The sequence below is a fragment of the Camelus ferus genome, chromosome 4, assembly GCF_009834535.1.
Source record: "Camelus ferus isolate YT-003-E chromosome 4, BCGSAC_Cfer_1.0, whole genome shotgun sequence".
NCBI lineage: Eukaryota > Metazoa > Chordata > Mammalia > Artiodactyla > Camelidae > Camelus > Camelus ferus.
The window spans coordinates 38,886,461-39,930,309 of record NC_045699.1 but is presented as its reverse complement, the minus strand read 5'-3'; the positions used below and the strand labels follow the sequence as shown (position 1 = coordinate 39,930,309).

Below are 1,043,849 nucleotides of genomic sequence, written 5' to 3'. Positions count from 1 at the left end.
GGCATTGTGAGGAAGCCCAAGTCAACCACGTGAAGAGCCACCTGGAGAGAGATGCTTAGTCAGCCCATAGCTCTTCCAACCATGCCAGCTGAGGTGCCAGACAGGGTGAGTGAAGAAACCATCCTGCACACCCACTGCGTTAAGCTTTTAAATAACTCCCCCAGCCTCATCTGACTGCAGCTGATGGGGGGGGGGCCCTAGTTAAGAACCTCCCAGCTCTCAGCCTACCCCTAGAAACGTGAGCAATAGCAATCCATTGTTTTTAAGGCATTACATTTTGGGATAGTCTGTTACACGGAAATAGATAACCAGAACAGACAACTGTCCAGCCTTCACGTTTTTTCTGTATTATTTTTTCTGCTACATCTTAAATGAATCAGGTGGTGGTTGTGACTTAGCCTAGGAACCTGACCACTAGTCAGGACATGGACACTGGGGTGATGTTCCTCAGCGGCCAGCAGGGAAGGTTGTGTGACACTCGATTATATAATTGGACATTTCTGTTTAGGCCGAGGAAATAGGTGGGAATGGCTACTGCTCCTCCTTGAGCTTCCTGGGGCTTGAGGCCCCACGAGTGGCTAGCATTGGAGGATATTTCTGTGTCAGGAGGTTCCTAAACTGTATGATCAGAGAGGAGGAGGATTAGAATTCCTGTCTCAATCATGTGAACTATTTCAATCAAAGTTGGGTTGTTTTTTTTATTTTTAATCTCAGACAGCAGCCATTTGGTTGCATTTGGTTGGGAGGACAATTAGATTAGAATCTCTTCCAAGGTAAGAACAGTACCCCCAAAATTCCCTACATTTCTAAGAATGACTGATGGTGCTGACAATCGTGTTTTACTGGAGTTTGATTCTGTTCCATTAGCTTCTCCTTTGTAAGAGGTAAATAAATAACTGCACCCTGCTTTTCACCTTTCTTTCCCAGATTTTCAGATGTAGATTTGCCACTATAATTCATTCTCGGCCTCTGGATGTGCAGTTATTTATTGGCTTTATTTTGTTGACCAGAACGTGTTTGTTTCAGCAGCCTACCCTGGTCCTTTTGGAAAATCAAGAGTTCATAGACATAAAAATGTCCTCAGCTCTTTACTAAAGAAAAAAATCATCTTCCTTTTAGTTTATATTAACCTCACCTTTCTGATGAAAATACATAAAACCCTAACTTTCGCAAAGACTGGGCTTCATAATGTTCAGGTGGATAGTTGGTATGAATTTAATTGTCTTCCACCTAATCCTTCTTCTCCATGCAGGGAAAGCGTGACTGTTTATCTCTTGAGTTCATGCAAGAATGCTGAAATGGACTTTGGCATCAGACCGATATAGTGCAATTTCAAGCTCTTATTGTTTAGTTGGTCACTTTGGGCATGGTACTTAACTTTTATAGCCTCAAATTTCTCATAGGTAAAATGGGGATAATAAGAGAACCTAACATTTAGAATTGTTTTGAGGGTTACATGAGATACTGACCCTAAAGTGCACACAGTGAATGCTTAAGAAATGTTAGCCGCCTGTCACTTGTTCAGGTATTTTATGAGGTAGGTCACTGTTTTGTTTTAATTTTTTGATCACTACTTTGGAAAGGTTAAAAGTGCACTTAATAAAATCTTGATCTGCATGCTCTTAAGATAACTTGGATCTATCGAGTCCTAAGTGAAGAGTGTAGGGTGTTCTTCTCAGGTTGAGTCCCCAGTCTTCCTCTCATCAAATTCATCACCCAGAGCATAACTTTGAGAAGACAACTTCTCTGCTCAGAAATTTCAAGTGCAAACTCCTTAGTTTTGCATTCAAAGGCCTTCCCCAGTTGAACCCTGGATTTACCTTCCAGATTTAGCATTTTCCCTCTGCTCTCACCAAACAAAGACAGTCACATTCTTTTCCTAATACATAGCTGCTTTTCCCCCTCTGACTTTATTCATATAATTCACTCTGTCTGAAGTGCACATCACCTACTTTTACCTCCCCAGAGTCCACTCGTTCTTCAAAGAAGCCCTTGCTCAACAATCGTTCCCTCCACGAAGCCTTATCTTATCTCTCTTCTGCGTGGAATCATTTTATTCCTCTAAGCATCTAGAACCTGATGTCCATGATTCAGTTATGGGACAATCACAACCTAACTTTCTTATTAAGACGTAAGCTTTATGAAAACAGGGATCATTTCTTACCCATATTTTTATTTGCCACAGCACTTAGCCTAGACAAATCAGTGCTTCCCAAACTATATGTGAAGAGGAGCCAGCTTAAACAAATGGAAATCTGTTGCAGACTAGGATGTTTATAAGATACAATAAAAAGGAATTATTAGAGAAATGAAATTAAAAAACAGACTTACAAAATACAAGCCTAAATATATTGTTATTATAGTCAAAAGACATACAATTATCCTCTCAAAGTGAAATAAGTGTGTACTGTTCTCATCTTCTACTAGTAAGAATTCATGGACTGTGTGAGGTTATAGAAAAATATATATTGGTTTCTACCCTCAGCTCCTGGCACAGAGGTTTTAAAACCCTTGTAATTTCCTAACTGATGAGCACTAGGAGCATTTTTTGTTCTAATAGTTGGTCTTTGACCTTGGTTCCTGATACAGGACTCCTAAAACCCTTATAATTTCCTAGGTGATAGGAGTATCTTTTGTTCTAAGGGGGTAACTCTGGGTGGAATCCTGGATAGTTCCTGGATGAAGGCTTGTCCTGAAAAGACCAAGCCTTGATTAGAAGCTTGGAATTTTCAGCCCCTCTCCATCCTTCTTCCATTCTCCAGAGAGGGAAAAGGGGCTGGAAATGGAGTTGATGGGTTGATCATACCTACATGATGAAGCCTCCATAAAACCCCCAAAGTATGGGGATTGGGGAGCTTCCATGTCGGCAAACACATCCACATACTGGGAGGGTGACACCCCAACTCTACCAGGACAGAAGCTCCTATACTCAGGACCCTCCTAGACCTCATTCTATGTATCTCTTCATCTGGTTGTTCATCTGTATCCTTTATCATATCTATTAATAAACTGGTCAATGTAAATAAGTGTTTCCCTGAGTTCTGTGAGCCACTCTAGCAAATTAATCAAACCTGAGGAGGTGGTCATGGGAACCTCAGATTTATAGCTATTGGTCAGAAGCATAGTGTTACCTGGACTTGTAATTGGCATCTGAAGTTGGGGTACAGTCTTGTAGGACTGAGCTCTTAACCTGTGGGATCTGATGCTGTCTCCAGGTAGATAATGTCAGAATTGAGTTAAATTGTAGGACACCCAACTGGTGTTGCAGAGAATTCTGGGAGGCAGCACACCCACACAACTGGTGTCAGAAGCATGAGTGTTGTAGAAGTGTGTGAGTAAAGGAAAAACACAGGAGAGAAACTGAGCTCTTCCAACTCAGACTGGCACAAGTCCACAGGTCACACATTGAGCAGCATAACTATACAGAACTGCTCTGTTAACATGTTAGTTGAATAAGTAAATCCATGGAATAGAGAATGTTTTATAACATTTTCTCCTGTGATTTTCAATTTTTACTTGTCTCTGGCTCATTCTTTAAGAATATAGGATGATTAATTATTAATAAACTATGATGAAATGTTCTCATATTAGCTTGATGATTTCTGAATGTTATATTGATGCATTTTAACCAATAAACCCCCAAACAAGTTTCTTTTTGAAAGAAAAAAGGTGGAGTGGGATAATTGCTTCATTCCAGAAGTTCAGGGATATTCCCCATTGAAGAAAAACTGAAAACTCACTTCTTGGATTAGTGTTCTGCCTTACATCATTTAATTTCAAGAAATATCTTTTAAATTGAAGAAGTATACACCACAAAATATCCATGGCTAGTCAAGAATTACACTGAAATTTCATTAAATCACATCTAGGGAATTTAAGTGAACTCAAGTAAGTAAATTAAGTGCTGAGTTAATTAAGTTGTTAATTAGTTAATTAACTGTTATAGTTTTAAGGGATGCCATTAACAAACTGACATAAATTTCAGTTTTACTTTTCCTATATTTAGAAGGTCTTCATGGAACTGTAAAAGCTTGAGGGCCTAATTCTTTCCACAGAGTTTTGAACCAAATACTAACATATTTAATATAAGATTTTTATTATTTAGGGTTGAAGGCATTTTAAAACAATTTGTCTAATTGCCTTTTTTCTTTTGCAAACCAGAGAATATTCTCTTCATTTGCTTTTTTCTCCTATAAAATAGAATACCTAAGTGAAACAAATACGAAAGTAGCCACAGTGCACAGTTTGATGTGTACCACTTCATTTCTTTTTGGTATTTTTTTAGGCATGAAGGTTTTGGAACAGTAGATTTCAATTATTTTCTGTAAAACAAACCATTCCCAAACTTAACTTGGTGGCTTAAAATAATAACAGTCATTTATTTAGTCTACGATTCTGCAAATTGGGCGGGGCTACATGGGGACATCTCACCTGTTCTGACTCGGACTGGATGACCCATTTCTCATGACTGACAAGATGGACCTGGCTTTTGGCTGGGAGTGAGCCAGGGCTGACTCCTGGGGCCTTGGTTCCTCTTCTCAAGGTTCTTTCTGTGGAGTTGCTTGGACTTCATCACAGCATGGCAGCAGGCTTCCAAGAGTGAGTTCCAAGAGGTCTGAACAGAAGCTGGAAGTCTTTGTACGACCTAGCCCCAGAAATCGCAGAATGTCACTTCTGCAGTATTCTGTAGGTCAAGCAAGTCACTAAAGTCAGCCCAGACTTAAGGGGAAGGGAATGAGTCCCTCTCTCAGTGGGAAATGTACCAAAGATATAAAGGAATAATTCAGCTCAGTAAGTTAAGAAGGACTTGTAAACTCACGTGGTAGACTCTGATACTGGAAAAGATGGAGATTTAAAATTTTTCCTCAGTTAAGACTACCTCACAGTGAGCTGAACACCATGAGCAAATAATGTAGTAGAAAATGCACTGGATTAAGGTAGAAGATCTGGATTTCAGTTAAGGTTCTGTTGTACTACTTGAGAGATTTTAAGGAAGTTATTTCGTCTTTCTAAGACTCTGTTTTCTGATATTTAAAAGAAGGATAATAATATCTTCCCTATTGGTGTACATCACAGAGCAACTGAGAAGTTCAAATACGTTACCATATACTATACTTCAGATGGAAAGCATAGTAAGTACAGTAAGTAAAGTACACTTTAGAAAGTGTCCTTTAGATGGAAAAACAAATTGTATGTGTATTGGGCATTCTTACTGCTGGAATATACCCATTGAACTTTCTTCCTCATACATGTCTGTTGCTAATTAGTTTATACTGTATTTTATTTATTTGTGTACATCAGTAACCCAGAAATCTTGAACTACTGTCTTCACTGGGAATCATGACAGCATGACCTCAGGAAACCCGCTTATACATTGGGAGAGTAGAATTCCTATAACCAGGAATGTAGGAGAAAGGGCTTTCCCCACTGTTGGAAGCTTGGACTTTGGGATGGGCAGAGTTGGGAAGGTATAGGCACCTTACCTAATATTGAAGTAGTGCCTGTGAAAGAGTAGTGCTAGGTTGATTGGGGGTCAACTGAATTTCTGAATCTGTAGGCTGTAAATCTGGGAGTATGAGCCATGGTGCAGGAGGGTGTCAGTGGTTTCTAAGTGGTTGGAGTTGGTGGTGGTAACCATGGCTATGGCCCAACAGGGAAAGTCAAATTGATCTCAGCTGGTCCTAGTGAGGTTTTGTCATCAGTGAGCCAAGCAATTGGGATCTGAGAGAAGCAAGCATTAGAAATGAGGAGAGTAAAGGAAGAAATTCATTAAACCTAGCCTCAGGGATTGTGGTTGGAGATGCTTGATGAACAGGCTTTGATGCCCCCAAAGAGAGAGCAAGATACAGTGCTTGAAGAAGGTGAAACAAAGTGGAGTGTCTGGGCCGCTACTGAGGAAGAACGGGCCTTGTGGGTTAGGGCTTGTTCAAGCATTAACTTAGCAGAAGAAAGCCATAGACCTTCCTCTAAAATCTCTTCAGGCCTTTCTCTTACACCTTAATCAGTGTTGTCCATCCCATCTCCCTTACTCCCCGTGAAATCCTTTAGGGCAGGCCCATCCCTTAACAAAGGCAGAGCTTATTCAATGTTTGGTGAATTCTATTTCCATATGAGTCTAAAATACTCTGCAGCAAATGTTGGGTTGGATACCAAAGAAGATAGACCTTATTGCACACTTGTAATACATACTGGCTTCCTTGAAGATTAGAAAAAAGAAAGTGGAGGCAAACCATCTTGGGTAGAGTCAACTATCTTTTGCTGCTTGCCTGGTGCACTCAGTGCTCTCAGGCGCAACTGAGTAGCAGAAATTGGTAAGATGGCCTTGACTGAGACTTCTAAAAACTCACAACTACAGAGTTTTCTGTGCACAATGTATACTTTGTAAAAGTGAAATTCTTCTCATGGTGGAATCATCTACGCAAGCTTGACATGGCACCAGGGACTAATGTCCTTGGTGGTGTATGGGTAGAAATGGAGCTAGGGAGTGAATAAAATGAACATTCCACATGGTGCTTAAAATATAGTTGTAGCCACTGAAGAGCACTTTTCTAAAGTAAGACATTAATAGATGCAAAACAATACACAGTAAATTTTCTTTTTTCTGATTAGTCAGGAAATAAGTTGTTTATCAAATATTCAGGTATTTCAGATGTCCTGCTAGGATTATATTTTATGGGAAACACTGTCAATTGTCTATTCAATATCCATTCTTTCTTTCTTCTTCAGTAACAGAACTCAGAATTGTTGGATCTGGCCATGTGCCTGGTTATGAAATGATATTTTAAGAATTTGTTGCAGATAAGGGCACAAATAACAATTATGCAGAGATCCCCGGGTGGGGGGGGGTGCCTTTTTTTTTTTACTTTTTATTTATCTGAAAAAAATTTTATTGAAATATAATCGATTTACAATGTTGTGTTAATTTCTGGTATACAGCATAATGTTTTATATATATATATAATGTATAATAAGTATATATATACACACATATACTTACATACACACATACATATATATAAAATCCTTTTCATTGTAGGTTATTACAAGATATTGAATATAGTTCCCTGTGCTATACAGTATGAACTTGCTGTTCATCTATTTTATGTATAGCGGTTACTATCTGCAAATTCCGAACTCCTAGTTTATCTCTCCACATCCCCTCTTTCTCCTCTGGTAAACATGAGTTTGTTTTCCATGTCTGTGAGTCTATTTCTGTTTTATAAATAAGCTCATTTGTGTCAATTTTTTAGATTCCACATGTAAGTTATATCATATGGTATTCTTCTTTCTCTTTCTGACTTACTTCACTGAGTATGACAAACTCCAGGCCCATCCATGTTGCTGCAAATACCATTATTTTATTCTTTTTTAAAATGGCTGCATAATATTCTATTGTATAAATATACCACAGTCTTTATCCAGTCATCTGTCAATGGACATTTAGGTAGCTTCCATGTCTTGGCTATTGTAATCAGTGCTGCTGTGAACATTGGGATACATGTCTCTTTTCTAATTAGGGGTTCCTCTGGATATATGCCGAGCAGTGGGATTGCTGGATCACATAGTAAGTCTATTTTTAGTTTTTTGAGGAATCTCCATACCGTTTTCCATAATGGCTGCACCAAACTACATTCCCACCAACAGTATCAGAGGGTTCCCTTTTTTCTACATCCTCGCCTGCATTTATCATTTGTGGACTTTTGAGTGATGGCCATTCTGACTGGTGTGAGGTAATATATCATTATAGTTTTGATTTGCATTTCTCTGATAGTTAGCAATATTGAGTATCTTTTCATGTGCCTATTGGCCATCTGTATGTGTTCATTGAAGAAATGTCTGTTTAGGTCTTCTGCTCAATTTTTGATCGAGTTTTTTTTTTGCTGTTGTTATTAAGTTGTATGAGCTGTTTGTATATTCTGGAAATTAAACCTTTGTCAGTTGAATCATTTGCAAATATTTTCTCCTATTCTGTAGGTTGTCATTTTGTTTTGTTTATGGTTTCCTTTGCTGTGCAAAACCTTGTAAGTTTAATTAGGTCCCATTTGTTTATTTTTGCTTTTATTTCTATTGTCTGAGAGAACATTGCTAAGATTTGTGTCAGAGAATGTTTTGCCTGTGTTTTCTTCTAGGAGGTTTATAGTGTCTTGTCTGATGTTTAAATCTTTAAGCCATTTTGTTTATTTTTGTGTATAGTGTAAGGGAGTGTTCTAGCTTCATTGATTTACATGCTGCTGTCCAGCTTTCCCAACACCAGCTGCCAAAGAGACTGTCTTTTCTCCATTGTATATTCTTGCCTACTTTGTCGAAGATTAATTGACTGTAGGTGTTTGGTTTTATTTCTGGGCTCTGTATTCTGTTGCGTTGATCCGCATGTCTGTTTTTGTGCCAGTACCATGCTGTTTTGATTATTGTCACTCTGTAGTATTGTCTGAAGTCTGGAATGTTTATTCTTCCAGCTTTGTTCTTTTTCTTCAATATTGCTTTGGCAATGATGGGTCTTTTGTGAGTCCATATAAATTTTAGGATTAATTGTTCTAATTCTGTGAAAAATGTTCTGGATAATTTGAAAGGGATAGCATTAAATCTGTAGATTTCTTTGGGTAGTATGGCCATAGGTGGGGTCCAGACAGCCTGGATTTGCTTTCTAGCTTTGACTCTTACTAATTCTGTGATCTTGGTCAAGCTGCTGAACTTCTCTCTGCCTCAGTTTCCTCATCTGTAAAATGGGGGAAATAATAGTACATCTACAATAGGGTTAATATGAGTATTAACTGCAATAAAGAGTTTATAACAGTGCCTAGAGCATAGTAAATGTTATTCTAAGTTTATCGAGTTGTGAGTACACTCCCTGTTGCTGCTGCCATATTCTTAGCTCTGTCTCAGATGACCTAGTGTTTTCTGGATTGCCTCATGCCCAGAGTAGTATCTCCCAGTTGGCTTCTTCAGGATACTAATGATGTAGAAGTTAGGTAAATTTGTAAAACATGAAATGTCCTTTTCTTGAGGAGATAGTATAACAGAAAACACCCGTTTAGTTGACTTTTTTACAGACTAATTTAATCATAGACTCCAGAACTGTTTTTTCCATCTAACTCCTAATTTTCACATTTGAGACCTGGTACCATATAGTAATAACCATGGTGGAGTGCTTATGAAGAGTGGCAGACAAAAGCAGAGCCATTCTGCAGTATATTGCATCTAAGAGAGTGGCTCCTTCAGATCATCTGGGGTGAAGAAGAAGTTTCAAATCAGTACTGTCTGCCAGCGAAGTACCCACCCTACGGCACATGCCTGCCTGAGGGGCTGGGAACTAATGAGCACATCTACTTACTCCTGCTTTTGTCTCCGTTACATGCAGTCAGGCCCTCAGCTCACATGTGAACAAGTACTGCCTAGACATTTGAGATTGGGACGAGGAAGTCTTTCCCATCCAGCATTACACTAGGCTCATGCGATGATGTTATTTCTCCTGTCAGCGTATTGTCTCTAGCACCTAATTTTCTTCTAAGAGAACATGTGGAAACAATGATTCCTCTCTCTAACCCTGCCTTTTGGATCTAGTTTTTTGTTCTTTTAAGTAAATCAAAGCTGTGGCTAAATAATGAAGCCAGAAGATGTCTGTTTATTCATACATATTTTTTTATTTAAAAAATGGGTCTGAGGGAGTTCCCAAGACGGTGGAGTAGAAAAACCCTGAGCTCACCTTCTCTCAAGGTACACCGAAATTACAACTATTTACAGAACAACTATTGAAGAAGAGCAGAAACTACCAGAAAAGAACCGCAATGAGTCAGGTAGGAGGGGCAGAGTTGCAGTATAGTCAAGACCCACAAACAGGAGAATAATTACAATTGCAGAAGTTCTCCTCAAGGAGTGAGGGGTCTGAGCCCCCACATTAGGCTCCCCACCCTGGGGGTCCTGTACGAGAAAGATGAGACCCCAGGATGTTTGGCTTTGAAGGCCAGCGAGGTTTACTTTCGGGACCCAGAGGTCTGTGAGAAATAGAGTCCACTCTTAAAGGGCACACAGACTCTCACATGCTCCAGGACTCAGGGCAGAAGCAGTAATTTGAAAGAAGCCTTGGTCAGTCCTAACAGCTGATTTTGGAGAGTATCCTGAATAGGCAGGAGGCAACTGTTTTTCACCATCAGGGACAGAGACACTGGCGGCTGTCATTTTTGGGAGCTTGTTCTACCATGTGGCACTGTAGCACATGGACACTGCTGCTGGCAAGTGGCATTTTGGAATTCTCCCTCTGGCTTATTAGCCTCAGGACCCAGCCCCATCCCTATCCACCAGCCTGTAGGCACCAGTACTGGGATGCCTAAGGCCAAGCAAGCAACCAGGCAGGGACACAGGCCCACCCCCCAGAAACCAGTCTGCCTTAAACCCGCCAGAGCCTACAGCTGCCCCTGCACATGGCCCTGCCTACCAGAGGACCCAGGACCCAGCCCCACACACCAGTGTGCAGGGACTACACCTGGGGCTCCCGGGGCCATGCAGCCAGAGACCTCAGACCCAGCTCCACTCACCAGTGGGCAGGCATCTGCCCCAGAATCCTCTGAGTCCCAGCCCTCACACCAGAGAGCCTGCTCTAGCCTTAGGAACAGTCTTACCCACCAGGGGGTGGACACCAGCTCCAGAACAACTACAGCCCTGCAGCCTGCCGAAGTAGGACCCAGCCCACCTACCAGCAGGCCAGCACTCGCCCTGGGACCAGTTGGGCCCTGCGCCTGCCCACTAGCAGGCTAGCACAAGATTTGTGACAACCCAGACCCCACAGCCAGGTTTGTCAGGACCCAGCCTCATCCACCAGCAGTTGGACACCAGCTCTGGGACCTCTGGGCCCTGAAGCCAGACCCAAGGACATGGCTTTGCCTGCTAGCAGGCTGGCACTAGCTCCAGGACCTGGCTTCACCCACTAGTGGGTGTATACTAGCCCCAGAATCACCTAGATCCTGTCTACGAGGGAGCCAGAACTATCCCTGGCATTCCCCTGGGTTCCACAGTCAGCTGCCTTGTGACCTGGCCCTGCCAGGGAGTGGCCAGCAGCCTCCACACAGGGCAGGGCCTGGCAACCAGCCAAACCAGGAGACAGCCAACCTACCAGACTACCCACAGTCGTCAGCCTGCCACAACAGAAGGACTCATGCAGCCCACAGAGGGGGCACCCAAGAGCACATAGCTCTGCTAACTAGAGGGAGTGTGCTGTGGGGATGCATAGGAGGTTGCGTACAAAAGGCCACTTCTTCAAGGTCAAGAAATGTAACTAGCCTACCAGATACACAGAAATGAAAACAGTGGGTTAGGCAAAATGAGGTGACAGAGGAGCATGTTCCAAACAAAGGAAAAACATAAAACCCCAGAAGAATCAAATGGACATAGTCTATCTACCTTGGGAGAAGAATGGATGAACAGAGCAAGAAGTTAGAAGTTAGAAAAGTTAGAAAATGTAAAGAACAACCAAACAGAGATGAAGACTATAGAGACTGAAATGAAAAATATGCTGTGAGGAATGGATCACTGACCTGGAAGACAGAGTGGTGGAAATCACTGACAGCGGAAAGCTAACAGAAAAAAGAATTAAAAGAAAGGAGGACAACATCAAGCGTACTAACATCTGCATTATAGGAATTCCAGAAGGAAAAGAGACAGAGAAAGGGGAAAGAAAACATATTTAAATGTAATTGTTTAAAATATCCCTAACCTGGGGTAGGAAACAGATATCCAGGTCCAGGAAGCACAGAGAGTCCCAAACAGGATCAACCCAAGAAGATATAACAATTGTCAATATATATGCACCCAACACAGGACCACTTAAGTACATAAAGCAAATATTAGCAAATATAAAGGGAGAAATTGACAGTAGCACAGTAATAGTAGGGGACTTTAACACCCCACTTACATCAATGGACAGATCATCCAGACAGAAAATAAGGAAACACTGGCCTTAAATAACACGTTAGACCAAATTGACTTAATAGATACACATAGACCGTTCCATCCAAAAGCAGCAGAATACACATTCTTTTCAAAAGCACATGGAACTTCCAGGATAGATCACATGCTAGGCTACAGAATGAGCCTCAGTAAATTTAAGAAAATTGAGATTATACCAAGCGTCTTTTCCAACCACAACACTATGAGTCCAGAAACCAACTACAATAAAAAAAAAAAAAAACCTGCAAAAACCACAAACACATGGAAGCTAAACAATATGCTACTAAACAACCAATGGAACAGTGAAGAAATCAAAGAGGAAATAAAAAAAACACTTGGAGACAGATGAAAACAAAAACACAATGATCCAAAATCCATGAGATGCGGCAAAAGCAGTTCTAAGAGGGGAGTTTATAGCAATAAAAACATACTTCAGGAAACAAGAAAAATGTCAAATAAACAACCTAAACTTACACCTAAAGGCACTAGAGAAAGAACAAGCAAAACTCAAAGTTACTAGAAAGAAGAATCGTAAAAGTCAGGGCAGGAACAAGTGAAATAGATTAAAAAAGTAGATAAGATCGGTGAAACTTAGAGCTGGTTCTTTGAAAAGATAAATAAAATTAATAAACCATTAGTCAGACTCATCATCAAAAAAAAGAGAGGACCTAAATCAATATAATCAAATGAAAAAGAAGTTAACAACCAAGACCACAGAAATACAAAGGATCATAGGCGATTACTATGAATAATTATATGCCAATAAAATGGGCAACCTGGAAGAAATGGACACATTCCTCGAAATGTACTATTACCCAAGAATGAACAGGAATAAATAGAAAATATGAAAAGACCAATTGCCAGTAATGAAATTGAATCTGTAATTTAAAAAACCCCAACAAAGTCAAGAAGCAGATGCCTTCACAGGTGAACTCTACCAAATATTTAGAGAAGAGTTAATGCCTGTCTTTCTCGATCTATTCCAAAAATTGCAGAGGAAGGAATGCTTTCAAATAATCCTGTGAGGCCAGCATCACTCTGATACCAAAACCAGATATTATAAGAAAATTACAGACCAGTATCACTGATGAACATATATGTAAAAATCCTCAGCAAAGTAAACCCAACAATACATTAAATGGATCATACTTCATGAAGGAAACAGTCCCACAGATACAGAGAACAAACTAGTGGTTACCAGTGGGGAGGGGCAAGACAGTGGTAGAGGATTAAGAGGTACAAACTCCTATGTAAAATAAATATGCTACAAGGATAGATTGTACAGCACAGGGAATGTAGCCAATATTTAATAATAACTATAAATATAATAAAATCTATAAAAAGCTTAAATTAGTAAGTTGTAAGCCTGAAACTAATATAATATTATAAATCAAGTATATACCGCAATAAAAAAATTACATGAAAAACAAAGATACATTTAGACTGAAAAAACAGATTAAAGTTTAAGATATGACTAATACAGGTTTTTTTTTTCAAAATCAACTTTATTTAGGTACAATCTACATAAAAATGCACTAGTTTTAAATGCATAGTTCAATGAGTTTTGACAAACCTGTGTAACCAATGGCACAGTCGAGATACAGAACGTTTCTATCATCCCGAAAGGTTTGCTTGTGCCCATTTGAAGTTTCTCCTTCCCCAGGTACCCATTGATTTGACTTCTATCATCATAGGTGTGCCTGTTCTGGAATTTTCTTGCAAATGGGATCTTATGAATGAATTATTTTATGTCTGGCTTGTTTTCCTCAGCATAATGTTTTTGAGAGTCATCATTTTTGTTCTATGTATCACTAGTATCAGTAGCAGAACCTTTTTTAAAAGAAAAAAACCTTTCCAGTTAACTGTCAAAATGTCAACTATTATGCATACATTATAAATTAATAATATACTTTTTGAAGCATTTTTTTTGTCTTGTTTTTTAACAGGCCAACTCAGTGCTCACATATTTGAGCAGCGCTGAGTTATTTTTAGTTGTGAGGGCTGTGTGGGATAGTGGGAAGACTGTGGCCACAGCGCCAGCCCTGTCACTGACTTTGAGTTTGAGCAAGTCCCACCACTCAGTAGGGCTCGGTTTCTCTGTTTGTCCTAGCCTTTGCAGCTTCTTGAGGCCCATACTAGGACTGACATGCTTGTTTTGGGGATGGTCACTGAGCTGTGGAGCCAGCAGAGGGAGCAGGAGTCAACAAAAATGCCAGAGCCTGGTCAGCATCTCGAAGGGGCCTGTGTGATAACATGCCGCCTTCAGCACGGCGACAGCACTGTTCGAGAGCTCAGTAAGTCCTATGGTGGACCAGTTTTTAAGGTGACTTATGACTCTGGATATGATTTTTCAAACAGATTTCTCTGAGTGGGTGAGACTGTAGTTTTTATAAATTTTTTTTAAATATAAGATTTTATTGCAAATAAAAGTGGGGATAAACAAATAAGATCTTTGTGTGTTTTTATAAGCAAATAAAATAGAATCACATTAAAGACTCATTTAAAGTAGGCTTTAAGATGCTATAATTTAGGGGAGGGTATATATAGATATATAGAGAGAGATATATAGATATATAGATATAAAATTTGGGGGAGGGTAGAATGTGTGCCTAGCATGCATGAGGTCCTGGGTTCAATTCCCAGTACCTCCATTAAAATAAATAAATAAAATGCTCTAATTAAATGATTATTACCCTAGACAAGAATTGTAAAAAAGTATGTTAAAAGGAACCTCTACAGTTTAATTTCCCAGGAAAAAAGAAACACAAACAAAATCAGATTGAGTCATCAGATGTATAGTGTATAGAATTGTAAAAATAAAATATTTTATGACATACCATTATCTGAAAATAGTATTGAGTTTTGAAAAGCAGTTAACTTGTTTCCCTTGGAGGCCAAATCTGTATATAAGCGCAGTTAGATGGACACTTCATGCTCTGAAATTCCCCTCATCTCTCACGTCTGCACTTTCAACTCACAGAATTATTTCTGTTCTCTATTCACTCTGCTTCTGTAAACATAATTGATGTTGCATGAAGTATTTATAGTCTTATGTTTGCTCCCCAAATTCTTCTCATCATACTATTGAGCAGCCCCAAACCAGAGAGAGGAATTAGGTTGTGTGTGGGTTGCGGGGAAACAATCTAGGCTTTTGAACACCACTCCCACCTCTCCTGCTACAAAACGTGGTTTTGAAATAACTGCTTTGGTGACGAGTTTTGTCATTTTCAAATGAACTCAGTAATATGACCCATGCAAATAAGAAAGTTAAATATGCAATAACTGGCATTTTCCAGGTAAAATCAGGAGAGCACTAAAAAGGCAAGTTGCAGAAAGCAGGCTCTTGCTGAGACTCTTGGGAGGAGCAGAAGGAAGAGGGTGAGGGGAGTGAGGAGAAAGTGAAGTGAAGGGTGGAGATTAAGGAAGACCCGTGAGGGTGGAGACAGCCTGTATCTGTCTTGTGTCAGAAAACCTCCTTTCACTGGTTGAAAAGTTACACGACAAACCTCTCTGGAAAAGATGAATCTGATGTTGTTTTAACTAGCCCTTACCCCAGAGAAAGAAGGAAGTATCCCAATTATTTTTATTAGGCCAGCATAACCCTGATCCAAAACCCTGAGCAAGATAGCACAAGAAAGAAAGCCACAGACTAGCTTCACTTATCATTGCTGATGGAAAATCCTAAGCAAAATACCAGCAAATAGATCCCATCAGTACATTGGGAGAAGATACACCATGACCAAAGAAGTTTATTCTACATGCTAAGGTATGGTTCAACGTGAGGAAGTCTATGAAGATAATTAATCATATTAAAATGCAGAGAAGGGTGTGATGTAAAACAGGCTGAGTGGTTTTAAGACAACACTGCAGGGCCAGAAAGCAGGTCAGTGGTTGCTAGGCAGGGAGGTTGAATGTTTGATTACAAAGCAGCAACACGAGGGAAATTTGGGGGTGGTAGAACTACTCTGTGTCTTGATTGTGGTGTTGGATACATGCCTCTTTGCATTTGTCAATAGAACCGTACATCAAAAAAGTGAATTTTGTTGTATGTAAAAACAAATATTTAAAAACAAATTTAAAAAATCAAAAATCAAAGCCCTCCCCCAAATCCCACTGTAACATAGCCAATAAAGCCAATGCTTAACTACATAAGAAAGTAAAGTGACTATAATATATCCAGTTTTCTCAACTATAAGATGAGTGATAGCTACTTCCCGGGGATGTTATGAGACTGCTCTGCACAACACCTGGCGCAGAGTAAATTCTCAGTAAATTCTCAATAACCATTATTAGTAATAATATGTAGCCATCAAGCACACAAACCCTGGAGCAAAGTGCCCAGGTCCGAGTTCTGGTTTGCCCACTTCCTAGCTGTGTGGCTGCGGGCAAGTCACTCTGCTTCTGCTCATCTGAGTTCTCTTGTTTTAAGACTGGATAATGACGGTGCATGCCTCTAAGGATTACTGTGAGGGTTAACCGGGTTAGCTGTGGTAGAGCACCTGGAACAGGGCCTGGCGCTGAGCTGAGAAGGGAGGCGGGAAGGAGAGTTGTAAGGAAACAGAGTCGAGGTTGGGGGAGAAACACCAAAAGCTCCTGTGAGTTCAGAAGGGAAAGGAAGTGAGCTGGGTATGGATGCGTGTGTGTGTGTGTGCGCGCACGTGTGTGTGTGTATGTGTAAGGATGGTTGGTGTTGGTCTCGGTTTTATCCAAATGAATTGTACACATAAAGTGAATGGAAAAAAGGTCAAGAAAAGGCAAGTCTTAAAAATTCCTCAGGTGGGCCTTTCATGACCAATTTCCACCTGCGGCAGACAGTGAGTCTAGGACCTGGAAAGAAACAGACCTGGGTTTTCCAGAGACCAAGGGAGCTAAAACAAAGAAGATAACTTGCTCCATAGCATGGTGTCAAAGGCACAGTGAATTTGCATTAAAAGACTGTGATCCTTTCAAGACAAAGTAGGTCACGAGAAAAGCGAGTTAAATACAGAGACCCAGAAACTCTTTAATGATTTATAACCTCTTATGCAGCTAATTGAATGAAGAGGCAGGTTTCTCCATGTTTGCATGACCATAGTCACGGCACTAGCCACTCGGGTTGACTCCAGTGGACGCATTATCAATGGCCACAACAGAAGTAAGGAGGGACTGACTGTGTGTCCTAATCTGCTCTTCTTCTAAGAACATAGTCATGTTGGATTTGGGCCTACCCTAGTGACCTCATTTTATCTTAATCACCTCTTCAAAAGTCCTATTTTCAAAATCCAGTCATGTTCTGAGATACTAGGTGTTAAGACTGTAACATATGAAGGTTGGGGTGGGGAGCAAAATTCAGCCCATGAAAGGGTTCACGTGGGTTCTTTCTTAGGGGACCATATCTCTGTTCAAAGAAAGTCAGAGAAAGTGGAGAAAAGGGAACCCTCCTACACTGTTGGTGGGAATGCAGTTTGGTGCAGCCACTGTGGAAAACAGTATGGAGATTCCTCAAAAGACTAGGAACAGACTTACCATATGATCCAGGAATCCCACTCCTGGGCATATATGCAGAAGGAACCCTACTTCAAAATGACACCTGCACCCCAATGTTCATAGCAACAGCATTTACAATAGCCAAGACATGGAAACAGCCTAAATGTCCAACAACAGATGACTGGATAAAGAAGATGTGGTATATTTATACAATGGAATACTATTCAGCCATAAAAACCAACAACATAATGCCATTTGCAGCAACATGGATGTTCCTGGAGAATGTCATTCTAAGTGAAGTAAGCCAGAAAGAGAAAGAAAAATACCATATGAGATCGCTCATTTGTGGAATCTAAAAACAAAACAAAACAAAACATAAATACAAAACAGAAACAGACTCATAGACATAGAATACAAACTTGTGGTTTCCAAAGGGGTGGGGGGTAGGAAGGCATAGACTGAGATTTCAAAATGTAGAATAGATAAACAAGATTATACTGTATAGCACAGGGAAATACATACAAGCTCACAGAGAAAAAAATGTGACAATGAATATATATATGTTCATGTATAATTGAAAAATTGGGCTCTACTGGAATTTGACACAACATTGTAAAATTATTATAAATCAATTAAAAAATGTTAAAAAAAAAAAAAAGAGAGAAAGAAAGAACCAATGCAGGGCTTAAGACAAAAGAAGCCCCCCCCCAAAGTTTTCTTAAATTTCCTGAATTTATTGCAGCCCACCAGATTAAGAAACCAGAGAGGAATTTGAATAATCTGAGCCCAAATCTGTGTTTGTCTAGAATGTCTATTTTGTGCACATAACCCTCTTAAATTGTGACTGCAGTGAGGCTGCTTGAGGATTTGAAATTTTGGTTATCTCCTCCTTGGGGACATTACTAATGTATCACTGAGTTGAACTTATCACCAAATTGTTGGATGTTTCTACAAAAGAAATGTAAATTTGAGAGCACATCTAAGTTAGAATATTTTTCAATAAATGATGGGGAGTAGGATAGCGAGAGGTAAGATGGTAAAGAATAGTCTACTGTGGCCATATTACCCTTGCTGGGTTGGTCAACATTGCCATTCTTTGCTAAAAATGAGGTGAAGCATTCTGAGCAACTCATATAGAATTTGAAGGCAACAAAATGAAAGAGGTTCTCTCTTCCCTCTTCCCAAGGGGTAAACATCCATGGAATGCACTCTGACCTCTTCCCAATTGGTCACAAAGATGAACCCAGAAAGTTTTGCAGTATAGAACTGATTTCCTTGACTTATGGAAGAGACACGCTCAGGTCTACGAACTTTGCCTTTGCCCAACCAGCAGATGGTGCCGTTTTTCTAGGAAGTTGAGCCAGGTTTAGCCTCAGCTGCCATTTGTCCTTCAATGCGCTATGTGGACACCTTGCTCACAGCGTGTTTCTGTAGATACTCATATATAACCAGTTTCTGGTCTGGAAAATTCTAGTCATCTTAACTGCAATGAAACAAACTGAAATCTGCAAGCTTCTCGGTTTAAGTAAAAACTTATTTTTTAAACATGAGGATAATTAGAAAAAACTCAGTATCTTCTTATAGATAATGTATTTTAGGATTTTATGCTTTCTTCTCCTCCTGCAACCCTCCTCCTGAATGCCCCCTCCCCAACTCTTCTTGCTCCAGTATACTAGTTGGCTTCATCTCTTCTTATCTTGCCTTTTGAAAGATCTGCTCACCGTCTTGCACTGTTATCTATGGTAGTTGGTTTACTGATTTCAATAGTAAAATTGTATCTTTTGAGGAATGAATAGCTCTGAATATGTAGTTGAGTACTTATCACTTTAACTATAAACACTTTTTAATGAAATTTTTAATGAAAAATTTCAAACATTCAGAATACTTGAAAGACCAATATAATAAGCATCATGTACCATACCCACCACCTAGATTCAGCAATTATTAACATGACAAAGATTCAACAATTATTAACATATTTCATTTTTCTTAATGTACAAAATTATGTACTTAGAAGTTGGTTGCAGACATAAGACACATTGACCCTAAATATTCAACACGGAACACCTAAGAATAAAGACATTCTTCTAACTGCTAATCACACCTAAGAAAATTATCAATAACAATTTCCAAGTATTACTTATTACTGAGTCCATATTCAAATTTTCCTAGTTATTCCCCAAATATCTTTTGTAGCTAGTTGTTGCCTGACTGCTCAGAAAGAAGGAGAGACTCTAATTGTGTCCCATACAGTTTTTCAGCTAGCTTTTTGCCATTTGCTTCTCCCCCACTGCAGCTGAGGCTGCTGATTTCTGAGCTTTTCAGGGTTTTGGGTGGGGGGTGGATCAGCATTTTTGTCATTGGTTTCTGCTCCCCAGACACTTGGGTTTCAGCTTCCTTCAGTTCTGCCAAGTCAGTTTTGACTTCTCTTTCTGCTGTCCACTTCCTGAAATTTTATTGAATTATCGCATCCCTTCTCTGGTTCTTTGTCTTTTGTCTTCAGCCTTTTATAGTCATTTCAGTGGACTTTTAGAAGCAGCGGAAGTAATGTAGTTACCCACTTCTTCATATTTAACTGAAAGCTTCCTCAAGCAGTTTAAATCTTCACTATTTGGGAAAATATATTTTGTTTTCAAAATATTTGAAGATCCCCTAAAGCCCCACCATGGGTCCTCTTATATATCGTACGATAATTACCTCATCATGACCCTGGTGTTGGACATTTAGGTGGTTTCCAATCTGATATTATGGTAATGATACAATGTGAATATTTTTGTACATGAATTATTGCCCACAATTATGGTTATTTTTCTACTTAAATTATTTACATTTGCATTTCTTTGGGTGTATTTTTTCTCCCATATATGTGTGAGATCTGCATTTCTTCTTTTGTGAATTACCTATTGTATATCATAACATTCTATGTTATACATTATTATAATGTTTATATATATGTTAATTCATTATATTTATTGCAATATTTTTTCTGGTTTATTGTTTGCCTTTTAATTTTTGTTTACTTTTTCCAGTGCAGAAATTTGTAGTTTTGCACAAACACACCAGAATTTTTTCTGTATTTCTTCTATCACCTTTAAACTTAAGAATACATTTGCCTATTGATATTTAGTATTTCTGATTTTGCAGATAAAGATGTGGGAATCATTAGCATAGAGGTCAGAGCTGGAGTTCTGAGACTGCAGGACTGGGGAAAATCTGGCAAGAGAAGATTTGGGGTCAATGAGAACTGAGGTTTGGGAAGTGCCCACAGTGAGAGAAAGAAGGAGAAAGTGGACTTGGTGAAGGACGAGGCAGAGAGGCGCCTGAGAGAGTTGCGTCATGGTTGAAGTGCTCTGAAGAGTGCAAAGCCTTAAGAAAGCGTAAGACGATCCTGCCTGAGTGTTACTATCTCTTGCCAATGTGCTAAGGCCCCAAGGCCATTTTCATTCCTGCAGCTGCTGCTGGGCACATCTGAGACAAGCATGTTAAGATGGAGAGAAAAAGTGTTAAGTTTTCTGTGTGATGTAAGAGCATCATACCAATGCCTTCTGTATAATTTACCAGACCCGTCTTAGCATTTCCAGTCACTGTCTTCTCAAGTGAAGCTAGTGCTGCAGATGAAAAATGCCACAGAATTCCAATCCTCAACGATTCCTTTTCTCTCTCTGTTCAAGAAGAGGTATTAAATAGCTGAATAATGACTGTTGTTTCTGTTTTGTTTTTGCTTTTTTTTTAAATTGAAGTTTAGTTGAGGAATATTCTTTCTCAAATAGAAAGTTTAGCTCCCCAGAGCAGTGGTTGTACCTTCCGTTAGAAATGTGAATAAGAGGCAAGGAACTTGCCACAGTTCGTGGAGAACTGTGATTTTCAAAATGGGATATTTTGACCTTGCTTCTTTCAATTCTTGGGCCGATTGTTGATGTTTTCCTGTACCTCCCACCCTTTTCCATCACTACCGTAACAAGAAGCACTCTAAACCACTGTTTTGCAGTGGTAACTCCTGGAAAATGCTGGCTGTGTTTTTACTGGATCACTTAGAATGGAAAAGTAATGCTGGATTTATGTGGTTGTAGGATTTCTCAAAAGGGCAGCACAAATGAGGAAGGGGCCACAGGATACAAAAGTTGTGAATCTGTCTTTGTCAAATATAATAATTGCCCTGCCATTTATCAAGGGTACTTGGTTACTTTGCAAATATTTCAATGTAAACTATCTTCATGTAAAAGGTCAAAGGTCATTGAGTGTATTAAGGTTTTTGGTCTAATTTTTAATAGCATCACTGCCTAGTTCTGTTAGATTTCCACTGATTTCATTTAGACCAGTGACATATTAATGGTTATCATCTTTCAGGGGCCAAATGCAGGATTTTCCCAACACATTACCCTGTGATGATTCTTTGGGTTTTCTAAAGATTGCTTTTTAGTAATAACTTGAGCGTTTGGGTTTCCATGGCTTTAAAAAGATCAATGCTGGTTAAAGTGACCCAAGCCTACATCTTGGCTCTTGGTTTTCCATTATAATGAGAATTACTGTGATGAAGGAGCAGTGATTTGAGTAAACAAACATTTACTGAGTACCAACTGTGTGCAAGACCCAGTGATGCCCTTCTTGCGCTGTTTGAGTAGAACGCGCTGTGTGCCCTGATGCGGGAACAGGGGCAGGCAGGGTAGGGGAAAGCTTGGAAAGGTTTCAAGCATAATTAGCACGAAGGTGGGGCATTTGCGATATCTGGCACCAGACAGTAATGAACAGTGCTAATTATACTCTCATACTAAATCAGTTATGGTGGGTGAGTTGGAGTCGATCAGCCAGTATGGTAAGGATGCTGCAGCTGTTGTGAATTTCTCTTTAAAATATGTTTACATGTTTCTATAGCTCAGATATTAGTGGACTGCATTTTCTTTTGCTGAATTTTTCGTAGAGAAGATGATCCCCATTTTTTTCACTTATAGTAGAAGATTGAAATATGAGAGTAAGATATAGTAACATAAAAACCACCTGGAATGATACATTCTCAGTCAAGTCACTACTACAAAGTCAACATTTTCTACTTTCAGCTTCTTTGTAAATACTTGGGGGTGCTCACGGAGCTACAAAAGACATGTGGTGGATCTTGAGGCATAGGTTCTCAACTGCATGACTGCATTATTAGATGGGAGAAGACTCCACAGTGTCTTTTGTTCATTAGTATTTCCACTGGGAAATTCGATGGCTTTTGAGGCTGTGTAGGGCTGGCTGGTGGGATCAACGATGGGTATTTGGCACGTTGAGCACATGCATTCTTCAGTTAACATCTTTCTGGCATGTTCAGGTGAGCGGCATGTGAAGTCTGGGGTGACCTTTCTTTAATTGGAGTTGTTTTTTAAAATAGATTAATCAGACTATGATTGGGCTTTAGCCTTTAGGGCACTGAAATCTGTGCCATTTTTCAGGAAATTTAATTCAATTCAACTAAATGTGTTAAATGAACCTGATAGGCATTTGATGCATTTAGTATTCAGTATTCTCAGATAGGACATAAAAATGAAAAAAGTGACTCCCTCTTGTTTTGTTTTGTTTTTTAGAAAAAAGATCTGTGATTAAGAATGTTTATAGTAAGTGGCTACATATACTCACATATGATGCCTTCTAAGAGAGAGAATATTTGTCCTCTGTGTTTTCTATAAATTGGTAGTGAGATCTAGAGTTTGTCAACTCTAGAGAATTGATCAGATTTCAGTTGTTATTTTTGGCAAAAATACTTCCATGGGTGGTAGTGAGAGTATGTGCGTTAAACCATAGAATTCCTGATGTCCCTTTGTTCTGTTAGCAGTCTTTGGTGATATTTACTTAAATCCCTTAATTCATTGGAGGTTGCAAAACGTAGATATTTTAATTCTATCTTCCCTACTTCATTTATTAACTGGTATACTCCATAAAGAGAAACTTCCCTTTCTCAACCATTTGACTACCATGAGATATAGTTTATATAGAGAAGTCAGGATAAATGCTTAATTTGGAGGCTGAATGATATTATTATTATTTTTGCTTCAAATGTCAATAGTGTTTTAAGAAATTTAAAAACATTAAAATAAAGATCAAAACTCTTTTATATTTACCAAGGTATTTACTTTTTCTGGTGCTCTTAATTTCTTCTTGCGGATCAAGTTTTCTATCCAGTGTCATCTGCCTCTAGCTTTTGGAATTTCTTCTAGTGCAGGTGTTTGCAATGAATTCTTAGCTTTTGTATATTTGAACATGTCTTTGAACATATCATGTCTTTGAACATATCATAGGTTTTGAAAAATATTCTTATAAGTTATGGAATTCTAGGTAGATAGTTTGTTTTTTTTTTCTTTCAGTTCTTTAATAATGTCATTCCACTGTCTGTTGTCCTCCATTGTTTCTGATGAGAGATCAGGTCTCCCAGGTGTAACATGTCAGTTTTCTCTGACTGATTTAAAATTTATTTTCATCTTTGGTTTTTAGCTGTTTGATTAAGGTATGCCTAGGTGGTGTCGTTTTAATCTTGCCTGAAGATTGCTGATCTTCTTGTATTTATTTTGCTTGGGATTAATGTGTTTAATCAATTTTGGAAAATTCTTGACCACTATCTCTTTAAATATTTTTGTCTCCATTTTCTCTCTTCTTGCCTTCTAGGAGGCCAATAACACATATATTAGGCTGTTTGATGTTGCTCTTCAGAGCTCAGATGCTCTATTCTGCTTTGTCACATTATTTTTCCCTTTTGTGTTTCTTTTTGCTTGGTGTCTTTAAACCTGTTTTCAAGTTTACGGTTTCTTCCTGCTGCAGTGTCCAATCTGCTGTTAAGCCCATTAAGTGAATTATTCGTTCCTAGTATAATTTTTACTTCCCGTGTCTCCATTTTTTTTTTAACATTTTTTATTGATTTATAATCTTTTACGATGTTGTGTCAAATTCCAGTGTAGAGCACAATTATCCAGTTATACATGAACATATATATATTCATTGTCACATTTTTTTTTCTCTGTGAGCTACCATAAGATCTTGTGTATATTTCCCTGTGCTATACAGTATAATCTTGTCTATCTATTCTACAATTTTGAAATCTCATCTATCCCTTCCCACCCCTCACCCCCTTGGCAACCACAAGTTTGTATTCTATGTCTATGAGTCTATTTCTGTTTTGCATTTATGCTTTGTTTGCTTTGTTTTGTTTTGTTTTTTAGATTCCACATACGAGCGATCTCATATGGTATTTTTCTTTATCTTTCTGGCTTACTTCACTTAGAATGACATTCTCCAGGAGCATCCATGTTGCTGCAAATGGCGTTATGTTGTTGGTTTTTATGGCTGAGTAGTATTCCATGGTATAAATGTACCACCTCTTCTTTATCCAGTCACCTGTTGATGGACATTTAGGCTGTTTCCATGTCTTGGCTATTGTAAATAGTGCTGCTATGAACATTGGGGTGCAGGTGTCATTTTGAAGTAGGGTTCCTTCTGGATATATGCCCAGAAGTGGGATTCCATTTGTTTCTTTTTATAGATTCCTTTTCTTGCTAAATCCTCCATGTGCTCATGTGTTGTTCACACTGTTCACCAGATGCTTTAACATACTAATTTTAAAGTCCTTATCTAATAATTCCTCCATCTGGATCTATTTCCAATGATGGTTTTCTCTCTTACCTCTTATGGGTCACATTTTCTTTCTACTTCATGTTGCTTGTAATTCTTGATTGTATACCATTCATTTTCTTTAAAATAACAGTAGAGATTGAGGTCAAGAACATTTAGTCCTATAAAAGGATATGCCCATTCTTCTTTCAGGCAGCTAAGCAGAGAGCACTAATTTGTAATTCATTTGGGTCTGTGCTTTGTTGCAGCTTTAGCTTGATTCAATTCTGCACTGGTCTCAGATATTTTGAAGGTAGGACTAGGACTTTCTCTTCAGGGAGAATTAGAATCTGAAAACTGGTGAGATTCCAGGAATCTCTTTTTACGTTACAGGTGAACTATCTGATTTTTGAGCTGTGAGAGATCTCTCTCTGCTCTGCAGGTTAGCTGTCAGTGTTTTGAGTCTTTGGGGAATTTTCTTTGTTTTTCTAGTTCTGTTCTCAGTGTTCTTGCCTGGAGATAGTCTGCCCTGCTCCACTGCTCACAGTCTTTGGAAGGCTGCTTCAGTATACTCAAGGCTGGAGTGCCTCGGAGGCATTTCTTTCAGCTCTTCTGTTCCACCCCTAGCCTTTGGAAACCTCCTTAGCACAATGAATCTGCTAGAACAAGTAAGAAAATAGGTTTGCTTAGATAAGATTAGTGCAGAAAACTATTTTGACCATTGAAATACAGTATCTCTTCAGGATTCTGAAGGGTGGATGCAAAGCTAGATGGGGATGAAAACTCTAGTAGACATGTATCTACAAGAAGGCTGCTCCCTTCCTTCAGAGCATCTGTTCCCCTCTGGGGAGTTTCTCCTCCACTGTGAATGGATGAATAAGTCTGACAGCCAGGGGTGCTGTGCTGGTGGAGCTCCTGCTGCGTGGAAGAAAACGTCAGGAGAGAAAAGCATTACTCTCACATTGCTCTTCTCCCATTGCTTTCGTTGCTCCAATTGCTCTAACATACCAAGCTCATTCCAGCTTCTGAGCCTTTGCCACTGCTGTTCCCCTTGCCTAGAGTGCCATTTCTCCAGATGGTCTAGACTGTAAGCACCCTGAGAGCAGAGACTTCGTCTGTTAGGCTCACAGCTATTTCCCAGAACAGTGCCTGGCCTCTAGTACAAACTCAGAGAATAATAGGCACTGAGCAAATGAGACTTTTTCTCCCTTCCACCAGTACAGCCAAGGGCAGGCGATTGGTCTGGGTGATTGGCAATGGGCGACTTAAGCTTGACCTATCAGGCTCCCTCTCCTGGGATTTTGACTCTTGAGCAAAGGTGTCAGAGTGATGAGTGGCAGTGGGGGACACTAGAGGATGTTCATGTTGCACCTAGAAGGTGCCAAGAGAGTGTATTGAGATGGTCCTTATGTGTGGCTTATGAAAGCAGCCTCATTAATTTATAGCCTACACTTAATACTTTACAAATACCACCTGAATATAGCTGGACAATTTAATTATAGGTAGCTTTCATCATTTTCTTTGCTTTCAGTCCGTCCCCCTCCCCCTCACCTTTTCCTGGCTTGTTACATATAGAGGCGCAATCCCTGCTCTTTGACATTTTGGCTGGTGTTTGTTTTGGCCAGGAATGTTTTATTCCCTCCATCAGAAAAACTGTTTATCATGCATGCATTTTTAAAATAACTGGGGTTTTTTTTGTATTATCATTTACAGCTAGTGGCAAACCACAATGGCCTGCAGAAATAAAGGTTGCAAATGGCTGGTGTAGAAGCCAAGATCTGGGGATTTTCCAGCAGTTTTGTCCGTTGGAAGAGATGGCAGTCAACCATCCTTCCAACCTAAGTAGTGTGTGTAGGCTGGAGAAAAACCATTATTCCAGAATAATCAGAGGCTAAAAACCCTGAATTGACTTTTTAGGAATATGTATCATGAATATTAAACAGTTTTCTTAGTAATATTACAACAGGGTTTACCCCCCTATTCCGTACACATGAAAATGTGCGGTACCGGTAAACACTAAGCGTTTTGTTGAAATATTAAACTTTAAAGTGCTGCATCAATTTTTAATGTGCAAGCTATCCTTAAGAGGCTCTGCTAGGCTGCTCTTCCCTATCAGAGAAACACTTGCGGGTCATTAGCCAAGCTCTCAGGTTACAAGGAAAAAGCCTACTCCACTGCAAACCCTCCTCAGAGCATCTCCAAAAAGCCAATATATGAGCAGAGGGCAGGCAGGCTCGGAGTCACTTAAAACCTCTGTTTCCAAAACTGCTTTAACTAGGAAGTTGAAACCCCAGGAATTTCTTCTGTCAGCCCAGAACTTAGGGCTTACTTCCTGCAAATTGCTGATGGGAGCAGAAATCTCCGAAACATGGCTGCGTAGCAGTTTTTATTGGTGGAATTCGGGGTCCTGGTAGGCAATGTCTTTGGAGCGAGAGTCACACCCTTGTTTCCCCCCTAACATGTCATCTGACGAGTTTCTGCAATGTTTGCATGAGGAGTTGTGTCTTTACTCACTGGGTTTCTATGGTAACTGTCGCCATAGATGGACACTCGCATTCTTTATCCTTGTGTGGGACACAGGTTTGTAAAGAACGGGTGCCAGAGAAAGGTCAGGACCAAGATGCCTGACTGAGAGCTGGTGGTGATGGTGGGGAGGAGGACCCATCATGGACCTTGTTTATTTATTTGTCCACTTACGTGTTCCATTACTTACTGAGGCAATGTATTCAGTGCCTCAAGGCCAGAAAGCCCTTCTGCCTTTCAGGGATGTCAGGCAGCTGGTGTGTTTGAAACCTGGAGAGATATGGGGAGAGTGGCCCGAGCTGAAGTTGGGTAGTCAGCATGGTCAAGTATGGGGCTGGTCTGTCATTGGCTTGTGCACCTGTTGGAGCAGGCTCAGTGCTTCAGCCACACCCTGAGAGTAGGTAGGCTCACTTGAGCCTCAGAAAGTTCTGAAAAACACATATGTGGTATAGTTTCTGACTTTCTAAGGCTCTGCTTTATTAAGACTTTGTGGCCATTTGGACTATGAATGTGACAAAGGATTTGAAATTCAGAAGTAACAGACAATGGAATTGCTTGGAAGCTGGCTATTGGGGCTTTGAGAACCCAGGATTTCCTAATGAGTTGCAGCTTTGGTACAAACTGAATTATGAATCGCATAGAAAGGGAAGAAAATGATATACTTTGGATATTTGGCCTGGATCTTCACTAACTACCCAAAAGGACAGGATTGTGGTTGAAAATTTATGGCTCCTTTATTATATGCATCTGTTAGCTTCACTGTCCATCAGGGTAGCCACTAACCACATGGGGCTGTTTAAATTAAAATGAAATACAAGCAAAACTCACTTCCTCAGTCACCGTAGCCACATTTCAAGTGCTCAGTAGCCACATGTGGCTGGTGGCTCTGGTGTTGAACAGCATGGTTAGACCATTTCTGTCACTGCGAAGAGTTCTGCTCGACGGCACTGTGGACAATAACGTGAGGTTAAGAAACTGCGGTGATACCATGTTTCTATGAATGCCCTCCCCCATTTCCATCAGGGCTTCAGAACCTTCAGCTCATTTAAGCTTTGTGCCCCATCTCCTTGCTCATCACTTTCAGCAAGTGGTTGTGACTCCTACTCCGCACAGAAAATAGGCGACATTTGGTGCGGACCTTTTACCTTTTGGCCCTCCGTCCCTGCTTCCTTGCATCTGTGCCTGTCTCTTCATCCTTTCTTAGGGAAGAAGCAAACCACTCCATCTGCGCACTAGAATCAACTCTTGTCACATATATGCATCTCTATATACCTTTTTGTTTTGAAATAATTATAGATTCACAGGAAGTATGAAAAAATATAAAGTAGGGTCCTGTATACCCTTCACCTAGTTTTATCCAAGGCTATCACATTGCATAACTGTAATAAAGTAAAAAATAAAGTAAAAGTCATTGACAATGGTACAATCCACAGAGTTTATTCAAATGTCACCATTTTCACATGCTATCATTTGTACGTGTGTGTATGTGTATATATACATACATATAATAATTTATATAACATTTAAGAACATTAATGGTATGTTAATAATATAGTATGTAGCCTTTTGAAACTGGCTTTTTTATTTCATTCAGCATAATTCCCATGAAATCCATCCTAGTTTCTTGTATCAATAGTTTGTTTCTTTTGTTTGCTGAATAGTATTCCATGTTGTGGAAATGCCAGTTTGTTTAACCATTTATCCACTGAAGGACATCTGTTTGTTTGCCTGTTTGTTTTTCCAATTTTCCAGGCTATTACAAATAAATCTGCTGTAAGCATTCATGGTTTTGTGTAAGCATTAAGTTTTTATTTCTCTGGGATGAATGCCCAAGTGTTCAGTTGCTGGGTTGAATGGTAAGTCTAGAGTCGTTTTGTTAAGAAACTGCCAAACTGTTTCCCAGAATGGCTGTACCACTTCACATCCCATAGCAATGGATCCAGTTTCTCTGCACCCTGGCCAGCATTTGGTGTTACCAAAATTTTTTACTTTAGCCGTTTTAATAGGTATATGGTGATATCTTTTTATGGTCCTAATTTTCATTGCATTTTAGTTTTCATTAATATGATTGATGATATTGAATAACTTTTCAAGTGCTCTTTGGTGAAATATCTTTTCCTGTCTTTGATGAATGATCTTGCCCAGTTTCTAACTGGATTGTTTATTGACTACTAACTTGTGAGAGTTCTTTGTATATTGGCCTGTCTTTTCACAGAGTCTTTAGTGGAGAAAAAAAATTTTTAATTTTGATAAAGTCTCTTTCCTAAATATTTAACTTACACGTTTAACCTAGCCTGTTTTACCGCACTTTTTCCCTTAGTGCAAAATCTGCATCATGATGCATTTACCTTGAAAATTGCATCTACCTGGAAGCATGTTTCCTTTCTGGTTGTTATATTAGCCAACGATGCCACAATCTAGCCCAAAACAGACACCTGAAAGCCATCCTTGACTCCTCTAATCCTTTCATTTCTCCTCTAACCACCCACACAAATGCTATTTTTACTAAACATTTCTCAAATTCACTCTGTATCATATTTTTATCTCAGTGCTGTTGTTAATTCAGATCCTTATTATTTCTTGTCATGGAGTTTCTGATTGTACCCCTGGCTTCCAGTCTTGCCTGACATAAAGCCAATTTCTATATTGCCACAGAATGATCTATCTAAAATATGGCCCAATCACGTTATTCCTTTGCTCAAAAAAAAATCCTTAAATATCCTTAAAGAGCTTACCATCATCTCCAGAGTAAGTTTAAACGTTTTAACATGATATACATGCCTCATCTCTCCCTGCTGCCCCACACCCAGAGGTTAGTTCCAGCCATGCTAATTTACTTGCAGTTTCTCAAATGCATCTTGATTTCTTGATTCTGATGCTTTGCTCAGAATATTTTCCCCTGCCTTTTTGCTTGAGGCTTCTGGTCTATATTCGGGATTCAACAGAAGGGCAGCTCCTCCAAGGAGACTTCCCTGATTACCCTAGGCAGGATTACCTCCTCTTTGCCCACATAATGGCTCAATCAAGGCAGGGACTATGTCTGCATATCTGTATTAATCCCTAGGGCTTAACAAAGTGCTTGGCACACATCTTACAAAATGATGGAAAAAATCGAATGAATCCTAGTAACAAGATCTCCTCCTCAATTTTGAAAGACCCTGTTTCTCCATCTTAACTAGACTATAATCTCCCGAGGGCTAGAATTATCTCCGGCCTCTATTCAGAGCACCTGCAGAGTGTGCAGCTCATAGGAAATTCTCAATAAATTATTGGCTGGAAAAATGAACGAAGGTCAATGTGGTGGACTTTAAGTTAATCTTTTCCGCTTTGCTTCCCTGCTCTCTGAGGAAGAGGTGGGCACTGAGCCTAACAGTAAAAAAGTGTGGAAAAGAACAGAAATTATGATAGCTTAGTACACTCATACGGCTGAGTGAGCACTTCTGGTTCAGGTATGGTTGTATCTGCCCTGAACAACCACAGGAAGGCACGAGGCTACTTTTGTTGTTCATAATTTAACAAGTACATACTGACCTTTCTGCTATTGGATAGCCACTGAGTAACAAAAAGAATCTATTCTCATCCATCTTGAAGTCAGATCCTTTTTTGAGCTATCGGTGCAAAAGGGGATGTTAACCTTTTGGGTAATCCTTTCTGAAATAGATGAGGTTCTTTGTGGTCTTATTAAAAGAACTGACTACGATAAAATCAAAGTTACCGACTAATTTTGGATTATAATCTCTCTTTGATGCATGCCAATCGATGTGCAGTATGAAAAAATTAGCCAGTGCTGATCTTAAGGGAACATTTAGAAAGCAGCTCTTATTCCCCTCATTCATTCATATTTCTTTTTAAAACTCTCTCATCTCTGCCCTAGAAAGGCCTCAAGACACTTTCTCACTCCCCAGGCTCCCACTGCCACACCTCAGTACCCCACCTAATCCCAGCATCCTGAATTAAGTAAGACTTGTCACGCATTCATAAACCATCTGGGTGTCATCCCACGTCTTAAAAAAAATCCCCATTCACTTTTAGTAAAGGGATTGTGCAGCATCACGGGGTGTCAGAACCAAAAAAGGATTCATGGTTCTTGCTATGCCCAGAGTGGATCATAGCTGCTTTTTCTCTAGTCAAAGACAATTAATTAAGCAGGACAGTGTGTCAGGGCAGGGCTCCATCTGAAGTCTCAATTTCAGATATCCTGCTTTCTGACCACCACCTCCTGTCCTTCCAGTTTGCTTGTTCTTCAGGAAGGTTCCTTGATTCCGTGAATAATCAGTCCTTTGCAAATAATGTCAGATGTCCTCCCTTTTCTCTATTGTCGTACTCACCTGACAAATCCCCTTTGGTAACCATTAGTTTGTTTTCTATGTCTGTGAGTCTGTTTCTGTTTTATAAATAAGTTCATTTGTCTATCTTTTAGATTCCATGTATAAGTGATATCATATGGTATTTTTCTTTCTTTTTATGGCTTACTTCACTTAAAATGATGGTCTCCTGATGCATCCATGTTGCTGCAGATGGCATTATTTTATTCTTTTTTATGGCTGAGTAGTATTCCATTGAATAAATATACCACAGCTTCTTTATACAGTCATCTATTGATGGACATTTAGGTTGTTTCCACGTCTTGACTATTGTAAATAGTGCTACTCTTCACTTCTCTGCTTCACTTTTAAGCATCTCCATAGTCTGGACCTGCCTCATCTAGTCCTATTTCCAACCAAACAACTTACCAGCTCCTCTAGGTAGGCATGTCTTCTCACTGTCTCATGACATATCTTTATTGATGTCATCTTTTCACTCAAAACACTCTCCATTTTCTGTTCAGCTATTAGGTGGCAGAGAGGAACTCCATTCCAGGTCTGATCCCTTAACACATACTTTTTATAAAATTATTGAAATTTAAATAATATTTATTTTATTTTATATTATTAAGAATAAACAGGTTATAAAGTATCATAAAATGTCTAGTATTTTAATTTAATTAAAATATTTTAAGCTTTATATTGCAGATATTTTCAAACATAAAAATAGAGGCTAATGAACACCTATGTAACTATCACTCAGCTTCAAAAACTGATATTTTTTTCCATCTTATTTAATTTACTCCCCTCCTATTTTTTAAAAAAGAATTTCAGACCGAATCTCAAAATCTCATGTTTTTTCACTCTTTTACATGTTTACATATGCAGCTCTAACAAATAAGGGCTTGAAAAAAAAACCCGATCACTGTGTTATCATACCTTATAAAATTAATAATTCTTTAATATCGTCTAATACAGGGTTTCTCAGCTTTGGCACTATTGAAATTTTGGGCAAGATGATTCTCTGTTTTGAGGGAGGCTGTTCTGTGCATTTCAGGATGTTTAGGAGCATTTCTGGTCTCTGCCAGTAGATGTTAGTAGTACTCCCCCCATGTGACAACTAAGTGTCTCCAGACTGGGAGGCAGAGTCACCTCCAGTTGGTGAACCACTGATCCAATGCCAGTTTATATTTCAGTTTCCCTACTTTCTTAATGTAGGTTGGTTTATTTGAATTAGGAACCAGATAATGGTGATCATTCCATTTATCACTATACTCTAGGCAAGAGAAGGCAGATGGGAGAGAGGTCCAGGAGGAGAGGAGTGTAAGAAGTGAGAGCAGTAATAAAGATGCTTAAGTCTTGAAGGGAAAATATCCCTGGTGCAATTGTGAGAGTGATTAGTTGGAGAACAATATTCTGATGGTAAAAAGGGTTGGCATCTACCAAGACACCTGTGCCAAAAGCTCAGCAGCAGAGGGACTTGTCCACAGGCTGTAACCATGACTGTGGGTATTTGATCAAGAGAGTCAGAGCTGTGCTCTGGAAGATTAGCAACCCCTGGCAGGAACGGGAGCCCTTATTCCAGACAATAAACCATTCTTAGGTCCTAATTTGTATTATGTCCACCTCTCTTTCATAACCATAAGAAGCAGACTGAGAAAACCAGAAAATATCTACATTTGAGAGAGAATCTCAAATGCAAAGCTTAACCTATAGGGCAGGATCATCAAATAAAGTGACCAAAGCTATGAAAGAGATCTGATGACTCAGTGAAAAGAAGAACTTACACCTGAGGAAATAAAAATCAGAAGGAAACTTTGAAAGGTACATAATTAAAATGCTTACAAAGAGTCAGGAGTAAATCCAAATATATCAATAATCACAAAAACTGACTGTTGGACAGAATAAAAAGTAAAATAAAATAAAATATAGTTGTATGCTTTTAACAAAAGGCATGCCTAAAATAAAATAACATGTAAAATAACATGGAAAGGGAAAATATACTAGAAAAGTTCAAGTTAAGAAAGCAAATATTTTTTGATTTTATGGGTACAAAACCTTATGAACATAGAAACATACATATACAGATAAATACATATATACATAGCTTGTTAACTGTTACTAAAAGTCCTCAACTCTTAATTACTTGTTTATTCAATCTGTCAATAATAATAGGAATTAAAATGGAATCCAAGGCCAAAAGCCAACAAATTAGTCAAATAAAAATATTAGATATTGATAGCATGTGTAATTCACTAATATTCACTTGATAGTCTTGAAAACTTTGTTACCAAAAGCAACAATTTACACTATAGGAGCAAAACTGTTTAAAATACTAGGATAAATAAATTCTAACCAATATGAGAGACTTCAGAAATTAACAGATTGAGTAAACAAGTAATTAAGATTTGAGGGCTTTTAGTAACATTTAACAAGCTATGTATATATGTATTTATCTATATATGTATATTCCTATGTTCATAAGGTTTTGTACCCATAAAATAAAAAAAAAAGACATTAAAAAAACTCAGGTGGGGCAATCACAAATATTCACCATCCATTAGACAAAAATAAGACAAAATATATTTCAACATATATTCCAAGAAATCAAATTATTCTGTCTATTTTTACTAGTTATGGTATAAAAAATTAGAAATGAGTATAAAAAAATCCCCAGGAAAAATCTATTCACTTGTTAATAATAACAATATGCCTCTTTCTCTTACAAAGTAACAAACATTATTTCTTTCAGAAAAATAATAAAATGGGTAAATTCTTGGCATATTGAATCAAGAAAAAATTCTTGTATAAATAGCATTGGGAATAAGAAAGAACATCTGTCCACAGATTTGGAGAACATTAAAAAGATTAGGTGATTAATTCCTTCATTCAATTAATATTTGTCAATCGCCTATATTAATATTACCCTTTTATACAATATATTTGAGCATTTAGACAAATTTTCTAAAAAATTAAAGTTGACTCAAGCAATATAAAGTCTGAATAGATAAAACTGAAGAGATTGAAAATAAAGGCAAAGATCTATCCCTTAAAATGTTCACCAGCCCCACAAGTTTTTAAGGGTGGTATCTATCAAATTTTTATGAAGTAGACAAGTCTTACGGTGTATGAACTGCTCCAGAGAATCTAGAAGCTGGAAAACAATGCTTACTCATTCTGCAAGGTTAATGTGACCTTTGTACTAAAATTTAACAAGGTTTGTGCACACAGAAAAAAAAAAAAAAAAACCACAGGCAAAACTCCCTAATAAACTTGATATGCAGGATTCCAATATAGAAGTTAACAAACAAAATCATAAGTCATACATGCATTTAAAAAAATAGTGTATTATAACCAGGTAGGGCTTAACAGTAGAAACACAAGGAAGTTCCAATATTAGATAAACTACTAATTAAATTCACTAGTTAATAATTCAGAGAAGAAAAATCATATATTATCTCAATAGATATTGAAAAAATTCAACACCAATTCATGTTAAAAACAAAGAATGAAAGGAAACCTTCCAAACTTTATTAAGAGTGTCTCTTAGAAACCTACAGCAAAAGTCAGATATAATAATGAAGCATTGAAAGCATTCTTTTTACCTATGGAAACAACATAAGGATGCTAATCACTGGTACTTGTATTGGAAGTTCTGGCCAGTGCAATAACACAAAAAATAAATTAGGCAGGTAAATATTTGAAAGGAATGGGAAAAAAACCCTTACTGCATTTGCAGGCAACATGGTTATCTTCCCAGAAGATCCAAGACAATAAAATGACACATTGATATAATTCTGTACTGCTATAGCAATTGGATAAAATACTAAAATTCAAAAAGTAACAGATTTTCCATATATGACCATAACCCATTAGACCATACAGTTCCCAATAGAAACAAACAAACAAACAAAAATGAAGATTAGATGCTGTGCTCCAACTGGCCCAATAAGGAGAGAATTCCCTGCCATCTCCTGGCCTGGGTGCGTCTGAGTGACAGAGCAAAGGCCACATGCTTGTGTGCTAGCTGCAAGAGAGGCTAGCAAAGTAAATATCCAGCATTTTGACCTCCTTTAGAAGAAACTATTTTTGTCTACCATGACTCATCAGGTGGGTAATTCCCCAAACCTAGAAGGGGGTTTAGGTGCTGGGCACTGAAAACAATGACACACGTCCACTAGAAGCATCGCTATTCCCACTAATAATGATGCTTCAGTGATTTTGGATGTACTGGCAAGCACAATGAGAAAAAAGAAAAAAACTGGCAAATAGACATAAAAATCAAATTGGAAGGGATTAAATTATTACTATATGGAGCTGATATGATTATTCTAGAAAATCTATGAAAAACAACTAATATATTTCACAAACAATAATACAAAGCAGCTAGTTGGCTGGCACAAAATTAATAAACAGAACATCTTTACATATGTGGTTTGCTAGATGACCTAATACAAGAAAACATGGCAAGAAACATGAACAATCAATATTTGAAAGGGCTGCTGAAGGATGTGAAAAAGAAGGCACGAATGAACAGAAAGGCATGCCATGTTTTTGAACAAGAGATTCAGTATCATGAACATGTCATTTCTCCCTAAATTAATCTAAATTTTAACATGATCCTCCTCCAAAAATTACCAGTAGGACTTTTATTGGAACTTGACAGTCTGATTACAAAGCCTATATGGGAAAATAAACAAGCAAATGACACAACATTGTAAACTGACTATACTTCAATAAAAAATAAAATAAAATAAACGAGCAAGAATAGCTAACAAAAATTTGAGAAAAGAGTAATGGAAGCCATTTGTCTTCCCCCCCCCCCCAGCTTTATCAAGAAAAACTGACAAATACAATTTAAATATATTTAAAGAGTACAATGAGATGATTTGATATACTTTATACACTATGGAATGATTACCAGGATCAAGATAATTAACACATCTATCACCTCACATAGTTAACTCTTTGTGTGTGTGGGGGTGGTGGTGAGAATGCTTAAGATCTACTCTCAGCAACTTTTAAATATATAATATTTCATTATTAACTACAGTCACCATGCTGCGTATTAGATCCTTAAAACTTATAACTGAAAGTTTGTACCCTTTGACCTATAGCTCCCCATTTCCCCCTTTCCAGCCCCTGGCAAGGGGGGCTTTTTTCTTATCAGGCATTAAAACACACAAAAACACCAATAGGATAAGATATGGCACTTGAATATATACAGTATCTTGGCTTATGATAAAGATGACATTTCAAATCATTGGGAAGTGACAGAATTCTCTTTTGGCTGGCAAAGATGAAAGGTTACTAGTATCCAGTGGTGGAGAAATGTGTAGGTATGTGAACAGGCATGGCTTATGGAGAGCATTTTTTTAGGATCCTTTTTAGAAATATGCACATCCCTGAACCCAACAATTCCACTTTTGGATATTAATCCTGAATAAACACTTGCATTTGTGCACAAAGAGGCCTTGGAGAATTGTTTTTGATAGGGGAAAATAGATTATGAGTATCCTTATTAATAAATTAAAGTATTACATATCTATACTGTGGAATACAATGCAGCAGTTAAAATGAATGAGGTCAAAGTGAGAAAGCTCCTGTAACTGATATATGTCATTTCAAATACTAACTTTAGTGTTAAAAAGGAAATTGTAGAATGATATATATATTGTGATTCCATTGATGTCAAAACAGTCTCACCTACATACATATGAGTTGGGTAGTATTATTATCTCAATTTTATCAATTTACTAATGAGGAAAATGAGACACAGAAAGGACAAATATTGGAGGAAGGAAAGCTTTGAAGACCATCTGAGGAAAGAGCAATTGAGGCAGAGAAAGTAATAAGCGCAAAGGCCCTAGGGTAGCGGCATGCCGTGCTGAGTTGAGGGAACGTAAGGATGTCCGTGTGGCTGGGGTGAGGCTGAATGAAGGGGGTTAGTACAGCATCAGAACAAAGAAGGGGCCAGACTTTGTAGAGGGCCTTGATTTAAAAAAAAAAAGAAAAAAGAAGAAGAAGAAGAAGTGGGAGTCAGTGGAGAGTTTTGAGCACAAAGATGACATGATTTGGTTGCCATTTTAAAATAATTTGCTGTCAGGTGGAAAATTGATAGAAGAGGGGCAAGGGTGGGAGTGAGACGACCAGTTAGGAGGTGACTGCAGTAATCCTGATGAGAGGTGATGGTGGCTTGGACCAGCGGCAGCAGAAGTCTTGAGAAGAGGTCATATTCTGGATGTATTTTGAACTTTGAGTCAGCAGAAATTTATTTATGACAAGTTGAATAAGGGAGTAGGAGAAAGAGAGGACTTATACAGTGTTTGGCCTGAGCAGCTAGAAGGATGGACTTGCCATTATCTGCGGTGGGGAAGGTAGACAATTTGGCTTTTTGCAATGTTCAGTTTCAAACTTCTTTTAGGTGTGTGGAGCCAGCGAGCAGATATGAGCCTGGAGTTCAAGGGAGAGTGCAGGGTAGAGGTGTAAACCTGGGTGTCACTGGGATAAAGATGTTCCTTAAAGCTGTGGGGCTGGCGAGATCACCAAGACAGTGAGCGCTGGTGGAGAAAAGAACAGGTCCCAGCTGAGTCCCATGGTGCTCAAACGAGGGAAGGAAGAGGACCCAGTGGAGGAGACCAAGAAGCAACCAGAGAAGCAGCACAGAAACCAGGAGTGCGTGGTAACCAGGAAGTCAAGTGAAAAACGTATGTCAAGGAGGAGGGAGCATTCAGCAAGGTCAAATGCTACCGATGGGTCAAATAGGATGAAGACTGAGAATTATCCTTAGATTTAGGAATGCTGTGGTCATTGTTGACCTTGACAAGAGCGGTTTTGGTGTGAGTCTGGGGAAAGTCTCACTGGAGGAAGAATGAAGGCAGAGGCATGAGAGACAGTGAGGACAGATAGTGCCTGAGGCCTTATGCTGCCGTGAAGGGAAGCAGAGATATGGGGCAGCTTCTAGGGGTGGAAGGAGCAAAAGTTTTGTTGTTGTCATGGATGAGGTTGGGATTGTTATTTTGATTGTTTTTAGAGATTGGCAAAACAACAGCAGGTCTGTATGCTGAAGAGAATGACCCAGCGGCAGTAGGGATGCCGATGATGTAGGAGAGAACAAAGAAATGTCACAGCCTTGAGAAGGTGAGAATGGGGACCGGTGCAGGTGGATGCTTGGCTTTTGCTGTGAGCCTGGACAGTCCAGATGGTAACAGGAAGGCAGAGTATATGTGCATGATGCCAGTAGATGTATGAGTTTGTGATGGCAGGAGTATATGGAAGTTCTCTGCTGGTTGCTTTCCTTTCCTCAGGGGAAGCAGGAAGCAACGTCTTCAGCTGTGAGTGAAGACTGGGAGGAGGTATTGGAGGTTTGAGGATAAAGGAAAACTAGTGAATTCGAGTGGGAGAGTGAGTAGACTAGGGAAATAGAGTAGGGCTTTCTTATATAGTCAGAAAATAAACATCTGTTGTAGAGAGTCAGCCTGAACTGGAATAGGTTGTCCTTTTCCCCTAGAGAAACAGAACCTGTGGGTTCCCTGAGTACCCCCTCCTTTTTTGTTTTTATGAAAACAACAACCAAAGAGTAAACTGCAGTTCCAAGTTGAAAGCCATGACCATCCAGTTAAGAAGAGGATCCAGTGCACTTTAGCTTGTCTGTTTCAGAGTTTAGGAAGCACAAAGTGTTCCACGTGACACGACTCTTCAGACAGAACATCCAGAGTTCTTAGAAGAAGAAGGTTTATGACGTGTTGACCAATCTCAGGCCACCCTGCTGTGATCACAGGGTCACTGCTGCAAGTGGGCAGTGACAGAACAATCCCATCTGCAAACTGCAGCTGCAGGGAGGAGTCAGTGGCGGGGCAAGTTGAGATTAAGTGCTGCTGTTGCACACTCTCTTCTGCCTGAAGTAGCCTGATGGACTGGACCACTTTAAGTAATTGAATAAAGATGTTTCCAGAGCTTCCCAGATACAGCCAGTCCCGTCAAGGTCCTCGGTAGCTGAATGCCCTTCTTAATGATCTCTGTAACCTGATTTTTTTCAACAACCTTATTTGCATGTCCTTGATAATAGACAACGACTAAAGACCATCAGTTGGATTTGTCTTGTTTAAGCTCGGGGTAGAGTTGTGGTGAGAAGCTAAAACGATGTATTGTGAGACTGGATAGCCGTTTTCAATAAGCTACAGTTTCAAAGAAACTGGTTTCAAAGAAAGCTCAATTCCCTTGGATCTCACAGTCAATACCACTTTAAGTGATTAGACAGGTACATTTGTCACATATGTAGACATTTAAGTTTCTGTAATATTCTAACTATTTTTGTTAACTGATGGCTGATTTTTAATTTGTTGACTTGATCGCTTGACCTTTTTCTAAGGAGTTATGCTAGTTTGGGTTTTCTGAGACGCAGATACCATGATGATATTGTACATGCGAAAGATGTATTGGGGAAAACATCTGTGACGGATAACGGGGAAGGAGGTGGAGAGGGTTGGGAATGCTGTCAGACTACAGTGCAGGTATGACTGCTGTCAGGGAGAGAGGGAAGGAAAGGTCTTTAGACGATGGTGTGGTTCTAGGGAAGTTTGGATGAGATTGATGGGGAATCAAGAGCCAAAGCTGCCCATGAGAGGAGCTCTACCTCTCCTAGGAACAGGCCTGCCTTCGTATCCCTGTCATGTTCGATGACTGGTGTGGAGTAGCTGGCGGGGAGAGTGGCCTCAACTCTAACACGGTGTGGGTTTCAGGATGCAGTAGCCAGGGCTGCTGTGATTACACTACTGTATTACCTGCTGGGCTGCCCTATCTGTATACTGCAGACTGAGTGTCTTAAACAACAGAAGTTTATTTCTCATGGTTCTAGAGGCTGGGAAGTCCAAGATCAAGGTACTGGCAATGCAGGTTTCATTCTGAAGACTCTTGGCTTGCAGGCAGCTGTCTTCTCACTGTGTGCTCAGGTGATCTTGTCTTTGTGTAGAGAGACAGCAAGCTTTCTGGTGTCTGTTCTTATAAGGATGCTAATCTTGTCACATCAGACCCCACCCTCATGATCCCATTTAACCTTAATTACTTCCTTAGAGGCCCTGTCTCCGAAGACAGCCACATGGAGATTAGGATTTTAAGGGAGACACAAGCATTCAGTCCACAATAACTGTTCATAGTTGGAGATTCTCAAAGAGTATCTTTTTTAAAAAATGTTTTATTGTAGCATACAAAACAGAAAATTGCACAAATTTTATCTTTTAAACTCTTTAATTTTTAAATGCTAAGAGAACTTTACAAAAGTGTCATCTATATATAGTAAAAGACACAAATTTCAAAGGTTTTGACAAATGTGTAGACACCTGTGCAGCCATTACCCATGTCAAGACAGAATATGTCCAACACCCCAGAAGGTTTTTATGTTGACCGTGGTGCCCCAGTAAAGACTCTGGACACCAAAGCTCAGGTGTACTTCCCTGGTTGTAGGAAAATACTACAGAGAGAAGTAGATGAAGAAGATGACAGGGAGTTCTGGCAGTGGCAACGAAGGGGGTGAGGGTGACAGTTTTAAGGAGGGTGCACAGGAGATACCTCTCTGATAAGGTGGTCTCACCACCTGAAGATGGTCTTGTAACAATTACAGTTACATATAGCTGGTGTACTGTTTAGAGCTGATTTTCAGTCATACTGAGTTTGGGAGCCTGTACATCTTAAACATTTTTATACTGGTAGGTGTGTACAATTCCCAAGCACTTTATATTAAGCCATGTAAACAATGTTGTTTTTTTACATTGTAATAAGACAACTAAAACGTTTTCTAAAGGACAGATAGCAGTTCTTACGGGAAGCTTTGCTGTCTTCTATATTAATATTTAATGGATGGAAAATGCATTTGTAGGCTCTATTGAGATTCTCAGAAACAGAGATTCAGTTATTCATTCAATATTTTATCTAATTTATTTATTCAGTAAACATTCATTGAACACCTACTATATTCTGTAGTTTGAACTAGGCACCAAGAGAGACACGAATAAGAAATTCCAGAATCTCACAGTCAAAAATGGAGGAGGCAAAGTTGCAAATGAATTGCTTCTGTGGTGACTGGAGCAACTCAAAAATGATGGTGGGCTAGAGGGGACAGTTAGGAAGAAGGAGCCAACAGAGAGGAACATAGGGTTTTTTAAATGGCTGTAAATGACTGTAAAATATGAGAAGGGCTATCATGTTACAATGTGCAAAATCTTATTGGGGTTCAGTGAAGGAAGAAATAATTCTCTGAAGGAGCTGGGCTGGATTTCACACAGAGCACACATGTTTTCCTCTTACTAATTCTTTTCTTTAAAAATGCTTTAAAAACATTTTTAATAAAAGTTGAAAAAATCGAATAGTACCAAAGGCGGTGTAACTACAAATAGTAATCTCTTTCACCAGTCACACCTGCCACCCCAATCACATTCTCTAAAGGGAAATATTTTAGCTATCTTAGTTGTTTTGTTTTGTACTGTTTTGCTTACTTCTTAAGATTATGCTTTTAATGATATTTCTTGATTTATTTTCATTTTGGCATTATCTATTGGTTTCCTGTTAGGACAGATGAGAATTTTAGCATCTTAAGTGACACTCCTTTTCCACTCTCCATCCTTCCAAAGAATTTCTTTGTTAAATCAACATTCAGTGCCTGCATCATTATGTTTATGTAAATACTGTTCATAGCAGAGTCAAGTATTTTAAAATTATCATTCCCCCTTTTTGTGTGACACTTTACTTTTCCTAGAGGCAATTGCTACTTCTAAAAATGCACATATTTTTCATGCTGTTGGATCGGATAACTTAACATTACAAAGATCTCATTTCTTCCAAATTAGTATATAAATATAATGAACTTTCAACCAAATTTCCAGGTAGATTTTTTTTTCCAGGTAGAGATTTTAAAAAGAAATTTTTTTTTTCTAAAATGTGTCTTCATGTCTTGTAGCCAATATTAAAAGAGATGTCATTAAGCTTTCTCCATTGAGCATTTGTTATATTTTTGGTATATAACTGCTATCCAGTTAAGGAAGTTCCCTGTTTGCTGCAACATTTTAAGATAGTAAATTTACATTTATGTTTCAAAAGTGTGTGCATGTTTTTCTGCATCTACTAAGATAATTGTATAATTTTTTTCCTGTAATCTATTATTGTGGTGAAGTGTATTGGTAAATTTGCTCACATTGAACCATTCCTATATTCCTGACGTATACCCTAATCATTGAAAATGATTTTTAAAACATATGAATGGACATGTTTCTTAGGTAATATTTTATTTGCATAGTTGCATCTATGTTCACAAGTGAATTTTTCTTTTATTGCCTTTATTTAGTTTTGAAATGTCTTACGTTACATTATAATTAATGAGTTATATTAGCCTCATGAATTGAGCTAGGTAAAAAGTTTTATGGGACAATTAGCATAAGATTAGCTAGTCTTTTAAAGTTTGGTAAAACATCTATAAAACAGTTGGCATTCAGCATTTTTCAATTCTCTTATGTTGAAAAACATGGCTCTCTTTAATAAATGCAATTGAGAGAATCGTCAGTTTATTTGAAGCACTGAAATTTTAATCAGTTCTGAAGAAAAGACCTCAAAAATTCTTATTGATATTTAAAATAATTTATTAAGAGAAGCCTATTTATGGTGTTTTTAATCAAAGTTTTTAATCTCTGTTGAGCAACAGAATTATGCAAACCGAAAGAGCAAATAGTGTTATGGAAGTACTATCTTGCTTTAAAGAATTGCTGAATGTGTTAAAGAAAAAAAAAAAAAAAAAAAGACAACATTTTAGCTTTTTGAAGTGTCACGGCTATTCCTAAAAGGGACAACAACATTATTTATAAATAGGAAGGGTAATTCCTACTTGGAGTGAATAGTTATTACAATGCTTACCACGAGTATCTTTTGGAATGGATTTCATCACCTAAAGAATTTGATTATTTTACTTTGATGTTACTCAATACCCTTTTAGCATGGGAACAAGTGGAATTGTTATGTATAGTGTTGAAGATGAACAATACTTCAATAAAAAATTGATGAGAATGCTTTTTTTCTGTCAGTGGGCAACATTTTAAAAAGTTGATCAAGAGATTCAACGTAATTCTCAAAAATGAAAAAGCAAGTTATGTTAGGAAAGATGGCAGCATGTGTTTTAAGACATCCAACTTGAAGAAAAGTTCTCAGAGTTGTTAACTTTATGCCTGAACATGCTTAGTATCCTGGTTTATGTGCTAACGTTAGCATGTTTTCTCATTTAAGAATGTTTAATGGACAAAAGAATGAAATATGTTCGATCTGGTTACTGTAGAAGCTATGTTCCAACACAAATGGAATTTTGACCTCAACTACTGAGGAATTTTATAAGCAAATTCTGCAAAACAAGAAACAGTTGAGGAGCGCTAAATTGTCAGGGAAATGTGATTAAAGAAAGAGGTATGCAATTTTGATGCTTATACAGTGGAGATAGGTGGTTTTGATTATAATAAAGTGAACTAGATTGGCCCAACCTCTGTGGACTTACAATTTAGTTCTAAAAAGACGAGATTCAAGCAAAAACTAAGGCAGCTATTTCCTAAAAATAGTGTGAGATGTGGAGGTTGAGAGAAATCACAGCTTTAGTGTCTAACATAATAGAATATAGCACGGGTAAGAATCACAGTTACTTTCACTAAATGAGACACATTTTGAGGCATATTGGAATGTTATGAAGTATTGTGAAAGACTTTGAAATGACAGTAAGAAGAATCACTGTCTTGAACAGTGAATACCTTTCATAGTCCTTTTAAAAATTAAAAAAAAATTAACATCCCCATGATTTATTTATTTTATAACTGAAAATTTGTACCTTTTGGCCTCTTTCACCCATTTTACCCAGTCTCTTCACCCTGCCCCCACCTCTGGCAAACACTTATTTGTTCTCTGAATCTATGAGCTTATTTTTTTGTTTTTTAGATTTCACAAATAAGTGAGATCATGCAGTATTTATCTTTCTCTGTCTGACTTATTTCGCTTAGCATATTGCCCTCAAGTTCTATCCATGTGGTTGCAAATAGCAAGATTTCATTCTTTTTTATGACTGAATAATATTTCATTGAAGAGATACACCGCACATCTTCTTTATAACATTCATCCATTGATGGAGACTTAGGTTACTTCTACATTGTGGCTACTGTACTGCAATGAACATGGCGGGGCAGATATCTTTTCAATTTAGTGTTTTTGTTTTCTTTGGATAGATACCTAGAAGTGGAATTGCTGGATCACATAGTAGTCCTATTTTTAATTTTGTGAGGAATGTCTGTAATGTTGTCCACAGTGGATGCACCAATTTACATTTCCACCGACAGGGCATGAGAATTCCCTTTTCTTCACATCCTCACCAACCCTTGTTATTTCTTGCCCTTTTCATAGTAGCCAATCTGATGTGTGGGGTGATATCACATTGTTCTTTTGATTTGCATTTCCCTGATGGTTAGTGATGTTGAGCACTTTTCATGTACCTGTTGGCCATTTGTATGTTTTCTTTGGAAAAATATGTATTTGGATCCTCTGCCCATTTTTAATCTTTTTTTTTTTTTTTTTTTTTTTTTTGCTATTGAGTTGTATGAGTTATTTATACATTTTGGGTATTAATCCCTTATCAGATAAATGATTTGCAAATATTCTCTCCAGTTCAGAAGGTTGCCTTTTCATTTTGTTGATAGGTTTCCTTTGCTGTGCAGAAGCCTTTTAGTTTGATGTAGTTCCACTTATTTTTGCTTTTGTTTTTGATGTCAGATTAAAAAAATCATTGCCAAGACTAATGTCAAGGAGTTTATCTGTTTCTTTTACAGTTTTATGGTTTCAGATCTTACATTCAAGTCTTTAATTCATTTTGAGTTAGTTTTTATGTATGGTATAAAATAGCAATCCAGTTTCATTCTTTTGCATGTGTCTGTCAAGCTTTCCCAGCACCATTTATTGAAGAGACTGTCCTTTCCTAATTTTATATTCTTGACTTCTTTGTCATAAATTAATTAACCATAAGTGGGTGGGTTTATTTCTGGGCTCTCTACTCTGTTCCATTGATCTATGTGTCTGTTTTTATGTCAATAACATATTGTTTTGATTACCATAACTTTGTAATATAGTTTGATATCAGTTACTGTGATGCTTCCAGCTTTGTTCTTCTTTCTCAAGATTGTTTTGGCTATTTGGAGTCTTTTGTGGTTCCATACATATTTTAGGATTCTTTATTCTATTTTTGTGAAAAAATGCTGTTGGGATTTTAATAGGGATTGCACTGAATCTGTAGATTGCTTTGGGTAGCATGGACATTTTAACAACATGTGTTTTTCTAATGCATGAGCATGGACTACCTTTTCATTTCTTCATGTCTTCAATTTCTTTCATCAGTGCCTCATTATACAAGTCTTCACTTCCTTGGATAAATTTATTCCTAGGTATTTTATTCTTTTTTGATGCAATTGTAAATGGGATTTTCTTAAATTCTCTTTCTGATAGTTCATTATTAGTGTTTATTAGAAATGCAACAGATTTTTGTATTTTCATGGTCTTTGAGCTATTTTACAACTCTGTAAGTTGTGTAAACCTGATACTAATATAAATGATTCTTGTCCATAGATATTAAAGAACTTGTGTCCAGTGGAATGCAATTGATTGTTGCCCTATGAACAGACCTATTTTTCATCCATATGTAAATTTATTTCAGCGTTCCTTGTCTTTCTAGGTATATGTGATCCTTTGGATTTCCCCTTTGAATCAGTCAGAACACTTGTTCCCTCATTAGTTAGTTAAACCTTAGACAAGTGTTCATTTTATATCTGCTTGAGAGTCATGATTACACCTTCTTTAAAAAAAATAGTCTTTTAACAGCTTTGGGGCTCATTCACTGAGGTGTGCATTGGAGTCACCTGATGGAGCCAGCCAGGCTGCATGGCCTGGGACGTGCACCTCATGGGAAGCTTCAGCTCAGTATGTGTTTTCTTAGCTTACCGAGGTGAATCTCAAGCAGCAATAGAAGTTGTTTTTTTTTTTTTTTCAATTCCCATTTCTGTAGATTTTTTTCCCTCTCTATTCATTTTAGTTAAAAAGATTTTTTGTTTGTTTGTTTGCAGTTGAAAAGGTATTTCCAATTGGTAGCAGCAATGATTGGGAACTTGGTTTTATGGTCTCACTAATGATCTCTGTAAATGAGTTAATGTTTTATGAAGTAATGTTTTATTTTCCACTGAGTGAGAGACAACAGAGAATCTGAATTGTTAGTTTTCTTTTTATGTGTTGTTATATCTACTGTGAACTCAAATCAATTAAGAATTTTGTGGTAACCAAGAAGGAGTACAGCTCATTGAGATATAGTGAGAACCAATCAAACAAGCGAAAGTCACTTCTAGGGAAACCACCTCGATTCTTCAGTCTCAGTCCATGGGTGACACCGTCACCCTAGTCCAAGGGTGGATAATGTGACTCGACCCAGTCAAAGGAAGCAGTCCACCCCCAGTGTTTGAGTCAGTGATGGACATGTGACCCAACCAGGAGCAGTAAGACTTTTGCAGGGACTCTTGTGAAAGAGGCAACATAGGGGCCCTTGCACCTAGAGAATCTCACTTTGAACGTGCTGGCAGGCATGTTTCCTCACAAGAAGCCTAAGAACGAAGAAGCACAGAACAACAGAGCCAAGAAAGAGGGAAGCTGAATCCCGAGGACATCAGTTGAGCTCCTGGAACAACCCAAGGTTTCAATACAACCTTAGTCCCAAACTTGTCAGTCACAGAGTCAATACTTTCACTTTTGTTTAGAACAGCTGAATTTTGTTCTCTATCATTTGCATTTATGACTCCTCAGAATAAAAGGCAGTTCTTCATCCCTGGCTCCTATCCTAGCCCACTAAATATATACTTACCTCTCTATGCCTCTACTTACTCTTCTGTTTAAAAGTTAAACAGAATCTATTACTTCAAAGAGTTGTAAATATTAAAATGATGTAATAGCTTAACTTTTAAAAATTGAATTATACTAATACTCAATTTAGTAGAGTGAGGAGACCCCCCCCCCATATCAGGCAATATTGTGGGCAACATTTTCTCTTTAGAAAGATATACACTTCCATAAAATACTTAGGAAAGATCTTTGGCCCGTCGTTGCTACTGGAAGCTCTTTGTGCAAACCCATATGCTCCACTACCAGGTCAGTGGTCCTACAGCCTCTATGCCAAGTGTGTAGCCCCCAAAACTATGATGGTTGTTGTTTACTCCCTCCAGCAAACACACCAGCTTACCCCATCAGAAGTCCTGCTGCATCCTTGGGCACATCCATGCAGGACTCTGATGTTTTTGAGAACATCTCCACATACCTTTCCTCAAGCTCCTGTAACCCCTGATAACTTTGGAAAGCTCTTCCTCTTTAAACCAAGCCCTTATCACCTTTCTGTCAGGAATTCTCACCTGAATTCCCCTCCCCATGTGAACCTGAATTGTGATGGATGACAGGTGTCTAGCCACTCATGCATTTTCATAGCCTTGACATTAGGCATGGGTGTAGGGCTCAGTGTTGTATAACTCCAGAAAGCTCCATTCTGGTTGAATTCAATGCCAGCAGAACCTTCTGAAGAACAACTGTGTACAAGGTGCACGATGGTCCCTTGGTTCATACCACGTTGTGAGCTTCGATTGTGAATACAGGGTATTTGTTCTGTGCCTCTCTTAGTCAATTAGCTTTCCTGTTTATTTGGTCCCTCTGTTTTCCCCATGTTGGGGAGGGGGGAAACACAGTGCTGGAGACAGAGCAAGACTGGGGCATCTCTCTTGGGCACTCCCCTTTCTGCGTTTGGGGCAGATCTTGTACTAGCCATCACGGGCATGGAAATCCAGCCTGATTGCTTCATTCCCTATGTGTATTTGGAGATAAACAAAGATATGAGATCCAAGAATTCTTACTGTGTGGCCCAAGGCCAGTCTCTAAGCTCTTTCAAGCTCCAGACTCCTTGGGTGAGAAGTCTTTGAGCCTCAGATACGTGAAAAAGATGGCTAGCATCGGTGTTTCGTCCCTGGGCTCTCTCGTCTCTACTCCTCCCCAACCTAATGGGTGGCTGAGTGTCTCTGAACTTCAAGTTGGTAAAAGCAAATGCAATTATGGAAATACAATATTATTAAATAGATATTAAATGCAGAAATTAATCTTTCAAGGCTCTAGGCTAGCTTCAACCCCTTCAAAATCTCTGCAGATGGGCACCTCTGTCCTTCAACGGTTTTGTTCCAGGTGACATGGATGTGGATTAGAATTAGGAACCATTGGGTGCCTTCAGTCACTCTAATCTCAGTTAGCTGAGTAAGGTTCCCAGGCAAGTCCCAGGACCCCTATATCCTCAGCAAATGGGTCAGGACTGACCTGTGGTTCAATGCTGCAGGTGTCCCTGGAGGAAATCTGTCATGGCTCCTTCAAGTGCGTTAAGGCCACCATGTGACCCAACCCTGATGGACAAGTAGTCAGGATCATGGACACACTGCCAGGATGTTTTATTCCTTCTCCTTTTTATTCCTTTCCCTCCTCTCTCTCTCAAATATCCATGCTTCCTCTCATTCTCTGTCTCATTTCTCCCCAGGCTCTGTGTGTCAGTGCCATGAACACCCCCAATATTGATGGACAGGAGACACTTTTGTCTTGCATGAAATCACCAAGAGGTTATCATGGAGTGACTGTGAGGAGGGCTTCCCCTCTAGGAAGATGCCCCCCCCAGCAGGCAGACCTCACAAACCAGTTGTTTTTTCCCCAGACATGTTAATGCCACAAATACAACATGTCCTCTTATGCCTTGCACTGGCCCTCCTAGGGACCACCAGAACAATACCCCCAACCCCAGACATACACTCCCAGCTCTGTATTCACTGGATACTTGCTCCCTAGAATTCCTAGAGTACACAAAATAAACTGTTTTCAGGAAAATGTTCCTATGCCTGAGCCCCACTGGAGCTGTTGTTATGGGTGGGTGAGCTTGCCCAGGCTAGGACACAATCTTCATGTCTGTGGCTTTGAATCCAATTTTGACTCCACAGCTGGAGAGTGACTTGAGGGCTACTTGGAGATATGCAAAGATTGCTTGCTCAAGCCTAAAAATGGAATATCCTCCTTCCTCTCTTGGCTCTGTCAAGACCTTTCATCTGCCCTCTTCACCTTCTGGCACTCTCCTGTTGGGGGAAGAAAAAAGAGAAAGGAGATGCTTTCCCTCCTCACCTCACCTGTGTGCAGTGACCAAAAGGAGACGCTGAGGTTACTGCACGCACATGCACCTGCCACGTTGCTCAGATGCTTGAGACTCACTGAGATAAAGACAGAGGGGAGTCAGGTCACCAAATAACACCTTTATTGGGGGGCAGGAGGTGAACAAGGTCCAGATCCATCTGCCTGACAGCTCCCCTTGCATACTCCAGGGCTGGATGAGGGCTGGGGGGACAGTGACTACTGCCCTTTGTGATTAATGTTGAGCTAAGAGGCAAGAAGCAGGTCCCATCTCCCCAGTCTTCATCAAGGAAGGATCAGGGTCTTGGAGACCGGTGCCTGCTCTTCCCCAGTAAGAGGTCCAGGGTCAGAGATTGCTCCCCAGCTTCTGAACTCCAAACTTCTGGTTTCTATATTGGCAGTTTATAAAGCTACTTGTCTTCTGCTCTTTCTGAAAGCTTAGAGGGGAACTCAGGCCCCGTTAAGCCTCTGTAAGCCCTCTTTCCAGAGCTGCGTGAAGATGAAGACAGTGAGAGAAGTGGGGAAGGACTGGCTGAACCAGTTCCGGGGGTTGAGTATTTACTTGATTTTTCTCACTTTGAAAAGTCCCTGAATGTTGGTAGGCTAATTCTCCTTATTTCCCCCACCAATGACAGTTTTACAAAAGAATGACACATTTCAAAAATAGGTCATTTTAGCAGATTGAAATAAAGGAGCCCTGGGTGGTGGTGGGTATGCAAAGCCCATCCCAACATCCGTCTGCTGAGATGCCTTAACTTTGTGCCCAGCCAAAGCAGCCACTCAGTCCCGCTGACGTCTTCCTTCTTAGGGTCCAAGCTCCTGGGACTTCCCAAACCTCAGCCTAAACAAGGCACAGTGTGAGTACATCACTCTGCTTTTAGAAGGAGCAAATGTATGTAGGAAGGTTAACTATCATTGATTACAATAAGCACAGCTCCACCTCTTCAGAGGATGTGCTCCTGTAAGAATTAATGGAACTGCCGAAACTGGATGGAAATATACCTTTGAGCAAAATTGTCTTCACTAGAGGAATTGGAGGGGAGATTTCTGTTTGACAATGAAACACAAGTCCCCAAAGATGGAGATGGTGCATCCTGGCAGGTCCTGCATGGGGACACAAGCTCCCTGGGGGCATGGAAGGAGGGTAACATGGCCGCAGTTGTGGATTTTGGGATGTAAAGGTTTTCCTGGGATGTCTGTCTCTCTCTTTGATCTGCCTGTCCCTGTCTAGAAAATTCACTATTTGACTTTTAAAACAAAGTACATGTGTTACTCTGATTAAAAAAATTAATAAAAATAAATGTAAAACTAGAGCCAAGGAAAAAAAGCACATTTATCAGAGGTTTCATTGTAAAATCTGCCAGTAATCCTGATACAGAATCCAGTTTTAAAAACAGATTTTATGAGATTTCCATTTCTACGTGTTTAACAAGACTAGATACTTTGAAACACCCTCTTAACACAAAATACCCGAACAATGGATAAATTTGAGCAAATGTACTTTAAATTCATTGCCAAACTCAGTAAGTCCTTAATTTTTATAAAGACAAAAACAAGTAAAATAGAAATGAAGCTAGAGTAGTGAGCCAACACTTTCACTTGCTCTAGAGTTGACCCGGGGGGTCAGGCAGGGGAGTGGAGGGATGGGTATGGCCAGCAACCATTGCTATTCCACCGTCTTGTCTGGAAGAAGCTTCTTTTTAGTTCCTTTGTGTCTCATCTCATCCCACCTGCTGCATATATATGAAAGTACAATCAATGCATTGAGAAGGTTTTATTATTATTATCAACAAAGCATTTTATAAATGTGTTTCTCTTCAAGGACATTATTCCACTGTGCTGGGACTTCATGTTTCTCACATGCCTGGTGTAGAAGTTCTGGCAGCTGCCTGGCATTATTTTTTTTTGTGGATAAACAAGGCCATCTGAGTAAATATTGTAATTAGGACCATAATGGCACATTCTGATTGCTTTTAATAAATAACACCAACCAGAATTGTTTCTTAGATGTGACACTAATGATCATTAATGGGCAAACTGTTAGATTTACATTAGAATTTCTTGGCTGAAAATCTTTATGAATGCAAACTACAGTGCTATCAAAGGGGAAAATATATGCAGAACTTTCTGCAAATGTCTCATTCTTTTATAATAATCTCCAGAAACTCATAACAGAAAAATGCAAGAAACTAGAAGCTGATATAGCTCAGCAGGTGTTGTGTGCAGAAAACAGAGGTAAAATTGAGATAAAGGGAGCCAGGTTGGACCATTGTCAGCAAGTTTAGGATCTGTTCAGTCTTTGTTTTTATAGGAAAGTTTCATAAAATTTGGTTAAAAATAAAAAGTCAATAGTTGTGTTAGTATCTGAAACCCTCTAGCCCACTTAAAACTTAAAGATGATAGAATTTTGCTTTTTAATTATCAAAGTGGTCAGATACTGATGGCTCATGGTGACATAATAGACCTGGGACTCTTTTTGCAATTACATCAACTTGCTGTTTTATCTATATGAAATTTAAAAAGATGACAACACCTTCATTTATTTGAAATTTGTCCTTCCACTCTCCTTCCTAAAAATTCATCTTTCTATTTTTTCACCTTCTTGAGTCATTGATTATGAACAAATTCTCTAGAGACTTAAAGTTTATTTTAGTTTTTTTTAAAAAAAAAAAGATGAAGGAAAAGGAATTGGGGTTTTTATTAAAAATGGGGAAGGCCAGCTCTGTAAGAGTTCCCGTGAGATCCCAGCAGTGACACTGGTAAGCAGGACCCAGGGAGGAAGTGAGTCTGAGCCTCGGACAGCTGCCACATGCCCTGCAGCTTCAGCGTCTGGGATCCATCTTTCCTATTGAGCCAAACGACTCCCATGCTGTCAGACAAAGTAGGCTTTGGAAATATTGAGAAGGAACCTCTCTGACTTCAGTCCTTCCTCCTCACCCTCCATTTCAGACATCGTTGCTTTGTAGATGGAGCACCTGATACCGTGCCATGACTCTCAAAAGCCCTTGTCCACCAGCCAGGACACCCCACCTGGGTCTGTGGATTCATTCACCCAATTCTATGCTTGTTGACAGTGTACCATTTGCCCTTTAATTTACATTTAAAAGCAGTTTCTTTAAATATTTTAGTTACAAGTTCTGAATAGTGAAGACATAATAGATGGTGCAGGCACTCAGTACTGGCTCCCACCCCTTCCCCCAACCCCAGGCCTTGCTTTTTCATTCACGGTACACATGGGCAGTCTGCCCTACATCAGTGGCTCCCTGTCAAGTGTCAGCAGCCTCAGGCCTGGACGCACTTGGATACAAAGTGATGAAGCCCAGTAGCTTTCACGACAAGATGTGGGCATTTAACCATGCTCCAAGGAGTTCCAGTGATTGTGCCCAGACAAAAATGGGCAGTACCTCAGAGGTGACATTAGCCACTTCCCCACTGTGTCCTACCTTCTTGGGCTAGTCCTCGCCTTACTTTCCTGGGAAAAGAAAAAATGACATTGAACTGGGCCTTCAGGAACAACAAAAAAAGTCTATGAACTAGAGATGTGGACAAGGTTGTTCTAGTTGGAGGGAAAGGCGTGAATAAAGTCATGGAGGTTTACAACTACCTGACTTGTTTAGAGAAAGGCAGGTAGTCAGATGTGACTAGAGCTGGCTTACATGGCACTTGGAGGCTGGTTTGGGGGTAAGAGGAGGAAGAGATGGAGCTGGAAGGGGAGGTGGCAGTTAGGCTATGAAAGGCTGAGCACGAGGTAGAGATGTCAAAAGAAGAACCATTCCTCCTCTCCCAGGAAACTTTGGACTTTGGGAGGCAACATCTCCATCATGGCTCTGTCACCGAGTCTTTAGCACAGTGAGAATTTTAGGGTGAGTTGGAGTGGGCATGGCCAGATTTGCAGCAGGGGCTGGCAAACCACGGCCTGTGGGCCAAATCCGAACTGCTGCCTGCTTTTGTACAGCCCGAGAGCCTTTAAGAAAGGTGTTATGTTTTTGATAAAAAGTCAGACATGGGAAGTTTATAGTGACTCAAATTTAACTGTCCACAAAGATTTATTTTATTTCACCCAAAGTGTTATTGGAACACAGCCATGCCCATTTGTGATACCTTGACTGCTTTTGTGCTATAAGGGTAGAATTCAGTTGTTGTGACAGAAACTGTATGACCCACAAAACCTGAAATTTTACTAGATGGCTTTGCTTAGAAAAATGTTACTGAGTCCTGTTCTAAGCCCTTCAAAAGCAAAGGAGTAGAACACTAGTGAGGAAACCAGACCAGGATGGAGCCCGAGAAAGACAGTAGAAGTTTTATGGAACTTAGTTTAACTGATTTATTCATTCCAGTGACCGTGATCTCCCCAGCACCTTTTCTTCTGTAGCACACTTGGAAGTTAGAATACGCCATATTTTCTTTAGTATGAAATATATGGATTAAATTTTTAAAAAATTTGTTACACAGGGGGAAGAGGGGTGGGGAGGGATAAATTGGGAGCTCGGAATTTGCAGATTCTAACTACTACATATAAAACAGATAAACAACAAGGTCCTACTGTATAGCACAGGGAACTCTATTCAGTACCTTGTAATGGCCTATAATGAAGAAGAATATGAAAAGGAATATATATATATATGTGTATATATATATATACACACATACATATTATATATATGTATATATAAATGTCTAATGGAATCACTATGTTGTACACCAGAAATTAACACAACATTGTAAATTGACTATACCTCAATACAATTTTTTTTTAATTTCAAAATGATTTCTGGGAAACCTGGAAGCCTATGTTGACAGCTGTCATTGACATCCATTTTCAGAAGCATTCGGATGGTTGAATTGGGCATCTAAATCAATATAAGTAAATTGCTGAAAGCTTTTCTACCCTTTAAAAAAATCCATCTCTATGAGAGTAGTAGTGCCAATCCCATATTTCTCCTTTAGTGTGGGTAATTTTTAAAAATTCTTTTCATAAGGCTAAGAGACATTACCTTATACAATGTCTTTAAATTTTTAAAAAGAAATCCTTACTTCCCAGGCCCACCAAAATTATAATCATATACTGATTCAGTCTAAGAGGAAATATCATAATTTAGATGACCCAGTTAAAGAAAGTGGAGTAAAGGACACAATGCAGTGATAGGAGGGGGAAGTTGGAGACCACAGTCGAGCTGCTTGCCGGCCATTGTGTACTATCTCAGAACATCCAGCACACCCATTCTGCCTCCTCTGGGGTGATAAGAATAGAGGTGGTATCAACCAGGATTCAGGTGCAGCAAAGAGAAACACTCCTAGTTATTTCAAGCAAAAAGAGCTTTGATACGGAGAATTAGCTGCTGAGGAAATCAATGGAAGGTCTTTGGAGCAAGGTCTAAAAGGGCTTTTGGGAATGACTCATGGGACATTGCAGAACTTAGCAGCTGGGGTGCAACTCTCCCATGAAGGAGGGGAATCAGTATGCTGCAGGTGGATCAGGAATCTGCTGTTTCCTCCTCTGCTATGGACTCTCATGAAGCTGGGAGTTGAGCGTTCCCGCTGAATGCTGGCTGTAGAAATATGTTTCCCCAATCTTGTTTTCCAGTGAAATTCAGACCAAAGCAGCCGAAAGCCTCACTTCCATGTTCCAAAACATGCACAAGTACTTCTGATTGGGGTTATGTATGTGATCAGAACCCCAGCTGCAAGAGATTCTGGGAAATGTAGTTTTCAGGTTTCTGGCCTCTGTGTAGGGAGACCTACTGGAAGTGGGAGACAGAGGATGTTGAGGCTCATCCCCTGGGTTCATTTCCTATTCCTGCTTTAACCAATGGCGACAAACTTAATGACTTCAAACAACACACACTTATTACCTTACAGTTCTGGAATCAGAAATCTGATATGGGCTAAACTCAAGACATCAGTAGAGCTGTGTTCCTTACAAAGGGTCTTGCCTATCCCAGCTTCTAGAGGCTGCCCATGTTTCTTGGCTCATGCATGGCCTTAACATCTGCTTTCATTATCACATCATCTTCTCAGACTTTAACCTTCAAGTCTCTTTCTATTAGGTCTTTGTACTTTCTGTTCAATTTTTCTGTAAACCTAAATTGCCCTAAGAAATCAAATCTAGTATTTAAAAAAATTAACAACAACCAAATCTAGCCCAGCTGGCATGTGGCAGAGCTGGCAGTTAATCTCAGAAATGTTTGGCTCTCAGAATACATGTGATTCAAGTGATGGTGTGAATTCCGGAGGCTCTGCTGCCCTCCGAATTTCATAACTGCAGAGTCTAAAGGCCGACAGGGATGGTCTCACCCCGGTAGTCAGAGGTCTGCTCCTTCCTTTGTCACTAGGAGTTCTTAAGTACTCACTGCTGATAGTGCTGCATGGAGTTTAACGGTTTTATTGCCTGGTCTTGGCTTACTTATAGGGAACTGAGAATTCCACCGTCTTCAAGTAGCCAGTTTCAAGTTTCTCGTGGCTGCTGTTCACCGTCTACCTGTGAGCTCTGCTTCTTCTAGATGTGAATAAAGGGCTTTCCATGTGGACTGGTCCTACTTGACTGATGACATCTTAACAATAAAAAGGCATTGTTTTAACGTTAAACTCACTTTGGGGAAAAGCATTCATTGATAAGAATAATAATTTGGCCAACGTTTAAGCTGAGAAGTACCCTTTTAACTATCCACCCTTTGCCTTCTTTGAGAGGAGACAATTGTGCTGATACAGGAAAGCACTTGAAATTCTAGTGTTTCTGCCCTTTGTATAATATTTATGTCTTCAGTGAGATTCTATTATCAAAATTCCTAACTACTAATACTCTCCCTTCCTGTATTTTGTACCTACTACACAAGTGATATATATTTCTGGTAGAAGGATATAGATTAGAAAATAAAGGTGAATAAAAAGGCAGTAAATACATTCATAGAACTGTTACCGCCTAGAGATAACTACTGTCAACACGGGTGTACCTCCTTCTACATTTATTCAATGCAAAAATATGCATATATATCACATATAACTAGGTTTGTCTCATAAGCTAACTCTGAGGATAAGCTGTCTCAGGACCCAGGATTCCCTGATTTTGTTGTCCCCTTATTCTGTATGCATGTTTCCAATTGAAAGTCCATTATGGCCACCTGACCTCCAACGGTCATATCTTTCCAGCTGTAGCAATGGGGAAGGGTGAAGAAAGTGCACATGTTCCCTCTCAGGGTACTTTATAGACCCATTGCCAGAACTTAGTCACGTTAACTGCAAGGGAAGTCGGGTAATGTTTTCTTTATCCCAAGTGGCCCTTTGCCCAATTAGTCATCAGAGATTCTATTAACTAAGAAGGAAAGAGAGAATGGATACCAGTAGATGACCATTTTTGCCAAACATTCATATAAAAAAAGTAGGATCATATTATTTTTCCTACTTTCTTAACCTAATTTTTCTGTCACAATATAATGTCCATGTCTTCCAAAGTCACATGTACGTGTGTATATATGTCATATGTATATGTGTATCTATCTAAGTATTTTGATGACATTATTTTACTTTATAGGCATACAATGATCTATTTATGAACAATGAGTTTCTTCAAATTTTGGATATTATGAACAACCTTGTGGCAAATAGTAATGCATATACATCTCTTCACATTTCTTTTACTATCTTTGAGAATACTTCCTAACAGTAGACTTTCTGAGTCAGATGGTAAGCACCTTTCAAAAACTTCATATATATTTTTAGGAGAGCTGTCTGGAGCCAGCTTGTAGGAGCTCGTGAGCGCTGGTTTTCTGCATTTCTTCCCAACTTCCTGTTCATTGATGTCATGTGAGTATCTTGAAATCAGCCACAGTGGGAACATTTACACCATGGAAACAAGCAAATGCTACAAATCAAAGCTTCCTTTCGTCTTCTGGAGAGCCAGTTGTTAAACATTGACTAGCTCACTACTGGTAAGTACATACATACAAATCTCCAGTCCTAACAATTTATGAGGACCCATTATTTTTCACCTCAAAATCGGTATCAGTGCTTAAAACAGTAATTATTCCAATTTTAATTTGTATATTCTAATATTGTTAATTCATGACACCTGCTGTTGTCTCTGGCTTTTCTTTTCATAACTTGTATAGAGATTGAAAACAATTTGGGTAAATTTTGGACCCATCAGATCAGTATGGTCCATTAAGGACAACCAAATTCTGCAGAAATTTGGCATAATTATGTGATAACTCCAAAGAGTGTCTGTGTTTTGGGAAATTGCTGTGTATAAAAACCTTTTAAATAATTGCTTTGGCACACATTGTTGACTTGTAAGGAATGTCAAACTTGGTGACTCATAGAGAGAAAAGAGGAGAGAGTGATCAGAATCTCCAGGAGGGCATTAATCTGACTTTCTATGATCCTCCTATACTCTCCTTTTAAGCCCACAAGTGGGATTCTTCCAGACCTTGACTCCCACCTCCCATCCCTGTAGCTGGCAAACACTCTATAATGGGATTGTGTCACTGATGTTGCGGAGGAATAAAAGTTTGAGCCATTGAATAATCTAGTTGGAAGAAGCTATAATTCTGTGAGAAATTATAGTTGAAGGGGAGGCAGCCTGTCATAAGGAGAATAGTACTAATTTGGGAGTCAAGGTCTCCAGAATTCTAGGTCCTACTCTGCCTTTGGGCTGGGCAAGGAATCTGATGGCTTTCTCTATCACATTTCTACTCCACACATTTGATTTACTGTTCAAGCCAGCTAGATTGGTGCTCCATTTTCCCTCACCAGTCTTTCTATGTGTTTCCTACAAGGACCTAAAAAGAGCTACTTAAGAAATTCCCATGTGGTAGAGGAATGGTTTTCAACCCAATACACGCATAAGGGTAACCACATTACCTCCAGCCAGCCATAGACACTTAGACAAGCCTCAGTTTTCTCATCAGTAGAATGGGGATGTGGCAGGGTTGGATTCAGTTTGTGAGCCCTGAAGTTCAATGAATCTATGAAACCAATTTACCTGCATAACAAATGTAGTAGACTCAAAATAGCCTCACCAGTAGAAACTAAACTCCCTTGAAAGAACATTTGATCTGGCTTCCACGGAGTGTTGTATGAGACCATGATGCTAAGATGTCATATTTTATATATGCTATCATTTGGTTCTCCCTGGGAGAGTGCAGCAGTGATGCAGGAGGCTGTTTATAAAATCATGCCATTGGGGAATGCTTGTGCCTCATGATGGTAAGGCCTATAATTCACTTATGCACAGACATCAAATGTTGTTTCAAAGTCATTGGGAAAATTCTAATTATCTTAAAGCCATCTATAAAATACGTATCTTCTATTAAGTAATGTGAGTTAGAAGTAAGATCATATTCTAGATCAGAGCTGCCCTTCATACTGATCACCTACAGAGCATTTCAAATTGTGTCTTTTTTGTACCATTCTCTCTTCTCATAAGTATTAATGACAGATGCCCACCCAGTCCAAGTCAGATGGTGCCACTGAAATCACCCACCATCCCACTATTAGCTCTTCCATCAACACTTTTGGACTATTTGCCACCTGAGATGATTTTTCTAGGTTTTTATCTTCAGCATTCCCTTGTTAAGAATATTGGACTATGAATTGGTCATTAACCCTCACCTGAGATAGACATTGCAGTTTTCTAGGGCTGCTGTAAAAGATGACCACAACATTTTTTAAACTTTTTTTAATTGAGTTATTGTCATTTTACAATTTTGTGTCAAATTCCAGTGTAGAGCACAATTTTTCATTTATACGTGAACATATATATATTCATTGTCACACTTTTTTCCTCTGTGAGCTACCATAAGATCTTGTATATATTTCCCTGTGCTATACAGTATAATCTTGTTTATCTGTTCTACAGTTTGAAATACCACACCCGGCCCCCTTGGCAACCACAAGTTTCTATTCTATGTCTATGAGTCTGTTTCTGTTTTGTATTTATTTATTTATTTATTTTAGATTCCACATATGAGCAATCTCATATGGTATTTTTTTTTTTCTCTTTCTGGCTTACTTCACTTAGAATGACATTCTCTAGGAGCATCCATGTTGCTGCAAATGGCATTATGTTGTCAGTTTTTAATGGCTGAATAATATTCCATTGTATAAATGTACCACCTCTTCTTTATCCAGTCATCTGTTGTTGGACATTTAGGCTGCTTCCATGTCTTGGCTATTGTAAATAGTGCTGCTATGAACATTGGGGTGCAGGTGTCATTTTGAAGTAGGATTCCTTCTGGATATATGCCCAGGAGCGGGATTCCTGGGTCATATGGTAAGTCTATTCCTAGTCTTTTGAGGAATCTCCATACTGTTTTCCACAGTGGCTGCACCAGACTGCATTCCTACCAGCAGTGTAGGAAGGTTCCCTTTTCTCCACAGCCTGTCCAGCATTTGTCATTTGTGGACTTTAGAATGATGGCCATTCTGACTGGTGTGAGGTGATACCTCATTATAGTTTTGATTTGCATTTCTCTGATAATTAGTGATATTGAGCATTTTTTCATGTGCCTATTGATCATTTGTATTTCTTCCTTGGAAAATTGCTTGTTTAGGAAAATGACCACAAATTTGGTGGCTTAAAACGACAGAAATTTTTTCTGTCACCCTTTTGGAGGCCAGAAGTTCAAAACCAAGATGTCAGCAGGTTCTAAGGCTCTAAGGAAGAATCTTTTCCATGCCTTTCTCCTAGCTTCTGGTGGCTTCCAGATATTCTTAGTGTCCCTTGACTTGTAGATGCATCACTCCAGTCTCTGCCCCCATCTTCTCATAACCTTCCTTCTCTCTCTGCGTCTCAGATCTCCTTCTGCCTTTCTCTTACAAGGACACCTGGCATTAGATTTGGGGCCCATCCTAAATCCAGAATCATCTTTCCTTGAGATCTTTAACTTAATTACATCTGCAAAGACATTTTTCTCAAATAAAGTCCCATTCATAGGTTCCAGGGGTTAGGACATGGACATGTATTTGGGAGTGGGGAGGGTGCACTATTCAACCTACTATACCAAGGGAAACTCTGACAAAAAAGCAACCTAGGGTAATAAATTTTGACTGGACAAATGGTAAAAGAAAGATTTTAAAAAGTAACATCAACTTTGATGTACACCTGAAACTAACATTATAAATGGACTACACTTCTATAAAAAATAAGAAATAAAAAAAAAATAGCACCAAGATACTAGGTTGGAATTGGGGATCAGGTTGGGGATGGGAAAAGAAGTCATTTCCATTTTACCAGATGCACATTCTGAAAAGGGAATTGATGATGTGTGAAGAAAACTTTGCCTTTGGTCTCTCCTTGCCAACCAAATTCCTTGGCCTGACAGATCACTGGCTCTCATGCTACTGGTACCAACAAAGAACCTATGGATATGACTAAAATTGAACCATTATGAGGGTGTTGTTTGTTTGGGCATCTCATTTGTCTATTTGTTCATCATTCATCCATTTAGCAAACATTTATTGAGCACTTACTATGTTCCAGGAACATTGTAGGACACCTCCTTCTCAAGTGAATTGTTGGCATCTTCTGTCCCTCTCTGTCCCTTGCACTGGGTTCGATGTTCAGTGGAGTTGCATGTTGTCAAGTCAGTCACTAACAATCAGGTACATTTAAATTAACCTAAATGACTCCGTGAAACATTTATAAAGCACACTCACTTGGTTTTCTCTCTGTCTCAATAAATGGTTCAGACATAATAAGCAATCACAGGATGAAGACTGAGCACATCTGAGGATGATAAGCTTTCTTCCTCTAATGTTGTTTTAATGGTTTTCTTTTTCCCTTGGCCAGGCTTACAGAATGAAATTTATGAAAGTTATACCTGTGTTTCACGTGACTGTACCAAAACCACATGAGTAGCTGGTGGAGATGTAGCAACTGAAAACTTCCCAAACTGTAAACCAGAGAAAACTACGGGGCTATTTTCTTTGCTTGTTTATTTAGAAGTCACTGTTGTGTGGCTGAAGGAGAGATGGATTTGGGGGTCAGACAGGTCTGGGTTTGAGTCCAGGTTCAATTACTCCTTTCTGTGTGAAACAAAATTCCACAAAAGAGTTATGAAACCTACAAGAGGCTAGGTTGCCTCATGTTTATTTTAATGGTGCCTCAAAAAGGAAACACCAGTCAGATACCCCCAAAGCACTGAAAACAGTTTAAATCTTTACTGAAATCTCAAGAAGATGTATCAAAGAGGAAGTCTATACATGTACATGGTATGCTTTCTTAAAATTCCCTCTCTCACATCCCTTTTCCTGTATTTCACACATCACAGATGACAGTTAACTAAAATTCCCACTTTTCATCCCTTGAAATTTTTCAAATTCTCCCCAATTGTCTGCACTCTGGCTCTTCTCTCTCTTCCCTCTCTCTGGCTTTCCTGACCTCAACTTCCTGCCCTTGAGAGTGTACATCAGTGAGAATGTACATTCAGTTCTCTTGACTACTTCCCCCCCGCCCCAGTCCAATCCACAAATCACAAACCAAACCAACACAGGAAATTCTGGGATTAGGTGGGATTTGAACTCAGTAGTCTGATTTTGCTACTTCTTAGCTGTGTGATCTTGGACAAGTTACCCTTCCCTAACTCTCTGATCCTCTTTTTTCCCCCTCTCTCTTAATTTATAAAATAAAGCCGATAATACCAACTTGGTAAAGATGGTTTGAGGATTAAGTGAAGTAAAGTAGTACATTTTCAGGTTCCTATCACAATGCTGGCCCATATTAGGCAATCAAAGCCATGCTGGTCCTCTTTTCTATGTAACAGACCTCTGTGTAGAGACAAATCATAATCAAAGGCTGCCTGGTCAGTGTGGAATCAGATCACATGGATGAAAGCTCTAAAGGCATTGGGATAATAACTGACAAACCCACGCTACCACAAGGACAGTTTTCAGTGGCAACTACAGACCAGGGGTCTACTTTCCATGAGGAAATTGGTTTTGGAAGAATTCCCCAAATAAAGAAAGAATGTTCAAATAGTAGACTGTCAAGAAGTTTCCAGTGTCTGCTACACTGGATCATTTTGATTTGATCTTTTTGGTCTCTTTCTGTAGTTTCCATTTTGTGAAATTAGGAGTTATTACTCTGACTGGTGGTAAGTTTCACACGGCTGGACAATGCCCCATTAGTACAATATATTTTAGCATTACTAATGCCATAGTATAGCATTGGGAGAACTTAGTCAATTAATGGATTTTGAACTTATTTTACTTCCATGTTGGCTTTACCTTCAAAATATATTATTGTTGTTGTGGTGGGGTGGTGGTGGTGGTGGTGGTGGTGGTGATAGTCCTCTTCTCCTTCTCCATTGCTACATCCCTTGGTCTAAGCCATCACCATCTTTTGTGTAGATGACAGGCTAGCCCACTAATAGGTCTGTGAGTCTTCCTCCCTGCACATCGGGATTACGCTCCACACAGCAGTTAGAGTGATCTTTATAAAAACACACCTGCAGTCATGTTACTCCCCTGATGGTTTCCCACCATTGTTCTATCTGCCATAAAACTCTTAACATGCTACCTTGCCCTCGAGGACCCTAAAGACATAGCCCTGCCTCTCTATCTGAGCACAACTCTTGCCTCTCTACTGGTGCTGGGCGTTGCAGCCGTGCTGGCCTGCCATCAGTTAGAACATTTGCGCTCATGTTCCCTTTGCCTGGAGTGCCCTTCCTCTGTCTTTACATGGCAGGCTTCTTGTCACTCTCATCTCGGTAGAAACTCTTTGGCTACTCCTTGACTACTTAGTCTTGAGTAGATCTGACCCTCCTCCAGTCATTATCATGTCATTCTGCTTTTTATTCATACCTTCCACTACCCTCTGATATTTTGAATTGATTATTTATTGAATTGCTTATTGTCTGTCTTTCTCCAGCTGACATCTCCACCAGACCACATGCCTGTATGTGTCTCCAGTGCCTAGAATAGTGTCCGAAACACAATAGGATTGTAATAAACATTATCCCTACACACAGGGATTTACCATGGATGTGTGTGTGAAGACCAAACCGACCCTTGATTCCTTTCCCCTCCTTCGAGGTGTCTTTTTCTCATTTGGAATTGTTCCAGAGCTCCCAGGGTCTCTGGGTTACTAGGCTTCCTTATTACAAAAAAAAAGGAATCCAAGTTTCCTGCCTCCTCCTCCTCCCTCAGTCAGTTTTCTCTCTCCAGGCTGCTTCTGCTGTGTGCAAAGTTCAAGTATCTGCCTCAATTTTAATTATTCAGTGTTGAATGGGCATATTTGCATATGCAAATATTTGAGGAATTGAAATAGCAATTAACAGATGTATATTTGAGATTATTTAAAAGTATCTTTGTGTCTTCCTGCTTTCTTTACACCTATGGCCCAGTAGTAATTCTGTTTTTAGTGACTCTATTCTTGAGTGATTTATGTTTCTCTATCCATCATATTTTCAGATCTATGCTGAGTCAGTGTTCTGGAGGATATTGTCTTAGAATAAAATTGAAAACCACCATTTTATTCCCTTTACAGAACCTAATAAAATATTTCAAAGGACCTCCATTTCTTCCTATTTCTACCTGGTTAGTGAGCTCTCTTCTTTAAAGTTTCAGCTAGAGAGAAATTGATCAATAACTATTATGGTAATTATTTGAGGACCTGCTATAGAAAGGGCACTGACTGTGTTAGATGCAGAGGGGAGACACAGAGAGGAGTGAGACCAAAACCCTGTCCCCTGGAACCTTACAGTTCCACAGGAGGAAGGAGACATGGAGACTAATGACTTTAAGTTGGCATTTGGCAGATGACACAGCATTTAATATAAAACACTTGCCATCCTCCAAAGCTGCCAAGTGATTGATTTTGGTGATTTCCATGACATTTTCCAAAAAAAAGCAATGACTTTCCTCTTGTGTTATGCCCATAAATAAATTTTTTTCATCTAACTACACTGTTTGGGGAAAATGGATCTGTATCACTTCATTGTTAAATGAGCAAATGACCAAATTAGTTTCTTATTTCTGTTTCGAAGTGACAGTAAGAGCAGGCTTTCCCCAGCTGCTGACTCCACATTCTAAAATTGTTTTTAGAATTTTTTTCCCCATCATTCACAGGAAGTAAGGTGTTAGGGGTGGGGGCATGGGAGAAGGAATCCAGAATCCAGAAAAGATAGGATTCCTGACTTCAGTTTTTGAGCAAAGTGCAGTGGAATATTACCATGAATCCTTGAGAGGAGACAGAGCACTTGGACAGCAGCATTTCCCAAGGATGCTTAATTGCAAGTTGTGCAGCCTGGGGTGTGGGTGAAGGAGAGCTTGATAGAGATGTTTGCTGAGAAGCAAGTCCTTTGCCATGGTGCGCAGGCTGAAGAAAATGCAGCCGAGAAGTCCAGTGCCGCAGCTGGACACTATGGCTCCATGTCAATGGAACTGAGTTTTCTTCTTCCTTTCCTTGTGGAACTCCAGTGGTCCTACGAGACAGAGACTTAGAGTAGGAAAGTGCAGAGTGGATAACTTTTTGCCCTCATTTAAATCAGCAGCTTGTTGAACTTTTAAAAATATCAGTTTTAATTTTTCTACTTTCTATATAGTATTTCTGGAAACCCATTGAACACTGGATTTTTTTTTATCTGAGTGAAACATCACTGTGTAAGATGAAAGATCAATAAACTTTATTAAATAACAATTTAGCAGCATCCTTTAACTTGACTTTAAGTCTTTTTTCAGGTCCCCTGTCATGAATAGTTAATTCTTCTGATGATATGGGCATTTGAAACGTAAGAAACCAGATACCTTTAACAAACCCTGCTAGTTAATTTTTCTTTTTCCAGGTTTGTTCGTTTCCATCTCTTAATTACTGATCTGTAAAGTTGATGCTCTTTAAGACACATTTTTTTTTCAGGTAAGCATTTTTATGCCATTTTAACATAATCCCTTTGAGTTCTACACAAACATATAAAGCTACAAAAATATTCAAAGGCTTTTTACTGTAAGTAAGATTTAGCTTTTCCTCATATTTTTTCATATTCCTAATGGACATATAATGATTGTATGATTTAGTTTTATAACTACAGAATTTTAAAGTTGGAAATATCCACTCAAGTCTCTCATTTTTCCTAGGAAACAAAGACCTAGAGATGCTAAAATCACTATCCAGAGGACTCAAGCCTTTGGCCATCAGTACATAGTGTTTTCCACTTAATCGAGGAGAGGTAGGGGTTGAGGATGAGGGCTGGGTTAAGGAGTATGTGGTGGGAAGGGAGCCACCATTTAGGCAAGCCATAATTAATGGCAGGAATTTTTAATGACTTATGATCCGCAAGCTTTTGCAACACTCACCTCTTTCCTTCTGGTGAATTTTCTAGTGTATCTGCAAAGAGCAGGTGTGAGAACTAAGTGGTCAATTAGTATTGGGTAGATTAAGAGTGGAACTCACTCATTCTTTTTTTTATCTTTTAATTGAAGTATACAATGCTGTGTTAGTTTCTGTTGTACAGCATAGTGATTCAGTTATGTTTACATATATACACATTCCTTTTCATATTCTGTTTCAATATAAGTTATTACAAGATATTGAATATAGTTCCCTGTGCTATCCAGTAAGACCTTGTTTTTTTAACCTATTTTATATGTAGCAGTTAATATCTGCAAATCCCAAACCCCCAATATATCTCTCCCCACCCCCTTCCAATAACCATAAGTTTGTTTTCTGTGTCTGTAACCATAAGTTTGTTTTCTATGTAATCATAAGTTTGTTTTCTATGTCTGAGAGTCTATTTCTGTTCTGTTGATAAGTTCATTTGTGTTCTTTTTTTTGAATTCATATGTAAGTGATATATGATATTTGTCTTTTTCTTTCTGACTTGCTTCACTTAGTATGATAATCTATAGGTCCATATGTGTTGCTGCAAATGGCATTATTTCATCCTTTTTATGGCTGAGTAGTATTCCATTGTATAAGTATAGCACAACTTCTTTATCTAGTCATCTGTTGATGGACATTTAGATTGCTACCTTGTCTTGGCTATCGTAAATTGTGCTGCTATGAACATTGAAGTATCTCATGTTGCACTGCATGTATCTTTTTGAATTAGAGTTCCCTCCAGATATATGCTCAGGAGTAGGATTGCTGGATCATATGGAAAGTCTGTTTTTAGTTTTTTAAGGAATCTCCATACAGTTTTCCATAATGGCTGCACCAAACTACATTCCCACCAACAGTATAGGAGGATTCTTTTTTCTCCACACTCTCTCCAGCATTTATTGTTTGTGGACTTTTTAACAATGGTCATTCTGGTTGGTGTGAGGTGATACCTCATTGTAGTTCTGATTTGCATTTCTCTGCATTCCTCTGATAATTAGCAATAATGAGTATTTTTTGCTTGCCTCTTGGCCATCTGTATGTCTTCATTTGAGAAATGTCTGTTTAGATCTTCTGCCCATTTTTGGATTGGGTTGTTTGTTTTTTTGTTATTGAGTTGTATGAGCTGTTTGTATGTTCTGGAGATTAACCTCTTGTCAGTTAGTGACTAATTCACTCTTAAGTCTGGTGGAAGAGCAATTGAAAGAGTAACAGAGCGAGTACTTGTTTCTCCTCGGGGCTCCATGTTGGTTTTGTCAGGTGTGCAGCAGTGAGTAGCTGGTGATGTGCACTAGCTCAATACTTGGGCTCTGGACATTGTCATCTGAGTTGAAATCCTGGTTTGACCAGGATTTTGTGGGGGAGGGGAGATAATTTTACTTTTTACTTGGATAATTTTAGCCAAATTGTATCTTTGTACCTCTGTCTGCACATCTTTAAAATGGACATAATAGTTTTAGACATTTGTAATGAGGACTAAATGCTATTAATATATGATTAAAGTGATATTTCATGCTCATAAACATTGACCTTTTTAATGAAAAGGGGTTGAAATTTTTTAGCTCTTATTTATTTAATTTTTTATATTCCCTATGTACAATAAGTTTTGGAATTTTTAAATTCAGTGTCTGGATTTCAGTCTTTGGGTGTGTTGATAAACAGTGTGGGCCTCAGTTTTGCTACCACTAAAATAGGATCCATTGTAATCTCTGTTGTTCTGGACTTTGTAGAGTTTTTGCAAGCATAAGAGATCTTGTAGGTAGACTCTCAAGACTTGGAATGGTTAATGTAAACTCTCCTTGCCAAATACTTTCCCAACAGAAATTCATGATAGGACCATAAATTAAAATTTACATTGTAACTCTGAAACATGCAGTATTGTTTTGAAGGGAATTGAGATATCTTTCTGCAGGCAAGTTGAACCACCTGCCCTGAACAGTGTAGTCTGAGAAGAAACAGAGACATGAAGACCATCACCCCTCATCTTTCATCAGGCTATAGACCCAAAAGCTCGGCCACTGCCTCATTATCCTGATGACTCACAGAGCCAGAGTACTTTCCCTCTCCTCTGCTGTCCTTTTAAATTAAATTCATTGTTCTACAAGATGTCTGCAGTTCCCAGAAATGACGCAAGTGGTATGTACCCTATTCAAAGCCCAGACGTTTGACTCTCAGGACGTTCTCCCAAGAGACCTGGATCCTGCCACTCGCTACTACAGTCACTGAGAATTCCAGTAACCCCACTTCTTCCTTAACAGAAGCTCAGAGAGGACTCTGGCTTTATAGGCTCCTTTAAAAAAAAAAAAAAAAAAAAAAAGCCTTGCAAAGCCTACCTTAAAAAATGTAGATATCCCTACCAAAATAAATAAGAAAGAAAGTCAATTCCTTCTGATATTATTTTCCCACGTGGGTATCATTAGATCATCCATAGAGTGAAAAGCAGGCATTTTACAGTTGCTTAAAAGCTAAATGAGAGGCAGCATTTAACACATATTAATTAACCAGTTAATGTATATCCATCCTTCTTCAGTCTCTCATCCTTGAAACAGGCTTGAAATGCTTTTAAATCTTGTCAAAGTGGGAGGCACAGTTTCTTGAACATCTTTTGTCACATGGAGTAATTTAAAAGCAGCAAACATAACACATCCGCACTGAGACCGCATCTGTCGGAAGTGTGGTTGGTCAGTAAGGAAGCTATCAGGGGAATGTGCCCAAATAGTGAGTCAGCAGCTGCCATTCCAGCTACATCCTGTTTTTAAAAGGATGGCGTTTGTCAGTTGTTTTTTTTTTTTAAGCCAAACAAAAAGATTTCCTCATTATTTTCCCTTCCATCATTAACATTTTCCAATATCCAAAGGGATGTTAGCGTTTGACTTTTTACAACAGTCCTGTGGAGTAACCAGGGCAGGTATTATTTCCCCCATCTCACAGATGAGGAGATTCATGATCAGAGAGCTCAATGAACTTGGCCAAAAGCACACAGAAACCTTCAGATGCCCTCACTGGGGCACTGACTGCAATGAGAGCCCCTCGAGGTGGATGCCGAGCTGCTGTGAGAGCCTGTGACGGGAAGACCCAGGGCTCTGTGGGGTGGGAAATGGTAATGTGAGAATATAAAACACACAGATCGTGCTGTAAGGACCTCGCATGCCACCAAGGAGTTGTGCAGGCAGATGTGTCATTGCAGAGAAACATCACTACTTGGAGCATCTGCAGTGCATTTCTCTGAAACAGACGTCTCACTGTACGAAGCCCAGGCTTCCAAAGGCGTGCAACCTTTAGAAGGTGTTGCTTAATGTAGGATAGACACAAATTATAATACAATCTATTATATTATATTTATATAAATATATAGTATATAATGCAATTTATATAAATATAAATAAATAATAAACACATTGTATTTATATTATATAATAATTTCACATTTTTAGTGACAGCTGATCCAACCACAGTGGACCCCTCTTGTTGGATTCTCTTCACCCTTGTCTCCACTTCAAGCTAGTGCATTAAGTTTCTCCTCTTCTTGGCAGACCCTTTGTAATAACTGATGGCAGCTACAGGCCAGGAATTGGGCACTGTGCGTCTATTATTGCATTTAACTTTCATAACAGTCCCATTTTATATCTATTTTATAGATGAAGGCACTGAATCTTAGAAAGGATAACTTGCCCAAAGTTACTTATGCTGTAAATGAGGCAGTGACCGAGCTTATGGTTCACCATATTACATTTCAATTAGTACCATATCAGATTCTATTTCTGCATAACACATTATCCCCAAAATTTATGGCTTGGAATAACAATCATTTTACTATATTTCGTAATTTTGTGGGTCAGGAATTTGGGCAGGGCTCAGCAGAGAGAGCTTAACTCCGTTCCATGTGGCATCGGCTGGGCAGCTCCCTGGGGCTATAGAATCTGTTTCCAAGGTGGTTGGCCACATGGCTGGAAACTGGGCTGTTAGCCAGGGTCCTCAGATCTCCATGTGGGCTTCGCCATGTGGCTGCTTGAGCTTCCTCATAAAATGACAGCTAGGTTCCAAGAGTGTGTATTCCAAAAGACAAGAAAAAGAAGCTGTCAGTCTCTTAAGGCTGGGTCCTAGAAACTGTCGTGGTGTCACTTCTGCTGTATTTTATGACTCAGAGAGTCATGAGCTCACCTAGATTCAAGGAGAAGGAGCAGAGGCCCAGCCTCTGATTGGGAGGAGTGTCGGAGAATTTGCAGCCATGTTTAATCTGCCATGGCAAGGATGAGGTACAGACTGTAGTCACTGCACCATATCACATTTCAATTAGTACAATACCAGATGTGTTTCTTGATCTCTGTATTTATCTCTTTGTCCTATAGTGACTAGACCATGAGCCAGCCCCTTGAGGGCAGGGATCTTGCCTTATACATCTTGGGTTGGGCCTAATGTCTACCTGAGCATGGTCAATGATCCATAAGTGTTGAAAGAATGAGTGACAGAGAGCTGAGTTCCAGTCCTGGCTCTGTTTCTAAGCAGCTCTGTTAGCCCAAGCAGGATATTGAATTACTCTGGGCCTTGGCTTCCTGCCCAGTAAAATAGGGGGATGGGACTCGGTGGTCCTTAAAGTCTTCCTTTCCCCGCACTACCTCTGTATTAGTCTGCTCGTGCTACTGTAACAAAACGCCATAAATTCGGCAGCTAGAACAACAGATGGTCATTTTTCACAGTTCTGAAGGCTGGGAAGTCCAATATCAGGGTGTGATTTCATTTGTCTTCTGGTGAGAGCCCTCTTCTTGGCTTGCAGGTAATCACTTCTCGCTGTGTCCTCACATGGTAGAGAGAGAGAGTGAAAAAGAGAGTGAGAGCAAGAGAGAGCACTCTGGTCTCTTCCTCCTCTTGTAAGGACACTAATCCCATGAAGGAGGCTCTTCTCTCATGATCTCAGCTATACCTGTTTGCCTCCCAAAGGCTCCACCTCTTAATACCATTGCACTGGGGGGTTAAAGCTTCAACATATGAAAAATATGCCCTTAACAGCCATTCTACTCATCTACTCAAATAATTCATTTCAAAATGAAGAGTGCTCAGGTATGGGTCTCAAATGAGAGGAGTCTAGAAGTCTGGAAACCTTAGGGTGAAAAAGAATAGAGTAGAGGAAATGGGATTGTTCTACAGACAACTGCAAAGGACCCTAGAGAGAAGGGGAATGGGCTTTAGACTTCGATCTGATACTTGAATTACAGAAATAGCACTTGGAATAGAAAGGGAGGAAGTTAGGCGAGGAATTTTCAGAGGTTGAAGACACTGAACTTGGGAACTGTTTGGCCACAAGGGGTAAGAGAAAGTTATAACTCAAAGCGAACTCCAGATTTTGTACCTAGGTGTCTAAGGGAATTCAAATTTATCTCACATCAGCAGTGGTTCCCAGCTCTGACTACACAGAGAATTACCTGATAAACTTTTTAAAAAAATATTGATGCCCAGGTCACTTTCAAGACCACTCAATTCAGCACTTCTGGAGATGGGCTGGAGCATCAGCATTTTTCAGAGCCCCTCAGAGGGTTCCATTGTGCATCCAAGGGTTGATGATTTCTACTTTAAAGACCCTAGATCTCTGGCTGCTATGGAGTGATAAGAAACTGAGGATCAGAAGCTGACAATCACCAAATAATTTGGGGAATGGGTTGTATGGTGTGTAGAATCATGGCTTCTCAAAGATGTCCACATCCTGGTCCTCAGAACCTGTGAATATGTTTTTACATGGCAAAGGGGAATTAAAATTGCTAATCAACTGATCTTAACATGGGGAGATTATCCTGGATTTATTATCCAAGTAGGTCCGATGGGAAAAAAAGTGGAAGGGAAAAGCAGAAGAAGAGAGTCAGAGGGAGATGTGGCGAGGGAAGAATAGCCAGAGGGATGCAACATCATTGGTTTTGAAGATAGAGGAAGGCAACCATGAATCAATGAATGTGGGCTGCTTCTAGAAGCTGGAGATGGGGGGTGGGGGGAGAGGATATTCCCCTAGAGCCTCCAGAAAGGAATGCAGCCCTGTTGACGCCTTGACTTAAGCGTGATGAGACCTGTGTTGAACTTCTGACCTATAGAACCGTAAGATAATAAGTTCATGTTACTTTAAAGCCCCTGAATTTGTGGTAATGTGTTAAGCAGCCTCAGGAAACTAGTACAAGAAGGCTTCCTGGAAGAGGTACATTTTTATTAACTTTTGCTGGGACAGTGTTAGTGGAGAAAAACACAGGGAGATAGATGTTGGAATTTGAGTCCATCAGAGGAAAAATTTAAGAGGAATCAAGGCTGTGTAATGCCCACCCAGAAAGTTTAAAATAAAAAAAAAAACAAACAACAAATCACTAAATTCCCCAATGGAGTCAGAGGCAATGAATTCTTGGGAATTTTTCTCAGTAATGTTACTTGAATTGTGATCAACTTCACAGATTTAAAGACTGACAAGACATTTGTTTTACCTGGACGGTTTTAAATTACTTAAGTCAGCGAAGACAGCAGATAGAATCTGCAGCTTCCATTCAACACCTGAATGTAAATCGGAGCTTAATATCCCTGTCCCTCTCTCTTAGTCAGACCTGTAGACTCCACTGATTTCTTTTGGGGAGAGGTAATTTGGTTTGCTTATTTACTTATTTTTAGAGGAGGTACTGGGAATTGGACCCAGGACCCTGTGCATGCTAAGCATGTGCTCTACCACTTGAGCCACACCCTCCCCCCTTCCACTGATTCCTTTTTATTAGGTCTCTGAATAAAAATCAATTGGATAATCACACACACAGAATGAGCAAAAAGCTTTCCATATGTACATTTGTTCATCAAAGTATATTTATATTTTATACTTAAAGACTTATATATGACCTGAACTGTGTTAGGGATACACTGAAGAATGAGATCATCAAAGTCTTTGTTCTCATGGAACTCACAGCCTGGTAGAGAACACAAATAGTCAGGCAATTTATACTAAAGTAGAAAATATTGGTTACTAAGGGAGGAGTAGGGTCAGGGGAGGCTTCCTGGAGGAAGGTAACTTTTAAGCAGATCAGCAAACCCTGGGAGACTGTTAAGAATAAACAGATCAGGCCCCTTAAGCCCAATCTGTTAATCCTGAGATTCTTTGGGGGAGGCACAAAAATCTGTATTTCAGTAGCTCTCTGAGTGGTCCAGATACATGCTAAGGCTTGAGAACCGGAGGATCATACCTGGTCTGCACACTAGAATCACAGTACTTTAGAAGCACTTTTACACCATGCCGATGCTGGGGCCCCACCCTTAGAGCTACTGATTCAACTGGTCTGGAATAGAGCCTGGGAAGCAGTATTTTTGAAGCCCTGGGTGATTGTAATGTGATTTTAATATGCACTCGGGTTTGAGATCACTTCTCTAAGCTGATAGCAGAAGCATGAGTTAGCCAGCAGTGGGGCTGGTGAGAGGGCAGGAGGTGTGTTACAGGCAGATGTGCCAAGACTCAGATGTGGGAGAGAGCCTGCAGTGATATCAGGAGCCTTGATAAGGCTAGAGAGTACACACAACAAAACTCCATGGCTTAAAATAAGGTTCATAGCTATAAATTCAAGTATTTATTGCATTACTTCTTAAACTTAAACGTACATAGAAATGACCTGAGGATCTTGTAAGAACACAGACCCTTACGCAGTAGGAAGGATCCATCGCCCTCGCTGTTCCTGAGCATACATGTCCAGGTGGATGGGGACTGCAGAGGATGTGTGTATAGCCCCAGGGCCAACATAAGGTCACCCACTTGGGGCGAACTGCAGAGGTGCCTTGCAGGGCAGGTATGTGTTGAGGGTATGGAGGAAAGATGCAGCCTAGCACAACCTCTCAGCCTGCTCTTCCGATTATTTTCCATCAAGGTCGTCCTGCTTTTAGCTCAGCAGTAACCTCCTCCACCCCCCAATCTAGCTGAGTGCATCCCCTGGCCAGGCTAGCAGCGCCAGCTCATTAAGTGACCGCTGGAGCTCTGTGTAACCTGCCAGCCAGCCAGGGAGGCGCTGGCCGAGGAGGGGGCGCTCTCAAGGGGCCTCTTTCCCCTCTCCCCCTCTCCCCTGGCGGACAGTGGCGTTGCCTGCGGCAGAGCCTCCCTCTGCAGCAGCCCCTTGCACTTGACTCGCACTTCTGGGCGCTGTCCATGGTTGCAGCATCTTTCGGCGCGCCATGTCAGCAGGCCGCAGCGGGGCCCTGCGATTGGCGGAGGAGCCCCTCGCCATCCGCCAACACCCACGGCCCCGCAGGCGCGTGCCAGCCAGCGCGCGGGGCGCGTCCTGGGGCTCCCGGGCGTCACACCCACTTTCCTTATTAGGGCAGAGTCGGGAGCCCGGAGCCGGCGGCGGGGCGCGGGGTGGGGCTGGGAGCCCTGGGAGGCGACAGCCGAGGGCGCAGCCACAACCTCAGCCGCCTCGGAGCGGTAGGAGGGAGCAGCTGGTCGCTGCGTCGGGGCCGGCCACTTTCTGGGGACCCGGCTCCTCTAGCCCCGGAGCAGATAGTGCTCCATGTCCTTCGGGTAGTTCTGGTTCAAACCTCTCTCAACGACATGGAAGAATTTTTGCAACGCGCCAAGTCTAAACTGGTAAGTTGAGGGAGCAAGGCTGTGTGCGTGTGTGTGTGCGCGCGCACGCGGGTGCTGATGGAAAGGAAAGGACACTGCCGCAGAGGAGGAAGAAACAACTTTGCCACTTTGTTGTCAGGGTGTGCGGGCTGTGCCCTGAAAAGAATCTCTGGAACTCTGGTGCTTACAGCAGGCCTTCTGTCTCCATAATCTTCCCCTACAGCCAAAGCGTCGGGCTGCGGGAGGTCGTAACCTGGCTGAAGTTGGGTGTTGTGTGTCCAGCTTTGGTCCTTTTGGCTTGAGGTTGGAGAGAGGCAGACGCAGCCAAATCTGCAATTTGCTTCTGAAGGCTAGAGAATAAATGGGTGTGGTATTCCTTGAGCAAAGGAGTCCAGCCTTCTGCAGATGCAGTACGCCTAAGTGTAAAAGGAAAGGAAACTGTACTTTAGCCTGAGGGGTGGCAAAACGTAAGGGAGGAAGTCAGGGTGCCAACTAAGAGGAAGGTGTGCGAGTGCGCAGTTAATCCAAGCATCCCTCACACGGAGCTTGCTCCAGTGCGGGGAGGCGGGTGTTCCAGTGTGAATAGTGCTTCTCTGGTCCCTGTTCAGATCTGTAACTAGGGGCAGAGGTAGAAGGGGGAAACCCCAACTGTTGCTGATGATGTGGGGTTTGCCAGACTATCGTTCTCCCGGGAGGAGACCAGCATTTTGACCCGCTCTGTTTAACTGTACCGCTGTCCAAAGAGTGAAGGGTAGTTTTACTGTGTGTATTGATGGTTGCTACACGTTCTGGAACAACTGATTCTAACAGTTTCCTAATTCCAAATTGTTCTGACTCTCCAGCATAGCAGTAATGAACGTAATGGAAATGTTTCTGTTTTCACACTTTAAAAGAAAGCTTTTGCCCATTTGGAAGCAATATCTTTAATGAAGCAGTGAAAGCACCTTAAGGCCTGGCGTAGGAGGAAATGCATAATTTATGTTTCCTTTAACCTTTAAACCTTGCATAGAAGCCAAAATATAAAGTCTGCATTAAGGTGACGTCTTAATCACAAGGCAAGATATTTGCAGGGTCATTGCTGTAACTCATTTACCCTTGCACAACAAAGAGAGTGAAGACGGAAGTGTGATTCTTACAAAGGTTTAACTGTAAGTATCTTTAAAAAGACCATTAAAGTTGATTAATGCTGTTATAAGTACTGTGTTTTCTACCTTAAGCCTCTCAGAGAACTGATAGACTGTGGGGATTTCAGAATCAAGGTTTGTGATCATTTCTGTGCTTTTTGCTGGACCCTTACAGGTTCACTTGAGAACACAAAGGAAAAAACTGACTGCAGAAATCACTCGCATTTCTGATAATGTTAGTATGCTCTTTATTGTTTATCTAACAGTGAGTGAGAAATGGTCAAAGAAGGTCAAGTTTGACGACTTATTTATTTTTTGTGGATGAAAGTAAATGATGGTCTACGATCGTGCAGTTTTAGACTGCACCTGTGCTCCACTCCCACAACATTTATTTTTAAAAATAAACATTTAGATCGTGGGATCTGATGTGAGCAAGAGGCTTGTCTCATTTCTGAAGAGCAATTGCTTGGATGAAAAAAAATCCCTATTTGGGGATAATTGGCTGAAAGTAATATGTAAGTTTATTTACGAGTCCCTTCATTAGATGAGCAATTGCGCTACATCATTTAGAAAAATGACAAGAAAAAGAAGTGGTTGTTTGAAATACGGTTCCTAGTTTCCTACTTTAGCCAGAAGAACAGTTACTGCTAATTTCGTTTTTTCTTGCAATAGATTTCTTGTTAGAGATCACAATTAGCCTTTCATATTCAGCCAAGGTGTTTTGGTCACATTTCCCCTGACAAATTACATTTTCTAGGTAAATAAAAATTTTACATAATATGCAGCTTTCAACTACAGTAGTAGATAAACCTTCTGTTTTAGAGGAACAATGAAGAAAAATTAAGTTAATAATTATGGCTTTCATTTGTGAGATGTGCGTTCATAATAAAATGGTAGGATTTTTAAAAATTAGGTTAATTGTCTTGAAAACATTTTAGGGAGAAAAAATTATCATGCTAATTTTCACTTAAGTTTTATTATACCAGAATTAGATAGAATTTAGGTGTTATGTTGAAGACGTTTTCCATGAGAAGTTGATATAGATTTATCTATATGATACCTAAAAAAAGGCTAATGTGCAGGTTTTTTCCTACCTACTTGACTTCTTGCTTTGATATCGTGTAGCTATGAGATATTTCTTTTAATGGTTTGAAACAACCAATGTCCCTTCCAAAGTCTTAACATAACATCGTCATCACTGGAGCTAGCTAATTTCAATAGACCAAGGGAATCTGCAATTGTGAAATAGAATTGCTATTAGACATAGATGAAATCTCCAATAATCAAAACCTTGGAGAAATTGTTTGTATGCCCTTTCTTCCAACTGGGAACATTTATTATTCATCTGTCATTGCGAGAAGCAGCTCTGCTTTCCAGGCTAGGACCCTTGGGTTGAACAGAAATCCTTGAAGAAGAAGGAATGTTTCTCATTTTTAATCAGGTAGTTTGGAGCTTATTTCTATTGAAATTGGGAGAGTCTCTTAATTCTGTTTTTCATCCCAGTTCTGCTAGTCCTTAAACTGAGGCAGATTCACTTACATAATCCCATCCCTCTTTTCCTTAAATCTCCCTCTTCCAATACCCACCCTTTATTTCCGATAATACGTGATATTTATCAGAAATGGCAAAAGTAAGCACAAGGCTCAGACCAAGGCTGCAGCTTCAGCTGCAGCACCGGCTCAGGCTCAGGCTCAGGCTCAGACTCAGTCTCCCAAAGGCGCCCAGGCCCCCACAGAGCCTCCAGAGTAGAGGGTTTCATCTACTGATGTGAGGATAGAAGCACTGATATGATCCCTGGGCTGCTGTCTGCATGGGGCTCATATCCACCTGTGCTGTTTGTACAAATAAACCTGAGGCAGGATCTATCAAAAAAAAAGAAAAAGAAAAAGAAATGGCAAAAGTAACCCTCAAGTGTGGCCTCAGAGGGATTGACCCCTCCTGGAGCTCAAATGCTTCTCAAGGGGGCCTGTCTCCTGCCTGGTTAGGGCAGGCTGGTTGCCTGGAGCATCTCTGTAAAACACCTTAGCTGCAGGTGGAGGAAAACAAAGGAAGTAATCACTCCTTCCAAGCACAGTCTCCAGAAATGGTGCCTTCCTGACAAACAGGGAACTGACCCAATTATTGTTAAGACAATCAAGATAGCAGAGTAAGCACTATGAGAGCAAGACCCCCGCCCAAGGTGGCAGAGCTGGTAATCAGAGGATGATGCTTGTTACCCAGGTCTCCCCACTAACCCATGCGAGAACCCAGCTATGTTTCTGATCTGACTGCTCACTGCTAGAGCTAGAAATGAGAGTGAAAACACATTTCCTTTTTCTCCTGCCAGTGCCCACCTGGATTTTTTCCCACCTGCACTTTCTGAGCTGGAATAGGCACAGACATCAAATCTTATAGTTCCAGGTCCACCCTTACATTTTAGCCATGCTTTCCATTTTTAATTATGCCATTTCTATGATGGTGTCTTAGTCATTCTTAGCTATACTCTCTCCATTTTAAGGGAAGTTGAAGATGGGGAGGGAATGAGGGCTTCTAGCCCTAGGCTGTGATTTAAGAAATGTCCTTCAAATTTCATAGTGTTCAGCTCAAAAAAGGATTGAGGCCAAGATAGCCTCATGATGGCAGTAAGTGGTCCAAGTTCCCATGAACTTTGGAGAAGAAGATGAAGGAAATGAGAAACCAGACCCCTGGGACTCTGGCTGGCAGGAAGCCAGAGTCCCCACACTTGGTAGACTGGCTGCTGAGCCTCTCTCACTGCCAGACCCCAAGATCTGTTGTAATTCAAGCAGCTGCTGAGGGGTGGGTGTCATTGCGCCCACGTGCTCTGACGTGGGTCATGAGCCAGCATTGGGTGTGTGTGTGTGGCAGGAGGTTCGCTGCCAGCTGAAGGGTACAGGGCACTTCAGTATCCCAGGAATGCCGTTTTCAAGGGGAGGATGGGGAGAGGGTCACTATGACCTCTAGAGTCCGGGGAATGCGTCTGCCACTTGAGCAGTGACAGCTGCAGACGAAGGGCTCATTTCTGCAGTGGGAATTGGTCAATGTGTGGACTTCTGTAAAAAAAATTCTGGGTGACCCTAAATGTCAACTTATACTCTGTGGTATGTGGCATAGGGACAAGAAAGCCCATTCAGAACCTTAAAGGAACAACCACGTTAGAGTTGATAGAGGAGATGGGTTTAAAATAAGAAAGAAAGAATGAAAGAAAAACACTGCAGCATGTCTGCAGAGTAATTATCTTGATTTGGAAATTGGAGAAATATATTCTTCCCGATTTCCTTTGTAGGCACAAGGTCATGTGTATCAATAAAAAGCATCTGCAAAATGAATCTTCTTAAAGGGCCACAGTGGTGAGGACTGGTAATGATGGCGATGCTGGCAGAGCAGTTTCACTGTGAAAGCTGAGCTTGTTCAGATCACAGACCACGGGATTGCCTCCCTCCCCATCGTGAGTGAGGGCTGGTGCTCTTGAGACGTGCCAGAGCATTCCCAAGCAAGAAGCTCAGGAATCCAAAGCACTTCTGTGATTGTGGTTCCACCCCCTTGGGGGCTGATGAGAAAAGAGCCCTTGGTTGCTTTAGTCCTGGAGTAAGCTCCATCGCTCCCTGCCCAAGCTTTCAGACCCAGGGCTGTGGTTTGTCCCAGCCCCGGGGCCTGCGGGGAAGAACCAGGCTTTTTCAGCATAAATCCCAGGGTGGATTGGTCTTCCTCAAAGGTGAACAATTGGTCACTGCCATTCAGACAGCACCTTGCGTCTGGGAGGATGTAATCAGGTGAGCAAGGACACTTTTTAATCAGAAATTTGGGGAAAATTTTATGTTAACTAGGTAAAAAGGTGACCGCTTTTGTATAACTTGTTTGCTTCTCTGTAGCATCTGTTTGGGCAGATAGTAATGGGTTTGATGTTTAGTAATAGGGCAGATGTTTTGGGTTTGATGTACCAGTCTTCAGAGCTCTCGTAAGCGATAGTGGTCTGGTGATGGAGGCGTCACTCTTCCCGTACGTCCACTCCTCCCTGGGGTACTAGGTGAGCAGAGGAAAGGGTGAGGGATGAATAGCTGAGTCTGAAGGAAGGCTGAAAAGGAGGAAAGAACATTCTGGACCAGACAGGTAAAGTGAATGGTGTTGCCTTAGTCGCTGATTCGTTTTGAGCCCTGGGGTTTATGATAGAGTCATGGAGTTTGGAGTCTTCTTAAAAAGAAACTGGGATGGGGGCAGAGCTGGTATAATCAGGAGGCAGCATTTACATGGACTTTGATATGACTGGCACTCTATGGGTTTGTACAGGTTGCAACCTGCACAATCATACATGGCTGTCCTGCCACGGGTCCCAGAGTAGCCTACTCAAACTCTCTGGCAATGTTCCACATCCATTTCTACCTGAGCTCTGTGGCTTTGGGCTTTGGTTTCCAGGGAACAGTAATCTTTCTTCTTAAGATCTCTTGGGAGGCTAATTGGATACTAGATTGCCCTGAAAAATCAGACACACAAAGGTAGAGTTAGAAAAACTAAGCTGATAATACAGCCTTGGGTTTTTATCCAGAAAAATGGGATAATGATACTGACTTTGCAGGTTTGTCATAAAGCCAAAATAATGTATCTTTGGCCCTCAGCATAGAACCTGGAACCATGGCTGCTTCTCTCCATTTGTCCTCAAGGTGGTCCTTTCCTGCAGTTCCTTATCTCAGTGAATGGCATTATTATTCATCCAGTTTCTCCAACTGGGAAATTCCTTTACTTCTGTCCCTTCCCCAGCCACCATATCCCAGACATCACTAAGTCATCCTGCTGACTGCAATGGCCAGCTGACCAGTTTGTCTCCTGCAAACCACTCTCCCACTCCCCCCAGGGAGATCACTGTGAAAGCATCTTTCAGACCTCTCTCATCACTCCCTTTAATCTTTAGCATCACTTTCCATTATCTGAGGAGAGCAGATGACACACTTAACCTGACCCTGGGATTCTGCTGTCCAGCTTCGGCAGGCTTCTCCTGCCTCCCATCTCCCAGCTTGGCTCGAATGACTCCTGCCTCTTCTTCAGATCAGGTGGAGAAGAAGGGAAATTTTGCTGAATGACCCCTTCCCACCCAACCTCCTTCATTTCATGAATCTAAGTCAGGTTTGTTGGTAATGTTTTTAGATCCCTTATTTCCACTTATCATTCTATCTCTATTGGGCATGTTTGTTCAATTAACAAGAGTAGGAACCAGGGTCTCTGTATGGGTTTGCTCACCACTGTATCTCTAGAAACTGGTGTAGTGCCTGAAGCCTAGTAAGCAGTTTTTGTTTGTGGGGTTTTTTTTTTTTTTTTTTGGCAATTAATCATGCCACATTATCTTTTTTAAATTGAAGTATAGTCAGTTTACAATGTTGTGTCAATTTCTGGTGTACAGCATAATGTTTCAGTCATACATATACATACATATATTCTTTTTCGTAGTGGGTTACTGCAAGATACTGAGTATAGTTCCATGTGCTATACAGAAGAAACTGGTTGTGTATCCATTTTATATATAGCAATTCGTATCTGCAAATCCCAAACTCCCAATTTATCCCTTCCCATCCTCTTCCCCCCGGTAACCCTAAGTTTGTTTTCTATGTCTGTGAGTCTATTTCTGTTTTGTAAATAAGTTCATTTGTGTCTTTTTTTAGATTCCACATATAAGTAATATCATATGATTTTTTTTCTCTTTCTGGCTTATTCATTTAGAATGACAACGTCCATGTTGCAGCAAATGGCATTATTTTATTCTTTTTTTATAGCTGAGTAGTATTCCATTGTATAAATATATCACAACTTCTTTATCCAGTCATCTGTCAATGGACATTTAGGTTGTTTCTATGTCTCAGCTATTGAAAATAGTGCTGCTGTGAACACTGGGGTGCATGTATCTTTTTGAATTAGAATTCCTTCCAGATATATTCCCAGGAGTGGAATTGCTGGATCATATGGTAAGTCTATTTTTGTTTTTTTAAGGAACCTCCATACTGTTTTCCATAATGGCTTCACCAAACTACATTCCCACCAACAGTATAGGAGGGCTCCCTTTTCTCCACACTCTCTCCAGCATTTATCGTTTGTGGACTTTTTAATGAATAGCCATTCTGACTGGTGTGAAGTGGTACCTCATTGTAACATTATCTTTAATTAAGTACAAAGACCCTTCCAATCATGTTATCTAGCGGTCACTTCACTCACTGCTCTGTTTGGCTGCCAGTCTTTTGTCTCTCTCTTCAGCAATGGTCAGACAGGTATCATTTTTTCAAAGAAGAGAAATACATGGTTTGTTGCCTTTACAATAACAAAAATGTTGGAGAGCAGGGAGGCAAAGAAGTTGCTGTTGGCATCTTTCACATGAACTGCATTACGAGAACCAGGATGTCTCTTTCTGTTGGTGATCACACCAATTCTTCCCACGTTAGCACCTCTAACTTGTTATCAGTGTCAACTGGTTGAAATCAATCATCTTGCCAGTCTCCAAGTCAGTCCTCTTTGAAGGGGATCAGGATAGTGGGTGGTATGAACATCCTGGGTCACCAGATGAGGGATTCCTTTTGTGCCCACAAAGATCATTCTTACTTTGCACAACTAGTACTTGGCTCCTCAGGTGTAATATGATGTACAGCAAAGCAACACTTTGAGTCACAGATCAGGCAGAAATTCTCCCTGATCTTGTCAATGCTGGTGACATCCTTAAAACCCACAGGGTGGGCTATATCAGTTTGGACCTTGCCCTCAGTCTTAATGAACTGCTGCATGCGTATCCTCTTTACATCGTTTCCTGTCAGGGAATACTTAGGTCTGTTCCTTACAAAGAGATGAGGGGGAGATATTCTCTCAGTTTGTGGGGACCAGCTGACGGACAAGGAGAAAACACGCTGGTCAGTTTACTCAGCGTCCACATCCAATGCTTTGGAGCTGCTACACACTTCAGGTGCTTTTGGAGACCATGCACCATGACTGTGCTAAGCACAAAAAGAACAAAGTGTTTTTAGAATGAATGAAGCCATAAGATGAGAGGCTTGCACAAACCATGAGGCACTGTAGTGGCTCAATATAAATGAATAAGTGGGCTGAACAGGTGCATACTCCTAGAGATGAGAATCTGAAGGAGGGCTGGTGGCAGTGGGCAGGAATTCTGGTTGGCTTACTAGAAGGAAGTGGGAACCCTTAAAGTCAAGGAGTGCCATTCAGCGTTTTGCTTGTGGTACACCCTTCTTACAAAATGTTACTGCAAAATAATGAGGCTAGCTTCTGTGCATGATTGCTCAGACTGTGTAAATATTGATGGCATTAAAGCATGTATGGATTGAAGAGAGGCAGGGGAGGGGAATGGGGTATGCTGCAAAACCACACTGGGCAAACGGACTAGGACTATTAGAGCTTTAGCTCTCCTGCTGTGTGGTTCAAAGGTGAAAAATTGGACTCCTCCAATCCTAGCTGCTCCACTAAGCTCACCCAGCTTGTCCTGCTGTTTCCGGACCAGTACAGATATCATGAGAGAGACTGGCAGGGAAGATTTTCAGCCCTTGCGAGGGAAGCTGAAGTCTTTCCAGACTGGCCTCGCTAGTATTTCTGTCCAGCCCTGGCACTGACCTCACTGCATGGGATAAACCCACACGTGGTCCTGAGTCAGACCCTTTGTCCAGCCAGCCCAGCTGTTCATGGTGGAGCATGATCATGGTCCTCCACTTCCTCTAACTCTCAGAGTTGTGGCCAGACTTTCCCAAATACTCTTATTAGCCTGTAAAGAAAGAGTCTCTTTGAAATGATGTTGCCTATCTTTGGCTTCATGCATTGGCTATTCCTTGCTTTGGTTGCCAGGAAACTCAAAGCTATGTTGGTACTTAATTTCCCTTAGCCTAGTATTTCTGAAATAAGTTTTTCTTATTTTTGTTGCTTAGTTTCTATCTTGTTGTGCTTGTTTTAATGTCCTTTTTTTTTTTTAATGTACATGCATCTTTTTTTGTAAGTGGTTTATCCTTTTTTGGACATGGGCAAGAATAAATAAATACATTTTATAGTGATGTCTATGATCTGGAATATATCTTGTTCAGGGTTCATCTACTCACAAAAAGAGTTAGCTTTTTAGTGACTGGGACTATCGTGTGGGGGCTTCAAAACAAGTCACTGAAAGTAGACATTGAAACAGTGAAAATTGTATTGTGTTCTCATCCTTAATGACTGGTGACTTCCCAGGGAGCAATAATAGCCACACATTCCTACACCCGAGCCCACAGCCTGGCAGCTGTGAGGCAGCCCATAGTAGAAGCTGCAGGCCCTAATAGGAAGATTTAGGAAGAAGGTCATAGAGCATTTTTGGATTTGGAGGAACCTTCGAGATCCTTTGTCCTCCTGCTCACTTCTTTCCCCTATGTGCAGGATGACATGGTGGCTAAAAGTGTGGGCTCGGGAGCCAGATGCCTGATTTCAAAGCCTGCCTCTGCCATTCTGACTTCCTAGTCAAGCAACCATAGTTATTTATGACTCTAGGGGTCTCAACTTCCTCATCTGACAAACGGGAACAATAATGTATTAGGGCTGGTGCAAGTGTATATACAAAGACAAGAATAGGTCCTCCAACCACAGTAGTAAAAATATGAAAAGGACCACAGTGGACAAGAGAGCCAGGAAGCCCTATTTACATTTTAGAGGAACAGGGATTCTTTTTAGCTCCTTTTAGTTCAGTTCAAATTTGTTGAATATCTGTCTTCGCTCTGAGAAATACGTTTTCCCACTGAATACCCAGAATGGTCTTGTGAGGTCGCTGTTACTTCCTTTTGAAATTGAGGAAACTGAGCTCAGTGAGGGAAGCGGGTTCCCCAGGGTTTCACAGCCAGTAAGGGACAGGGCCAGACTTTGCCCCCAGATCACCTGACTCGCATTTTAGGACCCTCCCCAACGTCCATGAGTGCCTCTTCCCACCAGATCTCCTGGAACATTTAATTCTCTATAAATAGAAAGGGAGCAACTTGGCAGGTTTATGAGAGGGTTAGGTAGTGAGTTCACTTTGACGCAAGAGAGTTTCATTTCTCTGTGTTGACTGTTTTGTATTAAAAACCCATGGATAACTGAGTGATTGATCAATATTATTGAGACCCTACTATGAGAAAACTATGGTACTGGGCTGTCTATGATTTGATTGAATAAACTGGGAGACTGTTTCACTGTATGCCCTTGTGAAAAAAAAAATGGAAGACTGTCAAACTATTTGGAAGATAGGGTGTGGGGCGAGCTTTTAGAGTGACCAGAAATTTTGTGGATATTTAGTGAATTTTTAGTGACGAGAATAGCTTTTGTAAAAAGCTAGCCAAACAGCAACAACAATAACAACAACAAAAGATTTTTTTTTAAGAAAGGGAGGGGAAGGGTATAGCTCAGCTGTATGGTCCATGCTTAGCATGCACAAAGCCCTAGATTCAATCCCCTGTACCTCCATTAAAAATAAATAAATAAATAAACCTAATTACCTCCTCCCCCAAAACAACAGCAACAACAACAATAAAAAAGATCTTTAAAAAGTTAAAAAATAATAAAGAAGTTAGATGCTGTCCCTTATTTGCCATCAAGATTGTGAGCACAACTTCTGGTTTTCCATATTTCTCTACTGTTGTTACTCTCTTGCTGGAGACAGAAAAGATGAGTTTGATTGATTGATTGACTGACTGACTGACTGACTGAGTGTAGGTGGGGTGAGCTCAGCCCAGGGGACGGAGCTGCCAAGAAGAGCTGGGGCTGGGACTCAGGCTGTCCGCTGTACAGAGCTCTACTTTTGCTCTCGAGTCTGCCAGCGTAGCCATGCCAGAGAAAAGTGCTGGTGATGCTCGAGACACCCATAGGAGTGAAGGGAAAGAGGGAGAAAGGAAAGAGGGAAGGTAGAGGTGGAACAGCCCTAAATATGTGCATGGGCAGTGGCATGAAGTTCACAGTAATGACCCTGAATAACCAAGGAAGAAAAATCATTTTAAGGTCCGTGTCCTGTTTAAGAGAAAGGTGAAATATGAAAGCAATTTCAGAAAAAAAACAAAACAAAACCCAACTCAGATCATTAAAATAGAAACAAATAGAACAGAAACTGTCACATGGAGGGTAAGCTTCAATTGTCTGGAACACTCCCTCACGTAGGTGACCTCGTTCTTAAGCGAAGCCAGATATGTGAAATGTCATGGTTTATAGCAAGGGATCATGAGTCAGGGCGGGGAGTGATGGTGCTAAAAATGTGAGGCTGATGTGGGGAGGCAGAAATAGGCCGGTGGCAGGTTCAGGATTTGAGAAGCCATTCTCCACTCCCATCCTGAATTGAAAACTCACTCTAGTTCTGGAGTTCATAAAGAAGTTGTGGCAATGACCACGGGCCTGTAGAATGGATCCCTAAGAGGGAGGGGCAGCCAACTGATGGACTTTCAATTATTTGAAAGGTTTTAATGGAAACCTCAGAGGAATGATTTCTTTCTTTCAGTTGAAAAAAACAAGACTTTTAGAATAAGTGGCTAATTTTTAAAGTGGCCCATCAATGCAATAAGGTCTAATTTATTTTGCTGTGAAAAAGTATCTATTAACTGAAGGTTGTAAAACAGAAACGTGCCTGCTTGCCTCTCGCTCTCCAAAGTGGAAAAGAGGGGAGAGCCGGGGCAGAGGCTTATCCTCACGTAGGGGTGTTTTGCTTGTCTTTGCGTTCTTCATACACATTGTCCCTAGCAAGTGGCCAGGGTTGCCAGCCAGACCAGCACCTGGCTCTGGGAGGACAGAAGTGTCACGACAGGTGGATAGATTAGCTGCTCCCCTGCCACCGGCATGTCTGAGAGGACCGAGGACTCGTGCCTGGCTATTCCTGAGGAAGGCAGTGTCCGCGTGAGTCCCCCTCCAGGGAGGCTAGTGGGCAGGTCTCTGACTGCCCCCCATCCTCTGCTTCGTTAACACTTTCATCTCCCCCTGGCCCTTAGCAGCCTGGTTTGGTTTGCCTGAAGCATTTCCTGGCTGAAATACCAGGTAGAATTCTTCCCCCTTTGACAGCTACCATGTAAACAGACTCCCAGAGCCACTGCCTTTTGGAGGCCTGGATTCTTTCAAAGAAAGGTGAGCAGAATTTTGACCTATCCTTGTGGATTAGTACAAGCCTCAACTTCAATTCAGGTTTTGTTTTATCTTTTGTGTGTTTACCAAGATCACTGGCAGAACTTTTGTTTTGTTTTTGTTTTTTCTTTTTAGATTGCAGACAAATTGAAAGCATGGTCTTAGGAAATGTATACGGGTCATAGACAAAGATAAACAAGAGGGAGAATTTTATTCTCTAGCTGAATGTCTTCTATTCTTTAGTTGGGAATTTGCTTTCTAAGACCCTAACGTTAAGTCCAGCACGAGGTAATGCAACCTCATTGGTCTATAACTGGTCGTGAACTGCTGCTTGGCTGAGGCCTGGCTCCAATCACCCTTGGCTCCAGTCTCCTAAAGGAGAAAAAAATATCCAGACATAAACTCACTGAGTGGATGCAGATCAAAATGCCATTACAGAACTGGCTTTGAAAACATTTTGAAAAATTCATTAGCTCTCCAAAGTGTTATGTCACTCTGAGCCTTATGGGGGGGGGAGGGGGATGTTATTTTTCACTTCTGTGGGATTATTTCATGCTAAGATAGCCTCCTGACCAAGCATGACATCGCTGTAGAAACCAATCCACACTCATAGGGGTCCATAGGCTAGCATGTACACAGACTGCTCTGACCACTCTCATAAACACTGAGTCATGCGTCTTACTGCTGGCTTCTTTGTTGAACTTTTGCTCTCAGCAGGGTTTATATGCAGCCACCCCGATGGCTGTGTCACACTGGGCACACCCTGGCCAGTCACTTCTGAGGGTGCTGTGGAAACAGGCATGGGGATTTCATGTGTCTAAATGCAGCATTCGGTAGCTGTAGTCTTTTGTTAGTGATTTCTTGCTTTGAAATTGTTAGCTATTTTAATGACAGACTTTTACGTTTGAAGCTGTCATAGAAGGATAGATCCTCAACATTGAAACAAGTAGCGTTAGACTTTGTCTATTTTGACCTCCTGATACTCGGTTTTAGGCTTCATTTATCTATGAAATAACAAATGAACATTAAAGCAAATTTGGGAAGTAGAGGAAAGCTGAGAATGGAGTATAAACAAGAGGAAAAAAGCTAGAACTAAAAATTACTCTCATCGAAGCATGACTGCTGACCATATTTTGGCAAGCAGTTTTCTTAGTCTTTCTTTCCTGTGCATAGGATTAAAATAGGCTAGTTATGCATTTTGGTACTCTGATTTTTATTTTACTTAACATAATATAGTAAATATTTCCCCATGATATAGCACAGGATTCTGAATCAACATCTTAAATAATTGCATGCATTTTTATAAAAAGATAAACATTGTGGATAAACACTTTGTCCCTTTTTAAATTATTATTGTTAGTTACACTTTAACAAATATCTTTGTATCTAAAACATTTTGTCCTGTTTAGGATAAGGTCCTTAAAATAGCTTTTCAAGTATGCAATTATTGGAGGGAAAGATACAAATAGTCTCATGTTTCTTGATAAATCTTTTCAAATTGATTTCTGGATGAAATCCACCAAATTTCAAGACTCAGAGAAGTTCAGAGAAGTTAGCTTGTCCCATAGAACATGTGACAGAGCCAAGCAAAAGTTTCAGAACTCTTTCGACACCTAGGTCTGTGCACCTGGCAAGTCTGAGAGCCTGTACAGTACTATGCTGATTTAAAACAAGAATCAGATCAAATAATCTGAAGCTGCCTTGCTGCTAAATTAAGAGAATTATAACACAATCTACAGCCACACCAGTTACAACTGCTGTTTGAGACCATGAGGCAGACTCTGTCTAAGGAGACCACTTCCTCTTTTTCTTTTCACTTTCTCTCTCAATTATTTCAAAAAAAAATTTGAGCCTTGGGGAATGGGCATAGCTCAGGGGTAGAGCACATGCTCAGCATGCATGAGGTCCTGGGTTCAATCCCCAGTACTTCCATTAAAAAAAAAAAAAAAGTAAGTGTGAAAAAAAGTCGGGCTGTGTGGAGGAGCCCAGCTAGTTGCTGTTGTACTTGATGTGATATAGATTGTATTATGATTGTCTTAATTTAGCAGCAAGCCATAGGATCGCACTTCATAACTGCTTGCACCCATGTGATCTCATTTGATCAACCTTGGGTAGGGCACATGTTGTTTTATCTATGTCACAAATGAGAAGAACAGGGCTAGAGAGGTGAAATCCAGCCTTGCCCAAGGACACACGCTGGTAAGTGGCCACGCTGGGCGTAGAACCTGTGTCTTCTGAGTCTCACACCTTTGCTTCCAGTAGTATCTGTAGGAACTGGTCCACACTTTCCAAAGATAGCCTGAAGGTTTCAACTGGAGCTTGATGATTTGGATTCATCTCCATAAAAGAAAATAGCCGAGTTAAAAACAGGGCACTATTGTTTACAATAGCCAGGACATGGAAGCAACCTAAATGTGCATTGACAGATGACTGGGTAAAGAAGGTGGGAAAAGGTACCATTAAGCTCAGTATGTGGAGAGGGACTTTGAGGCTCAGAGAGGCCAAATGATTTGCTTAAGGGAACACAACTAATGAATGTTGGAGCTAAATTTCTAGTATACTATATCTAAAAGTCTTAATTTATATTTCCTCTTTTTTTCAGTGGTGGTACTAGGGATTGAACCCAGGACCTTCACTCATGCTAAGCACATACTCTACCACTGAGCTACACCCCCATCCCCCATATTTCCTCTTTGACCCACATCAGGGGTGTAACAGCCTCACTTCAGAAAGAGCTGTCAGTATGGTGGCACTGACTAAACTTTCATGTGCGTACGAGTCATCCGGGGAGCCTGTTACAGAGCAGATTCTTATTCAGTGCAGTTCAGGATGGGACCTGGGATTCTACACTTCTAACAAGCTGTCAGGTAATACTGATGCTGCCAGCCCCCAACCACCGGTTTCAGTTGTGAGGGTCCAGGGCACTGATTCACTGGGAGACAGGAGGCACCATTCATGGCCCCTTTAAAGGGTGCGTTAGAATCTGGAGGGGGCTGCCCCCAACTGAAATGGAGTGTTTTCCCAGAGGAGGGGCTGCCTCACTGCACTTTCCTCTGAGCAGGGGACTTGCCACAGAACATGTAATGTTAGAATCCAACTTTTTTCCTCTTAAAACTGTTGTCACTTCCCCTTACCACTGTTTGGTCTCTCTCTTTACCTAAATTATTTTTTATTTTTCTTATCCTTATTTGGTACGGTCTTTCAGACAGTCCTTTGGCATCTGGATGCTCTCCTACTTTCTGTTTCCTTTTCCCGCTCGCTGTTGTTAGTGGTGCACATTTGTATGTGATGCTGTGTTGTGGATGATGTTCCTTTATTAGTTATACCCCTTTGTTGATGGCTCTTGCTTGGTCACACTGCTTCTCTGATGTGTTCTTTGTTCACACTCTGTTTCCTACAGACCACTTGGCCCTTTCCAATTCCTTTTCCCTTAATACAGAATTCTGTCTCTCTTAACACAGTAGGGAACCCAGAATGGGAAACTCCAGACAAGAGCAGGAGGAGAGGCACAGGACTTCTGTCCAGAAGTCAGTGGCTCGGCCCTAGGGGACTGGTCTTGGGGGACAGGGGTAGAGATATGCAGGTTAGAGCTGTGGGGGGAGTTTACTAGGGAACATAATGTGGCTTCTGGCCTGGATGGCTGCTTTTGTCTCATGTCCCATCAACTCAGCCTGAGCAACCCCAAGGTGGAAGGAAAGGAGCAAGGGTCATGAAGTCAGAACATCAAGTTCAGTGACTTCTTAGCTGTGTGAATTTGGGTACGTTTCTTAACCTCTCTGGGCCTTGGTTTACTCATAATTGTAATATTATTTAATATTTATGTGGCCATGACCACTTTTAAGAGCATTATATATATTCTTTAAATATTCATGAAATAATTTCACCCTCACAATAACCCTATTTGGTAGGTACAATTATACCCATTTTGTACATGGGAAAACTGAGGTAGATACAGGTGATTAACTTGATTGAACCCATGCAGGTAGGAAGGGGGAGAGCCAAGTTTGAAGCCCAAGCCATCTAGTTTCCAAGGCTAAATTCATGCCCACCATCCTTTGCTGCCTTTTGATGCAGCCAGTACTTGACCTGAGGTTGCTGCTGTGAAGATTCATTCTGTTCGTGTCTTCTGAATCCTAGTCTACTGCCTGTCCTGTGATAAGAGATGCTCAGAGAGCATCGATGGTTGTTTCCCTTCCCCTCTCCTCTTTGCCTTTAGCTGTCCTGGGAGACCCCAGGGAATCAGGATCTGTGGGTGTCTAGGCATATGATGGGAGATCTTCAGCCCTATATTTCCCTGGGCAAGACCTCACATAACGTTCACATTTACTTTGTGCTTTGAAGTCCTGCATCTGTCCCATTTATTGCATGAAGCTTTCTTCCACTGTCCCACCTTTGCCACACCAAGCTGAAAGATATGATGCCGTCTTGTAAAGCGAGCCCCAAGCTAAGAAGAGTGATGGCCCAGTTCACCATCCTTCCTAGCATCCCATTGTATCCCCTTGTAGGAACCCTTTACTCCAGAAACGCATGAGTCATCTTTACATGTATTTTTAATCTGCTTTGGGCATTGCCTGTCTTTAGAAAGATCTTTATTTTCCCCCTTTTCCTCTTCATGGTGTCAAAACCTTCTCTTGGGTAAACAATCACTTAGCCAAAAGGTGTGACACAGATAGAGCAGGTGCCATGAAGGTTTTAAATATGTGAGAAGCCTCTTCAATAATTGTTTCCTTCATCCTGTCTCCTCCTACTGGTGATTTGGTTCCACGTTGTCCCTGTGACGAGTGCAAGTTCCGGAGGCAGAATTTTGTCGTGGAAAGAGAAACCGCGTCAGGGAATAGCAAGACCTGATTTTCGTGCTTTCCGTTCTGCCTGGGAGCACTGTGGCCTTGGTAGATCCCTGATCCTTTATGAGCTTCTGTGTCTTCAGCTGCAAGATGGGGAGCTGAGGCTAGCTCAACAGTTCTAAACTGGGATCTCCAGTACTTCCCGATCTCCCAAGACAGGGATTTATTTTAATATTTCAAAACCAATAGTGCCATTATGTGGTAAATAAAAACTCTCAAAATGTGGAATCCATAAAGGGACAAGAAGATTAAAAGGATCTCTAGTACTGAAAGACTGAGGAGCACGAATCAATTCTTGTTTAATTTTCTTACAGCACCTTCCACATAATTGGACAAATTATTCATATCTCCAAGCCTCAGTTTTCTCATCAGTAGAATGGGGACAGTATAGAATCCATCTCAGGGGGTTCAGAGAGAAGATTAAATGGGATAGTGCATAGGAAGCACTTAGCCAGTGACACTCAATAAATGGTGTCTGTTTTCCTAGTTCTTCAGTATGGGTTCAGAATTACCCAAGGAGGATATTTTCAATTAAACTAGCCCCAAATAGATTGTGTCACAAATATCCTTAACTCCAGGGTGGACCTGAGGTTGTGGTGAATTCAAGGGGAGACCAGTTAATTCTTTCTTGGAAACTGTAACCAGTGTGCGCTTTGTGCAAGTTCTTTACCTGGTTATGCCATTGATCAATTGATAGCATCTGGGCCCAGCCAGAAGGAGGCGGGTGGGGAGAGGAGAGGAGAAGTGTGAAGGAAACATACGAAGACCGATGGCCCTGGAACAGAGTGGTATTCCTGGTACGTGCTGTTTATAGCATACATACCCTTGGTGATAATTGCTACCACTTAACCAGGACTTATGTGCCTGGAACTGTGCTAAGTGTGATGCATATGTGATCTCTTTTAACTTTCTTACCCACTCTGAACTCTCTTATGTATTGGCTAAAGCAAATCACAAAGCCAGTCTAGATTCAAGGGGTGGAGGGATAGACTCACCTCACCTCTTGATGGGAGGAGCTGCAAAGTTACACTGTAGAGACATGGATAAAGAGAGGGACCATTTTTACAATCAGTCTGCAACAGCCTCTGTAGTATAAATAGTTCAGAAGATCATGTATTTCCCTGGAGTAACTTCTGTGCCCAAGAGAAGGGGTTTCAGGTGCCTACTGCCTCCTAGCATCTTGTATCCCTTTCATTACAGGTAAGACTCCAAGAGACAAGGAAACAGAAATGTGGTCCAAATTGATTGGTGTCCTCAGGAGCATATTGTAACTATTTGGGGATTTTTTCCCCTAAATTCACATGGGTTCTCATGTTCAAAACAAGCCCCAAGCTAAGGATGTCACTTACATCCTGTTGTCTCAAAGCTCTGCCAAGCACTGCACGATTAGTGTGGTACCCAAAGCTATAAGTATTTTCATCAGCCTTTCACAAGGGAATGAGAATGAGTAATGAATCTTAACTGCTAAAAGTAAGCAAGGCCACAGCTTATTGATTCATGAAAAGGGTTGGTCAGGGCTGAACGAGCAGTATTATCCAAAATGTGGGATGGTTTGTGTTGTAGGAAATAAGATGATATAATGTGGATACTTGGAAGACTAGAGGTGGTTCATTAAATTTTCTTCTATTTGCAAGTGACACTGTTTTACCATATTTAGTAGTAATAATACAGTTTTCTTTTGAAATAAATTTGCTTTTATGAAAAAGTGAGTCATTTAAAATGTAAGCAAATAATAGAGGTGATCAATGGATGGAGCCGAAATCTTGAAGGTGGTGTATGAATGATTCCTGCTAGATGGAGACATGTACAAAAGCTCAGAGAGACAGTTCTCTCATTTAAAGTGAGAAATTGAGGCGTGAAGAGGAAGTAAATATGGAAGCATCATATTAACAAACAGCAGAGCTGGGGTCCAACCCAGGCTTCCTGTCTCAAAATTCCTTTTTCTCCCCATTCTAGTGAACTGCTCATTCTGTCTAAGTCAGCAGCCCTAAACAAACAAAAAAGTTACCTATATGTGCAAACACATCTAGTTAGAAGATGTGAAATGAGCAATATTTTCCACCACTCACAATTAAGGGCTTTATACACTTGGTGGTGAGAATGGCGATCATACTTGTTGTGCATTGATTGACATTCACCTCAGTATTTGGGGAAGTTGCCTCATGATTGTTTTGTAGGCACACTATAAACAGAAATAACTTGCACCGTTGAAATCTATAATGAGCTGTGGTAAATATTGAGACAAATATTATCTTATAAACACATCCTTGTGTCTCCATATTGAATTAGAGATTTTCTAACCAGAGATCATACATGTATCCTTAAAAGAGTATGTGAAGATGCATAATTAATTAAAGACAAATATATATAGAATTAAGCACTCGTAATTCATCTTATAATGTGGATGAACCTTGAAAGCATTATGTAAAGTGAAAGAAGACAGTCATAAAAGGTCGTATTGTTTGATTCTGTTTATATGAAATGTCCAGAATAGGTAAATCCCTAGATACAGATTGCAGATTGGTGGTCGCCAGGGGCTGGGGTCACAGGTGGACAATGGGAAGAAACTGCTTAATGTGCGCAGAGTTTCCTTTTGGGGTGATGAAAATGTTTTGGAATTAGATAGTATGATGGTTGCTCAACATTCTGAATGTACTAAATGTCACTGAATTGTTCACTTTAGAATGACTAATGTGTTATGTGAATTTCACCTCAATTAAAAAATCCCAAATATATACATAAGCATATGCAGTCACTCATGTATGTGCCCGTACATGGTATTCTTGCTCTTTTATTTGTATAGTGTTTCTCAGACTTTTTAGCCTCAGGATCCTTTATGCTCTTAAAAATGAATGATGACAAAAGCTTCTATTTATGTTTGTTGTATCTATCAATATTTATCATATCAGGAATTAAAATGAAAATTTTTAATATTTATTAAAAATAACATAAGCCCATTACATGTTAACAAAGTAATTTATTTTATTAAAAATAACTGTATTTTCCCAAACAAAAATATTTAGTGAGAAGCAGCTAATCAGCTCACAGATCAAATAACTGCACACCTCCTTTTCATTCTGGACAACCAAGGGTCTGCAGAATGCAGCAGGAGTATTTTATGCATATGTTCCATTTTACCACAGAGCATTTAAAAGAGGTTTGAGATTTAATTAACTTAGTATTTTTTAATCGTTTTGTCAAGGACAGTCTTAAAAGAAACTGGCAACATCTGTTGTGCAGACCATGGCTGGAAACAATGCAGGGACTGCTGGTCTACCTTAGTGCCATCACCTTGATTCTTGCTAAGGCCCCAGCGGTTTTACTCACTGTTGCTTTTGTTCCACTGTGCAAATATCTGCTCAGTAAAAAGGTCCCCCCATAATGTCTTCTCACTTTCATGAAAATAAATTTCACATCTTGGACCCTTCTAAAAGTGTCCTGGGAATCCCCAGGGAAAGTGTCTGAAGACCACAAATGAAAGACTCTGATTCCTGACAGTAAAGTACAAGACTTGTGAATTATGAGTACTTAAAACATGCCTGGCTTTTTAAAATGTTAGATCTCTTTCTTAAAAGACTGAGAAATCTCTATAATAGAAATGAAACATAGGGCCAAGTTTTAATCAGATCTGAATCCTTCTCCCTGATTCAGTCCCACCTCCGGCCTTTCCTGGACCCTTTGCTCAGAATGCCTTTCTTCTGGATACGTGACAATTCCTCCTTCACCTCCGCTGGGGCCTTGATTAGCTATCACCTCAGGAAGCCTTCTTTGGCCACCTTATTTAAAACATTGTCCCTCCCCCAGCACACAGGCTTATAAACACCCACACACACACCCCATTACCTTTCCTGTTATATTTTTCCTGTTTTTTAATCCCTATTTCATATGTTATTGATTTATTTTATAAATTAAATCTTTTGCATTTTATTTTCCCCATTAAAATATAAGCTACATAAAAGCAGATATTTTCTCCTATGTGGCTGACAACTCCTAGAATAGTGTCTGACACACTGAGGATCAGTAAACATTGATCAAGTGTTGTTGAACATAGCAGAGCTAAAATGCAACTGTAGACATTTATCATGACATATGTATAAACATTGTTAAACTCAATGTTTTCCAAGCTGTTTGCTGGTGTTCTCTGGAACTCTGTTTCTCAGGGGAATGCTTTCCTATACACAGCCTCCCTGGCTTACTTTTCAGCATGACTGTGAAGGTCAATTGGGATAAAAGCTATGGATTTGGCTATTATACCCGGGGAATTATTACAGTGTAAGCTATTATCATTAGTTCATCCTTGTGGAAAATAAAAATGCTTTATTTCATTATTCTTGATTTTATGTGCTGATAGAACATTTTGGTGATACAGAAAACTGAAAGAGAAGTCTCTGTGTATTTATATATTTTAAAATATATGCTTTACAAGGAGAGTAATGCCTTGTACTTCAGATGGCTTTTGGGTGGGTGAGTAGGTGGGGGTTAATCAGGACAAGTAGTTGGACTTTTTATGATTTTAGAAGAGAGCTTGAGAAATGCTCTAATCCTGATGGTACCTGCCATGGAATCCATTAAGCCCAGAGGAAAGGATACTTTGTCTGCTTCAGCTTTTACAGATCATAAAGGGAGAAAAATCCCTGTAGGCTACTTAATAATCTTACTCCTTGTAAGAAATCCTTTCTGTGCACCTTCTAACTTCCCTGAAGTGGGTGATCTGCCCTACATCTCAGAAACCGATCAACAGAGTGTTGCTCTAGGGATTGGAGAACTCTAGATACTGGGTCATTTCTGGTTCTCTCTAAGAGATTTTTCGTTACACAGCTAGAAGTTGGACTTGACTGTGGATGAGAAAAACCAAACCAAGGGGGCTGTCACTTCTTCACAAGGACATTATAGTTTACTTTCTTCATCAGGATCTGCTTGCTCCTCTCCTCCAAAAAATTCCCACCTTCAAATCTCTTACATGTCCATGTACTTAAGGAGTAGAGACTGCTCCACTGCTCTTACCTTTTCCTTCTCCTCTTCAGCAGAGTTTAAAGAGAAAATTTGCTTCCCTAACTAATTGGCTGCACTGTCCTCGAGGTCAGTCTGCTTTCTTGTGCTCACAGTCATCAATGCCTGGCGTCTCCAGTGGCCCCAAGGACTATCTATTGACCATAGCACTGACCTTTCTTTTGTGAAGCACAGTTTCTGAGAAATCAGCAGGACCCGCAGCATCTCGCTGATGTGGCTATTGATCCCTAACTCTGCCTTGCTGAGCAGCTTGATCAGCCCCAGAATCTGTCAATAACAACACCCTGCTAAATCCCCACTTCCTTCTGGGTCCAGATCCCACTGAGGGTCACGGTACCTCTTTGCACTGTACCGAAGGAGATTTTATTTCCTGTCTTGAGCCAAGTATATCCACCAGACAGTCTTTCCAAGTCCCAGTGGTTGGAAGTGATATTATAAGAGGCAGCAGTTGCTTGTCCCTGTAAAAGCCTTTAACTGTGCATTATTTATAATCCAGAGAAAAATTTCCTTCCTCAAATAGTAGGTTATTCATTTGACCATACTTGGTTACTGTACTCTGCTGTCTCAGTGTTTTAAAGGTGTTAATCAAACAAACTTAGGAGAAAGTCAACAGCCAAGAGAGACCTCTTTGGAGCAGTATGATTGGAGGGATTCCTAAAAAGTCACCTTGAAGTCTTGAGTGCAGCAGAACTTGGAATTCCATCATTAGAATGCCTTTCTTTTGTTTTAAAAAAAAATGAAAAATACAGTTTCTCTTTTAAAATGCAAGTCCCCCTGGGATCCCTCTTCCACACCCATCTTCTTTTGTAGAATTGTTCTGGAGCATTAAAGCTGAAATACATCTTAGTGATCATGTGGTCCAGCTTCCTTATTTTAGAGGTAAAGAATCTGAGGCTGAGAAGACTGCAGTGCTGAAATGAGGCCCCACAACTAGTTAGTAGTAGAGTTAGAATCAGTACCTTGTGTCTCCTCCCTCTTTATCTGAATGCATTTTGCAGCCTATGGTGTCCTGAGGAGGCAACCTTCTTTCAAACGTGTCAACCTGTATTAAATTGCACGGCTGAAATATTTCATGTAATGCAGTTTGATAAGCATTTCTCTGGAGTCACTGCAATTCTAGAGATGGCAGGCATTGGGGTGATCATATATAAATCTTCCTCTTGGGTTTAAGTCGCTTCCAGGATCTAGTGGTTATTTTTAAACTAATGAGTAAAGTGGCGTGTTTGGGTAGTAGCAATATTAGAAACAGAAGCCCTAAAATGATTGGCAGGCACTGAGGAGCTGTTTGTCAGTTTCACCAAAAATGAAAGGATGGTCTCCAGCCTCACCTCAACCCACCACCTTTAAGTGTGATAGCTGTGTCCGTGAGTGAGGGGAGGAGCCCTGGGTAGCACAGAAAGAGGAGATTAATCAAAGGAAGGAGAGGGAAACGTTAAAAGGCAGCTGTTCATGTAGGTGTGTCTGTGGAATCAGCATCGCAGCATCCATTGCTTGCTGTGAAAAAGTCCTGAAAAGTTCAAGGAAACTGGCCCCAGAGAGGGGCAGTGATGTGTCCAGGAGAAACCCTGTCCCTGGTCTCTCTGGCTGTGTGGGTCAGGGACACGGAGTTCTCATATTCCTAAGCAGAACAAGCTATTCCTTGCATTTGTAGAAGTATCTTTGACAGACCCTGTGACTCACCTCAGTCAAATCCATAGAGATTTGGAGTTCTGAGTATTAGTTGTACATTTTTATTTCCCTTTAACTATTAAAATTTTTTTTCCCTAAAACTCGGGACTGCCTTTCTGTGTCTAGGGGAATCATTCCTCTTGAAGTGGGTTTTGCAAGCCAACTTGTGGGAGTGATTTCCTCTACCTCATGGGAAATAGCATTTTCTATTATTGTCATATCGTAGAGCCATGAGTCTTAAATTTCAATGTGCATCACATTTACCTGGGGCGCTTGTTAAAAACCCAGGCACCTGGGCCCCACTTCAGATCTGATGAGAATATAGCAGATAGGACCAAGGTTGTGTGTTTTTGAAAGTTCTTCTTCATGCCTCTTGCGCCCGCTCTGTGATTTTGATGTTCTCCCATTTAAGAGCCTTGTCAGAGGGATGTCGATAGGAAAGAGGATGGTTAGCAGTGATCTGGCTTAAGTGTAGAAGAGTCCCCGTGCCCGTGTTCCTCATTCATTCACTTACAAACATTTATTGAGCACCTGTTCACTATGTGCACAGAATGTTGCTAGGTTTAGGGCTTACTCAGATGATGAATGTAGATTGTGTGCACATGGATTTAGTGTTTTGAAATGGGTTACTGACATTTTGGTGTTCATTTATTATTAATTAATGCAGCCCCCACCCTGGCACTACAGTACTCCCCCCGGCCCCTCTTTCTGATCTCATCTTGTGAAAGTTAATACGTTCCTTCAGCTATAAGCTCTTTTACTCTTGTCCTTAATCTCTTCTGCTGTATTTCTCGCATGCACTGTATCTGAGGTATTGCTTGAATCTGCAGATCCCGCATTATTCCTAGGATGTTCGAACTGTCTTATTAGAATTTATATGTCTGGTACCTTTAACATTAATTCTAAATTAAGCTGCGTTGCCAAATGAAGCTCCAGTGACAGGATGGAAAATGTTAACGGTCTTTTGCCGATTAGACTGACCTAGGAATGTAACTCACGTTTTTAAAATAGTGTTCATTTCTTTTTAATGTCAGGAAAACTTAATAAAGCTCTCTCTACATTTTTAACTTTAGAGTTATCAAAGTCGGTTTTGGTACTTGCTTAGTCTGAGGTCTTTGCATGTCTTCTCTCCATCAGTAACAATAAAAAAATACGCGACCCTGATTCAAGGCATTATACTTCCCAATGTGCCCTTGCCTGCACTTTTTAAGTGGTTTTACTAGGAAGCCTGTAGGTTTCGGAGAACATTAATATGGTTATCTTCCCAATGCAACAGGTGAAACAGCTGAGACCTAGCCTGACTAGCAATTTGCTGCCGTGATTGTATTTTTCGTGTTTAACGCAGTTGGTACTTCACGTGCCTCTGAAGGCAGCAGGCTCTCCGCCGGAGCTTTTAGAACTCTGAGTGATGCCACAAGCAAAGCAGAAGCTTTACGTGCTGGTGTTGCCCTTTGGCAGCCATAGTTAAGCGAGCACTTGTTCTTACTAATCATTCAGGATTACTTCGCCCTAATAGATGTACTGAGCAAGCACCACGGTGACAAGACAAGTTGCCCTGTTTTGTTCCATATGTCTGTGCTCTGAGTAGTCCATAGTTTTAATTGGTTCCCCGCAGAATAACATTTACAAGCATATGGTATGGAAGATGCTGACGGCTTTGGTTCTCATGTATTTTAGTACTTGTAGTGGCTCTGGTTCACTTGGCCTTTAAATGTGACTATGAGGTTATTTAATGTACTTCATGGTGTACTTTTTCTTAACCTGCCCGCCGAGTGTTAAATGGCGCCACTATAGTGTATCCGGTTGCCTGTTCACGTTGGGGTAGAAAACTAATTCTCACAAGCTTTCATCCTGGGTTTCTGCCGCAAGACGCCTTCTCCCTCCTCGCCTGGTTTTCAGAGGCACTGCGAGGCTGCCTGCAATTATGCTTAGGAGGAGAATGCGCTGTTTGGAGCCTGAAAGAGCCAAGAGGCACCACGGAGCTCTCTGGCGCCTTGTTTGGGAGACTTACCAGCCATTCCTTGCAAAGGGATTACAGATGTGAAATTAGACTTGTGGATTGAACAGGGGACCAGCTGTATTTTTGGACATCTGGGCTACTTCGGTACTTGGGTGTTTTCCTCAGGGAGTGCTGTAGCAGAGTACAGCTGAATTATTAATATTTCTGAGACTCTGTACGAGCCAGCTTTTTAAAAAACCTTTGTATTATGGAAAATTTCAAACATATACAAAAATGGAAAGAATTGCATAATGAACCCTCAGTGGACCTCAGACTTAGTGTATGAGTCTCCCAGGACTGCCGAAACCAAGTACCCAAAACTGAGTGGCTTAAACAACAGAAACGTATTGCCTGACAGTTCGGAGGCTGGAAGGCTGAGATGTGGGCGCCCGCCAGGCCGTCTCCCTCTGAAGGCACCAGGGAGGCTCCGGGCCTCTCTCCTGACTTCTCGTGGTCTCAGCTGTTCTTTGCCTCTGGATGGTCTTTTCCCAGAGCCCTCATATCGTCTTCCCTCCATACGTGTCTCTGGGTCCAGACTGCCCCCTTTTATAAGGACACAGCCCTGTTGGATTAGGGCCCATCCCCATGACCCCATCCACTGGTTACATCTGCAACAACCCCACTTCCAAATGTATTCGCATTCTGAGGCACTGGGATTTTAGCACCGCAAAATGTGAATTTTGCAAGGATGAAACTCAACCCTTGACACTTACCTTCCACGATAACCAACGCTTTGCCTATCTGTTTCATCTATTTCCACACTGTACACGTACATGTTTGTCTCCTGGGGTGTGTGAAAGCAAATCACAGACAGCATGCCTTTTCACCTGAATCTCTGACTGATAAGGAGTCTGCAGGGGTGTGTGTGTGTGTGTGTGTGTGTGTGTGTGTGTGTGTGTGCATGTGTGTGTTTCCCATAAGCGTTGTGTTCAGTAGTTTTTAACTTCATGAGATGCGTGGGAAGGTACAGGCCCCTGGGACTTCTCGGCCTGGGAAGCTCTCACCTGCCTTCTCTAGAAGACGGACCTTCTCAGAGACGCTTCTCACACTTTAAGGGGCAGTTAATGCCCCTGTCCTGTGTCCCCATGCTGTTTTTCAGTGATCTGTAATGTATGGTGAATCTCACTGTGTTTGTAGCAGGGTTCAGGAGAAATGAAAACAGACTGGGTTTTGCACCTCACTGCCCGGTACCCCTCCCCCATTCTCTAGAGGGAGAGGCTTGCCTAAGAGCTCTTGGAGGGGCAAGGAGCTGGGGAGGAACTCCAGGAGGACTGGCTGAGAGAAGGGTCTGGAACGTGCCCCAGAGACGGTCTCCGTGGCAAGGCTGGCAGATCTATGCTCTCAGTGGAGATGGCTGCAAGGAGGTGTCAGTCCTCCCAAGTGAGACAGGCTGGAACTTGGGACCTTGGGACCTGGGACCCTGGGCTGCAATGCTTGCACTGGGACAGGACAACAGATACACAGAAATTATAAGGGACTTAAAAATAACTGTGTGCACACACAGTTAGGGCCAATCAAGAACAAGAAGATACAAAAAGACCGAAAACCCAACCACCACTTCTGAGGTGTCACCAGGGTCCTGCGCATGATCGCTGCACACAGTATCACTAAGTAGGTAGGCTGGTCACCTAAGCCACCCCTCCAGCCCGACCCCTGGGCCCACCCCTACCCTCACCCCATTTAAGGGACCAGCTCACTCCCCTTCAGGAAGCAAACGAGGGCACCTATTACTTGCTTTCACTCCCTTGTGCTACAGCACAAGCCCCAATAAAACCTTGCCTGAATTTCTAAATGTGCTGTTGTCTATGCTGATCTCTATAAATATTTATTGTTTTCATTTCTTACAATGGCATTACCTATAGCATAATTTTTCCAAATTACCATAGTAATTCGTGTTTGCCCCTTTTGCCTCAAGATAATCAAAAGTTGACCATGGCAATTTTTAAAACACACATGAAGCAGCCTAGGAGGTAGAGTGAGATAGGACTGTGCAGAGCCTCGGAGGCATGGGGTTACCAGACACAGTCCGCGCCACTGTCGAGCAGGAAGCAGTCAAATGTGCAGTCAAATGCACGGCTTCGGGAATGCCAGTCCTGGGGCGGTTACCTTGGATAGTCTCTGTGCACCAGACTTCTCAACTTGGGAATGATAAAGGATCTCCTGCCTAGGATTCTGAGCATTTTGTGAAATAATGCCAGGATGAGAGAACCCACATAATCCAGGGGACTGGCTCCACAGTTTCTCAGGAGGCACCATTCGCTTTAGATGCATGTGAATGGCACCTGGCACAACTCCGTGGAGTGTGAATGGCGCCCCCTGGGGTTGTGAGACAGTGAGGTGCTTTCTGCTGTGACTGTTGCTGCTAACTGGTTGTTGCCACTTGCCTATCTCTCTCCAGTTAGCTGAGATTTGCCCACCAAGCGAGTGGGAAGAGAGGACCACCTCCCGCATCTGACGATCCCACATTCTCTCCATCTTTTCTTGCTCCCACCCACATTTTACTACCAGGACTCTCCTCCCACCATATCCAGAAACTTAAGCATCAAGAGGTTTTGTTTTTTTTAAACATCTTCTCCCCTCCTTTCCACTCTGAGATTCTGAAGATCTCAAGATATGAGTGAATTTAAAAGTCACACATAAACACATACACATACATACACACACACACACACACACATACACATTGAGGAGTCTTGCTCTCTGTTTTTCCTTTGATGAAAATTTATATTTAATATGATCTAGGGGCTTTTAGTTGCTATAGGCTTCTGAAATAGAAACAAACTACCAAAAACTAAAAAGACTTGGGAGGACTAAGACCGATTCGTGAGTGAAGATAAACAATACTTTCTTAATCAGTTCAGGGTCACTGCTGAGATGCTATTACTCCTTTGGGTCTTCAAACCATAGACTCACTTCTGTAACTGTTATTTGGTGAGTAATGGACAACTATTTCTAGTAGGACTGTTTGCTTCTACATCAATGCCTCCGAAGGCTTCACATCTATACACAGAGCAGTGGGTCTGCAGTAGTCATCAGGCAGAAATGTTAGGTTGCTAATAGTTTCGAATATTTGGAATTTTCAGAGCAGACACCACTGTATTAAGAAATTAAGATGTAATATTATGGTTGTCATTGGAATTTTAAACTTCTGAAGAAATTACTCAGAAAGAGGACTCTCTTAAGGAAAACAAAATGGTAAGAAAATTCAGGTTTTTAATTCAAAGATTTACATAATTCATCATTGAACATATAACCACAAGCCCAAATGAACAAAGTCTTATTTTACAAGATGAGTGAAAAAAAAATTTAAAGCTGATGTCATCCATTTTACAGCTGTTTATTATGGTGAAAATTTTGGTGGTCTGATGCATTTTTATTATGTACTGTTAAAGTTGCCATAGTATTTTTAAACCTTTCTCATTTGTCCTTCTTTGGATATATATTTTTTATTGAAGGCTCAATATGACACCTGTTTAAAAATTAAAACAACAAAATCTTCCTTTCATATAACAGTTTTCTTTTTTATGTGGCTAGTTTCTTTAAAACAAGGCAGAAAAATTTGTTCAGCTATTTTTTTTACCTCTATTAGAGGTAACCTTTCCATAACCTATTCATTAGATGGTACCCCTTCAAATGATAAAAATAAAATTCAAACAGATATATTGAATTTTTTTCATATTGAGAGGCTATTTTGGAGTCTCCAGGCAGGTCTCTCAACAGAAGAGAACAAACAAAGGGAAAATGTCTGGGCAACTGAAACATAGATTATTTAATACTTAGAACCATAAAATCATATTATCCTAGGGTTAGAAAACTGGAAATTTTCATTGGAAAAGCTTGGTCTTATCAGAGGCTAGTGCTTAGTTAACATGTTCATGCTTTTAAAACACCAGTGAAATAATACAGAATTTATATATGCACAGATTTCTGTATCTATCTTCATCTTTATCTAAATCCTATTGCACTATTCTGTGCCCCAAGACACATATTTTAATAAATCTTTTTTGACTACTCAACTACTGTGTGCCAGATACTATTTAGTTTTGAAAAGAGTTTCCTACTTTGCAAAATACTGAGAGAGAGAGAGAGAGAATGAGAGGTCATTTGGAAGGTGAGGGTTCTTCTGTCACGGAGAAACACACTGTGTAATAAGTAATGGCATCATTAAAAACCATCATCTTTGCAAAGTACAGTGATTGCTCTGCGTATCCCTTGTACGTTTCCCTGTAAACCTGCATAACTGCATCCTGCTGGAAACGCATCTTCTCTACCTGCCTGCTTCCAGCCACTTATCTGTTCATTACTGTCACGTCTGAGAGGGCTTCAGACATGCCAGGTGTGTGGTGTCACCTGCCTGACGTCCGTTCCAAATAGAGACATTTACACGCTTGAATATTAAAGCAATAGATCTTCCTTCTGACAACCAAAAAGCTGACTGCAGAAAAGCAAAGCTTCTGGGAAAAGTCTTGTGAGCACATCTTGGCTTGTTCATGGGGAGAGAAAACCTGACTAATTAGCTTCAGCCCTTCCAATCTCAGAGATAAGAAATAATTAAAGTATCTGGAGCAAACTGCCACACAGTGGCTGGCTTCAAAGAGGTGACATGGTGAAGAGGACCTGGTGTGAGGGAAAGTTCACCAAAAAAAGTTCTAGGAACTTAATGTAGAACACAGAAGCCCTTTTTTCCTTTTCCATTAGGACCGATTAAGGAAAAACTTAAACTACTTATGACTCACAATTTTTCCAATAAAAAAGAAAACATTTTAATCAATGAAAAAAATTAAATTCCTGCAACTTATAAGAAGCTTTAAAGAAGAGGGAAATAGCAATGAAAAATTAGGCTATTACTTATTAAATATGAATCTTCAGGGCAAATTTGAGAAGTAGTAACATAAGCACAACTTATGTTTATGTCTTTCTTCTTTCCTCTCTTCCTCCATTCCTCTCTTTCTTTCTAATTTTTCTTTTTTGTTGATACTGTATTTCGAAGCTCAGGGATTGGGTGTTGCCCACCCCTGGGCAAAGTCCTCTGTCCTAGAGATGCTTCTGTGAGTTGCTTCAGGGGGACTGTGTAAATGACCCGACTAGTAGGCTTCCCTTTTATGGAACGCCCTTGGTCCTTGTCCATCCCCTAGTGCAGCTATTGCGGGAAGTGGATGGCTAAACTAAGGGGATGTTTTTTAGCTTCTAAATTTCTATACAGGTGTTAACAGTAATGTTGGTTCCTCCTTATTACCATATGCATCTCATTCAAGGGGTTATTCCTAACGCTGGGCACAAAAAAATGGAGCAGAACCCAACAGCTCAGGTCTGCACAAATATGAACACAAAGATGAACATCTTATTTTTCAGAAGGTTCTATATTCTTAGTAGTGACTCTTGAAAATGTGTTTAGATGGATAGAAGACAACAGGTAACGTGCAGTCGTTCAAAGGTCATCATACCTTTTGTTATTTTGGATCTTTTCCCTCTGTTATTGATGTAAGTTACCATAAAAGTTTTACAGAAACACTTAGTGCATGTCATATGTTTACAAAGAGTCATCCAAAGTTTTCCCAGAATATATTGATAAGAAACCGTTTATAAAGAAGTGCCCTTGCCCCCCACCATCCTTGAACTCAGCTTGTGTTCAAAGTGCGTTTCTTCTTTCCACGGATGAGGAAAGTAAAAAACAGGGAAGCAGGTCTGAGTGCCCGAGTGAATCACAATTGAACTCACAATTGGGGGCTATTTCTCCACCTTTTAAAAATTGTTTTTGACTTCCTGCAGCCAGGATAAACATTCAGATACGTGCATGTAAGAGCATAGGGATGACGTTAGGCTGCCAAGATGAAGAGGGGAAAAAAGCAAAACCACAAAGGTAAAGCAAAAGGGAAGGCTCTCAGGTCTTTATTTTCCTCCAGTAATTTTCCTGATACAAAGTTAACCTGACAGCCCTGGGAAGTCTCACTGATTTAGCCCTGAATCCTAGTTCCACTGAGAACATCTTCTTTGTTCAATTACATCACGGAAGATTCCACTGGGGTCGTGTCAGGGTGCTGTGGGTTGGCTTTCTGGGGTTGAAGAGGGTTTGTTTGTCCTTTGTTGTGAGCTGATTGATGGTATTGTTGCCGGTAGGTGTAACTGTTGTCCAGGTTCTTGTCTCGTCCCAGAAAGACTTCAGAGATAAGACTCGGAGGTTAAGAAAGTAAAGTGAGGGTTTATTAAGGGATGGACAGTACACTCTCAAGGGAAGAGCAGGCAGGCTCAGGTGAGTGGCTGCCTTGAGTTTTTCAAGTTGGTTGCATAGGGTGTAAAAATGAATGGGTGGAATATTCATTGGTGAGGGAAGGGTCTGGGGTCGTATTTCCTGACTTTCATCCCAACTCTACCTTCCCGAAGGGAGGAGGGATTTTTCTCCTTATTTAGTCTGGATTGGAAGTGTCATGGTGTCAGTGCATGATGGGTACTTCTAATCTGCAAGGCTAATTTTATGGAAATGAGGGCATAATGAGCAAAAGGTTGCATTCAGAAACTGGAGATTCCTGCCTTTGCCCACCTTTCTTACTCGGCCTCCAGGCCTCTCGTCACCCCAAAATGTGTGACCACTTATCAGCCCAGAGGTTCCTGCTTTTCTTTCTCTGCCCTGGGACCTCTGGTGCTTACGTGATGTATGGTTTCCTGCATTTGGCCTGTGCCCCTCCTTTCTGCCCAATTCCTGCCATTTGGCCTGCCTCCGCCTTTCTCTGCTCATACCTAGCTACATGGCTGCCCTAACAGTGTCATAAACACCTCCGTTCTCCTCCACGCCCTCCCCATGAGACAGAGACAAGGAGGAATGTGCAGAGAGGTGTGGGACGAGGGAGGGTTTGTGGGAGGGAGCAGGGTGGCAGATGAGGGAGGAGAGAGGCAGCTGGGACGGCAGACAAGCGTTCTTCTGGTTGTGCTGTTCTAGTCTCAGCCTAGGCCTTAGCTGCCCATGAACTCAGAATGTGGGCTCCTGATCTATTGCTTTGGTCTATTCTTTCAATAGGTATTTAATTCAGTATTTTTACCAGGTCCAGTTCTAAGTGCTGATTCACCTCTAGGAATCAAAACCAGACACACTCTGAGCAGCTGCCCCGAGTGTGCAGTCAGGGCCCCGGCTTTCCCTAAGGCCCGGGGAGGGGCCGAAAGGGCTTCCCCTCCTCCTCCCTCCCCTTCCCCACCCTCCCTCCCCATTCCTTTCTTCTTTCTCTCTCTTTTCTTCCTTTCCTTTCTCTCCTTCTTTCTTGAAAACCTCTTTCCTTTCTTGATTCAGTCTTTTGGAGTAATTTTTAATTACTTACACTTTCAAACATGCACCACAGAGAGGCCCGAGAAAACTCCACATACTCATCCCCCTTATTCAGCCTTTTGTGAGAAGGACTTTCTGAATTCCAACACGTAACGACCTTTGGGGAAAGCGGTCGTATGTCTCGTTGTCCTCCTTATGAAGAGGCAGTCGGAGGCAATTTGAGCTTTATAACACATTTCCCACATTTTGTCAACCAAAGAGATACTGTATAACTGCAAAAGAGATAAAAGAGAACTTCCTATGAAGTTTTGGGATTCTTTAGAAAATCAGCACCTTGGGGCAGCAACCTATCTCTGATTATTAATACAATAAATTCCCTTTTTGTCTTGAAGTCATGTAAACTGGAATTTAAAAATTACTCTACACCGACACCCTATGTGCTGGGGACAGAGCTAAGTAACATGCGGTAGCTAGTTACAATTAAGCCCTTCTATGGGGGTTCACGGATCAGGGCTCAGGATGGGCTTGCTTGGCATACAGATGCTAATAGCAAGTCATGTTTTGACAGAGTTCCATAGTGTACTACTTTCCACTGCTTGAAACATTTAAAAATAACATTATTACAACAGTTATGTCTTCAGAATAATAAATGAATTAGAATGTGGAATCGACTCAGAAGTGAAATGTTCTAAGTCTTAAGAGGAAGGAAAATACATGATAAGTAATATGTGATAATATGTGATAAATAATACTCATAAAATCTGTTACTTTATAAAATCATTTTACGGGACCTTTACACCAGGAGGTAGGCACAATGCACGTGTCACTATATTCTGGGGTGAGCGTGTGTGTGTGTGTGTGTGCGCGCACGTGTGTGTGTAGAGAAAGATTCAGAGAGAGAGCCCATGAAGTGAGAATCTGTTAAGCTTGAGAGAGGGATGATTACTGGCAGCCTGTAACATAATTTTTAACTTCGGGGCTATTAACAAAGTGTTCCTCGTTAGGAGGAATGTTGTTTCATAGGAACATGACAGAGATACAAAAATTGAAAACTCTCTTCTGCCCAACTGTTACATGCAATATCATTGTTTCCACTATCAAAGGTTAATTTGAGCACCTACTTTGTGCAGAGCACTCACTGCCTTGGGAACTCTTGGGGATGCCAAGTTCAAGATGTGGCCAGGGCTTGAAAGGAACGATTGATCTTGTAGAACTGGGTCTCTGATGGTGAACAGCCAACCGCCACATGCATGGGTGACTAGGATGTAAGACTGCACACGCCAACAGATGAAGAGACTTACTGTCTATTTTCCTTTGTGTGGCTGACTTTTGTTTCTCCACACTCTGCAGCAGAAAGAGAAAGTTGGGCCAAGGCGGTAGCATGGCAGACTTTAGCTGGGGGACGCAGTTACCACTCACCTCTGCTCTTTCTTTCTCCGTTCTTAGTTCCTCACCCATAAAAAGTGGTCTCTAATATTTTTTGGTTGTAGCACAGAGTTAGTAAAAGTCTTTTGAGTTCATTCTCTCAAGACATATATTTATTTATGAATTCTGTTCATGTTTTACTAGACTAGCATATAAGGCACATTGTGAAGCATATTTAAAAAAAAATAAAAGCCAGAAAACTTGAAAGAACAAGAAAAATAGGAGTTTATGTGGTTTCTTCTCTTACTCTGCGGTCCACTACCTCTAACTCTAAATTTAAGTAAGTCTAAATATTATAACACAAGGAGTTCCCTCTGAAATTGTACTTAATCTAGAGCAACTCTCGCAGTCCCTTTCAAAAACCAAACACAGATACATTCTGCAATTTACCGAAGCCAGATGGTCCTTGGGAGCTCATCGTGGGTCCCCTTTCAGGCCACGGTTTCCAAACGAGCCACAGTATTCTTAGACTTTACTGCAGACCTACTAATTCTAAGTGTCAGGGATGGAGCTCAGGAATTTGAGGTACAATAGTGTCCTAGTAGGTGATCCTGGTGCGGTCAGCAAGACATTAGTGTCACCCGAGCGGAAACCACAGTGTGCTTTTCTTCTGAGAGGCAGAGCCCAGGAAGGAAGAAGCAGCCATGTGAGGTAGTGGGAAGAATATTGGAAAACATCTTTCCAGGTCATTAGATATTGATCTAACTCATTTGTTTGGTAATAACTCCTTTGGTTCTACCTTATGGAGAGTCAGTAATTTAGCCAACAACTCCTTGGTTGTTATACACTAGCACTGTTTCTTATTTTGTTTTTTTCCCCCTCCAATACAAATACTGCTTCCATAAAGACTCTAGGGTTTTATTAAAAATCCATATTTAACAAAGGATTTTAAATTATAATAAGGTATTTTAAAATATCCATATTTATTGGTGATTTTATTGCTATAGAATAGTTGCCTGAAAATGAAATAAGTAAGTTGGATCAGAAAGTGTGAACATTCTGCATTTTAATGGATACTGTCAAGTTATTCCCACTCTCGATTTTTGCCAATCTGATGGCAAAAAAATGACATTTCATTGTTGGTCTAATTTGCATTTCCATGACTACTAGTGAGGTTGGATTTCTTTTTATTTATTCTTTTCTTCTTCTGTTAATTGCTTGTTCGCACTTTTACTGATTATTCATTGGTTGTTTGCATTTTTCTAAATCAGTGTGTAGAAACTTCTTGTAAGTTAGGAATATTGCCCTTTTAGTGGCAAGATGGTGCATATATTATACAAATACTATCTCTTACTCTATTGCTTACCTTTTGTCATTCTTTTTCCACATAAAATTGAAGTAGCTGAATCACATGTCATAAGTATGTATTTTTGTTGAGATATGGTTTATATATAACATTATATTTGTTTCAGTTGTACAACATAATGATTTGATATTTGTATATATTGTGAAATCATCACCACAATAAGCCTAGTTAACATCCATCACTTCACATAGTTACAATTTTTTTCCTTCTGATGAGAACTTTTAAGATCTAGTCTCTTAGGTCTGTCATTCTGTTTGGTGCTGTTGTCTACCAAAATTTCACTGCTTTTAAAGACACTGAATAATGATACATTCAACACTTTAGATTTACATTTAAGTTGTATTATCATTTTTACATGAGGCTAATTACAAGAGAAGTGAATGCAGTCCAGTCAAGAGCTAGGGACCAAGGCAGACTCTGACCTGTATTATTGCAACATTTTCAGAAAGCACAGTAGGTAGATTGAGGAAAAGATGGTCCAGAGTGTACCACTGCTCTGTAGTGCTTGAAAGGATAATGTTATATTAAATAATGCATGCTTATTGCATACTTAATGCAACCTATTGAACAAGCTGTTCCATAGTGCCCAAGGCCAGAGAACAAAGTAATATCTTATTGATGTTACCAGAGTTGAATTTGTTAATAATATAGCATTTTAATTCATCAGTGACAATAGGATAAACATCCTAAAAAGGCATGTAGCGAGTAATGCACAAAAAATATGTTCATATGAAGACAGTAATGTTTGTATCCATATGAAAAAATGACCTAAAAACATAATTTATTATTTATTTTATAATGAATACAAATTAACATTAAGGCACTATTTTACCTATCAACATGATAATGCTTAAATGTAGATTTGAAGACTTGAAAATCAGGTATTTCTGTAGGTAAAAATGTAAATTTCTACAACTTTTTTGTTAAGCATTAAAATATTTACATTCTTTGACCCAGAAATGTAAAATTCAGTTTATCCTGAAGAAATAAGTAGGGATGGGCACAAAAATATTATGTTCGAAATATTCCCTTCAGTCTTATTTATACTATCAAAAAATTAAAATAAATCTACAACAGTAGGGAACTGCCTAAAGAAATTATGAGCCTTATTAAAGAATAGTATATTCCATTAAATGTCACAGTCATTTATTTATTCATTCATTTTGTTCAGTGGTTATTGAGCACTTACTGTGTGTGAAGCAATAGGCTGGCCAGCTGGGGTTTCAAAAGCAAACACATATTCCTGGTCATCCCAGCATTTATAGTTTAGAATTTTTAAAGAATACTCAGAATATTGTTAAAAAAAGAGAAGCCACCAAATATTATGTATAATATGATGACAGTATTATAAAAGAGAACACTCATAAACACTCATAGGAAAAAGTTGGAAAGAATACATTGAATGTTCATAGTGATTATTTTGGGTCTTGAGAGTTCTTTTCTTTTTATTTCTATATTTACCAAATATTTTGAAATGAACATCCATTATTTTATAAAGTAATTCACATTACTATTATAGTATAAATTAACTCTAAGTTTGACAGTAAATTAACCTTAGGTGACATGGGTATAGTTTTCAGTGTGTGTGTAGCAGGGGTATTCTTTTTCCTTTGGTTTTTAAAACCCTTGTCTTGCCTTTGACATCAATCATTTAGTAAAAGAAGCTCTTCTAAGCTTTCTCTAAAGTTCAGTTATCTGCTAGGTGGTTTTGAATTTTGGAATAACTCCAACCTGGTGGTCTGTCTTAGCCAGTTTGGGTTGCCATAACAAAATACCATAGACTGGGTGGCTTAAACGCCAGAAATTTCTTTCTCCCAGTTCTGACGGCTGGAAGTCCAAGGTCAGGGTACAAGCGTGGTTGGGTTCTGGTGAGGACCATCTTCTGGGCTTGTAGACAACCTCTTTCTCCCTTCAATCCTACACGGCAGAGAGAGATAGAAATAGAGATACAGAGATGGAGGGGCAGGGAGAGAGGGAACAAGCACTCTGGTGTTTATAAGAGCACTAATTCCATCTTGAGGGCCCCACCCTCATGACTTCATCTATACCCAGTTATTTTTCAAAGGCCTCATCTCCAAATACCATCACATTGGGGGTTAGGGCTTTGACATATGAGTTTTGGGGACGCTCGTCAGCTCATAACAAGGCCTAAACATAGCAAAGGGGCACCAGCAGCAGAAGGTCAGAGATGCAAAGGAAACCCTTGTGGACCCAGATATATGTCTACATGAGACTAGACGAAAAAGACTACAGCACTTAAGTCTAAAAAGAGGAAGGTGGAGCAATCATGAAATCCTATGAAACCATGGAGGACAAACTTCTGGGCTGGGACAGCCATTTAAGGTGGAGGGAAGCAATATCTCAATGGGATATCAAAGAGCTACCCCTTCCAGTTGGTAGTAAAAGTATGGGCACGGTTCCCCCAAAAACAGAATGGCTGAAAAATTGTTATCTTAGAACGCTGTGTAGGACAATTGCTACAGTAGCTCTTCAGGAAAGATAAGGAGTTGGAGGGACCATCCTTGACCTTTTATGGCTGAAGCTGTGAAGAAAAAATAATGGTACTGTCCGCCAAAACTGTCCTTTGAGGACATTGTCAGAAAGAGAACCTTGTTACCAAAGGGAAAAGGGGAGGGGAGGGATAAATTAGGAGTTTGGGATTAGCAGATATAAGCTATCATGTACAGAATAGATAAGCAACAAGGCCCTACTGTATAGCACAGGGAACTATATTCAATAGCTTGTAATAACCTATAATGAAAAAGAATACAAAAAAGAATATATATATAAACTGAATGACTATGCTGTACACCAGAAACTAACACAACATTGTAAATCAACTATACTTCAATTAAAAAACAAAAATTTTAAAAGCACAAAAATTGTAAAAGATGAAATGCTGTAAGTAAAATAACAATTCTGGCCCAACTCATTCTCATGATCCAGAAGAAGGTTATAAACCATATGTAAGATCATTCCTTTTAAGAACACTCTATTTTCAAGATGGTTAGTGAACAGTTTGAGGAAGAATGAACTCAGCTGAGAAGGGCAAAGAGTGGTTGAGTCAGTGTCCAATGCTCCAGCTAAAAGGAGCCTGACCCCAAGGGAACTGGGGACCCAGATGGCCCACCCAAGTTGAAAGGCTCAGACGATAGCTGGGTTTAGCCTTTGGCTCCTCCACCGCCTACCCACAATGGCCTCTGCATTTGACAGTCTAGAAGGAGGTACAGGTACACAGGATCTGAGCCACTTAAACTGAATTTGCTCAGATTGACTCCTGGCCTCCATTTTTCAAATGAGAGATATTAAAAGAGGGCCATCTTCGACATGGTAAAGAGAGGCTGAAGGAAAATATTATTGGGGTTGGTGGGGAGGGCAAGGAAGGGAGAGGCTACAGCAATATATACTTCTCTGAGTTGATTAGGTTTCAGTTTTATCAGTAAGTGAGACAATTAAATTACCTCAAAATCATTTGTCTCATCATTGAAGGCCTTCTGCCTTTTCCTCATTCATTGGTTTATATTCATCCAGTACGCCACCAATTAAATTAGGACATTTACAAGAAAATTCAATATAAAATGTCTATGTCCTGCATTTGTAGATTCTGGTAAATGTTTTTGCTTTTACGCGTGACCTGAGGTACAGCTCGTAGAAGAAATCAATTACAGCCTCCCAGTCACGCATTATTCATTATTAATTAACCATTGGACTGAGACTGGACTGGACTAGGGGGCCAATGGGTCAGAATATCCTATTTGGCAAAATCATGGAGATTTAAAAAAAAAACTATCCTGATTTCAGAAATTCTATACATACATTTCAACCCCACACTCCTCCTCCATACACACAGATGTGTCCACACAGCTGCTACTATTAAGCCATAAAGAATGAAGATCTGTAGTTTCAGTCACAGAAAAGGTCCATAGTATACTTTTTTTTTTAACATTCTTTATTGCTTTATAATCATTTTACAATGTTGTGTCAAATTCCAGTGTAGAGCACAATTTTACAGTTATACATGAACATATATATATTTATTGTCACATTTTTTTCTCTGTGAGCTACCATAAGGTCTTGTATATATTTCCCTGTGCTATACAGTGTAATCTTGTTTATCTATTCTACAATTTTGAAGTCCCTTCCTACCCCCCACCCCCTTGGCAACCACAAGTTTGTATTCTATATCTATGAGTCTGTTTCTGTTTGTATTTATGCTTTGTTTGTTTGTTTGTTTGTTTTTAGATTCCACATATGAGTGATCTCATATGGTATTTTCCTTTCTCTTTCTGGCTTACTTCACTTAGAATGACATTCTCCAGGAGCATCCATGTTGCTGCAAATGGTGTTATGTTCTCGGTTTTTATGGCTGACTATTATTCCATTGTATAAATATACCACCTCTTCTTTATCCAGTCATCTGTTGATGGACATTTAGGCTCTTTCCATGTCCATGTCTTGGCTATTGTAAATAGTGTTGCTATGAACATTGGGGTGGAGGTGTCTTTTTGAAGTAGGGTTCCTTCTAGATATATGCCCAGGAGCGGGATTCCTGGGTCACATGATAAGTCTATTCCTAGTCTTTTGAGGAATCTCCATACTGTTTTCCACAGTGGCTGCACCAAACTGCATTCCCACCAGCAGTGTAGGAGGGTTCCCTTTTCTCCACAGCCTGCCCAGCATTTGTCATTTGTGGACTTTTGAATGATGGCCATTCTGACTGGTGCAAGGTGATACCTCATTGTAGTTTTGATTTGCATTTCTCTGATAATTAGTGATACTGAGCATTTTTTCATGTGCCTTTTGATCATTTGTATGTCTTCCTTGGAGAATTGTTTGTTTAGGTCTTCTGCCCATTTTTGGATTGGGTGGTTTTTTTTTTCTTATTAAGTCGTATGAGCTGCTTATATATTCTGGAGATCAAGCCTTTGTTGGTTTCATTTGCAAAAATTTTCTCCCATTCCGTAAGTTGTCGTTTTGTTTTACTTATGGTTTCCTTTGCTGTGCAGAAGCTTGTAAATTTCACTAGGTCCCATTTGTTTATTCTTGCTTTTATTTCTATTGCTTGGGTAGACTGCCCTAGGAGAACATTTTTGAGATGTATGTCAGATAATGTTTTTATCTGTATTTTCTTCTAGGACGTTTATTGTATCTTGTCTTATATTTAAGTCTTTGATCCATTTTAAGTTGATTTTTGTGTATGGTGTAAGGGAGTGTTCTAGCTTCATTGATTTACATGCTGCTGTCCAGTTTTCCCAACACCATTTGCTGAAGAGACTGTCTTTATTCCATTGTATATTCTTGCCTCCTTTGTTGAAGAGTAGTTGACCAAAAGTTTGTGGGTTCATTTCTGGGATCTCTACTCTGTTCCATTGGTCTATATGTCTGTTTTTGTACCTATACCATGCTGTCTTGATTACTGTAGCTCTATAGCATTGTCTGAAGTCTGGGAATGTTATTCCTCCAGCCTCTCTCAGAAAAAGCATTTGATAAAATTCAACACTCATTTATGATAAAAACTCTCACCAAAGTGGGTATAGAGGGAACGTATCTCAACATAATAAAAGCCATATATGACAAACCTACAGCCAGCATAGTACTCAGCGGTGAAAAACTCTAAAGCTTCCCACTAAAATCTGGGACAAGACAAGGATGCCCACTATCACCACTCCTATTCAACATAGTCTTGGAAGTCCTAGCCACAGCAATCAGGCAAGAGAGAGAAATAAAAGGGATCCAAATTGGAAAAGAAGAGGTAAAAGTGTCACTATATGCCGATGACATGTTACTATATATAGAAATCCCTAAAAGGTCCACACAAAAACTACTAGAGCTGATCATAGTATATTTTTAAGTGAAGGAAAAAAAAAAAAAAAAAACAAAGTCTCTACAGAGTAGGAGTAGATGCACTCCATTTTTGTAAAGTATATGTGTTAATAATATATACACGTAAATTTAAAATGTAAAAGAGTCAACAAATGTTAACAGTGGTTATCTTATTAATTTTTGTTGTGTCTGAATTTTTTAATGACACGTGGTTCTTTTCTTACCAGAAAAACAAAAATAAAGAATAAAATACAAAGGTTTCACTTGGTGGGGAAACTCCCTGGGGACTTAGCAAAGAGTGATAAGCATTTCCTTCTTCGCTTTTTTTAACCCTTGATTGATGCTCTGTTATCCTTCTAGCATTCTCTCTCTCTGTGTCCCAACCTTTTTCCAGGTAATGATAAGATTATGAGAAATTCAGGAGGTCAGGAGTAACAGAAATCATCTTAAACCCCAGGCTAGTATCAAGAGGCATCTCATTCATTTACCAAGTGAACAAAGGATGTGAGTTTATTCATATGCAACAGAGCTGATCAGGGAGCTTTTGTGCTTGGCTCTGGAGAACCAGGTTGCTCTGGGCAGCTCCACAGCTCACTGTCTTCACTGCTCATTCGGCTGTGGTTCGTCATGCATCCCCTCCCTCCTGGCTTTCCTGGTGACTGTGACTGGCGTAGAGATGGGGACTGACGGGGACATGAGCAGCATGTAGGTTTTCCTCCTGCACATCCTGTGAGTCTTCCTACTTAGAATCATGGCAGCCACAGGTGCACGGGGTTCATCTGGGGAGGAACAGGGCTCTTTTCTTTGCACCCAGAGCCAGACTCCAGGAAGAAAGACCCCTCATTGACTTGGAGTTCGAAGTAGTCAAGGAAGCACTAAGTAGACTGCCAATTGTTTGCTGTGCCTGAATTTCTTTGGAGATACCATCTGATGAATTCAAGCGACTTCTTTTTCTCTTGCTTCTCCATGAGATATGAGCCCTGCTTTATTGTGTAAGGAAAGGGACTCTCCAACTTCTGTGGGCTTTGTCCACAGTGTTCTTGAAACAAAATTCACTTTGATTAATTATTTTTGAAAACATTTCCATAGGATTTTTAAGGAAAGAAGGTTGAGTAGGACGGGTATGGAGAAAGCAGTGCAGCTGTGTTGCTTGTTGACTTAAAGGGGAATTGTGGGGCTCTAGATGTGAGTGTCGTAGGCCACAGCAGCTCTTGTCCTCAGAGGGTGGAGTTAAGAGAAAACTGATGGAGGGGCCTAAGCTAATGGCGAGACTCTGAAGCCCTTTTTCTGATCAGTTCTGATGTTTGTGGGTGTGTTTGAAAGTGCTTTTGCCTGACAAGTGCAAATTGTTCTTGTGGGCAGTTGAATCTGAATGCTTAGGCATTTTCTGGTTTTAAAAAGAGATAAGAAGTAAACTTCATTAAGGAGTCCCATTTTAGACTTACATATGATCCCGCAATCCCACTCCTGGGCGTATATATGGAAGAAATTCTAATTTGAAAAGATACATGCACCCCAATATTCATAGCAGCACTATTTACAATAGCCAAGACATGGAAGCAACCTAAGTGTCCATCAACAGGTGACTGGATAAAAAAGTTGTGATACACACACACACACACACAGACAGAGAGAGAGGAATATTACTCAGCCATAAAAAAGAATGAAATAATGCCATTTGCAGCAACATGGATGGACCTGGAGATTATCATACTAAGTGAAGTAAGCCAGAAAGAGAAAGAAAAATACCATATGATACCACTTATATGTGAAATCTAAAAATATGATACAAATGAACTTATTTACAAAACAGAAACAGACTCACTGACATAGAAAACAAACATGGTTACCGGGGGTAAAGGGAGAGATGGAAAGATAAATTGGGAGTTTGGAATTTGCAGATACTAACTGCTATATATAAAATAGATAAATAGTAAGACCCTACTGTATAACACAGGTAACTATACCCAATACTTTATAATAACCTATAATGAAAAAGAATATGAAAAGATATATATATATATATAGATATATATATACACACACACACATATAACTGAATCGCTATGCTGTACACCAGAAACTAACACAACATTGTAAACAGACTATACTTCAATAAAAAAAAAAAAGTCTCATTTTGATGGTGTGTAGGACTACACTTTGAAAAAATATTAAAATTGTGATCTGAAATACTGGCATGTTCATTATGTTTTCCTTTATATATTGATGATGGAAAGATTCTGTCCATCTATTCAGACGTGGAGAGTGTTGTATAAATGAAGGATCGATTTCAGCCCATTATCAAGATTGCATTTTGTGTTGGGCTTGCTCAGCACTGGGGTTAGGTAGTAACAATGAATCCTCCGTCTCCTGAGACTCCGTAATGCTTAGTGTGCTTGTATCAATACCAGGGAAAGGGTATTTCCTTGCCCGATCTATTCACTCCTGGCGAGGAGCTTACAAAGTCACATTTAGAAAATGTACACACGAGACAGTAACTATTTGTTGAACATCCGGAGCATCCTCTCACCTTTGCACCTGCTATTCCCTTGGCCTGAGATATTCCCACGTCCCCCTTCTTCACTTCAAGTCTTTATTCAAATGCCACCCTCTCAGTGAGCCACATCCCAGGGCACCCTACCCTTGCATTTATCATTATCTAATTATTGGTTCCTTCTATCTCCTTGCAAGGGCCACGGGGGCTGAGATTTTTGTCTGTTTGGCTCACTGCTGTATCCCTACGGCTTAGTACATTGCCTGGCACAAACTGGTTTTTATTAGTTGAATGACAATAATGAATTGAATTGATAAAATTGTACATATGCCACTTTTATTTGGGCATAATTTGTCTGTTTGTGAATACTCTAGACCCCAATTTGAACTGCATCGAGGGACATAAATGTTAAGGCTGAACATCTGTGAGTCTGTGACTGTGCAGAAATACGACACAGGAAGGGCCACAGACCTACTACGGGAGGTGCCAGGTATCACTGGGGTCAGGAATCTCTTCTGAGTTCTGTGAACCAGTTTCACTGCTGTTTGTGCAGGTGGGGCCATTGCTGCAGAGTGGACCAGGCACTTTAAGGATGTCCTGTTACCCCGGGCCCCTGAACTCAGTCCCCAGACTTTTCCGCCTTTTCTTCACCCCTGTTCTTGCTCTGTTCACACTGTCAAGATCGAAAGTGGGACCTGTGTTCTCTGGCTCTTGACCTCTAATTTCAAAAGCCAAATCCTGCACATTTTTTAGCTCACCTACTGGTTGAGTTAAATAACTGATTTCACGTTTTATTCCTCCAAGCAGGCAGAAGGCTGTCTGAGTGTGGTTACTATGATATCTGACTTTTGCTACCCTTTAATTACATCTTAGCAGGTTTTGGTAGGAACTCAGCGCTTAGGAACATGTAAGAATTTTTTGAAGTTGAGCCTATCATTTTTAAGGCTTATTGGCAGGTGCCAAAGGTACCTTCTGGTTGTGATGTCCCTTTTTGTCTGGTTCAGTATTTTCAGCCAGCCTGAGACTTCTGGTCATCTTATTGGATTGTGGCATAATCTCTAGAAGGTCTCTGTAAAGTGAAAATATGTTACCTTGGTGGATAAGGCATTCACCCAGGAATACTCATTGGCATGGTCTCTTTTTTGGAATATCTAGTGGAGGAGCAGAGAGATCCCTGATAGTATGGGCACCAGAATGGTGCGTGTTGATGGAGGTGGGTGGTGGGGGAGGATAGTCTGAAGCCTGGGAACTGGGGCATTGACTGCAGACAGCAGACATGAGCAGATGGCACTAGAAGAAGCCATGACTCGAAAGGAGCTTGATGTGTGAGAAGAAGGGGGATCAGAAGAGCAACAAGAGAACATAAAAGGAGAGGCATGTGGCACCAAAAAGAACTCTCAAAGATTTCTTCTGGGACCTTCTACAGCCTGCCCTGCGAGATGATACGGGCTTTTCTCTTTAAATGGAGAAGGGTGAATAAATCATCATCTTAGAAGATTCCTGAGCTGTGAGAATAGGTCCAACATATTTGGGTTCACAGTCCTATTTAGCTCCTTTCTTTTTTCTAATTAATGATTGGTTTGGGCTTGGAAATAAATTGACACACCCCTCTTATTTTCCCCCAGGTCTTCTTTCATGCAAGTTGTGTTGAACGCAGAGCTATGACTAGGAGTTACAGAACCTAGACAAGAAAGCCGATAGCTCAGCTTTGGGGTCATTTTGATGCTATAATTCTCTGAAGCCTTGCTGTGTTGAGAAGTCATATTTAATATTCTCTTTTCCTCCTCAATCCCAAGCTCCCTCATTTTGTAGATCTGAAGTCATTATGGTGTTATGGAGTGGTGGGTGCAAGGCAGAAGAGACAGGGCCCAGTGTACGGGGGTCATGGGTTCAGGGAGTAACCCTGGTCCTATCACAGACTGCGTTGACCTATAAAGAGTGTTGCTAATCCTCTTACTGTCTGCCTCCCAAGAGATACGGGAGGAGAAATGAGGTAATGTCTACTTAGACTTTCGAGCTTCTCGGAAGAACAACATTGTACAATAATATGATTTCCTAAAGCATTTGTTTGTGTTGTAATGGAGTATAATTCCGTTTACCCAAATTTCTTAAGATTCCTCTAAAATATCTGGCAGGAAAGCAGTCTGGCTTTGAGCATAAGAACTGAGCCTAGACTAGAACCCTTATAAAGTACAGGTGAGCCAGCTCTAAATTTACAAGGTGCAGGGAAGGAAGCTGGAAGAGGGAGGAAGGGGAGTTATAGGTGGTGATGGCGGGGTGGTGGTTGTAATTATTTTCAGAGAGTTTATAGCCTATGTTTTAATTTTCCTTCTTTTTCATTGAAGTATAGTCATTTTCCAGTGTTGTGTCAATTTCTGGAGTACAGCATCATGTTTCAGTCACACATATACATACATATATTTCTTTTTCATTATAGGTTACTACACGATGTTGAATATAGTTGCTTGTGCTATACAGAAGAAACTTGCTGTTTATCTATTTCAGTGTTGATAACATATTTTTAAATTATGTTGTTTCACTAAAGATCAACATGTCAATACATTTAAAAATATATGCATTTATTTTAATTGAACAATGTTGCATATTGGATGACTCACCTGCAACATCGTTCCTGCCATCCTTCTGCATGTTGATAGACTGTTTGACCCACCCCCTTCAAGATTTAGTATATATCATGTTCCTTGGGCCACAACCTGGTTGTTAATAACTAGTTTCTGAGTCTGATACAGCAATTCCATACAAACACCAACAAATTTGTAGATTTATTTGGAAGGTACCTAGTAAGTTACTAAACAATCCTTTACCTTCGTTCTACAGAAAAAGAAATAACGTCTTCTTTTATTGAGATGGTCATTAACAGTGAATTTTTATGTAGTCTTTTTGAGCAGCATTACAATTGAGCTGGCGTTCTAGTCAGTCCAAAAAAGAGAAATTAAAATAAAGGATGGAAAGTGAGGGGCTGTATACATGTCTGTCAACTCTGGAATACTATAAAGATATCAATCAGGTTGCAATGATCATTATCAGGCAGTTTTGTGAAATTTCTGGAAGCAATTGGTTCTTTAGCACTTCCAACCCAGTGTTCCAAAATGTTAGCCTTCTATGAATTTTAAGTGACTACTGTGTTAACCAGGAAAGAAAGCAGTATGTCTTCTCTTCCAGAGAGGTGACAATATATACTCTTCAATAGCAAGTGATTTGTATTTTTACGGCAATAATACTGATCACGTTCCTTTCTCTGGGAAGGGGGAAGAACAGTGTTACAACTTTCCTTTACTGAATTATAGACTATAATGCAGAGAGGGCATGTCCTGTCACCCAAAATGTGGCATGAAAAAATAAATTCCCACCAAATTGTGTGTGGTATGCCGGGGACGTGTGAAAAAGGTCACTTTGTCTCTCAAATTAGGAAAAACATCTTAGATAAGGAAACGATATGGAGCACACTCTGGAACTGCACTTTAGATGAAAACAATCTCTTACTAAAACCTGGTGACTCAGACGTACAGTTCATATCAAGTTAGATTGTAAATAATCTTAATAAAACCACACTTTTGTCCGAGGAGGTCATGGAGAGGATGTGACCACCAGCTGACCCAAGAGCCAGACCCTGGCCATTGGAGGATCCTCACCCCCTCCCTGTCCTTGAAATGTATGCTCTGCCCACCGATCCCACACTGGGAAGCATTTTCAAGGGCACCGCCTCAAGGGAGCAATGTGTTGTTGAGACCATACGTGATTGAACCCAGTTAAGGCCTCTGCATAAACTTTGAAAATTATGGGGGTGCAAAGGTGGAGATATTCCTGTCTTATGACTGCCGAGACAGGTCTTTATATAAGTTCCCTTGCTTATTAAACCTACCACCTACCAGTCTGGAGTGGCCTGCCTCTTTCTTCAGTCTCCCCTTGTCTTCTGTACGGGGGCCGGGTTCAGATTTCACCCGGGGACGCTCCCGAGGTTGCAAAGCAGCAATTTTCTGTTCCTGCCAATTAACTAAAATTTGAATGAGCATTTCTGAGTGTTAAACATGAGCAGTTTTATGTGCCCATGTAAAACTTCATGATACATTTATGAATTTCTGCAGTTGTGTATGAACAGTAGCCAAGGCACACTATAAAAAAAGAGGTTGAAAAATGTCCACTTTATATCGATCTGTTAAATTGTGATGTTTTATTTGAATTTGTTTCAGAATCGAAGCAAACGCCTGGAGAAAGTCCACGTGGTTATTGGACATAAATCATGTGACTTGGATTCTCTCATTTCTGCCTTCACTTACGCTTACTTTCTAGACAAGGTGAGAGAAAAGATGATGATGCTTTTTGTATTTGACTTATGATGTAACTTTTAAAAACAAGCCTTTTCTCGAAAATCCAGGGACCTATTAATGTAGGTTTTCAGGATCTGGTTTGTTGCTGCAGAGAATAAAATGCATTATAATCCCTTAGTCCACAAACATCTATTAGTCACTTACTGTACATTAGGCATTGTTCTAGTTGTTCCTTGCTGATTCCCTGCATAAATCATTATTTAGATAAGATCCATTTTTTTCAAATACAAAATTTAAAAATTTTATAATAGTTGATTGATTTTATGGAAATTCAGAGAACTGACAAAAGCAACGGTCAGAATTTCTTGTTATCCTTTATCATCCTTGTTGGGTAATCTTGCTCTCTGGAGTAGAAAAATATGTGCAGAATAACCTGCATGAACATTATGTGAAGTCGAGAGCAGATTGGCTGGAATTTCCAGTAATAGGGGTATTACATGTCACACCTATAGTCTCTTTTTGCCTTTTAGTCTTTGTACAGCAAGGTCATTCTCAGTTAGTGGTAATCTCCCTTAAGCAAGATCTTTGCAATTGGTGAAGTGGTACTATAACATGCCAACAGAGATGGAAAAGGTCTTTCTTTTAATAAATTGTTTTAAAATTACCATTCCATAAAATTCATCAGCCCGTATTAATACATTATCTTAAAGCCTAAAATATTGCATTATGAGTGTCCCAGTGCTATTTCCAATTTCACACAATCTTTAATTTTCCAGAGTCCAATTGTTTCTATTCCAATTTTGCTTGGATTTTTGGCTCTGAGTGTATGCATAGCTGATCTAGAATGATTAAAACTGACATGAAACCCAGTCTTCTAGAATGAGCTATAGGTGGCAAGGATGTCTTTAGGGCAGCAACTGACAAAAATGCCACATAAAATATTCTGATCTCTATGTATGGCTTTCTATCATATTTATCTTAAAACTTGATAAACTTTACTTGGGAGATTAATTGGTATGAGGAGAGAAATGTATCTGTGTCAAAACACACATATTAAATACTAATCTTATTAACTGGAGTTTTTGACTCCTAGAAAAAAGTGTTGCTTGTCTTGACCACATAGAGTTGGCTGAACCAGACTGGTTTTTTAGACTGATGGTGGCATGAACTCTTAAGGAAATTATGTAATAAAAATGACACCACTACCAACTACAATGTCTTGAATGAGTATAATAACGTTCAACAAAAGGAGTGGGAAAAGTAGTTGTGACAGAAAAAATAGATAAGGAGACATGTGGCCTCTTTTCTCCTTCTAAGACTTGCTAAAAATGAGCATGGGAACAAATATAGAATTGGTGAAGAGTCGCATACTGGGGATTTGTTAAATATCTGTATCTTCCTCTTAATTTGTTGGACCCTGCCTCCATCACAGGTCTGCATCTCCATTTTAATTTTTCCTAGGAATCTCGCTACTCCCTTTCAGAGTATTAACACATAGGATAAATGCAGGGTTTTGCACCTTCTTGTGTATGACTCTGTTTAAATACTTTTCACTCTGATAGGTTGAAGCCCCATTCTACAGATAGGGAAAACTGAGGCTCAGAAAGGAAAATGGCTTTCTCAAAGTCACACAGCTGAGGCTGGGGCTAGAACCTAGTTCTACTGACTCCAACCTCAGAATAGGTCCTGCCAGGATAGGCTCAGGACTCATATTCCACTATCAGGAGTTGGATATAATTATCAATTATATCAATTAACAAGAAAAAATAACTTGCTATGCATAAATGATTATTACTAATCTATGTTGTATGCTAATACAATCTATAATAATCTATATATAGTAACCATATATAAGTAATATATAATATATGTATATAATACATATACAATAAATTATAATGTCTATATAATATAATAACCTATATATTATGCTAATGATTATTAAACACTTGTGATTGTGTAATAGCTTGACAGGTGAGAAAAAAAACTTCGTTGGAATGGCTTTGTGCTTTGTATACCATGTAGCAGTGAGTGATTCATTTGTTTCACTCAGTAAATATGTGTTAAATGTCTACTTTATGCCAGACTGTCTTATGTACCTAGAAACATAACAACAAAAAAAGACAGAAATCCCTTATAGGAAGGGGAGATGGATGATAAAGATGTTAAAACTGTGTAATAAATCCTATGCTTGTCACAGAGCTTGTGGTGGTGTGAGAACAAAGCCCATTTACTTTATGCAAAAACTCAGTGTTTCCAAACCCCACATTCTCTCACTGATATTTAGGGTTTATTGCCAGACACTCACAGTAATTTTTTTATGTTTTAAGTTATTTTTATGAGGGAGGTAATTAGGTTTATTTATTTTAATGGAGGTACTAGGGATTGAACCCAGGACCTCATGCATGTTAAGTGCACACTCTACAACTGAGCTATATACCCTCCTCCTACTCTTAGTAATTTTTAAAAGCACCTTCATTTTAAAAATTCCTATGGAAAAATAAGTTTATTATTGTGAATCTGAAATTCTCTAACTTCTACCCATCTTCTGTTTTCCTCATTACTACAGTTTTTTTTTTTAAAAAACAAGAGATTTGTTAACATAAGATTTTTTAAATAACATAAGAAATTAACAGAGATCACAATCCAGTAGTCTGTGGGCCAAATATGGCTCGTAAATGAGTTTTTACTAGCCTACACAGTATTTTTAATTTAAAAAAATGAATGGAAACAATTAAACATCACAGATAAGACCCCAAATCTAGATTTCTAGCTTTTCTTGAGTAATTGAAAGATGCACCTATTCTGGACCTGAATTTTTTGCTTGGAAACAACTGGCTGGAGCCAAGTGACCGACATCCCATATAGAAGAGTTGAAATGAGATATAAAGTATTTCAAGTAAGGCATGAGAGATTTCACGTAGAGTAACAAGAGGTTAAAAAATATTAGGGGACACTCACACATGGAAAAATGCTCTGCTCATTGGGTTCCAGAAACGTTGGTTACAGATGTCACATGGTTTAGCAAGGCCAAAGGACTTCTGTTTCCCTTACCATTCACCTCAGGTTTGTGAAAATGCACTTGTATTTTTCCCTCCTTCTGTTGTCAGTGATTTGGTCAGCATTTTGTGTGTGTGTGACGGTTTGCTATATAACTTATTTCTGGAAGTTAAAGTAGATACAGCAGTATATATATATTAAAAAAAAAAACCCACAATAATGTAAATCGGTCAATTTTTTTCTTGGCAGGTCAGCCCACCTGGGGTTCTCTGTTTGCCTGTGCTGAACATACCAAGAACTGAATTCAACTACTTCACTGAGACAAGGTTTATTTTAGAAGAGCTAAATATCTCCGACTCATTCCACATATTCCGCGATGAAATTAATCTGCATCAGCTAAATGATGAAGGGAAGTTATCTATTACACTTGTTGGCAGCAACGTGTTGGCAAGGTAAGGCTCCCTGTGAGGCTCTTGCTGTGGGGGGCGTGTTGATCTTTTAACAAAGGTTCTTCTGTGCAAAGGATTATATTGTTTAGGATGTTCATGGTTTAGGGAGATGTATTAAAGCCAGAGGACATTCAGAGGAAAGGGAATATGTTTTTTTTTTCTTATGGCAAAATTTGTTCTATGCCAATCCTTTGTTTTTACTTTGGCATTTCAAATATGACATCTTTGAGTGGAAAGTTCTTGTAAAATTGACCGAAATTATAATTTTAAACCATTTCAAACACTTTCTTATAGCAACGCAACAGTCCTATGTATTGATGCTGAAAGTGTATGTTGAAAATTGATATTAAACACTAAATGAAACTGAAAGGTTCTTAAGACAGAAATCTCAGTAGTGAAATGAAAAATTATGTAGACGGTCTATGAAAGTCATTTGCTCATTGGCTTATTTATTCATAGCATTTTATGCTATAAAAGCAGGATGGATTTTTGAAAGTTCATGTAATTTGAATGCCTTATTTTATGGACAAGATTCCTGAACCCCAGTGTTGCAAATTACTTGCCTGAGGTACCACGTCCTGTTAGTAGAAGAGTTTGGATTAGAACTTGGGTATTCTACCTCCTTCAACAAGTACTTAGGAGCTGCTAACTGACGTATGGATTTACAGGTACACGAATAGAAATAAGACAAATTCCCTGCCTTCAAGGGCCTTACAACCCATCACGAAGATTCCCATTTTGATGAGCTCTTGGTTGCTAATGAATGAAGAGTCCTCAGTTAAACACCCCAGTAGTTTGAGATGATAGTTTTTTTGCACACTTTGTCAGTTTGCTAATCCTTGATGACATTAACCAGTAGACATTGACCTTAGTATATATGAAATAAAAACTCATACAAGTATCTCATTTTTCACTTACTCTTTTTAAGGAAGCATATTTAGGTATAAATACATTGTAGTGTCAGTCATGCCGTTCACTCAGTTGTAAAGACTTTGGAAAGTAATCTGCTGGTGTTGAGCTGTTTTTACCCCCATGATGTTTGAAATACACAACATGTTTTGAGTAATATTTATCAGTCAATTGTTGACAACTGAGAGTTACCCATAGATTATTTGACTGACTTCAGTTTTCAGGGTCCAGGGTTATCACATTCGTGACTTAATTTATGTGTTAACTTTTCAAACCAACTGTAGTGCAAGTAGATATGGACAAAAACAACGCAAGAAGCCAAAGGAGTGAACTGTGAAAGATGTGTGTTAGTCGAAATCTTAAGGAGAGTTTTGTTATTGGTTATACAGAAGAATGTATGCTGGTTTGGAGACTGAAGTTGTGAAGTCTAACTTTGGGATTGTTTATGAAATAGAATGTTTTTCAAAAATAAATTGAGCTCTTTGTCTCCTTCATTGCCATGCTTTTGTTTATGTCAGACAGAAAGAATGAAGTTAGTTTTATTATCTTTCTTCCCGCCTTTGATAAAAGCCAACTCCATCTCATGTAAAAAACATGATGTGGAAATAAATAAGCCTGTAGTATTTTTTCTCTAACACCACAACTGGATATGCAAATTTGGAACCAGACAGAGTTTAAATACAAGTACTCTATTGACTAGCTGTGTGACCTTGGTCATTTTTTATTTTATTTTATTTTTATATGATTTTTAAATATTATACTCCATTTACAGTTATTACAAAACCTTGGCTCTGTTCCCTGTGTTGTATTGGTCACACATCTTAACTTTTTCATGCTTCTTTTTCCCCATTTATTAAAATGAGAATTTTAATAGAACCCATCAAACAGGATCATTTTATAATATAAGACATGATAATACTCTGACAGTATTTATAGCAGGGTCTGGCTTGTAGAGGAAGCTCAAACATGTTAGCTATAACAATCATTACTGTTGTTGTTGTTATTATTATTTTCCAACAGCAAAACAAGAGACAGAAGTGCTAAGGTATGAAGTCCTCCTAAGGCTCTTGGGGAGGTCATTAGTTGAAATTAATGTCAAAACACATAGAATAATGTTCCACTCTTCTGAGTCATGTGAGCTTCCTTGTATTTTTGGCTATTGAGAGGAAGTACTTTGCATGGGAGCAGAGATTCAATAATTCCAAAAAGTAAGAAAACATGCCATCTCTCTTTCTCTTCCTCTCCTCCGCTCGCTCTCCAGTGAGGACAAAGCCTTAGAATCGGCAGTCGTCAAGGTCATTAATCCAGTTGAGCAGAGCGATGCCGGCTTTGAGTTCCGAGAGTCTTCCTCCTCTCTGGTGGTGAAAGAGATTCTCCAGGAGGCTCCCGAGCTCATCACCGAGCAGCTGGCTCATCTGCTCAGAGGTGAGAGATGACTCTTTCTATTAAATACTGGAAGGCTTAATGGAGTGTCTCTCGACTTGCTCATGCGGAAAGAGTGCGATCCATTCTTGGGTTAACAATCCCTTTAAAGACGACGGGAAGCTTCATCAGAGAGGCAGGGAGTAAAGAGTTTGTTAAAGAGTAGCATTATACTGAGTATTAAAAATGTGCGTTTAAAAATAGGCAGGAAGGCTCTTTGCTGTTTCACTAGACAAGAATATTAAATGGAACCGTGGCACCTCTGTTGGGGGGTTGAAGTAGCTCCTCCAGCTGTGTAACAGCTTCCTGGGGTGCCTCCTGCCCCACAGCAGCATGAACAAGGGCCGGAATTGCACATTCCTGCATTGAAATACCTCCTGTACTGAGATATGCTTCGCTTACATAATGCTGTTTGGATGGCAAAATTACGCACCTTTCCTTTTGGTGATATTGTGCAGGGCTCGTAAGTCAAACTGCCACCTCTTTCCCCCCCACCCCCATCTTGTAGGATTTTCCATCTTCACTCAGCCTGCTTTAAGCACTGTGTTCCCCGTGACGCCATCATCAGTGATCCCCCTAATCTCTATTCCATCTTTGTCGGTGGAGCCCACCGCTTCTGAAAAGTGGTTCCCAAGCTGGAAATTGTCAATGACTTTGGTGCCGCAAAATTACCACCAAAATTCCATGTTGTCTCATGTAGGAGAGTTTGGGGGTTTGTATAAAGTCTTTTTCTTTCAACAATCCATCTTGAATATGGTAGACATAGATTTTTCTTAGGAGTATTTGACACAGGAAAGTGGAAAACAGTGACTAACAGGCTGACAGAATTAAAAAAGGAAGGAGAAGCCCAAGAGTATGTTGACAACTCTCTTAAGAGCTTTTCCTTTTGCTTCCTCTGTCTCTACCAGAATTTGGAGGGGAAAAGGTCAAGACTTACATAATTCCTATAAATGTTTAAGAACCAGTGGCCCCAGGAAACCTGGTTTAAATACTTTTCTGGCTATGGACATCTGTAAAGTTGCTTTATGGAAAGCTGTACCTTCAACTAAACTAAGTAGCACAATCATTATCTCTGTAACAGTGGAAGGAAAATAAAGGCAATTGGAGATCTTGTCCAGGAGGGGAGTTGTTTGGCAGTGCAGATGTGTGATGCAGGCAAACGCTAGAGAATATGCTGTTTAAATATTCTGCAAACTAAGAAGCTGGGTTTATTATTCAAAAAATACAAATGTGGTCGATGATTAGCTCATCATGATTTTCTATAAACAGTAAAATAATGTCAAACTGTACTACATTGGAACAAAGTTTATGATTTTGTCGACAATGATGACGATGTTCAGATTTAGGGAGCTAGGAAGGATGCTTTTGTTAGTTACCTTAGCTCTAGTCTGCAGAGCTACCAAGAACGAGAACTGTGGTAAAGGACCTTGGTTTTTCTCATCGTCAGAGATTTTTCATAACTTTGGGCTTAAAGTGGCATCAGGAAGCTGGCAGGATAGAGACATCACTTCCTTGTTGCTTGGAAATTGGAAAGTGAGCGGATTCAGTGCCCCTGTCTGTGAAGGCTGCCAGTGCAGAGACTGTCATGAGAAAGTCAGAGTCACTGCAGCCTGGGAGGTAGAAGACACAGGTGGCGTATCACAGTGGAAAGAGGGCTCTGGAGAGCTTTGGCCGAAGTGTGCACATGTGCAGGTGTGTTTGCATGTACGTGGAGGGGAAATGGAACATCACTGAATGGTTTTGCCAAGAGGGAACTAAAGGATGGCGATCCAAGGAATTGGATTTTAAAAAGGTAACTCAAGTGTTCAGAGTAAGAATTGGCAAAGGGTCAATTTTTAAAAGCTCCTGAATCTTTAATAAACATAAGAAAAGAATCAAGTCAAATTTTGCTATATTCACTAAACTCAAACTTAGATTTTATAGTTTTCCAATCATATATGAACACCAAACCTAAAGGGAGGTTTTCTTTAATGCCTATAAATAACTTTAACATTCATGATTTTCATAATGTGAATAGTTCTCTTTCTAAAGGGTTTTTCTCTATAAACAGCTATGATGTTATCATGTCCTAAAATCTGTCATGCTGAGGCACACTGGTGCCCTGTAAATGGATTTCAAGTGGGCCAAGATATTGATCCCCTTAGTCCTTGGAGGGGACCCCAAATATATCTCTTAGCTTGGTATGCTAAAAAAATATAATTTTCAATGTGTTCCTTTATGTGCAAAAGGTTGAACCTATTCTTTTTCAGTCTTACTTGTTAGCTCCTTCTCTTCTACTCAGCTTCCAAGTATTGCAATGCCCTAGAACTTTGTCCTGGATCGTTTTGTAAAGTATCCCTAGGTAGCCTCATTTAGTTCTAAAATTTTAAATATAATACACTGACTGTGACTCCAAGTATCACCAGTCATGACCCCTCTTTAGAATTCCAGGTTCATCTTCAGTGCCCACACGACATCTTCATTTGCATGTCTAATTAGCACCACCACTTCAACATGACTGTAATGGAACCCTTTAGTTCCCTGGACCTCCAGACCTGCTTTTATACCAGTTTCCTCCTATCAGTAAAAAGCATCGCCAACCACCCAATTATTCAAGCCACAGTCTAGGAGTGATACGTGATTCTTTCTTTTACCTTTCCTCCCACATTGAGCTGTCGGCTAGACTTGTTGACTCTACATCTAGAGCATAACCTGAATCCATCCACTTTTCCCCTGATCACTAAGTATTCCGGTCTAAGCCGCCGTTCTGTCTCTCTTTGGCTGATGCCACAGCTGCCTGACTGTTGCCATTCTTCCATGGAATCTATTTCCTACCAAGTACTCATAAAAGAGTAAACCAGTCATGTCACTTCCCTGCTGAAAACCCATCACACTCAAAGCCCAAGCACGCCACCCTCAGAATCCAATACACAGTCTTTCTCCTGCCTATCCCAGCGTCATCTCATGCTATTGTCCCCTTTTCCCATTGTGTGTTCCGGGGATGGGGGCCTTTCATTCCTTCAGATATGCCAAACTCTTCCACTCTTGAGGATTTACACATACGGAACCCTCCTTCAGGGACGCTCGTTTCTGTCGGCTTATCTTTATCACTAGTCTCCTCCTTGCTCTTGCTCCTTCATTCTAGAATGTAAGCTTCATGAGAAAAGAGACCTTCTATGTTTCGTTGACTGCTCCACTGTTCTCATCTCTGGTGCCTGAAGCGGCGCCTGCCATCTAATACACTCTCAGTAAATCCTGCCATCAAGTGAACTGTGCAAGATTGTTTGTATCCTTTCTATTTTTATGACTATATTGATTTAGTTGGTACTATGATATGATCATTTCCATTTCATTCCAGCCCATCCCTCCGATTTTCTTTTTTTTTAACAGCTTTATTGTGGTATGTTTCCTGTACAGTAAACTACACGTATTTCAGACGTACAATTTGATGAATTTGGTTGATGCACACACCCATGAAACCACCATAATCCAGATGGCTAACATTTCCATCACTCCCCAAGAGGTGCAGTTTTCAATTTATTGAAATTTAATTTCTCAATTTATCCCTTCCCACCCCCTTGACCCCCTGGTAACCATAAGTTTGTTCTCTATGTCTGTGAGTCTGTCTCTGTTTTGTAGATAAGTTCATTTGTGTCCTTTTTTAAGATTCCACATATGAGTGATATCATATGGCATTTTTCTTTTTCATTCTGGCTTACTTTACTTAGAATGACAATCTCCAGGTCCATCCATATTGCTACAAATGGGCTCCAATATTCTTAATGTCCAGAATTTGCACATTGTTCCTTTCAGTAATAACCTTCTCCCCACCCCACCCTCTTTTTTTTTTCAGCTTTTAGGAATCCTTGTTTTGGTATTTTGCAAACATTTGTTTTTATTTTCATCTTTTAATTTTATTTTTTATTTTATATGTCTATTTTATATATGTAATTTTCACCCTTTCATGGCATATAATACATGTACAGAAAAGAATGCAAAACATAAATATATATATGGCTCAGTGACATCTCATAAAAGGGACATCCTTTTAATAATTACCCAGGTAAAGAAATAGAACAAGCTGACCTCTTTGTGCCCCATCCCATCACCACTCACTCCCTCACTAACTAAATCAAGGTAACCAATATTCTAATTTTTATGGCACATGCTTCTCTGCTTTTCTTTAAATTTTACCACTTCTATGTGCACCCCATATCACTAGAGACTGTTTTCTGTCCATTTTGTATATTAGATAAATGGAGTATATGGTATACACCCTCATTGTTGTTAGATCTCCATGTTTGTGTTAAGTGTGACCAGTAATCTGCCATCTATTTATCTGTTATTTATTTATTTATTTATTTATTTATTTATTTTATTTTTTGCATATGTATCCTTTCTTCTTCCATAGGCTGTTTGAAGTGGCTTACAAAATTGCATGTCAATACTATAAAATATGAAAAAAGAGTCAGGGTCAGGAAACATACAAGTATCTAAATTTGGAGGAGTAAAAATAGTATTTTGCATGAAACTTTGACTATGGAGTCAATGAAAAAGTAGAAATATAATTAACTGAAATATTTATATTATTACTGAAACAAACACATACACTAGTTCCTCATTAAAAAATATCTAAATCTAAAGTTTTTTTCCCTTGCATCAGTCTTCTTGAAGTGACACCTTCTAACGTCACAGACATCCTCCAGCTTTCTCACCTGTGACAGCATATTACACAGGAACTGGGCAGAGAGTATCACACACTTGCTGCTCCTCAGTCAGTGAATGGTGATTGTTTTATTCAGCTTCCCCTTCAGTCTAGTAACCTTGTTTTCTGTTCCAAATCTTTTTTCTATACATGCTGCTGTTTTTCACTAAATACAGGAATTTAATACTTAAAATCAGTCATATTGGAATCTCTGTAGTCATACTCACTGCTGTAGCTATATATCAGAATTTTGCATTGTGGGATAATATTATATTCCAATTCTGAGGTAGGACCTGATGATTATGGATGCTGTTAAAAGATCAGTTATATACCAGTTAGAAGTAGGTATTGTCTTGCCGGTGTAGAAATAACCTGCTGCGTTTATCTGATAAACCCCCCATCACTCTGTCACCTGGACCTTGGCAGGAGAGTTAGGGATAAAGGTCAACAGATGACCTAGCCATAGCTAGTGTGTGTTCAGACTTTGCAGGGGGGTTAACAAAGTTGACATAATTGGCGTTTTCTTAAATTAATACTTCTTACAATAGCTAGGTCTTCTTGTTGTCTTTCAGGAGGACATACCTCACACAGGCATTTCAGGATACAGATCATGAGCTCCCCTTTCATCTGAAAAGGCGCAAATTTACTTATGTAGATTACTGTCTTAATTACTTGTGTGAGAAATTTGTCTGAAAAGAGACTGTGCTCATTCAGATGAGATCATAAATGACCCAGATTTTTGGAAATGTGTCTTTTCACTCCTTCACCCCCTCCCCACCTCTGTATTTGCTCTTGTGGTTCCTGTTCCTTTGTTTTCTTTCTCTTCTCCTGCCTTTTCTTTCCATCTCCCCACCTTCCCCACCCCCAACTCCCTACTCTTGCCCTCCTGCTGCTGCTTCTAAGATTTGACTGTTATCATTTTCTAACAAGCTGCATCCTGTCCTGTCTTAAAAGTCACATTCTACAGTCATGGTGGCCTAGAGTTGGTGTTTGGCTGTGCCCTGGGTTTGTGCCAAAGGCAAACAATTGCTTTTCTGCCAGGCTACTCAACCTGCATTCTTTTATTTCCTGCAGAAATGTGTACTAGAGGATTACTGCCAAGTTTAAGGTCTATTGAATTGCTGAATCATCGCACTGGGGGCTTGTGTGCCGACGTGTGTGTGTGTGTGTGTGTGTGTGTGTGTGTGTGTGTGTGTGTGTGTGTGTGTTTCCCAGAACCAGCTGGCAGCGATTAGACTACAGCCACAGATTACCTGCAAACATGATGGCAGGTTCGCATCAAGACCATGCTTCACCCAAAAGGCCTTGCACCTTTATTTGTATAAGGCCTTTACAGAGCCACGCTTCGCTTACAGAGCCATGCAATGGCTTTTTGTGTAGTGAAACAAATAGCAGCAAAATTGTTCCTCACTTAGGATGCGGGAAAACTATGCCCTAGGTCTTAAAGAAACAATTCTCTCCTGTTGGTTGTTCCATTTGAACGTCAGTAAAGAATCGTTGCTTGCTATTTTAGTAGCCTGGATTAACAGCTTCAAAAAGAGCCTTTTAAGGAGATCAAATAAGAAGGGAACAGAGCCAGATTTTTTCTTTTCTTTTTTTTTTTTTTTTTTCTCTCTTGCCCAAAGAGTGAATCATCCATCTCCCAAAATGGTTACAAAATCCAAAGGGAATTACGACGCTGTTTTGCTTAAGAAGAGGAAAGGCCTGAGTTGGGGGAAGGGGAAAGAAATGATTTTTCTCTGTTAGCTATAAAACCAGAATAATGCCTCATCCTCGGAGTGTGAATAATTTCTTCTGCCATATAAAGGCAAATTTTATTCTTAAATTCAGGCGTTTTAAATGTAAAAGATTACTAAGCAGTTTGAATACTATGCTCCTTTTTAAGCCCTTTCCAGGCAAAAATATAAGCTAACTTGTATTTTCTGTTTTTTCTCCTCCCTTCTCCCTCCCCACTCCCTCTGCTCTCTGTTACTTGTTCTTCAATTTTTTGGTTTCAGTGTGAAAAAAACTGATCCCAGGTGAAACAAGGAAAGACTTTTAAATCCCTTCTTTTCGGCTAAGAATTTATCATGCAGAATACGCATTGACTGTGGTGAATGTTTTCCCCAAACAACTCTGACTTCATTAGATCATGTTTAATATTAATGCACTGCAGTCGCTTTTGGCAAGAGGTCCTTTACTTCTCCATTCTTTTGAACAAAGAATATTGTGGTTGATTTTTTTCCTAATGGAATGAGATGTTTGCTACTATTTGATTTTAATTGCTTTCTTTGTTGCTGTTGTTAATCCCCCGTGGCCTATGAATAGCTGGGACACTGGATTTAAGTTTGGTGTTTTTTTTTTTGTTTTTTTTTTTAGTTCTGCAGTATTTTCGGGAAGTTAAGCCAACTCTTAGCCAAAAACAGGTTTGATTTTGCTAAGAGGTGCCTCTGGCAGCTCTATATCCTGATACAGATATTTAACTAAGTATGTAGCTAAATGGGTCTCTAAAGTGCAGTAGAAAATTTTGCTATAGTTGAATCCCTTGGATAAAGTTGGGGTATAGCCTTTCTTCTGCAGTAAAAACAAATCAGAGCATAGTGACCATCATTTTGAGCCCCCCCCCACTTACATTACATCATCTCCTTTTTAATTGGCAAGCAAACTTAATTATAAGCCAATATCAGGAGTTTCCTTTCATTGAATTATCCTGTAGTGTTCTGTTTAGTGCAATATCTGTTAGATTAATTTCTGAATGCTGCCTTTTTATTTTATGTATTTTAAAATTAAGATCCTCAAATCAAAGGAATTGGATTCTTGGTTTTGACTATAAGCCAGGCACATTTTTGTGAAATTTATTTCTAAATACTTTACATTTTGATACTATCACAATTTTTTTTAAAAATTTAAATTTGATTTTCTGATTGTTTATGATTGTTTATAGAGGTACAAGAATTTTGTAGTATTGACCATATGTCCAACAACCTTGCTACATTTATTTACTATTTTAAGTTTAATTGTATTACTGTTACTACTTGTATTACTTTACTATTTTTTTAGTGTGGGTTTTCTTGTGGCAGATACTTCCAGTTTATAATTCTGGAAATGCCTTTATTTTGCCTTCATTTTTTTCATAAATTTTCTCTCAGTATAGAATTCAATATTGGCAATTACTTTATATCAGCACTTTGAAGCTATAATTCCATTGTTTTCTGACTTTCATCATTTTAGATGAGATTAGTTCTCAGTTTTATTGTAGTTCTTTTGATAGTAATGTATTTTTTTCTCTGATTTAAAACTTTTTCCCTCTGTAATTTTTAGTGTTTTACTGACATGTGTCTAGAGGTGTTTGGTGGTTTTTTGTTGTTATTGTATTTATTCTGATTTGGGTTCATAATTTATCTTGAATATCAGTGTAGTATCTTTCATTAATTTTGAAAATTAATTGGCCAATGTTTTTTAGTTATTGTTTCATCCCATTTTCTCTTGCCTTTCCAAGGATGACTCTTATTACATGTATCTTAGACCCTTTTTCTATGTCACATATGTATGTCTCTTACTCTCATCACTGTATTTTTATCCATTTTTTCTCCATGCTTCAATGTGGATATTTTCTTCTGGCATATTTGCCAATTCAGTGATTTTTCCTTGGTGAAATCTGTTGTTAAACACATTTTTGAGTTCTTAAATTCACTTGTTAAATTTACAGTTTTTAAATCTCTTTTGAATTTTTAGTTATAGATTCTAATTCTCTTCTGTAATTTTCCAGCTAATTTTTTAATTCTCTCTGGTTCTGCTTTCATTCTCTTCCTCAAGAGTTTCTTCCTCTGGAGTTTCCACTCATTTGTTTATATTTCTCTTATGCTTGATAATTTTTTACTAAATGCTGAATATTAAATATGCAAAATGTAGACCTGATGCTATAGATGACAAAATACTTTCTCTGTGGAGAGGATTTACTTTTGCACCTCAAAGGCAGTTAGAAGAATGTCAGATAAACTTAATCTATACTGTGTTTGAGCTGATTCAAACCAGGATTTTAGTCTTCATGAAGACTGATCTATTTTTGCTTCACCCTTTTCTTATGGCAGGGCTCAGCAAACTTTTTCTGCATAGGGTTAGATAGTAAATATTTTAGGCTTTGCAAGCCTGTGGTCTCTGTTGCAACTATGCAACCCTGTCATGAAAGCACAAAAACATCCAGGAAAAAATATATAAATTAATGGGTGTGGTTGTGGTCCAGTAAAACTTTATTTGTAAAAACAGGCAGTGGGTCAGATTTGCCCTGCCGACCACAATTTTCCAATCTCTATCCAAGGATGTAGGGAAATTGTCTCCATGGATCTCATCTCAAAACTTGAGATATTTAACAAGACCCCTCTATGGGGAACTCTAAACTCCATGTTTTATCTCCCTACTCCTGTGAAACTTCTGTTAGATCTGCTAATCTCAGTTCATTGGCTACCATATGAATTACCAAACACTCAGAGGGGAAAAGCAACACCAGATGTTGAGTTTACCTCTGTACACTTACCTTCTTTCCCAGATCTTAGCTTCTAAGATAGTCACCTGGGTGACTCTGATGCCTTCACAGTTTGTTTTGTTTTGTTTTTTTTTTAATTACCTAGTTTTTCTCTTTGTTCTTGGAACAAGTAATCTGGCAAGTGTATGAAGATCTTTTTTGAAATTTAGATTCACTATTGCCTTAACAAAGAGTATAAAAGTCATCCTTATATTTTGGGTTTTGTGTCAGAAATTGTCGGACCAAAGGGTATACTCAGAATCTAGTTGACTACTCCTCATCCCACCTTTAGTGGTAATTTGTCTTGAATTTGTTCAATTCTCTTCATACTGACTGCTCTTTCCTTGGTTCTCATCTAAAACAGCCTTCTAATTCTCCCAATATGCCTTGTCTAATTCACTTCCTCATGGTAGCCTAAGTGATTCTTATAAAACATAAATTTGAGCATGTTACCTCTCCTACTTCAGACTCTTTAGTGACTCCTCATTTCCTTTAGAATATAAAAGACAAATTTTAAGATGGCTCATAAGGCCCTTCATGACCTGACCTCTATTTACCTCTCCAACCTAATTTTTAAAAATGTTTTCTTTTAAACTGTACTATCTAGTTCTAATTAACTTCATTCCATTCCTTGAACTGGCCAAATCCTCTCCTACCTCAGTGCCTTTGCACATGATCTGCCTGGGTCATGATCTCCCTTTTACCTTGCCTTCACCTTAAGTCCCTAGTTTTCATTCAAGTCTCAGCTTAGAAAATCTTTTCTGACTCCTAAATTCTTGCCTAGATTCAGAGTGCTGTATATTTCTTCACTGATATTTCTTATCCCCTTTATACTGAAATTTTATGTGTTTACTTATTTGTAGTCCCTAAACCACTATAAGCTTCAAGGGGCAAGGCTGTCTCTATTCCAGTCTTGTACATCTAGTACAGTGCCTGGGTCATAATAGGTGCTCAGTAGTTGTTTGCTAAAGGAATGAATGAATGAATGAGATGCTTTAAATGCATTTGGCATTATTTATCTTTCATTGTGATGTTTATATTTATTGAGTTTCAGTATAACCTTATTAGCTGGGAAAACAATATTCTTTCTTTCTTTTTTTTTTTTTTTATGAAAGCAGTATTATGTTTTTAAAATGGGCAAATGGGAACAGAGAGGCCAGATGACTTGCTTGGGATTTTTCAGGATGTTTAATGGTGAATGTGTATCTAATCTCTAGGTTCTATAAGTCTCCAGGTAGATGTCAAGATTAGGTACCATAGTTTTCCCTTACTCACTATTTCATTTATTCTTTTCATTCTTACCACTTACCATTCTTTTTTTCTTTATTTTCCCTCCCCCTGTGATTATCATTAAAGCCACACTGAAAGCTAGAGAGATGGTGACACCATGATTAATCAGTAAGTTTGAGGATTTGTAGAGAGTTTAATCATTCATCATTTAGCAAAGCTTCCCTTTCCCCCGTGACCTCATGTTAGTTTGAGTTTAGTATGCAGGGGAAGGAGATGTGACAGGTGGTTACCCCTCCCATTATGCTTAGAAATTCCAGGAGTTTTTGAGAGGTTGGTTTTTCATATCGTCAGATCACTTTGTAATTGAAACCTGTAATTTAGACCTAGCTTATGAATCCTTATAATTAGATAATAGTAAATAACTTCAAAACTGTGTGTGGTGCCTGGAAATGGGAAATAGATTCCAGATTAACACCTTGTCAGAGTCCTCTGCTACTGACCGTGAGACTATGAAATCATTTAATTGTTAAAAGGAGGAAGTTCCTATGTGAAATCCATAATGTGATGCCTGGAAGCCATCTCCCTGTGAGCTCTTAAAGGGATTATTAAAGGGGAATATTAAATAATATTAAAAAAAATAGTTTGTCATTAACTTCCATGCCAAAACCATTTAAAACCCATGTTTGTTATTTTTGTGTGTTTGTGCGGTGGGGGAAAGAGCTGTGCTTTGTTCCTTTGTCTGTAACTCTGCCGTAGAGTGTGCTATCGTCAGCTCTGCTGTTGAGGTTAACGCCCGGACACCAAGGAGGTAGGGCAGACAGTCTCTGGAGGGTTTTCTAAAAACTGCCTCTTGAGGGTTACATAGTGGAGGCCCCTGGTCCAGGGAAGAATCTGGAAGTCAAGAGACCAGAAAACGTTGACTTTCCTGTCCCCTGTCCTGGCTTGACTGGAAAGTTTAAGGCCCACTGTACTCATGCCTTTCAGGTAGCATCCTTTTCAAGTGGATAGCCATGGAATCCAAGAAGATCTCAGAGAAGCAGGAGGAAGTTCTTTCTCTCCTGGAAGAAAAATTTCCCAGCTTGCCTCCAAGAGAGGACATTATCAGCGTCCTGCAGGAGACCCAGTTCAGTGCTCAGGGTGAGTGACTGTGCCCCCAGCTCTGTCACAGCTCCTGAGGAGGGGAAGTGTGTGGTATGGGGTGTTGCGGGGGCCCCCCAGGGTGAACCTGAGTGCGCCTTCGCTTTCTTCCCTAGTGTTCGTGCTTGTGGAAGACTTTCAGCCACAGCATGTTGGCTCACCTGGAAGCGGGCAGCCTGTTCAGCAGGCTCTCCTCTGAGGCCTTGTGCCTGGATGTGTGGTTAATTCATGCAGCTAATGGGCACCCCAGCTGCATCATTATGTGAAATCCCTGTGCTGGGAGGGTTCTATTTTGAGAATGTGGCAGGACCAGTGTCAAGCACGATGGGATTTCATAAGTCAATTAAATTTAGGGACAAAAAAAAGAAGACTCCTAAGCAGGTAAGTGTTCTGCATGTCTCGGCTTTGTCAAGAGAGTGGATTCCTTGGCTTAATTGTTTTATAACAACAACAACAACAACAACAACAACAACAACAATAATAAATACCTATAGTTCACTGAGTGCCTAATCTACACAAGGTTCTGATGGTGTAACTTTGCATGGATTCATTTACTGTCCTCACGACAGCCCTGTTCAGGTGGTATTGTTGTCATCCCAGATTCCCAGATGAGAACACTGAAGCACAGAAAGGGATCTTTGCTTTCCCGTCATCACTTGCACAGCTGGCAAGTCTATCTTTAAGGTGCATAGGTTTCTCCCTTAGTTCGGGATCCCCCAGAGGGCAGAGCCTGAGGCAAAGCAGTTAATTTGGGAGGTGATCCCTGGAAACACTGAAAGGGCATGGAGTGCTTTTTCAAGCAAGGTAGCTTTGTGGGAAACCAGACCTTCACCCTCCTAGGGAACTCTAGGAAAGAGTGTAAAATTGCACCTCAGTGTTTTCCCACCCAGGGGGAGCAGTGGTGTGTTGAAAGTTGTTCATCAGTGCTCCAAAAACTGATTGTTCAATTTTCAGGAATTTTGTAATTTGGTTGATGTTGGGTTGGCATGTTGAAATCAGCCACGGTGGAAGGAAGTATCAACACCACAGAAATCAACAAACACTACAAATCAGGTTTTGTTACTGGCTGTTAAACATTTATGGGCAAACCACTGGAATGTTGAGGGCTACTCAGTCCCAGGGACTGACTCCCCTAGGGTGGGCTCTGGTGGCCAGAGAAAGGCCTCGGGGAAAGAGAGGCAGGTGTTAGTGGTGGAGGGGCATGCTGGACACAGTGCACTGGGAAAGTCTCGGGAAATGTGGGCGGGGCGCCGAGGCACCTGCCACACCTCCTGTTACACGTGCACACGTGTGGATGTACGTGGATGTATGTCTGCATGATGGTATGCATTTTGTCATTCATTTTCAAAACTAGACCAAACTTTTAATGTCACCATATATTTTATAAATCACTTCATACATTAGTATGATAGATTGTGACCTTTTAGTCTTTGAGTTGAAGAAAAGTATTTAGTACCTATCTGTTTCCCCATACTGCTGTGAATGACACTGTTCTAAGCTGGGAGGGCAAGCAGTGGACTCTGGTGTCTTAACGTCCATCTGAGAAGGAGAAATGTACTCTGCTGGGCTTTATTGTGGATCTTCTTCCTAAGAGCTTAGACCTAAGTGGATATAATAATCTAGGGTGGGAAATGTCAAGCCAGACCCTCTCCTGTTTTTCAGTGATAGATTTTATCGAAGCACGTTGGTCAGTTGACTCAAACTATGCCGTTCTGGATGATTTATCCATTTTGGATTACTCCTGCCGTCCTTGAAGGAATCCTATAGCTCCTATTGCCAGAGCCTATTACAAGGGTGACCAACTAAATTATGATAGGTTTAGGGTCACATTTATAAAGTGCATTTGGAATAAAATTACATTTGAAATATGGAGCTTCCCCTAAATGCATCCTGAAAGCAAATTTTGGCCTCATTAGGTATTATTTGGTTATTTGCATGGTTTGCTAGTTTTTTTTTTTTTTTTGTCATTTACCCACCTCCTCCCTTCCATTCCCTAATTTTGTCTGCTATGGGCTTCCAGTCTGACCTCTGAGCATTTAATCTCCTGGGCTCCCCTAAAGATTACTGACTTCTGACTGTGGTCTGCGGGAAGGGTTAGCAAAGGAAAAGAGGGAGGCTGCAGTATTTCCTCCCTGCTGCCTTCCTGGGTTGGCGCTGAGTTTCTGGCAGCCCCTCTTCTACTGTTCCAGATCCCTCTTTCCTTCCCTGGATCCTCTGCCAGTCTCTGGATGCCTCACCATCTTTCATGTGTTTTCTCAGTCCCGCCCACATCTCTCTAAGTGTCCTGCCATTAAAGAATCTTCTTTTGCATCCTGAGAGGTGAATTCTGTTTGCTGCTGGGATCCTAACTGTTGCAAATATTGTCACTAATGTGCTTTTTGCCCTGATATGTGTGTGTTTATTATGGTTAAAAGAGATGTGAGAGGAGAAATATTGAAATTAACAGGGTGACTTCTTTAAATAATCCCTTGATATTATCAAAAATGCTCCCCAAGTATAACATACTGTTTTTCCCTCTCATGCACAGGTTTAAGTATTGAACAGACAATGCTGAAGGACCTCAAGGAACTTTCAGATGGGGAAATAAAAGTGGCCATTAGTACCGTGAACATGACATTCGAGGTAAGGGTGGGGAAACTTTTTTACACAATTGTGTTCTGAGCAACTGCAATATAGTTCTCTCGACTGCATAAGTTAGTGTTAGTCTTTTGCTATGAGTGCTTCTTTGTGATATATTTGACTGGAAATGCAGGTTATTACTTTGAGTGAAAACCCTATACTAAATCAATGAAAAATGCCAAACCTGGATTCCCAAGATGAGTGCTATTTCATTCATCTCAGTAAAACAAAGCCTAAAACAAACACTCACATTTGTATACACTTGTCTGTACATATATGGATAGCCTGTTTAACAACAATGATTATATGCGTAGGTAGATTCCCTTCCTCTTTCTATGCACTACCCTGCGTTGTCCATAGACTTTTTTCTAAGAAACCAAGTTGTCCTTTGGCTTGTGCAAGCTGTTTGGGTGCGTGTCATTTTGGTAATCAACAGTGACAACGCGAATGTTGGTAAGAGCCTCCTTCCAGTCTGTTAAGTGAGTGACCCAGGGTGAGTGCTACTCTGGTCTTTGTGTGTTCCCTTGGTAAACGGTCTTTTGTCTACTCTGGGGGTTTTCAATGACTTGTGTGTTAATCTTAATTAACCTAATTAATGGGAATTACATTTTACAAAGGCACAGTTGTACCATGCAGAAATCTGAGTATTTTTTATTGTTACACTGCCTTGATCAAGCTATTCACCTTTAACTGAGGCACTGAACTCTCAAGTCAAGTTTACGGGCATAAAAATTGCAGTATAAGCACTTGTCTTTTGCATTTTAGAATTGTACGTTGCTTTTCTTTTTATTTTTCTCATGGTGGTGGTGACTGCATCAGTGTGTGTATTTCTAGGGAACAGCAGGCATGCATAAGGGTGTCTCCACCTCAGAAAACCCAACAGCAAACCAGGCACCTTTTTCTATGATCTCCTTGTAAAATTTGTTCCTAGTTGATTGACATTGTAGTTCAGCTCGTAGACCCATGTGAGTACCAGGAGGGAGAGTGTTATCACTAAAGATACCCACGCTTGGTGGCAATACAGTGCCTCCTAGTTTACAGAGCACATTCTCATTGCCTGTAGAAACTCAACTGTTTCTATGGACTTTCAAATTGATCAAATGCTCCATGTAATTAGATGATGTTGTGACTCAAAACAAGAAATGCATGCAATTTGGGATGTAGTAACTAGATAATCACCTTCAATTAGAAATCTGCTTTGTGTCTAGAAATGCAAGGAAGACGTGGATCTTGCAAGGGTCAGTAGCTCTGAGAATCATCTCTCCCAGTTCAAGCCTTAGGGTTTTCTTTCTCTTTCCGACCCCCTCCCCTCTCTCCCTTCATTTAAAGGCAATCTTATTAGGTTTTAAATGCCTTGTTTGGAATTCCTTTCTAAATTAATGTAGATCATCTTGTAATTGCTTAGGGAACTGTCTGTAGTTAGCAAATTATTTTAAAGCTATTATTATTATACACTTACTGTAGCTTTAATGTACCTTCATTTATATTATAGGGATATACAAATGGCTTTGTCAGATATGTTAAATTGTAAATGTTTATCAAGCTGAGTAAGTGATAAAATGATCATCTTAATCTTGACAGTAATTTACATAGAGGTCCAGTAATTAATCAGGCAGCTAAGTACATCTCTGGAAGAGCTATATAATCTTCTGGGAGGAGAGAGGACATTTATACGTATAAAGAAGGGTGCACAGATTAAACTCTAATCAGCTGAGTGAGAGCTTTTCACTTGTGAATAATGGGGATATTGAATGTGACTGAGAAATGGAAAAGAAATTCCTTAGTAACATTGTATATCTTCTTTGAAAGAGAAGATGCACATTATTTATTTAATCTTTTAGTTGGAGGAAAAATCCCCAAGTTAAAGGCAGAGTTTTGTGTTCTCCACAGATCATCTTAACGATACAGTGGCATTTTCACAGTCTCTATATTTGATTTTATTTCAACATTCCTTCAGCATTCCCGTTTAAAAATCATGACAGGACCCCCACTATCTTATTCTGTGTTTTGTAACTGCTCTTTAAATCTAGACATATTCTCAAAGAAATGTTCTTAATTCCTCTGACTTTCTAAATCTCACTTTGTCATCCAAAGCATGATGGAGACCTAGCTGCTTCACGATGGCTCTTAGAAATTCTCCTTTTTCTATTACCACCCTTTAAACTCGAAAATTTTAGTTTAAATGATCAACTTAGGTCTAAATATGTACTATATCTTTCATTAATTTTGAACTTGTTTCAACTACTTAATCATGGCTAGACGATGTTTTAAGTTACCTGGGGAAAAAGATGGCATCATTGACTTCTGTCTTCCTGACACAGGGTGGGCACATAGTAGGTACTTACAGATACTTAGTTATTAGTCATAAATACAAATACTTAGTGCATGTTGGTGTCTGCCATTTGTTCATTTGATAGCTGCTTTTTATTTCCTTTTACATTTAAGTAAATCAGCTAGGAAAGCAAAGCCATCTAGCTATGCATCTAAGGCAACCTACTTCGTTTCCTTCCAATCAGTTTCAACTATGGCTGAAGGCTGAGATCAGATAGACACAATATGGCCCACATATTATACACAGAAGTGCTTATTCAGCTGTCCAACCATGGAGTTGGGTGACTTTGCAAAACGGTTAGCTATTGTCGCTGGAAGGAATCAACTGGAGGTTCTGTGGGACGTCAGGGAAATGGGAAGGAGGATTCCTTACATTTTCAGTGGTCCTTTGCAGTGTTGCAATCCCACAGTTGTATGTGTCATGGCCTTTATTTGCTTGATGACCCAGTTAGTTTCCTTGGGTGTAAATATTGAGAAAATGAGAAGAATTTGTCTTCTTGCAACATACACAGCATGTTCTTTGGAGGGAACCACTGGTCTGGGACGTAGAAATCACTGCCTCTGTCTAATGGGTTACCTCCAGCCCCCTACGTTATAAAGAGAAAGCCACCAAACCCTTTGTCTCTCATTTTTATTGTAGTCTATCTCACAAATGACAGTTCTTCTAATTAAGGTTGTATAGGTTATTGCAAGATCTACCATCAAAAGTAAATAATTACAGTCACACTGAGTTTCAGTGCTTTGTTCCATACATGAGGTCAGAATGAATGTGACTTTGAAAAGCAGTTGATAAAAAAATGGCCTCACCAGAAGCATGTCCAGAGGGCTGGTTCTTCTTGCAGAGAGGACTTGGGAGCGAGGACCATGGGGAAGACACTGCAGTCCCATTTCGCGTGGCCTCCGGTTCATTCTGAGTCTGAATGTAGCGTGCACCCTGTGGGGCCTGCACATCACATACTGGAATCCACTCCATTCATTATCGCTGTATCTGATCATTTTGCCCTTTTCATTGTTTACCAGTTTGATTATCAGAAAAGAGACATGGGTTGTTTCGATTTTGTTTCAGTCCTTCATTTTAGTGGTGGAAATAGTGGAGAGAAATAAAGGTTGCCAAGTACAAAATCTATGTTAAAAAATTTGAAATAACAAAGCCTTAAAAAAAAAAAGGATTTATGGATGTTAAAGCACATGCTTGATTGGAACCAACTTTGCCTTTATTCTTGTGCCAGCAGAATGAAGTGGTGGTTATACATCCTGGGCCTGCTTTCCTCCTAGTAAAGCAGTATGTCAAGATGTTCAGGGAAAGGGACGCATCCTTCCATTCCGATCCGATAAGGTACCATCGAAGCAGATGAGGTTGCTTGTGGCAGTCCCAAGTGGATAGTCCCCTTGTTAACACCAAGTGTTAGTATGTCTCCTTTAAGCATCTCCCAAAAGGCTGTAAGTCTTTAGCTTCTTCCCTCAGGAAGAACAATAACCAGGCACTGACTTGATCACTTTTGTTATGACCAATCGCATTATGATTTATTCCCGCATATATACTGTATTAGTTTCCTGTCATAACAAAGCACCACAAACCGTGTGCCTTAAACAACAGAGATTTATTGTCTCGCAGTCTGGAGGCTAGAAGTCCAAGATCTGGTATTGGAGGAAAGGTTGCTTCTGAGCGCTTAGAGGAAATCTGTTCCATGCCTCTCTCCTAACTTCTGATGGTTGGCTGGCAGTCTTCGGCGTTCCTTGGCTTACAAAAGCATCCCCTTGGTCTCTGCCTTTGTTTTCACGTTATCTTCCCTTTATGCATGTCTCCAAAATTTTCCTTTTTATATGGATACTAGTCATGTTGGATTAGAGCCCACCCCAGTGACCTTGTCTAAGTATTGTATCTGCAATGACCCTATTTCCAAATAAGGTCACATTCTGAGGTGCCAGAGGTTAAGATTTCAACATATAAATTTGGGGTGGGAGACACAGTTCAATCCATAACATATGCTATTCATGAAAGTAGTCATTTTCCAGACAACTTAGAAGAATAAAACCTATGAGACTGCATGAATGAACCTGTTGCCTGCTAAGCACACTTCATCTGTGGCTCTCACGTGTGTTTATTTCAAATCTATTTCCTTTAAATGAGGAACAGTGGGGGTTTTCAACTCTTGAAATATTGTCTCCCTTCTTCGGAGCTGGAGTCTGAGGGAAGCACTCAGGCCTGTGTTTTCCTCCGGGGTCTCCTCATGACCAGACACTCTGCTATTTGAAACCTGACCAGAACACGTAGGGTGCATTCTGGTAAAGTGACTCAGGCCGCTGACTCATTCTGCCCTGCACGGAGATCACCATGCAAGCTGTAACCTTGAACACTGCAGAAGGAAAAATACCAATATTTCCGCTTAGTGTTCAGAGAGCGGACCAGAACGCATTCCCAAGATTGCTGTTAAATTCCTCCCTGACAAAAGTGAACATTTATTCAGGCTGCAGTGAAACATCACTGAACCATTGCAACCAGTGATTTAAGACTGAGCAAACCAGTCTGAAGCCTGGTTTGCCAAGTTTAAGCATTGATTATGATTTTTCATCATTTGGGCTCAGAGTTTTTTGGAGTTCAGGATGAAAGTGACTTTAGAGTATTTCCCTACCTTATTGTGTCATAAAATACACAGTAATTCTGGGGGAAGCACATATTCTTTTTAATTCACATATTCTTCAAAATGTTCAACGCTTACACTGGAGGTGATTTTTCAAAGCTGGTTGGCCAACCAACAGAAGTAGGTGCAGCCTCTGCCTGCATTTCCTTTTTGGTCCCAGACTGCTGACTCCTACTTGCTAAGGAGGAGTTAACATTTGATGATGAGTTCTCACTGGGTAGCAGGCAGAGAATTTGCAAGCATTATCTTATGTATGCCTCCCAGCAACCCCGTGAGGTAGCTGTTCCACACTGGTTAAGGCAGCTCTAGCAGCTGTAACAAGTAAACCCCAAATCTCAGAGACTCAGTACAGAACTTGTTTATTTTTGGCTCATGCAGTAATCCAATTTAGTGTTCCTGCTTGGGTGGCCAGGGGTAATTCAGAGACCATCTCCGACACATGGCTCCAGAGATTGCCTGAGACATCTCCATCCTATCTCTCAAATGGGAGAAGAGCTTGGAGGACCAAAGGTGGGAAGTCTTACGGTTCTTGTCAGGACGTAGCATCTGTCCCTTCTGCTCACATTTCACTGGCCCAGTCCTTTGGTTGCATCTAACTGCAGGGAAGCTGAGAAATGTAGTCAAGCTGTGTGCCCAAGAAGAAGAACCAGTTTGAAGAATAGTCAGTCTCTGCCACAGTCTCCACCTTGGAGGTGAGGAAATTGGAATCTAGAAAAGGTGAATCATTTGTCTCATGTAGAGCTGGGACTGAAATCTGGGTCTGTCCTGCCCAAGCACTGTGTTTACTACTTGGAACATGCTGCCCACTCAGGATGTTAGCTCCTAAGTCATCAGGTGTCAGTCATTGCCCCGAACTCCAGGTGGCGCACTGTCTAGACATCCTTAAGCATGCTTGGTTGGAACTTTCGTTTTCCCTACTCCTGGTACCAAGCCTCTTCCACTTTATGTTCTTATCTTTGCTTCTTTTAAAAATCATTTTAGGTTTTGATCTGTAAATGCCATCTAACTTCTAAGAATTCATAGTAAATGTAATTATAGCCCCTCATATAAAGGAGATCTGGAAAAATAAGTCAAATAGATATAAATAATAAGAAAAAAAATTATGAGGTGAGGGGTAGGACACACCGTATAGGGAGGAAGGAATTCTGATGTTTTTCCCTCCACCTCTAGGACTAGGATGGGTATTGTGGTTTTACCTTGTTGTGATATAACTTTTTCAGATCTGGGTTCAAAACAGGGAGCAGTCCAATCAGTGAAAAATTTTAATGGTAGAGATTTGTTTTGGAAAGGAAACAGTATTACTTTTGAGTACTATGGTAACTCCTAATAACAAAATTTCTGAGTGGTTGGGGTATTAGGAGTTCTCAATTCATAACTGGCTGAAGAGTCCAAAGGGGTTTAAAGCAAACGACAGACACAGTTAGGCAGCTTTCACTGAATTTAACAGCCAGTGTGTGTGTTAGTCATCTGAAGGGTGAGTTACAATTTGAAGCTAATTTAGAGCTAAGAATTCATAGCTTCTTGAGAGCAATGACAAGATATAAAAGTGAACCATGAAATCAGAAAAGTAGATCTGCATTCTTACTCTGAGCTATGAGCAGTTCTTGGAAATGAGACATAACTGATCTAAAGGAACCAAAAATCCCTGTGTCCAAAGAATGGTTCATCACATCAGCTGCAAGAGCACCTTGTCTCTGAAAGGAAATAGACCAGGCGGCTGAAGCTTATAATATTTAGAATCCTTACAATTTGTAGTTAGGTAGCTCTTCTGCAGATGACCAAAAATAAATCAAGACGCCAGAGAAAGTCTGCAAAACTCGCCTGTCTAGAAATAACTTAGAATAGAATTGCTGTTTTGTGTCTACAGCTAAACTGAAGTTGGAGTCCACTTAATGTTTTCGTTGCTTTTAGCTCTTGGCCAGTTTCAGATGGATTTAAATGGCTCACAAAATGACCTAGCTAGCCATACTTCTCCATATTTATTGCTCTTAATGGTTACGAAATACCCTAGTACTCAATATTTAGCAATCATAAAGTTACTCATCATGCACTGTGCTTTCTTTGCTATGGAGTGGTAGCCTGGACCCCTTTCCTTCTCCCCTGAAATGCTGTTGAAATGTATTCACATGGAGGAGGTAGGAAAGGAGGAGCATAGAAAACACAGAGCCTGTCCCAGGCGTAAACTCTCCTTGGGGCCCAGAAATCCCTACTGACTTCCCTGGGCAAGTGTGCTGACTTCCCTGGGCAAGTGTGCTGACTTCCCTGGGCAAGTGTGCAGTGGGAATGAGGCAATGGCGTATTGGGCTTGGTGTAGAAAGGCAGGAAGCTGTGGGAGGGGCCGTGTGCCACACCGGGAAGCCCAGATGGGGCTGATTGCCAGTGAATGAACAGGTGGAGTCAGTGTCCCATTTGATGGTAGTTTACTTGCTACATCTCTGGTGGACAGTATGATTCCGATTTATATGCAAATATGGATGCATATTATTCATAACCATTCCCTGTTTTCATTCCATCCCTACCCCCAACATGCCCATGCACCTGCTTTTGAACCAAGGGCATGGAGCAAAACAGGGATGCAATACTCCAACCCAGGATTCCTGAGGCCATGATGTGTTGGGTCCGGTTGGCTCCCCGCTCACTACCTTCTCTTCAAAATATAATGGTGTTCCAGTGATCTACTGCTGTACAGCAAGCCATCTCCAGAGCCTAGAGACTTAAAATAAGATATTATCTGTCAGAGTTCTGTGGACTTTTTCAGTTTGGCTGGGCAGTTTTTGCTCAGATTTTCTCATGTAGTTGCAGTCAGATGGTAGTCACCTGTGAGCTTGGCTTCACAGTCACCAGGCGTCAGCTTCCCACAGCCTGACACTTAGATTCCAAGAGGGAGAGCCCCAAGGGTGAGCTTCCTAAGAGACTGAGGCGGAAGCTGCAATTCTTGTGATCTAACTCCAAATGTCTTAGAGTATCACTTCCATCAGATTGTGTTGATCATCCAACCCCTAAGGCCAAACCAGATTGACAATAGAAAGAATTAGCAGTGGTGTGCTGCTAAATGCTTAGCAGTGGGCTCTCTGGCAGACAGATGGTTGCATACATATTACTAATATAAAGAATATGCAGGATGTATAACACACAATTTACAAATGATATACCCTCTACTATGAATTCTGTAGTATCAGTTGATCCTTACAGAATGAGTTAGTTGCTTTTTATACAATTCTTGCATTGCAATTGATGAACGAATGAGTATCGGTCTAACAAGAATGTAGTTGATATTTTTGGTTTCCTTAACAAGAAAGTAAAATAATGAAGACTTTTGTCTGAACTTTACTGTTTGTCAACAACATGAATGACTTTGCAGAATTAAAGAACAGTTTTCAAATACTGGAAGAACATGTCCTTAGAGTTTTGTTTTTGTTTTTTATTGTGCTATTCACAACGTGATGGCTAGAAATACAATCCACTTTTAAGTTTAGCCTATGTAATTAACTTTTTCTCTGTTACTTTCTTAAATTGAGACAGGCACATTTTTTTTTTCTGCAAAGAGCTAGATGGTAAATATTTTAGTCTTTGCAGTCCAAGAGGCAAAATTGAGGATTTTATGTGAGAACTTAAATAATAGCAACTGGAAAGTGTTTAGCTCACTGGCTGTGCAGAAACGGGTAGTGTGGGCTGAATTTGGCCTGTTTTGCCAAATTTGCCAACATCTCTAAAAAAAAAAACCCAATAAAACAATAAAAACAAGCTTTGATTTGTAATGTATGCCAGTTTTCATGGTGTGAATACTCTTACTATGGCCAGTTCAAGGTACCCATGTGATATCATCAAAACAGGGCTGGGAATAGTGGATAACACTGTACTGTATATTTGAAATTTGCTAAGAGAATAGATCTTAAGCCTTGTCACAAAAAATCGAAAAGAAAAAAGGTTGTCATCATGTTGTACACTTTAAATATATTACAATTCTATTTGTTAAAAAAAAAAAAAGAACAGATAGGGAAGAGATGCACAGAAGCATACCACTGTACAGCATTTCCAACAGACAGATGCGATGGATGTAAATGACCTCAAAAACATAGATCATGTAGTAAAATAATTAGGAAGTGATGAGTTTTGAGAATTTGACTTTTGTTTTTAATATAATTTATTTAATGTGGACTATGTAATCTAATTTTATAAGAGCTATGTTTAATTTGTAAATAATGAGTTTACAAATTTCCTGAAAATTTTGCAGTCATCTCTTACCAACCTGTACAAGTCAGCGCCAGCATACCACTGGGAATTAGACCCCAATTCTTCTTTAATGTATTAGTTAAGTTTCTTTAATTTTTTAATTAAAATATTTTTATTGAAGTATAATTGATTTACAACGTTGTGTTAGTTTCTGATGTACAGCAAAGTGGTTCACTTTTTCGTATTCTTTTCCATTATGGTTTATTACAAGATATTGAATATAGTTCCCTATGCTAGACAGTGGGACCTTGTTGTTTATCTATTTCATATATAGTAGTTTGTATCTGCTAATCTCAAACTCCTAATTTATTTCTCCACCACCCTTTTTCCCCCTTGGTAACCATAAGTTTGTTTCCTATGTCTGTGAGTCTGTATGCTTTGTAAATCAGTTCATTTGTATCATTTTTTAAAGATTCCATATATAAGTGATATCATATGGTATTTTTTTTCTCTTTCTGGCTTACTTCACTTACTAGGACAATCTCCAGGACCATCCATGTTGCCGCAAATGGCATTATTTCATTATTTTTATGGCTGAGTAGTATTCCATTGTGTGTGTATATATACCACAACTTCTTAATCCAGTCATCTGCTGATGGACATTTAGGTTGTTTCCATGTCTTGGCTATTGTAAATCGTGCTGCTATGAACATTGGGTAGACCCCAGTTCTTGATGTGAGGAGGAGCATGTGCGTATAGGGAGGGAAGGAATTGAAGCTGGCCATCTTTGGAGACTATTTACCAAAGAAGGGTTTTGCTCCTGGTATGCAAGGCTGTGTGCTTCTTCTATGAATAAAGGAAAAGTAGAGTCTTGATTTATGGTTCCTAATTTACTTATCTGGTTTCGCGCACGTTGCTCAATGGTATCATGCTTCTGATAATCAACAGCCCCTTGGCTTAGATTAAGAGTAGGTAGGGCTGGCTGCAGCTGGAGATAACAGGGCATGTGCACAGCACTGAATTAGAGATAATTAGTCTTTAGGGTCTTTCCTATTTGGCTGCAAACATCACAGCCACCTCTTCCTCTGCCCTTCAGTCACCACGCGTGCTGGGGACTCAGGCTCTTGTCCTGGAAGCCCTGTCTTCCCCACTCTCTGCTCTTTTCTCTTCAGCTGGAGACACAGAGCTCGTTCTCGCCAGTGATGCATCAGGATTGTCACCAGTTTCCTCCTGAGCTTCACCATCATGGGCTGCTCTACTGAGATCAGATAACATTCTTTGGAGCACATTTTCCATATCTATTTTTAATCGCTTCCGGTCTTTCCTTTCCCTTGCAGGTCTCACACAGCTTTTCCCTTTTCCATTATGTCCACCTGCTCCTTTTCAGAAACCCTGCTCCGTTCTTCACTGCCCCTCCTCTGGTCTGGGCCTTGCCATACTTCCTTCTAGTCACTACATAATGCATATTTGTGATTGAAAAGCCAATAAAAAGTCTTTCCATATGTCACCAAAATATCTAAGGCTCTCCATTTAGATATAGTATTTCTGGTACCTTGGTCTCGTGTGTTGGAGATCTCTCTTTTAAGTTCATACTCACTTTTGGGGAAATGGGCAAATTACCAGAAGGCATTTTGAATAAACTCATGTATCATTGCAGCTTATATGAACCAAAATTGAACATTTCTAGACCTTTAAAAGTAATAATTAGGCAATTCTGTCTTACTAAAATCTTTAGTAGGAGAGGTAAGTTGACCTTTTCCTTGTAAGGGAAATGGAGGTTCAGTGCCTGCCTTTCTGAGAAATGAGATCCCATGTGTCAGTAGAATTCAGCACCTCTCCTATTATTGTCCTTTAATAAGTGTTAGTATTTGAAGGTAATAGGCAGGCTCTGGTTCTAGTCATTTTAATCATCCCATAAAATGACAAAGAAACCAGAGAACAACCTATTAAGGTAGCCCATTCTCAATTTCAGTGCTGCTGAGGGAATTAAGAAATAGCATTTCACAAAATAAGTCTGGGACAACTCGAACTTTCTTCATAGCACAGTATCTAATTCTCGTCTGCATCTTTATGAGAAAGGAAACCCTCAGGACATAGTGATATGCTAGGATGACTGCTTTTTCACTCTGTAAATACATTTTTAAAGTATACTATAATGTCATTTTGATGGTTTAATTTCTGGAAGGATTTGGCTAATTACATTTTTTAGGAAATACTCAGACCAGTTTTAGCTGCCCAGAGTTGCTGTTAATAGCAGCTGTTGCTTACCTTTTTTTTGTTGTTTATTTTCTCTGTCTCCCACTTTCAGAGTTATTTTACTGATTTGGAGACCTGACCTCGGTTTAAATTAGTTTGTCTGCAGCACTCCTGCAAATCATATGCAATATTTTAATGGTTAATTACTACATTGTATCATCTTGTCATAGGAAAGCAGCCTGTGAAACTAAAGGAAAATTGTTCCCTTTTCTTGTGACAGAAGAAACATGTACAAAAAAGAAACAGTGGAGTGGGACTGTATCATTAGCCTGCCCCTTTCCTATCCGTGTAGGTAAATGTTGAACCGGTTCCCTAAGTAACAAGGATTCTTTTTTAGTATACACTGAGATGGAATAATAAATTTATACCAAACAGCCAGTGGCAATTTAGAGAAATAAGAAGACTCAAACAAAGGGATAGTTTAGGATAGTTACTTTCTAGAATAGACATCTTGTTCATGAACGGTGATTGCTGAGGTTGGCGGTGCTGAGTCCGGCAGGGAAGAGGGGATAATGGTAGGTTGGTGGTGACACCTAGTGGTGGAAAAAGGAAAACAGATTAAGGTGTTAGAACTAGGGTTTGGTAATTTAACATTTTCTTCTTTTATTCTTTCAAAAGAATAATTTAATGCTCCTTGTATTCATAGCATGGCACTAGTCAATACCTTGAATAACTCAAATTTTAAAAATAAATATTAGAGTAGCCAACAGTTGTTGAATGTTTACTATGTACCATACATTTAATTTTTATTTTCTCATTGAACCTCCACGACAACCCTTTGAAACAGGCCCTTTATTATTTCCAACTTGTAAATGAGCTGTAAAAGACTCTTCTAGAAATGGTAGCTCATGACATTAAGTATGTGTGGCTATGTTTTGCCTTCTGACATTTTAGACTAGCATTTTTTTCTTTTTACGATACCATTATGAAATCTAATTTTCAGTGTCTTTGGAATGCCCGTGCCAAGCACACCTGTTGGTGGCTCTCCGTTGCTTTGGTCTTTAAGAGTACTTGCTTTTTAATCCAAACCAAACAGTCATCTTGTATCTACCTGCCCATGGAGCCCAAGCAATGAGACTACCAACCTGCATTACAGTCATTAACATCACCAGCTCAGCCTACAGCAGACTGGCTGATGTGTCCTTGGGACCCCTGGTTGAAGAGGAGGGTTTGAGGGCATGCGTTCATTTCATCCATCCACTTAATCACCCGTTAACATAGTCAATTGTCATCAAACATTTTTATTGAGTAGCTGCTATGTGCTGAAATACGGACTACATACTACAGCACAAGGTTTCAGTCCTCCCTAAGTTTGCAAATGATTGGTAATTTTAATTGGCTTTAATGAGCCAGTACAGGATACCGGAGTGTCTGGCTCAATAGCTCTGAGGGGTGGTCTGAGACTTCGTATGTCTAATGAATTCCCTGAGATGCTAATGTTGCTGAGAACACATTTTGAGTACCATTGGCTTAGAGCCGTTTGATTCAGGTTCCAACTTTGGGACACATGTACACGGATAGTGAGAGAGGAAATTGGCATTCATTATCCAGTTCCTAGCACTATGTAAGATGCTTTGTATTAATTATCTTTTAAAATCCTGACACCTTCTTTTTTATGCATGTAAACAGTTATTATATCTATTTTGCAGGTAATTAAACTGAGACTCAGAAAGAAGAAATAGACTATAGAGTGGGCATTCCAACCTAGGGACATCTGACTCAAAGTCCTAAGTCTTCCCTAATTGTCCTATGTTGAATCACAGAAGAATAAGCTAATAGTTACCATCAATGATTACCTAGTCTGTATTTTTCTGGAACTGTATTACCGAATTAGCTGACTGTGGACATAATTCAGGTATGAGAGATAAGAAAGCCTGACTCTCCCCCACTTAGTGGCTCCAAAGAACAACAATTTAGTATTTCACAAGATTGTATTGGTCTTATCTGAGCTTCCTCCTGTGGCTATGATCAGTTGATAGCTCTGCTGGACTGGTTGATCTAGGGTTGCCTCAATCACACAGGTGGGGCCTCAGCTGGGAAGGCTGGAATGACTAGCTGGGTGGTCAAGCCTCTCTTCATATGTGGTCTTCCATCTCAGGCTTCTTCACTTGAGAGCAGAAGACTTCCAAGATGGCAGATGCAATTAATTTGGGGGCTTGTAAATCCCACAAGGTCATGCCACATTCTATTGGTCAAAACAAGTCCTGGGGCCAGCCTAGATAAAGATTGAGGAAAAAGACTTCACCTTCAAATGGGAGGAGCTGGAAATAATCTGTGGCCACTTAAAATCCACCAGAACCTCCAAACAGGACTATGTCTTTATTATCTAGTTTCTCAAGTATTTGTAACTTTTTTGTGGTCTTGGATTTTATTCGAATGAAGACCATCCTATCAAATGTTCTTAAGCCCATTAGAAGAGTCAAGTTACTAGTGAGCATTGGGAGAGGACAATCATGAAACAAAGTTCTTGCTTTTTGACTGATCCAGCCGATAAATCTGCCTCCTAGGATGGGACTGGGGCTCCAGGGCTTCCGTGTTCTCCTTGCAGGCTTAAAGGACTTTCGTAGTAGAGAAAGTTTTTATCATCTATTTTTAGAATGTTTATAAAGTTTTACTTTGAATTAGCAAGAATTCACAGTAATAGGAAAGTATAAAGAGTGAAAAGACACATGGATGATCAGGTTAGAAATGTTCATTCAAAACGCTTAAGTGAGAGGAAACTGGGCAAGTTCATAACTGTGCATGGTATAATTTGGTTTGAAAAGTGCCGTGTGCATCTCAAGGCTACGTGTCTGTGACAAGACAGCATCAGTCCCAGCAGGAGCAGGTGGCCCATCAATTAAGACAACTTGAGGAGGGTCTGATCGTTCGGTGAGGGCCGAGTGAGGGGCCCTGCAGGGGAAAGAGCAGTGTCCCGGGGGTTATTATCCTACACCTGGAAGGAAAGGGAAGGGAGAAATTTCCAGAATCTGGAAGAAGACTGAAAAGAGAGGGCTACCTCCAGAAGGACCTTTGGTCAAGGAGTGCCCAAGTTCAAAGTGACTCCAAACAAAAGGAAATTACAGGGTAAACAGCCTGCCATCAGCCTCCTTCCTCCTTCCCAGCACCTGTTGGGGTTTTCCATTGGCTGAAACCAACAGGAAACCAGAGACTGGAAGACACTCTTGATGTTGTCCAGAAAGCCACTGTGCTGCGGCGAAGAGCAGGGTGGGTGAGGGGGAGACCAGCTCTGCAGGGGTGAGCGGGAGGCGACTTGCAGAGAGACATTCAGGTAAAAGATCTGGGGTGGGAGGGTGCAGCTCAGTGGTAGAGCACATGCTTAGCATGCACAAGGTCCTGGGTTCAATCCCCAGCACCGCCATTAAAATAAAATTAAAATTAAAATTAAAAAATCCACTTACCTCCCTCCCTAAAAAATTATTGTAAGAAAGGTTCAGCTGAAGAACTGAGACAATACATAACCCTTCCCAAAGTCATATGTGAGACCGTGATACAAAATTTTCAAAAGGAGTAGATGAAATCCGGTTACAGTGCTTTTAAGCCTCTCATCTTCTTAGAAGGAACAGAAGGATTGAAATTTGGAACTAGAAAAGAGGGACGTTTTGAGATGTGTGTAACCCCACGTGATTAAGGGAGGTGGGACATCAATCCCACACCTAGAGCCCAGGAGGTGGGTTCTGAAAGGCACACCCAAAGAGACTCAGATGTGCCTTTTTCAGTTTGGGAGACACAATGGGCCCATGGTCACTCCGAAAATCTACAGGGTGAGAAACATGCTGACTGGCTATGTTGACAGTGGGACGTAGACTTGGAGGCTGCACGCAGTAGCCTTCATCCCAAGAAAATTGTCTGAGTAGCGGTTGCAGGAATATTCATGATAAGCCTGATCTGGGTGATGCGAGCGAGAGAGCCTGAGAGCATTTTTCATAGATCCTGCCCAAGGGGGCTGACTTGAAGCCAGAGTCAGAGCCAGCTTCCTAAGGGCTGGGCAAGAGAGAAATGGATTCCAGCGGTCCAGGAGCGCAGGGGAGATAGGAGATGAGTGCTTGCACAGACCCCCTGAGAGCCCATGAGGATAACTCACCCACCCGTGAAGGGCAGAGAACTCCAACATTTGGATACAAGTAATAACTTTCCTCGTCCTCTAACTTCATCTTACTTGCTTGTGCTCCAACCCCAAAGCAGTCAGAAACTAGTTAGCCGGACGAATGAGGCGAAGAAGGGACCGGGGTTGAGGGTACGGAGATGAGGAGATCACGCTCCCTTCCATCAGTGACTGGTCTCGCTGGGGGAGGCTAGACGCTTAGCGCTGCTGAGGGCTGCGATTCTGACTACTTACCCGGGACTACATCTTGTGAATTGAAATGCCTGAGAAGCTTTGTTACCTAAGACTACTCAGAAAAATCATGGGGTTTGCTTGATTTTTTCACACAGAATCAGGGCAAGAACTAACCCCAGCATGATCCTACCATTGCATCTTACGAGTCCTGCTCATTCTGAATATCTGTATATGCGTATAGAGAAACCCGATTACCCTTTTCCTCTAAGACGAGGTGGTCTTGCCCCTCCCTCACTCCACACATTCCTCCCTGCCAAGTATTCCTTCCTTTGTAAATTCTTTCTTCTTAAAAACCTTCTCTAGGGGCTGGGGATAATGGCTGAGGTAGAGTGCATGCTTGGTGCGCACAGCATCCTGGATTCAATCCCCCGTGTGCCTGTTAAGGTAAAAAGAAAAATAAAAACCTTCTTGATTTTATCTACGTGAGAATCTGTTGGAAGTTAGATGGAGGAGGCAGTGAAGGAGAGAGCAAACAATGTGTTTTATGTTCCTCTTTCCTGAGGATATCCCTGCTCGACAACATTTTGTTTCTGTTAATCCGACATGAAGTGATTTGACACCGAACCACACTTGTTGGGAAAGTGTGTTGATGTCAGGATGAGTATTAAAAGCTGATATGTCCAGGAGCAAGTTTTATGGCGTATTTTAAGCATATTACATAACGAAGGGGGAAAAAGCTTTCTTCTCTGAAAGAGCAAGAACACACTGTTAGATCTTTCCAGTTGTTAAGTGTATATTTTTGCAGACTTGATGCTTTTGCTTTCGTATTTAATTAAGGGTTATTTACAAGTTAGAACTTCTGATATTCATCCATGGTTTGATTTTCGTTTTTGCTATTTGCAAACTCTCTTCCATTTTACATTCATGTGTGTGTCGGGCACCAAGATGGTACATGGGTTTGTTTTTTGTTGCTAAAGAAGCAAGTAAACATGTTAACATTTAATCTTCCCGTAATGGAATCGGAAACAAAAATCTCAGCAACTTCCAATGCTGTTCAGAGATATTTTTCCGCTGCCTGTTGTGAGAAGTTAGGGTATGTGAAATAAATGATGTATGGAGCTGTAGGAATGCGACTTTTCCAGACTACCTTATGTCTAAGGAACATTAAACAGAGGGTTCTCGTTTAGTAAATAAATAACCATTCATTTCAATGGCTGCATAGTCTGGACTTTTGTGCATATTTTTGCAAAGATAAGGAGAGGCCATTAGGGATTTAATATAAAATAAATCGCCAAGGGGTCTTCTTGTAGTCCTAGTCTTTCTGCCACATGGTGTGTTACTAATGTGCATAAATGGGCTTAAATGAATTTGTTATCTGTATTACATTTGCAGTATGTATATATTTATATATTATTTTTTAATTGTGTTTAAAAATAAAACATTAAATACATCGTTTTGGAGAGTTGAAGACGTAGAATACGTAAATCAATCAGCTTCAATTAGTATTAAAAATGTCAGTCTATTAGATTTGCCTGTGGGGGTATTTACCCCACAGAGTTTAATATATCTCGGTTTTGTCATCTATGAGGTAGCCATATGGTTAATTTGTCACCTTATAAGAATAGGCTGTTACAGTCCAAGCTCGATTAATGACATAACGCTTCTGCACCCCTGAAAGAGTCCTCATCTTGGTTGTTTTATTGATGCCCTAGGTCAGAGTCTCAACATCGTCTCTACGCAGTACTGATGGCTTCACTAACCAAGGAGCTTTGCTGGTTTAATCTTGTTACCAGTGACTCTTACCAGTTACAGTTACAGAAAGAAAGCGGCAGGAAATGTTTTGTATCACATTAAATGATTTGACAATATTTACTATTGGATCCACACAATAGTTACTATAAGAATTTACCTTTAGACTTTTTCTCTTTTTTTTTTTACAATGATAAGTGGAAATTGTATTTTTCACAGTGATAAGTGGAAATTATTTCCCTTATGATTAATAAATTATAATCTAGTAAAATTTAAAAGTTGAATGTGATCTTCTTTAGATCAGATTCTGGAATGATGCCAGATTGTTTAGATAGTACATATCTTAAAATGTAGTTACTGGTTTCATAAGAAAGGCTTTGATGACTGCCCCACAGAAATAGCTCTGATTACATAAATCATCATTTTAAGAAATGCATTACTTAGTGATGCCAATTAATTTCTATCACCTTTCACTAATAACCTGCTAAGTGATGTTGAATTGTAACCATGCTAAAGTTTCCATATCTATTTCATATACCAAACCTAGACTATAGTATAAACATAATTCTCGTATTCTTTTCTGCTAATCAGTTTTATTTGAGCTACTATTTTCAAAGAGAGCAAAAACTTTCCAAATTGTAATGCAGCTAGTATTTCCTTTGTAAGCGGTCTTAATGCAATGCTCTCCTATGTAGAAATGTCCTTCAATTAAAATATTTATTAGATAACTATTAGACCTCAGTTAATAGGTCTTACTCATGTTTGTTTCTCAACACACATGAAATCTCTGCTTTATAATCTACTGCAAGGGGAAAGGCAGTCGGTGGGTGTGTGTGCGTAACCTTTGCATTTGACTGGGAAGGAAAATATTGCTTATTTTGACTTCTCTAAATTCGACCAATTTATCATGTGAGGGTTGTTATCCTTGCTTTTATCACTGCTTTACTGGAGATGTTTATGGGGCATGGGCTTTAACAGCAGGAGGTGTTTTTTGAAAAATGTTAAGTGTAAAATATATCTTGCAATTTATTCACGTTATCCAGTGTTTGTCTCCACTCCTTGACAATATATGCACACAATCCAACATTATGAGTAATCTTCAGCAGATGAAAATTGCTCTTGATTCTCTGTCAATCCAGGTGAATGAACTGGGGGGCTGAGGCTCACTGCAAGGATGAATTCTATGTCCGCAAGACTAAGGTTCAATGTCCTCCTTTCCTAAAGCACTAACTCATACAGAAGTTATTTAACCTCACAGAGGTTAGCAATCCACTGCCCAAAACACATAGCAGCACTTTGGGGTATCAATTAAAGGTGAAAAAAAAAAAGAGTTGGAAAATTAATTTGGATGTTTTAAATTTAAAATATAACATCCACAGATGACAGTTTAAAAAAAAAAAACCCTCGTATGCATTTTCCTTTGCTGTTTCCGAATAAATGATCAATCACATCTCTAATAGCAAGAAAGAGGGAGGCTGAGTTCTAATCCCCGAACCTTTGACTTCTCGAAGGCCACTGCACTGCATATTCTGGGGAGTATTTGCCATGTCGGGTACTTCTCAAGAACATAAGCACTAGCGCAGTGATTCTCACCTCTTTTGTGGCCATTGATGAACTCCTTCTCATACAGTTCTTTGGTTGGTGTCACAATTGAGTATCAATACATTATAAACTACTCTAAGTCAGTCCGTATGGATTTCAATACAATTGCTACTGCTCAGAACAGAGTGTATGGTATCTCTGAAGGAGTCCACAGTGATCACACAATTCTTTTGCTTGTGCTTGGAGCTGAAGCGGAACTTTCACTGTCCTGACTACGCTGGCTTCATCTTAACGTGCTCATAGGTCATAATTCTTTAACGTTCTGATGTTTTGATACACACGTGCTCTTTCTCTAGCTCCAGCGTGGCTCCAGCGTGGTGTAACATGGCTCCTCATGTGTTTAACTTATAAGTTATACCTCCCCCCTTCCCCACTCTGAATCTCATATCTTTCCCTGTTCAGTATTCCATTAAGGTTCTGTAGTATTAATCTGTATGTTTGACTGAGATAAAAATAATTTTTACATGTGGATCAGAATTTGGCAGCACACTTAGGACTTGCTCCTGGCACAGTCATGGGAAAGCACTGATCTTAAGTTTTGATATTACTGTCCTATATATGAAGTCTTCCTCCTTGGTGACCTGGACTGGATGGTGGGTGACTCTCTAAGGAGTTCTTTTGCCAAAATTAGTAGAAGGCAGGACCAAGAACTAGGTAGCTGCCTTTTCCTCAGTGCCTCTCCCGATTTTGGCCTTTGGAATCTTCATTTTTCAGTTTGCAAGAGCGAGGGAAAGTCAAGTACAATGAAAGAGTGATTTTTGCACCAGTCCATTTGTTACAGAAGCCTTCTTCTCCTAGCTCTGTAGCCTGGTTGTGTGCTTCAGGACTCTAACAGCAGTAGAGAGAAAGGGGGAGCCTTGAACGTTCCGTGGCTGTCTGAGGGGCCCAGTGTAGGTCCCTGAGAACATTCAAATGCTTCATCTTTACCCTTTGTCTTCCCAGTAAGCACTTCATATTTTAAAATATGCAATTGTTCGTGTTCATAGCAGCACTATTCACAATAGCCAAGAGGTGGAGCAGTCCGTGTCCATCCACGTAAGCAAAACCGATATATGCACACAATGGAATATTTTTCAGCCTTAAAAAGCAGGAAATTCTGACACATGCTACAACATGGAGGAACCTTGAGGACTTTAGACTGAGTGGGATAAGCCAGTCACAGAGGACAAATACTGTACAATCCCACTTATACGAGGCGTCTAAAATGGTCAAACTCATAGAAACAGCAAGTAGAATGGTGGTAACGGGCTGGGGGAAGGGGAGAATGGGGAGTCGTTGCTTACTGGCTATAGAGTTTCATCTTCGCTAGAAAAAGTACAACAATGTGAATATATTTAAAACTAAATGGTTAAGATGCTACATTTTATGTTATTTTTTTAACCACAATTTTAAAAAAATTTAATGCAATTGTTACATTGAAGCTCAAGAAATTCAGCTCCATGCTGCTTTGTATGGGATGGGGAGGGGAGAAATCTCATTCTGGGGGCGTCTCTCACCCTACATGCTTATCATATGGGTGAAATTGGTAAAAAAACAAAAACAAAACAAAACAAAACAAAAAACTAGGAAGCAAGACTGAAAGCAAAAAGGTGAGAAGTGACAGCAAGGGTCACTCAGGGTGTCAGCTGTCAGGAAGGAGGTCTTCCCTAGGCGATTCCTCCTCCCGTTTGTGCCCTGCCTCTGCATAGGTGAACATCTCAGGGCTTTTACTTAGAGCACCAGGTGATGTGCCACCTTCTCCTCTCTCCTGTTGCAGCCGTGCTACCAAAGCTATCGTGGGGTCTGGGAGATCATCCCACCCCAGGGAAATCTCAGAGTTTACACACTCAGGCACTACTGCTGCTTTTTGGCTGGCAATGGCCAGGCGCCTAGTGATCCTATGTACTTGGGGAGGTTCAGGGTCTTCTATGATAGAGAATTATGTGAATAAACCTTGGTAATATTTGCATAGAGAACTGCATTTTGCCTATATAAATGATAAGGCAGTATTATTAAACAAAGGAAGGATGCAGATTGATGAAGATAACTTCCAAATATCCTGACTTTGGGGAAACAATTTTTAAAATAATAATTATCTAGCTTTATTTCCCTTAAATAACAATAAATATTTTTATTGAAGTATAGTTGATTTACAATGTTGTGTTAGTTTCCAGTGTACAGCATAGTGAATCGGTTATACCTATATATATTCTTCTTCCTATTATTATCATTTTAGATTATTACAAGATATTGAATATAGTTCCTTGTGCTAAACAATAGGACCTTGTATTTTATCTATTTTATAAATGGTAGTTAGCATCTGCAAATCCCAGACTTCTAATTTATCCCTTCCCTGCTTTTCCCTCCAGTAACCATAAGTTCATTTTCTATGTCTGTGAGTCTGTTTCTGTTTTATAAATAAGTTCACTTGTGCCCTTTTTTTAGATCCCACATGTAAGTGATATAATATGAATAGAGGCACATAAGTATATTTTTGTTGTAAAACATGCAAACATTACCCCCCAAAAATAGCTGAAATCCCCCTTGACTATAATCCCAAGCCAGAAGTAATAGCCAGTTTGGTATATGTTTTTTCAGTTCTTTTTCTGTGCATCTTCATGTGTATGTATCTATGGAAGTATTTTTTTCCCTTATATAGAATGGTGAAAAGGCGAAAATAAAGGAATATATTCTTTCTGGCCAAGTCACTCCTACTGCTATTTTTAAAATGAAAATAATAGACATAAAGATTAGAAAATTTTAAGCATACCCAAGTGTCAAAATGAAAAGTAAATCTTTTTCTCTGCCCAGTTCCTCCCTGCAAGAGCAACACTGTTAAATGGCATGTGTTGTGTGTGATTTCATTTTGGAAGCAATCTCAATAAATAGAGAAATTCATACCTATTAACATTAAACAGGCATTCTTTCTATCCAACCGTTTTATAATAAAACAGATTTCATGCGTATCATAGAGTGTATTCCAGACACTTATGACATAGGTCACAGGAAGAAAGGGGAGGCATGTAAAAATGAGAGTCTCGATGATGCAAGTTCTTTCACAGCATCCTCCCAGATCCCTGCCTTCCAACGATGCGTTTCTTTGCCTGTCCTTCATGAGGGTTCCTGTTCTCTGCTTCCACGTTTCGCTGTGAACTCTGACCCTGGTTCAAGTTGCACCCTCCACTGCCTCTTATCTCTGACCTCCCCCCATCTTCTCAAGCGTCCATCAAGTCCTGTCCACTGCTTTGCCCAATGACTCACGAAGCCCTCACCCCCTCCCAGCCCGAAGGCTTCCTCCTTAGTTCAGGTTCTTGTTCTTCATCCTCTGGACTGTATCACGGACCTTCCTTTCTGGCCTCCTCCTCTTTAGATGAACCCGCCTCCAATTCATCCTCTTCACTTTCTAGATTATAATTTGGGTCATATCATTCCTCTGCTCAAAACCCTTCTTTGCCTCCCCAGCACCTACTGATTAGAGTCCTGCTTCTAGTTTGCTTCCGCTGCATCTTCCACCCTCCTTCAGAAGAAGCCCGTGCTTCACTCCTACCACGCGGATGACCTGCAGGCGACGCTGAAGGTTCTGCGTTCTCTTGTTGCCTGTGCTTGCGCAGGGACTCACCTCCACCGCTTCGCCTCCTCCTGCTCTCGCCTGCACCTAAGCCCTGGAGACTCAGCACCTGCATCCTCTCCCCAGAGGCTCAAGGAGGAATGGGAGCTCTGCCTCTTTGCTCTCCGAGTTCCATTTATATTATTCTATCAGAGTGTTTATTGCTTTATTGCAAAACTTCTGGTTTGCTTAACAGTCTCCCTCCTCTAGACTGTGACTCTGTTTGAATATGGAAATTTCCTCTTCTCGCTCTTCCTGTGAATTCCCAACCCTTAGCATAGTGTCTGCATTGAGTCGGCTCCCTGTGAATGAATCAGTCTCTGATTCCTGGGCTAGCTCCAATTCTGCCTCCTAATTTTCATTATTTTCCTCATTCAGATCCTTTCCCCTCTGTTTCTTTCCTATCACTTTCACCATCCCTCTCCTGCTTCTCCTGGATGCAGGCAGAGTCATCATAGTGAGGTTTTGTTTTAACAGCCCTGACCATTCAATTATATTCTAATTTTTGATCTTTGAGCCAATCAGTTCCATGACATCTTCTGAAGTCCCTCTTCTTGGCTATTTAAAACATTCTTTTGGAGTTGGCAGGATTTGTAGCTTGGGTCGCTATTAGGAGAGTATTATGCTTTATTCATCAATTTATGTGGCAAAGTTTTTTTAATGACCACATATCTTTTGTAAAGAAAAGAATTTTTACCCAAATTATACACAATTTAAATATCAGAGTCTGGGTTAAACAAAATGAGGCACCTGTGAAGTCAAGGGTCGGAATAGACAATAAGTTCCCTTTGATTCATCGGATTCTGCAGTCGTGTTACAGTGGTCTCCTCATCTCAGTGTCGGTCTGTTTGAGTCTGATTCTCAGCATTTCTCTCCATATGAAAAGTCAGAGTCCAGACAGAAGTGAGTAACTCAATACCAAACAATTTCTGGTTACTTGATTACACAGTCATATGTGATTTTTATGTACACCTGAGATTTTGAATTAATGGGATGTATTCACCATCAGTTATAGAAAATGGGACATGTGATCCATTAAAAGTCCCATATTTGGATGCCATTAGTGAAAGTCTGTATTTTTAACATGAACGAAATATTTGCACGTCCTTCTTCTTCCTTCATCTGCCCTTCCTTATGCTGTCTGTCCTTCCTTTCTGTCCTTCCTTACGCCATCTCTCTCTCCCAGATTTGTTTACAAGAAACCATAAGGTAGCGATAACATGGTTGCATCACTTCTGAAGAACTTATCCTGGCTTTGCCAGGGGACACCAGCAACTCAAAATTAGGTGGGGTCACAGACGAAGACAAGTTGAGTCATGAACTCTCTGTGGGCTGAGGCTTATCTTCAGGCTGTTTCAAGATCCAGTGGTGCCTGCTAAGATGGAATTTACAGAATGGCCCTGGAGGGACCAGAAATAGGGCAGAACCTTTTCCAAAGGCAGGAGTGTATGTCTAGTCTTCGATTCTTCTCAGCGTTGTCTGGGTCTTATCAGTTTGGTGACTGTAAAGTCACGGTGCTTTGACAGGGGCAGATGTCCTTGAACACCAGCACCAGTGATGGTGATATTATCCAGAAGAAGTTAGACTTGATTTTAGGGCACGTATGTGCCTGAGATGCCAATAATTGAGTCCTATATTGAATAATAGTTTACACGAATTCATTGTGGAGGTTGGCCAGAGCTGCTTCTCAGGCTCCAACAGCGGGAGACCAGACACCTGGGCCAGTGTTGTTCAGTTAAGCTCCTGTTCCCAGGTATGGCCTGTCTGTTGTCTCAGCCCTGACCAGATGTTAGAGCAGCAGGGGTCCGTTACCTTCTCCTGCCTGCCTTTGTTCAGGGCTGGCAGAAGAGCATTGGAGAGGTTTTTCCTTCTGGTAGGTCTAAATCAAGATACCGATCGTTTGGGGAATAATAATAATAATTGGTAACATGTAGCAAACACTGAGTATGCTCTAGACACTGTTTAAAACTCACTGTGATTTGTCCCATCTAATTTTTATGGCCACTCCATGAGGTCATTACTCTTAGGAATCCCATTTTATGGAGCAGACAGATGTCAGAGGCTTACAGAGGGTATGTAACTTACTCAGGGTTACTCAGCTACGAAGCGGTGGAGGAACTAAGATGTGTGCCCAGGCCTTCCATGCCCGGAGGCTGAGCACTTCATCACCACCATGTTGCTTCTGGGCACCTCCCAGCTGATGAGGCACATGGCCCGAGTCTGAATTCCTGCCTCTGCCTTTCACTTCATGAACATATTTATTTATTTTCTCTCAACCATAGTGTCTCATCTGTGGAAAACGAATTTAAAGACCTACTTCATGGAATTGCTTTGAGGGTTTGGTGCATGTAAAATGCTTAGTAGTGCCATATGCATACTCAGTGCTCAGTAAATAGTAGCTAGTCTTATTAAAATTAAAAATTTTAACCTTGCCTGGCTCTAGACAAAGCATTGTATTGTTAAAGAAGCCAAAGGAAATCTGTGGTTGCCCAAGCCCTTCCTGGGTAGGTTCATAGTATCTTTATAGCCCCATTCCTTTCTGAAAACCAGACTGGAGGTAATCCCAGATTTGCTGAAATTCTGTATATGTTGTATGGAACAAAGAGCCATGAAGTAGAAACTAAAAGACTGGAATTCCAGACCTAGATTTGTGATGACCAAGCTAGGTGAACTTAAGTTAACCATGTAAATAAACCCCTCTGAGCTTTTTTTTTTTTTTAATTGACGTATAGTTGATCTATAATGTTGTATTAGTTTCTGGTGCACAACATAGTGATTCAGTGACACACACACACACACACACACATACACACACATATTATATATTCTTTTTCATTATAGGTTATTACAAGGTACTGTATTTAGTTCCCTGTGCTATACAGTAGGACCTAGTTGTTTATCTGTTTTGTATATAATAGTTTGTATCTGCTAATCCCAAACTCTTAATTTACCCCTCACCCTTCCCCCCACCTTGCCCTTTGGTAGCCATTTGTTTTATATATCTGTGAGCCTGTTTCTGTTTTGTAAATAAGTTCATTTGTGGCATTTTTTTTTTAGATTCCACTTATGAGTGATATCATATAATATTTGTCTTTGTCTGACTTACTTCACTTAGTATCATAATCTCTAGGTCTATCCATGTTGCCGCAAATGGCATTATTTCATTCTTTTTATGGCTGACTAGTATTCCATTGTATATGTTTACCACAGTTTCTTTATCCAATCATCAGTTGATGGACATTTAGGTTGCTTCCATGTCTTGGCTATTGTAAATAGTCTCTCTGAGCCTTTTTTATTATTTTTTGTTTGTTTGTTTGTTTCAAAAATAATAAAGGGCTGGGTGTGGGAATGGGGGCTAGTAAGGTAGATGTGTTCTATACATTTTTGTGTAAAAAAGTTCTATAGCTCCAAATCTAAACTAATTCAAACTGCTATTATAGTGGTTAAATAAATAATACCCAGAGTTCCTGCTCTTGTTTCATTTTTCTCTTATTTGGATGGAACTCAATCAGAGGTAAGAGATTCACCATTCTGAGTCACTTCTAGGAAGCCCCTGGACAGTATATGTTGCCATTAGCAGCTCTAATAAGATGGTCCCTCCATGGGCATGATGCACCTTACCTAAGCTGGTGTAGATTCATCCTTTTTATTAGTCATTTGATGACCCTGCCAGGCAAACATTTGTCAACCCTCTGCCTTCTTACAGAGCACGTTTATAACTTTTACTTGTACTCCTTCTCTTGGATTAATAACTATCATGTTTATTGCAAGGAGCAAGGGAGCTCTCTGGGGTCTCTATTATAAGGACGATAGTCCCATTCATGAGGGCTCTGTTCTCATAACCTAATCATCTCCCAAAGGCCTCACCATCCAGAACTGTCACATTAGGGATTAGGTTTCAACACAGGATTTTTCTGGGAGGGGAGGGGAGAGGGGAACACAGACATTAGTCTATAGCAACCGCCAAAGCGAGAGGATTATTTGGAAGGTGAAGTTTCCTGATTTTTATATTGGCTCAAGATGGCAGTGTACTCAGAAGGGGCCTCTCTTGAAGCTGTGCATTCCAAACATTTTCCACAGATATGTAAAAATATTTATGGTCCATCTGAAAATATGAAGATGGAGGCTGAAGGAAGTTGTGAGGAAGCCTTGAGCTCCCACTGTGCCCTTCCTTAGGTCTTCCCTGGGAGTAATTGGCTCTTAGGAGTTTGTGCTTGTCCTTCCCAGGAAGACAGGATAGGTGTTTTAACTCCATCTTGAAACTTATATACACATCTTTCCCTGAGATTCAAAAACAATAAAACGGAGGCTTCAATTTGGAGTCTGATTCGTTGAACAAGACGAACCAGGCCTATTTGAGCACCAAATGCATGCCGAGAGCTTATTGGCTCCTCTGTACTTGCAAATCAGAGTTTTGCTCTTTTCTTCTTATAAGGTTTGTGATCCCTGCAATCTCCAGTCACCAGATGTTGCCCTTCTCAGGTCGTCACCATCTTCAAATTGGGAAGAGTCATAACTAACACATCACAAGTGCTTCAGTGGCGTCAAGCACTGCTCTAAGTGCTTTCTGTGCATTTGCTTAATACTCAGAACACAATGTCATCATCATTGTCACCAGCATCCCCATTTCACAGATAAGAAAAATTGAGTTTTACCCCCAAGGGCACATGACTAGTCAGTAGAGGAGTTTTGCAACCCAGGAAGTCTGGCTCTAAAGTCAAGCATTTGACCACTTCACCTTGGGAAGGTTTACAAAGGGGAAATGAGTAGTGTGAGTTTAGGGTCTAGTATAATAATTATTAGCCAGATTCACAAGATGTTTTTAATATTTTTAAAATAGTCAATTTACCTGTGCTAACTCTACCCATGGCAAGAGATGTGTCTCTTTTGATTGGACTATATCTGAGTAGTGAATTAACATCAATTACTTCATGCTGTTTTAACTCTTATGCCTTCAGTAAAACTAAGGAAATATTACTTAGGAAATGTTATGCCTTTAGGAGACAAAAATCTTTCAAAGAAAGGGATACTGTGAGTTCTGAAGCTGTCATAGTCTATTGCACAAATATTTTAAAATCAGATGAGGGCACAAAGAACTTTAGTTGTTGGTGATGGCTTCAGAAGCAATGATTCTATAGAAGAATCTTGAAGGATGAAGAAGAGACAGGTGGAAGAAAGGACAGAAGACATCCTAGACAGACATTCTTCTAAGACCGCATGTGAAAAAGAAAGCATGGTGACTGGAAATGGCAAGACTGGGTGTTGCTGCAAGAGAGTGTTGACCTGAAACAAATAGACTGCCAGATATTTCTCCAGCAAATATGGGTCCATTCCAGATCAGCAAAGAATTGCAGCTTGGGGGCTGCAACCATGGCAAGCCACGTGCAAGTTCCCTTGTGGCAAGGAAAGGAGAAGGCTTTTATGGAGAGGAAAAGGAAGTTGGGAGGGCTACAGTAAATAAAGAATCGATGGCTGTTCATTGGCCGAGTCCTTGCCAGGAAAGATGGGGAGTCTTTCTGCTTCTTGTTGGGCTCTGCTATCATCACAAGATGCAAGAGCTCTCCCTTGGTCTCCCAACTCTAACTGAGGTTTCTGTTGATTAATTTTTTACAGTAAGAAAGTGGAAATGCCATCTGAGGTAAATAGCTAAGGAGAAGCTGGGCTGTAAAGGCTGTTGGGTACCACGTTGCTAGATTTGGACAGTTGGAGACTGGACTGCAGGAGAGACTAGTGACCATGGATGCGTAGCAGAGGTTGTTGGCATAAACAGGCTAGAAGATCTGAACCAAAGAAATCTTTCGCTATGAATAAAAAGGGATGAAAGTGTGAAATAGGCAGAATTTTCTACCTCAAAAAGGAAATAAACAGAAATTAATAAGAATGAAAAGTGAAATACATACCAAAAAGATAATAATAAACGTGGCAAATGACTAAATTTTTAAAAGTCAGCAATAAGGACAAATTTATACATTGAATAAACTGATACTTAAGAGAATAAAATCATAAGTAATATCACAACGTAATCTAGCAATAAAATAAAGAGAATAAAAAACACTTCAGTGATACAAGAATAAGAAAAGCTGTAACAGAGAATTAAAGTGATATCGTGTGCCAGAATGCTCTTAGAGTCATTTGGTGCCGTATGATATCACATATGTGGAATCTTAAAAAAAAAAAAGATACAAATTCTATTTACAAACCAAAAATGGACTCAGGGACATAGAAAACAAACCATGATTACCAAAGGGGAAAGGGCGAGGGAAGGATAAACTAGGAGTTTGGGATTAACAGATGCACATTACTATATATAAAATGGATAAACAACAAGGACCTACTGTATAGCACAGGGAACTACATTCAGTTTCTTGTAATAACATATAATGGAAAAGAATCTGAAAAGAAAAAATATATATGTATGTATACGTATAACTGACTCGCTTTCCTGTACACCTGAAACTAACATTGTAAATCAACTATGCTTCAATAAAAATTAGATTTAATTAAATTAAAATATCACATCACATACTAAAAAAAAAGAGTCATTTGGAATTAGGACTTCAGAAAAAGAAATTTTCAGCAAGCTTAAGAAATTGATGGGATGGATAAATAGTGTGAGTTCCTAATTAGAATTCTCAGATGTGGCAAATTCTGTGACTCCTTGGTACGGAGGGTGGGAGGGCTTTTGGAGGCAGGGAGGTCTGGCCTCTGATGATTGTGAAGGCCCAGGAGTCATCCCCTCTATCCAAATGGTGTAATGGATCATCAAGGCTTTTGTGACTCTCTCTGCCCTCAGACCTTGCACACAGGTACCACAAGGAGCCCCTGGGTTGCGAATTTGCATGACTCCTTTGAGGATCATCCTGTTAAGCACAATCAGTAATAAAGGGAGGAGCAAGTCTAGGAGGCAAAAGAAAGAGAGGAAGATAATGAGTTTGATTTGGCATGTTTTGAGTTTTAAATACCTAAAGTTCCTCTAAAGCAATAGACCCAACATGTGTCTGGGCGTTCAGGTTAGCGGTAAGGATAGAACTCAAGAGTTGAGAGTAATTGTTGTTCCTGGGGAGAAGGACCAAGGGACAGACTGAAGAGAGGGTTGGTCAGTCATGTGTTAGGAGTAAAGATAAAGACATGGAAGCAAAGGCTAGAAGTTAATGTATGTCAAGAAAAGAAGCCAGAGCTGGTTAGACGCTGGTACCAGTATGGGGAGAATTAAACTCATGACATAGAGCCAATCGGCTGAGATCCCTGTTTGGGCCCTGCTGTTGACTGTGGCTCGTAGAAACAAAGTCCTTTGTACCCTTGTTTCTTTTGACCAATATGAGCTTAACTCTAATATTTTTTGTTCTCTGCTGTCGATAAAATTTAGAGTTCTTTTTTTTTTATTATTATTATTCCCTAAGAGCATCAGTTCAAAGATAACATTTATTCATTGGACCATCAATGAACAAAGAGGGATGGGAGTTCAGAGATATCTGTGGAAGCACCTGAGCTGCCTGAATCCTCTTCAGACCTAGTAAATGATTTCTAAAAGATGAGAGGATTCAAATTCTGGCTTCCGCTGAGAATTGAATATTCCTCCAAACTGCCTGATGCACAGCCCCAGCTGAGACCTAATGCAAGTATTTTGCTTAAGAGAACTCGCAAATGCGAGGTGCTTCCAACAATATGTGTCAAGCAGTGTGTAGCCGATGGTAGGAGTTAGATTTATGCATATTGTGGTTGTCCATTTCCAGCTGCTTTTGTGAAGTCAAACTTTTTTTATGTTAACAGATCACATTATTATCACATTTAGTGGAGAATAATGAGATATGATGGTGATACATCATTGGCAGCTCATAGCACCATTTGAAAACATGCTTGTTTTTAAGTCTGCAATAATGGGTCAAAGAGAGAGAGGCACGCTCTGACGTGCATGCAGCCGCCACACCGCTCTTAACAGCGAGCCTGAGTAGCTCTTTGTAAATGCTTTATTGCCAGGAGGGAACCTCAGCAGTAGCTCATGAGAGTGCCCTGTTTCTCCCAATTAACTGGGGGGATAAAGACATCTCAAAGTTGAGATGAATGGCCAGCGGGATTGGCTGAGTTTCTGGAGAGCACTCTGTATAGAATGAAATGGATCGAGGTTACCTTTGGGGATTAGCACCACATTGATTCTGTGAAAAGCTTGTTTGATCTTGTAAAAGCAAATGTTCAGCTCACCCAGAGGTACAGGGAATCGCAGAACGTTGTAGTTGGCCATCCTGGTTTGTCAGGGCATGCTCTGCAACCCGTGGTCTGTTCTCTTTCTCTCTGTGCCTCTCCTTTTTCTTCCTTTCTCCATGTCTCTTTTACCCTTGGAGGAATATGGATGGAGAGAGGAATGATGTGTATTATACAGGATAATGTAAGGGTTTCTGTCTTTGTCCCACACCGCAAGCTTAGGGGCATGCCCCTACAACGTTCCCCCTATGGTTCTTGCATCCCATAAATGTACCTAAACCTTTTGTAATCAAGTGAATACTTTCAGCATTTACTATCTCATGGGAAAATGAATCCTATAAGTGTTTCTCTTTTGTGGGAGGTAAGATATTCTATTTATTAAACATGACATCATTCAAGATTTAGGAGGTGAGGAAAGCCTCTTGGGCAGAGAGAATAACTGACATGCCTGGAGTATGACTGACATGCCTGGAGAATTAAAAATTAGAGAGATTTTGTTTAAGCACATGGGAGGGGGTGGTGGTGATGACAAATGAGGCTAAAGGGATGGAGAGGAGAGGTCATGGAGAGCCTTAGTGTGAGGCTAATCATTTAAACTTTATGCTAGAAGGAAACAAGGGGGGATAAAGAACTCAATCATCTTTGGATTGTAAAATACCAACAGTGTCCCTCAGGATTGTTCCAGTTCCAGCAGTGGTTATTTAAAACTAAAAACGTTTGCATAAGGCTATGGAAGATAGAATAGGTAATTAAATTCTCACAGCTGCAGGTAGCACTGAATTCTTCCAGGTAAAAAGGGTTGATCTGGTGGGCTAGTAAATGAAATGACATCTTGAGCTCTTGAAAATGGGTGCAAAAGTGAAAAATGAGTTTCCGTGTGGACAAAGGCACTTAGGATGCTGGTGCTAAGACAATTCACTCTGTAATCATCATGCTATGTGCTGTTGCATATAGCCCTGGGAAGGTCCTGAGACTCGTGACAGACTGTTTATCAGTGCCTTGGGCCAGTATTCTGCTTCAGGAAACACAGTCAACAAAATAATGGTCAGCAACATGAACATATTTGGTCTTCAAGCCAAATAGAAGATTTTATTCTACCAATGTAAAAAAGGCCACAGTACAGACCTGGGAACCAAACATTAACCATTAACGTGACAAGATTTACGGAGAACGTTGGGACCAGAAGGAACCTTAGAGGCCACCTGCTCCAATGACTTTATTTTTCAGGTTAGGAAATGGAGGCGAGGAAATAGGAAATGGCTTAGTCATGGACACACAGTTTAGGTGGCAGGGCCAGAATCCTGACCCTCTGACCTGTGGTTATCCCCTCCCCTGCTTGTCCACCTCACTGTCAACACAGTATTCCATTTGGTTTGCTATGTGTCGTGAGAATCCATCAGGGTTTTCTTGTCTGTTTCTCTCATTGATAATGCTCACTTAGTGACTGCATTTCAAATCCTGAGTCATTTTCAAAGAGACAGCCATACCAGGACCTGTTTTCTTGTTTACCCTTTAAGGAGCACATCAGTTGATGTTCTCAGTTTTCTCCATAAGCGAGGACCAGGCATAGGCTGTTGCTGTGCCAGGATGGTGGCAGGGCAGCTCTCCCTGAGATCCGGGAGGATAAAGAGTGAATCCACAGGGACAGGGCCTGAGCCAAGGTAAGGACCCCAGGCTCTGTGCGGATAAATCCAAGAGGGCCAGACAGACCACAGGAACCAGGGAACAAAGAATGGGCAGTAAATTCTGGGAGGCCAATGACTAGGAAGGAAAGAAATGAGCAGAGGAAGTCAAGGCCATTAAGAACGTCTGAGGAGGAAACCAGGTGCTCAGTGTCGCTTTATAAAGTAGCAGTTTCTGTGCTGTGTGTTGTGTTTGTGAGTTGGGGTATTTAAAGGCGCTGAAAAAGTGCAATATCATCTCACTCTTCAGATGTTACGTTTTCATCTTGCCGTTTCCAGTGACATCAGTCATCTCAGCTGCACCAGATGTGTGGCCTCGGTCGGTAGAGTCACCAGCCCCTCTAATTTTCCCGCTGGAAACGCAGGCCACCATTGAAGGTGGCAAATGACAGATGTCAGCACACCCTGAACTTTCACTGGGAACGATACATGATGTTGCAGGCCTCTGGGCCTCGCAGGCTCTCTCCCTGTGTCTTCACGGAGCACATAGAACATTACTCCCACTCCCACAGTGCCTCCTAAAATATACTAGATCTTCCATAAATCTTTATTATTTGAGACAAATAAGTGTTGACAAATTGAATCTTATTAGCTTTAACTTAGCTTTAGTTTTATTGTTTTAGAATTGTATGATTTCTCTGTCTTTTAATGACATTGCCTCTATACTTACAGATGATTTATCTTTTCTGGAAAAAACATTCTACATCTTGTAATTTGCTAAATTCACAATCTCCTAAGACATAAGTGTTATCTTTCTTTTCAATTTATGATAACTGACATAAATATTTGTTGAAGTGGACATAAAATTATTAGATTTGAATCTGTGTTTGATGTGAACATTTGCTTATCTTTCAGATTTTGATCTACATTGTTGATTATTAGTCATTTTAACGTATTACCTGTCTCCTTGGGCTGGTGACGGGAACTAGTGAAATTAACTTTGTAAAGCTCCTTTCCAAGTGCCTGGCGCATGCCAGGCCCTCCACACGTGCCATTCTCCTGAGCTCCCCGCCACAGATCCCACAGGTCACAGGATTTCTGGTTAAAAAATGCAAAATCAGTTACAGTGGATGTTTGTTAAGTGTCTCCTTTGCTTCTGGCTCTGTGCCTTTCTGTTCAATCACACAATAGTTTCTATATGCACTGTTTAGGCATTTTAAAAGAAGTTAAAGAAATATGACACATAATTTGAGAGGCTAAGAGAGACACTGAGAGTGTCTAATTCAAGGTCCTTGTTTCACAGACAGCAACCTGAGACCTCGGTCATCTGCCGAGGTCACACAGCTAGGTAATAGCAGGACCGTGGTTAAAAGCTATGACTTCTGGCTTCCGATCTGGTCCTCATTCTGCCATATAACTCATCCCAGCCTTCAAGACATCCGGTAGTCTTTGGTGCACTGACTACTCAGAGAAATGGCAGTCGGTGGTGATCTAGAACCACATCACCACTGAGACTCAAGTGGACTAGTTCTTTGCTTATTGACCTTGATGTTTGCTGAGACACTGAGTGTATGTGCTGTCATTCATTAGGATGTAAAGCAGTAGTACCCAAGGAAGCATCTCCAAACCAAGCGGTAGTGCTTGTAATTCCAAAATTTTATTTTTACTGAACATACGTATATAGACCTTAACACATGGCAGGCACTCTTCTGGATTTTACAAAAATTAACTCAGTTCATCCTCATAAACAACTGTGGGGAGAAGTACTGTCATTATGTCCATTTTTCAAATAAAGAGGATGAAGCACAGAAAGAACAGAAACTTTCCCAAGGTCGTCTAAATATGAAGAGGCAGAATCTGGCTCCAGAGTTCATGGTTTTAACCACTCCACTGGAGTGCCTCTCTAAAATTATCAAAAATGCTGAATGCTCCTCCCAGGAAAGGCATTCTTTCACTCATTCTTCCCCTTTCTGGAAGGTCTTCTGTGTCACTTCTCCTCGAAGGAGCCTAAAGTCCATTTGAGCTTATCCAATGATTTCTATGTCTCTGTGTCTCTCATTAATCTTACCTACCCATATCCTGACTCCAGCATCTCCATCTTCTTTGCAGTACCCTTTAGTTATAGGGAGTTAGGGTCCAGTAGAGTGAAAGGTGAAGCACCAAGCAAGACATTTTAACTAACTCCTTCCTCTGTTCAATATGCTGTGGCTACACACCAGGGACAGAAAGAGAGAAAATACACGCAGTTTTTGTGGTGCTTTCACTTTAGTGGGAGAGCTAGATATTTCAAAAATAACCACAAGATAAATATATATTGCAAGCTAATTTCTGTGCTGTAAAGAAAAGCATAGGGTGCTGTTATGAGAAAATGTGAGAATAATATAACCTAATTTACATTAGATGTGGAGGTTGTGTAAAGCTTCGTTGAAGAAGTAGTTTTTAAGCTTACAAATCAAGGGTACCCAGAGTAGGAGAGGTTTAGCGGTAAGGGCATTACAGGCAAAGGGAATAGCAGGGCGAAGGCTCTGAAATGGGAAATAGATTGGCACATTCAGAGACCAGCAAGCAGAATGTCCATTAGGAACTGAATGGATGGTGGTGAGTGTGGGAGGAGGGGGCGTGGTCTGGCCGGAGAGGTGGTCAAGTCAGATCACGCAAGGCTTCACAGGCCACAGTAAACACTGGATTGATGGGATTTTATCCTAAGAAAGCTACTGGAAGATGCTAAGGAGGGTAGGGATGTGGCAAAGAACTGATGGGAAGGAGGTAAGGACACAAATGAAGAGATGGCACAGAGGCTTCCATGGCTGACCAGGGGAGAGGTGACATTGACCTGAAGTGGGATTGCCAGGGGAGGGGAGCAGTGGAGCTGTAGTAGACAAATTTAAGTTTAATTTTGAATTATAACTAAGGATTTGTTGATGGGCTGACCATGGTGAACAGGGAGAAAAAGCGTCACAGATAATTCCCAGGTATGCTGATGGATGTACTGGATCATTTGCTGAGACGGGAAACACTGGAGGTCAAGGTGGCAAGCATGGCCCAGCTTTGCAGGGCAGTCTGTGTGGCCCTGGGCAAACCCACTGACAGACATCTCGTGATGCCCAAGCCTAAAAAACTCATCTTTCTTTTAGCCTTATCTTGCTTTTTGGTTTTAAATGAATCTTGAATACAGGTGGCCAGACAAATCGGTCTCACAACTTTTCTTCCAGTTTAGGATTTTTGATATTTGATATTTTTTACTCTTCTCTGAAAATGTGTTCAAGTCTGAATGAATGATCATGGTAGGGGATTACTTAACTGGCTGATAACCAAATAAAGATAGAAAATATAATTGGATCATGTAGTTACTAACTAGTTTCAAAAGATTCGGAGCAGAGGAATATTACCTAGGCTTGAAGATTTAATTGCACCACTTGGGGAATCTCTTTTTATGCGTTTGTTGAATTAAAAGCTAACAAAGATAATTCCTTAAGAAAATACCATCATTTTTCCTAGCTATGAAATCAACAGTCCTTGTCCAAAGATGGATTTTACTAGTTATGAGAATCTACCTATTATTCCGGTTTAGTCCTTGTCCATTCCTGTAATAAACCTGTATTTTATCAGTGGCCCTCACATGATTTCTTTGTGAAAAATATTTCTCTGGATAGAAGAAAGTTTATCATTTGGAATGTTAAATGCAATTATATTGACATATGGTGATAATGGGATAAAGCATACGGGTTAAAGGTTGCAGGAACCATGGCTTGGCAATTAGCGATGTAAATGAAACATTCATTATCCATCATGCTGAGAAGTTGATGAACTGTACAGTAAATCTGAGCCCACAGTCAGGACTGAGATAAGTCATTTCAGACAATACAGTGAGTATTTATGAGCACCAGGGACAATGTTTCAGATTCCTGTCATAGCTATTTCTTTACCTATTGGTTTATGTTGAATAAAGACCTTACAAACTCCAAACCACAACACTTTCCTTCCACTGGAATATATATGAAAATCTGAAAGTTTCTCTTGAGGTGAAGCATTTTTGAGAGCTAAAGTGGCTAGATGTTGACAGCTGATATTTTCCATAAAAGGCTGTTCCATAAGAAAAGATGTACAGCAGATTATCTGTCTTGAAGAAGAGCTTTGATGTAACTCAAAACAGAACCTTGTTTTTTTTGGAAGCAGACTATACATTTGGAGGTCTCAGTCTTTCTCCCAAAGAACCTTAATCCTGCAGATTGGATTACACAGAAGCAACTCCTATTTTTCAATTATTTACCAAATAACTCAGGGAATATTAAGATACTTCAAAAAATAATAGCTAAGCTTTTTACTTTACCTCTTGTGCATTTAATTGTCTTGTACATATTCTAAAGTATTTCCTGTGAATGTGAGGATTGCCCTATCCATAATATTTTACTCTACATTGATTTTATATTTTTATTGACACCTGTTCTTCTCAAGCTTTTCAAAATTTTAATCATGTAAAATAGTGCCTTCAAAAGCGAGAAGGAATCATCGAAGAAATAGTCAAACTTCTTCCATTGAAAATAACTTGTGATTTAGCTAGAAAGCTCAAGAAGTCAACTGGGAAGGAAAAGGTGTTCAGCTGTGATGTCTGGTCTTTGCCCAGAACTAGAAATGCCTTCGTTAACAATTCAATTTGTTGAGGCTCACTTGAGGAACATTCAGGCCATGTCAAAGCTGTGAAAGCTGATAATAATAATAGTAACATCTGACATCTCTTTAATTTGACTTTGTATGCCATTTCTTAATTCTCCAGCATATATGCTAAGCCAGGCATTGTTCTAAGCACATACAATAAATAAGTCAATTCATCCTTCTAATTACCCAAAGAAGCAGATCATGTTATTATCCCACTTTCTGGATGAGAAACCTGAGGCTCAGAGGTAAGAAATGATCATCCAAGTTCCCACAGCCAGGTAAACATTGGCTGAGCCTCAGACCCAGCCCTGTGCAACCCCAAGTCCTCATCAAACCACTTCGCCACGAAGCTTGCTCCAAGCTGATGTTCCCCACCTCTGACCATTATTCCAATTTTGCTCCAATTTAGGGGCCTCTTCCTTTCACCATCAGGCATCCAGCACCTTACCCTTTAATCATCTCTTACCTCAAACCAGAAACAATTAGCCTTTAAGAATTTAAGAAAAAATCATCCACGTCAGTCAGTTAATTTGGTGAATTTGTTGTCCAGGATCTTCCTGGGATGAAAGACTGCATCTCTGCCTTAAGAGAATGCTGGCTGTCTCTAGAAGAGGTTGGATCAGGTCAGCCCTCTGTTCAAAGGCACCAACAGTGCCTACAGTGGTGGTCCTCAGCCTTGACTCACCTAGGAAACTTGGCAACATTATATTCTCATCTAACTCCAGAGATTATGATTTAATTGATCTGGGCTGGAACCCAGTCATTGGTGTTTTTTGTTGTTGTTGTTTTCAGTCATTGGTGTTTTTTAAAAGCTCCTTAGGGTGACTCTAACATGCAGTGGGAGTTAGGAACCCTTGGATGCAAGTACATGATCTGGTCCCTTCTAATCTCGTCTACAATGACTTTCTCCCAATGCACCACCCTCCCCCCAACCTTATAGACATACTGACTTCTTTACTGTTCCTGGAACATGACAAGCATGTTTTTCCCTCAGGGACTCTGTACCGGCTGTTCCCCTTTGACCAAAACACTGTTCCCTCAGATATTGTCATAGTTAGCTCAGTAAACTTATTTTAGTTCTCTGCTCAAATGTCAACTAACAGTGAATGCTTCCCTGAGCACTTTTGTAAGCTATACTCCTCCTCCTCCCAATAGCTCTATTTATAGATTTTTTAATCTATAATCAATCTATCTAAAGATTATAATCTATCGATGACTTTGATGATTCTTTGTCTGCACTGCCCTTATCACAGTTGATATATGACATACCAGCTGGCTGTTGTGTCTCCCAAACATTGAAGTGTAAGTTTCACGAGGTCAGGGAGTTTTGCCTGTTTGGCTCACTGCTGTATCATCAACGTCTAAAAGAATGCCTTGCGCAAAGAAAGGGCTCAACAAGTATTTGTTGAACTGAATAAATGAATAGGTTTGGGAAGGAGGGAAGGAGTCCCTGCACTTGAAATCGACTTCTTCAGCCAGTCAGCCAGCTGTATTGAGTGCCTTCTGTGGGCGGGGCTCAGAGCTCCGCATTGTGGACACCACCGCACAGTGCCTGGTGCGCAAGGCTCAGGTGCAGGGACCAGGGGTCTCCTGCCTGCTTTGATGGCCCTCTGCATTTTTCTGCCTTCTTGTCATTTCTGCGCTCATCACACTGTCTCTCAGTAGACACGTCCTTTCCCCAGTGTCAGGGGCAGGGCGGTGTGAAAAAGCCTCTCTACTAAAACTGAGGTTGGCCTCCTCTCCCACTTCACAGGGGGAACTCCCTGAATACTTCCCCTGGCCCTTTGCCCCTTGCAGTCCCAGATGCTCTGGTCACTGCATTTCTCCCTGTTTGTTCTCTGCCCACCTCCCACTTGTCTCCTCCCCACTCCCCTTCATCTCTCAGCAATATACAACTTCAAGGGCCATTGGCCAGTGAAGAAAGATCAGGGCCCTCCAGGAAGTTAGCTGGACAGCAGTGCAGTGGCAGATGTGGGCACCTGACCCAAGAAGAGTCTAGAAGTCACAAGAATCTCAGCTCAGTAGGAGAAAGATTCAGGCCCTTTTTCAATGTGTGTGATGACAAGGAGAAAGGGAATTCAAGGGAAGGCTTGATAATTCTTTAAACATTCAAAAAACTGTTTCATAGAAATGGAAAACTTTACTCTGGACAAGAAAACTAGACCCAGCACAAAGACTTTGTGTACAAAGTCCCAGAATCACAGGTTTTGACTCAGTTCTTGGAAGTCCTTTTACACCACTAGAACCACCTAAAAATATAATGAATTATGCTGGTTTCCTTATAAGAAAGTGAGGTCTCTATTATTAGGGACATTCAAAGAAAGGATAGATGACCCTCATGTAGATATGCTGTGTAATACATTCCAGTGTTAGCTGAGAGATAATCCAGGGCGTCACTTAAGTCTTTTCATCATTTGAATGACTTAATCATTGATTAGCAAGAGAATGAGAAACATGAGAACTTTATATGTGAAAAAAATCTGTGAGCCATGTAGAAATTATAGGTATTTGAAAAGAGTAGAGGAAAAATGAAAATCTGACTTGCTGGTTAAAATTAGTATCACTCTTTTGTTAACTCCCATGTGCTGGTGTTAAAATTTATATTTTGATAACTGTTGGTTGTGTTTGATTACAGCAGGGAATTATATTCAGTCATCATAGTGTGTTGATTTTTCAGGGAGTTCTCAGTCTGTTGCTTTTAAAAGAACATCAGAACAATGACCAGGAAAATGAAAATCCTAGTAATTTTGGCCAGTCACCAGGACTAAACTTCTGCAAGTTTGGAAGGGAATCCTTATGAGTCCATTCTGATGATTTATACTATTGTGCTTCTTATAAACAGCCCTAGATATTTCACTGAATCCAAATTTCATCTGTATGTACTGAATTCATTTTTTCTCATGAGTTGATTCCTCTGGAAAACTGGAAGGTGGCTTTCATAGTCATGAAGAATGGATATTCCCAAGTCAAGTCAGTATTCTTATTCCTGGCTCCTCCAGAAATCTGTAACCTGGAAAACTGATTCAAATTCATTGACAGGAAACAAGAGAGTTTAGGACTAGGGGTGTTCCCTGGGAGCAGAGGTCACAGGACTGGGAGAGCAACGGCAGGGACAGTAGAAGTGGTTGGACCGGGTGTTGGACTGGCCAAGACCAAGAGGATACATATCAGAAATGAAGCTGTGTCACTGGCCTTCAGACCAGGGGAGCAGTCCCTGTGCATTTTCCAGAAGATGTAAGACCCAGAAGGACGTGGCTGAAATGGGCTGATGTACCCAAGTTTACACTCAAGAAAACTTCAGAGTTGTCTGGCAAATGTAAAGAAGTAATAGTCCTTCCATACCTGAAATATGGGTAGAGGAAGAAAATTCTTTTTGAAATGACAAAGTACAACAGTAGTGTTCTCCCTCTTTGTCATTTCAAAGAGATGCATGCCAGCTGGGTGTTCTCATCTACAGCCCCAAGACCAGAAGACTTTTCTCTTTCATCCTTCGGTCTTTCACACTGGGCGTTCAGTGAACAAGGCTGGTTTTCCCCCCATGTATACTTGATTTTCTTTCTAATCCTACTCAGCTCAGTTTGGCAAGTGACAGAGAGACTTTTCTTCTACTGGGGGACTGATGTTTTGTTTTTATGATTCACTGAGTGATCACAGTATGCCAAGAACTTGACATAAATTATCTCCGTTTCTTACAACCTCTCTGTGGAGTAGACAGTGGAGTGTTCCCATTCTACAGATGAGGAAATTGAGGCTCAGGGACAAAAAGTTATTTACAGCTGGTAATAGAATTTGAACTAACGTTCTTCTGCCCCTAAAATCTGCATCCTCTTTACTTCCCAAAGGCTCTAGATCCCACCTGGTCCCTACATTTTTAACTTTCAAAAAATCATAACTTCTCTCTGGTTTAGAGAAGTGAGCCTATTCCTTTCCCTCTACTCTGCCCAAATTGTCAAATAGAAAATCCAGTTGTTATTTGAAACAGTCCAAGTAAGTTTAAAAATACCTGTCCTTTCCTAGCCCTGCAGACTTAAAATCTCTCTGCTGTCTTCTAAACTGTTATTCCCATTTCTCAACATGCTTTATTCCATCAATTTCTTTGCACCTTCTTTCTGTGGGGTTATTTCTACCATAATTAATTAACACATGAGGTCTCCTAAGTAAGTTTCCTGTTGTTAAATTCCCTTTATCAACCAGCTGTAACACAGGAACAAGCAAGAAAACCTTTCCAACAGTATTACTGCACACATTTATTTAGAATATTAGTTCATATGTGGTGTGACTGTGGGGTGAATGTATGACAGTTAGAAAGCCAGATAACATGAACAAAGAATAGACTGTCCAACATAGATCAACTTTTCCATCCTGGTATCCTCCCAGGGTTTCCAAAGCTTTCTAATTCTTCAATAGAGAAGGGTTGGGGGTATGGTGGGCTGTCTATTTCATTCTTTCTCAATCAGTGCATGTACTGATTTCAAGTTTTTCCTCGAGCTGGATGAATTTCAACAGTGATAGGAAGAGTCCATTTTGGTAAAGTAAAATTAACTTGGGGACAATATGTGTGAAGGGACAATATGTGTGAATAAAGTAAGAAGAAGTAGAGGGGGAGAGTATAGCTCAGTGGTAGAGTATGTGCTTAGTATGCATGAGGTCCTGGGTTCAATCCCCAGTACCTCCATAAAAATTAATTAATTAATTTAAAAAACCTAATTACGTTCCCCACGCAAAAAAAAATTTTTTTAAATAAAATACTCATTTCTTTAAAAAATAAAGTAAAGTAAGAGAAAGTAGGAGAAGTGGTGGGCTCTCAGGTAATAAATTCCAGTTTAAGAAATTGTATTGTTTATTTGCTTTGATTTTTGTTTCTTAATATAAATTGTCCCTTTTCTCCAAAGCAAAAAAAGAAGGCTTTGGAGCAAATGTGAACTTTTCCAGTTAACAGAAAAGAGCAAAAAGTGACCTGGTTGTGCTTCTCACCTTTTGTGAGGTCACCTAGGTGCTGAAATCCATGTGTGTGTTGCCTATCGATAATTTACATTGTCAAAAGTTGTGGTTAGCCTTCCTGGGGGTTGTGGTTAGCCTTCCTGGGGTGTGGGGTATGGAGATGGGGGGAGACTTTTGCAAAGCCACAGAGGCAGTCTTTGGTTTTCCTTTAAGAGTTTGCTAGAGCTTGGAGACAAATAGCTCCCAGAGTTTCAATACATGTATGAACAAAAACAAGTGACTGGGTAGCATCAATCTATGTTTTGGGGTGGCTGCAGAGCCAAAAATGACTATCGTAATTAAAAAAAAAGTTAAAATAAATATTTTTGACAAAATGATTGCGAATATAGAACTGAAGTGTCCACCTCTCAGAGCCCCTCCATATCAGTAGCTCAGAAGCTGTGGCGACATTGTAACTTCTGTCTGTAGTGGGCACTGGTGTCTGCAAAGGAGAAGCACTGCCTTTTGGTGCCAGGATAGGGTGAAAACAACAAACAACAAAAGAAAAACCTCTTTCCTTCAGCAGCCAGGGAGCAGAGGCTGTTTGTCTTTGGCTTTTCTTTGTCTTCGGAGGCCTTTCCCAGTTAACTCCCTGATCTAAAGTAAAGCCTGGAGTGGAGTTCAAGGATTTGTGGGTTTAAAGGCAGATTGTGTTGCACTAAGTACTCTGTCCTCTGTGACCAGTTCTCTGCAACGTTGCTTTGGATTTGGTGTCAGTATAGTGGGAGCATCTCAGCAAACCCACTGAGTGGTGTGCTGTTCGGTCTTGTCCTCTGTCACAAAGTGAGCATTCGTGCTGCCATTTAATGGAATAAACTGGAGTGGCTTTTTCTTCCTTACTCAGCATATGGTCTGCAAACCACATTTGAGTGGTCTGTGGTCTTCATGGGCAGTACAAGTAGTATGGTGGCTCCTTTCTGGGGAAATGGTTGGAAATAAAAGCAGAATGCATTAGCAGATCTTCTGGTCTAGTCTTCAGCCAAAATGACATTTAGGTTTGGTTTTCCCCATTTCCAGTTTTCACTGAATTTTCTAAAAATCAATTGCTGAATGAACATTTAGCAAAAATTTTTTAAATGGGATTGACCACAAGCCGTTTTTGTTGTATAGATTTTACAGCCATTCAGGACTGTATTCAGTGTTACCTGAAAACCATCCTTGAACATTCTATTTAAAATAAGCCATTCCCACTCTGCTGCCCAGTAATCCATCCCCTGAATCCATCTTACTTCTCTTCATCGAACTTATCCTGATGTGACCTCGTTCCTGTTTGTGTCTGTCTCTGGCTAGCACATGAGCTCCTGTGAGTTGGGACTTTGTTCACTTCTTTAGTCTCACTCCTAAAGAGTGCCCAGTGCATAATAAGACTTCAATTAATCTTTACTTGAATGCTTGAATAAATAATGCATATTTAATAGCTTTAGAGGATTTGACTTATTAAAACAGGGATGTATTATTTCTATAATTAAAATTATTGATAAAGTAAAATGTTTGAGGTGGTAGAAATTATTCAAAGTAAAAATTTACAAGTTCTTTTTAAAAAATATGTAGCATACAATTCATGTAGAGTCTGGCAACACACAATGTCCAATGATTTATGATTAAATCATAGGGAGATCCAAATTACTTGGTTGATGAGACATTCAAAGGAAGTGGTCGGAGTAGGGTGAAGTGAGTTAAAGATTCTTTTTCTGAATTGAGTCTTTCATGAGATGACTTCAACTTTCTTTATAAGCCAAAGATAAGAGACCTGAGAGAAAATGAAAAGTGCTGGCTGGAGATAGCAACTCTATCTGGAGACACTCCAGATACTCCAGATAGAGACACTCCTCTAGAGGGCGAATAGCTCTCTGGAGAAGAAGACCATACCTGTGGGGTCCTCCTCTTCAGGCAGCAGTGCCGGGCTAGCTAGGGTGGGGCTGGAGGGGCTGGAAGGAGATGGGACCACCTCCAACCCACTGTGATGCGTATAGCCGGAGACCAATTTCCAAATCATGGAAGAAAATGCAGAGAGTCAGAAAAATGTGACTATACAATTCATCACCACCTCCAGCCCCTTTTGATCTTTCTGGAGCCTAAGTGAAGAACCAAGAGGACTGGAAAGCCTGGGATGATAAGAATAGCAAACAGTGGAATTGAGGGATACATGGGACTGTGGACTGAATGAATACAGGAGCTAATGGCTACTTCCATTAGCTAAACTTTTAAACCACTGGTAGGATTGTGCTGGGCAGACTGGATTCATTTAAAGACTCAGGAGGGAGGGTATAATACATATAGAGAAAGCCATGTGTCTAAGATGCCCCACATTAGGAGAGGAGAAAGAAGAAAAGTCAGCAAAGGAAGCAGGGAAAGGATATCAAGAGGGTTGTCATGCTGTCATAGAAGCTAAGGTTCTGGAAAGTAGTTTTTTTGTTTTTGTTTTTTTTTAAAAAGAGGTGATCAGTGAGGTCAAGGGCAACTCAGAAATGGAAAATAAAAAGAAAAGCCATTGTCTCTGAGCGGGCCATCGGTGACTATAGTCAGTGGTTTCAGCAGAGGTGAGAGTCAATGCGTTTGTTCAGCAGATACTCATCCATCACTAAGTATGTGTGAGACACCATCCTAGAGACTGGGGGATACAGCAGGGAATAAGACAGCTGAGGCTATGACTTCATGGAGCTTACCTTCTCCTTGGGGAGGTGGTGGTAGACCATATATAATAAGTAAGGAAAATAAGATAATTTCGAATACCGATTGTGTGTGTGTGTGTGTGTGTGTGTGTGTGTGTGCGTGCGTGCGTGTGTGTGCTGAGAGTGACAGTGGTAAGGTGGGGGTGGAGGACAGTACTTTAGATTGGATTAGGTAGTACTTTGGGCAGGAAGACCTCACAGAAGAAGAGATATTTGAACTCCCTGTATGACCAGAAGAAGCCAAACAGGTAAAGAGCTAGGGATAGGATATTTTAGGCTGAAAAGTGGCAAATCCAAAGGCCTCAAAGCAGGAACAAGATTGACATTTTCAAGAGCAAGAAGGCCAGTGTAATTGGCCCTCAGAGAGCGGGGGACAAGTGGTACAAGATGAAACGAGAGAGCATGTACACAGGGCCTGAACCAAGTGTATGAAAGCAAGATTTCCAAAAGAAATGGGTGCGAAGAGGCATTGTCTGTGACCGTGATCCAGTTGTCCAAGAAGCTGAAGTTGGCAGAGAGAAATAGAATGTTAAATGGTTTAGATGAAGAATCTAATGATACATGTGTTATTTTTAAAAAAGAAAACTGAGTGTCCTTAAAGACAAAAAGGGAAGCGCTCACAAGGAAAGAGAGAGTTGACTCCTTTTCCTTCAGTGACCATTAGTAATATATTCTCCCCACAAAGCACACAGCCATCCACTCAGTACTGGCATTAATCTCATGCAGATCGGCTTTGCCTGGAGAGTGAGCATATGGTATCCCCTGAAACTTTCAACTCTGCTTAGAGCTAATTTGTAAAAACCAGGAATGACACTGTGCTTACCTTGGTATATTTATTCTGACATCTAAAACTTCTAAAGAACAGGCCGTGGGTCAAGGAGTCTAAAGACCTTAGAGACCATGGAGAGAGATGGATCTTAGAGACCATCTTGTCTGACCTCTTCGGTTTATAGGTGAGGAGACTGAGGCAAAGAAAAACATTGGTTTGGCCAAGTTTAGAAAGCTAAACAGTGACAGTGGTGACCTAAATCTGTCTCCTAATTTCTGATTCAAATGTCTCCTCACTAGATAAAGCTGTGCCTTCAACATTTGAAGTCTGAAACCCCAGGGATGGATGGATGGATGGATGCGTGCATGCGTGCACAGGTTATTCATTTATTTATTTATGCAAGAAAGAGTGAGCACCACCAGGTCAGACAGTGTGCTAATTGCTAGAAATGCAAATATGAAAGGTATTTATAGGGCCTTTCTCCACTTCATGCCCCTCTTTTCCTCAGTCTACTCTAGGCAGTTTTGAAATCCCACCATTCTATTGAGACTTCTCTGGTCAAGGTTATTAACAGCCTCCATCGTTAAATCTAAGAGTAATTTATCTGTTCTTATCTTTCTTGGCATCTCAGCAGCAATCAAAACAATTGACTGCTTTCCTGCTTTGTGACAATCGTTTTATCTTGGCTTGTAAGGCATAATTTTCTTGCAGATTCCCCCAGCTTCTAGACGCTCCTTTTCTATCTCTTTTGCTGGCTCCTCCTCTTTAGTTTAACTTCCAAATGTTGGAGTGCCCAGCTTGGTTCCAGCTCATCATTTTTTGTTTGTTTGTTTTGTTTTTTCCTTTTCTTTTTTTTTTAAACATTTTTTATTGATTTATAATCGTTTTACAATGTTGTGTCAAATTCCAGTGTAGAGCACAATTTTTCAGTTATACATGAGGTTCCAGCTCATCATTGACTTTTCTCTAACACCCACCCTGGGTGATCATATATCAGTGACTCCCAAGTGTACATCTGCTACTCAACTCAAAACTTGTATCTCTCACTTGCCTATTTGACATCTCCATTTAAATGTCTAACAGGTATCTCAAATTTAGCATGTCCTAAGCAGAAATTTTGACTTCTTTAACTTTGCCCTGCACCATTCTTGTCACTCTGGGTCAGTTCAGTCAACAACCTTTAACAAGTGTCTTCTGTATACCAGGTTCTAGTCTAGGTACCAGGGATTCCGTAGTAAATGAAACAGACAAAAATCCCTGTGGTTGAGTAGTTTGCATGCCAGTGGAGGGAGAAGGATTGCAAGGAAGCCAAGCAAATGGCTTGTTCAGTCCAAAAACAAGTCACAGCCCCAGCCACCACCTCTCACCTTGGCCATTGCAGTAACTTAACTGGTCTCCCTGCTCCTACCTTTCTGCTGTCCAGGCTCTCTATAAAGACCAGAGTAAGTTGTATAAGACTCAAATATCAACAAAAATTTTAAGTTGGACCTCTTGCCCAACATTAAACCTCTCATAGCTTCCCATTGCTCTTTGAATAAAATCCAAACTCATTCTCATGACCCACAAAGATCTGCATCATCTAGTCCTTCCTGATACTCAGATGCCCCCTTGCCAGGCACTTGGTTGCAGCCACAACAACTTTCCCTCTGTTTTCTAATCCACCAAGTTTTGATTCCAGGCCCTTTGCACTTGTTGTTTCTTCTACCTGGAACACTCTGACCTCAGAATTTGAAGGAGCTGGCCACTTCTCATCATTCAAGAATGTCAATTCAAATATAACCTTATTGCTTCCCAGATTTCTCAATTTAAATCTCCCTTTCCACCTTATCATGCTCTCTCTCTCTCATCACACTCTGTAATTCTACTTGTCACTTAACCACTATTAGAAATTACTTATTTATTAATTATATATCTTTGTGCACTAAAATGCAACTCCATGAGAGCCATGGTATGATCTGTCTTGTTGGCTACGTTATCACCAGTGCCTGGAACACTACCTAACACACAGAAAGTGATCATAAATATTTGTTCTGTAAATAATATATGTACTATACTAATATTCCAATGAATAAATGAATACATTAATGAATGAGGACATTGCCTCTATGTTGGCCTAACATGTAATCTTATAAATCTAACAAAGTTGAGATCCACAGGTCAGTTGTAGAGGTGCCCCTGTCGTGAAGCCTAATTTGAACAGGAATTTCCATCTTTGCTGGTATCTCTTAAATGGTGTAACGTGCTCCAAGTGTATAGTCCATGACAACTCACTGACGTCTCCTTTCTTCTATTCCTTGGCTCATGGACACCTCTCACTACCTACGCATGGAAGAAGTCTTCCTCTTCCCCACACCATCCCATCCCCCAGTCCTGCCCCATCTTCCCAGTTACCACTCTCTTTTTTCATTCTGAGCCTCCCAGTTCATCCCATCCTCTTCAACTACCCTTCACCAGGGCTCACCAATGTGGCTTTTAATCTCACTCCTCAGAGAGAGCAGAGGAGGCAGGGATGCTGAAAGATGACATCCAGATGTTCTGTTGGGGGTAGGCGATATGAAACCTCACCTGTTCATTATTTTGGTCCCATCACAGTCCATTGGAGGAACTGAGCAGGTGAACTGTCAATTTCTGGTTGATGTGCTAAATGTCATAATTGTGTTTCTTCCAAGAGAAAGTAGAGAGGAGCCATATCTAGTTCAGACTTGGGGTAGCACTCCCAGAAGAACAGCTAACACTTAAGTTATAGCTCACTTAGCACTGTACACTTCCTACATAACTTACCAACACCTACACAGCCCACAGTACAACAGCACTATACTACAGTACTCAGGTAACTTGTTTAAAACCTAATGTAACTCTATGACACTGGTACTCATCATCCCATTTGATGGATGAGGAAAACTGAAGTTAAGTACTTGCTCAAGATCTCATAACCAGGAAGTCACTTAGCTGGGCTTCAAACCCACGTAGTCTTCATTCCAATGCCTGGGCTGTTTGTCATTGCATTATAATACGGCCCGGACAGATGACTTCAATCTTCACATCGCTTGAGATAAGCCTTGAAAGAAGAGCAGTCTGTCAGGTGGAGAAGGAGGGGTATAATGGTGTCCTGGGTGGAGGGAACACAGGTATGTGACAGCAGGAGGTGCTTCAGAGGCGGCAAGCATTTACTGGGGCTGGAGCAGAAATGCCGTGGGGAGTAACAAAAGCTGTTTTATCAGTTTGGTTTTTTTTATTGCAAATTAGAAGTGAATGTCCAATGTCTGCTGCTCTCACTTGAAGATTGCCCTGTCTGGGATTTATCTTGAATGCAACTAAAAGCACCTTATGTAGTTCATTTGGAGCAAGATTTCCAGGTTGCTGCAAAACAAGTGCATCCATTTAGACTTCTCACATGTCAACAGCCAAGCCCACGGAGAAGGGCCTGGCTTGCAGCTCAGTGTGATACTGTCTTCAGTTGATATGTACCTACACCTGCCTACAGGAATCAGGACTAAAGGATGCATGATCAGTCATTCTGCATGGCCTGCATTTTGAACACATAAAAGAAATAGGGAAAACTTGAAGAGTTTGGAAAGGGATGGGCAAGGGGACAGGAGTAAAATTATGACATATCTCACAGCCTCTCTCTGAGTTTGTTAAGAGATGAACATTTGTAGCATCTGTAGACTGATTTAGAATGACTGGCAAACTGATAGTAAAAAGTGAATTTTAAAGGTGGGTCTGCTCCAGAAAGCTCAAGCCCAGCAGAAAACATCTAGATTACTCCCAGTCATAGTCACTCCCTCTCCCCCATGTTTCTCCACTCACCACTCCCACCCCCTTTACTAATCGGTTATGCAGAGATGGCTTTGGAAGACTTCTTCCTATATTATCACACTTTTCAGTGAGATAATAGACAGTATTGTCATTTAAGATTTGGAAACGCATTAAATCCTTACAGGACTCAGATTGTATGACGGGACTCACTTTTACGGGCAAAGTGGAACTTAGGGTAATAAATTACTTTTCCCCGCCCCACCAGTATGAGGACTTCCAAACTGGCTAAAAGATCCTTGTTCCAAGAGTTCTTTTTGTTAAAAGCTGTCAACCTTAAAAATGATTAAGGAATTTGTTCCAGACCTTCCAAGGGCTGTTCATGTATGGTTAGGGAAGATTTTAAAGCAATTAAAGATATAGGACAACATTTCGAAGTCTTTTCAAAAAATATGATAGATCCCATCATCTGACCACACAGACGGTCCCCAAATTACCATGGTTCTACTTACAACTTTTCAACTCATGTGTGCGGAAGCAATACGCATTCAGGAGAAATCATACTTTGAATTTTGAATTTCGACATTTTCCCAGGGTAGTAATACGTGATGTGACATTCTCTACTGATGCTGGGCGGTGGCAGCGAGCCACGGCTCCCAGTCAGCCATGAGATCATGAGAGTAAAAACTGATACACTTACAACCATTCTGCACCCCAAAAAACCACTCTGTTTTTCATTTACTACACAGTATTCAATTAATTACATGAGATCGTTAACACTTAAATATAAAATAGGCTATGTGTGAGATGACTTTGCCCAACTGTAGGCCAACGTAAGGGTTCTGAACACGTGTAAGGTAGGCTAAGCTAGGCCATGATGTCTGGTAGGTTAGGTGGATTAAATAAATCTTTGACTTAGGATATTTTCAATGCACGATATTTATCAGGATGTCAAGGAAGATCTGGAACATTATTTGGATTATAGTTTGCGAGTCATTTTAAAATTGCACCCATAACTAATACGATAGCCATAAATTCATATGAAACTATAAATTATGTATTCTGAAAGCTAGACAAGGTAGATGGACAAATATATTGCTATTTGGAGTTTATGGGGTTTTTTTTATTTTGATCAGTGTTCTCAAGGCAAACATTTTTTGAAAGAAGTATTTTTAAATTATTTAGTGAAAATTGCATATTTTTGTCAGTTTTCTAAAGACTTATTTTCCAATGGAAATTCGGAGCCACCTAGTGACCAGAAATAAAACCTCCCAGCAAAGAGAAAATCAATTATTTGACCCTGGTCTTTGATGCCCAGGGATACAATTATGTTCAACTCAGGTCTACAAAATGAGAGTTCTCAAATTCAATAGAGTAAGTCTTTGGTTCATTTGGGGGTTAAAGACTCCAAACTTGGACTTGGAATGATATGTCTGATAAATTTTTGCAGTGTTGGAATACAAACAGCACTTTATCAAATGAGATACACGTGACCTACATGAATATAGGTTACTAATCCTCACAGACTCATATCCCCTTTCCTGATGATACGTTCTACTCTGGAACAATTAATGTATTTTTCTGTCTCTAGAAGAGAGAAGGTGGGGGAATCTTGCAGAAGGTTAAGCTGGCGGTGGGAGTGAGGAAGGTACAGGGCGGTGCTAAACTCCCCAGCTGAGGCTTCTCACTCATGTTCATTTTTGAGCATAAGGATTCAGGCAATTTTATTCAATTTGCTTTGATTCAATTCAGTGAACCTCTACTGAGTCCTGTTCTGTACAGGTTTCTTATAGGCACAGATGTGGTCAGCTGAAGGTTTGTTGAGAGAGCCAGAGTGTTCAGCTTGGTTGAAGTGGAGCAAGTCTGAAAAGACGTAAGAGGAGGTGAGGAGGGAGAGGTATGACATAGCCAGGATGCGGGACATGGCACCACTTACCTGTTGCTTTTTGAGGACTTTTGGCTAAAATCATGGTAAGATTTAGGAAGATTCATGTGGATACAGCATGCTGGGTAGAGATGGCAGAAAGTGCAGTTAGGTTATTCTGATAGTTTTGGATAGAAGTCATAAGCATACAACCTAGAATTATTAAAGTCAGAAGGGGAACAGTGGTCTGATGATCTAAGAGGGAGTGACGGGGGTGTTATAAAGGGTCACTCCAAAGTTTCTGCCCTAGGTGGTAAGAAAAGAAAAATACCAGTGATAGAAATAAGGACTTCAGGGAAGGAACTGGTGTGTCATGGGGAGAGTATGAGTTTGACCCTAGATATCCATTCATTCATTCAGAAAAATGTATGGCATGTCTGCTACGTGCGGGTTCTGAGGCTGCGGTGACAACAGGCCCCAGGGAGAGGAGGTCAGCTCCACTGCTACTCCGAGGGGTCAGATTAGATAGAAGTGACCAGCTGTTTGCCAAGTACGCAATCTTATTTTGATTAATTTATTTAAAATCCACAGTAACTGAGAGGTAGTTATCATTATGTTAATCGTTCCAAGGAGGCAACTGAAAGTCAGAGAGATGTAACAGTGAGTTCGTAGTCACACAGGAACTCTATGGCAGAGGCTGGCTTTGGATGCCCTGTTTCCATGACACCCCTTAGGCTGTCTCCAGGGAGGAAGACCCAGACAAGGAGGCAAGCAGGCAGGGCCCACATGACTGAGATCTCTACCTGCACTGGCTCAGCTCAGTGGCCTCCGGCGAAAAGGGCTTGTTTCTCCCCATCTGGAGTCCACATCTCCAGCCTTGCCTTGCACTGCAGCATAGCAAACCTTACTGTCTTTGTCCCTTTTTTGCCACCTTCTAATCTGCTCCTTCCTGAACCGTCTGAGCCCCACCGGCTTCCCTGCCTGAACTGGGCCCCTGGTCAAGGGTGGCCCTGGTCTAGAGACGCATCAGAGAGTTGGCTTCGATTTCTCAGCCATTTGCTCTCTGTGATTTTTTTTTTCCGGACCCATCACAGAAACTCCTCGGGGCCTCAGCTTTCTCCCCTGTAAAGTGGGAGACATACTCCCCACATGTCAGGATGGTGAGGTTAAATAAGATCATGTGGATGTAAGCGCTTTTGTGGACTGCAGAAGTTCCATGGATTGTAAGATGCCTGCATCCTTTCTGATACCCTGATTCCACAGAGCCATCATTCCCTCTCCTTGTTACTGTCACCTGATTCTTCTGCAACTGCGCAGCACTAGTTCAGGAGACCCACCAGCACCTGCTGGACTGAGATTTGTGCATGCAGATTCCTCTAAACCCAAACCAATGTGGCCAGACAGGACTGAGCATTCCTCTACTTCTTGGTTTCATCAAGCCTGCATTTAAGTAAATTCTACAGAGTCTGCCCCCAAATCCTTAGTGCAGTTTTACACATTAATAGTCTCAGATGTATAAAAACTATTGACTTAATAAAAAAAAAACTTCATTTGGAAGTGTAGTGGTTTTCCTTTCTTTTACACTTATTTAGTTTTGTAAGTTTTGAGTAATTTTTTTAAAATGGAAGTGGAATTGATTCACAATGTTGTGTTAGTTTCTGGTGTACATCATAGTGAAAGATTTGAGCAATCTTGAAACTTTCTATTTTCTTTTAATCTCCTGATTGAAGACAGCAAACATTCACTAGAAAAACAAATTATAATCACAAGTTATTTCTTCCAAATTTACAAAACTAAATGAATGTAAAAAGAAGAAAAATAAACTTTCAGATGATGTTTTATGTACTTTTAAAACCATGTGTACTTCTGAAGTCATTAAAGCTTAAAGCTGCACGAAGCCTTTGGGGATGTATCATATTTATTAGCTAAAGCCATTTTTCTCGGATTTTCTCTAAGTGTGGTCCGTGGATTATGGGCACCGGAATCCTCTGGCGTGCTTGTTAAAATGTGAATTCCTGGGCCCTGCCTCAAATCTCTGGGGTAGGGGCCAGAAATCCACATTTTAAACGCATTCTTTAGGTGATTCCTCATAAACCTGTGAACTAATATTTATTTTCAGTGCTATAATCTCTTGTGCATTTCACAGGAAACAAAGTTTTGGGCTTCATTAGTAAATTCCCCCTCACCTTGATTATTATCACAGTTATTAATCCCAATCAGGGGCTTCCCCTTGGCAGTGATTTATTGGCATTCTCTACAACCAGTCATCTCTGACAGAAAATGTCCGAATGGCTTACGTGTCCTTTTGTTTGAAAAATGTCCGTCTTAATCCTCCTCGTTGAGACCCATCGCTCATCTACATAAGCGTAAAAGGCAGTTCTCAACAGCTCACATCGCTCAGAATGTAGCCAAGCAATCAGTGGAAGCTTCTCTTTGATTTGGCCAGTTGACAGTATTTATTCTGGCAGTAGTTAGTACAGCTAAATATTAACTAATTAATCTAGCTTGTAATATTCACTGCTGGTTTCGCTGAATGAGGTGGGAGTGGGTCAAAGCTGCAGACCATTCACTGTCTCCAAATGCAAATAGAGTAGCATTTGTTTGTAGGTGGAACCAAATGATTATAAATGAACAGGCGGGCCATCTCCTGGGATTGGACAAAAAGGTCCTGTGAACGGAGAATTGTATCAACAAACAGCTGTTGGGAAAATACTATTACGCTGTAATAGCTGCTATTAAAATCCATTAGCAATCTTGATAGCCTGTTTGAATTTGACGCACCATTTGCTCTGAATAGCATTTCTTCCTAAAGTTTTGCGGTAGAATTTATGCAGATTGATAGGCGAGAGCAGTGCCGGTCTGGGAGATTAATACCGATTACATACTTTGCCTGCACTGGCTAATCCAGCCCTGAGAAAGGCTGCCAATACTGCAGTGTAAGGATCACTTGCAGCGGGGGAATATACAGCATTCAAACAACTCCAGGGTCTTTTCACACTCAGTGTGAAGCATCCGTTTGGTTTCTATGACAAGTGTTTGCTTGGTAGAGGTGGGTCCCCTGTTTCCTACTTTTTAACAACACAGCTTTCTCATTCCAAACTCTAGGGAGTCCTCCAGCGCTCTCAGGACATAAGCTTGGCTGACAACATTACATATCTAAGGAGATTTTGAAAAACGCCTGTGTTGGCAAACAGAATGCAGCTGTGCAAGGGTGGAGGCAGCATCCGAAGGTCAGGATGAAATCCTAGGCATCCGAGCCACCGGGAGGAGAGGGGTGTAGCGCCACCTGGCAGGAGAGCCAAGCAAAAAGCTTCCCAGAGTTTTATTCGACCAGGAAAGCGATCAAGGCCCAGTTTATGCTGAATTCCTGGTTACTCTGTGCCCCCTTGATCAAGGATATATTTCACCAAACTAGAAAAGACAACAGGGCATATATCCTATCCCCGTTGGGTGAGTTAAATTAGCTGCTTTAGGATTGCAAACTTCTTTAGGGGAGGAAGCTGAACACTTTTTTTTATAACCCCAGAGTCTGGCACATGTTTCACATCCATCTATACACCCACCCATCCGCTTTTTTATTTACTCATCCATTCACTCACTCACTCACTTACTTATTCATTTGTTAATTCACTCAATAAATACTTATGTTGTATCTGCCATGGGGTAGCCAGTGCTTTCGGTATCAGGGACACAGTATAAACATGACAGAGTCTCTGCCCTCATGCACCTAACATTTGTTGGGGGTGGGGGAGACAGGCAATAAAGAAAACAATTACACATACAGTATGATCTCAGGCTTTGAAAAATGCCATGAATAAAAATAAATCAGAGTCAGGGAATACAGAAGGCCTTCGATAAATACCTGTTTCATAAATAGTTGAATGAATAAAAATGAGAAATAAGCAACAAGGTAGAAAAGAGTGAAAAGGAAATATATAAATCTGTCACAAAATTTTAAGAACGAAAGTGATGGAGTTATGAAGTGTCCTATGTAACTGATCCAATGGAAAGCAAGTGCATGGATTGCCAGGACACCTCTGCAAGCATCTGAAGGAAGAAACAAATAGGAGGTGTTTGACCTGTAAAATCCAGCAAGACTTTGAGTTAATGTTAGAACTACTTGATGGTACTTCTGAAAAAATGATGCTTACTCATAAGGAAAAGAAAAGTCTATCAGTAAGTAGGTGATTCATTAGGATATGATAGAATATTTTCTATGGAACAGGCGAGGTTAGGATGTCCTGGAACATTTTAATTCATGAGCAAGAGAGTAAAAGCAGAGAGGGGCAGTGCTAACATGTCAGGGGCAGGCCTGCTACTCCGCTTTTTCTGTGCCAGATCGGCACGTTCTGTGTAGTCCCAACCTGAGTCCATCCTAAAGCTAGCTGTTCCATATGTGCACTCTCGCATGCATCCTTCCCACTACAAAGGGCAGGCCTTTTTTAATATTTTTAAGGGACTAGATGTAAGGATGAGATGCTGACACTAATGCATGTTGGAAACCATTCCAGAATGTGGAGTTATGAGACCTGAGTTCCGGTCTTTTGCCTTGTAACAGCCATGTGATCTTTTACAGGTTTGCAATCAGAACATGACAGATTTTGACTAGATCCAGGGTTATTAACCCTGATGACACGTTGGAATAGTTTAGGCAACTTTAAATTATAGTCTTTGGGTTATTTGATTATAGTACTTGGGCTCAGGAGTCAGTATGCTGGATTCCATACCCTGGATCCATCACTTTTAAAGCACGTGGTCTTGGGAAAGTTATTTAACTCTTCTATGACTCAGTCTTCCATCTCTGTAGATTGGGAACGATATTAATATCAATATTAACCTATTCAAAAGGATCATTTTGAATAATAAATGAAAGAATCTATGTCATATGCTCAGAGCAGTGCCTGCCATGTTGTAAGCACTCAAATATTCATTATTATTATCAATTATCTATTCAGGAGATTCAAAATCAGTAGGAAGAAGTTTAAGGAGACAATGTTGCCCCCATATAAGGAAAGAAGTTCTAATGGACCTACCCAAAGATGGAATGAGCCATCTCAAGTAGTCATGACCTTCCCATCTGTAGAAATGTTCAGTCCCAGGTTTCGTAACCACTTGGCAGAATAAGGTGTAAGAAATTTAATAATTGGGCGAGTGATTAAATTAAATGGCCTCTACAGCCCATCTCAAACCTAACATTCAATTTTGCTCTCACTTTAATTCTAAAAGTATATAATTCTATGAAGAGCATAACTAATCTATCTCTCTTGAAGAGAAGGCATTTCAAGGGATAACCTCAAATCGTGTCCTGGGTTTTCTTGAGGTCCAGATCTGCTAGTTCTTACATTTAAATTAGGTAGGAGAAAAGCCCACTGCTTTGAAAACCATAACTAGTTTTGTAAAGAATCTGATTTTCTTTCTATCACAGTAACCATCTAATCCAATCTGTTTAGTTACTCATTTTGGCTTGAAGTTGGAGGAGTTAGTGAGGAATTCTAGTAATATTTTCTATGAGAAAAATTTCCAAATATGGTGATTTAAAACAAACCAAACAAACATTCTGCCGCATTCCATTGTGGATTTGTCTGGTATGCGTCCCAAGAAGGTACAAATTTAAAGTTCTTCTGTTCCTCTGACAAGGGCAGAGGGGAATCTGAGGTAGTTAGAACAACCATTTAATAATCCGACTGTGACAAATTATCTCGCAGTCTTTCAGAGTGAAATAGAAATGGGAAGTGTTTTTGTTCACAGTTACTATCCCAAGTAAAATCTGTGCTGGCCTGGAGCCCAGGAGAAATACTAACTTAAGTATGTTTTTAATTCCAGGACTTTCTCCTGACTCTGAATTTCAGTAATTTCATTGATGAGTATCAATGTTATGGACCTTACTAAGGTTTCTGTGTTTGTGTGTGTGCATGTGCGTGTGTGTGAGTGTGTACCCCGCGGAGTTGCTGCCATCTGTCAGTGAAGGATATCTAGCATTCTTGCAATGAACAGCTGTTTATATCCATCCAGACTGCTCAGCACAGTGTATGAGAAGAGGCTATTTGTGAGGCAAAAGGGAAGTTCAGCTTCTTTTGCATTTATGTGTGTGTTACGGGTTTAGATTTAGGTAGGCTAACGTGAGGAGCCAAAGAGCTTGGCAAATTGATACAGCAGGGACCTTCTGTTGAACATTAATCATTTCTTTCCTTAAATTTTATACTTGTCTCCTAGTACAGCTCGGTAAATAACAATGCATTTCTATGCCTTTTGCATTTTGCAGCAGAGACTCAATCTCAGCCCACATTCCCACCAACTACCCTTTGGGTACACATTAACGACTTCTAAATTCTTTTTTTAGACCTTTCCTTAATTAATTTCTAGACACACAAAGATATCTCTCAGAGATACCATACAGCTCTCTTGATTTTCATATAAGCACTCACGTGACAAATGTGAACTTGTCCCCTTCCTCCTAATTCCATTGCTACTGCCTGAGTTCAAGACCTCACCTGGTTTTACAATCAAGAAGGCAACTAGCCCACGGGCGCCTTTGTGCAAATTAGGGCAAGACTCCTTCCTTCAGTCCATAGTGCCCCACCCCAAGGAATGGCTCTGTGAGTCTTCGTGGCCTGGATCGTGGACTGGATTTCAGCCCCGCTCTCCACTGTTGTTGGGTACTCGAGTCCAGAGCACAGCCTGCAGGTGGTGGCCCTGCTGGGGAGACTCTTATGGGGCCATCTGTACGTAACCAGCTTTCTGTTCTTGAATACAAATCATCTCCAGTCTGCTCTTTACAATGAAATGCAAATCTTATCACACCCTGCTCCCTCTTTAAAGCCCTGGTGGCTCTCCATTCCTCCAGGTCAGGTGGAATCACCCTCCAGGGCAGATCAAGGCATCAAACTTCTGATCCCTGTACCAGCCTGCACGCCCTCAGATGTCAGGATTTCTTCTCATTAGCTTAGGGGAAGAAGGCCTTCCTCGTGATGGGGGATGTCTGAACTTTGGCCAGAATTCTTAGGAGAAGAGAATTGGAGAGTGTGCAGGAAGAACGATGGAAACTTGGGGAGATAAGAGCTGTCTTCAAAGAGAAGAAATGCGCCCAAGGGATTTGTTGCCTGCCTTACTTCGAGAGGAAGTCTTTCAAGGATTCTTTTCTTAAAGGGGCCAGTTGATTTTCTTCCCTTCGAACACATCCAGGAAGCAACTCCTATACAGAAGCCCACGTAGTGAAGCAGAGGGCAGAACTTTGGGGTCCAACAGAACTGAGTTTGAACTGAGACTTCTCCTCTGACTTTCTGTGTGACATTAGGCAAGTCACTGGGCCCCTCTGAGCCTCAGTCTTCTCACCACTAAAATGGGGGATATAATAGGATTTTTGTGGAAGATAAATGAAAATGAGCATTGTGTTTAAAGACTCTAGGACATCAAAGAATCAATAAATATTAACTTGCATTAGTTAAGACTCTGGTTTTAAAGACACCAAACCAACTTGACTCTAGTTAACCTCCCTCACAAATTAAAAATAAAAGGAGGGGTTTCACCTGCTCATAATACTAAGCAAGGATTCTCCTCCATCTCTTAGCTCTGCTTCCTTCTGGGTCTCCCTCGTTCTCCCCTTCTGGGCCCAGGTGCTGTCAATTGCTCTAGACACACTTAGGAAAGTTTCACTTTCAGAGAAAAAAAAACATGTCTCTAAGCTCAGAAATGGATGCTTGTAGGGACACAAATCCCTTTTGTTTACCTGTCACCAGGGGTAGTGAGAGTAATGTGCCATGATTAGCCCCGCCTGGATCACCTGCCCATCTCTGTGGCCACAGAGAATGGTCTGTTAACAGGAGAGTAAAGTGCTGGGCAGACAAAAGCAATTGATACCTACTGCTACTGCTGTCCTTCCTCTTTACTGGAAGGTAGAACTATTAGCCTACATCAGGACCCACTGAAGAAATAGCTGCACGGCCTTAGTAAAGCAATCTATGGTCAGGCTACCCAAGATGGCCGTTCTGCTCTCTGTACACTTGCTGGACCAGTCCCTGCTTCACCCACATCCTCCCCACAGGACTGACCTTCCCACAGAGCCTAATCAGTAAATGCTGACACACCTGCCCCGGGGCCCCAGCTGGTGGTGGTTGTAATCTCCACCGGGATAGCTTATCAAAAGGGCCATGAAGGTCACGCTCCTCTGCTAGTTTCCCTGGTAACTGATGAGCCAACGTGACGTCAGTTCCCCTATAACAGGTCATTTCCCTCCCCCAACCCCAAGCAGACGGCCGCCGCCATGTTCTGCCTGCGGTCTGCAGCCCGCGGTGGGGTATGGCTCCAGGACCTGGCTTCAGACATGTAAGAGCCCCCCATCCATTAAACCGTCGATGTCTCTGTGGCTAACTCTGGGCTGTTTCTTCTGTCTTGAGGCTGGGCAAGTTCAGGGCTTGCAGGACTGTGGGGTGCAGCCCAGCAGGCAACTTGGTAGGGAGGGTCTAGGGTTAACCTGAAACCTTCTAGAGAAGAGCCACTTCTCAGAGAAGCTGACCCAGCTGTGAGGAGCCAACTAAAGACGCTCATCAAGGCAGCACCCTTTGATTTGGTCTCTGAAATAAGGTGTAAGATAGAGCCCTATGGAGTCCTGGCAGATGGGTGAGGCACAGCTATGGTGAGTGGAGATGAGAGCTATGGGTTACACTGCAGGGGACTCAGCAGTCAGGGCTCCTTTCCCAAGGAGGATTCAACAACGAGGGGTTCATAGTAGGGGTAGGACTTGGGTAGGGAAGGGAAGAGAGCGATTGTCCACCCTGTGAGGAGCATTGTGGGAACTTGGAAGGCAATGCTAGGGTGTGTCTTTGTAAACCAGATTAGCGATTTCCGCGAGTTCATATCGGCCACACACCGCAAGGTTTAGAGTGGAGTGGGGACGGAGGCTTCCTAGGTTTAAGGCTGAGTATGCAAGAGGGGTGCTGAGGGGCAGCTGTGGAGAGGCATGGCCATGAGGCAGGAGCAGACAGCCGCACCCTTGCAGTAAGCAAAACCCTGATCTGTGTAGTCCTCCAAATCCCTGGATCCTTTGTCATCCAGCCCATCACCTGTGAGGCATCTCCCCATTAAAGGAAATCTGCAGTCCACCCTTTATTCTAGAAGGAACTTTCCCGAATCACTCATCTAGTGCTTTAACTTCAACTCCTCTTATTGCTTTGGCCTTGGAATGTTTGGTTTGCCAAGTTTAAATCTTATGAGGGTATTTGCCAACCAAATAAAGGATTATGCTAACAGACTCTGAACTTGGCATAGGAGACGCATCTGCAGAGTTGTTTCTTGTTTGGGTAGATAATGACTTGCATTTCGTTCAGAAGGAACTGACTGTTTAACAAATGAGTTGCTGAAGGCGCCTCTGTTAACTCTCAAAACCACAAGTGCTTATTAGACAAACTTGAGCATATAATCTAGACTCTCTACAGTGTAAACCAAAGACAAACTCATAGTTTGTCTTCTCTTTTTTAATTGTATTTTTTAAATTACAAATACATACATGCTTGTTTTATTAAGAAAATGGTATAAAACACATAAACATTAGTTACATTATCCTGCACTTCTGTATCCTCAATTACCTTCACCCAAGGTAACTAAACTTAAATTCTATGTTTGCAAATTGGATACAGACATATATACGTATATATGCAATATATATACATATATATGGAATGATAGAATATGGAATTATCTTTATGTTAACAACAGGATCATACTATATACACTATCCTGGAATTTTCTTTTTTCTTTTCACAGTATGTCAAGTAAAGATTTATCCCTAACTCAGTTAACGGCAGATGATCTTCCTTTCCATGATTGAATGGGACATGACTGTCCTTTTCTGGGGGAAGACTGGCCCCACAGAGGGACAGTCAGACTGTTTCCACGTTTTTGCCACCACAAAACAATGAGGCCTTAATTATCCTTGTAAATATATCCTTACATTGTATTTCTTTTATTTTATGGAATAGTTTTGCAAAACTATCATTGATTAATAAGCTATGTTTATTTTTAATATGAATAGTGTCAGATTACTTTCCAAAATTTTGTCATAATCCACACTCTTACCAGCTCTATTTGAGAGAACTATTTTCCTATATCCTGAGCAGCTCTTGACTTTTTCTCCCTTTAAAAATGTTAGACATCTTGATAGTAAAAATGGTGTTGCATGTGTGTTCAATTTGCTTTTTCCTTGATTACTTGTGAGATTGAATGTTTTTCCATATGGTCATTGATCTTTTTTTTTTTTATTCTATCTATTGCAAGCTTTTTTTTCCATTGAGCTGTCTGCCTCTTATCACTTTAGGAGGTTATATGTTAGGGATTAATAGTTGCTTGTCATAAGTGCTACAGATAAATGTCCTAGTCCATTGTTTGTGTTTTGACTTTTGTGATATATTTTTCTTACATACTTAATTTTAAATTTTTATAAGGGAAACTGTCATCTTTCCTTCACATCTTTGAGTTTTGGGGTGTTCTTAATAAACTCTCCCAAGTACAGGATTGTATAAAGTTTCCTTGATTTTTCTTCAAATAGTTTATTTTTTCACTTTTTACATTTAGAGCTTTCATCCAGCTGGAATTTTAGCATTCTTTCTTTAGATGTGTAATGGTTATGTTGATATGATGTATAAGTCAAAACACTCATTTCCCACTAAGTTTGAAACACCAGCCTTGTTTTATATTACATTTCTAGATATGCTTTCTGGACTCATGAATTCTGGCTCATGAATCTCTTGTTGGTGCTGTTAGCTGGCATCTATTCCATGACACTCTTTTTGTGATTGTACCAAATATATCTTGATAACATCAGGAGAGATCACAACTTAATTTTGTAGTTTAGGGAAGAATCACATAAAGAAAAACAGTCTTGTGATATTTGAGAACCAACACTGTTAGTGTGGTTGATCTAAAAACTCAACTGATACAGAAGTGAATACTATCTAAGGGCCACATTTGATTGATCAGCAAATGTGTTATACTTAATGGAATTTGGGGGTCATAGACATAAATAACTTTAAAAAATTATCTGAGTATAACCTGAGCCACTAAGGTTAGACTAGAAATTTCTCTTTGAAATCTTAATTTGGCCACAAGTCTAGGAAAGGATTATTCTGGTGTGGAGTTCAAACTTACTAATTTAGATAAATGCAGGAAAAGCCAAAATAAATGAGATGTGAATTAGAGGTTATTTTTTAAATAAAAATAAGTTTTCTAACTTCCAGAAGCATAAAAACTACAATCAGAGAACAGATAACCTGATAACTAGGGAAAACTGGTCACTAAGATTTCTATTTAAATAGAAACATTTTAATTAATTATGAGAATGTTTAATTAAATATAAAGGTTTTAAACCTTGTTCTTAAGCAGGTAAAACATTTCTCTTGCAGTGTTTGGGAACCACTAAATGCTTTCATTGAGAAAGCACGTGTGAATTTTGAACATGCCCCCCACTTGAATTCATTAGTAGAGTTTATATTAATGAGATTTTACTTCAATACCTTTTGGCTGTCTCCTTTGAGCTGACTCATGTTGCTGGTCAACCAGATGATCTTTCAATGCCTAATTCTAAATTTATCTCAGCATATAACTGGAAGTGATCTCTGCTCTTTTTCACTGAGCAATGACTTTTCAATATTTAACACTGAATTGAGAATTAGTCCACATCTGTAATCCCTCATCTGCAATTCTGAAATCCAGAAAGCTCGGGAAAAAAACAGGATTTTAAAAAATCCTTAGCAGCAAACACTAACCTGATACTTACAGTCTTCACTCCACTACATACATTTTGTTGCATAAATATTTGTGTATTAAGGGGACTGCCCTAGCTTAATTTTCATTATGGTCAGCGTATTACTTTCTCAAGTAAAAATAAATCCTGAATTACAAAATACCTGTATTTTGGAAAAGGCTTAATGGAATTTTTTGTTACCATTATTAATGATGGCATTAAAGACTATTAGTAGCCTCATTTATTGAGTACTTACTGAGTATAAAGGCACTGCTTTGAACTGTGAGCTTGAGGCTGCAATTCTTCATGTTGAGACACCTAACGATGGAGTTGTGTTGGGTACAGCTGGAATCCCAACCAGAAAATCTAGCATTTATTCTCATATCTTCTGTATATTTGCCCATGAGATTTCCCTCTTACCCCTTGGGTCCCTGTTTCATTTCTGCGAGCTGGGTTTCTGTGTGGGAAATAGGGTTGTATACAAAGTCACATCTTCTCTACCCACAAAAGATGGATGGCTTTGCTCTTGGTTCCTCAAAGCACTTTGAAGCATTTGTTAATCCCTTGGATGCGAGTAATGGAATATCCTAAGGAATCCACCCATAATGTAGTTTGGTCAAAGTCCTTAAACCTTAGCTCCTCTTTGTCTCTGTTTCCTTACTTATAAAATGACTGAAAAGCCAGCTTTGCCCATTTTCATGATTTCAGGTTGATTGTGAGGGTCTGATGAGATAATATATGTAAAGGGCTGTGAAAGGGGAAAAGTGCTTCATGACACATGATATCTTTGACTTCATCCCTCTAAAAATATCCTCCCCAAAGTATCCTGAATTCTAAAATATGACAATCTACATTCTTTAATGTTCAGAGTTCTAAACAGGTTACCTGGAGTTGGAGTCTCAAAAGAAGGAGAGAATGAAAGCCACTGTGACACTGAGCATGCCCTGAAATGCATGCCTGTCAACAACCATAATTTTGAGCCCAAAGTTGTCACATAGGAACCTGCCATCTTCAGCATGTCAGTGAGCATGCAGACCCGCAGTGGTTAAATCAATAGTTAATGATGTTCGTCATGTAATTTGAGCCTCTAGTTTGTTTATGCTAGACCAACTTTATCCATACTCCAAACAAATTATCTCTTATAATTACCAGCCCGAAGATAAATCTCTAAATGTTTTTCTGATGATGGTGCTGTGGTTGGCAGGTGTTAAAAGTGCCTCCCAGGGACAAAGATTGAAGATGAGCTCGTTCACACAAATCCTTCAGGCGAGGATGTTGAGCTTTCTATCCTGCCATGTGCAAAGGAGCCTTGTATGGTGCCCCGTTAATGAAATCTAATAGGCAAAGGTCGTATATCTTTACAAAGAAAAATGCAAAGCTGGTATGTGATAAATGGGCTCTGTGGGGCTCAGTGGACGAGTTTTGGTGAGAAAACCCACGTTTAAACAGTCGGCATGGTTTCTCTCTAACGTTTATGCCTTCAGTATCACCCCATAGTGACTCTCCTCACCTGGCTGAATGGTTAAAATAAATACAAAAATAAGAAATACATGTCTTCAGTGCTTTGAACCACAGTGACTGGTCATTCAATGTTAATGTTAAATATTAACCACCAGAACAAACAGTTGGCATTAGAGAAAAGCTGTAGATCTTTAAAGAAATCCTTTTTTTAAAACTACCCATTATCAGTGTATTTTTAAAGTCAAAGGCGGAAGTCTTAGAATCTATATGCTTTGATTAGTGCTATCAGAATACTAAATAATGCATGCAAATGAGCAAGGTTTCATCTAAAAATTTGTGCTGTTTAGAAGTGGACTGGAAATCAATGTGCTTAGAGCTAAAATGCAAGAGTAAGTTAAATCTGGAATTACGAACAGTTAAATAAATCAGATATTGTTGAATTGAATCACTGCTGGTTTTAGGAGAAGTTACCAGTTCATTTGCTGTAGTTGTACTGCTGAGCTAAGAGACAGTTCAATAAATCAACTCAAGCTTGATGGATTCTTCAATTCATTGAAATGAGTGCATGGAAGAGAAAAGAAATCTCTTAGTATTCCCTCTTTGACAAAAGGGTATGCAAAGAGCCTGAATGGATGAATGGTTGATTAATTTTGCCAGAAATTTTCTTGACAGCAGGAAATGTGTTTTTTCATTACTCTGTTTGCTTGGGATTTATTTGGTAGAATATGAATTATTGCATGTGAATTTGTACCTGAGGCTATGTTGCTAAAGTAGATAGCTCCTGGTGAGGCTTCTGACTATGGGACCTATAATATTTTTGTATGGTCTTGCACTCTGCACCCTTAGGGTTGCCCTACAGCGGTTTATATAAATGTCTGCTCTCGCTGATATTAGTAGTAAAATGAAGCACTGCCAGTGATTGAATATTGAGCTTGGTTTGTGTGGTCATCTGTGCCCCTGTCAAGGAACGATGGGGCTGGAGGCAACCGACTGCTGATGCTCGATAATTCCTAGACTCACCAACCTGGCAATTTACTTATAGACTCTTACCTTTAAATAAGGAAGAGAAGGCACAAGGTATCTCCTCGTGCTTCTGTTTACGGTAAGCCTACAAATAAGCAGGTTTCTTAGTTTTATCGCATCAAGAAGGGATACAGCCACACATGAACAGACCTAGACTGCTACTGATGACAACTGAACTTTGTGAGACTAGGACTAGGGATGGCGTCCCCACTGACCACTTCATACCTCTCCCATAGTACGATGCTCTGCTGCACCTGTGCCCTTTCCTGGATCGTTGAGGAGAGGAAGGCTTGTGGTTCTCAGAACCTCTACTGGGGCAGTGGGTTATACTGTAATTGCTTCCATTTAGACCTCCTCTGCTGTCGTCTCAGATGCTGGAATCCTGGAAAGCCCAAGGAGGAAGCCACTCGTAAATTATTTAGCAACTTCCTGTTCATTTTGTTGTCCTGCTAGGATAAACACAGGACGTCCTATTTCTTTTATGTACCAGACCAGAAATTATCTATAGCATATGGCATATCGTATAACACTTTGCCTAATTTTGCGGTATGCGTATGTTTTATTCACATACCAACACCAAGTTTCCTGAGTGCCTACCACCTCGGGGCTTACACTATTTCCGGATATATATGTATAGTGAAATTCTCTCTTAAAATAAGTTTTCTCTCTCACACACACACCCTTCTAAACTATGAGGCTGCAAAGTAATTTTATCAATGATCCAAATTTGGCCTCTGCTATTTTTTGCTTAGATTATAATAAGAGAATGAGAAGTGACTAAAAGAAAATGTTAGTAAGTTTCCTTTTATGTTCATCTCAGATATGGCACTCAGCCTGAATGAGGACACATGGCATCTACAAATGTACTAGAGCAAAGCTCAGAAAACTTAGGTTCTGGTCACTGCTTTACCCGTGATACTGGGACTCTTCCTGAAGCTCCCTGCATTTCAGTGCTCTCATCTATGAAATGAATATCATTAATTTTTTCTTGCTACTGGCTAGAGAATTGATAAACATCAACTAAGATAACTTTGATCACATATGGAAAAGCCAACATTGGTCGATAAAAATAGAATTTTGCTTTCTCTTTTAGTGCTGTCTAACACTTGTAGGTTTTGATTCTTTGCTCATTAATCTTTGTTCAATGATAGCTTCCTAGGCTGGGGCAGCCTGACAAGTCATCCTAAAGTCTCCCATGGTCAGCCTTCCAGTTAATTCTGCTATTTCCCTGCCCTTGGCTACTAGGAGTCTGGCTGGTTGGCTCCCCAGTTTCTTTTGGTGTCTCAGTGACTTAACTTTCAGTCACCAAGGGGCTAGCCATTAGCTGTGACTAATGAGGAGAAAAAGAAAAACCCTATCTTCTTTCTCTGTTTCTAAAATGGAAAAAGTAATGACTTGGAAGAAAAGATTTTCTCTTGAAGTGGTCTTGGTTCCTGAAAATGTCCACTTCTATTATTATAATCATTTAGCAGGTTTTCATAAGTTGTAGATTTCTCTCTCTTTTGGTTGTAAGTAATAGAAACTCAACTCAGATTTGCTCAAGGAAAACAAGGAACTAATTGCTCTGGTAAGTGGTAATCCCAGGTAGACCTAGCTTCTGATCCTCCTGGACTCAAAGCCAAACTGTATCACCAGAGCGTGTCTCTTTTTCTCTGCCCCTTGCCTCTGTATTGGCTTCCCTCTCAGGTAGCTCTCTCCATAATTCCTCAGGATCACCGTGGGTAGCTTCAAACAGATGTGATCTTAGATCCCAGAGGAAGGAGGAAGGAGCTTCACAAAACTTGCGTGAAGGCTCTGATTGGCTTAGATCAGGTCACATATTATTCCTGAAACCATTATGTAGCCAAGTGAGTGAGGTACAGTCTGGCTGCACCTGAGTCACCTACCCAACTTAGAGCTCAGTTTGAGGGTAAGGACAGCCCCACACCAGCCACATGAAGTGAGGAGGGGTCCTCCCCAAAGGAAAGAACGATGGACAGAAAAAAAATGCATGTGTCTATGGCAAACTAAACCCCTCTTAAACTGAGTATTACTTATAATATTCCAAGCACTGTGCTAGCATTTTATATTAATTATCTCATTTAATCCTCTCAAACTATGAAGTAGGTATTATTATTTCTATTTACAGATGCAGAAATAAAGGCTATGTAAATTACCCAAAGTCGTGTAACGATAAATGGCATAGCTGAGAATCATATTGAGGTCTGCCTCATCTCACAGCCAGGGGTCTTCCTTGCTTCACTATATCATCATATTTTCTCTTATAGGTCCAGTAATTTTAAAATGTAAGCATTTTTTTTTTTGTGCCTCTGTCACCTTCTCCTCCATCCCTGATAGACCCCTAGCTTCTGAACATCCCTTTATCTTAGAATTGTTAGTTTATTGAATACCAAAACTTGAAGGGACCTTACAAACACCTACCTCTCCCCTCATTTCAGTGTAAAGAGGAGGGATCATCAGGAAACAGAAAAACCAGCTTGTTTTCTTGATGCCCAGACTTGATTTGCCATTCCATTCAGGAGTACTTAACCTGGATCCCCTCTATAAAAGGACTTCAATAAATATTTTTCTTTGATAATGAAACTAGCTTTTAGCCACAGGATTATTTAAATCGTTAATGCCTGTACTTTAGAAAGAGACAACCCAAACCATTTTAGAAACAGATGACTTTAAAAAATCACTTCTTGAATAACAAAATTAATAACAAAAACCCTAAAAGAACAAAATGATACTCACTATATGTCATGGTGCTCGATAGGAAAGCGTGTGAAAATAAGGGCAAATCAATTTTTGCCCAATCACAGAATTCTGTGACCTCTGATGTAAAGAATTCATAGGATGTCCTGAAACATTGTAGGCGAGAATTTTAATCACCTTAGATACCACTTTATCCAATCAGACTCTTCTAAATCTAAAGACAGAACTGTGGTTTTATGATGGTTCCAGAGAAACTATAGTCAAGGAATGAAGTCAGATGCTTCTAGTTTGGAGCAAGTTCTGTTGGTCAGGAATATCATTTTTAAGGATTACCTGAGATGTTGCTGTCTATCTTCCCGATGTCGAGGCAGTGCTGTTGTGTGTATGTGCTGGGATGGCACTGGGGGAGGTTGACCCAGAGACACCAGAGGCAAGAAGCTTGCTGCCTTCCCCGTCCCAGGGACTCATACCTGTGTTTATACTCGGTCAGGTAGAAGGGTGGCCTCTCTCAGCAGGTAGAAAAACGACTCTACTCTTAATTTCCCAGCTACCAGCTGCCTAGTTACATTCAGAATTTTTAAAAATTAATATAAATGGCAACAGATATGGGGAAGAGAAGCAGAAGAGGAAATCCGTCTTGAGAAGTATTTTTGTAGCTCTGCCCCCCGCCAGGTGGATGGCTCAGCATAGCATAGAAGGCTGCCCTGGAGCCTCGTCTTCTGCTCAACTGGGAGGATCAGCATTCAGTTATTAGAAAACCCATGGCTGGGAGATTGTATGCTGTGTCCAACATCTGCCTTGAAATGTTGAGCAGTCTGTTTTACCCAGGCTTTAAGAAATCCAGGTGGTTTTCAGGTGTTGTCATTGGAGAGTGTATTCGTTACTTTCAGCACCTCTATAGGAAGCTTCTTCAGAGGGCACAGAAGCATCTTAGCCATGGCCTCTGCCTACCAACTAGTTTGAGACACAGGGATTATCACACAGAACACGAGTTAGGAACCACTGTTATGAGCACAACCTGGGGATGGAGGGAATTGTGGAGCTTAGAGAAACTGGAGTTACGTCATGAGGAGGAAGCAGCGGGTGCAGGATTTTGGAAGGGGGAGTGGGTGGAAGGGCAGTGCGCTCCTGGCAAGGGCCACCTCAGCCTATTCCCGATTTCCCATATTAGAAGCAGAAAATGCATCTGGTCCACAGACCAGCAGCACAGACATCACCTGGAGACTTGTAGGAAGGTGAAATCTCAGGCCCCACCCCAGACCCACTAAATCAGAATCTGCATGTTAACAAAGTTCCAGGGTGATCTATGTAAAAGTTAAGAGAGGCTCTGGGTTAATGTATCTTGTGACTCAAATCCTTATTTTTAAGGGACAAGGAGGTAGGGCTGTACACCTTGCTCCTCATAGTAAAAGCTCTCCTGGTCTTCCCATAAGTCGTGTGCTGAACTAAACACATTCTCCATTCTGTTCTGCTACGGACTGACTGATAACCTCAGCTGAAAGCTCCCGGCTCACTGACAATGCGATGATGCGCAGGGGCAGGTGTACTCATTAACTGAATTCAGTGTTTGCTGAGAATCAGCTGTTTGCCCTCAAACTCATTGATACCAGTTGTACTAGTTAATATAATTACACAATTTAAAGAAACTGATGAAACAGGCGTAGAAAAAGATAGTTATTTCTAAGATGAATGCTTTGGAAAGTCTCAAATGAAATGAAACATATTCTCAATGAAAATATGCTCTCAAATTAGGGCAAAACAGCTATAAAAAATCAGGAGGGGACTGTAAAAATACAGACGGAGTCTACATTCAGATTCTCTCACATATGTCTCAGTTTTTATTCCACATTAATGAAACTGAAATTAGAAATGGAAAATTTGACCTTATATGTATGGTCTTTGCAACACAAAGGATGGAATCTCCTATAGACTCATGCTCAAAAAAACATTTACAAAGGATTTACATGAACAAATTATAAATGGATGCATAATTTTATATTCAAAATCATATAAAATTGCTGTCTTATTTTATAATATAACACTTATTTTAAATAATTTTCCTCTTTAACCAAATTTTAATTAACCAACTCTTTGTCCTAATCCTATTGGCTAAGATAAACATACAGTAGAAGTTGTCTGCTGTTTAGCTTTATTTTTTAGAGTCAAGGAAAGTGTAAGCAAAGAGTTATACTGCCTTTATGGACTCTTCCTTTTTCAGATTAGGAATTTGAGGCTCAGAAAGATGAAATGTCTTGCTGTGGATCTAAGTGTGGTTCTCAAAGTGGAGTCCCCAGGCAAGCCGTGTCAGTATCACCTGGGAGCTTGCTAGGAATGATGGTTCGGGATGGGCCTCAGACCTACCAGAGCAGAATCCCTGACAGTGAGACCCAGGCGTTTGTTTTCAAAAGCCCTCCAGGTGGATCTGACGCAGCTAAGGTTTGAGACCCGTCAAACTTGAAAAGCAGAACCTGGAGAAGAACCCGTTTCTCCATGCATCTGGACCATTACAGTATCTGGCTAATTTGTCAGATACTTTCTCTAAACCTGGCAGTTCTTCTAATCAGAAATCTCAGAGCTTACATACTTTTAAAAAATGGGCTGCAACAAAAGAATCTTAGATAGGAAAAGACTCCTTCCAACACACATGGAGTAAAAAGATAAACTCTAAACGGTACTTAAGGGTGGATAATGGCTAACGACCTACCTGACAGACAAGTTTACTGTTCACATAACCGTGCCTGTTTCTCCTGCTGCTGCTGTCACAGGGTCACAGTATATCGGGGGCAGACTCGGAGATCTCGGGCTAAGTGTTTTATAGATTATTTCATTTTGTAAAGCAGATTATTGTTCTCATTTTCCAGATGAGGGAATTGAAGCTTAGCATGATCAAGTAATTTGCCTGAAGGTGCAGAGCTGATGCGGTGTAAAGCTAGGATTTGAATCCAGGGCTCTCAGATTTCAAAACTCCTGCTTTTAAGCACGACATTTTATTATCTGCTCATCTGGGGGAGTTAGAGCTATGTTTTTAAAAACTAAAATGTGAACATATTTTTGGAATTTGGGTTTTCCCAGTGATTACGAAGTTTTAGTCAGTGATTAGAGAATAGAAACAAGAATCATTGATGAAGAAACTATGCCCACAAAGCATGAATTAAAAATTGTTTCTTTATGTCAGTGTAGACCATTGTTTTCTACCATATCTGTGCATTAGAATAATATCTGGAATCCTCTGAAAAATAGACTGGTGGCCTGGCCCCAGCCTTGACCCCATCAAATTTAAATTTCATGGGGGTGGGGGCTGAATATTTGTTTTTACAGCTCCCAGGGTTATTCTAAATTACAGGCCATGGTTGAGAACCAGTGATAGGACATCCAAGTTCAGATAGTTCAGGCTGAGAAGTGAATTTTTTTTTAACATTTTTTATTGATTTATAATCATTTTACAATGTTTTGTCAAATTCCAGTGTTCAGCACAATTTTTCAGTCATACATGGACATATACACACTCATTGTCACATTTTTTTCTCTGTGAGCTACCGTAACATTTTGTGTATATTTCCCTGTGCTATACAGTATAATCTTGTTTATCTATTCTACAATTTTGATGAGATTTCCTGTGTAGCATATTATCAAACTAGGATGCTAGCTATTCATTGAACACTTGCAATGCCCCAGACACATGGCATTGCCCTCAAATATCTGCCATACTTGGGGGTTACCCTAATGGAGTTAAAAGATAAGTGTGCATATTATTTCCAGGAATCCTAAATAGAAAGTTTGGTTTTTAAAATGCCCTCTTTACCCATAACTGACCTGGATTAATAGTTTTTCTAGAGTTAAAATCTCTGGAAGACACCTAGGAAAACTTCACTTTCCTGGCACAAGAAGTAGATGTTTCAGTAAAATCCTAGTTCTTTCTTTTAAGTCATCCTGCTTTTTCTTTAAGAGAATCAAAATGCTGTTTATTTTATAAGCATACCAATATAAACTAAAAGACAGTTGATGGAAATTTTAAATTTTTACCAGCCTAAAAAAGGGAACTATTTTGCCAAGTAGTACAAAATATTTGGGTAGATGTTCCTTATCCCTAATTTTTTAGGTTCTCCTCCCTCTTAAGCCAGACAGAATGAATGATGTATCTTGCTTTATACCGTAATGTTTCTAAAAGAGTAGAATATGATTTGAATTTTTTTTTTTAATGAAAGTTCTGGGGATTGAACCCAGGACCTCAATGCTTGCTAAGTATGCGCTCTACCACTGAGCTATTAGCCTGCCCCAATCTGAATTAATTTTTAAGCTCACAAGATTCTCCTACTATTATTCACTATTATTCTTAATTAGAGCATTTTTGTCCTGCAGGGAACATTTGACAATATCTGGAGGCATATTTGGTTGTCACACCTTGGGGAGAGAGTTTGTTATTGGCATCTTGTGGGTGGAGGGCAGGGAAGCCGCTAAACTTCCAACAGTGCACAGAACAGCCCCACAACAAAGACTGAGCCGGCCTCAGAAGTCATAATGGCAAGTGAGAAACCCTGCTCTAAAGCTATTACCTTTTACGAGTTCAGATACTTTTTTCCCTGTTTATTTGGCCTGCTTAGAGCGTTTCCATAAATAACTCTTGCATAAAATGGTAACATAGAAATACAACTCCTGTCCCACCAGATTTGGCCCAAATACTCTGCCTCATAGGTAGGACCTGTAGATCATTTTTAGTTTGTATTTAAAGCATTTTGATGCCTCATATATGATGCCAATAGCAATGGAAGTTTGACAGTTACAGAGGAGATCTGAGCATCTGAAGACTTGAGGGACCAAAAAGACAGTCCCTCACACTGACCTGAAAGAATACAGATGAGGGAGAATTGGTCTCTTTTTCCTGGACTGATTAGATGGTATTACATGGCTCTGATGGATGAAGCATAATTTTCATTTTATAAGCCTAACACTTTTATAGATTTTTTTTTGGTCACTCCTCTTTATAATACCCTTCTTAATGGGGGTGTAAACATCCATGAAAATGAAAGTTAAACACAATTATCTTTCTAAGCATCATGTCTCTCCCTATGCGTGGGGCTTGGTCGGCTGGAAATAAAGTGGGGCTTTGGGAATTATCTGATGTATATGTGTAGGTGTTAGAGTGTGTACAGGTGTGTGAGTGTGGGGGGGGTCCTTTATGCTTGATGCCTATGGTCTGCACCTCAGGGTTTGCCTGCTCAGCCCCCCTCTTCTAGGAAGTGGCGCATACCCATCACACCTGATGTAATGGGTGCCATACTTATTTTGTGGTCTTTCCAGTCCACGTCAATTGCTTGTCACTCAACCCAAGAGGAGTTTTCAAACTCCAGACCAAGGAGGAGAGAGCCTTGACTAAAACTGAAAGGTCTGCCCTGGTCTGCAGCCGCCCGTGTTCTCACCGCATGGAGGATGCTGGGTGGCTGCAGGAGAGGATGGGGAAGCGGGGCGGCCCCTCGCATCCCTGGCAACCCTTGCCCTCCTTCCAGCTTGTCCACCAGTTCTTTTGCTTTTTTTTGAGAATATTCTCCAGATCTTTCTGACTTTCTTTCTTTACTTAAGCCAATTTAAGTTTCTGTGACTTGCGGCCAAGAGGGTCACAACAACTCAGTGTCCTTACCTGAAAATCAATTCCTCAAGCTCCCCACTCACAGACGTCTCCAAATGAAAATGAAACCACAAACCCCAGAGTGTATCTGTTTGCAGGAGGGGGGTTTCTGGTAATTAGCTTAGAATTGCAACAAATGGCGCACACAGACTGTTGGCTCTGCATGTGTGCTCTAACATTGGTGTTTGCCCTATTATATTCCAATTTAAGAATGTCATAAAGTTTATCAGTGAGCAAATGGAAACTAGCAAGAACAAACATGGATGGTGAGAGGTGTGTACCTTGATATGGAGATATTTTAGATTTCAAAACAAATTGCTTTCATTGGGTTGATAGCAAAGGGGACATGACCATATTCCCCACTTAAACTTGGTGATGGTGGGTATTTTTAGCAAATGAGTTGTCAGCAGAAAGGCTTCATTAGACCCATCAGGATATCTGCCCATGAGGAATGAATCCCAAACTGTACTGACAGTTTTCTTGAGCCAAAATGATGAAGCACCTCTGACAAGAGCCATATTGTGCTCCCCATGTGAGGAGCAGGGGGAACAAAAGAGCCAGTTTGATCTTCATTTGGTCAGGTTAATATTGACACAGCTTAGAGACGTCGGAAGTGTGTGTGCAGTGCACACGTATGACAAGGGCTCTGGAGGGAGACTCGACCGGTGATGTTCACAAACCAGAAAGGGGCGCCCAGTCGGGAGGAAAGCTTTCCTGCTTTCTTGAAATATTGTTCAAAATGGATGATTTATTTTTACAAAGGAAAATAAATAAAGCCATACGTGTTCAAGTTCATGACTCAAAACAGGCTGATAGGGATTTTTTTTTAAACATCTATACACAATTACAGAAATGATTTATCATTATTATTATCTGGTAGCTGGTGTGTGGCCCAGGTTCTGCCATTTCACAAAGAAACCATGTCTGATGAGTGGGTTTTCCATTATGCGTGGGTCCTGAGTTATTCATGATCATATAAAATCCTTACAAACATACATTAATATTCATAAAGGGGTCCTTAAGTGGAACAGCAGTCTAGCTCTTTTCTCACCGAGTCCTTAAATCCTTACGGTACTGAAAAGATTTTTTTTTTAATTGAAGTGCGGGCAGTTACAATGAGTCACTTCCTGGTGCACAGCACAATGTCCCAGGACTGCAGATGCATATATTCATTTTCATATTCTTGTTCATTAAAGGTTATTACAAGATATTGAATATAGCTCCCTGTGCTATAAAGAAGAAATATGATTTTTTAAATCTATTCTTTATATATAATGGCTAACATTTGCAAATCTCAAACTCCCAAATGTATCCCTTCCCACCCCTTTTCTCCCGGTAACCATAAGATTGTTTACTATGTCTACGAGTTTGTTTCTGTTTTGTGGATGAGTTCATTAGCGTTTGTATTCAGAAGTTCTGATGGTGTATAGGTCTGTCTTTAAAGAAAATGTAAATTAGTCTGAGCTGGTTAATAAGATGATGGTTTATTTGTCTTTAATTGGTTGTAAACCTCCCCGAATCCAAATGTTCTATCTACTATTGGCTAGTTGTGAGAGTCTGCCTAGGTCCACTCTTCTATAAAGTACAGCTCTCTGTGGGTGTAACCCAGGTTCTCTTTATGATGGAGGTAGTGAGGATGGGGCAAGATGTCAACTTGTTTAATTTCAGGTTGATGTGAAACCAACCCACTTCATTTCCAGAAGTCTTTAACTTAAACCAGTGTTTTCAGATGAACTACGTCCCAGGCCCTGTCCTCTCCCCTCCCCTCCCTTTTCCTGTCTCTCTTTCTCTCCCCTTCCCTTCATTAAATGATACGTTTATAGATGGTAATAACTATTTGTCCCGTGACATGAAAGCAGTGATTTTCAGTTTTCAATAAACATGTGCTATCTCCCTCTACTCGAATTCTTCAGCCCGAATGGTGACCTTACATGGATGATTGCTTAAAAGACTGTTGGTTTCTTCTCTAAACTCAAGACATGCTTGACCTAAATTGGAGCATCTGCAGATTGATACGTTGTTTTGTCTTGCATAGTTGTGCCCTTACAAGAGGGCTTTGCTTAAAATAATGGTGACACTAGAGGCTCTTTCTTTTAAGATGCCTATTCCCTCGAGGTAAAAAAACAAAAAAACAAAAAAACCTCTTTTGTCTCCCTAGCCCCTCCTGCAATCCTAGTTGGTGGTTTCTCTAGGCTTTCAAGCAGAAGAAAAGTAACGTTGGGAGCATCCTTAGCTGATGAGGTTTTTATATACTAAGTAGTAAAGTGTGTGTCTAAGCTACCGGAGCAAGAAAAACTGCACAAGAGTAGTTCTGGATTAACTGTGCCTCTGCTAGGTCTCCTGCTTTGTTTTTTTTTTTTTTTTCCCTGTGTACACAAAGCATGCCTGACTTTTTAAAAGTACGTATTGCTGCAAGAAAGTTTATAGCAGTTTCTTTGGCAAGTTTTCAGTTTTAGGCTCCCACATATAGTTAATGGTCAGCCTATATTAATATTTTATAGAGTAAATGAGAAACTGGAAATTGATCATAAGCCATGATAATATTGAATCAGAAATGTAAGCAGCTTATAATTAGCATTTGTTAAAATCAAGGACATGGCTTGTTTGTATACAGTGACAAGGGAGAATCAGTAATAAATAGAAGTAAATGGAATAGCAAAAAACTCTTTTATTAACTAAAAACAGAATTAGTAATATCTTTGGTGATTAAGAATTTTTTCATTTGAGAATAACAGAATTTAGAACATGGGCTCTGAAGTCAGACTTACCCAGGTTCAGGTCCAGTTTTCACACACGTGAGCTGCATGACATGAATTACTTAACCTTCTAAAGCTTCCTGTTTCTCAATGTAAAGCAGAAATAACGTTACCCACATCATCAGATCGTCTTAAAGTCTGAGATGATGCAAAGCATTTAACAGAGTACTTAATGTAGAAGTGGTTTCATTAAATTATTTTAGGAAATACACTATTGGTTTAAATGAAAATTATATTGATATATATTATATATTCATTTATATATTATAATTTTTTGATTTTCGCTGTTCTTGAAAGAGCTCTCTTTTTGAATGATAATATCTTCTGTCTGGCTCTAGTTTCAAAATACGATGCATAATATAGTTTTAATAGACCCAGTAAAGTTTTTGCTACTAAAATGCTTTGGCTAGCTTATAGAAATAAGAACAATAGAGGTTTTTTTTTTTTTTTAATGACATCTGGTAAAAACATGGGAAGTATCTTTGCTTACCAATTAAAGAGTGTACGAAAAACAGAATAAATAAAATCTCTTTAATTTATGCATTTTGTGTTCTCATAAATCATTTTCCTGTCAAAATTATCAGACTTTATTATTGCTGAATATTTTAAACATCATAATGGAATTTTGGTAGCATAAATCATAAGGCTTTCAGTAAGAACATTTGTGTACATACCTCAGCATTTTTCATAATCTTCAGTCTAGTCCTCAGTCTAGAAATAAATCCATGCAGACTGTAAATGTCAAACTATACTCTTAAATTTCAGTAACTCAGCAATCCACGCTGACCGCTGTGCTTACAAGGTAGTTATGGATTGTCAGACTATGTTTCCAAGACTTGTTCTTCGCAAAGATGAAGCTGTACAAGCTTGTGTTTTAATCTTGGGTATGATTTTAATACAAGCACCCTATCTATGGATTATATCTATTCACCTAATTTTTCTGTTTCCTGCAAGAAGAAAAAAAATCAGACCTAATAAATCTGGGAATAGCTTGTCCATGACATTAGAAAATAATTTATTTTTATATTATTTAATAAAAGCCTTACTCAGTATAGTTCATTTGTATATTAAGAGAGACAACTGTTTTGGATTCTGTGTGTAGTCCAGAGTGCTGGACCTAAATGAGAAGGGTTAGCATGAGGACTAAATTCCATCGAAGGGCATATGGCACTTAAAAAGATACCAAAGGCTCTATCCATGGCGATTTAGCTGAAGGAAGAATCACTACATATTTTTTGCTGCTTTATTTGTGTGGTGACAAACAGAAATTCATTCATTGAGTCTAACTTGGAATTAAGGATGAAGGATCCATTAATGAGATAAACACTGCCTTACCCATAGTTTTTATATCTTACGTTACTTTTTAAATGACTTTGCTTCATAGGTAACTTCCTCTATCATCTCACACTTAGGAATTTTACCTGTGAATCACTTTAATGACTTAAAGATGTGTGTGAGTACCACTTGAAAGTTCACAGTGTTATAAAGGATGTAAGTCAAGAAGTTATAATACGAATAACCAGTTCCCAAACCTAGAATTTGTGCAATACTTTCTATGAATCAGATTACTCTCATGAACCCTAAGAATGACCTTTTGATAATTGAAGACTTAGGAAAGGAAAGGGATCTAACATTTATTATCTACTATATGCCAGACATTGAGCCTGCTTTTTGATACATGTATGTTCTTTCTACGTACAGCAGTCTGATGAGGTGAGGGTTAACAGATGAGGAGCTCGAAGGCTCAGAGAGGTAAAGTCAGCTCACTCAAGCTACCCAGCTAGTGAATAGCAAAGCCAGAGTTAACCTACAAGGCCTTTACTCAAAACCTTGGAGACAGTGCCTTAAAATAATGGAGAGACACAATCAGATTTTAGATGAGCAATTTGGTAGATTATGACAACTTTAATGTCAAGGTATCTTAATGTCCACTGTATATTAGATTTCAATATATATTTGATTACATATAGCAATGACATTCTACTTTCATGACTATAGAAATTATTTTCTACTTTACATTATGAGTATTTTCTTGTGTCATTAAGTATTCTTTGATAGCATGATTTCTAATATTTTGTGTTACTGTTCCATCATTTATTGAGCCATTTCTCTATTGGACAGTTAGATTGTTTCAAAGTTTTAGTTATAGTAATAATCCAGTGAGTAGCTTTGTCCACAAACCTTTTATGTGCATATATGATATTTCTTCAGAATATATTTCTAACAGTGCATGAGAATGCCCATTCAGCCATATTCACCAATTATTGGGAAAGAGAAGATGAAATATTTTATTATCAAATAATTTCTTTGGTTATTAATGACTTCGGGTATTGTGAATTGCCTTTTATGTCCACCACCTATTTTTTCTATTGCTATGTCTACTTTCTCTCATGGATTTATAAGAACTCTTCACCTCAAGGACATTAAGCCTTTCTCCTCCCTGCTTTTAAAAAATAAAACAATAGTAAATAATAGTCATTGCATTAAGGAACTTCTGAGTGGATTTTAAGTAGAAGAATATCATGGTTCTGACTGCATTTTTAAATGCTTGGGAGGCTGTCACCCAAGATCAGGGAAGAAATGGTGGCAACCATGGCTATGACAGTAACAGATGGAAAGAAGTGAGAGAAGTGTTTGGACTTGATGTGTTTTAGAGGTAAAGTTAACAGGATTTGATGATGGATTGTGTGAAGAATGATGGGGGGAAGGAATCAAGACTAATTCCTAGATGTTTGGCTTGAGTAACTGGGTAGGTAGTGGTACCGTTTGTTGCTATGGAGGAAACGGGTAGAAGCAGGTTGTCCTTTATTTGAGATGCTTATTTAGACATTGATGTGATGATGTCACATGGACAGACGAGGTTAGCATTCAGGTGGATGTGATTTCATTGTCACTGGCAGACAGATGGTTTGAAAGCCATGTACCTGGATGAGATCACCAAGGAGAACGTGTAGAAAAAGAGAAAGGGGTTAGGAGCATTTAGAGGTTGACTAAGGAAGAGGAACCAGCAGAGGCAACTAAAGAGTAGCTTGTGAGTTGGAAGAAAAACTAGGAGAGTGTGGTGACTGGAAAGTGAGGGAATTAAGTGTTTCCGCTTAATTAAAGGAGGGAGGATCAACTTTGTGGAAATCTTAGGAGAAGTCAAATAGAGTAAGAACAGGAAAGCGATTTGGGGATTTGGCAACCTGGAAATGATTGGTACCTTTGAGAAGAGCAGTTTCAGCCGAATGATGGGGCAGAAACCTGACAGGAGGGATTCAGGAAACAACAGAAGATACAAATATGTGAGCGAGGTTAAGAGGAGTGGGTTTTCATCTCTGAAGCTACGTGCACATTTAAGGACTCAAATGTTTACAAGACATTATTTAGATCACTTTTACTTCATGTGATGCATTAAAGCTCGCAGCATATAAAATAAAAACTAAATTTTTCAGAGCAGTGGACTAAGAAATAAAATAGGATTTTGTGAGAGAATGGATTTTCCCACTGCATTTGTCCAAGAACCTTCAACCACAAGTGTAGAAAATCTTTGGGACACTATCCCTGTCACTGTTTCCGTTGTCATATTAGTTAAAGTAGAGCCATGTCATTTCTGTTTCCCTGCCCTTTGTCCTCATGATCTTCAACCTCTTTTTAGGACCCTTGAGATCTATACCTTAGCTTTTGGCCAGGAAATAACAAAACCTTTTTCTCCCTACCTATTCAGGCCTCCCTACTTATTTCAAAACTAGGAATTACTCAGGCAAAAGGACTTGTGATCTCCAAAAATGTTTAATGATAGAGTCTTGGGACCCATGGGTGACTAAAGACTGGGACAGGGAGCAATTCCTATTCTTCCTAACTAATGAATAGTCTGGAGTTTTGCCAGTCAATTCTCAGCCATAATGATCAGTAAAGTAACTTCCTAAATTCCAAGCAGCAATCTCAGGCTGGGGTCATATTTCAAATGTAGAAGATTGGATGGTGGGGGCGGAGGTGGTAAATTAAAGTAGGAGTCCTTTATTTCCTAAACCTTTGGCAAAGTGAGTGAGATATATATACATATATATATATATATATATTTTTTAACTTAAGGTGGGGGAAACATTTTGGAGACATTTGAGTAGATTAACAAATAGTATTTGTATACATGTAACTAAAACAGTAATTTATCAGGTAGGAGGCAGATGGGGGGAATAAAATGCCAACCTGCATCTACAGTTGGGTTGTATTGATGATGAAGTGGTATTTATTCAGGGCCAGCCTAGCTTGTCAGCAACGCAAGAGCCATCGCAGCACATGACTCCCTGTGTAGCTGGAAGACAGTAATAAATTATCTCCTATGCAAACAGCACCGGCATAAAAGTAGAACAAACAGACCCTGCCTCCTGGATTCCTGAAGACTCTTACTCCCTTTCTTGTTTGACTCCGTTTTAAGCATGAAGCTCCTGACAGTATCCTACAGCCAGTAACAGTAAGATCGACTCTGGTTTGGGCAATTTTATTAGGATAAATAGGACATAGTTGTTGACAATCTCTATTTTGGGGTTACTGTAAAAATGTGAGTACTTTTTTTCTGTAACATGGCTAAGTGATTCACGTAAATCTTTGTTTTATCAATATTTCATGTGATCCTATGGAACGCAGGGCCACCCAGAGGAAAACTGGGAAAGTGTTACTCAAGGAGCTTGATCCTAAGAATCACTTGAGGTACATAATAAAATTATAGAGTCTTGGACCCAATCCTGGGCTGCTAAATGAGAACTTCTATCAAAGCCCCAGAAATATACACCCCAGCGTGATGTTCTTGTTGAGGTTTGTGTGAAGAGCAGGGAGCTGAGGGTGTAAGTCAGTAAAAGTCCCAGGACAGCACTGGGAAAGCCCAAAGGACTGGTTCATAGGAAAACAGATCAGTTAAAAAATGCCTCCCCAGAGCAGCGCTTTTCAGATTTCCATGTGCATTCTGATTGCCTGGGATTTGTGGGAGATGCAGACTCTGCTTCAGTCGGTCTGGGGTGTGGTCTGAGACGCTGCATTTCTAGCAAGAAGTCTGGTGTTGCTGATGCCGCTGGACTTGGGTTTAGCGAGATCGTAGCGCCATTATTTTAACTCAGAAGAATCTAAACCGGTTGGAGCTCAGCCATCATTTTTGAATGTCACCTGTTCCACAAGTATGGCCTTGAATAATGCGGATTCTGATGAATCCTAATCTTGTGCTTAGATAAAACCTGCCGTTTCTGTTTGAGCAACTCAGCTGGAAGCACCATGATAACTGTTACTGTGTGTGAAAATCACTTAGAAATGGTGTGTCTTCTTTCAGGGGTTTATAAATATTTTGGAGGAGGTGGGTTTATGTACATAATGAAAGAAAATATATATTTTAAAAGGAAAATTGTAAGGCTTCTTGTGCCAAAGCCTCCAGTCACTGTAGGTAAGAGGTACATAGTTGTCCATTCTTGATTTCCTTTGAGACCGTATCTTTTACAATTCATAATGGCAAAAAGATCAGTATCGAGGTTCTTCACAGATAACACCAATGATAATTTGAAATAATTTTTTCTATTGAATGCATGTTGTGTATAACATGAGGTCCAATTTTTTAAAACGTTCATTCCAAATATCTACTTCTGTGGGTGAATTAATTTTTATAAAATATCTGTATAAAGATTGTTATTATGACACTTGGACACTGAATTACAGTCACAAAAGCTGACAGTATGCATTTTGGAACACATGCTTCCAAAAGCTGTTGTATTTGAACATCATAAACTTCATTACCAAGTCAGTCCTGTAGATCCTCTGTATTCATCAGCAGTATATCCTGAGATCTTTGTGAATCCCCACGTGCAGTTCCTTGTAACCAGAAAGTAGCCTCCTGAAATGTCTAATGAGAGTAGTAGCCACAGGAGTAGACAGCAAATCTCTCTGAGGTGTGGAAGCTGGTGACGGGCTGGGCCTGCCTGATGCCATGTGTGCTGTGTGCCCTCAGGGATCACATAGACCTTGAGACGCAGCTCAGCAGAATTACAGAGTACCTGCATTATGGGATACTTTAAGTGGCTGCTAAGTAGTCACAAATATCAAATTCACCAGTTTCAAACAACTACCATACATAAACATCAATATGGACATTAAAGAAAAAAAACAGGTACCTATATGCATTGCACTGTTTAACTCTCCATACTGGTTATTGGAGGAGACAGTACATGGCACACTTCATAAGGGACACGTTTCTATACTGCTTTAATGCTTTACCAGTGTCATGCCTGGTTTTGATGGCTTTGTAATCAGAAAAAAACTAATAGAATTCTTTATATCTCTTGAGTTCACATCATGGTGATTTTCACTGAGTAGAACAATGGACTGTCAGTTGATGATTATATATGGTTATCATACATATGCTATTATGTATATACTATGACAAAGGATTATGTAGCACAGGTTGATTTTGTGTATATGTCCCTCTAGTCATTTAGCAATTCTTGAGCAACAAGAATATGCCAAGTATTATGCTAAAGGTTAACATACGGTCTTCACTGTATTTTTTTAAGAAAGAGAGACACCCATGCCAGCAAAATGGTTTTTGTACTTAATAAAACTCAAAAATGCCAGCACATTTCCACAGATAGTGTGAGCCACGGGTCTGGAGACTCTGTGCTGGCGGGTCCCTTTCCCACAATTACTCATTTCTCCTCAGCTACCACTTAGAGTAAGCAGATCTGACCTCACAGCCCTAACACAAATCTCCCAGACTTCTACACCAGAATAAAGAGCATTCAGGGGGGAAAAAAAAGAAAGAAAGGGGAAAAAAAATGACTTGGATTTTTAGGGGGAGGGTATAGCTCAAGTGGTAGAGGTCCTGGGTTCAATCCCCAATGCCTCCTCTAAAAAATAAAATAAATAAACCTAATTACCTCCCCAACCATGAAAAAAAAAAGAGCATTCAGTAAACTCAGCTAAGTCCATCCTCAGAAACTCTGCTTGAATTTAATAATAATATTCATTAGAGAATAATAATAGAAAAGAGCAATTACTTCCTCCTGTTTTCCTAGTGGGTTATAGTAATATTCAGCAGGCATTCCTATATCCGATGAACAATAAAAGGAAAAGTATGTTTTACAAAGTCAATATTCAAATAAATATTTTAGGAAAAAAGAATGTTAAGATATTTGTTCCTTTCTAAACTATTATTAATAGTAGCAAAGATGCCTTCCTTTCTTGGTTTAGGGAAACAAAAAAGCAAAGTGTATTTTCAGTCATAACATGAAAAGTTTCCAACCTTTCTCAAAGCAAAGTGTTTATATCATTTGCATCTAAGAATAAGTATCTGTGGTAATATATCCTAAGACTGGACAAATTTGTGGCACAACTCCCCCAAAGCTGCACAGTTTGACACTAATATCAAATTGCCTATTGTTTCAGAACTGTACATTTCACAGCAGTATCACCAGTGATTTGAAAGCATTCGCAGACAAGTTCGGTTTTGATGTCCTCATCCTGTTGGCCAGCTACCTGTCAGAGGAGCAGCAGCCCAGACGACAGATCGCTGTGTACTCCGGGAATCTAGAACTGTGCAATCAGGTAAGGACCTCCTTGATCCGGCCCATCTCACTGCATCCCCGTCTGCTGGCTCTCAGAACATGTGGTGGAAAATGGGAATGGATTGGTGGTTTAAAGAAATTGGCCCAAAAGACAAAGTCCTAGAGTTTGAGTTTTAAGAAATGTTGGGGATATTTTGCACATTCAGATTGATTGATTGATTGACTAGTTTTCAGTGCTTTAATTCAGATTTTTAGTTTTTAGTTTTAATGCTATATTAATTAAATTAGTTTTCAGTGCTTTAACTTAGGTTTTTAGTTTTGACGCTGTGTTACCAAAAAATTATCTGAATGGAATTATCAGTGAGATAAATGTTGGCCCTTTTTTTTCAACTGAGGTGTAATTGACATATAACAATATTTTAATTTCAGGTGTACAACATAATGATTCTATATTTATATGTTTTGAAATGATCACCACAGTAAGTCTAGTCAACATCCATTACCATACATAATTACAATTTTTTGTTTGTTTAGGGGGGAGGTAATTAGGTCTATTTATTTATTATTAGTTAGGTTTTGTGTGTGTATGTGTGTGTTTTTTTAAACAGAATTACTGGGGATTGAACCCATGACCTTGTGCATGCTAAGCACACACTCTACCACCAAGCTATACCCTCCCTCCAATTTTTCTTCTTGTGATGAGACTACTCTCTACTCTCTTGGCAATTTTCAAACATGTAATACAGTATTAATTATACTCACCATGCTGTACCTTGTATCTCCATGACATTTATTTTATAAGCTTTGCCCCCCTTCACCCCACATAGGGGCTTTTGAAAGAGCCCAGTAAACACTTCTTGGCTGAATCCACAGAGAGATCGCATGGCTTTCACGCAGATAAAGGCAAGGCTTTCTCTGGGTGCTGTTTTCTTTGAGGACTGCTACCTGGTAATAACTAATAAAGTTAAGTCTCTGTCTAAGTGCCTGTTTGGTGCCGTGTTTAGTAACTGGTGCTTTAATCAAAGTTTTTTTTTTTTTTTTTTTTTTTTTGACACAACCACCCTGACACTCTGGATATCCCTTGAGAAAAACATTTGTATATGTGTTTATTTTGTTTTAAAGTTAGTTTTTTTCCAGACACTAAAATTCTGACTGGGTCATCAGTCAGATCTTCTTGGCTGATAGATGCATCTTTTAACCCAAGATTTTGGAAATAATATAAGAAGTAGATAAAATTAGTGAATATAGGCACTGGCTATAGCAAACCCGGTGTACTTAATAACCAATATGACAGTATACATAATTCATTGTAATATGGATGACATGGACACAGAACGGTTTATCACTTGTCTTTCCTCACTAATGGATTAGACTCCTGGTCTACCCACAGGTGCCTAGAAGCAAAGTCTCAACTCCTTTCTTTTTGACATCCTCACTTTCTGTCCCCAAAGAGACCCGTCCTGGCTCTCTAGATGTACAAGTGTAGGTGCTCGAGCTTCTCCGTGCCCTCTCCAGTCCAAATAGGAACGAGCCCCCTTCTCCTGCTGCAGACACATTTGTACCCTCTCTTCTGACCCACATATACCTGTGCACTTCATCACCAGCCTGTACCTTTGTCAGTGCTTTGTTCTGCACTGGGTTTTAAAGCTGATTTTATCTTTGGTCACTGGTTTCCTAGGGACAGGACTTGGGTCTCCTAAGCCTCCAATATGGTGGTTTTCAATCACTTTTAAAATCAATTTTTTAAAATCAATTTAAACATTGATTAATCTGTAACAGACAAAGGTAGAAGAGTGGATGAAGCCATTATAAGCGCTTAAGGTGACTCCGCTCTGCCTCTCCCCTCTCCCCCCACCTCCGCAACCCTCCCCACCCATCGCCCAACGACATCTGTTTGAAATCTTGAGCGACACAAAGTCAAGGCTGCCTTAGAGGAATATTTCTTTGTCCATGTGATCACAGCCTCTGCAGCTCAACTGCTTGAGTTCAAAATGTCACTCTGTCACTTGTTAGCTATGTGTTGTTGGTCAGGTTATTTAACCTTCCTGTATCTCTATTTCCTCGTTGGCAAAATGGGGATAAAAAGTTCCTACCTTATAGAGTTACTGTGAGGATTAAAGGAGATACTGCACGTAAAACTCTTAGAACTGTGCAGGGCCTATGAAGGCACTGAATAAATGTTAATCACTTTTATTACTACTATCTGTGTGAGCGCTGTAGTTGTTGCTATTGTTGTTGTTGTTCTTGTTAGCTCCACTGATCCTATGGGGCCATTTCAAATGTGCAAAATATCCTCAACATGTCCTAAGAAATCACAGAGCTGCAGCCTAGTTTTGGCCCCACACTGACTGACTCATCTCCCTGCCTTCCAAGGCAGTTTTGCCTGTTCTGGGCTCTGTGTTGATGCTCCCTGGGGCAGGAGGAGACAGCGGGGGCCTGAGTGCTGTTGAGAAAGCTCTGCCCTGGTAGCTGCTTTCTCTTCCCTACTTTCTCCTTTGCCTTCTGAGGCTTTCAGAGGTTAAATCAGGTCCTGGCTGCCTGCTAACTACCAGAACCTTTCTTCTGCCTCATTTTCCCTCATGCCAATACTTTTCCCCTAGTTTTTTCAGCAATCAGCATTATCTCTGCTTTTTGCAAAGTTGAATTTTGCTCCTGTTAGAAGATGGTATTAAGTTACACTGAAGAAAGGATGTAAGTGGTCTTACCTCTCTTTACCTATAAGTTTCTGGAGTCAGCAAAACCAAGCAGCTGGATTTTGGGTCCAATGAAAAGACAATTTGATGGGATTAGAGATGGAGTTGGTGGTGTATTAAGTGGGACTTTCCATGTTTTACTTTCTGCAGTTCTCAGTTCTCTGTCTTCTTTCAAGACAGATGAATGCAGATTAATTTTACATTACAAAAAATTAAGAAAGACAAGTTGCAAAGAGCAAAGAGGGCCTGAGTGCTCACACAAATCCCTGTGCCTCCCTGACAGATTTGCTGTGAGCTGGAAGAGTGCCAGAGCCCTTGCCTTGAGCTGGAGCCCTTTGAATGCGGCTGTGACGAGATCCTGGTGTACCAGCAGGAGAACCCTGCGGTGACTTGTGATCAGGTGGTTCTCCTGGTCAAGGAAGTCATCAATAGGAGGTGTCCAGAGATGGCCTCCAACAGCCGGACATCCTCCACGGAGGCGGTGGCAGGCAGCGCCCCACTCTCCCAGGGGTCTTCTGGAATTGTGGAGTTATATGGTTCTGACATAGAGCCACAGCCCAGCTCTGTGAATTTCATGGAAAACCCTCCAGATCTCAACGATTCTAACCAGGCCCAGGTGGATGTCAACACAGACCTCGTTAGCCCAGACAGTGGGTTGGCCACCATTAGGAGCAGCCGCTCATCCAAGGAGAGCTCAGTTTTTCTCAGCGATGACAGTCCAGTGGGAGAAGGTGCTGGGCCTCACCACAGCCTCCTCCCAGGGTTTGACTCTTACAGCCCTATCCCTGAAGGGCCAGTAGCAGAGGAGCATGCCCGGTCTGGAGAACACAGTGAATCCTTTGACCTTTTCAACTTTGACCACACACCCATGGTTTCTGGGCAGTCCCAACCATCTTCCCATTCTGCCGACTACTCCCCCACAGATGACTTCTTCCCCAACAGCGATTCATCCGAAGGACATCTCCCCACGGGACCTAAAGGACTCAATGGGATAGGGATGGATGTATCGAATTATTCATCCAGTTCTCTTTTGTCAGGGGCTGGCAAAGATAGCCTTGTGGAATTTGATGAGGAGTTTGTCCAGAGACAAGAAAGTCCCAGGGATAACTCTGAAAGAAATTTGACCCTGACGGGTTTTGTGGGAGATGAATCTCCTTCACCAGAAAGTCTGAAAAACATTGGAAAGAGGGTCCCACCAACACCTATGAATAGCTTTGTAGAAAGTTCGCCATCCACTGAAGAACCAACTCTACTCTATACAGAAGACGTGACCCCCAAAACCGTCAACCCAGGACCACCTCCCACACGGGCACGGTGCAGCAGCTGGTGGGGTGGTTTGGAAATTGACTCTAAAAATATTGCTGATGCATGGAGCTCCAGTGAACAGGAATCTGTTTTCCAGAGCCCTGAATCATGGAAAGATCGTAAGCCAAGCCCAGTTGATAGAAGAGCCTCAGATTCTATATTTCAACCAAAGAGTCTCGACTTCCCAAAGTCAAGTCCCTGGGAGTCAGAATTTGGTCAGCCTGGGCTGGGCAGCAATCCTGTTCAAGACCAAAATGAGGAAAACTTGCAGTTTGAGAACGTGTCCCCTGAGAAATCGCATTTGCCGAGCACTTGTCCTCAGGGAACAAACCACCTGATAGAAGACTTTGCTGCTTTGTGGCATTCTGATCGCTCTCCCACCGCGATGCCTGAGCCGTGGGGAAATCCCACGGAGGATGGGGAACCCGCAGCTGCATCATCGTTCCCAGCCTGGAGCGCATTTGGTAAAGAAGATGATGCTGAAGCTTTGAAAAACACCTGGACGCTGCACCCAACGAGTGGTGAGGCACCTTCGGCAAGGGACCCGAAGGAGTGGGCCATGGCCAAAAGCGGGTTTTCTTTCTCTTCGGAAGACCTGGTGGACCGTTCACCCAGTGGGGCAAATAATGAAGCAGTTCCAGAAATCTGGGGCAAGAAGGACCACGACTCCAGAGACGATGTCCTTATATCTGGAAATCCCAGGCCTGATGTGGATCATGCATGGAATAGTTCTCAGCCCACCAAGGAAGATCAGAATGGTTCAGTGGATCCAGACAATAGAGGGAAGATGTATGAAAATGTAGATTCCTGGAAACTTTTTGAGCAGAGTCACAAGAAAGGAGGGTCTGACGTCCTAGCACCTTGGGAAGATTCCTTCTTGTCATATAAATGTTCTGACTACAGTGCATCCAACATAGGGGGAGACTCGGTGCCATCCCCTTTAGACACCAACTACTCCACCTCTGACTCCTATACTTCACCAACGTTTGCTGGAGACGAAAAAGAAACCAAAAGCAGGGGCCTTTTCGAGTCACGAGATGCTGGCTCTACCCCAGGGGACCCTGAAATGCCCCCTCAATCGCAGCAGCAGCCACCTAGAAATCAAATCATTTCAGGTCCTGGAAACCTGGACATGTGGGCTTCACCTCACTCAGATGATAGCTCTGAGATAAATGCCACTCACAGCCCAGATAAAGACTCCCTCAAGGCAGAGCCCACGGATGAGAAGACCATCTCTACGGAGGAGGACTTTGGGGAAAGCAGCCAGTCCAGTTACGACGACCCCAGCATGATGCAGCTGTACAATGAAACCAACCGACAGCTCACACTTCTGCACAGCACCACCAACTCCCGGCAGGCAGCCCCCGACAGTCTCGACTTGTGGAACAGAGTGATTCTGGAGGACACGCAGTCCACTGCCACCATCTCGGACATGGATAACGACTTGGACTGGGACGACTGTAGTGCGGGGGTGGCGATCAGCGGTGAAGGTCAGGCACAAGGGTACCTGGCTGAAGGTAGTGAGCCCGAAACCCGATTTTCAGTGAGACAGGTAGAACCATGGGGCATAGAGTATCCGGAAGCAAGTCAGGTAGATTGGGAACTCCCTGCCTCTTCTGAGCACAGCTCAGACACTGCTCCCCATGAATATCACATGCTGAATGAGAAAAGCGGGCAGCTAATTGCGAATAGCATTTGGGATTCCGTCATGAGAGATAATGCCATGTCGTCATTAATGTTACCAGGCCCATCGTCTGTTACAGACTCAGAACAAAGCAAATCGCCTCCTGAAAGTTCCAGCCCACTAGAAGAAATTAAGGACAGTCCCATCCCGGATATGCTGGAAGTCTCTGGAGCCAGAGAGTCAGAAACACTTGGTCCCGACAAGCAGGACACGTGCACAGGAACCCCGCCAAGTGACACCGCAGTTTTGGTGACCAGGCTTGAGAATCCAGGGCATTTTGCCTGCTCAGGTCCCTGGAGAGATTCTGGCTATGGACTAAAGGAAAGTGAGAAGGACACAAATGGAGCTGCCAATAGGGAGCGCCCCAGTGAGGAGGAGCTGATGGACGGAGCCTTGGGGACTGAAAAAGGGCAAAGTGACCAGGAGTGCTCTTCCCCAGCTGCATCTGTGCATCAAGTCATCTGCGATGAGTCAGGCAAAATCAGCCCTCTTTCAGTCACTTCCAGTCCTCAGACCGAGGAACCCCAGGAGGCATTAGAGTACGAGAAGGGGTCTTACGCTCCAGACCCCTGTGATGTGCAGACAGAGGTGTCCACAGATCACCCACAGGCAAAAGAGATCAATGAAAAGCACCTCATAAGTCGCAGAAATTCAGAGGGAACTACTGAAATTTCAGGTAGACCAAATTTCACCAAAAATGTATCTCTACCTGAAATGGATCTGGAGAAAACTGAAGAATGTAACATTCTGGAGCCCGAGAGAATGAACCCAGAGCCACCTCATGAATGTCCCCAGAGCCTTGATGTTCAGGATGTCCCCAAAGACAGTGATGTGCAGATCAGTTGCACAGGTCATGAGATAACTAAGAATCTTGAAGTTGAGAATACTGAAAACAGCCTTTCAGGAGCTGATACATCAGGAAATTATGACAGAGATAGTGTTTCTAGTGAGTTTACACATTCAAGTGCATCCAGTCCTGACCGAGATGATTCTTCAGCTGCATTGCCTTCCTGGGACCAAGGACCCAATTCTGGGCATCAGGAGGAGGATCACGATGATTGGAATACACAGGATCACCAAGAATCTGAACTAATGACTACTGATGGTCAAGCAGAAGTAATTTCCGAAATCAAGGGCTTGGAGAAAAACAGAATGGACAGGTTTGAAAAGAGCTTAGATCCCAAGGTTCCTAAATATTTAGAGATTTGGAGTGACTCAGTAGACGCTGATTCCTTTTCCTCTTTATCCAGCCCTGAGACAGGCAAATATTCTGAATATTCAGATGGGTATCAGGAAGGAAATCTCGTGGTTAGCCATCAAGAGAAAAAGGAATATGATACTCCCGAAACTGAGCAGCGGGAGGATGCCAAGTTCACGTCAACCAGCTCGGGTTCTGATGATGATCGCGGAGGTGATGAAGACCCAGTGGAGAAAGAGATGCATTCAGCCACTTGCCAAGTTGCTCAGAGTGAACCCAGAGCATGGGATTCATCGGATGGCTCTAATAAATTCTTGGACACAGCTAATCCTGAGCCTGAGGAATTTTCTGCTTACACAGGGAGTTCAGAACCAGCCGAGAATGAGAACGAGTCAGACCCATTCTGTGACAATCCACAAAGCAGTCCTGATCGCTGGAATTTCTCACCACCAAAGGAGACTGAAGTGCAGGTTACAGCAGTGGATAAGGAGATGAGATCTTCCCCAGAAGGAGAAAGTACAGAAGATGTCATATGGCAAATCTCTCCCACAACTGAACCAAAGAATGAAAACGATTCTGAGTCGGAAAGGCTTGGCTTCTCAGCTGACAGCACTGAATGGTGGAATGCCTCTCCACAGGGAGGCCGACCAGTTGAGAGTGCATGTGAAGGGGAAATATCGAGCTCAAGTGGGGTGTTAGAGATGGGTCCCTGGGGAGCAGCCATTCAGGGTGATACTGAACCCCTGGAAGTGCCGCATACCGATCCTTTCGGTGATGAACATCAGTCACCCTTTCTGGATAGTAATGGGGAGAAAGCCCATGAGCATCTTTGGAATATTCAGCCAAGGCAGCCAGACCCAGAAGCTGGGCAGCTTAGCCAGCTTGTAATATTGAACCACATGATAGAAAATGGTTCCAGAGAGCAGACCTTCATGTCTGCTGCTGATGACAAACTCGCTTCTGAAATACCTACCCAAGAGCAGTGTCCGAACACAGCGCTGTCCGTCTGGGACCGGCCAGGCCCTGCATTTACTCACACCGATGAAAATGGATGCTTTGTGTCTGACGCGTCAATGACTGAGTGTCAAGAAACAAACTGGTGGGAAGAAGAAAAATCACACCCCAGTGAAATGACAAATTTAAGCATTTCCTCTGAAGATTTCCCTGCCGTCAGTTCCTCCACCCAGTTGATGAAGAAGTCAGGCTCCGAGTGGGATGACTCTGCCCCTGGTGAGGGCCCCCAAGGGACGTTTGTTCCAGACATTTTACACGGCAGCTTCCAAGAGGGCGGGCAGCTGGCTTCAGCTTCACCTGACTTGTGGGTGGGTGTTAAGCAGCCCTTCAGTGTGAACACAGATGGTGAGAATCCTGATATTCTGACTCACTGTGACCATGACAGCAGTTCCCAGGCTTCCGACAGCCCTGATGTGTGCCACGATCATGAAGCAAAGCAGGAGACTAGGCAGCCCACCAGGGCTGGGCTGGGACCTGAAGGAGGGGAAGCCAGCGCGTTGTGTCTCACCGAGCCAGAGGCAGAAGAGGAGCCCGATCAGGAGCCCGGGCAGGAGCTTGTCCTGTACCGTTCACAACCGTATTCTGAAAATGCAATTCCGCTGCCTCCCGTCAGCGAGCCAGCAAACACAGATGACTCATCTCAGCCTGCCTCTCACAGAGGTTCTCCGGAACCTGCCGAAATAAATGGTGAAGACAGTACTAGCGAGCCAGCAAACACAGATGACTCATCTCAGCCTGCCTCTCACAGAGGTTCTCTGGAACCTGCCGAAATAAATGGTGAAGACAGTACTAGCGAGCCAGCAAACACAGATGACTCATCTCAGCCTGCCTCTCACAGAGGTTCTCCGGAACCTGCCGAAATAAATGGTGAAGACAGTACTAGTTTAAAAGCATCTGAAAAAGGAGCCGACCCAGGCACAGCAGCAGTTTTGGAACCTGATGACAGAACAGTCCCAATGATTGAAAACGTGGGAGCCGGTATCTGTGTGACTCCCCAAGAGCCAGCTCTGGACGGCAGCAGCTCTTGGGTATCAGAAGGCTTTTCTCCTGAGAGTCAGACAGACACAGGGGCCCTGCTGGACCACGAGCAACCTTTTGCTACTGAGAATCCTGCCACAGTTCCTGACGCTTTGCTAGCCTCGGACACTTGTCTGGATGTAAGCGAAGCTGCCTTTGACCACAGTTTCAGCGATGCCTCAGGTCTCAACACATCCACGGGAACAATAGATGACATGAGTAAACTGACATTATCAGAAGGCAATCCTGAAACGCCATTTGACGGGGATGCAGGGAGGCATGACATCTGTTCATCTGAAGCCTCGTGGGGGGATTTTGAATATGATGTCGTGGGTCAAAATATTGATGAAGATTTAATGAAAGAGCCTGAACACTTTGTCTATGGCGGTGACCCTCCCTTGGAAGAAGATGCTCTGAAGCAAGAGCTGGCACCTTACACACCTCCCTTTGATCTGACCTATCTCACAGAACCGACTCCTGATGTCAAAGCCACAAAGGAAGCTGGGACTCCAGAGGATGAGTCTCTGGGGAGTGAAGCAGCAGAGATCTTGCTTTCTGCCCTTCCTGATCGAAGAAGGAAGGAAAACCATGCTGAGACCAAAAGTGGACAGGCCAGACACCAGCTGGTTGTCCTGCATATTCATGAGGACCCTGAGTCAGTTTCTCTGCCTGTAGGAGTGGACACCAGCATGGAGTTGTCTCCGTCAAACATTGACTGGGAAGTAGAAACAGATCATTCAGATTCACCAGCAGGTGGAGACAGAGGACCGCCAAATGGTAAGAAACACTTTGTTTCTCACCCCCAAGAAAAGGCTGCTTTCATTCAATTAATGCATTTGTAAAACACACCCTTCCTATTAGTGTGGGTCAAGAGGAACTAACTACGTTTGTAGTGGGTGCCTAGCCGAGTCCTGAAATAAAGCAATAATATCTGCCACTTATATAATAACTACCCTTGAGAGTGCATGAGAAAATCAAACAGCTCTACAAAAGGAACATATTTTTTAAACTCTCTCTTTAGATAGATCATTTGCAAAGATCACAAATCACAGAACGTGTTAATTAAGCCTTGTTCTCCCCTTCTCACCTTCGTCTTCCACTTCTAGGTGCCAACAAGGGAATATTAGAGTTGGAAGAAGAAAAAATAATTCCTACCAAAGAGCCTGAGCAGATAAAATCAGAATACAGGGGAGAACGGTACCCGGAGAAGAAGGAAGATCAGCATGCGTTGCACATGGATTACATACTTGTACACCATGAAGAAAATTCACCCTCAGAGCCAGAGGCCCATGAAGCCAGAGAAAGCACATCAGAATTAGAAGAATTTCCCATAGATTCCGAAGAAACGAGGCTGCCAAGAACTCGGTTAGCAAGCTTCCCAGACACATGTGAGCCTTCTTCCTTAGATGAAAGAAACCATCTTTCTGCAGAAAGATTGTCTTCCAGAGATGAGAAGAGTTCATCCTTTGCAAGCCCTGGGCGGGACCAGAGTTGGATGGTCCTGGGCCCTAGAGAGGTTGTTGATGCATCTTTGGAAACCAGGGACAGGGGGCCTGGATGGTCTGGTGAGGCTGTGGAGCCAGGCTCTGACCACGGCATGGGCAAGGGCCCCCAAGCACAGGTTCTGAAGGCAACGAAGTCTCTAGAATCTTTAGCACTAGAGGAAGCCTCCGGTCTGTGCAGCCAATCCCAGAAGAGCAAGAGCCGAGGCCGGGCTGGCCCCGAGGCAGTTATGTTGCGGGCTGTCACCCGTGACAATGAATGGGAAATGCTTTCATCACAGCCTTCTCAGAAACGCACAATCCCTGAAATAGAAATGGAGGAGGAGACAGAGTTTCTTGAGCCCAGAACGAGGAAACCAAGACCAAATGGGTAAGCAGAAAGCTAGATTTTTTTTTTTCCTGAAAACTATTTTATTAGAAACTGGAGAAATGCTGAGGGGTAATGGAATATGAACAATACCTGGGTGATAGAAGCTTTGCTTTTATTTATCGCAGAGCATACATTAGTAAAAGCAACTGCTAGGTAAGCATCACGAAAATGATGTTTTATGTACATTTTCAGCCAGAGAGGCCCCTTCAATTTCCACCCGGAGTCTTGTATTTACCCTCCTGATACTTTCTCCACCTGCTCTATACCTGTGTTACTCTCAAACAGGCCGGTGGAACCGGAGCGGGGCGGGCACTCACACTGATTTATAGTGCACGGCACTTTGTACACATTATCTTATTCAGTCCTTACAACAGCCCTCAAGCGGTAAGTATGATGATCTGCATTTTTCACATACAGGAGTTGAGGCTCAGAAAGGTTCTGTAACTTGCCTGAAATTTAGTAACCAGAGTGAACACTCTGGGATTCAGCGTTTTCCACCTCCAAAGCCTATACTTCTACAGCAGACACACTGCCTGGCATACAGAAAAGGCGGTTCCGGTTCTATGTAAGCATCTCACTTACTAATAAAGGATAGGGAGATGCCACAGTAGGCTTAAAATCTTACTGCGAAACATTCATTCCTTAAGAGGCTGAAAAATTGGCAAATAACCATCAAACTGTTTAGCTGATAGTAACACCCCTAAATTAGGCCCACCAAAGCGTGGGTCCTTGCCTGCCAGCTGGAGAGAATTCACAGCTGAGGCAGAGGGACAGAGCGAAACTGCTTTTATTTCTCAAAAGAGGAAAAGGACAGAAAGTGCTTGAGCAGGGAGAAGGGAAGGAAAGCACTTGAACAAGGAAGAGGGGAGCAGGGGGCCGTCAGCTCAGACTGGCAGTCAGGGCAGCTGCAACCTGGGTCGGGCCACGTGGGCTTTTATGAGAGGCCTCTGCCATCATGTCCTCCTTCCGGGTGTGATGGAAGCAGTCAGTCCTTGTTTGAGCTTTTCAGTCCTTGTATGGGCTTTTCTGGTTGTTATCATGGTGATCGTCGGCTGACATGGTGCTGGTGGGTGTGTCATTGGGTGTGCGAATACATTACAATGAGCGTATAATGAGACTCAAGGTCTACCCGGAGTCAAATCCTCCACCATCTTGGATAGGGTCTGTTCTAACCACTTCTTGTTTCATCTATGCAGCTGCCTCCTGAGACTTGGGTAAGAGTAATTGCTTTCTATTTGAGGGAGGGGCAGGGGTATAATCTTGGGGGCAACAGCCTTGGTAACAAAAAGGAAAGTTGTTTTAATCAGAATGCCTGCAATCTGGTGGACCCAGCTCCCCTCCTAAAAAAAAATAACCCATCTCCAAAGTTTCTGTTCAGCCATGAAAGCTTTAAAGGGAAATGAAGGAATAATCTCAGTTAATTGTTGAGATAGGTGGTCAGAATCACATCCCCCAGTGTCTGCAGGCTTGCCCTGACCAACTGCTTGAGCCTGCTCTTCTAGGACTCAGGGAGGCCCGGGAGACTTCAGCTTTTCTATAAGCAAGAGGTGGGGGTGGGTGTGGGGGCGGCCCACAGGGCCCTGCTCCCTTTCAAAACCAGTCACCCACTCATTCATTCATTCATTCATTCACCCTTTGGTTTTTGAGAATCTGCTCTGTGCCCAGTTTCCAGGTAGCCAGTGGATGTCATCCCCGCCCTCAAGCTTCCAGGCCCTGCTAAAACTGTTTAGGGTTGTTCATGTCTCTTCACTTGCCCTGATAAAGCCCTCCTACTCCCAGGGACAAAAGGGCAAATTGTGAAAAGTAACTTCAGTAAAGGTGAAAATCACATTTCTGCCTTAAAATCTAGCGAAGGAAAGATACCTTTTCCTACTACATTTTGGGGGCATAAAGGATTATACACATCACGTACCCACTGCAAGTCAAGACAGCTGGATTCCAGCCTGGCTCTACCACTGCCCGTGATGTATAACAGGGTTAACCCTAGGCTTAAGTTTCCTCATCTGTAAAAATAAGCAGGTTGGGCTGGAGGGTCTCAAGCCTTCCTTCAGTATCAAAGCCTGCGACCATAATTTGTGTGTAAATACAAAGTGTCCAGGAGAGCTTTAGCATTGACAAATTGGTCTTCTGCAGGAACAGAGAAATCAGAACAGCAGGGGTGTATCGAAGGTTAGTGCCGTAAGGAGTTAAAAGCTGCTGCAGTATTCGAGCGCAGCTTCATCAGTCCAGACATTTCCAGTTGGCCTAATCTTTCTTTCTTCCTGTCAAGCTATTTCCTTCCAGAGAGACCTCAGATCCGCTATCAGAGGGAGGGTAGCAGATGGATCCCAGCAGCCCTGCTGGCATTGTTGTAGATTGAGCTCAGAAGGCAGGCAGCCTTGAGTTGGCTGCGCTGTGATTTGGCTTCGTGTCTGCATTGTGCACATGCCCCTGAAATCCAACAGATGATGGTGTTCCATTGTGCCACTCGCCCCTTCTAATGAGATTTCTTTGCTCGGCCCTTTCTGCTCAGCTCCTGCAGGAATGAAAATTTTCTCACCGTTGGGGGAAGGGACAGGTTTTTTCCTGCTGGCATTTGTATCACCTTTTGCATAAATAATTTACTCTGAATGTATTTGAAAACTCCCCTCCGTGCTAGAATTTGGAAGGCTGCAGATTAATCCCAAACAGTGGTTTTCTAAGTGGGGCCCTAAAACCAGTAGGCCCCAGCATCACCTGGACACTTGTTAGAAACGCACAGTGCCTGCCCCACCCACCCTAGACCTCCTGAGGCAAGCACTGGGGTGGGGCTCAGCCAGCTGTGTGTCAGCACCTCTTCCAGGGGATTCTGACACACAGTAAAGTTTGAGAATCATTGGTCTAAAGCTTACTTGCCGTCTCTCTAGGAGTTTACAGTTTACTAAGGAAGTTAAACATGAGTGATAAGGTAGAAAATTGCATGATATTTAAATCATGAGAGTTGATGACCAACATCAGTTTAAATATAAATAGCTACCAGTTATGGGCACTTGCCCTGGGCCAGATACTGAGCACTGTATGCGCACTATCCCCCTGTTACCATGGCAACAGTAGGAGGTAAGACACCAGGGAGGAAACTCAGAAAAATTGAATCACTTACTCTGGTTTATCATTAGAAAGTGGAGAAGCTGGGATTTGAATCTGAGCCTCTCTGAGTCTGGAGTAGGTGTCAGTGCGCGTCAGTTAAGAGAGCAGCTTCTGTGCAAGACACTGCTGTGCAGGAGGAACGAGGGGTGACTCAGCCAGCAGCGTCGAGAGGCCCAGTGCCCAGGGCCTGGGACACTTTAAGAAGCCCATGAGAAGCTTTGGATTTCTTTTAAAATCAAGAGAACAAATGCTTAAATTGTTGGGTGGATTTTTCTCCAGTGTGGATTATATTTCTTGCTGCCAATGCAGATGTAAAACAAATTCTTAGTTAGGTTTCTTTTTTCTCTTAAATGAAGGAAGGAGCCCATGAAGGCAAAGTGCCCAAAGCCCATGAAAGTCATACTGTGACCCTGAGAAAAGCCATTCGAGCTAGGCATTAGATGAAGGTCATGGTCGGGAAAGGTGAAGAAGAGGGTGAGAGGCCAGCCAAGTTAAACTGGGGAGAAAAAGATGAAGGACATCCTGGAGACAGGAAGGCAGTCACAGGAGCAACATGATAAAATAGCCATCTTTCCCCAACCAAAAACCTGGAACTGTCTTCTGACATGTTATTTGATCATAGGACCAAAATCAAGACTGTCCTGGGGGAAAAAAAAATTAAAACATGGTCTTCAAAAGTAAAAGTAGGCTGACAGCAGGTGCAATATGTCACACCAGCTACAAATTGGCTTCTTGCCCTCACGTCACCGAGTCACACCCTCAGCCGTCGCACTGATCTGAGAGCAGTAAGGCATATTTTCAAAATCTGAGGGAGCAGTAGAAAGATGCCTTTCCTCCTCCTCCTCCACCTACTGACTCTGGCTAACAAAACTTGTTATGAGTGCGGGGAGGTGAACCAGCTCCCCTGAGACCTTCACTGTGTTCCAGTTCCCTAGCATCAGTCTTCCCAGAGGCTTTTACCAGCACCATGGTCATCCTGCAGTGTAGACCCACCAGCGAAGGATCACACACCAGTTCCCCAGTGATCAGTGCATATGCCTGGTCTTTCCTCTGTGGTCACAGAGAACATCTGCAGAGTAACCTGCGGCATATGCACACTTTTCTGAAAACAACCATTTGTACGTTTGTTTTAAAGAAAGCATGGTTGCAAGAATGTCATGTGAAGAAAGGGTACTTAGAAAGGGTATTAGTTAGTGTTCTCCAGAGACAGAGAACCAATAGGAGCAATACATGTATATGTATGAGAGAGGGAGAAGGGAAGGAGGAAGGAAGGAGAAATTGTTTCAAGGAATTGGAATTGGCTCACAAAATTTTAGGGACTGGCAAGTATGAATTTTGTAGGACAGGCCAGCAGGCTAGAAACTCAGGCAAGAGTCATTGCAATCTTGAGTCAGAGTCTGCAGGGCAGCAGGCTGGAAACTTAGGCAGAGCCTCTGTGTTGCAGACTTGAGGAGAGTTCCTTCCTGTTCAGGAAAATTCAGACTTTGCTTGTAAGGCCTTCAGCTGATTGGATGAGGCCCACTCACATTCCCAGAGGTAATCTGCCTTACTCAAAGCCTGCTGATCTCAGTGCTAATCACATCTAAAAAAATACCTTCACAGCAACATCTAGACTGGTTGACCAAATAAGTGGGCACTAGAGCCTAGCCAAATTGACCCGTAATATTATCAGAGGTTATATGCAGAAATGAACTACATGCTAAGAACATGGGCCATTAACATAGTAAATTTATTGACTGAATTATCTTTTAAAATGAGAGGACTGATAGAAAAATATTGGCTTTCTGTAGGTGTGGGCAAACATATAGCTGTGTGGGGTGATGAAAGGAAATAATGTCCAAGAGGACTAAGAAGACTGACAATCCTTGTCCCATCTTTTGTAGGAAACATGCAGCAGGGGGGGAGGAATGGGGGAGGGGGATGGACAAGGGTCGGGAGGGGAGCTGTGGTCACCTGGACTCTTGAAGCAGGTATTTAGAAGTGACCTGATGTATTTGTGGAGCTGTAGCTTGTCTTGTAGTTCTGCAGGGTGAGTTACTTGCTACTTCCTCAAGCAAAAATGACCTTCAAACGCACTGTATTTCACATTCCACATGACCTGCTTCTTACGGTGATCTCTGTGCATTCTTTTTTCTAAACTAGTAATTTCTGGCCTTTTTTCTCCTGTCTGACAAAAACTATGGAGAAGAATTTGTCTTTCTCTCTGTGACTCTATTGGAAGATCTTATGTTTTTCATGAGACCTTCTGAAATCAGCTCATTCCGTGTGTGACTTCTGGGTGAGGAGTTAGTACCTTGGGTCCTACACCCATGTGAACGTTGAGAGTGAAAAACAGGTAAAGAAATAATCTGTTGATGCTTGCTTTCGAGGCCGGGTAATGATATGTTTGGGCTCTCAGAAGAACCAGACCCTTTGAGCACTTACTCCCCCCTCTCTGGTCTTGGTGTTTGAATGGGCTCTCTCCCAGTTCCAAACATTTGCCCTTTCTCCAAAGTAAACTGATGCTCTGTAAACAACAGCCTTCCCTTGTTTACGGACTGTTTTTGGCTTTGCCCTGAACCAAACGTGGAGGACCGAACTTGGCACTGGCTCTGTTCATTTATTTTTGTAAGTATATTTTATTATTTGGTGTGTTCCAGTTGGTGACTTGGTAGGGATAATTAAGTATCATTAAAAGTCCTTTAGATTGGCACTTTAATTCAGGTTTTAGTCTCCTCTTTTTAAAGAAAAATCATTTTATTTTGATGTCTCCCCCCACCTCCACCAGACACCCACCCCTGCCAGTTCTGCAGTCTGGCCAGCCCTATCCAGAGCAGACTTCCAACAAGTGTCAGCAGATAGACAAATGTATTATTTTCTTTGATCCACTCAATTGCTATTTGAGATAGACACGGCCAGTTTTATTATCTCAATTTCATAGACAAGCAAACTGACTCGATAAGTGAGCTGTTTAATGTCATCCAGAAATAAGAAGGTGATAAAGTTAGGACTTAAGTCTTCTCCTGTCTGGTCCAGTGCTTGTCAGTAAGACACAGAGGCCAAAACAATTTTATTCCTAATGATTCCTATTATCCCATGGAAAGGTACATCAAATTTAATAGCCCAACTTCCCAAAGAGATATTTTGAGATTAGTGAGTCAGAACTCGCCTCTGACTCTTCACACTGTTATGTGACTTACTGAGCTCTTTTCACACTAGAACACGTATTTCCCACCTCAGCAAACACATGACTACCGCCGGGTCAGGGCACCGCTCCCCGCCGGTGATGTGTGGGGCCAACTCTCGTGGCTGCGGCCAGAGGGAGGCAAGAGAATCAGACCCCTCAATGTACATTTTAAGTTTTCCAAATATTTATAGATGTGGTATTTTGTGGTGAGGGATTTTTTACTGAGAGAAAGCCCCAAGCACCAAGACGAGGTGGGGCCATTTGGCGGTCTGGTGGGAGGAACGCCCGCAGAGGAGCCCTGTTGTGTTGTGTTGGCTTCTAGGTTGAGGAAAAATCCGAGGTACTTCTCCAGCTGCAATGGAAAAACTCAGGTCAGAAAAAGGAGTTCCATGTAAATTGATGGCATTTGAGGAAGACAAGAATTCATGGCTTTCAAAAGCAAGATGTATTCATGGATCAGGGACCCAGCAGGAAAGAGACTCCACATTCAAATAAGGATCACTGGAGAAATATAAGGAATATTAATAATTAGTAAAGGGAGTATTTACAAAGAGGGAGGTAACATGTAAGGAACGAATAGTGTGGTAGCCCAGGAATAGTAACAGAACAACTGTTATTATTCCAAGGCCTCTGGGGCGAGGGGAGGCAGTGATTCCCAGAACGCAGAAAGGACAATCCTGCAAGGGACATCGTGACCTACTGTTGAGGGACACTGCCACCTGGAGGCATTCTCACAGGGAGGGAGCCAGGAGAGAGCATATCCTCTGATCTCCCACCAGGGGCCCTCATTGGTCAAAACCAAGGGGAATTTAGAGGGTGAGGGAGCCCCCTGGAGCAGAGAGCAAGGTGGAGAAAGTAGGAAATCAGACCTGATTTTTTTTTTTTTTTTTTTTTGGCTTTCCTCTGTATTTTGTGTTTCTTTTCCTTTCATATAAAAGTTACAGGTTTGAAATGTCTGCAGGAAGATGCCACTATCAGCCAGGTTAGTCGGGGATGTATTACAGCCTAACACTGGGGAAGTGTGGGGCTGGGAGAGGGAGGTGCTTCTCAGAATGGGGTTCCGTTCAGACATGGCTCCTGCCTGCCCTCTCCCTGGCTCCACCCACACCTGAACAGAAGTTATGCAACACAACTGGCTTAATTGGAGAGTGGTGGAACCTCAGGTTCTGAAAAGTGGACTGAGTTATATAAATGTACAGGATTAGTTAAGTATCCCTCCCGTGCATTGGAGGATCTGTTTCTAAGATTATGTGAGAGTCTCTTTAGAACTAAAGCTGTCAAAAAGTCACTCTGTGATTGGGTCACCCTTTGTAGAAATCCCAGCTGTACCAATGGAAGAAATTAAAATGCTACCTTCCCTTCATTTTTAACTGTTGGTTAAGAGATGTGGCTTTTAAAATTGTCCATGTAGAGAGTTTTATTCTAGGTTATGGCCAGGAAGTCATATTTTTAATTCACTGCCTTAAACTATCTGAAATTTTGATCAACTGAGAAAGAGAGTGAAAAATATGTGCGTGATGTATGTGATCTTTTACATGTTCCAAAATCTGCCCCGGATTAAGCCCAGCCAGCAGAGAACTAGGTACCTGTACCACCTTACAGAAGATACCATGCAGTGTCTTTGTCTTGTATAATTTTTGTTGTGTGTCATTGGCTTACCTTGTTGGAAAACTTTAGGTCAGCCCAGTGACACTCATCTCAATGCCAAGGATGTTATCGAGACCATGATTTTTTTTTTTTTTAACATTTTTTATTGCTTTATAATCATTTTACAATGTTGTGTCAAATTCCAGTGTAGAGCACAATTTTTCAGTTATACATGAACATATATATATTCATTGTCACATCTTCTTCTCCATAAGCTACCATAAGATCTTGTATATATTTCCCTGTGCTATACAGTATAATCTTGTTTACCCATTCTACATTTTGAAATCCCAGTCTGTCCCCTCCCACCCCCCATCCCCTTGGCAACCACAAGTTTGTATTCTATGTCGATGAGTCTGTTTGTTTTGTATTTATGTTTTGTTTTGTTTTGTTTTTAGATTCCACACGTGAATGATCTCATATGGTATTTTTCTTTCTCTTTGTGGCTTACTTCACTTAGAGTGACATTCTCCAGGGGCATCCATGTTGCTGCAAATGGTGTTATATTGTCAGTTTTTATGGCTGAATAGTATTCCATTGTATAAATATACCACCTCTTCTTTATCCAGTCATCTGTTGATGGACATTTAGGCTCTTTCCATGTCTTGGCTATTGTAAATAGTGCTGCTATGAACATTGGGGTGCAGGTGTCTTTTTGAAGTAGGGTTCCTTCTAGATATATGCCCAGGAGCGGGATTCCTGGGTCATATAGTAAGTCTATTCCTAGTCTTTTGAGGAATCTCCATACTGTTTTCCACAGTGGCTGCACCAAACTGCATTCCCACCAGCAGTGTAGGAGGGTTCCCTTTTCTCTACAGCCTGTCCAGCATTTGTCATTTGTGGACTTTTGAATGATGGCCATTCTGACTGGTGTGAGGTGATACCTCATTGTACTTTTGATTTGCATTTCTCTGATAATTAGTGATATTGAGCATTTTTTCATGTGCCTATTGATCATTTGTATTTCTTTCTTGGAGAATTTCTTGTTTAGGTCTTTGGCCCATTTTTTGATTGGGTTGTTTGTTTTTTTTCTTATTAAGTCATATGAGCTGCTTATATATTCTGGAGATCAAGCCTTTGTCAGTTTCATTTGCAAAAATTTTCTCCCATTCCGTAGGTTGTCTTTTTGTTTTACTTATGGTTTCCTTTGCTGTTCAGAAGCTTGTAAATTTCATTAGGTCCCATTTGTTTATTCTTGCTTTTATTTCTATTGCTTGGGTAGACTGTTCTAGGAGATCCTTTTTGAGATGTATGTGAGATAATGTTTTGCCTATATTTTCTTCTAGGAGGTTTATTATATCTTGTCTTGTTTAAGTCTTTGATCCATTTTGAGTTTATTTTTGTGTATGATGTAAGGGAGTGTTCTGGCTTCATTGATTTACATGCTGTGGTCCAGTTTTCCCAACACCATTTGCTGAAGAGACTGTCTTTATTCCATTGTGTATTCTTGCCTCCTTTATTGAAGATGAGTTGACCAAAAGTTTGTGGGTTCATTTCTGGGCTCTCTATTCTGTTCCATTGGTCTATATGTCTGTTTTTGTACCAATACCATGCTGTCTTGAGCTCTATAGTATTGTCTGAAGTCTGGGAGAGTTATTCCTCCAGCCTCTTTCTTTCTCTTCAGTAATGCTTTGGCAATTCTAGGTCTCTGATGGTTCCATATAAATTTTATTATGATTTGTTCTAGTTCTGTGAAATATGTCCTGGGTAATTTGATAGGGATTGCATTAAATCTGTAGACTGCCTTGGGCAGTGTGACCATTTTAACAATATTGATTCTTCCAATTCAATAGCATGGGATATCTTTCCATTTTTTAAAGTCTTCTTTAATTTCCCTCATCAATGGTTTATAGTTTTCTGTGTATAATTCTTTTACCTCCTTGGTTAGATTAATTCTTAGGTATTATATTACTTTGGGTGCTATTTTAAAGGGGCTTATTTCTTTGCTTTCTTTTTCTGTTGATTCATTGTTAGTGTAAAGAAATGCAACTGATTTTTGAACATTAATCTTGTAACCTGCTACCTTGTTGAATTCTTTAATCAGCTCTAGTAGTTTTTGTGTGGACCTTTTAGGGTTTTCTATATATAGTAACATGTCGTCAGCATATAGTGACACTTTTACCTCTTCTTTTCCAATTTGGATCCCTTTGATTTCTCTCTCTTGCCTGATTGCTGTGGCTAGGACTTCCAAGACAATGTTGAATGGGAGTGGTGATAGTAGGTATCCTTGTCTTGTCCCAGATTTTAGTGGGAAGCTTTTGAGTTTTTCACCATTGAGTACTATGCTGGCTGTAGGTTTGTCATATATGGCTTTTATTATGTTGAGATATGTTCCCTCTATACCCACTTTGGTGAGAGTTTTTATCGTAAATGGGTGCTGAAATTTATCAAATGCTTTTACTGCATCTATTGAGATGATCATCTGGTTTTTGTCCTTTCTCTTGTTGATGTGATATATTAGATTGATTGATTTGCATATGTTGAACCACCCTTGTGTCCCTGGGATGAACCCCACTTGGTCATGATGTATAATCTTTTTTATGTGCTGTTTGATTCTATTTGCTAGTATTTTGGTAAGGATTTTTGCATATATGTTCATCAGTGATACTGGTCTGTAATTCTCTTTTTTGGTGGTGTCTTTGCCTGGTTTTGGTATCAGGGTGATGTTGGTTTCATAGAATGAGTTTGGGAGTATACCCTCCTTTTCAGTCTTCTGGAAGAGTTTGAGAAGGACTGGTATGAGTTCTTCTTTGTATGTTTGGTAGAATTCCCTGGTGAAGCCGTCCGGTCCTGGACTTTTATTTGTAGGGAGGATTTTTATTGCTAATTTGATTTCATTTCTAGTGATTGGTTTGTTCAAGTGGTCAGTTTCTTCTTGATTCAGTCTTGGTGGACTGTATGTTTTCAGAAATTTGTCCATCTCCTCTAGGTTATCCATTTTGGTTTCATATAGTTTTTCATAATATTCTCGTATGATATTCTGTAGTTCTATGTCATTTGTTGTAATTTCTCCATTTTTCTTCCTTATTTTGCTTACTTGTGCTCTCTTTTTTCTTCTTTGTGAGTTTGGCCAGAGGTTTGTCGATTTTATTTACTTTTTCAAAAAACCAGCTTTTGATTTGATTGATTTTTCCTGTTTTTTTAAATCTCTATTTTATTTATTTCCTCCCTGATCTTTATAATTTCCTTCCTTCTGCTGCCTTTTGGGTTTTTTTGTTTTTCTTTTTCTAGTTCTTTTAGTTGGAGGGTTGAATTGTTTATTTGAGATTGTTCTTTTTTGAGGAAGGTCTGTTTTGCTATAAACTCCCCTCTTAGCACTGACTTTGCTGTGTCCCATAAATTTTGTGTAGTTGTGTTTTCATTTTCATTTGTCTCAAGGTATTTTTTAATTTCAACTTTGATTTCATCATTGACCCACAGGTTTTTCAATTACATGTTGTTTAATCTCCATGCTTTTCTTTTTTTCTCCTTTGATTCTCTGTAGTTGATTTCTAGTTTCATGGCATTGTGCTCAGTAAAGATGCTTGAGATAATTTCTATCTTCTTAAAATTGTTGAGGCTTCCTTTGCGCCCAAGTACATGATCAATCCTAGAAAATGTTCCATGTGCACTTGAAAAGAATGTATATCCTATTTTTGGGGTGTGTAGTGCTCTGAAAATATCCCCCAAATCTAATTTTTCTATTGTATTATTTAATTTCTCTGTTGCCTTATTTATTTTTTGTCTGGAAGATCTGTCTAGTGATGTTAATGCAGTGTTAAAATCTCTGACAATGATTGTATTCCCATCAATATCCCCCTTCATCTCTGTTAGTAATTGTTTTATGTACTTAGGTGCTCCTATATTGGGTGCATAAATATTCATGAGTGTAATATCCTCATCTTGTATTACTCATTTAATCATTACAAAATGTCCTTCTTTATCTTTCTTTATGGCCTTTGCTTTAAAGTCTATTTTGTCTGAAATCAGTACTGCTACACCTGCTTTTTTGGGTTTTCCATTTGCATGGAATATCCTTTTCCATCCTTTCACTCTCAATCTATATGCGTCCTTCTCCCTAAAGTGGGTCTCTTGTATGCAGCATATTGAAGGTTCTTACTTTATTATCCAGTCTGCCACTCTGTGTCTTTTGACTGGACCATTTAGTCCATTAACATTTACAGTAATTAGTGATAGATGTGTGTTTATTGCCATGAGACCATGATTTTCTAATCAGAATATCTGCTCTCTTGAGCAAGTCCAATCCAATCTCTATCTTGACTATAAGTTAGAGAATGTGACTTCCTTTAATTAATAACATTTGTGTAATTGATCATGTTTATCCTTTTGAGTTGACTCCTTGGAAGCTCATGTTTCACAGCTAAATGTATCACTTGCTAGTATCACATGAATAGAATTCCGAAATACGTATTTTATTGTATTGGTCAAAGTCCTAACTCCATGTTGTAATCCTGTCACTTTTTCTTTTTCAGCTATTTTTAAGTCATGTGGTGGTGGTGGGTTTTTTATAAATCTATTAGCATTATCTTAAAGTGGAAGTATAAATAAACACATCTAGCCTCTTCGTGGAACTATCCACAGTTCCCTTATAGGACTCCGTTTTCCCCCTTGCCTCTTTGCTCTGATCTCGGCACCTCTGTTCATTCCTTGCTCCTCAATCTTGTTTTCTGCATATTGAGATTCTACCTTTCATTTAAGACCCAGACCAAATGGCTCTTCTTCCTAAAATACTCCCCAGTATTATCACACAGAAGGAATGAGTCCCTCCATCTTCTAAATCTCCCTGTGCTTTGTACCACTCTTGTGGCCTTCCCCACACTCTGCTGCATGTTGCATTTACTGGAGACTCTCTTGTTACCCACCTGGACGTAAGCCACTTGAGGCTGTGGTTATGGCTTATACATCTTTATATCCCAGGCTTCCTTAAACAGCATCTATACTCAAGTTGTAACATCACGTCAAATAACGAGTGAGAATAGCAAAGTAATTTCGACGAGTGAATTTTGGAAACTAGTATAGTATCTATTGGAAAATAATTTAGATTTTCATAAGTGACACTGGCTTATGATTTTCCTTCATCATACAGCTCTTGTCTGGTTTGGGAATCAAAGTTATACTGGCACCATGAGCAAACTAGGGAGCCTTCCCTCCTTTTCTGTTCTGTGGAATAACGTGTATAATCCAGGGGAGGTTATCTACTACATGAGGATTAGGTATTGTTTATAGAGCTGTCTGTGCTTATTCCTTATTTGGGGGGATAGATATTTTTACTAATAATTTGATTTTTTGATGATTACTGGTCTACTCAAGTTTTGTAATTCTTCCTGCATCAACTTTGCTGTTTAATATTTTTCTAGAAAATTGTTCATTTCACGAAATTTTTCAAAGTTTTGGGAATAAAGTTGTTGCTATATTCTTATTTTTCAATCTCTACTATATCTGTAGTTATTATTCTTTTATTCCTGATATGCATTTGTATCGTCTCTCTTTTCCCCTTGTTCAATCTTTCTAGAAATGAGTTCATTTTATTAGTCTTTCCTTATAACTAGATTTGGTTTTGTTCATTTTTTTCCTTTTTGACTTTATTTAATTTTGCTTTCACCTCTCTCTCTTTTTTTTTTTTTTTTTTTTTTTTTCTGATGTTAATATTGCTGTACTGGCTTTCTTCCTGTTAGTACATTTCACGGTCTTTCCATTGATCTCAGAGGTCCTTGCTTTTGCCACTGAGCACCAATCACCATTTACTTCTGCCAACATGTCCGTAACTGAACTACAAGTTCATGGAGTGCCATGATACTGTCATTTCCCTACTGCTAACTTCTAGTTCCAGTTCAAGAGGGAAACTGGAGACTGGAATTGTTTGTTCAGACCTGGATGTTTCATCTAACTGTATTGGAGGTGGCTTCCTTCTCAATTTTATTCTAATGGACTAGCTGAGTATAACTACCTACTGAGCCCCAGTTTCTTTAATCTTTAATCTTAATGGTTTATACATCAGCCCAACACACACACACAATCCACCCAACCTTATGTGGCAGCCCTGCCCTAGTCAGCCCACATGGGTGCTTCATCCAGACTCCTGTCTCCATCCTGCCAACCTGGTCTTCCAGTCCATTCTCCACTCACCGGCTTGAGTGAGCCTTTCAAATGGGAATATCGTCCTTTCACTACCGATCTTCTTAAAACCTCCAATGTCTTCTCGTTTATTTTGGAATAAAATGCCAATTCTTAACTATAGTCTGTAAGGCCCTGTGTGTCTGAGTTACTGCTACATCTCTGATCACGAAGACCGCTCTCTCCATCAACCTTCAGTCTCGCCCGCCAGACTCATTCCCAGGGTAGTGATTTAGTGCCAGCTGCACTCTCTGGAGCTCTCCTGACTCGGCTGGCTCATTCTCAGCCTTGGTGGCTCCCCAGAGAGCCCTTTTGTAACTGCTCCATCTAGAGTAGCAGTAACTGTACTGCCAAGTCATTCGAGTTCTTGGGGCAATTTCACCCCTCCCACTGAGGGAACACTTGGCAATATCTGGAGACATCTTTGTCAACGGGGGCTGATGCTACTGCCATCTAATGGGCAGAGGCCACATACACTGCTACATAGCCTACAGTGCACAAAAGAGCCCCCCACAGCAAAGGGTTATCCAGCTCCAAGGGCCAATAGTGCCGAGGTTGAAACTGTGCTCTGTCCCACTGTCCTGCTTTATTTTCTTCCTACCAGTTTTTTTTTTTTTAACTATCTGAAAAGATCTTCTGTTTATTTAATTGATTTTGTGTCTCTCTCCATATATGAGGATGTACCCTCCAGGAAAGCAGAGTTTGGTTTGTCTTATTAATCACTGTACCCCTAATGCTTAGAAGAGTGACACATATTTAGACACTCCATAAATATGCCTGATTGAAGGAATGGAAAAAAAGTCAAGTTTGTCCAACATAATTTGCTTTTATTGAAACTGATTACTGATGTTTGCTGTTTCCTTTTCCAAGAGGAGTGCCCTAGATTTAGTTTGGCAGTGACTTGGTTCAGGCTACTGTAACAAATTACTTAGATCGGGTGGCTTATAAACAATACAAATTCATTTCTTAAAGTCTTAGAGGCTGGAAATTCAAAATCAGGGTGCCAGCACTGTTGGGTTCTGGTGAGAGCCCTCTTCCAGATTTCAGACTTCCAACTTCTTACTGTATCCTCACATAGTGGGAAGAGTACGCAAGGTGTCTGGGGTCTTTTAGAAGGGCACTAATCCCATTCGTGAGTGCTTCACCCTCACGACCTCACCTAAACTAATTACTTCCCGAAGGCCTCACGTCATAACATCATCACAAGGAGGGAGGCTTAGGGTTTCAACCAATGAATTTTAGGCGGGGGACAGAATCATTCAGTTCATAGGAGGAATATGCATCTTTTCAAAGGTTACAAAATCCATCTTCCTTCTTCTTTTGAAATTTGAAACCGGTTACTTAATTTTAGTGTTCTTATGCTTTTCCTGTTCATCACAGTTCTTTCAAGATTCTCATAGCCTTTCAGTTTGCTTAGAGTGCTGTTAACCCACTTCCCTCAGCCTCATGGAGAAAACAGTGTGCCTGTTGAGTTGTTGATGTTGTTGTGGTTGTTGTCTTGGTTATCCATTGCCTATACCAGTTTGAATATCCAGAGAGGAAAAATTCTTCTTACTCTGACATCTTCAACCCAAGTAGCAGTTGACAATATACAATCTTCAAAGACCTTTTTTATTTTTACTTTTTTTTTAAACTTCAATTCCTTAAATAATAATTTGAAAGTATTAGGCTCTCAAAGAATAGCTAAAACTCCCCTGGAGAATTTGGCATCTGCCATGTCCTTTTAGTTTCTTTAATAATCAGGACGCTACTTACTGCATCTAGGCAGGAATTCTTAATTTTTAAAATAACTGTAACTGCGTCTGTGGAATGAACAAGACAGTGTTTCCTCAAGTGCCCGGCTGCCTCTGAGCTATTTTGCCTGAACACCATCGAAGAGAACATCCTGTGAGATGAAAGGAAAGCTCACCGGTGGTAACGGACGTCCCACATTGCCCCATTTAATGAAGTACTTCTTATATGTTTTAAAGGTATCTGTGATTGGCCTAGTGAGAATGACTTAATCACTTTCCCTATCAACTCCTGACTTTTAAAACAGATATTAAGGACAGGTTCAGTTCCAGTCTCTGTTCTATAACATGTAACCCCTCTTTCTGCCATTCCAACTGCTGCCTTTTTCCACCTGAGGAGGGAAACTCCTACGGAGCCATCCCTTCACAAAGACCAGACCCTGTTTTCAGCCTTCACCCCAGACAGCCAGGGTGCAACAGCTCTGAAGCCATTTAATCTCGCCTGGAGATTTCTGGCTCACTGCGGCTTTAGGACATGCACTAGGTTTTTGCTGAGCCCTGCAAACGCATGCCCTCCTAATGGCCCCATAGGTCATAGCTAAACAATAGGAGGCACGTGAGAAATTATTTTCATAACTGCTCATGATTTAGAAGAATTTTGTAGGCTTTTAATTTAAATAGAGATATAAAAATTTGCTTCTTCCTCTTCTCCCCTACTGCCCTCTGACCACCCCCACCAATCACGGGGAGGACATGAAATGCCCTTCAATTTAAGGATAGAAACTAACATTTCTTAACTATTTACCATGGCCAGAAAAAGATCTTGTAATCTGGGATTTCTAATAACCTAGTTCTGAGGGTGGTGCCTGTAGTTACTTTTCGCTTTGACATTTTGCCTGATGATGATCAGAAGTCTTAGATTTGTCTGACATTTTTTTTTCCTTTAAAGATCAAACAAACGAATGTATGCTTTTCTGTTATGTAAAGTTTTCATTCATATTTCCTTTGACTGAACTACCTCAAATATTTCTGCTGGCATTTTTAGAATTCATAATAGTCTTAGTAGCTAGCATTTATTCCAAGTTATTTTAACCCAGACTCTCTAAGGGCTCTACCTAGATTATCCTGCTTTAAAGTAACATTGTTGTTATTATTACTTACTTGTGAGTCAGCAGTCCGAGGCACTAGGCAATTTGGTAACCAGTCCAAACTGGCTACTAAGTAGTGGAAGTTAGATTCAAACTCAGGCCTTCTGACTCCAGGGTGTAAGTGCTTACTGGTCACATACCTTTGTTTGTCAGTCAAAGGTCTGGGGCAAACATCCCAAGTTTCTCTAGAACCTTTGGCTGGACTTCTTTATGAATCTCGATATGCTTCCAAAGCCCGTTTTATTATGGTCTTAACCATTGTCTATGAAATGAAAATAATTTTACAGCCATCTTACTGGGTGTGCTCTGAAGCTGCAGGACTTTCTTTTTTTAAAAGAGGTTTCAGGGGAACTAAATTCCTTCCAGTCTATGCATTTAGCCCATTCACATCCAGTCTCACTCAGGAACAGGAGTGACAGCAGTTTTTCTGAGCAGACCCAAGAATCAAGGGGCATTTCTGACTCCACCACCTAGGTGAGAGAGGATTTTATAATCCCAAATGAAACTCTGCACAGCCCCAGCTCCATCCCTCAGCCTGAGTGGAGCAGCGGCAGCAGTGGCCACCAGCTCACTGGGAGAGCTGGGAGGCAGGTGATCAGCCTTATTTAGCTGTGCCCGTGATCATGTGACCAAAAATGGAGGCGAATCTGTATTTCCAGTTAACTGCTCCAGACCGGGGATGCTGAGGAGCTGTAACCAAGCATCCTTCTCGCTCTCCCGGTAGCCAGCCTCCTCTTGTCCTCACAAGGTAGGTGGGTCCTGGTGCGGTTTTAGGAGGATTAATGGCCAGGAGGTCAGATTGCAGTGGAGAGTGTTGTTCTCACAGACTGGTCTATTGCAGCTAGAAGTTGGAGGGGGAGAGGGGAGGGAGATGAGAGGATGCAGAGCTCTGCTCAACCCCTCGCAAGTGACAGCTGGCAGCTGCATTTCATGCAGTATCAAGTCATACTGGAAGGGCTTGTGGTCCGGCATGCTGTCTCCTGCCCCTCCCTTAGTGATCAGGTAATTAGGTAACACAGACTCTGCTATAAACGTTTTTTATTCCTTTACATTTATGATGAGAATGGAGATAGAAAATCAAAAGAAATGACAGTTTGGAAATTGTTTAGGACTCTTGACTAATGGGTATTAAAATGTCTATGTGGATTATTGTGACAAGCAGAGCGGCACTGGTTCAGTGGTGTTTTTATTTTTTTTTATATTATTGCTAATAGTTTTTGAAGCCAGTAACATACCCTTCTTCCTAATGAATCCTGCAACCTTTAAATCTTACCTAAGTTCGAAGCTGCAGAAATAAGTCAGCCTCAAAAATGGGCTTATGTTGCTCTCTGCCTTTTCAAAATCAGAAGACAGAGTACGCTACTTAGAGAATATCAGTATTTCACTGAGAATCTAAGTTATGTGAGAATCTGACCAAAAAAAAAAAAAAAAGATCACCTGATCAATTTCAAATAAGGAATACATGGGTTATGAAATTCCTCTGTGGAAACCAAAACACGTAACTAGACTCCCACCGAGGAGTGACTTAAAGTGTGATTCTGTCTGAGATCAGAGTACTGGTCGTGGTGATTTAAGGGAGAGGGACATAAGCTCTATAAACTGCCTCCTCCTTTGACGTGGTGTGGATTTTACTAAACCGCTATTCAAGCCCAGCTTCCAGGCTCACCTCCCACCAGATGGTCCCCCCAGTCCCCTCCTATAGAGAAGAATGGAAGCTGCCACGGAATGAGTCCATTTCAAAATGTTCATTTGGTGAAAGTTTTCTTAAAAGCATAATTGATCACATTCACGGAATGTAAAAACTAGAATCATTAGATTAAACTTCCTGGTAATTAAAAAAAAAATGACCTGTGATATTTCTCTAAATAAGAGTTACCTTATTTGGGAGAAAAAAAATGCCTTTATGGAAATGTCTCTATCAGTGACTTAGATATACGCAGGTTAGTGAAAGCACTGTACTTTAAAAATGGCTTGGACTTTGCTTTTCAACTCAAAGACATAAACAAGATGTGGCTGTTGTCATTCTCAGTCAGCAGTGCCTAAACATCCCCAGGACATTCAGCTTTGTGATGCAAAGTTACCCTTTCCATCCTAAATAAAGAGCTAAAGCTTCCTGAGTGCTTAAGGGTAATGAGCCAAATTCTCCTTCCTATTAACCAGAAGTCAAATTATTTTTTTCCCACTGACTAGGGCTCTCTTTTGGAACATCCCAGTGAATTTCTGTTTGCATTCCATTTGAGTTTTCATTCTTGAATGTCTTTATACTCCGGGAAGGATTTATCTCTTGTTAAATAAAGGATCACAATACTTTTTTGATCTTTAGACTTCATGCTTTCTAGTTAGCCAGAAGAGAGTGTGAGGTTTGCACATAGGTTTAGATACTCGATAGAGGTTATGACAGGAAAGTTTGAGTTCACCTCTGGCAAATAAAAGCTTTTTTTTCCTTAGCTAGCCTGGAATTGCTTGTCCTTTGAGATGCCAGGATTTTGCAGACAGAGGCTTTCCTTGAACCAACTTGCTGCCAGAGTAGTATTTGAACTGGGGACAGGTTCTCAATTCCGGATCAATTCTAGTTAGTAGGATAGTTGGAGGGAAGGGGAAGGGATGAGAAGTGGCAGAGGGAAAAGTATTGAAAGGCAGATTCTGCCCCTGGTATCCTGTCTGCCTCAGAGTTGACAAGGAACATTGGAATACAGTTTTTTTTTTTTTTTTTCCCGGATTAATAATGTCAGAAATCATAGGGTACTGGTAGGTCGGTGTGCAAAAGGGGTGAAGGAGAAGAGGCAGTTGTGTTCGCCCCCTGTCTGAACACCATGATCATCTGAGGGCTGTGTTAAGCCATTTGCCTATGATTTTGATAGTTGCTTGGTTCTCCGAATTATTCTTGCATCCTGAATTTCAACTGCTAAGGGAATATAAGCTGAAACAAATTGTAGAATTCACTTTGACTCTCTTCCTCAGTTGATAGGCAAGAAAATGAGCCCTAGTTAGAGTGAGGGGTTGGCTCAGTCAGCCACTCAGTCAGTGGCTGGACCAGGATCAGAACCCAGGTGGCCTAGCTCTTCTATTTCCTTTCACCTCAGGGCCTTGGAGAAGTGCTTAGTAAAATCTGGTCCATGCATTTGTTTCTCAGAGCTTAAAAAAAAAACTTCCCACTCTTCTATTTTAAGAGCAAGGTGGCATTTTCGAATTCCTTTGCAACCCTTGGAAATTTGGGGAAAATGAAACTGAACTCCATCCTCAGAGGTTGTGCATTTATTATGAACAAGATGCTATCTGTCCCTAAAGATGGCATCTGTAAAGGTTGTAAAAAATTACAGAGGTAATTAAGATGTAATCTCTTCCTCAGTCCACAGGGAGGAGGGGTAAAACTAATGGCTTGCAAAGGGTGGAGTAAAGTCAGTAGTTCCGTGAGAGGTGGACCCGAGGGCTCTGGGTGCTGAAGGTGGGAGAGCCTTGCTCCTTCTCCTTTGTTGTAGGGGAGCAAGTACAGGATTCATGGATGGGGTAGAGTCAACAGCCGGGGGAAGAAGCATTTCAGCAGAAGGGAATATAAACCAAACTATGGAGACAGGAGAACTGTTAGCAAGATGTGGGAAGCTAGGAGGTCACGTTGTCTGAAAGGCAGAGCATTTGGAGGATGCTAAGAGTGGATTGATCTAAATGGTGGAAAGCCCTGAGGGTCAAACAAAGAAATTTGTATTAAATGTGTTGGCAATGGGAGGTCAGAGTTCTTTGAGTTGGGTGTTGCGATTGGTGATAGACTGGCAATGGTGTTGGGGAGACGGGAGGCAAGGTGAGAGGTGGTCATCCCCCTGAAATCTAATACACTGGACTGGGCCTAGGGCCAAAAGAAGAGAGCCAATTACAGAACTGCAGACTTGGAAGAGAGGTATGGTGGTTGAATGTTGAGCGAGATAAGAATCTTCTGGGGAGGTGTCTGGAGAAGAGTTGGTACACCCTGTGATAACCTATCAATTATCATTTCATTCTTCACAATTGAGACTGCAGCCTCACTGCTCTTGAAATTAGTTAACAAACAAGGTGAGGAAAGCATGGCACTCTCATCTGAACAGGACAGAGCTATCTTTGGCAGAAGCCCTTTCAGAAAGCTGAATCCACACTGGATTAGTCAGCATTAGGTCACGGTCCCAATGCTGGGCTGTGGTTTCTATGACTACACTTCCATCGTTACCAAGAGTGCAGGTCTGCAAGCCTCTCTACGGGGGTGGACCTTTCAGTGGGATGTGAAGAGGGTGAGGACTTTTTCTTCCAGTTATCTTCTTCCCTCCTGGGCAGCGGCTGACTGACTCTTACCTTACAACCAGAGGGAGGAGAACTCCCACTCTGAGGACAGGGGTCAGGCCAAATGGTACCCCTGGCAAGCTCCAGGAAGATTCTGACTCATACAGTAGAACAGAATGAGTCTTGCTCGTGGGCTTGGGGGCTGAGGACAAAGGGGGGAGACAGGGAGCAGGAGAGCTCATATCTATCCCCATTCCCTCTCCAGCCCATCCACAAGATCCAGCCCAAACACTCCTACCTCTTGTCGGGAGGTGTCCAGGTTCATCCACCCTGTGCTTACATTTGGAGGAACCACTCCTGTCTCTGAAATTCCATGGTCATAGCTAATGGATTTTACCCGACTTGCGTTGTTTTGTGTGAACTTGTCTTTTCCTCTTTTTTTCTCCTAGATTTTAAATTCTCAGATACACGCAGAATGTGTGTCTGAACCATGCTCTTTGTAATATACCCTCCCCCAGACTAATGCTTTCCACATGGTTCTAGGACTGAAGTGTTTATTAAATTCTTACCCAAAAGAATAGCCTGGGAAGCAAACAGTGAGTACCAGAGAGGCTACATCTGTCAACGCTTGTGGGAAACTGGTTTGGAAACCCTAGGTAGACAATCAGAATTTTAGGGATAGTTTTGCCTGAAGAATGAGGTCTTTCAAAGTCCCTCCCTCAAAAATTCAGAAAGGAACACAGGCTTTATGGAGTGCCCTGAAAAGCAGGATTTAGTGTTGTCTAACTCCAGTATGGAAGACCCATTCATAAAGCCACCATTGCCCATGAAGCAAGAGAATTAAGAGAAGAATTTAAATGTTGCCACTGGAGCAATTCCATTTTTCTGTGTCCAGCTCCCAGAAATGCCCGGAAAAGGTGGATGAAGTCAGAATTTCTAAAAATAGCTCTTTCTAAAATAAAACAGGAGTGAAGCCAACATAATATGATCTCAGGAGAGCAGCTGTGCAAAAGCTAGGTTAGGAGGGCAGGTAAAATGCAGATGAGAGGAGAGCTAGAGATGGTTGATCTATGGAAAGTCAGCGTTGATAACTGAAAGGAAGCTTGGGATGGAAGTAAAGCCCCATTCCTGGGCTGGCTGTGGGGAAGTTTTCCTTGCTCATTAGACTAAGTTCAGGGGTGAGCAAAGGTCATGTTCTTGATAGAAGGCCTGAGACTGAATTTCCCATGAGAAGCCCCTCACCAGATTTTTCATGCACTTAAGAGTTTGTAAGCTCAAGGCTCGTTTCTAACTAGCTTGGTGGGTAGGTGGCTGGTCTTAAGCTGTTGATTTTATTTATTTTATTTCCCAATACTAACTTTTATTCACCAGCAGGGACCTAGAGACTAGCAAATGTGAGTCATATACCAGACAGAGTCTTGGAATCCCATGTAATGCTGTCATTCTGTGAACAATAATTATTTAAAAGCATAAGCACTTTTTTCCCCCTAAATAGCTGTCTGCATTTACACAGTGAAGACATACCAATGTAAAAGAAATCACTACATGAATCAGCTCTCCCGGTGAAGTTGGCATAGCTGTATGATTACTGACTATGTCCCTCAAGAGAGTATGAAATTAATTGTCTCATAAATTAGCTTCGCAGGCTGTGATTACACTATCCAGAGGGGCATGTGTAAGTAAAGGTGAGGGCTGCTTTCTCTCAGCCTCGAGGGACTGACGTGGGTTTCTCCATCCCTCCAGATCTGCCAGGCAGCAGTGGAAGGGCTTTTCAGTAGAAAGGATGAGCGCAAGGACTGACACAATTCCTTCTTGAAACTGAGTGTGCTGGTGAAGGAGATGCAGTTGCTTGAGTTGCCATAAGAAAGTGGAATAGACTGGGTAGCTTAAACAACAGGAAAGAAAAATTTTTTTCACAATTCTGGAGGCTAAAATTCAGAGATCAAAGTGTCAGCAGGATTGGCATCTTCTAAGGCCCCTCTCCTTGGCTTGTAGATGGCCGCCTTCACCCTGTGCCTTCACATGGTCTTCCTTCTGTGTGTGTGTCTGTCCTGATCTCCTAAAAGGTCACCAGTCATGTCAGATTATGGCTCACCCTAATGACCTCATTTTAACTTCATTACCTCTTTAAAGACGTCATCCCCAAGTACACTCACATTCTGAGGTACTGGTGGTTAGGATTTCAACCATGAACTTGTGTGTGTGGTAGCGGGTGGGAGTCCAAAATCTAGCCCATTGCAGTTACCGCAGGGATGTGACAGTGGAGGTGCTGGGAATTCCTGTTGATTCTATGGCTGGTGACCGCTCCCTTTCCCCCACTCCATTTGTCATTCTTCAATGTTGAGTCTAAGGGTCTTGGGGTTCCATGACCATCTCAGAAATTCACAGTGAATATGGGAAGCCTAGTTGGCCCCAAATCTTACAATGGTAAGAGTAATATTAAATAATATAGTAGAACTTTTGCCAAACACCTGACTCATTATCTCTGAAATCTCACACTATTCCTCCCATCATACTCATTTTGCAGATGAAGAAAGTAAGTCTTAGGGAGGTCAACTAACTTTACCATAGCTACATGGTTAATAAGGGGCAGAGGTGGGGTTGATTCTCTTGACCCCACCATGATGGATTGCTTCCCTGTTTGTGAGCCTTGTCTTTTCTTAGGTAAAGTGGTCTAAAAGTCTAAGGAGAAATTCCTTGCAGGAGAATAGGTTGAGGGTGGAGGCATGAAGGAATTTCTTTTCAGCTTTGAATTGGGGATCTAAGCAAGCCCAGAATCCCCAAAGAACATGGAAATGTTAAGTGTGATTCAGAGTTTTCCCAGTGCCAGGACGTCAGCTAACCTGGGTCTGTTACACCAAACCATTGGCAAGATGGAGGAAATGAGAACAAGAGGTAGGAATTGGGATTCGAGATGCTGGAGCTGCCCTGGAGGGGGGACAACTTCTCCTCCAGTTTGGTGTAGTCCTATTTTTCTAGTTTCGCTTTTGTTGCCTGTGCTTTTGGTGTCACATCCAAGAAATCATTGTCAAGCCCAATGTCATGAAGTTTCCCCCTACGCTTCCTTCTAGGAGTTTTATAGTTTTAGGTCCTACTTTTAGGTCTTTCATCCATTTTGAGTTAATTTTTGTATATGACATAAGGTAAGGGTCCAGCTTTATTCTTTTGCATGTGGATATCCAGTTTTCCCAGCACCATTTGTTAAAGAGACTGTCCTTTTCCCATTGAATGGTCTTGGTATCCTCATCAAAAATCATTTGACCACATATATATGGGCTTATTTCTAGGTTCTCTATTCTATTCCATTGGTCTGTGTATCTGCCTTTATGCTGGTACCACTCTGTTTTGACTATTATAGCTTTGTAATAAGTTTTGAAGTGAGAAAGTGAGGCCTCCAATTTTGTTCTTCTTTTTCAAGATTGTTTGGCTATTTGGGTTCCCTTGAAATTCCATATGAATTTTAGGATGGATTTTTCTATTTCTGCAGTAAATGCGCTTGTGATCCAAAGTGCTTGCCTTTGAAAACCACTGTTCTAATTTTTAGCAAAATTACTGAAATAATAACAGCAGTAATATGTAACCCTTCTGTAGCATCAACTAAGATGTGCCAGGTAGCACTCTCAAGCCTTACCTAAATCAACTCATTTAATTCTTACAACAGCATCCTAGGTAGGTAATGATACTTCCCCCATTTATAGATGAGGAAACTGAGACCCACAGGAATTCTCCATCTTACCCGAGGTCACACATTTAAAACTATCAGAGTAGGATTCAAGTTCAAGTAGTCTTACTCCAGAATCCAAGACTTCAGCTGGTATCCTGTACTCTTTCTGGAAGAAGGAAAATATTGTACAGGAATTTAGGTTGCATTTGCTACACTCTTGGTAGATAAAGGCCAAGATCTGGAGAAAGGCACACATATCTCACTGGGTTATGTCTCAGACCTGTGCTTCCCAAATTTTATTCTGTATTTATATGTGAAAGAAAGAGGAAGGGAGGAAGGAAGGAAGAAAGGGAAAGGAAGAAAAAAGATTCCTTGGTCAAAATGAGGTAAACAAAATCAAACTTTTTTTCTTGGTACGTTTTTTCTTTGTATTTAAAAACATTATTATAATTATTATTATTATAATTATTATTATTATTATTTCTTTTTTTTTTACTGAAGTATAGTTGATCTATAATGTGTTAGTTTCTGGTGTACAGCATAGAGATTCAGTTATATATATATATATATATATATATTCTTTTTCATTATAGGTTATTACAAGGCATTGAGTATCTTGTGCTATACAGTAGGACCTTGTTGTTGAGCTATTTTATATATAGTAGTTTGTATCTGCTAATACAAAACTCCTAATGTATCCATCTCCTGCTTCCCCCTTTGGTAACCATAAGTTCGTTTTCAATGTCTGTGAGTCTCTTTCTCTTTTATAAATGTTTATTTGTATCATTTTTTAGATTCCACATATAAGTGATATCATGCTATTTGACTTTCTCTGTTCTACTTATTTCACTTAGTATGATAATCTCTAGGTTCACCATGTTGCTGCAGATGGCATTTTATTCTTTTTTATGGCCGAGTAGTATTCCATTGCGTATATACCACATCTTCTTTATCCAGTCACCTATTGATGGACATTTGGTTTGTTTCCATGTCTTGGCTATTGTAAATAGTGCTGCTGTGAACATTGAGGTGCATGTGTCTTTTTGAATTATATTTTTCTCCAGATATATGCCCAGGAGTGGGATTGGTAGATCATATGGTAAGTCTATTTTTAGTTTTTTAAGGAACCTCCATACTGTCCTCCCTAGTAGCTCATCTACCAACAGGAGGATAGAAGGTTTCCTTTTTCTCCACACCCTCTCCAGCATTTATCATTTGTAGACTTTTTAATGATGGCCATTATGACTGGTGTGAGGTGATATCTCATTGTAGTTTTGATTTGCATTTCTCTAACAATTAGTGACTTTGAGCATCTTTTCATGTGCTTGTTGGCCATCTGTGTGTCTTCTTTGGAGAGATGTCTCTTTAGGTCTTCCGCCTATTTGTTTTGTTTTGTTTTGTTTTTTGATATTAAGGTGTATGAGCTGTTTGTATATTTTGGAAATTAGTCCCTTGTCAGTCACCTCATTTGCAACTATTTTCTCCTGTTCTGTAGGTTGTCTTTTCATTTTGTTGATGGTATCCTTAGCTGTGCAAAAGCTTTTAAGTTTACTTAGATCCCATTTTAAAATTTTTTTCTTTTATTTCCATTGCTCCAGGAGCTGGTTCAAAAAATATATTGCTGTGATTTATGTCCAAGATCGTTCTGCTCATGTTTTCCTCTAGAAGTTTTATCGTATTTGGTCTTACATTTAGGTCTTTAATCCATTTTGAGGTTATTTTTGTATATGGTGTTAGAGAATGTTCTAATTTCAGTCTTTCACAGGTAGCTGTCCAGTTTTCCCAGCACCATTTATTGAAGAGATTGTCTTTTCTCCATTGTATATTCTTGCCTCCTTTGTTGTAGATTAATTGACCATAAGTGTGTGCGTTTATTTCTGGACTTTCTATCCTGTTCCATTGATCTTACCCCATTGATCTATGTGTCTGTTTTTGTGCCAGTACTATACTGTTTTGATTACTGTAGCTTTGTTTTATAGTCTGAAGTCAGAGAACGCGAGTCCTCCAGCTCTGTTCTTCTTTTTCAAGATTGTTTTGGCTGTTTGGGGTTTTTTGTGTTTTTGTACAAATTTTTTGTTCCAGCTCTGTGAAAAATGTCATTGGTAATTTGATAGGGATTACATTGAATATGTATACTGCCTTGTGTAGTATGGCTATTTTAACAATATTGATTCTTCCAATCCATGTAGCACATGGTATATCTTTCCATTTGTTTATGTCATTTTCAATTTCTTTCACCAGTGTCTTACAGTTTTTGGAGTACAGGTCTTTTGCCTCCTTGGGTAGATTTATTCCTAGGTATTTTATTCTTTTTGGTGTGATGGTAAATAGAATTGTCTCCTTAATTTCTTTTTCTGCTATTTTGTTGTTAGCATATAGAAATGCAACTGACTTCTGTATATTAATTTTGTATCCTGCAACTTCACCAAATTCATTGATGAGTTTTGGTAGTTTTCTGGTCACTTCTTTAGGGTTTTCTATGTAGAGAATCATGTCATCTGCAAACAGCGACAGTTTTACTTCTTTGTTTCCAATTTGGATTCCAAAGTTCTGCTTTTGTAGTTGGTCCTTTACTCTGTGGTGCCAGGACTGCCATGCTACTGCATGCTAGTTCCTTTATTAAGAAGTGTAAGTACCAGAAGCACAAAATCTACTAACATGCATGGGATTCATTCTCAAATTGGAGAATTCCACTTAGGCCACGGTTCCCCACTTGGTGGTGTTTGTGATTAGAAGTATAAATAGCACTGTATCACCTATGAGCATGGTTTTTTTTTTTTTTTAAATAGACTTAATTTTTTTAGAGCAGTTTCAGGTTTACAGCAGAATTGAGCAGAAAATACAGAGTTCCCAAATAGCCCTCCCCACACATATATACTCGCCTACCCTCAACATCCCTCATCAGTGTGGCATATTTTGTACAATCAATGGACCTACACGGACACATTATTATCAACCAAAGTCCATCGTTTACATTAGGGTTCACTTTTGATGTTGTACGTTCTATGCACTTTGACAAATGCATAATGACATGTAGCCACTATAGGATCAGACAGAATAATTTCATTGCCTTAAAAATCCGTTGTGCGCCCTCCCTCCCTCTCCCCAAACCCCTGGAAACCACAATCTTTTTATTGTTTCTGTAGCTGTGCCTTTTCCAGAATACCATTTGGTTGGAATTGTACATTTTGTAGCCTTTTCAGGCTGGTTTCTTGCATTTAGTAATATGTCTTTTAAGTTTCTTCCATGTCTTTCATGGCTTGATAGAAGAGGATGGTTATTTTTGCAACTTCCTGGATTGAGTGGAGCCCTTAGCTAATTCAATCTATTTTATTTTCTAACATCTGAATTCAAGGCTATTTATTTTCCCTCTAGGAATTTCCTTAGCTGCTTTCACAAGTTTTGATATGTAAGGCTTTATTGTTCAGTTACTTACAAATGTGTTTTTCGATTTCCAAACTGTCTTTTTATGATTGATTTGACGTACAGCCCTCAAGTCAGAGAATAAGGTACATCAATATTGACTTTTGTTATTTCACGAGACATTCTATATAATCAGTTTTCATGAATTTGAAAAAAAATGTATTTTTATTAAGTGCAGATCTGTCCATTAGATCAAGCTGTATTAGTACATTGTTCAGATCGTCTGTATCTTTATGCATTTTTTCAGACTGATTTATAAATTCTTGAGACATATATTCAAATTTCTCCTTATAATTTATATTCAATTTTTGGTTTTTGGCCTATGTTGTTAAAAGCATACTGGCTCTGGATCATTATATCTGTGAAATTCCTCCTTTTATCATAAAATAATAACTTTCTTAAGCCTTGATAATGCTTTTCCTGCCTAAAGTCTATTTTGATACTAGTGACTCCTGCTTTCCTATGGCTAATGTTTTTTTGATTATTTCTTTCTGTATCACTTTATCTACTTCTGTATTATTATTTTTACATGTTCCTTTTTGAAGCAGCATGGCTACTGTGGGTAAATGACACTATCTGCTATGACAAACCCCAAATCTCAGTGCTTTAACATCAGGAAGTTTTACTCTTCAATCATTATCATCTCTTTCATATTATCCTTTAAAAAAAAAAAACACTCTTGCTGCTGGTTCTTCTGTTATGGCGTCTGTGGGCAATCCTTCATCGTGTTTTTTTCCGTAGTGTAGTTTGTAGCTGGGGGTGGGGGTGGGGGTGTGAGTTCATTTTTCGTAGGTTTTTTTTTTTTCCTCCTAAGTGGATTTCCAGTGACTCTTAGATTATAAAAGTAGCATTACCAACTGATTTCACATTTGATTCTTCTGGAACGCTAGGACTCCAGGCCTTCAATAGTCCTAGGTGAATTTTAATTTTAATCTCTTCCTACATCATTCAGGTAATATAAATTGAGAAGTGTTTGGCATACAAGTAGCCTCTAATTCTCATAGGTGGCTTTTTACTTTCCACCCAAGATTCCAGGCAGACTATGCCTTCCAAGGCCAGAGGATAAAGTTTGCCCCCCTAGCCCCCTTTTCATTAAAAGAACAGCTCTTTAAGGGCCACAGCCTTATTTAGAAGTTCAGCTTTAGGCCTTTCTTCTGTCACCTGGAGGTCACTTCTGTTGGGCCCTAAGTCCTATGTCCAGTCCAAAACCCTGTGGGCTGCCTTGCCTCAGCTTTCTAGAATCACTCCTCATTGCTAGCACCTGGGGATTTCCCCGGTCTCTCTCAAGTTTAGAAATGTATTAATTACTTTTGGGGTGTTCTGTCTGATACAGCATTTCTTTGCATTTATAACGATAAACGGCATTACACCTTGCTAGACACTTTCTAGTCTCCTCTTTTTAGCAAAGAAAGCAGACTGAGAACCCAGGGGTTTCTACCTTGAATTTAATAGCATTGTTTTATTTTGATTATATATCTGTGACTGTTTTATGTGAGTGATTCTAAGTTTCCATATATACAGTGATACAAACCTTCCTTTCAAAATAAACTTATGTAACTAAAATAAATCAATTTAAAGAAAAATATTAAGTTAACTGACAAGTGCTATGTGGCTAAGCAAAACCCATAAAGGTGGTATATTAATAATGTTAATATACTCATGTTTGTAGAATATTTGAAAGCATTTGATGCTCTTCTGAGCTTTGCCCTCCATTTTTAAAAATGTTATTTTGTGCTTTAGCAACCAAGACAAGAAGAGGTGTATCAGCAACCAGAGCCTGGGTTGAGAAAGTGGGAAGCGGTTACCTAAATCAGGGCGTAGTGTGCATTAGCTAGTCCCTTCAAAACAAACAATAAAGATCAGCTGTACTAGTCGGAATGGGCTAGGTTAGCATGTGGTAACAAAGAAACCCAATACCTCTGAGCAAAACAAAACAAAAATTTCTTTCTTGCTTACATACCCAACAGCCACTTGGCTGTAGCGCCTCCGCAGGCACCAAGCTGGGAACAGCACGCGGCACCTACATGCATGCTCCTAGTTCTTCTGCTCAGAAGTGACACCTGCCAATCTGCTCTCATTTCATTTGTCATTGCAAGTCACGTAGCCACCCTAATTTCAAAGGAGGGCAGGGAAGTACAATTTTACTATGTGCCCCAAAGGCCGAGAGCCAGAAATATTTGAAGAGCAATAATGATTATGAAAACCATCCAGCAGGCGGACAGTTCTGGATCCGTCCTGTAGGTGGAGACGTGGAGCCGAGCATCTGTTGGGGAGGTCGGCCATTGAGAGCCTGACCTGTGTTTACAACTGTCCATCCTCTGTGGCAGCTCCATCCTGTACGCAGACAACCCCAAATTAAGTAGTGACTACAGACGGATAAGGTGAAATACTTACCTTCACGATGGAATGATCTGTGACCTCACAGATCCCGGGAGGCTTCCATTACTGATGGTAAAACTTCATTCTGCTCCATTGCCAACTGTTCTGTTTGGCCACTGCGTTTCTACAGATATTTATAGACCTAACGTATGGATGTGACTGAAGTAGTTACAATGAGCACAACCTGGGTTTCTCCTAGGTTTGCCTCCAGGCTATATCCTGGGTCAGCATACCTACTCTGTCCCTGGGGTTTCCTAAAAAGTCCTCATGGCCTTTTATAGTATTTGTGGCTTTGTGAGAGGCCCCTCCTGTGAGTACTGCCTGATCACGGTGTCAGCTTTTCCCTTCCCTCATGCATGCTACCTCTGGCTTTCTAGCACCTTCTTAACAGAGTCTCTGCTCTGTGTTGCAAAGGGGTATTGAGAGACGAAGATCTCAATATTTGTTGAATGAATGAAAGAAGCACAGTTATCACTAGAGACATAGGAGTTTGTTTTTATCATAGTCTTCACTGACAGTAGAGGGTTTAACTTGGATCCTGAAGAAAGTGATCATCCAGGAAAGCAAACTCCCAGTGTTTGGTAGACCCAGACTGAGGTGGAGAGAAGTCTCAATAAGAGAGGGAGGGAGGAATTAAATTTAGCACTTCAACACAAAGGCTTACCCTGTTTAAATTTAGGTTAGCGCCTCCATCGGAAGTATTCACCCTGGATGAGTGAAATTAATGGAGGCCACTAAGAAGAAAAACATCATTGTCATGATAAATGGGGATGTACTGAACAAGGGTCAGGAGATAAAAATAAGTCAAGGGGAATCTATTGTGAATGGTGGTCAGCTTCATACAAGAACAGATAGATTTGTCACAGTTCTCTCCAGTATTTTTTCCCTTCCACCAGTCTTACTAAGTACACTAATATAAATACTCCTGGATTTGACCCTGATTAGCAAGAAAAGATAGTAACGTAACCAGAACCACCTTCACCAACATACCATTCACAGTGAATCCGTAAATATTCCAAGAAGGAAGGAAAATACCATCAGCTGGTACCTTCTCAGGAATGTTCGGCACTTTACATTCATTGCTTAATCTTTGAACAACTCAGTGTCGTGGGTGGTACACATAAAGAAAGTGAGGCCGGCAGAGTATGCTCTTAACTGCCCACGACAGTTTGTCACATGCTTAAATTTATCTGGAGGAAGAGAAAGATACGAAGTCAGGTCTGTCCTGACTCCAAAGCACATGTATTGCCTCTCTTTTTGGAAAAAAAAAAAAAAATTGAAATGTCCTCTTTCGTGTATTTTATTAGTTATTTGCTTTTCCTGTTTTTTGAATTTTTTACTTGGGCTGTATTTACTTATGTGAACTGCTGGGAAAAGTGAGGTGCCGTGTGCGCAGAGGAAAACCATGTCCATGGTCTTGGTCCCTGCAGAAAGTCTGTCTTGGAATGTGGGGCCACTTATGATAGATTCAGTACACATACTTGGTTTATTCCAAGTGATTTGAAAATGTTATCCTGGAATCTCTGGTTCAAACCGACCCCCACACAATTGTTTACACTCTGGTTTTCTTTTTTTCAGGCTCCTGTCAGAGGATGCAGGAATGGACACCGCCTTTGAGGAGGGAACACTGAGTCCCGGGGCTGCGGACATGAGGCCTGGTGAGGGAACATCTGTTCATTTCCATCAGTGCTATTATATATCCAAATATGCTCATTATTCAGTGAGAGAACCATTTCCTGTGCATCCAACTTGTGATGTCAGTGATAAAAGTGAAGAGAGTTGAAAAAAATGTGTGCGAGGAAGGTGTTAGGCTTGATATGGTTGGTTAATTTCATAGTTGCCTCGAATACTGGGCCATCTTTTACCTCCTCGGCCATGGCTGGATCTGCCAGTGTTTTCAGTTCTTGTGATAATTAGCTGCTGTTTATCATAATACCAAATTCTAGCTGACTTCTAAGTTCACCAAAATTATACTAACACGGGTGAATGTTTAAAATTAGAAGTGCAATGTCGAGAATGCTCAGTATCCTGATTATTAAAAAAAAACAAAACCACACTCTAAGAATTTACAACCCATGGTATATACAAAGAGGACTTTCAAATTTTCAGTTGCAGCTTAGATGACTCCCACTTTGGACTAGGTTCACTCCTTTGCACTGTACCAGCTTCAAGAACTTAACCAAGATCCTGACCCCTGATGTTATCAGTCAAGGCTAGAATTGAGGAAGAGGGAGTCAACTTTTTTTTTCCTGTCTGAGTATTTAAAGTACATTCTTCAAAATATTAACCATGTGACATAACTATTCTTACATGTTCTGTGGCCAAATAAGCATGGTAGCCTCTGCACATCTCCACGCTTCAAGGCTCACAAACCACTTTTGAATAATAAAGGCATTAAAGCTTTGGTTGTCCTACAGGTAGCAGTTAGCCACATGTGGCTATTTAAATTAATTAAACTAAAATAAATTTGAAAAGTTCAGTTCCTCTACTGCACTTGCTTTATCGCAAGTGCTCAAGAGCCATATATAGAACATCTCTATCATCACAGAAAATTCTTTTGGACAGCACTGCTCTCAGAATGCCTGTAATACAGAAACCCAATGTTTTATAAATTTATTGGTCAAGAGAAACTATTTTTCAGGTGAAACACAAGTGCATTACATAGAACACAGTTTAGGTGATGTTCTATACAGGAAAAAACAAAAAGCAAAAAAAAAAAAAAACCAAAAAACCTTCATGACAAAGAAACAGGGTTAACTTCCTTAGGATAAGACCAGAGTTAGAATTCCAGAACTGAGGTGTATACCAAATGACATTCAAAACAATCTATGATAGGAAATCCTGTAATTTCTATTGTTAGGGTATCTCTCTACCATTGTTTAGTTGGGATCAACTGGGTTAAAAAATGACTTCTCCAGGTGTGCTTCTGAGGTGAGAGGCACTGAGCAGCAAGATGCGTGTTACAGTGAAAGGGTAGGAGCCCCTCCCACGAGCCTTCCGTAGAAGACTGTCGCTATGGTATAGGAACTAACAGCAGTGTTGGCGTAAGAGGTAATGACTGCTTGACCAAGGAATGTAATCTGGGAGGATACCTCAGTTTTATTGGGGGAAAAAAAAGAATGCCAGCCAAAGAAAGGTCACTGCAGATGATACACAGAGTTGTCAAGAACTGAAGTATTTGGGGAGTGTCTGTGAACATGACATAAAGTTCATATCCTCCATCCTATAGGAATAAATTTTATATGGATTATTATGAATTATATGGAAAGTTTAACTCTCTTTCTTAGGTCCTATGCATCATAAAAAATTCAATTCAATATTGTATCAGTGTCAAGTTTTCAAACTTGAACAGGGCTTTTCTAAAAACTAGTTCTCCGCTCACTTAGCAATGGCTTCCACTTCCTATTTCTACATGGCCAGGGCTGATGTGGCTGGGGCGAGCCAGTGCTGAGGCCTGCTGGTTGTGGCGTGGGGGTTCCAGAACCCATATAAGGACTTTTACCAGGTGCCTTTGCTGAAAGGGCCTTAACGCTGGGGCCCACGACCACTGTTGGCCACCATGTGTGTGGTCTTCCACTTAATGTTCCTCCTCTTTCTGTTCTTTAGAACCTCCCAATTCGCTGGATCTTAATGGCTCTCATCCTCAGAGAATCAAACTCACAGCCCCAAATATCAATCTGTCTCTGGACCAAAGTGAAGGATCTGTTCTCTCTGATGATAACTTGGACAGTCCTGATGAAATTGACATCAATGTGGACGAACTCGATACTCCTGATGAAGCGGATTCTTTTGAGTACACCGGGCATGGTAAGTTGCCAAGTCGGCAAGGCCGAAGTTTTGTGGAAGGTGAAAGATTATCTATTCCTGTCTAATGCCCTCGAAGTGGCATTAGGAACAAACCTCCCATTGTGTTGCAGGTGGCTCCTTCCCATGACTTCTAGAAGCTTCTGTTATCTCAGGTCATAGGTGGCCACAATTGACAATTTAGAGCTTGACAGGGCAGGTATGGGTCACAGAGGTCATACACAGTCATTGCTCCTTTGTTAAACCCCTACTATATATGCCAGGCTTTGTGCTGGCCGCTGGGCTTCTGGGGAAATTGTTACATGCCGTGTCATAAGAAAAGTGGAGCTGGGTTTGCTAGAAAGAGAATTTAAGCTGCAAGATAAAATTTGAAGTGGAGAAATTAGAGCTTACCAATTTCTTTGTACAAGCTCCCACAGTCTGGAATGTTCTTTCTGGCAAATTCTGACATGGCTGGCTCCTTCTCTTTATTCAGATCTTAATCAGATGTTACCTCCTCAGGGAGGCCTTCCTTGACCTCTGTAATCGAAGGCATTCCCCACCCCCACCTCCACGCCACTCTATCCCAGGAACTTTTATTTTCCAGAGGGCATGCTCATTGAAATCACATCATTTAACTATTTGCTGGCATGGTAATTATCTTTCTCTTCCCATTAGAATGTCTGCTCCCTAAGGACAGGGCCTTATGTTTACTGCCATGTCTCTGATAAAGTAGGAAGGAAGGAGGGATGGGGTAAGACTAAAACATAAGAAAGCTAAAGTTGCTAGATCAAACACTGACACTCCTGATATGACCAGGCACTCATTTTAGTTCTTTCTCTTGCTCGGTGAAATTATTGCTGAGTAAGAAATAGGTAAAAACACAAAACATTTGCTTTCAAAAATGGCATCATGTAGTTTCAGTTTTACAGGGTGGCGTGCTCTGATTTTATAATATTTAAAATGGAAAGTAAGAGAATCCTGGCTACGGCTACTGCTTTCCTACACTGTGAGAATTACTCTAATAAAAAAGAAATACCACAGTTGAATGACGCCCTGACTTTTACAGCCATGCTAATTCCAGCAGTTTCGTTCATAGAAGAACATATTTAGCAAATTAGGAGAGTCGTTGTCAAATTACTTACTTACTTCAGCCACCGGGCTACAAGCACGGCCAGCATAGATTTTAGACCCTGCCTTCACACGGCAAAAGGCTTTATTTCCTGAAGCTAAGAAAATGGATGTGGCTAAACTACTTGTGTTACAGTTTATTATGTTTAAGTAGAGTTTTATGTTGCATTTTTATCATGTTCTAGGATTTTTATAGTTACGGGAATATTTGACCCTGTGGGTGGAAATACACAAATAGGAGGTGAAAGGGCTTGACTCGATACTCTTCTGCCGTCTCAGCTGCTCCACCCTTCCTTGCGGTCCCCAGCTGTCCCCGCCCTTCTGCTAATAGACTTTTGACTGTAAAAGTCATGCCTTGACCTAAAATCCCAGAGAAGCAGCTGTGGCATGACCCTGCGGGTCCCTCCCTCTCCTCCCCCTGCACCTCCCTGTTGCCCCCAGAGAGCTTTGTCACCCAACATATGAACCTTTTATTTTTATGAATAGTAAAACTGCCAAGCAAAGTGGTGGTGGCTGAGCAAACTGGTAATTAAAGCTGCCACTCGCTGACACAGTTCTTTTTATTTAGTTGACACAGTTATGTGGAAAGAACCAGTTTAAGGGCCACCACCCTGCTTTTAGGTCTTAAATTCAAAGGAGAGGATTTTAAAATAAGTTGAATTTTAAAGTCCACCTTGATTTTCAAGTGAAATATCTATGTTCAGACACCATTTTAAATAAACAAAAACATTAAACATTGAAAACACAAAGGACATCTGAATAGCTATATTTCATAAACATGCAGATGTAGATAACTGAGTGTATAAGGGAGACGGAATACATTTTAGTCCTAAGGTATGAAATAGGTGCTTGAAAGCTGTATGGTTTGGTTTGGTTTGGTTTCCTGTGTGAGTGTTTTGAACTAGGCAGATACATTCTAAACAAAATTGGAGTTTTTAGGGCATAAGATTTCAAAAATGTTTGGTCAGTAATTTTATTTCATGAACACTTTTCATAGTTCTTACTATATGCCAAGATCTATGCTAGGTGCTTTATAAATATTACCTATTTTAATCCTAATGTCAATCATATGAATAGGTATTATGGTTATTTTAAGATGAGAACACTGAGACACAGAGAGGTTAAATAATTCACCTAAGGTCACACAGCTACTAGTAAAGGTCAGAACTAGCAGCCAACCTGAGCTGTGTTTGACTCTTGGGCCATGCGCCTCCATGAATCTACTGAGTGAAGAGGAGGATCTTTTATGAGCTCAGGCTAGCATACCTGAAGCCAAGCGTAGTGACTGCCCCCCTCACATTTACATGCCTTTTTATCCAGCCATTTTGGGGCCCTTACTTTATCAAGTGCTTGAAGGACCTTCACACCATTTGCCTGTTTTATTCAACAGCTGATGATCAAACATTCCTGCCAGGCTGTTTGCCTACAATGTGATTTTGCTTATAGAAAATGTTGGAAGCTCACCATCAAAGGATGTTGAAGTGGTCTTCCCTTCAAAGCAAGTTTCTTTAATAATGGTGTCCAAATAGTTGGAAAACATCATTCAAAGTACCGATATAAGTAAGGGCTGATTTCCTTCGATATTTATAAGTGCCAAAGATATTAGCGGTATGTAGATAGTGAAGGATTTAGGAGGCCAATCTTTCATATTAAGGGAGTTCTGAGTTTTTTTTTTTTTTAATAGTTTATGACACTTAAAAATATCTAAAGGTCAGAAAAAATGATGCCCAATTTCTATTTTCCAAACCAACCACAAAGTTATTTTTACCATAATTCAGATCTCAGCAAAGGCATTCTGTAAGGGAAATGGAAAAAAATGATAAAAAAAAAAAATTTGAGCCTGAGTATTTCTGATAAGAATTATAAGAAACATTCGTGTGCTCTTACATTTGTTCTTCTTAGGCTCCGAAGCAAAGTTCAGTGACCTCATTTAAGTCCTCTTTTCTGAATCCTAACCCCAATGACAGACGGTTTTCCTGTGTGAAAAGAGGTACCCCGACACTCAGGATACAGCAACATTTTTGTCCAGGGGGCCGCTTAACTCGCCTGTCTGCGGTCTTCCATTATTTTCACAGCCTTTAGGCAACCAGCTTATAAAATCAATTCGTTTTAACTCTGCATATAAACTACTCAAGTGTTAAGCTTACTCTGTTTTACCCACAAGCAATCTGATGCCATAGTGATGATGTGGTCTGAAGGGACGATTTTCCTTTGTACTTCTGTATGCTGAGTGTTCACATTCAAATTAACTACATACCTGCTCTTTGCCACCTAAAGGACTTTCAAGGCTTTCTTAACTGTATACAGGCTGTCTTTCCTCTAACAAGAAGAAGTCCAAACAGGGAGGGTATGAAAAAATTGAAGTGGGAAGACCATTTAGAAAGTTACTGTTGTCGCCTGGGAAGAAGGCACACCTCGGACTCTAGCAATAGCAAAGAACACGCAGAAAGCCTGTGACTGAATCCCAGCTGTGCGCTTCCCAACTACACTGGACTATACTTTGACAGGAAAAAACTAAGTATTTTCTCAGTTTGTGATACTGGCAGAGGATGAATCTTAGCTTAAGCTTCATTCTATCTAGAAGGGTCCTTAAAAATACATTTGCATCATTATATGCTTTTGTAAAATTTGAAAAAAAAAAGATTATTTTCCTTAAAAAGCTCCCTCCCCCCAAAATTATATATGTTTCAGGCCTAACAAAACCTGAACCCACATTGGATACTCAGATAAACCTAAGTAGCATAAAAGGGAGAGATGAAAGGTACACTAGAAATGAAAATTAAAAGTTAGTTTATAAATCCTCTAGGGTATTTGGCATAATAGTAAACATGTCTTGAATGATGAGTGTCATTTAGAAAGCACTCCCACACATTAAATTAGTAATATTCAACTTAAAGTTCTCCAAATCAGTAATCTGGACTAATACAGAGCATGTTCAAGGGTCATACAGTTATGCCTGTGTTAGTGATCAAATATGCCATGAATAACATCTAAACTCATTTTCTTCCTGGGAGTGATTCCTAAAAGGCAATACAAATAAAGAGGCTCTTTGGCTTAAAAAAAACATTTTTTTTTTTGAGTTCAAACATGGAAGTTTAAAAGACTTTTTAAAAGTTTAAAAGGCATTTTCAGATTATTCATATTCTCAGTGCAAGATCACAACATAGAAAGCTCGCCCCCTTTGCAGACCTTTGTCCCTCCTGGAAGGTCACAGCTGACATCATCTAGTGAGTCCGTATGAACACCAGTGATGGAGACCTCACTGTGATCTCTGTAGCACAGGATATTCAGGTGCTCGTGTACTAAAACATCTCACAAAAAAAGAAAAGAAAGGAAAATGTTCAAGTTAACGTCTCCCCTGTGTGCCAGGGCCTGACTGACTGCAGCAGTCGCCAGGGGGGAAAGCTTGCTCCTGAGAAAAAGAGACAAGGAAATCAAGCATTTCTTAGTGGAGAGGGCATGAGACCAAAATTAAATTTGGAGGGCCTAGGGGTAGAGCGTTAAATGAGACCTGAAATTTTTGAAAACAGTGAGAAAGTGAGGAAATGATGGCTGTGGGGGAGGATGGTAATTTATAGTTACAGCAGAAGAATTATTACGATCAGGAAGATACTGTTCTTTCAAGGGAGTAAAGGAGCTCTACTTCTTACTAGCTTATATTGTTGAACTCCAGAAATGAACACCTTAAGAAACTTTACTATACCCCTAGCTCTTATGCAACTCTTTTCCTTTTTCTTTTTCTTAATTTACATCAATCAGAAGAAGTAAGGAAGGAAAAGGGGCCGTACCAACTTGGCCGCTCTCACTCTCTGAAACACTAGGAATAACATTTCATAAAAACGTCCAGCCTTGAACTTATATACCAAAATGAGTAATAAGGCTGTTTTTAAAAATAAACTGTAGGGAAATGTGTTCATGGATACATACATACCTTTAAGGTAGGAGTATCATTTCTTACTCTGATACAACAATCAAATAACTTAAAGACAAAAATCAACAAAGTTAACTATGTAAAAATATTATATTCCTAACTAGAAAAAATTCACCAATTCAAAAGCTAAGCATGAGGCAGGAAAATAATTGAAATACGTGACACAGTTCTATATAGAGGATGCCAACAAATCAGTAAGGACCACAATAGGCAACGGATTTGCCAGGTGCCTCCCTGCCAGTAAGAGGAACAACAGATTTTTTTTTTTGGTGGTGGTGGGTGGTGAACTAGGTTTGTTTATTTATTTATTTAAGAGAAATATAAATAGCTAATAAACACAAACATTCTCATCTTCTTTCATAATTAAATATACACTAAAATAACAAAGAGAGTTGTTTCACCCTGAATGTTGCAGGGGTAAAAACCTCGATAACCCCCTGTGTCTTTGGTAGTGTGAGGAGACAGGTACTCTCGTGCCGTATGGTGTGATATATTCAAGGGTAAAAATGTTCATAAAACCTTTCAGTGCTTATACCCTCTGACCCAGCACTCCATGGCCAGAAAGCTAACTTACAGTAGTATGTGCACAAAAGAGGTTACGTACCTTTACAGAGACACTTACTGCAGCAAATTCTTTATAAGAAACAACCACCAACAAAATAGAATAAAACTGAGTTCCCATCACTATAGGATTGACAAACCTAAAGACACCGGTCAATGGAGTACTCTAGGGTGAGTAGAGTTTACATTCGCTGAGACAAGAAGGAGCCTATGCTGTCACAGTAGACATACGGTATGCATAGAACATGCAGAATATACAGAATAATCATACTTTCTGGGGGGAAAAATTATGTGCACACGCGCCTAGAAAGACTACACAGCAAACAGTGAGAGAGGGGCGTTGGCGATTTTTGCTGTTTTCATGAACAATTTCTGTATTGCTTGCACTTTTACTAGTGTGTTTTATTTTTATAACCAGGAAAGAGAACAAACCATACCAAAAAAAAAAATTTTTTTTAACAAAGTAGCCTCAGTTAAAGCATGCAGAAGACAACACAACCCCATACCGCTCACCGGGGTCAAGTTAGAGCAGGCCAGGAAGTCCCAAACAGGATGAAGAGGGGCTGCTGCACGGGGAGCTGACGGCAGGGGAGAGCACGTGTGTACAGGAGCATCGGGAGACAGACCCCCATCAGAGCCCTGAGTTCGGAGGGAGCAGAGCCCAGAGGGAAAACAGGGTCCTGGGAAGAGCTGAGTATCCAGGGTCCTTAACCCAAGTAGGAAGGGAGAGGCAGGAAGGGACCCCTAGACAGGGAGTCCAGGGCAGATGGATGGATTTGGACAAGTGACACAGCGCTGGAGCGGAAGCCAAGGTTGCTGCAAGCGTTCGTGGGAACACAGAGAAAGGCAGAGTGAGGCAAGGTGCTGGTAGCTGTTTGTGTTGGCCCAAAAGGCTGGGACTGCTTCCGTGAAGCTGGACTTCATTTTGCTATTCTAAGTCACAGGTAATTAGACACGTCCGAATGTCTTGCGGAACCTTCTGAAACAATGGCTTTGTTGTGGCTCCCTGACAGATGACCTGTATTTCCAGGAACTTGTCCAAGCTTTATTTACCCGCTCACCCTCCCAAGTTTTACTGAGTGCTCTCTGCAGGTTTCCAAGCTGAGTGTGGCGTGGGTTGCTGGAGGCAGATATTAAAGGTAATTCTGGCCCAGTTCCTTAGCCCAAGGAACTCACTGCCTCATAGTGAAATGAATGAGGATGAGACAGTCACGCATTCAAGGTACAGTGTGGTGGCTCAGGAGAGTACAAAAGGGAAGGGCTGGATTATATTTGCTTCCCAACTCTGTGACCTGAGGTAGTCACTTCAGAGTCTTTCCATGGGTATCAGGTCTCTCATAACACCTCCCATTGTAAATGCTTAATAGAGCATTGCTGTTCTTACTATCAAAGTACCACGGGAAAGCACAAGCACAGTGCAAAGCAAAGGCCACGCCCCATGGATGGAAAGTTAAAAATGATGATATCTCACAGAATTACTGTGAAAGTTATCATCTTTCTTTCCAGGTTACTTAGACATAGCAAGAATAACCATTGTTAAACTCTACTAGGACTTGAAGTAAAAACAGAAACAACTGTTGCTTATTCTTAAAAAAAAAAAAAAAAGTCATATGGTTGCTTTTTTTTGGATGCACAAGAGTGGGTAGTAAGTTTCTCCGCCAAGAAAACTCAGTGGGCTTTTTTGTTGCCTTGGGCACCCACTCACAAATAGGTGTCTCGTGAATTTTTGACCTTGGAGCACTCCTGGTCTACAGGGTGGTTTCTGGCTCACTGTAAAATCTGTGTAGCATATGTTGAAAGATTTATAGGAAGTAATACCAAATTCATGTCCAGATGTGCTCCCTCAGGGGAAGGGGATTCAACCCCATTGTAAGAGTCTTAGAGTGGGGGGGGGGGTCAAGACTGGCAGTCTATCATCAAGATAGCAAGTGGAGGGCCCCCAAAACGCTCTGCGCACTCAGGATGCACCAGGAGACTGGGCCCAAGGAAAGCAAGATTATCTGGGCCTGATGAAAGACTCTGCAGTCTACAACCTGTGTGATCAAGGCGGAGCTGGTATCAGCCTACACCCCACTGGCCCAGTACAGACACAAGACAGCCCCAGCTCTCTTCCTGTCAGTGGATATGGTTGTTCAATCAATCAGTAAGACTTCACTGAGTATCCTTCATGTGGTCAGGACGGTGTTCAGCACTATCAGGGTTACATGTAACAGGGAGCACCATCTGGTTGACTCTGCCAGGAGGGAGCTAGCTGTTGAGCTGTTGGGTAGTCAGATTAAGTGGGGGCACCGGGCAGATAGGTGGAGGGGAGGGAGGATGGTCTGGAAGATGGTACTATGCCTGCCTCCAGCATAAAGGGATTTTACTTCTTCTAAATGAGTGTCAGCAAAAAAAAACAGTTAAAACCTGACAACCATAACTGTGCAGTAGCAAAAAAACTTAACTGGACGTGACCCAATGCTCACTGTACTATAATTAGCATTGATTGAGGTTCAGCCCCGCCTCCCCATGGGTTCTTCTGTGTACATGTGGGTAAGGACGTTTGCAAAGGGGCCAAACCTGACTAAGCATTCCAGGGTCAAGAGCCATCAGTCAATCAAAGAACCACCTCTAAGCCAGGGTACAAGAGAAAGGGGTAAAGTCCTCTGCGTCCCCCCTGCGGTCCGCCCACCTCGCGTTCTCGGAGGTGTGCTTTTCTTTTCCTAAATAAACCCTTTAAAATATTTTGCTACACAGCGCTCTTCGTCTCCTGACTGTGATCTGCTTTTTTGGGTCCGGCAAGAACTGGGGTCTTTTCCTTTTGGGGCAACAGAACTGCCTCAACTCGGAGGTCTTGCTCCTTCAGCCCTGCTCTGTGCTTCATTTCCAGAGGATCCCACGGCCAACAAAGACTCCAGCCAGGAGTCCGAGTCTATTCCAGAGTACACGGTGGAGGAGGAGCGGGAGGACAACCGGCTGTGGAGGACCGTGGTGATTGGCGAACAGGAGCAGCGGATTGACATGAAAGTCATCGAGCCCTACAGGAGAGTCATTTCTCATGGAGGTAACCAAGTTCTGTGCGAATCTGGGAAGCGAGGAGCGGGGCAGATCTAGTTTTTTAACTAGAAGTTAAAGTAGGGTTCTCAGCAGCATGATGTCCCAAGACCCTACTGGGCGGTCAACATTCAGGGCCCCGAAGAGCCAAGAGTATTATTTCACACTCAATTCGATAAACATCGGAAAGCCCACTACAAAAGTGCTTTTCACACCGTGTGTCTGATAGCTCTAATCTTCTGTGCGAATTCCTTGAAAGCCACGGTTGCCCAGCTGAGTGCTTTGTGTCTGGAATCCATGCCAGCGGCCTGTAGGGCTTGACTGTGCTGTTTTCGAGTCCATCCTCCCATGGCCTGCAGCAAGGTCACGACTCCAGAGGTGCTTCTAATCCCAGGGCAATCTTTTGAATCCTCTTCAGAAGCTTTAGGACATCTTTTAAGATTCAGCTTGGTCTTTTTTTTTTCCCCATTACATCTGTGCCTGACCGCAGCCACTTTCCGCCCAAGCCTCCACTTGCTTTGGGAGGGACAAGGGAGAGAGAAAAGGCTCTGTTTGGTGTTTTCGTTGCTTCTGCGGTGCTCCAGGAGGCTTGGTTAATGTGGGCTTCACAAAAAAGTCAGATGAGCACAGGCAACACATTCGCTGTTGTCAGCTTCAGGAGACGTAAATGGCTGCTTGGTTTTTCAACTGCATGCATGACTTTGCTGTGGTCCTGGGGCACCACCCTCACCACTCGGCTGTTCTAGAAAAAGTGTAAGCTGACAAGGCAGCTTTCTCGCTTCCTTAACAAGGACAGGGAAATAAGCATCTTGGCGTTGCATTAAACCCAGAGCTTTTGTTTTCTAACAAGCAGAAGGGCATCTTGTTTTTTCACTCAGACTTCCCTCCACCACACATTTTCCACTCTCTGCTCCATGCATGGCTACGTCCCATGGGAAGACTACCCAGGGCCCCACCCTTGATGGTGAAGGAATCTAGGTGCCCCTGGCCGTGACCTCCCTTTTTCCTGCCCCACCATTTGACCTGAAGTGGTGACAGAGCCCGGTGACAGCTGCCGTGGGGCTGGGGCAGCTTCCTCTAAGGGAGACTTTTCCCATCACAATGGGAGCAGGCCTGATCCTGCCACAAGTGATGGACGGCTGGCCCCAGCGTCAGCCATGGTGTTCTCCTAATGAAAACCACAACCCGAACACCAGCCGCATCTTGCCAGAATGTCAGGCCTCCTTTGTCCCACCCGTTGGGTACGTCTGGTTTGTTTGCTTTTTAGAAATAAAGAGCAAGCAAACCAAAACAAAGGCTGGCCTTTGTGCATTCGGAAAGCTACAAGAAATGGAGGAAAGTCTCTCAAAGTAAATCCCAGTCACCCAGTGACAATCCCTGCTGCATTTACGCCGCGGTGAAGTTAGCTGTGGGAGGTGGGTGGGCTTAGCCCGTGGGTCCGGCGCCTGAGTCAGGAGAGACTGGTTATTGTCAGCACTCTGGGGTCGGAAAAAGCCACTGCTTCTGCCTGTCACATTCTTTGTCAAAATTCACTGCACACCTCAGGGCTAACATGGTTTGCTGTGCCCTCCATCCCCGCCACTCCTCCCCTCGGCACTCGCTCCTCTCCTGTCTGTGTCGTGAGCTCGTCTTCTCGTCTGTATGACTGTCTGGTTTGTTTGAGAGAGAAGGCTCCTCTCCTGTCCCCAGCTCTGCCTCGGCCTGCTCCAGGCACCAGACTGCATGAGGGTACTGGGCCGCACCCCCCGGAACGTTAGCGAGATGCCCCTTCTTCCTCGACCCCAGACAGCTTTTGTGCTCCGTAGGGGAAGACAGTTCCCGTGTTGCTTCTGAATTTGCCAAAGCTTTGTCTGCTGCGCTGGAGGCTCACGCCACTTTCCCAGACCTTAATGATGATCAAGTCACACTGCCCGGTTACCAGTCCATTGAACTGGCCATCCCTGGCTTCTGACGAGCATTTAAAAAGCAGCACTCCGTAGTGAACAAAGATGTTTCGGTGCCTTGCACTCTGCTCTGAGGATGTTTTCCCACTCAGGCCAGTAGGAAGGCACCAGCTGTACTGTGCTCTGTGCAGCAGGATGGCAAGATGGGGGTGATTAAAAGAGCTGCCTGAGTTTGCTGCACTGCCAGGCCCTGCAAGTGTGCACCCTAGCTGGGAACGTCTGTGGGTGAGAGCAGTATTGGAGCAAATAATTCGGCCTTCAGCTTTGGTGGCCTTGACATGAGCTGTGGCCAGAGGCCTGGGACACACTGTAGGTCCGGCTTCAAAATCCATCTTGGCCACTGATCAGTCTGTGACCTCGGTACATCACTTCACTCCCCTGGGCCTCGGTTACTTCCACTGTCCAAAAAGGGTGATCTCAAAGCCAGTGTCCCCTCCTCCAAGCCCATGAGTAATAGCCCTGCCATCTGCTTGAATAAAAAAGCAAAGAGAGGTCTGGGTGGTTTGGATCAGCCAATAGCGTGGGGTCATTCTGAGGCCAGAACTGGTGTTTCTGAACCAGAAGCAGGGAACACGATGAAATAAACAAGGGCAGTCACGCCAAAGCATTGTAACGAGGAGTTTCCTTTCTTGTGTTTTTACTTCTCTTATTTCATTATAGGAGACTCAGGTAACCTTCTCTGCAGTGTTGCTGGACAAATGATCCTGGAAAGAATGCGGACAAGAGTTGCAGGCTGGGGGGTGTGTGTGTGTGTTCTTGGTTGAGACTGTGGCATCTTTCCTTCTCTCCCCATCCCATTTGTTGGCCGGCAAACTTGTGTTCCACCCTTTCATGCCTGTCTGTTCGACCTCAGGTAAGGTTTGCACCGTTGCTTCTGAGGGTGGCAGGAGACCCCGTGGTGGGATGGCTCATGTACCTCAGTGCACACACCCTGAATTTGCTTCACCATTACTGAGAGGAGAGTCTGATAAGTACATGTTTAAAAAAAAAAACCTGAGCCTCAGGTGAACTGTGCACTTGTTGACAGGCAACTTCACTTGAGTCAGCTGCATCTTAAGCGTAGAAATTGGGTTAGATGAGCCGCTTGAAGGCGTAGGCAAGGATCGAAACACAAATGGTCCTGTTCATTCTAGTTACTGCACTTTGCCAGTGACTGTTGCCGGAAGTAGCTCCAGAGCCTGACTCTGGACTGAGAAGGAAAACTTGCACAAGGAAAGCTTCTCTTTCCTTCCTTACACCTTCCATCTCCCCCTCTCTTCTTGTCTTCTTCTTTCTTTTGCCACTTCTTCCCTTCCTACAGTTCCTCTGCCTCAAAGTGCAAAAATCCATTTTCATGTGTAAATTTCAGTAATTTTTCTTTATAGCAAGAGACATTCCTGACTTAGACAATGATCAGGAAGTGGTAAGTTAATCCTTAAGAATTCCTTCGGTTAGATGAACCCAAGCAAACACGACGCTACAGCATTCCAAGGACAGACAACAGTGACACGCAGAGCTGAACTGCCATGTGGGATGACTTCTGAAGTACTGTTTACAAACCTCAGTCTTTCCTCAAAAAAAAAAAAAAGCCACATTCTTAGAAATTCTCCAGAAATAGAAAAAGAAACCAAAGGAACTGAGCAGTCACGATCTTGAAATTATCCTGACACCCTGGAGCCAGACAGCCATGTTCAGAAAGATGCTTTTGAAAGGATGCTGTTGTCCTTGTTTCTAAGATGGATTCACTAGGTCTGCTGTTTCTTTTCACGAACCTGGTCTTTTTCACTGTGCTAGGTCTGACCTGCACACTTTCGTGGTGCTCAGATTCATTGTCACTGGGCCACCCTGTCCCGTGTGGATTTCTATTCTGTTATGAATCTCCCTAAATGAAACTGTTTGGTGGAACAAGCACTTGTATTAAAATATATCTCCTTCTGCCATTTTCCTTCATACCACATTCTAACAAGCAGTTGGTAAATACCCCAATACTGGATAAGATGGAACGAGCGTGAAAAATCCAGAGGGAAGCTACTGCAATCCTGTTTTGCAAACATGTGTTGCCTCAGGTGTATACTGACATAGGTAGCATCTTCTAAGATGTGTAGCATAAACACCGTCTACAACCACCTCAAATTGGTAACATACACAAACCCATAATTTGATGTATTTTTAGTTGGTATTGCTTTCTTCCCCACCTCTTTTGTGGTGGAGTCATACTCTCTATTCTTGTAGAGAACATCTTATTAAACTGCTTTTCAAGAGTTAAGCCCATCCAAATCTATATCCAGCCACTATTTCACTGCCTTGTAATCACCAGAGGGGTATTTGTGGAGTTCTGAAAAACTGAAACACACTGAGTTCTGATCAGGCTTATGGGTGTGCCCTGTCCTCCAACTCAAAGCTTTGAGATCTCTATTTGCTGATTCTGAAGTCCAGAACTATGTTACATGACACATAGCACAGATATTTTTAAAAGGCTATTAAAAAATAAAAATACAGGGCATGGCTTCCATTTTTAAGTCTGGAAGACATGCTAAGATTCCATACACACACCTGTGGCGGTTTGACCGCCACTTGCCATGAGTTTTAAAGCTGAGCTCTCAGGGAGCACAGAGCTTGCTGAAAGGACAGGGCAGAGCTGTCACAAGGGGGTAAAATGTCCTGAGACGTCTGTCCATTTTCCTCAGCCCTTGACATTTCAACGGCCACACTTGCCTCCGCTCTCCTGCGGCCACCCGCAAACGGCTCTCACCCCCTCCCTCCCTGACCAGTAAACACGTACGACCAGGGAGTCATTCTCAAGTTTTCCCGAAAGCACACCTTTTCATAAAACTCAAAGAGAGGCATCCTTTAACCAGTCCCTTCTTGAGTCTGCCCTCTTCTTAAGGGTCTAGGCTCTGAACTCTGTGCTCAGTTATTCTAGGCCTGACCAGAATGTACCCCGGACCTGTCTGTTGAGCCTGGAGATCCCAGGGAAGCTCCGGGCAAGTACACCAGGCCTCAAAATCAAAGTCAAGGTGTTTTCCTGTTCTACTCACTGGTATCTGGTCAACGGAGCATGTGAGTCTCAGATTATACAGCAGTTCAGTGACTAAATTTTTCCTGCAGATCGATCAGGGCCTAAAACTGGGAGGAGCTAAAGAGGATAAAACAGAACCCCTTCCATAGCCACTAAAGGAAAGAATAAATATGTCAATTAGCTTTTTTATTCTATAAATTAGCCCTTAAGTAAAAAAAATGTTGCTCCCCCATCCTTTGATAAGTTAATATTTATACACCCACTTATGACTATTTACAACACACATAATCATCCACAATAGGGAGACTCTATAGATGCAGATATATTCACACTGTATATTTAAGAATCTATATAACATGCCTTAACCACTGAAAGATGACTGTATGTGCATGTATTTAGAGAAGCAGCATTAGAGAAGCAGCACACAATGCTTTTTTAAAGATTTACCTGTGACATCCACATCCACACACTTGCCAAGGCGTCCAGATTTATCCTTCTGGTTAAGTATTATCTTGTTAAGAGCTTTCAATTGGTTACAAATGTCTTTCTGTCTGTCCCCCAGGATACTATGGGGACGGCCTAAATGCCATCATTGTGTTTGCCGCCTGTTTTCTGCCAGACAGCAGTCGGGCGGATTACCACTATGTCATGGAAAATCTTTTCCTGTGAGTGATGCTTATGACAAAGTGCTTTGAGTTAATGTCTGTGGGCATGTACATGGCAGATAGAGCGTCTTTAATAAAGGGAAATAGATGATGTAGAATATGCTAAGCCTTTGATTAGAAGTTGATGAAATTTGTGTCAAGGAAAATTGCTCACGCGACCAGAAGCTTCAGAGGAGCTGTTTTGTCAGTAGAGCGAGCTGAAAACAAAATGAACAGTTTGGCCTGTAGTTAAAAATTTATGTAACAGCCTTTGGGTGAAGTGTTATTTTTGTTCCCTGATAACATGTTCTTAGTCAACTGGTGATAACCTGACTCCATTTATACCTGCCTTTACTTAATCTGACTTGCCCTTAGTATAGAAGAACACTGTTGACATTTCTGAAGGTCAGATTTCCAACCCACACATTTTTCAAGTGTACCTGCATTTAAAAAACAAAAGAAAAAAGATAATCATACAAATAAATGAGTAATACTCACTCTCAGAGAAATGATCTTAGGTAACTTCACTCTTCTCCAGGTGAAGAGGTGATATGGGCAACCATTCTTAAATGTCATGCACCCTGTAATTTAAATGTTATATAATTATGGGAAATGAGATGAACTCTTTCATGTGGGAACTAAAGACAATCCTCTTCCTTCCTGTGATCAGATATGTAATAAGTACTTTAGAGCTGATGGTAGCTGAAGACTACATGATTGTGTACCTGAATGGTGCAACTCCACGACGGAAGATGCCAGGGCTAGGCTGGATGAAGAAATGCTACCAGATGATTGACAGACGGTATGTTGCCTCCATGATTTCGTCGCTATTTTGACTTCCTCAGTAACTCCCACCTCTGATGACCTCTTAATTTACCAGAATGCAATCACAATTGAGGAACACTAAATTCATGCAGATTTGAGATGATAAATTATAAAAACATTAATGAAAAGTGTCACTTGATGCCCCGAATTTGAAATATAGCAGAACTTCCTCAGATTTTATTAAATGTTATAATCTCAAAATTGGCGACCAAGTATTTTAAAGTATCATATGCTCTTGCCACATGGAGGCACATCTGGAGCTGACAGACCAGTCTCCTGGTATCGTGTGTCCTGGGTGCTGCTTTTGTGCTCTGGGACTGTTGTGACTTAGGCAACCATTCTGCTCTTATTTCAACATTCTCTGTTAATTCTAGTCCTTAGGGAGCCCCTTCCTCAAGACACATCACTTCCATCCATGCTGGTTTTATTAGAACAAAACACATTATTGCCATCTACCTTGTCATAATAAGCATACACACGTATGATGTCTGCCATAGGTGTGGTATCCCCTCAGGTGCGGCCCCTGCCATAGCAACATGTGAGTGCCCTGTTACAGTACCTAAAATCCATTCAATCACCTAATACATAAAGTAGCATTGCTAATGCTGAAAAGTATTCCTGAATTACCAGAAATGTTAAAATGATCATCTGAAGGCCAACCAACCACATGAAACACTGCTACTATTTTCAGGACACAGAAGAAACCAAGGCTCAGTAGAACAGGTTGGCTGTGTTGCTAGCAAGAGTGTATTCATTTCAAAATAGTAAAGAAAATGCTGACAAGAATGAAAAGCACTGCTAAACAAAAATAGGCCATGATGGTTATAGATTTGTGCACTCCAGGAATACAACCATTCTGTTTTACATTTATTTCTATGGGAAAATGAGGTTTGAATCATACAAGTTTCAAATTATACTTCAAAAATTTTTAAATTCTCTTTATTAATCATGACATTCTGTACCTCCCTACCAGATAATAGTATCTTGTGTAGAACTCCCTAAATTTATACACATATATATATATATATATCTCCTTATATATATATAAAATATATTCTTGTTTGGGGATAGACTTTGTTTTAATTCCTACTCAAAATAGGTTATAAGTAATTTTTTTTCTTTTTTGAAAACAGGCTGCGGAAGAATTTGAAATCATTCATCATTGTTCATCCCTCTTGGTTCATCAGAACAATCCTTGCAGTGACACGACCTTTTATAAGGTATGGTCATTCTTACAGTAAAAGTAAAATTACTACTAGTGGTTTTTAAAAATATGTATTCATTGTCTTAGAAACAAAAATTCACAAACCAAGAGAGTATTTAGGAAAATACATTTTGCCTCTGCCTTTCCTGAAAAGATACTATGGACTGTCCAGCAAGAATCTAAGTATGAGTGAGCATTAGTTCATAATGAATATTTTCCCCCCATGATTATAAAGCATGACCTCTGTGTTGCTTGCTGTAAACACAGAAGGTGAAATAGTAGGATTTCCATGCCATATTACAAAAGGGAACAGATAGATTACTTTTAAAGTAATACGGTATTGTGTCGAGAATCAGCGAGGTAGTAGAGTAGCATGACAATGGAAAATAAAGACAAACCAAGGACAGAAACCGAAGCCACGTCTTAATTGTTCTGTTGCTTCTGAACAAATACCAGGCAGGACACTAAAGTCAGGCAGAGTCTGAGCAGCCGTTTTGAGGCTTTGTTTTGGTCATCCATGAGGCTTCTTGGTTTAAATTCAGTTCAGATCTGTAAATATTTGTTCATCTGTTTTGTGTTAGCTTGCCATATAACCTTTATTTGGGGAATGCAAAAAAAAAAAAAAAAAAAAAAAAGAAGATATGCCTCATATCTACCAAGACTGAAACAGTTAAATGAAAGAGAGTATGGGTTTTCTAGAGAGCTTTAAAAACAGAGGGGCAAAACGTGTACGTGATTAAAACGTACAAACTATTCTATATAAAATAAGCTACAAGGGTATATTGTACAACGGGGAATACAGCCAATCTTTTATAATAACTTTAAATGGAATATAATCTATAAAAATAGTGAATCACTGTGAACTAATGTGACTCAGCTATACTTCAACTAAATAATGTAATTTATATATTATATATATTATTAATATGCATTATGATGATGATAAAATAATGTCTTGCCTAACATCAGGATACAAATTAGATAAATTAAAATTTTTCTGTCTCAAAGTTATTAATGAATCCCTGAAAAAATTCTGATCACTTCTGGAGAAAAAAATTAAAGGTTAAAATCCTTTATATTTTTTTTTACATAGATTTTACTGTGCTTTCCAGAGTCCATCTTTTTGGTTCAGTGTTCACTTGTATTTCTTTAACATTCCCACTCCCTACTTCCCACAACTGAACAGCAGGATTCAACCTAGTTCTCCTCTGGCAAAGGTTAGCTCTTTACTATATACCATGTTAAGTTACTTTAAAAAACAATATGAGCTTTTAAGATACACAAAAAGCATTTATTTTAATAATAGCACAAAATGCTTTGACAGGGGAGTAGGAATCAATGTATAATAAAAAGCTTACACAAACTCCAATGACCAAAAAAGTAAACTTTAGAATTGATACTGGTTCACTGATGTTTGTTTAATAATTCAGCTCTTATAATTATAAAACAAACATGTTTCTTCTTGATAAATATAATCATTTTTCAATATTCTTACCATAAAATAAGTCAACACTTCTTATTGAAGGGAGTGGCAAGAGGAGAATAATTACAACAACAATATTAAAATTGTAGCAGGTAGTATTGTGGTAAATCACATACAATAATGGCTTACATTTATGGAGTATTTACATGCATTATTTTATTTAACTCTAATGACAATCCTCTGAAGGAAGTTCTATTTACCCTTTCTGTTATGGGAAAAAACAGTGAGGTGAGGTCAAATAAATTGTCCAAAGCAGGAGCCAGCAAACCCATTCTGTAGAGGATCAGATATAATATTTTAGGTTTTGTGGGCCATACGGTCTCAATCACAACTCCTTAGCTCCGCCATGGTAGGGCAAAAACAGCTGTAGACAATATGGAAATAAGTAAGTGTGGCTGTGCGCCAGTAAAACTTGATTTATGAACACCGAAGCTGAATTTCCTGATACTTTTTACATGTCACAAAATATTCTCATTGGGATCATTTTTCAACCATTTAAAAAATGTAAAAACCATTCTCAGCTCAAGGATTATTAAAAACAGTCAATTAGCTGGCCAACCGCAGGTCTAAGGTAACATAGCCAATAAATGACAGACTCAGGCCTTGAACCCAGTGCCCGCCTGATTCTAAAGAAAATGCATTTCGAGTACTTAAACATTGTATTCTACAGTTTCATCATGTAAGATTCTCTTTAAAGAGCTCCCTGTGAATCAGGGAAAGCAACTTTTCAATTTGGAAAAAAAAAAAGTCACCAAAACGTATTCTACGTCTTTTCACTGCTAAAGGGTGACACCTGTGATGGAGGTATATGGCCACTTCATTTTCTAAATGAATTGTTTGTCTGTGTCAAGCACTGGGTTAGCTGCTGGAGGCTGAGAACTACACAGCTCAACCGCTGTCCTCAAGGGGCTCACAGCCTGGCAGCTGACCTCGGCCGGCTAGTGAACAGTCATAAGCCAGGCACAAAGGAAGCACGAGGGGGTGTCACTCAGGCTGCGGGGGTGCTTAAGGTAACAGGTGGAGCGTGAGGACTGAGAATCTGCATCAGGAGCGTCTTTCCAAAAGAATGAGCCTGCAAAACGAGTTTTGAAAAACGAATAGGATGGGCTAGCTAAAAACAGGTAGAGGAAGAGGAAGCAGCAGGTACAAATACACCAGGAAGGAAAGAACATGGCCTGTTTGGAGAACAGTCCATTCCAGTGAACGCACCCCCAGAGCTGGAGGTTTCCCCCTTGCATGACTTCTACCCTCTTATTCTACCCACTCCACCTTTTATCAAAACCAAAATGTAGCTCAGAACCTCCAGAGGAAGGAAGTGACCTAAGAGAGCATGTCATTGGTAGTGTGTCCACCCAAGACTCACGGCCCAGGGTCAAAACTGCAAGAGAAATGTGAAAGACAGTGTATAGAGAAATGACCTTGAAAAGACGTCCTATCAGGATGCACGGCAGTTGAACAGAAGGCAGTTCAGGTGGCAGACAGCTCAGCATCCTCCCAGAAGGCTGACGGGGCCTTTTCATGAGAGACTAAGAAAGTTTGATGCTTGATCAAGTTCTCTTTCAACTGGAATGATACATTTTTAGAATTAGTTTGCTATGACACTAATAATACAAAAATGCCTTTTTCTTATAAAACATCCAGTCATGAGAGATAGGACCAAATTCTTCCTTCCACAACTCCCAGTTCTGTTCCCAACCCCAGAAGCTTCCCTAGAAGCAAATTCCCTTATCACTTTCAGGGATCTCCTTGCAAGTTGTTTTCTGTGCACTGACACACATTTGAAATGACAACATTTGGATGAAAGCCGTTTGTAACTCAAATCTAATTATTGGAACATGTTTTTTGAACACTGGTTCATCTGGAATGAACTCCCAAACTAAAACTTAAAAAAAACCTAAAAAAATTTTTAAACTAAAACTAAAAAAAAAAAAAAAAAAAAGAAGAAAATAAATTTATATATACTTTAAAAATGTATCAACCTTGGTAGATTCTGAAAGAACTAATGACAACATTTGTGTTTGATAAAAACAAGTAAACGAAACCAAACCAACCATAAACCAAACCAGTGACCATTCAGAGTGGCAGGAACCACCAGGAGGCCATGTGTGTCCCAGAGTGTGGACCCTGCAGTCAGAATGCCTGGTTTAAATCCAGGCTCTGTCACTTACCGAAGGTGAGACCTTGAGCAGATACTTAATTTCCTATGTCTTGAGTTTCCTTATCTTTAAAAAGAGAATAATAATAGTACCTACCTCACTGGGCTATAATGGGAAATAAATGAGTTAATATTATATAAACCACTTAAAATCTGGCATATAGTAACCACTCAAACAATGCAGCCCTTCTTAGTAAGAGTTCTGGGGCAAGGTGACAAGTCTATCAGCATTGTCAGGCAGAGGCAGCAGCCTTGGGAGGGGATGATGGCACGACTAATCTCTTTTTTCTTCTTCTTTTCTTCAGTTCAAAATTCAGCAGCAAAATTAAATATGTCAGTAGCTTATCAGAACTCAGTGGGCTGATCCCAATGGACTGCATCCATATTCCAGAGAGCATCATCAAGTAAGTCCTGACGGTTCGAAGATTTGGTAAGAAATATTGCATGTCTAGAGGAGGAGACTGGAAAATAACTCCTATCTGGAATACGGGGAGATGGCATTATCTTATATTTAAAACAACATTAGGTATTCTCCAGTAAATAGATGTCTTTTCTTATAACCTCAAGATTTAAGTCCTGTTCTTTGAGATCTTCTTTCACATAATCTTGCTGTTAGTGATATCTGCTCACGTTCATGATCGCTCACTGACTTTACTACCATTTTGGAGAAAGCGTAAATTTAACGTGATCAGTGTATCTGTTACTTGTGTCTCCCATGTCTCACGGACACAAGAGGGTTTGAGCGTAGCTTGGATTTCTTTATTGCGTTATATAAGGTAATTTCTCTGGATGACCCCAGGAAAAGAGGAAAAAAAAATTACCTTTTCTCTGTTTTTTTCTCAGTCCTTTTTCTTCATGGTTCCCCTTCAGGTGGAAGACACAGGAGAGGGATGGGCGGCGCAGTTAGGGATGGTTTTCTTACTCGGTGCAGGGACTGAGGCGGCAGCAGCCTGTAGGAAGAAAGCATGGCTCCTGAGGGTTGCAGGATTATGCTGCAAAAGTATTAAGAGTAAGCAGTCAACCAGACAACTGCCTGGTTGGTCCACGATGCTGGAAAGTGAGCCCTCCTAACTGGTTCATTGTTGCAAAGAGCTGTTGTTTCCTGTGGATCGTGTTTTCCCTTCACTACATCTGATTCACTAGTTTTCTGTTTGATTTGAACTGGGTGGGGGATATGTAACCATCAGCTCAGAGAAAACAGACAAGGGTACCCCCATCTTCCTCCAGAAGATGGATAGCAAAATGGACCTTCCAATTTGGGCCTCCAAAAATGAGTCCTCTCACCACCACCCTGCCAAAAAAGGTGGGGGTGGCACGGAAACTGGAAAGAAAAGACTCTCATTTAAAGTGCCTGTGCTGAGCTGGGCACAGAAGCGCTCTGTTTAGATCCTTTGTTTAATCCCCTCAGTAAACCCCCATTTACAGATAAGGAAGATACCTGAGGAAAGGGATGTGCAAAGTGTAAGTAGGAACGAGGAGGAGATGGAACTAGAATTCAAATCCAGGTCAGCCTGGCACCAAAATTCCCATGCCCTTTTCTAGCAGTTTTCTTTACCTCCCCTAAAATATCCATCTAGGGGGGTGGGTATCAGTTCAGTGGTAGAGAGTGTGCTTAGCATGCACAAGGTCCTGGGTTCCATCCCCAATACCTCCATTAAAGTAAATAAATTAATTAATTTTAAAAGAACCACTAAAAAAATAAATAAATAAAAGTAAAACATCCATCTAAAGTCAAAACTCAGGAGTAGATGCATTTGGTCTTCCTCCATCCCAATATCGGGTATGAATAGAGGATACGGACTGGCTTTAGCACTGCCAGTGGGCTCAGCTGCATCAAGCAGAGCGTTCACAGAACCCGGTGGTGGCCGTAATCCTCACTAGGTTCATAGGGTTCCCACACCCAGCACACCTCGCAGCTCTGGCCTGCCACCTTGGAAAGGGGCGCCCCATCTCCAGAATCTTTAAACTAAAAAGCACTGGAGCAGCACTCACCACCTCTAGCGCTGTCTCCCTGTGCAGAAGAAGACAGAGACGGTCCCGCTTCAAGTGGAAGTGAGCACTGGCCACTTCTAGGTAAGCAGGGCAGCGCTTCCCCGGCGTGGCAGCTGGAGGAGAGATGGGCTCGGGAGGCTCAGCCTTAGAGCTGAACCTTCCCACCTCCTCTCTGAGGCTTCAGGCAACCTGCTGCAAACTCGCTGAGTCTGGCTTCAGCATCCGTAAAATGAGAAAGTGAGGAGCACGAGATTCATGGAAAGGTCCTGAGGACTGAATGAGGACAGTGCACACAGAGCATTCAGGAAGCCTCCAGGCACAGAATGGCAGTCCAGAAGGTTCCTTATCATATAACTGTGTTGCTTTTAGAGATTCGTTGTCATACCGGAAAGTTTAATTGAGAAGTTAAGCATGCCTGAAGCACTTTTCATTTATCACATATCAGTTTTCAAGAGCTTCGTTTGGGAATAGTTTGTTTGGGAGATAAGAGTTCCATTTGGAAAGATTTTCTTCTGGAGGAAGACATTTACTACCATGCCTGTCCTCCCCACGGGCCCATGATTTCCCCCGTCTTTCGCAACCCATCTCCTCTGGATGTCCTTTCTCTCATTTCTGTAACTGACCCTCATTGCCTCATTTTCATATTATGCCATTTCCAAATTGATACAAGCCCTACAGCTCCTTCCGGTTACACAATCGTATTCAGAGGATCTGATGTCAGCTAATCCCAGCACCAATATTCAGCCGGGATGGAGCCTGTCATCAGAAGGCTTACAGAGAAACGAGCCAAATCTGGAATCATTTTATAGTCATTGATTACAGTCAAATCTTGTTATTCACAGCAGTGATGTTCTTATGGGTTTGAACAGCAAATACTGAACCATTGTTCCTGGGAGAAATACAGGGCTAAGTTTCCATGAGTCCCTGGTCACAACATTTCCATTTAGCGATTAATATATAACCTTGTTTTATGTGCGTTTCTGTCTAAAGATACTTTACTTGATAGATACGGTTGATTGACTAACAAACCCCAAACTCGTGGCCAACAGCATCATAACTCGGGCCTGAATAAAGCTTATCTAACATATGTATTTTCTCCCTAAGCCCCATCACAGCCTTCTGGTGCTGGGGAACTCTAGCTGGTACTTCAGCACAGTGTTTGGGGAACATTTTAAACAAAGAATTCACCAGCAGAAAGCGCAAAAATAAGGAAACCATGGCACTACACAGACGGTAAAAAGGACACTTGTTTGCAGTATGAGAGGTGAGGCGAGAGGGCGGAGCCTGGCCCACGTCCACCTTGGCCGGGAGCCCACATGTCAGGTGACACAGATTTTTGGCCACACTGTGACCATCCACAAGTGCCATGAAAGTGCCACAGGTGTTGATTCGGAGGCGGCAAATACAGTTTAGCAAGTAGGCGAATTTGGAAACATGGAATCTGCAAATAATGAGAATTGGCTGTTCATAATTATAAATTTGAACTCATTGATTATATCTAATGGAAATAAGATTTCTCCCAAAGGGCAATCTGATTATTATTTGGGTAGGCTTTTTCTCTCCTGATTCGACTGCTCTGTAACACACTGACCTGTCATGTTGTTTCACCTGTCTGCTCATTTTCCTCACCACATTTGTTTTTTATCCCGTAAGGTACGATGAAGAGAGATCTTATAAGAGAAGTGTGAGGTAATAAAAAAATCTCCTGATCTCCAATTCACCCTGGACCCTCTGTGTGTGCACACCAGTGTCTTACTTGTGGGTGACCTCAACACGCTGCCTAAGAGGTCCTCGTTATCAGTCGCTCATAGTGTATCTTTTCCAGTCTTTGTCTCGTGTGCACAGCTGTTGAGGTCAACCTGATTTGCAACTGAAACCTACTAAACCAGACACGTCCCTGACTTGGCCCAGGCTGCAAGCTAACTTGAACTGTACCCAGCAGACTGATGTGGCTGTTTCCAGCTTTACTCAGCCAGCATGTTTCCAGTCTCCTTGCAACTTTGATATCTACCTTAATGAAGGACTTTGCAAAGGAAACATATGTAAACACTGAATGGGAGTTCTTAAAACACCATATTTAACTGAAGGAGGGTGTTTCAGTGCTCCAGCCGATGGTTTTTAGAAGCACATACGCTCCACTTATGTTTGGCTCTGCTTTGCTGGGCGACTCTCTCATGCTCTGCTTGCTTCTTTTCTGTTTCTTTTCGACACCAATCATTTTTTGCTCATGCAGACTGGATGAAGAACTGAGGGAAGCATCAGAAGCAGCTAAGTAAGACTTGGTTTCCATTCAAGCAGCTGGCGTGATGTTGGCTTGCATTTCCGGAATGAATTGGGGAAACTTGCATGCCTGTGGTTTATCCTTGCACCCTGATAATAATGCTGCACTTTAAAAGTTCCCTTTGTCCCATGACAGATGTAATCCCTGTTATATTTTTTATATTTCATACTATAGTCTATTTGCCCCCCACCCCCATGATCTTGGCTATCGTGTTGTTACTGTTGTTTAATTTTTTAAAAATGTATACATGTAATTTTAGGTACCACAGCCAAAGAACACATCACAGGCACTGCCACGTATAACATACAGATGTTACATAACACACAACACATACATGACACACATATATAACATGTGTAACACACATCACACACATAACATCCAGATGATCGCTTAGACATACCAAGGCAACAAAACCTCACTAATTCACACTAACACAAAGAAATGATGACAAGCTGAAATTTGCAATATTTTTATAGATCAAACTTCATGAATTTCCAAGTTTTTTTGTTTTTTTTTTTTTAAGAAAACACCTTATTTAGTGACTTGGAAATATTGCTTAACTAATAGCTTCTGAGCTACTTGGATGAATTTAAAAATCATGCTCTTATTAGAGTATGATTTTCAAAACAGCAAAATCAGATCTTCAATGCAAATCTAAAATGAATACATGCCAGTGATTTTATCCAACTAATTATTTAACGAAGGAACCAGTAAGGTGTCAAAACTAGTTTAAAGAGCATTTGAAAAGCTAGATATCGACAGGCGATGTGTAAAGGAACGCTAAGGAAAGAATGCTGGTTTAGGAACAAAACTGGTTCGTGTTCAAATGTTCAACGGGGCAATAAACTATAACCTTAGGGTTCTCTCTTTCCACTGGACAGAAATTGTCGGCATCTCCGCTCAGTAAAAATCTGGCAAGTTAACATCTGCCTCTACAGAGTCATTGTGAGGTAGTCAGTCTATCAATAGAAAGTCAACTCAGCACTACTTTTAGAGAACATCCAGTGATCTCCTGTTCTTACTTCCAGGCCACAAATACTTTTCCTGACACTATTTGTTCAACATAAGCAAGTGCTCCTTGTAATTCTCTGCGGTATTAAGCTTCTCCATTTCAAATGTTGCTTACCTTGTTAATTTTTATAACCCGTTCCTATTTTAACAGACATTGCAAAAAGCAGAACGCCTCGGCAATGTCCCACAGCCAGAGATTCAGAATCAATAAGATCTAAATCAGTGAAGTCTTCCCTGCCTAGGTGTAAATGCCAGCTCCTCATGAAAACGATCCATTTAGATACTTTGTTCCTACAACACCTTTTCAGTGCAGGTATCCTGGAGAACGACTTACCCATAGTGTAAGCTTCTTCTGGGTTAAAAATGCAAGGAAGGGCTTTTGCTTTAGAAAGTTTAGCATTAATGTAGTTTACTGTTAAATATTTCCATCCTCTAGTTTTCTTTCAAGATAACTGGCACCCCTTTAGACTAACAACACTCAGAATCATACACATTTTTACGCTAACAGACTCTTCTTAGGCTCTAGCTCCACTCTTACAAACAAGACGTTGCGGACGTAAGGACGATACTAGGAATTAAGGAACTGAATGTTGGTGTGTTGTGTTCCTTTAGCACTGACCTGGGCTCATCTCACACGGTGTCATGAGAGTCCCCAGAGAGAGAAATGGCAATGAGTTTCTCTTTCAAATTCTTTTTTTTTTTTTTTTTTTTTTTTTGGATAACATATTTATGAAATGAAGGAGCTGTTTTCAAGACAAAAGATGAGGAGGGCACAGCAGCAGTTCTCCAGGCAAACCCACTATCAAGATATGGTCGACATCATCGCTCCCGTAAAACCTTGCCTCCTTCAACAGGTGTTTTCCCTCCATAGTTCCCCTCTTCCTGCGTGGCTGCCTGCCGCAGGAAAACACGCCCCACTCCTGATTTAGTTGTGTCTCTTTCTCTTTCTTTCTCTCAGGTTCATTTTGTTCTCTACCTCCACAGACCCCTCTCCGCAGGTATCTAAACGGCCCTGGGCGGTCCCGAGCCGCCCTGATCCCCCTCCTAGGGGAAGCACCACAAGCACTCTGCACACGCCCAGCCCATGCTAGATGCCTAGCGCATTCCTGCTGCACGAGTCGGTGCCTGTACATAAGACTAAGATCGCTGCTGTGAAACAGTGGTCCTCAAACTCAGCTGTGCGTCAGAATCACCTGAAGTGCTTGTTAAAGCCCAGTGTCCTGGGCCTCACCCTCCCAGTTTCTGATTCATCAGGACTCAGACTCTATTTTGAACAAGTTCCCAGTAATGCAGATACTACCTGTCTCAGGACCATGCTTTGAGAATAACCACCTTAAAGTAAATGGATGAATAAAAATTAGATTTGTCCTAGGGGGTCTAGTGGGTAAGCCACCTGTCTGAATTCTCCAATTGACCCTATTTCTTTTGATGGCAACATTACAGATAGACGGCATTGACATGTATCTGCACATTTGAAAATGTGGAAGAATTAATTTTACTCCACTGACCACCCCCTGCCCCCAATGATTGAAATACCCCAGAATCCTACCATTTCGACACACTTATCTACATCTCAGCTGCCTTTTAGGCTTCAAAGTGGCCCCCAAATCCTTGAACAGACCGTAGATGATGATTTGGGGTTCAGAAAGCATGGTCACTGCAGATCTATGGTTAGATTCTAGAAGCCAGATAAACCGGATTCCTCATAGTAACCGAAGCACCCTGACTTTCCACATGACCTTAACTAGAAAGCTTCAGGCTGGTTCTAACAAAAGCAAACATATACCTTGTCAGGGAACAAAGCCTATCTGTCTCGTTTTGCTTTATTCCCACCAGCGTTTTTAAAACTCTACCCTGTCCCCACCTACACCCACACACACCACCTCCACCTCTAATTGACTTTCAGAAGGCGATGTCCTCCACCTGCCCTATTTTTTCCTTAAACCTTTAGAGCTGTAGAGGAAAGAAAATACTTTCGAAGGATAAATTGTATACAGCCTTTCTTATTTTGAAAATGGTGAAGAATCCATCCGCTGCCTTTGGAGTGATGGTACCACGTGAACTGCAAGTCGCTATTTGCTTTGGAAGGATTACGCAAAGTTAACAGGCGGAAAAGCTAGGTTTGGAAGAGTGCCCTTTCTTGATTCCATTCCAGCTTTCCTGGGTTTTTCTAGTGCACTGTCAACACTTGCCTGACTGTCCTTGTTCACCAGAGTTGCCAAATATCCTCCATAAAAACACCACCACCAGCGAGAAGGGTAGGGAGAGCGGAGAGGGGAGAAAAGGACCTCTGCCCTCCCCAGGGAGGCAGCCTTCTGCCACTTTCAACAAAACACCTAAGGTTAATAACAAACAGCGCCAACAGATACACTGGCTTGTCAAATTTTCACATCACAAAAGAACTGTCACATGTAAAAAGCATCACAGAATCTCTTTAAATAGTGCCTGTCTGCCAACAACAAAAAAATATTTACCATGGGGGGAAAAGTAAAAGTTGAAGTGTTGAGTATTCATTGGAAATTAATATAAAGCAAATTTGAAATTTGCTAACAGAGGAGTTTCACCAGTATGGAATCTCACAAGCAGCTAAAAGTACACCAAAAAGCATAAACACATACACAGCATAATCAAACTTCCCTTTCATTATTTTGTATGGTTACATTTTCCTTTCTGGACACGACCAGTTTAGGTTAATGTTCGGAGTCACTTGTTGGACCTGAACACAGCTCAGCTGTCAGGCAGTGTCCTATTATTTTTCTGTAACAAGACCAACAGGGAAAGCTGACACTGGCATTTTTTCTTCTAATGTCTTGGAAAATCTTCATTGTTGTAAAAACACAGTTAACCGTGTTTACATGTAAATAAAATTAGGCTGCTTGAGAGGGACTGTCCTTTGTGTATAAAATATTATATCCATTGGGTTACAAATAAAAATATCCAGTTCCCTGGATAAGCTAGACTGAAAAGTCAGAGAAAAAAATGACACGGACGGAAGTGACCGCTGCAGGTGTTTGGAGTTCTCAATCTTCCTTTTACGTTTCGAAATCATGTGCAATTCCTGTATTTCCAAACTGACGGTAAAAGAATCGCAGCTTAACCTCTTCCTCTGTTCTGGTGTAGGTTTGTTCAGTAGTAGCAATGGGACCACACAGAACAGTTTAAAAAGCCCCAAAATGTCATGTTTACAAAGTGGTAACAGTGGAGAAAATGTTTACTGCTGCCTGTTTTTTTCCTTGCACTCAGAACTAGCTGCCTTTACAATGATCCAGAAATGTCTTCTATGGAGAAGGAGTAAGAATTCATCACGTTAACGACTATGTGGTTACTTACCGTATTGTATGGCTGGGCTCTGGGAGAAAAATATACACTGAGGATTGGGTAAACGCCGCTCAGATGTTCAGCGTTCACAGTCTCTAGTCCTGAAGTTAGGAACTTAGAAAGAAATGTCCCAGCTGAACACTCTCTCATTCATGATCACCACTAACTGTCTTAAAGATGACCTAAGCTGCCATTCTGTCTTTCCAAATCCAAAAATGAGGAGAAATTGAATATCAGAGCCAGATGTAAAAGTTTTGGGCAAGAGAAATGCAACTCTGCTTCCTGAATTACAGCATTCATTGTTTAATTAGTGAAAGTAGGGACTTCCCCTGCAACTTACTATTTTGGGACGGGAGAGACAATGTCCTTGTTTTGAAAATTCAAGGGGCAGTTGAGTCTGGATGGAACTTGAGAAATGATCTGGTCCATCTAGTCTCATCTTGTGAGGAACAAAAATGGAACCCTTATTAGGTTCTTACCACGTGCCAAGTTCTATGTAAAAAGCGTCACACACACTGTCTGCTACCCTCAGGATAAGCCAGGTAAGGAAAGAGCATAGCAAGATTAGCCGACCCGTCCGCCGACCACCAGAGCCAGTGGTTTTGAAATCAAGTGAGAGGTGGTCTTATTGTGGGAATGGGTGTGCAACTTCTGATCTAACCGAACACCAGGGAGAACAAAATCTGTCACCTAAGAGAAAAGAATTCATTTCTGTCCCAGTCAGTTTCAGGGACTAAACGGTGGCCACCATCATGTGCACAGAACTTGGCCATCTGCCCAGGGGCTCCTAATTTGGTTTGAGTTGTGGAGAATTTACAATTGTCCTTCTCCACAGGAATCCAGAAGGAGGGGCAAAGATCACATGTAAATGTATATGCTGTTGTCACCTCTGGTTCTCTTGGGACCTCCTTTCCCTGGAGGAGGTCGGATGGGAAACTGGAAAATCTCAGTGCAATGGCCCTGCAGTTGCCATGGTGACCTTACAGTTTAAGGAAGTTTATGCACAAAAACTCCAGCGAGGTCTTTACTGAAGAGTACACAGAGAACAAAAGCTGTAAAGAAGACCTCTGAAGTCATGCAGCTACTTTTATGAAAGTTACACCGGCCCCTCCTCTTTGAAATGAAGGCAGCAATTGCTCCAAGCCAACTGCTGTGCAAAAATTCTTCAAAACAAAAATACCACAGGCCCTTAGTCCATCTAATTCTTTTTGCAAATCATCCCTCCCTCCAAAATACAGCGCCCCTTAGAGCAGAGTCCTGCGCCCGCAGTTGACAGCTGTGCGGCGGGAATGTCTGTCACTAGTCTGACGCTAGTCTGTCGCTGCGACATCTGCGGGCTTACCCACTCCTCTGCCTGCTCTGTCTGTCTGGCTCCTCATTTGTACACAGGGCTGCTGGGGTTGGGGAGAGGGCAGAGCACGGCTTCTTGTTGGGGTTCACTCCAGGGCTGGGTGGGGAGGGACGGGGGGGTGCTGCAAATTGTTAACGTTACTTTCCACTTCTTAGAACACAGTCCTCTCCTTGCTTCCCCTTTCTTAGTCTTCTCTTTCCCAACCAGGCACATGACCACAGGGCAGAGGATGAGAGCCGGCACGAGGGGCCAGAGTGGCCAAGAGTTTTTTCTGCCGATGTCCAGCCCTGGACTTCTGGCTTTCTTTAGTACTAGGCTCAGGGGCTCTGTTTACCTGCTGGTTCCTGTGTGGAAGCATTTTACACCTTCTCTAGCTAGGAGTGAACGTGGGTGAACTACAGAATGGGCAAAGGCGCCTCCAAGGCGCTCAGTCAGGCCAGGAAGAAAATGAAGTGTGTGCTGATACCATCATGGCCTCTCCTCTTCCTCCAAGAGAGAAGGGGAGGGTAAGCCCACCTCCCTGCTCTTCCTACAGACAACGTGAGAGTTTGCACTCATCATTAAACAACACCGTCAGGCACTTTGTAAGGAACCTCGTTTAACGCATGTTAGAAGCCAGAATGGCCCAGAGAAAAGTTACTGTCTCACTGGAAAATTGCTTGTGGAAAGCTAAGCCCACCTGCGCAAAGATGAGGACGACTCCTTCCATTTTCAATTCTGATTAGAAGTAAGCTCTTCCCAAAAAGCACACTATTTTTAAAAGTAGCCGTAGGTGCTTATCTCCTTCACTTTCAGGTCTGCACTTTATTTATTCATTTATCTCCTAAATCTTGCAACATGACTTTTTATATTCTTACAAAGAAGAAAAGCATACATGACCTGGGGGAGAGGTTCTATGTGGGGAGACTTAAATTGGTAGCATCGTCCACAGCTTCGCCAGCTCCACAAGATAACTGTTGTCTCGGAAATTAATCTTCAGTGTGGTTTCCTATATTTAGTTAAAAATCATCCACTTTTGACTATCTGTTGCTTCTTCCATAAAGTGGGTTCTTAAATTTCAATCTTTCAGACTCTTTTTTAAATCAAAAGCTGAAGGGATAAATTAAACCCTAAAAAGGTTAATTGAAAAATCAGCATGAAAAAAATGAGGTATTTCAAAATAGTGTGTTTTTTCAGATTTTTATCAGGAGCCTACACAGTGAAACAAAGTGACCGAGCACTTGTAAACTTAAGATGACTTCAACTATTCTGACCCCATTCACGCTTTTCAGACAACATGCCCCAAATTTTGGTTTAATAAATATTCTCTTGGTCTATGGGAGAAACTGAGCCACCACCATGTGAGTAAGAATAAAATTCTAGTCATCGATCAAATTAATACATTCTTTTGGGAGTAACTGCAGGTGGGAAGTACATTTTTGAAGCAAAAACAAGATTAGGAAGGACCTGTTGTGTAAAAGCATATTGAAAAAAGATCTAGGGGTCAGAGTGGATAGAAAGATGACCCCTCCATGGTAAGACCCTGCTGATAAGAAAACAAGTCAGATCCTTGAGGGGATAAGAAAGAGGTTAATATCCATGACGACCTGGCCTCTCCTGACAGTCAGCAGGGCGGGGTCTGAAAACCCCCAAAGGAGACAAGATGATTGTAAGCAGAGTCATTAAGCAGGGTGATGACTTTCCCATTTCAGAAAGACACTGAGCTGCCCCTACCATTCTACTAGTGCTAATATTACTGCTACTGCTACTAGACATTGAATGTTTGTTCATTATGTATAACTGAAAACACGTTAGACTCAGTCCTTAGCAAGCGGTGAGCGAGCGATGACTGTTCTGTTTTACAGATAAAGAAATGGAGACTTAGAGAAGGAAGGTAACTGGGCCAAGTCCCCAGAGCTAGTAAGTGGTGGAATTGCTGAGGGTATTTCAAAGGAAGGAGACTTGACTCCTGTCAGCTGGATGGGTTGGCAGAGCCGGGTACCAGTGGCTTTATTTGCACAGTGAAGAGCGTTCATTCCACAAGCAAAGCACAGTAACCTCTGCAACTTACAGATTTTAAGGCTCAGGAGGGAGGGCAGATCTAAGCGAAATCCATACATACTTCCTCTAGTGCCCTTTTTGAACAAAGCGCTTTTCTTTTTTCATGGCTGAAATCCTTCCTCTGAGTGTGCACTGGCTGTAGCCCTGTTCTTTGATAGGTGCCAGGAAGCTGTGATATGTTCACAAGAGGTGGAAGAGACACAAGTTGCCTGAAGACACGTTAGATTTATTCTCTAGATATTTGGGAACTCAATAGACATTCTTTAAAACAAGCTTTTCTTAGATTATAAGACTGCATCTCATTTAGATAGGCTAAGCCCTTTCGGGCAAATCCTTTGGCTTTAGAAAATGTTGGTTTGGGGTTGCACTGTGAGCTTGTTTTGTCTTTATGTCATTGTTTTATTGTTTGGTACTGTCTTACTATTTAACGTTTGTCAGATGTTCCATATTTCAAGCAGATCATTTATTTGCCCCAAGAGGAAAGCTTTTTTACTAAAAATAGGTAGACTTCCAAAATGCAATCATATTCATTATCTTAATTCATTTAAAAATGAGCCTGCAAATGAGTCTTTTGCCTCCTAGGTCATTTTGAAAGGTGTAAAATGCTTCCAGAAACAGTTTGGTAAAAAAGAATAAACAAACAGATTCCATATTTTAGAGAAAGCCTCAGTAACTAGGGGAGGATTGTGTTTTACCAGATTTTTCTACTAGAAGAAACTTGCATGATTTATTTTAAGTAAGTCCTTTGAGGGGGAGAAAAGCAAACACAGGCCTCACCAAATCATTACTAAACATTTCTTACTCCGTTTCTCTTTTTTTTCTTCCTTTTTTTTTTTCCAAAGCATTAATCTGAAGCTGAAAGAGAAGCCCTAGCTGGCCGTGGCTGTAAGAAGAGGATGCTCTTCTGCTTCGTGGTTCTGTTGGAACGTATCTACCTGGAAGAGACAGGGTTGATGGTACTTTCTTTCCACTTTGCACTACCTGGTGCCATTCTAAATTTCTAAGGGGAAAAACAGTAAGAGAAGTTGTTTACTCATAACATGCTTTATGAAATTGTGCGTATTTTCCTATTTTGCCAATTATGTGCCTCACAGATTTGCGTTGAACCTTAGCAAGAAAGTAGGACCATCTGTATCAATATTCCATTGACCGCTGGTGCCGTGGCATCTCATCCCTTAGACTAGTGTTAACCAATAAGATAACTTCAGTCCACTGTTCACTGTGAGTGGATTTGTTTCCATAGATTAACTGGATTTCTCCTTGGTGACCGTTTTAGGTTTAAAATACACAGGGACTCAATGCTCCCGAGGGAAGCTGAGCCCACGTGGCAGTAAGTCCACCTTTAAAGTCCTCCGCTAGCTTAACACAGCCACAGTCTAGACACAGGTGTGACACCGCCTTCGGCTGCATGCCCACCTGGTTCTCATCCACATGAACCACCTCCCGTGTCTCAAAAGGATGCCAGCTTCCTAACGCACATCAATTAATTTTAGTTATCAAATTCATGTTTTCTGTGAATTGGTCTTTTTAAAAATCATTTCTCCAATGAAAGTTGAAGACCTCCACATTGAGAAACTCAAAGATCAATGTCCCCATTTCGGGTAACTGTTGGCACTTTGGGCCATAAATTTAGTTCCAGATGTTACACTTGAAGTGCCAAGGACCCAACAGAAGGTGGCCCACTCAGAAATTCATTATTTGGTGACATTCAGTTATCTGAATTTCTCTCTCACAAGCATTATAAAAAGTAATCCGCTTTAAAACACTCTAACCACTAGTTTAAAATGAAATGCGAGTATGTACTATTATTTGCAAATAATCCTTCATAGTCTTCATATGCCCTTTAAAACACCAATGTGATTTAGAATCTGTGGGCCTCTAGCGGAGGGAGGGGTGGGCAAATCCAGCACCCCACCTGTTTTCAGATGGCCTTCTCGTCAAGAATGGTTTTCAGACTTTGGGTTAAAAAAAATCACTTTTAGTATTTCATGACCCATGAAAGTTATTCAAATTCTAGTCCCCGTAAATACAGTTTTGTGGAAACATGGCCACACAAATTTGTTGACAAATTCTCCACAGCTGCTTTCGTACTGCAGCAGCAGACCTGACTAACTGTGACAGGCCGAGTGGCCCACAGAGCCTAAAACACTTACTCTCCTTATAGAGGAAGTTTGTTGAGCCCTGCTCCAACACATACATCCTTCCCCGCTCCCTATTTGTATTCAGATATGAGTTGCTCTAACAGAAGGCGCAAATAAGGTTACGAACTCATTTACTCTTCAAAAAGAAAATGTGAGCATCCACAGCCAGGCAAACACATGGCCCGCTGACAAGGGCACGGAGTCCTAGCCATGGCAGCACGGCGCAGGTGGTGGCTGCATGCCCCCAAACGAAGCCTGCTTAGAAGGCTTCTGGCTGTTCACAGACATTGCTGAGGTCCTGACCTTACCCTGGGAACCAGTCGCAGTCTCCGGTACCACCTAGCACTAATAAGCTGGCAAAAGTTAAAAGGTAGTAGAGAGTGGGGTTCCACCATAGTCTTAGGGTGGTAACTACATCTGGGAGAGTGGCCCGGGACACTCTGAGCCCTGGGTGTCATGAACTTTGAAAGGCTTTGAAGTAGACATCTTTGCACAGGTGACTGAATTTCACTGACCTCATTTGCTTCATGTCCGTCCTCCATCCACCTTCCAGACATGCTCTCCTACACACAAGTCAGCCCCCTTTCCTCCATAAGCCACAGTTATCTCTGTTCCCCTCTGAGTCCCTTTCCACTCGGTATCCTGTTAAACCATTCTTTTAGGTCTCCTCTCTCATAACATCTGGCTTGTCTGAGAGAGAACTCCTGGAGCACATCTTCTCCCACAGCCCACCTCCACCTTTCGCAGCCCAAATTATGCCTCTTCCAGAACTTCGTGTTGACATAGTACAATGACCCACTTTTCCAGTTTGTTCACCCAGTCTGTTCACTGCTGCCCTGGCAGAATTATTGACCACACTCCCTTTCACTCAGTTGTGTCCCATTTTGGAAGATGAATTACATGGTCTCCCTAGACACAGGAAGCAATGAAGAATCCAGTGCTCAGCTGGGTGGTATGAACCTGCGGAGACAGCGCTGCTGAGGGCAGGCTCTTGTGATAGTCAGCCAGACTCAACAACAGCCCACCATTCACGTTTTCTCTGAACTCGTCCAGCCCATTCACAGAAGGCTACTCAGGTGGTATTCTGTTTGAAGCTTCATCTTCCTACATGGAAATTATGAGCATCTTTCTGGGTGGTTCTGTTTGGGCTATTCTATGGGCTGCATAACCATTCTGACAGTTAGGTGTCTGCTATTTTATTATCTTAAAGAGACAAATGAACTTAATTGCACGTGCTACAGAAAAGCCACCATGTCATTTCAGACCAAGTAAATAGAATCCCGAGAAAATAACCCCTAAGCAGATAGGTAGACAGATGTACACATTCACAACATTAGCTATCTAGCTCTTGCATTCTGAGCGTTCTTGCTTTGGTTCTGACTTCAGAGAATTGTTTGCACTTTTCCTGGAGACTTGTAGTTAAGGGAACCAAGGGGTCATTGGGACAAAGGTATTGTTTTTTTTTTTTCAAAGTGCAACTGCTATTCACTTAGGTCCTTGATTAAGAGAAAGAACAAAAATCTACACAGACAATATTGCAAGGAGTGAGAAAGTTTGTTTGAGAGCAATAACGGGGTGGAAGAAAACCCGGACGTTCCTGTTGAAGCCATACAGTGTTCTGCGGGGTTGTCTTCTAAGACGTACTCCGACATCCGTGAGGAAGCCCCTACTCCGCGCCTTTGTGTTAGTAAGGTCTCATTTTGAGTCTTCAGTTATGGTACTGTATTTGCAACTCTCATGCGATCACAATGCCTCGGTAGTTTGCTCTCTTAGGAACATTTAGATGTGCACAAATTAATCTTTTCTATATTTAAAGGTTTTTTCTACCATGTATTGGATTGCTCAGAATAAAGTATCTATTAGACCTTTGTTTTGGTAAATAAATAAATTCTACCTAAATAGTGTGAATTAATAATATAAAAATATGTAACAACAATATATATATATATAGTCTGTCTATATAATTCAGAAATAAAAATTGATTCCACAAGTTATGGCTTTCTTTGTGTCAGCAAGAATCTTTTTCTAGCTTCACTCTGCAGCGGTCTATCTGGATATATCAATCTAGCTTGGTACTTGTTACTTGAAGACAATATAAATTTTGGCTTTCTTCTCACCCAAACTTCATTCCCTTTTCAGCTCTGCCTTCCATGCCTCTGAGCTCAGCTTTCAGAATGTGTTGTTCACCCTCTGGGTGAGCAGTTTCTCCCTTTGGTAGCATCTCCATATTTCGTGGCTATCTGATTTTGTCAACTTCTCCTTTCTCTCTCCCTTGCCTTTTCATGGCATATGTTTATTCTTAAATTTAAAAATGCCATTTTAGTTTTATTTTTTCACTTTCACAACCATCAAGCAGTGGTGAGAATGACCACTGAGTTTTTTTTTTTTTTAAACCTAATAAGGGAATGTATGCCTCTGCCTCTCAGAAAGTTGTTGAAGGAACCAAATGGAAAGTCGCCCTACAGAAATTGAGCACATGTTCTCAGGATCCAGGAATGAGTTCTGTGCATTACTGTCCTCTACCCAATGAAGGGAGGAAGGACAAGAGAAGACTGAGAAGTGATTCCGGGCCAGCGAAGAGCCTGCTGCTGCAAGGTGGACGCTTACACTCATTCTGCTCTCTTTACCTAACTGCGGTCGTGGGCATGGGCAGCAGGCTGGGCATCTGGCACCAGGGGAAAGGATGAGTAACGTGTGGTGGACACACACCATGGTATACTACACAGCTGTCTGAAGCAACAAATTACACATTGATGGAGCCGTACTTAAATCAGGGTAGAGTAGGAAAAGTGGACTCAGTATGGTACAGCCTAGTGCCAATTACAGAAATACTAACCCCCCCCCACACACACACACACACAAGCAATGCTACATATTACACAAAGCCCTTACCTATTTAATGACTTAGCGCACTCACTAGAGTGAGTGCAGGGGGCAAGGGTAGGCATGGGGATCCGGATGAAGCTGGGAACCTAATTAAAAATCAAAATAAACAAGAGCCTTTTATAGGCTGAAGTTAAAAGTGAATAAAATGGAAATACCTTAAACTTTCAGCCACAGATTATGGAAAAGCCGTGTTAAGGTGCTCAAGGGGCTGTTGCCTCCCACAGTTCCCGTCATCGCACTGTTCCCGTGTGTCGGTGGCATCGGTGCTGCTGCAGCGGCCAGGAGCCCGCCCTGGGCCACATCACCCGGTACAGTTGTGGAGCTTTCAACCGAATCTCTGACACATCAGTCCTTAAACAGCTGTGGGCTTTACAGAGCGCAGAGACTGCCTTGTGAAGTTAATTTTCTTGGCGAGTTTCACTCGCGTCCAATCAAAGCACCTCTCTTTAGCCAAGCAAAATTATTTCTTTTTGATATATAACCATTTTAGTGACCCTCAGATGACAGACACTAATAATTGCCACCCACGACCGCACTTACCTGCAGTGAGAAACCAGCACCCTCACTGCCTGATTATGCCCTGCTTGTGGAACTCTTCTCCCACAGACTGGTGAACTGAATTGCCCTGTTTTCCCTCAAATTTGTTATCTATTGCTACATAATCGGTTACAGTTGATTCTCATTATTTGAGGCAGTTATGTTCTATACAGGCAGTGAGAACATTGAATTCGTACATACTGAACCATTGTTCTTAGAGGAAATACAGGGTTAGGTTCCTGCAAGCCGCTGGTCACACTCCCATCAACTGATCAATATCTAACCTTGCTTTATGTGTGTTTCTGTTTAAGTACATTTTCTTTAATATATATTGTTGATATATTAACACTGAACTCACAGCCAAAAGCCTAAACATAACTCATGCCTGAACGAAGCTTATCTAACACACAAATTTTCTCCATGAGAAATGGCCTTCTTGCACTTAGGAACATTCAATGGCACTTCAGCACTCTGCTTGGGGACCATTTTAAACAGTGAAATCACCAAAACGAAAATCACAAAAATACCAAAAGCACAGCACTGAGTAAACTACGAAAAGGACACTTTATGGTATGGGAACTGAAACCAGAAGACCCAGCCTGAACTTGTTCAACCCCAGCTGGGAGCACGCGCATCAGGCAACTCGAGTTTTCACTGCTCTGTACGTGCCCATAAATGACCATGAAAGCACGAGGAGCACTGATGTGGGATCACAGATAAATTGTAGTGAGTGGGTGAATTTGCAGTTACGGAGCCCTCGGATATTGAAGATCAACTGTTTCCCCACACTTAGCGGCCTAAAACAGCACAGTGATCATCTCAGTTTCTATGGAGTGGAAGTTCAGATACATCTCAGCTGGATCCTCCACTTCTAGGTGTCTCACAGGCCACAACCACAGGGTTGGCTCAAAATCTCTCACTAGACCCCATCAAGAGGGGTGACATCACCAAGATGGTGACCCAGGTCACTCCTAACTTTGCTCTCCCTCACAAGAGGAATAAGACTCAATCAAAGTTCAACTGGGATAGAATCTGCCTCCAATTTCATTCATATGGTTGTTGGCAGGATTCAGTTTCTCGAAGATTAGACAGGGGGCCTCATTCCTTGCCGGCTATTAGCTGGAGGCTGTCCTCAGTTCTCTACCTCATGGTCCTTTTCAGCATGGCAGCTTGGTTCATTGAAACCAACAAGAAAGAATTTGCTAGCAAGATCACAGACGTGACATCCTGCCAATTTTGCTGCACTCTACTGATTAGAAGCAAGTCACCAGATCGAGCCCACACTCAAGGGGAGAGGCTTGCCCAGGGATGTGAATGCCGGGAGGCGAGGGTCATGGGATGTTTTCTTGGAAGATGGCCTACCACACTCTCTTAGCCTCTTTGCGCTCCTGTCTCCTCCCACCTGTAAGTGACGGTGTTTCTCAATGTTTCTCTTTTCTTTGCTTTTCAATCATTTCCCCAATGACTCAACTAGCATATCTCTTCAAACTATTCAAGATCTGGTTTCAATCCCAACCTCCACACCCCCACCATCATTTCTCACTCAGCCTCTGTGCCCCCTCCAATCTCTGAGGGAAAAATTTTTATTCTCTCCTTTCTGTGACCTGATGAGACCATTTTTCTGCTATCCCATTGTCATTGAAACCACACATATTAGGATTTAAATTCTGGCTCTGCTTACCAGTTGTATTAATTTGGGCTACTCAGCTTCTTTGAACCTTAGTTTATTCATTTTTAAAATGTGGATAAGACTCTCATCTTACAGGTTTAGGTATAAGTTAAATGGGATTTAAATGCCCAGACTAGTACTTAATACACAGAAGGCATTCAATAAATATTAGGTTTTTTCCCCACCCTCTTCTTTATTCATCTTCCCACTCACCCAGCCTTTTGTCTGTTGACTTGATAACTTGTCCAAATCCACTGCCAACCCCACGTTTAGTTTCTGTCAGCCATGTCAGCATCTCATTTCCTCTCCCATCCCCTCTTCTGAATAGACTCTTTAATCCTCCTCCTCTCTCAGGCACAGCTATTTCACACCATCCTCTGCTTGACTCCACCTCTAGCTCCTTCCAAGCTTCCCATCTCTTATCTTGGCTCAGTTTCCCTCTGGGTTTTACTTTTTCTTTGAAAACAATCTCAAACTTGAAAGAACAGTAGAAGAAATCACTTTTTCTGAAATATCTGAGAGTAAGTTGCCTACAGAATCCCTCCTCACCCCCGGATGTTTAGTATATTTCTTACAAACAAGGACATTCTCTTCCTGTAACCTAATACAACTATCAAAACCAGGAAGTTAACATTGAAACATTACTACCACCTAATCCACAGACGCCATTCAAGTTTCACCTGTTGAAATATATCCTTTAAAGCAAAAGGATCCAGTTCAGAAACATACATGGCATTTAGTTGTCACATCTCTCTAGTTTCCTTCAACCTGGAACAATTCTTCAGTCTTTCCTTGACTTTCATAATGCTGACACTTAGGAAAATCCCTCACAGAATTCTGTATAGCGGCCCTTGATTTGGGTTTTCTTGCTGGCCAGGTTATCTCTCTTTGGCATCTATAACTCAGAACTGATTTGTGTTTTTCTCATTTACCCCAGTGATATTCATTTGAACACTTAATAAAGGCAGTGTCCATACGGCTTTTGATGGGGACATATCAAAAATCACAGAAGCTAAATTGAAGGGGCTCCCACTGGCCAGATTTGGGACAATTTGAGGTTCAAAATAAATAATCCTGCTCACAGATTATAGCCTGTTGAATAAAGTAAGGTTCCATGAGTTCATATCATACTAATTAATAATTTATTATTATTAATTAATTAACTAATTAAAAGTTTGATAAACAACAGGATAGGTACATACACTCAAAGCATGGCCTGAAAGCCTGACATACTGCAGCCATCTAGGAGAGGGGCTGCGTAGATACTGGGGGAGGGCAGAACCAAGGGATTTACAAGAAAACAGAACAGGAGATCATGTCCAACCCTCTAGTGGCACAAAGAACGCACAGAGCTTATCCTTGAAGGACAAGTATGATCTGAATAGGAAAAAGGACAAGGGAAAACATGAACAGTGGGACAAATGGCAGGAATCTAGAGGGAATGTGCGGAACCTCACCCGTGGCACCTGCAATTATTTTTAATCTGCCCTCCTTTGCTTCACTGAAGCAGAGAATTTGTATTCACTCAGTATTAAACATCTACATTCTAGTAACACTGATACTGCGGTAGAAGCTGCCTGTGCGGGACGGATTCCAGATAAAGGCATGGCATGACTTGGTTCTTAGAGAGCTTGCATTCGAGCAGAGGGACAAAAAGGTCAATCACTGGGACTCACAGACATAGAAAACAAACTCATGGTTATCAAAGGAGAAGGTGGATGGGTGGATAAATGAGGAGCTGGGGATCAGCAGATACAAACTTCTATGTATAAAATAAACAACAAGGTCCTACTGTATAGCACAGGGAACTATATTCAGTAACTTGTAATAACCTATAATGAAAAAGAATGTGAAAATGAATATACACGTATAACTGAATCACTATGCTATACACCAGGAACGAACTCAAAATTATAAATGAACTATACGTCAATTAATGAAAAAAAAAAAGGTCAATTACCAACTGCAGCAGAGAAGAAATGGACCCGTTGTTCAGCTCCAGGGTCTGCAGAGGGTAAGAAGAGTTTAGAGGAGGGCACTGTCTTTTGAATTCCTATCTGGGAGGAGTGACCACCTACACCGTATAGATAAGGAAATGAAAGTAGGTCATCAGAAATATCACATACCAAGTGAGACAATTACTATTATTAATGAGGCAGAAAGATAACGTTTTGCCTTTTGCTTACATATCCCTCTAAGGAATATCTAGCAACCCAAAGGCAACTGGCAGATGACAGTATCTGCAACTGAACCCAGATCTGTCTGGCTTCAAAACCTGGCTCTAGACTCTCACTTTTCACAATGTGGTCTGTCAGCCAGGAGCACCAGCACGATCTAAAAGCAGGGCCAGCTCTATCATGTGTGTGACCCAGTACAAAATAAACGCGGGCCCCTTGTTCCAAAGGCAGGAAAAAAGTGCATGAAAGGCACTAAAAGATAAAAGTTTTCCCTTTCCTCAACCTCTCAAATGTCCTGTTTTTTTGTGTTTGCTATTTAATGTCATTCTAAGTAAAGAAATATTAAGATTTTATTACTGGCATGGATTTCCCATTCATCTTTTTATCGTGTAATGCCAGTTTTAAATGGAAATGGAACTTTGAACTCATAGGTGGAATCATCAAAATTACACAATTTGTAATTTTGTAAATGTACACAAAGATGTATTTTGCTCTTAGCAGAACAGTGGCCACAGAATAAAGCAACTCGGTTGTTTTTATTCTACTTCCTAAAAAGCACACATGTCTACCAACAATCTCTACTTTGTGTTTCCTGATGAATAAGGAAGGAGTGAAAGGAAACGGAACTTTCCTTCTGTGGCATCATTTTTCAGCAGATGTGGTTGGCTTCATATACAGAAGTAACATAAGAGGATATAATGGGGTTCCGTGGCCATTTGTGTTTCTTAGGACATCATTTTTTTTCTTTCTGGTTCACATCATGTTCTGGTTCCGAAGCTGTCAGCTCCCTCAACCTTCCTAAGGCACAGACACAGCACATTGCCCTGTACTTGCCTGGAGATCTGCGGATCTGCCACCAGCACTTTGTACTCGGAGGTCATCTCCGACACTGAACGATGGGGTGGGGCAAGAGACCGGGGACACGCATGATCATGCTGCACCACATGCATCCCCTCCATTCTCGTGCAGGCGACGTTGTCCCATCAGACTTAACTTACAAACACACGTTCAAATAAAAAAATTGTTAAGAATTTCAAGAAGGTGACAGTAGAGCATTAAACCAAGCTCAGGGCGCTGAGCGCAGGGCCTGGTAAGCCTACACGGGTTATAGACCATGATGCTGGCTCTGCCTGGAAGCTTGCTAGAAATGCAGGTTCTCAGGCTTCCCCGAGACCCCCTGACTCCACCTACATCTTAGAAGCTCCCCAGGTGGTCTGCAGGTATGTGAAAGTCTCGTCTAGACCACTGAAGAGTCCGTCTCCCTGGCTAGATGCTAACCCTATGCCTGGCCAGGTGACTGGAAGCGTTTCCTCTGGTCTGCCCCCACCCTCCGCCTTCCCTCCTTTGGGCCTACCAGCAGCTCCTCCAGGACGGTACCAACCTGATGGCCTGCTGGCTTTTCTGAAATCCTATTTACCAGGCTTTGCTGAAATCTCAGGTTTCATCTGCCTTCTATCCAAGGCCTCTGTATATTCATGAATCCTTGTGGCAAGAAAGATACCACAAAGGCAGATTTTAGGGGTCTGGGCCAGAGACAGAGCCCCCTTCCCCCCAAGAGATGAAAGTCTTGTTACTTTACACGTCCATGTGTAACTGACATGTCTTTACGACTGAGATTCCAAAGTGAGACTCTTGTTTTCCCCCATGTTTGCTACTTAATTCCATTTATTTGCCTACTTTTGCGAGCTTTACATTTTCCCAGAGTATAGAAGGATTTACTAGACTCTTCACTTTTGCTTGAGATTTCTTCACGATAAAAAGTTAGAGAAATAAGAACAACCTTTCAGAAACTCTTTAAAAGAAGAAGAGGGGGAGAGAAGAGAGGGAAAATGTAATTCCTTTTGACACTGAAGAAGTTCCTAAGAAGAATAATTTTAAAAAAGAACTTAAGTCAGAATTAGGAAGCTTCATCTTCTTGTTTCACTTTCAACCTCAGAAATGAAATAGGCTCACTCTTCAGCTAAACCAGAATCGCCCCTCCGCTTGGGAACAAAGCACCACTGCACCTCTGCGTTGCACACCAATACGGTATTTTCTTACACAACAGTGGCTCCCCTTCCTCTGCGTGGGAGAGCATTAAAAAAGGAGAGGAAAGGGAAAGAAGAGAAAAAGAGAAGAGAAAAAAAGAAAAGTTTTGAAAAGACACCTGCTACTCCTTTGATGGGAATGGTGTCCTTTTCCTCCAAAGCTTCATGGTCAAGCCCACCAGAAAAGCTCCTCCCAAAGGCCAAGTTTGTCGGACGCCAATAATTGGCTCAGCAGCTGCTGATCATCTTATCAGTACGTCTCTGACATACACACATCTCAATTTAAAAACCGAACTTGGAGGGAGGGTAGAACTTAGTGGTAGAGTGCATGCCTAGCATGCATGAGATTCTGGGTTCAATCCCCAGGACCTCCGTTAAATAAATAAATAAAACTAACTCTACCCCCAGACCCCGCCACTGCCAAAAACAAAACATAACAAAACAAAACAAACAAACGAACAAAAACCACCAACTAAGCTTGTACGTTCTCAGGGCCAGGTGCGTGGTGTGCAGAAAGGACAGCCTTGGGTGAGGAGGGAGAAAGCGGCACAGAGGCAGCTGGGGGCACAGTTCAGACCCACAGAGAAGAGTGGGGAGCACGCCCTGGACCACCCCTCCAAGCTCTCGAGCTTGTCAAGAGCGCCACTGCTCCCCTCCTCCCACCGCCAACCAAGGCAGGAACAACAAAGAAACCGCTCAACAGTTAGCTCCTTGGGGTTGAGTTTTTACAGCGTAACTGTGTGCTGTGAAGTATTTCCTTATAAACTGTCCCACCTGCACAACGACTGCATTCTCTTTTGGGTCACCAACTCAGGACACTTGGTAGCATGAGTGACAGGGACATTTTAAATTCATGGGAAATACAAAACCCCCTTTGTGGGCATTGGTTTCAGCTGCCGCCTCAGGTAACAAGAGTTGAGCTAAGTTTTTCTTCGTTTACTTTCCTTCTCCATTGATTCACTGGCCAAGGTGCTACTGAGTAGCCTGCTGACCCACCGACCAAGGAGGGGAGGAGGAAATGGGAAAGCAAGTTAATACACCAGCTGGAGAGTGAGATAGGGTTTCATTTGGAGACGGCTGCATTTCCCAAGCTGGATCAAAGTTAGGTTCAAAAAGTTAAGTCCTGCTGAAAAAGCTGAAGGTGTAGACATCTGAGTGGGTCTCAGCTGGACTAGGATGACAGGATCTCTCACTTCCTCTCCTCCATTTCTCCAGGGCCTGGAGCTAGAAGTTTCTAGGCTGGAAAGCCCCCACCATCCACAGTCCAGGCCTTGCAGTGAGTCAGACCTTGGTTGACATCCTGTTTCTGCCCTTGGTCAAGTTAACTTCTCTGAACCTCTGTATCTTCACCCATAAAACAGGGACCACACTCTCACTCTCTTACTCACTTTCTGGGAGGAATCAATGAGAAAATACATACAATGGCACAGAGAGCTTAATCACGAACAGCAGCAATGGCAGTGGCAGTTGTTGTTTCAAAAGGGAACCAACCTCACATGTTTCCAAAGGACACACTGGAAGGGTCACCAGGGAGTTGGTGCGGCCCTGAGTGACTCACCCCACAGATCAGAGGTGGGCGGGCCACAGCTCTGGGTCATGAGTGGGTGGGTCTACACCTCTGCCTTTCATGAGCAACACTGTCTCTTCCTTCCTGTCTAGTCTTCCTCTCTCTGCTACCCATGTCTCTTTCTCTCCTGTCTTCCCCAAGGGTCCCATCTCTTTCCTGACAGAGCAACTGTGGGAAAGTTACCTCATGGTGTCGAGCCCCACCTGCCTCCTGAAAGCAGTCAGGATGGGGGAGCAGGTGCTCTCTCAATCCCTTTGGAAGCCAACATTCCACAAGTATCCCTTCCTCTCCTCTCCCCCACCTCTTTCCTTTGCCCATTGGCCCTCACACTCCAGTGAGAAAAGTTCTAAGTGGCTGAGCCTGAGTCCGATGCTACCAGGAGGTCTGGTGATATGAGAGGCAGAATCCCCCAGAGCCACTGTGTGGACAGAATAAAACTGGATGAGTCGTTTCCTCTTTTCCATTCATGTATTTATTCATTTATTCATGTGTTCACCTTTGAGTGTCTAGACCACCGGAAAGGCAAGTCTTACCTGAATCTGGGGGTATTTAGAAACTGTTACAATAAAATATTTATTAAACTATTTTGTGGTAACTGAAACAATATAGGATCCACTCAGGATGCAGAGTGGATCCCAGGTACTAAAGTAAATCTATCCTCAGGGCTGACCAAGTCCCTGAGGGACTGGTTATGTAAGACCAAACCAGGCAGAGCATTCCGAGGACCCCCAGGATGGGAGCCAGCCCTCGAGTTCTCACCTGGGGTGACTTTGCTCCCAACCCCAGGGATATGGGAAGGGGGAGGGAGCCCTGCTATTGGCATCTACTTGGTGGAGACCAGGATGCTGCTAACATTCTACAGGACAGCCCCTCACAACAGAATTATTCTGCCCAAAATGTCAACAGTGTCAAGGCTGAGAAATCCATAGCAGATGGACAAGGGGCCTTTCAGCCCAATCATCCTGATGCCTTTTGTTGGGTCTGAGAACTTTCTCTTCCTATGTGGTTATTGTGGTCACAATCTAGATTACTCAACTCAACCAGGTACTGGCTTTCCCACTAAGGAAGTCAGTAAGTCCCTGGAGAATCTTTGCCCAACAACATCCTTCCTCTTTTTTCTCTCATGTAGTGAAGGGACAGGCATGTAACTAAGCTAATTCCATCTAAGGAAAAAAAACAGAAACTCCATGGGACTTTGAATGTTAAGCTCAATATTTCAATATAAAAGAAAAAAGTTTTCTAGCAACCAGGGCAAGTCTGATGTGAAATTTCTGCTTCTGAGCCTTCCTTCAACTGCCTCATTGGCCCCAAATCTCATTCCCCAGCTTCTCTTGGATTCTTCCAGTAAATTTCCTTTTGGTTTCAACTAGCCAATCAATTTATTTTGCTTGCAACCATGATGCCCTAACTGAATCAGAAAGTCTTCAAATCTCTCATTGACTTCCAAACGTCACAGAACATCCCAAGTATATCCCACTCCATCACTCCAAGAAACATGGGACTCCAGAAACATTCTGACTCTTATCTTGCCTCTCTGGGATCTGCCATTTGATCACTCAATCAATCAAGGGATCAATGAGTATTTATCGATACCCACACATGTTAAAAAATGCCAGCTTACGGAAAAGTCTAAGTAGAGAAGAGGGACTGGTATCTGTTGGGTGCCTACATGTGCCGGGCATAGTATTAAGGTCCCTATATTTAGAATCGAATCTTAAAGCCCTGTCACTATACTAGAGGTGGGTATCACTGTCCCATCGTACATTCAAGAGAAATGAGGACTGGAGAGGTCAACTAGCCTCCATAAGACTACATATCTAGTACTTATTAGAGCTAGGATTTGAGTTCAAATCTATGTGTTTCCAAAGCCCATGGGGTTTTGGTTGGTTTTTTTTTTTTTCCAATTTTCCCCTCTATTCCAGGGTTGGAAAAATGTGGTCCATAGGCCATAGTTTGCCCACCACGACCACCTATTTTTGTAAACTAACTTTTATTCTAACAGCGACACCCATTCTTGTGCTCTATGATGGCAGAAAGCCCCACCGTGTTGCCTGCAGATGGTTTTAAGGGCTGCCTCGCGGGCCCCTCTCAGCTACCTAAAACACAGTTCCCTTCCTTTGCCTATTTATGCCTCTCCATGTCCCATGTGTCTGGGTGAGGATTTAGGGGTGCCAAGAAGACTTCTGCCAGCAGACCTCGTCCCTGTCACTCTGTGAGGAAAAGGAGTCTGATGTTCTCCCCTTAGATTCATTCTTAGTGCTTTCTAGAAACTTTTCTCGTGTAACTGGTTTAAGATGTTATGCAACTTAATAAAATGGCCATACTACCCAAAGCAATCTACAGATTTAATGTGATCCTTATCAAATTACCCAGGACATTCTTCATAGAACTAGAACAAATAACCCTAAAATTTATATGGAATCACAAAAGACCCAGCATTGCCAAAGCAATACTGAAGAAAAAGAATGAAGCTGGAGGAATAACCCTCCCAGACTTCAGACAATACTATGGAGCTACAGTCATCAAGACAGCATAGTACTGGTGCAAAAGCAGACATATGGATCAATGGAACAGAATAGAGAGCCCAGGAATAAACTCACAGACCTATGGTCAAATTCATCTTTGACACAGGAGTCAAGAATATACAGTGGAGAAAAGACCCTCTCTTCAGTAACTAGTGCTGGAATAGCTGGACAGCTGCATGTAAATGAATGAAGTTAGAACACTCCCTCACACCATACACAAAAATAAACTCAAAATGGCTTAAAGATTTAAACATAAGACAGGACAACGTAAGTCTCCTAGAAGAAAATATAGGCAAAACATTCCCTGACATAAATCTTAGCAATGTTTTCCTAGGTCAGTCTCCCAAGCCAACATAAAGAAAAGCAAAAATAAACAAATGGGACCTAATCAAATTTAAGCTTTTGCACAGCAAAGTAAACCATAAATAAAACGGAAAAGACAACCTATGGAATGGGAGGAAATATCTGCAAATGACAAGACTGACAAGGGCTTAATGTCCAGAATATACAACAGCTCATACAATTCAATAACAAAAAAACAAAGGCCCTAATCAAAAAAATGGACAGAAGACCTAAACAGACATTTTTCCAAAGAAGATATACAGATGGCCAATAAAGCACATGAAAAGATACTCATATCGCTAATTATCAGAGAAATGGAAATCAAAACAATAAGGTATTCTCCTCAAATAATAAATGCTGGAGACTGTGGAGAAAAGGGAATCCTTCTACACTGTCAGTGGGAATGCAATTTGGTGCAGCCACTATGGAAAATACTATGGCAACTCCTCAGAAAACTAAAAATAGTTATTCTATGATCCAGCAATCCCACTCCTGGGCATATATCTGGAGAAAACTCTAATTTGAAAAGATACACGCACCCCAATATTCATAGCAGCACTATTTACAATAGCCAAGACAAGGAAACCACCTAAATGTCCACCAACAGATGACTGGATAAAGAAGTTGTGGAATGTGTGTGTGTGTGTGTGTGCGCATGTGCACGCGCGCACACGCACACACACACACACACACACACACACACACATGGAATACTACTCAGCCATAAAAAGGATGAAATAGTGCCATGTGCAGCAATAATGGGTGGACCTAGAGATTATCACAGTAAGTGAAGTCAGACAGAGAAAGACAAATATTGTATGATATCACTTATTTGTGGAATCTTAATAAAATGATACAAATGAACTTATTGGGGAGTGCTGGGTCTAGCTCAGTGGTAGAGCACCAATTTGGTGTGCATGAAGTCCTGGGTTCAATCCCCAGAGCCTCCATTAAGGGGTAAAAAATGAATTCATTTACAAAACAGAGATAGACCCACAGACATAGAAAACATACTTAAGATTACCAAAGAGGAAAGGGGAGAGGAGGGATAAATCAGGAGTTTGAGATTAGCAGATACAAACCTCTATATATAAAACAGATAAACAACAAGGTCCAACTGTATAGCACAGGGAACTATATTCAATATCTTGTAATAACTTATAATGAGAAAGAATATGAAAAAGAATATATGTATAACTGAATCACTGTGCTGTACACCAGAAACTAACACAGTATTGTAAATCAGCTTTACTTCAATAATGAAGAAAAGATGCTACGTAACATGAGAAGAATTGCACATTAGCCGCAATCAGAGTGCCTGAACCACTGACTTGTCACCGGAAGTGGGACCCAGACAGAATGGGTCTCAGGAAGAGGAAGGCCTGCCGGTCAGCTCTGTGGGGAGAGGTCCCGCCAAATGGAGACACAGAGGCACAGAAACACGTATCATTCGTGGTGGGGGCGGGGTGGGGGGCTCGAAGCGTGAAAACCACACTTCCCAGCATTGCCAGGCCCCTGCCCCATCTCCCTGCTGCACCTGGCTCCAGAAGCCCAAGCCACTTTTCCCTTTCAAAGGATTCAGAGGTAGGTAGGGGTTGTGTCCATTTCCTCTACAGACTGCGAGAGGCGGGGGGGATCCGGCCACTAGGGAAAGACTGTGGAGACCACTGAAGATGTTCCCTCTTTAGATGAAGCTGCCCCAAGCCTTTCGATGATGCCTGGGCTCCTGCAGAAAATCATTCCCACTTCTTGGCATGATAAGCCGGGCTGGGCTCTCTTCCAGCCTCATTCCTGGACCTTTCCTGTTCACACCTTCACTGCAACTATCTCAGGATATTTCAGGTTTCCCGCACATGGTCCCTTCTGCAGTCCTGACCTTCCCTCTGCTGCTTCCAGCTGGCCCTCTGCCCGTGTTTCCCAGTGCCTTCCTCCTAGCCTGTCTGTTTCAGGGTCACTTTGGCGGCCTAGCCTGCTGTGCAGACTCCATCCCGTGGCACAAAAAGCACTTCCCCTCTTGCCTGCCTTCTCCTTTAGACTGTACCTCGTTGGACAGCAGGGACTGGCTTGACTCTCTGTATTCCAGCACCTGACTCGAGGAGTGGCAGCACCTGGTGTAGGGAGTAGACAGCCCAGCATTTTAGCTCTCTGTTTAGTGCCACAGGCGCAGACAGGCATGCTTTCTTCTTGTGCATTAGTCTGATGGCACAGTATCACTCCCATGCACAAGCAAGGCAGAAACATACGCCATAAATTATGACTGTCACTTTAAAAAACAACAACGTTGTTTTGCTCTCTGAATCATTAGAGGATTCCTTCTGTGTCTGGCGGTTCAGACTCCATGCTCATTTTGAAAGTAGGTTATGGAAAGTGCCATGAGCCTGGGTGAGGCTTTTCCACAGCGGCTCCCCTGCAGAGGGACACGGCTGGGCTGTTTTCCTGAAGAACCTCTGCTCTCAATTTGTTTTGGTGTAGGTTCCCCCAAAGCAGACCCAGAGACAAGGAGCCGAGTTCAGGAAATAAATTTCACAGGTGACCTCAGGGAAGTCCAGTGGGGAGACAGAGAAGCGAGACAGGGGGTGGGGGCCAGTCCAGAGTGAGCAACCGAAACTCAGTGCCATGAGGAACTCGAGCCACACAGCTCAGTGTCTAGCCAGGGGCGGAGCCGGGGAGCTAGGCTCTTGATCCACCAGCGGCAGGGACACCGACTCTGGCCCTTCTGGCTAGTGTGTGCAGGCGGACAGGCACATTCTCCCAAGAAACTTGTGGCAGTTTGCAGGAATCTGTCTCCAGGTACAGAAGTGAATGCTGGGGAGATGGCAGGGGCTGTCAGGGTTTACCTCGGGATCTGTGGGGCTTCTCCTAGGCTGTCCTGGGGTGAATGGGCCCCTCTCCTACCTGGTGAGCAGATCAACTGCCAGCACTCTGGGATCTGAGTGAGGGAAGGGGCTGGGTGGTCTATTTCCTGGGAGCTTTTGCTGGGCCATGCTGCTTTCAGTATGGAAGCACCTATGCTGGGCCCTCACCCTCGAGTCATCTTTGGTTCACGCTCTCTAGAGCAGTTCTGTCCAAGAGAAATATCATGGGAGCCACGGAAGTCATTTTAAATGTTCTCAGTCATATTAAAAATAAATAAATAAAAAGAAAGATGAGGCAGGAATTTTAATGATACGTTTAAGTCAACACAATAAATCAAAAGCACTATTGTTTCAACATGTAATCGACATTTTAAAAAATACCAAGAGGTATTTTTTGATTTGATTGTACTAAGTCTTCAAATCCAGTGTGTATTTCACACATACAACACGTCTCAGTTCACAAGAGCCACATTTCAAGTGCTCAAAAACCACATGTGCTGAGTGGCTACTGTGTTGGGCAGCGCAGGTCTACAGACTAGCCCTTGGTCCTGTGCAAAGGCAGGGAAAGGTCAGACTATCGGCTGTAAGACTGACAAGGGAGCTGGGGGTCTAACTGCTTCTTCAGAAGATTTCAACCTGCTTTTTTCACTTGCTCCCATTTTGGAGATGCCTGGTGTCTCTTGATTTCTGAGCATATCTGGGGTGCAAATGGAACGGATGCCTCCCTTCCCACCCTGGCCAGCTTGGGATTTTGCCTCTTTGAGTTGGCCACATCAGTTCCCACTCATCCACTGGCTTTCCATCTTCCCTTTTCCCCGTCTGTTCCCTCTACTCTCTTTGTCTTTATGGGTTTGGGCTTGAAAATAAAATTCACAGTCATTTTAGTGGGGTCTTTCAAAAGAACCAAGGCAAACAGATGTATGCAAGCCACCATCTCTAACGAATAATAAGTTTTCCGTTATCACTGGAATTTTAGGGTTTTTTTTTAAAACATTGGTCTCCATATTTTTATTAAATGTGCCTGATATTTTGGTTTAAACCAACTGACAACCCCATGTATGCAATAACTGATTTCTAAAGGAATGAATGGACGAAATGAAGGGATATACATGAGAGGAACCTACTCTTCAGATGTTGTCCAATCCAGTTGAAATCAGTGCCACACAGTGACACCCTCTAGGTCACCCTGGAGGGAAAATGTTCCTCCTCCCACTCACTGGTCCAGTACAGTTACCTGTGTGGCATCTCCCAGTTACCACTGAGCTAAGAAATCCCTTGCAGTCACAAGGTGCCTGCAGAAATAACTAAGAATTTGTCAAGGCACTTAGCAGCAAGGCAAATGGAAGGGGAGGCTGTGAGTCAGTGGTTTTCATCTCCTTTCAACCTCATTGCTCCACTGTCTGCTAGAACTGACCACTTCCTTGCCCTGTTCACACTGTCTTCAGCTTTCTCAAATGTGGCATTTCTTAACTGTCTTTTCTCAGCTTTGACCTTGCTGCTTCTTTTGAACGGTCCTGAATTTCTTTTGTGGTTTTTCTGGAATCTCCTTAAAATGAAGCCCAAGTCCCTCTAATCTAGAGCCACGCTAGAAATCCATAAAGGGCTGGTGACCTCAGGGTCCTTTTGTTGGTTTGGCTGTACTTAGAATCCATTATTCTAGCATTCAAGAAAAAGTGAAAAGCAAGTTAAAGATGTATCAGAATGTCTTACAAAAATACCAAAGAGGAATTTTGTTCATTACACATGGGAAAACTTTTTAAATTCATTCCTTTTGCACAAAGGGAAGCCTTGGGAATCAAGGAATTTTCAGATTGAGAGATCCCATTTAGCTGGCTTCTTTTGCTGAAGGAGGACGTCGTTCAGTGAGACACCACACGTAGGTGGACGGCAAACAGCAGTGAGAAAGGGAGTCCTAGAAGATACTACCACGGGGTCGGTACCCAGAGGAAATGTCCACCAAGGAGGCAGAGACGTGAATCTGGGGATTGGGGGACCACTGAAGAAACAAAGCTTCCTCTTAGAAAGTTTACAATTAAATAATTGATAAATGGGCAAATTGAATTAAGCCTTGAGTCCCTCAAAGTTCCCTCAGAAGCGTACAGCATTCTGGTTTCAGCAAGGCCCAGCAGGTGCCAGCCCCAGTCCCGCCTCAGCATCCCAGCTTTTATCCCCCCACCACACATCTTCAGCTCTATGTATTGGGGTATATTTTAGTCACATCAGTTTCCTCAGTCATAAAGAACTGCCCTGCTAAAAATGTGCATTATATTAATATTTCCTGATGAAACACTTTCCTTATAAACATGTCATATACGCATTGGTTTTCAAAGCACTTCAGAATGCCTTACCTCGCTTCACCTTCATGACAACTGCCTCTATTTCACACGTGCAGAAAAAGGACTCTGATCAGGCATCTTATCTATTGATCGTTTTGTTTATTTATCACCCCATTTATACAAAGGACTAGCGGTGGAACAGGCGTCACCCCTGGCAAAGTGCAGAGTCAGGACCAGACAGAGGCCAGGCCTCCTAACCTCTAGGCTGGTGCCCTGTCTGTTGAAGCTCTCAATCACTCAGATCTCTGACTCTGTACCCAGAGATGGTCTCCAGAACAAACTTGATCAGAGGCACAGAATCTTAAGAGTTGGCTCAGGGTTTGTCACAGTGATGCTTTATGGCTGTAAGGTTTCTGCACCCAGTTCCAACGTGTGTAGGGATTTGCCCCACACCACCAAGCAATTCGCAGACCCCCTGCTGCGCATCCTACAGTTCAATTCTGATGCTATCTACCTAGAGATAGCATCAGATTCCACAGGGTAGGGGTTCAGTCCCACAAGACGGCCCTTCACCCAGATGCCAATCACAAGTCCAGGTTGTGACTCATGCCTCTGAGAAATAAGAAGCTCCCACCACTCCTTCCATGGGCTTGATTAAATCGGTAGAGAGGCTCACAAGATTCAGGAAACCAGTTTACTCGTTAGATTGCCCGTTTACAATAAAAGACACTAAAGGACACAAATCAACGACCAGATGAAGAGATACATAGGGTGAGGTCTCCAAACAAAGTGCTTCTGTCCCAATAGAGTCTGGGCCCTGGGACAGTGGCACGTGGAGGTATCTGGTTCAGCAGCCTGGGAGCTCTCTGAATCCCCTCCTGCTGGGTTTCTATGGAGGCTTCATTACATAAACACTGACTGATTAAATCAATGGTCGCTGGTGATTGGTTCGACCTCCAGTCCCTCTCCCCTCCCCAGACATCAGGGGGTGGGACTGACAGTTCCAGCCCTCTATTATTCTTGGTTGACTCCCCTGGCCACCAGCCCCCACCCTTAGGTGCTTCCCAGAAGTCACCTCATTAACATAATAAGCCCAGTGGTGGAAAGGAGCTTGTTATGAATGAAAAGATTTCAGGAACTGAGAACAAGAGATCAAGTATTATAATAAAAGATGCTTCCATTATTCTTCTTGTTCAGGAAATTACAAGGATTTGGGGATCTGTGAGCCAGGAACCATGGACAAAGACCAAATATATAGGAAAAATACATTTTGGTCATTAGAATGACCAAATATATATGTATTTCACAATATTGCAAGCTGAGAAAGAGTTTCTCAGACATGCATTACTATATATAAAATAGATAAACAAGGACCTACTGTATAGCACAGGGAACTCTATTCAATTTCTTGTAATAACATATAATGGAAAAGAATCTGAAAAGAACAAATATATATGTATGTATATGTATAACTGAATCACTTTGCTGTATACCTGAAATTGATGTGGTAAATCAACTATACCTGAATTTTAAAAATTTTTAAAAAAAGAAAGACAGTTTCTTTCTCTTCTCATTTTTCCTCTTCTTTTCCCCTTTCCCACTAGAACAATTCAGCCCTAAAGCCAATCAGTGGTCAGAGAAGGTCGGAGGCTAGAACTGGAGGAGGTGGTTGTGGCCCAGGGCAAGGTGTCTAGCCTGAACAGAGGGAGGAAGGGATCCTTCGGGACAGCCAGGCACAGGTTCTATCGGAGCCTAGGTATCCAGGGAGGGCTTCCAATAAGAAGGATGCTTTTGCCAGGTAAGGGATCTCCAGCACAGTGAGGAGGGCACTGCCATGAAGAGACAGCCTGGCATAGGCGTAGAATCCAAGTAAGGTGAGAAGGGCTGTAGAGGAGGAAATTTTTCCCTCTACCCTTCTAGGATCTTGGCTGAGACAAGACAGATTAATAAGAGAAAAACAACAGATGTCTAATAACATGTATATCTCTTGTATACGTGGGAGAGACCCAAGTAAACGGAGTCACTCCTGGAAATAGTCCAAACCATCCCTTTAACGATCATCTCTAGCTATAGATAACAGAAAGATGTTAGGGTGCTGGGGAGCCAGTGTGGGGAGGTTACCAGGCAAAGCACAGGAAACAAGGGTAAGGCTGTTATGCAGATTTAAGTTGGTGCCTTCCCCACTGATAAGACTTTCTAGAAAGTTAGTCCTCTTCCTCTTCTGGGTAGAGACAGGAAAACACTCTTACAGATGGAGATTTCCCTTATAAATTCTCTTACAAAAGGGTAACTTTTATACAGTTTTCAGAGCTTCTCCCATGTCAGCTGTTTCTTAAAAATAAGCAGCTTAAGTCCTTCTAACTGTTAAAGAGGAAGACTGAAGCCCAAAATGCTTATGCTAAAGCCCATGATACCAAACACAGATCTAATACCAAACCTAACTGCAGTCTCAGCCTTCACCAGGAATGTGATCTTAAGCAACCAGTTTGGAATTTTCTGGTCAGCACCAAGGAGGTAATGTGTCATGTGGGCAAAAGCTCCCCTCTTCTCACCGTCCTGACAGAAGAGGCAATCTGGGTGATAAAACCCTTGCCAGTCCCTCCCCCCACCCCAGAAAGATGTCCCAGCCTAAAAATAATCCTTTCTTTTCTTTCACTAGTCACTCCCTTGCCCCACCCTTCTTCCTATAAAAAACTTTTCCCTTCTCATTCAGTACAACCCCTCACTTTGATTTACTAGAGGGGATGCTGCCCAATTCATGGATTGTTTAATAAAGCCGATTATAGCTTCAAATTTACTCAGTTGAATTTTGTTTTTTAGCATGTCAAGAGGTATATATTAGGGTAGCAAATTCTGCTCTCCATTAGGGCAGACAAAAATGGGAGTTTAGCATCCACGTGGGGAGTCAGGCTGAATGGGTTGAGGAGGGTGCCCTGCAGCTGCTGTGGGGACTGGGAGACCCAGCTGGGTGAGGACAGCGTTGCCCCAGCAGGGGGTGCCTGGTGTGGGCAGTCAGCCCTAGGGGGCAGCCGAAGGCAACTGCACAGGTCCCTGGTCCCATGCAGGTAATCCACACCCCAATGGGATTGTGACAGGAGGGGAGGGGGCAGGGCACAACCATTAAAAGAATGACACAGCAACTAGCACCAAGATGGTGGAAGATTCAACTCCCAGTGGACCTTGAGTTTCAACAGATGCTCACTGCAATACAACAGCATGCTAAATGGTACTCCCCCAGGTGCCATGAAGGTTCTGAGGCTGACCATAAAAGGTCAAAAAGTGGGTGATGGCCCAATTCCTGAGAATCCCAGCCCCTTCCCCTAAGTAGTTGGAACAATCCTCCCACTTGTTAGCATATGAAATTACCGAGCCCATAAAAACTAACAACCCTGCGCCCTGTGGCTTTTCTCTTGCCTTTTGAGAAGGTCCATATTCTAACTACGGAGTACATAGCTCTCTGAATTAATCTACCTTTACTCTACTATAGATTGCTCTCGAATTCTTTCCTGTGTGAAGCCAAGGATCCTCAGTTGGTGGGACACATCCCAGTAGCTCGTCCAAGACCTGGAACATGGCCATCCTCTCCCACCCCATTTTCTTCTGTATCAGATGAGGAGGGGTGTCCATGTAGGAGCTGGTGGCAGAGCCTCAGTGGGGTGAAGTGGCTTCCACAAGGTGGGGTTCGCAGGTCAGGGCAAGGGCAAGATGAGGAGGGCATATGCAGGGGCAAGGGGGCAGTGGCCATGACCAGAGATGCGTTACATCTTGGGGGACTGTGCAAATAAGGAGATTTAAGAGCACTGGGAGCCAAACTTCTTAGTGTTGGAGTTGGGATTTACAAATATGGAAAAGGAAAAAACTAGAATAAATTCCATGATATTGGATAGGAATTGGATGTACTGGGGCGAACTCATGGTTATTAACATACATAGTGTTGAGGAGGAAGAAATTTTCCTCTACCCTTCTTGGTTCTTCTGGCTGGTCTAAGAATTCAATTGACATGAGACAGAGTAACAAGAGAAAATCAAACGAAAGTTTAGGATCCAAAAGAGGATATTGGGGAGAGTAGTTTGGGACTTCAAAGGGGAGGAAGGCAATTTACATGAAGACAGAAAAGCAAATATTTGGTAAACAAATGTTTGCCATGCAGAGACAATGGAACACAGAGATGAATTTTAACAAACAGACTTTGCTAGGTTACTCCCTGTCTAGGCACCTAGTTTATACTATAGTTGCCCGTGGCAACAGCTCCCTTCCTGGAACAGGTCCTCTATCTATATTCTTTTAGGCATTTGGGGAAAAGGTCAAAGTTTCTTCCTGAGTCCTTTGGAACTTGATTGTTTTCAGCTCAAAATAATCCACATACCAAAAAGACACTTTGGGGTGGCAAATTTTGCTCCCCTACAATAGATATAAAAATAAATACAGGTGAAAATGTATATATATATATTTTTTATTCATATATGTATATATCTTTGTAAAGTTGTGTGTACATATATTCCACAACTTTGCCTGCTAAGAGGGTCTCTAATAGCAATCACCACAGCGCAGATTTTATATTCCTGAAACCATTCTCTACCTCTTAAGAAAAATGGCCAATTGCAGGGCTAAGGCAGTGAATTTAGAGGATGAACTTTGTACCAAAAAGCAAGGAAGTGATAGGGACATATCAAAAGGACACAGAAGCCAGGTTCAATCTTGAAATAGATCGTCATCATCATGGACAATAACTTCTTGACTAAAACAGGAAACGAGACTTAAGCTATATAAATACATGGATATACTGGAAGTTTAAGGAAGAATGGGATGCTTGCAAAGAACCTCCCCCACCAAATACGTAACAATGACATGAGACAGAGAAAAAGAGTAACTTCCTAGTGGGAAGGGTGGTAGACACCACCTTTATCAGGTGATCCAAACGAACGAACATCATCAATGGTGGGGAACACTGAAGCTGTGTGCTCCGGACAGGATGCCACGAAAAGGAGAAAGCAGCACTTGAGAAACCCCTGCCAAAGATAAACTAAATTTTATACCAGACAAAAACAGATGGAGTGATGTCTATAAAATAACAAGCCTGCAACCTTCAAAAGCGTCAGATTCAGAAAAGTCAAGGAAAGGCTGAGGAGCTGGCCACTGCAGATGTGGGGAGACCCAAGTCACTGACAGCTAAAGGCAACAAGGGGTTCTAAGGTGGGTCCTTCATCTACAACGGACTCAGACGATAGATAAGACTTGAATGGGGTCTGCAGTAAACAGCTGGAACTTAACGACGTGAATTTGCAGATCTTAATGAGTGTGTTGTGCTTTTGTAAAAGGACGTCCTTGCTTTTAGGAAACAGCCAGACATATGAGGGTGGGGAGGATACTGTATCATGCAGTCAACTCGCCATCAAACAGTTCAAGGAAAAAAAATTCTTTGTATTGTTCTTACCATTTCTGTGAGTTTAAGATTGCTCAAAACAAAATTCATTTTTAATACAAAATCAGTCATCAGCTTTAAGAGTAAGAACAACAGCAGCAACAGAAAAGGAAGAGAAAAGATTACATCACGTCAAGAGGTTCATGGAGATGACAAAAGGAAAATGCTGAGTCACAGGATTCCACGTGAATTCCTTTCCCAGCAAACAGAATGCCCTTTGCAGCAAGTTACTCAGGTGGAGAACAAAGTAAGGCCACGACCATTCCAAACAAGGCAGCCAGGAAGCTTTTCTTATTCCATAACCACAGACAAGCCCCCACAGAGACGCAACAAAAGCAAGTTCCAGGAAAAAGAAAGGGTCACATTCTCCATCACAGTCATATTGAGAAGGTGATCTGTTTTATTTGTTTTTATAAATGTCACAATTCAATTGGTACATCAGTCTCCTTTCATTTAAAGAAAACTGTCATGAAAAGGTCTGAAACAGGAAAAAGTTTCTTCAAGCATAGCTTTGGAAAACAGAGGAAAATAAAAATTACACCACCTGGACTATTACACACTTTGTGTGCTCCTTTGAGTCCTTTTATGTGCCTCCTTTTAAACAGCTGTAATCCTGGCAGACGACTGTCTTCTGAGTGTAGAACAGAGGTTGTGCACAGGCTCTGAAGCTGACTGACCAGGTTCTGTACGGCCTCTGCCGACTGAGTGGCAGTATGACTTCGTTTGTTTTCTAAAATTCTATAAGCCTCAGTTTCCTCCTGTATCAAGCAGTGTTAATATTCTCCCTTGTCTTGGGGTTTAGGAGAGGATTAAAGATAAGAGATGTAAAGCATTTAGTATGGTGTACTGTATATTTTGTATATTTGGTAAATACCCATTACTGAATTATAACCACTTTTTCACTTTTTAAATTATGGTCATAATTACGATTATTATTGGCCAATCTTAAGGAGATGCTCAAGGGAAGCTCTGGCAGCATCTTTTTCAGTGGGTGGCATGGCAGAATCTGCCCACTGTCCAACACAGTTTCTTTTCTTCCTGAGCATACAACTGGCTGACATCTCCCAGACACCCCTGCAGTTAGCTGTGCCCTGTGACTGAGTTCTAGCAGTCAGATGTGAGAGGAAGTGATGTGTGTCCTTGGTGCTCCCGCAGACAGCAAACCCCATCTCACCAGTATGACTTGAGAAACAGTATTTTGAAAATAGCAGAGCCACCACTTGATGATGTCCTACAGGTCTGTGTAGGGCAGAACCTTCCCCTGACAACCAAAATCCCCATCTTGGACTGTTAATGCATGAGAAATGAACATTTTGTTGTTGTTGTTGTTGTTTTTAATGGAAGTACTGGGGATTGAACCCAGGACCTCGTGCATAATAAGCATGTGCTCTACCCCTGAGCTATGACCTTCCCCCAAGAAATAAACCTTTATTACATTTGAGTTGCTATCTTTTCTTGTTTATCTTTGTTACAGGAGTCAGTCTTACTCTAATATGTATTGTTCAGGCATGGTTCCCAAAGAAGACAGAGAGGAATTCAAAAATCTTTTTAATATCTTGACTATGTTCTGTGAAAAGAAACAACCAGAAAGCCTGTTATCCCGTGGCAGTCTAGAAACTATACACTCTTTCTGGAGCAGGTATCTGAAGTGGTTTACTTACAATGTTAAGCCGTACTTCAGTGCTTTTTAAAGTTCTTTGTGTGATTTTTAGGTCGGTGAAGAAGTGGTGAAGTGGTGGTATCACAGAAAAAGGTCAGATCCTAATTCTGCCATTATTTGGAGTTTCAATTTTCTAGTGCTGTCTGCCTCTTAAGGACTGTGGGGAAGAAACAATGAGGTCATGTACATAAAATGGGTAACACTTGAAAAGATGCTCAACATCGCTAATTATCAGAGAAATGCAAAGCAAAACTACAATGAGGTATCACCTCACACCACTCAGACTAGCCGTAACTAAAAAGTCCACAAACAATAAACGCTGGAGAGGGTGTGGAGAAAAGGGAACCCTCCTACACTTTTGGTGGGAATGCAGTCTAGTGCAGCCGTTATGGGAAAACAGTATGGAGATTCCTTAAAACACTGAAAATAGAATTACTCTACGATTCAGCAATCCCACTTCTGGGCATATATCCAGAGAAAACTGTAATTGGAAAAGATACATGCACCGCAATGTTCATAGCAGCACTATTTACAATAGTCAAGACATGGAAGCTACCTAAATGTCCATGGACAGATGACTGGATAAAGAACTTGTGGTACATGTATAGAATAGAATACTAGTCAGCCATAAAAAATAATAAAAACAATGCCATTTGCAGCAACATGGATGGACCCAGAGATCGGCACACTAAGTGAAGTAAATCAGACAGAGAAAGACAAATATCATGATACGACTTATATGTGGAATCTAAAAAACATGGCACAAATGAACTTATTTATAAAACAGAAAGAGACTCACAGACATAGTAAACTTACTGTTACCAAAGGGGAAAGGGGGAGAGGGATAAATTAGGAGTTTGGGATTAGCAGATACAAACTACTATATATAAAACTGATAAACAACGAGGGAACTATATTCATATTTTATGATAACCTATAATAAAAAAGAATATGAAAAAGAATATATGTGTGCATAAATGAATCACTGTGTTATACAGAAGAAACTAACACAACATTGTAAATCAACTCTACTTCAATTAAAAAAAATAAAAATAAAAAGATAAAAGTAAAATGCATCACAAATAGCCAGGTCTGGAGGGATGGTGTGATACACACATGCTCTTCTAGTTTCACCCCCTGAATGCAAGCTTTTCTGAAGTTCATTCCCAGAAACAACAGTTCCATGATGTGTTCTGTTGAATACTATCTCAAGAAAAAGCTTCATGACCAAAAAACACTGAGACTGCTGAGGATTGTGAGATGCTGTCGCAGTGTTCCCATTAGTAACTGGAAACTAAGAAGTCTTGCAGTAATTTCTTTCACTTTTCTTTGAACCAACTAACCATACAGTCAATTTTTCCACGACACACCTGTTAATATGCTGTACAGTTAATGTTTTGCAGGACATACTTTGAGAAATGGGCACAGTGCTTGGCACATAGTGATAAACAAATGTTTACCAAATGTGTAAAGTCAGTAGATGACCAAAAGGCCTTCCAAAAGGAATAAAGGAGCTCCCTTCGTTCTGTCTGCTCCCTGTTGGAGTGTATAGGGGACTGGGTGCAGGCAAAGTCCTGGCAACTTTCAGAGGCTGGGAGAAGGAACAGATGCAGGTCTCTCCCCATCAGAGGCTGGACAACTGTCTGGACCGCAGTGCAAGAGCACCATGTGGGAACCAGAAAAGAGGGTGTCCTGACGAGAGCGTGGCCAGGGATTTAAACTCGTCCACGTAAATGTGCCCGTTCTTCCCGAGGCACAAGATGCTTGGAAAGTCAGGCAACGACGTGGGCTGAGCTTCCTCTGCTCCCAAATCTGAGTAAATTTCAGAAGATGAAAGGGGGAGAAAACAAGTTCCCTCGGAGCTCCTTAGGAAGAACTGGTACCTGCCTGCCTTTAAACAACAGGGCAACAGAGGTCCAAGTTTTCTGCATGCACCTCCACGTAGGGTGGCCAGACTGCTAGATCTCATCCCCAAGAGCCAACAAAGAAAAATACAACCCACCTGAAGGGACCAACACTAAGTGAGAGAAAGGCCAACGTCAACAAACAGCCCGCACTCAGAGAAACTGCACTGCCATAGGAGAAGACAGCATCTCCAATCTGAAAACAGTTAAGATGCTTAGATTCAAGAGCGGCACACAAAGCACTGTGCTCTCCAAGTGAAGTAACAGAATTTTGGAACCAAAGAAAAATCAGGAAAATAGTGGAAGGACACTGCTGAGCCCAAATTAAACATAGTGCAAGAACACACCCCGACCACATGCACAACCCCCTGCCTCGCTGCCCTTACACCACACTTCCTTCCCTCTGGTTACCCTGGCGGAAACACAGGTTCCTGATCTCAGATCAACCCTGCCAATTCTGACTAGAGACTCATTAGCTACCTTCCCATCTACACAAAGGCGCTGCTCCAGCCATCGCCTCCATCCTTCCACTGCAGCTTCAATTTTTCTCTCTCCACTGTCTAGATTGTCATAGTCCCCATCTGTAAAAGAAAGATTCTCCATTCACTCCCTCCTGTCGCTGCCCCATTTCTCCACTGCCCTTCACAGTAAAACTGTCCACTTTTCTATACAAATAATCCAAAAGAAATCCCAGAGGACCACCGTGTGTCTTGTACTTGGTTCTGTGAAGTGTGTTTGGGTTGTCTTCAAGAGCTGATTTCTTTAAGTATTTTTAAAATAGTAAGTACTAACTTAAATTAGCACCCATTTTACCTACCAGAGTGTGACTAGGTTTTGGTATTAAGAAATGTAACAGAACTTTTATCTGGAATGCCAATAATAATAATTTTTTGAAAAATTTAATCCCTTGTTCACTTCTCTCTTGAACCTACTCCAATCAAGCTTTCATCACCACCGCAGCCAAACAGTTTTCATCAGCTCTACCAATGCCTTTCATATCGTCAAATCCAAAGGTCTGTCTTCCAACTCAACTTACTCCACCTCTCAGCGCCTCTGACCAAGCTGCGCACTCCCTCCTTCCTGAGGCACTGTCTTCACTGGGCTTTGGGTCGTCCGCCTCTCTTGGTTCTCCTCCTAACTCACAAACTGCCTTCTCTCAGTCTCCTTTGCTTTTCCATCCTCACTTTCCAACTTCAGATCTCTTCCCTAATATACAACACTCATTCCTCAGGTAACCTCATACATGATCATGACTTCTTATTTTTCAGTTTTACTAAGGGATAACTGACAAATAAAATTGTAAACTTTGAAGTGTACATCGTGGTGATTGGATTGATATACACACACACGCTGTGAAAAGATTTCCTCCATCGAGTTAATTAGCATAGACATCGCCTCACATATTTACTTTTTATGGGTGGGGGAACATTTAAGTTCTAGCTCTCAGCAAATTTCAATTACAGAAGAATGTTATCAACTACAGTCACCGTATCACACATCATTAGATCCTCAGAACCTATTCATCTTGTAACTAAAGGTTTCTACTCTTTTACCAACCTCTTCCGATTTCCTCTACCCCTAAATGCCTAGAAACTACTTTTCTACTTTGTGTTTCTATGGGTTTAACTTTTTTTTTTTAGATCCCACATATAAGTGATATTGTATAGTATTCATCTTTCACTGTCTGGCTTATTTCATTTAGAATAATGTCCTTCAAGTTCATCTCTGTTGTCACAAATGACAGAATTTCTGTCTTTTTAAAGGCTGAATAATATTCCACTGTGTGTGTGTGTGTGTGTGTGTGTGTGTGTGTGTGTGTACACATATACATGCACGATTTTAAATGTCATCTATCTGCTGTTGATTCTCTAATTTTTCTCTCCAGCCAATACTTTTCCTTTGAATTCCAGCAGAGAGATCCAACTGCTTGTTCAATACTCCCACTAAGATCTCTAATAGAAATTTCACATTTGCCATGTTAAAAACAGAACCCTTAATTTTCTTCCTCAAACTGTTTCCCCTGCAGTCATCTTAAACTCAGTAAATAACTCCATCCTCCCAGTTTCTCCGGACAATAACCTTAGCGTCTTTGGGACTCCTCTTTCTCTCTCCCCGACATTCAATCTAGTGGCAAATCCTCTTCATTCTACCTAATGACTTACAATCCTCCATTATCACAACGGCCCAAACACCTTCACTGTTCACCTCAGTTACTGTAACAGATTTTTAACTAAACCACTCACTTCTAGCCTCATGTCTTTAGAGTCTATGCTATAAAAACCTAGATCAGTCCTTTTAAAATGTAATTCAGAGCTTTGAGGACTTTGCCTTTCTCTCACTCAGCGCCAAATACCTGGTTGCCCTTCTACGTTAAGGTCATCAAGTAACTTCTTCAACTCCTAATGAAACATAAAGAAGGTATTCCTTTGGTGACCATCATTAACTATGACCAATGTGGACCTCACTGTTTGCTGAAGTGATGTGATCACTGAAAAAAAAAAAAAAAAAAAGCCAGAAAACACTGGGAAGCCATGGATTCAAATAACCAACACAAATATATAACAAAAAATCAACAGTCACAAAAAAGGGCAAAAAACCCAATTAAGAAAATAGACCTACCATTTGAATAAACATTTCTCCAAAGAAAAATAGCCAAGACACACATGAAGAGATGGCCAACATCACGAGTCATTAGGGCATGCAGTACTGTGAGAAATATGCATGTTTAGCCACATTCCAAAAAAACTCCTGAGTCCTAAGAGTAAGGAGAAGATCTTGTAAACTTCCAGACAGAATGGGCAAGTTACCTACAATGGGAAAATAATCAGACAGGCATCCCGTCAGGCCACAACACTGGAAGCCAGAAAACACTGAAATACCACCACGTAGTGGAGAGAAATTCCATACCCAGGAATTATGTCATGCATCTGTGAGAGTGCAAGAAAACATATCGAAGCAGGATATGCAAGCTTTCAGGGAGTGTATCAGAATATCTGTGATGGACTCTATTTGAGGAAAATACTCAGAGAAAGACTAATCAAACATCAAATAAATCGGAATATAACTCTCAGTATATGAAAAGATAAGAAAAGTGATGGGTAAGCACTGAATCTTTATACATGTGTGTATGTGTGTGTGTGTGTGTGTGTGTGTGTGTGTGTGTGTATATATATATACACACACACACACACACATATATATATATATATATATATATATATATATATATATATATAAGAATAGATAGAAAGATTCTGACCAGAAAGAGGTTAGGTAAGTCCAAATGAGGGGTCTTGAAATGAAAGATTTATAAGAATAACTCAAATGACAACCTAGAATTAAAACACTAAATTATATCAGAAAAACCTAGGTGTTAGATGGGAAAGAGGGAAATACAAATGTCTGAAAACTCTTCAGGCAAGAATGTCTACCCTAAATTTTATCTAACCTCTACTTTTATTGAAACTACTCTAAGCTATAGAAAAGGATGAAAAAAAAAAGTCCAATTCATTTTATAAAGTCAAAATAAACCTAATCACCGCTGATAAAGATAAGACAACGTTGAAAATTATAAATAATTTCAAGTATAGATTCAAGAAGTCCAAATAAAACATTAACAAGTAGAATCCGGTCATGTGTCAAAAACAAAAACAAAAACAAAACCCAGATCATGATTTCCTCCACGAAGTCAAGGGTGGTTCAGTACCAGGAAGTCTAAACACAGTCTATTACATCAGCCCTTTGAGGGAGGAAAACCGTGTGATCGTATCTTTAGGTGTATTTAGTAAAAGGGCGCCGTTCCTAACGAGTAAAACAAGAACTAAAGAAATTACAGAAATTAAAGAAATTAGTTAATACAACAAAGGTCATTTACCAAATTGACGGCAGGTAACATCCTAAAGTGCAAAATGCTAAAACCACTTTAATTAAACAGCAACTGTTCAGAGATGCTCACCATCATCATTATGACTAAATACCGACTTACAAGAGACCCCCAAACTCATTAACAAAACAAAATTAAATAACTGACCTAACGCTTCAAAGTGAGAATTAGACTTTTGGTTTTGGCTGATGATGTGACTGTTTTCCTTAAAAAAAAAAAAAAAAAAATAGAAAAAGAAAACTCAAGAGACTCAGGTAATAAAAGAATTTGGTAACGTGACTGGATAAGCCATAAATATTTTAAAAATCAATCGCTTTTTTCTGTATCTTAACAATAACTGCATAGAAGTAGGAACATGAAAAAATGTTTCATTCATAACAGTAGCAAAATATAAAACATTGCAGACTACCGTTAGAAAAAAAGGAACAAATTTCATATGAACATCTATCCATACAGGCAGCTGTATCAAAGAACATAAAACAAGATCCAAACAAATGCAAAGAGAAACTACGTTCTTGGATAGGAAATGTCAGTTTTCACAAAATCAATATATAAATTCAATGTGACTTCTATCGCAACACTGTATTAGTCTCCTATGGCTCTATAACAAGTAAGGACAAATTTAGTGGCTTAAAACAACATAAAAGTATTGTCTTACTGTTCTGGAGGTCAGAAGTGCAAAATTAGCTTCACGGGGCGAACATCCAAGTTTGGGCGGGCCTGGTTCTATCCGGAGGCTTTGAGGAAAGAACCCATCTCCTTGCTTGCTTCAGCCTCTCGTGGCCACCCATGCTCCTTGACTTGTGGCCCTTTTCTCCATTTCCAAAGTACGTCACTCCTATCTCTGCTTCTGCTGTCACACTGCTTTCTCTTCCGACTCTGACTCCTACGATGCCCCTCATATGAGAATGTTTGTGATGACTCTGGGCCCAGGGGGTAACTCAGGATCACCTCCCCATGTCAAAATCATTCACCTAATCACATCCATCAAAGTCCCTTTTACCAAGTCAAGTCACATTCACAGGTTCCAGGAATTAGGAGGTAGACAAATTTGGGGGAGAGAGGGGGCATTATTCTGTTTACCACAAACATAAATAGGATTCTTAAAATTGTTATGGAAGAATGAATGCCCAGGAATAGCCAAGAATGTATGAAAAAAGAACAGGGAAAAGATATTATAATAACATAGATATAGTTAGTCCTAGAGAGAAATAAAGGGATTGGTAGAACAGAATAGAGCATCCAGAAAGATATCTAATTATATAATTAGGTATCTCTACTAAATTTAACACTTGACAAAAGAAATTTAACACTTGAAAAAATGCTATCACAACTCAAGGAGATAAGAATGGGTTATTTAATAAAGGATGTTAGCACAACTATTAAGTCCCCAAAAGAAAACAGATTTGTATCCCACAAAATACAAAATGGTGCGAACTGCACAAAGAAGGAAGGCTGAAATGCAAACTAAAACGAATAAACAGTGTAAGAAAATGCAGGGCATGGGCAATGTAGAGATGAGGAATGTCTTTTTAACTGGGGCTGGAATCCCAAAAGCTATTTTTTAAAAGACAGATACTTAAACATAAATAAAAGTCTGTATTTGGAAACTGTGCCAGGTAAAAATCAACTGACAAAACAATGTGCAATCCCAAAGCCAAGTTATTAGTGTCTCTAACATACAAAGAGTTCTTGCGGACGGACAGGAGTGAGACAAATAACCCACTAAAACCAGCATGCACTAAAACCGGCCTCCCTGTCAGTTGCTCAATTTTTCCATTTTCCTATCTCTAAGGGAGGTTGACTCATCATTGGGCAGAATTTTCAAAGCTTTAAAATACGATTTTTTTTTTTTATAATTCCGTAGCTGACAGAACCAAGTGAATGATGACTTTGGGGGTGACTAATATGAAAATGGTTATCTGTTCCTGCCAACAAGAGAATTAAATATTTTTTCACTTCTTTCTGACGCTGTTTAAACTGAAAGAAGAATGTCCTTATTCATTTGGTTTCTTTCTTTCTCATTCTATCTGTTGGAGGTCACTTAAAAGTTTCCATGATGAGCTAAGTTTGGGGGTTGTTTTTAATGGACTCAATGTTATTTTCCTTTGTAGAGCGATTCTTCCATCTGAATTTCAGATTTTAAGGTAGGGTATTTTGTTTGTTGCAGTCTGTCAACTTTTCCCCTACTCTTTTATTCAGTAAGCTTACACTGAATTTGAAAAGAGAACAGTAACGACCCAGAGTTGGCAAAATGGCAGGAAAATAGAACCTCATCTTGTGCCTAAGACTGTATGTTCACTTACTTGCTACACCCATAAAAGAACTTTCTATTTTAACTCGAGATTTCTCCCTCTTCTAAAACATGAATCCAGACTGAAGACAATATCTATGTAGTTCAGACAAACCTCTATTGAAATCCAAATCTAGAATCTACAGATATTCCAGATGACACTTGTGGTGAGAAGGGGTCAGAAACAGGTAAAAATTTTCATCAAGGCAACAATACGACGGGAAGAAAAGTAGCATGGAATTCAGAACATCAGCCCTAGAGCCACACGGACCTCAGGCTGAGTTCCTTACCAAGTTCTTTATCCTAAGCCACAGTTTCCTTATCTGTAAAATGGGAAGGAAAAGAGTATCTGCTTCTCAGAGTTGTTTTGGAGAGTCAATTAGATGAGGCACATAATTTAGCCAAAAGCCTGTCATAGAGTAGGATCTCAAATGCTCATTATCATTATTTTGCTCTTAGGTACACGGGCGCTAGATGAGGAGAGTGGCTACGTCTCCAACTCTCTTCTGGGAGGTCACTAGCCTCTGCTACAGAAGGTGGAAACTACGAAGTAGAGGTTTCCAAACTCGGCTCCTCAGAGCCTTGAAACTTCATGGAGGGCCCTTGTGGGCTGGGGAGGCTGTGATGGTGGGTGAAACTCCCAGTCCAGCTTTGCTTCTTTCTGTTTTTATATCAAAGGAGCCTGCCTAAGATTTCACTTTCAAAACCACTAGTCCTCATAATCTGCAAGGCTATTACAATTCTCTCATTCAGTGGGCATTCCTCCTTTTCAAAGTGGCGTTTCCCAACTTTTTGGTAATCCTTTTCTTCATTATCCATCCTTAGCTACCTGATCCCTCCTGAGAGAAAAGCAAAAAACAAAAAAACAAAAAACAAAACACTCGAGAAGCCCCACGTGCTCTAGAATGGGTTACTTTGATGTATTATGCCTTTTAGGAGGTGCTTGCATTTTAAAAGAGTCCAAACAAAGATGGCTTTTCTATTAACAGTAATTCTGGCCCTGCAGGGCAGACACTTGAGGGTAGGGGTGGGGGGAGGCAGATTTTGCAGAACTGCTAAAATGACAGTTCCAATCACTGCCCTAATGAAATAATAATGACTGGCATTTGCAAAGAGAGTCCAGATTTAAACAGCCATTTCATCTCCATTTTCTTGGCTGATTAACACAAGCTTCCTGTAGGTGAGAGGCTACTTTCTTTTTCCCATCTGCATTTCCAGCATGAGGACAGGGAGGCTCTCGGTGGCTGAGTAACTTGCCTTAGTTGGCACAGTCAGGCCCTGACTCGAGTCCTGGGCTCTCTCCCCAGGCTGCTCTGTGGCCTCCGCCCATCAGGGGAGCCAGGCCTGCCGGTTACCCAAAAGGCCCAGACTCTCCAGCGCTGCATTTGCAGAAATGGCACCAGCAGGACGGCTGTTTTTCTGACGCTTCCTCCTAGGGGATAAAGGAATGGCTGTAGCAGGTCTGTCAGCTCTCAATGAGCTCTTTGTGCAAATGAATTCCAGAGTTTTTATGCACGATGATGGCAGTGAGGGCAGCTTTTCCCCCAAGTCGTCAGAAAGTTGATGTTTCAACCGTGCTTGGCATCCCTCCAGCAAACTCTTGGCCATATGCACTGAGCTACAGACTCCTGGATCAGTGAACTTAGGGGACTAGAGGAAAGAAGATATAAAAAGCCTAGGGCAAACCAAGAAGTCTTCATTTTAAAATTTTCTTTCTGTGTCAAAATCCCTGGTGACCCAGTTTTTTAATTTTCAAGAAAGCAAATATAAAAGTCATTAAATCACTAGGAGAAAAGATCGCCTTTCCTATCATATTTACACAGAGCACAGTTTTCTGATTTGTGCTCATATGCTCATATCAAGACTGGATGGTATGAGGGCAGATGTGTAATTAGAGCCTGATACATATTTGTTGAATGAGTGAATAAACAAATATGTCCTTTAATCTGGGGGCCAAGAAGTTATGGTCGCAGAAACAACATGATGACCTCCCCTGGGACTGTCTTTCATTATGACCGACTCCTCAGAAACACCAGCAAGTAACTCAGAAGTTCTCAGTCACTGCATTTAAGGAGACCGTCACTGGACAGAGTCTTAGCTGCGTCTCCGCGGGGCGGGGCCAAGTTACAGTGTGTATGAGGTTTTGAGGTCTAGTTGAAGGCAGGCCTTTCAATGTGATGTAACACTTCAGGATTAGTAGACACAGCAAGGTGATGGTGTTGCAGTAAGTTTTAAAGAGTCTAAGTGAGGAAACGGTCACGTGATGCTCTTTGACGAAAAGCTAAACATTCTAATATTCATTCAATTGGGTTTTTCCAAAGTTGTCTGCAGTTTTTATTATCTTGAGCAAGAATTTCCTGGAATAGAAAAGTCGTGGTAGTGAAGACAATGGAAGAGTAAGGTCACATTAATGAAGACAGCAGACCAGCACAGTCATGTTTGTCCAGAACAGTCTGCAAACTACAACCCAAAGGCTAAATCTGGCCTGTGGCCTGTTTTTGTACGTAACGTTTTATTGGAACATGGCCTCATTCATTCCTTTAAGTACTATCTCTCGCTGTTTTCCTATTACAGATGTAGAGTTAAAATGCTGTGATACAGACTGTGTGGCCACAAAGTCTAAAACAGTTACTCTCTGGCCCTTTACAGAAAAGCTTGTGACCCCCAACACAGACTGTGAACTGTATGGAAGCAGAAGGCTTCATTTCTCATGATATCTATTCAATCATTCATTAAAGCACCTACTGTGTGCAAGGCACTTTTATAGGTGCTGGAAATACAGCACTCAACAAGACAAATGCCTGCCTTTGTGGAAACAAATCAATAAATAATATAAATCAGAGAGTGATACATGCTCTTAAGAAAAATCAAACCTGGAAAGAAGGTAGAGGTATAGGATTGGTAGAGGGGGTGAAAGGGACTCTCGGGGATGCGGTAATCAAGGAAGGCCTCTCTTAAGAGGTAACATTTGAATAAGAATCTAAATGAGGAGGACCAGCTATGTGACGATGTAAGATAGGGCTCTGGGAAGAGACTTCCACGCGAGAGTACAGAACGTGAATATCTGGAACCCGGAACAAGCTTGCTGTGACAGCAGCAGGTCGGTGCAGCTGGAGCAGGTAAGCAAAAGGCAGAGGGGAAAGAGCTGAAACTGGAGAGGCAGCAAGGGCCAGATGAAGTAGCAGAACCTCCTGGGAGATGGCACAGTTGGAATTTTATTCCAAATACGATGAAAAGCTAACTGGGGTTTTTTAAGCAAGTGAGTGGCAGGATATGACTTATATTGTAAAGACTCATTCCAACTGCCATGTAGAGATTTGACCACCAAGGGACAGAGGGCAGGCAGGGATGTGACCATAGGAGAGAACTCGTGCTTACATTACAGGGCAGGGATCAGAGGGGGTGGATGCACATGACTGTGACTTGGGATGAATTTTAAAGGCACAGCTAATAAGCCCTGCTAATGAGTTGAACATCAAGTATAACAGAAAAAGTCAAGAATGATTCTGAGGGTTTAGAATTGTGCCTGAGTGAGTGATGATCCCATGTACTGAGGAGGTGGAAGACTTGGAGGTAAGCAGGGATGGAGTCAAAAGTTCTCCAGTGAGACGGCAGTTTGGAGGGTAGGTACAAGGAAAAATTCTTCTGTGGGAGGAATACAGGAGAGTTGATCAGAAATTTAAAGCTGGAAAGAAATTTGTATGTGGCTCCGAAGGTAAATCTCTGAAACTTAAAAAAAAAAAGTTCTCTTTGTTCTTTTAAAATTTCACATGCCTATTATACATCCAAATGAAGACGAGTTGACAGCTGGATATGAATACGTGCAAATGGGAGGACTGGGCATAAGATCTAATTTGGGATTCATCAGCATGTGGGTGGTATTTAAAGACATGGAATTTGGTGAGATCACCTACAAGGGGAAAAAAAAAAAAAGGCCTGATCACTAAATCCTAGGGCCAGTGGTAAGCTGGAACTGGCTCTAACCTGCTGGTAAGAGCCGACAGTACATCTCTTCCCAGCTCCTCATTCAGTAACATGATGTAATGGCCTGAAATCAGCCACAGTAGAAACATCCGCATCTTGAAAAGCGGCGAACACCACATGTCAGGGCTTTTTTCCCCCACTGAGCCAGATGTTAAACATTTATCAGAACACCACTGCCTGGGACCCTCACATTTAGAGGTCAGGGAAAGCAGGAAGAGACAGTGTGAGAGTCTGAGAAGGGATGGAACATGAATGAGGTGGGAGAAATACCAAGAGTGTGGTGTCCTTGTCCAAGATGATGCAGCTTTTCCAAAGTCTTGTCTAGAAGTCAAGAGACTACTCTCTGGTCTTTTTCTTCTCTCCCTTTACAAAGCTTTCAGCATTTGGTGTGGCTAGAACATATCAATACAGAATATAAATCTTTTTGTTTAGTTCTCCAATCTATTCCTCACCTACTGAGTGTAACTCATCTTGTACCACCTACTGCTTCTGAGAAGGTATTATACGAAGAAATATTTCCATGAATTTTAATAGGAAAAATGATGTGTTCCAGCTGAACCCAAGCAAGATACTCAAGAGAATTCCACAAAGACAAAAACAAGAAACATTGGAAACAAGTTTACATAATAGAGGATAAGTAGAAAGTAAACAGAGATTATATATAAAATGTAAATTAAACATAGATTTACATAAAATGTAAATAAAAGTAAACAGAGATTACAAAAAAATGTACATTAGTCAAGGTCTACTCTAGTCATCAATTGAGGAAAATGTCTTGAGGGTGGGGGGTGGGTGGTAGAAAGTAAATGGGAACTAAATTTGGGGATGTGTATCTTTTTTTTTAATCATTTTTTTCACACTTTTTTCAACTTCTGTGGCTCGTTATTTTATACTCAAAATGCACTCATGATTATAACACAGAAAAACACACTTAGAGCTAAAGAGAGTCTAAACACAAGGTTGCTTTGAAACATACGGTAACAATATACATGCATAACAGGACTTGGCAGCCCTAGAAAATGCTACCCATTCATCCTTCTCTGGCTCACATATGCAAAGCAAAATGCCTGGGTTCACCTGACCACAGTGCACAATGATGCATTAAGTGAATTAGGGGGTGCATCTTTGCCCCAAACCATAATGCCAAAATAGCAGTTCTGACAATGTATATAGTTACTGTGTTTCAGGGTGCAAACTTCTGTTACATCAAAAAAAAAAAAAATGGAATTGTCCAAACAGTGGCAAAAGTTTTCAACACCACTGTATTGAGAAAGTCATCAACAGGACAGTGGTTGTGGAAGATAACCCTGTTTTTGATTTTGCTGTCCAAGGAGAAACCTCGCTCTGTTGTTCAGAAAGCAGTCCCTGTCCATTCTGTAAGTAGGTTAGTAAGTTCTGCTTTTGAAAGACTTCGGTCTCACAGAACCCCTATTAGAATTATTATCATTATTATAGCTGTTTATTTAGAACCTACTACATGCAAAACAAAGTAAAAATTATCCTCCATTGTACAGAAGAAGCTGAGTATCATAGGAAAACAATCATGCAAGCGGGGTGACTAAAGCAGTGTCTTCTGAGCATCCAAAATTAGAAGGAGAAATATTTGAAAGAATATATTTGTTTAATCGTGCCATGAAAAAGCTTGTTCATATGCTTCTTGTCCGCATACACACTGCTCCAGCAGCCAGGAAACAACAGAGCAGAACATACGTGTAGTAGGAATAACTCTTGAAAATAGGAAGTGACCACGAGGTGCACTGTTAGTGAAATCCACCTATGAACCACATATCAATGACAATGGCACTTTGAGGGCACAGCTTATACTGTTTTTCTGGAGCACCCAAAAGGCCTGCCCAGGGATGCCAAGGGGCTTACGAAAACATACAAGAAAACACAAAATCAGTGCTTGATAAAGTAGAAATTCAAACACAGCTGTCTGTGGCACCAAAACTTATTTACTTTCCACCCAACAGGCAGCCTCTTGCTTTCTTTGCACAACCCAACCCCAGAGCTTTGTCTCTCCCCTGATGGCAGCTACGGCATTTCCCAAGCCAGAATCCCCAGCCCCCTCTGGCACCTTCTCCTCCTCTGCCACACTCTCTCTTCCACCTTCACATTCTGGCTTAGAAAAAAGCTCAGCAAACTTTCAGAAATCTCTACATTCCACTCCATGGAATTCTCAACAGAGAACTGGAACGTTACCCGCTTGGGTACAGAAAACTTGAAGAGAAAGCAGACACCACGGTTCTCTGGCTTCCAGCAACAAGGATCACTGTTACTACTGTTATTATATCTGCCCACTTGGGGCCTGGGCTTCTGCTCTGACAAAAGAATAATCCAGCCCCTCTCAATGTTAACGTCTCCCTCTGCACGGTGTGACTGGCCCTTCTCCTCCCACCCTCTAATTCTCAGCAAGCGGAGAGGACTGCTGACGAACAGCAGTTGCACAAGAAAAAGGAAACCTGCATGTTCATGCTATTTCAAAATTTTGGGTCATCTTGTGGGCTCCCTAGGTTTGGGGTTGACACTTCATTTTCTTCTCTCCGCTCTCACCAGCAACTTGCTCCCCTGTGCTGCAATGCCCAATTTACCACGTTCTCTGCAATAGGAGACTCAGAGGTGGCAGCACAAGGCTTTCTACGAGGGAATGCCTCGAAGACGCCCTGACAGAATTAAAGGCAGAGTTAGCAGGTGGGAGCAGCTGTCCATTGACCTTGGCAGCCTCACCCACTGGAAGAGGAGCCCTGGAGGGAGCCCTCTGCACAGAAACCAGGGTGCTGGGAAGATAGCCATTCCTACCCTGTGAGAATGCTATGGAACGTGGCAGAAACAGAGTAAGAGGATGGATGGCAAGGTCTGAAAGATACACATTTTAATCCTACCTTTTTCAGTTTAATACATTCCTTCACTCATTCATTCAAATAAATATTTACTGAAGACCCTACGTGTAAATTTTGAACATATAATGAACAATAAAACTCCTCCACCCTTGAGAAGCCTAAGATAAAGAATATACTTGATGAGTGACGTTGGCCAATTTCTTTAACCTCTCAACTATTTGAAGAATAACACTTACCTCACAGCTAAAGATTAATATTAAAATGAAAGAACCATATCACAATAAAGGTGTTAAAAAAAAGTCAAGACCAAAAAAAAAGATGAATATTAAAATGAAATAATATATGTAAAAATTTGTCTGGTGCTGGGGACATGATACGCAGGGAATAAAGCGTAGCCATTATTATGATATATATACCCCTGACCCATCCTCCTAGTTCCCAAGTTCCTCCTTCAGCGAAGCCAAACACGCCTAAAAATGCCTTCACCTCTGACAAATAATGGTATTCCAAACTTGGTGTTTGTGATTCTGTGATTTTAAAGGCAGAGGCACCTACCGGAACTGGGTTGGAAGCATTATTTAACACTTGAGCCTGAGGTGCACTGAGGCTACGCTTCAAACCTCCCACCCACGGAGAAAAACAACAGCAAGCGGAGGAGGTTGGAAAGGAGTTTAAATTGTTAGGGGGGAAGATGTCGTTACGCTGCAAATGCCGGTGTGCCCAAAGCCAACTCTGACAGCAGGTGTTTACAGCAAAGTTAAGGGTATTTATATGCAGGGCACCAAGCAAGGGGAACAGGCAGCTCATGCTCAAAAGACCCAAACTTTCCGATGGCTTTCAGGGAAGGATTTTTTAAGACAGTGTTAGGGGAAAGGGTCTTAGGATGTGCGGTCACTTTGTGGACCTTCTTCTGATTGGTTGATGGTGAGATAACAAGGTGATGTTTCCGGAATCTCAATCATCCATCAACCTTCTGGTTCCAGCCAGTCTGGGGTCTACATGCTTGTGCTCGGCCTGTAGTCACCATCCTCCACCTGTGATGGGGGGGTGTCTTAATTTCTATAGGACAACTCAAAGATTGTTCCTCCAGGAGGAGCCAGGAGCCCTGTGACTCTACTGTCCTCATCATTAATCGCTTGAGCTTGCTCTTTGAAGTTAGGGAAGGTCTAGGAGACTAAAGCCTTTTTTTTTTTTTTTTTTTTTTTTTCCAAACAAGAAACTAGGGACACAGCGGAGTTTTATACCTGGGAAGACCCAGAAAGGTCCTGCCCGGTTTCAGTCTCTTCTTTCTTTTGATATTCCTCAGTCCTGAGGGGAACAGGGGCAGGACAAGAAAGGGAATACACTTTTGGATAGAGAGATTAATCAGAAAGTCAGTAGGGAACTCAGTTTCAGTAAGACTCAGCTTCAACATCATGAAATTCGACTAGGGTAATGTAGTTATTCAAATGCCTCAAACATACAGGATAATCTAGAAGACAGACACTGTATACTAGTATAATATCCTCAGGCTGTGTTTTAAGTCATTTAAAATAATAAGCCCTTTAGATTTACTACAAAATCCAGCAAATGCTTAGTTAGCAGCTGTGCCCATCAAAGATGGAATTTCCTCTACTAAGTTGTGGCATGACCTTAAGTTTAAGTAAATGTTTATGTGTAAGTTTCCAAAAGTTAGCTGGCATGGAAATTAATCTGGAAGGAGAAAAGGGGGATTTTCATTCTAAGCAAAAAAAAAAAAAAAAAAACCAACAAAAACAAACAGATCCTGGAGTTGGTTGTTTTGTTTTCGGTTTTACCCCTGCCCCTACACTACTTCTTTAAACATTCCTGGTTATAGTTGTGAAACAAACATGCCTTTATATCTACCAATTGAGTAATCTGCTCTTCAGCCAAAAATGTAACTGGCTCCTAATAACCAGGTATGATGTAAAGAATGTACCTGAAATGTTATTCTACACAAATATATCAATGGGGTGGTTGTGTGAGTCCCATGAATTTTCCACTAAAGAAAACAACCAAGGGGATAAAAAGTTTTTTTGCCGAAACCTCTGACCAATTTCAGAACAAATCAATTTGATAGTACTTTCATCCTGGGGAACTGTCCAGTCAAATCCAGTCTATTGCTATTCCATGAGGGGCTGTAAGGTACATCACTCAGGACATGCTTGTTCTAAAGGGAACACAGGGCAGAAGGCGAGATCCTCTTCATGTGTCAGGAGGTCACACAACCCCACAGACCAGGATCTGTGAACTGACGTTTACCTCTAGGTTTACTTGTAAATGTTTTAAAATGCAGTTCCTGTTTCTCAGGTGTGTGAAATGTCTTCATTCCCTGACATTTAGAAGTGATTCCTGTACCCAAATCATGAATTGTAAGTTGACAGAAACTGAATCTGTTCATTGTTTCGGAGGCTTAAGAACCTGGTATAACAGGACAAGTGCCAAGAAACAGTATTCGGCAACAAAATTCCTCGCTTATCTTCAAAGGTTTTGATTCTGAGAATCCATCAAACTACATTCAGAGACCTTTGGCTTATGGCCCACAGAACCAATTAGCTGGGACCTAGTATAAGTTTAAAATTTTAAACAGTGCCAGGTGATGCTATTGCACTGATGGGTATACGTATTCTCTTTGTTTTGTCAGATTAACTGCCGGCTAATGTCCACCTGAAATGCAGAACTGACTTCTTTGTTCTAAGTCTAGCAATTGTTTTCGGGGATCGTTGTTCTGATTTCCACTGCCTATCTCCAAAAAAGAACCAGTAGTTTGTCTTTTTTCTTTTATTTCCTTCTAATTGGACAGCAATTGAAGATTTATGTTTGCAGAATATCTGTATTCCTTCAACGTGGGCAAAGTGGCCTGTTTTCATTAACTGCAGTCTGAACGTATGGAGAGACAGGATTCATTGCGAAGAAAAAAAGTGTTAGGAGAGGGAGGAAGCTCTGCTGCTTGTTACTCAACATCTAGCCTTTCTTCCTAACAGACCCACATTTTGTTCAGGTCTCTACCCATCAGAGAGGGTGGCTCTACCCTCAGCTCAGAATTAAATCTGAGACTAAAAACTTTTTAGACTGTAACTCAGAGTGAAAAACAAATTTCACATGGCAACCCAGGACAGTCATGCATTCTATGTAATTTTTATAGAAAACTGAAAAGAAAGATTAATAAAACAATATCCACTCTTATAATGTGCATTGTGCTTTGATATGTTTCTTATACTATATTTCTTTAAAATGATAACTTTGACCTACTAAATTTGATTTCCCAACCCACTAATAGGTCCTGAGGCAAATTTCAAAACACTGGTCTACCTGTCATGTCAATCCTGCTCCTCTTGGCAATGAGTAGCTTTCAGCTTAGTGACCTACTCAAGCTCACGAGACAGGAGGGAAGTATTCCTGGGACTTTTCTTGAAAAAGTGCCTCACTCTTAGAACTGAAAGGGTGCACTATACTGAGTTCATGGGTTGGAAGAACTTGATATTGTTAAAACGTCAATTTTTTCCAAATTGATCTATAGATTCAACACAACTTTAATCAAAATACCTGAAAGATAGTTTGTAAAGGTTGAGAAGCTGATTCTAAAAGATGACAGACTCATTCCTACCTGACTTCAAGATTTACTATGATGAAGCCACAGTAATAAAAACAATTTTGTATTGGTGAGAGAAGAGACACCAAGATGAGGGGAACCGAATACAGAATCCAGAAACAGAGCCACACAGATGAAGTCTATTGATTTTGACCAAGGGACAAAGGCAATTCAAAGAAAAAGGATAGGGCTTCAATAAAAAGGTGCTGAAAAACTGGACATCCATATGCAAAAAAAAAAAAAAGGAAGCTCAAACTGTGCCTCACACTTTGTACAAAAACTAACTTAAAATGGATCCCAAATCTAAATGGGAAACTATAGAACTTTTAGAAGAAAATATAAGAGAAAATCTTTGTGAACATGGATTATGCAAAAACTTCTTAGGTAGGACACCGAAAGTACAATCAATGAAAGAAAAAATGATAAGTTGGACTCCATCAAAATTAAAATCTTTTGTTTCACAAAAGATAGCAAATAGGAGAACGAAATGACAATCTGCAGGCTTTGGAGGATATATTGGCAAAACACGTAGACAACACAGAACTTGTATCCAGAATATACAAAAGACTCTTAAAACTCAATAGTAAGAATAAAAACACAATAAAGACATGGGCAAAAGATTTGAACAGAATCTTCACTAAAGACGATATACAGATGGCAAATAAGCACATGAAAAGATTCTAAACTCACTATGCTTTAGGGAATTGCACACTAAAACCAAAATGATACACCACCACACATATTAGCATGACCAGGACAAAAGAAATCAGTGGTTGCTGGAGTAAGGGATGGGGGAAGGGTCGCTTACAAAGGGGCAGCACAAAAGGATTTAGGGGTTAATGGGACTATTCTGTACCTTAATTATGGGGGTGGTTACATGACTATGTTTTTGTCAGAACCCAAAGAACTATATAATATGAATTTTATGTAAACTTAAATTGTTTTTAAAAAAAACACAAAGGAAGAGATGATTTTTTTTTGCTCAGTGATGTACTAGATGTGACTTCTGGAAGCAGGGTAGCCATTCTGTCACCATGGGTGAGCCAGAGTGAAGAAAAAACTAATACATGCAGGAGGCTGGGTGGAAAAGATAAAAGAATTCAAGTATTTAAATTGAGCCAACTGGTTATCTAAACTTGAAACCAACCCACCTTGAGTCTTACTGTACAAAATAATGATAATTTTCTTTCTGTGTAAACTATTTTGAACTGGGTCTTCTGTTATTTACAGCCCAAAGTATTCCTGTACAGGAAGTCTCAATGATTTTGTTTCAAAAATTACATCATCCTCAAATAAACAAATGGGACCTAATTAAACATATAACCTTTTACACAGCAAAGGAAACCATAAATAAAACAAAAAGACAACCTACAGAATGGGAGAAAATATTTACAAAAGATGAGACTGACAAGGGCTTAATTTTAAGACTATATAAACAGCTCATACAACTTAATAAGAAAAACACAAACAACCCAATCCAAAAATGGGCAGAAGATCTAAACAAGCAATTCTCCAATGAACACATACAAATGGCCAATAGGCACATGAAAAAATGCTCAATATTGCTAATTACCAAAGAAATGCAAATCAAAACTACAATGAGGTATCATCTCACACTAGTCAGAATGGCCATCATTCAGAAGTCCACAAATGATAAATGCTAGAGAGTGTGTGGAGGAAAGTGAACCCTCCTACATTATTGGTGGGAATGTAGTTTGGTGCAGACGTTACGGAAAACAGTATGGAGATTCCTCAAAAGACTAAAAATAGACTTACCGTTTGATCCAGCAATCCCACTCCTTGGCATATATCCAGAGAGAACCTTAATTTAAAAAGATATATGCACCACAATGTTCATAGCAGCACTATTTACAATAGCCAAGACATGGAAACAACCTAAATGCCCATCAACAGATGACTGGATAAAGAAGCTGTGGCATATTTACACAATGGAATACTACCCAGCCATAAAAAATAAAATAAAATAATGCCATTTGCAGCAATATGGATGGACCTGGAGAATGTCATTCTAAGTGAAGTAAGCCAGAAAGAGAAAGAAAAATACCATACAATATCACTTATTTGTGAAATCTGAAAAAAAAAAAAAAAGACAAATGAACTTACTTACAAAACAGAAACAGACTCTCAGACATAGAGAACAAACCTGTGGTTACCAGGAGGGGAGGGGGTGGGAGGGGATAAACTGGGAGTTAGAGATTTGCAGATACTAACTGATATATATAGAATAGATAAGCAACCAGTTCATGTTGTATAGTGAAAGGAACTATATTTGGTATCTTGTAATAATTTATGGTGAAAAAGATTATGAAAATGAATATATATATGTTCATGTATGATGGAAGCATTGTACTGTACACCAGAAACTGACACATTTTAAAATGACTATATGTCTCTCTCTCTCTCTCTCTCTCTCTCTCTATATATATATATATACACACACACACACACACAAAAGATAGTAATTTTTTTAAAAAAAGCAGCATGGATGATCAATGTTCTAAGAAATTATGGGCTTTACAATTATTTCTGCAGAACCTTGAGATTAGAACTAACCAAAGATCATCTGACCAGCCCTCAAAAGTCAAGACAGCCATGACGAGCCAGAACCCTCCAGTGTTGTCCATTTCCTGCTGGTCTAACCCCCATGCTGTTTCTTAATTATGTCTACTCTAATGTACCCACTAAGAGTTTGTCTAATAGAAGATTTGAAGACTTTCTAAAGTTGTCCATTCTATTTGGGGGCAGATTTAACTATTAAAAACAGTTTTTTACACTGAAAAAATTAAATCATCCCCATCATTAGGAAAGAAATAGAGTTCATGAGTCTTCTGAATGTTTTGAGAAACCTGAGACTATGTTCAGGACCAACATACACATCACCATTTCTATTAGGAAAAAGATACATGAGCTTTCACAGACATATCCCCTCAACTTACATAAAGAACTTTTAAACAGTGGTATTTACTTAGATTTCTATAAAAGATTATCCTGTAATTTTTGAAATACAATCTGAGTGACATGTGTGTTAGGACTGGCATGTGCCACAAACTGGAAGGAGGTGGTCAAACCCAACCCACAGTTATCTATTTCTCTTCACAAGTACTTTATGCACTTTCTTAACTTTTTTTTTTTTTTTACCAGAGTCAAAGTGCATTCCTCATTAAAAAAAAAAAAAAAAGAATGATGTTCTATTTGAACTTAAATTTGAATAACTTTGGAACCAAAGAGAAAATGAATTTCAAAATATTTCCTTGGTATAAACTTAACGTCAGGCTCTTTGTAGTAATCAATGCCAGCAGTGTCCTTATTGAGTTAGGTAGGATAAAGAGATGTTAAACAGGTCATTGCAAATGTGACAAGTGCTATAAACAAAAGAAAGGACAAGACATAGGAACAACTAACGAGAGTATGGAAATCACCTTGGACATCCCAAGAATGCCCCTAGGAAGCAGCATTTAGGCTGAAATCTGAGGCAGAAGTCATCAAGGCAATTGGTGGGAAGTTCATGAGTTCATGATGCTTTATTTTAAAATATAAGTGGAGACAGAAAAAACAGGAAAGGCTATTTCGGTCCAAGTGACCCAGCACATCAGTGACTAGGCAGAAGCAAAGATGTTCTGAGGCAGCCATCTTGACATGGTTCTTTCCATTCAGGGAATATTTTCAAACCAGAATTTTGACAAAGGTATCTTGATTTTAAAACGAATCTCTTTATTACCAATTATGTGTGCAATACAGCTGCCTTACCCTAACCCTGTAGTTCTCAATCAGTGGAAGTTTTGCCCCTCAGGGGACAGCTGACCAAGGCTGGAGACATTCTGAAAACTGAAAGGGGGGTGCTACTGGAATCTGGTGGGTGGGGGTCAGGGATGCTGCTTGACATCCTACAATGCAGAGGACAGCCCCCACAACAAAGATTTATCCAACCCCCAAAGGTCATTAGTGTTGAGGCTGAGGAACCCATCTCCAAGTGCCTTCTTTTGTATAATTTTCTACTTAGGAATTGAAATTATTATTTTCAATTGTATTATGTTTGGTGTTGTTTCAATGATTTATGAATGGATATGCAGTACTTTAAAAGGATAGTTAGAATTTTTCAAAAATCTACTAAAACTGATTCCGCTTCTAAAAATATGTCACTTGTTTTTCAAAAAAACCATTATAAAAGTTTATGAAAAAAAATTGTCACTATATGCAGATGATATGATACTATATATATAAAACCCTAAAAATTCCACACAAAACTACTAGAACTAATAAAAGAATTCAGGAAGGTAGCAGGATACAAGATTAATGTACAAAATCAATTGCATTTCTTTACACTAACGATGAATCAATAGGAAAAGAAAGTGAAGACGCAATCCCTTTTAAAATAGCACCCAAATTAATAAAATACCTAGGAATAAATCTAACCAAGGAGGTGAAAGACTTACACATGGAGAAATATAAAACATTGATTAAGGAAATTAAAGACGACTTTAAAAAAAATGGAAAGATATCCCATGCTGCTGGATTGGAAGAATCAATATTGTTAAAATGGCCATACTACCCAAGGCAATATACAGATTCAATGCAATCCCTATCAAATTACCAATGACATTTTTCACAGAGTTGGAACAAAAAAAAATGTTAAAATTTGTATAAAAACACAAAAGTCCCTGAATAGCCAAAACAGTCTTGAAAAAGGAGAACAAGTTGGGGGAATCACACTCCCTGACTTCAGACTATACTACAAACCTACAGTAATCAAAACAGTATGGTACTGGCACAAAAACAGACACATAGGTCAATGGGATAGGATCAATGGAACAGGATAGAAAGTCCAGAAATAAACCCACACACTTAAGGTCAATTAATCTACAACAAAGGAGGCAAGAATATACAATAGAGAAAGACAATCTCTTCAAAAATTGGTGCTGGGAAAACTGGGCAGCTACCTGTAAAAGACTGAAATTAGAACATTCTCTAACACCATAAACAAAAATAACCTCAAAAAGGATTAAAGACCTAAATGTAAGACCAGATACTATAAAACTCCCAGAGGAAAACATAAGCAGAGCACTCTGACATAAATCACAGAATTTTTTTTTTCCAAATCACTCTTTAAAGTAATGGAAATAAAAGCAAAAATAAACAAATGAGGTCTAATTAAACTTCAACACTTTTGCACAGTTAAGGATACCATCAACAAAACAAAAAGACAACCTACAGAATGGGAGAAAATATTTGCAAATGATTCAACCAACAAGGGACTAATTTCCAAAATATACAAACAGCTCATACACCTTAATATCAAAAAAACCAAGCAACCCAATTAAAAAATGGGCAGAAGACCTAAATAGACATCTCTCCAAAGAAGACATACATATTGTCAACAGGCACATGAAAAGATGCTCAACATCACTAATTGTTAGAGAAATGCAAATCAAAACTACAATGAGATATCACCTCACACCAGTCAGAATGGCCATCATTAAAAAGTCTACAAATGATAAATGCTGGAGAGGGTGTGGAGAAAAAGGAAACCTCCTACCCTCCTGTTGGTAGATGCAGCTACTAGGGAGGACAGTATGGAGGTTCCTTAAAAAACTAAAAATAGACTTACCATATGATCTACCAATCCCACTCCTGGGCATATATCTGGAGAAAAATATAATTCAAAAAGACACATGCACCTCAATGTTCACAGCAGCACTATTTACAATAGCCAAGACATGGAAACAAACCAAATGTCCATCGACAGATGACTGGATAAAGAATGTACGTAGTACAATGGAATACTACTTAGCCATAAAAAATAAAATAATGCCATTTGCAGCAACATGGATGGACCTGGAGATTGTCATTCTAAGGGAAGTAAACCAGAAAGAGAAAGAAAAATACCATACGATATCCCTTATATGAGGAATCTTTAAAAAAAAAAAAAGAAGACACATAAATTTATCTACAAAACAGAAACAGACTCAGACACAGAGAACAAACTATGGTTACCAGGGGGTAAAAGGAGTGGGAAGGGATAAATTGGGAATTCAAAATTTACACCTCTTGGAGAGTGATGGAAATGTTACCTATCTTGATTATACTGATGGTTTCATTGGTGTATACATCTATTAAAATTCATCAAATAGTACATCTGAAATATGTGTAGTTTACTTTACAGGAATCATACAACAAAGGTGCTAAAAATAATAATTTTTTTAAAAATAATGTGCAATTAATTTAAAAATACTGCATTGCTAAAAAATGCTGTCACCTGGGCCTTCAGCAAGTCATAATCTTTTTGCTGGTGGAGGGTCTTGCCTTAGTGTTGATGGCTGCTGACTGATTAGGGTGGTGATTAATGAAGGCTGGGGTGACCATGGCAATTACTTAAATTAAGATAACAATGAAGTTTGCCACGTTGATTGACTCTTCCTTTCATGAATTGTTTCTCTGGAGCATGCAGTGCTGTTTGATGGCATTATACCCACAGTGGAATGTCTTTCAAAATTAGAGTCCATCCTCTCAAACCCTGCTGCTCCTTTATCAACTGTCTATGTAGTATTCTAAATCCTTTGCTGTCAGTTCAACAATCTTCATGGCATCTTCACCTGGAGTAGATTCTATCTCCAGAAACTACTTTGCTCATCCATAAGAAGCAACTTATTTATTCAAGTTTTATCATGAGATTGCAGCAATTCAGTCCCATCTTCAGGCTCCACTTCAAATTCTAGTTCTCTTGCCATTTCCACCACATCTGCAGTTACTTCCTCCACTTAAGCCTTGAACCCTTCAAAGTTGTCCATGAGAGTTGGAATCAACTTCTTCCAAATTCCTGTTAATGTTGGTATTTTGACTTCTTCCCATGAATTATGAATGCTCCCAATGCCATCTAGAATGGTGACTTTTCTCCAGAAGGTTTTCAATTGACCTTGCCCAGATCCAAGAGGAATCGCTATCTATGGCAGCTACAGCTTTGAGAAATGTATTTCTCCATTAATAATATGGCTTTAAAGTCAAAGTGACCCCTTGATGCACAGGCTGCGAAATGTATATAGTGTTGGAAGGCATGCAAACAACATTAATCTCACTGTACCTCTCTCCATGGGAGCTCTTGGGTGACCAGGTACATTTTCAATAAGCACTAACAATTTGAAAGGAATCATTGTTTTCTGATCAGATCTCAACAGTAAGCTTAAAATCTTTCCTGTGAACCATGGTGTTAACAGATGTGCTGTCATCCAGGCTTTGTTGTTCCATTTATAGAACATAAGTAGAACAGAGTTAGCATCATTCTTAAGGGCCCCAGGATTTTCAAACTTGAAAATGAGCACTGGTTTCAACTTCCAGTCACCAGCTGCATTAGCCCCTAACAAGAGAGTCAGCCTGTCCTTTGAAGCCAGGCACTGGACACCTGTTTCTAGATATGAAGTGTAAGTCTACAATGAAAATCTGCTGTTCAGTGTAGCCACCTTCACTCATTATCACAGATCTCCTGGATAACTTGCTGCAGCTTCTACATCAGGACTTGCTGCTTCACCTTGCACTTCTAGGTTATGGAGGTGCCTTCCGTCCTTAAACCTCATGAACCAACCGCTGCTAGCTTCACACTTATCTCCTGCAGCTTCCTCACCTCTCTCAGCCTTCAAAGAATTGAAGAGACTTAGGGCTTTGCTCTGGATTAGGCTTTGGTTTACAGGAGTATTGTGGCTGGTCTGACCTCTCCAGACCACTGACACTTTCTCCATATCAGCAATCAGGCTGTTTTGCTTCCTTATCATTCATGTGTTCAATGGAGTAGCACTTTTCATTTCCTTCAAGAACATTTCCTTTGCTTTACCGATGGGGCTGTTTGGCACAAGAGGCCTAGCCTTCAGCCTGTCTCGGCTTCTGACAGCCTTCCTCACGGAGCTTCATCATTTCTAGCTTTTGATCTAAAGTGAGAGATGTGTGACTCAAACTTAGAGATCACTGTAGGGTTATGAATTGGCCGAATTTCAATGTTGCTGTGTCTCAGGAAACAGGCCCGAGGAGAGAGAGACAGAGAGAGAGAGAGAGAGATGGGGAAACGGCCAGTGAAGCAGTCAGAACACACACATTCGTTAAGTTCACCACCATATATAGATGCAGTTCGTGCACCCCAAAACAATGATAATAATACCAAAAATTACTAATCACAGATCACATAACAAAAAAAAAATGAAAAATTTGAAATACTGTGAGAATTACCAAAATATGACCCAGAGACACAAAGTAAGCAAATGCTGTTGGAAAAATGGCACTGACAGATTTGCCCGATGCAGGGTTGTCGGAACCGTTCAATTTGTTTAAAAAGCGCAGTATCTATGAAGCACAATAAAATGAGGTCTGTTCATATATGAAAGCTATTTTTAAGATAAAAGTTTGTAATTTCGTATTTCTATTTAATATAAAAAGAAGAAAAAGGAATTAACTTGTAACTTCAAATAAATGTTTCCTTACAATAAAGTATAGTCTTTCCCAAAAGATCCTTCTGAGCTCAGTGAAAACATGATATAAAGCCATTAAGATGCTGGAGTCACCACAGGTTTTTCTTTTTCCTTTTTTTTTTTTTTGACTTGTTTCAACCTGAGACAGAATCAACTTCCTATTATGAGAGAGAAATTAGCACAGTACATGACCTCTTGACCCCCCGCTCTCTTTTCACATGGTTATAGTTTTACATTGCTAAGGTTTATAAGACGGACATGAGATGCTGAATTATAACTTCCACAGTTGTTTCCTTGTAATTTCATATATAAATATAGTCTGTGCTCATTACTGTTTCTTTTAAAAGCCTCCTGTATTTCTGACCTCAATTTTGATTCTTCTCTTCATTGGCTGGATTTTGTCAACAATTTTTTTTTTAAATCCTCCAATAATTTTTTTTTTTCATGAAAGGTTCACGAGTGCTGTAGACACAGTAACTAACCATCCTCGTTTATCTCGGACTATCGGGTATTAGCACTGAAAGTCCTGTGTCCGAGGTAACCCCTCTGTCCCAGGCAAATGGGGAGAGTCGGACGTGCAGAGCACCTGGGGTTAATGCTTCCCCGAGTACTCGGTAAACACCGCATTGCTAGTTTCTGGTACAGCAGGTGTAAAGTATTTCTACATACTTGTTTTGTCTGCTTTGAAACCCATCAGATTCTATCTTTAGTGTTGACATTCAGCAACTTTTCTTCTCTCGGTTTTTTTCTAAAGGCAGGTGTACTTTCTCAACATACAGACTAAATTTTTTCATCCCAAGTAAGTATTCGTTCTTGTTTTACATCTTTGAATGGTTTTTCCCTTTCCATCCTTTTCTCCATCTCCTAGGACTCCAGCCATGTGTATTTCCACTCTTTATCTGTGTTTCGTTCGGCGTGAATTCCTAAGTCCTGCCCTGCCTTCTCAGTTCCGTTCCTTGCAGTGTTTCCCTAGGCAGATTACAGGTGTCAGGCGAGCCATGATGTTAGTAACCATCGGTGTCCCCTTCTCCGTCACCCCCGTTGTGAAAGCTTACCCAGCACTTGCAGTGGGCCAGGCACAGGGCAGGACACTCTATATGCTTTATCTTATTTCATCTTCATAAAAACCCCATGAGATAAGTTCCACTATGACCCCCATTTTATTATTTTTTTAATTGAAAGATAGTCAATTCACAATGTTGCGTTAGTCTCTAGTGTACAGCATGGTGACTCAGTTACACACACACACATCTATATGTATATATATTCTATTATGACCCGCATTTTAAAGATAAGGAGACCAAAAAGCAGAGACAGTTACCTACTCAAAGCTACACAGCCAACAGGGGACACAGCGGGCACTCACACCTTGCTTCTCTGACCAGGGTCTGAGATTCATCCCCTACAGCTCACTGCTCTCCTGTGCACTCTTTCATTACATTTGATTTGTGCCCCTTGAAGCTTCAAACAGTGAGGGAAGGTTGAAGTGACTTCATTCAGTTCCTGTTCATTAAATCACTCATTTGGCCCCTTTACTGAACACCTACTACATGTCGACTATTATGCCAGATGTTATACCAAAAAAATGTATAAAATAGTATCACTGCCCTCAAGTCAATTTGAATCTGGTGGGGTGGGGAAAAAAAGATAAACAGATTAAGTGCAATTTTCCTTGGCAGGTGCCGCAGGATCACAGTGGCTGGAGAGGCATGCGAACTGCCAGGAAGGAGGAGGAGATGCTCAGAGGAGTGTCAGGGAGAGGGCACATTCCAGGCAAAGGGAGGGACACATGTGCCACTGAGTTGAAAGAGAGCATATTCTTAAGCTCAAGAAATAATGAAAAATTTGAGGCAGCTGGAGCACAGGGGAGCCATGCAACTGGAGAGGTAAGTTAGGGACACATGACTGCCATTCTGTTCGTAATTATCACTTGAACCCTAGAAAAGGATGATGATGAGTTTAAAAGTTCTTGGGAGGCTCACATAGGCTCGGGTCAGACTTTCCACACTGCACTCTGTGTCTTCTGTCAGTAACTGGTTTCCTCTGGTTCATCTTCGATAGTTCTGACAGAAGAGAAGACATTCCTCTACGCTTGGTTTTCTCCCTCCATCGTGGACGAGAACTAGGGGTGGGCTGCTGTCCCCTCTCCCAGAGAAATCAATCTGACCCATGAAACTTCTCTCAGTATAACATGAGCAACATGGAGAGCAGAAGGGACAGGCACAGAAATCTAAGGAAATCAGTCTTTTCTGAGAACACAGTGGGTTTTTAATTTGTTTGGTTTTTCATCTGAGAGCCAACTTTTCGGCAGCCCTTTTCCCAGCAAGGGGGTCACTCAAGGGTGGGTTGGCAGGAAGGTTAAGTGTGTTGACTTAGGTGAAGGCGGTGTTTCTGAGCACAGTACTGCACTCCCTGGTCCCAGGACCCACACAAACAACCTGGGTTTGGGATTTAGGGGGGAAAGAAAAAAAAAAAAACCTGAAAGTTTTTAGGATTGATGTACATGTCCCTATAGGAAACAACAACTCCCTGCTTTTAAGAAAAATCATTTCGAGAGTATTATATATTTTTTCCAAAATAGAAAATCCATTTTAGAAAACAACAATCTGGTAACTTAATAGGTGTGGGTTTTTTTTTAATTGAATTATCTGGAAAATGATTAAGCCATAGCCAACTTACAGTCAGTTTTCTGGTCTCAGTGAAAAGGCCAATTTGGATAGAGATCAATGAAGCAGTCAGAAGGGGCCATAAGTGAGGGAAGAGGAGAGCAGCTGGAAAAAAAACCAGAGGAAAGCGGTTACCAGGGACCACGTATCGATTAGTCACCACAGGCAAAGTGCCCGGGGCACACAGTGCTTTCAGCGGCCCGCAAAAATGATTTAATTTTTATCTCTTTCAAAATCAAAAGAAAAAAATGAAGATATTATAATGAATCCAGCCTGGATTATATTCATCTTTATACGAATGCACTTGTAAAATGTAGTTGTTAATTTTATTTATTTATTTTTTATGGTGGAGAGAGCTCACAAAAGCAAAAAGGCTGAGAGGGGCCATGAGAGTCAACGTGGAGCTGGTGGTTACTAATACGTTGGCTCTCAGGCCTGAGAAAACAGAACCCTGTCTTCCGTTCCATTACCAATGATCATGCTCACATTTTGCTGGCTGGGTGGGTCCCGTCCACGGAGCCACGGGCTGGCGGCACACCTATCAGTTTCCCCAGCTCTTCCTGGAGCCCCTCCCACTTGCTCAGCAGTAAGGCTAGACCCCTTTGGGCTGCCGTTTTATTAATTTCCATCACCAAGGAGCCAGCCAGGAGATGCCCCACCACCAATGATACCTAAAGCGGCACAGACTTTCGCTTTTCTAGCTGGGTGCTGTTCCCAAAATCTCAACCCTTCCTGGTGCCCAACTGTCGTGTCTTTTATCCTAGTCCGGTGTGAAAGCCGCACTGCGTCCACCCAGGATGGGGAGACTCCCGAGTCCACAGATCTTCTAGATTGTTTGTGCTGGAAAATAGTAGCCACGAAGGCCACTGAACTCTACTTTAGAGACGTTAAAGTTTGAGGACGTGAGAGTTACCCTCATGCTCATAATCCATCAGGTTACAGGGAAAGCAACCACAGGCCAAATTCTGCCACCCCTACCGATGTTTGTTACACACATCTTCATTAGTGGTCATCGGGGGTGGTCACCACCATCTCCCGTTAGCTCAATGAGATTCTAGCTCTGTTCCCTCTCAGGTGGTCCAACACACACTGCAGGAAATGTTCACAGGCGGCCAACACTTCAGAAGCAAGAGTCCACGCCTGCTAGCTGGCACGATTCAGAAACCCTCCTACACCAACAGCTGGGCAAAGGACCATTTATTAGGGATCAAGCCAGATTTCAGGTTTCCTTAAAGTCTTACACCCTCAGTTCATACAAGAGCAAGGAGTCTCTTTAAGGTATTTTTAGCCAGTCCTCATATTTTTGAATACCTTTAACATCAATCAGTGAGACCTCATTTCTAAGCAATCACCATGCTAAGTGATTAAGTTTATTAACAAACTAACTTTCTAGTTTCTCCAGTAAAATCCCCTTTCTCACATTCACTATGCTGATTAGCAAAGTATTGTCTGGATGAAGCCACAGCTGGACTACAAACTTTTCTGATTTAATCCTAGCTAATCACTCTTTGACTCTGCATTCTGGATTACTAACCTAAAAACAGATACAAAATATCACAACGTTTATGCTGAGTGTTTTTAAAGAAATTCTAGCCACCATAACACGGTGGCATCTTCATGGGTCCCAACGCTATGATCTGCACAAGCAGATTATCCTGCAGATTTCCACGACTTAGGACACCCTGGGTCTCCTACAAATGCCACATCAGGAGCCAGAGGCCAGCACACGACTAAGAAAGACTCAGAAGCACAGTGACTCCTTCCTCACTCTCTATTGGCAATGGCATAAGAATCCAGGAATTTAGAACCAATTGAGAGGGAAGGAGATGTGGAAGAAAAACCCTGGAAAAAGGCATCCCTTTAATGGAATAGCTGCTAGATTCTGAATAATCCAAAAAAACAAGAGCTTGGGCAATTAACAGAATGAAAAAATTTATTAACAGAATTAACAAAATTAAATGTTTCTTTCAGCTAGAAATGGGAGTCATGATCTTCTACATAAAGCTGACTTATTTCAAAGTAAAGTTATGTTTTTGCAAACCTGAATTCTGTGGACTGATGTGACGATAGAGTTACACCTGTTACATAGCAATTGTGTATTTATGCACGTCAAGCCCACACAAGTGCAAGCTCCCTAAAAGTCAGAGTCATGCAGGAGGCACGGGTTCATCGATCATGCCTGACACGAGCCCCGCCAGCCACTTGGGGGAAATGCAACCTTCAGATGTGAAGCTGGGACTGCAGCTTCAGAAGAAATCTGGGTGAGCCGGTGTTTACAAAGATATCCTGTTCTGATAGTCAGAATATAGAAACATCTCATGTCAAATACAAAATGGAAAAAGGAACAGGTAGCTGTGCTAGGATCTGAAATTTATGTTGCTCATACTTTCTGGCTTATTCATCTTGGGTTATCTTTTAGTACGTTTGGCAAGATGTTTTTAAAAATTCCAGCCATGCTAAGGGAAGTCAAAGCAATTTTGTTTCTGTCTGATTGAGTGATTTAGAAGGAAATGGTGCTCCCCAGGTACCAGTTTGTTGACGGCAGCAGGAATGAAGAGATTCCTCACGTGGGGAGGGAAACTCAGGAGCACAGATGGGTCCTTCTCGTCTGCCAAATCTTTCCAAATGGAGAATATTTATTTTGCTCTATCTTAAAATTACATAAGTAACCTGTATTCACTGTAGAAACATTAGGAAGTTTAAAAAATAAAATGTTTTAAAAAATGAAATCACTTGGGATTTCCTCACCCAGTGACAAATATTGTCAACATTTTAATGTACATCTTTACAGATGTTCCTATATATTCATGTATGTATGAATATTTCAAAACTAGAATCATGCTGTATATACTTTTTGTAAACTGTTTTTTATATTGTGGACCACTTTTCATGTTGATAAATGTTTGTCTCCTGTAGTGGTTCTCAAACTTGAGCATGCACTTGAAGAGCTCAGTACAACACAAGTTTCTTTGGTCTTCACCTAGCCAGTCACGGGGTCCAGACTTCAGTAGCTGGGAGGCTGGAGGTAAGAATTTGCATTTCTAACGAGTTGATGTTGATACTACTGATCTGGGGAGCTCATTTTGAAAACTGTGGTCTAAACCATCACATTTATGACTGCTGAATATCTCATCACATGGATGAATGAATCATCATTTAAAAAGTAGATAGTATTAAACCTATAATAGTATTGTTAGGAATCCTATGGATGTGTTTTAAACTGTTTCCCAAAATATACAAAGATATTCACTGAAGCATTATCTATTATAGGAAAAGACTGGAAACAACCTAAATATCCTTTAACTGGAGAGTCTCTTTAACTAAATTATAATTCATCCATGCTACATAGCCCTTAAAAACAATGATGTTTTACACTGATACCTAAATATATACAAGTTTATCAATAAGTGAAAAGAACAAGGTGGAGAACACTTTGCAAAGTATAATTCCTTCTGTGTAAACAAATAAAAGCATATATGTTTACATGGAAGTACATGCAAAAGGAAATTTCTCAAAAGGAACCCCCCAAATTGTTCATTGTCATTATCTTTTCCAGGTGAGGAGACAGAGGAATACCAAATATGGACATGGGAGAGCAAAAGCCCAAATCACTGATACTCACAGGGGTGGGGGAAGACTTCTCGGTTCAGGGGGGCATAGTTGATCCAAATCTTAACAGATGAACCAAATTTCAAAGTCTTCTACAGTGCCTGAGAACATGGTTCCATTTTTTAATGATCTATTAAAAACTTCTAATGTTTACAGATATGTTCATAGCAGGTTTATTCATAATGGCACCAGAATGGAAACAAGCCAAATGTCCATCAGAGGGAGCATGGATAAAAGAATTCAATGGAATTCTATACAGTAACTTAAAAAAAAAAAAAAAAAGAATAAACCACTGCTGCCTGCATCATGTCATGTTCAGCCTGTATCCCCAGGGCATCCAAGTTCCTCAGGGAGTCACTGCCATCTCTCTTTTCCACGCTGAAGACTGAACCGGCTTCAAATGAGTGAGTTATGAGGAAAGGATGGGGGATTCTCAAAGTGAGAATCCTCCATCCCAAAGCAGGCAGGCAAAGGCATGTTACTGAGGCCGAGGCTGTGTGCTGCTGAGAAGGTTGACAGGTGGGAGTTGGTACTATGGAATTTTCTCTCTGTTACGTTCCTTCTGGTGGGGAGAAAGGTCTGTGCTATATAACAATGATCAAGGTAGGAGGACTGCCATGCATTCTGGAAATCACCAAGATCATCGTCCAGGATGCAGAGTAAAAAATCCCCAACTCTAAAATATAAGTGCAGAAGCTCTTCCCATAGTGTCTGCATGGAGTTCTGAAATTGGGGAAGAGCTTATAAGGGTGCACTTTGTGTGTATGCGTGTTCATTTGTGACTAGTGAGAGACAAGTTTGTGTTCACAAATTCCCTAGATATTTACAGTGACCACTACTTACCCAACACCAACCAGTGGCCTGAAAAGAAGCCCTAGGAGGATGGAGTAGCTCTTTCCTTTCTGTCCAGAATTCTTTCCTTTCAAATATCCACACCCTGAACACAGGAGTGGACACACAGCCCAGGGAGGGTCACTCATGGTACCCTAGCCACAGTGACTGGTCCAGGAATGGGCACATGACCCCAGCCTAACCAATCAGGAGCCATCTCCAGGATGTTTCTGGAGAAGCTCAAGTAGAGTCTCTCTTTTCTCACATGGCAGGAGCTGTGTGATGTGACCTGGTAATGGCCAGCAGCCATGTTCCCAGTCAAGCAAGGAAACCTGAAGGCACAAAGTTCCAGGGAAGTCTTGTGAGCTGCAGAGCCCTGACTGTGTATGAGTCACAAGCCACTTCTGGGCTCATTCACACATGAGGCCAGCTCCACCCTTCCTGAGGTCCGGTTTCGGAAGCTAGAATTTTACCTTTCACTGTTTGATTAATTGAACTTTGTGTTTCTATCCACTGGAATGAAAGACAGGTGCTGCCCTCAGAGGAATTATGATTCATATGGAAAGAATTACAGATGAAAACACAAGTTAAAATGTATCTAAGCATTATGCTGTACTTACTTCCCATATACCTAAAGAGTGAATAATTCTATTGTCACATGTAGAAAGAATGTGCTGGAGTGAACATTTGAATGGTTTAAGATAATGCCCATTCTTCAGTTCCCCTCAGGACTCAGAATTTTCTGGCCCTTGTTTGGAACAATTTCACATTCTGCAGGATAGTGGAGCGGAGAGGAAAGCACGCAGACTTAAAAAGCCAGATGTGGGAAAAAATCTGGGCTTGCCACTTCCCAGCTACCTGATTATGTCACTGTGGATGTCTTCATCTGGAAATACTACCAACGTGCCTAAAGCAATGAAATTTACTTCCCAATCTGCCAAGTCCAGAGGTGGCATAACTTTGGGGCTAGTTAATTCAGTGGCCTAATCGTGTCATCACAGACCCTGGTTCTTCAGCCTCTCCGTTTGCCATGTCAGGTCACAAGATGACTGGAGTTATTCCAGGTATCATACCCAGGAAGCATCAAATCCAGAGATTCTGCCTTTTCCAATGTCCCCTCAGAAATTCTAAATCTTTTTCAGGACAGCCGACCCCCAGCATTAGTGAGAACTGAGTCACATGTCTCAGATACCATCAATCCTCATTATTCATGGATTTTGCATTTGCAAATTCACATACTCGGTACAATGTATTCCGGACCCCAAAATCATTACTTGTGGCACTTTTACACTCACTCACCGACACGTACCGAGAGGTGAAAAATCTCAGTCATCCAATATGTACATTCTTAGCTGAGGTAGAACAAGGTGGGGCTCTGCTGTCTTGTTTCAGCTCTTATACTATAAACAAGTATCCCTTTCACGGTCTATTCAGTGTCATGCTTTTTGCTTTTTGCATTTTTGTGCTTTTTGTTGGCAATTTCACTGTTAAAATGCCACCACCACCAACTCGGCCCCACCACTCCACGAGTCCCCCCAGCAGTGCTCAAGTGCTGTCTAGTGAGGTGCCAGAAGGCTGGGGTATGCCTCACAGAGAAAATGCATGTTAGAGAAGCTTGGTTCAGGCACAAGTTACAGCGCTGTTGGCCCTGAGTCCAATGTTAATGAATCAACATCCAGGAAAGGAAGGGAAAATTTGTTGACCTGTGTGTGAGGCCACTCCAGAAAATGCTAAAGCAACACCTGTAGCACATGATGAAGCTATGGAAAGGATGGAAAAGTGGCTAAATTTTTGGATTGAGATGATGACAGATTTAAAAAAAAAAGAGTGGATACCATTATTGTGAGGGTGAAAGCAAAAGAAACTTGTGGTCATATTAGCCAGGATTAAGAAACGCTAAACCCTGTATAAAATAAATAAACTACAAGGGCACACTGTACAACATGGGAAATAAAATCAGTATTTTATAATAATTATAAATGGAGAACCACCTTTAAAAATTGTGATTCACTAAATTGTACACCTGAAACTTATACAATAGTGCACATCAATTAAACCTTAATTAAAAAAAAAAACAGACTAAAAAGTCACTAGTTATATGGCCTTAAAAAAAGAAAGAAAGAAATGCTATGCCTTTTCCGGCTACTGCTGGCAGCCTCACACAGCTCAAAAGAGGAAAACACAGGGGAAATATAAACTTGCAACAGAGTCTGGTTCTACAGGTCAGGAGGCTTTGAAATAATTTTTTTAAATTTGTAAGTGTTTTTACAGGAAAAGGTTATGCAGAAGAGCAGATTTGAAATGATGAGACTGGCTTGTTTTACAAGCTAGTTGGCAGACAACCTATGTAACACAATGGCATCTCATTTAATGAAAATGTTGCGACCAGAGGTTCCTGGGAACATAACCCCGTATATCTCCTGGGAGCAGCAGTCCAGCACTCGCTGATTTAGCGTTTGCAGTGACTTTATAGAACATAACTACCACGGGGAAACAAGAACCAATGGTACCTGGTTCACCCTCATAGATTCTGAATCATAAGGTGGGGCCCAGATATCTGCATTTTTATCAACCTTTTCATTCGCCTCTGAAGCACTTTAGTATTTGAGTCATTAATACAACTAGTTCCCTCATACTTCAGAAACCCTATCATGTTTTCAGTAGGTATCTTTGCTTCCGGGTTATTGGGGTCTGATTGTTGACGACTTGATCTGCATTCACACAAGGATTGCTTTTACCTCTCATGACTGGCTAGGAAGGAAGTAGCTTGGGTTACTTTAAAAACAAAGAAACAAAAACCACTGGTTGATTACTAACAGAAATCGTATCTACCTACTGAGACAGCCAACATCCATCCATCCATCAGATTTAAGCGTCATGGGCAATGACCACGAATACGTGGTTAACCAGAGTAAATCAAATACCTAGCCAGTGATGTTTCACATAATACACACTCTTCCCATGCACTGTGATGGGAACTGAATTCTTCCTATAAAGCGGTGGCTCTCAATGGCGATTCTGCCTCCCAGGGGACATCTGGCACTATCTGGAGATGTCTTTGGCTGTCACAACTGGGGAGGGAGACTGCTGCTGGCAGCTAGTGCGTAGTGGCTAGGGACACTACGAAGCACCCTACAATGCACAGAACAGACTCCGCCCCCACAACAAAGAATCATCAGGCCCAGAATGTCAATAGCGCCCAGGTTGAGGCAAATCTGCTTACATAGATACAATAATCACAATCACAGCCAATTTCTCATCCTCGGACGCTGAACCTCTGCCAGATTCTACAGCTAAAATGACACAGCACCGAATCATGTCGCTCCCCGCAGCCTGCCTACCAGGCAGGGGTCATGTGGAAAGATTCCTGGGGAAGGCTTTTATCTCTCCTGTCCCACTGGTTTGTTGTGGCTCATCCTAAGTCGAGAATGCATGTAATTTTTTTGCCCCAAGTTTTTAGACACGTTTCTTCCCTATTCTCATTACCCATCCCTATTTCCTTCTTTGCATCTCGTACAAAGTGCAGTCCAGCTTCATAGGAAACAGGTGTACCCTGACCCCCTTTGTGGACGGTTTGTAAAGGGCTTGGGGAAAAAAATATATCCAGGGGCCCACAAATATGCATTCCTCCTCCCTTCTCCTCCCCTAGGGAACAAGAGGAACTCGACCTGCCAGAGACCCAGACTCTGGGAATGCACACCTGGGATCCGACCTGCTCGCCAGTCCCTCAGTCACGTGATCAGGCAGGGAAAAAACACCAGGTTCCTAAAGATCAAATTTCCTCAACAGAATATTTGTAGGCAGAAAAGAAAATGACAGAATGCTTGAATTCAGGTGCAGCATTTAGTTTTCAGTAACATTTCATTTCACAGAGAAAACAAAGACAAGCGAAATTAAGCTGAATATTAGATGTTGTGAGTAAATCCATATATTATTTGCCCTTCTACTATTATAGTTTCTATTTGAGAGGAAAAAATGTATCTAAAAGGAAGGGTTTTTTTTTTTTTCCTTAAGAGAGATTAATCAAGATTAAGTGAATTAACATTTACCACATATTTAATGAGAACTTACTGTATATCATGCTCTGTGCCAGGCCTGGAAATACAAAAATGAAAGTGCACAGTCCCTGCTGCCAAGGAGCTATATCAGCTATTAATTTAATGTTTTAACATGCATTTTTATATTAAAACATGCAGTCACAGGCTGAGAGAAAATATATGCAAAAGACATACCTGATAAAGGACTGTCATCCCAAGTGTACAAAGGCCTCTTAAAAGTCAACAAGAAAATCAACAACCTGATTTTTAAAACGGGCAAAAGATCTGAACAGACACCTCATCAAAGAAGACATGCAGATGGCAAATGAGCATATGAAAAGGTGTTCCACATCACACATCATTATGGAATTGCAAAGTTAAAACAATGAAAAACTACTACATACCTATTAGAATGACCAAACTCCAGAACAGTGACATCGTCAACCGCTGGTGAGGATGTAGAGCAACAGGAACTCTCCTTCACTGCAGGTGGGAATGCAAAATGGTACAGCCACTTCAGTAAACAGTTTGGAACTATCTTGCAAAACTAAACATACCCTTACAATCCAGCAATCATGCTCCTTGGTATTTACCCAAAGGAATTAAAAACTAACATCCACACAAAAACATGAACACAGATTGTTTATAGTAGTTTTATTCATAACTTCTGAAACCTGGAAGCAACCAAGGTGTCCTTCAGTAGGTGAAGGGATAAATCAACTGCAGTATATGCAGACAATGCAATATTATTCAGTGCTAAAAAGAATTACCAACCCAACTAAGCTTATCAGGCTACAAAAGGACACAGAGGAAACTTAAATGCATATCACTAAGTAAAAGGGACCAATCTGAAAAGGTTGCATACTGTATGATTGCAACCATAAGACATTTTGGAAGAAGCAAAAACTATGGAGATAGTGAAAAGATCAGTGGTCACCCGGGGTGGGAGGAGAGGAATGAATAGGCAGAACACAGAGGATTTGTAGAGCAGTGGAACCATTCCGCTATGATACTCTAATGGTGGATACATGTCATTACACACTTCTCAAAACCCAAAGACTACACACCAAGAGGGAACCATAATGCAAACTACAGATCTGGGGTGATAATGATGTATCAATGCAGGTTCATCTATTATAACAAATGAACCACTCTGGTTTGGGATGTTGATAGTGGGGAAGGCTGTGTGGGGTTGGGGCAGGAGGTATGGGGAAACTCTGTCCTCAGTTTCGCTGTGGACCTAAAACTGCCCTTAAAGTCTACTTTTTAAAAATATATACACCCAAATGCACATGCAAGTATATGAGTAATTTCAATAGTTAATTTTTGATGGTGGTGATAAACTCTACATAAGATACGTGGAAGCCAGAGATCAGAGTGGTCATTTTCCTAAGCCAGAAGGGAAAAAGTGATGGTCAGGAAGGGCCATATAATAGAGAAGATGATGCCTGAGTTGAGTGTCAACAGGTGAGGGTTTCTGCTCTGAAAGCCTGGAAAATGTATTCTAGCAGCATATAGTATGAATGAGGACCGCTTCTGATGCAAGTGCTTTAAAAAAAAAAAAAAAGCTCAATCTCTCTTAAACAATAAAAGTCAGAATTTACTGGATCCTCTGAGTGAACAGCCCGGGGCTCAGCTTGCTCCAGGATTCAAAGGGCAGCCCCACAATCTATATCTCTTTCTCCACCTGCTTCCTCGACATTTGATAACCTTCCTGATTCCTGTAAGATGGATGCAGAAACCCAAGCACCCTCTTACTCTCAGTCCGTGTTAAGAGGGGAGAAAACACACAGGCTGAAAGTGAGAGAAGAGCTGGTTTCTCCAGACCACTGTTTATCAGCTGCATGCTGAGTAGACGGTACCAGGGGACAAAAACCCCAGAGAAGTCCTATTCAAGGAGACATGAAACAGCGTCACGTGTTTAGAAAACCACATGTGGTCCAAATGGATGGAGTACCATGTGCAAAAAAGGCTGGAGAGGGAGGCAGGGGCCAGATCCAGGAGGGTCTCATGTGCCATGTGAAGAAATCAGTATTTTATCTTTTAGGCAACTGGGCATCATGGAAAGGGGGTAAGGAAAAGTGTGAAATGACTAAATTTTCATTTCTGATAAATCACTCTGACAGTGGACATGCTGTGTGACTTAGCTAAGCAACCTGACCTCCCTGAGCTGCTTTATTCTTATATTTACAGAATGTGGACAATGGGTGTGCACACCATAAAATGGTGGTGAGGGGTAAACGAGCTTATATTTGTAAACTGCTTAGGTCAGTGCTTGGCACATTGGGTTAAGTATTTGCTGCTACTGTCTGCTGGCAGTGCTCCAGGTGAGAGAGGATGAGGGACTGAACAGCCTGATGACAAGAGAGGAGCATTTGGGTAGAAGCACCATTAAGAACAGAAACCCTAGGGATTGCCTGGGGGCAGAGAGGCCACACCAGGATGGACACCTGAGTAACGGGGTAGATCACAGAAGGGTTTTCCAAAGGAGAGCCTGCAGTTTGGTGGGTGTAATTCAGGACACACACTGACACATCATAACTGGAACCAGCTTCGCTGGGCTCATTTTGAGTTCTACCCATCCACGAGCCCTGCCCACAAAGACCCCTCCAGAGGTGGGAGGGCCTGGATACACACAGTTTGACTTAAGCTTCTCAGGTTCCGGAAGTGGATGCCACCCTCACGCCCTGCTTGGTTATAATTCTCTCCTCAGTAAGAATTAGGGATTTGACTCCGGTTACCTGTGGGCCCCCGTTTTCTCATACCTGCCTCCACACTAATTCCTGAATTGTTAATGCCCAGAAAGCATACAATCCACTCACAAAGCACTGGTGGGGATTTTCCTGAAGATTCGCAGGGAAAGACAAGGAAAGTGTGACCAACTCCTCTTGGTGTGAGCACCCCAGGAATTGCCTCAGTACCGGGCAGAGCAGGATGGCGGGTCACTGGAGACCCAGGAGAAGGTGAAGACCACTCCCTTCACGAGCTCCCCTTACCCTCAAATTCTTCTCCATAGGCTGCAGGCCCCCCACTGTCCAGCCCCAACTGTCCTTTCTGGCCTTCCTGGCTGGTACCTCCGGCCCTCACATTCCTTTGCCAAATCCATCAGTTTGTATAGTTTCCTCAGCAACACAAAAGCCAGCAAACGGGGCTGAGCCAAACACAAATTACCTGTGGTTCCTCACATCTCCAGGGCCACCCTTCTTTGGAGGTGCAAAGGCATATTTACTGCATTAGCTGGAGAAACAGTGGTCAACCGCAAGCGAGTATTCTCAAACGGAGACCGTCCCTGGAAATTTGGAGGTTGGCACTTCTCATTAATTTGATGCCCAGACATCTCCCTGTCAAATCTCTCAGGCTTTCAAGTGTTAAGACCAATGGCACGTGAAACTATTCCCCTTTGTGGCTTCGAGACTCTTCTTTCCCTCCTTTCCTCCTACCTTTAAGTCAACGATAGCTCAGGGTTCCCTGCCCGCCTCTCCTTCAGTCACCCTCATCAAACTCACGCCCTTTCTCTCCTCTCCCTCCACACACTTTCTGAGGGCTGATTTCAGCAAGACTCAAAGATTAATTCTTTTGGTGTCCACCCTTTTTTCTTTCTCAATGCATTGGCTTGTTTTTAAAAAAAAATTGAATACTACACTCAGGGCAGGACAGGGTCTGGGGAAGGAGATGGGAGAATTGAGATGGTAGAAAGGAGGTGAATGGACTGGAGGGGAACATTTTGGTAAAAGATACGCCATTTGTTACAGAGTCACGTACTTCTCTGCCCTCTTTGCAAACTGGGCCAATAGTGGCATCTGCTCCCAAGGTTGCCCTGAAGGGAAAGGAGGTGGTAAAATACAAAGCGCTTAGAACGTGCAAAGAGGAAACGCTCGCCAAATACTAGCCGTGGTCGTTATTACCTCAATGCGCTTTTAAGTAGTTTCTTTGAAGGGGTGTTCTTCTTTGGAAAGAAGTAGGGAAAACACGCCCCGAGGGAAAACTTGTCTCCTTTGAACCAAGTTAAATGAAGGCATTATAACTGGGTCAGGAAGTTTACTAATAAGTCTGAAGACTAAGAAGATACATGAGATACACCCAACGTATACCCAGTAACGTTACAACTAATGATCAGCTCTGCAGAAGTAAATCCTTCTAAAAAGAAAAAAAGTTGTGTTTTTCTGTTGTTGTTTTTTTAAAGAAAGCATCGGCTTCTGTTCCTTAGCTAATATTAGAGGTAGTGAGCCCTCATATGAAAGGGCACAAAAATCTGGATTTAAACCGGATCCTCCTCCCACCCCAAGACTGTTCACCCAAGTGACTCCCACGCTGCCCATGTGAATATTTTCACGTCCTCCTGCTGAAGGGGAACATCTGTTCTGCGCTGGCATGCAGCTGAGAGAAACGGACCACCCTCGCCTAGTTAGTAATTATCATTTACCTGGCATCAGAAAATGAGTTCCAGTAACAGATTCTAAGGAGCTAGAGGCAAAACAGCTGCTGATCAGAGCACCCTGGGGCCCTGAAGCCAGGGTGACAGTACCTTGCGGGATTGGTTCTCCTCCCCCTAGGGTATACAACTGCAGTATCTCACAGGGTTTCCCAGAGTATAAGGCCTCAAGACATGCTGCAAAGCACCAAAACTTAAATCTCAAAACATGTCTGTGGGTAAAAGAGGAGTGCCCCAAGAGAGCGGGGCTCCTCCCCCTGCTATCCACCAAGCAAAGGCTGGGGGTGAGGAGTCTTCGTAAGACTCCCTAAGGCAAACCATATGTGGAAAATGCTCCAAATAAATATCTGGCACGCAACAATTTTATAGAGCTGGAAGGAATAGTTCTCAAAATATCAAGATGTGGTATTTCAAGGAAATTCTAAATGCTCCTTTTTGTTCAATATCATTCTCTTACATAACTGAGATCACATTATATGAAGTGTTCCTGTTTGTTTACTTCCTTTAACCTACAGTGATTTTCCATGACATCAGACATACTGTAATATTCCATAATACATCACCCTATGAATACTTTTAAAGTACATAATTATTCCTCTATCGCTGGAGATTTATGTCTTTTTGCATTTCACCATAAATAAGGATATAACAAACACTGGGTTTAAATGCAGATCCAGACCTCTCATTAGTCCCCTAGGATATTTTCCAAGAAGTGAATTATTGATTAAAGAATTTGTTCTTATAGTCTCTCCATGGCAAGTTTTAACAATCACCCCTGTGATATGAGCATGTGTTCCTCAATATAGTCTCATTAAAAAAAAAAAACAAAACACAAAATTCTCCAAAACAAACAAACAAAAAATCACCCTAATTTGGGGTTATAAAAATTGTTTTCATTTGGATTTTTAATTGAATTTCAGATTTTTATATTAGCCATTTGTAGTCCCCTCATTTTATCTTCTGCGAATTTTACATCCTTTGCTCCTTCTACTCTTGGCGTTTTAATGCTTTTAAAAAATGTATTAGTATAAGGGGATTGAAAAGTAATGGGGAGTGGCCATGGAAGAGTACACAATTTCTTTGGGGGTGATGAAAATGCTCTCAACCTGATTGTGATGTTATACTAAAAACCACTGAATTGGAAACTTAAAATGGGTGAACTGTATGGTACCTGAATTATAGGCCAGTAAAGCTGTTTTTTTTTTTTAAAGCATAAATAATTTCCATATTAAGATATTCAGCCTCCTTCTTTCAAAATCTGTTGGTGAATTTCCCAATTCTAATTGTGCTTTTGCTTTCTCATATCCAGGAATACTTTCAGCTAAATCTGTTATCTGTTCTCTACTGAATCCTCCCACTGCTTTTATTCAGAAAACTCCATCACATGCAAAGATAGCCATCGACATGCTCTTCCAGTTTATTGTCATTCTCAAACCGTCTGGGTTTTGGTGCACATTACAAAGCTATAATTTAATGTTCTCCAAACAGGTAATTATTAAGTATACCCTTCCCCTCCTCACTACATTCTGATGGTTCCTTTGCAATATTTTACATATACTAACTTCTATTTCTGGGCTATCACTGTTAGCAAACTGAGAGTTCAAAAACAAACTTGTAGTATTCTTTAATATTTTTTACCTTTAAAATATGGCTTCATTCTATTTTTTTTTTTTTAATTCTTTAAAAAAAGAAAGGGGAGAGGGTATAGTTCAGTAGTAAGGTTGCATGCTTAGTATGCACAAGGTCCTGGGTTCAATCCCCTGTACCTCCATTACAAAAAAAAAAAAATTAAAATATGGTTTCATATCTAGTATTACACAACTCCATTAATCTCCTCTTTCAAAGCATTCCTAGCTATTCTTGAACTTTTTTTTTCTTTTGGATGAAATTTAGAACAATTCTGTCAACCCTTTAAAAATATGATTGGGCTTATATTTGACTGATGAACTGATCTAGGAAGGATCGTGTTTAAAATATTTACCAGCTAGGAGCACAATTTTTTTTAATCTATAGTAGTCTTTTATTCAGATAGATCCCACACATATCTTAAATTGTCTACATTTTACACAGCTTATTGCCATGATGAAAGATAACCTATTCCCCTATATCTTAAAACATCTCTTTTGCTTGAATATGGTTAAACTATTAATTTTGAGATATCTGGCAGTACTTGCCAAATTTTTATCAATTTGGAGACAAGATTCCTGGGCTTTCTACTTGGACAATCGTTATCATCTGCACTAATGAAAACAGTCTTTCCTTTCTCAAGTTATAATTCACTTCTAGTTGGGATTTTATTACACTGAAAAATATTAAATCAATATTCTGATGACAAGCCCTGAAAACTTGAAGCACATATTAAAATTAAATCTTGGACAAGCAGGTTTCTAAAGGATATGTAAAGCTCTCAAGCTTTTGAGAAAACCTGAGGTCAGTCCATGTTGCCCCTTTCTAGAGTCTGTTTCATCTAAAATGGGGCGAAAGAACACCCAGCAGGGTTTAACAGGTCAGGTGAGAAGACATCCGGAGCAGACATTCAATATTCCAGGGGAGGGGGCTGCCCTTTTCCCTCAGGTGTGCCCTCCACCTTCAAACCACAGCAAGTCACAGACCTTGTCAGAATGTGTGGCCCCGGTTCCTCAGTGGACACCAGCTGAAGTCAGTAATGCCCAGAAAGCAATACTATTAAATTGCACTCGTTTTTAATCCTCTGTCCAGGTCCTTCTGCATAATCTGGGTTACAGTTTCTCCCACTGACACATCCTCTGTCTCTCAGGCATTTCTGCCTAGAGAATTAATCTTCTGTTTTTAATCACTCCTCACACAGAACTCTTTGTTGGTTACAAACTATCACATCCAACTACTAAATCTAATATTGAGGTGCTGGCAGCTAAAAAGTAAGAGTAACTTGTGGACACAAGGCATTCGTTTCTAAATAGCTCATTTGAATGGTGATACGACTAGTTCAAATGTTTTCAGTTGTGTCCACATTCGAGAGGAAAACTTACGGTAACCACACTTGCCATGAAAGTACTGCATTTTTTTTTTATGTTTACCAAAATGAAAAATGAGTATTTTTCTAAGCCAACTAAAAAAGTTTAGTCCAGTTGACTCTACAGATGAAATGAAGTAAAACATGGCTTCCTCTTCCTCAAATGAAGACAGAACAAAGTCCATTTATTTCATTAAAGTGACTTGTACTTGATGAATGATACAAATACGCGTCTAGAGACAAGAATGTTTTGCATTTCCAAGGCTGAATGGCTGTTTACCATGGTCGGGGAAGAGCCTAGGTCACTGCCTATAAAGGAAGAACTATTTTTGTTAACTCTTGTCCTTTGTAAGTAATATGTGAATCCCAATCAGTAAGCACTTCATTGACTAGAATCCTTCCATTACAAAACTGCAGTTGATGTACATTCAAGGATTTATTTGGGAATACGATTTCCAGTAATTCCCTATAAAAGACCTTAAATGACAGTAAAAAGAAATTAGTGTTTAATAACTGACATATAGGAAGTAATTTAAATGACGTATCTTTCCCAAAGAACTTATGACATTTTTGCTTTTTCTAAATCGAGTATAGGTTTCCTTTTGAAATCATCTTGATTCTTCAAGTTGCTTGGCTGAATAGGATGAATTTCATTTGTGTTAAGTTATGCTGAGAAGTACAAAATTAATGAGTTCTCATGCCTATATGATCCCTGAAAGAGCCATTAACAATAGGGTGATATTCAGACACATCTCAACAAGTGCCGTACTAGAAAGACGAGATATACAGCTGCATAAAAGATGGTCAGGCCACACTTTGAGTCTGGGGCTTGGGGAAATTATTTTGAAAATCCTGTTTTTATATATATAGTGGAGAAAAAAATCCCTCAAAAACTGCCAATTTAAATATCAATTGGATTCAGTCACGCTACAATAAGAGCACTTCGATTAATGATAACTTCGGTTGTTTGTAAATTTTTTTCAATTTTCAATTTTGCTAAATTCAAAGATCCATTCAACTGAAAGCAAATGGGCACGATATTAACAAACAATGTCTCCAGATGATGGTTATATGGTGTTTACTGTACTATTATTTTTAATTTTCCTATAGATTTGCAAATGTTCAAAATAAAATGGAAAAAGTCTATGGTATAGTATTTCAGACACCATGAATGAAGTTTAAAAACACAAAGCACAGACACAAATATGTCAGTGAAAATCACTGGTTTTAGAATTAAAAAAAAAAAAAAAAAAAAAGAGCCCTAACTCTTTCTTCTGAAAGTTATCATGGAGAAACATGTGACATGCATGAAAAGGACAAACTGGTTTAGAAACCAACAGAGACAAAACACTCTGCATACAATGCTCTCATTGACATCATCTCTTGAATTTTCAAAGAAGTTTTTTTCTTCCTTTTTTGGTCCAACACTGGCTGCCATACTAAATCATGCAAACCATAGCAATCCACTGGCTTGCACATTTACAAATGAAACTTTCCAAAAATGTGAAACTCTCATTCAGGAGGGTCAGTGTAACAAGCCTCTCCATAAAATGAAAATTTCCTAACCCTGAGGAAGAAAAAACAGTTTTCTCAGTTGAATGTTTGAAAACTGTCTGATACGAATTTCTAATATACAATTTAAGTTGGCTAAGTTTTAAAAATAAAGCACATGGATTTGATTCTTATTTAGAGTCTCAGATAAAAGATAAAGCTTCACACTTCCTCTTACATCTTTTGTTGAACAGTATCAGCTTATCAAAAAGGCAAGTTGTTTGCTTTTTTTAAATCTTCACTTACTTTGCGATATGAGACAGCACAATAGCAACCTCAAATCATTTGTCTTTCAGTGAAAAGTAGAGTAAAAACCATATGCTGAGAATAGTATCAATACTGACACAATTTGCTCCAAACCTAATGTTCCCTTTAGGATTCCCAAGCCTTCAAGCATGCCTTTCCCCTATTCATAGGTTCTGGGAGAGAAGGAAACTTACAATGCAAGAGCTAAGGAACAACCAATGAGCAGGTTAACATGAAAAAGGACAGAGGAAGTCAGTTGTTTTCAAAAGGAGACACAGGTGACAGTAGGACACAATAGCCTGGAAGGATGGACACAAGCAGGTCCAAAAGCCACAGCCGTGATTTCTGTACAAATTGCTGGTTTTATCACTCATCATAAGCCTTAGAAATTGTCCAAATATGACGACTCCTCCCTTCTGCCACACCTACTTCGCCCTTTCTATCTTAGCTCTCCATGCTAATTACTGCCAGTCAGATCACAGAAGAGAACTGAGGCTGTAATATGGGGAATAATGAAAATAAGTTTATATACAGCTTAATATCAGGGTGAGGGGAGACTGGAGAGAGGAGTAGATAGACAACTACTTGAAAAAATTGAGTTACTTTGTAGACACTACGACAATAAACAAAGACACCTTAACTTTTTAAATAATCTAAGATGATATCTTTTCTAATAATCTAAGATGATTCACAGAATCAACTAAACTAGTAATTGTGCTTTTTTTTTCTTTTAAAAAAACATGTACATTGTTAAATGAAAAATATTCACGTGCAATCAAGCCCGTTTTTTCAAGTTCCCTGAGATGGCACAGATACACAACAGCGCAATGTTACAGCAGAGGGTAAATCATTTACAATGTTCATTTAAAGTCACATTTCTCTTTCAACAAATATAACCTACAAGATAAATAACCTCCTGTTGGTTGTTGCTATAAATTTATTAAAATCAGGAAAATCATCATATTTAAAGCTCTCCAAGTAATTTTGGCACAGGTCAAGTCTTAGGGTTTTTTGTTAAGTCCCTGAGCTCTTTTAGTAGGCTAGATTGTATTCAGCCTCCTCTCCAGTCACCCGGGCCACCTTTCCTTACAATGCATTGCAACGTGCCCTGGTCTCACATTAAGTCTAAGTCAAGGCTTAAAACTGCAATCTTTCTAACCGACTGTGCTCTGCAGAAACCTCAAAGCTTCTCTGACATAAAGAGTTAGATTCTGTAGGCAGAAGAATCAAATGGGGGTACATCTCATGCATCCTTCTTCTTATTTCTAAAACTGCCACCAATGGTTAGTGTTTTAATGTCTCCAGGGCTTTATGCCGCAGATGCTCGTCCAAACACTGGATGGCAAAGAAGTCTATGTCTGTGTCAAACTTATTGGCAAACAGGTGGTGCACGTGCAGCATCCAGTTCAAGTCACCGGCTCCGAAAACACATACAGAGCGCACGTGGATGCCGCTGCACGGCGGGTAGGGGGCGCCCTTGGAAACATCACCTTCAAAGTACTGCCACTTAACAAACCTGGCAATAGAGTGCATGTCTGACATGTCGTACTTAGAACTTAAGGACAGTGAGCCTGGGACTTCAGGCATCCTCTGAATAGTGGCCCAGAGATACTCGTCTGGGCTGTATGTATCTTTTGCCCACTCCATAAACTTCTGGATTTTTTCATTCTCAAGCACATAGCCCACATACTTCCTACTGACCACAAAATAGGCGCTGCCTGAAAACAGCGGCGTTTCAAGAGGAGGATGTATTTTGTCAGTCCCCATGTTTGTCAGCTTTCCATTAACCACTGTATAGTGCTTTTTCCACCTTTCTTTTTTATGGGCGGGCATTTTCTCGGTTTCTAGGTTGTTCTCGCCCATTAACGACTTGAGCTTCCTGACAATTTCCAGGTTGGTTTTAATCGGAAAATCCATACCGCAGAGATTGATCAAGTACTTCCAGTCCGCACTCATTTTGTAGAGGTCCTGCATGCAGTTGATGTCAGCCTGAACCCGGCTCCACGAGGCATACACCACACTCTCCAGTTGCCTGGCCACAAAAACGTTACTGAAACAAGAGGCAATGCCAATCACTGCAGCCAAAAAGGATTCCTCGGATTTTTTGTCCACGTGAATGCAGTAGAAATTCTGAGGCATATAGATGGCCCTCAGGAGCCTGTCGAGCATTTCGATTTTGTGATGAACCACTATAGAATATGCTATTGGAAACTCTGCCTCTTCTTTACTAAGGGGTTCTACAATGTATTTGCGCTTCTTGATGAAAGCAGCACAATCACTGGTCATGTTGACGTAGTTGTAGGTTGTCCATCGAGGGCGCTTCCTAAATTCCACTGTTAGACTCTCAAGCTTTACCTTTTGGATTTCATCTACATCACCCTGTAAAACTTTGGTGCAATTAATATTATGACTAGGGTTCTCTTCTGCCAGCTGCAAGTGTCTGAAACTTACAAGTTCAGGCTTTTGATGAATTCTTAAAACAGAGAAGGTGACTAGGGAAAAAACAAGAAGTAAGAAGTAGTATTTAGTGGGATAAGAAAAAAGTCTCCTCCTCCACAACTTCCTCAGCATTTCAACAACTGAGGGCTTGGCTTTATTAAGAGCAGTTTCCCAGGCTTCAAGCAGTAATGATTTCCCCTCGATCGTGGCCTGGAGGTTTGTCAGTTTGCATGTTTCAGAAGTGCAAAGGCATCTTGAAATGGAGAATAGCACTAAAAGAAAAATAGAAAGGATATGTGTGCATAAGTACAGTCTTTCACGACATCCTGTGAGGTTCAAAAACTGCCCTCTTTGCTATGAGGTGAGATGTTTAAGACAAAAATAGAGTGGGTCAGCCAGAGGAAAGGAAGCAGGGTTACAGGAAACCCACTGTAAAAAAATACTGAGTGCAAGGATATACTAGAATATCCTGCAATCAACATTTTACCTCTCAGGTATATTGAGGTGCAAAACACAGTTGAAGACCTAGACCATAATCACTGAATTCTCCATAGCTAGTGAGTTTTTGATCCTATGCCAGTGCTAATTAGTACCCCTACCCTTGACATCATGACTATTTTGGGTTCTCCTGACATATCCATTCATGTCCATCAGTTGGCATCAGCGGCCCCAAATATTTGAAGAGATCAGATCCATTCTGCTCTTCGCCAATTTAGGATTGGAGGTGCACTTAAGAAGGTATTCCGAAATGGCTGTGACTTTTAAGAACCTCTGAAGGAAAAGCAGGTCAACTGGATTTTCAAATGGGACCAGAAAGTCTCAGGTGAAATCAAGTCAGATTTGGGACTGTTTTGGGTTGACGTCACTTTGTTCAGCTCCCAACAGTGAGCACCATAGGAAGAGAAGACTTACACAACCCGAAAGAAACAGCTTTGCATTTTCTGCATTAATTATAATAAGTTATAATAATTAAGACTTGCTGAGGAACACTGCTTGTACACAAATTGTAATTTATGGAAGACCCTTCTATATTCAAATTCCATCAACCTAACCCAGTTTTATTATGTAATATATTTACAAATTTACAATTATTGTTTTGTTTTCAAAAGCCGACTTTATAACATGGCAATTGTTCTAATAAAGAAAGTCAAATACCATCAATTATCTCAATACCAGATTTATAGAGATTTAAAAATTTTTCAACAACAGAATTAGCACCAGAACTTTTAAATACTAGGAAATAAATTGTGAATATTACTAATACAAATAAAAATAAATAACTGACTATGATTAGTGTAGAATAATGTTACCAAAAGTACTTAGACTTTTTACCATTAAAAATCAAGAAAAGTTTGGCTCATTTAGTTCTCTGATTCCAGGTTTAGTTCTCTGATTCTCCTGTGCCAATGGAGAGTGCTTCTCATGCAGTCAGGTTTCTTAAAGGTACCAGGCATCCAGCAATGCTGTTATGTTCCATGAGTCTTTTTAAAAAAAAAAAAACAAATATGTGAAACAAAAAGAGAAATGTATGAAAAGATATATATGCATACATAAGTATACATACACGCTCAGAAAGCATACTGGTGAACTAATTCGACATATTCACTTTTTTCTTCAAAATGATAGCTGGTCATATTCGACATATTCACTTTCTTCTTCAAACTGATGGCTGGTTGATTTCTCTCTTTTAAAATTTCCTTCTCTCCAGTCCTTCCCCCCCCCCCCCCCCAATTCTATGTTTGCAGATTGCTAAAGGTTTGCAGACATCCTGCAATTTAGGCTAAACTTTTCTGAAAACTCTAACAGCATCTCCCAAAGTATGTGCCAAGGAATAGTTTGATCGTCTTCTATGATTGGAAAATCCAACATGTCCTATCCTCACTGTGAGGATTCTCAGTGCTCACTGGCTCACTAAGGACAATTCTGCAATTGAATTAGCTGCTTATCTCATCTTCCTCCAACTATCTGGCCTACCATCCCACTCCAAACCTCTACTGGAAGGCAAACACTGGGAGATTCTGCTAAAATACTTAAGCATCTTAACCATTAAAACATCCCTAAACAAAAGTATATCCTTAAGCAATTTCTGCTTAAGGCATTTAAGGAAATCTGACTAATCATCAGTTCAATTTCTAAGCTAACTGAAGAGAGACTTAAATTGCCTCATGCAACAAAGAATATAGATTTAGAAAATTAACTCTGGTAGGTCACTAAATAAATGACAACAACAAACCATGGTCAGGGTTTACCCCTAGTAATTACCAAATAACTGCTGCTCTATTTCCTTGTCCTGCACAACATATCCTTGTTGTTTATTTATTTTACAAATGGTACTTTGTGTCTCTTAATCCCAAACCCCTATCTTGCCCCTCTTCCTCTGCCCTTTCCCTACTGGTAACCACTAGTTTGTTCTCTGTATCTGTGAGCCTGTTTCTGTTTTATTATGTACAGTCGCTTTATTTTCCAGAATCCACATATCACTAATAACAGAGTACTTGTCTTTCTCTGTCTTATTTCATTAATCATAACACTCCCTAGGTCCATCCACATTGTTGCAAATGGCAGAAGTTACCTTTTTATGGTTGAGTAATATTCCACTGCATATATATATTTTTTCTCTCTCTCTCTCTCCATATATATATATATTTCACATCTTCTTTATTCATTCATCTGTTGATGAACAATTTAGGTTGCCTCCAGATCTTTCCTATTGTAAATAATGTTGCTATGAACACTGGGGTGCATGTATCTTTTTGAATTAGCGTTTTCATTTTCTTCTGATGCATTCCCAGCAGTGGAACTGCTGGATCATATAGTAGCTCTATTTTTAGTTTTTTGAGGAATCTCCATACTGTTTTCCATAGTGGCTGCACCAATTTACATTCCCACCAACAGCGTATTAGGGTTCCCTTTTCTCCACATCCTCACCAACATTTGTTATTTGTAGACTTTTTGATGACAGTCATTTTAACAGGTGTGAGGTGGTATCTCATTGTGGTTTTGGTTTACATTTGTCTGATGATACAAAAATGCTGAGCATTTTTTCTTATGGCTCTTGACCATCTGCATATTTTCTCTGGAAAATGCTATTCATGTCTTCTGCCCATTTTTGTATTGCTTTTTTTTTTTTGATATTGAGTTGTATGAGCTGTTTATATATTTTAGGTTAGAACCCCTTATCAGTCATATCATTTACAAATATTTTCTCCCATTCAGTAGGTTATCTTTTTGTTTCATCCAATGGTTTCCTTTGCCGTGCAAAAAGCTTTTAAGTTTAAAAGTAGGTCTCATTGTTTATTTTTGCTTTTATTTCCTTTGCCTTAGGAGACAGTTCAAAAAAACTACTGTCACAATTTATGTCAGAGTGTTCTTCTTATATCCTTGTCTAGGAGTTTTATGGCTTCAGGTCTCACATTTAGGTCTTTAATCTATTTTGAGTTTATTTTTGTATATGATGTGAGGAAATGTTCTAATCTTGTTCTTTTACACTTAGCTGTCCAGTTTTCCCAACACTACTTACTGAAGATACTATCTTTTCTCCACTGTATATTCTTGCCTCCTTTGTCATAGATTAATTGGCCGGAAGTGTATGGGTTTATTTCTAGGCTGTCTATTCTGTTCCACTGATTTATATGTCCGTTTCTTTGCCTGTACCATGCTGTTTTGATTACTGTAGCTTTGTAGTGTATTTTGAAGTCAGGGAGTACACTATCTCCAGAAAAAAAAATTGAATAATGGCTGAAACTTCCCCAAATTTACTTTAAAAAATTAATCTTCACATCCAAGAGGCTCAACAAGCTCCAAGAATGCAAAAGGGACAATCATTTTGGCAGACAGTTTGGCAGTTTCTTACAAAGCTACTTACAGGCTAATCATTCAACCCAGCAATCACACTCATAGCTATTTATTCAAACTGAATACATATGTAGACACAAAAACAGGCATGTGAATGTTTATAGCAGCTTTATTCATAATTGCCCAAAACTAGAAGCAAGAATGATGTCATTTAATAGGTGAATGGATAAACAAATTATGGTACAATTATAACATGGAATATTCAGTGATTTTAAAAAAATGAGCTACCAAGCCATGAAAAGACATAGAGAAAGCTTAAATGCACATTACTAAGTGAAAGAAGCCAATCTGAAAAGACTACAAACTGTATGAGTTTAACTATGTGATATTCTGGAAAAGGTAAAAGCTAGAGAGACAATAAAAGATCAGTGTTTGCTAGGAGTTTGGAGAAAGGAAGGAACCAATGAATAGGTACAGAACAGGGCATTTTTGGGGGTGGTAAAACTATTCTGTAGGACATTGTAATGGTGATTAAAGGATATTATGAATTTGTCAAAATCCATAGACTTGTACAACACAAAGACTGACCCCTCTTAATTATAATTAACTAATAATGTATCAATATTGTTTCATCAATTGTAACAAATGTAACACACTTGTGCAAAACACTAATAAGAAAAACAGTGTGAGCAGGTTAATGGGAACTCTGTGTAATTTTTCTGTAAACTTAAAACTTCTCTAAAAAAGTAACCTATGAAAATTGAAAAAAACAAACAAACAAAACAAAGCTAAACTGGATATTCAAGAAGCTCAGTGACTTCCAAGATGATTAACTCAAATAAATTCACATCTTGATACTTAAACTGTTGAAAACAACTTGAAACGACACTTCTAGAAAAATGAAAACTAAGAGAATTCATCACTAGCAGACCTGCCCAAAGTAAATACTAAATGGAGTCCCTGAGGATGAAATGAAAGGATGCTACACAGTAACTCAAATTCACATGAAGAAATAAAAAGCAACCATAAAAGTACATACACATGAAATGTAATTTTCTATGAACACTTTTCCCATCTGATTTAAAAGATAACTACATAAAGCAGTAATTATAACACTGTGTTGACAGGCTTATAATGTATAAAGATGTAATTTATATACTAATAATAGTATAAAGGAGGGAAGGAGGACGGAACTATACTGGACCAAAGTTTTTACATACTATTGAAATTAAGTTGATGTTAATTTCAAATAGAATATTTTAAGTTAAGAAGGTTTTTTGTTCGTTTGTTTTGTTTTTTGGTAATTCCCAGGTCAATCACTAAAAATAGTAACTAGAGAACATATAGTAAAGGAAACATCAAGGGAGTTAAAATAGCACAGTGGAAAACAAAAGAATATAGTAATTGAGGAAGAGAGGAACAACAAAAGACATAAGACACACACACACACACACACACACACACACAAAACAAATAGCAAAATGGCAGATGTAAATCCTATCTTATCTGTAATTATAATAAATATAAGTGGACTAAGACTCCAATCAAAAGGCAGAGATTGGCAACATTTTTAGTTTTAAAGATTCAACTATATGATGTCTACAAAAGACATGGCTTTGATTGAGAGACACAATTAGGTTGAAGTAAAAGAATGTAAATAGATATACTATGCAAATAATACCTAAAAAAGAGCTACAGTAACTATACTAATCTGACAAAATCGACTTTAAGACAAAAATTATTAGACAAAGAAGGATTTTTTATAATTATAAAATGAACAGAAAGAAGGTCAACAAGGAAACAGTCAACTTGAGCAACATAATAAACTAACTAGACCTACAGAACACTTCACCCAACAGCAAAATACACATTCTTCTGAAGAACACATGGAACATTCTCCAGGTGGGCCATAGGCTAGGCCATCAAACAGACCTCATTAAATTTAAAAAGACAGAAATTATGGCATATATGTCCTTCACTACAAAAGAATGAAATTAGAAATCAACAACAGTAGAAAATTTGAGAAGTTCACAAATATGTGGAAATTAAACTACACATTCCTAAAAAAAAGCAATGGATCAAAGAAGAAATACCTAGAGAAATCAGAAAACAGTTTGATAAAAATGAAATGAAAACAAATACAAAAACAAAAAGACCTTACAGGATGAAGCAAAAACAGTGTTTGAGAGAAATTATATCTGTAAACACTTACATTTTTAAGATCTCAAATCAATAATCTAATCTTCCACCTTAACATGAAAAATGAGGGCAAATCAAACCCAAAGCAAGCAGAAAATATTAGAGCAGAAGTAAATGAAACTGAATAACACACACACACACACACACACACACACACACCCCAATGAAACCAGAAGTTGGCTCCTTGAAAAGATTAGATAAACAAATCTTCAGCTAGATTGACCAAGAAAAAAAAGAGAAGATTCATTACTAAAATCAGGAATGAAAGACGAGACATCACTACCAACCTTACACAAATAAAAAGGATTATAAGGGGATACTATGAAAAATCATATTCCAATAAAATTAGATGACCTAGATAAAAGGACAAATTCTTAGACAAACACGAACTCCCAAAAGTAATTCAAGAGGAAATAAAAAATCTGAACAAAGTTGTAACAAGAAGATGTACAGAACAATGGAATAGAGCCTATTTGTGGTCAATTGATTTCTTTTTCCAGAAGAAAATAGGTTTTATTGGTTCACCGCAGAGAATATATGACAAAACTAATGTATTTTACATGTATAGACAGCAACTTACAATCAATCACAGAAAACAGGACTTACAGCAAAAGCCTAAAGATACTACTATGTTGTCAATCTACTTCATTTTTGTTTCAAACCTTTGCACTTACAATCTCACATTTAAGCATGTACTATTAATATGAAATACTATTATACAGAATACCTGTATTAACTCATACTGTATTATTCTCAAAGAATACTGTATTAACTCATATTATACTGTATTATTCTCATAAAGATCTTTACAGGCAGAGTGACTTTTACATATGGTCAACTGATTTTTGGCATGGGTACCAAGAGAATTAACGAGGAAAGAACAGTGTTTTAAGTAAACGGTGCTGGTACAACTGGATATCCACACCCAAAAGAATGAAATTGTATCTTTACCTCACAACATATACAAAGTTGGATATACAAAATGGCATATGCCCAAAAAATGGATAAAATACCTAAATATAAGAGCTAAAACTGTAATAAAAAGAAAACAGGAGTAAATCCGCATGCCCTAGAATCTGGCAATGGATTCTTACATATGACACCAAAAGCCCAAGTGATAGAGATAGAGAAAGAGTAAGAGAAAGAGAAAGAGAAAGAATGAGAAAGAGAAAGAGAAAGAGAAGGAGAAGAGAAGAGAAGAGAAGAGAAGAGAAGAGAAGAGAAGAAGAAAAGGAAAAGAAAAGAAAAGAAAAGAAAAGAAAAGAAAAGAAAAGAAAGAAAGGAAGAAAGAAAGAAACAAACAAACAAACTTTACCAAAATTTAAAACTTTTGTGGTTCAAAGAACACCATCAAAAAAGTGAAAACACAACCTACAGGATAAGAGAAAATGTTTTCTAATCATTTATTTGATAAATAGCCAGAATATGTAAAGAACTCTTACAACTAACTCAACAAAGAAAAGAACCCAACTGTGGCACCGGTGGAGTTTTTTAAATAAGAAGTAGATGAACTATTCTCCTAAACAGACTTTTCTAAGGATGTGAGTACATAAGGAGTCACCTAAAATTCATACAGAATATACAAAGTTCCTAACCAAAAATTGGATCTCACCTCTTTTAAAAAGGCACAGGTCTTTACCATTCTCATCCATATCCTCAATGTCTACCACGCTTTGAAAAATGATTTTTAAAATATAAAATCACTAGTCTTAGGTTTTAACAAGATGGGTAAGTGTCGATAAAATAGGTAAGTGTGAGAGAAAACAAGACCACACATGGGGACCCCAGTCAACAATCCCAGCTGAACTCAGTCTGCAATCCATCCCAGCCCAGGTGCCAGCCATGTGACTCAGGAAGCCACTAGATGACTCCAGAACCTAGACACTCAAGTCTTAACTGAATCCTGAACCACAGAATGTGTGAGCAAAAAATAAGACGGCAATGTTTTGTGTTACTACATCTGGGGGTGGTTTGCCTCATGGCAATGAGTAGAACAAGTAAGAAACCACATAAACAGAACAGTTGGCAAATAAAAAAGCTCTTAAAAATTAATGACATGACAGCAAAAACACAAAAACTCAATAGAAGCATTGGAAAATAAAGTTGAGGAAAACTCTCAGGGAGTTAAGCAAATAGGCAAGCCAAGTGATGGAAAGATTAGAGAAAAAAAATATAGTAATTTAGAGCACCAGACCAGGAGATTCACCATCTGAACTGAACCTCCAGAAAAGAAAAGAAAAGAAACCTCCAGAAAAGAGAAAACAGAAAACATGGAAGCCTTTAATTAAATAATTCAAGTCTATTTCTCAAAACAAAGGAATGGTTTCCACATTGAGAATCCCTTGGAATTACCAGTACAACAAATGAAAAGAGACCCACACCAAGACATATTCATTAATCATGAAATGCCAGAACATCAGGGGGAAAGAGTTATCACATAGGTTTCTAGAGAGGGGGGAAAATAAGCCACATGAAAAAGACTGAAAAGCAGAATGTCTCCATACTTCACAAAAACCAACCAAAGAAGTCAGATGATAATAGAGCAAGGCCTCCAAAGTGCTAAAGGAAATCGAATTCCAGACGAGAAGTCTTATAACCAGATGAACTAAGTAAATTACGGCTAAAATGAAAACATTTTACATATTGAGAGGCAAGGTTTCAAAACAGTTACCTTTACACATCCCTTTACAGGAAGCTACTGGAGGATGAGCTCCATCAAAATTAAAGAAGAAACCAAGAAAGGGGAGAACATAAGAGTCAGAAAGGGTATCATACATAACACAAGAAGGAAGAAAAGGAAATACCAGGATGACAGGAGACGGACATCCTAGGCTGTGTGTAACAGGCCAACAGACAAACATAGCAGACAGAGGCTGGGCAGAGGCCCGGAGAGAGACGTCTTCAAGAGGATGAAACTGACTGAAACAACTGGAGGGTTCAGGGATGAATCTGGAATACCCACACTGAAAACAAAGCAGATGAAGGGAGTTGGGGAGGTAATTATTGCCTCCAAAGAAATCAGGTCTGCAATGATGACAAAAGCTATCACACTGCAGCCCTTAGCTTAGCTCGGAGGAGCATCAGTCCTCTGGCATAAACACTGGTTTTCCACTCGAGACTCAGTAAAACTCGATTAGGAGCACAGAGCAATGGGAGAGATGGCTGCTGAAGGAGGCTGCGTACTTTGCCCAGCATCACATAACCGACCATGGCGGGTGTTCTGAATAACGCTGCTCTCACTATACACACATGGACGTGCACACCTCCTAGAACAATCAGGATTTTCCTGTTCAGGCTCTCGTTACACCAGAGACTCCTAGACAAGGCGATAGGAAGGGCTTTGTTAGCCTTTACTGAGGCTAAACCTGGAGTATGTAACTGTCAACTGTAATAAAGGGGTAGAATTCAAAAAAGTAAACTCTTTTCTTCAACAATTTCCACCAAAGTAATTCTGGTTTAAGCTGCAAATAAAATGATTATAGATAAGAATAACTTTCTTAGTGCTTATTGTCCCATTCTTTTAAGTAAAGGAAATATTCTTTCTCCAAAAAAATGCCTACACACACACACGTGTGCACATACACTGTGTATCTGTGTAAACAAATAGCTGGGTGGATAAATCAGGGGCCACAACCCATTGCTCTTCTGCAGCAGGAAGCTAAGTTCAGTTGGTCTCTAGTCCCATCAAATACTCCTCACAGGTTCAATTTTACTGACTCTCCAAGGCCTATTATTCTGAGCAAAATATCCACTACTGCATTGATGCCCAGGCCACACAAGTATCTCAGAGGATCGTGACTCAAGCAGGGTGTGCAAATGCCACCCCAAACCAGGCCAAGGGAAGGACTGGGAAGTAGGTAAGATCCGAAGGCAGAGACCCTGCCAATCAGGGTGGGGTTCTTTCTGCCCACTCTGCACCTCCATGGCCTCATCTTACCGGCACGTACCCAGTCTCTGTTCCCGCAAAGGCTTGCAGGGCCTGGAGGGTGGTCTCTGCTGTCCGTGACTCACAGCGGTGAGCTGCCTAGCTTCTCTGAGGTCTCACATTAAAACACAATCCAGAGACCCCAACTGTGCCTGCCTCCTCCAGGCCAGGAAGAGCTCTTAAGGTCCCCAATCCTTAGCACCAGGCTCCACAGTTTAGGCCACTGCTGCCCAGAATCCATCCCAGAGTTTTCTCAGGCTCCAGCCAAGGAAACAGAGGCAACAGCGGACCTTCTATAATCAGGACTGGACCACGGCTCCTAACTCTCTCCAGGAAAGGGCACTTTCTACACAAACTAAAGTCAGATGGTGCGATGAAGGGAGGAGAGGGTCCACAACCCTCTTCTCAAGACCCCCACGTCCCAGAGCCAGGCATAGATCTGGCCCAGAGAATCGCTCAGTTATGTTTGCTGAATGAATAAAACTCAGATGAGGCCCACATTCCTCTGCTAAAAGTTTAACATCTATCCTCTCTCCCTTGTGAGTATCAAAGAAGAGTTCTGTCTCCAGGTCTCTCTACCTGCAGCAAGGACTGTCCTGTTCCAAAGAGTGTATCTAAAAGAACGCACTGCTTCAAGATGAAGTGATAATAAATGATGAAACCCTTCAAACATGAAAAACTGAAGAAGTGGCATCAAAATGTTGAAAGCTAGCAGGGATGAATGTTAACTGACCTGAAGATCTCAGAAAGCTGACCCCTGAAGCAGGCACTGGAATGCAATTTACAGCACGGCTCCTCCCACCCTTTCCCTTCCCTCCCCACCACCAACCACCCACTCCTGCTCCAAAGGTTCCAGATCCCACAACACAGCTCCTCTGGAAGCAGCAGTGAAGTGGAGTTATACCCCACTGCGTGGAATCTACTTAAGAGTCAGCCAGAACTCCCAGATCCCTCCCTCTAGTCTTCATAACCCAGTAAATACCCTCCTGGCCCCAGCAGAAAACTCTGGAAAATCTAAAACAGAGTGTATCTGATCTGGAGGGCAGGAGTACTGACTTAAAATGAGGCAATTAAGTCAAAGGTCCTCATTTCCAAATACTGGCAGGCAGGTGTACACCTTCCAGGCTTCAGCCTCAGAGAACAGAGGACTACCAGATATCCAAGAAAAGCTCATGACACAAAAGAGATCAAAACAAACAGAGAAAAACAGAGGAGGGTATCAGTTAACTAATTCTATATAATCAACTACAATCCTTAGTGACTTAAAACAAAACCAATTTATGTATTTTTTTTCCTTACACCAATTTATTATTATTTCTCACTACTTACTGAATTGGTGGGGCAGTTCTTCTGATTTTACTGGGGCTCACCTAGGCAGCTGCATTCAGATGGAGGACTGCCTGGCTTGGAGGGGTCCATATAGTTCACTCATGGTACTGGATATTAGCTGGGGAGACTCTCGTCTAGTAGGCTACATGAGCTTCCTTACTTGGCAGCCTCAGGGCAGTGTTACAAGAGAACACAGCAGCTCCAAAGCTTCCTAAAGCCTAAGCCCCAGAACATGCACAACATTACTTCTGTCACATTCTATCTATCAATCAGAGAAAGTCACTAGGCCAGCCGTGATTCCAAGATACATAACGTCTACCTCAGGATAGAAAGAGAAGCAAAATCACATTGCAAGGGGGCATGTATACTGCAATGGAAGGAATCTGTAACCACTAAATATTTGGTCACATGGAGAAATTAAGATCAAGCAAAGAGATGAAAATGTCAACATTTTTGGCAGAGGCAGAAGAGAAACTATTGCAGCCATAAAATAGCAGAACAAGAGACAATGAGAAAGGAACAGAGAATAAAAATGAGCTTTTAGAAATCAAAACTATGATAGCTGAAATGAAAAGTTCAACTGAAGAATCAGAAACTAAAGTTAAGGAAAGCCCCAAGAAAGTAGAACAGAAAGATAAATAAATGGAAAATAGGAAAAAGAGGAGATTGATATGGGAGATCTGACATTCAAGTAACAGAAGACCCACAGAGAAAGAAGAAATGAAGGGGAGAAACTCATCAAAGACAGAAGTGATAGAAATGAAGGACACAGGTTTTATCAGACTGGAAGAGCCTTACTGGTGCCCAGCACAGCAGACTAAACACAGTCCTAACTAAGAAAATATCTTATGATATTTCAGAACACTGGGAAAAAGAAAATCCAAGCCTTGAGAGAGGTGATGTTAATAAAAACCAAAAGATCAAGAATTTAAAATGGCATCAGACTTCTTAACAGCAACACTGAAAGCTACAATAAAATAGTTTAATGCAATAGAATAAAATTTAACATCTATCCTCTCTCCATTCTGAATGCCAAAAGAATTCAAGACTAAGTTCAAAATTCCAAAGGAAGACTATTTCAATCTATAATTCTAAATAACCTGCCAGGCTGCTGGTCAAATGTGACACAGACTACAGGCATTTTCACATGCGAAGTCGCATGTACGTTTTCTCAACAGGCTACTGCAAGAAACACACCACCAAGACATAAAGTACTCCAGTAACTATAAGAACAGTAACAACCATAACACTATTTTGGAGTGCTTAATGTGTGCTGGGAGCTCTTCTTAGTGGTCTCCCTAAATAACTCATCGAAGCATCACGGTAAGAAGGCATTATTATTACACAGAATGTACTATCTTCCAGATGAGGAAACTGAGGCATGAAGGGGTTAAATAACTAACAAAATCACTAAAGGAGTTCTTAGGCCAAATTCCAATGGAGTGGGGGTGGGGTGGGTACATCAACAAATAATGCTCCAGATACCAGCTGGATATCCCACAATTTAACTCAATTCTTACACTGTCTAGCCAGAGACTGTCAGATTCCATGGGTTGAGAGTTTAGTCCCACAAGACTGACCTCCACCCACTTGGGCACAGGCTCAAGCGCAGGCTCCGTGCCAGAAGCGGGCGAGATGACCGAGCATGTGCAGATGATAAATCACAGTATCCTGGCCACATAGCTAGTGAGAGGAAGAGCTGACACACACACCTGCGCAGTCTGGCCCCCAGGTTTGAACTATGCAGTCAGCCCTCCATTTCTGCGGGTTCCATATCCCTGAATTCAATTAACCACAAATCAAAGATATTTGTAGAAAAAATTCCAGGAAGTTCCAAAAAGCAAAACTCGAATTGGCGATGCTCCAGCAACTATTTACGTTGTATTTACAACTATTTACATACCATGTACATTGTATTAGCTGTTTTAAATTGCCTACAGATGATTTAAAGTATACAGGAGGATGTGTGTAGGTTACACACAAACACTGCACCATTTTATTAGACTTGAGCATTTGCAGATTTTGGTATCCTCGGGAGTTCTGGAACCAATCCCCCACTGATACTGAGGGACGATTGCACTGCACTGAATCAAGGGACCTGATACAAAAGAGAGCAAACAAATTCCCAGGATTATTGGGGAAAAGAGATCCTAGGGTATGTAGGGGTCCTAGGAAGAAACCAGTCTTCACTGAACCAAGTCAAATGGCTACAGAAGAGATCTAAGACAAAAGGGAGAGAATCCCTACTGGAAATGACTGTATTTTGAAGAGATTTTGACAACTAAGATAGAGTTGAACCAGTGAAATGTACATAGTTAAAAAACAAAACAAAACAAAACAAAACAAAAATATATACACGCACACACACACACACATATGGAAACAAGATATTATCTCCAGGGAAAACAAAAAAGTGCAATTAAAAAACCATGGTATGCTACTATAGCTCAGCTTATACATGGCCATAATGATATAAATATAGAGTCATGGTCTAGTAAAGATTATGATAATATATGGCAGATCTCCAAACTATTTTCAAAATAATACTAGGACATCACTCATCTGTTTTACTTCCATTTTCTTACTTTAGGTATACCGTGTGGTTTTCCAGAGACTACATGATATGTGATTTGTCAACAGACTGAGTACAGAAGTAAGTATTTTCTGGTTTCTAGTAGGCTGTTTTCTATTAAGCCAAACATTAAAGAGACTTGCAAAAATATTAAATGTTTTTATTCTTCTAATTTTTATGAAAGGGTTTTTCATTTAAAAAAAATTACTAATGAAAATATGCCAAGGGCTGATCATTGCTACTGTCATACAAATAATATTTAATGATTTTTCTCAGTTTTAGCTTCTAATACGATAAATGCCAATAAACAAATTGCACAGAAACAGAAACTCTTTGTGATCTTCCATAATTTTTAAGAGCATAAAACAAGTTTTCAGAACTATTGATTGCAAGGATGGGAAACAGGGCTGGGAAGTGAATAATGGGGGAGTGTTTGGAGATTAAAGAGAATCAAATCTTCTTTAATAGTAGAAAGTCAATAGGAAGACTCTAAAATTGAAAAATCTGGAAACAGTATAAGCAGGATATTTAAAGATATGGAACTACAGACTCAAAGAAATATGTAAAAGGTTGAAAATGGTTACCTCTAGGGCTATGCTGTCCAATACGGTAGCCACTAGTCACATGGGGCTATTAAGTAACTGAAATGTACTTAGCCTGACTGAGAAAATAAATTTATTTTAATGAATTAAAATTAACTTTTAAAACTTGAAGTAGTGTAAAATGTCTTTACATTAAACATAATGTTATTCTTTCGGTAGGACTCATTTTCCTTTGATGGCTGCATTGTGTAAGATAGTGCTGGTCGTACTGCAGCACTCATACTGGACACTGACATCATTTTAATATCTCATGAAAACTTTTTTATACTGCTTATCTATTAAAATGATACCATTCTGGATATACTGCAATGCATATATCAAAATTAATATTATATGTTTCTTTTTGCTTTTTTAATGCAGCTACTAGACAATTACACGTGGCTCACATCATATTTCCATTGGACGACGTGGTCCTGGGGAGTAAGACGTTCTAGCGGGGCACTGGGAGAGGACTGCTGTTTTTCATAGCTACAGCTCTTTGTTGGAAGTCCATTCTTCTTGGGTCCCTTTCATTTCTGCACATCTTGCGAGTGAGGCCCTAACTGGGTCATTTTTTTTTTAAGGCTACTTGTATAGCAAACAGCCTTAACAGACAGAGACAGTGCTTTCCTCCCTAGCTGAGGGCAAGTGGGCTTGTTGCTGGGATAGAAAGATAGTATCTCCAGGAGCAAAGGGAAGGCATGATTACTGCCACCATTAAGAATTCGGGTTCCCAAATCTCAGGGTGCCTTCCCTGTAAGCAGCCCACTGCTTGTGCAGGTGTCATCTGGCTCTGTTCACATTGCCCTGCGGGAAATGGGGCTCAGGCACCTACGTAAAAAGGTAATAAACTGTCCTTTGTCCTTGGCCCACAAGTCTTATGTCTTCTGCCAGCACCCACGAAAACTGTGACAGACTTGTTAGCTTTCAAGCAGCGTAAAATCTAAGACCTTTGATAGTTTTTGGCACATTTGTGAAAATATCTGCTTTTTCAAGCAATGTACATTTATAACTTTGATGAAAATAAAGGCTACATTTTTCTAGTCTTAAAGGCAGTGATAAAACCAAGAGCTATGAAGATCGTTAATTAGCTTTTAAACATAACTAATATAACATAACCAGTATTTTCAAGCCTTGGTAAGCAGAATGGATATTAAAATTTCCTCTCTTCCATTTTCCCTTTCTTTTCACATTCCTATTACCTGTTTAATCCCATGCTAAAGCATATTTAATAATTATATAAAAATGTTTTAAACATAGTAAATATGACTAATGAAAGTCTCTATATATGTATGTGTATGTATAACTGAATCCCTTTGCTGTACACTTGAAACTAACATTATAAATCAACTACACTTCAATAAAAAAAAAATTTTTTTAAATAGTCAAATTAAAAAAAACTCTCAATGACCTGTCCCTAATTTTAAATGAAATGAAACTAAATAACACTAGCTTTCATCTGTGTGGTCACGTACAAAAGGAAAAAAAAAAAAAGAAAAAATAAGTAAAAAGTTTTCCATGCCTGAATTAATGGCATGAAAAGTTCTACAGAATTTTTTTTTCACTCTCATTACATTACTGTGGAACAAAATGCCATTTAAATAACTAACACTTGCATTTCATTCATGACTGGAAATAGTATTTATTCTTCTCAGGAACTACCGCTTTCTCCCCTGAGGCCCAGCCAGGGACACAGGGCAGCTGATGGCCTAAAAGAGGAATTGAAACCTATGGTTTCTGCCTTGGCCGGCTTGGCAGGACCCCTGAAACACACTCCAGTCCGCACTACAGAGCAGAAAGCTGCAAGTCCACCTAGAGGAAAAGAAAGGCTTCCAAGAAGGTTTCCTCAATTACAACTGACCTGAATCTTGAAAAATGGGTAGGACTGAGCTATTAGGAAATTGGAATGAAAAGCATCCTTACTTTCTCTGCACGTTGACGGAGTGAAAGTCTTAAGGAAAGGAAGCCGGGAAGGAAGACAAGGTTGCGATGTGTAACAAAAGCTGTTTTAAAAAGAGGAGGAAGGTGAGTAAGAGGTAATGGCTGTTGACCACTCCTGTTTCATGACCCCAGAGGCTTCCCTGCATACTCACGATAAACAGGGGACACACACGCCCCAAATGATGAAAATTGTCACTCATCATGAAAAGCTCTTCTGAGAAGCAGCTGGAAGGCTGTAGAAAGGTCCTGCACAGCAGCAGTGGTGGTGGCCGGGCTCCAGGGCCAGCTCTGCCCTCCCTGGGATGCCCCTCTTCCATCAAATGTGCTGAGTAATAATGAAAATGCCCGAACCACGCCCAGACAGGAAGGGAACTGGGAGGAATCAAGACACTGTTCTGGAAATTTCCTTTGCAAAGGGAAGGCAAACCATAAGCACACAGAGCCCAGAGAGTAGGCTCGATCTGTTTGTTCTCTGAATGCCTTTTTTTCCTTGTCCGCCCCTTTTACACACACACCCCGAATGTCTGTGTTTAAAGACCAATGCTCTTCATCAAGACCTCTCTTTAAATACTCAATGATAGCTCAAATGGGTGAAAGATTCAATAATTGGCCTGGGTTAGTCCCTTTTCCAAGAACCTAGACATATACATTAACGGAGTCAAAAAAGAAAGGTAGGGGAGGGGACAAGGCACCAGCAGGGCCAGACACGATGCACTAAAATGGATGGGCTCAGGGACTCTACCTTCCACCCCGCCGAGCTGTCTGTGTCCTTTGGCCATCTGAGCGGGGCCCATGGGCAAGAAGCAGGGTTTGAAGATACCAGCTCCAGCTCACAAGGAGATGCGGGGACACGGCTGGTTAAGTCACACAGAATTCTACAATTCTGTGTCCCTTAAGACTTACCACTTGTGTTTCCTACAGCTAAAAAGGTCCTACTAATCCCACTACTGTTAGTTCCAGTGTTTTCTCAATATCCTTCACTCAACTTCATTTCAAATTTACAATTTAGTGCTAGAAATACATATGGATTTACCCATACAAGTTGTATCCATTCCCTTAGAAGCCAAAAGAAATGCCCATGACTGTACTGAAATATCAGAAGTAAGGCGTTATATTACTAGTCAGGAAAAGGAAATGATTAACAAAATGGGGTATATGCATACAATGGAGCATTCTTCAGACTTAAAAAGTAATGAAATTCTGACACAAGCTACAACATACAAGAACCTTGAAGACATTATGCTAAGTAAATAAGCCAGTTGCAAAAACACAAATACTGTATGATTCCACTTACAGGAGGTACCCGGAGTAATTAAATTCAGAGAGATGGAGAGTGTAATAGAGGTAACCAAGGCGGAGTGAGGGAGAAAGACATTACTGTTTGATGGGTACAGAGTTCCTGTTTGGGATGATGAAAAGTTCTGCAAATGGATACTGAAGATGGATGAACAGCACTGTGAACATACTTAATGCCACTGAATTTTCCCTGACTCCATTAGTGACACAGTCTTAACCTTGAGGGTTATTATTCTTTTAACCTCTTTGCTGTGATTTTTAAAAAGATGCCGCTGGCTTTTAACTTGATTAGACACCTTCAGAGTAGGTATGTTGAGGCAAACAACGCTACTTAGAAAAGGATTTTTAAATTAAGAGCAGACAGACATTGAAGGAACTATATTAGGAGTATAGGCAGGTCTGCTCGAACACACAAAGAAGGAGGGACCTCTTCAAGTCTGGTGTCATGAAAATTTGGGGACAAAGAACAAAGATCATCTGTCCGGTTCCCTCTCAAAGACCAGTGTGTTTTTTATTGCCAACGCGGCTTTAGTGCTACCCGAGTATGAGTAATGGCTAACTTAACTTCAAAATGGGAAAAAAAGAAAAACCTGTCCTCTTAGGCAGTAGAGTTCATTCGCAGAGGTTGACCTTGATAGACTTGAACAGAAATACATCTGTTTATGTGTGCGCGCACACCAACACACACACACAGTTTGTGTTTTGAAGGAATCTTCAACCTTGTTACTGCTAGAGGCCAAGATGGGTATAAATGATCTCATTGTTCACTTCAAAATTCCAGACTGAAGAGTAATAAACTTTTCTTTCCTTTTTTTTTTTTTTTGTAAATCTAATACTAGGTAGCTTATAATACTGAACAGAACACCATAGTTTTATGGAAATAGAATTTTAGATTTGAAAGGTACTTTAAAGTTCATTTTGCCCACTCTTAATTGTAAAGATGAGAAAACTAGGGCACAGAGCGTATGTGGTTGACAAGGCCACAAATTAAAAAAAAATTTTTAAACAGAGACATCTTAACAGGGGCCATGGTTTCTGTCCCACCCACTCATCATGCAGCCCACAGGTCCTGGGTTTTCTGAACAACCTCAGTTTTAGATATGCCAGGATTAGAATGCTTCCTAGGTTCCAAAAATTCTAGTTCTAAAATACTAAATTCCCTTCTGTTTTTAGAGGAAGTCCCAAAATTCCAGGTGATACCACGTGTTTGGATTTTTGGCTTGCTAAACCTAATTGTCAGAACAAATACTCTCCATCTCTGTGGAAAAATATCCAGTTAACCATTAGCAAGAATGGTTGCCCAATTTCCTTCAACATGTTAAAATCCAGCCCAACCTCTTGCACGTGGTCCCTCTTAACTAAAATGATTGCCCCTGGTTTGAAATTAAACATTGTTCATGATTAGAAACCACAGAGCAAAACAACAGTGTGAAGTCAAACACAAGTATATATAAACCCTACCTATGCCACATCCTAATGAGTGGCTTCAACACATCCCCCAACCTCTCTAAGCCTTAGTTTCTGCATCTGAAAAGTGAAGCTTATAATACCCTTATTTGATTGGTGGTGATTATTTTTTTAAAAAACTATAAAGCAACTAATATACCGATTGGTATGGAGCAGTTGCTCAATAAACAAATGTTATCACCGTCATCTCACTTAATTCTACATAACCCCAGCTCTGAGCTGATCCAAGATGTGCTTGGTCAGCTCCTAGTAATCAGGGTCCAGTCTCAGCCTTCTTTCCTTCTCATCTTTACTCACACTGTTCCCTGGGCCTTGTAGAGGCTTATTCAACTGATAAGGACTCAAAAAAGTTTTAAACAAACAAGTCTAAATGTTCAAAATCCATTCCCCTTCATCCAAAAAAGGTAGGGCAGTATCTTGGATGCTTTTTGTTAAATGTGCCTTCTAACTCAGTCTTTTCCAGATAAAGAAACTAAAATACAGTGCTTAAATGCTCCAAATTATAGTCTGTCAGTAAGTGTAACATGAATTCACAGCACTCTGTTTTGGGTCTTACAGATGAATATCTAGAAGGAAATTCCAAAGGACTGCCTCATGCTGGGTGGCTCTTATCCTGTCTTCAGGATTAACCTACCTTTCTAAACTTCTCTGTACTTCAGTCTCCTCATCTGTGCACAAGAGCAGATGAGTTTCGTTAGGTGTCTCCTCCTCCTGAGTGAGAAAGCACTTTGCTGTTCCCTAGCAGATGGATGATGGTGAGGGACGGGAAGGCTGCAGTAAAGCAGAGGATGACAGGGAAGTCCCACCACCAGACAAAATCTTAATCAGACTGTATTCCCCAAGTCTGAGAACTTATTTTTTCCCCACATTGACAGTTTTGAAATTGACAGGCATTTGATGCACTTATCCATGATGTGTTCATTACTGTGGTGGTCTCTTTTTTATAATTTCCTTAAAAACTGATTATTAAATTGATAGTGCTCTTACAATCATAGTTATTGCAGAATTAAGGAAATAGTTAATGTTAAGAGGTAGCAAGTTCTGTTTACATACTTTTTCTCTTTAATTCTCACAACCACCCTGTGTGTAGCCACTTTTATTCTCACTTAACAATTAAGGAAACTGAGGTTTTAGCTGCTCTGATGACCAACTGCTGGTCATGTGCTCTGTCTCACCAGCAGGAAAGAGGTGAGGTGGGGCTCAACCCACAGCTGACTCCCCAGAGGACAGAGGGAGCAGAACAGTCTCACATTCCAGCCAAGAACAACACTGAATCCAGTTATTAACAGCTTCGAATTATACCTCACCCTACCTCTTAACCTTACAAGGAGCCCCAGAACCTTCCAATTCTTCCCGTGGGTGTAAATAGGACAAACTCTCCTCCTGAAGACTTCAGACCAAAAGTACATCAGAGCAACCTCTTCAACCCTCAGAGACCCACTTGTGATCTGACTTCTGAATGTTCTCTTTAAGAAGCTTCACAAACCTGAGGGGCAAACTTCATCCAACATTTTCATTTTATCTAAATGACATTTAGCTATAGTTGTTGAATTTGAAATTATTGCCAAACCAGTGATGAAGGAATTCTCTGTGGAACGACACAGAGAAAGGTTTTTGAGATGAACTGGCATTCAGAGATGAGTTACACTTTAGTCTGCACAGAATTAGCCCATTTAAAAAAAAAAAAAGAAAAAAAAAAAAAAAAAAACCAAGCCTCCAAATAGATTGTAAATGTGCACTGGAAAGTTTGAGAAGCACACACCCAAAATTATTCAGTGACCATCTTTCTGATGGGAGGGGGGTGTAGGGGGAAAATATTTATTCAAACACTTTTGTAACGTCTGAATTTTTTAATTTTCACCTTTTTAAAATTGTAAATTGAGATTAAAAGGCCCCAGTGCTCCAACATAAGCTCCAGTCAAATATGCTTGCAAAGCATTACGGTAAAGGTAATTTCCAAACAAACAAAAACCTATTTACAGTCTCAGTCCAGTTACATGATCCCTTCTGATGCCTGTCCAGGGGCACCACTGGTTTACAGTTGTGCTCAGAAGTGACAGCAGCTGAGATTCAGTTCTCTATTCTGCTTTTTTCATTTAATGGATATCAAAATGTCTTCATTGTTTCTGCCACAATTAGTGTGTGCCATGTGGTTGGACACTAGCAGTATTTCCAAATCATACTGACACAAACATGAGCAATGAACATGTTTGAATATACTCACGTCTTTGTTTTCTCTTAGTTTATCCTAAGGATGAATTCCAGAAGGACTCTTCGGTCAAAATGTATAAATTTCTTTGTTGACTGTCTTTCAAATGAACCATCTGCCACCAGTAATAACCGGAGTACTATATTCTCTGTATTTACAATTATCTTAATTATGTACCACATATTCATATCCTATATAATTATTTTTGTCAATATTGCAACTGTAAAATGATATGTCAGAGAGGTTTCATTCCGTATTTCTTTAATTATCAGTGGCTCAATACTTTCTCTTGAGTAACATGTGAGAGAAAAGAGGGGTTTCAACTCTAGAGCCAGACTACCCAGTTCAAAAACTGGGTACCATCATCCACCAACCCAGACTTCTGTCAGCCCTTAACCTCTCCAAGTTTCAGCTCCTTCACTTAAAAAAATAAGAAATCTTAAGCAATTTAATTGGGTTAAGAATTATACACACACACACACACACACACATTACATATGTATCAGTTTTTATAAAGAATAAGTGAGCCAACCTGTAATGTGTTTATACTATATTTGATACATAATGAGCCTTTAATGAACATTAGCAATTTATTCACTATTATTGTTTATATTTTCCCTTGTGGACACTGTTCAAATCTTTAATTCATGTCTAAGGGTAACTTTTTTCAGACATCTCCTCCCAAATGAGAAATTGTTTCAAGTTTATTAACAAATACTTGAATACACTCAATCTAATTCCACACAAACAGCTATTATACAAAACAGAATCCTAGGTTCTTGGGGTAAAACACAATCATACATAATGCATGTCCCTGGTCTCAAAGAATTCACACAAATGTTATTTGCTAGGCTTTTGGGGAAATTATAGGCTTGGTCAATATACTTAAAAACTATTTTGAAAACAATGCATTCATTGTGGAGCTGAAAGAAACCTGAGACAGCATCTAGTCCTGCTAGAAACACCAGCTCTGGGGGCAGTTACTGGGTCATGGGGGATGGCGTGGACTCTGTGGCCCAATAAATTAAGAGATATGTGGTCATAAACAAAGTTAGACATGATGCTGTACTCCTGGACTTCCTCCTTCTCATGGTCCTTAAGATAGTAATGTTCACCATGAATATTTAAAGACAGGGACAAGGGACATGGTACTCAGCATTTCTCAAACCTATCTGACCAAGAACAAATTTCAGAGGGGCACATTACCAGACTATAAGGAAAAACTCCAGCTAGTAGTTTCAAGTCCCATGCTCCTCTTTAACTCATGAAGAAGCTGGAACTCAGGGGACAAGTGACTTTCTAAGGGTCAATAATGAGTGGAAGGCTGGAGGCTCACCCTGAACGTCACCCTGTTGCAATGTGCCCTTTCACATGCTACTGTTTACCTCAACTCATTTTGGTGGGGGAGCATGGGGGAGGGGAGACAGGAGGGCTGCCCAAGGGGGCCCAGGTGGGAAATCTAATTCCTGCAAGGTCAATGGCCATCAAACATTGCTTCCTTTTTTTTTTCATCTCCTTTTAATACAGATCAAATTTCATAACCAAAAAAAGAAAGAAAATCTCTGTATGAGTCAAAACAAGAAATCTAGTGTATGTTTTCTTACACTTACACTTTATTTTTAACCTCCCCACCCAAAAAATAACAATAATTGCTATTACCAAGCATGGTCAATCTACCAGACAAGGCTAACTTTCACCATGCTTCAAAATCACATCTATCATCAAACACTGGTCCCCTTCAGCACAGAGAACAATCCTCAAAATGGCCAGAAACATTATGGATGTTACCAAAGTAGACTTGGGTCCACCAGCCCATGCACAGTAAAGCCAATCTACTAACACTGGGTTGTGGGGAAGGAAAGTGCAGCCTTTACTGTAAGGTGCCAGACAAGGAGCTCACGACCGCAGATGCTCAAAAAAACAAAAACAAAAACAAAAAAACCCCAACTCAATCAATAATTTTCGGCAAACAGTTCTTAGAGGCAAAATTTGGGGGGAGGTCTGTAGGGTGGCGTTCCAAGAATCTCAAATCATCAGCCTTTTGGTTCCAACCTGTCTGGGGTCCACATTCTTGTGCTCAATGTGAAGTGAACATACTCCACCTGGATGGAGGCCTTAGTCCCCAGAGAAGAGCTCAGATCTCCCTTTTGGAGGAACCAGGACCTTGTCCCTCTACATACGTGTTCAAATTTGAGTAAATAGCTAAGCATGTGATTGCTGGGTTGAATAGCCTGTAAGTTGCTTTGTAAGAAACGCGAAACTGTCTGCCAAAGTGACTGTCCCATCTTGTATATCTGGAGCTCAATGAGCCTCTTGGATGTGAAGATTAATTTTTTAAAGTCAAATTAGGGAAGTTTCAGCCATTATTCAAATTCTTTTCTGGAGATGGCGTACTCCCTGACTTCAGAATATACTACAAAGCTACTGTTTCTTGACTGCCTTTCCTTTCTTTCTGCATTCCCTCACCCCTCTAATTAGTAACTATTTGAAACTCAGGAGAGGTTCGGGCGGATAAAATCTTTTTTCTACAAGCAAGCATTGGGGACATAGAAAGGCTTTGTACTTGGGAGGGTCCCAGGGGGTCCTGCTTGGTTTCATGGATACCAAACAAGGTGTTTAAAAGGCATTCATTTTGATGTGAGCATGTGTTTGAAAATCTTGTATTTTTACAGCCATGTCTTCTACCTTCAGGGAACTCCTAAGTTCTCTGATAAAAGGCAACCAACACAATATTGTTAGGCGGACTGTAGTGTACTTGTAAAATACTTCAGCCTAGCCAGTAAGATGTAAAAGTGTTGGTTTTCACCTCTACCCTGGCAGCTGGGGAGGGGAGAGCCCAGAGCAGGGTCATTCCTGGGACAGCCGCACTCTAGCTGCAGCTACTACATGTGCTTCAGGTAGGCTCATTGCAAACCACAGGTTTTGCTCATTAGCGGAAGGAGCATTAGAACTGCATCTTCCCAGGTGAGCCTAATGATTCTGATTCACATAGCATACGAGAAGAGAGTGAACAAAGATTGAGATGGGGTGCACCATCTGTGTGGATGGATTCACGTCGAACAGCCCGGGATGGTGCCCTACATGCATTCCTGGGTCTAGCTGCTGGTTGCAGAAAATTTGTGATTACTTGACTGCAGCCGCAATGGTCAGCTGAATCTGATGGTCAGCTGAATCCTGCTGGAATGTTGACACACATGCCTCAAGTGAACCTTTTGTGGGAGATGCAGTAAGAGCTCCAAGACAGGACACAGCTGACCTGAGACTGGCTTTTTAACCCTCAGCTGCCCAGAGAACTGCAGCCTTCAACCAACCTCAGCTCACCTAAAATACCCAAACTGGCATGTACGGGTTCATGGACAATGGCACTCTCCTGGCCAGAGAATAAAGGAATGGTAAACCCCATGGCCTATGTTTAAATAACGTAAGGCATTTATGTGTCCCAGAGCAAAGGAGACCCCAAGATTTCTGGAAGTTCCATGGTTTTTTTGATTTGCCTTTTAAAGTGTTCAAAGTGGCTTCTTTAAAGGAAGTTTAATATACGTATTTCAAGAGAAACAAGATACGGTGTTCATTACTTTTCAGAGTTTGAGCACTTACTTTTACTCTAATAGCAATTTCACTTTCCACTGAATGAACTTCGGGAGCCTATCACAGGAAAGAGGCAGTTTTAGATTAAAGTTTACAAGGAAAGCAAATTTTCAGACTATCGTGTGTGTGTGTGTGTGTGTGTGTGTGTGTGTGTGTAGAGAGCAGTTTGACTCAAGAGTTCAATAAGCTTGCAAAATTTTTAGTACAAACACTAGGGGTAAAAGCTTCAGTAAGTAACTTCAATATGTGTATATTTCTTTAAAAATTATCTGTACTACTGTACATATGTACTCTTACATGATGTGTATTACAAGACAAAAAGATGGGAGGAAGGAGGAAATAAAACCTATCAGCTTAATCACTTATGGCACAAAACTTGCTCACTACAAATCTGTTATTAATATTTGTAATGAAAGCAATATGTTAAATATGTTTCATTATTTTTGAAAACTCCTGGTTAATGACTTTGTGATTGAGCACTTTGAAGGGAGGCTTCAAGCTCAGTGTACTGTAATATTTTGCTTTAATGGCTGGGGGAACAAGAGAACACTCTTAGCTCTGCTTCCTAAATCTCATACTTAGTTTTCAACCTATTCACCAATTATACCAAGCTTCTTGATGAAATTCAACTGGTAAGTGTTAATCAAATATCCTTGCAAATTAGTCACTAGGGGTCAGATTTTTATAAATTTCACATAAATAGATTCAAAACTCATTGATATTCTTCACTTAAAGGATTTTAACAGGTAGCCAATTCTGTTTCCGAGTTTTTAAAGTTTTTCGGGGGAGAGAGTTTTGATAACTCACAAATCTACCATACTTCTTGTTAACCTATTCACATTGTAATGAGAACATTTCCAAGTAGTTATTTCCAAATGTCTCCATAGCACAAATTTTCCTTGAAAATCAATTTATCTTGGACTGTTCTCCGAAGTATCTGCAACTATTGACAGGCATAGCAAGACTGGGAAAGGGCAGCAAATCTGGAACCCGTCCTTTCCTTGTTAAAGAGAGCACAGATATCTGTGAACTCACCCGCCCTCAGGTGTGTGCCTATAAGAGAGCTAGGGAAGCTCAGCAGTGTAGAGATGATCACACCCCACCCCCCACCCCCCACCCCCCACGAGCATGACAGAGGGGTATAAAGCCTCTACTCTCTGGATCGGAGATCCTTCTTCTGCCTGGACACGTCCAAAAACGTCACTGGCTGAAGGGAGAAAGCTGAGAATCAAATCGAATCTCAGGACACCTGTAACACACTCAGGGCTAAGTCTCGCACACCATTCGAGAAATGCCCCGATTTAAAGCCTTTGTGTTTGTAAAACTAAACTGCTCAGTGATACGCTGTTACCTGCCCACCGCAATACTTCACAGTATGCTTAGCAGCCATGTGAGGAGGGTCCTGCCTGGACAAGGAACCCCCACCTCCTCCTCCTCCTTAGGAAATCACACTTCCCTCCCCGTACAGGACACTAGACTGAGAAGGCACCACTGGCAATACAGACTTTAAACAGCAATTCAGCTTGATTTCTTTCTTAAATGTTCACAAAATTATAAATAAAAGGTCTTATACTTTCCTTTGGCACCCCAAAGAATTGTCATTTGCATCCTGCTTTGGATGCCAATCTATCTGGTTCATAACGGTCTCAACCTAATTTTTTTATACACAATCAGCAAATACAGTCAATTCTAGGTGACAGACTGGAGCGCCACAGGGCAGAATGGCTTTAACCAGTCTGGGTGCCACCGGGTCAGTGGTTCTCAACCTCGGCTGTACACGTATTAGAACTACCAGGGAGGTTGCAAAGAATACCAATTCCTCTGCCAGAGATTTGATGCAATCGGTCTGGAGTCTGACCTGAGGGGCAGGAATTTTAAAAGCTCCCAGGTGTTCCCTAATGCATGGCCATCGCTGGGACCCTGGAGAACCTGGGCCTGCACACTGAGGAGGGAACTGGAGAAGGCCCTTCCCCTCCAGAAGCCTTACCTCCCCCCCCTTGGGGGGGCCTTGATGTCCATCAGGAATAAACTCTCAGGTGAGCATTATCGCCTTTAGCCACCAAGCATAAGGTCAAAGGCAGGAAGTAACGTGGAGGAAAGGTGGCAAGAGGCCACTTCAGGTACACAGGGCTAAGCGTGAGCTGCTTTTACAAACCTCTGGTGGGGGATTGGTGTTCTGACACCAAATGTGGGGGCGTTTTCCTTGTGACACCAACCAATTCTGACACCACTTGGGTACCCAACCATTCAAATTAATTCTGTCACTAACTAGCTGGAGTTAGCCCAGACCCCACAGATTAAGGGCTCAACCCCACCAGACTGCCCTCACTTCTGAAGCCACTGCAAATGGGGTGCCCAGACCAATTACAAATTTGAGAGTTCCCATGGCCCCACCTCCCACCCCAGGTTCAAAAATTTGCTAGCACAATTTGCTAGAATTCCAGAAAGCACTTAACTTACTACTACCATTTATTAAAAAGGGTACAACTCAGGAACAGCCAAATAGAAAAGATCCACAGGGCAGAGTGGGTGGTAAGGGTGCAGAGCTTCCTGGCAGGCCACCCCTCCCTGCTTAGCACCTTGATGGGTTCATCAACCAGAAACTCTTTAAACAGCATTGTTAAAGTGTTTTTATAACCCAATCCCTAGGTACCTCCTCCCCTTCCCAAAGGTCAGTCTAATACCTTGGTCTTTCTGGTGACCAGTCCCATCCTGAGGCTACCTAGGGCCTCCCCCAGCACTACCCTCCATACACACACCTAAGCCACCTCATTAGCATAAGCCCAGGTGTGGAAAGGAGGTCTTCTGGGAATAACAAAAGATGTTTTTATCATCCTTATCTCTCAGGAAATGCCAAGGGTTTTAGAAACTCTGTGTCAGGAACTAGAGACAATTTCTTACTGTATCACAAGGGCCAAAACTAATGGTAACAACAGCATTCCTAACACCATCCAGAGAGCCTACCACGGTGTGCGGCACTAGAAAACGCTCACCAAGTCCGGGAGGGGAAAGCTCAGTGGCAGCGCCTGTACTTAGCATGCACGAGGTGCTAGGTTCAATCCCCAGTACCTCCATTAAATAAACAAACAAACAAACAAGTAAACATAATTACCTCCTCTCAAAAAAAAAAGTAAATAAATAAATGAGTGTCACTTTAAAAAAAAAAAAGCTCAATAAATATTGGCGTGACAAAATCTCTCACTTCACAAACAAGTACACCGAACCTGGCAGATGGTTTTGCCTCCTTCTCCAGGGAAAAGTGAAGTCCTCACAATTCTGGTCCCCAAATCTAAGGCCCCTTTATCCATCTCCACCACCCCCCCCCACTTTCCAGCAAAGCCCAATTTCCAGGCCTGTGCTCTGGAATCCACCCTTTCATCTTGTCTGAAATCTGGCCCTAGCATTCATCCCTCACTTCCACATCTGTAGCCTCTCCCTCTTAACCAGAAACTTCCCAACAGCATTAGAACATAGTCAAGTCCCTCCAATCTCAATTAGAAAAAAACAAATCAAAAAGAAAAAGAAAAAGAGCCACAGATCTCACATTTTCTCCCTAACCTGCATGTGCATCTGGCTTCCCAGTAGTCTTCAACAGCTTCTCCTCTTCCTCCAAGCACAATGCTCAAACTCTGCAGGGCCAGCCCCATTCTCTTCCCATTCCATACCCCTCTTTGGATGATCTTTTTTAAGCATCTCATGATCTTACAGACTGAGGTAGGTGAGCAATGGATGATTTTTCTCACATGCAATGATTATTTATTTGCAACACCTCCCAAATAGCTATTTCCACCCCAGATCTCTTTCAGGAGTTCCCATTGCCTACTTCCCGACTCCACCTGGATGTCTCACAAGCAAACACATTCAAATGGAATTATCTTCCCTCCCCAACCTCGTGTGAACCCACTCCTTCTCTAGTGTCCTTTGTCCATAAATGGTTTCACCATCCTATCCCACTTGGTTATTTATGCCAAACTTTGAAATCATCCTTGATATCACCCTCTCCACCAACTATATATATTACCTTTGTACTGGTTTCAACTACAAAGTCAGTCTCTCTTTCCCCCTGTTCCCCTGCTCCCTCTCTATCCTTGGGTGACTGCAAAAGCCTTTTGGACCACCATACCCCATTCCCCGCTCCCCAGGGTGCCCACGCACAGTGACTGGCTCAGGGGGCTGCCTCTGGCCTGACCTAGTGGGACAAGCAGTGCATCTTTTCTAACTGGTCTACCCAGAAGGGAAGCCTCTTTCTGGTTTGCCCAAAGGCACCATATGTGCCAACAGAGCCCACCCCTCCAAACACAGCAGTGACAATGATCGTTTTTAATCCAAATCTAAGCATCTCATCTCCCATTGAAAAGTTTTCAATAAGTTCCCACTACCTTTTGACTAAAGTCCATTGTCCGAAAAAGTGGCCCACAGGCCTCATCCTAAGTCACATTCCTTCCTTGGTCTCAACCATCCAGTCTGGAACTTCAAATCCTAATTCACCAGACTACATTCTACTCATTTTTAAGGCCTCATTTTAAGTATCTCTTTTTAGGGGAACCAACCCTTCCCCTAAACTAGGTTAGGTCCCCAGGTTAAATGGTCTCCGGACATCTGTGCTTTTCTGAAGTACCACATATGACTGTGAGGGCCTAATGACCATGTGCGTGTCTGTCCCCACTCCTTGAGCCACTAGACTAAATGGTTCATAAAGGCAGGGACTACCCCCTCCCCCCACACACACACCTAATTCACAACCATAGCCCCAGAGCTGGCACTGCCAGGTATCTAACAGGTGCTCAGTAAGTAGTTGTTTAATGAATAAACAGGTCACTCAGGTACCCAGGATCCTCACTAACAATTTGGCCCCCTCCTTAGTAAAAGAAAAATTAACCATGGGATGAAGTTCTTAGTAAACTGAGTGCACTGATTATCAGATACATGTAGACTTCTGATTGGAAACATCAGGACAATCAATGAATCAGAAACTCTGGGCACTTCATAGCAGCAGGAACACTTCCTTCTTTGGATTTGCATTTGTGACCCAATCCTCTTTTGAGCTATGGACAGAGTTTGACCAGGGCCAGCTTCCTGGGTGCGCTTTGCTTAATGCTCAGCTGCCTGTTGCCATCTTCAAATTCTTCATCATGTTTAAACAAGGGGCCCCACAAATTACGTAGCCAGTCCCAAGTCTTACCAATGAGCCTGATTTCTGGAGGGGGCCCAATGAATAGCCAATCCCTAGTTAAGGATACATTGTTTGTAACTACAGCAATGTTTTCAACCTCCCAAGGTAAGATCTAAAAAAGATAAGTTTTCTTCTGATAAGTTATATCAATATAATGTAGAGTTCTCTTTCATAAAGTTAAGATTTCTCAGTCTACAGAAATATATGGTTGTCTTGGTTACTGCTGTGAGGTAAAAAGGTTTTAATTTCTTTTAAAACTAAATTCTACTCTGAACATGATTTACACTGCATCTCATTATTAAAATTTTGCTTAGAATTTTTTGTTTGGCATTTTAATAACAGGGATTGTGTCAATTTTTCCAAATCAATAACCATGGTCCACTAATCCTCCATCACCTTAAAAAAAATTGAAAGACATCGAGTATACTAAAAACAGAAAAATGAAAACCACTGCAGAATTTCTTTTTAGCTTCCACATTTTAAACTTTAGAAATTTACAGCTGCATCAAACTCATGAAATTTCTTTGGAGGTAAAACCTGGCAGGACACACAGGGCCACTGACGAAGAACATCAGTTAGTCACCTTTATTACAAAAATATTTTAAATGTCAGATGTTTCAACTTTACAAACAGCTTCTCTAGTCATCAGAAGTTTAAAGTTAATTGTGTTTAGTTTACAGGTTAGTTAATAAATGTCTAGAGCATTTTAAATACTGGCTCATTTTTTTTTCTCAATGGGGTGACTCTCTTCCCCAGGGGACATGTGGCACTGTCTGGAGACATTTTTGGTTGTTATAACTAGAGGGAGGGGACTAATGGCATGTAGTAGGTCAAGCCAGGGACACTACTACACATCTTACAGTGCCCAGGACAATCCCCACAACAGCAAATTACCTGGCCAAAAATGTCAAAAGTGCCAAAGTTGAGAAACTCTGGTCTAATCATACATGCATTTGCCACAGATAGACAACAAGGATATATGACAACCCTAAGCCACACCTCTTGTGTCAAAGCCACCATGGTTCAGAATACAGACAGGCCCCAGGAGAAACACACCTGATGTATAAGAATAGTCATTTGGGAACTCCCTTTTTAAGGCAGGGAGTTAGGTGTCTGACATGCTGAGTTAGACCTATGAATAGTGACATACATCCTTGGTTGGACCATAAAAAGACTACTCAGTGAACTAATGTACACTTCATAGAAAATAGAAATTGAGAATCATAAGAAATCATTCTCAATAGTATTAATTTGCTTCCTACCATCCTCTTTCATGAAAAATGTACAATATTTATATCATAGGTCAGATTTTTTTTTATTCACTTGAGAATGTAATCACTAGGTATAGCAGTTTCTAAAAAATCTGAAAATAGATGACAGATGAACCGGATTTGGTTTCATCCTTTGTGTTTAAAAAGAAAAAAAAGCCAGTGTTTAAAATCAGGCTTCACTTTTTTTAAAAAAATAAAATTTTTCAGCTCGCTGGGGGTGAGGGTGGGGCAGGGGAGAGGCACTCTGGCCACACTGGGCCAGAATTCCTGCACAGTTATGGGGAAAGAATGGCTGACACCCACTCAGATGATGGCAGGTCCTCTGTGGGTCATCTGGGAACCAACCAAGGTCCATCTCGCTCTCCCACGCATTACCTGTTCAGTCCCTACGGATCTGTAGAGTTGGTATCATAGATGATTGTTCTCAAGGAAAACATTTTTCAGTGTTAAGCAACTAAATTGCAAGTGGAAAAGCAACCTGTGACTTGAAGCAGTCCTCTAGCCAATCAAGGATGAACTACAATTAATGACGGATGGAATCCAGTGCATATTTGGGGCCAAGGCTAAGAAGGTTCTTTCCAGGGTCAGGCTGAAGGAAGGGCAGAGATGCTGACAGGCAACCTTTAAATCCTCACCAGGAAATGGGGGGGGGGGGGGAGCCCACCGACTTCTTTCATCTACCAGTAAAACTTTGTAAAAGTAAATTCACCATATGTTACATTGTTTTGAACAGAGGAGTTCGCCATTTCTAAGAACTCAAAAGTCTCCCACAGCTACCATCCTGAAGACCTCCAAAAATCCACTAAGCAATAGCAGATATCCACAGAGCTTGGTTTTCCTTCTTGCCATAACTGAAATCTGTTACCAAAACCTCTGGCAGGAACGGCGGGTTGGGGGCATCTGGAACTGCCTGGGCTCCTAGCAGGTAATTTACAATGATCTTGAAAAACCATTCAGCCCTCCTTCTCCCCTCTATAAAACAAACCTGCCTTTCAGACAGCTCTAAAAGGGGGGTCAGAGTGCCCAGAGTGGCATACAAGTCCCTAACCGGGTGCCCCGCTTACCACTCACCAAATACAGACCACAAAAAGCTGTGGCCTTTTTCTCATCTCAAGGCACCATGCTTTCCCTGCACAAGGTGCATCCTCCCAATTTGCCTTTTGTTCTACTATTTGTAAAATGAAGACTCTCTTCTCTTCAGAAAGAAACAAACCCAAGGGTGTGTGGGATGCCAAGTGACTACAAAACTCACCTCCAACCGGGAAGTCCGCAGAGCCCAGCCTGGATCTACAGGCGACCTCATCCACCGGGAAAGACAGGAGTGTGTGGCGGGCAAGGGTCTCTGGGTTTTCCTCCGCATCGAGAGAAAGGGCTGCAAGGAGGGGGTAAAGAGTTGTGAGCGAGAGCTTCTTCCACCTTGAAAAGCTAATAAACAAAAATTGGAAAAATTTAAATCAGAAATTGGGTGCTAACAGGGTAGGGGATAGCTCAGTGGTAGAGTGCCTGCCTAGCATGCAGAAGCTCTTGGGTTCAATCCCCAGTACTTCCACTTAAATAAGTAAATAACTAAACCTAATTACCTTCCCGTAAAAGAAAAAAAAGAGAGAGAGAGAGAGAGAGAGAGACAAAAACAGAAATTGCGTGCTAACAAGACAAAACCAAAAAGAAACCCAGGAAGGGAGCAGGAGCAGAGGTAGTCTTTAAGAAGAATCACCTGTGTCATCACAGCCCAGCAGCGCGCGCTCCCCAGACTTGCACGTGAGGGATGGAGAGGGACCAGGAAGAGAGGTAGACGCCTGAGGGTTTCGGAGCCACTCGACTAGCGTCTTTTTTCAGTGCTTTGCCCCAGGGTGAGTCATTTATCATCCTGGCGTGGGCTTTTTTATCAATAAAATGGAGTCGTAAGTGCCTCTCCGCAGGGCTATAGTTAGGATTAAATGAAGTTAAAGCCTCTGGGCCCGTGGGCCCAGAGTAACAGTTTGCTCCCTGCCTCTCCACGCCCTCAGCCGCCAACTCCAATTCTTAAGCTTCTACTCGCTGTGTGGACCAGCAGAAAGAAGACCAGAAAAAGTGGCTTCCAGGTGACACTGGGCACGAGACTCCTGGCCCCTGGCTCCCCTGACCCGACGGAAGAGTAGGGTTGAGGCAGGGCACCCTGTACCATCCCTAGCCCGGGGCGCACAAGCTCGAAGCGGATTCCCACCGCGCGTCCTCTCCCCCTTACCCAGGCTCGGCTTCCTCTTCCCGGACGGAGCCGACCCTACTCGGCGCAGCGGGGCCCCGGCTAAGAACCGCCTCCCTCCCTCCCGTTCTTCTCATCCCTCCCCCGCCGCCAGAGGCCAAGCTGGGGAAGTTGTGGGGAGTTGGTTACCTGCAGCGAGCGTCTGGCCTCGGGGATCCTGCTCGCCCCGCGCTGCGTTGCGCCGCACTGCGCTGAGGGCGCTGCGGGACCGCGCAGCCCAGCCTGGGGCCGCCCACCCGAGCGCCCGTGCGCCACGCCCGTGGGCCCGCCCCTCTAGGCCCCGCCCAGCGCATCCCCGTCGCGCCCACCTCCGCCGGTGCGCGGCGGCCGCCGGGCTCCTGGCCGAGGTCAGCGCGCCCTCTGCGTTTCTCCGTGGTCTGGACGGAGGGCCGGCTTCCGCGTACTTCCTCTGCTTCCTCAGGTTTGCCCGGGTTCTTAGCTGAAAGAACCGCGTTAAGGACTGGGCACTGGGTGAGTGAAGTCTTCAAAATTTTATCCCCTCTTCCTCGGAGGCAGGAAACGCGACAAGGGCTGTCTTTTCTGATTTTAAAAATAAAAATACGTTTTATAACGAAAAAGAAAAAAAATTAATGCCAAGGCCTTTTGTATCATGTTAAAGTTTAGAGGTGACCATGTAGGATTCTTTTTCCTGATGAGCCTGGCTTACTAAGTTTAGTATTTTTAAAAACTCATTACAGTCGTGTGTATTTTCACATGAAAACTGAGATTAAATTAAATTGTGGAACCATCCACAGTGCTGTACAAAATAGGAAACACCTCTCTCCCGCCCTTATAACACATAGCATTGTGCCAATTAAAGTTGGCGCAGTCTCCTTTACAGCAAGGGGAATATTGTGTATGTATTTTCTTCCCTTGGATTTTTAACTCTTGGAGAGCAGAACGAGTTCTTACCTTGGTATCATTTATTCACTTAACACACATATATAGAAGTAAATGAAGGAACTAACTCTGTACGGTTAGTTCTCTGCCCACGGGATCTTGCTGGGGCTGTCGGGTAAAGCTGAGACCCTGTGAGTGGGTGGGTTTCCCTGTAACAGGAGGCTTGCCTGGCTCCCGCCTTCTAACAAGAAGACACGTGAACAGGGAGAGCAGAGCTGGGAACCACTGAATCTCTGAGGCTCACCCTCTTGGGCTTTGGACCTGATGGGGTTAGATGTCCTCGGGAAGGGGGTGGCTGCTAGACAGTCTACGCAGAGCACAGGATGACAGGGCCCAGTAAGTGGAGAGTGAATTAGCCACACCGTAGAGCACAGGAGTTTCATATTAACCCACCTGTCTCTTGTGAAGACCTGGCCCATTCTCTTCTAGACTTTGGAGTATTCTGGGTGGACTGCTCTGTCCTCTTCCCCACCGCTGTGCCAGGGTGTTACTGAGTGAAGCAGCACCGTGCAGGCCAGCTGGACTGACAACAGCATAGTCACTACAATCACTAATGAACTATTCCTGGAGGACAGTAAATCTTGCCTCTTCCCAGAGGAGATGTCCCCCTCCAATGACAATCTTGGAACATCTTGCTTTAATTTTATTTAGGAATCTTCTAATAATGCATTATGTACAAGACCTAGAACAAGGGGAGCTCCTTGTTCACAAACCCCTTTTAAACTGGTTTATGTTTTTCTCACGGAAAAAAGCATGGACCCCAGATATCTTCTGCAAATATACATGGAATTTACATTTTGGTCAGAACTAGAAAAGAAGTAATTGTGATTTGTTTTTTCCATCTACTGCTTATCTAGATGACCTTTTTCTTACTAAGGGACAAAATGGTGTTTTTAAATTCCTTAAGTAAAGCCATTGTGAAGGCAATTATGCTAAAACCCTAATACTGCCTTATGAAATTAAATTCATAAGTTTTATTAATTCAGTATTTGAAACTAAGCCTGTCGGTTCTTTCCACTAGAATAAACATGTTTCCTCCATCCTCACTTAACTAATTTTTTCTTATTCTGCTTACGTCAAGGCTATTTCAAGTTTTTTTAATTGTCAAAACTTAGTATTTCTATTTAGGGGAGCAAAATTTGCCACCTCCTTATGCCTCTTTGACATAAAGACTGTTTTAAACTGGTTATTTTTAAGAAATTGCAGATGAGATGCTCTGACAAATAACCATTTTGTAAAGATATTTACATATAAGGGAAATCACCCTTGCTGTTCCAGGAAGAGGGATGGCCAAATCTCTAGAAACTCTTATCAATGCATAACAACCATCCTCTTGTTTAGTGTGCTTTTTCCGGATATCTGCCCAAACTGACTGACCCCCACCCCATCTCCACATCTTCTTTTCTTCCTTAGTTGAAAATGGTATTTAAGGTGAGCACTTGTACCAATTAGGGAAATAACTGGGCCTTTCCCATGTGTATGTGTTAATAAACTTTTGTTTGTTTTCCTCCTGTTAATCTGTCTTGTGTCAATTAAATTATTAAGATAACCAAAAAACCTAGAAGGGGAGAAGGAAAAATTTTCCTCCCCTATGCTTATTAAGAATACTCTTTCATTTCTAAAAGGGTGATCAAATTTACTTACCCTTCAGTTGTCTACTCATATCATTAAACATTTATATCTTTAAAAAAAGGGACAGAAAATGTGCAGATCTTACAACCCAGCAATTCTACTCTTTGGCATAAACTCAAGAATTGTATTGTCTAATGTGGTAGCCACTAGCCACATGTGTCCACTGAGCCCATGTAATGTGTCTAGACTGTAATTAAATATGTGGCAAGCCTAAAATACACAGTTAATTTTGAAGACTTAGTATGAAAAAAATTTAATATCTCATTTAAATTTATGTTAAAATATTATATGTTGAAGTGATAATACTTGGATCTGTTGTTTTAAATATTATTTTAAAAAATTTAATTAAAAAAATGAAAGGATTTATAACATTTGTTACTAGTGTTACCGAGCTGAGCTCAGGTCCTCTCACTCACCTCGCAGCAAAGCCAATCTACTGACACTAGGTTGTGGTGAAGTACAGCATTTATTTGCAGGGTCCCAAGCAAGGAGAACAGGCAGCTTGTACTCAAAAGATTTGAACTCCCTGAGGGCTTTCAGGGAAGGGTTTATTTGTTTTGTTTGTTTGGAGGTAGGAGGGATAATTAGATTTATTTATGTAGTAGAGGTACCAGGGATTGAACCCAGGACCTCATGCATACTAGGCATGCCCTGTACAACTGAGCTATACCCTCCCCCATTGAAAGGTTTTTAAAGGCAACATTTGAGGTGAAGGTGGCAGCTTGCGAACTGCCTTCTGATTCGTTGGTGGTGTTGTTTCAGGATAAGTCTTAATCTTCAACCTTCTGGTTTCAACCAGTCTGGGGTCTGCATGCTTGTGCTCAGCCTGTAGGCACCATCCTCCACCTGGGTAGGGGTCTTAGTTTCTGCAGAACAACTCAGATTGTTATGTATAGCTCTTGAGGAGGAACTAGGACTCTATTTATTGCTGAACTGTTGTTTCTTGAAAACCACGTTTCCTGTTTCTACTTTCCCTCACTTTCCTAACTGGTAACTGTGTCCTCATTTCCTCTTCTTACAAGGACACTAGCATGTTGGATTAGGCCCCATCCTAATGACCTCATTTAACTTAATTACTATTAAGAGTCTGTGTCTCCAAATACAGTCCCATTCTGAGGCACTAGGGGTTAGGACCTCAACACGTGGGTTTTAGAGGAACGCAATTCAGCCCATAACAGTAGGTGAGACTCTACTTGGAGAAACAACACCAGAAAGGAACAACTTTGTAGGCAAGGTATGCAGAATGTATTTTTTTAAGAAAGGGAGAGTAATTTTATCCTAAGGGTTAATGACTGGTTGTTTCAGGATGAGAAAGAGAAAAGTAGAAAAAACCAGAAGGGATGCAGAAAGTTGTAAATGGTTCTCAGAGAGGGACTTTTGTTTGTCATTGTCAAGCTGGCTAAGGTTTGATGGCTTCATTTATAAGAATTGTTTTTAAGCTTTAGTATCAAATATTATACTGATGCAAAACCAGAACTTGGTGTTCTCACTGTTAAAATGACAAAATTTTCTTATGGTCTGTTCTTAATAAGAGGTTGTAAAACAGTATTAGTACTGAGTAATATGCCTAGAAGGCATTTGTATTTTATCATGATAACTTCCTGTGCCTTGTGTTGACTTTATCATGTTCTCTTCATTGTTTAAGAGAAAAACAAAGTTCTCTCACTTTTGAAAGAGCTATGATTCTTTACAAACATGTTACCTCCTATGTTTACTCTTAAAATCTTCTATTACCACTGTAGGCATATAGGGTAGGGGTTCCCTGGAGGAAGAGAACCAGACATAGCTTTCTTAACATAAGAGAAGCCATCTTAGGCCTAAGCCGTTTTGTGACCTAGCCTGGCCACATTGATTGCCCTTGCAGAAGAATAGGTCTCAGAACTAACAGCTATTAGCAGGCCAGGGAGATAACCATATCGAAGACAACGTATCAGTTGTAAAGACTCCCAGTTCCTTTTTGAAGGTGGAGATTAGCATTGTTGAGCTGCGTGCAAGATCCAAACCTTGTAGAGCACTCAGTCACCAGACAAACTGGAACCGAAGGAATGATGACACTGAGCTTTGCTGACCCTTGTAGACTTCAGTCTGCTGAAGCCTGGATGCTGTCAATCTTTGCCCCAATTCTGAGCAGAATTCTCCTCTGTTCAAGCCCCTCATGAATATGCATACATCCTTAGCTTGAAACTTCCCCAGTTTTACTGTTCTGGGAGACACTGCTTTGGGTAATATCCCCAGTGTTCTCCTTACTTGCTACAAGTAATAAGTCCTTCCTCCTTCTGTTCTTTGGCTTGCCAAGAGGCAAGCCCAGTTCTCAGGCAATACTACTTTGATTTTGGATTGACTTCATTTTTGTATGCCACATAAACAAATTTTCTTGCTACTTGCATTATTTTTCTAATGGAGTCTCATCAGATCTTTCACTTGTGAAAATTATCAGTAATAAGTTAACCCTGGTCATTCTAAGTGTTTCATCATCTGCAGATAATTTTTTTGTTTTACTCTGATGCTTACCTGAAAGTACTTGCAAATCAGCTGCAGGCCAGTGTTTTGTCTTCAACAAAGAAGGACTATCCCAGAGACTCATGGAAAACCACTCTGCCAACCAAGTACTCTTAGGCACAGATGACTGATGGTATCACTCAAATAACTTTGAAGTGAGTAGAGATTCCAGAACTCTAGAGAGAATCAGATGTGTTCATGAGATTGCAAAGCAACATTAATCAGAGCATGAGTTACTTAGGACTGAGTGAAGATCTGATGAAAGATGATTTTGAGTTTTGTTTGGAATATTACTGATTCTGTAATGTTCTATTTTTTTGTAGATGTACAGAACCCCTTTCTGTTTTCCCTTAAGCCATCTGTAATTGATAGCAATTTAGTAGACTGTGCTTTTATAAACAGAAATGAAATTTATCTTTCCTCTCCCTGCTTTCTCCTTTAGAATTAAGAATCTCTTGCTGAACATTCTTATTTTCATGACTGTATAATTATTTGCATAGGTTCGGGAAGACTCTCTCTCCTCTTTGTTAACAGGATATAATAAAACCAAGGCTTTGGTGGAATGTCATGTTTGAGAATGATGCTCTTTTACTAGATACTTTTAAGAAGCTAATGTTGACTTTATTATGGAGCCAATGCTTACAAAGCCCTCTTAGGAAAACAGACCTTGTACCTGGCTTACAGGGCTCCAGACCTACAAGTGAATAAGAAAGGTCACTTTCTGACAGGCCTAGGAACCTTAGAATAATTTGGGGACAGAGAGAAGAGAGAGATTTACCCAAATTCATAGGTACTGCAGATGAAATGTGACAAGAAGTTCATGGTTTGGCTTCCTAGTCTTAAGAGATTTGTGTAAGTCCAACCAGAGATACCCTATGAAAAAATTACAGTAAAGCAAACTTTAAAAGGGCTGTGTGCTAAATTAGCATTTTTGCTGCACCTTTGTAAATTATCAGGCCAACCTTAACGAGGCCAGTGTTATTTTGTGATTGAGTATAATTCGTCTTTAAGGTTGTCTTTGATCAAAAGGGGCATGAATGTAAAGAGAAATTTTGTGTTTCATAGAAAACTATAATAAATCCTCTGGGTGATCAGATTCTGGTTCTATTCATTGTTGTTGAGCTATTGTGCACATCTTTGTAAACTGCAGGTCACTGATGGATGTGCAGACTCACTTGTCAGGTGGAGATTTAATTGGTTTCTTCATCACTATGGAAAAACCAGTTTCAATGCCTACCTACAACTTGTACTAGATCTTGTCACCTTGCACAAATTCGTCAACCCCTTACAAGTTTTCGATTCTTCCAGTTTCCTGCAACATCTGGCTATAACTTCCAAACTGATGTTTCCATTTTCCTCCCTCCCTCTTGTTGAAGAACTAAAACCTCTCTGCACAGATGGTTACCAGGACTCCAGGTTGTAGCTGGACTTTTCCTCTAGGATCTGAGGAGACACTGGGAGCCAAAGCCCAACAACTTGATAAATACCTGTAGGACTCATCACCCCCACACACCGTGCAAACATGTCCTGAATTCTACCCATGTTTTATACAGATTTTTTTTTCAAGGCATACTACATTAAACCCTGAAGTTCTAGAACATAGAAATCTTTGGATTTCCATCTTAGTTGGAAATCTCCCTGATAGAAAGAAGCAAGTTTATTTGGATGGGTAGATCATTTCCTTGATATTCAGACTGAAATCAGTTCTTTGGGGAAATTGGAAACAACTGTCTTTGTCTTGCAAATCTCTACAAAACCAGAAATGTGGCTCTAAAAGCAACTCAAATCCTGCTTACCTTTACCAATCCCCAAGTCTCCCCTATTCATCTCTAAATGCTTTTAGATGTTATGAAAGATTTGGACATTGGAAACAGAATTGTCTTTCATGTAAAAAAAGGAATTTTTCAAATTTTAAATTACTCTAGACCTCTGATAGCAGGAGCAAATATGCCCCTAAAACTCCGTCTTGGAGAAAACTTGGATGATTTCTCTGTCCCTTTGTGATGTAGATTTTCTGCCCCCATCTTCTCTGGGACCTAGAAGCCATCCTTCAAAATGCAAGCTTTGGGGAAATGTTTTTTATCAGAAGGGAAAAAAAGAAGAGGTATTTGGAAATTAAGCTAATGGAAAATCTTGAATGTCCTCTTCACAAGTATTGGTAAAAGGCTTTAGCTATCTGAGCAGGTGAACTTAGCTTGTTCCAACTGCCAAAACAAAAGGTGGATCCACCTGCTCTTCTGTAAACTAGTGAGTTTTATATTGATGTGCCTGACTCGTGGCTAAACTTTTAAGGCAATAGCTATGAGGTCTCCATTTGCATCTGTATATATGTTTATGCGTGTCTATATGTGTATATTGTAGATGTGTGATATTTTTCTACCTCCATATGGTATTGCCAAAATTAATTTTTAAAAGAGCTCTGTTTAGTTAGGTTGAAGGGAAGCACTTGTAAGGACTGAGTATTCTAAACTTCTCAAAAATATAATAGACCCTAACTCAAATGCTTTTCAGGGTCTTGTGATCTGGGAAATTATCCAGTATTAAAGCTAGTTTAAGTTTGTTGGTTTAATTAAAATAGGCATATCTTCAGAGTTATCAGCATTTAATATCATACACACAAACAACTTTTATTCTACCTGAGATGATTAGTCAAATAAGATCATGTTATCTCTGTTGAAAAATGTATCAGTGAGAAAATTAGCTGACTAATTAATAAACTAGCCAATCATGGCTGACTTTGTCTAAAATCTCATGAAGTTTTTGTGAGTCATCTAAACATAATTGTTGGGACCTAATGATTTAGATAGTTGTAAACTAGATAAGAGTTTTTAGGTGCAATAATTATATTTCATTATGTATATATATACATAATAAAGATATATATTTTAGTATGTATCTATGTATATGCTAAAAAATGGCTCCCAAGTACGTTTTGGATAAGTTGAAATTTTAGAGTTTGCTAAGTTGAAAGATAGAAATCTACTGAATATATAGTTCATTTCCAAGTAAGATAAAATAGTGAAGCATTAACTACTGAACATTGGCTTTTCTACTTTTGGCTTCCTACAGAAAAACTAAATTTGGGTTTCTTAGTAAACATGTTTTGTGCCATATTGAAAGATTATACTGTTAAAAAGGACACATGTTTCTAGAAATTATGAAATGTATTTTTTGCCAATCTAAAGAATGCAGAATGTAAGCATATAGTTCACAATTCCTTACTTCTTACTTTTCAAGAGAAATTAATTTTCCAAAGGTTAAAAATTCTAATTAATATATATGATTAAAACTACTAGTATTATTCAGGGAAACAACTCTGTATATAAGGAAAGTTAGATGTGTTTTTGGATAAAAAAAGGGTATAAGATATGAAGACACATTTTTGTTAAGGAAAAATAAAGTAAATTTGTTCTAAAGAAAAACTGGTTACTTCAAAATTACAGAGAAGAAAAAGGACAAACTAGAGAGAGAGAGAATATCTTACCTTGTGTGGTCAAGTTGGCTTAAAGTGGATGAATTTATTATAAGGGTTATAAAATTAAGCTTTAAAATCAGTAGTGTACTTATGTAAAACTAAAATTTCATTATCTTTAATCTATTAGAAGGACAAAGTATTTTTGACAGTTGGTCTTCTGTTAAGAGATTATGAAAGGCTTTTCTTTACCTTTAAGCAATCTGCCTAGAAAGCACAAATTCTAAATAATTTTCTGTGCTTTGTGTTGTTTTAATCAGGTCTTTGATTATTTAGGAAAACTAAGTCTTCTCAATATTAAGAGCTAAGTTTTGCTGAGAACTATGTAATTTTCTGTATTTGCCTTTGAAAGTTTATTGTCATTATGGTCAAATAGATAATTATGTATTGTTTCATAATGATCTATTAATCTATTTGGTCAAATGTCCAAACCTTTTTTTTTTTTAACAAATATCCCAAAAGTAAATTCTAAATGAAACTTTTTGGACCTTGAACTAAGTTTGGGATTTTTTAGAGGGCCCCTGGAACATCTCAAAAGATTTGTTCTCTCTCTTTACAAAAGGAGATTAGGCTTATTTGCTGTCTTAAATTATGTGAGAAACATTGTCAAATAAGTGATGATAAACCTTCTTAGATTAATTTGTGTGGGTATATGTTATTAATATGTGTTCTTGAAATTGTATATAATCTGATATGTCCAGGTATGTTTTCACTTACAATTCTTACTATCCTGAAGTGTTGTTTGTCACTGAAATAAGCAAATTTCCTTGTTGATTGCATTAGAATGATCAGATCTTTAACCATGGCCATTTTAAAGTCTTTTGTCATTTACAGTTACTGTTTTATTCTGATGCTTTTGGCAAAAGTGTTTCTGTAAAAATGCTTCATCTTCAAGGAAAGTTATGGAAAGGACTCTGACAAACACATGTTTTTGATAACTTTGAGATCATAAAACTGAACTGGGTAAGAATTTCCAGAACTAATGGAAAAACCATATTCAAGCAGAACAAGAATTAGTAATATGGGAATGAGTGAACTGATGAGGATGATTATAATTTTTATGAATTTTGGTTTGAAACATTGCTGATTTTCTAAAATGTTTTATTTTTCCAGATTTAAGGAAACCTTTTTCGCTTTTCTCTTCAGCTACCAACAATTTGGTAAAACAGACCTTTGTGAACAGAGATGAAACATTTTATCTTTTTCTCCCTACCTAATACCTCCAGAATTTAGAAACTCTCAGTGAGTGTTCTTATTTTCATGGCAATATAGTTATTTGCGTAAGTTCACTAAGAATCTGTTTTCTTTGTAACAGGACACAGTTGGAAACATTCGGTTATATTATCAAAGCTTTGCCTGGAATATTAGATTTGAGAATGTGCATAGAATCAAACATGCCAGAAAGTTTTAGGGAACTAATGATGACATTATGAAGTCAAAAGCCCCTTGGAAGAACAGCCTGGTCTTTTGCTTACAGGGATTCTGACAGCCTAACCAGGTGAGTAAGGAAAATCATCTTCTCAGTAAGGCAGGAACTTCAAAGACATTTTGGAGACCTCCAGAAGAGAGGAATTCACCCAAATCCATGGGCATTGCCTGCAAAGACTGATGGTAAGTCCTTAGCACGGCTTCCTATTCTTAAGAGGCTTTTAAAAGTCCAATCTGATATTCCTTATGAAAAGTTACAACAAAGTAGATTTTAAAAAGCCTATATAGTCAATTACTACTATTACTGCATTTATGTAAATAATCAGACCAAGTTTACTGTGACTAGACTTATTTTATAAACAAATTAGTCTTAATTTGGCTATCTTTGGTAGAAATAAAGGTTTCTTTAGAGGGAAAAATTATGTTTCAGTTGCACATCTTTAACGATATTAGATTCTATCTCTGTTGATTTTCTTTCAGGGTTTTTGTTATTTACCTATAAATTATACTGGATCCTGAAATCTTTTAATTTTCTCAAATATATGGTTATAAACCTCCAAACTAATGTTTCCAATTTTCTCCCACCCTTTTGATTTGGAATCACTAAGAATGAAAACTGCCCTTTTCCCTGAAACTGTGCAAACTGAATGTGAACGACATATACTTCAGTGAGGTCACTGCAGTAGCTCATGTTTAGACAACGTGTGTACCTGTTAGCCAAGTGGATTTATCTAAACACCCAATGACATCATCAGAGACATTCAAACAGCAAAAGATGCTTTGACCTTGACATCTAAAAATCTTCTCCAGCAATCTCAACTGGCTGCCCTCAGGACTCAGACACTGAGTTTATAATTTGCTCCAACCGTTAACCTTGTTTTCCTTTTGCTTCCATAGAAATGTCTTTTCTTAAAATAACTGATTTATGCAGGATAGGCCTAACTTTGGGAGCCCACCTGCTCACCCACCTCCTAAAATGAGACACAACTGTTTTACTGAACGGACTTATTCTCAAGACAGACTGATTCAGTAAGGTATGGAGCAGTCTATCGATCTGAGCTTCTGAACTGTGAAACTTCTTTACAGTCTCGAAGATAGGACTGAAAGAAAAGAAAATATACCACCCCCAAATATGCCTCTTTGTCATATGGATTATTTTAAGCTGTTTGTTTGTAAGAAACAGTTGTTTCTAAAGTTTCTAGAGTTTTCGTCCTCCCCCTCTTCCTGGTACAGTAAAGAAGGCACCCTGACAACTGGGGATTTCCCTTAGAATTGTGAATATCTCTTACAAGAGGGTAACCTCTACTCTGTTTTCAGAGCTTCACCTGTGTCTGCTGTTTCTCAAAAAATAACAAGCCCAAGATAATCTTATGCCAAAGGGGCATATTTGAGGGTGGCATATTCTGCTCATTTTCATGTAGAAACTATACCTCAAAAAAGCTGATCTTTTTTAAACATGTGTTTCAGGAAACCAGAAGGTGTAGTCAGAAAGGAAAGTGCATCATTTGTTGGGCAGGATCTGGACACACTGAGTGTGCAAGGAGGATGAGTTCTCAAGGAGAGAGGCTCTCTAGGCTCCTGGAAATGTGCCTGGACTTCAGGGTTTCCTATCTCGAAGCCACCTGGAAAGGGATGACACTGAATGCACTCTTTTGAGAATGAGGGTACCGGGGAGAAGCTGTGAGGAACTGTTACAATTGTGAGGCACTGGCATAACAAAGAAGGGGGAAGGGTGGGAGACAGTGGAGAGGAAACAAATTAACACTGTGCCCTGGATACCAGGGAGAGTGGGCCAACATGTTAAAGGAGACAGAAGAGTCACAGACTTGTTTCAAGTTGAGCACTAGAATTCTCCTTCTCAGTGAACAAGACCATTCCAGATATAAAATCGTTTATTTAATTCTGACTTGAAATGTGGCTGAGGCGCCCTCTGGTGGTAGTATCCAAAACCAAATGTATACATATCAAATTGTTGAGAAATAGACGGCATCAGCTCTAGTTTTTATGAGCATTGACTGTTAGGAGTAAATCTAATTAACTTGGAAAAATCCACTACACTTAGCTAGCATTTTCTAAAATAAAGGGCTTGACAGACTTCCATTTCCTGTCAAGAGAGAGTAACAGGGATCAGATTTACCCTCTGTTAAAAACAAGACAATAGGCCCCAAGTGGAGTCACTTATACTAAGCTCAAACCAAGCCTTAATTACAACTTTGGCTTTCACAGAAATAGAATCCTAAGCCAGTCATACAGGCATTGCCTGATGAGCATTAGTTAAGTAAACTGCCTGATCCATCCTTGCCATCCCCCTCAGGGAAGGAAACCTTACAATGACCAGTCTGCTTTTTTGCCTATATAACTTCCATGTCCCTGCTCCCTTCTGCCTATAAAAGTCTTTCACTTTGTACAGCTCCTTGGAGCTCTTTTCTTATCTGCTAGATTAGAATCATATTCATGGATCATTGAATAAAACCAATAAAAAATTTTTAAAACTTACTTAGCTGAATTTTATATTTTAACAGTTCCCACTGGAAACGAATTTAAAAAATCATACAAAAAATATGGAAATTATGTTTGACATAATGATTTTCAGAAATTGGACATCAGGCAGCACAGGGCAGAGATCCCTCAAAACAGAAAACAAATCAGGTGAGGCCTCTGATTGTCCTGGAGAACGTTTCCAGGCTGCAGCTTAGGGACAAATAACTCAGTCAGAGCTCTGCAGCCCTTGTGAGTACAGAAACAGAGCCAGGAGTCCAGGAAGGGCAAAATAGCTAGACTCTACAGGGACAAATACTAGAAAGGAGAAAACAACATGGGGGGGGGGAGCTCCAAAGATCTGTAGAGGGTCCTGTTCAGTCTTCAGCTGAGATTGCATGTTTATGAGGAAACTGCCCAACACCAGGAAAGAACCGCCTGGGAGGAGCAGAGGGAACAATCCCTAGAACTCACAAAGAACAATTCTCACCAGCCAGGGGGGAAATCCTTGTAATCCACGAGACACCAGATAAAGCACACTGTAGTGGGGGCAAAACTATCCCTAGAGTAAAAGTTGCTCTAGTCCTGACTAGAAAAGCTCAAAAGAAAGCTTCAAAGGTATCAAACTATTTCCAAGTAACTTGTCTGTGTCCCAGAAAAATGTCAAGAATATTTAATAGGAACAAAAATACAGTCAGCCCCCAACAAGGCAGCATTCACAATGTCTGGCATCCAACCAAAATTTTCTAGGCATGCAAAGAGGAAAACATAACCCATAGATGGGATTGCTGGATCATATGGTAAGTCTGTTTTTAGTCTTGAGGAATCTCCATACTGTTTTCCGTAACAAACCTTAATGCAAAAAGATACATGCACCCCAATGTTCATAGCAGCACTATTTACAATAGCCAAGACATAGAGACAACCTAAATGTCCATCAACAGATGACTGAATAAGAAGATGTGAGTGGTATACAATGGAATACTACTCAGCCATAAAAAAGAATAAAATAATGCCATTTCTAGTAACATAGATGGACCTGGAGATTGTCATTCTAAGTGAAGTAAGCCAGAAAGAGAAAGAAAAGTACCATATGGTATCACTTATATGTGGAATCTAAAAAGAAAAAGAAGACAAATGAACTTATTTATAAAACAGAAACAGGCTCACAGACATAGAAAACAAACTTATGTTTACCAAGGGGTGAAGAGGGTGTAAAGGGATAAATTGGGAGTTTGAGATTTGCGTGTACTAACTAATACATATAAAATAAATAATCAACAAGTTTATACCGTATAACACAGGGAACTATATTCAATATCTTATAATAACTTACATTGAAAAAGAATTTGAAAATGAGTATATGTGTGTTCATGTATGACTGAAGCATTGTGCTGTACACCAGAAATTGACACAACATTGTAAACTGACTATACTTCAATAAAAATATGTGTATTAAAAAACCCATAGTAAAGAGGAGACAAAATCAATCAATAGAAATAGATCTTTTTAAATGGTGATTTGAGAACATTAAAACAGTTATTATAACTGTATTCCACATGTTCAAGAAGGTAGATGAAAGGTTGAGCATATTAGGCAGGAATATAAATTGGGTTTGTAGAGATTAAAAATACAATCTCTGAGACTGAAAAAAAATATGCTAACTGGAATTAACAGCAGAGCAGAGGAGGAAGAAGAAAAGATTAGTGTACTTGACAAAACTGCAACAGAAACTGTAACAAAAATAAAAAATTTATCACATAGAGAAAAATGACTGAAAAATATTAATAAAACAACAGTTACCTGTGGGACCACTAAGAAAAGTGGCATAATGTATGAATAATTGACATCTTTACTATTCTTTCTAATAACAGTTCTATTTCCAAACTTTTTTTTCTACTGTGTCCACATTAACCATTATTTAAAAAAAGTTGTCATCCCTAAAACTTCCACCTGCAAAGTATTAAAACTACTCCTGAAGATTTGCAAACTACTCTTGAACTCAATGAAGAATTCATATAACTCCATCTTTCTGTCAAATCCAATGGCTTTTTATAACTTCTCAGCAACATATAACACTGCTTGCTACCTAATCCTTGAATCCTAATCCTTGTTTGCTATCCTCATTGTTTTCTTTTTAATTTAATTTTTTTGGGGGGGTAAACAAAGTTTATTCTAGGAAGAGCAACTCATTAAGAGATAAAACTTTTAAAATTTATATATATGTACTGTTTTTTTGTTTCTAAGAACAGTTTAGAGCTTTAGCTTTTTAAACTTACATAGTTAATCAAAGGAATAAAGCCAACCACAAAATAAGAATCAACAGAATTCAGTAATCCAATCATAAAAGACAGTCAAATGTGCTTATACATATTTTAAAAAATCAATCATCTGAGTTATAAATACTAAGTAGTTCATTTGTGTCCTTTTTTTTTTTCGACTCCACATATAAGTGATGTCATATGGCATTTTTCTTTCTCTTTCTGGCCCACTTCACTTAGAATAACAATCTCCAGGTCCATCCATGTTGCTGCAAATGGCATTCATTTATTCTTTTTTATGGCTGAGTAGTATTCCAATGTGTGTGTGTGTGTGTGTGTGTGTGTGTGTGTGTGTGTGTATCACATGTTCTTTATCTAGTCATCTGTTAATGGACATTTGGGTTGTTTCCATGTCTTGGCTATTGTAAATAGTGCTGCTGTGAACGTTGGAGTGCATGTGTCTTCTTCTTTATTTATTTTTAATGGAGGTGCTGGGGATTGAATCCAGGACCTCATGCATGCTAGGCATGCACTCTGTCACTAAGCTATTCCCTACCCTCATGTGTCTTTTTTAATTAGATTTTTCTCTAGATATATGCCCAGGAGTGGGATTGCTAGATCATATGGTAAATCTATTTTTAGTTTTTTAAGGAACCTGTCCTCCATAGTGGCTGCACCAATTTACATTCCTACCAACAGTGCAAGAGGGTTCCTTTTTCTCTACACCCTCTCCAGCATTTATCTTTTGTGGACTTTTTAATGATGGCCATTCTGACTGTTGTGTGGTGATTGTAGTTTTGATTTGCATCTCTCTAACAGTTAGTGATGTTGAGCATCCTTTCATGTGCTTGTTGGCCATATGGATATCTGCTTTGGAGAAATGTCTATTTAGGTCTTCTGCTCATTTTTTAATTGGGTTGCTTGTTTTTTTGATATTAAGGTGTATGAGCTGTTTGTATATTTTGGAAATTAGTCCCTTGTTGGTTGAATCATTTGCAAATATTTTCTCCCATTCTGTAGGTTGTCTTTTTGTTTTCTCAGTGGTATCCGTTAGCTGTGCAAAACCTTTTAAGTTTAATTAGATCCCGTTTGTTTATTTTTGCTTTTATTTCCATTGCTCCAGGAGCTGGTTCAAAAATATATTGCTGTAATTTATGTCCAAGAGTGTTCTGCCTGTATTTTCCTCTAGGAGTTTCATAGTATCTGGTCTTACGTTTAAGTCTTTAATCCATTTTGAGGTTATTTTTTAATATGGTGTTAGAGAATGTTCTGCTTTCAGTGTTTTACAGGTAGCTGTCCAGTTTTCCAGCACCACTTGTTGAAGAGACTGTCTTTTCTCCATTGTATATTCTTGCCTCCTTTGTCGTAGGTTAATTGACTGTAAGTGCGTGAGTTTATTTCTGGACTTTCTGTCCTGTTCCACTGATCTACGTGTCTGTTTTTATCCTCATTCTTTGAAGGTTGATTAATACCTTGCTTTTTTCCACTCACCACATTTTGGAAATGTGTATGTAAAGCCTCTTTGCTTTTTTCAATGTCTGTCTGCAATGTCTTTGTTTTTTTTCAATACAGCCCAGGGGCTGTCCCATGATATTTAATAGATTCCTACTAGGTTGTTTGCAGTTTTTTGCTGTTACAAATAATGCTGCAGTGAACATCCTTATACACGTATGAAATACATGTGTAGAGTAAATTGCCAGAAATGGTATTGTTTGGTTAAAATGAGCATATAAAAAATTGGTAGATATTGGCCTCTGGTGGTTTCCTTCAAGGGTGAAGGTAATTGGCAAAAGATATCATCACACACAGAGAAAGGAAGTAAGTTCGTGAAACCTGGGTAACAGGTATAAGAATTTAAACTCTGAGAAGACCACACGCAGCTGGAGATTTAGCAGCCCCATCTCTGCCATAGGGGTGGGCTTCCCTGGACACTGGTGCTTGGGTGGTGATCCCATCAGGTCTTTAGAACTTTTCTTTGCTGCACTCACAAGAGGGTTCTATCCCTCTCGGAACCTCTGAATGTTCTGGAGACCCCAGCCTTGTTCCTGAGCAGCGACGAGAACTGCAATTACTGCAGTTCATTCCTGAAGAGTGAACTGAAGGTCAGTTTCGCAGGGTATGTTTCCTAGATGGGTGATCCTCTTAGAAGGTCTGAGCCTTAGGCTTGGTGATGATATGCCTCCAGACAGAAAATGTACGAATTTCTACTCTCACCATCAACATATAAGTGCCTGCCTCTTTCCCCATGAATTCACTGACGGAGCAAAGTACCAGCATTTTTGCCTTTGCCAATTCTGAGAGGTTAAAAAAAGAAGTTTAACTTTTATGTTTCTTGAGTGTGAGATTGCACAGCTTTTCATAGAATAACAATGAAAGACAAAAATGACTCTGATCGTTTGAGATTTGCAGATACTAACTACTATATAAAATAGATAAATAACAAGGTTCTTCTGTATAGCACAGGCAACTCTATTCAATATCTTGTAGTAACCTGTGATGAAGAAGAATATGGAAAGGAATATATGTGTATATGTGTTGACTGAAACATTATGTTGTACGTGAGAAATTGACACAACATTGAAAAAAACTGCAAAGATGATAATTGCTGCATTGTCCAGAGCAGCAGGAACCTGGGAACAAATTATGTCGTTCAGTAGGGGAATGATGGAATAAATTATGATTTATCTGCACTATGAAATCATATGCAATCACTTAAAAGAATAAATTAGAGTTGGACTTTGTAAAAATAAAAATAAAAATGACTCTAATCCTAGCAAGGTCACCTGTTCTCCTTGGGCACATGGTCTCCACCCTGCTGTCATACTCAAGGACTTAACCCAGCAGTTTTCTCTTCTGCAACATTAATTTTTATTCTTTTTTACTATATCCTTTCAGCATACAAAAATGTTATTTCGTTCTTTAAAAACCCTTTTCTTGAACCCCTTCATCCTTTACCCACAGCCCTAATTCATTCTGTCCCTTCCTCTCTATTTTACAGCAAAGCATGGCAAACTTTTTCTGGGAAAGGGCAGAGAGCTAGTTACTATTTTAAGCACTTGGGCTATATGTCACAATTATCTGTCACAACTACTTATCTCTACCCCTGGAGGGTGACAGCAACCCCAAACCACTCACATACGAATGGGCGTGGTGTCGTTTGCCTTAGTGAACTGCCTTACCGAGAGCTGGCCTTCTCAGTGACCAGTTAGGAAGGCGCTGCAACTATTCTGTGCCTTTCCCTTTGCAGGCTCCTAGCTGGGATCTCCAGAACAGAGCAGAGGGTCCAGGGGGCATAAACCTCCCCTTGGGCTTGGCAAAGGGAGTTTCTGGAAGAACCCGATTGTTTGTGTTTGTTACACCCTCGCTAACCCAGAGCTTCCTCCTGTGCCTCAGGGGACACCACTCTTGTCAAATTCAGCTCCGTGTTACTAAATCCAGTAGGCATTTATTCGAACTCATCTTACTTCATCTCAGCAGCTTTTCAAACAACTAATCACTCTTTGTCCTTGAAATCCTTTCTTCAGCTGGACACTGACTGCTCCCTGTTTTCCTTCTGTTGCCCCTTCTGAGCACGCTGGTCCCTCATCTCCCACAACTTTTAACACCGCAAAGACTCAAGACCCAGGCGTCAGATCTCATGTTTTCCCACTATAATTTAAATATTCTGTAACCACCCAGGATGTGGGTTCTGTGGCCTGACAGGGTCTTTGGTCTGAGATATTTGATACTTGTTCTGAGCCAGAGCCAGTGAAAAGGAGTATCTCCAGAATCACAGGGTATGAGTTGCTATGTAACAAGGTTAAACTATTTTGAGGTTGATTCTGACCACATGGGAACATTTCCTACAGCTCTTAGTCAGATTTTTCTTATTAAAACCAAAACCATATTATTAATTTTTAAAAATTCACAGTTTACTTGTTCAGATTTCAGATTTCTCAGACAAAAAAAAACCCTTAATTTAGAAATTAATGCATGATGGTTTTCATTCGAATTGCCTGCATCCCCCATTAAGAGTCTCCAAATTCTTTTTGGTTCCCAAGAAACTTCAAAAAATTATATAGCATTTACAAGTCTCAGGCCTTGATGAGAGCAGCGGCTGGGGGAAGGTCACGCCTTCTGTTACCACTTTAACGGTTCACCTGCAGCCTTCCTTGTGTGAGTCACATTCTCCCTTTGAGTACCAAGTTTCCCATCTGGAAAACAGAAAGTGATGAAAATAAAACTAATTTAGTTATGTGAAGTGCTTTGAACAAAATGGTCGGAAAGTCTTAGCGGATTGTATGATTTCGTACACAGTGTGGTCCAGCGCGCTCAGACTTGCTGCCCATCGGAATGACTTAGGGAGCTTTATAAAGTACTGGTGCCTGGGTCTGTACCAAGGATTCTGATTTCGCTGGTGTAGATTATGGCCTGGGTGTCAATAGCTGTAAAAGTTCCCCAGATGATTCTAATGTGCAGTGAAGTCTGAAACTAAGGAACACTGCGCCCAGGCTGCTATATACAGGCCTCTTTCAGATGTGCCGCGTCCTAGACAGAGTCCCACGATAATGCCCTACCAGTGCGGCCTTCATCCTGCCCGCTGGGCTTTGCTGCCTGTAACCAGGGGCAGGACCTGAGCCACTCTAAGAGGGACTCACCCAGGTTGGAACACCCATCTGAAAGGGACTCTGGAATCTGACTGGAATAAACTGGAAGCACGGTATCTGTTGTAACTCAGGTTTCCTCCGCCACAGTGGGGAAGTTTAGATTGACGTCAGTCCCGCTCAGCACAGCTTCGGTGCAGCCTAGCAGCCGGGGAGGCTTTTTTCACAAGGCAAAGTCTTCAGCCTTAATATGATTCCTCCAGTTTCCCTGAAGATGGTGTTAACTTGCAGGTGGTGATGGGATAAAGACTTTAGAAACTTCTGTGGGCACTAACTGAACTGCTTTTAGAAGGAAAGGTCAGAAAGAAGGTGTGGAGTCCGGAGCAGGAAGAGATAGGCTGCCTAAAAGCAGCCAAGCCAAGAAGAGAGGTTTGGGAGAAGAGATACCTTAAATGGGATGGATTAGGGTGGGGGATGCGGGTAATTAATTTTAAAAGCAAACCCTTGAGACCATGCGATCCAGATGGTCTCCTGGGCTCTCTGCTAACATCTTAAGTAAATGTTATATTCCTCACTAATGCGCTAATCCTAGAGCAAAGCGGGTGCTGTTTTCAAAGAGCTCAGGGAAGAAGAAAGAACATCAGAGTATGAGTCACAGTGTAGAGAAAGAGGCACTCGGCTTTTGCAAAAAATTGGTTTGCTCTCATCTCCACCAAGCACACGCAGACAAATATTTAAATTCCTTGAAGGAATAGCAGGTATTAGTCGGCTCAGGCACCCACAAGTCTCTGTTCTGCGCTGGGCAGGGAAATTAGAAGAAGCGTTCTGAGGGGGCTCACAGCACTGGTTCTCAAACTCAGGCATGCGTCAGAGTCACCAGGAGGGTGGTGTGAAACACAGATTGCCGACCCCACCCCTGGGGTTTCTGAGTTAGTAGGTGGGAACGTTTCTAACAAGTTCCCAAGTGATGCTGACTCTGCTGCTCTGGGGATCACCCTTTGAGAACTTCCAGTTCATCACGCTCTCATAGAAATGATTTCCTGGTTTAGTGTTTATTATGGTTTGTTCCTTGACATTTTAATGGGTTTTATGAGAGGAGTGTTACGGTGCAGTGGGTTGGGGAAACACTGGATTGAAAGAAGTTAAAAGAGGTTTCTTCTGAGAAATTGAAGTAACTTACTGTCTACACACATACACACACACACACACACACACACACACACACACACACACACACAGAGCTGTCTACTTTTATTTGACTTTCCTATTCTAGGAAATTCTTACCCAGAAAGATGAAATGGCGAACAATTTTATTGTGTGTTTCAGGAACTTCCTAAACAAAAAGGAAAGTTGCTTTTAATCAGAATGCTTGCAATCTAGTGGACCCAGCATCCCCCCAAAAACCCCATCTCCAAAAATTCTGGTCAGACATGAAAGCTTTAAAGGGAAATAAAGGAATAATCTCAGTTAATCGTTGAGCTAGGTGGTCAGAATCGCATCCGCCAGTGCCTGCAGGCTTGCCCTGATCAACTGCTTGAGCCTGCTCTTCTAGGACTCAGGGAGGCCCGGGAGACTTTCCATAAACCAGAGGCAGGGGAGAGGGCACAGGGTCCTGCTCCCTTTCAGAACTAACTTTATTTTTTCTTAAATATTTAGCCATTTGCCTAAACTTGGTAGCCTATATTTTGGGTAAATAATAAGTATTTTAAAAATAAAATAAAAATAAAATTACTGTCCTTTATTAGCCTTTTGGCAATGTTTTACATGTAAACTTTTGGGGTGGTTCAATGTTTTTTTCCACTGAAAGTTCTGGAATATTTGACTTGATTTTACTTGTACGTTGGCTGACTTCATTTTTTCTGTTGTCTGGTGTAAGTGGATCATGTTTGCCTTAATGCCAATATGGAATTCTGACCTTTCCATTTTGAATAGATTACAAACAGAGATTTAGCTACTGTGCCTCACCTGGTTCTGTGTCACTCAGAGCATCACCCAAATGCTTCCTTTTACAGGTTCTGTTTAGCTTTCAATGAAAAGAAGGACATTAAGTATTGACTTACTGGATACTTTTCATAACACACAAAGATAATAAAGGCTGATTTTTCCTATCAGTGAGGATGAATAGTCATTTCACTTGGAGGGGAAAACAGCCTCTTCAGTTATTCCCCCAGCCCTGGTGGCTCCTTAGAAAATTACTATCACCTTCAACCACTCTTGGAATCTCTGCCACCTAGTGCTGAATGCAAGGGAGAAAGGAAAATGTTAACACGTAGTTCTAGTGAGGTAAATTGCACCAGGAACCAAGCTCTGTCTGATCTGAGCAAAAGCAAACCTTTGATCAAATTGTTTCAGAAATCAAAAAAGTACTCTGTTTCAATAAACTCCTTGCCATTCCGCACAGGACAGTGTAACAATAGCATCATGGACTCACTTCTATGGATTTCACTTAACTATGTTACAGTTTATGTTATTCTTAGGAGAGCTGTAGAATCCTCATCTCATGGAGGCATGAAAAAAAATCGGTGATATTATCTGTTCCTATCTTGTTGCAGAATTGCAAGGCACATGCCATCTGAAGGGACAAATATAGTAATTCTTTTGTTCATTAAGGTCTTTTGAAATTGTCTACTGACTGTGACGACCTGGAAAGAGGAGAGCTTTGTGGATGGAGACAAATTGGCGGGGTGGTTGTAGTGGGAACTTACTTTTCATTCTGTATCATTTGTACCTTTTCAATTTTATATCATGTGCGTGTATAATAGACTCAAACTAATTAGTTCTTTTTGATGTTATTTTTAAAGTTATTTTTACATTAGACCTCAATTACATTTGGAATAAATGCAAGTCAGATTGTAACAACAGATCTGTACCACTGCTTCAGAGAGAAACAATTGATTTATATTTTAAACAATTTCTCTTTCTTTCTTTCTTTCTTTCTTTCTTTCTTTCTTTCTTTCTTTCTTTCTTTCAACAAATATTTAGGTAACAACTCTGTGCCAATAATCATGTAAATAACATGATGACCATCGTGCTGGGGCTGTAAGGGAGTATGCACAGATAATCGAGAGAGAGGGAGATTTTTGAGGTTATACAGATTATGCAGCAATTCATAAAGCAGTCATAAAGGTGAATAAAGCATGGGATTTGCCATAATCTTGCTAGGATGCGATTAGTTGCAGGAAAAGTACACTGTGAGAAACAGTGAGGTGGGCAAGAAAGACGAGGAAACCTTTTGTTGAATATCTTGTCATGCTTCTTTACCTTCTGCAGGGATGGCACTTCTCATTCATCTTGTGCCGTCTTCCTAAATTATAATCCTTGCCTTACAGTTTGAGGAAGGAGCTGAGGAAGGATTCCTTTTACTTTACCAATACTTATTGAGGCAAATAATTTCATGAACTTCATAAATAACTTTACAAATGATTCCAAAGAAAATTATTTCTTCCTTCCTTGTTTAGACTTAAGGCAGATAAAGGACAAACTCATGACCATATGTGGTTCATAGCTTCTTAATTGCTATGTATCATAAAAGAAGCATTCTCGTCTTTGACACTTAAAAAAAGTTCTACCTTCTAGTGTAAACACACAGAAAGCAAGCCCTGCAAGGCTCGCTGTAGTTAAATATGAGGTAGTTACCATTGCTTCAGTTCTTATTGTTACCTGAATGCAGAGGGCAAACTTGGCAATGGAACTCAAAACACAAATCAGTGAATAACATCGATTTGAGGGCAGCACATAGGAAATCACAATGAAAAGATAAACATGAAATCTTAGGTGTTTTTCCCCCCGTGTTTGTTTTTGTTTTGAGAGGAGGGTGGAGAGAAATTCTTTTCTAAAACACAATTATTAAATTATCCTTCTTATCTTTTCCTTAGTCAAAAACTGTTAGAGTGATCTTCTACAATGTGTTTTCAAACAAGGCATATTTCCATTTCATTAAAAACTGCTTCTAAGCAAAGCCCAAAGGCTATGAGTAAAATTTGACCACATTCTTTTCACATCTGTAATAAAATTCAAAAATTCAGAGTAGTTAAGTAGACTTTTTAGAATGTAAATAAGGAATTTTTTTCTTTTTTTTAATCCCAAGATCCTAATTTATCCCTCCCTACTCCTTCCTCTGTGGTAACCATAAATTTCTATAACTGTAAGTCTGTTTCTGTTTTGTAAATAAGATTATTGTATCATTCTTTTTAGATTCTGCATATAAGTAACAACATATGATATTTTTTTCCTCTATCTGACTTACTTCACTTAGTATGATAATCTCTAGGTCCATCCATGTTGCTGCAAATTGCATTATTTCATTCTTTTTTATGGCTGAGTAATGTTCCATTGTGTGTATATACCACATCTTTTTTGGTATGTATATATGCTTTTATTGAAGTATAGTCAGTTTACAATGTTGTGTCAATTTCTGGTATACAGCACAATGCTTCAGTCATATATGGACGTACATATATTTGTTTTCATATTATTTTTCAACATAAGTTACTACAAGGTATTGAATATAGTTCCTTTGCTATACAGTACGAACTTGTTGTTTATCTATTTTATATATAGTAGTTAGTATCTGCAAATCTTGAACTCCCAAATTATCCCTTTCCACCACCTTCCCCCCGGTAACCATAAGTTTGTTTTCTATGTCTGTGAGTCTGTTTCTGTTTTGTAAATAAGTTCATTTGTCTCTTTTTTTTTTTTTTTTTTTTAGATTCCACAAATAAGTGATATCATATGGCATTTTTCTTTCTTTCTGGCTTACTTCACTTAGAATGACAATCTCCAGGTCCATCCATGTTGCTGCAAATGGCATTATTTTGTTATTTTTTATGGCTGAGTAGTATTCCATTGTGTATATATATACATCTTCTTTATCCAGTCATCTGTCAGTGGACATTTAGGTTGTTTCCATGTCTTAGCTATTTTAAATAGTGCTGCTATGAGCTTGGAGGTACATGTATCTTTTCAAATTAGATTTTTGGTCTTTTCTGGATATACACCTGGGAGTGGAATTGCTGGATCATATGGTAGTTCTATTTTTGTTTTTTTGAGGAACTCTATACTGTCTTCCACAGTGGCTGCACCAATTTACTTTCCCACCAGCAGTGTAGGAGGATTTCCTTTTCTCCACACCCTCTTCAGCATTTATTATTTGTAGACTTTTTGATGATGGCCATTCTGACTGGCGTGAGGTGATACTTTATTGTAGTTTTGATTTGCATTTGTTTAATCACTGGCAATGTTGAGGATTTTTTTATATCATGACAACATTTTTTTAAGATAATAGATTTAATAGGGAGCTCTTATTCATCCCACTAATATAAGGAAGTTAATTTAATTTCCCTGTGGATTAGAGGGCCCCTGAGGATTATTTGGTACTGATGTGTCACATTATATTTCTCAACAGAAGAATCAGAACAGCTTGGTGTACTATAGGAACCAAACGAGCTAAAAAGGATCAAGTTCTCAACTAAGCATCTAATGTTAATGTATTATATTAATGTAAGTATATTAATATAATATATTAATGAATGAATACATTGTCGACTGAAATAAATGCACAGCCTAAAAGTTAAGAGTTATGTTTTATTTGGCGGGAGGACTCGAGCCGGGATGACAGCCTCTCAGATTGCTCTGAGGGACTGCTCCGAAGAGGTAGGGGAGGAGCTAGGATATATAGGAGCTTTACAACAAAGACCAGGTAGTTGGAACAATAAAAGATTGCTTGTTATCTAAAGAAAACCAGGCATCTCAAGTTAAAGAATTGAGTGCTTTTCTATGTATAGGAGGAAGCAAACATTTGGGCTCACTGAATTCATTCCTTTGACAAGCACCTAGCTATCTAGGGCCAGTATCCTGTCCTTTCTTATTCTGAGTCAGCTCAGAGTGCACCTTTGTGAGTGACTGCAGAGGCTGGGCTGCAGGCCTGTCCCTACTTGGGGGGGGGCGGCAGCCGCTGATGACTTGGTTTCAGCATTCTTTGTTTACTGATATGGTTGCAGTATTTTCATTCACATTGTAGTATTTTCGTTCACAATATTAATATTTTTCAAGTCAGAACTTTTCTAACCATAAGGTAGAAAAACATTAGAATTTGTGCAGTGATTTGCACAATACTGTTTTGCTAAATATGGTATTTCAGTTCCATTCAAAAAGAAGCTTGGCTTACTTCTGTCAAATGACAAAAATAAACCTCCCTACATTTACTTTTTTCCCTCTTCAAAATATAGCTAAAGTCCATGCTGTAAACAACCCAACAGATTAGAGAAGCTTCTCTGTGGTCTTATTATTTAATGTATTGGACAGAAAAAAGTAGCAGACTGTAAAATTTTATATATTAATTGTGAAAAAGGAGGAAGGAAACACCAGTAATTTTAGAGACAAACTGAAATAATTAAATATGTAATTCATTTTGTAACATTGATGTTTTTGCCGTGGTTGTCACATGGCAAAGGCATCACAATGTTGACAGAAGTCAGGGTAGGAGGCTTTTGCTGAAACTAGAGAACAGCCATTTCTGTGAGTAAATTCTGCCTTAAAAAAGGAAATTTGCTGAAAAGAATTGAAAGTTTATCTCCACAATCTGAAAAGTATTTACTAACTATTGTAAAAATATTCCAGTGCCCCAGAAAATTTTTTTATCTTTCTTTTCAGAAATTATAGCATATCTTTTTCTCCTATACCATAATTGTATCAAATATATAATTAAAAACATTTTTTTAATGAGAGAGGCTCTGTATATTTCTGTTGTATAATTCTGGCTTTCTTTTTTTGTCCTCCATCTTATCTTTCTTAACAAAACATATATTCAGAAGAAGCTCCAAAAATCAGAACTTTTCAAGTTAGAACAATCTGTTATCAAATACTCTTGTGATTGAGGAAAGGGGTAGAGTACAATGGTCCTTCCTTAGCAAAGAACCAGATCCAAGTGCATGAGGCAGTGGGTGAGCCAAACTCTTCTACTGAGGACGGAGTATAGAATTCTCCTGTACCTAGAAGTGCCTGAAGTGAACATAGCAATTACTTCAGTTTGATTTTCCGTTTGCATTTCTAATTGCAAATAGCAGTGAAATAAAAAACGAAGTGTTTATGTGCCACCTTGTGGATGTACGAGGAATAGAATTATGTAGGGTTTTTTCCCCCTGTGGTGAGAATTAACATTGTATTTTTGGTTTTTTTCCAATTATACAAGCAATAATTTTTCAGTGTGAAAAACTGGAAAAATGTTTTTAAAAAGTGGATACTCAAATATTGGTAGAGTATATTAAAGAAAGTTAGTAATTATCCCAATTTTGATTTGGAGTGTGCCCTATTGAAGTAGCACAATGAATGAATGAATGAATGAATTTTTAATCTGATTTTTTCAGGTTTGAATTTTTTCAAGAGCGAGTCATAGTTGAGTAAAAGTAGATTTATTTAGAGAGATGTACACTCCATGATCAGAGAGTGGGCCATCTTGTTACGGATACAACAGGCCAGCCAAGAAACAAGCACCACTCGGAGGGTTGGAGTACTCAGATGTATTATGCAGGCGGGCTCAGAGGGGCTTCTGCTCTAAAGCTCTGAGCACCTCCAAGACGTACACATGAGGTTTTATACGGTAAAATACAAGCTTGGGGTATTCAGCCAATAGGCATGGAACAGCTTTAGCAGCATCATTATCACAAAAGTGGAGGCAGGGAGGCAGCAAACCAACTTTCCAAAGCCAGATATATATCTTTGAAAATCCAGCTGGCTAGCAAAAAAACATGAACAGCAAACCAACACTAATTAACTTAGATTTACAAGTTAGTCCAGCAGAACTCAGATCAGTATTCTGATACTTAGATTTGTGAGTTATCTTGTTAGACCAGCCCAGCCTCTCCTTCACATTCCTAGACTTGTGAGTTATCTTGTTAGACCAGCCCAGCTTTTCCTTCACAATCTCAGGAGGCAAGACAGAGAGCTGCCAAGAGGTGCCCTGTTGCTAGTTTTTATGGGCTAAGTAGATTTATATGCTAACAAGTGAGAGGATTATTCCAGCTACTATGGGGAAGGGGTGGGCTTCCCAGAATTGGGCCACCGCCCTCTCTTTGACTTTTCATGGTTAACCTCTGAACTGCCATGGTGCCTGTGGGTGTGTTGTTCACCTTGCTGGTACATTACAGTGTACGATGAAGCTCAAGGTCCACTGGAGGTCAAATGTGCCACTATTGTGGGGCTCCAGGTTTGTTGGTAGTTGACTTTTCTGCCATCTTGGTGCTAACTGCTATGTCCTTCCTTTAATCGCTGTGTCCTGCCCACTTCCCTCCTGTCTTAAATAGTGTTAGGCCAGATTGGTAATTTTCAAACTGTGTTTCAAGGGGTTCCAAAAATACTTGATCCAAATTTCATTTTATATATATAAATATATATATATAAAATTTAATATTTCATTAAATAATACTTCATTAAATAAATATTTAAATTTAAAGATAACATTGTATGAATTAAATTATATGAATTTAATTCATACAATGTTATCTTTAAATATATATTTCCTGAATTTAGTTTGTTACATAAGTGTATACAGTAATATGAACCAAATTTGGAGGCTGATCAACATATTAACGTGTTCTCATTGAAAAAACTTATACTATACAAAGTAAATTTTCTACATTTAAACTACAGAATATATTTGTAGCTATAAAATACTACTTCTCTTTGTTTCTTTTTTATATTGGGGTTTCATGTGAGATGTTACATGTCTGTTTTCAAGGTTGGAATTCTGAAGACATTTACACTTTGGCTAGCTCATTTGTGTTGTAGCCTGGCTGTAATAAGTTCCTTACAACAGATCAACAGGTGAAGGGGAGGCATAGTAATTTTCTGTTTATACTTTTAGGTTCTTGGCAGAGACCCCTCTATAATAAAAGACAGATTAACAGAAGAAAAAAAAAAACAAGTTTAATAACGTATATACCTCCTGTATGCACAGAAGATAAGCAGGAAAATGAGTAACTTTTAAGAGTGGCCCAAGTCACCACCTCAAACTTCATCTCCAGTTAAAGACAAAAAAAAGATGTTTGGGGAAGTTGGGGGGAAAGCTAGTTACGGGAGGTTACCAGGAAAAGCACAGTAAAGGGTGTGGTTGTTGTGTAGCCAAAGGTCCTTGCCTTCTCTGTTGATAAAGGTTTCTAGAGTTTTAGTCATCCTCCTCTTCCGGTACAGAGAGGGAGACACCCTTACAAACGGTGATTTCCCTTGTAAATGTAAATGTCTCTTACGAAAGGTAACTTATACTCAGTTTTTAGAGCTTTTCCTGGGTCTGCAGCTTCTTAGAAATAACCCATTCAAGATGATTCTTATGCTAAGAAGACATATTTTGGGATAGCAATGGGATAGCAAATTCTGTTCCCCTTCTCAGGTAATCATAATACTAATAGCTAATCCTGAGGGCTCTCTGTGCCTAAGATGCTGATTTAGTTGCTTCACACTGTGTTAACTCTTAACTCTTTCCAATGCTTTATGAGGTGGCCAATATTATTATTTCCATCTTACAGTCAGAAAACTGGGGCACAAGGAGGCCAATTAATTGATGGGCCTAAAGAAGTGGTAAAGTCAGGGTCCCCTTACATACTGCTAAGCTTTATCACCTTGCAGTGGAATCTTCCAGCTCTGGTTTGTATATTACACATTCCTGCCTCAGAAATGAGACTTATATGGACACTTATATGTGGAATCTAAATATATATATATATATATATACAAATTTTATTTACAAACCAGAAATAGACTCATGAACACAGAAAACACACCTCTGGGTGGTGGAGGCGGATTGAGGAGGGAGGGATAGATTAGGAGTTTGGGATTAACAAATAAACATTGCAATATATAAAATAGATAAACAACAAGGACCTACTGTATAACATAGGGAACTATATTCAATTTCTTGTAATGAGATGTAACGGGAAAAAAAAAAATATATATATATATATCTGAATCTCTTTGCTGTACAACTGAAACTAACATTGTAAGTCAACTGCACTTCAATAAAAAATAAAAATAAAAAAGAAATGGGACTAATGGAACTCACCCCAGCTTGACAACTTTCCCTGCCTCTTCTGTTTAGTTGATTCACACCCATCTTGAGGGTCCAACTCAAGTCCCACCACTTCAGGAAAGTGTCCAGGGTGCCTGACTCACAGGGCTCCCCCATCTCTCTGATCCACTGTGGCACGGGTTCAAGCTAGGCAGCCTGTTTATGCAAAGGCCCAGGAGTGAGTTAGAGGAACTGCAAAAATTCAGGAGCTCTCCTGGGTAGAGTATGAGTACAGTGTTTCTGAAAAACTGTGTTCGCCTCTTGGTGGATGTCAAGCCGAAAGACACAGCCAAACCAAAGAGCGGGTGAAGGAAAGATTTATTATTTGTAGCAAGTAAGGAGAACACTGGAGATGTTTCCCAAAGCAGTGTCTCCTTGAATACCAAAATTGGGGAACTTTTAAGCCACGGGTGTGTGCATATTCATGAAGGGGCTTGAGCTGGGGAGGGTTCAGCATAGAATTGGGGCAAAGGTTGACAGTCCAGGCTCCAGTTGACTGAAGCCTACAGGATCAGCAAAGTTCACATCATTTCTTAGGTTCCAGTTAGTCTGGTGGTTGAGTGCTCTGTGGGGTTTGGGTCCTGCAAAACAGCTCAAAAATGTACATCGGACTAATCTACCTTCAAGAAAGAACTGGGAGTCTCTACAACTGATATATTGTCTCAGATACAGTTATCTTCCTGGCCTCGTAATTCCTATTTGCTCCTACAGGCTTTTGTTCCCTTGAAATCATTAACTACTGAGACCTATTCTCCTGCAGGGGCCAGCAGTGTGGCCAGGCTTAGGTCACAGAATGGCTTCTCTAACGGTAACAGGGAAGAACAAACCCGACTCCAGATTGAATACATCTCTTTAGCTCTAAGCTTTGTGTCCTGTTGCTAGTCACCTCTGCTTAGTCAAGCTTGCTCTGCACCTGAGCACAGAAACACAGCAATCATTAAAAGAGTTCTGCCTAAGGCTTCAGGTGTATGTGAGAAAGTTTAGAGAGTCAGCCTCCCCCCACAGAGGTACGGAAACAAGAACAAGAAAGATAACTTTTGTCTTACTGAGTCCTGCAGGTACACTGTGACCAGACCCAACTGACAAATTTTCATAGGCTTCCTCGGACCCCAGCTGATGCCCTGCTGCTTGAGGCTAGTCATCACCTCCTGATCTCACCCCTCTTCCTTCCGTCTTTTCTTAGCATAAAAGAAACTTAAATTCTAACCTGAACAAGATGGTCCTTTAGGACATTACTCTGCAGTGGCTTGTGACTCTGTTCTCGTAGAGGCAGATGGTGAGCAACAGTTTTTCGTCCACACCTCTATCATTAACATCTTGCACTAGTATGGTACATTTGTTATCATGGATAAGCCAATGCTGATGCTTTATTGTTAACTAAAATTCATAGTGAAGGGGAGCAGAATATAACCCCAAAATATGCCTCTTTGGAATAAGGATTGTTTTAGGCTGTAGACACAGAGGAAGCTCTGAAAAACCTAGTAGAAGTCACCCTTTTGTAAGAGAATTTACATGTATAAGGGAAATCTCCATTTGTAGGAGTGTCTCCCTTTCTGTAACAGGAAGAGGAGCATGACTCTAAACCTCCAGAAATTCTTATCAATAGAGAGGGCAAGGATTTTTATCTGTATGACAACCTTACCCTTGTTCACTGTGCTTTTCCTGATAACCTCCTATAACTGGCCTTCCCCAACACCCCCAACATCCTCTTTTGCCTTTAGCTGGAGATGGTATTTAAGGTGGTGGCTTGGTTATTTCAGGGAATTATTTATTTTCCATGTTATCTCCCAATGTATACAAGAGGTATGCATGTTATTAAACTTGTTTGTTTTTCTCCTGTTAATCTACCTTTTATTACAGGATGCATGTTGGGGGTGTCTCAGCTAAGCACCTAATTGGCTGGAGGGGAAGTTATTTTTCCTCCCCCACAATAGTTTACATTAGGGTTCATTCACTTTTTGTGCTGTACAGTGCTATGGGTTTTGACCCACACATAATGCCATATATCCATCATTACAGTATTATACAGAATAGTTTCAACCCCCTGTGTTTCACCTCTTCCTTCCCGACTCCTGGCAGCCACTGATAGTTTTACCTTTTCCAGAATGACATATAATTGGAATCATGTAGTATGTAGCCTTTTTAGATTGGCTTCTTTCACTTAGCAACATAGAGCAACATCTACCATGTCTTTTCCTGGCTTGATACTTCACTTATTTTTTTTTGCTGAATAATGTTGAGTTATATGGATGTGCCACGGTTTATTCATTCACCTACTGAAGGACATCTTGCTTGCTTCTGTTGACAAATGGGCGGCTAGATATTTCTCCAGCAAAGATGGGTTTATTTGGGATCAGCAGAGAATTGCAGTTTGGAGTCTGCTACAAAGGAGAGCCACATGCAAGTCCTCTCACAGCAAGAGAAGAAAAACGCTTTTATAAAGAAAAAAAGAAGTTGGGAGGACTACAGTACACAAAGAATCCAGGCTCTTCATTGGCTGAGTCCTTGCCAGGAAAAAAAAGAATCTTTCTTCTTGCTGTTGTGTGTTGCTATTCATCCCAGGGTGTGAGAGCTCCCCTTCTGGTCTCTCAATTCTGTTCAAGTTGAGGTTTCTGTTTGTTAATTTTTTTTTTTTTAATTCTCCCTTTTGATCAAGATCTTTCTCTGAAAGCATTGTTGATCAAGAGTCAGCTTGTCTAGTTTCAGCAGCTTTTTAACCCTCAATGTCAGGAAGAACCTTTCCTGGATGTAGTCTCATGTCAGAGGGAAAGTACACAGATTAGAAATCTATTAAGGTCACATTCGAGTATCAAGGAGAGGTAGGAGGGAGAATTCTCAGGCACTTTTTATCTAGTCTGTATGTTACCTAGATCATAGACACTGGATATCATGTGAAGCATTATGCCATCATCAAAGTTTTGGTGACAGACTTCCAAGAGCCTGGTCCAGATATCTTGGAGAGCTGTCTCATCAGATGTCATCTGCTTCAGTTCTGGGATGTCTTACTTTCAGGTCACAAGATGATGTGAAGATCCAGTTGGGGTTCAGTGCTTTCTTTATGTGAGTTACATGAATCAAAGAGTCTGCTCCTTAGAGTTTGGCAGCACAAGATTTGGTTAGCAGTACCTGATAGGGGCCTTTTCAGTCAGGTTGAAGAGAGTTCTTCTTGATACGACTTTACCAGTAGAAAAAAAATCTCCTGGTTGCAAAATATGATGCTTAAGCTTTTCATCTCTTGAAGGCTCACTGTGAAAAAATTTCTCTCCCAAAGCGTGGTTATTTTTAATAGAAGCAATTAGGCCTTTGCAGTATTGGAGTATCTCTCCTTTTATCAATTGTGGGTCAAAAGAAGTAGGATCCACAGGCATTGAGCATCCTGTGACTATCTTAAAGGGTCAGAGTTTATGAGTTCCACAAGGGATGGACCAGAGATTTAAAAGGACAAACAGTGATGCTTTTGGCCAAGGTATTTGGAGCACCTCTACACATTTTGTAATGGAGTCTTAATAGTGCCATTAGTGCATTTGACTAAACCAGAGAATTGAGGATGGTAAGCTAAGTGAAAGTGTTGTAAAACTGGCCAAACAGCACAGACTTGTCAAAGCACCTGGTCAGAAAAATGAGTCTCTCAATCACTATGAAGTTTGAGAGGAGTTCCCCAGGTAGGGATAATCTATTCCAAAATGACATTAGCCCAAGGAGAGGCAGTAGTCTGTCTGCAAGGGAAAACTTCTGTCCAATGTGAAAACATACAGATCATAACTAAACAGATTTATATCCATTAGACAAAAGAAGTTGTATGAAATCCATTTGCCTGACCTTGAATGGCCCACTAGGCAGTTTAAAATGTCCAGACGCTGTATGAACAGGCTTCCCTGGGTTGTAGTTTGGACAGGTGGGACAAGTAACCTTGTTAATGTTTCCTCACCAATACTGATTCATGAAGGCTCTCATTCTGTCATAGACTGAAGGTTTAATGAATGCACAGTGTTGAGTGAGAATTTTAGAGTCTCCAGTAGTACTGGCTTGTTATTTGGTCAAAACCAGAGCTTTCTCTTTTTATCAAACGAACAATTGTTGAATTTCCAAACTTGTTTTTCCTTTTCTGACGCCAACTGTTGAGTCTTTCTATAGCCAGTTTAAAAAAAAAAAACAAAAAACTATTATTGGGGGAAATATCCACTTGGACCACAACAGAAGTTTGACTGCTCTTCATTCCTTCAAGGGCAGCATTCCTTGCAGAAACATCACTAAGTGATTTCCTTGGTTTCCAGAGAGTCAAGTTTAGAACCCCCAGAATCTTAACAGCTAAAGTGACAGTTAAAAATATTATATTCAGTAATTCCTGAACGTAAGGGCCATTTTAAATTTTATTTCCACTGGAAGTAGGGAAGCTACATTGCTTCCATAACATTCCAGAATCATGAGCTGCTCCGTGGATAAATATTGCCAGTTTTGTCCTTGCCTAAAGTATAAGCACAGGCACCAGTGTGCAGTTCAGCCTGCTGGGCTGAAGTAGCCACAGGCAAAGATGACGCCTCAACAGCATCATGTTGTAACGGCATAACAAGCACGTTGCCATTGTGGACAAAAGGTTCCACTGTCAACTTTTAAAATTAGACCATCCGTGAACTATGAGAAATCGATGTTACTGCATGGAATTTCTAGTAGACCATTCTAAGGAGCCAGGAAGCATTCAGCATTAGGAAGTCATGAGGTACTTCGCTGGTGACCGAGGGAAGAGTAGCCAGGTTAAGGGTATTATTGTTATTGTTGTTGTTATTATGGTTGTTATAAAATAAAAGGGTGAAGAACAGTTAACAAAAGCCCTTCACAGGAGGTGAGGTGACAAGCTGAGGAATGTTGAGTGTGATGAGAATTCAGGAAAGCTGCTACTTCATGAGATACAAAAGTGGTCAAAGGGGATTCCACGATGGTTTTCTCGATGGCCTTAGCCAAAAGGGCAGTGACTGTGAGCCTCTAAGACAAGGTCCAGTTGCTGGCTATAATACTCTATGGGTTGATGGTGGTCCCCATGTTTTTGAGTGAGCACCCCAAAGGCAGTCCCTTCCTGCTCATAAAAAAAAAAAAAAAAAAAAAAGGAAATGTGATAATTGGGATGCCTGAGGGCAGGTAGGTTCATCAGACTCTCCTTTAAGGCCTTGAAGACTTTGTAATCCAGTTCTTCCCATAAAAGTGGGTCATTATTGTGGAGAATAGCATATAGAAGTTTGGCCATCAGAGAGAAATAACCAACTAACCCGAGAAACTCTTGCAGTTGGCACTTAGTTTTGGGTTTGGGGAAACTTAGGACATCATGAAGTCTATCTGGATCTAGGTGTAGCCCTTGTTCTAATATCAGATGTCCCAAATATTGAACCTGGATTTGGGCAAACTGCGATTTTTCTTTAGCAACCTTCTGTCCCTTTAAGGCTAAAAGCTTTAGTAAGTGAATCTTTATTTAGCAAGCTGTTTTCCTCTGAGGAGTCTTGAGAAGGAGTGTAAAGAAGCAAATCATTCACTTACTGCAACAAAGTTTAACTTCTAGGGAACTTTCTGTCCTGCAGATCAGGCTTTGGGATTTGCAAGAAATAAAAAAGGACTCTTAGTAAAACCCTGTGGCATTAGTGTCCAAGTGAATTGTTTTTCTTCCTAAGTGAAGGGGAAAAGGTATTGGGCAGCTTCGTTGACTGGAATACCAAAGAATGCACCGCACAAACCAGTTACAGTAAAGAGTTTACTTCCTATGGGAGCGGATGTTAGTAATGCATGAGGGTTAGGAACAACAGGGTGTTCAGGGATAACAATGTTGTCTATTGCTTGTAGGTCCTGGGCAAACCTCCTTCAGCCCTTAGGTTTCCTCACCAGTAAAATGGGAGTGTTACAAGGGTAAGTACAAGGCATAAGGAGGACTTGGGTCTTATAACCTTCTGTTACGGGCTTTGTGCTTTCAAGGACTTCTTTATTTACAGGGTATTGATTCATCCTGAGAAGATGTTTTGAGGGATATGCTTTTTTATCGAAATATAATTGATGTGCAACATTATACAAGTTACAGGTGTATAATATACTGATTCACAATTTTTAAAGGTTATACTCCATTGAGGGGCCTATTTGAATCCTGATGGGAGGAATTTTGCTAATATCAGTTGCAGATTTTGCCCATAAGGAAAGTGGTAGCTGATTCAATAGGGACAAATGATCAGTGTTTCCAGAATCTGCTCTAATACCATCAGAGATGGAAATAAAAGATGTCAGGGGGTCATTTAATGTACCTGGTGAGTTCCTTTGATGAGTACTATCAGTTTCTAGAATTACTTACCCCTTTTGAAGGAATGAAATTCTGACATGATACTTCTCTAAGAAGTCTTAGCCTAATAAATGGATAGGTGTGGAGGAAGTAAGGAGAAAGGGTGGGTACCTCTCAAAAGGCCTAAACAAAAGGGAATAGGTTCAGAAACAGGAACCTCCTGGGGTTCATTAGAGATCCCCACTATTTGAACTGGTTGAGCAGTTGGAGGCAGAAGTTATTTAATAGTAGTGGGGTTGAGCACCAAGAGGGTGGCTCTGGTGTCTATTCGTACTGGAAGCAACTCGTCTCCAATCTGGAGAATATTTCTCCATGCTGATTAAGAGGGAGGATTGGGAAGAGTTCCTGTGGTTCCTAGGAGCCCCATCACTGAGAATTGGAAGGATGCTGGAAAGGCTGGTTAGAGAGTTGAAGGTGCTTAAGTTTGTAACAATCTTTTCCCCAATGTCCTGGCTCTTTGTAATAACAGAAACTAGGAGGATTTTAGTTTCATTTAGGAACCTTCATTTTCTGGAGTTGAAGATTAAGAATTTTGGTGGTCTTTCGTTGAAGTAGCTCATCTAGACTGCAAGAGAGGTGGTTTGCCAGATTAACTAAATCTGGAGTACACCTAATTTCCTATTCTACCTTGTCCTTTTTACTAGAAGGGAATTGGTTCAGTCAATTAATAGAGTTAAATGCTACCCAGATGTAATAAACATCTGCAGGAAGACCAGAATTTTCTTTAAAGATAATCTGAAGTCAGTTGTACTAATCATGAACAGACTCACCTGATTTTTGTGTGCAAGGCTGAATTTTGCTCCAATCAACAGACTTTTTCAAAGTCCTAGGAATTGCTTGATGAAGTCACCTAGTGACTGCTTGAGACTGATCATGTAATAAGTCAGTGTAATTCTGTTACCAAACTGAAGTTGAGTCTACTTGCCCAATGCACAGCAAAGCCAATCTACTAATACTGGGTTGTGGTGAAGGAAAGTACAATGCCTGCTGCAGGGCACCAAGCAAGGAGAATGGGCAGCCAGCATTCAAAAGACCATAACTCCTCCATGGCTTTCAAGGAGGGGTTTTTAAAGAATATGAAGGAAAGAGTCACAGGGTGCATGATCAATTCATGTACAATTTTCTTTTTCTTTTCTTTTCTTTTCTTTTTTAATTGAAGTATAGTCGGTTTACAATTTTGTGTTAATTGATGGACAATTCTCTGATTGGTTGATGGTGAGGTAACAAGGTGAAGTTTCAGAAATCAATATCATCAATCCTTTGGTTCCAGCTGGTCTGGGGTCTACATGCTTGTGGTCAGCAGTTTCCATCTGGTGGGGATCAGGTCTGTAAAAACCACTTACGAATATGCATCAGATGTTTTATCTATATCCTTCAGGGAGGAATGAAAGGTCCTGTGATTCTGCTATATGGCTGATTAATTGTTTAAATTGTTACCAATTCTCCTGCCTGAGTGCTGTTCCTTGTTTCTGTGTTGTTCTCATTCGTCTGTTCTCATTCCACTAATCATTAACTTTTGAGCTAGGTTTTTTGAAACTTTTAAGCCAGACTTTTTGGAACCTGGGGAAGGTTCAGGAGACTGCAGTTTTTGTCTAAGCAAGAGGTGGGGAACACAAAAGGATCTGCTACCAAGGAAGTGTGAAGGGATTGCTCAGTTTCAGTTCTAGAAACCCTTCAGGACTTTCCCAGTTAGCAGTTTTCATCCTATGCTGGGTCTGACCTTTGCTGACAAGCATATGAACTAATCTATGTAAGTCAGAGAAACCAGATTGAAATGTTAGAATGACAGTATTAAATTCCTCAGCAAATCTGTGAGGCACTTTGGTCACTTTAGGAAAATCTCTGACAGTGGCTCACAGTTCAGCTTTAGCCCAGGGAGTGTAAGAAATTAAGGGCTTAGTTCCTGGGTCTTCAGAAGGCTTAGTTTTTAAAGAACAGGTTCTGACAAGTTCAGAGGAAAAAGGAGTAGGAGAGTTTCAGGGAAACAGGTAAGTTTGGTGAGAGAATCAGTATGGGGGATTTGAGGGTATAGTAGAGGGATAGTTGGCATGGAAGTGAAGGAGGAAGATGGAGCCAGAGTTGGAATCTGAGAACAAGAAACCAAGAAAGAGGAGCCCCAGGGTGTGGGAGGCGTTTCGTCTTTCTTTAATTGTTTGTTTTCCTTAGTTAATCTTAAACTCTTATTTTGCAGAGAGGCAATTTTAATCTACTGATAATGTTGGGATGCTTCAAAAATACCAATCAAAATAAGCATTCCACTCAGTTCTGGAAATTTTTGAGGTCCAATTCAATTTTAAGAAAATTAAGTTTGGAGATTTCAAAAGTTTTCCATAATGGCCACTGATACTCTATATCGCCTTTGATCAGGTCAGTCATGTACATGAGGAAGGACTGTGGATTTTAAACAAAATCAGCATGAGTCTCTGTGGGTGTGTGCCCTCAAAATATTAGATAACTGGGATCCTCTTTCTTAGAGGTTTTGCCTCTAGAGTAAAGGACAATTTTCAAATGGCTTAAACAACTTATTGTATAAATGACTCAATTGAAACAGCTTGGTAGCCAGTCCTAGGTAGTCCTAAGAAGACAGGTTGGTTCCATGGGAGCCAGGCCAAAGGGTTGTTTTTGGTTTTTTTTTTTTTCCTTTGCCAATCTCCAGAAGACAGCCCCTCCAAAGGAACAGGCCAAAAGCTAAAAAACCGAGCAGCTTAAGAGAAACAATGTGTGTTCCTGAAGAACAAAGTCAAAGACTAGCCAGTTTCAGTGAATCAGTCTGTTCTCAAAATCAGACCAAAGTGCCAAATGAATATTCACATATACAACAAGGCCTTAATCAGAAAAATGAAACCTTTGAATAGATCCCGAATAAAACCTGGAGAGCTTCAAACACAAAAGAAGGTGCAAGCTCAGAGCCCAGAGAAAGACTTCATACCCCAGGGTCAGTGAGAAGGCAGCAAGTGACCATGGCTCTATTGTGGCTCCCACAGCTGTTTGCTCTCCAGCCCCGAGCCATCAGGAGTGTCTTGTGGGCCCCCAACCACAAAAATGTTGAGCTGAAACAAATAGACTGCCAGATATTTCTCCAGCAAAGATGGGTTTATTTGAGATCAGCAGAGAATTGCAATCTGGGTTTGCAACCATGGCAAATCATATACAAATCCCCTGCGTGGCAACACTTTTATAGAGAGGAAAAGGAAGTTTAGAGGGTTATAGTAAATAAAGAGTCTATGGCTTTTTTTTTTGGCTGAGTCCTTGCCAAGAAGGAAAAGGAGTCTTCCGGTTGGACTCTGCATGAGTGCTCCCCTTTCTGGTCTCCCAACTCTATTTGAGGTTACTGTGTATTAATTAACTTTTTAAGAAATTTATTTAATGAAGTATACAATGTTGTGAATTTACAATGTTGTGTTTCTGGTGTACAGCATAGTGATTCAGTTATACATATATATATTCTTTTTCATTATAGGTCATTACAAGATATTGAATGTGGTTTGCTGTGCTATACAGTAGGACTTTGTTTATCTATTTTATATATAGTAGTTTGTATCTGCTAACCCCAAACTCCTAATTTATCCCTTCTCCCTCTTTCCCTTTAGGTAATCATAAGTTTGTTTGCTATGTCTGTGAGTCTCTTTCTGTTTTGTAAATAAGTTCATTTGCATCATTTTCTTAGAGTCCACATATAAATGATATATGGTATCCATCTTTCTCTTACTGACTTACTTCATTTAGCATGTTAATTTTTTATACTTCCAAGATTGGCAATTCAGAACAAAGCTGTTATAAATGTGCAGCGTTTTGTGTGGACATTCGTTTTCAACTCATTTGGCTAAAAACGAAAATTGCTGCATCATGTAATAAGAGTATGTTCACCTTTGTAAGAAACTGCCGAACTGTCTTCCAAAGTGGCTGTACCATTTTGCATTCCCAGCAGCAATGAATGAGAGTTCCTGGAGCTCCACATCCTTGTCAGCATTTAGCATTGTTTATGTTTTGAATTTTAGCCATTCTAATAGGTATGTAGTGGTATCTCCTTGTTTTAATTTGTAATTCCCTGAGGACACATGATGTTGAATGTCTTTTCATACACATACTTACCATCTTTATATATTCCTTTAGTGAGGTATCTCTCTAAATCCTTTGCCCATGTTTAAATTGGGTTGTTTGCATTCTAACTGTTGAGATTTAAGAGTTCTTTAGCTTTTTTTTTTTTTTTAATTGTTTACTTATGGTAGTCCCTCTCTCTTTCCTTCACAGGTCTCTCCAGTTCCACTCCCTCCCGATTCTCATCTGTGATCTTTCTTCCTGCAGAAAGACAACACAACACCAGAGAAGTGTGTTCTTTGCCTACTGGCAGAGAAAGGGATTCTGCTAGCGCAGCTGAGGGGGGGCAATTAAAAGCATGTTTTAAATATTTCCTTGGTTAAAAGCATTAAGTTTGATAAAGACTCTCTCTCTCACTCACTAAACTCTAGATTTACATCTGATAATACTGGGTAGTGTGAACAAAAATACTGCAACCATATCAGTAAACAAAGAATGCTGAAACCAAGTCATCAGCGGCTGCCGCCACCCCCAAGTAAGGACAGGCCTGCAGCCCAGCCTCTGCAGTCACTCACAAAGGTGCACTCTGAGTGGACTCAGAATAAGCAAGAACAGGATACTGGCCCTAGATAGCTAGGTGCTTGTCAAAGGAATGAATTCAGTGAGCCCAAATGTTTGCTTCCTCCTATACATAGAAAAGCACTCAATTCTTTAACTTGAGATGCCTGGTTTTCTTTAGATAACAAGCAATCTTTTATTGTTCCAACTACCTGGTCTTTGTTGTAAAGCTCCTATATATCCTAGCTCCTCCCCTACCTCTTCGGAGCAGTCCCTCAGAGCAATCTGAGAGGCTGTCATCCCGGCTCGAGTCCTCCCGCCAAATAAAACATAACTCTTTTAACTTTTAGGCTGCGCATTTATTTCAGTCGACAGTAGCGTATTTTTATAGTCAAATGAGTGGGAAAAATAATATATGCATTATGCTACAGAATAATCACCAGAATTGTCTCAAGCATATTCTTTGGCCACTGAAGGGGGGGGGGGTTCTGATTTGACTAGTATATAAAGTACTTGAGGAGAGTCCTTAGAAATAAAACCCAGAATATTAAGTTAAAGGGGACCTTTGGGGGGCTATTTTATTCTGTAGTGACAGGGGAGCCATTGAGGGCTATTGGGCAGCAGTGGAAAAGAATCAGGCTTTTGCCTTTCATGCTCTGCGATGATTACACAGTAATTACGCTTAGTAATTGATATGTCAATGCAGTTTTAAAAATTGGAGCCTGACTGCTCCATCTTAGAAAGTCTCCAAGCCTTCCTTTCTCTCTTTATAAATTGGGGTTAATGCTTTCCTCCAAACTGAAATGAGGATTATATGAGAGAGTGTGTGAAGTGTTTATCATAATCTTATTTCATTCTTAAAACAACCCCTCCTCATTTATCCCCTGTGACTAATTATTTTACTTTAAGTGTCACACCTTGTAATGTTGGAGGACTGGGACCCATGTGTCTGCTCTCCCAGGCTCTCATCTGCCAGGCTGTCCTTATCTAATGTATCATTGATAAGGATGCTGTTGCTAGTGCATTTTTACAGCAGGCCAGGCAATTTGTTAAGTGCAGTAGGTACCGTATCTCATTTAAACCCCACATGCAAAGTGAAAGGAAAGTAACTACAAAGTCAGACAGAATGTCACACACATTTGTAGAGAAAAGTGAAAGAGCAATTAAAACTTCTCCCTCAAGAACAAGGCAAGATGATGTATCTTGTGATTGACTCATGTATACCTCAGGAGTGACCCAGGAAGTATTTCTGGAGGTACTGTTTAGAGTTCCATGGGTCAGAGGACCCAAGAATTTGCATTGAAATAGAGATTGAGCTTTTCATCATGTTTATTAAGTTCTCCAGGAGACAGATACGGAGGGAGAGTCAGTAGGCAGCTCCTCAAAAAAACTCCACCATTGTAACCTTCCACTAGTCACTGGGGTTACAGCGTCACAGACCAGGACGCGCTTTCCTGGAGTTTACATTCTGGTAGAGCTGCAGACCGTGGTCAAGTGGGTTGGAGAGAGGAGGACTACTTCCGTAAGGTAGTCAGGGAAAGCCGCCATGAAGAGGCGACCTCTGAGCTGGATTTAGCTTTATCAAACGTTTAGACAGCGAACGAGCAATGAATGACGATCAACCCAGCAGTTGTCAAGGAGCTAAGGAATGTCATTTGGCGCCAGGATCATAATGAAAAGGGAAGAGGCGAAAGAAATACTTAGGACTGTCCGAGAACAGCGCTGTCACAGCCCCCAGCTGAAAGGCGCGTCCCCACCTCTTGCGGCGGGAAAGACAGCGAGGCGTAGCGAACCGGCCGCTCCAGGGCTCCAGCGGGGGCGGGGCTACGGATGGGGGCGGGGCTACGGAAGCCGAACCGGCTCCGGGGCGCTCGGCCGGGGCAGTGTGCGCAGGCCCGCGGCTCTCGGTGGGTTGGGGGCCCTCCCATGCCGGTCCGTCTCCGCCGCGCTCCCCGCGCATACTCGCACTTAACTTCCGCGGTCGCCGGCGTTTGGGAGCCGAGAGGCGGCCCCTCAGTCGTCCGGTACCTTCTGTTGGGTCAGCGGCGTGAGGGTCTCGCCGCGGCGTGTCGCCCGTGTCGCCTGGCGCGTAGTGCGCCCGTCCGCTCGCTCGGCCGGCCGGCCGAGTTCCCGCAAGTGTCCCCGGCTGGTCCGGGGGGTCCAGGCACCGCCTCGACGGCGGCTCCGCCAGACGAGCGGACCGAGCCGCAGCCTACAGCCGAAGCGGACGGCGTCATGAGGCACCTGCCGTACTTCTGCCGCGGCCGGGTGGTGCGGGGCTTCGGCCGCGGCTCCAAGCAGTTGGGCATCCCCACAGGTGAGAGCGGGAGGGCGCGGACACCCCCTCCCACCCTGGGCCGGGTCACCTGGGAGCAGGGACGTCAGCCAGGGGCTCCTAGCCGGGCCGTGGGGCTACGGACAGAGGTGACACCCTCCCCTCCGCCCCGCTTCCTCTTTGTTGAGGCGGAGGACCTTTGGTCGGACTGAGGGAGCGCGTCCTTGCCTGTGGCTTCGAGCTCTCCGGGGACCTGGCTTGAGGGGAGGTGAGGGCAGGAAGCCGGGGCTGAGTTTCGGAATCCCCTTTTCCCGCCTCCCTATCCAGCCGTGATAAAGCTACCAAACGTGGGGCGTGTTTTGCCCTGTGGGAAAACGCAATGTGAGCCAGATAGGCTAAATTTTCACGCCAGCTGTAAGGTTTTCTTTAAATCTTTAGTAGATTGTCTCCAGATTATGACACAGGCAGTTGAGTGAGAACCAGGTTATCTTTTTTGGTCTGTATACATTTATTAAAAAAATTATTTTAATGGAGGTACTGGGGATTGAACCCAGGATCTCGTACATGCTAAGCAGGCACTCTTTCACTGAGCTACGCCCACCCTGATCCCTCTCCCCCTCCACATTAGTTTTCCTACTTAGGATCTGAAGGTATGCTTAATTCATCCTTAAAAATACGTTCCAGGACTGCCCCTAGACCTGTTAAAGCAGATATTTCGAAAATAAGACTCTTTCTCAAGAGTTTTTGAACCTCCTTAGGAAAGACCGGATCTAAAAAATCCAGCTCTTCATGTACCTGTTCTCTTCTACCTTGAGTACGTTTCAGGGGAGTGCTTTATACGCAAACTATAATCTAGTACTTTATATACTTACTATAATCTGGTACCTTTTTCCTAACCTACCGGTATGGAGGGGAGAAAGAATTCCCAGCCAGATTATGAAATGTTGGGATTGATCGTTGTAGGCAGAGTCCTAGTATTGTGAACGGAACGATTTAGGTTAGCCTTGTGTGTGATTTTTAAAAATATTTTAAAAATATTGAATTAAAAATTTTAAAAACTAACACTAGCATATTTTCTTCTGTTGGTAGCTAACTTTCCTGAACACGTAGTAGATAATCTGCCAGCTGATGTATCTACTGGCATCTATTACGGTTGGGCCAGTGTTGGAAGTGGAGATGTCCACAAGATGGTGGTGAGCATAGGCTGGAACCCATACTACAAGAATACGAAAAAGTCCATGGTAAGGATTGTATTTCACTCTGTACCTGAGAATGAGGTGATGATTTAGAGTAATATGAAGATAGAGCTCATCAGTGGTGATCACAATGTAGTCCAAATACTACAATTTTGGCAGCATATTTGAAGGGTTTTAAAAATGAAGTGTTTAGTTACTATTTGAGTGGAATAACTTTTCCATCCTTTCTCTTTGGATTTACTTGTCTTTGGATCTAAAGTGAGTCTCTTGTAAAGGGAGTATAGTTGGATCTTGTGGGGTTTTTTAACCATTCTGCTAATCCCTGTCTTGATTGGAGAGTTTAATCTATTTTCATTTAAATTACTGGTAAGTAGGGACTTCTGCTATTTCTGCTATTTTTTTTAATATACCTTATAGCTTTTTTTTGTCCATCAGTTCCTCCATTACTGTCTTTGTGTTTAGTTAATTTTTTTTTGTAGTGACACACTTTGATCCCCTTCTTAATTCCTTTTGTGTATTTTCTATAGATATTTTATTTGTGATTATCAGGGGGATTGCATTCAACATCCTAAAATTATAAAATCTAATTTGAATTTATACCAACTTAATACTATACAAAAACTCATAGATTATATCTTTATACAATGTGTGTCTGATAACAGATTAATAAAATTTTTTGCATTTATCTTTTATTTTTTAATTTAATTTTTTTACATTTTTTATTGAGTTATAGTTATTTTACAGTGTTGTGTCAAATTCCAGTGTAGAGCACAATTTTTCAGTTATACATGAACATACATATACTTATTGTCACTTTTTTTTTTTTTGCTGTGAGCTACCACAAGTTCTTGTATATATTTCCCTGTGCTATACAGTATAATCTTATTTCTCTATTCTGCATTTTGTAATCCCAGTTTGTGCCTTCCCATCCCTCATCCCCTTGGCAACCACAAGTTTGTATTCTGTGTCTATGAGTCTGCTTCTGTTTTGTATTTATGTTCTTTTTTTTTCCCCTAGATTCCACATATGAGCAATCTCATATGGTATTTTTCTTTCTCTTTCTGGCTTACTTCACTTAGAATGGCATTCTCCAGGAACATCTATGTTGCTGCAAATGGCGTTATGTTGTCGGTTTTTATGGCTGAATAGTATTCCATTGTATAAATATACCACATCTTCTTTATCCAGTCATCTGTTGATGGACATTTAGGCTGTTTCCATGTCTTGGCTATTGTAAATAGTGCTGCTGCATTTATCTTTTAAATCGTGAAGAAAGTAGAAAGTGGAGTTACAAACCAAAATTACTTTTGGTTTAATAATTAATTTTTATACCTACTTCTGTATTAACCTTTACTAGAAGTAAAAGTGAAATAAAGATGCGTTCACTATAGTTAATGTAGGTCATCTACTCTATTTGTTTGGTCACCCTGTTAAGTTAGAACTGCTTATTACATGGATGGTGCTTTCTAATAAAATTGCAAGGTGATACCTTTTTCCCTCTGAAGCCCCTTTGAGGGTATACGTATTCTTGTGTTCTTTTCACTCTACCCACACAGCTTAAGTGCTTAATTTTCTGCTAGATGTGGCTGAATCTTTTGGTTAGCTCAGGTATGTGGCAGAAACAGTTAGCATTGACCTAACTTCCATCCTTTCCGAAGCGTGTGTAGAGAAGTGCAGAACAGCTGGAAGACCAGCTAAGGGCTGCTATTAGCAGTAGAAACGGCCCAGGACTATATTTCACATTGTGCTCAGTGGTTCTCTTATTTTTCTGCGTTAAGGATGTGACAGTTATTTGTTGGAGTAGGTAAGGAAAAGAATTGATGGAGGAACACAAGATATTTTTCTGTGGAATGAAGGAGGAAATGAAGGGGAGGGGAGTCTATCCCATGACTAATTTTTCCTTATTAGCTACTCAGATAACAGAACTATTTCTATAGAGCCAGTTAAAGAGTGTTTTGGAGTTCCTTCCATAGTTAGGAGAAACATCAGTTTTCCATTGATAGGAGGAGAGTTTTTCTTTTATTTTTTGCCAATAATGGACATGCATGATCTGCCTGTTCAGGTCTTTTCCCCTTTTTAAACAATTGGATTGTCGCTTATTGACTTAAAGAAATTCTTAATATATTCTAGATCCAGGTCTTTTGTTGGAACTATGTATTGTAAATATCTTCTCCCACTGTGTTGCCTTTTTTTTTTTTTAATTCACTTAATGAAATAGTGTATTTTGAAGAAGAGTTTGTTTGCTCTTTCCCTCTTGATGTCTTTACTTAGTTTTTCGCCTTGGTAAGACTCTTAATTACTTTCGTGCACATTAGCTTTTTCTAAAAACAGCAAATCGCACCAGATTTGTGGTATAGCATCTGCCTTACTCAGTGATAATGTTTACATGTAAGGTCAGAGTCAAGAACATGTGAGATGGAAGAATTCAGGAAAAACTGTTCTTAGATTTTAACTTGTCTTTAAAAATGTAGTGAGGGTTGATTGTTTCATTTAAATTACCTCACCATAAACATGAAGATGTATTTCAAATCTCAGGCATTCTGTAATCTGATAGTAATGTTTTTAACATTTCTTGACTGTAGGAAACGCATATCATGCACACCTTCAAAGAGGACTTCTATGGAGAAATCCTCAACGTGGCCATTGTTGGCTACCTCAGACCAGAAAAGAATTTTGATTCTTTAGGTAAGTTCTTATTTTGATCTTCTTAAGTATTACTGCAGGTTTCTAAGTTCTACTGCTGCTCCTAATAACCATGGCAGGACAGATGATATTTGAGCATTTACTATGTGCTGACCACTGCTTTAAGTACCTTACATGAATCAGTTCACTTCATCCCTACAACAATCATATGAGGAATTATTTTGCCCATTTTGCACATGAGGAAATTGGCACAGAGAGGTTAAGTAATTTTCCCAGGGTAACATAGTAAGTGATGGAACCTAGAGACATGCTGGCTGTCTCTCCAACAGTATGAAGTTAGTGAAATCTTTATTTCCTGTTCATATTTTAAGGACCAAATAAGAATTAATATTATGATGAATAATGGATGCTTTGCAGTTCTTGCAGTGTAAGAAAGAGTAAATCGAAATATTTGAAACAAATAGTATCAAGTATCTTAGTGCAGTGTGATAGTCTTAATTATAATGTTGAGCTGCTTTTACAAGTGTAAATACTGGAGAGAATTGATGGGCTATTTGTTTCTTCCACTTAGTATTTGCAGTGTACCTTTTTGCTAATGACTTTCTTCTAAGTAGTTGCAAGATTAGGGACATCTTTCATGTACTGTTGACTTTTCCATGCATCTGGGAGAAAGGATGGAAAGACATTTATTGGGTATCTTCCCAATGCCAGAGACACTGCCAGCCTATGAGATTTTAGGAGAAGCTGAGCAAAGGAGCAGTGACAAGCAGGGCAGCAGTTTCCATCATCTTTCCCTGGAATATTCTCTCTGCAGAGGCACTTATTGCAGCAATTCAAGGTGATATTGAGGAAGCTAAGAAACGACTAGACTCACCAGAGCATCTGAAACTCAAAGAGGACAACTTCTTCCAGGTCGCTAAAGGCAAGCTAATGAACGGCCACTGATGAAACTCATCTTATTTGTTCATTCACTGTTTCCTAGGGTTTTACTGCTCATAACTCTGCAGTCTCATGTAGGTTGTATTTTAAAAGTCAGACATTTTCCTACAGCTGTGAATTAGTTTTAAACAGTGCAGTGTAGTTACCATATTATGTTTCAACTGCTTAGTTAAACCCATCATGTTACAGTACGAAAAAGGTTCACTTATGAAGTCAAGATCCTTTTTTATGTAATATGTTGATTAAAATGTACCACTAGAAAGGTCTTAAGTGTCTTATAATGGAAATGAAATGTGTATAAATATGGGTAAAAAGGCAACAACTAGTTTGAGATGAGAACTGTAATTCTCGTGGTGAACTTCTAGCACGCATGTATTTGTGTAGCATGCTCTGCTGATTACAAGGCTTAGAAAAGCAAGTATATTCAACGGGTTTGACAGTTTATTGCAAACCTAAGGGGGAAAATCCTGACTTTGTATTTTTGATATTTGGGGCATTTATATATTATTATAGACATGAAGACTTGTGAAATTTCATTTTAATTAGTCATTTCCTCTAAGAGGTCAAATCATTGTACTGTGTTCCATTTTTGTTACAGCTGCCTCTGTTTTAATTGGTCTAGACTCTCTGCCTATTATTTCTTTGTTTTGTTTTTTTTAAACAGTAAAATGAGTGTTTTCAAATCTCTAGGTCTCATTTTTGTGTTGAATAACACTTTTCTTTTACAAGTAGATGTCTTTCAACATCTTTCTTGACTGTTTTTTTCCTGTAAACAATTGTCAGTGTCAGTTTTTCCATTTAGAATATTGTACAGTTTACATTTACAAAAGACTGCATCTGCCATTCCGTCCCTTCACTATATGAACAGAGATTAAGCACATATCTGTATTACATTTTAGAAAAAATATCAAAAAAGTCTTCAGATTTCCTCAAAGTTTAAATGAATAGAGCAGTTCATTTATATATGCCAATTCCTTAAAGAACACAAAATACTTGTTTTTTTTTCCCCTAGAGAAACTATTTAAGAGTCAACTAAACTAGGAAATAGGAATTTATTTTTAATGTAATTATATTTCTAAGCAAATGTAAACTGTTGTGGTTGTGTGTGCACAGTGTAATTTAATGCTGAAGAGTGCTTGTATCTGGGGGAAAAACATAAGTAATAAAGTTTTAGTTAAATAATATTCATGCTATGCATTTTTGCCTTCTCTAAGAGTGAATTTTGGCCACTTGAGACTTGTTTATATTGGCAGAAAGTTGAAGTCTTTGGATATTTAGTAAATTGAGACTGCAGATTGTTCGGGCCCCCACAACACATTGCAATATTGTTCACTTTAGCATCAGATTTAGTCGGGGGATTGGGTGCAGAAGTATCTAGAAGGTAATTTTAAAGATAAATCATTATAAAACCATTTTCCCCTAATCTGTATAAATTAATTAGATAACTGATTTTAACAAATATTTCAGAAAACATCTAAAGCTAATGTTGGAGAAGAGGGAAGCACGGATAAATTCAGTTGGATTGTGTGTTACTTTTTGGTGTATGAATTTTTGGCAAACAATGTAGTAAGTGTCTTTCATTTCTTCTTTATAAAAATACATAGGAAATATTGTTTAATGTTAGAAATCCTCTACTTGAGGGAAGCCTCAGTTATCAGTGGCTTTATGAAACAAAGTTAAAAACAAACATGGAAAGTGTAAAAGATTTGTGTTTGAAAATCTTGCTGCTGATTATGTCTTAAGTGTGAAAGTTCTTTGATACTGTATCGTCACCTTACATTTTGTTAAATAACTTTCGCCTTTGAAAATTGTATGGTGTGTGGTTTAGGAGTTAGGTAATAGTGTCTATGTTTTTTTAAGTTTTATGTTAAGTATTTCTATATTGTAAGAAATTGCGGTAGGGGCATTTTTGATTAGTCTGAATTGTTTCAGGCCTTGAAATAAATCCTGACCAACTGATATTTCTTGTTTCTGTGTGTCGGTTTGAATCTTATGCTTTGTCTACTTAAGTTCCTGATTTGTTGGCCGATGGTCATGGTTACCATGGGTGTGTTTGAGGGCCTGCATAGCACGTTACAGGCAGCGCTCTAGGGAGGGCCAGGCGTGCGGTGGTCGTTCCACAGCCGATGGCCGGGCCTTTAGGGGCCCCTGTATTTATTTCTGAAGCAAGGACACGTATATTTGGAGAGGATTCACAGGGCATCAGTACTCTGAAAAGTCCACTTTCTGAGAGTGAGGGTCCTGCATTATATTTTGGAGTTTTAAGAGCCAGGCTAGTGTAAATAGGTCTGAGGTCCTTTCCATAACTCCTGCTCCAAAACAGAGTTCTGTAACCCTCATGACTTGTGCCACCAACCCTATAGCAGTGACTTGGGACTCTGCCTGTCTCTACTGTGTGCAGGAGTTCACAGTTGTTCTGTCAACACCATCTACAGGGCTCTCAACTAGGGAGGCTTAAAGGCTTGCAGTTAGGGCCGGCCCTGTGGCCATGTAACCGGGTTCTGATCAGAGAGATTTAAGAGGAGTCTGCTTGGGATTTATGAGGACAGATTTGCTTTCCTGGTGAAAGGGTCAGCCTTTTCCTCTTCCTCTCTTCCTCGGAAAATGGGTGGAAGCTGATAGAGGAGAACCAATCCGACCTTCAGAGACTGAGCTAGGAAATAAATCTACCCTATAAAAAGAGATGCTATCGTAAGCAAGAGTTAGCAGTACATTACAGAATAAGCTCTACAAAGATGACACATACGGGGATTACCAGGTACAGAATCCAAAATGACTGTTTAATATGGGTAAAGAAATAGTGTCAAAAATGCTAAAATAACAAGATTCTATAAAAGTCAGGCAGATTTAAGAATTATCAAAATAGAATTTCTTTCTAATGATGAAAAAACTGAAATTTAAAACTTAGTGGACACGTTAAGCATAGGTTAGTCACAACTGGTGAACTGTGCGATCTGATGAAGTCTGTGACTGTGCTGTCATCCCTGTTGTCTCTTCACTCCAAGTTCACCTTCCTGCTCTTAGTGATGTGGCTGGGACTAAATGTTTCTTTGACAGTTGGCTTCCTTTTGTGTCAGGTCGTACGTGGAGGTTGAGCCCTAGCTTGTGTCACAGGCAGCTCAGTCCTTGGACCTCCCTGTGCTTAACTTGCTCTGTTCCTGAGTGGATACTTGGGAGAGACATACTTGACCACTGACAGAATCCCCACTTTGGCTCCCTGACAGTATCAAGGGCCATGTAGAAGCCAGAATAGTAAACCGAATCAATGCTGCATCTGGGGAAATTGCCAAGTGCCATCATTAAAAATCCTGAAAGATTCAGGCTAAAGGCTCCTATCATTATTTGTTCAGACTATACAGAAATGTGATGGCTCTTGGGAAATGACTGTATTATCATAAACGAATCAGATAATGACCTCAACTGCAGCTGTTGTCCAGGATATATAAAATGTCTTCAACAGGTTTCTAAGGATTGGTATAAAGAACACATTCATCACAACATAGTGGAGAAAAAAATATTTTAAAAATACGAAAATATCACAATGGAAAGCTATGTTGAAGTGAATGGTAATACACAACGTGTAAAAATTTACTGGATGAAGCTAGCTAATGCTATCAAAAGATTATAGCTTTAAATACATAGATAAGAAAGATCAACAACCTAAACTTTGATCTCAAACCAGAAAGCAGAAGAAAGCAGACAAAAATGAATATATATTGTATGATTCTATATAAAATTTAAGAACAGGCAAAACTAGAGCAAAAATGGTCAGCGTAGTTCTTGAGGACAGGGAGGTGACAAGGTCATGAAGGTTGTTGGGTGCTTCTGTCTCAATGTCCTGTTTCTAGATCTGGGTGATAGTTGTGTAGGGTGCTCACTTTGTGAAAATTCATCAAGCTTTATATCTATTTGTACACGCTCACATAAGGCAAATTGTGTTCTGTATAGCTCAGCTCTGAATATAATTTATGCGGTCACAAGGATTACTGCACTGAAATTTTATAAAGCAAAATACATTTATTGGAAGGATGAGGAGATGGGAAGTGTGCATGGGGCAGCAATAGAAGGGAGAGTTTGGAAGAGAAATGCTCATCTTCCGTAAGTGGGAAATGAACAGGTAGATTCTTAATCTGAAAACATAAGCAGCAGAAGTATGAGCATGTCCCGTGGAGATAGGGAGGTACATGTGAAATAACTGAAAGGGCTGAAGTTGCTCACTTTTGTTTTTAATTCTTTTTTTTAATTTCATTTTTTAGTTTTATTAGGTAGAATTGTTACAGTTTGACTGCACATATACAATATATTGCATGTAAATACATATACACAATATACTACACATTTCTTAAAATTTACATATATGTAATGTTTCTAAGAATGTTTAGAGCATTAGCTTTTTAAACTTCCATAGTTATCAAAGAAATAAAGGCAACCTCACAGTAAGAATTAATTCAAAAAGATACATACACCCTGCTATTAACAGCAACATTATTTATAATTGCCAAGATATGGAAGCATCCTAAGTGCACATCAACAGATGAATGGATAAAGAAGATGCAGCATATATATGTAACGGAATACAACTCACCCATAAGAATTGCCATTTGTGGCCCTTCACTGACTTTTTTTTCATGAAGTTGCTCACTTTTAAAGAGTGGAAAATGGGATGTAATGGGAACAAACTAGTATTTCTTTTTCTTACACTGTCTTGTTGAATAATTCTTTAAATTATGCTAGGTATATCCTGATAAAAATAAAAATCAGTCTTTTGATTGAAGTATAGTCAGTTTACAATGTGTCAATATCTGGTATACGGCATAATGTTTCAGTCATACATATACGTACATACATTTGTTTTCATATTCTTTTCCATTATAGGCTACTGCAAGATACTGAATATAGTTCCCTGTGCTAATACATAAGGAATGTCATTTATTTTATATACAGTGGTTAATATTTGCAAATCTCAAACTCTCAATTTATTCCTTCCCACCTCTTTTCCCCTAATAACCATAAGTTGTTTAATATGAAAAGTTAGCCTTTAAAAAGTTAATTATATATTTACAGAATGTTAAAAAGTTGTGAAACTTAGGATAAACTTATTTTTTTCTTTTTTCCCCCTTAGCAGAGACACTGGGGATTGAACCCAGGACCCCATACACACCAAGCAGGCGCATTACCCTTGAGCTATACCCCTCATCCCAGGATAAACTTATTTTTAAACAGTGTATTATAGTTTGAAATTACAAGGTCAGTATGTTTTTGTTCAATTTCCAAACACCTTTTCAAATAAAGTAACTGAATTCAGTGAGCCCAACTAGTAATCTGGGGGAAAAAAAAACACACTTTGTAAAGCAGTGCTGTCCAGTAGAGCTTCCTGCTCTCTTGATGGCGTTCCATTTCTTCACTCTCTAGTAATTACTTGAAACAGCTGCACATGCCTCGTGACTACTATACTAGACAGTTTAACTATAGAGGACCCAAAAAAGTCTGGAAGCACAGGGAAAATTATATATTTACTGTTATTTTTTCAGATTAACAATTGGATCCATGGCTTAAATTCTGAGGTACTTTATCTGATAAGGCATTGTCCACATTTCTTGAAAACAGAACTGATGAATTGTTTAAGTTGACTGTTTCTCAACTTTTTGGATACTGCATATAAGATTCTCTGCCTTCTACTTAGTTTCCCCTTTTTGTCATTTCTCATTTATTTTCAGCCATTATTTCCTATATAAGCACTGAAGTCTAAAAATCTCCCCTTGCTTACTCCACCTTTACCTGTTGGCCTGTGGAAGCCAGCCCCTTGGAGAGAGCTGTCTGGCCCTGGCATCTCAGCGCGGCTCTCCGATCACTTTCCCATACACAGTCACCCTCCCTTAAAGGTCTCAACGGGTTGCATTTCTCAGTTAGGTTGAAGGGCATTTAACAGAAGGGAGATGGATATATTCGAATGGCATTCATGAATATATGGATTTATGTACCAACCTGCACTAGGCTCTTTATAGCTACCTCCTACAAACTCCAATGTCTTGTATTTTGATAATCACCTTAGCTCTTTTACCTAGAAGCTTCTAGAGGCCTTGGGCTGTATTTTAATTCCCCTAGCACTACACCTACATATAGAAAATGTTCTGTATACAATTGTACATTACTTAGAAATAAATGTATCTTGGATATTAAGACCTTAATATAGGAACAAGATTAGAGAAAGCTTCACTGGGAACCTAGCTTGTCGAACCAAAAAAAAAAAAAAAATTTAAAGCTGGTTCTACCTCCCTCAGCTGCATTTCATTCTCCAAGGCAAAATCTATGCCATGGATGAAACCTCCAGGGTGAATTTTGTTATCTGTCGAGGCCTAAAGTTATTATGAGGAGTACCAAATTATCTCATATTTTTCTAACAAAAATTGTGACTTTTAGAATCTTTTGTTACTTCTAATCCTTCATGAACACTTAAAAAATAAAATAAAAATTACTAGAAAAATACTCACACACTTGGATGTCTTCACAGTGTCAAAATGCTATAGATTTTAAACACTCTCAAATTTCAGTGAGAGACAGTCCATAGGCCAGTAGCAGTCACAGACCACACTTCAGATGGCCCTGTTCTAGAAGCCTCGGGCTTTCCCTGTTATCCAGAGCAGGGTAGACAAACTTTTTTTTTTTTGTATAGGGCCAGACAAAATTCTTAAGGCTTTGCCATAGCAAAAAAGCAACCATAGACAATACATAAATGAATGGGCATGACTGTGTTTCAAATTTTTATTTACTGAGGCAGGAGGGTGGAGTTGGCCTACAAGCCCATTGTTTGCCAATTCCTGAGCTAGAAGAGCTTTTTTTCAACTTTTTCCAGAACATTTGTAGTAACCGCCTTTTTCCCAATTACTGTGCGTGTTTTATGTAATTTCTGTGCACATAATTTTGAAGCATAGGTCTTAATATTTGAGAAGGATAGTTATGGATTTAAAGTGAAATCGGCATCTTCAAATCTAGAATATCCAGGTGAATTAAAAATGTTTACTGTTCTAGTTGGAGGTGTAGATGATCACAAGATGCCAATACTGGGAACTGAATTTTTGTGTCCCTCCCCAAATTCATATGTTGAAGTCTTAACACTCGATGTATTAGCAATGTACTAGCCTTTGGGGGGTAATTAGGTCATAAGGGTGGAGCCTTCATGAATGGGATTAGTGCTCTTATAAAAGGACCCCAGAGAGCTCTCTCACTTTTTTCCCACCATGTGAGGATGCAACGAGAAGTTGGCAGTCTGCAACCTCGAAGAGGGCTCTCACCAGAACTGAAGCTGCTGGCAACGTGATTTCCAACTTCCAGGCTCCAGAACTGTGAGAAATAAATTTCTGTTGTCTGTAAGTCACCCAGTCTGTGGTATTTTGTTATCATAGCCTGAACAGATTAAGACAGGAACCCTGATGTGAAACAAAATAGATGACCTCTTCCATCCTTCCCACCTCCTCCCTTCTCTCTTTTGTGCTCCTCTCCCCTCCCCTCCCAGTCTAATCTTCCCCACTCTCTTCTCTTTTCTCTATCTCTAATAGAAACAGATGTGAGCCGTTGAATTGGGAGTGAAGAAGATACAAAGGCATCTATAAAATACTTATAATTTTTCTCTTTGGAACTAGATTTGAAATGCCTCCAGGATATCGGTCTTAATAGAGCTTCTTCAGGTCAATGCTCTAAATCAGTACTAGTTCCCTGGGTCACCCAGGACAAGGGGGAGAGCAGAGCTGCTGAGGGGTGTGTGGGAAAGGGGTGGGTACCGGTCCCTGTGGAGTGCTCACTATTGCTGTGTACAGTGGAGCCTCATCTTAGGAAGGGATTAGGTTGTAAAGTCAGCAAGCATGGCCAAAAGGCAGATATGGAAGTCAGAAGGACCCCTGAGAACTTCTGAACTTATTTTTAAGTTGCTAAAACCTGGGTCTTTTGAAACTCAAACCTAAGATTTAATTCTTATGTGTCTCTTTGCATTTTGGCCAAGGCTGCCTTACTATGGGACAGCACAGGCCTTGGTGGGGTTTGAACAGGCAACAATAACTGAGCAAATAAGAGTCTTACTTTTCTCTCATGCTCTTGTGCAACAAACCCATATAGTTGAATTCTCTTAAGTCAAATACAAGTATTCCGTGACTGCACAATACTATCTTTTGTATTTCCCACAGCAGACCTAAGCCTCACATGTTACCATTTTGATGTGGAATCTAACTGGTTGCAAGTAACACATGGATTCTGGCTGATTTCGTCTGGAAAGGAATTTACTAGAAGAATGATGGGTAGCTCAGGGAATGGATGGGAAAGCTGGAAACTAGGTGAGAAAAGGGGACATCACAACCAGAGCCGGAATCATCCCACAGAGCTAGTTCGCCGGGGGCAGTGTCACTTTCACGAGGCCGCGGCGACATGATTTCCCATCAGACACACCAGAACCCCATCCTCCATGTTGCTGGCTGGCCCTGTTGCCCTGGAAACTGATCTTTCTATGATGAGCATCTGGTTGGCCTAGTGTGCCCGTGTGTTAGCTGCGAGAGGGGCTGGAAAACTGAGTACCTGGCTGTCTCAGCTTCTATAGAGAGAAGCTTTTCCATCAAGGCTCATGCAGTGGGAAATAAATTCCCTAAACATAAGGAGGGGTTCCAATAATGGGTGTTAAAAAAAAAAGACAAATATCCATTATCATTATCTAACTCTGAAGGATATAATGATCTGAGTCCATGCACTCTGTCCACTCCTCCAGCCACTCCAAAAAGCATTCCTTATATTAAGTGAGAATGTTGCAGAGAGACTGAAAAACCTTTTGTTTTCTTTTACTGAAGGAAGAAAAAGTGACCCATGGTATTTCCCTTTTTATCCCGATTTGCAGGAAACTCAGGGCTAATTTCAATCACTAGCTATAATCGCCTAGAACCTTGATTTTCAAAATGTTCTCCAAAGAGCCATAGAGCCTCATGAAAGTGCCCTGGGCAATGGGCAAGCAAGAGGACCTCTGCCCTTTCCCACCCTCCCTCTAAGGCAGACTCTTGACTGTCTTCTCTCTGTGGCTTCTGCCGAAGGCTCCAAAGACTCCGCTTGATTGAAGGCCTCCATTGTTAAGAAATATTTAAACTTGTGCTTGGATTGATCAACCTACTCCCTCAGGGTTCACGTCCTCTATTTTCATGTCAACAATTTCATTTGTACACGTAAAAGACAGCCCTGCCAGCACTTTTCTGGAAGCAGATGGATATAAATCCTAGAAGAGTCACTCCCTCTGGGGCTTTGAGAGAGGATTCTCTGGTGTGTGTTCTGCTTGGATCCATGTAAACAAACACCTGCTTCTAACCATGAGTCACTCAAAGGAATTCCAGGTTAATCTCAGGGTCCCTTTAGGCATGTCTGAGCCTTCAAAATAAATATTTTCTATGGTGGAGTTATTTTGCTTACAGATTTGCCTGTATTTCAAACTTAGTAAAGCCTCCCCATCCATGTATTTCTGTCCGATGAAGTTTTTTTTGGTTTGGTTTGGTTTTGTTTTCTAATCTTGTCTCCTGAACCTGACAAAACGTAATACTAGTATTCTGAGATTTCCACTGTATTTCAAAACCAGAATTTTCCCCTGGCTCTTAGCCTGAACAGCTAGACCCGTTCTCTGCTGTTTCCTATTGATTTCATTTGAGTCATTTTTTGAAGTTTTAGAAGATGGAAGGATTCTCTGCCCCTTTTGAAAGTTTATTTTCTTCATTTCTTTTTAGACAGTCTCACAAAGGGATGGCGAAGATGAAATACCACTGCAGACGCTCAGCTACACCCAGGATGCCATGCTCTTTGTAAGAATACAGTTTTAAAAGTCAAACACAGGTGACTAAGTTCACACTGAACATTCAGAAGCAGAGTACGATGTCCCTTGTTTCACGGTTGAGAATCAGGATGGAAGGGATTACGTTCTCTCCACTTCACCTGCTGCCCAGAGGTAAATTTTAGTGGTCGGAGCAACTGGATCCTCAGTGTGTCTTTATTCACATCACTTCATTTCTCCTCTTAATAAGTCTGAGACATCTAGCTAGATGTTATTACACTTCAGATGAAGAAACAAAGTCAAAGACAATCTCAGATTATCTGTGGTGGTAGAAAATTTCAAAGCTGAGTGTGGAACCCAGGTCCTCACCTTTTACAGGAGGGAAACAATGTCAGTAGACTCTTGTTTAGCCTCCTGGTCCTGGAGGAGCTGATACATGGGACCCTGGGAGATATGGATGGTGGAGTAGTGGGCGAGGTTGATCCCCAGGCCGACCAGTTAGCAGCTTTGGAAGGACATGGTAGCTCACCCTTCAGTTGGCTTTTGCGTCTACTGGCTGGAGTGTTTCAGGCACAGGATAGTTAGCAAAGCTGAGATCAAACTTTTAGTTGAGGTAGCAAAAAGGCAGAAAGTTCACAAACACATCAATCTTTATCACATTGACATGCTGTGGACAGAAACAAGGTCTCTGAGCCTGGAGGAACTGGGGTGTACCAAGGATTCAGTTCACAGACTGGACCGGGGCAATCAGCTGATGCCAGAAGGCCCTGGCAAGCTCTGTGGGCCACCTGCTGTGATTCAAGCTCTTGTTCCCTGTAAAGTTTCATCATACATGGCCCCTCCACAGCAAGGCCACGTCCTCTAGTAAGCCCCAAACTCTGACTGCTTATTCCAGATGCCAAGCCTTTGCTCATTCTCTTCTCTTTCCCTCCACTTAAATGTAGCCCATCCATCTGTAAAATGATGTGAATACAGGGCTTTTCTTTCCTTTATACTTTTGGAAGAGCCTGCCAAGGAAAAAATCTCTGTAATAAGTGTTCCTAAATCCCCCATATTCCAATACTAAATCCTAGAAAATCCAGTTCCTGCTAAGAGAACGTGAAACTGTTCTTCCCACCACCCCCCTCCTACCTATAGAGACGTGGAGTTGAAGAGGGGAGAGGGAGAACTTCTTTGGAGATAAATATCCACGTACTCTGTATCCTTTTCAAGTGTATCCATCAGAGAGCTTGTGTGCCCTCAGTTGGGAGGTGGGACATTGGAACTGTATGAGAAGCTGTAGCTGGATTGGCCTTAGACAACAGAGCAGAGAGAAGGGTGGCCCTTTCATCCTCAGTGGAGGGGTAGAGAGAGGGGGAAAGGTGTATGCTTCTTGTGGACCAGATATGAGGATAAGGCTTGAGCCAAATCCGAAAGAGACCCAAGGTGGCAGCCTAGAGAGGTGCTGTGACACAGAAGACGGGCAGAAGAAGGATTTCTGGAAGTTCACAGTCTGAAGGGGGCTTGGAAGCACCACAGACATTGCAGTTAAATTGCCTCGGTAGAGAATGCTCAGAGAAGTCACAAGCACAGCAAGCTCAGGGTCAGCCGGGTAAGCTGGACTCTTTTCCCTAACCCAGGGGGTTTTACCCGTTGCATTGTGAAATCGAATTAATGGACTGTGGTCAGCAAAGAAAGGAAGCAAGGAAGAAAATGATGGAAGAAATGTAATTTAGATAAGATTGTTTCCTGAAACTAAAAATTTTTGCTTGTTTTGGAGGGGAGGTAATTAGGTTTGTTTGTTTGTTTGTTTAAATAAAGGTACAGGGGATTGAACCCAGGACCACCTTGCGCGTGCCAAGCATGCGTTCTACCGCTGAGCTAGGTCTTCTCCCCCTCTGTTTCCTGAAAGCTTTGCTTCAGTTTTACAAAGAGGTATTGGTGTAAAAAAAATTTTTTTTTTTTGATTATAGATTACAGTCAAAAAAAGTTTGAAAGTCCATTTTAATTTGCTCTCCTTGTGCTTGGTTCTGGAGGAATTAGGCAGCTGCAGTCTGGGAGATTAGAAACAAGGCCCCTGGGACCAGTTTCTGTGCAAACGTGGGCGAGTTTTTTTTACCTTTCTGTGGCTTAGTGTCTTATCTGTAAAACAAGGACCACAGTAATGCCTACCTCATCAAGTTATTATGACAGTGAAAAGGATTAAACAAGTTGATCATGTGAAGTGCCTCTAATAGTACCTGAAAATAGACTATGAACTTGGTAAAGGCTAATTCTTCTTGTAATGTGGTTATTCCCCAGCCAAAGATAACATTGTAACTTTAAGGACACAGCAAACTCCCAGATTATATGCAGAGAGTCTAGTATTGTTCAGCTGCGGACAGTGATTTCTGTGGGCAAATAGGCACTCCACAAATATTTACAGAGCAACTATTGTGTGTTAGCACTCTGCTGTGTGTTAAGAATACAAGGTGGAATAAGATAATGTCTGTGACTTTGAGGAACACAGTCTTCTGGAGAAGTTTCAATTTATTTGATTTGATCTTCATCAGCCCTATGTGGTGCCTGCTCTCTAGTAAATATGTGGTGAACACATTTCTGTGAGAGGAATCATGAATTGTCTGCCTCACCCCTATACAGTAAAGAGGGGCGCATCCTGTCCCTTCATTTTCCCAGTACCTTCAAGATGTGGAGGACAGAACAAGCAGCACAGGAGACTTTTCTGCAGATGCCAAAAATCTCCAAAAAAAATCTACCCTTGAGGAGAGATGAAGGTGTTCTTGTAGACATCCTCTGTTGTCTATTTCATCGTGTTTATTGAAAAAAATTTTCGGGAAAGGATGAGAAAGGAAACAGATGGCGCCAAATGATGGAGAAGAACTTTATTTATTTCATCTCTTTGTGGCTCAGAGCAGCTGACAAGCCAGCAGGAAAACAAAAGCAGGGGATGTAGCGTAGCCTCCTGAATCATTCTCCTCCCTCCATTCCAACATTCCCGGCCCTTCAACTATGTAAACAGAGCTCTGATGTCACAACCCAAGGAAGGTCAGGTGGGGTGAGTTTGCCCAGTTCTTCTTCCCACCCCTCCTGCCCTTTAGAGCAGGATAAAGACTTCCATACAGGTTACACATGAAATTACACATGAAATATTTTTGTTTTTAGCCCAGAGGGAGGGAATAGAAACAAGGAAAAAAAAAAAAAAAGACAGATTTGGAACAACATGAAGCCCTCCCCACCTGTTGCCTTGGAGTGAGTAGGGAGCTGCACATGGTGGGGACTGAGTTGGAACGTGTATGGGTCTTTTCTAAAAGGACTAAGAACTGCCCTTAAAAATGGCAACAGTGAAAGTTTATACTTCAATTGTTTTGCAGTTTACAAGTTTATAGTACACAAAGCACAGCCCCTGACATCATCTCACATGACTTGGCCAGTGTCACACTAAGATGGACACGGAGATATTCTGACTCGGAGACTAGTTGTCTTTCGATGAAGCTTCTTATCATGAAAAGAAATTCTTCTTTCATATCTTGACATCTTCCTCAGCGTTCTCCTTATGTCTACATGTTTTGGAGATCTTATGGAGCTTTTCATCCCTTTTCCCTAAAGCTACCACCTTTATAAAAAGTCTTTGAGACATTTTGGGGGTGTAGGTAGGTGCAGTAGCTGATGCATTTTGCTAGCTAGCCTCCATTGCTCTGAATATGCTGAAGTCGTGGCTGGCTTCATGGCTGTGCCACCCAGGCGTTTGCACAGGGTCTGATGCGTAGAAGAGCCCTACTTAGTTTCAAAACTCTGCTGCCGCTGTCTTGAAACTTGCCACCATCTTGAAATTCTTAATAATTTTTACACCAGGCCCCATGAATTATGTAGCTGCCTCTGACTGACCCAGTTAGTTCTCTGAGAAATCACACCTAGATGCTTGGCCTGAGAATATTGTTTGATTTCTCCCAGTTTCCACAGTATAAGCGGCATGCCTGCCTAGGATGGACTACAGGTGAACAGGGAGATAACACTGGTGTAGCACCTTATCGTTTACAACAGAACTACAGATCACACGCATTATCTCCTTCAGTCCTCGCAAGCAAACGTTAAGAGGCAAGTCTATTTAAGGCCAGCAGAAATCCCCTACAGGGGATGAAATTGATTTGACAGGCAAACAGCAAACAGCTCTTTAAAAGTGAAGATCAACAGAAAAACAGGACAGAGAAACCATGCAGATGTTATACAGCTGTGCTGCAAAGGACGTTTCAAACGCAGTGAAGGACTCAGCATGGAGTTTGGCCAAAGGGATCATGGGGAATAAAAATTCCAATCCCAGGCCAAGAGAAGGAGAGAGAGAGAGAAAAAGAGAGAAACACCCTCGGATAATCCTGGAGCATTAGTCACAAAGATGCCTCACAACCCCTCAGAGCCCAGGGAGAGGCATCACAAATTTGGACTTCTTTGTCAAGGATTCTGGCTTTGCCCGGTCACTTCTTGATTAGCAATTTGATTAGGTTTCTGGGTTCCTTTGTTCCAGGAACAGATCAATACTAAAAATACTGCCCAAGGTACCCTGATAGGGCTGCTAAAACCCAGACTAAGTACCACCTTTTTGAAAATCTTGCAGCACCTAGACTTTGGTTTTCACTTGCTCCCACCTGGTTGTCTGACCTTCTGGTCTCCTGCCTCTGACCGTCTTGTCTGCAAAGCCCCCGTGCCCAACTGACATCTAAAGTCCCGGCCACTGAGTGGAGAAAAGCTCGATGCCTACAATGTGGTCCTCAGCTCAGCCTTTGGGGCCAAAGGAGACCAAGAAGGTCTTCCTGAGTTTTCAGCTCCACAGTTCAGACAGGTCCCCTTTCTTGCCTCTGCTCTCAGGCCACTTTCTAACCCTATATCCTAAGGGGTTTTCTACATAGATTCAAAGTCAGAGTGACCTAGAGAAAGCCTGGGTTGCTGACATCCTTCCTTTACCAGTGTTCTCAGCATACCAAGATCACCCTTGGCTTCATAGCCAAACTCTAACATTTGAGTTTTTGTAAGACTGGGGGAGAAGGGAGGGTTTTATTGTAGAAGCATGGATTCTCTTCGACAGTCAAAGTAAATAGGACTTCTATTAAGAAAGTATTCTGCTAGGGGGAACTCTAGTTGCTTTTTAGAGAGCCAAAAGCAGTGGGAAGGTAAACAGATTTCCTTAGAGGTCGAGCACTTGGTCAGTGTGTTTATGGAATGTATGGCCCTTTAACCAAAACTTTTATCCCTTCAGTGAAGCATGGATTTTATTTTCTCCTGGTTTTGGAGCAAATCACTGTAGGCGTTTCTGAAAGAACAATCTTCTGTTTTTCTCTATCTGCTGAGAAATCAAGTAAGAAAAGCCAGTTAATGATCCGGTTACTTAAAACCACTCATTTCAGCGTATTTGCTTTGCTGAGAAGAAGAGGCCTTGTTAACAAGGACTGAGGGGGTGTGTCTTTGCTTCCAGATTAAGCGTAAAGAACAAAGTAAGTCTACTTTTCTCTCCCTTGTATAATCTTGCTTCACAAATCCTTTCAAAATACAGGTTCATGGGAGGGAAGGCTGTTAACGAGTTTTCACTGCTACTAAAAGGATGCGGGAGGAAGTAGGAGGAAGTTAGCACTCTCAGAGCCCCTTCTGTACACCGTGCCCATTGCATATGTAATCTCCTTTGTTCCTCATGGCAACCTCAGGAGTGTTGGCATTCAAGTTTCCCGTGTGTAGTTGAGAATCAGAGAAATTTAGTAACTTGGCCAAGATTCCACACAAGAAAGATTCAGGATTGGAATTCCATCTCAGGAATCTTTCATCCCTAAACTCACGATATTTCTGTTATGCCAAGTCATCTTTATAAAAATAAATGCAGGAATGGTAAATCTAATAAGGGCATCATCCACCAAGATTAAAAAAAGAGCTTGATACTTAGGAATAGCTGACAAAAGACAGAATGAGATGTTATTATTGAAACCAAAGTGAGGGTATAGTTAGTCAAACTGGCACTTGAGCCAACATCTTGACATTTGTGGAACGTCCCCCCTTAGGTTCACTGGTGCCTTGAGAAACAATGCACAGAAGGGGGAAGTGATGTAGGAAGAGAAGGTAGGCTCCAGCAAAGACACTCTGCTTGCTACGTTTGCCTTTCCTCTGCAGACTTCGAGGGGCCCAGCTTGGCTGGAGGACAAATATTCTTTATCACATGTAGTTGAAATTGACCTGTGATTTCAAGTTCATGTGAAAAGTGCTTGTCATTTTACAGATTTACTGTCCACTGTTACTGAGCTCTGTGGGTCCTTTTATTCCTGAACATTTCCCTCAGGATTCCTCACCCAAAAGGTATGTATATGCCTCGGCTTGCTTTTTCTGTCTCTGTGTTCCAATGATTTCATTGCTTTTTTCCCCTGAATTTATTGCACTGCTTGTAGTCTCCCTTGTTTTGTGATTATTTTTATACATCTTTGTTTTTCCACTTCAATATTCAGCTCTTTGGGGGAAGATAATGTTGTTTATCTTTGCTTTCTACAGTTCAGCTTGCATAATCCACATAGGTTTTTTAATTTCAGAAATACCCTTGAAATGGTAGTGTACGTAAACTTTTATATCTTGCTTATCATATCTATTATAGCATATTTTGTATGGTCTTTGTAAACTTGCTTTTAGAGTGTTGTGATTTTAAATTATAAACAAAGATGATTATTTTTAATGCTCTGGTTCTTTTTATAATATTTCCTAGCATGGAATTGGTGAATTCAAAGAGAACACACATTGAAAAGACTCGATATATTTTGCTAAATCGATTTCCAAAAGAGTTTTATTGGCTATGGTAAGGGGAATCCTAAAATAAACTGTCAAGGTTTCCCACTCTAATCCCCAGGACCTGGAACATGAGGAGACTGTCATGCCTATGACTATGTCACATCACAGCCAGAGGGAGATCCTCCACGTGGGCCTAAGTGAATCTCACAAGCCCTTTCCATGCAGTTTTCTCCAGCTGGTGGCAAGAGGGAAAGTCGGAAAGATTCAGAGCATGAGAAGGTTTCAGTGCATGGATATTGGCTTTGAAGAGGGCCTTGGAGGAAGGCGTGCACAAGACCAGAGAGTGGCCTCTAGGAGCTGAGTGACCCCTGACCGACAGCTAGAAAAGAAAGTAGGACCCTCAGTTCTACAGCCACAAGCAACTGGACTCTGTCAGCAGCCTGAATACCTGGGAAAACAGTTGTTTTCCAGAGCCTCCAGGTAAGAGCCAGCCTGGCCCACGTCTTGATTTTAACCTTGTTAGGCCCTAGGCAGAGAACCCAGTCAAGCCCACGTGGGCTTCTGACCTATAAACCTGTAAGATAATACATGTTTTGTTATTTTAAGATGCTATATTTGTGATAGTTTACTTTTCAGCAATAAAAACTGGCTTACCCTATACCAGTTGGTCAAGGTTGGGGAAGAGTATTCCAAGGACAGTGAACAATGTGTGCCCAAGGATATGAGATAACAGGACATTATCCTGGAGAACTTTGAAGTAGTTCAGTACTACTGAGTGTAAGTGGAGAAGCTGGAAATAAGGAGGGGCCGGGAACTGGTGGATGTTAAGACTGGAGACAGAGGCAGTGGCCCTATCTTGCCAAGTTGTGAATGTCATAATCAGTGTAGGTGATAGGGAGCCCTGCATGTGATGATCTGATTGATCTTAGAAATGACCTTTGATTGCAGGGTAGATAAATTGGGAGGAAAAGGAGATCGAAGCTCAGCAATAATTCGGAAGGAAGTATTAAAGGATCAGATGAGAGTGGCTGAGGGCCAAATCGAGTCTGTGATGATGGGGCTGACAGACAGATAGGACTTATTTTTAGGAAAAAAGTTCATGATTATATGACTAGCTTAGTCATTGGAGGTAGAAAGACGAGGGGGGAAAAGCACTCTTTTATTGCTTTGTGTCTCTTACTGGGTAAAGCACAAACTAAGCACATAAAAAGTGCTCAGAAGTAGTTTATTGATAAGCAAGTCCCCATAGCATTATCTGGTCTTGATTTAACTTTATTTTCAATTTTAAAATTACTTTCTATAAACCAGAACCTTCCAAGCTCTTGCTTAGCCCCTTGGTGTTTTTCCAGTCTACAAGGATTCCCTTAATAGTTCAAAGTTATTTGCAAACAGAAAACCAAAAAGCAACTTTGTTTTCCAACCACATATTTATCGATTTAGACAGTTGTGAGCATAGTGTTCAAGAGAGGTCTGAGAATAATGTGGCCTACCTGAGAACGGAGAGGGAAGGATGTCCGACTACCCACACCCAGCAGAGGCCCTCTTTTCAGGATCACATGGAGTGACAACACCGGGTTTTCTTAGTATTCAGGGTCATCTTGACCTCATTTAATCTTTAAATCTGTGTATTAAATCTCATTTAATCTGTGTATCACAAACACAGATTTTTCTTGGAAAATGAGGCTACACAAAGCAATATCAAACTCAGGCTATCAGAGCTTTCGAACTATCAGGGAAGATGAGCAACACGGTATAAACAAAATGACTTATTCCCATAGGTTACACTCCAATTACTCAGTAAGAGATGAGGAATTCTTCCATTGATAAGATGGCTAGCTTATATTTATTTTTATTTGTTTCTAAGAATTGAGAAGGGAACTATAAAGGGTTCTGATAGATTTTGAAGAGGTGATTTTAAGTCACCAAAATTTTTGGAAGCATATCATATGCGTGTGTGATACACATGGTTTTTTAAGATTTTTTTTTTTTTAAGATGAGGTCAGCAAATTACAGTCATTTGGCCAAATCTGATCCATCACCTGTTTCTGTACTGCCTTGAGCCAAGAGTGGTTTTTACATTTTGAAGTGACTGAAGAAAAAACAAAAAGAATTATATTTTACGATATGTGAAAATTATCTTAAATCCAAATTTTAATGTCCATAAATAAGTTTTCTTGGAGCACAGCCCAAGCGTTTGTTGTGGACTGGCTGCATTCGTGCCCCAAGAACTGTGACTTGTGCAAAGCCTCAAGCATTTACTACCTGGCTCTTTCCGGAGAAAGTTTGCCAACCTTTGTTTTAAGAGCTTTCCCCTAAAGAAACACTGAGGCCTTCAGTAAACTGAAGACTTCTTGACAGAGATTTCCCATGTCAGTGATGCATTATGTTTTTAAAAAAAAAAAAAAGAAAAGAAAAGAAAATGAACACATTTAGGAAAGATGTAAGTGGGGTTGTAGCTCAGTGGTAGAGTGTGTGGTTGGCATGCGTGGGGTCCTGGGTTCAATCCCCAGTACCTCCATTAAAAAAAGCATTTAGGGAAGATAATAGAATTGCTTATCATAAAATAAAATACTAGACATGCCTTTATTAGATTGAGGATGCTTCTTTCTCCACTTTGTGTCAGGGTAGCATAGTTATTACGAACATACACTTTACAGTCGCCCTTTTTCCTTGGATCTTGAATAGCTTTCTGTTACCTTAGGCTACTTACTTAACCTATTGTAAGCCTGGGGTTTCCTATTTAAAAAAAAAAAAAGAGTAATAATGGTACCAACCTCATGAAGTTACAGTGGTACTAAGGGGTGAGTTTTCTAAAGGAATTCTTTAGCTTGGTACCTAGTACATAGTCAGTGTGCAATACATTGTTTCGGTGATTATCATCATCGTCTGAAAATATCACCATCTGGTGGTCCGCTCCCAGTGCTGCCTGTCACTTCTGTTTTGACAAGGAAATCCATACAACCCTGCTCACGTATTCACTTAGCAAGAGCCCTTCTCCGTATTACCTGCAGAAAAACTGTCCCTGGTGCACAAACCCAAGAGTGTACTTAACAGGCGGGTGGAAAAAGGGACGCCGAGGGTGTCTAGAAACAGAGACCACAGAGGTAAAGAGTGTTGGAAGGCTGGTCAGCAGCTGGGTTAAGCTGGCGAGCAGGATGCTGGGCATTTCCATGTTAGGCTCCTCTCTAACTTTTTCTGTAGAGAGTCCACAGTTCTGTGACGAGCTATTGATGAAAGCTTTTTAATTTAGTAGCTAGTCTTTTTTTTTCAGAGTGGATGAAGTTTTGGTCATTGTATCCCATTTTTCGTTAGGTTAACATTGCCATTTTTCTTTTATTACTTCATGTTTTAGCTGATGTTTCCAACCAGAAAAGCTCTTAGAAAAATCATGAGGGTGTAATGTTGCAATTCTTGGAAACTTGGTGATTTCTTTCCTACTGGGCATGCTGCTGCCTATCTGCTGCCTGAACCTGCTCTAGAATCATCATGACTGTGGATTAGTGCAGAGGAAATCGCCTGGTGGATATGTAGTTCCTTGGCTATGGTGCTGCCTCCTGTACCTTTCCTCATTTCTATAAATAGGTCATGGCCAGCCTCAGCAGAGCTGTCTCTTCTCCTCAGGGATGATCTGGAGCAATTGGTATAAATGGGATAAAGAGGAGAGCCTTGTTTAGTTGCCCCTTACAGAACAAAACTCTGGGTAAAGAGAACTAAAAGGGGAGAAAAATCTGCTAAGACAAACAATTCGTTTGCCTCCCTATTCCCCCACCAAATCATTTACAGAAATACCAGAAACTGAGAAGGCAGCAGCTATCTCCACAATACAGCTGAGAAATAGAATTACTCTAGGTCCATTTCCTTTTATTTAAATCACATAGAACAGTTTGCACAAATCTCACTTTTTTAACTTCCTGTGTTCTGTGTCTTGATATACCGTGTTAAGGAAAATCCTTCTGAATTTTATCCATGTTCCTCAATTATGGATAAACAATTATGGTTAATTGAGTTTAGCCATCCAAAAGAAGAACAGAACATTTCAGGATTCTTACATACTCTAGCTGGACTCAGGGTTAAGAAGACAAATACAAAAACCCACACATCAGCCTGGTGTGTAGGGATAAAGGCCCAAGCTCACACGCATGCCTGCGAGTGGGGTGGGGTGGGGGGTGGGGGTGGGGCTTCTGGTTACTGGTAGGAGTAGCTCTCATCATCATATTCCAGCTCATCTTCGTCGTCATCATGCAGCAGCCCATACTTGAATTTCCGGTAGACTGTGCCATCTTGGCCCATGTAGACGATGTCATCATCATCGTCCTCATCATAGTCCCGGTCCCTGTACTCGATCACCTGATCCTCTTCAAAGCTGGTGCTCTGGTGATGGCTGCTCTTATAGGAAGAATAAGTCTTGCTCGGGTCAGCCAACTTTTCATAGCTGACCTTTTCTGTTGGCCTAACTCTGCCCCGAGATTTCCTCCAGACGATCACAGCTGCCCCGAGCAGAAGCACCAGCATAATGGAGGAGGTGATGAACAGGGCTGTCTTGGTATGTTCACGTGCAGGCTCAATCTTACTCACTCGAAGGATACACTCATCTTTTGGAAGATGACCCCAGAGGAAGAGGGGCAGAGGGGAAGGGTGGGAGAGAAGTGGAATGGAGGAAATTAGTTTCTGAGGTGAAGAGCTTCACCTTTATCTTTTAAATCTAAAATGGTAGAACCACTGTCTTTGACTTTCTTAACGAGCACACCCCTCTGCAGAATTGCAGTGTGTGCTCCGTGAGAGTCCCAGTCTATCCCAGGTGATACCAACAAACCCTTCGAGCGTGAAGGTCAGTTTGAGATCCAAAGAGAGCCCCCTCACACCTATCCCTCATGGGTCAGTCGCCAAGTGTCCAACCTTACCAAACTGATTCTTCTATTTCCTCCTTGAGAAGAGTATTCCATCGTGGGTCAGGCTTTAGTTATTGCTAAGTGCTCTGTTTTTGTTTCAACTCTGACTTTTTCTAAGACTGAATCTTGCCCCCAGCTACCTTTAAACCTGATTCAACATGATTGTCCCATCATTCAAAGATAGGAAGAGAATATTTATAAAACCATTGACTCATTGCTGTATGGGGCCATAGAAATCACAGGTTATTCTGTTGCTTGACAGTTGAGGAGACAGAGAAACAGAGAGATAAAATGGATTGCCTTATTGTTAGAGGTCAGTACTTGTTTGTGGAGCAATCAGAATTTGAGCCCAGGAATCCTCACTCCACGTTATAGTCTGGAGACAGGGCAAAACACTGACAGTGGTTTTTTGACTTGGCATTCTGTGGCCCTAATTTTGCAGGAAGATAAGTACCATTTAAAAATTCTGACTACCAAGTTGAGGGATGGGGGATTTCTTCTATCGTAAGTAAGATTCCTGAAGGTAAGAGCTCTGCTCCTGTCATTCATCAGCCTTTGTTTTGATGCCTTAACTGAGAATATGGAGTAACCGAAACAGTGTCATAATTCAGTGATGAGCTCATTTTTTGTGCTTTTCACTCATTTATTCGGGTGGTATGATTTGGGTAAATTATCTATTTTTCCCCCTATTCTTTAACCCACCAGATGGGAGTGTGAAAGAGAATGTGAAAGAACTAGAGAAAAAAATGCTGGCCATGTGGGATGTACATGTTGAAATACAGAATCCATTTTCCGTAAGTATTTTTTGAACCACCTAGGTCTGCCCCCAGGGTGTTTTATTAGATTCGAGGTACATTATATATACCAGCTTAATGGATATAATATTGCTGCCAATTATTTTAGGGTTAATTATTTTTGCTTATTCTATATTGGTCAGTTATATCTGATTCATCATCACTATGTATTTCTTTCTCTTTTTGCTACTGATAAACAAGTTTTCTATTTTATCCTAACTGTCATCTTCATGGGATTTTGCCCATCAAGCAGAATGTCTCCTAAAGTAACAGCACTATCATCACTGCTTTTGTCATTAGCAGATTAGCATGGAATTTTTCCCTGGAGGAAATATTAAAGCACCAGAGGGATGGATAAGCAATCTGTATGTGGCACTTCAAGATAAATATTGCCTGAGGCAGGAGAATCAATAAAAGACCTTTCGAGGTTGTTTCGATTACTAGGGCGCCTTGTGCAATCATGTCTTACTATTCTCCAATCTTAGGTATGCAGAGTCAGGGTCGGCCTCTGTGATATGGGTTCTTTGAAGGAGCAGAGTGTCTCACTAAAGAATGAGCAGGTAATTAAGACTATTTCGTCTTTTGCAGAGGTGCCCCAAGTAGATCTTCAAGGGCCACAGAAAGCCCAGGAAAGTTGACTAAATAGTCCTTAGTTGGAAAAGGCTTGCAGAAACTCTGTACCCAACATGCACACACTTCTGGTTTTGTTTAAAGCCATCGATGTAATGAGGGTTATTATTCTTAGCTGACACAGCATGGATATTAGGCAATCAGACCCCAAAGGTGGATGCGTATGAAGAGCTGGGGAAACCAGCTGCTCATGGGGGTGGGAAAGCTGAATGAAGGAAATAATTAGTTTTTGGAAAGATGATATTTAGAAGTTAGTTGAAAAGGCTAATAAAAAATAAAACAGAAAGGGCTAGTAGCAGTTACAGGTCTGGGATTCACTTCACTTACAAGTGGACAGGCTCTCATTAATATAATGTCTCTTTTTGTCAGGCCGTGATGTATCTGAACCCCAAGGAAATGATCTGCTGCTGCACTAGAGAATATATTTTAAGAATTTATATTTTTCTTTTTAGAAGAAATCATTCCATTTGGGATCTTTCGAAGCTTGGTACCAAAGAGAACCAAGTACCCATATGAAAGAGGTTGGAGGTGGAAGATAGTTGAGGGACTCAGAATTGGTAAAAGGGATCTCGTTTCTTCTTAGCCTTCAATGAAAGTTCATTTCTAAATTGCCTTTTCTCTCATGGGAGCCCTATTTTGTCTGACCTCCAGAGAATTTTTCCACAGAATCAAAATAGTATTGTCATCAGCTTCCTTGATAGTTGATTCTTTTCCTTCTTTTTTTCCCCCAGGAGGAAAGAATTAAAAAGGGAATAAAGTAAGTGTATAAAGATGAAACTCTAGAGCTGCTTCAGCTTGAGTCTGGGAAGCCCCACAGCAGCGGAGAGAAGGCTGGCTTTGAGTCCAGATGAGCCATACTCTAATTCCAGAAGGGCCTCTTAACATCGGTGTGGACCTGGGCACACTGATCAAGCCCTCTGAGCCCGAGTCTCCTCAGGCTGTAAAACGGGATTAATAATATCTACTTATATGAGACGATGGACAGAAAGTTTCGAGTACACAGCAGGCACTCAATGAAAAGGTTGATCCTCTGCACCTCCCCTCCTCCTCTCCCTCTGCTCCCGTCAGCATCCTGAGGACATGCCCTTCCCCTGGCTCTGCAGGCTGCCCTCCCTCTCCCCTCACCTGTGGTGTCCCGGCAGTCACAGCACTCCTGGGCACCGGTGGGATCCGAGGCATTGCAGCAGCGCAGGCAGCGACTGCCATCCACATGCAGCAGCAGGTTGGCGGGGCACACGGTGCAGTTCTTGGTGCCGGGGCCCTTGCATTCTATGCAGCTCTCATGGCATTTTTCACAGTTAAATGTCTCCCCCTGTTAAGAGCAATCAGATTTCTTTTAAGTGTGGAGAAACTCTCAAGGCATCGGAGTTCCCAGACGGGAGTTTCCTCTCGTCCAGGTAAGGAAAGGAGGCAGGTGGGGGACAGCAGAAAGGTAGTTTGTTTTGGGTCCACTTTAACTGCCCTGGGTGAAAGACAGAACCAGCTGTCTACACTAGGACGGAGCCGTTGCTGGGCCTTCCCCTCTGAGATGGGCTGGAAACAACAGTGAGAGAACAAGCTTCTAGAATAGCTCAGGTCACAAACTGACGGCCCGCATGCTGCTGTACCTGGTCAAGGACAAGTTCTGTCTGGCCCATTCCCGGTTGGCTTTCATGGTTTAAAAAAATTTCAGTTCTTTGCTGACATTTCAATATTGGGATATTTCACATGGAAATCAGTCCCGAGTTTCTCTTTAAAAACCAGAAGACTTGTCAATGCTAGCTAGGTCCATCGCTCCCACATCGCAGGCAGAGCTGAGTGCTGGAGGCCCTCTCCTTTGTGCTTTCCTGTTTGATACAGTTCCCAGCATTCACTCTGATGTAACCAGCACACAAGTGAAACGTCAAATCCCACCTTTGGTCAAGTTTGTGTTGGGGTTTTCTTTGACCCAACACTCTTCACTCATTGACATGACATGCTTTGTCTCTGTGGTTATTAGGTTCTTGTGTCCCTGCCCCCAGAAAAACATAACCTGTGACTGTTTAGTTAAAGTAGCGACATTTCAATGGAAAAATCATTGAGACAAAGTGGCTTCCCTCCCAACAAGCTGCTGCAGTGTCACTGGTGCTGGGGATGGAGATGAGGGAAGATACCTTCCTATTTCACTTCTGCCCTTTGGAAGGCTAGTATCATAGAAAAAGAAGGAATGGAAATTGCCACTGTTGAGCGCCTTGGCAAGTTTCAGATGCTGCTAAGGTGCTTTCTCAGCTGTGATCTCATCAAATCCTGGATCAGGAGTCAGAACCCCTGGGTTCAATCCCAACTTCATTTACTACTCACGTGATCTTTATCAAATTACCGTTATTTAATGGCTCAGATCTTCAGTGTCTCCAAAGTGTAATGAGAGCTCTTGTCAGAATTTAAAGAGAGTGACATGTGAATACGCTGGGTCATGTGAGTTTTACCATGGAGAGATTTACTTAATTTCTAAAATTCAGGAACACAATCAAGAAGTTAGTAGACTCAGAAAATCCATGGTTTCTAGGCCAGCAAATGAAATATATCTCTTTTAATACATTGCAAAGGGGTGGAGGAGAGGATGGACCTATTATATTGGTTATGTAGTTCTGACATTACTCAGGCATTTCAGGTTAGACAGCAGAGGGGTAGGAGAGAAGATATTTCTTATTTCTGACATACTATTCCTATGTATACCTGAAACTTCTCAGGTCATGAGCAATGTATGTAGGTCCTCATTAAATAACTTTCCAAATATTTATCTCAGGTTGTCTCAGTTCCTTTAATTGAAATGAAGGCTACAGGTGGGTAGCCCATTATTCCACAATGCAATGGTAGAAGATGTAAAAATATTAAACCTGCACTATAGTGAATGTAGGAACTTTAGGACTTTTTTTGGACTTTGCCCAAAATGACATGCAGAAACTAGCTCATGTCCTTCTGTAGAAATGGCGGAAGGCACACCACGCCCAGCTCTCAGTACCTCTCCCACTCTGTACTCCCCGACAAGACAGTCCGAGGTGCAGATTCCTCCCACCAGGTGGTAACTCCACACACAGGATAAGCAATTCAATGCTCCTTGTCCTGAAAGGAAAAAAAAAATTCCATATCATGAGACTGACCTTGGATTTCAACCTCTGTCTTCGATCCAGAACACTTAGGAGCAAGGAACATGTCAATTAAATTGAAGTAGAAGGGTAAATTGATTGAGGATATGGCGGGGGCAAGTCTTTGAGATACTAAGACCTAGAAATTATCCAATTAGTCTAATCAATGTAGACTCTTATCTTGGAAATTAAGGGTTTGGAGATCTTTTATTACAGCAAGAAGAAAGATTTTCAGAGAATGAGAAATCATGTAGAAAGTTTAGAAAACCTTTATTTATCATCTGCTTGTTATTTAACTAGTATAGAGGATGAGGATGATACCAGCCAATTTGCAGGGTTCCAAAACTCGATGAGTAATTCATGAATGGGCCGTTCCTAACTGATAAACAATACTAGACTTGGAATTTAAAATGCTAGGGCTGAAAGAATTTAGTAGATCATTTGTCCAGTGGTTCTTAATTTGGGGGATTGTTGTAATAGATTCCTTTGAAATTCTCTTGAAAGCTGCAAACTCTCTTCTCAGAAATGTGACACTGTATTTATTAATTTTTTTAATAAATGAAGACTAATGCCCAGACATGTGAAGTCACTCATTCAAGGTTATATAGGTAATGGTTGAGTCAAGAGTCAAATTCAGGTTTGTTGACTGACAGTACAGTGTGCTTTGATCATACCATCTGCCTTTATACATGAACCAAGTAGAGATCTGACCAGACAGACTGTTGCCTGTGGAGGTAATACCCTTCTCTCTTAATTCAGAGACCCCAGGAATGACTGACTCACATTTCTTTCTGTGCAGATATCAAGGGATAACTTCTGGAAAGAGCTTGGGGACTGGATACCTGAGCTCTAGTTCATTGCATTAGGAAGACAGGCCTTGGTGTTCTTGCTGAGAATTTCAAACAGGAGCAGGGCAGTAGACGGAGTGTGGAATGTGCCTGGTATTGTGAGTTGAAACTTTATATAATTTGGCCTTTCCATCAGAAGACTGTCGTAAAGAGTGGTTAGTTGAACTTGAACTAGAATCATTCTTACATTCACTAGGGATTTAAATCCACTTTTCATTTATGATCTGTGAGCTCAATCACGTATGACGCTTCTACGAAAAATGAATTCTGAGTTCTGAACAACAGCTCAGATAATAAACCTTTATTACCCTACTTCTCTTTAGTTTGGGGGCTGCCTATGGTGATATAAGTTCAAAGCCATTCTGTTTTTATCTTACCTCTAGCTTCATACAGAATCTCCCACATATTCGGGAACACAGTTACGATCTCTGGTGAAAGAGTCAATCTTTCCTTCCTTCCTTCCCTCCCTACAGGTTTCTAAAATAGAGTTTAAATGTCTTAGTCTAATTTTAAAATGCAAAAGTGTGGTGTATTTTTTTCCCTTATGAAGAGAAATTAAAGGTAGGAAAAATTAAAGGAGGGGAAAGGCAGTAAAAAGGTTAGGCCATGAAATTTGTTTCTTAAGTTTGGTTATATTTTCCAGAAGGCCAGCAGCAATTTGGCCTAGCTCCTGGGCAATCCCCAAAGGCACTATCTGTCACCTCTGACAAATCAGGGCTCCATTTATGTCACCTACACTGATTTATTGCAAAATCTGTATACGTAGGGTACTCTGTATCTTTTGCAAAAGTAGTTTGTTAATTTCCAGAATGTTTTCTGACTTTTTTTCAAGTTTAACACCTTACACTTACCATTGTGTCTAAGGGTCTGCAGGAGCCTTGGGACCTATAAAGACAGCTTTGGCATTTCCTTAAAATCCAGAACAGCTCATCATCTGCTCTCCCTTGGACTGATCCCCATGGGATGAATTCAACCATGCAGGGCAACCCCTGGGATCTGTCCGCGGTGTCCTTCCACACCAGAAGAGAGAGGCAGCTTGAGAGAGTTAAGAAGCTTCAGTTACCCAGCCTGGATTTTTATTTAAAAGCATTTTGTAAGGAGGATAAATAAAAGGTTAAATGCGTGAAGGCAAGGAGAGAGCTAATTACAGAGGAATCAGCTGCATACAAAGATACATATTGGTCCTTGGTGTGCTGCTCTCCCCAACCATCTTGGTTCTTTTAAGTATCTTTTTTTAACACCCTAATATTATTGGGTAGTCAAATGTGAATGAAATACAATCTAGTTGATAAATTACTTATTTAATTTGCTAAAATTTCCCTGTATCACTCATGCATCCTCATTTCTTAGTATGACAGCTAATATTTTAATAGGGAAGGAACTCATCCTTTATTTTTTCATCCAGTTTATAACTCAAGAGAAAACCTATCCTGAAATTTTGTAATCTATATACTGCAAAATCAGAAAGCAGCACAGATTCGCTAACTAGCAAAGGATGTGTGTGGTAAATGAAGAAAGGATGGAAGGAAGGAACATATAAGATGGAAAGCATCTACCAGGGACATTTAGGATTCAAGTCCAATATAGGAGGGAGAGGCACAAATACTTAGGATGGCTTTAAGATTCACCCAGATATGCCTAATCATTCCTGGAATACAATCTTAGGGAGACTGTGCTGATGAACGTTATTTTTTTTTAAGACTATTTTTTTTTTTAGAGCAGTTTTAGGTTTACAACAAAATTGAGAGAGGTACAGAGATTTCTCATCTACCTTCTGGCTTCATACAGGCATAACCTCCCCATTATTGACATCACTCACCAGAATGGTACTTTTTTTTTTTAAATCAAAGATGAACCTACATTGACATATCATGATCACCAGAAGTCTATCATTTAGGTGAGAGTTCAGTCTCGGTGTTGTACATTCTATGAGTTCGGACAAATGCATAATGACATGTATCCATCATTATAGTATCATACAGAATATTTTCACTGCTCTAAAAATCCTCTGTGCTCTGCCTATTCATCTCTCCCTACCTCCAGCCCCTGGCAACCACAGACCTTTTTATTGTCTCCAGTTTTACCATTTCCAGAATATTGTATAGTTGGAATCATATCGTATGTAGACGTTTCAGAGTGTCCTCCTTTACCTAGTAATATGCATTTAAGGTTCTTCCATATCTTCTTATGGCTTGATAGCTCACATGTCTTTAACAATGAAGAGTATTCCCTTGTCTGAATGTATTGATGAATTTTTGAGACCGAAAACGCTCAAAACCATCATTCTTAATCCACCCAGGAAATCCCAAACCCAATTACAGAAATTTACAGTTTTTCAAACTGTGCTAACATCACTAAAAGTTTCTCCAGTCCCCACAAAAATCTTAAAAAGCTGATATTGTCCTGTTTTGACTGACTGACTTAGGAGACATTAATTTATGCTTGCCTGATCTTGGTTAGAAACTAAGGGCTCCTCTTTCCCCGACTAGTGCTGCACTGCATGGCGGGGTTTGGACTTGTATTTTCATATTTAGGAAATGAGTATTTTATCTGGCAATCCTAGTTGGAACAAAGGCCCTCCACATCTAGTAACAGTGCCATCAGAGATAACTTCAGTTTTTCAAAAGACCTAATAGAAGGCCTGTATTTACCACCATATGGCCAATGACAATGCAAACTTTCCACTACTCTCCCACCCAACCCCAAATTCAATGTCTTCTCTCATTTGTTATCTTATTCTGATTAGATAGTTGAGCAGCAACTATATGTGCCTCTGAAATGAAAAAGACAAAAGATAACACAAATTAATGACAAGTTAAACACAGTTTGTTTAGAGGGTAATTCTTTCAAAGATTAGGGTCAGTTGCAGGGAGGCAAAGAATGGGAACCACTGTACACTAGTGTTTTCATGGAGTTGCATCAAGGGCTGCCTGGAAGTGCTTGGAGGGGACAAATGGGGCCATCAGATGGCTCTTTAAGATCCCGGGTCTGCTCCCACCTGAGTGGCTCTGCCCTGATCAATTTACACAATAGGATTCAGCCTAAGGTTTCATCTGAAGAAGATAGCCTACTGCTAAAATACCGTCTGAAACCATTGTTCTAAATTAGAAATGTGCTGTTACAAACAGTAGCCATTAGCCACTGGTGACTACTGAGCGCTTGTAATGTAGCTAGTCCAAATTGAGTTGTCATGTAAATGTAAAATTAACATCGGATTTTGAGACTCAGTACAAAAAAAAGTATAATAAATATCTCAATAATTTTATATTGATTATATATAGATAATATTTTGCCTATATTATTTAAATATGATTAAAATTAATTTTACTTATTTATTTAAAAAATATGACTATTAATTTAAAATTGTACATATGGCTTGGGTTATATTTCTATTGAACAGTGCTGATACACCGTACTGTGAGATACATAAAAGAAATTCCAGGACTGGTATGAAAAACACATGCCCACTCCCAGGGTAGTTGATTGTCCACTAGTCTAAGCACTTTCCAGCGAAGAGTAATTTAACGTTTATTTAATGTTCAGAGAATCACCCTGAAACAATAAAACATTGTTATTGAGCACTCTCTCCAAGTTTTTCCCCGCCGTAGTATTAAGACAATTCTTTGGATTATGGGTGTAACCTGCCAGGGAAGGGGGAGGCCGTGGTGCGGGCGGGGTGTTTCAGAGAAACGCACAGGTGGCATCTCAGGGCCGGAAGAGGCGGCTCCGCTGCTGGGGGTCAAGACAGTCCCTGCCCCGCGCAGCTGTCCATTGGCTCCGCTCAGGAGCCCGGCAGTTAGCCAGATGGCCTGCAGGTTCCTCTAAGCCCGCAGCAATTTCCAATCTTCCTGTTTTCTTTCTTTCTTTTTTTTTCTTGTAGCTTTTCCCACTCGTTTGCTTGCCGCTTCTCTTCTCGAGCCTTTTCTGATTCTGATAGAATTCATCGTCCTTCTGTTTTTGTTCACTTTTGTGGAAGCGTGTCTCTCTTTCCTCTCTCCAAATCTTCTAGCTCTTTCTGTTTTCTTTCCTCTGCTCTCTGCCTCACCTCAGCCTCTTTCTCTTGGCTCTTTTGTTCTCTCTGCTGTTCCAGCTCCAGAAGTTTCTTCCACTGGAAGTGCTCTTTCTTAATTGAGGCGCTCAGGTGTTTGGTGTAATCAAGAGACACGTTGCTGTCTCAGCCTGGCCTTGCAGTCCCCGCCTCTGCACGTGCGCTCCATCCAGCGCAAGGCGCGCGCGCATGCTTCCACGGCTCGGATGAAGCTCCCGCGGACCTGGGAGCGCACCGCGAAGGTCAAGTTTCCCCAGAAACTGAAGATGGGAGGTTTCCGGTCTGTCATCTCCTCCCGGTCAGGGTCCAGCAGGGGGATGTCTGCCCAAACTTCTCAGACACCTTGAGCAGAACCTTCCCGCTGAGCTTCTCCGAGCCCAACTCCTTCGAGGTGAACCATCAGCAGGGCCGCCCCCGCCCCCAGGTGGAGTGTGTCCTGCCTTTCGCAGCGGAGTTTCGTTCACATCCTTCCGCCACAGGAAAAGGAGTCCCCGGCGTGGCAGGCAGGGAAATCGATTTTAAATTCGGCGGCGCACACCTTGAGGATGTCGCTGAGCTGGGAAGTCTTGCCCTGGAGGCAGGCGGGGAAAGCCTTGACCACTGTTGTCCTCCACCTCGCCTCCACAGCGGAGGAGTCCATGATGCTCTTGGCAATCTGGCGGATGGAGAACTGGTGAGTATGCGCCATGCCCTTCGGCCTTTTCGTTGCCTCCCAGTTGGAGATGGACTTCTGGGGCTGCTTCAGCTGCGGGAGGGCCTCGCTAATGGTTACCTTCATGGTGGGTTTGAGGTAGAGGCCTTACAGAGGGCAGAGCCTCACCGCCTGGGGATTGGTTGTGGACTGTGGTAGCTGCTACCGTAGCTGGGGCGTTGGGCAGGCGCGGGGCTCAGCCTGTGTCCCAGGCCGCCAGCGCCCTGGCCTGGGCTCGCCGCCATCACCCGGAGGCGTCCTTAAGCAACCCGCTGCCGCTGCCCCCATGCTCCTGTGACCTCCTGTGACGCTGCTAAGTGCTAGAGAAACAAAGGTGAGCCAGACACATTAATTTGTACCTTTGAGAATCTCAGTCTAGGCAGAATGACGAAAAAGTAAGTAAGCAATTACAAAATATGCTCTTTGGGCTGCGGGGACCTCAGCAGGCCTGTTCACAGTTGTATTTGACCTTGTGCCAGAGTGCTGGATAAGTATTTGTTGAATAAGTAGATGAATGATTATAGAGTACTTGGGGGAACACAGAATAGAGGGGTTACCGGAGGATTTCTAGAAGAAATGCTGACTATGAATCAGAAAGAGGTTACCAGATAAAACAAGCTGGAGAAAGTATCCCAAAGGAGAAGGGATAAGATTGGCTCTGGTTTATAGTAACTAATTATGCCGAGATTAGAGGATGGTGGAGGAGGTTGTGAGAGTCAAATATGGGAAGAGTCTCACAATGAAGAGACTTATATGTGAAGCTGCCAAGTTAAGATTCTATCCTAAAATCAGTGGAGTGTCATTTTTTAAGCAGAGAAGCATCATGATATTTGTCATGTGGAAAGATCAATTTGCGAGTATAATGGAGGACTGGTTGTTTATAGAGCGGCTAATAGAGGCAAGAGGACCGACTAGAGAATTGGTGAATAATTCACCTAAGGGAAGATAAGAATCTGAATTTGGGCAGTGATAATAGAAAGGCAAGAGAAGGGAGATAGAATTATGGAATATCTAAGGGGTAGACTTGATGGAACTTGAGTACAAATTGAATGTGGGATTTGGGAGAGGAGGAGCAGAGGATAAAGACCAGGTTACCGTCTTAGACAATGGGTAGGTAGTGGAGCCTTCATCAAGATATATAGCATAGGAAAAAGTGGTCTGGGGATGGGGCAAGGGGTCTCCAAAATAATGCATTTACATTTCAAATTCAAGATGTCTATTGGGCATCCAGTTAGAGATATTAACAGGCAGTTGGATGTATGGAACTGGAATTCAAGAAAACCATTTGGAGAGAGAAGTAGATTTAGGGGCATCAAAACATAGGTGGTGGGTGGGTCTAGCTCAGTGGTAGAGCACATGCTTACATGCATGAGGTCCTGGGTTCAATCCCTAGTACTTCCATTAAAATTTTTTTTTAAGAAGTTAAATGATTAAAAAAAAAAATAGGTGGTAATGGAAGCCACCTTCAGTCTGGAGATGGTTGTATTCGTATGTACTTGGGAAGCATTTGGAGAGACTTTTTGTTTTTTATTTGTTTTACTTTTAATTTTTATGAAATGCACTTTATTTTTTATTTTTTTTATTGAAGTACAGTCAATTACAGTGTGTGAATCTCTGGTGTACAGCACAATGTCCCAGTCATGTATTTACATACATGCATTTATTTTCATATTTTTTTCCGTTAAAGATTATTATAAGATACTGGACATAGTTCCCTGTGCTATACAAAAGAAACTTTTTAAAAATCTATTTTTGTATATAGTGGCTAACATTTGTAAATCTCAAACTCCCAAATTTATCCCCTCCCACCCCCTTTCCCCAGTAACCATGAGATTTTTTGCTAAGTCTGCGAGTCTGTTTCTGTTTTGTAGGTGAGTTCATAGTGTCCTTGTTTTCTTTTTTTTTTTTTTTTTTTGAGATTCCACATATGAGTGATATATGATATTTTTCTTTCCCTTTCTGGCTTGCTTCATTTAGAATGTTGATCTCTAGGTCCATCCATGTTGCTGCAAATGGCATTATTTTATTCTTTTTTTATGGCAGAGTAGTATTCCAGTATATACCACAGCTTCTTTATCCAGTCATCTGTCGATGGACATTTAGGTTGTTTTCATGTATTGGCTATTGTGTATAGCGCTGCTGTGAACATTGGATGCATGTATCTTTTTGCATTAGAGTTCCCTCCAAATATATATCCAGAAGTGGGATTACTGGATCATATGGTAAATCTATTTTTAGTGTTTTGAGGAATTGGAGAGAAGTTATCTGAAAATATTATCAAAATAGTGCTCAGGAAGGTCAGCTTTGTGGCTCAGAGAGCAAAGGTGGCTGATGGTCTTCTCAGTGTGGGAAGGAGCTGATTTCTCTTCCTGTTATCCCTACTCCTTAATGTCTCTGTGTAGTCAGCCTACTGCTACAAGGTGAATCATTTTGGAAGGGAAAAGAAGCAAGATTAGAAGCAGGCTCTAACATGTTGGCCTTTGCTTCTCTCATCTCAAAGTCTTAGGTACCAAAAAATAAAAACAAACAACAACAACAGAAAACACTCTAAAATACACCCATCCCTTAGGCATTTGGATGAACAGAATGAGGCTGGGCTGTAATTTAGGAAATAAGGCTCTTCTAAGAATCTGATTATCCATTAGTAACACGTATACGTCAAGAAAATCATATGAGTTCAGGTTCTGACATAACCCCTTCATTCCAAACACACAGAAATGATAGAATAAATGTAAACAGAGAGAACCAAAAAAAGAGATAGCTGGGGTCAAAAATAAGATGAGTTATCTATGGACCAGAAAAGGAATATAAATACAAAATATGTAGTTAGATTCAAGCCACCCACCTGCTTTGCTCTGGGCCTGGATGTAGACAATGGTGGCTGTGAGTTTTAACTTGTCTACCATAATAGGACCTAAATGTGTTTTGTATAAGACCTGGCCCAAAATCCAGGTTTAGAGCTTAAGAAAAGAGTCAGGGTAGGACTCTTGCCGTCAGACATCTCCTCTTGACCAGGAACTTCCCTGGGCTGCCAGCTGGATTGCTGATGGGATCTCCGTTGTCAGCAGTATCACCTCCAGGAACCCTGGAACATTCTATTTCTACACTGAGTTTACTGAGTTTCAGGGTGGGAGATGGGTTGAGTTAGCCAAAAAAAACTACTAGACTATGAAGACTAAGGATAAAGGGATAGAGAAAGGGAGTGAAAATCAAAAACAAAGTCTCTCATTCAAAATAAGCTCGAGACCAGAATTCCAAAGCATATAGACAAAATGAATGCTAAGGAAGAAGACAAACACAATCAAGAATTAACATGAATTTACTTCAGATAACATTATTTCATAGAAAAGTTTGACAGAGTTTTTAAACTCAGCATGTTTGAGATGCTCAAAAAGTAAATGAAGACAAAACAGCCTCTCAAAAAATAGATTAGGAAACACAAACAGGAAGATATGAAGCAAAAATAGATGGATATGAAAAAGAAACAATTAGAAATCTTAAAAATAAGTCATTTAAATTAAGAAACTGAAATAGGTGAGCTGAACTTCATACTAAACACAGAGAACAAATTAGAGAAACAGAATACAGTGCTGAAGACTTAACAGTATAAACCATAGAGAGTCAGAGAGAGAAAAATATAAAAGAGCAGGTAGGAGACAAATGAAAATCAAGATCATAGATCAAGAAGCTCTGAACTACATTGAATAAGGAATTCCATAAAAGGAGATTGAGGGTGGGTGAAGAAGCAACATTTGAAGATTTATTAGTTGCATTTTCTGATTTGCAAAAAGACATTAGAATTTCTTTTCTATTCATTCATTCATTTATTTGATAGACAATGAGAACTTACTATGTGTTACATTCTAGAGTTAGAACAAAGGCTACAAAATGAATATGGTACAATCCTTGCCTTGAGGGTCTCACAGTTATCAGGGGAGATGGACATGTTTAATTAAAATGTGATATAAAGAGACTGATAAAACAGTATATTATAGAATAAAGAAGAAGGAAGAGCATTTCTGGTAGGACTAAGAAAAGCTTCACAGAGAAGATGACACTCAAACTAGGCCTTTAAGTTGAGAGTTCCATAGAGTGTAATTCTCCAGGAAGAGGAAATGCATGGACAGTAGACATGCAGGCATGAAAGAACATGACCTATTTGGTGGCTGCTGGTGGTTCTGGGTCGTTCTAGGTTCTGGAGGACATGGAAGGAGAGCTGAGACCATAAGCTAAAAGGACTGACTTAGGAAAGAATTTAATCCCTTTTTAAAAATAGAAAGTATTTATTGAAAGTTTATCAAGGACAAAAAGTGAAAGCATGAATTGAAGAGCTGTATCATAAACGTGATGACTCAGGATCATAAAGATGAATGATGCAATGCCACTTAATTTCCGAGGGATTTTTAAAAATAGAGGTACAGAGGATTGAACCCAGAACCTTGTGCATGCTAAGTATGTGCTCTACCACTGAGCTATTTCCCTCCCTCCTCTAAGGGTTTTTTTTTTTTTTAAATGAAATGTGACTGATGATAAAATTTATATAGAGAGGACTAGAAATAGTCAACACAGTTTTGAAAGGATAACAGGAATGTACCTTACTAGCTAGCAATATTAATCTAATATGTTTTAAGAAGAAAAACATTGTTGAAGGTATTTCTTAAATGTTGAGAAGAATTCACCATGATTACCATTCTAAGTTAAGCTACGGAAAACAGTGAGCAAATTCGAATTTTAGAAATCTTCCTCTGGCATTACTATATAGAATGATCTGGGGGTGGGGTAGCAAGACCTGAGTTTGGGTGACATCAGAAGGTCAGCTTAAGAGATGCTGAGAGTGAAGAAGGAGGATAGTGAGAATGGAGAAGGAGAGCTGAGCTGAGAAACGTTGAGGAGAGAGAATCAACAGACCTTGAAGTTTACCTTTGTTGGAGGGTAGTTGCATCGGACAGGAGGCAAGGGGAAGATAACTTCAAGGTATCAACCCAGGCAATTGGTTGGACAGTGGGTCCATTAACAGAAAGAGTGAATATCAGAGGAAACCCAGTGTGTTTACTCTGAGAGATGTTGATTTTAAGAATCTCTGGGACAAATAGGTCTTTGGAAAATAAGAATGAAGCTTGGGGCAGTTTTAGGTCGACATTTTAAGTAGTTGAGATAATGAATATAAATTTTGCTTGGTGGATTCCAAGTTCAGCAGGTAGAGAAGGAAGACAGAATAGATGGAAAACACTTGCTGTCGGGGACAATGCCTGTATCTGGGCCCTGAAAGATGGGAGGATCCACAGAGGCAGCAGTGCAGTGCAGGAACAGCCCAGGTTAGATAGCAGATGCGGAAGCTGAGAGAGAACGGGGTGCTGATGCTGGAGCAGAACCTCCAAAGGTGATGAAAAGGAGGGGGGCTAAGCAGGAAAGAAACTTTGCATTTTTCCAGTCACATGTGCAAAGTGATAGCTGGGCCCTCACCTTTGCATTTATCGCATGTCGGGTGGCATCTCTCACAGGTCTGTGTGCTTTGCTCCTCGTAATGATGCTCTGGGCAGGTGCGATGACACTGTCCCTTGGAGCGGAGCAGATAGAAGAAGGGATCGCAGGACAGGCAGTCTGTGGGCTGTGGGCCCCGGCACGCCTTGCAGCTCCTGCTACACCTCTCACACCGCCCTGTGGAGTTTTCTGCGTAATATCTGGACCAAAGAGGGAAGCAAAGTTTCAGTACCCAGCTTTGCTCTGAAGTTGGGTGTGGTGGAAAAAGTCATGGTTAGTCAGATAAGGTTCATTTATAAGCTGGGTGCTTTTAGACTCTTTACTTGCTAGACTCATTACTGAAGATATTAATAAATCTAACAAGCCTCAGTTTTCTCATCTGTAAATTGGGCATTACAGTCCATTCCCTGCTTTTTGTAGAGATTAAGTTAGGTGACATGCACAAAAGGACCTAGCACGGATCACATGTAGTAGTGCCACAATGATTGCTCACTGTCCTTGCCTTTCATATACCCATGTCCTCTTCTACTTGAAAATTCAGATGTTAAATCATATTGAATGGAATCAGGGAATGGAAGGTATTTTAAATGTACCTCAGAGTGGTTCTTCTCATTTTTCAATTAAAAAAAATCTTGAAATAGAGGATGACATGAGTGATGTTGACCTTTATATAATAATATATGACCTTTTGAAAAGACTTTGAGGCTAAATATAATAATAGTTATTACCATTTATTACGTTTCTACTGCATGCCTGGTAGGACACTAGGGACTTGAGAAACATTATTTCACCTCATTGAACCTAAAAATGAAACAGTAGGGTATGGCAGTTAGGAGCTTGCCCTTTGGAACAAAAGTGCATGGAATCAAAGCCTAGCCATACCCCTTATAAGCTCTGTGACCTTGAACAAGTCATATAACATCTCTGTGTTTCAGGTCTGTAATACAGGGCTAATATTAGTAGCTAAAATTAAACAAGTTATATTACTGAAAACCTTGTTAGAATAGTGCCTGGCACATAATAAATACAGTTGACCCTTAAATAACTCGGGTCAGGGCATCGACCTTCTGCGTAGCTGACCCTTCGTATAATTTGATACTCAGTCCTTCATATTTGTGGTGCTGCATCCTCAGATTCAACCAGCTACAGATTGCATAGTACATACTTAGTGAAAAATATCTGCATATAAATGGACCTGTGTCTGAACTGCACAGGTGATGTGGTATTGCATTGTTCAAGACCACCATAATTAATGTATGTGAGTGATAATTGTGAGTTTTCTGATTAATCCTCACAGCAAACCTTATGATCTAGATATTATCCCTATTTTACATGCATAAAAACTGAGGCTCAGAGAATTTAGTCAACTTGCTTAAGGTCAAACAGCTCTTAAAGTGGGACAGTACAATTTGAACGTATCTGTTAAATGCCACTATAACAAGCCATACATTATTTGAAGGTAAGCATAACATTTTCAAATAAGATAGAGGAGAGAAAAGGAATCATTGCCAAAGATAAACTTCTAGGCATCACTGGACCCATCTTGAACTGTCTGGACATTGGCACGCTGAATTTATCCTAGACACCAGAAGGCTCACCCTTGGTTTCCCTGGTGCAAAACTCTTGGGCCCGTTAGGTTTATTAAGGTTGATTTCAGGTCCACTAACTTGCTGACAGCCAAAACCATAGCTCGGTAATGCTGAGCCTGCCCCTACCCGGCTGCCAGTCACTGATCTGAGTGAGTACCGGTACCTCAGTGGCCCCACTCACAGCACATCAAGCTTTGTTTCACCTTCTGCAGTGAAGGAGGAACCATGGCCACTGTGCGTCAGTTATTAAAACTCTTGCAGGGAGGATATAACTCAGTGGTAGGGTGCGTACTTAGCATGCATGAGATCCTGGGTTCAGTCCCTAGTACCTCCATTAAAAAAGAATGAATGAACTACCCCCAGCCCCCCCCCCAAACCAACAACAATAACAACAACAACAGAAACCTCTGAGGTGTTTGAGAGACCAGGTGATGAAAAGAGAGCATAAGAATATCCATCCTGAACTGAAGAGTTGATAAAGATCACCTGCAACTCAAAAGAGAAAGCCACAGGGAAAAGTGAGAATCTAATTTTCCACAGACAGGATTGAAGTCAGAAGATTGATTTTTTTGCATTGGCTCCATTATGTATTAGTAGCTATGTGACCTTGGGCAAGTCACTTAACCTCTCTGAGCCTCAGTTTCCTCATCTGTAAAATGGAGGGAATAATATCAATCTCATAGGATTATTGTGGAATCAAATCATAATATAAAGACACCTTATGAGTGGAATACTTTGTAAACTTTAAAGCAGCATGAACATTTTTTCCTAAAGTTGTTACTATAGATTGTTATTAAGATGAAAAGTATCAGTAGGAACCATGCAGAAGATAGCTTATCAATAGCCAAGTATGTTTTAAAAATTACTAAAAAGAGTGATGCCAAAGGAAGACAATGGCAAGTTGACTGTCCAATTGAATGACAGGTATGAGGCCACTGCTTAACCTTGATGGTGCCTTTGCCTGAGGTGATTAGGAAGTCACTGGAGCCTCAGAGCCTGGAATAGGATCTCGTGCATAAGTATAAACAATAACTGGGGCCTTAAAAACCTGCTCTGAGGTTAAACACCAAAATAATGATGCGCACGGGTCCGGGTGCAGAGGATTAGACACCAGCTTTTCCAAGGCAATGAGATTTAACGTATGAAGTTCATGCACGTGGGTCATTGGTTTTACACAAGGAACTATTGCGGTTAAGTATCTCCACTTCTACCTCATTAATACTGCATTTATTCCCAATTAAAGGGATTGATGGCAACCTGTCCCTCTCCTCCCAACGGGGAGCTTCACACGCCATGGAGCATTTGTTTTCTTAATCCCAGTCTGCAGTCTGTTTAGGGTTTTTTTTTTGGGTGTGTGTGTATGCATAAGAGTATTTAATGACTTAATTTGAGGAGGATGGAGATTCTTTATATGGCATCTGGATCTTTTTATTAGAATAAAGGTGAAGGGCTGAGCCACATAGCTCTCTCCTCTTTCTTGCCTGGAAGGGATCTTTCTTTATTGATCTACATGGCTGGTGTTCTTTGAGGGCTGCAGTGAGCTCTGGCTGAGTGTTGTAGTAACCTGTGTGAAAAATAAGATGTGTTTTTCTTCCAGGAGCTTATAATTTTCTGGGAAAGAGATACATAAGAAGAAGAAGAAGCTCTTACAAAGTCTTTGTATCACTCATCTTAGACTTACCAGGTGCTCTTTATTAAGCATGTGTTGAATGAATGAGGTAAATCAGAGCACAGGGCAGCGTATAGCACTAGAATGGGTGATACGAACAGTGACTGCTACAACGACTGAATATAATAACTGAAGATAAGAGATATCCTAGTTTGGGTAAAAGTACTTGGGGGAGAGTCCAAGCTTACAGCCCTTCAGTTTGGGTCTCAGTGCTTTAGATTACTTGTTGGGTGGGAAGAGTTAATAACGGGCCTGCCGTCAGTCTTTTTTCTCTTCTGGGGGTGCTTGGGGACAAAAAAAAAAGGATGACCCTGTGTCAAATCCTCTTCCAAATATGCTGGTATCCAGGCCTTCTGAAAATACACTAGCAGGTTTTCCTAGCAGAAAAACACACAATGGAGAGCTCTTATCTGTGAAATTCTTTTAGAAAGATATGTCTGTGTATCTAGATTGCTTATGGTAGCCAAACCTGTAATTTGTGGATTTTGAGGGGCATGGCATGTTGGAGGATTAGTAGGGTGTAAGGGGAGATATTTAACTGAAATTGTTTCCTTTATAAAATCAATGCTTCATGTACATTGCTTAGACCTCATGTATTAAATCTCATCAGAACATATCCTCGTGCAGAAGAGAAAGAACCTACATTCATAGTGTTGGACTTCTCTAGGGGAAGAACGCTTCGCCTCTGCCTTGTAATTGCTTGTGTCCTTTGCATTAGTGATGTTTGACATGTGGATCTGGCGTGACAGTCTGACTCTTTGTTTTCTCATTGGGTCACTCTGTCTCTCCTGTTTACTCTTCCATTACTGTGAGTTGGCTGAAATGCTATAGAGACCATGAGATTTGGGTTGGATTCTCATCTTTAGTTCTTGCTAGCTGTGAGACTTCAGTCTGGTTATATAAGTGTTCAGGACTTAGCTTCCTCATCTGTGAAATGGGTTTGCTAATAGTGGTGTCTGGAGTGGTTATGGGGTTAAATGAGGGGAGAGTGTGTTGAGCACCTCACCCTTCCCTGCACTGGGGCAAGCACTCCTTTCCCAGTTGAAACCAGCCCAGCCGGCAGGAGAGGCACTGCATGCTGTGTCCACCTTCACAGGTCCTGCAGGAGCTGTGGCAGGGGGCACACCGGTGGCTGTCCTCATCGGCGTAGTAGCTCTCGGGGCAGTCTTGCACGCAGGTCGTGTCTGCCAGGGGAGGAAAAGAGTCTGTCTTGGTACAAAGTATGACACATGTCTCCCAAACCTTGATTTGCTCCCATGGTGGGGCGGGGGTGCAGAAGGAATGAGACAGTGTTCCCGGGGGCTGATGGATCTCCTAGGAGCTAAGATGAATGTCCAAGAAATAGAATCAACCGTAAGTCCATTAGGGGTTGAAGAAAAACAGGTCAGAGTGGACTGGCTGTTTTGGGCAGGACAGAAACCATGGTCTGTCAACGTGAGCTAGAGGATGTACAAGGTTTCCCAGGGAGCACATTCGAGGCAGGGGCTAGGGTAGCAGGAGTCAAGGCTCCATTGAAGAAAATGGGGCAGAGGTATAGTTTAGAGGTAGAGTGTGTGCTTAGCATGCACCAGGTCCTGGGTTCAGTCTCCGGTACTGAAGGAGTACCCCCATTTAAAAAAAAAAAAGAAAATGGAAAATACAGGGCCACTGTGATGACAAGTCCCCACAATTTAAGATTTGGCCCTGTTTTGCTGTGCTGTCCACACAGTGTGGCTCTTGAAATTTAAATTAATTAAAATGAAATAAAATTAAAACTTTAGTTTCTCAGTTGTGTGAGCACAGATATAGAATATTCCATCAGGACAGAAATATGGCTATATGGATAGTGAGACACTATTTTGCCCATGTATTTAAAAAATTAGATCGTAACCATATATCCTCTGCTCTAAACAGCAGGGTGAGTGGGAGTCGAGTTGTACAGCCCCGCGCAACCCCAGGCCTTCTTCCACGCACCCCAGTGGAGTCACTGATTCCTGCCTTCTCAATTTCCTTAACAGCATTTAGGGGTGGAAGTTGGGGACGGGTTAATCATAAAGTTAAGACATGAGATTTGCTGGCTTCACAGTTTAACGTGCAGTCTCAGAGACAGCTTATTCCCCCGCTTCTGCTTAACCTCACAGAACAGAAGCCAGGCCCTCCTGCATTATTAATGTGAGCCACTGGTCAGCTCTGTGCTGGAAGCCAGTGTGTCCATAACTTCAGTCAGCATTAAGCGCGGATACTGGTGGGAAAACTAAATGGTATTAGAGGTGCTGTAAAAAATGCTGTGGACCCACCCAAACTCTGTGCTGGGAGACTGTCTGAGCTGCTCGAGGGCAGGGGCCATGTCATTCATCTCTGGTTTTCCAGACCCCAGCACAGTACCAGGTCCCCAGGTTCTGTTCAGTGGCTATTCTGTTAGAGATGGATGTTGACAACGGTTGATTGTCCAGCTGATGTAGCTGTTAACTAGGGGGAAGCCTGAATCTCCCAAAGATGAAACACCTCTCTATTAGGTTCCTATTGCTGTTGTAGCAAGTGACCATAAATGTAGTGGCTTAGAACAGTACAAACGTATTATTTTATAATTCTGGAGGTCAGAAGTCTAACATGAGTCTACAGGGCTGTGTTCCTTTTAGAGTCTCTGGGGGAGGATCTATTTCTTTGCCTTTTCTAGCTTCTAGAGGTCACCTGCCTGCCTTGGCTCATGGCTCCTCCTCTGATTTCAAAGCCAGAGCATCTTCTCTCTGTCCCTCGGTTCTGACATCACACCACCTTACACTACTAACTCTGGTTATCCTGCCTCCCTCTTATTAGGACCTGTGAGATAATCCCGGGTGATCCTCCCCAAATCAAGGCCATTACTTTATAATCTGCAATTTTTTTTTTTTTGCCATGTAAGGTGACATATTCATAGGGTCTGGGGATTAGGATGTGGACACTTCTAGGGAGATTATTATTCAGACTATCACAACCACCAGAGGAATTTATAACTAGGCTGACCCTGTGGGTTGGTGGTGAGGGGCAGGGTGGGAGAACATAAGAAGACCAGGTCCTTGCACATCCTGTATCCAGCCCTTGGGGGACCATGGCTCTGTGTCATACACCAGCCCTGAAGTCTTAGTTCTAGTCCAATTTGTATCCCTAGTTAAAGGGAAGACAACCTTGTAATGATAAGATGTCTTCCTATCTGTATGAAGGCATGTGAGGTGATCACTGGTAACACTGTAGGTTGGGGATAATTAGAAAAGAGGGTCCCGGGGGTTGGGGTGATAGAGGGGATCTGGAATGTTCTCCTGAAGCAGCCACTGTGGGGAAGAAGGTTCACCGAGATTTGTGCAAGAGGGGCTAAGATGGATGGAAAGGAAGACTGGTATCCTCAAGTGTTTTCTGTTGGGCGGCAGTCAGGAACGGAATTGGGTGTATCTGTCCCTGTCTTAGTGGGGAATTGGTGCCCTTGCTCATGGTACCTCAACTGGAAGTGGAAAAAATTGCCATGCATTCCTACTTTGAGTGTCTTCTCAGTTCTACTCTGCTGGGTTAGGGAGAGCATATGTGAGGACCTCTCCCGGTTAAGCCGATTTCTGGTGTCCCTGGAAACCTGAGGGCGTTGCTTCACATTAGTGGAACCTTCATATCTGATCTGTAGGAGCTGGACAACCTCAGATTGTGCCACACTTTGTTCAATATGATTCATCAATCACTGGATGCTAAATCACAGGGAAATGTTCGTGAGGAGCTGAATACCTGCATGTTCATAAAGTGTCTCTCCCCAGACTGGTTATTAATCACAAGGGAAAAGTAACTATGCAGTAGAGAAATTGGACAGCACCCTGAACAGAGCACCCAAATTAACATCACCTGTGAGAGGCAGGGGACCACCGTGTGCCTCTGGAGGGACATGACGTCACCTGTGAGGTATCCTGCCTGAGGGTGCATGATCTCCATCTAATCACGAGGAAGCTTCATGCAAACCCAATGGAGGGATACGCACTGTGTTCAAACGTCAATATCATAAAAGACAAAGTCTGTAGAAATGTTTCAGGATAAAGGAGGCTAAAGAGACGTGGAAACTAAATGCCATAACTGACCCCAGACAGGGCCCCGTTCCAAAGGGGAATTGACAAAATTATAATACACTGTTCGTTAAAGGATTGTATCAGTGTTAAATTCACTAGACTTGGCGACTGTACTGTGGTCACCTAAGAGAGCATCCCTATTCCTCGGAAGTACATAAGGCAGATCTTGATTTATAGTGCTTCATAGATACTGCATTTTTTTACAAATTGAAGGTCTTTGGGCACCTAGCATTGTCAGATGGTTAGCATTTTTACTTTTAGCAATAAAGTATTTTAAAGTTAAGATTGTTTTTTTAGAGATAGTGCTGTTGCACACTTTTTTTTTTTAGGAGGAAAAGTTATTTCATGGAACCAGAATAAACCACTGAGAAAGTCAAGAGGCAGTACCAAGACTAGAATTCAGGTCACTTAATTTCCACACACTCCTGTAACAGAGCTCTCCCTAAACAGGTGGTTAAAATACCATCCCCCTGATTTGTGGACATAAGTGAACCTATCAGTTGTGTAAGTCAGTCTGATGCACGTCACTAACCTGGTGACTGACTATGCCATGAGGGCCACAGCCCATGGATAAGGTTCGCAGTGACTCTTCGAGGACTCTCGCACACTAAGGCAATAGCTGATACCCAAGTGTGACTCCAGCCTCGATAATGCTGTTGCACACTTAATAGGCCACAGTAGAATGTAAACATAACTTTTATATGCACTGGGAAACCAAAAAACTCATGTGACTTGCTCTTGGTTTATTGTGATACTCACTTTCTTGTGATGGTCTGGAACCAAATATCACATGTCACATGCAATATCTCTGAGATACGCCCGTCCTAAAGTATTTGTGGGAGAGGGGCCATGATGTAGGTAACATATCCTTAGGTGGTTAAAAACAATACGTGGTGAATTATGTACACATATACATCGAGCATGAGAGAGTGAGAGCAAGCAGATGAAAAGGGAAACAGGGTAAGAGGTGCCTGTGCAGGGCTCTTCGTAGTATTGTCCTTCCCTCTTGCATCTCTTGTGTAGGTGTGAACAATTTCCAAAGACAAAGTGAAAAATTTTTTAAATGCCAGTATCTACTGAGCATCAGGTGTCATGCAAGGTAGCTTCCCAAATGGAGGGAGAGACCAAGCCCTCCTTAGAGGAAAAGGGACTCACTGAGAAGAAGGCTGTCCCGCAGGCAGGTGTGACACTGGTCCTCCGAGGGCCCCGTGCAGCGGAAGCACTTGGCGTGGCAGGACTTGCAGGCCAGGGCCTCCCCATCCCAATACTCAACGGCGGCACATTCGGTGTGAGGCACACAGCCCCCGTGGTTGTTCAGCCTGAGGCCTTCCCGGCAGGTGGTGCAGGTCCCTGGGGACGAGCAGGTCTGGCAGGACTTGTGGCAGTCTGTGGGCGGGGTGGGGACAGCAGACCGAGAGTCAGAGAGGGCCTGGCGCCCCTCTAAGAAATCGGTTCCCCTGGCAAGTGTGCCTGTGTTCCTCAGTTCTCCAGAGGTTTCTAGGGCTTTGTGCCATGGGAGTTGAGGCCCTCAGGTGGAGCCTTCTTGTTGCAAAATGGGGGGAAAAAAATGGCTGGTTCACTTTCTCTGAAATCCCCAGAGAGCCCCTTCCTGCAACAGCTGCTTCAGAAATATCAGTAAGACTCACTCTAATTACTCAAACTCAACAAGATAATAATAAGCAGTTGTACAGAAGCATGTCCCACTCCAGGCTGTGGGCTTCTCACCACCATCACCCCTACTCTGGTCCTCCTCTGACTCCCAGAATGCCTTGCACTTACCGCTAACCTAACAGTTGTCGAGATGTATCATTAAATACCTGTTGACAGAAAAGGCCTCTTTTGTATCATTTGTGAATGCAGTGCCTATGAGAGGGCCTGGCATGTAAGAGGCACACAGTAAATATTTGTTAGACAAGTAAAACGAGAACGGTTCACTCCTACCTTGGGAGTCTAGCTGTTGCTGTTCCCTCTGCCTGGAATTCTGTCTGCATGGTTTGTTCCCTCCCTTTTTCAGTGATCTCATCCAGGCCGCCTTCTCTCTAACTTCAGCCTCATCCCACCCAACTTCCTGTCCCCCTTTCCCGCCTTATTTTTCCTTTTGACTTAGCTTCTTTAGAGTCTGTCTTCCCCAATTGAATGTAAGTTCCATGAGGGCCGGATTCTGTCTGTGTGGTCCCCGCCGTTCCCCAGGCCTGGAAGAGCACACAGCACATAGTAGGTCCCCAGGAAGCACTCTCTGAGTGGATACATGTGTGGTATTAGTACTGTGTTATCATCTCATTGTCTTTTGTAAATCTTCACATGAGAATCCTTTTTGATCAGCCACTGTTGTCAGGAGGGTTAACATTATTCATTGCTAAGAAAAGTTCTATCATCAAAGCTAAGGAATAATTCAGTTAAAAATAAGTAATATATTAGAGCAGACTCAAAACATGCTTCCTTAAGCAGGAGGGGAAGAGGTGGGATGACAGCTCTGGGGCTGGAACTGGGCAAACCCCAGAACCTGCGTTGTCTTGGCAGAAACCCCTAATCCCAACGCCCTGGGATGTGATACTCGGCCGTGCACCTGGACATCTTTACCTTTGCAATCTTTAGTCTCTTTCTCATAGTAAGTTCCTTCTGGGCACTCATCCAAACACCGCCCGTCATAGAGAACCAAGGAGTCCTCGGCACAGAGGTCGCAGTCATCTGCTGAGGGCCCACTGCACTCCAGGCAGTCTTCATGGCAGGGAACACACTGGCGTGCATCCGCGTAGAAGTGGCTGGGACAGGACTGATGGCACGTATCCTTGTACAGGAAGGACTCAGGCATGCACTCTGGGGGAAGGGGAACCAGCAAGTTACCCCAAGGGGGACAGGGGAAAGGACTTGATTCCTTCTGCAGTGGGCTAGCCACTTTGGCTCATTTGACCCAGTGTACATTTACCCCACCTCCACCCTCCCAAGACATGTCTTCTGTGTCTCTCAAGCCCTGGCATGAGAGAGGAGACCACACATGGTGGCCCAAATAGACAGTGCAGGTTCCACATCCTGAAATGATCTGCCCCTTGGAGGTGAAAAAATTGTAGTGCTGGCAGATAAGTCATGGGAAAGATGCAGGAGGTGTTGTTCTGAAAACCCAGAGGGCATTGGCAGATTTTTAAATTTGTATTGAGCACCTCAGGCTCTGTTTACTACAGAAAGCAGTTTAGGAATTCATAGATTAGTTTTTCATCCACTGAGAGGGTTGACTAATGAAATATACATGGGTAATCAGCATGAAGACTTCGTTGTGCGTTTACTTTATTTGTGCCTATTCTCTTATTTTGGAGGGAATTCCAGAAAACACTTTGGTTACACCCAGAGAATCCTTTGGATTGGCCAGAGCCAGTGAAATGAGTCTGTCTTATTCTGGAGAGGAAATTAGATAGCCTTTCTTAGGAGGCAATTCCAGAGAAAAAATTCCTAACCAGAGTACTGTTCTCAAAGTCTTAGAGTTACTGGAGCTTTTCTTTTGTATCTTTTATCGCAGTTGAAATTCTCTGTGTTTTATTAAGATCAGTCTCTCCTCTGAGATTTTTTTGCTCAAAGAGGCAGAAACTTTGGGTTCTTGTCTGTATCTCTTGCACCTGGGATAGTGCTTGGCACACCCTCAGTGCCCAGTGTGGAAGAAATCATGTGGGAAAGGGGCTCTTGTCTGGCTTAATTTGAAGAGTCCACAATGGAAAGGCTGTATGTCACCCTCCGTTTCCACGGTGACACACATGGAGGTAAATTTCAGTAAAGGTACAGAGACTGGTTCCCAGTTCTCCTTGGACACCGCACCCTCAGATAGTCGGCCCCCAGCTGGGGAGGCTCGGCAAAGCCACGCTCCCCACTGTGATGCTCCCAGGTACCTTTGCATGTTTTCTCATGGATGCAGTCCTGACACATCTCTGGGCAGCGCTTGCACATCCCCTCCACAGCCACGTGCCTCTTGGGGCAGGTCTCCTGGCATGCCCCCTGGTCCAGAACAAGGCCCCCTTCACACGAGTGGCAGTAGGTGGCATTTCCCTCACATGTTCTGCAGGAGGAGCTGCAGCGTTGACAAGTGCCGTCTTCTGCATAGAAGCCCCTGGGGGGAGAAGAGAGAGCCCCTGGAGAAGCTTTCCAACTAGGGCAGTGATTCATACCTGGCAGCCAAGAGTTAGGACTGAGAGCGGAGGGGCCAAGGCTGTTGTTGACCGAAGTGTACCCATCAGATACCCTGAGAAAGTACGCTGAAAAGCCAGTCTGGAAAAATAAAATGAAACCATGGCTATTATCCTTGTGAGTTCGGTGTGTTTGAAAACAGCTTTTAATTTGTATATCATTTAGTCATCTTCTGATGTTCTATTTTATCTCCTAATTTTCATTTTTTTTCTTTTTTTGGTTAGAGCCATATGATAGACAAAAAGCTTTTTATCCAATTTAATATGTTTTTAAATTTAAAAACAATTTTAAATGTAACTGTTAAGAAGATTTTCTTAGAAGGCTCAAAAGTTTAATGACCTATAACATTTTTGTATATGGAAAGAAGGGAACTCCCTTGGAGTAATCATCTGAAACATGGGGACCACCTTTGCCCACTGGAGTGTGGACACCTCCCTTAGAGCCACCACAGCCACTGGCCTTTTGGTGAGGACCACTGAGAAAATTGTTGTGGGATCCCCTTTAACCACTTTTGTTCCTCATGCAGTAGAAGCTCTCCTGAATTCTCACAATATTCAGCATTTCTCAGTCAGCCGCCGCCTCACCTCCCATGAAGTCTTTCTGTTAACTGCTCCTCACCTAACTGTTTTATGTTGTAATAACCTTAACCTGGCTGCTCTTCTCCCCTCCATCACTGAGGCCGTACTTCACAACTGCTTAACGTGGATGGGCCACCTCGCGATTCCCAGTAATGATCTACAGGGAATTCCTTGGGTAACACTGACTTCTCATGGTGAAATGATGGTTCACTGATGGTCTTATTTAGAAAGGTGACAATGGCAAGTACTGTGCTAGGTATGTTGTTATACTTCCTTTTGGTGGTGTTGAGGCAGCCTCTTACCCTATGGCTCTGTCAGACCAGCAGGCTGAATTACATGCTCTTGCACTGGCTTGTATGTTAGCCAAGGACAAAACTGCCTGTATTTAGACTGATAGTAGAAGCTTTCAGAGCAGCTTATGGTTTTGGAATGTTGTGGAAGCATTGTAGCTTCCTTACTATCAGGGGAAATAAAATCTAATATGACTTCTGTGTTCAGGAATTAGTGAATACCAACATTCATCTGTCACCATAGCTCTTAAGAGTCCAGGACTTCTAAACTTGACTCGCTGGAAGCTAAAGGAAGCCACCTTGCTGATGCTTCTCCAAGGAATGCTTCCCTTAAAGGAACCAACAGCAACCAAATGATATTCTATGCTATCATTTTCTCAAATGATAATTTAGAAAAAATTGACCACAGAAGCCCAACATTTGGCCTCAGAAAAGGAGAAACAAGTTTAGAAATTGAACAACTGTTGGTTTGATTAAAAATATAAAGCTCTAGTTTGGACCACATAACAAGCCAGTCCTGCTGGGGACTCTCAAATTCCCTCCGCTCACCACTGTGCATGCATCAGACCTTCAGTCTATGACAGAATGAGAGCCTCCATGAATCAGTGTTGGTGAGGAAACTTTAACAAGGCCACACAAAATGTTTACCTCACGTGTCCAAAGTACAACCCAGGGAAGCCTGTTCATACTGATCACTGACAGTTTAAACTGCCTAATGGACCATTCAAGGTCTGGTAAAAAGAATTATATACAACTTCCTCTGTCTAGTGGGCGTAACTATGTTTTAGTTAAGGTCTGTGTATTTTCACACTGGGCTGAAACCTTCCCTTGCTGGTAGGCTGCTGCCTTTTCTGTGGCTAAAATCCCTGTGGAAAAGATTATCCCTACTTGGAACTGCTCTTGAACTTCATTGTGATTGAAGAACCTGTTTTTACTGGCCAGGTGCTTCATCCAGCCTGCACCGTTTGACCAGTTTTACAGCACTTGCACTGTGCCCATCACCCTCCACCCTCTGGTTTAGTTGAATGCACTAATGGCATTACTAAGACTCAGCTGGCAGAATTTGTAGAGGTGCTCCAAGTGCCTTGGCCAAAAGCAGTGACAGGGGTCCTTCTAAATCTCAGATCCACCCCTTTTGGAGTTCATGAACTCTCACCGTTTGAGATAGTCACAGGATAGATTACACTTGGCTCCTGCTTCTTTTGACCCTCAAGTGATAAAAGGAGAGATACTCCAATATTGCAAGGGCCTAATTGCTTCTATTGAAGATAAGCATGCTTTGGTAGAGCAGTATTTTCGTAGACTAGCCCTGGGAGGTGAAGCCCTTCATCATACCTGGCAGCCTGGAGAGTTCATCTGTTGGAAAGGATACCTTCAGAAGAACTTCCGTCAACCTCATTGGAAAGGCCCCTGCTGGGTACTGCTAACCAGCCGCTGTGCTGCCACACTCCAGGGCGCAGACCCTTGAATTCATGTGAAGAGCCTAAAGAAACCACCAACCCTCCCTGGAGCTATGCGTCATCTGACCTGAAAGTAAAGATTTCCCAGAATTGAAGCAGATGACATCTGATGAGATAGAGTTCCCGAATTATCTGAATGAGGCCTGTTGGAAGTTGTTGCTAAACCTTTTATGACATTTTCAGATAAACTCCAGTGTCTATGATCTATATAACATACAGACTTTAGATATAAAGTGCTGGAGAGTTCTCTCTCCTACCCCTCTTTGTTACTTGAATGTGACTTTAATAAGTTTCCAGTCTGTACCCATGCCCTCTGACAGGAGACACTACACCTTCACTACAGAAAAGGCCCTTCTTGACATTGAAGAACAAAAAGCTACTAAAACGAGAAAATCTGACTCTTGACAAACAATGCTTTCAGAGAAAGATCTTGATCAAAAGAGGAAAAGGTTAAAAAAAAAAAAGAAAGAAGTAAGCAGAAACCTCAATTAAATAGAGTTGGGAGACCAGAAGGGGAGCTCTCACACCCTGTGACAATAGCAAAACCCAATGGAAAGAAGAAAGACTCCTTTCTTTCCAGGCATGGACTCAGCCACTGAGAAGCACAGACTCTGTTTACCATAGCCCTCCCAACTTCCTTTTCCTCTCCGTAAAATTGTTCTTCCTTTACCGGGCAGGAGCTTGCTTGTGGCTTGCCATGTTTTCAGACCTCGAATTGCAATTCTCTGCTGATCCCAAATAAACTCATCATTGTTGGAGAAATATCTGGCAGTCTATCCATCAGGTCAACACAGGCAAACACATTTTATGCCTCTGCAACTTTTCTGCTAACATCTCGTTGGCTAAAGCAAATCAAATAACAAAGACCACGGTCAAGGATCAGGGAAGTCCATTCTGCTTCTTGTGGGAGTTGCTGCTGTTACAGGCAGAGGGCATAGATGCAAGGAAAGGTGGAGAATTGCAGCAAGTAATTCAGTGTACTGGAGTCCTCTTTGAACCCTAAAGCCAATGAGAAACCACTCTTACCCAGCATCTTTACTCGATGTTTTAATTAATTGATTAACTCATTCACACCCATTTAATCATTCTTTCAGTCATTATTTTCTTATATTTATTTAGTAAACAAAAATGTGCTGAATGTGTCAGGGGTGAATAGAAGTAAAATCTCTAATGTAGTTTTAAGTAGAAAAATTGGAGGAGAAAGCAGTCTAGGTAGCAGAGGGGGAGCTCAGTGGCATCCAGATGAAAGCTAAGGCCAGGCTTCCTCACTCATGAGTGTCCTTAGTTTTATTTTGGACCATGATGAATACTTGAACTGTACCACTTTGTCCAATTAAGTCAATCTCTTAAAAATTAATTTGACAAGACAGTGGATAGAAATGTATTATATGCTCATCAAGAGTTTGAATTTGAGAAATTCATAGTTAAGGAAATTTAGTGCGTTCTTAAACATATCACATCTACCTGAATGAGAATTTGGTGGATTCGACTTTCTTTATGTGTAGCAAGGAATTGGCCTCTTCCAAAGAGGGGTCTGGCCTTTCTCCCTAACTAACTTTTAAATTCTTAGAATTTTCCAAGTGGTAGGAATGTCATAGGTCCCTCTGACCATACCTGAAAGTTTATGCTAACAAAATGACTCAGGGTGGGGCAGTCACACCCTATAGTTTTAGGTTAGGGATTGGCCATGCAAGAAGGACCAACCTGTGTTTAGTGATTGGTGGCTTTGGGCCATGTGATATCACCTGGCCTCTGGGGAATTTTCAGTGCTAGACCTGCTCAAGGTCTCTACAGAATAGTTTCTGGGCATTCAGGATTAGCAGTTCTAGTACAGAATTGGAAAAGATGCAACATGAAGAAATCTTTTTCAGACTCTTCTCATAAGGGAGTCAGTGTATGTCAGGTGAGATGCTGAAATGAAAGAGATGGATTCAAGCAAAAAAGGAAAAAAAAAAAAACCATTGAAGGCTACTACTAACTCAAAAATACGTGAATCTCAGAAGCTGGAGGCAGGTGGAAGGCAGCGTGAAAAGGTGTTTGTCAGGAAGCCACTTATCTAAAAGCAGCCTTCTCCACAGAGATCTGGCTAGTAATTTGTCGTGCTGTCTTCTCTGCACTTACAAGACTTTTTTGTTAATGCTTTATGTCACTGTTGTTTTTATTTAAGAAGACATATTCTTTTGAGAAGAAATGGCCACCTGTATTAAATTGTTAAATTCGAAGTACTTTATGTTGAAGTCTTTCTGTCCAGATAAATATGTATATAATGCAAACGCTGTATGGTCCTGGAGCTTCACCTATATTTTACAGACAGCTAAGGCAGGGACAGCCAGCATTTAAAGGAAGACCATTTTTTCTTCTACGAGTGCTTCAAATCTGTTCATATTTGGTGAATTTGAGCCCACTTTTAAGTTTCCAATTGCCTTTTAAACAATCACTGTCATGATATATGCTGCCACTTAAACTTTTTTCTTTTGATGAACATATACCATATTTGCAAAAGCAGTGGCCACCAATGTCAGTTTATAAATAATCTTGAGTACCTGGATGCCATTTCATTGCAAGTTGTACTCCTGTTATACGTCTTACCGCTATTTTAGGGTGGATTGTACCTAAATGGATGTTTTCTCAGAAACAGCAACAAAGCTGTCAAGCCAGGCTGGGTGTTATATGTTCCTCAGACTCTATCTCCCCTGCTTTATTTGTAAACACAAAGTCAGGGAACTGCATGGTTATCAGACCACCCTACTCAAGACAGCAGGGCACTACTCGTGCAGATTCCATAGTCTGCAGCATTTGGTCATGTTAGTAACTTCCCTGTTTCTCAAAAAATACAAAATATCGTGGCTGCCAAGTATGTGCATAGTGACCCATTGCTTCCTAAGAGTGGTCCAGCCCAGATTTGGAGGAAAGAAGTGAGGAGTGGTCCACTAATTGTATGAAGGCAAAATGCATCTCTTTCTTCCACACTTTAATGCATTGTCAATTCCTGAAACATTTGATGAATCCAAGAGACAGCAGAAAGCGTGGTAGTGATTGAATAAGTAAGGTGATAATAATAATGATAACCAGTTCAATCCCACCATGGCAAAGTTTAATGAAGAAGCAATAATTGACTTTGGCAGGGAGATTTATGACCTTCACCCTTGTTGTATGATAATATCTTTGCCAACTTTATAAGGTTGGAGTATGGTGGTTGGGGAAGGGGAGCTGGGTGTTTTCTGATTCAGTCTTGCCTTATACTCCCTTCTGCTCCCTGGTTCTCTTACCCTGAACCTTTCACCATTAATTCTCTTTTCAAATACCCAGCTAGAGCCCTCACCCCATGTGTTACATGGAAGGGTCATGAATGGTACCTCCTGCACAGAACCATTGTGGGGCTTCTCCCCACAGTAGTCAGAGGGGCCTCTGAAGAGGGCAGATTAGCTGGAGAGGAACCTTGAAAATATTATGTTGAATAAAAGAAGTCAGTCACAATAGGTCATATTTTGTATTATTCTGTTTATCTGAACTGTTCAAGAATAGGCAAATCTATAGAGACAAAGTAAATTAGTGGTTGCTTAGGGATGGGGGAAATTGGGAGTAACTGCTAAAAGGGTACAGAGTTTTCTTTTGGGGATGATGGAAATATTTTAGAGTCAATTGTGATAGGTGCACAATTCTGTGAATATATTAAAAACCATTGAATCGTACACTTTAAATGGGTGAATTGTGTCGTATGTGAATTGTATCTCGGTAACACTGTCATTAAAAAACAAAAAGCCCCAATTGGTTGAGAAGGTGGTGCTGTGCGATGGTTAATCACGTGGACTTCGGTGCTAGAGAGCTTTGGGTTGAAGCCTGACCATACCATGTATTAGCTGTGTGATGCTGAGCGTGCTGCACCCTCCCTCATCTGTAAATGAGGGGAATGATGGGGCAGTGTCCCTCAGGAACTGCAGGAGGTGGGTTTCAGGACCCGACGCGAATACCAAGATCTGCAGATACTCAAGTCCCATGGTTGGCCCCCTATACCCAAGGTTCTGCTCTCTGGAGTCAACCAACCATGGATTGTGTCATACTGTATTTATTGAAAAAAATCTGCTTATAAGTGGCCCAGTGCAGTTGAAACCTGTGTTGTTCAAGGGTCAGCTGTATCAGGGTAAGAAGATTCTTGTGAGGATTGTTGCGATAGTACTTTTGAAGCCCTTTGTGCAATGCCTACGTATTGCAAGCTCTCAATAAGTAGCTGTTTTTAAATGGTTTCTTTTCCCTTGGAATCCCTTTGTGTACTGAGGCCCTGAGAAGTATGACATTGATTGATGTAAACCTTCCCTACTGGGCTGTGAGCCTTTTGCAAGCTCAGAGTTCCTTTAGCTGATCTCAATTTAGCTTCCAATATCAGTTCTTACACCCAGTTGGTGCTAAATGTGTACTTATAAAATTGAATTGGATACATTTGGCTTCCACACTAGATTGGGTACCTCTTGAGGGTCAGTACCGTGACTTCTGTTTGCACCCTACAGGATCAATCACAGGTCATTAGAAAATAGCTGTTGTTTTTCATCATGAAGTCCTTTTAATCAGTGGGCGAATGAAACTTCTAATTCCTTTTGATGTTGTTGGTTGCTTCCCCCAAATCATTTCTTGCCTCCCTCTCTCCACTCTTCCTGGCTGTCGGTGGTGTGATTTGTGGGTATTCAGGGGAGAATCTTGATCATCCTTCATCAGTGCTTCTGTCTCCATTCTCCTTGCCAGAGATCAGTTTAGGAAGGTGTAAGTGATGCGTTCTGGCTGATGAGATGTGCAGGATAGTCTGAGGAAGTTTTCTTTCCTCTTAAGAAGAGATAAACGAGGGGAAAAGGGCCCTTTTCTGTCTCTGGTTGTTGCTGCATGCAGTGGTGATGTTGATGGGCTCGGGAGAACAAGCTTAGGAAGACACGATAGCAAAAATGGGGAGATTGTGGGTTACTAGTGAAGCACTGGCCACTGAAATAACTGATACTGGATCTCCAAGCTTTTTGTTGTGTGCAGTAATAAACCCCACATTTCTGTCACTCTCTTTGACGTTTCTGTGGCTTGTCACTGAGAGTTTCCTGATGTCCTTTTCTGTCTTCTATTCCCACTGCTCATTTAGGTGAACCCTGGAGGCAGGACCATTGATGGGAAGAGTAAAGGAATTCTAAACCAGGGGACCGAGGGAGCCAGGAGGAATCAATAATTAACCAGGTATTTGTTATTCATTATCTGTGATTCATACCTCACTTTCAACATTTAGAGGTTTGTGTGTTCCATAGCCCATCACAGCCTCACTTTTGTGATGGAAAAAAATCCTGACAACTGTCTGATCATCAATACGAGTTACAAAAATAACATATTTTCACAAAAGTCAAAATGCACACATACAAGGGTCCCCGGGAGAAGTGCGCATCTGGCTGTACATAACTTTTGGCTGCTGTGGCCAACAGTGATGTCAGACAGTCAAGAAGGGAGGCTGAGGTAGGTGCTCTATTCAGGGGAAGGAAGAGTTCTTTTGTGAATAGGAAGGAACTGCCCCCAAAATATTGCAGGAGAACGAACACGAGCAGCAAGTGGAAGGAAGAGGAAGACTTACTCAGGGCACTTGCTGGAGCATCTGCCTTTGTGGAGGAAGAGCGGGCGGTCTGGCTGCGTTTGGCACTTTTTGCAAACGCCGCCTTCGGAGCAAGAGGCGCAGTGCTCTGCGCAGCCCTCACAGCTGCCACTTCGCGCCGAGGGCCACGTGCCTTGGGGGCAGGATGAGACGCAGGTCTGAGCCAACAGATACGTGCCTAGGAAGCCCGGGAAGAAGGCAGGTCAGATGATCATCGCATACCCAATTCAACAGCAGACACAGGCAGGCAGAGAACTGACACTCCCAATGGCTTTTTTTACCTGCTCTGAAGACCCAAGTGTCGGGAACACCTATTTCACAACTACCAGAATAGCTGTCAGTGGTGCTGAGTATTTCAGGAGGACTTAAAGCTCTAGAAAGGAAACTGACAGCAGATGCTTTGATGTATTTCTTTGACTTTCCTACTAGTATTGCTGTGGGTCACCATGGGGCTTCCCTTTGCCCAGTCCATCAGTCTGTTAAGACGTTTGTCTGTCTTCCGAGTGTGAGGCAGTTGTACATGCCCGGCCTGATGTAATTTGTTTTTCTGCTTTCCGAAGCCTGTCCTGTTACGGCACTAACAGTGTAGCAACCCTTCCGTTCAACTCTACCTTTAATGGACGGTCCATCTGTTTATTTTTAATAAAAAAAAATCAGATAACATCTTTATTAAAGAAAACAATTTGAAAATCACCCTAAACTCCAAAATTCCAAGAAAAATTCCTTCAGTTTGTGTGTGTAGACTTTATGTGTTGTAGGGGTAGAATCATGGCATATCTATCATTTTAAGTTCTGTTGTTTTTCAGTCTGATGTCACTATTAACATTGCACATTCCAACGTAATGCCCACTTTAATGGGAGTATAACATTCCTAATTCCTTTTCTTGTTTTGTTTTGTTTTTTGAGGGGGAGGTAATTAGGTTTATTTATTTATTATTTATTTAACGGAGGTACTAGGTATCAAACCCGTGACCTCATGCATGCTAACCATGCACTCTACCACTGAGCTATACCCTCCCCGCTGCATTCTTAATTCTTAATGTTAATGAACCATCTTAATACACCATCCTCCAGGTCATTTAGTGTTCTTAGAGACAAAGCAGTTAATTTATTGAGCTGTTATGTTGTTGCTCTTGTTTTTTTTTTTCCTTCCCCAAATTCCCAGAAATGAAGGAGGGAATACCAGGTAGACTCTGTCCCTGCCTACGTTCTCTGCTTTCAGTTCTCTTGCTTCAGCTAATGCACTTTAAAAGAATAGTGGAACCTCTAGCAATGTCAGGTACCCAGAGACCCTAACAAATTCTGTGGCCAAATCAATCACTAACTTCTTCGTGCTTTTGGATAAGAAACATTTCTTTTTTATTTTGGTTTCTTGAGCACCAGTTTTTACTATAGGTCAGTATTTGGATCCCTCTATTTTTCCAGAGCAGCCACTGGGATGGGATCATGTGATGGGACTAGATCAAATCCTGCAAACTTTTTACATAAAGATGCTAATATACATGAGTTACAGTGAATTGGACTGGCCACTGCCATCTCCTGTCACACACCACACTAACCTTTCGGACATGAAGTGCACAGGGTCGCAGATCCATGGCAGGTTTTACAAGAAGAATCACAAGGCTGGTATCTTCTCAAAAGGTCTGTGTAGGGAAAGAAACAGGAAGTCCGTCTCTTTTGAACAGACTCATAGTACTACGGTGTTGAGAGCAATCTCATGGGTAATCTCATTTCCCTTTTCACCCAAAATAGAACCCCTTAGATTTTACATTAGCTAAGTGTTGACACCACCCAATGCCAACCATGTGGGCTTCATTTATTTTATTTTGTTACTCCTTCATTGACAATTGATTATCAAGACTTTCTTGGCAAACTCCCAGTGACAGGATAACCTTAAACACTATGGGGATATTTGAACTAACAAGCGTTTCTTCTTTCATATTTCAAAAATGTGTGGGAGTGAGTGAGTGTGTGGTTGTGTATATGCTTGTGTGAGTTTTCGAGTCAAAGATAATCACTTATTTCCCTAAGACTCTTAGATGACCACTTTGCTTCACTCCAGGATGATAACTGAGAATTCATTGTGCCTTTCATGGAGAAACTTAATCTCTTTTTTGTTTGTTTCTTGTTTTTTGGAACCAGATCTCGTAACTGGTTGATGTTTGGGTCTTTGTGTTCTTCAGAGTAGCCACTGTGGTGTGCGACCCAAATTGATCTCTTAAATGTGCTCCCAGTCATCGCTAAACGTCAGCATAACGGAGCCACCCAAGAGCTTTCTGGTTGGTCAGGTGATAGGGCATCCCAGGTCAATATGCCATTAAACTAGGAAATGTTAAAGCTGTTTCCCCTTTCCCCAAACAACCATTTGATGCGCAGGCTTTTCCAGAAAGTCGGCAACACTGTGGGGCAATTTCACAACATACATAACAGCCTCAATGACATCACTCACTCAGTACACAGATCTTGACTAAATTTCAGTAATCGCTTGGGAATCAGCATGACTCACACAGGGGAAGATTAGAAAAAGAAGTTCTAGCTCAGAATACGTCATATGAATGATCCTGAGGTTCAGTCAGTTGTTATTATTGGCATCTTACCATTTCCCTCCCTCTCTCGCTGCCTGCCTGCCTGCCTGCCTGCCTGCCTGCCTGCCTGCCTGCCTGCCTGCCTGCCTTCCTGCCTTCCTGCCTTCCTTCCTTCCTTCCTCCCTGCCTTCCTTCCTCCCTTCCTTCCTTCCTTCCTCCCTTCCTCCCTTCCTCCCTTCCTCCTTCCCTCCCTGCCTCCCCTCTTGCCTTTCATTTCCTTCCTTCTCTTCCTGAAAGTCAGTCTGGCAGAGTTTTCTTTCTTGTCACACCTGCCTTCAGAGCCCAGCAGTGCCCCTTCCAGGCAGGGTAACCATGGATATAGTAATTAAACTTTCAGAGTCCTGCTTCCCATGTCTCTTAAATGAGAGCACATGATTCTTCCCTTATAGGACTCTTGTGAAGTCTGAATGAGACAGTATGGGTGAAGTGTGCACACACTGGCTCCGTCAGTGGTAGTTCCTTCTGCTGCTTCTCTCCTCTTTCCTGGTTTCCTCATTTGTTACTATTCTACCCCATTTTTGAGGCTTTTATTCCCCTTTCTCCTTCCTCTGTTCCGTACTTGGCGTGGCACCAGGAGGCATTGTTTGGTTTCTCTCATGGTACTCATGGTTAGGAACCTGATGAGTCTGCTTCAGAGAAAACTAGGTTTGAAGGTAGGCAGGTGGATAATAGAGACAGAGATCTGTGGATATAAATGATTGTCCATCCTGCCAGGCTGAGTGGCAGTTTTTTTCCCCTAGTTTGGAGAGAAAATTTTGCACTGGTTTTCCAGTAGACCAACTGACTGATGTCCTCTCCCTGGGGAATCTGTTAAGAGTTCAGTTAGCCAGTGCAGAGCAATACTAGCCCTGGGATTTTCATGAAAGCGGTCTGCCTAGAGGTAATGGATGTGTCAGCTAGCCTTAAGGTGGTAATCATTTTGCAGTATATACACATTTCAAATCATCATGTTAAACCTACACAATGTCGTATGTCAGTTATATCTCAACTAAGCTGGGGAAAAGGTGCTTATTTAGTGGTTGAGAGCAGTTATTCAAAGAATAATAACAAAATAATATTCATCAGACATTGAGCAACTTGAAAATCTTCAATATTCTATGTCCAGGCCATTGGTTGATTTTATCATTTTTGTGCTAAAATGCTATATTTGAAAAGATTTTAAAATTAATTTTCTCATATTTAAAAATATAATGTATATATTTACACATAATACATGCATTTATAATTACATAAACATAACTCACATTCTGGCAGTTTGCTAATTTTACTTCAGTACACTTGGCATAAAATTCTGTAATGTCCTCATACTTCCACTAGAGGGTACTCCGTACACACAGTTAGCAGTCAGGCTTGGGCAATGGATGAAGTCACCCCCAGCCAGAGCTTTTTATCATAAAAGATCAGTGACTTAATCTCAACAAGTAAAATTTGACCTTGACCGTAGTTTCTCCGTTTTCTACTCCAGAAATTCTAGACTGAACAGGACCGCCACCACCCCTCACCAGAAATAACCTTGACAAGAAAATGTAATCTCCATCCTTCAAAAATGACTATAGTTCAACCATATAAAACAGAAGTTCTTCTTTTAATTTTTTCAATTAAACAAGCAATACTCACGTGGTTCAAAATGTGGAAAAGGCATGTACTGTGAAGTCTCCCTCCCCATCCCCCCCACCCTTTTTATATAGACTTTATCTATTCACACTGTTTATCATGTTGCTTTTTTTTTTTGGTAACTCAGTATTTTGGAGACCATTCTTTATCAGTACATAAAGAACCTCTTCTTTCTTTCTGATGGCTCCATGGCATTCCATCGTGTGGATGTGTCATGCTTCATTTTTCTACGTTCCTATTGGTAACCGTGTAGTTTTTTCCCCCAATCTTTGCTATTTCAACAATGCTGCAGTGACTGGGAAGGCACTATTCTTAAAAATCTGTGAGGACAGAGGCTTTTCTTGACAGCCTTGCCCAAGCGTAAACACTTAGCACCTGAGGAATGTCCTCGTGTGTTCTAGAAGTCTCCAGTGCTGTATGCTTCCCAGTCTCTCCCCTTTGGGCGCCCACTTATATTTTTTGTGGTGGTCCCCTCCTCTCTCCACTTCTCTCACGACTTCTCCATCCCTGTTTGGTCCTCCTCGCCTGACTTCTTAGGCTGATTTCTACATCACAGAGACTCTCCTGCTATGTTTGATGGTCGTCTCCCTATTTCTCTGTTACCTCTTTTGATTCGAAACTTCCACCTTCGTCGCTCCTGCGGTGGGCTCTTCACTGAAGATGGGCTTGTGGTGCGCACAGGTTCTTTTTTATTAAAAGAAATAAAGTATTTTATTTTTTTAATGCAAAAAGGATAAAAAAGAAGATAAAGTTTGCCCATAATCTTACTACCCAGAAGTGTCTGCTGTGTATACTTTGTCATATAGATTTCCTATCTTTATATTGAATGTGTGAGTATAATTATATATGTGTACATATACATAGTCATTTACATCTTTTGCATTTGTAATACTGACCCTACAGTTTGCATTTAATTTTATAACTCCTATAGGCATTTTCTCTTGCCATGAAGATTATTTGTAAAAATTCTTTTTAATGGTTTGTGTATTTGCATGAACCTTAATTCACTTAATTTTTTCTCTTGTTGCGTTTTTTAGATTGCTTCCTCCTTTTTTTTTTGTTACTATAAATAAAACTTCTATCAACATCTTTGTACGCATTCTTGGATAAGTCGGGTCTCAGTGTGGCTATTAGGCATCCCAGCTGCTCACTATTTGCCCTTCTTTCTGGAACCGTTTTGTCCAGACCTGTGTTACTCTCTAGGCCTCCAGATTGCTTTGTTTCATGAGCTCAAGAAGGTAGTTTTGAAAATGAACTAGTGTTTCATGTGTGAAAACTAGGTTCAGTTAAAAGGTTAGAGGATAGATTAACTTTTATTGTATCATATTATATGCTGGAGGCTTTGTATGTGTTCTAGCATTTAATTCTCCAAATGACCTTGTATGAGATAGTTTCATGTTCTCATTTTACAGGTGAAGAAACCGAGGCTCGAAGTGGATGAGTATCTTGCTCAAGGTCACAGAGCTAGTAGAGCCAGGATTTGAATCCAGGTATGCCCAATTCTGGAGCCTACATTCATTAGAGGGATGACTTAGTAATTAAGTTGGATTTAAGATAGTTTGGTAGAGGTCAAAGTGGTGATGTGTGGTAAAATGGCTCTTTGGAAAACAAACCAAACAGAAAGCTTGATTCATCATGTTTATAAGTTTCCATGGTGTAAATATTCCCACCATAGCTGATTTCAAGTTGCCAGTGGTTTAATGATCTACTTAGAGAGGTCCTGGATGTTTAGTAGTCAGTGGAAGCGGGTGCAACTGGCTCCTTCATACCACTGGGCCAGGAGTTTACTTACTTACCCAGAAACATGTATTTCCTGCACACTGGGTTCTGATTGGTTAGTTAAGTAAAAATCACATTCTCATTTCTCAGTTAAGTGAGGCAACTGTATATATCTACAAAGTCCTTCTAAAAATCAGATTTTCATGGTATCTTTAAAATTCTCTAAAGTTTAATTACTATCAGGTAACATATCTCCCCCCTCCTGAGAATTTTTTTCCACACACGAGTGGCTTCCAGCACTTGTAACTGACCCTGGGATTTCAGTCTTTCTCAGAGCATAGGAATTAAGATCAAAGACAGGCTAGTGATAAATTGTTAGGATGTGGTCAAAGATAAAAAGTTAATTTACCATGTCTGTGCTTTGTAGATTAGACTACCATCAGAATATGTAATTAGAGCCTGCTACAAACGTGGTTTTAATCAATGATGGAAATAGGTGGGTAAGGAAATCTGCAGAAATTATTCCTAGGACTTTCCAGGGGGAAAACCACTTAAGAAAATTCAAATGATTTAACAGCAATAGAAGAGTAAACTGTTTCCATTTCCAACAATGGTTTCAGGAAACCAGCTGAAGCCATCATCTCCTTTCAAAGCCCACGGCAGGTCACACCTGAACATTTCCGCCATCGGTGGCTCCATGTGATGGCTGAGTCACTGCTGATGCCCTGGGGCAGCCTGCTTAATACTGGTTCTGTAATTGCCGTGCTGGGACACTGGACCAAGTAACCTTCAGATTAGTGACTGGGGAGTCTGGGGATGTTCTGTACTTCTGCGCTCTGACTTCCTGGTGCAGGAAGAGCGGTGAGTTGAGCAGCCACCTTTGGAGACCGCTCTGTCTTGGCTGGAGGATCTGCCAGCCGTGGCCTGATGTGTGGGGAGCTCTCCATCCCTGGACAGGGATGGGAGGTGTTCCCGTTCAGCTGGTGGCTGCCAAAGAGTGATGCCCTCTTGTCATCGCCACTCTCTTTGTGGGCAGCCACCTTATTAGAAGAGAAGTTGAGCGGATTTTTACTTCCAGGGTGCTTCCTCAGCGCACGCTGACCTAGATGTCGGGGGCAGTCGCAGTCTTCAGATGGCAGACACGATCTGATGGTTTCCGCTGGCAGTAGTGTGGCTGAAGGGGTGAACTGAAGTTTGTCCCATCTTACGTGTCCTCCCTGGATCTGAATCTGTGTTTAAAGCCACGACAACAACATAACACCTTCCTGGTACCACCTAGGCAGTTACATTCTCTCATAAACACTGTGATTTGTCTGGATTGCCTCTAAGTTGACCCAAGATGACTGCAGTCTGCTTTCCATCATATTAAAAGCTCAGCTAATCAGTGCTGTCCTCTGGGACCCTCTGCTCTCCTATTACCACCTCAACCTTGTTGTTGTTGGTTTTTTTTTCCATTTGGATTTTTAAAAATTTCCCCTAATGCCCCCTTTCTGCCTCGGCCCCCTGAGGATCTCATGGGACATTGCATTGTCATGTCTCCTGGGGGGTTTCTCAGACCCTCCGTGGGCAGAAACCGTTCCTCACCCTAGGGCTGGGTTTCTTGGGGAGGTTACCAGTGGCATCAACCGTGTTTTTTTAAGGAAAAGAAGTCAGGAGGAAAATGCAGGCATTGGCTCAGACCATTTCAGTGGTGCCTACTCTACACTGGGGAAACTGAGCTGTGGTCTCCCCTTGCTCATTGAAGAAACATTTTTTTTTTATCACTGTTAATAGTCTGCATGTCTTATTTCCTAGTGCGTTGAGGTGGAAAAGTGCAGCCATGTTGTTGACTTTATTGCTTTTGTCCAGCCACGAGAAACATTCTCATCTGCTTCCCAAATTCCTTATTCGTGCTAAATCCCCAAATGGACTAATTCCTTCCTCTCTTCAAAAACATTACGTTTTGATTGTAGAAAATGCAGAGGGGTGGGTGTGGTGCTTCGACAAAGGGGAACAATCAGGACCTGATTTCTGCTTGCAGAGTGCGTAGTCCAGTTGAAAGGGACGTGTAGTCATTCAGGGAATCAAGTCTGCTCTGACTCTTGGCTCCCTGAACCTTTTCATCATCTGGACGCCAGATAAAATACAGATGTTCAGAGCTAGAAACACAGCACCAGACTATTTTCCTCTTGGCTTGCACTGCCTCTTAAATGCCTGCATGCCAGACAAACTCATATGCAGCATTTTGGTTCAGCTATAATTCACGGAAGATATCCCAATCTGAAGAGAATGTGTTTCTTCCCAGCTGTGTCTCTGAAATCCGCCCGCGTTCTCAGTGGCCTTTGGCCGCTGGGTTGGTGATGGTCTCTGAGCTGGTTTTCCTTTAAGGTCACATGTGCGACAGTGTTGTGGTAGACAGCAGCTGTGGACATCCTTCCTCTGCAGCCCAGCAAGAACCTTTGCTCCTGCCCCAGATCTATCACTCTGCAGTGCTCAGAAGACTCGTCCTGAGCAGACCTTCTTTCAGCTGCTGTTTGCTTCTGCACTGAAATGACCTTTTTTTTTTTTTTTTAAAACAAATCCTTGCCTCAAAATCCAAACGAGAGCATCTCTTGTTTTCATGAGTGTCTCTGCATAGAATGTGAGTCAGATTTTTCCAGCATGAGGAAGATTTTGTTTTTTAACCACCTCTGGCGTGGAGAGGTCACTGCAAGTTTGTGGCGACCTTGCTGGGAAGCCCGTGAGCAAGGCTTCGGGGTGAGGAGGCCGAATGTGAAGACTCAGGTGGGGAGGAGCACATCCGGGCTTTTACTGTGAGGTTCCAGGCTCCCACGCTTCTCGTCCCTTCTGTCTCCTCTCAAGCCCCCCGCTTTCCCCGTCTGCAACTGGAGAGGGCAACTTTTAAAAGGCAGTCTTGAATAATGGTAAGTTCTAGGGATGCAGCCGGAAAGTCAGCTCTTTGACCTTGAGCTCCCATACTTCAGAGCCATTCTGTCTTGTCTGACCAAACAGGCCTGTCCCACCGCTGGTGTTCCTTTATCATATAAAGAGGTAGATGAGTGTGTGATAGAAGCTATTGTGAAATCTTTGAGAAAATGGTAGTCATTTCTCTCTGTGACTCTCTTCATATGTTCCAAGGTCTACTCCACCCGGGTAGAATCTCACGTGGTCAGACCAGTCGTAAATTGCCTCTTGGGTTTTCCCTCCTGGCAAAGGCCATCCCCAGCCTCCTACCCTTTCCCGCAGTGAGCATCCAAGAGGCTCTGGGACTCCAAGCTTTCGTTTCACAGCTGCCTTCATCTCTTGAGGATCCTGAAAGGAAGGGTTCGGGGGTGGGGGGAGGCAGAGAAGGCAGCTGGACACCTGCGATCTCTCTCGGGAAGCACGTACCATTCCAGAATCTGCCTTCCACCTGGGTCTGGGTGGGGCGCACGCACGTCCCACGCAGCAGCTGCGACCCTTCGTGGCAGCTGCTGCATTGGTCGTGGCCAAGGCCGGTGCAGGTCTCGCAGGCTGGGTGGCAGGGCTCACATTCTCCCATCTCTGGGTCTCCGTAGAAGCCAGGGTCACACTTCCTCACACAACTGCCGCCTGCGTAAGAACACAGGGAGGAGGTGTGAAGGCGGAACCCTGGCTGGCTTAGCCTGGGGCTGTTCGCAATGCCAAGTTCTAGACAGGTCGCAGGGAGTCCGAGGAACATACTTGCTTTAGTTTGTTTTTAAAGAAACCATGATGAGGGGAGGGCATGGCTCAGTGGTAGAATGTGTGCTTCGCAGGCACGAGGTCTTGGGTTCAGTTCCCAGTAATAAAATAAACCTAACCCCCCCCCCACAATAATATTTCTAAAATTTATAAAGAAACTGTGATAGCAGTAGCTTATTTCAAGCAAGAAACATGTCTTAATAAATCCCACACTTTAAATCCTCTTTCAACTGAAAATTGAACTTGGCTAGCAGCTCAAAGGGTTAGGAGCTTGGAATAAAGATCTTTACATCCTCAAGGCCTTGAGAAACCACGAATAAAATGATCTCTATGTAGAGGACCCCTAAAGGTCACTGTGGGCCGTCTGCCCCACTGTCTCTCCCACAAAAATTCCAGGGCACTGGACCATTCTTCTTCAGCTGGAAGACTCCCAGCATGTCTTTCCTAACCATCCATTTCCATCAAAGTCAATGAACTGTCCAAAGTCTAGGACAGAGGATTTTGTTGAACTTTTATGGTGCAAGGAATACATAACATGGATTAAGTCTCAAGGAAAGAATCGTGGTCTGAATATTCCAGGTGACCTGAATTCCGAAGCATTTCTCTTCAGCGCCCCTCCCTCCCTCCCATTCCCTTTTTATCCCTGTCAGCTTGGAGATATTTGAGATTAATTAGTGCAATAGGAACTGTGCTTCAGTTATGAAAGCAGAAGGAAGTAGTCCTGGCGAATGTTTCTTTTCAAACCAAATTAAAATTCCTCCTTGGACAAGAGGCACAGAAAGACTCTCAGACTGATCAGACCAGCTCTCCCATTTCTGGGTGGAGCCCTGGAGCCCGGTTCTCACTTCAGACGATGCCATTTCCGGGCTTACCCAAGAGGAAGAAGCCCTCTTCACACCAGTAACACTCGTGCTGGTCACAGTTGCCGCAGTTGGTGCCACACGCTTTGCATCCAAATTCTTCTCTGTAGGTCTTCTCAGGACAGGTTTTGTAACAGTGGTGTTCAAACCTGTGGGGAGAAGACAGGAGTTTCTTCTGTGAGTTATGTTGACATATTGTTCTTTACCACCGTAATTTAAGTTCCGTATGTGTGTCTGTACATCATTTTTTGAAGATATAAACCCTTTTTCCTTAATTTTTTGAGGTATAATTGACATACAACATTAGTTTCAGGTGTGTAACATAATGATTCAATATTTGTATATATTGCAAAATGATCACCACAGTAAGTCTAGTTAATATCTGTCATCATACCTAGTTACAGATTTTTTTTCTGTGATGAGAACTTTTAAGATCTACTCTCTTAGTAACTTTCAAATGTTATGCATCATTAAAAATTTTGTTATTGAGCTATTGTTGATGAGCAATATTATATAAGTTTCAGGTGTACACCATAGTGATTCACAGGTTTTAAAGGTTATGTTCCATTTATAGTTGTTATAAAACGTTGGCTCTATTCCCTGTGCTGTACAATATATGCTTGTAGCTTATTCACTGTATACATATATTATACATCATTTTTAACAGGTGGGTTTTAAGGGAGAAAACTTCCTCTTGGTCAGTTGTGTGTTCTCCAAACCAGGTCACTAACCACCTCCCTCTGGAGTCCAGGGACCCTGTGTCGGGGCAGCAGGGCAGAGGCTAGGAGGAAGGAAAGGGGAACTGATGTTTATTAATGGAGCGCTGATTACATGTCAGGTATTAGCTCATTTAAATCTCTGTACAGTCCCCAAATGGCAGCTGTTACTCATTTTTAATTTCTAGATGAGAGAGCTGAGCCTCAAGGTTAAGCACTCAAAATCACACAGGTCAAAGAGGGAGTGGGATTTTACCCAAGATCCGTTTGAACAGACAACCTGTGTGCTTTTGCCGCATGGCACCTGCCAGGTTTGAAGTAGTTCATTGTTGAGTTCAAGCAGCTTAGCATGATGTCTGTAACCAGATTGCTAATATTACCATTGAAGTGCCTTCGCTTTTATGTACTTACGGTTTTACGTATATCATCTGTTATTTCATTCTACAGTAAATGTTGTAATTCAGACTCCAGTGAATTACAGGCTCATTTGAAGGGGGAGCGGAAGGAAAGTGACCTTGCCCTCTGATGAATTTCACAGCATCAAAAAGATATCAGAGGGAAGCTCTGCCTTTCTTCTTTAACAACTATTGTGCAGTGTTTTATTAGCTGCACTCAAAGTTGCTACACATATCCTAAAGGGCTATGAATATGTGTTTCTGGAAACAGCTCATGCTTTACCCTTCGTGATATTGGGCGTGCTTTTTCAGGGTACTTGTGTCTCAAGGGGTTTTATGAAACAAGCTCATTAGGGAGCAGCAGTGGGACAGAGAGGTTGACAAGGCTGGCTCCAAAGCTGAACTGAAGAAGCAGCTCTCAGGTGACAGAGGAGGTAGGTGCAGGGAAAGGGGTGTGTTCTGGTGTCAAAATGAAGGAGTTGAGTGAGGCTGGAGGGATGCAGAGTTGTAAGAGGGACAGGAAGGAGAGTTCCTCAGCTGCTTCTACACGGTCGCTATTTCTGTTTGAGTGTGTGTCCTCCTCCCTCGGTTCTTAAAGGAGCGTTTTGTACCCACAAGCACGTGGCCTCACGGAGGATGCTTGCATTTCTGCCGTTCATCTCTGCTGGGGGTTCCTGGGAGGGGCCACATGCAGGGAAGTGCCCACCATGAACGTGCTGATGAGTGACTGGCTCCTCATTGAACGCCATCTGGTCTCTCTTACAGCAATCTGGGGGCCTCTTCTCCACCCCCTCCCCTGTTTCAATGGAATACTAATTTAAATCCTTCCATCAGCAGTGATGTAGGGATGCAGTCAGTGTAGAGAATATTAGACAATTCTGGAGAAGTTGAATTAAAACCATGAGGTTAAGTAATGATTAGGTGAACAGATCACTTTCAGTATGTTTCAGCTTGTTGGGTTTCTCTTTCCCTTCCATCCTCCCCAACCCTTTTAATCTCTTCCCAACACCACCACATTTTGAGTTCTGGGAACGTGACAGAGGAGAAAGGCAATTGTGGTGCCAGGAGGCCCAGCAAAGTTGAAGTGACACACGGGTAGACCCCCCACTAGCTTGTGTGCAACATGAGTGAGCCAGTCACCTCCCTGAGCCTCAGCGTCCTCTTCTGAAGAAGAGCATCGATCCCGGGTCTTTGACAATCTTCACAGGAAGGTGAAGAGAAGTAATGGACGTGAGAATTTGTTCACCACAAAACTCCAGTTCTTAGGATGACGGGGAGGAACTGTGCACCCTGTGTCTTATTTGGGGCCTTCCTTTTCTTTTTATCTCCCTTCTTTTTGTAGTTTTTCTTCCAAGATAGGCACCAAAGTACCCTGGGAGGGAGACTAGAGTAGGAAGAGGAGGTGACTTTCAGACGTACCAGCTCTGATTTGTGGGCTTGTACTAGAGAGCTGCAGGGGTGATGGTTTTCTGCATTTCATTTAACCTGGTGGTCTGTGTCTGTCATTACCCAGGGGAGGATTAAGACCTAACAAAACACCTGGCTTTATCCTGGACTGCCTGACTCCTATTAAGGATGAGGTCTCCACGCAGACATTTGGAAACAGCTTGCTTGGGGTCGGGTAGATTATTAAAGTCTGTCCATACACAGCAAGGTCTGAATTTGGTAACCTGTGGCAGGATTCCTAGACACCAGTGTCAGGCTGGGTGACTTCCAGGACCAAGAAAGAGAAGACCTCCTTTTGAGGCAAGGAAACAGCTGGGCTCTTATTGCTAAATCCAAGAATTTTTCATTAATAACCTGACAGGGGAGAGTCACTTCAGGGTGCAGGGCCTCTTTGCTTTAATCACTGGGTTTAGGATTAAGTTGGTAATGCTTAAACTGCAGAAAAAGTTAATGCCATGAAAAAAAAAAGAAAGCCAGGCTTACATGTAATATCCTGTAATGCATGATGTGCAGGTTCCCGGATCATCTGGAAAAAAGTTATAATAATGAGAAATCATAATCCTCAAGAGTTCATCATTTAGAAAACTAGGCTTTAGAAAAGTGGTGGCTTCAGACAAGTGCTTCTAGGATAGTTTCATGAAATGGACTGTCCAGAAATATGTGAATAGCTTGTGCCATTTTTAATTAGTAACAAGATGTATGTGATGATTTATCTTCATCAAAGCTCGTAAAATAAGAGTTCTCATAAAAACTTGGCCCTGACTTTCAAGGAGGAATAGGCCCAAGCTACTGGGTGTTCAAATTGCAGATTAAGAATGTCTCGCATGAAGAAACCCCTGGCCACGACTGAGGGAAAGCCGTCAAGCACGTCCACACGCACACATGTTCGGAAGGGGCTATAAGCTTCCGACCCCGAATGGTGGGCTTTTCACACATTAACCACGAGTGCCTGCCAGTGCGAGGGAGTGACATCTGGGAGGCTGCTTTGAAATCTGGACAATTATTTTGTTCCAATACAGTATCCACTTTGTGTTCTACACTTCACCACCCTCTTAAAGAAACTGTCCTGTTCTCATTAAGTACAATGAGTCAATGTGTCCCTGTTGGCTCAGAGAAGAACTCTTTCCTACAGCTTTCAGGGGACTTAATGAGAGAGAAAGGACTTTGAGAATCACTAACTCAGTCTATTTCCTTCCTGGAAAGTTGCCAACTCCCAGATCCAATTATTAAGACAATTCTGTGACTCGCTCCGGCCTGCAGTTCTTGTGAGTAACAGAGTTACCTCCAGTAAGTCCTCTCTGTGATCTAGCCTATACTCCAGTCCTGCTCTTTTCGTTCTAACAGGAGGTGGGAAACAGTTGCTCCTCTTTAAAACGTTTCTCTTGGTGTGTGAGGTTGTGTCACCTTTAGCTTTATGTAAACTAAATGAAACGACGTCCTCTGAGTTTTGTGCCTTGTTTCCCTTCCTAGTCAGCTCTAGGCTTCGTGCTGGGTTTCAGGAAGCCTGCCCCTTGGTGGTTGAGTCAGCCTCACCGAGTCTGCAGTCAGATTTCCACCTTAGGTCCTCCTGGAGGTGCTGCAAGACAGCACTGCTGTGTGTCGCACACGCTGCGACTGATGCGTGTCACCACAGTCATAGTGGCTGGATTTCCAGAAGCAGCCCTGCTGTGTGAGCACTGCGTGCCAGGATCTTCCGGACATAGCCTAGTAAGGATGCCATGGAGAGGGCGCTGGGGGCTGGGCTACCTGTTTCTAATCTGAAGTTTCAACCCCAGCTTAACTGTCTCGTGAACTTGCACAAGCGTCACTCTTACTTTCTGAGTCCTGATTTCTACAGGTGTAAAATGGTCTGGTTGAATACGATGGTTGCCAAGCCTCCCTAAAAGTCAGATTCTGAGGCTGAGTCTAGCAGGAATGAGCAAACTATGGCCCACTCGGGGGCCCAAACCAACTGGGTCCTTCTGTTTGCATATTGTGTATGAGCGCTTTCATGCTGCACCATCAGAGCTGAGTAGTTGCAGCTGAGTTAGAAAATACTTACTATCCATCATTTTACAGAAAAAAATGTGCTGATCCATGGTCGTAGCACTGTGACTTTGTGAGTAAGAGTTTCCTCGTGACTTTGTCATGCTTGGGTCTGTTAAGTGACACAGGTGCATATGCTGTTATCTTAACAGCTGGCCCCAGAGTTCCTCTAAAAGAGAGAATTGTCTATATTTAGGAAAGTAATCCTATTAAGCGACGTGGGATAGAAGTTTAATCAGAAGGATTAAACAAGAGCCGAGACAACCGAGGAGATAGGCTTCTGCAGGCAGCCACGATTTGCTCATGGAAGGGAAATGGTTTTTATGTCTGGGCCAACCATGTTTGCTGTAGGGTGACTAGGGCAGGACAAGGAAGTGGACCAGAAACCAGGCTTATTAAAGGTGGAACTGGGAATCTGAAGCTAGAGGAAGCCCTGAGAAGGAAAAGCTCGTTGGAATTCTCAGAATTCTTGAGGTGGAAGCTTTATGCTTCCACAGTCTGTTGACTGGGGATCTGAATCCACTTGAAGGGGGTGCAGAGGCCCCGGTGAGCACCAGCAGTTATGCTGGGTACGTTTATTTCCTGTGGTGAGTCTGTGTTTGCATCTGTATTCTTCTCAGTTCTGCACCTAAATAAGCTACCACTACTCAGCTTACATTTGGACGGCTGTCTTCTTCCTTGCCCGTCCCTGATGAACATATTTGACTCTGACAGTTTTGCTGATTTGGCCAGGGCTGGGTAAATTCTAATCCTGTACTCTCATGTTCTGGCCATCCCTCCCATCTAGGAACTTAATGAGTTTGCTCTCTGCTCTCTTAAGCAGGCCACTGATGAAAATGTGAAACAGAACCAGGCCTCAGAAATGTGCATACCAATGTAATCTCCAGTCCAGGGACTTTTCCAGCCCAGTTGTGCTGTGAATTTGGTACCTTTACAAGAGTTTGCATAAATGAATAATGCATAGAACAAGAACTCTGTCTTGTGACAGGTTATGAATGCCCGTTAGTCTTCCTTATTGTGACCAGTTGTTTTAACGCATAAGAATTATTTAAAAATTTTTTTCTACCCCAGAAGATCCACAAGTCAGACATAAGCTAAATGGATTTAGCTTGACCACTGAGAGGCAGCTGTTGCAGGATTAAGGAAAGGTAGCAATCCCAAACCTAGAAGTAAGCCAAGTTGGCATTTGGATGGTAAGGAGGGCTGAAGGAGAAAGACGAGTTCTCCTGGCTTCTGATATGTGCGTGTATGTGTCGGGGTAGGGGCCAAGGAGGCGGTAGTCGAAGAGTCTAAACAAGCTAGAATTGTTAACTGTCTTGAAAGGTGTTATCTAAAGTCGGATATTTAAATAGCTCTGGTTATTTGATCTTGTCAAACTTTTGAGCTGAGAGAGCATATTTTGAGGCGGGAAGGGGTAAGTTCAGTCAGAATTCAGAGACAGAGCCTTCTGCATTTGGAAAAAAGCCTCCAGAAACAGCCACTGGCTTTCAGCTGCTCACATCCCAGCTAAAGAGAATCTGTGAGCAGACGCCTTGTCAAGACAGGGATGCAGCCTTCCTCTCTTGAGAAAATTCATTTTATTGTCTCATTTTTATGGCCTGGGGTGGGCAGGACTACAGTGTACTTTCTGTCTGGAGAGAGCTTCGTGATCCTCTGTGACACCTTTCCGCTGTTTCCTTGGTGACCATCAGGGTGGGAACTCACTGCAAATTCACTGTCCTCATGGAGACATGGACTCCTGCTGTCAGTGTCACCTTTAGTGGTCAGCTTACATTCTCTGCCATTTTATTTTGTTCTCAGGAAGACCTATAGCCTTCACTATTGGATATGGGTGGATCAGGGCCACCTTAGGAGTTGGTACATCTTACTTACAAACTATATTGGAAAAGGGATATTTTAAACTTGAGACGAAACTGGACATTTAAACATGTCCAGAGGAAAATAATTTATTTTTATGGTTCACATAAACTTTGAGTCACCTAGTTAAACATACATACAAGCAAATGACTCTCATTTGCTTTTTCTAAATTTATTTTTCTTATTTTTTTTTTTTCATTTGAGGGAGACAGAAGAAACTTGGTGTCATAAAAACAGCCCTTTATCATGTAATACCTAGATATGCCAGAATTAGCCAGGGATTATATACTACTGTTTAGGCAGAACTGACACTCTGCAAAGCTGTGGGGGAAAGTTAATGTCCAGGTGCTCCTACCTTACCTTTGGCTATTTCTCTCCAAATTAATTTTCAGGCTTCTAGGACTTGTATCCATACCCTGAGTTCACCAGGCCTCCCTCTGTGGCTGCCTGTTGAAACCTACCTGTTCCATGTCTCATTACTGCAGAGACCTACAGAGTGACTGCTTAGGGTGATAGACTGATGGGCATATTAAACCTGCAGTCTTGGAAGGCTGTGAAGCTCTCACCTACCTCAGTCTCTTCTCAGGTGTCCTAGACTCATCGGGGTCCTTCTGCCTTGACCTCTTAGGCCACATCTGTAAATGTGCCATAAATTGTAATTCAACTGTAATTCAATATACGTACCCTGGATGCTTGCTTTTCCCAGATGATCTTAACCTTTTGACTTAGTCACCTTGCCAGGTACAATCACGTATATCCTAGACTTAGCCAAACTTGGGGCTTTATTTGCCTTCCCAGTGCTTCCCACACTCAGGCAAAACATTAGCCCAAATTGATATCCACACATACTGTGTAGGTTTCTAGCCCCCAATAACTCTCCCAGCTCCTTAATAACAGAAATCAAAAGCAATACTCTCCATATTGTTTTGAAATCTAGTTTAAAAAAATTAGCATGTGCCTGCAATTCATATGTGTGTGTGCGTATAAATTATTTATATGTACCGGTGCATGAATATGTTACATATATTAAAAAGGCATACTCAAGTAGAAAATTTAAGAGGATAACATACAAATAATTTGAATACAAGTTCTACGTTTTTCTGCAGCCCAGGGGATTGTCTTACACATTTCTCTTTGGAGATCACTGGCTCAGGCTATACCTAACCAAAAGCCACATCTGAGCTAATGAATTCATATATTAACATTCCGAAAATATATCTTACATTTGATTCCATTAAAGTTGTCATTGGAAGGAATGGCTCTCTGATGGATTCACTCATCTGCAATATATAAGGACTCCCTGCGCTTGGCTTCCAGCCTTCCTTATGTATAGACAGACTATATAATTCTAATGGACTTGTTCACCTAGCACTTTTGGGTTGGGAGAAAAGTTGAAAATATCGATATAAATGAATGTGTTTGAATGACAGGGCTAGATTTCGCTTTCTGCACCTTTGCCCCATTGTCTCTGGCTTTAGTACATGAATTTGTTCCCAGAACAAACTTTCTAGATGAAAATAACCAATGATTGTGTCCCTGCAAAAGACAGCCTAAATGTTCATCTGTTGGGAATAGGTTGAAAAGATACAATACATTTGTGCAAGATGGACTAGTCCATAGCCATTAAAATTTTGTTTCTCAAGAGTATTTAAAGACATAGATACATTTTCATGTTAGGCTATGTGAAAAAGGATGATACTCCATACCTAGATCTGTGTATAATATGTGAATCTATTTACATTTGTAGATACAACTTTATCAAAAATCAGAAGAAAAAGCAAAAATGTTAGTAGTAGTTACTTGTGATTTTTATTTGTGTGTCTGTTTCTGTATTTTCCTAATAAGCATGTGTTATGAAATTAATTAGAACCAAAAATGCTACCAAGGGAAGAAAGAAAGTGCTCAGGTTATGATTTCCAGGGATCAGTGGGGCCACATGTTTGGGAACAGTCTCCTCCCACAGCTCTTCCCCAAGGGAGCTGGCCTTTTGGTTCTGCTCCTCATTTTCTGTCCCTTTTCTACCCACTTCTGTTCTCTCATCTTTCCATTTTGTTTCTCAGCATTCCCTGATTCTACATCACTGGGACAAGACTGACGTTCTTCTGTGGGGTGTGGTTAAAACAGTGGCAGATGTTTGTACAAACTTCTTTTTAAAAATTCACTTTTAATATGAATTGTTCTTCTGCTAGGATTCTGTGAAGGAGTTAGATGACTAGGAAATTGGGTTGTTCTTGGCTCTGCCTCAGACTCATGAAGCAGAGTAGGGGCTGTCACTTGGGCCAGCCATACTTAAACAACCCTTGTATGAGCACCGGCAGCCTTACTGGGGCATCAGCAGCATCCCCACCTCCTGCTGAGATTTGCTGTTGCTCCTTTTGAGGAGGAGACAGCATTATAAGGAGGCAATACTTAAATTGTTTGGGGAGATAACTAAGCATGTTGTCAATAATACATATTCTCCCAGAGTAAAAATGTACTTAGTTACTGGACAATGCTGTACAGATTTGTAGGAGAGTCACTGATACTCTTCAACTCACCCAAGGAAAATAAATTGGGTAAGAGATTAATATTCCCAAAGAGTGCAATTAAATTATAAGCCCTAAATAGCTCTAGAAAGTCCATAATCCAAATATGCTTTGTACTTAGAATTGCTTCAAGTAATTAACACTCAGATACGAAATAGACCTTCTGACAGTTTTGCCAAAGCAGAAGACTTTTTTGGAAGGTTCAGTGGTGCTAGGATACAAAGTATTTGGTTAGGGGGACTGTTGATGATTTTCAATCATTTTGTCCTCACTGGTGTCCAAGGACAATGGATAAATATTTGAATTGGCAGTAATACAAATGGTGCAGCTGACAATGGGGCACAACCCCTGGAGGGACATGGTAGTAGAAGAGACATGAATAAATAATCTAAATCATTGTCTACAAATGTTGGCTGAAAGAGGGCTCAGTTCTCTGTCGGACTCCAGTCTTTACCAAGTCTTCTGATTCCGACAGTGGAATATCATCATAGGTGAGCTGTTCATGGATTTCCATCCACCTCTAGACCAACGAGCAGGTGGAAGTGATGGCTGAATATACGCAGCTGAGTTCCTGTGAGGCTCGCTCCCTACAGTTGTATTTTCATTCACTTATTCATTCTAGAGCTTACATTTTAGGGGGAAGACAGACAATAAAAGAAAAATTAGGGAATGATTAGAATGTAAGTAAACTGTAAATCCTCAATGAACATGTGATGCTTCATAAATATGCATTGAATGAAGAAGAAGAAGAACATAAATAAGTATAAAGATACCTATTTAAAGGGTTAAAAGTGATGAGACTGGAGTGGAGAAGGGAGGCCTTAACTTAGGCTAGTTGGGAGAGAGCCTTTTGAGAAGTGACATTTGAATAGAGACCAGAAGGACAACAGAGAGTTAGCCATGTGAAGTTCTGAGGGCGCAGTGTTCCAGACAGGCCAAGAAAGCTTGATGTGTTCAAGGAACGTCTGGAAGGCCAATGGAGCAGAAGAGAATAAAGAGAAAGGGAGAGAGGAGATGAGGCCAAGGTCAAGGGCAGGATCGGATCAAATATGGTCTTAGAAGCCAAGGTAAGAGGTATGCATTCTAATGTAAGAGTAATGGGAAGCCATGAGAAGCTATATTGGAAAATGACTTACTTAGCTGTAGACGTGGTTACCTCATTAAGTCACGCAAAACTATGATTCCAGGTAACACTTTTGAGAACACTCCGTCGAGGAATATATACTAGAGGAAAAATGATTTGGTGTAAACTAAGATGGTGGCTGCAGTAATGAAGAAAAATCACGTTTGAGAGAAATTAAAAAGACAAAATTGAGACACATAGGTGATAAGATGTGGGAGGTAAGGAAATAGGATGTTTCCCTAACTCTGGCTTGAGCACCTGGTTGGATGATGGAAAAGGAGGAACATGCAGCAGTGAAATAAACTTAGGGGCAATAAACAATTACTTAATAAAGCAGTCCATACACTGCTTTTTAAAAAATATTTTCTTTTAAGATTCTTCTCCATTATCTGTTATTATAAGAAATTGAATATAGTTTCCTGTGCTATACAGTTGTTTATCTGTTTTTACATATAGTACTGTGTATCTGTTAATCCCAAACTCCTAATTTATCCCTTCCCCACCCTTTCCCCTTTGGTAACCACAGTTTGTTTTCTGTGAGTCTGTTTTGGTTTCATACACTGTTTTTGATATTGTAAGGAGTATATGCAGATAAGAAAGGCAATCCTTGCTCTCAGAGAGCTTGTAAGATGGTGAGGGGACAGAAATTAACGGAGCTAGTTAGGGGAGAAATCATAATGGAAAAATTCAGAATAGGTAAACAAAGCTTTAGTGCACCACAGAGATATTTGTTTAGGGCCTGAAAGGGACCCAGTTTTAGTCTTGTTCTCTCTTCCTACTTAATTAGGCTTTTATCTCTCTTTTTGAATGGAAAAATTCAGAGCATTCTTCTTATAGTTAGGATTGCCAGATAAAATACAAAACTGAATTGGGAACCCAGTGATTATAATTTCAGTGTAAGGATGAATAAAAATAAACTTTCCAGGAGAAGAGGGCAGAAAAAAAAATCACCCTGATCTTAGTCTTGGCACTGGGTAGATTAAAACAACAATAACAACAAACATCTTCTCAGAATTTGTAACCACACATTGGATCTCACATAGGTTTTTAATCAAAATTGATGTTACCCATGTGTTCTAGAACATCTCAAAAGGAAAACTGAATTTGAAGTAGTCCCAGATGGGTGGTATCCCAAGGCAGTTGGTAGAAGCAAAAGCACATCCTCTCTAGAGAAATGTAATCTTAACCAGATGGCAAAATATTCCCACATTCAAGGAAAATGGTCACAATTTAAAAACATAAACCATAAGGAAATCAGGTGCTCTGAGTGAAAGTCAGCAGAAATAACAGACAGCAGAATCAGACCCACAGAGACTACAGATCTTGAAATTATCTGACTTAGAATATAAAATAACAAATATTTACTATTTTAAAGAAATAAAAGGACATCTTGAAAATAGAGAAGTAACTAAGCAGTTTGAAAAGAACCAAATGTAACCTCTAAGTGAAAGACATAAAAATTTGAGGTTAAAACTCGATGGATTAAGAGGTAGATTAGGTATAAGAGAAATAAAATTAGTAAACTCAAAGATACAAAGAAAAGATAAAAAAACTCAGTCCAGAGAGAGAAAAAGAAAACAGAAAAGAATAGTAAGAGATAATGGAGGTTAAAATGAGAAGGTCTAATATATGTCAAAGTTCCAAAAAGAGATAATAGAATGGGACAGAGTCAATATTCAAAGAGAATAGAATACCTGGGAGTTTTCCAAAATTGTTAAAAGATACTAATACTTAGTCCCAAGAAATAGCATAAACATATATGTTACTGTATTTTTAATCAACAAGAAGACCCATCATAGTGACATTGCAGAATAACCAAGAAAACAAACAGCTCTTAGACTGTGGAGAAGCATAAAGAGCCTTAGTAAGAAGAAAGGAAATACCTTGAGAAGAGAACGTGAAAATTTGGTGAATGAAGGAACATCAGTCACTTCAGAAAGGCACTGAAACAGTGGCAGGAAGTTCTTTGAAATTTTGATGAAAGACTTGGAATCATAAAATATAAGAGCCAGAAGGGAACTTAGGCTCAAGGCCCAGCTTAAATGTCATAGTAAGAGTATGAAGCATTTTTGTTATTCTTTTGAGTCCTCTCATTCTTCCAAAAAAATGAGTCCTTTTTTCCCCCTGAGCTTCCAATGAACTTTGCATTGATGCTGCCACTCTTATCCAGGCTAGGGTTTGGTGAATTGTTAATGGTCTGCCATAGTCAGGGACTGCATCTCCCTCATCTGTGCAACCCTGGTGCCCAGTGTTATGCCCAGCATTAATTCATTCCTTCTACAAGTATATTTTGAGTTCTGCTGTATGCTAGGGCTGCAGTGATGACTAATTCCTAGTACAAAATGGAGCTCGGGGTCTAGAGGGCAATGCAGCAAGTAAAAAAATATTGCAATGAATGCTGTGTGATCAGTGTTACTAACAGATTGTGAACAATTTAATGAAGAAGAAAATAGGGTGTGTATGGGGTGGGGGTGGGGAGTTCCTTGAGGGAGTGAGGGCTTAGATGAGACCTGAAAAATGAGTTTGAGGAAGAGAGAGAGGGATACGGACACCTTTTTATGTAGCAAGGCCTGGGAGTAGAAAGAGCTAAATAAAAGGGTGGGAAGGGATAAATTGGGAGTTTGAGATTTGCAGATACTAACTACTCTCTCTCTTTCTCTATATATGAACAAGTTTCTTCTGTATAGCACAGGGAACTATATTCAATATCTTATAATAACCTATAATGAAAAAGAATATGAAAATGAACATATGTATGTATAAGTACGACTGAAACATTATGCTGTACACCAGAAATTGACACAACATTGTAAACTAGCTGTACTTAAATTTAAAAAATGATGAATATAAAAAAAAAAAAGAAAGCTAAATATATGGAGATAATTCCTTTAGTAAAAGGGCTCATGGGATTTCCCTGGAATAAACCAGAGGGAGTGATGAAATCCTGTCCAAATACTGCATAGATGCCCTTGGCTTAAAAACATACTGGTTTTTAAATTATAAAATGGGAAAAGTACAAAGGTGGATTGCAAATACATTGAGGTCGCTGGAGTAAAGAGTAGATGCTGGGGCTGGAGGAAGCCAGAAGAGATAGGAGAGAGGAGATGGAAGAGATGGGTGGCTGGATCATGAGGAGGATTTTGCATCCTGCCCTGGAATACAGACTGTGCCCAGAGCCACAGGAAAGAAATTATTTTAGATTTGTAGGCAGTTGTGACAACCAGGTTTAAATCTTAGAAAGAACCCCATCATGGCAGTATGGAGAATGGGTTTCGAGAGTGAAAGAGTAGGAAAGGTGTGGAATTAGGGAGAGCAGCTGGAAGAGTATTGCGGTATCCAGGTGAACTCTGCTCATGGCCTGAACTAAAGCATCGTCGTGGAGGTGGGTCAAAGCAGGCAGAGTGAAAGCTCCTCAGGAAGCAGAGATGACTTGGTGAGTGTTGTGGGTTGAATTATGCCCCCTCTAACAGTATGTTCAAGTCCTCACCCCTGGTACCTGTGAATGGGACATTCCTTGGAAATAGGTTCTTTGCAGATACAATGAAGTTAAGATGAGGTCCTACTGGCCCACCCTAAACCCAATGACTGATGTCCATACAAGAAGGCCACGTGAAAACAGACACACAGACACAGAAGGAAGATGGTAATGAGACCCCCAGGCAGAGATGAGAGTAATGCAGCTCTTAGTCAAGGAAGACCAAGGATTTCTAGCAACCCCCAGAAGTTAGGAAGAGGCAAGGAAGGATTTGGAAATGTCCGTTCCTGTGAATTCCAAGTTGTTTCTCTGTCTCTTCCACACTGCCTCTATTTAAGATTACGTATCATTGCTTAAAAATATTCCCCCACCCAGTCTAAAAGACCATATTGTGCAGCCTGACTATGCTTCTCAAGACCACCGATCCCTCTACTGGTTAACAAAAGCCCTCATCACATTGTCAGCAAAAGGATGTCTGTCCAGGTCACAGCCTTGGTGCACGTCAGCTGGACTTTGTCCCAACAGTTTACCCAAATCATTCAACTAAGAGCCCTCCGCCTCCTACAGAAGGGGTCCCCAGGATATTTCATCACTGTCATTTTCATTTCAATGCTTTGCTTGGAATCTCCAGTCTATTCAGAATACCCTGCCAAAGTTAAACTGCCTGGAGCAAAACAGATCAATCCTTTGGATACTGAAATAACTGTCCGGGGCTGCAGGAGCCAAGCTGGAGAAGACGAAGGGACTGGGCGTGCAGTCCCATCAAAATCAGATGTTTTATTACCTCTCCATTCAGACAGGAGAAGGTTACAGAAAGCATAACCTTTCATTTCCTGACTCTGTTTAGGTGTATTTCACAATTTCAGAGTCCAGGGAGACTCTCCAGCTAAATATATTGTTAGAAAAAAGGAAAACCAAGACAACATACATTTATCTCCCTTGCTGCCTGAACAGAAACAAAACTGCTGAAAAACAAAATTTATTCCCCAACAGACATATTTTCTGGTCTTTACTTTTTGCCCAAATTGCTCATTTGTGTAAGCAAACTAGGGCTTGTGTAAACAAGTCCTGTTATCTGGAGGGGGGGAGGTGGGAATCTAAGAACCATCCTGTGTGATATGCTCTTGAAGAAGAAAAAAAGAACCTCTTACATTTTTAAAAAGATATTTTGAAAGACTCTGCCTATTCATCATCAGGAATATTTTAAAGAAGTGATGTTTTCTTTTGTGTATCTTCAAGTCGCTATAGCAACTGGATCACTCTCTCCTCATTAATCAGGAGGCACCAGCCAGAGAATCTATCCATCCCCCTGGGTTTGGAGCCCTTGCCTCTTACTCTACCTTTTTAAAACTTCACAGATTTTGAAAATAGTTTTCTTCGCAAATGTTTCCCTTGATCTGAGAGTTTTGCTGTGTTTGGCGCCTTACTCATTCCTACACATTTTTCTCTTTGGTGTTATTTGATGGCTTCTGTGGACTACTGGGTACGTTTTCATCGCTCCGTTCTCTGTACTGCTGTGCTTTTATTTCTTGCAGCCATGGGAGGTTTTGCCAAGTCTCCAGGGTTGTGTAGTGGATTATACAATGACCCTTCCACTTCCTCTTCCTTATGTATACCGTCAGCCAGGAGTACTGGGTACAGTTAAAAGCAGAGTTTTGTTTCCTTTAATGTTCCTTCTAAGCCCCTCCTCCTCCTCCAAAGCCAGCAATTCCATCTTGATTTTCATTAGTAACGCTTGGACCTGCTGAAACAGTGTTGAGTGAGTGATGCCCACAGTTCATGATCATTTAATGCCCCGAGGGCTTCAGTGATGGTCTTCCCCAGGATCCAGACACTCTTCTGAATACTTGGTTTACGTGCCAGTTGCTGGACGGCTCTAAACGTCATACAGAATAGGTCAGGAGAGTCTTGGAGGGCCTGTAGTTCAGAAGCTGCTAACTGGACTCTAGTTTGCACAAATGTTTGGTTGGCCAGCACAGAGTTGACCCATGCTATGTTTAAAGAAATCACAAGACTTCTCATGAAAGTCTGAATTACTCAAATTCTACCTGGAACACTGGATAGGACTGAGCAGCAAATGACTTTTCTAGGTGGTGTACCCATGAGGGCCTGAGCCCCCAGCTGGCCCACCTGATTGTGGTTCCCATCTGGCATTTGCAGGTATGGAATTTAAGCCCCTTGATCTTATTCTCTTTCCACCCATCTCCCCAATTGGTACAGATAAAAAAAAAAACAAAAAAACTGAAACCTAGACTTTTCAGGACCTGACCGAAGCCAAAAGTTAATTAGTGATAGCTTGAGTACTAAATCCAGATTTACTGAGTACCAGCCTCCAGTGCTTCAAGATCTTTGAAGATCAAAACTACACCTTAGAGTGTTTCTTCAATAGAATGGAGTACCCAGGAGATACATTTTAAACTATAGCTGTGATTGAGAACTGTATAAATCCACACATGTGATCACCAGCAATGGGTGATGTTGCAACAACCCTTGTCACCATGGGCTTCTTGAAGAACACTCCGTAAGTTATTTAGAATAAGAACAAAGTTATTTTTCAGGTGCAGAGGAGCAGAGAACCCAGGGCCAAGCCTGTGCACGTGTCTGTGTGGGATGCCGTGGGTGAGAAGGGAGAGCGCCTCTGAGCATGTTCTCCAAAAGTGGCAGGTTTTTGAGATTTCTTAAATGTAATAGATTGACATGGGCTAGGAACTAGAAAGATGAAAGGCTGTCAGAAGCAGCACTATGAGCCCAATGCTGAGTCATCTAGAAAAGGTGGTGAGAGATTAGAAAGAATTTTATGTTATTTCCTCCCCCCACCTATTAATGCAGGGTGCATGTCCTGATCTCCAGCACACAGTGGGTCTCTCCACCCTCGAGTCACATGCTAGGACCACGGTGTGTCTGTGGGGTAGGGGTGGGGGTTCCCTAAGCGTATGTGTATGTGTGTGAATGCTTCCGCAGCATGCATGTAGGTTTTGTAAGGGTGGAAAATGAATTATTGACCAAAAAATTAGTACTCTGCAGATTTTTGAGAGCTCTTTCTGCTTGTATCCATTCTGACAGAGAGCAAAAATTAATAAACAAATCCTGGTTGTTTTGATCATGTGGTAAACAAAGTGAAAAGTTGGCCATAATAGAGAACTCAGGCGGTGGTTAATACTTAATCTCAACAGTTCACGGGGAAATGGACCCATTATCAGAATGAAGATAAACGCTTAGCACCTACCAACGCGGCAGGCTACCACTAAGACAGTATGTCTTGTAGGGGCTTTGTGGGGCTGGGGATTCTCTGCTGTAGCAGCTACAGTGGCCTTTGTGATGACACACAGTCCCTGCCACAGCCACCCAGTCTCTGCAAAGCCAAGCCTGTCTTCCTAATGAATCTCATGTGACTGCCTTAACAGCTTTCCAGTGGCACATAGGTTTGAAAACAAGAGGGATTTCACAGTATGATTAAGTCTACACAATAACACATAAAGTAGAAAGCAGGCTGACAATTAGCTGTTGCACTTGGGGAGAGCTTGGCTCCCCCATGAAGCACCTTAGATTGGCTGTCCAGTCTGATTCTTTGGGATAATTGCTGGCCGTGTTTTCCCTTCATTTCATGTTTTATGGGCCTGATTGGTTGGTGAAAGCTCTTCCATTTTGCTTCTCCGTGGTATGGGAACATCCCGGGGCTCATTTGCAGGGTTCACTTTGAAAAGAACTCCATTTTATAAGGCTGGCTGTTTTGCAGTCAGCTGAGATTCTGCTCTCAGACACGACAAAGATTCTGTCTCCAAGACCATTGTTCTCCCTGTCATTTCAGAGCCCTCCTGGGGCCTTCATTCATATTGGCAGGTAATAAGCTATTTTCAAGTCATGGGTAATCATAATAATTCGGCATTTTTCCTTATTAGCACCTCTAAATGGAGAAAGTTCACAGACGCTGCTCGTCTGTGCTGTCTCTTTTCTCTGGGCTTAGAGCTTTTATGCTCCAGATGGGCTATGTGGTTATTCCAAAGGGATTAAAGGAAAGAGCGACTACCAATCTTTCTAATGGTCACAAATTACTTGAATGGGATGCTCAGCATTTCTTTCTTCACTTTGCGGGAAGCCACCGAGCTGGTAGGAGAGCCATTATTATTTTCATTCCTGGTCCTTGAGACACTGTTGAATGAGACTGTCAAATGACGGGTGTACATGTGGGTGACTCCACGCATGCGGGCTTGTTGGTGATGAGAGCAACTTTTTAAAGCATGGATGCATTTTAGGAATCTCCAGTATTTTCTAAAAAAAACTTGGCATTGTTGGAAGTAGGGCTCGCTTGACCACAGAAGGCTCAAAACCTTCGTCTATTATGGTGTGTGACTAGAAGGGAACAGTTTCCATAAACATACCACCGCAGACACCAGTGTTCTTTACCAACTGTATCAAAGGTGGAAGGGCTTATTTTGGAGTGAGAGTTAAATAGGCAAACATTTAGAAACACTTGGAGGTGCCTGTGATTTACCCAGTCCACCATGATCCCTCCCGTAGGTCCTTTTTTATCAATACTTATGCCTACGTGCAGTAAATACATGTAATTATTTTTTTTTTAACAGTGGACTGATTACTTCATTCATCTAACATTTTGATGACAGCCCCACCACCTTTCTGAGGAAGTGTATTTACTGTGCCTGCTACATGGACATTTTCAAGCACTGTGCTGGCACTTCGGGCTCTAAGAACTGTGGCATCTAAAACTAGCGGATTATTTGAAAATTGTGGTTTTTTTCAACCAGGATTTACATTTAATACACATAAAGGGAAATTTGAAGACATTTTCTTTGTGCTAGTTTTAGAAGCTACACATTCTAAATGTCTGAAAAATGGACAGGCACGATAAGCTAGGTGTCAGATGGAATTACAGATCAGAAGAAAACATGTGACTTGAATGGGCACTGAGTGCCAGCAGTTCCTTCTCTGTACAGTATTGCAAACTTGGGTGGTTTTTCTTTTAACACTTTATGGGTACACCTCATTTTGTTGTCTTTACATATATTCCTTTTTTTTTTTTTTTTTTTACAGATTGAGGGTTGTGGCAACTCTACATTGAGTGAGTCTATTGGCACCATTTTCCCTACAGCATTTCCTCACCTCCTGTCTCTGTGTCACATTTTGGTAATTCTCACATCATTTTAAACTTTTTCGTTGTTATGGTGACCTGTGTTGAGTGACCTTTGATGTTAGTATAGTAATTGTTTTGGGGCACCACAAATCATATCCATAAAAGACAGTGAACTTAATCCAGAAATGTATGAGTTCTGACTGCTCCACCGACTGGCCATTCCTCCTTCTTTCTCCCTATCCTTGGGCCTCTCTGTCCCATGAGACATAATAACATTGAAATCAGGTCAATTAATAACCCTAGAATGGCCTCTCAGTGTTCATGTGAAAGAGTCTCTCACTTTAAAGCAACAGCTAGAAGTGACGAAGCTCAGTGAAGAAGACATGTCAAAAGCTGAGCTCGGCTGAAAGCTAGACCTCTTGTGCCAAATAGTTAGCCACGTTGTGAATGCAAAGGAAACGTTCTTGAAGTAAATGAAAAGTCCTGCTCCAGTGAACACACGGAAAGTGCAACAGCTTAATTGCCGATGTGAAGAAAGTATTAGTGGTCTGCATAGAAGGTCATACCAGCCACAACATTCCCTTAAGTCAAAGCCTAATCCAGAGCAAGGCACTAACTCTCTTCGTTCTGTGAATGCTGAGAGAGGTGAGGAAGCTGCAGAAGAAAAGTGTGAAGCTTGCAGAGGTTGGTTCATGAGAGTAAGGAAAGAAACCGTCTCCATAACAGAAGTTCAAGGCGAAGCAGCAAGGGCTGATGTAGAAGCTGCAGCACGTTATCCAGGAGATCTAGCTAAGGTAATAAATGAAGATGGCCACACTAAACAACAGGTTTTCAATGTATCCATACATATATATGTGTGCTTGTATGTGTGTGTGTGTGTGTGTGTGTGTATATATATATATATATATATATATATATATATATATATGTTACATATATTATGTAAAATATTTTTTCCATTGTGACCCTTATCTCTAAATATTTCAGTATGTATTTCCTAAGAATAAGTACCTTCTCTTACATAACCACAGTACAGTCATCAACTTAAGGAAAAATTTGACATTAATAAATACACTTATCTACCTACCATCTATGTTCCAGTTTTTTTCATCTGACCCAGCCATGTCCAGTGGGGATCTGTTCTAGGATCACATATTGTGTTTGTCTCCTCTAATCGGGATTCCTTGGCTCATCTTTGTCGTTCGTGATACTGATACTTTTTGAAAGGCAGTAGTTCTGTTTTAATAGCATGTTTCTCATTTGGCATTTGCCTGATACTTCCTCTTGGTTGGATTCAGGTTAAGCGTGTTCAGCCAAACTACTGCATAGGTCATGTGATGTTCTTCTCAAGCTAGCCTATCCAGAAACACCCAACATCTATCCATCTGTCCCTCTTCAGTGATGTTAATTTATGCTCTTGTTTTGGCATCTCAAAAAATATCTTTGCACTTCAATCCAGCACAACACTCACCCCTTGAAGCTGGTGAACGATTCCTTTAAAACAGCTAGAAGGAAGCTATTTCCAGAGAAGCAGGAAGAGGGTTTTCAGAATTCAGAGCTCAGCATCAAGGCAGGAAGAGATTTTTGAGATAATGAAACAATATTAATAATTATGCCATTAATAATACTTGTAAGAAATGCTACCATTTATTGAGCCCTTACCATGTGCCAGGCACTTCATTATATGCTTTGATGTATTAGTCTTCTATTGCTGTCATAACAAGTTACTATAACTATAGCAGCTTAAAACCTCAGACCTACTGTTTTACAGTCCTGTAGGTTGGAATTTGGTATGAGTCTTGTGGGTCTAAACCCAGAGCTGTGGCAAAGATGGTCCTTTCTGGGGGCTCTTAGGAGAGACTCCATCTCCTTACTCCTTTGGGTTGTTGGCAGCATTCATTCAGTTACTTGCAGTTGTAGGACTGAGACCTGTTCCCTCAGTGGCTATCACCAAGGGTTGTACCCAGCTTTTTTAGAGGCCACGCATACCCCTCGGCCTTGGGGGACCCCTTCAGTGAGCCTCAAAGTCGGCAGTGATGGTTGTCTCCTAACTCATCTCTTTCTGACTGCCACTAGAAAGGTTCTCCACATTTTAGAACTCATGGGCTTAGGTTCCGCCCATCTGGATAATATGGGATAATATCCCCGTTTTAAAATCTTTAACATTAATCACATCTTCAAGGTCCCTTTTGCTGTGTAAGGCAACATACTCAGAGGGCCCAGAGATTAGGGCATGGACATCTTTGCGGGAGCCATTACTCTACCTACCATAGATGGATTTTCTCATTAACACAGTGATGTTGCAAGTTAGGTACTGAAATCGTCCCCAGTATCCGTGATGATACTGAAGTTTAGAGAAGTTAAATGAATTTCCCAGAATCACAGGATTAACTTCAGGCAGAGGGGTTTATCTAATCTGGAGGATTAAAATTTTTATTTTAGCAGCAGAATCCTTTATCGAACAGGAAAAATCAAATACATAAAAAAATCAAATACATAGAAAAAAGATGAAAGCAAAAGCTGCTCTGGCTGAATTGAGAGTAGTGGACAGTGGGGGAGGGAAGGGCTTCACAGAGTAGAGGGCAGACCGCTGGGGAGTCTGCTCGTGGATTTGTTCAGAACTTGTGCATTGAGCATCTCCACGTGGTAGGCAGGATTCTGGGTGCTGATGATACAAGAGTAAATAGAACAAAGTCCCTGACTGCCTGAAAGTTACATTTTAGTGAAGGAGGAAATAGAGCAAACAAGTTTTAAAAGGAAATGCAAAATTAAAATATATTAAAATTAAACTAGATAATTGCATGTGATCTGCCAGAATTACAATAAGGTGATTAATGTGCATATGTGTATGTGCGGGATAGGGGGAGTGGAGGTAAAGGGTCAGGGGAGGAGAAGGAGAGACAGAGAAGGACAGAGAGAGGTGGACACAGAGACAGAACCAAGGTGGGCTGGATTCTTTAGATCAGGGCTGAAGGGAAACCTCTTAGAGGTGATGTTTAAACTGCGATGTGACGACAGGAAGGAGCCAGCCAGGTTAATATCTTGAGAAGAGCATTCCAGATGGAGGAAGCAACCGCTAGTGCAGGACCTGAGAGCAAGAATGGGCTAGAAACAATCGGAACCAAGAGCCTCTAGTGTAGCCAGAGGAGGGAGGCAGGTGATAAGGTCAGGGACAGGGAGGAGACTAAAATGAGTGAGGCTCTCTTGATTAAACGCACATCTGTCACTTGTCAAGGATTTTCTACTACTTCTAGCTTGAACCAGGCATAGAATCCCAAGTAAAGGATTGCTGGCTTCTTGGCAGAGCCAAAGCATAATGCCCCATTGGATGAGGTATCTGTTCATTGGACAGGGTGCCAATACTTTTCCCCAGTTCCTTGCTAAGTGCCCAAGTGGCCTGTCCCATTAATGCACACTCGGGCACATTATGTGACAGTTGGACAGTGGCTCTGGGTAACTGTCATTAACCATGCATGCCCTGGTAAAGTTAAGCAGTTACTGACTTCATAGTTCTGATTTGCATTTTCACATTCAAGAGGGTAATTACTATACCCAGTCCTCAGGCATAATGGACAGATTTTATGTTTTGAAATCTCAGTAGGTCAGACTTCCCATTTGTAAAACTTTTCAGTTGCTCTTTTGCCGAGCACATAAAACAAATTTACTCCTAAACTGAGACCTTGTATGCCAAATTTTTATAGCCTTAAATATAATATTTTATCACTACTATAAATGGTTCTCGACTCACCTCCCACAGACCCTTCAGTGCTAAAGGCAAGAGCCTCCCTAATTCACTTGTTTCAATTCATAGAAGATTTCCAAGTTGAAGCCAGGTCATTTGGATAATATTTCAAACGTACAGGCTGCATTTCTGCTAAACATAATAAATCTGCAATTTTACAATTGGCTTGGGCAGCTAACATGATTGTGCCAGGCTTTCCAATAAACACTCCTTCAAAACAACCTCCTCTCTCTTTCCAGACTCCCCTTCAGAACTCACCCAAACGCTCGATGTCATCCCTGAGATGTTGGGGACATGGTAATATGGAGACTACCTTTTTAGGCTGATTTATTTTTCTAGCAGAAAATCCAGGTTTGTAGCAATTATTTTAGGGCATAAAATTCCATCATGATGATAAATCAAGCTGTTAGCTCTTTCTGGTCCAAATTAGAAGTTGGAGAGATGGAGGAACTTTTCTACATGTCCACCTGTGACATCTCCAAGTCAGATTACCCATGTTAGCTCTTTGGAGGTAATGCCATATTTCTCCCTGGATTTGCTCTGATCCTGGTGACCTGATTGAATGGGAACTGCTCGGGCAGAAATGCTTCTCTCCCAATGCTCTCAGGGGCCTCCTGGTCCCTGGTGGACATGGAATAAGGGACTGGGAAGTAGACATCCCTGGGTTGCTTGCTTAGTTCATACAGAATATTATTTTCTTGTCTTACCTAGCGGTGGATACTTTATAAACAGTCAAAACACACTGTTTTGATGGAAAAGATACGAAAAAAAAATTGGCTGCTACAGATGGCCATAGGCGCAGTAGGGAGGAAAAAAAGTTCGATTGACCCGGTAACATCACCAGTGAAAACATGACTGGTGTTTGGAGATGTTGACAAGGCTATCCCCCGCCTTCCAGTGCTTCAGCTTTGGGTACTTGGCCAAGGGGTGGTAAATGAGGCATGGCTCTGCCCAGACCCATCCTGAGCCTTCGGCCGTCTCTAGCTTGCTGTGCTGCTGGGTCTCCATCCTGCTTCTCATGCCCTGGGCTGGCCCACTGTGCTGGAAGACGAACTGAGGGCTGCTGGGAGGGCTGCAGCCAAGCTTTCTCCGGTGGGAGTTGCAGGGAGACTTCATGGAAAGGATGAGACTGGACTCCTACCAAATTACCCTCCTGTTGACTGTTGGAAGGCTGGAATTTCAGACTCAAGAGGTACAGAGGCAATTTACTGACACTCGTTGTTGGCCTGAGTCTTGGTTGGAGGCCCGCCTGTCGAGCAGCTGGGTATCAACATGCAGATGCTCCCACCTCATCCACCCTCAGCTTCTCTCTGTTCTGGTGTCTGCTCTGTGACTTAAATCGGTTTTTTTCCTCCTCAGCCAGTGGAGCTTGAAGCTCTTCCTACCATCTGGTAAAGGACTGTGGAATGGCTATGTGGCGGTGGCCCAGGGAGATGGAGCATTGGAGGTGAGATGAGGACAGCTAACGGTAAGTACAAAAGTCACAGGTGTTTCCTGAGTGCCTACCCGGTGGCAAGTGCTATGCTAAGTGCTTCTGACCCAGTGGTAAGACCTGTGGCCTCAGGTCTATCTGCAGGCCTCTGGAGGACGGCCGGTATCACAGGAAAGAAAAAGGGTGGAAATGGAGGGAGAAGAAATTACATTTTATTTTGATACTAATAATAGGACCTTTTGGTTTCACTCCCTTAGAGAGCCCAAGATGCGGTCATTTTTCTACTTTACATGATAATCTCCAGGGCTATATTAGGAGGTAAAAGGAAGGCAACTTAAGGATGTTTTCCTTTCCAAAATAGGATGAAATTAAGAACTGAGAAGTGTATGGGACTTGCCCAAAGATTTTCATTGTGGTGGGGAAGTGATGGAGATAGATCTTAAGATCTCAGACTCCATTTTCCACAATCCCACAGAATCAAGTCAAGATCATCCAAACTTCCAGTTACTACTGCTGGTCTCACTTTTGTTTTAAACTTAATGGACAGACATAAGCTGAGGTCTTGGTTGCTGAGGGATTTTAGAAATACCAAATATTTCACTTAAAAAAGGTAATTTGGCAACATTTTTGGTTACTCCTAAAAGCGCAAAGATCTTATTGGTTTCTAGATAGTTAGGTAAAAGGTCAAATCCACCCCCCAGCCCACCTGCCCCTGGCCCCCCGCTCACTGGAAATTTAGTGTTGCAGACACCGCAGTGCTGTCAGGAATGGCGGCTGGGCTTCTGAACCCCTCCGCCCCGTATGCTGTGCTCAGCCACACTGTGTGCTTTTGTTTAACTAGGTTTGTTTTGGAAGTAGTTGGCTCCGCGCTCTTCCTGCAAGCATACGTGATTCAGACAGCCTTGGCTTGCAGCTCGACTTCGCAGGTCAGTTACACAACAAGTAGGAGGAACTTTGATTATACTCGGCTCTGGGGGAAAATAGCGTAATAATACGGAGAGCCAAGATGATGAGCTCAGTGCTCTAGCATTGAACTTAGGATACCTTCCCACTGTGTTCTTCTTCCTCATAGCCCAAGGAATGTGAACCTGAACATAGGAAGAGCAAAGGGAAACTTCAGGAAACACAACTGAGCAGCGTAAGAATATAACCAAGAGTGAAGCAAATGTGGCAGGTTGACCCTTACACAGTTTTCACTTACATACTCTAGGACAGTGGTGAATGAGTGCAATCTACTCTGGAAAAAGAGCAAATGTTTGAGTGTTCCGTTGGTTTGTGGCTGGGCAGTCCTAAGTTGAAATTTGCTGGAAACTTGCTGGTAATGGGGCTTTGGGCAAGTTGCATAAGCTTGGTTTTCTCATCTATAAAATGAGGATAAGGAATTTGAACAGAGAGGATTATATTGAGGAGTTGAGATCATGTTCATGAAGTACTTACCTAGCTGAGCATCTCATATGGAATGGACAGTAAGTTGTAATTCCTATGATACAACCTGTCTGCCCCTGCTTCAGTTTCCATCCTCAACAAAGTATTTGAAGTACGGTGTTGAAGTTATCTGCTTATATACCTGTCGTAATCAACTCTGCTTGGACATTAGACTCAGTCAGAGAGTTTTGTAAAAATACTCATGCCTACCCCTCACCCCAGACCAATTAAATCAGAAACCTTGAAAGTGGGTCCCAGTGCTGCATTTCCCCATCCCCCTGGGTGAGTTTCACGTGCACCCAGGGCTGAGAATCACCACCTTTCCATTCCCTCGGGAGCCCTATGAGAGCAGAGAACATGTTTATTCACTCGACTGTCCCAGGCTTAGCCTGATAGAGATGCTCAGTAAATATTTCTTGAACTAAATTCTAAAACAGTTAGAGAAAAAGTTGTCCAAATTCCCAAGACTGGTCTCATGTGGGCACATTTCTTGGGCTGCAGATAAAGGCAAGAGATAGCACCGTATTATTATTCTCACAACAGGGATTTGAAAGAGCAGGGTCAAGAAAGATCAAAGTCCGTTCAGCTGACAGTTTACCTATCATGTCATTTATTACTGGTCCTCTTTTGACTCTTCTGTTGCCAAGGGATCAGAGAAGGGAGATAGCAGAATACTTTGAGAAACTCCATCAGTTGGGGGAAAAAAACAGCAACTTCTTCAGAAGAGTTTTTTGGAGAGAAGGAGAAAGGCAGACACTGCCAAGGTAAGGTACTGGATAAGATCTGAGCAGCAGAAAAGAGAAATCAGCAAAACACAGTGGGTGTGTGTTTGGGGCTAGTTCATGTACAAACTTACAAGGTCAAACCTCAGTGTATGCCAGGGACAGTCTCAGTCGTTACCACGTGAAAATGTCTTTAGGGTGTTCACAGCATTAGTTTCTCTCTCTTTTGCAGGCACACGGCAAGTTTGCGTTTCCCCATTCTGTGATCGCTGGCAGAACCGTATGACTTGCTTTGGCCAAAAGGTATGTGAGCAAGTGTCCATCCTGGGGAAACCTTTAAGAGCCAGTGTACTTTGCTTCTGCTACAACAAGGTAATAGCTGCTCCATCAACCTGGGTCCTGGACTGAGGACCACACGGAGCAGAGTTCTCAGCTGACCCACAATGGAAAGGTGGCATGAGTGAGAAACAAACCTTTGTTGTTTTAAGTTCTTGAAATCTGAGGGTTGTCTGTTATCACAGCACAACCGTATCATAGTGCATACTGAGGACAAAGAGCTTCACAGCCAACTATTTCCTCTATGAAAAGAGTGAAGTTATGCACAAGATTGCTTGAAACTGACAGCTTAATCCCTCTGTCACTTCCCAGATGCATAAAATTGATCAAGTTTCAACACTTCTCTGATCCTCAGTTTCTCCATCTGTTAAAGTCACTGGATTATAGCTGAGAAAGCACTCATCTCCGTTAAGTGTTTAGCAGAGTGCCTGGCGAGTGAAGATGCTAGATGAACATTAGGTTATACAGTCCTGTCATTGGTGGAAGAAATGATGGGAAAGCAGAAAGCAGAGAAGTATGCAATAAATACTTGCTAAGTGAATTAATCTAGAAAGCCAGGATAAATAAGGGACCACGGAACTGCAAATTTTGTCTGCAAATTCTTCCAACACTGTGCTCTCTTTTCTTAAAGTTTCTTTCCTTCTAACCCCCCACCTTTGAAATATGGTATCATTTAGAAAATGAGGGGAGAGGGAGGCTCTAATAAATGAAAAATATGCATCTTGAACTGCCCTTCCCCATCTGTCTGTGGAAACAATGGTGGCGAGCCACCTGGGTCATGCACTAAGGTTGGCTGGACAGTGAGTGATGCAGTAGGTCACCGGAAGTTCCTTTATGAATGTCAGGTTTCACTTTCACAATCAGCAACTTCTTTCTAATTTAAAGGAGACACCAGGCTAGTATACATTTTATTCTGCAGTGCCTTTGATTTGGGAGGCACTGAAACTGTTTGAGACTGTTCTTGTTCCCCTGAAAGTTTGTGGAAGAGGTCCAAAGGGAGAGCTGGATAAAAATAAAATAGTGATCTGTGACTACCAGATTTGATTGGAAAAACCCTGTATGTCTGCTCTGTTGGAAAACTAAAATAGGAACTTGATGTCTCAGATGTCTTGGTATTTTTCCTTCTGTAAGCAAGATCTCATTCCTTAATAGAAAATAGAGAAGCAAAAATAAATGAGGTTGGTTCTCTAATTCCTGAATCTGAAGCTTGAATTTAATAACATGGGTCAGGGTGGAGAGAGCTCACCTCATATTCACATGGAAAAAAGAGAAGTGTCTCTTGCCAGTCATACCCTTATGATGGGATCCACTTTCCAGAAAGCAAAAGAGTTCCTATGAAAGTGAATGAAACTGAAGGCAGGCAAAGTGGCAGCGAGGAGTCCCGGGGTAGCTGAAAATGTGCCCACCTACTCTCCGTACAGCTGCTACAGAGATGTCCCTATCTGCTCTGCCCCATCTCAGAACATTCTAGATACAGATCCTAAAGGCTGGGGAAGGGCAGTTCAAGATGCATATTTCAGGTGAGCAGTGACCCTAGATCGATTTGCATGGCTATTAGGAACAGCTTTTCTCTTGGGTAAATTCAGTTATGTCATCTGGGCATGAAGTTGTAGCCAAAGTACAACAGCTGTGGTGTGTAGAGCTGAGGAGAGGGGCAGATATGAGGCTTTCTTTTACCTTCTTATTATTCATAAAGCATGATACTCTTTGCTGTAGAATTAGAAGAGAAGAACATCAGGTGTGTGGATAGAATAGTCATAAGACACATGGGCATTGGTCTTGGGCTATCCAGAATCCAGTCCTGGTCCTAATGCTTAACCAGTCTCCTTACCTTATGTAAGTTGCTGCACTGTTCTGAGCTTAATTTCTTCATCCAAAACATGAGAACAATAATTATGTTTACTTCTTAGAGTTAAGTGAAGTAATAACATGAGTAAATGTTCAAAAAGTGCTAGCAATTAGGTTACTGTTATGGTTTTACGTAGTGATGGGAAAGAGGGGCATTGGTAGGTCCATTGTAACATTATATCTTTTAAAAGTCAGATTTATTGAAATATAGTTTTCACAGTGTATCATTTGCGCTTTGTAGGTGTGCAGTTCTATGAATTTTGACCAGTCCACAGTCATGTGATCACCCCAGTTAATCAAGATACAGGACGTTTCCAACACCTCACATAGCTCCCTCATGCCCCTTATTATTATGGAGATGTGATCGTTATGAACTGAAGTCCATAATGGATTCAGATTTCTCTAGATCTTACCTATTGTCTTTCTCCTGTCCACTATCCCACCTAGGATGCCACACTATACTTAGCTCTCATGTTCCCTTCGGCTCCTCTTGACTGTGACAGTTTCTCGGACTTGGCTTGTTTAGTTTTGAGATATTTTATAATATATCTCTCTATTGGAATTTCTGATGTTTTTTTCATGGTTAGATGGGGGTTATGGGTTGGGGGTGGAAGACCATAGAGGCAAAGTGCCATCCTGATACCATGATATCAAGGATTCATGCCATAAATATGATCTGTCACTGTCGATGTTGCCTGTAGTGCTTGTCAGGTTTTTCCACAGTGAGGTTCTCTCTTCCTACCTTTCATACAGTACTCTGGGGAGGAAGTCACCATGTGCAGCCTACACTAAGGAGTAGGGAGTTACGCTCCACTTCCTGGAGGGAAGAGTGCTGAATAAGTTATCTGGAATTATTTTGCACCAAAGATTTGTCTCCTCTCCCCTATTTATGTATTTATCCAGCCATTTATTTATATCTGTATGAATTCATGGATTTTTATTTTGTACTTCGGGTTACAAGACAATGCTGTTTTCTTTATATTGTTGCTCGTATTTGTTCCTGCTCTGGCTGTTGGGAGCACTTTCTTTTGTCTCCTGTGTCCCCTTGCTGTACCTCCATCACTGTGGATTGTTTTTCTTTGAACACTCTTAACTTTCTGTCACTACAAGATGCTGCAGCTCATCTTGTATATTTCCTGTCCTGGTTCCAGCATCAGTCAGTTCTCCAAGGAGCCTTGGTATCTTTATTGGAGAATGGTATTAGGAATCAAGATCTGGGCACTAGGTGTGCTTATTGCTATTGGGGTGTTTCTTCTGGGCCCTCTTGGCTGACAGAGCACAAAGTTTTTTCCCTCCAACTTAAAAAAAATTTCTTTTAACCTACAAAAAGCCTGAAGTAGTACAATGAACAACTTTGTGTGCTTCACCTAGATTCTTTTTTCTGCCGAACCATTTGAAAATAAGTTGTAGACATCATGACATTTCATCCCTATATACTTTTTCATGCACCTTCTAAGCAAAAGACCTACTCCTACTTAGTACAACACAATTGCCACATTCGAGACAACAGTAATTCAGTAGTATTATCCAATTACATTCAGGTATTCCTACTGTTCCCAAAGTATCTTTTATAGCTTAAAAAAATCCAGAGTCTAATAAATATCTATCCATTTTCTTGGTTAGTTTATCTCCTTATTCTCTTTTACTTAACTCCCTTACTTAATTTTCTAAAATTACATTGAATTGTTTTTAAGAGTACAGGTCAGTTATCTTATAGATATCCTGTATTCTGAATTTATCTTATAGTTACCTTCAGGCCAAATAAGGATTTTCAACCTCCGCATTAACATTTTGGGCTGGATAATTCTTTGTTGTATGGGGCTGTCCTGTGTGTTATACAGAATGTCCAGGAACATCCTTGGCCTCTGCCCACAAGGTGTAAGTAACAGCTCCCCAATCGTGAGGATCTAAAATGTCCCAAAACACTGACAAATGTCCCCTGAGGTCATAGTCACCTCCAGTTGAGAATGGTTGGTCCAGCACTTTTGTTGAGGCTACTAGGTGAGGTTGTATACTTGTTAATGTATCACATCAGGAAACACGTGATGTCAGGTTGTATGGAACTAATCATGGTGGTGCTAACTTGGTTAAGTTGGTAACCAGCAAAACTCTCCGTTGTAATTAACTAGTGATTATGGAAATATTTTGAGTCTGTGTGATTATCCTGTTCCTGAATAATTTTTCACCTGATGATTTTAGCATCCACTGATGGTTCTCCCTTGAGTCCATACACTAGGGGATGAGAAATGATGATTTTATAATTATTTCCTGGCCCGTATACCAGGTGACATTTTCCTATAAAGAAGAGCTTTCTCCTTTATTCTGTTATTCTCCTCTCTTCCTTTCTCTCTTCTTTAAATACCATTCTTGAGGCATGAATTATTTTTATTAATTTAATTGTAATTATCATCATTTTTTTGATGCTTAAATTGTCCCATATTGGCCAGTGGGATCCCATTCACACTAATTACTGCGTCATTTGTTAAGAATATGTAACCTACTTTCATGATTCAGATCAAAACTATGTAAAAAGTTGTATCTTGAGAAGTCTCACTCCCATTCCCTTGACCTTTTTTTCTACAGGTAAGCATTTAAATTAGTTTCTGATTTATCTTTTCTGTGTTTCTTACTTAAACATAAGGAAAAATGTATATATACACACGTATATTTTATTTCACTATCTTTTCTTACCAAAAAGGTAGCATACAGTGTACATGTTTTTTGCACCTTGCCTTCTGCTTAATGGTGTATCATAAAATCACTGTCAGTTCCTATAGACCTTTGCTGTTTTATGGCTGCACTGTACTCCATTCTGTAAGTGTACCTTAGTTGATTCAGTGAGTTTCTTTCACAAAAAGGCATCTGGGCTGTTTAAAATAGTTTACACCACAAATAATGCCACAAAGAGTAACATTGTAAATATGCTGTTTTGAATTTGTGAATGCATATCCTCAGGATAAATTCCTAGAGGGGTGTCGTCAGGTCGGAGGATAAATGTATATGAAACTGTGTTGTATCGCACCAAGTTTCCTTCCACAGTGGTTGTACCACTTTGTCTTCCCATCAGTAATAAATACGAGTGTTTGGTTTCCTACAGCCTTGCCGTACAGTATGTTGTAAGCTTTTGAAATTTTGCCAATCTGATAGGTGAGATATAATATGTTGCAGTAGTTTTAATTTGCATTCCCCATGTGATGAGCAGTTAAGCATCTTTTCTTAGGCTTAAGGGCCATTTGTTTCTGTGATTTTAAAAACCTGTCTTTCTTTATAACTTCCTGGCTCTTACCTTAGATCAGGTTCCTGTTTCTTCATACCAGTGTTTCTGAAAGAGTCTTCTAGCTGGTTTCCCTGCCTACAACCTCGCTGCCTTTCAGTTACCCGGAACACAGTTAACATAGTTACCAAATTTTAAAACACCTCTTCCAGAAACACTTTTTTTCTATAAGAACCTTCAATTATTCCCTTTTAGCTACAGAGAACTTTTAAACTCATGAGTCCAGAATTCAAGTTACGATTTGCAACCACTTCTCCAAACTTCTCTTCGCCTTTTCCCTTGTATTTATATTCTTATGTTTATTTTTTCTGCAAAATTGGTACACTCAGTGTCCTAAGATCCATGGCAGAAATTCTTCCCTCCAAGCCCTTTTTCCTGCTATTGTCCAGGTCCAAAGCCCCTCCACAGTGCAGCCCTGCCCTCTTCTCTGTCTACACTCCATGGAAACTCTAAGGCTCATCTCAAGTTCCATTTTCTTGGAAGCCTTCCTTGATCATTTCTATGCCTAGGGGTTCTCCCCTTTTCTAAATTCATTTGGTATGTATATTTACCCCCTTATTTGGCACTTAATTTAAATGGCCTCTTTTTTTTTTTTTTTTGCAGTTACTTAAAATTTTCAGATTTGTATATATTTTCTGCCAAGAACTGTCACTGTGTTAGTAGGCAAATATTAATCAGTTTTCATCATCCATTTCTGAGCCAAGATAAAGGCATATGAACCTCTATTTTATTGGTAAGATAATGAAGGAAAGAGATCTTATGCAGTTTGATTAAAATCAGTCATTAAGTCAATGGTGATGTAGGTATGGGCCCCAAATCTTAGGTTATAGTCAAGTATCATACCTATTACCACACTCCCTAAATTGAAACAAAAAGGGTGCCTTAAAATATTAGGTAACAATAATTCCATTTGTTTACCCTCTCAATTAATGAAGAAATATAATTTAGAACACTTAGATTCATCTTAATTAAAATTTCCATTCAAGATACTGGTTAGAGAGACAAAGTATTTGGCATCAAATCCTCTTGGAACAAAATGGTATTACGTAAAATCCTATCTGTTTGTTTTCATGCTGTTAAAAGGCCCATAAACAATGTTTGATTAGAGAAAACATCATATCTAAATCCCTGTGTATCCTGAGCCATGCATCTCTGCTTTGAATTTGGGCAACCCTCCAATTCAACAGACATGTGTAAATTTATTGTGCACTTACTATATCCCAAGCCTGCTGATAGTTCTTGTGGGAGCAGAGTGTGCTTAAATCACAGAGCTTGTTCTCAGGAAGTTTACTGGCTAAGCAGAAAGATGTGTACACACCAAATATTACACAAATCAGCTGTAAAAAGTCTTATCCCTGGCCCACAAACAAGGGGAAAAAAGAAAAAGAGAATTAATTCTGTTGGAAAGATTAACAGAGTTTTCAGAAGTAAGGTGATAATTGGTTTCAGCCAAGGCAATCCAAAAATAAACATATAGAGGCTTTAAGAGACATTTTCGAATTTAAAATCAGAAATTACCAGCATTTAGAATGTTCCAAGTCATCCTCTCCTGTAATCACACTGCTATGTACCTGTTTCTACTCGGGCAGGTTGATTTATAAGAGATTTGCTTCCAGATCTGTCACTGTGGCAGTGGAGAGGGCCTAACAGCAGAATCACAGTCATACCACCTTTGACTCCCCAGTGCCGAGGCCAGCACCCTGCACATAGTACACAATTAAAGTTTCTTAAAGCATGGGCTATTTCAATAGCACTTTGTACAGAGTCAGTCAACTGTATAATTTATGTCTTTTTGCAGGTTGATTCTTTGGGATTTTGCGTCCCCAGACGGCTGGGGTCTGCTATGGAGTTCGTTTTCCAGGGGCTACAGCTCAGTCTCATCTTTAGCCACATTTGCTGGGGGAGAGGTGGGTACAGTGCAGATCATGGTGTCCCTGTGCCTGCCCCTATGCCAAGGTTCTCACTGGTCCTGAATGAGGCCACACACATTCATCCACCCCTTTAAACCTGAGAGCCAGAATCATAGGTTGGAGATTTTACAGACACACACCCCCCTCCATGAGGCACAAAGATGTTAGCGTGGACACATGACACACAATAGCAGATGTGCCAAATGAAACCACAGAAATTAGCTGGGATGTAAAACCTAATAGCAAATACGTTTTGAAATGGATAAAAAGTGAAACCAAGGTAGTAAAACCCTTAATCTTGCTCCCTGCAAGAAAGGCTACCTCCTGTCTCTTCACAAGAGACCCTGGAATTTGCTCATCTTTTAAAGCTTGGCACTCTTATTGCTTATGTTTAGATTTACTTTTGCTCCCCAGAAAATTAGTATTTTATCCTTTAATCTCTGACTCTAATAAATGTTATCCCCTTGTTAAGTGTGTCCTATTACTGTATTTTAGTTTCCAGTAATATATGCCCCAATTCATAGTAGAAGATAATGGGGGAATGGTATTCCAGTTCCTAAAAACTCTTGTTTTGTAGTTAAATGTATTATAGAAAATACCTCTTTCCATTTAAGGCAGAGGGATGGTGATTGCCTTCAGAAGGCATCAGATAAATTATAACTCATGTATAGTATTTAAGAATTAAGGAACTCTATTAGACAAAGTCAGCAAAATGTCTACTTAATCCTGGCACCATTTGAGTCCTTCATGAAGCTTTGGCTTCACTGGCAGTTTGTTGGAAATGCAAATTCTCAGGCCCCACCCTAGACCCGTGAATCAAAATCTGCATTTTAGCAAGTCTCCTGTGTTGTGGGTATGCACATTGAAGTTTTGGAAGTATAAGTTAACCAGTCCTAGGGTTTCATGGAAACTCCATGAAGAGAGATTATCCCATGCATCTTTAATTGAGGTTGGGTTTCCTATCAAAGATCCGTAGACCCAAGTGCTAATTATTTCAATATCTGGCCTAAATTTACATTAAGATATAGCCTTGGGATTTGGTGGCCTCTTCATTTTTCATTTTATGTCCAACCAGTGGTGCTGTTTGGTGCACACTAGTCTCACTAACCTCTCCCCAGTAGAACCAGGTGTGCGTGGACAGAAAGGAGAGGCCAATGATTTGAACTAGAGAATTACATGGAAGACTGGCAAGTGCTTTGCATTGTATGCTGGGGATTACAAACTCTACTGACTCCATGTTGCTTTCTTCTCAAAGGATTGTCTTAGGCTCCAAGCAGTAGGGTCATTTTTGCAAAGGAAAATTTTCAGACTCCTGATAAGCTCTTGTGTTTCATATACTGAGTGAGTTATTAGAGTCATTATGCATTTCTTTGAGTTTATTTCTCTCCCACTGTTATTCCTTTCAGAATTGTTACTTTGAGAAGCTAAGCAGAGGCTGAGTCCCAGGCACCTTGAAACATGGTTGCGGCAGGAATCCTGTCAACTAGCTAACAACCAGTATCCTATCCTAAACTTGAGTTTCATGAAGATTAAGTGACCTATCCGTTGCCTCCAGAAGGAGCATCTTTCACTGCAACCCTGTTTGCATGGGAGTGAGCCTGTTTAATGGATGTTGATGGTGACAGTGATGACAACAACGACAAGAGTCCCTGTTGAAGGAATGACGGGATGAGGATGTGTGAAAAAGGACACAGTTGTTTCAACTCTAAGCAAAAAGGAAGCTTACATACCCAGGCTGCATGCCAGGCACCCTTCTTCACAAGGCACACATTCTTCGTAGTCTGGGTCTTGGACTTCACCTGCACAGCAAGAGGAGTAAAACACACTTTCATTTTCACTGAGCGAAGATACATTAATTGCTATAAAAATATGTTGGTGTGTAGCTTATTTTCGAGCAAATCATAGAGCAGTTATGAAACCCAAAAGCATTCTTGAAGATGTATGTGTCGCCCATTTGAAATCAAGTTGGTAAGTTTTATTTGTTAAAGAAATAAGTTTTGTCTCTGGGAACATAGTTGGGTATGTAAGTGATGAGGCTCTCCCTATATCTGTTGTCCTAAATACTTTTTCTTAAAGTTTAAAATTCTACACTACATTAGTAAGCATTAAGAGAAAAAAAGATTGTGGTCTTAATTATTATAGAAACATCCTGGAGCTCCTTCAGCACTGGACCAGGCGTAATTCTTACACAGAGCAGAGAAAGCCTTGCAGCGTATTTACATGGACGAGAACAAAGACTCTAGGTGCTGTCTTTAAATCTCCCTCTTCCCGTATGAGATAAGGAATTGGGCAACAAAAATAACACAGACCATTCACAGAATATTTTAATATTTCCAAGAAGTTTTAGGTAGGCTGGTTCTCACTGGCTTCTCCCAGCAAGCAAGCACAGAGCCCTTTCACAAATGAAGACACCAAGGTGTGGAGAAATTAGATGGATTTTGCCCAGTGTCTCATAACTTGTCATTGGGAAGGAGAAAATTGTTGGCCAGGATTTTTGGATTCTAATTGAGTTTTCTCGCCACTATACCCTTCCCACAAGCCGTCCACTCGAGATCACTTTCCATATGATTAGCTGCATTCCTTTGTCCTGGACTGTGAGTGAGGAAAGGCAGAGAAAAGGCGTGTGGGGAAAGAGAGAGGGGCAGCTATCACTGTCCCCACCTGACGTGTAGAGTCACGCAAAGTCATCCCAGTCACCAGTGCTAACACCAGGAGGACAATTCAGGTCTCTGGGACATTCAGGGGTATGGCTCCACTTGCCACCTCCTGGGACACTGGCCCTACAGCAGCCTTACCTTGTCCACACTCTAACTTCTGGCAGCTGTGGTTGGTGGGCACCAGGAAGTAGCCACCCATGCATCGTGTGCAGATGTGTGCTCTGTGACAGAGCTCACAGTTGTCCGGGCAAGGCTGGCAGGTGTGCCCGTCGGCAGGGTAGTGGCCTGTGGGGCAGCTCTCCCGACACTCCCCCCAGTAGAGGAAGCGCTCTCGGCCATGCTCATCTAAACAGATAGAAATGAGGAGAATGAAAGGGAGGAGTATGTGTAGAATTAACCATGTAGATAACATAACTCAAGACATTTTATTTAAAATATGTAGAGATGTATGTATATGTATAACTGAATTGCTTTGCTGTACACCTGAAACTAACATCATAAATGGACTAACTTCAATAAAAAATAAGAATTTTTTTTTAAATAAAATAAAAAGGTTATGACCAAGTGCTTTTGCTCCTAGGGGACCAGGAAGATAAGAATGGATTGAATGAAAAGAGCAGTATCTTTGTACTGGAAGTTGAAAAGTTTTCCTCCAGCTCCTTTTGGCACCTGTGGAAGCTCAAAGACTTGGGGGCTTTAGAGATCCCATGAGAATAAACAAAGGCTTGATGATAGACGCGTTTCTGTGACAGTACAGTCTTTGAGAATGAGTTTGAATTCTGTGATCAGAATCACGCGCTTGTGTTAACTGTCTCAGGTCTGAATTTTTGCCCAGCTACCAATTCCTGTAATGACAGCCTGTTGAAGTGCTTGACCAAGCACACCTCCTTGGCCCCTTTCCATGAATTCCTGGAGGTTCCTGAGCATCTGTCAACGTTGGGCTCTACCAGGAAAGAATAAGCAGTACCCCCAGTAGGAGGCTGCGGGAATTTGTTCCTACAGGGGACCCAGTGTTGCTACTGGAGGGAATGGACAATTCTAATCGATTATAAATGATCATAATTAATCAGAAAGGATTCTAATCCGTTCTAATCATACACATACTACGCACACACAAGATTAATGTAGATGCACCCAGACTTTGCACCCACTATCTTTCTGGAGTTTTTGCTTGTGCTGAGTGGACTGAGGGCATCCATCTTCTCTGAATCAGGTCTCCCATGTGCCCCTGCCTCTGAAGAACAGCTGATCTGTGTTACCCAAAATAACTGGGTCCAGCGTTCACTCATCACATGATCTACCACACGAAGATCCAGAACCAGTGATCTTCAAGATTCAAGGCTGTTGATTTTGTGGATAAAGATAGCATGAACCCCATATTACAAGTGCAAAATCCAAAGGTCAGTATAAGTAGTGGATTGAACCATATGCAATGGCCAACATCTGGCTATTTTTTACCCGTAATCTCGGCACTTTCAAAAGGTTTAACCTAATGTTTGTATTTAATTAAAGCCCTATTTCAAATACAATTTAAAAATCACACGCTTGGATTATGGACTCTAAAGCTACCATTTTTCTGATGGTGATTTCATGCCAGAAGTCGGCTGGTCTCCTTGAGACAAAGAAAATCAAGAGTCCAAAGAGGTGGCAGAAAAATTGTTCACAGTCTCCAAGTTAGACTTAGAACAGCGTTGTGGAGCACAAAACCCCAATTTGATGGAACCTGGAATCTCAAGAGACCAGAAAAAGGTCAACCTTCCAGCTTATGTTCTTCTCAGGCATGCTGAGGAACCCTAGAAAACCCCATTTCCACCAGGACTCATCGAGAAAGCGCCTGTTTTTCAGAGGATCAGACTTCTCTCGTGTAGTTAGGAAGATGTGTGGGAAAGCAGGGAAAATCCTACCTTCCATCCAGCAGTTGCTACACATCCTCCACCCCTTCACGTGATATCAACTCAGGGTCCAGCAGCCTGGGGGCAGCCTGGCGTCTGGTGAGTTCTAGATACGTATTTGTCAAACAACTGAATGATGATGGGTTCAGGAAATGTCCTCCAACTCCATTTTTATTGTTCAGATATGGCTTTATTTTTGTACCCCTTTGGGTATTATCACTTGGGTTTAAAGGAAAGAAATTTAAAGGGTCTTGTTTAAAATACATGGACTGTGCCAAAGGAGGTCACTTAGATGCCAGCTTGCCCCATGTGATTGGTTCAGGATTATGCCAAGATTTGATCGTATTTCTAATAGCTTAACAGTAAGACAACTTGCTTAGCCTTGGATGATAATTTGGATACTTCAGATTAAATATCATGCACAAATTTTTGGCTACTTGCCTGGAGTCTCAGAATTGAAGTTACTGTAATGATACGTAACAGTTCTGGAAGTAGAAGGGCTAATATTTTTGTTAGGTGCCAAAACCTTTCAAGTGGTAATATAGGACAAGAGTCAAAATGCAGGGGACTCCAGACAAGGTTCAGATTGGCTTTCGTTTATACTGAAGAGTAACTGACTGTTTTCTGGAGTATTTCTTGGCAGTTGATTTTGTTAGAAGAGAAGGTGGACTGATGTGCAGGCATTTGGATGTCTGCAGGAGAAAAGGAAGGCTGAGGGTTGAAGGCATGAGGGGAAAAGGATTACTGGGAAGGATGAAAGAAAGAAAGGCTGAGGGACGCTGAAAATAAACTTTTATGAAGTTTCCTTCAACAGTTTGCTTACTGAAGCTGTTGTATGACTGGTAGAATTTAGCTTTGGGTTTAGTTGGGTGGAAGATATATCTGGGAGAGCGTTTAAAGTGAATTTTCACCAACAGAGCTGGAGATCTGCATTTCCAAAAGGATTCAGACCTAAATTTAACAAAATTCCAATTAAGCAAGGGGTGAAATTTCTACAGGCAGATGAAAGAGACTTCTGTGTTTAGACAGGACTCCCTAGTCAGAGGAATTGCACCCTTTTGATAAAGCTCACGGGTACAGAACTGCGTCAATTCAACATCCATCTTCTCTAGCACTCTCTCATGTATTAGCTGCACTAATTCATGAACTAGGGACATCACATTCTTCATAGGCAGAAAGCTCTGCTGACCAGAGCTTGCTCAACAGTACCCTCTCTGTGGGAAGCCTCCTCTGCTCGCCACAGCTGGAAGTAGTGACCTTTGGTAGGGTTGCTGCCACTCATGTATCTAATACTTTATCTAATATTTATCTAATATTTTCCTGCTTTATAATACATGAGGACAAAGCCTCTGTTAGATGGTAAACTCCTTGAAGTGAGTGTCGTACTATTATTTGTTGCATTTTCCATAGCACCTGGGTATAATCACTTGTACATAGGAGGGTCACAATACATTTTTGTTAACATAACAAGTAAAACACAGGCTTTGAAACAGAAATTACAGAAGAAAAATCAGGGCATATTATGTGTGGATTGGTCCAAGTAGCCGTAGGATGCTTAGAACACTTTAGATACATGTTTAGCATTTCAGCTACTCCTTAGTTGCATACTATACATGAAGATTTCGTGTGTTTCAAATGTGAAAGGGGATTTAGATGCCATCTTGTCCATTCTCCCCTTTTGTACAAACATGGAGAGACTTAGAGAGGTGAGGTGACTGGCTGTCTTCTCGTTCATTAGGAACAAAGCCGAGACTGGAGTCCAGGTTTTCTGACTTGTTCTTTCTCCTGACCCATTCACTCATTCACTCACTCATTGTGTGCCTTCTATGTGCCAGATGCTGTGCCAGGGCTCCAGATTTGGCAGAAAATGGGTAGAATCATTCACAGTGTTTACAGGGCACAGAGTCTTATGGATGAGAGAGATACCAAGTGTGAGGGGTCCTGTGAAGGGGAAGTTCTGGATTGGGCACCAGGGGTGCTCGTGTGAAGGGCGCTTAGCTTGGACAGGTTAGGGCAGCCTTCACTGAGGAAATGACATTGAAATAGAGACTTCAAGGATGCGTAGAAGGGGATCAGGTGGACACTGAGTGGGGAGCATCTCAAGTGGGTTCTGAACAGCTGGAGAGACTGAAATGCCCTCAGGACAAAGCAGGTACACACAATAACAGTAGGGGTAGTGGTGGTAATAATAAAATTGTTCATATTTATTGAGTGCTTCCTATATGCCCTGCCCATTCTAAGTGCTTTATTATTTTACCTCATTTCATTTTCATAATAATCCTAAAGGGAGGCAGCCATGATCCCTCTCTTACAGATCAGGAAGGAGGGAGAATGAAAAGGCTAGAGGCAAAATTTGACACAGACATACATTGTTCCAGAAGAAACACAGGAAATCATTTTAATTTACACAAAGAAGTGTGCTCTCTCTCACTTTTCTGCAAATGCATGATACTCTCCATTTATTCTTCATTATTCTTGGTTTTATAGTGAGCAAGAATAAAGCTAAGCAGTTCTCCCCAACTCGAAAAACCAGGTATGTGTAATGATCTTGGTAACTAAACAGCCTCAGGGCAGTGAGACAGCTGGGAGTGGTGGGGACTGTGGCAAAATGGCGAGCAGCCCCTATGGTCGCTGGTCAACCATATGGAGTGGTGTTGCCAGATCTTCCAAGTTTTCAAGAGAAACCAAGAACCCGGGTTTTTATCTGAAATTTCCCAGTTTGGCTCAAATTTTTTAAGTTTTCTGTAGGTGAAATAAAATACAAATCTATCCCCCATGAAGTCAAAATAGGGGGCGACAGTGGGGAAGACTGAAGAAGAGTCAGGGATCAAACTGCAGAGGACCTGTGAGATCATGAAATATAATTTAATGACAGCAGAAACTTCTAGAGTTGTTACAGCTGGGACGGAAAGGTCGTATTTGTGTTTTGATAAGATGGCTCTGTCCCCATAGGGCTCTGACAGCTGCTAAATGGCATAGCTCCGGGCTGAGGAGAGAGACCCTGACATGGCCTCTATGTGCTGTGTCTCTTAAAGACCCCATGTGTCTGCCTCCATTTCCTGACTTTTCACTTTCACCTCAGCAGATCTTAACTTTACTGTCTATCTCATGTCTGACATCGTGTTTGCATGCCCTTTCTTTCTCCTTCTCTGGAAAGGCGTCTCTTAGCTTCTCTCTCATCTCCTCAGGGGCGGCGGATCTGTCTGCAACGCTGTGGACTCGTGTCCTGACAGCAGGTAGGAACTTCAAGGTCATACATACTCTTTAATGAACAGCTGTCTCATCTCACCCCCTGTTCCCCAGAGATAAAGCTTCTGAGTCAAACCAAATCATGTCCAGTGAGAGGACAGGAAGGAGAAGCGAGCAACCAGAGAACCTTACCTTCTCGACAGGAGGTGCAGTTGGAAGGCTCATCTCCTTGGCATTCTTGGCAGGTGGAGTGGCACGGATGGCATTGGTTCTGAAATTCAAATTTGCCCGAGGGACAGTTCAAAACACAGCGGCCATCATCAAAAATCCTATAGGAAAGCAGACTTAGAGTTTGTAAGGGTGATATTATGGGATGGCATGAAGTACTAGAACATGTGGGGTTTGTGTTTTGTTGCACAGACTTGGTTTCATTGTTCCAGAAATGGGGGTGATGCCTGGGACTGATCATCCTAGAACATGGGGAATATTAGTCACGTACCCATCCTTGGCCAAAGATTTGGCCCCAACAGCAGGCATGCCAGGAACTGGCTGAGGATGTAATCTTGATGCTGGTTTCAAACAAGTTAACCAGTGCCCTGGGGATTAAACCCGTATTGCAGGCTCTAGCCAAACCCAGTCAACTCTCAGATGGAGGTCTTTAAACTTTCAAGACAGTAAGTGGGTCTTTGATCCGGAGGCCTTGGAGAAAATATTCTTTCTTTAGGTATCAGCAGGCCCATACTTTGCAGTGGAAATGCCAACTCCAAGGGCTCTCAAAGAAGCATCACCCTGTAGTTTAAATGCTACTTATAAACTTGACCTATGCATGTGGCAGGTAATCACTGAACTCTGATTCTGAGTGTCATTTTTGTAAGTCTTTTGTGATGTATAGGGTACCACAGCCTCTATCTTCTGACTGTGGGCCTCTAAAACCTCTGGTTTTATACACATACACATATATATCATAATGTCATTGCTAATATTTTCAAAGCTTTGCTGCTACTTTCCCTTATAAAGTAATCCCAAGAGCAAATGGTGATTAAGTCAATGGTAACCAAGAATTTTTGCTCAGAAAAAAATATACATGTTTAAGTGCAGGAGTCACATGGGTAATGTGAATGGATGAAGTGAGCTGGGGAGCCCCAGCTCCAGAATTTCTGATTCAGGAGGTCTTGGCAGGAGAGAGCCAAGATTTTGTATTTTTGACGAGTTCCTGGATGATGCTTACGGTGCTAGTCTAGAGGACATCCTTTGAGTACTTCTCAGTGATGATCTGGGTGACTGTGGAACTTGCTGGAGGATTCCTACCTAGGTAATACAGGTGGTACCAGTAATGCTGGTGTCTCGGAGAGCTTCCTTAGAGCAGCAGTAATTACCATGGTCAGTGGTGAGGGTAACTGAGCAGTAGCACACACATGCCCCCGAGGGCATGATGCTGGCATCCAGGTCTGGGAGAGCTGAGGGCCTGCAAACAAAGCTAGAGTTTCTTTCTCTCTCCACCACCTCCATGCAGTCTGAATGTCACACGGTAGGCCAGGTGTAGGCCTCAAGCGGCTCATTCCTGGGGTGGCATTAGCTTGTCTAAATCCCAGTTTCCATTGCTAGAATCAAGCCTACACAGAGGAGAGGCAGTTCAACCCCAGGTCTGGAGGAAACAGGTGGGGGGCCAGGCATCCTGAGGACTGTGTTGCTTGCAGTCATCCATGTCATTCCTGTGCCCTGAAAGTCTGTGTTATTTGCATCTGTTTGGAGACAGAATAAGTTAAGGCCAAGCACACAAGAAGGCCACCTTGCTCTTGGATCCTCAGTCCCTCGGGGTCTGGTCCACCGTACCCAGCATCACTGGAGTGAACAGTCCTTTTGGCCTGCTGCGGAGTGTGGAACCCCGGCTCGAAATAGACAGGCACACACATCTAGTTGTCCAAGTCAAAACAGATCTCCTGCACCAAGGCCTGGAATGAGACGACTGTGCTCCCGGCCCAGACTTTCAGCTGATGACACTAATACCAGCCGGGACTATCCCGGCCCCACCCTGGCTCTGGTTTCTGAGCTAGAAGATTTGTCAAGGAATAGTTTGGACGTGGCTAGTTAGAAAAATAGACACAAAACAAAACCCTCCCTTTAAGAAAAGCTGTGTAAGAGCATTCTGAGGTTTTTAAACAAGGAAACTATTCTGTTCATTGCTGAAAAGGAGAATGGGGCATGTTTATTTGTGAGGGTTCATTTTCTTGCTAAATTAAGTTGAAAAAGAGATGGAAAGTACATTATCATTTTGTTCTTTGTAGGAAGAGATGACAGATTGGTTTAGGCGGCAGTTATTTCTCTTGAGAGGTGATCTAATACTCTCAATGGTGGGAAGCATTTAAAACCATTCAGAAACTTGGGGGCTGCGGGCGTGAATCAGATGGTGTAGCGCTGCTGTGTTGATGTAGAGAAGGGGTTGTTTTTCTTACTTAAGAGCTTGATTTTAAGAAAGTACGAAGCAAAATAGTTGTGCTTTTAAACCACCTCCCTCCACTTCTACCCTGAGGAAAGCACCAGATGATAAACCCAGCTTTTGTAAGCACTTGACTCCTTGTAAAGATGGAACAATCGGGAAACGATAGTTGTGCTTGAGTGAAGGCACATCATCTCCCTCAACCCCTCCCCCCATCCCCTTTAGCAAGAGAAAGTGCTTGGTATGCTAATCTTGTAACAGAATGAAATCTGGCAAAAAGTCCTTTTTCCCTGAATTTTTAAAAAATTTTGTTACTTGATTACATTTGGGGGGGAGGTAGGTAATTAGGTTTGTTTATTTGTTTGTTTATTTTAATGGAGGTACTGGGGACTGAACCCAGAACCTTGTACATGCTAAGCACACGCACTACCACTGAGCTATACCCCCCTCCCCCCGAATTCTTAAAACAGATCAAGTAAAACATTTGAGGGTGAGTCAGAAGAGGCATAACTTTTACATGCTTTTAATCAGTTCATAGACTCCGTAACTCCTTCAGGACTGGGTTGGGAAGTTAGCTTGAGCAGTTAGGACCACGTCATCACAGAGGTATGCCTGTTAAATAGCAGTGGCAACGGGGATACCCGCTTTCTCCGAGGTTTTAGTGGTCTTTAAGGAGCTAGATAAACTGGAGAAGTAACATTGTAGAAATGTAAAGGGAAAACTAGCAGAGGAAGAGAGGGCTTTTAAAATTCTGATTTCCTGTAAAACAACTTTAGTGTTAAGTTATTTTTAAAAGCTGTGTTATGGAAAAATTTGAACATACATAAAATAAACATGTATATAAGATATAACAGTGTCCCCCCCCATGGATTCATCACTCAACTTTAACAATTAACGACACACGGCCAATCTTATTTTTATATCCCCCACTGATTTACTTCCCTCTCATGTTGTTTTGAAGAAAACCTCTAAGCTAAATGCTAACATTCCTCTCACAGATAAATACTCCTTCTGCCAGGACAAGAGATACCCCAAAGCTTAAGAATAGGAAGAAACTCAGAGAGACCACAGTCTTGATTACTCTGTCTCCCCCTACCCTTGCCCCAGATCCATTTTCTGCAAATTCTGCGACCCACTGTGTGTTGGAAGTGAGCCCACTAGAGGCTGCATCCCCAAGCTCACTTCCCTCACTTGTACGTGCTGTTTCGCATTGGCATCCAGTTAGTTCCAGACAAGGACGCAGTGGGTGGGAGGAGAGAGAGCTTGGGGTATTTATTCCTTCTGGAGCCATAACCCAGCTTCCTCCTTGCATGGTTCTGGAATGGCTATGTCCCCTCCAGCTTCTCTTTATGTTTCTATCAGGCATCCTCTCTTCTATGGCTACAGGTTTGCTTCAGGCCCAGGGTGTGAAAGGTGCCCGACTGTTCTGGTCCCTGAGTGCTTCCCCATCCTGGACTTTGACCTCCTGAATCACCTTTAGGAATCCATGGACTTTCCACTTAACTCAGAGCTGGGTGTAAAGTAGGTGCTCAAAGCTGTCTTGAATAGACCTGATTCCATTCAAGGAAATACTGTGGAAAATACTTAAAGAAACTACTTTGCAGCCCATGCAAGAACAAATAGTCCACATCATAATCTTTCAAAACAGTTTCTTTCTTCTCACCTTCTCAACCCCCTTCCTGGAAAATGCAGATAAGAAAAGTCAGCTAGTTCTTTGCCATGATATGATGCCCTTTCTTGGGCGTATTTGCAAGTAACCGACATCAGTGAAGAGAGATGGGGAAAGAAATGGCATCGAAGTCACCACCACCTTCACAGATGAGAAAGCCCCTCTGGTGTCCGGGGACCTGATTCTTGCGGTGGTTATGGGGCCCTATGGGGAGAGGATGCTACAGAGGTGGGCTGTGGCCAGAGCATGGGGGATTTCTGTGTCAGGGGAAGGAATTTGATTCTTTTTCCTCTGGGCCCTAGGGCTGCCTCTAAGGTGGTAAACTCCTCCTCTCTCCATCCTGCATCCCATGAGCTCCCAACCCCAGGAGATACCAAGAAAGATCACTCACCTTGTGCTGGGGCAGCCAGTGCAGTCTTCCAGGGTTGGCCCCCTGCAGTTGGCACACGAGGCTTCGCAGCTCTGGCAGTGGCCATACTCGTCAGTGTATTCTCCTTGGGAACAAAATCTACTTGTTTATCTCATTTCTACACGGCAGTGCTGCCTGGGCTGTCAGTCTGAGAGCAGCCAGATCTCTCTGGCTGCCTAAAACCAATGGAGACAGCACTGAGAGAAGAGATCTTGAATGGCTTTCACAGCCAGTCCTAAATCCTGACCTTATAATAACAACTGCTCTTCTCCCAAGGGCCCCGGAAGTTGGAACTTCAAAAAATTATGAGGCAATGACATAATTTTGGATCTAGTCAACATGTGTTCCAGATTTTGTAAGAAGGGAGAGGCCAAGGGGGCCTTCCCACAGGACCCGTTTACAGAGCTCCTACTGACTTTCCTGGTAGAGGCTGAGGACTTTCCTGGCACACAAGATCCCAGTTATAATCTTGGTTCACGTCAAGCCATAGGCAGGACCCACACAGATCTCATCCTGCCGCTCTGCGGGGGATAGTCAGAGTCTGACTAACCAGTCAGATAGTCTGGTTACTAGTCCAGAATGGGAATTGAATCTTGGCTGACATTTGACAGATGTGAGCTCCATCTCACCCTGAAAGAGTAACAATTAAGAGGGAGCCAGAGAATTCTTTGTTTAATTAGAAAGTTTATCTTTCTCAGGAAAAGATACATATGAGGCCTTTCCACCTGAACTTTCCACAAAGCAAGGTCAGCCTGACAAACTTGTAGCCATTTGAGAAATGGTGGAGAGTGATCAGCCCCTTTGAAAGTGATAATCCAGTGATGGATCTTTAGTCATTGACTTCAACTCTCTAGTCACTCAACACATCCTTTCCTGCCATTGTCTGGAGAAAAAAAAAGTCAAAGAGTGTCTTCAGTCTGACCCACAGAGCCACTTTGTATGGTTTGGAACCTGATCACACCCAGAAAATGTAGTTTCAGATTTCAGTAGAGTCATGACCTTTTCTCGCCCCCCATCTCATCCCCAGCTTTCACAGGTAGGCATGTCTGAATATTGTCAACCTGAGATCTGGCCAGAGTTGTGAGGGAGGAAGACTTACCTATGGTTTAATCAAGTGGGATTACTGAAACTCTGAGATTCACTGCCTGATTTACTGAAAAAAGCCCTGGGAACTTGGACTTGACTGGTGAGGAAGGGAGGGACGTTCACCTCTCTGTCTGTTTCTGTAGCTTTACTGAACGAGCACAGTGGGGTAAGGTAAACCTTATATACACAGACCTTCCACTTGCTAGCACAGAACCACAGAAGTGAAAATGAAGAGGCGGCTTGAGCTTGCCCTTACACAGCAGAAGCAGCCTTTCATGTAGTTAGTCTGCTAGTTTTGTTAACTAACGGGGAGAAGCATGTACTCAGAGCAAATGTAGGCATCTAACAGTGGCACACACTGCACGTCCTGGACTCTGTTCTTCATTGCCTTCTAATTATTGCCAACGTAGTGTGGGCCAGAAATCTGATACACAACTTTTAGAATGGACTCCCAGAAGTCCTAAGCCCAAAAGGGTGAGGAACCAGAGGGGGCAAAGAATACAAATGTGCAGGTGGTTCACTGCACAAAGTGCCTGTCCAAATGGTCCAGTGGAGTTGGAAATTCAGCCCATGTTCACCTCACCAAGCCAGGCACTCTGGTGTTGGCAGCCTCTGCCTCTGTAGGGGGTGCTTTTACTAATTCACACAAAGGTGTTAGAATGGACTAGTTGCATTCTTGATAATCTGCAGTCCTGAGGCAGAAAAAGTTGGGACTTTTGTCGAGTAGAAGTGACGATTTCAAGATGGGACTGTCTCACTCAATACAAGCATCATATTTCTGCAGCTTTCTTTTTATTTATTGAGGCTCCCCTATTCCACCTCTTAATTGTTGCCCTTGATGATATCTCTTTCACTTTTGTTGCAGGAGACACAACCAGTGGAGCAGTGGGATTATCAGTCCAGGCATCTTGAGCAAGATAAAGAGCAAAGGATCCAGGATGGACAAGGTAGGAAGATGTAGATCTTGCTTACATGGCTGATAAAAATGATTTGTGTTTACAGAGTTGGATGATAGCTCTGCATCTTTTAAAAGATGTGTGCTGAGTGAAACAGGAATGGGGAAAGGTCACAGAGGCTCCTAAGATCGAAAAAAGTATATTCTAGAGAAATGTAGGATCTTAGAGAGTACAGCTGTTTCATTCATTCATTCATTCCTTCATTCCATGGATTTTTTTTTTAATTGAGTATAGTCAATTACAGTGTGTCAGTTTCTGGTGTACAGCATAATGTCCCAGTCATGTGCTAGGTTCTAGGTGACATTTAGAGACATACAAATAAAACAGGCTCTATACTTGGGTTCTCAAAAGATTTTTGAGTATAATGATATGTAAAGAGATAGTTGTAATCCAAATGCTGGCCACGTGTCTGACATCCTTGGACAGTCTGGGTTAAAGTCTAAAACAAAAGAATAAGGGCATATGCTGGACTCTGCTAGACCTAGAGGCAAAGGCCATTACTTTGCCTTGGCATCCCTGCCAAAGGAACTGACACAGTGGTTTGGTTCTCCCAACTCTTGTTACCCATCCATCTTAATCTCCACAATGTATTAGAGTCAGTGCTAGGGTAGGATTTTCAACTAAGTACACCTTGCTCTGCTAAATGGAATGCTACTTAGAGTTATCCTGTATCTACACCCAGAGTCTCCTTTGTAAGTGCAGATGGTGCGTGGCTAGGTCAAGCAAGGGTTACTCAGATATTACCATGAAAATTTTAAATTCCCCTCTGCATCTGATTTGCTTCCTTATTGGCTTCCATAAGCCAGTAGGTGGCACTGACAGCTTGGCCTTGTACTTTCTTGATCTGCTCAACTATAATGGCCTCTCTTGGTGCAAAGTGCCACCTTAGACGTAATCGTCACTTGGGAATTGCCCCATCTCTGAGATTTCAAGCGCCCACTCCAAACACAAGCTTCTTATGCCCCAAAATGAGTTTAGGTCACCCCAGGTGATGCCCTAGGCTGCTTGATCATCCTTTCATTCGTCTAGCTTTCTCTCTTGCTTTCCTCATTTGGGCAAGGCCAACGGTTCCAAGACCCAAGTCCCACCCATCCTTCCGTCATTCTTTCTCAGAATGTGACCTCACTACCTAAACTGCTGATAAGATTCTGAGTTTCCCCAGCATCCTTTTTATTTCAGTGTCAAAGTTTCTTGATACCTTCTTCTTGACTGTTCACTTGTCTTCTGTCTCTGAGAAAGTTAGTCTCTTTTCTTAGCCATTGTCAACTCTACAATGCTCTTAATCTTTCCTCGGGATATTCCTTTCCCAGTCTCTCTGTCTTCAGTCTTTTCTTCACATCTCCCACCATCCTCTGATCTGCAAAAGTTGTCTCCAACCTAAAACCTTCCCAAACATTTTTCTTCCCTGATAAGTGACTCATAAAACACATTTTTTTTTCTCCTGTCATTTGGAAACAAAATGGAGAAAATCTCATAACCTTGAAGCTTATGTAAGAGAGTCAGTGCAAGACAGCTAAACTGTGCATCTCCCTCAAGTCTGCACGCCTCTTTACTTGGGAGCAGGCTCTGGCTTTAGAACAGATGAGAACAGAGGACCTGCCCTGGTTTTCATATTTATGTAGATGTTCAATTAGTTACACAAACAACTGCCCCCAGCCCTTGCAGGCACAAGTTTTCCACTGCACATTGGAAACCAAGAAAGCAGATTCCAAGGATGTAGTCAAGTTGCATTTCTTTGGTTGTTAGGGCAGCAAATTCTTGTCATCTGTCTTTATTGCACAATGAAGCTGAATGTTTATGACAGGCATGATATACAGAATTCCTAGGGAAAAAATCACTCTTAGCACGAACTTCAGGGGTCAATATTTTGTTCTCCACCTCACCCTCCGAGCTCTTCCTTCTGGTGTCTTCATCCATTATTATCATGTCCATGTTATCTTTCTCCCATGATCAAGACTTTTTCATTCCCCTTTTACTTTCTTTCTCATCTCATCCTACAGTAGTTCAAAGGACACTGAGAAAAGGAGGGTCTCAAGATGTCTCAGCAGTTGATGACACAGCTTAAAAATTAATACTTGTAAATTTAAAAATTTACAAGTGAATGGTTTACTCTACTTGTTTCACCTCTCAGTGACATTGCAGGCTGAGTTGTGTCAACAAGTCTAAGTTATAAATAAACTTTAACGAAATCATCTAGAATAGGTAAACATTGATTACATCATCCACAACTACTAAAAATGGTTGAGACTCAGATAATAACATCTTTTAGATTTGCACAGCCAGAGGAGCTTCATGTCTCTGGCAGAAATTCTGTGCTTTCTGTTGTACCTTGTAATGTTTCTTTAGTGATTAGAGCCAAATAATGTGTAGACTAAGTAAATTAATAAACACATAAGTAGCTAGATTATGATGTGACTGCGACACACCTTTTTAGCAAGGGTGAATAGTAACAGAAGAGAGGAGGGACATTGGATGAAAAATCAGCCATGTGGTTTTTGATGTGTTATTCCAGTGAGCAGCCTTGAGGTATGGAGTTTTCTGTGGACCTCTGTTTATGTGCCTTATCACTCAGATGCCAGGAATCATAGACTGTGACTTTCCTGAATGTCTCTACACACGGAAGTGCTAATCAAATAATACTGTCTCTTTGCAAGGACGCCAGTAACTAGTTTCCAGCTTAAGATACCACCGTATGAAGACAATTTTCATGAAAAGAAATCCATACATTTGTTACTGGCCACCCGTTACAATGAACGCTCAGTAACATTTTCAACTAGTTTTATCCTAACGAAATAATTCGGTTTTTAAGGCCTTGTTAAGTGTGAAGTTTTATAGCAAGGCTCAAATGTGAGGCCATCAACTGATACTGGAATTATCTTCACTTAAAAGTTGATGCAATTATTCAGCCTTAAAAAGGAAGGAAATTCTGACGTGGATGTTACAACATGGATGAACCTTGAGGACATATGGTAAATATGTCCTCAATAAACCAGTCACAAGTCACCGAAAGGATGCTGTATGGCTTCATTTATATGAGGTACCTAGAGGAGTAAAATTCAGAGGGGCAGAAAGTAAAGTAGAGGCTGCCAGGATCTAGGGCAAGGGGGAAGTGGGGAGTTACTGCTTAATGGGTACAGAGTCTCAGTTGGGGAAGATGAAAAAGCTCTGCAGATGGATAGTGGTGATGGTTGCACTACAGTGTGCATGTAATTAATGCCATAGAACTGTACACTAATGGTTAAAACAGTAAGTTTTATGTTATGTACATTTTGACACATACACATACATACAAAAGTCTCCACAATGAGTCTCTTCTTTAGTGGGGCAATATTTAATTTTAATCGGAAAAACTCAGGATCATCTGCCATTGCACACGGGTCCAAAGAGCACCAACCACCTGGGGGAGCCAGCTGGTTATACTGAGGCTTGGAGGACCTCCTGTGATAATGGAGATAAATGAGTAAGTGAATAAAGCTTGTGGTCATGGATGTGGTCTGGCAGATGGAACGCTGTGTTTTTCCTTTTCGTTAGGATTTGCAAAGGCAGAATGAACCTCAGGCAGCTAGCAGGAGAGTTCTGTATCCACAGACTGGAGGTGTCTGGGGGCCACTGCTTCCCTATCTCGTCCTTTCCGTGACTTCCCCTCTTCCCTTTCTGATGGACCAGACTTCTCCTTCCTGGTCCCATTGCTTTCTCATTCTCAAGTGCTAGCGTTCATCTCTCTCGTTTGTGCAGATGGTCTGAAATGGGACACTGGCACCCCCATGGGCTGGCACTCCTGCAGAAAGGATAGATCGTACAATGTGGATCCAACCCACTGGCGAATGTTTAGTTTCCCTCAGCCTTTATGTTGTCCGAAAAGCAAGGAATTAAGAATTGATCCTTTTAGTTTCCACTGCTTGGGTCCTGACCACAGTCAGGCTGCGAAAAAAAAAAAAAAAAATGTACCCAAAGTGAAATCTTGGCCCACCCACTTGAATAGAGTGGCAATGTAACAATCACACAAGCTCTCATTCACTGACATCTGCCACATTACGAACACTGTTCTATGTAATTTTTACTTCAGACAAAAGCCTCTTTTTACAGATGAGAAACTGAGGTTCAGAGAGATGAAAAATTGTGCATATATTCATTCAGCTAGGTAAATGACAGAGTTGGGTTGTGACTAGGTGTGTCTGAGTGTGAGCGCATGCTCTTTTCTGCAATATTTCCCTGGTACCCATTCATTTCCCCTTTTGGAGTTCCAAGTAGCTTTACTATTAATAAAAAGAAAGAACTGAGCACATGCCTTGTCTAAATCACTGGGTGAGGTAAGAGTATCAGAAAGGCATTCACTGTGTAAACAAATGAACTTTGAGCAGGAGTATTGCACTAAGCAGATTTACTCAGTGATTGAATACACCTTCCAAATTTATTTTCTCTGATAATATGGCCACCATTTATTAAAAGGCAATTCTGTTTATCGAGTTGGGATTTTACAAGCAGCTTATTCTGTCTACTAGGCTAGAAGCTTTTGAGAGAAACCCCCCCAATTTTTTTTTGAATGAATAAAATAATTGGTTGGAGCTCTGCACAAGGATTTTTAATACTCTATCCAAAACTAAAATAAACTGGTCCTTTAGAAATAGCTTATGACCAGAATTACAGTACCCTCTCTCTGGCCCCTCAACTTATATGAAAATCTAGTATAGATGGCTTGGTTCCTGTGTCTCTTTTCCTCAATTAAGAGAATGTCCTATTGTCTCTGTGTTAGTGAAAAGTCATTCTAAGTCCTAGCTTAAAGACGCTAAAATTAAAAAGGTACTGGACAGTTGGGTCGAAGATCAAACACAAGAAAAGACAAAAGGGGTGAGTGTGACTGTTAGCTACAATTAAAACAAATTTGCAAACCCGGTTGAATCTGTGAATGAGGGAGATCGTAAATAGATTCCCATAAGCAGGGTGCAGTAGGTGGAAATCCACTTACTGCCCACTGGACGTGAGCAAAGTGTCTTGATATTTTCCCTAATTAATGGGCTGTCTGCTCTTCCTGTAAGCGAGCCTAGACTTACTGCATATTCTCTTGGGCCCTCAATCCCTTTCTTCCTCAAAGGTAAGGCTTTAATCCCCCAGTGTTTGCACCATTTGTGCCTGCAGAGGGACCACTCATGGGAGAAACTATGCAGAATCTAATGTGTTCATGGGGAGGCGGTATGTGGGGTTTAAAGTCCAGTGCTGGAAGTAAGTTACCGTAATTTGAGAGAATAGCTTGTTTACCTTTTGGAAAACATGGCTGATTAGCTGAGGCAGGTTATGCTTGGGAGACACTTACTGAGAAAGTGAGAGACTTGAAAGGACAGGTGGTTGGCTAAAGCTCCTTGTGACTGAGCGTGGGTGCTGTCAGGCCTTAAGGGCTCGATCATTTCCTTTCACTTCGAGGGTGATGAAGATGGCAGTGAAACCATCAGGTGTGTGGCCCACCAAGCTTTCCTGACACTTTTCAACTAAACAAGGGTCCTAGAACGTGAATTGGTTAAAACCCAAAGTCCTTCCCAAGGAACTTAATACAATCAAAATGTGTCCTGTGATGGCGGAGGTCCTTAACACAAGCACAAGCATGAGACTTGTTATCATCTGCTTTCATTGCTGTGGGGACTCAGAGAGTCTCCCTAAATAACTGCTTTTAAAAACTTGTTCTTTTTTATGTAAATTGGTGCAGCCACCACAGAAAACAGTATGGAGTTCTCTCAAGAAATGAAAAATAGAACTACCACAGTGACCCAGCAATTCCACTCCTGGGTGTATATCGGAAAAAACCAGAAACACTAATTTGAAATGATACATGCATCCCAGCACTACTTACAGTAGCCAAGACATGGAAGCAAACTTAGTGTCCATCAACAGATGAATGGATCAAGAAAATGTGGTATATATATACAATGGAATACTACTCAGTCATAAAAAAGAATGAAATAATGCCATTTGCTGCAACATGGATGGACTTGGAGGCCATTATCCTAGTAAAATAAGTCAAGACAGAGAAAGACAAATATTGTATGAGATTACTTACATGTGGAATCTAAAAAAATACAACAGACTAGTGAATATAATGAAAAAGCAGACTCAGATACAGAGAACAAACTAGTGGTTACCAGTAGCGGGGGCAATAAAGGGGTGAGGGAGTGGGAGGTACAAACTATTGGGTATAAGATGGGCTCAAGGATGTACAACTCAGGGAATATAGCCAATATTTTATAGTAACTAAATGAAAATTAACCTTAAAAATTATATTAAAATTTTAAAAAAGTAAAATTAAAAATTAAAAAAAATTAAATGGAGAAGCAACAACAAAAAACAAACCTCTCAAACACTTCAAGGCACCACTGTGGCCCCTTCCCCCACTCCAGTGCCCATGGGAGGGAACATCCTTAAATTGCCCTCTTGTCTTCCTCTGCTTCGACACCCCCAGAGTGCTGACTTTGTCTTTCCTCTCCCTCCCCTAGTCTTTCCTCAAACCCTGCCTGCTGGTACTAAAATGTTGCAGCCTAATTGCTAATTAAGAGAAAGAAGCTCCTGGAAAGAGAAAAGAAGCTCCATTCCAAGGCCTAGGGCTCCATCTGCACCTCAGCTGGTAATTGACAATTAAGTCTTTTGCTGGGTGGTCATTAATGCTGCCCACTCACGGGCAGTGGGTGCAGACTTCTGAGAGATTGTTTGGTTCTGCTAGTGACAAGGCCTGAATGGAGCATGGTGCCCAGAATACCTCAGTCCCATAGTGAGGGGGTAGCATTTGATGAGTCAGGCTGCCCTCTGTTTTACTGCGAGTGACCAAACTGCTTTCGAAAAAACTCAAGTGTGGAAATAAAGCAGGGAACCAAAGTTTGCTGTGTTGCCTTTGGTGTGCCAGCATAGTAGAAAGCCCTGTTTTGGGTAAATGCACGAATTTTGGAATCTTCCCCACCTGGGTTTGATTTTGGCTTCTTTCTCCAGCTGCCTGACATTAATCAGATCACATATTTCCCTGACAGTCCTCTTCTGTGTATTGTGGATAATATTTTCTTTCTCACAGAACGTGGTGTGGAGCAAATGACAAAACAGACTGAAAAGCATCTGGCATAGTGGGTGACAGAAAGGTAGTAGTTCAGGCGCTTTGAATATGTTATGTCATTAAACCGCAGATTAATAAGGGAGGGTGGGGGCTATCAGCTTCATTTGCCCAAATAAGGAATTTCAGCATCAAAATGGTACCTCTCTGACCATCACTCAAACCTGGTCTGACTGGATCCCAAATTGGGCCTTTGCTACCACCCCTGAGGGGATGTGAAGAATGTATTGGCTGCAGATGTCCGTGGCAATGAAGCAACTGAAATTAATGACCCTATAGATGGAGAACAATGATCTCTTAAAGCGATTCAGCTGCAAGAAGTGACCCACCCAGGCACGCACGGCGATCTTCGTACGGAATTAGCAGACCCTGGGAGCCAGCCTCCCTCTGCCAGCGCAGAGGCAGCTCTTCTTGTGCTTAGCTGTGGAAGCTTCCAGAGCCGTGGCTGTGTCCGTCTCAGGCTGCCCAGGTAGAAGCTGAGGAAGGCGTACAAGTCTCCTTCCAAGCAGAGTTCCACCGGGTCAGGTTCAGAACGTGGTATTTTGGGCCCCACTTCGGAAATGGCACTGTGCTTGGACCACCTGCTGCTCCTTCAGCTGAGTGGTCTGGGATGAACTTAGCTTCCTTCCTTGGCTGGTCTCAGGATGAACTGCAGCGTTTCCTCTCTATGGCATCCCTCCACCCGCACTGTGCTCCAGAGAGCCCGGTTCAGCCAGTGAACTTGCAGGTTCTGCACCCCTCCACCACGTAGACCTGAGAACTTGCCTTCCCAGCCAGTCGTACGGAGAAGTCATGCAGAGAACAGAGGAGGCCCTTGCCAATCCCCTCTGCGTTCCCCAGAAACAAACAGCTCTCGAAAGTCTACAAGGAGCCGCGGGAGCGATTCGATTCCTCTGGGAGAACAGCCCACTTGGCTGAAACATAGGCAAGTCAGTATTTGATGTGAGTTTGAAGTCTCTTCCCTTGGGCCTGACTTCTGTCCACTCTTCAGAGCTCAGCCCACCCCTTGCAGACCCTCAGTATCTCCCCGGGGGCCACCGTGGCCTGAGGCACTAGTAACATCGCTGTCCTGGGGGAGGGGAGGGGTTCTTAAGTATCATTTCTAGGGAACAGGCCCCATTTTAGGGGGTCCTGGACCTTTAGAGACTAGCCCACGGCTCACGCCTGCAGCCACCAGGCAGCAAGGTGGGGCTGGGTGCATCCAGGACTCTGGAAGCCTGGTGCTCCCTGCAAACTCACTCTGTGATCCCCACAGGCAGAGGTGGTGAGTCAGGCTCTCCTCTTCCCAGACTCCCTCTGGCAGCTCTCTGACCTGCTTTGACTCCTTTTTGCTTTCAAGACTGCTCTCGATACTCATCTTAACTAGATTTTACACGATGTGATGTGCCTGGGGCCCCAAGCCCTCCCGGGGAGGGGGAAGGCTGACTCTGCGCTCAGCTCTTCACGGTTTGCCAAGCTGGTCAGGGATGGGCTGTGGAAAAGCCGCCTGTGGGCTTGGGGAACTTGAGTGGTCCTCTGCTTACGCAATCGTCTTGTGTAACGTAGGTTGTAATTTCCTAAAGATGAATTTGTAAGAGGCCAGCGTTTTCTATGGGACTGAAACACGTGCTTACTACAGTAGCACGAATAATGGGCACGTGAAACTGCTGAAAGGAACAGAGGCAGGAGAAAGAGGTTGTGTGTAATTGGAGGTTAAAGTCCGGGCCTTGGCCTGGAGCTAAGGGGGCTTTTCTGGGATAGCTGGGTGCTTTCTGCGTTTACACATGTACTTCTCAGAGCCAGCTTGTGAAGATAAGCACTACTCTCATTTTAAAGATGAGAAAACTGAGGTTCAGGAAATTTAGGCAGTCTGTCCCAGATCACTGAATTACTGATGGTCTGAATAGCTGACACTTACTCACTGATGACTGCGCTCTAGAAATTGTCTCGAGCACTTTACATGTGTTAACTCGATCCTTACCGTAATAACCTCGTGGGGGAAGGAGGGCTCTGTGGACAGCTGTTTTTTATCATCCTCATTTTTCTGTTGAGAAAGTTGAGGCAGTGAGATATTAAGTAACCTATTAAAGGCACCCAGCTGGTAGCAGAGCTGGGACTTAAACCCAGGAGGTCAGATTCCAAACTCTGCTCCTTAACCCTGGTTTTGAGGGCTGCTTTTCCCAGAAGATAGTGGAGATGGAATTTATCCCTGGCCCAGTTGACTTCAAATGTCACGGGCCCCTTCCACTACACTGGAAATTCAAATAATTGGTGGTCCACGTATGTGTGTGGGTGAGTGTATATGGGGTTAAGTTTAAAATACGCATTCCTAGACACCTTAATCATGCAGTCTGTACTGTTGCTTGCCTAACATCTTCTGGGGGCTGTTTGCGAAGAAGGCTTAATGCCTACTCTTCAAGGACAGAGAATCAGCTCACCTAAAATATCAAGGACATCAGCTAATGTAGAATCAAGTGTTCAAAATCTAATGGTTGCCCGGGGCAGCTGTTTCTGATTGTACCCCTCCCTGAGGACAGGGCTATTTCATTTTTGGATGGGTCCCCATAGCTTCGTGCATGAGTGGACGATTGTTCCTAGAGTTGTTTTGGGTTTGGGAGGATAAATTCATTAAATTTTTTTGTTTGTTGTATTGAAATAAGATTGATTTGGTCCTTAAAAAAATGGATGTGGCTAGGCAGACAAGGGGAAAAGTGGAGCATATTTCAGAAAGAGGGGAACAAAGAAAACCAAGGATTGGAGGCTGGACTGGGCATGATGTCTCTAGGACTCAGGCATATGTTTGGATTGACTGAGGCAGAAACAGTTTGGATCGAGGAGGCAGACCATGGTACATCAGACAGAAGTGTATCACACGGGAGTGGAGCCAAAGGGAGCCATGGAAGGTTTAGGAAGAATGTCACTGATGAGAACACCTTTGGTGAAAGACCTGGTCAAGGGAGGCTGGGTGAATTGGGGGGAAAGTTCAAGAAGTTGGCTGGGGTATGGCTTCAGAAAGCCAGGAGTGAGGGAGTGGAGCTGTTGCAACCCGAATCATGACGACACTGTGGTTCCCTGGAAACTGAGTCGTGAGATCTCAGGGAGAGATGGGTCTTAGAGCTCTTCCTCCTTTTGCTACTTCCTCTCCCCTAGGGATCAGATTTGATTGTCTCAGTGGTTTCTAGCCCAGCGGCTGCCCAGAGTTTGAAGGAAAAGTAAAAGGGATGGTCTCGCTACTGCCTTCTCTGTTTCTGGAAAACTGTTAGAAATGCCTTTGCAGTTAGTTGGCCAAAATGGCTCCGAGTAAATTTCAGACATGGGTCATTTCAAAAGAAGGACTAGCTGCTCTGGGGGAAAAAAAAGCACGATATTGATGATGATAGTGAAAAGAGCCAGAAGACCTGAGTCAAGGCTCGGGCACGTGTGGCTTTGAGCAGGTCAGGTAAGCGCTGTGAGCCTTGATTACTTCTGTGATCATGGGGATAAAACACGTCCTGCCTGGATCTCTAGTCCATCTGGGGGATCCACTGATATGCCTTGTGACAATGTCTGGGGAACTTCAAGATATATCATAAAGGAGTGGAAGATAAGATTATTAATGGGGAATATAGTAGAGTTTAGTGACAGAGAAAGTTGGGTCCAAATCTCAGTTCTGCCACTCTAGCTGTGTGACTTGGGGCTACTTCTCTGACCCTTATTTCCATAGCCGCAAAATGGAATAAAAATTGTCCTACTCTAGGAAGTTGTTGTAACAGTGAAATTTGGTAAAATCCTTATAAGCACTTAGCACAGATTCTGCTTGACATATAATAAGCAATGAATAGATACTCTTACTGTTATTATTGGTAATGATGCCTCCTACATACAGGAGATGAGTCTAGAACAGGGAGTCAAATCCATGGCCTTGAACTTGAGTGATTAAAGACATGATGGTAGCACTGCCAGGGCCTGAGAATGTGGGGGAAGCCAGGTTGGTCTGGATGATCTGGGAGAGGTTTGGAAAATGTACAACTCGTGGTGTAGTTCTGTGTGTTTCTGCCGATGCCCCAGGCAGGATTTTGACAGTGGCTGTTTTTTGAGTTCTCTCCACGTCGAGTGGCTGTGTTCTCTCTGACACACGTAACAAGAGTTGATGGAGTAAAATATGGTGCAGGCGTTTGCAGCCCATTCTGCCGAGAGCCATGCCACAGACAATCAGGAGCTCAAGGCATTGTTACCAGATAGAGCGTCATGTTTAGATGCCAAGATGGTGAAAGAAATGTCATCACCTACTCATTCCTGGGGAAGGGGCCGTCCTGTTCTTGGCCGGGATGGGATGGCTGTTTGGCAGAAAAGTCAAACATCTGTAGACAGTCAGATGTAAAACCCTGTGCCAAGGAAGGTAAGTTGTTACAAAGGGCTGCTATCACAGTATTTTCAGCTGGTTACTTGGATTTTGTGCCCATCCAAAAAGATACCTTTCAGTCAGTAAGAAGTCTTAGGTAAATGAACTAACACTAGCACATTAAAGGCACATGCTAGCCAAGGCAATGCTTGTGAACTTGGCAGTGAGGAGTGTCACCCAGACTAAGTGACTGGTAAGGCAAGAGCATGATTTTGATATTATTTGTGTTCAGGAGAGAGAGCACTTTGGAACTCTGTATCTCTCAAAGTGTCTTCGGCTGACTGTCACATAAGCTGGTTTGCACCTTGGAGATCTCCTTTTTACAGATGAAAACACTGACAATATAAGTTTACACAGTTTGCCCCAAATTGCACAATTTGTCTGGTTCCTTCTCCATATTCAACTCTGCTGAGGGGGAAAAATAATCATTTCGGGAAAACAGAGAAACAAAGGCAAAGCAGTACCCAGAGATGACAGAAACCATGAGGTCTCTAGGTTGGCAAAGGGCTTGATACCAGGAGGTTGCTGAGAGGAGTGTTCAACTAACTCATCTCACATAGTGAACGTCTAGTGATTTATCCTGGAATTTCTTCTGCTTCCTTGACTTCAAATATCTTTTTATAAAGAGGAGATTCCTAAATAGCTCTTCCCAGTCCAGATCTGTCTCCTGAGTTCAGTAATCCTATCCAGACTTGACACCTGGACACTTTACCGGTTATCTCCAACTCAACATGTTCAACAAGTCTTGTCATCCTACTACCCCAGGACCTGTATCCTTCCTGTACCTGTGTCGGGGAGTGCTACCACCATCCGATAAGGAGAGCCTGCACGGGGAACTTAGGCTCAGCCCCATCCCTCCCCACCTTTGATTCCTCACAATTTCTGTCAGTCCTTGCCTCGGGAACATCCCTCAGTTCCATCTCCAGTACCACCAGGTGACTTCCAGCCCAATCTTTCCTATCATGCAAGTAGATTTAACATCCTGAGGGGTCTCTTAGACTCACTGTCTGCCCTACCCACCTCACTCCTTTTCTGTCCACTCTAACCAGAACGGTCTTTCTCCAATTTAAATTTTATACTACTGTCCAACCTAAAATCTTCCAATGCTACTCCTTCAATACAGAATAAAGCTCCACAGAATAATATACACGAGCCTTCAGACTTTGGCCCTGGCCTCATATCCCGCTGCTGTCCTTAGGTACGGAGGTTTTCTTGGTGCCCTGCACACATCCTGTGGCTACATCAGTGCAGAAACCCGCTTCCAGGGGAGTATCTGCTTGTCCTGTGAGACTTTGCCCAGTGCCTCAGAGGCTGCTCTGCCGGTGCATGTGGCAGACCAGAAGAAGCCGGGCCTGACCCAGGGGTTCCCCTTCAGGGCCAGGGATTTGGTGTGTAAGGACCATGGCCCCCCTGCCTTCCGGTCCAGTAACTCTGAGACCTGCGGTCTGTACTGTTTTCCGGAGTTTCCCCACAGGCCTGAGCTTCAGCCACCCTCCTGGACCACTGCTTGCAAAGTGGTCAACACATTTTGGTACATAAATACATTGACGTGTTTGGAGTTAGGAATGCAAAAAAGGGTCACCTGGGAGCTGACAGTTCCATGGAAATGCATTCCTTCCTTCATTCAACCTAATTATTGAGCATCTACTGTGTGCTAGGCACTATTCCAGGCATTTGGGATACAGTGGTGGGCAAAACACAAGTCTCTTCCCTGGTGAAGCACAGGAGATAGAGAGTAAACCATAAATGCAATACACTCATCAATTTCTTACAGCTAGAAGCTAATCAGTGCTGTGGGGAAAGCAAGGCAAGCAAATCGGGGAGTGCTGGCGAGGGGCAGTGGTAGGAATGCAGTCTGCAAATCGAATGTAATGAGATCCAGAAACAGCGGCTGTAGAACTTGTAGAACTTGAGTGTGTGCACTGGGCTGGAGTTGTTCTGAAAGCTGGTTGACAAGGTTAATTACCGACATGCAGGATGGCAGTTTTGCCTCTAGTAGCCTAGATGTTTGTGCTTCGGAGTACACCAGCCCTAGTCTATCTAGGCTTGTAATCTCTTCAGTTAAAAACTGACTGCTTTCCTCGACATGTGGTCCCCAGGCAGATTGCTTGCTGTGAGTCCAATTTTTAATGCAAAATGTCTTTCCAGCACAGAAATAAACTGCCAACTCATTGAAGTTCACGGAGAGAATGATATCGGTTGACAAAAGCATTTTAGAGAGGGGTGCTGCGTTTCAGAAGGTAAAGTAGAGGGAGGAAGCGAACTGGGGACTAGGCATCCAGGAAAGCAGGCATTCTCAATGAAATTCACACCACAGTTTCCCTCAACCCACTTTTCAGAAAAAGCACCTAGGTTGAGGGAAGAAAATTGTGTAAGCAATCAGAATTACTGTGCTCTACCTAATAAACGAACATTTATATTATATATAGAACAGTAATATAGCAAATCTACCTTTTGAACATTCTCATAAAAAGAACCACAAAGAGCAGGGGGTTAAATGGGATCCAGGGGCTATAAAAATATTTTTAGGAGCAAGTGCTTTAAAAATGAGATTGACAGAGATTCTAAGGGAGATGACGGCTCACTATAACGAGAGGCTCTAAAAATAAAATTCTGAGCGTAAAAATCACAGAGGGTCTCAATGAGGAAGAAAAGGCAGGAGGCACTTAAAGAAACCAGTGTCACGTCCCAGAGAATTCTTCCAAGTTTGATATTTAAATATGGTTAAGGAGACAAGAGCCTTCAGGATTTCCTGCTTGGAGCTCCCCATCACTGTGGAGGGTGGGATATTGAGGAAGGGCTGCTTCAACTTTTCAGTGGCTCTCTGGAGCACATGATACAATCCAGATCCTTTACATGGCACATGGGGCCGTTCCCAGCTGGACCCTGGTCTGCCTGTTAGCTTGTCTCTCTCACACTACACCCCAGCTCCTCGAACCCAAGGCTCCAAGCAGGAGAAACTCTTGGCACTTTCATAGCACATGTTGACATACCAGGGCACCTTCTAAGAGAAGGCATGTGCTTTGAAAAGAGGCATGTCAACATGTGCTATGAAAAGAAACCAGGGAGGAATTGCTCTACAAATGCTCTCCTGGGATCTAACAGGTTGGGGTGTCTGTCCACTGGGCAGGAAGTAGGAGGGGAGGGACAGAGCTGGAGAAAGTGGCAGGAAAGTGCCAGGAGTTTCTCCTGCTTGGAGCCTTGGGTTTGAGGAGCTGGGGTGCGGTGTTTCTATTACAGTATAAAACTCATACAGGCAGGGGTCCTCGGTATATTACATCCCCGGGCCTAGCACAGTACTGGGCATGTGGTGTTTAGTAGAAGGGGAGTAAATGAATAGAATTAGTGAATTAATGCTAGATAAATGCTTCCTGCTTCTCTTTTGTGGTTAATAGCCTAATAAACATTCCTATACTGATTTAAAGTATATCTCACAGCCACATTGTCGTGAGGCTATATTATTATTTCTATTTTTACTGATGAAAAATTGGTGGCTCAGAGAGTTAGATGATCTGTCTAGGTGTGTTAGGCTGAATGCTGGCTCCCAGGGGCATCCAAGTCCTCATCCCCGGTGCCTGTGAGTGTTACATTTGATGGTAAAAGGGATTTTGCAAGTGTGATTAAATTAAAGATTTTGTTAGAGGGAGATTATCTTGGATTATCAGAGTGGGCCCAAGTGTCCTTATAAGGGGGAGGTGGGGAGGGGATTTTACTAACAGAAGGTGACATAGTGACTTCAGCAGAGAGACATTTAAAGATGCTACTGCTGCGGGGAGGGATTAGCTCAGTGGTAGAGTGTGTGTTTCGCATACATGAGGTCCTGGGTTAAATCTCCAGTACCTCCATTAAAGTTAGTAAGTCTAGTTACCTGCCCCACCCCCCAAAAAAAGAGGGTGTGTCCTAAAAACAATCCTCAGTCATAAAAATACGATTAAAAAAACACGTTACTGTTGACTCTGAAGATAAAGGAAGGGGCCACAAGCCAAGGAAGGCAAGGTATACAGCAAGTAGACACTGGAAGACAGGAAAACAGACTCTCCCCTAGACCCTCCAGGAGAGTAGTCCTCCCAGCACCTTGATTTCTATCCAGTGGGACCCATGGCCTACTTGTGACCTCAGAGTGGTATGAGAATAAATGTGCATTAAGCCACCAAGGTGTGGTCATTTGTTATAGCAGCTGTATAGGAAACTGATACACCGAGATTCCAAAGGCAAGTTGTAGGAGAGTCAGATGGTGTGTCGTCCTAACTCTGGTGCTCCCCATTAAGAGCTGTGTGATCTGGGCCTGGTTGTTTCAGGGCAGCAAACCATGTGGGATACAGTTCTTGCAGAAGGGTCAGGCAGCAGCTTTGTTCTGTCCCTGTGAGGTGGGCTGAGGAGCACCTGATGCTCACCTTAACACTGTCCTTGTGGGCAGGACACTTTTGGAGGGAGGCAGCCAGAACTGGAATTCATTGTGCCCTGCCTGCCACTCAAGTGTCCCATGGCAGCCCTGCCAGGGAGATTCCCCGAAAGCGTCTTGCAGCCCTGGGGGTGGGGCAGGGCATGGGACAGGGAAAGGAAGGGGGTGCTGTGTATACACCCACGTGCATCACGATGAATTATCTTGTCGAACCCTCAGCAATGGTGCTGTCATTATAGATCTTTTTTTTAATAGGTGAGGAAAGTGAAGGTTAGAGAGATTAATTTATCCAAGGTTACATGGTAAAGTGGCTGAGCTGGGACTTGAACCCACATCTCTTTAGTCTAATATCTACGTCTGTAACTAACATCTGTGCCAGTGGTTCTCATGGTGGGACCAGCAGCATCAGCGTCACTGGGGAACTCATTAGAAAAGTAAATTTCTCAGCTTCCACCTTGAACCTACTGAATCAGAAATTCCGGAGGTGGGTGGCAGGGGCAGAGCGGAGGGTGTCGGGGTAGGGGCAGGGGTGGAAGAAATCTGTTTGAACAAACTCTCCAGGTAATTCTGATGTCTCTTCACGTTTGAGCACCACTGCTCTACTGTGTTCTTAGAGTCCTTTGGAAGGACAGTTGCCATCTCAGGTCAGGCTGCTTGCTACTCCGAGTTAGTGTTTAGCACAGGCAGTGGGAAGTAGTCAGCATGCGTAGTACAAGAATATTCCGGATTTGCCAGACTGGTTGGTGGCTGTGGAGTAAGGTCTTTGATGGAGGGCATAGTAGTGAAGAGGAGGAATCCAGCACAGGGTCAGAATTTCTGCTTACTACCTGGAGCATTCGCTGTGAAACAGATATAGCGAAACATCACCCCTGTTCTATTTGAGTTGTTGGGTAATTAGCCTGAGACAACAAAAGGAGCCAGTGCTGTTTCTGTTGACAACATTATCCACATTTTTAAAGCATCTGCCTGTATCTAGAATTCTCAGTGCTGGATGTGGCCCCTGTATTCTTGGCACTTACAAGACTGAGATTGTGAACTGCAGTGGTCAGAAGCCCGGAGAATGCACACCACAGGATGGGACGGGGCCTGACTTCAGTTCTGGAGGAGGCCTGCCTTTCATGTTCTCCCAGTCTCATGAAGGATTTAGCGAGCTTGAACATTCCTGGATGATACATCCATTAGTCAGCTTCCTTTCTGGCACAGATACCAGGGGTCACATTGCCCCAGTCCACCCTGAGAAGCCCTCCATGGTCTGCACTTCCCTGGCCACTTCCCCACGCTGTATTCTGTGCCCTCATAGGTGGGTCGTCATCCTCTAGAGCTGGAGCCGGGAGTAAGGTCTAATCTGGTAGTGGGGAAGTAGCAAACTAAGGTGTATATATTTCGGTGGGGATAAAATCTTTCTAGGCAGTAGTCACTAAGGAAATAATAGATATTAAGTAGTGAGAATATGGGGAGTCTATTTTTTGGCTTTGGGTTTTTATATAACCCTTAAGACCTGTGTATTTTGAGGTGGTGCCCTTGGCAAACCAACTTCGTTTATAGCTTTTGTGCTGGCTCAGCAGTTTCCAATATTGTTTGCAACATGCAGGCAAAGGTTGCAACAACTAAATGGTTATCCAGCCATGACTTGAAGTTTTGTATTTTACCTAATTTAATCATCACATCTCCCCCCTGCCAAGCAGGAGTCAAACCATCAGAAGCACCAACACTTTCATGTCCTGTGTCTGCAATTCTGCCACAGTATTTTCATTCACTCATTCTTCTATTCATTGAAAAACTATTTATTGAGCATTATATATGCCAGTAACTGTGCTAAGTATGGAGGATACAACAGTGAGAATAAGCAAAGACACTTCCTGCCCTCACAGAGCTTAGAGTCTGAAGGGGGAGACAGACGTCAGTCAAATAATCACAAAGCAAAGGTGAAGTTGTGACTCCAGGAGTGCTAAGGAGGGAGTCAGCTGGACACGGAGGGTGGGAGGGGAGACAGCGTCTGAGAAGGTCCCACACAAGAGGAGGCTTCGCTGATGTGAGGGACTGAGTGTGAATGGAGGGGAGATGGGGAGAGAGAGAGAGAAATTGGGGTGGGGGGCAGAACTTGCCGGGTCTTGCAAACCTCGAAGAGTCCTGAATGTATCCAAACAGCAACGGGTTTCAGCAGGAGACTGCTGTGATCAGATTTGCATTTTTAATTTTAATTTTTTTGCCTTGGTTTTTGGGAGAAGGTAATTAGGTTTATTTATTTTATTTGTGTATTTATTTTAATGGAGGTACTGGGGATTGAACCCAGGACCTCGTGCATGCTACGCATGCACTCTACCACTAAGCCATACCCTCCCCTCAATTTGCATTTTTTAAATGCCACTTTGGCTTCTTTGTAAAGCAGCAACTGGAGAGGGTGTAGGAGAATGATTTGCAGATTGCTTTTGGCAAGTGATATTGGTAGTTAACCATGTGTGGTTACAATGGAAATGGAGGGAAGAAGACAGACTCAAGATATATTCAGGAGATAAGTTAACTAGATTTGGTAATGAGTTAGATGTAGGACAGGAGGCATCAGAGGTGAATCCAGTTTCTGGTTTAGGTAATAACAACAGCAACATGTATTGTGTGAAGTACATATAAGCACTATTCTCAGTGATTGAATCGTTTTAAGTTGTTTATCCTCACAACATCCCTAGAAGAGATATGATTATCATCCTTATTTTACAAATGGGAAGGCAGAGGCACAGAGAGGTTAAGCCTGCTTTCCTAAGATCTCACAGCTAGTGAGCGAAAGAGCCAAGGTTTAAATCTAGGCAGCCTCCCTTCACGTTCTGTGATTGTAACTATGACCTTGAACTATCTCTCAGAAAGGATAGATTGAGACTTACTTAGAGATGGATAGAGACAGTAAAAATACTAGGTTCAACTCAGTCTCTGCTCATAACTACATGAATGGGTGGTGGTAGAAGATATGCTGCCTGGCATGGAGGACTTTGAAAGGCTGGGATGTGGAAAGGGAGGAACAATCGGGGCACCTTTGCTGTTGAGGAAGAGCACTGGACTAGGAGCAGGAAACCTGGCTAATTACATGGCCTTGAGAGCAGCCTGCTCTAATCCTCTGATTCCTCACCTTGAAGTGGGGACAGTCACGCCGAACTGCCAAGTCACAAACATGGAAGGCACTAGGGCTATGCCCGACCTAAAGTAGGTGATGAGTAATCGAATGATAAATTTGGATCTGTGGTAAGGGGAGTAGAGAAGGACAAAGGACAAGGCTCATCACACTTGTCCATCTGCTGAAGGTATGGCCGATCATGCAGCTCATTTAAGAGAACAGACGTGGAGAATGGTCACAAGGACAGAGTCCTTTATCTCAGTGAGTACAGATGGTGTCAGAGCACATCTTACTGGTGAGCTGGCTGGTTGGACAGATTTTGTTGCTACAAATTCCCGATTCACCCCTTTCATCAAATAGCCAGGTCTGTCAGGCTTTCTGATCAGGCCTGCTGGTCAGAACGCTGCAGCTACTCACAAGTTGTTTCGTTAACCTAAAGTTCTGCTAACTTGCCTCAGTTCTGCTGGTTAACAGCCAGCCAGGGACCGGCACTTGGCTGCCTAATTGCTCTGTGTGCATCCTTCAACAACAAGGAGTTTGCAGTGATGGCTCTCAATGAATCAAGAGTAGATGTCTCGAACTCTGGAAAGAAGTATCTATGCAGTGCTTCTCAGACTTTGTTTTGCTCACAGATCATCTTGGGGTTTTGCAAAAATGCACACTCTGATTGAGTGGGTCTGGGCTAATTGTACTAGACTGTCTAGTTGTAATAAAATGGTAATTTTATTTTATTGAACCATTTTTTGAGATATAACTGACATAATGTATTAGTTTCAGGTTATACAGCATGATGATCATCACAATATGGTAACATTTTTCACTATACATAGTTCTAAAATTTTTTTCTTGGGATGGGAACTTTTAAGATCTATTCTCAGCAACTTTCAAATATGCAGTACAGTATTAACTATAGTCACCATGCAGTACATTACATCCCCATGACACATTTTATAACTAGGAGTTTGTACCTTTTGACCGCCTTCACCCACTTCACCCACCCTCAACTTGTGCCAACCACCAGTCTATTCTCTGTATCTATGAGATTAGTTTTTTTTTTTTTTTTAAAGATTTCACATATAAATGAGATCATACAGTTTTGTCTTTCTCTGTCTGACTTATTTCACTTAGCACAGTGCCCTCAAGGTCCATTCAGGTTGTTGCAAATGGCAAGAGTTCCTTCTTTTTTATGGATGAATAATATTCAGTTCTACACACACACACAAATTTCTTTTATCCATTCATCCACTGATGGACACTTAGGTTATTTCCATATCCTGGTGTCGTAAATAATCCTGCAATGAACATGGGGGTGCAGATTGCTCTTCAAGATAGTGATTTCATTTCTTTTACTTATATACTCAGAAGTAGAACCAGTGGATCATGTGGTAGTTCTATTTTTAATTTTTTGAGGAAATTCCATACTGTTTTCCATAGTGACTTGCACCAATTTACATTCCCGTCAATACTTCATGAGTTCCAACTTTCTCCACATCCTTGCCAACGCTTATTTCTTGTTTTTTGATAATGACTATTCTAATAGGGGAAAGATAATATTTCACTGTGGTTTGGATTTGCATTTCCATGATGAGTAGTGATATTGAGCACCTTTGATGTACCTGTTGGCAGCCGTATGTCTTCTGAGTTAGTTTTGTGTATGGTGCAAGATAGTGGTCCCATGTCATTCTTTTGTGCTGTTGAATTTTCCTGAAACCATTTATTAAAGGGAGTGCCATTTCCCTATTGCATATTCTTGGCTCCTTTGGCAGCATATAATTGACCACATATGCATGTGTTTATTTCTGGGCTCCCTATCCTGTTCCATTGTTTTGTGCCGTCTGTTTTTATGCCAGTATCATAACTGTTTTGATTATTATAGTTTTGTATTATAATTTGAAATGGGGGAGCAATATGCCTCTAGCTATGTTGTTCTTAAGATTGTTTTGGCTATTTGAGATCTTTTGTAGTTCCATACAGTTTTTAGGATTGTTTGTTGTATTTCTGTGAAAATTGCCATTGGAATTTTTGCTGGGGACTACACTGAATCTATAGATTGCTTTGGGTAGTATGGACATTTTTACAGTATTAATTCTTTCATGAGCACAGAATATCTTTTCATTTATTAGTGTCCTCTTCAATTTCTTTTCCATGTCTTATAGTTTTCAGTGTACAGGTCTCTTACCTCCTTGGTTAAATTTATTCTTCGGTATTTTATTCTTTTTGATGTAATTGTAAATGGGATTGTTCTTAATTTCTTTCTTTTTAAATTTTTTTTTTAAATTGCGGTATAGTCAGCTTACAATGTTGTGTCAATTTCTGGTGTATAGCACAGTTCTTCAGTCATACATGAATATATGTATATTCATTTTCATATTCCTTTTCACCATAAGCTACTACAAGATAATTGAATATATTTCCCTGTGCTACACAGTATAAACTTGTTTATCTATTTTATATATACCAGTCAGTATCTGCAAATCTCAAACTCCCAGTTTATCCCTTCCCACCCCCCTTAATTTCTCTTTCTGATAGCTCACTATTAGTGCATAGAAATGCAATAGATTTTTGTATATTGATTTTTTATTTTGTAACTATTGATTTTTCATATTCTAACAGGTTTTTTTTTTTTTTTTGGTGGTGTCTTCAGGGTTTTCTGTGTGTAATATGCCATCTGCAAATAGTGACGGTTTTACTTCTTTCTTCCCATCTTGGTTGCCTTTTATTTCTTTTCCTTTCCTGATTGGCTAGAGCTTCCAGTGCTATGCTGACTGAAAGTGGCAAGAGTGGCGTCCTGTTCCTGATCTTAGAGGAAAAACTTTCAGTTTTTTAAATCATTGTGTATGATGTTAGCTGTGGGCTTATTTTATATGTCCTTTATAATGTTGAGGTACGTTTCCTCTGCTCATTTTGCTGAGGGTTTTTATCATAAATGGATGTTGAATTTTGTCAAAAGCTTTTTCTGAATCTGTTGAGTTGATCATATGATTTTTATACTTCCTTTTGTTGATGTGGTGAACCACAGTGATTGATTTGTGGATGTTGAACCATCTTGTACCCCTGGGATAAATCCTGCTTGATCACAGTGTATGATCCTTTTAATGCATTGCTGAATTCAGTTTGCTAATATTTTGTTGAGGACCTTTTCGTCTATTGTTTATCAGGGACATTGGCCTATAATTTTCTTTTTGTGGCATCCTTGTATGATAATGCTGGTCTCATAAAGTGAATTTGGAATCGTTTCTTCCTCTTCTGTTTTTTAGAAGAGTTTTGAGAAGAATTGGTATTAATTTTTGTTTAAATGTTTGTTGGAATTCACCAGTAAAGCCAAGTGGTCCTGGAGTTTTCTTTGTAGGGAGATTTTTGATTACTGTTCCAATCTCCTTACTAGTAATTGATCTGTTCAGAATTTCGGTTTCTTCATGATTTGGTCATAGTAGGTTGTGTATTTCTAGGAATTGATCCATTTCTTCTAGGTTATCCAATTTGTTGATGTATAATTATAATAGTCTGTTATCCTTTGTATTTCTGTGATATCAGCCTAGTCTTCTCTTTCATTTCTAATTTTATTTGCATCCTCTCTTTTTCTCAGTGAGTCTTGCTAAAACTTTGTGAATTTTATCTTTTCAAAAGCTAGTTCTCAGTTTCATTGATCTTTTCTATTCTACTTTTAGTTTCTATTTCATTTATTTCTGTTCTGATATTTATTTTCTTCTGCTAACTTTGGACTTTGCTCTTTCTAATTCCTTGAAGTGCAAAGTTAAGTTGTTTGGGATTTTTCTTGTTTTTTGATGAAGGCTTTTATCACTATGAACTACCCTTTTAAAACTGCTTGTACTGCATTTCATAAGTTTTGGTATGTTGTGTTTCCATTTTCATTTGTCTCAAGATATTTTAAGTTTCTGTCGTGATTTCTTCTTTGACCCATTGGGTTTCAGTAGTATATTGTTTAATCTCCATATATTTGTGAATTTTAGTTTTCTTCTTGTAATTGATTTCTAGTTTTATACCATTGTGGTCGAAAAAGATGCTTGATACGATTTCAGTCTTCTTAATTATTAAGCCTAGTTCTGTGGCCTAACATGTAATCTATCCTGGAGAATGTTCCATGTGCATCTGTTTCAGGGGCTTTTTTTTTTTTTTTTTTTTTTTTGATGAAACGATCTCTGTTTCTGGTCTACGGTGTCATTTAACACGTTACTCGCCCACTGTGGATTGGGTGCCCCTGAGGAAACACAACTGTCACCCAGAATTAGGTGACGTGATCAGCGTGTTAAGGCTGATGTTTCCTTGTTGATTTCCTGTCTGAATGATCTATCCACTGATGTAAGTGGGGTATTAAATTCCTCTACTATTATTGTATTGCTGTCTTATTTCTCCACTTAGGTCTTTTAATATTTGCTTTACATATTTAGGTGTTCCTACGTAGGATGCATAAATCAATATTTACAATATTTATAAATGTAAATATTTACAAATGTTATATCCTTTTGTTGGATGACCCTTTTATTGTTAATGCCCTTCTTTGTCTTTTATTACAGTCTTTGTTTTAAAGTCTGTTTAGTTTCATATAAGTATAGCTACCTTAGCTTTCCTTTGGTTTCCATTTGTATAGATTATCTTTTTCTGTTCTTTCACTTTCAGTCTGTGTGTATCCTTACATCCAAAGTGAGTCTCATGTAGGCAGCCTATAGATGGGACTTTTGTTATTCATTCAGTCATTCTGTGTCTTTTGATAGGAGACATCAAAATACACTTAAAATAACTATTGATACGTATACATTTATTGCAGTTTTGTTCATTGTTTGCTTGCTTTTGTAGCTCCTTTGTTCTTCTCATGGTGATTTGATGATTTCCTGCAGTGGTACACTTAGATTCCTTTATCTTTTGTGTGTCCACTATAGGTTTTTGCTTTCTAGTTGCCATGAGGCTTACATATAACAAGTTATATTTATAACTATTTATTTTGGGGGAAAGAGGTAATTTGGTTTATTTAATAAAGTTACTAGGGTTTGAACCCAGGACCTCCTGCATGCTAAGTACACACTCCACCACTGAGCTATACCCTCCCCCATAACTGTTTATTTTAAATTGATAACAACTTAGATTTTAGCGCATCCTAAAGCTCTATATTTTTACTATGCCCCCCCAAATTTATGTATGTTTTGATGTCACAACTTAACATCTTTTAATCTTGTATGTTCCTTAACTAATTATTTAAGTTATAATTTTACTACTTTTGTCTTTTAACTTTTATGCCAAATTTATAAGTGATTGATCCACCATCTTTACAACATTCATTTATTCTAAATTTTACTATGTATTTATTTTTACCAGTGAGATTTATGCTTCCATAGGTTTTCCTATTACTAATGATGCTCTTTCTTTTCAGCCTAAAGAAGCCCCTTTTAACACTTGTTGTAAGGCCAGTTTAGTGATCAACTCCTTTATATTTTGCTAGTCTAGAAAACTCTTTCTCCTTCAATTCTGAATGGCAGCTTATTCAGGTAGAGTATTCTTGGTTGGAATTTTTTTGTTTTGACATTTTGGCTATATTATACTCCCTTCTCTGGCCCAAAAAGTTTCTGCTAAGATATCTACTGATGATCTTATGGGGGTTCCCTTGTATGTAACAAGTTGTTTCTCTCTTGCTGCTTTTAAGAGTCTCTCCTTGTCTGTAACTTTTGACGCTTTGATTGTAATGTGTCTTTGTGTGGCTGTCTCTTTCGATTCATCCTAATTGGAACTCTCCGGGCTTGCTGGATCTGAATGTCTCTTTCTTTTCCTAGGTTAGAGAAGTTTTCAGCCATTATTTCTTCAAAAAAGTTTTCTGTCCCTTTCTCTCTCTTCTGGGATCACCATAAAGTGACTGTTGGTCATCTTGATGATGCCCCGCATGTCCCTTAAGCTCTCTGTACTTTTTTGCATTCTTTTTTTGCTGCTCTGGTTGGGTTAGTTCCATTGCCACGTCTTTGGATTCACGGATCTTTTCTCCTGCTTCATCTAGTCTCCTGTTGAACCCCTGCTCTTACATTTTTCAGTTCGGTTATATTCTTGAGTTTCATGACTTCTGTTTGGTACTCTTATACTTTGTCTCTTTGCTGAAGTTCTCACTATATTCATCCATTCTTCTCAAGTTCAGTGAGCGTATTTATGACCATTATTTTGAATTCTTTATCAGGTAAATTGCTTAACTCCATTTCATTAAGGACATTTTTTTTTTTTTTCCTGAGGTTTTATCTTGTTCTTTCATTTGGAACATAGTCCTCTGTCTTTTCATTTTCTTTGACTGTCTGTGTTGGTTTCTATGCATAATGCAAAACAGCCACCTTTCCCAGTCTTGAAGGAGTGGCCTTGTATAGATGAACTTTGCCATTCTATGCTGCCCTCTTTGTTGTCTCTCAAACCTTTGTGATTGTTCAAGCACTCTATTTTATTTTTAGTGGGTCCCATTAGTTGGAGTGTGCCAGGGGCTGTCAGTGTCCCAAAAGGGAGGATCTCAATCAGCACCTAGATTCAGGTTGATTGGAAGCCAGACTCTCGGGCAGCAGCTTTTAAAGTGGGCAAACGCATGGAGTTTCATGGGATTGCAAGTGTAAGTCCCATTGGCCACTGGAGCCAGGTGATCTAGAGGTGTTCCTTGGGTTAGGTAGTCACAAAGATCAGAGGTGCCAGACAAGTGTGCAGGTTCCTTTCTTGGAGACACCAGCTGCCTGGAGTGAGGCAGAGGGAGAGTGCAGTGATGCTGTCCAGTGGCTTCTGTCCCAGGAGTGCATCTTAGTAGGTCTCTAAAATGTCCCAAACCAGAAGCCTGCCCCTCAGGCTGAGACTCCAAGCAAGCATATGGGCTTCTTTCACAGAAAGACTGGGGTGGTTTCAGTCTGCTCTCTGCGCAGGTGCCCTGGGGTGGGGATGGTAGCCAGCCATGCAATGTCTGTTAGTTACAATCCGGTGGAACCCAGGAATACAAGCCCTGCTGGCCACCAGAGGTAGTCAAGGGGTGTCCTCTGGGCTGCAGCCACCAAAACTGGGGCATGAGACATCTGTAAAAGCTCCAGTCTGGAAGATACTGGTGCTTTGTAGCTTGGCAGAAGGAGGACGAAAAGATAGCATCCACTCTCCAAGATCTCTGGAGAAGATTATAGTCGGCCTTTACATATGCATTTAATTAGAAGCCTGTCCCTCAGGCCACAGCTTTGAAAATGAGCCAATATGTATCAGTTTGCTATTGCTGCTGTAATGAGTAACCATACGTTTTGTGGCTTAACAGAACACACATTTATCTCTCCATTCTGCAGGTCAGAGGTCTGGGCACAGGGAGGCTCCGCTGCTTCTCTGCTCCTGGTTTTACAAGGTTGGAATGAATGTGTCACAGGCTGCATTCTTTTTGTAGGCTCTGGAGATCCACCTGCTCCAGGTTCATTCAGGTTGATAGCAGAGTTCAGGATGGAGGTCCCAGTGTCCTTGATACCTGTTGGCTGGCGATTGTTCTCAGTTTCTAGAGACAGCATGCATTTCTTGGCTTGTGGGCCCCTTCCTGCCTCTTCAAAGTCAGTAACTGTCGGTAAAATCCTTCTTTCATCTTGAATCTCTCTGATCCCCTCCTCTGCCTCATGCCTCCTCTGCCTCCTCCTACTGCCTCCCTCTGACCTATCTTGGGCCAACATGGATAATCAGAAATAATCTCCTTATTTTAAAGTCAGTTGATAATAACCTTTGATTCCATCTGTAAAGTTCCTTAATAGCAGTGAATGGATGGGAATGTAGGGGGCGAGGCGCTTGAACTGTCTCCACCCTAACCAACTCCCAGCTGCACACTTTTAGTGGCGAGATCCTAAAGCAGTGGCTTTATTAAGTTTATGACAAGGGTTTTGTGTGTTCTAGGCCCAGCAATAGAATCTCCATAGTTCTATCACTGGATTTTCCCCTTACATTGAATACAAGGGGTGGAAAGGCTCACAGGGATGATGCTGAAGATTTGGGCACTGAAGTGGACAGAGAGGGCTACACTGAAGTTATACAGAATCAAGATTAGAACTTAATTGTACCAGTATCTGGGCCTGAGCTATTTGCTCCCTGTCATTTACTCAGTTATTCACTTAATTATTCATTTATTAACTTACTCATCTACTGATCAAAGACTTATCAAGTACCTCCTCTCTGAGAGACATTTTGCTAGATTCATGAGATATGAGACATTTACAGAATTTGTCCCCATGGAACAAACCTTGTACTAAGAATTACATTCAGCAAACAGATACTCCGACAACTAACTAGATGCTTATAATTGATATGAAAGTAAAGTAGAGGTTTCCCTGAGAGCTTATAATAAGGGAATCTAACCTTGTCTAGAAAGATCAGAAAATGATGTGACATTTAAACTGGGACCCAGATAACAAGTGTTAGCCAAGTGTAGATGATTAGGGATGGAACAGTATTAAAGTAGAGGGAATGGCACGTGGGAAAGTTCTAAGGTACAAAGCAGAATAGAGGAATCAGGGAAAGTTAGTGTTGCTGGACAATATGAAGGGAAGGAGAGAGCGGCACGTGGCACGAGGTGAGTTTAGAGAGGTGGGGAGGTCAGACTGACCATGGCCTTGAAGAACGTAGAAAGGAATTTTAATTCTGTCCTAGGTGAAATGGGAAGCCAGGGGAAGGATTTAAATAGTGGAGTCTCATGTGAGCTTTGACTTCTGAGAGAGAGCACTCCAGCTGCTTTGTAGAATAGCTTAGAGGAAGGAGAGGACGTGTGGAGTGTGGACACAGCAGGCATTCAGTGAGGCTGCTTACGAGGTGTTGCAGCTGCCCTGCTGGGAAGTGGCTTGACCCAGCACGGTGTGGGCTAAGATGGGGGCAGTTCACGTGAAGGACAGAAACTGGATCTGGGACATTTTGGAGGTAGAGTTGTCTTGACTCTGGTGGATCAGATGTGCGGGATGGTCAAGGGAAGATGGTCAAGATGACTCCTGGTTTCTGTTGTATTTGTGGCTCTCCTAATGATACAAGTCAATTAACATAATAAAAAGCCTCATATTTTGATAGTTCATCTTTTATTATATTTTAAGAGTTACGGTTCAAGTGTCAAGAAAAGCCTGTTTAATATCACCTGAAAATAATTTGTTTTATACTACATTGGTCAGAGGAGCTCACGGAATTTGTATTATTACTACGTGATGATTTTCAACATTGTAATGTTTCTCCACATTCCCCGTATCTCCGTTCTATTTCCTCCTCATTTCATCGGAGGCTACAGAATGCAAATGTTGGCTTCCCAGAAAAAGGAAAATTAGCTTGAAAGGGGGCATCACATCCTCATCCCTTAACAGTCACTGCCTCATTTCCTTCAGGTCTTTTCTGATTTCTTTCGCCCACACGGCCCATTGGTTGCTACTAATTCTCATGATGATAATGAAATCCACTCCTGGCTCGGTCACACAGAGCACTGTGTGGCCATGGGGAGCTGTCCTGGGCTGGTATTGCTCCACACACAAGAGATAGTATGGACTCTGGACCAGACGTTGTCAGGTAAAATACAGTCATGATGCAAGCTCCAGGGTCATGGCCTGAAGGTGGTTTGGACAGACCTCTTCCTTGTCTCTTGTATTTCTCCTGGAGACGCCGATATCAGATAGTCTGGGTTTTAATTGACCCCAGAACTTCCATTTAACCACTGAGGTGCCTTTGGCATTCACCTCATCTGCTTTCTCATTTGTAAAAAGAGAAGAAAATCAGGCTATTGGGAATATTGAACAAAATGACTCATAGAAAGCGTTTAGCACCGGGCTCAGCACACGGGAAGCACTCCACACACGGGAGTCATTGTGTCCGTGGTTAGGAAAGGGAGGTGCTCGTGGAGTCCTTTCTTTCCCTTTGCTCTTCTCTGGTCATGAGCGTTTAGAGGGCAAGGGTCTTTCCCTTAGAAAGAAAGAAGGTTCTTAGCCAGCCCTTGTCCCCAAAGTCTAGTCTTGCAAACAGACTTGGCCAAGGACATCACAGTGAAGGGAAGCCATGGGCTCCTTCCTCTCATGTGAGCTAATCTGACAGCTGAGCTCTGCTTGGTACCCTGCCCTTTCATTGAGCTGGCCCAGGGCAGCCATCAGTCCCCTGGGGACTGAAGCAAATGCAGCCTCCTCAGCATTCTGTCTGAATGAATGCTTCCCAAATTTGTTGGCAGGAGGCCATGAGTTGACTTGATGGGGTCCTTGAGTAAATCAGTTAGCCTCTCTGAAAAGAGGGTTGATGACTCTGAGGACGAGGAGGTGGAGGAAGGGCAGCAGCCCATCCTAGGCCCTTGACAAGTTGACCTCCGTGGTCTGCCCATTGCCTCCCATCAGCAGCCCACCCTGCCCGCTCCCAGCCGGGCAGCCTGCAAGTCCTTTGATGGTTTTGTGCCCATGTACTGGTTCTCTCTCCAGAGTCCTTCTTCAGCATCCTCACCTTCGTTGATTTACAGATTCCTGCATATCCTTCAAGACTTATCCCTAATGTCATTTCTCTCTTAAGTATTTTTATTCATTCATTCACCAAGTATTTAAGCAAGGCATTGTGCTAGACATAAAAGATACAGCAGTGGACAAGATGCACAAAAGCCCAGCCCTCGTGGTGCTGACGTTCTAGAGGAAGAGACTGACGATAAACAAGTCAGTGAACCAGAGAATGTCATGTCTGTGATAAGTGCGATAAAAAGACCAAAAACAGTGGGCAAGAATGGGGTGAGTGGTAGAGACAGCTGCTTTCTGATGAAGCTATTTTTGTAAGACCTGTAGGATGAGAAGAAGCCAGCCACGTGAAGAGCAGGGGTCTGGATAGATAAACAAGCTGGCTTTGTTTGAAGAACAAAAAGAAAGTTGGTAGGACCAAAACATGGTGAGCAAGGGGGCAGGGGGCGTGAGAAGAGATCAGGAAGCTCTCGGGTAAGGAGTACAGATTTTATTCTGAGTGAATAGGAAGAGAGAGGCAAAGTTAGATTTTGTATTTGTAACAGCACTCTGCTATCCACATGTAGAATGGATGGGGGAGGAGAGGAAAAAAAGAGGAAAGGAGGGGCGAGAAGCAGGAAGCTAGTTAGGAGGTTCCTGCAATGGTTCAGGGTGGAGGGGATGGTTGTTGACCCAGAATTATAGCTATGGCATCAAGAGTTAAACCACTTGGTGATACATTGTGGAGGTGTGGTTAATGGGACCTTGCTAATGGATTGGGTTTGGGGATGGAAACAGGAATCCTAGGTTTTAGATTTGAGCAACTGGGTGATGTATGGATTTTTAGGTGGATATAGTTTAATGCCATTTACTGAAATGAGAGACACTTGGTGATAGTGCTTAGGGGATAGGTGAGCTTGAAGCCTGTTTTGCACATGTTAATTTTGAGATGCCTAGTAGACATCTAAAGGTAAATGGCAAGTAGCTGTTTGGATTGGCAGGTGGGACTCTTGAAGGAAGAGATCAGGAATACATATAAATATGATTCCCTACCCCCTAAGCAGGAACAGTGAATTTGTCGCTTCTTCACTGGGTTATATTAGGATCCCAATAGATCCTAGGTTCTCCTACTACTGTAGGTCCCACATCGTATCAAATATATTAAAATTCACCTTTATCCCACATTACGTTTACTTATATGTGATCCCTTAAGTGTTGAGTTGCAGTTGACTAGTTTGACATTTTTCATTTTGTAGATATTTAATTAAAATATCATTGGATCATGCATATTTTAGAGGCAACTCTGTTTTGAATGTTTCACATTATTTTTGGATGCCCTTGGAAAGCTTATGGTGCAAGGCATGTGGCCTCTAGCACTTAATTGGTAAAGTGAGCCTGCTTTTCTGGGCTCCCAACAATATTTTTATGCCCTTTTAAGGCACTAAAATAGCTTCATTTTATAACCATGTGGGTTTTGTGTCCATGTTGCCCACTAGTCTATAAACTTGCAGAGGGCATGAAGGGCCTCAGAGCTTGGTATATGACAGAGACTCAAGGTCTGTTTATGGAAGTGATTCATTTAGGCTCACAAGGCAAAAAAAAAAAAAAAAAAAAACCAAGTCCAGGGATACGGTGTGCTTTCTCTCTGTCCGTGGGAAAAAGCTCTTCCCCGCTGCCTTGCAACGTATGCAGTATAGACTTACTTTCCCTCTGGCACCCTTAAAAAGGAGGCAGTGTTGTGCAGAAGGTTGATGCTGTGGGCTTGAGTTGCAGCCACACCCTTTACCAGCCGTGAATCTTGGAATAGACAGTTTCTATAGGCCTGATTTTCATGGGAGGGGCAAATTAATTGAAGCCATTTTAGTAAAATTCTGCCAGCTTCGAAACACTGTATTCTTAAAAGAATGTATTTTCTTCTAAAATGAAAAAAGTTTTTATGATTCAGGCCTCAGGGCATGTATCTGGAAATTTCTAGAAATGGGGACACAAAATATCTTTTGTTGCCTGACACCTGGTCCTGAAAAAGCAACAAGTGTACCCTACATCTCCCCCACCCCCCAGTGGTGGCCTTTTAGAGACAGAAACCTCTCAGGAAAATCCATCAGGAGCAAGGCAGTTACGCATCCTTCCGAGTCGCTTGCAGGTAGGGAGTGGGAGGGGACTGGCACCCCAGGTCTCACACTTGCCCTTTGAAACTTAGCAGTGCTGCATAACTACATCCTTCTCGCCCAAGAATTAACTCTGGGCCACATCTTCACCTCTCATGATGAAGAGGAGACGTGAGTATATAGATTTCAGTTGTATTTCTGGTGCCAAGTTGCTCCAACAAGCCACGGTGAAATTAAGTCCATCTTGGCTAGGCCCTCCAGAATTTGTCAATGGCTCCAAAGTATTCTGCCGAGAACTTCAGATTTTATGAGTTTGCAACAAAAATAACTTTGGAAATGGATGTCAACCAGGGAAGAGAAGCAGGTTTATACTTTGTCACTGACATATACTTAGTTTGGGGCTGAGGGCCCAGCTTGGGCCAGGTGAGGTCGCGTTGGCCTTTGTCTCGTACGAGCAGATGGAAAGAGGGAGTGCTGAACTGGCCAGGCTGTAGTTCAAAATTGTCTCTGGTTTTCTTCATGTTTGTCCAGCTGCTGTCTGTCATTGCCCTTTGTATGAAGCTGAGTGATAATAAGCCCGCTTATATGTTAGCTGCATACTATTCTTTTTTCATGAGGGGATCAGGTATTAAATATCTCCATACTCAGATGTGCCTACAGGGTTGATCACCTGATAGAGAAATTTTAATTTGGTAATTATTCCAACAGTCACCCCTCCTTCTCTACCAAGCACTCAGTTTGCAAATTTGTCAACACAAAGAGACTGTTGGGTGGAAAAACAGTGAATCTGATAGAAGAGATCTGTAGCAGGATGATAAGCCCCTAATGTTGGGGTGAAAAATGAGAACATTTTGATCAGTCAGCAGTGGCTGCTAATGATCAGCAAGGCCTTCCACAGGTGTGGGAGTTGAAAAGAATGGGCCCACCATCCAGCTTTTGGAAAGTGGGAAAATGCAGATTCTTCCTGACTAATCCATCAAATGTTGAATCACTGTCCTTTGTAGCAATGGACTAAATAGATGAAAACCATGAAGACAATTTACTTGCTTCCCTGAACAGCCCTTTTGCAGCAAGTTCACTGGTAATGTTCCAATGTTCCTCTTGATCGTGTCCCATCTGCTTGATTAAGCCTTAGCCTTCCTCCAAGTACCAGCTCTAGGAAACTGGCCCTGACCATTGCAATTCAAAGGAATTTCTGCCTGTCTGACCTTGACACTTCAGTGTCTCATTCATCTGAGATTTAGAATTCACTGCTTAGTGTTAATTGTCTTACTGTTGAGTTTTATTTTTATTATTATGAGTCTGATTATGTAGTCTCAATTTATTTCAAGTCCACATGTCAGCTTTCTCATTAAGCAGAGGATTAGAGTTCTTGTGAGAGGTAAGAGTCTGTATTTGTATCGGTATGTATGTACACTGTATTTCCATGCTGTGAGCACACAGCAAGTGGTTACTACAATCAGTTGCGCCCACCCCTGTAATGGGGCTTCATGGCAGCACAGGGCTCTCTTACACCTTTTTGTATCTGCAATTTTTTAAACCTAATTGGAGCTCAATATGTGTGTCACTACTGTTGATTTCTCATTTCTTGTCCCAAAAGATAGGGCACTGAACCCTCAAAGCTAGTGACCATCTCAAGCAGGGTTGACAAAGATCTATAGTCCAGGGTTGTTTTTTGCTAACCTGCAGCCCGAGCCTGTGGCATGTATTGGAGGTTGATTTTTGAGAGTCCCCTTCTAGGCACGCAGGGATGCCCACTGACAGTGTAACACAGGAGATCACAGACTTGGACAAGGCCAGACTCTGTGACAGCTTTGACACTCCCCACCTCTTGGCACCCTGCCCGTTGGTCCCCACCCTTCCATATACCCACTGGTGGGTGTGCGGTAAGTGGTCCGTGCCCTGGGGGAAGCCCGGGGAAAGAGCAGGCCCAGATGCCCTTTCACTCAAGATGGCATTTGAACAATGTGATAGAAACTACACCAAGATTTTACAGATTTTTTTTCACAACCTGCTTACTAAAAATGGGCTTTAACATACATTCATGAGCAAACTTAAACTTCTCCTTTCTTACTATTGTTCTGATCCTTTCTCCTTTTCTTTCCATCCCCACCTCTGCTCACCGCCTTTCCCCAACTTCATTTAGATGCTTCATTCACCGCCACCCTTTCCTCCATATTTAGCTTCTGTGTGGAAACAAATTTCTCATGACCTCCCCTTTCAGAGATGTTGGCACAGGGGTATGAACAGATCAGAGTAAACAGGAACTCAGGTTAATTTAATAGAAAAAATAAAATATGGAATAACATTGATTTTGGCCAGTATCAATTACAACCATTCTACTATATTTTACAAAAAACAACTGAACATTTTACACATGTACAGTATTTTTCAGTAAAAGTGGATTTGGATTTAACAATGGGTCACTAATGAAAAATGAAAAAAAGAAAACAGAAGATAGGACTTTTGTCTCTAGAAGGTTAGAGCATTTGTTAAGTCTCCAAACTTTGTACTATCCATTACATATATCTCATTATGAATATATATATTTATACATAATATATAACATTAACTTAAACTTTGAAAGCATTATGTTCTAGTTAATAATCTGTAGATAAACGAGGCAGTAACACTAGTAGTTAAACCAGTATTTCCACGATGTGCGTCTGTGTGGTCAGTGAGAAATGGAACACACGTTGGTGGACCCTGGTGAATTTGGCTGTCGGATGGCTATTTGTCTAAGAACACGGACATCATTTTTACTTTTCCCTTCATGGCAACCTTGTGCCTCAAATATTACGGGTTGGTTCAGTTAAATGGATTCCTTTGCAGGCAAATCTGGCTTTGCCGATACTTGACCTTGCTTTAGGCTTGTGCTTAATTTCTGTCCACTTAGAGACCGTGTCTTTAAATGTAAGATTCTGTACACCCATACTTAGGACTAACTTGCTTTCTTTGGGTCAGAAGGGCCTGCAGTGTTAGGAAGAGGAACACTTCTCAGTAAAATCAGGTGATTGCCGAGTTACATCTGACTCATTACATGACTCAGTCTCACTACAGTGCTTTTAGGAGGGTCATTAGACTTTGTACTCATTCTTTGTCTTGGGTTTGATGTTAACTTTGATGTCTGGGAATGAGTATCTTCAAAGTAGGCTTTTTACTAGCTTGTTGCTTGGATGGGAACCTTCGCATCCACTTCCCAGGATAACCTATACTGACATCATTCCTGTTCTCATCTGTGAGGCCAGTGACACCTTGAAGTGAGGCTGTCTGAAGCCTAGAGCTCACGAGATGGCTAGTCACCCTCAAAGCAAGTGAGGTCACCATTGGGGCTTTGATATGGAACATGAAACTTGCTAATAGTCTATCCTTCCTCTGAACAAAAACTCAGAACTGCACAAAGATCTATTGGGCTTCCCCATTTCTGACCACTGATCCAAACAGCCTTCACAAAATTCAGTCTGCTAGATTCCAGGATGTGTTTGGGGAGTCATAGAAAACTAGTGAGGATACTTCCAAGAAAACAGATGACCTCAGTGACATTCAGTGGACAGGTGCATCACAGCATGATGGCAGAAGGACAGAGGAGTGGGAAAACAGCAGGGCCAGGAGGGTGCAATCATGCTGCCCGTCTTCAATTTCCAGTTTTATTTTCTTAAAGTGAAAAGATGAAAAGACTTCTAATAAGCACCATTGAAAAATGTCACCCAGCCAACTTGGGCATGAGCTTAAATATTACTTAAATAAATTCCATTTCTTCAAAAATACAGGACCTTTTAGAAACGTTTGACTCCAGGAAGAAGTTTCTTGCATCATAATCCAAAATGCTTCCCACTACAATAGAATTTCTGATGGCCTTAAAAAAAAATACTATGGGGATAATGACGAAATAGCACCAAGAGACTGTGCAGGGTCTACGAGTGAGCACTCTGGATTTGGGGGAGCTGGATCGGTCTTGGCCATTTTGTGTATCTTTGCATTCTGTCCATTACCAATTTGACTATGCAGAGCAACCCCATTTGACCAACTGTATGTAAAATAACCAAATCTACCATGGAAAAGCCAGTAGCAGCAAGTCTATCTGATGAAACCAGTGGCGCGGACTTATCAAGTGAGTGTAATGCCAAACCCGGCACATAACGCACGAAGTAAATTATGTGTAGAAAGAATCAATGTTCAACTGTGAAAAACTCAAACGACACTGAACACAACTCTGTGGGATGTTCTTAATGCCCCTAGGTCCAGTTTTCTGCCATTTCCCCCAACAGTGGACTCAAGCATGAAAAATGACGGATGTAAGAGTTTTCTGTTTCATTTTGATCTATGTCTGCTCTTGTGAAGTTTTTGAAAGGTATTTTTAGGCATCTCAAAGGGGAAACAAGCAAGTAAATGCAAAAGGAAAAAAAAAAAAAAAGGCCTTCAAAACCAGGGCAGGAAATCAAATCATTACTTTAACGTCAAATTTTGGCATCAAATGCTTTGGTCATACAATACTGTCTCTGTGGTGCTGGCTGTTCAGCACTAAACACCCAGTTATAAAAGGTAGGCTTGTTGTAGGTTTATTTTTTTTTTCCATTTAAGTTCTGACAAAACAGTTCACCATCTCCCTGCACAAATTAGAGAGAGAGAAAGAGAGCAAGAAAGAGAGAGGTGGCTTGCTTTTTTTTTTTTTTTGCTTGTTTTTTTTTTCTTTTTAATAATAATATGGAGTAATCTATAAGTCTACAGGAACAAAGAAATCTAGGATGGCAGCTCAGCCTTGGAATGTGCATGTTTTGCAGCAGAGTTGTTGAAGAACCTTCCGTTGACACAGATTGTTCTTTTTCACTAGCATACAGAAGCCTCCTTCCGCCCAGGACTCTTCCGTTGCTTTTCCAGGAAGTCGGCAAGAGAGAGGGGGAGTTGAGGACGAGAGCAGCATGATGGACACACACGGAAGGAGGTTTTGATTGGCCAGAGAGGTAGGTTGGGGGGATTGGAAGAGATCATTCAGGAGCAGTCAACAAGGAGGAAATTTGGTCCACCCAAAGTGATTTCAGTCAACAGCATTGTTTTTCAAGGAGAGATATTGCAGTCCAACGGTAAATGTGATTGGTATCCATTTATGAAAGGGAAAAAAAAGATTAGAAAAAGAATAAATTAGAAGTCAGTAATAATATAAGCAAGGAATTGTTTCTTTTGGAATTTCCTAGAGCAGAGCATATCCAGTCATTGATGATATATTTCATTGACTCCAAGACACTGGATTTCAGATGCACCACTATTTTAAGTACCATTGGGGAGAAGTTTCTTGTGAAATAGTGACACAGTCTCTTATCAGTGAGAATATTAGTTTTATGCTTATTCAAAGTATTAGTTAAACATACAACAAGCTGTTTTGTCTCTGGGCCTGTGTAATAATGAATTCTTCTTTTGAAGACTGGGAAACAGTTGACCTTTTTGAAGCCATTATGGACTGCAATAAAGTGCAACACAAGCAGTAGTCAGAGACATGTCACGTCAACCTGCTGATCAGAAGCTGTTGAAAGCTGCCATAAAGAATAAGGTGAATCTGACTTCAGTGATGTTAAAATACATAAAAAAGTGTGTCTTAGAATCACTGAAATATGAGTTGAAAGAAAATAAATGGCACATCCCTAAATGTAACTGCCATGTGATTTGAAAAATGTAGTAAGCCATCAATGATCTCATTCTTTGACCTGAAGATGGGCTCACTGCAAAAGGTAGTTCTTCACTTTCCATTTTTGCCCCCAAAGTGCCATTTGGCATAAGTTAGCCTGTGCTTATTGTGGTTTAGGGAAAGCAGTGAAAGCATCACAAACCTTAAAATGCCAGGTACCCACTGCAATGAGTGAAAATTTCATATCACAGTGGATCTTTTGGGCCACTTAAAAATCTTGCTCAGGTTTTCAATTACTAACTTACAAAAATTCTGATCATAGTCAGATTCAGGGAAACCATGTTTTCAAGTAAGGGAAAGGAGCATTTGCTGGTAACTAAAAAGTGATACTTACATGGTGCCTGGGATGCCGTCACCCCAGTCTTCTCACCCCAGTGTTGTGCGGTGAGAACTGGCCCTGGCCATGAAAAGCTTGAACACAGAGCCTAAGTGTGTCTGCCCATTCCTGCCAGGTCAGTCATACATCAGAAAAACTACGAAGATGCAAAGCCACCTGTGATGCTCTGTGGATATGAGACCACACTGGTGCCATCACTTGCTCAGATCTTTTTAATGTTAGAGGTTCTGAACAGGAAGTTGTAGAATGACCATATGAGGTCAACAGTAATATCTTTCTCATTTTCACAGATAAGGAAGGGAAGGGAGGCCCAGAAAAGCTCATAACCTGTCCAAGGCCTGGAGTCTAGATATGAATGATAGTATTCTTACTCCTGAATCCACATTCTCCCAACCACAGCTCTCCTGCCTCTTGTGAAATTTCCAGAAGAGGACCCATTCAAAGGAAAACAAAGAATAAACCCGGGGAAGTGATTTTATCAGGTAAAACTGTGCAAAATGCAGTGTTTTTTTCTTTTCCTAACAATCTAAAGATGTATCGAACAATGATGGTTCGAAATAATTTCTTTATCCATCATTGAGATACATGTCTGCACAAAATTCAGGCACCAATTTTAGGGCCCTCCCTGCATGAATTATAGCGAGAGTCAAAGTTCACAAAATGCTAGAGTGGGAATAATTTAAATTCATTCATTTCATAGATGGGGAAACTGAGGCTAGAAAAGTGACAGAACTTGGTATTTGCCAAATGGTCAGGGGGAATGGCTGCACATTAGAAACACGTGAGAAGCTTCTAAAGATGTCAGTGCTCAGAGTGTACCCTAAGGTCAATTTAAAATGAATCTTCAGGGAAGGCGTGGGAGTCTTGGCATTTTGGTTGAGAACCACTGGTGTGATGAAAAGAAAAATGGACCAACATGTTGAAGCCTTTAAGTTCTGTACTTGGTTCCATGATTAGATAGATGCCTGTCTATCACAGGCTTAATGAAAGATTCAGATACTATTTGATGGGAGTGTTTATAATTATGATATGTAAGTAACAAACAAGAGGAGAGTGGCAGAAAATGTGGCATCTCCACATGATAGAATTTTATGCTGTTATTAAAAATGAAGTTTCTGAAGACTTTGTAAAAACATAGGATAATATTTGTCCAATGTTTAAGAATGCAGAAAGCAAGATATAAATGTATATGGAATTGTAAAAATCTGATGAGAAGTACACATAACAAAAGACAGGAAAATATATGTAGCCTTTTCCAGTTAGTGTTTGATAATATGATTCCAACTATAGGACACTCTGCAATGGCATATCTATGAAGACAGTAAAAAAAATTTGTGGTTTCCAGGGTTGGGCAGGGGGAGGGGAGGATGGAGGAATAGGCAGAGCACAGGATTTTTAGGGCAATGAAAGTGTTCCGTGTGTTGCTACAATACTTGTCTTTATACATTTGTCCAAGCTCATAGAATACCAAGAGTGAACCCTAATGTAAACTATAGACTTTGGGTGATAATGTGTCAATGTAGGTTCATCCATTGTAACAAATACGTACCGGGGGGGAGGTTGTATGTGTGCGGAGTGGTCACGGGATATATGGGAACTCTACTTCCTGCTCATTTTGCTGTGAATCCAAAATTCTCAAGTTTTAAAGAACAAAGTTTACTAACTAAAGAAAAAATTAACTGGTGCCATCTTGGGCAGTGGATGCTTTAGTTCTCCTTGCAATTCAAAGAACATTAAAAAAAATCCAACCCATTGAGAATTCAAATTCAAAATGAACGAACGCCAGCAAGATATCGGGCACGTCCCATCTGGGGCATGCACAATAGTTTCATTTTTAAGAGGAAATATATTAGATCTTAATGTAGAAAGATGACACTGCTCAGAAGGTCAAAATGAGCAGTTGTACTCACCATCCTTGCAGATGGCTCCCATCTGACACGTTCCTAAGTCTAAGAGATACCCACTGGGGCAGCTCGTACAGTTCTTAAACCCTGGACCATTGCATGTCAAACAGCTGGCGTCACATCTATGGAGAGAAGGTACAGTTGATCACCCGTTCATATATCAGGCACAGGAAAAGATGTGTTTGCTATCAACCTCTTAATGTCTTAAGCTTTACTCCCCCTTTGGAGATGACACACAAATCTTTTCTTACAAGAATTGCTAGGTTTGACAACATTAAAGAAAATCTAGCAGATAGACTGTGATTTTAAAGGGGAGAGAGCATGCACTTGAAACAGAAATATTACTTTAAAGGTTTTACACTGCTCCTAAAGTGCAAAAAAAAAAAAAAAATCAGTTGGGTTGAAGCTGGTGGTGTCCATAGGTAAATGTTTGAACCTTATTTTGTCATTAATAATTCTGAGTTTCATGTTACTTATGAAGGCAATCAAAGAAGAAGGGGTGAATCCACTTACTTTTTGCAGGATTTATATCCATTTTCTGAAGAGTGGTCGAAGTAATAGCTGATACTACAGCTCTGCACACACCTCCCATCCTCCATGAAGTAGCCCTCCGTGCAGTTAATACACCCATCAGCGCCTGCCCCTTAAAGGCAAGACAAATGCAGGAGACAAAATCTCAGAAGAGGTTGCACAGTGGGCTGCTGCTTGCATAGTTTGTGAAAATGGCATCAATAGGTTGTAATTTTAAGAATTATAATATTTGTGATTTTCCTTAGGTTCTTTTGGGGAAAAAAACATTCCAGTTTTAGATTGAACCCATTTGCCAAAAACATCAGATCTCTTTGGAAAGAGAAGGAGGTACCACTGGGATATTTCAGTTTTCAATTAGGATAGGCTGCTGAGGACCGACTGCTGTTGAGAATACATGCATGATTATCCGAAGAGACAGATGCTTCTCCAGCATTTACTTGAAAAATATCAAGTGGGTTTGCATGAGTGATGGATAAAGACAGATAAACAAAAGCCAAACCAGAGCCAGAAGAATAAGCAAGAGGAGTAGGGAGAAGGTACCAGCACAAGTGGCACAGAAGCGGTGGCAGGGCTGGCAGTCCTGGCCGTTGAAGTACTGTCCATCCTCACAGGCAACGGAACACTGGGATCCCTGCAGGCTGGAGACACAGACACAGACTGCTGTGATCAAGCAAAAGGTAATGACTCCCCAACTCCTCACGTAACAAATACAGCTCCCCCTGGAGGCCAGTGGATTTGGCAAAGCTTCAAAGCAGGAGAAATTAGCTTTCTCTCTTTCCACCCCTGCTCCATGCCTATAATGCTTCTCTGTGCCTATAGTGGTGTCTGTAGCTTATACGTATGTTGCAAGCTTTGAGGATATTGCTTTTTTTCCCCTCCTATTTTTTTTTTTTTAAATCAAGGTATAGTCAATGTACAATGTTGTGCTAATTTCTGGTGTACAGCATAGTAATTCAGTTATACATACATACATATATATATATATATATTCCTTTTCATATTGTTTTTCATTATAGGCCATTACAAGGTACTGAATATATTTCCCTGTGCTATATAGGAGGACCCTGTCGTAGATCTGTTTTATATCTAGTAGTTAGAATCTGCAAATTCCGAACCACCAATTTATCTCTCCCCAGGGGATACTCTTAATTATTAGACTGGCTGACCCATTTCTTTGCTCAATATCTTACAACCTGGAGGTTTTAAAAAGTATTTTACTGACCAAGACAATCACCTTACCTAACATGCCTAATAATTCTCTGATATCCAGGCTTACTGGAACTACTACACAATAAACTTAAAAGTTGTTTTGTAACTATAAACATAGTAGGAACACAGGGTACAATTACACTGACTAAAAGGGCACAGCTACCCATGCCCATCTCCCAGGAATAGTCTTTTTTGGTTTATAAATGTTTGTGATGTTAGTTCTTCTGTTGGCCACTATCGAAATACCAGGATTCTCCTGTACTTCTGCCTCTCTTGATTTATTGATTTTAAACTCTAATGAGGAATTTAGCAAAATTATCTACTTATACGGCTGCTTCTCCAAACATCTCAACATTTCTTAGGTATATTATTATTTGGTGTTCTTAGGTGTTAACTGTGTCATATTTCCTCTAACTAGCACCCTTAGGCATTATCTAATGAGTTGCTCGAATGTGGAAGGAGGAATGTGGATTTTCTTTCTCCTAGTTTTTATCAGCTGTGAGATTTTTCATCATCTACAGATTGATTCTTAATTAAAACCACATACATAGAATTTACAACATTTAATATATAAATATTACCCACTGACTAAACAGTGTGGCTGTTGCCATAGAGAAGGACATAGAATCCTATGTCACCAAACAGACAATACTAGAAAATGAGTGTCTAAGAACCAGGGTCAAATGGTTTCTGTTTTCCTAAACCCCTTTATATTGCTCCACTTCACATCCTACTTGACTGCTTTTGTACATGGATTGTGCTTTTCAAGGGTAAACTTTATTTTCCCTGTGTATTTTAAAAAGTAAAATTTACTCTTCCCTATGCTCATTAAAGAAATTTGGAAAGAACAAAACCAAAGTGAATGAAAAAGAATCCCAAACAGTCCCGTTCACATTTTGATCCATTTTCTTCTAGTATTTTATGCTTAGATGTATTTTTCTGTTTGTTTTTAGGCACTATTTTAAAATTGACAGGTCTCTTGAAGCAAAATGGTCAACCTGGAAGCCCCCAAGGAAAACGCAGGGAGCCTCATGGAGACTGTAAGTGTACTTCATTCATAGATCTTCTCGCTGGCCAGAGAGAGCCGTCATTTAAAAAAGAAAGTCCCTTTCCTTTCTGTAGAGCTGGAAAAAGGGACAGTGTATCAGATGGAAGCTTTTGTGGGAGGAAATAGGACCACCAAAAAACTTCACAAGGTTTTTAAAGAGCTGCCTCATTTTTCTAATAAAGGGCATTACTTGTGAGGCTGGCATTTATTCAGCAGGAGACAGAAGCTGCACTGTGTGAGGAAGGAGCAAGTTAAGTGGGCCGTGCACAGAGAACCAGTCACCGTGAACCCTGACGCGCTCTGCTGCTTCCGAACTACAGGGATGGCAAGGCTGGCGAAGGTGGTACTTCAGCACTTGGGTTCTTTCTGTGATAAGCCAGCCGGTTAGACCCGTGCTGTCCTCTGTGCCTGAGCACCCGTGGCTCTGGAGCACTTGAGATGTGGCCATTGTGGCCAAGGAACAGAATTTAACGTTTTATTTTAATTTCATCCTAAATTTTACACATTGACACTTGATTCAGTTATTGGCAAACTTCTGAGTAAGTGTGGAACCACTTGGCTATATAAAAATCTACTACTTCAACTAAATTTTACAAAATCTAAATACAGATCAAGTATTTTTCATAAAAAAATCACTGAATTGAGATGTGCCCTACAGGTAAGATACAAATCAGATTTCGAGGATTGGATCCTACAAACAAAAAAGGATGTAAAATATCTCACTGAGAGTCTTACATTATATGTTGAAATAATATTTTGGATATATTTAAATTTGCTTAAAGAGAATATCTTATTAAAATATATTTCAGCTGTATCTTTTAATGTGGCTATTGGATAGCGCTGGCTAACTTACTCTATGAAAAAATGTTCCCTAAGAAATACAGAATATAATCTTTTATTTCTCAAGGACCAAGTCTGTGTCAGATATTGGAAATAAGTGCTTTGTATATGTTATCACAGTTGATCCTTATCATAATCCAGCAACATCAGGGTCATTATCACAACTTTATAGATGAGAAAACTGAAGCTCAGAGGGGCTGAATGACTTGGCCAAGATCACACAGCTGATAAGTGGTGGAGAAAGATTTGAGCCCACATTTATCTTCCTTTTTATTATATACCAATCTGTTCCTTTTCCAAAAAGAATTAGGAGGCCGACTAGACTGATACTTATCAAAACTGAAGTCTTGAGATAAAAAGTGCTAAGCAAACTGCCACTGAATGCATTTATGGGGGGGGGGAAAGCTAAAGATAATAAACCTAAACAAAAATGATGCTCCAATATTAATTACTATGAAGAATTAACTGCCTAGAAACTGCCTGGACCCTGTGTATTTCACCTCTGATCCAAGGTGGAAATGGAGGTACTATTTGATACTTTAAAGGGATGGAATGGAGCAGAATTCTAACTGTGTAAACCAAATCCAACTCCTCACTCAACCTAGGATGACCTGACTTTCTCTGGATATCAAGAGATTACCTAGTTCATTTGAGCTGCATGTTGTTCTCTCACAAAATCTATCAACTACCTGGCTATAGCAATGAGCAAGTCTCATCCATTCAAGGAAAACATCTCCTGGTATTAAATCTATGTGCATAGCATAGCGTAACAGAACCAAGCCTGAGGTGCTGAAGATAAGAAAATGATTGGCTACATGGAGAGAAAGAATGAAGATAAGGTAACAGTTTCCACCATCAAAGGAATCAATCAGGGGGATTAAATATAATTCACCGGTGTTGCCTACACAGTAATCCTTGAGTGCTGGTCAAAAAGTCTGAAGAAAACCTCTTTGGTGGCCATTTTTACTTACTTGTATTTGAGCCATCTTTTCTAAAGAAAATTTTATTTGGTATATAAACCTTCCTTAGCCAAGATGGCATCTGATTTTTCACATAAAATGACAGAGATAATGCGAATTGCAGTCAAATGTCTGAATGGGAGTCAACCCAAGGGTGACTTATAAAAGAGCTATTTATTTACTTAAAAAAAATTATATTGGGAAGTACTTCATTCTCTTACCTTAACCCCTCCCTGCATTCTGTACAGTTGTCGGATTCAGTACACGTCTTGCAGTTTTCACTGCACTTCTGGCAAAGATTTTTCTCTGTTAAAAAAAAAAAGCTTATAAATCAGTTGGTCAACTGGATTCCATAAAAGCATAGAGATCTTCTAATGTTGGCAAATGTATGGTATAGTACACAAGGCCTTGAGAAAATTGTAGGAAGAGCCTACAATTTGCTGTCACTTCTCAGCCCACCAGATACAGGTAGGGACTGTAGCATGAGGGAGTACCTTAGTGACACCTACCATTTTGTAGACAAGAGAACTTCAGCCACCGTCATTCTTAGTTTATTTATTTTCTTCCTCTTCTCTCTTCTAAGCAGGGTTTCCTAACTTCCTACAGTGAAAAAAATCTCACTAATGAAGCAGGGCAATGCCACTAGTAAGTTTTGAGAAGCAACACTAGCCATTGAGGAGTGGAACGGTAGACCCCATGCTCACAGCTTTAAGGACTGCTCTGATGAACCATGCTAGACAAGGAACCTACGTTTAAGACTGCAAGGTAAGGTTCATTATTTCTTGCATTGTCTAGTCTAGGGTCTTGCACTTTATAGCAGCTGTGGAATTGATACACATGATACTATATTTCACATAATATTTGTATTCTGGGGACTAGAAATATATTTGACTGAACAAACATGCCAGGAATATTGGCTTTCCTCTTTAATGCCAACCAGGCCCCTATCGGGGAAAAAAAATGGCAAGTGCATTGTTGTTCAGTAGCGGTAAGTGGTGATTTGTTACATTAAGTCCTTTGACCTCAGGTGAAAGTTTTCTGGAGACTTGATACCTTCTGAGATGCAGTGTGTAGAATTGAGTGAAGGCTCCTCAGATTTTGCCCTTTCAATGGTGGTGCTCTTTGGGGTTCCACAGAGAAACACTGCTTTAACAGATCCCCTGCAAGAGGTCCATCTCCTTTCTCAAGCCTGAGCCCCATGACTTGAAATATGAAGTCCTTTACAATCTTCTGGTAATTATCACATGGTCTCCCCCGATAGTGTCATTGAGACTACGAGACACGGCAGAGGATCTAGATTTGAGTTCTGCTTTTAGCATTTCCAGTGGGCAAGCTCATGGTCTCTGTTCTCGCATTTGTTAAGTAAATATTAAAATAATGCCCACCTCTCATCTTGTCTTGAGGAGTTGATGTTATTCAAGAGAACTGTAAATACGTTGGCAGTAATTATTACTAGTCATGATCATACGTAATTACTGTTATATGTAAATGGACTCATTGAAGGAGGAAATTGTAACAAAAGGCAATTGCGTAGGAGAGAGGTGCACAGACCACTTGTATCAGTAATTGTTTAAACAGCCATCCTTACTATCCACCACCCAGTCTCCGGCTAAAGAACTGATTCTCTAAATTATCTTGATCCTATTGTATACTGTCTAGAATCAAATTTCTTTTCCAAGGCTCAGCGTTCTTGATAAAATTTTGAATTTTTTCCTCAAAGGAAACTGTCTATTTCTGTAGATCCTTTATTTTCTCCTTTCTCCATCAAGTTGCAGCTCACGTTCCAGATTTCAGGGAAAGTAAAAACTACGGGGGAATCCCTACCCAGTGCTCTAAAGGGTAGGTCGAGAGCCCCATCTTCCTCCTAAAGGAATGCCTGCCTTTGAATCGAGGGAATTTGTCTTCTTACAGTAGCAAGAGCATCCACTTGAAAATTCTTACTTGGTTTTTAAAAAACAACTCTTGGGTTTTCTTCTTAGGCTGGGCAGAAACATGGAATTTCAGTGTCATCATATATCATGGTGTGACACTCTTGTTCAGACAAATTATTGAGAACTCAGAAATAAAGCAAGGTACCCACAGCCCCTTGCAGAGCCACCCCAAAGCACTGTCTAAAGGGAGGTGATCGTTGAATTTTCTAGGGAATGGACCTTTGCTCACTAATGACTGTTGATTAGGGCCCAAATTCTGTGGAGTTACATATTCATTTACAGATTTTTGTTTGACAAAGTTGCAAATGATTTCTGTCCATTTTAAAAAATAACCCCCCAAAATTCTAACCATAATCGTCAAGTAGGAAATTATCCAGTTTTGTCTAACTCAGCAAATGGACTTCATTTTGCCTTTCCCTGATAGTCTTTAAACCCATTTATCACATCACCTTGCAGGTTCTCTCACTAATGGGTTAAATAAGTCTTTGACACGTTTCCTTTCTCTACTTAGATGAAAGCCATGTTTTTTAACCTTGTTGATACCATACAGGCCTGGGTCCTGTGGTTAGTGGGCACAGAAGAGCAGGCCTGGTGCTGTCCTTTAAAAGCCTGCTCAAGGCTGGCCTGTGGCTGATAACTGGAAAGTTGGATTTCATGAGGTTTCCCACCCCTCTGGTAAGAATAGATCTTGGTGCCTAAACTGTACAAACCAGATAGTTGGTGCTGCCTGCTTACCTCCTAGGAGTCTGGAATGTGGGCATGTGCCAGGCACAGGGTGCCTTCATGACCAGATCCCAGTCACAGCCCTGGTGCTGAGACCCTAAAGCGCTACCCCGGTAGACGACATTCTACAGATGCTGCCGCAGATTGTTCCTGGGGTAATGAAAGGCACCCTGTGTCACTCTGTATAAGAAGAAAACTCTTAGAAGCTGGTACTTGGTTTCCTCTAGACTTTGTCCCATGTGCCTTTTCCCTTTGCTGACTTTACTTTGCATCCTTTTGCAATAATAAGCCATCACTTTGAGTTCATGAGTGCAACTATACACTGTCTTGTGGATCCTCCTAGCAAATCACTGAATCTGGGGATGCGCCTGAGGATGCCCCAAAGCAGTTACAGGCATTTTTACAAAACCGTTCTAAAGTGGTCTCTTAACAGTTGGCTCGATCCCGTTTGATATTAAGCACGGCCTAGATTTCATGGTGGAGGCCTACCCCTCCTAAGGTCACTCAAGTGAAAACCTTACATTTCCTCTCTCAAAACTAGATTTTGGAATCAACTCACTGGTGTCTTGATAGGATCCATCAGGGCAGTGAGTGGTGCAGCTGTTAGTTTCTCCATTCAGGAAGTATCCATATTTACAGGACAGGCACTGGTCCCCATGGCTCCCAAAGCAGGACTCACAGTTGGGGGCACACTTTCGGCATCGCTTCTTGTCGGCGTGGTAGTGGCCAGGGGGGCAGCTGGAGACACAGATCCTGTGTTGTGGAATGATAAGAAAGGAAGGCAGCGTCAGAGACTCGGTCCTGAGCCAACAGCTGTCCTCACTCTCAAAATCCTTTTTAGACTGTGATGGTAACACCACATCCAAAGGGCCAAATCCTGTGGGTTAAAGCCTTCTCCTCTGTAGGTGCTGCCACAGCACTGCAGCACATACTACCAAGGCCACCCAGTCAGGCAGGTCTTGGTCCAAACCATCCTCCAGTTGCTTTTTAAAGGGGATGGTGGTTAGAGACTAACACAACATTGTAAACCGACTACACTTCAATTTAAAAAAATTGTAGGGGGAAGAATGATGGTTAGAAACTAAGTCTCAAGAAGACGACTGTGCTATTGGGTTGAAGGGAAAACATATAGGAGCCAGGATTTTGTGTGAAAAATCACCAATAAGGGGTTACTTCTATTTTTGTGTGTTGTTTGTCATGGACCAGTTTGTATAAGGGTGGTGGTGGTGATTGTCTAAATTAATATAACTCTTAAATTTATGTTGTTTATGGTCAACTAAAAAAATAACTTCCTTGTTGGCTCATAATTGAAAGGCCAGGCTTTATTTATTCATCCAAGTATTTACTGAGTACCAATTAGACGTCAGACATTTGCTGGGAGTCTGGGAGATCATGAGAGGTGCTCAGGTAGCCAAGGGCCTTTCCCTTTAAGGAATTTAAATTCCGGCATGGACGTCCCTGTGCCTGTGCCTGGGTGTGGATGTACTGCAAGTTACTGCCCCACAGTGAGTTTCTTTCTGGGAGAGGTGGTAGGGCTGAGAGAGACATGCCCAGAAGAGCATCATCTCTGATGGGCAGTCACTGGTCCACGGCCCTCCCTGTGGATACTGACACTTGAGGCCGAAGCCAGGGGCTCAGAGGCACAGGGTCCGAGCCTCAGTGCCCACAGCTGAGTAGTGAGAGTGAGCAGGGACCAGCAGGTTTGCCACCTTGAGGGCTTGCACGTCGGGGAACTCGGAAAAGCGTCCATTTGGCTTGTGTACTGGCAGTTTCGTGAAGGGCAGATGCGGCTGCGGCATCAAACGCCCACAGGACAGCCAGGTCTAGAGGGGAAGACCAGGCACGGGCACTGCTGGGCCCTCGCCCTCATCCTCTGAAATGTGAGGAAAGCTGTTTGCAGTTTCCTAGCACACAGGTCCATTTCGTGTTTTGTAATTCAGTTTCACCGTTCCGGCTGACACAGTGAGGCGGGGGGCCTGCGCGGCAGCATCCTTTCTGTGCTTTGGTGCTGGTGGGAGAACACGGGAGACACAGTGTGCCCCGTGGTGACCCTGTGGGAACTTCTGGGGTTGGGAGGGCGCGCTGCGGGGGCTCACGTGGCTTCTCTTACCTGGTGTTGTTTTTCAGCTTGTAGTAGTAGTGCAAACAGTCATTGCAGTGGTCCGGTCCCGGCCCATCACAGCCCACCTCACTGCACTCAGGGTCACAGGGACCTTCCAAAAGTAATTAGAACAACACTTGGAAAAAATGATTTTAAAACAGAGCAGCTTTACCTTGAATTTAGTATAAAATAGGCTTTTCCCCCATTTTATGCAGTGAGAGTTTTCTTTAAGGGTTTCAAATGCAGTGTGGTAGAATGTTCAATGTGGCTGTGAGCCACAGAGATGAAATCTTGACTTTTGGGGGCAAAAGCCTCATTTACCTAAGTAAAAAGAATGAAGACCAGGCCCTGACTAGGATTTTACAAAGTACCTATGACCGCCTTGGACTAATCTTCTTGAGGGAGATGACAAATATTTTAGAATTCAGATGAACAATGCCACTGCAGCAAGTGGGAAAAAAACTTGACTGCAATTAAATATGCATAATGATAAAATGGCGGATTTATAGAAAAATGAGAAGTTACACTGTTGACAGGAAAGCATAAAGGGTTATTATTCAGTGCCTGGACCAGATTGCCTGTCTCATCCAAGGTCATTAAAGCCACTGACTACCTCTGAGATACTGTAGCCAGCAAGAAACAGCATTATGGCACCTGGCACAACTTTATCAGCATCTAGTCTTAGATTACAATGCAGGTACTTCAGGCACAGATGATGGATTTAAAATTTCATGCTATCCGTACGCCAGTGGGCAACTAAACAAAAGAAAACCACACATAAATTTCAAAGATGCAAGCAAGCTTAAAGAATTCCAGACCTGCGATGAAGGTTCCTAATCGCCCCTGCTGTGTATTCTTTTGTAAAGGGCTAGAGAGAATGCAGAGGCAGGCGGGGGAAAGCCAGAAAGATGGAGCTATTTTGTGACTGATGACAAGCTGTCTAATGACATGGGCTAGTTCTCCCTTTTTCCCTTGGGTTCCGTATTTTGAGCCACTTGGTCTCCTAACCTTCAAGCTCTTTCTCATTGAAAATTGGTATGATTTTAACTAGCAATAAACAGTGCAAGAGCTGTACAAAAAGTTAAGTCAAGGGTGCCAGAAATGTCTTGACCCATACTTATTTTAGTCAAAAGGACTTGCTTTTGAAACTCAGTCTCCTTCAGTCATTGTAGGACTATGTTCTGCAGTTACTAAATTGAAACATAAAATGGTAGAAGTGGGGGAGAATAGAATGACTTACTGAAAAATCTCGTAGTCAAACATCCTCCTATTACAGACAAGAACAAATTTCCAAGAGTTAGAGTGGCTTGCCCAGTATCATACGGCTGGGGGAGCAGCTAGGGGAGCTGGGGTCAACAGAGGTCCTGCTCCTTAGTCCAGGTCTCCTACTTAGGGGTGGTAAATCATGACCTTTTGATCTGAACGGAAAAGAGTCATTTCAAAATGCTGCAGACTTGAAATATATTTCTGATTAATTGCAAGTCATTTAACAACACTATTTATCTCTATTTTCTCAAAAGCCTTAAAATTGATCTCTAAATTAAATTCCACAGCTAGTATAACTTGCTGTCTATTGTGGTACACAAGGAGAGTGTGTCTGCTCTGTAAGGGTTGAAGTTTAGTCAGCTGTGGGTCTCACAGTCCCTGGAATTCAACGAAATAGTACAGGGATCTGGTTATGATAATGCCATCTGTGCCTCTAGACAGGCTGACTTCTTAATGAAGGTGAAAAATCACAGTTCCAGAGAAGAGGAATCATGGGTGGCCCTAAATTTTCACCAGATGATTCCTATAATTAAAAAAAAACCCAAACCATTTATTTTTCATATGTGCCAAAAGGCTCTGTATGGCAAGTTCACTGTGTTGTGCTGTTTCTTTCATAATCTTAAACTGTCCCAGATGCAGTTTAGCATTTTGGGTTGCTGGGTAATAATGAAATAATTGTCTTTGTTCTCTCACAAGTGCCAATGTGAACATTTTGGAGATGTAGTGAGAAAAACCACAAAGAGGTATAACTAACTGTTCAGAATTTTAACATTATCAAAATTTGAATTGGAAACATACCATAAGTCACATAGCAGTAGGTTACTATTATACTCCACTTATGTTTTGGGGTATACTTTGTCCTATCGGATAAGACAAATTAGTTTGCTAGTTATAATATGAATAGTAATGTTATAAGACAAAAAAAATCAAAACAAAATTTAGCTCTTGTTAGCTCAATTGGTCTGAGTTATCTAAGCTTATTATTGATAATGGGAGACTACCTGTTTAGAGTAAAAGGAACCACATGCATTTTCAAAATATTCTGTTAAAGAAACTAACAAAAAAGAATCAGAGAGCTGCAGGAAAAGGATAGTTCTCGTCTAAAGGTACATTCAGCTGCTATTTACAAATAGTTCTCTAGTAGGAGCAGCTTTGTTCAATGTTATATATCATTTCCCAGAAAGAGTGAATGCTTCTGGAGATGGTAGCCAATGCAACAAGACAAGAATCAAAAATACATTGGGAAAAGAGAAAAAATAATTTGCAGAGCATATGTCTAGAAGACCTGAACTGCCTCAGAAAATCAACACTAAAATACATAAATTAATATAGTTAAGCAGAATGGCCAGAGGTGAGAGAAACATGCAACAGCCAATAGATACCCTAGATACCAACAGATACCCTAGATAACAGCATATGGTAGTTAGACAATATGGACTGTTTTCCACTACAGGAGCGACAGGACCCAAAATATATAAAAATAACACTAACAAAAATAACTACATAAAATTAAAAGATTTCAGTAAAATGGGACATGGTCTATGTTTTAGGCGGAAAGATTGTATTTGTAAAAACAATTCTTCCAACGAGGTTGCATCTTAATCCAAACTAAGTTCCAATGATACTTTTAAAGAGGAAACTTAAGAATTGCTATGAGAACAAGAAGCCAATGTTCAACAGATGTTAAGATATAGTATGGCTACTACTGGATTAAGAATTAGTAGATTGATAAATCAGAAAAGGTGGTACCAGAAGACACCCTGGTATAAGAACTTACTATAATGTTATAAAGGAAACATCATAAAGTAATAAAAGAAGGGATAGCAACTCAGTCATTGTTAGTCTACTTGTAAAATACAAGAAAGAACTTCACTTCCCCACTACATAGTACAAACCAAAGTAAGTTCTAGATGAATTAATGGCCAAATGTAAAAATCAGATTTCAAAAACATATGCATGTGAATATTTATAGCTGATTTTAAAGAATAAACATTCTTTAAAAAATTACAAATGTTATCTGAAACTATAGACCCTATGCTCCAATTTTGTTTTTCTGGCAAAACAATACAAAACAAAAACTATTTTGGAAGCAAGTGATGACAACACTTTCAGCAAATATGAGACAACGTGAGAGTCAATGAAGTACAAAGAGTTCTCATAAATAAGAAAATTGCTGGCACTCTGGATAGAAAAGTAGGTAAAAGACAGTCATACTTAATTCAGAGAACTACAAAGGAAAAAAAATGTTTACTAGCAATCTAAACATTTTTGTGTTTTAAACTTCTTTGCTTTCCACTAGATGCTGGCAGGAATGAGTACATCTTGTAGTCTGGTACATCCTGTCTGGAAAGCAACATAACAAACATACACAAGCCCTAAAACTGATTATTCCCTTTGATGCAATAATTCTTAGAACAGAACCCTATTCTAAAGAAATAGATATAGTCAGACAGACAATGATATTCATTGAAATCTTTTCAAAAAAATAGTATAAAACTCTTAAGCAAGCTACACATCCCAGATTATGGATTAACTATATTATAATACAATCATGGGATGGAATATTACGCCGTCTTTTAAATACGTGTTCTAAGGATATTTGACAACAGGGAAATATGCTCTTAATACCTCTAATGGGAAAAAAAAAGGATGTGAATATAGATAGTGTGATTTTAGCTTTGAAGAAAAAGGATAGAAAGGAAGATGGAATAAAATACACCAGAACATGTGTAGAAGTTTATGTCTGCATAGTGGTATGCTGCATGAGCTTTTTTTCCCTTAGCCTGCCTCCTCATAGGAAGCCAGCTCACCTGCATAATCCTCTGTCCCGTAGTCATCAGTGGGGTCTTCGACTCGGCTATAGCGGACACGTTCCACTTTAGGAAACTCATTGGTAGGTGAGTATGGCTGCACGGAGGTGCCATAGAGGACCAAAGACCATTCTTTCAATTTACCTTGGGAAAGAATAATGAAAGCATATCACTATCAGACATTCCCATTTGAGCTTTATAACGTCTTTAATTCCTTCTCACTGCAGAAAAAGCAAGAGGAGAATTGTGGGCAACAGATTCATATGAATTATTGCATCAGATACAGGACTAGAAACGCATTTTCCACCAGTTGCAGAATTAACTATTTAGTAACTCATATACCATGTATTTATTGAGCACAACCATAAGATAAGCCTTAATCTACTCAGCAATTTAGTGAGAAACTAGACACATCTCAGATTGCTGGATTAAGAGCTGAATTTCTAAACCTAAGACAAGACACAATAAATCTAGAAGAAAACATAGGCTAAACATTAATCTGACATACATCTCAGCAGTGTTCTCCTAGGGCAGTCTACCCAAGCAATAGAAATAAAAGCAAAAATAAACAAATAGGACCTAATTAAACTTACAAGCTTTTGCACAGCAAAGGAAACCATAAGCAAAACAAAACAACCATCTACGGAATGGGAGAAAGTAATTGCTAAAGATGAGACAGACAAGGGCTTAATTTCCAAAATACATTAACAGCTCATACAACTAAATAAGAAAAAAAAACCCAATCCAAAAATGGGCAGAGGAGCTATACAAGCAATTCTCCAATGAACACATACAAATGGCCAACAGGCACATGAAAAATTGCTCAATATTGCTAACTATCAGAGAAATGCAAATCAAAACTACAATGAAGTTATCACCCCACACCAGTTAGAATGGCCATCATTCAAAAGTCCAGAAACAATAAATACTGGAGAGGCTGTGGAGAAAAGGGAACTCTCCCACGGTGTTGGTGGGAACGTAGTTTGGTGCAGCCACTGTGGAAAACAGTATGGAGATTCCTCAAAAGACTAAAAATAGACTTACCATGTGATCCCACTTCTGGGCATATCTCCAGAGGGAACCTTAATTCAAAGATACCTGCACCCCAGTGTTCACAGCAGCACTATTTACAATAGCCAAGACATGGAAACAACCTAAATGTCCATCGACAGATGGCTGGATAAAGAAGGTTGTGGTATATTTATATAATGGAATACTACTCAGCCATAAAAAATGATAAAATAATGCCATTTGCAGCAACATGGATGACCCTGGAGAATGTCATTCTAAGTGAAGTAAGCCAGAAAGAGAAAAATACCATATGATATCACTCTTATGTGGAATCTTAACCAAAAAAAGGACAAACTTATTTACAAAACAGAAACAAACTCACAGACATAGAAGACAAAACTTATGGTTACCAGGGCAGAAGTGGATGGGAAGGGATAAATTGGGAGTTTGAGATTTGCAGATACTGACTGGTATATATAAAACAGATAAACAGGTTTATACTGTATAGCACAGGGAACTATATTCGATATCTTGTAGTAGCATATGGTGAAAAAGAGTATGAAAACGAATATATATGTATGTTCATGTGTGACTGAAGCACTGTGCTGTACACCTGAAATTGACACAACATTGTAAACTGACTATACTTCAATAAAAAAAGATGAAAAAGAAGAGCTGAATTTCAAATTAGCGGATATTTAAGAGAATCCTAGAATTGTACCGAGGGCTTTGTTTTTCTAGCTATAAAGGTCTTATTAAGAAAAGTTTTTGGTATTATCTTACTTGTTTATCACTTAAAAGATTAAAACAACTACTTTGTTCCACCTGATTCCTGAATCAGTCATTCAGTCTTAGAATGATGTTTTCTTATTATCCCACAGACCTGTGCTATCCAGTGTTAGCCACTAGATTGCATTTGGCTATTTACTTTTAAATTAATGAAAATTTAAAAATTCAGCTCCTCAGTCACACTAACCACATTTCAGGGGCTCAGTAACCGTAAGTAGCTAGTGGCCACTACAGTGGACAGCACAGATATAGGAACCCTTCTACCACCAGCAGAATGTTCTACTAGACAGTGTTGTATTAGAGCATTTTTCTGGTCAAGGGAGCCTGGAGACATGAGGGAAGTGTTTTACCTCCTTTGGATAGCAGGCTCTCAAGGAACATTTTGCTTTTGTCCTCATTTATTCATTTATTTCCTAGCTTTATAAAACTAAAGTCTTTAATGCAAAAAGTAAATGAACAAACAAAAAACAACTGTCTCCTGATCATTAAGCGTAATGAGATTCATATAAAAGAGTCAACTGTAAGTAAAAATGATCAAGACAAAACCATTAAAAAATGCTGGCAGGAAGACAGGACAGGACACCCTTTCCCCCACCTTAGAACCCCTCCCCAGAATGATCTAATACAGAGAATCCAGGCAAGGTTGAGGTTGGGCTCTGTCACAGCCCACAGAGTGGCGAACTTCAGGTGTCAGCTAATTGATCTATTAGCATCTATAATCACCATCAAGCTGATGCTTCTTTTTAATAAGTGCTTACTATATGCTGAGTCAGTTTTATTCCATTCAGTGTTCACAACAACTGGGAAATAGGTACTTGTATTCCCAATATAAAGATGAGGAAAGGGAAGCACAGAGGTTGATAACTTTCCCAAGGGCAGTAAGATGACAGATTGATATTAAAACTCATTTGGGGGTTCTGATATAAATGATCATATAGGAAGATCCTGCACTCACGTCTCCCCATAAACTTGCTGAATCTACAGCCACGTGTGTAACAATCCCCCCTCCCCCAATCTAGCTGAGTGGCTCCTACACATCAGGCAAGTGAGAAAACCCCAAATTAAAATGAGTAGGAGAAGCTTAGATACATCTTGCCATAAACCCCCTCCCCCAGTGCTTTGACTCACAATCGGGAGGGGACTCAAAACACCCAGCTTCTTCCCGTGGAGCAAAAGGTTTGAACCCCACAGCAGGTACCACAACGTTTAAGACCTGCACCTGAAAGATGAGTCCCCAAAACATGTAACTTTGAAAGCCAACGAGGCTTGTGTCCACGAGCCCCACAAGGCTATAGTGAACTGAGCAGTTCTTCAAGGGCTCACCTGCGTGGACTCTCGCCCCTGGGTGCTGTGCAGAGGCAGTCGACTGAAAAGCACCAGACTTTCTGTGAAACAGGCTTATTTGTTTATCCTAACGCACTGGCCCAAGGGGCAGGCATCTAATTTAACATGTAGCTAAGGGCCGATTGAATACTCTTCAAAGATGGAGGCTTGTGGAGCCATCTGGGTGTCCTCCCTTGGCCTGCTCCAGCTTGTGGCTACCAACAAGAAAGGAGCTTGTACCCTCAGATGGCACCCAGGGGACACCTCTAGGTTGCTGGCTTCAGTGGCTAGTGGGTCTTATGTTTACCAGTTCTATAGGGCTGTAAACAAAATTGAAAAATCTTTAGGAGACTCAAAATCAGAAATGAAAGAGATGACATTATAACTGATACTGTAGAATTATAAAGGATCATAAAAGACTACTATCAGTAATTATACACCAACAAATTGGAGGATCTACAAGAAATGGGTACATTCCTAGAAACATACAACCTACCAAGACTGAATCCTGAAGAAATTGAAAATCTGAACAGACGAGTTGCTATAAAAAGATTGAATCAGTATTCAAAAACCTCCCAACAAAGAAATGTCCAGGATCAGACACCTACACTAGTGAATTCTACCCAACATTTAAAGAAGAATTAACACCAATCCTCCTCAAACTCTTCCAAAAAAAAGAAAGAGGAAGGAGTACTTCCAACCTCATTTTATGAGGTAGGCCATTACCCTGAAAGGAAAAGCAGACAAGGATACCACAAGAAAAGAAAACCCCTGATAGATGCAAAAATCCTCAATAAAATATTAGCAAACTGACTCTAACAGTGCATTAAAAGGATCACTGCGTCATGATCAAATGGGATTTATTCCAGGGATGAAAGGATGGTTCAACATCTGCAAATCAATCAACGTAATTTGCCACAGTAACAAAATGAAGGCTAAAACTCATACAATAAGTCAACAGATGCAAAAAAGCACTGACAAAATTCAACATCCATTTAAGATACTCTAAACAAAGTGGGTATAGAGGGAAAATACATTAACATAATAAAGATCAGGAATAAGGATATAGGTGAGAAAAAAATAAAAGGCATCCAAATTGGGAAGAAAGAAGTGAAACTGTTGATATTTGCAGATGACATAATACTATATATAGAAAGCCCTAAAGACTCCACAAAAAATGTAGAACTAAGCAACAAACTCAGTAAAGTTTCAGGATACAAAGTCAACATACAAAAATCTGTTGCATTCCTTTATACTAATAATGACTTATAAGAGAAATTAAGAAAGTAATCCTACTTACAATTGCATCCAAAGAATAAAATATCTAGGAATAAATCTAGCCAAAAAAGTGACAGACCTGTACATTAAAAACTATAAGAAATTGATAAATTGAAGACACAAGTAAATGGAAAGATATTCCATGCTTATGGGTTAGAATCAATATTGTAAAATTGTCCATACTACCCAAAGCAAGCTGTGAATTCAGTGCAATCCCTAGGAAAATTTCAAAGGCATTTTAGATAGAAATAAAACAGACAATCCTAAAATTTGTATGGAATCACAAAAGGCCCCAACTAGCAAAAGCAGTCTTGAGAAAGAACAAAGCTGGAGGTATCATGTGCCCTGATTTCAAACTATACTACAAAGCTATAATAATCAAAACAGTATGGTATTCACATAAAAACAGACACATAAATGGACAGAACAGAAAGCCCAGAAATAAACCCACACTTATATGGTCAACTAATTTATGGCAAAGGAGCCAAGAATATATAATGGGGGAAAGGCAGTTTTCAATGAATGGTGTTAGAAAACTGGACAACCACATGCTTTTAAAAGAATAAAACTGGACCACCATCTAACACCATCCACAAAAAATTAACTCGTAATGGCTTAAAGATTTAAATGTAAGACCTGAAACCATAAAAGTTATAGAAGAAAACATAAGTGGTAAACTTTTTGACATTTATCTTGGTCATTTGTTTTTTTCAGATTTGACAACAAAAGCAAAGGCAACAAATGCAAAAATAAACAAGTGGGACTACATCAAACTATAGAGCTTCTGAACAGCAAATGAAACTGTCAACTAAATGAAAAGGTAACTTACGGAAAATATTTGCAAATCATTTATCTGATGAGGGGTAATATCCAAAATACATACACAATCTCATACCACTCAATAGCAGAAGAAGCAGTCTGATTAAACAGAGGCAGAGGATCTAAATAAACTGTTCTAAAGAATACAGATGGCCAACCAGGTACATGAAAAGGTACTCAATATCACTATCATCAGGGAAATGCAAATCAAAACCACAATGATATCACTTCACACTTGTTAGAATGGCTATTATCAAAAAGATAAGTAAAAAATGGTAAGGATGTGGAGAAAATGGAACCCTTGTACACTGTTGGTGGAAATGTAAGTTAGTACAGCTACTATGGAAAACAGTATGGAAGTTCCTCAAAAAATTAAAGAAAACTACTATATAATCTAGAAATTCCACTTATGGTTATTAATCTGAAAAAAAATGAAAAAACTCTTAAGTTACATGCACCCACATGTTCACTGCAGAATTATTTACAATTGCCAAAACAAAGGAGCAACCCAAATGTTCATTGATGGATGAATGGATAAAGGAAATGTATGTATATATATGTATACATTCGTGTGTGTGTGTGTGTGTGTGTGTGTGTATATATGTTTTATATGTTTATATGTATATAAATATTAATTGGCCAGGGGAATCTTGCCATTTGTGAAAACACAGCACTCTGCTAAGTGAAGTCAGACAAAGGCAAATACTGGCATGATCTCACTTATATGTGAACTCTTAAAAAATTTTTTTAAAAACTGAGTTCATAGAGATACAGAACAGAATGGTGGTTGCCAGAGACAGGGAGTGGGTGAGGGTGGGTGAAATAGGTAGAAGGGATCAAAAGATACAAACTTCCAATTAAAAAGTATTTAAGTCCTGGGATGTAAGGTATACCATGGTGATTATAGTTAATAATGGTGTATTGTATATTTAAAGGTTGCTAAAAGAGTAGATCTTAAAAGTTCTCATCACAAGAAAAAAAATTTATAACTATGTTAAGTGATAGGTGTTAACTAGACTTACTGTGGTGACCATTTCCTAATATATACAAATATCAAATCATTAGGTTGTACACCTGAAACTAGTATGTCAGTTATCTCTCAATTAAAAAAAATTCTGTATCCAAATCTCGCATTCTTAGACTATTATATAATTTTGCCTTCCTGTTCATTTCTAGGAGTTTAGGAACATGAGGTTTAAAAATGAACATGTTCTGGGCCACATTCATTGTTTTCTGACATTTGTATTGGGCCAGCACACACTGGTTTATATTTGGTTTGTCCTCTGCCAGCTTTTCTTTGGACTCACTTGTTAATGACTAAGCTATTCACAATTAGAGTCCTGTTCAGTCTCAGGATTTCAAAGGGTAGATATTAAGTAGTGTCAAGAAATGAATGACTACTTGAAATTAATGACCTATTGCATTGCCTTTAAGCAGCAATGCAGAGAGAACCTGTTTTTCTTGTGGCATCTCTCAAGTGTACAAATGGGGCATATAACACAAGGACACTATGGGAAATTCAATCCATCAGTCACTCTAAAACCTGGTTCATTTAACTTAAGATTATTTTGGATCTAAAAATTTACCCTTGTAAGTGCTTTAAAGAGTGCTGACTCATAACTGATTATCTCCTGTTGTGCCATTTCTAAAGTACATCATAAGCCCACTGGCAATATCCTTGCCAGGCAATTTATCTCTTTATTTTTCACTTATTTTGTAATTTTAATTCTGTAGAATATCCACCACAGTCCACACCACGTGCTGCCATATTTGGGCCACCAATTTTTTCCTCCCATATCACTTTTTCCATTTGCTGAATTCTGTAGGAGATTTTGCAGTTGATACCACAACATCTTGGTAAGAAATAGCAGTGGAAATGCAGAATGAGGAAAATCCATTCTGCCTGCTGACACTTAAATGCAATCTGCCCAAGATAGGAAATCTAAGATAGATTAAATATGCAACGAAACAAAAACAATAGCAAAAACACCCTCCAAAAATCCTTAGTATGTATTTTAATAATAAACTACTGGGAAGACATAATAAATAAATATAGACTCAGTTTGGAGCCAGGAACCTCCATACTTGGGAATGATTCTACCACTTAATTGGGCCAGAAGATTTTACATCTCCAACTGAATTCCAAGTAGCTTACTGAAGAAATCCTTCATTAATCAGAGGCCTGTACACCATAGGAACAATGATAGAAACACACAAACACACAGAGAAAAGTTGTGTCTAATCCTGAACTAGAAGGTTGGTTGAAGAAAAGATATCCAAAGACCATGAGTTTCTACTAAAGCCTCCTGACCCCAGGTTGTATAGCATTAGGGTACCTCTCTTCTGGCACAAAAGGACATCTCTAAGATGGAAGGTGACTGGAGTTAAATGCAAACATTTAAATAGTATAAGGAGAGGCCGGTGGTGTGAGATAGACAACTCTAGGTGATCTGGAGAACTGCAGAAAGCTTTTAACACAGATAATCACAGTAACTTCTGGATAGACTCTGAACTCCTTGAGGGCAGAGAGGTTTATTTCATAGCCTCTCACCATTGAGCACGCAAACCCCAGGTCCACCATTCGTATGCCCCAAGGCAGGCAGTCTGTTCTTGTGGGGAGGAGCATTTTATCACTGACATTCTTTACAATGGTTGTATATTCTCAACAGATAATGCACTCTTTATGTCTGTACCGTAGGCTGCACCCCCGCTGATACACAGCTGCCACATTTGGACAGTTTATTTCTCTGGGATCTTTTGAGACAGAAGAGCCCTATACTGACACCTCCTGATGGATCAACAGGGGGTTGCCCTTTGGTCAGGGCAGCCCCACCCAGTCACCATGCCTGCCCTTGCCCGAGGGCCAGGGCAGAGGGCATCTCCACAGCATGAGCAAGAAGGATGTCCTGAAAAGAAGAGGGAAGGAGAGAGGAAGGTCCCAGGAACTAAGCTGATCACGAACAAGTGAAAATTGTCTACAAACCAGGGTCTAGTTTATTTGAATGTTTTCTATCAACTCTGCCTTGACAAACATCTGATTTCTGAATAAAAACTTGGCAACCATTCTATCCACAGTGCATGCTGGTGGTGAGCTGGACTTATACTCTTCCACAAAACTCTCATCCACAAAACTCTCATCCTGATTCCTTATGACCCTGCCACCCTGCTGGGTTTGATTTCCCTGCATATGGGACCACTGTGGCAACACAGATGAACTACGTCACGGAATAAGGGAGAAGAGAAGGCTAAACTGTGGTCCAAAATGGATCTCCCAGAATGAGTAACTTTTCCTGACTGGTGGGCAAAAGTTTGGCAAATGTCACTTCACCTCATCATTCTGCTGTTTGCTTCTTTGGCCTGATGCAACCCACAGTATTTGAATGATACATACCCTTATGATTAACTACAGAATGCTTGGGTTAATTTAGTCTATGATCAGGAAAGGACTAGAATTGGACGTCAGTCCCAAAACCTCCCTTCAGCCTGGTTCCTCTGCAGATGGACTGGACAGAGCATTGAGAAGCTTGAACTTAAGAGATGATTGAAAGATGTGTCATGGCTGGGCGGGGAAGCTGGGGCAGTTATCAAACAGGTCACTGGCTCCTGAGCCAAGTACTACTTAGGACTCCATCAAAGGCAACACAGGCTGCTGCAGAAATGATTCAGTCTCTCCCCCTGTGCTGCATCTGTACTTTTTCTCATCTTATGTTACAAACAAGCCCCATACCTTAGAAAGAAGAAGGAAATAGGCCATAGTGGCAGCAGAGTCTGAGACCACCTGAAAAGAAGTCTGTGAACATCATTAATTTCCACGGTTCACATATCGGGAAAGTTTTCTCTCTACTTAGTTCTTGGTCTCACGCAAGGCAGAATCCTATCATTCATTCTCTTTAGTGGTAACCAGTAGGCCACGCTCAAAGTCTTGCCTACGTTGAAACTTAAATTCAGAAAAAAGATAACCAAGGAAATCCGTCTCCTCTTATACCCATGAAACTTAATCCATTGCAGGTAGACAAGGCTGGCTTGATTACTGACAAAGAAAGTAAAGGAAGCTGGTTAGAGATGTGGATCATATATTCTGAAACATCAAACAACAGCTGTCACGTTTTATCTTATATTCCTAAATATTTATTCTTTAGTTCTTGTCCTTAATTGTTACTTTTCTAATGATAATCTCAAAAACTGGAGTACACGCAGACAAATCAATGCACAGGAGCACATGAAAAAGGAAAAAGTTGATATATGAATATCTTGTAATAACCAAAAAGAATAAGAAAAAAAATGTACATATATACGTATGACTGAATCACTGTGCTGTACACCAGAAACTAACAGCGTCGTAGATGAAGTACACTTCGATTAAAAAAAAAAAGTTAAAGGTTGATACACGAATGTGAAACACATCCTCAGCCAGAATATACTCCATCATTTTTCTTTACAGTAAATCAGATTAGAGGAAGCAAGTTCTCACCTGGAGTCTTGAAGTTCCTCAGCTGAGAGGGAGTATCGTAAACTTCCAGGATCCAGTCACCGGCAGCTCGTTCACCCCAGCAGTGAATGGTCATGAACTCCCAATTTTTAAATCCTTCCATGGAGTGATCAAAAAGCCTGAGCGAGAACCATAAAACATTGTGTTTGTGTGTTATTTAGAAACCCAGTGCCAGTCAAGACCAGGATCAGTGATCTCTCCACAGCCATCATCATGTTCAGCTCAACACTGGAGGCTGTCTTCGTCCTAGACTTCACCAGTTAGTAGATCCAAACATGTATGTCATTGTTCTACCACAGGGAGACAGGCATGGGGCTGGCTGTGCAGTAGCAAGTCTGGAAGGGATCATGCTGTGGGCTCAGGAAACCTAGACTAAGACTCTACCCAGGAGGCTGACAGCGCCAAGTATTGAAGATGTGGAACAAGCAGAGCTCTCTTACACTGCCGATGGGAACGCAAGATGGTACAGCTGCTCTGAAAAAGTTCTGACAGTTCTTACCATACGACCGAACAGCCCCCTCCTAGATATTTACCCGAGAGAAGTGAAGACATATGACCAAAGAACTCCACATGAATCTTCACAGCAGCCTTATTCATAATCACCAAAAACTGTTAGCAATTCAGATGCCCATCAACTAGTGAACGGGTAAACACATGGTATATTCATACAATGAAATACTACCTAGTAATAAAAACTATTGAACTACTACTAATGGCCACAACAGGAATGAATCTCAAAGGCATTAAGCTAAGTCAGACACAAAAGATTGATTCGATTTATACGACATTCTAGAAAACACAAACAGAAACATCAGTGGTTACAAGGGGCTAGGAGGGACGAGGCAGGGGCATGGTAGAAATTCTGCGAGTGAAGGAACTGTTTTATTGAAAAGAGTGTATGGTTATGCAACTGTATATATATTTGTGAAAACTTATTATTCACATTAAAAAGTGAATTGCATGTAAAATTAAGCCTCAGTAAAAAGACATTAATCTTACCTAGTTCAGGGAGGCATGTGTGGAACTGCAGCCTAGATTCTGTGTTCAGCTCTTCCAATAACTTAAAAAATTTTTTTTTTGTTTTGGGGAGAGGTGATTAAGTCTATTTATTTATTAGCTTTGTTTTTTAAATGGAGGTACTAAGAATTGAACCCATGACCTTGTGCATGCTAATAAGTGCACACTCTACCACTGAGCTATCCCTCCCCACCAGTGACTTTTTAAATTCCTGTTTCCCTATGTGAAACCTTTCTGCTTGAAATAGCTAGAATGACTTCTGTTTTCTGTGAAATAAATCCTGAGGGATACAAAATTTAAAGGAAAATAAAATAAAGAAACAGAATCCTCATCAAGAAGACAGAGATGTCAATAGCTAATGTATAAAACTAGTACATGAAGAAACTAATTATACAGACATTTGATGTAGATTTGCCTACCTCAAGAAATACCCAAAATACATTCACAGAGGTGGAACCTAGAAGGTAGAAAATGAAAGAAGGGGCAAGAGAAAAAAAAATTAAAGTATTTAAGAAGAGTACGTGCGTCTGTTATCTTTGTTTAGGCAAATCTCCGGCATTGTCTCAGGAGCAGCCGTGTCCAGTTTCTGGGATGTACCTGTCCTTTAGTGCAGACATATACAAAGGTCATGGCAACTGGATGTTGACAGCTGTTCAGGACATGCAATCAACTTTTGCTTTAATTTTATATTCGCCAAGGAAACTGGTGGTTATAATTTGACCTTTTTTGTGGATCTTCCCATTGGGAGAAAATGCGCCCTTCTTAAAACAAAAATAACTGGGTTAATCTCCTGATAAATTAATACATTACAATTCTGATTTTTTAAAAAATGTTCTATCGATGCATTTGAGGCTCCCTCTAAAATGCCAGCTGGATTCTAAAGCTGAAGGGTTGGGTGGCATAACCATGGACTGTGTTATTTAGGTAAATGGCTGATACTTAGCAGTTCCCCCTAAAGAAAAGCAATAAACAGGAAAATCACCTGCTATATTTTTGCGAGCCCTTGAAAGATGAAACGTAGAAAGTATTTAGCTGCATTCTCAAAGTGTCCCATGGTCAGAAAACTGGGGGAAAGGCTGAGTTAAAAGTTGAACAGATCTCTTTACAGGAGAACAGCTCCGATCTTTGGAAAATTTGAATATGTTTTGTTAATCTCCATAATGGAGAGGCAGTGATTTTCAAATTTTATATGGACAGGAAGGCCTTTTCTGTTTTTTAGAATATCTGTATACTGTCTGTAAGGGTTACCTCTGAACAGAAGGGTGTGGTATTTCAGTAAGGAGTTTGCTGGATCTGGTGGCTCTCCCTAGGGATAACAGGGATGGAGACAGTGGCTCCTTACATCATCACTGTAAATCATCTTCAGTAGATTACGGATGATACCTTTTATGGAGAGCCTATAATAGGCACTACCACCACAGGGCTTGCTTCATAGGTTTATGGCTTGAAACTGGACTTGGACAGGAAGAAATTGCTGGGTCATGAAACAACAGACTTACATACTGAATCCTTCACATAAAACCCCAAAAGTGTGCATGTTGGGTTTAAAGAAGACACAGAGGTGGGCAAGGAGGAACCTTTCAGATAGCTCTTCCTGCCACAGAGGTGTTACTAAAGAGAATACATTGATACAGCATTGGATGGGGAGAGAAAACCAGTCTAGAACCACTTCTGAGCCCACGGTTCTAATTTAGGTTCTGATTTGTTGGGGCTCTTGTGCCATTTGAGGGCACTGAAACAACTTGTCACTTAATACCTTTCCAAGAGGGCCGAACTTAAAAGCAATTCCCAAACAGTTTAGACAGAACATTTGGCTCATTGCCTCATGTCCAAAAACTACAAAGGAGACTGGAGGCTGCCATCACATGAGGGGCAGTCTTGTTTCCACAACCTCAGCCAACTTAATTAATTACTCATGGGTCAGTTATTTGACTGCTGGATTAGCAGACCCTCTGTTTCTTCCCTTACACCCTTTCCTGTCCACCTTTGAAAACCCATTGCATTGCCACCAATCATTTTTAAATCACATTTGGAATGAAAATTAAATATAAACTGGGTGCCCAAAAGAAATACCCATAAGCAAATAAGGGTTCCAATTCAAATAAGGGTTCCAAAGCCTGAATATAAATGAGCTTTGTCTATCTGGCTAAGTGGTTCCCACCCCCATCTCTTCACTTTTATGCAGAGCTGGAATGTTCATTAATTTCATGTGGACATAAAAGTTGAGAGGAATTAAAATGCAGCCAAACACGATCACTGCATTTTTGCTAAAAGAGTTGATGGGGAAAGAAATAGACTCTGATTATTGCTGTTGTTTCAACTAGCTAGGCGCTGACTTACCCTTTTATTTTAATTCTGATTCAGTACTGAAAACTATTCCCCATTCTTAGCACTGGACTATTTTAAGACCCTGTACCGCCTGCATGTAACACAAGGTAATGTAGGTAGCAGATTGGTGTTCCAAAGAACATACTTACTCAAGACAATCAAGTGTCAGACCACTGGACACCACTGAAGAGATTCTAACTGTGTGGTCTTCGCTTATCAACTAAAAAGTCCAGTGCCCAGCCTGAACGTCTGTGCTGTGCCAACAGTGAAGAAAACAGACACATGCCAACATGATTGGTGTGGCTCAGATGTCAAGAAAGCAGGGCTGGGATGCTGAAAGCTGGAGGAAATTAACTCCCTGCCCATATTCACATCTTCTATTGCAGTGAAGCCCTGTTCTGTCAAGCTGACTTCATAATCATGTGCTCGGTGAAATGATACATGCACGCAGTGGCACAAATTATGCATCCAGTTATTAAAATGGTGCCCCACAGCCCTATCCCTGTGAGAGGTTTTCAAATAAATTACTTTGGATGAAGCCTGGTAGAAATGACTGCCATTAAATGTAGTACATCCTTTTGAGGAATTAACTCAGGAAATAACTCATATAATTACTGTAAGCTTTCCCCCTTCCTTTGACTTAAAGAGTCTAGCCAATGTGTCAAGGCCACAACATTCTTCTATGATGTTACGGCAACTAAATAACAAGACATTTTATAAGCACTGACAGCTATGTGTTATAATTATTTCTAAAATTGTAAATGGATCTTAATTTCAGAATCATCCACTACCACCCAAATAGCATTTATGTTCACTATAGAATTAGACACTAAACCGGTATTTTGGGAAGTTTTCTTTTTTCTTTTGTTTCACTTTTTTGAATTTTAATTTTTCTAGTGCTTCATCACAATTCAACAGAAAGCTCACAGGATGCTTGAAGCACTCATCTGGCTCAGTGGTAACTGAGTTTTTGATTTTCTTTAGCTGTTTGGCTTTATAAAGTTTTAAATAATTTGCTTCTGAAATAGACTATTTCAAACAGACTAATAAGTTTTTCACCTTCTCCTCATCTAAACTGCTTCTTTAAGAAAGGTTGCGAGAAAAGTCCTGGTTCTAGAGGTTTGGAATACCTGAAAAGATGGTTTAAAAAAAAAAAAAGTTCAATATGCACACCCACCAACCTCAAAATGTGCTCTCCCTTGTAGGTGTATGATGTAAGCGCTTAATCATCTGGAAGCTTTAGTCTTTAATAGTAGGTGGCTTTTATCTGAATTACCTGTTTTACATTAGAAACTCCTTTGTAAACGACTTGCCCAGCATCCAGCAGCCTGTTGCTCACAAGTCTTTCAATGACATGAAAATAAAAAGATTATGTTTGAAAAAGCTGGGTGATCTTTTAAATCGGTGCAATGTAAAAGTGTGGTCTGTGGACAGGCAGCTGCAGCACCACCTTGGAGGTTATCAGAAATGCAGATTCATGGACCTCACCCAGACGTATGGAACAGTCTCTCGGGGAGAGGGGCCCAGCCATCTGTGTGTGATAGAGTCGTTCACCAGGTGCCTTGAAAAGCACCGTGTAAACCAGGGTCGGTGCTGGTAAGCGCTTCCTGTGCGGGGGGCCGGGCTCAGGGCTTGCTGTATGGGACCTTATTTACTGCTGTAACAACTCTGTGAGGCGGATACTATTACGTCTGTTTTCTAGATGAATCACTTTTCCAAAGTCAAACGTAAAAATGGGTGAAATCAAGACATTTCCAACTCTGTTCAACTCCAGAGTCTATACCTTCTTTTGAATAAAGGAAGAACGTTCTTATGGTGAGGCCTTGCTAGAGTGTCAAGCTTCAACTGCAAAAGTATAATTTTTACTGCAAGCCACAAATGCATTTATATAGCGTGACACTTTACAAATGTCAATAGTGTGTCACTGAACATTTGGGCAGTGACAGAAATAGTCAAATATAAACAGCACATTTGAACACAGTTAATTATAGAACCCTATAGAATTTGCAGACTAGAACGTGTACCTTCTTTCTACTTAAGACCATAATTAGAAGCAGAGATGCTCACCCGTAATTAAATTGAGAAACAGAAGCAAAGTTTCACCTTTCAGTTAGAGGCCAAAATTTGGAACAGAGTCAATGCAGCTAAACCCAAATCTAAGACTCAATGGGCTGGGGGAAGGGGAGGTTTAGGGGAAGAAAAAAAAAAAGCCAAACACAGTTGACAGAAGAATCTGATGGAAAGAGCTTTTGCTGGAAAATCTGTACCAGGCAGAATTCGAACATGTGGTCGTATAAAGGCTTATAGCTAAAGTTGCTCTTGGATGTATTCTATTTTTTTTTTCTTTTTCTAATGGAGGTACTGGGGATCGAATCCAGGACTTCCTGCCTGCTAAGCACACACTTACCACTGAGCTATACCCTCCCCACTTCTTTCATGTATTTTAAAGGGACCCAAGACCACCTAGATCCCCTCACCCATCCCAGATCCCCATAGTCTCCCCAGAAGTAAACCATCTGTGTCACTTACTCAGTTTGGGCTTTTCTTAGGCAGGGTGGACGGGCAGGGGAGAACAAAGGGAAGAGAAGGAACTGTGTGTCCGTTCCAGGACGGCTCTGTTTCCTCGGGGCTCCCACCCACTAAATTATCAACCTGCCCTGCCAGGAGGGCTTGCCTGCCGGGCTAATGGGGCAGGAAGCTCAAGCTGGACTAGTTTTGACTGCCGCTGAGTGCCTTCCAGGGCTCTGCACCTGCAGATGCTCGGGTAAACCGTCCTTCCTCCAACAGCTGTTCTCCACAGGAGCTCCAGCAAGTGCCTGTCGGCCAGGACAGGGAGGCCCTGAGGGGCTCCAGACGGCCCACGCAGGCAAAGTGTTCAGCGACTTGGGGGCACATCAGTTCCCTAGGAATTGCTGTGGTGAGAGGGTAAGCAACACGGAAGACATTCCTTACCAAAGTGGCCAGGGAAATAAGGATTTCTGGAAGCTTCTGGAAGCTGACCATGACCCCTTTATTTCCTTAGGGACTTGACTCTGATGGATAGCATTTTCCAGTCCCAAGACTAGGACACCAGTTTTGTCAGTACTGAAATGGGGGTAATAAGTTGGGGGGGGGGGGGCGGCTGCTGTCCTCTCAGCTTTCTCTCCCGGTTTATCCTGTGTGTCGAGTTTCTGCAGCGTAAACGGGGGGTGACATTGAGTGAGCCTCAGGTTCTGAGTCTGAGCTAGACCCCAGCATCCTTCCTCCTCACAGCGGCCAATACACATTCCGCTGTGAAGACTTGCAGCTCCTGGAGGAACAGGAGAGGACAGGTGGGGACCACGCTGTGCACCAGCGTTCTACCTCTTTACCTGAAATGAACCTCGCCGTCCCCCGGCCCTGCTAGGAAAACTTTGTTTTTAGCTTTTCAGAATTCCTGTCTTTTAACTGCACAGTCCTCTTTGCTTCACGTGATCCTCAGAAATCTGGACTTCTTTGAAAGATAAGTGTCCAACAGGGGGATGATTTACTGCCCTCATTAATAATGCCTGACATGCCAGTTCCTTCTAAACCCTGCCCTATTCACCTCTTCCTTGAGGGAAGGTACTGCTGCCGCACAGGCCAACGTGAAGGCCACCAGGAGCACAGCAGGCCTGCCCTCCGCCCCCTGCCCGCCTTGTCGTGCTGCTTGCCCTCAGCTCCCCATCCTGGGAATGTGCTTTGAAACAGGGCCAAAGTGAGAGGACACCAGGGTTCCTTGCCACGAGGTCAGAGACTGGGAGGTTTTGAGTAGAGATTTCCTCTCATAAAATTAAAGCTTTGGAATATGCCAGAAGGAAAAACTGCCAAAAGAAACCACCTCTTCTTAGCTGCCTCGGGAGGAGGGACGCTACTAGCGTCAAGCACAAGGACACGGGAGCCAGGCCCTGGGGGGAGGCCAGGTGTGGTTTTGGGACCAGGCACAGCTGTTCTACATTTAAAGGGTTAGATGCTCAGAGCAGTGTTTTAGGCGAGCTGTGGATGTGTGGACACCTCTCAGTGCCACCAGTCCCCTCCCTCCACTCCAGTCTGTCTACCTGCTTTGGGTGTGGCTACTTATTTTCAGCAACAAGATGGAAGACAGATAAATGAGCAGCATTTTAAGAAACTCTCCAGACCAAGAAGATGCACTCTAGGTAAAAACCTTACTCTCAAGGGGTCACGATGGGGGAGACTGAAGAAAACCTCATGACTGGTCGCCGAGCATCTGAAATGCCTGTTTCTTTCTGCTGACACAAGTCATGTAGCACTTCTGGCTTCAGCACTTTGCAAAGAGCAGAGTGGAGTCTGCTGTCGAAGAATGCACATGAGACTGAAGCCAGTGACGCTGCAATCCACCAAATGCGTGTGATGGAAGCCACAGCTCCTCTGCTTGCAAGTTTCCTCACTGAAGTCATTTCGGGGGAAGCCAACAAGAAATACTGAAATATGCAGGAAGAGCCCAGACACGCTGAAGGGCCTGAGTTTTCCAAGCCAACAGCAACTGTGGAGGGACTGTTTTTCTACAATGGCAGGGGTTCCGGAGAGAAGAGCTGCACACGTGTGAAGCCAGCCTTTGTACTTCACAGTGTGCCACCTGAATATTCCAAGCTCAACGCAAATGAACAGTGGTAAAGAAAAGAAAAAAAGAAAAAAGCAAGAAAAAGGTCTTCCCTGGCTTCGGTAACAACAGCTAGTGTGACTTCCATTAATCATGCAATTGCATATCTGAACGCCTTGCTTGCTGGAGAGAAGCATCGGGCAGGTAACGGTGGCAGCTGAGACCCCTTCCGCGGAGGGAGGAGAGCATGCCTGGTGACCCGATGCCAAAGCATCCTTCCGTTCCTTGCACCTGCATACACAGCTATCGCAGTAAAGCTGCGCTTCATAAAGAATGAAGCCCCGGCTTTCCTCTGCCCTAATGGAAGACGTCAGGTTTTAAACAAGAATACAAGAAGTCTTCCAAGCCCAGAAATAAAAGGCAACGAAAGATTTTGGAATATGTACTCCCAGTCACTATCGCCTAGAAATACTATTTGCTCTTTTTCTCATTCTTCTACAGCAGATGAATCTGGGGATTTTGAAAAGCAACTGGCAACGGCTCAGTCTCACCTTTGATTCTGCAGGTTGGCACTGGCCTTGGCTTCTCAACTCGTCTGCCTTGTTGTTAGTGTCCTAACAGACATCACCACTGCCATGGTCACCTGGCATGTAGACAGGTGGCTATGTTGACATAAAAGGCTGGCTTTCATTTGGACTCTACATGCCATTGACAATCAGGTTTTTGCTCCCATTAAACGTTCCTCTTGGAGAAAAACATCAAATTAAGAAAACTTTTAGGCATCTGGCCGTGGCTTGTATTTAGAACCGTAATAGGAATAGGGCATAGAAGACAACCTGACATTTCCCCACTCTGGTCCCATGTGCTGACAAGTACCTTCCACCCGTGTTCCAACAACTGGAAAAGCTAATGCAGCAAAAGAAAACTTGTGCGAGATCATCCTGGCAGTACAATTACCTGCTGGAGAAATGTCTGGAGGGAGTCGGGAGAAGGCAAGAGGCCACTAAGAGAAACTGTGTGTGCCCTCTTGGGCAATAAAGACTTTAAAACAAGGGTTAGCAAACGACAGTCAGTCCTCAAGCCAAATCCGGCCCTCAGCCTGTTAGTGTAAATAAAATTTTATTGGCACACAGCCATGCACATTCATTTATGTGTCTACAGTGGCTTTTGCACTCTAATGGCAGAGTTGAGTAGTTGCAACAGAAGCATGGCCTGAAAAGTTCAAAACATTTACTAACTAGCTCTTTGTAGAAAAAATTTCCCCAACACCTGTTTTAAAGCTGATAGAAGTTCCTTTAACTTTGAAGTGCTTGGGCAAGACCATTCAGTTAGTCTGTAACAAATGCCAGCAGACACTGAAGGGCAGGGGAGAGAACCTCAGAGGCCTAAGGAGTTAGTGCTCTGCATTTCTCTTTTTAGGAAAAAGAACCAACAGGTGGCCTTCAATTTTTCTGCAGCATTCTTTCAGTGTCACCCTAGCTCTTGCGTGTTACACTGTTCCATGCCTACGGACTCTAGGCAGCTTCACACTCTGCTCACGTGTGGGCAACGAAATTATGACTGTCCTATCATGACATCTAAGTATTCCCCACCCCTAGTTCTTAGGTAGGAAGGAAGGAAGGAACAGCTGACTCCTTCAATCTTAAAGAGTAGTTGAGTGTCAGGGGCCGTCACTGTACCTGTTGGCCAAAAGCTGGGACCTGGTTCCTGAGGGGGAGGTCAGGTAGATGGCCAGGTCTCCCCTCCTGGGGTGGGTGATGGTTATGCGCACAACTACGTGCTCCAGGTAGTTGACGTGGTGGTTGGGGTTATCGGAGCAGCCCGAAGCTTTGTAGATGGAACGTACTGCACTGTTGGGGCGAATTGTCCTGCAACAGAGAGAAGGGAATGTGAGCAGAATACATGGCAAAGCTCAGCTGAGTGAACCTGCAGGCCATGAGTAATCACCCACCTGATCGCTGGGTACTAAAGGACACAGTGCTATCACCAAAACGATGAGATCGTTTAAAGGCTTATCGCTGGTTGGTGGGAAAGGTGCGAGTGAGAGGAAAGGGGGAATTGAAGTTCTTTTATCTTCATGTAGGTAGTGAATACCAGTCTTGCTCAAACTTATTGCTGGGCCCTGGCCCCAGAGTTCTGACTGAGTAAGTCTGGGGTGGATCCAAGGATGTGCATTTCTAACAAATTCTTGGGTGACAGTGATGTTGCTAATCTATGGAATCCACTTTGTGAACCACCAGAATAGGGTACCATTCTACAGTGGAGGCGTGGGGATCACCGTGACCTTGGATCACATACCATTCCCTTGCTCTGTGACCCAAGAACAACCTCTTCCTCTTGCCTGCAGGTTCCTGTCTTCCTCGCTAGCTTCCTTCTGTGCCACCGACCCTCTTGAACACTGGGCTCCAGCCACACTGGCATCAGTTCAGGCTCTGGGATAGTTCAGACTTCCCGCCTCAGGGAAGCTGCAGCATCTCCTCACTGGTGCTCTTTTGCTGCTGTTCTTAGTGCTGACTCTTTTTCTTTCATAGTCAAAGCTTAAATTTCACTCTCTAAGAGCATCATTGAGCCAGAGGAAAATCATGTTGCCCACTTTTAATTTTCTTTTTTTCTCTCTTTTTAACATTCTTTATTGATTTATAATCATTTCACAATGTTGTGTCAAATTCCAGTGTAGAGCACAATTTTTCAGTTATACATGAACATATATATATATATTCATTGTCACATTTTTTTCTCTGTGAACTACCATAAGATCGCGTATATATTTCCCTGTGCTATACAGTGTAATCTTGTTTATCTATTCTACAATTTTGAAATCCCATCTATCCCTTCCCACCCCCTGCCCCCTTGGCAACCACAAGTTTGTATTCTATGTCTGTGAGTCTATTTCTGTTTTCTATTTATGCTTTTGTTTTTGTTTTTGTTTTTTTTAGATTCCACATATGAGCGATCTCATATGGTATTTTCCTTTCTCTTTCTGGCTTACTTCACTTAGAATGACATTCTCCAGGAGCATCCATGTTGCTGCAAATGGCATTATGTTGTTCGGTTTTTATGGCTGAGTAGTATTCCATTGTATAAATATACCTCCTCTTCTTTATCCAGTCATCTGTTGATGGACATTCAGGCTGTCTCCATGTCTTGGCTATTGTAAATAGTGCTGCTATGAACATTGGTGTGCAGGTGTCATTTGGATGTAGGGTTCCTTCTGGATATATGCCCAGGAGCGGGATTCCTGGGTCATATGGTAAGTCTATTCCTAGTCTTTTGAGGAATCTCCATACTGTTTTCCACAGTGGCTGCACCAAACTGCATTCCCACCAGCAGTGAAGGAGGGTTCCCTTTTCTCCACAGTCTCTCCAGCATTTGTCATTTGTGGATTTTTGAATGATGGCCATTCTGACTGGTGTGAGGTGATACCTCATTGTGATTTTGATTTGCATTTCTCTGATAGTGATATTGAGCATTTTTTCATGTGCCTATTGATCATTTGTATGTCTTCCTTGGAGAATTGCTTGTTTAGGTCTTCCGCCCATTTTTAGATTGGGTGGTTTGTTTTTTTCTTACTAAGTCATATGAGCTGCTTATACATTCTGGAGATCAAGCCTTTGTCAGTTTCATTTGCAAAAATTTTCTCCCATTCCTGTAGGTTGTCCTCTTGTTTTCCCTATGGTTTCCTTTGCTGTGCAGAAGCTTGTAAGTTTAATTAGGTCCCATTTGTTTATTCTTGCTTTTATTTCTATTGCTTGGGTAGACTGCCCTAGGAGAGCATTTTTGAGATGTATGTCCGATAATGTTTTGCCTATATCTTCTTCTAGGAGGTTTACTGTATCTTGTCTTATGTTTAAGTCTTTGATCCATTTTGAGTTTATTTTTGTGTATGGTGTAAGGGAGTGTTCTAGCTTCATTGCTTTACATGCTGCTGTCCAGTTTTCCCAACACCATTTGCTGAGGAGACTGTCTTTATTCCATTGTATATTCTTCCCTCCTTTGTTGAAGATTAGTTGACCAAAAGTTTGTGGGTTCATTTCTGGGCTCTCCACTCTGTTCCATTGGTCTATATGTCTGTTTTTGTACCAATACCATGCTTTCTTGATGACTGTAGCTCTGTAGCATTGTCTGAAGTTTGGGAGTGTTATTCCTCCAACCTCTTTCAGAAAAAGCATTTGATAAAATTCAACACCCATTTATGATAAAAACTCTCACCAAAGTGGGTATAGAGGGAACATATCTCAACATAATAAAACCTACAGCCAGTATAGTACTCAATGGTGAAAAACTCAAAAGCTTCCCACTAAAATCTGGAACAAGACAAGGATGCCCACTATCACCACTCCTATTCAACATCGTCTTGGAAGTCCTAGCCACAGCAATCAGGCAAGAGAGAGAAATCAAAGGGATCCAAATTGGAAAAGAAGAGGTAAAAGTGTCACTATATGCTGACAACATGTTACTATATATAGAAAACCCTAAAAGGTCCACACAAAATCTACTAGAGCTGATCGAAGAATTCAGCAAGGTAGCAGGTTACAAGATTAACAGTTCAAAAATCAGTTGCATTTCTTTACACTAATGATGGATCAACAGAAAAAGAAAGTAAAGAAACAATCCCCTTTAAAATAGCACCCTGAAGTAATAAAATATCTAGGAATAAATCTAACCAAGGAGGTGAAAGAATTATACACAGAAAACTATAAACCACTGATGAAGGAAATTAAAGAAGACTTTAAAAAATGGGAAGATATCCTATGCTCTTGGATTGGAAGAATCAATATTGTTAAAATGGTCACACTGCCCAAGGCAATCTACAGATTTAATGCAATCCCTATCAAATTACCCAGGACATATTTCACAGAACTAGAACAAATCATACTAAAATTTATATGGAACCATCAAAGACTTAGAATTGCCAAAGCATTACTGAAGAGAAAGAAAGAGGCTGGAGGAATAACTCTCTCAGACTTCAGACAATACTACAGAGCTACAGTCATCAAGACAGCATGGTATTGGTACAAAAACAGACATACAGACCAATGGAACCGAAGAGAGAGCCCAGAAATGAACCCACAAACTTTTGGTCAACTCATCTTCAACAAAGAAGGCAAGAATATACAATGGAATAAAGACAGTCTCTTCAGCAAATGGTGTTGGGAAAACTAGACAGCCCACTTTTAGTATTCAACCTTTTTATTTCCAACATTCACTTACTATAATTTGTAATTATCTACTTACTATATTATTTTGAATTGACTCCCCCACGGGACTAGAAGCTCCACAAGGGCAGGAAGCATTTCTCCTTCCCACGTCTATCCCTAATATCGAGCCCAGTGCTTGGCATCCAGTAAGAAAAATAGTTGCCAAACTGGTAAATAAATTTGTGAATGAATAAACAATAATTCTATTTGATCCCATTTCCTCATTTGTCAAAGGGGAATAATACCCAAGCTGTTACAAAGTTTTAATAAGAAAACACACATTAAGTTTCTAGCACTTGGCTTGACCCATAGTAAGAGCTCAATAAATACTGGTTAACTTTTTACTCCTTTATGTTTTTCTCTTATTCTTTGCCACAAATGAGTAGAATGGAAAAATAAAAACTTTAGTCTATTTACTTCTGCTTCCTAACTAATTTCTTCAAGAATTATAATGCCTGTGTGTGTGTATGTGTATGTATGTGTGTGTGTATATATATGTATGTATGTATGTGTGTGTATATATAGTGGTTTATTTTATATATATAATGGTTTTTTACCAATCAAAATTCATAAATACTTTTCTAACTCTGAAAAGAAAGCCAAAAGCAAAATACTAATACAATCACCAAAATGAATCCTCTCCTTCGGATTCGGTGCCTAGGAGAGTCCTCACTTGCACTTGGTAAATCCTGTCAGCACAGCCTCCGAGTCCGTGCTGCTGAAATGGGAGGACCAGGTCCCGGACTCTAAATAAACTGCACTCTCATTACTGCGTAGTCTGTACCACTCTTCAGAGTGCTACATGGTAGGCAGTTAAGTTTCCAGAACATTAGGCTTAGATTTTGGAGTACACCAATTTACGGAGAATACTTGCACTGTCAAACAGAAATGCTGACAGAGTCGAAACTGAAGAATGCCCATCTGTAAGGGTCTCTCAAGTCCCCTTGTAAGACATGCTTTTAAGGATCCTTGGGTTCTACTAGTGTAGATTTAACAGCTTAGACCTTAGAATTTGATAATTACGTTAGGAAAAAACTACACAGATTTTTAGCTTCCATGTGCAACTCAGGGCTAAGAGCACCTGCGCTGGCCTGCTCTCTTTTAGGGCATGGTCATGCTGTCTTGCAGCAAACATTACTTGATTTGTCGGTCTGTGCTCTCCACGCACACGTGCTGCTGGGGAACAGTGGTCCACTTCTCCGCCTCCATCACCATGGCTTCTGCATCCATCAGTCCAAATCCATAGAGATGGCTCACTACGGAAGGCAAGAGATTGATCAGCTTCGCTGTGGTTAACAGCAACCTATGCTCTACATGTTGATTTATAATTTCACTCAGTAGAGAACCCAGACACATCCCTATGGGAGCCAAGCTGTCTAGCAATGACTTTAAAAAAACAAATAAAACAACTATACAATCAAAAGAAGAAAAAAAGATGAATGCATATTATTCCCTGATTATATATTATTACTGGTAAGACGAGTACCATTTATGAATTATTACTTCATTTGTATATTTAATCCTCCCAACAATCTTAAGTTGTTAGTGCTACTATTATTATTGTCATTCACGGATGAGGAAACTGAGGAGAGAGAGAAACTTAGCTATGACTGACAACTATGTCAGTGGTTGATCAAATTCTAACCCACAAAGATTTGCTCCCTGGCCTCACTTGTTAACCACTAACCCCTTGTATTCAAGTGATAACATAATCAGTTTGGAAGATAAAATAATTAGTAGGTTTAAAGAGAAGTGACAATGTATACAGCTTCTCCTAGTGCTAATAACTAACATGCAAGAAATACCAATTTCCTGACATACTTAGTATTTAGGTTGAATATTCCAGAAGATATAAATTATTACCTTTCCTCTAGTGTATGAAAAATTTATTAAACTTGATGCATCAAATATTTGGAGGCCTCTAGACTTTTATGTCAGCTTCTTATCCTTGAATGTTGTAATCTTTTAGTTCTCAATGAGAATACCTATTGATCTAAAGCTAAGTTTGACATAACTGTCTCAGAAATTGCAATTACATATAGGAACATTTTAATGATGACACAGTATGATCTACATGTGTAGCTCTTTCTAAAAATACTTTAAAATCCCAGTTGAATACTAAAACCTCCATTTTGTATTAAACTGTCTCCTATCTTTACACTTAACACAAAGTCACACTTTGACCAGATTTGTTGCCTAAAACATTTCCCTTATAACATCAATTATTTTATGCAGAAATGTCTATAGCTGCCCATGCTTTGTGGATTATTTAAATACTTTAGCTTGAATTCAGGATGTTCTATGATACAGTCCAATTCTATTTTCAAACCTCACCAGACCTTTTGCATTAGTAAGCTCACTTCTTTACAGTTTCCGGTCATATCTTGCTCTTCCTCACTGTGTTTGCTCAGGCTGAACCCTTGGCCTGCAATTCCCTCAGTACTCCTCTCTGCAGAGTCAAACTACTCTTATAAATTCCTGAAGGCCTAGCTAGTCTATCTTCTTCTTGAAATGTTCTCTGACCAATGCAAGTCAACAGAAATTTAATGAAGGTCAACCACCTGTGATGAGTAAACTTTTCTCCTTTCTAGTCCTGTAAGTTTAATTTGTCAGTCCACCTGCCCTTCTGCTCATCCATCCATCCATTCACCCATCCATTCACCTACCCATTCATCCACCCATCCATCCATCCACCCACCCATCCATTCATCCACTCATCCATCCATCCATCCATCCATCCATCCATCCATCCATCCATCCACCCATCCTATCCATCCATCTAACCAACATTTCTTGAGTGCCTTCTATGTGCCAGGCACTGAGTACCTGTGTCATTCACTGAATTGCTAATTATCTCTCTGTCAGCATAGGTCTTTTTACCCCAACAGTATTATAAACTGTTTGATGGCAGGAACTAGGACTTATATTTCTTTGTACTCTTCATGAGATTTAGCAGAACTTTGTGCATGTGGGGGAGAGAAGAAATTATAGCATATAAAAAGGGAAAATTGTGCTGGGATTCAGAAATACTGCTCTATCTCTGCTATTTGCTAATCATCTAACTCTTGGCAAACAAGATGAAACATCTAACCCGTAATTTCCTTGTTTGGGGATATTATTATGTATCCTATCATCATTACTAAATTGATTATTATTCTATGTCCCACATGAGAAAATCTGTGTAAAAACACACAAATGGAAGGGATTATTACTACATCAGGTACTCAGCCAGACAAGATGTACTGAATAAAACTGAATAAAATTACTTTGCTATGGCAAGGATATATGTAGGATTTTTACACATGTACTTCTGCCACTTTTATTATGATTTTTTTCTTGATTAAGAAGTAATATATGCTCACTGTACAAACGTACAAATACACCCAGAAAAGAATAAAATAAAACCTATCAGTTTCCTCACCACAAATTGGTAACTGGTATTAACCATTCTATTTAGTTTTAGTTACATAACATTATGTGAGGCAATTTTACCTCCTTAATTAAAAAAGATACAGTGTAACCCACATGATAGAGGAGAAATGTCCAATTTCAGCTTAAGGGAAGCAAACTGTGGAAATCTTTTGTTAAACTTCATGGAAACCCTAGGTAATCACTTATCACTTAACCATAGCCTTTATCATTTCATCATGAATACTCTTAAGATATTTTCTTTCCCTGGAGGAATTGAAATTATTGCCAAAGATGCTATGCTAAGTTCTCTAACTCCACACAGTACCCAAATATCCCTATGCTAGTGTCAAGAATTTTAAACCAGTAAATTCATCATTTAATCTCAGTTTAGGGAAATAAGATGAAAGATTTGATTAATATCTGGTGGGTAGGGGGTGGAAAAAGGGTACGTGGGGGCTTAGGGAGGCAAGAGCTTTGAATAGTCTGAATAATGGTGCCTAGGCCCCAGCTCAGCTGCATGGGCTACTGTTCCCCCACCTCCCACCCCCCACCCCCAATAATTGTCAACTTAACAACCATTAGGAATGTAAGTTAACAAACACACTGAGTCGTCAAATACCACAAACACTTCACGCCTGTTAAGCACTCGAGTTAAGTGGAGAAGCACCTTGAGTCTTTCTGAACGTGGTCAATTTGTTTCCTTTTCCAATTCACTTCCTGCCCTCCAGAGACAGTGTCTATTGATGCAACACTCAAAGTGTTGAGAACAGAGGCTGAGCAGCTCCAGGTCAACTACAGATGGGCAGGTCAACTAAAAAAAGTCTATTAATAGGATATTAATAAGTGAGGGAATTAGACTAGATCAGTGAAGGCCACTGAGTCAGTAGTAGAGATTTTCAGTATTTGAAAATACTTGAAATTGTATATCCACAATCATGACACACAGTGTAAGAAAAAAAAATGAAATAAATTTATTTCTTCTTTCTTGGAGAGGGGAGGTGCTGGCAATGTATCAACTCCATGTATTCTGATTGGCAGTTACTTGATTATTGGGAAATACTAATGATAAACTAAAATCACAAAATAAATGTGTTGGGCACCTTCAAAACATGGGAGTCTACAGGGAAAATAGCCATTAAATAGTTTGGAAGCACTAGTAACTTATTTGAGATGTAATTGACAAGTAATATTTAAAATATAACGTTTCACACTCTAAAATTAACTATCAGTTCACAAACACTAATTTCTTTCTTTGGTGACCGTTTCAGTCAAGTCTTGCTCATCACACTGTCACCCTGCCACACAGAGTATGATTTCTCTCCAGTGGATGCCGAGCACTTGGCCTTGAGAAGAGCTTCCACACTTATTTGTGAAGTGAATGAATGTAGCTGATCAGAGAAATTTCATTTAATTCACCAAGTGGCATCAAGTGTTTATAGAGAATTGTGAGGGGGCAGTTAGGAGGTCTGTTCTTTTTGTTACTGATGCCTGTTAATCATCAATACTCTTTTTAAAATTTTCAAGGATAAAGCCAATATTCACATTTTAAAAATTTATGATTACCTGTATAGCAAATATGCCATACAAACAACTCGTTGTGATGTGGGCATTCCAGAACCAAAGTAGTTTTATTTATTCATACTTCTCATGCCAAGATCAGAGCAAATCCTGAGCCTTAAAATAACTTTATGATGATCAAGTGGAACCTCTCTGTGCAAGCACTGTGTCAAATGCAAAATTCTACAAACTCAGTTATTTAGAAAGACATAGAGGAACAAAGTATATACACAGAGTAATTAAAGATCTGGAAGCAAGGTTATGAAGTGTATTTCAGAAAGGAAATTCCTCTCTTGGTAGAATGATGTTGGACAAGTTTAATAAAGGAAATTTGGAAAACTTGCTTAACGTTATATTTCTCCCATTAGACTGCACGATTGTTTATGCAGATAAGCTCTACAAAGTGGAACAGTCTTGCACCAGAAGTAATAGCTAGCTTTTATTCCAAGTAATCCAAAGTCTTCCCTGCTTGGACTAGTCAGATGGACAAGAGAAGGCAGGAAAATAAGTAATGTTCTCTGGCAGGTATATTTTCATTTTCTGATGAGATCAGACACGGCAGGAGAAGCTGATTGTTAATACATAAGTAAATGATTGCACTGTACAAAAGCAGATACAGTTAATTGAAACCACAGTTCTAGCCATGAAGTCTAAAAAAGTCAATTCCAGAGAAAAGCTAGAAAGCTCAGTGGGGGAAAAAAAAAAGTTAGAAGTTTCTGGGCACAGGAAGCTATAACCAGAGAAATCTGATGTATTTCTGTCTCTTTTAATGGACTATCCTTACTGGAACCAGCTTTTTAAAAAAATTTTTTTTTAATCTTACACTGAATAGGTATTTTGTGTTAACTCCAAAGTGACTATTAGTAAATCACTCTGTGTGTAATAAAGGAATTGGCTGGAAAATGGTTTTTGTTTTTAAGTTTTTGAACTTCCTGAAATAAGGCTTTCTACATACCAGTGTCAGATGTACAATGTTATGTAGCATCCAGTGTAAAAACAGGGCAAACAACAACAAAAACTATCCAAGGTGCCCATAAGAGATCCAAAATTTTGCTTGTGTCTGGAAAAAATACAACTAAGTGACAGCTATCCATTACTGAGGATTTAATATAAAAGTACAGTCAATTTCTTCCATTGGGGAAACCATTTCTTATGACTGGCATGACTAAATGTCTGGGTTTGCCCGGGTTGTCCTGGTTTTAGCACTGAAATCCTGTGCCTTGGGGAAACCCCTCATTCACGGGCCAACCAGGAGAGTGGCCACCCTACGTGGAACTGAGAGAGTACTGCGATGCTATTATGCACAGAGCATGCACATCTTTTAATACCAATCATCCAGTAACTAGAAGGTGTATAAGCATCCTGAACTTAATATTTGTATTTAAGATGCATATAGTCATCAAAATATAAAACATGGCTGCCAAATTATGTTCAGTTATTCTATTGTTAGAAAGGGTTGAGTTCAGTCCACTCCACCAATATAAGCTAATAATTTATTCCATTAATTATATCACTCGTGGGGTTTGGAACACCCTCTGTGTATTAAACACAGCAAGGGTCCAAAAGAAACAGAAAATGCTATGGGTTCTCAGGCAGGCAGGAGATAAGACAAGAACAACTCTATGATTTCACTAAGAAACAGTTAAAAGCACTAACTGTTTAACCACTCTTAAGTTTAAAAACACTTTAAAAGAGAAAGAAATCAGCAAAAAAAAAAAAAAATATATATATAGCAGATGTAAAGGAACCTAACAGAGCCTGCTGTATAGAAAGTACTCAATAAATGTTAGCTGAAATCCAAGAAGGCAAGGTATTATTTGCACCATGCTCTGGTGCCCACAGAAGATTCAGTGAGGTGGAGGTGCAGAGAGGACATCCAGGACAGAGCCTCCTGGTTAAATCATCATCAAGTCAGCGTGTGGTTCTTCGGGGGAAGTGAGGAAACCAGCAGCCCTGGAGTAGGTGGCATCCAGGGTCAGTGGTCAGCAGGGGGTGGGCATTAGTGGTCGACGTGGCAGGAAGTAAGGGGGAGAGAGCGGACTGCGGGAGGACTGAATGCCAACCCCAAGTGTGGGGTGTCCTCTGCCATCAGCAGGCCGTTGCTCTTCTACCTAAGAGTAAACCACCAGACTAAGAGGTAGTTACGCAAATGCAAATTCCTGTCTCAAGTAGGGGCTGCTTGATCTGCGGGGTGGGTAGCAACTCCAGCTGAGATCAAAGAGCTCCTGCAGCTGTGGGAGACCTCGCACCTCTGGGTTCTTTGATCCTCAACGCTGAACCACCTGTTTCAAAATAACTGCTCCCACCAGGGACCCTGCGCCTCCCGTACCTACTGATCAAACTAGACCAAACGTGCAGAGGAGGAGGGCGTGAAACGTGAGAGCCTGCGACACTTCCCTTAGCTCACCCCATCGCACATGCATGATGTAAATGCTTAAGTACTGCTTCTTTTAAAGTAGAAATAAACAGCTAACAGGAAAACTAAGATTCAGAAGCAAGAAAAAGAGCAAAGTAACACTCTTCCGTCTCCTATGTCAGCATTTCTACACCTAAACATCTTGACAGATGGAAGCCACGATGCTTCCAGAATTACTCATTTCTTCCCTTTCTTAACGCCCTTTCTTAGACAGCCATCTCTTCATTACATACCCTTTAGATTGCAGGGAGAAAGGCACAGAAGCTTCGGAACTACAGTTGCAGTGCTTTCTTCTGCCTCCTCATGCAAAATGCAGTCCCCCCCGGAGGCAGGAAAACCCAGCAGCCAGCACCTGCCTTACTGCAAAGCATGCTTTGTTTTTAGTTTTCCCTTGCTTTCCTGAAATCACAGGCTCTACTAACAACTCCAGCCAGATACAAAGATGCCAGCCATTGCCAGCATTACTGAGGACTTGCATGTGGAGAGTTTCCAGACACTGATACTTGGCTGTATGTGCAAAGTGCCCCTTGGGATGGGTTTGGTCAGCAGCTGTAGGTAGTCAGGCAGGATCATCATTACCGAGAGGAAGTAAGAAGAGTGTAGGAAACCACTGCTGAGTTCTCCTCTGTATACAAAGCACTTCATTCTACGTGGATGTATAGATACACAATTTATTCTGTGTGTTTATATAAAGTACATATTTATTATCATCTTTTAAAATGTACAGAGTTAGGATAAGGAGATATGCCTGCTTCTTCTCTAGGGCATTTAAGAAAAAAAAACATATCAAATTATTTTCTCCTTTTCTCTGACCATTCTTCTTTTATTTGCTTCCAACGTGGTTGTAACAAGGCAAGTAATTTGCTAAAGGTAATTAACTAGTATCCCTTGAATGGAGGTAGGAAAACTATTCTACCACCTTGGGCAGACTTAGCCCTGTATCCCTGTGCTTATTTTTAGGAAACTAAGATGGTCTGGACAGAGATGAGAACAAGATCAAAAATGTACTACAAGGGCCTTTGGGGAAAAGCTAATTGAGTATCAGATGGACCATATGTTCGCGCCCCAGCCTAGATCTTCTTGGTGTATAACTTAAACAACTACCAACCAGACTGGGATCCTGAAAAGCCAGCAGTCAAAATTCTTATTTGTGAATTACTCACATAATATTTTTAGATAACTCTTCATTTAACTTTACTTTCCCTTTGCTTTTCCCTTAAATTCACATAAGAGAAAGGAATAGAAAATCTGGTTGATATTTATTTCAAGTGTGTGCATTTTCCTACTCAGTAGGGAACAGAGGTTGCAAGGATAGGGTTATTTCATCCAACTACACCAAACATCCGTGGCTCACCTGACATGGAGCCGTTACCCGTTGCTGATATGATGGCTGGCAAACCACAGTGTAGCCCACAGAAGTATTCCTTGCATCTGGGAATGTCACCTTCTCATTGGGAAGAAAGCTAACACTTACCTTTCTAAGTTTCAAGTACTAGGTAAGGCTTTGCATGAACATCCTTTTCATTTACATTAGACTCAAATAAGGGACAAGAATAAGGAAATTTCCATAAAATCTCAGAATAGGCCATTTATGAGGGCTACATATTCTCCTAGAAGAAACAGTACTTGAGACAGTTCTTACATCCCTGAGTAAGAGCTGGATTCATGGAGGTATAATTCATGGGGAAAATTATGAGACCAGGATATGCAGAGTAGCGGCTTTCTCAAGCAAGATGTGTGGGCCTGGAATCCCATAGGTGGATTTAATCTGGATGTGGCAGAGTAGACAGCAACTAAGGAAATGGCATCATTTAATTGATACTCTAGAAAGACTCACCTGGCATTGGTATATGGGATATGAACGGGCAGAAGGATTGAGGCGGGAACTAGTAACTTCAGTGGTGCAGGCATGGGAGACCATAAAGAAGGTTATGGAAGGGGTGAACGAAATAAGAGATCAGATAAGAAAGGAGCAATGAAATTTCACAACTCATACCATGCAGGATGCTGAGTCAGAGTGAACAGGGTGATCTAGAGAAGGCTCTCTCTGATGGTAGAGGTGAGTTTAGGGGAGAAGTTGTTTTGTAAAAGATGACCCATAGTTCTGTTTTGGAAGTTCTGAGTTTTAAAGGACACAAGGAGAGACTTGTGTAGAGGTTCTGGATTGGTAATGGATGAAGTCAATGTTGAAGATGGAAGAACTGAAAATCATTAGTAAGGAGGTAGTACTTCTAACTGAAAGAAAGGCAGGGATGTGAAAGTGGAATTGAGAGTCAGAGAGAGAGAAAGGGAGAGAGGGAATGAGGAGAGGGAGGGAGGGAGAGGGGGAGCGTGCTCTCCCTCCAGAGCTCTCTGAGCAACAGATCTTGGTTAGGGCATGGCCCACGTGAAAGAAAGGGAGAGAAAGGACTCAGGAAAGTGTCAGAGAAGAGCAGGACTGTATCTTTGCATCACAAAAGGCAAGGAAAGACAGATCTGGACTGGGTAAATCAAAAGCATGAACTCTGAGAGAAAAACAAGGAACCCTCTCATTTGGCAAGCAGGGAATGGTTGAAAGTCTCAGAGAGTAATTTCACTGTTAAAGGTGGAAATGGAAACAAGATGGCAGGAACTTACAGAGAGACTAAACAATAAGGACATGGAAGCAGCTAATTCAGACTACTTGGTGGGAATTTTTAGTTGTGTGAGGAAGGACAGAACTAAGGCAGGAGGATAATGGAAAAGTCCCCCCACCCCCAAGATGGGGGAATACAAAGTGTGAAAACAGAGGGTTATGGTTCAATAGACAGAAAGGGGAATGAACTTCAGCTTGGGAGCAAATGGCTAAGTGACTAACAGGGAATGAGATTTTTTGAGAGCAACTTTCACACATAGGATTCCTTATCCAAAGTGCAGGGGGGAAAAAGTCATTTGAGAGAGTATTTTACCATTTTTTCTAAGGATGGCACTTCATTAGCATCACTCAAATGTGACCAGGAGAGAAGATAATTCCTTAGATATGGTGGATAACCTGGGACGATGGTTCCCAAACCTGCATCTGCATTGCTCAGAAGACCTGTTTGGTGCACACACTGTGTAGACCCCACTGATGAGCAGTTCTGAGGTAAGGCCCAGCATTTGCATTTCTAACAAGTTCCCAGGTGATGCCGATATTGTTGGTTCAGCGACCCCGCTTTGAGAACCTTAGGGTATTAGGGCTAGAGTCTTTCCTGCAAGCCCAGTTGATTAACTAACTAACGCCTGGTTAATCAGGCTAGTGTCTCCAACACAAGGCCTGAGTCTTCACAGGCATGATTCACAAATGCCCTCCCCTCATGCTAGGAGTAAGTTAACTATACAGAAGATCATACCAATGTCTTCTCATACGGGTTACCAAAAACATTTTGCTTCTCTTATAAAAATATCTGAGGTGGATAAAGTTCTCCTAATTAATCTATAGATGCACAATCTTCATTTTTCAAGCACAGGCTGGTCTAGATATTTCTTTCTTTGGATACACATCACTCAAAGAGTGAATTTCTATACCTTTTTAGGATACAATCAAAATTTGTTGAGATGCAAAATCATGCTCAATTACAATGCTGAAAACAGCAAATGCACTCAGGTATCTATTTCCTAATCTTACTGCCTCTACAACTGAAGTGCATTTAATGCATCAAGCATGCTTCCCAAAGTAAGATGCCTAGAAGAAAGTTTATACGGGAAGCAAAAGTACCTTACATGTGCATTTATTTTTATATATTAGCTAATGAAATCTTTATAACAACTCTATTAGCAAGATAGTATTATTCACATTATATTGCTGAAAAAACTGTCTCATGAACATTAAAAGAACTTGCCTAAAGTCACAAGGACTTAATCCCAATACAAAATCTTGATCTATTACATAGGTGCTCACTGATTACAACTGTCTGTTAGACACACAATGTTCTTTCAACTAAGGTACTTAAATCAATCATAAATCCTCAGAACAACAAAGTAGCAAAGGGAGGAAACATTTTGGAAATTTATCTACATATCATAAATGAACACTGGAACATTTTTATCCTCTCTGCCATTTGCAAATCAGCTGCATAAAAACTGTTCTCTTCTTCAAAACTCATTAAAATATCATGTGCAGAAAGAGAAATATGTGAGGTTTGGAAGGAAAGTTAACATCTGGCCCATAACCCTTTCCCCTATTCTTGCTGAGAAACGACCTTCTTCACTCATTTCTATCGGGGTTTTCCATGAGTGAGAAGATACTATTAATATGGAAAAGATGCTTTATTTTATAGTCTTGCTGAGGCTGTTTATTTTTTAATTACAGCTAACCAGGCAAGCACAGACGGAAGAATGGCACTGAGTGGCAGAGAGCAACTTCCCATTAGTTCACATCCAGCCGTGATCACAATACCCTTCTTTTTGGCTCTTTTAAAGATGAGTCTGGAAACTTCAGAGTGGACATCTTCTGGTCTAACACCATAAAATGAAGCCTGTTGAAACTATTATTGGGATGGGTGATAGAAGTTTGATTGCTTTGAAATGCCTAAGGCTAGCAAGATGTGAACATGCGTAAAGCGTCTGAATTGAGGTTCTAAGAAAAAAAAAAGTCTCGATCTATTGAGTTCACAGAAGATGAATCCAGATGGATTCTGCAAAGTGATCGCCTGGTGTGTGTAACCCTACCTTCCGAGGTGCAGTGGCCTTAGGAAGTTATGCATAGAACTGGGGCAGGATTAACTTTCAGGATTTATCTTTGGGTCTGGTTTATGTTGGAGACACTGGCACGAATATAAACATCTCTCTGGATAGAAAAAAAAAAAGGGGGGCTAAGCCATCTTTACTAAAATTGTACTTTAGAAATATGTAAGAAGGCCCCCTTTATCCTCTTGATCATCTGGGTTATCTTACTGATCCCGAGCTAGTTTTTGCAGTGGCCACAGTGCCCACTTGGCCTGATCTCAGTGTGGTCACGGCAAGTTAAGAGTCCTCTGTCCCTGATGGGGGACAAAGGACTGGTGCCTTAGTCTGTGCTTGGAATGTTGATGCCAGAGCCCAAACTGATAGGCATGTACTAATTTCAATAACAGAGTTCCTCCTCTGCACCTCAATCACATTTTTCCTTTCCACACTTAAAGCTTTATTCCTCGGTGGAAAAGAAATGGCCTGTTGGAAGTACCTTCACCAGACAGCTTGATGATAATCATGGAAATATCAAATAAAGCCTATTCACCTCTGCCTTCCGCCTGTGTGCCTGCATCCTGCTTATGTCAAGTTTTATAAGGACTCATCACCCCAAATATGAATCTTCTCCTACTGGCCCCATATGAAATAATTATACATTTGAACTCATGAAGCATCAGTCATCTTTGCTTACAAGAAGGAAGAGAATGTAGAAAGACTAGAAAGAGAAAAATAGATTTGTGCTTAACACACCCACTCAGAATTCTAAGATTTTATGTTCAAACTTTGTGTAGAGGGCTGTTGACAAAGATAGTGATTAAACAGATAGTGGAAAACTATTTGACTGCAGTAACACTGAGCTACTTTGCTAACGAAGGTTCTATGAATGTCAAGGTCAAAGCGACAGATGAAGGTTAAAAATGACCAAGACCATCTCTGGATAGATACCTTTGAAAAGATACCTGTGACTTAGACAGTTGTGGGAGAAATCACAACAGAAGTCCACGCAACAGGGCTGGCCAGTGGGACCTATGTGCGTTAGAGACAGATGCCTCTTTCTTTAGGTGGATATCATCCCACTCTGGGTATGGGCTTGGTGAGTAAATCACAGACCAGATTTCAGTCTTCACTCAGCCTCTGCATTTGATTCTCTTGTGGAGTTAATAACCTTTGCAACAAACTATGGCAGTCCTATCATGCAAGGTGGGTATTCCTGGCATTTTTAGATATCTCCTCTGATTAGTCAGAAGTGGCTAGAATTTAGTGGGAGTTTAGGCTTCTGAGATGCACAATATTGAACTCTGGAACAAAGCTGCACATGTATCTTCTACCCTGGCTCTAAAGACACTTCTGAGGGCAGAACAAAAAGAAAAGTAGAAGATTTCCAGATAAAATCATCCCACACAGTATATTAAGAAAGCAAACACACTGTAGCCTCTGGCAGACTCATAAAAGTCATGTAGCTTCCTAGGATGACAGATGATTCTCAGTTTGCTTCATGGCCAAGAAAAAGAATATTAATGTAAAACTTAAGAAAGAGAAAAAGTCATTTATAAACTGTAAATGCTTCTGTCATCCTACCTGCAGGAGTCTCACAGCCACTTAAGAGGCTAACCAGAATTATGTCCCTTGCTTTCTTTAAATCTCTGCCAAGTGATATGGCAAACACCAAGATCACAACTGTATGTGAAAAAAATTCAAATATTGGAAGTTATGTGGCTTCCTGAAGGTCATGGTGAACAATACTAAGCAGCAAAGAGACTCTGGTCAAAGGAAATCCGTGAAAACTTCTCAAAGTACAATTTCTGGCCTGACATTTTTCAAGAAGCAATCTTGTCATCACACTCTTTGCCCTGAGTTTATTAAAGATCCATTTCAAAATGCATTTCTTTCTCTTTTTTTTAAAAAAGTGTTTACCAAAGATGATTCTATATGCCAACACTGTAACTCTCCTCATTTAGAAGGAGGCGAAGAGATGATAAAAAATTTCACTGAATGTCACAGTCCTTAAGGTCAGGACTACACAACTGCATACTAAAATGACAGAAAAGGATCACTGCAAGAGCATTTCCATCCAGTTTAGCAAGCCAATTTCTTCTCGGCGTGTCATTTTATAGCACATGCCATCGGACCAATGGATTCACACCCATCAATTTAAAAAAGAAAACTGACATCAAAGCAACCAGAATTAACTTGCTTGAAAGTCATTCCTGTTAGCCAACTCACTTTCTCCAAGCATTGCAGTGGCTCCAAAATGATTTTCAACTCACATGATAACTCCTAACTCTAGGATTCAGGTAATGTTGCTCTCAGTTTCTTTTAAATGATTTCCCTCATCACACCACACCCGCCCTTTTTGTGAACTTCTCCTCTCTGCTCACCAAAGCTGTCTCATCCTGTTTGAACCCCAATCCTCCAAGAAACACAAACAAAAGATACTCTGTGTTTGAATTAACTACTCTATAGAGTTTTGGTTTCCAGTAGCAACTGTAAGGTTCTCAAACACCTGTCTGCCCTCTCATTCTACTTATACATGCTTCTCCTCTGGGTTACGTGTGTGACTTAAGTACAACTCATGCATGATCAGCAGATCATGCTTTGTTCAAAACCTTCGAGCCCCTCTATTGTTCACTGAAATCCAAGCAGTCCACTAGGAAAGCGGAGAACACAAATAAGGAAGTTAACCCTTTATCCAGAATCATCAACGAAAATCATGGGCAAATGAGAACAAGAACCCAAATTAGATAAACCAACTACAGGGATGAGGGGCGAAGAATTACAAGAAATCCATGAATGTAGTATTTCCAAGGAAGAGTGAAGCTCGTTTCACTCTTAAGCTGCACACAGCATTTAATGAGCACAGCTGTGTGTGTATGTGTGCCATTTTTCTCACACAAAAATCTGAACAGAATATTAACAGCTCACTCAGTATTAAATGTTGTATGAGAACGACGTACAACACGTAGATGACCGTTTTCCCTGAGTGCCTCCTCAGGAGGAAGAACTGTGCTCAATTCTTCGTGTGACGCTGTCTTCCTCATTCCTCCCTTTGCTGCACACTCCAGCTACGATGGCCTCCGGGCTCTTCCCTGACTGAGTCTTTGCATGTGCCCGGTGCCTGGCCTGAACCGCTCATCTGGTTTGCCATTTGGACTGCTCCCTTACTCCTCAAAGTCTCTGTTTAAATTAGGCCTTTTCCGTGTAATGTTTAAAAGGTTGTCATTTGTCCACGCAGAGACTTGTCCATGAATATTCATGCCAGCTTTACTGATGAATCCCCAACTGGAAACAATAAAATCGTCCTTGGAAAGGGGAAACCCTAGTACACTGTTGGTGGGAATGTAAATTGGTGCAGCCACTGTGGAAAACAGTACGAAAGTTCCTCAAAAAACTAAAAATAAACACACCACATGATCCAGCAATCCTACTCCTGGGTATATATCCCAAAACTCCAGAACACTAATTCAAAAAGATACATGCAATTCCAATGTTCATTAGCAGCATTATTTGCAACTAACGAGATATGGAAGCAACTGGTGTCCATCAACAGATGACTGGATAAAGAAAATGTGATACACGCACATGCACACATGCAATGGAATAGTATTCAGCCACAAAAAGAAAATGAAATTTTGCCATTTGCAAGAACGTGGATGGACCTGGACAGTATTACGCTAAGTGAAATAAGTCAGAGAAAGACAAATACTGTTTGATATCACTTACATATGTGGAACCTAAAAAATAAAGCAAACTAGTGGATATAACAAAAAAGAAACAGATATAGAGACGCAACTAGTGGTTACCAGTGGGGAGACGGGGGAGGTAAAACAAGGGTAGAGGATTAAGAGGTCTAAATTATTTGGTATAAAATAAATAAGCTACAAGGATATATTATACAACACAGGGAAGACAGTGAATATTTTATAATAACTATAAATGGAGTATAGCCTTTAAAAATCACTTGTGAATCACTGTGTTGTCCACCTATAACTTATATATATTGTACATCAACTATACCTCAAAAATAAAAATAACTAAAATCATCTATGAAAAAGTGAATGATTATACAATTGTGGTATATTTCTATAGGGGAATACTACTTAGTAATAAAAAGGAATAAACGCCTCATATACTTAATGACATAGATGAACCTTAAAAAATTTTATACGGAGAGGAAGAAGCCAGTTTCAAATATTTCCATATATATGAAAGTCTACAGAAGACAATTTAATCTATAGTGACAGAAAATGTATCTGGTTGCATAAGGTGGGGGGGTAAAGGATGAGAAAAGAGCACAAAATAATTTTTGGGGGTGACGGAAATGTTCTATACCTTGATTGTGATGATGATTATACAGATGTATACATTTCTACACTTAAAGTGGTGCTTCCTATCATAGATAAACTTACTCCAATGAAGTTAAGACTGTGGATTACCAGATGTGCTATTTATTTGTTTACAAAGCTGGGATTCAATCCCAGGTTATTTGACTGAGCCCATGCTCCAAACCACTATGCTGAGTGAGTTTTTTGTTTTAAATAAACAAACCCTCAATTACAAAAAAGACTGTTGAATTTTAAAAGCCTCTGTAAGAGAACGTGCATGTATGTATGTGTCTGTGTATTCTGGTCAGGCTGTCTTGGCATAAATCTTTTTTGGGTATTTTATTTTGGAACTGGATTCAGAATCCAATTATTAGTGATTCAGAGAAATCCATTTCATTACTTTATAGTCACAACACACTTCTGGCCTGAAAACAGCACTGGCCCTGGTTCATCACCCTTTGTATTTTACCAGGTTTAGGCCTTGATGGTTTTTATCTTTGCCTGAAATATCAATTGTAAACACAAAGTATCAGGTTTTGCTACCACGAAGGATAGAGTCTAGCCTCATCAGAATCAGTGAAAGTGAAGTTCGTCAGGTGATTACGCAGAAAGAGACATCATCTCTCTCTTAAGTATACAAACTTTAGCATATTGTTAAAAAATCTTATTTTATGCTCACAGCTTAATTATATTAATACTAAACAGTTGATAGGTCATCATTGGCTACAATCAGTTCAGATTTCTGTCATTAATTCCTATGTTGAAACAATTCATTACAACTTTCAAGATTTAGCAGGTTGAAGTCAAGGTGATATTTAAACATTAAAATTAATTTGCAAAACAGAATTTAAGTATAGTTGTGTTTGACATACGATTATAGTATAGTCACTGATATGCGATTATGGGATAAATGGTAGGAAGACACACTGTGATAATTTCCTTTAAAAGTCCTTAATACATTTTTCTCTCGTCCACTCAAGTAATTCAATTAATTTCAACACCAAACAGCATTCTAATTCACATCATAGTTCCCTATTTTTATCCTCCTTTCACACAGGAAGCTGTGACATATGAAATACACTTTTAAGACTCTTTTCATATTTGATATTTTCCATTTTCAAAGCATTTTTCATTCAACTCAGCCTTCTCATTATGTTTGGTTATTTGTTACCCACATTCTCAGAAACCAAGATACAAAAACTTTAATTGGCTTCCTCAAAAACCAAAGAAAATACCAACAACAGACTCTCTACTAGAATTTAACATTCTTAAGACTGCGGCAAAGTCACAAACTGCTCCAAACATAATCCCCCTCATTAGCTAATTATACTTGGCAAAGAAATAATAGTCATAAGCATGACATCATTTTAATTCTATTTTGAAGATGGATTTTAAGTGTGAAACCACATGCATTTAAAACTTACGTTTTTAGAAATGGAAAAAAACAAAACAAAACACCCTCAAAGTCTAATAAACCTAATACTATCATTCAAAGACCAGCTGGAGAAAACATTTTTCCTTTCTAGAAAATATTTTTACATCTATCTCACATATTTCGTAGGCATGAGTGGAGCACTCCGAAGGAACAAGGAGACGTTTTGGGTACAAGACTCTAGATTAAGCAATGACCAAAGCAGTTTGTTGTTGAGGGTTCTGTATTTCTGCTCCAAGGTAGAAAAATTCATCCATCAGACAAAAGGATAAAGGTAAAATCCCTAAGTTATGCGTGATTCACACCTTTTTTTTCCTCCATAAATGAGCAAGAAGATAAGCTCATATAATCAATGACCAATGAATACAAAAATGAAAGACTGTAAGTTAATATGTATTAAATAAGTATGAGTTTATAGAGCACAATGGGATAAAACATAGACTCCTGACAGAAGATCAGGTAGCACTTCTAGGGAGCAAATTTGATTAGGTGGAATCCAATGTGTTTACATCCTTCTCTGCATCGTAAGAGAAGAACTAAACGTCTTATTTCTGCAAGTAGGATCGGGACCGAAGCCTGCTTCTAATACCCGCCTCTGACACTGACCAGATGGATGACACTTCATTTTGACCTTTCTTCAAAAACATGATGTGCAGATTTCCAATTAAGGTACATTATGTAGCTTTAATCACAGCTACCAACATCACATCAGCATGCTAAGTGGCAAAGATAAAATATGATTTGTGCAGTGAGATATGAAAATACAACACAGATTTACCCTTTCAAATGGTAACACATCAGACAGCACTTAATACACTCAAAAAACAACAACAACAACAACAACAAAAACCCCCCACATTTCAAAACCTTCAGTTGAATTCAACAAATGGCATGCTTAATGGTTTCAGCACTACTAATTCTTTTTAATAAGTGTTACAAACTGAAAGCAAGACAGGTAGGTATTAAAAATATACTGGAACATCTTAAAATTACCAGCCCTACCAATGGAAATAAAATGATGGTAATTGAAAGTAATAAAGGTTATTAAAAGTTAGGGGCCTTTGAGGCTAAGAAGTCATGTTAGACTGTCAATTGTTTTCCCCATGGTGGGAAATCAGTTAGAAATAAAAAAAAAAGCCTAGTAGTTTAGTTGTGGTCAGAGAAAGAGTCAGTGGGGACGGGGGGCTTCAGCAACATGCTGGTAGAAACAAAGAGACTTACATAGTCTGGGAGGGCAGTGAAATGGAAGGCGTGGTAACCTCGCTCACTTAGTTGTCATTTTTGACTTTCAATGACATTTTTTCATTCTTTCGCCTAGTAAAGATGACAGAAGTTCCTAATTTATTATCTGACGTCTATTCCTGTTCCTAGATTTAAGAGAGTTTAACTGTATAATAGCAAGTCACAATACCCAAATACACACACTTCGACAGAAGCTACCACACCGACGTTGCATGCGTTCAATGATACTTTTTATACTTGCATTCGCAAACCAGGGAGCAGGACGTGAGGAAAGACTCAGCCAGCACAGCCCAGGAGACTGGGGGAGGGAGGGGTGGTAAATCTGCAGTTTCGTCAGATTAAAGCAGGAGAGGGGAGGGGGTTGTAACAAACAGCTAAGTTCTTCTTGAGAAGATACGAGCCATGGATACTAGAAGGCAGGATTAAAGTCCTCAGCATGGCTCTGTGACCCACAGATTCCACGTGCACAGACAGAGCTGGTCAAAATGTCCACGGCACCCCCCAAGAGACCGTCTCTCATGAGGTGCCTTCCACTGCTCAGGTTGAGCTATATTTTAAGATGGTGAGCGAAGCAGCATCGATGCTTCTGTCATCATGACCTGGCAGACTGTCTGGACTGAATGGAGAGAAGAGCGCAGTGTAAACTGCTGTTTCTCTGCGTCAGTTACAGCACAGCCAGCGCAGGTGGCAGTGGCCTGGGGTCCCTGGCATTTCCTCCCCCTTCTCCTCTTTGGGGCCACTTCCACTTGTGAAGGTGCACAGGGAATATTTTTGAATAAATACATGAAGAATCAATTAGTATCAATTAAATTCCCTGAAGAAAACCACCCTGATGGCAAAAGTCCTCACTCCTACAGCTGATTTGTATATGAAGGAGCATGAGGAGGTTTTAAAAAGAGTAGAAAAGAAAAAAAATAGAAAAGACTTGTCATAAGAGGAAAGGGAAGGGATCAAGAGGGAAAGAAATAATACTGGAAAAAAAAAACCCAACAAACAATTTAATGCCAAAGTCATCTTCTGGCATATTGCAAATGTTGGTCAGCAGCAAAATATTGGAATTTGGATTTTAGTTCTCTAGTGGCAAATACCACATCTGTTCATCTGGCCTCATACAAATACTTTCCTATACTCATGCATAATCTCAGGTAGGTTCCGCGATAGGTGCGTGATATTTATTCCATTTATTTTTAAAGAAGCTATCTCTGGAGGGAGTTTAAAGTCAAAAGGTGTTGCCTGAAATTTAGCTAGGATTATTCACAAGATGAACAAGTCAAAATAACATTTAGTTAGTTTTCACAGGTACACATTCATTGGACTGTGTTTATTTAAAAAAACAAACCTTCTACAAAAGATATTTTAACTATATTATAAAGATTATTGTTGTTGTTATTATTATTATTAAAGAAGCAGCAAGACAGAATCATCTTAGTTCAATTAAGGTTATTAAAAGTTAAGGTACCATTAGCATAAAAATGTCGATGAGTGGCTCCCTTCCTTGTGAATCGACCTCACTATAGGCTCGTTTATAAAGTGCGACTGCAGTGAGAGCACAGAGAAGGGGGAGAAAGTTCTCTGCACCCAACTCATCAGGATGCAACCCTACTCTCAGAGAAACACACAGAGGAGTCAGTCAAGAGCCACATTCTTCAGTTCTTCCAGGGCACATTCCTTGCCTGAATGCAATCTCTCCCTGCCAGTCAACAGGAAGCCAGCAGCTGCTTCTGGAAGGAATCCCCTTCCAGGGGCCAGGAATCCAGGCCCCTAACACACGTGGGTAAGAGTGGATAGTCTGCCTTAAGGGGAGACCCACACCAATCTAGTTCCTACAACATCTGCTCTGTTCTCTGTCTAGGATGTATCACACACAGGCAGATCTGAAGAAAGGTACGGACGCTGTGCGAAATGCGCTTGGCAGGGTTTGGGGAAGACTGTTCTATAGGGTGTTGGCATCTCTGAAGTTATCAGTGAGGACTAAGATTATCAAGTCTATTGATGGCAAGACCCCGGAACCGAACTGGCTACTACTCTGAGCTGCTTCTGCTTTACCTGCTGAGAAGGAAATTCTGCTGTGGATACAGAAGTCCTCATTGCAGAAGAGGACCTGCCAAGAAATTTGTGAAATCCTCATGGTTTCATTAAAAAAAAAAAAAAAAAACCCACTCTTACACAAGTTAAATTGCTCAACATGAGAGCACAGACACAAGCCCAGGGAAGGACAGGTGTTTTCACCTTCGTTTTATGCCTACATCTCACTCAGCGTTAGGACCAAGCTGAGTGGCAAGAGGGAAGGCACCGATGGCCGCAGGCTTCTGTCTGCAGGCGACTTCCGTTTTCTCCTGTCTAAGGAGAAGCATTTGGCCCTGTGTTTCTGCTAAGCAAGGCTTGCAAAAGCCAGCTGACCTAATTTAAAATATGAGCTCTCACTGCGTGAACCTCTTCCAAGCCTTCGCTATTTTTTATTCGTTCAGTTCTTAGTCCATAAAAAGTCAGCCCATCTTTCTCCAGTCCCAGTGACCTGCATTCTCTCCTTCCCCAAAGCATATCACTTCTCCTGCTAGCCTCTGCCTTAATCACTTTTATTTGTGGGACACTAGGGAGGGGATGGTAATGCTTAGAGTAGGGAAGAAAATAACTTTTTAAAAAAAATTCTTCATATTATGATCATGTTTAGATGAAATATGGGTCTTGCCATCAACAAAATTACAAAACAATTCCACTGGGAGTCCAGACCGTTCAGGGTAATTCATCTATGAAAAAGCGAACTTTAATTGTTACTCTTGGCAGCCATCTAAGAGAAGAGTGAAATATTATACTAAATATTGCCACGTGCAATAGTAAAAGGCTCTTTCCTCCTTGCCAGAAGCAGTGTACAGCCCCCTTCAGACCCAGGTTTGGATCTGGTGGTTTAGTCTAAATTCTGTTTCCCCCCTCTCCAAAACCAACAGAGGTTTTCAAAAGAGTTGCATTTTTTATTAGAACCATTTGCTCTTTTTAAGTTGCCAAAAAGGAATAAGTAAAACTAAGACTTTTATTTGGGTTAAAGTTGATTCCTCAGCTTCATGGAGGTCAATGTACTTAGTCTGTGAACCTTCTACTAAGAAGTTCATTGCAGTGTTGAAACAGCCAAGGTTATGTTTTGATCCCTTCCCCCCTCTCCAAAGCCCACCCCTCGGCCGCATGGATTTACATAGTACGGGCTGGAAGCATGTGGAAGTTAATCAAAAGGAAACATACATCTGGCAAATTACATCCTGGATTTTCTAGAACTGAAATTTCAAGTATTTTTGATGCTGCACAGAACATCTGTTATTTGGGGACCAAATGTCTAGATTTGGGCTTCAGAAAATATGATTCCAACAGGTATTTACAACTCTTTAAATGTTCACTGAGCAGTGCTGCATTATATAGCTTACACGCATGGAAAGATGTTTGATAATACTTAAGAGCAGAGGGATAGCCTTTTTCTAAAAATGAAGTCTTCAGTGAAGAAGTTAATCAAAGAACTTATATATGGTGCTGGTTACCTGGTATATTTATAGGTTTCGGCAAAGCACGAGACTATAATAAACTACTTTCAAATAATTTTCAAAATTACACGTTACATTTCCAGCATGAATATTTATAAACATTGGGTATATTAAAATCATCTGTAAAATATCATATGTAGATAATATTATTCAGCTTCTAAATGGTTTAAGTTGGGGAAGTGAGGGCCCAGGAAAATGAGGTGACTTGGCCAGGATTACTTAGCCTATTACCAATGATCTGAGGACCAGAACCTCAATTTTTAAGTAGATGTTCCCTATGGTACGAAATCCTGTTTTTCATCTGTAGGGATATACGATGATACTAAGATTATGTGGGAGCAAATTTAAGTCTGCAGATACAACAAAAAGTAATCTTTGTTGTAACTTAGACGAACAGATTAACATTTAGGCTATCTGAAACCTGAGTAAAGATATGAAACTGTAGGACCTCTGCTTCATATAACTACTTTCTTTTTACTATAGCATATGTTCTGGATGACAACAAACAAAACGGTTACCATTAAGAAGACAGTTTGAGGAACTAAAATCTCTTACCAGCCACGGGAAAAACAGCCAGCACTTATCATATGCTGTGCACACCTGCATAGACTGTGCATTACAGAGCTTCACAGAACTTTTCCTTTATGTAAAGTACTGTCTTAGAATTATGCCTGTTCTTCTGTTTGTGGAAGTTTTTGGGAAAAACAATAAAAACAAAATATATAGAAAGTATAGCTTAGCGACTAACAGTGCTACCCTCAAGTGAACAAACTACAACAGTTATTACTTAAGTAGCGGTAATCACTCCGGAAGGTAAGCAATTTTTAAATACATTGTCACAAATACCACTCAGATCATCAACGACAGCAAACAGTAAACGAATGAGGAGCCCCACAGGTCCACAATACTTGGAAGTTGGTTACCTTTAAAAAAAAACTGACCTATGATGTGGGAAGCCAGGGAAATCTGTCTGATATGTGTTGCTTTAATTAAAAAAAAAAAGGAATCTGCCTTTTTTTTTTTTTTTAAACTAAGAGATTAAGCTTTTCCTGTGTCAGCACAAAATTTAAAGTTTCTTTGGAGGGATTCCATTTCCTGCTCTCCATTTAAAATGGGGGAAAAATAAAAATATTTTGCCTGTGACAGAATATGAAAGAAGTTCTCACCCTTAAAACCAGCAGCATTGGTTTTCCAGTCATTAGCGTTCAAATGTCCTGCACGGGAAGTCCTGACAATAACATGCTGCACGTCTCTCCAGGTCAGAAACGGACTGGGGAAAGACAAGGTAAGAATCATTGTACCAAAAAAAAAAGATGGGGGAAGCAGAGAGTCACAAGCAAATTAAAAAAGCGAAAGCAAAAGGGCAAAGTAACTAAAAACAAAGGGTCAGCGGTTTGGGTTTGGGATAAACGAATGCCAAATGGCGCTCTTGTTCTCAACTTGGAGAAGTGACACTAGTCTGAGGGAGGCAGAAAATGTAACCTTCAATTTGAGAAATAATGTGAATGTTGGTCAGTGTAAGTTTTTAAAAGAGTGAGGATTTCGAGTGTCCTCAACAACAGGGCTCCCAGTTCTGGCCCTGTCGTCCTTTGCGCAGAAGCTTGCAGCATCCCATCCTCAGAAAACTACAAGTTATAGTCAAAACTTAAGGCCTCTGGAATATTCCCAGTTCAGTTGCTTAGCCAGGCAGTTGATTTGTAATTTAACAAAGAACTCAGCAATGTTTACTGTTCTGGATGTGTGTGTGGGATACGGAAAAAGGCTCAACTGAACCCAAGTCGCCGTTTTCAGTGTTCTCGAAGGAAGAGAATGGGGTACAGAGCCCAAAACTGGGCACCCAGGTACAGACAGCTCTGGGAGTGGTCTTAGTTTGCAATTCATAATTATTATATTAAATTACTGGACACCTGTTTCTTGTGGCAGATGGCACTGAAGATCACAAAGACACTACAGAATGCGAGAGATTTTCCTCAGAGAACTGCAGTACCAGTCATGATCACACAGAAAAGAAATCCAAGTACATACACATAGTCTTCGGTGCTCGTTCAAAGAACGTGTTACTTACTGGAAGGCATTTGATTCAGTGGATGCATGAAATTCTAATCTGGATACTTACTCAATTCATGAATGTAAGGTGTGACAATCATTCACTTAACTAGGAAATCGGCAATTTATCATGCTGCATTTTGTTTCTCATCTGCCACCTTCATTCTAGAAGGGTATTTGCAAAGGGTGAGGCAGAACATTTGGAAAGAGGAGAGACCATGACTTGCTACCTTCCTTGAGGTGTGACAGGGGCCTGTGGTAATCTCTGTGCCCCTTCATGTGGGCAGGTAGGCACACTGGTGTCTCCCAGGCAGAGGGAGAACCTGGTGTCTTAACTGTAGCTAATTTTCTATGATGGAGCTGCACACTGCTTCACTTGTTATGACATTTTCCCATCACACTCACCACGTATGTGTTTTTGAGGGTGGCCTCCTAATGAGAGGGGGGCCCAGTGATGAGATTCTGGCTCCTTCATTTTCTACCTATGTGAAATTGACTTCTCAAAGTGTCAGTTTCCCCATGCAGAATGTGGATGCTAATATCTACCTTCCTTCGTTGTACCAACTAAATCAAAGTACAGTTGACCCTTGAACAATGTGGAGGTTAGGGGTGCTGACCTCCAAGAAGTCAAAAATCTGAGTATAACTTAGAGTTGGCCCTCCATATCCTCGGTTCTGCATCTGTGGATTCAACCAACAGTGGATCATGTGATCCGTAGTTCGTGAAAAAAAATCTGTGTGTAAGTGGTCCTGTGAGTTCAAACCCATGTTGTTTAAGAGTCAACTGTAATGCCAAGTACTTAACAAAGTTCTTGGTGCATAATAAGCCATTAAGAAGTGGTAGTAGGCTCACAGTGAAAACAAATGTGACAATGAATGTATGTATGTTCATGTGTAACTGAAAATTGTGCTCTACACTGGAATTTGACACAACATTGTAAAATGACTAGAACTCAATAAAAAAACTTAAAAAAAAAAAAGTGGTAGACAGTTCATCATTTTGCTAAATTAAGAGCCACAGCTCCTGTTCAGTGGTTTGAAAAGTAACAAGGTGGGGAGAGAAAAGTCCTGTAGCATTCTGATACCTTTTTGTTACGCCCTCAGATTAAAAACAAAAGAGAGAGATTACTGTCATTTTCAAAGTTTTCATAGGACGCAAGGTAGGATCTAGACTATTTTGTAAGGTTGCATTAACACAAGACTATACACTAAGGAATTAAAACCCAACCATGTGAGTTTGAAAAATATGAAACCGATGAAAACAGAATTATTTTTGATACAACACTCATTCGGAACCAATTTTAGAACCCGATAAGGCACAAAACTCTGAAGAAAGGGAGGGAGGTTTTGCTTTTAAAACAAGCAGCCTGATTTGTCCCTTTGCTGACTAATACTGAATCCACGTAAAAATTCGGCAGACTCAAGGCCCTGCAGTCAGGAAAATTAGGAGAATGAGTCCAGGGATAATTCTGATGCCACTCTCAACAGAAGATGTTCCAGCTCTGCCTGAGATGTGATGCTAATCTCCTTCTCTGTTTCCAGTAGTTATTTGGGGGGGGGGGTACAAAAATGACAACAAAAACACTCAGTCTGGAAAGACATCCCAGCTCCTTATTTATAGGAAAGCAAAATCTTCTCAAATGAACATGTTCTGTTTTTATTTTTTCCTGAGCAAACAGCAAGATACCTAAAAGTATACTTGGATTTGGTAAATATGTCTAAACAAACCTAGTGATTTTAAAATAACATTTAACACACAGTTAAAACGTTCACGTTTTAAATGTTACTCTTTCAGGGGGAAAAAAAAAGAAAAGAAAAGAAACAACACACGTTTCCCTGCTACCTATCACCAGGGCAAAATTCCTTTAGAAATATCAAGCACAAGGTTCTGACCATTGGGAGACCATTTCCCTAGGGACCCTGAGCACTAAAAATATAATAATAATAACAGAACAGGGAACATTTATCTTGTACCTTAAGCAGTTGTACTTGGGCAGATTCAGGAAGCCTCCTGCATTCAACTCAGCCTGAAGACATGAGAGTTACTTGCTCTCATGCTGAGTTGCAAAAACTAGTTCTTCTTGGAGTGCTTGTAATTAGAAGGAAGAAATTAGCTTTAGGAAATTGAAACTACACATGGAAAGAAGGAGGCATTCAGATAGTTTTATTCTGACATTTGATAAGGCACAACTTCAGAGATGACTGAATTTCAAAATTTCCTGAATTTCACCAAAATAAAGTGAGGAAGATAATACGGGAAACCAACGGATTTTGAATCAGTGGTGTTTCTACCTGTGGGAGGGTAAGTAATGAGCCTAGGAAACAGCTCTACGCCGAGTGGCTAGTATCCTGAGAGGACTACATCATTGACTGGGAAAGTCTGATCCACATTTTACAACCTACTTGCACTTATGCTGATGGGGATGATGTAGCAGTGAGGGTCATCAAACACGGGGTAAACCACAAACAGAGAGAAAGCGGAGAAAGGGAAGGCTCAGCGCCTTGTGCAGTCAACTCCACAATCCATGACAGTAACATAGGACCCCTTAAAACTTACCCAATTCTGCCACTTCTACCATGAACCCACACTCTACTGGCCTCTCAAAACCAATACCTCTCTCACCTCCAAAGCACCAAACGCTTTGGGGCAAACGATAATCAAGAATGTCAAAAGTCTAACCAATCTGGAGAAAAAAGAGCAGTTTCTTTTAACTCTGAGCCTGGTGACCACCAATCTCATCATAAGCCACCAGGAGTTATGCCACATACCCCTCAGGCTCCTTCCTGGAATTACTGACAATTACCAACAATATATAAAAGGTCACATTCATCAATGCCTGCAAAACGTGGCTAGCTGGCAATGACCTGTCAATGCAGTAAGATACACAAGATGTCCTGGGGAGTCCTTATATGTCCTCTTTTCCTGTAAGGAAGATTTGCACCCTTGATGACCTCAAAACAGCAACCAACGTTGAATGAACACTTGGCCACGGGCAGGCACTGTACGTAGCACATGTACTATGATTGCGTAATCTTAAAAATCACATGCTATAGGTGAAATGCTTATTTCCATTTCGGAGATGACAAAAGTGAGACTGTGAGGTCTGCACAGTAACTCAAGTACATGCAGGTGGTTAGTGGTGGAGCCGTAATTCAAACCAGCTGCCCCTGGCTGCTGATTCTATGCTGTCAATCACTATTTAACACCATCTCCAGAGGGACCCACAAAGGTGACACCAAGGTAAACACAGTGGTGTGTCAGGTGGCTCTTTGACAGCTGGGTCAGGGAGCCAAGTGTGGCATGTCGTGTTCTCAGGGTCACACAGTTTTTGTGCCCACACTGTCTCGCTCAATCCAGCTGGCTGATTTTTTTGTTTGCCACCGAATTCAGGAAATTCTTTAATCTTAATTTGGTTTTCGCATTCCAAAGGCCTAACTTGGCCACACTCTACCAAAAGTAACAGAAAGATATCAAACTAGGAAAAAATCATATTCATCTGATAAAATAATATTTTATACCAGATGTCGTAACATTATATTAGTTCTTAACATTTGTTATGAACGTGCTGTCTGGCCTGACGTGCTCACACTTTGAGGTGGTTTGCGGCCTGGTTAGGTAAGTCTTCTCCAGTCAGGGAACCGCAGCTGAACCTTGCCCAAACACTGCTAGTTTCCAGCAGCAAAAGCAGGGTAATTAATGTCACTGTCGCTACCTGGTGTTTGTATTACATTTTTGTTCTGAGCAGTTCAAAGCATTTCATGGGCCTGATAATAGGTTTAGAAGAAGTAGGACATATCCCGGGAGAGACATTCTGTCTAGCGCTTCTTGTTGGACGTCTAAGTGTGACTGTTAGCACTTAAATTAAAATAAATTCTCTCCCCAAGATTTTCCCAGATGGTTCTGCACACACGTGAATAAATCTGTACTTGGTGGTCCTTACAGACAAGGGCCAATTTTAAACCCAGAGTGACTGATTCACCTGCATTTACTAAAAAGAACTCATCTTCCCCCAATGCGCACCCCAGATGGGTCTATCATCATAGGCAGTTTCAGGGACAACTGATCCAGGGGACAATAGATGCACATCCTACTACAGAAAGAGAATTGATCAACAAGAGGCGCAACAGCAAATCCAGATAATGAAGGCCAGTTCCTGAACAAGACAATCTCTACATACAGGAGTTATTCCATCTAATGCAATGGTGAGGGATTATGTGGACCAGACCGACGGGGAAGTGGCATGACTGACCGCTAATCATCAAATATCCAACTTACTAAACAGTCAAACAAAAATCCCAGACAAAACCAGACTCCTTTCATCTTTAAGACTGCGTAAAAGAAAAATGGGAATGAATAACCAGAAAAAGAACGTTATCGTACAGATGCTAAGTCAGTCAGCAATTATGGGAAAGGATTCCTTGTGAGCTGGAACAACCAAGATGAGGCAGAAGTGTTTAAAGCCTGCAGGGATTGGGAAAAACATTACTCTGAGTGCAGCTAGCATGTGCCAATGATGATTCAAGAATAAAATAGACTTTCCAACAAAGGAAATCAGTCTTCTTTTGTCAGGTAAGGAGGACCCCAAAGGGATCTCCATGTGGTCAGTCCCACAGCAAGCAGGAATGTGTCACTAATGGGAATGCATTTGTTCTGTGTTCTATATTAATTGCAAATTTCTGGGCCTAAAATTGCATTGTAGTAACAGAAAACACAGCTAATAATGCCTCCATATTTAGAACTATGACTTGTATTGATATCACCTGGACCCCTTCATCAACACCTGAACCAAAGCAGAAAAGATAAAAGAGAAGATGGGTTTGAGATCACCTAAGTCAAATTTTTATTCTACTCTTTTGTGAAACCACTCACTGATTCCCTGAATTTCATCTAAACCAAAGGTAGAGAAGTTTGGTTTCTAAACACACTTAAGATCGTCCCTAATTTACAAAGAAAAATTATGTCATTTAAACTGAAGTGCCTTCTGTAGGATTTGTCATTACACCTAAAAGACATCAATTAAGTTTTCTGCAGTCTTACAAATGATACTTTGTTTGTAAGCTCAATAATCACTTCCTTGAAATACTTTGCTATGTAGATGTTTATGGAATAAAATCTGATGAGTGGTCAGACGGAGGTACACTAAGTTGAGATCACATGCATTGAAATCAATTCAAAATAATGGAACTTTCTTTCCACTGGCTCTCCTTGTATACTCAGTTCCCTCCAAGAATACTACCATGGGACTATAAATTTCAGCCACCTTAAAGGCCTCTTTGTGCAACCACAATCTGGTATTTAAATCCGACCCTCATTTCTGTCCCCAAACTTTGAAATCTTTTTCAGTAGACAGAACGTGTTGGTATGAGAGCTTCCTTCCTAAGTTCATGCCAGTCAAGCTGTGAGAAACTCAAGTCTAGGAAAGAAGCTGGAGGACACATCTCACTCCCTCTTTTCTGCTCATTTTGTAGGCTATTCAGCACCTGGCATGAATAGATACGTGATTCTAACCTAATCTTGTCTTGCAAGGAGACACTTCGAGCCCCTGTTATTTATTTCTAATTTAAATTTGTTCTCAAAAATAATAATAAACACAGCTTATAATCACATGAGGATGGTGTAAATTGTGCTCTAGAGTCAGGAAGACTTGGGGTAAATCACGCCCTGCTACTTAACAGGCCTGTCACCCTCGACAATTTACTGAAACTCCCTGGACTCAGTTTTCTTAGCTGAAATGTGGAGACGAATTCATTACCTCAAATTCTTGGTTGCAAGCATGAACAACCTATCATCTCAGAAAAATTCACAAGGACCACTTACTGAATTTATACTAGCCTTTGATGAATCTCCATTTAATTAAGCTACGTTTTCCTCTATGCTCCTCAATTTTAATAGTATGTTTTTTAGTTTCTGTAACAGATGAACAAAATAGCATTTTCAACACCTTGGTATATTTCTGCTTAGTGAGTGAATAATGCTACTAAGACCTGTCAGAGAGAACTGGTTTTAAAAGCCAGTGGTGGAGGTGTTAAGCTCACTGGTTGGGAAAGAAGTGTTTGTACCTGCTGTGTTCATAACAAATCCTCTCCATTTGTAGGAAGAGCTTCCCTTTTGATGGTTGGCCATTGATGTGTTGTAGAGGATGTTGAAATGTTCTTTGGTTTGATATCCTAGTGCTTTTTAAGTACTAACGGTTAGACCAAAGACTTCGCGCGTAGTCACCTAACTGAACTGCCAGACTAAAGCGGTGTTTTTTTTTTTTTTTTTTTGAAACTTTTCTACACAGTTGATGGGTTTGCAGAGTTCTCACCTCAAAAGCCAGCAGCTGAATCCTCGGACAGGCAACAAAAATAGTTGGTTGCAGCTCTGTTATTACTATTATCTTAAATTACTTTACAGTGTTTTTCTTTCATTTTTTTTCCTGTTAAATACAAAGAATTAAAATGATCCTTTTCTACATGCTTATCGAATAAGTATTTTTTTTCTTCTTGAAGAAGTATGTTTTTAAATGAAGGTTTTCAACATTCAGCTTTAATTTTAAACTTAAATGGAAATGACTAAACATTTTGGATTCTAGAATTTTAAGTAAATGTTATTCCGTCTATTTTAGAAACTCTTAGTTTATTATGTCAACTCCTAGCAATCTCTGTAATAATTAGACTTTAATAGTAACAAAAATATTTTTAAAAATTTCATGCTACACACACACACCCCCAAAGAAGTTTTCAACTAAGATGAACAGAAATCTATTACAACAATTTTGGAGGTTATCTCAAATAACCTATGGCTAATGTGACTGGGTTGAGAAAAATAATGGTTAACTTTCCCATACTTTACATTAAGAAAACAAAGCTGGCTTGTCACCTGAAGGAAAGGGGGAAAAAAAGTAATAACCCCCCCCCCCAAACCCCAGCCCTATTTCTCTGTCTGTCTCCCAAATTAAAGACCCAAAATACTAATAGGCTTAAAAAAGCAGGTAAATAATTTCCTACTGGACAAGTACTCCTTTTTTATTTTCAAGGCATTTCATATATTAACTCTGATATCTCTCCTGCCCCTATTTTCAGTGTCTCAACAGAAACTATGGCAGGAAAGAGAGGGTACATTCCAACTTTATTTTTTTACTGTCCCCTAGTCTATATGTAAGGGTGCCAAAATCATGTCTTCCCAGTGAAGGGTGCATAAGAGACCTGACTAATAAAGTGTAAGTGCGATTCTGAGACACGAAAGGAAGGGGCAGGACACAGCCATTAAAAGAATGACACAGCAGTTAGCACCAAGATGGCAGAAAATTCAACTCCCAACAGACCTTGACCACGATGGCGGGAGAATAGATCTTGTGCTTCCTTACGTGCTCATTATAATATATTAGCATGGTGACTGGCACGGCCACAGGCACCATGACAGTTCCAAGGCTAACCATAAAAGGTCAAGAAGTGGGCGGTGACCCAATTCCTAGGAACCTCAGTCTATTTCCCAAAGTAGTTGGAATAATCCTCCCACTTGTTACCATATAAGGCTACTTAGCCCATAAAAACTAGCAACACTGTGCCTTGTGGCCTCTCGCTCGCTTGCCTCCGAGGTGGCCCACACTGTCCGTGGAGTGTGTATCTACTTTTAAACTAAGCACCTGACCCCACACCTCTTGGCGTTTCTCTTGCCTTCTAAGACGGCCTGCACTCTGTCTATGGAGTATGTATCTCTCTAAATAAATCTACTTTTACTTAACTGTGGCTTGCTTTTGAATTTTTTCCTGCATGAAGCCAAGGACCCTCACTTGGCAGGGCGTGTCCCAGGGACTCAACCAAGACCTGGGATATGGCCATCCTCTCACATCCCATTTTCCTGTATCAATTCTACTAAGCATTTCTGAGAAAACCTCTGCTTTGCTGCCACAGGCAATGCGAAATCTTCCTTCATTCTTTCCTTCCACTTTTTATCTGAATGCGGATGTGATGGCTGGAGCTGCAGCAGGCCATTCAAAAAAGATCAAGAGAACAACACAGACTTTGGCCTTGGTAGCCTTATGCTTCTAAACCAACATCTTGACTTGCAGATTTCCTGTTGTACCAGCCACATTTTCTTGTTGCTAAATATAGTTCCTAAAATATGTATCTCCTAAAGTATAGTGTATTAGATAGCATTTATTAAGTGCTCACTGTGTGCTATTCACTTATTTCTCACAACAGTCCTAGGGGACAGGTACTATTATTACTTTTATTATTGAAACAAGGATATTAAAACTCAGAAAGTCCAACGATCCTGCTCAGGGTCACATGATTAGCAAGACTGAAACTGGCCACAGGCAGTCTGAACCTGCAGCCCTAGCTCTGACCTACTCCACTGCCATCTTGCCTTGTACAGGAGGAGGGGCCACAAGGGGGAAGAGTCAGGGTAATAATGCTTATAGGGACCAGCCAGCAAGCCTCCAGTTTTGAGAGTAGGGAAAGGAAATGATCTTGTCCTCACAGCATTATCATTCAGCATCCCATTTCTGCCAGCATCTCAGAGTTGACCAAGGGTTTTGGTCCTCAGCCCACTCTTCGATGGCAGATTTGTAGGTCTATGCCTGGATGCTAACAAGAGAGGGATAGCATCACACCCTTTCTGAAGCCAGAGTTTCCCATTGAGCATATTAAGAAAAGCAAAGAATGGAAACAAAGGCAGAAAGAAAGGAATGGAATAGAAAAAAAAGTAAAAGAAACAGGAGAGAGTGCAAGGGACAGGAAAAAGAAGAGAAGAGAGAAGAAAATCAACAATAATATGGAGCCCATGGAAAAGACAGTGCAGAAAAAAGGAATCAATCCATAAATAAAGCAAGCTGAGAGGTCAAAATAGAAGCTGAGAGAAAAACAAAGACTACAAGGAATATAAAGTGGTATTAGGGAAAGCAAAGTTAGCACTGGAGGGAGTAAATGGATACAGATTTGGATATTCTGGAGTTGACGCTGTGGAAAATCGAAATAATGATGTGGAATACAACTGTAAGAACTTCCCACAAATGTTGTTTAGGAAAATAATGAAGAGATGGCAAGGAAAGACAAAATGACAGACCTGGAGGACAGAAGACAGAAACCCACTTCAGGATACTAGCTTTGTCCTCCTCTAAGGATTGATATTTACTGAGTCTTCATTATTTACTTACCAGATGTTCTACTGGGTGCTTTGTAGACGTTACTTCACTTCATGCACACAAAACAACCCCATGAGGTAGAGAACATCATCATTCCCTTTTTACAGATGTAGAAACTAAGGCTTCAAAGGGTTGAATATCTTTCCCAAAGTCATATAACAGTGAGAACAAGAATAGGGCTTTGAAGCTAAGTCTCTCAGACTCCAGGGCCCAAGCTCTGATGCCCATGGCAGACTCGTCAGGAATCAAAATCACACTTGATTAAAAATGTCCAAGGTAGGGTGAAAGGACCCGGTGTGTTTCATCCGAATTGCATCCCTTAGACTATTAGGAGTTGCACCTCTTAGACTCATCCTAAAATATATATATATATTTTCATTACAAACACAAACGAAAATACACTAAAAGCTGCTCTTCAGGAATTCAAAAAACAAAATAAAATGTGATTTCTGTCCTAAAACTTTCTCTGCAAAACTAGTTTTAGGAGACAATAAAAGGTCAGTAAAAGATATTGAAATAAACCCAAGAATTCTATACTGAGCTCCTTGTCTTTCATGAGTAAATGCAGAAGACACACATTTACAGGACTGAGAAAGTGTACTAACCCACCTCTCTAAAAACACACTCTGAAAACCAAAATAAAACAACTTAAAAAGCCATTTCACCTGATGAATAAATAAGTCAAAATTTAAAATCCTAGAATGTGTAGTTGTTACAAAAGACTTACTGATGGCGCTAAGATAAATTTAACAGTTAAGAATTGTTTCAACACAGTTCTTCTGAAAAGAAAAGTAATGGTAAGAAATAAATTAACTAAACTAGTCTGTTGTGTAAATCCAGATTATGTGATTAAAGATGGAGAAATGAGTACAGAGGGAAGAAGTAAAGTAAATTTAAGTCAAGGTCATACAGCAAGGAGTCAAAGGAGATAACTCCTCTGTTGTAAGATACTTATTTAAAAATTTCAGTATTGTATTTTTGAAAAATGACATTTAAAAATTATTAAAACTATTTACAAATGTAATTTTTACCTAATGAAATATAAAAACTAAAATTTAAAGAAAGGGCAGAGATTCTTCCACAAATGTGTGGATGGCAAAACTAGTTGCAAACAATATAACATTTTAGACAAAAACACTAAAAAGGACAAGAAAGTACAGTTTAGCTGAAAGATAAGGCACCATTTACAATAAATACCTAACAGCATGAAATCTATGTATCAAAATATATGGATCAAAGACTAAGAAAAAAGAAGTTACTTATGGAACCACACACTAATGTTCAGATAATTTAATTCATTTACTTCAGGAGAAAGAATATAAAAGATTTGTTTATATAATAGATATAATTTAATAATATTAAAATATATGTCCTACAAAGGGTAACTTTTTCCCTTAAGAATTCACGTATCACCTAAAGAATTTTGAAAGTAAAGCTAAAGATATACTGGGCCAAGAGGAAATCTCAACAATTGTCCTAAGGAAAAACAGTAAGTACTTCAGAAACCACTAATGCAGTTAATTATCTGACCTTATTATGTGATCACTGATCACAATGCAGTGAAAAAAAAGTCACTAATACATCTCAATAGATACAAAGTTTTGTTAAACACTGTTAACAGTTCTTTTCTTATTTTATTATTTTTTTTAAAAAATGGAGATACAGGGGATTGAACCCAGAACCTTGTGCATGCTAAGCACATGCTCTACCACTGAGCTATTCCCCACCGTCCAAATTTTTTTAATAATGCTATTGTCACATTATCAAAGAGGAAGCCAAAACATCATTAGAAAATAATGACATTCAACCAAAAGTGTGTTCAGAGGTAAATGTCCATCCTTAAATAATTGTATTAATGAAAAAGGGAAAATAAATGAACCATGATTCAACCAATAATATCCCCTTCATAAAAGAACAAAGAGTGATTGTAAGACAGACAAGAAAGACTAACAAAATGAAAAAAGGACAAAGGAAAAGCAGTATTACTGATCAATAAATCCAAGAACTGACCTTTTGAGCAATAGAAATAAAAGCAAAAATAAACAAATGGGACCTAATTAAACTTAAAAGCCCTTGCACAGCAAAGGGAGCTAAATAAAACAAAAGGATAACCTACGGAATGGGAGAAAATATTTGTAAATGATGCGACTGACAAGGGCTTAATTTCCAGAACATACAAACAGCTCATACAACTCAATAACAAAAAAAACACAAAGGACCCAATCAAAAAATGGGCAGAAGACCTAAACAGACATTTCTCCAAAGAAGATGCACAGATGGCCAATAGGTACATGAAAAGATGCTTAATATCACTAATTATCAGAGAAATGTAAATCAAAACTACAAGGCATCATCTCACACTGCTCAGAAGGACCATCATTAAAAAGTCCACAAACAATAAACGCTGGAGAGGGTGTGGAGAAAAGGGAACCCTACTACACTATTGGTAGGAATGTAGTTTGGTGCAGCTACTGTGGAAAACAGTATGGAGAGTCCTTAAAAAACTGAAAATAGACTTACCCTATGATCCAGCAATCCCACTCCTGGGCATGTATCCGGAGGAAACTAATCGAAGAAAATACATGCATCCCCATGTTCACAGCAGCACTACGTATAATAGCTTAGACAAGGGAGCAACTTAAATGTCCATCAACAGATGACTGGATAAAGAAGTTGTGGTATGTATGGATGTGTGTGTGTATGTGTGTATATATATATATATATACACACATACACACACACAATGGAATACTACTCAGTTAAAAAAAGAATAAAATAATGCCATTTGCAAGCAACATGGATGGATCTGAAGATCATCATACTAAGTGAAATACGCCAGAAAGAGAAAGAAAAATCCCATACGATATCACTTATATGTGGAATCTTAAAAAAAAAAAAAAAAAAGGGCATGAACTTATTTACAAAATAGAGACAGACACACAGACATTGAAAGGGGATGGAGAGGGATAAATTGGGAGTTTGGGATTTGTAGATACTAACTACTACATATAAAATAGATAAACAACAAGTTCATACTATATAGCACAGGGAAATACATTCAATACCTTAAATGGCCTATAATGAAAAAGAATATGAAAAGGAATATATATATATATTTATATATATATATAAATGAATCACTATGCTGTATACTGGAAATTAATACAACATTGTAAATTGACTATAATAATAAAAGAACTGGCTTTTGAAAAACAACAATAAAATATAATAAAGAAAATAATAATATATTATATATACTACTAAGATAATAGTATATATAATAATCTATATAATAATATATAATCTATATATAAATATACATAACTGTATGACATAATTATGTATTATATATATAATAATTGACTAAAAAGTTTTTAAAAATCTTATAAAATGGACATGGTTTTAGAGAATATAAATGAAAAAATTAAAATTAAGATAATTTATCAAAGTATTACCTTTATAAAAGGCTTTAGGGCCAGATGGTTTCTTTTAAACTTATAAATAAAGACAGCAATCCCAAGTGTCTCCAGAGAAAAGAAAAGTTGCATAAATTCACAAAATAAATTGTGAAATTTATGTCACTTGATATCAAAAACTTGCAGAAACAGAGGCCAGTTTCAAGGTCAAACCAATCTAGGTTAGGAAGCCTGGCTCTTCATTTATTACCTGTTCTACCTTCTACATGGGGAATAAATGAAAAAACCATAAAGAATATCTTAAAAGATTCTGTTTAATCTGCCTTAAGTACACAGTTAATATTACCCAGCTGATGTAACAAAAATATAGAACACACATACACACACACATTATTCAGTAAAAGAAACTATAAATTTCACTGAGAAAAATAAACACAAAAGCATAAATATTTTAAAACCAAACCAATAGCATATTAAAGAACTAAATGTAATTCATGAATATAAGCAGAAAATATCAAGAAATCTAATATTCTAATAAATCACATCAACAATTCTAGTGTGAGAAACTATATATTAGTCTCAACAGATACTGAGAAAACACCCAAATCCCATTCCCAACAAAACCTTTATAAAACCAAAAATGCTCCACAGACACAATGAACAAAAATAAACATCAATAAAAAATGAAACAAATGGTAAAAAGAAAATCAGAGAAAATCAGTAATCATGCAAGCTTACTGACATTCTTGATATTTAACATTTTTAAATGGTTAGTTAATATAACAGAAGTATTGATTGTGATGATATCAGCTTCCATATTTTTATTACTTTCCACACGCCTTAATTTATATAACCCTAACAACAATCTGGTAATTCTGGGTTACTAGCCCAGATTTCAGATGAAGTAACTGAAATGTAAGGTTAAGAAACTTAATTTTCACTTCTTCAAAGCTATGTGGGTAGCAATGGTGTAGAGACAGGATTGGAAGTCAAGTCAACCTGACTCTAAAAGCTGAACTTATAATGACCAATTTGTACAATAAGAACAAACATGAAAAATACTCGAATAGAGATGACTATTACTACTGTCAGATGCTATGTAGATATTTAAGAAAAACCCACAAGGCAATCAGTTACAATATAATGTGAATTAAAGGGGCTAGAGATAAGAAAAACATACAAAACCAATAGCTGTTATAAACAAGCAATAACCAATTCAAGGCATAATAATAATAGTAAAACATATAAAAATAATCTAATCCAAAAGGTATGGAACTAAAGACAAGCCTGAAACTTTACTTTGCCAATAAAAGGAATATCTGAATAATTCAGAGGGAGATTTTCTTAAACGGGAAAACCAACTGTTATAAAGAGGCCAAGATTCATACAACTCTCATAAATTATCACTGGGATTGTTTTTGCAACATAGCAAAATGGTGCTAAATATCTGAGAAAATGAACAAGTAAGAATGCTTAAGCAAATGTTTGAAAAGTGGGGTCATACTGTAACGCCAAAAGAACTGACAATAATAGAAGAAGAAACTCTAAAAGAGGTCTTCATAAATGCAACAACTTGAATGCAAAACAAATTGTTTTGGAAGGAGGTGGGTTACTTAACAAGTAACATTGGGCAAATGGGATCTCCATAAAAATTCAATTGAGATCCACACACCAAACACCAAAATCAATTCTAATTGGTTAGATACATAACACTGAGAAATGAAACAAGAAAACACTAGATGAAAACGGAAGTTGGTAATTAACAGATTTTGAGATAGGAAATGACTTTCTAACCTAAGCGTCTTAACTTGGGGTACAGGGAGGATCCTATGGTACTGCAAATCTCATTATGTATGTTTGGGCTTAATTTAGGGGGAAAGCATAAATAGTTTTCATCAGCATATACAAAATTCTCCAGGCGGTACCAAAATATGAGGTATAACTAATTGAACAATTTGTAGAGAACACATATATTTGATGGAATAGTTCTAAAATAAATATAAAAGCTGTCTATATCAAAACAGTATGAAGAAAACTTGAAAACAAACGACAAATTGATAAACTACTTGTAATAACTATGGCCAAGGGGGGTAATACAGTAAATATATACTGATAAGAAAAATACTAACATAAAAGAATATTAGGTGATTTGTAGAGAATTCATAGCATTACTACTACTCTTTTGAGTGATTCTGCAACACATTTCTGAAATTTGATTTGAATATCAATTCTTACAATCTAGGAATTTCTAACACCCAGTGTCCAACAAGTGAACAGAAACAGAGACAGCATCTACAAAACCCTGAAATCTTCTTTAATCTAATCCTGCTTGGTTGCAGGTTAGATAAAGCATTATTTGGCTAACAGTATTATAAAAAAACGAATAGGAAAGGACAGACAAAATGCACACAGAATTTGAAGGGAAAGCAATAGGTAGAGTAAAAATAATAAAGTAGAAAATATTTTTAAAATAAATATATTGTATATGTTAAAGACTATTTGGAACCAGAATTATAGTATTAGGAATTATTACACCATTCAAGCATAAAAGTCACTCAAAGCTGATTGTGTATGGACACTTCTGACTCTTGTATTTGTATTCTTTTTTAAAAAGAGCATGTATTATTTTGGTGATAATAATCTAATTTTAAAAATAGTTCTACTGCTAACAATATTTGTGGTTATGAGATTGCTCTTCCTAGGAAATTTCAGCATTGGATATTTATCTGATTCCAAGAAGTTAGTGGCAAATAGAATGGGTGGAAAATTGGTAGCTTTTAATTTTGCCAAATAAAGACAGCATCATTTCATACAATTAGGAACATTTTATATCAGAATAGTATATAATTTCCAAATAAGTCACTTAAAATTCTTTTTAACTAAAATATATTTTTATTTAAAAAAACAACCTACAATACCATTATTATTCTCCTTTGCCTGGCGATCTTTGAACACTCTTACTAAACAGCATCTCTACAGACCAGATGGTCTCTGGGCAACCTTCCAATGTTACGATTTCTCAGACAAACTGATAACAATTATTTTATGTTCCAGGTACAGTATCGCATGTAATTGAGAGTTTTAGCACAACGAAAATTATAAAATTGAATACATCTGCTATGGAAAATGAGGCTATTAGATGTCAACTCCAATGGCACCTAAATTCAGAGCAATGAATAAGAATTCAGCATGACTAATACAATCACTTCCATATCAGGCTCTCTCCAGGAAGCTCTCTGTAACATCCTTTCAAGTTGGTTGTAAAGGTTTCCAACAGCTAAATAACAAGCAGACTTCTCTGAGAGCGGATCTTAAATTTCACTCAAAATCCTCTTCCCTCCTCTCAACATTCCTCAGTTGCGTACCAAGCTTTTCAGATGAACTGGGGGTGCCCTGCCTACCGAAGACAGAAGATTTCAGTTTTTACTACATTCTTTCCAAATGGATGAACAATTCTAATCTTTGACCTGATATCCAACCAGTTTCATGTACAGGCATATTTCTAGATTTCTTGTAGGAATCAAAAAAATTATAGATCATTCAGGTTTTTCTCCCTTTCATTTGGTCTTCTGTTAATGTACTTGGTCATGACTGCATCCCCACTGGATGAAAAAAGGTGAAACTTGGTTAATGTATAACTCACAAAAACCAAGCAAAAGTTGGATTACCTTTATGACTCCAGTCAAAATGCTGTCATCTCATTGATGACCTTGCCTTATCCTTATTTGCTATTATTCACCCTTTCTTGCTCTTACCCCACTTTCTGTTACAGCATTATCCTCCATTTTATTTTTTTCTTTCATAGCACTTAATGTCAGTGTTACTATCTTTAAGCTATGAAATGCATGCTTTTTTGGAGCCACATGCAAAGCATCACATACATTTGTACCCAACATGCTCCACCATTCCTGGCATCTCTGGCACAGAATGTGCTTGTTTTGCTCATAGATGTGTTCCAGTTCCAAGCAGCCTGCCAGACACATACGGAATCACATCACCACTATGGTGCTCAAGATTGTAACTGTGACTGTAAGCTGTATTACAACTTCGGAGACGTGAAAAAAATGTTTATTTCAAAATAAATGACTGTAACAAGCATGATTCAATAAATATTTCTTGAATGAGGTAATATTTAGAATTAAGACTAAACTTGTTGGTATTACACGCCACTGACTAGTTATCTGAATAGCTACTGATCCATACTTCTGAATAATCGAAGAAAGAGTTCCTTCTATTCATTCATTCATTCATTTTACAAATACTTGGTTGCCTACTATGTGCCAAACAATGTTCTTTGTTGCTGGGGCTACTGCAGCGTACCTACTTTCAAGACAGCTTATAGGAGAGGGGGAGGTTCTTGTGATCTATGGGCCATTTGCAATTGAATGATCTAAGTTATTTTGAGGACTTTGAAATCTACATTTTTAAACAAGATTCTATGACTCATGCACACTAAAACTGAAAAAAGAATCTTAAAAGTATAGCTCAAATCCCTCTTTTGCAAAGCCTTTCAAAGTCATCCCTGTTCAAAATTTTGTTACCCTTCCCCATACTTGTAGCCCTCATACTTCAGAGCCGCCATTTATAATTAACCCTGCCTTGTTATGGCTCTGGTGGGTTCTGGTATCACACTGCCTTGAGTTCAACTTCCAGATCTATCACTTACTGCCTGTGCAAGTTTCTAAGTCTCACCTTCCATACCTGAAATGTGGTGCTACTGCCTGCTTTCCAAGTGCTTCTTGGAGGATTAACTGAGATGACCAATGAAAGCACTCAGCTCAGTATTTGGCACAAAGATGAATTCAATAAAAGCTTACAGCTGTTTTTATTTTTCATCATTTAAAAATTTTTCCTTTTTGCACTCTTACACACTATTTCCACACTCAATTGGGGCCAATGGCAAGAATCTTTTGCCTCATACACAGTATATCACAGTCAGATGTGCTGTGATCTTTAGTGGTTAGAATGACACTACCAGGCTTTGCAGGCATATTGTTTTTCTGGGATATGCAAAGAAAATAAAACGTCACTTCATCTTAGTCATGCGTATGATTACTCAGTAAGATTCAGAATCATCACGAACAGGATTTGTGACTAAATGAAAACTTAATCCAAGATGGCAAGAAATAAACCAATCTTCTAAACGCAAAATGTCTTTCTTTTTGTGTTGCATACTCTATTCCAGGTATGAGAGTTTATTTTACTGTGAATTTGTTGCTTTGAGCTTTTGACACATTAAATGCCATAAACGACTTGTTGGTGTTCAGGATGAATAAATCTTATATGCTCATGAAATGACATGCTTTTCAATCTGTCATTTATATTTCTCTTATTTACTTTTCTCTCCTATTGATGGCAAAATGTATTATGATTAAAATTCTTTACAAAGAGAGGAAGAATGCTGGAATCAGCTGAATACAAAAACTAGATGCTAGTGTCACTAGGAACAATTACATTCTTCTCAACAAATGACATGAAAATGTCCTAGAAGTAAAAAAAATTATAGGTCAAGACAATGTGAGTACAGGCAAGGTTGATTCAAAACTCAGCCCAAGAACACTTAGTATAAAAATAGGTTTGAATTTTAACTGGGTTTCCACAGAGCTCAGGAATATATTTTAGAATCTTCAAATGCAAAGACAGTAATATTTGATGAAGCCATACAATGAGTCATTTTGCAGAATGTACCAAAATATGCTTTGATTAAAGTGATTAAGTAGCAGATTATGATATGAAACCATAATGGACCCAGGAAAAAAAGTCCACTTGTCTTTTTTTGGGGGTGGGGGGCAGGCAATTAGGTTTATTTATTTCTTTAGTGGAGGTACTGGAGATTGAACCCGGGACCTCACCATGCAAGGTACACACTCTACCACTGAGCTATACCCTCCCCCAAAAGTCCACTTGTCTTATTTCCTAGCAAGGAAAATTATATTTGATAGTATTTGGGCTGTTACCATAGACACTATCAAGAACAAAAATTTCCTGGCAATAAATACAATCTACACATCCTCAAGAGACTAAATTTAAATACTAAATTTTACAGGCTTCTTGTAAACCCACTAAAACATCAGTAGATTTTCTAAGCAACTTTATGGGGTAACTGCATAAAAATTAATTTGCTATTAACACCCTATTTAAATTGAAAGGCATGGCAGTAGATGAGCAATTTATCATGGAAATAATTCTATAATCTTTATTTTCTTTCTCTTTTTAAAAATGTAAATTGTCTTAGTCATTTATAACAATCATAGTCTTAGTGAAAAGCATTTTCTAAGGATTAATTAACAAACTTCTGGGGAGATCATACATCAAAGCACAGTAATTGTAGGAGAAATCTGGTCCAGGTCTTGTCACAAGATCTGCAGGCCCAGGGATCTTCTCCCACTGGTTATTGATGCTTCTCCCAATTCTCAGAATCCCATGGGAAGAATAAAGGGCACCTATTTCAATACATGGTATACAATCCACCGAAGCGTTCAGGTGAGAAACTAGAACTCAGCCTTGAGTTTTTCCTTTTCCCCAAAGCACATTATCTAACTCTCTCCCCATCGGCTGGACCTGCAAAATGTACAGCAGATCTATCCATTTCTCTCTATCCCCATTTCCAACACCTTGACCAGGCTACCCTAATCTCTTGAACTATGGTACCAGTTTCCAAAACGATTTACCAGTCTTGCTCTCACACCAGGACTTCTTCAAGGAGAATCTGGAATGATCTTTAAAAAATGCAATCAAATCATGTCTCCCTTCTTAAAAGACCCCCTATGGAATCTATCTCTATCATGCTTACTTACTATGATGCTGTATATGAACTGGACTTTTCTAACCAACTCACACTAGCCATACAGATCTTCCTATTTCTTAAATCCACTATACTTGTTCCAACTATGTGGTCCTTCCAACTGGCTCCTCCCTCTCCCAGAAAAGCACAGTCCAGTTCTTACAAGGCAGGCTCCTCCCCAGGTTTCTGGTCTCTGCGAAAAGGTCAGTTCCTCCAAGGTGTCTCTTGACCACTGTATGTAAAATACTCCCATTCCTCTCCATTATTCTACTCTGTTTACAGTTTTTCTTAGTACTTATCATTTGCTTTTTTACAGACTGTCTAACCAAACAGGTTGAAAATTTCACTTCTGTCAAGCCACCAATCAATTCATTACACCTAGCACAGGAACTGACAACCAGTAGAACATTAATACATGTGTACTGAATGAATGAATGATTTCATCTAAGGACTATGTTAGCAACACCCATATTCTCTTTCTACACCTTTCAGAGCAGAGAAAAATGAGATTAGAAATTCCCTTCCAAAATCTCTTCTTCTACTCTTTTTTTTTGCTAGACTTAAACTGAAAGAAGCTTCCTACGTTATGTTTTCTCAGGGTGGTATCATGGTTAATAGAATTCTCAGGCATAGTGTTTTTTGAGATGGGATTCTTGTCCAGGTGACACAGAGGACCACTTATCATAGATAATGATATAATTGCTATGAAATTAGTCAAATCCCAGAGGATGCTGTAAAGAACCTTCCCACCCCAGATCTTGAAGCATTACTGTTTAGGTTAAATCACAAATTGGATATGAGACATTTCTAACATATGACATATGACACTTGAAAATGACATTTGATCAGCTATCCAAGGAAAAACTCTGGGCTTGCAATGGGGCTGAGAGCTACTCTTCTTAAGAAATAATCTTTATTATAACAGTAATAAGAGCAAAATACGTTCAGTGAATAATCTCCTAATAGCTTCTATGTCCTCAGTTTAATCTCTGGGCAACTCAACCATCCATCAAGTTTCCTAGTTTCTCATCTCAGGAAGAGGCTGGAAAACACTCACTAAATCTCAAGATAATACAAGGTGAACAGGTCTGTTGACCAGGGCCTTTCTAGTAATAAAAAAACACCTTTGGAAGCTGCATCATTTTGAACCATTAACCATTAAGTTGAGTCCAGTGAAAACTGGCTCCTACATAATTTGAACTTGACAAGCGCTAGAGGACACAGTGTATTGTCTGTGTGCATGTAGACATAACAAAGCTATTTTCATGCACAGTCCTGGCAGAAGGCCCATGGTAACTGCTTTGTGGGTCTGGTTACAATTATGTCACTACAGGGAATAACCCAGGACAGTACATCCCTTCTCTGTCTGCTTGGCCTCAAGTGGAAATGTGTGCTGTTTTTACCTCACAATCCTTCTTTTCAGCTCTCCTCCCTGATTAATTTTCCTCACCCTCCTCAAGCTATACATCCCAACCATCCATGCCAGAAATCTTTGCTGACTTCTAAGCCCCAACTACAACACAAGACGTGAGGACCTCTAAGAGTATGTGAGAGGAAGGGCGTGTTCAGTGACTCCCTCTTTACCCTTGTACTTATACAGAACCTGGGCATATATGCCTGTATTCTCCCTACTCGTGCGTGTGCTAAGTTCTAGTCGAAATAAATAAAACTCTCCTGAAAGGAAAGAGTTGGTAGGACCCCTGCTATTTCACCTCCATAACCAAATGCCTCGTGCTCCCTGCCCACGGCCACATCTCATACAGCTGAATGTGGCCCTCGGGAGAATTTTTAATGGAGCGCTGTATACTGAAATGTGTTTTTAATTAAAACAAATCAAAGACGATAAGAGTTCACAAGCTATCAGGCCTAAGATACTAACTCCAATGTTTTGGAATGTTTATGCCTATCATATTTACCCTATGCGGCCTCCCTTCAAGATGGTCAGTTCTAGAACTCTGAATCTCCTCAGTCTGTTACTTTAACTCAGTTTGTTAACTGTCAACTGTCTAAGGTATTAACTTCTCAGAGTAATTGCATCCCAAGCATTTTGGGCAATTCTCTGTATTTTTCCAGCACTGAAAGGATGCAGAGCTAAGAGAGAGATTATAACGGAAGGTCAAACAAAGACACCACATGGCTGATGAATGAGAACTGCATCAAATTTCTACAGACGGATTTTTCAGGTTTATAAGAAATGTAGATGGTAAGTTTATTTTCTCAGAATTTTCAGGTAGTTTTTTGAAATGAACAGCATAAGATGTGAATCATCCTGTGGCTGAACAGGTCTTTAATTCTTCACACACTGACTGTTCCATGTTTCACATTATCCCTTCCACTGAAGGTGAAAGGCAAAGGGACTTCTTTTGGAAGCTAAAGGAGGGAATAACACTGCGTCTTCATTTTACCCAAGGTTAAGCCCAGTTCTAAGGAATGGTAAGTAAACTTGGTGAGAGATGAGTGGAGGCAGTATGTGGGAGAAGTCAGTAATCAGTATCAACTGGAGGAACCAGAAGGTAAAAATAATACATTGTAACTGAGTGTACCTCATAAAAAATTTTTTTTAATAACCTCATTTCCCTGGTATAAAAAATAAGAAGGCTGCACTGGATGGATTAATTCAATGTTTGTTTAGAATGGACCTTGTTCAAAACATCATGCTTCAAGGTCCTGGAGGTTATCCAAGCGCCATGGCACCAATGTTCCAAGTCGGATCATTGCATCTGATCACTTCTACTTTCATCCGAAACCTGCACCCTCCACCACCTTTCCTCCAAAGCTGTTCCACTGACTTTCTTAAGTTATTTGTGCATAAATGTTAGTGTGCATTTGCCCCTCCTAATGAGATAAGATCCTCTGAAGGCAAATGACATACTTCACAAATACCTGAATTATGCCCTGCCTAATTCACTTAGCTCCTCCTAGCATGATGCTTTAAAAAATTATTTTTTAGTATACATTAGATATTGACTACATGCACATAAATAAAAACTGTAAGGTACAATCCCTAGTCTCAAGGAGCTGAAGTGTTGTTTGGAAGATAATACATACAAAAACAACTATAGTACGAGAGTACTGCATTCTCTCTCCATAGTCTACCATCTGCGTTCTATCCATGCCTGCAGGGTATATTCTATAAACCAGTGATAATAGGACAAGTGAAACAGGACAAGATGAGCCCACCGAGGACTGTGTGTGGATGTATGCATGCATCTATACAGCATAGCGGGGGCAGCTAATGTTTAAATGCATCAGGTGTATTTCTAATACATATGGAACATACACACACAAGTCTAGAATAGATATACATATAGAATAGAATACATATTATAGAACATACAGAATAGAATAGAACACACTAACAGCTGCCACCCTAATGTATTTATTTTCTAAATTTACATCTAGGTATTCTGGAAATTCTTTGTTTTTTCAAGCCTACTGAGGCTTGAACCCAGGGCCTCTTGCATGCTAAGCACACACTCTACCAACTGCGCTACACCCACTCCCCCTAGATCTAGATATATTAGGTGTTCTCAAAGGATGGTATCTCTGTGGCCCTTGAGAAACGAAATCTGAGGAAAAGGCTTTCAGGTCACTTAATACAAAAATTTTTGGCAGATTCCTTCTATCAGTTCTCCCTTTCTAAGTCCTAAATAATTTTGGAAATTTCTACCCAACTCAGGCTCTTTTATTTACCATCAAGTGTGTAACATTTCTTAATTGTGAGAGACATTTGCAATTCAAGGCAAAAAGGTTTTTTCTGTGAACTTGAAATCTGAATTTCTTGAGCTAATGCTGATAATTTAGTACATGATATACTCTACTAAAACAGCTTTTCTTTGTTAATAGTTGAAGACTCAAGGCAGGAAAAATTTCGGTAAAACATAGTTTATGGTTCTGAACATTTTATGTTTTTATGAATGTCAGTTATTTCAACTCTACTTTATAAACCATTTTATATGAAACATCATATGCTAGCAACAATTTTTTTTCTTTCTACAGGTCTGGAGTACTGGTTACATATACTAGCATCAAGATACAAAACACCTTACAACTGTGACTCGGCGCTTTTCTAGGTTGCTCACTTAAAACTATTAGTCTTATCTCACTCTTTCTTCATTTAAGAAACCTGTTCCCAGGACACTCCGTTTCTTTCAAGTTTTCCAGTCACACTATAGAAGAAGACATCGTTTTAGGTGTCTAAATCGCCCAAATTATAGTTAGTTTACTTGTAATCGGATTATATATTTTCCATTCACTCAGCTGAAAAACAAGAAAATTACACCCAAACCCACAAAATCCAAACAATAAAAACATTATCAACCTCTGAACCAATACATATGTGATGAGGGTACCCCAATGCAGAAACAGTTTTCTCTCCTCTCTTTTAAGATGCCAGTGTTTTCTCTTATTCTGAAATTGATCATGATTAGAAAGGAAAACATTTAGAGCTTCCTGCACCCCTGGCAACAACTTAGGGATCAGAAGGAAACTGTCAAATTATCAGAGAGGCAAAGTCATGATCAGACTGTCAGAGGTGGCTACAGGGCTCAAAGAGTCTCGGATGCAGGAAAAAAGGAAAGGAGGCAGTTTTTAGAGGAACTGAGAATCCTTCCCATCTTGGGAGTGGTACAGTTTTACTCAAGTATCTGGGGTATGTTAGGGTGGAGATGGTTGAAACACATGTTCTTATACACCCTGTAGGATAAGGATGGCCTGGGAGGCCTATTAGTTATCACAGCGGAGTTAATTTCATTGAGGTCAGATAAGAGACCTGAACACTTTAAGCTTATCTATTTCTATGCTTTTTATCTGTTTACTTTCCCCGTAGTTTCTTAAGAAGGTTTTCTGTTTTGTTTTGTTTTGTTTTTGTTTGTTTGTTTGTTTGTTTTTAAGAAAAGCTCCAACCCAACCTTAGAGCAGCAAGAAGAATCAGAACGCAGAAGAGTCAACAGTTGGAGTCCTGCTGATCCAGGCAAATCTGTGGATGCAGACAAATGCCTGGGCGTATGAAGGAAGTGGGCTGTGGGGAAGCTGAGAGGTGGGCGTTTTCCCTGAGTAAATATCATAGTGTCATTAGGAGAAATGATGCATTTCTCCTTGCAGGGCAGGGAGAGCTGGGACATGCAGCTGGACAGGAACTGGCAGCCCCTGCCTGCAGCTTTTCACCTGAGCACTCAGCCTCCAGTTCCTCATCTGACCTGAGCAGGGGTGCATATCTGCAGCGCTGGGCAGAGTCCTGGGCCATAGTCCTGCCCAGCTGTGGCTTTCTCTCTTCCCTCCTTACAAAAAGGTACAGTGGCCTCCTCCTCCCCCTCCCGCATCCCATTCCTTGCTTCCTCTTTCCTTGGTTTCAGTTACCCATGGTCAACCACAGTCTAAAAATATTAAGTGGAAAATTTCAGAAACAGACAATTCATAAGTTCAAATTGTGTGCCATTCTGAGCAGTATGATGAAATCTCACACCATCCTGCTCTGTCCCACCTGGGATCTCCAACCATCAATATCATCATGGCTTGATGATCCAGATCACCCAAAGATGACCCTCCTTCTGACGTATCATCAGAAGGTCAACAGTAGGCTAACACTACATCCCAATGCCCACATCATTCACTTCACTCCATCTCAACACGTAAGCATTTTATCATCTCACATTATCACCAGAAGAAGAGCGAGTATGGTACAGTAAGACATTTTGAGAGAAAGACCACATTCACATAACTTTTAATAGTGTATTTTTAAAATTGTTCTATTTTTGTTTACTGTACATTTCTTACTGTGCCTAATTTATACATTTAACTTTGTCATAGGTGTGTATTTATAGGGAAAACACAGTACAGATAGGGTTCTGTACATGGTTAAAGGCAACCCCTGGGGGTCTTGAGACAGGGATAAGGAGGAACTACTAACAGGTTCTTCAACTTGTGAGACCAAAGGCTGACTCTCAAGATAGCAAGGTTGAAGTGTTGTTAAGAAGCACTAGTGGCGGAGGCTGGCGGACTGGCTGAGGTACACCTACCAGGGTTAAACTTAGCTTTAGAACACCTGTAACCTTGCTACTCTGTTATGGGAGTGCCTCACTACAATTTCCTAGTTTGAGATACTTTTCACTCCTGGCAGAGGCCCACGGCTTATTGCTGCTAGTTTAACGTCAATGCCTGACCCATTCTTTTGGTACTCAGACCTCTTTCTCCTAACTTTCAGCTTTTCTTACAAAGACTGCCTTGTAGAACAAACCGAAAGAGTTGCAAGGAAAGGTTTATTCTTTCTCATCTTATCAGACTGTTTACTATCTACCTGGGCCCCATGATTGAAATAGACTGTTTAAAATCTTAAAATACAGTGGATTTTCTATGTAAACTGCATCTTAGGACCTTCCTTTTACCCACATTTCTGGCAAAAATCAATCTAAAAAAACGCTAAAAAAGCAAAGGAAAAGAAAACAGGCAGCTTTCCAATGCGTTCCCCAGCCCCAAAGTGGCCCCATCCAACTGAGTGTGCTTGAGTCATAAAATTAAGGATTTTTTATTTGACCTTAAACAATTATTGTTGAAAATATTAGTGTTCTAGTAGTATATCAAGAAATTGGGTAGCATATGGTTCTACAGCCACAGTTACGATCCTTGGTTGCCAAATTTGAGATTATATCCTTTTTGAGGGGAATGGAGAGGTGCAGGATGAATTTCAGATTTTTTTTCTCTCTGCATTTTGTGGACAGGAAAATAGTCCAGAGAAACCACTCAGAATTTCAGAATGAAGACAATATATTTTTCACAAATCCAATTCACAGTCACCAAATTAAAAACACACACACTTAATCTTTTGTCAGAACAGTCCAGCGAAAAGCTGTAAAGTGAGAAGAGGGCAGGTGCCAGTTCCCTGCTAAACTTTTAACACTTCAAAGGGTACAATATGTTGAAATGATTTAATACTTCATCCTGTCAAAAAGAAGGAAATCCAGACATTCATGGGAGCTTGAGTATCTCTCAACTTCAACGCTTAGGAGCAGGAGGCCACCAAAGACATGGTACCTGCTATGGTCTGAATATTTGTGTCCCCCCGAAATTTGTATGTTGAAACCTAATGCCCAATGTGGTGATACGAGGAGGCGGGGGCCTCTGGGAGGTGATTAGGTCATGAGGGTGGAGGGATCCTGAGTGGGGTTAGTGCCTTTATGGGAGACTCCAGAGACCTCCCTTGCCCTTTCCTTGTACCATGTAAACCCAGCTGGGAAGTGGGTTCTCACCAGACACTAAACCTGCTGGCACCTTGATCTTGGACTTTGCAGCTTCCAGAACTATGAGAAATAATTGTCTGTTGTTTATCAGCTACTCAGTTTACGGTATTTTGTTACAGCAGCCCACACAGACTAAGACAGCACCACATCCAGAGTCTGTGTTCTCTGCCTGCCTCAGCCCAAGGAGTTACACACGACACAGCAATTTACTGAGTCCCTATTACACCGAGGCCCAACTGCCTTGCCATAGGCCATCTGCCTTACAGAGTCAGCTGTAAATGGTGGGAAGCTGTCTCCGTACTGAGAATGAAACTCCTGTTCTTATTATCACCCGAGTCTCATCATGACTCTTTTATTCTTTGCCTGTCACCGGCTATGGCTCTATATCAGATTTAGACGAAAGACTCTTTCCGCTCCTCCCTCGGGCAGAAGTGCAGGGCTATTTTTGGAAAAACACTTACATCCTTATTTCAGTTCTTTTTTGTTATGACCCTCTCACAGGGATGGCCTCAGAGTGCAGGCCCTCAGTCCCTTTTATAAAATCCCTGGACCGGGTGTATTCGGAGTTCAAAATCTTTTCAGATATGGCGTCCATACCATCTATTATCCAAAACTCCCAGTGGGGTCCAAGCCAACAGCTCATCATCAAATTCATTAATGTTTCTGCAGTGACATGTATGAACTTTCCTAATAAATGAAACTGTAAGTAGCCTCAAATCAGTTCAGGGCAAGCACTGCCATCAAATGAGTTTTGGTGTCAAATCTGCAAAAACAACTTGCAGTTTTCTGGGCGCTTTGGATTTTGAAATTGAGGGTAAGAGTGTAGATCTTTATTAGGCGTTTGAAGAGTTAAGACAAACTGATCTCTTGTTGTGCTTAGAGAAGGAAGAGACGGGACTTACTGTCATGTAAGTACAACCTAAGAGCCTAAAATAACCTGGGGGGGGCCTTTCAAAGGGATCCTTTAGACACCAAATTTGACTGCATTAAACAGGATTCAAGGCAAGTGGGTTGTCTTTGTTCCTGGGCTCCTGTCATATGACCTTGACATTCTGTTCCCCAGAGTGAGTCTGTGACAGTGCTATTGTCATGGAATCTGAGCTGTACTGCAGGGAAAGGGCCCAGAAGTGGGCTGACCTAACTGGTCTGAGACTCCCAGGAACATCCCCAGACTAGAATAAAAACCTCAACAAGGCAAGAGTGTTGGAGCCAACTGGCACGCTTCAACTATGACTCCACAATAAAGTAATTACACAGTTTGATTGTTTAAGAATATAAAAAGCCAAAAAAAAGTTGCCTTTTTCCTTAATACAAGGGAAAATGGTTTTCAGCCCTAGTCTTTGAAGTTTAAAAGGTGGACACGGGAAGACTGTATTCTGGGTTGTCGTGCTAGGAGTTGTACGCTAGGGAAGGGGTCAACTGTGCCTGAGATGAGGGGCTGTCGCCAGTGGAGACATATGGAGATAAAAGCTTACTTGGCTTCCAGGGCCAGGGCGATGATGCCTGCAGCCATGGGGGCCGAGGCTGAGGTCCCTGTGTGGTTGTCCGTGCAGCGCTGCCTCAGATCCGTGGTGATCTAGAAGACAGAAGTGGAAAATTTAAGGCTCTGGGGGTCAATGTGAGTCACATGCAAGTCGAAAGAAATTTCCTCATAGAACTGGAATGGAGTGGTGTTGAAACTTGTTTTAAATGTCTGGTTCCTGCGCTCCTGTGACCGTATCGCTTCCAGAGAATCGCCTGTGTAAATCAACTCTAAAAAGGGCAGGGTTTGGAAACTGGATTCCACTTGTGTTACAGCCAGGGTCAGGACTAAGGTGAGCCTTCGGTCCAAAGCATGAGGGCGGGGCAAGGGTCTCCTTGAGTTTTATACCCCGGGGACCTCACCTGCCTCACCCTAGTTCCAGCTCTAGTTAAAACTAAACTTCTTTCATCACCCCAACTTTTTTAATAATCAAACATGTTGAGCCAACATCCAGACACTGAGTTAAGTGTCGGCTGCGTCAGAAATAAAAGCTCGGGGTCTTGCCTCTGCCCTCCCAGAACTGTTACCTTGGAATTGCTGCAGATTTCAAGCAGAAGATTTGTCCTGCCACCGCAGGAACATTTACTTCCAGGCACATTTTAAGAATGCACTAAAATTTACTTGGATGAACCATGACTTCCTCATAGATTAAACCCAAACACTAAAAGCAAGGTTGCACCCAGTGTACTTGATATGAAATTACAGCCCTAAGTGTATGTTTGTATATTACAGGGGATTAGCCATTTTTCCATTTTTAAAAATCTAAATGTACAAACTAGATCATTTCTCCCTCTTGGCTGGAATCTAGTTCACTCCAGCTCTGGCTGGATAGCAAGCCCATCCACCGGGGCAGTGTTTCTCAACCTTCGTTTCAGGATCATTTCATGAAGGAAAAGAAATATTAAATGTTGATTCTCCACTGACCAGAGGAATAAAGCACTATGGTGTAAGATTTTGCAAACCACTGTAATATCTAAGATGTAAAAAAGCCTCCCTCCTGATAGGAATCCATTTTTGTCTCCTTGGGGCTGATATCCCTGTGGCTGGGAAGGTACAAGGCTGGTAAAATGATCTTAGCAATCTTGCTGTAGTTACTGGAAGAACTTGGTAAAGCTTTCTCAGGCATCAAGACAAATATATTGCCCGTATCATAAGAAAACTGAGATGAAAGGTCAGCAGAAAGGCGCAGGGGGACAGAGGTGGCTAAAACAAAGCCCTGCTGTTCTAGGGTTCGTTCTTCAAGAGAAGTAGCAGATGAGCCAATTTCAAAAGAAATTTGAGCATCACTGGAAGAAAGTATGGCATAACTCCTTAGAAATGAGTCCTCCCCTAAAAGTCTCCTCAGTGTCATGTGAGGATGTCTGAGGGACATTTTAATTGTCTGTTAATGAATCTAGACTGACATCCTGGTGATTTAGTTTCACACGAGGCCATCAGTACCTACTGTCTTTTCTTTATTCCATTTTACACCTCTAATGTTACCAGATTATTCATACCAGAGAGGCGCCGATACAAAAGAAGTGGGAGAAGGAACAAAAATATGGAGAACCACACAGCGATGGTGGTGGGAGAGAGACGAGCCTTGTACTTCTTTTCTGGAGTAACTGAATGAATGCTGCGTGAGAGCCCAGCAGTGTGTCGGCAGGCAGGGGGTGCTGTTTCCAGATTCAGACTTGACCACCTAGCCATCCTGAGCCTCCACAGAGGATGCCTGCAAGATATCTGGGTAAATAGAGCCCTGCCTACTTCCACATTAAGAAACTTCTGGGATTTCCAGGGAGAGGGTTAGCTCTGTAGTAGAGTGCACGCCTAGCATGCATGAAGTCCTGGGTTCAATCCTCAATACCGCCATTAAATAAATAAACAAACAAACCTCATTACTTCTCCCACTAGATGATGTTGCTGCTGCTGCTGCTGCTGCTGCTGCTGCTAATAATAATAATAATAATAATAATAATAATAATAATAATAATAATAATAATAATAATAATAATAATAATAATAAAGTGGTGTTACTAAAAAACGAAAAATAATTAGACATAAAATAAACAAATAAATCACTTAAAAAAAGAAATTTTTGAGACTTTCAATTGGTGACTTTTAAAAGGTATTTTTGTTGGGGGGTAAAAACACATAACATAGATTTACCCTTTGAACAATTTTTAAGTGTACTCTACAGTATTGCTAATTATATGTACAGTGCTGTACAGTAAGAGATCTTTACAACATTTTCATCTTGCACGACTCGAACTCTATCCATTAAACAATTCCCCACTCCTCCCTTTCCCCAGCTCCTGGCAACCACCTTTCTACTTTGTGCTTCTATGACTGTGACTATTCTAGGTACTTGATATAAATGGAATTGTACAGTATTTGTCTTTTTGTGATTGGTTTATTTCACTTAGAATAATGTCCTCAAGGTACATCCGTACCATAGCATATGGCAGGACTTCCTTCTTTTAAGGCTGCATGATATTCCATTGCATTATAGAGCATATTTTCTTTATTCATTCATCTGTCAATGGCCATTTGGGTTGCTTCTACCTCTTGGCTCTTGTGAATAATGCTGCAGTAAAGATGGGTGTGCAAATATCTCTTTGAGACCCTGTTTTCAATTCTTTTAGAGATATACCCAGAAGGGGGATGGATGGATTGTTAAAAAGTGATTTAGATTTCGTTTGAAATTAGGGCTATATGTGCAGCCTTATTTTCTAAAGGCCTGGTCCCTAAGTCAATGCATCAACACCCCAGAAGCAGCCTGTTTCCAGGTCTCCAGATACACTGTTGCTGAGAGATGGCCTTGCCTGCATTCTTCTCTTTTTACCTCACCCTCATGGTCACATGCCTTTGCCAAGTTTTTTTTTTTTTTTTTTTCAATGACTTGTGCCTGGATTCAAGATTCTTAATGATGTTTTCCCACTTGGCTCCCTCTGCTTATTCTTCAGCTGCACCAGACACTTTCAGTGCACAGAAACAAATTCAGAATAAACACTCCAAGTGTGTGTAGCATTTTTGAGTCTAATAAGTAACGACCTCAGCCGGCCAACCTCAAACGTGAACAATAAAAATTTTATGATGTTGGGTTTGCCATAGGAAAATGCCCCATCTAAACAAAGTCATGATACAAACTTAAATTAAAAGCTACTCAGTACTTTTATATATAAACACCAATTTAGCATTAAATGCTGTTAACACAGGAAAGCTTGTGGAATTCCCTATCACCATTATTGTGCTTTTCTTTTCTTTTTTCAATCAGTTTAACTAAATGAAACTTGAGTAGTGAGCAGGGGCAGGAAGGGAGTGGAGCAGAAAAGTGATGGAGAAGGGGGAGGTGAAAAGGAACGGAGAAGGAGAAGGAACACCTCCTCACTCCCTTCTCATCCTGCTTTAAGTGGAAATTCCAGCTGGGTCATTTCAGGAGTTACTGTCAGTGGTGGAGATATTCAGGTGTAAATTACTGGAAAGATCTAAGGCCGGGTTTTCATCATTAAGAGAAGCCACAGTATCGGGAAATTTTTATGTCCATCTTTAGAAAGAAAAGGCAAAGACCACCAAGGAGCATGCAATCTTGAAGAAAAATGATGCTTCCCAAACTGGAACCACATGGGGTAAATCGATTAATCACAATGCACGCATGCAAAATCTGACAGTGTAATTTAAAGGAGAAGTTGCATTCAACAGTCAGCCCGCACCGCATCACGGGGCGGGGAGTTTCGAGATTTGATTTGTGAAAACAGCACAAGAAAGCACTTTCATTTTACAGCATGTCTCAGAGTTTGGTTTTGGTCCTGCTGGCATATCTTGCAAGCTCCAAATTCCCTAAATTCACTACCCAAATCAGAAACAGAATTTTCCTCCACGGAACTTCTCAGATTGCTCCAGAAAATATCATTCCTGTCCATCAGAGTGAAGGAAACAGGAGACGACACCAGGCCCCTCGCCAGATCAAAGCTGTCTTGATCAGCAAATCAGATTTTCAGCCTGTCCCAGGCTGGGTAGCAGATGGGCTTTTGGCCGCGGCAAAGTTAGGGGTGTCATCTTTATTTGGTGAGGAGGGGTGGGTGTTGATCCGGTCAAGTCAGGCTTCCTCTGAGAAGAACCATCACTTTTTCTCATCCTAAGTTCTTATTTCTTAATATTTCACATTTCACTACTTGGGCTGATTGGATCTTTTATTCTAGCCTGTTGATGTAACTCTCCAGGGAATCTCAGATCAGATTGACTCTGGCCATGAATGACAAACCTTGATAGCAACCCACAGTTAAGAGCTTCTATCTCCCTGATACCGTGTGATATGTTTTATTTGGAAGGTGCCATACTGTCCCATATCTGTTAAAAGAGCAACTGAACAGATATTTTTAAAACACGGAATGATTCCACTGTCTGTTAGGTTGAATTTGTTTCTGGGGTTGATTTGGATTTGGATTAAAAAGGTGCCAAAAAAAAAAAAACAAACCTGTTTCAGACACAGCTATGGAGGATAAGGGAAGAAATTAAATCTCAAATGTGTGAATGAATAAAATACAAGTTGATTTATTAAGCACAGCAAAATAAAAAGAAACTGAGGACCAAATTACGCCTTCTGTGTTCACTGCAGTCACAAAGACTGGTGGAAAATTCAATCATGACCAACACGGCTACACAGAATTCCATTCCCATGTTGCAAAGAGAATCTCCCATGTTGCAATGAGAATCTGTAAAGTGCAAACATCAGGTTTTGCTTACAAATGCGAGATTGCTATCACTAAAGAAGGATCCCATCTTACGTCATTTTTGCATCTCCTAATGCTCAGCTCAGGGCCGGGTACAGAGCAGAGCACGGTATTTACTTGTTAACACATTGATCGCCCACTGTGGATCGGGGGTCCCCAAGGAAACACAACTGTCACCCAGATTTGGGTGACATGGTGATCAGCATGTTAAGATGAATTGCTAATATCAAGCTCCTTTATACTCATTTTGTTCTATACTTTCAACTCTCCCACTCATTAGGAAGGACTTCGAGGTCACTTCTTAATCGACTCTCTAAACAAGACTCACATAAACTTATAAGCAATCTACAAAAATTAAGTGTGTATGTGTATATATACAATCCAGGGGCCAAAGTACAGCTATTCCTCTCACGACTACTATTGCTACCACCAGCCACACTGCTTCTAAAACTACCACCACGAGCAACTTGCAAAGAGCGAGGCAATGAGCAATAATAGGCTTGCAGTGTGCACACACACCTGTGTATGTAAAATCACACTTGATCCCACAGGAACTCGGCAAGGAAGACACACTATTTATTAACTAAGGAAACGGAGGCTCAGAGAGACTCATGAGCCCAAGGACACGCAGCTCGTAAAGAGCTGGTAAGTGGTGAAGTAGTAAATCCTCAAAGGGCAGCCAAAGAAAAAGCTGAGCTACAGAGTGTAGTCATCTGTGGAGCAAAGGTTCCAGACCAACCCCAGCAATCATGGCGGAATGAGCCTTGGGATCCAGCCCCAGTCAGCAAGGGGGTATCACCATTCCCCTGCAGGCCCACAATCAAAATCAGAACCCCTCAGGAATAAAGTTTCCTTCCTTCTTTTTAACATTCTCAAGAGGAGATATATCAAACTTCCACACAAATGAAATGCATCTGGATTTGCTAGTCTTCCACTCATGAAAAATCATGACATTTCCCCAATCAAAAGGAGAAACAGAGATGATGGTAATGATTGCATCTGAATAAGGAATCGGCAGCAGGAGCGGGTACCTCCCGCACCAGGAAATGCGTGGCTGCTTAGGAACACGAAACGCCGTAAGATAATTCCTCCACATGGAGCTGGGCTTTCAGGCCAGCCCTGAGATAGCCCGGGCAGCCAGTTAGTTTTGAACACAAATAAAATGACATCAGAAGAGCACTGAGCTGAACATATATTCTCTAAACCTTGGCTCACAAAACCCCTCCAAGAGGGAATACGATGGACCCACATTCCAATCAGCGAGACAAATGACTACAGGGGAAAAAAAGGCAAAGGCTGAACTAGTCCCAAAAGAAAGAGATCATTTAACGATGGGGAAGCCTGGGGGAGCTTTATCTCTAAAACAGACTTGGGAGAAACTGATGCAAAGACAGGATCTTCATGCCTCCTCGACACTAAGAATGGTTGTATATAGAACTTCATCACGTAGCAGGATTCCCGCGGGCAATTTCCTATGGGAAATACATGGTCAAATGCCCTCTGCCTTTCACCAACCCACCAGAAGGAGTTTCTCTGAAGGAGAGAGCACTCACCTGCCTCCTGTGACTACACATAAACTACATATAAATTATACACGTGGAAGATGGAAGCTTCATCAGTCTCTGTATGTACAGACCATGCACAAGCACCTTGTGAAGCTTCCGTCATCCCCAATGTCTGACAGTCATTTATGCCTGAATATTTATTAAGTTCAAGCTCTGGGAAGGAACAAGACGAAGTCTTCGACATCAAGTGGTTTCCATTCTAGCAGGGAAAACAGACAGTCCATAAGAAAATGTAGAATATTGTGTTAAGTAGCTTTAAGGACACTAGAAAGAAAATGGAACAGAAGAAAAAGAATCGAGCACGGGGGAGGGGACGGTGAGGAAGACCAGCCTCCCTGCAGTGAGGCTGGAGAAGAGACATAAAGGAAGTGGTTTCCGGGGAAAGCGTTCCTGCCAGGGGACACTTCTCGGGGTCGGGTTTGAAATCACCCAAAAGGCATAGTAGCCTCGGGGAGCTTGACGCTGTGCCTGGGAACTAGCAACTCAGACTGCTGAAAAGCTCAGGTTTTTTTGCAAGAGGACTGCTTGTCTGAGGGGGTTAGGAAAAGGCACGAAATTCAAAATGAGTGAGCCACGTAGTGATAAACAATTGATGCTTATGTAGTCCGTGTACTTTTTTTTTTCTTTTTTAAATCACTGTGAAAAGAACCCAAACAGTCAAGAAAAGCAGCATCCTTTCATAAAGCCCCAAGCTGGACGTCCTTGGAAAGTACCCAGGGCACAACAGCACGCTGGTTACAAGGTGGGCTGCGAGTTCATCCTGACTTTGGGTAGAACCCAGGCTCTACTGCTTACGAGCTGTGTTTCTCTTAACGTTTCAAGCCTTGGTTTTCTCACCTGTAACATGGGGACAGTACCTGATCCTCCGGCACAGGGTTTTGAGGATAGATGCATTTGAGATGATGCATTTGATGTGCCTAGCACACTGCCAGGCACACGTTAGAAGGGCAAACAATGTTATATTTATGACGAATTAATACAACTATAAATGCACTATGTGTCTGGCATGGAATAAGATGTATAATAAGTGTTGTTAATAAAAACATATTATTTCATAATAACCAATCATCAACTAAATAGAAATCAGTTGATTAGGGCAATAGGTATGCTTAGAGAGGAGCTTCTTATCATAGTAATCTTGGTATCTTGGATGCTTCACTTGCTGTAATAAGATCCAAGGCTATCACTGATCTGAGTCTATTAAGCATGAGTGGAATACAAAGGTTGCCAGTGGTATTGACAGTGGTGGCAGGAAACCAAGGGATGGAGACGTGGCCGCATTCTGAAACTCAGGGCAAGGTTTTCCTGCTTGCATGCCACGAAAAGGCATTCGGTGGAGGACGAGTAAAATTTATTTAACGAAAGTGCTTTCCCAGAAGCAGTGAGATCTTTCCTCTCTTGGATCCTCAGTGTCAGCCTCAGTTCAACTCACAAAGGTGCTCTATGAATGAAGAATAACAACCGTGCTCTTCTGGAGAAGCTGCAAATGACAAAAAGGAAATGAATGGTCCAGGGAGGGGAGCCCCTGAACAAAGAGAGACACTGTAACACTCAATCATGGATGCCACTAACAGGATGTGGGCATCTCCAAGGGACCACAGGCATCTGGTTCAAAGCCTGGTGAAGAAAAGGTCCCAAGTGCAGAGCAGGATTATTTGTCATTCTGACATCTAGAAGGAAAAGGGAGCTGGACCACAAAAGGCTGATACTGACACTAACTCGACTCTACATCGACTCTTAACATACTCATCAAAGTGCCTTTCTTCATGGGGCGGGTGGAACAGTTCACGATAGTCTATAGATTGGAAAAATGAAGGTACAACAAGCATTTCTGTTAATAACAGCTGGAAAAATGACCAGCCTAAGCTACCACGATGCAGAAAGGTACACTGACTTAGGGAACAACGGTACCAGAGGTTGTTTCAATCTATAGGATCTGAAAGTAAGGTCTTGGCTAAATGCTAAAAAGTGTTAGGAACAGCAGTTTAGCTCCACTTCAGAAAGACAAATCCCAAGATGTTTTACAAAGCCATGATCAGGAAAAGACCAAAGTGCAAAGGTGTTTGAAATCTCAAGACAGCCACATAGCGTGGAGCATCCCAAAAGTCAGACCCTTCTTGAGCACCAGTGGGTCAGGTAGTGTGCAAAGAGCCTTTTATTTACTTCCTCGTTGTAATAATTCCATGAAATATGTATTATTAAATGTCCCCATTTTACGGGTAAGGATGTTGAGACAGAAAAATTAAGTAATGTGTCCAAAGTCACCCAGCTGCTAAATAGTTCAAGACTGAACAAAACCCATGTAGGCTGGTCCTGCACCCTGAACTTTTAACCCTTTTACCGCCTGCACAGAGAGCAGGGCGTGTAGGTAAGCATATCATGCAGGACTACTGTGCTTTTTGTTCCTGCAAACTCCGTGCCGTGGCACTAGAGGAGACCTTTTATGCAGGTTTAGTTCATGCTGAATTAGTTGTACCTACTTCAAAACCAAAGTACTGAAGCTGAGGTTCAAAGGCAGTACAAGGACAGAGTGATAAGGGAACTGGGCTCATATTCCCACCTAGTCTCTTCTCTGCCACTAACTCACAAGGCGAACGTGGACCATTCATCTGTCTTCAGTAAAGCTGAAGCTTAGTCAAGTCTGAGGCCACATCCAGTGCTGGAATGCAATGGCCCAGACAGCCTTTTTCAGTGAATTGGTAACAGAATGGTAACTATGCAAATACCTGTGTTGAGTCATCAGTCAATCTGACTTTCTCTTTCCACATGTAACTTGTGCATAGAAATGCACGGTTCTTAAATTGCGTTTCAAAATGAAAGATAAATAAACCAGTTAGGACAGACATGAAAGGGGCACATACTATTTTCTTATCATAGGACTCTCCGCTGCTGTAGGTTGTGGCCAGCGTGGACGAACACTCCTCCAGGTACCAAGGCTTCTTTCCGCTTTCGGCTGTGCTGCTGATGGAGATGGTGTAGATGCTGTTGGTGTAGCCGTCGCAAGAGCAGTGGTCTTTGCTCCTTCCGCCATTTCCCGATGCCCAGACAAAGACAGAGCCGAGGCCCCTCCGCCCCTGCGCACAGACAGAAAAAGTTAAATGAAGGAAGACGTGGAGTCCAGACCCGAGATAAAGACAAGATCGATATCAACATGGCAGAATCAAGTCTTCGCAGGAGCATGATGCTATAGCAGTAATATCCTGGATTTAATCTGTTTCCTGAGGTAGGAGGAGTTGCTTTTAGAAGCTAAAATAATCCAGATGTAAGGTACAGCATGGTGACTATGGTTAATAGTATTGTATTGTATGTTTGAAAGCTGCCAAGAGAGTAGATCTTAAAAGTTCTCATCACAAGAAAAAATATCTGTAACTACATGTGGAGATGGATGTTAACTGGACTCACCATGGTGATCATTTCCCATACACAAATACTGAATCATCAGTGCTGTGCACTTGAAACTAACACAGTGCTTTATGTCAATTATATTCCAATAAGGAAAAGGAGCTAAAATCCCTTTTACATGATATAGTCATAGAAGTATCAATGTCACCAATGACAATGATTAATAAGGGCTAACATTTATTCGGTCCCTATCATGGACCAAGCACAATTCCAAATGTTTTACATGAATCAGAGTGAGTTTTTCCAACAACCCTGTGAGGATGGTACAATTTTTGTCCCCAATATACAGATGAAAAATTGAGGCATAGAAGTAACGTTCCTGAGATCATAAGCTAGTAAATGGAAGGACAAAATTCGAACCCAAGACAGCCAGAGCCCAGAGTTGGAGCATTAGTCACAAGTTACCATAGTTGCATGATATTCCTATAAATCTGCATCCACATGAGCTGGGTGCTATTGTGCACACTCATTTGATCTGTGAGCAATATGAGGTGTATGGGGGTTATATATTTATCATGAGATCACGTCATCAGTAAGGGACAGAACTTGGGACCATGCCCTTCCTCCCAGAGCTGTGCCTCCTCTATGTAGGGCATGGATGTTAATTAAGAGGGATGTTAATGGGTGCTATCAGAAGTAAATGGACTTCAGGATCAAATATGTTTGGGAAACTCAGAGTTAAGCAAAATTAAACAAGTTAACCTATGGCAGAACTAAGTGTCTTTGGTATGTGACTGTTCATTGCAAAATTCTAAGAGGGGGCAGGAGAGGGCACGATGTGAAGTGATTTACAAACATATTTGACCATGGATATCTTCTTCAACCAGATCCGTGAACTTTTTCTTACATACTTTACATCAAATCTTGGCATGAACTCAAAGACTTTCCTAAGGTCATAAAATAATTAAGAGGAAGAAGCAAAGTAGAACAGAGAAGTAGAACTAAAGCATAATGACTATTTTGCACTCTAAGATGAGATCTTCAGGAGAAAAGAGAAATAAGCCAAAGTGAAGAGTATCTCTCGGAATACTTATAACTGAATCCCTCAGAAATTTTACCATTTTAAAACTAGAAGGCACACTGGAGGACACCTCGGCCGGATCTATCATTTTGTAATCAGGAAGTAAGAACCAAAGTCACAAAGCAAGTGATGGCTGAACTTCTTTTCTTCCTTCCAGGTCCTAACTTTTCTGGTCTCAGGTGGAGAAAAAAGTATTTGGGATGCTGTCCCAGAATTTCTGGAAAAAGAGCCAAGGAAAGAGAGACGACAAAGAATCTGGAATATCTTTGATAAACTCTCCCTGACCTTGAATCCTCAAGGGACAGAATATTTATGACAGGATTTCACTTGACCTGAGCATAGATTTCTTTTTGTCTTTCTATGTGGAAAAATGCAATATGATTACACAGGAATGGGAAAAATTCATGAAGAGAGAGAGGGAGAAACTTCTGGATGACACTGCCACTAGACAGCTGGACCTGGTTCACCATCCTTCAGTCTCCCATCCAAATATTCATGAGACGTAGAGAAAGATGCAAAAGTCACCAAACCGTCATAAACGAAGGCTTTTATTCAATGCTTCTAATTCTCTTGAGGGAATTACTCTTCACTGTGGTGTGGAGGGCCAGAGAGAGAAACTCTGGTGACTGACGCATGTCTGTACCTCAAAGACAGAACATCGCAGCCAGTGAAGAGAGATGAAGGTTGCATTTCATCACCAATGTGTGCCCTTCCCTATCACACACGGAGGGGTTGTGTCGCTGGGAAAAAGCACGGCCACATCAGAGCTTTACCTGACAGGTTAACAAACACACGAGATAATGCAGAAACGTACCTGGTTTAAACAGCACCATAACAGGTAGTAGGTTAAGAACCACCAAAGGATAAAAAGCCCACGTGACACAATCACATTTATTTATCTATGTAAAAGTATGACCACTTACATAAACTTCCATGAGAAGATCTTTAAAAACGTATTTGATTTTAAAGAATATTTAATAAGACAATATTCAGAAGGTACTTTTATGTTCACAATGTAATTACAAATGCAGGATACAAAAGGATAGAGCATGGTCTCAGTTTAGAAATAAGTGTGTGTGTGTGTGCGCTGCGCGCAATGAAGTTAATGTGCAGTGCGCTTACATGCTTAAAGCTACCATAAAGTGACAATATAACAGAACTTGTCCTGTTTGGTAAGATTAGGAATGGATTTTCCTTTCTTTTTATACCACCCTTCCGTGAATATGTATGATTTTTACAAACAGAAACAAACACATTTATTTCTCTATTAGGAAGGAAAACACAGGGCCAATTCTTAAGAGATAATTTTTATGATCAAGAGGAGTTTTACAACTTTTACAGAGAGAAGGCTCCTTTATAGAAGGTTCATTGTGCACTTAAAAACCATAGAGGCTAACATTTATAGAAGCTTACTACATGCGCCAAGCACTGTACAACACATTCTGCACAATTCAAGTTTATACCATTATTTTACAGATGAGTAAACGGGTTCAGAAATGCTCGTTAACACCACAGCCAAAGCTTAAACCCAACTCGAGCTAAAGCCATAGCCCTCTGCCATAACAACAGTCTTCTTTTGGGCAAAAAGAGGGCAGGTGGTTGCTGTCCTGTTTTGAGCCAAACTCCCAGTGAAGCCTGGCATTAGGGTCTAAGAACACACCAGCCTCCAAGCTCTCTCCAGACTCAGAGGCAGAATTAGAATGATGAAGAAAAGATGCATGCACGGTCCTGAGTATCCTTGGGGAAGGACATAGGTTCTGATGCAAAGTTCTCTCTAGAAATTCCCACCTGACAAGCATTTCCTCAGAAGCATGACCACAGGTCGTTCTATTCTGGAGTGTCCACACATGCCACCACCGTGGAGGAACAATGACATTGCTAGGGGGTCTTTTGGAGACCCATTCGGTTGGAAAAACAGTTGGTTGACAGGATAGTGGGTGCCGCTGCCCTGGAAATGTCCCTTCTTGACAGAGGTGACGTCCTTCTATCAAACAGGTAATTTGAGGGACTTATTTTACAACTGGGCAGGGTGAAGGCAAACTCCAAAGGACAGTCTGGGGTTAATAACTGCCCCCACCCCCAGGCCTGAAGGGAGCCAGGGAGAGGGGAGTCCCTGGGACTGGAGACAGAGGGGCTCATGGGAGGTGAAGACGGTCCACACCAACCCAAGATGGCCCAGCAGGGAAGGAGCCGGGGAATACATGCTGAGCGAGACACCCCAGGCTCTTCCTCACTCTCTCCCACTTTTGTCTATGTATCCCACTGGCTGTCCCCACCAGAGGCCAGAGGACCTGGAGCCCATAGAGATTAGGATCCCAGAGTACAAAGCCTGTGGACAGAAGGGGAGGGGGAACTGGACAGTTGAATGGAATACATCTAGCTTCATCCTTATAATGTGCCGTGGTCTGAATTTTGTCTCCCCTCAAAATTCTTATGTTGATGCCCGAACCCCCAAGGTGACTATATTTGAAGACAGGGCCTTTAAGGAGGTAATTAAGGTGAAATAAGGTCATAAGGGTGGGGCCCTAATCAGACAGGACTGGCGCCCTTATCAGAAGAGGAAGAGACAACAGGAGTGTGCACATGGAGGAAAGGCCTTGTGACAACACAGCAAGAAGGCAGCTGTTGGCAAGCCTAGGAGAGAGGCACCAGCACCAGAACCCAGCTCTGCTGGCACCTTGATCATGCACTTCCAGACTTCAAGCCTCCAGACTGCGGGGAAAGCCTTTTCTATTGTTTAAGCCCCCCAGTCTGTGACGTCCTCTTACAGCGGCCTGAGCTGACTAACACACGGTGGGAGGAGGAGGCAGAGGATGAGCTGTGTCCCCCTGCCCACCCACACCACCCCACGGAGGCTACAGCACATACAGACACTGCCACCACTCTGTCTCCAGGGCAATCTGACCTTTGTGCCTGTGTGTGTGGTTTATAATTAAAGTCTCAGAAATAAACAGACTGAATTTGTGGGCTGAAAATGCTATAAAGACAGCTGCTAAAGATCTAGGGGGTTAATCTGAAACAATTAGCAATCCAAAGGTTTATTTACTACAGATGCACAGGGAATTGTCATTAGTGTGCAATATTCATAAAACCACAACATGTGTGGTTAAAAAAAATGGACATGTCTCTGAAATTCAGAGTAATTTAAGAATTAAATCTTAGGGATGTAGGGAGAAGGGAAGGTGGGCAGAGTATTATAAAGAGGAAACAATCTTGAGACACGTATTTTCCCAAGGTGTAGGAAATAACGACATTGTCTAGTTTGGTAAAGTATTATGATTACAATTGGTTATTTAAATATAACTTTGAATGAGAAAAGAAAAAAAAAACCGCTGATTTAACTGAGTGCTAAGTTGAAAGTTAGTAAATTATTTATTGTGAGATATACTGTGAAATCCACACACGACCCATGTGACCAAACTCTAAATATTCTCTTTTCATTGTGTATCTAATTGTGCACGTGTTTCTTCTCACGTATACCCTACAAAACTACAAAAATCAATTTGTAATACACCGTAAGTATTATTATTAAAGTCTAGGAAAAAACGGGATTTTCTTGTGGTTCAGGAGGTCAGAAAAGACTACCTAACGCTAGACTGTCAATTAAACCGTATGCTGCAGGCCAGGTTTTGAGAGCTATAGAGTTTAGTGGAACTCAATTTCTTCCTTTAAAATGGTGTGGTAATTTTTCAGCTGCTGCAGTTAGATTTTATTTGGTATTTTAATACTACTCTCTTCTCCTGCACTGCTCAGAAGGTACAGGTGACTTCTGAATAATGGTGGGGGTTGGGGCGCTGACCGTCCCCACAGTAGGCCATCCACATATAACTTAGAGTCCGCCCTCCTTATACACCGTTCTTCTGTATCTGTGGTTCTGTGTCTTTGGATTCAACAAGACTGTGTAGGCTTTAGGATTTATTATTGACAAAAATGTCCATATATAAGTGGACCTGCCCAGTTCACACCCGTGCTGTTCAAGGGTCAACCATATTCTTACAGGAGCATGACTAAGTGACCAGGGACTTGCTACAAAAGAAGTGGTTGGACGCTGTGCTAGGTGTGTCCACATATACCAGTTAATTTAAAGCAATACCAGCGAGTTAGAAATGCATTTTTACAGATAAGGAACAGAGTAACACGAAGTAATGGGCACACTGTCAGGGAACGAGAGCGTGGCAGAGACGGGAGAGGGAAACCAACAGGCTCGACCAGCACCTATGTATCTGTATGGGTCGACACGAAGGACGCCGCAAAACAACCGTAGGACGAGGGACTCTCATTTAAGTGTGACGTCTTCCAAGTACAAGCTGAATACCCCCTTTATCTAAGCCCCTTCCTGTTCGGCTCCCCATCGTTTTCTGATATCCGTCAACTCAGTGAGAGGAGAGCACGCCCTCTACGGGAGCTCCTTCACACACGGTTCACTGATAAAGGGGCTTTTGGCTGGAAGAGGATGGAGAAAGACAAGGAATCTACAACTGTTCGGTAGCTGAGATATGAAGAGAGAACTACTTGTCTTTTTAAAGCTCAAAAACCCTCTGACTAGTATTTCCAGAATAAATTCTGTTCCTTAGCTGAGCAGGGTTCATTGAAAGAAATAGGTCTGGTCTAGAATCACAATGTAAAGGCAGAGCAAAAGGAACAACAAGCTTTTAGAAAGGTTTTTGTAGTGTTCACACAAGATGTGTGCTCCAGAATTTTAAAATATCGATTGCTTTTTAAAGCAATACTTAATAACTCTTTGAATCATTATCATCAACAGGACAGATGATTCACACGAAAATGAAGGCTCCTTAAAGGTGACCTGAAAAGTAATCTAAAAAGAAATATAACCCACAATTGAAAACAAATCAGGAGCAGATGGTCACACAGCTTCCAATACCTGGGAGACGACATTGGTGGGAGAAAGTCTTCTTTTGGCTACTCAGCCATAAAAAGGAATGAAATAATGCCATTTGCAGCAACATGGATGGACCCAGAGATTATAACACTAAGTCAGTCAGACAGAGAAAGTCAAACATCATATGATATCACTTATATGTGGAATCTGAAAAAATGAGACCAATGAACTTATTTACAAAATAGACTCACAGACAGAAAACAAACTTATGGTTACCAAAGGGGAAAGGTGGGGGCTAAATTAGGACTTTGGGATTAGCAGATACAAAATACTATATACAGAATAAACATTAAGGTCCTAGGGTATAGCACAGGGAACTATACTTAATAGCTTATAATAACCTATAATGAAAAAGAATATGAAAAGGGATCTATACATGAATGTATAACTGAATCACTATGCTGTACACCAGAAACTAAGACAACATTGTAAATCAACTATACTTGAATTTCAAAAAAGAAAGTCTTCTCTGGGAAGGTATCAACAGAATGCAGTCACGGCACAGATGTAATCAGATGTCTTTGGGAAAGACTAGAGCCTGAGACTTGTTTCTTCAATCAGTGCATTTGGCAAGATGGGGATGCAGGTAGGGAAATCAATTATACGAGATGGAACTGGACCCAGGGAATAAAGTGGGTCACTCCCCACCAAAACCCAAGGGAATCCAATGAGACAGACATACATGGGATGTTTTGAAAGGAGTAACAGGATATATGGCCTCGGAGGGTCGGGAATCCAGGGATTAAGAGCCGCTTTTGTCAGGAACAGTTCTACGCCGAAGTGCGAACTGTGCTGGCCACAGTCCCCTCACCTGGAGGATACAGCATGCCTCTGATTTTTATGATCCACTCCACAAGTTGGAGGATCCAATATCCGGAGTACACAGGTTTCATTTGATTCAGGTTTCATTTGGTTCCACTTCAGAATATCTGGTTACTGTGCTCTCAAGAATTACTAAGGTAAAAGAGAAACTATTCTAAGTATTTTAAAAACAAACTGTAATTAACTGTGGGTTTTTTTTTTTTAAATTGAAGTATGTTGTTACAATACTTCACATTACAATGTTGTGTTAGTCTCTGGTGTAGAGCATGGTGATAATTGTGGTTTCTTTGGTGATTTTGAGAGCAGCCTCAGCCAGACTCAGGTAATTATCCACGATTTCCAAGCAAAAATTCTAAGATTGAAAGTGCTTAAAAATGGAAAGCAACAGCTTCCCAAGGATGATTTCAACTGGTAGCCAACGAACAACAGCGCATCCTCTGCTAACGCTTGAGGGCACTCAGCCCTCCACGGCCCCTTTGCCTGCCCGTGCCGTTGTTCTCAGTCTTTCCGTCCTGCTGTAGTGTGTCCAGAACTGCCCATGGAGCAGGAGATCAGACTGGAGGAAGGACTGTCTAAAGGCCCAGAGTGTCTTACGGAAAACACTGTGGGCATGTCTTTACCAATCCCATTCTGTGCTACTTAGCCTATCAAAGGACGCTGGAGGAGAGGAAAAGATTGAAAACACAAACGCAATTATTTTTTAAGTCCTAAAAGGAGGCAGAGAAGGCATCTGTGAATGTAACCAATCTCTCCTCATTTCTGTCCTCCTGCCTTTTCTCATGTGATATGACTTGACTCCCTCTCCTTTTCCTCTCCATCTCAACCTCTCCCATCTTGTCTGCCCCCCATCAGGTTTTCTGTATTCTGATTTGCTATGTAGAGAATATGTCGCTAAGCCATGTGTATTACGCAATTTTTTATGTTCTGTGGACTTTTTAATAACACACTGAGAATACTGGATGCAGTTATTAGCGACCATATTAATTTCACCATGCACAAATCAAAATCCATTTTATATGCTTCCTGAGCATACCACATGCAGTCGGCTACCCTTTTAAAGGAACAGAGAACCCGATTATGATTGTGGGATCAGCTGCTGGTGACAAGTTGCAAGCATGTTTGGCAAAATGCCACATTTTAAAATGATACATATAACCTACAGTTAGGGTCTTTCCATGATATTCTTCATGTTCTAGTACATGAAGAGGTGGCATGATGCACTGAATTCAGGAGATCCAAAGGTGATGGTAGCTCAGTTTTCTAAAAGGACACTTGGAGTAATATGGCCAAAGACTAGTGTAAAGAATTATTAATCAATGCTGCAAATACAGAACTCCCCTAGATTCAGGTTCCTGAAAAAACCTTACCTTTATATTTATTGTGTGGATACAAAGAAGAAAAACAAACCAAAACTGAGTCATTTATCCACCCTATCTGCCAGAATATAAATTCAGCAGCGCATCAGCTCCTTCAGAAGGGCTGACACATGGCCTGGACGCATAACACGGTTTCTTACACTTTATCACCAGCTACACGATGCTGTGACCCTTGGCTCCTGACAGCAGTATTACGACAGGGTAGATGTCTCTTCTTTGTTTATTTAAAAAGTATAACCAAAAGGAAATTAGTCTTCCATGGAGAAAGGGTAGTAGACTATATAGCAGTAGATTAAAAAGTGCATTTACTGACGGAAATACATCTGTTTTCAAGCAAAGAATTTTGTTCCTGTTAACCTGTAGATAACTCGGTATATTTAGGAACTCGCATCCTTAAAATGTGGAGTCGAATAATGTGCTATGGATTATTATTTCAAGCTGGCCCAGAAAAGGTCATGGAATGAAATTTTCTGTTTCTACAGAAGGAAACTGAGGGAATGAAGTTAGCAGAGTCGATCAGTAGCAGGGCTAGGACCAGGTGATCCAGGTTCTCCTCAATCAATGCTGGTCCCCGCTGACCAGTACCAACATGGGGTGTTCCTAAGGATGCTTAACAACATGGTTCAGGGAAACACTGCTTAAAGAGGGAAAAAACAAACAAACCAGAAACCAAAGCCCTTCTCCTCCTCCCTTACCTCATTTACCAAATCAACAATCCTCAAATAATTGTCTGCCTTCTTGTGTTTTATCCGTAGTCAACTCATATTGATCAGTGGATCTCTTTTTTTTTTCTTCCCCTCTCTCAGCCCTTGGCTTTCTCATCTGACTTAATGAAGCTTCAGCAGGACTCAGCTTATTATTTGCTTCTGGTCACTCCCACTGTCCTGCAAGCTCTGAGCCCTGTCCCAGTGGTCTTCCCATGGCGTGGGGACTGCTAATATTGGACGGGCCAGGGAGCATGCAGATTGGTTTATCAGTTCTTCATTCCAAATAGCTGAAAAAGTACGTCTGGTCTCATCAGCCCTCTGATATAATCACAGGAATTAAAAGCACCAACGCAGCTATTCTGGGTACACCCACCATCCCAGCATTCCCATTTCAAGGGAAAAAGAGACACACCTGACAAAGGTTTCTCCATCTTGGATCATCCCAGAGCAAATGCAGTGTCATGCTCAGATTTTCTGGAGAGCCAGATTTATTAAATTGAGAAGGACATTTTCCACATTAACATGAATTCCCTCTTTTCAAACTGCCCAGAAAGATACCATTACCTTCAAATTACATCGAAGGAGTAGAATTTGAAAAATTCCTTTCACAGAGAATGAAAACATTTATTATCAACAGGGGTATAAAAGGAATTTATTGTAAATGTTTGGAAAGACATTTGGAAAGAAGTACAGAGGGCTACTCCAGCAATAGTGAAAAGTTGATACTCTTCCCTAAGTTAGCTTTAGGTTAGAGAATGCCTCACTGTGGGCTGGTTCCAGCTCCTGCTCAGCTCTGAAGGGGTGAGCCAGCTGCCCCTCTCTGAAGCCCACCACGCGGCTGGAATGTCACAAACCTCTACTCCATGAAGCACTAACTTTAATCTTCCGTGAAGTAGCTCATAACATCTCTCAAAGGGAGAAAATCAGCCCTTTACATTTTCTTCCCACAAGCGCAACCCTGACTTAAATGAAAGCAAATCCCACTTCTGAGAAAATTACAGTTGATATTGTGCTGACGTTATTTACAAGACTCTGCAGCGGGTACTCGGGGGCCTGAAAGATGCACACCACACACTGGCCTCCCTCCGACGGGGGGAGCAGCAGTTGGTCTGAGCGCTGTGCGTGTGAGATCGCAGTCCGTTTTCACGACAGTGCCATAATGAGTATGATCACAACCCGGTCTCAGGGAAACAGAAGCTCTGGTAACTCTGTAACTTGTTCCAGGTTGCAACACTAGAGAGAAACCAGACTGAGATTCCAACTCTGGTCTTTGTGACTTTAAGGCCAACACTCTCTGTATCATCACAGGCTGCATTCAGAGGTGAGGAGAAAGAGACAAGAGAGTGAAGTTCAGAACATGCCAAATCAGTTGCCAAAATTCCCCAGGAGTTCAGAGGAGAGACAGGTCCCTGTGGCTGTGTTCATGTTGCCGATCAGAATTAAAGCTACTGTTGACTGAGAGCTGCGTGAGCAGAGACAGGCCCGTATGACACACTTCATGAGAGCACACCTCACAGAGAGCATGGTGGCCAAGAGCAGAGGCTTGGAAGTCAGCCCTGAGTCTGAACCACAGCTATGCTTCTCAACGACCAGGTGCCCACTTTGCCAAGGCTTAGTTCCCGAATCTATAAACTGGGTGAAGTCCTGTGAAAACCATCCATATGCCTACCTCAAGTGGCTATCAGAGGTAAGAATCGCAATAATGTTTATAATCCTGATATTAAATTTGACTGCTTTTGTCTTAAAGATGAGGACTGTAGGCTCAGGGTAAGTGGAAAAAAGTCTGCTATAAAAGCCATATATATACATATATATTTAAATGGAAGTACTGGGGATTGAACCCAGGACCTCATGCCTGCTGAGCATGGGTCCTACCACTGAGCTATAACTCCCCCTCACCATATATACTTTTAAATCATCTGATACTATCAACTCGGTTCAATTTGTCCTTGTTTATTACATGGTGGCCTTTCTTTTCCGGTTCCTGCCATGTTTTGTTGAAGGAAATTAATGTATCAGTCCTCCCCATCAGCTTTCTCAAATCTCTGTTTGGAATCACAGAAACCCAGAATTGGTATGAACCTTAACTTGACCTAATCCAATCCTGGTTTGATTTTGTATCTTCCCTGTAACAGGGACATCCAGACAATACTAGAATGACTCCTATGATAAGGACTTCACTTATCCCCCAGGTGGCCCAGTAGTCACTAAAAATAGAACAAAACAAACTAAAAGAAAAGAGGACTGCTACTGATGTCTGGCTAATCCATGACTCGAAGAAAGGGAATTAGAATGGAATTTGCAAAAGTTAATAAAAACTACTGATAGGGTTAAGAAAGAATCTCTAAACTAAAAACAAGATGACAAATTTTTGCCATTTGCACTTATACGAGGCTAGAATAGATTTGTGTTCCTTTCCATACCAATGCATCACAATTCACAATAATACAGTCATCTAAATCTGATACTTGGATATCAGATAATCTTCAATTATAGAATATGAAACCACCTATGTGTTCATGAAGACATGTATTTCTTTGTTTCCAAATGGATAATATTCTATTGGGTCCATTTGGCAAGTTGCCTCTTAGCTTTGTTAAAACTCTAAAAACATAGTTCCATCAGGAAGTAGTTAAGTCCTAAGGGAAGATTTTTTTTTTTTAAAAACCCAGTTAAAGTCAATTTTCATGAAATAAGCTCTTTCGTCTATCTCTGCCTACCCATATATTATTTCAAAGTTTTACAACATTTGCCAACTGATCTAACAGCAATCTGTCATTTATTAAAATGGTACCATTTATAAAACTGGTACCAAGCCTGCTACAACTGGGTGTATATCAGATACAAATATATCCTTCCTGAGTGGAATTGGTTAATTTTATTATGATGATGATTACTGCTTTTACATATAAGCTCATTATACCTCTTTTCCCCCATCCTGGTGAACATATGCTTTTAATTTAAGGGTGGAAAAGTGTGTGTGTGCGTGCGTGCGTGTGTGTGTGTGTCTCTGTGTGCCCGCATGCGCGTGTGCACACAAGGGTAAATGGGGTAAATGAGACAACGTGTGATTATAAAGAAAGCCGGGGCTTTCAGCAAATATTCCAAATATCCAATTAGTTGTAAAATCTGATGACTTGAAAAGGAAATTGATGACAGAAAGGAGATGTACTCATCAGAGACTTTGCAGGAGACTTGACAGGCTGGCACATGCCGATAGATGTTCATCAAATGTCCTGGTTTCCATCTGGATCCCTGAATAGAAGCATGAGGATGGGATGGAGGCCAGTTCCAACAGGGAGATGAGAGACCAATGATCCTGATTTTACCCACTTTTGCTCCCTATCCTTGACACTGGCTCTGTGATGAACTCACTGGAACGCTTTAATTGATAATCCCAAAGCCTAAAAATAAGAATGCCATGGAACGGCAACTGTACCAAGTGTACTTGTAGACACAATGGCAGAGCAGGCACTACACAGTATCTACAATGAGCTACATGATTTCTCCCACACGATATAAAAGATTAAGCTAGATGTCACACCAGTGCTGGGAATGTAGTGAATACTTGAGAAATAGTTCTTGAGTACAATAATAAGGGAAGCACTGGTAACCCTAATACAGGATTTTCTAATAATGGAAAAAGAAAAAGAAAAAGATTCAGTTCCATGTTTTTTGCTTGTTTTCTAAAGGATATTATTCAACACACTTGTCAGGAAATTGTGAAATGCTGCCAATGCATTAGATGCTTGCTGATGAATATCAAATGCAATATTAAAGTTTAATAACCCAAATAGCAGAGAAAAGATGACTGCAAGGCAACCGAACTGCACACAGTAAGTTTTGTTACTGTGTGTTTTTCAGTCTGCTTTTATTATTGACCAGATCTCTTTGTAGGAGGGACTTTGGGAGTTGGCTGGCACTTTGTTTTGAACCTTCATTCATCACTATATGGTCAGCTCCCCAAAGACAAGTGCTGAGTGCTATTCACCTTTCACCAGCACCTAGCAAAGTGCCTATAATATTGTAATCACCAGTGAGTGTCTCCTGAATGCAATCAGAAATAAGTGAATGAATCAAGAGTCTATCAAAGACAACTTTAGGCAATTAGCTCCTTTTTCTGACACCAAATCTTGGGTCACCTATAGATGAAATGCTGTCAATAAACTCACTCATTTTATAAAATCATTTCTTATTTAGAACTTCCTGGGTAGATGAAGCCAAGAATTTCCCCCACGGAAGTCTTCACCAGTCATACCACCGAGCCAAAGGATCACCGACGTAAGTGAAATCATATCTGTTTGAATGAGAGCAACTTTTAAAAACTATCCTTTCACAAGATGACAGGTAAGATATTGATTCTCAGACCTCTGCAAAATTGCTTACAAGCAATTACAATTGCTTATAATGTTCCTTGTTGGTCACAGGGAACAGTGATGAATTTTAAGAGAAGACAAATGACAAGATTTACATATAAAAATACTCCTCTGGCTGCAGTATTCAGGCTGAATTGAAAGCTGAAGCTCAAGCTGAGAGGATGGACATTTTGGAATTATGCTCTTGCCAAAGTCTATATAAGAGAAGTTGGTTCTAATTATAAGGACAAGAGGGCAGATTCCATCAGCTTTCAGAAGTAGTACATGAAGGACAGACTTATTAGATGACCACGATGAAGAAACGAAGAAATCATAAGTTTTAGGAAGGGAGACTGGGTGAATGGCAGTAACATCAACAAGTAAGTAAACACTTGAATGCTGTTGAAAACAACTCAACCACTAAAATAATTTCTAGCTCCAACCTTCTGACTCTAAATGTCTCATAAGTTTAGCTGAATTTTCACAAAGTAGTTTTAAAGAATTTAAAATGAAATGAAATTTTACAGCAATTAAAAAAAAGTCATGAAAATAAAAGCTGTACAGTTAAAGTTTAGAACATTGACTAAATAAACAAACACATCTCTTTACTGCAGGACTTCTCAGAGCCTTTAAAATGCTTTTAAATTTCTAAAGGAAGCATGTAAGAAGTGGTGTTTCTCAAGCATATTTGACAGAAAAATCCTTTTATCCCCCTGCCCTGCTTTCCTTTAGCATTTTATTAATTAGAGTTTTATGGAAAAGCTTTAGAAAATACCCACTTAGGTCTTTTCTCTCATTTATTTTGGCCATTCTTTACTAATAATCTCAAGATTATATGTGTACCTTCTCTAAGAATCATTCAGCAATATGAAATTAATTAAGCCCAGAGATTTGGAACAATCAAAACTTTTAATAATATTTTATATGATTAAACAGTATTTCACTTTTATTACTCTTGCCTTTTTTGTGGTGATAATGATTGACAGTGAGTAAGATTCATAACATAATTAGAGACTTTCTATGTTCTGGGAACTCTGTTGAGTATTTCACAGGCATTAATCATACAATCCTCACAATAGTCCAATAAAGTAATTATGAGCATTTAGCTCCATTTTATAGAGGAACAAACTGATCCTCAGAAAGGCTAATTAACTTGAACAAGGTCAAGTGTTAGAACCCACAGGAGAGTCTGAATCCAGAGTCTGGGCACATTAATCACCAGACTATCTGGTATGTTAATAGCTCATTTCCAAAATATTAACCAAAAACAATGCAAGTGTGATCCTTAAGGAGATGAAATCAGTACATGCAGCAAATTGGCATGGAAGTCATTCATACATTCATTCACTCATTCACTGAACAGCTGCTGAGTACAAGACACTGTTTGGGTACTGGGGATACAGTAGAGAACAAGACAGTCACACTTGGGGCCTTTATGGAGGAGACAATCAACAACGTAAGTAAACATAATACAGAGAAAGAGGGATAAATATTGCCTACAAGGGGTTCTGAAGGGTTAGAGTGCATGAGTGTTACATTGTTGGGGAGAAAAAACCAGGCAAGCCTCTTTGCCTGGAAAAGTTAGATGAGAACTCAGAGAGGAATAGGGTGTCACTGTGCCCTTGACAAAAGCAGCTTCAGTGGAAGGATGGGGCAGGGTCCTGATGCCGTGGCTTCCCAAGATAATGGGGAAAAAAGATCTTGTAGAGGGCAAGCACGGACCACAGTTTCAAGGAAATTTTGTTCTAAAGTGAAAAAAGAAAATGAAGCAGTAACTGGAAGGAGACAAGGAGACCAGAGATGGATTGTCCTCTCTCTTTTTCGAGATATGAAAATTAGCAGCATGAACATAAGTGGATGGCAATAATACAGCTGAGGGGGAAATTTGAGGGATGAAAGAAAAGCTAATTGACTGAGCCATATCATTGATGAGGTGAGAAGGGACAGGGTCCAGTGAAGAAATGGAGGACGTGGACTTAGCTAGAAGAGCAATTAATTCACCATGGTAATGGGAGACAAGCTGGAGTACGTGTTCCCAGATGAAGGAAGGTGGTCAGATGTGCCAAATAGAATAGAAACGATAACATGTAAAAAATGTTTATTAGACTTCTTTGCAGCCCATATTCTGACTTCTTTAGCTATGCTGAATATCTATTTTCTATAAAATTAGGAAAATAGTATCTACCTTATGAGATTACTAGGACGATTAAAAGTTACCTATTTTAGGGCTTAGAAGAGTGACTGGCAAATGTTAAATGTACTATATTAATTTTATTATTTGTATGCAGCCCAAATTATATACCTCTAATTCTTGAATTTAAGTTTATAGCTCCTTAGCATCAAATAAAGTGCAGTCTTTGGGAGAAAGTGCAAGCTGTCGATCGTGGCATGGTTTGTTTAACATAGATTCTCTGATGCAATTCTGGCACATTAACTCTAAAGGGGCTCTAAATTGAATTAATTCTGATTTTGTCAAAGTCTTTGAAAACCGCTACTTTTTACTAGGCTAAATGCTTATCTTATAGCAAACAAATAGGGAGCATTTTGAAATCCAGTATTTGCTGTGTTTTTTAATTAGCAAGCAGAAGGAACGGACGCAATCAATACTTGGACTCCCTGAGCAAAATTTACTTATTTCTTTTGTGAAAACATTTCCTGATACACAGACTTCTTTCTCTTGCCACCAGCCTCTCCAGTTGTCTTGGCATTGCTCATCCAACTCATTATCAACTCTTTTCTGGACCATTTCAATCTTCCAGTCTTGCCTTCCCCGTCCCTCACCACCACACGCAGTCCATTCTCTACACAGCAGAGATCTTTTAAAATTGTGTATTTGATCAGACCACTACTCTGCTGAAAACCTCCAACAGCTTTCTGTAACAGATTAAAAGGCAAACACCCTCCAGACTTTAAGAAGCCCTGCTGAGCTGGCCCCTGCCTACCTCTGCCTCCAACCCCTACTGCCTGCCCTCTGGTCACGTGTCACAAACACCCCAGTGAGCATCCTGTTCTGGAAATACACCCTAATCATTCTCCACTCAGAGTGCTTTGCTCTTGTTGTTCCTTCTGCACAACTCTGCCACATGTCTTCACCTGGCTGGTTTCTTATTATTTATGTCTCCATTCACACATCACCTCCTCAAACCAGACTCCCTGTCCTCTCTAACTAGAGCCGTTCTGTTCTCCCCGAGTCATCAGTTTAATTTCATTCCTAACCTTTCTCCTAAGCGCAAACAGTCTTGATTGCTTCTATGTTCCTTTTCTGTCTTTTTGCTAGAATGTCGAAACTTTTATGTATTATATATAAAACTCAGACGTCTTCTTTCCTCCTCTATCAATAGTGTGGGAGTTCACTGAATTTAATAGAAAGAAGAGATTCCAATTCCTGTAGTTTGTAGATGATGTAGTTAAAATTGCCACAGAACAGAGTGACTTCAGGTGGCCACACGGGTTTTCAGCTAGTTACTTGAAGGAATTATTTTATGGTCATTTTATTCCCTCATTCCTTAAATCATTCAGCTAATAATTCCCTTATTTATTTCTTTATTGGGCTCTATAACCTAACTTAGCATAAAGTATTTATCCAAATATTTTCCATATATTTGACAACATGTAATGTAGAGAACACAAATGATCTCAAAGAATATACAACTTACTGTCTCACTTGATGCCTGATCATGGAAGAATGGGAGATTTCTTTTTCCTGGAAAAGACTATCTAATGTACTCCTTTAAAAATATTAAATTATATATTCATAGATATTTAGAGAAACAACCCTTAGGAAAATGTAAATTAAATTCAAGCCACAGACATGGATGACCGAAATGTATTTGGTATACAAATTGAATGAAACTGAAGATGTGCTTTCACGGGCAAGTAAAATTGAAGGTAAGTATAGACATGGGAAGAACAAAATAAAGGACATCACAGAACTCAGAGAGTCTATGCTGACTTTCATTATATTATTTTCAATCTACCACTGCAAGTAACTAAATGGAATCATCTAGAACTCCGCAGTGTGGAAATGGTATAGGAGAAAAGAATGGGGGACTACGGACAAATAAAGTTTTCTGGAAGGACATGACCTTGTCTCAGAAAAAAGAAATGAATACATACGGTATTTCCTGAGCACCTCTTATGTTTCAGGTATTACGTCAACTGCTTTATCTGCATTACATGCACTGAGCAATTGTGACATTTTTGTAAGTAAGTACAGTTATTGCCCTACTTTAGATTAGGAAATGGAAGCAGAAAGGTAATTTGATCTATACGAGGTCAGAAAGCAGTAAACTACAAATCCTAGGCTCAGCCCTAACCTAAGTCCACAGCCTGTGTTTTAAACCTGTAAAAGCCCTCTCACGCCTATCTTACCACATCGAAACAAGTCATTGTTGCTTTTCCACCATCAGATGTATAATGCTAGGAGTCAGAATAATTTCTTATTTTTAACAGTTATTTCTTTTGTTACTAGCTAAACTCTAAAAGTTAAGTGGTTTGTTTTAAAAGGAAAACTTTTTGTTTTTCCAGATTAAAATCTTAAAAGAGCCTCAATGGAATGCTGAATAAATTATGGGCTCTCCACCCTCCAAAGATCGTGAAACATTAAAGTAAATGGGTTCTATCCTATGGGTTGCCCCAGAAGGATACCCAGGATCCACGGTTAGATGCAAAGAGCAACAGGCAAAGACATATGATACCTTTTGGTGTAGGAATGTGCACAGAATTATGGAAAAATGTAGTCCATAATGCTTACCAATGGTTATCTAGTTGGATGGGAAAAATCTAGTTTTAATTTCATCATTATAGTAATGATCTACTGTAATAGACATGAGTTATTTCTATAACTGATGAGTATAGTATAAATTTTTTCATAACTGTTTATTTCAAAATATTATCTTCTCATATGTTTGAATAGTTTTCTCAGATGATCTTATGCCTAATCTTAACTCTGTTTTTCTTCAACCAACATACCACATTTGTATTTGTTTTATATATCAGATTTCCAGTTAAGATTTCCATTGAATGAAAGATTCCCTAGCAAAAAGACATTTGAAAACCATTGGTCCATATCATCTGATTTAATAACAGCTATCGAATATAGGACATTTTCTCTATATATGTATACTCATGAGGCTATGTGTATTACTAACATAAATATATTCATTTTAATGAGAAATTCCAGACTGCTCTGTATTATATGAAGAGCCCTGCACATAAATTTGAAAATTAAATATGAACCAAGCGTGATTTATTTAACTTGAATAACCATTGTATTGATGGCACAGAGAGAGAGAGAGAATAATTTGCAGTCCAAGGCTTTGGTAATGAAATCACCAGATTGCTTAGAGTTCATTCATTTGGTGTTCAGGCACCTTGAAAGGAAAATTTCAGGCAACAACTTAGAACATTATTCTCTTGTTTAAAAGGGCTCTAATGTAGCTGAAAATTGACAGAGCTATAAAAGTATGTCTTAACCAAATACAGACTATCTTTGAGTTAGAAAGTACATAAGTGCAGAAGCTTTCCCTCCAATCTATTTCAGAATAACCAGGAGATAGCCTAGCTCAGCCTTCTGATTAAAACTCTAGCACCAATCCCACAAAGGTGGAAGAATCATAATTATTTGTCCTCCAGCTACGTTACATTAATGAAATGCATGCACTCCACTGCTCCAAATCTGGGCTGAATTTATAACAACTCTATGGTTAGCATAATTTGCAGTAAATTAAATTAAATTCAACAAACATTTACTGAGTACCCACTAGAATTCAATGTGCTTTATGGCTTTTGTAAACCCATAAAGATGCATAGAATACAAGTTCTGCTCTCTAGGAACTTACCATTTAGTGAGGAAGATACAGGCGAAACTAACTCTGATATAAAGCACAACATGATAAAGACTATACATGCCACCAGTGAGAATAGCAAGTATAGGAGAGGGATCACATATGCGCAGTTCTAGTTTGGGCAGTGAGAAGGCTTCTGGGAAGAGGTAATAGTTTAGCTGACGTTCGATGGTCAAATAGGATTTGTCTGTATCGAAGTAGGTCATGGGAGAGAGGCAAGGACTGCACACTGCAGAGAAAGCAGCATGTGCCTATGGGGAGAAAGAGTGGAGTACGCTTTACAGACACAGGAAAACACACTATGGTTACCAAAGGGGAACGTAGGGGGGAGGGATAAATTAGGAGTATGGGATTAACAGATGCAAATCACTGCACATAAAATCGATAAGCAACAAGGATTTACTGTATAGCACGGGGAACTGATTCAATATATTGTAATAACCCATTATAGACAATAATCCGAAAAAATACATATGCATCTGGATCACTTCGCTGTACTTCTAAAACTGACACAAGATTGTAAATCAACTATATTCAATTAAAAATAAGAGCGGAGTATGCTTATATTCTTACAAAGTAAAAAGAAATGAGGAAGCAAAAAGAGGTTCGGCTGCGATCACTGATGGCCTAACATCAACATGATGACTCAGACACAAAGAACAAACTACAGGTTACCAGTAGGGGGGGCAATATAGGGATAGAGGGTTAAGAAGTACCGACTATTAAGTATAAAATAAGCTACAAGGACACATTGTACAACAGGGGGAATACAGCCAATGTTTTATAATAACTATAAATGGAGTATGACCTTTAAAAATTGTGAATCACTATATTGTACCTCTGTAATTTATAATACTATAATCAATAATACTTCAATAAAATTTTTCTTAATTAAAAAAATGTATGCTTTAAATCACTCAATGGTCTATTCACAAGTAAGGAAGAGAAAGGAATTGCTTCTGGTGGACCTCTCCTCCTTTCAGGATTGTAAACATATAGCCCCCCCCCCTTTTTTTTTTACTATATTCAAATAAGGTAGCATTTCTTAAGATCTGTAATTTGAAACAGATATTTTGTTACATTAGATTATATGGTCAGTTTTGGGGGGAGGAAGTTTTTAGTAAAGTCAAGGAAGATGAGTCCGGAGCTGCCTGGTTAGGCAATGTAGGAACAGCCATAAAAATCAAATTGTCCTGGGACACAGGTGAAGCGAGGGAAGAGACTGCACAAGGGAGATGCCCAGAAGGGCATTGTTGGATGATCTATCAGCACCAACTGGACAGTTTCAACATTTTCAATTCTCAGTCTCACAGTGGAGAATTTATTTCTCCAAATCCAAGATTAACATACAGATGAGTATTAACATATTAATGAATATTTCCTTTGAACAAATCTAAGCATCCAAATACTCCTCTGTTTTCATCAGAGGAAACTCTCTAGCCCTTAGCTAATCTGCAGAACAGGTAACAACACAGACCCCTGAAGGTTCGGCATCCCTCTCCATGAACCTGTCTACCGGCTCAGCCTAGAGCTCAGAGATGACTTCATATGCGAATTATCACCAATCGACAGTTTGAGTTAAGGTGCTTTTAAGACTTACCATTCTAACGCCGTTTTCAAAGGCTTGCCGGGTGAGTGGAGCTGGTCCGTCCACAGTCTTGCCATCATCATCTGGGCCCCAGCTGGCGCTGTAAATGTGTACGTGCTGGGGATTGAAGCTAACTGACTTGGCTTCAACCATATCCGTGACATCTCCATCCAGCATTCGAACTCCTTCAAGACAGAAAGGGGAAGTAACTCTACTGGACGCTTAACTGTATGACACCCAAACAGACCAAGACATATTTCAATCGTAGCATTTTTTTTTAAGGAAAGAATAAACTTTATCAACATTTAAATGAACATCTTAAACAAAAGTGAACATAAATACAAAACAGAAACAGACTCATAGACATAGAATACAAACTTGTGGTTGCCAGGGGGGAGGGGGGGTGAGAAGGGACACACTGGAAGTTGGAAATTTGTAGATACCGAAAGGCACATGTAGAATAGATAAACAAGATTATACTGTATAGCACAGGGAAATATATACAAGATCTTACTGGTAGCTCACAGAGAAAAGAATGAGACAATGAATATATATATGTTCATGTGTAACTGAAAAATTGTGCTCTACACTGGAAACTGACACAACATTGTAAACTGACTATAACTCAATTTAAAAAAAAGAACAAAAAAGAACAGAAAAGAAAAAAAAAATTGAGCAGGAAACGATAGGGCAAGATTTTTCTGAAGCTTTCTTGTGGGGAAAGAAGTTACATTGCTTGTAAAAGAGCAAATTTTCTTGAAAAACTTTTTTATCCGTTGTTCTCTTTTTCTAAGTTTCCACATTCTCTCCCTCTTCTTAATTCCTGTCTTAAGTGAGTACTTGACAAAGTCTCAAGAAATCCATCTTCCCTAAATTTCTCATTAGATAACTTGTGCTCATAATTGGTATAAAACATTCTCACTCCAGCAGTCTTACAAAATTTGGAGAGCTGCCAAGTTAGAGTAGTCCAATTTCCTTCATACTTAATATTACCTCCTAATCTGTACGACTGATGTGAACTTAACATATCACTTCTTTGCCAAGTTATTTATAAGTCAAATAATAAATGAGAATGCCCTCTGTGCACGTAACACATCACACAATTCTCAAAGGGTTTTGGCAATGTTCATTAATTTTCATGTAAGTATTCCCACCAGATAGATAGGCATTTATTATTAACCTTAAGTTGCAAAAATAGACACTAAGATACTAAAAAATAAATTATATGTCAAATACCAAGCTTTCCCTTTTTTTGTTTAGGAGACTCATAACAACAATAAAAATCTAATCGTTAAGCAAACATATCTTTCCTTAAGCTAACCTAAATACCATCACTGAGACACTATATTCATTTAAAATTGTATCTTTACAGCCCAAACTTACTCCATGGGAAAGTCTTGTTATCTGGTAGGATTTTAAGTTTTAATTGGTTACCAATAAATGAGGATTAAATAATAAAACCTCAAATCAGACAGCTTTAAATGCTATGTGGTTTGAGGTGGGAATTCTGGTAGAATATAAAAATATTCTTGAAGGAAACACATCTTTGTACTTTAAAAAATGTTTACCTTTTAACTATAAAACTATAAACATAGAAAAACAGAAAGAATGACAATGAACATGGATACAGCCAGTACTCAACTACTGTTAACATTTTGCCACATTTTCTTCATCTAAAAATATAACTAATAGGCTAAACCATTTTAAATTACATGACAGCTATGACACTCTATCCTTTAATATTTTTTTCCAAAAATATAATGGAAATAAACACCCAGTCAACAGTTAAATTTACCCAAAGCATCCCTGAAGACATTGCATTTGGTTGCTACGTCTCTTGACTATCTTTTCCTCTAGACTTACGTATGTTGAAAGGAGCTGTATATAAACAGGTGATGTGGAGAGCAAAGGTTTTGAACAAGTCTCTTTAAAACTTATGGGATGGAAACTGTACTTAGAAAGCTTGTGGGCAGTTTGTTTTGTAGAAGGAAAATTCCCAGCAGGGCGCTCTGCATATACTGGGTCCTTAGCAGCTATTGGTTTGTTTTGATTTGACATAAATATTCAAAGTTCACCTGCATGGTTTTTACCAAATAAAGATGAACTACTTCCTAGTCTTACCTTCTATTTAAAAGCATAGAATGGAACTATTTTAGTACAGGGAGGTCTGAAATAAATACTGGACTATATAAGCACTCCAAAGTAATCTAACCAGTATGTCTAAACAAAGGAATATCTACACAACACGTGAATTTAGTTTCTGCATCATGCAATTTATGTGAAGTCCATGAAAAAAATGCTTGATAAGAATCATACCTAGAAGGTAATACTAATTTTCTGACCAAAAAATTATGAATAAGAATTTTGTTTTCCCAAGTTTAAAGACGAAAGGTTCCTTTTTCTTCACTTAACTAACCGCAAGGCTTCATGCCTTGGGTCTAAGGGGATTACGTTTATAATTTACAATCTTCTTGTTTTTAGGAGGACAGGGCACTTGTCACTCACTGTCATATACTCTTTTTTTTTCAGAGGTCCTGCTCAGCTAGGCCAGCAGTTCATCTGTGAGGTTCACAAGTTCATCCCTTCACTTCCTCCAGGTCAGAAGTGCTGGGTTAGTGATGAAGAGTAAAGGCAGGGACCTGGAAGTGTGTCTGTATGTGAGTGTGTGTGTGCTGGGCAGTAAGTAGGTTTGCCTGGTAGACACCAGTCATCTGACTATCCTCAGGAGAGCAGGAGCCTCCAGCACCCTCATGGTTCTTCAGAGGAGGTCTGTCTCCTTCCCATAACTCCTCTGTGAACCTTCCCCTGACACACAGCAGATGCTCTCAGAGTTCAGCTAATTACTGGTTAACAAGCTGCCACACTCTTAAGAATCTGTGATGAAATAAAGGAAAAAAGAGGGCAAATTTACTGAGGACTGACACACAAGATGATCTCAGAAAATCTATTCTTAGCACCATTATGATATACCCCAATTATTTCACATCACTAATGTCTACACTTAGCCTAGAAAGGACTATCATTTTCATTTTTTAGGTCCAACTCTGTTCTCCATTTGGAAACAAATAATATAGTGGAATCAAGGATGTCAGCCTGGTTCCAGGAAATTCATCTTACGGTACCCTTTAGGAGATGCCAATAGGATCTATACCATCTCTTACAATGTTTTCTTTCCATTTGTCTGTGGCTGCGGCATCAGGCTATACTCACAAAGATGACTGTAAATGGGAAAGTAAGGGTTTGCTTCTATTAATGTCTAAATTTATACTGCTTTGGTTGGGCCCTTGTAGTAAGCATATGTATATTTAAGTCTGCATGTATGTGTGTTTGTGTGTGTGTGTGTGTAATCTGCAATTATTAATAGTAACAGTATGACTACATTCTGGGACTGTAAAAGGAGATTTTACTATTTACTTTTTTAATTCCAATTAAAAGGAACTTTTTGTAAAGCCTAAGGAAAAGAAAAAAAATATTTTCTGCTTCGATAGAATTCCAAAATGCTTCTTTCCATAGAGATATTATGACCTGGTATTTATATTATTAGTTCTTTCTGACCTAGGTCCCAATTGTATAGTTCAGTACAGATGCCAATGGCTGCACCTTCACTACTGGACAATCTTTTTTTCATGCCTGTTTAAAGAAAGAAATGCTTGTGTTTGCAACACGTTAGGGGGACCACTCAGAAGTCTTTAACTGGATTTAATAACACTGGTTAACACAGTCAGTTTGCTGTTAGCACTCGTCAAACACTATTATGCAAACATATGCCTGTCTCTGGTTCAAAAAGGGTTCTGAAAACCAGTTAGCATGAGAGTTCTTAGCTCGGTTCTCTATCCGTGGAAGTTTCTTTCCCATACCTCCGATCTTGGCGTTGAAAGCAATTCCAACTGTGCAGTGAGAGTTGTTTGCTGCGGCGGCCACTTCTCCAGCACAGCGGGTCCCATGCCTGCAGGGAGAACACACACACTTTCTAAAGCAAGACACCTCATTCTCACAAATTCAACATGTCCTTGCCACCACCCGGACTTCGAAGTGGCGGACAATGTAGGTAGCAAGCTGTGGGTGTTTCCGGAACTTCCTACCCAAGTAGCACTTGCCCTGTCCATAACTTTTAGCACTTAAGTATATTCTGTTTTGGAATTACAGTCTTGTATGTTTATTTTTGATATCTCACTTTCTTAAGTAGAAATTCTCCTTGAAAGCTAAGATAAAATTTTGTTTCCTTGTGTTGTCCACACTTTTGCTGTCCTATATGGTAACCACTAGCCATGTACGGCTAAGAGGGTACTTGAAATGGGGCTAGTGTGACCTCATCTTAATTTTAACTTTATTTAATTTTAATTAAATTTAATTTTAATTATGTTTAATTTTAAATAAATAAAATTATTTAATTTTAATTTCAATTCAATTATTAGAAAATTTAAGAATGTGGGTATGAAAATCTACTTTTTAAACTGGAAATTCAAACACAGATCAAGGATCTCCAATGAAAATTTATCTTCTAAAATGGGATTGCTGTAAATCACACTGGACTTCAAAGATCTTGTATGAAAAGACAACGTAAAACAACTCACTAATTTTTTATATCAATTACATGTTGAAATATTTTACTTAATATAGTCTCAAAATCTGTTTCATCTGTTTGTTTTCACCTTTTTACTGCTTTTTAAAGCTGAGGCTGCCAGAAAAGTACAATATTTTTCTGAAAGATATTCCCTGTTATTTCTCACCACAGTAAATAATTTGTTCTTTGATCAGAAAAATCTTTTAGTTGAAAGGACTTCTAAGAAAGATCACCTTATCCAAGGATGGCAAAGAAGTGTCAGACGCCAAGGACAACCTGCTTAGGAATGGTGGCCTAACACCGTGTGTGCTGAGAAGAATCCTGGGGCGTGGCTCAGCCCAGAGAAAGACAACAGGACTGATGACTAACGCCCGTCCTGGATGCAGGAGGAGGGTGCGACAACCACTGTGGTGTACTTCTCACTGCTAGGCAGGTCCAATGCCCACCTCCCTTCCTGCATTTTTAGAGATAAGGGCGCTTAAGGAGGCCCTGAGGTGTAAAGAGATCTGTCAAAAACAGTCAGTGACTAAAACTCAGGCCCCTCAAATTCTACTTTAGTACTTTTTATTTTACAGCATATTCTACACACTCATCATGGGATATAACTGTCATCTGTACAGCTATAAACAGGTGCTGCTTACAACTGACAGGTGCATACCAGGTGATACAGAAGAGATATGTCCTGCTTTTTCCACTTAGCAGTGCCATGCGTATCTTTCTGTGTGTCATTTAAATGGTTACTATCATTCCATATACTCTTTTAAGTATAATCAATTTACATATACAAATGGCATATATATACACATATATGAATGTGTGTGTATGTGTGTATATATATATGCTATATATACATACATGTATATACATGCAACATAATCTATTCCTAGAAATTTACCCAGGTTTTTACTAGTATTAAAGAGGCTACAAAGAACAGTCTTGTCTATATATAATTTTATGTCTACCTTGGGACAAATTTTTAAAAGTGGAATTGCTGGATCAAAGAGTACAGAATATACTGTCGAATTGTTAACAGAAGATCAAAGTAATATAACTGAACCTCATAAAAACTGCAAGACTGATAAATATTACTACAAAACAGCAAAATTTTGTGCATGACCAAAAAAGATAGATCATAAGCCAAACTGACAATACGAAGAATGGAGAGAACATCTGGACAAGCCCCTGCATATATAAACCCTGATGTGTGAGCTTTTCAATCTTTTTCATCCTTGCCAAGCTGACATGAACATTATCCCTTGTTGCTTCCCCTCTTTATCACTTCTGATTACACTTGATACTGTACATCTTTTCAAATATTTATTAGCTATTTCTGTTTCTTGTTTTGTGAATAACCTTTGCATGCCCTTTGCCCAAATTACTTGTTGCGTTTCCATCATATCTGCTGCAAATACGACTCCAACGTAACAATCTTTTTTGTAGCAATTTTAGGTTGTCACACATGGCATTTAATTTTGATGTACTCAAAATCATCTTGCCCTTCTGATATCTGGTTATACCACTTTAATCATCAGAAAAATGATCTCTTTTTAAAAGAAAAAAAAATCTTTTTTTGTAAGCCTCAAGCTAAACTACTAATTTTCCCATGAGCATAGCAATTATTTACTATGATTCTTCGTTAGCCTTTTATTGCATATGACTTCATGGTGTAAGTTGTTTTTATTCAAATGTCAAATTCCCTTTATGAGGCTACTGTTCTTATACTTCATTGCTCTATCATTAATTAATTCAAGTGCTACTGGATCATAGGACAGCTGTTTTTAATTCTGCTCTAGTTTACTCTATGCCCCATGAGTTATTTAGAAGTACCATTTTAAAATTTCAAAAGTATGCAGGTGTTTGTGTTTTTGATATCAGTAACTTAATTACCTTATGATAAAATAATTTTTATGAAGCAATCGTTTGAATTTTGTGAGACTCAGAAAATGGCCAAGTATGTGATCAATTTTTATAAATGTTCCACGTGGTTGAAAGAATGTATGTTCTCCAATTGTTCCATTATGTCAAGCTTGTTCATCACATTGTGGATTTGTTAATGTTGTTTGCACTGCTATCAATTTTTATTGCATTTAGAATGGAATTATCAAGTCTCTCTAGTGAAGCAAATTGTTTATGAATATATAGTAACACTCTATGGTTCTTGCAATAACGAAATTAATGATATCTGGTTAACATTTAAATTATGTACCATTTGATCCTTTTACTTTCAAACATTCTGTGTTCATATTAGTTAAGTCTCATAAATAGAATATAGTTATTTGGGGGAGGGAGCTAGGCTATCTTTGTCTTTAAGAGTTAGTCCATTTACAGTGACTGTATCTATTCATATATTCACATTCATTTCTGTATTTTTTTTAACCTGTGCTAGTTTGGATGTTATGTGTTCTATCTATCACTTAGTGGTTATCCTCGATATTTGATCATGGATATCTAAGATCACAAAGTCTGAAGTTACTAATACTTTTTTCAATTTTTCCCAAACAATACAGACTTAAGAATGTTTTAACGCTGATTATCCACCTCTTGACATGATCTCCCCCTATTTATAGTTATACATTGGATTTTTAAACTCTAGAAATCACCCGTGACTGTTACTATTTTAAACAATCAATGTTTGTTTAGTTTTATAAAGACATTCTTTGCTCTGTTGATTTTTGTAGCTCCTATTTCCTTCCAGGATCATTGATTTCTTTCTGAAGAACATTCTATAAATGTACTCTTCAGAGAGGCTTTCGGTAACCTCAGAAAATGACTTTATTCTACTGTTGTTCTTAAAAACTACTTTCACTGGATGTAGCATTCTATACTAACGGCACTTCAAAGATACCATTCCACTGCTTCTTTGCTTCCATTGTTTCTGGTAAGAAATCAGCCATCTGGCAATCTAGATCTCTCTGGATGCTTTTCAGATCTTTGTCTTTTCTATTCTGCAGGTTCATTAAGATGCAATATGTGTAGACTTAAAAAAATTCTTTCTTGGAATTCCTAAGCCTGCAGTTTAATGTTTAAATCTTCAGAAACCTCAGGTACTACCTTTGAAAACTGCCTTTACATCATTCTATGGTGATTCCTCTTATCAGAATCCCAATTAAGCATACATTAGACTTTTCACACTATCTTAATCTTTAATCTCACCTTCCCATATCCTTCTCTCTTTTGGCTGTGTTCTGTGTAACTTGCTGAGTCCTATATTTCACTTATCCTATCTTCAGCCATGACTGTTTGATCATTTCACTGTATTATTCTTTTCAGTTACTATATTTTTTATTTTTTGAAGTTCTTTTTTCAAATCCACCTGTTTAATTGGGACAGTCAGTTTTTTTAAAAAATACCTTCTGATGTTTATTTCTTGATACATATGCATTACATCTAATAATTCTAAATAGGTGAATCTAATTCTACTTGTTTTTCCTACTGGCTTGTTTTCATGGTGATCTTTCTCCCACGTAATTGGTGAATTGTCCATTTAGGATATCCCATCGTTTAGGCTTTTACCTTTGTGAAGTCTTTGGGAAATGCATTTTTTAAAAAATAAGAATTAAATTCGCTTCTACCATTTATCCTGGGCCACACCAACCAGGATATGTTCAACCAAGTTTAAAATTTGGGCCATACAAGTGATATGGTTTACAGGTGCAAATTCCACAAGACAGTTAGTTATCCTCAAAGGTAATTATTTATCCTCTTCTCCCACTTTCTTACCCACGGTGAGAAAATCAAATGCATCCTCCATCTCTCTGTGTAGGTTTTCTTTTTCTATACTTACTGTACTGAAGCTAGTGCCTCGGGGGTTCTGTTTCATGCAGAAATCCTCTCTCAGCCCTTTGGACCAAGGCCTTGTCTCCTGCCATCCCTGCACTTTTTAAAATCCAGCTCCAGGCTGGCTGGGATTGGTCACTTACCCTGGGAAATGCCTAGTGTCCACCTACTGCCCACCTAGTTTATAGATTTGAGCTTTCCCAGAGAAATACTGCTGGTGTCCCATTAGCTCGACCATGCGCTGAAAAGTTCTTTAATATACTCCCAGGAGTTTTGGATGTACTGTAGCAGGGGAGTTTAATTGAGTATCTCTTCTACCATATTATTAAAACATAGAAGAAGTAACTTGGTTCTGTATTTCTAAAATGCAATAACGCCTTTCACATACTATGTGCATCAGTAATGTACAGTGAATGTAAGTGAAGAACAGAGTGACTATTTTCCTTATAAAAACAGTTCTAGTAACAGTTTCTGTACAAGGCTCTACATCATGATATAGGGACTATTTTGGGGAGACAGGAAAGTTATACTCTACTGCTGACACACATATTTTAAACATCAGTTAAGTCATACATTGCAGCATACTGTAATTGAGGGTCCAAATTGCTAGCTCAACTACAGTAAACAGCCCACTCTTCAGATGACAATGATTATTATTTCAAGTAAAGTACTAGTCATCTTTTTTATTTTTATATCTCTGTTGGACTCTGTTTTGACATGGATTTAAAATAGATCACAGAACAATTGATATCATCATGACCTATTCAAGTACGTGAACATGATTCAATTTCTTCCTTCTCCCAAAGAACAAAGGGTCAGCAAAAAGTACATTCACAATGTCAGTTAAATATGAAAGCCACAAAACAGACAAAATCTGTTTTTCAGATGTATGCTTCTTCAGAGATGACACAGTATGAGCATTTAAATTATTTTCAGCATAAGAAGAAAGTTTTAGTAGATTTTAGTCCAGAAAACAATTAGATTACACTCTGACCCACATCCACCTAAATAAGAACTTTACTAGACAAGTCCCACATAATTTCCCTTGGAAAATGAGTCACCTGTTTAGCTTTCTTGAATATGTTCACAATATTACTAAGATACATATTTCCTGAGACTTCTAGAAAATAACCTCATTATGTAAATTTTATAAGGATTACATAAACCAGTGACTTAAAATAAGACTGGGACATTGTGCTGTACACCAGAAATTGACACACTGTAACTGACGGTACTTCAATAAAAAAAAATAAAATAAAAATAAAAGAATAAATTAGACATCATCTGAAATAAAATGCATTTAGACAAACTAGGACTTAAAAATGCATCACTTCTCTGAATCTCTTAAGGATACTGTCATTGCTGCCAGGACCCTAGTAAGTGTAAGATGTTTTATGTAATTTTTTTCTTGAATAAACCATTTTAGCTCTTAATGAGCATCTGACTTAAAAACCATGTCTGTCTTTGTCCTACTGCTTTCTCTTACTCAGGAAAAGAAAGTTTTCTACCTGTTACACCCTCAACAATAAACCGTTATAATGATAGGTCTCGTGGTTTTACCCTGGCTGAATGATCGAAAAGATAGAAAATTAGATCAGAGAGGGCCTGTTAGCGCGTATCTATAATACTGTGAACATAAACAAGTTAGGTGAAGAGAATCTAAAATATAAATTCATGTGGTCTATTACATCTTGCTAGGTAGTAAAATATTACCTAAATTTCTTATTTGCTTTGTCTCCAAGTCCTCCAATCATACTGCTTTGTGAACTTTTTCTTTCATACGAGTTAGCGGGGATGGAAATACGAACTCATTTGAGATTTACCATGAATCTGAAGACAAGATGTGAGTAAGCCCAGCAATGAGTCAGAGACATCAGGTCATGTGTAAAAGGTCTCCGTTACAGATATCACTGCATTGCTTAAAAGTCAAAGTTATACATGGACAGAATCAGGCCATGGCAAGTTGGAGAAAGACTACTTTCTATTTCTTTTCTTCCTCGGAACAAACATCTTTAACAGTGCATGGTGCCCCCGTCCCCTCCTCCACTGTTTCTATTCCCTTTTGACATCTGGTGTGCCCATTCTCTTTGGCATATTTTGATTTTGTTTAAATCTACGTGGAAACCTTCCATTTGGATCTATTTCAAAAGCCCCGTTAGAAAGGGAGGGGAAAGCAAGAAACAGCGATGTGGGTGAGGTGTTCTCCCATGTACCACTTAGAATTGCTGTTTGACGGCTCATGTTCTTGATAATATTACCACTTTATGTTTGTACCACACTCTCCACTTTCCAAAGTATTTTAACCTCATTGGATTCTCACTTCAACCCTGCTGAAGTAAGCAAAACAGACTTTACTTCTCTTACTCTACAAATGAGAATGTTTAGTGCGTCAGACAGTGATTGGAAGGTATACACAATGACAGGACAAAGACTAGATCTGGATCTCCTGGGTCCTTATATAACGCCATTTCACTCTCCCAAGCAAGGGGCCTACATTTGAATGATTGCCAAGATTTCATGACTTCTTTGCTTGCTATCTTCCCTTATCTTGTGGGGTAGAGGCAACTTTATTTCTTCATTACTATTGATGACAGACATATTTGACAATATATTTTATAGACTCTCCATGATAAATTATTCAACTTGAGTTATAAGGAGGAAATGTTAGGAATCTTAAAAATGAAAGCTGAAGAAGGGAAAATAGCTGAAAAAAGCTGTCTTCAGCAGAAAGCTTAAGAAACATATACGAGGAAAAAAAAAGTAAATTAAAATTTTTAAAAAGAAGAAAATCACCCAGTCCACCTTTGGTGATTAGTTTTTGTGAGACAATTAAGATAATAGCTTCTGGTGTGACTACAATTATACATAGTCCCTAAGGCTTCAATAATATTAAATTTTCTTTTATTATACTAGGAAGAAACTCGGGAAAACTCATTCAAAATAACTGCTATGGACTGACTGTTCCTGTCTATCCCACCCCCATTTCACATACTGAAACCCCAATCACCATGTGATGATATCTGGAGTCAAGGACTAGGGGAGGTAATTAGGTCATGAGGGTGGTAACCTCATGTTGGGATGAGAGCCTGTCCATCTTATCTCTTCTTAGAAAAGAAAAGAAATGAGAGAGATTGCTTCCTTTCTTTTCCGTCACCTTCTAAGAAGGCAGCCACCTACAAGCCAAAACCCAAATCTACCAGTACCTTAATATTGGACTTCCCAGCCTCAACTGAAAAATAACTGAAAAATAAAGGTTTGTTGTTTAAGTCACCCAGTCTATAGTTTTCTGTTAGGGCAGCCTGGACAAAGACGATGACAAATAAACAGACACACAAAACAATATTATAGTCACAGATCCTTTCATAGCCTAATAATGAAAGAATCTTAAGCATGAACTTTAACTTAAACTTTGACAGTTTTTATACTTAACAATAGACATTGTGACTCCTTCTTTGGGCCCTCAGGAATAATATATACAATATTTAAAGAAATTAATAGAAGTTAGCATTTGTCAACTGCCCTAAACTTCAACAGATATGTTGCAGGCAAGGAAATAAAATGAAAAATATACAGTATAATATTAGGTAGTAATAGGACACTACTAAAAATTGGCATCAGATATATCGTATGTAAATGACTAGTAAGTATTAAAAACAAGCCAAAGAATATTTCTTTTGGAGGGTTAAAAGTATTGTTAGTTTGACACACACATACATATACACACACACGAGTGCATGTAAAAACAGGGGAAATTTGAATAAGATGTGTAAATTGCATTAATGTCAATTTCCTGGTTTTGATATTTTACTATAGTTACAAACATTATTCCTACTGGGGGAATTCAGGTGAAGGATACGGGGGGGGACCTCGACTAATTTTCAAACTCTGTGAGTTTATATATATATATTTTTAAAGTTTAAAAGTCATTGTAGGTCTGAAGAATTTGTACAGCTTTCTATAATATTGGTTGTACTTCAACAAGAATACTTCAGTCAGAACACAAAATATTGACAATAAAATAAATAAAACTGAGTGGTCAATAAACTGTTTTAGAAGTGCTTTCTCACCTCTGCCATTTCCTCTCTGTCCTTATCTCCCCAGCCTAGGAAAATGGTTTATTCACTGTTAACTGAATTCCTTGTTAACTATGCTAGCCCACATCTGAAGGAAAGAACAGATAGCTTGGTTTATCAGAAAACCTGGTTCTTCACTTTTGCTGCTTTCTCAGCTACAGTGCTGCATGCAATGACGAAGTACAGCAAAACCCACGCAGGCTCGTGTGTTGTGTGTATATGTGCATGTACACGGTCCTGACCAAGATGGTAACCAGCTTTTCATCAGCCTTCCTGCTCTTATTTTAGGGACTGACAACATCAAGGCACTTGGGTATGAGTGATCCCTTTGATGAAATACACTAATCACGATGGTGGAACGCTGCCCTTTTTGTTGGCTCCCTGGTTAATACTCTAAATTCACCTCATCATGCTTTTTGGCTCCTCTTTTTGCTTTCATGGTTGGTCTTCCACTTGTTACTTGAACTTAATTCTATGCGCTCAGAGTGCCCATGCCTGTCTCTGTCCCCGAGTGATTCCACGATGCTGTTCCTACCCCACTGGGTCTCTTAAGAGCCCACACCCCTGCTCTCCAAGCTCTCTAACCTCTTGTCAGAGGGTTCTGTTTAGTCATTGAAACTTAGATCTACTCCATGTGTAGAGCTTTGGGAACAGTCTGATTCATTTTCCACCACAAGTGGAGGACTGAGAAATTGTTTCCCTTACCCCTTGACTATGAACATTCAGAAATTAGTGATTCCTGCTGAGTCTTTTTAGGTCTGTTCTAAGTGAGCTGGTAGTCAGGAGTTTTGTCTTGGAAGTTCATAGATGTGGGTCTGGAGGACCCACCTCTTCCCTGGAATCGGAGGGTGCTGCATGATGCCCATCTTTTCTACTGGACATCTGCCTGCCTTATCAGGATAAGTAATGACGACAGTTCCAGAACATAGAAATATCACACTTCTTTCTAAGTAAGCAATGCACTCTGTCAGGAAGGCTGTTATTTTCTTGCAAACTATCAAAGTATCTACCAAGGAATATTTTAATTAACAATATCAAACTCTCCCAACCCTCCCTTCCACCTTCCCTCATTCCTTTCTCAAGCCCAGATAATTCACATCCTATGTCCTAGGCATCTTTCAAGCAAGGCGCATACAAGAGCTAAGTAATCTAATGTGGTGCTCACAATCTTGGGTGGGAAAGATTCTGAGCAAAGAATGAACAAAACTGTACTCCTTACCTATGGAAAAATTACTTTGGTTTTAACTTTCTAGATCTGTTCCCCTGGATATCTAATAAAGGTAGAATGTCAGCTACCAAGGAATGTTGCTTCTGGTAAAAAATGAACCCTGGTTACTGAGTGACCATGAAGTGGGAGGCCTGTGGCCAGGACCATAAGCACATGGTGAGGAGTCTTGGCTTTGGGCTTCTGATAGTAGACACTGAAATTGAGTGTGTCCCTCCTTGTGTGGCCTGGATGCTCTATTCACAGGCTACTGAAAAATATTGTTCCTAAGAGCATGGGGCTTCCAAGGTAAAGTGGTCTCACACACGCCTCGGTGGCTCTTTCTTGCACAACTGAGGTGTCACTTGGGTGTGGTGGTGGGACAGGAGATGAGCACAAAGTAGTCCTGGGACTGGGGAGCACTCTTGCTGAAAAAATACAGCTGATATTGCCCTACTAGTACATTCTATACCCACCCCTCTAAGTACCACTTGTGGCCTAATGAGTTCCATGAGTCCAACTGATCAATCCAACCTAAGACCTCTGACAGGGCTGTTGTAAGATTTATGCAAATAATTACCACATATTGAGGTACATGCTCATCGAGGTTTACGTACAAAGTGCTACAGGAATTTCTGCTCTAAGAGTTCTGACTTGGGGTTGGTGTTCATGAAAATGCTTGGTATGCAATCAAAACAACTTTCTCTTCCTTACACCTGAATTGATTTTCCCATAATTTCGCATCACCATCATTAAAAGAAAATTTCATAATTAGAACTCACCAAGGCATGAAATATGAAGCATATACTGAGTGTATATGCTGATAGACTGGGAAAAGATCTATAAAGATAATGAAAGAAATAATGACCTGTATCAAATTACAATTCTGATTTTTGTGGTCTGTTTCTTTCCATATATATTTCTCTTCTACTAATGCATACTGAAAACCATCTCATATAAATAATTCCAAGGTTGCAGAAACAAGAGACCAGGATGCTAGAATGTACCATACACAGACAGTATTTCAGTTTCACTTGGACTCCTGTATATAGGTAAGCTCCCATTTTATGAATATCATAATGACCTAGTTAACTGTATGTAATGAGACTACTCTGATTTCCTAGCCCATCATTAGGGAACTTTTCTAAATCATTCATTCAGCAAATATTTATTGAGAACCTACCACATCCTGAGGAATGCATTAGTCACTAAGGATTCAAACAGTGAGGAAAATAGATATAATATAATGTAGTTTCAATGAATTCCACTGGCCTAGAAATCCTGAATAACAGGCAATAATTCTCAAGTCTATGCTCGTTTAGCAGTAAAGTTCTGCTTCTATTTGCTTCTGCTAAAATAGTCAGTTAAAGATACAATTCAATACACCATAAAATAGGCTAAAAATATTTGTTTTGCTCAAACTGTTAATGACTGACAGGGAAAGCTGATCTCATAAATGTTTGACTTCACTTTGCTTGAGACTGCTTCCACATCATGAATGAACTGTCAAAACACTTCTGAAGACTTGAGTCGTACTTTGCAAGGAATAATGATCTAAAATAATGATCTAATAATACTATTTGTCTGCAACACAGTCAGTCAACTGTGGCCACAGAAGTCTGATCCAAGAGTTTCCTGTGATGTTCCCTCCACAGTATACTTCGGGGTCTGAGAAGGTGGGTGGTGCCTGGTCCCAGGGTCTCTTTGCACTCTGAGAAAGAGGTCCTAGAATACAGGTAAGTAGTTCAAACACCTACTATTCACTGGGCTACCGTCATTTCAACTCAGCCACACCAAGCAACTGCCAGTCCTTCTGTTTATTAATTGCTATTCCTGGTTCTCTCTGCAGCGTTCTTCAGAGCCATGTCCTCATACACCGGAAGGTTCTCAACATTATGGAAGTACGAAACCAACAATTCAGGAATCCCTCCCTCTCAAACATATAATTTATCATAATCCCTAATTATTGATTCAGCATTTTAGCATAGAAGTCATATTTCATTTAGAAATAATATAAGGGATGGGTCTTTATTATGATGGTATTTGCCTTTGTTCATGAGCAGGGTTGGTGAACATTTTCAGTAATGGGCCAAACAGTAAATATTTTAGGCTTCATAGGGCCACATACAGTCTCTGCGATATATTCTTCTTCTTCTTCTTCTTTTTTTTTTTTAAAGCCCTTTGAAATCGTAAAAACCATTCTTAGGCAGAGTCACTGGGCAGATTTACCTGCAAAGTACAGACTGCCAGTCTCTGGTGTCTAGGCATGAAGGGTAAATACAGTCATAGCCATTAATGTTTTTTGGGGAACCAAAAAATACATGCTCTACCTTTTCTACCTCCAATTCCTATGATTGATATTAATACTGAATACTGTTTTATGTAAATTCATCAACTCAACAAATATAATGTATCATTTACATATCCACTGGTCTAATTTCCATTTGAAAAAATGCTGAATACAATTTGCAGTTTAGACATTAAATCAATGAAGGTGGTAGCGTTCACTTATTGTTTGCCAAATAATTTCACCTGGGTTCTCATATTTAATATAATTTGACCTCTCCAATAATCTGGCACTGCACGTACTTTAACTCCTATTTTATACAAAAGGAAAAGGATATTCTTATGTGTGAAGTGACCAAGGTAATACATTCAGTTTACTGCAAAAGAACTTGAACCCAGACCTCCTGCCACCAAGTCCTAGTGTTTCCACAACAGCAAATGCACATAAATTTATGGAGGAACATGCATTCATCTTCAGGCTGACACGTACTCAACAGGGCCAGGACAAAGTAATGATGACTTGAGACTTTTCCTGAGAGAAATTCTCAGAAGTTGCACCTTTGAAGCTATCTGGATCACTGCCCACAGGTTCTTTTTAGTACCTTAAGTATCAGGTTTCCTAACTAAGCGAGTAGAAGAGAGATTCACGAATGATCCTACTACTAATAAAATTACCGCCGACTCAGGCATCCCTGTCCTTTTCAGCCAGGACTTTTTATCTCTGCGTAAACATAAAATGCAAACAGTACAAGGCAAATCAAGCAAATCAATTGCCTAATGAACTTTCAAAAGACACAGGATTGCATACAATCGATGCAAATAATACTTAAGAATAGCTTTAATCACACTGAGGGCTATTCAGTGTTGTTGAAAGCGAATCCTGAAGAGCCAGATTTAGTGAAAATGGAACAAGGCTGGCGACATGACAGTGGCTTTAAATGAGAATGATTTGTCAATAAAATGATTCCAAATGGCCCTTGGAAAAACCGATTAAGATTTTTATAAACTGAGTCCGTTTATGACTCTCCTAAAATTCAAATTTCATAATATTACATAAAAACTACATGATTCATTTTTGTTTGGGGTAAGAATGGCTATAGCTGCATGTTCTGTTAGATAATAAACTACATGTCTTTTCATCATTTTAGCTTTATTGTTTAAAATAAAACATCATTTGCATCGTTCATTACAAGACTCTGGCCCCAATTTAAGTGGGCTCATTTTTAGTGTTTACTCCTCCCAACACCCATTTATCCCAATAACGAGTCTCTCACGCACTGAGTCTCCAAACTGGGAAGACTGTGAATTAAGCACACGAGTAAGGAACTTGCTCCCCACTCTTGAGAGCAGAAGCGTCATGGAGGTTGAGTCACGGCCGGGACCAGAACTGGCTTGTTATCTTGACCTTCACTGTATATTTTACCCAAGTCCCTTTCCACGTCCTAAGTATTTTTCTCTCAAGTCACTGGAATGCACAAGCTGTTTATATCAAGACAATCAGGAAAATACTCCCCCGTGAATATACTGTGATAATAGAAAATGATAGGCTCTAAATTGTATGATCAGCATCAAGATTTCTCTTGAAGTATTCATGCCGTTTCTTAAGTCTGGGATAAGGATCTTATTTCCTTAGCTGACATACTACTTGCTTTTGGCTAGGTGTGAGACCACATTTAGAGACACAGGGGCAGCCCATGGCTGGAAGTCATTAGGTCGGGTTTTCTTTATTAATGGTAGACATTGAGACACAAAGAAATTCTTTATGTCCCAAGAGAAGTGTGTTCATAGAACTGCACTGGGTGATATTTAAGAACAAGTGTCTCATCCCTTCTTGATCTAGGATCTAAACATCTGAGAATATAAAAGAAAACATGTGCTAATGTTACTCAAGTTTTATTTTAGCATTCAGATTGATTCAACTTTTCAGACTTCAAAAAACAAAACAACTCCATTGATACTTAGACATTTTGTGTTAAAGCATTTATTTACAGTATTCTTCATTACCTTCCCACCTAACAGTTCCAGAAAATGTAGTAGTTACAGGCGACAATCTCAGAAATGGAAAATTTTTATGGCGAAATTAACTAACACTCTCTCAAGAGTGATCATTTTCCAACTTCTGCCCCCACCATGCACTCCCTTTATCAACAGATTATTTCTTCCCCCTTCAGGTCTCAAATCACTGAGAGCACAAAACTGTCTCCTTGCAACATTTTGACCACCTTCCTGTTCAGTGACCATCACTAGGACAGCAGGTGGACAACCAGGAAGGCGATCACAGGCCAGTTAAATCTCAATGAGGTAAGGAACTTTGTGAAGGGTGGAAAAGAGATTTAAACTGAATAGTCAGAAGAGGCACTGCTGGATGTAGTATGTGTTCGATAACCATCAGTCAATAGATCAGACAATCATAAAACTGTATCCTTTTCAAAGGGAGAACAGCAAAATGACTTGGCAAACATTTTCTTTTCCTCTCCCTCTGCCACTTTAAAATGGAAGAATTCTGGATCCTTGCTGTTAACCAAATGGCATTTACAGCTCTCAGCTGGCATGGGGCAGCTGAGAATCTAAAACGAGGAATGCTTATTCCATTTCCATTTCCATGGAAACCAGTCACCAACTGGTGAAAACAAGGTAGATCAAATTTTTGAACAAGAATGTTGAAATAATCACTGTTTTAAAACTTTTCTCTTGCATCAGGATGGAGAGCATATTGTAATCTCAGGAACACACAGAGATGTGTGTTCACCACTACTTTATTGTTGCACTTCTTTTCATAATCACAATAATTATTGTATTTGCATGAGTTCTGGGGGCATTCTTTGAAGGACAGATTGCTACATATCCAATAATTAGGTCATACAATAAAATGCAAAAATTAAATGAGTTAAAAGGCTTTTTAATCAAGAAAACCTTGGAGTAATCATGTAAACTTAAGGACTTGTTTCAAAATTTATGATCACATTCCTCTTCTTCTATGTCCTCTTAGCAAATGCATGGGAAAAGAAATGTGATTTCCAGAGAATGAGTAGACTCTGATTAATTTTCTTGAAGTGGTTTAGAAGGTCCCCTCAATTTTTTGAAACATGACTATGAAAATCTGACTTTGACAAGGCCCTCGAAATAACCAGTTTTATTGTGTGGAGATGATCTCCCTAGATCAGAAATCCATTTAGCTTTTCCAAGAGAATTTCACCCTCCTGGCCCTCCAAAAATCCAGATACCACTCCCGCCTGTTTGCACAGTCAGAACATAAATGTTTCAAATTGGATGAAATTATTTCCCCCAGAGAAATAACAGGAAAAGTGTCAAAGATTCATTTCACTTGCTATGTCAACTAGGCATTCCTGATGACAAAACCTCTAAAGGAACGCCAATACTGTGAACTATTACATAGATGAGCAGGGCCTATATATAGTATCCTGAACATACGAGGAAATGCGTTTTATCTGTAATTCTCACAAAGTCATGGAGCTATTTTTTTGTCCCCAATTTATATACAGGAAACAATTAAATCTCCCAGTGGCAAAAAGACTTGTCCCAGGTTATTCCTACAACCATTTAGTGTGTTTCCCCACACCAGACTTTCATGTTCACAGTTGTGCTGCTCAGACACACTTCCCTAATTGTAGCTTGTATCCCCCCAAATATCACTGAGTCTATTTCTCATCTCATTAATTAATTCTAATCTCCTCATTTTGATAAAAGATAAACACATCCAGAAATATCTAACCTCAACCACTGTTATTTTTTGAGTATGCATAACTCACTTATGATGATTATTTCTAATTTTTCAGCTAAATTCTAAATCTGAAGTTGTTCCTTAAGTCGGCCCCGTTACATCTGATTTGCTTCTTTCCTAGTTATGCTAAATATTTAAGAAGTTTGACCCTAATTTTTAAGATTAACATTATAGTTATTAAATAAGAATACAATAAGAGAGATGTTTGTGTATGAGACAGAAAGAGAAGGAGGCTGATTTTTACTAGACTTCAAATATCTAAAGGAATTATCTCAAAAGTTGCACTAACCACTAATGCCCCTTAAATCCTCTTTTCATCCTAAAAATTATTTAGTGAAAACATATTTTTAGGCTTATGCTACTTGATTTACTCTCTTATTTTAAGAAAGGCCAGCACATAACACCTGATAGGAAAAAAAAACAAACCCTAAATCAAAGGTTAATTAATTTATAATTTCTTTTCTGATGGCAAAGAATTAAGAATCAGTTGATGATAATGAGCACAGCCCCATGTAACTTACAATACTTTCTTTCCTTGCAAGTTGCACTTTGTTTTTCAGAGTCTACATGGAAGTGCCTTAATTTTATCTATGGAAAATACTAGCAACAAGCATTCTGTATAAAGGGAAGCTTTTTTCTGTTAAACTATTAGCTATTTATAGTCAGTTAAGACAAACAGAAACAAAAACAAAAATGGTAGTTAGGTCAATTTTAGAATTGGAATATTAGAATAAGAACAAATTAAAGTTCATTTAAAACTTATTTCTGACACTGGTTTTAAATTCTTCATGTATTTCATGGCCTTTCTTCCTTCCCCAGTTCTCTCAAGGAAAAAAGGTGGCAATGATTTGCCACAGAGCAGGGATGAAGTGAAATTCAGCTTTCAACTGGATTAAATTAGTAATAACCATAATGCATATCAAGATTACATCTTACAGTTAACAGTCACAAAGCATGGTAGAATGATAACCACTTATTGAGTGCCTCTTATTCACCAGTCTCCAGCACGAACGAAGCGTGTTATTTTCAGAGAGCTGTGTAAAAACCGGTTAAAACTAGAGCATAAGGCAGTAAAAGTTAACTGGTGAGGCTAAAAGATGGTGAACACATGATGAATTCTTTGCTTATCTCATTAGAGTTTGGATTTGGTCATAAAAGGTTGGAAGATAGAGGAAAAACATGTTCAGATTTGAATTTCAGATAAAGGAGAAGCTCTAGGGAAAATAAGAAATTTCTGGCTTCTCTCCTTAACAACAACAACAAAAAAATCAAATGGCTAAATAGGAAGCTGCATTTTATTTCAAAACTTTTAAGGAGCCCACAAATACCACAACACTTCCAGCCATTACAGACATTTGGTAAACATTATTCCCTTCCATCAGTCATTTTCCACAACCCAGGTCAAATGCCACCACCTCCAGAAGCCTTCCCTATAATGTCTACCTTGCCTCCAGTGACAGCTCATCAAAACTTGGTTTCTATGGTCTAGACCACTGGTTTACATTGGTTTGTTCTGTTATGTACAAACAGAACTTTTTCTTTCAAATCTAGTTTTAGGAGAAATCCCACCATCTGAAATAGATTTTAATGAGGTTTTTAAAAAGGGCAGTGGTTTAGTTGAAGAGGGAGCTACATCCACTCCACACAGCCTCTGGAGTGACACTTGGGCAGCCTGTAAGACCCATCAACAGACTTTAGGGTTCTATGAAACACTTTTGGGAAACCAACAGTCTCCAAATCACATCTTGCCTAAAGGTGTGTTTTAACTGTATTAGTTAGGTGACAGATCAAATCTTAAATTTCTACCTACTCTAAGTATATCAGTAGCTTGGTTTTTAAGTGCTATTTTCCTAGTAGGTATTCAAAAAGTCTTTTCTGAATGAAACTGTATGCCATGGAATAAGCACTAAATTCTCAAAACTAACTACAATTATTGCCATGAACGAAAAAACGTCCATTGCTTATGGACACCATATTCAAAAAAGGAGCATCCAGTATCATGTTCCAAATTAGAGTGTATCATGTGATACAGAGAGCATGAGTTTGGAAGTCAGATTCATTTTCATAAGCTATGTGAACTTGCCTTGAATTTTATTTTCTTCCCCTAGAAAAAGAGGACACCAGTGACATTTAATTTCAGGTTGTTTGCTGTAACTGACTTAGTTAAGCAGAAAAGTAGTTCATTAAAAGGATACTGGGAAGCTCAGAATTGTTAGGAACACAGAATTAGCAAGATGGAGGTGAAGGATCAAGAAAAACATCTGGCTGTTCTATGAGGAAAGATCTGTTGGGAGAAGGAGGAGGTAAGGAGAAAGAACACAAGCAAATTAGTGAGAGCTCAGTTGGCTTTTTCTGTCCCTAGCCTGCACACTTGCTACTGATTTTTAGACTCTAGACCACATGGCTCGTGTTTGAGACTAGAGCAAGGGAGGGTGAGCAAGTTACTATTGTATCTGGCAATTTCAGCCACCATACTGGAGAGTAGTCTTGGCTCTCCATCAAGACTCAAAAGACAGACATTCCTTATACATAAAATAAAATTCAGATACTAGGGGATCAAAATAATTACCTACTACCTATCTAACACAAATTTTTCTAAGTCAAGTGAGAGTATGTGTAAAAAGGCCTCATGAACTGTAAATTCTAAGTAATTATTCTTGGTAGATGGCTCCTCTGTATTTGAAAAGGTGACATATGAAATGGCTTTGAAGGAGTAACGCCAGTTGAGGGAACCAGAAAACCTGCTCTTTTTTTCTCATCTCTCATGGAAAACATATACTGACCCTGCTGAACTCTAGACTTTGCCAAGTTTATAGCCCAAGGCAAAAACAGCCAAGCCTTCTTTGGGGGACAAAGTTGTTCTCCACTCCCCTGCCCAAATTATGTATGAAGCTCCTTAAAAGCTATAGAACTACTCATAGGAAAACCAAATAAGCAGCTCATGTATACTGAACTTCAAAAATTATTACAATGACACAGCAAATGATTTTTCAAGTATGAACAATACATAGTGTTTGTCCATGTACAGGCAGTATAGGCATGCTTTCATAGGGTATTGCTCAAAACATCTTCTCAGTGTATAAAAGATCATTCAACTTTATTAAACAACTCACCTAACAATTACTTGGGCCTTCCTCCCCCATTCACACTTCCCTGTTTTACCCCAAATACACGTGGGAAATCTATGTGTTATATTCATATAGATTTCAGAAACCTATAAATCTTATTTAAAAAATGTGTTACAGCCAATACCAAAGAAACACAAAAACCATGAAAATACTGTGAACAATTATATGGAAACAAACTAGACAACCTAGAAGAAATGGGCAAGTTTCTGGAAACATACAGTCCAAGACTGAAACAAGAAGAAACAGACCAATCACTAGAAATGAAATAGAATTAGCAATAAAAAACCTCCCTGCAAATAAAAATCCAGGACCAGATGGCTTCGCTGGAGAATTCCACCAAATATACAAAGAAGAACTCATACCAGTCCCTCTCAAACTCTTCCAAAAGACTGAAAAGGAGGGAGTACTCTCATTCTATGAAGCCACCATCACTGATACCAAAATCAGAAAAAGACACTACCAAAAAAGAAACTTAAAGGCCAATATACTGATGAACATAGATGCAAAAAATCCTCAAAAAATATTAGCAAACAGAATCCAACAACACATAAAAAAGATCATATGTCACGATCAACTTGGATTCATCCCAGGGACACAAGGATGGTTCAACATATGTAATCAATTAATGTGGTACACCACATCAACAAAAGAAAGGACAAAAATCACATGATTATCTCAACAGATATAGAAAAAGCATTTGATAAAATTCAACACTCATTTATGATAAAAAAAAGACTCTTACCAAAGTGGATATAGAGGGAACGTATCTCAACATAATAAAAACTATTTATGACAAATCCACAGCCAGCGTAATACTCAATGGTGAAAAACTGAAAGCCTTCTCACTGAAATCTGGAACAAAATGAGGATGCCCACTCTCACCATTTCCATTCATCAGTCTTGGAAGTCCTAGCCACAGCAATCAGGAAAGAAAAAGAAATAAAAGGGATCCAAATTGGAAGAGAAGAGGTAAAATTGTCACTGTATGTGGATGACATGATACTATATATAGAAAACACTAAAAGCTCCACACAAAAACTACTAGAGCTGATAAAAGAATTCAGCAAGGTAGCAGGATACAAGATTAACATACAAAAATCTGTTGCATTTCTTTACACTAACAAAGAATTAGCAGGAAAAGAAAGTAAAGAAACAATCCCTTTTAAAATTGCATCCAAAACAATAAAATACTTAGGAATAAATCTGACCAAGGAGGTGAAATACTTATACATGGACAACTACAAAACACTGGTTAAGAAAATTAAAGATGATTTACAGAAATGGAAAGATATCCCATACTCTTGGATTGGAAGAATCAATATCATTAAAACAGCCATACTGCCTAAGGCAGTCTACAGATTTAATGCAATCCCTATCAAATAATCAGGACATTTTTCACAGAACTAGAACAAACGATCCTAAAATTTATATGGAATCACACAAGACCCAGAATTGCCAAAGCAATATTGAAGAAAAAGAGCAAAGCTGGAGGAATACCACCCCTAGACTTCAGACAATACTACTGAGCTACAGTAATCAAAACAGTGTGGTATTGGCATAGAAAAAGACATATGGATTAATGGAACAGAATAGAGAGCCCAGAAATAAACCCACACAATTATGGTCAATTAATCTTTGACAAAGGAGGCAAGAATATACAACAGAGAAAAGACAGTTTCTTCAGCAAGTGGTGCTGGGAAAACTGGACAGTAGCATGTAAATCAATGAAGCTGGAACACTCCCTCACATCTTGAACAAAAATAAACTCAAAATGACTTAAAGACTTAAATATAAGACAAGACATGATAAATCTGGAAGAAAACATAGGCAAAACATTCTCTGACATAAATCTTAGCATGTTCTCCTAGGGCAGTGTACCAAGGCAACAGAAATAAGAGCAAAAATAAACAAATTGGACCTAATTAAACTTATAAACTTTTGCACAGCAAAGGAAACCATAAGCAAAACAAAACAACAACCTAAGGAATGGGAGAAAAGATATGCAAATGATGCAACTGACAAAGACTTAATTTCCAGAATATACAAACAGTTCATACAACTTAGTAACAAAAAAAACAAACAACCCAATCCAAAATGGGCAGAGGACCTAAACAAGCAATTCTCCAATGAAGACATACAAATGGTCAACAGGCACATGAAAAAATGCTCAGTATCACTAATTATCAGAGAAATGTAAATCAAAACTACAATGAGGTATCACCTCACACCAGTCAGAATGGCCATCATTCAAAATTCCATGAACGATAAATGCTGGAGAGGGTGTGTAGAAAAGGGAACCCTCCTACACTGCTGGTAGGAATGTAGTTTAGTGCAGCCATTATAGAAAACAACATGAAGATTCCTCAAGAAACTAAAAAGAGACTTACCATATGATCCAGCAATTCCAGTTTTAGGTATATATCCAGAGGGAATTCTAATTTGAAAAGATACATGCACCACAATGTTCATAACAGCACTATATACAATAGCCAAGACATGGAAACAACCTAAATGTCCTCTGGCAGATGACTGGGTAAAGAAGCTGTGGTATATTTATACAATGGAATACTATTTAGCCATAAAAAAGAATAAAATAATGCCATCTGCAGCAACATGGATAGAACTAGAGATGGTCATGCAAAGTGAAATAAGCCAGAAAGAGAAAGAAAAATACCCCATGATATCACTCATATGTAGACACTAAAAAAAAAAAGAAGTGAAAAAAAGGACACTATAAACTCATCTATAAAACAGAAACAGACTCACAGACATAGTAAACAATCTTATGGTTATCAGGGAAAAGGGGTGGAAGGGATAATCTGGGAGTTTGAGATTTGAAAATGTTAGTCACTACATATAAAAATAGATTTTAAAAACGTTTCTTCTGTATAGTACTGGGAACTATGTTCAATATCTTGTACTAACCTTTAATGAAAAAGAATATGAAAACGAATATATGTATATATGTCTCTTATGACTGAGACATTGTGCTGTACACCAGAAATTGACACATTGTAACTGACTATGCTTCAATTAAAAAAATTTTAAATAAATTTAAAAAATTTGAACCTAATATATGAGTACCATTACTAACAAAGTTTACTTTCTTAGCATAAGAAGAAATATCTCCCTAAAAATTGACAAGGAAAAAAAATAAGAGATATGAAGACATTGTGGGTATTTTGTTCCAATCAGGATGAATTAAACAAGAGTTAGTATAGCTTATAGTTGAAATAGGTTTTACAATGGGGATTCTAACAGAAGCTCATAGAAACACAATGAGAAAATGGGATGATGATAAATGGAATCAACTGATATAAAAATAGCATGTATGATCATAAAATATGAAAGAAAGAATGTCCATACAATTTGCAATGGCACACTTGAATAACTTTCCGTATCGCATTTGAAGTACAAAGGTTTCAACAAATATGAATGAACACTCCTACAAGCACACCAGTGAAATGGGTCTTATTCCTATAGCTCCGTATTGTGGGATGTGGTTCCACTAGTATTACTCCCTGTAAGGGCTGAACAAGTTGATACAAATTCAACCAACTGAGGAATTAAGCCATAGTGGCTGGCTTAGGAAAAACCAGTCACAATAACCACGGCCTCTACTGTCCCAGAGATGGTATGTTTCAAAGTGTGGATGATAAGGCAAACGCATGGTTGGTAGTCGAGCTGCTTCTGAGACTGTCCTTCACTTTGGGGACCCCTTTTGCCTCCATCTGAATTAAATTTCAACCAAATAACCCCCCTAATTCTTTGATCTTTTCCATTTTCAAACCCCAGTTCCTTCTCAGATGCTCCATTACTCAACTTCCTCCAATGCTTCTTATGCGGGTGGATAAGAGAGAGAAAAAAACAATTGATTTTGTTTCAAACATTTCTCACTCCTTTGAAAAGCATTAAAGGGATCTATCATTCCTTTAGGAAGGAAGCAAACACATTTTATGAAAGAGTTAGGTATCCAATAAAATTAACAAGCCACAATTAAAACAGCTGAATCACTCAAGTTCTAGTCAGATTACCCAGTACAAACTATGTAAACTGATGCCCAGACCAGGCAATTCCTAGAGACAGATGTGTGCTTCTTCTCTGCTCGATGACAACACAATGCTAGAGCCTATGGGAACATCAAGGTATCTGGATGGTGGAAAAAGCAAGGGATCTGAGACAACCCGATACGGGGAGTGGGGAGATGCTGGAGGCTTGGGGAGAAAATAAAGAGTCTATATTTGTTAACTGGGACAGGTGTGGGTGGTAGTGTGATCCTGTGAAAATCAACCTCAGAAAGAGGGAAAATCCACCAAGAGCAAAAAGGTCATACAAAATCTTTGGTAGTCAGCTATTCTCAGCCTAGGACATCAACACAGGTATTTTATTTGCAATTCATGCAAATTCAAATACATACGTAAATTATATGCAGATGGTGTAAGGATGTCTAAAAATAGGAAGAGGTAAACCGTCTTAGCAAAGGTCAGTCTTTTCTAAAATTCACGAGATGGTAGCTGTGACGAGCGTGTGCGGCAGGAAAAGGGATTCAAGGGAATCTGCTGGCTGGAAAATTACCAGGAGTCAACTGCTCTTCTCCAATTTCTTCAAAAGTTAGACGTTCTGTAGGCAAGATAATTCACCACAATTCCTCAAAGCAGGACACATCCTCAAGACTCTACACCCTTCTGAGGGCAGAAGAAGATTTCTGATTCCTACAGGTTCTCCTTGGTCTTAGTCTCTTCCTCCTACAGATATTCTTTCACAGCCCACATTTCCAGAGCTCCCCAGGACTGACACTCAAGTGCAAAACTTTGGGAAAGCATCTCTTAGATTGTATGATTCCAACTTTCACACAGTCCATATCTCCATGTAAAGAAAACTAACTCCCTGCCATCTAAGAATTCGACTGAAACTTTATCTTATTACTTAATTATGATCACCCTTAATAATAAAAACATCTATATAGTTTCCCAAAACATTTATTTACAGTAACATTATGACCACCTGATACTCAGTTTTTTTTAAAGCTATTAATATATACTAGAATAATTGTTTGTGAACAGAGATCCAAGCTCTAGCTTCCGCCATGATACCCTCTGATCAGACCATACCTGAAGCCTTCTTTTTTTCAGCTATAAGCTTTCCCAGTCATGTGTCTGCCTCTTCAAATGATAGTAGCTGACTCCCTTGCTAGAGCAAGCTCTGAATAAATAGTTTCTAGTATCATTTGGGTGGCCTTCATTGATCTCCACAGAACAAATACCACTGTGAAGTCAAATCTACATAATCATTTTCTGTAAGAAAGAATCTTTTTTACTCGGTCACATGTACATAAGGTGCTGGCAACCTGTGTGGACCAATCCCCTCTCTCTGGAGAAACAGGGCGCTGAGTACAGCACTTGGTCCAGCCAGGCTGTTGGGTATTTACTGAACACAATGGTACAGCATTCTGTTAATTGCAGTTCTTCCAAGGTAGTAAACTTGCTGAAGCATGTGCCCGGCACAAGAATTAATTTCTCATCTACTTGACCACAGGTTAATTAACTATGCAGGTGAATGGATGGTGTGGGAACAAATGAGCTCAAATGGTGACTCTGCCGCTCGGTGACATTTAGACACTTGACTTTATCTCTTCAGGCTGTCTCTCCAGTTGTAGGTTGTTGTGACCAGCAAATGAGACAACATACCGACATGCTTATTGTATTAGCAGTAGCTGACATGACATTCAAATGTAGCCAAGCAGCAACCCCGTAGATTTCCAGATTTTTCTGGTTGATTGTTTTAAGTCAAACAGGGTCTTAGAAATACTGATATGGCAGGGGGAGGGTTTGATTAAAATGCTCCTTCAAGGCCACAGATTTGGTGAACAACAGGCTGGGACTGGTACCCAAGTTTCATCCCAAAACAGGACATTTTTCACTCCATCACCTTGTCTCCTTTGGTGACTTATTTTATGAGATGAGAACTAATCAAATATGTCCTGATCTAAAAGATGTATTTTCTACCTTAATAAAGGATTGTGATTGATATGGATAGCTACTGTGGAAATTACATACACACACGTTTATCTTAAGTGCACTGGAACAATAGGTTTCTACTTGTAATTAGCTGAATTGCTAAAACATAAAAATTATCATATCTCTGGTAACTAGTAAAAATAAACTTCTAACTTCACTTCCTTAACTTAGAAGGCATTTGATTTGAACAGGAAGGCAACCAATATCTAAATAGTATCTTGTTAATATTAAAATAAATCATCGATCAGTTTGATTATATTTTCAGCATGTTCTTCTTCTGGTATCTGGACAGGGAGTGAGATAAATAAAACAAGTGTTCTTTTCTCCTCAGTTTGCCTTCCTGTTCAGTGGCTGATCACATCTGAAAGGTCTTGGATGCCTTCTCTACTGCTCTGTAATAAAACAAGTAATACACTGCTAGCACTGACCTCTCAAGGTCTGCGTGCTCTCAATTTTACATATTTCTGGATATAAGGAAACAAGAGCGAATAGAAAGATCCAAGGTGGAGGTTAGAGGAGAAGAGTGAAAAAGAAAGATAAATAAAGACACCTGTCTGGAAACTCTGCTTGGATGCGTAATCCATTATTTAAAAAGGACACTTACCTCTTCCCCTTACTGCAATTTCCATCTGCTTTAGAGGCCTCGGGAATTTGTGAGTTTGTTTTTTAAATAAGAAATTTAAATTGAAACAACTATCAATTATTCATGCCAATAGTGCACTGGGTTAGCATAAATTAAACCCAAACCTCATTGTAACCTGCAGCATCCATCAGACCCTTTACCAGAAGTGTTGCTGTGAGCCCCAAGAGACTATGTCCCCAAGTGCTTGAGGAGGACACACTGAAACTGACAAAGGGAAGCACAAAGGGTCTGAAGACCACATTATCATGACTCTGAGCCCTAGAATAATTAATACAGTGTTTTATCAACATGAATACTTACACTTCAGGTGACAGGTATCTAGGAATGTTAGGTTAGATAACCATTTTCTCTATGCATTCAGCTCTCATTAAAGAGTAAGTAAACAGCCATTAAGACAATTCCTATGAACATATTTCTTTCCTTTCTTAGAGGTGTCTGGGCTCTTTTATACTGGGTATAAAAGTTTATTCAAGGGATTTATATCTTATCATTAAAAATGTATTCAAGGGACTTATACAGAGAAGCAGAAAGGGTTTGGGGAGAGCAGCAGGGAAGAGTGCAGTGTTCTGGTCTAGCAGCAATGGGAAAACATGGGATCTAAGGAGACTCGAGGAGGAAGGGATTATTGAACCCACAAAAGGCAGCTCTTAGGAGGTCAGCCCCAGGGCCACTTAACAGGAGTTATGATCTTCTAGGGCACAGCTAACTCCCAATGGCCCAGCAAGGAGGGAGCAGAGAGTAAATACCCCTTCTTCACTCTTCTGCATCCCACTGATGTCCTGCCTCACTGCTCCACTGGCCAAACCCAATGGGAAGTCAGAGGACAAGGGAGTCCCTTAATGTAGTCCTCAGAGGTTATCAGCTTTCTGGGCTACAGAGCAGGGTAGAGGGTCAAAAAAAAGCTATCCAGCACAAAGGTCCATTACATATAATAATATAATGTTAGTTATAAAGTTTATATGTAAACTATGAACGTTTAATAGTTACTACTTTGGGACACATTTTGCTAATCCCTCTAGATGAGCCAATCAAGATCAATACTCCTGTAAATTTTGTTAAGACCCAACAGACATTTTATATCCCAAACTAAACCAGAAGTCGTCTTCTCAGCATCTGTTCTTGCCTCTCTATTCCCTACCTTGGTGCATGTGACCCCTACTTACAACAGGGAAAGTCTTTCAAAGAAGTCAGTATGCAGACTCTGTGAAAACTCACTGGAGGATATCCAGCTCGGATGAGGGGGAGGAGAAGAGGCTTCACAAGGGAAATGACCTGAGTTGAAGGGAAAGGAGGAATTAGGCAGGTGCAGATGGTGGAAGGCTGAACGATCGTGGCGCATCCTGCGAGTCCCACAGGGTTGACAGATAAAGTGGGGGGGAGGAGTGGACACCCAGAGCAGAGCAGAGCTAATAATGAGGGAAGAGTGGGGTCATGAAGGGTCTGGTATTTTTATCAAAATGTTAAGACATTAAAGGATTTTAATATTCTTATTTTTGTTCTAAAATATCACTTGGGCGGCAGGATTGGGGTGAGACTGGAGGCAGAGAAACCATCCAGGAGATTTTCCAAGGATGCAGGTGAGAGAAGGGGATAGACTAACAGAAGGCTAGTGTGGATGGACCGATGGATGGATGGATGCAGAAGGCGTGTGTGAGTCCCTGGAGAGCTATTAAAGAGTAAGACTTAGCTGATGAGGACTGTCAGGACTTGTGGCTCAGGGCTGGTGAGGGAAGGGAAGGGGATGGCTGGCTTCTGCTCTGATTTTCCTGTTATTAATCAGCTTTCTGTGAGGCCCCAGACCCAGACTACTTCCCAGAACCTAGAAGGTGGTCCAAAAGGTTACTTATTTCAACACATTTCATCATGAACCCATATGATAGAAACAAGGTTTCTACACTATTTACTACAGGTTCTTTTCATGGACATAAAATCTGTGGCTGCATGTGAAGTGTCAGGTATTTTTTGCAACTGTCTGCTTTGTATACGTTTGACCTCTAGTCTGTACGCTTGCAGTCAGTATTACACAATTCATTTGATAATCATTGGTCAAGTAACTACTATATAGTATATTGTAATGTTATTTTGCCAAAGGATTAGGGGAAACATTTCAAAAGTATTTGGAAAAAAACAAATCCGCCTCTGATCATGGCCCCACTTCTCTTTGCAGGCTTTGTTTGAACTGCTTAGCGATAGGATAACTTTATCTGAACATGTTTGGCTAACTCCTGGGTAGGAAAAAATAATGCTTCTACCTGTTAAGGTTGTAGATCTAAAGTGTGCTTTTCTCTCTAGCACTGAGTTAAAATATTTCCTGTCTAGATAGACAACCCTGACTACATACATCGGCTTTGCTTTGGAACACTACCTCTGACAAGTGCCCTCATCTGCAGGAATAAGAAAGAAAAGGCCACACGCACTTTGGTTCTGCAACATGGCGACATTCTAAACGATGCGTGAAAGAAGACACAAGACCAGAAGAAGTGTCCTTCCATCCACTCTGGTTAAATCTTCCCAGAAACAGAGATAAGAAACAAAAACGAAAAATCCATTCCTTTTGGAAAATAAGTCTTCAACCTATGGGTTGGTTTATTTTAAACAGGAATTAGATTCTGGGCCTACATCTCACACATTCAAGATAAAACGCGTGCTCTCATCTCCCACTAAATATGTTGCTATGACTCTTAAACAGAGGGAACGTTTAAAGAGAAGCAATCCACAACCCAGGGAAGAGGAAATCTAACTCAGACATCAATAATTCATTTATCAGAAATGGGAGCAGTGCTATGAAATGCCAGGAGACTGTTTCATTTATAGGGAGGCATTTTCTATTTTAAGCCTAGAACAACGCAGCCAGCTTTATTCTGCAGGTTAGTACGAATGGCGGCAAAGCGGGACAGAAGAACAGGTTTTACGGTCTCCTCTAGCAGTGCTATTTCTTTAGCAGCTGTTATTCGGGGTTGACACACCACCATTTAGGGACTTGAAAAGTGGTAAGAAAGGGATTTTTTTTCACTATAATTTTCTAACTTCAGAGGTGATTGCCTTCACCCCAAGGCTTTAGCACTAAAATGTAATCAGGTCTGATTTGCGTAAGAGGTACGATTTGCATAAAGTTTTGAGGGTGTATTCTTTCTTAGTACATCTGCAGGGCATTGGTTCCAGGACCCCTCTGCACTCTGCAGGTGCTCAAGTCCTTTATATTAAATGGTACAGGCAGCCCTCCACATCCTCAGGTTCCATACCTCTGGTTACAAAGGGCATCAATGGGACTCAACACCCTTCAGCTTACACAGCTTCTTACTAAGTCATCTCCTAATTCATCCCCTTAGTTAGTAGCCTGTATTATTTCATCATTATATCTGCCCCCCACAAGCATTTAGCACAGAGCCATTCACAAAGTAGCGTCAACGAGTAGCTGTTGAATGAACGAAAAAACACAGTTAAGTATGAAATAATTCCAAAGATGCTCTGAAGCCGACTGCTCAGATTGTACAGTGAGGAGGTACCTGTTCAGTAGATGCCCCGACATCTTCATTCTGGCAATGTTTAGGAATTCCTCCCCTTCACTAGCTTACTTCCAATTCAAGGACTCATGCTCCACCAAGGGAGATAGGGTATGGAAATAAAGAGAAGCAGATGTACTGTAGCCCAAATGAGTCACTGTTCCCAGCCCCTAAAGCAGAAAACCCTACCTGAACCCCTAACCTTGGAAATAAACAAAGACTTGCAAGTCTTAACTGAAATTTGAAATGTTTGCATGCACATATGTTTTGAGATAATCGTAAGAGTATAACTGTAATTTTTAACTGATTATCAAAAAATGGATATAGGAATAGAACACACAGTTATAGTAACAGCTATAATTACCTAGCACCAATTATGCAGTCAGCCCTATGCTTAGTGTTTTACATATTTTATTGCTAATCTTTGGAAGTAATTCTATGCCCATTTTAGGGATTTAAAAAGTACTAAAGCTCAGAGTAGTTAGGCCTAAAGACCATAAAGCTAATTAAGGAGGATCAAGCCTAAAAGTCAACTTTTCTAAACTACAAACCCACTCTATTTCCCGATGCTAAATGACCTCTACTGAAACTGAAATTACCTATGGATGCACACTTAAAGACAGATCCATCAATCATATTTACGATTATGATCTAACAAGCAGAGAAGATATTGTAACTCTAAATGCCTGAACACATGCTTGTGGTTGGCCAAGAAAACACTGGGCAGCAGTACTGACAGGAGATAAAGGGACATCTGATGCCCCAGGTGATGGATGATTTTCATAAAACAGAGGTAGGGAGTGCTGGTGTTGTACCTCTAAAAACGCCATACTTCAGAGTCAAGGCCACAAACCTAAGCACACATCCAGAATAATGCCCGTGTCCTCCAACACGCAAACCCACACTGCCCTCAATGAACCACGAATGGTACTCAGAATGGGTCACAACAGGACACACTAGAATACCCCAGAGTGAGCAGGACAATGGTGATTCTTCCTGTACAAAGGTCTTGAGGAGTAGCCAAGTTTGAAAGGAATCTTCATGAAGGATACAGTTTTTAAAAGTCAGCCTATAAAAAGCCATCAAAGCCAAAACTCAAAGGAGTGTCTTCACACCCAGCCTTTGTGGTCAGCCCTGTTAGTCGCAGGTCAGACACACCCTTGGAGAACAGTCACATTGCCACTGAGTTTCAATGTAAAAATCACCACATGTAGATTCAGACAGAACTGGCTACAGGGCACAATGCTTTCAGTTTCTACCTATAGCCCCTCTTGTCCCTTAACATCCCGCACAAGAATACTTTGGGTGTTAACATGATCTAGACTTTCCTGTAGCTTTCTTGTTCTCTTTTCTCTACACACAAATGCTGATGGGATACATGTAGCCAATGGATATGGTACAATCAGTTCGTGCTTGCCTTGAAAACACAAATTTCTTCCAATATCATTGATATTTTAGAGAATGATTTGAGTATTACATGAAATTTGTTTCTGCAATTTTGTCTCAGAAACTCTAGGTGAATGTAGAAAATGCACCTAGTTGCACTGAACACCGCAGGAATACACAAAACACACAGAGCCACATACCTCAGGAGCACAGTGGTCTACCCTTGTCCACACCTGGTGCTGCTAATCCGCCTTTCACCTCACATAACCCTCCTTCCCTTCATAATAACCTGCAAGCTGCCACGCTTCCAAAGGCCATCCCGGCTGGTTAAGGGGGATAGATCCTTCACTCTGCTTAATTTCCCCTTTCCTTCCAGCCTGTTTCTGTTATTTTCTTCTCTAGTCTCTGTTCTAAAAATTTTTCATCTTTATCTCTTTTTTTCTTACCCTTTTTCTCTTGCACACAGAGTGGCAGGCACGAGTAGAAGTAGTTGCAATGGGCACACACTTACATAAGCAAACTTCAGGTCTTATTCAAGATAAAGTGCTCGGAAGGGTGACGTAGGGGTGGGAGTGGGAGGTACAAGCTACTGGGTGTAAGATGGGCCACAAGGATGTACTGTACAACACAGGGAATATAGCCAATATTTTGTAATAACTAAATGGAGTATAACCTTTAAAAATTGTGTAAAATTTAAAAAAATTAAAAAAAAAACATTGTAGCTTAAGAAGTCAGTGTCACAAGAGAACTGCACTATATACATACTAGTTAGAATCTAATTTCATAATGATAAGACACAGATTGAGTATAAGATGGATGGAAAAGGTCTTTGAACCCAGCCTAGCTGTGAATTATAGCCTCACTGTTCTGAAGTAGCAGACTGGCATGCATTCTCCAGCCTTCTTTTCTCTTATGATAAGATGTCAAAGGTCAGCTCAGTGCTCTGTACTCTCCCAAGTATTTTGGTCAATAATTCAGTCTTTCATTCTCTCAAAGACACTGTTATTGAAACCAGTTATCTCTAGTTATAACTCACTTAAATGAAAAGTACTTGGACCATTTTCCCTTTTTTTCAAATGGAGGTACTGGTGATTGAACCCAGTACCTCGTGCATGCTAAGCATGGGCTCTACCACAAGCTGTAGCCTGGATCATTTTCTTTTTAATTACCATAAGAGCTCTGGACTTGTGTATAAGCAGAGTAAGACGCAGAGCAAGAGCTTATAAACAAACCACCTGCGTTTGAGTCTTTGCTTCCTAACTTCTCCATCACGTACTATCTGTTTAACCCTTGTCTGCTCGACCTGTCTGAGCCTTTTTTTAATTCTTCACATCTAAGGGCTGCAGGGAGAATTGAAAAAAAAAAAAAAAGATAAAGTGTCACATTTATTATAGTTTTATATATCCCTTAACCACTTAACATGAATAAAACTGAGTTATTATTTTTTGATGTCACTTTATTTTTTTAATTCTTAATTTTATTGAAGTATAGTTAATTTACAATGTTAGTTTCAGATGTATAGCAGTGATTCAGTTATATATAAACATATATTTTTTCAGATTCTTTTCCATTACAGCTCACTGTAAGAAACTGAATATAGCTTCCTGTGCTATACAGTAGGTCCTTGTTGTTTATCTATTTTTTATATAGTAATGTATACCTGTTAATCTCAAACTTCTAATCTATTACTTTTAGTAGGTCCCTATCATTTTTGTGAGTCACTAATGAAGTTTCTAAGTGGTGAGCTCCAGCTTCATTTTCCTATTACTCTGTGGTTTTAGACTTTGCAGAATGAAAGCATGTATGTTGCACTAGAGTAGAATGGACTGGAGATTGAAATCTGTCAGCAGTGACCTCTTAAATATTGAACCTTCAAATTTCTTCTTCAGCGTTTCATGCTAGTTTGCAAATTAGGTTAAATAAATTAGCTTACATTGTCTCAAATTATAACGCTTTATGTGAAATTCAGCTATAACTTTAAACAACATAATCTACACAGTAATGACAAGGCTTCTTTTTGTTTGGAAAGTTCTGGAAAATTCTATTCACATCAATTTGTATATTCACGTTTCCACCACTGAATCTAGTCTGTAATAATTACTCAGATGGTAATATTAACAAACAGCATATTTTTCACAGTAACTTTTTTGAGGCTTCTTTGTAAATGGTAAAAAGAGGAAAAAAAGAAAAACTCATGTACAGTCTAATTATCTAGGTCATACGGTTTTCTCTAAACTTATTGACTTACTTAATCAGGTACCAGTTGAGAAATGTTTCCCTCAAGAAAACTGCAGGCTAGAAATAGTGCATAATAAATGGGCAAAACATGTCTCTTTGCAACTTCTGTGATTCCAAACACGTAAATAAAAATTCAAATGATAGTATCTAAATCATAGCAGTATCCTGGAGAAACTTTGTAGTGAAAGGAAAAAAAGTTAATGTGATCTAGTGATTAGAAACATCTACTAATCTTTTGAAAAAATCTGGGTGATTGTAAGCAAGAAAAAAGTTCCCATTTACTTAACGATATTCTATGTTATCAAATGAATATGAATTTCATTTGCTTTCAGAAAAATTACTGTACTAACTGGAAAGTGTATATGTGGTTAAATGAGTTTCTAAGGCTCTTGACTATTAGGATAAGAAAGGTCAGCAGTAGAGCCTGAGCTTTGCATGCATGAGGTCCTGGGTTCAATCCCCAGTACTTCCATTAAGATAGATAAATAAATAAACCTAGTTACCACCTCCCCTACTCCCTTAAAAAAACAAAAAACCCCAAACCAAGCAACCAAACAAAAAAACCAGCAACAACAACAAAGAAAGGTAATGTGTTCCGTACACGGCAAACCACACAGGCAGTTCAGGTACATTAGTTAAAAAAACAATCATTGCAGATGAGAGGAGAGCAAAAAGGAGGCATATCAGAAAGCCCTAGCAGGGATCTCAAGCAGAGTATTCACTCACATTTGTGGAACTTCAGAATGAAGTAACTCTTTGAGGGGCATGCTGCTTTGCCTCTGCCTTTAGCACCCCTACCCTTAAACAAGTAGGTCACAGGCCAGTGACTATACAAGGAGCAATACTCCCCAGCTACACCCTTAAGACCTGGAAATGCTGAGTCATTCCCTAGGGTTCTCTCTGCAACCATTCTTACGATGTGGACCACTCCTTTTTATATCCAGAAGCTTTAGTGGAAATACACTTGTTTAACTTGGAGCAAATTCAGGATCACTTGTTAACAAACATTTCCAAGAAAATATTTTCCCTCAGTAAGAGCAGAAAACAAAGCTTGCCAGCCACACTCCAGCCACCCCTCTCTTGGGTCTTACTTGTTCTCATTGCTTGCATCATAACGAGGCATTGGGTCCAAGTCGTTTCCATTCACGTCACAACTCGCCAGAGCATCCTGTGGTCACAGCGGAGAGAGAGAAAGGAGACGGCTGTTCATTAATTAGCCATTAACCTGAAGGCTCATGCCTCCTTAAACACATTTCTGCCAAGAGAGTAATTAGATTAAATAATACACTCACGGTCCAGTGGTGTCAGGATGCCTTGTTCTATAATAATATGTTGTATTTTCCCCCATGAAGGTAAAGAAATACTCTCTATGGAACAGAGGTGCACCCAGTCCCTTCTTGCCAGCACTTCCTTCATACCTAGAACTGACCCCTCACCCCAGTGCTTTGAAGATGTCCTCAATTACCACCTTTTCCGCCAAGTACTACTGGACCACCCAGAAGCAAAGTGATTCATGCTGCAAGAACACTCTATTCTGTACTTCATTTCTGGAGTGTGCAAATCCCGTATCACAATTCAAAGTTTTTGGAGACAATAATCATTCACAAACAATCAGCAAGCCAATTAAACATCAGTATTAGGAATCTAGTATATCAGGTATCTTGGGACCTCGATTAGGCAATATTTGTCTGGTTTCAGATGTTGTAGCTACTATAAAAGAGTCTACAATTCAAGACTTTTTATTAATACCCGATGGCCTTTTGCCCCAATCAAAATAAAGAGCAAAGTTTTATTACGTCAAGGTTTCAAAATGAAGCAAAACTTTCTCTGAAACCAAAGCTGGATTTACTTGTTTGCTTCTAGAAATGACTGTGAAAAATCTTCCAGTTACTAAAAAAACAAAAACAAAAACAAACAAAAAACAATGGATTGTTCCATCATTCAAATTTATATCACCGTAGATGGGATGAATTTAGGATGTTTTGAATTTTCTGACGCTTTATGATGATTCCTGATATCAGTTTTAGCAAAAATAAATGCTATCTGTCTTTTTCATGGGTTCTGGTGTCTGAAAATAACTTACAGTACACAGAGGATGAAATGTTTGGAGGTATTAAGCAAAATACACAAGACATTTAAAGGAGGTAAGTCCCTGCTTCTGTACAAAGGAAGCCCACATCAGTGGACGTTAGAGCACGAAGGACAGATACTGAGTAATTTTACTTATAAGGAAACAGAGGGCCCAGACAGGTTGGCCAAAGGCATGAAACAAACTACTTGGAGAACTAAGGCCGGAACCCAGGCCATCTGACACCCCATCCAATGTGCTTTCCTCTACTCTTCACCATCTCTGACATTAGGAGAACTAAAATGGCACCAGTATTGCTAACTGCACAGGTAAATTCTGGAGAAGTTTCTTTCAAGGGAGAAAAAAATGAAAAAGGTAGAGAAATACGGTGCATTTAAGTTAAGGCTATTTGTATTTAATCAAATGCACTTCCAGGCGTGGGGAGCAAGAACACCCCATAAAACCCCCTTTGCATATGTTGGGAAAGACTTCTTTTCTAGGAGATGGGAAGCCCTAGTTCTGTTCTTTATGTGACTTGGGCTAACTCACTTTAGCTTTCAGGTGTCAGTGTCCAGCCCATCAAACGAGGAGGCTGAACTGAAGTTCCTTTTTAGGTCTAAAATTTTATTCTGTGAAGAGACACACATTTATCTTGGAGGCAGGGAGAGGGTAGCCATTTAAATGTTTTGTTAAACTGAGAACTCAATGAATTTGCGGTTCCTTCTGTCTCTGTCTTTCTCTCAACCTTAGGGAAAAATCATCTAATTTAGGAGACATCGGTTCAGTATTTCATCATAAAAATTGATTTGTGAAGTTCTTAGCTGAGATTTTGAAACAAAAAAGGTCACAGGGTGGAACATTGAGAGGAAAAGTAGTTGATAAAAGTATAGGTGATACCAGGTGGGCCTCAGTGAAGGAAGGTCTTCATAGGTCAGAAATACGGGTGGCTGTGCGAGCTGGTAGCAGTTTCTGATGTGCCAGGGAAGTGACTTGGAAGTTCTTTCTTTGCAAAGATAAAAAGAGAATCTTTTCAGGTTTGAGTGACAAAAGGAAAATTAATTTAAGCAAGATTCAGTGTCATGAAATAAGTGAGACTGAGCAAATGAGAAACGCTGGAGAGAATGTATGGCAATTTCTACCTAAATAACTTCATGAGAAACTGAAGCAGGAGGAATGGGAGAGGCCAGAGGGGAGATGGGTACAGAGACAAATACAGACAGAGTCCTACTGTGCAGGGAATGCAAGCCTTCCTGAGCCAAAGACCGTCAGTGAGAGAGAGACAGAGACAGCAGATTTCAAGAGGACATTATGTTCTTTCTCCAAACCTCAGCCTTAAGGAAAAAGCCATGTCCAATCTGAGTGTGCCCAGGACAATGCCCCTCCGGGCCACTTCTCTGTCCACCAGGTACTGAGGAACCAACAGCAGCGCAGGCAGCAGGTGGGCTAGGATGGCAAGCCCTTTGCGCCGATGTGCAGAGTGGACAACGGGCCAGGCCCATCTCAGAACTCCCTGCCAGCTCAGGGCTCGGGGAGATGTGCGAGGCTTGCAGAATTCACTCCCTTAAAGACCACGAACGTAGAATACAGAAGAGAAAAATTGGAGGAGATGTGTCCTCCCGGTTCTAGCCCAGGATTTTCTGTAGGGCCTGCTCCATAAATACGAGGCAAAGCTTCCCACTCCAGCCCAGAACTTTCCTCCTGAAGGCTCAATATGAATCCTGCAAAGGCACGTGGACTTCACTGTGATTTTGAGCTGCTTCTATTTTCAAGGCTATGAAGGGAAACTTGTAAGCTGACAGAAAATCTTCAATTAGCAGAGAATTTTTTTTTTCTCCAATAACAACATGAAAGACAGTTTAGGAAAACTCACAGGACCAAAATTTGGGAATTAAAAGGAATCACAAAGGAACAGAGAGGGACAGAGATAAAAGTGACTGATGTTCTAGTGGGTGTGTCCTGGGTGGAAACAGCTGTCAACAGAGAAGAGGTCAGAAGGCCAGTTAGAGGGCCTTGGTGTGAGTGGGATCTACATGGAGGTTCTGCTGAGTCCAGACAGGAATCGGAGAATTGCATGTGCAGATAATGGTGCATCACTGAGGGCTCTGAAGTCACAAAATAAGTATTTCAGGGAGAATGTGAAAGCATCAGGAAACACAAATGTGGAGCAGAGGATGGCATACTGGGAGATAGTTATGGCATTTGTGACCAAATTTAGGGACGAAAAGCCGCTGGAAGGGTATGTTTGGAGAGTAGAGGACAGAGGGGTCATCGATCTATTTCCAGGCAGGAAATATCATGGTGGTAAAGGGGACCTAGAGGCCCTGGGACAGAAACTGACCTCAGTGTCCAGCGGGCATGGTTTTCGATGAAAGTACAGAGTCTCAGCCCCAGGACTTGCTATGGACCCCAGGCTCATCTCAGGATCTCTCTGTGTCCTGGAATCGCAGTGCTTTCTTAAGAAAGGGAACTGACTGATTCCTAAGGACTACTGGGACTCTGATCATCACTGTCCTTTAAAAAGGGAGAGGCAGAGTGAGAAAAAAGACTAGCAGAATAACTTGAGAAGAGCTCTAAGGACACTTTTCTCCATAAAGGAAACAAAGAGTGTTGCCTGGCTGTGTGGATGAATCGTCAGGAAGAGCAGTTGTCATCAGTAGCAGATGGTGGGGTTTCTGCTACTTCATCACCTACTTTTTGTCATCGGAACATCAGAGGCACACAAAGGTGGACAGTGTTATCTCATACTTCCTGTGCTCTGAGAGCGCATCTTTTACAGATGGGAGCAATACCTAAAGCTTATTGTATCCATTAGCTGTTTTTTTTTTTTTTTAGTGGTTTTCCCCCTTTTTCATAACCCTAACATGCATTCCGTTGTTTCCCAGGAGGGAAGGTGTTCCAGCCACAGCAAACACTCACGTAGTTCTGCATCAGGTCTGGATGGGTCCTCTCAATGCCATCGTCCAGGATGGTGACCACGATGTTCTTTCCCGTGTAGCCTCTCTTCCAGGCTCCTTCAATATTCATGTCTGATTGGCAGGGATGTGTGTTGTCACTGCAGTGCTAGAGGAACAAGAAAGAGATTTGGATGTTTCAGGTTATAAAAGAGTGAAGAGACGGGAGAACCATCTACTTGCTACTAAGACCATGCATTAAAGTAACAGGAATGTGATGGATTGTCTGTCAGAATAGAAGCACAGATCTCTAGCATGACAGCAGGGGACGGGAGGAAGGATAGATGTGGGCAAGGCAAGTGAGACAGAAATCCCTTCTGCCAGCTCTGCCTTGTTCTCATGCCATAGATCCTTTGGAGAAACATAATAAGGGATACTTCAACAGCAGAACCACGGAGGCACTGTTTTATTGTTAGCGTGTATTAATGACACATAAAAAGGCATGGTCATGTTTCGTTTACAAACCCAAACCAGGTAACTGCAGAACATATACATCATCATTTCTTAACCAGGCACCCAGAAAAGGCCAGCTACAAATGAGAAAAACCCAGGCAGCTTCTGGACGGTGTCACCCAGAGGTGTGCTGCCGCTGTGAGAAATGTGAGAAAAAATAACAGCTTCTCCAAACTTTCTTCAGTAAATTAATGACTGTGGTACCACAGTTTGCAGAAGGGAAGCAGATTCATTCAGTGCCACGTTGAGAAGGGAATGAAGAAAACGGAAAAGTCCAGAGGGACGACAGACATAAATGTGTGTGAGGGAAGGGCAGGCTGGAGCAACAGCAAATCCTAGCTCATCCTGTGTCGTCATTTCATTCCACGATGGCTACAATATACAAACGCATTGAGAAATGAATCAAACCAGCAGTTCTTCCCAATATAATTTACTAGCATTTGTCCAGCCCAGACAATTATTCCTTCAAAGTCCGTCTCTTTGAAATATCCCCAAGTGATGCTGTTTTCCAGGTTCTTAAAGCTCAGTGGAGGAACAATGGAAGAGGGACATGCTGGAGCTACTGCCATGGCAACCGAGCCACCCCAGGTCCACACCATTCATCTTCCTGCTGGGTAACAGTTCAGCACTTCAGGAGGGGAAGAGAACGTGAGCTTAGTGTGCTCTAAGCATAATGGCGACCCCACTGCCACCGATTCATCTAAGGCACACCTTACTGAGCACTTACTACACGCTGGGGTATGGCCGTGGACGAGGAAGATGAGGTCCCTGTCCTCAGGACCTCTCTAAAGCAGAGACACAGATACTAAACAAAACAAAGACCATTCTGAGGACTCCTTATGTTTAAAAGGAATCAAAGGGGGTGATATGGCAGTCAATGCTAAGGTGTCTGAGCGCCCACCCCTTTAGCTGGGATGGTCAGAAAAAGACCCCAGTTCCTGAGAAAGTGAAATGTGAGCTGTGATCTAGCTGAAGAGAAAGAGCTGGGCTCCCTAAGAGCCTAGAGACACATGTCTTGGCAGAAGACACGGGAAATGCAATGACCATAAGGTAAGAAACAGCTTAACCCATGGAAGGAAGTGAAGGATGGTAGGGTATTGCTGAAGCTCAGCAAGAGAATGGCCTGGAAGGTAGCAAATTCCAAGGGGCAGCAAGGTCATCATCCTGGGCTTTGTAGACTTGACTCTTAGTCTAGGTACCACCTACAAGGAGACTCACCTCTTTCCAAACTTTATCCCTCAAAATCAGACACTAACTAGCGGCGGATACCTCTAACACCTCCCGACATGAATTTGTTAATTTATTCTCCAAAGGAGACTGCCTTTTGTTGAATATTATAGACACACTTGAGTAGTTTTCAGGATTCATTATAGAGAATGGCATATCCATTTTTCCATCACAGATAATATTAATTTCACTGAGAATAGGGGCTGCTATATTTTATGAACATTGGCAACTTTCCCTCACTTTCTTGATTTCTTTCTGGTACGTGAGGCCCCACACGTGCACCCTCTATTACTACTCTGATCCAAATTCCATTCTCTCCCCCACCACTCCCCAGTTTTCAGAGCACAGCTCCAGGCCCTACTTCCTCCCACAAAGCCTTCTCTCATTCTTCAGTCTACTTGGCTTCTCTCGTCCCCTTCCTGGGGGAATGGAGACAGACAGACAGACATACACACATACGCATACATTCTGTCCTACACAATCCAAATCCTTCTCACTGAATTCTGCTGAACTGTGGTTGACTGTTGAATCTAGTGTGTAAACTCTGTCTCCCGTGATTGGAAGCCCCTAGAAGACTATGATTAAACCAGATCTAACCTAGGATTTCAGTCAATATTGGCTGATTGATTACACGCTAGAAATCAGGGCCTATTTTCAACTTCATATTCGAGTTTACAGTTGCCACTATGCTTGCTGCTCCGACCTGGTCAGAGGTATCTGGCCAGCGTGTGCTTGCTTAGCAGAGACGAGCATGAAAGAAACAGCGCAGGTTTCCAAAATGCCCAGGTTTTTCGGAAGTCTTGTTCTGGCCAAGAGTTTGGGCCTCTCCTCATCAAATATTTTAATGTAACACAAAGCAACCCTGACGGGTTTCCATTTCATTTTTTTCTCTTTCAAAACCTGCTCTGGCCACCTGTGGTATCGTTTGTACCATGAAGTAATGTTAATGTGGCCAAGAGGTGGGCCGGAGGAAGGAAATGCACAGGAAATGGGTAACCCACAAATGGGATAACCGTCCTGGAGCGGAGGGATGCTGCCTGAAATTGTAATTACGAAAATTGAAGAAAACCAGCCATCTGTGGAAAACATGTGTGCTCAAAGTGGCGCAATTAGCTTGCCTGCTTCCACCCCTGCTTCTGTTGAATCTGACTTTACCATTACATATTTTTCCTTTTTCCTTGTCATCCACCAACATGGTATTGGTGGAAGGGGAAGAAGGAGAAGTATCCAACTGATACTTTTATCTGGATAATCTAATATACAGGGTAACCAAAATGTCAGGGGAAGAAGATAATCAGAGTCAGGAGTGTTTCTGGCAAATGAGTAATAAAATGGTCAGAGGACCCTTAAATCAGAACCCTAAATCCCTGAATGTCACCTTGAGATCTTTAACACACATTTCAAGTGGTCCAGGCTTCCAAACATGTCTCTAACGTAGTTGTTTCATATGCCCAAGGTATCCAAGGAGCAAAGACTACAGAAAATATTGATGCCAACACCACCTAAAGGTGAAAATTAACTATTTCCTTAACGGCCTGATCGAAAAGGTCCATAAACGGGACTCTATTTACTTGACAGGAGTCTATGTTACTGCATCACTGGAAGGCAAAAGGAACACGTATTAGCCATGATGTCCTCATACTCAGTCTACCATGTTGAGAAGATCTGGGCCAGGGCAGGAACTAAGACTAGCTTCTGGATTTGTGTCACCACATATGCAGGCCATAGACTGGTACTGACAAAAGGGGCCAGTCAGAAACTTCTAGCATATTTGAAGCTGATGAAAACCACATATGTGCACAGTGTATGTAAGATCAATATTTATAGTAAATGTATGCACCTTCAGTTCTGAATAATGTACTTCAGTGATGGTCTATGCACAGACAGCAAGGTATTCAGAAAGGACACAAATCAGAAAGTCTCTGCAGAAACAATGGTTACTACTTAGGTCTCTCATTTCTTCATCCACAAAAGCTTTCATTCTTTTTAGGAATGAAATTTTAGACACATTGTTCTCTGAGTTCTAGAAATGGCCTTTTCCACACCAGGGTTATGAGCTGTTTTGCTTATAAACCACTCTGGGTGTGTCCACTTCTCTTGTGTCTTCACAAACATATCACAGTGTTTGCTCAATGAAAGAACAGTTTATACCCCAAATAAACACCTTTCCTATGCTCTCACCATGATTTTCTTCAGACCAGGGGGTTGGGTGGGGAGGAACCCTCAGTGTCATAATTTTACACTTCTCCGGGTTCTGAGGGTCTCCAATGAACTGCCGATTTATATGCTGCCAATCGTCTGCTAACATTGAAAACATCTGTTGTCTATCATCATTGACACAGTGGCTCATAAGACTGCATCTCTGACTATACAACATTAATAAGACAGCAGAGTTAAACACGCAGAAAATCTACTTTATGGACAAATTCAGAAACATATCTAGTTACCTTAGTAACATGTAAATAATGCTTGAAATTCTTCGTAAAATTTGGAGTCTAAGAGTTCTAAGAAATGGGGAAAAAACAGAACTCATACTCCCCTAAGGGGAAATCTGACATTACTAGATCCTCACCAGGGCCAAGCATTGTACTAATCACTTTATACAGACTATCCTCTTTTACAAAAAAGTATTGGAGAGAGATACTTCCATCATGTTTTAACAGATAAAGAAGAGGAGATTCAATCAGCCTAGATAACCTTCCAGAGTTCCAACAGGTGGCCAGTAGCAGAATGAGGATTCAAAAACCAGTCAGTCTGACATCAGACTGCAGGTCTATGGAAACTCTTCTGTTAAAAGTTGAAACAAAAAGGGCGTAGAGGAGGGCAAAATAGAGGCAAACTCAGATAAGAAGTAGATCAGGAGTGGATGTTGGACAAGCACCAGTAAAAAAATTCAAATAGCAGAAATTTCACTGGTCTTAGCACTGTGACCAATGCATTCAAGTAACAAGGTGGAATATAGTTGGCTAAGACTTTAGAAGCTTTCTAACTTTTCCTTATTTCTCTTATTGCAACATATTTTTTTAAGCAGATCACCAGTTACTACTTGAATAGTTTCAATGACAGGGAGCTCACTTCTTTACTAAATAGCCTATGATATGCTGGTAAATCAGCCCTTTGAAAAGAAAATCTCTTATTTCTAGCATTTGACAATTTCCCTGGTGTAAATACTCACAACACGGCCAGTTTTAAACTACCACACTTGCAAAATTCCTGAGTGTTTAACAGTAAGCTTTGATGAGCTGTTAGAAGTAACCCAGTATGGAAACCGCTCACTCCATCATTAGTCTTGCTCCATTTCTTTTGAAGTCATTACATCCCATAGGTCTGACATCTGCCTTCTCAGTATAGCTGACCACTGAACAACGTAGGGATTAAGGGCGCTGACCCTCCACACAATTGAAAATCCATGCATAACTTAGTTGGCCCTACATATACACTGTTCCTCCCTCTCCACCACTTTCCATCACAGATTCAACCGACTGCCAATCATGTGGTACTAGTATTTACTACTGAAAAAAGTCCACGTATAAGATAAATCTACGTTGCTCAAGGGTTAAGTGTACTTGGGAACCACTGGGAGGTACCCAGGATTAGATCTTCCCTTTGCAGTTTCAAACAATAGTTTCACTTCCTCTTGCATTTATTTGGAGAAGAACTTTCTTTTTTTTTAAATTGAAGATCAGTTGATTTACAATGTTGTGTTAGTTGCTGGTGTACAGCAAAGTGATTTAATTATGTATATACATATACATATTCTATTTCAGATTCTTTTCCATTATAGGTTATTACAAGACACTGAATATAGTTCCCTGTGCTATACAGAAGGTCCTTGTTGGTTATCTATTTTATATATAGTACTGTGTATCTGTTAATCCCAAGCTCCTAATTTATCCCACCTGCCCCATTCCCCTTTGGTAATCGTAAGTATGTTTTCTATGTCTGTGAGTCTGTTTCTGTTTTGTAAACAAGTTCATTTATATCACATTTTTTAGATTTTACATTTAAGTGATATCATATAATCTTTGTTTTTCTCTGACTTATTTTATTTAGTATGATAATCTCAAGATCCATCCATGTTGCTGCAAATAGCATTATTTCATTCTTTTTTATGGCTCAGTAATATACAACATATATACACACATATATCACATGAGAAGACCTTTCTAAAACATTTCTTACTCGAGGCTACCTAAAATAATTGGACTTTGGACTTTTATGAGCCCAGAAGCTGATTGGCTCTCCTTGAAATATATGAAGTAAAGATTTTGTGGCCTCAAAACTGAGGATGCCGTCACAGACTTTTGCAAATCTAAATTAAGCTAGGGAAGTTCTAAGACATTTACTGCTTTATTTATGTACCAATTTGACAGCCTTCAAAACCTTTGTTATCACACACATGCAAAAAAAAAAAAAAAAAAAAGATACCCCTGCCCAAAATAGATCCAATGTCCATTTACTCAAGAATGACTATTCAATTTGTGGATTTTCCAGAAATTCCAAGGAAACCCAATATGTTTTGACAACACAAAACTCAGCATAGCAGCTAAGGACACTAGCTAGGAGAATCAGGTAGAGGAAAGGTTAAATTCCACCTCTGCTACTTCCCAGTTGTATGACTTTGTCCAGTTACCCAAATTCTTAAAAGTGGATTTGTAGTTTGAATGCAGACACTTGCTATGAAGATTAAAGAAATTAAATTATATAACAAATGGGTATCTCCACATTCAGAGGAGGCATCAGTGTCCCTAATAGTTCATAGAAGAAGATCTTGGTTTAAAAAAAAGAGAGAGAGAGAGAGAGAGAGATTACTACAAAATATTGAGATGAGGGTTCTCTTCACTGTCTGGAGAGGTAGGTCAGGCCAACTTGAAAGGGCAACTGACCCTCTGTAAGGATAGCTGGGATGATCCGAATATTTTACATTTGTGGCTGGGGGCCTCAGCTGGTGGCTGGAGATTGAGGATGGGGTATAGGAGGAGAGAACATGCCTAGTTATTTTCTAGTACATTGGTCAAACGACCTGTGAGTCATCATGTTTTACTCCCCATATTTATACCAATATTCCGACTGCTAGAACCATGGATCACATCTACCATAATGTAACTGACAGAGGATCATTTCTCCTTCACAAAATTGTAAGGATTCCCCACTCAATACCAAAGAAACATCATAAAATAGCAAATATTAGAAGAAAGGCTGTTGTACAAAATATGCCTATATAGACAATAATGAAAATAAATCTCGTTCCTAAAATTCTACTCATAATTGATAATCAAAAAAATGAGTCAGTAGAGTCAACAGATCTTTGACAGAGGAGCAAAGGCAATGAGGTGAATGAAAGAGACTCTTCAATAAATGGTGCTGGAACAGCTAGACATCCACATGCAAAAGAATTAATCTAGACATAGACTTTGTATCTTCCACAAGAATCAACTCAAAATAGCTCATAGACTGAAACATAAAATGAAATACTAAAAAATTCCTAGAATATAACATAGTAGAAAACCTAGATGATCTTGAGTATGGTGATGACTTTTTAGATACAACACCAAAGACATAATCCATGGGAGAAATAATTGAAAAGCTAGGCTTCATTAAAATTTAAAACTTCTGTTCCATAAAAGGCAATGTCAAGAGAATGAGAGGACAAGCCACAGACTGGGAGAAAATATCTGCAAAAGATAAAAAGGACTGTTATCCAAACTATACAAAGTACTCAAACTCAACAATAAGACAACAACCCAATTAAAAAATGAGCTAAAGACCTTAACAGATACCTCACTGAAGAAGATGATATACAACAGGTAAATAAACATATGAAAAGATGTTCCAAATCATATATTAGCAAAGAAATGCAGATTAAAACAATGAGGTACCATTATACACCTATTAGAATGGCCAAAATCCAAAACACTGACACTACCAAATGTTGGCAAGAATGTGGAGTGACATAAACTCTCATTCATTGCTGGTGGTACAAAAAAAAATGATAGTCACTTTAGAAGATAGTTTGGCAGTTTCTTGCAAAACTAAACTAAACATACTCTTAACCATACAGGCCCACAACTGTGCTCTTTGGCATTTACCCAAAGGAGTTGAAAACTTATGTCTACCCAAAAACCTGCATAGGGATGTCTACAGCAGCTTTATTCATAATTGCCAAAATTTGGAAGTAATCAAGATGTCCTTCAGTAGGTAAATTGATAAATAAATTGTGGTACAAGAGACAATGGAATATTATTCAGCACTAGAAAGAAATCAGCTAACAAGCCATGAAAAGACACGGAGGAAACTTAAATGCATACTACTAACTGAAAAGAAGCCAACGTGAAAAAACTGAAAACTGTTTGATTCCAATTATATGACATTCTGGCAAAGGCAAAACTATGGAGACAGGAAAAACATCAGTGGTTGCCAGGGCCTGAGGATCGGAGGATGAATAGGCAGAGCACAGAGGATTTTTAGGGCTCTGGAAATGCTCTGTATTAGATTATAATGATGAATACATGTCATTATACGTTTGCCCAAACCCAGAATGTACAACACCAAGAGTGAATCCTAATGTAAACTGTGGATTTAGGGTGCATGATGGCTCAACGTAGGTTCAACTACTGTGATAAGCTACCACCCTGGAGGGGGATGTTAGTACTGAGTGATGCTGTGCGTGTGTTGGAGTAGGTGGTATAAGGGGAAATCTCTGTGCCTTGCTCTCAATCTTGCTATGAAGTTAAAACAGCTCTTTTAAAAGAAATAAAAAAGAACTGAGGTAAAGCAAGCAAAGGGTAACTGGATGATCTATGGATTTAGTTCAGTGGACAACATTTCTCTCACTTGTAAATTTTGTGATCCTCTTTGAATCCTTCCAACACTAACACATCTCGACTTAAAACTTTCAGTCCTAAAACCATTTAACAAAGCAAGACTAATAAGCCAACAACAACAACAACAATTTTGTTTTCTTTAAGGAATCTCTCTATATGTCTGGTCTTAGTGTTTGGAGAACTGGTTTTATCTCCATTACCCGGCCACGTTGCTACAGGGTAATCAGAGTCTCTGAAATTTACTGGATATTTCTGAAACTAAGGCCAAGCTCACCATTACCTGCATGGTCCACTGCACCTGCCAGGGTTCTCACCATTCTCAAATAACTTAGATTCAAAAACCGACTCTAGTTGTGGAAGTCTGGGCCTGAAACCACATCTTCTTCTCTCTTGTTTTCCTCCATTTTCATAGTGCCTTGCAATTCAGGCCATTGGCTTTGATCCACTCCTTTTAATCTTCTAACCTGGTTTACGCTTCCAATCTCCTCTTGGCATTAAACTTTTTTTTTTTTTTTTTAAATTCAGCACTTCCTGTTTGCTGGTAACTATTTTGGCCAGAGCAATGTCACTATGCTCAAGTCCTTGAAGTCCAGTCTGTGCGACAAATAAGACTTTTAAAAAAAAAACAAAAAAACACAAGTTAAGTATTGTAATGGAGGTTTCTCAGGGCACTGTGGGAACCTGGAACAGAGTCAGGGAGAAGCACGGGAAGCTGAGAGCATTCTCCTCGGGAAAATGACAGTTAAGTGCCCAAGTATGAGGTGACTAGCCAGAGGGCAAGCAGGGGATGATGAGGATGTGTTAATTTTTGATAAGGGTACATGAGTAATCAAAGAGAGACTGGAGGGTTCAAAGAACTGAAATTCAGTACAGCTGGAGGATACAGATGCGTGAGGTGGGGGGGAGATGAGGAAAATGGAAAGAGATGAGACTGGAGAGGTAAGCAGGGCCAGACTGCAAAGATTCCTATAAGCCATGTTCTCCTTTTATTTGAACTTTATCATAATTTGATATAAAATTATTTGGGATAGGGATTGACATGGTCTGGATGCCTAAGATGCATCTCAAACTTAATTCCAAAGGAAAATACTTGATCTCCAGCCCCTCTGACTCCTACAAAGCCACTCAAGCCCGGGGTTTCCGGTCTCCCCAGCACCCATGTGCAACATCTATAGCTCCTCTCCTTCTCTAAAAACATCCATCAGCAAATCATTCTTTAAAACAGGTCTTGAACCTGACCTCTTCCCACCATCTTCATGGCTGTAAAGCCACTGTCATCTCTTATTCCTCTACAGTCTATTCTCCTTACAGTAGAAAAGTGATCATTGTCAACTAGGTCAGATTTATTCTCAATAAATATCCTAATAATCCCCAAGCTCCAATGACATTTCCTCACACTTTCAATAATGTCCCAAGTTCATTCCATGGCATATAAAGTGCTTCATGACCTGATTTGAAGCCATCTCCCTGACCCTTGGGTGCACTTACTCACTGTCGTCCTTACTCACTCTGTTCCACTGCCCTATCCCCTTCCATCCCACCCCAACTCTTGTCTCAAGAACTTGACACCTGCTATTCTCTCACACTGGAATGTTCTTCCTCGGATAGTCATGTGGCTCCCTCTCTTATGCTCCAACATCACCTCCTACGAGAGGCTTTTCCTAATTACACTTACCTGAGATAGCATTCTAAGTCCTTCTCTACCCTTGACTCAGATTTCCTTTTCTTCACGGCATTCATAACTACAATATTATGTATCAGTTTGTCTCTTTATCATGTGCCTCCCACACTGGATTGTAAACTCCATGAGGGCAGCCACTTTGCCTTATTTCCTTCTGTATCCACAGTGTCCAAGATACACTAGAAGTTCAACAATTATAAACCAATTGAACAGATTGAGTTTTAAATAGTCACTGAGGGTCCTACAGAACACGAAGGAAAGCATGGAGACCAATGAATCGGGAGACAGCTCCACTGATTGAGAGTTGGCGGGGTCTGGATTAGCGGGAACAGAAGAAGCTACAGTATTTGATAGACAGGAGGCAGTCTACGTATTTGTTGTCCATGATGGTGAATGAGTCTGGTGAGAGAAGAGAGAGGAATCAAGAATGAGCACGTATCTGGCTTGGACTACATAGCAGAGGGCAGGATCACTTACTAAGAAAAGAAACATAGGAAAAGGGGAAAATTTGGTTGGAGAATGAAGATACTGAGTTCAGTATTAGAAATATGGAAATGGAAGTAACATCCAAATAGGACTAGCCTGTAGCAACTCGGTATGTGGATCTAAAGTTTCTTTCTGCCCAGATCCACAACTGAATTCATCCTAAAATGTTGGCATCCTGCTGTTATTTCCCAGCTCAAATCTGTTTCCTGTCTATACAGCACTACCATCTTGGCCTCCGAGTTGCTCTACAACCTGGCAATGAACATACACTATCTAGTGTCATTTGTTGCCTCTACGTTCAGAAATCCCTAAGGGGAGCATAGTGTGTGAAAATTTGACAGTCTTAGCGAGTTCAAGGTCATTACCACCTGAGGCTGAGGGCAAAAACAGGCACAGTTCTCCACTGCTCCCTGTGCCTATGGCTCTTGCAATCCCTCCACGAAGAAGCAAGGAGGTTTCTCTGGGCTGGCCTGGTGACCTGTTTTGGCCAAATGCAGCAGAAGCAACAATGCCCCAGTTCCATACCTTCTACAGCCTTTCTGTTGTAATCCCGCCTGGTTGCCACATGAACAAGCCAAGGTAGGTGAGACAAGGCGAGGTGACAGACCTCATGGAACAGATAAAGCTGTCCCAGCTGAAACCATGCTAGACTAACCAGCCCTCAGCTGACCTAGAACAGCTCACAGATGCACTGCTGAGCCAACACGGTATCAGAGAACTGTCCAGTTGAGTTCAGCCCAAATTTTCAGACATGCAGAATCATAAATCTAATAAACAGCTGTTGTTTTAAACCACCAAATTTTGGAGGTAGTCTTTAAAGAGCAAAAGCTAACTAAGCTATGAGGTTATAAGTCTGAGGGAAGCAAGCCAAACCAGAAAGACAGGAAAAAATCAGTACATCAATGCGAAACAGTCTATCTAGGAGAGAAGAACTGGCTGCATCATTAGGGAGGAATCTTGTACCAAATATATGATTCTAAAGCAAATTCTAAGATCCCTGTGATTCACTCCCTGTATGGGAAGCCCAGTGCTTTTCTGCTCACCTCATCCAGCATTCACATCAGCAATTTCTGATTATATAGAGGCTTTATCTTCTCAATGAAATTACAAGCCACTTGTGGTAATGAAGTCTGTACTATGCATCTTTGTCACCTCTAGAGTTCATAGTAAAAATACTCAATAATTCGTTAATAATTTATTTAAGAGAGGAGGCAGAAGTAAATTCTGAGATAAAATGCAGAAGAAGATAATTTACATAGTTAAGACATGAATATAGGTAACAGAAAACATTCAAATAAGATCTAGAAATCATTGTCTTCTGCTTATGGGCTCATAAAGGGCACCTGCTTATTCAACTTTGCCAACAAAAAAGAATCAAGAAATAGCATAGGAAATGTGCAGGGACTAACGCATTCATGAGGAGTTACACAAGAAGAGGACATTCGTTTGGGGGTACTGATATGCCGATGCCCTACTAACAGTGCTCAACATTCCTGGCAGAAGATATCAGAAAAGAATCAACAGAGTGACAGATGAGCTATTATCCTTGTATGGGCTTGGTGGAAACTTCTCCTGGCTGGAAAGGAATTCAGGGGTGCAGGACTGTTTCCTTTGGAACAACATAGGGAATGAGGGAAGTAAACACTTCTTGACTCTTTTCTGGTATCCAGTCAATGGCTCAATTTTAATATTGTCTTTTCTTCAAGGTCATGCAGTAAATTCTTCCATGAGTTGGGGAGAAACTCGGTGTTATCCAATGACTTTCTTCCTGACTATGAGTCAAGCACCAAGCATCCGTAATATACCACTCTGCCCAAATTGTGCAATTAGTAAATTAGTAAATTATGTTTGCTTAGGGATGATCTCAATTGAAATGTTTTCTTTAAGTGCCTACAAAGCCCAGAAATAATTTCTACGTTAGAGTTCACGAAAATGAATTTGAGAAGCGACTGAGCTGCATTATTGAATAATTACACAAACATTAGCAAGAGGCAAACCTCATTCCTTTCTAAAATGTAACTTCTTTGCTTACATTGCTTACAAAAGTCTGCTTGCATAGACCCCTTCACCCTCTTGTCTCCTGTATGCATAAATCTGATGCAGAAACTCCTTTTTCTTCTTTTTCCACCAAGATCTCAGGAAGAAGAGCTAGCAGGTTGGAGGACATTTCCTTTTTAAAGTGGGTAGGATGCAGCCTGGTTTGGGTAAGCTGAACCAACTGGCTTAGGAGCTCAGTTGCCCCACTATTTTTATTTTTTTCAAAGTCACAGAAGAAATTTCAAAGTCACAGGAAAAAAATGACAGAAAACATTTTTTTTTATAATATTAGAGACATTGAAGGTCAAGGAGGAAAAATCTGAGTATCACTTGAAAATATGTGACTATAACCTTGCTAATATGTCATGCTTCTGCATTTATATTACCTCACAAATGGCAATATTCTTATGAAACAGAATAGCAGAGGCACCTATTTTTCAGGTGAAAAAAAAATCCATTTTACAGTTGGAAACAATAATGAAGAACTAGGATAAACTTCTACATGATCCTCCTAAACCTTCAATCATCCTGCAGTCAGGAATTGATCGCACAATCACTTTGTCTTAAATAGATGGATGGATGAACAAAATAGATGGATAGACAAAGAACTGACAGACAAGCAAACAAATAGACAATAAATGCAGGTTACCTCCCAAGTCTTATCATATTTCAGTTTTTCCCCCAGCTTTCTATTGAAGGATGTGTACCTTTCCAGGACCCTGCAGAACTTCTGAACAGTAAAAGTCACCACCATTTCCCTAAGTCAACCCCTCAAACTCCCAAGGATTAGATGCTCCCAAAGGATATTTTCAATCAAGACCAAGTCACAAAATGAAACATATGTAGAAAGAAGGGGATACAGAGAGATGGAAGGGGAAGAGAGGATCAAACTAGCAGAACAGCAAAGATGCACATATTCGATAGCTCATCCCTTTCCAGATTAAGAACCACCTGAACTTTCCTAATAGAACATAAGCTTAATGTATTTAAATTTAACAGAAAGAATAGCAGAAATTTGGCCTTCAACAGTAACAGTGGTTCTCCTAATTTTTGTCTTCAAAAAAAAAAAGGCATTAAAGTAGATACCCTTAAAAGGACAAAAAGCTGTGCTAGTCTGTTGGAATTATATACAAAAATTAATGGGGTGTAGAGTCTCAAATAGTCTTTTCAGATTTTAACTTTGTTTTTCTCTGGATATATGGGATTACTGACTCAACTTTCTGAAAGGTTCTCACCATGTCCTCTAACAAGTCATTATCTCAAATTTACTTAGTTCTACAAGAAACCTGTAATAATTGTGATACAGCAACTCTGAGAAGAAGGATTATTATCAGTGTGTCAAAATTCTTATTCTTAAAATTAAGTGATCATATCAGAAGAGGTAGGGTGGTCAAAACTCACATGGTCATAATGAGTTGCAGGCAAATCTGAATTCACTTTGGCTTTCCTGTCAACGTAACAGCCCATTTGACACCCACAAGTCTTCTCTTTTCCCTGGTAACATATACATTCTTCAGGTGTAATCTAGTCTTTCTGTTTTTACATAATCAAAGAATAGGTTTTAAATTCACAGTGGACCCCAAAAATCAGTGTGCTGCTTAGAAAAAGAGAAAATTTCCTTAGTATCAACACATGCTGTTTATATTGTCAACTTTTTCTTTTTCCTACATAGTACCAACGAATGACCCCAAAACTTAAGGGCTGAAAAAAATTATTACTATTATGGCTCATAGTTCTACAGGTTAGCAGGGCTCAGCTGGGTGGTTCTCCCTCAGGAGCCCCCGTGCAGTCACAGTCAGATGTCTACTAGGACTAGAGGCGTCTAGAGGCTTGACTGACATGGAGGTTTAAGACTGCTTCTTCAATTACATGAACAGCTGGAGGATTTTCAACCTTCTGTGTAAGATTCAGTTGTAAGTGTGTACTTGTCCCAGCTGAGTTATCTGCAAGTCCCTCTGAAGGACATCTATCTATTGTATAATGATTTATCTCATAATAGTTAGAGGAATGTCAGTTACATTACCGTTTCTCTACATCTGTTAACTGTCAAAATATTTCATTCATTCACTTATGTTTTATTAGTTTGTTCTTAATATTCCAGTCTAATTAAATGCTTTCTAGATGCTAGTCTACATCAGGGAATGAGAAAACACATGGTCTGGACTTCACAAAGTTTACATTCAAGTTGGAGTAGACAGATAACAAACAGACAAATGAGATGAATAATATAATTCGAGATTCCGGCTGTAGTTATGACAGAAATAAAAAAGAGAACTTGGATTACAACAAGGGAAGTATGTTATTGAATTTATACCTTGAGTTCTTTACAATTTTGCTATTACTGAACTTTCACTCAACAAACACAGAAATTTCACTTTGAAAAAGATATTTATAAGTATCGGGCAATAAACCCCAGTCTTAGAAAAACAAGTTAGAGAAAAACTGAGATTCCAGACCTATTGTCATTTAAAATAAAAAAAAAGCAAATAAAACAAAAAAATATTTTCACATTTCAAGTAAAAATTTAAAACCAAAACATCTTCTAAGACCAAAAAAAAAAAAAAAAAAGAAACAAAACCATATCAGTAAAGAGTGTGATACATGCTATTACTGTGATATATCCACAGAAAAATAAATCTACTTATGCTAGAGAACAAAAACAATCTCACCTATGACAATCAGCCAAATCAATTCAGATAGCCACTAAAAAGCCTGCTTTCACATGGTTCCTTCTAGACTGAGTAAAAGTAATTGTCTGAATCTACCTGACATCTTTGCTTTCATTGTCCACTTTAAGATGTAAGCTAGTATAAAAATCTACAAAGTGGCTTGGAAGGAAAATGAAACATTTTGCTTGCATGCACAGGCCAGTAATATGTCTAGTGCTTCTTCTACTGCAAGCAAGTAGTAGATGCTTCCGAAAAGATGAAGGATTCCATAATACATTTGATTAGCTACTCAGTAACGGACCCTACAGAGAAGGCTGCCTCTTCCACCTGGTGAGATTCTCTCCAGAGCCTGAAGTATAATGAGCAAGAAAACAAAGTCATTTGTATCCTACACTAGGAGGTGTAATTGCAAATGTTTTTCTTATTAATAAAAAATGTTGAATCCTTTAAAGAATCTAACCAAGCAACATGGTTTAGTAACATCCTACAGAATTCCTTCTGTTAAATAAAAATAATAATTTCAGCAAAGTAGCTATCCGAACCTAGAGGCACAACTTCATCTGTAGGGCATGGACACTGAACATTTTCTATAGTAACTCTTACAAGGGCATATTCAGGGCAAACTGGAACACTGCTCTTGTAACCCAAGACACAATTCCTTTCTGTTCAGTAATGAAAGGAATAATGTTAACACAATTAAATTCAACAACAATGTTGCAGCTTTTCCACAGACACACTCAGCAGGACTACATACATATTTTAGAACACAGTTTTCCAAGCATCTGCGGTCCTTCCTGTAAAATAAGCAAGCTCTTCATGGGTAACTAATATAAACACTTCAAAGACAATCAAGGTCCACAACATTCCCACGTCTGACAGTGGTATGTTTTCCCCTTTGATTTAGGATAGGGATTTCCAAAGTGGAAAAAGTGGAGAAAGATGTTGAAAGACGTTGAATTAGAGCTGCAGAGATCCAAACAACTGCTCACCCACCAGGGAGGAAAACCTACCTCTTTCCATTACATTCTGCAGCACCTTATTTTCAGTAAAGGGGAAGAAAGCGTACAGTGAACAATAAAGAGACAGATCACTATATCCAAACAACTGTAATGAAAACAAACAAAAAAATAAAGCTTCCTTTAAAAAGACAGGCTTCATCTATAGATCCTAAAGCTATTTTCTAGTGAGGAAGAGTCTGTGTTAGTTTGGAATGTTTTCAGCTAAAGAAAAAGCAAGCCCAATGAACCCCAGTCAGTAAAGTTACTTAATTATCACTCAAGAAATCAGGAAGCAGGGATCCCAAATTTGGTGCAGTAGCTTAATGACATCATTAAGGAACCAGATTCTTTGTACTTGCCCAGCCACCATGCTTGCTGACCTCTGCCCCCTGAAAGTGCCTCTTGGTTGCAAGATAACTGCCACAGCTCTTTTATTACATCCCTCACCAGAATCCTAAGTAGGAAGGAAGGAAGAAATCACAACAGCCTTTTCCTCACAAGAGAAGACCCTCAGTATCAGATCCATCAGTAGATGTTTACTTATACTGACAACTTATTCACTGTTTATCTGAAATTCAGACTGAACTGAGTGTTCTGTATTTTTATTTACTAAGTCTGGCAACCCTTAGTACCACCAGTCTAACAAAAGGTAACTTTGTAGAAACATAATGATTTGTCTCCTAGATGGACCAGTTGTACCTATGCTTCTTAGGGAAGAATTAAAATTGCTATAGCAGAAATGCAAAGAGAAGGAATTATGCAATGTTCCCTTTTCTTCATGTTCACAATAGGCTCTGAAGAATCTAATCCTGGCCCCGATGAAATAATGAAAACCAGCTAAATCTCAATCTCTTCCCAAAACACATATAGATCAAATAGGAGAAAATATTACAATATTGATAACATATATCTGCATCGTAACTAGGGGAAAAAGAATATAATAAACCTCAAATTACATATAAATAGGAGGAAACACTTGAATGTTTTCTGTGGAGATGAACCAGCTCTGGAGATGACGCCACAGAAAAAGGTCAAGTGGAGACTAAGCAGGAAAGTAAAGCGGGAGCAGAATCCAGTGGGGGCAGAACACAGATTAAGTAACCACATAGTGCAAAGGAATAGAGATGGAAGTCTTGGAAGGCACCATTTCTGCAGGAGGGAGACAACTTGGAAGGAGCACTACTTGAAGAACTGATGGAGAAGGAGATAAGACAGAGATAAAAAGTGGAAATAAAGAAAAAAAAAAAAAGAAAGAAAGAAAGAGAACCACAGATCAGAAGACAAACTATCCTCCTTCAACTCCCTCCAAAAACACTGGTTGAAACAAATGAACTTCACTGCACCAAAACACTAGTGCATTGCTGAACTGTGGGACTTGTCAACAAACCATCCAAACGCCCCACTGCCTTCTATACACAACTGCTAGTAACAGTCTAAGAATATTCAAAGTGAACGAAAACCTGTAGACAAATATTCATTCATTGTTTCTACAAGAACAAAATACAAGATGAATCAAAATATTCCAGTGTTAAGAAATTCTACTCAAAAATCTGCAACAGAACAAAACCATAACACAACATCTGAACTGAAATGAAGGACACTAAAATAGAAATCTGCAGACATGAAAATATAGCTCAAATTAAAAGTTCAAAAATATACATGGACAGAAAAAAACAAAGATGTGAAACTAGAGTTGACTAAATCTTGGAAATAAATCGAAGACCAAATTATATTGGAAATAAAAACTAAGTTATAAAATGTCCAAGAGAGCACTGATTCAACCGATAATACAATCAGGAGCATTGAGGAGAAACATAAATACATGGAAAGAACAAAAATAAAGCAGAGGTCAAAAGGATCCAAGAGCAAGTAACTGAAAGAAAACGGGCAAAGAGATCCAATATACTTATAACCGTGTCTAATTTTTAACAGTACACTTTAAAGAAAAAAGTTCCCTGGGCCTCTAGACAAAAAAAAAAAAAAAAAAAAAAAAAGTCACTTGCAAGGAAAGATAAATCAACCAAGGCACCCTTCAAGCATCAACGCTATACAAAATGTAAACAATTAAAAACTCAGGGAATACTACACTTGCAAGCCCCTTCTAGGCAGTCTACAGAGGATGTGCCTCACTCATCCAACCAAGATATGACTTGCAAAAGAACTGATAATGCACGTGAAATAAAGTTAATTGTAAATCTCAGAATAAAAGCAAAGGTGGGAACAAGGATGGAGAATAGTAAGTATACGCTGTGTGTTCTGATAAAGTAGGAATAATGAACTTAAAATGGGAGGGAAATAGAAATGGGGAGATAGAATAAGTTAATAATCAGGTAGGTAAGGGTTAAAGGATATGGTTTAAAGTTGATAAGCCAAATACAGAAGCCTAAGCGAGAAAAAAGGGAATTGAGAGGATTTAAAGTTATTCATAATAATCACTAAAATAATAATATAAACTCTCTCCAAAGCTACAAGAAATTACTTTAAAAGAGCAAAAACAGATCACATAATGAAATACAGTAAAACACACACACACACACACACAAATCATATATATATATACACACACACATATATATATCAGAATATGACAATAATATGACAGAGTTGAGAATTTTTGGCTGTATCTATAAATGTAAACAAGAAGTCTCCACTAAAAGAAAAATGCATTAAAATTGGCTCACAAGGCAGAATCTAACTTCTAATATAGAGTAATTCAAATGTCCCAGAATAAAGGGTGAAGGTACCGCAAATGACACTAAAGCAGGCATCGTGATTCTGACAGCAGATAAAACACACAGAAATACCATTTCTCGTCTAGGAAACTAGCCAAAATGCAGCAATGGACAATATGGCAAAGGTGAGGGAGCGGGTCCTCTCAAACGTGGCTGATGGGAATGTGAGCTGTCCTAGCCCCTGCTGAGGGGGATTAGGCAAGATGAAGTATTAAAACTACATTTGCTTCTACCTTTTGACTGAGCAATCCCACAGTTAGGAATTTACTCTGAAAATTTACCTCCAACTATGCATACAAATATATGCACAAAGTTATTTGGTATGGAGTTATTTGTAAAGACAAAATATTGACAACAACGTAACTGTGCATTCAATAAATTACAGTAACTCTCCCATAACACAGCTGCAAAAGGAGAATAAGGATCTCCATGAACTAATAGAGTTATTTCCAGGGTATATTAAGTGATAAAAGCAAAAAGGAAAAAAATTGCCTTTATAGTATTCTATGTATCTCATTTTGATATATATGTTTTACATACTCCAAAATAAAATTAAGTAAACGTGATTAAGCATATAAAGATGGGCAAAGGAGCTCTCAAACTGAACAGAACAGACACAAATTAATCTAACTGTGTATCAAATCAATGATATGACCTTTGAGGGGAAAAAGCATTTATTCAAGCAACTTTTGATTCAAGTCATCTAACTGCATTGCCTCAGTGGGATATGTTTTAAGAACAAAAAGAAATTGTGAATTTTACAAAAGTAGGTCTGTGGTTGGTGGTGATATTGATGTAGTCATCCAACACTGTTTTGTGTGTACAGCAGTACCTTTGTTGACACTGATGACAACCATGATTCACTTTGCAGGGGAGGGGACAGAAATAGGAAATGGATTAAGAACAAGAAGAACCTGTGCTATAGGACTGGAATTGGAGGGGACATGGTGAATTCTAGATAGGTATTGCTCGGCTCTGTCCACTGAGAAAGGGCCTACAACCAAGGATACCCTTACTACCAGAATCCTGACGTTTAAATATCAGTCCTCAATAAAAAAAAAAAAAAATCATCCGTTTGGAGAAATGGCTATTTCTAGGTCTGAAAAGAGAAAAGACAAAATTTTGTTGTGTGGTAAAGGAGAAACTAAGCACTAAAAAAACCAGTTGGGTCTTCTGAGAAGGACACAGCAGTTAACGTGAAAAGCTGCCCACTCACCAAACTTGGCACAATTTAAGAACCAGAAATATATATATATAATGCCAATAATGAATCATTACATTTGAAAAGAATCCATGTGATCATAATGATATTAAAAAGCAAGAGGAATGAAGAAGGAATTACAGAATTAGAAAATCATCACTTTGTTTTTTTCTATATAAACATTTTTTATTGAGTTATAGTCATTTTACAATGTTGTGTCAAATTCCAGTATAGAGCACAATTTTTCAGTTATACATGAACATACATACATTCATTGTCACATTCTCTTTCGCTGTGAGCCACCACAAGATCCTGTATATATTTCCCTGTGCTACACAGTACAATCTTGTTTATCTATTCTACATTTTGAAATCCCAGTCCCTTCCCACTCCCTGTCCTCCTGGCAACCACAAGTTTGTATTCTATGTCTATGACTGAAAATCATCACTTTGTAACCACTAATCTAATGATTAATTTAGGCAGGAATCATCAACAGATGATCTTGTGGAAAAGACAACAGGAAACCAGATATTCCCAGACTCAGACTATTATTCCCTCAAAATCGTATTAATTAGAAAGATAACATGCCTCTTTACAATGGAGAAATCTAGCAGATACCTCAACCAACCAAGTAAATAAATTTAATACCACCAAAAATGGGACTTCCAACATTCTACCTTCTAATAAGAAGCACTGCAAAGGGTACAATATCATCTGGGTAGTTTTTGCACCAAAAATGTTTAATCTCTCCAAAGTCCTGAAAAACCATCAAACAGACCCAAAGTGTGAGTTATTCTACAAACTACCAGCCTGGGCTCATCAACATCGTCAACATGAAAGACCACTCCCCAGCGCTTCCCACCCCCAGGAGGGCAACCCTTCCAAATTAAAGGAGATAAAAGAGACGGAACAAATAACGTCAATGTATGATTTTGGGTTCTGGATCAAAAGGCACAGATCTATTAAAAATATTTTTATCATTACTGGGGAAATTTGAATATAGAAAATAAATTGGCTAAGATCACTGTTAATTTTCTTAGAAGTGAGAATGGTACTATGGTTACACAGGAAAGTACCAGTCTTAGGAGAGCCATCCTGAATTATTTCGGGGTGTATCTTCACAATGTCTGTAACTTACTTTCAAAATTCAGGGAGAAAAAGTGTGTGTGAGTAAAGAGGTAGAGAATATTAATCTGGGATTAAGCTGAGGTGAATGGAATGGACGTGTTGCATTATTCTTTCAATGTGTCTATAAATTTCAACTTTCTCAAAACACTGGGGGTAAAAACATTACAGGCACAATTTTTTAAAAAAAATCAAAAGTTAGTCACAAACCATAGAGTTGATCCCTAAAAGTACTAACTACTATATGTACAATAGATAAACAAGCCCTACTTTGTAACACAGGGAACTACATTTATTATCTTATAATAGCCTATAATGAAATGATATGAAGAGGGGAAAAAAATCAAAATGTTAGGCCCTAAAGGGCACAGAGGCTAGAGCTCATGCCATAATGACGGACTTCAAGATGATACAGGAAGAGACTGTTGCCATCCAGCTGTACCAGGAGCAGGGGAAGCCAAGCCAGGGCCTGCAGACCACCCACTGCTGTGTCCACGCGGCAAACCGGCTGTCTCTTCTTGAAGGTTGTCTGGTGAGGGCTTTTCAAAGGCTGCCTGGCTGCCTCACTCACTCTGCCCATGGAACCTGCATGACAGGGATGCTCACTCTGCCCCAAGATTTCCGTTGAAGTGGGATGACCCCCTTTCCTGAGTTTAGCATTGCTCTGTGGACGCTAGCTGCCTCTTACTCACTGCTTACACTCCCTTCAAATCACTTTTTCCCAGAGGTATCAGCAGACGAGGCTCAGTGGTCAGAAAACAAGAACAGAATCAGGAAGGACGTGAGGTCCACCACTTTCTTGTGGACCCCTAAGAATTTTTCTCAGAATACCAAAGCAAAGGCTCTTGTTTCTTCCATTAGATTTTGACTCAGAAGTACTGATGGTTATCTTGCAACCATGAACAGAAAGCTTATTTGAGAATGAAACCAACTGTTAGAGAGATCAGAGCTACTCTGGGTGAAAGAAAGAATTGGTCTCTTGGAGATGTGCTGTACCTCCTGGGTCACGTGAGGTACTCCCACCTGGAGTTACATGAACCAATAAATTCCCTCCCTTCTCCCACTATTTTTCCTCCCTCTACTTTTGGGCTGAATTTTCTAATCACTTACAATTCAAATGACCTCAATGGAAATTCACAACAGTTCATAAAACACATATTCTCTTGGACAAATAAATTAGAGAAACAGCTATTTGTTTACATTGACATGCCCCCTCATCAATTCACAAAGCATATCAGGATAATAAAGGCTCTGAGAAGTCCTGCTATAAGGAAATCTTTTTAGGTTTGTTCAAATCAGCATGTCCCAACCCAAATGACTCTGGAGATGCCAATGAGCCATCCTTGGAGGTAGTGTTCCATGGGAAACAATTTTTGTCATAATTGTGTGGAAATCATTCATTTGCCTGCAACGAAATTCTGTGATATGTTTCATTCAATTTCAGTATCATTTTGATTTCCATGTGAGGAACTTTGAGGTCCAGGTAATCAAGCCAAAGATGATAATTAAACATCAAAATGCTCACCTATGCTGTTAGGTATAACAGAAAGTTAGCTATTTCTCAGCTCACCTATGACCTGGTTAGTGAGCCAAGTATACAACTATTTCATACATGTATCCCCAGCAGACTTAATTATGCCTGATACACAGGAGAAGCTCAACACATATTGCTGAACAAATAAAATCATGACCAATTTACTTACTTCTGTGGGAATTACATTTCCTGTTGCTTTCCTTCACTTCCCCTCCTGTTACACATTGAATTAATACTTTTATTGAGCAGTCTGTGCTAACTCCTAGTTCTTACGTCCTGGGAGGATAGAACTAATTCAATGTTCATTAGTGTGTACAACTAGTTTAAATGATTTGTTCACTGCACATTCCTTTTACCTGTCCTGAGGGAATCAGGTTTGATCATTATGGATCTCTTTAATCTTTCATTTTCTTGGACTAACTTCCACAATTAGAAATGTTTCTAGTCCTGCTGTACCTCTCTTTCAAACCAATAAAGAATGGCAAGTTTAACCCATTCTTTTCTAAAGCAGGCATATTAGGGGAAATAATTACACTATTGTGCATAGACCTAGCGGAGTTAGTTGCATCCCTTCAAAGTAGAATATTAATTTCCAGGCATCAGGTTGCTGGAGCAGATGGTTCTGCTCCCCCTCCATCTAGTACCTGTACAAGCTGGAGCAACACAGGTCTTTGTAATGTTTTCTGTCCTTCCAATGACAGCGCGGAACATGAAATGAGCTATCGCGTAAAATGACGATGGTGGAATAGACTTAAAATTATGTGATATGGAATATACAGATTTCACTTTTAAGAAACTGAGAATGGTTAATCATGAGAAGATTCTGATAGTCACTTAAAACTTCTGTAGAAAGAGAAATATTCTGAAGTAATTTCAAACAAGTAATGTGACCATGTGAATATATACAATTTTAATTATTTGCAGTCACCATGGTGCTTGGCATAACCTGGGATACTATTACATATAGTGTAGGATAAAACCAATGAGGAATTCTGTTGGTTTTGCTGGGAACAGGATTTTCAGTATGGGAAAAGATGCAGATGTAAGACTGATGAGGGTAAATAAACTCTGCAGAATTTATTTTAAATTGGAAATATGTGTATAAACTCATGGCATATTTTATGTATAAAAATATATATGTTTCCAACTCTGTTCAATCAAAAAGCCTAAAGAATAACCCAATAATAATGAGAATCTCTGTGCTCACATTGTGGTCTCGAAACATCAGTTTCAAAAAAAAAAAGGCAACTGGGGGTCTTTGGTGAAATGGTTGATTCCATGTTTGGAACAGGAAATATACAAGATGTGTATGGCATAGCTTGTCAAGTCAGAAAAAAGAATACTGAAGTCATACCAAAGGACCTAAGACATAAACTAAATGGGTTCCCACTGACCAAAGATGGGGCAATGTAGGCAAGAATAAGATTTATAACTTCACTGAAATAAAAATACATCAAATATATTCAAATCCATGAATCTGTAGTGAAGCCAGGAGAAAACCAGTCATTGGTGGCTTTTGGTGAATGTTAGGGAAGTAACTCCTAATAAATGACCCCTTTCCTGTAGGAGCTATACCTCGATTTTCTTTTTACTAAAGTATTTCTGCCAATAAATGAAGAAGGAATCCCAGAAAGAGAAGATTACTGTTTTGCAAATCCCAATGAATAACTGAAGGACACACAATGGTAGCTGCTAATACCAGAGTGACAAGCAGACATGATGTAGCTCCCGATGGAAAAACACTCCAACTAGGCAGTAAGTAGTCTCACACTCACCAAAATAAAAACTGAACTTAAATCTGATCAAGCCTTCAGCTTTTATTACTGATCAAATTATTGACGACACTGGGAATAGAAAGTGCTAAATGACCCCATGAGAAAGCAGCCAGCAAAATCTCGACCACAAGAAGCTCTAAATAACCTAGATTCTTCAACCAAACTTTTTCAAAGCAAAAAATAAAGATCTATAGAATAAAAAAGATTGAAGAGATAGACCAAGCAATCAATGTATGACTTATTTGGATCTTGACTCAAATTACAAAGAAAAGATCGAGTCGATAGGGAATATTTGAAAATTTAATGGATGTTGAACACTATCAAGAAACTATCATTAACTTTTTACATGTAATAACTATATTATGGCTGTCTTGTTTAAAAAAAAAAGGTTATCTTATAATAGAGTTACATACCATAATATTTAGAGATGAAAATGAAGTGTGTAAGTTGTCTTAAGATAATCAGAGTGAGGGGACACTAAGTGAACGAATATTGGCCTTGAGTTGGTAACTAATTAAGTCGATGATGGGGACATGGGTATTCATCAGATTATTCTCTCTACTTTTGTTTTAAATCTTCAAAAAGTTTCTATAATGTTTGCAGTGAAAGCTGGTGAAATAGAGATCAGGTGTGATCCTCCACCTGGAATCTAGACCACCAGGAGTGTATGGAGTGATAATGACACAAGTTTCTGCTACACTACAAGGAAGTGTTTTTGAACTGAACTGTTCATTACGGAAAGAAAGGGCTGTCTGGGTAGAGTATACTTCTGGTGACTGACAGTACAAGGTGGGTACTGAGCATGAGCTGAGGGCTTGCATTAAGTTATTTTTCAGGCCCATGCCCATCTGGTGGTCTCTGAGGGTTTTTTCCCCCCAATATCTTCTTCTTGAAGACAACCTGATTCAAAGTACTGATTGCAAAAACACGCACAACGTTTGTTTCTGGGTGCCAGTGTACTGTGCATGGATGTGAAGCAGGAGGGCTAGGGCTACAGAGCACAAGCAGGAAAACAAAACAAGAACAGGCAAGGAAACATCTCAGCAGAACAGAATGATCCAAAAGAAACCAGGTACGCTGGTGTGTTTAACCTGCTACTGCTGAGAATCTCCCTGAATTTCCTTCAGTTCACTGAAACATAAGGATGGTTTCTCTTATCACTAGGTAAAAAACCTAAACATCAAGTTTTTAAGACACTAATTTAACAAAGCTTCAGGAAGCCACACAAAGAGATCATTAGGAGAAGACAGTCCTACGCTGCCTGTGCATAATTTTCTTTGCCTTGCTTCAGACATGCTAATTTAGTATGTCTGGATCAGAACTTCCATCCTGGTAGGCTTTTGACACGGGACAAAATTCCCTTCACCAGAAAACTAAACTAGAAAAGGAAGCCCCCTAAAGCTACATTTCTTCAAGTCTTTCAGATTATTCTGTAAATGTTGTACCAAATATTTGAATAGACACCACCCAAACTGACTATTTTTTTTTTCTTAGCACAAAGGAAGCAATTGGGTTTCTTATCAGATTCTTCTCCTTTTAATCAAGGAAAGAATAATCAGTGAATGCATTTTTTACTCTATCCACCATCAAGAATAGCACCTCTGCATTATGAACCTAATTTGATTCTGACCTGTGCAATTAAGTAATCAAGTCCTATTTCTGGAATTTATAGTTTTATTCTACTTGTCTCAGTATGATTGGACTTCATCTGGTGTGGAGCAGCTCCAAGTGCCTGCACTATTTGCATACTGGATTATCTTTCCTTAGTCTAGAATCCCACGCCCAAGGCTGAGATATTCTACCAAGGATTTGTTTTTTTTTTTTTAATTTGAAAAACTGGAGAAATCACAGGGAAGTGCATGTGCATTCTATTTGAAGATGATTAGTACTTTCTCCTCCCCAGGGAATTTAGGCATTTTTCTTCTTTCCGATTCTCCTCATCACTGGATTGTTAAGAACTATTTCTTTTATTCCATTAATTTCCTGGCCAAGCTCAATGCCAGCCAGTATTAAGGAAAAACAGCATTCCAGATGCCTCTGTCTCGGATAATTTTAGAATGTGAATTCTCAACACAGGACATTTGAAGGCACCATCACCTTTTAAGAATAGTCAAACTCAGTGCTGTGAATTTGGAAAATGATGATGTCTAAGGGACCGAGTCTCTCCTCATTTTATATCTACAAACAGTTATTGAGTACTTACTAAGAGAACCTTTGCAGAAAATGGGTTAAAATCAGCCCAAAATGTGCCCTGATCACTAGAATTAACCCCAATACTGGGTGAAAAGTAAGTGAGAAATGAGGAATTCAGGGGAACTGTTTGATAAAAAAAAATTTGAATCAACTCATTAAGAAGACAACCGCAGATAAAGTAAGCTCAAGAGTCAAGACTATCTGCTGACAAAAATGAATTACTACTTAAAGAAAAATCTTACTAAAACCTTGATAAAAACAACTTTGTTTCTGTTAACAGACCCTTCATCATGTTAGAGTTAGACCCAAAGTGACTCTTGGAGAGTAATGCTGAGAAGATGGGCTATCAGGATGGAATAAGTTATACTGTGCTCAAGGAAATTCACAAAGGTTATAATAATTTGCACCAGGCAATAATGAATATTATCATTATCTGAACCGATTTTTTGCTGGCCTCCTCTGTAAACACTTTGACTAGTCAGTTACAGGTTAACATAACACCCCTAATATACTGAGTTCCACAACAGCCATCATACGGGATAATGAAATCACGGTCAACATGAGTTAATCAGCAAGTTCCAACGAGGATTCTGCTATTGGTACTCTCAGTGGACTATCAACAACTGACTAGGCAAACTGACTATAATCACCCAAAACTCTGCCCATTAAATGCTCCACTCACTCTTCACTAAAGAAAGCACTGTTTACTATTGTATCCTTGTTGTCAAAAACACTGTAAATGCTGGGAAAAAATATATCTCTGCTAAATATGAATGAGTGAATGAATAGATGGATGGATGGATGAATGAATATCTGTCTCACAGGAACTTTCATTCAGTTTGGATATTCCAGGCTTAAAACAAATATGGACAACACTTGGGATTCAAGCTTACTTTTTCTTGGAATTCTCATTTATGAGTATTTTTCTTTGGTGTTAATTTATTCATTCAGTGAACACAAAGATTTAATAAAGGAGAAGCATTATTCCAGCTCAGCCACCATGTGTTTGCCTCCCTCAATACCCTTGGCGGGCATCTAGAAACTTAGATTTGGGGAGGGTTATCACCATGCCTTCATAAGTACGTCTCACTGTGCCTAAACGGGTTATGCCAACAATATGGTTTATGCTCAACACCTTCTGAGAGTGTGGAATTTGGGCACATGAAGGGTACTGGGTACCTAACTGACTAACCCCCTGTAAAAGCCCTAAGCGCTGATTCCCTCACGAGCTCCCTGGTAGACAGCGTCTCACACATGTTGTCATAGTTCATGCTGGAGTGCAGCCCATGTGACTCCCCTGAGACAAGTCTCTGGGAAGTTTAAGTCTGGTTTCGTCTGGATCTCGCCCCGTGTGGCTTTTCTTTTTGCTGAGTTTGCATTGTATCCTTCCACTGAAATAAATCATAGCTGGATGATGAATCGTACGACTACTACATGCTGAATCGTACGACTCCTCTCAGTGGTTCACCACACCTGGGGGTGGTCATGGGGACCCCAAAACAGGGAACATGGTGAGATTGAAATAATAATGAAACAAAAGCATGATAGACAGAAGTCTAAAACTCACAGGGTAGGTCTGAGATGGAAATCAAGACAGAGGCTCACTGGTGGTATGTGCCTCCCTAAGGCTCAACATCCAGTTCAACTTGCCAAGTGGAACTAGAGGAGGCTCAAGCAGGAACGAACTCAAGAAAGGATCTAGTCCAGATTCCTCATATATTCAGGTGAATTAAGGCGAAGAGAGCTAAAATACCCTTCCACAGGACACGGAGCTAGTTTAAAGCAAACACCACTCCACCAAAAAACCCACACCTCAACCCCCAGGAGTTCCTACCAGTAAATCACTTGCTGCCTGGCTGGGGTCCGTCCTCTCTCAGAAGACCTGCTCGTGTCAAGATGTGCCGCATGGTTGCAGATTTACACCATGTTGCATTTTCAATTAAAACAGCTAAATGGGGTGCTGTAAAGGGATGACTTCCAAGCTGCCAGGACAATAACGCCACCAACTCCACCAGATTTTATTAGAGTCAAATGACAGTAGAAGTCATTAGGAAAATGTGTGCCAACCACAGACACAGCAATGCCTCACTCTCTTGGAGAACTGAATACCATCCAGTTGGCTGCGGAAGAACCATGTGGCTTAAAATCATTTTTCACAATTACTATCCTCGCTAGTTCATAGTTCTTGGCAGATAGGCCCCACACGCATAGCCGAACTCAGCTAATTTTCACTCTGTTGATCAACCAACACGACTTTTTTTTTTCCCCTCAGAAAAACCACCCAGAGAGCTTTCAGGAGATCTGAGGTAGTGCATCCAAAAGTGAGCCCATTTGTGAAAGCCTGGCTTTAAAAAATGCGTACTAAACAGGCCACCCAATATTCATCACAAAAAGTTCTACTGTGCTAAGATGATGTGTTAAGAATACCCATCGAGGGGAGGGTACAGCTCAGTGGTAGAGTGCGTGCTTAGCATGCACCAGGTCCTGGGTTCAATCCCCAGTATTTCCATTAAAAAATAAAGAAAGAAAAATAAAGAAAAACCTAATTATCTATCCCCCCTTAAAAAAAAAAAGAAAAAAAAAGGTTAAAAAAAAAAACAAACAAGAATACCTGTCACACTCACTACTACATCCTTGAGAGTCAAAAAGCAAGATTTCACAGGCCATCTTTACTTTTCTCTTTTGAGTTGAGCTTCCCTTTCATAAGACATGGGGTAAAAAAAAATTAAGTTCTTTACTATGGGCTTCTCCAAAATCAGTACTAGCTCCTAACAGTTAGACAAGAAATACTGTACAATACTCCAACATGTTCCTAAGGCAATAAAATATTTACATGACTAAAGGAATGAAAGAGCTGGTCTATTAAACTTACATTTTCCTCCAAGTTTCATTTCCAGGTTGCCTTCTTGCAACTCTTCATCAATAGTCTGAGTATAAACTTCAGGTATGAATGTGTTTCAGGATGACTTCAAAAAAACCTAAAATCTACTATAAATTGAATAATCCTTCCCACAAAGAGAAGCATCCTGCCAACAAGCAGGAACTTCCCCTTCCCCCACCCCCTTTATTTCAAATTCAGAATTTTCTGTAACTCTGTAGGGGATGAAGGAATACTATTAAGACAGTGCTCCCAAGGGGCTTCGACAACAGAGATAACATCCTACTCCTTAGATCGAAGGTGGGTGGATCAGCATTTGCGGTATTCTTTAAAAAATTTTGTATATCTTAAATATTTTACAATAATTAAAAAAAATGAACTCCCTAAACATGCTCCATCAACATTCCTAGACCCTTGAGGGGGCGTCTTAGCCTTGTTGTCCCTAGTGTCAAATCAAATTTTCTTTAGTGGGATCAAAGGGGTCCACTATACCATCTGGGTACATTAAAGCCATTTCTATTCCACCAAGTCCCCAAAGACTTGGCCAAATCTCCACAACCTTTCCTATCAGATATCCTTTGTCCGTGAAACATCTTGAAAGACTATATAAGCCAAGGGTATTTCTCAATCAGTGCAAGTAAAGTGAAAATATCTTCTAACAGTAAAGCTGCCAGCTTTCCAAACAGAAAATTGTGTCAGTAAGAAAAGGGCATAGCTCATACAATTTAACAAGAAAAAACAAGCAACCCAATCCAAAAATGGGCAGAAGACCTAAACAAGCAATTCTCCAATGAAGAGATACAAAGAGGTACACGAAAAAATGCTCAGTATCGCTAATTATCTGAAAAATGCAAATCAAAACTACAATGAGGTATCACTCACACCAGTCAGAATGGCCATCATTCAAAAGTCCACGACTGATAAATGCTGAAGAGGATGTGGAGAAAAGGGAACCCTCCTACACTGCTGGTGGGAATGCAGTTTGGTGCAGCCATTATGGAAAACAGTATGTAGATTCCTCAAAAGACTAAAAACAGACTTACCATATGATCCAGCAATCCTGCTCCTGGGCACATATCCAGAGGGAATCTTAATTCAAAAAGACACCTGCACCCCAATGTTCACAGCAGCACTATTTACAATAGCCAAGACATGGAAACAACTAAATGTCCATCAACAGATGACTAGATAAAGAAGCTGTGGTATATTTATACAATGGAATACTACCCAGCCATAAAAAATAATAATGTCATTTGCAGCAACATGGATGGACCTGGGGAATGTCATTCTAAGTAAGCGAGAAAGAGAAAGAAAAATACCAGATGATATTATCTGTATGTGGAATCTAAAAAAAAAGGCAAACGAACTTATTTACAAAACAGAAACAGACACACAGACATAGAAAACACACCTACAGTTACCAGTGGGGGAAGAGGGTAGGAAGGGATAAATTGGGAGTTCGAGATTTGCAGATACTAATATATAAAAAATAAACAAGTTCATACTGTATAGCACAGGGAACTATATTCAATGTCTTGTAGTAGCTTATGGTGAAAGAATGTGAAAACGAATATGTGTATGTTCCTGTATGACTGAAGTATTGTGCTGTACACCAGAAACTGACACAATATTGTAAACTGACTATACTTCAATAAAAATTTTTTAAAAAACTAAAAAAAAGAAAAAGAAAAGGGTGTAAGATCAAGAAAAACAAGTTAAATTGACCAAGTGCATTTTAAAACATCCCGTAAGTTTAAAAGCCCCCCTTCTCCCAACTGATAATGGGAATGCAGAGGACAGCTGTGCTTACAGAAACCTCCTGTCTGAAACATGGTAGAGCACCAGGATTTCAAAGTGGTCCTGAGACCCCAGCAACAGCATCAACTGATGACTGGTTAGAAATGCAAATCCTCACATCTCCGCTCGGGGGCGTGGTGGTGGGGGGCAGGCAGCAATCCTTCCTGGTGATTCTGATGCCTGCTGGTTCGAGAACCAGGGACAGACAAGTTGGAAATAATTGGGTCTGAATACCAGGATCTGTCCCTGGTAAACAGTGTGCCTTTGGACACATTACTATTCTGTGCTTTCATTTCTTCAGTGTAAAATGAAGACGATAAAAGTTCCCAACTCACTGGAACACTGCCAAAATTTTACGTGTATTATTTTATTGCCAAAGTGTTTGACACATAATAAATGTGAGCAATTATTTTCTCTCCTATGAAGATCATCAGATACCCAGTTTACTTATCTATTTATCTGATTAGCATTTACTGAGAATTTACCAGAGGCGGGCAGTGAGTAACTCAGGACTCCTGGCTGCAACACTTAGTGGTCTTGACTGCACACAAGAATCACCAGGGAGTTCTGATGAAATTCCACTGCCTGAGCCCTGCTCTATACCCAAAATAAGACTCTCTGATGGTGGGACCCAAGCCTGGATAGGCTTTTAAAACTACTCAGGATGTTTTAATGGAAGAAGCAAACCTGCAATCAAAAATTATAGCCCAAAACAATCTGATGGTTGCCGGCGAAAGTGGGTAGGAAGGGATAAATGGGGGAGTTTGAGATTTGCAAATGTTAGCCACTATATAGAAAAATAGATTTAAAAAATTTCTTCTATATAGCACAGGGAACTATGTTCAATATCTTGTAATAACCTTTAATGAAAAAGAATATGAAAACAAATTTATATATACATCTGCATGACTGGGACACTGTGCTGTAGCCCAGAGACTGACACACTGTCAGTGACTATACTTCAATTAAAAAAAAAAATTATAGCCCAAAGTCCAAGGAGCAGTAGCTGGATGTGTGCATGTGATCCCAGAGGAACATTCAGGGAGAAGCCGCTTCCCCAGCGAACTATCATTGGCACCTGGATACTCCTCTCCTGCTTTGCTGATCTTCTTAGAAGCACGAATCACATTTCCTTAAATCCTCAGTATTGCCACCACGCTGGACAAAGAGTAGATGCCGAAGCTGGTCGATGGAACGGGAAGTGAGCTCCGTTTCTAGGACTGGGCCCTCCCCACTCCTGGGCACCAGAGTGTAGTGTTTCAGGACAGGGGAGTAATTAGACAGCCATCATCTCCATAACAAACTCTTGCAAATGCACCTTTCCCTGAACACACTGCCCAAGCCTCAAGGCTGGATGTAAGGGCTTCACATACTGGCTTCCAAGGGGAGGAGCGACAGGGGCAAAGCTTTTAAATTAATTAAAAGAGACACTCAGGCACACTTCATGCCATTCTTTAATCTCCATTCTCCTGTGATAAATATAGAATGACAGGACCAGGCCTAGGCTAACGAGCTGAAGGCAGGACCCTACAGGGGCTCGCCAAGCAGCCCTCAAAAACACTGCAGCAGAGCCCAGGGCTGAGAAAAAGGAAGAAGGAAACCAACATCTTGCCTCAACTCTGTCCCTGACGTGTCACCGGAGTGCGCCAAACGATGTGCCCACTGGACATGTGATCACATCCTTCTTCAACACAGAGCAATGAAAATAACAGATGCAAAAGAAACCCACATGCATTGTAATTTAAAAGAGAATAAGAATGATTATAATGGATTGAGAATTTTCTAGAGTTAGGCCCTGTGCTAAAGGCTGTCCATGCAGTATTGCATTTAATTATGGTAACCAGCTGCCCGACCATCCTCGCCTCCTAGTCTACACACCCCTTGCAGTGCATACACGTGACCAACAAAAAAATTACAGAAGTAATCGAGAATTCTGAAGTTAGATCATAAAAGACATCACTGTGTGCGACATGACCTCTTAAATCACTTGTCCTGAGGGAAGCCAGAGCCACGTTAACTGGACAGTCAGGCAGCCCCCTGGTGAGGCCCACGTGGAGAGGAACCAGTCAGGTGACGAGGCCACCTGGGAAGTGGATCTTCCAGCTCCAGTCATGCCTTTGAGACTTCCAGCAGAAGCCCCAGACATCACAGAACAGAGAAGTCATCACGACTGGGCCCTGTCTGAATGCCTGACCCATGGAACCCATGAGGTCATTGCTTTAGGAACTAATTCCGGGGTGAGGGGGTAGAGCTCAGTGGTAGAAAGCATGCTTAGCATGCACGAGGTCCTGGGTTCAATCCCCGGTACCTCCACTAAAAATGAATACATAAATAAAGTCATTGGCCCATATAAAACAACAACAACAACAACAACAACAAAGGACTAAGTTCTGTGATTTGCTCGCCAGCAAGAGCTAACTCATACATAAATGCTAGAAACTCGTAGTTGACAAGAGTCTGAGTGGTTCAATCGTGGGCACAACATTGATTTTCACAATAAGTGAAATAATGGGGACTTCAATCCATGTTTGTGGATTTTTGAAGTTCTGGCTCCTAGTCTATCACTACTCTTGACAGATAAACACATGGTGTGTAACACATTTCCCACCCCTTTTATTAAGGGAAAAGTAATTATTTAATAGGAAGCTCTGAAGCTCTTTGGTTGTCCCCAAGATACTCTGCCCATCCTACCTGGCATCCACCATTCTGCCTTGTATTTTAGCCATTTCTCCATGGAAAGCTTAGAAGCTCCTGGAGGGCTGGAGTGGTGTCTTCTTTAAGCCAGCGCTTGAGAATAGTAGAAGGCTGGGGGTAGGATGCCACGTAACCCCATGGACTCCCATCAGCCTGCCTCTATGGCATCTGCCACTTTCAGGCTGGGTGATTTTCGGCAAATTACTTAAATATGATGAGCCTCAGATTCCTCACTCTTAAAACACCTAGCCAATATCAACACATGCTTTTTGTTCACACTACGTTAGAAAAATATTGGCACATCCCCTGGCCCGTGGTAAGTGCTCAATAAATGTTACCTAGTTGAATTATAATCAAATATGTGCTGAAAAACCTCCAACATTTTACATGGCCCAACAAAAGCTCCTACCTCAACCTTTCCTCATATCGAAAGAGAATTTCCAAAGAAACAGCAGTGGGTCTTGGGAATGAGGAGATCTCACTCCACAGGCACTGAAACTTTGCAGTCACCTTGGCCACGGTCGCTACCACCACCCCGCCTGCCCTGCTGGAGTGATGAGAGATCAGGGAAGGCTGCTGCAGTGTACTTCCACTGACAGTGGGAACTGCGCAGACCGCAGTTTGTCTCTTTCTTCCAAAAAGAAATGTTAGGGCAAAAAGGGTCTCACTCCCTCTGGTCTACAACAGGGGTGCAGAGGGATTTTGCTTCCATCCTATCTCCTAATCCCATTATATTCTCATCACCTGGTCCGCACAGCCAAAGCTCCTTAGCTCCTGCCAACACTCTCTCTAACGCCTTCCCTTTTGGTTCACTTGTTCTTGGCCTTGGAGCTAATAAGCTGTCAAGAATCTTACTGTCCCCTCAGGTGATTTCTACTCAGATGTCTTGTCTAGAGTCCCACCTGCCTGTGAACTTAGCTTTATGGCTTCCTTTTATTCCTTTACGCATGAAAGAGTTTCCAGTGTAAAATTCTGTTGGGGGTCCAAAATATTTCCACACCTTCCATTTCTGGGGAAGACGAAGGAAAGGGACACTGGGAGAAACACTAGCCACATTCACTTATCTCCAAATAAACACAAATTCCTAGTGTTGCTAGGTGCTAGGTTAGGTCCTTGGGTGCAGGGGTGGAATATAAGTGACCTCTTCTCCACAATGTAGCAGAGGAAATTTTAAAATATACTAATAACTATGAAACAAAGTGCCAAGGGAGGCAGTGGTAGAGGGCCCAGGAGAGCAGAGGAAGGACGAGTGCTGACAGGTGAGGACACGGGAGATGTGGGCCTGCCAGTCTTGGGCGTCGGCCCTGAGGGAGAGAGAATCCTGACCCTTTTCCTGGTGGAAAAGGATGAGACCACCTCCAGCAGGAAGAATGAAACACAAGGAGGCAGAAAAGCACGAGGTAGGTCTGTGAAATGTAATGAACTGGTAGAGAAGCAGGGTCAGGGACTACAAAAAATAGATCAGGGGAAATACACCGGAAACAATTAGCAAGAAAGATGTTCAAAACAAGAGAAAAGTGAAGGTCTTTTTGCAGCTTATAGAGCAAATTAGTGACATATGGATTTCACGATGAAAAATATTCTAATTACGTTTTCAGGGATCATGAACATAAAACCCTAGGACTAAAGTAGTATCCTTTCAAAGGAAGCGACATCAAGTGAACTGGTACTTCATCCTCGTCACCACGCGGAGTTTCCCTCACCAAAAGTTTTTGCCTGAACCACTGAACCAGCTACAAGGCAAACACTTTCCAACTGTTTTTTTTTTTTTTTCCCTAGTCTCGTTTTAAAAATTGTGACCAAAACTGAGAAGGCACATTGAGACAATTAAGGTCAACAGTCTGTTACCTACCAGCAGAGTCACTTCAGTGATTTCCAAGAGCCAGCAGCCTTTAGCCAGACTGGTTTCAGGGTGGAGTAAACATGTACCAGAGGTGACCACAACTACTGATAGGTCCAAGGGTATCTGACCTTACTGTATTTCTCTATCCTCTGGCCCCAACTTAGACAGCTACTACAGAGTAAGACCTCAAACATAAACACCGTGAGTCAGAACTTCCTTCTCCTTCTCCTTAAAACCAAAGAGCTAAGTTCCAAAAAGATCCAGAAAAAAAAAAACAGCGTGCGCCATCAACCAATCGCCAACGGTGGGTCTTGAAACGGGAAAAAGTCCCTGGTCACTGCTTCTGGGTCCTCCCAGTCCCAACAGACATTCCTGGCACAACACAGCACCAGACGACATGGCCTCAGGCCAGGCGAGCTCACCATATACCACATGCTCGGCCACTTGGGATCGTTGAAGTAAGTAGACTGGGCACGACTGAAGTCATAATCCCTCTTGGTCCGTTTTTTTACCACTTGCTGTTGGATCCACTCCACCTGCCAAGAAGGACATTTGGTGAGTGTTCAAGTTCCATCAGGGGTGACACAACAAAAATGACAGTCTGAGACATTTTGTATCCTGAGTCAATTCCATTTAAGTCAGAGGTTTCATTCTGGCAACTAGAGTCTCTTGAGTCCAGGGGCACAGAGATTCCCTACAAACTGAGTTCCATTTGATTTTTAATGCAGGTAGGCTTTTTAGTCTTTTAGCACTGATCATTCATATTTCTCAACAACATGCTAACCCTTTAGCTTTTTTCAGAAAGCAGTTTCCTCATGATTCATTGCAAATTGACTGCGTTTATTTTTAAAGCATCTGTATCTTATATGAAGGGCTAAAGGTCCAGATAATAAATCTTTTGGGCTTTGCAGGCGCTATGATTGCTGTTGCAACTACTCACGCTATCGTGGTAGCACCATAGACAAAACATAAACAAACAGGTATGACTGTTCCAATTAAACTTGATACACAAAAACAGGTGGCAGGCTAGACTGGGCCCACAGGCCACAGTGTACACCAAAAACTTCAAATGTTCTGGGATTACACATCAAATTAAAAAATTATCCTGGGGTCAAATGTGCTAAGATCACAAATTTTGTTTAAAACATGGCTATCCACAACACAGTGCGGAAGAAAAAGCATTATTTATGTAATCAGAAAACCAAAGCCCTAGACCTGTTTCTGGCACAAAATTGGAGAAGTCACTCAATTTCCTGAGCCGTAGGCTCCTTGCCAGCTACAAAATTCAAAGCCTCTACACGTGAGAAAGTCTTAATATTCAGCTGCAACTTTTGCTTAAACAAAGCAACTGGGAACTTTGAGTTTAATACAGAATTGTAACCTAAATAGTCTGAGTATGAAAGGGGTGTATTTTTTTAAAAATTGGTAATCATTATGGCAACATAAAAATCAGTAAGTTTCATTTTGAATGAAACATGCAAATGCAGTACCGGCCTTGGGGGCATTCTACAATTTATTCCTAGATCCTCCTTTGTTTGATTTCTTCTGGTCATAGCTAATTTAGTCATAATACTCTAAAATGTTCTGTTCCACCATGTATCCCTACTCTCCATAAAGGAATTAAAAGTCAAGGCAGGAGGGAGACTGTGGTCCACTACTGTGATTCCGTATCCACCCATTCAATAAGATTTCAAAACCTCTCTTGCCTACTTCAAAGATTACTGGAGGGGAAGGAATATTTAAGGACTGATTAACAAGCTCAAAATGCATAGCTATAAACAAGGTACTAAGGCCAAAAGCCCAACTAATAAATTTTTATGATTCTCATATTGGGAAATACTATTCAACAAGAATACTGGTACGCAAGATGAATTTAAATAGTGAATTCCTAGTTACATCACTAACAAGGCAAACTGAATCACACAGCCCCCTAAATAATATGCGATCTATTTATGATTAGGATCACAGCTAAGCATCCTACGGGTGCCTTCTCTGATAGGTAATTTAAGCAAAATTATCAGTATGGAAAAAAGTCAATAAATGAAAAATAATACCCTGGAAAGTGAAAATTTTCTGTTCCTGTTTTAATTCACCCAGACCAAGTGACTCTGGCACTGAATCATTCTACATCTGTCTCACACACACAGACACACACACACACACACACACACGTGCACGCTGGATAAATGTATTACATGTTATTTCTTTAAACTATCGGACAAGAGTTGTCAGGGTAAGCTAACAGGGATCTTGTTTCTTTAATTCTAGAGACTGCTGTTTAGAAATCACACTGAAACTAATGTGGCATGAAAAATGTGCGTAATTTTTTTTTAATGAACAGAGTAATTTTTAAAGTGACCATGTTTCTAAAAATACAGGACAAAATCAATCTTTTTCTCAAAGTGGAGCAGCAAGCATTAGCATGCACTATTTTTTCTATTTCCAGGAAACACTGTAATCTCTTTCAAACAGTCCAAGGAAGGAGTTTCATTTATTCCTTTATTCATTCAATAAGTAGTAAGTGCCTATTCAATCCAAGACACTGTGCTAAGACTATAAAGATGAGTAAGAATAATCGTTGCCTTTGAAGGACTTAATGCTACCAAGGAATATTTAACAGGTATTCTCTAATTCTCCACTTCAAAAAAATGTCATTATTTTCATGAATGACATCTCATGCAGGAGCTATCACTGTATTTAGAGCATTTCTGAAACTTTTGACTATGCAAATTGCATTTACAATCCTCACAGGACTGTCTGTAAGACTTATCCCAGTAAGACTGAACTAGTTCATATTTGCACGCTTTGTAAAAGAAGGCTGAAGCTCTGTTTAGACAGAATTCTTTTCAAACTCCTTATATATTGGCAGTGTTCGTTCCTAACAGAACCTCCATAAATCCCAAACTGTCAACATGCATGTGCTCACAGATCAGAAGGTGTCAGATCTCCCCACATGGACTCAGGAGAGACTGCTAACGATCAAGGCCAGGCTATAATGGGATGGGATGGATAACTGTATCTACAATGACCCTGTAAGTCCGTACTTCTCCCTGTGCATGCATGCACAGGCACACACATGTGCACACATACACAAAGATGAATGGTCTAAGTACATGAGAAAATCAAGTGACAGCCACTTTCCTAGATGAACTCTAGGTTCTAAAATAGAACAAAACATCTTACCAAATAGCATCTCTTCTGTAATTTTACCAAACAAAAATGCACAGTTACAGGGCTTTGTGGCTGGAAGGTAACACAACAAGTTGGCATCTACACTTGACTCTAAGTCACTCTGTCTGATCACAGGGCTGCAATACTCAAGAAAAGTACAGCTCAGTTTTTTTTAGTGTCAGATACCACATACTTTGCTCTGGTGCTTTATGAGTGAGTCTATAGCCTTTCATTTTTTGGAAAGCGGGAAAAAGCACCTTTCAGGTCGGAAGATTTCTATGACTGGAAAGACCATATTTATATTTTTAAACCATTATCCATATGTCTGTCCTTGAGCCCTTAAAGAAAAGCTCAGAGGTAATGCATTATACAGATTTCATTTCTTGCCAAGGAGACCAACGCAAAGAGAAGATATTTTGAAATTCATTTTCATACAACTATGCCCAGGAAAAAAAGGGAAACTGTGTGGTTTCCCTCACTGTTTAACTTTGAAAAGTTCTATTTCCTATATGTTGAGGACCTACATTTAAGCCAGAATATTTGGACCTTTGAACTCAGCGATGCAGCCTCCATTAGTTCTGCCACACGTGTGGCAATTTTAAGGACGCGGCCTCTACTCACAGAGCTCACCTGTCTACATGGTCCAATGTGAACTGTGGGCGTTTGCCTCTTCAGAATCTTTGTCTAAAGATGCTCTCTTTTACCAGTTTTACTTGTCAAGCAAGGCACATTAATTGATGATAATGGGAAGCCTACCCCCACATTCTCAGCTGAACTCGTATCTCATTATTTTGGAACTTACCAACTTTCTGGCACTATACACATGGGGAGGGAAATTTGTCAGCAGAGAAAAAAAGATGTTATCCTATGAATACACATTAGATAAGTGATCACATAAATACAGATGGAAAACCAATCATGGTATCGTAAGACAGACAAATACTGCATGGTATCACTTTTATGTGGAATCTAAAAAAAGTCAAACTCATAAAAAAGAAGTAGAAAAGTGGATGTCAGGGACTGGGGGTGGGGGAAATAGGGAGAGGCTGGTAAAAGGTACAAACTTTCATCTGTAAGTTGAATAAGGTCTAAGGACCTAATGAATAATTCGGTGACCACGGCCGATAACCCTAATCTTGTATAACTGAATTTGCTAAGACAGTAGAACTTAAATGTTCTCACCAGAAAAAAAAAAAGATAAATATGTGAAGTGATGTATGTGTTAGTTAACTAGATGGGGATGGGAGTACTTCCAATATATCAAATCACAATGATAGACATATTTAACAGTTTACAGTTTTACATGTCAATTATGCCTCAATAAAACTGAAATAAAGGTGTCACTTTAAAAATGTGTCCCATAGTCAGGTGAAATCAGCCCTTTAGATATGAAAATATATTAAAGTTAATGATTAAAACATATACTGGAAGCAAATGTCTACAGAAGGAATGGAATGGACCCAAAATATGTTAAGAATACAGTATATGGTAAGGCTGCTATCCTAAATCAATGGGGAAAAGCAGATTACTTTATAAACGAGGTTGAAACACCAATCAACTGGGGAGAAAATAAAATTAAAACCATTCCCACACCTTACATCAGGATCAATTTCAAATGGACCATATTTAAATGTAAAAGTAAACAAACCCATAAAAGTACTATGAGAAATACAGATTTTGAAAAATACTTTGAGTGGATGATGCTTCTCTAAGTATAACACAAATCAAAAAAGTGATATGGAAAAATTGATAAATTCAACTATATAAAAAAATAAATTTGACATGGCAACAAAAACTTCAAAAGCCAGGTAAAAGAAACACTGGAGAAAAGTTTACAGCTGCTACCACGGACAAAAGGCTCCTTCCCTCAGATACAGAGAGCTCCTATAATCAATGAGAGAAAAATTCAAGAGGAAAATGGGCAAAAGAAAGGAGTACAATTATCTCCAAAAAGGCAAATCAAGTTTCTTAAACATATAAAAACATGCCTAACCTCATCCCTGTAAATACAAAAAAGCAAATTAAAACCACACAGAGATACCACTTTTCACATTTCACCTTTCAGACAGAAACAGCCTGATGCCAATACTGATGACGTACAACCCGTGAGGACATGATAAAAGTCGTCCCCATGTAATGGGGATGGGAGTGGACATCTGTACAACTCTATGGAGAGTAACTGGGCAGTCTCTTCAACAATTCTAAAAGGAGGAATTCTACTTTTAGGAATTCAGCCTACATCTTTTTATTAACACATATAAACACAGAAGGTTATTCACTGAAGCACTTCTAGTAGTGGCTGACAGTTGTAAACAACCTAAATACATACTGACAGGGATTAATTAAATAAAAAAGGACATCCCCATACAGTGGAGTACAATGTAACCCAACCATAAAAGGGAATGAAACGGGCGTTCTGTTTTGACAGAGAATAGTCTCCATGAATACAGCTTAAAATGAGGAGAAGAAAAGGACAGCACAGTCTATAAAGGATACTCTAATTTTGGCTGCTCTCTGAGGTAATTACGGTACACCAAAGAACCCTGGTGACGCTGGCTGCTTTCTGGAGGAGAAACTAGATAATCGAGATGCAGAGATAGGAGGGAAATGGACGGCATCACTTACATCCCTTGTTAGCTTGGAACCATGTATGACACCCACACAAACAATTTTAGATTTCTTTTAACATGTTCCTTTGGTTGACTGCTATTATATAGTCTGATGATATCAAATGTGACCAAATGCCTAAATTACAAAACTTTTTAAAGGAGTAATGAGGAAAAAATAGTATATTAAAAATACCTTAGGATGTAGGGTAGAGCTCAGTATGCATGGCATCCTGGGTTCAATCCCCAGCCCTTCCATTAAAAAAATTAAAATAAATACACAAATAAATTTAATTACTACCCCCTCCCCAAATAAAACAAAAAAGATTTTTTTTGAAGTATCTTAGATGGTTTCACAGTATGTTGTAACATGGCACATATTGAGAAAAGGTGTGTAAATAACCAAGAGAAGCGGCTGGAATTTAGGGAACTTGGTTTATCATCTTAGATTTGCCACCAGCCACCTGTGTGACCTTGCAAACTCTTCATGGGCCTCTTTTATCTTGTAAAATGACAGAAGACAAACTAAAATGCCCACTAATCCCTTCCTTCTAGCTTTGAAATTTTATCTGTGTATGTCATCTATTCTCTGATTTGACTGGGAATCAGAGAAAGTTTGTGCTAAACTCAAGAGAGGCAAGGTGGGAGCTCCAGTTGACAGATGATCTTAAGTTATTCTGTGCAGATGCAAGATTAATATTCACAAAGAAGTGTAGTAAATGATATTACTCCTTTTGTGATTTGATGAAGCAGATGTTAGGAAATAAAATGGGTGGGATTCCCCATTTCATATTCTTTTCTGATCAGCTTTGACAAAATTAGATAAAAGAGCAGAAATTTTGCCCCTCTCTTTTCTTTCTCTGACTTTGAAAACAAATCCCTCCAAAGTACTAGTTAAGTACATCCTGGCCGTGTACTTTTTGCAATGGAAGCTAGGGATCAATGGAGACAAATTGGCAACGACAAGATGCTTCCAAACTCAGATCTGAAGCCAACAAATTCCAAAAGTTTTCTAAAACTCTGATCAAGAAATCAGAGTTAATCGGCGAAAGAATCAGAGAATCCTAGTTAAAAGTATGTGTTTGCTCCATCTAGCAACTAACTGGCAATCAATGAGTTACTAAATATTAACACTGTTATTTGATTTGAGTCACATTTTTTAAAGAAAAAAAATAATTGCTTGAATTCAGCTTATTTCAGAGAGCTACTTGTGAACAAAATAAGCAATTCTGCTTCTTTGATGGAAAACCTGTACTTGATTTGCTTGAGACAGGCACTCTGAATCCCACTTAGCGACTGCAGATGTCAGAGGCTTCTATTAGAGAATCGTCCATTCAGGAATACGAGGAATCATACAATTTTGAAAGGTCACTGAGAAGAAAGTTGTGGAATAAATACTGCACGTACATTCAAAACAGTGTAACAGAAAATGATGCAGGCCAAGTGAAAAACTTGAACTGCCAAAAAATTTTCTAACTAGTTGGCTTTCTCCAAGAGAACTAAAATTTTTTAAATATGCCATCAATTTAATCATGCTCTATTTTGTTTCATTAAAAACTCATGGCACCATGGTCCTAAGTGTATTACTTACTTTTAGAGAATTAAAGTCGTATTTATCCCCTTAAACTATCCCACCATCATTTGCACACTTCTAATTTAATTTCCTTCTTTGTTGTCTGTTTCTCCCCTCATTTCTGATACGATGATATGTGAAGGGGAAAAATAAATGGTTCCATGCAATTAAAGCAGTAAAATTTATTCTCCAATCCCCCTGTTCTCAAGGCCTTTTCTTTCATGTGTCTATTCACTCTGAAAATATTATACTGAGTACCTACTACGTGGCAGGCACTGTTCTGAATGCTACAGAATGGCAGTGAACAAAATAACCAATTTCATGCCTTCAGGCAGTTTCCATTCTAGTGGGCGTTAGACTATAAGCATGTAAATAAATAAAAGATTATACAGTAGATTTTCAGTGTTAAATGGTGCAAAAAGTAAATAATATAAGGCGGTTGATAGAGATTATGGAGGAGGGAGCTATTTTAGGAAAGGTGGTTAAGAAAGGCTCCTTTGAAAGATGTGACATTTTAATAGAATCCTGAATAATAAGAAATCAGCCTTATGTCTCCAGGAGAATATTACAGGCAATGTGAGTAGCTAATGCAAAAGTGCTAGAATGACTGTGTGGCTGTATTTTGGTCTACAGCTCATCCATGGGCCACAGAACCCTATGGCAATCCTTCCAGGCTGAGGGGTGGGTGTACCAGTAGTGCATTTCGCCCTCCAGTGGACAGATGAGGAAAGAGATTCACACAGGCCATGGAGACTGATTCCCAGCCACCTGGTCAACTAATTCTGGGCTCCTCAGTACCAGGAAAACGGTCTAAGGTTCAGGGTGGTTATGTCCAAGGTCTCCACAAACTCCTCAGCTGATGGGGACAAATTCAGCTGAAAGAAGGCTCAACAAGGCCCTCTAAAGTGTGAGGCTCTGAGCAGGAGACCCTCTTGCCCAGTTCTAGGCATGGTACCCTTGTGATGCTAACCACTATAAACTGGTCCAGTCAGGAGTTTTGATACAGATTCTGTCCTTTCAATTATATAATAAAACTCATGGGTTCAATGTCATCTAAACAACAGAGAAATAATAGATGGAAAGGATTCCAAGTATGAAGTATTCAAGCATAAGGAAAGGCTAAGGGCATCAAACGCTATTTAGGAACACTGCATTAGGAATCAGAAGACACTGTTACTTAATCTTGCCATCTTGGGCAAATCAACTACCACCTCTGCAACTCCACGAAAAAAGGACACAACATCTGTTGTTGGACAACTTTGCAAGACAATTTAACATTAAATTAGGTTTTAATTTTTAAAAGATTGCTATTTCTGGAGTTACATGTAATAACACCTGGCATGTGCTCTTCACCATGCATAGGGGTAGAGCTGAGCTAGACTATGTCGCAAATAGGCAGTGCAGAATAATGAACTGGCAAAGTCTGCTGCCAGAGTTCTTGAAAGAGTGCCACCAGTCACCAGCCTGGCCACTTTGAGCAAATCACCAAAGTCTTAGTGTTCTAAATTCTCCTCTGTAGAATTACATTGCTGTAAGGCTCAAAATATACTGTGCTCTACAAATGCAGGCTCCTGCAGGACTCAGAGCCTTGTGTTCTAATTGCATGTTTCCTCCTCCCCCTTCTTTGGAAGAAAGAAACTGGATTTTAGGATTTCTCATACCAAGGGCAATGCTTGCAATAGGCCTTCCATGAACAGGCGCAGGGGGATAGATGATAGTTTTATGTTGAGTTAATAACATTTTCTCTTAGGAATGTTTAAGTTTTCTAGTTATTAAAAAAAAATAGCAGGAAATTTTAAACAGGAGAGGGTGCTAAAAAGGGTTGCTTAATTCTACCAAGATACTTTGTATTCCAACAACAGAAAGATGGCAGCACAAGAATTGATACTTTACTAGCAATGAATAGCAAGTAAAAGTATTAATAAAGGATGAGTTCTTTCTATATACAATTCTGTACTTTTAATGTATCATGGAACCCTTCTCAGTTTGACCCCCGATTTGAAACCTGCCGCTGTACAGATTTTTATCTTTTGAGATGAGACCATTTCCTTCACCTTACCAACCTAAATCTCAGAAGCAAAAAAAGACAACATCTACAGTTAAGATCGATAAACACAGAAGAATGAAGTCATGGTTGACACAGGTCAAGAACCTGGAATATGACTGCAGAAATCAGCAGTCTTTCATAAACTACAAGGGCCCAGGGTTCAGCCAAGTCAACGAATCCCCACAGTGCGAAGTGATGCATTCTCCCAGACTAATAAAGAGCATCTCCAGTATTTTAATGGCCAACAACTAGTCCATGATCAAAGCACACAGCAGAAGAATGATTTTAAAAGCAGTTACAGAAGAAGAAATATAAAGAGCAAGGCAAACCAACTTGAAGCAAAACAGGCAAAGGTATCAAATTGATAAGGAAACAAAATGTTTGCGCATATTTCTTTAAGGAAAACTTATTTTCAAACATGTAAACTTAAGACTTTGCCCATCCTGGCCACTAGCAATAATACCCACAAGCAATAGTTTTTTTCCCCGATGTCTGATAACAATATACATCTATTTTTTGCTTTACCTTTATCTTCCAGGAAAGATCATCTCAAAAGATATCAGATTCATTTTTCCATTGATATGTCACTTCCTAAACGTTCTTAAAATCCCTTGAAGGCAAGACACCTTTTATGTTTGTTTCAAATGTAACATATTTGTCTCTTGAGACAAGGTTAATTTGTCCTCTGTGGGGGAAAAAAAAATTGCTCCCTATTCCTAGTCATGCCTAAATGCTTTCCAGAGGGTAAAGCAGAATTCAATTTTTGTTAAAAATAAAAAGTATGTGTATGTGTGTACACGAGCACAAAGATGCACCCAGCATGTGGAATAGAAGTATTAGAAAGAAAAGCTGGTGATATGAACTCATTAGATCTTTGCTGACTGGCAAAGAATCTTGCATTTCCTAAGTTGGATTCTTCTAACTTTAAACTTAAGGACAATCAATGTAAACAATGAGGGGAAATTTGAAAAATAATTTTGATTGCTTAAAAGTATTAAAAAGGAAATGGAATTTTAAAGTAACTAAAAAAACTAATTCCACTGTCTGAATGCCACCTGGAGTTGAATTCACACTTTTGATTAAATGCAATCTTAACACAGGGATTAAGTTGGGCTGGCACGTAATTCCCTCCAGCTCCACTCTAGAATCAAGATTATCACTGCATTAAAAACACAGTGGCATGCCTTCACTCTCCCTGGATCTGTCTTCTGAATAATCATCCTCCAAGCAATCCGAAAGCCAAGGCAATGTAACTAATAAATTCCACTGAACATTTAAAGTTCCACCTCATTCTGCCTTGACTATAGCTGAAGTTGTAGACATCTGCCAAAAATGACAATTTTACCTTAAAACAAAGTAGCCATCACTTCACAGATTTTGGTTCTCTTTGACCCATCCTGCGACTCTGTGTGCAAATCATTCAACATATTCCCAGATCTGAATCTGTGAAAATTGGATGCTCTGAAGTTGTGTATCAAGTGAATACAAAGACGAGCATTATTTTGTACAGAGTGGAGAAATTGTTTGATTCAGCTGAGATTAATATAAAAAGAGACAAATGCTGGCAAAAGAAAGGGCAGTCATTCCCATTATTTCTCCAAGCAGAGGACATGGGGTGGTCTGCTAAATATCAAAAGCGTGTCAGCATCTTCTTAATATAATGCGTCACTTAACTCCATGGCTCACAAGCAATAATTATGAAAGTTATATTCATATGGGGAGAAACACTCTTCTTTAGTGACCAATTCAGCTCCACTGGACACATTGTCTTATTCTTCTATTTAAATATAAATGTCAATGGCTTTTGTTTCTAATTTCCATGGACCCTCCTGCTATGAGTCTGATCACAGGGGAAAAATTTGAGGGGAAAGGGTGAGTACATAAATTCAGAATTGGGTACCCGAAGTTTTAATTTCATCCATTTCGTTCTTTTTTTTTTTTTTTTTTTTTTTTTCAGTGTAAGGCATTCTCAATACTCTGGTAGCTTCTGTTTTTTTCATCTTTCCATCATCTGTAAATCTCTTCATTGTCAAGAGTTCAAATCCCAGAAATCAAGAAACTCCCCATTGTTATGCTGGTGAGCTCGAGAGAGCTATGAATCAAGTGCGACTGGACCAAAACTCAATGCCTCTCTTCCTCCTGTTGCTGTAAGACAAATGTGCAACTTCAGGGGTGAACGTGCGAAGTCTGTACACGTGTTCTATGTTCTTGTGAGACTAACCTACATTTTTAAACCTAAAATGAGCTCAAAATCCATAAGTAAGGAGTTGAAGTCACCAGCAGGGAGAAGTCTGGACAGAGACCCCCACGTTGGGCCCCCAAAGAGCAGAGAGAAATAAGAACGGTCGGCCTTTGGGGAGGGTCTCTGACTTGGGTTTTCATCCTTTATCCCCCCCCCCCCCCAGAACTCTAACCTTGTACTTGGCAGGGAGGACAAGGGTGTTTTGCAACAAAAACACTGGAACTGTGGCAGCTCTTAAACACCATCATCACCCTCTGAAATATTCAACAAACAGCTGCTTCGGTCAGGATGGGGGCGAAGTGTGCCTTTCAGCCTCCGGGAAAAACACTGTCCAAATTCCCTGGGCCAACGGGAAAGGGACTGGCACTCTCTCACCTAAATCCAGTTGCCTGAGGCAAACCAAATGTTTTCTCAATTTCAGGGCTGTTCCTTCACCTCAGAAACCACTGATGAGGCTTCCAGCAAGGTGGTACTTGACCAAACTTGCAGGTCAGAGCACATAAAAGTCTGGAGCAGGGCCTGATGAGTGAGTGCGCCCAGTACAGCTTCCGCCCGCCCTCCGCCAAGAGAAGGCCGCGCCCTGGCTCCCAGCAGCCTGGCGGCCTCCGTGTCCCAGCGGAAAAGTGCCAAGTCACTCCACTGGGCCTCCCTCTCCCTGAACTCGTAATTCATACCCACCACAGTCAATTACGGGAGCCCTGGGGCTGAGGCTCAGGGAAGGAGAGAGAAAACACATTTTCATCACTGTCATCAAATCTGACACATTTTTCAGCAAGAAGACCCAGCAGCTCCAGCTCTCCCCATCAAACGTTCATCTTTCATGCTGTGTGTGTTGGATGGCTTACTCTGAAGTCTGTGTCGTCGGTGTGCATGGAATCACGATGCATTTACTGCACCGGGGGCTGTTAGCAATACTCTCTCTATGCACCTGCCCCCCTCCTCCAACGGGTTCCATGCCGGCCAGTCCTGGCTCTCAGCACTGGAGTGACATCCTGACCTGGACCACAGTTCCCAGCCAACCTACTGAGTCTTGTCTACTTGAGAAAGGGCTGTCGAAATTCTAGCACCTGCTGGGTCCACTTCTTAGAGACTCCGTTCAGTCTAACACTTAGCCACTCAGAATCTAGGTGAGGGAAGGCAGAGAAGAAAAACAGAAATGACAGACTTGGAGATGATGTCTACAATCCACGAAGGTTCAGGAAGGTGAAGGCAGCTTCTCCAACCTTCTCTAGGCCCCCAGAGCAGCCACGCTCTGCCTTTCCCAGAGCAAGCACCCCGGAAGGATTTACAGAATGAATGACTGGATTAACTACTCTTTCTGTAAAGAAACAACTGGGAGGCCAGTTGTGTATTGGCCCCAAACAGGTTAAGGAAAGCTGAGAAGCAACCTCTAGTAGTACCAGAGTTCTCAGTCTTTGAAAAGATGGGGGGGATAATCTTATATCATTTTCAGATAGGAGCCCTCTGGATTTAGTCTCAAAATAAACCAATGAAGTCACTGCTGACGGGCCAAGGGGTAAATTACATAGGTGGTGGTGTTTTTTTCCAATACTTTGATGTCCAATGTGTAAAGAAATCAATGCTTTAATGACTTTGAAAGTAAAACTCTTGGATTTTTTTTTCATGTTTTGTGCAAAATAACATCTATGTCTTGTTTCTTTACTCCCACCAACTGTCCCATGAAAAGATCATCCTTTCACCAGTGGGGAGCCTGTAGCTCAGTGAGGTTAAGTGATGTGATCAAGTCCCAGGATGGTAAGAGACCAGAAACAAGAATCCTAGAAATTCATGCCTGGTTTCTTTCCATAGAACACACTGACTCCCTTCTGAAATAGCTCAGCTGATGGAGTGGGTTGAGGAGCCCAACTTTTTCCTCCCCTCTTTGTGTCATCATAACATTTTTTTTCAATTCAAAAAAAAATTTCTGGTGGGGTGGTAATTAGGTTTTTATTTTTTAATGGAGGTACTGGGGATGGAACCCTGGACTTCATGCATACTAAGCATGTGCTCTACCACTGAGCTATACCCTCCTGCCTCATCATAACATTTCTATGTTTGGAGATTAGTCAAAGTTGATCACTTTACTATGCTGGAAGCTTTTCTGGATGAAAGGTGAGGGGAGGAAAGAAAGCAGGATAGAAAACGGCATAATGCCGGAGCTTTCGTCACCTGTGTGAGGAACTGTGCAGCAGTCCTCAATTACTCAGCTGGAAGCCACTTTAAAATGGGTTAAGATATGCACTAAGTCTGCAGAATTGTCTGATCAATGAAAAATAAAAATCTGAATCAAGAAAAGAATTCTTAGCACAGTTTTGGCAATGATGACCGAAACCCTTTTTCCCTCAAGGACACCTTCTTACTTGTAATTTAAGAGCACATGAAATTCAAGGCCTAAAAATTTCCCAAATTCAAAACAAAACAAAAAACTCACTCACTGTAACCAAACCCTGAGTGACCCAGCTGCTCTGAATTTGACTGAATGGACAAGATGAGACAAAGGAAGACATGGTGGTTGCGGATGAAAGGTTGGGATTCTGGGGTCCAAGAAACCCATGTTTGAGAATGCTTCCTTGTCCGCTGACAGCAGGCTGACCTCAGACAAGTTACTTAACCTCTGAGCGTAAAATGGGGCAGACAACTGAACCTGAAGACTAAATGAGCTGACTCACGTCAGATACTTAACACAGTTCCTGGCACAAGAACACCCACCATGCAACCATGGTAACGTGCTGGTATGCCCAACTATGCCCACCAAGGAGCTTACTTCTTTCACTAACCCAAGAGCTGCAAGCTTGAGCCTAGTTCCAACCGACCAGAGTGACACACTGAAGTCTCACAAAGACACTGGACTGGAAATCAGGAGATCTGTATTCTGCAGCCCTGGTACCTCTTTGACTTCAGTTTCCCTTACTACAAGCTTAAGGGGTTAGGCAGTGATTCAACTCCAGGGGTTCAGAAAGTTACGTCCAAGGCCAAGGAGGCTGGGTCAAATAACAAAGCCAAATCAATATCTAGGCCCCTCCTCCCCACCCCAAAGTAGGCCGTCTCTTGAATACAGTATTTTTGCTTCATACCAGGGAAGACAATTTCGAAGGTTCTGAGATCCCACGTGGTTAGTAAAATTCTAGTGAACCTCTGAAACTTTTAGACCTACGTTTTGTCTAGTATTAGGACAACCTGCATTAACCTCTGAGAGTTAAGGCTTTTCATTGGTTTGGTTTTTTTTTCATGCAAATAAACTTTCCAGCTATTTGTTTTTTCTTACAGAGTAATCAGCAGTACCCTTGGGTTGAAGACTGGAACCCGAAAAAGCAACTGCTGATGCCAGAATTCCACTGAGGGCTGTCATGATGTTTTCCCATTAAAGTGGGTTTCCAGGACTTCCATAGAACAATTCTAGTGAATGCATGTGCCTTAGAGCTTACCAAATCCATGTTTAGAAAAGGAACTAGGTATGTACATAGTGATGTCTATGATACTATAAAGAATTAAATAAGCTCACAATAAAGGAAGTCACACAAAGATTCCACAAACCATATCAAATGGTCCCCAACACTAATGGATCAGATCTGATGGCTTTTCAGCATTTCCACGGCCATAACCCTACTAATGCAGACTCTCATTTTCTCATACCTTACTCACTGAAATCTCTAACAGTTCCCTGGCTGAATTTCTATGAAGTTTGATCCACATTTCTTTCACCTTCTGAGCTCTTGCCAGAGGACTTCAGTAGGTAAATTTTTTTACCCTAGCACTTCCTTGGTGAGGGTGTCTTTCCTTCTGTGGTGTTTTCTGAGTATCCCATGCTTATCTCGACCACAATTACTATTAAGAGCCTTTTAACTATTTATTTGTCAGGCTTCTCCATGAAAGCTGACATTCGTAGAAGGAAGAGACTACAGTTCCCATGTCTGTGCCCCTGGTGTTTGGCTGATTGACCAAAGTGGTGCACGTGTTTGCTAAATGAATTAATTTGTCTGGAAACGCATGAAGATTAGAGCAGGACTTCGTAACAGACTTGGCCTGGTGTTCAAGGCTCTGCCTCAGCTGTCCTGGTTCCTGAGACTGGTCTCACCCTTGTTTATGTCGGGGGTCCTTGCTAAGCTTGCGAATCAATCTGATTGAAGACAGCTTTACGGAGCACCTACCAGGTGCCAGGCGTTTTATCAGTGACTCCACCACCAGACCTCTGACTTTCTGGAGCAGGGAAGCCAATTTAGTTAATTGCTGGCAATTAACGATAAGGCTGGTCTCTGCCCTCCAGGAGCTTACAGATAAGGGAGTGGAGTTAAAATACCAAGGGGCATATGTCTTAGCAAAAGAGGATTCCCCGTGGTCCCTTCTTGCTCTGAAATGCTCTGTCTTGCAACCTTCTGAAAGCTTCACTATGTTCTTACTGCTACACTGTGTCTTGCGAAGCAGGCGAACGACAGAGAAAACAGGAATCCTGATCCGAGGGGGCAGCGGTGAAAGCTGCACCCCTGATGCTCAGCATAGCTCCTTCTGGGCCTGCGCTAAAGCCCGTCACCTGGGGTTTGCAGTAAGACTCGGGAGAAGCTGGCTTACCTCCTCCCCCTGGAGGCCCCCTGTTTGCTGAGGCTGCCCGCACCCCACCTGGAGAGAACCAAAGCCACTGAGAGGCAGAACTAATCTGCCTTTACGTAGAGATGTAACTTGCAGGGATGAATGGTTTCACAGCATTTGTTGTGCAGAAATAGGATTGATGGCTCTAGCTTTAATTCTAAGAAGCGACACTTACTACATAACCTTGCCTGAGTAATTCAACCTATCTATTTACTTCTTGGGGTTTTTTTTGGGGGGGGGGAGGGAATTACATTTATTTATTTACTTATTTATTTTAGTGGAGGTACTGGGGATTGAACCCAGAACCTCGTGCATGCTGAGCACACATTCTACCACTGAGCTACACCCTCCCAACCTATTTAATTACTGGTTACCTCAGCTGATTGTGAGCCAAAATGCGGGGTAGGTGTTTGGTAGAAAATAATTCCTTTCTAATCCCCTCACCACTCCTAGGGCAAAACTGTCATGTACGTTTATTAACAGGCTATAAGGACACACTGGGGCTTCAAACATGGGTAGATCCACCTGCAGTTGACTGAATTTTACTCAAAGTGGTAAAACTGCTAAAAACATGACTATATCGCTAAAGCCAGAAGAGATTCTTCAAGAGCACATTCCCACGAGGTTGTTGGGCTGCTGAGCTGCTCTTCCTGGGGGGTGTAGCCAGTAAACAGCCTATTTGTAAGTAGCTATTAAAAGCCCATCGTCAAGAGGACGGCTGCAGGTGACAACACTGATGTCACGCTTCACTTCCGAGTTACCCCACATCCTCCAGAGTATGATTAAATTGTCAGAGTTTGGGTTTCCCAATCACTACACTAAGCAATCTCTGATACAGGCTTCTTGGCCAGTTCCCAGCCAGTAACAACCTACTGAGACTGACTCCCATAAGGACTCCTGGACAGGTTTCTCCTTTCTCTGATTTACCTCCAGGGCCCTTTCCAGCCCAGCTTCCGCACAAGCTGCTATGCACTCAAGCATTAACCCTGAGTAAATTCTAGATGCACTGGCTGATACAGGAGCTTAGGGCCAAGAGGAGCAAACGCGGCATCACAGGGCAAACCCCCTTGAGGGCAGGGACCGGCTCCTTGTGTGTGTAATCACACAGGGCACCATACTTGGCATCCCCCTCGGCTGTCTCTCTAACGTGCCCTCCAGAGCTCACATGCTGGATTCAACTTCCTAACTGCAAACCACATCACTGTTGGGAATCTGCGGCCCTTGGGTGGCAGGTGCAGGGTTGAGAATGGTGTTCTTTCCAATGAATTCCCTCCTGTTCTGGAATTAGTCACTATAAAAGCAAAGAGCTAGCTTTTGGCATCATCAGTCTTTGCTTCATACATCTAAGAAAGGGGGAAATAGCCTTACGAAAAAAGTCACCAATAAGCATGAGATAAGGGTACACTTTGATCAGCAGCCTCTCACATTTTACCACAGATGGTCTGCCTTTTAGGAAGGGATTTTAGATATTACCTAGCATAAACATTTTTTTTTTAAATGGAAGTACTGAGGATTGAACCCAAGACCTTGTGCAGGCAAAGCCCATACTCTACCACTGAGCTCTATGCTCCCCCTCCCAAACCTTTCATTTTACAAATAAAGAACTTAAATCCTCAGTGAGATTACAATTTATTTGTGGTCAGAAAGGCCTTCCTCCTCTCAGGCCTGCCCTTTGACCACCATTACACAGTCTAATATTTGATGCTTGGCATTTAAGCGCAGTTGAACCAATATGGGTAATGACCCTCAACGTGGGCAGGAAGATGAGATAAAAAACAAACCCTGTTTTCGAAAACTGGACAACGAACAGCCGTTTTAAAGTATGAACCTACAAGGAAAGGAAACTGCCTTGTAAACGTATATGGTAGATATGCACTGAGGACTTAATAAGCGAAATTGAAATGAACCGTGAATTAATAATGGCATTCATCAAACTGAAATTCTGCTATTGTTAGTCATGCATCAGCATCTGTGGGCTTTATTCCCTCAGTCACACGCAAACACGCACACACTTGGTAACCATCAAATATGAAGGACAAACATCCCAGGTGCACGAGAGGCACAGGTTCTTAGCTTAGTGAAGGCAGCCAGTCTTCAGAGGGGTTGTGCTGACTGCCCTATAACACATTCCACCATTGGCATTTTTTTCAACTGTGTTCTGAATACAAGTTTTATTTCATTACTTTTATCCCAAGACGTGTGTAAGATATTCAAGAACACCGAGATAAAGTCAGGAAGAGTGTTCTGAGAACATTCTCAAAGTTCTCAAAGATCTTAGCCAAGCAGTGTAAAGATTCACTGTTTTGAGGTAAAGAAGAAAAGGAAAGGAACAGAAAAAACCGTGATATAAGGAACACTTAGAACACTGCCTTGTTTGTATTCTGGCCAAAGGACTCTCACCCTGTTATGCTCTGACCTACCTAAGGATGGAGTTTTCCTGGTTTCCTGGCCCGAGCCACCCCAACCCATATACACGGGATGGTGCAGCAGCCGGTGTCATCAGATCTGCTCACCAAGAACCATGGTGTCAGTCCCAGGTGCTCTGCCTATGTGGTCTCTAATCTTCTCAACAAAAGATTAGATGTTATTCCCATTTCTCAGATAAAGAAACTGAGATTCACAAAGCTGATAAGCAAAGTCCAAGGCTACCTATGAAAATACACAGGGCTGGGATGTAAACCCACACCTAGCTCCATGCTTTTCCACTACATTATATGCCATCACTGAATTATTCTTTAACCAAAAGTGAAAATGAACCCCAACGAGTGCTCTGACGCTACCTGCTCTTCCTTGCCTGGCACCAAGTCCACCCCTCTTCAAGCTGGCTCAGAACCACACGGAAACTAAATGTCAGGACGCTGCGGGCAGACGTTGCCAACAACATGATTCAGGTGAAGATGCCTCCCCATACTCCTTCTCCTTCCAAGTCACTTATTTTAAACACAAAAGCTCCTTAGATTTTCACTGTAAATTGTCAGAACTGGAAATGTGAGGACAATTTCAGAGGAAAGCTGTGATTTCCGTGGGTTTGCCAAAGTCTGCAGCCCAGAAAAGCCAAGATTATGTTATTTTTCCCTAGAGTGGTGTTAGTAGTGATCTCTTTTGATTGTGTCAGATTAAGTGGCCCCAAAATCCTAACCAGTGAGCCATGGCCCAATCTGATTTTACACCTTTGCTTTGATATGGTATTTCAAAAAAAAAATAAGAGAAAGAAAAAGGGGCATAATGCCAAAATAATGCTACAATTAATAGCTACAATTTATCGGGCACTTTCTGAGAATGGCTGTATGTATTTTGTCATTTAATTCCTGTAGCAGTCCGAGGAGATCGGCTGGCATTATGTAAAGGACATCATCACAGACGGGGGAGCTACGACTCAGAAAGGTTTTGTTCTTTGCCCGTGGTCCCACAGCTAGTTAACTGGCAAAGCAGGAATCAGACCAGATCTGTCTCCAGGACCCACGTGATTAACTGTTCCACATGCTGATTCTTATGAAGCAAGACAGCAGCAGTGCTGGGTCCCTGGAGGGGCCCATCTGGGGCTCTGTCACCACTCATCACTTTTATTGGTCCCAGTCCAATCCAAGCCAGCCCGTCGGGGGTGATGTCTGACCAGCTCCATGACACCCAACAATAGGGCCAGTCTACAGATGGGGCACATTCTGTGCACCCTTCCTAAGTGCTGGTTCTCGGTCCACTTCCAAATCTCTGCCTCTCGAGACCTCCAGGAGCAGATGACAATGAATATCTACCCCAGGGCGTCCTCTTTCCAAGGTTAGGCAGCACGATGGAGCCAGGCATACACACCACAGTCAAAAAACCTACTGCGCCTTCTGCTGCCGATACCTGGTTGTCAAAACTGCCAGTGTTTGGATTCTCCCGAAGGGCCAACCCTGTCACATTCCAAGCCCTCAGTCTCCAGCTGGCTCCGGGACGATGAATCTGCCAGCAGACTCTCTCCTCATGTGCTGGCTGATGCCTGGCCCCTGGCCCAGCTGGATCTGATCCTTCTGAGTTGCCAGGCCCGGTCTCCAGCCAGGAGCTTTCTCTGCATCCTCCTTTTAACCCAGAAGCCCAAGAAGTCTTTCTAAATGTGCTCAAGGAAGCACAGTTCACTGACCCTGCAGGGCCTAGATCAAAGACCTGCTCTTCCAAGAAACCTTCTATGTCCCCTCCCAGCAACTCCTTGTCCTTCAAGGTTTCAGTCACCATGTTCTTCTGGGAGGCTTTCCCCGACCACACTCGCTAAACGTGGCCTCCCTCCGCCAATTACTCAAGCGTCACCCTGTAAGACTGCATCCCCGCACTTACCACAACCTGAAGTCATGCTGGTTATGTGTCCAGCTCTGTTTATTTTCCATCCTCTCCCCAGGAACCCCTTGCTCTACCAGGGAAGTAACCTCACCGCCTCCATGCCTGCTGTCTGTGGTGAGCGCAGAGCTGCAGACACAGCAGGTCATCAATACCCCAATCAGTGTGAGCCAATGAAATGAAGAGAGAAAGCAAGCCACGTGTATCATTTTAAATTTGCTGACTGCCATGTTAAACAAGCAAAAGGAAACAGGTGAAAAGATCTGAAGGCTATTCTTCAACCCAGTACATCCAAAATGCTATCATTTCATCCTGTAAACTATATAGAAATTATTAATGATATATTTTATGTTCTGTTTTTTTTTTTGGTTCTAAGTCTTTGAAATCAGGATATGTAGCTTACACTTACAACACATCTCAGCTGGGACGCCAGATTTTCATGGGTGATACTTGACCTGTGCTTAGAGTCCATAACATTAACAGTTGAAATAGATTCACATACCCAAATTTTATCAGAGACACGTGAATGTTTTCTAATAACTGGGTCAAGGATAAGTTTTAAAATGTGAAGTTAAAGTTAATTACATTAAAGTAAAAAAAAAGCTTCATAGATGTACTAGCCACATGCCAAGTGCACAGTGGACACAATGGCTGTCATACTGGAGACTCAAATTTGAATGATTCGATGAGACAATGAATTCTAAGATGTCTAAGATGGAACGTTTCAGAGAACTGAGGTCCTGGTGGGCACTTGGCAAACAGTGACTGGATATTAAACAGCAGAGCATGACGGGAGTCCTGACAGTGCCCCATGCTCACCTCTGACCTTCTTCTCTTCCGTACATACGATTTGGGGGAGTAATAAACCAATGCAACCCTGTGATCAATCAAGAGAATAAACTGACCTTTATACTAACAGGATCAACATTGCAGTCTTCAGCATTTTAAATTTCTTTTGTTCTCTCATCTTCCCTAATCATGCGTTTTCCCCCATGACCACATGCCCTCTGTTTTCCCTGAATATTAAAATTAGTTTTTTCTCTGATAGTTCCTCTCTGTTGTTTTGCTTCCCACTCCCAACCCCCTTTCCTTACAATGATTAGCTGCCTACAGAGCTTCAGGTCTCTCCAATTTCTCCCTCCTTCCAAACTCCAGTCTATTGAGTCTCCCTGACCTCCAGGTGTTTCAAAGTAATCTTATTCCTTCCCACTCTCTCCTTTCCCCTTCAATTCGTGAGCTCGTTAGAATGTGACAATTGCTCTGACTGATTCTTCTGACTTACGATTTAAGAAATGTAAGCAAAATAAAGATTTGGCCCTTTTTTGTTTTATTTATAGTTGAAAAAGGACCCTACTTCTAGCCTACATTATTTCCTACAGTCTCCTTCATTCTCAGGTCCCTCACCTTCCATTCGGTTAGTCATACACACATCTGTTTCCATCATAAGCCACGAGTAGGAGTTGGAGCATGGACTTTGATACCGGGCACCTGAGTCTGAAAGCCCAGCTTCTCTACAAACTAGGTGTGGGTGCAAAGCTGCTCGTTCTGAGCTATGAAAAATGGGACACCACCACCCATCTCAGAGGGCTGAGGAGTATTTAAATGAGTTAATAAAAGTAGCACACCTACAACCATGCCAGACCCACAGCAGGGGCTCAGCAGGAGGCAGCTGTTGTCAATACTCATCCTTATTTCTCCCCTCCCTTAATAGCAGTGTTGCGCCCTGCACATTGTGGTGCCCAATACCCGGTCTTTTGCCTTGAATGTTGATTGCTGCAGATGAGACCAATGGGAGCTGACTCTCACAAGGCTTCTTCAGCTTCACCTGGCAAATAACCTCAGCGTGTGCCAGAACCCCAGAGTCGACCCCAAGCCCAGCCACCACTGAGGTGTGTGCAGGACCTGGAGGACTAGGCAACAAGTTCCCTGGGTTAGTGCAAATCCTTTTTCACCTTGGGGGTGGGGGGTGGGGTGAGGAGTATCAAACTGCACGTGCGGCCCCTGGTGGCTCTATAGCATCACCTCTTAATAAGAACATGGCATTGTGCAGTTTCTCACGTACGATGTGACACCCCAACACGTGCAAGCTGAATTTGGCATGGAATAAGCAAGCAGGGCATTAAGACCTGGTTCCTGCTTCATCAATCAGTTCATTTGTCTCATATTTTTTTTTTGATTCCACATATAAGTGATACCCCATGATATTTGTCTTTATCTGTCTTATTTCAATTTAGTATGATAACCTCTATATCCATCCATGTTTCTGCCAATGGCATTATTCTTTCTTATGTCTAAGTAGTAACAGACTCATAGACATAGAAAACAAACTTATGGTTACCAAAGGGGAAAGAGGGTAGGGAGGGGATAAATTAGGAGTTTGAGATTAGCAGATACAACTATATATAAAATCTATAAACAACAAGGTCCTACAGTATAGCACAGGGAACTATATTCAATATCCTGTAATAAACCATAATAGAAAACAATGTGAAAAAGAATATGTATGTGTGTGTGTGTGTGTGTGTGTATATATATATATATATATATATATATATATATATATATGACTGAATCACTATGCTGTACACCAGAAACTAACACAACATCATAAATCAGCTATACTTCAATTAAAAAAAAAGACCTGGTTCCTAAGGTACCTCCCTGCCTTAACTGCCTCCCCACCACACACCTCACCTAAGCTCCAGCCACAGTGAAATGTGCCACTCCCTGTCACACACTTGAAGCCTCGCCAGTCTTCTCCTTTATAGAATGTCCCTATGCCACATCAGTTTTCTTGGCCGTTGGTCTTCTATTCCATAAGGGTTGGCTTAAGGGTCTCCCCTCCGGGAAGATATTCCAGATTCCCCAAATATTACACTTAAAAAAAAATCTCAACATCCCCTCCATATCATGGGTGCCCTTCCATCAGAGGCCGAAACATATTGTGCTGTAATTATCAGCTTCCATGTCTTTCCACCTCTAGATTGCTAACTCCTTGTGGGCAAGAATCCAAAGTATATGTGTAGCGTTGGTTGAATGAATAAGTGAAAGAATACACTGCTGTCAAATGTACCTGTCTTTGGCATAAATCAGCCTCTGTAACTTTCTACCACTATGAGTTCTTATCATCTTTTCATTCTATACAGAAGGAAACTTTTGCTTATACAGCTAAAATGATTTGCCCAAATGTTCACTGTCAATGAAAGACAGAAACAGAATTTGTTTTTCTGACTCCAAATCAAGGGCTTAGAGTCTTCTGTGGAAAGAAAATTCCATGAGCATTATCTCAATTAATCTTCAAAAACAACCCTGCCACACAGAAGAAACTGAGTCACACAGCATCTCAAGTTCCTGAAGCTTCCCTAGGAATCAGTCTGGTTCCCAAACACAGGGTTTTAGCCTATAAAGCTCAAGCCTTTCCCTCAAACTCCACGTGGTAAAATCCATGGATACGCACAGGGACTCAGAAAGCAGACTTTCCTCCAGCTGCTATTTAGGTCAGGCTGGGCAAACCACTGTTACATACACAGAGTCAAATGTCCTAGTAAACTTGCTTCCTTCTCCGCTCCTGAACTCCACGCTATTCCAACTGGGACAGGAGCGTGGAGAGGCCAAGCCCTGACCGCCGTCAAGCCTGGACCAGGTCAAAGGCTGAGTTTATTCTGGGCCTGCTGCAGGGGCTCGTTCTCACCCAGGCATCTGAAAAAGTTAAGGAGGTTTAGCCCAGTTTCGACCTTACACTTACTATCTCTAATGTCTTCCTTTTACATATCCTTTCCAAGTTTATAAAGCAGTTTCAAGTGCCATTTGAGCTTCTGAACAACCCAGTTAATCAGACAAGGCAGATATTATTGTACCTGATAAATGCTGGCATGCAGTATGGGACAAATCCACAATCTGGGACTCAGGGCCCGAAGTCAGTGTTCTTTCCCCTGTTTTGTAAACGATCACTCTCAGGTGCAGAGGGGAAGGTCTGTTTGCCCACTCCTGGATCCTTGGTGGGACGTGAAATGGAAACAATCTCTCAGAACAGACTTACCTACAAGAAACAGTCGTGTCATATGACCACCAAGAAGCATCACTCTCTATGTGGCATGATTGTTCCATTATGAACCAGACTATTAAAATAGAGATATTCTCATCTCTTCTTGCCTAACAGGAAAGGTCAATATTAATGCTGCAATTTATTTAAATAGGATATTTTAAATTTAAAAAAAACACCCGAGATTTATAAAACTTAGAACTAGGAAACCAAAAGGGCAGACACACAGGTTAGAAGCCTCGAGGCAGGTATCAACATGAGAGCCAATTAGGAAGATGCCAGACTCTCCTGCGGCCACCATTTCAGCCTTCCACAGGGAGAGGCAGAACTCTGTTTCTCAGCAGGCGGTTCCCCAAAATCCTAAAATTCTGTTTTCGTCAGAAAATAGGAGGAAGGATTTTTTTCCTAGTGACAATTTCTGATTCTTTGGTAGGGAATTTAAGCTAGAGTCACTAATTTGTTATTTATTGTAAAAACACTGCCTGGTGTTTACACAGCACATGTCGTTCTGTGATCTCCAAGAATGTTACAATCCTTTCCACTAAAACAGATGGAGAAACTAAGGCACGCGAGACCACCCACACAGTCACCCGGAGGAGCCAAGAGCAGAAGCCATCTCACTCATCACTCGGCCTGCAGCCTTCTGCCAGGACTGAGTCAAGATTGGGTTTCGTAACGAGACACAATAACCAGTAGAAGGTGGGCTTCACGTAGCACGGAGTTCACATCTTGGAGAAGGTGGGTATACAGGAAATCCCATGAAACCAACACCCAATCTGACTTATCACATGAGAAACAGGCTTATGGGCGAGTCTGTAGACAGCAGCCACCTGGAGGATGCCAGCAGCTCAGTAAAGCCCAGCTATGCATCTCCCCACCCTGAGTCAAAATTGTCATCCTTCACATTTGATCCCCTAAGCTTCAGTTTCTGCCAAACTGTTAATCCTCTGGGGAGAAATAATACTTTAAGCTATTATTGGTCTTTTATAACTTGTGGTGAATTAAGGCTTTGAGAGTCAGTCTGAGAAGTGCTGAGGAAGAGAATATGGAGCTGAGAACAAAAAGATGTAAAGATACAGGAGAGAGAGAAGACTTCAGTGAGAGGCAAGCCACCAAGAAAAAACTGCGTCTATTTTGTTATCCTGCCCAAGTTTCAAGATGTTTTATCTTCCTTTCTAATTGATCTTTGGGCAGCAGGGTCTTCTAGCCATCACTCCAATATTTCCCTGTAGTTTGTACCTTAAATTATAGAATAGAAACAAATCTTTCTATTAATCTCATAGGTGTTGCAAAAAGTACATTTGATTTATTCTGTTTTGTCTCTGAACCTAGAATTATTTCAAAGAAACATTTAAATGACACTAAGATGCTTTCAAATATGTGGTGAGATATTGAAAGCCCACCCAGAGCAGAGGCTCCCATGAGATATCATCTTGGAAGTGACCAAGGACATGCATGGGCTTTGGAATATAACCAGTCTGCACTGTTTGCCTAGGTCAGTAGTTTACCAGCCCTGTGGCCCTTGGCAGGTTTCCTAATCTCCAGGCTCCTCCGACTTCTCTGTAAAATGAGGTTACTTAGCACCTACTCATCCCACAGATTATCAAGAGGATTAAAGTAGATAATAAAGGGTTGAGACAGGTTACAGAGTAAAGGGCTCACACTGAGAACTACAAAGTGTGCCAAGGCCAGGATTCAAATGTATGTTAACCAGAAGATAACAAACAGGGCAACAAGGACAGACTTCATCCTATGGTTATTATCAAAGATTACTGTTTGGGATACAAAATGTATTGGCAGGTAGGCAGCCATTGGTATGAATGATTAAGAGTTAGAGGCAACAGAGTGTAGTGGTTCAAAGGGTACAGCCTTTAGCTACTTGCTAACCTATGCCTTGAGCAAGTCACTTCACCTCAGAGTCTTTGTTTTCTCATCTGTAAAATGGGTAGACTAACCCCAGTACCTCACTCTTAGGGTTGTCAAGAGCATCAAATAATGTGAGGTAGTATATGCATCCTCAACAAGAGTGCTATCACTGAAAAAAAATCTTAGATATTAGAATGCTCTGTGGTCCTCTAAAGCTCAACCCTGCCCGACAAAAATGACACCTGCACCCCAATGTTCATAGCAGCACTATTTACAATAGCCAAGACATGGAAACAGCCTAAATGTCCATCAATGGATGACTGGATAAAGAAGAGGTGGTACATTTATACAATGGAATACTACTCAGCCATAAAAACTGACAACACAATGCCATTTGCAGCAACATGGATGCTCCTGGAGAATGTCATTCTAAGTGAAGTAAGCCAGAAGGAGAAAGAAAAATACCAAATGAGACCGCTTATATGTGGAATCTAAAAAACAAAAACAAAAACAAACAAAAAAACCAAAGCGTAAATATAGGACAGAAATAGACTCATAGACACAGAATACAGACTTGTGGTTGCCAGGGGGGCAGAGTGTGGGAAGGGATAGACTGGGATTTCAAAATTGTAGAATAGATAGGCAAGATTATACTGTATAGCACAGGGAATCACAGAGGAAAAAATGTGATAATGAGTGTGTATATGTCCATGTATGACTGAAAAATTGTGCTGAACACTAGAATTTGACACAACATTGTAAAATGATTATAAATCAATAAAAAATGTTAATAAAAATTAACAACCAAAAAAATAAATAAATAAAAATAAAGCTCAATCCTGCCTGACAAAAACACATTCCTTAGTATTTAATGTTTCTCATTGGGCAGAAATTAAATTGCATTCAAATTCAAAATAAGTTAATTTAAGTTTAATTTAATTTTTCTCCTGAGGAGGACAATAATGAGGGTGGGGGGAAAGAAGGCTCAGAAGCATTGAGTTAATATAAATAAAGCACCTACAAGAGGGCCTGACACAGGATAAGGACGCAATCGGTAGTTATGATGATGATGACTTTTTTTTTTATTTTTAGAAGTAAAAGTAGTATCCTGGCTCCAATTAAGCATATTAGCATTGAATTAATTAGAAGCTACAGTTTAAAACTAAAGTTTAAGTGTTTTAAGCTATTTAAAATGACTTACATCATTAAAAATGACTTCAAAGCAGGCGTGTTGGTGAGAGTGGATCTGAGGAGAGGGAGGAGGGAAGTGGATTTTGCAGCTTACCTGAGAGTCCAGACTCAATCATGTTCATCTTTCATAATGGCTACTTTTTACCTTCCTGCTTTTTATCTTTGTCAAATGCAGGAGTGAGCAGGAGGGAGTGAAAAGAGCATAGGCATTGATAAAACCACCTCCCCTCTCTGAGTCTTTCTCCTGGAAAAAAATGCGCCTTCTTCCAACGTTTGTCAAAAGAATTAAGTGACGATGTTCATGAACTGTTATTAGCCCAGCACTTCAGCACAGATGGAGTAGGGGCTTGATAAAAATGTGCTTTTCTTCTGAATTATCTATTTTGAATGACTGGGAGCTTAAAAATGGAGGTTTTTCACTAAGATGCAGTCAGTATTTGGCATAAAACTTAAAGCATTTCCAAAACAGTTTCTGAGGAAGGTGTCTATTTTTAAAAAAAGGTGAGGGGTTGGGGGAGATGTTTCATAGTTCAGATAGACTGTTCAAACAGACAGCATTTCAGAAATGTGGAGGCAACCAGCACTAAGGTAAGATTCAGCAATTTAGCTTTCTCCCTGGCAAGAGCTGCACTGACCTGGTCTCCTGTCAAGAAAACCCTAGAGTGAGCAAGAAGGGCAGCTTTTCAGGCCATGCTCCCCGTCTGCTGGCTGGCTTTGGTGGTTGGAGGTTTCCACGGGGCATGCGTGTATTTATTTCCCTTTGGTTTGCCTCAGGTCTAAATCCACCTGATCCATGCTGCCAAACTCCCACTTCGCTCTCCTTAATAGTGACGTTCTGAAGAGCCAAGCATTTTAAGTGTAACAAATTGCCATTGTAACAGCTGCAATTATGAGTAAATTTGATCTTGAAAGAAGCCAAGGCACTGTAACTCAATAACTTTGTAACAGAGCTATCGTTATAATAAGGATAAAGTACTGCAGTGTTTTCCTGGCGCTTCGTCAGCCTCCTCTAACAGGAGGAGTAGGGGAGGTAGACAGTGAAGGATGCGCTTTCCCTCCCTCCCAGGAGGTTCATTAACCAACTTGTGTGCTTGTAAATTCATAAGCAGCATCAAGGTCTACAAACACAAAGACAGATTACTGATGTTCCTGGAGTGTTAACGTGACTGATGAACCTAATCTGAACAGTAATGTACCTATAAAGAAAAATGCTTCCCTGATGACAGTCTCAGAAACCATGTACAAACTTTACACGCGGAGCCGGGGGTGGGGGGTATATGCCTGTTTCCAGAAGCAAAATACAAGTATGTTGCAAAATCACTTGGTTTTCTAAGTTTCCATGTACTATTTAGCCACACAATTACCAATTATTAACCTACTCAGATGACCTGTAGTGTCCCTGCAGTCCTATTTGAAGCATATCAGTTTAGAACCTTCCAGCCTGGTGCTAAAATACAGTCTTCTGTAACACTCTTTCCTTCTTGATTCTCAGCTCGAAGGAAGGAAGCTTATCATCTCCACAGGACTTTTAATCAGGCTCGTAAGTAAAATTTCATCTCTACCCTTAATTCTTAAAATAGTGACAAAACCACATAGCAAATCTTTTTTCTTTTACTAAGGTCTGATTATTCTGACTTATAGTTTCCAAAGTGTGGGGATTTGATAGATGCTTAATACATTCTGTTGAATAAGTGAGTAAATGAATAAAGCAAGCATCTTTTTTTTTTTTTTTTGCTATTTCCAACTATGTTATAAATGCACACACACATACACATGCATGCATGTAAATAAAACTACCAAATTGCTTCTGCTTTCACAGAAAATGCAAGAAGCAAGAAGAGACAAGCAGGTTTCATCCCAGTAGGCACCTGGCAACGGCTTCTTACATTTGGCACTGGATCTCTGACCAAAACAAAAGCACAGTCCTACAGTGAAATTCATCCCCTCATCAGTCTCTCAGCTAACTAAATCCTGCATCAAGCTGAACTTACTGTGAAGCAACTTGACCTGGTATAACCATTGCCACATAGCAACCCAATGAAATATTTATCGGTGGTTGTTACTGCTTCTTGGAGCCCTCCCGTCTCCCATTTCCTTTTTCCCCGATCTCACTTTCCTTGCTTCCTCACCACCAAATTTTTGCCCTTAGTGCTCAGAACATCAGGGTGGATTATACGTGCTTCTGAGATGAGACTGGAAAATTGAAATATTTGCCCTGCCTGGGAAAGAAAAATGCTCCAAACCCACTTGAGAAAAAAAAAAAAATCACCCATGAGACAGACATTTTAAACTATGACATTCAAACAGTTAATGATATTCTTCTCAGGTGCCCAAAGTCAAAACGTAGTATGTAGTGTAATGAATACTGACAACTTGGATTTACAAGCTGCAAATTTCATAGGAGTGAAGTAACTGAACAGTTTTCTTCCAAATCATATAATTCACACTTCAAGCTACCCCTGATTGTGCATCTGTCCTGTGTCTGATAGTGGATTGGGAATTTACAAATGAACACCAAAACCTGGATAGTGCAAATTCACCTCATAGCTGGCTTAAAAACATGTTCCATTCAGTGTATAGCGACTATACTCATGATCGCCAAAACCTGACATAACCCAAACGTCCTTTAACCAGTGAGTGGATTAACTGTGGTCTATCCACACCATAAACACCACTCAGCTATAAGGAGCAAACCCCTGATGCACACAACCTCATGCCTGAAATCTCAAATGCATTACACTAAGTGAAAGGATCTAGACTCTGAAGGCGACATACTATTCTCATCCCATTCATATGACATTCTAGAAAAGGCAAAACTACAAAGACAGAACTAAAGGGACAGAACTAAAGGGACAGGATCAATGGTTGCCAGAAACTGGGCGTGGGGGACGGGAATAACTATAAAGGAATAAGGAGAGTTTCTGGTGGTGATGGAACTGACCTCTGCCTCGACTGTGGTGGTGGCTATACAACTGTATACATTCATCAGAACTCACAGAACTTTATACCAGAAAGGACAAATTTTTACTCCATAAATTATACCTTAATTTTTAAAAATCAGCCTTTCAAAAATAAATTGTGGTGGAAAAGAATCAAACAGCAGCTGCCTCTGGGTGAGATGACTGGGAAAGAGCTTGAGGGAAGCCTATGGGTGATGGGAGTAATCTGTATCTTGAAAGGGGTTCAGGTTACACATGTGTATGCATTTGTCAAACCTCAAAGACTATGTATTTAACGCTTGTGAGTTTCACTGTATGTAAATTTCATATCCCCCCTCCCCCAAAAAAGACCTGAAAACAAACAGATTAATGACATGCATGTGGAAGTATTTGGGGGGGGGGATGAACTGATATCTGCAATTTACTTTGAAATGCATCAAAAAATTGGATGGATTAATGGATGAATAAAGATGGACAGGGGCATAGATATGTAAATTAGATGGACTAACAGATGAATAAAGATGAATAGGTGCATAGATATGTGACTTAAAAAGTATCTAAATATTGCTGGTGGACTCTGGATGATAAGCATAGGGGCGTTTACTTTATATTCTTTCATATTGCTGTATGTTTGAAAATCATAATGAAATGGGGAAAACAGTCAATTCTAGAGAATTGAAATATATACACAATACAATGAGGGCTTTAAAGGATTTAATCAAAACATTTCCTATTAGCTCTTAAGAAGCTGTGAGGTGTCATTTTTCCTGTGATGATCCTTTCCTACTCATGTAACATATTGTTCAGTATCAAAGCTTGTAAATTATGCCACAAATGCAGAGCTGTGCCTGTCCCTTCACAGGGTTTGCTCAACTACAAACTTAAATTAGACTCACAAGGCTGACCAGGAGCTCTCCTTATCACTGGTGATAAGAGAAAAACCAACCCTCACAGAATGGCTTCCTAATTCCCTGCCATGGCACTAACTCACAATGCAGGGTGCCAGGACTGGTGCATAAGACCAAACTTGCTAATTTTTATTCCCAGTGATGTAACCCCAATGCTCCCCAAGATTGGAGCTGGAAAGTCATGAAACTGGAAAAGGCCAGCTCATTGTACTGGTGATTCGTCTTATCTTCATTTAGGGCCACGTGTGGAGCCTTTGCCCTCTCAGGGTAATTCAGCTGTCTCGGGTTCCATGCCAGGCTGGACTTCTGACCCTGTTCCTATCAGTTAACAAAAGCTCCTGGTTAGAACGCCGCCTCTGACGTGGAGGTGCTCTCTTGTGAAGGGGCACTGCTACAACCAGACTGCTTCAAAAATTCCAAAATCTACAAACCTGCAAATTGTGCGGCTTTGCCTATAATCACATGATCTGAAAGCTGACAGCTGATCAGAAGGCTGATAAATAGATGCTTCATTTCAAATGCCCTTGTTGTGGCAGCTCCCAGGTTAGCTGTAGTGACATCCACCTGGACACGGACACAGATACACACACACACACCCTTCATGATAGAGGTTTAAAGGTCAGGTATCCAGAGCTCAATCTCAGGAAATTGGCTTTATCTCTTGGAATCAAGACCAGCTTGTGAAATGTTTTACAAGGGGCTGAAAGAGACTGTCTTTCCACCAAACAACAAAGCAATCAGCCTGGGACAGGCATGGGGACTTCAGTGGCTAGATTACAGACACTACTGTAGACTGGGGAACCAATCTAAATGTCCTAACATATATACATGGTAAAATAAATTGTGATTATTCTAAGCACGTTCCCATGTAGTGACAGTGTTTTTTCAAGGTACACTTCATGACATAAGGAGCTTGGATTTACTGTTATTGTGGGAGAGCGGGACTTGGTCAGTCTCAACCCTTAGCTGTCCCTTAGGCGTCTATAGGTACCGATGTCTCAGTATTGGTATGCTTTTTCCTAATTATAATCTCAAAAATGATTTCGGTATAAATTAGGGTTGCCAAACATACCAAATAATAACAAAGGAAACTCCTGTAAATTTGCATGTCAGATAAACAACAAATCATTTATTTTCACAGAAGTATGTATGGTCCACACAATCTTTGCAACATCCTCATGTTAAAACCGTGTTCTTTTATCTGCCAGCTCTTGGTATAAATAAAAGCTCAAAATGTGTCAATGAAAAGCTTTGACAACAGCATTAATTGATGCCTTCAAAAGTCTCAGCTTCCCAGTGTTACCAGAATTGCATTTGGGGACAGACACCAATGCTGAAAACAAGGTCTTCTGAATTGAAGCCTGGACTTTACGTTTAGTTGATGGCAAGCTGTACAAGGAACATGACTAGGTAGGTCGGCTTCTTCAGTTTTATCCCTGGTATCCAGCCCAGGACCTTACACACAATAAGCTCTCGAAGTCACCCGTGGAGAAGGCACATGAATGAACAGCTGAGCTCCAGGCAACTCTCCACGCTACCTCATTCCCGGGAGACTTCAGATTTCCCTGTGTTATGGAATGACTCCATTTTCTCCCAGTCCTTCAAGAAGTCTCCATCTTTGCCATTTCTCTCTGTACATAGATGGGTTTGAAAACGGGCTTCCTACTAGTCTAAAAAGTACGTCTGAAAAGCTTGTCCACATCTTGAGGGACATTATTGGAACATTCCTTTCAGAGCAAAGGCTGACCTTGAGCTGGGGCTTCATAAATTTGCCCTAAGGACACAGCCCTGTTCCTCACCGGCTCCCTCTGCTCGACTTTTTCACTTTTTTTTCAGAATCACAGCCTAGGCTTGAAAACTTATACGTGAAAATGTTTGCTTAGCTTTGCCAACAAATTAGAAAAGAACCTACACTCCACCAACAATTTTCCTAATTGTGTCCACCCTTGATTCGATCTGATTTTATTTTTGGCCTCTTCTATTTCCCACTTCCTACCCACCAACCCCATAGCCCTCCCAACGTATTTCTGACTTCTAATTTCCATGGCAAGCTTTTAAAATTTTGTTCTATTGTTGTCATTTCAAAAGGTGCTCCGTTTCTCCAAAAACCACATAGTGTTCAATTCCTTAGAAGAATTTGTATCAAACATAAAATACAAATCAGAAACACTCATAGACATAGAATACAAACTTGTGGTTGCCAAGGGGGCAGGGGGTAGGAAGGGACAGACTGGGATTTCAAAATGTAGAATAGATAAACAAGATTATACTGTATAGCACAGGGAAATACATACAAGATCTTATGGTAGCTCCCAGGAAAAAATGTGACAATGAATATATGTATGTTCATGTATAACTGAAAAATTGTGCTCTTCACTGGAATTTGACACCACATTGTAAAATGATTATAACTCAATAAAAAATGTTTTTAAAAAAAAACTTGTATCAAGTACATTTTGTTATTCAGAACTGTCTTCTGGAATTCATGAACGTCAGTAATAAGTACTGTTCTCGTTATCATACACCTGTGTCAGTGAGAGATACGCACTGCGAGAACAAAGAAGCAACGTCACTTGCTCCTCGTTTATCATGTGCACTGCTGGATAGGCAAAGCCTCTATCTGTCTCAAGACTAACCAGGTTCATCTCAAGTCTAATTGCAAAATTCACTCTTTCAGGTAAAACAGGGTCTGAGGGAGAGCTGAATGTGCTAAGAAATATCCAAAGTATTGGGGAGAAAGGTAGGAGGAAGAAGTCTGGAAAGACATCAGAACAGAGAATATGAGAAGGGCACATCTGATGGGCAACGTGGATCAACAGCAAAATCACAAGTGATATCAGTTCAGGATGGTAACTGATGGATTGGAATGAACATCAGAAAAAAAAAAGCTCACTGGCTCCGAGATTTTACAAGTGAAATAAACCCAGGGAGGAGTGACACGCTAATAGCGACCTGAGCCAGTAGCAAAGCTGAGACCAGAATCCAAATGCCCCAAGTCTAGTCATTGCCTCTTTCATTTTATGAAAGTGTCTCTCCAACTGGATGTCCCTGTGTCTGCACTAAAATGAGGCAGTACTGTGTGTGTCACCATAAAGTGATCTGAGTTTGGAGGGAACTAAGAAAATTCCAGCACCCAGCTTTAATTACCTCTATCATTTATTTTCCTATAAAAGTTAATTTTTAATATCATTCATTCATTCTTCTGTTGATGGTTTTTATGTGCCAAATATTATTCCAGGTCAAGGGAACACCACAGTTAGTAAGATGCATGGGGCTCCTGCCCCTAGTTTTATCTTGTAAGGGAAAACCCAACAAGAATTAAATGAAGAAACAATATGGTTTTGGACTCAGACAGGCAACACAGAGAAAATTTAGCATGTTCAAGACAAACAAGCTAGGATGAGATTAAGGGTCTACTTTAGCAAGGATGACTGTGGAAGGGCCTTCAAAGGAGGAGGCATTTGCTTTGATATGTGAAGAATGAGAAGATATCCATCATGCAGAGACCAAAGGAAATATGTTCCAGGCAAAGGGAAAGAGTTCAGTGTTTCGAGAGATAGAAAAAGGTCAATGTGGCTTAGAGTGATAAGCAAAAAGGGGGCATTTCAAAGACTAGCTCGGGGAGGTAGGAAGAGGCCAGATAATGATGGTCCTTAAAGATCATTAAGGAAAAATCGGGTTTTATTCCAAAGACTGTCTATGACCCAGGAAATGGACTCTCACCAGACACTGAACCTGCCAGCACCTTGATCTTGGAAACTTCCCAGCCTCTCAGACTAGAAGAAGTAAATTTCTGTTGTTTATAAGCCACTGAGTCTACAGCATTCCGTCAGAAGCAACCTGAACTGAGACCAGACTTATCTAGACATTCAGAATGTTGTCATTACCCTGCATCTCACTGTTTTAGAATCTCACACCTTAGAAATACTACGTAAACTAAGAAAATAATAAAGATTTTACACCTGTACCTTTCCTTCAGGTGGTTAAAGTGGTTTACACAAAATCCACAATCCACCCCCCCTTGCCCTATCGAATCCCTCTTCCTATTTCTACACGGCATCACTTTATCTGCTATTTGTTCTTTTGTCTTAACCTGTTTCCTCCAGCCTTCACTTCTGGTTGAGACTGTTTCAGTGCAGTACCAGGTGTCAGTGGAAAACTGGGCAAAGCACAAGAGGCAGAGGCACTCCCCACCCTGTCCTCACCACGCAGCAGCCTCTGCCTCAGAACTCAAGTGCCCTGAGCCTACTTTTTATGCCTACAAGTTCTTCGTACTCCAGTTTGGGGACTAAGACACAGAGAAAAATCAGACCGAGCCACTCAGAGGAGTGTAACTGACAGACAGAAACCAGCGTCCAAATGAAGGGAAGACGGAGGCCAAGCTGCGAAGGTGCTGAGATCTGCCTTTCATGCCTGCCCCACCCTGCCCACCGCTTTCTCCCGACACAGCCCATCTCAGGGTCACAAACTGGGATGCCCCTCGGATGCATTTTCTTTCGCCCACACGAATATGTGTAAATTTTCAAATGACATGCCAACATTTAAAATTGGAAATGTGTAAAAATCCAGACGCGCTGGCTCTTCTGTACTGACAGCCAGCTTGCCAACGCGACGCAGGAGAGTATCAGCTGCCCCGTCACAGCCGGGGCCTCCGCTCTGCCCTCTGCCCAGTGATTTGAAATCGGGGCCAACTTATTCTTGTTATCTACCCTCCACGGTGGGCATGTGAGTTTATAACCTTTCAAAATGAAGCACTGCCAAATAAATGCTCTCTAGTAAAGATTTGGCAACTTGTCCAAAGTAGCTGAGAATTTTTTTTTTTTTAAATTCATTCCTGTCTGTGAGGGATCTGGGTCATGACCCAAACTTTCCCATCAGATAACCCAGCAACATACAATCTGACACTCTGGTATCTGACCATCCAGGGAACTAGAAGACCAGAAAACAAGACAGAAAAGAAGGGAAGGCAGAGGATGCTGTGGAATCTGCACCCGCATGATCCTCCCATCTCTCCTACACTCCTAGCTCTCTTGCCATTATAAATGTTACCACAATAGCTAGCACAAGGAACAATATTCAATATCTTATGGTTACCTACAGTGAAAAAGAAGATGGAAAAGAATATATGTGCATATGTATGACTGAAACATTATGCTGTAACCAGAAATTGACACAACATTGTCAATTATACTTCAATTAAGAAATGGAAAAAATTTAAAATCATAAAAAATAAATGAACTGAAATCCATCCTCCCCCCCAAAATAAATAAATTAATTAAATAAATAAAACTTACAGTGTCTTTACAAAACTTCTTACCATGTTGGCTATACTCTCCTGAAGTTTTGTCTTTTCCTGGTTCCCCTTTTGACTCATGAGAAATATCCCAGAATCCCATCAACAAGTCACTTAGGGGAGGATGTAGCTCAGTAGTAGAGCATGTGCTTAGCATGCACAAGGTCTTGAGTTCAATCCCCAGTACCTCCATTAAAAAAATAAATTAAATACATAAACCTAGTTACTTCCCCTCCACACACACGCGCGCGCGCACACACACACACACACAAACTCCAAAAAACAAGTCACTTAATGCTCTGCTGTGGGAAACTAGATTTGTTAATTTGGTTTTAGACTAAAACGTACCTACCTACATACAAACATACATACATATATATCACAAACACTGCAAACTTATGGCTGAAATGCTTCTCCCAAGGGTATATACAGTCCATAGTGGGGTTTCCAAAGGGACAGAAATACTCTCAAAAGGCAAAGACAGGAATTTGCTAGAGGGGCCACATTTTATAACTGGTGAAAAGTGGTTAAAGAAGGTAGCCCAGACCAAGAGAGTCCTCCAAGATGCCTCTTGACCACCAGTCCACGTCCTCGCTGTTCACCATCAGACTCAAGCCCACACTGCTTTTGGAAGAATTCAGGGCATTCTCAAGATATCTGGTACCCGTTTTCATCCACTGGTGAGATGCTGAGAGACCAACGTGTGACCATCACGGTTATGACATGCAAAGAGCACAGAGCCTCGGGTTCCTGCCCCAAGAACACAACCCCTTTGGCCCCTCTCAACACACTCGGATTCTCCCACATGGCCGGCTGAGCACAAGTCCAGGAATGTTCTATTATAAAACTGCACTTCACAGAAGAAAGTCAAACCATTAAGTTATTATCACATTTAAAACCAAAAGGCAGAAAATTAACTGGCCAAAGCACACAGCCCACAGGAGCACCTGTGTGAACGGGGGCAGGTGGGGGGAAAGGAAGTGGAACGGTGGCCAGAACAGAAAGCACTGGGGCTCAGGTGGGATGAATTCTGACGCTGCACCAGGACACAAGGAATCTTACCGCTGAAAAGGCACGGCTGCGATTCATGCACAGGAGCCAGGCGAGACTGAACTCAGACACCTTTGAGCATGTATTTCTAACTATGTAAGACTGCTCTACCTCCAAAGGTCCCCTGGCAGGTCAGGTGCGTGCAAACAACGTAGAAATGGTTTGTTTCAGAGTTCAGAAAAGGAGTTAACTAACGTGCTAGTGGTCTCTGTGGATCAATTACATATCGATCAGCAGCGAAGATCAAATCATTCTGAAATTACAAAGTGAATCCATGGGGAAAGGGGTTTGACTGATAAGAAGTAGATCTGTACAACGTTCTAGGAACAGGAACATTACACACAGTGAAGTACTCCTGTTCTCTTCCTTTACTTGATACGATCTTCAAGTCCGGGACACGACGGGTACCAACTGAGATTAGTAAGGAACTTGACCTTACCAACTCACCTTTCTTCTTCCACAGTTTTGATTTCATCTCATCTTGCTAACTACCCCCAATTACTCCACTCCTCCCTTCCTGCCCTCTTCCTACACCCCGTAGCTGTTCACTATACAATGCTTGAATGCTCGGCTCTAAAATTTTCTTTAGAGGAAATGGCTTATGCATAAATGCAACAAATGGGCAATCTCTCTATGAGTTAACACCTTGAGCTTAATTCTGGGCCACATTTACAGAGGGACCGCATTTACAAAGAAACCACTGCTGATCCAGGACACTGAGCGAGGGGCTTCAAATATTTAAAGAGCTGCTATGTGTAAGTCTGGAAGGTAAAAGGAGATCCAATGGGTAGAAGTTACAGGTGAGCAGATTTTAGCTCAACATAGTAAATCTCTTTATTACAGAACAGTTTTCTTTGTCTACTACTGAGCTCTCTGTCATTGGGCGTATTTAACAGATGCAAAAGAAAAATCCTTTTAGGAGCACAATGGAGGGTATGGAAGCACTGGATAGGAAGAGAGAAGTCTAATTCTAAGGAGCCTATGATTCCACAATAAATTACAGCAAAGCAACAGTTTTTCTGTAATTGAGATACACAGCCGTGCAATGTGGTGGGCTGATAAGATGAACTGAAGGAAAAACACAAGACGGGAGAGGTGCACATCCCTGACCCTAGAGCAGGAGGTGATTCTAGCCTAGATTTGGATAAAATAGATCTATACATATATCTGAAGACAGGAAAAGAGAAGAGATTCAAAGACCAGACAGACTCTTGCAGATAAACTCTAACGGGCAAAGGCAGAAGCTGTGCTTGCATATTAACTACACATGGACGGGACATGCATAGTTTATGATTTTTACTTTTATAAGCCTACACTGATGAGAAATGTAGGATTCTGGTTTTTCTGTTCTGGGTAAGAAGGAGAAGAATGAAAGAAAAGTATGTCCTCCACCCCTGCCCAATCTGCATGGGCAGCTAAAGAACCAGAAAGAACTTCTCTTCCAAAAAGCTCCTACAGATAACACCCTCCTTGACCAAAGTGCCACAAGGCTGGCAAAGGTTTCTAAACAGATTAATGAGAGGTTTCTGAGAATGTTAATTCAAGACTGCTGCTTCTCAAATTTAGCTTAGGTCTTTGGATGAAAAGCTGGTGAGTCAAGAACACCCTTCTGACTGCTATAATAGTGTCCCAACACTTTTGCACAGAACTGTGTTATTACTGTATAGCATGCTATCTTAGAAGTCCATGAATCCCTGTCATTTAAAAAGCTAATCATAACATAATGTTAACATATGGGAACCCAGGCTATTCCTGTTCTCTGGGCTCATGTGGCCCAACTGACCACAGAATTTTCTTAGCACCGGAGGGTTGTTCTTAGACAATGCTGCTACTTTACATTTCCCTCTTTAGAACCCTCTAAGTGAAAACAAAAGCAGGGGCAAGAAGGAGCCATGCAATTTACGACACCAAGTAAAAGCCAGGATCTGTGAGTGTGTGCATTCCCTGCAATTCACCGCGTGTGTTTTCCTTTTCTGGAGAAGAGGATGAACAAAAATAACTACGTACCACCAGTGTCTTCCACCCAGCCATTTTACACGGCCCCACCCCCCAGTCACAAATGTGCCTCCACTCCGGCACACGAACCACCCACCACACACACACACCCCCACGATGAAAGGGAAGGAGACCTGACCAAGGAAGCACGTCACGCAGGCACTGCATACTCCCAGTGAGGGCCGCTGGGAGTGAAAAATACAAAGTCCGCCCACAGGAAGTATCTCCTCCACAAAAGCATTCATCAATTAGGAGGGGGAAGTCGTATGTAAAGAAACCTGGCAGACACCAAGGGATCGAAGTTACAATCACCAGTAATGAAACAAATCAGCGCCATGTGCCTCTTGATCTGACGCACTGGGAAGAACACAGCACTTCCCCAGGGTTCCTGCCAAACGGGAGTCTCATCATATAGATTCTGACAAACCCACCTTGAAAGACAGTCTACAAAATAACTGGCCAGCACCCCTCAAAACAGTCTAGATCATGAAAAAAAAAAAAGAAAGGTAAACAGCAGGAATTGTGACAGAGGCTCCCTTGGGGACATGGGATACACGACAACTAATGTGATCCTGGCCCAGAAAAGAGACAACTGGCAATATATGAATAAAATCTGTACATTAGATAATAATGCTGAGTCAATGTTAATATCCAGACTTAACCACAATATTAACTTTGTACTTTGGGTTATGTAACAGAACGTCTGTGGTTTTAGGAAATGCACGGTGAAGTATGTAAAGAAGGGCCATCATGTCTGCAATTTGGATCCAAATTTTCAAAAAGAAACTTACATATATACATGCGTGTGCATCTGAACAGACACAAGAAGGGCGACATGATTAAGGATGGCACAGTGCAACATGGAGCTGCCAACACTGGGGGGACCCGGGAAGTGGATAAAGGAATTCTTCATGACACTTCTGCAACTCCTCTGCAAATAAAGTTTTCTGAAATTAGAAAGGAAATCTAACCTAAGTGGGCCCGAGCTTTTCGAGAAGCTGGAGAAAGAGGAGGAATGTAGCCAACCCCCATCTCCTCTGTCCCTCCAGCCTCAACACTGAGAAGCACTGCAGTGTCTTTGTGTTTCCCTGAAAGCTACTGTGGGGGACGGCAGTGAGCTCCCTGAGGGCACCACCAGATCCCCAAATCTCCAGAGCCTGACATAGGGCCTGAGAGATACCAGAGGCTCAAGAAATGGTCAATGGATGGAATGACTGAGCTTTAAGAAATGTCTGAAAGAAGCTGAGAGAGAGCGCCAATCTGAGGTACTCCATCTGCAAAGCCGGTAGAATTGTATAAACAGCTGGGCGGGAAAGAGGGGCAGGCGGCATCAGGATGAGGAGTAAGGTGCGGTCCTACCTGGGTATTCTTCATACTGAGGAGGAAGGGGAATCGGACAGGCACCCTAGGGCTGGCCTGAAACCGCCCTGTTCCTCTGGACTGGGTGAGGAAGGACATACGTGCCAGGCACCACGTGTCCCAGCATCCAGGGTCTCTGTTGGGTCCTGCATGAGTTACTTGAGGCACGGAGATAAGAAGGGAAGACCAAGGCGACATGGAGGATGGAAACAGCTCCATATTCAGTTCTGTTCTTACCTCCCATTCCAATCAGTACTCGGTTTTTCAAATTCACATTGACTACGCACATCAGGTCTGAAATTAAAATCATTCTAATTACCAAAGTTAACGAACGCTTCAAAAAAGTGAACAGATGAGAAACGTACTTTGCTTCAAAAACTTCAGCAGTTCCAGAACATCCTCACAGATTGGTTTCGCAGTAACATTTAATTCAGAATAGAGATGAAGGGGAAGAAAATATACATATATAATCCACAGGCCGCCAGGGTATTAAGTATTAGGGGACAGGGACGTGCCTATAACCTACAGAAAATTGTGACCAACAACAAATGTGCTTTTTCTCACCACCAAGATACAATTTCAGTCATGAGTGCTGTGTGATAACATTCCAGAACAAAATGTAGGTGAACTATGGCACATTACTCCAAGGTGCAAAACTGATTCGCATATTAATGTAAAGAAGGACATTTTTGCTTTAATATGGAATACAATTTTCAAGGAATCTCTAGATGAGATTGCTATGCTCAGTGGTAGAGACTTGACGACCAACTTACTGAAAAATGAGTTCAAATGGTAAACCCAAATCACCCTTCCTAGCCAGTAAATAGTGAACAGCGAGCCCATGGAGGAACCAGGCCAGGCTGGTACAGCCACCCTCTCCTCCTCTTGACTCAGCACATCTGGAAAGTCAAGCAGTTCTCTGTCACAGTTAACCCTTTCCTCCAACTTAATAAGGACAGACAGCTCACTCATTCTCAGAGTTTTAGTTGCCAATTATTAGTCTGTTTTTCCCTAACACCTGCCAGCTTCCTATGTCCCATTTCAAAGCTGCCCCACCTCTCTAAAATGGATCGGGAGAACCTCAACATCTATGTCCTGCCAGGTTCTCCAGGGGTATGTTTTCTGTACAATCCCAAAGGATTGGGGTCCAGGCGATGTGCAAGAAAGACCCCTGATGAGGCCCCAAGACAAGCAGCCAGACTTCAGCCCTTCCATGCTCAGAATCCCTCCTGGTCAGACACTGTCCAGGCCTTGGGCTGCCAATGGCATGGCTCTAGCAATGCCAGCTGAAATGGCAAGGACTCGTGGTGACCTGGGGCCTGACCTCAGGGTCCTGGAAGAGACCCTCCATGGAGCTTGGATAGACCCTCAGATCTGCATGCAAACAGGCAGATGGTATGGTATTCTTAACCCTTCAATACTTCTGAATCAACCTCCATCTGCTCCCCAGCCCAAACTCCTTCTCATTTCTCCATGACAGCTCCTACTTCGGATAACCCTGGGCTCTTGTTCAACTGGGATGGCAAGGGCACTTCCATAAAAATCAAGCCACTGCTGATTTTTGTCTGAAGAGGAGGTGAAGACACTGGACTAAAGGACAGTGTGACAGCTCTTGAAATTTAAGCCTTCACGCTGGTCACCAGTTCCTAGTATGATATTACCAATGAAAAATGCAGCAGCTCTGCCTCTTGGTCCCCACCCAACTGGTTCTTCTTACCTTTGGTTCCATCGAAATGAAACTGTGGGCTCCTCTGCTTGAGAGAACTGACCTTTTAATCGTCCTGCTGTGGTGGAAGTGGTAGTAGTCCTTCAGGGCCCCGATCTGCAAAGGTAGGAAGGAAAGAGTAAGAGAGAGCTAACATAAGAAAAGTCTTCTGTTTTTCTTCATCTGAGAACACAAAACAAAACCAAGAAATGGCTCATAAATTATGCAGTTGCCTGCTATGCTTAAATGTTACTTGAACCCTGGTGATCACTTTTCAAAAGAAGGACATGTGATATGAGATGCAGTGTCCTTGAGGCAGGGACTGAAGATTACAATGGGGCAGCTTAGCCTCTCCGTATCTCCCTCTTAATGTTTAATTTATATGCAGCATTTTAAGTAATTCTATATCAATCTATATCCAAATGTGGGAAAGAGAAAAAAAAATCAAATAGCTATCTGGTTATAAAAACACATTGCATTTTGTTTGCTCTAAGGACTGTACACTGAAAGACCTTGTTAGATTATTTATATCATTAATTTGAAACAAGCCCTGAGCAGTTGATCATTCACAAAGAAAACATTACTTAGTTTCCTGACTTCAGTCAACAGCGTAAATACATAGCCCTTATTCATTGATTGCAAAACTAAAAGTGGAAAGGGCAATTTCTAAAACAAAACAAAGATCACACATCCTACCGATCAGCTAAGCTTCCTGTGGAAAAAAATCACTCAACCCATTTTATCAGAACCATTTTTTTTTAACATATTAGTCTTCTTATTTATGAACCTCTTTCTTTAGTTAAGAGCAGTTAGGTCTATTTAAGACAGCTGTAAAAATAAGTCCTTGTCCACTTTAGGAAAACAAACTGACACAACTGACACATTCTCTCAGCAGATTATAAAAATGTGGATCACGTAATGGAAACTAAACCACACAATGAATGAAGACAGGAGAGCTTGGTTCTAGTTTCAGCTGAAACTCCACAGAAGTGTCTTCTTGGCTAAATCACATATGCTTACTACGCCTCAGTTTCCTTTCTATAAAATTGGACTTTGGGTCAGTTAATGTCTAAAATCATTTCAGCTCTCAAATTCCATTCTTTAACACACTGACACTTTACTTGCTTTGGGCAAATACATTTGGGGGCTATTTCTCCAGGACACCATTGCTCTGCCCTAAAAGGATAACCACCACAGGACATCTTCCAATGAGGACAATTCAAAAGTTAGACTTTCTTAATTAAAAAAAAAAAAAGTTATACCTTTTCCTACACAAAAGGTTTATTTCTTATTATCTTTTCATCACATTCTCAGTCACCGTCCCACCCTTCCAATAAGGAGGATCAACAAAATTTCTATGCCCTTTAGGAGTCACCTCCTCACTGGGGATTTATGTTCTAACTGAATGCTTCTTATAATCATTAAATTTGAAAGTCTTTAGTCTCTCATCTCTGATTCAAGTGGAAACTGCCCAGATGTGCCCCTAAGAGATCCTGGACTCTGAAAACAAGTGGAAAATGAGGAAATCCTAGCTGAAACTTGTCACCTCAGTGATCCTGAATTCTGAAGCAGCAGAAAACAATGAGGAAGAGGGCACGGGTGCCAGCCCCAGTCTCCAAGAGTGTTTCCAGGAGAGATTTACAGGCCAATTTTAAGACTCCGGAGGACTAAGGGTAGCATTCAGGAGGGGCTGAGTGATCCTTTATCAGAAAATCTTAAAATCCCAAGGAGCTTAGGGCTTTTATCTCATGGAGCTTTTATCAAGAATGCTCCTTGGGTAAATACAGTAGTTCTTGTGGAAAGAAACAGAGAATCTCTGAGGAAGAACTTTCCAGAGAACGTACTGACTGTGTGAAAAATGAAGTATGTGTAAGATCACGTCCATTCAACTATGACAAAACCTCTTCAACTACAGGAAATGAGTGAATTCAACTCAGCTATTAAACTCAAACTGTGGATGAAATGCACCCTGAAGATATATTCAGATCCTTTGTGGCTTCAATGGTACAGACCAGAACCCTGGCCCAATGCAGTGCATGCAGAGCTGGGAAATGGAATCCTTGTCCAGCTAAACTTGTTTTGAGATCTTGGATACATCACTTAACACCTTGGTTTCCTCAACTACGAATAAGGATACGGGAGGTACAGTGGACAGAGACTGGGCATCAGAGTCAAATGGGGGATAATAATAACAAAAAGAAGAAAGAGAAAAAAAAGAGACCTACAAAAGATTGCTTTGGCTGTCCGGGGTCTTTTGTGGTTCCTTATAAAGTTAGGAATCGTTTGTAATAGCATTTATTAGTGTGGTTAGAAGGATTGACAGGGGCACTGCTGGTCAGGCCCTTGCCTGCCACATAGTAAGTAGCAGAAAGTTATGAGTGTCACATCTAAATTTACACTTAAATCCTATCTTCTCTCACCTCCTATCCTCTAATTAGTCCCTCACCTCTGTCTCTTGGTCAGGATTCCCCTCGGTCTACCCTGGTATCATCTCTGCACTTCCCTTATTTCATTGGCAAAAATCAAAAAGAGCTAATGATACACATTTGGCCAGGATGTAGGCACAAAGGCAGCTTACCCAGGATTGGTAAAGAGCATACTGTGGGACAAGTGTTTGGGGAGTGACTTGGTAACATCAGTAAAATTAGACATAGTACTTAACCTTTGACCTAGATTTTCCACTTCTAAAAATAGAGTCTACAGATCAAGGAGCCACCTATGTCCAAGAATGGGTCTTAGAGCCAATCTTGTAAAAAGCAAAAGAATGCAAACAACTAGCTGTCATCACCAGGTGACTGGTTCTAAACGAACTAAAATGTAAAGTGGATTGATAACCAATATAGTGGGCAAATAATAAAAAAATACAGGTACAAAACAGGCATATAATACAACCCAACTTTTGTAGGAGAAAAAAAGGAAGAATCTATGTTACATGTATGTTTATATACACAGGATATTTCATGAAGGAGATCCTTGAGTGGCTTCCCTTCACTCTTAAAATAAATAATAATATTTAATATTAGTTCATAATATAGTTTTTAAAGTACATTACCATCATTGTATCATATCAGCATTTATGCTGTGCCAGGAACTAGTCCACAGGATCCACCTAACTCACAGAGTAAAGACCATGATCCTACCCTGACCTGTAGCGCACGCGTGATCGGCATGCCGCCCTCTCGCGCCTCACCGCAAGTCACATCTGCCTGCAATTCTCTGGACTCCAGCCACGCTGGCCTTCTTTCAGTTCCTTGATGGCGTCGGGCTTGCTGCTCCCGATCCCTGCAGCTTCCTCCCCTACCTCCATCCCCTCCACCTTGCTTCCTCTAGCTCACCCTTTATGTCTCACCTCAAGTCCGAAGTCTGAAAAACTCCCAGCCCAGGCCAGCTCCCTCCATTACACCATCTCACAGAATCGTAAGAATAGACGCCTGGATGAAAATCACAGAGCTATTCAATTAAGGCTAATTTCAGCAACAATGGTTTAATTGTAACTGAAGGACCAACTATGCCAGGGTTGTGGTTCTGAAGGTCGTAAGCTCACACAGCTCTTTTTTTTTTTTTTTTTTTTTTTGCAATACATCAGCTATGGAGCAGGTGCATTAGTTCAATTACCTACCTCATCCAAACAAAATAATCTGTCACTTCCCAGAAACTATATACATGTACATGTACATATATATATACACATATACATAAAAGGATGTTTATATCTCTCATCTGTTAATATGCATGTCCCTTATTGGCGGGAATTGTGTCTTTTATATCCTTCCAATAGCACTGTGCATGCTGAGGGCATTTAATAATCATTAGAAAGAAAAATGTCATAATATGTTGGGAGTTATTCAAAAGAAAGACAGTGTATGAAAACAGAGCAGTAACATTATCTATAACCAGACACTCCATCTAGCTCCTCCAGGGTGATGTAGAACAAAAGATGACTGTGATTATGTTATGCAGTAGCAACAATACCTAAAACAAGGTACAAGACATAACTAACACAGGGACATTTTATAAATGAGTCAAGAGCTATAGGAGTATACAAAACATAAAATCAATAGATAGATCAAAGCTCAACCTCTTCCTTAGCACCACACAAAGGAAGGGAAATAATTCCTTCCCTCTTGACCCTCTTATGCTCCTCTTCTGTGTAGTTACATACACTTCCCTGCCAAGCAACACAAACCTTATACACAACACTAAGTCGATGAATTTCATCATTCATTCCCAATTCTGTCAAATGTTTGTGCTTTTTCTTCCCTAGTGGTAGCCCCCTCACCCTGGCACCCAGAACTTTCCTATCACTACTTTTTCTCAAACCAAACTGTGTTCTTAGGAAAGGCTTTTTATATAGTCTTTTACACTAAAGTGTAAATGACTAGTAAGAAAATATCTTGGTTCTTCCATGCACAAGTGCATTTGATTAGAAAATTTAAAACATTATGCCAAATAAATGAGTTCACAGTGCTTGTAATTTCAAAACAAATCACTGTCAAAAAAAAAAAGAAAACACCAATCACTGGAGGTTTCTGTTTGTTCTCTCTTCTTCTGGCAGCAGGAGAGAACTTTCCCAGTGTCCCGAAATTCTTATGTCACAAGCGAGCTACAGACTTCTGAGCAGAGGGCTGGGAGCCAGAAGACCAATATTTTACACTGACTTGGCCCCTGGTAAGGAGCTTGTGGCCCTTCAGAATTCATTCACACTAACAGTCTCGCCTGTGTTGGCAGCAAAACCCTCACTGGTCTAATGACTCCAGGCATATAGTTTGCAAATTCCTTACAGATAATTCTATAGGACCAACTGTGCTAATTTGCTTAGGACTGATGTGTTAACAAAGACACAGGACCTTTCAGTGCTTAGACTGGGTCAGCTGCAGGCAGACTTGGAGAGCTGGTTACCCTGGTTAAGAACTGCCGAGATCACAGGCTGTGGCCACCTTGAACCTGTCAGCTCTCTTGAGCTTCCTGTCTGCCTTGTCTTCCCCTCTGCACTCTCCAACTTACAGATTTCTCCAAATTCTGTACTTTCTTTTGAAAATTTATTTACCTTCAGTATACAAATAAAATTCTTAATGGGCAAAAATTTGAAGACATTTCCCAAAAGGAGATATGCAAATGGCCAATAAGCATGCAAAAAGATACCCAAATGCAAATTAAAATCATAATAGCACTATACCCACACCAAAATGGCTAAAATTTAAGAGGCAGACAGTACCAATTCGCAATGAGACCATAGGGCATCAGAATTTTCATATATTGCTGGTGGGAGTGTAAGTGGTTTAACATCTTTGGAAAATTGTTTGGTAATTCTTATGAAACATGCATCCTCCTCATAACCCAGCCATTTCATTTTTAGTATTTACCCACAAGAAATGAAAAACCTATTTCCAAACAAAACTCATACACAAATATTTATAGAGGCTTTTTCTTAAGAATAGCCCCAAACTGGAAACAATGCAAATATCCATCAACAGGTGAATGGATAAATAAATGGTGGTATAGCCATAGAATGGAGTGCCCAGCAATAAAAAGAACAAGCTACTAGTGCATGCAACTATGTGGATGAATGTCAAAACATCATGCAGACACAAAGTACATACTGTATGTTTCCATTGAGAAGAAATTCTAGGATAGTTACTCTTATCATGATAGCAAACAGATGAGTGATAACCTAGGGAAAAGCCTAGAGAAATGCTGGTTTGGGGGAATGTTCTGCACCATGATTGTGGTGGTAATTACATGTGTGGTCAATGCTCAGCTTGCTGGGACCAGCTCACAGTAGGCTTGCAAGATCCAATGGCACCTTTTCTCCACATCCTGTTCAGCGACATCACATTGATGACTTGACATCAATAATGAGGGAAGTATTTACACACCAGGAAAAATGGGCAAAGGCTACAAATCAGGGCTTATTTTTTCTCTGAAAAGTCACTTGGTTAGTATTTATCAGCACACTACAAGGTATATACATTTGTCGACACTTATCCAATCTTGCCCCAAAATGGCTACACTGGGGGGTATGTAACTATACCTCAGTAACAGTGATTTCAATAGTTGCAAACTCTCCTTTGTTGATTTCTGGTTCTTTTTCCCATCTGCAGAATGATTCAGAGATTGAGAACCACAAGAACCCAGTTACCTGAGGCTCTCCAGCTCAGATCTCCTCCCACCCTTCTCAGGTGAGCTGGGGAGGAACCAAGTCCCCAAGACCATTGTTCTTGCCGACCAACCTCTTTCAAATGCCTGAAGTTGAAAAGTCTGAAACTCCTGCTCGCTAAATTCTATTTAGACAGAAAGCTACAGAGGCAATGCCCAGATATACTGTTTTCCTTTCATTAAAACGTTGACTGTGATGTCTCCTTTGTACATCCCTGAGAATATAAAAAGCATTGTAATTATTTGCCTTTTGTGTTCCAGATCCTAAAACATTCAAAGGAGAATCAAAAAGAAGGTGGCCATGACTGCTTTCCCCAAAGTCACCAAGAACACTCCAAACTTAGGGCCTTTGCATCTGCTTTTCCTCCACCTGGAATGCTCTTCTAGAAATCTTTATGACTCACATCCTCTCTGCTTTCAGGTTTTTGCTAGAATGTTCCCTCCTCAGGGAGGATTTCTCTGACCACCCTATTTGAAATTGTCATCTCCCCCTCCACCCTATTCCCCCTTCCCTAATCTATTTTCCCCCTTAACACTTAACTGCCACTTAGCATGTTATACACTCTCTTTACTTGTCCCATTTATGGTTGGTCTTCCCCTGCTAGAATGCTAGCTCTATAGGGCAGGAATTTTTGTTTTATTCCCTGCTGGATTAGCCTTAGCTCCCATTAACAGTGCCAGGCTTACCCAATAAATGTTAAAATGAATGAATGAATGAGTGGCCCCTGCTCTTAAGGAAATCAAAGCAACAGCGAGCATATCTTTAAATCTCAGGGAAGGTTTCTTGTTCATGTCTTTATAACCCTTTCTGTGATATAACATTAATATATAATGTAACGTACACTTCATGCTTACTAAATGCTGAATGAATGAATGGCATTATCACATGTAAACATATCTGAAAATTAAGAATTTACTACCAACAACCACATAATCACCAAAGCACGCCTTTACTCTTATTTCATCAAAGTCAATGACCTCTTGGACTCACTGAACCAAAGTGATGTGTAACAAGGCTGCTGAATTCATTAACTATTAAGTCAGAAGGCAAGCAAATGCAGAAAGCTGATGAATTGCTAATATTTATGGAGCACCAACTAAGGGCCAGGCGTTACTGCACTGAGTCCTCACAGTAGCAGGAAGTAGGTATCATGATTTCCATTTTACAGGCGCAGAAACAGAAGCTCACAGAGTTTGAGAATTTGCCTAGGGCCAGCCACACAGCTAGGAAAGGGCCAAGCTCAGGCTGATTCCAGTCAGCCTAACTTCAGAGCACATGTTCTTAACTACCCTGAAAGATGTTTAAAAGAAAAGGTTTACAAGAATGAGTTTAAAATAATTTCCCAGAAGACTGTGTTCCTAAGAGTTGTACCTTTGAGGGGATGTTTTCTGGGGATACGTCTACCTACTTTAAGTAGATGCAAAAAAGAGTGTTGACAAGTTACCTCCATGGGGACAAGAGACTTGATCTCTACTTCCTGCTCTGCCACTGACCCCTGGGAGCTTACATTAGTGACTTTGTGTAGGCGGGAAAGTATCTTTAAGGTACCCCTTCACCTTGAAGTTCAAGGCGCATTCTAAATTTAGTAAGTGCAACACCTGGCCCCAAGCATCTCGGATGCTGCTGTACTGGGCCACAGAATGCCACACAATGATATAAAAAACGTCTTCCTTCTACTTTAGTTTGAAGCCCATCAGTCAGCTCTTCAGAGAATGAAATCAGAGTACATGAATTCAGAGCAAAAGCACTGCATTTCTCTTTTTAATCAGGAGGTGCAAGGAAAGATGTATAATCTCTTATGATTTTAGAGCAACTTTCTAAGATATGCAGCAATGCTTTCTTCAGGCAGATGCTCAAGATGTAGAATCTCTTATGATTTTTAAAGCAACTTTCTAAGATATGCAGGCATATGACAGGCTGAATGATGGTCCCCTAAAAATGTTCATCTCCGAATCCCCAGAAGCCATGAATATGTCCTCCTATATGGCAAAAAGGACTTTGCAGCTGTGATTAAATTAAGCATTTTGAGATGGGGAGATTATCCTGGATTATCTGCATGGGCCCAATGAAGTCACCAGGTCCTTATGAGAGGGAAGTAGCAAAGTCAGAGAGATGTGATGAGAGAAGCAGAGGTCAGAGAGATGGAAGCAGAGATGGGGAGGGGGAGAGGGAGAAACAAAGAGAGGGAAGAGAGAGAGAGAGAGAGAGATTTGAAAAAGCTCTGTTGCTGGCTCTGAAGATGGAGGGAGGAGCCACAAGCCAAGGGATGCCAATGGCCTCTAGAAACCGGAAAAGGCAAGGAGGTAAGTCTCCTCTAGAATCTCCAGAAGGAACGCAATTCCGGTGACACCTTCATTTTAGGTTAGGACTTCTGGCCTCCAGAACTGAAAGATAATAAACTTGTGTTGTTTTAAGCCACAAAATTTGTGATCATGTGTTACAGCAGCAATGGGAAACTAACACAAGGCAGAACTAATCCTGCAGTGGATATCCATGAAAAGCAAAGGAAATGAAACCAGACAATTTGTATTTGGAGCCCGTTTATTCTTCATAACTGTCAGGCCTCTGTGGGTATCAGTTATCAATTTCGAAGCAGCTGCACCAATACCGTAATAGTGATTGTATCAGCCCAGCACACTGCGCAGCACTGTTAGCATTCTCTTGCTTAACCCTCAAAATAAACTGAAAGGCGAGATAAGGCAACTTGCCCTGCAAAAAAGAACCTGGGAGTGGATTGTTTATTCAAAGCCACTGTGTCATTAATACTACAAATAACAAGAGCTACCACTTACGGATGCTGCCCTCCAATCTTTCCAACAACCCTGCAAATGAAGGAGAATTATCCTAACATTGTTGCGAAGGAAACTGAGTCGAAACCTGGGAGAGGCTATGTCACATGCCCAAGTGAGGAAGTGTCTGAGTCTGACTCCAAAAAAATCTAAGATTTTTTTAGTCAGAGCACTTTGATTTTTATTTAAAATGTATTCAAAGGGTTTTCTCTCACTATATGTGATTCAATGTGCACACTCAAATATCCCCACCCCATCCCACCTCTTTGCCCTCACCAATGTGAGGCCTTATTATTTTATTCTAAAGCCACCTGATCAGCAGAGCATAGGAGAATCTAGGTTCCTATAGTTCACCTTAAAAGCAGGTAATCAAAAACATCTTGACTACAAATGCCAAGCAAGCAAGAAACAGATACAACAATGTCACCAAGGAAACATCAGGCAGAGAAAACAGTTAGCACCATATTTTTCCAGGTTCAAGTAAGAAACCTACAGTCTACCCTACTATTCACACAGGACAGATTTGCCTCAAAACAAATCACAGAATATCAGAGTTGGAAAATCCCTTAACAGGATTTGGATCTGACCTTCCCCACTGAATTCAGGAATCCAATCTTCAAGCTTCAGACACAGAGCACTGCATTGCCTGAGGCAGCCCATTTGTTAGGAAGTTCTTCCAGATCATTAGTCTAAATCCAACCTTAGCCCGTGATGCCAACCCAAGAGGGTCGTCCCTCTCCTGTGTGCCAGTCAGGGAACATGTCCCTACCGGGACTTCCCTTTTCTTGGCTGGACATCTGAGTTTTTCCATGTTTTCAGCTGCTCCTCGTAGACACACCAACATCAGTAATGCCTTCCCAGAAAACGTGGTGCCAGAACATAACACATCTTAAGTCTAGGTACATTGGAGCTACAGTGGAGTCCATGATCCCATGACCTCCCTGGCAATGGACTTCTACTAGAAGTAGCTTAAAATGGAAGTATTTTTAGCAGAATGAACTTGGCCGGCTGAATAAATCCTCAGAAGCAAGCCCTTTTTAATTTGGTTCTCCTCCAGTCTATATTTTAATTTTTTAAATGGAAATGATAGAAATTTACATTTCTGTGTAATGTTGAATGTCATTTTCTATATTCTTCTCCATACACTCACAGTCTGCCCAGACTTCCATTTATTTACTGTGTGTGCTCTATGTCAAGCATGGATCCAAAGACACTGCAGAGAGAGTGAACAAAACAAAGACCCTGCTAAGACGCAGATAATGTTCTGATTTGACTCTGACAACCCCATTGTGTCAACTGCAAATTTGAAATTTACATCTTCTCTACTGAATAAGAATATTTCTCCCAAGAGCACTCAAGTAATTTTTCCTATTAGTCTATTACAGATAAGGATTGGGTTCAACATCCAACATGTAATATGTTTGTGACAGTTATTTAAGAATGAACTGTAAATGGTATTTGGCTTTTATTTTCTTCAACCCATTTTTACCCAAAATGAATAATTATGTCCTTAATGTAAAATAATCCTGGTACAATATTCCTCAGGTAAATTAGTGCTATTTATAGTCAGCTATTCTTTTGAAAAGTTTTTTAAAAACCATCTGTAATTTATGGAGGCACTAAAAGAAATTTATTGTTTAATATTTAAGCCATTCCACCTACTTATAAGACACACATCACACACACAAAGGAAGTCCAAGAGATGCTTAGAGAGAAAGAGCACATGTAGCCTACATTTAGATCTGTATCATTCTCTTCATTACTGACCACCCTTGCAACTTGAAAGCATTTCCACCTACAACATGGAAACAAACAGAAAACAGTACTTACTGTGATAGGTGACATTTCTAGAATTACCCCAGGAATGGTAAATTTTCTCTTTAGATTCAATGATTATCAACCCTTGTTATACATTAGGATTATACGGGGGCTAAAAAATATACTAAATGTTTGTTTCCCCCAACGCCAACCCTAGAGATTCTGACATAAAGCTCTAGGTTAAAGCCCGGGCATGAGTATTTTCTTTTAAAAAGCTTTCTAAGTGATTCTACAGGTGAACAACCACTGTTCTAATCCATCCATCTCATTCTGCACAAATAGAACAACACACCCTGAATTCTGTGATCTGCATTCAATTCTTCCTATCTAATTAGTCAAAGTCAGTTTAAAGCAGAAAGTATATAATTAACTGGATTTTAGCACTAATGTAAATGGTATGTTTTATTCTTTTATTTATTCCTTTAGTTATTTCAAAAGCCATTCCCCTCCCCCCAAAATTTTAGAAAAATGCATTTGGTATAACCAGATTCAGAATTTCCAATATTTTATCATACAGGTAAACAGAGGCTATTTTGAGCACTACAGAATTTTAAAAGACGTGTTTTATTCTTAAAAGGGAAGATTCTGAGGGTAGAAGATCACATCTTAATGTGATAGAACCTATGTGTGCTCAAGACAGCTGATGGCCTTGTCACTCTCAGTTTAAAAACTTACTGGGAAGAGAAGCTCCATGTCTTTTCTAACAGCTCTTCAGAGATGTCTTGTCCTTTTGTCCCCATCTTGGTCCTTCCTGGAGATTGGCAGGGTTAACCTTTGCAGGGCAGTAACCTTAAAACAGGGCCCAGAACAGGGAATAAGCAACTGCATCTGTGGCACAGTGGCTGACGAAAAGTGGGTGAGGTATCCAGCCTGGTGCGAAGTTCTCCATCTAGGCAGATTTGAGGTTGGGCCCTATTTTTATAGCTCCCAAGGCTCTGCCACGATAGGCAGCTATTGGCCACTTATATTAATTAAAGATGTCACAGATACACAACTATTGAAATAGATCAAATAAAAGAAAACCCCCCAGCAATCCCAAGTGATGGTGAGGATGTAGGTAAATGGAAGGTCAGACACTGCTGCTGGGAAGATCTGGAAAACAGTTTGGCGGTTTCTCATAAAATTAGACATCCACTTACTATATGACCAGACATCCTGCTCCTAAATATTTTCTCCAAGAAAAATAATAACTTATGGAATAACTATATGGCAAAAAATTGGACAACCAAGAAGAAATGAACAAGTTTCTAGAAAAATAGATCCACCAAAACTGAATCAAGAAGAAACAGATCATTGGAACAGACCAATCACTAGAAGCGAAACAGAATCAGCAATAAAAAAACCTCCCTGCAAACAAAAGTCCAGGACCAGATGGCTTCACCGGGGAATTCTACCACACACAAAAAGAAGAACTTATACCAGTCCTTCTCAAACTCTTCCAAAAGACTGAAGAGGAGGCAACACTCCCAAACTCATTCTATGAAGCCACCATCATCCTGATACTAAAACCAAACAAAGACACTACCAAAAAAGAAAATTACAGGCCAATATCATTGATGAACATAGACGCAAAAATCCTTAACAAAATATTAGCAAGCAGAATCCAACAACACATAGAAAAGATCATACACCATGATCAATTAAGTTGGATTCATCCCAGGGAGACAAGGATGGTTCAGCATATGCAGTCAATTAATGTGATGTATCACATCAACAAAAGAAGGGACAAAAATCACATGATCATCTCAATAGATGTAGAAAAAGTATTTGATAAAATTCAATATCCATTTATGATTAAAAAATAAATCTCTTACCAAAGTAGGTATAGAAGGAACATATCTCAACATAATAAAAGCTATTTATGACAAACCCACAGCCAGTATAATACTCAATGGTGAAAGACTAAAGTCTTCCCAGTAAAATCTGGAACAAGACAAGGATGCCCACTCTCACCACTTCTATTCAGCATAGTCTTGGAAGTCCTAGTCATGGCAATCAGACAAGAAATAGAAATAAAAGGGATCCAAACTAGAAAAGAAGAGGGAAAATTGTCACTATATGTGGATGACGCGATACTATATATAGAAAACCCTAAAGGCCCCACACAAAAACTCCTAGAGCTGATAAAAGAATTCAGCAAGGTAGCAGGATATAAGATTAACATGCAAAAATCTGTTGCATTTCTTTACACTATGAAATATCAAAAAAAGAAAGTTAAAAAAATACAATCCCTTGTAAAATTATATCAAAAAAACATACTTAGGAATAAACTTGACAAAGGAGGTGAAAGATTTATACATGGAGAACTATAAAACACTGATTAAGGAAATTAAAGATGATTTACAGAAATGGAAAGATATCCCATGCTCTTGGATGAGAAGGATTAATATTGTTAAAATGGCCAAACTACTCAAAGCAATCTGCAGATTTAATGTGATCCCTATCAAATTACCCAGGACATTTTTTCACAGAACTAGAACAAATAATCCTAAGATGTATATGAAATCACAAAAGACCCAGAATTGCCAAAGCAATATTGAATAAAAAGAACAAAGCTAGAGGAATAATCCTCGTAGAATTCACACAATACTACAGAGCTACAGTAATCAAAACAGCATGGTTTTGGCACAAAAGCAGACATGTGGATCAATGGAATAGAACAGAGAGCCCAGAAATAAACCCAATTAATCTTTGACAAAGGAGGCAAGAATATACAATGGAGAAAAGACATCTTTTCAGCAAGTAGTGTTGGGAAGGCTGGACAGCTGCATATAAATCAATGAAGTTGGAACACTCCCTCATACCATACACAAAAATAAACTCCAAATGGCTTAAAGACTTAAGCATAAGACAAGACACTATAAACCTCTTAGAAGAAAACATAGGCAAAACATTTTCTGATATAAATCTTAGCAAAATTCTCCTAGGGCAGTCTACCTAGGCAAAAGAAATAAAAGCAAAAATAAAGAAATGAGACCTAATTAAATTTATAAGCTTTTGCACAGCAAAGGAAACCATAAATAAAATGAAGACAACCTACAGAATGGGAGAAAATATTTGCAAATGATGTGAATGACAAAGGCTTAATTTCCAGAATATACAAATAGCTCACACAACTCAGTAACAACAACAACAAAAAAACCCAATCCAAAAATGGGCAGAAGACCTAAACAAACATTTCTCCAATGAACACATACTAACGGCCAATAGGCACCTGAAAAAAATGCTCAGTATTGCTAATTATCAGAGAAATGCAAATCAAAACTACAATAAGTCACATCAATCAGAATGGCCATCATTCAAAAGTCCACAAATGATAAATGCTGGAGAGGGTGTGGAGAAAAGGGAACCCTCCTACACTGCTGGTGGGAATGTAGTTTGGTGCAGCCATTATGGAAAACAGTACGGGGGTTCCTCAAAAAACAAAAAACAGACTTATCATAAGATCCAGCAATCCCACTCCTGGGCATATATGGGAGGGAACTCTAATTCAGAGAGATACACGCACCCCAACGTTCATAGTAGCACTATATACAGTAGCCAAGACAAGGAAGTAACCTAAATGTCTATCAACAGATGACTGGATAAAGAATTGGTGGTATATTTATATAATGGAATACTACTTGGCCATAGAAAGGATAAAATAATGCCATTTGCCACAACATGGATGGACCTGGAGATTATCATGCTAAGTGAAGATAAGCCAGAAAGAGAAAGAAAAATACAATCTGATATCACTTATATGTGGAATCTAAAAAATGACACAAATGAACTTATTTACAAAACAGAAGCAGACCCACAGACATAGAAAACAAACTTACGGCTATAGGGGAAAGGGGGTGGGAAGGGATAATTGGGAGTTTGAGATTTGCAGATAATAACTACTATATATAAAAGAGATAAACAACAAATTTCTACTGTATAGCACAGGGAACTATATTCAATATCTTACAGTAACCTATAATGAAAAAAAATAAGAAAAGGAATATATGTATGTATATGTATGACTGAAATATTACTCTGTATACCAGAAATTGACACAACATTGTAAACCAATAAAAAATAACTTATGTGCATACAAAAACTTATACATGAATGTTTACAGTGGCTTAGCCATATTCACCAAAAACTGGAAACAACCAGTTGGCCTACAACTGGTGAAAGAATAAACAAACTGCTGTCCATACAATAGAATACTACTCATCGATTAAAAGGAATACATTCTTCATTGATTAATTAGGGACAAATCTCAAATGCATTATAATGCATTATAACAAGGGAAAGAAGTCAGATTCAAAATGTTGTACACAAATGCATATTCCACTTACACAACATTCTGGAAGAGCCAATACAGACCAGCAAATACAGCAGTTGCCAAGAACTGGGGCTATAGCAAGAGGCTGAATTAAAAGGAGCATTAGGGAATTTTTTTTTTACTGTGATAGAATTTTTCTGTATCTTTATTATGGAGGTGGTTACATGACTATACTCATTTTTCAAAACTTACAGAACTATACAGTGAATGTTACTATATGTAAATAATACCTCAAATAAACCTTAACCCTCTAAAAACATCCATAGGGAAGGAAGAGCCAAGTCATCAAAGTGAGTTGGAAAGATGATGCAAATAGAAAAGCAAAAATTTAAGAAGTTTTTTTTTAACATTTTTTTTTTATTGAGTTATGGTCATTTTACAATGTTGAAGAAGTCGTCTGGATTAAAACAGATCATCAAATTGGCTTTATTCGATTAAGGAGCTTCCCTAAAGCCATGGCAACCACTTCAACATTTGGAATTACACAGTGCAAACAGCAACCCTGAGAATCATTCACAAAACGCAAAGCTCTTCTTTTAGCAAAGGAATGAAGTATTGCAACATTTCTTAGCAAAGTACTACTTTCAACTAACGTGACCACCTTAGTCCCCAGAAAATTTGACTGATTACACTAAATGATGGAGTCATTTGAAGCTACTGTAAACTCTGAAAATATGACTGGTAATTTTGAAACAATTGAGAAATGATAAAAGTGCTGTTAACTATACACCTAATATAACTCCCTTGGAAGTAAGTAAAAAGCTATAAATTGGTGATTCTCCAAGTGGGGCCCGAGGACTAGAAGCATCAGACCAGCAAGTACTGGCCTCATCGACAAGCTTAGCAGAAATGCACATTCATGTGCCCCACCCAACCCTGAATCAGAATCTAGGCACTGCCCTGCTCAGCCAAGGCTAAATTCAAGAGGTGAAGAAGCGGCCAACACGAATAACTGATGAAAAAACATCCAAACAAACAACAAAAAGACGCAAGCACATTGCCATCTATCTTAACCTGTACTGTCAAGATGAAGGACAAACCTACCCCACCATATGCCCGTACAATCTATACAGTAAAAAAAAAAAGGGTTTTAATTACAGGCTTTACCCCTTTAAAATGCTATGAGCCCAATCTATATTTAAAATAAAATTGGGTTGCAAGTAGAACTTTATGCAAACTCAATTCTAGGAAATAATTAAAAACGTTAATAATGTTCACAGTACCAAGAGGGGTAGAGTTATCTACGACAGAGCAGTTCATTTCATGACCAAGTGAGTCAAGTTTCAGAACTAGAATTTCACAGGTGATATACATACTAATAATTGCAACTGTTAAAAATTAAGTTGTCTCCCAATAACCATCAGGTCCTGCCATATTCTACTTTATGTGGACTGTATCTTCCTAGCTGCTGCTTTCCATATGAAGGATCAATAATGATTTCTAAATTTTCAATAAATATCTCAAGCCATGCATGAAGATCAGAATGTATTTTTCTTCCTCTTTTCAAGTAAAATGTTTTGATATTTCAACAGATGTCTTAGTAGAAAAATACTATTTTCATCCATCTGAATGGGAGTTTATCAAGCAGGGGGAAGATGAATAAAGTAGTCCCAGATATCACCATAATTATACCAGCAGGTATGCTCAACTTATAAAACAAGGCTTTATTTGCATTAAATTATCAACATTTCCTCTTGAACTCCTGCTTTATTGACAATACCTTCCATGATGTCCAAGGACTATAAATTCGTCTTTCTGCACAAATGGACTATCTACTCTTTCAGTCGCCCTGGGGCAGATGTTTTATCTGAGGCCAGTTACCAGCAGACATCCAGTTCTTCTGTGGATGCATCTTCACAGGCAACATTTGAACATCAGTTGAAGCAAAATATCATGAAGGTAGATCTGTTTCCCCTCATCTCCATGCATACGCTGCCCTCAAAACATGCAAAAATAGTGCCATGTTTTAGCACCACTGCCCACTTTAAGAATTTTACAGCATTATAAACATGATCCATAACTCATCAGGCCACATGTTTTTGTCTTGTTTTATCCCAGGTAACAGCAATATTAATTTCCATCTTTAAAGTGCTTTCCCATACATCTTTTTACATGAGTAATGAAGATAATGCCATACCCCTTTGTAAAACTGGCCAATTACTTTCTGTTACTTTTATAATAAAATCAAAAAATGGTTTATTTGGCCCATGAGGGGCTACCAGATTTGGCTCCTACTTACATTTCTATTGTCATCTTCTGACACCTCTTCGCTCACTAGGCTCCAACCCCACCAGCCTCCTTTCTAGCCTCAGGACCTTTGCATGTGCTGTCCCATTTGCCTTGGCATTTCCATTTTTTTCCAGCCTCCCATTGCCTAATTCCTTCTCATCTTTTAGATCTTAACTCAAATATCACTTCCTCGGAAAAAGTCTTCTCTGACTTCCCCACTAAGTGACCTTCTCCAGTTACTCTCTATCTGATCAGGTGGTTTATTTTCTTACCAACTTTTTAATTATTGCTATATTAGCTGCACTCATCACAGTGCCTGGCACATAGTGACTGCCCAACAAACATTTATAGAATGTATAACTGAATGACTGACTGAATGAATGAATACTATGAAACAAGTAAAGAATTATTATCCCATTTTTCCAAATAATAAAACTGAGGCCCAGCTAAATTCAGTGATTTACCCAGTTTTAAAAGGATTTTTCTGATCCCAAGCTCAGTGCTAGTGTCACCATTCTGTATGAAACCTAAATAGTCTCTAAGAAAATCATAATCTGTCCTTGGAGTCGTATTTTCAATTTTTATTGGAGTTTCAATGCCAACTTGATTAACTATAGAAATAATATCTTTATCTCAACAATTCCTGAGCCTGGCTAAAAGTGCCAAGCTTTTAATTTTTTTTTTTTTCCTTAACACACAAAGTCCATTGACCTTTATCTCAGCAGCCTGCTTGATCTTAAACATATGTCAAATAAACCCAAAAAGAGAGTTTAAGTAACCATTATGCCTACCAAGTAAATGTTGTATCCATAAAACAGAAAGTCAGAAGTGATGTTTAAGGAATCATACTCAAGAGGTAGGCTGAATTATAAAAGTATCTCTCTTCCATCATGCCTAAGTACTTACTTTTGACATAAAAGATAAGCCCAATACAGTGTTTTACCAAAAGAATCATTGCAGTAACTAAAGACATATACTGATCTGGACAAATATATCTGGATAAATGAAGTAAAAAGTAAGCGTACTTAATATATATTAATCTGCTATCTGAGGTTTCCACAGGACAGAAAATTAACCCATGAATTATTTTAATACTCCAAACACTAGATATTGCCTGATTGCTACATTTGTATCACTCAAATAGAGGCAGGCAATTCAGAGGAAAAATGGGCTTCACAAGATTTCCTCCCTCTTAGCTCAAACATGCCAACATTCTGTAGCTAAATTGTGAAATAGGTTTAAAGCCCCAATAAACTAAAGTGATAAAGATCCAGGGTGGAGAATGGTTTGGGCAGTCACAAGCATTTACTCCCGTTTCAAACGGATCGTATGAATTTGAATTCTTACAGTGACTGGAATAGATAAGCCGCAATGTCTCTATTCTGTTATTTTAGTTACTGCCTAATTTCCATAGCCCCATAAAAGAAGCTTTCCACGCTCAGCTTAATGGATGCAACAATTTACCTAACATCACACAGTTCAACAAACCAGCCAAGGAAAGTCAAGTTTAGGTTGCAGTCATGGGTAAAGGCATTATAACGCGGTCATATTCTTACTTGCAAAAGTGATTACTACGCCCACCTTTCCCAAAATGAGCCTTGTGACTTTCCCCAGGAAAGAGCTCTCTGTGTCAAGAGACCAACCCAGGTGCTCATGCTTTAGCCATTAGATTAATCATTTACCTGATTACTAAACAGTCACCATGATAGAAATGACATTTTGATGTATCAAAATCAGGAAAAAAGACCTAACAATTTCTTTCTAAGGTAATTTAATAAAAATGGGATAAAAGTCAGATTTTCACAGGAGTGGGGAAAAAAATACTGCCTCCAAAATTGAGTTGTTTTTTCACATACCACATACCTAGACAGGCAAATGCCTTTGACAAGTCTTCCCCACTCACATATCTCCTAAAGAAACACAGGCTCTGACAAATACAAAAATTATTCACAATACTTATTAAAGAAATATACCTATTTATGATAAAGGATTAAGGTGACTAGAAAAATTTCTCTATATTATTAATAAGCCTACACCCAGGAGTCACTTCCATAATCAGAGCTTGAAGAGACTAGAACTCAGGTCTGCTAAGTGCCAGTTCATTGCTCCATCCACATCTCTTCTTTTGGGACCTCAGATTCTTCATCTTTATAGCGAGAGATTAGGTAACACTGTTGTTAGCAACTCTAAAACTCAATGCATCTTCAGTACCTAATGGGGCATTTACATTTTAGGAGACATTAGGACTCTTTCAGAGCCACGGATTACTGGAAGTGGCATTTGTCTTTCAAGACAAATTACCATTAACACACCCACCCACACCCTTTCTTTCCAACAATAAGGAATAACCAAATCCGATGTGATAATGTGTCGGTAAAAGGCAGTGCCTCAATGGAATGCTGGATCCAGCAAAATTCAAGCAATAAATTTTATGGAACTTGATCATACTCTCTCATACTCTCACAAAGCCCTTTATGATAACACTCAAGTAAACCCATCTGGTTGAGTTAATAATTAGTTTAAATCTGTTACAAGTTAATGGTGCACAGACAAGTCATTTCAGGTACATGATGATACAGCGAATCTGTGACACAATTTACCGATAATATTTTGCACTGCCTTTCATTTTTCTTTATTTCCTCCTTTGATTAGGAAACAATAAGTTATTAAAGAACAAACAAGACCTTCAAATAAGTCCTATATCCATATAGGCTGGATGAAAAGAAAAAAAAAAAGCATTTTCCTAGGGAATTCCATAAGGTTTCAGAAGGAATTCTCAAAGGTTGAGACAGACCCCGGGCCATTTCTATATTTTGAGCTACCTGGTAGGTTGTAAAATAAAGAAATGCTAAAATATGTAGTGTATTTATTTAAATGTTTATGTGTAATACAAAAATATGTAACTGTGTTGTCCACCAGAGTTCCAGAATGCACAATGTGCACTCATTCCTAGTGTGCTTACTAAAAACAGTGAAATGTAGTAATGAGACATGAAAGTTTTCAAATGGATATTGTATTTCCATCCAACCAGGGTATGAAATGACATCCATAAGCAAATTGGGAGATATTTCATAAACATGAAACCTGGAGCCAAATGATCTTTCAGCCCATGTTTCCAGTAATTCCATCCCCTGGGGAAGATCCTGTAGTTCACTTGAAGACTTGTTATGTGGCCAGGGCCTTTAAACATCAATTAATTAAATATCAGTGACACAAAAACAGGACAAGTCTGTGACACTCAACATCAACAAATATTTATTTATGTGTAGCTACTCAAAGACCATCCCCCACTTCAAAAGTAAATAGCAGGTTATCTGATTACTGAGGCTGGAATCATCAAAGTGCAATAGAGTTGAAAATGAGCTAATGATTCCTGTGTTTTGATGGTAATGAAAAGCGAGAAGGCTGAGACCAGAGTGCAGGGAGAGTGGATTCCTGGGGAGAGAAGCTCTGAGCCCTGGGGGAACAGCCAGCTCCTCAGCTGCCAAGGCAGAACTGAGCACAGTGGTTGTGGTCAACCCTGGCTGTGTATTTCAGACTACTGATACCCAGGCCCCACCCAAGGTCAATTCATCAGAATTGCTGAAGGTATCTTTAAAGGTCTCAGGTGACTAGAATGTGAGTCAGGGATTAACAGCCACTGAGTCAGGGAGGCTGAGGATCAGGGAAACAAAAGACTGAGGAGCAGACCAAAAAAAAAAAAAAAAGAATGAAATAATGCCATTTGCAGCAACATGGATGGAACGACGGATTATCACATTAAGCGAAGTAAGTTGGACAGAGAAAGACAAATATCAAATGATATCACTTACGTGTGGAATATAAAAAATGATACAAATTTTATTGACAAATCAGAAACAGACTCACAGACATAGAAAACAAACTATGATTACCAAAGAGGAAAGGGGGTTAGGGAGAAATTAGGAGTTTGGGATTAACAGACACATTACTATATATAAAATGGATAAACAAGGATAAACAGCACAGGGAACTGTATTCAATTTCTTGTAATAAACTGTAATGGAAAAGAATCTGAAAAAGATAGCTATACATGTATGTATGTCTATAACTGAATTGCTTTACTATACACCTGAAACTAATATTGTAAATCAACTACACTTCAATGAAAAATAAAATCTAAAAAAAGAAAAGGCTGAGTTAAGAACAGCTCCAATAATCAGGACTTGGGGGACTGCAAGGAGAAAGAGCCAGTTCATCCTAGAATGGGTCTGCTATGGGAGTGAGGTCGGGCGGGGGGTGTCCAGAGATGGGCCCCTTTCACGTTTACCAACAGAGCAGAAAAAAATAGCCCTGTATAGGGAAGGACAGTCAGATGACTGAAGCTATGGCAGGCTAAATCCAGACAGTGTTTTTCTCCACGTTACTCTGCATGAGGTCTCCGTCCCTTTGTACTTTACGGATGTCAATATTATAAACAATTACCATCACTTATCAGGTGGTAGAGAACAGGTCACATTTCTGCTCAAAAGTGTCTAATAGCCTTCCTCTTCCTGCAGGAAAAAATCCAGTTCTTACTGGGCGTGGCTTGCAAAGACCTACAGGCTTGCTCTAAATTGTGGTCCCAAGACCAGGAGCAATAGCGCTATTGCCCTGAGAGCTTGTCAGAACTACAGAACCCCATCCCAGACCTACTAAACCACAATCTAAATTTTAACAATATCCCCAATGACTTTATGCACATTCAAATGTGAGAAGTGTCAGCCTACAGGATCTACTTACCTCACCTCTCCAACCCACCCCCATTACCTCTCTGGCCCATGTGCTACCTGACTTGCTCTTCCAACATCTTCTTACTGTTTCTTCAACCTATCAGGCTCTCTCCTGTTTAGGGCCTTTACACGGGCTGTTTCCTCTGCTAGAACGTGCCTCCTCCAGGTATCTGGAAGGCTCATTTCTTTACCTCACCTTCTTCAGATCTTTACTCACATCACCTCCTCCATGAAAACATCCCTAGCCATCCTGTTTAAGATTGAAAAAATTTTTCCAGACATCCCCTCTTCCCTGCTTTCTGTCCGTAGGACTTACTACCAGCTGACATGCTTTTTGTTTTCTATTCAATTGTTTACTAACAGTCTCCCCATGATAGACCACAAAACGTAGCCACCGAGTCTTTGCATCTCTTCCTACGGAGGCGTGACATGTATGTCTCCACCTCTTGAAGCTGGGCTTGGTCATGTGACTTGAGGGATGTTAGTATATGGGATATGAGCAGAAATTGGTGAAGGGCTTGCATACTGAGGCGTCCTCTCTCTAGCTGCCAGGATACCTTCTTGTCACTCTGGGGAGAAGCCCAAGCCAGCCTGGTGGATGATGAGAAACACATGGCCAATTACCCCCATAATCCAAGCCAGCAGCCAGCCCCCACCATGGGAATGTGACTGAAGCCATCCTAGACCTTAGTTGACCCACCAGTTAACTAAAGAACCTAACAGTCACCTCACAGCCTCATAGCAATAACGATTACTGTTGTAAGCCACTGGGTTTGGGGTGATTTGTTTGAAGCAAGCTGATGCACTTGTAAGTTCCAAGAAGGCAGAGATTTTTGTGCCCCACTGTATCTCCAGGGGTTAGTAGTGTACTTAACATAGTGTAGCTATTCTAAAATATGTGCAGTGAATGTTGAAGGACAGAATGATGGCAAAGGAAAAACAAACAAACAAGCAAGCAAACACAAGTGAAAGAAATAAATGCCAGAGATGGCCTCCATGGCTCAGAGACAAGACAGAAGATGCGAGGACCTTCTGGATTCTTTAAAACCTTGGTCTCTTCAGAGTTAGGGTGGATTAAATAAGATTTTGACTATTTTGGTAACAGAATATTTTAGCAAAAAAAAAAAAATCCACATGTTCATTCACATGCAGTGTTTCAAACGTATTCAAAATAATCCTAGCTTTATGATGCGGACTTGTCGGAGACTGCACAGCCATGTGACCTTCAGAATATTTTTCACATTATGCAGCGCTTACTCTCCTCATTTTAAGTTATTCTGGTTTTTAACAGCTCGCAAATCGGCGAACCAAATCACTGCATGTCGTTTCAGTTCCGTCTTGCCAAAGAGGAAAAATCTGCTGCTTTGGATGCATTTCAACAGTTGGAATATTCAGGCCATAACGTTTTAAATCTCACATGCTCCCCCACTGTGTCCACCTCCCATAAATGAGTAAGTGCCTAGACACCCACATGTTAGTGAAGCCAGTTCTGTAACAACGAAGGCAGGATGGCCAGTGGATGGGGCGGTAAATTTAAGTGGCTTCTGCAGCAGTGGGTGCCATAGTCTGAGAGTACAGCACAGCCCTCAGAGAAGGCACAGACAAGTGCAACATGCACTTGCAGGTTTTCTATTAAACAATTAACGGAGGCACAAAACTCATGTTATTTTCATTTGATAGAAAAAAAATTTAAAAACTCATAATACACTAAGTTTCTACCTTCCTGGAAAAGGAAAAACCCCTCAGTTTTCTAAGAACTTACCAATCATGGACAGGTACATCTAAATTCATAGAACAAGTCTCTTCCCGAGAGCTGTCAAGGCTGGGGAGAAGCAACTCTGTGCGATTAAGCACTGGGATCTTCAGGGCTTCTTTCAAATCTCTAAGCAACAGAGTCCCATATACACAATTGCAAATACCTAATATCTGGCTTCTGATGTTTTTTCTGAACACATGTAATTATCCCTTGCATATGAGCAAAACATACACTGGCGATCACTGAGGTCTTCCAATTAAGTCACAGGGTTCTTATCCTGGGTATCACATAAACTTTTGCCCCTCTTCCATGACGGAGCTCCATCTATACTGTGTGCCAGGCTAAGGAGACAGCCATCGTACTTCTGTATTAGTGGGAACCGGCAAGGTTCCACAGCAGGAACAAATGAACCCATGAATCTCAGTGACGTGAAACAACAAAAGCCTGTTTCTAGCTCATGTTACATGTCCATTGTGCGCTGGCTGAAGCGCAGCTCATTGGAGCCCGCAAGGACCCAGGCCAACGGAGCACCCACCACCTGGAGCTTGGCAGATCCTGGGGCGCAGATGCAGAGCACAGGAAATCATGCACTGATGGTCAAAGAAGGGACCCGTGTCACAGCTGCTCATATTTCACTGGCTGACGGAAGTTACCTGGCCACACTTACTGCCAAAATAGGGAAATACAATCCTAGCTCACAGCAAGGATGCGAACCAAAAATATTCAGCGGACGGTACTTATGATGCTGCCGCCCCTATTTACTCCCTGCCTCTACGTACTCACAGCCATTTATCCATTTCAGAGTATTTTTCACAGGGCATTTTAATGGCAGAGCACACTCTTCCAGGTACCTACGATGAACCAGACAGAAATTCCATCTTTAAGGGGGTTCCTATCTATTGGAGGAGATAAAACATCCAAGTAAACTGAATACAAACAGAACATGTCACATGCCAGTAAAAAGAAGCTTACAAAGTTCAATCAGAGCTTAAACAAGAGTTTTAGCTACAGGCAGTTTCATCTGAGGAAATGACATCTGAGAAGGGCTTTGCAGAATGAGTGAGAACCGGACATGAAGGTGTCCAGGCAGTGGGAGCAACACGGGTGGGGACAGAAAAGTGGGGCATGGCAATTCAGGTGCAAAGAATGACAAAATGTTTAGGCTGAATGACATTTAGAACAGATAAGGAGGAAGAAAGAGGGGGAGGGGAGGGAGGAGGGGAGGAGGAGGAGGGAGTCGCAAAGGAGGAAGAGGAGGAGGAAGAGGAAGAAGTCTTTTTGCCCAGAGTGGGTTCTGAAAACTTCATCTGCCTTATGCGGCCTGCTCTGAAGAAAAAGGCGGCGGCACAGGGTAGGACGGATGCACTAGTTAGTCCAAATAAGAAGTAACAAAAGCCCCTGCTACAGCAGACCCCGCACAACGGAGGGAAGGCAACAGCGCTACTCCAGAACCACCTGCAGCACGAGAACTCGGCCTCTCCATCTCCCTTCCATCTGACCCAGAAAATCTAACTCATCTTTCCCTCTGTCTGCCAGAGCCTGAAGGGACTGGTCATTTGACGCTTAGATCTCATCAAAGCAAAGAGGTCAGTTGGGGAGACCCATCTCGATTGACCCATGGATTCTGGCCATGTCACCCAACCAAGAGAGCATTCCTTTCAGAATTCAGTGCAGTTAACTCCCAGCAGATATCTGCTCTATTTGTCCTGAGTTTATTTCCTCTCTCCAAGGATATTTCTGAAGCCAGTCCTCAAGGACTAAGCTGCAGGGCTTCATCTATGTCTGTTTGTCCGGGAGCCCACAATTCCTCCTCTCATGCAAATTTAACTTCAGCACTTTAGCCCTTCAAAATGGACAATCCAGGTAAGCCTTGCCATGGTCCATCCAGGGAGGTCGGGCCATAAGCCCCTGACCATCACAAGATTCTAGGGCTTATATTATATGGAGCTTTAGGACCTTTCCTGTGCACCAAATCTGCTTATTTTTGCTACTCCCACTGATTCCACACACAGCAAAATCTGCCTGGGTTCCGAAACCTTCTCTTACTACTGATCAATTCTACCTTTGGGGGGACCCTCTGTGCTATTCTTCCTACTGCTCCCACAGACACAAGACTTGCGCTGCTACCTCCAGGGAGATGAGCACAGCCAGCAGGGTCCTCTGGGTTCCCTGCCATCCTTGGAGAAGCAATTTCAATCCTAGGATGATCTGGAACTTGGCTCTAGGGGTGGACGATGTCACACTGTGTACTCTGACTCTCACACTAAGAATATTCATGGACGCCAAAGCCAGAGACAATGACCCTGCTGACGATGCCAAGATCTGAAACATTTACAGATAAAGATTAGGCTATTTCCCAGGAAGCCGTGGACTTTAGAATCCACACACAAATGACTCATCAATGCTAGATCACTCCCCTTTACCACACTCCAGTACACAATATGCCATGCATGCTTAGCTTTCCTTACTTACTGGGTAGTAGAAAATTTTTCATTTTATATACTTTGCAGGCCTGTAAAATACTTCAGGATTCAACCAATATTTAATGATTACTTATATAGTGTGGAACACCGTGCTACATGCTACAGAACAGTAATTAAGCCCCTTAAAAGGAAAAAAAAAAAAAGAAAGAAATACTGAACGATATTAAATGTCCTAAGAAAATTTTGGGCAAAGTACTATGGGAGTCAAAGAACCTGAAACATCAGAGTGATTGCCCCTATACCGCTATTTTCCCAATACTTCCCAAGTGAGTACAGTGGAGATGACATTTGAGATCTGCCTTTGAAAGAACTTCCAGAAGAGCAAGGGGTCAGGTGACTATTCCAGGTGGAAAGACTGGCACGGAAACAAGAAAAGGACAGAGTGTAACATCTGGGGAACGATGGAAGTCCAGTTCGGCTTGGCTAAGGGACAGAGCAGGAAAGACGATGGAAAAAGTATTTCAGGACAAGCAGACACAGGCCTTTGAAGGCCCAGGGAGCGAATCTGTTTAAATGCTGTGCATGGGCAAATGGAGGCTACTGGTGGCTACTGAACAGGTACACAGCATCACCAAAATGAAGCTTTAAGATCATCCTCTCCAATCTCAAGCTCAACCACTTCTTCCTTGTTAACTAGACTTTGTTCACAGCAGCCAATTTTCTGTTCCCCTGAGACCTTTGCCCTGGCTGTCTCCTCTGCACAGACCTCACCCCAGCCTGGATCCCTGTGTGCTTGGCTCCTTAACATTCAGATATCTGCTCCAGTGTTTCCTCCTCAATGAGCCTCCCTAACCAGCCTATCTAAAGGAGTTCTCCCACCTGCAGTCACTTTGGACTCTATTAACGTATTTTGTTTCCCAACAGCAATTTATCATAATTTGAAATTATGTTATTCATTTCATTACTGGCTTATCGGTTGGCTCCTCCCACTATAATATGCATTCCAGGTGAGCAAATACCTTATTAAAGACAGATACAGTAGGACTGGGTCTATTAGAATAGCTGATAAACAACAGGTATTCAATAACTGTTTTTTAGCAGCTTTACTGAGATAAAATTCACATAACATACATTTATTTAAAGTATCCTATTCAAGGGGGAGGGTATAGCTCAGTGGTCGAGTGAATGCACAGCATGCATGAGGTCCCAGGTTCAATCCCCAGTACCTCCATTAAATAAGTCAATAGATAAATAAACTTAATTGCTTACTACAAAAGAAATGCAAATCAAAAAAGTATACTATTCAAATGTTTTTAGTATAGTTACACAGTTGTGCAAAAATCACAACAAATTTTAGAACATTTTCATCACCCTCAAAAGAAACCCCCTCCCCATTAGGAGTCACTCCCCATCCTGCTACCCCACCAATCCTTCCAGCCCTAGGCGACCACTAACCTACTTTGTCTCTGTAGATTTGTCTACTCTGGACATTTCATAAACAGAATCATACATATGTGGCCTTTTGTGACTGGCTCCTTTCACTTAGCGTAGTGTTTTCAAGGTTCATCCATGTTGTAACAAGTACCAGCACTTCATTCATTTTTATTGCTGAACCATACAATACTGTAAGGATATACTATATTTTGTTTATCCTTTCATCAACTGATAGACATCTGGGTTGTTCCCATTTTCCGGCTCTTATGAATAATGCTGCCATGAACTTTTGTCTGCAAGTTTTTATTTGAACAAGTGTTTTCATTTTCCTCGAGTATATACTTAGGACTGGAACTGCTGGGTCATACGGTAAGTCTATGTTTAACCTTTTGAGGAACTGCCAGGCTGTTTTCCAAGAGTGGTTGCATCACATTTCCACCAACGGCAATGAGGGTTCCAATTTCTCCACATCCCCGTCAACACTTGTGATTATGTCTTTTCTGATTACAGCAATCCAAGTGAGTATGATGTGAATTAATATCTCATGGCAGTTTTGATTCACCTTTCCCTGATGACTAATGATGCTGAGCATCTTTTCATGTGCTTATTGGCCATTTGTGTATCTTCTTTGGAGACAGGTCTGTTCAGATCCTTTGTGCCCATTTTTAATTGGGTTGTTTTTTTATTATTGAATGTATGAGTTCTTTACATATTCTGGACCTACGTCTCGCATCAGATGTGATTTGCAAATGTTTTCTCCCATTCTGTGGGGTGTCTTCTGACTTTCTTGATGGTGTCCTTCAATAACTATTTTTAAAATAAAACAATGAATAAAACTAATCCTTAAAGACAGAAAAAAATCTGTGACCAGCTCATAAGGATGTGGCAAGTTAGTGACAGAGCAGGACCTAGCAGGGAATTCAAGTCACCTGTTTTCATCCTTGAGTTTTGTTAACTGGTTCTCAGCATTGTCCAACCAGCCCAGAAGCAATGACATCATCCTATGATGAGTCAAGGAATGTAGCAGTTGGTAAATTGGCCCATGAGCACTAACCAAATGGAAAGCTGCCCCAGGGTTAAAAAAATAAAGAAAAGACATTTTGCTGGAAGCTAGGCTGTAATAAATCTTAAGTGGCCTACAATTTAGTTTTCTCTTGAAAAACTCTGAAATTGATGAATGGGGTCCCACACACAGAGAGGAAAAGAACCATATTAGTAAAATGCAACTAGAATAGGTGCAGGATGAATAAGCAGTAAACTTCTAAACTTGTAGTTATAGATATTTGCTTTCAAGATTAAAGGCCCTGAAATTGTCTTGCCTCCCCACACTGCATTCAAACGAGTGAGCACTGCCCAGTTTTATTATGGTTGAGAAACTTCAACTAGTGAAAACAAGGTACAAGCCTGGGAACATCAATATGGAGAGAACTGGTATATTTTTACAGCTGTTAGAGCTTCTCAGAGTAGAAAAATACCAGACCTTAAGTACTTACTACAAAAATACCATACTTTAAGTACTCAGTACAAATATATATGATATATATGTGTGTGTGTGTGTGTGTCTGTATACACACACACATACACACACACACATACACACACACACATACACACACACAGGGAAAGGCAGCAGGGAAGAACTTGCTTTTAATAAATTTTAAGTTTCAATGACAGGATGGTATCCACAATGTAATTTTCCCAGGACAGAATTAACCTCTTAGATAATGAACAGAAGATTAAACCAGAAACTTCATGCTTCTTTTGTGATGCTAACCCCAATTTAACAGATCAGTGCAAACCAGATTAATATTATATACAGCCATCTAAAAATACAGAGATCAATTTATAAATAATTTTTAAAACACATTTTAAAATATATCTGTATCCTTAAAAACAGTAAAGTTAAACTAAAAATACTTAGAAGACACGTTCAGAACATAATTTCATTATATTATATAAAATAATGTGTGTAAAAGGCAGAATACATGACATGTGAGTAAATTATAGGCATAATTATTAATTCTAATGGAAAGTAGGTTACATGATAATTTAAGGTAGAGGCAGACATAAAATGTGACATTGTATATGTCATTTAAAAACCATCCTTAAATCTTATTTCTGACTTCACATTCTCAGTCTACACTCTTCCCGCTATAGTCAGTGCTCAATGCAATCTTCAGTTTTTAAATCAAATATGGGAAGGCTCATTTGGGAGCTGAAACCAATCGCTCAGGTGTCTGTCTTTATCCCTTAAGTTGATATAGGACCTGCAGTGCAAATAACAGTGCACAGATGTGTAAAGTAGAGATAATACCTAAATTTACCCAAGGAGAATTGTCGTATGGGGCAGACTTTGTGTTTTTCTGCCTAGCAGGTATACCAGCACGAAATACTTGGAATCCTTATCTTATCCAACCCGATAACCTTGCCAATATCACAGCCTCGCAGTTTCTTGATTTCAGCCAGCCCACTGGCCTTCACCTGTTCTCTATCTGGTCAGCCCACCTTGGACCTTATGATCATGCAGAATAGCTCTAACCTATACCTTACAAAGAAAAGCTACCCTCTGGAATGGCTCCCATCTTTCCAGGGCTACCACTCTTACTGAACTGGCTTTCCATTTTTGTTAAGCTTTTTTTTTTTTTTTTTTTTTAGTGTTTTTTTTTAATGGGGGAGGGTAATCAGGTTTGTTTGTTTGCTTATTTAATAGAGGTACTGGGAATTGAACGCAGCACCTCATGCATGCTAGGCATGCACTCTACCACTGAGCTATACCTTCCCTCTGGCTTTCCATTTTTATTTGGAACTATAGCCTTTATACCTGCCCTGTTCCTTTGGTTTACTTGTCCTATTTTGGCCCTTCCACTTCTCTCAAGGCCTGGACACTACAGTCTATCATGCCAAAGATGGTACCCCTTGCGTTTAAGAATCATTCATCCCCATCACCCCCAGCTTCACACAGTCTCTTGTTCCCTTTTCTCTCACAAATTCTAACTCCCTGTGTCTCCTCTTCTAGTCTCAAGTTCCTCACCATTAGTGATAAAAGCACAAAACAATATAGATTGGTCATTAAGTACAAGCGACAAATAATCTCATTGCTATTTGGCAATTCTTCTCATAGGCATTGGCCATTAATTCTTACCAGAATTTCCTAACAATGTTCCAAAAACACTAGAGCATCTGGCCACCAATTTCACCCAGTTTCCCCTCTCTCTGCAGGCGGCCTTCACCTCTGAACTGATAATGAGATCCAGGCCATTGTCCACACATGCTCACTTTCTTTCCCCCCCAACGTGAACTCCCTAAATCTCCATTCACTCTCATTCTTCTTTAGTCTCAAGCCACCAATGTTCCTCTTCCCTCCCCAACCTAGTCCCCTCTCTGTACACCCTTTATGTGTCCTGTCTCAAGGGCCCACTGTGCTTTTCCTCTGCCACCCACTGTGTTTGGTGCTGGGGACACAAACAGAAATGAGACACAGCCCTGCTTTCCCAGCTAGTGGAAGAACAGATATACAATTACACACTCACACACACAGATACACGTACAATTAGGGCGACCATATCATTTCTCTGCCAAACTCAGACATGGTGGAAAGTGAACGGGGATATAAAAAATACTTAATGGAGGTGAATTGATTAACCGCGGGCATAAACCAGTATTGTATTATCCCTGGCAAAATAAGATGTGTGGTCACACTAATTACAACAGACTACGGTGCCTTCAATTATGCAGCTATTAAAATGTGTCTCAAGTTATTTAGTAACAGTAGAAAAGGCTCACGATATAATGTTAAGTGAAAACAGCAGGATGAAAATAGTATATAGAAACTGAGCAGAGTTTGGTTTAAAATATATATATAATAACCGACATTCATGGGGCATGTAGTATGCGCCCGGCACCATTCTCACTATCCTCACAACAATCCTATGAAGGAAATACTAGTAGATCTTTTTCACACATGAAGAAACTAAGGCACAGAGAGCTTGTGATGCTTGCCTAGGGTCCCCCTGCTAGGAAGTGGAAGTATTAGGAATCAAACCCCTTTGGGTTCCAGACCTACAATTCTAACTACTCCAGTACCTTGATGAGAAAGAGATCAAGGGAGATAATGCAGGTGGGTAGGCAGATGTGCAATGAAAAACTTCTGCACTCACGTCCTCTACTGCCCTACAAACCCAACTCACTATTCAATCAAGCACCAGGTCTAAGAGTAAGGGTAACCTCCCTGATCCCAATTCTTTAAGCCATGTTTCAGTTCTCATCTCCTAGATTCTCCCCACAGAACTCCTCTTGAGTGCGTACCCTCTGTGGCTTTCTGACTCTGTGTCTTCAGGGCCTCCCCCCTCCCCGCTCCATTTCCTTTCTTTATCCTCTGCTTCCTACAGGGAGACATTCCTTCAGGGTCTATTCTCAGCTCTCTGCTCTCCTTGTGCTTCATCTCTTAGCATCCCGTGCACTTCCACATCTTCACTCGTACAGAGGTGGCTAAGTGCCAGTCTTTACTTCTTTCCCATCTTAAATTCTCTTGTGCCTACTGGACATTTCCATCTGCTTGTCTCTTAACCTACCAACAACAAACACTAAGGCTGACTCTACCATTCTGTTCCCCAAGATGCTCCTGCACACTGTCCTCATTCTACAGACGAGTCCACCATTCTCCTGGTCCCCAGGCTATAAACTTGGCAGTTCTCTTCACTTCCCTCCTCCTCATCCTCCACTTCCATTTTGTTACCAAGCCACATGGAATCCACCTTTATAAGAACTTTCAAATCTCTTCTTTTTTCATTATTACAGGTTCTGCGCTTGTTAACAATAACTTTTCCCAACACAATAGCCTCTCTTCCTCCTCCAGTTCATTATGCACAGGGCTACCAGCAGACTCCCCCCAGGCATGACAAAACTATACTGCACTGCCTGTAATTCTATTAGTATTCGTCTTGCTTAACAATAGTTCTGGATAAAAATGTCCTAGCTCCTTGAAAGCAGAGAATGTCTCATGTATTATATGGTGGACTCTCATGTGTATTGCATCAATAGGTCCTGCTTCCTCAGGGACCTTCAACATAATTTTTTATCCTCCTTGTTAATGTTAAAAGTCCCTAGCCTAGGCACTTAAGGCCTTATATAATCTGATCTGCAGTGGGTTTTTCTTTTCTTTCTCTTGTCCCACATCTCTATTCCCTCATTCTAGTAGTAGCATCCTCTTTTCTTCTTGAGAACTGTCCCTCCCCAGATGGTGGGTTGTCCATCCAAGGTCAACAAACATCCTGCTCACTTCAAGGGTGGACATGTGACCCAAGCTGACTCACCAAAACATCACCAGCCCTGTGAACAGAGTGGCCCACAAGTGGGGAGATAACCCAATCGGGAATAATTGGAGTCTTTTTCAGGGGTTAAAATCAATACTAGGTGAGAGAGGTACGAAGGATCAGAAGAGCTTGACTGCCTTGTAGAAAGGGCCTGACGGAAAATGAAGCTAATACAAGGACCCAGATAAATCCCTGACATGAGCACTACCTCCAGCTTTTCAGATGGACAGACCCACCATCACTTCTCTGAAACTCTTGACTCTAGATGTGTTTCAGAAATTCATAATTCTTCAGATGAGAAAAGTACAATGAATGGGACACCCACTGGAGTGTATTATGCACATCTCCATCTGGATCAAGGACAGCATCCTCATAACAAAACGCATTAATGTATTTCTGCAACAAAACAAATTAATACTCTAGGTAATGTCTGTTTAGGTCAGGAGAGGTTTCTGCCCCGAAGAAAGTACAGATCAAGTAAGGTTTGGTTGCAGAAAGGGGCCAGATTCTGCTTTCGGAACTGCACATAAAAGCATGTGGATCTGTTTAAACCAGCAGATTCCCTGTTTCCTCATCTGCTTGTTTTTCAGTTTTATTTAAACAGTATGAGTTGGGTTTTCAACACTTGCACCCAAAAGAGTCCCATCTGTATCCCTTATGGGCCTCTCTCTATTTCAGTTTTATTTACCACAACTCCTTTTTACATAACTCACATTAGAGTCAAATTTAAAAGACTATGTTTTGATTTTTTGTATTAAAAAAATCATGCAAACCTCCGTATTGCATATGCCTTGTAAACCAAAGCTGTCCAACCAGGAGATGAGGAGTTTAGCTGGCTGATGTTGTGGTCAGTTGTCCCAGCCCTACAACCCTCACCAAGGCTCTCAGGAGAAAAGTGTGGCTTTCACTGTCCTCTCCGGGGAGAAGCAGATGCCACACTGACTCCTCCCGCTTTCTGTTTCCACTAGATCTCCACAGGTGAACACAAGAATCTGGAAAATCACAAGTGCTCCACTACAGAAACCCTCAGTCATCAGGGCATTGTCTTATTTTTCTTCGAACAGCCTTTTCATCTCCTTGGAGTCCTTATAGATCATATAATGCTTCGTATACCTTATTTTATTTATATATTCATGTTCATTATTAGGGTACTTGACATCACAGCAACACTGTGAGGTGGATGGAGCAGGTATTGAGGCCACCAACTTGAAAAACCAACAAATCAGGTTGGTTAATAAAAGGGAAAACCCTGGAGTTTCACCCAAATCTCCTGACTCTTAGTCTAATTTTCTTTTTGGTCTCATTTTCCTCCCAGGTTAACCCAAACTGAAGATTTATTGGCATGGATTGTTCCTTCTTGGTACATTTAGATGTAGAGACGTAATCTGTTGAAACTAGTGAGAATATTGCATGAGTAATTTCACTCTAAACTATGTGCAAATTTAACTTTGATAAAAATAAAAATTCATAGATACATACATACATATGCATCTTACAGCACACGTGAATGTCTATAAGCATTTATTTCTACCACCCCGGAAACCCAAGTTGGCTTCTTTGTCATTGAATCCAACTAGAATTAGCCAAGTAATTAAGTCCTGGGGTAGAGCGATGCCTGGAGATACTTCAGCCTCGGGGAAAGCCCAGACACTGTTTCACAGAACTTGAGCCGACAACAGAAACACCCCTCCCCGCCCAAGGGATGCTTCTGGGTCAGGACTTCCTCTGTTAACCGAAGAGTCAGACATGACTGGACGTTTTCCCAGCACACTACCCTGCTTCTCTGGATGACCTTTAAGGTTAAGACCTCTGGATAGAAACTCATGAAAGAGAGCAAGAAGGCAAACTCAGCTGCCTTGGGGCTCACAAAAATGCAGTTTTTCATTTCAAATAGACCCCGAAAATCCCAATGGCCAAATACAAGCCATTCCTAGTCTATGAGGTTAATGCAACAGACCCACCATCATCAGGCCAAGCACACGGAACTGCTTTTTCTCATGAAAGCTTCCCTGCTCATGAGAACTATGCAAGTGAGACTGGCTAGCAGAAGTCAGAGCTGAGCTTCTTGGGCGTGGAGAGCTGCCTGGCGCAGAGCTAGATGCCTCACAAAGAGACAACCTGGGACTCCCACATCCATTTACAGATGGCTAAGGATTTGACTAGGGGAGCACAGTCCACTCCAATACCCATCGGACAAGCCCCGTCCCCTATTTCTAATGCCATCCATAAGCACCCAGAATTCACTCTTCACTGTTCATCAACAATTTCAAGCATCCCACATCACTCCCAGGTCAAAACTAACCAGCAGAGTGAGAGGTCTTCAGGACATCGCTGAATAATGTGCTTCCTGCTAAAATATCTCTTCCCACTGATTTGGAAAATGCTTCTTCTAAACTTCCTCATACAAGCTACATTCAGAATTAAATGAAATCAAAACTCAAATATGATCTACAATAATGTATCCAGGTAAGATGCTTTATAAAATAACCACCCTTCAGATTTTTTTGGTCCGTTTCTTCCATCTCCAGTGAGTTTATCCTGTATTATTTAATAGGCTACAACCAAGATCAACCAGAGAGAAGGGCGCTGCCATGGGAAATCAGCCAGAATTGTTTAGAATCCAATGGAAAAGTATTTTTAAACAATTTCAAATTGTTAGTTGAAATGGAAAACCAGTTTCCCTGTCTACGAAGCACTGATTTTGTTCTTCTTCCTCAGTCATCGAAAATGTGTTTTCCTGATCTTCAGTGTGTTGCATCTTCCATTATAAAACTGTCTTCCTTTCTCCATATCTAAATAAAGTCTAAATCTCACTTATTTCAGATTCAAATCCAACAAACCTTCCACCGCAAGCTTAACTATGTGCTGAGCAATGCAGAGTCAACTCCCTCTATTACCAAGAGATTTACCATTTTACAGATGAAGGAACAGGGGGCTCCATTAAGTTCAGTGACTTTCCTGCTTTCATAGGCCTTGCAAGTGGCACCTGCAGAGTTTCCAAGCCTCTTTCAATGGGCACTCCAGGTGAAACACTTCCCCAGTATTGCCTGCAGCTGGCTTTATCTTTCTGGCATCTCGCTCAAGACAAATTACAAGGTTGGGGGTGGGGTTGCTCCTGGCAATCTCAATTTGGAATCAAGGATTATAAACCCAGAAGGATAAATACTACTACTGCACATCGCAAACAAGCTTCCCTGGGGACCTTCTCCCTGGGTTCAAATGACCAGAAGTTAATTTCTCCTGGTTTGTAGATTTTGTCCAAATGAAAGCTCACAATTAACATCATGTCAGGTCTTCTTCCTTTATTTCGTGTCTTTTCCATCTTCTAACCACGACACTGCTAACTCAAGGGTCAGAGCATCCAAAAAGGATGAGTGACGGAGAAGTAGCTTCTTCTCCCATCCTCGTGCAGGTCAACAGGCAAACATACCTACCCTTAGCCCGCCCAGCAGTGCTGCTCATACTAGATACTAAAAGGGCCTGGAGTCAGGGCTTAAAGGGAAGAAAGGCAGAGCTTTCTAGAGCTGATACTAATGCCAAACAAAATATGATATATGCTGACATGACAACTACTCTACTAATAATTAAGGCATCATTTCAGAATTTCAAGGTATAACCATTCACAAAATATAAACATTATGTGAAAACCTACTAAAACCATCATTATCTCTATGACCAAAGGCGAGAAAACCCTCATTAGTGTTCCCTTCCAGGAAGTCAAGCCTGTCCTTTGTGCCTGTTTGTTTGCTTACTTGCTCTTGTGTCACTCTGACCATCCTGTCTTTCGTGAACACGAGAGGCACGCCTATGCCTTTCTGTAGAAGTCTGCAGAGCAGAAATTTTACCTCTGGTGGCTTTTAAATGCTAAGATGCTATACAATACATTACACTGAAATTCTGGATAGATATTCTAAACTTCACCTTTACTTTATCACATAAAATATTATACTGAAGGTACCAAAAAGATGACCAGGATATTACATGACTTTAGAAATAATAACAGGTCTCAGTTCCAATTTGTGACACAGGAGGTGGGATCCCAGGCCCATGAGTAAAAACAGGAGAGCATTCCAGAGACATTCACAAATGAGTTACTGCCCTCAACTGAACCACAGCTGGTTTACTGATAGAAAGAAAGAAAGGACAGTCCTTACAATGCAATGATATTGCATGTGTGAACTCAATTTGCCACCTCCACGACTTAGCTTGGGGTTACGCTCCTTTGATCTACAGAGGAAATGTTTTACACTGTAAGAAGAGCTTGATCTTTTTACACTGGCTATGGCATCAGCTCAAGGGGTCCCCTGTAACCTCTGTAAGCACTCAACTTCCTCATTGGCATTGTAAAAACCGCAATAAATCGTGTTTGGTGTTATTTGTATGCAAGCTGTCTTACCATTACTTTTAAAATGAAAATCCATGAGGGAGAGGTATATAGCTCAGTGGTAGAGTGCGTGCCTAGCATGCACAAGGTCCCGGGTTCAATACCCAGTATCTCCGTTAGAAATAAACAAATAAAAACCTAGTTACTTCCTCCCCACCAATAAACAAATAAATGAAAATCCATGGCTCTTTGTTAGAAGGCCCATTGTAAAAAGTCAGGAAAGGCTGCAAGATACCGTAATGTTTGCTTGTTCAAAAGTGGGTTCTGTGATAATCGCTTCTTCCCCACTCTGCCAGGTTTCCAAAATTTCTAAGTTCTATTTAATGAGTGCATTTAGATATAGATCTTCCTGCTTTTGCAATTTGTGAAGCTTCTTAGGTTCAAGAAGTCCAGGCCTGTTTGAACTAAGTATCTGTGAATTCAGACTGGATGTTTACTTCTAGTCTACTGAGCACTACATCAGAATTCAGGGAAATGGGGGTTTACTTTCTTCCTCCTTCCCCCTCATCCTCAAAGGCAGGATTCATGCAGGAGTAAGTAGGCCTGGACCAGTCAGCCCTCAGCCTGAATGATGCCCTTGCCACAGTCTAGCTGGGTGACCCTGGGGCCAGTCAACCGCCCCAGAGTCTTGGTTTCCTCTTTGCTGTATGTGAAGCTCTTTGCTGTATGTGAAGTCATATCTGCCAAAAATGGTCATTCCATGTATTATGAAGTAAGTGCATGGTCAACTAACTATTCTTCCAACAGGCCTGTTGTATGAGAGATGCTCAGTGTTAGCTGAACCTGACAGACGCATCTGGAAAGATTATTAACACGACTACTTTCATTGTTAGCTTTCCCAGTTACACTCCCGGGTCACATGCAGCACCCAACTTTAAGCGCACGTAAAAAGAGAACAGACTCAATGTTTTCTTCCAGCAGAGTCCTAACAAGCCATTAGAATGGAACTCTCCTGAAGATAATAGCCACTCAGGCAAGAAAATCTGGCTGGCTGTCTCTTCCCTTCCTTCCTGGTACGTGTGTTGGGCTGGTAGGGGAGGGGAATACCGACCACGCCTGTTGCCCTGGTCTCAGTCCTCCACAGGACTGGCTTCTCCAGAGCATGTCCTCCCTCTGGACCCTCAAAGCACGACAAGATCTCACACTCCCGCTCCTCCCAAGCCCCCAACGCTCCCTAGCTCCATCTAGAAGTGCCAACAGCAGCTCTCCTCGGTCTTCAGTGCCCCATCACCAGGCAGCCAAGGGTCCCTGTGCTGGAACACGTGTTCCTGGCCACAGAATGCAATAGCATCAGAAACCATCTGTGCTCTCCTGCTCCAGTGGCACCAGCCGGCACCTTTCCTCTCTCCATCCTGGCAGGGCATGCAGGGCTCGTGCAGCCGGAGCAGTTCCACCAGTGTGTCTGCAACCGAGGGCGCCCCTAATCATCCTTGCCTCCCTCCCCAGTAGAGTTTCGCCAAGGTCTAGCCAGGGCACCCCCTCCTCGGGCCAAGGGGGAGAAGCGAGTGGGAGGAGTGTAAGGATGGGGAGGGGGTGCACTTTACATACTTAGTCCTCTCCAACCCATTTCTTGCAGGAAACAGAGCGAGGAAGCCAAGACTATTTACCCTGGAGGCAGCTCCAAATCTGCTGGGTTCCCAATCACCCTCATAAAACCCTTCAATTCACCGTCCCCCAGCAGGGCACCTCTGCCAAAAGCCCACAGCACCCCGCAAAAACCCCGAGCCCCGCTGCCGGGCCCAACTCTCCCCCACGGCGCCGCCTCCGGGCCCCGCACATCCATCCCGGAGGGAAGACTCGCTGTTTCTACAGCAGAACGGGTCAGTGGTCTCAGAAGTTTCCCACCTTCCCCTAGGACTCCGCGCTGGGAGCCCTCAAGAGGATCCTGCTAAAGAGGCGAAGAAGCCTGGAGGTCTCCCCCCAAAACCTTTGCTCACGTCGGGTCCGGCCCCCTCTTCCCGCCCAGCTCCAGTCCCTGCGCCTCCTGCGCCGCCAGTGCCCAGCGGTCCTCTCGCCCTTGGAAGAGGAAACTTCTCTCTGGGCTAAATTAAGGTCCGAGTAGGAAAGGCTTTCCCTTCCCCGCCTCCTCCTTACTCCTGCTCTCAGAAACCACAGGGAGCCGGCATCAGGGGCGCGCCTGCCCTCTACCCCGAAAAGAGCCCAGGCTACCAGTGCTCCCCGACTTTCCACGTCAAAAGGTCCGATCGGCTCTGAAACCACCACGGGAGTATGTACACTTGTGATTCTTCCAGAGACCCTACTTGTCCCTCGTGGCTTGCAAGAAACGAGTAAACAAAACACAAACCCCAGCAACTTGGGGGAGTGAGTGAGTGTGTATGTGTGTGTGTGTGAGAGAACGCAAGAGAGAGAGAACCGCTCAAGAGTTAGGGCAACAGCTGCAGGAGCACATCTGGAAGAGGGGGAGGGGGACTGACGAGGAGGGGACAAGCGCGAGGTCGTGGGGGACTCCCCCCGGCCCCCTTCGCAACTTCAGGGCCGAGAGCCCGGCCAGCCAGTGGTTACCTGTCCTATGTTGATGAATCCGTACTTGCTGGCTATGCGGTTGGCCTCCGGGAAGCCGCCGGCGATTTTGACTGCCCAGTGGTTGGTGTAGACGCGCGTCCTGCACACGGGAAGCAGGCAACCCCAGAGCAGCGCCAGCACGCACAGCAGGTCCAGCCGTCCGGGGCAGAAGCAGCGGCTCCCCCAGCCCATGGCCCCGGCGCTTCGCTGCTCGCTTGTTCGCTCGCTTGCTCGCTCCGCGCACTAAGCTGCGCGCACAACTAACTTCTCCGGCCTGGGCCGCCCCGGCGCGCAGCCCCCGGCCGCCGCGGCTCGCAGCCCTGGGCTATCGGCAGGAGGCGGCGAGCCCCGGCAGGGAGCAGAGCAGCGAGCCTCGCGCCGACTGCTAGACCATCCCTGGGGCTCCGAGGACCTGTGCTCCCAGCTTTCCGGCCCGCGGGGCGGTCGGCCGGCGCTTCCCGGCTCCGGCGCAGGAGGCGGCTGAGTGGGGCGGGCGTTCTCCCGCAGTTAGGTCTCGCCGGGCTCGGCTCCCGGACTCTTCGACTCGCCCTAGCTCCTCCCGGGGCCCCCGCGCGCGGCGGAGGCGGCGGTGCAGGCAGCGGCCGGGCGCCCCCTCTGCTGGCCCGGGCTTCGAGCGCGCTCTAGCTCGCTCCCCGCGCTCCCTCCGGCTCCGAGCTGCGCGCCGGGAGTGTAAGTGGCAATGGCAGCAGCGCCTGCTCTGCATAAATGACTCCCCCCGCCCCCCTTAACACCCCTCCTTTCCCACATCCCCCTCCTTCTCTCCCTCCTCCGCCCGCCCGAAAGCGGCCACGGCCAGGCGCCAACCAGGTCCTAGCGCCGCTGGGTTCTTCCGGCTGTAACCTCCAGGGTCCTGAGTAGCAAAAGAGAGTTTTTTTTAAAGGGCTGGGAGGAGAGTTCTGATGTGGAGGTTTTACCCTCTTCTCTCTCCTCCCTCCTTGGATTTGTATCAATTTACCACTACTTCCCGAAAGACTGAAGAGATTTACAAGCTGGTTCGGTCAAGCGCCCCGAAGATCCATTCATCCCAGCTCTGTACCTCCTTAAACAACTAAGTATTTAAGGAGGTCACTTGCGTGTCAACTGCCGAACAAATAACCCGAGATTTTCACTTCGTTAATTCTTCATGCTTTTCAGCAACTGTTTATTTTACACATTCTGCTCCTGGGAGAAGCTACCACACAGGACCGTAAGGCGCATCGACTCTTGCAAAAGCCAACCACGGCGACTCCAAAGCCGAGTCTGTTGCCTACTGACTTTCGAAATCCGTGCATCCAATACTAGGCAACGCCACCCCACCGGAGAGTAAAATTCCAGTCGCGGAACTGAGGAGAGTCGTTTCTGTGAATATTTGGTATGAAAGCGGATGGAGATGTTGAGCCGAGGGAATGACTTCATTCATTTGTTCCACTGAATCTGATGAGGGCTTCTTTTTCTCCATCAAGGGAAAAGTTTTCTCACTTTCCCAAGCATGGCCCTGTAACACTGAGAGACTTCGATATAAAAAGCACCACAGAAGAGAGGTTCGAATGAAATAAAAGTGTGGCTGCGCCGCCTTCATTACTGTATCTTGCACTGACAGCAGTAGGCTGGGGGAGCTGGGGGGGGGGGCATCCTGCTGAACAACCTCCCCGCCTTTTCTGGCACAGGATGACTTCTTGTGAAAAGAAAATGTACCCTTTATGAAATAATTCAACTGATCTTAAAAGTATTCCCTGTATCCCTAGCCCCCTCCCCCCTTTACCCTCCTCTTTCCCCATCCCCCATTCCCTTTCTTCCTAAGTGGCTGAAAGTATTTGAGGATAATTAATCCATCACATTTCTAGCTTTGGGTTCTTTTTATCCGCCTAGGGCTTCACTTTTCTCCCTTCTCCCCTCAGCTGAACCATATCTGCAAATTCAAAATACATAAATGTAAAGTTTATAGAATTCATAAAGTTAAGTTCATAACTCATGAAAGTATCATCTTACGACATTTTACACATCATATAAGGTATGTCATGAAAATAAACCCACCAAATAACTTTATCCCCACATTACTGACGAAGACGTGGAAGATCAGGAGAACTAAATCTTTTGCAGGAGGGCATGTATTTTACCCATTTATTTATTTAACTGATTCAACACATTTCTTTTTGTTGCAGGAAAATGGGGCGTGAGACGATGGTCGTGTCCCAGGTCCCAGGTGAGTCCCTGGGATGTGCCCTGCCAAGTGAGGGTCCTTGGCTTTGGGCAGGAAAGAATTCGAGAGTGAGCCACAGTAGGGTGAATGTAGATTTATTCAGGGAGATACGCAATCCATAGACAGAGTGTGGGCCTCCAAGGGTGAGAGAGAAAAAGAGAGAGAGAGGCTTAGAAGATACACATTTCATAGGCAGAATGCAGGCCATCTCAAAAGGGGAAGGGCAGTGCCAGCGCATGAGGGTCATTTAGGAAAGTGAGACGGGCCAAGAGGTGTAGGCGTGGTTATTTTTTATGGGCTCAGTAACTTCATATGCTAACAGGTGGGAGAATTATTCCAACTACTTTGGGGGAGGGGTGGGGATTCCCAGAAATTGGGCCACTGCCCACTTTTTGGCCCTTATGGTCAGCCTCAGAACTGTCATGGCACCTGTGGGAGTGCCATTTAGCATGCTGATGTATTACAATGAGCATATAACGTATCTCACAGTCTACTGGGAGTTGAATATTCCACTATGTTGGGCCTCGTCAGATGTTAACCAGTTCATGTCCCATCCTCAATTGCTGTGTCATTCTTTTAATGGCTGTACCCTGTCCCCTTCCCTCGTCTCATTTTGAGCACCTAGAATGTGCCAGGCATTTTGCTAGGTGCTGGAGAAAGGAAGCGGGGGAGGAGGGAGAGGTACAAAGGACTAGTAGAATTCAGACCCTCCAAATAACTCTAAATGTGGTTTACTGTTGTTTTCATTGCTGTTATTTCTAGGTGATGGAGCACAAGCTCTATGCTTGGCTTTAGAGTGTGGTGCAGCCTCACTACTGGACCCTCTGTACATTCCCTCCTCAACCTGGAGTCCAGAAAGTTTACAACCTATTAGATCACTGTTTATTGCCACCCCAGCCACCTGCATCTATCCATAGGGACACTGGACTATTCCTCTAGAAGCTGATGGGTTTCACTCGGAATAGGAAGAGCTCAGTCAACACCCAGTTCTCAGCTCACACCAGTCTTTCTTTCCCTCAGAACTGACGACACATGCTGTCAGGTGGGAGGGAGAGCCTCTCTGAGGATGACCTATAGGAGGGTGGCCCCTGGGAAGCTTCTTCATGGGTGGAGTTTGCAACATGGCCTATAGGTTTCTCTGGGACTCTGGGGCCATAACTGTTTAGGACTGCAAAGGCAGCACAAACTACTTCTCATTGAAAGCCATGTTGCCTCTGGGCTTCAACTTCTGAATGATGTGAAGAGGAATCACTGCACTGGATCTCCTGAGGCCTGGAGGTTGTTTCCAAAGAGTGGCAAAATTACTCATTGATATTTTTTCTCTATGATGTCTTTTTCTTTCCACCAACACTCTTGCCTTCTGTGAGCATGCCCTGCTTGGCACACACACAGCATTCACTGCACCAAGCATGAGAGAGAATTGGAAAGTGAGGTAGGAAATGGGCAGACCACTTTTCTGCTTTGTAAACCAATCCCTGGGCCAGCATGTTGCTTACTCAAAGGGTATATTATTCCATTTGGACGCATATGTATTTAGAAGAGAAAAGCCTAGATCTGTTTTTAAAATGTCAAAAAGAGCTGGAACCCCCATTGATTTGTCAAATCAAACAGAGGAAAGTAGATTCGTTCATCTCGTCGTCCATCATTTTCCCAGTTATCTTCCTCTTCAATTATGTGTGTTTTCTCAGAGTGTGATTCTTTTTTCAATTTTATTTTTTATTGAAGTCTAGTTCATCTAAAATGTTAGTTTCTGGCATACAGCAAAGTGACTCAGTTATACATATTTTCAGATTCTTTTCCATTACATGTTATTACAAGAATTTGAATATAGCTCCCTGTGCTATACAGTAGGTCCTTGTTGTTTATCTATTTTATTTTTTTTTTAATTTCAGAGTAGTCTTTTTTTTAGGTGAAGTATAGTCACTTCACAATGTTGTGAAGAGTGTGATTCTTAAACCTCAATAATAGCAAAGAAGCCCCTCTCCTGTTGATGCACAAGCACATCCTGCTTCCTGCTTTGGGAGCTGCCTTAATGAACTCATTAGCTTCCTTGATTAGAGCCAGTTGGCCAGAATGAAGCTTCCAGATAAGGATCAATAGCTGCAGAAAAAAAAAAATCTTCTTTCATGACCTTAAGCTCTATTGGTTCTCACGCTCAGCCCTATTATCAATGCCTCAGTAGCCAAAAGAACAAGGAACTGACAGAACAGTAACGGCTGGTACAAAAGCATCACTAACAGTGGAAGAGAAGCTGAAATCCAAGTCTTCCCCCAAATGTTTCCTTTTCATATGTGAAGGTGTCGTTGCACGGTTTGACCCTCGACTCTCCCCCTGTAACGCACCATATGGCAGGAAATCAGGCAGTGTTAAGCTTTATTCTGTCTTAGCGTTAGCAACATATTACTTGATAATTAAGCCCAACTAGTGCTTGGCCTCTGTCAAGGATCCTCACAGATCTACCAGAAAAATCCAATGAAAGGCCATGAACAGAAATCCAGGCAATTTAGTAGGAGACGTGAATAAGAACTCCACAGGATTCATCTTAAAACTCTACAAATGGGAATTATTCTGGGAAGAGTTTGCTTAGGAAATACCTCATTTCTTCCTCTGCTACATCCTTTGTTGGAAAATGACCTGTAAGATCTCTCCTAACCTGAGATTCTGTGAATCAACGATAAATTGGTAAGGGACAGCTTGGAGCTGACCAAGGGGGTAAAAAATGCCCCTAGAAATTTTACTGTCCAGTAGCAGAGTCAGCAAATGTATGGGGATTCTAATCAGTTTTCTAGTATATCAAATTCAGAATCAGCAATGAAAATTTGTCAAATTTAATAATGATAATAATAATAAATGGTAGTAATAAAAGAACTAGCTTTATGCCTGGCACTGAGCCAAACACGTTTCAGGCCTTAATCGCATTCACAGACCATCAGAGCTGAAAGAGACCTTAGATATCATAAAATCTAACTTTATTTAAAAGAGAAGAAAACAGAGGCCACTAAAAAACTAATTTGGAAGATATTAATCCTATCGTGGAAAAATAAGTTAACAAATGGATGAATAACATAAATAAAACAAAGGAAGGGTTGCATGGACCAAAGATGATTGTGTGCTGTGAACCTAGGAGTAACGGTAATCTAATTTGCATCCCCTGGTTAATAAATTCAACCAGGAGAATGGAAATTTCACTTAACATTTCAGATTCTTTAGATGTTTAACCACCACTATTTAAAAATGTGACCTGTGATGCCTATGAGCCCAGGAAAAAAGATAATTCAGGGCCTGGTATTACCTCTACTGCATAGTATTTATAAAAATGGGATACCAATAGGTGACTAACAACCTGCAGATTTCAGGAAGCTTTAGCTCCTTCTTTGACCTGCTTGAAGTTGACTTTAATTGGCATAATTGGCCCTCATCTGTGGACATTTAAGCCCTACAAGGATGAGCCGTTTCTCAGAAAGCTTTCTGGTCAGAAACAAATGGTAAAGGTTGTGAATGACTTCCTTCAGATGTACATGAAAGAAGTGACACCAAGTCCTTGTCACCTTCTAGCTCCTATCCCTCATCCAGAGCAGTGTTCGTATCAGGATAGATATCCTGGATGGATCAGATGTCCCCCTCTCCCTACCTCAGTCTTTAATGTAGGGAAAAGCAGGTAGAGAAGGGGCGGGGAAAAAAAATCACAGCAATTGCTCAAGTCTCAGAGTTTAACCCACCAAAAGGAATGAACCCAATGACAGTGTCTTCAGCCTTCCCCAAAGAGTCAAGGCTTGCTCTGTTTGTAACGCCTCTGGACCTCTTTCTCCAAAACCTTTTATTGGTTCTTTTTACTCTCCAACCTCTCAGAGAGTCAGGGGTTAAATAACTACTAGCTCAACTTGATCTTGCTTATTAGGAAGACCGAGTTTATGGGCCCTTGGAATTAAACCTTTTTTAAGGTTTAGGCTGTGTAGCTCTGACTCAGTGACGCCAAATGATACGCTGTAATTTCACGCATATTCAGTATGGCTTTCACTTGTTTATCTGAAGCAAGATAAATTTTGATAAAATTATTTCACAAACACCTTGCGTGAGTACATCCTTTACGCTTATTACATTCCACCACTTCTGGAAACTGTGTATCTAGATCACTCATCACCCACCGTGTATGACATAACCCCATTCTGCCCATGGTGTACTCAGGATTTATTACACAACCATTACACGGCTATTGCTCCCTGCCAACATTCCCTAAACCCACTTCAGAATTTTGTAATGCGTGAAAACCAAAAAGGACTTTTTATTGTTGCCCTTAACCTTTAGATACATGGTAGAGGTATTTATCAGTAAGATACTCCAGAGCCAAACCTCACTGCCACAGCTTGCCCATGAGGAAAGGAGTTCAGTTTAGACGTTACGCTGGTGAGCAGCTACTCTTTACTGTTCTGCATGTAGAATGGCAGCAAAGTTCTATTTTCAGAAAGGTTATCCTCTACTTATAAATATCTCATTAATAAATTTTTATTTGTCTAAAGGCAGTGGAAATACAATTCAACAGGAAGCTTTTTCAGGGCTTTCCAATTTTTAAAAAGTGTCAGATTTCCTCTGGCTTTTTATTTCCAAGTTTCCCATGATGGCTCAAAACCAGACCCTGCATAAAGAAAAAACGGACTCCAATTTGAACTCTGGCAGCACTATTCTTTTAAGTCTGATGACTCTGTTGCCTTCTCCACCCCAAAATATCAAGAACTAAGGGTCCCCTAAATCACTGGAAACATTGGGCAGGCTTCTCCAGTTTTCTCCAAGTGTGAACAGGGAAACCTGATTCACAGATGTGCTAAGTAAGACTCTAACATAAATTGGTTGTACAAATGCTAAATACTGCCTTCTGTAAGTGAAGATGAGACCAAGTTTTATGAAAATACTGTGCATCATAACTAGAGCTTGGATGAGGAAGACACCTTTCTCGAGTACTGCTGTTCATTAATCTAAAAAATAATTAGAGCATTGTTTTGAGATCTGGTAGCATATCGAACTGTGAGAGGTGAGCATAGGTTGAATCCTGCGCAGAAAGAACAGGCAATATATTTGGTATCATTAATCATTTCTTATTCTAGTCTTTGTCATACGTTTGTGTGTGTGTCCATGCAGATACAAGTTGGAAAATTCATAGGATATTTGCATGTTGACATTTTGGCAGCAAAATGAAAAATGAAAAGAATTTTGCAGAAAATGTCAGCAATGCAAAAGTTAGTGACATTCTATAAGACTGGGCTAAGCATCATTAGAAAAAAAAATCTTAAGGGATGGTGGAAGTTAAGATTTCTAGGCTTAAAGGAGCTGGTCTGGATGTTAGATGAAAAGCTTACAGGTAAAAAGCCGATCACCTAAAGGTCAGTGAAATATTCAAGGCCACATCATTGGCTGGATGAACGAACTGCATCCACATGGAACTGATTTTGCATTTAATACCCTGGACACTTTGGAAAACACTTTTTCCATCCAACTGTGGAGTATGGGGGTGAGCTCTGGGCTTAGCAGATGGAGTCTCATGATTTGAAAGATGCGAGGTTCCAGAAGTGGTTCAGTTACGTGCGGAAACTAATGACTCTGAAACAAATTATCTAATCAATATTCTATTATCCAATAGCCCCTTTACCTCCATTGGGCCTGAAACGCTGCAATTTCTCCTGTGTTAGTCACGCCTTCTGTATGTTTAATGATAAACCCTCTGCCAAATGGAGTCTAGGCCGGAACAGGCCCTTTCCTTTCTACAGATTCAAAGTAAAATTCCCTGAAAACATATGGATCAAAGGAAAAGACTGGCAAGTCTCTACAGCAAGGGTGAAAGTAAACCCTGTCACATCGATTGGATAAATAATGACCCAGAGTGGTCTCAATGACTGTTATTGATAGAACACTTACAGAGCATTTCTTTAGACTTTTCAAAGTACTTTCAGGTTATTACCATGCTTCTCCCTCAGAGTGATGCACCAAATGAGTGGAGACATTGTCATTATTTTAACACTGTCACAGCCATCACCGTCACTTTACAGATTCGGAAAGAAGGTGCTGAAATGGTGTTTCCCGCCGCACACAGCTAGGGAGTGATACGAGCTGGACCAGAACTCAGGTTTTCTGAGTCTTGTATTTGTGCTGATTCCACCATCCCAGACTTAAAGCCAAGTCTCTACAAAGATAAGCCCTGGGAAACAGACTTCTGTCCTACCCCTGGGCATTTACCTGTCACTCACTTGGAAAGTTCTTGTGTTGTTAGCCGAAGGAGAGAGACTGGAGAATTCAAAGCTAAGGGCCTTCCTTCAGCGGTTCCCTAGCCGTCGAGGACCAGCCACTTCTTCCCCCCAACTCCCATCTCTCTTCATCTCCAAGCCCAGTCATTTCTCAGCTCTGCCCCACATGTCTATCCAAATCAACACTACCCTAGAAGTTTCTAGGAAGGAAGCAGCTGTGTGATTCATTGTGTCCAAAGGGTTTTTTCTCCTTTTCTGACTGAATTCAGAGGTTTTCTTTTCATTTGCTAAGTTTCCAGGTCCGACACACTATGGCTGTGATTAATTATTGCAATGCGCCCATTATGATGAAATTTCACTAGTTTTATGAGAAGTAGTTGTAAAGTCTTGTTGGAATTCACTATAATGTACACTCTTGTAAAGAATCTCATCTGAAGGATCTCAGTAACATCCTTATTTTAGAGGTGAATTTGGCTATCAGAGCTGTTCTTATTTGATGGCCAAAGGTGCATTTTTAAAATTGGACCTTCTCCTTACATCAATTATACCCCAAAAGAGCTATTTTTCTCCCACCACACACACATACACGCCACATACAATTATTAGCAGAACTCTGAGAACAACATAAAAAGATTCACATAAAAATACATGGGTAAGTAGCAGATGCAACAAGTAAGATTCATCACAGGAGAGGCAGCATTAGCTGAATCTCCTTCCCTTCATAGCAAATTTAATGTGTTTACCCTATGTTATCCCCATTTTTCTTCCCGTATCTCCCTTGTTCTAAGTTTCCAACCAGTTTGTCTGTTCATCACATGTTGTCTTTCATCACCCTGATCTTCATAAATAATAAATGCTAGCAAATATTTAGAATAATCTGAAAAAAGGAAATATACAATAATATTTCCATTGCTGAAACAACAATTTTCATATTTATGTACTCTCTCCTAGTATTGGTCTGAAAACAACCACATCTTTCTTAAGTTATAAACATAACACACATACACTTTTATATTCTGCATTTTTCACATAATATATACTATAAATATGTCTCCATAGTCTTTGTAATTATCATTTTAATGACTATACTCCATTGGGTTGATGTATCATAATTTACTAAACTCCACAGTAAGACATTTAAACTGTTTCCAATTTTTCATTGTAGTAAATAATATTGCAGAGAATATCCTCATGAATAAAGGCTGTGTGTGTTTTAGATTTGTTCTTCCTTAGGTGAATTAATATCTTTTGGGTCTCTCGTGCTCCAAAAATCAGAGAACGGTTTGCAGCCTCAAACTCTAGAGGGACCAGGTACATAATTTAAACAAGAGAAATGGGCCAATAAATATAGTGGATGAATCAGCTCTTATCTCAACTCTGATAACATTCTCCAGGTCTATTACCCTGACTACCAGTATTGCTGCATCCATCTATCCATCCGTCCATCAGTCCATCCATCCATCCCTCTGTCAGTCAATACTGGTGTTAAAGACAACAGTCCAAAATGGAGTTGCTTATGCTAAGCCCCACATCAACAAACAGAGACTTCATTTAATTAGATTTGGCTCTATCAGAAGTGGAATCTTAAACCTACCAATCAGGGCTCAACTAATGAGCACTGGTTAGGCAATCTGCCTGATAAACCTCTGCCATCCCCTCTGCTTTTCCTATCTAGTATAACTTCCTCATTCCTGATTCTTTCTGCCTATAAATGTCTTTCATTTTATACAGCTCATCAGAGCTCCTTTTAATCTGCTACACTGGATGTTTCCTGATTTCATGAATTGTTGAATAAACCCAACAAGATCTTTAAAATTTGCTCAGTTGAATTTTATTTTGTTAACCCTGGGCAAAGTGCTATGATCAATAACTAACACAGAAATCACAATTTTATAAAGATTTAAGCCATCTGGTGAAACCCTTGAATTGTCATATTGTTATTTGTCTAATTGCCAATGCTAAGTGCTGGCACTAAGGGAGAAGGTGAGGGGATAAGCACACTGCTGGAGTGCTCTAGACAATTTCATGGAGAAAACAGAGCTTGAGATAAATTTTAAAAGATAGGTTGGGGGTTGGGTTTGAGTCAAATGAAAATATATGATTTTAATATTTGGTACACATCTCAGAGCCATTTATAGAGATCTTAAGATCTTAAGAATTTTTTAAATAACTAACCAAAGTTCTCTAACTCCTCCGGTTGAAAAGTACCAAGGAATTCATCTTCAACCAATGGGAATCTTTATGACTCTATGTTTTCCCTTAAGCTTAAAAGTCAATTTCTGAGTAAAGTATGAGGGTTTGAGCTCTTGATTGGATTAGGGGAAAGTGCTCTGTTCTCTGAGACATTTAAAATCCATTCAAAATAATCTCCTAGTCTTCAATATATGGAGAAAACCAGGCCTGGGCAGGAAAATGGAATACCATTAACCTTCCCCGCAAAGGTTGCCAATCTGCCAACAGGAATCCCAAAACGCAGTTTTTGGCTTCTCCAGTAACCAGAGAACAGGGGCTTGTTTTCAATAAGCCCAGCACCCTAAATGATGCTTGATGGGTCAATACAGTAATTTAAACTTTACTTGAAACTCTACAATCTAATCAATAATACCAGGGGCCTTACTCAAATGAGACAATCAACAGAAATCGCCAATTTCCTGTTTTAACAAAGAATGAATGGCTATTTCCCCTATCCCCTTCAGGTCTCATTCATGTGGGGTTTTCTCTTTAAGTAGCAGCTGCATGAAAGGTTTCAAGTATTTTCTCTAAGAACGTCAATTTCTTTCCTTTCACCCTTCCTCCTTTTCTGTTTAAAGTCTTTAATACTTCCTGTCTGCAACTTTAATTATTTAATTTCTTCACTGCATTATTTAAAGAAATGACAGTTTTAAGGATGCAGTATGCATGAAGGAAGTATGACTCCATGCAAAATTGAAGACAACTATGTAATACCGCACTGCAGTGGACTATTCAGTACAGGATATTTTGTGATCCCTAATTACCCTTTTCCTTAATGTATCCTCTTGCAAATATGGACTAAATGACCATTTTGCTTTCTGTGTCAGATAAATATCAGCGAAGAAAAAACCTTCAGCAGCTAGAGGAAAGGCAATGAAAGTAAAGGCATTTAGAAATGGGTCAAGATAAAGACAAGACCAGAAATGCTTATCACAGCATTAAATAAAATGGAATAATATAGTAGCATTGGAACACAAGTACAGTTTGTGAAAAGGCATGGTTTGCTTATATTACATGACACATTCTTCAACCCAAAATTTAATTTCCTCAAAGCTAGGGACAGATGGACTTAAAAATAGTCTTTTTTCAATTGGATGAGTATAAGTTTATTGCAGAAGACAATAAAATAAAAATACTTTCGTAACTTCCCTGAACCCCTCTACCTTCTAATCACTATCTGGGCTTTTTTTCTATCCCCTCCCCACCCACCTCTCTATTATTATGTATTAGGGAAGTTATATATGTGTATATGTATAATGTACACACATACATATATGTAGTTAACCCTAATTTAATACTTTAGTTATTTTCACTTACATAATTCAAATATACTCTATTTCCCCATGAAAAATTTTTTTAATTTATTTATTTTTATTTATTTATTATTTCAAAAAAGTTGGTGGGGGAGGTAATTATGTTTATTTATTTTTAATGAAGTTACTGGGGTTTGAACCCAGGGCCTTGTACATGCGAGGCATGTACTCTACCACTGAGCTATATTCTCTTCCCACCCCATTTACTTTGAAAATGTCTTTTCATGACTACAAGAGAGTCTATCACATGGATGTATTAACTCACACACACATTGTATATATACCCATACATAACCATTATTCTATTGTGGACAAAATAAACCATTTCCAGCTGGGAGTGTATGTATATTACAGATGGTACTGTATTGACATCTGTATAGAGATACACCTTCTTGGTCAAAAGCTATCAGGGTTAAATGATTTTCACAGAGCAAGCTTCATAGTCTCAAACTGACTTATGATCTAACCTGACTCTACATGGAAGATGTAAAATATCAACAACTCTTTAATGAAGGTATGTGGCATAGTGTTAATGCTGTGGACCCCCAGGGTTTAAACACCAGATTTACCACTTGCAAGATCTTGGAAAAATTTCTGTTTGTATCTTTATCTGCAAAATGGGTATAATTCTAGGACCTACTTCATAAATCTATAGTGAATATTAAAATAATTTATGAAGAGGGATTTAGTACGTGACTCCACATAGCTTCTTAATAAGAACTCACAGTGAATATCATGAATAGTCTACACAGTGCCGTATACCAAAATACCTCTGAATACCATCATGTGGTACCCCGATTTCTCCCTGCAAACATTTTAACAGTTTATCACTGGAGCACATATTGAGGAAAGAACAACTCAGGTGTCAGAGACTCTAGTTCATTGATTTTGTTAGTATGCCAGCTGTTATTTATCTACTCTTCCATGTGACACTGCAAATACTCAAATTCAATAGACCCACTGGGTAATGTTACAGTGAAACGACGGCACTGGGTCTCCCACTGTAGATCATGCCTTCTGACTCGCCCAGCTCCTTGTACATCCCCTCCCATGCCGTGCCTATTGAGAATTTTTCTCCGTGGGCTAGGGGAATCTGTTGACTAAAATAAAACACAAAACGTGAGACTTGTGAGTTAAGTCATATTTGGGGACAAAATGAGGACTAATGCCTGGGAGACAGCATTTCAGATAGCTCTGAGGAACTGCTCCAAAAAGGTGGGGAGGGGGGTCTCAGCATTATATATGATTTTAGTGAAGAGAGGTTACATGTGATCAAGCATACATTTAGGCAGAGGCTTGCGGCTAGTCACGAGGAGCAGATGTCACCATTAATGATTTTAGCGTTTTTCTAGATATGAGGAGATGCAAGAATTAGGGCTCATAAAATCTAGCTGAAGGCCTGTTCTGCAAGTTTTCCCCAGAGCACAGCTGACCTCTACCTTGAACTCCTTTCAGTATGTGATGAAGGTCAGTGGCTGCAGTGGCTCATGATTTACTCCAAGCAGAGGTAGATGGTAAATGCCAACACGATTCCCTCCTTATAGACACAAATGGCATGTGCCAATTTTTAGCTGGCAGATCCAAGGTAAAAATGCAGGTGCAGGCTCTCAAAGAGGTCATAGATGAGTAGACCTGCTCTCATTTTGTCTTGATTTCTTTTGGAGGTTCAGTCTGGAATAAGAATGGCTGACTGTGGCCAAGTGTCCGAGTGACGGTAAACTCGAGAAAGCTAATTGGATGGAGCCATTTCAGAAGATGGCACACAGGCACTGAACATGCTGCAGAAGCAAGGAGTTTCATAGGGTCCTTCCACTGCCTAGAACTTCCTTCAACCTCCATGCCACCATTTGGTGATAAACCTTCAAAAATTCACTCAAGAAATTGGCCAAAAGCCTTTCCCGAAGATTGTGCCTTTCTTGCCCACAAAAGTCACAAACTGCACTGTAGCCAATTTACGCTTCTCTTCTGCCTCCCCTCCAAATACCTACACACACACACACACATGCATGCACACACACACCACACAAAGAACTTAAAACTCCTAAAGGCAAATACCATCTCCAATTCTATTTCTATTCTAAGTAATAAGCATGTATTAAGTGCCCAGTATCTATCTGTTGAATGAGTAATTCCATAGTCTTCCATTTCTGATATAGACTGATGGCTAACATCAATTCCAGGAGACGTGCTAATAAATTAGTAATATTGACAGGGATTAAAAAACCATGCCTCTTCAGAAATATTTGGGAATAGAATGACATAGCTGGGATTTGCCTAAGAACAGTGCAGTTTTTTGAGGGGCAGGTGGAGGGAGAAAGGGTGGCGGTAGAAATGATAGGTATTGATGAAAAAATATTGGCCACAATATTGACAATTGTTGAAGACAGGTGATGAATAAGAGTCAAATATACTATTCTCTCTACATTTCTATTTGAAAATTTCTATTTATATATTTGAAAGTTCTCATAATAAAAAAGTAAACTTACATACACACAAACACAAAACACATAAAAGCATATCCTAAGAGCAGGGACACTATGATGCTAGTATCTTAGGGAAGGGCATACGTACATTGATGGAATTTTTGTTTTTACACACATGACTGTTCTGTCTTGGAGGATATGACTTGAACGAGGTGCACGTATAGTTTGTGTTGCTAAGGAAGGCAACTACCACTATACTTGGCCAAAATCAGTGGGATTACAAGAGCTAGGTAGATAAAAGTCTCCTTTATACAAGGACCCAAAGGCAGACATTGAACCAAAAATAAGAAGAGAAACTACGAGCTAGAGAAAGAAAAAGAAACAAACTATAAGCTTCAAATGTTTAAAATCTAGCCAATAAAACTCATCTGCAAAGTCCTAGGAGATGGCAGCCTGACTGAGGTGTACTGTGTGTTTTTGTTGGCTGATTCATTCCCCTAAACACATTAGACATCTCTAATTAATCCCTTTGGAGCAGCGGTGGCTGGAATTCTCAGCTCACAGCCCTGCCCCATGCCAGCTAAGTGGAATCCTGCAACACTGCACGTACATGGGAAGGGACTTTATCGCCCCTCAGATTTAACAACTGTCTGGTCTTTTAGGCATAAAGGTCTCAACCTTGGCTGAACATTAAAACCAATTCCATCAGAGAGTAGGCACTAGGTATAGACATTTTAAAGTCTTCCCAGATGATCCTAGTTTGTTAGACAAATACCCCCAAACCTGAGAGACAACAGCTCCAAGACATCAATGGCACTGAGGAGTAAGAAATAAAATTTTGCAATTTGCCACTGAAGTGGCTGCTGTGGTGTGGTGTCCAGAGATAGAGATCTCCTCTGCCCTTTCAAGACCTAGGCTCTCATTTCCTGAGTGTCCTTTCTAAGATTGCTGCCTACCATTGGCTCCCTTCAAACCTAATTCCCGCCTGGGAATTGCCTCAGTCCAAGCAAGTGCCTCCCCCAAGCTTGAACCCCTCCCCAGGGGCAGTCCCTATCCAATGACTGCACAGGTAAAAGTCCACGCACCCCCCCACCCCCGGCTTCCATCTGGGACCTCTCTGAAGGTCATCCCTACTTCAGGGCTCCCCATGGGATCTGCTGAGCATCACAGGTCAGTCCTCTCTCTACCCAATCCTTCCTGGAAAGGCCTGTCCAGCCCAGTCCTTCTCAGCTTCCTTACAGGTGTGATTCTGCCTTGTGCTCCCCGGGAAACCGGCTCCCGGGACATCTCCATCTCAGAGGCAGTTTCCCAGGGCATTCGACCAAGATAGCTTTGCAGGCTTCACTGGGATGACGCTCGGCCTTAGTGCTTACCCTCTCTGCATCAAATGGGGAAGTCTTGGTGTTTGCTTTGCTAAGAGTGATTACTTATAAAATCAACTCAAAATCAGACTACAGCTGCTTTTCCAAAAGTCTCCTCATTTATACTCGTCACAGAAGATGGGAAACTCGAGGCTATGATCCATAATTAATATATCCAAAATATTATAACCATGAGAAACATTTATCAATAGGCTACAAATCAGTCAAAGTAAAGTAGTCATGAACACGAACAACTACGAGTGTTATTTTCCTCAGATGTCACCAGAACCACTGTTTGGTATCTGGGTATTTCTTGGCCTGGTCAGTTTCCTCTTCCCCCATGGGCTTCCCTTAAGCCTCCCTCATGCCGCTTTGTTCTTCTTCCAAATGTCCTCACTTCCTGGTTTTCCTCTGCCTCATGGTCAATGGAGACAAAGACTGCTATACTTTTCTACTGGGAAAGTTTGTTAAAACTAGATATTTTGGTTCATGGAAACTTACTGAGTTATTCCCAGGAGAGAGCAGAGGCTGACTGTGTAGATATATCGGACTTGGACCTTATCCTCAACAGAAACTCTCTAATTTGTAGATTTGAGGTTATATGATAGACTTCAAAGTCAGATGCACGGGGGCAAGGTAAGAAATACATTTGGCAATCCAAGAATGAACGTCTTTCTCTCTCTTCCCTGGTGACTAAATTCGACATGGAGTGGAGCACAATCTATTAGACTGTGTCAGTGGTGACTCTTCAGAAGCTTATGAGGTCAAGGGTTTACAATGTTCTTTGCTTGGAGAAGCAGCTTTCAAGCTGCACCTAGTTACAGAACAAACAGAACCGTGACTTGTGTTTTGCAACTTGGGTAGGTAATTTAATCTAGACCCTTGCTTGTCAGTGTTTGTGTGTGTGTTTACTGAAGTACAGTCAGCTTACAACACTGTGTCAACTTCTGGTGTACAGCACAATGCTTGAGTCATATAGGAACATACATATTTTCATGATAGGTTAGTACAAGATACTGAATTTATCTCCCTGTGCTATACAGAAGAAACTTGTTGTTTATGTATTTTACATATAGCAGTTAATATTTGCAAATCTTGAACTCCTAATTTATCCCGCCCTACCTCCTTCCCCCCAGTAACTGTAAGTTTGTTTACTATGTCTGTGAGTCTGTTTCTGTTTTGTAGATGAGTTCATTAGTGTCTTCTTTTCCCTTTTATTAGATTCCGCACATGAGAGATGTCATGTGTTATTTTTCTTTCTCTTTCTGGCTTACTTCACTGAGAATGACGATCTCCAGGTCCACCTATGTTGCTGCAAATAATGTGTGGTTTACGATGTGACATCACCTGAGAGCTTGTGAGAAATGCAGAATGTCAGCCCCGCGATCTGCTAAATTGGAATTTGCTTTTTAAGAAGACAATTCTGTGTCTCTGGAAGACTCCCAGGTAACAGTGATGCTACTGGTCCGCAGAACATGTGCTGAATAGCAAGGCTCTAGAGAGTTCCATCACGTTTCTAGTACAAACAATTTTTACCCCTTACAGGAAGCCAGGTTGGGGGTGTGTCCTTCTGTACCCTCCAGGGCTGTGTCTGGCCCTACCCACTCCTGCAATAAGCCAAACCCATGAAAGATAATTAGACAGGAAGCAGCCATCCAGGTGATGATTGGTGGTGGCCGTCCCCAGAGAGGTGAAGAGAGGCCTTGTCTTCCGGGCCGCACGGCTGTCAGGTGTAAGGGACATCGCTTACGGCCTGACTCTGAGAACTGGTTAACTGCATCAGAGAGGCAGCTCACCAAGAGGCGGCTTTCACATGGAGGAGACCATTGCCTGGCCAGACTGAGACGGCATCTCTATCAGCTCTGTTCCTAGGCAGCGCAAAGTGAAGCCTCGAAAACAGAACTTATACTGTTGAGGGCGTTCCTTCAATTTCTAAAATATAGAGAAAAGGCCCTTGACTGGAACACAGGAGACCTGGACACTGGATCTGGCCCAGTCACCAAGCAGTTCTAAACCCTGAGAACTTACTTGTCCTCTCTGGGCTTCAGTTACCTCATCTGTAAAATGAGGGGGCTTCTAGGCTCTCAGCCTGCTCTTCAGCATCTGGGAATCTAGAACTGGTTGCAAAAACGGTTCTTGCCACAAGAGGGAGTTCTCTTTCTGAAATCATAGAAAGTCTGCGCTGTCTGAAAGAAAAGATTAAGGCGAACCATAATATTTGAGCACCCAGAACAAAATGATTTTTCATAAACAATTAAAACATATTAGAAAGCTCATTAAATTTTTAAACTTAGATTAAATTATGACTAATTCCTTACTTGAAGCAAAAAAAACCAAAAAAACAAAAAAACAACCACAAAAACAAAACAGCGACGGCTTACACAGATGGGCAGCAGTCAACAGAAACAAAGATTGAGAATCTATAAATTTAACGAAGCTACATGGTCCTAACTTTCCTTGCTAGCTTTGTTAAGAGTTCGATCCCTGTTCAGTGCTTTTCTACATCTTCACAAACCGGCAAATCCTGGGGTGGGGTGGGGTGGGGTGGGGGGGTGCCCTGGCCCTGTAATAGAGTTCCATGTGTCTGTGAAAAATATGGGACCCAAGGTGTGTAAATGACAACAGACAATTTTTGGCAGGGAATAGACCATCACAGAGGGGGATGAGGCACACTGTCCATAGGATTCCAAACATTTGCATGAGAAGTGAGACATCCCATCAAGATTCAGTGTATTGGCTCCCTAAGAGATGCTTTCGAATACCCTGATGTCAGGTGACACGTGGACGCCGCACTTGGCTGAGGAACTGAGATTTTCCTCCCTCTGTGCTGGATTGCCCAGACCCCTAGCTGTGTAACTGATCTCACTTTTTTTTTTCTTTCCTCTATTTTTCTGTGTTGTATTGTTCGGGCTTTTTTTGGGGGGTGGGGAATAAAGGTTTTTTTTAGGTTTACTAAGCAACTATTTAATTTTTTTCAGGGGTAGGTAATTAGGCTTATTATCTTTTTTTTTAGTGGAGGTACTGGGGACCTCTGGCATGCTAAGCACGCACTCTACCACTGAGCTATATCCTCCCCCTCTGTGCTGTTAAAGAGAGTTTTCCACCCTGAAGTGGTTTGACTTGCCTCCAACAGGTAGAGGACAGAAAATGTGATGTGAAATTTTGGCTAGGGCTGGGAGAAGTGGAAGCTGCAGTTGGCTCTTGGTGGGCTTCAAGTGGCATCTCTCCTCCTCACCCCTGACAGAGCGTGTGTCTCAGTGTTGTGCCACTCCAAGGCTGCAAGTGTAATAGGGAAGAACAAATCTGACTCCACATTAGATCTGTTCCTTTACCTCTAACCCTGTGTTCTGTTTCCTGTGCTTACCCATATTGGTTCTGCACCTTTTGTAAAAGAATGTTGTCTATAGCCTGAAACATACAGGCTAGCCCATGCTCAAGGCTCTGACCTTTAAGGGTTTAACACTTTTCTATTCATATAGAGATGAAAAGTTGCAGAACAGAAAATAACATTTGTATTCTTGGAGGTTTACAGGAATATCAAGACCTGACTCACGTGGACAGCTGCAAGAACAACGGACTCCAACACCAAGAAGTTTGCAACAATCAATCACATCCCCTCCCCTTTTTAGTATAAAAGGAGCCTGAATTCTGATGTCTGTAAGATGGTTCTCTAGGACACTAGTCCCCCATCTTCTCAGTCTGCTGGCTTTCCAAATAAAGTTGTTATTCTTTGCCCCAAGGCCTCGTCTCCCGATTTATTGGCCTGTCATGTGGCGAGCAGAACAAGTGTGGACTTGGTAACAGAAGGTACTTCCAATGCCATCTAGTCGAATGTTTCTCAAAGTGTAGAAAGTCTTCCATTCATAGAACAAGATATTATTTTAGCTTCTGCACAGACACGATAACGCTGGATTACGGAGGGAGAAACATTCCCCTTTCAGTTCTCAGGCATTCCTTCTAATGATCTGGAGGAGACACCTAGTTCTTATGTGGCAATATCTCTAAAACCCCTCTAACAGTTGCCAATTGCTCTTTTTAACAAAGAGAGAAAAACCTCAAAAATTGGAGACTTCAGCACTATCTAGCTAGAATATAATGGTATTGCTTGATTTAGTGTATTGATTTTTATGGTTGGGTTCTATTTATGGCAATTGTAATTATTTTCCATCTATAGTGACACAAATTTGCTTTTTAAGTAAAAGAATGAGTCGACATAAAGAAAAATACTGTTAAGTAATAGTAGAGGTGGCGCACAGGTAAGTCAGAGATTGTACAGATGGTACCAGGAGGTAGAGGGACTTGACAGTAAACACCTACTCTGTCTTCTGACCTTGTGACAAGTTCTCACACATGCTGTGTTTCTGGTCCTGTGATGGAATTGACCACTAATGAGTTACCATAGTCAGGCTGACAGAAAAACAAACGTGTCCTAATTTTCTTTCAACTAGTCAAGTTTTTACTTCATTACATATATTAAATAACTCATATTGCTCCTTAGAGACAAACAAGGGAAAGAGGAAAATTCCTTTTGTGCCAAATAACACAGTTCTATGTGAAATCCCACCGCGGCCCATAGGCAAAATCCCACAGCTGCCAATGCCATTTCAAAGAAGGTTCTCTATTTCCATATCCCTGTAGCTCAGAGTTAATAGTTCTTGGTTTACCTAATTACAACAAATTCTTTCCAGTAATAATCCTTACAGCTAGCGCTTTCTCTGGCCCTGAGCCAATCACTCAATAAAGCAAAGCCCTGTTATTTCCTTTAGGCAGGAAATCCTTTTTCTATTACCTCGGATACATTTTATAATTTATAATTTTATTGGTAAGTTTATCACCAAAGGGTCCAATCATGCTTTCTTGAATTGTGCGAGCTCCTTGAAGGCAGGACTATTTTGTTCACTGCTGTATTCTCAACACTTCGAATAGTGCCTGCTCTTCAATAAACATTTGTTGATTAACTGACAGATTAATTAACTGCCCTGGTGGGAATAACTCTTGATTTGGGGAACCGCTCATTTATGCAAAGCCAGCTGGAACATCTGCTCTGTGTATGTGCACATCACAGAAGCCGCGTTCGCCCTCAAGAGGAGGATAAAGAACACACTAGGGATGCAGGTTATGCTCCGCTTGGGAAGTCACAGATCCCGAAAAGTGCCAGAGGTTATCTATCATGCTGAAGAGCAGAACCATCCTAGGTGGAAAAAGACGCCTAATGGTTGTTCAAGGCCATCAGGGAAGTAGACTGGCTGGCACTGCCAACAGGTAAGTGTTCTTCTTGTGAAAGAACACACAATTTTCAAAGTCTCCTGAGATTCTTGTGCTTTGGGATTTGGTTTTGCTTTAGCTAAACACTCAACTGGTTTAAGACATACTTTGGGTTTCATATTGCCAACAAAAACAGTTCACTTTAGCCCAGTGGAAAACATAAAATCGACAGGAAAATTGGGGATCGCACATAAAGTTGTTGATTTAGAAGAGACTGGTCCCTTGAATCTCAGGTCTAGCACAACACTTCATTTTCTCAGTAGGAATTTATTTTGGTATCAGAGAGCACTGGCAATACAGTGTGTAGTCCCTGCCCTAGAGAAGTATAATCACAGCTGAGTGGGGAAGACAGACGGTCAAGCCGATAGCCACAATTCACATGTGTCATAGATCCCAAAAGAGAGGACAGTACATGGTGCTGGCAGAGCAGGTGGAAGGGGCAAGTGCCCAGTCTCCATGTGCAGAGTGGGGCCAGTGGGAGCCTCCTGGATGAGGCTAACAACCTAAAGACCCCATAGTACTTCACCAGTAAAGATCAGCAAAATGTCCCATGAAAAGGGAAAGCATGTTTTCCTTAAACAGTCTCATCAGGTTTTCACTCTCAGGGTTGCCTTCCACTTTGCTCTGCATTCTGTTTCCCTCTACACAGTCTTGATGTGTCATTACAAAGGAAGGAAAGGTGACTGCTGTAGACTGAGTGTGTGTGTCCCTCCGTATTTGTATGTTGAAGTCCCAATCCTCGGCGCAATGGCATTTGAAGACGGGGCTTTGGGAGGCTAGGCTGGGCTATGAGGGTGGAGCCCCCGTGAATGGAATTAGTGCCCTTATAAGGAGACACAAGAGAGACGCGCTCTCTCCACCATGAGAGGATACACCAAGAAGGCAGCCATCCACAAACCAGGAAGCAGGCCTTCACTAGCCACCGCGTCTGCAGGCACTTTGATCTTGGACTTCTCAGCCTCCAGAACTGTGAGAAGGAAATGTCTGCTGTTTAAGCCACCTAGTCTGTGAATTTGTTACAGCAACCCCAGCTGAGACAATGACGATGAGCTCCAGCCCACTACCACGTAAGAGTGTAATCGGACCTGCTGCTTCCGGTATAAAAGACTCATAGTACCTTCTCTGTCATCCCAACAAAACCTTTATAAACTCAGAATCAAGTTTGGCCAGGGTCCCTGATAACATGCTGGGGCCTGATGACTAGGTGACAGAAAAACTGCAAATACTCCCCCATTCTAGACAGCACCAGAGCTGCTGCTGCCGTCAGTGGCACGCACAGCAACGTTCAGGTTTTAGTTTGCGTTCTTTTTAAACCTGATTCTCGTCCTCAGATTACAAGGGAGAGTTTTTGTTTTGTTTTGTTTTGTTTGTATCATAGGCTGTCTTTGGACGAAAAAACTACAAATGCCCCTGGATGGCAAGGGGAGGGGAGGAGGAGACAATGACCAAAATGCCTTCTAAGTTTTCCTAAGAAATTCTCAGAAGACGCAATCCATTCTTCTCTAGGAGGAAATAGAACAATCGATTTAAATTTTAGAAGCATGTTGGTTTTTGAATAATTTATAGGCAATTTAATTGCTACATGGATTTGTTATTCTCCTTAGATTAAAAAAAAATACTTCATATTTTGAATAGTTTAACACTCACAGGAAGTTGTAAAAACAGTACCAAGGGTTCCCACATACCCTCCATCCAGCGTCCCCAATGAGAACAGCCACACAACCATCACACCTTGTCAAAACCAGTGTTCCTTAGGTTTTAATATGTTAACTTTCTAAAATAGAAAAATTTGATTAATTGTACATTCATCCACCTCTAAATGTATTAATTTCACAAATATTTTAAAGAGTCACTCTGTTCCAAATATTCTACCAGGCCTAGTGATTGAAAGTTGACTAAAACAGTTCATTCTCTCAAGGAACTCATTATCTGGTGGGGGAAACAGACCAGGATAGTATGTGAGTTCTAGGATGCAGAAGCATGGTTCTACCAGAAACCAGAGCAGATCTCCAAAGACCGTGGCTACAAAGCCTCCTCAAAGACAAGCCTGAGTGGACAATGTGGGGGAGAGTCATCTTTAAGTACATGGAAGGATCAGAGAATATCTGGGGCAGAGGAACTGCATGTGCCAAGTCCCAGCAATATAAAACAGCAGGTTTCACCCAGAGAACCAAACTCGATCAATCTGGATGGAGCAAAGAGCATGTTTGTGCTCTGGGTTAGAGAAGGAGGGGGAGGGAAGAAAAGGACAGCAGATATGTTACAATAGGCTGCCAGGCCCTGCTCGCTACACTACCACCTTTGAAGCTTAACCTAGAAGTCAGGGTGAGCCATCGATGGGCTTGGAGCAGAGAAGTCACATTATTATATTTGCATTTTAGAGTGACTGCCCTGACAGCATTGTGGAGGAGGCACTGAGAAAGAAATCCACAGGCAGGTAGATGGGAGGGAGTTGGGAGTCCCCCTTCAATTACTAAGCTGAGAAAGACAGGAGGGGACAAGGCCAGAAAGACACTAGGAAAGAGACGAGGCAGAATCCAGAGAATTCAGAGACCTGCTGGATTTTGTTGGCTATTGGGGGTGAAGGCTGTGTGAGAGCAGAAGCCTGGACTGACTTTTATGTCTCTGAATCTGACCACTGGGTGGCATTAATGGAGACAGAAAATAAAGGAAGAAGGGGGGGATTGGGGAGGAAATCTCATCTTAGATACATTAAACTGAGGCGGAGTTGTCCAATTGGCAATTATTTATATAAGGCTAATACTAGTGGTAAAAATTACTAATTTATTATCATTTATAACTTCAGTACCTGGTTAGAGCTGCAAACTTGTGTGAAGTGAGACAACCAAGCTCAAGTGAGTTCCATCCTTCAATTCATTTTGTTCCTCTGACAATAGCAATTCTCCACCCAAACACCAACTTGGTGGCGATCACCTTTGTCACTCTAGCGTCACGCACCTCGCAGGGGCTCAGGGTTTCCTAAATGAACACATGACCGTTCTGCTGGCATCCCAGGCTCTTTAAGCTCTTGCCACCTTAATCTCTTCCCCCTCACTAGTTGACTTCCCATCTGTATGGCCCCAACCTCCATTTATTTCCTCTTCTTCTTTATCCTTGGAGCTTTGCCAGAAGCTACTAGAGGGTGACGTGACCACACCCACTCAGGTGGCTCGGCAGAGAGAACCTTCTCCATCCAGCAGAAGTCAGAATGGCAGGAAACACGCAGGCACTCAACTTGTCTGCCGAGGGAAGAGGGAGGCAGTGTCACCTGGAGGCAAAGCATGCAAGTGTCAGCCTCTGGATGCTGCCATTACCTGGCACCCAGGGATGTGAAGGCAAAAAACTTACTACTCTGGCCTCTGTCTTCTCCCCCATAGAATGGGAACAAAATGTTTATCTTTGCTCACCATTTCTAGCTTGATGAAGTTTATGAGCTATTTTATAATATCTCTACTCCAATAAAAACATACCACCACTAGTAGTAGTTTTTGAAAAGTGCGCTCGCAAAGAAGTTAAGAGTTAGCATGAAGTTTTTCAACTGAATTTCAGTAAGGATTTTGGCCAGTGAAACTCTCTGTGCTGTTATTATTCAATAACAAGCATACACACAACTTGGCAGCATCTATGAAACATTCATTCACTCGTCTACGTATTAAACAAATGCTCCTCGGGTGCCTGGTGATAGAGCAGCGAAATAAAAAGCTTGCTTTCTTGGAGCTTGTGTTCTAATGGGGTGAGGAGGTGGAGAGATAAACATACTTCGTTGGAGGGTGCTAAGCACCTGGGGGTAAAGTGTCTGGAACCACATGCTGGCAGGAACCACCATCCCTGTCCTCATCCCCGTGTCTGTGCCACACTTCACAGCTCCCAAAGCACTTTCCCACCCATTACTTCTTTCTTCTCATCAGAGGAAGGACAGATGGTTTGAGGCAAAAGGAAAACGAAGTTCAGAGAACTCAGGATGCAATGTTGTGCAGGCAGGTGTTCTGCTGATGAAGCATGAGGTTTTGGCTTCAGAAACATGCATGCCCCAAGAAAGATCTGATAAGGAGGGAAGTTTCATCCCTCGTGGGTTGACAAATGGATTGTAGTTAAAGTAAAACCCACACAACAATCAAGCAACTGTGCATTTTTCCAAATGGGTAAGAAGGGCTTTATTCCCAATGAAAGGTGTTGGAGGAATAAACAGCAGGTAAGGAAAGGAAAGACACATGAGGAGCTCGCCTTGGCCTCTTCTTGTGCGCCTAGAAGGGCACCCCCTAGTAGATCCTCTGGGGTGGGGCAGGGCCCGGAGAGACCCTACATGGACTTCTCACTCTACACCCCCAAGCTCCTGCCCTCCCTTGGGGAGCCCTCTTAAAAGAAGAGCTGGTTGAGCCTGAAACTTCTAGATTTCAAAGAGTTTGTATCACCCTTCAGAAAGGGTAAGCGACCAATTAATATTCATTAACCAGCTAGATAATTTATATGATTTTAATATTATAAAAATCATTTTACACTAGAATGCGTCCTTCTGCGGTCTGTTTTATTTTTGCCTTCATTTGCCAGATTTCTGTCAATAAAAAGCTGTTTCACTAGAGCACATCCTTTTTGTTCATAGAAAGGTATCCCTTTTATTTTTGGAAAACAAACAGAGCTTGGTGACTCTGGGAAGCTTCTGGCTACTAACCACATGTGCCCAACTGTTCACTGCAGTAGATAATGCAACGCCTTTAAAACGCTGACACTGGAGCCTTGCAGGCCCATCTGAACTCCATTGTTTTAAGACAAGAGCACAACAGTTACTGAGTTTAAGGTGACAACTTCTGACCCCAAAACCTGTCTAAAGTCCAGAACCTGATGTGCTAAAATACTGATATATTTCCTCCAAATTTAATTACATACATTTTCAGCTTGATTGAGATAATACTTTCGATTCCCTCTGCGTGCCAGGCTTGCTGGAAAAGTTGGCTTTGTTTGGAAGTGGAATCTTGGACATTTTGGTGAGGATGCTTTGCAGGACAAAATGAGGATCTGGACACTTGGGCCGCCCTCACATTTCTTTGGGTCATGTGACACGAGGAGGCGCGTGGCTCCCTGGGTCGCTGTTACACTACTTTACACTTGCAAATGTTATTTTACTGTTGCTTGTGTTTTCTACCGATTGAGTTAGTAAAAAATAAACACAGAAAGCAAATTAAATTGGCAATGGAATCCCAGCCAGGGGAAGCAAAGGCGGTATGTGAGGACTGCTGGTGTCTCTAATACAGAGCGGTGTCAAGGAAGAAGAAAAGCCATCTCCTCTGACACGTGTCTACACTTAGTTTTGTTGTTGCAAATATGATTGTAATTATGGCATGTTTCTGTCTATCCAGACACCTCTCAGGGAGATGCCGATGTGTTTGGCAGCTGAGGCTATAGTCTGGCAAAATGACTTTCTCAGGGCAATGAGGCCTAAGATTGAATGCATGGTAGTGGGGCTGCTGATTTTCAGAAACTGGCCCGACCCTTCCGGCTGGCATGTTTCAGGGTGGCTGTTATCTGGAGAGACCTATTCATTCAATGAAAGGGTGAGGTCATTGGGATGCCCCCGCCCTTCCTACACTTACAATGCTGAGAGCTTTTCTTCCAGTGTCAGATGCCAAAAGCCGGCAAGGGGCGGAGTCCACCAACCAAATTGAACCAGGAGACTTGTCTCCTGGAGAAAGTTGATTTCACGCTCCAGGTGCAGAGAGCTGAAGGCAGCGTGTGAGAGACTGGCTTGGAGGAGGAAAATTGCCAACGCATAGAATTTTCAAATAAACGAGAAAGTCAGGGGTCACCTAAATCAACCCAATTGTGTACTAATTAAAAAAAAAAAAACCTTTAAAATTACATAACCTTTTTTTTCCCACCCATATCCAACAATGGAGAAAATAAGATTGTTTTAAGGAAGCATTAAATGTAATAATCTTGAGCATTATCTGATACAGCAAGTTCCCATTTTGTGTCAAATTATATAAGCAAGTGCTTTTCTCAAGTTCTAATTCCCAAATCTTGCTTTTCACATCCCCAAACAGAGAACAACAAATTAAGGCTAGATTTTTTTTCCCTGCTCCTATTTGGTATCAATAGTTCCTGATGCATCACTCAGGCATTGAATAGTACCTGGCACATAGAAGGTGATCAATGCATGTTTTTGGATGAATGAATGAATGAATGAATGAATGAATTAAAAGTTGATGTCTTCCTTGTGCTAGACATTTGAGGACCATTGACATTAATCTACTAGAGTTCTTATTCTCAATGAAGCTACAGGTTAAAAGAAGAAATAAACATAAATAAATTAGAGGAATACAAGGGAGAAAGTAACTTATGCTGACACATAACCCCTCATTTAACTTGCACAACCAAGTAGGTAAATACTATTATTATCCCTATTTTACAGATACATGCAAAAACTAACCAGGACATCTTTATGAAGGAGAAGCATTTGTAGTAAACCTTAAAAGGTGAGCAGGATCTGGATATTTAGGGATAAAATAAATGTGAAGACTTGGGAAGGGTTTGAGATTTTCCCTACATGCAAGCTAACGAGTTAGCCTGCTTTGGTGTAGATGCTGGTAGAAGACACGAGACTTCGGGATTGGAGACAAAGAACAGTTTATCATTCACAGCAACAGCTTGCTTCTATGCCTGGGTATCGGCCCCCCTTACTAGTTCTGTCACCTGTCTATTTTCTGGGTGCCATCTGCAGGTGGCAGCGGTGAAGATGCTCAACTCCATCTGCCTTGCACAGATCTTTTTTTCCTTCACAGTTGTTTCCAAATGGGGATGACTGGAACAGTGGACTTTGTTACATGTCACTCCAGCACTCGGAAGAAAGTAAGCTAGCAGAAGTGTGTTTCTAGTGACGAGGAAAGCTACTCCAGAAGTGACTTAAACTAAACTCCTAACAACAATAATTTTAATATTCTCTTTATTGGAGTAGGGGAGAAGATAAAAAGAGAAAGGGAACATTTTCAAAGTCCTGGTGGGATTTTATGCACATTTCATTACGACACTCTGTTAGTCTAATCTCTCGGGCCACCATAATGAAATAACCATAGACCAGGTGGCTTCAAAAACAGAAATTTATTTTCTCACAGCTCTAGAGCCTGGAAATAAAAAATCAAGGCACCAGCAGGGTTGGTGTCTGATGAGAGCTCTCCCCTTGTGTTGCATATGGCTGCCTTCTCATTGTCTGCTCATAAGGCCTTTCCTCGGTGCAAATGCATAAGGTGGGGGGGGGGGAGGGAGGAGAGGGGTAAGCAAGAGAGCAAGAGAGCACAAGACAGCAAGAGAGCAAGCTTTCTGTTGTCCTTTCTTATTCCACTAACCCTACTGGATCAGGGCCCCACCTTAATGACCTCATTTAACCTTGATTACCTCCTAAGGACCCTACCTCCAAATACAGCCACCTTTGGGGTTAGTGTTTCTACATATGAATTTGTAGGGGGACAAAATTCAATCCATAGCAATATTCTGTCATCCTCAACCAATTCCAGAAGGTCTTGATTTCCTTTGTACAGACGAGGAAGCAAGCTCAGAAAGACTCAGTGAATTGTACAAGGTCATGAAACTGTTAAGTGGAACAGCTGGAGAATGAAACCATTTTCGGCTTTAAAGCCCATTTGGTTTTCAATCACAGGCTGCCTTGCAGGGGTCATTTGCTAATATCTCCTATATACTGAACACTTACCAAGTGTCAGCAACTTTGCCACGGACTTTACAAGATAAATTTTCTAATCTCTCAACAACAAAGAGAAGGCACAGAGAAGTTAAATGACTTGCCAAAGAGCACTTCTACTTGTTAGAAAGTAAACTGGCTGAAAACTTAAGTCCGGGTTAATTTTACCCCAGTGCCGACACTTTTGTTCTATTACTCTACGGTGCATTTGATCAATTACTTATCAACATTTTAATTAGAATGTGTTATAAGCCAGTGTAATTCGAACTTTCTGAAACCATGTTAATTTCATAATATGAAAAAAAAACTGCAGAACATTGATCAGGCTGTAAAGTTTTAATATATGTAAAAGGCAAATGACATCAAAATCAAATTTATATTGCAATTATATGGAAGAAATATTAACTGGTATTGGGGCTGCAGGCCATGAATTTCAGTACAATATATTTTGTTTCAAAGCCACATTCAGCCCAGCTAAAGTTATGTTTTCCACCCAAAGGTGGCAGCACGTGTACTATGGCTTTTTGGTGAGCTTCTGATTGCATTTAACACGGTGGAGTCTTTGAGAGCTTCAAGGGACGTTAAAGATCACCTAGGACAGCCCTGTCATTTGGCAGAGGAAGCTGAGGCCAAGGACAATTCTGTGACCTGCTGACCACCCCATAGGTCTTAGGACCACAGATCAAACGAGAATCCACATTACCTGATCTCAGACCTGTCTTCACTATACTAAGCCCTCCTCAGCTTCTTAACAAATTCAGAGCTGACAAGTGAAGATGAGAAAGTAAACTCGAGTTTGAAATAGGAAAGGAAGAAGGAAGGAACGAAGAGGAAGAAAATAAAGGAAAGGAACTTTAGTAATAGATTAAAAAAAAATACTTGATGCAAACTTAAAGTCTCGAAGCGTGCTAAAACTTCACAGGCTTAATTCCACTTGCAAAATAGATCTCCTGTTCTAAGAAACACTTGGGAATCCCTGGCTATATACAACATAAAATCTATTTGGACCAGATATACTGAGTCGGCAACACCTGGGGGCTTGTTAGCTATACAGGGTTTTAGTCCTCTTTCCTCTGGCTTTGCCAAATCAGAACCTGCATTTTACAAGATCCCAAAGAGGTTCACAGGCACATTAACATTAGAGAAACACTGGTTCAGAGTCTAGCATGGTTCTCAAAGTGTGGTCCCTGGACCAGCGACACCAGCACAATCAACTGAATCAGAAACTCTGGGTGGAGCCCAGCAATCTGTTTATTACAGGCCCTCCAAGTGATTCTGATGCAAAAGAAAGTTTGAGAACCATTACTCTGAACTTTGCTGACTCCTTTGCCCTCAAAAGTCCTCCATCTCTGGTAACTCTGTCTGCTAGACTCGTTCAAAATCGTTTTTTATCCAGATGCCACCCCCCTGCTTTCCTCCCTTCTGCCTGATTGAGCGGTTTATAGCAGACCTACTCACATGAACAGCTTGGCTTCTGTTTGCTGGCTTAATTATGTAGATATAATTGCTGCTAAGCAACTACTTTCCTGGTTAAGGTACCACTAGGAGCCGTTAACTAGTTAGGGAGAGTGACAGTGCTTAAAATGGGATCATTCAAACTTTCGGGATTTACTGGGGAGGAGAATGTGATGAGATCTGCCATCACTTTGTTCTGGCCCCAGTCCTATTTCCACATACAGAGATGAATGCATGGGATCTTTTGTAGTCCCCTCAGGAATCTATGAAGTGACCAAAACTCATAAACCCTCTGTAATAAAATATTGAATTGGGGTGCACTCACAGAAGCAGATGAAAGAACACAGCAGTACCTATTCTCCCAATAGGAGAGCACTGAGACTGAGAGGTCACTAAGGGAAACAAGGGTCCTCACAACTCTTTGTTCATTCTGCAAATATTTTTTGCAGCAGAGGCAGGGCTGTCTCAGACAATGGGGCCCGCAAAGATCTAGGTGAAGTAAATTCTAACTATATAATAGGACCACAGTGCCTCCTGTGTGGGGAATTTTATGAAGCAGCACTCTTCAAAGTTCAGCACTGGAGATCTTCAAGTACCAGCTCAGTGGTAGAGAAGGAAGAAGAGTGTAAGGCAGAGCTGTTATTATCTTGTTGTTTTCAGTAACTGGATATGACAGGAAGACTCAACTGGAAATAAAAAAATTTTTTAAACAATTTACCCCCAAAGCATGTAACTTAATTTCTTTATTTCCTCATTTATAAAACAAGGATTTAATTGCCCTGTCCACCTCACGTAGATGTTAATAGAATCAAGTGAGATTACATACATAAAATAATTTTGTAAATATGCTTTTACATATGTAGATATGGCATGTATACCCCCAAAGTTTCCCATTATCATAAAACTATCATTAAATATTATTATTTTCAGTACCAGGGAATTTTCAGAGCTTCTTTTCCTTGCTCTTTCCATGACTAACACAAAAGAAGAGGTACCGTGGTTTTACAGTTTAAACAAGAGGGGGTTGGCAAGCTTTTCCTATGAAATGCCAGATAGGAAGCATTTTTGGCTTTACCGCCCATATGGTTGTAACTGCTCAACTCTGTCATCATCACTGGAGAACACAGACCCTATATTTATGGACCCTATATGCCTACATAACATAGACCTTACACAGATTCATGGGCATGGCTGTGCTTTTGTAAAACTTTATTTACAAAAATCAGTAGAATTTGACCCTATAGTCTGCCTATGCATGACCTAGAAGTCTTGGCTTGAGTTCTTAATCTGATAAGTTTCTATTGTACTTGGGAGTCTAAAAAAATGAGAGAAAAACTAGAAGTATTTTTGTGGTGCTTTGGAAGGAGGAGGGAAAGCTTTTAGTGAAAGTATGATTGAGAATTCTATTCAAGGGAACAACTATTTATGGCATGTCTACTGTGTCAAGCACTGTCCTGGGCTGTGAGGGCGTCATGTCGAACGAGCCTGCCTCTGACCCCTCATGGTGTCTGTCATCTAGACGACGGCAGTGAGACCACTGACGGGGGATATCTGGGCTGGGCTGAGAAAGGGCATAGCTTTGGACAATAAGCTCTGATGGCAGAACAGATCCATTTTGAGCACTTACTATAGATTCTGGGCTGTGCTCATCACCGTGGAGAGAAACACGGTCACCCGAGGAGCTTACTATTTACTGGGATTAATAAGCAATGCAGACCAAATAAGAAAGACAGTAAGTAAGGACTAAACTGAGTGTGGGACGGGGAAGGCGTCATCAAGGAGGGGGGACCAAGCTGCAGGGTCTGGGAAAGGCTCAGCTAGACCTTCCCCCAAAGCTTGGCAGTCTGGGGGCCAAATGGGTCTTGGAGCACATCCATTACCATTTGGGATCAGAGGTTTTGGCCAATTAAGTAGAGAGAAATGAGGCACCTCTTTCTTCATCCTCTGCCAGTTCTCACAAAGAAAGATAAGCCAAACACTGCCCTACCCCCTCCAAAAGTCATCTGGAGTTGCGGGAAACTTAACTTGTTCAGTGATTTCTTTGGGTGAAAGAGAAGTGCATTCCAACCACTTTGAGACCCAGGACAAAGCCAACTTTATGTGGCCTTAAGTCTACCTGTCTTGAGTCTATTGTAACAACAGTAAGGCCAGATTTCTTTTAGCTGAAGAGCTAGTCACTGACAGATTAAGTTGGGGCACTCTATTTGTGGAAGAAAAAAAATTTTTTTCTTCAGATGTCTGTAATGTCATGAAAAACCTAAGGTTAGAACTAGAATCCTGACATACTAAAGAACCGATCATAATACACTCTTACTTTGTCAAAAATCCAACCAACAAGGTGGCAAATGTGTAACACACACATTTCCTGAAGTCCAACCTAACAAATACACACTTACAAATATTTTATTTTTAATTTAGAAACAAAAAAAGTTAGCTTGTATACGTAAACACTTGGGTCGGGCTATGAGAGTATGAATAAAGTCATAAGAAAAGAGAAATTACAAGAAATACTTTGGAGAAATAGTATTAATGGTAAATAAACATTAGCTCTTATTTATTACTTATTTATTAGCTAAATAATAGCTAATGTTTATTTACTATTTGCCATGCCTTATGTGGGACTTTATATTAACTAACTTATTTTTTTCTAACTTACTAAACCTTATAGTACCTCTGTGAATGCTGTAGCATTATTCTTGCTACAGTAGAGGTGATAAAACTGAGACTAAGAAGGATTAGATAATTTCCCAAGGTCTCCCAGATGGTAAACCCTTCCCCAGCCAAAGTTTAAACCACAGAACACAACTGCCTTGGGTGTAATCAAGGGAAGATACGAGAAAAATCCTCCCAAGAGAGAATTTTGAACGGGAATGGTGAGAACAGGACCTGCCTATCTTTGAATCTACAAATTGGAGACTCATCGACTGTTACGGCTGGTGGAGAAAACGATGGCCCAGGGTCACACGTAACACGCCCACGTTCAGAGCCCAGGTCTCCTTGATTCCATTTCCTGGGCTTTATCACACTCTCCAGGCCCCCTTGAACCACCTACAAGTTACTAAGAGATTTGAGAGGGAGTGTACATACTGGCTGACAATGACTACTGGGGCTTATTCATTCTACATTTACCAAACCTTGTCTGATACGGTTTGGTATGAAAAGGGGGAAAGCTCCCAGTTTCGTTTTTTTTTTTTTTTTTTTTAATGTATTTCTCCTTATTTTTAAATCTTTCTTAGTTCCCACATGGATGATGTATAGCTTTGTTCTAAAAGAATGGAAGCCAATGTTTGTTTACTGTACATTTTAGTCACAATTGCACATAATTAAACTCAGAAAGAGAGAGTGCTTTGTCCAAAAGGAAAAAGCCTTTTTGAAAGCTGTTAAATGCTGTGCTCCGTAACAGCTCCTGTTCCCCATTATTTTGGCTTAGATTCAGCACGTTGGATGCTGCTCTGAAGCCACTGATGGAACATGTGCTTTGCTTTTCTGCAATTGTTGAAGAAGCTTCCTACATCATCTGTGTTGCTTTTTGGTGAGATCAAATTCTTACGCAGAGAAGGAAACAAACGTTTTCCCAGGCTCTTACTGCATTTTACACAGTACTGTCTCATTTAATCTTTACAGTATCACTCCAGTACAGGGGCTGTGATTCAAGGTGAGTTGTCTAGGGCCACCTAAACTGACAAAACAAGGATTTGATCCCAAGGCTGCTCAGCTCCCAAAGTATACTCTCTTCCTATTGCATCAGATAACAGCCTTTAATAGTCAATGGCAGGATTTGGGGAGAAAAAACAGTATCTTCAAACTATTTTCAATTTTATCTTATTCCAAAAAATTTTTTTGAATAGGTTATGAAATTCTGTAGAGAATAACCAAATTTAAAACAATTACGGCTCTAGCAATTGGAAAATGAGGTTAACGTTCATTTTTAACACGTTACAGAATTCTTCCAAATGTGCAATGTGATTTAGCAACTTGATCCTATTCATTCCCCTTTAACAGATTTGTAAGGAAAGCAGGGGAGGTGGCCTGCTTTGGTCTAAATTCATGAAGCTTCGCTGAGCCTAGAGATGTCTCACTCCACCTCCCTCTCCCCATGCTTTTCCTATTAGAATGTTTATGATCTGGAAATTGTCCAACCTGAATCAACTGCAGTGATTTTAGAAGGTCAATTAATATGGCTCACAGTTGGATGGTATTAGTTCCATTCACCGATGAGCTGAGTAAAGGGTTGAATGTCTGTCCAGCCCCACAGCACTGGTTTTGCTTTCCAAAGCAGCTTCCCAAAGCACGTCTTGTAGGCAGTAAAGAGGAGCACCAGCTCTAGAAAGCAGGACTTCCAAGTTCCCCTGCAGCCTCTGCTACGCCATGCATTGGTATATTGCTGTCTTTTTAAATCTTTTCATTTCTTTATTTGAGAGGCTGGATTTAGTAAAAGGTAGAAATGGACCAGTCCATCTTAATTTTTATGTATTGAGTCTTTACAACAGTGAGGTATGCTTTCTGCACTGCTTTTTATTTTGTACAGTGTAATGATGGTCTTTTATTTCCTTCCTTGGTGTACGCCACTTATCATTTAAAATTTGTGCCTCTTTTCTAGACTACACTGCCTCAAGTCAATGAATACCTAATATGTATTAAGAACTTGTTGTATTATATCATATTATATATAATGCAATGTTATATATGTAAAATATATCCTGTAGTTACTTCATGGAGATAAGAATCTTATAACTCTTTTATTAACATTCAAGCATCTCTCACATCTCTGAAAGTTTAAAAATATCCCAGAGGTCTTTATAGCTCTGTGATCTCAGATTACTTTCTGGGCCTTAGTTTCTTCATCTGTAAAGTGAGAGGGTCAGATTCATTAGAAAACTTCTGAATCATACTCTTACCCAATTTTATGAAACAAATATTTACTGTTTGCCTACCATGTTCAAATCTATGGCATACTTTATATGCAGACAATCTCAGGTTTCTTTCCTATTCACTTGCTAAAGTTTGCCAAGCCAATGCTTTTTTTCTCCTATGCATATCCGAAACATCTCAAATGGCATGACATTTCTCAACTAGCAGAATTACCCAATTTATTAAAAATAATTTTCACCTTTTTACTAACAAAAAGTCATTTCACCCGCAAATGAGGATAATTGGATGCATTTCACAAGAGAAAGAAAGACAGCTTTTGCCACCTTGCCCGGCTGTTGAAAAATTAAACCCCATAGTACATGAGGAAATTAGATTATTCCTAGAAAAATATCATTTGCTTTGGAAACATTCCATGCCACTAGTTGCAAATTCTATCAAACTGACACCTTCTCAACAGCACATAGAGAAATGGATCAGCAACTGTAATACCAAATGGGAAGTTAGAAATTATGTGTAACACCAATTAGACAGGTGACATTTTTGTGGTGGTATTTATCTGTGGCAGGCTGAATAATGGCTCCCAGAGTATCCGGATCCTAATCCTCAGAACCTGTGAATGTTACCTTATGCAGCAAAAGGAATGTTGCAGATGTGATTAAGTTAAGGATCTTGCGATAGGGAGACTATCCTGGATGATCCAGGTAATCGCAAGTGTCCTTTCAAAAGGCAGGCAGAGGACATCTGACTACAGAAGTAGGAGATGTGCTGATGGAAATAAGAGATTAGACTGATGTGGCCACAAGCCCAGAAGGACCAGTAATGCCAAGGAATGCAGGCATCCTCCAGAAGCTGGAATAAGGAACAGACTCCAGAAGGAATCAACCCTGCCAGCACTTTGACTTTAATCCTTTAAGAGTAATTTTGGATGTCTGACTTATAAGAGAATAAATTGGTGTTGTTTTAAGCTACTCAGTTTGTGGTAGTTTGTTATAGCAGAAAGAGCAAACTAATACATTCTTTTTCAGTTTTATTTTCGGTTTTATTTCAGGAGTAAGAGTGATCAGTATCTTTAGGGCTATAAGCAGCCATTAGGCTGAATATTCCTGGACTCCCTTGGTTGGCAGTCTTTGTAATGGAAATCTCTGACTGATACAGTACAGAAGGAGATACTGATGATAGTTACCCATGTTTATAAACAAGAGTAGGAGGATGGGGGTGTGGACATGAGTAAGTCAGCTCACACTGCCGTAATTAAATTCCACAGGCTGAGTGATTAAACAAAAGAAATTTCTCTTCTTCCAGTTCTGGAGTCTAGGAAGTCCAACATCAGGGTTCTGGCCAGTTCCATTCCTGGGAAGTCTCTCTTTTTGTTATGTAGTTGGCTGCCATGTTTCTTTGTGTTCCCATGACCTCGTCTTTATGAATGTGCAGAGAGACAAAGAGAGAGCTCTGTCTCTTTTTAAAAGGACACTAATGCCATCAGGAGGGTCCCACCCTTATGATCTCATGTAACCCTAATTACTTTCCAAAGGCTCTATCTCCAAATACCATTGCATTAAACATATAAATTTGAGGGTGGGAGTTCACAATTCAGTCTATAGCAGCAGGTAACTATAATATCTGTGGAGGGCCTCTCTTTTTGGAAGTGTTTATAATGTGGACTAGAAAATATTAGGTAGTTAAAATTAATGAATTATTGGAAATTAAAATATTTATAGTACATGAATTTGAGAAACCTTCTTTCCAAAGATGAAAAATTGAAAATATTTCTTTATATTTCATTTGAATTCAGAAGATGCATTGAGAGATAAAGCACTACTTGATACACAGCCCATGTCCAACTCATGTCAACACAAGTTAGGAGTATGGATCATAACCTCTCTTTGTAAATGAAGTTGGTTTGGTGAATGCCTTCTATACATGCCTGTGTTCTTTTCTGGACATTACACATAAGCATATGAACATGTACAAATAGAGTGCTGTGTTCCAAAATGATTGGCTCCGTCATTGAACTACTTCTTTAGATCTCAAGAATCCCATAGTTAAAGAAAAGGTTATGTTAGTAGGTCCCACTAAAGCAATCATCTAATCCCTGGGTACAAACGAGTAAGGATGGTAAGAATGCTTGGACCATTGCTTCCTGCAGAAAGGTCTTTGTTGGTAGTATCTGCAGTCAGTTTAGGTACACACAAATCCAGAACGTTGTCAGACAAAAGTGAACACACAAAGCTGTCTACAGAAACCAACGGTCCCAGAGATCCTTTCTCTTATCTAATGATCTCCAGTCACAAGACAGTTCACTGGAGTTTGGACCTTCTGATAGAAGACACAATTGTATGTGGACTCTAACAGGAACAAAAAAGATAGAAAGAAGTGCAAAATACTTAAGGCTTAAATACTTTCTTCCAGATGGTCTACAAAATAAGGGCATACAATCTGTGTGAGTTGTGTGCGTGTGTGAATATATACATTTCAGGTGTAAATATATATATATTTACATAATATATAAATATACATATATATTTATACATAAACACATGTGTTTCAAGGGATCAAAGAAACTTTCTAGGCTTAGTGGGAGGGACATTAGGAAAGATGCCGTTTCAAAGATGATAGGGAATCTAGCCCAGGTGAAAAGACAAAGGTCCACTGCTGCTAAGAGAGGACTTTTGCAGCAACTGTATACTCTTTCATGAACTGTGGGTCTTTTGAAGGCAATTATTACACCTCTTTCTCAGAGAGGCTCCACTTGACAACCTGTGCTACAGACATTTTTCAGAGTTTGTCTGTCTTCTCACAGGTATATTGGTACCCAGCCCAGTGTGCAAACAGTCACAGGCTGAATTCAGGTGAGCCTCAGACCAGTCTCAGCTGCGCTGACTTCAAATCAGTACTACTCAATAGAAATATTATGTGAGCTACATGTATGGTTGGAAATTTTCCATAGCCACATTACAGAAAAGGTAGAAAGAACTAGGTGAAATTAATTTTGACAGTGTAGTAAACACAATATATTGAGAGTGTTACTTCACCATGTAGTCAATACTAAAACATATTAATGAGCTATTTTACATTAGCTTTTGTCCTAAGTCCTCAAAATCTGGCATATATCTTGTAATTATGACACATCTCAAATCAAACCAGCCACATTTCAGGAGCTCAGCAGTCACCTGCTGGACACCACCATTTTGGGCAGCTACTCTGGATAAAACACCATAGATTGTCTGAATTTCCCTTACTAGACATTCAGGGTATGAGTAGGACATAGATCTTTGTTTCATTGACCAATGAGGTTCAAGTGCATCATAGGTATTCACTGAAATGAAAGTGCACACTTCCTGTTCCAGGGGTGAGACATCCTGCTTTAGTTTCTTTGTATTTCAGTTTTCTCACCTTGCCACCTGCCTCCACGCACCCACCCCTGCCTCCATTCTGTCATTTGGCTCTGCAACAAATCCCCCTCATTCAGGGGCTAACACTTGTGACTATCACATCAGCCTCTGGCAGAGCTCTCTCCACCTCACACTCCTTTCCCCCTTCCGTTTCCTCCTGTAACTGATGTGAGGTTTCAAAAGGGTTCTCTCTATATTCCCAGAAACTGGCAATCAGATTCCATATCTAAGCACTGGGCACAAATTACCTCTCATTCTAACTTCAGAGAACGTCCAGCTGCAGGGTCAGCTCCCTTCTCAGAACATGCTTAGAAGTGCTGGTCAGAAGAGCCTGAACTTACAAGCCTTCTCTCCCTCTGTGTGAAAGAAGGCTTACCAAGAAGTCATCTCATAGGGAATACAGAATTTATAAATAGCAGCCAACTTTTTGCTCTCTATTCCTGCGTATATATTTGTCTGTCTATCTATCTATCATCTATCATGTCATGTAGTATTTGTATAATAATGCCTTGTAGTATTGGTAGAAGATTTTTATCATTATTGTGTACTTTCACATTTGTTATCTCATTTCATCCTCATAAAAATCTTGTGACATAACAGATTAGTTTTATTACTTTCTTTTTCCAAGATTTTTTTTTAATTATCTTTTTATGGGAGGAGGTAATTAGGTTTACTTATTTATTTTTTAATGGAGGTACTGGGAATTGAACCCAGGACTTCCAGCATGCTAGGCACGGGCTCTACCACTGAGCTATACCCTCCCCGCTCTTTTTCCAAGTTATTAAACTTAAATCCTGCATAAAGGCACGAGGCATCATTTGTTTAACTATCCCTTCAAGGACTGCATCCCATAGCTCAGGGCTGCACTGTCCAAATTGGTATCCACTAGCCTCGTGTGACTATTTAAAATTAATTAATACACCAAATAAAATGAAAAGTTCAGTTCCTCAATTGTGATAGTCATATGTGGATAGTGGCTATCCTATTGGACAGCACAGATACAGAGCATTTCTATCATGGTAAAAAGTTCTACTGGACAGCGCTGGTTTACAGAGTAAAGGAAAGAGTTTCCTAGCCCTAACCTCCTTCTAAAGATCTAACTTCTCTTCTGCTATCCTGGCTCCTACACTTCCTGCTTCACAACACAGCAGACTGCTCTGGGCTCCACAGTTGGGTTGTGATCTTCACTGCTATCAGATGACATTTTGGATGAATCCCTCAAGGTGCCATCCACCAGTGAGGACAAGAAGCCTGGAGCAATACTAGTCCTCTTTGGAGGATGCTGAATTTGAATCTGAGATCTATAGGATTCACTAAAACTCCATCAAGGCACTAACTTCAAGTTTATGTGATGATGGAGACAAAGAGTTTGCTCTCTAAGCAGCTGTCTGATTAAGACTTGGAATTGTTCTTCCAAGACAGTAGCCATAACTCAGAGGGATTTTCAAACTCTGCTCCTTCTGCATACTTTGGGTTGGTTTTCAGAGGAATTTGTATTGAGGATAATAAATGTTTACTTCAAATTGCCATTATTTCTTTAGCTGAATGGGATCCAAGGAACATAAGAGCATACACAAGCAAAAAAACTGTGAAATAAGCAACTTCATTTCTTCAGTAAATATTTGTTAAGCCAACTATGAGGCAGACACTATGACAATCACTAGGAGGATACAAAGAAACATGAGACAGGATCCCTGTCCTCATAGTGCTTAAAGGTAGTTAGGGAATTAAGATAATCAATCATAACAATAGTTCCCCTTTACAGAGCACTCAGTCCATCCCACAAACTATGCTCACCACTTTTTTTCCACATAAGTCTTCTCAAAACCCTAAGAGGTAAATAACCAGACAACTGTCAAAGCAGAGATTAAACAGGATATAAGAAGATACTAAGAATTCTAGCCTCTCCTCTGTCTGAGGGTGGAGACAGCAGTCCACAGAGGCAGACCTCGTTGTTCAGAATAGTCACCTATGCGGCCACTCAGTTTTATAAACTGCAGTATTGAGAACTGTTTTACTTGGTGAACACCGCCACTCCTCCAGGTCCTCAGTATGCAAAGCTGGTCCAAGGAAGAGACGGCCCAATTTACATAAAAAGGTCAAAGTTCTTCTGAGGAGGAAGCAACAAATACCAGCCCCTCGTCCCCTATCTTCTGTCTGAGATTTAGAATGAATCAGGGTGGACTAAGCGGGTCCCAGCCAAGACCCTGTGGTTGGGGAAGTGGACCAGAGGTAAGTGCCTACGTATCTGGTCAGAGTAAGAGACCAGAACTTACGCATATTTGTTCACGGAAATGGGAGGGTCATCATACCCTTGCTCTGGGGCCCCAAATCGCAGTTTCTAGAATAAGGGAAAGCAATTAAGTGCAGAGATTTATAAGGGACATTAACTGAACAGAGTCTCTGGGAATTCAGAAGCAAAGTCATCTGTAGATTTTGCTGAACTCAATGTTTCCCAAAGTTATTTAGTGAGGTGGGAAAAGGGAAATATTGTAAATTATGAAAAAAGAGAAATCACATATAAATAGTGGGTCTCAGAGATCTGTTTCAATAGTTGTTTGTTTTCAAGGTCACAAAGTTCAATCTGAAACAATTGTGTCATGATTGACCGCCCCCCTCCCCGATTGTGTAAAAAAATCATTCTTCAAGAGTTTGGTGGCTCCAAATGAAGTTCCACTTGCAGAGTGTAAGCTGCCGGGGTCTCGCTGTGCTGTGCTGTGCTGTGCTGTCATGCCCTGCTTGGGTTCTATTGTTGGGTAGATTTAAGAGGGAGGTTGTAAAACCAAAGCAATTCCATATACTGTGCTGTATCATTTATTGCCAACTTGGTTATGATGGAACAGCTCTTCCTGAATCCTCTTCACTGTATGGGTCTGAATTAGAGTTAGCCAAAAAAGATTCTTTCTGGGGATCTGGGTGGTTCTTCAAACAGCAGCCATTGCTCTTCTGGAGCTGTGCTGTTAGATGCCACGACAGACTTAGAGATGACAGTTTGTCCTTGTTCTCGCCTCTGAATCCAGCTCTTCCTCCTGACCGCTGACCCTGCTGACCAACGGTGGCCCCTAGACTGTCACCAGAAGCTAGAATTCTGACCAACCAGCTGTTCCCACAGGGGAGTCCATTGGCTCCCCCCGTGACACCCATTTTTGGCCATTATGCGATCTCGGCCTCTTAGAATGACTTAGTGACTCCTCTCCTTTTCTAGCTGCAACTTTCAGACCTTCACTTCCTGACCCTTCCTGCAATTATGTCATTCTTATATTAATTTCCTTAATTCATATCTCATATCTACTTCCCCAATTGAACCCTGACCAATTCCAGTTATACAACAAAGTTAAATAATCTTAACTGACACTGTGTAGTGTTTATTACTACTGTCATGTGGAAGAAGAGTGCTTACTCTTTGCAGGCACCATTCTAAGAACCTTGCATTTAACAATTCATTTATTCCTCCTAACAGGACTCTATGGTTAAAAAAAAAACGATTATTGTTTCCATTTTAAAAATAAGGAAATGGAAACAAAGAGGTTGTGAAATTTGCCAAGCTAGTAAATGGCAGTACCAAAACTTGACCAGGACACTGGAGTCCATTCCTTAATCACTACAGAGATGAGGCCAATAAGAGTAATGGAGGGCCCAGAATCATGTCAGAAAGGAATGATTGAAAAGTAATGGGGATCTCTAATGTGACAAGTAATTCACCACAACGATTCCAAATAACTCAGGGAGAGTTAAGAAAGAGAAACTAAGCTTGTTTATTCCTATCCTGCTGGGAAGAACTACAACTATTTAGCAGAAATTAAGGAAATAGGTTTCAATACTTCCAAAACACTCTAATTATTTGAGCTATCCAACAGTCAAGTGTCCTGCCATATTGATATTCCATGCCATGTTCAATCAGAGATGGAATGGCCACCAGTCAGGAAGAAGTTTAGTTTCCACTGTGAATTAAGTACTGTTTCATTCATTCAAGAAGTCTTTCTTAAGTATCAAGCATTATGCTCACACTGGACACAGCAAAACTGACATGATTCTGGATAATGTTTTTAGGCATTAAACCACAACAAAGATCATGCATATATTGAGAGTATAATCCAACCTGTGATAAATACTCTGAAGGGAAAAAATAACACATAAAAGAGAATGTAACCTAGTCAGCAGCTTCAGGAAGACTTCAGTGATGAAATTACAGTTGGTCTGAATCTGCTGGCTAAGTAAGAGTTTTCTGGTGAGCTGGTGTGAGACGACAATACCAGGCAAAGGGAAAGTCTATTCATAGGCTCATAGGCAGGAAAATGAATAGTATTTTTGAGGAACAGAAAGAAAGCCAGATGGCTGAGGTGCAGAATATTAGAGAGAAAAGAAAATAATATAAGGGGCTAGCTGGGCTAATGGGCCAGATCATGTAGAACCGAGTGGGCTGGATTTTCATTTTTGACCTAAGAAGCCATTGGAGGGTTTCAATTAGAGAGTTGACATGATAATCATCATAGATGATTAGTATCACTTTGGATGCAGTGAAAATACAAGGTAAGTGTGGAGCAATAGAAAAGTTATATGGCTCTTAAAGTAGCTCCAGTGAAAGGTAAGAGCCATCTGGACTTGGGTGGAGATGGAGGGAAGTAGACAGATCCAATATTTTTTTTAAAGTTAAAATCTATGGGACTAAAATGCATTCTTGGGTACAGGGAACTTATGGAAAGAGAAATGACAAATATAACACTCAAGGTTCTGATTTGTGCAACAGGTTACACAGGCTTGAAATGCACTGAGAGTAAGTACATTAGAAGAGAGCCAAACATGGAGGATAGAGGGAAAAGGAGAATATGAGGTCAATCTTGGAAAGGTTTTATTGAGCTGTATTTGACACATCCAACATAAGTGTTAAGTAGGCAATAAGATATTTGGGTTGGGGATGGGGAAAGGTGTGGATCAGAGATATAATCTTAGAGGATATTTGCACGTAGACGGAGATGGAAGCTATGGAAGTAAGTGAGAGGGCTTAGGGAAAGGATACAACAGAAGAAAAGAAGGGCCAGGGATGAGCTTGGAGGAAATCTTAAAGTAACAAGCCTGACCTTGGAGGATGTGTGGGCAACAGAGCCTTAGAAGGAATAGTTGAAACAGCGGTAGCAACATCAGGACAAGGTGTCTTGGAAGCAAAGAGTAGGGGAATATTTTCAAACAATTAAGATAGAAAACTATATGATCTCAAAGACGGTTTCTAGCTCTGAAATTTTATGTTTCTGTATTTCAAAAAATAATAATATGAAATTTTCTGTTCTATGGTTCTGTCTTGAATATCACTCAGCATAATTTATATAGTCAAGAAACACCCCAATAGTTGACATTTATAGCTTGACATTTGTATAATGCTTCCACATATACTATTATCTTGACCCTCACATATTTGGAAAAGAATGAGGAATATGCCTTTCTGTTGTTTTCAGACAAGAAACAGAAGTTCAGAAAATTAAGTATTTTGCCTAAGATTATGTAACTAAGAGATATTCTCTTAGAAATTACTTTTCTTTCTCTTCTATTATATCTCTTCATATATAGTATAGTATTAAATTTCAGCCAGTCTCTTTTTAAATTACAAGAAATTCTAAATAGTTGACATGTGTATATTTGTATATATTTCTAAAGCTCACAGCTTACCAGTCTTAAAGCTGTATTAGAGTGTGGCTGAAAATAATTTTTAAAAATCATTATTACCTAATATTAAGAAATTCACCTGGATTAAAATAACTATTCTTTCTGAAAGAATAATCTCTTTCCACATATATTACTGATCAGTTCAGTACTTTTGTTCTCTTAATTTACTGCCATGGAAATAAGTGCAAGGTTATAAGCTGTTAAGACCAAATCTACTACAGTTGTTACATGGTGATTTCCCCACTGAAGATGACTGCAATCAACGTCACGAACTGAAATTTTGATTTACGGCACTAATTTAGTAACTAATCTTGATTCAAAGCCAATCTCACAGGTCAATAAAAAAACAGAACAAGTTTTTCTTGTAGAAAAAAATGCTGGCAAAGATTGGCAACAAAAATGAATGCAATATGCATAAAAGTCAACAGTGGTTTAAAAGATAAGTCTCTAGGCTTTAATCATAATCTGTTAAGGGCACTGCAAGGAACTTTGCTCAGAGAGGTATTAAGGAGAATAATTTAGCCAAGAGAATAAGTTACCACTTACATCAAATGTTGTGCGTATTGTCTTGGAAGCCAGTTCAGTTCATTAAAAGAACAAAATGGATAAGTGGCCATCTTTATGTCAGAAATTGATGAGTAAGTAAAGCTGTTAAGTGTTATTCATGGTCAATATTGTATAACAATTACCTGATACGTCAAATATTTTAAAATCTCATATCTTACATTTTGAAATTTATTTTTCTTTACTCTTCCTTGGGTGACCTTTAGAGTCACCAAATAGTTCTCCCCCTCCTCCAACCTGCGAGCATAGCCTCTCCTTTCACTCTGCCCTTTTCCTTCCATTCCCACACACACAGTTGCCATGGAACACTCCTCTCCCCGACCCCCAACACACTATCAGAATTTAGCATTACCTTATTATGCTGTCTGTTTCCTTGCTCACACATAAGCTAATCAGAAGCGATCTCCTCTTTTTTGAGTCCATCTGGACTGGCAATATTTTATGTTATTTGTTTATTTTTTCAGGATATTTTTTCTCTGATTACTAAATAACATCCTTTGCACAAAATCCAAATAATACAGAAATGTAAAAAGCAGAAAGTAATAATGCCCTATAACCTCACCCTTATCAATGGCCACTGTTCTATAAGTATACAAAAATATGTATTTTATTTTATGAGTGTATTTATATATATATTTTATTGAAGTTTAGTGTATTTATATTTTATATGACTTTAGGCTACCTTTTCTCTTCTACAACTTACTTTTTTAATTGCGTCTTATTGACTAGTTTTTACATTCTCTATTTCCTATAGAATTTACATAAAACTTTGTTAACAGCCACAGAGAACTCTGTTGCATGGATAAGCTCAGTATAACCCCCATATTATGCTTATGACACCTGAGAGGGCATATAAACACAATGACAGAAGGAAAGCCACAGAGTCCGAAGTCAGTGTAAAACAAGGGTCAGGAAACTTTTTTTATAAAGGACAGATAGTAAATATTTTAGGCTTTGTGGACTATACTGCCTTGGTGACAACTACAGTGGCCCCTTGGTATCCTAGGAGGACTGGTTCCAGGACAAACTGCAGATACCAGAATCCTCGGAGGCTCACGTCCCTTATATAAACTGGCTTAGCATGTGCGTGTAACTGAAGCACATCCTCCTGTATACTTCATCTTCTTTGGATTACTTATAATACCTAACACAATGTAAATGCTAGATAAATAGTTGTTGGTACATGGCCAATTCAAGTTTTGCTTCTTGGTACTTTTTGGATTTTTAAAATATATTTTCAATCCAATGTTGGTTGAAACCAAAGATGTGGAACCTGTAGATGCTGGAGGGCCAACTACTTAACTCTGCTGTTGTGGTGCTAATACAGCCACTGACAATACATAAATGAATGGATGGAAATGTGTTCCAATAAAACTTTATTTACAAAAGCAAGCAGTGAGCCAGATTTGCCCCTGGATCATACTTTGCCAACCCTAATATAAATCACTGCTTCTCCTATTGTGTCAGTCTGTTCTGAGTCTACTTCTGCCAGAGATGCGGGAGTCACCCTTTTTCTGGTCTCCCTCCTTATCCTCTTTCCCCACATTCTTCATAGACATGTGTACTCCTTTGTTCTGTTGCCAGAGCCTCCAGCTCATCCTAGAATGGTGGGTTCAGATCTGGAAGTTCTGTTGTACCTGTAAAGACCCTTCAGATTTTTCAGAGTGCACCTCATCTATAAAACAATTTCTCTTGCTAATATTGTTTCTCTAAGCATAACCCTTCCTGTATAACACAATTAGCAAGCCCCTTAAAATATTTACTACCAGGCCCTTTAAGAAAAAAACTTGCTGACCTCTGTTTTTTTATTTACCTTTGGACTCAGAACTCTTCTATCACCACAGAGGAACTCCTTTGCGCTACGCCTTTACAGTGGCATGCACCCCCCTCACCCTTGTCCCTGTCCCCTGGCAACACTAATTTATTCTCCATCTCTATTCTGCAATCATGTCTTTTTTCATCTTTTTGTTCACATCACTTACTATGAGTGCCTGGTGTACAAGTATTAAATAAATATTTGCTGAACGAATGAATGGAAACATGTTAAATCAACTTTTTAAAGTTGAAGACAAAAAAACAGAATATTTCCTATTTATCAAAAAAATGCTGAGTGTTTGATGAAGTGTTTATGCTGAGTGTTTATGATGAAGATTACAAAATAATTAAAACCACTATACTAACAATTTAAAAATAATGTTTTCTGAGGGTGTGTGTAAAGTCCACAGGATACTGAGCAAGATGAGGTTAGGACATTGCAATGACCTCCCTCTGGGGTCTGCTAATTGTGTTATACAGGAAGGTTTATCCTGGCACTTCACAATGGGCAATTTTTCAGCTCATGCACTAATCGGGAAGTGATTGTGACCAAAGGAGTGTAAAAGGCCCACCCTTTCCTGTACCACAGCAGAGACTAGAGCAGGTCTTTGAAGACAGATTAGACCAAGTCCAAAAGCCATAGCTGCTCACTGTCATTTCTGGAGTCAAACCTTCCAGGGGTCCTCTGGAATAGGGATTTTATAGCGGAAACCTTGGGCAAGTTAGTAAGAATGTCACATCTCATACAAACTGCAAAAGCTACACAGAGGACCATTAGGTGAACCTAAACACTGCAAGGAGAAAATGGACTAGGCCAGCAGTCCTCAAATTGGGGTATAGAAAGGTTTTCCAAGAGCTTTGCAGGCACAGATTAAGATATTCAACTTTAGACTTTCAACATCCTTATATGCACTTCCCTAAAATTTCCATAGCTGAAATTGATTCTGAGTTCACAATAGCTTTTCTCTCAGTTGACAAAACAAAGGCATTTCTTCTCATTCATCCAAAAATATTTCCTGGTGTGGAGAAATCTCAAGAGTACCACCTAAAGAGGGAGGCTGGTTAATGATGGACTGAGTCCCCATTACTTGGTAGGATGTCCTGTCTTATACACACTGTATTGCTGTTAAGAGTGAAACTTGTTCTTGGAAAAAGGGTATGTTTGTCCTTGTTGGCATATTCAGAATCCAGATATGTGACAGAATATGGCAGGAGTAATGATAAATTTGAGCCCCCAAATACTAAGCCTGTGTAACTATGAGGGAAGTTCCCATAAGAGCAAAGCAAAGTGGTAGAAAATGTTAAACACTGAAAACAGCTTAAAAAATGTCAACATACAAATTCATTTCAGCTACTTTGCACACTTATCCTTAGACATATACAATTAGCTGAGAACAAAAAGTACCTTCCAATAGCTGAAGCAGTATAGACTGATGTTATGGATTCCTTCAAATATAACTGGAATATTTCTCAGTACTACCCAAATTGTCAAGACACAGTGGGTAAAACCCATGGATAAAACTTTTGTGTAATTTCTTTAAAATTCTTATATTTTATTTAATAATAATTATTATTTTACCAAAAACATGTTTTGAAATGTTTATTTCAAATATAGTAAACTCCTTATTTTACCCCATAAGATATTTAGTATTTCCATTTCCTATTAACAAAAAAATGCTAGCCTATTATCAGGCTACTTTTCATAGCAGGATATGCTTTTACATTAAGTACGTAAGTTTCATTGTAATGTCTAATGAATAATTATTTCTGAATTTTAAAATGTGGTTCTTACTTAATTACTTCTAAAGCCAAGAATCAAAATATACTTACTGAATGAATTCTATGCCTTTTTAATCATACTTCTTGCTTCATAAAGAACACAATTTTAGCAACATTTTACATTCTCAATAGGTAGAAAATGAGTAATAGGATATTGATTTATCATCTTAAAAACTTATTATAGAATGGATGTATTAATTACATTAGATCTATAATAATTTAATCCTGAATAATATTAGTAAATGTATTTTGCAAGATGTGGTCCATTATTTTGTGTGTATTTTAAAAAAGCATATTACCTGATGTACATAAGAATATGCTTATTGCAACTGAAAAACAGAATCAGATTTTTTTTTTTTGATGGAAAATAGATCTTATATGGCTGATGGGCAGGAAATAAGAGTCAGCCTTCTTAACCAAGTTATATGGCAGAGAATTCTCATAACCTGAATAAGCAAACTTTGTAGCTCTAGGGTTTTGATGAAGGTAGTTTAAAGTTTGTGATTAAATAAAAGTATTTTATCAAAAAATAATGCAACTTCAAGGTGTACTAGGGTTCACAATTTTTTGCTCTTTCTCAATTCTTTCTGAAGTTAAACAAGATGCCTTTAAATTGGAGGGTAACAAGTATAATTAATAATAATTTTCTAAGTTTGGATGAAGACTATGTTTCCTGAAATATAAAAAGGAAATGACCTAAATGTCTAACTCACAAAACATTTTTTTTTTTGCAGTTCAGGTGGCTTCCATTTTTTACATTCCATGAAATCAAAGAAGGATTCAATTTAATTGTCAGCTGATATATCATACATATCATCCAAAAAAAAGCCTTTTGATGATAGAGCATTGGTGAATTTTGCCTTATAACCAGGAAGGAGTTTAAAAAAATCAAGTGACATTCCTTTTTAAAAGAAAAAACAATATTCATACCACACACTTGTGTGAACATGGTTTCTCATAATGGATAAAGAATTATTTAAAATTGTATCCAAAAAAAAAAAAAATACTTAGGAATAAATCTGACTGAGGAAGTGAAAAACTTATAAGTGGAGAACTACAAAACTCTGACTAAGGAAATTAAAGACGACTTAAAGAAATGGAAAGATATCTCATGTTCTTGGATTGGAAGAATTAATATCATTAAAATGGCTGTACTACCCAAAGCAATCTACTGATTTAAAGCTATCCCTATCAAATTACCCAAGACATTTTCCACAGAACTAGAACAAATAATCTTGAAATTTATATGGAATCACAAAAGACCAAGAATTGCCAAAACATTACTGAAGAAAAAGAATGCAGCTGGAGGAATAACCCTCCCAGACTTCAGACAATACTACAGAGCTACAGTAATCAAAACAGCGTGATATTGGTACAAAAACAGACATATGGAACAGAATGGAGAGCACACAAATAAACCCACAAAATTTGGTCAATTAATCTATGAGAAAAGAGGCAAGAACATACAATGGAGGAAAGTTGGGAAAACTGGACAGCTGCATATAAATCAATAAAGTTAGAATACACCCTCTCACAAAATAAACACAAAAATAAACTCAAAATGCCTTAAAGACTTAAAAATAAGACAAGATACTATAAGCCTCTTAAAAGAAAACATAGGCAAAACATTATCTGACATAAATCTCAGCAATGTTCTCCTAGGGCAGTGTACCCAGGCAATAGAAATAGAAGTAAAAATAAACAAATGGAACCTAATTAAACATATGCTTTTGCACAGCAAAGGAAACAATAAGCAAAACAAAACGACAACCTACGGAATGGGAGAAAATATTTGCAAATAATGCGACGGACAAAGCTTAATTTCCAGAATACATAAACAGTCCATACAATTTAATAACAAAAAAACAAACAACCCAATCCAAAAATGGGCAGAAGACCTAAACAAGCAATTCTCCAATAAAGACATACAAATGGCCAATTGGCACATGAAAAAATGCTCAATATGACTAATTATCAGAGAAATGCACATCAAAACTACAATGAGGTACCACCTCACACCAGTCAGAATGGCCATCATTCAAAAGCCCACAAATGACAAATGCTGGAGAGGTTGTGCCTACAATGCTAGTGGGAATGTATTTTGGTGCAGCCATTATGGAAAACAGTATGGAGATTCCTCAAAAAACTAAAAGTAGACTTACCATATGATCCAGAAATCCCACTTCTGGGCATATATTGGGAAGGAACTCTAATCCGAAAAGGTAATGCACCCCAATGTTCAATATTTAGTGGAATCTAAAAAAAAAAATGAAAAAAGAGGACACTAATGAACTCATCTACAAAACAGAAACAGACTCGCAGACATAGTAAAGAATTTCACGGTTACCAGGGGAAAGGGGGTGGGAAGGGATAAATTTGGAAGTTTGAGATTTGCAAAGGTTAACCACTATATATAAAAATGGATGGAAAAAAAACAGATTTCTTATGTATAGCACAGGGAATTATATTCAGTATCTTATAATAACCTTTAATGGAAAAGAATATGAAGATGAATATATGAATACGTGTATATATATGCACAACAGACATGCTGTAGAGTAGAATGGACACATTGCAACTGACTATACTTCAATAAAAAAAAGGAATAGCAAGCAAAAACAAAAGACTCTTGTACATTATTAGGGTACCTATAATTTTGGAAGATATAACTATTTGACTGATTCTTTCACTAAATTAAAAACACTTTGAATGTAGGGGTTGACTTTTATTTTTAATCTATCTCTTCTGCTGCTAGCACAGTGCCTGGCTCTGAGTCCTCAGTAAATGCTTGTTGAATTTAATTAGCATGTAGAGGACTGAATAATAGTGGCTAGGGGAGATAAGGGCTTTAGAAAGAAAGGAAGACCCAGATGCACAAATTACTCACTTTCCATGCAAGGTTTTTGTCCATCTACTCTCTGCTTTTGCTCATTAAGAAACTTGTCTATTTAGGAATTTTCAACTTTGGAATTTTATGAAGGCAAGCCATAAAAAATTGTATTTACTCTGTCCAACAGCAACAGATGGTATCAGTGGTCACATGAACGTCATCCCTCAGGATGCAGACAGAAGTGGACTTACGGATAGCTTAGGAATTGCCCAGGTTTAGGAACTTCTGCAACCTAATTTGCTCGCGAACTTTTGAGTTTCTGTAACATGCACACACAGAACTGTCTGTCTTCCTTGATGTCATGGTTATTCTAAAAGAATTATCTCTGAAATTATTGCCTTTTCTCTGCCCTTTAATGTCCTCTGATATTACTCCTCTCCGGTCTTCAGGCCAGGTTTTGAGATCAGCTTTCAACTGAGCAAGAGGATAGAGAGAGTTCAGACTGAGAAAGGTAGCTGCCCTCCTCTCCAGATTCCTTCCCTGCTGCTCTTGTTGCTGTTTTTATCCTGTGGCTACTCTTGGGTGTGGATTTTCTTGCCTTTTATAATATACCCTCTTGGGTTGGGTTTGGACCTCCAATTTGCTTTGCACTTGGGCAGTATATTCTCTTGGCTCTCCAAGATTTTGACTTACTGTGGTTGGGCCCCTTGGTTTTACATTTGTTAATTTCCAGCCTAGTTGTTTCTTCCTGTATCTTCAATGGCCTGCTGGAGTCAGCACTGAGTTCCCTTTTGGTCTGACCTAACTCTCTGCACTGGCTACCCCACTCCATATCCAGCCTTCCTTGTCCCTGCTTTCAAAACCATTTCCAGTCCTGTGCCCTTTCAATTCACCCAGTCACAAGTTGGCAAATGGGAGTGACATAGTGCTAAATGTTGGGGCACTTCCTTGGGCTGTTGGGGAAAACTTGAACACTCCTTGAGATTAGAGTTCAAACACAGATAGGTATACTGGTTGCCTTGGAGATGGTGAATGGGTGGCAGATTACAGGTACACCAGACTCAGCAACAGGAATGAGCTGAGGAGGACACTGCTTCACAGTAGAGAGTGATGTTACATTTGAACCACCCTGAGGCACCTTGTGGATACTGGTGTTTAGGGTAGGAAAAGGATGCAAAGGAAAACAACTGGAACCCAACGTTAGGGTGCTCACGTACCTGCACAAAAGACTCACTTCTCTTACTTTCCAAACAGTGAGACAAAAAGCAGTGAAGAGTTTCCCCCCATCAGCTGGAGATGTGGGGAGCACAGGTGAAAAGCAGGTCAGGGACACCCCATGAGAAGCCTGACAGTTTTGGCGGCATAGAGAATCCTGGCAGGTGACGTTTGGTGATGGAGATTCCCAGCCAGGCAGTGACAGAGCTCCAGGTGGTAGCAGCAGGGAGAGATGATGATGCGAGAGTACGGGAGTCAAGGTGAGGTCAGCGACTCCTCAGAAGTAGCCCCAGGAGTGAGCGGGAAGCACCCTAAGCCAAGTGATGGGAAAACAGATCAGAGGGATAGCAAGAGCTTGGCTGGAACTCAAGGGCAGCAGAGGTACAGACAACGGGGGAAATTACATGTGAGTGCACCCCGAGCCTTATTTTGAGACTCTCAGCAAAACATAATAAAGGGAAAAGGGGGTTCTCGGAGTCCCTGAGCCTTGGAAGGTTAAGAGATTATAATCCAGGAAGACATAGGGATAAACTGTTACTGTAGGCTTAACCTATGGTTCATAAACGGGTAAGACCTGGGGTGATATACACACTACCTGGGAAACAGCATGGCAGAGCGCCAAATGCTCCAAGAAAAATTTAATATTTATGACTCATTGTGGAGCTCATAATCACTTGTGGACTGAGTTTCCTATTTATAACACATACAATTGTACATAGCCATTTCCTTCAGATGTAAAAAGAAAACACACACACATACACACAGAAATGCCTTATTAAAAAGACTGGAGGGCAATAGGGCAGAAGAGTGTTAAAAATTGAAAATGACAATGACAATTTCCCCACAAGTGGCCCACATTGTAAACTGTGCTGTCTATTTGCAGTGCTGCTCTCACCTCTGTTGTTCGTTGTTTGTGTCCCTTTGGCAAATTAAGTTATTGGGAAAGATAACAGCCTTGCATTTATACTGCAGCCTATTTGTAGAGACTCAAAATACTTGTCTGTGGTTGTAGAGCCATCTTCTTTTCCTATGTAAATGCATCTTCTGAAATGTCTATGTGGGAAACAGAGCGTCCCAGTTTGCTGTTGAATTGACTAAATCCTAAAACAACCAGCCCATTTGGATGGTCTTCCTAGCCCACGGTCAGCTGCTGCTAGTGCAACGTGGAGTTGGGACTGCGGGGTGGGACTACTGTGCACAAATCGTAGAGTTGGTTCAGACTCCGAGCAAGGGAGGGTTGAGACATTAACAAAAGCAACATGTATAGGAAGAAGTTAGAAGGATACCAAGTCAATGAGACCAAGTTTAAGAGGAGCAAGACCAGATCCAGGGTGAGGTGCTACACTGGGGATTCTCAGGGCCGAGTCAGGCCACTGAGTCAGATGCAGACGCGGGTGGTACTGAGCAAGGCTCCCCGCTTACCAGATGCGTTACCCTGGGCTCGTCACTTTATCCCTCCGTATGGCAACTTCCTGAATGTTCAAAATGGGGATGATAATAACAACCACTTCATGGAAATTTTATAAAGATTAAATGAATTAGTATTTGTAAAATTATTATTTCAATAATAGTCTTGAAACTAGTCTTCAAAGAATATTGAAGTATAAGAGAGCTGAGCACTGGGTTTCAATACAGAAACCATCATTTATACCAGCCTTATGCCTTAGCTAGGTCTGTATCTCCCATGCCCAGAAGAGTGTCTGGTACACAACAGGTGCTCAGTAAATACTTGATGAATTTCCTTGATCCCACGTCATGGCCTGCAAGCTGGTACAGACACCTGCCAGACGCAGCCCATTCTGGCAGGTACTTTAAGATGCCTGGTCCCAGACAGCAGGTTGCTCAGCCTAGACTCAGCCTTTGCATGTGGGTCAGTGCTACTACAGACTGGTACCTGAGTGAGTGAGACTTTCTCTCAGGCAACACCTGCTTTCCTGTCACAGAGGGCTCACCATGTGACCATCAGTTTAGGGATGTACTATGCTGAGCCTCTTTTCTTTATAATTATGTCAACTACAATAACATACTGGTATATTATTATTAGCAAACCAACATCTTTTCAAGTTTCAAATCCATGCTTTAAATACACTCATAGTTTCTGTCTCCATAGTGATAAAAGAAGCTGTCAAAGTGTTCAATATCCTCCTTAATAATCTCATCTGGGCATAATAAATTGATCATTCCACATCAATCACAATCTACAGAGGGGCCCCAGTTGGCCAACAGTGCACAGAGGTGTGCAAAGGTAAGATTTAAGGCTTCATGACTCTAGCTCCCCACATCACACCTAGCACTTAATAAAAGACTGAAAAAACGTTTGTGGAAAGAGCTGACTAGCTTTTAAAGAACTCACGTAGGGCTCAGTAAATGCAGTCCTAAAATACAGTTAATTTTTTTTTCTTTTTCTCAATTCATCCTTATTAGTGGGCTTAGATGGACTTCTCCCTTTTAGAGAGAATTAATATGCAATAAAAGTATCCCAGTATTTTTCATATACAAAATATTTCAAACAAGGAAAAAGCAAAATAAGTGAGTTAAAGACATTTTATAAAAAGAATTATATGAGAAAAATCTATGAATTTTATTTTTTCTTTTTAAAATCTTTTTATTTAAGTGGAAATACATTTAATTATTAAACAAATATTTACTGAGTACCTACTAGGTGCCAGGCAATCTTCTAGGATCTGGGGATAAAGTGAGGAACAAAACAAACTACCTTTGCAGAGCGTACATCTCACAGATGATAAAAAAATACAAACAAGAACACTTTAACTAAAGATAAGTACTATGATTAAAGTACAACAATGTCATGGGAAAAGCACAAGATTAGTCATCACTCAAGATACTCTGAGGTAGTGATTTTTTTAAGCTGAGAATTGAAATGACCAGAATGTTTCAGCTATGCAACGATATGAAGTGAGAATGAGATTTGTGTGCTAGAGGACAAGAAAGAAGTAAGTGAGGGCAAGCATAGGAGGGGATGTCAGAGAGAGAGGCCTTGTAAGTGATTTGGATTTATTTTATGTGCAATGGGATGGTTTTCAGGAAATGGGTCTGGGTAGGAAAGCAACATGTCCCGCTGAGACCAATTCAGTAGCTCAGGAGAGAGCGTCAGGCAGTGAGGCAGCTGTGGAGTCAGAAAGGCTAGTGAGGAGGCGCTAGCGGGGTCCACATCAGACAAAATAATGGCCTGGACTCAGAAACAGTGGTCATAGAGAGAAGCAGATGAACTAAAGCGATGTTTTAGAGTTAGAGCCAATAAGACTTGATGATGGGTTGGACCTTGGAGGTGACAGAAAAGGAGCAATAAGGAAGTCTCCTGGGTTTTTAGCTTAAACAATTAGATGGGCTGTGGTGCCATTTACTGAGATGAAGAAAACTAGGGGAAGAACAGATTTGTAAGGGTTAGAAATCAATGATTCTGTTTGGGGCATATTAAGTTCAAGATGTAATTCTGTGTCTCGGTGTTAAATTTTTATCTCAGTGAGCTACAAGGCAATTCACTGGAGAAGGCTTATCTGTTAAATTTTTAGTGGAAAAAGTGATTATTGGAGAGATAGAAAGAAATGGCTTAGATCTCAAAGAGCACAGGTAGGGGGCTGCAAGGATGCCTCCATCCCAACAAGCACTGGGGCTCCCAGAGGAGAAGTGAAGTAGCAATGCCCAGAATTCTCTCTAGCTTATTGTGGCTTTCTCAGAACCATTCTATTCAGGAAAAGAAAACAAGAAAAGCACTTACACCATATTGCACATTCTTTTCCTGGAAAAATCAATCAAAGCTGTGTTTATTTCCCTGGCTTGCCGTATATGGAAATGAGAAATTTCCAGTAATATGAACGATGCCCTTTTGCGTCAGCACACAGGGCACATTGAACCTTAACATGTCTCTTTAGAATTAGTTTAGTAATAGTTCCCACAGACTTTGCAAGGGGAACTATTTCTTAATCTTCTCTGCAAGTGAATGATACTCTTTTTTTCTATCTCATATGGATTTTTTTTCCTTGAAGGGCATATTCAGACTAAGAGCTCTCGAACTTCCAAACACTGAAGTATGAAGTTTAAATGGCAAAGTTGCTTATGGGCAGAAGGATGATATGCCCAGTAGAGAGACAGGGCTTCTAATTTAATGACTGGTAAATAATGCACATTTGTCTTTCTAAATCTTGCAAATTTTTGTGTTATATTACAAATTTGTTTCAGAATTACTTTCTCTTAAAATTGCAGGGAGCATTTTAACATATAGGTGTCTGCACATGTTTACTCTGAAAGCTGCATTTCACCTTTTAAAGTTGAGTAATAAATTTATTAAAATGAGTAAAGAATAAGAGAAGAATGCGACTTTGTAAGACAACCTCAGCTCTTTTCCAGGTCATCTCAAGAATAGGGAATGGTAAGGGAGAAAGGTAAGAAGGCGTTCTCTAAAGCTGTTGTCTTTTTTTTCAACTGTCTGGGAAAAACTACACTTCCCCTCCAGATGGAGATGTGGATCACTTCCTGCACACAGAGCAGGGAGTCACTAGTCTTTATGTCATTGACCCTTCAGTCTGAAGCTTATTCTCTTAGAAGATTCCTTAGAAAGGTCCCATGAAATAATATTCCCTAAGTTTTTGCATGTTCATAGTAGCTGGTCTGTATCTTTACACATGAAGGTCAGTTTGACTGGATATAAAAGCGATGGCTTACATGTTCCTTCCTTGAGTATCTTAAATATATTACTCTTTAATCATCTGATATAAAGAGTTCTTGAAAGTCTGATAACCGTATGTATTATTTTCTTTCCATTATTAATTGTAACTTGTCTTTGCCTGGATGCCCAAAGGATTTGTTCTTTTTCTTTAAAGTCTAGTCATTTTATTCAAATTTGTACAGGTGTTTGCCATTTTGGGTTGGTTTTTCTCTGGCATGCAGTATGCCCATTTAATATGTAGGTTAGACACATCTTTTATTTCAAGAAAGGTTTCTTGAATTATAATTTTAAGCACTTGTTCTATTCCATTACCTTAGTTATCTTCTTTGGAGGTAGCTGTTATAGTTAAGTTGGGTCTTCTTTGTCTCTCTTCTCTATTGCTTTCTTGTGAATCTTTATTTTTAATCTCTTAATTTCTTTTCTGTTAAAAAAAATCCTTTCTTCAACTTCTATATCTCTTAAGAGATTATTTGCTACATTATTTTCTTGTGTATTCCTCCTAACTTTATATTTATGACATAATTTTCCCTTTTATTTCTGATTATTTTTTTAACTCTGCTAGCTTCCTTTTCAAATCTCCATTTTCTCCAGTCACATTTCTGAGTGTGTTCCAGTCCTGACATATGTTGTTTTATCAGAGTTTCTATTTCTCTATCTGGATTTGAAATATTAGGTTACAGGGGTGTTTTTTGAAAGTGATATTTCTTTTATTGAGATATAACGGACATATAGGATGCATTAGTTTTATGTGTTACAACATCATTTGATATAGATATATATGTATATAGAGATACAGATATATATATATATATATATAGTTCAAAATGATTACCACAATAAGTTAATATCCATCACCACACAGAATATTTTTTGTTGTGATAAGAACTTATAAAATCTACTCTCTTAGCAACTAGTTTACAGTTGTACTCATTTAGTATGCTTTCTAGTGTGTTTTCTTTGTCTAAAGATGTGTTTACTTCATTCACTTTTTTCTTGTAATAACTTGTTATGGAATTTGTCCATGATCTTTTTCTGCTGCTGATTAAGTGAAATAAAATTTCCCATTATTTTAGAAGAAAGACATGATCCAGGGAGGCTCTTCCAGCTCCATGGCTCTAAAGTTTTTTTCTTTTATTATTTTCACAAAGTTTAAAAAAAACTTTGGCTGTGAATTTCCTGAAATCTGCTTCCTCTTCTCCCATTTTTATCTGGATCTTCTGTTTTCTTTGATTCTATTGTTTTTATCCTACTTAGATTGAGAAGAAAATCATCCCCAAATTGCAACATATGCTAACTGGAAAACTCAGTCAGCCAATTAAATAACAAAAGCTGAACAGGGCGTTTTCCAAGGTCTCAATTTAAAAGCAATCCAAAAGTGGGCAGAAGACCTAAACAAGCAATTCTCCAGTGAAGACATACACATGGCCAACAAGCACGTGAAAAAAAATGCTCAGTATCACTAATTATCAGAGAAATGCAAATCAAAACTACAATGAGGTATCACCTCACACCAGGCAGAATGCTCATCATTCAAAAGTCCACAAACGATAAACGCTGGACAGGGTGTGGAGAAAAGGGAACCCTCCTACACTGCTGGTGGGAATGCAGTTTGGTGCAGCCATTGTGGAAAACAGTAATGGAGATTCCTCAAAAAGTATTTTGGGGTTCCCTTTTCTCCACAGCCTCTCTAGCATTTACTGTTTGTGGACTTTTGAATGATGGCCATAAAATAGTTTTGTAAAGTCTCTGCTCTTTGTCTTCTGCAGCCACTGAAATCTCTGCATGGTTGCTTCAGAAGTCAGGTAATGTTTGGACAGAGATTTCCTTAGATGCCTGCAACTCATGTCTCCTAGCCAATGCTGAGGGGTTCTCTGTGTGTGTGTTGGGGTATGCCTTCAGCACTCAGTTTATCACTCTGCCTTATCCTTCACTACTCCCTGAGAAGAGTCAGGTCAGCCATTACTATGAGTGCTTAGGGCTTTCTCAGGTCTTTCCTTAGTAGGCACAAAGCCCTGGGCCCTAAAACATACAGCTCTATGTAGTGGCCTCCTAGATTCCCAGGAATTTGCGGGAGCTTCCCAAACCTTTTTGTAGACATCTCATTCTCCAGCATTTTGTTTTAACTTTTTAAAGTTAACTTGCCATTTGTTTCAACTGTTATCAGTACCTCAGGCAGTTGAACCATTAAACAATTGACACCTATTGTTTTCAACAAACACCACTGTGGGGGAAAAAATCTGTTCTGTTGTCAGGTCAAATAAAGACAAGCCAAGCAGGTGGAATTTTCCAGGGGACTACTAGACAGAACAAATAATGATAATTCTCTGAAAGTAGGGCTTTGGAGGATCTTCAGTCCCTTTCTGTTACCACCAGAGGCTTCGAGGTTGCTGGTTTTCATATGATTGCAGAACTGTTGTTTTCAAGGCTGCTGTGAAACCAAGGAAGGGGGATAGGTATAGAGCACGTTAAAATGCTACAAAGCTTGTTGTTTTCACTGATATTTGGCTGTTTTTCTTAAACTGTTCCTGGATTGTTATAAGTCTTTGGCTAATTTCTAGAGATCTGAAAAAGTTGATCTGACTTTTTTTTTTTGCCAGTGTTGGTGGTAAAAGTATGGGGTAATAGTTAATTCAGATAAATAAGTGTTAAACACAGTGAAATAGTCACAATTGTCCCGAAATGGAATGGACTGCCTTAGAAGAGAATGAATTTCCTGATCTGGTGATTTTCAAACAGAAGCTCAACAACACATGGCCAAGAGTATCATGGAGGAATTCTAACATTAGAGGCGTGGCTGGACTAGATCATGTTGTTTTTTATTATTAAAATATTTTACTATCGTTAAAATTTTTAAATATCCACAAAAGCAGAGAGAACAGTACAATACATCTCTGTATATTTATTATTTAGACCTTACTGTTAGAACAGGCAGATAGAGCGATATGAACAGAGAAAAGGAGCGCACAGGCCAAATGGCAGGAAGCCATACACCTTGTGAACAACAGGTGTCCTTGGGCAGAGGAAAGCAAAAACCTCCAGGCTAATTAGAAATCCCACATTTTGGAGTGATGAGTGCCCTGGAGGCAGACAAAAGGTGGGCAAAGGCAGGCATCTCTGGCAACCAAACATAACTTTTTGCTCATTATACCCTCATTACAATAAAATTAGCCTTGCAAATCAGAAGTACCCATCATGCACCGATGCCATGACACTTCCAGTCAAGACTAGGGACAAAAATCCCTCCTCCCCTCTGAAAGGTGGAGCTGGGATGGAAATCAGGGAATATGACCCCAAACTCCTCCCTCCCCAATGAATACCCCGCCCATTCATTTTTACACCCTATGTAACCAGCCTGCTAAAGAAACTCAGCACAGCTGCTCACTGTCCCCTCAAGAGCACACTAGCTATCGGTTAATAAGTCCTCACTTTACTTTCTTGACCTCCATGTCTTGTCTCTGAATTCTTCCTGTAACGAGACAAAAACCACCTCTCTGGCAACATTACCACATTAGCTTCATCAATGCCCTTTTTGTTTTTCTTTACTGAAGTATTTAAGGCAAATCTCATGCATCATGTAATTTTATCCCAATATAATTCAGTCCAGGTCTCTAAAATGTATGAATTTTTTTAAACAAAAGCTACTTTATTTGAGAGACCTGGAGTCCATCATAGGTGCTATGTAAAATGGGAAGTTACAAAGAAACTGAAGAGCCAGTCCATTCTCAACGAGTTGAGGAGAAAATCAGAGGGAGGTAGATGATACGTAATTCCCCAAAATATAAAACAACATTCTGAAAAATACTGTGCTGAAGGTTTAAATTCACCATCAAGTCAACACATCAAGATGGAAAATGCCTTCAGGCTTTATCAACTGCTTTGTATATTCCCAAAGTATTATCTCAAGGGAATAACCCATGTTTTATTACCCTTTAAACCAACTTCAGCTCAGCTATAAATTTTAATGCTTTAAAAAATAAACAGTACAAAGTTCTAGATAAAATTTTATCTTTGCTAATATTTAGGTTTGAGCTCAAATTCCCACTAACTGCAGAAAGAATTCCATAAAAATCTCGGCTGTTGGGTCATTGAAAAGAGGAGTCAGGACACCCAGAGGCAGCAAGTTGTGTTTTCCTAACAGTTGTAGATCTGGCCTCTTTCAAGTCACCCTTGCACATAGCAAGGCCTCTCTCAGGCTGGGCCAGTGTTGGGGGGCCTTCCTCCTCATGTACATTTTGGGGGAACTGAGTTTTTTGCAGAGTAGACATGATCTTTTATAGCTATTATTATGTAGAAAAAGCAACTCATTTAATGTTTGTGCCGATTTCTGCCAAATTTTTCCCTTCTCTGAGAACTGCCCCTTAACTCCTCACAGAAATGGAGCTCAGAGACCCACGTTTATGTCACACATCCTGTGCCCCAGACTATGGACCCTCACGATCATGCTTACTACACCACCAGAGGACCTCTGACCAGTAAGGTTTGACTCTAGTAACTCAGAGTTGGGATTCAGAAATAACCCACTCATTTATGCCTGTGTGGACATGACCAAGTATATGTGGCTGACAGAGTTGTAGGTTGGACACCTTCTGCCGTGTGCAAGGAGATGGTGAAAAGCTGCTCAGAGGGAGAAGAACAAAGAAACACCGAGAGAAGCAGAGACAAGATGCCGAGAAAGAGACAGCCAGATTCCTGTTCACTTTCCCATTCTGACTGCAGTTACCCGACAGGCCCAGTCCCTCCTGGATCCTGCAAGGGAACTCAGTAACTTTCCAGTGGGTGCCTTTTTTTCCCCCTCAAGTGAACGTCAGTTGCTGTCAATTACTTGCAACCAAATGACCCTTGACTAAGACAGTTTGTCTCTACTTTGGGGGAAGATGGAATAACTCCAAGTGTCAACTGTATACAGTCATGAGCAGTCAGTTTCAAACATGCTTTTTTGAAACAGAAGTCGTTTTTATCTCACCAGGAAAACCACTAATCTCTTATTTACATGTTGTCAACAATGCACTTACTCCCATTCCTCTGAGATGAGATTCTCAATGTTGTCAGTAAAATCAGTGGGAAGCAAGATGTCTATCCAAACCCTTTTGCCTTGTGATGACATGAAATGATCTAAGTTCAAAATGACACCCTTAGCAAGGTTTTACTGAACTAGACCCTAGTCTTCTTAAGATAAAAGGGCTTTACTAAGATGCCAAATCCAACAAAGCAAGAAGAATTTTGGTGACAGAATGATGGCCAGATCTCCCTTTATGTCAATTGGTAGTCATTTTTTTCTTGTGTAAAAAGGGATGTTGATTCTCCTTCATCTGTGTGTGTGTTTACGCAGGATACTTCACCCTCAACGGATGAACACAGAGAACGCAAATCAAACCTATGATTCTGAAGCTCACGAGAGCTGGCAGGGACAAAAGGGCTTACAAAAGTTCTAGGGGACAGTGTTCTATCCTTTATTTTAGCATTACTATTAGAGTTTTAAAATTCCTTTTCTACTCTTTGGGGAAATAAAGAACTTTTTATGAAAAGACTACTCTGTTTTTAAAAACTAGCTGGTCAAGGAAATAGATCATTTTTCAGGAGATCCTAAGGGAAACTAGATTCTGCCTGGTTTTGCAAGGTCATTCCCCCAAGGAGATGCTTGACTCCACCAAAGCACAGCACTTTCTCGACCCCAGGAGCCTGGAGCTGGGTCCACACACTGGGATGCAGCAGGTGCAGCATGGGGACGAGGACATAACTTTAGTGCTAGGATGTGGTTTTTTGGTTTCTCATTGAACACTGGAGTGGACATTTGCTGAACACCAACTATTTTCAGGCATTATTGTATCTTATAACCATCATCTCATTTAACCTTCACATCCCTATGAGGTATAAGTAGGATGGTTATAATCCTGTTGTACCAAGGCACAGAGAGCTTAAGTAACCTGCAGAGATCACCAAGTGGCAGAGCTGAGCTTGGGATCCAGGCTATCCGTGAGCCTTTGTTAAGAATCACCATATCAGGGGGTCTTAGGTACACATGGCTTGCTTTACATACCTGCCTCTACTATTAAAACAAAAAAGCCAAGATGGATATTACCCCCATTTTACAGATCAAAGAAAACTGAGGACCAGCAGCTCAAAGTAGAATATTCAAGACTCTTTAACACTGGTTTTCCACAATTTGATTTTAATACTATGTAGTATGGTGTTTGTTTTTTGCTTTTTTTTTTTTTAATGCTTAGCCTGCTGAGGGTTCACTGAAACACCTGGATTGGTGGGTTTAGTTTTCATCAAATTTGGAGAAGTGTCCAACCATTATTTCCTCAAATAACCTTTCAGTCTCCTTCCCTTCTGAAACCCAAGGTACAGGTATGAAATAGGCTCCTTAATATTGTCCCACAGCCCACTGAGGCTCTGCTCCTGTTTCTTTTCCACCTTAATGTCTGTAGTACTAGATACACAGAACAGTGAAATTATACAGAGAAAACAGATCCAGGATACGGGAGCAAACTCCACCAATTACAAAAATACTGTGCATTACCCAATACATGATTTCTTTCCTTTTTAGGCTATTTGCTGGAATTTAAAATTTACAAAGTTGAGTGTTCATGCATTTTTTTTTTCTCGGAACTCACCTATTTCAGAGAGTAAGATATGTTCATAAGTATACCTGTACAATAATGTATTTAGAGGTCTTGTTTATTTCTTCTGGAATATAATGGATTATCCTGGTTAATAAACAATCACTTATTAAGCACCTGATGTGTGCATGATACTGCTTTGGCGCTGGTAGGGAGATGAAGGGAGAGGAGATGCTATGTTGAAGGTTAGACGCAATCCTAATGTTCACAACAGGAGCTGGGGAGATATGGCATATACAAGTGAAAAGCTAATGAGACTACATGCTGTCCTATCATGATTTCCAATTGATCTCTCCAAAATCACCTCTCTTTATCCTCTGTGACCATTCCTACCTCTCCACCACCCCATCCCACTCCTTCGCTGGGACAGACCTCCAGGATGCTTATTCCGACCCTCTTAGTTTAGGATAGAAATCCTTTCTCTGGGTTCTTGTGCATTTCTCTCTGTGTTAAATACTTCTTTCAAGTAACAAATAGTTACTGAGAATTTACAATAAAGTGGTTCCCTGGTCTCACAGAGCTTATCTCTTAATGATGACTCCACTGCTTTTAACCAGAACTCTTAATGTGACTGCCTCACCAACAAGACTGTAAGTTCTCTAAAACCAAATTTTATGTAGAGTCTAGAGTATAGGAGAGATTCAGCAAATGTTTGGTTTTAAAATTAATAAAGTAAGTAATAAAGGAATCAGTAAACCATGTCGGCCAGGGTTTCTTAGCCTCAGCACTATAGATATTTTGTCAGGTAATTCTTTATTGTAGGATGTCTCACAGTGTCTCTAGCCAGAAAGCACAAGATAATATTTTCGGGGGCGGGGGGTGGTGAGGCAGGTAAGGGTGGGCAGTATGTGTTGTTGGCTTTAGCTGAGTGTGATCAGATTAAATACACGTTTTCAGAGCTTGGACTTCAGCTGGCAGGTCTGGGAACTCAGGATTGTTGAGTAAGTTAATGATTTAATTTACAAATTAACTGTGGATGAGCTACAGGAGAGAAAAATCAGGGAAGCCAAAGTGGAAAGACCTGTGAGAGACCCTAGGTAGCCATTTGTAAGTCAGAAAATAAGCAACGGTTTTCAATTTCCTACAAAGTTGACGATCTAACACTAACATCAGATGCTCTTAAACTTTTTTTCCCACACACAGACTGTGAATTTAGACTTATAAAAGTCATTGCTACTGTCCATGCTTGCTATAGAGTTGAAGACATGAATCAAATGAAGGGGAAAGTTTCACTAGGTTTTTAATTCTACAAGAGTTGGCTGTGACGTAAACAAATATTTGTATTAAAAGCACAATTCCGTTTTGGCCCCGACTCTATTAGCTTTCCACTGCTGCTCTAACAAATTACCATAAGCTCAGTGACCTAAAATACTGTAAATTAACTATCGGACAGTTCTGGAGGTCAGAAGTCTGAAATGGGTCTCAGTGGGTGGAAATCAAGGTGTCGGCAGGGCTGCTTTCTTTTCTAGAGGCTCTAAGGGAGAATCCGTTTCCTTACCTTTTCCAGTTTCTCTAAACGTCCACAGTCCCCACCTTGAGGCCCCTTCCTCCGTCTTCAGAGCCAGCAGCGTAGCACCTTAACACCTCACGCAGCCTCTGACACTGCCTCTCCTGCTGCTTCTCTCTTTCAATTTTAAGGACCATGTGATAGCACTGGGCCCAGCTGTGTCATCCGGGATACTCTCCCCAACTCAAGATCACCTGATTAGCAACCTTAATTCTCCTCTGCCACAAAGCCTAACATTTTCACAGGTTCTGGGGATCAGGACATGGCATCTTTGGGAGGCCCTCATTCTGTCCTCCACAGTAAGTATAATCTTTAAACTTCAATTCATATCTTTACTGTGCCACATCAGAGATTCGGAAGAAAACATCTCTACCTAGGCAGGACTGCAGGATAAAGAACCGCACAGGAGTCAACGCAGCAGCTACACGGTGCTGACAGCAAGGCTGCTGTAGGGTCATCGCTCATGCCGTCAGCCACGCACTCACCAGGCAGGGACTGGGCACATGGTGGCCAGCTCTGTGCTGACTGCCAGGAGGGCGACAGAGGAGTTCAGGCCACGGTCTCTATCCATAAAGAGATCACATGCAAATGAGTGCTGCCAAGCCAAGGCAGACTACAGTCTCACACAAGGCCTCTAGGTGGGGAAGGAAAGGAGGTGACAAGTCACTTCTGAATAAGATCACGAGAGCAGGCTTCAATCCGTGTGATGGCAGAAGTATATAATTCACTCTCGACGGTTCAAATAGAGACTTTCATGAAAGGAAAGTGAAGGCATGGGCAGGGCTTAGGGCACAAACAAGGGATAGTGTGGCAGCTGGATTCCAGCTCTGTGTCAAAGGGATGAGCTGAGGAAATACATTAGAAATACATGACCTAGAAGCTAGTGAGACATGAAACATGGAGGCAGGGAGGAGGGTTGCCCAGACAAGCGCTGTGGTCATGGGAGGATGCGGACACTCAAGGACATGGCACATGTAAGGAGGAGTAGACAGGGTGACCAACAGTACCACTGTGCCTGGAGCCAAAGGGTTTCCCTGGACAGTGGACTCTGCTAAAACCAGAAGGTCCCAGTCAGGGATAGCAAGGAACTACTCTGAGTTCCCCTCTCTCTCCTCCTCTCCTGCCCGTGCCTGCATTAGCTGAGCACCATCACAGGCCACGGTGGCAGCAAGGAGACGGACACAGCCCACAGAGGCAAAGCAGAGAAGGGAGGAAGACGGATCTAGGTGGGCGACGGCACGTGGAGACTAATTAGCACACAGGGTTTTGTTAAATTTCGGGGACAGTTTATAGGTGGGGTGGGAGAGAAATGGATTCTAAATAGGCCTTAAAACGTTTCTCTGAAATAGGTTCCTTTTTCATACTTAACGGTTTAAGTTTTTTCTTTCTCTGTGTTTATCCACCTCTCCCCAACACCCCTCTTCAAAACACATTCCTTTCTACTCCTTTCTCTTTACACACCCCCACCCTATGAACTCCCACTCCCGACCCCCTCCCCCAACCCCCGCAGCCCAGTTGAAATCCCAGCTCTGCACCATGACAAGATATGATGGATTCTTGGTTTTTGTGGTGGTTAGGGTCTATAAAGCTCTCAGGAATACTCAGTTGGCAAAAACTGAAGCATTGCTCATTGGAGAAATACAGGGTTGGGTTTGTGTGAGCCTCTGGTCACATTTTTGTCAACCTATCAATACACAGCCTTGTTTTATGTGTGTTTCTATTTAAGGACACCTTATTTAAGGTATATTATTGATTCATGGGATATATGATATATATGCTTATTATTATACATATAATATTCATGCTTACATATCGCATATTGGGTAACAGCACTGTAACTCATGCCTGAATGAAGCTGATCTTACATACCTATTTTCTCTGTAGGCACATCCCAGCTTTCTTGCCCTTGGGAACACTAGATAGCACTTCAGCCTACACTTAGGGGCTATTTTAAACAACTAAATCATCAATAAAAGGGTACAAAGTGCAAAAAATGTGGCACTAAATACACTGCGGAAAGGACACCTGTCTTCAGTGTGAGAGCTGAGAGGAGAGGGCAGAGCCCCGCCTCGTTCCCCCTCAGCTGGGAGCATACCCACTGGGCCACAGTTTTTTTTTTTTTTTTGCCTCTCTGCTTATGTCTGCCAATGACCACAAATGCACCATGAGTGTCAACTTGGGAGTTACAAATAACTTTTAACAAGTAGGCAAGTTCATGAATACAGAATCTGCAAAAAATGAGAATTGACTGTGTATAACTGACTCAATATTCCTGCATAGCTGAAGTCTTCATGAGTAGGGGGATAGATGGAGGAAGATTATTAAAGTGTTCATGTGAGCATTAACTCGATAAGGTAGAGATGTGATGGTCCTAATTTCTGTGTAGGTTAATATTTTCCCCAAATGTACTTAAATATACTGAATAATGGCCAACCTATCACTGTATTGCAGAAACTTTCAAAGCCTTTAATAAGCTAACATACATTGTGAATGTCTACAAAACACGGTATTTCCTAAATTTAATCATTATACTCATTGGGAAATGCTGCTCTAAGGCTCTTCTGACAAAATCATCTGGAATTTAATCCTAGTGCCCAATTTCTATTTGAATAGAAAAGTAATCTGCATTGTAAAGGCTGTTGTTCACATAGCCAGATGATCACTCTCTGGAATGTGTCTTCGAGTCGGTGGGTGGATTAACCCTATCTCCAGATCTTAGACAGATTGTCCGTTTCTCCCTCCCGGGTTCTATTTGATAAAGTTCCATCTCCACGGGGGCCCAACTTGCTGGGGGATTTCCCGGAAGGAAAGCTGCTAGCAGAAAATTTACATTCTTCTTGCTTTTCACAGTTTTACATTTCCAATTTTAATAAGCAATTAAAACAATTTATATCAAGAGGCAGAACCTATGCATGTCCACTCACAACTCTGTGAGGAGAGAGAAGATGGAAAGCCTGATGGCTGAAGACTGACAATGAAGCCACAGCTCTCCAGGTGCTGCCTAGAACTGCTGTCAATGACAGACAGTGATTTAGCCCTTGGAAATGAAAGACGTTTCCATTCGTTGCAGTTTATTCCTCCTGAGCCCAATGCAAGACAGACTTGCAGCCTATTAGTTTAGGACTTTGTCTAAAGCTTTCATGTGTTTCTTAGAGGAAAACATCACGAGTTAATTTCTTTCTGAAATAGTTTTCTGTCTTTAGACTGAATGCTGTGAAATCTGTTGTGGACATTGTCTTTGTTTTTTTCTTTGTTGGAAACAGGGACGTGGGATGATTGGGTCAGGGTTTGAAGAATGTACAAAGGTCCTGAGGATCTGTAGGAATCAAGCTGAGAAAGAGCTCAGGCCAGGATGCTGGAAACAAAGGTCCAGGAGCCTTGGCCTGGGATCTCATCTCAGTCTCTCCACTGCCCGTCTGAGAGTCCCTGGCCAAGTTACTAATCTCTTTGTGCCTTGTTTCCTTACTAGAAACCTAGGGATTTGAATGTGGGGATTAGATTTAGCTGCACAAAACAAGTGGGAGTTTAAACAATGAAATCATCAACAAAAAAGCACAAAAATGCAAACAATGTGGCACTAAATCTACAAATAGTGTTCATTTTTCTAGGACAACAGAAAGTCAGGAGTACGTAGTTCAGGGCTGGAAATATGGCTCCAAAGAGACGTCAATGTCCCAGACTTTTTCCTTAGCTTTGTGTCACCATCCTTCATGTGTGGAACAAACACATAACTTTTATTCTCATGGTCTCAAGATGGTTTCTGCAGATATTCATATTCCAGGCAGAATGTGAAAGAAGGGAAAAGAGAAAAGACGTAAAGCAAAAAAGTCTTCTCTTGGACTGTTCTGTCCTATTATTTGATGATGCAAGCCTGTTTCAAAACTTGTCTCTGTCTCATTGGACAGAACCATATCACTTTACCATGTAAGGAGGGCTGGGGGTTTTACTAACTCAGCTGGCCACACTGCCCCCCAAACAAAATCATGGTAGTATTTATGAGGAAGAAAGGGGGGAAATGGATACTGGCTAAGCAAGCAGCAGTCTCACTGGATGCTTGTGGTAATGTTGTGTGGATCAAATGAGTTAACAGCGCTTATAAAGAACAAAGACCCACAGAGGAATACTGGACGTATCCAACATGTTTATCGCAGACTTAGAATGAAGCAAAGGCTGCATAAGGATGCCTCTGAAAGGAAAACGAATAAACTCCCCACCTATCTCCACCTCCTACTATGACTCCCTGGTCCTCCACCAAGTGGAAACTGGAAACTGCTTCTTTTAATATGTCCTTCTCTCCTGATGGTCATATGCTTGCAGGCCTCTTATTTTATGAAAGTTATTATGAAAACAAAATGGCTCTGATGCAGCCAAACACCTGGATACAACAGAACGGCATTTCTCAACATCCAAGCAGGTTCTGGCTGCCAAATATGGGCTGAGACTTGCAAAAGCCTCTGCAGGCAAACATTTTATTTAGATATTTGCACGAATATTTTGGTCTAAGACATGAGAGACTCAGAATCCAATGCCAAATATACTACATTCTTAAAATAGCAAACATGCTGCTGGTTGCTGATGTCTGTAATTCTCTTTGGAGCAACCCTCCTCTCCTGGATGTCTTAAAGAACTTGTCCACTCACCTCAGAGTGCTGCTAGAGGCTTTCTTTCCCTCTTCCCTTCTCCTTTTCTGCACCAAAAATTTACTGAAGGCCTAACCTGAATTTAATAGTAGTGTCCATGCTAGGGAGACCGAGGCTTAGCAGGTTATAAATCATGGATTAACTCATGCCACAAATACATATCTGCATTTACTATGTGGTGCTTCGCCTTGGGAAGTGGCCAGGATACAATGGTGTGTGAAACAGAGGACTAGGGTAAGGTCTGAACCCTGGGTTCTACTGGGGAGATGGATAAGTAAACATAGGGGTATACTACCCTGAGAAAAATGATATGAATAACCAGGATGCCAAGGTCAACTGCAGCCTGGCTGGATTTGGTTGAAGCTGAGAGCACCTGGCCCCGCTAGCTCCCTTTAGAAAAGGGGAATGTTTGATCAGAATGATGTTTAAAAGTAACAGGGAAATTGAAAAATATTTTCCCTCATTTGGATTTGTTTGATAGAATATACCTAAAATTGTATATTTAGAGTCAAATACTTTCATGGCTGAGATGCTTTGAAGCTCTAAAGGAGTGAGCTATAACATTTTGCCTTCAAGTTGTTCATACAAATCTTGGCTTTTCTATCAAGTTTTGCCCTGAGTAAGACACAACTTTTAATGGAGGAAAAAAAGATACAATATGCATGCTATTATTTGTTGCCTGAGGGATGCTTCAATTTTGTCTTGTCTTACAAAAATAAATGAGATTTCAAAAGTATTCATCCGGGGATATTGGAACAACGATTGGACAAGTGATGGGGTGTTTTTTTGAGAAACACATCTATAAGTTGGGAGAATCACAGAATTTCCAGGCTGAAAAGAGCTTTAAAGCACCTGGCATTCTATGTGTAATGTGGATGTAGAAATGACGAAAAAGTCAACTGGGATTAAAGAATCCAGCATTCTGTACATTTTTCATGTTTCATTTGTAACTTGGAGGGCTTTGCTATGAATACTGATAAAGCCAAATGAGACCATCTCATACACTGTTGAATGCATTATTCCAAACATCATGTTCTGGTGATGGAAAAGGAAGACACGGTAAACAAACTATACCCAGAATTTTAAATTTTAGCATGAATTTAGAAGCAGGCTTTAGATTCAGCTTTTAGTATGTGAACTAAAATATGTACAAAAAAGACTTTGTTTTGCTTTGTATTCATAAATGCATACACTAGTAATGCATATGTAAACAAAAAAGAGTTTTGTGTTCATAGAAATGCATATGCTAGTAGGAATCATGCACCATGTAACATTAAAATATATGCTATAATATGTAATATAAAAGACTCTATAGTGTAAATGAGTTTTAGGAAGTATACTTGGGTGCTGAGGTTTAGCTAGAATTACTATGACAACCATAACTTTTGCATTTCCTAATGGTTTTTTTTTTTTTTTCAATTTGAATTTGCAACTTAAATGTCACATTACCATAGGTTTTGGCTTTCTCTTTTCTATGTAGTTCAAAAAGGAAAATCATACACCAGTGCTCCCGTTAAATCCTCCTTCAATGAGTACCTCTTGAACGCGTCACACTTGTTCAGGGATCAAATGTCTGGGTGGGTACGATTGCAGTTAAGAACAAAAGAGAAAGGAAAGACTAAAGTGAAGTCTTAGAGTGGCATTTGCAAAAGATTTACAACATGTACAATTTTTTAACCAATGTACCAAATTTTCCTATAACAGATTTCTTTTTCCAAGTTATTCCCTGGTAGAAGAACAATATGAGAAAAAGGGGACATAACTTGACCCTTCAGACATGAAATCTATCTACATATGAAACACACATAAAATTTATTTCCAGATTATTTGGAAAATATAAGTAGAGGAGAATCTCTTATAACGTTGTTGCTTATATCCCACATTAGCTTTACAGAGGGGTCACTTTTTAAAGGTCTGATTCACCCTGTGTTTTTATTTGAATCTACAGAATTTCCTTGGGGCTTAACTGTGTCACATAAAAGTCTACAAACTATGTTTGCTCGTCCTTTCTAGCTCTTTACCAGAGTTCATTACTATTTCATCACTATTTTGAAAATAAATACTAATTTAGTACTGTAAAAGATATTTTAAGAGTCTTTGGATGTTGTCCTTGATCTTAGGGGTCAAACAACTTTATAGGGTAATTAAGTCAGTATATACATTCACAGTCATTCATTTATTCATTAATTTAACAACTATTTATTGGGCACCTCCTGTATGCCAGGTTTCGCTCTCTCTCTCTCTCTCTCTCTCTCCCCTCGCCGTGCACGCGACAAGCTAGAGATACTGCATATGTATCTAGACTGTTCAAATGGGAGAGGAGCTGGGAAAGCGAAGATCTGGAAATGGGCAGTTGGGATATTAAGAGTCAGTAACCATTCACCTATAGATTATTATGTGTGGACAAATTGGAGCTTGCAGGGAAATCCAAGAAGTAAAGTACACCCTGTTACTGAAGAGAGACTGAGAGACACCTCTAAACGGAGCATCTGGGGTTGGTTTGTTCTGCTGTTCAGCAGCATGGTCAGCATGGGCAGGGAATGACTGGATGTGGAGCAAAGCAGAGTTGGGACAAGCTAGGACCTGCTGGGCTTCTCGGAATCCTTCTGAGACAGGAGGGAAGGGGGCAGGGCACAACCACTGAAGGAATGACACAGCCATTGATGACAGGACAAACCGGTTAGAACCAAGATAGCGGAAGATTTGACTTCCAGTAGACCTTGAGCCTCATGGCACACCCACAGACACCATGACAGTTCCTAGGCTGACCCAAAGGTCCAAAGGTGGGCAGGCCCAACTCCTGGAAATCCCCGCCCCTTCCCCAGAATAGCTGGAAAAATCCTCCTCCTCGTTAGCATATGAAATCACCAAGCCCATAAAAACTAACAACCTCATGCCTCATAGTGGCTCTCTCTCTTGCCTTCTGAGACAGCCCACACTCTGTCTATGGAGTGTGTATCTCTGTAAACAAACTTGCTGTCACTTTACTACACCTTGCTCTTGAATTCCTTCCTATGTGAGGCAAGAACGTATTCTCCAGCAACACTTCCACAACAGTGTCTGGTTGCGAAAAAGACCTTCTGAGACTAACGACAGCTGCTTCTGTTGGCCTCCTAAATCTCATGCAAGTTTCTCCTTTGACCAGCTCTCACCAGCTACCAAGAGAGAAAGCAATCCCAGTTCCTCACCCAACCAAGGTGACTACGGCACAGCCCAGCATAACAATGGTCAATACAGAAATAGTTGCCACTTCTTGAATGCTTAAGGACTTACAGCACATATAATGAGGTTACAAGAGGAAAAGGTACAGTGAGTCTCAGTGAAAGGACAGAGCTGTGTAGAACTAAGGGGGAAAGACTGTTGGAGGGACTCGTGGACCTGCAGTTTAGAGAAAGGGAATAATAGGAGATGAAGAACATAGTGATCCATGTAAAATATATGTTGAGTCAAACACCGAGGTCACATGAACTAGATGACTTTATCCCTATTTTTCATCAAGAGAACTGAGGGTAGAGAGGCAAGGTGAATTGTCCAAGGTCATATAGCTATCAAATACCAGAGCCAGAATTTTCACTCAGATTTCATGAATCAAAGTCCTGTGCCCTCCTGTGTACTGCTGCTACATTCTGAGTGGCCTCTTGATTAAAGGTCTTCCTTTGTTCAATAAGAATTTTTTGAATAGTTACTCTGTGCACAACCTGACAGTTGATTCTGGGAATGGAAAAAACAAGAATATTCTCTACCCTGGGGAGCACAGGACTTTGAGAAGGAGACATACACTAAGTTCATGTATAAGAAAGCCAGTCTCCTTTAAGTGCCGTGGTAGCAGGACAAATAAGGTCAGTGGCAGCTCAGACAAGGAAGAGGACAATTCTGACTGGCGGCAAAGAGAGGGCCTCACAAGGGCATAGTGGAGCAGCACTTGAGAGCAGGGTTATTAGAATCAGACTACTGGGGTCCAGATCCCAGTGACACCACTTAATATAACTGTCTCTCCTTAGATAGTTTATTTACCCTTCCCTGCTTCACTTACTGAAGTTATAAAGTGGTGGTGATAGTAATAGAATCTGTCCCTGGAGTAGAAATAAATATTAGCTGAGTTAATATTTTTAAAGTGCTAAAGTAGTGCTTAGCACATCCTAGTAGTAAGAACCAGAATTTTCAAAAATTAAGATTGTAGCATTTAGTTTGCATTTAGAATAAAGGAATAGAAATGAAGGGAAAGAATAAGAGAATAAAAGATTGTGGGTGTGGAGAATTACAAACAAAAACTATAGAAACCTAGGACCACGGCTAAAGACAGAGACACAGAAAGCATGTGGCCAGTGAGTAGCCACAGAAAGTAAGTTAAACTGCAAAATACGTGTTTGTAGAGGGATGGAGGGAGAGGGAGAAGAATGGGGATATGGAACTATATGAAACTAGCTATATGAAACTAGCATGAAGGAAGTTAGAGAGGCTGAGCTAATCAGGACCTAAGACAGAGACTCATGATAAGGACAAAAACACAACCGGATGGAAAACTTTCCAAAGGAGAAAATGATTGGAGGTACAGCTCATTAAGGATGAAGATAATCAGGATTAAAGCCAGGGATTCTTAGGCAGGGCTCTGGCATATAGCCTTTGACTGTGATGGGCACACTGGGCAGTAGAGGAAAGCTAAGAGATTGTGGAAAAGATACACACCTATGGGGAACTCAAGACATTTGGTTCCAGGTGCTCTCAAGAGTGAGATGGGGAGCAGAGAAAGAAGAGAAGCCAGAAATGGAGGAGAATGGACTTTATCCAGCCTATAAGTGATAGAACAAGCCAAGGAGAGCAGAACTGAGGGAGAAGACCAGAGGTCTTTCAGGGCAAAGGAAATGTACTTCCTACAAGATTATCCTTGACGAAAGATTAGAAAAAGAGCTTTCTCTGAACTCCAAAAAGATTTAGTGCAAATCAAAATAACTTTAAACACCTGTTGTGATTAGAACATTTCAAATGAATGGAAGATACAGTGGAAGATACAAATGTTTTCTTTTAAAAAATTCTTAAAACTGAGTAATATTGAAAATACTGCTTATAAGCAATTTGAAGGATGTTATTAAAGTGGAACTTAAAAAGAAATTTATAGTCTTAAATGCTTATATTAAAAATAAGAAAAAATGAACATTAATGAGCCAAGTATTCAACTTAGGAAGTAAAAACAATAAAACTACCACCAAAAAAGTAGAAAAAAGAAGATAATAAATATAAGAGCATATTAATGAAGCAGAGAAGACAGACACACCAAAGAAAACCAACAAAGCTAATAGATCTTTGAAAAGAATAGATTTTTGAAAAGTACAATAAGGTTAACTGACATCTGTTAAGAGTAATCAAGAAAAAACGGGAATACAAAATAATAAGAATAAAAGGACCATAACTGCATAGGGAATAGAACTTAAAAAATAAGAAAATAATATTATGAACAATTTTATAGAAATAAAGTTTAAAAATTTTGGCATAATGGACAAATTTTGGGAAAAATATGCTTTACATAAAGGATTAAAAGAAATACAAAATGCAACTGTTGATTGATCATTAAAAAACAGAAGCAAAAATTTAAAGTTTTCTTGGAAAGTTATACTGGCAAGCTTTAACAAACATCGTAGGGTTAGTAATTACAAACATACACAAATGTTCCCAGAGACCAAAAAAAGAGAAAAAAATTCTCTAATTTCATGAAGTTTTCATAAGCTTGACATGATATCCAGACAGAAGGACAAGAAATGAAAATTATAGGTCAATTACACTTATGAATGTAGAAGAAATAAAAATACTCACAAATAATATCCAGAAATAAATAAAAATGATAATAAATAATGACTGAGCTGGTTTTACTTCAGGAATGTGATTGGTTCAAAGTTAGAGAAATTCTATATAATTCATCACATTGGCAGATTAAAGGAGGAAAACTGTCTGAGAACCCCAGTTTCACCCTTTGCTAATAATCAGCTGGAAAACTGGGAACAGAGGGGAATTTCCTAATTGAAAAAGAGTAACTACAAATATTTACAGCAAAGATCATGCTTGATGATCAAAAGGTGAAAGAATTCTTAAAATCAGGAACAAAGGAGGGCTGTCCACTATCACCAATTTTAGTAAATATGAACACAGTGAGAGAGAGAGACAAAAAGAAATAGATGCATAAGGCTTGAAAAAGAAAAGGCACTCTGTGCTTAAGTTCTGACGGCATAACTGTTTATCTAGAAAACCAAAACAGACTGATTAGTAGAATCAATAAGGGAGTTTAGCAAAGTTAACAGATAAAAGATTAATGTGTGAAAATCCATGACACTCTTAACTTTTAACAAAGAGTTAGAAAATGGACTAAAAAAGGTACAACTTCGAAAAAGAACAAAATGCAAATGCTTAGGAAGAAACTGAATCAAAATGTTTCTAAAAGCAATAAAATAAAATCTAAAATTTTACATTATATTTTAAATATGTAAGTTAAGAGAAATATTATATTCATTTGTAGGAAGACGCAATTATCCCAAACTCAATATAGAGAGTTGATGTAATTCTAATCATAATTTGAAAAGATTTCTCTTGGAACTTGACAACTGATTTTATAATTTATAAAAATCTCATTTGAATAGCTAAATCAATTTTGAGCAAGAACCAGATGGAGGAACTTGTCCTACAAGATTACCAACATTTGATTACAAAGTTATAATAATTTATATCATGTCATATTGGTTCAAGGGAAGACAATAATAGACCAACTAGGTCTGATAAAGGATCTAGAAAGAGATCTACGTATGTATGTAAACTTGCTATATGACAAAGTGGGTATTGCAGATTATTGGGTAAAAATGATCATTGCATAACTTGTACTGAGAAAATTGATCATCCATAAGGAGAAACACAAAATAAAAAACAAACAAAAGAGAAATTGAGTCCTAACTCATACCCTGCCCAAAATATAATTCTAGACGGCTCAAGGATTTTAATGTGAAAGCCAAAGTTTAATGCTTATAGAGCAAATGTGTGAGCATATATTTGTGACCTTGGCATAGGAAAGGATTTCTTAAACAAGACCTCCAAACTGGAAAACACAAATTAATAAATCCAAAGAATCCAACAGAAAAATAAAGTAAGTATGTATATGTAGATATAAAAATAGAAATAAAAGCATTGATTAGAATAAATGTATAAAGAAAAGCTTAAACTCAGTAGTACTCAAGTATGTAAAACAAAATTATAACACAATACCATTTCATACTCATTACATTGGTAAAATTCAGCTCTGACAATCTCATGTTGGGAATGAGTAATGACAAGAACTCTCACTACAACAACTTACAACTGGGTAACATGATATTACACAATAATGAAGTTGTACATACCCTAGAACTAGTAAGGGTGTATATTTATACCCTAAAGAACTCTTGCATATTTGTTTCAATAGATATGAACAGAAAATTCATCATAACCAAAACAACGAGAAAGAACTCAAATGTCCACAGAGTAAAACACAACGTTTTAGTATATTATTTATACAACCTAATACTATGTGACAATAAGAAAGAATGAAATAAAATCTTTCACAGTGACAGAGTAAGGAGTTTTGTGGGCTCTATCCCCAGTAAAACAACGATTTAACTAGTGAAAATTATAAAACACCAAATTTAAAGTCCTTGGAAACTGTCTTAGTACATAAAGCAAATGAGGAAATAGTCAAGAAAAGCAACTGAATCTTGGTAAGAATTCAGCAACACATAAAAAGGATCATATACTACTACCAAATGAGATTTACCCCAGGAATATAAGGGTGACTCAATGTACAAAAATTAATGTAATATACCACCTTATTAGACTAAAGAAAAACAACATGAATGTTGGAAAAAACCTTTGAGAAAAGTCCAAATTAGGAATAGAAAGGAATTTTTTTAACCTGATAAAGACCATGAAGATCATATATGAAAACCTTACAACTAGTATTATGTTTAATGGTGAAAAACTGAATGTTTTTCCTCTAAGACCAAGAATAAAATGAGGGTATCCATTCTTGCCGCTTTTATTCAACATTGTGCAGTACTGCAAGTTCTAGTCAGAACAATTAAGCAACTAAAAGAAATAAAAACCTCCAGATTAGAGAGGAAGAAATTAAATTATCTCTATTTCAGATGACACGATCTTATTTCCCCCTGCATTTAGAAAAGCCTAAGGAATCCACTATAAACTATTAGAACTAATAACATAAGCTAAGCAAGACTGCAGGATACAGAATTAATGTAAGAAATCAATTGTATTTCTATACACAAACAATGAACATGCTGAAAATAAGATGATGAAAATGTGCAAGATGTGTGCTCTGAAATCTTAAAGAAGGCCTTCATGAATGGAAAGACATCCCATGCTCATGAACTCTTTTTAAAGAGTTTAATCTTTTTTTGTTTTGTTTGTTTGTTGTTTTTAAGGAAAAGCTCTAGCTAGTTTTATTAAAGAAAAGCTTTTCATGATTTTCTTTTCACCAATCTGTTCTGGCATGCTTCTAATGATACCAGAATGACAGCCGGTGCACACACTCTATAGTTCTTTCCACACACTGTGCAATGCCCATTTCAATATTGCCACCCTAATGATGGATGCGTTTTGGCCAACATGGCATAGTACTTACTCTATTTCAGATTTCCTCATGACTGGGCAGCTGTTGGCAAGGAAGACCACCTTGGCTTGGCCTTGTCTGATCATTTTCAGACTCTGCTTGTGCCCCAGCATGCACTTTCCACTTTTCATAATGAGCTGGAGCCTAGCGACGTTTTCGTCTTCTTTGAGGCCACCATCTTCCTGCATTAGGTGAGGGATGGTCCCCAACCAAGAGCAGCTGCAAAGGCAGTTGGGGAGCAAGAAAGGAAGCAGTTTTAACATTTTTAAGATGGCAATACTCCCCAAATTGATCTACCAATTTGATATAATCTTTTTTTCAGAAATTGAAAAGCTAAGCCTAAAATTCATATGAAAATGTAAGGGAATGAGACTAGCCAAAACAATCTGAAAAAGAACAAAGTTGGAGAAGTCACACTTCCCAATTTCAAAACTTACTACAAACAACAGTAATTCAGACAGTGCGGCACTGACATAAGGACAGGTATACAAATCAATGGATTAGACTTTAGAGTCCAGAAATAAGCCCTCGTTTTTATGGTCAATTGATTTTTGATAAAGGTGTCAAGACAATTCAGTAAGGGAAAGAACAGTCTTTTCAATAAATGGTGTTGGGACAAGTGGATATCCATATGCCAGGCTGTGAAGTTGGACCTCTAACACCATGTATAAAGTTTAACTCAAAATGGATCAAAGATATAAATGTAAAAGCTAACACTATAAACTCTTAGGACAAAATATAGGAGGAAATCTTTGTGACTTTGGGTTAGGTACAGCTTTGTAAATACAATACTAAAAGCACAAAGCTGCAAAAGAAAAAATAGATATATTGTAATTCAGTTAAATTTTAAAAAATTGTCCAATTTGTTTGCAAGTATTATATCCTCTTCTTGTATTGAGCCCTTTATCATTATATAATGACCTCTTTGTCTTTTGTTATAGATTTTGTATTAAATTCTCTTTTGTCTGATGTGAACATTGTTACCCGCACTTCCTTATCATTGCGTTTTGCATGAAATCAAAATTTTTCACCCCCTAAGTTTCAGTCTTTTGTGTGTCATTATCTCTTATATGAGTCTCCTGTAAACTGCATATACACAGGGTCTTGTTTTTATTAGCCAGTCAACTACCCTGTCTTTTGATTGGAGCATTTAGTCCATTAACATTTAAAGTGATTATTGATAGGTATGTACTTATTGCCATTTTGTAACTTGTTCTCTGATTTTGTAGTTCTTCTCTGTTCTTTATTCTTCATTTAGTTCCTTCCTTTGTGGTTTGATGATTTGCTTTAGTGATAGGCTTGGGTTCCTCTCTCCGGTTTTTGTGTATCTACTGTAGGTTTCTGATTTCTGGTTACCATGAGGATCATATATGTTAACTTATAACTATATATACTTGTTTAAACTGAAAGTCATTTAAGTTCAAACACACTGTAAAAAATATTTATTTGTTTGGTCCCCTCTTCTCATTTTGTGTTTTCAATGTCATATTTTTATCTTCATATTTGCCCCTTCACTGTTTATTGTAGTTATAGTTGATATAACATTTTAAAAAATTTTAACCTTTGTACTAGTTTAAGTGGTTGATCCACAGCCTTCACTATATATTTGTCTCCACTGGTGGGATTTTTTTCCTTTTCCATAGATTCTTATTTCTTGTTGTAACCTTTTCTTTTCCACTTAGAGAAGACCCTTTCACATCTCTTTTAGTTTTTGCTTGTCTGATAAGTTCTTTACCTTCCCCTTCAATTCTAAATAATAATCTTGCTGGGTAGAGTATCCTGGGTTTAGATTTTTCCTTTTGAGCACTTTAATTATATCATGCCATTCCCTTCTGGCCTGCAAAGTTTCTGTAGAAAAATTAGCTAAAGCCTTATGGGGGTTCCCTTGCATATGACTCCTTTATTTTTCTCTTGCTGCTTTCAAAATTCTCTCTTTTAACTTTTACATTTTAATTATGATCTATCTCGGTGTGGATCTGTTTGGATTCATCTTGTTTGAGACCCTCTTAGCTTCCTATACCTGGATTTCTATTTCCTTCTTCAGGTTTGGGAAGTTTTGAGTCATAATTTCATCAAATACATTTTGACCCTTTCTCCCCTCTTCTCCTTGTGGGTCCCTATATTGTGAATGTTAGTAGGCTTGATGTTGCCTCAGACGTCCCTCACACAGTTCCCATTTTTAAATTTACTTTTCTTTTTGCTATTCTGATTGGGTAATTTTTATTATTCTATCTTCCAGATTGCTTATGCATTCTTCTACATCACCTAGTCTGCTGTTAATTCCTTCTAGTGTTTTTTCTTTTTTCATTACAGTTATTGTATTCTTCAGTTCTGACTGGTTCTATTTTATATTCTCTTGTTCCTTGTTAAAATTCTCCCTGTGTTCATCTATTCTCTTCCCTAATTCAGGTAGTATTCTTATTACTAATGCTTTGAACTCTTTATGTGGCAAATTAATTATTTGTTTCATTAGTTGTTTTTTTGAGGGGTTTTCTCTTGTTTTTTTCATTGAAATAAATTCCTCTGTCTTCTCCTTTTACTTAACTTTCTCTATTTCTATGAAATCAGTTGAAACAATTACCTATTGTGGTCTTGAAGTTGTGTCATTGTGCGGGAGCGTCCCTATGCAGTCTGTGTGTCCAGTGGCCTTGGTGGGAGAGCTGGATCCGACGTGAGCATGAGTTACATCTTTCCTCCAAGGTGTGCTGGCAGCTATCACCTCGTAGGAGGTGGGGTTGGAGACAGAGTGGCTAGGGCCAGAGGCAGGTGTGAGTGGTGTTCAGTGGCTAACACTCCCCCACTGGGGGCAGGGTCGGGTCCCAAGTTGCTAGAGTAAAAGCCCTTAGGTTTGGGTCCTATCTGGCTCCATTCCCTCTGAATGTGTGTTCTACCCTCTCCTGTCACCAGCACCCTTGTCCCAGAGGGGGGCACTGCTGGAGCAAGAAGGGCTGAAGCAGTGCCCAGTGTGCATTGGGGTGCAGGCTGTGACAGTCCCAGCACCAGTCAGAGTTCCAGACCCCTGGTGACCCACTGCCTCCTTAGGCACCAGCAGTGGCTACCCTCTCCTCATTCAGATACCATTTAGCCAGAGTTTCAATCTGCTTACTCCACATTGTGTCAGGGGTAAGCAAGCACGTGTGTGCTCTTCAAGAGTGGAGTCTACGTTTCTTACAACCCTGCTGTCCGTCCCACTGGTTTTCAAACCATCTCAGGGGACTTGCCCTCCCAGTGTCAAAGCCTAGGTCTGGGCACCCAATATGTGGTTCCCACCACTCACTCCCCACAGAGGATCTCTGAGCCCACTTATTTCTCCTCCTCTTCTGTGTCCCCTCCAGGAACAGGGACACTATTCCTGACCCGATCACTTTTCTTCCGTTCCTACCTGATTCCCATGTGGATCATTCTTATAGCCACCCAAAATATGTTTATTGATTGCCAATAAGGACCAGTAAGTAGAGACAGAGAATGAAAATAAACAAATAAAAGTACTGTCCTCAGAGATATGTCCCCCTCTAATATATACTATAGATGTAGATACACAGAGGACCTAGCTGTGGAGGTCGCTCAGATGGTGATATGTTATGGGGAAATACAAAGCCAGGTAAAAGGGATGTGGAGTATCAGGGACTGAGAATTGCTGACACTGTAGATGAGGTGGTCAGAGAAGGCTCTATGATAAAGCAGCACTGAAGCAGGGACCAGAAGGAAGAAAAGTAGCAGATCAGGTGGGGAATCCTGTAGAAAAAGTAGGGTAGCTGGACAGTATCAAGCTAGGGGGACACCTGTAAAACATGAGGTCACAGAGTTGATGACTGGAGTGGGGCCAGATTATATAAGGCCTTCTGAGCCCTTTCTAAGACCTGAGAATAAGATTGGGGGCGGGGGGGCTATTGCAGAGTCTGATGTAAGCAGTGACCAGATCTGGCTTTTGTTTTAAAAGTATAACTACGTGGATTTCAGAAGGCAGGAGTGACAGTAGGGTATTATTGGAGTAATCCAGAGAAAGGATGATGGTGGTGAAAACCGTAAGAAGTGCTTAGATTCAAGATAAACTTTGAAAGCCAATCAGAAAATAGGTTTGGCTACTGGTTATAGGAGACAGAGAAGATTCAAGATTTACTCAAGGGTTTTGGCCTGAACAACTGCGAGGACAGAGCTGCCATTAATTAAGGTGATACACACTATGGGAGGAGCAATTTGGGGTGTATTACACAGGAATCACCTATTAGATGCTTTTAGCAGAGATGTTGAACAAGCAATGGGACACATGAGTCTAGACTTCAGGGGGATATGCCATGCTAGAAAAATAAATCTGGGAATTCATCAACACCTAGAAAGCATTTAAAATCATGATACCAGATTCATGTGCTACCAAGAGTGGGTGTAAATGGGACCATCAAGGAGACAAGGAATTAGCCAGTGCTGTAGCAAGACAACCAAGAAAGAAAGGAATCCTGGCAGCCAAGCAAAAAAATGGCCAGAAGGAAGGCGTGATAACTATATGAACCCTGCCGATCAATGGTGCTGAGCGAGGAAGTGACAGTCAAATTTTGCCACATGGGGGTCACTTCCATGAGCTATTTAAGTGGATGCAGCGGGGACAAAAGCCTGATGAATATGGACTCAAGAGAGTAAGTGGAAGGAGGACACAAAGATAGCAAATGCAACTAATTCTCTCATGGCGCCTTGTCGTAAAGGAGAACAGAGAAATGGGATTATAGCTTAAGAGGATGATGAGTCAAAAGAGTTAAAGAAAGCTTTTATTTTTTGAATGTGGGAGATATTTTAGCTTGTTTGCATGCTGATGAGAAGATCCAGGAGAGAGGGTGAAACTGATGAGGCAGGAGACATGCAGTATAATTGTTCTAGGGGATTGGAATCCACTGCACATGCAACACAGAGACAGAAGCAGAATATCTGGGGACAGATGCAGGTGGGCTGGGAGATGTGTTGGTGGAAGCACTATAGAAATTCTGTGTTCACCACTTCTACTTTCGCAGCAAAATAGGAACCAAATCTTCAGCAGAGAACAAACAGTGAGAGGAGATGTTGGAAGTTAGAGGAGCTGGGACTGGATACAGCATATTTGTCTAGGAGAGTGAGAATGAATGGACTAGAGATGAACTTTACTAGAGTAAAGTTGCGAGAGGTACAAGCCTTTCCGAGGTAAATGGATATAAACTGAAAGTGAGAGGTTGGCATGACTGTGTGTTTTTCACCAGCCATACTTAGTCACCTGAGCGCTGATTTTATCAGGGCAGCATGTTTTGGTCACATTAGTAAAATTAAGAGAGACAAGGGAACTGGAGATATATATCCAGGGGAATTTATGCAATTGTTGGAATGAGTATACCAGCCCAGACGAGTTGTGAAGGGAGGGAATGGTGGTTGGCGTATGGGATGTCTGAAATCAAATTTTTGGAGGAGGTGCAGTTATTGGTAATGATATGTTCTAGAGTTTGGTTTTAAGATCTAAACACTTTGTGAAATTATTTTTATACACTATGTATCTTTTCTTGAAATAATTATCTTTTGTTCTCCATTCCACTTTTTAAACAGCTTTACAATACTCTTTACATATTTTTAAATATGAGTATTACTCAGTTCTTTTATCGTTTTCCAATTTTTGGAGCACTTAGTATTGCTTCATCTCAGTTGGCTGAAGAATAACTTAAATTTATTTTTTTCCAAGACGGATGTGTGGGTAGCCTATTTTCTGGGCTATTTTAATACTTGAGAATGTCTTTCTATCGCCTGTGTATAAGGATGGCATTTTTTAAAATGATACAATTATTGGGCCATAGCATTTCTCCTAGAACTCCAGGTGGTGTTCCATTATTTGCTGGAATGTAATGTTACAGAAAGGAATTTTGTGGTAAATTGATGATTACTTCTTTGTTAGAAACGTTTTCTTTTATTTGGTCTGAATACCAGTAAGGTATTTTGCCTCTTTTCAAGTCTGTATCTAGAAATAGGTCTCTTAATTAGTTTTGCCTGGAGTGAGCTTGTTCAATATATAGCTGTTCTCTTAACACAGGAAAGCCTTTTCTCTCCTATTGCATTCATTGTAGGTTCTAGCTCTCCATTTCTGTACAGTAGCCCCCCACCCTCCTCCCAAGGTTTCACCTTCTGCGGTTTCAGTTTCTTGTGGCCAACTGCAGTCTGAAAACAACAGATAAAAAATTCAAGAAATAAACAATTCGTGAGTTTTAAATTGTGCACCATTCTGCATAGCCGTGATGAAATCTCATGTTGTCCCGCTCTGTCCTGAGCTGGTTATCAGATCGACTGTTATAGTATCACAGTGCTTGTGTTCAAGTCACTCTTATTTTACTTAATAATGGCCCCAACACACAAGAGTAGTGATGCTGGCAATTCGGATATGCGAAGAAGAAACTGATGTGTTTCCATTAAGAGAAAAGGTGAAAGTTCTTGACTTGATAAGGAAAAAAGAAAAAAAATCATATGCAAAAGTGGCCAAGATTTGTGGTAAGAATGAATATTCTATCCGTGAAATCACAAAGAAGGAAAAAGAAATCTATGCTAGCTTTGCTGTCCTACCTCAAACTGCAAAAGTTACAGGCCACGGTGAATAAGGGTTCAGTTAAGATTGAAAAAGGCATTAAATTTGTACAATAAGCTATTTTGAGAGCGAGAGAGATCACATTCATTTAACCTTTATTACAGTATATTGCTATAGTTATTCTATTTTATTATTAATTATGTTTGTTAATTTCTTACTGTGCCTAATATATAAATTAAACTTTATCATGGGTATATATGTATAAGGAAAAACAGTACACATAAGGTTTGGTACCATCCATAGTTTCAGGCATCTACTGGGGGTCTTGGAACGCAGCCCCGGCGGATAAGGGCACTAATGTATGTGAGATGTTTTGTTTCTTTTCTTCTTCTTTTCATCTCTTCATAGAAAAGTGTTCAAGTTTTGCTTCACAGCATCAGGTCTGGTCTTCACCTAGTCAACTGTGTGTTTTTATTCTGATACCATTTTAAAGTTGTTATTATGTGACATTTAACACACAAAGTAATATGTTTAATGATTATATACATTACTGAGCATTGATAAAATGAAGGCTGATAATTAAACATCTCTCTGAAGAGCTGAATACTACCAATACTTTTGAAGGTGTCCCCACCAATCCTGTCCTCCATACTTCCCAGCAGAGGTTAGCATGATCTTGAATTTGCGTTTACTGTTCTCCCGATTTCTTTTAACTAAACATTTTATTTTAGAATAGTTTTATATTTACAGAGAAACTGTGAAGATAGTACAGAGAGCTCTCACACAGACCCTTGCTATCTTAACATGCAGCAATCTGGATTCTCTTTACCTAATTTAGAGTTTCTTCTTTTAATAGAGTTTGTATCTATATTTTACAAAAGACGCCAGCTAGTTTACCAAAATGTTCATGTGTCCTTCAGCAAATTATTTTCAGAGTCTGTTTTTCCTCCAAGCCCTCAGGATGGTGATGTTTTCTTTTAAACATGGTAGTGGTGGCTGCACACTGTCTTCTTTAGAACCTTGCTCTTTAGAAAGGTTTATACTTTGCATTTTAATATTGTTGGTAATTTGAGAGCTAAGATTTTTTTTCTTTTAAACAGCTGTCAATTGGGAAAACTCCTTAGTACTGTTAGTGTCCTGTAACAAATTATCACAAACTGGGTGATTCAAAACAGCAGAAATGAATTCTCTCCCAGTTCTGAAGACCAGCAGTCTGCTATCAGTAACGCTGGGCTGCAATCAAGGTGCTGGCAGGGCTGTGCTCCCTCTGGAGGCTCTGGGAGAGAACCGTTCCTCGGCTCCTCCAGCTTTGGTGACTGCTGGCCCTCTCTGCCTTGTGGCTGAGTCACGCCAGTCTCTGCCTCTGCCTTCCCATCTCCTTTTCCTGTGTGTGTGAAGTCTCCCTCTGCCTCCCTCTTAGAAGGATATGTGTAACTACATTTAGGACCTGCAGGATAATCTCTCCATCGCAAGATCCTTAACTTAATCACATCTGCAAAGACCGTTTCTTCTTAGAGGGTAAAATGCACAGGTTCTAGAAGTTAGGACCGGATATCTCTGCGAGGCCTTTATTCCACCCACCACTGGCACCATCTTCTACAATCTGGCAAGTCTACACACGCTCATTTTTTTTTTTCCTACCAGAAGACATGCAAAAAAAAAAAAAAAAAAGTTCATAGCAACATGATGTGTAATGGTCCGAAGCTAGAACCCAAATATCCATCAACAGCAGAGTGGATGAATAAACTGTGATGCAGTCACGCAAAGGAATACTTTACATCAGTGAGAACAAAATCACAGAAGCTACAGGCAACATGATGAATCTCGCACATACAATGGGATTAAAGGAAAGCAGACAGGAAAGAGTAAGCCTTAGAAGAATCTACTTATGTAACGTTAAAAACCTGCAAAACTGATCTCTGTGTTAGAAATTTGGATAGTGGTTACCTCGGAGGAGGTGATAACCACAAGAGGATGAAAGAGAGCTTCGGGCTGCCAGGAGGATTTTCTGATCTGAGTAGTAGTCACTTAGGAAAGGTCACTTTGTGAGAATACGTTGAGCTGTGAACATTACCAAAAAAGGATAATTCTGTGAAAAGAAAGGTAAGTTTCCTCAGGGCCATGCGAAATCTTCAGGACAATGAATGTCTAGATGGTTGGAGCCAGAAAAGGAAGGGACCCCAACTTCAGGTCAAAGTCACAGTTTCAAAGTCTGAGATGATAAGAATGCAAGAACTGCTGGGTGAGGTGATGGTATTTAGAGGAATGTCAGCTCCCTCGATTCTTATAAATGAACATCGCATAAATAAATCAGTTGATAGATAGATGGGACAGATGGATCAACAGATAAAGAAGAGGTCTGGTCTGACTTCCGGGAGTTGGGTCAGGTAAGCCAAGTCACTTACTATCAAGAACTACACTGTCCAGCACGTGGCTACCAATCATGTGAAATGTGGCTGGTCCAAACTGAGATATCCAGCATATCAGATTGCAGACACAGTACTAAAAAAAAGTAATTTCTTAGTATGTTGATCATATATTGAAATAACCTTGAATTATCGGGTCAAATAAAATCTCCTATTAAAATAAATGTCATTTGTTGCCTTTTAAAATACGGCTACTGCAAAATTTTAAATTATATTATGCGACAGGCATTTGTGACTTGCATTCTATTTCGATTGGACAGCAGTGATCTAGACCACGATAAACCTGACAGGCAGTTAACAGGCATGTGTGCTATCAGCTACTTACTTTTTTTGCATATGCAGGACCTGGACAGGGCCTGACCAAGTGTGGCTTCATGATGGGGAGACTGAAGCAACTGAAATGATACCTCACTATTATCATATTACAACTGAACTATCATAGCTGAACTACTTTTGTAACTAAGCTGTATCATAGTTGAACTGTCATTTCTGAGTTTTCATGTCTATGGGAAACCTAATTGTTCTAAACAACTAATTCAAAACTAAGGTACCACTGCTCATCGGCAGTTACATAATCTCTACGTACCAGTGCATAGTACCAGGCAAGCAGCTTTTGGGAGATGGTGGTGTGAAAGAGTGGGCAGAGGGCAGTCGCTGGAGCCCAACATTCCTGAATTTGAGCAGGAAGTCTGTTACTTACAGGCTGGGGGGCCCTCAGTCCAGCAACATCACTTCTTTGGACCTCATTTTCCACAACTATATAATGGGCTTATTATTAACATCTACCAAGTCGGGTAGGTGTTAGATTTGAAATAATATATAAGGTTTATAGTGCATAAATGACACTCAAAATGTGGTCATGGCTGTTATTCTTGAGTTCTTTCAAAAGTATGAGAAACCCTCAATCAACATTGTATAGGCTTCGATGAGAAAAATTCTAAAGGTTTTTCTTAGTAGATTCTTGGGATACTTTAGACCAATATTGGGCTGTTCCACACCTTTGGTTTCTCCAGCAGATAATGAGCATAAGCTCACACACACAGAAAGCCAAGCCACAGGAAGTCTCCTCTTTCTCACTGGGTACATTTAGCCTCAAGGAACTCATGCCTGGATCACAAAGAATTACTCTGCATTCAAAACACTCAGCAATGGCAATCCGCTCCTTTTAGTCCCAGATGCTGGCGGGCCACTCCATCAATCATCCTCACTGTCACCCATCAGCGTGTCATTGCGGTGTCAGAGGTCTGTTTTGGCAGGCTTGCTGCAGGGTACACGTAATCAGCAGAGACGCCACACTTAACTGTGATTGATGCCCGTCTTTTGACAATTCCTCCTGCCAGACCCCTCCATCATTCCGTGGCAATGTTTTCCGGAGTGCTAAATAATTTCTCTGAATTATCACAGCCGCTTTATGGACTGACTTGCAGAGATGTCTTTTTGTCACAGCTGCATTTGGAAGGATTTTTATCTTGTATGTCCTTTTTTTTTTTTTAAACCTCTGATGATTCCATGTTTTTAGCACTTTCTCCATTCATCATAGCAGGCCATTTTTTTTTGAAGTAAACAAAAGGGATATTATAATCAGTCTGCTTGGGCAGATGTCTGAAATTCATTTCAAATTCTTCATTTGGCTGGCAGCATGACCTTGAAAATATAATTATTACTATGCCTTTGTTATTACTGTGTCTCCTATATAAGACACATTATGATTGTTTAAGAATCTGAGCTTTCACACAAATCCAAATAAGTATTCCCCCTTCTAAGCTGGCATTTGACGTCGGCTATAGTGGCCTCCCAGATCTGCACTTGTGTTAGATGCCCTCGCGGCTCCCTGCTCGTTCCTCTCTGCTACCCCCACTACGCCCTAGCTCTCAGCCAGATGCGTAACTGTCATGGAATATACAGCAGAGGACAAATTCAGGTGGCCCAGGAACTTCCTCTATTACCAGAAGACAACTGTAACTGAAAGCTAAAGATACGCCAAACGAAACAGTTACTTGACCCTCTTCGTTGAAAAACGAACAGCATTTTCATTCGATGCTATCTGGAAAGTCACTGAAAAAGACTCATGTTCACGTTCAAATTAACAAAACATATTCTAAAGACTAGGAGGCAGTAGGTGGTTAACTTCAGCTTCCACTCAAGACCAGCCATTGCTCCTCTCTAACACACTCCTCCTGCAAGTGGAAAATACCCTGAAAGACTGCACCTTCCAAATGCCCAGATAGTGAAGTTTTTTTCTCTTGTGCATCCTCCTGCAAATACCAATGAATAAAATATAATACCAGTATAAATTCTTGGGAAAAAATAGTCTTATCCATTTAGGTACTTGAAGGAATAAGTTAATTATTAAGTAGAATAAAATGTAATCTTTTTTCTTCTCTTCTTATGTATTTATCTGGTTCTTTTGTATTCTCGTGATCTTTTTGTAGAGGACTGGACATTTTAGGTAATATATTGCAGCAGTTCTTGGTATTAACTCCCTTCCCCCATCTTCAGGGCTGGTTTCTCTAATTTCCCTGTTTATTATTTTAGTGACTTGGCTGGGTGCTTTTGGGGAGGTCTGTTCCCCCTACACCGTGGAGCCTTTGATGTTGTTCCTTAGAGAATTTAGCCTTGGGTGTGTGTGCCGTCAACCTGGGATAAGTTATTTTAGGGCTCTCATTTTAGGGCTTTTTCGGATTGCCTCTTCCCCTGATTTCTCTGCTAAGCTGTCTGCCAGGTTTGCTATGACCTCAGCTATCAAGTTTCACTAACTGCCAGCCAACAATACTCACTATTCGACAAGACCCTGGCATGAATGGCTCCACAGTACGATCCAACTGATTTCTAGGCCGGCTGCAAGGGCAGATTTCCAGGCCAGCGTTCCAGGTTTGCTCTGATTCTAGGAGGGCTTCTCTTACTTACATTCCCCCCGGTTCCCTCTGGTAAGTTAGCAGTCCTACGGCTAACTGGTTGTTCTTATAGAGCGAGCAGCCTCCTCTTAACGGCATACCACCAAAATCTCCGCTGTTTTTGAGAGGGCCCTTAGGCTTGAACTTCCCCCACATCATTTCAAATAGAATAGGTTCTCTCCAGGAGCACTTCAGAGCTCTTTGTTCTTATGGATTGCTTCTCTCCTTGCACAAAACTCGGGAGATACTGTTTCAGAGCTGGGGGCAGGAATAATGCTCCTGCTTTACAAAGAGGGCTCTGTGCAGTGATGGTAGCCTCTGTTAGTTCAGGCTGTCTCATGTGGCATGGGAGCTCTGCCTTAGAGGTGAAGTGCCTGCTATGCCTGGGACAGAGCCTCTGCCTCATGAGTGGGGACTGGTAGAGAATGGGGGCCCTGACCTCTTAGCCACGCTTGCCAGGAATTTAGTCTCTGCAATGTGGATCTGGAGGAAATGAAAGATACTGATGGCCTGTCTCTCCTAGAGAGAGACTGTATCCCTTAATTGATGAGGGGAGGGAGAACCCAGTCTTCTTAGCCATACCTGATCAGAGTGGTGTCCATCAAGCTGAGCTGGGGGTATGGAAGGAGGGTCATGGCCAAAGTGCCATAAACTCTTGTTGTTTTTATCAAGATTTAGTAGATTTTCTTGGATAAAAGTTCATTCATTTGTTGTATGCCCTTAGGATAATTTCCAGCAATTTTAAAGGTTTTTTTAAAAAATATTTTTTGCCAGTTATGGTTCCTTCACAGGGAACAGGGCCACAGAACTCCTCATGCTACCACTCTAGGCACGGAATCTCCTAATAGCCTTTTTTTATTTTATACACAAAAATGGAAAAAACTATCCTTGGCTCACAGGCCATGGAAAAAGAGGTGATGGGCTGGGTTTGGTTTGCATGCTAAAGTCTGCCAATTCCTGTCCTATAGTAATGATGCCAATTTACATGTCATTTATGCCACCTGCCCCAAAATTTTATACCCATACTTTACATTTGGGGTTTTAAATATATTTTTCCTGTTATGCTATTGGTGATGGATTTCATTCACCTGGGCATATACTCTCACTGTGATCCTTAGGGTGACACAATTTTGGCCTTACTAGCTATACCTTTGTCATTCCTGGTACTTACTCCTTGATGTTTGGGTAGAAAGAAGAGAAAAGGTAAAAAAAAAACCAAAAAACAGTAAGTCCTTACATGCCTGTCTTGGCAGGACTCATGTCCTGATGATCATCGCCATTGGTCTAGCTCAATGGCTACAAACTCTGCAAGACTTAGTAATTTCTTTGACAAATCTTGATCATTAAGGTCTAACTCTCAAATAGTTCTCTTAGGGACTGGTGGTCCCTGAGGACTCTGATGTCCAGCTGGAGGACTTACACCATTGTCCTCTGAAGCTCGTACCTCCCTTTTCTCTGCTATGGAGATTCTGAGCACTCTGCAACCTCCAGGTGAGCTCACCAAGCCTCTGTGGCCCCAGTTCTGGAAAGCATGAAGGAAGGAAGATTCATCTCTTATACTTCCTGAGAACATAATTTTTGGAGGAGTGGTATTATGGTCTGAATTGTGTTCCCCAAAACTCATTCACTGAAGCCCTAACCTTCAATGTGAGTGTATTTGGAGACAAAGAGGTAGTTAAAGTTAAACGAAGTCTTAAGAGTAAGGCTTTAATCTAACATGACTGGTGTCCTTAGGAGAGGAAGAGACAGCAGGGATGTGTGTGCACAGAGGAAAGGCCATGTGAGGACACAGCAAGAAGGCAGTCTTCTGCAAGCCAACGAGAGAGGCCTCGGGAGAAACCAACCTTGCTGATACCTTGATCTTGGATTTCCAGACTCCAGAAATGTGAGAAAATAAATTTTTGCTGTTGAAGCCACCCGGTCTGCAGTATCTTGTTAAGGCAGCCCAGGCCCACTAAGACAGGTGGCACTGCTTCCTCAGCTTTGTCCACACCATCATCCCACACCCCTCAGGGGTCTTTGCACTGCCCTGGGAATGGTTACAGTCCCACTTAGTTAGGAAGACACACCATTGTGGAGTAAGAGCGTATGCCTTCCTTGAAGCAACTATCAAAGTTTTAAATCTGTTATCTTGGATGTCTTTCCTCTTATCTTCAAGGCAGTGTGTGTGCATGTGTGTGTGTGTCGGGGGTGGGAAGGAGAGTGGCACTGAGAATTCTCTCATATCCGGTGGGAAGAAGAAGAAAGGAAATACTGCACTTTCTTGAAAAGTTGTTTTACCTTCCCAGCCATTCTGCATACTGACTAGGTTGTTGGCTGTGGTTCCGGTGGGAGTGCTCATTCTGCCAAAATGACACCTCAGTAAAACCTGTGGAGTGATGTCTCACTGCACTGCCAACCCTTGAGCAATGATCTGGAATTATCACGAAGTACTGAGTCCTCTTTGTTTTCAGCTGTGGGGTTGAGTCATTTTCCAAAACAACAGGGATGATCTTCCTCGTCTACTATATTATCCTATTTCACAAAATTCTTAGCATTTTCCTAAAAACATAGTAATATATCTATCCAAAATTACTGAGGGTTCGTTTGGTATAAGACACATATGAAAGAAATTATCTCTGTTGTCTAGTTAATCATTAATCAAAGCAGAAAGGCAGAGTCCTTTGATAGCCAGATAAAACATCTAAGGCAATATAATTTGATGACTAAACCGAGCTGAACAGATCTCTCTCTTAACCACTGGTAAAGATTTCTTGCCGTCTGATTAGGAAACAGATGTGCCCGCACGGCTGACTGGTTCCAGATCATTGCCCTCTCCTCTGCCACGATCACTTCTTATTTGTTGCCAGTCACCACATGGCTTTCCAAGACTTCAATTTTTCCTCGAACAGCAGCCACAATAATAGTCTCAAAAAAAAGGGGGTTAAGGAATCAAAGTGATGGTAGAGGACGCTGGTTTTGTCTTTACCAATGTGCTAAGCATGGACACAGCGAACGCCACACTGTGCTACCCACACCAGGCCGAAACCTTTCGCAAACTTCCCTGAAAACTTAGGTATGACAGGAGGGAATTACATCTCATAGGTGCTCAAGCTCAGAGAAGAGGTAGGACTGATCTCATACCCATGAGGGTCCAGCCCTCTCCCCTGTGACCCTTTTGGGATGCTTCCCAGTCTAGCTCTGAGCCTGCTTCCATGTGGAGAGTCCGCCATACTTTCTGGAACAGACAGGAGGAGAAGGAGGAGGAGGAAGAGAGAGAGAGAGTACAAAGAGAAGAGCCAGATTCTTCTGACATTCTCAATCTTCAGATTTAAGGGAAGTGGCCAGCGTAGAATGACCCAGACTCTCCCTTATAAGTGTATTAAAACTATAATTGCCAACCCTGCAGACCAGGCCTGCACAGAGAAATACGGTTAGTACGTGAAATAGTTCTCCAACCACAACATCATCTCTTTAAAAATAACTTCAAACCCAAGGACTGAGATGTTTTAATGAAATGAGTCCGGGAAGCAGTTTTTTCCAGAACTGTTCAGCTGGGCACCAGGCTCCATGTCTGATAGCACCGAGCTGCGTGGTTCCTGATGGACCTCAATGCCGGAGGGAGCCTCCCAAGGTGAGGCTCAGTCCCGGGGGATGAGAGCCCCGTTATTCCAAGTCTGCACAACCACACATTCTTTCCTTAAACCCTTGATATCGAGGGAGTATCTTGCAAAAGGAAAAGTCAATTTACCATTAAACATTTAATAAGGAAAAGACAACAAAGAAAATCCTCTCTCAATCACACTGCATGCTCGAGACACCTTTCATGGTGAGAACTGCTAAACGGAAGCTACAGATAAGGACGACTTAAAATTTTTCTTTATGGAAACAAAGAATCTGTCCCCTTTTTTCCCAGTAAGCATCTAGTAAGTGTCCACTCTTCACCAGGCACTGGGCAAGGCTTTGGGGCCACAGTCAGGAAAGAGCCTTGCTCTCTGCAAGCAGTGCACACTGTCCTGGAGGAAACACACATTATCGTTTCCTCTTGTATCAGGCAGAATAAAACAAGCAACACATATAGAGCACAAGCAAAATACTCGAGGAACCCAGAAGTCATAATGATGATGATGATGAAGCTAGGGGTAATGATGAAGTATTAGTAATATAACAGCTCCATTTCTAAAGTAGAGGGAAAGTGTAGCACTGAGTCTGCACGACAGTCCTGTGTGACAGGGACGATGACCAGCTCCATTTCACAAACATGGAAACTGAGGCTTGCAGAGGCAGGAACGCCCGCGTGGGTTTGGAGCAGGCAGAAAGACGTCACAGAGGACGCTACTGGAGCTGTAACCTGGGAGGCTGACTGGGATTTAGATAGATGGGGTAGGAAGAGGGGAGAGATGGAAGGCAGTTCAGGCCAAGGAAAGAAAGAGCACAAGACAAAAAGAACTAATCTGAGCAGAATTAAAGGGGCAATTGTGTTTAAAGTGGAAGGGGAGGAGTATTAAAAATGACACCCAGTATTTAAAGCAGTTGGAACAGTACCACACACCCAGCAGACCCTCCACAAATGCAGTGTTGGGAGGTGAAGTAATTGAATGAATTTCTCGGCACCAGCCTCATTTTCACTGCTGTGGGGCTGCATTAATTGATACTTGCTTCTTACCCACGCTGCAGGCATTTATTATTATTTTTTTGACCCTGTAACCTGCTTTTTAATTAATTTCTTTCCTTTCTCCTGTAAACAGAAGGGGAAAGCAATCACAGCTAAGCAACAGGCTGGGATACCAAACACAAGTTTAAAATGTGAAAGAGGAAAAAAATCTACCTTGTTAGCACGTAGGCAAAGGTGAAGGAAAGCTGCCCTGTAGTGACAGAAAACTTGAAGAGTGTGTGGAAGACAGACCATCACTCCAGTGACAGAAGTACAGTGCTCTTCTGGGAGCCCCTACTTCACGTCAACACTGTCCCTCCAAACTCCACCCACAAGGCACTGTTATTCCTATTTCACAGATGAGAAAACTGGTATTTATGGGTGTGAAAGTCTTGCCCGAAATCACTGCAGTTAGCAATGGCAGATTTCACTTTTGAAATCTGTCCATCTGACTCCCAATCCTGTGTTCTTCACACGATGATGTACTGTCTCCATGAGAACTAACAGCCATCCTACTGTACAATCTCTTTCTCTCTCCCTCTCCCTATATGTTATATATTTGACAAATGTTTTTCACTTACTCAAAACCATGAATAAACATTGAATCAATCAAGTTTTATGACCCTATAGCAAGCTTTCATGTTTAAGTACTTGAGAAACAAGGTAATGAGTAAAACAAGAGATATAAAAAAGGGTTCTATTTGCCAATGTGTTGGTACAGTAAATGAAAATAATGAAAACAATTGTAAGCACTCCTCAAATCATTAAACATTTTAATTCCTTCTATTATTTTAAAAGATTGCCTTTAAGTTAAAATGGTTAATCTTTCAAAAAAAAACTGGAAAAGCTGTTTGATAAGAGTTGGTAAAAGAAGCAGATCAAAGCTGAGAAACAGAATTTCTGATTACACGCAAGCCTGCCTCTACCCATCTTCTAACCGCTGTCTTCTGAGGTGTCGCTCTTCCTGCAGATTCTAGTGATTAGCCAAAATGTGATTTTCAGACGACAGAGAAAACTGAGACTTTATCTAAATAGAAAGCTTTCTACTGTTTGATTTAAAATTTCACTCAGAAGCGTTTAGAATTGGTTTACCTTTGTAACAGGAAAAGCAGCAAGAGGGTGATGCTATTGATTAAACCATACAAACAGAAAGGATAGATTTGTGCCCTGTATCTGATACTAATCATGCCTTGTGTCAGTGTAGGGCTGGGTAAATCTCAAAGCAGTTACATATATTTATCTTTGCATTGGATTTGGTCAACATTTCTCTGGACTAAATAATATGGGAAACAGAATCAGCACTTCATGTTGAGAAAACTTGAGGCCTTGAAGATACTAAAAAGCTTTCCTACAGTCTCAGACCTCAGGAAAAGTTAGTGAGGACTAAAGATCGTGTCTCCGCGACTCCTAGCCTGGTGTCTGTTCGACTGCTCCCATATCTTGTGACACAAGTAAAGGCACTACAGATCCCACATCCCTCTCGGGAATTCTATAGCAATAGAGGGTAGCAGGACCTGAGACTCTGATTCCATAAAAAGTGCCAGGAGACTTCATTGATCAGAAATTTTGGGAGACTCTATCCATCTGGTAAACAGCCTAGCTAAGAGCAATACACTGCAGACTGGTTTTCTTTGGAAATTCAAGCTCATATTAATTGCGGTTACAATTTTTTTAGTATTCCTAGAGATAGTTTAAACAATTGAATCAAAAGATGAATTACTTCAGCCCATGGTTCCAGGGCAAATAATAGAATATGATGCATCCATTAAAATGCTGTTCATGAATAGTGTTTTTAAAAACAAAATAGTATGAGCACAACTGCAACAGATAGAGAAGTAAGTCTAGAGAAAAGTATCATTTTAGGTGAATGGATGAATAATTTCCTTTACTTACAGTGATTATAAATATGATTAAAAATGCAGTTATCCTTAATTTAAATAACATCAAACAAGAGAGAAAAAGGAGGAAAGATAGCTACAGAACTGTAACCTCTCCTAGAACAACACTCAGAAACTCAATTTCCACCTTTGGTACCTCTTGACTTGATTCCATTGTTGATTGCCTGGATGTTTGTTTCAGAATGATGAAACTGAGGGCGTCATGAATTGTGCATAATGGCTTTCCACAGTTCATTTATCCATTCATGCAGCAAATATTTGTTGAACTCTTACCACACAGTAGGCACTGTGGTAGAAGCTAGTTTTACAAGGTGAAGCAAACTCAGGCTCTTTTCTCGCAGGGTTTATAATCTAACGGTTGTGGTAGAACAGTCAAGTGATAACTGGAAGTAACAGAGCTCTGAGTACATAGGAAGGGGATCCACTCAAACCTGGAGGCCAGATTTCAAGTACCATTTAAACTGAGAGCCAAAGATGAACAGGAGCTGGTCAGGAAGAGTGAGGGGGGAGAATGCTGCAGGGAGAGGAGGTACCTGTGCAGCGCCCTGTAAGTGAAACCAAGCCTGACTCATTCACGGAACTGAAAGAAATTTAGTTCACTTAAACAGCAGGTTGTCAGGGGGAGAGTGGGATGAAGAGAGGCTTAAAAGATAAGCAATGCCAGATCATTAATATTCTGGACACTGAAGGATTATCAGCAGTGCAGAGAGATACGATCTGTGTGTTTGAGACATATCACAATGGCTATTATATGAAGAATGATTGAAGGAAGGAATGTCTGGCATTTCCCCAGGAAGCTTTTTTCATAGTTCAGGTGAGATATGGACTAGGCCAGTAGCAGTGGTGGTGGGGATACGTAGATATATTCAACAGAAACATCAGGAAGGACTTGGCAAGGGATTATACATACACAGGACCAAGAGAGAGGGGGGTCCCAAGAAAAATGTTAACGTTTCTGCCTTGAGTAACTGAATCAGTGATTGTTCCATTTCTTATGTCTTGAGTAGGGAGCACAGAAGAAAAGCATGTTTTAGGAGGTTAATAATGAATTTAAGGTGCTTGCAGTATTTCCAAGTAGAATGTTCAGCAGGCAGCTTTATATATTTACGTCTTAGTCTCTGGGCTGGAACCATACATTTAAGAGGCATCACTAGCATTCTAAGCTGCAACTAAAAAGAAATATGCTTCACCTTTAAAAAAACTGTTGATCAAATGGGAGATGCTGAAGTAGCAGCATCGTTTTTAAAACTAAAAACAGGCCACCCTACTCCCAGATTACACTCATCATCTGGAAAGGGGAACTTTCCTTCGAGTAGCTGGACTTAATCACAGGGCCCACACTGGTGGAGGGAGAGCTGGTCCTGAGGACAGGGTCTGCATCTATCTAGGAGAATGACCTGAAGATTAGTGGGAAAGTTTTTCCACAAATAAAGATATAAAGAAGCCACCATGAGATGGGCAGAAGGGGTAGAGACACAGTATGGTCAGGACCCACAGAAAGAAGGCATACCACAGCCACAGAGGTCCTTCCCAAGGAGCAAGGGATCCGAGCCCCACATTGGGCTTCCCAGCCTGGTGGGGCGGGGGGTCCCTCACCAGAAAGACAAACCCCCAGAATGTCTGGCTTGAAAACCTATGGGGCTTATGTTCAAGTGAGCTGGAGGGTTACAGGAAACACAGACTCCGCTCCTAAAGGCATGTGCAAAAGTGCAGAGGGAGTAGTTTGAAAGGAGCCTGGGTCAGATCTGCTTGCTGATCCTGGAAAGTTTCCTGGAGAGGCAGGAGGCAACTAGAAATCCCCATGGGGCTGGAGATGTTGGCACCAGCCATTCTGAGGAGCTCATTCCACCACAATAACACTGGTGCTGGCAAATGCCAGATTAGAATTTCCCCCTAGCTTGTTAACACCAGGATCTTTCCTTGCCCTCCACAGGGCCCAAAGCAGCTGCACTTGGCTGGGCCACACCAGCCAGGCCAGGGGCCAGCACCTTCTACCACTGTACCCACAGTAGTTAGCCCACCACAACACAAGGGTGCAAACAGCCCATGTTTGAGCATCCCTAGAGCAAATAACTCTGGTGACCAGAGGGGAGTTTGCTGCTGGGCCCCAGAGCACGTTTCCTACAAAAAGCCATTTCTCTTAAGACTGGGAGAAGTAACCAACCTACCTAATATATAGAAATAAAACACAGAGAATTACGCAAAAGGAGGCAATGGAGGAGTATGTCTGAAGTGGAAGAACAAGACAAAAATCTCAGAAAAAATAACTACATGAAGTGAAAATAAGCAATCGAGTGAACAGAATTCAAGGTCATGATCATAAATACGCTCATTGGATTCAGAAGAGTGGATGAACACAGTGAAAACCTCAACAAAGAGTTAGAAATTATTTAAAAATAAGAACCAAAAGAATTGAAGAATACAATAACTGAAATGAAAAATACACTAAAAGGAATCATCAATACATTAGGTTATTCAGAAGAACAGATCCGTGATCTGTAAGATAGAGTAGTGGAAATCACCCAAGCTGGACAGAGAAAAGAAAAAAGAACTTTTAAAAAATGAGGGTAATATAAGAGACCTCTGAGACAACATCAAGTATACTAACATCCACATTACAGGGGACTCAGCAGGAGAAGAGATAGAGAAGGCGACTGAGAACTTACCTGAAGACATACTAGCTGAAAACTCCCCTAAACCTGAGGAAGGAAACAGATATCTAGGCTCAGGAAGCAGAGAGTCTCAAACAAAATAAACCCAAAGAAGTCCACACTAAGACACACTGCAATTAAAATAGCAAAAATTAAAGCAAGAATCTTAAACACAGCAAGAGTAAAGCAACTATATACACACAGGGAACTCCCATAAGGCCGTAGCTGACTTTTCAGCAGAAATGTTGCAGGCCAGAAATAGTGGTACATTATATTCAAAGTGATGAAAAAGAACAACAAATAAAACCCAAAATTAATAGAAGGGAAGAAATCATAAAGATCAGAGAAGAAATAAATAGAGACTAAAAAAACAAAATAAAAGATTAATGAAACTAAGGGCTGGTTCTTCTTTTTTACTGAAGTATAGTCAGTTTACAATGTTATATCAATTTCTCATGTACAGCATAATGTTTCACTCTTACATATACAAATATATATTCCTTTTCATATAAATGATTATAGGTTACTACAAGATATTGGATAAACTTCCCTGTGCTGTACAGTAGAAACTTATTTATTTTATATATATATATATATTAGTCAGTATCTACAAATCTCGAATTCCTAATAAATCCCGTCCCATCCCCTTCCCCCCGGGAACCAAGAGTTTGTTTTCTATGTCTATGAGTCTGTTTCTGTTTTGTAAATAAGCTCATTTGTGTCTTTTTTCTTTAATATTCCACATGTAAGTGACATCATATGGTATTTTTCTTTCTCTTTCTGGCTTATTTCACTTAGAATGATGATGTCCAGGTCCATCCATGTTTCTTTTTTATGGCTGAGTAGTATTCCATCGTATATATAAACCACAACTTCTTTATCCAGTCATCTGTTAATGGACATTTAGGTTGTTTCTATGTCTTGGCTACTGTATATAGTGCTGCTATGAACATTGGGGGTGCATGTATCTTTTCCAATTGGAGTTCCCTCCAGATATATGCAAGAGTGGGATTGCTGGATCATATGCTAAGTTTATTTTTAGTTTTTTTAGGAATCTCCATACTGCTTTCCATAATGGCTACACCAAACTACATTCCTACCAGCAGTAAAGGAGGGTTCCCTTTTCTCCACACCCTCTTCAGCATTTATAATTTGTGGACTTTTGAATGATGGCCATTCTGACTAGTGTGAAGTGATACCTCATTGTAGTTCTGATTTACATTTCTCTGATAATTAGTGATATTGAGCATTTTTTCATGTGCCTACTTGTCATTTGTATGTCTTCATTGGAGAATTGCTTGTATCAGTCTTACGCCCATTTTTGGATTGGGTTGTTTGTTTTTTTCTTATTAAGTTATATGAACTGTTTATGTATTCTGGAAATTAAGCCCTTGTCAGTCTCATCTTTTGCAAATATTTTCTCCCATTCTGTTGGTTGTCTTTTTGTTTTGCTTATGGTTTCCTTTGCTGTGCAAAAGCTTGTAAGTTTAATTAGGTCCCATATGTTTATTTTTACTTTTATTTCTATTGCCTGGGTAGACTGCCCTAGGAGAACATTGCTAAGATTTATGTCAGAGAGTGTTTTGCCTCTGCTTTCTTCTAGGAGGTTTATAGTGTCTTGTCTTATGTTTAAGTCTTTTTGAGTTTATTTTTGGGTATAGTATGAGGGAGTATTCTAACTTCACTGATTTACATGAGGCTGTGCAGCTTTTCCAACATCACTCATTGAAGAGATTGTCTTTTCTCCATTGTATATTTTTGCCTCCTTTGTTGAAGATTAATTGACCCTAAGTGTGTGAGTTTATTTCTGGGATCTCTATTCTGTTCCATTGATCCATATGTCTGTTTTTATGCCAATACCACATTGTTTTGATTACCCTATAGTATTGTCTGAAGTCTGGGAGGGTTATTCCTCAAGCTTTGTTCTTTTTCTTCAGTATTGCTTTGGCAATTCTGGGTCTTTTGTGATTCTATATAAATTTTAGGGTTATTTTTTTCTAGTTCTATGAAAAATGTCTAGAGTAATTTAATAGGGATCACATTAAAACTGTAGACTGCTTTGGGCAGTGTGGCCGTTTTAACAATATTAATTCTTCCAATTCAAGAGCATGGGATATCTTTCCATTTCTTCAAATCATCTTTAATTTCCTTAATCAGTGTTTCATAGTTTTCAGTATATAAGTCTTTCACCTCCTTTGTCAGGTTTATTCCTAAGTATTTAATTATTTGGTGTGATTTTAAAAGGGATTGTTTCTTTACTTTCTTTTTGTGATATTTCATTGTTAGGATAAAGAAATAAGGGCTGTTTCTTTGAAAAGATAAACAAAATTGATAAACCTTTAGCCAGAGTCATCAAGAAAAACAGAGAGAGGGCCTAAATTGAAAAAATCAGAAATGAAAGAGAAGTTACGACCAACACCACAGAAAAACAAAGGATCATAAGAGATTACTAGAACAATTATATGTCAATAAATTGGACAACCTAGAAGAAACAAATAAATTTCTGGATACATACAAACCCCCAAGACTGAACCAGGATGAAACAGAAAATATGAACAGATCAGTTACCGGAAATTGAATCAGTAATCAAAAAACTCCCAGTAAACAAAACTCCAGGACCAGAAGCCTTCACAGGTGAATTCTACCAAATATTTAAAGAATTAACACCTATCCTTCTCAAACTATTCCAAAAAATTGAAGAGGAAAGAATGTTTCTAGTTCTAGTCTGAATGTTGGCCGGCTCAAGACTCACCAAAAGCCAACATTTCAGTTCAAGTCCAAAGGCTGTGGAAAACCAGTGCCCTGGCTTGAAGTCACTCAGCCTTTTTGTTCTGTTTAGGCCATCAACTGATTGAATGAGGCCCACCTACACTAGGGAGGGCAACCTGCTTTACTCAGCCTACCTACCACTCAAATGTTAATCTCATTCAAAAACACTCTCATGGACACACCCAAAATGATGTCTGACTAAGTATCTGGGCATCTCATAGCCCAGCCAAGTTGACACATAAAATTAACCATCTCAGGTGGTGTCTCCTGTTTTTTCCTACTGTAAGTTACATTTTTACAATACAGTCAATATGCTTCAAAAGAGTAAAGATCATGAAAGACAAGGAAAGAATGAGGAACTCTTACAAACTGGAGAAAACTAAGGAGAAATAATAATTAAATGCAATGTGACATACCGGATAGGATCTTAGAAGAAAGGACATTAGTGAGAAATCTGGTAAAATTTGAGTAAGATGTATAGCTTAATTAATAGCATCGTACCAATGTTACTCTGCAGATTTTGTTAAGTGTACCATGATTATATAAGAGGTTAACACTAAAGGAAGGTGGATATATGGTATACAGTCACTATACTACTTTTCAACTCTTTTGTAAGACTAAAAGCAATTCAAATAAAAAATATTAAAGTTTAATTTTTAAAAAATTGAAAAAGGCAATCTTGTCTTGTACCTCCACCTGGTTACGGTACACACCGTGGTATTTTCTAGAAGCCTCCTGGCCTCTGCCTACAGCTGTTTCCTAGCCCTGGAGGGGCCGGCTGGGCTGTTCCCACTGTGGCGAACTTCACCCAGCTTCCTCACACCTCAGTGGGACAACAGTCAGGTGTGTTCCACACGTTCTGTCAGAGGGCTCCCAGCTGGATCGAACCTCAGTTGTCCACAGTAGTAACCCCCACATTAACCAATGGAGTGCTAGTAAATGTTTAACAACTAGCTCTGAAAAAACTGCCCCAGTTTATAGTGGTTGCTCATTTCCCCAGTGGCTGATTTCAAGCTACCAATGTGATGTCACCAAGCATGGGGTGGGGAGAGATGTGCAGAAGCACAGTTATATTTCCACCATGCGGCTACAACAGAAGTAAATGACCTGAGAGCACAGACATCAGTAAAACTATTAGAAGTGAGTACTTACTGTTTAATTGATATAATTGAAATTTTATATCATTTAATTTTAAACAGTGGCTGTGTTTAATAACTGGCTTTCAAAAGTCCTGAAAATTTAACAATTGGCTTTCATGAGTCTATATGACATGGCTTCTTCACACACCCTTAACTGGCTTTCCTCCTTTCTTTTCCTCACTTACACACTTTCTCGCTGTGCTTCCTGGTATCACCTCCCAAATACGCCACCTGTGCCTAAATCTTGGCTTCAGCATCTCCTTTAGGGTGAACCCAAACTGAGTCCAGAAAATCTTTAGCATATACCAGAATTTTAGATTTTTTTCCTATGAAAATTACCTGGAAAGCAACTACTTTATAGTGTCAATGAGAAATATGATGATGATGATAGCTAGTATCCACAAGAATGAGTATTCTATGCCAAGCGCTGAGTCAAACTCCTTGCATAGATTCGGTTCCCAGACAAACCATATGAGATAAGAGCTATCATCACCCCTATGTTACGGATGAGAAGTCCGAGACTGAGAGTCATGAAACTATGTGGCCGAAGTTATGAAGTTAGCAAGGGGCAGAGCAATCTATATCCAGGCCCTGTGTCTTAGGCAAAGGGGTAAAGATTAGCATCCATTTAAGAAATTGAAGGAGTTTGGGTAGAAGCTGGGATCAGTCAGATAGGAGGCAAACCCGCTTGCTTGACAGCTGGCTGACTTCGTGGCCAAGTCTGCAGAAAGGGAAGGTGTACCCGTTTCCAGTTGGCCATCCAGGCCTGCTCTGTGCATTAAAAGCATCACTCCTCCCAGGGAGTCTATGTTTAACATACAAATAAATAATCCAAAAGTAAATCGCAATCCTTCAGTGCCCTCCTTCTTTTTCCCCCGTTTTGGGATATAAAAAGCAACAAAAAACATATGCTCCTGCTGGATTTTTCCTTGTGGCACCCTCTCCAAAAAGACTTAAGAGAAACAACAGCCCACAGTCTTTTTCAGAGCCTGCATCTCTGGTCTGTCACTCACTAAGGACAGAAATATTCCATGCGTGGTTGAAGGTGGTGCCAAAAGAGAGAGAGCTGATTGTTTGGCGGCTCAGGTTACGTATTTATGAGGGACTGAGGTTCAAAAAATAACTGGGAGCTCCGCACATCAGAAGTGTCCACTTCTGCTCAGTGTTGAATTAAACTGAGCTGTGGCCACAAGGGAGGGGTGTGGCAGGTCGCTTTTAACGACAGTGATCTGAAGCGGGACCACGGTGCTTCCTCTCACACCACCTCCTGGCTCTTACCAGTATGATTAATATTAACTATAATGCTGTGGCACTTTAAATGGCAGTTTCACTTTGTGACTTAAAGAAAAGCAAAGTGATAAAACCCTACACATTAAAGCAGCCAGAAGAATTCTTGATGTGGTGAAGGTGCAAGCCTTCCCTTTGAGGTTCCAGATCCCTACTGCAATTGCTACGACAGCAAGAAACAGATGAATAAAAGCCTGGAGCGTCTCCTTTCCTCTTTGGAAATCTTTAAACTAAGAAGTAAAGAACAGCATTTTAGATACAACTGAGGTACTGGGTCACACAATGTACTCTTTTGGGGGGCTTTATTGTGAATTCAGTATCGAAACCTAAACAGACAGTAATCTTACGATCTGAATACAAAAGTGGTTATGCCAGCCAGAGGTTCGACATAGGGCTTCTGACTGTATGAATGACACCTGCAGCTTGCTGCCTCTCGGCAAGTCTTCTGAATATGAACTCTTGAAGCCTAGGAAGGATTTCCCAGGTAACTAAATGATCTTTGCATATCTGAAAAGGAGGATGCTAATAATTGAACTGAACTGAATAGAATTAAATATTAAGTCTAACTGGTAGCAGTAAACAATTATATTCCAACGTTTTCTACAGATTAATGTACAATTTCAAAACTTTTTCTGCAGCGGACTCAACCTTTAAAAAATATGGTAATCACAGCTCTTCTCTTCCTAAAGACACCTGCATTCCCTGGAAGACAATGGTTTCCTTCCCTATTTCTGTTGTGATCAGAAGGGCACTCAATGAAAGAAAGGAAAAAAATGTGTCCAGATTTATGGGGGACAAAATTTTAAATTCACTCAGATACACTTTGTTGTTTGCGTATCACCTTCTCTATTCAGATATACTTAGTTAAGATTTTATCACATTTGGCCAGGGCCAGCACCATGAGCGATGAGTAAGGCGCTAGGTGCAAAATTTAGGGAGGTGCTCCCTCTCGGCACCCTGAGATGCTTGGCTCAACTGTAGGGACCCACCTTACTATAGCATGGCTCAGTCAAACCAGAGTGGAGGCTTTTGCTCTTGTTGCCAAAGGCCAGTTCGTGTGCCCGCTGCACCATGAGGCCAAACAAACTGAAACGTTGGTGTCTGGAGCACAGGAAGCTTTATTGCAGGGTTGAGCAAGGAGGAAAGGGTAGCTCATGACCAAGAAAACCCCAAACTCTCTGAAGGATTTCAGCAAAGCATATTTAAAAGCCAGGAAAGGTGGGGGTATGTGATCAGCTTGTGCACAATTCTCACACAACTGGTTAATGTGGAGGTAACAGGGTGGTCAACACTATCAACCCGTAGGCACCAGGAGGTCTGGGGGCCACGTGCTCTTAATCATCATGTATTAATTTCTTCCCTTTAGTTGTGATTTTTAGCATCTGAAAAAACTCAGGAAATATACATCAGATACTATTACCTGGGCCCTTCAGAGAGGAGCTACAGCAGAGGATATGGAGGAGGGGTCTGACACTGGAAGGCCCCACAGGGTCCCGCTCGGTTACACTCTGGCCTGTGACCACTAGCACACTGTACTGCACTTTATCCATTCATCCATTAATTCACTCAATAAATATTTATTGCACATCTGATATGTATCAGGTACTACTCTAGGTGTTCAATGAACAAAGTCAACAAAATTTCCTGCACTCACATTCCCAAACGGGAACACAAACAACAAAACCCAAACATAATAAATAAGACATGGTATGGTATATCAGAATGGGATCAGTACTCTGGCTAGTAGAGAAGGGATAAAGGAAACTAAGAGTGCCAGGAAAAGCTACAGTTTAGATTTATGAGGATCCATGGACATCAGTGAGAAGAAGACATTTGAGCATTACTTGAGGGAAATGTGCAGTAAACCAGGCAGGTATTTGGTGGGCAAGCATTCCAGACATCAGGAACAGTCTGTGCAAAGGCCCTGAGCCAGGAATGTGCCTAATATGTTTGAGAAGTAGTGACGAAGTAAGGAAATACAGTCAGAAAGGTAAGAGAGTATGGGGGGGGGGAGGCTTGCAGTACATTGGGGTTAAATTCTGGGTTAAATTCTGAAAGAAATGAGAAGCCACTCTGAAATTTTGAGAGTCTTATAAGGACCATTCTGGGCTGCTTTGTTGATAATGACTATAGGAAAGGGCAAATGTGGACACAGGGAGACCAGTTAGAGGATACTAAGTGATATACTAAGCCAAAGATGATGGCAGACTGGACCACCCTGGTGATGAGAAGTGGTTATATTTTCAATATGTATTAAAGGTAGAGCTGTCAGAATTTCCTGATGGATCAGGTGGATACAGGATGAGATAGAAGGGACTCAGAGTAACTTTGAGATACTTGGTCTGAGTGACTGGAAAGAGGGGCATTTCCATTTTCTGAGATGAGAAAAAATGTGTATGGCAATTTTAGGGTGAGGACCTGAATTCTAGTTTTGGATAAATTTGAGATGTGTATAAGAGTTTTAATTGAGGATCTTGAGAAGGTGGTTAAATATATGAGTCTAGGGCCAGAGGAGAATCCAGGCTGAAAATAAATATTTTGGACATGAACACAGAGAGGTTATCTGAAATTATGGAATTGGATGAGATTATCAAAAGGGTAGAGAAGAGATCCAACGACTGAATCCTGGAGCACTCCAATGGAAAGAGAAGGGGAACCAGAGGAGCCCACACCAAGAAAACCAAGGAAACATGTTATCCAGGAGCCAAGTGAAAGAGAGTTTCCAGGCGGAACGATCAGATACCAAGGGCTTCTATGGTCGAATTAGATGACGGCTGAGAGATCACTAGTAGATTAAACATCCTGGAAAGCATCAGTGACTTTTGGTAAGAACAGTATGAGTGGCGTCAAGTGAGAGGTAAAAGCCGAATGAGAGTGGAATTGAAAAAGAAGTAAGAACAGGAAACAAAAAATAGAGACAATTTAAAGGAGTTTTGACATAAAGGAAAATTAAAGAAATGGTGCAACGGCTTTTAGCGAAAACAGGGTCACAAAAGTATTTTAAAACAACATCAGAGAAATAATAGATGGAAAAAATAATAGTGTGCTTCTATGCTGATGGAAACTGGCTCTTGTCAATGTAATTACTCTGCTGTGGCACTCTGCTCTTAGCATCCTGTTTTACCAGGAAACAGCGAACAGTTTGATGCTTTCCACCAAATAAATGAAATTGAGATTACTTAATAGTAAAAGAACATGATAACGTGCAAGTTCAAAAGTTAAAAAGCAACCCCATGGGCTGGGAAAGCGTGGGGTCTATCAGTTCTGCAATGTTACCGATCAGGCTCTGCTGGAGCATTTGACAGGTGCTAACTCATCCAACCCTTAGAAGAGTTCCATGAGGCAGGTGCTATTTTTACTCCCTCTCTCCACTCTTCTAAAGGAATTTAGGCGTGGAGAGAAAGTCACTTGTAAAGAAAAAAACAAGTAATGAATTGTGGCTTCAAGATTAGGACTCAAGGAGTTTAGCTCCAGCATCTGAGCTCTTCGCTCCTACCCTACAGGACTACTGAGAATCAGACCCAGTCACAGCACTTACGGCATCCTAATAAGAGAGTAAGTGGCAATTACCCAGTTTCGTTCTATATAATATCGTTATATAAAAGTCTGTAAAAGGATTTTTCTCCCTCTCTGTGTTTTCACTTTGAAACATCAAGTCTTGCTGTGCCATTTTGAGATTAAAGCCCAATTAAAGGAATAAAATACTGGAGCTATTGATCTTGCAGTAGGGAGGTTACAGCTGTAATCATTTACTCCTAGGCACCAGCTGTCTTTCTACGTGTTCAGCTGTGACCTTTCATTCATCTATCAGGGATTCCTGGGTCCATAATCTAGGGCCCTGACATGTCTTGCTGTGTGCCAAGAATAACTCGCAAATTATTAAGGCTGTACATGCAGATCCCACAGCAGAAATTTCTGCCAGTTGCCCACTTCCTCCCTTCTATCTTCCCTTCTTTTCCCTATTCCTGGTAAGAATAACCGGGGTGACCAGCTGAACTCACGAGTTTATAAAAGCAACAATCCCACCTCACATTGCTCCAAGGACCCTCCCTCTCTCTGTCACCTTCTGTCGTCCTGTACTTGGGGGAGGGTGTGTTTTTCAAGATGAAATGCCACACCGCCATTTCTGCATTTTCCCCCTTACTTCGCACTCATGCAGACACACAAACACACAGACGTGTATGCACACTTGGCCGTACGTGCTTCCTGAGGTTTGGTTTGTTTTGTTTTTTCAAAGACGTTTCACTTTCTGAATGTTAAGTGCCAAGTTGTTGGGTGTAGTGCTAGGCACTACCTCAAGAAGCAGCATCCAAAACATGGAGGGATGACTGCCGACTCTATATATCTCATTTCTTCCCTTTAAAAGAGTTTAAATTTTGAGCACTTAATTAAAACTGGCCAGTTTTAATTCCTTCAGGAAATGCTTAGTATAAATATAAAATAGAAATGTGCTTTTTTCATTCCTCCATACCACAACTCATGGCAAGTTCTTCACAGAGAGCATCAGTTTTCTCTCCTTGTTAAACACCCTGTGTTCCTTCATTAGGAAATACGATACCCTGTAATTAAAACAGCCTAAAACAAAAGGATTTTTAAAAAATGCTTCAGATTCATATGTCAAAAAAAATAGAACCCCTTCTTCACAACTTTCACCAAAGTCAATTCTAGATGTATCAAGAGCTTAAATGTGAATGGCAAAACTTTAACACTCTAAGAAGAAATACAAAAGTATATCTCAGTGACCATGCAGGTAGGGAATTATTTTTTTTTCTTGAATATTTTATTTTATTTTATTTCATTTTTCTGTTGGTGGGTAGGTAATTAGGTCTATTTATTTATTTTTAGAGGCGGTACTGGGGATTGAACCCAGGACCTTGTGCATGCTAAGCACAGCTCTACCACTTGAGCTACACCCTCCCCCCAGGAATGATTTCTCTAGAAACAAAAAGCACAAACTGTCAAGCAAAAGATGCATCAACTTGACTCAGGAAAATTAAGAATTTTACCCTCACCGAACTTTTCTATTAAAGAAGGTAAAAAGCCAAAAATTGGGAAAGGGTACTTGCGATACCCAGAACTGAGAAAGGATTAATATATAAAACATATAAAGGAAAAGAACTTACTCTGGTAAGGTAACCGCAGACCCTCTGTGTGGAGATGACACGGAAGTGGAGACCACAGGATGAGAAGGCAGGCAAGGGTGGAGGTTCTCCAGCAAGAGGAGAGGCGAAGTTGGAAGAGCAGGGTGGCTGGAAAACTGAGGAGAGGGGAGGGGGAGGTGCGCTGGGAGAGGCAGGCAACCGGCCGGAACCGGCGAAGCCAATTAAGGGCTTAATTGAACACACCTGGCCGCGAGGCGAGGCGCGGATGAGCGGCCCAGTGTACTCGCGGGGAGACCACGCCCCCCTGCAGTCTAGCAGCCCCTCTAGGCTTTCAAGGACGCTGAGAGGGGCCGCCACAGGGTCTTGGTTGAGGGCGTGCACTCTGGGGCCAGATTACCTGGGTTCCTAGCCTAGCTCTGCTAATTATGAGCTCTTCGACCTTGGGCAAACTGCTTAGGCTTTCTCTGCCTCAGTCTCCCAAAGTGTGAAATGGGCATTAATAGTGCCCACTGGTGTTCTTAATCTTTTCCATGCCTTGAATCCCTGAGCAGTCTGGTGAAGCCTATGGGTCTCTTCTCAAAAAAAATGTTTTTAAATGCATAAAACAAAATACACATAGGATTCCAAAAGAAACCAAATACGTAGAAAAAGTTATCAAAATATTCAAACAAATATAGTTGATATAGTTGTATATATTTTATATATATTTATGAGATAACAAGAACTATTAAGAAGTATAATTTTATTTTATTAATTTTATTATTTTATTGATTTAATAATAGAATAACTTTATTGATTATTGATTATTTATATAATTAAATTATAGTTATGTGTTTTATTAAGACCATAATTTTGAGGTTGTGATGAGTGAAAATAATATTTCAACACATCTACAATTGTAATGTGATAAAAAAAACAACAACAGTTTTTACAGGTCATAAAGTGACAGGCTGCCAATTCTCCTGTGTGGTTTGTTGCCTACATACCCAGCTGAAGGAAATATTAAATTATAGTTAGAGGTTACTGAAAATAAAAAGATATATATATTTTTAGATAGCTATCTAGATATGTTTCTATCTAGTTTAAGCTATCTGTCTCACTATCTATCCATCTCCAAGTTGAAAGACTTTCTGTATTCTCAGTCATCCATGGATTCTGGGATAAAGAGCCCTTTTCTTAGTCTGTCCTGGCTGCTCTAACAGAATTCCATACACAGGGTGTCTTATAAACAACACAATTTTTTTTTTTTAAGTTTCAAGTTTTTCAAAAGTAGAACGAGGGACCATAAGCTCTCTGCTGGGATAAAATGTATTTTTTGACTTGCCTATAGTTCTTTATTTCATGAATATGAATAAATTCCTCTAATCTCCAACAAAAGCGAATAATGAAACTGATGGTAACCCAAAGCTTTAAAACTTCTATCCTCAAACTCTGTTCCTTTCAGAACACTGGATACTTTCAAGCTGTCAATTGGTGTTTTGGGTTGACTTCTTAGGAGCACCAGTAAAGGGTGGGGAAATGAGATAGTAAAGAAGAAAGTCAGGAAAATATGTGTTATAAAGCAGGTTTCCACTGTGGGCCATTGGGGCTTGGTCCCACTGGGGCACTCTGAAAGATACTAGAGAACATGCTTTCCACTCGAAAGTTGTCTTGTCCAAGGAACAGGGAAGCTAGAGTACTGACTCTCTCCCACTCATCGATGATTAAAGGTTGCTCCCAAGGGCTTCTCAGCCTTCCTCTCACCTCTGGAGCAAGGGAACGCACTCAGCTGCTTGTAGTTATGGGCATGGACGGGAATTTTTGTGTTTTGAGGGGATATGGGCAGGGCACCAAGAGCATCACTGTAATTGGTGCAACATTATAAACAGACATCTGATTAAATAACTTTGGGATATTAAAAATAACAGCTAGGTTGCTTAGCTGCACGTCTTCTCAAGTTCTTTTATGTGTGTGTGTGTGTGGGTATGTGGGTGTGTATACTGAATCTCTAAGAAAAGATTCAATTATTCCAACACACTTTACTCAAGGCGATTATTTTCATAAGTAGGGACCTTTCTCTTTGGTCACTATATGTTCTTTGTACCTAAATATAAAATATAATTTGGAATGAAAAGAAAACCACAAATATTTGGAAATTGAAATTCTCACTTCTCAAAAAAAGAAATCATAATGGATATTCAATTTTTTAAAAGTAAACAACAATGGAAACACTAAATGTTAATATTAATGGAATGTAGCAATGCTTAGAGAAGAAAATTTACAGCATATAATATATATATGTGAAAAGAGAAAATTTGAAGATTGAAAATTAATGAACTAAGCGTCAACTCAAAAAATAAGTTGGAAAAATAAATAAAATGGTTATTTTTGTCTTCCTTGTACATGAATTCTGAAATATTCACATCCCACAAAAATTGACAGGACAGCATATAATCCGAAGCTGAGTGTATTCTAGCTGCTGCGCACGTGGGCCTTGCCCTTAGGCCATGCCCAGCTGAAGAGACTAGGTATCACTCACTATAATAACGTTTGCTTGCTATTTGACTGGCATATATTTTCTATCCTTTTGTTTTTTCTTCTTGTCATCTTACATTTTTAGCATGCCTTCTCTAGATAGAATATAGCAATACTTCTTTAAAATGCAAACTGAGACTCTGTCTTTGAATTGGTAAGGTTAGCCCATTGGCATTTATTGTGATTAATGGTGTACTTGGATTTATTTCTTCCATGTTACTTTGTATTTTCTTTGAATGTTATTTTTTCTTAAGTTTCTTTCCCATTTTCTATTGGTTTGAGTTTTCCTCCCTCCCATTTATTTACACCTGACTCATTTAGAGGTTATACAACTTGTAACTGTCTTTGAATCTGTTAGGTTTCCTAGGATATGTGTGGTCCTGCTGGGAAGAGCACTTGCTAGATTGTGTCCACAAAGCTTTATCAAGGACAGACTTCTTTAGGTTTGTCACTCCTAAGATGGCAGTTCTGCTTGGATGACTGTAGATGTAGATGTCCTTCAGTTCTGCACTGATGGATGTGGGAAACAAAAGATACAAATCTCAACCGCAGAAGGCTATGGGGTTATGAAACAATAAAAGTAATATTTGGAAACAATGAGAGTGACTATCTGATGATTAGATATTTGTTATTTTGAGTAAAGGATAAGTGGACTTGTTGAAAAACCATTTTGACTAATGATTTTTTCTTGGATTTCTAAGTTTTTTATTTATTGCCTTACAAAAAAATAATCCTTTAATTGATTGGGATATTGGCATAGAAAAAAGAGTCTGTCTAGACTTTGGCCAAAAAATCCCTTAAATGGTGTGGATTTGTATTTTTTAAACTCCTTGGGACATGTATGCATTCCACTTGAAAATATGTGTCCTTTGCCTGATCTAGAAATGCATTCAATCACTGAATAGTGAGTATTATATTGAACATTGCCAACACCCTTTTTCTTTTCTCTCCTTCTGAACTCCTATTAGATAATGTTGAATCTTCTCACCACATCCTCTGTGGTGCTTAGAATTTCTTTCAGTTGTTCTAACTCTTCAGATTCCTAAGCTACTGTCGGGAAAGTTGTTCAGATCTCTCTTCAGTTGTACCAGTTCTCTCTTCAGCCAGGCCTACAGATTGAGGACTTAATTTGAATTGCTATATTTTTTCATTTTTATAAGTTCGAGATTGATTTTTCTTTTCTTCACATCTGCTTGTTTTTTTCAGAGTGTCTTGTTATATCCCAGTGGGTTCTATCTCTGTCATCATTTCAGACATGTGTTATAGGTAATACAATATTGATCAATTATTCCAAGTTTTGGGAGGTATTAATCCTACTACTTACTGGGCCTGATAACTCTTACTCAAGGTGAATCTTTTTCAAATATGTTTTGTAATTTTGATGGAGAATTAATTTTTGACAAGACTTGCTTTCCAAATAGGAATCCTTCATCTTTGCTTGTTGCTGTATCGTATCTTTCCTGTGTGCCCGTGTGTGTATGTGTGTGTATGCACGTGTATACGTGATCTCCTGTTAAGTGCCTCAGGGATAGCACATTAAAAATAAATGCATTCTGCTCTCCAAGTAGTTGTTATCTGAGAGTTTCTGAATTAGCTTAGTTTGCCAAGTTACCAGAATTGGAAGTCAAATTAGACTATTGTCTTTGCATTTTTCAGTTCAACTCTCTTAATATCAACAAATTTGTATTTTATGACAGGCATTACTTGGCACCATTCTGTGGACATTTCAGTTCTTTAACTTGGCCAGTAAAAACACTTGGTTACAGTATAGTGGTTAAAAAAAAACAAGCTTTGGAGTTAGATTGTCCCAAGTTGGAATCCCTGTTCTTTTATTCACTAGCTTGGTAACTTTGGCCAGGTTACTTAATCTTCCTGATCTTGGCTTCTTGGTGTGAAGAAAGAAAAAGGATAAAAGATATTCCTGACTGAACAGTAAAAACATACGTATGTAAAGCATTTAGCATAATGTTTGACACATAGTATAAAATAAGAAATGTTCGCTTTTCTTCTCCTGAACAGAGATGACTTTCTGAGTCATTTTAAGCATCTATAAAATAAGTCATCTTTGTTGCATTCTGAGCTAGAATATATTACAATTCAATTCAATTCAGCTAAAACTGATTGAGCACCTATTCTACACCGTAAATTGAGCTAAGTTCCAATACAGGCTTTTCTCCTGACTAACTGGTAATTTATATCACCTCCTGTGGCCAGAATTTCCTTAGGGTAAAGTAAAGATGATCTTTCAGGCCTCTTTCAACTCTTAAACATTTTATGATTCAATGTGTTGTCAGAAAAGTGTAATATTCACATTCTATTTACAATGGTCACAGCTATTTCATAGATGTATTCGGGAAGATATAAAAATCCACATCTTTCCTTTTTGGAGAAGTGCCAAAGACTGAGGCTTGGATGGAATTGATGTTGAGAACGCAGAGCAAAGGCTGGGGAGAACTATGCAACTGAGCGATTGCAGTGTCCAGTGCAATCTGACAATGACATATCAAAAATCCATTCAGTGATTCCCATCCATCTTTTATCACCAGGGAGGTGTACTTCTTGTCGGGTTTTGCTTTTCAAGAAGTTATTGCTCAGATTTTCATAAAAAGAACGAGATACGTTTGAATTGTCACGACTGAAAGAGCTTGGCTCAGCTGGCACTTCACTGTAACAGGAGTTAATTCAAAATAGACATTCATCACCTTTATCACTTTGCTCAGGAGGATTGCAAAGCTACAAAACGTGCTGGCAAAATCCCTACCCAAAGAAACAACTCTTCTGCAACCACTGAGTTATTTGCTGGTGTTTTATGCATGCAACACAGACATATAATTCTACCTCCCATATCCCCTCAACTGAAATATGTATGACTTGATTTTAATGTAGCAAACCTAATCTATAGGCTTCTGACAAGAAGACAAACCTCCTGCAGGCAGAACTGTCTTAGGTTTCTTTGAAACATGTGTTATTTTTACTCTTGTATGTCTGCATAGCAGAATATTTGCTTTCATTCTATTCCCAAGAAAAACGTAATTTTTTTTTAAGCCTTTCAGGGGAGAAAGTAATAATAATACAGGTAATCACAACATGAAACAAGGTTCAATTTCACTATCATTCCCCAAGATTGCTTCCAATGTGATGTGTACCAAGAGGGACTAATTCAGTAGTTAAACTCAGCAACTATATTCTGTATTAGACACATCAAAACAACATTGGTTTGCAAATCACTCTTGAACCTTAATAAAATCGTTTTTAGGAACAGAACATAGAACTTACAGTGGCTTCTTAGGAGAGTATGATTTTTGTCTATCCAGATTAAAATATTTCCCTAGTTAGTTGTCAGGGAGAATTAATTTATAATGAGTGTTATATAAAAAAGGTTGAAATAGCTCCTTAGAGAGGACTATTTTATGGATTTGTAACCAGAGCTGCTGAACAATTCAAGGCCTTTGCTAGTGCATCAGATTTATAATAAAAGGCAAGTGACAGTCTTTTGGTTCCTCGGATTTCTCAGCTTTGATTGGAAACATATTTCTGTACAGGATTCTTTTAACTCTGCTAGCACTTTTCTTCCTTTCCAAATCAGGGCTACACCCAAATTTTATTTTTTTGTGTAAGTTTTTCATGCTGTATTTAGCAGTGACCAAGTTATACAAGTAAAAATCCCTATTCAGCTAGACAAATAAATCAAAATAGGCAGGCTTACCATCAACCCTAGGGTCACATGGTCCCATTCCAAATTTCTGTTCACCTAAGGGTGATTGCATATTGGGACTGTGTGTGTGTGTGTATGTGCATGTTCATGTGTGTTGGGATGGGAAGACAAGAGACAGAAGTATTTAAAACAGATACAATAACAAATACAAAGGTTTGGATGCAAAGAAACTCATGGTGTACTTTAAAAATCTTTAACTAAACTAGAGTAAAGAAAAATACAATTTGATAAAAGGGTAAAGCAAAGCTGGGGAGAAGTAAATTTTCCCCAGACTCTGGAGATGTTAGAAAAATCATAGTCCTTATATCTCTAAATTGTTGCAAGTGGCTCCGTTTATTTCTGCTAAGCATTGAGGGGATGTCTATACTCAGTCACTTTTCTGGGGATCATTACCTCTTCCTTGTGTGTGAATTCTGAAATATTCCCCTGATGTGTCCTCTATGCTAGCTGCTGCCTCCAATGCCCTTTGACCTTGGGCTTCTCTCCCTCTGAAAGGCAGAAGCTTCTCTCCATCCATGATGAACACTGCAGAGACAGGCACATCTTCCATGGATTCACAGGTGCAAGGCTCAGGCCCCAGCATCCTAGAACATAGGTGTATCTGGGTTCCTGCCACCATCCCCTCCATGGCCATGAAAATAAGCTGAGTCCTGGTCCCTGCCGCTCATGAAACAACTTATCTGTACCTCCAGTTTCACAAGGACCAAGAATTGGTTCTCCCTCTAGGATTGGGTCACATGCTTTTTCTTCTCAAAGTACCTATTTCTATCCTTACTTCTGCCTTCCAAACAGAGGCATCCAAAGGTATCTTTAGTGGCATTCTGGAAAAACAAAGGAATATTAATCCCCACTATTGCTAAGGCAAAGAGTCCAAAAGACATATGTTTGCTTGTCCTTCCAGAACACGAAGGGAAGGAATGTTCAGCTTCTCATGCTTTGAGTCTCCTGCAGTAGACTTAACATATGACAATAAGGTGGTATCTAAATGAACTCGTGCTCTATATAAACCATGTTAAGGAGTTTGAACTTTATCTTTAGGGCTATTCTCAGTTGCTTGCTGTCAAATGAAATGAGATGAAGGAGCAAAAATCTTGGCACTAGGTCCATCCTTTCCAGGCTCATATATAAGGGCTTCCAGAAAACTCCATTTGGAAGGTAAAGGATGGTCCAAAGTCATGACGAATAGAAACAAGAGCAAGGAGCCTGCATCAGGACCCAAGGCGAAGGAGGAGCAGGATCCACAGAGGAGGACCAAGCACAAAAAGAAGGGACATGGGGAAAGGCAATGATGGGGCACATGGGCGAGGAGCAGGGAAGAATAAGGGAGAATTCCAACCCTTTAAGCTAGTGAAGATGCTGGACATGACTTAGGAATAAGCAGATGTTCCCTTTTTAACCCAGGTTAGTGAAGACCTAATCACATCACTTCAGTGCTCCACCCCAAGGCGGACAAGAACTGGCCTCTCTTTCTGTCCTTTCTGCTTCTAGCCAAGAATGTTCCCCGCAGCCAGGAGAGATGCTGAACTTGCCTCTGTCAAGTTAGCTGGAAGAAAACTTTGTGTCCAGCTAACTGGCGCATCCAGCTCCACATTCCGCACCAGCGTGATGAATGATTGTGGGATTTTAAACTTTTCCATGAATGAGTCATGAGTAGATTTAAAAAAAAAAAACAAAAAAACCCAAAAAAACAAAAAACTAAGTGAACTGAATTTACTTCCCTTGATGCTCAATTCATGATTTCCTGTGTGCTTTCTTCAGACCATTTATCTTTCTCAGGGACTAAAATTTTCTTGTCTGAGATGATCTCAGTGGAATGATCCAAAGAAGTTCAGAACCAAATTAGGGGAGGGGTGTTCGCAATGCCTGCCTCTCTGTGAGTGTCGTATGACCTCGATGTCTGCTTTGGGGAGAAAGTGGTGCCCCACTTGGCCTCAGGAGCTGCTGGACTCACGCCACTTTTAAGGAGAAACTGACCTTTTCTTGCCTCTGTCAACCGCATGTTGAGAAAAAACAGAAGTATTTATTTGGAAGTCCTTCATGCGATCAGTAAACAAACACAATGACTGTGAGATGCAGATGCAGAAGGCCTGGCAGGGACAACTGGTGACATCTGCCCTGACCACCCTTCCTCAGGCTCCTATGCAAGCTTTCACCTTTTTATGCTGCACTTTCAAAGTTGCAACATTTTTTAATGAAAAACGTTTTCAATTTTTCTGTGAAACATATCATACATATAAAAAGAAAATATAGTAAAAGTACACTTTAAAGGCTAATAATGAGGTGAAGATTCACGAAGGTCACCACCTAGGTTGAAGCAACCGAGCATCGTCATGAACACTGCAGTCCTTTGTGTGTCCCCTTCTGAATGGATCCTACTCTCTGTCCCTAAAAGATGTGACCATTGCCTTGAATTCTTTGTTAATCATCCTTGCTTTATTTTTTCAAATGGTTGTATTAGGATTCTCCAAGGAAACAGAAACAATAGGATGTATATAAACATCAAAAACGGCTTATTATAAGGAATTGGCTCATGTGATTACGGATGCTGGCAAGATCTGCAGGATGAGTCAGTGAACTGGAGGCCCAGGAAAGCTTTGGTGGAGTTCCAGTCAGTCCAAGTCTGAAGGCCTGAGAACCAGGGAAGCTGATGTGGAATTCCAGTCTAAAGGCCAGCAGTCTTGAGACCTAATGTTTCAGCTGGAGTCTGAAGGCAAGGAAAAACCAAATATCCCAGTTCAAAGGTCATCAGACAGGTAGAATCCCTCTTACTCGAGGGAGGGTCAGCCTTTCTCTTCTACTCAGGCCTTCAACTGATTGGATGAGGCCCATCCACATTAGGAAGAGAAATTCGCTTTACTCAGTCTACTGATTTAAAGGCTAATCTCATCCAAGAATACCAGAATAATGTCGGATCAAAAATCTGGGCACCTCACGGCCCACTCATTTTGACACACAAAATTAACAAGGGATATACCACTTATGAATGTATACCTAAACAATGAGTCTTTTAGTTTCGTCTCATTTAAAACCTTACATAAATGGAATCATGTTGTATGCATTTTTCTGTGCTTTTCTCTTATTAAGCATCATGTATGTAGATGGTTGATATTTATGTTTATTCCTTTTTCCCCACTATTTTGTATTCCATTGTCTGACAAACTACAATTTATTTATCCACTCTGTCCTTGATGGATATTTGAATTGTCTGTAATCTTTTTTTTACAATTCTAAAAATAGCTGCTAGGACTATTCTTATGCAAGTTTCCTGGTGCTTTTTGGTTGTGTTATTCTAACATACTCTATCTCTGTGGTAGTCAAGATACAGGCCAGTAGTTAAGAAATAGTAAAGGCCCAACCATTCTGTGATTTAAACTAGGTGGAAGTATTTCTGTCTCTCAAAATAGTCTGAGCATAAGCAGTCCTGGGCTGATATGACAGAGACCTATTATACCTACCCAAATATGCCAACGTGCCCCTCTTACCACACATAACACGATCTTCCCTCCCCAAGGACCACAATCCATTCCTGAAATTCCCTCCAGAGCTGTAGACTTACTGGGTGATGCTCCGTTCACTCCATCAGGTCTGGCTTTGCAGAACGCAGCCACCTACAATGAAGGCTATTTCTATGCACACTCTTGTCCACCTCCTACCTGGTGGTGGAGTATGAATAGAATGTTGGTGATTAAAAACTCCTTACTAGGAAGAGGGAACTTTAGTGACACCTGGGAGTCATTCCTCCATAGGAAAAATTCAGTGCGAGTGGGCATGTGGAGATGTCCTGTCCTGGCAGTGGAGGACAATTCTTGCACAGCCCATGTGGAAGTTGTTTCAGGCCTGGCAGGAACTTCTCTGCCCTTTGTCATCTGGCGTTGCCATTAGAAAGTGCTTCCCTGCCTCTTACCTGTCTGGGGCACGTTGAAGTGGCTACTGAAAGTGTGCCTCCTTGGTCAGGCAATGGTTTATTGCAAATTCCTGCTTGTCCAGACTTGGGGGCTTGGGAATTGCTTTACGGAGTGAACAAGCACAGACGCTCGCAGGGTAGGCTTGCAGGTTCTTTGTCAAAACTCTCTTAGGCTTCTTAGGTTGCTTGCTTCTGGTCAGTTCCATGTTGGAGTGACCAGAGCTCCAAGACCTTATGGAAAACAGAGTGCACTCTTTAAGCAGTGCAGTGGGCATACTGTTCAGCCACAAACAGGTTACAAATACATCCAAGATACTGTTCCCTTTAGGCTCCATTTGGGATGATCAGAGCACGCAGGCTGGTCACCACCGGCTCTGAGCAGTCTCATTGATGTACCCCTATGGGCTACACAAATATTACATTATATTATGCGTGCACGAGTGAACAAGGTTGAAAAGCACTAATCTCAGCAGTTTTTCAGCTCCCGAGTTTTATTAATGATCTCCGTGCCCTGCCAATCTTGCTCTGCTACAACTTATTGGCAGCTACCTTGAAGTCTTTCAAAATAAAGGAATTAAGGGGGAAGGCTGTGTCAGCATGTGAAAAACCTGGAAAGTATCTGAGGAGACACATTTACCAAATGACTTGCTCAGGCTCCCAGATACCCAGCGTGCCATGTCTGCATTCTCAGGGCCCAGAGTGTAACTTCCTAGATTCAGTTTTCTGTAGCTCCAGCATCCAGGGACTAACTTTGTACTTGTTATGATGTAGATGTTGTATCAAAGACCCAAATAACAGTGGTTTAAATCAGACAGGAGTTTACTTCCCTCTCACACAGCAGTCATCACATCAGAGATGCATGGTGTTTAGAATGTCCAGGACCCACACTCCTTCTATTTTTGTTGCTCTTCCCCTCAACACATGGCTCCCATCTCCTGGCCCGTCTCTAGCTCTTACCTTCATTTTTTTTTAAATGGAAGTCTTGTCAGTTATAACATGTCAATTTCTGGTGTACAGCATAATGTCCCAGTCGTGCATATATTCGTTTTCATATTCTCTAGCTCTTACCTTCGCATTTCCATTCCAACCAGCCAGAAGGAAGAAAAGATGATCCAGACAGCCTACCCTTTCCTTCTAAGGGCATGATCCAGACGGTGTACTTACCACTTTCGCACTTTCTCCTTTAGCAAGAACTTGGTCACACGACTGCACCTGGGTATCAGGGAAGCTGAGAAACAATCTTTACTCTGGATGCTGAGTACATATTTAAAGGAAGGAAATAACCTCAGACATTGGGGTGAAAGTAGCTGTCTCTGCTATAATCCTTACATTTTTTTCCTGGTTCATCTAGCAATTACTGAAGATGCTGTTAAAAATCTATTAAGCTAGTGGATTTGTCAGTTTCTCCGTGGATTCTGTTAAGTTTTGCATTACATTTTCTAAACTATGTATTAAGTATATAAAAAATTAGAAATGTTATATCTTCCTGGTGAAATGAACCATTTACTAATATGCTGTGATTTTTTTAATCTCATAATAATTTGTCAAATTCTATTTCGTCTAAAATTAACAATTCTATCCCCTCTGTGTTAGTATTTTCTCTATGTATCTTTTTCTTTCATTCACTTTCAATCATTTTAACTTCCTTATTTCTGATATGTTTCTTATAAACAGCGTATAGCAGGATATTTTACTGATATTCAGTCAACTTCTCAGTTTTCCATTACAGGAATTTATTTATCTAGTGCTCTGTGAGCATTTGCGTTATTTCTAGTCTTTTGCTATTACAAATCGAGCTGCAATTTTTAGCCACTTGCTGGTGTAAATTTGTATTTTTTCCTGTCATATCTTTGGGGTAGACTCTTAGAAACAGGACCCATGTGCACAACGGTAAATGTGTATGTAATTTTACTAGATATTCTGTTACCAAAGGCAAGATTCTGTGCCCAATGCATCATGAGGCCAAATAAACTGAAACATTGGAGTTTGGAGCAGAGAAAGGTTTACTGAAGGGCCGAGCAATGAGGATGGGGTGGCTTATGCCCAAGAAAACCCCAAACTCTCTGAAGGATTTCAGCAAAGCGTATTTAAAGGCCAGGTAAGGGAGGTAGGGTGGGTCGCAGTTACATGATCAGCCCTTGCACAGTCCTCTGATTGGTTGATTGGAGGGAACAGGGCACCAATACTATCAACCCATAGCCGCCTGGAGGTCTGGGGACCACGTGCTCTGGATCATCAAGTAGTTAATGTCTTCCTTTTGGTGGTGGTTTTTAACATCTGAAAAACTCAGGAAACATACATGAGATACTATTACCTGGGTCCTTCAGAGAGAAGCTGCAGCAGAGGATATGGGGGAGGGGTCTCACCCCAGAAGAATCCACATGGTCCTGCTTGGTTACAGTTCTCCTCCACTGGGGTCAAAGCATTTTGTAAGACCATCAGTAATAAGAATTTTTCTTCACAACCTCACCAGCACTAGAAAAAGAGATGCTTTGCTATTTTTTTTACCAATTTGGTGGCTGTAAAGTATTATCTCAGTGTATTTTTATCATGACCGAAGTTTATCATCTTGCCCTATGTTAAACAGTCATTTGCATTAATACTTTACATTTTTGGTCTGCACATTTAAATCCAAGCCCCAACATCAAGTGATTGAAGGCTGTATAAATGGATTCTCAGAGGAGACTGTTTCTGTTTTTCTGCTCTGCCCAGAGCTGAGGGTGAGACTGAAATGATCTCTTTTGTGGGATGGAATTCGGCTGGCTCACCAGTACGATTCCTCGTCAGGGTCAGCCCTCAGTAGGATTTCTGACCTGACGTCTTCTCCTTAGCTCCTGGTTTGTTTCCTCTTCCCCTCACAGGCGGGGTGTTGAAAACCAGCCTCTCGGCCCCCAGTGATGCAGAACTTGATGCCCATTATAGCTTGTTTTGGAGAAATTACACCATTTTTATATCAAGCCTATCATTTTCCCCTCTATATCTGCTACTCAGCTGTGTGTGTGTTTTTTTTTAAGTGTTTGAAAAACAATTTTATCCATCATTTTCAAGTCTTCCAAGTTGTACTCTCACAAATACACATTAAATACAGGACTATTTGACTGACGTCTATTCCCTTTGTTACATGATCGAGTTCATGAAGACTGGCGCGCTGGCTTCTTTGTCCACCACCGCTCTCCCAAGGCCTAACACGGGACTACACTAGTGGGTGCTCCATGATACTTGTTGAATGAGTATGAATGCATATGAGCATTCTAAAGACCTTGGAGATGAATGGGACAGTGCAGATCCTAGAAGTGGCAGCAAGAAGCAAATTCAAACACTGGGCACACAGCTGAGACAGGTCTGCAGCTCAGGAGTGGGGCGCTTGTGCCGGGAATCGATACTAAACTGAAGCACTGGCTGACGCAGCAATTTGTAAGCAACAGAGATCAATTGAAAAAGTGAATTAGCCACAGTTATTGATGAGAAATAAAATAATAAAGTTATTTCCATTGCCTATTTATTTATGAACTGGAGACAATGTGACGAGGAAGGAAATCTGAATCAGGCATTGTTAAGGGAAGAAAGAAGACATGGAAAGAGCTGCCTCATGAGAGGCTGAACAAGTTGTTGCAAAAATCAGACAGACCACTGGCCTGCTTCCCACCCAGATGGAAGAGTGAGAACTGGATTTATACTCCCCTGACACACACTGTATTTTTTTTTAACAACTTTTTTGTGGCTTAATTCCTGTACAGTAAACTACTCATGTTTCAGATATACAATTTGATAAATTTTGATAGATGTATACACCTATGAAACCACAGCCACAACCAAGATAGCTAACACTTCCCAAGAGGAGCAGATTTTGAACTCCTAATTTATCCCTTCCTACTCCTTTTACTCCCTGGTTACCATAACTTTGTTTTCTATATCTGTGAGTCTATTTCTGTTTAATAAACAAGTTCATTTGTGTCCTTTTTTTTTTTTTTTAAGATTCCACATATAAGCGATATCATACGGTATTTTTCTTTCTTTTCCTGGCTTACTACACTTAGAATGACAATATCCAGGTCCATCCATGTTGCTGCAAATGGCATTATTTTATTCTTTTTTATGGCTGAGTAGTATTCCATTGTATAAATATACCACAGCTTCTTTATCCAGTCATCTGTTGATGGACATTTAGGTTGTTTGCATGTCTTGCCTATTGTAAATAGAGCTGCTATGAACACTGGGGTGCATGCCAACATATACTCTCAGATAAGAGAAATAAACACACAAATGAGCAAATGTTCTTCAGACAACAGACAATGTAGGGCAAGGGTCTCTGAGAGAGGGACACAGTGAGAAGAGCTCTGCTGTTGTCCCAACTTTCCACATGGAGAGGGTTTCAGGCCCCAGTGCAGGAAAGGGAAACCCAAGCAAACCCTGGAAGTCTCCTGCACTGGGGAGACTGATGGAAGCTTGTGAGGGCCCAGGCAGCTAAACCAGAGAGAAGAGCGGTGCACAGAGCATGTGCTCTGGAAGTCTGCATACTCACAAGCTCTGACAGGTGAGCAAACCACCTGAGGCCAGGGGATGAACTACTGGAAAAGGAGCAAGCAGAGCCTCCCCTGGAGCTTACACAGGCCTGGGACAGTTCCTGTTCCCGCCACAGGAGCAGACAAGCCCTGGAGCACATGGGGTGCCAGGAAGAATACTCACCAGGCTGTCACCTTAATCATGGGGCAAAGTCAGCCCTAAAATAAGGCTCCTGCAGTCCCACTTGACCAAGCTTATAAAAGAAGGCCTCAGAAAGATCCACGTAACTTATTTGGATCTTAGCCCAAATTTTATGAGCATTTTTTAAACTGAAAGAATACTCAGCACCTAGCAAGATCAAATTCAAGATATCTGGCATCCAATGAAAAAGAATCAGGCAAAAGGAAGCAGGAAGATATGACGCACAAAGAGCAGAAAAATTAACATATCAAAACTGAGCTCTAAAGAAGAAAGATGACAGACTTAGTATCAAAGATGTTAAAATAGTTTTTATAACTATAATTTACATGTTCAAGAAGGTGGAGGAAAACATAAGCATTAAGGAGAGCTATGGAAGATATTGTTAAAAAACCCAGATTGAACTCAGTATGAATAACACAAAGTCTGACATGAAAAATACACAGGATGTAATTAGAAGATACTAGATACTGAAGAAGAAAATATCAGTGATATTTTTTAAATGCAGTGATAGATACTATCCAAAATGAAACATGGAGAAGAAAATACCTGAAAAACAAAGAACACCAGTTATAGGACAACTTTATATATACCTGATAAACGTAAAATTTTGGCGAAACTTTTCTGTATCTTGATTTTAGTTGTGATTCTATAACTGTAGGTGTTTTGTAGATGGACACTATAAATAGGGTGATTTTACAGTATATAAATGATATCTTAATTAAAAAAAAACCTGGGAGAAAGTGACCAGGAGCAAGGACAAGGACCACACTGAACTTCCGGCAACATAGTAGGAGGAGTTTGCACTTGGCACCTCCTGCTTCCTGTTCAATGTTCAACATTTTTCCTTTCACAACGTCAAGGGCAGAAAGACCAAGGTTCCTTATGCTGGCTGCACTCTCATTAACAGTGGGAACTGACGCATGACTTAACCTCTCGGGGACTCAGTTTTGAAAATGGGGATAACATTGAATCCTTCATTCACGCATTTAGTCCTGCCTTGAATGATATTTACTGAGTCCTGACCACGTGCCAGGTGCTATGCTAGACACTGGATGGAACGGACACAGTGTTTGCCTTCAAGGAGCCTGATCCCAAAATCAGAAAATAAATGAGAGCCACAAAAATACCCAGAAATCATCTGGTCCAACATAAGGAACTTGATGTCCTGAGAGTGAAAATGACTTGCTGAAGGGCTTTGAGTTCCTTAGTGGCAGAGCTACGAGTACAACCCAAGCCTCCTTGTGTAAAACGCAGAACTATTGTGAAAAAATGTGGCTGATGACAGAAAGCTCTTGTTTTGTTTCTTTTTCTCCTAGTAAAAAGTATTTCCTCTTTAATCCTGAGATGGAAATTTAATTCCGTGGATACTTGCAGAAGCCAGGCTTTTTCAGTGATGATGATGATGATGATGATGATGATGATGATGATGATGATGATGATAATTTTACCTGGACTGGTGTTTTCAAAAAAATTTAACCAGTCATCTACATTTTAAAAAGCAGGAATTTTACATAAAACTTGGGTTGCTTTTTTTTTTTCCAGAATCTTATAATATATGGCTTTACTGGCACTGAAATTCACATTATGATGGAGCAATAGTTTGAAAAAAACTACCTGCTTTTCTAAGCAGCAGGGACCTCGGCTTCTCAGTGGCTACAGCCCTCACCCAGCCTACCTCGTTTATTTATACTACCTTCTTGGCCCTTAGGAGATTATATAAATATACCTTAAATTTTGGAAGGTTACTTCCTAATGACTGGTTTTAGTTACCACCCAGCACAAATTATATTGGGCATCTCAATCTTCCAGAGGTTTCAAGGCAACCATCATCACAAAATATCAACCAGGCAGGCCCCAAGCCAGACTACAATCATACTCAGTGGTCAAGGAGTCTCGTAGTAGCAACTAGAGACTTCTCCAGCCACTCTCCATCGATACAGGATGTGAATCTTCATATATACATAAATGCTAAGGGTATTGCTCTTCTGTTTTGATATGTAACTTAATTTAAAAATTTTGAATTTTACTTGCTCTTTCAATTCAGGAGTATATGTAGCAAGGAGTAATTTCTTTGCTCTTTGCTGGCCTTCTTTTTCTGACTTTGCCTTGGAGTTCATTCTAGTTCCATAAATCTGCATTACAAGGCAGCCCATGAACACAGAAAGATGCCCATAAGTCAAAGTGACTCTCAAGAACTGGGCTTTTCCTTTACTGGCACTACAGGAAAGTTTAAACACTGTAAAACAAATGTGCCCGTGTTCTCTGAAGTGTTTTATGAAAGGATAAACCGGATTGTGCCTTAGAGTTGCTGTGCTCTGTCTGGATAACTAGCTACCCTCAATGAGCTTTAAACTCCATCACTGCAACTAAATCAAACTGCTGTGGCTCCATGCCAAAATATGTCCCCACAGCTTAGGGGGTGAATGGAAAAGGCACAGCTGAAGTGTCAGAGCAAGCTGAATGCCTAAGGTTGCATTTCAACAGCGGCACCCCAGAGGGTCAAGCTGCTAATCTAACTCCCAGGTCAAGTCCCGGCCACACACTAGGTTGGTAGTTGTGGGGCCTTGGGTGAAGGGGAAGGGAAGGTTTGTTGCATGGCATTCAATTGTGTACTGGGTCCCATAGTGTCCTCCCAAATTCATGTCCACCTGGAAACTTGGATGCAGCTAGTTAAGTTACATTTGCAGATACTCATGAGACTGGAAGAGGGCGGGGCACAGCCATTCAAGGAAAGATACAGCAGTTAACATCAAAACGGTGGAAGAGTCAACCCCCAGTAGGCCTTGAGGCTCAAGATGGTGGGACATTTGACTTCTAGCAGATCTTGAGCTTCATTATACGCTATTGTAATATATTAACATGGTAAATAACATGCCCACAGGCACCATGGCAGTCCCAAGGCTAGCCACAAAAGGTCTAAGAGCGGAAAATGGCCAACTTCCTGGGAATCCCAGCCCTTTCCTCAGGCTAGTTAAACTGGTCCTTCCACTTCTTAGCATATGAAGCCACTGAGCCCACAAAAACCGGCAACACTGCGCCTTGTGTCGGCCACCACTCTCTCTCCCCCTTTGGAAATGGCCCGCACTCTGTCTATGGAGTGTGTACCTACTTTACTCTTATCTGAACACCCAACCCCCACACCTCATAGCCTTTCTCTTGCCTTTCTATGTATCTCTCTAAACAGATCTACCTTTACTCAACTGTGACTCACTCTTGAATTCTTTCCTGCACGAAGCCAGGGACCCACACTTGGCGGGCATGTCCCCAGGGGCTCAGTCGAAGCCTAGGACACAGCCCTTCTCATGCCCCACATCCATTTTTCCTGCATCACTAACTAATATATATAAAGTATATAAACAACAAGTTCATACTGTATTGCACAGGGAACTATATTCAATATCTTGTAACTTATGGTGAAAAGGAATATGAAAACGAATACATGTATGTTCATGTATGGCTGAAGTATGATGCTGAACACCAGAAATTGACACATTGTTTTAACTGATTATAATTCTATATGTATATATATATATATATATACAACAAAAATAAATAAATAAATAAAATTAAAAAAATAAAATGAAGTCATACTGGATTAAGGTGGACTCTAAATCCAATTACAGTTGACCCTTGAACAACACAGGTTTGAAGTTCGAGAGTCCTCTTATATGCAGGTGTTTTTCACTAAATACACACTTTACAATCGGCAGTTGGTTGAATCAATGCAGAACCATGGATATGGAGGGTCGAGTGTAAAATTACACGTGGGTTTTTGCCTGCACAGAGGGTTGGTACTTCTAACCCCCATGATGTTCAAGGATCAACTATACTGGTGTCCTTATAACAGGAGAAACACAGAGGTTCAGAGGAGGCTCACACGGAGGGGAGAAGGCCATGTGCAGGTGGAGGCAGAAATTGGAGTGATGCAGCTAGAAGGCAGGGAACACCAAGTATTTCCGGCAACAATCAGAAGCTTGGAAGAGGCAGGAAGACTTCTTCCCTAAAGCCTTCAGAGGGAGTATGGCCCTGATGGTACCTTGACTTTGGGTTTCTGGCCTCGGGGAGCCACAGAAGAAGAGCTTTCTATTGTTTTAAGCCATCTGGTACTTAATGGGGTTTAAGGTGGCCCTAGGAAATGAGGACAAATTGAAGTCTGTGACCTAAAGGAGAAGCAGTGCTGGTGCAAGCTCAGGACAAGACTGAGAGCTTATGGGTTCATGGTGGACAGAATAAGGTAGAATCAAGAAAGACTTAGCAACATTAATCATCTGCAATGCACAGCACCCAATAAATGACATACAATATTCAAAAGCCAAAAATGTAAGACCAAGGAGCTGAGAGAATGCTTTTCCTTCCATTACTGTGGTCTAAACCTGTGGGCAGGAGACTCTCTCAAGCCTTTATTGTCCACGAAACCCACTTTAAAAAGCAACCTCCTGTTGAGGAGGAAGGGGAGAGGCTGAAAGGGGAGAGAAAAGAAGTGAGAGAGGAGAGTGCGATGAGGAGAGTGAGAACACTTGCAGAACATCATTCATGTGGTTCAATGCCCGAGAAAAGCTGCAGTGAAAAGAACACGCTCCATCTCGTCAGAAGCAATTTATAAACTGCTGTTTAGAAACTCAAGTCCTTTACATGTTATCTCTTGAACATCAAAAAGGGGACACATAATTGCCTGCAATACTTGTTTAAAGCCCCCCCCACCCTTTTTTCTTCTCCTGTTCTGAACACTGCCCTCACATGGCACTGCTGCTTTCCTCAACTTGGGATTCCTCCCAAATCCCTGACGCTTCCTTTTATGTGCCTCTTTCCATGCTCCTCGTTCCCCACCTTCCTGCAGATTCTCCACGACAGAAGGCTCAGGCTCAGGCTGGCAGAGCAGGACCTTCCTTGGGGTAGGTGGGAGGTGGAGGGCACCACAGGGAGTCGGGAAGTGGATCAACTGAGCAGGTCAAGCCATTGTCCTTTAAACTAAGCAAGTCCTCAGGGTAAGAAGGGGAACATCCAGAAATGAATGATTTTTACCCCCTTAATACTGGGGTTTTGTTGAGGGGGGCAGGTTATATTTTGAAACATTAACTTATGTTCTTTTGCTACCAAGTTATGCTACTCCAATCCTCCGTTCCCCACACCTCTCAGCTCAGGGTAGACCTGTCATAGCAGAAACACGAAGAGAAATAGAGAGTAGTCAGGGTTTGAGTTTCAAATTGTGATAGAGACACTAGCTTGAAAGAAAAGGCTCTGCTCTTTGCCACTAAAAAGGTAGATGTCCAAAAACGTGACGTAATAGTGTGTTTAATCCTGTCTCTGAGGGGGATAAAGCCCTTCTGGGCTTGTTGGGATGGGGGTGGGGAAGTCAAGGGGAAAGTAAAGTAGTAAGATGCTGGTTAATATACCTCCGGGCCCCTCCATCCCGGGTGTGGCCTGTGTGCCCTGGGGTCTGGGTTCACATCCCTTCAGCTGACTTCTGCCTTCAGGAGCAGTTCTGGTGAATGAGCACAGAGCCACCTTATAGGGGTGGCATCCTGTGACAAACGACAAGCTGCCTCTGATAGTCTTCCCACTTTCTGCCTCAAGGCTGTATCTAATGATGCAAGAGAACCAGAATTATAGGGAAATTAAGCCTTCAGGGGCAGTGTTCATCCACTGGGGTGGGAGCAGGGGGCAAGAGCCAGAGAAGGGCCCCTGAGGGTTCCTCTTTAAATTGTGCACCTTAAGCCCCTCACTTGCCTCACCCTCCTTCTGCCCATACTTCACCCTCTCTGTCTCTCTGTCTCTCTCTAGGTCCCCACCTTGCTAAAGCTGGCAGCGGTGAAGGTGCTCCACTGTCCAGCTTCAGGGTCCTGCAGTCTCTCTAGTATTTCCCTGACATTCTGCTCACACCTATGGAAATACTCCCATTGTTAAATTCTGCTTAAATTACTCATTTTGAGCATTCTTTTTCCTTCTGATACTCTGACTGACATACATATTTTAAGTGCTCAATCAGTAACCTTCAGTATTATTTTGGTAGGATACCCAGTCTACATGAATGGCCACTTATCTGTTCTAGTTATTTTTAAAGAGTTCTATTCAAATGGGTGAACTTTCCCAGTGTCTTTTTTTGTGTGTGTGTCCTTTTTTAAAAAAAAAAATTTGTTAAATTGAAGTGTCGTCAGTTTATAATGTTGTGTCAATTTCTGGTGTCCAGCATAATGTTTCAGTCATATGTATACATACATATGTTTCTTTTCATGTTCTTTTTCATTATAGCTTACTACAAGATATTGAATATAGTTCCCCGTACTATACGGCACAAACTTGTTTACCTATTTTATATATAGTAGTTAGTACCTGCAAATTCCAAACTCCAAATTAGCCCCTCCCCCGCCAAGTGTTGGTCTTGACCCACTGAGATGCATTACTGCTGCCCTCCCTTCACGGTGGAAAGTTGACACTTGCATTGCCTCTAAGTTGTATCTGGAAGAATTTGTATCTTATTGTAGGACAGACGGTCACAAAAACGACTGAGCACAGCATCATTTCAGCAAGTTAAGGACTGTGAGAGCTTCCCAGATCAAGGTTGTTTTTTCTCTCTACCACAGAGTATAAATTTCGGTCTTAATCTTAGGCAAATGCTTTTAAAAGCAAGCTATATTTGATTGGGGGGAGAAAATGAACAAAAAACATTAACATTAGCTACTGTGGGATCCATTTGCCTTACTTTTTCTGATTAGTAAACAGTTCAAGTAATATCTTCCAAGGGTGATTGATTTTAATTATTCATAAAGTTTGGGCTTTTATTATGTGATTCCTTGTGAAGCTTTCTTTATGGAGAAATAGCACTGTCAAGTTCATAGTCCCTGAATGAGACATCACTCCAAATATGAAACAGGATTAAATTTGACAAGCTTCTCCCCCAAAGTGGTTTGTTCTTATTTTCATCCATATGTAAAAATTATACTGTGGGAATTGCAACACAGACATCAATAGAGCAAGTTCCACGATGTGATGATTAGAATAAAGTTATGGAAAACTATTTGCTTTCAATCTTAAATACACTGTAAACAATTTAGAGGGGCCAGATTAGCTATATGCATTCTTGCTGGAAGAAGAAATCTAAATAATGAATGGATTATAAACTGAAGTAGTATAAAGATGATAAGACTTAATAGAAAAAGAGACAGCCTCTCTGGGTGGCCACTAATCAAGTGTGTCGCAGTGGGCGGGTTCTCCAGGCCCTGGAGGTGAAGATGGGACGGGGATGCAGCCCAGACCCATCAATCCTACCTCTTTCTTCTCCTTCATAATCTCCTAAATAATTGCCTTCCTCAGCTTTCCATGGCTGGCTCCAGTGGTAATGGAATTAGTTAATTTTGATCAGGGGCATATCAGAACCCCACTCTCTCAAGGAGGAGGAACAGAAATTGTCTCGTGCTATCAAATCAGACCGCAAGCTACCCAGGTGCTGAATCTCTGAGTGCTGGCAACCACCTTCAGAGGGAGGCTGTAAAGCTCGCATGAGAGGTGATGAGTGTGAGCCTCCTGACATGGTGCTCTGGGTCCCTGTATCACCCATGACACAAACCCCAACCCTTGCCATTTTGAGAGCTAACAATTCTCCTGTTGACCTAAGCCATTTTAGTTACTTTTCTGTAACTTCCAAGTGGCAGAATCCTGACTATTTCAAAGGAGGAGATCTTAGCTGAAATTTAGTTTATTCATTTGATGATAGACTTATGTCTCAGGTATGCCTGTGTGTCCCAGGTACACCGTTGAGGCTGTGGGGTTCAGTTTCAGGCCTAGTCTTGTCAGAGACCTTGTTTCCTTGGATGCAACAGCAAAGTAGCCTCCAAAATTTACAATGAAAATATTCCCTTGGGACCGAAGACGTAAACTCAAACACAGTGGGCCAGTGTAGAGATTATATCTGAGATTATCTTCAATAGTGAATTGGAGTTAACCCAACAGTAAAGGCCGAAGGAGAGAGAGATGGAAAGGAGAGGTAGAGATGGGACAAGAAGCAGGGAAGTGCATTCTACACTTTACTGTCCACTCAGATCCTGAGGATCTTATTAAAATGCACGGTCTGATTCACTAGGTCTGGGGGGGTGGGCCCAAGATGCTGCATTTCCAATAACCGCTGCTGGTCCCTAAACCACACGTTGAGTAGCGAGGGGCTTTAGCATGCTTTAAACAAATGAAAATGGCCTAAAGAATAGCCTAACAGTAATGACAACAACAACAGTAGCACCTCATTGACGATATTATCATATCTAAAGAGAGAATACATCAACCAGCAGGGGAGGGAGGAAATCCCGCAGAAATAATACAGGGACGAAAGAGTCCAAAAAGAAAAAAAGTCAGAAAAGCAATGTCCAAAAGAGTACAATGTCTGGGCAAGAGGAGACCGCCTCTGCAGTTAACCCCTGTTGTGAATATGGATGTACCAGGCTCTCGATTTCCAATGACATTAAGTTCTTCTGTTCCATAGTCAACTTTCCATATTTGTGAAGCTATCTTTTGAATTCTATTTGCCTGTTTGTATGGCTTTTCAATAGAATGAAAATGGACCCTCCAGGTTAAAATGAATAATCCAATCCTCATGTGAGTTAATTTATTCCTTGTAAATTATTACACTGTCATTATGTTTGTAAATAACAGCCTCTGTGAGTTTAGTTTGTGTAACTCAGCATCCCCACTCCTAATTGTATTTGCAGCACTGATGAGCTGGAGTTTCTGACCCTCCAACTGAATAAAATAAAATATAAAATAAAGCTGAGGGTGTTTGCCATGTTGAAATGCCACCACTTGGGGTCTATTGGCAACAACTAGACACCCACCTCCCCACCACATCTGAGATCATCAAGTACTTTCTTTGAAATTTAACCTGTCCTGTAAGATAGCGGTTGAGAATACCGATCTTTACTTTGTTAACTGGTGTCATTTTATGATTTTTTTGTTTGTTTTTAAGATAATTGTTGCTTTTTACTCATCAAGTAGATCCTGGTATTGGAAATAGCCTTTCTCCATCTTCCTTATTCTCTCTCTTGATGGCCTTGGGGGACCCATTCTTTATTTATAATTTGCTTTTCTTTACAGTTTCAGGACATTGTCTTGTTCAGTATTCCATTGTACCTTATCGCCCAATTATACTTTTTATTCTTCCTTTTCTAGTCTCTACAAAACAAGAGTGTTGTTCGAATACATTTCTACATAATTGGCTGTGTGTGTGGTATTAAAACGAAGCCAGTCAAAGTTACCTTTCCCATTAATAAAACTCATATCAGCGTGTCACACACAATTAGGAACCATTAGAAATAGATGCGTTCACTATGTGAAAAGCAGGCGCCCTTTGGCTAATGGGCGTCACTGAGCTTCTTGGTTTTGTGTCCACGCTAATGCTATCCTTTTAAACTGAGCTGTCTTGGTGGCATCTTGTCAAGTCATTCAGCAGGGAATACAAAAGGGCCTGGGGTGGCCTTTAAATCACTCTTGTGTCAGCTGACTGTTAATCTTCTGTGCAACCACGAGACCAAATTAGTTTAGATGCTGATGATATTTTCCTCCATTAATTTATGAAAATGAGAGGAGTGAAAATTGGGAAGATGGGTTGAAAAAAAAATAATGGTTTATTATAGAGTCTCCCAGGAGAAGATGAGAAAGGAACTACAAATTATTTTCACCTTTGTAGGATTATTGTTTTTTGACTTTGATGTGCTACAGCAGTTTAATTTCAGGTGTGCAGACCTGCCATCCCATGAAAATGTAACTCAATTTTCATCCTACCTACACCACTGGAGGCATCTGCTGTTGACTTGCACTCTTCCCCAAACACTGGCAAAGCTAAACTTGAGCTATCTGAGTTTTCTGTGTCTCTTGCAAACCAAGCTAAACTTGTATAAAATGTTCCAGACATCCGAATTTTAGTCCATGAATCAACTGAGTTTGATTATATCCCATATTCTACCCTATTCCACATCTATTCCTCATTTCCTTTTTTCTATGTACATGTATCACCCTTTTTAAGATAAGATTTATTCTGGTTTGTGGCAATCTTAATTTAACAAAATATTAATTGTTGAACTTTATTATTTACTAACTGTATCTTTAAAAGGGACACAGAAAAATATTCATTAAATGACTAAATACATTCCTCATGCTTGCTAAGTTCTCATTAGAGCAAACCTTCTTCACGGAAGGTCTTGGAGAGCTATTTTAGAAGCTGAATTTCCAGCGCAAAAGCACAAGTGAGGGCAAGGTGCCCAAGACCAATGACCCTGAATGGAGGCCTTTGGAACCACCAGTTCCTATTCCTCATGGGTGGCAAAGGAAAGAAAAATCTCCACCACAAAGCATGGAATTTATTCCTATAAACTTCCTGCCAACTCTTTCTATGTTAGATAGAAAGTTACCCTCTCTTTAGGGTCACAAACATTAACATGCATGGAGAATATCAGTAGAGAAAGGAAAACAACATGAACAAGACTATATTTAAATGGAGCAAGGAGAACTGGGGTGCCAAATGGGTGTGTGGGCCAGCACAGAGGGCAGAGAACTCATGGGATGTGGGAGGAATTCTGTGTTATGCACACATTGCACCACGTGCAAAACCCAGCTCAATAAAGATAATGGATGGTAGCAGGGACGTCAGACTGACTGACTTACTGAAAAGTAGTTCTTGCTGACCAGGAGGCCAGAATGAGGTGGGGATTTTGGTCAGGTCTACCAGAAAGTATTGTCCATTTAGTTGGGAATGGCTCTGTATTATTTTTCCCCTCCCCTAAAAATGACACTATTTAGATGCAAAGGCAGGAGATTTTAGTAGCCAGTGGGAAAGCATGTCTGATTTTTAACAATAGAACAATAGTCATTAGTCACCATTAAAAGGTGTCAGTTTCTTTCAACACAACAGATAGACAAATGTACAATGATAATTTCATAACAGAAAATAGCCTACATTGCAGAAAGTGGTCATTGCCTCTCTGAATCCATTCTGACCCTCCTCCTTGGTAATAAGGCTTCTGATTTTTAGCAGTCAATAGAGCCAACCAGATAAAAGACCACATTCTCTATATGTTGCCATGTGACTTAATTCCGGCCAGTGACATGGAAGCTTAAGTGTTACGTGGCAGTGAGACAAAATATCCTGAATATGCCCTGTTTCCCCATCCAAATCAACTTTATGCCCTTCTCCATCATGATTTCTGTCCTGGGAAATGGGCTATAACAGAATATATCAGTGGGCTTCCTTGAACTCTGACTTCCATCTGGGCTTGGATAGGGAAACACCAAGATGAGACTCTGAAGAATGGAAGGGGAGAGACTTTGGGCAATTACTAACTATAAGATTGTCGAATGCACTGATGAATTATTTGCAGTTCTTTTTGTTCCCAGGATATAGCCAGTTCAGAATTTACATTCAAAGTTGTTTGATTTAAAGTCACTTGAAAAAAATTCACCTCTGTGTGTGCCAGGCTGTAAGTTGGCATGGTGCATCCCATCACTAAAAGCTAAGCCTCCTGTATGATGACCTTTTACAACAGCTAGATCTCTCTGTGTAGATTCAGATAACTAGCCCTTCCCTCTCCTTGTTGCTTCATGCCTAGTGGTGGTAATGATTCTCCCAGTTAATAATCCCAGGGATCTAGTTACCTAAATTTGCTCACATTCTTGTCAACAATCCTTTTATCAAACTCTGTTCACTTACCTCATTTAAGTATACTATTTGTTGCCTGACTGAGTATTTCTCTGACAGAGTGGTGTACACATTTCCTCTCCTCATTCTTCTTCCCAGTGGTTGGAATGCAGACATGACGACTGGAGCTGGAGCAGCCATCTTGGACTATATAAAAGAAAGCAATGGATGGTGAAGCAGCAAGATAAAAATAACTCTTGGTCTTTCTGTTGACCATGGACTTAAATACCAACTCTTGACTACTAAAATCTTTGCCTTTTTTAACACCTCGGTCCTGCTCTAAATGTCCTTTTAGTTGCACTGCTCAGGTACCTTAAGATCTGTTTCCTCCACACCAGACATCTCCACTTGCTGAGAAGAACCCTCCTTAGTTCTGGAGTGGTAGGCCCCTGAAATAAGGCTGAGATTTCCATTTGGTCCCTGATCCCCCAGAGAAAAGTGGAATTGTGGTCTTTCCTGCTTCCACAGTCACAAGTGGGAAGTGAAACAAAAGCCTCTCTGCTCTTGGATTTCCCCTGGATTTCCCTACAATACCTCTGTGTTACAGAACTGAGGCCAAGAGTAGGGGTGGCAAGGCAAATATGTCTCATAACCTGCTTCCCTACTTCCAAGTTCTCCTTTCCATAATTGATGGAGACTGGTAGGGACTAGAGTATCCCTTTTCCTTACATTGCACCTGGAATTTTCTTTACCCTAAGTTTATAAAAGGGCTCCATGATCAACCCAGTTAGGCCTCATGGGCTAATGGGAACATAAAAGAACTTAGAAAATCCAATTGATCATCTTACAATGCACTCAGAAAATATTCTACTTTTCTAGCAAATGGAGAGTCCATCTGTCTTATAAAGCACTAAAGCCCCCTGTTTTAGTTGGGGTAGAGACCCCAGGGCAGTAGAACTTGGGTAGAAACATACACTTGGAAACATTTAAAAGAATGTGATCCAATTGTATTAATATCCTTGGAGCCAAGCTCAGCGCCTAGCTGTATGTTTGTTGAATGACCATATGACAGTGAACCACCTGCCACTGTGAGCATGGCACTGTGGACACAAAGAGCTAGAACCCAGGGCCATTCTCTTTGGGAACTTAGGATCTCTTTAGGGCAACAGCTGCTAAATGCCAAATGAGCTAGGCAGTAGGTACTTTAGAACAGTGCTTCCCAAAATTAATGCTCATATGAATCTCCTGGGGTTCTTTGAAGCTGCAGAATCTGATTCAGTAGATCTGAGGTGGGGCCACAGAATGTACGCTTCTAACAAGCTTCCACATGATGCTGATGCTGTGAAAATGTGGACCTCATTTTGGGAAACAAAGTTAAAGAGGGCCAGGGAAGGAAAGTCTTCAGAGAGAAAGAGGGGGCTGATCTGAGCTCTAAAGAATAGGGAGAATACAGAGAAAGAGACAGAAAGAGAACAAAAGAGGCAGCCAGCTAGGAGTAAAGGTGTGAACAAATGTTTGGAGGCAGGGCTCCCCAATGTGCCTAAGGTTTGGCAAGCAGGTGACTAATGGAGAGGACTGGTGATGGGACTAGGAGAGAAGGTGGGAAAATAGGTAGGAACCAGCTTCTGAATAACTCATGGGTTGGGTGAATCTCACAAGCTGGCCCTGACAGCAATGTCATCAGATTGAAGGCTATCATCGGCTTGGATGCCTCAGCAGCATCTGGACAAAGGACGTACTGATCTGACACAGGCAGAATCCGCACTGGAAAACCTGGTTGTTAACACCTTCCTCCTCAGGTGAGCTAAAGAACGGAGTTTCCAACAGTCCCATAAAAGAAAAGGAAACAAGACCTTCTGGGGTCCTTGGCACTACCCAGCCTTTTCCACTCCCAGGTGACCACAGGACGCCAATAGATTACTTGCATCTTGAAGTCATAGTGATAACCACGCTCATAAATCCAACCCCGGTGCTCCCACACATCTCTTCACTTGAAACACAGAGAAGACAGACAGGAGGGGAGGAGAGAGCCTGGAGTAGAGTTCTCTGTGTAGGGAAATACAATACTGAACTTGAAAATCTAAATTCTGGCCACTTTGATCAACACACTGGAAGCACTAGTCATTATTGTTACCCTGTCTCTCCCACTAATAGATGGCAGGCAGCTGGTCACTGGGCTCTTGGATGAAGCCAAGTAGTTTTAGTTTTTGCTCAGCACAGAATGGGAAAAGGTCCAACCTGTTTACACCAGAGAGGCTGTGCTTGCAAAGCCCTGGGAACTGCTGCCCTGTGCTGGTGGCATCTGCTACCTCCCACACATGTCGGTAGGATGACAGAGGTCTTCACCCGCTCCCGCTTTACCACTGATGAGGGCTGCAGGTCATGTTGTTTCTGTCTGGTACAGCTGACAGTCAGCAGTACTTACCAGCATGGAATTTAGCCGCCAAGGTTTGCTGTCTAACACAATGCTTGTTACTGGTCTGTTGGACAATCCAAATATCCCAGAGTTTCTCTCTTCTATTTTTATGTCCTTTCCCTACTTCTCCAAGAACCTTCCCCAACCTCATTCTCTCTGGGTATCCTCTACCCTCCCCTTACTGCTTTTCCTTTGTTACAAAGAAAATAAATCATTAGTACAGGAAACTAGATGTGCTGCTCTCTTCAGGTGGGAAAGTTTGGTTTGCAATCTAGGCTCTGCCTAGACCTTTGCTTTGATGTTAGACCTGTGCTTTGTGGTACCTGGGACTCACATGTGGTTCTGAGTCACCTTGGCCACTGCACCTATTGTCAATACCGCTCAGAAGAGGGTATCCTTGGCAAGTCACCACTTTTCCCTTGCCCTTCCAGCAGCTTCAAGGGATAGTAGTGTTATTTGGGAGAGCACAAAAGAGGCAGTGATGGGCAGAGGAGCTGTGTAAGTAGGCAGCATGGGCAACAACCCACCCAATGCCATTAAGGGTCTTCAGAGGGCTTCCAAATGCCTCCTGCAATGGCCTGCCCTCCAGAGAGCAGACAGACTAGAATAAGACCCTTTCTTGGGAAGCCAGCACATTCCCTGAAAAAGATAGTATGTTAATTACACACGCCCATTGCTAGGAGAGTTTGTATAGTAGCTAACATAAGAGAAGGATTCTGAAGGAATAGGACATAGGATATGCAAGTTTTGTCAGTGAATGAAGTTGGACAAGCAGGAAGCAGCATGAGAACTCTCAGCATCTGTAAAAAGGTGGCAAGATGGAAGGTTGGAAGAAACCTTGCAGGAGCCAGCTCCTTCCATGCAGGGGACAAATTTCCCCCATTTCACTGAAGACTGATGCGTAGCTACAAGATCCTGGTGTCCCATGTGGAGCCTTCCTACTCTCATTTTGTTTAGTCCAATACACTTTGAACTCAAAAGAGGCTACTTTTATTTACTGCTCACCTCCTATGCCTCTGACTTCCTGCTGCTTCTGCATGTCATTTCTGGACGTGTCTGCCCACCAAGGGGCTAGAACAGGAACCTGAAAGCAGAAGCCATGAAAGGGGGAGTAAGGGACAGGTGACCAAACGTCCCCAAGGACAAAGACAACCACACATGAAGAGCAGAGGTGTCTGGGGCAGAGAACACAGAAAGCAGTGGAGAAATAAACATTCATAGTGTAATGGTGGCAACGTCCGTGTTGGAGTCAGACAGACTTGGAATGAACAGTCATCTAACTTTAAAATTTGAACGAGTCCCCAGAGACCCTGAGGTCTAACATCCCACCACCTTCTCTCATACCCTTGAACAGCTGGTAAATAGTACCAAGGTACATGTTTGGATGCCTCTCATTGTAAGAAAGTTCTTTTTTTTTTTTCCATTGAAATATAGTCAGTTTACAGTGTGTCAATTTCTTGGTGTACAGCATAACATTTAAGTCATATGTATACATACATATGTTCATTTTCATATGATTTTTCATTATAGGTTCCTACAAGCTATTGAATGTAGTTCCCTGTGCTGTACAGTAGAAACTTGTTTATCTATTTTATACATAGTAGTTAGTAACTGCAAGGAAGTTCTTCTGAATGCTTACACTGTGTAAACATATCTAATGTGATGCACACATGGTTCTAATTTTACAACTAATATCAAATTTAAAATCCAATATAAACTATTGTATATCAGAAAGTCACTTGTAGAATGTTGTTCAAACCGAAACTCTGGGGCTTCGGTTACTAACTAATACTATTTGTTTTTAAAAAATTAAACAGAAAAAAATATTTTATGTTTATCAAGATAGTTACCATTTTTGATATTCTTTACTCTTCCCCAAAGATCCCCTGGACAAACAATGAGGGCAAAATCCAGCTAAAGTATCAAATATAACACTAACTGGACTGGTTAGTACTGGGGCAATAAACAAATTCAAATGTTCTCTTTTCCTCAATGAAAAAGAAGCTCACAAACTTTGGATGTGAAACTGCTGACTAGAATCTCTGAAGTTGAAAGAAGAAAGAAACTAAAAACAAACGTGACTCAGACCCATAATTTCATTCCAAAGTGGGAAAAAAATCTGATCTCAGAATTCTGATTATATGCTGCTACCGTCCATCTGGTGAAAGGATGGCCATTCATTTTCTTTGTGAGTCATGTGATTTGATGATTTCCTTCATAATGTTATACTATTCCATCAAAACAATAACTATTTTTTTCCTTTGGCTTAAATAGTGACATAATTGGACATGAAATGTTTCTACATCAGTTAAAATAAACACAGTCCCTTCCTTTTTGTCCTAAGATGACCTCCCTTATCCTGGTGCTTGACTATAATCCTTCAGATGCGAAAAGAATGAGCATAAGGGCCAGAGTGCAAAAATATAATGTCACCTGGGTTTGAGTTTTTAAAGGCAAAGTGCCAGGATGAGTTATTGGTATGAAAACGATCTTCCTTTTTATTAATAGTGTGTGTTATATACGAAAACTCAGCAAGATTTTTAGCATCATGCAATGGAAAGTATATGGCTTTTGGGTTTCAATCCTGACTGCTCTGGCTTGAATTCTAATCTTGCCAGTTACTAAGTACGGGATGTGTGTAAATTTCTGTAATGGATTTAGTGACTATACCTATCTCTTAGGGATGCTGAAATTTAAATAAACTTTAAAATTTGAAAAATATCTGGCTCAGTTGAAGAGATAAAGAAATCAAAAAGTACTTCAATGAATAGTTCTACTCTGATTTTTATAACTGGGAAAAAGCATGTGAAAGAAAAAGTATTTTACGATATTGGGGGTGAAGGAGTATTCCAGGAAAGGTGAGAATAGTCTAGGGTTGTTTGTCATCATTCTACCAGATAAAATTTGCCAGTCCAAAGTCCCCCTTCTCTGTCAACCGGAAGAGAGCTAGCTTAAATGGAGTGCAGCGCATCAAACAGGAACCTCTCTGACTTTCTCTGATTGCGCTCTGTGGAATGAAATGAGGCTCGAAAAGAAGAAAATCAAAGTAATGCCTGCTGCATATGAGGCCACAAGGACACTCAGTGTAACCATATCATAAATCATCAAGGAGGAATGCCAGGGAAGATCTATGCTTCTAGGACAACTCGCCTCATTTCATATATCTAATGCCACCATAATAGCGACTCTTTAGTTCCCCTTTTCCTTTGTTCAGTGGTAATTGTCCTTCTGCTGGACCATTCATCTCTAGTGGAGCTGTCTCCTGACTAGGAGATGTGTACAGCGGGCCCTGAGTTATGGGTTCTCAGCCTGGAAAATCCTACGTTTCAGTTCGGTAGTGTTCACAGCTGAAGATCAACCAAAAGCACAGAAGGAAAAACTGACCCTTGGGAAAATTGGTTGAATAAGAGAATAGATGTTTGGTAAAAATTCCTCCACCTCCTGCTGCGTGTCTCTAATAAAGAATAAATAATGGAAGAACTAGTTCAGAAGAATAATTAAAAGAAAATGACAACAGTGATGTAAAAAGTCACGAGGATGCCAATTTAAGAGCCCAAATGCAGTATGCCAGTCCTTTTACAATCATAAATGAGTCACAACAAAATCTTCATAACGTAGTTTGAAGCCAGTGAATTAAAATGATCAAGTATATTTTCACCTGAAATTGGTGTCCTAAGAACAATATACAACCTACAAAATTCCTTAGGATTTGACAAATCCACTAGGACTACTCACAGCTATGAAGCTGCACTGAAACTTTAAAAGCTTTAGTCCCTCTCAAGGAGGTAGCTAAATCTCCCACTGGAGATCTATTCATGCAAAAAAGAGATTAACAGATTTAGCTGAGAATCTGAGATCAAGACTTGGTCACAATAAAAAGGCTCAGCCCAAAAGAAAATTATGAGTAAAAACAGAATAAATTGGCACTAGTATTCTTATTTTACTTCTTGCACTACTTATGAGTCTTTCAGAAATAAACACACAAAGAAACATTCCAATAACAAGAGGGATCCAGCATAAGCCTACAAAAGGGAAAAAATTAAAGGCTGAGAACAGAAAGCATTGTGAGAGGATAAGGTAAGCACCCAGGGTGGCTGGTGAGAAGCAGCAGAGATAATAAATATCTTTCTTGGTGAGGTGCATAGTCAAACCTTTTTTCTTGATTTGTAGCTACAAAAGCTAGACAGATTTCCTTATTCTCATTCACAGCAATATGTGATAACAAAGATAAAACCCAGATTTCCAGGGATTAGAACACATGCAGTCTAACCCAAGCATTCACTTTATCTTCCAACGGACCAAGGAAACAGCAGCAGAAAGCTAAGTGATGCTCTGAGGATATGAAGCAGGCACGTTTCCTTTTAAATTCATACAGTGGCTTCTGCATGTTTGACTATTTAAGTGATTCCATCCAAATTCTCTTTTCCTTTCTGGTTGAGTCCATTTAAGTTGATCTCCAGTGGAGTTAATCATCACAAGTCAGAACCTGCACTCTGAAAGGGGTGTGACTTTCACACGATTTAATGCTTACTCTTGGCCTCCTCGCTTCTCCTTTTAAAGGACACACCTGGCCTCGTAGGTGGAAAGCCAGTGGGGATTCCTCTTGTCCCCTGAGGAGGAGGCAGAGCAATGAGCCTTTTACCAGCCGCTGGTAGTGGGTCTCTCCTGGCCTGCTGTGGAGTATCGGAGGACCAAATTCGGCGAAACTAGAAAGCGCGCTTGGGTTGGCAGGAGTGAAGAGGAGCCCGTTAGCCTTGTATGCCCCTAAAATCTCTTCGGTACGTTCAACGGCCTGCATTACTTCCATGCCACAAGTCTGAATTTGCTTTCTGGTGCTGATAATGCAGCAATCTCCAACTCCACAGAGAATCTCCTATCTTGTAGGCTGTCTTGGGGACATATTCTATATTTGTGACATTTACATGGAGGTAACACGTTAGAGCAGCTCAGTCCATGGTAGGAAACAAAGCCCATGCCTGAGCGGTCTGTTTTTAATTCACAGTCCACAGTCATTTCTGAAGCGTCGGTTCCATTCTCAGCTGAGATGGGCAAAGGAGTTGACTGTTCCCTGTAACAGTCATGGGAACATAAAGCCAGCATCCCGCAGACCTTTCCTTTCCTCCAGTTTCTGTGGTTGCATGGCACTCTATGATTCAGGGAAGTTGGCCGTGTACAGCATGTTCAGCCAGGACAGGTGACCTCTGCCAGATAGAAGATTTGGTTCAGACTTTAGCATTTTTCGCCTCATAATTAGTCACTGAGTTTAGCAGGAACCTCCTTGCTGAGCATCCAGAAGAGCCTAATACTCCCAACACCAATCATTTGTTCATGTACCTCATAAACATCCCCACCCAAAGCGCAAATCCAGGCAACTATGATGGTTAAAAGGAAGATGCACGAGAGACAGGCGCTAAGTGACTGAGGAGGTTGTAATAGGGACAACAAACCATCAAAAATAGAAAAAAAATAACAAGACAACATAAGACTGTGGCCTCAGAGGATCAGCAGAGAGGAGGACTAATATCTCTGAGACTAGTCAAGAAAACTTGGAGGAGTCCAAAGAGGTTGGAGTGAGGGCCTTTCAGTTAGTGGTGTGAGAACGGAGTTCTGTGGACCACTGTGGGCTTTCAGGTTGCATAGATCTGGGTCCAAGTTCTGCTTAGGCCATGTCTTGACTATGCCATTTTTAATAAATTGCTTAACCTCTCTAAGATTAAATTTCTTAATCTGTAAAATGAGGTTGATAATACCTACTGCATAGGGTGCAGAGAGGAATAAAATGATGATGCATAAATACTAGGTAGGATGACACAAATGCTACCAGGGCAGGGGTAACAAAGACCTGTGCAGAAGCCACAAGTTAACCTAATGGGGTTAGAGGCTGCCACACTGAGGGATGACCTTAAAAACTTATAATGATGCCTGTTAAGAGTGAGCCTCAGCCAAAGAGTTTGGGTTTGGAGTAAGGAATCACCAAGATTCACAATCATGTGGATACTATAAAAGAAGACATGTTTTTGATGGTTTGGTTGGAGGTAATGAGTTACAGTACATTTAATGTACACTAGCTGTAATAGAAAAGAACAAATCTGCCTCCATATTAGATCTGTTCCTTTGTCTTTAACTCTGTGCCCTGTTTTCTAGGCTTAGTCTTGCTAGCTCTGCACTCAGGTAAAGATAATAAGTTGCAGAATGGAGAATAACATTTGTTTTGTTGGAGGTTTTGCAGGAGCACCATGAGCTGGCACACATGAACAGCTGCAAGAACAAAGAATTCCTACACCAAGAAGTTTGCAACAACCAACCACACCCCCTCCCCCCCTTTTTTAAAAGGAGCCTGTATTCTGACTGGGAGAAGATGGCTCTCCAAGACATTAGTCTGCCATCTTCTCAGTCTGCCGACTTTCCAAATAAAGTCGCTATTCCTTGCCCCAACTCCTCGTCTCCCGATTTATTGGCTTGTCATGCGGTGAGCAGAACGAGTTTGGACTCAGTAACATTACTAAGTACCAGGCGCCGTTTTAAGCGCATTAAGCATTATCTCAGCTACCGATACTACAGAGGAAGAGCAGAGAATGGCTAGCTCAGGGAAAGCTAAGAGGCAAAGGGAGGAATACAGTGGTGCGGAATACCACTGGTGAGGTGAGTGGCCCGGTAGCCATATATAAAGAGAGATGGAGAAATATGGTAGACACTTGGAGACAAAAGAGAAGGAAGGGTCACAATGGTGGACACCATCATGCTAGTGAGCATGATTCCTCAATTAAGGTGAAAAAATCATAGGAAGCAATTGTGCCTAAGAGAATCTCCCACTGACAATTCCCTTTTCTTGTTAACCTTGCTTTAGCTCTTCAGCCCCCTCTTCTCTCCAACTTTTCACATCTTTTTGTGTGACTGTTGGAAGGAATCTAGTTGAATCTCTTGGATTTTTTTTTGACAATGTGTACATGCTTCAAGGCCCCGTACTACTTTTTCCATTGTTGATTTCCTTCGCTTACCCTAAACACTGATGTAGTTGCTCTCTTGACTTTTCAATCTGGACCATATCTTCAGGTACTAATTCTACAAAGTACAGGTGAAAACTCCAAAAGGGCAAAAAGGCTACAGAATTCATGTGTGACTTACTGAGAAAACCATTAAACTAAGATCATTCTCAACTTCCCAGAAGGAGAAATAATTAAAAATTGATACTATACTTTAGAAAGAGAGTAGGGAAAAAAATGTTTCTGAGCTGAGAGACATTCTGGGCTTTTTACTCCACAATAATTATTTTACAGAAAAATCATAAAGTGCCAAAAATAGAGGTTTGTTCCTAGATATGTGACAAACCCTTCCTATGTGACAAGATGGGTCATAATTTTAATGAATATTGTGACACAGCCATCAATTACCCTTGGATGTGAATGTGACCATGTGAGTGTCCAAAAGCTGGAGAGTGGGTCATTTTAGTCAGCATATTCCCGTGCATCAGTCAACACTTGTCACGAACCTAAATGACCCATACCAGATAAAATTAATTTTGTGTCTGAAAAGAACCTTCCCTGCATATTCAAAACACCCTGAGCTTAGAAGCATACAGAGAAAATTACAGAGCAACTCACAGTAAAATATGGCAGTGAAGTATAGTAACGGGGAAAGAGGGGACGAGAACAACTTGGAATGCAGAACTACAGAAGTTAAAACTATCAATGGAAGCTCATGTTGTCATGGAAACCTGATGCAAAAGAGGGGCCAGGAAAGCCATTGTTTAGCTTATCACATTGAAAGGTACAGATGCTATTCAGAACAATTGGAATTGTCTGGGCAGATGAGTCCAAGAAACCAGTAACTGAGTTAGTGGTCTAAACATTACAAATAAAAGATCAGAATAATGAAGGTAAGAAATAGAGAATTCAGGCAGTCCCAAGTAGAAAAAGGAAATACTTTCAGGCACATGTAGAGCTGAATAAGAAAAGATGAGAAAATAGTAATTAGGATTGGTTGGATGCTTCTAATAAAATTAAGGATAATGTTTAAGTTGCATAAAAAGGGAGGAAAATTGAAAAACAAGTAAAGAACATACTTTCATTATAATATTAATCACATTGTAATGTATTCAGTGCTAACATATTTATCTTCCTATAGACTATGAGCTTCTTTAGAAAGAGTCTGGCTCTGTTTATCGTGATCCCTCCAGCTCCCCACTTTCGGTGCACCCAGCACGGTGTAGGCATTCAACCAATGTTTGCTGAATGGTAATAGCTGCTACTGTTTATTTAAAAGTGGACTGTGTACAGCTACTGTAATAAGTTGTATTAGTTTACTACAGCTTCCATAACAAAATAGCACACAGACTGGGTGGTTTTAACCACAGAAACTTATTTTCTCAGAGTTTTGGAGGCTTGAAATCAAAGATCAAGGTGTTACCAGATTTGGTTTCTTCTGGAGCCTCTCTCTTTGGCTGGTAGATGGCTGCCTTCTTGCTGTGTCCTCATGGCCCTTTCTCTGTGCTAGCAGCCTTGGTGTCTCTTCCTCTTCTTACAAGGACACTGGTCATACCAGATTAAGGTCCCACCATTAGGGCCTCATTTGAATTTAATCACCTCTTTGGACTTGATCTCCAAACATGGCTACATTCTGAGGTACTAGGGGTCAGGACTTTAACATATGAATTCTAGGTTGAATTCAGTCCAATTCAGTATACTTGACTCTTGAAAAACATGAGTTTGAACTGCTCGGGTCCACTTCC

The 1,043,849-nt window shown here is 40.7% G+C and overlaps 5 protein-coding genes, 7 long non-coding RNA genes, 1 other non-coding gene and 1 pseudogene across 32 annotated transcripts; 9 read left to right on the top strand and 5 right to left on the bottom strand.

The window, feature by feature from the left end:
* The first annotated feature begins 74,735 nt into the window (after positions 1-74,735).
* Positions 74,736-308,347, top strand: PRUNE2 (prune homolog 2 with BCH domain). 6 transcript variants are annotated; one of them, XM_032477876.1, is made up of 21 exons: positions 74,736-74,938; positions 123,147-123,251; positions 126,474-126,676; positions 128,844-129,007; positions 140,404-140,556; positions 143,084-143,178; positions 227,007-227,165; positions 230,102-235,769; positions 235,860-236,813; positions 237,143-237,908; positions 270,108-270,187; positions 272,136-272,336; positions 280,805-280,978; positions 283,572-283,580; positions 286,472-286,574; positions 287,224-287,355; positions 288,512-288,598; positions 292,526-292,624; positions 295,866-295,901; positions 300,751-300,798; positions 305,059-308,347. In XM_032477876.1, the coding sequence occupies exons 1-21, from the start codon at positions 74,903-74,905 to the stop codon at positions 305,087-305,089; spliced, it is 9,303 nt and encodes a 3,100-aa protein (XP_032333767.1). In that variant the 5' UTR covers positions 74,736-74,902; the 3' UTR covers positions 305,090-308,347. The 6 variants fall into 6 exon arrangements, with proteins under 6 accessions (XP_032333767.1, XP_032333762.1, XP_032333763.1 ...); XM_032477871.1 differs by having other exon boundaries at positions 230,102-236,813; XM_032477872.1 differs by lacking the exon at positions 283,572-283,580 and having other exon boundaries at positions 230,102-236,813.
* LOC102511099 lies at positions 82,090-82,996 on the bottom strand (annotated as a pseudogene).
* GCNT1 (glucosaminyl (N-acetyl) transferase 1) lies at positions 272,335-415,915 on the bottom strand. Of its 9 annotated transcripts, none has more exons than XR_004319284.1 (8): positions 415,785-415,915; positions 414,666-414,785; positions 383,400-383,548; positions 370,812-370,890; positions 293,042-293,170; positions 291,484-291,628; positions 287,052-287,134; positions 272,335-272,687 (listed from the first exon to the last, which is right to left on the bottom strand). XR_004319284.1 is itself a non-coding variant. In XM_032477877.1 (4 exons), the coding sequence occupies exon 4, from the start codon at positions 382,197-382,199 to the stop codon at positions 380,913-380,915; it is 1,287 nt and encodes a 428-aa protein (XP_032333768.1). In that variant the 5' UTR covers positions 382,200-382,339; positions 383,400-383,548; positions 414,666-414,785; positions 415,785-415,915; the 3' UTR covers positions 377,996-380,912. The 9 variants fall into 9 exon arrangements, 2 of the variants coding, with proteins under 2 accessions (XP_032333768.1, XP_006189066.2); XR_004319285.1 differs by lacking the exon at positions 272,335-272,687 and adding an exon at positions 276,462-276,754; XR_004319286.1 differs by lacking the exon at positions 272,335-272,687 and adding an exon at positions 286,479-286,771.
* Positions 415,916-425,024: 9,109 nt separating this feature from the next.
* Positions 425,025-456,033, top strand: LOC106730170. Its single transcript, XR_004319288.1, has 4 exons — positions 425,025-425,769; positions 440,313-440,407; positions 450,792-450,854; positions 455,527-456,033. It is a non-coding gene; the product is annotated as an uncharacterized LOC106730170 (long non-coding RNA).
* A 1,499-nt stretch (positions 456,034-457,532) lies between these two features.
* RFK (riboflavin kinase) lies at positions 457,533-464,885 on the top strand. 2 transcript variants are annotated; one of them, XM_032477870.1, is made up of 4 exons: positions 457,533-458,188; positions 459,236-459,387; positions 461,925-462,027; positions 462,697-464,885. In XM_032477870.1, the coding sequence occupies exons 1-4, from the start codon at positions 457,702-457,704 to the stop codon at positions 462,825-462,827; spliced, it is 873 nt and encodes a 290-aa protein (XP_032333761.1). In that variant the 5' UTR covers positions 457,533-457,701; the 3' UTR covers positions 462,828-464,885. The 2 variants fall into 2 exon arrangements, with proteins under 2 accessions (XP_032333761.1, XP_014418344.2); XM_014562858.2 differs by having other exon boundaries at positions 457,578-458,188; positions 462,800-464,885.
* A 3,312-nt stretch (positions 464,886-468,197) lies between these two features.
* LOC116663163 lies at positions 468,198-472,882 on the top strand. The gene is made up of 3 exons (XR_004319279.1): positions 468,198-470,291; positions 471,102-471,248; positions 472,668-472,882. It is a non-coding gene; the product is annotated as an uncharacterized LOC116663163 (long non-coding RNA).
* Positions 472,883-478,756: 5,874 nt separating this feature from the next.
* Positions 478,757-486,892, top strand: LOC106730167. The gene is made up of 5 exons (XR_001366608.2): positions 478,757-479,020; positions 479,559-479,920; positions 485,035-485,123; positions 485,609-485,683; positions 486,123-486,892. It is a non-coding gene; the product is annotated as an uncharacterized LOC106730167 (long non-coding RNA).
* On the bottom strand, positions 483,023-896,735 carry PCSK5 (proprotein convertase subtilisin/kexin type 5). Of its 5 annotated transcripts, XM_032477865.1 has the most exons (38): positions 896,544-896,735; positions 856,686-856,790; positions 814,214-814,327; positions 777,610-777,753; positions 773,717-773,793; positions 739,922-740,010; positions 736,077-736,249; positions 714,909-715,121; positions 705,724-705,824; positions 676,804-676,907; positions 654,201-654,318; positions 649,544-649,732; positions 639,944-640,080; positions 630,253-630,396; positions 626,186-626,288; positions 624,635-624,828; positions 621,643-621,727; positions 617,906-618,003; positions 617,348-617,477; positions 616,841-616,956; positions 575,385-575,487; positions 571,080-571,216; positions 565,945-566,151; positions 564,880-564,948; positions 532,850-532,892; positions 529,822-529,958; positions 528,638-528,838; positions 524,153-524,233; positions 520,910-520,993; positions 519,333-519,528; positions 511,117-511,334; positions 509,822-510,058; positions 508,397-508,627; positions 504,190-504,367; positions 499,908-500,125; positions 488,734-488,834; positions 486,879-487,065; positions 483,023-484,032 (listed from the first exon to the last, which is right to left on the bottom strand). In XM_032477865.1, exons 1-38 carry the CDS (start codon positions 896,733-896,735, stop codon positions 483,626-483,628), a joined length of 5,661 nt encoding a protein of 1,886 aa, XP_032333756.1. In that variant the 3' UTR covers positions 483,023-483,625. The 5 variants fall into 5 exon arrangements, with proteins under 5 accessions (XP_032333756.1, XP_014418358.2, XP_032333757.1 ...); XM_014562872.2 differs by lacking the exon at positions 524,153-524,233; XM_032477866.1 differs by lacking the exons at positions 483,023-484,032; positions 486,879-487,065; positions 488,734-488,834; positions 499,908-500,125 and adding an exon at positions 503,533-503,560.
* Positions 493,169-494,561, bottom strand: LOC116663160 (A-kinase anchor protein 17A-like). The gene has a single exon (XM_032477869.1). It carries the CDS (start codon positions 494,529-494,531, stop codon positions 494,214-494,216), a length of 318 nt encoding a protein of 105 aa, XP_032333760.1. The 5' UTR covers positions 494,532-494,561; the 3' UTR covers positions 493,169-494,213.
* On the bottom strand, positions 507,761-507,890 carry LOC116663397. Its single transcript, XR_004319648.1, has one exon. It is a non-coding gene; the product is annotated as a small nucleolar RNA SNORA3/SNORA45 family (small nucleolar RNA).
* LOC106730168 lies at positions 556,042-577,484 on the top strand. The gene is made up of 5 exons (XR_004319278.1): positions 556,042-556,084; positions 563,038-563,146; positions 564,556-565,117; positions 566,387-567,797; positions 577,354-577,484. It is a non-coding gene; the product is annotated as an uncharacterized LOC106730168 (long non-coding RNA).
* Positions 613,746-617,714, top strand: LOC116663162. 2 transcript variants are annotated; one of them, XR_004319277.1, is made up of 4 exons: positions 613,746-613,874; positions 614,332-614,458; positions 615,221-615,412; positions 617,611-617,714. It is a non-coding gene; the product is annotated as an uncharacterized LOC116663162 (long non-coding RNA). The 2 variants fall into 2 exon arrangements; XR_004319276.1 differs by lacking the exon at positions 617,611-617,714 and having other exon boundaries at positions 615,221-615,531.
* On the top strand, positions 617,734-639,937 carry LOC116663161. Its single transcript, XR_004319275.1, has 5 exons — positions 617,734-618,042; positions 619,528-619,614; positions 622,008-622,186; positions 635,368-635,473; positions 638,171-639,937. It is a non-coding gene; the product is annotated as an uncharacterized LOC116663161 (long non-coding RNA).
* LOC116663164 lies at positions 878,747-889,765 on the top strand. The gene is made up of 3 exons (XR_004319280.1): positions 878,747-879,016; positions 883,758-883,759; positions 889,754-889,765. It is a non-coding gene; the product is annotated as an uncharacterized LOC116663164 (long non-coding RNA).
* Positions 896,736-1,043,849: the final 147,114 nt, after the last annotated feature.

What these genes read in the sequence shown, in the direction of transcription:
- RFK (XM_032477870.1), top strand. Translation starts at nt 457,702, where the DNA reads ATGGGGGCGGGGCTACGGAAGCCGAACCGGCTCCGGGGCGCTCGGCCG. An exon ending in GCAGTTGGGCATCCCCACAG is followed by an intron (nt 458,189 to 459,235) that starts GTGAGAGCGGGA and finishes TTCTGTTGGTAG; the next exon opens with CTAACTTTCCTGAACACGTA. An exon ending in AAAGAATTTTGATTCTTTAG is followed by an intron (nt 462,028 to 462,696) that starts GTAAGTTCTTAT and finishes TCCCAATGCCAG; the next exon opens with AGACACTGCCAGCCTATGAG.
- PCSK5 (XM_032477865.1), bottom strand. Translation starts at nt 896,735, where the DNA reads ATGGGCTGGGGGAGCCGCTGCTTCTGCCCCGGACGGCTGGACCTGCTG. An exon ending in AGTCCTATGATAAGAAAATA is followed by an intron (nt 705,825 to 714,908) that starts GTATGTGCCCCT and finishes TCTGTCTTCTAG; the next exon opens with ATCACCACGGATCTGAGGCA. An exon ending in CCATGAGAAAACATGCAAAG is followed by an intron (nt 510,059 to 511,116) that starts GTACCTGGGAGC and finishes CCCTTCCCCCAG; the next exon opens with AGTGCATGCCTGAGTCCTTC.
- LOC116663160 (XM_032477869.1), bottom strand. Translation starts at nt 494,531, where the DNA reads ATGAAGGTAACCATTAGCGAGGCCCTCCCGCAGCTGAAGCAGCCCCAG.
- PRUNE2 (XM_032477871.1), top strand. Translation starts at nt 74,903, where the DNA reads ATGGAAGAATTTTTGCAACGCGCCAAGTCTAAACTG. An exon ending in GACCCAGTTCAGTGCTCAGG is followed by an intron (nt 140,557 to 143,083) that starts GTGAGTGACTGT and finishes TCTCATGCACAG; the next exon opens with GTTTAAGTATTGAACAGACA. An exon ending in AGGAAACCAAGACCAAATGG is followed by an intron (nt 237,909 to 270,107) that starts GTAAGCAGAAAG and finishes TCTTTTTTTCAG; the next exon opens with GCTCCTGTCAGAGGATGCAG.
- GCNT1 (XM_032477877.1), bottom strand. Translation starts at nt 382,199, where the DNA reads ATGCTGAGGAAGTTGTGGAGGAGGAGACTTTTTTCTTATCCCACTAAA.